Consider the following 1,153,433-nt stretch of genomic DNA (forward strand, 5'->3'; position numbering starts at 1 on the left):
TTTGCTTTCTCCAAGAGATAATGAAAATAACGAAACCTTTGAGAGCTAGATGATAAAAACCATACTACGATGCTCAACGCAATAAACAATAAGTGTGTACCCAGAGTTAAGCCCACTTTTGTAAGTATCATAATTGTCAAGGCTGAATTCCAGGAATCCTTATGGAAGGAAAACAGATCTGCATCCAATGAGCGACTTCATGATCAAGAGGAGGCATGTTCAAATAAGAAATGTATTCTTTATCCATGATGACATCACATGATATTTAACTTCTGCAACAGCCCAGTCACAATCAAGATATTCAGATTGATGGTCATCTTGTTTTGAAAAGACCCTATGCTCAGCTTAATTTTTAAGATCAACATTGCTTCTTTCTTCAGTACCTTAGCTTCTTCAATCTGTCTTCTATGATTTTGTTACACAATATTGAGAACTTACAATATCAAGTTTTTGTTGGAGCGTGTGTTGGTAATGCAGCGGTCCTTCAATGGCACTGCTAGGATTCGGCATCATAATTGGATATATGCAGGGTTATCCTTTTTCTGACTTAGTTAGTTTTTTGATATACATGACATGTATACCACTGTTCTGAAATAACATGTTTTTCCTACAGGATAAATTGGCTATTTTCCTAATTATTCGATTTTTTTTTTTAAAAAAGCCAATTATAAATAAAAATATTCATAATGTAGCTAGATACAATGCAACTTTTATAGCTAGAAAATATACGCTGCTCCATTGAGGAGTCCCACTCCATCAGCAATCCCTCACGCCCTGTCAGTGGCCGTTGCTCCAGTTCTTATTTCAGGCTCCTTTAGTCAGGATCTTTGGGCACTGAGATTAGCATTTCTTGTGTTTTTTCCCTTACAAAATCTTCACAATCCTCGGAAAATCCATTTCAGTTGAGTTCTTTTTAAGACTTAGATTGTTTTTCTGTCTTTTTCTGACCTAAAACATTTTTTTTTACCTAAATCCCATCCTTTTTGTTAAATGTCTATCTTTTGGTAAAAAACATTTATGAGAAAGATTATCAGAAGTTATGCATTGTATGCCTTAGGGAGAAATACTGCCCTGAGAATTGTGCATTTTCTCTAGAAGGTCTTACTGTCTTCAAGGAAGACAGGAAGAACTCAGTCACGAGGAATCCAACTGTGGCATAGCCCAGGAGTATGAAGGAGGGGCCATTTTTTTACAATACAATACCAGAAATGTATAAAGCGCACAGCTTGCTCCGACACTAACAGCACATATGGGAGCTAGACGTTTTTATTTGCCTTCTACCTTTGTCTTTTGAAGATCTAGGGTGGAACAATATCTTCACTGAAGATTCTGCTAGTCCCATGATGTCAAGGACGGGCTTTTCCATCAAGAATAGTTATCACACCTCTCAATGTCAAAGACACATAGACACTCAACCTTCTCATTCATTACCAGGCAGCTCAACTTATACTCAACAAATGGTTATTTGATACCAACAGGGATCCGGCATACATAACTGAGCTCTGGGTCTGGGAAATACACACCCACTGCTCTTTATACATAGAGTGCCCATTCCGAGGGACATCCCCATGGCAAATAAATTAGCCTTAAAAACATTGTCTGACACTGTGAAACAGATACTTTGGTTGGGGCGGCTCACTGAAAAAACCCAATTGTGGTGAGGATCACTACTCTCCGAGGTGATGGCACTGCATGATTTGAAGGCTGGGATAGGTTAGGTGTATCAACTTTGGAAGATGTTCAGGCCCATGCCACACTAAAGTCTTTCACAGAATTACATGAAGACTTCGGTCTTGTTCACAGCCAATTCTTAAAATTCTGACATGCAATACTCCCCTAACTACAGCTGTTTGATTCAGTTCACAACTGCCATTGGAGGCCAAAATCACGATGGAAGATCTGTATATATAAATCTATGGTAATTGATACACCAACACATTTGACAAGCTCAGAGTGGCTAGGGATCACATATTGGTCCCTTGGAGGATTTGGAGTGGCATGAAGTAATAGCTGCATATAGGGAAATCGCGATTACAACCAGATTCCACCTCATACAATGTTTAAATATTTGCACAGAGTGTATTTTATGCGAGAACAATTGTGGCCTGTTAAGTCAATCATCACATCTGTGCCTCTGGTGTCATGATGGGTGGGGGATTTACTGCATACTCTGTGGCGTTGCATCGCCCTACAGAGTTTTTGGGAGGCGGTAGACAGAACTTGCAGTGAGATAATGGGTCCCCGCATTTCCCCAGATCCACATATTGCTCTACTAAACATCACAGACTGCCTCTGCTTCTCAAGATATCCGGAACTCTTCCCCAGGGTGAGCCTGATTGTTACTAAATATGAAGTAGCTGAAAATTGATGAATTTCAGCCTCTCCAAGAATCTCAAAACAGAAACATAGCCTAGATGATTCCAGGGTGTTGAAGAAACCAATAAATGAAGTGAGTTGATGTCTGCGGAAACATTTATGGATGTGGGGGCTCGGGCCCAATACAGGGGGATTGATGACTAACTGATATCTATTGGCCGTCAGCAGGAGATTGTGATCGACTATTGCATTTGTGGTAGTGTTGGTAATCCGATATGATATGATTGCATGCAGTAGAGAGGCCCCTTTTTGAGTTTTTTTTTATTTACCTCACTGTTAACATTGTTCGATTTCCTCTAGAGATAAAGACAGTAGTGCTTTCAGTATATTTCCTACTGTATTCCGTATGCTGCTTTATTTTGCAAAATAAAAACTAATTAATTTATGTTGGGATGAAATGGTCCTCTGCATGGTAAAATACATGTATTCCTGCCCTGAGTGCCCAATTGTACTGTTGTCTGGATCCCTACTGCTGATCTTTCTGTCATAGGTAAACATGGATCATGCTTGTGCCTCATGACATAGGCCTGTCTCACAGATTGTGGTCTTGTCTGACCAAGAGGGGCACTCAAAGCGCTACCTTCATGGTGGTTGAAGGCTACCGACTTCACCAAGAGATAAGCAGCACAAGCGCAGTGGTGGCAGCATACCGTGTAGTGATCAGTAGTAGGACAGGTCTTTTTTACACCTGTTTCACTAGGAGTGAGGTTTACAGACTCACTCACCTTTTTAAAGTTCCACAGCTGTGTGCTCAACTCACCCTTAGCCTGCATCAGGTGAATGTGGAGCGCGGCGCAGCGCAGAAGTAGTGACTGCACTGGATGGATGTTCACCTGGGAAGGGTACAGTAAAGGGATGGAGCAGTGCTGTGCAATGTATGCGTGGTTAGTGCATGTACTGAGTGTTGGTATACCTGTTAGGAATACCTTACATGAGAGATGTAGTGCTGTACAGTGCGTGCATAATGGAAGCATGTGCTAGGTATATGTATGCTTGAGTGAAATACAATACATAAAAGGTGAACTGCACATGGTGATTGTGTGTGTGCTGGCAGTGGTGTGTTGGCAAATAACACATCCTGGTACAGTGCAGAAAAGCTTCAGTACTGAGCAGTGTGAGCAGACTGAATGTGTGAGATGAGTGCATATGTGTCTATATCTGCAAAATGCATAAAGGTGACAGTACTGGAGAGTATGGTTCCTGTGATAGTACTCTGAGTGCAAGTGTGCCTGAAATGGTACATTACATGGAGGACAGTGGGTTCCATTTTGAGAAGGCCAGGCCTGCCTGGTTAAGACATGAGGAGTAGAGGAATCCCCGTAGACAGATTTGTGTGTTGCTGCATTTATGTGCGCTGGTTGAGACACAAACTGGAGGAAGGCACTCTCCCTTTGAACTTCAAAAGTGTCGCTGTTTGATTCAGTGGTAGATCACAAGGAAGCAGTTTGGACACATCACAGGAAGGAGATAGGGCTGATAAGGGAATCATGAAGAGGAGGGCCTGGAGCCCAAGATTATCCTTTTGAAGCATATATCACTGTGACTGACATCCAGGTGTGAACTCTGGTGGTCCCTTTCATGAACTGTGTTTTGGGACAATCAGCTTGGGAGTCTTGCCTGCTGTGACAGACAGCCTTCCAAGAGGAGAGAAGAAAATGAGTAATGTACAATCCGAAAAGAAGCAGAAACCCAACATAAAACTTCAAAGTCTCAGACCCTAAATCACATTTGGTGTCTGGAAAAGAATTATAAGAAGGGGAGGTTGAGACACCAACATTTGTTATTTGACTAACCAGATGGCCTGTGTGAGAAGGGGAAGCTCTCCAAGACTTCTGCCCGTGACCAGGACTGGGGATAAAGTCTCCTTGCTGGCTAAGGCGGCAAAGCGCAGGCAACCAAGATCACCTGTCCTGCCGCACCAGCGCTTGCCTGCTTACTGAGACTAGTGTGCCGTGACAAAGAGGAGAGCGTTGGAGAGAGCAAGGTCTAGTGGGGAGGCCCACCGAGAGGACTCCCTGAGCGAGGGGTTAGTAGAATAGCTGCGCACCAATCGGGTTGTTGCCTGTGTGCAGAAATGGACCAGTGACCCCCTATGCCTTGAGAGGGCTCCCGTGATCTTAGCCAAAGAGCGCTGTACAGGAAGTGGCAGGCATCGCCTCCTTGAGGTGACCCCATATGCCAGAGCGGGCCACCATTGAACTTATTGGGCCAAGAGTGTTGAGACTTGTGTTGACCTTTATTCACAACCCCATGTGCCAGGACAGGCCGCTATGGTGAGGGCGAGTGCGAGGAGTCTGCTTCATGATGTACAGTATTGCAGCAAACCCATATGCCAGAAGAGGCTGCTAGTACCACTCTGGCCAAGTGTTCGGATCATCGCCTGAACTGAGAGATCGCCCGGGTGACCGTTAGGTCAAGCCTGCAAACTGAGAGCTGCCCCTGACTGATTCCCTGAGGACCACAAGGACGCCACCAGAGTCATCACTACCTCTCTGGGCTCCAGTGGAGAGCTGGAGGATCGTATCCTCCACCTGTGAGGGGAAGAGTGACTTACCTCGTGTTTTCCGAGCAGGAGCAGGTCCGATTGCCAGAACAAACCTGCAGCACTGCTAGCACTGCTCTTAGGAGAGAACCTGTGCCTGCTGGGTGCTGCCACGTGAACAGCAAGCAGCCCACCTTTGCCAAGAGGATGTCGACTCAGAAGAGCCCGCAGAAAGGGTGCTCGCTGCACCGCTGAAAAGCTTCCATATCACAGGAGCAGGTACGACTGGAACTGGGCCTGTACTTCCCCAGGGGTCTCACTGCTTATGGTACTGCAGAACCATAGACACTTTTGACTAATTACTAAAGCATCAAAAAGGAACTCTTGAGCACGGCCTACTAATAAGCATTCCCTGGATGCAGCCACCAGTGAATGGGGAATAACTCCGACCATTTTAAATAGAAGGGGGAGGGGCAAGGATATGCCTGATAACTACTAGAGCCCCGACCTTAAGGGGATTGTGCCATTGCTAATGAATGTAATTTTTCCTTTGAACATGTAGAGTTAGAAATAAAATACTTATTTTTCTTATAAAAGTAAGTATTAGACTGGATATGGATTTATGGTTCGCACTTTGTGCACTTTGAGTTATGAGTCAGGTTCACTTACCTGTATCTGCACCCCCCACCTCTAGGGAGCCTTTGACTGCTCGTCCACAGTTACCACTGAGAGTCAAGTGCAGAACGGGTACTTGGCCCAGTTGCTCAGGATCCTTAGTAGGTCGTGCCCAGGGACATCAGGAGTAAAAGTCCTCAGACATCACGGTTGAGCCTAGTAGCCGCTCTGTGTCCTGTGGCTCTTTGAAAGTCAATCCCTATGTGGCATAGACCTCCAGGACGCATTCTTTCAAACACCAATTGTAGTAAAATATGCCAAGTTACTGAGGTTCCTTTTGGGTGCTGATTACTATCAATACAAAATCCTTCCATTCATATTGATATTAGCCCCACAGACATTTTCAAAGGGCTTGGTAGTAATAGTGACACATTTGAGTAGGAGAATAATATTTGTATATTCTGATAGATACTTCTTTTCATAGATTCCTCGCCATATGAATATCCACCTGATTCATGACTGGATCTGGAAAACGTTAGCCTCCCACATGCTAGTTTAGATTTCCAGCACCACCAGATAATACCACACTTCTCCAGTTGCGATTCCATCTGCCCTCGGATGTGACAACATCAGACTCTATGTGGTGCCGTCAGGTACTTTTATGCCAACTGAAAAATTCCTCAAATATATTCAACAGAAACTAAATCAAACTACCCCTCTGGAGGCCTCAGGATTTAGACCTTGTTGATGGTGTGGGCAACTTTATCAGTGTTACGTCTACAGCTTCTCGGCCACTTGGGTGTTTGAGAACAGCAGTACTTTGCAGGGTCCCATAGTTCCTGAGGCTCAGAATACACGACTCCACGCCCACAGCTGCAGGATAGGTGTTTCCTACCTGGATTCCTCTCATGCCCCTGGGCTCCTAGCTGCTGCTCCTTCTGCCTTCAATTAAAAATTGGAAATCACTTGCCTGAGGGTTTGCAACTCTGCAGCTTGTTCAGTTCAGGTTTTTGTTCTCCTTTCTTTTCTCTTTCCAACATAGCTGTTCCTTCATTGGTTTCTTTCTGACTTTGCTAATCCTTTATGCTGTCTGTCATGTAGTGTTTGATGGCATTTCATTTTCCTGTTCTTTTACTATTTTAAGGCCTGAGTCTGGTTGGAGGGTGCATTACAACAAAGAAGTGTTCCTAAGCATGTTTGCTTGCTCGATCCACTTGCTGATCCTGACTCTTGCACATGGGTCTTCTTCGCCTCCTTCCTGCCTCCTGTTTTTCTCCAATGGTATGAAGACTTCATCAGCAAGGAGGTGCTTTACGGCTTTGACCTTTTTACTCCTGAGAAGGTTGCAACTTCTCAAGGGCACTTACATACCACATATTACAATGTGCAGTGACATCATGGCTTCTAGAAACAGTCACTCTTACCTTGGACAGTAGAAGACCAGATTGCAAGCAAGCATCCAGGTCTGAACAATCGGATCCCTAGACATCTGCATGGGGTGGTTTGGGGATGATCATGACCCCTTGGCCTGTGATTCCTGTACCTGCATGCACCTTAAGGCTATTCAAGAACTGGAGTCCACGCTGTCCTTGGCGTCAGCCTTAAAAGCCACTTTCACCTCCCTCAGCTAAGTCTTCTTATAGAGAACGATTCCCAAGGGATTCTGCAATCAAAAACACAAAAAACGTTCTAGAAAGAAGTCCTCTACTTCATCGAGGAAATGGTCGCGTTCCTGGGACCATTCAGAGATTCAGGAGTGTTGTTTCCCAATGCTGATCTCTTTCGCTTTTTCTTAAAAGCTTATTCTGGTCCCCACACACTTTAAACCTGAGCTTCTAGCTCCATCTGTCACTCACACCCCGATCAAAGCCTTTCAGCAGTCCATGTTACATATATTTAGGGCTGCCGACTTCCCCCTCGCCAATCCCAAAGGGTGTACATGGTCTTGTGGGTTTGGCTATTCTGATGGCTCTGAAGAAGCCATTGCTCACTATCGCATAACCCATTTGACCTCCATACCATTCTCAATGCCAGCTCAGCCTTTGGAAGTCGGCAAGAAAAAAGCCAAAGCTTCCTCAGAGCCCCGAGATTAGCTATTCTGCTTGGATTTTGATGTCTTAAACATGGCTAACTGGGATTATGGAGGCATTGGGGAAGATGATTTGGAGGCTGACAACCTCCTCCATCCTTACCACGAGGACGCAGAACTTTACCTGGACCCCCAAAATGCTAGGGGCCTTGATACATTCCCCAGGAGGAAATATTTCAGACCCACTCAGACCTTCCTTCTAAAGAAGTGTGTTCCTTCATATCTTTTGGATGTAAGGCAGTAAGGCAGTGGAGGCTCTTGAGTTGCCATGACCAGCAGCTGAGTCTAAATACAATATCCTGCTGGAAATCCTGCAGCTGCCTTTGGCAGCCTCAAAACCTGGCCATAAAGTCTTTGCTTGAGGTAGCCTAATCCAGTGCACTGTGATATGTGTTCTTCGGCTACATGTCTGCCGTGGGACCAGGGGAAGGTGGCTGATCACATGAAGAAACCCTTTGCGAATTTAGTTTGTGACGGTTTGAAAGCTTCCAAATAAATTTAAAAATGTGGTGACACAGTGGCCTGTGCCATGGTTGGGCAGTCAGCAACCACAGGGATGTTGGAATGCATTCCACTGGGTTATCAGGGGATATCCAGGCACCTCAAAAGGACACGTCCTTCGATGGAGAGAGGCTGTTTGCTTGGTCTTGTCTCCCTGCTGAACTGTTTCACCAGTAGTATTGTAGTTTCTGGGGTTTCTCCAGGAACCAACCGTCATGGCAACGGCATCCTTCGCAGCCAGTCTATACCCCACAGCAGTATCACTTGTCCTTTTGTGGAAGAGCTGGACCAAAGGGACACCAACAGTAGTAGCTCCAGTCTTCCCGATCTTCTACTGGCTGTGCTGTTCCAAAGCCTCTCTGATTGGCTGGCCCTTAAGCACCAGCATCTGGCAGTGTGGGAGGGGGTCTCAGTCTATCACCAATTAGGAGGTGATCTCAGGAGATGGCAGGGAGCTGTGGTTTATCCACACGGGCTATGCCTTTCCATTTCTGTTCACTTTACTGAGCCAACCACATTCGGCATGGAAGTGCATTTCAGTGCACACCTCAGCTTTGGAGACAGACCTGGCGGTGACGGACAGCCAAAAGAACGTAATTCGAGCGCCCAATGTAATTTGAGCAGCTGGTCGAATGGCTTACCTATAACAGCCTGTACTCCATCAGAGGAGTATGTCGGCAATGGAGCCGGAGTAGGCTCTGTTGTCAGCATTTTAGTCTGTGCCCTCTGTTTTTCTCATCTCCCTAATCAAGCATCCTTATTCATATCATCCATAGGGACATGATTATTGAAAGGACTGTTGTATTTTTCACCTCCCATGGTCTACCAGTTCTACAGTGTAAGCATGGCTTGGTGTAAACTTTTCTCATGTAATTGATATTTGATCTGATGTGCAGTTGTTCAGTTCACCTACTACTCACTCCTAAAACTGTATTTTTTGTGGCTAATGCTTCATACGGTGGGGGTGGGGGGGGGGGGCATTCAAGGGTTCTTACACAGAAAACCTGGGCAGTTTCTCCATACTTTCCCATCCTTTCTGCCAAAGGTTATGTCTGTCTTCAAAAGGGCTAGTGTTGAACCCTTCTATCCTTCTCCTCACCTCACCAAGGAAAAGAAGTTACACAGACTGGACCCTAGCCGTGCCCTCTACTGCTACATTGCTCGTTGTAGGCAGGGCAGCGGTTGATAGAGGAGTTTAGCACGAGTGATAACATAAGAAATGTGGCACTGAAGGAAAGGTGTGAAGCTAAAGAGAAAAAGATTTCGATGTCATCTGTGTAAATGGGATACGAGAACTGAAAGGAGATGAAGTGAGAGGCGGTGAAGAGTAATGCAAGTATAGAGCCAAGTATCGAACCATGAGCAATGCTCACTGGATGTGAGGTAGCTGTTGATTTCTTGGAGTTTGAGGAAATGAGAAAGAGCAGCTGGAAAGTGGGAAGTGTGTGCTGGGCCTTTGATACCTAACGAGTTAAGTGAGGATAGTATGATATAATATGGTCTAAAGATTGGTCTGGAAGCAAGAGCCTGGAGGAAAGTTGTTGTTGGTAGTTAAGTTTGATACATGCAAAAGTGCAGAGACTGAGCAAAGGGAATAGAAACCGGTCTGCAGGGGTTTAAGTGAAATAAATAGGTTGTTTTTGACAGCTGCAGTGTGACACAGTTGAAGACAGTCTTTCTATTGTTTTGGAGAAATAGGTGAGTTGAGCTACTGTGTTACATCTTTTTTTCTTTTTTTGCAAAGTAGCTCTTTATTAAAGATTTTAATATAATGAGCACAATATGAACATTTAAGGCCACTACGAATGAACAACCAGTACAAATAACATGTCCTGGGACCGCAGGGTACCAACCCCTTGAAAGAACAAAAATTGACCATGCCTCACATCCCACATATGTAAAAGGTACCCAGGGAGATAGACCACGGACCAGAACCAACCCAGTCTCCAAACAGGCCCGAGGGTGAAGTGTCCACATGTAATGACTATGTAGGTACCCTATAGGGTGTCAAGTTCACAGAAAGAGGAGCAAAAATATGGCAACAAGTCCCAAACGTCGGCAAAACCGATAATGTCTGTTGGTTGGGGATCGCCCGTTGGTGCCTTGCAAGAGAACACAATGGCTTTGTGTGTCCCAGCCATCGAAGGAGGAGGAGAAGGGGAACCATCAACCAGCCCCGTGAAGGGAGTCCGAGGGAAAGGAAATGAAAAATCATAACTTTCCCAACTGTGAGTTTGAGTAATAAGCAGCAGGGGTGAGGAAAGAACTCCAACATTCAAAGCTGAGTAAGCAGCTGTAGAAAGGACCCCCAGTATGCCAAGGAGCACCAGACAGGAAACACCAAGTCTTATCACATAAAGAGGGGGGGACCGGGAGCGTAATTTGAAAATAGGTCCAGTACCCGTGCTCCCTCAGAATCAATTATATATTATGAGAGGGTAACTGTTCCTAAGGCAAAAATGAGATAGATTGTGTGTGCTCTCACGATGTGGTTGGTAGGATGGAGTGTGGGGAATTTCTCCTTTTGTATATAGTGCCCTCACACACCCTTTCGAGTGTCTTGCTTCATCATGGGGCGTTGCTCCTCGTGGGGGTGGCGCTGCAGTCCCCCACGGGCCCCGCAAGAGGGCTCTTTGTCGGAGATCTTTTGGTTGGAGACGCCGCAGTTGTGCATGGGGGTGTGTGGGCCTATCGGAAGGAAGGTGGGTGGTGCGTTTAAAAATTACTGGATAGAGTCCAAGACCTTTATTCACGGCTCTACCTAGCAAAAGGTTAACATTTATAATCCTGTAGCTACTCTTGGAGAAAAGAATAAAAGAGGGCAGATTGTGAAAAATAACTGCTGCTCTCAGGATAGTTTAGTTTGATCCCCTCCATTGCCACCTGGGTCTGACCATTCGTACGCGTAGGAACAAATGCGTATGAATGGATAGATTCCAGCGATAGACGGAGGAGGGGTAGGTTACTACGTCCCGGGCAAAGGAGCACTTTCTCTCTTTATGCCAACTCCGCGCTGCTGATGGAGCCCTAATCCCTACAGCTTGAGGGTTGGGTAAAGGTTTCCAAATAAGAAGGAAAAACCTATCAGCGCGAGGACGCTGTTCCACCTTACTATTAAGGTACCACAGGTTTACAGAACCACACTTTACAGAAACCTGTTTTTTTGAATATTCACAACTCTTTTACTCACTTGTTAATTTCTAGGTCCTGACGAAGCGCATTTGGGATCCCTTAAGGACCCACTCGTAAGCGCGAAACATGTTGACCCCCCACCAGTAGGATTCCCACTCACTATCCTGAGAGCAGCAGTTATTTTTCACAATCTGCCCTCTTTTATTCTTTTCTCCAAGAGTAGCTCCAGGATTATAAATGTTAACCTTTTGCTAGGTAGAGCCGTGAATAAAGGTCTTGGACTCTATCCAGTAATTTTTAAACGCACCACCCACCTTCCTTCCGATAGGCCCACACACCCCCATGCACAACTGCGGCGTCTCCAACCAAAAGATCTCCGACAAAGAGCCCTCTTGCGGGGCCCGTGGGGGACTGCAGCGCCACCCCCACAAGGAGCAACGCCCCATGATGAAGCAAGACACTCGAAAGGGTGTGTGAGGGCACTATATACAAAAGGAGAAATTCCCCACACTCCATCCTACCAACCACATCGTGAGAGCACACACAATCTATCTCATTTTTGCCTTAGGAACAGTTACCCTCTCATAATATATAGGAAACACCAAGTCTCAGGGGAGTCTTCGTCCATCCAAACCGACAACCAGTCAAAGTACGTATCCCAAGCATCCAGCGAAGGTGCCGCTCCACGTCGCAGGGAGAGGGAACGCCATTCTGTCGTCTCAGCAGAGACCCATTTAAGAAGGTCCTTCAACCAGAGTGACAGCAAGGGTGCCACCGCGAGCTTTCAGACAATGGCTATGCTGCGCTTCAGGAGGACAAGTGGCAAAGTTAACAAACTTAACAACGCATTTGTTCCTACGCGTACGAATGGTCAGACCCAGGTGGCAATGGAGGGGATCAAACTAAAAGGAACCCCCCATGATGTCAGATAGGTTTTGGATGGCCTCACTCGGATAGGTGTTCGATCTTCGGGCAGGCCACCACCATATGATGATCCCAGTGCCCCTGCCTGGAGGACGATTTCATTTTGGAATTATATCTGGGAAGATACAATGGAGTCGCAAAGGGGTCAGATATGTCTGATTCACATAATTGAACTGGATATATTTCAGACGGGATTTCCTAGAAGCACCCTGTACCTGCTCCAAGACACGGTACCATTGTCTGTTCTCTCAAGATGTTGGCCAAGAGACAGAGACCACTTTTCTCTCAAAACATGGAGGTTTGGAATGCGAGGTTGCAACAACCCACTGTACAGTAGTGATACTGTGCACTTACCCATACCGTGCTCCAACAAAACAATGGTACGCTCTGGCCCCCACACAACCCAGATAGTTGCCACCAGAGCAGATTCATTGGATCCCACTGTATCTCTCAACTGGACCTGATCAGCCCTCAGCATGTGCATTTCAATTGTTAAGGCATCCAGCTTTGGGTCCAACATAGCCTTGATATCCCTAGTGGCCCCTAGTAATTAATCAAACCTGTCTGCAGATGAGCGCCTACCAGCTGGCCCAACGGCAACCCCAGCCTCCGGGACCATGGAGGGTCCCTGAGGCCTTGTAAATCTGGGGATGCGTCAAAATCCATAGAAGATGCGTGGGAACACCCCCTCAATGCCCATTGAAAGCCTACCCAGGGCAGTCTAACGCAACACAGTGATTTGCGCTGCGTTGGGTTACTCCCGATTTTCGAAGCCACTCACAACCACGCAAAGTGGCTTTGCGTGGCAGCAAAAATCTGACTTAGAGGTTTGCGTCACGCATGTACCACGGTGTGTGGTGCAAACGTGAGGTAACCCTATCATGAATAAACCCTCAAGTGTCTTAGTTGGATGTGGCACAATCTCTCAGATACAGGGAGGCCAATACATCATCTAAACATTTGAGGCCTTGGAGGTCTAATAAATCACCCAACTGCTTACAGTGGTCTTCAGCCACTCACAGGGTTGGTTGCGGTTCATGCCAGGGGTAAAATCCCCCCATTGGGAGTGAGAGGAGATGGGTGTGTGGACGGATTCTTCTTGTTCATGACTGTATTCCAAGAAGTCAGTGTGGAACGTGTAAAAGGAGAGGAATAGAGTCCCCATGACCGAGAGTGTTTAGGCAACCATGGGATCTTCCAAATGTGTTCACCCCTGATTATTTGATCCACAAAGCTCCATGCCTTTCCCGTGGTCGATCTTCCCCATTGCACTATGTATTTGAGTTGGGGGGGGTGATAATAGTTTGTAATATGTGGTAGTCCCAGGCAATGGTCCCCCCATTTTATTTTCTATCTCTGTGGCAACAGTATGTCTGTGTGTACATTTTTCTTGACTGTGTAAAGAATCAAGAGTAGCAAAGAGCTGCCACATGTGATGGGTGCTCTCGGCAGAGATAGCTAGGTAGGTGCCAGAGGTACGAGGATAGAGTGGCCCAGGCCAGATGATTATCAAAAAACTGCCAGAAAAAAAGAAGCAAGCTACATCCAAGAGAAATACAATCCATATTCAATGAGCGAGTGATGTGCTGTGCACCAGACTGTAGGAGGGTATGTGTAAATTGTATTCTACCTCCAATGCACCGTGTGGATACAAATGCATCACTTCATAGATTATTGATAAATCCTTTTGTCAGAATTGTTCCTCGGCTGAAAGCTGGCATAGGAGATCAAACATAGCAAATGCAGAACAGCTGGAACTTCACACCTCCGCTCCACATCCCCTGCTTGTCGCTTGACAAGATATCAAGAGCTACACAGAGATGAGAGGGTTTTTTGATTATCTCAACCTCTCTACTTGGATAATATATTCAGGTCTGTAAATTCTGTAGACATCTCAGGCATGTTTTCCCGTGGTGTAATTACAGTACTAGTAAACAATTATAAAACAGAAAATGATATTTTCTTCGTACTGCATATCTGGGTTGTTTTAAATGCTGTAAATACCTGGTTTCACTGTCACCTAATTGAATGATTTTTAATGTACCTACCTCAGAATGATTAACAGCTGAGTCAGCCTTGCCAAGTTTCAAAGTGTGACTAGCAGATCACCACATGTATCATCAGTGAGTATTCAACTCAGTGAATCATTGTCCCAGGTTACATACTGAATTGTTTTTGCCACTAATTAAGTGTTTAATGCTACTTACGGAAAACATTTTGCTAGCCTTAAAAGGACAAGTTCCATTTGCTGGCTAACCACACACAGTTGTTTTCAGCAGGCTCAAAATGCACTCAGCCACTTCATCTTTGTAACTTGTGACTTGCCCACAGTTTACATAAGGATTTCTCCAGCAATGCATTAATCCACTGAGCTACATTACACAGATTGTACATATGTGTCCTCGGCATTACTTGCATTGCTTTATAATAAATATATTAACCTCAGACTAAATCTGTTACAGAGCTGGCACATGTTGGCATCTCCGGAAAATGCATTAGCCACCTGAGCTATCTTAATAGTACTATACATTGTCAGTTGCTGGATACACATGGATATCTGGAGCGGGTATCTTGACCCCCAAAACTTCCTGCTAATGACAAATTAATAAAGGCAGGCTGATAGGAGTATGTATGAACCACCTAGTTATGATGGTCAATGCTGTGACTGGAAATACTCATACACTCACCTCCCAAAATGAGGAGGTTGGAAAGGCCTATGTGTATACATGTTACCAAATGGAACGTGCATACTCGTAGTCCGTTTGTAAAATTGCTCTCATATTGATGGGAAGACAATTGAGGGGCTTTCCCTAGACATATTTGATTTTTAATGACTTCCTATACGCTTTGGAAAGAGAAACGTACGAAAGTGACAAAAGATGGAATCCCTTAGAAAAGCACAAACCAACAGAAGGGTTCCTCCTAGACAGTTTCCCCAGCGTCTGGGTTTTTATATTGGCTGTGATGCAGTAAAAATGTGTACGTTATTACTTACAATCACTCCGCTCCCAATTGCAGTTATGTGTTAATGCATTATAACGATGTAAGATGTCAATAGGTAACATGTAATGTAAAATCCCAATAAACAAATTTTAAACAAAAAAAGATGGAATCCCCTAGCACAGTCCTACCCTCTGGGGTTACAATGAGGTGTGAGGAGGTGCTCGCGAGTGGACAGAAGTCCTTTAGATGAGCTGGGAAAGGCCTACATTAAGGAAGATGTCATGCCCTTAGTTTAAGAGAATTATTTATCTTTAGAGGTGCACTAAAACAACAGAGGACTGGCATATACTAGGAAGGTATGGGCCAAGCCTTCAATTAAGGCATGCCTGCAGGCATTAGCTCATTATGGGTGATAGGCTGTGCGGGCACCCACACGCGCACCTTAGCGGGAACACACCTGCCAGGCCTCTTTTAGATGTGGGGGCATACATCATACTCTTATCTGGCTTTCTTACCTCCCCATAGGAAATTATTGATCATGCTTTGGATATCTTTTAGAACCCTAGCAGGTTGCCTCAAGAGAAGCGATTGGGCCAGGTAGAGAAATTCATGGAGGTCTGACGTTTTGGCAGCTGCAATACGGCCGAGCAACAAGAGGCCTCAATTGTGCCATTTCTGAAGATCTATCTCCAGAGATCTCGATGTCTGAATTGTTTACCCGACCCATATCCTCCAGGGAGAGAAAAATCTTAACTCCCAGGTATGAGATGTATTTCTTGGCGCAAGCCAGGGGCTGTTGTCCAGCTGCCTAAGCAGGAGGGACAAATTCAGGAGCTGTGACTTCTGAAGATTAAAATTAACGCCGGCGATCACTCAGGATTTTTTCACAACTCCTTTCAATATGTTCACTTCCTGAACCACATGGATTTAATTTCAATAGATTTCGAGGTGCAGCTGCAAGCTTGCCCTCATTCTTCTGTCATCAGTGAAGTCTGAATGAACCCTGGCTGGGGTCAATAATAATCCTTTGGAAAATTGATTGAGAGTTCCTCGTTTGAATTGCAACATTAGAAGGCTGTCCCCCGTTTTTGTTTATCATTGCAGTCATGAGGAAGACCTGCTGTGATGTGCAGCTAATAACACATAACCATAGGGTTGAAACGTCGACAGCATTGTTTAATGTCCAGCGTCAGTTATCATAAAATAGGCAACAAGGATAAAGGATATTCTGAACCATGGAATTCGGACATTTGACACTATATGTTTTCATTGTTTTATGTATTGTGTATATGTACACCGGGGTTTGTACATCCTCACCATGTATGTTATTTTTTACTATGTAATATATGTGTTATGGGCAGCATATTAAAAAAACAAAAAAGTAAAGAAAATTGCTTGACTAGAAGTAACGTTGGCTTTATGACAATGAATACACCAAACTCGAAATTGTCCTTTGTGTTGGGTGTGATTTTTCTTTTCTACACATTTTTGCAAAACAATTTAGCACACTAGTGGTTGCATTCAGGAACAGGAGACGAATACTGCAAGTCTTAACTATTAAGACACTCCTCAGTCCAAAAAAGAATCATTTTGTTACCCTTCTGTACTGGTGTTGATTGTTCAACATCTTTCACAATTCTTGTTCATTGTGGCACCCGACAGAACTCTCTGTAGCTTATCAATTGTATACCCAGGTTCGGAGGGACACAGTGCAACCCCATTACATTTAATTATCCTCTGCATATAGGCACATTTTATGTTCATTGCCTATAGTCACTGCCTTGATGTCTTATGTGCTCTGATCGCATTCGCCAACAGCTCCATATATATATAGCAAAGAGGAAGAGAGACGCAGTGTTAGAAATGGGGGTCTCTAGTTGGCATGGGTTTACACCTTTGTCCAAGTAGGGACCCTTCTTCCTAGTCAGGGTAAGGGAGTTACACTCTTAAAATAACTTCCACTCACCCCCTTGGTAGCTTGGCACAAGCAGTCAGGCTTATCTCAGAAGCAGTGGATAAAGCATTTGCACATAACCAACAGTAATACAGTGAAAACACTACAAAAGGACACCACACCAGTTTAGAAAAATATCCAATATTTTTATATATCCAAAACAAGACCAAAACGATACAAATCCAACATACAGTACTTAAAAATATATACTTTGCAAGATATCTTTAAAATTGCAGAATTACCTCAAAAATACAATTTGTACGAGTCGGTAGCTCCGTTCAGGGCTACCTCAAAGCTGAAAACAACAGTCTAACAGTTCCAGCAAGCGAAAGCGTGGACAGACTTGGTTCTGGCAACCGCCGCGGTTACGTTGCAAAATGGAAGCAGTGTAGTGTGCGGGCCCTCTCAATGCGGTGCAGGCTGCAGCTTGGTGACGATCGTCCAGACGGTGTCGGTGAGACCAAGGCTTGCGGTGGAGGGTGAGGCAGTGCTCGATGCGGTGCTGGCAGGTTGCGGTGCAAGTGACAGAGCCGGTTAGCGGGACATGGCATCGGTTGGCCGAGATGGCTGTGTGGGACGAGGTGGTGCGTCATGAAACTTACCAGTGGTGCCCCCAGTCACAATGCGGTCATGGGTGTCGAAGTTAGCAGCAGCGACGGCATTGGGGAGACCAGGATGGCAAAGTGAAGTGAGGCGGTGTGGAGTGTGGTGCCCACAGGTCACGGTCCAAGCAGCGGCTCGGTGGCTGTGGTCGTCATCGTTGGTGAGACCAGGGTTGCGGACATTGCCTTCTGTGGTGCCGTCAGGACATAAAGCCAGTGACTGAGTCGGTTGCGTTTTTCCTTCTCAGTGGTAACTGAAACAGCGGTTCAAGTACAGAACAAGAGGCAAGCTCTGTTTTTAGCCATTGGAGAGACTCAACACAAGTAAAAGGAAGTTCAGTCCAGTCCTTTCACTGCCCAAGGCAGAAGCAGCAACACAGCAAAGGGGCAGTACTCCTGCCAGCTCCTCCAGCTCTTCTTCTTGGCATGTTCCTTGATTCCAATGAGTTCTAAAATTCTTGGGTTTGGGACCCCATATTTATACTCAGCTTCTCTTTGTTCTCTCAGGCAGAGAGTGTCTGTACTTAGTCCAAACCAGTTCTGTCCTCTCTGGCCCAGCTTCCCAGCAGGAGGTGGAGACAGCATAGTTCCAGCCAGACCAGGCCCATTCAGGTGCAAGGAAATCTCCTCCCCCTACTCTAAATGCAGCCCAGGTCTATTCATCCCAGCCCTGACTCATCCAGACTCTCTGGAGCCACTGTACATCCCCAGCTCCTGTCCCTCCAAAGCCAGACAGTCAATCCACAAACCCAGCACAGGCACACAGGATGGCTAAGCAAGAAAATGCCTACTTTCTAAAAGTGTTATTTTCAAACCTAGAACATAAAAATCATCCTTACTAAAAGATGCATTTTTCCATTCCGAGTTCAGGCATACTAAACTCCATGTATTTATCTTGTCCCAATGGGAAGTTATGCTTATAAGTAAAACTCCTGTTCTTTCCCATGGGACAAAGGTGGAAAACGAAATACACTGTAATTCACCACCAGGACATGTCACACACACCAGTACAGGTCCTACCTTTAACATACACAGCACCCTGTCCACAGGGGTACCTTGGGCCTACCTTAAGGGGTGACTATATGTAAGAAAAGGAAAGGTTAGGGCCTGGCAAGTGGGTGCATTTGCCAGGTCGACATGGCAGTTACAAACTGCGCGGAGACCCTGCAGTGGCAGGTCAGAGATACATTTTCAGGGCTACTCATGTGGGTGGCATCATCAATGCTGCAGGTCCACTAGTAGCATCTGATTTACAGGCCCTGGCACACTCAGTGCACTTACCAGTAATTCAAATATGCCAATCATGGAAACACTAATCCATAATAACAATTTACAACAGAAGCACTTGCACTTTAACACTGAACAGCAGTGAGAAAGTGCGCAGAGACACTAAAGCAGCACAAAGAGAGTCAAAATCGGGAGGTCAGAAAGCAAAAAGACAGGGAAAACACGTCAAAAGATGCCAAGTCTAACACGCAGCAACCCTGTCTGGTCCCCAAACCAATCTGAAAATGGTCAGAGACTTTACCAGTGATCGTGATTCTAGTTACCAGGTTTGCATCGATTCTTGCTATCTAAGTCCTATATTTATGCCCAAACCTACATTCTCTGAGAATTTCCCACTAGAATGGGCAGTGCACATTGTCAAACGCCTTTTCACAGTCATCAGTCAAAAAAAATGCCGGAGTATGAGATGCGGATTTTATTGATAAGATGAGGGCATGTTTTATATTGTCTGCTGTGCTCCTTCTTGGAATAAACCCTGCCGGATCAAGATCGACTAATCCCTCCATTAGTGGACCTAGACGATTTACCAAAATTTCAGACTCTCTGGCCTCTTTATTCACCAGGAAGAGCGGTTGAAATGAGGAGCATAGGGCTTGGTCTTTCCCAAGTTTAGGAATAATTACAATTGAGGTCTCTTGCACAGTGTCCATAATGGTGGAGATTGTGGCAAAGGAATTATATAAGTGAATTAATACAGGGGCCTACATGGAGCAGAAGGTTTTGTAAAACAGACTTGTGAAGTCATCTCTGTTGCGCCGCGGGCCATGGCTCAGCCCATGGCGCTGCCCGCCTCATCATCTCGGGCCGCGGTGCAGCCTGCGACGCCTCCCACAGCTCCTTCTTCTTCTCGAGCGCATTGCAGTGCTGCACGGCTGCCCACTGATTCAGCATCGCATTACACTCAGGGATGCTTATGTCAAGTCGGGAACGCTACATCACCATGCGGTAGCCCATTAATGCTCATTAATACACAGTAGGAACACCGCAGGTCCAATTTGGAGCTGCGGCTCCCAGTACTACTACGGGGCATATTTCCACTCACCTTTTGTTTTGCACATTTCACTGCGACTTCCAGTATATTCTCCTGGGGACATCTTGTTACTTCTTCTTCCCATGAGTCCTCAGTCCTGTTTCCCCAGAGGGCCTTGGGAAGGTTTTTTGTTTGACCCTTTCCACGATGGCAAGCCCAAGAATTACAACAGTTACATGAAGAAAATGTAGCTTAGCACCAAGTGTTGGCTGCTAAGACATCTGATGTACCCGCAGTCTCTACCACCACTCCTCGTTATACTGGAGATCCGAATAAATTGAAAGAATTTCTGGATTACTTAACAGTATTTTTTGCTTTCCACCCAACCCAATTTGCACTGGACAGAACTAAGGTTGGGTATCTGATTAGCGTCTTGTCTGGTCCTGCATTGGCATGGGCAACTCACTTGGTGATCTCGGAAGATCCTCGTTTGTCAAATTACATGTCTTTTCTTGCTGCCTTTAAACAAATGTTTCAAAGACCTGGCTTGGAGACCTCAGCAGACAAAGCCCTGTGTGGCATTCAGCTGAGGAACCAGGATATTCTGCAATACATCACACACTTTAGACAACTGGCCGCAGAGACCACTTGGGTGGAATGAACATTAGTCACTCTTTTTCGCAGAGGTCTACGAGAAGACATTAAAGAGAAATCGGTGCATTCTCCTCGCGCAGAAACTATGACTGAACTAATGGATTTAGCATTGTCAGTTGAACATCGTCTCAATGAACGTCAATTGGAAAGGTGAAAATCACGTGTCCATCAACATACAGGAACGACACAACCTAGTACTCGTAGAACAGAAGGTCCCATACCAGAAACACTACCTTTGACAGTAGATAAACCAATGCAAAAAAGTCTGACCAGAGGACCACTGTGTGAGGCCGAACGAGAATACAGGAGAAAACAAGGACTGTGTCAATATTGTAGAGCTTCTGGTCATATGATTCGCAATTGTCCTACCCGTCCATAGAGGCAGTTAGAAAACACCAGATCCCGTCCTCTGTAAGGGAGAGGACAGGATGGTCTGGAATACCTTCAATCTGCACTTCAAAAGAAACCTCAAATTCTCTTTTTCTCCTACCTATGTTTCTACGATTATCTGATGGCACACAAAAAAGTGTACTGGCATTGTTAGATTGTGGTGCCAGCGGAATGTATTTAGACGAAAGATGGGCTAGAGAGAGACATATATGACATATTCCGAAAGAGACTCAGGAACAAGTACATACAGTGGACGTGACTCTTCTTGTTTCCGGACCAGTCATAGAAATTATGCCGTCACTACAACTGACTTTTGAGAGACACCAAGACGACTTGTCCATTAACCTGATTGCCTCACTCAATCATATCATGATTTTAGGAATACCTTGGCTGATCAGACACAATTCTTACATCAATAGGGAAACTAGGACTATTTCCTTATCGTCACATTTTTGCCAACAATTATGTTATCCTACTGAGGAATGCTGGTCTCCAAAAGAGATGCCTATGGAGAAAAAAGAAGCTTGTCACTCAGTTAACACAGTCCAAGGTGTACTCAGTCACTACCAAATGTATGGGTATGTGTTTCAGAAACCGAAGAACTTGACACTGCCCCCTCATAGGGAGTTTGATTGTGCTATTCCTCTAGAATCAGAAGCGACAGTTCCTTTTGGAAAAATATACTCTCTCACTGAACCTGAGAAGGAAACCCTTAGACAATACCTTGAAGGAAACCTTCAAAGTGGCTTGATTACTCGGTCCTCCTCACTTTCTGGGGCACCCCTCTTCTTGGTACCAAAGAAGACTAAAGATCTACGGCCATGTATAGACTTCAGGGGTCTAAAAAAGATCAATATAAAAGATTGCTATCCCTTACCCTTGATTAAGGCTATCCAGGAGTCTGTTAGAGGGGCACAAGCATTTATTAAATTAGACCTTAGGGGTGCCTATCATCTCCTTCAAGTCAATGAAAGAGATGAGTGGAAGACCGCATTCAGAACACCCTTGGGCCATTTCGAATATCGAGTTATGCCCTTTGGACTAACCAATGCTACTTCCATCTTTCAAAGATTCATGGATAACGTGTTCTTGGATCTCTTAAATCCGATTGTTGTAATATATTTAGATGACATTCTTGTTTATTCAGCTGCTCCTGACTTGCATTATGTACACATAGCTTAAGTTCTGGAAAGACTACGTCAAAACAGTCTTTTCTGTAAGCCTGAGAAGTGTGAGTTTGACAAATATGTAGTGGAATATTTGGTTTAACGGATCAACAAGACAGAGATTGCCATGGATCTACAAAAAGTAAAAGCTATTTTAGATTGGCCTTCACCTTCTACTATAAAAAAAACCCAATGTTTCTTAGGCTTAACAAACTTCTATCGCCAATGTATCGATAATTCTGCTCACCGTACAAGTTATATCTCCCAAACCTTAAAGAAGGAAAATCTCAGACAAGGATTCGGATGAACCGAAGCTGCTGAAAGAGCTTTTCAGTCATTGAAACAGGTATTCACTCAAGCTCCTGTTTTACGTCGTCCAGGTACAACAAGGAAGTTTATTGTAGAAACAGACACTTCAGACAGAGCAATAGGTGCTGTGCTCCTCAAACAAGAAGAAGACGGGCTGGAACATCCTGTTTTTTATGTGTCACACGTCCTGTCAGATTCTGAGAGAAACTACTCTGTTCTTGAGCGAGAGCTAATATCCATGAAGTTAGCCTGATGTGAATGGAGACAGTTCCTAATGGGTACCAAGGAACCGTTCGAAATCAGAACAGATCATAGGAACCTACAGTGTCTGCACAAGATTCAGTGTCAGAATAGCCGTCAGGCCCGATGGGCTTACTTCTTTAGCCAATGCGATTTTACCATTGCTTATACCAGGGTCTCAGAACAGTCGGCAGACGCCTTATCCCGTTGTTATCCAGTAAGTCCAACGCTCCCACAACAAAACATAATGGAGCCACAACAAATCATTGGCACGGTTCAATCATTCCTAGACAGAGTCCAATCAAAGTATACCTCCCTAAACCATGAAGAATGGAAGAAGCTGAATGACCAGATTAAGCGACAAGATAGATACTATTGCTATGGTAGAGTATTATTCCTCCCAACCCAAAAAGTACAACTTGAAATCTTACAGATGTGTCATGATTCTCCTGTTGCTGGTAATGGAGGATTGGTGAGAAGTCTTGGCGCATATGAATTGTATTTCCGTCAAAAATGATTGTTCCTTTCTCTTGTGATGGATGATTGCCCCTTTTTGTGTATAGTGGTGCTCACAAGTAAGAACATCAGGAAGGGAACTAGACTTGTGCGCCGGGGTGCCAGTTTAGTGTCTTTTGTCCATGGTGATCTCTGCTACAGACAAGTCTGGCAAGATATGGAAAAACAGCTTATTGACATAATGTTCGAAGTTATCATCCTCAGAGGTCGGAGGAACTCCCCTAATGCGGATATTTTGTTGTCTCCACCGATTACCTAGATCTTCTAGGTGTGATTGCAAATCGCCTTCTGTTATCATAGGGCGATTATTTGTTGGCTCATTGCCTTCAGCTTGGTCTTTATGGCATCCTTAGAATCCTCTAGAGATTCTACTCTGTGACCCAGATTCTACCATCCTGTTTAATGTTCCACAAGTCTCTGGAGATATCATCAAGATGAGTCATGTAATTCCTGATACTCCTGCTGAGATCCTCTATGAAGGTCCTGGTAATCAGGGCCTATGTGTCCCCAGCGGCACTAGGGGCATACTCACCTGTAGCTCTGCTGCTGTGAGTCTGTTAGTTTTGCTCCCACCCTGGTCAACATTATCTTTGATGTGGAGAACATCGTAGCAAGTGCATCTTAGGAATGTTCTACAGAGAGAGGGAGACTGAAGTGGTGTCCATCTGATCTCAGCTCCTTGATCAGGTATCAAGATCTTGCCTGTGTTGAGCTCAGGCCACTGTAAACTGGCACCCTCCAGAACGGGGTCCTGTCAATTTATCTCCCTGTGTAGTGACATGTTCACAGCACCCCAGTCTGTCCCTCTGTAAAGATATTGTAAAGCTAGTCGATAATAACATTTAAGGGCTTGCAATGACCATTCTGATGCTTGTGCCACCTCCTTTAAACCTTGGGTGCTGTATTTCAAGCCAAGCGTGAGTCACAAGGCTCTCCTGCAGGAACCTCTGATACCCCAGGAGGGTCCTGTGATTGCGCTGTGCCCTCGAGGGCACAGACTGCTTACCCGTGAAGTGTCACCACTGCCAGGTCCAGGGATGATGAGCAGGTGCTATTGAGGGCTTGGTTCAGCAGATCAGGGAGAAGCGCACACACCAAGCTCCCAGGTCCCTCTCAAGCACTTTCTTTCTGGTGCATCATACTCTGAGGTTCTGTTCCAGTATAGCAGTTTGTCAAAGGGCCGATTCCTCGCCAGTATCTCCTTTAGACCTCTCTCCCTGGGCCGATTTGTGCTGAAAGGCTCTCCCTGCCACTGCGCTGGACTCTCTTGGGGTAGTGAAGCAGGACAGTGGTGCTGGGCTAGCAATTCCAATTCGCTGGCATGCAACACAGCACATAAATTATTGTCCTGACAATGCCTTTTCTTTTAAAAAAGAAAATTATTTAATACACACACACACACACACTTCTAAATACTGCTGATTACATTGAACATACATACATTGTGGTAAATGAAAATTCCTCTGGTGACACCCTCATATCAAATTTCACCCCTAGTGTGCTGGAACCCCATGATCCAAATACACCCCACGCCCCCACCTATACCAGATGCAACAAGACAATATAAGGGAGTGTCATTTCAAATAAGAAACGGCTACTGGCTTTGCCAGTGATGCACTCCATTAATATCAATAACCACAGATTATACATTGACAATTGAACACTTCATAAAAGGTGTCAGTATATATAAAGCAGGTTTGCTGGCTTTATCAGGGTGCCACCACATTAGTAAAATCAGGCATATTTAAATCAATACCAAGTACTACCAGTCATAGGCATTCATTACACCAAGAAACGTTCATTGCTTAATATCCATGTGGTCAATTTACCATATGAATACAAAACAAGTACACCTGAGTCTTTCTTTACAATCTACAGAACACAAAATGCAGACATAGCACAAACCACAAGGGGATCGACTCACGCTGGAGTCTAAGAACAAAAGCTCCAGCTACAGGAATGCTTAAAATAAATGCTAAACCTCTCCAGGGGTAATCCTTGTAAGGAATATTTATGAGCAGTTTGCCCACTCTATTCTCATCTGCTGAGCCATTTTCCCTTGGTTCATTTCATTGCCATGGGTGTCCCAGTCCCACCCGGACAACCACAGATGCCTGGGTAGGTGGGGGCCACTGGAGAGCCCAAAGGCCCCCTCGTCCCCAGACAACTCTCGGCGTGGGAGTCGGCATCTTCAGAGCTTCCCGCCTGTGCTGTCTCCAGCATGTGGGAGCAGTGCACAGCATTCCTCCTGCTGGTCTGACCGCAGGCAAAAGGCTCAAAGCAGGGTGCAGCCACCTCCACAGACATGGTTACAAGGTGTGACTGAGCACCACAGGTCCTCTTCCTCCATCTGGGTTCTGGGCATGGGGTCCCATATCCCTGTTCTCCATGCGCCTGCCCTCTGGGAGATGGGGGCCCCTGATGGCGAAACTAGGCTTGGGGAGGGGTACTACACTCAAGTTCTTCCCACCAAGAATAATTGAAACGTTGGCGTGCCAACCCTGGCCCGTGGCCAACCCTGGAATGTTTCTAAAAAGAGTTGGGCGGAGCCATATGCACTAAATTTCAAATTTTTCGTCTTGCAAACAGGCCAATCTTCAAAGCAGCTTATCTCTGGCCCTCTTGGGTGGAATCTCTTCATCTTTGGCATGTTTTGTTCTGGGTAAAAAATCTGATCTATTTTGATTTCAAAGCTCCAACATTTAATGAAATGCTTCCATATTGTCTTGATCAAAGTTCTAATAAGAAAGTGGGAAACACGCTTAACATATAAAATACCCAATTTGTAACATTACCAAGAGTAGATTATTTAACTGAGACAGCAATCAGAGCAATGCCAAGGAGCGATCCTATTGTCTCAGGAACTGTCTATTGCTAAAGAACAAAGAACAACCATGAAGGGCCTGAGTTAGAATTCATATTGATGGACAAAACTTGAAACTTTGAAAGTCTAACCTAAACCTGCAATATCATAGACTCGACTGACAATATACATGAGTACACAAGCTATAAAACAGTATCCTGCCAACTCCAAGAGAAATAAACACAAATTATCTGCATGTCACACACTTGTGACTGTCAAGCGTTGTGCATGATAATAACATCAACTGAGGAAGCAATTTCAATTTCTACCATCATGTCTTTATGAGTAAGCAGGACAAAAACAGGCAAGCAAGAGGCTAAGGATAAAAGCTGCTTGGATGTTTCAGAACATTGATGCAGGTGTTTCTCAGTTTGAAGTTATTATTTCTATTGTAAGCAATGCTAATTACAAGATTTAAGGCCTACGTATTACAAGCAAGTGCAATCAACACCATAAATAGCACAGAATGTAGAATAAAAATAAACCATATCAGCAAGTACCTAATTACAGAATCTATACAAACTGTAGTTGGTAAAGCAAAGGAAAAAGTGCAAATACTTTCAAAGTGCATAATAAAGCAATCGCAGTCCAGCAATATACAAAACAATCAAGCATGTTTTGTAAAACAATCCCCCTTTCTTCTTGCATCAAGGTGGCCCAGGGTCTTCCTTTGTCTGTATCTCCAGTGTTTTCCCAAGTTTGTGTCAATCCATGAATCATAGTGCAGTTGTCTACCAGTGTCCGTTTATGTCGCCCAGTGTCTATGTCTTCCAGTTTCTTCCCTTGTCTGTATCTCCTAGTCTTCATGTCCCCCAGTGTATCTTCGAGTCTCCCAGTGTCTGTGTCTTCCAGTGCTTGTGTCTCCCAGTTTTTTCCCAGGTTTGCGTCTAGCCAGGAATCCCAGTGTAGGTGTCTCCCAGTGGCTGTGTATTGCAGTATTCATGTCTCTAAGGGTCTTCTTATTTCTATGTCTTCCAGTGCTTGTGTCTCCCAGGGTCTTCCTTTGTCTGTGTCTCTCAGTGTTCGTGTGTCCCTGTGTCTTCCTCTTTCTGTATTTCCCAGTCTTCGTGTCTCCCAGTGTCTCTTCGTGTCTCCCAGTGTATGTGTCATCCAGTGTTTGTGTCTCCCAGGGTCTTCCCTTCTCTGTGTCTCCCAGTGTTTTCCCATGTTTGTGTCTATCCATGAATCCTAGTATTGGTATCTCCCTGTGTCTTTCAGTATTCCTGTCTCTTTCTCTTAGTGTCTTACATTGTCTGTGTCTCCTAGTGCCTGTATCTCCCAGTCCCTCAGTGTTCATGTCTCCCAGTGTCTTCCTTTGTCTGTGTCTCTCAGTGTTCACGTCTCCCCGTGTCTGCTCGTGACTCTCAGTCTCTGTGTCGCTCAGTGTTCTTGTCTCCCAGGGTCACTTGTCTGTGTCTCCCAGTGTTTTCCCATGTTTGTGTCAATCCATGAATCCTAATGTAGGTGTCTTCCAGTGTCTGTGTGTCACAGTGTCTATGTCTTCCAATGTTTGTGTCTCCCAATGTATTTTTCTCCCAGTGTCTTCCTTTCTACGTGTCTCCCAGTGTCTGTGTCTCTCAGTTTTCGTGTCTCCCAGGGTCTTCCCTTGTCTGTATCTCCCAGTGTTTTCCCATCTTTGTGTCTCACAGTGTTCGTATATCCCAGTGTCTTCCTTTGTCTGTTTTCCAGTGTTTGTGTCTCCCAGGGTCTTCCTTATTCTAGGTCTCTCAGTGTCTGTGACTTCCAGTGTTTCCCAGTGTCTGTATTTGTTTCCCACTGTCTGTATCTCCCAGTGTTTTCCCATGTTTGTGTCTCTCAGTGTTCATGTATCCCAGTGTCTTCCTTTGTCTGTGTTTTCTAGTGTTTGTGTCTCCCAGGGTCTTCCTTTCTTCATATCTCCCAGTGTCCGTGACTCTCAGTGTTTTCTTGTGTTTGTGTCTCTTAGTATTTGTGTTTCCCAGTGTCTGGTTGTGTTTACCAGTGTCTGTGTCTCTCAGTGTTTGTGTCTCCCAGAGTCTTCCCTTGTCTGTATCTCCCAGTCTTTGTGTCTCCCAGTGTCTGTGTCTTCCAGTGGTTGTTTCTCCCTGGGTCTTCCCTTATATGTGTCTCTCAGTATTTGTGTCTACCAATGTCTTCCCTGGTCTGTGTCTCTCAGTGTTTGAGCCTCTCAATGTCTTCCCTTGTCTGTGTTTGCCAGCATTTTCCTATGTTTGTGTCTATCCAGGAATCCTAGCGCAGGTGTCTCCCATTGTCTTCCTCTGTCTGTGTCTCTCAGTGTTCATTTCTCCCAGTACCTTCCTTTGTCTATGTCTCTCAGTGTTCGTGTCTCCCAGGCTCTTCCCTTGTCTGTATCTCCCAGTCTTCGCGTCTTCCAGTGTCTGTTCGAGTTTCTCAGTGTCTGCCTCTCTCAGTGTTCATGTCTCTCAGGGTCTTCCCTTGTCTGTTTCTCTCGGTGTTCGTGTCTCCCAGTGTCTTCCTGTCTGTATCTCCCAGTCTTCGTGTCTCCCAGTGTTTGTGTCTTCCAGTGTTTGTGTCTCCCAGTGTCTGTGTCTTCCAGTGTTTGTGTCTCCCAGGGTCTTCCATTCTCTGTGTCTCCCAGTGTCTTCCCTTGTCTGTGTCTCTCAGTGTTCGTGCCTCTCAGGTTCTTGCTTTGTCTGTGTCTCCTAGTGCTTTGCCAGATCTGTGTCTATCCATGAATCCTCGGGTAGGTGTCTCCCAGTGTCTGTTTGTGTCTCTTAGGGTCTTCCCTTCTCGGTGTCTCCCAGTGATTGTGTCTCCCAGTGTTTTCTCATGTTTGTGTCTTTCCATGAATCCTAGTGCAGGTGTCTCTCAGTGTTCGTGTCTCCCAGTGAATGGGCTTTCCAGTGGTTGTGTCGCCCTAGGTCTTCCCCTGTCTGTGTCTCCCAGTGTTTTCCCATGTTTGTGTCTATCCATGAATCCTAGTGCAGGTGTCTCACAGTGTCTGTTTGTGTCTCCCAGGGTCTTCCTTTCTCTGTGTCTCCCAGTGTCTGTTTGTGTCTCCCAGTGGCTGTGTATTCCAGTGTCTGTGTCTACCTCTATGTCTTCCAGTGGTTGTGTCTCCCTAGGTCTTTCCTTGTCTGTGTCTCCCAGTATTTCCCTGTGTTTGTGTCTATACAGGAATCCTAGTGCAGGTGTCTCACAGTGTCTGTTTGTGTCTCCGAAGGTCTTCCCTTCTCTGTGTCTCCCAGTGTCTGTTTGTGTCACCCTTATCTGTGTCTCTCAATGTTCGTGTCTCCCGGGGTCTTCCCTTGTCTGTGTCTATCCATGAATCCTAGGGTAGGTGTTTCCCAGTGTCTGTTAGTGTCTCTCAGGGTCTTCCCTTGTCTGTCTCCCAGTGTTTGTGTCTCCCAGTGTTTTCTCATGTTAGTGTCTATCCATGAATTCTAGTATAGATGTCTCCCAGTATCTTCCCCCAAACAGAATTCACCAATAATCACTGGAGTGCAGGGGCATAGCTTTCATTGGGAGCAGCAGGTGCAGTGACACCAAGGCCCAAAGGTCTGATGGGCCCACTGAACCCGGATTATTGCTGTATTTCAAAATTAAACAGTGGCCAGGGGACCCATTTTTTCATTTTACCGGGTCCTTGACACACTGACTACAGCAGTACTTGAGTGCATGGTGAAGCTGTTCCGCAGTCTCCAGATCTGCATAAATGCACATCTCTGTGACTGTGCTGTGTGATGTGTTATGTATCTTTGAGATGCTCACAGGCATTGCCTGATTGTCTACAACGAAGGGTGGGAGTCATGACCTGTGAGAAGTTGGCCTGGCATATGCTGGTCAATAGTTATAGTGGCCACCTTGCACCAGTCCAATTTGACTCTTATGGTAGATAGGTTTAAGACAACCTTTTAAAGAAAGCTATCCTAGTAGTAGCTGTGGAAAGCAGCCTTCAGGCTAAGTCTCTGAGGAATGTAAAGCAGCTTGTTTTACCTTATAATCTCTTGAATTACCAAATGAAAGGACACCACACAGGTATATATATCAAATATATATGTATTTATTACTAGACACACTCTACTAATCTCTTTATGAGATTAGAAGTCAGGAACACATTCAAATATCAACGTTTCACAATAAGTTAAGCACAAATATGGCTGGGGCCCTAGGGGCATACCAGACCATATACTAAAAAAGAGGTTTAGGAAAGTCGACTTGCAGAGGGACAAGGCCTAGGGCCTGTAGAATCGCTGGGGCTTCACTAATCCACACAAGGCAGGCTAGACAAAGACCCACGGGAGACGCGTGCAGTGTGAGAACACAGCCGCGGGTTCACTATTGATTTCAATGGAGCAAGTCGCGGTTGGATTTTTAAAGTTTTAGGGTACTTCGAGGAAGTCTATAAGCAAGCCACTTACAAGGTAAGTAATTTGAGGGCCAACACACACTAGGGCACCGGAGTGCACGAGTTACCTCACCCAGGGAAGCCGGGTGCATAGGTGTCTTTTGGTGTCGGGTCGCGTCGCTGTTTTCTATGGAAGCCAAAGAAGATTTGCTGCTTGCGAAGACTGAAGAAGTGTCCGGTGGAATCCAAGGCTGGATTCAAGATGAAGATGACCTGAAAACAGAAGGGACAGTGTTCACAGTCACTTGCCAGTGACCCGGGGCCAGGAAGATGGATGCCCACGGAAGTCGGGTGATTTCAGGTGATCAAGGGTGTTTTGACTCTTCGTTCACGAGGACCAGGAGGCATCGATGATGACCAGCAGCTGGATTCGGAGTGTCCCACGACGTCTGCAGCTTACTGAGGTGTCGGCAACCGGATTGGAGCCAACAGCCTTGGCAACAGCAAGTCTTGTGGAAAGTGAATAAAGTCAGTGGTGGAGACCAGCAAGGTCTGAGGAACTCACCCAGCAAGGGTGAGTGAGGGCAGGTCTGGAGCAACCAGGGGAGTCCTTTGGTTCGATCAGAAAGTCTTCAGGGGACCCACAAGCCAACGGGCAAGGGATCGTGAAGACGCCTCGTGAGGAAATGCTTTCCAGGAGCCCACGGTCACTCGGGATGGGGTAGGCCTCTGATTTCCGGTGCACAACCTGCTGGAGGCTTGGGCCACAAATGGTCCAATGCACAAGTTCGTAGAACGTCGTGAAGGGGTTGCACTCGACAATAGTGCCCGGTACTCGGGTATTGCTGTTCCTCGTCACTCGTGAGGTCCACTCGCCTCAGCTCTGCTGGGGACTCACAATCGCCGTCGAGAGATCAGGAAATCCACTTCCGGGGCTGCAGGGACTTCGGACTCCGGTGGGAGAGGGAAAGTTTGCGACCGTTGATTAGAGTTTTTGGTGCCTGCCAAGCAGGGGAGTCACTCCTTGACTCCAAGGGAGATTCTTCCATCTTCCAAAGGTAGTGGAATGTCGAAGGGCCAGGATTCTTCTTGTAAAGCGTCGTCCAGGGATATCTAGTTTGCAATGGCAAGGGTTCCCTATCTTATACTAAAAGAAAGGGAGGGACTAGCTTTATGACCACTCCTCTGGGAGGGTCAGGGTAGGGGGTGGTTACACCCACTTCCCTTTGTCCAGTTTCGCGCCAGAGCAGGGACAGGTAGCCCCTGAACCAGTTTGAGCTGGCATATGCACAGAGGAGCCTACTGCTCCCCCAGTGCAGGACTTCAAAGCACTCTAGGAGTGCACCCACCCAGCCCCAATACACTAACTCCTGTCTGGAAGGTGGTGACACCTCCCTGTGACAGGATTCCTATTGTTGGGCCTCCTCCACTGCGAGTTTCAGTCAGCAGCAGGAGGGCAGCCAAGGTCTGTGCTGGTGGCATCCATTTTGTGATGCCAGGGCTCTTTCAGATTTCTACCGTGTTTCCACAGTGGGTACATGTCATCCCCTCTAGAAGGGTGTGATCATACTCCCACACCAGTTACTGGTGTGGGGTATGATTCCAAGTTGTTTGACACCAAACACAACATGTTTTGATGCAGTCATTCCAAAGTTAGCATTTACCGTTGGGTTATAATGCACTTAAGAGTATATGGTTTATCCGCATCCACAAACAGCCACAGAGAATAGACTCTGCCAGCTGCAGAGGGGTCCTGCTCATGCAGAGGCACTCCCTCACATTGTAAACCAAGCACCCTGCCCTCAGGATTGATAGGGCCTGCCTTAGGGATGACTGATAGGTTTATATGTGTGTGTATGGTGAGCTATAGGAACCTATACCTCAGTGAGGAGTGCTAACACTACCTCACCCAGGCTGCAGTAGCAGGCCTGTGGTGTCAGATTTAGTCTGCTTCCCAGGGGTGGCATAATACATGCTTCAGCCCCTGGTAGGCCTGTGAAGTACCTATGCCCTTTGTACCTAGGGTACCATATACTAGGGGCTCATAAGGTACCACAGTATCCAATCACTAGTGCATCTAGTATGCACTCCAAGTTGTTTAGAGAGAACAGAGCGACTGGGGCCCGGATTAGCAGGGACCCAGCCAGACTATAGCCAGAAACCAGTGTTAACATCAGAAAAAAAGTGGGGGCTACATAAGTGCAGATCCTACTCCCCTTCACAACCCCCCCCCCCAAACGCAGGGACATTAAACTAACCTTGACCAGTTGAGTCTTCGTGTTCTAAGTGGAAATACCTTGAGAGTCCATCTGCATTGGCATGTTGGGTCCCAGGTCTATGTTCCACTGTATAGTCTATCCCCTGTAGGGAAATGGACTACCTTAGCAGTTTAGGATTTTCACCTTTCATCTGTTTGAGCCATAGGAGGGGCTTGTGGTCAGTCTGAACTATGAAGTGAGTGCCAAACAAGTATGGCCTCAGCTTCTTCAGGGCCCACACCACAGCAAAGGCCTCCCTCTCTATAGCTGACGAATGTTTCTCTCTAGGGGTCAGCCTTCTGCTTATAAAAAGCTACTGGCTGGTCTTGACCTTCATCATTCAGTTGAGACAGTACAGCTCCCACACCCAGCTCAGAAGCATCTGTTTGGACAATGAACTTTTTTGTGTAGTCTGGACTCTGTAAGATGGGAGCAGTGCACATGGCCTGCTTCAGGTCATCAAATGCCTTTTGACAGCTAGCTGTCCACTGAACCTTTTTGGCATTTTCTTAGAGGTCAGATCATTTAAGGGGGTCACTATAGATCCATATCCCTTAACAAACCTCCTATAGTACCCAGTCAGGCCTAAAAAGGCTCTAACCCGTGTCTGGGTTGTTGGAGCTACCCCATTCCATTATGGTCTGGATTTTGCTCTGCAATGGTTGAACCTGGCCTCCACCTACAAGGTGGCCCAGGTACACAACCTGACTCTGCCCTATCTGGCACTTAGTGGCCTTGATAGTGAGGCCTGATTTTGCAGGGCCTCCAAAAAATTTCTGAGGTGGACCAGGTGATCCTGCCAGGTGGAACTAAAGACAGCAATATCATCTAGATAAGCTGAGAAATAAGTTTCCATACCTGTCAGAACTTTGTTCACCAACCTCTGAAAAGTGGCAGGTGCATTTTTCAAACCATAGGGCATCACCACAAAGTGGTAGTGCCCACCAGGGGTTGAAAATGCTGTTTTGGCCTTGGCGTCATCAGCTAACTTGATTTGCCAGTAGCCAGCTGTTAGGTCAAATGTACTCAGATATTTGGCTGAGGCCAAAGTATCAATGAGCTCATCTGCCCTGGGAATTGGATAGGCATCAGTCCTGGTGACTGCATTGAGGCCTTTGTAGTCAACACAAAACCTCATTTCTTTCTTACCACCCTGGGTATGAGGTTTAGGCACAAGGACTACTGGACTAGCCCAAAGGCTATCTGAAGGCTCAATCACACCTAGTTCCAACATTTTCTGGACTTCAGTCCTGATACAGTCCCTGACATGGTCAGGTTGCCTGTAGATTTTACTCTTGACAGGCAGACTGTCTCCAGTGTCCACCTCATGGGTGCACCAGGAAGTCTGACTAGGGGTCAGGCTAAACATATGTCTGAACTGCTGCAGAACTTGTCTGCACTCAGTATGCTGATGGGCAGTGAGGCTGCTTGCCAAAGCAACACCATCTACTGACCCATCATCGGGTTTCTGTGAGAGCAGGTCAGGGAGAGGGTCACTCTCCTCCTCCTGTTCCTCATCAGTTGCCATGAGCAAGCCCATGTCAGCCCTGTCCACATATGGCTTTACTCTGTTGACATGGAGTACCCTAAGGGGGCTCCTGGGAGTTCCAAGATCCACCAAGTAGGTGACTTCTCCCTTTTTCTCAACAATTGTATGGGGGCCACTCCACTTGTCTTGGAGAGCTGCTGGGGCCACAGGCTCCAACACCCACACCTTCTGTCCTGGCTGATAGACAGTCAGTACAGCCTTTTGGTCATGCCAAGCTTTTTGTAGTTCTTGGCTAGCCTCCAGGTTTTTGGTTGCCTTCTTCATGTATTCAGCCATCCGGGAGCGGAGACCAAGTACATAGTCCATCACATCCTGTTTGAGGGGTAGCTCCCAGCCCCTCCTTCACCAAACATAATGGACCTCTTACAGGGTGCCCAAACAGAAGTTCAAAGGGGCTGTAGCCAACCCCCTTCTGTGGGACCTCCCTGTATGCAAACAGAAGGCAGGGAAGTAAAAGGTCCCATTTTCGCCTAAGCTTTTCTGGGAGGCCTTTAATCATTCCCTTTCGGGTTTTGTTGAACCTTTCAACTAACCCATTGCATTGTGGGTGATAGGGAGTAGTGAACTTGTAGTTTACACCACACTCCTTCCACATTGCAGTTAGATACCCTGACATGAAGTTGGTACCTCTGTCAGATATTACCTCCTTAGGGAAACCCACTCTGGAGAAAACTCCAATGAGGGCTCTTGCCACCACAGGGGCTGTGGTGGTTCTGAGGTGAATTGCTTCTGGGTACCTGGTGGCATGATCCACTACCACCAGGATAAACCTGTGCCCAAATGCTGTTGGAGGGTCAAGGGGACCAACAATGTCAATCCCTACCCTTTCAAAGGGAACCCCCACCACAGGTAGTGGTATCAGGGGGGCCTTTGTTGTGCCACCTGACTTGCCACTGGCTTGGCAAGTGACACAGGAGCGACAAAACTCCTTTGTATCCTCTGACATGTATGGCCAATGAAAATGTGGAACAAGCCTATCCCAGGTCTTGTTTTGGCCCAAGTGTCCTGCCAATGGGATATCATGTGCTAGGGTCAAGAGGGTCCCCCTAAACTTCTGAGGTATTACCAACCTCCTGGTGGCTCCAGGGGTAGGATCTCTAGCCTCAGAATATAGGAGTCCTTCATCCCAATAAACCTTATGGGACCCACTAGCACTCCCAGCAGCCTCAGCAGCAGCCTGCTGTCTGAGGGGTTCAACAGAGGGGCGGGACTGTTGCTCCTTACTCAGATCTTCCCTGGAAGGTCCCCCTGCCCCCAAGAACTCAACCTGACCAGGCTCAAGTTCCTCTGGGGCAGTTCCTTCTTCAGGATCTGCTTCTCCTCCCTCAGGAGGGGAATCTGAGATCTGAGACAGAGGGGAAGGCACTGCCTTAACCCTACTGCTCCTCCTCTTGGGTAGCATCTGGTCCATAGTTTCAGGATCCAAAGCTGGTTCAGTTTAATGCATTCTGGCCTGTGACCTGGTCACAGCAAATACCTCTGCAGGTATGCCCAACATCTCCGCATGAGTCGATAACTCTACTTCAGACCAGGCTGAAGTCTCTAGATCATTGCCCAATAGACATTCGACAGGGAGGTCTGCACTGACTACTACTTTCTTGAGGCCAGTTACCCCTCCCCAGGAGAAATTCACAACTGCCAGACTATGGTTGGTCCTGACATTGCTTGCATTGGTAACCTGGTACATTTCGCCCAGGATGATCTGTGCAGGGTACACTAGATCCTCTGTCACCATGGTGACACTAGCACCTGTGTCCCTGAATGCCAAAGCCTGTTTGCCATTAATTACAGGCTGCTGTTTGTATTTGCCCAGGTTACTGGGGCTCACTAGGAAGGACATGTCAATGTCTCCCTCACAAACCAGCAATGCCTGTGTGGGTACTCTGACTAGGCCAGAGTCCACATCAGAACCCAGGGTCAACCCTACTACACCCTTATTCTGATTACCACCAGTACTTGTACTAGGGGGAACAGTTGCCTTAGGGGCTTGAGTGGTGGTGGTTTGGTCTTTGGGCTTGGTACAATCAGAAGTCCAGTGCCCTTTCTGTTTACAGAATTTGCACCAGGGCTTCTTTTGGCCTTTTCCCTTTGTAGACTGTGAATCCCCACCAGATGCAGATTTTTGGGGCCCTTGTGAAGACTTCTGGTCTTTTGACTTATCCCCACCTTTCTCTGAGCCTTTAGGGTCCTGCTTCTTAGTGTCACCCCCTTGGTTCTGGGGTTTTCTGCCTCACCCTGGTTCTGACCCATGTGTCTGCCTTCTTTCCCAATTCTTGGGGAGAGGTCAGATCAGAGTCCACCAGGTACTGATGCAACAACTGGTTTTGGCAATTATTAAGGATCTGTTCTCTCATCATAAGATTATATAATACCTTAAAATCAGTAACTCTACTACCAACCAGCCAACCCTCCAGAGCCTTGGTTGCACAATCTACAAAGTCTGTCCAGTCCTGATTCTGTGCTTTTTGGGTGTCTCTGAACTTCAACCTGTACTGTTCAGTGGTTAAGTCAAACCCATCTATTAATGCACTTTTCAAAACATCATAATCATCAGCGTCCTCTTCTCTAACAGTGAGGAGCTTGTCTCTACCTTTATCTGAAAAGGAGAGCCACAGAATTGCTGCCCACTGTTTCTGGGGGACCTGTTGAACTTTACAGGCCCTCTCCATAGCAGTTATCCACTTGTGGATATCATCCCCACTCTGGTAGGGAGGAACAACCTTGGACAGGTTCCTATGGTCTGGGATATAATCTCTGATTCTAGGGACATTGTTGCTGCCACCAGGGGGTTCTAACCCCTCTTTCCTAGAACCTCTCTGGAGCTCTAGGGCTTCTTTATCGAATGCCAACCGCTTAGCCTTGAGGGTAAACCTTGCTTCCTCATACTGTAGCAGTTTGTACATTCTTATGTGGAGGTCTCTCTTCTGTTAAAGTATGAGCTCCTCTGATGAACAGATTATCTTCCAGAGTGATATGAGTGGTCAGATTCCCTTGAAGGGGACCTAACCCTATCTTCTACTCTGTCAGTTCTCTTAGGGAGAATTCCTCTATTCTGTTCAGATCCTTCTTGATCTGGCTCTTCAATCACAGTGTCCTGGTCATCATGATTTTCATCATCTGACCCAGATACTGTAATTGACCCACTCCCTGAATCAGATCTGTTAGCTACAAGAGCCAACCTCAGATCATCTGTTATTAGCAGATCTATCAGGCCTAGTGTGGAGGGACTCTGTCCTAGCTTCAGGTGTCTTGCAACACACATGGCCTTCAGGTCAAAGAAGGTCATGTCCTTATACTGAGGCTGGGTGGGCCCACTGGCTCCATCCCTTGAGGACATTCTAGTGTTATGCAGTGTTGCACTACCTACACTAGTCTGTGGCCTACTGAACCTAGCTTGAGCTGGAGCAAGGGTGTGCTACCCCTTTACAAACAGCTCTAAGTTCAGTAGAACTTTTTGATACTAAGCTTGACTTTTATATGTACCTTGAGTACCTTTAGTGGTTTTCAGTTAGTAATTCAAATAGAGATTTTCTGGTAAAACAATGGCAAGCTGGAATCCCACACGCTGCCCACCAATGTGAGAAGTTGGCCTGGCATATGCTGGTCATTAGTTATAGTGGCCACCTTGCACCAGTCCAATTCGACTCTTATGGTAGATAGGTTTAAGACAACCTTTTAAAGAAAGCTATCCTAGTGGTAGCAGTGGAGAGCAGCCTTCAGGCTAAGTCTCTGAGGAATGTAAAGCAGCTTGTTTTACCTTATAATCTCTTGAATTACCAAATGAAAGGACACCACACAGGTATATATATCAAATATATATGTATTTATTACTAGACACACTCTACTAATCTCTTTATGAGATTAGAAGTCAGGAACACTTTCAAATATCAACGTTTCACAATAAGTTAAGCACAAATATGGCTGGGGCCCTAGGGGCGTACCAGACCATATACTAAAAAAGAGGTTTAGGAAAGTCGACTTGCAGAGGGACAAGGGCTAGGGCCTGTAGAATCGCTGGGGCTTCACTAATCCACCCAAGGCAGGTAAGTAAAAGACCCACGGGAGACGCGTGCAGTGTGAGAACACAGCCACGGGTTCCCTATTGATTTCAATGGAGCAAGTCGCGGTTGGATTTTCAAAAGTTTTAGGGTACTTCGAGGAAGTCTATAAGCAAGCCACTCACAAGGTAAGTAATTCGAGGGCCAACACACACTAGGGCACCGGAGTGCACGAGTTACCTCACCCAGGGAAGCCGGGTGCATAGGTGTATTTTGGTGTCGGGTCGCGTCGCTGTTTTCTATGGAAGCCAAAGAAGATTTGCTGCTTGCGAAGACTGAAGAAGTGTCCGGTGGAATCCAAGGCTGGATTCAAGATGAAGATGACCTGAAAGCAGTAGGGACAGTGTTCACAGTCACTTGCCAGTGACCCGGGGCCAGGAAGATGGATGCCCATGGAAGTCGGGTGATTTCAGGTGATCAAGGGTGTTTTGACTCTTCAGTCACGAGGACCAGGAGGCATCGACGATGACCAGCAGCTGGATTCGGCGTGTCCCACGACGTCTGCAGCTTACTGAGGTGTCGGCAACCAGATTGGAGCCAACAAGCCTTGGCAACAGCAAGTCTCGTGGAAAGTGAATAAAGTCAGCGGTGCAGACCAGCAAGGTCTGAGGGACTCACCCAGTGAGGGTGAGTGAGGGCAGGCCTGGAGCAACCAGGGGAGCCCTTTGGTTTGATCAGAAAGTCTTCAGGGGACCCACAAGCCAACGGGCAAGGGATCGCGAAGACGCCTCATGAGGAAATGCTTTACAGGAGCCCACGGTCACTCGGGACGGGGTAGGCCTCTGATTTTCGGTGCACAACCTGCTGGAGGCTTGGGCCACAAATGGTCCAATGCACAAGTTCTCGACAATAGTGCACGGTACCCGGGTATTGCTGTTCCTCGTCACTCGTGGGGTCCACTCACCTCAGCTCTGCTGGGGACTCACAATGGCCGTCGAGAGGTCAGGAAATACACTTCCAGGGCTGCAGGGACTTCGGATTCCGGCGGGAGCGGGAAAGTTTGCGACAGTTAATTAGAGTTTTTGGTGCCTGCCAAGCAGGGGAGTCACTCCTTGACTCCAAGGGAGATTCTTCCATCTTCCAAAGGTAGTGGAATGTCGAAGGGCCAGGATTCTTCTTGTAAAGCGTCATCCAGGGATATCTAGTATGCAATGGCAAGGGTTCCCTATCTTATACTAAAAGAAAGGGAGGGACTAGCTTTATGACCACTCCTCTGGGAGGGTCAGGGTAGGGGGTGGTTACACCCACTTCCCTTTGTCCAGTTTCATGCCAGAGCAGGGACAGGTAGCCTCTGAACCGGTTTGAGCTGGCATATGCACAGAGGAGCCTACTGCTCCCCCAGTGCAGGACTTCAAAGCACTCTAGGAGTGCACCCACCCAGCCTCAATACACTAAATCCTGTCTGGAAGGTGGTGACACCTCCCTGTGACAGGATGCCTATTGTTGGGCCTCCCCCACTGCGAGTTTCAGTCAGCAGCAGGAGGGCAGCCCAGTGTCTGTGCTTGTGGCATCCATTTTGTGATGCCAGGGCTCTTTCAGATTTCTACCGTGTTTCCACAGTGGGTACATGTCATCCCCTCTAGAAGGGTGGGATCATACTCCCACACCAGTTACTGGTGTGGGGGTATGATTCCAAGTTGTTTGACACCAAACACGACATGTTTTGATGCAGTCATTCCAAAGTTAGCATTTACCGTTGGGTTATAATGCACTTAAGAGTATATGGTTTAACCGCATCCACAAACAGCCACTGAGAATAGACTCTGCCAGCTGCAGAGGGGTCCTGCTCATGCAGAGGCACCCCCTCACATTGTAAACCAAGCACCCTGCCCTCAGGATTGATAGGGCCTGCCTTAGGGGTGACTGATAGGTTTATATGTGTGTGTATGGTGAGATATAGCAACCTATACCTCAGTGAGGAGTGCTAACACTACCTCACCCAGGCTGCAGTAGCAGGCCTGTGGTGTCAGATTTAGTCTGCTTCCCAGGGGTGGCATAATACATGCTTCCGCCCCTGGTATGTCTGTGAAGTACCTATTCCCTTGGTTCCTAGGGTACCATATACTAGGGGCTCATAAGGTACCACAGTATCCAATCACTAGTGCATCTAGTATGCACTCCAAGTTGTTTAGAGAGAACAGAGAGATTAGGGCCCTGATTAGCAGGGACCCAGCCAGACTATAGCTAGAAACCAGTGTTAACATCAGAAAAAAAGTGGGGGCAACATAAGTGCAGATCCTACTCTCCTACATGACCTCTCAGGGATATGGGCACTTCTCTTGATAGTTACAGGAAGGTATTTTTTTTTAGTATTTGGATCCGAAGTCCCCTCTCCTCTCTCACTATTGCCTGATTTTCGACAGGGGTTTCTGAAAAGATCTGTGACGCTGCAGCTAGTTCAATCCAATTAGCAAACAGCGCGGGTAGTTTTGTGTTTCCTGTCACTCACCCGGGCATACCTCTCCCTACATGCAAAGTGTTGTTTTACACTGATTGACCGTGTCTCAGATGGAGCGGGCCGCTTGGCAGTCATGATATTATATTTATAAGAGGTGTCTGTCCCTATGTGAAGCTATGCCAAGTGTTTCCCATGTTATCTAGAGAGGTACTGGAGCGGTAACAGACAGTTAAGAGCATTCACCCTTTGTCACACCAAAGAGTCCAAGGGACCTCTGAACGTTGTGTCTGCAGCTGCTCCCGCCCCCCCGCCCGCCCTGACGCCCCCCCATGCGGAAGTTAGCCTGGAAGAGCCTTGTAACAAGGAATGCAATTTTAATTATGGCCTCACTCGCCATAGCTGCCAAGGTTTCAGATTGCTATGTGTGACATTTTCATAATATCAGTGCAATTATGAGTGACATTTCAACGACCATGAGTGACACTTTCTGGTGATCTAAATCAAGCAATGACAACTAGGGAAACACATCAATATCAGAAATTACACCCATATGAGCAACAAGAAACTCGAAGATCTTAAAACTGGTGCAAAGTGCCAGAAATGGAATGGCACTTAGGTGTCAGTGTGCGAGGTGCTCTGCTTCTAAGCGCCTCGGATTACACTGCTCCATCGGACCTTCAGCCATCTATGGGTTCTGGGCACTCCGTCTGCCCTATCATGACTCTCTCCATAGCTGCCAAGTTTTCAGTTTGCTTATGTGAAGCATTTTCATGATTGCAGTGTACTTAGGAGTGACATTCTACAGCCAAATCATTGACATTTTGAGTGACCCTTATCTACTACTGTGCACATTACAATCAATGACTTGCATAATTAAAGTTCTTTCTCAGAAGCAGGGCATGTCATAGCACTATAAATTGACAAGTCACTATGCCCTGCTGCGCCAACCAGGATTCAATTGTTTCTCTCTCCTTAAACACAGACAGACATCTGCAGGAAGACTGAATTAACCAAGTGAGGTTTCACAATGTAAGAGTTATTTCTCACTGATTACTTGAACTTGCATTCATCTTTTATTTAAGGAGCGTGCTTTAGATTTAAAGTTGAAAGAGCAACGAAAATACATACATAGTAATGTTGTCTTTTTTACCTACGTCTTTGCCCCATGCTCTGACACTGCCCCCATTGCTGCTTGACTCACCTGTGCCACCAGAAATGACTGACAGGGAAGACTGAGGCTGAGCCAGTAGATACTCACATGCTGCAGTGCACTGAGATGCATAGTTTCTGTGTGCTGCCCTTGAGTGAGAAATTACACCCATCTGAGCAACGAGAAACTCCCAAAACATTTTTAAACTGCAGCAGAGCACCAGAAATGCAGAGGCACTGTGGGACCAGACTGTACCAAACAGAATGTGAGAGGCCATACTGTTTGCAAATGACATCTTCTATAACGTCCCCCACAAAAACAGGGTAGATCTCCCATGGGTGGACTTAAGCAGAACCACGTGCCTCATCCTCTCTCTGCAGGAACTGATCAAGCTGTGCTGAGAAGCTCCAGCGCGAACTGTCACAAACAGTGTACCCCCCCCCCACCCGTACCATGTTACACTCAAACGCCACCTTCTAGCACAAATGTCACCTCATTAGGCGGGTTTTGTGTATGGGTATTTGTTAGTACAGAAGAGACAGCCGTGCCTTTCCTGTAGCTCTGCAGAGCTACCCCTACAGAGAAAACAGAGTGCAGTTGTACAAATCCAAAGTAAAATACAGCTATTGAAAATTATGTTTCGAAAACATTAGGACCAAAAGCTATTACTTTGAAAGAAATGCTTTAAATATTTCTTTTTACCAGGAATATCACATTTTTTAAACAAATAGTTAAAAACAACGATTATTCTAAATATGTTTTGTCGTATGGTAGGTTGCATTTTCTTTGTTTATCCTGGAAACGTGTAATTTTCTTTTTAGGCTGATTCAGTTATAAATTGTAATAGTTTTGTTGTTTACAGGAAAGTTGAGAACAGAGAAAGTGAAATAAGGAGTTATCTTTTTAATGGGGTTAAGCATAAATGCATGTTTGTAGCGGTAAAGCATTAACGGGAAAACATTCTAGAAAAACAATATATGTAAGGTCACAAGATCCTTTCTACACTGGAGTCGCATTTCCTGTTTTACATGAAGCATGTAAAACATGAAAAGAGACCCCAGTCCAGACACCGAATTTGTGGATTTGGACTCGCCTGACTCCAAGTGACACTGTCACTTACTTGTGAGGCTTGCACTGCAGTTTAGCTTGTGGGCCAGTCGCCCGCCTTTCTTCTCAGACTCTTGGCTGCTGTAACACTAGTCTCTCCGTCGGCAAACATGCATGGTGCGTCACCCTCACCCCCGGCATCAGACTCACTCAGTGCCCCGGGCCCGCTCGCCGGACCTGCAGTTTCCACTGCGCATGATCATTCCAGAGTACTCTGCCCCACCCTGAGGCTGAAGACTAGGAGGCTGCAAGCTGCACAGCATTTGATTTATTTGATTGGACTGGAGCAGGCGGCGTAACATTTAAACTATGTCTACGTCCCTGCTCTCAATGACTACTGGTGGTACAATCTAAACGTTGTTTTATTTAACTAATGCTGTTTGAGTGCAGTCAAACCAATGCAGCGACTACTGTGTGCTGAGGGGGCCCCTCGAGCTCGGGGGCCCCCCGCAACGCAGAGGCTGCAGGGGCCTTTGTTACGCCCCTGTGTGCATCAACAACAAAGTCAAGGGCCAGTCCACTGCCGCCTTAAGGAACCATTCAAACTCTCCCAGCTGAACTTCCCCCCCAACTGGTCCTTGGGAGGGCATAAAGGGGCGAGCACCATTGGCCCTGGAGAGACCCATTATAGTCCTGGAGCTCAGCTGGAATCAATGTCCTTAGTCCACCCTTGCGGGGCATCAGGTGGCTTCTACTTCCAGCTAGGCATCCTTTTGCTGTCATCGTTCCCAAGTCCAGGGTCTTCCCATCTGTCTCTTCCTTGGGCAGGGGTTTTTAAGTAGGGGTGGAAAGTTGTAGGTGACCAGGCTCCCCAGGCCTGTCTAAGGCCGCTACACTGTCCCTCCACCCCGTCCCAACCCTTCTGCACTGCTTTCATGGACTATCCAAAATGGTGACTTCCAGTTATCTCTGGTAACAGCTGCCTAGAGAGCCTCAGCTCTGGCTCTTGATGACACAGCTGCCGGAACCCTTTCCACCAAAACTTCAAAGGCGAGTCTGTGTTCACTCCTGAAGTCTGGGCTTCCTCCTTTGTTCCAGTGGACCTAGGCTTTCTTAACCTAGGTGCATTGTGCACCAGCTAATTGACAGATGCTTTTTTCGTCCCAACCCTTTTTCTTTCCCAGGGTCTGAGTCAAGAACTATTATTTGTCCTTTTGTGTGGGGAGGCTTTCGATTACTTTGCTAGGGTGCAGAGTAATTAACTTGGCCCAGTTAGAGGGTCAAAGACCTGGAATCTGATTAAGAGCTAAGCCAGAGAAATATGAGAAATTCTGAAGTCATTCGAGACTGCAAACTCGGTGTGCATGTTTTATCTCAGTTTGGTACCTTGCTAGACGATGTAGGCCTAAGTGGACTGAAACTGTGCTTTAGGGCAGATTTGGCCTATACATAGAATACAGTGAAAACACCAAAGATTTTCCAATAAGCATTACAGACATACACTATGAATGCTCACTCATATTATAAGGCCTTCCTACCCCAGGTGAGAAGTAATCTGTGCAGAGTCCCTTCTGTAAAATGCTACCTGTGCACAGATACCAGGCTGCGCACACCAGTAGAGAGTGGTGTAGCTAGCGGTTCTGCCGCCCGTGGCTGTCCCTGAGTTTGAGTTTGCCGCATGGCGGCTGCCCCCTCTTGCTACGCTACTGACAGTAGTCTTACACATAGAGTGCACACAGGTGATCATGTGCAACCATTCACATTCCACTTATCCTAATTGCGCAGTAGCAACCTTATCTTAAAAGGTAAACACTGGTGGTTACCTTGCTCAGTCCAACTACTGTGAATTTTACTATGAGTGAGACCCAGGTAGGGAGACTCACTCACTGTAAAAGTTTAAAATATAACGGATAGTGAAGCAAAAAATCCTGGTTGACTAAATGGGCAGAACCCTTTTATTCTAGTGGGGTATGGTAGAAAGCTAACCACTAAATCTGTGATTTCTCGCTTGTCTATGCCAACTTCAAAACAAGAATATGCTTACTTTAACAGCCAGGCTAAATGTGCAGTGCACAACACTGAAATACAAAATGCCAGTCAGTATGTTTAAAATGAGTGTTAATGTGCAATAATGCAAAGACGTGGGTAGAACTTTGAGCAGGCATAAAAACGATTTCTAACATGTTAATACAAGTAGATATAAAATGGGTTATCAACTGCTAGTAATGCCACTATAACTAAACAGGCATTAAAACATGAACTCTTTATGAACACAAGATTAAAACCAATAATCCTTGAATTAACCGCAGACACTGGGTTCCGGAATAGTGTGCTAGTCGCCACAATGTGCTTCAACTTCTTGTCTAGAGTACATAAATGATAGTACATACATTGTGGGCGGCAGACTGATCTGAAAATTCTTGGTCTGCTGCAACAATTTTCCTATCAATTGCGCACTTTAAAGAACAGGTAAAAAATTATCAGTTTGGACAGACAAAGCAGAGGTGATCGGCTATCAACTTTAGTTTTTTACCGAAAGAAATATTTACATCATGTCACGTGTCCTAATAGGATGTCAGTTATAGAGCAAATTATTATATTCTAATTAGCAGCTTTCCAGATGTTTCCATTTAAACCGTGTACGCACGTACAATCACTGGTACACGATTTGATTTGTGATAGGGTCTTTGCAAATATTAAACTAATATTATAAGTGGCAATTCGGAAAAGGGCATTTCCCAATCAAAGAGATATTTAAAACCCATAAGATACGAAATGTGAGCTATGTGACTGGATATCTAGAAAGCAGCGTGGTATGTCGTTTCTTGGTCGCAATGTATCCCCCGAGGCTTCTGGAGAACGGCAGCCAGCCATGAGTCACCGCGACGAAATGGCCTCTGATATTTACTGATCGAAGCAAAACTGCATGCGGCCCCTGAGTCAGCGACGTGGGCTGCCCGCGCAAAGGACCACGGGGCGGTGGCGGTGCTGGCGTCAGCACGCTTCAGGAGCTGGATGTGGAAATCAGGTGAGTTAAGTGGGTGAGCTCAATCACGCAAGCTACCGGGTCAATAAGCTGCAAATAGGAAAGCATGGGAGAGGTGCAGCAGGAAAGGAGAGACACAGTCAATCCTAGCAGGTGTGTAAATGTGAGATAATTACTTTGGACATGGAAGCAAGTCTCTGCTAATGGTCATGAAGTTTCTTCAATGTGATATTACCTTAATGCACAAATGTAACCTCTTGAGTCATGGTTCTGGGTAAATGCTTTCAGTTAAACCAAATACACACGCAAAATGGTATTGCAAAAACCACAAATGCAGATGTTCAGAAGATAATATGCAATTTAGTAACATTGTTGAGGGTGGGAAGGGACATCATGGCCCCCTCGAGGTTACCCCTCTTGCGAGAGATTGCCCATCCCTCCTGTATATCTGCATATTTTATATACATTTATGTTTTGGCAGTGAAAATAAATGTGGGCCAATAATATGTTATTTAGAGCAACTGTACAAATACATGCACATTTACACAGTTCTTTCTAACTTGCAAAGGTCAAAACCACAGCCCTCTTTGAGTTGATTTTACCTTGCTGCACAAACTACTATATATGCCAGTACCACCAATAGTGCACTGTGCACTGTGTCTTGTTTTATTGTACATGGCTTTGCAAATGAATGTAAACTATTTGAAAAATTTCATTGTGATTATGTGGTATTGAGTAACATACCTAACAATTTAATTGTGATGCTTCTGAATATTATATGTCACTCGCCTCACTACCTCACTCAAATCACCCTCCTCCCCACCCAGTTGGACACTCCAACCTTTTATTCTAACATTGTTCAAAATTGTTGGCCTAAATCAAAAGTTATCATGTGCTTTGTGTGATTAAATAACACTTTAGCACTAATTAATTGTTTATTGATATTGCTTTTGATACTGCATTTAAAATACAACTGTGCTGGGACCACTTCTTTATATACTACTTATGTAAGTGGGCACCTTGCACCTGTCCAGACAACCCTTATGGTGATTTCAGAGGTCTCAGACAACCTTAGAAAGCTATCCAAGTGGTAGTTGTGGAGAGCAGTTTTCAGGCTTAGTCTTGAAGGAGTGTAAAGCAGCTTGTTTTACCAGAATGCAATCTTATAGTATTAAGGATTAAATGAAAAGAGAACCACACAGTAGGTATAAAAAAGATGTTTTTATTATCTAGTACATTACAGTATTTCCTAAACGGAGATAGACACAAAGCACACAATACTTTAGCAAAGAAATCACAGTAAATAGCACTAATACACAGTGGTCCCGTGGGGGGAGGGACCAAACCATATACAAAAAAAGTGGTATAAGAACCACAACTCGAGTCAGGACAATAGAATTGCTGGGTCCCCTAGGAACCACCCAAGGTGAATAGATAGGGACCCTATTGGAGAGTGTGTGTAGTGTGTGAACACGACCGCGTGCTCCGTACAAGTCTATGTGCACGTCGCGGTTGGATTAAAAAAAATTAAGGACTCTTCCCAGTGGACCCTGAAGAAACCCAGTGGAAGACAGAAGGATGGAGAGCCACCCCAACCTTGGTACCCAATTTACCTATCCCAGGGAAGCCGGGTGCATAGGTGTGAAGTGGTGTCGGAGACCACCGTGGAACCCAATAGAGGAGTTCAGGACAGTGCCGCTGCTGGGAGAGGAGAAAGTGTCTGGAGGAATCCAAATGTGGATTCTTGACGAAGAGTACCTGAAAGCAAAGGAGACAGAGTCTGGGTCACTTGAGAGTGACCAGGTGCTCGGTAGACAAATGCCCATCGATTTCGGTGCTTCAGGATCAATGTAGATGACCTTGACTCTGCAGCTGTGGGGACCAGATAATACTGAGGATGAACAGGAGCCGGAAACGAGCTGTCCCACGAAGGATGTCAAGTGCTGAGGGGTCGATGTCCGGCGGCAGCACCAAGAAGCCTTGGCAAACCAACCCACGCAGGAAGTAAAGAAGTTGCAGGAAGAGGACCAGCAAGGTCCAGGAGACTCACTACATGCAGGGGAGACAGTGCAAGCGCAGAGCAATCAGGTGAGCCCAAAGAAGTCGTAGTTGACCCTCCCTCCACAGGACCCACAGGTTTAAGACACTGGAGTCGCAGTATGACCTCGGGCAGCTTTACAAAACAACAGGCCACAGAGCACACAATGCGATATGGTTGAAGATCTTTGCAGGAGAAGGTGCCTGAGGTTGGGGATACTTGGAGCCCAATGTACTTGCTGCAGAATTGCCAATAAGCATTGGCACTTGCAAAAGTACACGGTGCACAGGGGTTCGGGTATTGCAGCCCCCAGAAGGGATTCTGGCCTCAAACTGAGTGAGAGGGCAACTCGGGCCTCTAGGGACGTAGAAACCCACCTCCTGTGTTGTTGAACCCTTAGGAGTCCGTAGGAGCGCGGGATCAGCAGACCAGGCAGCAGTTTTGCGGTGCCTGCAAATGCAGGGGAGTGACTCCTTCACTCCAAGGGAGATTATCTTCTGGTGTCTTGGATGCTTTACAGGCTATACACAGATCCTGTATGGTGCACAGGCACAGACGAGGCAGCAGACTTAAAGGGAGACGAAGTCAGGCCCAAACGAAGTCCAGAGTCCACAACAAATCTAGGGACCTACACCCAGATAAGCCCTTAAGTACCCTAAGAAAAGGGTTGGGAAGATTCAGGGGACCCTACAAGGGGAGGGTCTGGGCAGGGGGGAGGTTACTACCATGTCCTTTGTCCAGTTTTGCACCAGAGCGGGACTCAGCGGCTTGAATTGGACTATGCACAGGGACACCAAATGTGCCCCTCTTGCCGACTTTCAGGCACTGGCAAGCGCACCCACCCAGCCCTAATACACTAAATCCTGTCTGGGAGGTGGTCACACCTCCCTGTGACAGGATGCCTATTGTTCTGCTTTTCCTTGCTCGACCTTGGCTCGGCAGCAGGAGGGCAGAAATGTGTCTCTGGTCGGCAGCAATCATTTTGTGCTGTCTGGGACTAGAAGGCTGGTACCGGGAACACTGAGAGCCTAACGGAGGGCTCTTCCAGTGGGTGAAATCATTCCTCCGCGGTGTCGGGGTGTGATCCCAAACATGATAGGGTTCGTTGCAGCCGTTTTCGAGATGGTCATCTCGCGGTCACGTAATGCCCCTCTATAATAGTATATGGCTACTTCACTGACAACCTGGGAGAATGGACTCCGTAGGCTGCAGAGGTGTCCTGCTCATGCAGGGGCACCCTCTCACTTAGAACCAAGAATCCTGCCCTCAGAATTGTAATCTCCTGCTATAGGGGTGACTTATAGGTTTTAAATGTAGTGACCCTTAGATATAGTAAACCTATATCATCCATAAGTGGCGCATGCACCACTTTACAAAGGCTGCAAAGGCAGGCCTGTAGTACCATTTTGAATGTCCTCTGAAGGGTGGCATAATACATGCTGCAGGTCATGGGAGACCTCGGGGGTACCTATGCCCTGGGTCCATGGGTACCAATATACCAGGGACTGACAAGGGTACCCCAGTATTAACCCCGGGTGGGTAACTACGCTCCACCAGTGGAGTTTACGTAGCTTTGCTTACTCCGCGTTCTGTTGCGAACACGGAGTTCAGGCAAAACTATGACTCTGTGGCGGAGCGTAGTTAGCCGGCCCCTCCACCCTCCCAAATGAATTAAAATTAATTAAAAGGCACTTACCTGCCCCGTGGCTGCCTCCTCCTGGATATCGCCACTTTCCTGCCTCCTCCTCGCCGTCCTGCTTCACTGATGACCCTTGTGTTGTACGTCTTGTCATTGTGCATGCCTGGAGCTTTAAGAATTAGTGCTGAGCACATTGCCTCTTTCAGGGTGTCAAAAGCTTTTTGACAGCTAACTGTCCAGTTTACTTTCTTGGAGGTGAGGTCTGTGAGGGGTGTCACAATGGATCCATACCCTTTCACAAACCTCCTCTAGTGCCCAGTCAAACCAAGGAATGCCCTGACTTGGGTCTTGGTTGTTGGAGCTTTCCAGTCCAGGATGGCCTGGATCTTGATATGTAAATGCTGCACTTGGCCTCCACCAACAAGGTGGCCGAAGTATACAACTGTTTCCTGCCCTATCGGTCATTCTGATGCCTTGATAGTTAGGCCTGTAGTTTGCCTTCCCCAGGAGAATCAGGTGACCCTGCCAGGTGGAGATAAAGACAGCAATATCATCAAGATATGCTGAACTAAAGGCCTCCAATCCAGCAAGGACTTGGTTCACCAACCTTTGGAAGGTGGCAGGGGCATAACAGTAAACTGATAATGCCCATCAGGTGTGGCAAATGCTGTTTTCTCTTTGGCTCATGGGGCCATACCAATCTGCCATTACCCTGCAGTTAAGTCAAAGGTACTAAGTAATGTGACGGCAACCAATTTGTCTATCAACTCATCAGCTCTGGGTATGGGGTGAGAATCTGTCTTGGTGACAGAGTTGAGTCCTCTATAGTCAACACAGAACCTAATTTCTCTCTTCCTACCCTGTTGATGAGGCTTGGGGACTAAGACCACTGGGCTGGTCCAGGGGCTCTCAGAGGGCTCAATCTTTCCTAACTCCAGCATCTTGCTGACCTCAGCTTTGATGCTCTCTTTAGCTTGATCAGACAGTGGATAGATGTTGTTTTGACAGGTACACTGTCCCCAGTGTCCACATCATGGGTACAGCAGTTTGTCTGACCAGGGGTCAAGGAGAAGAGATTAGCATACTGCTGTAAGTCTTGCTCCAGTCAGCCTGCTGTTGGGCAGTGAGGGTGTCTGAATAGACAACTCCATTCACTGGCCATCTTTGGGGCTGTAAGAGAAGAGATCAGGGAGAGGTTCATTCTCTGTCTCCTGATTCTCATCAGCAGCCATCAGCATGGTTATGTTAGCCCTGTCATGGAAAAGCTTTAGGAGGTTCACATGGATCACCTTTTTGGGGGTCTGTACTTGTGCCCAGGTCTACCAAGTAGGTAACCTCACTTTTCTTTCTAAGATGAGGTAAGGGCCACTCAACTTGTCCTGGGGGGCCCTTGGTGTCACAGGCTCCAAAACCCATACCTTCTGCACCGGGTTGAATTCCACCAGTGCAGCATTTTGGTCATACCAGTGCTTCTGGAGCTCATGGCTGGCCTCAAAATTTTGGGAAGCTTTTTCCATGTACTCTGCCATTCTGGTCCTTAGGCCTAATACATAGTCCACAATATCCTGTTGGGTTCTTGGAGAGGCTTCTCCCAACCCTCTTTAACAAGACAGAGCGGTCCACTAACAGAATGGCCAAACAGAAGTTCAAAGGGGGAAAACCCTACTCCCATGTGAGGCACCTCCCTGTAGGGGAAAAGCAAGCATGGCAAGAGGACATCCCATCTCCTTTTGAGTTTTTCAGGAAGCCCCATGACCATGCTCTTCAATGTCTTGTTGAAGCTTTCAACAAGGCCATTGGTTTGTGGGTGATAGGTTGTAGTAAACTTGTATTGCACTCCACACTCCTTCCACATGTGTTTGAGGTATGCAGACGTGAAGTTTGACCCTCTGTCTGACACCATTTCCTTAGAAAACCCTACCCTGGTAAAGACATCAATGAGGGCCTTGGCTACTGCAGGAGTTGTAGTAGTCCTGAGGGGAATTGCGTCAGGATACCTGGTGACATGATCCACTACTACCAGTATAAATTTGTTTTCTGAGGCTCTGGGAGGTTCAAGTGGACCCACTATGTCCACAACTACCCTCTCAAAGGGAACCCCAACTACTGCTAGTAGGATTAAGGGGGCCTTTGGGTGTCCACCTGTTTTGACACTGGCTTGACAGGTGACACAGGAGCTTACAAGCTCCTTTACTTTCTGGGACATCTGGGGCCAGTAAAAGTGGCAACTAGCCTTTCCCAAGTCTTGGTTTGGCCAAGATGCCCAGCTAGGGGGATGTAATGAGCCAAAGTGAGTAAAAACTCTCAGTACATTTGAGGCATTACCATTCTCCTAGTGGCACCAGGGTTGGGGTCTCTGACCTCAGAATACAGGAGTCCCTCCTCCCAATAGGCTATGTGGGTACCACTGACATCTCCATTTTCCTGTGCAGCAGCAGCTTGCTGCCTCAGGCTTTCAAGAGTTGGACAGTATGCTGTCCAAGGCACAGCTGTTCCCTAGTGGGTCCCCTGGGCCTAAGAGCTCAACCTGGTAAGGATCAAGTTCCATGGGCTCAGTTCCTTCTGGGGCTCCCTGAGGAGAGGGGGCCTGAATCTTTTGCTGGGTTCCCAGTCTTCTTACATTTCCTCTTGGAAGGTTGGGCCATTCTTTCAGGCTCCAACACGTCTTCTTCGCCCTGTTTTCAGCTCTGTGCTCTAGTCTTGACACACACAATCTCAGGGATGTCCAGCACTGCTGCACGGGTTTTCAATTCTGTCTCAGCCCATGCTGAGGTGTCCAAGTCGTTTTCAAGCAGACAGGCAGCTGGAAGTTTTGGAGAGACAAACACTACCTGTTTCAGGTCAGTAACCTCCCCCAGTCTAATTTTACCATAGCCATGGCATGGTTAGTAGTAACACTGTCAGCGTTGCTGACTGGATAAGACTTTCTAATCAGGTATTGCTCTGGGGAAACCAGTGTGTCTTTCACCATGGTGACACTGGCACCTGTATCCTCCAGGGCCTCTATCCTAGTTCCATTTTTCCAGGGGTATTGTAAATACTTCTTTAAGTTGGGAGGCCACACAGCTAAAGTGGCAACCTCAACTTCACCCTCAGTGGCTAGAATTGCTACAGTGTGAACCTGATTTGCCCTGGGCACACTGTTGATCCCATTTGGAGATTGGCTACTGCAGTACTAACTGGAGGAGGACTAGGGGGCTTCTTGTTAGGAAAAGTAGCATCTCCAGTTAAGTGTCCGAACTTCTTACAGTTGAAACACCAGGCCTTCTGAGGATCAAAGATCTTCCCTTTGTACCTACCGTTGGACTGAGAAGAGTTTTGGGACCCACCCCCCTGAGCAGGTTTTTGGAGGCCTTTAGAAGACTCTGTCTTTTTGTGTTTGGGGTTCTCGCCCCCTTTCCCCTGGGGAGGTTTGGTAACCCCCTTCCTTTGGTCACCCCCAGTATCTGTTTTTGTCACCTTAGTCTTGACCCAATGGTCTGCCTTCTTTCTCAATTCTTGGGGAGAAATTAGACCTCGGTCTACCAGATGTTGATGTAATTTCTCATTAGTGCAATTACTCAAAATATGTTCTTTCGTAAGAAGATTGTAAAGTCCATTGAAATCATACACAATAATTCCAGCTAATCATCCATCTAGTGTCTTAACTGAGTAGTCTACGAAGTCAATGCAGGACTGGTTTTGGGTTTTGTGAGTCGCCCTGAATCTAATTCTTTATTCCTCAGTTGTGAGCCTAAAGCCCTTAATAAGAGTGTTCTTCATGAGGTCATAAGACCCAGCATCTGCCCCTGTAAGGGTCAGGAGCTTGTCCCTGCAGTTACCAGAGAACTGTTCGTAAAGGACTGCCCCCGTGTGATTTCTTCACTTTTCTCATTTCACAAGCTCTCTCAAAAGCTGTGATCCATTTTGTGATGTCATCGCCTTCCTCAAATTTGGGGATAATCCCTTTGGGGATTTTAAGACCATATGATTGCTCTCTGTCCCAATTTATTAGGTTGCTGCCACCATTGGTGAGAGCTAAGCCCATCTCTGCTCTATCTTTTTCTAGAGCCAGGAGTCTGGTCTCTAGATCTAATCTTTTGGTCGACTTCACTAAGAGGTTGGTCTCCTCATTGAGGCTGTCCTCAATGGACTCAGAAGCACCTGACCCACCTGTGTGGGATCCAGGTGATGTGAGTTATATTCTTGGAGTCAGGGGCCCAGGGGCCCTGTTCTCCCTAGAAAGTAAGGGGGTTGGAAGTTATCCTTATCCCTTCATCCTCTTCCCCATCTGAGAGGTCGTAACCTTTCTCAGAGGGGTGGTCCTTAGCATACGCTGCCAACAGCTCCTGGAGCTTTTGTTTGGAGGGCTGGAACCCCATGGTAATGTTTCTAAGTTTACATAGCAACCTTAACTCCCTAAATTCTAACTGGAGATAAAGGGTGAGGTTGAGCTCCTCAACCATGTTCTCTATGTCATTGGTTATATTTTTACTAATAGCTGGGTTTGTGTTAAGAGTCATTCTACAATTTTTTTAAACCCCCTTACCCCTAACTATAGTGAGTTTAAAATTTTCTAAAATTCTAAAGGGACTTGACCAAGGCCCTAACAAGACTTTTGGTAAATTGGAAAAACTTGTCAATTCAAAAATTCAGAATTCTAAAGACAAATTAAGAGTTCTGTCGTGTGATCAGGTGTTGACCAAGTCAGTCCAACAAATGCAAAGTTGAAGACCCCACCGCTAATCCACCAATGTAGGAAGCTGGCTCTGTATATACAATACCAAAGTAAGGTATAGTGTGCACAGAGTCCAGTGGAACCCCAAAGGTAGGTAGAGGTAAAAGTAGACAATACCTTACTCTCTATTTGTGGTAGTGTGGGTGAGCATAAAGGCTTTATCAAAGGGTAGTGTTAAGCATTTATTGTACACACTCAGGCAAGAAATGACGTCACACACTCAAAGACTGAGCTCAGACCAAGTTGTTTGTATAAAAATATTATTTTGTTATTTTATTTCTAGAGCCAAGCCAGGCCTGGTGCAGGTAAGTGAAATAATACTTTTGCAGTTATAATGTAGTTGAATGCTGTTAGTTTGTTTACAGGTACGTCAACAGTCAAAATTACTTTACAGTTACTTTTGAGATTACAATGTACGTTACTTTTCAGATAACTTTTTCTACTCAATGTCATATGCCATGATACCACACTGGGACATTTCCTAGATAAAAGGTAAGTAAATCAGGTTTTGTACATATGCAGTTTCTTAAGGTCTCATACAAATCAACTCGAAACGTCAACAAATTTCACAAGAAAGCAGTCAATGCAGTCCTATGGGAGAAAACAATGTTATCAACTTAAGAGTAAGTACTTAGGTTTGGGAGTTGGTTTTCTGGGATTAGAACCAGGGTTCCCCAAGGGTCAGTGATGCCCTCTCAAAGAACCCTCAGCGACACCAGGGCAGCAGGGTGCAGCGTGCTGAGGCCCAGTCTTATCCAATGGGGGATGGAGGGTCTCTGGTTGGTGGCTACTCATGATCAGACCACAAGGTTGTGGGAGCAAAGCTCCTAGACTTCAGCTCAGGGCAAAGGGGGATCCGATTTAGCACACAAGGTGCACCCACAGCGGCACAGGGGCGGCCGGGTGCAGGGTGCTGTCTTGGCATTGGGTGCCCTGTAGTTTTCAATGGGGATTCTCTGTTTGCAACAAACACTGCAGGCTTGGGGACAAAGAACTTCTGGAGGCGACCACCAGTTGGAGAGGTAAGTTGGAATGCCGGGACACCATCGGTTGGGTCACCCAAGGCCGTGGCACATCAGGTGCAGGGGTGTCTTTTGGCGTTGGGTTTTTCTTACCAGCTCCGGTCGCGGTGTGGTGATCCTTCAGAAAGGGCCTGCAGGTGTCGGTTGGAGACTTGGGTAGGTCAGGGATCCCAAGATCCCTGGTCAGAATCGCCGGGGAGACCTCCTCGTGGTGTTGAGCCACTCGACGTGGGCCGTAGGCATCAGGTGCAGAGTGGTGCAGACTCGCAGATTTGGCCGGAGCAAGAGTCTGTGGTGAGCAAATCCGGTGCTCACAGGAGACAAAGTCTGGTTTGAGAAGGTAGGGCAGGACCTCTGGGTTCTTGGGGGCTGCTTGCTGCAGGACACACCGGGATTTTCGCTGGAGCAGGTAGTGGTCGGGACAGGCCAGTAGGGCTGAGGCCAAGTCAGTTGGTGTCCTCCTCTTCTTCTTTTAGCATGGCTTCTTTGGTCCTTCTTCTTGTCTGAAGAGGCAAGGTTCAGGGTTGCCCCTAAGTACTAAATTTAGGGGTGTTACAGGTAGGTACAGGTCAGGACCAATGGGTCCCTTCCTTGGGGTAAGTACACCCCCTATTATGCCACCCTCCAGTGGGAAAGGGGCATAAGCCTCATTCTAGTTGGCTTGGTCCACCCATCTTCAAGAGGGCTGGGACTGAGAGTTGTGCTTCAACTTGCCTCCCCCACCTGAGGGGTGGGGTTGGCAAGAGTGGGCACACCTCTCCTCCTATCTTGGTTTCCCTGGTGATTTTTCCACCCAAAGTTGGGGTCAGAACCGGTGGGGGACAGTTGCTGGGAGCAGCAAATAGCTCAGGCAGTTTACAAAGGTGGCAAGCCTTTGCAGCTTCCCCTTCGGGACCCTCCCCATCCTGGGGGAGGAGGCTCGGCACCTCTATCCAGGATGTGCTTTGTTTCAAGACCCCGAGAGCAGCAGGCTGTCGACCCAGGGGTACAGAAACATGTCTGGTGGTTGCAGCTGGCGAGCAGCCACTCAGACAGAACACTAGAGTTAGGTCGTTTTTCAGGGGGCATCTCTAAGATGCCCTCTGAGTGCATTTTTCATTAAATCCCACACTGGCATTAGTGTGGGTTTAATGTGCTGAGAAGTTTGATACCAAACTTCCCAGTTTTCAGTAAAGCTATTATGGTGCTGTGGAGCTCGTAATGACAAACTACCATACCATATACTCTTTATGGCATTACTGCACTTACAATGTCTAAGAATTGACTTAGACACCGTAGGGGTACAGGGCACATGCACCTGTACCCTCACCACTGGTATAGTGCACCCACCTAGAGGGGTGGCTTACCTATGCCAGGGCAGTGGATTGTAGGCATGGCACACAGGGATGTGTGCCATGTTGGCTCTTCACTTTGTTCTGAACCAAAACACGCAGTCTGCAATGGCAGTGTATGTGTGTAAGGGTACAGGACCTACATGGGTGGCACAATAAGTGCTGCCGCCCTTAAAGGCTTTCACTGGTCACAGTGCCCTTGGTACCTATGGTACCCGGATACTTACATGTGGCCAGAGAGTTGCCAATCAGGATTTGCAACAGTGCAGTTTAGGGAAAGAACATAGGCCCTGGGAACCTGATTGGCAGGAACCCAGGGCACACTCAGTCAAAGTACATCAACATTAGGCAAAAAATGGGGGGCAACCATGCAAAAAGGGGCACTTCCCTACAGAACCTACTTGTCTCTGACAGTTGTTTCCATTTTTTGGGGAAGTTGAAAAGTCTTGCACTTACCAATCTACAATGATAGTCAGGATGTTTTAGTTTCTGACTGAGGAGCTTGTGGTTACGTTTTGCCTGCCCTCACAACCCTCCAATCCACAGGCCCGGCCCTGAAAGGGATGTGAAGCCTTCTGCGCAGATTGATAAAAGAATTTTAGGGAAAAATGACTTCCTTGTTGAGAAGGCTTTAAAGGGATCTTCTTCTCCTCTACAGTGTTCTTGATAAGCTAATCCAGTTCTGTACCAAAGAGTTTCTGTCTCATAAAAGAAAGTGTATGTATTAAAGCCCTTTGGGAAGTATCCAAGATCCAGAATTTCAGACAAAGGAGTTTTCTGGCTGCCATCACAGCTCCCGTAGCTTACGGTGCAGACCACAGGGAATCAAAGGTGATATGCGAGAAGAAGTTTGCAAACAGTTCCAGGTTTCCCAGAATGGCCGTCAGATCCTCTTCCTCTTGACGGCAATCAAAGACTGGAAATCTTTAAGGAGAGTTTGAGCCGCATAAGACGCAAACAAACTTGTTCTAATTGCGAAACTGGAAACTGCATAAGCGCGTTTCAAGTTTTTCCATCTTTTTTATCACAAGGGTTCGACAGCAAGGACTTCTCAGATGCTATCCAGGAAGAAAGCCCATGCTGGAAAGAGCAGAGCACACCTTAGGGTGCTGTAGAAAGCTTATTTTAAAATTTTCCAGCATATACCTTTTATTGAGGAATCGAGGAACTGACGATTTACCAAGATTTCTTCATTCTTTAAGCATAATGTTTTTCAAGATATCATAGTATGGAAAGTGATCTCCCGCCTGCTCTTCATATCGGGGAAAAAATCACTCCTCTACCACTGGCTCAAACCCCAATACTTTTCTGATATGGGCTAACATTTGTTAAAAATGTGCTCCCTGCACATATTATCCCCTTGACGCAGTCTCTTGCTCATCATCATCAGAGATATCAAATGAGATATCCATTGCCTGTCTCTTGGAGGTAGGCTTACTCAAAGCAGTATTAATGGCTTGTTTGATTAAAGCCTGCAGATCACCTGTAGAAAGGATGGTCATCTCCCCTTACTCCTTATATTCAGTATGGTGTCTTTTCTGAGAAACTTTTCAATTCTCCATGGAAGCAAAGAGCCACCGATAACCAGTCTAAAGACACGGTTCATGGAATCAGCAGGGTTTTTTTAGCAACAGGATTTTATTTGCAAAGTTTTATATAGCGCTAGCTAGACCCGGAGGTCTCAGAGCGTTTTACAGGAGGATCAGCGAGTTTCAGATTTCATAATTACATAGCTAAGTATAGACATAGGAGAGTTAAAAAAACATGAGATTACACAATAATGTGAGTTATTAGCGCATACACACGTCTTATGGGGAGTGAAAAGGTAGAGGGGGAATGGTAAAGAGGGTTAAGGAATGCAGATAGGAAACACAACGGCGAGGCAAGGAAAACAATGTCCGATGTCCTGCTGGGTAGGTGACGGCCGAGTGGTGAACCAGAGCCAAACTCCTCTATAGCTGCATAGAATGGCTCCACCGGGCATCGTCCAAGGTTGCTCGGGCACCGCAGTAAATACTGACAGTTATGGTTTTTGCCCAAGGGGCATCGTCATAGATCCATCGAGAGCACCAGTCATGGTGCTGCTGGGAAGCACTGTCCGCCTCATCCTCCAGCTCACCCCCAAGTCCAGAGTGGTGAGATGAGAGGTGGAAGGGACAGTTCCAAAGTCCACCTTGCAATATCTCCTTGTATTACACTAGAAAATCCCTTTGCTGCGCCTAAACAACTGCGTGGTACTCAAAAGAGACTGCAAGCAAAGCCAACCTCCCCCGCTTTGAAGGGAAATAGACAACATCTATTGGTCTCCCCGGCATGTGAAACTCTGCGTCCCAGTCCTGCACAATATAACAGATAACACTATAAGAAAATAATTAATAAAATAGAAGCGCAAGAAATGCTCTTACCTTGTACGATGTGAAGGGCAGAACCAAAGCAAAACAGCATAATGTAGGGCAAAATATACTTTGGGAGTTTTGGAGAAAGTCCTTCCATAATAGAAATAAAAAGGGACCTTGTTTACAAGCGGATCTGTGGATGAAGCGAACCTTCCTCAAACGGTAAGGACTGGGATGGTGAAGACAGGTTTATAATACCATTGTTGAGGGGTTTATCAAGTGGTCAATACATCAACATATACAATGCAGAGCTATTGACTTTGTCAAAAGGTCATAAGTTCAATGGATTCAGTGACCCAGGTCACATACTGCTTTTTTAATGTTGCTGGGGTGCTGCTGTACTCCCGGCAGCCCTCTACAACTTAAAGAAAATGCTTGATGTTGAATCCTTCCCCTTCTAGGGGCACCACCAAGATTGACCCCAAACAATATGTGTTGGCTGTCGGGCGAAAGGAAGTCCAAGACCCTGCACCTAAAGGAAGTGCAAAACATTACCCATCATACCAAAGTATTGAGCGGCTGGTAACACATATGCACTTGAACACCCTTGCCAGGCAGAATGGGTGCTCCTTGCTTGGAGCAGTGAATAATAAATTAGCGGCTCCTGCCATTCATTTATTTGTCCTTGGTTTTAAATAGGTTGTATGGGTTTCCCAGTCCCGCCAGACTCCAGTGACCCTTGCTGGCTCCCCAGGCAGCACCCATCCTTGGTGCAGCGGGAACTGGCACATTGCTTTGCTTCCAAGTGGGCAGTAGCAGCTTATTTCTCTGGTCCCTATGGGTTGGAGCAGTTTTGTTTGCTTAAAAAGTTAGTTGGCCTGGGGATGGGGTCTCTGGGCCTTACAGAGGCTTGAGGAGGGTGGGTGTCATCAGCCTGGGGGGATGGGATCCCCAGGGCCTCTTAAAGACTCTTGGAGGGGGGCCTCACACACCCCCTACTAAAAAAACACAGTAATGAACCCCTAGGCCGTGGCTCATCCTTGAGGGGCTTATTTTTTAAAAGGCTTACATCCACCTTTTTTTTAAGTGCTGCAGATCTGTGAATCTTTTGCGGATCTGTGGTGCCACAAAAAAAAGTATGATTTTGGCCCCAGGGTGAGTCCCACCCACCAGGCCTAGGGTGTCAGGTTATCCCTACCCTGCCCCCCTATATGTTTTTCTTAACTTTTTACGAGGCCAGAAGATTGAGTCCCCAAGTCCTAGAATGGCCGCTGCCTCATCTTTGTTGATATGGTGGCAGCCAATCAAACCTTATCTGTAGATCTGTTGGATCCAGGAATCCTACACAGCGTGATATACACTTAAATGTTGAACCTTAATTTCTCAAAAACTACTGAACAGATTTTCACGAAATCACTAAAAGCACGCTTTCTGGACCAAGCGCTAGCTTTCTCTCAATTTTGGTGTTATTCAGTTCAGCCAGTTTAACTGTAGCTGTGTCTAATTATCATATGGAATAATGCATGAGAAAAAATGTATTTTGGGACCCTCCCCCCTTTTTCTCGGCCCCCACTTGACAGATCACCTTGAGAATTTCTACAAAGGAGCTGAGGTATTATATTTCTTTGGGAAAGTTTTGTGAAGATTCTTCAAATAGCGGCACAGTTATTAGCAAACAAAAAAATCTATTTCCTATGGAAATGTGGTCCTAACCATAACTACCCAGTAGTGTAGTTTATAGTTTAAAAAAATGTTAAATGACATCATTGATGACATCTCAAATGACATCATTAATGACATGACTGATGACATCATGCAATCATTGTGACACTATACTATAGGGTTTGTGGACGTGAGGTAATTCAACATGCTGTATCTGAGGAGAATTATCTATTCACCATAATGGGATTACCCTCTTAAAGACTTCATATGACCCACAATTTCAAGTCAAGCAGTTTCCAGTTAAATACACTACACATATTTCTGAAATGGGCATAATGGCATACAACCTTACAGGGAAAATGTTTTTTATAACGGGGCTGAGCCACGTGTGCCATTTCCTCGCAAGCGGAACCATGCTTGCCTTAACCACACATATGCGTGGTTAAGTCAGTGCGTGGTCCAGCTGCTGAGAGTAAGAGGAAGGATCGGGAGAGGACGCGGTCTGGTAAGTGTGTCTTGGACCAGTTTTTGTGGGGGAGGGGGCTAGTTTTTAAGAGCTGGGGGTAGTTTTTAGGGATCAAGGTTGGGGATAGTTTTTATGGCTTGGGGGTCGGGTTGTTTTTAGGGCTCATTGAGGGGTCTTTCTTGTTTTCTATGCTCAGGCAGGGTTGGAGTAAGTTTTTGGGCTCAGGGAGTCAGGGTAGATTTTAGGACTCTCGGTGGGGGGGGGGAGGGGGGGAGAGGGGGGGGGGTCCGGGTAGCTTTTAGGTGTCAGGGGGGCTCGGGTAGTGCTTAGGGCTCAGGGGGTCGAGTAGTTTTTAGTGCTCAGGTAGTTTTTAGGGTTCAGGGCAGGGGGGACTGGGTGTGATTTTTAGCACACATCCCTTTACCAGTCACGCCTTTACCACAAAATTGCGTAAAATTGGTAAAGGAATGCGTTGTTCAGATGCATTGGTTGTTCGAGCAGCATTGTAGAGACATGCGTGGTTTAGCCATGCGTACCTCTGTCAAAAAACCACCTTGCAGCCATGCATACAGCACTAGCACCACCACCTTTTTATTTTAATGTTAGTTAAGATCTTATTAGCATAACTAACTGTAATGTCAATTTATCCTTTGTTTATTATACTATAGAGATATATTTGTCTACCAAAATGTTACTATTTTAAAATAAGGGGGCTGTTAAACGACTGAGAAGATGGGTAGGGTGACAAACATGTGGAAAGGGGGTGTCCGTACTTATTTGGAAGTCTCTCTCTATCACTTTTTTTAGCCCCTCTCAAAATAAATGATGCCTCAAATTCCTAAAAATCCACACCCACATCTCCTCTCACATTTGTAACCCCCTGGTTTCATGTCTGCATTGTAACATATTAATGCTACTATACTCCAGCCTGCTCTTCAGGAAAAGCTTTACATTCAACAGCTCCTATTCCAACAAAATGGCATGCAAGGGTCTCTCGCTTTTGTGTTGAACACAAAATGAATCCCTTCACTTTTTGTATTTACTGCAGTATCCTTTGTATGAAGTGCTTTCAGTATTACAGCTTTGATTCCAAGAAGATGGTTTGCGGGCGGGCCACATTTATGTCATGAATGCAGAATAGTATTACTTTAGTTCGCTCATTAGAACTTTGTGGTAAAGCTGCAGTTGATTACTAGGGAGTTAAGTCACAGAATGCTGCTGGTGTTAGAAATACATTTTTGAGTCTGCATGTGAGAATGCTTTACTGTAATGGTTGAGGAAGATATTTGAGAACTTGTAGAAAGTGTGTCCTAATTTTAGCTTTCTAGAGCACTAACCATAATTTCTATGACAAAACGAAACCCCTAATTTTGTTCATTTCTAAAGGAAGTGCTTTACTTTTTACAGCTTTGATTATATTGAGACAACTTCAATTGGTCCACAGTTTCATAATTAATACAGAAAGTAAGCACTCTAGTTGTTAATTAGAACACTTTGGGAAGCTGCATTAGAACACTGAGGAACCAACTGACAGGATGAAGCTGGTCTTGGAAGTACATTATCAGAGTTTAATCTCACATGGCTGAGAAAGACCATGTGAGCTTATACAAAATGTGCTCTCGATTTAGCTTCTGGAGCACCTTCCATAACTTCTATGAAAAAATCATGAGAGAAGACATTTTTTTTTAACTTGGTTCATCAAATCTCAGCAGAATGTGAGCATTCTTTACAGAACAACATCACCTTAAAACACACCACAATTCCAAAATGTAGTATGGTACCACCAGCAAATGATTTATATTGTAACTAAAATCTTTTATCACTCTTTATATTTTGCCAATAGGCTGTGCCTGGTAGTGACTGGCCAGGTACATGAAGACTAGTGTGGCTTCATTCCTGGGCGAGGTACCTATATAAACCTGAGACGCCCCAGTCAAGGGCCACATGAGACTACAGTTTTAGAGTTGGTGGAAGCTTTTAAACTGGATTAAATTATTGTATACTAAGACTACTGCTATGGTACTATTGGGGGCATAGTGTTGAAAAGTTGGACGGTGGAAAGGGGAATGAGGCAGGAGTGTCCACTTGGCATTGGAGCCTCTGGCGATACTCCTGTGTGGGTCTCTGGGGCCATGGAGCATTAGACTAGGAACTCCAACCAATTTAGTGTCAATGTATGTGGATGATACTTTGATATATTTAACACAGCCTGCAATCTCTGTTCCTTGACTTCTCGTGAAATTGCAAAGTTTGGAGGTGTGTTGGGCCACTTGGTTAACCGGGGCAAGACCATTCTGTTCCCCCTGGCTTCACTGGTGTCTTCCCCACTGGAGGTTGGAAAAAGACAGATTTCAGTACCTGGGTATTCAGATGGCTCGCACTGCACAGAAGCAACACACCTATAATATGGGTGGATTGTCCGGGGGCTGAGAAATTTAATTTGATTTTGGAATACACTATAGGTCTCAGTAATAGAAGATTGGCATTGGCGACTATTATATTCCTTCCACAATATTTATATACTTTATGCACCACTTTTAAGAAGCTAGGTGGATTACTGATCTTATTGGTGTGGGCATGGAAAAATGAGTAGGATTCACTTGCCGATGTTAGAAAGAGACCGTAGGGCTTGTGACTGCCCGATATGAAACTTTACTATCTTGCAGCACATCTCCAGCATTCAGTGATGTGGTGTAGCGATGCAAACAATTGGGAAAAATGAGTCTCCAGAGGAATGCTGGTGGTACCAGCAATACCAGTGTGCTTAATGAGGTGAACGAGCCACTCCAATGAGATCCCACAGATTGTGCGACAGGTGTCGATGACTTGGGAGACAGCAGTTAGGAGGGTGTTGACAAGAGCCCAAAAGTCTAGGCCCAGTTGCAGTTCTTTAAGAAAATGAGCCAAAATGTGTCTATGTTTCGTTGGGAGGAAGGAGGCTGCAATATGCTGGGGGACTTGAACCATGCAGAAAGTTTCATCACTTTCAACGAAATGCATACGACCTTTAATATGGGCAGTGAACAATTTCTGTTGTTTGCTACACCAGGTAACACTGCCAGGGAAATGTGGACGAGTTTTTTCAGACGCTCAGTCACACTCTTGATGTCCTGCTGGAGATCGAACAAACTCGGAACTTGATTTCACTGTTGTACAAGGCACTTAAGGTGACAGGCCAAAACCACCCTTGGGGTGTGGATCCACCTGAGCCATTGTCCGACCAGGAGCAGGAGATTGCATGCACAGTGGTGCTGGTCATAGCAAGTAATGCACGCTTTAAGCTGGTGAATTTTTATTTTTTGCATTGCACAAACCTTACCCCAGAGAGACTTCACAAAGTATACCCAGATCCATTCCCAGCTTCTACAAGATGCGATGAGAACAATCCTACATTTAAACATATCATAAGGGCATGTAATCTCGCACTGGCCTATTGGGAAGGAGTAGTGACAAATCTGAGATGGGTATCCTCCATCACAATCGAGATAATGAGGCATTGCCTTTTGGGTTTTAGACCGAAATCAAAGATGGAGAAAATTCAGTATAAATTTGTATTCCTGGGTCTCCTCTTGATAAACACAGACTAAAGATACAGAGGATGTTGTCCAGGCCCCCACTTATGGAGCTTGGCTGAGAGACATGGAAGAGTGGGCTTTGGCAGAGGAAAGACTTATGAGATATGTGCATACAGAAGAAAAGTTGCAGAACACTTGGCTCTGTGGGAAGAAATGCTTACTCGACTCGAATGATGCGAGCAGGGATGCGGACGGTTCACAGCAGAGGCATCCAGATGGGGTAATGTAGATTGGGATGAGAGGGAATAGTGAATAATATGACTGAGGAACGAGAGAGCATCTCGGATGTTACAGATTGTTAGGAGGACTGACATAAGCTAAATTACAATAGGATACACTGAAAGTGGGTTGTTAAAAGTGTTATTTATATGTGAAATCTTTGGGGTTGGGCGGTTACCACAATCATTTCAATCTGCTGAATGTGTGTTGCCATGTTGTGCCTTGGGGACAGGGAAGGGGGGTGCCTTATTGTTTTTAATTTTAATGATATTGGGTTTTATGTATCACAAACTGATGCTGTCCTGTTTGTGACCCTCAATACCAGGCACTCAACACAATGCACTGCATTGGGATCATGTCCTCGAGTCCTGTAATGGCTGTTGAAACATGTCCATGTTATGGCCATCCAATCAAGTGGAGCCCCTTTGGGATCCCCTCACAATACCCCTTAGGGTCACGGTATACTCACTTTGCCTATATATTGTTGTTGTTATTCATTGCCTGGATGCAGGGACCATGTCCCTGATTCCTATAATTGGTGCCACAACATATTGTTCAGGTTGTGGCCAGCATATGAGGTTTGAGAAATTCCATTTAAAGTTGCCAAACTCAAGCATATCTGTACACCAACCATGATATCACCAACAATGATTTCACTATCTTTTTAAATCTTTCAACACCACCTCAAACCACCCCAAAAACCTCTTTAAAAGCCAATTTCTCAAAAAGGTCTGAACAGGTTTACACTAAATAATGAAAACATGCTTTGCTAGTAAGATTCTAACTTTTTGCCAATTTTGGTGTAATTCGGTTCAGCTGTTTCTTCTTTATCGCGTCTCAAAATTTCCAATGGAAATTAATATGGGAGATCAATATTATGAGTCCCACCTTTTTCTTTACCCTTTACTTGATTGATTTCACTTAAACTTTCCAGAAAGGAGCTGAGGTGTATTAAATTCTTCCCCCAAATGTTTCATGGAAATCTAAGCCTAAGAAGTAGATGTGTCAAAATCCAACAATATACAGGCATCAACATCAAATTACTCAGGTGTGACACAGGCATTTTTTAAATTGCTTACAGAAGGTCACTAAGAATCCATCCTGGGTATATATAAAGGAGGTCAACTGCACAATAAATAAAACACCAGGATTTCTACCAATAATATATACTTTAGTAACGGATGGAATGCATACCACTCTGGATGGAAGAGAACTGGACGGTTGGCATTCAGTTATACATGGGGCACATGCACATGCAAACATCTGAAATTGAATCACATGTTTGAAAGTGATTCTTTGCAGAACTGAATCCAATTCAATGTTTCTTTTGTAATATAAATGTGTATTATTTAGTACAAATTGTTACATATCACAATTAGCACCATATGAACATCCAAACCCCCCTTACCCTGCTTCAGTTACTGTAAACATTTCTGACATACAATATAACATAGAAGGGAATGTCTGTAATTGTATGCCCAACACGGTCATTCTAACTCCTACGTTTCTTGTGGGGTTTCCCCCATGATGCACTCTATCTCAAGTAACAGTTATCCTGCTCCTTCTCTCGACTCCTCATTCAGTCCGCGCAGAGGCAGCACACTAGTCTGGGGGGTCTAGCATCAGGTGAGACAAGTAGGTCCGCAAGCATTGGCGCCCAACAAATGCAGGGTCTTCTAGTTTATCGTCAGTCATATATTTACGCCTCATGCTCTCTTCGGGCACTGCCCACACAGCCATGTCTCTCACCCATTCACTCACCGGTGGAGGGGTGGGGGACAGCCAGTGAATAGCCACTCTATGCTTAGCTAGGACCAACCCCAACAGCAGGAACGCCTACTGGGGCCCTTTTTTTTTCATCATCATCATCAAATCTTTATTTCGGTCACTAAGGACCATAAAAGATACAGAGAAAAAAATGCAGTATCAATTTAACAGTAAAACAAAGACAATAGTGAAATCATGAACCGGTCTTAAAACATTTTAAAAGTATGTTATTATCTAGACATAAAACGGTTACGAATAAACCATGCTGCAGTTAGAAATTTGGCTACTGCACATACGGTGGAGGCAGACAGATCAGATTTTAAAACTCTAAATGCAGGACGGTGTTCCCTAAAGCCTAGGTTCCTAAGAAGTGGGACAAGCCAATATTTACGTGGAGTGTTATATGCAGGGCAGAAAAAAATCATATGTAAATCATCTTCTCGCTTGAGAGGGCATACTTGGCAATTTGGAGTGGTCACCGTTTTATGCCAATGCTCCGTATGAGCCCTCAAAGGGAGTGTTCCATAGTGCCACTGCAGATACAATTTCCGTGTTAGTGGTGGACTAACATCATCAAGGACCAGTTCCAGATGGTAAAGATCCTTGATAGTAAGGAAGTGACTGGACAGCGAATCTTGACAGGGGGATTCGATTGCTGCCTGTAGCTTATACTCGCAGTATGCCTCCACCAGCGATCTACGAGAGATCCTGGGACAAGCACTCCGCGGGTCGTGCCACAGCTCCGGTTTCCCCATCCTTTCAAAAGTGTTCTTGATGTACTTAAACCAGGATATTTGCAGCACCTTTGGGAGGCGCAAGATGTCTTCTAAATCTGCTCTATAGCTAGATAGCTCTACAGAACTCCATATTCTACGCCAGTAGGTCAGGGGCTTGAGTCCCAGCTCTTCAGTGATTGGTCTTAGGCCGAGGTCCAGTCTCAACGGGAGCAGCGGGGTGCTTGATGGTAAAGCGGTCAATTGCCTGATAAAGTTGCTCTCGGTTATCTGCAACTTCTGACACGCAGCATGTCCCCATATCTCACCCCCGTAGGTTACTGCACCTCTAGCCTGGGTTTTATAAATATGAAGAGGTGGGCCAAGTGGCTTGTAGGAGGACCTAGATAACATCCTAGATATGCCACCTGTAAGTTGGGCGAGTTTCAGGTTTGCTCTCATAATGTGAGTGTCCCAGGTCAAAGATTGGTTCAGGGTGACACCTAGGTATTCAAATGTGGAAACCCGGTCTAGTCTTTCCTGTCCTATCGTAGGGTTTGGGCGGGTTGAAGAGGATGGGTTAAAGGTCATGAACTTGGTTTTAGTCGCGTTCACTTCCAAACCACGAAGCTCACAAAAATTCATAAATCCGTCCAAAATTCTCTGAAGGCCCATCGGGGATTTTGAAAGCAGGAGGGTATCATCCGCAAACATAATTGCGGGTACCCTCCTGCCATTCAACACTGGGGCATCAATATTGCCTATCCCTGTTAGGAAGTCTATGACACCGTTCACGAAGAGGCAGAACAGGGTCGGTGCCAACACACAACCCTGTCTTACCCCTGTGTCCACAGGAAAACCCTCTGTGAGAGCACCTCCCCTGCCACACCTCACTTTGGCATAATTGCCCAGATGGAGCCTCGTCAGCATAGATAGGATGTCACCCGGTACATCTAGATCTTTAAGTACTGCCCATAGTTTGGCGCGGGGCACCAAGTCGAATGCTGCTCGCAGGTCGACAAAGACCGTATACAGCGTTCCTCTGCCCATAGTCACAGTTTTCCAATATAAATTGTTGAATCGGAAAATCTGGTCTATTGTAGAGACACCCTCTCTGAACCCAGCTTGATATGGGCTCAGTATGTCCTTCTCTGCAATCCATACTTGGAGACGGTTCAGTAGCAGTCTCCAAAACAGCTTTTGTGGGACATCTATTAAGCTTATTGGTCTATAATTGGAAGGGAGCAGAGGAGATCCCTTTTTGAATATTGGGACGATCTCTGCTCCCAACCAAGTTTTTGGAACCTCCATACCACCCACAATGGAGTTAAATAGGCACAGCAAGTATGGAGCCCAGACGGCTGGCTCATGTTTAAATAGATCGCTAAGGCAGGCCATCTAGGCCAGGTGCCTTGCCAGGAGCTAGACTATCTATCACCTCGTGTACTTCCTTTAGAGTGAAGGGATGCCCTTTAATTTCGTCAATTTTTTTAAAGTTGGTTAACTTCGATGAACCAGGTGTACTATATAGAGATTTGAAGTGGTTTTGCCATGCAGTGGCTGAAATATTTGGTTCAATAGCATCAGGTTGTGTTTCCGTCCCTGTGTTTACAAGGCGCCAAAATAAGCGGGAGTCTGCACGTGCTAATGTGGTTTTGAGTTTCTCCCACTTGTTGTGCTCCCATTCCTTTTGAGCATGGCCAATCATACATCTTTAAGCTGAACGCCTAGCCCTAATAACCTCGATCCCTAAGCCCTCTTTAATTGCCGCCAGGAGGTTCGATTTAGCCTTCCGGCATGCACAATTGTACCAGGTGGGACTGGGTGGACGTTTGGTAGGTCCTTGCGGTGTTGTAAAGAGGATGTCAGACAGAACCAGAATTAAGTCTGGGGCCCTTTTTTTTTACATATCGATATCTGCCCCAGCAGCTACTGTCTGGGATCCCTGGGGACCCCACACTCTGTAGCAGCGTTTAACCTGTCAACTACAGTCTGCCAGTATGCATAATCAGCAGAGGGCCCTGCCACAACATATGCAGGAAGTCCGCTCCTTCTGCCAAGCAATGGGGACAGGTGGGCGCCCTTTCCAGGTAGATATAATGCAGCGTAACTGGCATTGGTATACCTGATGTATGACATTATAGTACATTAATTGAAATCTCGAGTTTGAAGTGGTCATCTACACCCCTGCATGTATGTTCTCCCAGTCTTTATCTGTAATGTGTTCCCCTAATTCCTCTTGTTATCTGCTCTGCACTGGCCATGCTCTAAGCAGGATAACTTCCCTGAGTGCCCTGTAGATGTGTGATATTTGTTAGTGTCCCCTATCTATATTAAGTAGTTTTAGTAATGTGTGGGACTCCAGAGTAGCACTAGGGAACGAAGTCCATATACAGCAAACCATGGCTGCTATTTCCGCGAACTGAAGAAATTGTCCACGTCCTAGGATAAAGGCTTCAATTTCATCAGGCAGTGGGATAAACCTGTCATTTGGGTATAGGTCCCGCATCGCCACTGACTGCACTATTTGTGCAAATGGACAAGCCAATTTAAAGTTATTTAAAAAGTTGTACCGGAGGTTCTTAAAGACTGGTCAGCAACACAATTATACACCAACTCAGAAGATCATTGTAGAGCTTCCTTACGCTAAAGAAAATAACATTGTTGGCTGTGAGCAGTCCAGCGAGTGCGTATGGGCTTCATTAAACATCACCTCACCTGACCGGGAAGGATTAGAAGGATTACCATTTTCTTCTGAAGGTTATCCTTGGCTTAGCTGTATTAATGCCTGATCAGCAAGGTTCACTTTCAGAGAGGAAGGCTTAGGGTATTTAATGTCACACAACTATAGAAAAACAGTACAGTGCCAAGTTAAAATGTTTACAAATGTAATAGGTAAATGCTACATGAATGTAGCAAATTGGATAAAGAGTTGAAATAAGGTGTTCAAAATTATTTAAAAAATAATTTGGGGGCGAGGTCAGAAAGTGGCCTTGAGGTCAGCTTTATAATGCTCCTACAGCCAGTTCTTTTCCTGTATGTCCCACCTCTTTTGCAGTAGGCTGGGAACTGCCGTACTGAATGTTTAGTTAATGGCACTAGTTTCAAGGCTCAGCAGCAGGTTTCATTTCTGAAACTGATCAACTTGCGGAGACATCTCACTGAGGGACAGACACCCCGTTTCTTCCCCTATGATCTTAAAACCGTGGATCCGGGCAGTGCATGTGAGAGGTGTGTGCTTGCTTCTCCAGTGTGGTGGGCACCGGGTGGCATTCCTAAGCTGGCGATAAGGACTCCCTTGGTTATAGCTTGACTGAGGGCCACGTCACTTTATTGCAGCCTGCGGCACCTGGCAGGACAGGAGAGGTATCAGCATGGGACAGCGTTCCCCAGAGGACACACGACCGACTGATGCGATACTAAGCATCTTTTGATAACTGTCAGGATGCGACAAACAAGCAAATGAGAAAGAGGACTGTTTTAGTCCTGGCAGACAATGGTGGGTGCATAGGCAGATAGGGATGATTAAACAACAGCCGAGTAGTTGAGAAGCCATAAAGAAATTAAGGCATCTTTGGATTAGAGAGAATCACAGCACCATTGAGTAAGGTAGAAAAGGCAATGTTTGCTGTTGAAATGTTAATGGGCAAGAGGGTAGAGTCTTCGAACAACCTGGTGAGCAAAAAACAGGCGGTGTACCATTTAGGGTGATCTAAGATGGCACTTGGGGAACCTAGGAATATTAGGAGGGGAGCAACAGAAGCCTTGGTCAAACCTGGGGGTAAGATGGAAACGCGGAACAACTGCAACAGGGTCACGAATTACAAGGTGCTGGAGTTTCTCACCATCTCCGATGATACAGATGTAACCAGTGTGTTGAGGGGATTATTTTGATGCTGATCTTGCCTTTCTTGACTGCTTCAACATTGTGGTGGTTAAAATGGTACAAAATCCATGTGTCAGAGGGAGTTCCTCTAAGTCCCCCTAACTCTGATCCTGGTGAAGGTACAATTATTTTGGTTTGACTGGCCTGGACCTCTGTGACCCTATTTGAGACCGTCTGAAGACTGTTTTACCACTGAGGGAAAGATCATCTTCTCTAATTTCAACACTGAACTCAGTTTAAGAGTCAAACACTCCAAGAACCGTGGAATTCCTTTTTGGCTGGTGGTTACTGTCTTGGTATGCAGTGTCTATGGCCAAGCAGTCTAGTTTGTTTGCTGTGTATTTCTTTCTACGGAGATCATTTTAATCGCTCACCTCATTTCCTGCTGTAACTCTCTCTGATGGCTGTGTATTAATGCAGCAACTGAGGTGGGTCGAATTGTGCAGCAATAGAAGGTTGATCAAGAGACGGTGATGTGCTTTCTCTGTTGTATGACAAAATCAAGGAGAAAAATATTGTGCCGGAAAAATAGTGAGGGTCAAAATATCGAGAAAGTAAGTGCAAATATGTAATTACAGATTTACTATTCTTAAGACCACATCGACGTACCTTGAAGATATATATATATTGTCACGGTACATATATGTGGAGTTAAGTAAAGTAAAACTTTGCTTACCAATAGAAACTTACCTTCACAATGACTGATGCTCAGTGTAACACTGTTGGATGCTTTTTGAGTCTTCCTTTGATGATTTCTTCTTCTTCGTGTCCCCTAAAGTTTGCATTTGCTTAGATGGTGATCACAGAGTCCTCTATCCATATACGCAACTTAAGCCTGCCAGGTCGTAAGTTCTTGTTAAACGGTTTACATGGAGGTGCCATTGCCTTACCCTATCCAAAGGAACTTGAATCTTGTTCAGTGAAAGTTGAGGATAGAAACAGCACCAAGGGGTAATGCAGAGGTAGAAGCATTATTAACCTAAATGGTTTTCCTGGTTATGCAGGACTGGTTCCAGTGTGCCCAGTTCAGTTACACATAGTATCAGTGAGATCACCATACATTTTTCTAGTGCTCCTGTTAGCCAGGCTACAAATGCTCTTCCCAATAGGTGGCACAATCCTCTGTTTTCATTACTGTGTAGTTTTCAGTATCTTCCAGGACCTGTGGGCAATGACCACACCTGGCGGGTAAAAACAGCTGACCTATCGTGCTTGGGAGCCAGCCAGGGGGCTATCTTCAGTAGCCCTGGTACCATGTCCTTTCAGGCAGAGATAAGGACACTGCTCCTTGTTCTTACTCAGCAAGTGAAGCAAATATCTGTCCCTTTCTCTCTTCTTTTCTCTTGAATAGAGGATGTGAGTTATTCGAACATGGATTTTCTTCAGGGGCACGCACTCTTATTCTGTCCGACTTTCACTTCAGCAGCAGAACATTGTAAGACTGAGCCTGCGGGAAGAACTCTTCCCCAGACTTAAAAATATTCCACTTCTGCCAGGGCACATCAGTGACGGGAAACACTTGGCACCAGTGTTTCAAGCCAATGGACAAAGAAGAACACTGATTTACTTCCTCCATCTAAGTGCCCAGGAACACAGCAACTAACCCTTCTACACAGTACAAAGGTGTTTAAATCTATGAAAACAGATGGATGCTGAGAGGAGTCATCTGCATTAGCTTATGAGTTTTGCTTTCCAGGCCATATGCTGGTGGATAAAAGTTCAAAACCTTGACCTCCCCAAGTTTTGTATTTACAAAATAGATACATTTTCATTTGACATTTGAGAGTTCTAGCCTTAAATCAATAAACACCCTGAATGTCATCTTAAAAGCTGTCACTCTTCCAGAATTCGAGATTTACTGTATATTTATTTCAGGAGAGGTGTAGCTGGAGGTGCAAAGGTTCCCAGATGTGGCACAAAAAGCCACGTTGGCCATTGCTCACTATTAGGAAAAAATGAAGTTTAATCTCTACTCGCCTTAACCTCTTCTATGCCCATGACGAGATAGTCTCGTCATGGAGCACGGTTGCGCTGTGCCCATGACGAGACTATCTCGTCATGGACCCCGCCCGCTAATAAAAGGCCCGGCACAGGAGGGGGAAAGGGCAGGGCACTGAAGGGGTTAACCATGAGCTATTTACACGTATAGCTAGACAGAAGTGGTCCTGTGTTGTTCTGTACGTTTCTGTTTTACTGATTAAAATATGCCAAAGTATTAGGCCAGGTCCATGTTAACAAGGGGTATGGTTGTACTGAAATGCATGCCACTTTAGAGAACATTTATGTCTGGGGGCTGATTGAGGGCCCCAGACAACGGTAGGCGTAATAATAGTTTAGCCGAAAATACAATTATGGATAGATGTCAGCAACATAATTTACATAATCGTGAGCGCCATCTTGGTTACTACACACACTTGAGTTTTATCTCATTCTGCTGATCCTATATAAATGTAGTGGTCTTTTGGATCAGTACCCACAACAGTTCTGGTGCATAACTGAGACTAAGTACCATTCACTCTGTGAAACTTCAAATTTTTATTAGAAAATTGGGATGTTGAGCACTACGTTGAAAACAATTGGGTGCACCGAGCTTCCAAAGTTTGTTCACAGATGTTGCTGTGAACAAAAGGCCTCATGGGGCCCGAGGGGATTTCAAACCCCTTGGGCTCCGTGAGTCCTTTGTTTTACAAATTGGAACATTCTGCCCTCTAGGGGCAGAATGGTCTGATAGTCTCAGAGCCCTCCGTCGCGGGCACTACCGGCCACTAAAGAACTGCACCCTTGTTATAAGCCCTTGCCTTTGGCTCGGACCTTTAATGCTAGAGCAGGGCCTCTAATGACCGGTAGAGCCCGCTACAGCAGGCTCAAAGGCTATAGTAGAACATTCAAATGTTGAGAGCTCTATTGAAGACAATACAGCAGCAGCAAACCATATAAATTGGTATAGGGCAGCTGATCTCAACATTGCAATGTCCTAATACAAAGCCTTCCTTTCTCTTTCCCCGCCTCTCCAAAATACATGGATTGGGCAGGGGAAAGTGAAAGGCAGAGTCCGTGCAGCAGGACACAGAGCCTTCACCCTTCCCTCCTCCTGTAGCTCAGGGTCACTGGGGCTTCAGAAGGAGGGAGTGGTAAATGCTCCTTAGCTGCTGGGTTTCCTGTGCTTAGTTGAACTACAAAGTGCAGTTTAGCTGAGCCATGGAGAACCAGGGGCTGTTTTCTGACAGCCTGCTTTCACAACCCTGCATGCTGCTGTTAACAGTTGAGCATTCACAGCAAGAGCTGTGAAATAAAGGCTTCAGAGCCGCTGGGGATTTCAACCCCCTGAGTCTCCAATGCCAATTCGAACATTCCTCTATCATGAGGCGGAATGTTCTAATAGCTTTATAGGCCACTGTAGCTGTGCTATACTGGCTGTTTAAGGCCAGCCCCTTCATTAAAGAATGCTGGAGTGGGCCTTACATGGCCAGTATAGCCTTCTATAGCGGGTTATAAAGTTATATTAGAACACTGTAATGTTGGGAGATCTACTGAAGACAATGAATTTGTTCAGGGCCAATAATGGTTGCTATAGACCATTTGCTACAACATTCCAATGCTTATCTTTTGTTTCTCCTCGTTTATATCAGAATATCCTACTACCAGTAGGTGAAATGTTCTTATAGCATTATAGCTCTTCTTCATTGGGTACACCGGTTAATAAAGCCCTATCCCTCCTATATGAGATAAAGTAGCATCTACTGTACATTACAACGATATTGCAAGTCACAGGGGAGTTCCATTGCCATATAGAGGTCATGTTTCGTTTTCATTCTACAAACAGCTGCTATGATTATACTCCATGACCATACCAGCCTTTTCTCTGGGCTGGTGGATCTGGCAGCAGGCACTGTGACATCAGAACTCAATTGTAATAAGTTATTACAGTTGAGTTCTAACTTCATTTCTTTATAATAGGTGACTTCGTGTGTTACAAGTCTCCTAGGATAAAGAATTTAAAGACAGGTTTTTATACAGGGATTGCAGAATCCCATGTAAGTTATTATAGTTTAGTTCTAACTATTTCTTTATAGTAGGTGACTGGTCTGTCTATTATAAAGAAATTATACAGGATTTTTCAGGGATTGCTGAATTCCATATATTATAGACCTATAACTCAGGTTTGGGGCCTTTAACAACCATTATGGTCTTCAGCAACAGTCTATAGTGTGTTCTAAATGCTGTTGGCTTTACTTATACTAACACCTACTTCAGTCTGCCCACATTTCAGAGACCCTTCGATTGGCTTTACAATGCCATTTTCTCCGACCCCCCCGATTGGTGTTTAGGATTGACTTATCCCTTGTCAGGATTAATAAGTGTATGGATCTTTCATCCAAGATAAAATTAACTTCTCTTTGTTTCCCATGGTATTGCATACATATTTGTTGCTAAAGTTCAGTACATGAGGTGGATATGTTATGCCGAGTGCCGATGAATTTGGTTAGCTCTGGGTCTTGGCACCTCATCACCTTTGTTGAAACCCTATTATCTTCCTGCTCCTTTATGTGGAATGAACGTTTGACAGTTGGATGGTTGAGGTATGTTCCTTGGATAGTCTATCTGCAACAGTAAATATCACCCATGAGTTTATCTTCCTCACTTTTGAGGATCATGGTTGGGGCGCTAGAGAGCCCGGCCGCAAGATGGGCAACACTCTGTGAGATACCGCCGGCCGGAGGTTTTTATCCTACAATTACGTGGATCACACAGCGCCATCAGAGCTGGCTCTTCCCTGGGGCCTCTTTATTTTATGTTCCCGGGAGCGCCAAGTCGGCACTTGATGACTCAGGACCGTCTGTGTCCCAGTGGAGGAGCGGGTACGTGGAGGCCTAGAGCGAGGCCGGCTGCGGAGATGCAGTAACTGAGGCCTCTGGAGTGTGGTGGTGCGGTTTGTTGCAAGACAGGGCTCCGCTGGAGTGAGGGGTGAGGTTCGGAAGGCGAATGGCCTGCAGTGCAGAGGCTCACTTGACATGCGGAGCTGAGGCGGTTGGGCTGCCTGTGGTGGCCCGCCAGGGCCTTTCGACTCTGGTTGCCGGATGGGTCTGAGGATGTCGGGACCCCTTTGGAGATGTGAGGCCACCGGTTGCCAGGTGCAGGCTCAGGAGGTGGAGGATCCTGATGGGTGGTCTCCCTGTCATCGCGGAAGCCGAGGTTCAGGAGGGAGGAGGAGACTGAGAGGCGCCCCGGCTCCGCGGAGGTTAGCGGAGAAAGACACTGCGGCCTGTGTGGAGCCAGGGTAGCCGTGCCTCTCTACGTGGCCAAGTGGTGGTGTGCTGGAACTGAGATGTGCTCCCTGATGCTGCCCCATGTGATACCCATGGTCAGATACATGCCCCTGTGTGGAGGCTTCTTCCCAGAGGCAGATATTCCTTGTCTGGTGGCGAGCAGAGGGGCCCGGGTTGCAGATGCACCCCTGTGGCTTCAGCTGGTACGCATGTTGAGAGGATTGACTGCCCCCTTGGCACCGGCTGGCTACTGACCTGTTGCTACGCTGGTATGGTCGTTTTTTTTGCTTCTGGCCCCTGGTGGCCTGGAGTCCTGGGCTCCGCTTGTGTCTGGACCTGTGGTGGCCCTTGCCTTGCTTTGACACATTAACTTGAGGTGGCCTGCTAGTGCCCCCTGACATGGTGCTGCTGGGATGTGGCAGGGCCTGATATTGCCTGGATGAGTAGTGCTCCCAACTCCATCGAGTGTGTGGTCTGCTTGTTCCTCCCTGATGCAACGAGCCTGGGTTGAGGCGGGACCTGGTTGGAGAGTGAACTGACACCTGGTTGCTGCACGGTGCCTGTCTGCACATAGCCACAGCCTGATCGGTGACTTTTCTCACCACAACGATGGGTAAAGCTGACGCAAAACAGACCCAGCTTTTGTTTGATCAGCGCAGTCAGACACGCACAACAGAATCACTTATGAATGAGTCGGGGAGCGGCTAAGAGCCTGACATCTAAGCAATGTTTCTGGACCTCAAACATAGTCTGCCTGCAATGAACACCAAAATTGATCTCTTGACCAACAGGTTTGACAACTTCAAGGAAAAGGTGGACAGCCACAACGAGCGCATTGGCCAACTTGAACACCGCACGTTAACTGTTGAGGACGACAGCTCGGCGGCGGGTGAGAAGTTGCTCCAAATTGAACGAGTGCTGGAAGTCATCTGGAGTAAAAATTAAGACTTGGAGGCATGTTCACAAAGAAATAATCTGAGAATAATAACTGTTCCGAAGTCCACCAAGATGGGCCGCAAGGAGGACTACATGGAGATAATGCTCCGCATGCTTTTTGGAGACGTGTTCTCTGCTATGCTCATCATGGAAAAAATACACAGATCACTGTGCAGCACCCTCAACCTGGGACACCAGCTCACCCCATGATTGCCCGTCTTTTGAATTACAGGGAAAGGGTCCTGCGAATGGCGAGAGACACACAAACACTCAATTACCAGGGCAATACAATATCCATTTTCCCGGACTTCATGGTCGCAGTGCAGGTGGCCAGGTGAGATTTCATGCTTGTCAAGCATTCCCTACAAAAAAATGAAGCCAAGTACTCCCTATTGTAGCTGGCGGAATTGCAAGACTTCGTACTTCATGGATCCCAAGGCGGCCACCAAGTTTGTTAAGGGCATCCCTCTCAATGATTAAAACAACTGCACCCTTGGTATGTTACATGCATCTTCCGACTACGCACTACTTCTGTGCTGGGTCTGTCCAGTTGCCTTACCTTGCAGTGAGACCAATTGTATTAGGCTCCTGGGATGGACCTGGTGTTAGAGCTGCACTAGGTTACTACTGGCTGGGAATGCTCGGATCGCTAAACCGTTGCCCTCCTCCAGCTACTGAGCTGCCCACTTGCTGGGAGTGTGCCGGGATTCTAATTCGCCCCTTTGGGATGATTCCCTGGCTGTTTTCACTGTATGCCCCTTTCAGGCACTGTTTGGGGTGGAATGGTAGAATTGAGCCCGATTGGGGAGCTGAAGTGGGTGGATATTGTGTGGGTTTGTTGATTACACTAGATCGGGATGTTTTATATTCTCCCTCATTCCTCCCTCTACTCTCTCTGCCACTCAGCGCGCAGCTGGTGACCCAGATACCTGGGGGCAGATTTATGTTGCACTTGCGGCACTTTTGCGCCGCCGTTGCGTTACTTTTGTGACACAGCAGAGGCGCAAATCCTGCGCCATGGTGCGGGGCATTTACAAACGTGACGCATCTCCCAGATGCGTCACGTTGTAAAGCCCTGCGCCACATGTAGGCGTTCCAGGGCAGGTGGGGGCGTTCCGGCGCAGGAACGCCTCCTAAAAGTGGCTGAGTGAAATCTACAAGATTTCACTCAGTCACTTTTAGGCCCATGCTGCGTCAAAACCCTGCGCCTGCTTGAAGCAGGCGTAAGGATTGACGCAGCATTGTACAGATAGGGCCCCCCAGATCATTGCTGGAGCTGCGTCGCGCTTGCGACGCAACTCCAGCAATGCGCCACTTTTCGGCACAGATGCGTCACGCATCTGTGCCGTTTTTGCCCCATGGTGCGCCACATGATAAATGCGGCGCATCCATGGTGGCGCAGCTGTGGCGCATAATAACTGGCGCATCCCTGCTGATATGCAGGGATGCGCCAGTCGTCATAAATCTGCCCCCTGGTGTTTTGCGCATTTTTGCCCGGTGATTCTTTATGTTCTGCTCACACTTAACCCTCTATTGGGCTGCAAACATGCGTGACTTGTACGCGGCCTAAATGATTGGCGCAAAGCACATCTTGTTATGCTGTACCTGCAGCGTCACGGCATAGATATTTGCATGTTACAGGAGCTACACCTGACTGAACATACACTATTGCGCTTGCGTGCGGGATGGATAGGCGAGTGGCATGTTGCATGCTACTCAAATTACACATGTGGGATAGCTATACTTATCTGGAAGGTACTGCCCTGGCGCACACGTCAAACTCTCTGTGACAAGCAGGGTCACTATGTAATGCTCTATGGCACACTGAAAGGTCATCTGCTCAGGCTCATATCCATCTACGGTCCCAATGTGGACATCCATAGTTTCTTTACTGAGGTCTGGTGGCAAGCAGGTACACTTGGACCTAGAGCGATTTTGTGGGGGGGAGATTTTAATCAAATGTTTTATTCTATGGTGGACAGGTCGAGCAACTCCAGATGCCCTCATCCAAATGCGGCTGCTCTGCTGTGATATACAATGGATGACAATGACCTCATTGACCTCTGGAGGGCCCGCTAGGAGAGAAGCAAAGAGGCTTACCCACACCACATGGACACGCATCGACTATTGGCTAGCAATGCACAATGTAGATGCGTGGACCACTGAAGTCCCTCACCTGCAACAGATCTTATCAAACCAAGCCCCATACTACTTAGGGTCTCTCTACCAGAATTTAAATCGCTCACCTGTATGTGGCACCTTCCAGCAGGAGCGATGAGAGACCAGGTGTTCAGGGAGGAGGTCCGGGTGGCTATTGTAGAATACTCTGAACACAACGTAGGCACGGTCGCCTCTAGCTCGACCTTAACGGAAGCATTCAAAACTGTGATTCGCATGGTGTGCATAGCAAAACACGGCGAGCTGATACGACTTCAAGCTGAGATTCATGGACTGAGCTCCAATTCTTTGCCGACTGAGGCGCTTCCACACGTGCTAGTATACGAAGCAAACTTACTGATTTTGATGAAGTAGCGCAGGGAGAGACGCATTATCTAGGCAAGGAGGCCCAAGCTTGGCACTACGGTGAAGACGGTAGGGCAGGCAGGATGTTGCCTAATATACTGCAGAAGTTCTGGGTGAGTGATTATATTGTTCAACTGCAGAACAATGACCAAGACATGCTTACCGGTGCAGAGGCGGTACAGAGGGAAATTACCAATTTCTTCTCTTCACTTTACACGACCACCTAGGCTACCGTACCGCCAGACCGTATAAAAGTTTTTGACTCCTTGCAACTACTCTGGTTGGAGGATGGCCACCGAAGGTTTTTTGATGAGCCGTTCATGGTAGAGGAGGTTCTGAGGGTAATTGTTGCAATGCCCGGAGACAAGGCCCCCAGTTTGGACGGCATTACTGTCACCTGCTTTAAAGAATTGGTCCATATCCTGGTCCCACACCTCCTCACCGTGCACGAAGAGTCCCTTGCTAAGAGTGTGCTACTCCCCTCCCAACGGGGGGCTTTGTTTGTCACTATACTAAAACCTGACAAAGACCAGCAGCTATGTGTCTTACAGATTGATGTCCATGATTAACATAGGTAATAAATAAGGCTCCCAGTTTTCAGTTTTTACTGATTTTTACAGATAAATACAGACAGAAAACAGTTTGTTCCCTGTCTGTATTTATTTTTAAAAGCAGAAAAATAGAGAAAATTGTGCTGTTTGTGAGTGACTTGACACTGTCCTTCATGAATTTCAAGCCAACATCCGAACAGAGAGACAGCATGGGTGTAATAAAAGAGCCATTTTTGTAGTCCGCCACCCTATGATGACCTCCAACCACCACCATTTTAACTGATTTTAGTGTGTTATGTTACCCTAGCCTTAATGCAGGATGGCCCTACATATGCCTGCTTCGCTTTTATCCTGTGTAATCTTGTTGTCTTTTAGTGTGAGCTGTTATGGAGAAGAATAGTCTTGCCAAGAATAGAAGGTGTGGGATGTCGAAGTGCAGAGTTGTGGGCGGTGGTGCACAAATGTGCTCGGTGTTGTATATTGAGGGATAAAGTCTATAGTGTTATTTGGGTTATGTGAATTATGACTTTGAACTACTGCCTTTGACATGGCCTCATGTCATTCTGATTTCTGACTTTGCCTTGCTTAATTATGTGTTCTTACTATTGCCTTTGACATGGCTTCATGTCATTCTGATTTCTGACTTTACTTTGCTTTTTGGCAGTGCTTACTATTGGCTTTGACATGGTTTCATGTCATCCTTGCTTTCCAATTCCATCTTCTTTCTGTGTGCATGGCCTAACTAACTCCATTTTCATAACTGAAGCTATATTCTGTGCTTGCACGTAGTTGCAAAGTGGGGAGGGCATGTTTCTCAGCTCCTCATTTATTTTTCACTCTTTTAAACTAGAGAGAACTGGATGTTATCTGAGGAATGGTCTATCTCGGAGCCATAGCAGAGGCCTGATCAACCGATGTTGTGACCTTGGTGCAGACTGGTACAGGATCTCATGAGAAAAAGGGGAGAGGCTTGCTAGAAGCTTCGCTATGTTTTAACTTGTATTCAAGCAAAGCACTTGCTGAGCTCGGTGGAAGTTCACGCCGTGGAGCAGACCTGTTGTCACGGAAGAGTGGGGGCTGGCGTCACCTCTGAGCTTTTACCCCGTTCAAGCAATGGACTCCTCTTGCGCGAAGTGGGGTGAAATGATGAAGCAGTAGGTGAGGTGTCTCTGCAACTAACTGTCTCTTGATTCTTTACTGATTCTTTCCTTTCCTTCCTATTTTCTGATTCTTATATCCATACATATATATTTCTACATATATATTTGCTTTGATTGTCTATTTCAATCGGTTATTTGATATGTGAGAGTCTGCCATGATCAATATATATTCGGCCTTCCCATGATTGAAGTATTGTGTTAATAAATTGATATATTCCATGTTTGAATTCGTCTTTTCCTTGTCGTAGGAGGTGATGAGTGTGCCCACCTGGCAAGTGATGTGCAAAGTATATCTCGCTCTAGAGAAGTGTTGTGTGCGTTACCTTGGTCTAGAGGAGACTCATGCGATATTGTTTTCTTGCCTTGCCTTTGGGGGAGTGTTGAAAGTTTGCCCACCTTAGGAAGTGCTGTGTATATGTTATATTCCAAGTGTGGAACTGATATTCTCGCCCTGGGAAAGTGACGGTACATACCTTGGTCCAGGGGAGAGCTGAGATCCATTTCATTACAATGGGAAGTTAAAAAACAGGATGGGATGTACTTAAATGTAGGCATATGTTAACATATATTTGTTTATATTGCTAATATTTACATGTGGGTGTGTTTTTTTTGCTATATTGGCTTCTTAACTTGCATATTTATCGGTTAAATAAATGTGGAAACACACCATGTTTAGACTCCATTTATTATTAAAACACAAAATAAATATGGAAAAATACCAATAAGATGGCCAAAAAGTAAATATGGTTGAATACAGATGGAAATGTTGAAAAAATAAATACCAGAAAACCGGTAGCCCTAATAATAAAATCCTTGCTAAATTGATCACCTCTAGACTGCTCTCGTTCCTGCTCTTATAGCAAGGCTGGATCAGTCAGTCTCCGTGCCCGGACGATCGACTTACCACAATCTTTGCACCTTCTTTGCGTTGTTACATACTATTGAGGCCAAACTTATCATGGCTGCGATTTTTTGGGACGCCACCAAGGCATTTGATTCACTCCAATGGCCGTACCTTTTCGCTCTTGTCCTGGCTTGGTATCGGCCCCAAGTTCATCAGACTAATAGGCCTTCTGTATGCACAGCCAATGGCCAGCCTCCTGGTTAATCGGATGATTACACCCACATTCCTTGTATCGTGCCGTACCCGACAGGGTTGCCCCGTCACCTATCCTGTTCACCATTGCTATGGAGCCGCTTGCAGCCCAACTCCAGCAGATCATTCCCACAGTTGCCTGGCTTTGACACATCATATTGTCCTGGTGTTTATGTATTCAGACGACGCCACCCTATATATATATATATATATATAATCCTTACAATTCTGACCTTTTGATAAGGGAATTCACTAGATTTAGTGGGATCTGTGGAATTAACATAAATTGATCTTCCTGCTCACGGCGAACACCAAAGAATTTGCTTCGGAGTTCCCACTGCAGTGGGCGGATGAGCCAGTGAAATATTCTGGGGGTATGGCTGAGCCGAGATCCTGATGAACTTTGGCCATCTGATGACTTGGCTCGAGGGGCCAGTGGACGCCTGGATGAAGCCCCCACTTTCTAGGTCTGATGATTGACTTACCCAATTCCTCTACTTGTTCCTTAACCTCCCGCTTCTGCTACCACTGTGCTTTAGGTGACAACTCAGATTGCGCTTGGTGGTGCTTGTGTGGGCAGGGAAACAACCCAGGATTGCGTGGGAGGTTCTAGCAGGGTGTGCTGGGAGCGCTGTACTCTGACCTATACGTAGGCTGTCCGGATTTCGGTTTTAACCGACTCTCCCCGAGATTACCCTACCGATTGCAAATCAGCTGACCCGGTTTAAACCGAGTATCGCTGAATTTTTCAAATTGGATTCACCACTTGGCCATTTGCACCTTTTGGCCACTTGAGGGAGCCAAAGCAGTACAATCAGGGGTAACTACAACATAGGAAAAATGTTTTTATAGCACTAATCATCATAATGGGAACATACGGAAATAAAAGACTTGGTTTCCACATTAAAAGAAATAGTGTCATTTAACGAGGGGGACGTCAACCCGTGATACACTGCCACAACTCATGAGAACAATGACAATCACTGTGCGCTTGTGTATTCGAATCGCTAACCAAACTGAGTGCTTCAGAAAAGATCAAATAAACAACCTTGTGTATCAATGTCTTAAGCGTGTCCCTCTCGGTAAAAAAGTAAAAAATAAAAGTGAAAAATACCGGCACCAAAATTCAACTTTTGCCATGAAAAACACAATGTGCGCCAACCGTGTTATCATACTATATGCATGATATTTCGATGTGCAATCATGCTTATGAGTTTCAATACGAGCGCAGGTTATAAAATCGTGCCTATGTGTGCGCGCTGGCCTATCGGTGCTTAACTTACTGTAACTGGTTGCAATGCTTGCATTCGTGCACGTGTGGATATGCCTTTACAACCTGTGCCCGCATTGTAATCAGGCCCGGTTCTAGCCACCCAAACAGGAGCCTTGGCCCTCGCAGTGAGGGCTTGAAGGCAGGCGCGCAGAGCACACCTGGTGTGTGTCAGCCGAGCCGAGCCGAGACAGCCTCCCGGGTGCCCACACACACAGTTTTTGAGATTATCGAAGCCGCACCTGAGTACTTCACAGGTCTTTAAAAGACCATTTACATGTAAACGAGGCTTTGTTTATTTTTTCACCCCTTCATCTCCACATGGCGAAAGGCGATAAATCCTTTCTTTGGCCGCGGTAACCTTTGCCTACTGTTCTGCTGCTTGGATATTTCTTTTTCTATGCAGTGCATGGAGAAAAGAAGTTTGTTTATTCCTACTCACCCTTCCTGACCCCTGCAGCTGCTTATCACATCAGGCTGCGACACTAAGTTTGACCAATGTAGTAGTAGGTAAGAGAATGTGTTACTAGTTGTTTTTCTTTTTAAAATCTGCACAGGCCCAGCAGGACATGTACTTCGCGTGTGCTTCATTTGAACAGTTTTTATCATTATCGTGGCCGATGCAGGACAACAATAAGACAATAAAAGATGCCCAGATAACGCTGGGGATTAATGATCCTGCTGGAGAGCAATCATTTGTCTGTTAGTAGTTTTTAAATGAAGATGAACTGTAGTTTATGTGGAAGCTCAGTGGGTTACTGTCATGGTGACAGAGATCCTTGTGTTACTTGCAGTTCAGAAGTTACAATCCTAACATAGGACAGTGACCATTGAACTGTCATCAAAGAGCTGCATGCAAACCTGAATGGTATAGTTAGAACTTCGCTTTTTTTATTTTGTGATATAGTTAGAACTTCCTCAGTCTTTCATCATTCTAATGTTGCTAAAATGAGTATCTTTGGGCAGATATACATTTTTATCAGTAAAGGCAACCCCTAACCACTGGAGTACTCTTTAAATCCGGAGTTTGTGCTTCTCCAGACCAAACCCTCTTAAAATATACTGCCCACCAGTATGGATGACATGTGATTCATACACCTTGTAATCCTCATTGGCTTATGTGACATTCCCTGTAGACTGATTTACAAACTTGTATGATTCGTTGTCTCTGTATAATGTGTGCGTAGTGTAAAGTACTGACACACACTACACTGATATGAGTAGCGCTACACAACAAATGAAATGCATATGAGAGAGGGGCTACGTAAAGATGAGGGGCACTGTTGCAGGGTGGCAGGGAGGGAATCCGAGGAGGAGGTAGTGGGAGTGGCTATGGAGCGATGAGGGGCACTGTTGAAGGGTGGCAGTGAGGGAATCTGAGGAAGAGGTCATGGGGTGGAAGGGGGAAGGGGAAGCTACGGAGAGATGAGGGGCACTGCTGGAGGGTGGTAGTGAGGGATTCTGAGGAGAAGGTCATGAGGGGGAGGGGCTACAGAGAAATGAGGGGCACTGGTGGAAGGTGGCAGTGAGGGAATCCGAGGAGGAGGTCAATAGAGGGGCCGATGAGGGGCACTGTTGGAAGGTGGTAGTAAAGGTATTTACGGAGAAAGAGGTTATTGGTGCGGCGCCCAAAAAGACTTTCGCATCAGCGCTGAAGCCGGCCCTGTCATGGCCTTTCTGTTTATTTAATTAGCAGTCTGGTCATAAGGGCTACTGTGGAACATACTTTAAAGTGTGTGCTAATTATATTTACCGCTATATTCAATGTTTTAAGTTTGAAAGTGATTTTACTAATGTTTTTACCGGGAAAAATGAAAGTGGAGCCTGATGGTGCCTGATATGGGGCTGGGGCCCAAGGTCAGCTGTGAGATAAGGTGCACTGGAGAGGAGTAGTGGATAATCAAACCTGTAAGGGAGTGAGTTTGTTGCAGAGTCTGGGGTCAGGTGGAGGTAGTAATGAAGAGGGATTCTCCCTGAAGGCTCGCACAGAGGGAGCCTGTAAGGGAGTGCGTTGCAGAGGGCACCCGAGAAGTGTCACTTGCCTGATACTACCACCTCAGAAACCTCCTCTTCCCATCAAAGGAACATTACATGGAAAAAATACTTTTTGAGAGTGATAATATTTAGAAAGAGATTTGGAAAAGAGTGCGTTTTACTGGACCTTGTAAGACTAAGAAGAGATAAAGGAGGGCCCTGAAGCAGGCCTGGCCAGACATATATGCGACAAATCGAGCCCGCAGTGGCCCACCCAAATGCACCCTTGGCCCACCCAAATAAAAATTCCTGGAGCCGGGCCTGATTGTAATGTACTAACATGCCTGCACATTGGACTATTGTAGATATTTTGGCCTGCTCATCCATAAGCACGATTTTAGAACATGCGCCCACACTGAAACTCACAAGCATGATAGCACACTGAAATATCGTGAATAACGCATAATAGCACGGTTGGTGAACTTTGTAATTTTTTACTACAACAGTTGAATTTTTGGGACGGTGTTTTTCACCGATAGGGGCACGCTTAAGGCGTTTAACCTTTTTGAAGCACTCGGCTTGGTTAGCGATACAAACACACAAGCACACAGTGTTGTCGTTATTCTCATGAGCTGTGGAAGAGTTTCATGGGTTGAGGTCTCACTTGTTAAATTGCAATTAAAAGGGGGAAACCATGTTGTTTATTTACGTTTGTTTCCATGATAAAATGATTAGTGCTAACATATTTTTTTCTTTTAAAAGGGGGATAGGGGCATCCTAAGTAATTACAGGCCCATCCGTTTATTGGACAATCTGCAGAAGATTTTCCGTAGGCAGTTTCTTAATCAACTGGAACAATGGATGACCGGCTGTTTTCAGGCGTAACACTAGCACAGTTGACCAGGTCTTCAGGCTTTCTCTGATTTTCTGGAAATACATTAAAATATATCTAGCGTTTGTTAAACTGAGGAGATCATTCAGTCTAGTTCCCAGACATTTGTTGTGGAAATCCCTCAGGTTGATGGGAGTCCCGGAATCCCTATTGTCTATCATGCTTTGTCTTCATCAAATTTGTTTGGTTAGAGGTTTTGTGAAGAACCGAAGGCATCTCAAAAAAATCTTGTGTTTATAAGATGAACTGGAACCTTCAGTTATTCAGCACTGTGGTGCTCTTGCTCTTCGCGGTGAAAATACACTTTCTAAATACACTTTCTGTTCTGCTCATCCAATGTGTAACTTTGTATTATGCTATGGTGGCACATATGAACACTTGTAAATCATGTCGTCCGAAGCTCCCAGTGATATTGTAGGGTAAATTATGAAAAATGATCCGAACTGTGAGACGTTGCTGGCTGCCACAAACGATTCTCTGTAGTTTGTACTTATATTCACTGCTTGGTCTGGTCAGATGGTGACATTCTGGCATTCATCTCTTCAGCACACATCATGATCGCCCTCTTATCCACTTTAAATGTCATACAGTGTGGTCCTTACCATGGCTGGGGCCTGACGAAGAAATCAAGCAATAATAACAGCAAAGCGTTCCATAAACACCGGTAAAACACTGTCTCAGTTGTTTTTTATGGCGCGAAAATGAGTAACCACTGAAAAGCACTGTTTTTTTGAGGTATTGAAATCACTGGAAAACACTGAAAAAACACCACCAGAATTTACCAAAAATAGAAACTCAAAACAGGAAAGCCTACCTATACGGTACAAAAGGGGGTGGTGATGGACGGAGCATCAGAAACAATCAAACACTCACACCCAGTCAACCGATCTGGGTTTGATCCATCACCGTTCTTTAGCCCACTCTGCGACCCCAGTTCAGACATGGCCATATGCAAATCAGTCTGACCCTGTGCCTCATGGGAACAGTCCAGCCCGAACTGCCAAGCCATGCCTTCCCTGGACCGGAAACAAGCTTCCTAGGACCGGTTTCTGGCATTTCAGCCGTCTTCAGCCAGGCTTGCTTGAATCCAGTGGCAAAGTGAGCAAGGGACTCACGTCTGAGCATACCCTGCCAACTTATGGCGAACAAAACGGTACAAAAGGGGGTGGTGATGGACGGAGCATCAGAAACAATCAAACATTCACACCCAGTCAACCGATGTGGGTTTGATCCATCATCGTTCTTTAGCCCACTCTGCCACCCCAGTTCAGACATGGCCATATGCAAATCAGTCTGACCCTGTGCGTCATGGGAACAGTCGAGCCCGAACTGCCAAGCCATGCCTTCCCTGGACCGGAAACAAGCTTCCTAGGACCGGTTTCTAGCATTTCAGCCGTCTTCAGCCAGGCTTGCTTGAATCCAGTGGCAAAGTGAGCAAGGGACTTACGTCTGAGCATACCCTGCCAACTTATGGCGAACAAAACGGTACAAAAAGGGGTGGTGATGGATGGAGCATCAGAAACAATCAAACACTCACACCCAGTCAACCGATCTGGGTTTCGATCCATCACCGTTCTTTAGCCCACTCTGCCACCCCAGTTCAGACATGGCCATATGCAAATCAGTCTGACCCTGTGCCTCATGGGAATAGTCCAGCCCGAACTGCCAAGCCATGCCTTCCCTGGACCGGAAACAAGCTTCCTAGGACCGGTTTCTGGCATTTCAGCCGTCTTCAGCCAGGCTTGCTTGAATCCAGTGGCAAAGTGAGCAAGGGACTCACGTCTGAGCATACCCTTCCAACTTATGGCGAACAAAACGGTACAAAAGGGGGTGGTGATGGACGGAGCATCAGAAACAATCAAACACTCACAACCAGTCAACCGATCTGGGTTTGATCCATCACCGTTCTTTAGCCCACTCTGCCACCCCAGTTCAGACATGGCCATATGCAAATCAGTCTGACCCTGTGCCTCATGGGAACAGTCCAGCCCGAACTGCCAAGCCATGCCTTCCCTGGACCGGAAACAAGCTTCCTAGGACCGGTTTCTGGCATTTCAGCCGTCTTCAGCCAGGCTTGCTTGAATCCAGTGGCAAAGTGAGCAAGGGACTCACGTCTGAGCATACCCTGCCAACTTATGTCCAGAGAAGACATGGCTTGGCAGTTCGGGCTGGATTTCCTGAAACACCCCTGCCAAGAAGTGTATTGTCAGAGTACCATTGAGACCAATGGACCAGGAATGAGTCAGACCTGTTAAAAAAGATTGCAGGCGGACCCCCTACCTCCCTCTCCTTTGCCGATCCCTTTTTCTTCTTTTCTACCTCTACCTTTGTTTTTTGTTACTTCGTTGCAGCTAAATAGTTTTTAGCAAGACACAACTATGCTCATAATTGTTAAGATTACAGAACTATGACACACAGCGATCAGGTTAATGGCAAAATTGTGTGAAACTATCTATGCAGTCAACTGAGTATTACATGGAAACTTGCTAATGTAACTATACTGTGTTATAAGATTGCATTTTGTTTCTCAATAAATAGATTTGAAAAGAAAAAAGATTGCAGGCTAACCACTTCTCTATTTTGTGCTACATCATGCTGCTGAAAATACTTGTGTGTGCTGATGCCGACTGCAGAAGAAGGGTCTGACAGCCAATTTATTCTACCCGGAAGTTCCCCAGTAGGCTAGAACCCTTGGATGCTCGTTTGGAAAGTCCAGGGACTCTCCTGGGGTCCCTTCCTGCACATATACGATTGCCCCTGCAGCGCAGGCACCCTTGTAACATGGCACAAGGGTGCCTGTGCTGGCGTTAGACAGTATTTTTAGTGCCCGCACTAGAGGAAACGCTGGGGTGCGCAGTATTTTTATAAATATGGCGCATCCCTGCACGTTAAAAATGAAGTATTGTGGCGTTGCCAAATTTGGCGTAGCACTGCGCTCTGGCATTTTTCGGTAAATATGCCCCTAAGTGTCATTCAATGTTTTCTGGCAAACTGTTGCTTGTTTTACATGAAGATTGGTGTTACTTTTCCTTTCTTTGATTGTAAAGCGATGGAATTTTGTAATGCACCAAGTAACAATTTTGCTGGAGACAAGAAGTATGAAAGGAAAGGCTTCAGGATGTCAAATATTTTATAAAACAAAACAAAATGTAAAATATATCAGTAGAAAGAAACCCGTCAAATGAGGCATAGAGTTTTTTTTTAATTATGAGGTGTGATGGAAACAAAGATTTCAATACATGAAAACAAACCAGGACACTTTACTTGAATAATGAACAAATGATAAATCTACATAAGAATTAGATGTTAGCATGCTATTGTTCGTGAGGCTACATAGGTGTAGCAATGAAGCTGCATGGCTGATGCAAATTTAATGGACATTCCAAAAGGGCAATTTTCAATGGAAAATGTGCTCTATGTAAAAGGCAGTATCTTAGCACAACATACTTTATTCATTTATTTAGGACAATGTGCTCCAAAATTCTCCACTGGATACCGACTGTTCACCCACCATTCTTTTGCCGAATGGCCATGGCTAATTTGCTACACTTGGATTTTTCACAACCCCTTTGACCACTTACATAATAACATTGAATGCAGCACTCTTTCTGAAAATTGTTCCAACATCACTGCCTTCAGTGCATTCTTGAACATATAGGAGGTCATTGCTCTTGGACCAGAGGGAGGGTGTTCTATTGCAGGTGGCTAAGACAGTGAAAGTGTGGAACAAAAATGTAGCACAGTGTGAAATTGGCAATGACTGTGAAGTGCTGAATACGTTTATGTTGCAAATTGTGGGAGTGTGAATCACGTGGTTCCTGGAGTCATGGGCACAGAAAGCTTTGTGCCGCTTTCGTTGCCAGGACCGATGTTGCAGCTATGCTGCGAAACTGGCCCCTGGTAACAAAACCACCCCCAGGTGTTTAAAACCGGCCACCACCCCGGCGGCCCACCGGGGAAACACACGCAGTGGCCGTTACGGCCAGTCCGGCCCTGGTGGAGGGTGCATGAGGAGACAATGGTTCATGGTATGCTGATGGGTGAGCATTTGATGTTGCTGTGTCAAGAAGGGGCAAAGGAATACTTTGGGCAGCCACCACATGGGTTATTACAGCACTACAATTTGTTCTGCCCTTGGGCACTGAGGGAACGTGTGATCAGATTCCGTGGATGCTAAGGTGGTCGAAATAAAAGAATGTTGCGGTGGAGATGAGAAAGTAGCCCAGCAGCTGTCGATGTGGATGTTAAGGTTCCTAGCCGAAGGCAATGAAATGCCAAGTGGGGAAGAACATGGGAGTAAGAAGGGTTACAGGTGGTTTTGCAAAGGGGGAACTATGTATTTTTAAAAGTTTTTGTTGGTGAGCGAACATGGTAATAAGAAAAATATTTTTGGGTATTGTCTGTGAAAAGTCACTTCTGGCGTAACACAAAATGATGGGGCTCACTGCAAAATATGGCTAGAGCTCCCTGTATCCTGCAGATATTTATAAGCTTTAGGCAGAAGGAGGATTGGTGAGCAGCTGAGGGACCCGTGCACTGCAGGAGTCTGTGTCACGCCCCTGTTAACACCATGGTATGTTGTGTAATGTAAAACAAAAATCCAGAACGGGGCTGAAACGTTAGAAGGGACTTGTAGTCAAGAGGACTAAATCACAGAGAAGTAATGGTGTTCAGCGAGGTATAAGGTGTGGCTCAATGATTAGAGCGGCAGACCCAGATGCAGAGGTCTAGCCCGGGACCAGGGTTCAATTCCCCGCCTCGGCGGGTCTTGGGCTCAAAAAAATATTCCACGGACCTGATAATTCCCGCCTCGGTGCCATTCCAATCATGGAGTCCCACTCTGCAACTCTGGGCAATAGCTTGCTTAATCTCCACAACGGCCCCCACAACGCTAAGGATGCCTGGCCTCCACCTTGGGGGTGCCCAGGAGTGGACACCTCACAGGGAAAGCCAGGATGGGTTCCACAGCGGTATTCGTACAAGCGCCTTGAGACCCTTGCGGGTGAGTAGTGCGCTATACAAGTATCAATTTACATTTACATAAGGTGAATAAACTGCGAGGATTATCCATGATACTCAAGGAGTTTAGAGTGGACCACAGTTAGGGTGGATTAAGTGTGTGAAATTGCGGAGGCCAGTTGAGAGTGACGATGGATGACAAGCAGGTGTGGTGTAGTAGAGTGAGGAATTTGGATGCCCAGGTGGTTGCGGTCTGTCAAGTGGAGACATTGAAATCCTATGTGGAGCAGTAGAGGGTCGATCTGTGGAAATCTAACCAGGTTTTATTAAAAGGGCAGGAGAGAGAAATTAAATTGAACAGTAAATGGATTGAGTGGCTGTGGCTGGAGCTGCTTAAGTAGAGAATTACAATGGTTGATCTCAGGCTGTGGGTCTAAGTAAGCAGATCTTTCAGGGGCAAGACAGGTTTACAATTTGCTTGGTAGATGGTTTAAAGAGGGCATAAGAAGAGATCCTTGCCAGGCTTAGGGATTTCAGCAAAGCCGGCTCCCAGTGACAAAACTGGCCCTTACGGCCACAAAATCGGCCCACCCCTCCAGCCCACCAGGGAAACACCAGGTGCCCACTATGGCCAGTCAAGCCCTTGGGGTAAGGCCAGTGACTTCAGAAAACGAGTTAAAAAGCCATAACAGATGCTCTCTTGGAATTGAGGTAGAAACACATGATATAAAGAAACCAGGAGGCCATCCGGTCCTGGTGTTTTATCCACTAGTAGATCCCAGAGGGCACGCTGTAGTTCGACCATGGTGATAGGGGCCTCTAAGAGCTGTGTATGTTGGGAGTCAAGGGGTGTCCACGAACAAGAGTCCAGGAAGGAATTAATGTCATCCCGGGAAGAGCTTTCTCCCTCATAAAGGGCAGAGTAAAAAGAGTGAGATGCCCGTTGCTTATCCTGCTCAGAGACTGCCCATGTACCATCCGCGAGTGTTATTTTGGATATGTGGCGTCTGTTGGCGGAGCCGGTAAGGAAGAATGGAGCCCACCTCATCACTCCACTCATAGTACCCCTGCTTTAAAGTGAGCAAGGGTCTTTCTCCTTTAATCGTTCGGTGTGCCCGCAGCTGGCCCCGAAGCACAGTCAATTAAATTTGTGGCGCCTAGAAGAGGCCGAATGGTCCAGACACTCAAAAGTTTTAATGTCCCTAGTGAGGCCAGACTCCACCAGTCTAGCTTCTTGTGTACGGGCAATAGTGATAGACTTAATGACACCCCAAATTGTCGCCTTAAAAGCGTCCCAGAGAGTAAAGGGTGAGGTTTCGCGAAGAGCGTTTGACTCAAAAAAAGCCGAGATCTCTCTCCGAATCTCGGCCACATCAACGGGGTCTCGCAACAGAAGACGGGGGAGTCTCCAACGAGGGCAGGATCGCGGTGAGGTCCCCTAACACCGTAATAACATTTCCATGTGGGGGTGGTCAGAGATGGAGATGTCGGAGATGCAGACAGACTCTAGGTCCCGCAGCAGTGAATGTGAGAGGATAAATTAATGCATGTGAGAATAGGTGTGGTGAACATGTGAGTAGAAGGAATAGTTATGTGTCAGGAAACCTCTAGGGCCAGGCATCCGTGAGGCCCATGTCTGTAAAGTCCCTCTTTAAACAGCTGACATTGCCCTTGTGCCCTGGAAAGAGGACAATTCAGGATCCCACACCAAGTTGAAATCCCCCCCCACTACCAAATCGTCCCCTTCCTGTTTTACCTGTTCATGCAGTATGGTCCTAAGGTACGCATCTTGTGATTGATTAGGTGCATAGATATTTGGGAGGGTGAGAGATTGAGTGCCTCACTGAACTGTTAATTTTAGAAAGCGACCCTCACCATCCCAGACCACCACAGCACTTTAGAGCAGAAGCCCCTTTTGCACAGAATTGCAACCTCAGCCATTTTAGTGGTAGGGGATGCCCAATATTGGCCTGGATACTTTAAATGAGACATTCGGTGTGTGTTGGACTACAAAAGGTGGGTCTCCTGAAGGAAAATAACATCAGGGTCTTGTATAAGGAGATAACGCCAAATTTGGACAGCAACCCAATCTGAGAGGAGGGGAGACGAAAGGTGGGACTAAAAAGCAACCCCAAAGCCCGAGAGGGATGAGACAAGGTAGGCAGGGGAGAGGCCCCAAAGTACACATAGCACCGATCCCGGCCAGACGGAAAATGGAAAAGGACAATGAAGTGAGAAGATAGAACATTATAAACAACGAGAGGCCACCGGGCCAAAGAGCTCCATTCAAGTCATGGAATGGCCAACGTGTCTGAGCACGAGCCGTTCTGGAGAAGCCACTCTCCAAGGGGACGAATCGAGTGAGGGGGGCGCGGAGACATCAGATAAGTCCGCTGATCTCCAGCCTCCGCAGCTAGCAGTCATCAGGGCATGGATCCACTCTGCCGGGAACCCAAGGTCTGCAACAAAGGAGGCCAGAGTCAATCCCAGCGCGGGGTCCTAGATGTCAGGTAGTAAGGGGAGGAGAGCTCCAGAGTGCAAAGTCACTAGTCCCTGGGGGTTAACCCCTTCAGCATGGTATTGCGGTATGGGAAGAGTTCATAGCACAGCAGTGTCAATGTCCAGAGAACGTAGTTGCCAGGTAGCAGGGCCAGGGCATGACTCTGGACACAGCAACTCCCAGGCCACATAGAAGCCGAAGTGGAGCGGGCCAGAGAGAGGATGCACTGTCCAGTGTGTGGAGATTGTGGATGATGTCCTGTTTAGCTTGAAGAGAGGCCTGCTCGTTGTGCTTTCTGGGCTTGGTAAGTTTCACTATAGACCATTTGGATGTTGGCCTTACGGGATGATGTGTGAGGGAGATGGGCTGGTCTCATGAGAGTCAGATGGAATCTGCACAAGCTTTTTAGCATCATGTAAAGAACGGACCACCTGGCGCCGTCCCTCCCACGTGAAGTCAGGGCAGGGGGAGGTCCCAGTTGGTATTTGATGTTAAGGTTGTGTAGTTCGCCTGTGACAGGCTTGAAGTCTCTGCGGTGTCGTAGAGTTACTGGAGCAAGATCCTGGAATATTTGTGTAGAGTGGCCTTTAAAGATCAGGTCTGCTTTACGGCACGAGGCTTGTAGGATAGCTTCCTTTTCACATGTGAGAATATCAGGGACAGCGTCCGGATGCCCCGGGGCCATGGCCACACAATAAGCCCTATTCAGGGCAGGGGGTAGGCATCATCATCCCTCCGGATAGCCTGGAGAAGATCGCAGGGAACGTCATGATGTCAGAGCCCTCTGCCCCTTTGGGGAATCCACTAATGTAAAGGTTGTTTCTCCTGCTCCTGTTTTCCTAGTCCTACTGCTTTAGTTGAAGGTCAATGGGCCAGATGCATCAACCTAAAAACCGGTCGCAAACAGGCAGATTCCCAGAATCTGCCCCTTTGCGACCGGTATTTTTGCATTTGGGATACATCTTCCCAAATGCAAAAATCGCAATTTAAGTATCGTAAAAATTGCGATTTCTTAAATTGCGATTACATTTAAGGAATGGCAAATTGCGATTCCTTAAATGTAATGCATTAACATAAAAAAATTGCGATTTCGCAAATAGGAATCGCAAATTACCGTCAATCTCAAATTGATGGTAATTTGTGATTTCTTTGAAGAAACACATGCCCTTGGGGCACGTGTGTGCGCAACATATGGTAAAAAGGACATTTCAGGGTTGCAACAGGATGTCCTTTTGGCACCCTTGCACCCTATTGGATAGTCGCAAATTGCGCATGCAATTCCCATTCATTCCTATGGGCCATTCCTTAATTCGCAAATTAAGGAATGTGTAGGAATCACATTTTTTTTTGCGATTCCTACATGCATAGGCAACTGCGATTCAATAATTGCGAATCCTTAAAAATCGCAGTTATAGAATCACAATTGCCTATTTTGATGCCTGTGCACCAATATGTTGTTCCTCCAAGGCAGCCATTCTGCACCATACGTTTTCCTGATCCTCTGAGCAGGCGTCTACTGTGTGTTCCAGATCATCAACGCTCCCATCTAGCTCTGTGACATCACGTTTAAGGTCATGTAGGCAGATTTTGAATACTGACTTGAGAGAGCCATTTTCAGATCTTATTTCTTGCAGGAAGTTGTTCATATAAGCCTGCGTGAGTGGGGTGGCAGCAGGATCACCAGATGTGGAGGCCGGGGAGAGTCAGTGGTGGTCATGGTCGGAGGGCCAGTTTTAAGCCACAGAGAAGTGACAGGATTGTCTTTAGATTGACTGACTGGAGTATCCTTGTTGGATTTGCCTCGTGGCATGGCAGAAAGGTGGCCCCTCAGTCAACAAGTGTCCGAGAGGAAAGTATAACATAATAGTGTGGCGTATTGATGTCCGAGGTATGCCAATAGCTGCACAGGCCTGAAGCAGTCTCGGCCGGGTTCCAGCGAGGGTAAAGGGAGTGCGGCGGGTCACCCACGCTATTCAAGCAGAGTTCAACAGTGGGGAGGAGGGGCAATAGGGCAGGTACTTCAACTGGGTCAATACGTTTCCGGGTGACCATGAAAGAAGCCCAAGGGAGCGAGGTACAGTTTGTCGCATCCAATCGCGTCACACACACCACCCAAGGGACCAGGGAGGGAATGCTGTGCAGTATCACAGCCGAGCCTGGCCTTGCGTGGATTCTTCAGCAAAATGAGGCATCACAGGTCCCAACAGATCAGGTGGAGGTGCACCCTAATGCGCAGAGACAGTCATGGGCAGCCGCCGCTCCCTGGCGTAGGTGACCCCCTTACAGCAACTCTCCAAGATGTCAGCATGAGTTGGTGCGCGGCAGGGAAAGGCAAGAGCCTCATAGAGCGTAAATCAGTCCCCAGGATAGAGCTGTGGAGGCAGAAGTAGAATTATCCAGGTGCAACAAGCCGATAAAACTGCTCCTGGGTGATGTTAAGGCATTGCCAGGACGCTGGGCAGGCAAGACCAATGGCTGCAACTGGTCGGCGGCACAAGAGGAAGGTAATTTTTGTAGGGTGAGTTGCAGGCAAGGGTGTATACTCACTTGGGGTAGCATGCGTGACAGCGTGGCTCCTAGAAAAGAGCAAGGCCTCTCACCAGCCAGAGCCAAGGGTGCAAGACGGAGGGAAGAGTGGAAAGCAGGCCCCGGCTGTGCAAATCCAGAGCCGATCACCACTTACCTCGGATGCGTGGCTCAGAGGTTTGATGGGCTCAGGCAGGTCCAGGGCCCCCCTCATAAGCCAGGACACAGGTTGCGGCAGGCTCCGAGCTGGTCCACTGATGCTCCAGGCAAGTTCCGCCCTCCTACTCCAAGCGGGTTGGGGCCGCAGTGCAAAACAGTCAAGTTAGGCGGCCTGCTCAGTCGAGGGGCGGCCCGGGGAATGGTGTGCAAGTTGCAGGAGGCCGTCCAAGCTTAACAAACGGCGCCGCAGGAGGCCCCAAGATGACAGGTCGTGCCAGGCAGGCCAGGGGCAGCTAGGAAAGTGCCGGTAGGCAGGAGCCGGCATCCGGTTCAGTCCCCAGGTGGCGGAAGGTAGCGGGGCACTCAGGGCAGCAACAGGCCTCAGTGCTGGGAAGTAAGCTAAGAAAGCTGTGGAGGAGCGGAGACATGAGAAAACGCATCTCACTCCATCAGCGGCTTGGCCACGACTCCCTACATTACACCTTATATCCATCTTCTATTTTAGGTTTCTGTGCATCATAGAATTTCTAGGATTACATAGGTTGAAAGCAGACGAGGCACAAGCGGCATGGATGAAGGAACTTTTACTTGCACAGGTCTGGTTCCTGGGAAACTTGCTCCTTCCAATCATTGTTTCCAAAGAGTGGTCCTTATACACACTACATACACAAAAATTGAATGTTTTGTGAGGTGCCCCCATCACCTGAGCCTACTTGTACTGAAGTACCTTTTAAGACTAATAGTACATGTGGTTCTAAAACTGTTCCATGGTTCTTTCATGGCTAAATCATGTGTTACATCCCATAATGCATATCAAGTTATTCCTGTAGACAAGAACACATGTTAGAAAATCCAGTTCTTTTACATGAAATATTGATTGACCACCTGACTCACAAAAGAGAAGATCCAGGTCCCAGCAGCTGGTTAAGTAAACAAAATGATCACAGCTGTGTTGAGGGCAAGCACTTTGTTTGGGAAGCATACAACTTCTGCCCAATCCAAACATATATTTCTGGCTCTTAACATGTGGGCATAGCTAAAGCTCCTCTCCTGGTGGTTCTATCCTAATTTTCTGGCAACAGCTGTGGTATCAAGCCAGACCACAAAAAGCAGGTCTATATTAGAGATGTCTGGGACTGAGTGAAGGCTCCTGGCAAATTAGAAATCGTCCTTCAAAGCCCTGGAACCATTAGCTGCCAAGTAGTTCCATGTCAAATGACATACCTTCAGCCAGTCTTAGATTTTCAGTACTTTGCAAGTTGAGATTTTGAATCCCATACTTATTTCTTGAAAAACACTAACCTGACAATCCAGAATACAAGTTCTGTTGACTAGAAATTCAAGACTGGTTTACAATCACATCAAGATATCTTTCAAACAATCAAAATCCTTTTGAGATATATTAGACACACTTACAGATCAAAGACCTCTAACGTTTCTCATATCCATTTGTAAGTAGCTTGTTCAGTCCAAGATTTTCCCATATACTGTCAGTCCTTTCTGTAATGTGATAAAAAGGGCAAGTCCCAAAATCCAAAGAAAGACCATGGGCTGTATTACCTATAATGTCCCAGGGACACAGCAGGCATGTGCGCCCTAGTATTACAGAAGGGACAAAAGACACTTGCACCTTCCCCCTCTGTATTACAGATAGCACTTGCGAACATGTAGCAGTGGTTCGATCCTATAGGGGTATTAACTAATTTAAAGGGTGTCAGACCCCAGGCAAATGAGGGAAACTCTTTGCCTCTGCCATACTATGGACAGGGGTGCAGAGGCAAAGCAGACGTCAGCGGATGCACTGACTGTCCGCCACAAACAGGCACCATCTGAAAGGGTTAAAGAGGGTCGCATAGACATCAAAAGAATCCCTCTTCAGGCGGGTGCAGTCATTCACTGTACCCACCCTCAGGTGGATAGCTGTCCCCCTTTCCAGAGCAGGCCCGGTACTGCCTGTACTATGAAAGATGGAGCAGCTGCTTCAAAGAGCAGCTGTCTTTTAGTATTTCGCTGCCCCAGGGCAGTTGTGCAAGTTTGCATCTGCTCTGGGATGAGCACATTATATGTGGTAGGGTTTCCTGTCCCTGTTTGCACCCAGAGCGCCTATATAAATCTGTGACGCACACAAAATAGGCCTCGGCACCAAAATAAAATTGGCCCCCATCTGTGAATTATATAGCTAAAAAGTGGCCCATGGTTGTTACATTGCGGCAGATTAAACTTGTAAAGACAGCTGTATAAATGTTTTGCAATGTATGGAAGACTACATTATGGTTTTGAACTTGCTGTGGGTAATATCTGTGTTAGTATAAAGTATCAGTAACAAATGGCCCTTCACACCACAAACCAGCCCACTAACAGCCAAACATCTGGCCCATACACTGACCTGTCAGACCAGCCCAGCAGGCACTGCCTGATTGCCCTATGGGCATTCCAACCCTGGTACCACAGCTCAAACAGTGACAGTGCACCCTCTACATAATGCAGCCCCTGAAATGTGATGAGCTTCTCACTCATGAACCTGGGAGATATTTGTATTTTCTGATACAGCAGCAGAGCTGAAGCACATGTGAAGAAGTGTACTACCCCAGTCCTGGAGCACTTTCATTTTTTTGTGGCCAGCCATGTCAGCTCTAAAGCTAGTAACTGAAAATCTGTTATTTAGTCTGTAACACTTGAGAAGAATGTAATTCAAAACAGAGACTAATGTCGGTCCCATATGGCATGTAGTTGGACGCTAATAGGTGAGAATAATGTACAGCTTTAATTAGTGCATATTCACTGTTTCTGTAGCCTATTATCTCTTTCCAACATTGCTGATCTCCCATCTTTGTTTTTTGTCTTACACCCAAGGACCGACTACATACCGGACAAAGGATTTTCCGAAACTTTTGCGAATCTAGTGTATCATAGTGTCTTAATGTATATATTTGTATCCGAAAATTCCATTGTGCTATTGTGAATATGATTTATTTCCATTCATTCCGTTTCAGAACCATGCCGTGTTGTAATAAACCAAAGAGTAGGTGGACAATGGAGTGGCAATGACAGCTTACTTACCTGCATTTGAAAGGTGAAAAGACGGAACCTGGTGCTAGAAAGTGGGACGGCTCCCAATTTAAATGCACTGAGAGGAGGCAGGGTGAAAGAAGAAAACACGAAAAGTTACTCTCCTAGCTCTCAAAATGGTGACTATGATTCTAACCAGGGTTCATTAGGAGGTACATCAAATATGTGAAAATACACAAAAGGCATTAGAAAAACATCAAGAGTGCATGAATTTATGAGCCATCCCTCTATCGTTTCTGTAGGCCAAAAATATACCATCTAGATAAAAAAAACACAATTCCATCTGTTAAAGCATTCCTACTTTTTCCTAAAAAGCACAAATAGTTTTATGTGGTAGTATTTTTTTTTTGACAAAAGTGCATTCTTTTGCCGGCAACCCCATCTTTTAACCGATTTTAAGAAGGCATGCTAGTGTTATACTAATCTTCAAGGTTTTCTTTACTCTACTTCAGGTGTTTGCGGTTATGGTTATAGCCAATCTGATTTTCATGAAACGCAAGGCCATTTTGAAGTTTTTCTAATATTTTATATTCTGCTTCTATGAAAAGAACATGCGTTTTTTTCTAAGTTACTGGAAGTATCATTGCACTGCTTGCTAAAGTCATCTGCTACGTATAGTGCAGATTTCCTATTGCTTCAGGGGCATTTTTAAGTAAACGATCGTAATGCAATTGAGTTTTGGGAGACATGTTCAGTTTGTTGGTCCTGTTGTTTTAAAATTTGATATTGTGCGCCGCTTACAATCAATGTAGCACAATGATGGGAATGTTTTGTGAGGCAGATCATGTCTTACTGATTGCGTAGCAACGTCATCCTAATTACGGAGGCAATTTGGGCTATTTATGTTGCCATGACAATGTGGTTTACTATGATTTTGTTGGCAATTCGTGTTTTTTCTATAAATGTACACTTTCAAAAGAGATTTAACAATGACACTTTTTCCTCTTGGCTCAAAATGAATTCGAGCGTGCCAATAATTGTGAATAGCTCCTGAAACATACGTCAGTGAACCCCAAGTGTCCTCCAGGGAAGCCTTTATCAAGTGAGCTAGATTGTGCTTGGATAAGTGTGTCATTAAAAGTACACATTTCATTCACAAATGTCTTGTTGAAGAAGCAAGGGAGATTTGACTCGTTCTTTTTAGTCCCAAGTGCTTCTGGATGTTCACAACATTGCAAAGACAAAGGATGATTATTTGTTTTTAGCCCATCAGTTTCATTCAAGTCAAACTGATTTTAGGGAGGCATTGCAAAATGGGCCACTACATGACTGAACTCGGATATTAATTTTCATTACGACTATTTGTACCCATTTCTAGCAGATATGTTGGAACTTATATTTTGTTCTATCCCTTACATGTCACCTCTCCTAATTTAGGTAGAGACTCCCAACTTAGTAAGGTAAAAATGATGTTATTTTAACTGTCTCCCTCTTAAAAGTTCCTCTACTCTTCTTGAAATAAATAGGGGTGATACATTTCCCCTCTTAGTTTCTCCAAAACCTCCCATTCGGTAATCTCAAATGTTGCCACGCATGTTAGACTAATTGGAACTACTTATACAAACCACAAGCATACAAAGAGCAGCTGCACAGCTTTTTTTTTTTTTTTTACATTTTTATAAAAACTTCATCCGAAGAGGTGAAATCAGTACTAGATCCGAGTCACCTATGGATTCTCGCTGGTGTTTGGAGAGTTGGGCTGTCCCAGCACTAGGTTTAACAAAAAAGGTTCACTCTTTTTCATTGCCCTAGATCCTAAATGTGTTTCTGGGAACATGCAACACTGCAGACCTCTGGAGCCAATTGAGGCGACGTTTGCAACCGTGTCACTACCAAAGAAGGCTACCAAACTAGTTATTCCGATGTTTGTATTTTCCAAAAGGCTAAACAGTAAATCCCACGAAATCAAGGCATAAAATACAAGTATTTTTAAAAAATAAAACAGAAAAACATTTAAAGTTGATGCGTTTTCAGACCCAGCGACTAGATCGCGGAATAATACACAGCATGCGAATCTAGAAGAGATTTGAACAGCAAAACATATGTTACAAAGTTTACAGTGTACACACCTCAAATGAGCATAATCAGTGGGTACATTTTATATACATTTATACAATTAGCGTAGGTGCTGGAGGAGGTACAAGTTCTTAGCCACCCTTATGCATACATGTTTCACGAAAACTGATGATCCTGTGGAAAGGCAAGGGATAGGTAAACCCCACCGTTATGGAGGGCGTAAACAGTGGAAAATGCATTGTATCAGGAATTCCATAAAGAAAAAGGTATTAAACATTTACAGAATAGTACTGGGTATTGGAATGTTCAGGTGTCAGCAAAAAATCATCTTAAAGGGAATGTATACAAACATATGTGTATAGTAAATACATGAAAAGTAATTGTGCAGTGTCCAATGTACAGCCAGGTAATACGGCCTAACGTTTGCTGTGTTGACTGGAGGTTACAACTTGCTGAAGGAGCTCGTAACAAGCATCTGGGAAAAGGTTATCCTGGAGCATCCGCAGAGAGAAGGTATCATACAAATATTTCCTATTTGCTGGATCCAGATAGCGAGACGGTAATCCGACAACTGGTACCCAGATATGGAGACGACCGAAATTTGGACGGTTTGCCTTTAACTTGCCTCTCAGAAGAGATGATGAGTGCGCAGAGTATGGCTGCAGCCTTCCTCTTTGGCTTTAAGTCGCAATGACATTCGAATGTTCTTCAATAACTAAGTCAGCTTAGAACCTACCTCAAAAAGCAGGAATTTGTAGCTGTCGAATGGTTTTGCCGCCACAATTGGCAAAGTCATAGCAGGGGTGACTGGACAGTCCCACATGTAAAGGTTGGGTAGATAGCTAGTAGGCTCTTTTTTATCCAGTGTCTAGCTCAAACACTGTCTGACCTGACCCACTCAATTCAATTCACAGACAGCACCAGGACCCCATCCACCCATTTCAAAGTTGTAGTCTTTCTCCCGAAGATTCTAAACTCGAAGGCGCGGTGCAATGGGCTGCCGGTAATGTCACCATATCAATTAAGTCTTCAATAATATCGTCGAGGCTCAGAGGCATATCACTGTCCAAAGAAAGAAGAAAAGATGCCTGTGTCAATTAAACAGTACTATTATGGAGAAGATTAAATGTATTAGTATCTAAATATTTAGAAAAAAAACCCTTCACGAAAATATTTGTACAAAGCAATGTTCTAAACCCCAGCATTTGAAGATTCAAGTGATACCAGAGCCCTGAAACGTGAGCCCAGTACCCGTAAACACTGTGGTGTACCATACAGGCAGGCAAACAGTGGGACATCCAATTTGAAGATGTCCTGGGAAGCCCAGGGCACCTGGCTAACTCTATACCTCTCTCTTGCATTTAGAGAGAAAAACACATTGACAGAAGTTGGTTTATTCAGGTGTTTGAGACAGGAGAGCATGCATTGGCAGGTCTAAATTACAGGCGACTGCAGATCTTTAACTTAAATGTGATTCTGAAATGAGGCGTTTTGTAGAGAGATGAATATGAATACCATACAATCCAATACTTTTAATTGTATTTTACTGAGCTGGAGGGATGCAGTCGAAGCCAAGAGTTTTACAATGAAGACATTTGGCTTGGGAGGGATACCTTATTCGTGGTATTTTAAGCTGGACGGCGCATCAGAAGCCAGGTGTTTTTTCTGTTTCAGAAGTAAAAATGTTAAGGTTCAACAGAATTATGTGGTGGTATACGATATTTGAGTTATTGACTACCATTGGGAAGGTTACTGATGCTTATCATTGCATGGGTCCAGACTGGCACATTTTGTAGAGATAAACCTACAATATACTGAGTCATAACTAACACACTTTTACTTCAGATTGGTACTATTGGATATAGACTATGTGGCAGATGAGAGAATGAAGAAGGTATCAATTTACATCACCCCTCAGACTAACATTTGCTGAACATGCACCCTAAAATATGAGTCAGGCAGTGTGTACTGCTATTGTTACTTTTTGTGAATTCTCTTAGAGGGGGGTAATCGCCTTCAGGTCATAACCCTTCATTTGATCTATGTCAAACTGTCACAAGGTTACAACTAAATTGTTCCGATAAGACGTTTAATCTTCTCTGGGTCGCCTCACCTACTCAGGCCCCTACATTTCGACAGACCTATAACACCCTGGGCCACTCAAAGCCACGTCTGTAAAAATATCCAATTCTTCCATGCCACAACCTCAAGCTCTGGGACAGAGGGGTGGAAGGAAAGTGTCTAGGGATAAAATACGCAGCGTAGTGGGCGGTACTGGTAAGTAATCCATGCATTCGTCATTCATCTCTGTTGAGCACATTACTTTCATGTCAGTACATACCAAACTATTCAAATCAGAGACTGTCATTGGGGAATAACAGACTAACTAGGGTACTGAGGCAATATCAGTGACTCCTAGGAAGACACAATATTATCTTTGACTCAAACCGACGGAGAATGCAGCACTGATCTCTGTGCTTGAACTGCTGCTGAATCATCTAGCTCCAGTCTGTAACCAGTTACAATTCTAAATGGAGATGCCCACACAGCCACTGTAAAATGCCCAATAAATGTCTGCCTCCTGCCTAGGCTAAAAATGGCTGCCATTGCCTGAGTTAAAAGTCTCTGCACCACTGGAGTCACCTGCCTTCAGTCCAGCAATATGATTTAGTAATCAGACAGAATTATGGGTTAGAGTGACTGCTTTCAGCCTTTCCTGTGTGGACAACAATTCGCAAATTTCTCTTAACGATGAAAAACTCCATCATCTGAGTCATGTACATCAAAACTGCTTAACTCTCATCCAAGGCGCTTTAAAGCTTAGAGCCGCAGTGCTTTGTAAAGCCATAAAAATACTTCGAAATCAAGGTGAAAGGTTGAAAGAACTTTCGGACCCATTGCAAGTGGCCCAATAACAATGCTGCACTAATACTGTACTTGGAATTACCGTTACTAGGTGGTTATTACCAAACCATATTAGGTATTTACATTTTTGTGGTGGAATGTGGAATAACATGCAGGATGCAGACCAAATTGCACATTTTGTCTGTGTTGGAAAGTGGATTATTGGTAGAGGCAAATGTAAGTCTGCCACTGGCAATAATGCCACTAAAAAAGTATAGGGCTCAGAATAGGTCTTAGAAAATGATTCCTATTCTGAACCCTTGCTAACACACAATCCAAGGATCTGGAATCTCCAAGAGGGTACTAGAAAGTGTGAGACTTCAATTCCCGCAATCCACTTGAACAAAACCTTTACAAATCCCATGGTAGTACTCCAGGCTGGGGATTCTTTGTGGTGATGTCCAGGTGAGCTCTGTTAACCTGTAGCTTGCAGAGAGTCCACTCTTTAGCCCTTTTGAAGCAGGTTTGATCCACAGGGCTGTAGTTTCAAACGGTGAAAAAGGCCCCATCTTCAGAGTTCAGGCCTTTGGAAATGCACATCAAACTCTTCAGCGCAGACCCTTCTGATTCTCTTAAGTTTCAAGCAGCAGATCTGAGAGGCACAGCCCCTCCCAGATACTTATTCAGTGTTCTCTGGGGTCACGCAAGAGGGCACTGCAGTCCAATGAGCTGCAGGGTTCCAACCAAAGGTCTGACCACTTCCTGCAGAGTGTGGCAAAATGCTAACCCAGAAACCACTATTCTTCCAAAATTCAATATGTCAGAATTGTCAGCAGGGAGAGAAGACCTGGCCAGACACACCCCTTGGATGGCTATTCTCCATAGTCCCTCCCCATGGCATCTGTTCATTCCTTCCTTAATCCTAGCATCTGGCTGAAGGTGAACAGGAGTCCTCCCCTTCGCTTGAAGTCCATGGTTTATGACTCCTCCCCCTGCTCTGGCATTCCTATGCCCAGCAACCTCTCCTCCCCTGGAGGCTTCCTAACCCCAGGGGTCATTTATCAGCTCTTCAAAGCAGCCAGGCTCACCACTTATCTCTGACTAATCAGGGCAGAGCAGTACAGGGTTCAATTTTGGCTTACAGACAAAGAAAGTCTTATAACTTCTTGTCTGTACATTTTACAATAAATTCAACAATACCATATTGTTGGATTTATCATTACCATTCTACCAAGTCCTTTAATACTAGTTTTATGGCTTTTCTGTCTCCAGTTATTAACTAATAACCTTTTCCAATGTTAACCTATGGCATGGGATTTGCAATGGGGAAAGTGACTTGGGCCATTTTTCCAGCACCAGGGCTTCTAAAAACGTATTTTATAAGTATGCTACATATATCTACAGGAACCCCACCCCAGGAACACCTAGGTGAGACTTTAGGGGTTCTGAATATGTAAAAATATTGCACATCCTCCCTCCACTGTGCTCCTACCATCAAAGTCGATTTTGGGCAGCATTTTATCACAATGTGGGGAGTGAAATGTGCAATTTCACTTTACCCATTGCATATAAAACTCATTATTTTATAAGGGTCCACCTTTTAGATACCTGACCCCCCCTCCACCCCTGGGACACCTAGGGGAGACCATGGGGGTACCCAATATTCCCAAACGTTGTAGGGTAACCATTTTTAGTGCCCCAAACACAAAAGTCGAGTTTGGGCACAATTTACTTTTTAAAAGCAGTCCTGCCACACAGAGCCACTTTTAAAAATACCTCAGGCTTCAGCAGTGCAGAAAGTTCTGCTGTCCTCTAAACTCCCATGCCCTATTATATACTTGGGACTGATAGGTAGTTTAAATCCCCCTGCCATAATATGTACTAGGGCCCTAAAGGGGTAAAAGGTGTTTTCATTGTATTCTAAGTGTTTTCAGCATAGCTCTGGGCCTGGTTGGGCAGAGCCCAGGGTCAGTCAGAGTCAGTTACCACCAGTACCAGTCAGAAAAATAGGGGGGGGGGGTTGTCCATGGCACAGGATGACTTTGCAACAGTCTGAAATTCTATGGTCCTTTTGTGGGCATATATTCCACCTACTCTTAGCAGGGAGATGTGTACCCAGACATAATGCGCCACCTGTAATTCCCGTTTCAGGTGAGTGTAGGAGTTTGTGGTTGAAACAGGGTTACCTGGGTCCTGCAATGGGACCCACGCAATGGCCCAAGTTCCAATGGTAGTGCATCACCCTACAACCTGAGACACGGCTTACAGCACACCAAGGGTCCCGAATCTCCTAAATGCCTCATAGATGTAACTGTCACTAAAGAAAAATCGTATGTCAGTATATCCATAGTGATGTCTTCATTAGGTTCATGGGGAGTATCACGGACAAAATTGAAAACAAACAGAGCATCCCACAAGGGGATCACCACTTTCTCCTGCAGGGTCTCTTGTTTGATAATCATAAGTACTAAAACGTCCCACCCGTTTTCAGGATCCTGGAGCACTTTACAAAACAGAAATATATACTTTTCTCTAGAAAAAAGACACATTTTCATGAAATTAAAGCAAAATTTGACAGCATATTAAAGGCTAAATTGCTTTCATTAATAATCTTTTAAAGAGCAGTCAAATGAAATAAAAAAAAAATCAAGAAACTCCTTCACAAATCCTTTTTTAAAGAAAAGTGAGAGAAAAGAGGGCTGCAGCCTAAAGAGGCTGGCTGGGACGCTGACACTGCTCTCTCAAGGACGCGCACTCTGCCAGCGCCTCATCATGGCCTGTCAGTAACAGTTGATCCCCTTCATTTTTTCCAGCTCCTGACAACAAGATCCTGGAGCACTGAGCTGAGCCTTATCTAGTTTTTGTGTGAATAAAAATCTTTACTAACCATTGCTTTGAGCTCTTCACAAGACATCTTTTGGAGTCATGGTATTTATTTTCTATTTCCTGACAGAATTTTTTTTCCCACAGAGAAATGCTATCTCTCTTCATGAAATGCACTGCTGTAGCAGGAAGGGGGTGAATACAGTTCCACAAGACGTCGGCCTCCAAGATTTCTTATTTCTTCTGTCTACAAGATAAGTGTTCCTCTGTCAGAAGATGAGGACCCTGAAGGACAGGGATACGATTCGCCTCAATGGACTTCAGAAGGACTGGTGTAGGCAACAACAGTCGGTATTAGGGAGGCCTGTGAAGCATGGTAAAGGGAGCTCCTTCTACCACAGTTTGCTCCTTCTTCTTAATGGACTCCTCCATAGAGAGATCCAGAGAAAAGTCTTGGCAAGGAACATCATCGCTCCCAGGCACTTTGATGACTGGGGCAGTTTCCACCTATTCGCTGACAACAGCAACATTGGCATCAAGTCACTCAAGGCATTCGAAATCCAAGGCTATCAATGTTGAAAGGGTTCCTGAAGTCGCGACACTGACCAACCCCTATGCCGCTGAATAGATTGAGCTTATCTGCTGAGTGGGTGAGGAAACATAAGAGGAGTGGGAGGATGACTCCTGAAACTTTGTTTTTGGAGAATTACTGTGCATACTCTCCTGATGCGGTATCACCCCTTCCCCATCATCAGTATATCTTCTGCCAGACACAAGATGCACGTCTGTCTTTACTGTTACCTGCTGATTTGGTATTTGGTTGAAACTGAGGTAATAGAGCCTGGAAATATTGAATTCTTAAGAATTGGGATAGTCTAGCCCAATTTGTGTGTTCAGAATTGGTTCTAGATATGATTGTATCTGTAGAGGTTGTAAGTGGGATTTGGAACACTGATTATGAATCTCAGGCTATGAAGAAGGTCTATAGTTACCTGAGTATATTGTTGACACTGTTGATGGGTTGGGGCTTTGAGAAAAAAAATCATCCAGGCAGGGAAACACGTGTATTTTCTGTCCGAAGATGGGCTGCTACTACTGCTAGCAAGTTTATGAAAACCTGTGGTGCGGTTGGGACCACAAAAGGAAGGACTTTTAACTGGTAGTTTTTTCCGTCCACCATAAACCTGAGGGATTTATGATGGGCGGGGTGTATTAGCATGTGAAAATATGTGTCCTTTAGATCTAACGTAGTCATAAAGTCTTCCTGATGAGGTAGCGGAATCACATCTTGCAGAGCAACCATATGAAAATGCTCTGACAGAATGTATTTGTTCAGTGGCCTTAGATCTAGGATTTGGTGCACAGAATCGTCCTTTTTGGGTATGAGGAAGTACAGAGATTAGACTCCTCATCCCTGATGTTGAAGAGATGCAGATTCCATTGCTTCTTTGGGAAGGAGAGCCTGGACTTCCTGTTTGAGTAATGTTTGATGCTCGATTGATAGCTGATGTGAGCGAGGTGGCTTGTGGGAGGTGTGGTAATGAGCTCCAGATAATAACCATGTTGGATAATATCCAACACCCACTGGTCTGTTGTTATCTGTTGCCGGGTGGGGAAAAAATTGTATATGCATCCCCTAACAGGTGTAGTAGGATCGGGGGCAAAGTGAAGCAAGTCATTGTTTGCTGGTAGTGTTGGCACCACGTGGGGCAGCACTTTTGCTTCCAACGTTGGTGTTTCCTCTATAGGAGCCACTATAGAAGGATTTTGTGGGGGATTACTGGCTCTGCGCATGCTGATATGAGTGTGAGGCTTCCAGAGTAGTTGTCTTTGAGCCTCGCATAGCTGGAATGGCAAAAGGAGGCCCTAGATGTAGGAGATTTAAGGACTCCCATGGACTTCGCAGTTTCAGTGTCTTTTTCAATATTTTCTAGAGCCTCATCGACCTGGGAACCGAACAGGTGTTCTTTATCAAATTGGGCATTGAGAATATTCTACTGACAATCAAGCTTGAAGACTGAAATACACACAGCCAAGCGTGTCTTCTAAGTAGGACACTGGTGTTAATGCACCTGGCTGCAGTGTCAGCAGAATCAAGGGCACATTGAATAGATGTGCTGGAAATCAGTTTTCCCTCTGCAACTAGTTCTTGCCCCCTCTTCCTGTGCTCATTTGGGGGCTGTTGGAGGAGCTCCTCTATCTCATCCCAGTGAGCATGGCCATATCTTGCTAGGAGACCCATAGAACTGGCGATGTGCCACTGGTTTGCAGACGGATCTGCAACCCTTTGCCCCACTGCGTCATTTCTTTTATTTTCTTTGTCAGGGGCCGGCATCGCCAGACACTTTAAAGTTGGCCCTTTTTCTGAAGACTACTCAGGAATCTGGGGGGACTTGCCCTTTGATGTAAACATGGTCTAAGGGAGAGGGTTTACACTTTTTGTTGACCCTTGGAGTAATAATACAGGCCCTAACTGGGTTCTTGAATATGTCCTCCGTATGGCAAATAATTCCTTGAGCATAGACAGGTACTGAGTGCCCCTGTGTGCAGATGATAGCGTTTCAAATAAGAAATTCTCTTCCAGAGGTTATCTATGAAGTTGCACCCCATGAAATGAGGCCACCCTTGGTATGAGCTCCTGGTATGTGGTGTAGTCATCAAGAGTTGATGGGCGTGCGGGGTACAAGTCTGGGTTCTTGTCCCTTGGTGGGTCAACATCATAAGAGTCCCAGGGTCAGAGTCTGGTGGTACATGAAAAGAATCATCCCCAGTATAAGGGGGACTGGTACCATCACCAGGGAGTCCCTGAGGGGAGGCACTGAGGGACCTATGTCAGACTGCAGTGAAGAAGGCATGTCTGGTGGTGGTGGTGGAGAAGGTGGAAGTGGAGGTGGTGAGGGTGGTGGTGGTGGAGGCAAAGGGCGGGTGGCCTTGTCCATTTTGTTTGCGTTTGGGTGGAATGGGGACATCCAAAGCCTCTTGGACAGACAATTGTTTTTTAGAAAGTGGTGGATGAGGAGCAGGTGGCTTGGCTACAATCTGTCAAGTTTTCAGTTGCATCTGGATCTGCTGCCTTGAGTCCTGCTTTTCTTGCAACTTGTGGAGAAGGGGCTCCACTGTAGCCTCAATAGTCTTTTTCGGTGTCAAGTTTGTTGGTTTGGGCTCTGAGCTGGCTTTATGTTATGGCGCTGAAGAACCGCTCGGTGCCGAAGCTGTAGATGACAACAGGCTGCTCAGCACAGAGGGTGTGGATGCCATAGAGGTCATCGGCGCTGAGGTTTTCGGCTTCGGATGGTGTTTCTGCGCTGAGCCGGAGGGCAGGGCATCCAAAATGAATTCTTAGTGCCAACCATGGCCTGAAGGCAGTAGTGGCATGAAAGCCTCTTGATCAGGAGGCGTTAGTTTCTTTGAAGGCTCAATTCGAGACTGAGGGTCTGTCGTACTTTAATCTTTGTGACCGCGTAGGGGACAGGGCCCTACCCCTGTCTATCTTGGTATTAGCAAACCGCAAATGGTAAATGCGGCATGTACGAGTGCTTTATATATCGTTCTAGCTATGAATGCACTGTGTACACGTTATTCTGCTTCAACTACGCGGGTTCCATTTTGGAAGCAGTGGCCATCTTGTCATTGCCCTCACATAGGCTATAATGGAGTAAATACGGGCCTCACAGTACATGGGCTTCTCCTCTGACTTCTCTGTGACCTGGGCAGCTGGCTCTGCTGCCCCAGGTCAAACCGGTCTCACGAGCTCCCCTTCCTCCGTCCACCTGTGATTAGCATCAGGGCTTGACCCATCATAAAACCCTTTCATTCTACACAATCCTCCGGCTAATCTCTTTCACACCTGCTTGTTCCTGCTTTATGACTTGTTTCCCAAAACAGGAGATGCTCATGTTTATTGGGGGGTCTATTGACATCAAATGTGGGATCTGAACCTTACTGTGTAAATCATTGTGGGCTGGCCGAACTGGAATGTGGGATGGTCATCATGACTCTGCTTTTTCGTTTGTAATGTATACTTGTAATGGCCATATCATAAACCTAGGAATGTATGCTTGAGGGAAGAAAAAGGGTATTTAAGGTGAAGTCCATTCCTATGATTTTCAGCAGTCTCCTGAGAACATACACGCTGTTGTACTTCTAGGATACCTGTAATTGGTCTGCAGCCAATAAATGAATCTTTGACTTCACCCAGAAGACTCTGTGTTTCTGTAGGTCTGGAACAGGGTGAACCCAGAAGTCATAGGGTGTGTGCCCCTGCACCGCTGGGTCTAAAATACCCAGTACTTCAGTTTGGCGCCCAACTCGGGACGATTTCAGCGGTACCAGTCCAAGCCAGAGGTTCGTGAGGAGCTTCGTGTGGAAATTCCGGAGGAAGGCCGCCACTTCATCGACCCCTGCATGTCGACGTGGTCCGAAAGTCTTTTCTGCGAGGTTCTCCGCGTCCCGACGGCTACGAAGGACTGCTGCCCTGATTAATCGACCTGTTTTGGACCCTTGACGAGTTTGAGAGAGCGAAACAATCGAGAGAGTCTTCTGGTGACGCCATCTATCAGCAATATTCAGTTAAGTATAAGTGGAGCGTCTCCCATTTGTTTTGGTATCCTTCGGGATCGTTTGATTTGGTAATTTGGTACTTTGGAGTTTGCAAACGCCAAAGCCAGAGGACTCGTGTATTCACGAGACTATCGTAATCGATAATCCTTTGACGTTTGGATCTAGACTAGTGAGCGAAGATGCCTGGTTCTGGACTATTTGGTAGATTATTCTGTTTGGGTTGTGGAAAAGATTTCCAGCTAGAGGAATCATGTACGGTTCCTCCGGTTGGAACTCCAACTTATGAGCTCTATGTAAAACATGGCGTAGGCCCCATTGCATATAACGAAGTATGGATCCACTACACCAGGAAAGACGGTGTTTTAAAATGGCCCCAAAATGGTAGTTTCGATACCGATATTTTAGATAATTTGGAAATTAAATTGTTCAAAAAGAAAGCCCGGCCGGCGATGTTTGACTCTTTCCGCTTATGGCGAAAGGAAGCCAAACAAAAGGAAATTAAGCTAGCGAAAAAGAATAAAAGAGAGAGAGGTATGACAGTAATGCAAGCAGCTGTACAATTTAAAGACAATGAGGAGGAGCAGATGAGTGAGCAATTGCACAGGCAGCGTAAGTTAGGGATTGACAAATGTTACCCAGTTTTACCACATTCTAAGCAGAATGAGTTAGAAGAAAAGGAGAAAGATCCCCTGATGTCACATTTGTTGAGTTCGCCACCCCCGTATGCTCAAAATGCCACGGCACCTCCCCAGCTTGTGAATATGCCACCCCCAGTGAATATACTGCAAGCCTTGCCGCAACCGCCAGCTGCTTTGCAGCCGGCTCTTATCCATGTAGCGCAGCCCTCTCAAGGGCCGCCAGTTGTGCTTCCAACTGCCCCCGCACTTCCTGCGACTTTGCCTAATTCAGCAGCTGCCTCTTCTGACACTCTTCCTTGCACCACTCCAGTACCTGTTTCTACATCCTCTTTTCTCCCCTCTGTTTTTCCGCCTCAACTTCTCCTTCAGCGCGACAGCGCTTAGCTAATGTGGTTACTACATTAATGTCTCCTCTCTTTGAGTCATCTGGTGCGACTCCTGGTTTACAGCGTAAGCAATTGCGTAGCCAATTGCCTAACCCCGATGAGAAAAAGGTAATAGATAGCATGGCGCGTAGATGGATTGTTTTCCCTTCATTGTATGATGTGGAATCAGTTGTCAACGTTTTCCATCAGTGGGATGACCCAAAACAGAGATATGTGTTTGAGAAAATGTGCGAAATTCTCTGTGAAGAATTGGAAGATAGCGGTAAAAATCCGAGCCCGCAGGAATTGTGTAGAGTGAGGTTTGATTTTGGAACTGGTATAATTGTGGACCGCGAAGTAGATAAAGCAGTTGCGGTTGTATTGTCCTTCAGGAATGATGATTGTCAACAGTCATTGTTTGAACAAGATGTCCTTGTGGGGAAAAAGGTAAAAGCGCGACAATACCCCATGAGAGAAGTTCCCCCGGTATGGAAGGAAGCAGTTGCAGCTGATGCTGGTGCCGGTATCGCCGCTGTGCCAGCGCATTTCCAGCGTGTTTGGGTGCATGTTCCATGGAAGCGCTCTGAGGAGTTAGCGCTTAAGCAGTCCTTACCTGATCCCCGTAAAAACCCAGCAGGTTATTATAAAGAGTTGTCACAGACGGCAGGGTCATGCGTTATGAATCTGGCCGACATAGACATGTTGTTTGGTAATGTTGTTCCACAGCCTCTATGGGGGTCAATTCGTAATGTAGATCACGATGCAGAACTAGGGGATACATGGGCTAACATTATTGCTGCTGATGCTAGACAAACTGGTGGCGCGAAACCAGAACCTTTAGTAGCTGAACTGCCTGGTAGAATCATCACGTATATGAAGACAATAATGCCTGCGATGCGCGTAAATTGGGACAAGCTATCTGCATGCAAGCAGAAGAAAGATGAGACAGTGTCAGACTTCTTCACTAGGTTTGAAGAAACGTTTATTGATCACAGTGGGCAAGATATGAGTACTGAGGGTGGCCAACGGTTGTTTGTGGATAAGTTTGTGCAGAATCTACTTCCTGACCTGTGTAAAAAGTTGAAAGATTCAGAAAGTTCTTGGGCTGTTTCTTCTTCAGCGCAAATACTGGCTACTGCACAGTATTATGAAAATAGAGATAAGGACGAGAAAGATAGAACAGAGAAGAAAACGAAGGAATTAAAGACAAAGGTCCTTTTACAGCAGGCCTATCCGCCACGTGGAGGTCAGAATAATTATAGACAACCCCAAGGTGTCTATCACCAACCCCAACAGTTTCAGAACAATCAGCAAATGAACGGGTATTATCAACCACGTGTCCCTGTAGGTCCCAACCAATGTTCATACTGCAAAGAGGAAGGTCATTATAAATATAGTTGCCCTAAATTAATGCAGCGGAATGGTAATGCGTATGGCGCAAGAGGTAGGGGTGGCCAGCAAGCTCCTAGAGGCAGAGGGCGTGGAAATGCTCCCCAGAACGCGCGTCCTCTGCCGCCTCAAAATACCATCAATAGCTTTGATCAGCAAGCTAACGCGACTAGTAATACGGCCCAGTATTATAATAATGATTATTATGCGGAGGACGGTGATGCAGAAAGTAATGATTATTAGGACAGCCATAGACAGAGAGAGGGAGTTGTTTCAGTGCCAGTGGATCAGAGTGGACCGTATGTTGAGGTGACTACAGCAAATGTAACGGAGCCTTTTCTGCTAGACACTGGTGCTGCAAAGAGTTCAATCATGCATTCAAAACTCCCTGGCGCACCTTTGTCTGGCGATATAAATGTTTCAGTAGGTTTTTCTGGCGCCCCAGTTAGGAACCCGATTTCTAGTCCCATGTCACTTTCTGTTGGACCTTGCGAGCTGAAAGCACCCCTGATTCTGACAACAGGTTGTGGTGAGAATTTACTGGGATTAGATTTGTTGAAAAGATTGCACGCTACACTGTATTGTTCTCCTTCAGGAGTACAACTTACATTAGGCAAGAAAGTGATTTCCCCAATGTACTTGTCTAAAAACACAATGCCGCCTGAATTGTCATCCCTTCCGGATGCCCTTTGGGCTACTGGTCCCAATGATGTGGGCCTCTTGGAGATACCACCATACGTGGTGACTTTAAAGGCTAATGTCAGACTGCCACGTATTCCCCAGTACAAGATCTCTAATGAAGGGCAGAAAGCATTGTTAGACATTGTCAGCGACTTGATTAATAAGGGTGTGATTGAAGAGACAAGAGGCAACGTTTGCAATAGTCCGATTTTACCTGTCTTAAAACGAACGGACCCTTCACAGCCACCTGTTTACAGATTTGTGATCGATCTTAGAGAGGTTAATAAGATTGTTGTGCCACAGTTTCCAGTTGTCCCCGATATAACTGCTTTGTTAACGATGATTCCAGCCTCTGCTGCATGGTTTTCAGTGATTGATTTAAAGAATGCTTTCTTTAGCATCCCAATTGCAGAAGAGAGCAGAGACATTTTTGGCTTTAGTCTGGGAGGCCGAAGCTTCCGCTTCAAACGCGCTCCCCAGGGCTACTGTGAAAGTCCATCAATATACAGTCAAGCTTTGAAAGCACAGCTTGATGCACTTGTTTTACCTAGTGGCGCTATCCTGATTCAGTACGTGGATGATTTACTAATTGCCGCGAATACTGAGAAGATCTGTAAAGAAGCCACATTGTCCCTGTTGCGCCATTTATCCGCTTTCCATCACAAGGTGTCTCTCTCTAAGCTGCAATATTGTCGACAAGAAGTGACCTACTTAGGTCATCTCTTATCGAAGGAGGGAAGGAAACTGACCCCAGAAAGAATTCAAGCCATTGCACAGTTGAGTGTGCCAAGAACACAGAGAGAAGTACGTGCTTTCTTGGGTATCACTTCATACTGTAGGCATTGGATACCAAGTTTTTCCTTGCTGGCAAAACCTTTGGTAGCCTTAACATGCAAAGACACACCGAATCCTATCCCATGGTCTGAAGAGTGCCAGAAAAGTTTTGTGGAATTGCGTAATGCATTGTGTTCGGCTCCTGTGTTGGGTACCCCTGACTACAGTAAGCCTTTTACATTGTATGTTCACGAGAAAGATGGATGTGCGTTGTCAGTGTTAACACAGCCTTTTGGCGACAGACCGCGCCCATGCGCATATTTTTCATCAACCTTGGACCCTGTAGCGAGGGCATTGCCAAGCTGTCTGAGAGCGACAGCTGCTGCAGCAATGTCTATCCGACAATCTGCTGGTTTGGTAATGGACAATACATTGATTGTTATGGTTCCACACGCTGTAGACACATTATTAAATAGGACCAAGACACAACACTTGACTAGTGCGCGATTATTAGGTTATGAGCTTACACTGTTAGCAAATCACATACACATAAAGAGATGCAATACGCTGAATCCAGCTACATTGTTGCCAATTCCAGCAGACTCAGATGAGATTGAGCAACATGACTGTCTGTTCAGAACAGAAGAAGAGACGAAAGGGAGAGTAGATCTAAAAGATACTCCCCTGACTGAGTGTGATGGCACTTTATGGGTGGATGGCTCGTGTTTCAAACTCCCTAATGGTGACACGACTGCTGCATATGCTATCACGACTTTACACACGGTCGTGGAAACTGCACGAGTGCCACATAATTCGGCCCAAGCAGCGGAATTAATCGCCCTCACGAGAGCGTGCGTGTTGTCTGAAGGAATGAGAGTAAATATATACACAGATAGCCAGTACGCCTTTGGCGTGGCTCATAATTTTGGGCGTTTGTGGAAGGAGCGTGGGTTCCTGACATCGCATGGAGCTAAAATTCAGAATGGCAAGTTGGTGAATGATCTCCTTGAGTCACTGACCCTACCGTTGCAAGTTGCGATCATGAAATGCAGTGCGCACAGGAAAGTCACAGTTGATGTTGGACGTGGGAATGCGTTTGCTGATGAGACTGCGAAAGAAACAGCACAGAATGTGAAGACTAGAATGTATGTTGCAGGCCCCGCAAGATGGGTTGATGATGTGGGAATGTGTGAGAACACAATAGAGAGTGTGAAGTCGCTTCAAGCTGAAGCCACAGAGAAGGAGTTAAGCAAGTGGAGAGAAAGTATGGGTAAGTTGGATGAGAATGGTTGTTGGATTGATCTGACAGAACATAAGCGATGGTTATTGCCTGACGCATATGTGCTTCCAGTGGTTACTATGGCACATGGAATGGCACATATCAGTACGAAAGGTATATGCAAGTTGTTGGCTCCAGTATGGCAGAATGCTGGGATTCCCAAGTGTGCAGAGAATGTGGTCAAGAATTGCATGGTATGCTTGAAGTACAACCCTGGTAGGGGAACCCCAACTCCAGCTGGTCACTTTGCACCCCCATCATGTCCATTCGAAGTTTTGCAGCTGGACTTTATTCACATGGAAAGATGCAACAACCTGAAATATGTACTGGTGGTTGTTTGTGCTTTCTCAAAATGGATAGAGGCTTATCCTCTGAAAGATAACACTGCCCTATCCACAGCCAAAGCCCTTGTGAAGGAATTTTTCCCTAGGTTTGGGATGCCAAGAATGGTGTGGTGTGATAATGGAAGTGAGTTTGTGGGTAAAGTGATGAAGAATGTATGTGAAGGGCTAGGGATAAAGCAGAAGTTCCATGCTGCAAATCACCCCCAATCAGCTGGACTAGTAGAACGCTACAATGGAGCCTTAAAGCTCAAGCTGGCCAAAATCCAGGCGAGCACCGGTCTTAAATGGCCTGATGCTCTGCCTTTAGCACTCCTGTCCACCAGAATGACCATACACTCACGAGTGGGACTTAGCCCTTACGAGGTCGTTTTTGGCCGTCCGGCCAACGTATGGGGTGTACCGAGGCCCACGAAGTTTAGTGAGATTGAACATCCAGTACTACTCGATTACCTGTATGATTTGACTGTTAAACTGCGTGTTTTGCACCAACAGGTACATGATACTCTTCCCCAAGCTTCTGAACCTCCTGGACACCCTATCAACCCTGGCTCGTGGGTCCTGATCCGAAATTTCCAGCGTAAGAGCAACGACGAGCCTCGCTGGATCGGCCCTCACCTTGTACTTCTGTCGACAAGATCAGCGGTACGAGTAAAAGGGAAGAAACACTGGATCCATGGTACCCACTGCAAAGTAGTCCCCTTGCCTCTGCCATATGACCAGTGGGTCAAGGAGGGTATCGCCGACTCTGAAACAGACACTGTACCTCGTTTTGTACCATTCAGTGACGCACGCATAAGAGGCACAGTTTCAGACCAAGAGAGTGACAATATTCTGCAGGAAGCTGTGCCACCATCAAATCGACTGGACACCACTGAGCCTGAACTTTTGTTTCAAGACCAAACAGCACCTGGCCGTCTCCGCTATAATTTGAGACCAAGGCCCATGGACAAATAAAGATTTCCTTACTATTTCCTTTTTGACATTTTTTGCTCTCCCATCTGAAGGACTTTCTTGATTTTTGTTTTTCGAACCACCATCCGGGTTCTGCCGCAGGGTCGCGGTGCCAAGACTTTGGGTACAGGCCGAAGACGTTAGGTCAACGGTTCTGGTTGGTCTAGGGCGTTTCCCTGGACTGACAGGCGTGCCCCTTAGCAGAAGACACTCATCCGCCGCGAGCGGCCCGAGTAGAGGATGGAGTTTTTTAAGATGGAGAGACCGATTGAGGAAATGAACTTTAACGCAAGGATGTGTAGAATTGTAAAAAGTAAATGTTTTGTATTTTTGTGCCTTTTTACACTGTGTAGTATCACAATGTTTATTGTAGGATTTGTGTTTTTCTCCGCTCAAAAGCCCATTACACCCACTGAACAGCCTATACCTCTTTCTACCGCCTCCTCTCACTCCTTTCACCCTTTGCCTGAGCACGAACAGACCAGACAATCAGAGTTTGTAAATAACTCGTTTATCCAGCTTCTGCACCAGCACCAACTGGTAATGAATACGACCAATTGCTGGGTGTGTGGGTTAATGCCACATACCATTAACAAGGATATTCCCTACCTGGTGCTGCCGTACAGTTACAATGGATCGTCATGGGCATTCCAGACCATGTTTCTCTATGCTCTAGATACGTACTCCCCTCGCCAACCGCGTTCCATCAGACCTATCACCAATAATAAGGCTTTGATGAAAGGAGTTGCCGATATGAGTAGGGATATTGATGCATACTCATCCATTCCCAAAGAAGAGTTGAGACCTTATTTAGGATGGAACGCGACGGGGTATAGTATTAGTCTGGGTGAAAGACAGCGAAAGATCTCATCTCCAATCTGGGTCGTACCCCACATAGGTCGGTTCTGCTTACAGGGTAATGGTCAGAATCCTAGAGGTCAACTGGGAAGAAGTGACTGTACTGAAACGTACACTTTCCCGTCACAGTTTTCCCCTGCGTTTTTGGCTGCCAAGGGCACATATTTCATCTGTAATGACCGAGCATATACATGGCTGCCCCCTGATTTCTCGGGCACATGTTATATTGCAAACTTGCTACCGCCGACATTTACTGCTGCCTCCGACTATCACAAGACCAGAGTTGTGAGAGGTGTGATTAGTAAGGAGGATACTGCCGGTCAGGAAGCGGGAGACTTCTTTTTGGGTTTCCTGCCGTTTTGGGGACCTATGGTCAATAGTAGGAACCTGAGACAGCTGACTCGTGTGGTTGAATCCACTGTCAATGTAACGGCTGGTGCCCTTGGTAATCTGACAGCTGAGCTCCAAGCGGATCGCCTTATGACTTTACAGAACCGCATGGTTCTAGACGTTATTCTTGCAGACCGCGGTGGGGTATGCAAGGTCATCCAATCCAGTTGCTGCATTTTCATACCAGATAATGCTCCAACAGTCTCCAAACTCCATAAAATATCTGAATCCATACACGTGGATAAGGGAGACTGGTCACTGGTGGGGTGGTTCTGGGAATTGATATCCGCCTGGGGTTGGAAAGTTCTGATGGTCATTGGAATGATCTTAGCCATTCTTTTCCTGTTCTGTCTGTGCATACAGTGTGCTCCTGCGATATGTGGCCTCTGTGCTACCTTATGTGTAAAGAAACCTGTATCGAGGGACGAGCTAAGTAATAGGATGATGCTACAGCAACATCTCCATGACTTTGTGAACATTGACCTAGACTCGGATTAAGATGAGTATAGTGATTGCCTATGTAAGGGCAAAAGGAGGGTCTGTCGTACTTTAATCTCTGTGACCGCGTAGGGGACAGGGCCCTACCCCTGTCTATCTTGGTATTAGCAAACCGCAAATGGTAAATGCGGCATGTACGAGTGCTTTATATATCGTTCTAGCTATGAATGCACTGTGTACACGTTATTCTGCTTCAACTACGCGGGTTCCATTTTGGAAGCAGTGGCCATCTTGTCATTGCCCTCACATAGGCTATAATGGAGTAAATACGGGCCTCACAGTACATGGGCTTCTCCTCTGACTTCTCTGTGACCTGGGCAGCTGGCTCTGCTGCCCCAGGTCAAACCGGTCTCACGAGCTCCCCTTCCTCCGTCCACCTGTGATTAGCATCAGGGCTTGACCCATCATAAAACCCTTTCATTCTACACAATCCTCCGGCTAATCTCTTTCACACCTGCTTGTTCCTGCTTTATGACTTGTTTCCCAAAACAGGAGATGCTCATGTTTATTGGGGGGTCTATTGACATCAAATGTGCGATCTGAACCTTACTGTGTAAATCATTGTGGGCTGGCCGAACTGGAATGTGGGATGGTCATCATGACTCTGCTTTTTCGTTTGTAATGTATACTTGTAATGGCCATATCATAAACCTAGGAATGTATGCTTGAGGGAAGAAAAAGGGTATTTAAGGTGAAGTCCATTCCTATGATTTTCAGCAGTCTCCTGAGAACATACACGCTGTTGTACTTCTAGGATACCTGTAATTGGTCTGCAGCCAATAAATGAATCTTTGACTTCACCCAGAAGACTCTGTGTTTCTGTAGGTCTGGAACAGGGTGAACCCAGAAGTCATAGGGTGTGTGCCCCTGCACCGCTGGGTCTAAAATACCCAGTACTTCAGGTCAGGCCGTAGCGTACTCACTGTGTTAGACTCCAGCGTTACATTGGTAAGCTTGAACTCGAACTCCGGATCGGATTCCAAGCTGCCCTCGATTGAGAAAGTCTCCTCTTCAGCCACGAAGCCTGTGAATGGTGTTCCTCCTTGATGTCTTGATGTCCGAAGAGGTTGAGGGTATCATCGGTGGCCTTTTGCGGCATTTTTATCTGGCATGTGTGACGATCACGGAGCGTTTTCTTCTAGCAGAATGCTCAACAGGCCTCACAATCCTCCTCCCTGTGGTTTGGCGAGAGACACAGGTTATAGACCTGATACGAGTCCGTCCGTGGGTACTTTGCATGACAGCACAAACAGAATCAAAATGGCATCCACTCCATCACCAGGGGGGCATTGTCTGGATACGAAACTGGAGACTGAGTTCGAAGGCCCTGAAGGGTGAGGCCCTCTGGAGGCTGCAACGGAGTCGACTCGACAACTGGTTCTCCTTCAACACGCAGAGAGGAGACACGTGATCGGTAACAATACTGACGGTACACAGAAATAGAACTGAAAGAGAGATACAACGACGGTCTCGACTCAGGGCGTAAGCACACAAGTCCAAAACCAAGAGAATAATTTAACAATGGAGTTGATGCCCTTGCGCATCATTACCGAGAATGAGGAGTCACTCTACTTCGTAACTTGAAATAATTTCTTCGAAGAAAAACAACCTCCACACATCCAGACCTAACACTAGATGGCATAAATATGCAGAGCATCTGTATCTACAGTCAAACATGCCTCAAACACAGAATTATAGGTAAGCAATTTTTCCTCAATTAGATAAACAACAGATGCTATGATTTCCAGCGAGATCCTAGATGCCAGACAAATTACTGACAGAAGAGCATAACAGGATGTTATTTAGGAAGGACATAGCACATGAAGGACGATCATAAAATATTCCTATTTATATATATTTATTAATGAATTTTTCTATAGATGCAAGGCTACCAATAACCACTGTTGCAAACTGACCCCTTCTGGGTGGTCACCCAAAGTTTTTCATTGCTTTGGGATTCACCTGCTGGTATCGTTGAACTCCAAACACTGGGAAACTAATATCCAGTCCCCAGTGTATGTGCTCTGTCCCCTTTAAACTTGTCAAGATTTGCCTAAAATAAGAACGCCACATTTAACTTTCCTATCAGGCCATTGTATATGGTGCAGAAATACACCCGTGGCATGGAACGTTAAATGCCACTTGTGAACTGCAGCATCTATAGTGCATCCACTGTAGTGGCAGTGAAGACATGGCTTCAGGCCTACCCTGTTGGCCTGACAACAGCAGCTTGAACCCTACTCCATAGACCTAACAAAATCATCCCTTCTGACAAGTAGAAAAACCTGATTTTAAACATTAAATAAGTCACCTCTAACCGCACCTTACTGCTCAAAAGTAGTACATCATATTTAAGAGTAGAACGTGTGAAACATTAGAAATGACATGTTCCTCCAGTGGATAGGCCAAAAAGGACATTGGCACTGCTCAGGCTGTAGCTGGCATACAGGAAAAGCCTAAATATAAATTACACTTAATGTATAACTTGTGACCTGCACCAGCAACAGACTCCATTCAAAGCATTATTTTTTATACAAATCCAATCTAATTCTATATTGTCTGCATAAATGACATCATGCTGGGCATCCTTGGCATGAGATAGCAAGGCGAGGTGAAAACTCTCAATCTGCGGCAATTTTACATGGAGTAAACGATGAAAATGACAACTTGAAATTTGGAGATCAAATGTGCTCACTAAAAATGAAAACTAATATAAGCTTTTGTTCGTCTGGTTGAATTATGCATGTTTTCAAAAAACTGAAAAGTGAGCATTTGAGAGTAAAATCGGTGTATTTTTACAAACTAGTAAACAGATGTTTGGAGACTAACCAAGGTGTTCAGTTTCCAACATATATTTAATGTAAGAGTTGAATGATAAACTTGTAATCGTATCTTCTTGTTACTAGAGGGCCTTGGTATGTCATTACTCATGTAGAGGTGTTTAATACTGCAACAGCTTTTTGACATAACTGCTGGTTGCCCACCATGATGCACTCAAGTGGTCACTGCAGTTAATCCTGTGTGAGGTGTTGACTAATCCAGTTTTGTTGGATGTGGTCATAACAGCAAGACCAATAATATTTTTTTGTAGTTTGGCATGATTGTCACTGAACATAAGTAGTTCTTACTATACACAAGGTTGGAGACTCCTGCTTTATGGTAACATTGCTACTCCTAGGCTTTAGTCACTCTTGCATTGTCAAAATCCTCCTGTGATCCCTTAGCCCTTGGATGACAAGAAAATCTGGAAAGTCTCTTTGTTTAAGAAGGCAACTGTAGAGGGTGCACATCCCTGTGAGGAAATGGCAATCCTAATTAAGATGCTCACCCATATAGATGACACATTGGTACCGGGTGTGCAAAGCTTTAGTTAGCAACCCGATCAATAAATGATGCCAGTACCCAGAGGTTCATCATAAGATGCAGACCGTAGGTGTGAGAGTAGGAGCAATAACATCGCAATAAAGATATATGTACCTCTTCATACAGAAGAGGCCTCACACAATATAGATCCGCTTTAGTTGGTGGAAGAAAAAGCATAGTGGATGTAAGGGTTGGCGAAGTGTATTTGACTCACCTTATGGAATCCGAGAGAGGCAGATCGCTATACACCATCCCAAGACCCATCATGTGCGGCTGGAACTGTGGTGGATCCACCTGCATCAAATCCTGATATTGTGAGCAGACAGGGGATGCAGTATTGGGGTTCATGCTGTTCACGGGAGAGTAAGCCGGGGAAAGTGATCCGCTGCAGAACAAAACAGATTAATTTGAATGGTAAGGGTTGGAGTACATGATTTGAAGATCAGTTTTTTATTGTTCCTTCCTATTTGTGACTCTTTCCTTTGCTGTAGGTCTTTTCATACCCATCAGAACTGATTTACAAACCATAAACACCTGAGGGATTATACTTACATTGGCAATACTTATTAGTTCTCTGGGTTAGGAGCTAAGAGCCAGATGTACTATTTACTGCATGCATAATACTGCTCACAATTTGCAACCAGTAATTAATTTTACTCTGTCCTGTGTACAAATACACCTCCAGTGGATCCTTATACCTTCCTTATACACATACCGGCTACTAACCCAATCCCATTTGCCTACTTCTCACTGCACAACAAATCGTGACCCCACACTACACCAATTACAGCTGCTTTCTTTCCTCTTCACAAACCAATGTCAACATCACAATAACTTTCCCTCCTAAAAAAGAACCATGTAAACAGATTAGAGCAGGTAAACCCTTTAACTTTCCTCTGCACCTACCATGGCTTTACTCCCAGACAACCGACCACCTGAACATCTCACTGTTCAACCCTATGAATTACACCTCATAATTCAAGAACTCCGAATGCACAAGAAAAATAGGTTTCTAGTACTAAACACTGTCAACCAAATTTGAGGGCTGTCTGCATGGGGAATTTGGCATTCTGATAAAGGATAAACGGGGAAGCTCAGGAAACAAAGACAAGGGATCGAACACAACCACAAAATAATAACAATTGAAACTCATGACATGAAGGGATAGTCTATAACTAGCCTTCATCCTATCATAACAGGCAAGGGTCAACAACCTCGATGATAATCCCTTATCAGGATACCTCCTTCCTGGACTACATCAGTTAGAGGAGCTACCACAGTACAGCTCCTGACTCCAGCTGCATACAACCATTAGAAGAATGTAAAACCATCTGAATCACACTTGTGACGAGTACTGATCAGCTGAAGACCCAAACCACACAGCACACCACCACACAAAGACGACCCAAGTCCAGTCACAAAAATTAGGTTGAAAGGGCACGAGACTCACCCCGCTTCACTCCCTCATGGTCACTGTCATAAGCATAACCCTCCAAGCCACATATACACAGCAAAGGTCGAGAATACCCTTCCCCAAGCAGGAAACCTCAGCTACAGACCATATTCTTTTTGATATGACATTTTATTGGCAAATGTAGCACTATAGAAGTACCAGGTAACATAACATGACAGATGTTTAAGATGGCAGAGGAAGCTTTACCAACATCAATAGTTCGGCATTCCATTAAGCTGCTCGCATGCCCAGCATAGTTACATCTTTATTATTCAGGAGTTTACTATGAACTATTCATATGGCGAATGCATGATATGGGGCAAAGCCAGTTTCCGAGTAATAACTAGTTATACCTCCTGCTCATCTTGTTAATATTTGCTGAACTTCTGTACCCAGGAGGTCTTCTTTTGATGGTGTGTGTGAGTGTGTAAGTGTGTGTGCGCACACTTTGTATTGACTGGGCGAGTGCATGGCATGCAGTTAAAGCAAATATGTTATGCTTTTGCTCACTGTTAATTGTTAGGGTGAAATGCTGTTTTTTTTTTACATCCACACTTCATGAGGGTGGCAAGTGCATGGCATGCGGTTAAAGCAAATATGTAATGCTTTTACTCACTGTTAATTGTTAGGGTGAAATGCTGTTCTTTTTTACGTCAACACTGTTCATGATGACAACGAACCCTTACAATAAAGCAATACTTTATGATCCCCTTTGTAAACAGTCCACATGTTAACTTAAAACAGCAGCAGCAGTCCATAGCCACTATCGGTCAAGGTGGAGGCTGGTAAGTGAGCCAGCGAGAGCCGCTCCATACGATTCCTCACTTTCTGCTCCACACTGCATTCATGCATGGTATCACATCCCTCATCACTAGGATAAAACAAGCCAACATTCATAGTGCTGTTCCATTTGTCACCAGAAACTTGAGGTCCCAAAACCCAAGGGCACCTACAGCCCAAATGCTGATCACATAAGATGATTTATTTAAAGTTATGATGCAACCTATATAAAAGGTACTAACACCTAAGTAAAAGGTCCTCACTCTTTATTCTCAAACAACACAACTAAAGACCAGAGCTCTATGTGCTAATCGGGGATTCATGATGAGACAATAAATATCAAACATGATTTCTGTTGATTTCAATTGCTAACAATAAGACTGCTGCCTAACTCTTGCAAATTGACAGCTTCCTGTAACAGATACAACATTTCAGAGTGCAGTAACAATGTCAGGTGGTGGTCATTCAGAAAGTAAAACAAAAATAGCTCACAGTCAAAGAACAAACTGAAGAGGTATTCATCGATGATACAAGGTAAATCGACTTTATAGTCCGCAAATTGATCCAGATTCTGAGTATTTTTTTTTTTACACTGATAAACATTGCCTTTTCAACACGTTCGTATTGATTTTGTAACAGTGATGTTTTGTAGATTCTATGCTGCTCCCAGAAAGTTATTTATTATCCTCATTCTTAAAACGGATTGTTTTATGAGGGTCAGACCAGCTCTTATCTTTTTACAACTCCTCTCCAATGACACTGTTTTGTATACGCTTAAAGCTGTGACTAATCTTGGCATCGGGTCTCATGAATTTTTATCATTTAAATTAGATTACCCTGGATGTACTGTACTGTGAACTTGTATTTTGGTGCAGTTTTTATCGATGTTTGTATGACTTTTATGATTTTTAGTTGTGAAATCAAATACAGTTTAGATGATGATGATGAACTGTGAGGGAGCAAGAGATGTGTTTAGCCATTCTCCTCCTGGGCGGGTGGGAGCTGCCGCCAGGGGCCTTGTAGCTGAATTCCTGACTGAGTGGGAAGGGGGGGGGGGGGGGGGGGGTGGTATTAGGGTTTTAGATTTTGGTTGGGTATGCTTCCTCATTGCAGTCTTGCTGGGGCACAACTAGAGTTTGCCCTGTCTACTGCCCTCCTTCTAGTTTAAGCAGGAATGGGGAGTTCGTGGAGTGAGGGTAAAGCCTGAATTAATTACCGGTAATCTTCATTACTCCGATTCTCTCTAATTCATCCCAGTACTTACATTATGTGATGTCCTTCTTGCTGCCTGAGACAAAAAAGAGAAGAGAGAAGAAGATGTTCTTTTTCTGGTATCAGCTTAAGGCAGTATATACATTTCTACATATCACCTCGGATGCCCAACAGACACAGAGAAAGAAATCTGAGAAAAGGTTTAAATAAAGAGACAGGGTCCTTAGATGACTTCAGAAAAGCCCGAAAAATTTCTTTCACAATATATATAATTTCAGACACAAATAAACTTGAAGAAATAGAAATACATAAACTATTATGTCTCTTCTTTTTATACTTAAGCAGAAAGAAAGACATAACTTAAAGAATGGGACGAGGAAGAAGATAAGAAGGTAATGATAGGCAGAGAAAAGAGGGCGGTTATGTGTTTTTGACGGGTTCATAACAATGGGAGAAGGTAGGACTAAGAGTGAGGGGGTGTTTATCAATGATGATTATATAGTGTAGTGGGGATGTATTAGTCGTGAGGAAATGTGCCAAGAATGAATTTGTTAGGTGTTATGACCTGTTCTTAATAAAGCAGCTTTTTACACCCTACATTGGTGCCTGTCATGCTTGCACTGTCTCACCCGATGAACGCTTCAGCCCAAGACTGAGTGAATTGAGGCTACAGACCGCTTTCGCAGCCAGTTTATCCCTCAGCAGGATGTTAAAATTGATATGTGAATCTCCAGGCAGGGCTTTGGGAGCTTGCTAGAGGGAAGGATTGATAAACCTGTTTGTGTGCCAGTGCTTACTTCAGTCTGTGGTACTCAGGGCATCCTCGCCGTACTGAACTCCCCAAAAATGCTTCGATTACAAGTTGTATAGTGAGGAAGTGCTCAAACTACCTGGTCCAGAATCACCGATTCCAGCTGCTAACTGCAGCCTGCACCAGTACTTCATTTGTAAGAGAATAAGTACAGAGGCTGAAAGTTTCACACAGAAGCCGACAACCAGCACTATTGAATGTCGAAGTGCTGACTACCAAGGTTTTGTAGTCTTGATTCCACTTCATGCCTTTTCTTTCCCCCCATCAGATGCTCACTGTCTCTTTATCTCACTCTGTCAGGCTCTTTTTAATCCTTACTCTCATTCTTTGTCACTTTTTCCCATCTTCCTCTTCCTTACCCATTTTGTGATGTTCTCTCTCGTGTCTGGGCCAAAGTAAAATAAGGATAAATGAGTGCTGGTTCCAAAATGTACTGCAACCACCGGCCCAAATTAAGTACTGCCCTGCATCCTTCAATGACAAGATTTTGTCCCTGGAATGGGAAGCAGACCCAAAATTACGTTAACGTTTTCCTTTTGCACATGTGGAGTCCACGTTCCCGGGACAATCTTGCTCCCGGTTCCCTAATGCTTAGATGAGGTGTTGCATACAGGGTGGGGACTGGGAAGGGTTTCAGTGGACGGGTCAGGGCTGGTTTTGGGCTTACAAGGGGTACTATTCCATGCCCCCTGTGCCCTACAAGAGGGGCTGAGCAGCATTTGGTAAAATCTGACCGGTGTTCCTGCACCTGGTAAATGTGAGTGTGGGAACACTAGGCCATTTGTGATTGTTCAGAGCCTCATCTCACCGGGGACAGCACTCCACTCGACTCATGATCAGGCCAATAGAAGGAGCCCGATTTGTCCCTTTATACCATGTGCTTATTGCTGCATGGTAAAACAAGAAAGAACACTAACATTGGGCCAGGGTAAACAAAAAATAGTACACTGATCTTGGGCCAGTACAACATTTCCCTACTATTCGTATTGAACACTTAGTAAACACAACATTATGCTTTTTCACTGAACTATAGTGCAAACGATAGTACAAAACTGGACTGAACTGATGCAGTTTTTTTTTGGTGGTTTTTTTTTGGGAATAATATTTTATTACATTTTGTCAGGCACACAGATAGATTCACATTTATGTCCGCAGCACCATAGCACACCAAAATGAATAACATATGTAAGAGTACATTCACAATGCTAACACTTTTCTAAGTTCCTTCCGCCTTAACGTCAGGTCCACCAACGGGGATGTGCATAGGGACCCTCTATAGCTATTCCACGCCTTCCATTTCTTCTCCCACTTTTTGGGGCACCCTCTAATGATGAACACTTCTTTTTCAGCTATCATGCATCTGTCGAGCTCCTGTACCTACACTCGTATGGATGGTGCCTCAGCAGCCCCCCAGTGGCGTGCTATCTCTCGCTTGACCAAAGTGAAGCCCAACGTTACCATCTGCTACTCGATCTCGGTGAGGTCTGTGGCGTCCCATATATTAAGTAGACCTAACTGAGGCGTGAGGGTCAATGTTTTCCCTAGCGTGGTATGAAGCTTAGTCGCTGCCCCCTCCCACAGTGATCTGAGTGCAGGGCATTCCCAGACCATATGATAGAACGTGGCCTCCTGCTGACATCCCCTGCTACAGAGTGAATCGTCCTTGGCCCCTATTCGTGCTAGGACCACCCCTGTCATATAGGACCTATGGAGAATCCGTAGCTGGATAAGTCGGTGTCTAAGGGTAATCGCCGCCCGTCTAGGAGACATCAGTGCTTCCCTCCAGTCCTCTTCCTCAAGGGGTCCTATGTCCTGTTGCCACTTCTCTCGGAGCCTCTCGAATGTATCAGGGAGGTTATTGCAAAGCTTTTTGTACGTCAGGGAGATGGCCTTCGAGTGCAGTTGGCCATCTAAGAGTCTGTCTTCGTGGGGCGAAACGTCTGGAATATTCTGCAAGTCCGTAAACGCCGTCCGGAGGGCATGGCGGACCTGAAGGTAGTGAAATAGCTCACTTTGTGCCATATGGTAGGTTCCCTGAAGTTCCTCAAAACTAAGGATGGCACCGTTTCGTATCATGTCACCGACCCTTGAGATGCCAATCATGTCCCATTTATCGAACCCTGGCTGGAAACAAAGGGTACCGAGTTCCTGGGCTTGCCATAATGGTGCCGCCTTAGTGAGGATATTCGCCCATCCCAGTTGAGAGTTCGCTCGGCGCCAAATGCTGACTGTATGGGCCATTGGGCCCATAAATGTCTGTTTTCTCCCTTTGGAGTAGAGCGCTCTCAGATATCCCGCACGTCCCGTTTGGTAGTTATCTAATGTGAACGCCGGGTCGTGGGGAGGTCGGTATATCCAATGATTCACCACTACCAGCTGCAAGGCCCAGTAATATAATTTCAGGTCCGGCAGGGCTATCCCGCCGTCGTACCACCCTTTGGTAAGCTTCCTCATCGATATCCTGGGGGCTCCACCGTTCCATAATAACGTACAGATCTCTCCCTCTACTGCCGTGAAATAGGCATCTGGAACTTTATTGGGGCAGTTTTGAAGGATGTATAGGAAACGCGGGAGAGCAAGCATTTTGAAGAGGGCAGCACGGCCCGCCAGGGAGAGCGGCAGGGACCGCCAATGCTCGACAAAGCCGGGCTCGCCGTAGCGTATATTCCCAGGTATCGAAAACCATCTTCTGCCACCTTCAACTGACAATCAGCCTGGAGGGGAGGGACCCTCCCATGGAGCATATACAATATGGATTTGGTCCAATTGATGGCGTACCCGGAGTACTTCCCAAAATTGGTAAATATGTCTAATACCACCCGGATGGACTGATAGGGGGAGGCAAGATAGAGCAGGATATCATCCGCATGAGTGATATTTTATCTACCAGGTCTGGCACCCATCGCAACCCTCTTACCATGATGTCACGCTAAATCCAGGTCGCCAGTGGCTCGAGCATGAGAGAGAAGATTAGCGGCGAGAGCGGGCAGCCCTGCCGGGTTCCTCTCCGGAGCCGGAAGGCCCTGGATGTATGATTGTTAACCCGTATTTGACCCTATATATCTTCATAGAGTAATCAAACCCACTTTAAAACTTAGGACCGAACCCAAATCTCACTAGTAGCTCAAATAGATAAGGCCATTCTATGGAGTCGAAAGCCTTGGAGGCATCTAGCGACAGGATCACCGCATCCTCCTCCAAGAAGCTTTGGCGGGCTAGAACGTTCTGAAGTCGACGAATATTTAGTGCCGTATTTCTCCCTGGCATGAAGCCAGATTGGTCCGGGTGTACTAGAGAAGAAATGACTGCAACCAACCTGGTGGCCAGTACCTTCGCCAGAATTTTGGCTTCTACGCTGATCAGGGAAATAGGTCTATAGGACTCGCATTCATCCCCGGGCTTTCCGGGTTTGCGAATCACTACTATAGTTGCCAAACGTTGGTCAGGCGGGAGTCTGCCCGCTGCACAGCTTTCGTTATACATGGCCCGGAGATGCGGGGCTATCTGGGAGCTCGTCACCTTAAGGAACTCAATAGGGGTGCCGTTAGGTCCGGTCGCCTTGCCTGAGCGAATATGGGCTATGGCTTTCTGGATTTCCTCATCTGAGAGGTCACTATCTAGGGATTGTCTATCGGCTTCGGAAAGGATGGGCAGAACGCTATCCGCAAGGAGCTGACGGGAGTCTTCTGCAGTGTATGTGGTGGATGGGGAGTAGACTTCCTCGAAGTAGTCCCCAAACGCTTCTGCTATGTCTTTGGGGTGTGTAATCGTCTCTCCATTTGGCAGAGCTAGTCTCTGGACCCATCTGTCCCCGTGATCCCTCTTCTCTAACCATGCTTGCATCCTGCCCGTCTTGTCTCCCATTTCATATAATCTATGCTGCATATTTAGATGTTTAGTCACCATATGCTCCCTCGCCTTAAGTTTGTACTCCTCCCGCTTGAGTGCGAGGCGATGTGGAGTATCATCTGCGGGGTTAGTGGCATGTTCAGCTTCCAGTTTTGAAAGCTCATCTTCCAACTGGAGAAGCGTTCCGCGTTTGTGACGCAGATAGCCGGTCTTCAATGCTAAGGCCCGCCCATTCAGCACTACCTTAAATGCCTCCCAGTGGTGCTATTACAGAGGTCTTCCTTGATATCTGGTATCTTTAACAACCACGGGTCGATCACGATCATAGTTCGGGGCTGTCGTTCCCAATGTGTATACTCGACCCACACCGGGGAGTGGGCAGAGATACCTCTCGGGAGGACCCGAGGTTGCGAAAAACCTCCTGTAGTGGTCGCGTACGTCAGGAAGTAGTCAATGCGGGATGAACTCTTATGTGCGTTTGAATAGTAAGTGAACCGCGGCACTGTCAGGGGCGTCTCGCGTCCAACATCTACGAGGCCCATCGCCGTCATGAAGTCGCGCATGAGCCTATTCGGTGTAACCCCTGGCCTCTGCGGATGCCTGTCGGTAGTATCGCCAATAGTGAGGTTATAGTCGCCGCCCAGAATCAAGGTACCTGCGGGGAGGTCCATTAATATCTTGCCCAGATCTGCTAAAGCAACTTTACCCAATGCAGGTGGTAGGTACACTGACACAATATTTAATGCTTTCCCTTCCCATTGGGCCTCTAAAACAGCAAATCTACCCTGAGGGTCAGACCATATTCGATGCGTAATCAGACCTAAGTTTTTCTTGACTAGTATAGCTGTCCCTCGGGACCCTGTGGTATAGTCCGCATGCACCGGAAGTTTATAGCCCCAGCGCGTGAGAGCCTTGCTTTTGTTCCCTACTAGATGTGACTCTTGTAGGAGCACTACGTCTGGAGATTGGCGTTTGAGATACTGTTGTGCCACTCCTCGCTTTATTTTATCCCCCATCCCATTGACGTTCCAGGTAAGGACGGAAAGTGTCACATCTCTATCATCCCCAGTCATCGCAAAGGTAGTATATCCACGTGTGACAATTTAACAATAGTGTGCATAATCTAGAAGATATCTGGTGTCTCAGTGCTGGTATAGCTCTGCGTGTAGTCCCTTCTATTTCCGGATGGTCATGGCTGTCTATGATCATAAACTTTCCGCTTAACCAAGTAAGAAAACTCCCCATTCTCAAACCCCCTCCCGGTTCCCGCCCAACCCTAACCTCCCCCCTCCCTGCCCCCCTGCCCGTGGATTTAAAACTACCCACTCCCCAACACGGCAGAGTGTGTCCCCCCCCCCCCAAGACTGCGAAAAATGTTCGCGGGGTCAGCAGCTCCAGCCCCGCATAAACATATCACAATGTTCATGGTTTGCCATCCATTAAGGTTATCCATTCAGTCTCTAGTTTGTCATCCCGTCTTAGGGCCTCGCCCCCCCCCCACCCCCAGCATCGATATCTCCCAACTGCGTCCTGGGGCAGGTGCAGTTTAAACTTTCATCTTCCACAATCTCAGCCAGCGGGCGCAGCCGAATGCCTCCGCCTTCATGTCTCGTCTGGAGAAGTTAGTGTGGGCTCTCCGATTGACCTCCAACCTCAGGGGCACCGGAACTGGTGCATTGTTAAATGATCTGGTCATTGAACTACCCAGACAGTATATACAGTGGCAGAAGTACAGTTTCCGCTTCCAGACCTCCAGCATTCACATCACACTTTTGTCTGAGAGTGCAAACCTTTCCTGATCTCCAAGGATACATTTCTCACCTTATCATGGTGTCGCAGGTTCCTGGTAAGTGACTGGGAGACGTCACGTGGGCCACCGGCACTTGGATGTCAGAGTAAGACCTGAAAAAACACCAGAACTCTTAAAGTGATCATCTCCATGACCCAAAAACACGTTCGCGCAAACTGTTTGGATTACAAAGAACTGGCCTACAGTGTGAACCATGCACTTATCTTGTTGCCATATTTTTCTTTACATACCAAGAACCCATCTCTAAGCTGCGGTCAAAGCTTGGCATCCCTTGGACCACTTCTGTAGAGACTTTGGTTATTAGGCTGAAGCATAACACTTCTGTTCCCTTTTACCTATTGCATGACTGTTCAACTTGGCTCCTCCTTCACTCCAACCAGTGTTACAACCAGATCAAAGGCTTTAGAATAATCCAGGAATTAAACTTAAAAACACGTAGACCTTTTAGCTTGTATTTATTTATCCAATGTAATTCTAAGTACTGTTAAATTATCTAGACAAGATTGTTTCAAACGAATTCCTGCCTGGTCTAGCGGTAAGATAATACTTTCTGTGACCAATATCTGAAAGTATTCTGCAATAGAGTTTATCACCCAGGAGGGCTACCTGACAATAATTTTTTTAATCCACTTTTGGTCTCTTTTGTTTGACAATAAAAAAAAATACTTTCTCTCTGGGATCGTAGCATTAGATATATAGCATTCCATAAAATATGGGGACTAAAAAGGTATTCCAGCTTTAAGTATTCTTTTTCAAGATCAAGATGGGGTCTCTTTTGAAAATTTGTGATATTTATAAGGGTCGTGATTTTCTTCAGCCTGGATGTTTCACCATCTGTATTGAGCTCTACGGGACTACTTTCTAATCAGGAGTGTTAGGTGCATGTAGCCCTTTTATGTAATCACACCAAACCTCCTCAGGTAATGCTATATTTGAGCACGAAATCTTGGTAATTAATTTGCCGAGATTTAATTACTAATACATGCAAGAACATTTTTGCTTGAATACTTTGTGCAAGGTACTACAGAAATTATTTTCCAAAGACTCACAGATCACCCTACAGTACCTCCTGAGTGCTTCTCTCAATAAATGTATATCATGTTTCAGAATAAATGTGGGTTCAGCATACTGACATCTTAGGAGCTTACAGAAGCTAATTGTCAGCTCTTCGTCGCTTTTGATGGTTTTGATTTCCTTCAATTATCTTCTAATTAGTGCTCCACTGGACGTGAATGCTAACATCTTCATAACATAAAATGGGGCTTTATGGAGCATAAGTCTCGAGAGACAATGCAGAATAACTGGCTCAAGATGGGAATGAGAACTTCCCTCAAGAACTGGGCATCATTTTGTTACTCTGGGTATCGTATTCAGAATGGATACATTACTCCAGAAGTTGCTCCTCAGAGCAATACACACTGGAATCACCAAGAATTAGTAGACTTTCTTAAATAGCCCATAACTTGCCAGCAAAGGGTCTTAACCGGATTCATGAACTTAGATTGATTTAAGCCACTACTCTGCATCTTAGAAAAAAATGCATGCTAATTATGAAAATAAAATCTCCTCTCTAAAAAGATTCCTTCTTCCACATTTACAAAGATTTACTCAAAATGAAAAACTTGGGAAAAATGGGTTTAATTACAGCACATGGAGAAAAAATGAATGCCCCTTTACATTTTAATTTTAAAGTCATCGTCGCTTACTTTGTCTCACACGACTCAGTTTCAAAGCAACCATTGTACCACAGTTTTTGCAGCTGGCATAGGACCAAAAGCACAAGCGTTTGTTTTTATTTGCCATTTTTATTGAAAGCGGCATTATTTCACCATGTTTTAAATATTTATTTGCTGTTTCTTTTATATGTTTATCTGCATAAAGGTTTAACTGTCTAGAAGATCTCATAATAACAATTCTATAAAAAAGTACATATAAAAGATTAGAGAGAGTGTATGTAGGCTCTGGATAGTTATTATGTTGGACAGAAAAAGTGGCATGATATGTCTACTTTGCAGACACAACAATATTTAAGTTGTTAAATTTTGTTTTTTTGTTTTGGAGGTGCATGCTGGTTGGTTGTCTTAGCCTGTCATAAAGAAAATGATAGTCACTAATCACTCTTGCTGGTTCATTTTTGGTAACTTTTTGGTCTTGTTAACATGTTTTTGGATTTACATCTTTTCTGTTTACATTGTATGGAGATGTATAAACATAGACTTTCTTAAATATTCCAACAAAAATACGGTCCCTTTGTCAAAAGTATTTCCTATACAATATTTTGTAGTACATGCCTTTTAGGTTCACACTTTGTAACGCAAACTTCATCCTCTTACACCTTTTCGTAGCATTATCTCTGTTAATGCCGTATGTTAAGCAAAGTGTCCCTAATCCCTGCTTCATATTGTTGTTGCCAAAGCGATTGTTTCATTATTGGACTGCTAAGGGAGCTAGACTGCTGCTTGGCACCGAGGAATGTGTTTACTTTTGTACGGTGCACCAGGCCTTCTAGATTTTTTTGGGGGGCGCTGAGTGATTTCATGCCTTTGAATACCACTTCCTTGCACAGAAAATTGTTCATTTCAAGTTTTAAGGCAGTCCCTTAAAACTGCGGTCTTCCAATTAGGGGCAGATTTTAATCCCTTTTCTGGCACAATTTAAGCTCATTGTTTTAATATCTGATGCATCCTCCAAAGGTCAGCAGGTAGTAGTGGATTATTTGAACAGTGGCATTCAGCTTAGGTTGCACGCTTTATGCAGTTACTCAGGGCCACTGTGTGTGGTCGTGGGTGTCATTTTGATTAATGCCATGAAATGTCGCTTTGCTAGAGGTGCCCAGCTCCTCTTATGCTGTCTTGTCTCTCCCACAACATTTGCTAGACCTCGGTGACAGCTGTGGAATTCCTCAACGAAGTTGCTGCAACCAATCTAGCCATGCCATCTGAATGTAACATCTGTCTACTCTAACATGACTGCTGCAGGATTCGCAGCAGGGCAGCACATGCAAAAATGAAGTCTGACATGTCACCAACTATTACAAAGAGAGAATACCAGCTATGTATGTGTATGGTGGTTTCACTTTCACAGACTTTAAAAACGAAAATTAAAGATGAACAACATTTTAAAAATCTATTTTCTTTAATCTTCAGTAATGTTTTTAGACATGGAAACAAAAAAATATTCTATTAGAGAGGAATGAACATTTTAAAATGAAAAATGTTTTTTCAGAGATCCACTCTGGTGGAAAATGATTATTCCAAGGCTATGAATATAGGAAGGACAGCCTTGCTTAACAACTATTGACAAAGGTACGCTTTTTTCTAGGCTGTGTCTGTCTGTCATTACCTGGCCTCTGGGTGCCACTGTTCTACCAGTATCAGCCAAATCATTCTTTCACCCAATTCAAAACTGTGGCTTTCAATATTACTAAGTTGTGCATCTATTGGGTATTTTCCTTTCCAAACTCTGTCAAAGACCCAACCCAACACCATATTCTGAGTGGCCAAAATGTGCCATGTTTACACCAGAAGCTGCTCGCTTACTCCTGGACATCAAACACTGCCACAAGATATCACTGTTGCACCAATATATATTTTGCTCTCTTCCAAACCTATGACAATGCCTTTGTCCTGACATTAGCTGTTGCTCACGTATCCATGCTAATCTTCTCCATCCTCCTATCTGCCACTCCCAGTGCTACAACCTGACCAAAACATGTCTCTTCAGCACCAAGGAATGGCTTTAACTCCCCACTAGCGATATGTAATTTTTGGCTAATGAGAGATGCATTTCCAAATTAACCTACCCTCTCTTTACTTCAAGGATACCAGACAGTGCAAGCTGCATAGCTGCAAAATTCCTATTGTGAGCTTACCAAGAACATACAGGGACTTAGATCCCCTCCGCTGCCTACCACTGGTTGGCTTCATTGTCACTCTCATTTGCTTGCTTCTTATTCAACAGATTTCTATGTTACTGCTTGTCCATCTTGGGTTTATCCCTTCCCTGGAGCACTGCCTCTTTACCATCTCTCTGACTAACTGGCTTCTATCCTTCCACTGCTCACTTTTAAGGAAATCCTTTTTTGCATAAGCACTCCATGAGAGTGCATGTGTTTTTCAGCTCTCTCCATCATGTGCTTCTGCATGGTCAAATACCCGCCCACTCTCCATGTTGCTTTCTCCCTAGTGTTGCAAGCTCTCTCTTGTGTGATTCTCCCCTGCCAAACTCCCTTCCCGTGCTTAATGTTGCATTCTCGCTTGAGTGCTTCTCATCCTGCCCCGTGTGGCTCCACCTTGTCTGATGCTTTTTCCCTCTCCCATCCATTCTGCATTGCCTCCCTTCCTCACCCAGTTCTCCCGTGCCCCAATGGCCATCGTCTTGTTTTTAAATACCTTTTTACTTACCAATCCATCATGGATTGGTAAATAATAAATATGGTGCCCACATTAATTTGTAGATGAACATGCTAATGATGCAAGCACACCAATATAAAATTACACAGCTTTGTAAATATTTCTTTTAATTGTTTGCCTTTTGTTTCTATTGGCCATGCTACACAGCATCTTGCCGATGGTGTACAACATATCCAAAAGGCATTGGCAAAACCAATATTTCCCAAAGGTGAGATCAGTTGGCTTTGCCAATGCTTAGTTTATACACGTAAGCAGCATCCTTTTATTGTTTTTTGCGCAAGACCCCTCGGCCGATAGGTACTCACCCTGGGAAAGGTAAGTGCAAATTTCCTTGCTGCACTTGTGATCCCATCACAATGTTGGGGCTCTGGTTACAAATCAGTGTTGAAGGGTATACGGAAGGGGAGCTGTAGAGAAAAAAAAATTGCCTTATAGAAAGATGATCACCAACATTTCATTCTTAAAACCCCTGGAAAATATGATTAATGTTTTACTCCATGTTTACACAGAACAAGAAACTGAGGGGCAAACACTTCTAAAAGTTTTGATTTGGTTGCATATCCATAAAATCGAGTATTGTTGCAGGGATTCTGCACATATACAGAATTATGCGCAAGAAACCAGGACCTCGTGTATAGTGGTGTACCAACAGCCCACCTTAGTACCCGGAACCCCAATCTGACTAGCTATAGTGTCTCATTTGTTCTTCGTACTACAGCGAAGCTACCAATGATTAGACATCCTAGAACATGTAACTCAGACTCTCAGTAATCTCATGAGCAAGAACACTCTTTCGCCAACTCACTCATACTTGTCCACAACGTGAGCAATCAGAGACACAGTATAGTTTAAAATGTTTATTTTAACTAAGTGCTCTAAAATGCAGTACACAAGCCAATACTAGCAGCAATATGCATAAACTCAATATAGTGAGCATTGTTACAATTCCATAAAATATGACCGGGGATATCATTTTATAAAGCTAGTGGAAAAAAGGCCTAATGTGCCTTGCCACACTCCCCGTGCTAGGAACTAGTTTATAATAATTATAGAAGACCTCTGGGCTTTGTCAGGGGACCCCATACCTCCAGGTTTAGATGCAAAGATTTACATCTCCGGACAAACACAGCTCTTCTCTTCAGAAAGATTTTCTCAAAGTGCCTAACATGCCTGCAATGCCATATTAAAGTACTCGATTTTCAGTAGTACAGCTGTGGTAGTATTATGTCTAACATGCGTGGGACTGACCAAAGCAGATTAACAGAGCACATTGTTTTTTGACCTTGAACACGCTGTGCAGACGAAGACCACAGAGTTTAGCAAGAAACGTGAAAGGCAGACGGTTCCCATGTGAGCGGGCATAAGCAGAGGAATTGTGAAAACAAAGTCATGTAGAAACATGTGCAAAAGCGGCAACATGACTGCCAAGCATATACTAACTTATGCTAACTTAGCAATGTACGCAGTGAATCCCATATCCTCACTACAGTATATGTCTTAGTTAACAAAGACTAAATGCAGTATTTAATAAGGCAACACAGAGGGTCTGATTTAGAGTTTGGCAGACAGGGTAGTCCCTCACAAATGTGACGGGGTACCTTGTGCATCCGACCCTTGATACGCCAACTCTATTCTGAGTAGAACAAACTGTTGGTTTTCTGACCGCACTGCCCCCTCTGGCTCCTCCATCGAAAAACTTACTGAAAATACCCAACGGAGTAGGGGGCATTGGAGGAAAGACATCAGACCAGCCACCCTATTTATGGTGGAACGTCTGATTTATTTTTTCTGTCTGTGAATAAAAAGTGGATTTGTTCTTTTTATTTTTGAGCTAAATAAGTGAATACATTATTTCAACTGTTTAACCCAAAGAAATCAGTAAAATGGTACCTTGCTAGATTGTTGACCTACAAAATCCCTTCAGCAGATTAAAAAAGTCTGAAATTTCAGACAGTTTCCGAAGTTCCCCAAAAACCATTACTATGAGACAAGATGCAAAGTTCTGTAATTTTACATGCCCGTTGCACCCCCCATCTGCCCCTCCCACCGTTGCCAGTTATAAAGGAATGGCATTTATATTTTAAAAAATATGTGCCTGCACCAGAGTGATATTCTGTTTCCATGTAGTTCGAGTCTTGCCTGCCTGCCGGAGCACACTCACTTGAATTTATCATTGGAGTTAGGCAAGATTGGAAGAGCGCTCACAGGTTTACATCAGGGTAAATGGACAACACAGAAATATGTTCATTAACTGCATCCTTGCCACTGCGGTTATTCTTGTGCTTCTTAAGTTTTTTTTCTTATTTTTTTTCTTGGTATTTGTTAAGCGCATATATCATCCGTAGGTCTCATAGCGCCCGCAGATACTCAGAGGAACCAAGGGAGGTGACTAGGCAGCGCTAGAAAAGCCAGGTCTTAAGGATTTTGCGGAACCTTTTATGATCAGTGTCCAGTCGGAGATATGGGGGCAGTGTGTTCCATGTTTCAAGGGCAATTTTGGAGAAGGATCTGTCCCCATTTCTTACTGGACGGACTTTTGGTACAATTAGAAGTTGTTTACTGGTAGAGCGGAGGGTTCTGACTGGTTGGTATTTTATCAGTTTATTAGCTAGATATTTTGGCCCTTTGCCATTAAGGGTTTTATAGACTAAACAAACAGCATAGTTTGAATGTGATCCTTTTTTTGATGGGGAGCCAGTGAAGGGTCTTCAAACTGGGCGCGGAGGGGGTGCGGGGAGGGAGGTTCAGGACCAGCCTGGCTGCAGTGTTCTGTAAAACCTGCAGTTTTGTCAGACACTTTTCATTTATGGAGGCAAGTAGTGCATTTCCGTAATCCAGACGGCTAATGATTAGTCCCTGTACTAGGGGCATGCGCGAGGATAAATGAATCCATTTAAAATTTTTCCTGAGATTACGCATAAGCCTGTAGCTGGTGCGTACTACATTGTTGATGTGGTCCGCCATAGAGAGTTTATTATCTATAGTTATACCTAGGTTTCGGGTAGCAGTTTTTGGCGGTGGGCAGGGTCCCAAGGCAGGCGGTCACCAGTCATCTGTCCATAGTTTTTGTGCATCTCCGAAAAGGATGATTTCAGTTTTGCTGGCATTAAGTAATAGGTGGTTGTTTGTCATCCAATCGTTTATGGCCGTCATGGACAGTTTGAACTTGAGTTTAGTGTCGGTGGGATCTGGTCCAAGGGTTATCAGCAACTGCGTGTCATCAGCGTAGGACACTGTTGCAAACCTGTGTGCTTTGATTATTTTTGCCAATGGGGACACATATAGATTGAAGAGTGTGGGGCTTAGTATGGATCCCTGGGGGACTCCCTTGTCAATTTTCTGGCTTTTAGATGAAAGTTTTCCTATTTGGACCTTGGAGGACCTATCTGTCAGGTAGCTCTTGATCCAGTTTAAGGCTGGGCCCTCGTCACCAAACTCTGCTAGGTGCTCCAGGAGGATGCCATGTGAGATGGTGTCGAAGGCAGCCGAAAGGTCGAGTAAGATCAGGATGGCGGATTGTCTTGCGTCAAGAGAGAGCCGAATGTTGTCAACTATCTTAAGTAGGGCTGTTTCAGTGCTATGAAAGGCCCGAAACCCAGATTGGGATGGGTCCAATAGGTTATTCACCTCATAGCTCGCTTTCCTCAACACCAACGTCATTACCATAGAACAAACAGCGTAGGCTTGTCCCTGTCAATGCCACAAATTAAGCTAGACGTTTGTAGTAGTCCATTAACTGTAACCATCCCACCTCTTCCTGGGCAATATTCATTATTCACTACTGAAAATGTACACTGAAACACGTAACCTGGTTTTTGACAGTCAACAACTTCCATGTATAACTGACTGGTTGGCCGTCACATCCAGATCTACACATAGGGCTTTAAAGTGGTTATTCTCTTCCATCGGATCTTGTTCATAACACAAAAGTTGTTTGGTGTTCAATGCGGCCTGAACAGGATCCCACAGTTCTTTAAAAATATTATACTGTGAGATCCAAAACTGAAAATGTTCTTTGCTTTCTTTAATAAACAGATATGCTGACAAAGGTGCAATGTGGAACATTTTCATGCAAGTATGGTAATCTGTAACCCTGGCAAAGATGTGCTCTTCATGCTGCTACTCGATGCTGTTTGGAGCACCTTGATGGGATATGAGTCGCTTGGCCAACATAGACGGGAAAGAATTGCTAGACAGCTATATATATATAACGATAATGATCACTAAGAAGATATAGGACTACAGGTAAGAAAAACGCTACTTGCCCGTAACAATCAGTTTGCACCTGAAGTGCCCTAGAGTCACATACTTTGCACAATCAGCCATCTAGTGTTGGTACAACACAAGATGGCAAGACTGTGTTAAGCCTGTTAATCTACAGCAGCACCTGCTGCAAACATGTTTTCTTCAGTGTCTTGGGGTCTTGCCATAACTCATAAAGTTTTACACAAAAAAACTTTGGGTAACAAAAACCTGCAGAGAGAGATTGAATGCATTGGTTTGAAAGGTGTCCCATACGTTGAGTGAGTTCTACATTTAAGTCTAAAGCGTTTGAAGGGACTCCTCTAAGATGCATTATGAATTTCACACCTCCCAAATATGCATTCATAACCGGAAGTCTGAGAAAAGACAGGGATTCTCTATTGTGCAACTAAGGTGTTACTGCGGCTAAATGACCTTGGATGAAAGAGTGAGCTAAACCGGCTTCTGCACGTGCAAATGGCACCGGATAATACTCAACACTGAAGCCTGTGGTGGATCACTGTAATGTTTACCTTTCTGTTACTAAAATTATCCCTCCTTTTGTTACTCTGTGTGACCTGATGTCAATCCATCCCTTTTATTACAAAAAGGCTATTGACATTCACCAGAATCGGTCCCCATGCACCAGCCAGGACAAACCATCCTTGACTGGGATGGTGAACCTTCCACCCCTGGCTGTGATGTACTTTCAGTTCCCTTTTCTCGCCAAATGGGTATAACCTGTAGACAGTGGTCAGTCAGGACCCCCTCTTCGATCTATGCCTCCTGAAATCCTATACAGTACTGCAGGAGAGGGCGGGGAGGGGGGTCTCTACCACATTTCTATTTAAAGGTCATTTCTCTTTTTGTTCTGTGGTTGTTCCTCTCGAAATTCCAACTGATCAGAGATAATTCCCAGGATGGTTTGAAAGGCTTATTCATTTTAATATATTGCTGCTTTGTACTTTATATGCTGAGCACTTACTCTGGACTCCGACTCTGCAGGTTATTCGTCTAGCTCTGAAGCTGCTACTAGGAGCATGTGCAGTGGCAGCTGCTCCAGGGCAGTACTGATGGGGAGCTGTAAAGAAAAAAAGAAAAGAAAGTTTCACCTACCTGGCTGCTGGCCACCGCCTCTCCTCCATCCTCTTCTGTCAACCGGAAGCACACAGGCTCCCAGACTCCCTTAGCCAATCATGACATTGCTGTCATCAGCATGACAGCAGCGTCGTGATTGGTCTGAGCGGCCTGGTTCGGCGCTCACACAGGGATTGGGAGCCTGTGCATGTTCTTCACCCAGGCTGTGCAATACAGTCAGGTGGAGAACATGCTAAGCGCTCATGACTGTTTGGCCAGCTCAAGACGGCCGGCCGGCCAAACCGTCATGCGCACTTAAGTGCACCAACTACTCCTCACTCTGCTGGCTGTGACGACAGCCATGCCCCACCTCGCCCTGCCCCAAAACTGGCTACAGCACGAAAAAAAAATGATAATAACATTGTGTTATCATTTTATTTTTCCTTTTTTGCATTGCTGAAAAGCAGTGGAGCGACGCTCATCCGCCTTAACGGAGGAGCTGCAGCTGAGCAGGTGCCAGTCTGACAGGTCTGATGTGAGGCTGTAAATTAGCCCACACTTTGGATATATGATTTGCATTGCTGTTTGTTCTGATTGTTTTTTAAATCACTTTTTACTATTGATTGCATGTTTAACTGCTACTTTATTGCGGGGGCCATCTATCACACTTGTGTTGAAAGGTCAATTCTCCTCTTATGCTGTGGTTTATTCTCTCACATTTCAAAGTCATTAGAGATGCTACTTAAGATGGTTTGGAAGTTTTTCATTTTAATATATTGCTGGTTCGCACTTTCTTTGTCAACCTCTTTTATGGTGGCCATTTTGGATTATGGTTCTGGAATTCAGCGGTCTAGCTCTGGATGTGGTGCTTGCAGCATTGTTATGTTATGTTATGTTACAGGAATTTATAGAGCGCACATATACCCGGGGGTGTCTTGGCGCTAGACATAACAATGATACAAGATTACTTTGCCCCTAATGCTGAAAGAGCCAAGTTTTCAGTTGTTTCCTGAAAATCATCAGGGAGCTAGCATTTCTGAGGGAAAAAGGAAGAGAGTGTTCCACAATTTAGACGCTCCGAAAAAGAAACTGCGTCCACCCCAGTGGGCTTTGAAAATTCTTGGAACAGCAAGTAATCGAGCTCCAGTGGACCGCAGCTGTCTGGTGGGACAGTACCAAGAAAAATGATCCTGCAAGAAAGACGGACCAATACCGTGCAAAGCCTTAAAGACAATACACAGGGCTTTAAAATCAATACGCTGGGGTATAGGAAGCCAGTGAAGATAGCGGATTTCATTGGAGACAGAATGATATTTAGGAATATCCAGTATGAGACGAGCTGCTGAGTTCTGGATCATCTGTAGTTTGTGTAGATGTTGCTTCTGGGCGTTAAGGAGAAGACCATTGCAAAAGTCAAGCCTAGATGAGATAAGGCAAGAGACTACTGTTCTCTTGGTGTGATTGGGGATGTAAGGAAACATTTTCCTTATTTTTTTGATGAGAAAATGCGATGCCGACACTACCGCATTTGTGTGGTGATGGAAAGTGAGTTTGGCATCCATAAGCACGCCTAGGTTCTTTGCCTTAACCACCGGATTGGGCGGAGAGCCCAACTCGACGGGCCACCACAGATCATTCCAAGGGGGCTGAATACTGCCGAAAATTAGAACTTCTGTTTTACTGGAGTTTAACCTCAGGCAGTGTGCTGTCATCCACTTATTAATTGCGCTCATGCAATTCCTGAACTGCGGAGCCGGAGACTGTTGGAATTTGGAGGCTGCCACCACAATCTGAGTGTCATCGGCATAGGTGGTCAGACTGAAACCAAAATCCCGAATAAGGGGTGCTAGTTCAGAGACATATATGTTGAATAGTGTGGGGCTTAGAGAGCTCCCTTGCGGGACACCACATGGGAGGGTGTAGGGATCTGAATTAAAACCATCCATGGATACGGTGGATGTTCGATCAGCGAGAAAGGAGGCTATAAGTGCTCGTGCTGAATCTCCTAATCCTAGCTTCTCCAAACATCTCTGTAGAAGACGATGATCCACCGTATCAAATGCCGCAGAGAGGTCGAGGAGCACCAGAGCTGCTGCACCTCCACCATCCATAACTGCCCTGATCTCCTCGGAGGCTTTAATCAATGCCAACTCTGTACTATGATCCTTGCGGAAGCCAAATTGGGTGTGATCCAATAGGCCATTGGCATTGATAAATAGGGACAGTTGGTTGTTCATTATTTTGTCCACTATCTTTGCTGGCAGCGGCAGTCTGGCAATGGGCCGATAGTTGGTGGGATTAGTCACATCAAGAGTGTTTTTTTTTAGTAAAGGTAAAATGGAAGTCTGCTTCCAGCTAGTTGGGAAAACACCAGAGGAGAACATCAGGTTATAAATATCGGTGAGTGGGGGACTCACTGAGTGTACCAGTTCTTGATAGACCCTTGGGGGGCAGGGGTCTAAAGGTGAACCCGACTTAGCTTGAAGGACAAAGTCTCTCACTGTGTCTATCGAAATTGCAGAGAACACAAATGGTGGATGCTTGTTAGTGCTTGGGCTGTTTGGGCATAAAACTGGGCTGGGAGCAGAAACTTCCCTAAAAGCATTAAAAATATCTAAAACCTTAGATTTACTGGGTTGATCATAAAAGGAGACCTGAAGCACAGCCGTAATTTAGTCTGCACTTTTTAACCATAATTTTAATTGCTGTTTGTCTGGTTGGTTATCAAAATGCTTTTTTTCTAAACTGGGGACATTTTTAACTTTTACTTTATTGTTGGGGAGCCATCTATTTATTACACCTGTATTGAAGATCAATTCTGCTCTGATGCAGTGGTCGATCGTCATAGAATCCCAAGTGATTAGAAGTACTACATAGGTTGCTTTGGAAGGCTTTTTCATTTTCATATTTTGCTGCTTTACACTTTTTATGCTGACCCCTTTCATAGTGGCCATTTTGGACTCAGTCTCTGGAGGTTGGCGGTCCGTTATGCACTGCAGAACAAGAACCGCAAGTCTTTGCAAACCCAGACTGGAACTGTTAGTCTTTGCTGAATCCACTCAATTGCCTTGAGCAGAGGCATTCATGGATCCCACATGCCTCCTAGAAACATTGATACCAAACACTAGGCTTTGGGGAAAAGAGATGCACTTACCTGCAGGGGACACGCCTACTTATTGAGGCCACGCGTCTTTGAACAACTGAAAAAGGGAAATAGGTCTACAACTGGAGTATTTATAAAGTCTGGAACATCTAGTGGTTGGAGGGCAAAACAACGTGCTTCTCAGTAACAGGAAGTATACTTTTATTCTGTGTCTTGCAAATATAAAATAGTGGTATTATGTTTCCAGAGTCACTGGAAGAGGCACTAGCATTAGTTTCTTATATAAGGGCTCACAGTTTTCTCCTCGATCCGTATCAGCGTTCAGGCATCTGTCTTTGCAGCGTTCTTCTAGAACTGCACCTCATTCCCTAACTTCTGCTAACCGTTTTCTAGTTATCAATCTTGTTTATCGTATTCTAATTTTGCATGTGTATTGTTGAGAGTTTTATTCTTTAACTTGTTTGCTTTTTCCTTTCTCTGATAACTCTATGTTGCCTCTGTCATCTTGCACAACTTTGTTGGTGTTTTCTCACCTTTCTCTCAGTGAATCTGGAGGACATTGGTAAGACATCTGAGGGAGGTCACCCTCATCATCCCTCTTTGAAGAAGAAGGAAAAGGAAGTGGGGCCTGCCATTAATACAGTCTAGCTCTGGAGTTGTTACTTGGAGCAAGTGCCGATCCGATCATAAAAGTGGGCCTGATGTACATCCGCACAGCGACTTGCTTCTCGTACATCAATGGCAAGGCTATCTGCACCCGAACAGAACAAGGGGCCTGCCACTATGAAGATCCTTACATCCATCCTCCTGCTCCACTAGCAACATTGTAACAAATGAATTTAAGAAATGTTGAATTTACTATTTTAAGCTTGTTTTCCTTCTAGAATCTAATGCTATCCATAACAGAAACAAAGCCCCTGCAGCCAAGATCACTTAACACTCATTCACTAATAAAACATGGTATTGAGGTTAACTCACTTATCTTATCCAATAACATGGAAGCAGCACTCTTCACACAAAAACATGGTTATTGGATACAGACTCGCCAGAAATCTTTGGGTTTAAGAATATTTATACACGACAAGCCAGAAGATAAACGAGTAGAAGGTGTGGCAGCTATTTAAACAGTCAATCCGCCACCCTGCCAACCTGTGGTTGGAAGGCTCCTGGCCCGTAGAAATGGAGTATCTCCATCCCCCACTAAAGTATTTAAGACTGGGAGTTAAGACTGACTACAACTAATCTCTGGTCCAGCAGATAACCTCTTTTATTTCGTTCTGTACTTATCACCTTAAAACTTCAAGAAATTCACCCCTCCCTCAATGATGAAGTAAAAGATGGGCAGTTGTTGCCATCATCACTGGACTGTGCAAATTCACTTTACCATAGACTCTTCAATTACCCTACACGACATCTGCATTCAGAACACCGCTGCACACCTGGCGGTCCTCCTAGGTTTAACCATAGCCGCCCCCTCCGACGCTCCGTGTACTGGCTTCAAATTAGAGAGCAAATTCAGTTTAAAACGCTCTTCATAGATAAGAGAGCCCTACATGGCCCCTTCCCTCGCTTCTCAAAAAATGATTATTAAAATACACTCCCTCTAGAGCTCTCCTATCAGCCACCTCCAATCACCAAGCTATCCCTAAAACTTCTAGATGTAGAGGTGGAGGGCAGATATTTACAATTTTCACGGCACACCCATTAAAATCCCTACCGAACCACATTCCTTCAATTTCAAGCACTACCAATTTCAGATGGAATATCATACACTCTTCAATCCCTGCAGGGCAATGCCAAGGGGCTTCAGGCAAACAAGGCTCTAAAAGGAAGCAGTAATTTCTGACTGCGTCCTTTCGGTAACATTAAATTAACGTTATCATCATTAAAATGTATTATTGTGACCACTCTGTTTAAGCAACCATCCCTGGATCTTCAGGATCTGGCAAATGTTGGACCAGTTTCTAAACATCCCTAGGCAGTTAACTTGATGGGGCTGCTCATTACCTCGTATATTTGCGATTATATATATCTATCACCATAAACTCCTTCAAGAAAGAGAAGAGGCCACAGTAGGGGAGACCACGGGGGCATCTTTATTCAAGAGCACAACACGGCGAGTGCATTTCGGCTGGAACAGCCTTCTTCAGCGCCAACAAAGTTCAGGAGGTGTGACTGACAACGTGCATTTCAGTGTCCTGCCGCAAGGTGATTGGTTGCGGTCCGCTCCACCCATAAAGTAATTGCCTTTTGATCACCTGCAGTAGCTCACACGATACCTGTGAACCACAGTTCCCAGAATGCTGTTCTTTATCCAGGTAGGTAAGGGGTGGGAAATCCAGTGATTACGCGGAATACAGGGCACCACGATGTCGCCAAGACCAATTTCCTGCTTTCAATGTACTGGAAATAAAGCGTCCCCCTGGGTCCCCATCCGCATCAACCCCCAAGGGTTTAGGAATCCATCTGGCGGGGATAGGAATGGCGATCCATACCACCCAGAGTGGAGTAATAACTCCAACACCGCCTTCTCTTCTTCCGGACCTGGAGGTGGATACTGGTTCATCCAATCACTTGGACACAAGAGAATTCCGCCGCAGCAGAGACCAGCGAGAACCAGACCACTTGACGATGCGGGGACCCCAGAAGTGCGTTGCTGGAGAGCGCGCTCAATTATCACCATAAACTCCTTCAAGAAAGAGAAGAGGCCACAGTAGGGGAGACCACGGGGGCATCTTTATTCAAGAGCACAACACGGCGAATGCATTTCGGCTGGAACAGCCTTATTCAGCGCCAACAAAGTTCAGGAGGTGTGACTGACAACGTGCATTTCAGTGTCCTGCCGCAAGGTGATTGGTTGCGGTCCGCTCCACCCATAAAGTAATTGCCTTTTGATCACCTGCAGTAGCTCACACGATACCTGTGAACCACAGTTCCCAGAATGCTGTTCTTTATCCAGGTAGGTAAGGGGTGGGAAATCCAGTGATTACGCGGAATACAGGGCACCACGATGTCGCCAAGACCAATTTCCTGCTTTCAATGTACTGGAAATAAAGCGTCCCCCTGGGTCCCCATCCGCATCAACCCCCAAGGGTTTAGGAATCCATCCGGCGGGGATAGGAATGGCGATCCATACCACCCAGAGTGGAGTAATAACTCCAACACCGCCTTCTCTTCTTCCGGACCTGGAGGTGGATACTGGTTCATCCAATCACTTGGACACAAGAGAATTCCGCCGCAGCAGAGACCAGCGAGAACCAGACCACTTGACGATGCGGGGACCCCAGAAGCGCGTTGCTGGAGAGCGCGCTCAATTATCACCATAAACTCCTTCAAGAAAGAGAAGAGGCCACAGTAGGGGAGACCACGGGGGCATCTTTATTCAAGAGCACAACACGGCGAATGCATTTCGGCTGGAACAGCCTTCTTCAGCGCCAACAAAGTTCAGGAGGTGTGACGGACAACGTGCATTTCAGTGTCCTGTCGCAAGGTGATTGGTTGCGGTCCGCTCCACCCATAAAGTAATTGCCTTTTGATCACCTGCAGTAGCTCACACGATACCTGTGAACCACAGTTCCCAGAATGCTGTTCTTTATCCAGGTAGGTAAGGGGTGGGAAATTCAGTGATTACGCGGAATACAGGGCACCACGATGTCGCCAAGACCAATTTCCTGCTTTCAATGTACTGGAAATAAAGCGTCCCCCTGGGTCCCCATCCGCATCAACCCCCAAGGGTTTAGGAATCCATCCGGCGGGGATAGGAATGGCGATCCATACCACCCAGAGTGGAGTAATAACTCCAACACCGCCTTCTCTTCTTCCGGACCTGGAGGTGGATACTGGTTCATCCAATCACTTGGATCTATATTCACTGAAAAAACATAGGTTTCAGGGATGTTATAGTTAGAAATTAGCATTTAAAAAACCTTAGAAATTCACAGAAAAATCCATAGGTTTCAGGGGTGTTATAGTTTTTTTTTTTTTTTTTGTAATGCAAACATTTTTTTATTACTATTTATTTTTTGATGAACAGTAGCGCAGGCATACACCGTTACTCGCCTACAACCCAGAGGTCGGCTGTACATGTCTTATAAGCATTACACCATGCAGCTTATCCCACATCCCGGGGGCCGGGCATCGCTGTTTTCTCTTACAGTAAGTTGGCAACTCTATCAAGAGGTGTAGCCCATCTCGTCGATCCTCATAGCCTGGTTCCATTGAGGGACAGCAAAGTTTTTCTACTTAAATTACCACAACAAACCGAACCGTAGACCCCCCCCCCGCCCACTCCTGTCAAAAAGTCCCAACAGTCGCTCCCAGGACGTCCCCCACACTGTCAATGCCTGTACATGTCACACTCCCTAACAAGCCTCCTACATCCAGCCTATACGCTCACAGTTATGCGTGCCAGACAGCCTTTCATGTTCACTAGTTCTCGAAGTATACCTTGGAACGCACACCCCCCTCTTCAACATCCATGGTCGGAGCTCCACCAACTGCAATAGGTCTTGACTCAGTTCACACCTGCACCCACCGCGCCCAGGGACGGCTCTTCTACCTCCCCCACCCCAGACCTCTCCCCCGCACCACTCCTCTTAAGGTATTCAGCATACAGTCCCCAAAAGTTCTTTGGCCGGATTCTCGGGGGTAGCAGTTCGCTATACGTTTCCGACTGCGTACAGCAGTAGAGCACGTCTCGTTTCCACTGTGCTAATGTGGGCAAAGGGCCCGCATCCAACAGATAGCTACCCTGCGCTTGGCGATCAGCATGCCCATGTCTACCAGTCTACGCGCCGTCTTTGGGAGCCCCCTCGAGTGTCCCAGCAGAGCCACCGCAGGGTCCAGATTCAATTCCAGTTCAGCTATCTCTCCAATCTGACGAAATATTGCCTCCCAAGATTTGCCCACGCCGGGACAGTACCACGCCAAATGCATGAAGTCCGCCTCCGGGTGCGCACACCTATCACATGTCGACCCCTCGCGCAGGCCATATCTATGCAGCCTTTCTAGCGTGTAGTATACTCTATTTATGAATTTGAAGTGTATAAGTCTGTTCTTGCCGTGCAGTGATATCCGTCGTATACCAGCGCAGCAATATGTCCACGCGGCATCGTCTATCACTGTGTCCAGGGCTCTCTGCCAGGCCAAACGAGCTTTAGTATATTTTTGGGATCTTTGCGACATAGCAAAACTGTATAGCTTGGACATCATCCTGTGAGGGCTTTTGTGCTTAAGTAAATACCATAATTCCAGAACCTCAGGGGGCTCGGCCATATCCTCGCCTAGATGTTGTCGCCATGCACCTTTGACCCTATGAAATTGAAATCGCTGTAACGGAGTGTAATTCTCCAATGTTGACTCCACGTCGTCCCACGTTTTGGCAACACCGTCCTTAAACAAGTCACCCATCAAGTGTATGCCTAATCCCCGCAGGGATCACACAACACTACCGTCCCTGCAAGGGTGCAGCCAAACCGCCCACTCAAGGGGTATGGCCGGAGAATATAACAACGCTCCCGCAGTCTGCCCAAGTATCCAATTCCAAGTATGCCGAGTAGCGTTTAATGAATCTAAGAAACCAGTTCTGCGATTGGCCGGTTCAACATGACCGCGGGCAAAGGAAGTGGCGCTGCAAATAACCTCTCGAGTTTCAGGTATGGAATCGTATCCTCGCCGTGTACCCAGGCATGCGCCTGTGCCCCCTGTGCGATCCTGTAATAGAGCTCCATATCAGGTGCCCCTAGGCCCCCCCATATGGTACGGCAGCGTCAGAACGCTCCAGCGCACTCGGGCTTGCTTCCCTGCCCAAGCCAGCCGCAACAGGGACCTATTCAGCCTGGCAACGAAGGTACGAGGCAGAACTATTGGGATATTGGAGAACAAAAACAGAAATCGGGGCAACACTACCATTTTAGCGATGGATATCCGACCCATAAGTGACAGGGGAAGGCCTATCCATGTCTCCACATCGTCCTCTAGTTTACTAATGGCCCTCCCATAGTTCTCAGTAAAAACTACGTCAGGATCCCGGTGCAGCTGTATCCCAAGGTATCTGACCGGATCATCCTACCACTGCAGTGGGTAGTCCATTTCAAACGGGGCAGTGGACGACGTCAACGGGAAAGCAATGGGCTTGCTCCAGTTGACCTTTAGCCCGGACAGCGCCCCGAACCGCACAACCTCCCGCAACACTGGCGCTAAGTTACTCGCCGGCTCCCTAACATAGAGCAAAGTATCGTTTGCATACGTGGAGACCACTATGCGATATGATGGAAAGCTAACGCCCCTCGGGTTGTGGTACTCACGCAGGGCCCGCACCAGCGGTTCCGCCACCAGTGCGTATAACATGGGGGAAAGGGGGCAGCCCTGACGCGACCCCCTGGCTATCGTTATAGCGTCCGTGACCAGATCTCCCAGTTTAATTCTCGCAGTAGGGCCCTTATAAAGCACCCCAATCATTTGCAAAAAGACCGGGCCCAATCCCATTTTGGTCAGGACCTATCGCATAAAGGGCCATTCCACCGAGTCGAAGGCTTTCTCCATATCGAGGAAAACTGCGAGAGCCCTCGAGTCTTGCCTAACGTGCTGCAGTACGCCAAACACCGTCCTCAGGTTATATGTGAGGTTTCTGCCCGGCACGAACCCCGCCTGCTCCGGAGCAACCAGCTCCGAAGTGAGTAGCGCGAGTCGCGTGGCCAACACTTTCGCAAATAGCTTAGAATCTACGTTCAGCAAAGATAGCGGTCGATACTAACTGCACTCCTCCAAGTCCTTGCCGGGCTTGGGAATAGCCACCAGTATCGCCTCCCTCATGGAGGGGGGCATGTGGCCGGTAACGCAAAGGTCGTCAAACAGCGCAGAAAGATGCGGGAGCAGTGGCAGTGGCATACTTCCCGAGATGCAGCAATTCGGAGTCGGCCGCTTCGTGGTACTCCGCAAGCAACGCCTGCAGCTGGTCTGCAATGTCCCCCGAAGCATCCGACTGCTGTGCAGTCTCCACTTCCTGCAACCTGCCTTCCAGCAATGCTAACCGCTGCCGTATTGAGCGTAGCACCCCGGAATGCTTAGCGATAGCCACCCCTCTGATATAAACTTTAAATGTTTCCCACACCGTTTGGAAGCTGTCCACAGAGCCTAAGTTGGTTTCAAAGAACGAGGAGATCTCCTCTGCCAGCTCTTCTTTAAACAAGGGGTCGAGGAGGGAATATTGGGGGAACCGCCACCCAAAAGGAGGCACAGTCTTACTAGGCGTGGCCAGCGTGAGCAATAGGGGAGAATGATCCGATAGGGTGCGCGGCAGCACCTGGCACGCGCGAACCTGAGCCATTAGTCGTGAAGACGCCAGCAAGTAATCTATACGGGTGCGTAGGTTATGATAGGAAGAATAATGCATGAATCCCCCCTCTGCAGGGTTGAGTACCCTCCACACATCTGAAAGGGCCATACAGAGCATCTCCCTACTTATTGCCTTAGCCGCAGCCGTCTGCAGTCGGGTCGGGCAACCGGATCTATCCAGACCGGGATTCATAATCCCCCACCCACAGCATGGAGGCTGAGTCAAAATCCTTGACTCTTTTTACGAGCTCTGAGTAAAACTCAGGGCAATCATAGTTAGGTCCGTACACGTTAACCAGCAATAAGTCCATTCCCCTCCCCTGGTATCGCGACAGTGCAAACCGGCCCCCACCATCCGCATAGATCAGTTGTGCCTTGCCACCTAACTTAGGGTTAAACCAGGTTATCACCCCTCTGGCGTGCGTGGTGAAGCCCGCCACGTGCGAATTACCCACCAGACCTCTCACACGTAACATCTGACTACAGCAGGGGAGGTGCGTCTCCTGAAGGAATGCAATGTCTACATTATGTCGAGTGAGCTAGTGCAACACCTTGCGCAGCTTCCGGTGGTCGTTGAGACCCCGAACATTCCAGGTCATCGCTCTCAGGAATGCGTGCATACTATTCCTTGTAGTGCTACTAGCCATAGCTGACCCTTCTTTGCCGATTGTTGTCTACAAGTGTAAGTCGTGTGTGACAAGTGCGTGGATGAGACCCATGCAGAGCGAATGGACAGTTCGACCCCTTAATCAAAAAAACAACGAAATACAACCCTGTCCCCCCCCACCAACTTGGCCTTGCCGCGCCCCATCTAGAGCTTACCCTCCCCACCCAACTCCCGACCCAAAACTACTTAACCCCCAGGCAATGGGTGGAGTGCTCAGTCCGTAGTATGTATTAGCTATTGCTGTAACCGCCCGCCCAGCGTCCCCCTGCAGCAAACCCATCACAGCCCTGCCATCCCAACTGGCTCCACTCACTACTCTCCTATCGCCGTCATCTGCAGCGCACTTTTGCACATACTACTATCACTCCCCCCTTTCGTACCGCCAGCAAGGTAAATAGCTCGCGCATGGCAGAGGCCGCCAGCATGCTGCAACATACTTAACTACATAACGAGTCGGAGCCAGGAGACATTATGCATACCATGCCACTGCTTTACATCAGTCTGTAATCTCGACTCCGCAAAACATTCCCAGCACCCCGTGTAACCTGCCATTGGGCCCTCTTTGCAGTTCTGCCACAGAGCCGAACAGTCAACGAAAATGCTTGCCTGCCCATCCACGTCAGTCCTGCAGCTCCAGCGTGCTCTCCGTCTCCTCACACCGCTGTTGCTTCTCCGGGCTGCCCCGGCTTTCCTTCTGCCAGTCCTTCAACAATCTATGCAATGCCTTTGGGTCCGTGAAAATGTGCGACTTCCCCTGTCGGTTAACTCGGAGCTTGGCCGGGTACAGCATCGCATAGTCCAGACCCAGTTCGCGGAGCTGTTTTTTAGCAGGGGCAAACTGCCATCTCGCCTCCTGCACTTTAGCAGTGAAGTCAGGATAGAGGGAAATGTTCGACCCTTCGTACACTAGTGTCTTTTTCTCTCGCGCCAGTGGTAGGGCAGCATCTCTGTCGCGATAGTTCAATAATTTCGCTATAATTGGTCTCGGCGACGCGCCCGGAGGGGGCCTCGGCCCAAGCGATCTGTGCGCCCTCTCCACCACAAATACTTCAGAGAACACCTCCCGGCCAAGAAGCGCAGTCAGCAGTGTCTCAACAAAGCACTCCATCCGTCCCGTCGCGGTCGACTCCGGAAGGCCCGTGATACGCAGATTACAGCGCCGCGTGCGCGCCTCCAGGTCTTCGGTCTTATCCTGCAGTACCTGTATGAGTCGCCCTAGGTGCTTGTGGTCCACGTCAAGCGAGGACTGTGCCTCTTCGACCTCCCCCAGGCGCTGTTCCGGCTGGTCCAGCCTCTCCGCGTGCTTGTCGAGCTGCTCCCCCATGCGATCCATTCTGTAGGAAAGCGCATCGATCTTGGCGCCAAGGGAAGTGATGCCAGACTGCAAACCCCTCTCCATGGAAAGTAGCAGACCACGCAAATCCTGTTCTTCCGCCGGTGGGGCCGTGGCTCCGCCCGCATCATCCGCCGCCGGCGGTTGCAACTTAGCACATTTTTGCTCAAAAGTCAATTTCGGCTGCGACTTATCTGACTTGCCCATGTTGTTGGGCACCTTTGATCTATGCCACGTCTTGCAGCTCAGCCTAGGTCAAGTGCCACCCCCAAGTGCGCCAGGGACGGTATGCGCGCCTCACAGCCAACGTCTCAGCTATCCCAGGTCACCACAGGCAGCCTTTAGCTTAGATGTCGCGCCCTCCGTAGCTCCTCAGCCGCCACACCAAATATCCTACTGTAGGGCAAGCCCAGCGTCAACTCCACAGGTCTGCGCCAGCTGGTGCTTGTTCGTCGCTTCAGGCCCTCTCCAGCTGCAGGGGCCAATGCCAATCACTGCGACCCATAGGATATCCAATCTGCTGCCAAGCAAACCCCAGTAGTGGCTCTCCATCCGCTGCTAGCTAACCTCGGCCACTCCGGCCTTTCAGTGCCGCCGTCGTCCAGCCGAGCGTCCCGGCGCAGCCGCTCCGCCGCTTGCAACGAACTGCTGCCAGCTGTCCTGCCAGTCCCCACTGCCTAGCTCTCACCGGCGCCGCTCCGCCAGCTCAGGCACGCGCTCAACTTAGCTGTGCTCACGTCGCTCACCGTAGCAGCCCCTGCGCCATCGCTGCTTTCCTTAGCTCCTCCGGGCGCCGATCAATTTAATCACAGAGGGAACGTTCTTCAGCGTGTCATTCAGGCTGCCACCGCCGTTGGGAAAGAGCTCCCCCCTCTCACACTGCTCACTGCACCTCCAGAGTCAGCGCCCCCTGCCTGTGTCGCAAGGTCGGCACCTCGAGCCGGCTCCTCCCTCTGCCACAGGCCGCACGTAGACTCACGTAGGGTCGGCCCCAGCCCACGCAACAGCCGGGGATCCAAGGCCTAGCGCAGCGCGACTTTTCGTCCGCAGTTTCTCCGCTGCTGCGGCACTTCCCGGGCCCGGGACCACCGCTCGTGGTAGCGCCGCCGTTCCGACGCTTAGATCTCTGTGATAGCTGCGGTTTCAGATAGCGAGGGGCAGGATCATAGTCGGATTGTCGCGCTGCGAGTCGGAGCGCCGAGCTCAGGCAGCCATTCTTGATGCGAGCCAAGCTCTGCCCCCCAGGGGTGTTATAGTTAGCTGGCCATTTCACTCGTACAAAACCATAGAAATGCCTCCGTTATAGTTTGTTCTGCTAACTATAACTTGCGCGCCTGCAATGCACTGCTGATGATGTCACATATTGCATCATTCATGACATGGTCAGTGACATCACTGATGACATCACTGATGACATCTCAAATGACATCACTGATGACATCATCCAGGGAATGTGGTTTAGTTTGAAATTTAAATATGTATTATATATCTACCAATCTGTATTGAAGATTGAGTGGATATATAACTGTCTGGATGGAGGATTTAGTAGCTGTCTGACTGTCTGTATAAGTGAGTAATTAAATGTGTCTCACTTAATACATGGATTAGTAACTAAACTATGTGAATGTGTGCAGCACTGTCTCTGTTGTTGTATAACATGCTGCATCAGTTGGTCACTAACTACATGAGTGTGTATATTAGTTATTGATTAGTTGGGTGAGTATTTGTATGGGACATTGAGTTTGTGTGTGGTTGGATGGGGTGTGTGTAACTCTATGCATAGATGTGTGAATGGTTGATTGACTAGGTGTATAGGTTTAAGAGTGCATGTGGAAACGGTTGTTTGGGTGACTGAGTGTATTTATTTGTGTGTTGGTGAGCGAATATATGTTTTAGTTGTACATCTTCAACAAAGTAAAAAAATAAAAGGCATTGTATGTGAGGGTTGGTGGATATAAATAAGTATGTGTAAAAGTCAGTGATTGTAAGAGTAACTATATGAATGAGTGTATAATTGTAATGGTGATTTTTTAACATATTAACTATGAGTTACTATGTGTTTGAATAAATGAGGTGTTGTTGGATAATTGTGTAAGTGAGTAAATGTAAGTGTGATTAATTTGTTTCATGAGTGAGTAGGATGACTGCATAACCGACTAAGATGACTGCTGATGTGTCAATGTCTATATATGTGTAAAGGTGCATTTGATAGTGTTCTATTAATTAGTGACTGCATGTATAAATGATTCTGTTGTTGAATGGGTAGTTGTGTGTGTAGAATTAAGAATCAGTGAGTGGGTATGTAGTAACTGGTATTGGTGTGTCAATGGTTTCAAATATGGTACTCTGTATTTTACAGTGAGTGATGAAAGGTTATACTAGTGTATGATGGGGTGTATCAGATTATCACGTGGCTGATGTCATCACTGATGTCATTTGAGATGTCATCAGGGATGTCACTGACCATGGCATGAATGATGCAATATATGACATCATTAGCAGTGCATTGTGGGCACGCGAGTTATAGTTAGCATAACTAACTATATCGGAGGAATATCTATGGTTTTGTATGAGTGAAATGGCCAGCTAACTATAACACCCCTGAAACCTATGGTTTTTTCAGTGAATTTCAAAGCTTTTTTAAATGCTTATTTCTAACTATAACGTCTCTGAAACCTATGTTTTTATCCAGTGAATTTCAAAGGTTTTATAAATGCTAATTTCTAAGTGTGATAGTAATTATACCTATTTTTTGTACTGATTTTCTACAGTTTTTTAACTGTTTATTTATAAATATTTTATTCAATAAATAACATTATATATTTTTCTGAAAATTGCACACAAAAAATATTTTTAAAAAATCAAACTGAAATATTGATTAATTTTTTTGTTTTAATTTTTAATTTTAATGTATTTATATTATTTTCTTTTAAAAAAAATCTTTTTTTTTTTCGGAGTCGCGTCAAAGCGTACACATCATGGTGGGTGCGCGCATTCTAGCCACCATTTTAGAAAAGTCGTGAAGGATCCGCGTATGGTGTGCGACGGCTGCGTGTTTTTCAGTTACATCATATACATTTAACATTACGTGATGTGCACGATTGGTATGCGACCAGTCCGCGACTTCTGCTCCCGGACATTCGCGACACATGCGCATTACGGTACAAGATGCTTGCGCGGTTGCGGGTCCTGCGTGATGTCATATACGTGCTGGGGCGCGCTGGGTGCGCTACTCCCGCAAAAAAAAAATTTATGTTCCAAAATGACATGTATGTGTCTTTAATATACATATTAGGGCAAGAGATTATCTAAGATATTCATAAAAATAATATATTTCTACTTATAATAAACGTATAATATTTTTAAATATATTTTCGCGAAGTCTGGTGCGTGCATCGTGAGTGCAGAGAACCAGGTCAGCAGAGCTGCTGTAGAGCCAGAGAAACCAGGTCAGCAGAGCCGTTGTAGAGCCAGAGAACCAGGTCAGCAGAGCTGCTCTAGAGCCTAAGAAGCAGGTCAGCAGAGCTACTCTAGAACCAGAGACCCAGGTCAGCAGAGCTGCTCTAGAGCCAGAGACCCAGGTCAGCAGAGCTGCTCTAGAGGCCGAGAAACCAGGTCAGCAGAGCTGCTGTAGAGCCAGAGAAACCAGGTCAGCAGAGCTGCTTTAGAGGGAGAGAACCAGGTCAGCAGAACTGCTTTAGAGCCATAGAACCAGGTCAGTAGAGCTGCTTTAGAGCCGGAAAACCAGGTCAGCAGAGCTGCTTTAGAGCCAGAGAACCAGGTTAGCAGAGCTGCTCTAGAGGCAGAGAAATCAGGTCAGTAGAGCTGCTTTAGAGGGAGAGAACCATGTCAGCAGAACTGCTTTAGAGCCATACAACCGGGTCAGCAGAGCTGCTTTAGAGCCAGAGGACCAGGTCAGCAGAGCTGCTCTAGCTGACACTGACTGACTGACACAGACTGATTGACACTGACTGACACAGATTGACTGACACTGATTGACTGAAACTGACTGACTGACACTGATTGACTGACACTGACTGACTGACACTGATTGACTGACACTGACTGACTGACACTGACTGACTACTCTCTACTACTCTACTACTCTTTACTACTCTCTCTACTACTCACTCTCTACTACTCTCTACTACTCACTCTCTACTGCTCACTCTCTACTGCTTACTCTCTACTGCTTACTCTCTACTGCTTACTCTCTACTACTCTCTCTCTACTACTCTCTACTATTCACTCTCTACTACTCTCTCTCTACTACTCTCTACTACTATCTACTACTCACTCTACTACTCTCTACCACTCACTCTCTACTACTCACTCTCCGCTACTCACTCTCTACTACCTGCTCTCTACAACTCTCTACCACTCACTCTCTACTACTCACTCTCTACTATTCTCTACTACTCACTCTCTGCTACTCACTCTCCGCTACTCACTCTCTACTACTTGCTCTCTACTACTCTCTACTACTCACTACTACTCACTCTCTACTACTCCACTACTCTCTACTACTCACTTTCTACTACTCTACTACTCTCTCTCTCTACTACTCACCCTCTACTACTCTCTCTCTACTACTCACCCTCTACTACTCACTCTACTACTCATTCTCTACTACTCTCTCTACTACTCACTCACCACTACTCACTCTCTACTACTCTAATACTCACTCTCAATTATTCTCTACTACTCACTCTACTATTCTCTACTACTCTTTACCACTCACGCTCTACTACTCTCTACTACTCACTCTCTACTAATCTCTACTGCTCACTCTCCACTACTCACTCTCTACTACTCGCTCTCAACTACTCTCTACTACTCAATCTACTACACACTCTCTACTACTCTCTCTTACTCTCTAGTTCTCACTCTCTACTACTCACTCTCTACTACTCTCTACTACTCACTCTCTACTACACACTCTCTACTACTTGCTCTCTACTACTCTCTAGTACTCACTCTACTACTCACTCTACAACTCTCTACTACTCAACTACTCACTCTCTACTACTCCACTACTCTCTACTACTCACTCTCTACTACTCTCTACTACTCACTCTCTACTACTGTCTCTCTACTACTCACTCTACTACTAACTCTCTACTACTCTCTAATACTCTCTCTGCTACCCACTCTCTACTACTCACTCTCCACTACTCACTCTCTACTACTCACTCTACTACTCACTCTACTACTCACTCTCTAATACCCACTCTCTACTACTCTCTCTACTACTCACTCTACTACTCACTCTCTACTACTCTCTACTACTCACTCTCTTCTACTCTCTCTACTACTCTCTCTACTACTCTCTACTACTCACTCTCTATTACTTACTCTCTACTCTCTACCTCTCTCTACCCCTCTCTCTACTAATCCCTACTTCTCCCTCTCTACCACTACCTCTCTACCTCTACACCTCTACCTCTACACCTCTACCTCTCTCTACACGCACACATATGCACATATATATATATATATATGCATATGTATTTATATATGTATGTGTATATATATACATACATACATATATAAACATATATATAATCTGCATAGCTATATAAATTCAAATATAAATGCATGCATACATATACATACATGCATACATATGCATGTTATGTACATGAAAGTTTGAAAAACACTAATACAAGCAAAGCTAAAAAGCCATTTAATTACAAACAGAATTGCTTTAACTTAAACGAGGGCGAGACCTATTGCATTTTCAATGCTTGTTTACTTTGGCATAAATTCTGAATGGTAGCACTCTAGTTGCTCATTAGATCACTGTAGTAAAGCTATTGCTCACCAGGGAAGTCTGCTGCTGGTATTCAAAGTGCATGTTTCAGTCTGCATGTCAGAATTTTTTTAATGAAATAGAAGAGGATTTGAGAAGTCACTTAAAATGTGCCCTAATTTTTCTTTTTTCAGCACTAATCATAAATTCTATGGCAAAATGAACCCCCTCATTGTGTTCCTTTTAAATGTAACTACTCATTCGCTACTACTCTTTACTACTCACTCTCTACTACTCTCTACTCCTACTCTCTACTACTCACTCTCTACTACTCTCTACTACTCTATTATGCACTCTCTAATACTCTCACTCTACTACTCTCTACTACTCTCTCTACTACTCACTCTCTACTACTCACTCTCTACTACTCTATACCACTCACTCTCTACTACTCTCTCTCTCTACTACTCAGTCTGTACTAGTCACTCTACTACTCTACTCTCTACTACTCACTCTACTACTCTACTGCTCTCTACTACTCACTCTCTACTAACTCTCTACCACTCTTCTACTCCCTACGACTCTCTCTCTACTACTCACTCTCTACTACTCTCAACTACTCACTCTCTACTACGCACTCTCTACTACTCACTCTCAACTACTCTCTCTCTACTACTCACTCTACTACTCTCTATGACTCACTCTACTACTCACTCTCTACTACTCTACTACTCTCTACTACTCACTCTCTATTACCCACTCTCTACTACTCTCTACTACTCACTCTCTACTACTCACTCTACTACTCTCTACTACTCACTCACTGCTATTCTCTCTACTACTCTCCACTACTTACTCTCTACTCTCTATTACTCATCCTCTACTCTCTACCTCTCTCTACCTCTCTCTCTACTACCCTCTACCTCTCTACCTCTACCTCTCTACCTCTACACCTCTACCTCTCTACCTCTCTCTACCTCTCTCTACACGCACACATATGGACATATATATATCCATATACAATGCTTGTTGAACAAGTTACTTACCTTCGGTAACGATGTATCTGTAAGAAACATTAGTTAGTTAGATTCCTCTCCTTAGACTATCCCCAGGCGTCAGACTGGATCCGGAAGATTTTTCGTCAGCAATACCCCTTGCGCGTCGCTAGGCGTCGTCTGCGGCTCCGCGTCCGTCGTCGGCGTCGTGCGCCGGAATGACGTCGGAGTACTTAGACGCCGCCCTCGCGCGCTGACGTCAGTTCTTGTACATAGCCTTCCGCGCCAGGAACGCACACCCATGCAAGATACCGACACTGGTGCCAAAAAATTCTAGGGCCCTGAAAGGGATAGCCTTAACCCTAGATGTCACTTCGCAGAACGGGGAGGATGGGTGGGTCGGTGAGGAATCTAACTAACTAATGTTTCTTACAGATACATCGTTACCGAAGGTAAGTAACTTGTTCATCTGAAAGAAACACGTTAGTTAGATTCCTCACCTTAGAATAGATACCCAAGCAATACCATCCCCAGTGGTGGGTCTGCGAACCAAGATCACACCAGAAAGTCCTGGAGGACAGAACGGCCAAAGAAGCCATCCCTCCGGACTTGGCTGTCTAGGGAATAATGCCTGGCAAACGTGTGTAGCGAAGCCCACGTAGCCGCCTGACAGATGTCCTGCAACGGGACTCCCCGTCCCAAAGCAGTAGTAGCCGCTGTAGCCCGAGTGGAATGGGCGCGCAGCCCAACAGGAGGGTCCTTTTTCGCCAAGGAGTAACAGATTTTGATGCACAAAACGACCCACCGGGAGATGGTCCGTTTGTGCACAGCTTTTCCCTTCTTAGCACCCACGTATCCAACGAAAAGTTGGTCGTCCACCCGGAACTGTTTTGTGCGGTCCAAATAAAAAGAGAGCGCACGCTTTGGGTCCAGACGGTGGAGCCTCTCTTCCTCTTTGGAAGGATGCGGAGGCGGAAAGAAGGTGGGCAAGGTGACAGACTGCCCAAGATGAAAGGGAGTCACCACTTTCGGTAGAAAAGAGGGACGAGGCCGAAGGACAACCTTGTCCGGATGAACAGAGAGAAAAGGAGGCTTGGACGATAGAGCCTGGAGCTCACTCACCCGTCTAGCCGAGGTGATGGCTACCAGGAAAGCAGTCTTAAGCGTCAGAAGACGAAGAGGACAATTGTGAAGAGGTTTAAAGGGAGCGCACATCAGAAATGTGAGAACAAGATTCAAGTCCCACTGAGGCATTACGAAAGGAACAGGAGGGAACGTATGAGTAATGCCTTTAAGAAAGCGTTGAACCACAGGGGACTTGAAAAGAGAAGGCTGATCAGGAAGCCGTAAAAAGGCAGAGAGGGCAGCAAGATAACCTTTCAAGGTGCCCAGGGCAGAGCCCTGCCGGGCCAAGGAAAGAAGAAATAGGAGAACCTCAGAAAGAGGGACGGAAAGGGGATCCACAGCCTTTGCTGTGCACCATGCCACAAATCTGTTCCACCGGCAGGCGTATACCGTCTTTGTGGAGGGACGCCTGGCTGCCAGAATGATATCACAGACTTCAGGAGGCAAGTCAAATGGCATCAACTGCCGCCGCTCAATCTCCACGCATGGAGGTGGAGGCTGGACAGGTTCGGGTGGAGGACCGTCCCCTGCTGCTGCGACAGAAGATCCTCCCGAAGGGGCAGACGTATCGGAGGATCGGTCAACATACTGAGTAGCTCGGGATACCAGTACCTTCGTGCCCAATCCGGGGCCACCAAGATGACTTGGGCCCGGTCGTGCCTGATCTTCTTCAGCACTCTAGGCAGAAGTGGTATAGTTGGAAAGGCGTACAACAGACCGCAACTCCACTCGTGACGAAAAGCGTCGCCGAGCGAGTGCCGCCTTGGAAATTCCAACGCGCAGAACTGCTGACATTGCGCGTTCTCTTCGGTGCCGAATAGATCTAACCAAGGCTCTCCCCACTGCTGAAAGAGACCTTACGCCACTTCGGAGTTCAGACGCCATTCGTGATCCATCATGCACCGGCGGCTGAGTTCGTCTGCTCTGGCGGTCAGAGAGCCCGCCAGATGTTGAACCACTAGGGTGACGCCCTGGTGTTCCAGCCACGTCCAGAGGCGCAGAGCCTCCTGACAAAGGGTCCACGACCCCACCCCGCCCTGTTTGTTGCAATACCACATGGCGGTGGTGTTGTCCGTGAACACCTGCACGACACTTCCCCTGATAGAGGGAAGGAAGGCTTTCAGTGCAAGTCGGATCGCTCTCAACTCCAACAGGTTGATGTGGAGGCGAGACTCCGCCGGAGACCAGAGGCCTCTGATCTCCGCCTCTCCCATATGGCCACCCCATCCCAGGAGGGACGCATCCGTCACTACGACATGCTCCGGTTGGGGAAGGGAGAGGCTCTTGCCCGTGACCCAATCGCGGTCCGTGAGCCACCACTGCAACTGCTGTGCAGTGCCCTCCGAGATCAAGACATGGTCGGACAGGTTGCCGTGATGCTGGGCCCACTGAAACTTCAGGTCCCACTGCAGAGCCCGCATGCGCCGCCTGGCGTGATGCACTAGTAGGATGCAGGAGGCCATCAGCCCCAGAAGCCGCAACACTAGCCTGACCGAAACCCAGGATAGAGGCCGAAATATGGGAATCAGGGCCTGAATATCCCGGACCCGCTGTTCCGGCGGATAGACCCGGAACTGCGCCGAATCGAGAACCGCTCCGATGAAGAGGAGCTTCTGAGAGGGACTCAGGTGTGACTTCGGCACGTTGATGGAAAACCCCAGCAAATGCAGGAGATCCGCCGTAGTCTGGAGGTGGGAGACGACTGCCTGGGGCGAGCCCGCCTTCAACAACCAGTCGTCGAGATAGGGGAAGACTGGAACCCCTGATCTGCGCAGATGAGCTGCGACCACCGCCATTACTTTCGTGAACACCCGAGGGGCACTGGTAAGGCCGAAGGGGAGCACGGTGAACTGAAAGTGCTCCTGACCCACCGTGAACCGCAGGTAACGCCGGTGGGCCGGCAGGACGGGGATGTGGAAATATGCGTCCTGCAAGTCCAACGCTATCATCCAGTCTCCAGGGTCGAGGGCAGCTAGAACCTGAGCCAAAGTTAACATTTTGAACCGTTCCTTCCGGAGGAAGGCATTGACGTTCCTGAGGTCCAAGATAGGGCGTAGGCCCCCTTTGCCCTTCTTGGGAACCAGAAAGTAGTGGGAATAACAACCACGACCTACTTCTGGGCTCGGAACGCGCTCGACGGCCTCTTTGGAACAGAGGGCCGAAACTTCCTCTCGCAGAAGATGCAAATGATCCTCCGAGATACGGTGGTGCTGCGGTGGCATGGCTGGAGGGGTCGTCTCGAAGGGGAGGGAGTAGCCCCTTCGGACGATTTGCAGCACCCACCTGTCCGAAGTGATGGTACGCCAGTGGAGCAGGTGATGGGGAACTCTGCCGCCCACTGGCGAGGAATGGGCCGGAAAGCTCGGACTAGGAAGGCTTGGAGGCGGATGCTGCCGGGGTGGATGTGGGCTGACCGCGTCGTCCTCCAGAACCGCCTCGGCGGAAACCACGTCCGCGACCGCGCGCAGGTTGGTTCTGCGGCTGGTGGCTAGGCGGACGTGAGGAGGCACCCCTTCCTTGGCCACGAAAGGGGCGAAAGGCGGAAGTTTGCGACCGCGGGGCCGAGAGGCCCAAGGACTTGGCCGTAGCCCGGGAGTCCTTAAAGCGATTCAGCGCACTGTCCGCTTTCTCACCAAAAAGGCGAGTGCCATCAAAGGGCATGTCCATGAGAGTGCTCTGGACATCCCCCGAAAAGGACGTGGACCGCAGCCAGGCGTGACGTCTAAGCGCCACCGTGGTAGAAATCGCCCTACCCAGCGAGTCCGTAGTGTCAAGCCCACATCGGTTTGCATGTCGTGCTGCATCCCTCCCATCGGCCAGAGCCTGGGTAAGTCATGTCTGGGCCTCCTCCGGACACAGGGGCAGCACGTCCTCCACCGTATCCCACAGAGAGTGGGAATAACGGTCCAAAAGACAGGCGGTGTTCAAGGACCGCAGACCCAAACTAAGGGAGGGGAACAGCTTTTTGCCAAACTGTTCCAGTCTCTTAGAATCCCGGTCCGGCGGAGCGGTCGGGAAGGAGGATTGGGAGGTAGAAGCCTGGATAACCAGGCTCTCGGGGGTGGGGTGTTGGGACAGAAAACTGGGGTCGCCCGGAGCAGGGCGGTGGCGCCTGGCGACGTTCCTGTCCACAGGAGGAACTGTGGAGGGCTTGGACCAGGTGCCCTGCAGAACGTCAATGAGGGCCTCATTGAATTGCAGCAGAGGCTCAGTGGAGCTTGCTGCAGACTGAAGCACCTCAGTGAGGACGTTAGTCCCCACAGCCACGGCAGGCAGCTCGAGCCCAAGGGCTGCGGCCGCCTTGCGCAGCACCACAGAGAAAGCAGCACCCTCCTCCGAAGCCACAGTCGGAGGAGAGATGAATCCAGTGTCTGGTGAGGTATCCAGACCACTGGCCTCCCCCAGTTCATCTGCCCAGTCCTGTGACAGCTGAGCCTGAACGGCCATAGGATCCCCGGACCCCTCCCAGTTGCCCCCGTCATCCGATTCCTGGTAAACAGGAGGAAGGATCGGAGCCGGACGATAGACATAATGTGTCTCTACCGGCACCGTACGCGGCGTCCATCGACGCCGTAACAGCGCCGGATCCGGAGCAGGGCTGAACCGGAGCTCGACGCCGAGCGGAGCCGGCGTCGGAAGTGGAACCGGTGTCCACGCCGGCGGAGGAGGCGTGACGAGGTCGACCGGCGTCGGTGGGGACTCGGGGACGAGTCCCTCGGGAGCCGCCGGCATGCAAGGTTGCCCAGTCGGGTCCGCGGGGCCCGAAGGCGCGCCAGCGAGCGTCGACGGCGGAGCCAGGCTCCTCATGGCCGAGAGGAAGGCACTGACTTCCGCCGGCGTCGCGTCAGTCCCAGGGACCGGCGGGTATGGGGACTTGCGCGGCGCCTGCGGCTCCGCTAGAGCCGCGGGGGTGGAACCACCCTGACCCTCGGCCGAGTCGCGCGACCGGCGAGGGGAGTCCGAAGAGCGGTGTCGCCTCTTGGACTTCTTGGAGTGCTTCGACTTACCCGAAGACTTGGAGCCAGACGAGCGATGATGACGTCGGCTGCGGCTCCGCGACCGATCCTTGGACCTCCTCCGAGTGGCGAAGCTCGAGGAGCTTACGGGACCGCTCCCGTCTAGCCTTCAAGGTCAGGGCCTGGCAGTCCGAACACGACTCCGCGTCGTGGTCGAGGCCCAAACAGTAAAGGCACCGGCGGTGATGATCCGTAACCGACATCAAGCGGTTGCAGTCAGCACAGGCTTTGAAACCAGGCATCCTACCGGCACCGGAGTCGAGACAAGATCAAAAAGGATCCAAAAACTTAGTCAAAAAAGACTAAAAGGGGTAGCTTTCCCGGATCTGCGCTTACTGGCGCGGAAAAAAGAAGAACTGACGCAAGCGCGCGAGGGCGGCGTCTAAGTACTCCGACGACGTCATTCCGGCGCACGACGCCGACGACAGACACGGAGCCGCCGCCGACGCCTAGCGACGCGCAAGGGGTATTGCTGACGAAAAATCTTCCGGATCCAGTCTGACGCCTGGGGATATTCTAAGGTGAGGAATCTAACTAACGTGTTTCTTTCAGATTACTTTGGTTCCATCAAGAAGGCATTCAGATGTGTCACACATTTGCCATAAATTCTGAATGGTAGCACTCTAGTTGCTCATTAGATCACTGTAGTAAAGCTATTGCTCACCAGTGAAGTCTGCTGCTGGTATTCAAAGTGCATGTTTCAGTCTGCATCTCATAATTTTTTAATGAAATAGAAGAGGATTTGAGAAGTCACTTAAAATGTGCCCTAATTTTTCTTTTTTCAGCACTAATCATAAATTCTATGGCAAAATGAACCCCCTCATTGTGTTCCTTTTAAATGTAACTACTCTCTAATTCTCACTCGCTACTACTCTTTACTACTCACTCTCTACTACTCTCTACTCCTACTCTCTACTACTCACTCTCTACTACTCACTCTCTACTACTCACTACTACTCTACTACGCACTCTCTACTACTCGCTACTACTCTTTACTACTCACTCTCTAACTACTCTTTACTACTCACTCTCTACTACTCTCTACTACTCTCTCTACTACTCACTCTCTACTACTCGCTCTCTACTACTCGCTCTCTACTACTCTCTACTACTCTCTCTACTACTCACTCTCTACTACTCTCTACGAGTCACTCTACTACTCTCTACTACTCTATACCACTTACTCTCTACTACTCTACTACTCACTCTCTACTACTCTCTCTCTCTCTCTACTACTCAGTCTCTACTACTCTCTACTACTCACTCTCTACTACTCTCTCTCTACTACTACTCTCCACTACTCACTCTCTACTACTCGCTCTTCTACTCTACTGCTCTCTACTACTCTCTCTACTACACACTCTATACTACTTGCTCTCTACTACTCGCTCTCTACTACTCTCTACTACTCACTCTACTACTCACTCTCTACTACTCCACTACTCTCTACTACTCCCTACGACTCTCTCTCTACTGCTCACTCTCTACTACTCTCAACTACTCACTCTCTACTACGCACTCTCTACTACTCACTCTACTACTCTCTATAACTCACTCTCTACTACTCTCTACTACTCACTCTCTATTACCCACTCTCTACTACTCTCTACTACTCACTACTACTTACTCACTGCTACTCTCTCTACTACTTTCTACTACTCTCCACTACTCACTCTCTACTCTCTATTACTCATCCTCTACTCTCTACCTCTCTCTACCTCTCTCTCTACTACCCTCTACCTCTACCTCTCTACCTCTCTACCTCTACACCTCTACCTCTCTCTACACGCACACATATGCACATATATATATGCATATACATTTATATATGTATGTGTATATATATATACATACATATATAAACATATATAAAATCTGCATATCTATATAAATTCAAATATAAATGCATGCATACATATACATATGCATGTTATGTACATGAAAGTTTGAAAAACACCAATACAAGCAAAGCTAAAAAGCCACCTAATTACAAACAGAATTGATTTAACTTAATCGAGGGCGAGACCTATTGCATTTTCAATGCTTGTTTACTTTGGATCCATCAAGAAGGTATTCAGATGTGTCACTCATGTGGCATAAATTCTGAATGGTAGCACTCTAGTTGCTCATTGTATCACTGTAGTAAAGCTACTGCTCAGCAGGGAAGTCTGCTGCTGGTATTCAAAGTGCATGTTTCAATCTGCATGTCAGAATTATTTTATGAAATAGAAGAGGAATTGAGAAGTCAAAATGTGCCCTAATTTTTCTTTCTCCGGCACTAATCATAATTTCTATGGCAAAATGAACCCCCTCATTTTGTTCCTTTGCAAATTAAATGTTTTAAGAGTTACCACTTTATTCCAATCAAGATGGCTTCAGGTGTGCAATACGTTTGTCATAAGTAGGACTGTTAGTGCTCTAGTTGTTCTTTAGAACACTCTGGGAAGCTGCAGTAGAACACAAAGGAATCAACTGACAGTCTCTGCCCTTGTTGGATGTACATGTTTTACTGAGAATGTCAGACTTCATTCTCACATGACTGAGAAAGATAATGTGAATTTACAGAAAATATGCTCTCAGTTTAGCTTTTAGATCACCTTCCAAACCTCTGTGGGAAAAGCATGAGAAAATAGTTTTCTCTCAAACATAATCCATGATATCACAGCAGAAGGCTTTTTCACAAGGTAAAATCATCTTAGAACACATCACAATTCCTACAATGAGTATGGTACCATCAACAAATGATTTATAATGTAACTAAAGACTTAAAACCCTCTATTAACTGCAATGCTTTTTAATGAGGTGCTATCATGTATATTGGTCCCAAGATGGCTGCCAACACTTCTTGGATGAAGTACTGACAGCCAATCAGATCTCACGATGAGATGTGTGGTTAGGCTCCACCCAGATATATATGCTATTTTGATTTTCTCAGGAACTACTGAACGGATTTACACCATTTAAGCAAAACGCATGACTCTGAACCAAGGTCTACCTTTCTGCTAAATTTGGTGTAATTCCGATTATCAGTTCGGGCTGTAGCTGCGGCTAAAGGTCCTATGGGAAATTGCATGGGGAAAACACGTTTTGGGACCCCCCTTTTATCTCAGCCCCCGCTACACGAATCATCCCGAGACTTTCAGGACAGGAGCGGACCGGAGCTAGCCAAAAGTTTTGAAAATTTCGCGAAGGTTCGTCAACGGACGCCAAAGTTATTCCAAATAGAATGTTGCGGATTTCCTATGGAAAATAGGTGCTACCTATAACTACCTACTGGCGAACGTCGGTAGGTAATATATATATATATATATATATATTCAACATATATCTCCAGAGGAAATAATTGGCACGCACTCCCAATCTCTGAAATCAATATCCTCGGTATTCTTTATTCAGCTTACAGCATTACAATCCTTAGAGGGACAAACCAACGCGTTTCGCTATCCGCCGATAGCTTGGTCACGGTCAATGTGTCTAATTCAAATCCACCAATAAAAACAGTGTGATGCTAAGTCATGTGATCCATGACGTCAATCATCAGGCTTTCCTGTTCGCAAAGACTTCTGGTCCTGGTAGTTTTTACATTTCTGCTAACCATGACTATAAATTGGTGTTACATTCGTGTAGACTATTCACTATCATTAACACAGATGTCAGTACACATTGTGCATGTATGAACACGTTCTTAACAGGATCATACCCCACTGCACTCGACCGCTGATAGTAGCGAGTTACCACATCGAGAATAGTTCTCTATTGGGGCTATATTTACCAGTTCAGTTATATCATAATGAACATTGATTTTGGAGGGGGGGATTTTTAACCTGTGAGGTTCAATGTATAATGTCATCTGGATCCTATATATTTCAATTTTATTTCTTAATAATTATATGCCCGCCAGTGGGCTGTCATCACTCCTGTAATTAATCAAATATCTACAAAATAATCATATTCCATTTTGTCATGGTAACCAAAACACAGAAAAGTTAAGTTACTAAGGTAATCATACATATCAACATGTATTCCATTGTGATTGACGTGTTAGTGTGAGCCTCTTAATGCTTATTTCTCAAAATAGGTGAACTCGTAGGTAAACATCCAAACATCCAAACATCACTTTTCGTCGGGCAAAAAATCTATGCGACAAACTAGTGCACAGTCATTATCAGGACAGCAAGAAAAAGAAAGGAACACAATGGCTGACAACTAAAGGCTTCAAAAAGTGCCACTCGTGCAAAGTCTGCCAAATAGCCAAGAATGTAACAGAGGTCTCACTACAAAATGGAAACAAGAAGTGGCAAATAAAAGATCTTATTACTTGTAAAAGCCAGTTCGTGGTATATGTCATCGAATGCCCGTGCCCACTCAAGTATACTGGCAGCACAAAGTGTGAGCTAAAAAAACGAATTTTGGAACATGTAAGAGCCACAGTGAACAAAGACAGGAGTAATGCTGTTGCCAAGCATATGGAAAGCCACCATGGGAGTGACTGGAAGTTACTTTGTTTCTATGCCCTGGAGACGATCCCTATGCATGACAGAGGTGGAGACCGTGAGAAAAATTTGAGACGTCGAGAATCACGTCAGATTCTGAATTTCAGGACCTACACCCCTTGGGGGTTAAATCAAAGCGAAGAATTATATATTCATTTATGATGTTTATAAATTTTGGGAGGGTGTTTTTTGTTGATGCTCTTTGTTTTGAGAAATAAGCATTAAGAGGCTCACACTAACACGTCAATCACAATGGAATACATGTTGATATGTATGATTACCTTAGTAACTTAACTTTTCTGTGTTTTGGTTACCATGACAAAATGGAATATGATTATTTTGTAGATATTTGATTAATTACAGGAGTGATGACAGCCCACTGGCGGGCATATAATTATTAAGAAATAAAATTGAAATATATAGGATCCAGATGACATTATACATTGAACCTCACAGGTTAAAAATCCCCCCCTCCAAAATCAATGTTCATTATGATATAACTGAACTGGTAAATATAGCCCCAATAGAGAACTATTCTCGATGTGGTAACTCGCTACTATCAGCGGTCGAGTGCAGTGGGGTATGATCCTGTTAAGAACGTGTTCATACATGCACAATGTGTACTGACATCTGTGTTAATGATAGTGAATAGTCTACATGAATGTAACACCAATTTATAGTCATGGTTAGCAGAAATGTAAAAACTACCAGGACCAGAAGTCTTTGCGAACAGGAAAGCCTGATGATTGACGTCATGGATCACATGACTTAGCATCACACTGTTTTTATTGGTGGATTTGAATTAGACACATTGACCGTGACCAAGCTATCGGCGGATAGCGAAACGCGTTGGTTTGTCCCTCTAAGGATTGTAATGCTGTAAGCTGAATAAAGAATACCGAGGATATTGATTTCAGAGATTGGGAGTGCGTGCCAATTATTTCCTCTGGAGATATATGTTGAATGTGTATCGGCGTGGCTCTGCCGAGGTTCCGCACCGTCGACAACACGGAGCCAATTGTGGTGTTATATATATATATATATATATATATATATATATATATGTATATATATATATAATGGGCTCGTTTTTTGTGTCAGAAAAGTTTAATTCATTTATGCCTGCCAGACTGTAATCTGTCTATGTGGGCTAAATCCACTCAACACAGGACTAAGAGACCCACTCCCATGTAATTGTTTAAATAGTGGGAGTGTGAAAGCGCCAAAGAAACTCAAGTCGAGCCTCTGAAGACGAGCGAAGGCTCAGAAACGCGTCAGGCTTTTAATCGAGACATGAGAGCTGCAGACCGGCATGCGGCGATGTCCTTTACCCGCTTGAAACTGTTGGCTGCTGGATGAGTGCAACTTTACCTGTGGGCACCTTGGAGCTTATATATATATATATATATATATATATATATATATATATATATATATATATATATATATATATATAAAATGGGCTCGTTTTTTGTGTCAGAAAAGTTTAATTCATTTATGCCTGCCAGACTGTAATCTGTCTATGTGGGCTAAATCCACTCAACACAGGACTAAGAGACCCACTCCCATGTAAAATAAATTAAAAATAAATCAATTAGATGAAGAAAATCAATTCAGAAAGAAAACGTTTGTAAGATTAATATAACGGTTGCTGCTACCCAAGTTCTCAAAAAACAGCTTTGCAGTAGTATTTAATTTCGTTCTTCTGTTTATTTATACTTTCAGATAATACAATGCCAGCCAGCCAACACTTGGTTTGTTATAATAGGTATTAACCATTTACTTCCTCAGGGCTTCAATTCCATATTGGTGTATCCCATTGTGTTCTAATCACGGACGCCACAGACACAAGGCATGGGACAATGCACTGTTACTGGGATACAATTCCCCAGACACCTCTTACTACAGAGTGATAGGAACACTATTAGCAATCCTGGATACACCAATAAGGAATTGAAGCCCTGATGAAATCGACGGTTAACACCTACCATGACGAAAAACGTTTTGGCAGCTGGAACTATATTATCTGAAGGCACACAAAATCTGAAGAACTGAATCAAATACTACTGCAACTCTGGTTTTGTGGATTTAGACTTCCAGCAACCTGTATATACATTAGGTGACTCTGTCTTTGACCTGAATGCTTTCCCCACCCGCTGAGCGCCCATAGGAGCTGCAAATTGCATTGGCTTTCATCATCATAGCTTTCCTGAAAAATGTCTGAACTATCTGCATGCACTGATGTTTCTCTTGCCACCTCAACATTTGCAAGTTTTCATATTTACTACTTACATTTATTTTGTAGGTAATACTGTTGCTATTTCCCCAAAGGGAACATTTGTTAAAAATCAAAATGTGAACTAGCGAGTTCTGCAAGTACCCTGCTTCACATCAAAGCACAAGCAGACTTGAGTGGACATACATTGATCACTAGCAATTTCTAATCAACAAGTACATTTAAAGATCATTTGATGCAAAATCAGGATATACGGGGATCATGTCAGGCCATGCACCATCTCCAAGGGCCTGGAGAGGGCAATTCAAAAAATGCAGACAACCAGATTGCCCAGGGCTGGCTATTACTGGAAAATTAGCAAGAGCTCTCCAGCCAGTACTCTAGTCAACATTTCAACTGTGAAACTAAGGGGTTTCTGCACCAGCCCCGGAGGAGAAGACAATGGAAACCCTCCACACTGAGCCTAGGTCCATGAAGAATGTATGGGTCTGCCTAGCTGGAGCTGTGGTGAATGGAAGGCACACCTCCCTGCTGAGGAGCTGAAGTGCCCTCGCCACGATGCTGTGATCTTCCTCAAAGACCACAGAGGCCGAGCTGGTGAAAGGATTTGCCTGGTATGAGCCACAACAGGCTGAGTTGGCCCCATAGAAAAGAGGTTTCTCAATTCAGATGTTCAAAAGAAGTGACACCAAGCATGATCATATCTGGTACCATGAAACAGCGCACTGCCTTCAAATGTCAAGAAAGGTGAGCCTGCTTTGTCTCTTTACCCTTCCAGTGGCCTTAAGTGACTGTTCTTACCTCCTGTGATGACCTATGGAAGTCCTGAAGAATCTCAACTTTGACCACCAGCCTGGGGACCTAAATGACGCTCTTCCATCACAAAATCTCTAAACCTATCAGTAGTTTCTGAGGTACAGTTTAAGTGTTGAACATCACCAGTTATTCTCAAATCCAAAACTTAAATCTTCAATTTTAAGTTTAGACTATGAAGCTATTACCTGTTACTGGATATGTTTTAATTTTACTGTTTCTCAGTGTCTACAGCAAAAAGTCTTGACTGCTTGACCCAACTACCCTAAGAATAAAATGAAGTATTTGGTCATCCAGATGGAATGCTACGGTATAGTGGACTATAATATTGATACAGTGGAATTTGGTATTGTTGCAGTTAATGCACAGGCGCTTCTGACTGCCGTGGCAACCCCAGATAAGGTTTGCACCAAAAGTGAGAGAAAGGATAATGTTACTTACCCTGAAAGCATCTGTTCTTGGCATGTAGTGCTGTAGATTTGCATACTCCTGCCATCTAGTGTTGGGTCTGGATGTGTGCAAGTTGATTTTTCTTCAAAGCAGTCTTTCGAGTCACAAGGTAAAGTGACTCCTTCTCTTGGTGATCATGCGCCTGGGCATTGACTCCATTGTTAGATTGTTTTCCCACAGGTGGGTGAGAATGGAGTGTGAATAAGTATCAGTAAAGAGACGTCCATGCATATGAAAGGAACTGCAACGGGCAGAGGTGTCCAGGGTGGAGGATGAGCGCAAGTGGATCTACAGCACTACATGCCAAGAAAAGATGCTTACAGGGTAAGTAACAATCCTTATGAGGCATCTGTGGCTGTAGACACAAACGCTTTGCACAGACTGTAATGCAGTGCCCTCCAAAAGCGGTGGCTAACCTGTGGGTGTTGCAGTTGTTTCGAAAAAGTGTACATAGCACTGCCTGACTTATATTAGCTTGTTGGTGTGCTACAACATCCACACAATAATATTTAGTGAAAGTGTGTGGTGAAGACCATGTAGCTGCCTTACATATGCCAGCTATTGGGATATTGCCCAGGAAAGCCATAGAAGCCCCTATTTTACAAGTAGAGTGTGCTCACAGGGTGGGGGTAAACGTTTTGACGTAACATGTCTCAATACATTCAATTATCCATCTAGACATGCCTGATTTAGATATGGGCTTTCCTTTGTGAGGGAATAAAAAAGCAACAAAGAATTGTTTGGTTTTATGGAAATCTCTGGTTCGGTCAATGTAGTACATTAGAGTCCTTTTAACATCTAGTGTATAAAGAGCTCTTTCCGTAACTGATTCTGGTTTTGGAAGGAACACTGGTAACTCAACTGATTGGTTAAGGTGGAAAGGGGAAAACACCTTCGAAAGGAATTTTAGGTTGGTGCGAAGGACCACCTTATCCCTGTGCAGGTGGAAGAAAGGTTCTTCTATGGCAAGTACATAGAGCTCACTGACACACCTAGGTGAAGTAATGGCAATCAAAAAGGCGACCTTCCAAGAGAGAAATTGGAGGGGACAATTATATATTGGTTAAAATGGTGGACGCATAAGTCTGGTAAGAACAATATTGAGTTTCCATATGGGTTCAGGTGGAATTCTGGGTGGAATTACCCTTTTAAGGCCTTCCATAAAGGCCTCAATGACTGGCACTTTGAACAAAGATAAGTGTTGCCTGTTTTGTAGATAGGCAGCCACTGCAGCTAATTGTAAGCGTATTGAAGTGTAGGCAAGGCCAGAGAGCTGTAAATAAAGAAGGTAGTCAACAATATTTTGCACAGTTGCATTAAATGGATCAACGTGCCTATTACGGCAGTAAAAGGCAAATCTTTTCCATCTAGGTGCATAACATGTTCTAGTTGTAGGCCTTCTTTAAGAATGGTAATACATTCAGGTGGGGATTTAGGTAACTGAATTCTATGACCTCAAGAGCCAAATCACAGGGTTGAGTTCCTTTGGATTTGGATGCTTGATTTCTCCATGTTTTGAGTGAGAAGGTCTGGGTTGAGGTGAAGCTTCTTGAGGGGAACTATAGAGTTCGATTAGTATGGGGAACCATGGTCGACGAGCTCAAGTGGGAGCTATTAGAATGCGGGTGAGAGACGTCTGCCTGAGCTTCCGAACCAAAAATAGAAGAAGAGGGAGAGGCGGAAAAGCGTAGACAAATATCCCGAACTACTTCATCCATACAGCATCGCCCTGGGATAATGGGTGTGGGAACCTGGAGGCGAGGTTTGGACATTTTGCGTTGTCTGCGGTTGCAAACTGGTCTATCTGTGGGAAACCCCACTTGTGGACGTATGGGAGGAGGACTTGGGGGTGGAGTTCTCACTTGTGGACTTGTTGCCGAATACTGCTGAGGAGGTCCGCAAAGCTGATGTCTGTTTTTTGGCAGTGTTCTGCTAACAGATGGATATTGAGATGTAGTGCCCAACGTCAAATGGTCTGAGATAGGCGTGATAACTGTAGAGAGTGTGTCACCCCCTGTTTTTGTACATAGTACAATGGCTGTAAGTTTGTACGTCCGAACTAAGACAACCTTGCCTATTAGGTGAGGTACGAAGCTTTCAATGCTAAGAGAACAGAGGAGGACTTTGAACTCAAAATGATTGCCAGCTATGAAAAACAATTGGTATTTGGGGTGTGCTGGATGCTTTGGGATGTGAAAGTAGGCATCCTTTAAGTCTACTGCTGACATAAAGTCGCCTTGCTGGAGAAGTGGGATCACTTCATGGAGGGTGACCACATGGAAATGCTCTGACAGGTTGTAATAATGTAAGGGCCTGAGATCTAAGATGGGCTATAGTGAGCCATCCTTTTGGGAATGAGAAAGTACAGGGAAGTATACCCCTGATCCTTGATGTTGCAAAGGAATGGGCTCTATAGCTCCTTTGAGCAAGAGAGCTTGCACTTACTGTTTGAGTAGGTTTTGATGTTTCCCAGAGAGTTTGTGTGTGTGAGGTGAAATGTTTGGATGTGTGGTGATGAGCTCCAGACAATAACCATGTTGGATAATGTCCAACACCCGCTAAAGGCAAATGCTACTTACCAGTATGCATCTGTTCTTGGCATGTAGAGCTGCAGATCTACACACTGTGCATAGCTCGCCATCTGATGTTGGGCCCGGATGTTGCAGTTGTTTTTCAATCGACCCCTGAAAGGTGTTAAATGATGGGGGGAAAAGAAGGGAGTTACTGCTTAGTGATGGATGAGGCACTACGTGAGGAAGCACCTTTGCCACAACCTTTGGCGTTGTTACCCCTGTATGTGCCCCTTTAATAGCCTTGTGAAGAGAAACTGGGAGTTTGTGGTCGATATGATAAAGAGGAGGCATTGGAAGATGCTGATTTTGAGCCTGCCCTATATGAAGAGCAGTGAAAGTAGCCACGGGGAGTAGGTGTTTGGAGTGCACTCATGGATTTGGCAACCTCTGTGTCCTTTTTCATCCTTTCTAAGGCTTGATCAACTAATGGACCAAACAGGTGTTCCTTGTCAAAGGGAACATCTAAGAGTGTTTGTTAAACTTCTGGCTTGAAGCCAGATATACGCAACCAAGCATGTCTGTGAAGCAACACACTGGTATTAATACCCTCCTGTACTAGTTCCTGCCCCTTGTTTTATGTTCCTCTGGGTGGTACTGGAGGAGGTCCTCCATTTCCTCCCAGTGGACGCCATCTTACCTGGCTAACAGACCTTGTATATGTGCAATTTGCCAGGATTTAGCAGACTGCAACGCTACTCGCTTCCCTGAAGCATCACTCTTTATCAGGAGGTGCAGCGTCAGCTCTGGTTTGCAATTCAGCCCTCTTATGGGCATTGGACACAACCAATGAATTGGGGGAAGTTGCCCTCGGATGTAAATAGGGTCTGAAGGTGCAGCTTTGTATTTTTTGTCGAGCCTGGGAGTGATTATACGTGCTCGGGCAGGGTCTTTAAAGATTTCATCAGTGTGACGCATCATCTTATTTAACATAGGGAGGTACTGAGTAGCCCTATGTGTACTGGGTTGGGTTTAAAAGAGGAAATCCTTATCTATAGGCGCTTTATGGAGCGGGACCTGGTGGAACGCTGCAGCTCTGCTGATAAGCTCCTAATATGAGGTGGTGTCATCAGGAGGGTATGGTTTGGTAGGGCACAGGTCTCGATCGGTGTTCCCTGGCAGATCAACGTCATAATCTGGCCAGGAATCTGTTGGGCTGTGGTGCATCATAAGAATCACCCCCTCCCCATGACCACCTGTAAAGGAATGTGGGGATCCCTGTGGAGTAATATAAAACGGGATCACCCTGTGAATGAGGTGGAGAGGGTGGAGGTGGTGGAATGAAGGGTGGAGGAGGAGGTGGTGGTGGCAGTGGAGAAGTAGGTGGAGGGGTGTGGAAGGGAATACTAGCCTTGTCTGTCTTCTTCTTTTTAACAGGCACCGGAAAGTCTACAGCTTCTCCAAAAGAAAGTTGGCGCTTTGATGGAGGTGGAGCCGACACCACTGTCTTACCTAAGACGTGGCCAGTCTGAGGCTGTATGTGTAGCTATTTTTGGTGTGGATTGAGCCGTTCTTGCATCGTCTGGCAGATTGGTTCGACTGGAGTACTGGGAGCCAATAGTGAAATTTCAGTGCCAAAAGTTGTTTCGGTGCCAAAGTGGTTGGAGCCAAAGATGAAGAGGGTCGGCTCGGTGCGAAAGCTGATGGCTTTGGCCTGCTGGCAGTGGTGGCCCGGGAGCCTTAAGTTCGGTCGGAGCCAAATATTTTTTTGTTGGCGGGAAGGGAGCATTAGTACTCACAGTACATTGACCGGGTGGGAGGTACTGCAAGTGGGTGTCGATTTCTATGTCGGAGCTGGAATCTTCTACAGAAAACGCCTCTTCTTCGGCCTACTGAGCGAAGCTGTCAGGTGTTTTGTTGAACTCCCTACGCTGAATCGCCCTGCAATGTGCCCTTCGGTTCTGTAAGGTTTTCTTCAACCGAAAAGAATGACAAGCCCACAATCTTCTTTCTTTTGTCCAGAAGACAAGCAAAGGCTGCAAACCTGATGGTTGGTCGGGTACTTAGCATTGCACCTCGGGCAGAAACGGAATAGAGTCCGTTCCATCAGCAGGGTATTCTAAAGCAAAGTTGATGAGATAGAAAGAGAAGTCCGGAAGGGCGAAGCCCGAAGGCCGAGGGTGTAGTGCGAGCCAACGGGTAAGTCTTCCAGATTTTTGAAACACAGTGATGGGAACGCGTTCGATAACAATATTGACAAGGGTATGGGTGGATTACGAACCGAAAGGAGTCCAAAACGGTCTCAAACCGGAGCACAGTAATACACATTCAAACCCAACGGCGGAAAGAAAACAATCTAAAAATGGAGTCCATGTCCATGCGCATTACCACCAAGAGGAGGAGTGCTTTTACCTCGTGACTCGAAAGACTTCCTTGAAGAAAAACAACTTGCACATATCCAGACCCAAACCTAGATGGCAGCAGTATGCAAAGCATGTGTATCTACAGCCACACATGCCTCGAACAAAATAATTTTTTAACCCAGTGCTATAATGACCATAGCAATCTGTTCTCCCATATTACTTTTCCACAGGTGAGACAACAACTTACGTTACTCTTTTGAAAATCACTTGGCATAACTATTACTTCCATAATGTAAAGAATCATGCAATGAGGGTCTGACAATGTCGCTCTTAGTAGCAGACAAACCAAAATGCTGCAAAAGGCAACTGTAATGCAGTTCACAACGTTGTGGTGATCCTGAAAAAATGCTTTAAAAATAGGTGCCAAATATAACAATAGACAGAAAAGGTGCATTAAAGAACAAGATCAGTCGTTGAGCCTGAATTTATAGACTTCTAGGTGGGGCAACAATCGATGCATGAGTGCAGAAATATAGTCAAGATGAATAAGATCAACTCTCCAGTGAAAATATCCTGTAAGCTTCTTGACCAACTATAGGAGAAGAAGGTGTTAATTACTGAAAATGAAACAGACAAAGGGAAAGAGAGACATTTCTAATGAAGGATTTTTAAACTTAAGGAAAGCGGAACATACCGCACTAGAAAAAGAAAATAAAGTTTCAAAAACATTTTGAATGTAACAGAGAAGACTAGTAGGGAATACTGCATGGAGGCAATACATGACAGGGTAGGGAAATCAAAGAAAAATATAATAGTACAAGGACTGAGATTAAAGGTAATTGTGAGTGAAAAGGAAGTAGAAAAAGGAAGTGACGTGGCAGGTGGCTGGGAAGCACAGTTAATATTTTAGACTTACTGTGCGAGAGGATAGTCCGCTTGGTGTGCTCGCATTTCAAGTTTCGGAATAATGCTTGTGTCACTAGGCTCCGACTGGCTCTGATCACTGCAAGTAGAAACATTTAATGATAAAGAAACTGTCATACACAAAGAACACAATAAAGCACTATATTATGTGAATCATTAGCTAGGTCCCTACCTGATGGTGCTTGGCTGTACAGCCATGTTTGTGATTCCTTTGGTTGGAGTTGAGACTGGGCATGTGTGAGACATAAAATTAGGAGTGGATTTCTTTGGCCCAAGCTTACTAACTCCCTTGTACCTAGAAGGTGGGTCATGATAGGGATCCGTGAGTTGCAAGAGGCAGTAAAGCTTCTGTGCGGACAAACTGACAGACTAACAGACAACCTCATAGCTACATTCTGACTAGCTCTTGGTCAATGTGATTTCTTGGGTTCAGTGGAAAAAGGGAAGTGCACACAGTAGTGTTCTACTCCACAGCTACTTTCAAGACCATGGACACTGCTTCTTATTTATAGCATTCATGGTACGTACGCCTAACTAAAAAGCATGTACACTACTTCAGCCGCTCCTAGGCGCCCCGAAAAAGAGGAACGATGGTACACAGGGAGTTAAAGTGATGTTCACAGCAGCACTCAAATTGCTCAGAAGGGGACATCAGCACCTTCTGAGCAATTTGAGTGCTGCTGTGAACATCACTTTAACTCCCTGTGTACCAGACAGAGGTGCTTAACCTTTTATTTCTGCGGACGCCCAATGAATGAATCCCCCCTCCCTGTATCATTATTGGAATCTGCCCCCCCCCCACCCCCCCCCACACCCTCCAATGAGTCATTACTGCTAGCCGAGGGCTTCAGTCTAAGCATTGTCGACGATTTCAACCGCAAAACGATACACAAAAATACAGGAAAAAACATTCACACAAATTATGACACATTTGATTTAATTCGCTAGCACATATAAATGAAAGAAAATCACAATTTTAATGTGAAGGTTGGAGCTTTTCAAAATTCAATTGAGGTCACTCATTATCTCTATTCTGTTTGAGGCACTCACGAATCGCTCTAAGGATACTAATTTAATTGTTAGTCTCCAATTTCAAATTCCTTCACATTTACAGTACATTTATAATTTTTCAGTTGTACATGTAGCTTATTTATTTATATACACTTTTATAATCTGTTAATGTTATTTAATTTTCTAAGCAGTCGCGGACCGCCTGAGAGGGCTTTGCAGATCCCCAGGGGTCCACAGACCACAGGTTGGGAGCCACTATTGTAAGATAGATTTACACAAGTAATACATTTTAGAGTGGGGGGAAAAGACCCAGCTCTTCAGAAGGCAGGTATTTGGGAAATCACTGGACCCCAAAGGTGGTTTCTCTCAACTTATTAGGAGAGGATGTTGTAGTATCCTTTATTGAGTTATACTGTGTGTTGTATTATTTTTATATAGTGCTTAGTGCTTCTTTGTGGGACACTTAAGCACTTACGACACGTGTAGCACGCTACACAGCGTGGATGGATGGTTGGTTCGAAGTGTGTTATCGTTGTTTGGAGCCTCAGTGGGAAATGCTTCCATGTCCCGTGTGATAACCACAAAGTCATCATGTTATGTGGCGCAGTGGTTGGCAGCAAGTGGACAAGTGCATAGATATTGATGTCAGACGGGCACCACCGGTCCCATCAGTCTGATCGCTGCCCTACATGTTGCACCCTGTGCACCCAGCTTAGCTGGATTTTGATGTAGGCACTACGGTTTGAGCAGTCTTGGCCATACATGTTTTACATAATGTGAATCTCTCACACACAGCCTTGCTCCGAGAAGTAACCCAGAAATTAGACCACACCCAGAAGCCTGATTTTGCCGGCCTTTGGGTTTATTTACTTTCGCTGTCTTTTGGCTAGGTTTATCCTATTGAAATATCATTTACATACATGAATACATACATACATTATACTTGCATGAGTACAGTACTCATGCCATGTCACGTGATATTTGGGGGTGATCAGTACAGTGTCTGTCTGCTTTAATTTGTTCATTTAGCCACAACACAGACCACAAGTTGATTGGCCAGTGTTGTACTCTTTCCTTTAAGGGGCTTCAGTCACTGCACCAAACACCATCAGGACCACTGCCAAACAGGCTTAGAGATCATGGTTGTCACAACACCTTTGCAGTGATTTGTTTGTTACACTATGTAACATACCATTTAATTTCTCCAGAAGCAGAACAAGGGAACCACTTGTTCAGCATCGTAATTCCTGGAATTAATGCACTTTGTTTAAGTCAAAGGCAAAGTGGACAATTGCCAGGGTCCCCTCCCTCCAAGGGGGCCCTGTGAAAGTGAATTATTTCTTTAGCTTACTTCTGTCTGTTTGTTTATCTCAACCTTTGGCATATGATTCAATATTGTTTGGCACCACAGGGCTCAAAGTGAAAGAAAATGTGTAATAAAATTCTGCGTTCTTTTCAAAAGAGGCCCCAAACATCTTTCTTGCTCAGCGCACCGAAAATCCTAAATCGTACACTGCAAAACTGTGCATTCTGTAGTATCCGTGACTCCTGAATTTTATTCGAGTGTGAAAAGTAATATTTATGCAGCCACTACGCAGCAGTAGAACAAACATAGAGTAGGGCCCAATCCACAAAGGTAAACTTAGACCTGAAGTATAAGGGCCCAATCCACAAAGGTAAACTTAGACCTGGTGTCTAAGGGCCCAATTCACAAAGGCAAACTTAGACCTGACGTATAAGGGCCCAATCCACAAAGGTAAACGTAGACCTGAAGTATAAGGGCTCAATCCACAAAGGTAAACTTAGATCTGAAGTATAAGGGCCCAATCACAAAGGTAAACTTAGACATTAAGTATAAGGGCCCAATCCACAAAGGGAAACTTAGATCTGAAGTATAAGGGCCCAATTCACAAAGGTAAACTTAGACATGAAGTATAAGGGCCCAATTCACAAAGGCAAACTTAGACCTGATGTCTAAGGGCCCAATTCACAAAGGAAAACTTAGACCTGAAGTCTAGGTTTTCCTTTGTGAATTCGATCCTAAGTTGTCAGTGCATTTTTGGTCCCAACAAGATTGTCACATTTCTTATCCAACGCAGATAGGACAACGCACAACAAAAATGTAACATCCACAAAAAAAACCTAGAGATCACTGGAAACTCCCATCTCCAGCTCTGCCTTTGCTCTCACACTATCCATATACCAACCACAAATGTCCTTAGAACTTAGAGCACTTCGTGGTGTGAAAAGAATAGAAAAGCATTTGCAATGCAATAGGTCTCGCATTTGCGAAATTTTAAGCTATTGGCATTGTAAATGACAATGCCTTTTATTTATATGTTTTCAAAACCAGCACATAGATAAAAGATTTGTCATTTACAATGCCAGTAGCTCAAAGTCTTGCAAATGCGAGATCTATTGCATTGCAAATGCTTGTTTCCATAGGGAAGGAGTTGCTGGCGTTGTCCGTCCTGTCCGTTGTGCTGGAGTAAAAAAGGTAGGTGAAGAGTGGTCCTTAGGGGTAACAGGGTGGTTTTAGGGAGGGGGAGCGGGGTATCGCCTGTCTCACATCGATTGAATGGGGTGTATTTAAATATTTAAAGGAAAGAAATGTTTACATTTATCAATGTTTGGTTCGATTAATATATGAAATATGAGAGATATGGGTTCTGGAGATTTCAGGAATTGTAAGCAGTTAAAATATTTTCTGAGATACGACTTTGTTAGCTTGCCCGTAATTAAGTTGGTGTGTTTGAAATGAAGCGTGGCGCCTGTAATGGCCAAGTTGTGTAGGTCCTTACCTGGCGAGAAGGCATTGTGGGGCACGTGGGATTTCACGTGCAAACCAGTCAAGTTTAAAACGTGTGTGACTCGAGATTAGGAAGGTGCACGGGGTATTGTGGAGCGCGATGAAATTAAACGTTCAGATTCAGGAGATTAAGAACAGTGTTTCCGGGTAAGAGCATTGAAATAAAGGTAGGACTGGTTTTGCTGTCACGTAGCGTGGCGGCTATTTTAGGAAGACAGGATGTTTTCAATATTTTAAGATTGGATGCATCGGATGACAGATTGGGGTGAGCAGTTCGTTTTTTAATGGACTTGAAATACCTTTGAATTGTAGGTCTGAGGTATTGTGGAGACAATTGAAGAGGCAAATAAGTTGAAGGTGACTTTTTCTGGTATTATAGGCAGGATATTTTTGAGCATGTCTGAACGTATTAATTTAGGGAGTCTATATAATAGTTCGATGGAGGATGGGATTATGAGCATGTTGACTAAATTTTCAAATGATTTCAATAATAAAATGAAAGGAAATTGGGTGATATATTACATAGTAAGGGTATGATGGTGCAGGATGAAAGATTATATTCAGCTGGAGAAGGATTTGGTGTAGAGAAAAGTGGTAAAGTGAGTAGGAAGAGGAAACATCTTCAGGAAAAACAAGGAGTAGAAAAGAAGTTTATGAAAGGGAGTCATGAGAAGGGATTTGGAGCTCAATGAAAATTTGGCAGTGTTAAGTACATACAAGGGGACCAAGTTAAGGTCCAGAGAAGTATGGGAAGCAGACTCATGAAACAAGGAAACATTCCTCGGTTTGCTGTGATGAATCCTCTGGGAGTGCAGAGGTGGAGATAAGTTGTTCCTTGGATTTTGAGTCAGAGGAAGAGTTAAGAGAAAATACTAGGCAGTCTGCAGTCTTGGCAGAAAATAACAGAGAGCAGGAGGCTTTGATGGATCCCTTGGGAGAGTATTTGTTTGATTCCTTATTGATTAAGGATCCTTTGTCACCAGAATGGACTCCAATTGCTCATGTAGCATGGTACGTGGAGAATTGGTTGAGGAAACAGATTCCGAAAGATGTAAGACTTCGCTTGAGACGGAATGTCCAAGACCTAGTCTGGACAATAGACTAATGGTGACACCAGAACTAGATGCAAAGATAATTGCCTTCATAGGCAAAAGTGGAAGGGATCCTAGGAAAGGCTTGGATAAGGGCCTAAAATTGTGTCAGGACAGTTTATTGGATTCAACGGGTCCTATTACAAAGATTTTTCAAATGGTTGCGGGAACATACGTGGGTAATAAGAGCTTGGATATAGAAGAGTTGAGACAATGTGTCCAAAGAACTGTCTGTCTATTGGGTAATGCAAATACTGCTTTATCAGTCAAACGTGAGAAGAGTAATTTACCCGAAGTTGGTGGAATTAGCAAATAATGAAGGCGGTCATTCAGCAAATGGGTTGCTGTTTGGTGACGATTTTATAAAGGATATGTCTAAGTATGTGGAAGCTTTTAGCTCTTTAAAAAATCTCAAAGACAGATTTAAAAAGTTTTTGATAGACGTGTTTTTGGAGGGGCCGGAAGAACAAAGGGTCGGTTCCCCGGCCGAGGACAAGGTAGTACTTTTCAGACCTCATAGCAGTCAGGGGAATTCTACCCTCAAACACAGAGGAATAGAGGAAGAACACAGGTAAGTCAAGACAATATTGTTACCGCACAAAAGTTGGGCGGCAGACTTGCTCAATTTTTGGGAAATTGGTTAGAGGTAACAAGAGATCCATGGGTTTTACAAACAGTTATGGCATATCACACAGATTTTGTGAAGGAGCCATGTCAGAGATGTGGCCGTTAAATGTGGAACTGACAGCGTTAGTGGACAAGGAAGTTCAGGATTTAGTAGAGAAGAGCGCAATAGAGGAGGTTACAGATTACCTAGAAGGGTTTGTCAGCAACATTTTTCTTGTCAAGAAAAAAGACAAAGGAATGAGGCCAGTGATAAATTTGAAAAGTCTGAATGATTGGGTGGAGTATGATCATTTCAAAATGGAGGGTATTCATTTAGTAAGAGATGTATTACAAATAGGATTGGATGACATGTTTGGACTAAAAGGACGCATATCTGACAATCCCAGTTTGGGAACCCCGTCAAAGGTTCCTACAATTCAGATGGGGAGGAAAGATGTGGAAGTTTGTTTGCCTTCCATTCGGACTGTCCTCTGCCCCGTGGTGTTTTACAAAGGTTCTTCTGCCTGTGGCAGCATTTTTAAGGGAGTGATGAGTAATACTGCACTGATTCTATTAATGAATCAGTGCAGGTTAAAGATCCAGGAACACACAAATATGGCAGCATAATTAAGAAAAACTAGGGTTTGTAGTAAACAGAAAGAAGTCTTGTCTGGTTCCTGCTCAGGTAACACAATTTTGGGGGTTTCTGGTGGATACAGTAGTTGGTCAGTTAAAGTTACCAAAGGAGAAGTTGAAAAGAATAAGAAAGGAGATATGCAAGGCACTGGCTGCAGAGAAAGTATCTTTGAGAGGGTTAGCAAGGGTTATAGGTTTACTCTCATCTACGATTCAAGCTATTTTTCCAGGACCATTGAATTATTGTGCACTACAGAGATTGAAGGGAAGACACTTAAGGAGTGGTTTGAAATATTCAGAGGATATTGTTTTGACTCATGAGGACAGAGAGGAATTGGTCTGGTGGTTAAGGATCATGGAGGTATGGAATGGGAAAGCTATTTTTGGGGAGTGCCCGAGTTAGTAATAGAATCTGATGGAGTTTGGAAGGTTGGGGGGCTTGATGTGGTTCGATCATGACAGGTGGAGTATGGTCAGAGGATGAGAGCCAGCTTCGTATTAATTGTCTGGAGTTGTTAGCAGGTTCTTTCGTGAAAAAGAGTTTTACGAAGAACAGTGCGAAGTGTGCAGTGTTGCTGCAGAAGGACAATGTGCCAGCGGTGAGATATGTGAACAAGAAGGGGAGTCCTCGTTCAAAGGATTTTGAAGATCTTGCCAATGTTTTTTGAGATTATTGTCTTCAACAGAACATAACCATGCAGGCGGAATATATTCCAGGGTTGAAGAATGTAGCGGCGGATTGGTGCACAAGGAATTACAAGGATTCAAATGACTGGATGTTAGACAGGAAGGTTTTTATGGAGTTGATGGATCTCAGAGGTCCATGCAAGATAGACTTATTTGCTAACAGGCTGAATGGCCTGTTGACAAAGTTTTTCAGTTGGCGTCCAGACCTGGAGGCGATGGGGTTGGATGCATTTCATCAGAACTGGAGGGGATTGAGGCTGTATGCTTTTCCTCTGTTTTCGATGATTATGGGGCTGACAAGTTTTCTACGCAAACAGAAGGAGACTTTGGTTCTGGTGACACCCCTATGGAGATCACAGGTCTGGTATCCTGTACTTCTATAATTATCAGTGGATTTTCCGATTCTACTCCCAGTGGTTCAGGATATTCTGAATTCTGTGAATCCTTGGAGAAAAAGGCATAAATTGGTAATATCAGGGAAGTTGAGATTGATAGCATTGAACATTTCAGGTGTGTATGGGAGGTGCCTGGACTTCCACAGGGAGCTACAAATCTCATTAGAGAATCCTGGGCTCCGGGTACAAGGAAAATGTATAGACTGGCATGGCAGAAATAGGTTTGCTGGTGCATGGAGAGGGGTTTTGATCCCGCTTAGGTGGATGTAGCTGAAGTAGTGAATTATTTGTCTGGATTGTTTGAGAGTGGTTTATCATACAGAACGATTAACGTTCATAGGTTGGCTATTGCTGCCGGACAAAGGAATGGAATTACGGTTGGTCAGGAAGTTTGGTTAGGAAATTATTGAGGATTATTAGGATATCAAGACCTCCTATTGCTAGATATAATTTGGTTTGGGATGCATCTAATGTTTTACATTTTTTAGAAAATCTAGGTAAAAATGATAATTTGAGATTAAAAGTCCAGTCGCAGAAGATGACAGTTTTATTGTGTTTGCTTTCACTCAGAAAGGTATCGGATGTGAGGGCTTTGGATGTAACAAGCAGGATTTTTTCTCCAGAATTAGTTTGTTTTAATTTAGGAAGAAGGACTAAAATGAATTCTTTTTAAATTTGTAACCCCTACTTTGATGATCACGTTAACTTGTGTGTGGTGCGTGGGGTGAAGGAGAATGAAAGAACAGCAGCTGTTTTGAGACCGATAGGTGAGAATCAGTTGCTTATTTATTTTAAGACACCGTATAAAGGAGTATATTCTCCAACTCTTGCTTGTTGGGTGAAATAGGTTTTGAAGAGTTCAGGCGTGGATGTGAATGTTTTTGGAGCACATTCAGTAAGAGGAGCTTCTGCATCAAAGGCTTTTCTGCTTGGGGGTGCGTTACAGGACATTTTGAGACGTGCAGATTGGTCAAATTGTACTGTTTTTAGACAATTTTATTTTAAGCCAGTCGAGAATGTGGCTTCTAGTCTTGTGGAGACGCTTTAAACTTGCAATAATGTTAGCCTCCGGTCTTGCCATAACATTAAAATTTTCATCAGCTTTTGTGTTCAGAAAATCTGGATTTTATTTAAGACACAGAGGATAATATTATCTCACCCCGGGTCCCAGCCCAGTTTAATATTTTGTTTTTGTTGCAGCTCGTGCTCAGCAATAAGGATGACTATGAGAGGAGGCGTTCGTGGAGGGTCGTCTTCATTTGCAGGGACTTCGTGGATCTTAGGAGTTTGGACTTTGTTTAAATAGGTCTAAACAATAGAAATGTGTTTTGTTCATGTTAAATGCAGGTCGCAAAAAGAAGGAAGGTTGCTGGGAGTTCCATGGTTTTATTGCGTTGGAATTCTCTCTGTTTTGTATTCTATTTCTTAAAGGGGCTGCTGTACGCGCAGCATTAAAGAAGATTACAATAATATTCGCCTCGGTGTCTTTAATAAAATCCAAATTTTCTGAACACTATAGCTGATGAAAATCTACATATTACAAGTACCTAGAGAAATTGGTCAGCAGATGAGGTAGACAGGATATCAAGGAAGGAGAGTTAGGCAGGGCGAAGGTAAGGTTTATGGTTTGGTCATGCATTCTGAAAATTTCTAGCTACAGCCCTGCTATCAGTCCACTGTCAGAGGTTTGTCGGACCATAGTGAGTGTAGGACATGGCCTTTATACTACATATCCTGGTACACTATGCCCAGCAGACCGCCCTTCTCCACAGGCCGTACTGGTCTTTAATCGAGCAACGGACGTTTTAGATTCATCACTCTTGCATGTGACCCAGTCTCCTTCGCCCTCACCTATTCCCCTCAGAATCAGTGAGCTCTACATGTGCGGTCATGTGACACGAGCACGCAAGGTACGTCACATTACATTTAAACATCTAAAACAAAACATCAAAGATCGCTTCTTTCATTGGTAATTATATATTTGAAAGGGCAGTTCAGGCCTTAACAGAGGGTTGGTGTTGTTGGATTGTTTGTGTTGTGTCCTCAACAGATGTAAGTGGGACTTTCTGTCTAATGTGTTTTAATTAATTTGTGGTGATGCCTCAAGTGAGTAGTGTAGAAGAATTGATGTTAGAGTGTTCTACCTGGTTTGCCTGCCCTTTTGGATATTTGTGAAAGTGTTTTGGCATGTGTGTTCTTGTCTTTAAATTAATGAGAGAATAATATGTTACGCTGTGTGCAGCATAATATGATAGTAATGCTGTGAGGGATGTGGTAAATCCCTGCTGTGTGGGGTGCAAATGAGATGTTTTGCTGGAACTTATGTATGGCACATCATGATGGCAAGAGCTGTTTGGACCACTATGCTAAACAACTATATAGCACATTTTTGCTCGGTCCGATGTATGACTGTTGTTCTGTCTAATGTCTTCTGCTGCATGGTTTGCCTGTGGCAGAATTTAGCGGCATGTGGGTTTGGGAGGAATATCATTGCCAACTGGAGGGATGCCTATGCTGTTTTAGATGTCTGATATTATGCTATCAGGCGTGTTGAGATGGCTGACTAGGAGGAGTATCTGTACTGTGTTGAATGTAGCGGCTGTCTTCAGTTCGATGTTGGGATTGTTCTGCAAGTACGGTGTAAACAATACACTACTTAAAAGAGAAGATTATCATTCATTTATGAGGACGTTAATTAACGACAGATATTGAATGAATTGACACACTAGCAGCCCTCCAACATGAGATATGACCAGATGAACAGGGGCACAGTGCTGGCATCCAAAGATAGTCCATGCCTGCGGGAACCTGTTGTACTGTGGAGTTAATATATCATTGCCTGTTAGATTTGCTTATGTGCCATATTACGTGTGCGAGGGTGTAAGGGTGACTGTCAGACATTTCTTTTAAGGGCTCGTGAGTAAGCTGTGCAATTTGAAAACAGGCTAAATCATTTATGTTGTTCATACTTTGTTTATTTACTTGTTTTTTAATGTGCTGGCTTGTATCTTTTGTAATGTGCTGACTTGTAATTAATTGACAAATTGTAGTACAGATATTGAAATAAGCAGTAGTTGGAGTGATCACGCCTTCTATCAAGAACACCTTATAAAGTTAAGGGCAATCAAAAATCAGCCATTTCAGCTTAAAATTTTCAGTGGTGGACAAACTTTGTTCTGAGACGTCCCGTCCTTTCTTGGAGGCTAATTGGGTAGTCCAAAGGGTTTCAGTTTTGAAAGGTTAGATTAATTCCTAAGATTTAGGCTACGAGCATTCAAGAGCTGAGCTCCACAAGAGTGGACTGATTTCTAATTTACAGGTTTTCGATTAACCCCGGCTTGAACACGTATAGTTGCATTGCAGTATCTCACGCTATGGTCGAATATTTAGTTCAGGAAGAGCGACTGAAGATATTGTGCAAGAAGTATCTCAGGGCTTTGAAAATAGAGTGCAGAGAATGTTGAACATAATTTTATTTGCTTCCAGAAGCCAATGTAGTTCTCTGAGGGATGTGCGATGTGGGAAAATTCTATCAGGATGAATTAGTCAGGCAACCTGGAATTGTAGACTTTCAATATCTCTTTCCTTGGTGCTGCAGCGTAAACAACACTACAGTAGTCCAGTCTCAATCACACCAAGGCTCAAGTCATTTTAATGCAGTGAGGCAACAGTATTACCTGCCGGACCATTCTCAGCAGCATGAGATTCAGTTACTGCTGTGATATGATAACTAAACAACAGGATTAAGTTCTGCCATGCTCTGAGGTGTGTTACTTATTTGGAAGGAATCACTGAAGTACCGTATTACTCTGGCCACATGAGAGGAAAGCTGTCACAAAATGTGCCTCTGATTTTTAGGAGTTCTGTTTCTATACGGTCAGAAATAAATTCTCCCCTTAATTCAATGATGAACATGTTTCAGGCAGGTAGTGGTGATGCTTTTGAGTGCCCACAAGGATATGAAGCTGGATGTCCTTAGCATACATTTGGAACTGTAGTTGATATTGTTGGCCGAGTTGTTTGCCATTTGAAGAAAAAGACCAGACTACTGAGATAACTGTGGGACTTCACGTAAGAAGGAGTTTGCCACTGACGATAAAGAGCCAATTCTGATTTGCTCCCTTTAGTTTAACATAAAATATATATACCAGTCCATTTCTCCAAGCATTTGAAAAACGTTTTGCTGTCCATTATGACATAAGCGGCAGATTAAAGAGGAATAAGTTAATTGAGGAATCTTCGCCCAAGGAGGACAGCAGGTATTTCTTAAGGTCTTGTGGTTTCCTTTCCTCTCTTCATGGCATAACACAAATTTGATTTCATGAAAATATAGTTATGTTACCCCAGTACTTGCTGATAAAAGGTGGCTGGAGATGGGACTGAACTTCACAAGTTTCAGTGGCTTGCCCAGAGTTTTTTGCACTAATTTAGTGATTATAAAGTGTTTCAGGGCCCTAGAAACCACTCTTTGTTGTCCAAAGGCATTTATGATACATTCTTTGGGGAAAGTGTCGCAAATTTGTCTTTTATTGCTTAGGCTGTGCATAGATCTAATGAGGTTTTGTAGGCCTTCAGCTTGCCAGCTGGTTTGCATACAAGTTAGATTTAAGTGATATGCAAGGAACTCTTGAGAATTACTTGATTAAAGAAAACTCAGAAACAATATTAATAGTATAGTACATCCCTGTAAGTTCTCCTCACATGCAACTAACAGGGACTGCCAAAGACTTGCTGTGGTCCACAGAGTTTTTTATATTTCTTAGTTCCAGGAGTGTCAAGCCAAATGCAAATTACAAGCAATGCAAAATAATACAGTAGTCCTGAGGCAGAGCTACATGTGCAGATAAACTGAATGCTGAGGTACCAGATGTTTGTTCTTGGGTGCAATATTACCAACAGAAAAGTTATGTGGCACCAAGTTCAACTTGCTGATAAGCAAATACATTTATAAAATATGGAGAGCAGAACAAGTTACTTACCTTTGATATCACCTTTTCTGGTAGAAACTCTAGCAAACTAGAGATTCCTTACCTTAGAATATCCCCCATGCGTCAAACTGGATCTGGAAAATCTTGAGCAATACCTCTGTGTGGCGGTATGTGGTGCCGTCAGCTCTGTGTCAACGTTGTCCACGTTGGATGTGACGTGATCGGTGCCTATGTAGGTGCCACCCCTACACGCTGACCTCAGTTTGTTTTGGGACATATTCTACAACCACACTCGCGAGCCTCGTCAGAATGGTTATGACCACTTTGCAGAATCTAAGCAGGACATTCAGAAGAAACAGCCCAGTTCGCAGAGCGGGGATGAAGGAGGATCGGTAAAGAATCTGTGGTTAATAAACCCTCTACCAGAAAGGGCATTAGCAACGGTAAGTAACTTGTTCTTCTAAGCGCATATTTGTTACCTTCAAATATGAACCATAGCAATAACCTCCTGGAGGAGGGACTGCGAACTGACTCTGATCAAAAAGTCCTGCAGGATCAAGCAGGCAAAACGCTCATGTCGACAGACCTGACTGTTTAGACAATAGTGCTTTGTGAACATATCAAGCCACGCCCGCGAGCTATCTAGCATATGTCCAGGATCGACACCTTGTGTGCCAACACAGTAGTAACAACCTTGCCTTTGGTGGAGTGAGACCTTAAGCCTTCGGGAGGCTACATTTTCACTAATGTGTAGCAGATTTGAATGCAAAGTACAATCTATTGAGAGATGGTACTTTTCTGCACTGCCTTTTGCTTATTTGCTCCAGTAAATCCAATGATAACGAATCTGGTACTCACGTAAAGCGCTCTGATACCTGATATCTTCAGGTCTAGTTCGCGCTATATAAAACTCTATAAAAAAAATGAATAGCTGATCATCCAGCCTGTGTTCATTGGTGCAATCGATATAGAAACTAAGATCTCTCTTTGGATCCAAGTGATAGAGCCTCTCCTCCTCCTTAGAGAGGAGAGGGGGAGCAAAGAATAACTGGGGGGTGACGTACTGACCGGCTGACGTGAAAGGGGGTCACCACTTTCTAAAGAAAGAAAGCACAAGTCAGAAGATCCATTTTGTTCAGGTGGAAGCTGGTCTACAGAGGGTGACCGGAAAGAGCCTGTAGCTCACTCACCCTCCGTGCTGATGTAAAGGCAACAAAGAATACCGTCTTAAGAGTCCGAAGTATAAGAGGACAGCTGTGCCTGAGTTCAAAAGGAGAACACATCTGATAGGACCAAATTAAAATTCCACTGGGCCATAATCAAAGGGAAAGGTGGAAACGAGCTGCAAACCTTTAAAAAAACAAGTTGCAACAGGTGACTCAAATTGCGAGGGCTGATCCACCGAAAAGTCGAGATGGCAGGCAAATATCCCTTAACAGTGCCCAGAGCTAGGCTTTGCTGGGCCAATGGCAACACAAACATTAACAGCTCAGACAGTTTTGGATGAAGTGGGTCAGCGTGCTTGGCTGAAGACAAAGCCACAAACTTTTCCCAACGGCAGGAGTCTACAGATTTTGTTGAGGGGCGCCTGGCTGTCAGAATGATATTAACTATTTTGGGAGGAACATCAAAAACACTCAGGTGTCACTGCACAATTTCCACGCATGAAGAAGGAGCATGCACAGGTTTGTATGTAGGCCCAGCACTGCTGCTGCAACAGGAGATCCTCCCTAACAGGCAGCATGATCGGAGGGCAGAGGCTCATGCCCAGGAGTTCAGGAAACCACACTCTGTGCCCAGTCTGGAGCCAATAGGATAACTTGGGCACGGTTGATCCTTTTCTTTTTGAGAACTTGAGGCAGGAGTGGTATTGACAGGAAGGTGTACAGGAGTCCCGAGGTATGCTCTAAGCTGAATGCGTCTTCGAGCGACAGCCACTTTGGAAAATCCAACACGCAGTAGTGCTGATACTGCGTGTTCTCTACAGTGGCAAATAGATAGAGTCAAGGTTCTCCCCATTCTTGGAGAACTTGCACCACTGCGCGTGAAAACATGGATCTGTCGGTGCCACATACCAACGCGTAGAGGTACTGCTCAAGATTTTCCGGATCCAGTCAGGCCCCTAATATTCTTAGGTAAAGAATTCGCAGTTGATGTCTCTTCCAGAATATTATTGCCTTTAATATAGAGGGTGTAACTGCAGTCATTTCATCTATTAAATTTGTAAATAAAATGTTTAGTACGTACTTGCTGACTTCCATCCTGATTGATGCTGGTGTGTATCCATCAGACTTCGTTGTAGATTGTACTTCTAAGGTTAAGAGGGTGGGAGAGCAAACAGAAAGGGGATAGGGAAAGAGCAAGCAACAGAAATAAATTAACACAGAAGTATAGGGAGATGAAAGAGAATCAAGCAAAGAGGGGAAGAAAAGAAAAGTGGAAGTAGAAGAAGATGAAAACAAAACCAAGCAGAGAGGGTGAGAGAGAATTGCATATGCAGATAGACAAAGATAGAAAGAGCAGTAGGAGATAAAAGTAAAACAGAGAAGAGAGACACCCAGCAGAGGTATTTAGATCAACAGGGTGTATAACGAGGAGGGTGATCAGAGAAAACAGATGGAAATAAAGAGTTAGGGAGGAGTGGGAGAGCGATAGAGAAAAGAGAGCATGTGACAAAAAAAGTGAATTTGTAGGAGAAGGAAGAAGAATGGGAATGGGAAGCAAAGGAGAGAGAATGATCATAAAGGGGAAAGAAAAGATGATAAACAGTTACAATCTGCACTTATACTTTTGCTGAATAAGTTTTCTTCACATCATCATCTGCAGACAATAAATCTGGTTTGGCTTGGACTCCTGGGGTTTATGTGAGTGAATATTGACTGGCCACCTTTATCCTGCCACTGTATTTACACCGTTTCCTCATAATGCATATAAGAACAGAGCAGTAGCTCTATGGCTGTCATTACGAGTGGCCACTTAATTCTGATGGGGCCGCTAAAAGCAATTACCGGCTCCACTGGAATTAGGAGATCTGTGGGAACACCACAGATCTATCTATTTCATCTGGAGACTTTAGCTGCTAAAACAGATGACATTTCCATGTGAAAGTACCTGGGGAAATGGGGAGTTACCGGGGAGAATCTGAGCTTGAATTACTGATTCTCCTGGTTATTCCCCATTTCTAGTGACCTCTCCGGGTCGATCTTGTAAATGGCCGGATTTTCCCCCCTCACGGAGTTACCTGTAATTCAGGGGAGGAATAGACTCGGCCCGTTTAACAGGCCACTCATTATAGGGCCTAAAAGGCAGGCGGTGTAGAGCCTAATATCTCGGCCAGACATGTACTTTAACCATCCAGGCAGTTTTGTTGCTGGAACTTTTAAGCAGTGCCTTATTTAAATATCTACCACTGGGTGCCACTGCAATACTTCTGAATGTCTGTACTCATTCAAAGTCCTAAGCTAGTGACATATACTGACTGACTCAATACTCTGTTATATATGGACCAGTGGAATATGCTGTAATGTGGCCGCTGAATTTTCTGTAAAGTTCGTAGTACACCAGAGACACAGTTACTGAAGCTGCTGTTATTTCAAGAGGGCATGCAGAGCACAGACAGCCCACAAACATGTTATTTCCCTTTTTAAGGTCGGATGTCTTAAATATTACTGTGCCTAGCGAGACACTTTCTTTGGGTGCACAAAATGTAAAATGCAGATCTGTATAACACCTGCTTAAAGGAAAGGGCCACTTCTAAAGGCCCATAACATAGAGACAGATTAAACCTACATACCAAAAATAGTGTCCCAACACAACAGGTATATGCACAATAAAAGAGGCAAAAGCTTTTATTACAAGAAAGGTGTGCTGGTAGGCGTAGTTTCTGCTAAGCACAACAATAATGCTGCACACAACAGAAATCAAGCTTACTTGTGCACACTTAGGTGTAACACTCTCTATTTTACTATTAGAGTTAGCAATGGATGGTATTCATATGTTAATGTTCCTGAGCTTTCCTGCAATACAAAAACATTACATGTTGGGGAATACCATTTTCAATAGGATATGGTGGGTGTACAATACTTGTCTTTTTTAAGAAACCTTTGTATTTTGCATATTTGTGGGAGCTATTCAGTATCAATGTGTAATAACATGACACAACAGCAATATATTAGACCCTCCAGAATGCAATTTGTGATGCCACATAATTTGACTTTTCTTTATACATAACTTAGTCAGCTCACCATATAATATGGTCTTCAACTGCCACATAATTCCAATGACCCTGGGCATCATGACTGCTTTTCGGCTCTTAGTCAAGGTGAACATCTGATGGGTAACTTGAAGTTTGATATGTGCACACTGAATGGAAATTGATGCCACAGAAGCATGGTGACCTGCAGAGAATTGTGTTTTCCTATTCGACAGTGAGAAGCGAATTGTGGTCTCTCAATCTATGATGACACACTCCTGCATACTCACTTGTGTAGTGTTTCTGGAAGGCTTCATCTTTCGGCTTCTGTTTGTACAAATACTTCAGTTGTGTCAAATCCCGGATGCGATCGCCCAGTGTGCGGATGCCCAAGTCATGGGCAGTGAATGGTTGGATATTCTGGATCTGGGCAGCGCCTGGCGGTGATAGATGAGGATATGATAACAACGAGAAACATTTTAAATAGACAATAATGTGAGCGGGCTCACTCAGAGACCGGTAAGGATCAATCATTTTGATACCGTTAGGCAAACACTGACAAATCACTATGCTCTAAATAAAAACATCTGCTCATTTGATACAGCTAAATCTTATATATAATAAATAACAAAAATAATTTCAATATCTATTCGTTTTAACTAAATTGTATTTCATTTTAATATAATCTTATTTTTGTAAATGCCACACTTCAAACTTGCCACCCAAGGTCTGGCACTAGAGGGTTTGTACTTGAATCTCTTAATGGGATTGAAGGAACACAGTGTTCACTAGTAGAGGCCACTCACAGAACCTGCTGTAAACCTTTGTTTCTGCTGTTTTACTTCGAAAATGTTATATTTCTTACAACTTGTAGTCAAACATGTAAATATATTATTTAAATATTCCTTTAAATATCTTTTGAAATATGGCACTGTTATTCCGTACTATAATTTATTTTGATCTTAACAAAATTGCAGCTCACCCTACATGCTCGGAACCTCTGGCAATAATGAATTAATTACTTACCGGTAAACTGTATTACTACAAGTTACGGTGCTACTCGTTCCAGTCGATACTGATTGATATGGTCCCATCTCCCATAGCCCTTTATACAGTCCTTTACCTATTGTTAGTTAAGCATATAAATGGCCCCTCCCTTCTTCATGGCTTCCTGTGTGTTACAAGCTTTTTAGGTCTCGGCCTCACGTAAGCAGTGCATGCGCTGCTCTCGTCTTACGAGGCTTCTTCGAAACAATACGGTTCCAGAAACCTCGTCCCAGCTCCGCCTTCAGTTGTGATTCGTGCGTGATGTTTGGCGTCACGAATTATGCCAAAGGCATTACAGTGATTGCACTGAAGGCATGTCACTCATTGTTTGTTGCCACCCTGTCTCCTTTGATCCACGCCCAGCGGGATTGGATTTCTTACCGGCGGCAGTACACACAGTCCTTCATTAGGCGGTGTGCACTTTTTTCTTCTTCACTTTTTTGCGCTAAGAAGCCCCGGAGCACTGAAGCAGCTTTGTCCCCAAGCATCGTGCCTTACTTTTTCCAAGTTTCTTTACCCGAGCGCTTCAGGAACCACCAACCTACAGATTCCCCCACCCCCTTACCTTAGCTTTGCCGGTGGCCAGCGCTCCCAGATAAGGCGGCGGAAGCATCTGCGGGGGAACCCAGGCTCCTCGCCGTCTTCTGTTCCCAAGGAGTTCCACTTGTAAACAACACCCGCTGCTGCTGTGCGCGCCCGAGAACCCGGGGAACCCACCAACCACCCCCAGAAATGTAAACAAAGCAAAGATCGGCACGCTGATGTCTGCTTCTGTCGCTGGTGTCCCCACAGCACAATAGGTAAGGGTGCCTAGCAAACATCGGAGGGTTCGACGCACCGCTCCGCGCAGAGGACCAGTTGCTCGGAGTGAGTCTGTTTTCAGGTCTGTCCCCGGCCTTACGTGCCGCCTGCAGGTATGTTCCAAACTCGCCCGCCCGTGAAAGCTTGACAAGCAGAGAAGCCTCTCTCTTTCAATGAGCCTGCTTATTTGCCTGTCAATCTCAGGGCCCACTTTCTGCATTCTGCAGCTGTGCACTTTGCTAAAGTTGCCATAGAAATTTCCATAAGCTCCTTGCTGTCCGACTAGGCAATTTGTTCATTCAGGTCAACAGGCTGTGTGTGTTAGTGTACATAACGTTATAGCCTCTGCTGTCTCTAGAGTTCACTGTGAACCAAGCATCCAGAATGAACTGCAGAAAGTGAAACTACAGTTGAATATAAATCGCAGGAGGCATAGGCTGGGTTCTAAATGTATTTGAAAGGCTGCAATGGAGTCGCCTAACATAACCTGTATTTGTAACGGGCGTAGCTACGGTTGGTGCAGCAGGTGCAGTGGTTACTGATTACTCAAGATTATTTTATCAATATTGTATTTTGAGTGACTAAAGTTTATTATGTATTGAGAATATTAACACTCCCAACCCACAATGTCGCTTTCAGAAGGTCTTTCTATATCAACACTGCTTGCGAATGACACAAGCTTGGTCAATGGGCAAAGGACTTGGAGCAGCCACTTAACATGTTTAGTGTTTTGGGGCACATAACTACATAAATACTATAGTCAGGACATTTGCCATTCAGTTCTATTTAATGTTGCTTTGATTTGTGAAGTCAGAACATAGTCAGAAGTTATAAAAGGGATAGATACTTCAGGTTGTGAGTTTAGATAGAGCATTTGTTCTAGCTAAGTAACAAACTGCACACATTATGAAGATATGATGTAGACAACATTTGTCCTGATTTATATATTTCCTGTCCTCTTCTTTATGGTGCCAGATAGTTGGCAGAGCTTTTTACTGTAAAAAGGCATGGTGAACGGACTGGGATGTGTGAGTCCCAAACTTTGATGGCCTTAGATATCGAATTGCAAGTAACCCACAGAGAAAAATCCACAATAGAAATCCACACAGGACAAGATTAATTTAGAAACCATGAAGGTTTATTTAAAATGTAGAAATCATTACAGCAAGCACAAAGGCAAATAGTTAGTCAATTCAATTCATACTCAGTCAATAGTAAAAAAATTATAAAATCATAAAGACTGCCTCTAAAAATGCTCTGAAATTATTATAAGTATAAATCACTATAAAGATAGTCATGCAGCCTGCCTTCAATGAATATGGTAAGCATTATCCTACAATATTAGTATGGAGAAAATACACAGATTAACGTGGAGTCTGCTCTCTAAGTACACCCGAGAAGGTCTTGCTTACATCTCAAATACAGTGCATTACATATCTTTGCAAACAGAAGAAGCATACTGTCAACGTGCTGTGATACACAATTCCAATAGTATAACAGAAAACACATCATATGAAAAAGGACGTTTGCTCAATTACTAATGAATAATCATGTATTATGTATGGAAGGGAAAAGAAAGGCCCATTTAAAATGATGTACACAAACTCAGGTAGGCAAGAGGAAATGGCTTTGTAAAGATACATTCGAGCTGTTTGTTCTCCAGGAACATCACAAGCACCAACAAGCATTGAAAATGCAACAGTTCTCGCCTTTTATTAAGTTAAAGCCATTTGCTTTGCTATACAATACCATTAGCAAAGCAAATGGCTTTAACTTAATCAAAGGTGAGACCTAGTGCATTTTCAATGCTTGTTCATATTGTGAGTGTCGTGAATTTGGGAGGGGGAAGGGTCTAATGAAGTTTACTGGTAATTAATGAATCATTGCCCCCTCGTAAGTGCTCCTCGTCCCAGTCGATACTGATTGAGGATATACAAAAGCAGAAATCGCACCACAATCTCCATTAATGCCATAAGGACATTTAATAGTGCTTACAATTACTTCATCGCATCTTGAAGAATACCTGAAGCACAATTAACAGACTCCTCTTTCCCCAAATCTAAACGATAATGGGGTATGAAAGGGCTTGGAGTGGACCACGTATGGCCCCAGCAAATCTCTTGTAGTGAAATTCTCACTAACTGTGCCCATGAAGTGGCAACTGCTCTCTTTGACCCGCCTTGTGTTGAGTGTGGCAGTTTGACTCCTGCAGACAAGTAGGCTTGCGATAAAGCTAGTATACCCCATCTGCTTCTTGTGGAAGTTGACACTTCATTCCCTTAGTTAACTACACATAGGATATAAAAAGAGCTCTCGGCTCTCTGAAATCTTTTGTTCTTTGTATATAGATTTGGAGAGCTCTTTTAACATCCAGTGTAACTGGAATGGGGTCTGAAGACTCCATGGTGGTGACTGGTAATACTTCCTGCGAGAGATGGAATTTCTTTTGTATGTTGGGCCTACATTTTGGATCTGGCATATGAAGTACCCTGTCAGGTAGGAATTTTAAGTATGGGTAAATAATGACTAACGAGAAAATTCCACCCAATCGTCTGACTGAAGTGATTGGAATTGCAAAAAGCCAGTTTTGCCGATGCCCATAAGAAATTGGCTGACTCCAGTGGTTCAAACGGGGGCTCTTGTAAACCTTTCAACACAACTGACAAATCCCATTCCGCAATCAGATTTGGGACAACTAGCTTTCTCAACCAGAAACTTTTTAACAATTTTGTTACTGAAGGGATAATCTGCGAGATGCAAAATGTAACCAATGTTTCGAATATGCCTTGAGTGTAGATGCCTTCCATATGGCTTGCAAAGCAAGGGCTACCTGCCTTGATCACCCTAGATTGTTTAAACCACAATTTACAAGCCGTTAGGTAAAAATTGCACAATTGCTTCTGTGTTAGGAATAGAGGTTTGTGTGGGAGTTTATAAACTATTGAGAGCCTCATAAGTAGGGAAACCATGGCCATAGTGGCCAGAATGGTGCTATCACAATCACTTCCACGTTCTCTGCTCGGATATTCCGCAACACTTTTTTGATTATTTGTCTTGGAGGGAAAGCATAAAGCAACCATTTCAGCCACTGAATTGAAAGGGCATCGACTCTCTACAAATCCGGGTACCATCGGTCCAAATAGTACTAGGGTAGCAAAGCACTGGCCCGGGATGCGAAAACATCCAGCCACAGCATACCAAACCAATCTACCATCAACCTGAATGCCTTCATAGTGAGGTGAAACGAGACAGATGTTGGATGTTGGAAAGCAATGTACAGCTTGCTCGATATTTCTTTTGTGAGAGGAATTAACTTCATGTAACTCTGTGTCACAGGAGACCAGTGCCTGAGTAGGTGGTAGTACAGAGGTTTCAAATGATGTCGGGTCCACGGAACTACCATTGCTGGTGCAGACAGTAAGCCCTGGACTCTCAACCACATGTTCACAATTGCTTTGGGTAATCATAGGAGATTTGCCAACTGTTGCTGTAGATTGACTGTCCTGGAGTCTGTCAGGAAAGCATTCCTGACTCTATCTTGAGGCACCCCATATGTGAAGCTCTTCTTCCTCTTAGTCTGTGGGGCTTGATTTTTGAAGTATCATCAACAATCGCAGAGACTGCAGTGTCATACACACTGTTTCGATGCTGGACTGAGCCTTAAAGAAAGTAGAACCACAAATAAGTCAGTCATCTAAGTAGGGAGAAATGTGTATGTCTTAAAACTGGAGATAGGCAACAACTCTTGCCAGTACCTTTGTAAATATTCTCAGAGATGAAGAGAGGTCGAATGGCAGGACTCTGTACTGATAATTATATTGTTGTACCACAAACCTTAGGTATTGTTGACTGCAAGGATTAATCGGTATATGAAAGTACGTGTCCTGCAAGTCCAAAGTTGCCATAAAATCTTCCTTTGAAAAAAGAGGTTTTATGGCCTGTAAAGTTAGCATCCTGAATGCAGTGTAAAGGACAAATGTTTTCCTTGCTATCAAATTCAACATCAGCCAGTATTTTTCATCTGGTGCTGTCACCAAGAAGATTATAGAGTAGAAGCAAGAGCCTCTCTGCCCTGGTGGAACTGGTAATAATGCTCCTTTCTGAGTCAGGCTTTGAATTCCTGATAGCAAAGCCTGCTTCCTTGATTCTACCTTGAGTAATGTTGAATTGATGAAATAGTCATTGGAGGCACTTCCGTGAACTCCATAGAATAATCTTCTCAAACAATATTCAGAACTCATTGATCTTGGACTATCTTCTTCCATTCTGAAAGGAAATTTGAGATTCTGCCACAGACTTGCTCTTCCATATATAGTCAGGACTTTTGATTTTGCGGTCCTGAAGTGTGCTGGGACCGGGATTTGTCAAAAAGCATTGCCCCCAGCCTCGTGCCTTGCTTTTAAAGGGACATTTTGAATCTCGTACAGCCATTGGCTTTTTTTGCAGGAAAGATCTCATCCCAGATGTTGTTCTAAATAGGAACAATATTTTCCTTTCCTCCACAAATTTTTTGACCATGTCACTAAGCTCAGTGCCAAATCGTTTAGTGCTTAGAAATGGCAGTTTATGAATTAATGATCTAAGTCTGGTCTATTTTCCAAAGTTGTTACCATGGGAGTCTTTTTCCCCTTATGGCTGCTCCAGACACTGTGGCTGCTGCCCAAAGAGAAACAAAGATAAGAATTGAGCCAACAATCCCATATTTACCAAAATGTAACCTGGATCTCTTTGTTCTTGCAAGCAATCAACCAGAGTCTGCAATTCTGTGCGTAGGCTGCATAAGTGTTCATACGGAATGAAAAAATGTGCTGCTGCATAGGACCTTTCAAACGCTGCCTCTACCTTCCATTCCACTGCATCCAGTAGTGTTGCCTCCTCAGAAGCCAGAGATGAGGAAGATGCCGTAGACTAATATAGAATTTATTTTTGGTATTTGCTGAAATTCTTCAGCAAAATCTTCCAAAAACATATCTCTGTGACATAAATCGAGGAAAGGATGCTTTGTCAATGCCTTTTCATTCTTTCAAGGGTAAGTTTTTTCACCATATCATGGAAAGGCAAAGAATCTAGTTTGAGAGGTCGTGTCGTGATAAAACAGCTTATTGGTGTTGTTTTTGTTTAAAGTTAAGAACCTCTTTTATGTGTTTCAAAAGATCCTACATATGCCATTCTTGGAAATATTCAGGGCACAAGTCGGGGTTACAAGCAGGTACCGGCGTCCACCCACTATTTGCACAGGGTGGACGCCGTCCCACGCCAAGAAGTTGAGCCCCACAGAAATTTGCTGAACGTGTACCGGTGTAATGTTCAGACACCGGGATACGTACAGCAGCTCCTGCATGTTGCCTGCTTTCCCTTCCCAGCAGCAACGTGCAGGCAGCGAGGGGGCTTTTTATTTTCACCTCCAGCTGGGCAAAGTTAAGGGCCATCAGGCCTCCTTTTGTTTTAATATCCTGACTGTGGGCAGCCTGGAACCTCACACTTAAAAGTAAATGCAATGGAGGGAAAACAAAGGCACACAGCTTTTTATCTCTTCACAGGTATTTAAGAGAGGTGTGCTTTTGCCTTTGTTCAGTCTCTGTATATGAGTTCATGCACTGTAAGAATGTCAAGTGTGTTTGTCTGTCCCAGTATTTACACAAATAACAATTTCAATAGCACTATTTTATTTCTTTTATAGCGCTATGCAACCCAATGGAGGGTGTCAGAGCTCTTTATGTAACATACAGATTATACATTGACAATAAATCATGTACATATGTAAATTAATGTGCAAGATGAGTTACATGAGACAGTGAGGGTTACAATGTGTAGGAGTTACATGTCCATACCTCACTGTGGTCTTTTGGAAGTATTTCAATTTATCAACTGCAGGTAACAAAAGGATCTCTGTGTTAAAAGCAGTAAACCACTTTACTATGTACATAAAATAAAAATCTGTCATCATCGTGTTAGGTGATGTGCATTGCAGGAAACACATTTACCTTCTCTACTACTTTGATTCAAATCTGGAACACAGATCTCTCCAGCAAGTGCATTAACCACCAGAGTTATCTCACCATTATTACTATTCCCTAAGATTTACTGGGCACCTTCACAGCACATGCCTTAACCCAATACATTTTTTTTAAATGTAGACTTTGCAACCAATTAAGCATAAAAGATCTACTACCCTGCTTCTCCTTGTTGCCAATTTCTTTGTGGCAGGGTTTAAAAAACATAAATGTATTAGTTGAGGCCCAGATTTGGCGTTGAGATTGCGCCACTTTTTTGGCACAACTCCAACGCCAAATCTCATTTGTTAAATCTCATAATGCGCTTAAATGTACTCATGATGTACCTGATAAACATATGTGTGAGGTCTTAATATCTGATGTCACTTCTTGTGATGCCACTTTCAGTGAGGTCACTTCCTGTGATGTCATGTGCAATGTCACGCGTCGTGACATCATGCGCTGCGATGGCACGTGTCATGATTTCCCTTGCATACTGCCTAACCTGTTTAGTCCCCCCACTTCTTTTTTTAGGACTTGTACCCTGGACATATTTACTCTTTATAGGCCATCCTCTGATTCTTCATAATCGTACGTATTTAGCTTTGCCTTTTTCCTGAGGTTCTGAAATAGCAGAATTTATTGCTTCTTTGATTGCAGTGTCCAATGACTGCTTAGAAATTGTAATGATCGCTTCAGGCTCATTCTCTGTCCCAGCAAGATCGGTTAGCTCCATGTGATCCTATTTTGAAACACACTTTTTTGTGCCTGGCTAAAAGCACTGGTTATTTATTTATATAGGGGAAGAGTTTTGAAGGGAAATCTTCTCTGCAGGTGTCAGCCTAATCAGACATTAATGTGTATGCCGCATGTTCAGCCCGATCAGGATAACCATCTTCCGGGTTTGCACACAACGATGTGTGCCTGCCGCATGCTCACTTCCGTGCCCCGCCCCAGCCTCGCACGTGAGCAGGAAACACGTCCTGCTGTACCACATCACCAAACGACCTGCGTTTAAGTAACAATTAGAATTTCACAAAATAAGGTTAAAAAAGAAACATACTTGTGTTTGTTCTTGTAGCTGTAATGTATGGACTAACTTAAAAAAAGGGAACCATCAGGAAGCCGTGAAGGAGTGAGGAATAATTTATACAAGTAACTAAAAATAGTTAAAGGACTTCAGATAAAAGAGCTGCAGCTAGGATGACTGTTTAAAGGGTTATGGGAGAGGTGGGACCACCTCGATCAGTATCGACTGGGACCAGAAGCTTACAAAGTTGTAATATCTCTACTCTCCCCCTCTGCCTTCATCCATGACCAATAAAGGCAATTACAACCCTGGGTTTTCCCCGACACACAGTCCCTTGACTGTAATGTTTTGTTACTTACTGGTGATCTTCATTACCCCGATTAAGGTCCTCCTCGTCCCAGTGCTTACAATGTGAGGCATTCCTGCCTCACGACAGGCTTATACAAACACTATTTTTTTTTATGTCCATAATTTAAGCCCCTCCCACCCACAGCCATGCCTGTTATCAACATGTTCAGACACAAACACAGTGGGAGGGAGGGAGGGAACAAGACTGGGACAAGGAGGACCTTAATCAGGGTAATGAAGATTACCGGTAGGTAACGAATCAGTACCACCTCATATGTCCTCCTCGTCCCAGTCCTTACAATGTGAGGACCTAACGAGCAGAAAATAAGAAGAAAAACGCAGGACACCAGCGACCCATGCAAAAGTAGAAAACATTTGATCAAACAAATGATTAAGACACAGCAGCGTTCAAGAAGCCAACAGCAAAATTGTCCACAGAGGCATGCAAGACATCAAGGAGATAATGCCGGACAAACGTATGATGGGACTACCAAGTAGACGACCTACGAATCTCCTGGATAGAAACTCCCGCCGCCTCAGCCCAGGAAGTGGACACAGAACGCGTCGAACGTCTCTGCACCAGAGCCGGAAGAAGCAGACCCACAGACTTATAGGATTGGCAGACCGCCAATCACACCCACCGACTGTAGGTTGAAGTAGATACCTTGTTCCTTTTGGCCACAACCCCACAGGAGAAAAACAGGGCAGGAGAATGACGAAACACCAGGGTACGTTGAAGGGCCCTGCGAACATCCAAGGCCGAAGGAACAAGCGTATCCCCATCCCCAGGTAAATCAGGAATAACCACCTCCTCTTGTAAATGTAATTTGGAGGAGACCTTAGGGATAAAAGCTGGGTTAAGCCGCAAAATCACCCTGTCTTACAAGAACTGAAAGTAAGGAAAGGATACAAACAAAGCACACAACTCACCCAACTGCCTAGAAGGGTGATGGCCAAGCAAAATGCCACCTTAGCAGACAGCCACAACAAATCAGCTCACAACAAGGGTTCAAAAGGGGCAACTGCAGACCCTTCAAAACAGTCAGCAAATCCCAAGAAGGCACAATGAAAGGAGCGGCCGGACGACAAAGCCGAAAACTCTGAAGAAACCAACTCACCAAAGGAGCAACACCCTCCAAAGAGGCTCCCGGACCCCTACATGCCCGAACCACAGCTCACTGAGCAGACAAAGTAGAAGGGGAAAAGTCTTTTAAAAACTCATCTCAAAAGGAAATCAAGAATAGAGGCCGGATTCCCAATCACAGGATCCACACCATGAGAGGTGCACCAAGAGACAAAAGAGCACCAACGCTTACCATAGCTCTTAAGGGTAGAAGGCCTAGGCGACTGCTGGATGTCACAGGCCACCAAAGAAGAACAACCCAAAGATTCCAACGTCAGCCGTTCAAGAGTCAGGCCGTCAGATTTAATCGACGAAGATGAGGCAAGGATAGAAGAGAAAACTGAAATGGAGACGGAACCACTAGAATCGGGACAAACCTGCCCCTGGCCAGCTGCATCAGCAGTGGAAACCGAAGGCGGTGAGGCCAAAAAGGAGCAGTTAAGAGCACAGGCATCCTCTCCCCCTGAATCTTCGGCAGCACCCTCTGGAGGAGAGGAATCGGAGGGAAGGCATACAGAAGGCCCGAGGGCCAAGGAATTGAGAGGGCATCCACAGCCAAAGTCTCAGGACAGACCACCTCGGAAGAGAACTGAGGGAGAAGAGAGTTGTGAGGGGAAGCACAAAGATCGATCCAAGGAGTCCCGAACCGAATACAAAGGTCCCGGAACAGAGGACCAGATAGATGGAACAGAACTGAGGATGGAAGGTTGCGGCTCAAGCTGTCCGCATGAAAGTTCAGGTGCCCCTGAATGTAAACAGCCCTCAACGCCAACAAGTGAGACTCCGCCCAGGCTCAAATCATGGAAGCCAGCAGATTCAGAGATGCGCACAGGGTTCCCCCCTGGCGGTTCAAGTAACATCGAGCCACCTGACTGTCGGTACGAACCAACAGATTGCCCCTTAGAGAGAAACTTGAAAGAACAGCATCGCCTTCCAAACGGCCGCTAACTCCCGCCAATTTAAGGAACGGGCGCTGTTCGCCCAAGACCACTGACCCTTGGCCTTCAGGGACCCCAATGTGGCTCCCCATCCCCAAAGACTAGCGTACGTTGTCAACAAGAGGGGAGGAAGAAGCTGAAAACGCACTCCCTACTCCAGATTGGGAGTGCAAAGCCACTAGTCCAAATCCTGAACCAGAACAGGGGAGAGAGCAACCAGAGTGTCGTAACATGCACGGGAGGGGTCCCACTCTGACAACAGATCATTCACCAAGGGCTTGAGGTGTAGGTGAGCCCAAGGAAACACAGCTGTGGTGGCAGCCATCAACTCCTGGACCCGCAACCAAACCCAAGCCGGGGCAGATATGCGACTCAGCAGGTCCCTCAGAAGAAGCTGTAGGGTAGAGATCCGAGCAGGAGGGAGAAGGACCGCTTCACCAGGGTGTCGAAAAGTTCCCTGATAAACTGAAGTCTCTGAACAGGGACCAGATGAGATTTCGCCAGATTCAGCTTGAACCCCAGACCCTAGAACATGGCCATCGTCACCTCCACTGCCAGAAGAACCTTAGGAAGGAAGGAAGCAGAGTCAAAACAATCATCAATATAGGGAAACACAGAGAAACCCTGAAGCTGCAAAACCCCCACAGCAGGAGCCAATACCTTGGTAGAAGTCCGAGGAACAGTAGAGAGGCAGAAAAGCAACATCCAAAACTGGTAATGGACCTCATTCACTGCAAACCTCAGGAAACAGGGGTTTCCCGGATGGACAGGAACATGAAAATAGGCGTCTTCTAAGTCCTGAGAAGCCAAAAAATTGCCCTTTAGGATGAGGGGAATGACGGACTGCAAGGTGACCATCCAACATTGATCCAGCCGTACCAATTTGTTCAAAGACTTGAGATTCAGAATCGAGCGGAATGAGCTATCGGGCTTTGAGACCAGGAACAAAGTGGAATAGAACCCCAGGCCCCGTTCCACCTCCAGAACCAGGAGAACAGCTCCCTTTGACAGCAAAAGGTCCATGCCTGACAACATGGCAGATCTTTTCACAAGTCTCTTGACAACAGGGTAACTCAAAAACAGTCCAAAGGGGGAAGGCCCTGGAATGGAATCTGGTAACCCTGATTGATGACCGACAGGACTCACTGGTCGGAAATCAGACTTGACCAACGACCCAGGAACAAATGGAGCCGAACCCCCACCGTGGCATATTCACTTTTGCCCAGCACCCTGGGGCTGCTGCTGAGGCTGGGATTTATAATGGAACACATCCCCCCCACCACAAAAGGACTGAGAAGAAGCCAGAGCACCCTGAAACCCTTGCTTATGGAAAAATGACTTCTTCTGCACACTCTGAAAAGGCATGGACATTAAGCTCAAGCAATGTCTTTTGGAAACAATGTACAAGACTACATGTGGGCGTATGGTAGGGTTGATGGTTAGGGCACCACAAAACTGCCACATCTATTGTCCAGTAACATTGAGGGGGCAGAAAGACAAGGACTGGGCTGACAAAAATTAGATATGAATGTTTAAGGACCACGTGTCTGTAGCACACTAAATTGTCTCCAAGTGCTAATAACAGATGCTGTTGGAGCCCGGCTCAACTGTGTTCATTTTACACATCTCAGAAGAATAAGTTAACATGCAGGGACTTGTTCCTGTGGCCTTTAGACACACAGGTCTCTGAAGTGGATGCATTAGTTTACTAAGCTTTCATGCCACATGCGACCAAGTGTGCTAGATTCCACGTCACCCATGGGTGGTGCAAGTTTGTGAAATGGAATGCTGAGATGGCTACCAGTCACTACAGGAATCAAAGATGCTAGGTGCATAAAATAGTAAGATAACAAGCACTGGAATAGCCAATAGGTCTTGCCTTTGGGACCTTATAAGTGTTTAGTTATCCAGCACAATATCCTTGGTGCAACAACATCAAGTGTTGCATGGCTAAACAATTATAAGGTCCCTAATGCGAGACCTATTGGCTATGCAAATGCTTGTTAATTGTAACTACCTGGTTCGTGCTGAAGACTACAGTGCTTGTTTGAGAGACATAATAGCACCAGCTCGTGCTAGATAAACATTTTGCTACGGCACTAACCTTTAGCCATCCTGAATAGCAGGCTCCCTGGTGTACAACACGAATAAAACAAATTTGCAAAGTCAATAGCTCTCGAATGATAGGCGAGATCTATTGGCTTTGCCAATGCTTGTTTCCAACTGTTATCGCTGCCCGATCAAAAGATTTTCTCAGCAGCGCCATTTGGTCGTCATACAAGGGTTTCAGCACTGTGAACAGTACAATATAAACAAAGACTAAGTTGTGTCACGCCAATTCATTGAAAGCATTATTGAATTGGATAATGAGAACTAGCTATAATGACGTCGCCATCTTAGAAAAGAACCTATACCACTTATTCCCAGGCAAAATAAATAAAAACAGGACTAACAACTTTGGCGAGGGACTACAGAAATGAATCGACATAGAAAAGGAGACAACTCGGAAGTCGGCCTCCCTAGAGGAACTAGACAATCTTGCTTCACAATACCGAGTGCCGCGAGTGCCATCTTGGAGTGGAGGTAACTTCCCCAAACTCACCAGCAAATAACTGTAGTATTTCCTTAAATGGACAAACATTTCTATAGATTATTGACAATGGAAGAAATCGAATTCTCTTTATTGATTCACTCCACCATTACGTGGCCCCAAGGTTGTACATAGGTTCTGGGGCACTCTTCGTGGTTAGTTTTCTCTGTCTGGAGTGCACAGTGTGCGTACCTAATTTGTATTGCATGGTATTACAATACCTAATTTGGTCTAATTTCTGAAAACAACTTGTTGGCGTTTCCTGTTTCTTATTATCCGAGAAGAGCATTTGTAACAAACGCAGAGATTGTGAATTCACAACCGGGAACTAAACCTCCTATGATGCACTCTTCTGTTGACGTAGAAACGCTCAGCCGCAGCACTGGGCTCTTTAAACTGAAACTGACATGGAGTTGACCTGGAAAAGGCACATCAGAGCAGAGCTGCAGAGGAGGGACAGGAACCAGAAGGCGGGCTACAAGGGGCTGCTGGAGACATGTAACTAAAACCCACCCACTGCGCCACGAGGGTTACTGAAAGTATTGTAGGAAAGTTAGTTGTTACTGGAGATTGATAAAAGTTGGCTTTTGATCGAGCTGTGGACTGGCAGCAATTAAGGCATGTTTTGAAATCGTGTGCCCACGGCAGGGTGCGAAAATGTGTACCCCATGTCCAGCCTGGTTCAGTGAATCATGCTGGAAAACAAAACCAGGGAATGTTTGAGGCTACTATGTTGGAGACTACTAACCCCCTCCACGCTGTAATATGGGATGTCTGAGGCATGCTGGGAATTTGAGAATGAGCGTTATTGTTATGACTGTAGACCGTATAAACATTTCCACAGCGCGATCCTTTAGGAAAAAGTGTGTGTGTGGTGGGGGAGGGGGGAGACTGGTGTTGGGAAGAGCTAAGTTTACAATGGCAGTCTGAGAGTGGCTCACGGACCCTGTGTATTTTTTCTTGCATCCTGGTACTTGTATTCCCGTGTATCCGATTTTAAATGCAGAATAATATTTTCATATCTATCAAGTTTTAAGGTTGCTTATGTGTGGCATTTCCATAGTTACCGTTTTAGAAAAGGTAGCATTTCAAATCTGAGTCACACTGTCGTTCTGTTACCCATACTTACTCGCACAGATTGACGCTGTCAATAATCTCAGATCCTCTCACTGTAACTCATTCATTTCATGTCACCGTAGTGTTATAGCAGAACAAGAAATGCGAGTGGTGTGCGCGCATGCACGCGAAAAGTGAAAGTAGGCTGCGCCCGCGAAAGTCAGAGGCAGAAAATGTATATAAAGTAATAAAATAGAAAAAAAACAAGAAACGCTAGCGGTGCGCGCGCGCGAAAAGTGAAAGTAGGCTGATAAAATAATAAAATAGAAAAAAACAAGAAACGTGAGTGGTGCGCGCGCAAAAAGTGAAAGTAGGCTGCGCGCGCAAAAGTGAGTGATCGCGCCTGTACATATTGCAAAGCTGCCGGCTGTGCGCGTGCACACTCGCGGGAACGCAAGCTTGGCCAGCAGCACTTTCAAAACTCACATACTAAATGTCTCTCCGAGCAGCGCATGCGCGCTGACTCAGCGAGACCTAAAAAGTGAAAGTAGGCTGTGCGTGCAAAAGTGAGTGATCGCGACTGTACATATTGCAAAGCTGCCGGCTGCGCGCGTGCACGCTCGCGGGAACGCAAGCTTGTCGCCAGCCAGCAGCACTTTCAAAACTCACATACTAAATGTCTCTCCGAGCAGCGCAGGCGCGTTGACTCAGCGAGACCTAAAAAGGGAATCCTTGTCACTACATTCGTTTGCAAATGGACAGAAAATACGAGACAGGGTTAGAACGATGTCTGATCTAGCTTGCAGTGACCCTTTGAGCTACTAGTCACAGTATGCCATGGGCTGAGAAAATTAAATGATTAAAGATGATAACTCAGACTGTTTTGCAGGGACTTTATATTACAATCTAAAGAGCTTGGATAAGCATTCAGGTTAATGTTCCTCAATACGTATTTTTTTTCAGACGTCTAGAGATCTCTGGAAACTTTAGGAAAATTTAGAATCACTTTTTACATGATGTGGACCGTTCCAAACAGGATCTAGGAGTTTTGAAAAATTGTGCCCTCTGTTACCTAGACATCTGTGTATCCATCACTCCCACCCTCCCACAGTCCACCCTGTGAGTATTCATGGCTCAAGCTTACCCTCTTGGTTCCTCAAGATGTGGGCAATAGTGATTCCTCCAATTTCCGAATCACTAAACCTGAGAAGAAAGGTTCCATCTGGCTGCGAGCAGAGGAGCTTGTGGACATACTGTTTGCTGATGAACCCGATTATAAGCCTGTGGGATAAATCAGAATTTGTCAACTTTATAGTATAACAGAAAACATTGTTCAGCACTTTCAGATTAACTGCTTCAGTTCTACAATCCAGGATCTATGTTTGAAGTGGCAGTCAGGTATCAGGATAACTCTGGTTTACAAAGCTGGCTCACTTCACCAATGAATTGGACACTTCCGGTCTTCATTTTGTCATCTACTTCTGCTCTCAGTCAGGGTAACCTTCAGTCATTTAGCAAATGTTTTTTACTTCTTCAAGATGTGCATGACTACAGACTGAAAGTTATAGACCTTTGATACTTCACAGTCAATATGTATTGCTCTCCTCTCACAGGCCTGGCTACTTTGTTTATGGAGCTCGTTTAGCACACCACTGAATCCTCTGACGGTTCATTGTCAATTAACAGACCTAAAGGCATTACCTTGAGATATGTGCCACCAACCACATTATGCACCCGAGCTGGAATTAGTCGAATGATCGTTTTTTCTGGAACATTCAGCGATGTGAATAGGACTTGGTTACCAGAAGCATCACGATTTTTTTTAATCTCATTGCGGTCTTCTGTTTAAAAGAGTTCACGATAGCAAAGGGCCACACAAAGGACAGTTTTTAGGAACTACAAAGTAATGAATTTATCATGAAAATAGAAAAGAGTTTTTCCAATATTTATGTAAGACATGTGGGGGCAATTGTAAATTATTTTATGGAAAAGACAAGCACCTTTTAACTTTTGTAAACAGAACATTTTATTAGTGACAAAAAAAAAAATTTTGTTTTATGCACTGCTCTTTACGGTTATGAAAAAACCAAGTAAAGGATTTTTTTTGACTGACTTTAAAAGAGTGTAACTAAACTGTGTAATTGGTAAGCAGTGCCAGCTAACAATCAGTGTGTGTAACATGACTGAAATGGGCCAAGGAGCATCAATGTAAAAGGTGTGGGGGTCAAATTCGGTTTCGTTGGTGAAGCATTACTGCATAACCTAATTCAGAGTTGCAGAAAGGAGGAATTTGCTATGACTTTGTACCCTTTTTTAGAGCGAAATGATTGGTCAGCATACCCTGCAGAAGCCACTGCTTGTTCCAATAGAGAGTGTTTGCTGTCTTTAGTCCCAGTGGAAATTGTTCATTAGCCACCAGCTAGTGTCCAGCATTATGATTATGTAAGGGGTCAAAATAAAGGAGATTTTTCAATTCCCACAAATACTGAAGTACACAAAATCGATAAACATCTGTTTTTTAGCTTTACCCTTCTGGGTGAACGTGCGCTTCACAAATGTGATGTTATGTTATGTTAAAATCCTACACATCTCAACATAGTTACAATCCACAGATACACCTGAAGGCTAAGATATAAGAAGCTCTTAACTTACTTGTCTGACCAGTAGCTTTTCAGGCATTTTTTGCTGAGCTCTACCACTCCATCAAACCACTGCCAAAAGGTGAAGCTGCGCCCGGGCAGCAGTTCCTGTCAGTGAACAAATGAAAGAGAGAGGAGTGACAGTGAAGAACAGGAGAAGGCAATCAGGGAAGCAGGCTGATCAGAACACTATCACTTGGAGATAGCCTGACCTACATCAAGCTCAAACAAGAAAACTACACTGATCCGCTTCTGTAATGAAACACAGTGCTGACATTCAACAGTCATTCATTTCTAGTTTGAGGATCCAGCAAGTTGTTTCACCAAACCTGTGCTGCAGCACCCCCAGTTATTTCAGGTGAAGCACCCAAAACGGACCAGCCAAACAAGCACACCTCACCCTTAAACTGCAGCAGGATTGTGTGATTCCAGGGTTAGAGCTCCACAGGCAGCTTTTTCACTGCATCAGCAGGCTGTCTCGAAATATCTGCAAGACGTCAACATTCCAAAATGGCAGATGTTCCACCAATATATACATCCAGAACACTGGAGTGCACAACCTGTAACTCTTGCAGTGAGGATACAAGTCTATGCAATCTATTCTCCAATAGGGCTCTTAAACTGGAATTTTACCACCCCTGTCACAACTAAGAAGCCGATTCTGATCTCGCTGGGAGGAGGCTCGGATCCGGAGGGCTTTCCAACCGACTCGTGCTCCGGGGATCCGAGCGCCCGAGTACGATGGGAACAAGCGCTGAAGCGCTGACGGAAACGGGTCGCTCGGAGCCCCATTGAAGTCAATGGGAGCCTGTTGTACGACACGTACATAGGCTCCCATTGATGAAAAAAGTATGTTGCGCACAATGGCACCCCCTGTAGGGGGACGCGTCTTCGCCACCCGCACGGGACATGAACGTGTGGGTCCCCCCCTGTGATCGACTTGTAAGGCTACGGGTAAAAGGGGGTCCGGCGCGGATCCCCAAAGTCGGCTTCCCGGAGTGTTTATGTGTTGGAGGCTCCGACACGATCCGGCTGTCCGAATCGTGCATCGTACTGGCTCGGTCGGAAATCGCCTCCATTGCACGGCACAGTTTGCCTACGGACGAGACGTACAGAGCAGTTCGGACCCGGAAACGATTTGGTCAGTGAATTTGCGTTTCTCGCGTCATACTTGCTAGCTCGTACAGCTGTACGAGTCGGTCGGAAAACACGCGTATGGCTTGTACTTTTTCCGGCCGGATTACGTTTGGAGCCCTTCCGAGCCAGATTGCTATCGGCCCCTTAGTGTTGCTGAAAGCAGTCAAAATTGTCTATGGGAGCATGGAAATTTACCAATAGAATTGGATGCCGTAATCCAGATTCCCCGCTAATTTTTAATTTTCTCATTGGAATCCTAGGATCTTAATTGTAATCCTCGGTAGGTCTGCACCCACAGCTGTCAGTTACTCCCAGAGGAAGGAGGTGGAGGTAGGAAATAAATACCAGGAGAAATCGTAATGAAGTTCAATGAGTTTATATCTCTCACTTCCTACAGGAGAACATTATCACTATTCAGTTCTAAAAGTTCTGAGCCAAAATGAGGTTGTAAAGAGAAAAGGGCAAACTGCATGCATTCCAACACTTTACGAGTGTACCTCAATCGTTTAATCTACAGTGCTCAGTTTTCCCAGTCCTCCAACCATCTATAAACTCCTTAAGGTACAAACTTTGCATATTTTCATCAAACTCTAGGTTGATCTCACATGCACAGGAAAGAGACAGCGTGCACAGTGACTTACTTGCTGGGCTGGTATACACTCATCATGCATTGAGGTCGACCTCAGTGATTTACTTGCACTTTGTGAGCCCATTAGTTTGGGGTTTGCTGTACTTCTTAAAATATAGGGGTTAGTGGGTTTGTCTAGATATAATTTTTTAATTAGGAAAATTAAACATTTTTCTTTGAGTAGACTGACAGTGTATAGCAGCAATGCTTTTGGTGGAACTGGTGGACATTCTGCCAAAAAGACCACTTTGTACATGCTCCACCTTTGCAATCAATCGGGTATGCTTGTTGACAGACTCATCTTTTTAAACCACTTGTAACACGTGGTCCAACTTAAAATGTATTACAGTTCCCAAAAAGACACATAATTCTCTTAGTTTTGCGAGCTGGAGCAAGGGACTACAATAATGACAATTGGAGGGCAGGAAAGCTTTAATGGGATGGCACATAGAAACAGTAGCTTTCCTGTGTCTAGAGAGAAGCTTGTCCTACGCGAGACCCCTATCTGCTACTCAATACGACATCCTGTCCTATGTCACCTTAACGTCAACTCTGAGACATACGCTCACCTTATTGAACTGGGACCAAGAGACGTTGCGATGCTGGAAATCCTCTGCATTCAAACTGTTGTCGTTGAAGACTTTCTGGGCCAAGAAGATGAAATGTTCAGTCAGGAGACCCTGGCTGGTGCCCACCTCCGAAACAAATCTCAGGTTCAAAGTCTCGCACATCTTGGGCCAAGCCACCCTTTCTGAGACTATAAAAGGGAGTCGATCCTAAAGGCAACCATAGACAAGAAGGGTTCAGGAGTGGGGTGGGGGAGAGAAATAAGCAAATGTTATGCATGGCTCTCACGGGCAGCCCCTAGCATGAACGTCAGATTCAAAGTCTGGTTATTCAGTTCTGTGATATAGTTGTTATGCGCTCCTGATGCATCATATAAAGCAATTCCAGGCTGCTCTGACAGGCCTCTCTGAGAGCCTGTTAGCGCCCGCTGGCTCTCTTTTCTGATGGAGGGCAGGGGGCACAGCTTCAAGAGCGATGGAGTAGAATGGCACAGAGGCTTTTGGGTTGGGTGGCTGGAGGCCAGTTATGCTTTTTTTTAAACATTTGTGACAGGTATGGCTGGCAGTTGAAAGCAGGGGAAGATGATTTTGGGAGCCATAGAGAACATGAAACTGATGGGTAAAAAGCGAATAACAAGGATATTTTTCACGTCTAATTTCTGAGTGACCTCACATACAACTTGACTGTCGCTTTTGTTGTCTATTTGATGCCACTCAGTACCCCTCAGTGAAAACATCCCTGTTATTCAGTTATCAACATGTAAATCTATATATGGTAGAAAACTTGTGTAAGCAAAATTCACACAATTTGATTTTGCATAATTATGAGAAATGTCATCAAAATTACACATAATTATGCGAAATGCAAAACTAGTATCTGCCGAAGTACTTCATTCTACTTGTGTCCAATTTAGATATGAGAACACTATTCGCAATAAAAAACACCAAAAACACTGCAATTAACAGTTGCTGAAGCTGTAATTCATGTTGTTCTTGTGCATTCGCAGTAAATGTTTGCAGCAAATGATGAATAACTACACGATTTGGCACAGTAGGGCAATTCTAAGAATTTCACACAGTAACGCGAAATTACACTATAATATGCCAGAGTAACGCAAATTTCATCGGGCCTACAGTAAACAGTAGTTGAACCAACAACAGATATTCTGTCCCATGAAAATAAGCTTGTTCAGAGAAGAAACTGTTTCTGTTTGTTAATTTTTGCCTTAGTAATTAGGTGGCATACTACTAAGCTAAAGAACACTGCCTAACAAAAATGAATGTGTCCTTCTGTAACGAAACTGGTGCTCATGTAAAGTGCTCTGATACCCGATGTCTCGGGTCTAGTTTGTGCTATATAAAACAAAAAAAACACTGGCCCAACCCCTCATAAATCATTTTTTTGTGCAATTAGTCTCATCAACTATGGCTGACGCTTTGCCTATATCATTTTGAAAACAGCGTTTAAGGCACAGATCTCTTAGTTCATGCATCTGTCATCCTGTCTGGACTGTCCAGCCTTTTTGTTGTTGTTCTAAACATTGTATTGATTTTGTGAATAGTAAACATGTAGTACAAATAACACAGCTGACTTAGCGCCTACATATCATTAAACACTTCAGAAGCGGCTGAAACAGCTGGGCATGATGCTGTAAAGGAAATCATGAACAGAAAATAACAGGGGCCATACAAAAATTCAAGGAACACAGCTTAACAAGAGGGGTAAAACCCCAATACATAATAATAGGACAGTGATAGTTAATAACTAGTGGGTATTTAAGTAGGCAGCTATGTCTCAAGCGTTGGAGGAAGAGAAGAGAGGAAAAAAGGGAGGGGAAGGGAATGAGAGACTAAGGAAAATAAGTATAACCATTAAGCAAAGAGGTGATTGAGATTAGGGGTGTGCAATAAATTACAGTCAGCTGGCGGAGTTCGCTGAGTTTTGCTCACTCCACGTTATGCAAATTTCCAGCAAAACTCCAACAGCCGCGTGCCGGAGATTTTTTTGTGCGCGGCTCACCAACTGTAAGTTGCCAAGGGAGAATTGGCGTCCCCTAGCGTGATTTTCCGATGCAAGGACAGCACCCGGCGAGATTTTCTCAACACGGGCAGTCGCAACCGTTTGCGGTGAGAAAGCTGCCACTCGTGTTGAGAATCTACTTGAGCTGCAGCAAAGAAGCAGGGCCCTCTGGTGCGCTGCGTGGTGCCATTCGCAGTGATTTTGCAGCATAGAACAAGTTCCTGGCGCAAAAAATCGTCAGGAGCAGCGCAACGTGCCTATTCTGCCCGCTTGCGAAACTCTGTGGAGTCTAGTATCGTAGGCTCGGCGAGCGCAAGGTGTTTTGCTTGAGCTGTGTTTCACTCCCTCGACAACCCTGTCTTATCCGATATGCAAAAGGATAAAAGTCAGAGCTGCTGAATTTGAGACCGGGAAACCAGGTTCGAGTCTCGGCTTGGGCTCAACATATTGTGTTTCTGTGTAAAGCACTTAATCTCCCAGTGCCAAAAAAACATGAATGTGACCTTGTGTAATGTGACTGGTGGTCATATACATAGATATAGATCCAATTACAATTCAAGGGTCCCTTCCCTCCCACTGACAGTTCCCCCTACCCCCTACTGCCACCATCAACAGCCCATGCCCTATGCCAGGCTGCCCTCTGAGGAATCTGTAGATGTGCTCAGCATGCAGCAGGCGTTGATAGGCCCTTCTTTCCCAATCAAGGGTCCCTTCCATCTGCCCAAAGTCAGCACAGGGCCACAGAAAACGGGATGACTAGCAACCCTGTGCTATTGTGTTCGGCTTGACCTATGATCCAGAAAGTTATCACAAAGGAGAATATAGCAAACAAGCACTCTCAGACACCTTTAAAATGCCTATTTCAAAGTGGAATACTCTGCTAAAACAGTTTCCATGATTTAAGGCTGAAAATGAGTGATTGCATGTAAAATAAAGTGCTGCAATAATGCAGCGAAATTTCAATTTTAGTGCAGCAAAATTTGCACATCTATACCGCAATATCCTGAGGGGGTCTGAAGAAGTACTTTTTATATGAGTTTAAAGGGCAACAACAATGTTGATTGCCACCTTCTCCGTTGTTACATATATCAGTGGAGTGCTTTTTAGCAACCTGATTTTCCATCTATATGCACTTCTGTTCAAGTCAGAGGAGCACCGGCCGATTACAGTCTCCTTACCATGTCATTCTTCATCTGTTTATTTTCAGAACCCTTTTCTTTATTTACTGCAGCACAGTGCAGCCTTGTCCCAGTGCTGCCTCATTCTCGCGCTTTTAGCCTATATTCCTTCCATTGTTGCCTAGTGCCTGCATTAACCAAATGTTTTTATTCCCGAAGCAACTGTTGAAGAGGCCACAGAGTGCACTCAAAAGGCACACACGCCAGTCATTCATGGTGATATTAATGGAATGCCTGATTATTTGTGAATTATGGCCCTGAAACCAGAGCAGCGCACTAGCTTTAAGCTCCATTCCCAGCACACTTGCTTGAGAATTTAAGATTAGAATTAAGGAAGAACACTTGTGTGGCACATAAAGTTCATTGAAGGAATCAACAATGTGGCATCATTTATGCCGCATGACTAATAAATAGCGTTTTGTTTCTGCTTCTCCTTTTTGGTAAACAAACGATATCATTAAAAGCGGGCGCCAAATGCTAATTTCACAGTTGAATTTCAGGCAATGTGTTTTCGTATGGTGCCTCCACTAACCACCATTGGTGACAGTTTCCTCTTTACAGACCAGAGGGCAGCTTCTTTTATTCGTGCCGTTACCGTGTGTGTGTCGATGGCTAGCGTTTAGGGCTTATTTCAAGATTCTACCCCACATATTTTTTTACATTACACCTATGATACAGCGCTGGGATTATTTGGGAATTTGTTACTCTGTTCTAAAACACCTGCATTGTTTTTTTTGTATAACTATATTACAAATTGGAAATTTAAGGGGGCCCTCCAATGGAAAGAAAAATAAATATTTGAACAAGTCGAGCATTGCTTTCAATCTCCTACAATAGACATTCTAGAATGTTTCTTTGTCAATTATTTCAGCTTTGGTTTAAAAAAGTATTGTGGCGTGGTTCACATGATGGCCCTTTAATAATTTAATTTAAAACAAAAATACATACATATTTGCATTATGCGTTGTTAAATAATGCCATCGCTATTCTTTTTTACTGGAAGGCGTTTGTATTTACGCCCTCTTTCTCTAAGATATGGTGCTGGCACTTCGGCTTCTGTGATAGAATTACGCATCGGAATGGCATTTCGAAATGGTGCATTTGTGATTGAAAACATATCTTTGCTCCGTGGGATTAGCCCGTTAAAATCGGCGGGAATTTAACAACATCTTGTTTAACTTCCTTTTTTTATTGCAATTTTTTATAAATGTTTCAAAGACAAATAATTGAAGGTTAATCATGTCATCTGAGCCTACAGATTTTGGAGAAATTCAGGAAGCCTTTTCACTTCCTCTAGGGCACGGGGCAGCATCATGACATGTGTCATTGCCCTGGAAGTGGAGTTGTTTGGTCCTTGGTCACTTTGAAACATTTTTGGGTGATTCTTGGAGGCATCCAGAAGATTGTCTTTTTTTTTTTGCGAAAAAGCGTGTTAGCCTAAGGCCATCTTTCAGGTTTGCCCGCCCCTCCAATCCAGGAGACCTCCTGCTTCAGCTCACTTGTTTGAAAGGAGTAAAAAGTGAAGTTGTCGGCTGCCTGTGAATTCCTGGCATTCCCACACCATCCCTGCCATCTGCACCAGCCCTTACCTGCAGGAGCAGTGCACACACAGAGCAAAAGACCCTTAATACCATGCTCTGAGGTACATCTTTGCTTTTTTAAGGAAAAGGGTCTGCTGACAAGTTTAATTTCCAGCTGCACGCTGTATTCACAGCTGTATCTGTGTTTACCCCAATGGTCTGATGAGAACGTAAAAATATGTAGCTGTATCCAGATGGGTTTCCATTTATTGCAGACACCTACAGCCAGGTCACAGCTAGCAAACAAGCATGTGCAATGCAATAGGTGTTGCATTACTAAAAGTGTGAGCTTTTGGTGTTGCATTATTATTTGCAGCACCAATAGCTCAACTTTCAGTAATGCGAGACCTATTGCATTGCAAATGCTTGTTTTTATTTATTTGTAATGCTTTTTATTGCAGTGATTATACAATCAAGTAGGTTACAGTCATTATAACATAACAGCAATGCATTTGCACAAGTCAAATAGCAACACAGGTCGCCTTGTTCAACATTAAGCTTAGTTCGACTCCACTGTCTCGCTAGCGAGATCATCCATAGGATTCCTCCCCGGTGACTGCGGGGACGCACGGTGCTGATCCTTGGTTGAATGAGGAGACATAAAGATGATGGGAGATATCGTCACAAGACCCCACTTCCAACCTGTGGCACTGCGCACTCTTTCGTTTCACACCAATGGTTACTTACCACCTCTGCAAACGCATTATCCCACAGTATTGTAGCTTTCGCATTGTTATCCTGGTTTCCGTGCACAATCACCACTAGGGGCAGCGACAGGGCCTGCAAGAAAGAATAAGCTGGTAACTTTAGGGGCTAAAAACTGCTAAAAATGCCCTGGTTGCAAACCAGAGACGGTTTAAGGAATGGATAAAGTGGGCTCTGGCCATGGGCCCCCAGCCTTTTAGGGGGCCCCCCTGAAATATCTGACTCTGTTCTCTACACAGTTCTGCCCTCATTACTTTGAATGATTCTGAAACATAGATTATTTTAAATACCACTTTCTTGTAGTTTATTTTTAAATAGGGATGATGTGTGGGGGTCTTTTACAGACATTATGCAGAGAAATGTTGTCTTTATGTTTTTCAACACCATGCCACATCCATAAAGCAAATACTTTAAGTTCGAAACAGGACCCCAAATTTGAGAAATGGGGGTGGCTCACATAGATTATTTGCAACAATGTTAGTACACTGCTGCTTTATTAAAATACTGAAAACACATGTCACTATCCCTGAATATTAAATGGGAACGCATTTAGAATTTTGACTAGTGCGCCTGTGCAGTGTCAGTGACCTGGCCAAAGACAAAATGAAAAAGCTGGGATTGGATCATAAACTCAAAGCTGTTCCAAACAGGGGCCCCCAAAATATGTTTGGCCCAGGCCCGCCAAAATCCTTAAAAAGTCCATGTTGCAAACTATCCTAATCAGTGGGTTTTTTCAGGAGTTTTTGTGTGATTTGTACATCTCTGGCCAAGCCACTGCCAAGTTTTTAAATGTGAACCCCACCAAGAACGGACCTTGAAAGTTTTTTCCAGCTATGGGAGTGACAGACAAGAATACATTGCAGCTAACATGGGTACTCTGTGGCCAGTTTGCCTGCTGCTGATGTCAAAGAATATTTAAAATATAGAAGGTAATTTAGAAATTGGCAGAGCAGGACTCCACCATAAAATGGCAGAGCTCCAGGCCAGCAGAACATGCAGTCCCCGTGATCCATTAAAGGATGCGGCCCGGAAAGGAGGTCCTTTTAGATTTTTTTCATCCTTGTTGTGGATGCCACTGAATCTCTTCAGTCAAAGAGATTACCTCCTGGTTGAGGAAAAGGCCTAATGATGACGCTATCAACTACCAGTACGTCAGTGGGGGAAACATACCACTAACAGAAAGTAGTTGTTGAGGCTCCCACGGATTTCCTTTCAGGGGTCCTCCATGATCACATGATCCCACTCCCCTTTGATGATTTTGGCACCAGCATAATTCATCATAAAAAGTCCAGGAACATCTTTCCTCCCACCTTAAGACTCTCTAACAGGGCCCAAGAAAGGCAATTAGGGGGCATATCAACAAGGGCTTTATCTCTGCTTTTTTGGCTTTAAAAGCCAAAAAAGGAGAGATAAAACTAGCGCCCTATCAACAACAGGGTGCTAACACGCAAATTTGCCTGTTAGCACCCTTTTACTCTACGCTTCCCCTTGCATCTCTAATGAGATGCAAAGGGGGCGTTCCAGAGTAAAATAATAGGAGAAATGTCGCTAAGCGACATTTCTCCTATTATCAAGAATGTCGCTAACCCTGTTAGAGACAAAAAAAGCAGCGCTAACCGCGGTTAACGCTGCTTTTTTACAGCTGGTATTTTTGTGATTTAGCCATGATATCCTATGGAAGGAGGATATCATGGCTAAGTTTGCCTGTCCCTATCAACAAGGTAACGTGAGATTATCGCTGGGTTTCCAGCGATAATCTCACGTTAGCCTGTTAGCGTGAGGATTTTTATCGCTATTGAGATAAGCGTTGCTAATAGCACGCTATCTCAGCGATAAAAACTCACGCTAGCCGGCGATAATTATCCTAGCGCTAAGTGCGCTTAGAGATAATTATCGCCGGTTGTTGTTGATATGCCCCTTAGTTTGTTTCAGTCAATTAAGTATACAGCAAATAAGATGGAGTTTGGCCTGAAATGAAGTTTAGCAGGTCTCCTGATTGATGCTTGTGAGTTCGTGAGAAGGAATGTGTTGCTTATGGGGGTTACTTATGTTCTTTCCTTAAAAAAAAGTTACAGCCGTCGCATGCTAAGTCAACAAAATAGTAGAATTATCAGAACATCGCTTTCTGAAATTAGAAACTGATTTTCTCACAATGATGAGTACTTTTTGTTTCACGCTGCAGTTATCCCGCGTTCTTTTTAGTTTGGTGAAAGCCGCCTTTTTCCAAACCCAGAGCACACCTGGGGATACAGCTGCATTCTCATAACTCAATGAACTGGTGATCATGTATCCCACTTCCAGCGTGTGGATAGTTTGCCACCTAGTGGTGGGATCATGAACAGCTTGCAAAGCAGAGCAATCCAAAGGTTTGTGTGGCTGATGTCACGGGTGGCCGCGATCAATGGAATATGTGGTCATACTCCATTCCCCTGTGGCAGCCGCAAACCCTTACCAATTCCCATTTTTTTAGCTGGTTCGTGTGGATTCGGACCTGCTTCGCTTGCACTCAATGGCATGGGGACCACCGCTTTGGATTCTTCTGTTCCTTCTTTTTTCTTCAAGTCCAGCAGCTTGTACCAGAAGAACACAGTTTGCTGCAACTTGTCTGCATGCCTGCTGTATGGCATCTAATGTACTGTCCTCTGTGCCACATCTGGAACTGGTGTGCTCAAAAACAGACTGGCGTTTATGTAGGACAGCTACATTAAGTACATGTGCTCAGAAACAGGGTGTGATGTTCAGCAACTTTTCTTTTAGTGAGGAAGTGAGACATACAACCCAAGGGTTGACTCCCTAGCGTGCAGCAGTCACTAACTGACCAAAGGTGATAAGTGCCAGGGCACCCTGAAAAGCAGAAAGGACCGGTTGAGAAACCTTTTCCAGTCACATGCAGGTGCGGGGATGTGACACATCTTACGAAGGAGCAGAATGTCTCTTTAGAGACTATAATTTTTATACTTTTGTGGGCGTTTTATATAGCGTGAACTTGACCAGAAGGTATCGGAACGCTTTACATTAGCACCAGTTGCGTTACAGACGGACACATTCAATTTGTTAGGCACGGGAAATTAAGTGATTTGCCCAGAATAAAAGTATGTTGAGCGTTCCTGCCGAGACTCGATCCTGGTTCCCCAGCTTCAAGTTCGACTGCTCTAACCGCTACTCAGATGGTGTTGCACTATCAGGTTGAGACCTCCTCCCCTTTTGGGCAAGGATGACTCTTTCAACCCCTTTTTATGTCCAAGAGACACAACCAATTCAAGGTCCTGCCCTTTGCTCTTTCCTCGGCCTCCCGATCTTCACCAAGGTGGTTGCTCCTCTGGTGGGTATAATTCATTCTACAGGTATTCAGACGTTCCAATAATTGGACACTTTGCTCATTGCTTCTCCTTCTTTCTTTAAGGCACAAGAAGATATTCGGCATGTTTGTGCAGACCTGGAGAAGCACTTGTTTCTTCTCAATCTGCAAAAGTATCATTTGATTCCTTCGCAGCAGCTCCAGTTCATAGGGGCTGTTTTTCAAACAGATTTGGGACAAGTACTACTGTCAGACGAGCGGAGAGTCGGGTTGATGTCTCCTTTGGAGTCTCTATTGGCCAACGACACGGTCCCTGTGAAAAACTTGATTGCGGAGTCAAGGGAAAATGGCGGTGACTCTAGCCGTCATTCCTTGGAGCCGTTTGCATTTGTTTCCTCTGGTTCACCACCAGCTGCAGCATTGGGATCCAAAGTCACAGGAATACGAGTTCCTGGTTACAGTGACATTGGAGATCATGAACAATCTCCAATGATGGTTAGTGGAGGCCCACCTGTCCCGGGGGTTTCTTCTGATTCCCTCTCCATTGCGTATGGTGACCATGGATGCAAGCAGGGCGGGCTGGGGTGCCATTTATCAGATTCATTCGGCTCAGGGGAAATGGTTGTCAGCTCAGGCCTCCCGAGCATCCAACTGGAGGGAATTGGTGGTTGTCTGGATGGCTTTTCTCAGTTTTGCCTTAGTGATCAGGTCTCAGGGGGTTTATGTCCAGACCGATAACCAGGTGGTTTGGTCATATGTCAACAGGCAGGGGAGACTGGGGTTTCAGAGTCTGAATCTCCTTGCAGGGAGGATTTGCAGTTGAGCAGAGTGGAATCTGTAAGATCTGTCAGCAGTTTATCATTCGGGGAGGGATAATGGGCCTGCGGATTACTTGAGCTGTCAATTCCCATCATCAGTAGCCCTCTGTCTTTGTTCTCATCAGATCACACTGAGGTACGCAACACCGTGGTTGGATCTGTTCATGACAGAGGTCAACGCTCTTTTCCCCTCCTTCTGTTCCCTGATTCTTTCTCAGAGGGCGTGGACAGTGGATGCTCTGCGGCCAGTGGGTCTCCTACATTGTCTTCCTCCGTTCCAGTTGATCTCCAGGATAGTGAGGAAGATTCAGTCAGATAATGCAGAAGTTTATCTGGTGACTACAGGGTGGGACCAGTTGGTGTTGGTTTCCCCAACACATTCAGTTGTCAGTCTCTCCCCAGTAGCAGTTCCCCTTGCTACCATCCCCACTGAGGTCCCCCCGCCTGTCACTGGCCTCAGCGAAAAGACTGAGATCGGGGGTCTGGCATTTCAAAGGCTGAGAGTGATTTTGCAAGGTTGTTCTGTGGTGGTGGCAGCATAATCTACTTAGCAGTCTAGATGTCCCTCTACATTGAAGACATAAAGGCGTCATTGGTGAAATGTTGAGAAATGGTGTGGGGATCATGCTGTGTCTTCCAATGTGTGTGATCCCAGTAATGTTTTGGAGTTCATGAGAGATATTTTTTTAATAGGCCTGGCAGTTTCCACTATTCACAGCCAGTGGGCTGCAATCTAGGCTATCAGGGTCCTGATGTTTTGGCCATTTCAGGTCTGGCTTCCCATCTTTTGAGCAGTCTTTTTTCTTAAACGGCTCGCTTTGCATTCTCTGGTTCCCTCTAGGGATCTTCCCCTGGCGTCGGATTATCTGCAAGGTTTTCAGATTTGAAGTTTTTAATTGGCCATGGTGGTGTTTTTGCTGCCCATCTGTTCCGGTAGATGGATTGGGGAGAGTGGGGCATTGTTGTCTTCACCTCTTTTTCTTTATTTTTTCTTGGATCGGGTTATTTTGAAACCCAGTCCTTTTTTTCTGCCTAAGGTGTCTACATCCTTTCATTGCTCGGAGGACATCATTCTGCCTGTGTTTTTTCCGGATCCTTCCTCGGAGGACCATCTCCAGTTGCATACCCTAGATGTTCATAGGGTTTTGTCCATTTATTTGCCTCAAACAGAGTCGTTCCATAAGATGGATTAATTGCTTGTTACTTTTGGCCTCTCTGCTACCTTGTCCAGGTGAGTTAACATGGCAATTACGGGGGCTTATGATTCTATGGGTCACCAACTGCCTTCTTCTATCCTTCACAGATCACCCAGGGGGAAGTCCAGCTCTTGGGCAGCGTTTAAGGGAGCTTTGCTCTGTGATATTTCTTGTGCTGCCCTTGGGCATTCCACCCCCCCCCCCCTAGTCCCTTCCTGTATTTTGGTTCTCGTGGGCTTGTATATAAACAAGATGCGGTTATGTGGGGCTTCCTGTTATATGGCATGCAGGGATGGGGTGGCCATATTGGGTGTATTTTTCTGGCTGTTTAAGGTAATCAGTATCTGTGGGAGCAGAGGACTGCTCACGCAGTAAGGACTAAGACGAGGGAGACCTGTACTTAGAGTAATGAAGTTTACCAGTAAGTAACCGGTCATCATCTAAAAACCACGGCGGTTGGCTTTTTCATTGCTAGTAAGTTATAGCGAGGTCACAGGTAGAGAAACTTCTTGGTCCTACAGTGTAGGAAATCTGTCAGAGACAGGCCCTAAGCATCGAGAGAGGACTAAGTCTTGTTGTGGAAAAGTGCTAGATTCTCGAGCTGTGGCTAGGTTGTAAATTGCGCAAAATCAAAGGGAAGTATACAGCATATAAATAGCCATGAACAGAATGCTCAAGGGAACAACAGGAAGCAGCCACATCGAATCCCAAAATCCTCCATTACACAAGGTAATTGACGATAAGCAGGTACAAAAACGGTTTGTTCCCGAGCAATGACAAAGATAAACTGTCCAATATAAGGTAACAAATATCACAAGAACCAGATCCAATCCATATGTGTGAGGATTTGTATTTTCTTTATTCTTTCAGTTGTCCTGATCACATATTCCACAAAGTCAGACCAAGAATAGATGCGGCCAACACGTGTTTCGTCTTGGGGCAAATAACCCCCACAACTTCCTCAGGGCTACAAAGATAATGATAAAAGTTTTTTTCAAAACACATGTAGTACTGTAAACAGTAACACATAAATCATATTACATTCCGGTGATGAAACAAGCGAAAGACCCAGAAAATTCGGAAAAAGCTAGAGGAAAAGATTAAGAGACACCTCCGTGAATGCTCACTAAGAGACATTATATAGTATGTCAGAGAGAGTCCCACCACAAAGAGGTTATTAAACGTGAAAAGAGAATCAGAAGGTCAGCCTAAATTTACGCCTAAATTTACAGAGAAAGAAGGGTGAAAAACACCGTTCCAGAGAGTGGTTTATAGAATCAATTCATATATTCCCCCAGAATGTGTCATGTAGTGCAATAACTCAAAAATAATTGTGAGAGTCCACCCAAGCCATTACCATAACAGAGTGACAACGGAAATCACTCGTAAATAAAGTAAGAGCAGTGTCCTAAGAAGGGCACCGTTAATTTGTGCTTAAGATTATATGTATATATAACATATATAGCACTCACCCTAAATATTTAATGTTCGATCAAGATATGACGAGTACGATGGGAGAGTCAGTCAGAATTGAAATTGTTACAGTGCATTATCAGAAGCCTAAAAAGCAAATAAAATCTGCATATTACACATCTATGCAATTTAAAACATCCAAGTTAATTCCTGAAAATATCGATATGTCAAACGTATCTAAATCAATATTCCCACATAAGGATTGAATATCCAGGTAAAATAATCCAACATCATAATTATAAGTCGTGAACACTATCCTGTTCCGATGGTGAATAGCGTTCCATAACAGACATCGTGAATAGGGAATAAAGTATTCCCAAATTACCTATTGGGCCACGCAGGGAACTCAAGATATCTTACTAGTTAACCCTGCATCTTAATAACAATGGCTCAGTAATCATTATCTATTCGTGTAAAACGAAACATCAATACAGTTATAAAGTTACCTCCGTTCTAATTCCGACAATGTAGTCCAATTAGAAATAGTTTCAGGCGGCAATAGGTATTCTGAAAATACACAAGGAGACTGGTTTAGTCTATCTAGTAGTCGTTCCCCAGTTGCGGGATGTAATGTAAGTCACTGCATATGATCAAAATTAGGATGCACAATAAATTTAAAGTAACCAAACTACAGAAAAATCGCCGAACAACAAAAACCGCACAGCAGAGTTAGTCTTAAAACGCCCGTAATCGTACCTGTGGAGGAGTACTCCGTAAAATATCTGGGGTCCTGGTGTATGTAAGAGCAAGTGATCGCCATGTTGATCCCATATATGCGGTTATTCATCTACGCGTGAGCGTTCATGGGAGTTCAATAGAAAGAGGACTAACGTAAAAGTATGATTATAACGTCGCCATCTTGACTGGTGGCCTGACGAAGAAGCATAATTATAGCTTCGCCATCTTTGAAGATCTAAGCATCGTCACAGACACCTAGAATTCCAATATATATTTGCTAACAGTAGAAAGAAATTAGATAAATTCGATGTGCTTGGCATCGTATTGTTTGAAAGCCAAGGTAAAAACGTCATGCACCTCTCATTAATGTTGTACCACATTTCGAGTATAGGTACGATTATATGCAAACGGACCATAACATAGTGCCAAACCAAATGTCACCAAGCGGAAATTCTGGACTAGATCCATGTATGAAGTAGTTAGCCAGAATTTGACCATATTTCATTTAAAGTCAAATTCCCACGTCAGGCGTATAGAAAACTATACAATCCCTTAGGTGGAATTATGGGTATAGCTAGATATGTTCAAATATATTCAGATAGCATTAGGAAAGACCCACAGAAGGAGACTGGAGTGGAGAAGCAGAATCAATATGGTATAGAAAGCATATGTATTAAGGTTTTTTGAAAAATTGGTGATCAGACCAAACGTCCCAGTGAGGTCACTATAATATATGACAACTTGTATAGAAACGTATGAAAAGCACCACAATCAGGAATAGAGCAAATCATGAAACATTATAACCTGATGCCATATACATCTTCAGAAAGAGGAGGTAATTAGAAATATCAGACAAAGATAAATATTAGGCATTATTTCATACGAAAACATAAATGTTCCATCTTGTTATTAACAATGCATGAAACAAGATTGTAACAAAGCACATTTATTTGAAAAAGATTTCAGTATAAAGCAGTCATGAAAAGCAGACTCAGCAACATAAACATTAATATTCTGAATAATTTTCAGTCATAGATACAGAATAAAAATCAAGTTAGGTGGCAAAATAACATAGCAGGATGATATTGAACGAGGTCAAAAGGTGGACCCAAATCATGTAGTCAGAAAGTAATGTAATTCGTGGTCCACATTTATTCCGAGTTCAACCGCATGCAGTTTTGAAATCCATCGGGCCTCGCACTGCCGAAGCCTCAGTTCCCTATTGCCACCCCTAGGGTTATTCTTGACAATTTCGATGCCATGAAACTGGAATCCCAATGAGGTTCCTTGTTTTGGACATATGGACGCATGGCTGCCTATTGGGTATCTGATATCAAGATTTTTTAAAGCGCGAAAGTGCTCTGCCATGCGTTCCTTAAGAGGACGTATGGTGCTCCCCACATAGATCATACTACACTTACATTGAATCACATAGACTACATATTTAGTTAGGCAATCGATATGGTCACGAATTTGAAACTTGCGTGATCCATTATATTCAGAGTCTTTTATTCCTCTCTTTGAGGCACTTTTTGTATAAACGCCCAATAGAACTTTTGGAGCATTCTGAGATGCTGATTGAAATGTCCTCTTTAATTTAAAAAAAAAAACAACGCTTTCCTCTTTAATGAAGTATGGTATTTGCAGACCTGTGGCGTGGCGATGGGTTCCAGATTTGCTCCGTCTCTGGCTTGCCTTTTTATGGGTTGGTTTGAGGCGGAGCATGTCTGGGGCCCTTCAGGTGCGAAATGGCATGATTCCATTCTATATTTTGGAAGATACATAGATGATTGTTTAATTATTTGGACGGGCAGCAGCGAGGACCTTGAGGAATTTTTTCAACATATGAATTCAAATACCTATAACATGACATTTACTATGACATCTGACCTATCAAGTATTGTCTTCCTTGAACTTGTTCTTTTTCATCAGGAAGGGAGAATACACAGCAAAATGCATCGAAAAACCACAGCATGCAACTCCCTTCTCCATGCTGATAGTGCCCACCCAAATTGTCCAATTAATGCCATACCCTTTGGTGAAATACTAAGAGCCCGCAGAAATTGCAGCAGGGATGAGGATTTCCTTGCACAAATAAATGACATTGAATGCAGATTTCATGCCAGGGGCTATTCAGGACAAACTATTGGTAAGGCAAAAAAGAGAGCCATACGACTGAATAGATCTGACACCCTCAAGAATACATCACATAAAGATAAGAAAGACACCAAGTCTCTGATCAGACTTGTGACCAACTACCACCCAGGGTCACATAAAATTTATACCATTCTTAATAACAATTGGCCACTACTTACAGCTGACAAATCACTAGAACAATATATCTTGAAATCTCCTAGTATAACCTACAGGAGAGGTAAAACAATTCAAAGTATCATCAGCCCGAGCTACCCTAAACGGACTCAAATTAGGAGCACATGGCTTGACTCACTCAATTTGGGTTCCTACACATGTGGTAATTGTAGTATGTGTAGGTTCACTAAGAGAGGAATAAAAGACTTTGAATATAATGGATTACGCAAGTTTCAAATTTGTAACCATATCGATTGCCTAACTAAATATGTAGTCTATGTGATTCAATGTAAGTGTAGTATGATCTATGTGGGGAGCACCATACGTCCTCTTAAGGTACGCATGGCAGAGCACTTTCGCGCTTTAAAAAATCTTGATATCAGATACCCAATAGGCAGCCATGCGTCCATATGTCCAAAACAAGGAACCTCATTGGGATTCCAGTTTCATGGCATCGAAATTGTCAAGAATAACCCTAGGGGTGGCAATAGGGAACTGAGGCTTCGGCAGTGCGAGGCCCGATGGATTTCAAAACTGCATGCGGTTGAACTCGGAATAAATGTGGACCACAAATTACATTACTTTCTGACTACATGATTTGGGTCCACCTTTTGACCTCGTTCAATATCATCCTGCTATGTTATTTTGCCACCTAACTTGATTTTTATTCTGTATCTATGACTGAAAATTATTCAGAATATTAATGTTTATGTTGCTGAGTCTGCTTTTCATGACTGCTTTATACTGAAATCTTTTTCAAATGAATGTGCTTTGTTACAAAATTGTTTCATACATTGTTAATAACAAGATGGAACATTTATGTTTTCGTATGAAATAATGCCTAATATTTATCTTTGTCTGATATTTCTAATTACCTCCTCTTTCTGAAGATGTATATGGCATCAGGTTATAATGTTTCATGATTTGCTCTATTCCTGATTGTGGTGCTTTTCATACCTTTCTATACAAGTTGTCATATATTATAGTGACCTCACTGGGACGTTTGGTCTGATCACCAATTTTTCAAAAAACCTTCAAAAAACCTTAATACATATGCTTTCTATACCATATTGATTCTGCTTCTCTACTCCAGTCTCCTTCTGTGGGTCTTTCCTAATGCTATCTGAATATATTTGAACATATCTAGCTATACCCATAATTCCACCTAAGGGATTGTATAGTTTTCTATACGCCTGACGTGGGAATTTGACTTTAAATGAAATACGGTCAAATTCTGGCTAACTACTTCATACATGGATCTTGTCCAGAATTCCCGCTTAGTGACATTTGGTTTGGCACTATGTTACGGTCCGTTTGCATATAATCGTACCTATACTCGAAATGTGGTACAACATTAATGAGAGGTGCATGACGTTTTTACCTTGGCTTTCAAACAATACGATGCCAAGCACATCGAATTTATCTAATTTCTTTCTACTGTTAGCAAATATATATTGGAATTCTAGGTGTCTGTGACGATGCTTAGATCTTCAAAGATGGCGACGCTATAAGTATGCTTCTTCGTCAGGCCACCAGTCAAGATGGCGACGTTATAATCATACTTTTACGTTAGTCCTCTTTCTATTGAACTCCCATGAACGCTCACGCGTAGATGAATAACCGCATATATGGGATCAACATGGCGATCACTTGCTCTTACATACACCAGGACCCCAGATATTTTACGGAGTACTCTCCTCCACAGGTACGATTACGGGCGTCTTAAGACTAACTCTGCTGTGCGGTTTTTGTTGTTCGGCGATTTTTCTGTAGTTTGGTTACTTTGAATTTATTGTGCATCCTAATTTTGATCATATGCAGTGACTTACATTACATCCCGCAACTGGGGAACGACTACTAGATAGACTAAACTAGTCTCCTTGCGTATTTTCAGAATACCTATTGCCGCCTGAAACTATTTCTAATTGGACTACATTGTCGGAATTAGAACGGAGGTAACTTTATAACTGTATTGATGTTTCGTTTTACACGAATAGATAATGATTACTGAGCCATGGTTATTAAGATGCAGGGTTAACTAGTAAGATATCTCGAGTTCCCTGCGTGGCCCAATGGGTAATTTGGGAATACTTTATTCCCTATTCACGATGTCTGTTATGGAACGCTATTCACCATCGGAACAGGATAGTGTTCACGACTTATAATTATGATGTTGGATTATTTTACCTGGATATTCAATCCTTATGTGTGAATATTGATTTAGATACGTTTGACATATCGATATTTTCAGAAATTAACTTGGATGTTTTAAATTGCATAGATGTGTAATATGCAGATTTTATTTGCTTTTTAGGCTTCTGATAATGCACTGTAACAATTTCAATTCTGACTGACTCTCCCATCGTACTCGTCATATCTTGATCGAACATTAAATATTTAGGGTGAGTGCTATATATGTTATATATACATATAATCTTAAGCACAAATTAATGGTGCCCTTCTTAGGACACTGCTCTTACTTTATTTACGAGTGATTTCCGTTGTCACTCTGTTATGGTAATGGCTTGGGTGGATTCTCACAATTATTTTTGAGTTATTGCACTACATGACACATTCTGGGGGAATATATGAATTGATTCTATAAACCACTCTCTGGAACGGTGTTTTTCACCCTTCTTTCTCTGTAAATTTAGGCTGTCCTTCTGATTCTCTTTTCACGTTTAATAACCTCTTTGTGGTGGGACTCTCTCTGACATACTATATAATGTCTTTTAGTGAGCATTCACGGAGGTGTCTCTTAATCTTTTCCTCTAGCTTTTTCCGAATTTTCTGGGTCTTTCGCTTGTTTCATCACCGGAATGTAATATGATTTATGTGTTACTGTTTACAGTACTACATGTGTTTTGAAAAAAACTTTTATCATTATCTTTGTAGCCCTGAGGAAGTTGTGGGGGTTATTTGCCCCAAGACGAAACACGTGTTGGCCGCATCTATTCTTGGTCTGACTTTGTGGAATATGTGATCAGGACAACTGAAAGAATAAAGAAAAGACAAATCCTCACGCATATGGATTGGATCTGGTTCTTGTGATATTTGTTACCTTATATTGGACAGTTTATCTTTGTCATTGCTCGGGAACAAACCGTTTTTGTTGTGGAAAAGGTCCAGTCCTCACCCACTAGCCCTTATGTCACTTCTGTTAGCCAGACCCACAAACGACTGTGTACCTCACCTGGGTAAACCAGACTTTCACCTCATTGGGCAACACAGAGCCTCATGGCACACCACAATATTCCGCCTAGATAAAAACCATCCTAACCCACCCATTGATCTTTCCACTGAAAAGCCTGGGTGCTTAACGCCCTACCATCGAGGCCCTAAAGTTAATATCTGGCTATCTCAGTAACCTTAACGACCAGCAGGCAGACATCCACATTCACTTCTACATTTGGTGTAAACCACCCAGGCGTTGTCCCTTTGTTGAGCCTGATGTTCTTTTTGCCTACGGTTTTTTTCATTCCATCCCCAGCTTCATTTCCTAGGTAATTCTGATACTCTTACCACAAGCCGCCCTTCTTCCATCCTCGTCCCATGTTCAACCCAGAGATCTAAACTCTTCGACTGGTTCCACATAATGTTCTTTATATTTTTTCATTAAGCCAGGCCCTTTTACCTCTAAGTGGAATGTCATGTTGAAGGTGCTGTGGTTAAATTTCACTGTGAAGAGGATTGCGCACTTCTCTTCTGTCACCGATTCAGAGCCCTTCCTCTCACAGCGCTTAATTTTCTTGACCGACTGTAAAGCAAAGAGAGAAACATAAAAGAGAAGCGAAGGAAACTGGAAAAGAGACAGGCATTCAAAAACGTAACTGTAATTTAACAGTGAGAAAAACACAAAAAAGGATGCATAATAACCAATCAAAGAATTAAGGTAATTGAGTGAAGAAATCGAAACAGAGAAACAAGCAAAAAGGAACAGAAAGATATAATTAGTGAACGAGAGTAAGAGAAACGGGAAGGGTGGAAAAACGATATAAGGAAAGGAAAGAAGCAAGAGATAGAAAAAGGTAAGAAAGTAAGATCAAAAAGAAAAAAGGAAATGCAAGGGGAAAAGGAAGTAAAACAAATGAAAATAGACAGCAGGATTTGCAGCAGTGATGAATAATTGGAAAAGGCGATGAAGACAGATAAAATGTAGTTATAGCACTGATGTCATAGCAATAGTGATAACCTTTTAAACGCCCATCGATTTTCCCTGATGACTTCACAGAAAGTAACATTGCCATTGCCCCCTCAGCTACCAACTCATATTTTAAAACATTTTGTTGAAAATTAGAGACTACATCCTACTTATGAAGAATGACTCAATAATAGACAAACTGACAACAAGCTTCTGAAAGCACCCAATGCTAAATGTGTACCTACTCAGAAAAGGTTATTGGTTTTGACCAAAACACGCAATTATCTGAAAAGCCCGAAAGGGATGCACAGAGCAACACAATGGTAGCCAACTGGTCCCACTAGCAATCTCTCTCCCCCTCCCCCCCCGCCCCAAATATGATGTACTGTGACAGAATGAAACAGTGTAAATCACGAAAATTATTATATGGGAGGAACAAAAAATATTTTTTTTTATTAATTCCAATATTTGTGGTGGATATTGTTGGTGGATACATAATCTTTCTGCCGATTCTTCACATTATGAATTAGCTCTTCAGTTATACACTCGTCCTGAAATGTTTTGCCAGCAATGGCTTTCCAGGTCGGGCCATAGCACCAGGATACCTTTCTTGTTGACCCTTGACACTGGTTTCAGGCAGGTCGCTCCCCATGTCGCACAGCACCAACTGTGTGTCCGTGTCTCCCTGCCCTGTGCTGCCGCTACAGTAAGTTCGCCGCTCCCCCAGGCTGAGCCTTGTATTTTGTGCCTGCATGATTTATTGCCTACTTGTCTTTTACTGCATTGTGTGTGATTTGTTTTCTCTTTTCCATTTCTGTTGAGGTCACATTCTTCCTCCGTTCCCATTTTTCCTTCTGTACCCCCGCTTTCACCCGCCGCTGCTTCCCTGCAGCCCCGCTCGCCCATTCGCCGCCCCGCTCCCGCCTCCCAGCTGCTCCTCCCTCCACTTCCCCTTATATGGTGCGCCTAAGGCAAGCCCGTCTGTGCCCATCCGCGCCAGAACCCCTGGCCCCCGTGGACGCCATGACGCCCAACACCGCTACGATGCCAGCACCCTCCACGCACTCAACACCGGACGATCACACACCTGCTTCCTGGCCGCCCCGAAGCACACCCACAGACCTTTCACATGCCAGAACTGCAGCCCTGCCAAGCCGCCGACCAGGAAAGAACCCAACTACCTCAGATGCATCCTCCTCAACACCCGCTCTGCCGGCAAACACGCTGTTGAACTCTGGGACCTACTCGACTCAACCTCCCCAGACGTCGCCTTCCTGACAGAGACCTGGCTGAACCACGCCTCAGCACTCGACATCGCCATAGCCATCCCGGAAGGCTACAAGATCACCCACAGGGAGCGCACCAACGGAGTAGGAGGAGGAATCGCCATTGTCCACAGGAACTCTCTCAGAGTTTTGACCAACACCGATGACACCCTTAGCACCGCCGAGCACCTGCACTTCCAGATCCACACCGACCCCAAAACCACCTTCAGAGGAACCCCCGTCTACAGACCCCCCCGGACCCCGACCACAGTTCAGTGACTCCATTGCCGACTTCATCAGCACACACGCCCTCGCCTCCACGGACTACATCCTCCTCGGGGACCTGAACTTCCACCTCGAGAACAACAATGACACCAACTCCACCACCCTGATCGACAACCTAGCCAACCTCAGACTCAGACAACTCGTCACAACACCCACCCATGCCGCCGGCCACACGCTTGACCCCATCTTCTCCGCAAGCCCCCACGTCTCCTTCAACCACACCGCCGATCACCACTGAACCGACCATCGCTGCGTCCACTTCACCTTCAAGAAGCCCACCGCGCACCACCTCACCCAACAGATGCCTTGCCGCTGCTGGAGCAAAGTCACCGAAGACCAGCTAACCACCATCCTCGCCCAGAGCCCAACCGCCTACCCCACCGACCCCGACACCGCTGCCCGCAATCTCAGACAGTGGATCGACGACTGCGCCATCAGCCTCGCACCGCTCAAGAAACCCTCCAACAGTCACACCAGCAAGAAAGCAAGTTGGTTCACTAAAGACCTCAAGGCCTTCAAGCAAATCTGCCGAAAAATGGAGAAGAACTGGCTCCGTGAACGAACACCGAACAGCTACGCAGCCCACAAGAGTGCCACCCGCAGACACCATCACCTCATCAGATCCGCCGAAAGGGCCTCCTTCAAAGACCGCCTAGACAACAACGCACACAACAGCAAAGAGCTCTTCAACATCGTGAAGGAACTCTCCAACCCCAGCTCCAACACCAACGACATCCCACCAACGCAAGACCTGTGCAACTTGCTGGCCACCTTCTTCCACAGAAGATCACAGACATCCTCAGCCAAACTCCTGAGACGACTTCAACGCATCCAGAACGCCTCTACACGCCTGATCCTAGACATCCCTCGCTGCAGCCATATCTCTCCCCACCTGAGAGATCTGCACTGGCTCCCTGTCAATAAGAGGATAACCTTCAAGCTCCTCACCCACACACACAAGGCACTCCACAACACCGGACCAGCAAACCTCAACAGACGACTCAGCTTCTACACCCCCACCCGCCAGCTCCGCTCCGCCGCCCTCGCCACAGTCCCCCGCATCCGAAGAGCAACCTCCGGCGGCAGATCATTCTCCTACCTCGACACCAAGACCCAATGATGATGTTGTCACGTATCTGATTGAAAGCGGAGAACCAAGATATACCGCCCTATTACCTGTCTATGTGAATGAGGGTTATTTTAACCAATGACGGGTAGAACTTCGGGACCCTGGTAACAGGTACAAGTGATCCATTCCCATTTGATTATGAACTCTTTCTTGGGTTGTCAGAGGATTCAAGATGGGAAGGGGCTGCCTTGACAGTCCTTACGTGATCGGTCCCCAAGCCCACCACAAGCCAACCCCTGGTCTCAACCATCCGACAGATGGGATATATTCAGGCTCTATTCATTTACAGTATTTAAATTATATTTTAAAGCAATAAAGATGATGGGGGGAAGGGGGTTCAATCATTCTGCCACCGATTTTCCCTGCCTGGGTTTGCCATGCCACTCTGACAGGGAAAACAAACAATGTTCCCGATGCACAGGGAAAAAAACCCTGCAGGCCGGTGGCCATTGCTTTTTTCCCTCTTTGGCAGTTTGTTATTGCTGCTGACCAGGCAAAACAAAGATGCTGCTTGCTTAGAGCTCATCTGTGCCTTCAGTGCACCCCCCAAAGTCCCAGATGAATGCACTGAAGGCATAGAGCTCTCCGCCAGGCAGGTGGGAACCTTGAAATAAGGAGAGGGCCACCTCCAGTGAAGTGGATGACTGGCCTTCTGCTGACCTGGCAGGCCACCTGCCACACATGAAATGAGACCTTACATCATCACCACAGCTAAGCCATGGAACAGAGATGCCACCAATCAAAGACTGCCAGGATGATACAGCAACAAACCTCATACTGAAAATGCTCTAACTCTAAGAATAATGTTCGAACCTGTCTCCCAACAGCAGTTTGCTAAATAGCTTGAGGTGAACATTTCAAGAACACTATGCAAAAATTGTGACCTAGCTTATAAAGTGTCACAGCAGTTATGCAGAGAGAAGAGGAATACCACTTGCTTCGAGAAGCTGGGGAGACAGCTCTCAATTATCAGTATCTAGCAAACTCCTGGATGTGACAGCTAGAACCTCAACATGTTTTTCTTGAGGTACCATGTCTGCTTTGAAAGCAACAACACTGTCTTCCAGTGCAAACTAAACATTCACTTAAAAGTCTAAGGGGCATATGTATCATCATCTCCATTTGCGATTCACAAATAGCGATTTTTTGAGAATCGCTATTTGAGAATTGCAAAACGGGATGTATTTAAAAAATCGCACAAAATTTGCGATTTCTTTTAATTCCTTAATTGCGATTAGCAAATTGCGAAATCGCAATCAAGGAATACCTTCCCATTCATTCCTATGGGCCAGGAGGCCCATAGCAATGATTGGGAAATCCTTCTCAATTTGTGAATCGCTATTTGCTAATCGCAAATTGAGAATATTTTCAAAGGTGCAAGGGTGTCATGATGACACCCTGATGCACCCCTGAAATCAGCATGTGTGCACATATGGCGCACATACATGCCCTAAGGGCATGTATGTGCACCACATGGCACTTTGAAATATGCAAAAAAGTGCATATTGCAAAGAAATCGAAACTTACCACCAACTAGAAGTTGGTGGTAATTTGCGATTTCTTAAGGAGAATTCGCACAACTTGGGTGCGTGTTACATTGCATTTAAGAAATCGCAATTTGCGATTTCTTAAATGCTTACGCAAACTTTAGAAATCGCAAATTTAGCGATTCCCTAAGATTGCGAGGCTGAAATGCATCATACATCTCCTTTTGTGATTTTGTATTCGCAAACGCTGTTTTTTTGCGATTCGCAGCGTTTGCGAATACAAAATCCTTTGATACATATGCCCCTAAATCATTCCACACCTTTGGGCCAAAATACCAAAGGTGGTGGCTGCCTGATGTCTTTCTTGAGAGGTAACGGCATCTGTGGCATTAGGAGCAAGACTCCCCTGAGCTTGAGAGAGTGCCTGGCTTCTACTTGACATTCATAACCCAGGACGTTAGCCCCAGAGCATTCTCAAGCAATTTTAAATACTTTTGTTTTTGCCCATTTCTGATGAAATTTAAGTGAGGAATTTAAATTATGTTGCCAGAGCAAATTGGAGACAGGTAAACTTCTTTTCTCTAATTTTCGCTGTTGCAGTTCTGTTTGAGAGAAAAAAGAAGCCTATGTCAAGAAAAAATAAATCATAACTTTAAATAGACTACAAGTTGATAATCACTTATTCTATCAACATGCGGTTAATTGAGAGTACAATTGGTGATCTACGCTCACCTAAAATTCAAAATCTACAGCAATGAACCCCAAATCAACACTGAATCAAATGCGAGACTGCCTAGCATGAGACATCACTAGGATTACGCCTTTTCCTCAATAGAGATGGTCAAAGCTGTTCTGGACATGGTAGCACTGACTCTTTTTTGAAGAAATTAGCAAGATGGCGGTCGAGTAGACCGTTGTGGAGAGCTGTGGTGATGTGAGCCCAGTGGTCTTTTCATGGTTCGGTGCAAAATAAGCATTTTTGGAGAGTTTGATACATTTTAAGAATTTGCACTGAGCAACGGTTGGTGATCGATACGACTACAGGGATGACGGTTGCTGAAATCCTCGTTAATCCGCGCCCGAAACCAGCGGGTTTAACCCGGCTCTGTTGGCAGCTGGTTACTGCATCAGTTTACCTGGCCGTCCGCGGTCGCTTCCTGTTGCTGGCGGAGCGCCGTATTCCCTGGGATCAAAGGAGAGATCTTATCGGCACCAGGGATATCAGCCGCCTGGGAGCTTCCACAGCTATGGCGCCTAAAGTGAACGCAGCGGCAGTAACAGCAAAGACGAGAGCAGCTCGGGGGCCACAGATTGTGGAGATTTCAGAAAATGCCCATTCAGCGGCAACACCGAGACGAGGACGCCGAGCGCAGCTGCAGTTGTGTGAGCCCGTGGAGAAAGGAGCCGCAGCAGTAGGAGGGGCCCTGAGCAAGACGTGACCGAAGGTGGTGGAGCTGCTGCAGGGGGTCGGCGGGCGGGGGGGAGAGCCGAGGGCACCCCGATACAGCAGGATTGTGGTGAGGTGCTAGCACAGGAGCAGAGTTTCTCGGACCTAGGCAACGGAGGGGGGAAAAAACAACAACAGAAGTTGAAATCTGGACTTAAGGCTGGCGTAATGGGGAAGAATATGCCTATAGTAATGACGGGCGAGACGGGGGGTCCACGAGGAAGAAGTGAACAGTGCTATCCGGAGCGGGCCCCCCATGACGCTGGTAGGGGATAAACAGGGCTCGCCTGGGCCAGAAGTAAACACTGATTTGGAGGGCAGGGCGAAAAAAGGGATTGAACTCGGAACTGCTGATGGCCGGGTTGAGAATATGGAGTCAGAGGTAGGCACAGTGAATTCCTCTATCGAAATATCTGCCAAGGCAACTGACTGTATGGGGCCCAAATCATCATTCGCCCTCAAAAGGGCTCAAGTAGAGACGCAGCGTCGAGACATGAGGGAGTACCCAGAGCAGTAGTGGTCCTACGATAAGTGAGGCCATTAGGCCGGATCAGGAGCAGGAGAAAATCACTAGCGAAAAAATGTTTTCACTGTCAGATGAGGGCGAGTGGTCTGATACTCGCTCAGGTATCTCCTCGATTAGCAATGAGAGTGGCAGCCGTAGCTACAGTGAGGATGAAGAGGGTGGAGAAAATCAGTTAAAAACTATAAGGAAGAAAAAGGGGGGACCGGGTGAACAGGAACTTGCTTGGGATCATAGCCCTCCTGTTCATCTTGCTGGTCCCTGTACGCAAGAATCAGCAAATTCTAGATCAAATACGCCTGCTGTATCACTATCTCTGGAGACTATACCACAGGCCATTAATACTCATAGGGATGAAACACGGCAAGATGCCCGACGGGCTCTGACTGGCCTGAGGAAGGTACAAGGAGTGGTAAGGAAACTGACGAAAACGTGTAGCTCCTTTGGGGTTCGTATAGCCGAGGTTGAAGCTAGAATTGATCTGGTTGAGTCAGAAGGTACTGCTACTAAGGCCCTTGTACAATCTCATGAGTCTCGCCTGGTTGACATTCAGTGGAAGCTAGAAGAGCAAGAAAACTATCAGAGGCAAAACAATCTGCTGCTGCTGGGTATCCCAGAAGGGGCCGAGGGGTCTGACATCCGGGGGTATATTGTGACTTTATTTCAAGACACTTTCCTGGAACTAAACAACTGGAACTGGCCCTTGGAGGTGAAACGTGCGCACTGGGTCCCATTTAGTCTAAAAGAGCCAGCTAGGGAGGGGGCACTCCCCAGGGCAGTATTAGTTTTCATAGGGAATTTTCTACTTCGACAGATTATCTACCAGAAAGCAAGACCGGAGACTAAGAGAGTGAGGGGGGAGGTCTCCTATTTTGCCTGACCCGATTATTGCCATACCACTGTCGAGAGGAGATGGTGCCTTTGCCAATTGATCAAGCCATTTCAAGACAAAAAGGCACAAGTATATTTGAACAACCCTGCGCGCCTCAAGATTGTCTTTGGAGGACAGGCCCATTTTTTCACCTCGGAAATAAAAGCGAAGGATTATCTGGACAGCCTGTAGGATTTGTCAGCAATTGTAATGTAATAATGTAGATTTTTATTTTTTTAGGGCTGGCACGTGTTTATTGAGTTTGTTTTTTTGTATGCTGCTGGGGGGGGGGAAGGGGACTCAAAAACAAAACCCAGGGGCAATGTAAAGAGGCAAAGGTTTCACAGAGGATTGAGTAAAGGGAGAATGGGTAATAAGCATTTCTATATATTAGTCATTAGTAGAATCAGAGGGGGCTCACACACACATGCATTCTGCGACCATCAAGCAACAGACTTAGTCTGTGCTCCTATTTTTGGGGATGTTCAGGGAGGGGGGAGGGGATGGGGAGCGTGTGGAGGGGGTGTAGGAGGGCAAAAGGGAGGTGGGTTGGGGTAAGAAGGGGAAAAGAGCGCATCCATGTTTTGAGAGATTGGGTTTTAAAAATATTAAACTGAATGTAATTTTGAATGTTTGTGGAAAAGTAATGAAGAGAAATTTGGTTATCTTTAAGTTTTTCAGTCTTATAGTAGGGGGTAGAGAGGAAGACAAGAAGAGGATGAAACAAGTAGGGCAGTAAAAAAGTAATGCTTATGGTTAGGATAAAGATTTGTTCTATTAATGTAGCAGGGTTAAATGACAGGGCTTGGCGAATTACGTAAGATCTAGCGGGTTTGATATAATATGTCTGCAAGAGACGCATATTTCTTGGGGGAAGCGTGGTTTGTTGGATATAACAGGGTATACCACGGTGGTCTGCTCATCCCAGAGTTCTAATACCAAGGGGGTTGCGATATTAGCAAAGAACTCGGTGGGGCAAAGTAAGGGAAGTGCAGCCGATACAAAGGGAAGATGGGCAGTAGTGGAGCTAATGTTAGGAATAACCCTATGCACAATTTACGCTTCTAACCAGGATGATCCTCAGATCTTGGAGGAGCTGGAAATCGAGTTGGCACCTTGGCCTACTTCATTAATTATATGTGGGGATTTTAATATATCAATAGATCCAATATTGGGGGGGGTACATGGAACATTAAGGACTGGGTACAAGGGCAGTAAGCCTAGGCTTTTCAGAGCATTATCATCATTACAAGAGAGTCATGGGCTGGTGGATGTTTGGAGATATAAATACCCACAGGATCCTGGCTATACCTATTTTTCATGACCCCACAGGAAGTATGTGCATATTGACTACTGCTTTGGGGCTAAGGGGTTGATAACCAAGTTAAATATTATGAAACATCCTCAGTCAATATCGGATCACAATCCCTTGGTATTTGGCTTGGAAGTTGAGGGGCTCGGCAGGAGATATAATAGGTGGTCATTTGACAAGCGGCTCCTTGCTAATTCCAAATACATTGAGCATATGAAATCCTGGGCTCAATAATTTTTTGATTTCAATAGGTACAGCACGTGTAGAAATACTGTCTGGGACTCATTTAAGGCGGCTTTACGGGGGGAAACAGTGAGCTTTGTGGCTAGGGAACGGAAGATGCAAGAGACTAGCAAGAAGGAACTGATGGGGAGGCTGGCTAAGGCCGAGGAGAAGCATGTTGAGCTAATTAAAGAAGGTGGGGATGTTTCCAGCACACTGCAACAAATAATCACAGTTAAAGCCAAAGCCAATAGCTGGTTAGCTAAGGAGGCAGCAGAAAGATTTCAAACTAGGAATGATAAACTATGTGAGAATGGGGAGGCAGTAGGCAGAACACTTGCACTGCGTACACGGCAGAAGGCTACCCAAAGTACAATTAGGGTAATAAAACAGGACGATAAACAATATATGGACCCGGTTAGTATCACGGAGGAATTCCAGAAGTACTGTCAAAAACTCTATAAGGGTCCAGTTGTGGGGGACAATACACTCGATTTGGAGTACCTTCTGACTAAAATATCTAAAGAACACTTTGGGGAACCTTTGTGCGTGGATGCAAGAACTGAGTTTGAAATAGAAATTACGCGGGAGGAGATTGACCTAGCATTAAAAGAACTTGCTGTAGGGAAAGCCCCGGGGCCAGATAGGCTGCCAATGGAGATTTATAAACTATTGGATAAAGTCACTACGCCACTGATGCTTGACCTGTTCAGGGGTATACAGCATAGTGGAATTCCTCCAGCTACATGGCAGGACACTGACATAATATATTTTGCTAAGAAAGGGACCTCTGCGGATACCCTGTCCTCATATCGGCCTATATCATTAATAAACTTGGATAATAAGATTTATTCAAAAATTATAGCTAATAGGCTCAGGAGGGTTGTAGCTTCATTGGTCTCCCCGTGGCAGCATGGGTTTATTCCAGGACAGGATACTACAGATCATATCCGTAGGGTAATAAGCCTATTTGACATCATGGCTGTCACGGGGGGACCAATGGCTATGATCCTTCTGGATGCCGAGAAGGCATTTGACAGGGTGTCTTGGGCTTTCCGGATGGGGTGTTCTTCAGCTTAAGGGATTCGGCCCAAATATAATTAAGACAATCAGAGCCATGTATTTTAAACCAAAGGCTCGGATTCAAATGATGGGGTTGGAGTCTGGGATTATATCTATCTCTAGGGGAACTAGGCAGGGGTGTCCCTGTTCCCCTATACTTTTTGCCCTTTATATAGATCCCCTGTTGTCTCTGATTATGGGGAGTGACAAACTCACCCCAGTCAGGACTAATAGCTTTGAGACTAAAGTTCTCGCGTATGCGGATGATGTAGCCGTAATTACAACAAACCCAGTAGAAGCAATTAAGGATGTTGAGCTCATTGCAGAGGACTACGGGCTCTTATCAGGCTATTTACTAAATAAGGGGAAGACAGTAGTGGTCTGTACGGAAAGCACTGTCTGTACTGATTCCAGGCGAGCTGATTCTGCAGTTTATTTGGGGGTAAGAGTTGCCTCAAATATCGGCACTATTAATAAATTAAATTATGATCCTCTATTGGAGTCAATAACAGGAGACCTGCGCCGAGTCAATAATCTTCATCTTACGGTAATAGGGCGGGGTAATTATTTGAAGATGAATGTATTGCCCACACTGCTATATCTGTTTAGGTCTATTCCTTTGGCAATGGAGGAAGCAGCCTTAAAACAAGTGGTGTCTATCTTTTCAGGGCTTATGTGGCAATTTGGGAAAGTCAGGCGGTCATTGAAATTACTGTCACTCTAGATAGAGGGGGGCTTCTAGTCCCAAATATTAGGCTGTACTATTATGCCGCACTGCTACAGCAGATGATCCCGCTGTTTGTACAATCTAGACCAGGAGATTTAAAAGAGAGGATCCCATCTTGCTAAAAATTGACCCTGGGTACTGAGGCACTTGGACTTTGCCTTCGGCGAATTGAGAGGGGATACTATAATAAGGTGCGTTTTAAAACTATACAGAGAGTAGGGAAGGTGTGGAGGTATGTCATCAAATTGATGGATATCCCCAAGATAAATCGTTACACCCCCCTTTGGCGATCGCCATTATTTCCGGCATTAACACTCGACAGAGCCGGAGGCAGATGGGAGCAATGGGGAATAGGAACGTTTGGTGATATTGGTAACGAGGACGGGGTTCTTTCGTTTAGTGAACTACAATTAGTCTACGGTATGTCTGGTGCGGATTATATGAAATATATTCAGATTAAGAGCTATATAGCAGGCATAAGGCCTAGATTTAATTGGGACAAGGTCCCCATGATGGAAGTTTTGGGGAGGGTCTTGTCTAGAATAAGAGGGTTTTATGCTCTTTTACTGGAGAAAATCTCTGATGATCTGGAAAAGGTAGAGGCGTCGTGGGCGGACAAACTTGTGGATCCTGAAGTAGACGTGTGTATGAGCCTCTTATTGTTCGATCAGGTTTTTATAAGTACCAATTTGAAAGCCCAGTCATATAAAACCCTATTCAGTTTGTACTATACTCCAGCTAAATTATATAAGTGGGGGATGTGGGTGGATGATCGATGTCCGAGGTGTGGGGAAGGGCTAGCTGATATGAAACACATGTTCTACGAATGTGACAAGCTTGTACCGCTGAAAACGGATATTTTTAGGTTTTTTCAACAATTATTTGGACCCTCGATAGATTTTACCCCAACGGTTTTTATTTTGGGTTATGACTGCACTCTGGGTTTGAGTAACAAGAAGGCTTACTGTGTTTTTATGGGTATGGCGGTATACAGGATACTGATAGCCTCACACTGGAAGGATTTGGAGTCTCCAACATTTCAGATGTGGCTGGCAAGATGACTTGGCACATAAAACCAGGAAAAGGCTTTGTACGCCTGTAGAGGAGCAGGATCTAAAACGAGAGGAAGGAAAATATGGTGGTATGTTGCAGAGTGGTATGAGGATAAAATTGGGGTAGGATGAAGCCACATGTTTGAGGGATAATTTGCATTCCATTATTATATTTTGGGTAAAATGGATATATGCATACAGATGTTTGATTTGTGTAATATATATCTCTCTGTGGTTACTAATGGTGGTTCTGTAAAACATTTTTGGATGTGCTAAATAAAAAAATAAAAAGTCTCAATCATTCCACACCTCTGGGCCAAAATACCAAAGGTGGCGGCTGCCTGATGTCTTTCTTGAGAGGTAACGGCATCTGTGGCATTAGGAGCAAGACTCCCCTGAGCTTGAGAGAGTGCGTGACTTCTACTTGACATTCATAACCCAGGACGTTAGCCCCAGAGCATTCTCAAGCAATTTTAAATACTTTTGGTTTTGCCCATTTCTGATGAAATCTAAGTGAGGAATTTAAATTATGTTGCCAGAGCAAATTGGAGACAGGTAATCTTCTTTTCTCTAATTTTCGCTGTTGCAGTTCTGTTTGAAAGAAAAAAGAAGCCTATGTCAAGAAAAAATAAATCATAACTTTAAATGGACTACAAGTTGATAATCACTTATTCTCTCAACATGCGGTTTATTCAGAGTATAATTGGTGATCTACGCTCACCTAAAATTCAAAATCTACAGCAATGAACCCCAAATCAACACTGAATCAAATGCGAGACTGCCTAGCATGAGACATCACTAGGATTACGCCTTTTCCTCAATAGAGATGGTCAAAGCTGTCCTGGACATGGTAGCACTGACTCTTTTTTGAAGAAATTACAAATCAGATAACTAGGGCTGAAGGGATTTTAGTCATTCAATATTATAGCCTTATAAAGGCCCGCTCCAGCGCTAAAGGTCAGAGCCGAAGGCGAGCGCCTTTAACAAGGGAGTGGGACTTTAATAGCCGGTATAGCCCAGCTACGAAGGGCAATAAGGCTATTAGAACATTCTGCCACGAGAGAGCAGAATGTTCTAACAAATAAAACAAAGGCCTCTCGAAGCCCGAGGGGGTTTAAATCCCCTCGGGCTCTGAGAGGCCTTTGTTCACAGCAACAGCTGTGAACAAAAACAATGTGGAATGTTGCTCTGCTGGCTTTTACCGGCCCATAGTAGCACGGAGAACTCCATTGTATTCAATGAAGTGCTCCACATTCCAATGTTCTAAGATAGCCTGCTGCCGAGGGCTATACCTGTTGTTAAAGGCCGTGCACCCGAGCTATAGGCTTGAGCTGCAGGTGAGAGCTATAACAAGGGAGAGGGCATTTAACAACTGGTTCAGCCCCCGGCAGAAGAGCTATAAGGATATTAGAACATTCCACCCACAAACAATAGAAAGTTCTAAATTAAAAAGGGAGAAACATGAAGACAAACATTGGAATGTTGGAGCTTCAGGCTTATCCAGCCATTTTAAGACCGGAGCCACTCCACTGTCATCAATGAGGCTTTCAACATTTCAATTTTCTAATACACTACAATCCTCCCAGGAAAGCTGGGCCTTATTTATCAAGGCAACACCAATGGTCTGTTCTACATAACAAAATGCACTTGCTTCTTCTATTCTAACTACCAATGGAAATTTGTCAGCGAATCCTAGATGACAACACAGTCTTCATGTATGTGATATGTGAAGTTAAACGGGAAAGAGGGACGCAAATTATAGTTAGCACGTAAATTAACTGGTCAATTTTAGCGTTTTTTTGCATTTAAAACATGGCATTATGACTGACATTTTCCTCTAACTATAGCGTCACCTTAGAAATTCACTGAAAAAAACTAAACGCTGAAGTGACATGATAGTTAGGTATGGAAATATTATTCAACGTTACATTGAAAAATAACTAGAAAATCACTGATAAAAATAAAGGCTAGATTTTTTTAAATGTAATGTTGAATATTATTTCCATTCCTAACTGTAATGTCACTCTAACCTGTGTTTTTTCATTACATTTTTGGAGTTTATTTAATATAAAGTTCGATCATATGGCACTACCTAACTGTAATGTCACTTTAACCTGTAGTTTTTTCAGTGAATTTCAGTTTTTTAACATTAAGTAATTTCTTATTGCCATACCCAAACCTGCGTGTCTCCAACACCGAGCCACACACAGCTTTAAATGGGGCCAGCCCCTGTGCCCAACCCAGGCAGGCAGTCACGTCACTGTGAGCAGCTAACTGCCCATGGACCTCCACCTTACATTCTTTTGATTTTTGTATCTTTCTGTCCTGTGGGTCTCCTTCAGGAGCGTTCGGGTCACAGTGGCTCCCACGGGACTCCAGCGTGACCACACAGGGGTGGGAGGAGGGGAGAGGCACTCTAAGTTCTGTGGGACTCGAACGGAAGCTGTCAAAATATCCCACAAGTGTCCCATGGGATTGGCAGACTGAAAAAACAATATTTCGGACCCCATCAGGGCTAGAGGGTGTGGGTACCCTTACCCTGCTCACTCCTAGTTCATTTTATTTCAAGTTCAATGACAAGAGGTCCAAGTCCATGTATCCTTAAATGGTGGGCATAACCTTTTCTTTCATGTTGCAGCCAGCCAATGAGATCGCTCGATCCCACAGGACCACGGCTGGTGTGGGAAAAGCTCTCACGACCAATCAAAATGCTCTGTTTTTAAATGTGCGTTCCAGTAGGCCTACTGTCCAACCATCTCTATTTTTAGAACCTTAATTTCTCCAAAACAGTTAAAATGATTTACACCAAAACAAAAAAAAGCCCACTCCCTGGGTTAAGATCTTGCTTTTAGCCAAATTCGGTGTAATTCTGTTCAGCCATTTTATCTGTATTGCTGTTCTTCCTTATGGAAATTGTGTTTTGAGACCCCTTTTGTTTCTCGGCCCCTGTAACCATCTATTCGTAGTGAATAGCGGGATAGATTCACATGCTCTACATACGTCTTCCATCTAGTGTTGGGCCTGAACAGTCGCAATATGTTTTTCTTTGAAGAAGCTTAAGTCAGGAGGCTTATGACTCGACTCTAGGTCCACAATGCACCCATAAACTGGCTTTTCTGCATTGAGGTCAAGTAGAGTAAGTGAAGTGCAATGTTGAAGGCAGAGTGTGGTGCACATAAGAAAGAACATAGAAAAAAACGTTGTGATTATTGCTTGATTCCGGGTTAGTAACATTTTCAGTTAGTAACACCTATGGCTGTAAATACGGATGTATGAGTATACAACTACCACTTAAACAACGAATGCCTAAACCACGAAGGCTAAACCACTACCAAAGCTAAGCCACTACATTCTGTACAACGACTTACTAAACCACAAAAAATAATCAATTTCCATTTTACCCAAATCTATCACTAAGTTCTCTTAAACGCATGTATGAAACACGGGGAAAAAAATACTTTTTAATAAAACAATTTAAAGTAAATCATCTTTAAATTATCAATTAAAAAATCGCTTTTTTCAAATACGGGAGAACTTACAAAAAGACACTAATCAACGCTAAAAAACAATAAAATATAAGTCCATCATGTTTTTTCAATTTTGACTAGAATGCTTACTAAATAAAATAAAAATAACACAAAATGCACTAATTAAAATGATAGCAAAAAATGCACGTTCTCACAGAAAATATATATATTTTTTAAAACGACCAACCACCATTCTGTAACCATTTCAACTTTGACAACCAGTCGCATCGAGCACAGATCAAGAGCGCACCCTTGAAAAACAAGCAACAGTCCCATCTACTGGCCTAACGCAGTATGTTAAAACAAAGTCTGATATATCCACAGGGGATTAAAATTAAATACCTTACATCCCGTTCCTAATTGCAATTATTTTAATATAATTACACTTGCATTTAAGATTAATTATTTAATTATTGACTTCTCTGGTTTAGGTAGTCGTATTCATGTACAGTAGTGGTTAAGGTGGTCGTTGTTCGTGTACAGTAGTGGTTAATGAGGTCATGGTTCACGTAAAGGTTGTTGTTGAAGATTCGTTGTTTAGTACACTCGTTGTTATGGATATGTTATTAAGGCCGTTTCCCTGTAAATACACATGCTCTGCACAGACTATAAAGCACCCGCCTCCAAAGTGGTGACTAGAAAGCAGATGATGCAGCTGTTTGAAACAGTGTTCGTAAGACTACTTGGCCAACTAAAGCCTGCTGACATGATAAAAGGTCAACACCATAATTCTTGATGATGGTATGACCAAATAGCAGCCGTGCAAATATCCTTTAGAGAGATATTACCTTAAAAGGCTAGGGTTGCGTCCTTCTTGTGTGTAGAAAGGGCTCCTGGAGGCACAGTGAGCGTGTGCTTAGCCTTGGCATAGAACGTCTGGATGCACTTAACTCTTCATCTGGCATTGCCAGCTTTGGAGATGGTACAATACCTGTGGGGTTTTGCAAAGGCTACAAAAAGTTTAGTAGACATTGTAAAGGACTTAGTTCTGTGTATGTACTACATGAGCGCACTCTTGATATCCTGAGTGTGGAGGGCTCTTCATGCTGCAGACAGAAAGTGGATAGGCAGCTCACTAGTCTGCTTCATGTGGAAAGGGAAAACAACACTGGGCAGCAATATGGGTTGGGGGTTCGTGTCTTGTTAAACTGTATAAAAGGTTCTTGGGCCGTAAGAGCTTGGAGTTTGCTAATGCATCTGAATGAGGTGACTGCGATTAAGCAAGTCACCTTCCACTTTCTAAGAAAAAAGCTATAATTGACATTGGTGTTGAAGTTCAATAGGAGGACCTAGGAGGCATGGAAGGACAACATTAAGGCACGAAACAGGTATTGGGGGCATCTTTGGTGGTATTAACCTCAGTAGACCCTCCAAGATTACTTTAATTATTGGTATTTTACAACTAGAAGAATGTTGTTTGTTTTGAAGGTATGCAAAAGAAACAAATGATGGACGGAATGCTGGACAATGCAAACATTCCCCCCCAGTCACAAGGATCTGGGTTAAATCCATCATTCTTTTGCTCACCACACCACCCCAGTTTAGACCCAGCCATATGCAAATCAGTCTTGACACTGTTCCTTGTAGGAACAGTCCAGCCCCAACTGCTGAGCCAGGGCCTCCGTGGCCCGGAAACAAGCATCCTGGGACCGGTTTCTGGGCATCACTCCACATCAGCCAGGCTAGCTTGAATCCAGTGGTGTAGTGAGCACGGGACCCACGTCTGGGCATACCCTTCCCACTTAATGCTCATGGACTGTGAGTACTTGTACCAGGAGGTGAATAGTTGGCATTTTGCATTTTCGGGAGTGGTGAACAGGTCTATTGCTGGAGTGTCCACCCACTGGAACTACCTGTGAGGGACTTGGTGGAGTTCCCACTTGTGGACTTATTGCTAAGCATCCTGGCAAATGATCGACCAACAAGGGAATGTTGTTGCAGGTGTCCCATTGCCAAATCTTCTGAGCTAACAACTGAAGCCGGGGAAAGTAGGTACCGCCCTTTTTCTGGATGTAGAACATGGCTGTCATGTTATCTGCCATTATTAATACTTTTCCCCCCCTGCTGATATGGGAGGAATGCGTTCAGCCCTGATCCGATGGCTGAAAGCTCCAGGTTGTTTACGTGATGTTGCTGGTCGTGAGGAGTCCAGGTGCCTTTGACAGTCATGTAACAGAGGTGAGCTCCCCGCGCCATGAGAGAAGCATCGGTGGTTACGGTCACCAGTGGAAGGGGGTCTGGAACGGGCCTGCCAAGCAACATATTGTTGCTGTTCCACTAAAGCAGAGTGCTGGGCCCTGATCATTACCAACACTAGATCCTTCCCATGCACTTTCACTTTTCCCCACTGCCTTGAGAGGCATTCTTCTAGCAGGTAAATGTGTAACTTGGAATTTGGTACAATTACTGTCATAAAGCCATCATCCCCAACAGTTTCATCACAGTTTGAACAGTAAAGGGATGGTGAGTCTGAGAAGAGGCAGCAGCTGTTGGAATGCGATCACCCTCTGATCGTAGGGATATGACTTGTCTGTCACCACATTAAGGACAGAGTAGAGGAAGGGCTGCACCTTCTGCAGCTGAAGATGCGATTTTTAGCACGAATGGCTGTGAAGTAGATACATTGTTGTTTAGAGTGTGTGCTAGACATTGTTGTTTGCAGCTGCCTTTGATCAGGTAGTCACCTAAGCATGGAAGACGCTTGGTGTGTCAGCGCATGTGTGTTGCCACCTCTGCTAGGCAATTTGTAAACATCCTTGGAGCTACGGTGACGCCAAAGTGTAACACCTTGAATTGGTAATGTTGTCCATGTACAACAAACCAGAGGTACTGGTGATGGGCTGGGTGAATCAGGATCTAAAAGTACACATCTTTCATATACAGTACTGACATTAAGTTGTCTTGTTGTAGCAGCAAGATGACATTATGTAGAGTGACCATGTGAAAGTGTTCAAAGAGCATGAAACTGTTCAATGGCCGGAGATTGTGAATCAGCCGAAGGAAGATGTCTTTTTTGGAGATTAGAAAGTACAGAGAATAGATCCTGTACAGCTCTGGTGTGCAGGTACAGGTCCTATTGTGCTCTCTTGTAAAATAACCTGAACCTCTTCCATCAGAAGGTAAAGGTTGTCTTAACTTAGTTCGTGATGGCGGGGTGGCATATTGGGCGGGGCTGTGTAAAATGTGAGTCAATAATCTTCCCATACAATGGCGCAGACCCATCGATCTGAGGGGATGCCTTTCCTTACGGGCATGATGGGGATAGGAAAGGGATTGGAAGTCACTGGCCTGCAGCGGAGGAGCCCCTTGTGAGAAACCTCTGCCTTTCCTATGCCCAGTTCCCCTATAGGACACTCTCTACATAGTCTTGGGCTGCTGGGGGTCCTGAAAGAACTGTTGGTATAAGGGTCTCTGACCTAAGCCACTGGTTTGACACCTCCCCAGCTTTGAAACTTACGAAAAGCAGATTTGATACTAGGGCAGTGTAGGGCACCCAAAGATTTTGGGGATGTCAGTTTCCTTTTTGATTTTTTTTTTACCATCTGGTTGACCTGGGAACCAAACAGATGCTTCCTACTAAAAGAAACGTTCATCAAGAAGTGCTGTTGCACCTCATGCCTAAGTCCTGACACGTTAAGTCAGATATGCCTGTGGAGGAAGATGCTGGTATTACTACACCTTGTGCCAGCAGCTGCCACATCCGGGGCTTATCTAATATTGACACTGCTGATGGTTTTCCTCTCAGCAACCAACTCTTGTCCTCTTTTATGATAGGCCTCTAGCTGGTGCTTTACTAGCTACTCCATCTGCTCCTAGTGGTACTAGTCGTCACTGGAGAGGACTCCCACTGAACTGGCAAAGCACCAGTGTGTGGCTGCACCAAATGCTACACACTTCCCTGCAGCACCAAATCAATTCACTTTAGACTACTTGTCAGGCGGAAGAGGCGGAGGGGTCTTTTGTGGCCTGTGCAGAAACCCTTTTAAGTGCATTGTGCATGACTAAGGATTCAGCAATAATTTGTCCATAAATCATAAACCAGGTCTTTGGGGCAGGCTTACATGTTTTCTCCACATGTGGAGTAACCACCCTGGCTTTGACAAGCTCTGTAAAGTTGTCAGTGGCGACTTGAACTCTCTCTTGAGCATGGAGAGGGTATGGATTGATTGCTCCATCTTAGACAAGGTTTAGACTAGGAAGTCACCCTCAATCCTGGGGCCTAAAGAGCTCCTCATAGAGGTCCTGTGGCTAGTAGGAGCTGCCTGGTTCTGAATCAGTGTTGTGTGGCTCAGGTGCAAAGTGCTGGGGTGGTAGTGGTGGAGCAGGTGTGGGGCGGGTGTAGCAATGGGAATGGGTTAGGGGTGAAAGCTGAATCCCTGACCCTTCTAGGTTTTGATGGTGAGAGAGGCTTGATATGTGGCTCTTCTCTGAATACCAGCCAGCAATTTTGGGGATCCAGATGAGTCCTGGAGCCAGTAGTTTGTCAAGTATCTTTCCAGTGCCCAGCTGGATGAAGAGTTTCTCCTGTTTTCCATCCAGGACTACTGAGAGTTCCTCAAAGATGGACAATTCTTTGGTGTCTGGCTTCAACGTCGAAGAGGGCTTCAGCGCTGGCCAGAATACCGGCTGCTGATGAGCTTTCGGCATTGACTCCAAGTGAGGCTTCTCGGAGCCTCGTTGACAATATTGCGGTGATTTTGATGCAGAGTGTGGCTTGTTTCACTACCCCAGTGCCACAAAGGTGTGGAAGGTGCAGTACCGTGCCCTTGGATGTGGTCATTTGAGTCTGAGGTATCCAGGCTTGGATGAGCGGAACCCAAACATTTGGGCAGTTTCCAGGTCAACTTGGGGCTCGATACAAGACTCATGCAGAAATGCTCCTCTACCTCCGGCTATGTGTTTTGGGGCTTGAAACTGACTGTGACACTCAGAAGACATGTGTGATGTTAACTTGGCCCTTGGCCTCCAAAGCTGGCATGTGTTGCACTTCTGGTGCAAGGAACTTGACCCTCCTCGATGTAGGAGGCTCGAGTGAAGACAGCCTCTGGGATCTCTTCTGCATGCCCTGACGGAATGCCAGATGGCCTGGTTTCTTCTTCCTTTACACCGAGCATATCTTCAGCTCTCCAAATGTCAGGTGTTTCTGATGAGACCTGTCCCTGCATCCTGTGTTGCACCCACCTCCTTTCCCTCTGGCACTTAAAGTTTTCTTTGCAGCGGAAGGTGAGCCAGGTTTTGCCGGAAAGCCACATGTCCTGGCAATAGACAGAGATTACACACCCTGTAATAATCGCTTCAGGAGTATTTTATACCCAAGGCCAGGGGCGGTGCGTCCATTAGGGCGCTGGGGCGTTGCCCAACAAGCCGCCCGCACCTGCAGCTCCCTCGGCGTCTCTGAACTTAAGTAAACTCTCTGTTTACTTAAGTTCAGAGACGCCGAGGGAGAACTGACAATAATGTCAGTCAGCAGAGTCTGAAGGGGGTGGGCGGTACAACGTCATGTTGACTGACATGATTGTCAGACCAGGGGCAGCAGGCAGCACCACAAGTGAGCATGACTGGGGAAGGTCGGCGAATTTTTCCGCCGTGCCCAGTCATGCGCACTAGTGTCTGCACAGGCTGGCGCATGCCCATTAGGAGAGCGAGGGTTGAGCAAAGGCTCAAACCTCGGTCTCCTAATGGGCAGGCGGGCGGAGAGTAACCGTGCCCTAAGTCAATCCTGGCACTGCTGACAGCGCCAGGATTGGCTGAGAGGGGTTGCCACCCACTTGCCAGCAGTGATGCGGCTGTTCCATTCCTGTAGGCGCCACTGGACCCGAGGCGGCGCGGACCTGCTCAGGTAGGATTTTTTAATTTATTTTAAAACTCCCCCCTCCCCCCCGCGCGGACCCCCCCCCCCCCCCCCCCCCCCCCACGCGAGCCGCGACTGGACTGCTCAAATGGTGGCAAAACAGGGAACGCCGAATTGATTCGATGAGTGCTTTTATCCGATTCTCCAAAACCAGCATCCTCGTACCTGGGAGGAGGCGGGGAGAAACTGACGCCGACATTTGAGTTCACCCCGGCCGGCCCTAAGATTTCCTGAGGGAATGAGCGTCCTGCTGGCAAATTCTTTCCACATACACAAGGAAAGGCAGCTGCGAGGAAAGTGCCTTCAGCTCTGGTATGAGAGCGCGAACTGGCAATGGTTTACCGCTTTTGCCACATCTTTTCCCTCCATCTTTGGCACGCGCCCTCCAGATCAGACTAATGGCGCTGCAATTGAGTCTTCAACATGTTGCCGCACATACTCTCTGCAACATATTGTCAAACAAACCGGTTCTTGAGAAGGCAAAATAATGACGTTCATGCGGAGAACGGAGTAGATATTCTTAGTTAAGTGGTACACTATTTCTCAGGCCTGATTTACGACCATGTGGAAACCGGCCCATTACGTTTTTTTCTATATAAATGTATGTTTGAAGACTGAAGCAGCGCACGGTCTCATGTTCTGTGAAGAAACAATCTGCGTCATATTTAGCACTGTAACATTTTGTTAGCAATGGTTGGCTAGTTGAGAATTTCCTGTTTTTCGCTGTCGCTGTTTCTGCAGTTAATTCGTTTTTCCTCATTACCTTTCCCAAATGTCAGTTTGTAGTGTATTCCTGAGAGTTCCTGGCATGATGACCTGCAGACAATTTTCAACTTCCACGTGTTTTTTACCACCTCAGCATTCTTAGCAAATTTGATTATGCCACAGCCTCTTAACCTCAGCCCCCACCCGGTGCCCACTGTCCCCTTGATTTTTCAGATGGCCTCCAGTTTCAAGGAGTGCGCACGCCGTTTACAGTCTTAATGAACCAGAAAGTCTTAAGAATACCCCTCCCCCATATCCTTCCCTCTCTCCTCCCCCGCCGATATTTCGATGAATTAGGCTGAGCTGAGATATTGATTTAACTTTCAGTCAGGCCCAAAACGATGTCCCTTGATTCAAACTTTGACATTTCTAATACGGATACAATTAGTACCATAATAACAGCTGTGACAATGCCGTGACAGTAACTATATGGTTCTAAGCTCTGTGAACCAAGAAAGGAAAAAAAATCAAGGCCCCTATTTATTTAATTAATATTTTAGTTTCTCTTTTTTTCCTGCTATGTCTCTGCTTCTCTGCCTTTGTGTGTCTACTGCTGGTCGTGTGATCTGTTTGTTTCTATGTCCTCTCTCCTTCTGTCTCATTCTCCCCCATACGTTTGCCTGTTTGACTTGTGCTTTGTCACTCACCTTTTGTAGTTTGTTCTTTGTCTTTCTTGCGTTGTGTTACATTAGTGATATTTGTATTGCGTATATTCTGCCATTCGAATGGTATCGTAGCACTCTGGCCGTCCAGACAACTTTCCAGGTTTTGAGGTTTCCTATCATAAAGCAGAGTCTAAATCGTCACGTGGTGGATGATGTGTTACACACAGTGTGCTCTTGTCCAGTTTTCGGTTAGGAAGTTGTGCCTTATTAATTGAGATATGGGTGAATGATTCTGGCATCTGCTTAGCCAACAGCTTATACACCCTTGGAACACGTTATTTCCCCCACGTTTTATTCCCCATTATGCTGAAAATAAATTGTAATGCCTGAATTTACTTTCAGGGATACTGAACAGAATCAAACATTCCCCACATCTAAATCTGGAGAAATCTTAATGATGCAACAGGTGTATCTGATCAGTGTTGGACATGTGCTTGAGGCTCTGCCCAATTTGTTCTATTGGATGTGTGTGGCATATCATGAAGGGAGGTGCTTTTGTGAGCCACTTGGCACAGTTGAGGATTCCTGGGACATTTTGGAATGTATAAAAGGTGCTCTGTCCAATGTATGGTGTGGTATGCTTTTTGTTCCTCTCCCGTCCCTCTCTTTGTTCTTTTATAATTTTGCTCCCCTCAAAGCTCTCTCTCCCTTATGCCTCATTTATTATCACTTTTCTCTGTGTTTCTTATCTTTCTCTACACCCATGCACTATGCTTCTCTCTGTGTACCTTTTTCTCCTATCTCTCTATACTGTCTTTCGAATCTCATCCACCTGCTTTCCTCTCTTTACTGCTTTTCTTCTCTCTCTCTTCCTCCACATTCCAGTCAAGCTCCTCTTGTCCGTCTTTCGACATCTGTTGCCGCTTTCCTCTTCTGCCTTATTAGTCTATCACCTCCTCTCTCTTCATACTCCTCACCATGCACATCATCCTTCTCAACACTCCTTCCCTGTCTTTTCAATCCTCCTCCTTTTCTAGCCATCTCTTACTCTTTCACATGCACTCTCATTCAGCCATCTCCCAATGGTCACTATCCCATACCTTTCCATGTCTGACTCTCTTTTACCTTAGCCTCGACCATGTATCTCATGTTTAGGTCTAGCATGATGTCACAGCTGTCTCCAACACCTATTGTGGAAGTTCTTTAACATTTGTCCACTCTTTTTTCAAAATTTTCTCGGGGGAGAACCCCCCCCAAACCCCTCTTAGGTTGTTCGGGCTTGCTCGCTAGCTGCGGTGCAGTATGACAATCATTTTACACCTCACCACTTTCAAAGGTCACCAGCTGCCACTGCCTAAGGCAGAACTAGAAGGTGTACGTTTCATTTCCTTGTCCCAGGTGCATACAAGAGCATACAAGTACTCGAGACTAGTCAAGAATGGTGGCTAGAGGCTGCGTTGCTTTGAAGCATTATGGTCAGCGATCATTAGATCTGCAGCCCCAGCGTTGCGGAAGACTATATTTTTAAATAGTGTTGTTTTCTTTGTGGTCAAATAGTGAACTGCTGAGGCAGAAACTTAAGAACCTATGTGTTATCACATTGCTATTGGAGCAGCATTCCTGAACGTTCGAGCCAGCGGATGGAAAGCAATAATCTGAGTTGGAGCCAGTGTACAGGTGCATCGTGGACCAAGAGTGGAGTCAGAGCATGTCTCATGACACAAACATTTTTTTAGGAAAAACAAGTTGCAAACATACAGGCCCAACACTAGATGGCAGAGCATGTGAATCTACATCACTACTCGCTACAAATAGATGGAAACAGAGGTGAGAATCATTTTCCATATCTATCTATCTATCTATCTGTCTATCTATCTATCTATCTATCTATCTATCTATCTATCTATCTATCTATCTATCTATCTATCTATCTATCTATCTATCTATCTATCTATCTACTTTTTTAGGTCTCGCCTGGCGAAAGCAGCGCATGCGCTGCTCTCGTCAGAGAGAAGTTTTGGAATCGATTCTCCGCCATGGGCTCATGCACGAGTCTGCATGGACAAAGATGGCTGCTCTCGCCATCTGTCCAATGCAGACAGCATGCGCGTGTCCGTGGGAGAATGGACAGTCCCACGCCATTTTGACTTCCCGTCGCACACGCGCGCATGGCGGCGTACACGTGTGCGTGCATGGCGGACTGCTTTTAAATAGTGTGGCCTGAGCGCGATAGCTTTCACTTTTGCGCGGCCGCGATCGCTTTCATTTTTTTTAAAGGGATGCCCGTTGCAACGAGAGCACGGGACCCCTTTATGGACGGATGAGTGGCGGAGGTAAAGGAAGTCACAGGGAAGAGAGCCGCTGCTCTGGGTAGATGTTACCAGTGCTTGCATCACCATGTGTGCCAGTGAGTGTTTGCAAACACCACCATGACTCTCACAGCAGGCGCCGGCTGCCGATTTTACTTGTGGTCCAATGGAGAGCCGCGAGGCGCTGAAGCAGTGTGGCCCCCAGGTTGTCTCAGGCTGTGAGCTCTTTCAGCGCCGCCTATGCCACTGGGCGTACCATTTAGGGGGTGTTCGGGGAGCGCGTCTTGCGTTTTTACTTGCTGATTAGGCGCGATGTGTCCCAAACTCTCTCACGGTGGACGTTTCTTTTATGAGAGAAGTTCGGGCTTAGTTGAATTTAGGAACCACTGAGGTCGCCTCCGAGGATACACAGCATGTCGTTTACAAACATCTTAGGTCCATGCCATCCAGCACAACTACCCGCTCTCGAGAAGGAGTGTATACATACTACTAGGCTTTTCTACTTGATGTTCTTACCTCAGACTCCATATAAAATGCTCACGCACCTTCACTCACACCCCTGGTTACTAACAGGACTTGCATATCCTAACACTTAAGTAATGTCTTAAGGTAAGCACATTTATGCGAAGTAAAAAGATATTACAGTCCATTACTGTTGTTCGCTGGATCCTAAAAGCACCCTGCCAATGAAAAAACAGTCAGTTTCTCAAGCAGTTATTACATGTTTTCCTTGTTATGGGTTTGAGCAGTGCAGTTTGAATTACTGAATTGAATGGATGAATGAAAGAATAATAGGACTTGTGTAGACAATGGTTACTCAAAGAGTGTCCTGGCACTGAACAGACTGGCCATAAAGAGTGACTTCACAATCGTCATGTAGAATAAACAAAAAAGTTTTCAAAGGTTGTTGAAATTTGAATTCATCCTGAAGTGTCCCAGAACTTGAATAGAAAGCTATTCCAAGCTCGCGCAGCCAGGGAGGTGAAAGAGGAAGCGCCTCTCTTTGATCGTTTACATCGAGGAACTGCAACCAGGAGAGCATTGGTGGAACGACGTGATCTTTCCGGGCGATAAGGTCGAAGCCTCGAGTTAAAGAGCTGGAGTCAAGTTTTATTACATTTACATCAGTTTGTTTACCCCCCTTGAGTCGTTATCTCCACTGATGCTGGAAATGCAGATCTAAAAGGCAATTTGGCCGCTTGAGGAAAAGACTGCTTATTAGACAATTTAGACCCAATGTATGCTTGGACCCTCACACTTGCGGCTCTTTTTTTTTGCGGCTTATGGGCTGCTCGCACGTCATCCGCACTCATGTGGTTATGTGGGGAGAGGTGAGGAGCTTTAACTGCTCCGGCTATTGTATCTTGCTGGCCACTTTTCAGTGCCGCCATCATGGCGGTGTTCATTGGCACCAAAGTGATCACCACATATACACGATCACACAGAATGTCTGACCACCCAGCAACAGGCAAGCCACCTGTGCCTGAAATTGAACCCCACTATTTGTCAACATTTGTCACCGAATGACTACGTGATTGTAGGTAGGTGCCTCCTCGCGAGCAGGATGTGAAGTGAAATTCTGGTTGCAGATGTTGAGATGTGGCCTAACAGACAGAGCAGCTGATTTGGCACTGGGGAGCCAGGCACCAGTCCCGCCATGGCTCCCCATACGGGGTTTCTGGGTAAAGCACTTCATCTACCCGTGCCTATAAATTAAAAACAATATATATCCATTAAAAAAATGAATTTGACTTTGTGTGAGGTAAACTGATGCAGTGTAACCCGTTCTAATGCCCCTGGCCCTAGTTCGTGTTATATAAAATTGCAAAACAAATGTCTAGGCAGTAAAAACAAGCAGTGGCATAACCAGTAGGCCTGGCTTTGGTAAACTGCGATATTTAATGTTTAAAATATATATATATATCTTGCTAGTATAAGCCATAAAAAGAACACGAGATAAAATGCTGCCACATATACAGGCAGCAGGATGCTTGCAATAAACGTTAAAATATTTTTTTTGTACTATTGGATTTGAATTACTGTAACAAGAAAACACATTTTGAATAACGAGGGTAATAACAAAGGATAAGGAATGGAAATAAAAAAGCATTAGCAAAGTAAAGTCCTGGCTCACCAATTCTTCATTTCTAGACAGATGTCTGCACAAAATCAAGAAAGAATACCATCAATCCCAGTGAAAGAGAGCCAATAGCTGACATAGGCTGACCCAGAGTCCTACGCTGTATACTGTGATGGGTGAAAGCAGAAATATGGAAGACAGGTGAACAGACCAATTGTTGAGGAGGACTAACCTAAAACCCCTCTACGTCTGTATATGCGTATGCATGATTTATGATTTCTGTATTACATGGAGCTGGTAAGGCAGCTAAAGTTGCCTCGATGCCAGACCCAAAAACGGAAGTGACGTGGACTCTCGCCGGCGCCGCGCCTGATCTGTAATCTTCATTATTTCCCCTTCTTTATGCAGTGAGCTCCTGATCCTTATTTCCCCTTCTTTATGCAGTGAACTCATTCTCACCCAAGGTTTCAAAACCGGAAGCGTCAGCCCTCGAGAAGCGGGTTCACTCCCTCCCTGCAGCTCAATGTATCCTGGGCCTGGGAGGCTGCCTCGGTGGGTGGTCACAGACTTCAGCACTAGTGAGACAGCTCGGCGGCTCAAAGCGCCTGTGGCAGAGATCGGAGTATGCTGCCTCGGTGAATGTAGCGCCTATTACAGATCTGTGTGTAAGAGGCGCTTGGTCACAGTCTCCACCAGTAGTGAGACAGTTCAGCGGCTCAAAGCGCCTGTGGCAGAGATCAGAGTGTACCTTGGAGTAAGAGAGCTGTTGGGCACAGCAGCCTGCTGGGAGAGGGGTGTAACCAGCAGGGAAGTGTATCCTACGGGCCACATGTCGGATCGGAATAGGACAGCTCACTCGGTTACTGCACCTGTAGCAGAGACCTGTGTTTGCACAGTTCCCAGTAAGCTGACTCAATTGGTTAATGCACCTACGGCAGAGGGGGCTCATTGGGTAACACGCATGTGCAATAGCGTGCCGAGGTCCCTGTAAGTAACCTAGCTGAGTCGGTTCATGCGCCTCCTGCAGAGAGCTCCATGCCAAATGCTCCATTCCTAGAGATAGTTCTCGGTGTTAACGCACCTGCTGCTCTGATCTCTCGCTCTCCGTCTGTTTGAACTCTGCAGGTCCACTTGAGTGCGAGTGAGATAGCTCAGCGGTCTATGGCCCTGGTGCTGAGATCTCTTTGTAACAGCAGACACACTACGCTACACCATAGCTTAAACACACTGGCAAAGGCAATAGCTCTCGCTTAACACTTATAAGGTCCCAAAGGCAAGACCGATTGGCCATGCCACTGCTTGTTTTAATAGAGTTTTATATAGCACAAACTAAACCCGAGATATCTGGTATTAGAGTGCTTTACATGAGCACCGGTTTCGTTACAGATGGACATATTCATTTTTGTAAGGCGCAAGGAGATTAAGAGATTTGCCCAGAATCACAGGATGTTGAACATTGATGCAGAGACTCGAATTCGGTTGCCCAGCTTGAAGATCGTCGACTCTAGCCGTAAGGCTACATCCTCTCCCCTACCTACTTATCTACCTACCTACTTATCTACCTACCTACTTATCTACCTACCTACTTATCTACCTACCTACTTATCTACATACCTACTTACCTACCTACCTACCTACCTACCTACCTACCTACCTACCTACCTACCTATCTATCTATCTATCTATCTATCTATCTATCTCTACATATACACCCAAACGGAAGAACAGTTTAGGAAGACTGCGGTTGACATACATGACTTTCGGAAGAGCTGATGACAGGTGTCCACTTGGCATTGGGAGAACAAAGGAGAAAGAGTGACAGGGGATGCCTGAGCATCTGAATAACATGTACAGAAGAACCCCAGAGTGTACCTGGGTATCAAGAAGAAGCAACTGTGAAAGTAGCCCAGACAATTCACAGGAGCCAATGCCATTCTGGCAGATATCTCCAGTGTGCGGCAACAATGGATCCCAGATGAGTCAATTTCTATTCTGTTTTCCCAGGTCACCTCCCTCTGTGCACAGCGTATACAGCCTGTTCCCCCTACATTCAGGTTTACCTGCACATGGGGGCTACTCTTAATTCCCACACTTTCTCTTTTTTGTTTACCACAGCACAAAATGCTTTCTCATGCTTAAACCTATTCCTACTATTTTATTATTTCCCCCATAAAATTCTTGGTCTCTAAACCATGACTCTAAAATACACTCTATCTTCTCTAGACTTTGAATCCGCAGAACATTTTGGATTTGTTTTCATCCCTAATGATCATTTTTTCAATGGAATTGGTTGGGGTGCTTGATCTCTAGATTTATTATTTTCTCGCTTGTAAATTGAAGATGCTGCTAAAAAGCTATAGGTCACGTTGATTTCAATTTTCCAAGCAACAGTTATATTTTCCATCCTGCGACTGGAGTCTGACCACACTGCAATTAAGAGGGTGTTCTTTCTTTGAAGGTGAGGATGGATCCATACTGGAATTGCTCACAAACACTACCAATTCTGTTCCTTATTTCCCTTCCTATGTGGGTTCACCAGAGTTCATCTGTGACCTTCCAAAATCCAACTGACCGCTTAAACTTGTGCATGCAAGGGCACACAATTTGCAAACGGTCAGAATATTACACAATCTGTGCATTTAGGGTTTTTTCTTGTATGCATCATCAATTCATGAGTATCATCTTCAACTTATGTTACTCCTGTGGAATTAGATCTTTCATTGCAAGAGGCTTTGCATACAGTTCATTCAAAATATATGTGTCTAATTAAATTAACAAGTATAGTAGTTTCGCCTTATCTGTCACATTTTCCAATGGACGTCTTCAATGTTCTTCATAATGGACACATCTCCTTTCAGATTCCTCATCATACACTTTTCCCAAGATTGATGCTGATCAAATAGGTTTTTCCAATAATTCCTCAACTTTGCACCAGGTGGTGCTGGCGGGGCACTAGTTGTAGATTCACATGACATCATTGCAACAGCGCAACATAGGGGTGCCAACCTCAGCTAGTAAGGTCAGTTCCTGCTTTTTCATGCGCCACAGATACTGGAACCTGGAGGCTGCCAACTCTTTTCCTCAATATTTTGTCACTTTTTCTCATTTTTTTCTGGAAGCATATCTTCTCCAATATCGCCATGTTTTAAGCCTTGCTCAGACTACTGCTCTTTTTAGTATCACCTTCAGACAGCTTTTAGCTGCATGTTGTCAAAAGACCTATTGTGGGCTTTTGGTCAGTCCACTGCTCATAATTGGATGGATTTCTTTCCTCATTTGCTTGCCTCTTATTCAAGTAATTACCTTCCTCTTATTAAGTTTGTCCCTCCCGTACAGCATAGCTTCTTTATCACCTTTTTGATTGGATGACTTGTACCCTTCCATTGCTGCTTGCATTCATGCATCTACTTATTTATTTTTCTTTTAGCACTCCAAGGAATTGCATGTGTTTTCCTGCTCTCTCTCCAATACCCTCCTCCCCCGTGACATTCCAATACACCCCAACTAATTCCATCTATTCCACTGCTTCACCACCAGCTCCTTGACCCGTTTGGCTTTTCTGTTGTCCTTTTGTTTAACAATCCACCAATGTCCCAGCTCTTCGTAAGATTGCCGGCAGTTCCCTGCTGGAATTGTTGCTCTAGGCCTTCCAGCAATGTTTGTCTATTTCACTCATCCTCTGTTGCTCCCACATGTCTTGCAAACCGTTTTTTTTTTTTTTTATTTCTAGAGGGCCCAGCAGCTGCTCATTTCTACCAGACTGCTAATTTTTTTTAAATGCTGTTTTGCACACATTTAATTGTTTTTTAATTTACCACTCCAAGATGGGTATCAGCCACTTTGAAATCGTAAATTCAAAAATCCAAGAGCCGCATGACGTATGTGTGTCCATGCAGGTGAGGCATGTCCACACACCTTTCATGGTTGTTAATTTACTGCTCCAAGATGGGCATCAGCCATCTTGGAACTGTAAATTTCAAAAGTTAAAATGGTGGCCACCGGGTGTATGCGCACGCATGCATGTGAGGCATGTGCGCACATATGCCATCATTCTTTAACAGGCATTTTCCCTTTTTTGCATTATGTTGTTCAGCATCAACGACAAGCATTGCCAAAGCAAACATTGCTGGCTAATGCATTTGAAAGCCAGGACCTATTTGTTTTGGCAATACCTGTTTGTTACTGTTATGCTGAAAGACTTTTTAGAGAATCTTCATAAGGTAACTCCTCCAAACTTTCCTAAGAAGAGTATATCAAGATGGATAATTTAATGACACTACAAGTAGATCACACAATACTTTCTTCATGCACGATTGTATTGATTAATATGACATAATACACTTCCCGGTGGGTCATACTCCCCTTGAGAAACTTTTCGGTTAAATACAGATTTATTTTTTCTATGCAATTGCATAATATCAGAATCCATTGTTTTCTTACTTGTAACTGTAGTTGTGCATCACAGACATGACTGACCTGCCCAGTCTCCCCTAGGTCAGAGTGATCTAATGTCTTAGGGAACTCAAATAGAGCCAAACAACCTGTTCTTTCAGTTATAAAACCAAAATGGCCTCCATTTGATAGCCAATGCAAATTTCATTCCATGTGTGTACCAAGCAGATTCTATATTTTGACCAAAATATTGTGTTGCGCCCTTTACTGTCAGATCCTAAGCACTGTAAATAGACAACAGAAGTAGGTGCAGAAGCGTAATGCTGCTCCTTTGGGATAAGGCCACTATTTCGCATTCCACTCACCAGGTTCTTGAAGACTGCACCATAGACCTTTGAGCTCGGGTGCTTCTCCAGTGTGGCCGTATTGTTCACAATCTCACCTGCACATTCACTGTTAGAAGAGAGTGAGATATGCAGATAAAGCATGAAATCAGACACAGACATATTTAAAAAGATCATTACGACAGCCACTAAACTCATGTATGCAAAAGTTCATGATTGAGCCTGACAATTCACCTAAAAAGGCACAGGCGTGAGCATTTCACTTTGGTAAGATGTACCATTCTGGCAGGCTGATACTTTTCTTTGAAGATGCACTTATCGAGCAATCAATGAGGCAGCTGAATAACTGGGTAGAAAATGACTATAATTTCTCCAACACTCTTTTGCTAGGAGCCCCCAAATCCACAGCTGCTCCAACGTTGCATTTTTAATATTGACACATGACTCCTGGATACATTCTCCAGTTCCTTTGGTCTACAACCTTTTTGATAACCCAGAAATCTTTCTAAAAAACTTTACTCACGTCCAGGCCTCAATGCTTTGCCTCAGCATCATCTCCCGTGCTTGCTTCTCCGTGATGATGGACACCTTCACACTCGGCATCTTGTCCTGGTTCTCAAGCAGCTTTGACCCCAACAAGATTCGCACACTGGCCTGGAACTTGGTTTGGGTTTTCAAGACTTGTGGAGGCTGCTTGTCCACAATTAACGAGCTGAGGGGTGAGTGAAGGCTCAAATAAAAATCTCGTCACATTCTAGAATAAAACAACACTGCACAAAAGCCATCTACAGCAGTTCATAACTTCATTGGACACTATTTTCTAAACTCTTTAATCTTGACTTGTTAGAAGTGGGTTTGGCTTTTCTGCGAAAACTAAATAATTAACATATAGTTTTGACTATACTTCTAGATTACTTCTTCCTCTGGCTATTCCACCTCCCTGCCTTTATGGTTTGTCTTGTATTCTATTAAGATGTGTGTGAAAATGTTGTGAAGGAGAAGCCAAAGTTGTAATTCTCGTTCTCCATCACTGGTAACCTAAATAAATTCAGAAACAGTCAGTTCTCCTCCCTAGTAAAGCCAAGAGATTGGATATCGAATTGTAATTAAGGGACCAATGGTCACAGAAATCTGGGTGTAATTTGCACCCATTATTTTTGCGAAAAGTAAAAAATGTAATGAACTGACCTATGTACTAATAGATTGGTTCGCTAAATTCTGGTACAGAGTGGGTCGCGATCCAACTTACGGCATAAATATTAGTAAGTTAGGTCATAGATTGAAACGCGTTCTGGTTCGTCGCCATTACAGTGATGGTGGCTAGCTACGGTCAGCAGACCATCCATGTCTGATTGCCGTTCAATAAAGTAACGTTTTTTGTTTAAATGCAGACTGTTTTCCATAAAGGAAACAATGCTGCATTCAAGTTTCCTGTTTTAATAAAGTTTGCTTGATACCTCTGTTTACACCCCAAAAACCTTTTTTTTACATTCACAAAGAAGAAGGAGTACCCTTTCCTTTTGCAAATTCATTACCACCCCAAGTTGGGAGTCAGTAGTTTTTCAATCTTTTGCAACTGGATTTTGGGGACAGAACATTGACCTATCTCATTCCAAATCTAAATTTGGAAGGGGTGCCTGCAACTCGCCCTTTCCAAATAGCAGTACTGTATGGAGTCATGGAGCCATTTTAGGAGTCCGTACAAAATTTAGTACAAAGTAAAACACAATTTTCTGTGGTCGCCAAAAAGCAATTCATATTGTTTGCAAGCATGAAAACATTTAGTACATCTGGCCCTGGATTCATACTCTTATGCGACAAATGAACAGTATGCTAACGGTTAGACTCTAGAGGAGCCGGACTCTTTTACATGGGCAACATTTAATTTTCTATCTATCAGACTTAATCCTATTTGCAACCTTATTTTTCTTTTCCTTTTTAGATGAAATAATCAAAAAATGGTTTGTGCAGCCCAGTTGCTTTCAACACTAGTTTTAATCCCAAACTGATTACATAGCAAAAATGTTCTTCTGATACCATATGAAATGCTTTCCAAAGAGATATATTTTGTGTAAAATAAAGGGTTTTTGGAACCCCCTACATTGGCGTACAATCTACATATTGTACCTTGATGGAGAACAAGGACTACAAGCATGTTTTTCATGTTTCTGTGGAATTTTCTTTATGTTCTTAGTGCCAGGATTAAATATGTCTGCCTTTCGCAGAAGAAGCTCTAATAGCGAGTAGGACTATATGTAGAAATATGGTACTAAGGGTGAGATTTTGAAGATTTAATTTGAAAATGGGGGTTCCAGACCAAAGAGAGTCTAAACAGGCTTTTGAATGAAGATCTTCATCTGACATCAAGCAGTAGCAGTACTAGACAGATATGCTCATATGTGATGAGGCTGGCCATGTCATGTTACTTTATCTGATGTCTTTGGAAAAGTAGGTATGTAGACTCATTTATATTTTGTAGGTGTAGCCCAAAAGTCAAATTTAAGAATTTCGAAATGCTGCCTTGCACATTTCTTTTCAGACTCTTACATATCATATGAAGTTTCATACCTGCTAATGAGATCTGTATTGAGTCTGCAAACTATTAAAGATTATTATCCGGGTCGGTTCACTTAGTTCAATAAAATAAGTACCATTGAAGTTTGTGATAATAAACTTCTACACTGAAAGACTGCAGCTTTAGGCTATTTAGTCAAACACAATATTAAAATAAGACTATTGAGATCTAGCATAACTTATCAGACAGATGCAACTTTTGTTCACCTGATTTATGACCAGATATTGTTAAAAAAAGCCCACATTGCTCACTTTCTCTTTTCAAGTTAAATCTTTGCTTTGATCACCAGGACTTAAAAATGTACTTCTGCTAGTGGCACCTTTTGCTATTAAGACAATACATTTGACATACCTTTTTGCTAAATGTATCTGAAGCCAGCAGGCACCCATTTCGTGAAAATCTTTTTCATGTGAGAAATTTGGTTATGCTGGGGGGTGATGCTGATTTTTAGAATCCATCTATATGTACAGTTCGATATCATCAGCATAGCAATGTTGGTTACATTCAGGAGCATGATTGGTCTCTGCTCGTGCGTGACATGAGACAGTGATGGGCACTTATTGTAAGAAAAATATCTGGTGTCATTGTTTTTTTAAGGCCATTTTGCTATTAATGGGGCTGTTCATGTTATAAACCTTTTTCTTCAGCATTTCCTCCACAAAAGTTTGATCAGTTTGATAGCATGAAAGAATGGGTAGACAGTAGCACCCATTTGTTTCACTTAACCAAAAACCTAAAAGACGTTCCACCGCATCTACTGTGGCTTCACACTATAACCCTTTACTTTTTCTCTCACATAAAATGCTTACTCACTTGCACAAGAGACAGACACACTGTGTTAGGGGCAGAGTAATACATTGTGCTTTGATTAGAAGGGATCAATCAATCAATCAATCAAGCATTTGTATAGCGCGCTATTCACCCGGAGGGTCTCAAGGCGCTTGGGGGAGGGGGGTCCGCTACTGCTCGAACAGCCAGGTCTTGAGTTGCTTCCTGAAGGAGAGGTGGTCTTGGGTCAGGCGGAGGTGGATGGGGAGGGAGTTCCACGTCTTGGCAGCCAGGTAGGAGAAGGATCTTCCTCCTGTTGTGGCTCTTCGGATGCGGGGGACGGCGGCGAGGGCGTGGCTGGTTGATCGAAGCTGGCGGGTGGGAGTGTAGAAGGTCAAGCGGTCGTTGAGGTATCTTGGGCCTTGGTTGTGGAGAGCTTTGTGTGCGTGGGTGAGGAGTCGGAACGTGATTCTCTTGCTGACGGGGAGCCAGTGCAGGTTTCTCAGGTGTACGGAGATGTGGCTGTGTCGGGGAATGTCCAGGATGAGGCGTGCTGAGGCGTTCTGGATGCGCTGGAGTCGTTTCTGGAGTTTGGCTGTGGTTCCGGCATAGAGGGAGTTGCCGTAGTCCAGTCGACTGGTGACGAGGGCCTGGGTGACCGTCTTCCTGGTTTCGGTGGGGATCCACCGGAAGATCTTACGTAGCATGCGTAGGATGTTGAAGCATGATGCGGAGACGGCGTTGACTTGTCTGGTCATGGAGAGGGAGGAGTCCAGGACGAAGCCCAGGTTGCGTGCGTGGTCTGTTGGTTTGGGTGCGCTGCCAAGGGCAAGGGGCCACCAGGAGTCGTCCCAGGCGGAGGGTGATGATCCCAGGATGAGGACTTCCGTCTTATCTGAGTTCAGTTTCAGGCGGCTGTTCGTCATCCACTCGGCTACGTCTTTCATCCCTTCGTGTAGGTTGGTTCTGGCGGTGGCAGGGTCGTTGGTGAGGGAGAGGATCAGCTGGGTGTCATCGGCGTAGGAGATGATGTTGAGGTTGTGTTTGCGTGCGATGGCTGCGAGGGGGCTCATGTAGACGTTGAAGAGGGTGGGGCTGAGTGATGATCCTTGTGGTACGCCGCAGATGACTTCGGTGGCCTCGGATCTGAACGGGGGTAGACGGACTCTCTGTGTTCTTCCGGCGAGGAAGGAGATGATCCATTCCAGTGCCTTCTCCTGAATACCGATGTTGTTGAGGCGCTGCACTAGGGTGCGGTGGCAGACCGTGTCGAACGCCGCGGAGAGGTCCAGGAGGATGAGGGCCGTTGTTTCCCCGTTGTCGAGCAAAGCTCGGATGTCGTCGGTGGCTGCGATGAGGGCAGTCTCGGTGCTGTGATTGGCCCGGAAGCTGGACTGCGAGTGGTCGAGGGATCCGTTCGTCTCGAGGAAGGCGGCTAGTTGTCTGTTGACGGTTTTCTGGATGACTTTGGCCGGAAAAGGAAGGAGCGAGATGGGGCGGTAGTTTTTGAGGTCGGTGGGGTCCGCTGATGGTTTCTTCAGTAGGGCGCTGAGTTCGGCGTGCTTCCAGCTCTCTGGGAAGGTGGCGGTGTCGAAGGAGGCGTTGATGATGTCCCGCAGGTGGGGTGCGATGACGGAGTCGGCCTTGTTGAAGACGTGGTGAGGGCAGGGGTCGGTTGGAGACCCTGAGTGGATGGAGTTCATCGTGCGGATGGTGTCTTCGGTGTTGACTGGGGTCCAGGCGCGGAGGGTGGTGGTGGGGGGCGTTGTTTCGGTCGTAGGGTGTGATGGCTGTGTGCTGAAACTGTTGTGTATGTCTGCGATCTTGCTGTGGAAGAACGAGGCGAGCGAGTTGCAGAGGTCTTGCGAGGGCGTGATGTCGTTGTTTCCGGCGCTGGGGTTCGAGAGCTCTTTGACGATGTTGAAGAGTTCCTTGCTGTTGCGGGCGTTGTTGTCCAGTCGTTCCTTGAATGCGGATTTCTTGGTGGCGTGGATCAGCTGGTGATGTCTTCGAGTGGCGAGCTTGAGGGTGGTCATGTTGTCTATAGTTGGGTCTCTGCGCCAGGCTTTCTCGAGGGCCCGGCAGTTCTTCTTGGAGCTCTTGAGTTCGTCGGTAAACCAAGATGCTTTCTTGGTGCCGGGTCTGGCGGGCGGGATCTTCAGTGGAGCGAGGTAGTCTGCGCAGTTGCTGATCCATTTCGTGAGGTTGTTGGCGGCTTGGTTGGGGTTCGCTGATCTGGTGGGGGGTTCTGGCTCAGGGATGTGGTGAGCTGGTCGGCAGTGATCTTGTTCCAGCTTCTGCGGGGGACCAGTTGCGGGTGGTGGTGAGTCGTGGTCCTTCTGAAGCTGAAGTGGACGCAGCTGTGGTCTGTCCAGTGGAGTCCGGTGGCGTGGCTGAAGGTGATGTCCTTGCTGGAGGAGAAGACGGGGTCGAGCGTGTGGCCGGCGTAGTGGGTGGGGGTGGTCACCAGTTGCTTGAGTCCGAGGTTGGCGAGGTTGTCCAGCAGGGTGGTGGTGTTGCGGTCGTTGTTGTTCTCCAGGTGGAAGTTGAGGTCCCCAAGGAGGATGTAGTCAGCGGAGGGGAGGGCGTGCGGGCTGATGAAGTCGGCGATGTCTTCGCTGAATTGTGTGCGAGGTCCCGGGGGTCTGTAGATGAGGGTGCCTCTGAGGGTGGTCTTGGGGTCGGTGTGGATCTGGAAGTGCAGGTGTTCGGCGGCTGTGAGGGTGTCTTCGGAGTTGGTCGTGATGCGGATGGTGTTCTTGTGGACGATGGCGATGCCTCCTCCATTCTGGTTGGCGCGGTCCCTCCGGGTGATCTTGTATCCGTCCGGGATGGCGATGTCGGGTGCTGAGGAGGCGTTCATCCAGGTTTCCGTGAGGAAGGCGACGTCTGGGCATGTGGCGTCGAGCAGGTTCCAGAGTTCCACTGCGTGCCTGTGGACGGAGCGGGTGTTGAGCAGGATGCACTTCAGGTGCTTCAGGTGGTTGCTGTTGGTGCTTGGCGGGTGCGGTATGGGTCCGGATGCAGGAGAACTTGCAGGATTGGCAGGTGAAGGGTCCGTGGGTGCGTCTTGGGGTGGCTCTGCAGGAGCCGGGGCTCCGGCCGGTGTTGAGTGCGATGAGAGTGGCGGCGTTGTAGATCTTGCGGGTGGGCTGGCATCTGCGGGGGCCAGGGGGTGTGGCGCTGGGCGCGGGCCAGGCGCGGACGGGCGCAGACGGGCTTGCCTTAGGCGCGCGCCGCGCCCGCTGCGCGCGTCCGCTGCGCGGCCTCCATATGAGTGGGAGAGGGAGGGAGGAGCAGCTGGGAGGTGGGAGCGGGGCGGCCAATAGGGTGCGAGGGGGGCGGAGCTACGGGACGCGGCGGCGGGAAGCGGGCAGCGAGGGACGGGAACGGACGAAGGGAGCACCACTGGGCAAAAATACAGGTACAAGCGGGGGCACAAGGAGGCAGAAACAAGTCACAAATGGAGGGCACAAGGAGGCACAAAGGAGGCAAAAGAGTCACAATAGAAGGCAGGCAGGCAGGCACTCACACGGGAACAGAATGGAAGGGGGACATTGGCACTCGGCAGGCAGTCAGGTCTTGGGCAGCGGCAAGCGTCACACAGGGGGCTGCGTGGCGGTGAGGGGAGCGACCTGCCTGGTGAACAGGGTCAAAGGTCGCTCTCTCTACCGCTGCGCGGCCTCCATATGAGTGGGAGAGGGAGGGAGGAGCAGCTGGGAGGTGGGAGCGGGGCGGCCAATAGGGTGCGAGGGGGGCGGAGCTTCGGGACGCGGCGGCGGGAAGCGGGCAGCGAGGGACGGGAACGGACGAAGGGAGCACCACTGGGCAAAAATACAGGTACAAGCGGGGGCACAAGGAGGCAGAAACAAGTCACAAATGGAGGGCACAAGGAGGCACAAAGGAGGCAAAAGAGTCACAATAGAAGGCAGGCAGGCAGGCAGGCACTCACACGGGAACAGAATGGAAGGGGGACACTGGCACTCGGCAGGCAGTCAGGTCTTGGGCAGCGGCAAGCGTCACACAGGGGGCTGCGTGGCGGTGAGGGGAGCGACCTGCCTGGTGAGCAGGGTCAAAGGTCGCTCTCTCTACCGCTGCGCGGCCTCCATATGAGTGGGAGAGGGAGGGAGGAGCAGGTGGGAGGTGGGAGCGGGGCGGCCAATAGGGTGCGAGGGGGGCGGAGCTACGGGACGCGGCGGCGGGAAGCGGGCAGCGAGGGACGGGAACGGACGAAGGGAGCACCACTGGGCAAAAATACAGGTACAAGCGGGGGCACAAGGAGGCAGAAAGAAGTCACAAATGGAGGGCACAAGGAGGCACAAAGGAGGCAAAAGAGTCACAATAGAAGTCAGGCAGGCAGGCAGGCACTCACACGGGAACAGAATGGAAGGGGGACACTGGCACTCGGCAGGCAGTCAGGTCTTGGGCAGCGGCAAGCGTCACACAGGGGGCTGCGTGGCGGTGAGGGGAGCGACCTGCCTGGTGAACAGGGTCAAAGGTCGCTCTCTCTACTGCTGCGCGGCCTCCATATGAGTGGGAGAGGAGCAGCTGGGAGGTGGGAGCGGGGCGGCCAATAGGGTGCGAGGGGGGCGGAGCTACGGGACGCGGCGGCGGGAGGCGGGAAGCGGGCAGCGAGGGACGGGAACGGACGAAGGGAGCACCACTGGGCAAAAATACAGGTACAAGCGGGGGCACAAGGAGGCAGAAACAAGTCACAAATGGAGGGCACAAGGAGGCACAAAGGAGGTAAAAGAGTCACAATAGAAGGCAGGCAGGCACTCACACGGGAACAGAATGGAAGGGGGACACTGGCACTCGGCAGGCGGTCAGGTCTTGGGCAGCGGCAAGCGTCACACAGGGGGCTGCGTGGCGGTGAGGGGAGCGACCTGCCTGGTGAACAGGGTCAAAGGTCGCTCTCTCTACCGCTGCGCGGCCTCCATATCAGTGGGAGAGGGAGGGAGGAGCAGCTGGGAGGTGGGAGCGGGGCGGCCAATAGGGTGCGAGGGGGGCGGAGCTACGGGACGCGGCGGCCAATAGGGTGCAAGGTGGCGGAGCTACGGGACGCGGCGGCGGGAAGCGGGCAGCGAGGGACGGGAACGGACGAAGGGAGCACCACTGGGCAAAAGTACAGGTACAAGCGGGGGCACAAGGAGGCAGAAACAAGTCACAAATGGAGGGCACAAGGAGGCACAAAGGAGGCAAAAGAGTCACAATAGAAGGCAGGCAGGCAGGCAGGCACTCACACGGGAACAGAATTGGAAGGGAGACACTGGCACTCGGCAGGCAGTCAGGTCTTGGGCAGCGGCAAGCGTCACACAGGGGGCTGCGTGGCGGTGAGGGGAGCGACCTGCCTGGTGAACAGGGTCAAAGGTCGCTCCGGGGATCAGAACTTTGCATTGAATGAGACAATTATAGGGACTTGAGTTACAATCTAAAGTTTATTTTACAAATACTATATCTAACCAACACTATTTTATTGAGTTAACCCTCTAACCACCATGTTGGATTTTAATGTATTAAATGTGTGTGTGTGTGTGTGTGGTTATAGCTGTGTAAATCTATGTGGTGGTGACAAATGGTTTCATTCGGTGCGTGACAAGATGACTCTCATTTCTAAGCACTAAATAAATAACAAAATATTTTTTTCACAGAACTCCAAGCAAATATGACATGCAGGCAGAGTCAACTTCTGAATGCTCTCACTGTTGAGATAACTTGTGCAGGAAAAACAATCAATAAAACAACTGTTGTTGAATGACACATTGGGGTCTATTAGAATTTCGGGCGATCGCCACTGCCCGAATGGCGGTGGCGATCTGCCCGACATTCTCCTCCGCCCCCATGCAGTTTCCCCCCGCCATATTAGTATGGCGGGTGGACCCCGGCGGATGGAATGACCGCCCGCCGGTTTTCCGCCGGTCACACAGGTGACCAGGCGGAAAAGGGGCCTAATATGGTGGTGGTGTCTGCAAGACACCGCCATCCATATTATGATGGCAGCGGGAAGCAGCCTTCACGGAAAGGCATGCGGTTTTCCCAGTTGTGGGCATGTTGCGGGCCCCCAGGATGTTGGGGGGTACCCCTACATTTGCATGGACGACGTGGCATGCATGCAAATGAGCACATGCCTTTTTTGTACCGCGGCGGATCCTGCTGACAGCACCGCCCGCCGCAATGCAAAAAATGCAGGATGCGCCCGCCAGTGTAGCGGGCACATCCTAATTGCCCATGCGGGACTGCCGCACCCTTAGCGGGCGGTCTCATTTCCCGGGGCGATGGCGGGCAGACAAAGTCCACCCGCCATCATAATAGACCCCATTGGCTCAAAGTCTCAATTCTGAACTTAAAAATGAATGAAATTCCTGGGTACTGCCACACCCACCTCTCCCACGCCTACCCCATACACCTTCAAATTACAACAACCAAGAAGGAAATGTGGGCAGTTTATCTTGCGGCAGGACCCACTGTTGAGAGCAGTGATACTCACAACATCCAAGTTTATCTCCATAAAACACTGACAAAGAAAAACTATTTCTGAATACCTCTTTACTAGGGTTATTAGCGAGTTGCTGAGTTGCTCCGGCAGCTCCCTGAAAGCCTCCGTCCCCACTTCTGCGCTGGTCCTCAGTAATTCCTGGCTGAGCCGGATGTGAATATCAAACAGGATTTCACACCTGGAGAACAACAAGACAAACAATATTTATTGTAGCAGGCAGTGGCCCAGCAACTCCAGAAGCTGGCATAGCAAACTAACAGTTTAACACTGATTTCAAGTTAACCGTGAATATTTTGTGGCAGAAAATCTAATAAACGCATAAAGCCCTTCGGAATTTAACACAAATTTGATGGGCAAACACCATGCATTACAGTTTTACACATCTCAGTGCGAGGGGAAAACGTGCAATTTGCTCACTATCCCTCATTTCGAAGTTTGTAAATGAAGAATGGGTGCAAATTGGGTGCCCTCCGATTACAGTATTTCTAGCTAACAATAATTACCGGGTGAGCAATTTGCACCCATGATAGAACATTTTCTTAAATAAATGATTAGGATAGATACTACGCCACCATTTTACAGGTACCCTGCTTCTTCCAGGTATTCCAGAATTCTTGCTCTGAATAGAGCCAATAAATTAACAGGGAAAGCCGAGCCAAGAGTTGGCACTGGCTCTAAGAGCCCTCGTAGAAGCTGAATCTTGAAAATATTTGGCACGTAAATCATGCAACAAACAGCCTGTTGGAATATTATATGGAATATTATATGGTCATAAAAAATCATTTTTTAACCTACAAGGCGTTTTAAGTTTAGTACATCAGATTATATCTCTGCATTGAGAAGCATTTATTATTAAAAAATCAGAGTTTTAAAAAATGTATTGAGAAATATTCCTGCCACTGCCCTAATGATTATGCTGTTGTTGAACTAAGAGACAAGTCAGTTGCCACGTGCATCGTATATGTGGCCTGGACTCTTTTTATAGATGGAGCATCATTATAGGGTGATAAATCAAACTCTAGGGGGCCGATTACGATGTCAGTCAGAAAGGCTCCAACCGCAGGTCGGAGACTTTCCGGCCGTCATTGATGGTTTCAATTTCGATTGCCCGATTACAACCTAGGCTTCGGATTTTGAAACCGGCCGTTTATTCCGGCTGGCTTCCGACGAGCCCAAGGAGCCTGACGGAGACCGGCCTGTAATTCCAATAGGACGGCGTTTCCGCAGTCAGGATTATGATGCAAGTTTCCGACAGACTTTCCGTGCTGGCCCTTACGACATGAGAAGGCTGTCGGAAAGTGACTTGGGGGGGGGGGCTCCTAGCACGGCCCATTGCCCCTGCGGCCTACGGTTGTGGGCCTGGGGGGCACATATTGTGCCCCCCTGTAAATCCCGGCACCCTGTGGCAGGCATCTTGAGGTGCCTACCTTAGGGTGAAGGGATTTACACACACTCCCATTTCTCTATGGGAGCTTGTGCTACGGACGGTGTACGGTGATAACACAAGCTCTCATAGAGAAATGGGAGTATGCGACCGCACAGCGTGCGGTCGCTTCGTAATCATGCGGTCCGTCCTGATTCTGCGACGGTGTCAGTCGGAAGCAACTCCGACCAACATCATAAGTGGTCCATTAATGTTTTTGTAAAGCACACATTGTGATCTCATGTGTTTGAAGGTGCTATCATATGTGATAGTGAACAAAATTGGAGGCTCACTGAGCTAAAGTATCTGTCTACAACCATGCAGTTTCATCAAGCAGAGAAGCTGGCAGTGATCCCAGATGTTCCAGATTCACACTGTGCAATTCAGCCACTAGATAGGCATCTCTTTATGACATCAAAAGTGAGTGTTCTTTTATTTTTTCTTGGAGGATGGAGGACATAAGAGAGTTCCACAATAGACATTAACTAGTTATAATTATTTTGGGGGCACAGGGAGATCTGCCAGCATTCAAACCTTGGTTCCCTATGTTGCATGATTGGCAGCTGTAGCCACAAGGCCACATCAACTCACATGAAAGCTCAGCTCATTTTGGACTCCAGGTTCCAAGAAATCCTCGAGCTGAACCAGATCCAGGTTTCTGGCTCAATCTTAGCTTACCCACCTCTAGCTCTGAAGCATCCTTTGAAAACAGTGAGTGTGCCTCAAAGTAAGCAGCTGTATTCATCTGCAGGTAAATGAATTGACGCAACAAAAATTGAGAAAATGAACCTCTATCTACTCTTGCCTGGAGCAGATCAGTGTGGGAAATTTCATGTTTCATCATCGGTCTTCAAGGACCAAATGTTATATGATGCTACAGGTTTTCATATAGCCCTGATGCTCTGCAAAGTTTAGGTATACCCATGCAAAATATGATGAATGTAGTAGATCGGCAGAGATTAAGAAAAAAATGATCAAAGCAAAAAAGCCTTTTTTGCTTTCCACGATAGTTCAACAGATTCTACAGGGTCCCCTTGCACGTTCACCACTCTGACTGTTCCTATCCATTTAAGGCCAACACATCATCTTTAAGAATTGTCTAAGCTCCAACCACTTGGTCTTAGAAGAAAACGTGCGTGCCTTCATCAATTCTACACTGCACTAACATTCATAATGATCTAAGGCATGGGTACTCACAAACTTTCTCTCGGGGGCCAAATTTACAGTGTGGTTTGAGGCTGAGGGCCGCACCGGTGGGGGCGGGGTCAGAGGGGGAGGGGCGGGGCTAAAGCAAAAAAATAATTGTGACCATGAGGTTGAACACAGGTCCCTGCAGCAGACGCCTTTGTCCACTGAGCGACCACACATCTCTCTCCCTCTCCCTCTCTCTCTCCCTCTCCATCCCCTCTCTCCACCTCCCTCTCCCTCTCTCCCCTTCCCTCTCCCTCCTTCCCCCTGTCTCTCTCTCCCTGTCTCTCTCTCCCTCTGTCTCCCTCCCTCTGTCTCCCTCTCCCTCTGTCTCCCTCCCTCTGTTTCCCTCCCTCCCTCTGTGTCCCTCCCTCTGTCTCTCTACCTCTGTCTCCCTCTCCCTCCGTCTCCCTCCGTCTCTCTCTCTGTCTCCCTCTATCTCTCCCTGTCTCTCTCCCTCCCTCTGTCTCCCTCCCTGTCTCCCTCCCTCCGTCTCCCTCCCTCCGTCTCCCTCCCTCCGTCTCCGTCCCTCCGTCTCCCTCCCTCCCTCTCCCTCCCTCCCTCCCTCTCCCTCCCTCCCTCCATCTCCCTCCCTCTGTCTCTCCCCTCTGCATCTCTGTCTCCCTCCCTCTATCTCTCCCTGTCTCTCTCCCTGTCTCTCTACCTCCCTCTCTACCTCCCTCTCTCTCCCTCTGTCTCCCTCCGTCTCCCTCTCCCTCCCTCCCTCCCCCCTCTGTCACCCTCCGTCTCCCTCCGTCTCCCTCTGTCTACCTCCGTCTCTCTCACTCCCTCTGTCTCCCTCCCTCTCCCTCTCCCTCCCCCTCCGTCTCCCTCCCTCCCCCTCCGTCTCCCTTTGTCTCCCTCCGTCTCTCTCCCTCCCTCTGTCTCCCTCCTGCCCTCTGTCTCCCTCCCTCTATCTCTCCCTGACTCCCTCCCCGTCTCCTGCCCTCTGTCTCCCTCTCTGCCTCCCTCTGTCTCTCTCTGTCTCCCTTCCTCTCCCTTCCTCCCTCTGTCTCCCCCAGACTGTGCCTCTCTGTCTCCCGCTCTCTGTCTCCCGCTCTCTGTCACCCTCTGTCAACCTCTGTCTCCCTCCCTCTCCCTCTGCCTCCCTCTCCCTCCCTCCCTCGGTCACCCTCTGTCATCTCACCCCCTTTGTGTGTCAGCCCGGGCTCAGACAGCTTCCCAGCGCGCACACACAGCTGCACTGAGACAGCTTCCCAACGCACACACACAGCCGCACCCGAGTACTTCACAGGTCTTTAAAAGACCATTTACATGTTAATAAAGATTTGTTGTATTTCACCTCTTAGGCTCCTGCATCTCCACTTTGACAATCACTGGAACCCTCGGGCCCCCACAGAGCAGAGTCTCAGAGTTCGGGCTGCTGCACCGGGCAGAGTTTGCTATTTTTTTTTTTTTAAAACACAGGTAGGATGTCTGCAAGGTCCGCGGGCCGCCAAGAAAGGCTTGCCGGGCCGCTGGCGGCCCGCGGGTCGTACTATGAGTAACCCTGATCTAAGGTCTTAGAGTTCCAATACATTGAAAGATATTATCTCCATAACACCCTATATACAACTGAGGACTTATTTCATTCTTGTTCCCACCAATGTGGGTACATTTGTAGGGCCCTAAATGTTCTTGAAAACAAATGTGTATACTTCCCACAGACCTGAACGCAAAGTGTATGAAAAACAGCAGGCAAATTTTAGATCCATTTGTGAGAGTGTCACCAGAGGTGTGAAGATGTCATAAGCAGAGAGGCCCATTCCTGAGCTGACTATGAGAAACATGCTTAGACCTCTTGAATATCACTGTTCAAAAATAACTTCTGATGGTGCAGAAATATCAATGGGCACACACTTTTCCTGGATAGGAGAGAGGTCTTCATTGAAAGGCGCCCCATTGCCTGACAGCTGTTGTTGCCTCTTCCAGATATGTATCCGTTTCAACAACTGCGCCTGCATGCTCTCCAGGAGGTTCACTGTGCTTAGAATCAGGCTGGTCAATTTCTGTTTAACAAAGAGGAAAAGAGTGAGAGTGAGAAAGCGAAAGAGTGGAAGAGAACACAACAGTGTTCCACTATAATATCATTTTAAAACTCTAGTTGGACAGAATACTGAAGATAAGAATATCTTTTTAATGTACTTTTTATATATTTTTTTAATTAAAGTTTTATAAATTATCGTTTTTTAATAATTGTGTTTGTGTTTATTAGTTGTGTTAGACGTTATTATTTTATTTGTAACTTAATTGTAAGAGTATGTAAATATTTTTAGTATAATTTTGTTTGAGCTGGTAATATATTTGAATAATTTTTTATTTTATCTGAATTTGTTGGCAGCTGTTGGGTCTGAAGGGAAATAGGATGTGAAGCTTTTTAAATATTTATTTTTAATTTTTCATCGCTTTTATTTGTAATTTGTTAATTTGATTATTAAACATGAAATTATGTTATTTATGAATTATTTAATTAGATTGATATTGGAAATGATTTAATAAAATGTAATAATTATTATGTTAATTGAGGGTATTATGTTTTAGTTTTATTTATATCAATTATCTTTTATAGTTATTTCATAAATTGAGTACTGCCAATTGTTTTCAAGTATTATTTTAATTTGTTTTGATGGGTGTTGGATTTTTGGTGCACTAGTTTGGGTACTGTTTTAAATATATATTTAATGGTTTTAATTTGTAATTATTTTAAAATGCATTTTTTCAAAATGTTAACTGTTAATCTAATACTTTTAATATGTATTTGTTTCGATCAATTTTACAATGTAAAAACGTATTTATTATATATATATGTATGTGTGTGTGTGTGTGTGTGTGTGTGTACACACACATTTATCCACACACATATATATATTAATTGAGGTTTGGAAACAGTAAATCTGAGCCTTCCTATGTCCATTGCTTCCCTTACTCTTGCTTACATTGGAGTGGGAATAATAAATGTAATAAATGTAACCACTCCAAAGTCCAATACTTTCTCTACTGCTGCTTAAGTCGGAGTGCGTATAGTAAATTTAACCCTCCAAAGTCCAATACTTTCTTTACTGTAGCTTATGCTGGAGTGGGGATAGGAAATCTGACCCTTACAAAGTCCAAAACTTTCACTTCTATTGCTCACTTTGGAATGGGAATAGTGAATGTGATTCATACAAGTATATTTTCTAATGTAATGTTTTGTTTTAATATTTATTTTTAACTTTTTTTCTGGGGTTTAATTCAAACGCTATTTTATTGAAATGTTTTCAATTGTGTATATATATTTTTGTTTTCTAATAATATTGTATGTGTATTTTACATTTTTTTGTGCAGTCTTTTAATTATAAGTAATATTTGTAACTGATTATTGATGTCAATTCCATAATTTTATTTATTTATTATGTTTAGTATTAGTTTATAATTTATTTTAAAGAATATGTTTTTATTTTCCGTTATAAAGTTATAAAATTTAATTTGATATTATTTTTGTATTTTCTGTCTAGCTATGTATATATATATATATATATATATATATATATATATATATATATATATCACCCCAAATCGGCTCCGTTCGTAGGACCCCTGGCGCGTCTTTATCCGGTGCAGTGCTGTGGCCGAGCCATGCCGTATTATATCATCCCAAGGATTCACTTCGCAGTAAATCAGTTAGCACGCACTCACAGTCTGTTGAATTATCCCAATTTCTTTTATTTTTCTTTCAGTAGATCTCCAGTATCAATCAACCAACGCGTTTCGCCATCCACCGATGGCTTGGTCACGGTTAGCATTGTACATTGCATTTGCCCAATAAAAACATTTGTTGTTAGTCATGTGGGTGTTGACGTCACACCTTCCTTAACACATGGAATTCTGGTATATGTATTTTTCCATACGCTGTTAACAAAATGTTTGCAACTACAACCAATCGTCAAAATGTGGGTCCCTTGCCACTGTTTGTGTTTTGTTTATAATAGAGAACCGGTTCTCAATGGGTTTCACCGGGAACCCATTATTTGGTAATTAGCGTTTCACCGAATATATGCAAGGTTACCCCTTGTGTTAGTGAGGTACCCTCTAGTGGGTTAATCCTCCCAATAATAATGTAAGGACAGATTGATTTGTGTCCCCTCTAGTGGGGAACGACTCTCGTCGGTTTAATGCATGATAGTTCTTGCTTACTAGAAAAAATATGCCCGTATGGTGTGGACCAAAGAGTGAATTTAGTATGTATTAATTACAGAATGATAAATATGTCAACAAAGTAATGAAATGGTTAAGATATATCGATGACCTTTTAATAATCTGGGATGGGACAACGGCAGAATTTGAGGAATATTTCAAAATTCTTAACTCTACAGAAGCAAACATAAGATTCACATACAATATCAGCAAGGAAAAGGTGATCTTCTTAGACACGGAAATTTACATCGTGGATAACAAATTAGAAACCACGCTGCATAGGAAAGAAACTTCAACAAATGCAACACTGCATGCAACTAGCTTTCACCAATCTTCGGTTAAGAACAACATCCCATACGGGGAATTCTTGCGCTTACGGAGAATTTGCTCGGAAGAAAAAGAATGGGAAAAACACAGCAACAACACGGCTAATAGATTCACACACCGAGGATACCAAAAAGGAAATATCCAAAGATGTTGGAAGCGAGCCTATGAAAAAAGAAGAGAGGACATCCTTGATGTGAACCGGCAGAAGATCTTTAAACCAACTAACAGGAATGTGAATCATTCTGAAAATACAACAATTCGTTTAATTTTGGATTATTCCAAGGAATCAAAAGAAATAGCGAACATTCTGCGGAGAAACTGGAAAATTCTACAATTGGACTCGACTGTGGGAGAAATTGTGGGCAAGCATGCCCAAATTACTTATCGCCGAGCAAAGAATTTGAGAGATAAACTGATACATAGTCATCATCAAGATCAAACTAAAAAGAAAGGCACACAATGGTTAACAACGAAAGGCTTTAAAAAGTGCCACATGTGCAAAGTTTGTCAGATCGCCAAAAATACAACAGAAGTAAAATTACCAAACGAAAAAATGTGGCAGATAAAGGAACTAATCACATGTAAAAGCCAATTTGTGGTATATGTAATCGAGTGTCCATGCTCGTTGAAGTATATAGGAAGCACGAAATGTGAACTCAAAAAAAGAATCTTGGAACACGTCAGAGCCACAGTCAACAAAGACAGGAGTAACGCTGTGGTAAAACATATGGAGACCAACCATGGAGGAGATTGGAAATCCCTATGTTTTTATGCCCTGGAGACTATACCCCTACATGAAAGAGGGGGTGACCGGGAAAAGACTTTAAGACGGAGAGAATCATACCAGATTCTTAATTTCAGGACCTTTACGCCATGGGGCCTTAATCAAAGTGAGGAACTGTATGTCCACTTGTAGAAACATTGACTCACAATGCTGTTTTAACTAGTGTGATACCTGTGAACAGGAGAGGAAGTTGGCCTTTAAGCATAAATGAAATTTTAACCTTTTGTTAGTCACATTAATCTAGTCACACAAAACCCATACACTGATAGTTAAAAAAACATATACACACAAAAAAACACACAAAAAAAAACACACACATGTAATTAATACATACTAAATTCACTCTTTGGTCCACACCATACGGGCATATTTTTTCTAGTAAGCAAGAACTATCATGCATTAAACCGACGAGAGTCGTTCCCCACTAGAGGGGACACAAATCAATCTGTCCTTACATTATTATTGGGAGGATTAACCCACTAGAGGGTACCTCACTAACACAAGGGGTAACCTTGCATATATTCGGTGAAACGCTAATTACCAAATAATGGGTTCCCGGTGAAACCCATTGAGAACCGGTTCTCTATTATAAATAAAACACAAACAGTGGCAAGGGACCCACATTTTGACGATTGGTTGTAGTTGCAAACATTTTGTTAACAACGTATGGAAAAATACATATACCAGAATTCCATGTGTTAAGGAAGGTGTGACGTCAACACCCACATGACTAACAACAAATGTTTTTATTGGGCAAATGCAATGTACAATGCTAACCGTGACCAAGCCATCGGTGGATGGCGAAACGCGTTGGTTGATTGATACTGGAGATCTACTGAAAGAAAAATAAAAGAAATTGGGATAATTCAACAGACTGTGAGTGCGTGCTAACTGATTTACTGCGAAGTGAATCCTTGGGATGATATATATATATGTGTGTGTGTGTATATATATATATCTTTTTTTAAGCTTAATATATTTAATATATTTCTAAAGCTAATATACTCTTTAATATTCAATATTCTTACCTACTTTGGTTAATACTTTTCCCCTTGGTATTTTTTTATGGCAATATTTTTGCATTGCAATACAGTTGTGTCAGATATTTTGTCATACAACCAACACAACTAGAACAGGTCTAGCTGTACCTAAAGCTCTTGATGCACCACCCTGAGTTCCAAGTTTATCTTCATACATATTGTTTTCTTTAGTTTTTATACATGCTCACTTATAAGTACACATATATAAATCATAATAACAAAATTATAAAAGTAATACATAATAGGTAGATTAAGTCAAACATGTTAAACGTTACTTTCCATTTTAGCTCAAACTACACACTGGAAGGTCTTGAACAAATTTGGCCAAAGTAATTTTCTCAGGTTATAACAGCCGATTTAATACAAGGCTTGAAAGAACGAAATCATTTCTATTGTGAAATAAAACTGAAACACAAATGGAATGCAAAGCAGTTTAGATGTGTGAGAATCTTACAGTTAGTTTAGATAATCAATTTCAGTTGTAGATTTCTAGAAAATGACAGCAAGTAAAAGTCAAGAACTACTCTTCATAACTGAGAAGTGCCACTCGCTCCACTGTATCTATGATCAACATCTCTGTCAAGCAACTGTATAGTATAAAGGGTGAATGTGAGTTGGAGATCGCAACCCCACAGATTATCTTTGATCCGTCACTGTTTCTGAAGTTTCAGAAATGTTCTTGGAGGTGAGGTATCATTGAAAGGAACAATGTGAGAGTTCAAGGTGATTCCCTGATCAGGAACCCAAAGCAGCTACTCAAATGCGTCTTATAACCATTTGTGTACACGTGTTACACCCTGTTAACATGTTTCAGAATAGCCACTGGCCATAATACAGTCAGCGGACTTGACACAGTAATGGAATCTTAACTAATCCAGTACAACCATGCAAAGCATGGCAGACAAAGTTACAATACTCTCTTGAAAAGCCCTCCACATGCTGGAATTACATTTGTTGTGTGGCCCCTGAGGGAGGACACTGCTATATTCAGCAAATGAAATAAGGGATAACAGCATTTGTGACTAGACAGATGAACCAAGCTTGAGAGTGTCTGAAGGGAGAATGCACAGGGATGGGCAAGTGAAGCAAGAAATGTTTTAGACACCAGTCCACCCCTTTCCCTACAGGGACCATATTTAGGTATGGTCGAGATCACAGGAAGTAATTTTTAAGGCACTGCTCCTGTGAAGCGGGAATAATCAGGTTGCTAAATGGGAAACCAGGCAGGTGATTTATAAGGTCTACTCCTCTGTAGAAAGAATGTTACATAATTTCCAGGTAAGTACCAGGCATGAGAGTTCAAGGCTTTACTCTAATCACACAGATACTTTTTGAGAAGGCCTAATTGCGATAAGCGATCAAGTGGAACTGTCACACTGATTTGTAGGGAATTTGTTCTATTGAAGTGATGTCATGGGAGAGAAGACTTCTCAGCTCAGTGATAACATGCACAACTGGAGACAATTATTCAGCATGGCATCCTGTCCATATATGAATGATGTGAAATTGTTCCCTGTGGTTTGGTAGGGCGCTGAACACTTTTGTCCACATTTAGAAAACAAACAAACAGGGGAATGGCTTGATGTCAGTTCATGAATACCACTTCCCTGTGGGTCTCTGGAACCTAAGGGATTATGTTATGATTCATTAGCTCCAGGGGTGGTTTCATCACTGGTGGTGGATGTCTGTACGGCTGAACTGAGCAGGAAGATTATGGAATGCTTGAACCTTCACATACAGTCTTAGGCGGCAAAAACATGGTATATAACTGACTAGTTGCTGTTTCTCCACCCTGAGGAAGCTGGAATCTCCCTGCATGAGTAAGTGGTGAGCTGTACAATGGAGTCCTCACAAGTTACTCTGGGCACATATGCAGCTAGGACAACATCATAATGGAGGTAAACAAGTGTAAAAAATTACAAAACAAGGAAACCGGCCTCATCCATCTCTGCACCCAGGATCTGGAACAACATCCCTCAAGACCGAATTCCTCCTCATTGCACATGCTAGGCAATCCACCACTGTTGTGAAATATCTCTGTAACCTCACCACCTCAACTGCACACCCCACATCATTGACTCCACTAAATCATTGGGAGTTGTGCTAGACAAGAACCTAAACATGCTAGACCGCATCAGATCATCGACCAAAGGAGCGAAATTCCAACTTTGTATCCTTAGAAAACTCAAACCCTAGCTTCCCCATGACGACTTTAAATCGGCGGTGCAAGCACTTGTCATCTCTAGACTAGAATACGGCGGTGCTACTCTATGCGGACTGCCGAAACTCAGCTTAGCCCCCATCAGAGCATCTCTAAATACTGCTAATAGACTCATCACGGGTTCTAAGAAGACCAACCACATATCGCCGGACCTGAACTCGCTCAATTGGTTTCCCTTTGAGGCAAGGATCCAACTAAAGATCGCTTGCATGACCCATAGAGCACTACACTTCAACACCTCACTCTACCTAACAAACAAGCAGGAACTATCGGGGGCTCCAGGTCCACAAGAAGCACCGGCACACTGCTGCTCAAGCCAAAAAATTAAATAAGCTTAAAACCTACCAGTGCTCAATCTCTGGCATCGCCCCGAGAATCTGGAACTCCCTTCCAGTGGAAACAAGACTGATTCCCTCTACACTTGCCTACAAAAGGGAAGTTAAAGCTCTACTAATGAACAATGCCTTGAACTAGATGCTTTGCTACTCCTGCCTCTAGCTTACTGTACACATATCACTTGTTGCGACCCTCTGTCGCCGGCCATATTATCTGGTTTGCTCTTGTTGTATATTGCCCAATTTAACGTTCTCACCCAACCTGCTTCCTATGTCCGCTTTAATTTTATCCTGAACCTTTCGTATTTTGTCCCACTGTTTCCTTGATGTCTCTCCACTAGCTGTTTTCCTATGTCTGCCGCAACCGTATGTAAAGCGCTCTGATACCCAACTGGGTTATGTTCGCGCTATACAAAACTCTAAATAAATAAACTTAAGATGATCAGATTGGAGGATGACAGGCAAGCAAAAGGGAGGAGCGCAGAAAGGACGTAATGAGAAAGCACATAATAGACATAAAATAAGGTGAATGAGGAGAAATGAGTGACAAGCCAGACTATAGTAGATGAAGGCAAGAACAGCATAGGCAGTGAGTTGGGAGGTGATTGGACTTCAGGTCCAGAGTGGATGGATTTGCAAAGCTGTGGACCCCATCCACAGTAGGCACCTTCAACCCAGTCGCCACCCATACAGGTGAGGTCAGTCCCTTCCAACCATGCCTCAGGCCAGGACTGTGTCTCCAGGCACCTTACTGGGAGGTTGTGTGTTTGGTGGAGGAAGGAAGTGTTCGGCTGGAATACACAAAAGGGAATAGAAGAAGCAAAAGGTAAATTGCCAAGTGGAGGTGAAGTGGTGAAGGGAAAACGCCTCTCTTCACAAATATTGCACAGAGAAAAGTTTAGTTGCCACAAATAGTTTGATTTAATAGCAGACATCTTTTGGCCTTTCGTGGAGGTCTAGCAAAAGTATTGGTTTACCTACCTTTGGTACTACAGCCACTCATCAAGAGTGAAAATGTCACTGGGTTTAGAAAAACAAGGCAAAAAGGCTTGTTCTGATCTTTATTTGCACATGGTGGTGACTCCTATGGATTAGAACATCCCAGTTCGTCCTCACATTCAGTGAAGCACTGAAAGTTCGGGTAGGTTGGCACTGACTGATGGGCCAGCTTGATAGACCCGTAAGTAGCTGGTTTTTGGTCCTATAGACCGTGAAAGGAACATGAAGAATAGCCCACACACTTGCCCTTTCAAGCTGGCCATCTGGCATTTCCAGTCTGACAGACTGCCACAAATTCCATTCCAAAGCTGCTCACCTTTCACATATGTTCTTTTGGAAATGATACAGAAAATAGAGAACTACAGGTGAAACTGAAGCTAAGCTGAACAATTTAAACCAGGCTATTTGAAATAAAGAGTCAGGGATAAATGAAACTAACAGCAGTGCGAGGCCACAGCATCTTTGATTTCTAGGGATGTCCTCTAAGGTTGAAGAGATCAGAGGGGTGAAATGTGTTCTCATTAAAGTGGACAGAACATTGGCAGGTCACATGGAAATAGAGGGTGGTTAAGATCACAATTCCCCAACCAAAAAAAACTTTCAAAAAATGAAAATATTGGCCCATCCCTCTGTGTGTGGGCAGTCTATTCCAGGATCCTCTGCCTTCTGCTTGAATTTGACACTGCACTTGAAGGATATAAATAATAACATATACTCTTGCTTTGGCACTCCACTTAATCTTGGTCCCGTCTGATATGGAAAGGTCCCAACCTACAGCTTCTATCTCCGTGAAGTTCTTAAACCACTGACGATACAAACAGTGGGAAAAACAATGGTTAAAGTTAAGTCGGGATCGCTCGAAGATCCCTACCCTTATCAAATTTTTTCCTCAAATGCAACTCTGCTGAGCTCTTATGCATCAGATTTGTTTAATAGTTCCCTTTGCTCAATACAGTACTCTTACGATTGGAAACATGCCTTAGTGCTTCCGCGTTTGAAGAAACCAGGGGTAGATCCTTTAAATATGACTATTGCCCAATCTCCTTACTTCCATACCTGACTAGTCTTTGAGAAGCTGATACATTCCTAGCTATCACTTTATTTAAAGTAGAACAAACTGCTAAACATCTCTCAATCAGGGATTAGGACGACTACAGCACCAAAACCACACTGTTAGCTGTGACCAATAACACCACTTTAACACTGTATGCGGGCAGAACTGCTGCCTCATCATTTTCAACCTCTCTCTGGCTTTTGATGTCATATCCCATGCCATGCTAATAAATTGACTGCATAATATTGGTCTATACTTGATAGCTCTCAAGTTGTTACAGTCTTTTCCATCAGGTAGAACACAATCTATCCATCTTCTCCCGTTCAGATAAGATCCTGCACCCCTTACCTTTGGCAACCCTCAGAGATCGTCACTGAATCTGACGCCTTAAATATTTACATGATCTCGTTGCCAGCAATAGTAAGATCCAAGAGCATTGACACTGTATCTTACACAGACGATAGACACATAATTGTACTGATTGCAGAAAATGTCAAAATTATAAGAAGAGATCTTGTTCAGTGCCTGTTATTAGTTGTCACATGGATGCAGGACTACTTGAAACTGAACAGGGACAAGACAAAGGTTATAAAGTTTGGGAAAGTAGACTATCTGCTCAAATAATTGGTGGATGAATTCACTTGGACATGTCCCCTTCCTAAGAATTCAGCTAGGAATCTAGGTATTACATTGGATAATATCCTCTCTATGAAGGATCAGGTGACTTCTTTATATGGGACCTGCTATGGCATCCTGCAACTCTTAGGCAGGATTTGTAATTGCCTGGCGATTCAGTGCCAAAGAACCGTTATCTAAGCACTTATTATTAGTCACCAGGGCTATAAGACTTGGGCACGGCGACTACTTGTTTGCTTGCAAACCATCTAGAACACTGCTCCCCGCATGATCTACAATTTACCTAAAAGATAACCTTCATACCCTGTATTAAAATCCTTGTATCGGCTACCTGTTCCCCATCAGGCCACTTTTAATTTGCTCTGCTATGTTCACTGATCCCTCTATGCAGTGGGCCCACACTACTTGGGTAGTATTCTTTTATAGACCATATAGGTCTCCTAGATGAGCCAAGCTGGCTATTATCCTCATGCGATGTATGTATGGGGCCAGATTGGAAAGCCGTTCTTACACTCATCCGGCGCCCCTCACTGGATTGCCCTCACCTTGAACTTGCAGTTAATTTTGAGTCTCACACATTTCAGGAAACTTGGCTTTTCAACTTTAACTGGTTAATATTTATTGTTTGATTATGCTTTTTTGGTCTGACCTGTTTGGTTACGCCAAGATATTCCTTCTGGGATGTGTAGGCGCAATACAGATCACACTAAGAAGCAAGCAGGATCCAGGGTCTTAAAGAACAAGGGGGCCCACAATTATTTTTCACCTGAATAATCAGACGGCCGGTGACGGGTGCTATATAAGGTCAGACGAAAGGGGAAATGGGACGGCACTACATCATGGCTCCTCAACCTTGATAATCTCAAAACTGTGCAGAGACAATGAAAAGGAATTAAGAAGCAAATAAGAAGGTTTTGATGACTTTGAGTGTAAAGACAGCACTAGTCTTCTGTACTATACTGATTTTGAAATGAGAATTGCTATATATTCTGGGCTCCTGAGATGGAGGACAAGAATTGAGTTTAGAGTTGGCCACCCATGAAGATGTCTGAGGGACTATCAATAGTTATCTGCATCCGAGGTACTCCACATAATGGTTCCCTGAGTTTGGAGAAATGTTACTTGTGATGTCTGGGCTTCACTGTGAGGAGCAAGGAATAATGGTGGCTCCGTTGAGCATGAACATCTAATAAGTGTTGGAATTTCCACAGTACAGGGCCTCACTTTGCACTACTGTAAGAACTTTGCATAGTTTAAGGCATTCTTAGGATGTGTCATTCTGTTTGTACTTTGTATTGTATGAAACACAAATCTAGTCTTTAATAAAACTAAATGTTAAGAATTTCCAAAGCCAAATAGGTCCACCCCAACTCTATTACAGAAGGAATGCAATATGGATGGGTTCTTCAACAACATTCTCATATAAATACAATCACCAAAAGCACATTCTAGACTCTTTGATGGCTCCAGGTTGTCCTCTCCTCTTTTCTATTCTCTGAAAAGATGGCCTTAGCCTTTTTAGGTCTGGCCTGATACTGCAGCTATCAACAGACCTTATGTAATAAAACTAAAAGAGAGTTTTCAGACGTACTGTTATCTTCCAACCGCAGTACAGTCCCTTTCCATCATTAACGTTAGAGTTCAGTTGTGTCTTTGAAAGCATTATAATATGTCCAGGACTACACTAATCTATATGGACAGTACAGGATTCAATTGGACTGAATTTGTGTGCTTCCACTAAAAGAGTGCTTGTATTACACTTTTTAGCTCGTGGAAAAACTTATACTCAACACAGCAGGACTTGCGTTGGTTATTTTGGCAATCAATGATCATGGCTATTGACCTGACCTGTTTATCCTGAAATGTCACGAAAAAGGAGGAAGGCATGACATATTTATTGTGATGCTCATATGTAAAAATGCACTTAAAGGTGGATTGTTATTACTCTATATTAAAGCCTACAGATAGGTATTTTGTTACATGGAATCTCACAGATTACCGTAATAGGCATGGGTTTTGGTGATGGTTACTCCCTGTGACACACCATGAGTATAGAAGATTTTCTCTGTGAGTATACTTGTTAGGCCCTCTAAGGAGAAATTGCATCTGTAATTTTGAATACCTTTCTAATTTTATGACTGTGTACTTGAAGGTTGCCTAGTGGTAAAGCCTATAATCAAGGTAGTAGGCCACCGCTGGTTATGGTGGCGAGCTATAGGCCTGAAAGGTGCACTGGGAAACTATGTCCAATGCCATAGGTCTGGTCTGCTTATTATGAAACATTATGACAAAGGCAGTTGGTCTAGCTCAGGTGTCTCCAACCAGTCGATCGCAAGCTACAAGTAGCTGACAGACACCTTTAGAGTAGCTCGCACTCTTGAGTTCATTTTTAAAGAAGCACAGGGTCAAATTTTCCTTTTAAAGTTAAGGTAAGGCTGTGTTTATTTTACATTATTTCACATTATTATCATCAGGCTCCATATAGAAGGGCCTGATATTGAGCAGTCCTGGATTCAGATTTATGTCTCAGTCTGGGGCACACAGGTGAAGAACCGAAGCAGTGAGGTATTTAACACTTAAATAACCGTCCATGTCAACTCTATATTGGAATGTGAGAACAAAATGAAGTCTCTGAATACTTTCAAATGGGAGAATATTAAAATGAAGAGTTAACTTAATGATTGTAATTTTATATGCATGATGATTGTCAGTCTATGTGAATGGGCCTGTGTTGGTTGAGGTGTAAAGCCACTGGTAAAGGAAATAGGCCCTATCGCTTAGTTAGAAAAAGTGATGTCAGATTCCATAGGATTGATCTGGTTATTATGAAGTATTATGACAATGTCAAGAGGCCAGGCCAACCTATTGTGAAAAGCATGTGTTAAAGGCAAATGGTCTTTAACGATAGACTGTTACAGCACGGTGCAGAATCCTGTTGGTAGGTATTTTGATAAAAGTAATCACACAAATTACCATGGTAGGCAACGTTTTAGGTGTTGGTGACCCACTCAAACAAACAGTGGAGATGGAATATATGCACCATGATAAATCCCTGTTAGGCTCTTTTAAGAGAGGTAGTATTTTGCTGTGCCACATGTAACTTTGTATACATTTGTTATTGTATGGCTGTATGCCTCATGGTTGCGTTGTGGGAAATCTTAGGTTCATTAGAGTAGGCCTGACTTAGTTATGGCGTAAAAATACCAGCTATAGACCTGATTGGTGTGCAGTTCAAAGTTAAAGCAGTAGACATAGATCTGGGCTGCTTATTATGAAAAGTTCTGGCAAATGCAGTAGGAATGGCTTTTTTGTGAAAAAACCTTTGTTAAAGCCATTACGCTTCTAACAGTGAATTGTTATTCCACCATGTTACAGGCTGTGGAGAGGTATTTTGTTACATGTAAAGTCACACATTACCATCATAGGCAAGGGTTTAGGTATTGGTCACCTGTTCTGACAAACCCTGGGAGTAGAAGATTTTCACTGTGAAGATTCTTGCAAGGCCTTATTGACAGGGGTTGTATATTGTTTTGCCAACTAAAATTCTGCAGATATTTGCCTGTGTTGGACATAGGGTCATAACAATGGTAAAGGGTATAGGCCTGATCAGTTCACTGGTAAAACGAATGTCAGATTCCCTTGGTGAGATATGGACTCACTCACTTATGTGAAAATCATGTGTTAAAGGTAACAGGCTTTTAAGGGTGGATTGTTATTACACTGTGCTAAAGCCTAAACACAGGTGTTTTGTTACACAGAAACTTGCAGAGTACAGTAGTAGGCAAGGATTTTGGTGTTGGTGAGTTACCTGACCAAGCCATGGGGAAAGAAGATTTGCAATTTAGTAATCCCTAATTGGCTCTGTCAGCATGGATTTTGTATTGTTTTGACAACTGTAATCTTGTACAAATTTGTAATATTATTCCAATACGATAAAGACAAGAGGCCTAACATGTTGATTATGAAAAGCATATGTTTAAGTCAATACGCACCAAAGGGTGTATTGGTATTAGTCTGAAATAAAGCCTATTGACAGGTTTTCAATTACATGGAATCCCACAGATTACTGTAGTCGATAAGTGTTTTGGTGCTGGTTGCTCTCAACCACGGGTATGGAAGCTTTGCATGGCAGAATGCTTTTGAGCCCTTGCCTGGAGAAATAGTATTTTGCTTTGCCAGCCATAATTGTTTATACTTTTGTAACTGTATGGCTGATGATTGACTTGTGGGAAAGTTTGATCTCAATACAGGAGTCCTGAGTAGGTTATGGTGACAGGTCCATGATAACAGCTAGATGCCTGATTGATTAACTAGGAATTGTTTTTTAGATGCTGTACTTCTGATCTGGTTATTTCGCAGAGATACGATAAAGGAAGTAGATGTAGTGTGAAACACATTTGATAAAGTCAATAGGTATTTAGGGGTGGATTGTTATGTCTCTGTATTAAAGACTGCATGTAGGGATTTTACTGATTAAATTTGTAGGGAAGAATTTTGTTGTTGTTTACTGTCTCTGACAAACCCTGGGGGTAGACGGTTTGCACTGTAATAATTCTTACTAGAATCTCTTTGGAAGGCCTGGCAGGCTTATCTATCTCACATCACTGGGTTTTATTTGCACAAGTGCATTCATAGTTAATCACATTGAGATCAGTACAATTTCAAGGTTGCATCACTTTTAAGATACAACATGGAGTACAACGGTCGTCTCAACACTGGAGTTTGAGTATTTTTTTGTCATACATATTCTCTGGCAAGGTCACGTGTTCAAGTTTGAATCTCATGGCTTGTTTCAAATGATGGGTTTCACTTGTGGTGTCCATGCAGTGTTAGCGCACGACCAGCTTGTCTGGTGCACATATCTGTTTGTTTCACGGAAGATATTTCAGGTGTTTATGTTGGCGGTTATGGCATTGTTACATTGGGAGATTTTAATTACATTTCTGTTTTACACAGTGAGTCTATTGTTGGGTTATGTCCGATATTTTTTATTTTGGTTTTCACAATGCTTTTACATAGTACTGCTTAGCACAGCAGAGTTGATTTTTTTGTCACCGCGTAGTAGTGGAAACTTCTAGTACTTTATCATGATTCTGCTTTCTCTAAGAAAATCCTTTTGTTGTAAACCAAACACGAGTTCAGTAGTGCAAATATTTACAGAATGATTTGGTGGTGTTTTTTGTGTGCTATTCCGATGAATTACAAGTCATGTATAGTTTAACTCTAGATTTATGCTTACGGTTATGAGATTACGGTTGGTCACTGATGGGTCTTTTCCTTTATTATAGTTACCTCTGATGAAGGGCGTCATGCCTGAAATGCATTGGGTATATCAGTACGGTTACCCAAGATGAAAAGTGAATTCTGACATACTGTGGATTTAAGCCTGGATGGTCATTTCATTTTCATTTGAAGACTGTAATCACATTGCCTCTGTACAAGCTTAAAAAACTTTAAAGAAAAGCAGAATAAAATTTTGAATATTACAGATTAATTGGACTAATTTGAACTCTGGTTCTTTAACGGATGGTTGTGCAGTTTGGGCCTGGTTTGCGACGGCGCACCAGCCAGTTTATATGCTACTGGGGCAGAGCATAAGCTGAGCCTGTGCACCAAATTTTGCCTTTGAGCATCATATACTATCGGCAGCTAGGGTTAAAACAATTGCATCCTATCATCTATTTTCAGGCTTATCTATCTGCCAGGATCCAGAAATTAAAAATCATTAAACAATACATACATTAAAAAATAAATATATATTCACATAGATACATAGAGGGCCTTTTGGTGAGCACCTTTCCACCATTTGTCTGTCTGAGTGTCATTTACACTCTGCTTCCATCCATGAAAGTGTACTGCATGGGGTAATGGTTTAGTCCACATCATACGAAAGACAGCTATGCACATGTGACTATCATTGATGGCAATGTGTGGGCATGTGCACGCTTTGTTTGTTGTTTTATGTTTTAAAAAAAAGGTGCAGGCCACATTAGTCATTATCTATATTGCCCTGTGCATTACAGCATTTTCTGGTCACATGTGTACATCCACCGAAAACGAGTGTGTTTCAGTGTCAGGTTTGACTGACCAGTCCTTTAGTTTCAAATTTCCTCCTTTTATAGTTCCCCTTTCATTTTTTTCTTCTCCTTTTATTTTATTTTTTTCATACAAGCATAGCTCTCCAATCAGTGCTAACAGGACGCTGGCTTACTGTTCATTTCATCTGCAGTGCGCCACATCCCATGTGGCCACTTTCCGTTAATAGGCAGACCATTGTCCATAGAGAATCACTGTTTAACCAATCCACGTTGGTTCTAAATGTGGTGGCCATGATGGAACTGTATAACAATGATACGAGTATGTTCAACATCTCTGCAAGATAGACACCTGCTGCTATGTTTAGTTTCATTATTGCAAGCATATGCCTGTCACGTTGCTGGACTAGTGCAATAACATCCCAGGGTGCCTCATTACATCTGCTCCCAGTTCACTTCAGTGGCTATCAATCAAATAGAGAACTTTAAGACTCTGCGTATAGCAGGGTATTCATATGGTTTACAAATTAGATTAATATGGCTCAGGGTATGTTTAAACCAAGCTTGCACTCCTATACAGGTCTCTTCCATTATAAGCACAAGAATGGAGTATAGCTCTTCAATTTTACCTTCTAAGGTGATTCCAACAAATTAGGCATATAGTTCTATTGAACGGAAACGTTCCACAACACAGCATTTTTGCCACGTTTGTTGGCAAGACTATCTTAGAATCATGTTTCCCTTCCTGCCCTCAGGATTAACTGTGGTTTGCAGTTTCACAAAAACCCCAACCACTGTAACAGCCAACTGGGATTCAAGAATAGAGAAACTAGACAGGTATATGTGCTTTTGTTCCCATTGTTTCATTGGATACTGCCCAGAAATTAAATTAGACTAAACATTATGCTGCATTGTTACACATTCCTTCTGGTACCACTGGGGGTCCACAAAGCCTACTCATCTGCGTCGTGACTGCTTAGAAAATTAAATAATACTAACAAATTAATAAAGTGTTAAAAAATCCGAATTTAAAATTTAAAAACGTTTTTAAATGTGTAGTAATTTGAAATTGAAAGCTCAACATTTTGTTGCTATCCTCAAATTGATTCGTAGGACAGAGCAAGTGCATCAAACAGGATATAGCATGGATGATGGGTGGCCTTAACTGAATTTAGAAAAGCTCATAACTTTGCATTAAAATTAAAATTGTGACTTTTTAATGTTTGTTTGTGAATGAAATAAAACATTTAATCATTATTGCTTAGGCTCTCAGTAATTACTCAGTGGGCGACCCCAGGCTTCCAATGATTATTCAGTTGGGGTCCCTGGATTACAGTAATGATTAAGTAGGGGTCCTCATAAGTCAAAAGGTTAAGAGCCACTGCAGTAGAGGATCTGTAGAAGAAGTTCACACCAGCTGAAAGGAAATAGGAGAGAGGCGTTTCATAAAAATTACGCTTTAGCTGAGGTAGGGGTGGATTGTTTTAGAGGTAAGGGCAGGATGACGCTCTGCAATGGGGAAGGTAGTGGTGTCTACTTACCATAGAGGAATAAACATTTGACGTTTGAAAAGATTAGCAACAGGCAAGGAATAGAGGCAACATTGAATACTCCGCAACCACCCCAGAAGAAAGGTGATGACCCACCACAGAATACGCAGCTTTGTCTCGCATAAAAGAAAAAAAATCAAAATCTACACAATTCTATTTTTTGCCTCCACAATAATATACTGATAAAACTTTTTTTTGTCCACGTTCTTTCCTGTATACATTTTTCAAGTCAAAATGAGGACATCGAGCAATGATATTGTGATGCTCACAGGGAATACTGGCACAGAGTAGAAAAATCTGCATCACTCCTGCAGCACTGCCTTATTTTCTGATTGATTAGTAAGGTGGCTTCAACTGAAGCTGCAGAAAGACTACAGTTAAGCCAGATAAGTAGCTACGTGGAAAGGACGACTCAGTGTTCAGCTTGAAAACTCAAAAAACATCTGTCTTGCCTGTCACATATCTCTCTGATACACCCTCAGATGCTCTTTGAGCCGTCACCCATGCGTCCTTGTTATTCAGTCCTATGGTATACTCTGGAAAGCATGCACAGAATGTGTTGCATTTATTAATCATTTCATAGTTCTAGCAAATTGGATTTGTCAATAAGTATGTGCCCTTCTTAATAACTGAGTGCACATTTTAACGAATCCTGCCAACTTCCTGCCCATTTCTCCAATACTGGATATTTCATAGATTTGCACGCTTTTATTATTCCCCATTGTTAAATTGGGGATTGCCAGTCTGCAGACAGGGAATGATTCAAGCATGGGAATCTATGAAACAGAAAGACAGGAGAACTGCAGTTAAAGGTAAGTAATTTTTTCTTCTCCAGCATCGGATCTTTCATACATTCATAGGCTTGGAATATTCCCCATCATTAGATCTGGAATCCCCAATCTGACACTGGGCACCATTTAACCTATGGGAATCTATGAAACATATGAAAGCGGGATACCTCCAGTTATAGGTAAGTACATTTATCTTTTTGAATTATTCAGTACTCTTTTTTAGGAACTCTGTGTTTCTGAAATAATCTATACATCATATAAGTAAATTTACACATATTTAAATTCATTTTGTGATTTTATAAATAATTCTGTGAGCCCTCTACGCAATTCCATACAACCCCATGAATTTAGATGAATTACTCTATATCCAAAGCATGTAAAATACCTTATGGAATAAAACATTCTACAGGCGGCCAAAATATATTTTTGTGCAGAAAAAGAAATGATGTTGAAGATGTGTCCAGAAATGTCATGAGTTGATCTAACTTTAGCAAAAATGATAAGAAATAGATTTTTATGCCAAAGCGCAAAATCTGATTGGTGCAAAGAACCCCAGCAGGGCAAACTTACCAACTTAATGCCTTCCACGTCTGGTGATGAGGACTTGTTCACTTTAGCTGCCTGTCCGAGCCTGTCTAGCAGCGCCTGTGTTTCGCCAAGTTTGTGACGCAGATTCTGGGTCTCCAGCCTAAACTTCAGTTCTTCCTGTTTCAGGCAATAACTTGTCGGCAGGCTGCGGAACTGGTGGAAAAAGCAAGGACCAGTGTAGGGAAGGAAGACCCAAGTAACGGAGGAAGATTTAGTCCATTGAAAAATAATTCAAGTTTTAGCATTTAACTGTATGTTCAACCTCATCATTCACCTCAGAATCTATGTGCAATTTACTGTAACTAATATAAAACTGGCATTACCTTCGTGAACTATTTGCTTGAAATGCCCAGAATCCAGATTTAGATATAAGGAGACAATTGGAATTATTAATGGACAATGTACTGCCATCTCAATGAAACATTAGACTTTTACGTTGCTTGTCGGTATTCCAAGTGGCCCATCCGAATATTTGTATTTGTCTTGCATAATAACAACTCTCCCCATTAACTCAGAATTCAGAATAATCAACCGAAATGCCGAATGAGCACCAAGCAAGGATGACCATGTGGGGTTTCAGCCCCAGAGCATCAATACTGTCAAGAACTGTGATTTCTTCATGCACATTTCGGTCAACGCCTGACAAATGAATAGAACCAAGATAAGCTGGAGTTGATTATTGCCTAGCAGGTAACCTATGTAAATCGAAAACTCATCGTTTGACTATTTGCGGTCTTCCCCCATTTCGCAGACATTCCGCCCACCCTAAAAATTAGTTAACAGTGGAGAGCAGGCACACAGTCCCAGATTTATGAATACTTTATGTCAGGTTTGCGTTACTTTTTGAAAGCTGCCGCAATGCAAAGTTTTGGATTGGTATTTACGATCCAACAAAAATTGCTATTTGTGTTGGGTTTTAACCCAAAGTAATGAAATGTAGCACAATACGCTGCTTTAGGAAGGCGGGTGCCATCAGAGAGCAAGTGAGCAGCACAACATGGAGAGAGTAACAAAGAAGCTGGGGGAGAAGTGCACGAGGTAGAGAGCAACATAGAGCATGGGGAGTTTGAGGTAGGAAGCGGACGAGAGAGAGAGAAAGAGAGAGAGAGAGCAGCACATGAGGGAGGGAGCAACAAGGAGAGCAAGTATTTAATAGGGGAGAAGTACACTTGAGAGAAATAAAAACCACATGCACACTCATTGGGTGCTTAAACAACTAGAAAAAAGTAGTTCCCTAAAAGTGAGCAGTGGAGGGATTCATATATGCCGACCAAAATGTTAACAATGCTCCAGGAGGGTGACTGACACAAGAAGAGGAAGGCAAGCCATCGAAAAAGAAGAAAGCACGTGAGCGTGACAATAAAGTTTACACATGGTAAGTAATGGGTGGGCTCTAAGCCGACTGTATGTACACAATAGGTCTTTTACAAATAGACAGCTTCTGCTATCTGGTGGGAGTGAGGCCTAAAAAGGGTCACTTGTAAAAGGTGCCCATGGCCGCGCTATCACTAATTACTAAGACCTTCATTATGAGTGGGCTGTAAATTCCAATGGTCTCAACAGCTGACATTATCAGGCCCATCGGAATTGTAAGCTTTGGATTTCCACAAAGAGAAATAATATTTCTCTGTGACACTCTGGTAAAAATATGTCCGGTTTGGAACAGAAACACTGAATCCCACTTGTTATTCCCTGAAAACCTATAATCCTCACTATTTTCCTGCCCCAGAATTACCAAGACTCATGGTCACTCATAACAAAGGCCCAATTATTTTAAGAATGTGATCCTGAAATTGGATACCATGGTGACCAGCTCTTACATGCATTCTTTCAAATGAGAATAAAAATCATATTTCAAAACATTCAGGTTATAACAATGTATAAAAAGTGTAATATTTTCAAACATATAGTTTTTGGTGCGTATTCTGACCCTTATATGTTTCAATTAAATGAATGTGCGGTATTGTAGCTTATTTACCTGTTCGATAACAGCTGTTTTCTCCCTCTCCAGAATGCCCTTGAATGTCTCCACCATCTGCTGGGGTTCTCTCTTACATATGTCCTGAAGTAAAAATTCAATCTTCATTAAGCTTCTTTAAAAACATATTAAAAGCACTTTTACCAAAAGTGAGTGACCAGCACCCAACAAGGTCAGCTAATAACTTAGGATGGTGGTGAAGATTGTCAATACACGGTAATTGCTTACCCTTTACAAAGTCACTCTGGACACTTCGCTTTGTTTGGGAGGAGGATTAGGAGCTCACCCACCCCTCCTCCTCAACCAATATCTAATACAGATAAAGATGCCTAGGCAATTTTTTTAGGTCTGGCTTGACAATTCTTATTGTTACTAATGCTCTAAAATATAAACAGAGTAGCCTTTGATTCCACCCAGATGGGTATTTCACTCTCGTCTCCTGCTTGTTTGTTGTAGCCTTCTGCCTCCTAAAGAATGCTTTCTATGCACATTGAATCATCACACAATAAATTCTTTGCTTCAAAGATGCACTCTATATAGCATGAATTTTCTTAATGTTTTAGTCAAGACTCAAAATACAAGCCAGAGCCATTGGCTTTCCCAATGCTTGGTCCTGTAAGAATCTGTTTGAACAGAATGATCTAGAGATGTTGGCGAGAGGCGTTTTTGATGTCGTTAGCTAGATAACCATAAACACTTCAATGACTACTTTCCTGGAAGCAACAAATCGGTTCTATGAAATGCTAATGACTGTACAGAAACACGAGCACCCTATATCTAAGAGCACTGACCCCCTATAGCCCTATGGATGTGCTAAATACTTACCACATTTTCAGTGAAATATTTCCAAATTTTACACCTAATGTGACAAAAGCACAATTCAACCACAGCACCTACCCCAAACTACACCGTGATAGCAACAGAGCATCATGTGCAAGGACAAGACTGCAGAGAAGAATAAGTTACTTACCTTTGGAAACAATTTTCCTGGTGGAACATCTCTCTAACTACAGCATTACTTACCTTGTCAAAATACCCTAGGCATCAGACCGGATGTGGAAACTTTAAAGCAGTACGTGAGAAGTGGGGCCACCCATGCACACTGACATCAGTTGCTTTCTTAGGCTGTCCATGCCCTCAGATGCATAGTTACCGGCAGACTGGCATGACCCAGTGCACAGATCTCTAAATTGGGACCTTTTAATGTGGAAAAGGAGTCTAGTTCCCAGAAGTAGGACCCATGAGGAATCTTTAGTTAGACTCCAGAAAGATCATTGCCAAAGGTGCCAATTTCCAACCACAGAGTCTTTACCTTGTGAATAGATACCAAAGCAGTAACTCTCCCAGTAGAGATATGTGAACTGGTTCAGACACAAGTGTTCTGCAGGGCTGGGTGGGCAAAATGTCCCCCTCTCAAAGGACATGACTGTCAAGGTAGTTTTGCTTTGTGGAGATAAGTACCCAATCTCACCTAGCCGCCTGACAAATGTCCAGGACTAGCACTCCGAGTACCAGCGCAGTGGTAGCAGCCTTAATGCTGGTGGAATGAGCCCGTAAGTCCTTTAGTGGCTGCTTTTTTGACAGTGTGTAGCGGATCTTTTAGCTGAGAACAATCCATCACACTGCCTTGCCCGTCTTTGCCTTGCAGAATCCCACAAAAAAGCTGATTGTCTATCTGATGTTTTTTGGTGCGATCAATATAAAAAATGTGCACCCTCTTGGGGTCCAAACAACCAAGTCTCTATTACTCATTTGAGGGATGGAATGGGGGCAAATAATGCTGTAAGGATGCCAGAAGGGTGATACTAGCCCAACATAAAATGGAGTGGTCACGTTAAGTAGAAAGGAAGTCTGGGCTCCTTGAAAACACACCAGTGCCAGTCAATAATACTTAACAGAAACTAAACAAGTTAGAGGAATTAAAAAAGAAATTGGTGCGGGCACAGTTACTTTGGCATTTATTGACCAAGTATTCACAGTCAAACATCATTCCTGTTGGTTTACAAGTTAAAAACGAACCTGCAGTATTTGTTGACGATCCCAAATATAAAGAAAATTTCAATTTTGTGACCGATAATTGCTCCAGGCACTGGATGGTGCTGGGGGTGAGCACAGCTCTAGAATACGTGAAAAAACTGATTAAAGAGATAGCAGACCTTGAAAGTGAGATATTTGATGAAGCTTTGAATAATGTGAGGAAAGCTCTTGAGAAACTTGTGAAGACATCACAGGACTAAAATTTTCACTCAGGATAAAACAATCAGACAAATTAGCTAAGGGCATTAAAAACTATTACAAGAAAGTAACCTATCCTTACCTTCAAGATTATTATCCCCAAGACGTTCCATAGATAGAGGCAAGCGGTTTCCTCATACATTTTTTACTTTTTCCGATTCATCCATATGCAGTGGCACAGATAGTGACGCCGAACAACCCAGCACATGGGTCCAATCATCTGTGCAAGATTTTCAGAACTTCCACCAGTGACCTTTTTTAGCGGACAACAGATGAAGATCCACCATGGGCAGGGGCCAGGACCTTGGCCAGAACAGGGGTAAATGCAGGGGATGGAGAGCAGGGAGATACTACCCACAAGAAACCCATGAGGAACTTCGGACAAGACATCAGTACAACACATGGCAGGACAGCAACTCTTACTGAAATCACAATCAGAGCAACAAAACTGTAGCCCAGTGATTAATCTATCAAAACAAGCCCAGACCCAAGGCAAACTTCGCGGCATATTATCAAGCCAGGCGATAAAATTATCGCCGCTTCAGCGGCAGAAAACTGCCGCTAAAACGGCGATAATGGGCTTGATAATATGCTCTATGGAATTCCAATTGAAGCCCATGTTAGATGTCCTTCACATTTAACCTGGGCTTCAATTGGAATTCCATAGAGCATATTATTAAGCCCATTATCGCCGTTTTAGCGACAGTTTTCTGCCGCCAAAGCGGCGATAATTTTATCGCCTGGCTTGATAATATGCCCCTTCGTGTCCTGTCCAAAGGCTTGTCATTTGTTCAAACCGTAATACGTAACTTGTATAACATTAAGATGTAATGTAACTTTATCAGATCTTTAGGAAAATAAGACTCAGGCACTATTTCCACAAGGTTCCTTATCAATACAAGAACAATGCCACCGGTTTCAGACTGCCTTCCACATTTACACTACCGGGTAAAGTGCATGTCACATGAGAATATTTAATTCAAATAAGTTGTTCTCAGGGACGCTGCTAATGTTCTTGACAAAAGAGTTTACAATAAGCATAACTTTAGCAAATTGGAGAATCTGAGCTTGCTTAAACGATTGCTTTGGCTCATCCCCCATCCCCCTTTTGGAGGCAGCTTGGTTTAGGTTTGTGTTATTCTGCTCAATTAAGCTGCTTTATTTTTGCTTGACTGTCATGGAAGGCATTTAGTTACAAAACAAATTTCGTCTCATAAACCCAACACAGAGCGCCGAAAGCACCTGCCTTTTCTGTTAATTACAAGCCGCTTTTTTAGTCCAACTTTCAAACGTCAGAAGGACGCCAGCTAGGTAAACTTCAATTTCTAAGAGCTCTCCATTCCTGGGTAGTAGTGGAGAGCTCTTAGAAACTGACGTTTACCTAGCTGTGTAGTGATGGAGAGCTCTTAGAAACTGAAGTGTACCTAACTGAGCTTCCTAAAAACAATTGCGTTAATTTACTGAGCAATTTTAACGCTCGAATATTTTATTTGCTCACACACGCTTTAGTGCACTGTGGATTAAATATTAACAACTCAGTTGATTAATTAGAAGACGCTCAGGTAATCTGATGACAGCGGGTGGGATGTTTGTGTTACACAGCAGTGACAGGCAAGGGTGGGAGAGTTAAGGTCTGTTTTACAGGCTGAGCGACTATTTCAGACAGTTTCACCAGACACCAACAACAGGCGCGTTAACCAGCAGAACTGTTTTAACGCTGGATTGGTTTATTCTGCTGACTCACGGTTGCTTCACCCACTCTTGGGTTCATTATTAGGAACTCGTTGGATTAATTATTATTAATTACAGTTCTGTCAGGTAATCAGAGGACATCCGCACGGGATGTCTGCACTAAAACAGAAGTGATAGGCGAGGGAGGTTAACGTCTAGTTTTCGGACTGAAGGTCTATTTCAGACAGTTTCACTAGCACAGCGGTTATGTTTATAAAGAGCAGAAAGAGGTCGCAACCCTAAAAAAAAACAAGCATAATAGACACAAGAACATCACTGAAGAAGGAGAGGCATAGCAAGCATTGGAGAGGCGGAGCGAGGCGCGCGCACTGAAGAAGGAGAGGCATAGCGAGCACTGGAGAGGCGGAGCGAGGCGCGCACGCTTGTGTGCGTGACCGCAATCTCTAGGCTGCCACAAGCAAAAGCGCGTGGCAGCATTTTCTGGAGCCACACATTAAATGTCTCGCAGAGCAGGGCATGCGCTGGCTCAGCAAGACCTAAAAATATTTGAGAATATCCACCACATACACACTCCCCAAAATACACAAAATGTTGGATAAACCACCTGGCCGTGTCTGGAAGTGGTTCCATTCTAGAACATCTTTCGAAAGAGAAGAGAAGTGTTGGATCCATTACAGCTCTTGTTTTGTGTGTGACTATGAATGAGTAATCTGTATATCATTTTGGTCCACTTATGGATTCTGCCCGGACGTTTGTTACACTGGGTTAAATTTAAACACATTCACTTCCATTCAGTGATACTATCAGTAAAGAAGACTCTTATTCTATTTGAGTACAAATACAAAGACAGTAAAGCCATGCTGGCATTTCCCAAGAAGACTTGGTGTTCCTATTGGCTGTCTTGATGAAGACCCCACTATGATGTACTACTGACACGTTAATGTGTCAGGTCGAAACGTCGATGGAATCCATTCATATGTCTGTATCTAAGATATCATATTGGGGTCAACAGATTTGGGAATCATGTGGACAGTCACAGCTGTAGAGACTCTAATGAACTCTGTTCTTGACAAGGCTTTCCTGAAAAACTATTGTTTACGCAGCTTATGTATTTGTCCATTTTAATCTATGTGTCATACACTGGTTTATACACTGCACAAGCACTTTTGCACTAACCATGGAGCACCTTTTTCAATATCAAATCAAATATAGCTTTATTCGATTTTAGTCATTTAAAATGACAAAAGCTTACATTTCCATAAAAACAACGTAAGTAGCAAAAGTTTGATAAAAATACATTAAAATACAAGTATCTATCATAAAGTGCAAAAGTGCTTTCAAATAGATCAACTAACTTTCAGTGTACTGCAATTAAACATTTTTTATACTTTTTCTAGCTCTCAATACATTCTTCAAAAAGCCAGTCATAGTACATACTAGTAGTACACTATCTAAAAATTGTAAGGATAAAAAAGCTGGTTTACATTGTCGCCAGCCTGCTTGTTTTAATAAGGGGATAATCCATCTTTTCCTTTCTAGTGCATAAAATTTACAAAACAAGGTCTTGTGGATTGTAGTGACACATTATCACAGGGACAGGGAGAAAGCTCTCTGGTCCAATCATTTATACCTGGATAGCTAACTAGATGATGAAAAATGTTAAACCTGAAACGGGTTAAAAGATATCTATCATATCCCTCGAAACAACATGTGAGATATGGTTGAATATCAAACGTTGTCAGGGTCAAGTGATGTTGTACTACAGTCTTCTTATTCATCCCCTTAGCAACTCTAAGCGACTCTAAATGGGACGGGCAAGTTAGTTTGAATTCCTTTCTTGTGTCGGCACACATTTTCTCTGGGGATGAGTAAAATTCTGGGTGCCCTATATCATTCAGATATTTTTTGACGTAATCCAACCATACAACCTTATTAGCGTAGTCCAGGTTCATTGTATCCCTTATTATAGCTCTGTTTAGGCCTGTACTACTAGTTGTCCAGATACGGTGCCACAACAGGACAGGTTGCATTTTAATAATGTCCGTAACATAAGGGATACCGAGCTCACTATGGCAATTAAAAAACGAGGAGCTTGCTGGTACAGCTAAAATATATTGTAAAAAGGCATTTTCCACACGTTGGATCATAGAAACATCATAAAAACCCCAAACTCCCGCACCATAAATCGCAATACTTATACATTTGGTTTGAAAAATTTTAAGAAGGATTTCAGGGGGCCTTTTTCCCATTTTCTTAGTAAAATTAACAAGGGCCGCAGTTGACTTCATAAATAATAAGCTCCTATTTTGTACCGCTGGGCCCCAAGAACCTGTGTTTGCGAATAAAACGCCCAGGTAAGAAAAAGTGTTGGTAGAAGCTACCCTTTTGTCCCCCATTTGGAGGCTATTACATTTACTTCTCCCTCTCCCACAGGTCATGATAAAATCAATATTATTGTAAATAGTATCAATGATATTGATATATATTCTCATAAATTGTTATTTTTTACTTTTTCACTCTCTTGTGCATTGCGTGAAGAGAAAATGGACTTGTTTTCTTTGTGTATATAGACTGAATCAGACACAGTCATTCTTGGTATACATTATTCCTCTGATGGTGGGCAGGAAGAAGTTCAATGCCAAACAAATTGCCCTGAACTCCAACAAACTGATGTGGACTAAAGTCTCCACTGGACACAGAGACCTCTGATTTCCACCTCTCCAAGATGGCCTACCCAGAACAGATGTTATGCATTTGTGACCACTGTCAGCTCTGGATGGTGGTCCAGCAGCCATCACTGCAGATCTTTTGCAGTCGCCCTAAATCTGGATACAATCTGATCCAGTTCCCTGGTGCTGTGCCCACATGGACTTAAAGTGCAGAGCTCACATGCGCCATCTGGTATGTTTGACCACCAGGGTGCAGGAGGCCAATTATCCCAGCAGCCTCAGAGTCATCCGCACTGAGATACAGGACAGAAGTTCAAATATTGGGATCCTGAACTCTCAGCTCCAGGGGAAAAGGCACACAACTGTACCATATCTAGAATGGCACCAATGAATGGGAGCATCTGCGAAGGAGTCTGGTACAACTTCAGCACATTGATAGTGAACGCCAAAGATGTTAGAAGGTTCGCATTCATCTGGAGGTGGTTGACGACTGCTTAGGGCGAGCCCACCTTCATCATCCAGTTGTTGAGGTAGCGGGAAGACTGGTACCCCCAACCTGCAAAGGTTTGTTGCGACCGCAGTCACCACTTTCGTGAACACCTGAGGGGCACTGGCAAGGCCAAAAGGGAGCACTGCAAACTGAAATTCTCCTGACCCACTGTGAACCTTAGGTAGAGCCTGTGGGCCTGTAGTATAGGGATATGTAAACAAGTGTCCTATCCAGTCTCCGGGGTCTGGTGCAGACATGACCTGAACTTACGTGAGCCTTTTAAATATATCCTTCCCCAGCAAGGTGTTGAGAGAATGAAGATCCAAAACAGCATGACGGCCTCTGTACTTTGGCATAAGGAAGTAGCAGGAGTAACGTCAAGTTCTGACTTCTGAGGCTGAAATCCTCTCTATAGCTGCTTTGACCAAAAGGGCATGCACTTCATGCTGCAAGACAGACAGGTTGTCCACCGTCAGCAACTCTGATGGAGGTGGAAGATGGGATTGGGAGAAATCAGAGGGCGTAGCCCCGATGTACAGTTTGGAGGACCCACTTGTCCTAAGTGATGGTTTGCCATCTGAGGAGGAAATATCAAATCCTGCCTCCAGAAAGGTGACTGTGTGCCAGTAAGGACACACTAAAGTGGTTTTAGGGCTGCAGATGCTTGACAGGTAGCGGGCTGAGCTGCATGCTGTCTCTTTTGCCCTGGGAGTCGTCTTTGTGAACTGCAGCCTCAGTCACAAAAGAGATAAAAGGACTGTTGAGCTGGTGGTGGGACCCAATGCTGGTGCAACTGAAACCTCCTAACATAGCCACAAAGGGGGTGAAATAGTTTGAATGGTCTGGTGGGAGCAGAATGACCCAAGGAACGTGATGTGCCCCTACTTTGCTTAAACCGTTCCAGGGCCGATTCTATCTTTTCCTCAAAAAGGCAAGAGCCATAAAACGGCATGGCCATCACAGATGTGTGGACATCCCCGGAGAAGCCTGCAGACCTCATCCAGGCATGGTGCCAAAGTCTTTCACTTGTACACATTGCTTGATTCAAACAGTCGGTCGAGTCCAAAACAGACAAGATTACAAACATTGCTTTGTTTCAGCCATACTGCCTAGCTTAAGTGCTACACTCGTACCCATTGTTTGACTCAAACAGTTGGTCATGTCCAAACCAGACCAGATTACAAACCTTGCTGTGTTGCAGAGATACTGGATAGCTTAGTTCAGCGACCCCTTCAGGTTGTCCCAAACTACAGCCAATACCTGAGCCATTGTGTCCCATAGGGCATGGGAGTAGTGGCCTAGAAGGCAGCTGGCATTCACGGCATACAGAGCAAGGTTCACTGAAGAAAAAATATGCTTACCATAAGTTTCTATTCTTCTAAACTCACGATTAGGTGGGGTGGCGGGGAATGAGTTGAGATTCGCTTCACTGATGGACCACCAAACTCTCTGGTGTAGGATGTTGTGTAAGAAAAGCAGGGTCACCAGGTGCAGGTGCAGAGTGACGTGCCTATCCAATGGTGGTCCTGAACATTGTTTCACCCACCTTCCCAAGATGGTATTTGTGAGGGCTTCATTAAACGGTAAAAGAGGTTCTGTAGGTGCTTGACCGGGCTAGAGCACCTCTGTCAAAACATTGGTCTTCACCTCCCTAGTGGGAAGTTGTAGGTTAAGTATCACTGCAGCTCTTCGCATAACAATGGCAAATGATGAATTTTCTTCAGTGGCAGTGCCACTGTTCATACAAATTTTTTGATCATATTGGAGGACAAAATCATCACCATCAAAAGAATTATCATTGTCTCAATCAGTGCCGAAAATATTATGCAAAGTCTGGCCCTTACTATGTAGTAAAGGCAAAGTGTCAGATTCAGAGGGATTGCATGCTAGCCTCCCTTCGGAAAGAACCGAGCATGGCCTCAGGGCTCAGAAAGCACAAAAAGATATAAATCCTCCTTCGGTGTCGGCATTGGTGCGGATGCAAAGGGTACCGGCGTAATAGATGGCGCCTGAACTGAAGTCGGCGGTGGAGCCGGCGCAGAGCCTGATGTGGTTTTGAGGGGCACAGACAACGCAGAGAGTAGATATGCCGGCAGAAGCAAACTGGAGGTCCCAGCAGATCCTTGGGGCCCAAAGACACAATAGAGGCCGAAAATAAGAAGCATGGCCTCTGTAATGGCATCCACTTGCTGCGAATCGTCAATGAAGCTGATAATTCTGGGTGCATCAGCACTAGACTCAGAATTGGATGTGAGGGAGATTGGTAGCGAGACTGGGGGATACATTGATACCCTCACACTTTCTCTGGAGTTCGAGATGGGCAGAAAGGGGCTGATTTCCTCTTCAATGTCTTATGCTTCGTTTTGGACTTACCCGAAGACTTCAACTGCAACTATGATCTGCCATGGGAAAAACTTCAAGAGCAGGAACAGGACCTTCCTTTCAACATCAACATGTGGAGTTTTAGAATTGAAAGCTTACGCAACTCATAACTTACTCATTTTCTCTTCACATTCAAGCAGAGGTATAGCCAGAAAACTGCTCTAAAAAGAACTGAAAGAGAATGGCGTAAGAGTTTCTCTGAAGAAACCAGAACTAAGTACCTAACCGAGAGACGAACCTACCATGGACTAATCAGAAAAACAAAAAAATCATACTTTACGTCTAGGATTAGTGAGGCGGGTAATTCAACAAAAGAGCTGTTCACACTCTATAAAACTCTTTCAGGTGGAAATTCAGCTACTATCCCTGATGACTGCTCGCCAGAATTGTGTGACAAAATCGCAGACTTCTTTTCAGAAAAAATAACAAAAATATACTTAGCATTCCCTACGCAGCCCAAAACCGGGGCAGAGTTCGCCGAAAACCCTAGGGAATGGGGAGATAAACCTATACTTACCAACTTTGTCACCCCTCCCACGGAAGATCTTCTAAAAATTTGCAGGTCGGTGAAGTCGGGCTCTCCTCGAGACCCAACCACACCCAAACGCCTAACAGATAGTCTAAGAGTACTAGAACCATACATTAGACATTTGCTCGATGTATCTTTCAGCACAAAGACAGTACCTAGGGATTGGAAAAAGGCGGTTGTTCTACCCCTTAGGAAGAAAGCCACCATCTGTTTTGAGAAACTCGACAACCTCCGCCCAATTTCACTCCTTCCCTACCTGGCTAAGGTGGCGGAAAAAACGGTCAATATACAGCTAATGGACTTCGTGGAAAAGGCTGCCCTATTACACGACACCCAATTTGGATTCCGACCTCGCCACTCTACAGAGTCTGCACTCCTAACAGCAGTAGAGACCCTACGCCAGGGGGTGGATGAGGGACATACCATGGCCCTCATCCTATTGGACTTGAGTGCAGCATTCGACACTGTAGCGCACTACAACTTGCTACAGTGTCTGAATAATGGAGGAATATCCGAAGCTGCACTCCAATGGCTACAATCCTTCCTGACAGGGAGAAGCTTCCAGGTTCGCCAAGGTGACCACTACTCGAGAGACATAGGCTTGGGACAGGGTGTTCCCCAGGGTTCGTCCCTGAGCCCAACTTTGTTTAATCTCTATGTCTCTCCAGTGGCTTCAATTGCCGTGAGTCACGGATTGAGCATCGTGTCATACGCCGATGACACGCAGCTGGCTATCTCCCTATCGCGTGCACCCGGTCTTGCGATGGACAGTTTCAGGGATTGCATGCAAGAACTTGCAACCTGGATGTCCACCAATTGCCTTAAATTAAACGGCAACAAGACCGAGGTGCTCGTGGTGGGGAGGGACCCATCTGCTTGGTCATCGACGTGGTGGCCTCCATGCCTGGGCGAGGCTCCCATACCCACCCAGGGAGTCAAAAATCTTGGCATATGGCTCGACGCTGACCTATCTTTTGGACCCCAAATAGACCGAGTTGCAGGGGTCTGTTTTGGCATCCTAAAAACCATAAGGAAGGTCCTTGACCTTCTCCCTATGTCAGCACGGAGAACACTGGTACATGCCCTGGTGACATCACGCCTAGACTATGGCAATCTACTTTACCTGGGCACCACCTGCAAAGCCATGAACCGCCTTCAGGTAATACAGAACGCGGCTGCCCGTCTCATCTTAAACATCCCAAAACGATCAGATACCAAAGCCGCTCTCAAAACCCTCCACTGGCTGCCAGTTAAAAACAGAGTGGTATTTAAAGCCCTCTGCACCTGTCACCGCATCCTGGCTAAAAAATCTCCGATCCCACTCCAGAACTTGGTGACAAGGTATACACCAGCACGTGATCTGCGCTCAGCATATGGGGGTCTACTACTGGTTCCAAGAATCAAAAAGGCCCGCATGGGCGGACGCTCCTTCCGCTATTTGGCAGCAAAGAGCTGGAACTCCCTCCCTCTCCATCTTCGCCTTGACTCATCCGAAACCAGCTTCCGCAGGAACCTAAAAACATACCTGTTCTCCAGATAAAAGATCTCCGGTCTGCAACCCTCGCAATGAGTTTTCAGTTGTAGCGCGGGGACACGCTTCTGCGTAACCATGCGCTTTATAAGCTACCCTTATTATTATTATTATAAAACGTATTTCCAGCGAAACTCTGGTCTTGATGCATTACATAAAAACTCTCCATTTAGGCAGCATGGCAAAAATGCACTGTTCCATCTATGATATTCCATGGGGCATCATGCAATGTGCTTTAGCACCTCATTAGGAGTATGAAGTTCTGTATAAATATAACTACAATACAACAACACATACTTGAAATCTACATCACTGGGAGGCCATAATAATGGTAATACAGAGCAGGGCAAATCCCTATTGACATAACCTATCCCTACTTTCTATAAATGTACAGAATGTATTTACACCCTGATTCAAAGTTGTGCTTTAAATTCCGATAGATACACAAATGATTGTCTGCACACAAATCGGATATCTGAGTTATGCCTCAAATGCTACACTGCAACTTTCTATCAGAATAAAATGCTAAAATATAAATACAAAACACACAGTAATTGGTGTGCTGAACACCGTCTCCACTGGTTAGGCTTCATTCCAAGGTGGGGAACTGAGCAGAAGTTAATTGTGTTACCCATTAAATACCCCACAACTGCGTAGTAGTAATTACTGTGTGCACCAATTATCACCCAAATTCTACATAACATAGTAACATGACCCTAGTCTCCAAGTGAGTGTGTGTTGTGTTATATTGTGTGTGTGTGTGTGTGGGGGGGGGGGGGTGTTGTGGAGTGACTGGACCCATCTACTCTATCCATATCCCTGCAGTCACCAGCTATATCGAATCAAATATGTTATTAATTGATTTAGACCTCTACTGAGGTCAACAATAACACAGACATTAGTAAATTTACTTAGTTAGCATAAATTCATCTAGTGCTAATACAATGGTGAAAGGATTTAAGAGATGTATATACATTGTCACAGACAGATTCATTTGGCTATATAGATTATCAAGATCAGGCATAGGAATTGATTATACAAAAAGCCAGCCGGACTGGCTAGATAAAAATACAAAACAAAGATGGCTTGACACGCTAAGAGCTTTCTCTCTGCGTTTGGAGGGCATTCTACATGTTCTATGCCTGTATTCACTATACCTTGGCAGGGGAAATGAATAGTGCTGCCCTCGATAGGGTGGGGCAACCATATCTGTGCCTCAGCAGACCCTTTGCAGGTGAGATCCCAGGCCAGGGGTTTACACCATCAGGGGCAGTAGAGGCTTCACCGGTGTAAACATGGCCCGTCTGCCAACTGTAAATGGAGCAGGGGAATGGAGAGTTTGGCAGGGCAGAAGGAAATGCCGGCATGCAGTATATGGCGCTAAAGAAAACTCAAAAAATGATCTGATAAACAGCAAAGCATCATTCTTTAAAGGGCAGGACAGTCTGAAGGTAGTCTAGGCATATCTGTTTGCGGTCAGGGGAAGAGAAACAGGGCTGGAACCCCTCCACTTTTGTTAGTAAAATATATACAATTTTGCGTCTAACAAAACACAAACTTGTATGTTTACACACACATCAGATTTTGAAAGAACCACATAAATGGCAAAAGTTGATGACTTATACAGGCCACTAATTAGCAAGAGGGTGAAGATGTACAGGAAAGCCCTTCCCCCATCCCAACACTTTGTGCATTAATAAAGTAGATCCGTTTCCAAAAGGCTTAGGATCATGACTTTAGCCTCAGTAATTAGGTTTAGCTAAAGGTATGCTTCCTAAGAAGGCCATTGAAGCTCCCTTTCAACAAGTGGAGTGAGCTCTAGGAGGAAAGGGTAAAGTTCTTTTAGCTTTTGCATAGCATGTTTGGATGCATTTAACAATCCATCGTGCAATTCCTGATTTAGAACTGGCCCTTCCTTTGTGATGTTTTGAGAAAGAAACAAATAGCTGTGTTTTTCTAAATGATTTAGTCCTGTCAATGTAACACATGAGAGCTCTTTTTACGTCTAAGGTATGGAGAGCTCTTTCTGCAAATGAGTCAGGTTGGGAGAAAAAGACAGGTAGTGCAATGGATTGATTAAGATGGAATTGTGAGACCACATTAGGAAGAAATTTGGGGTTGGTGTGAAGTACAACCCTATCCGTATGTATTTGGAAGAAAGGTTCTTCAAAAGTTAAGGCCTGAAGCTCACTGACACTTCTGAGTGAAGTGACAGAAATTAGGAATGTTACCTTCCAAGACAAAAACTGGAGGGGGCAGGAGTGGAGGGGTTCAGATAGAAGGCCCAATAATCTTGTCAATACAATATTGAGATTCCATGTGGGAGTTGGTGGAACTCTAGGAGGAATAACTCTTTAAAGCCCTTCTAGAAAGGCTTTGACAGCTGAAATCCTGAATAGGGAGGTGTGTGGCTAATTTGAAGAGATGCAGCGATCGCTGTTAGATGTGGCTTTATAGATGTAAAAGCTAAATTCAATGTATGTAAGTGAAATAAGTAGCAGAGAATATCATGTACTTTAGCTGCTATGGAATCAATGTGGTTGGACTAACAATAGTGAACAAATCAATCAATCAATCAGGGAATTTTGAAGCACGCTACTCACCCGTGAGGGTCTCAAGGCGCTGGGGGGGGGGGAGCAGCTCCGGTCAGTTGAAGAGCCAGGTCTTGGGGGTCTTCCTGAAGATGTGCAGGGTGTGGGCACGTCTGAGGTCGATCGGAAGCTTGTTCCACGTCATGGCCACGATGTAGGAGAAGTTTCTTCCACCCGTTCTTGCTCTGCAGATGCACGGGGGTTTGGCAAGGGCGAGGTCGGCTGATCGGAGGTTTCTCCTGGATACATAGAAGGAGATTCTATAGTTGAGATAATGGGGTCCGATGTTGTGGAGGTATTTGTAGGTGTGGGTGAGTATCTTGAAAGTTACTCTCTTCTCGACGGGGAGCCAGTGGAGGTTTCGCAGGTGTTGGGTGATGTGTTTTTGTCGATGGATGCCAAGTATGAGTCTGGCTGCAGTGTTCTGTATGGTCTGGAGTTTGTGGAGCAGAGACCTGTTGATCCCAGCATAGAGGGTGTTTTAGTAGTCCAGCCTGCTGGTTATGAGTGCGTGGGTGACAGTCTTCCTTGATTCGGGGGAGGGATCCATTTGAAGGTCTTCCAAACGATGCAAAGGGTGTTGAAAGAGGTGAAGGCGACGGCATGGACCTGACGGGTCATGGAGAGGGAGGAGTCAAGTACGATACCGAGGTTCCGGGCGTGGCCGTGGGGGGCTTTCGAGGGCGGTGGGCCACCAGGTGTTGTCCCATGCAGAGGGGAGGGTCAGAGGACGAAGACTTCTGTCTTCTCCGAGTTGAGCTTCAGCCAGCTGCTGCTCATCCAGGATGCAACGTACTTCATTACTTCCTGGAAGTTGAGTTTGGTGGTGATGGGGTCCTTGGTGAGGGAGAGGATGAGCTGGGTGTCATTGGGGTAGGATACTATGCTGAGTCCGTGAAGTCAGACGATAGCCGCCATGTAGATGTTGACTAGCGTAGGGCTGAGCTATGATCCTTGGGGTACTCCGCAGTTGATCTCTGTGGGTTCAGAGAGGAATTGTGAAACTCTGATTCTTTGGGTTCTGCCGGTGAGGAAGGAGCAAAGCCAGTCGAGGGTGGTTTCCTGTATGCCAGCATCATGGAGTATGGCAGTGAGTGTGCGGTGGGAGACAGTGTCGAAGGCTGCAGAAAGGTCTAGTACGATCAGGGCTACGGTGTGTCTTTGGTCGAGGAGGGTGCGGATGTCGTCTATAGCAGCAAGTAGAGTAGTCTCAGTGCTGTGGTTGCTGTGGAATCCGGATTGGGAGGGGTCGAGGATGGATTTCTTTTCGATGAATTTCGTTAGTTGGACGTTGACGGTCTTCTCAATTTGACAGCATAACAAGTCCCAGTAGTAGGCCTGCTTGCCTCTTTAAGAATATCCATGCATTGTTGTGGGAGATTGAGGTAGATACATTCTAAAACTTCAGACGCCATATTTGCAAAGTTGAGTGATCTGGGGTCGGGGTGTTTGATTTCTCCATAGTTCTGCATGAGATGGTTCTGCCTGTTCAGTAGTGCTTTGTGGGAAACTACAAACTTTTCGAGAAGTGTAGTGAACTAGGGTTGTCGTGCCCATGTGGTAATCACCAGATTGAGAGTGAGAGATGTCTGCCGAACCAGAATTTGAAGCAGTGGGAGAGGTGGAAAAGTGTAAGCAAATATCCCGGGGCAACTCATCCATAGTGCAATGCCCGTGGGTGTGGGAACCTGGAGGCAAAGTTTGGGCATTTCAAATTTTCTGCTGTAGCGAAGAGGTCTTTTGGTAGTTGTCCCCAATTTGGAAGTACTGGAGGAGGACATGTGGGTGGAGCTCCGCCTACAAGTGAATGCTGTATCGGAGAGCCCACTTTCAAATAGTCTGGGCTAACTGGGAAAGCTGCGGGGACTTAGTGCCTCCCTGCTTTTGGAGATAATACATTGATGTCAACTTGTCTGTTTTGATGAGGACTACTTTGCCAATTAGGTGAGGAAAGAAGGCGTTCAATTCTAGGTGAACAGCTAGTAACACCAGGTGATTTATGGGGAGATCTCTCTGACTGAGTGTCCAGTGACCCTGGACAGTGAAATGTTGGGAATGCGCACCCCATCCTGTTAGAGTAGTGTCCATTGTTACTGTCCTCTGTGGAACTGCGTCTAGGAAAGGCCATCCCTTCAACAGACTGTTGGTGTTCCACCTCTGCAGAGTGGCAAGTTTGACAGCTGTTCAACACTAGGGGGCAGATTTACGAGTTCTGGCGCATCTCTGCAAATCAGCAGGGATGCGCCTGAAAAGATGCGACATGCAATTCCCTCCCTGCGCCACCACAAATGCGTCGCATTTACAATGCAGCGCACCGTGGCACAAGGTTAGGGCGATGTGTGTCGCATCTGATGGCGTAAGGGCGGCGCATTGCTGGAGTCGTGTCGCAAGCGCGACGCAACTCCAGCAATGCTCGGGGCGCCCTATGCCTAACATGCTGTGTCACTCCTTACGCCTGCTTCAAGCAGGTGCAGGGTTTTGACGCAGCATAGACGGAAAAGTGACTCCGTGAAATCGTGTAGATTTCACTGCGTCACTTTTACGATGCGTTCCTGCAACAGAACGCCCACCCTGCGCAGGAATGCCCACATGAAACCTAACGCAGGTTTCATGTGGCGCAGGGCTTTACAACGTGACGCATCTCCCCAGATGCGTCACGTTGTAAATAAGGCGCAATGTGGCGCATGGTTTACGCCGCTGCTGCGTCACAGAAGTGACGCAACGCCAGCGTAAAAGTGTTGCAAGGGGCTTGTAAATCTGCCCCTAGAGCTTCTAACTGACCCTCCGCTTGAGTCCACTAGTGCAATTAGCACTCTTGTCACGGACGCATGTTGAGTCTGGCATAAGGTACCATGGCTATACATGGAGCCATAATTGCAAAGGAGACCCATGACGGTTCTGACTGTTACCTGTGGAACTGGTTAAAATTTGGGGAATGAGTGTCTGAAATGCCTGTATTCTGGCAGTATTTGGGTAAGGTATACCTAGTTGTGAATTGAGAATTGCCCCTAGGTTAGGTTGCTTTTGAAGGGATTGAAGATGAGACTTTAGGGTACTGATTGTAAAGGCTAGTTGATGAAGTAGGTTTATGGTGGCGTGGGTGTGTTTAAAACACTTTTGATGAGTTGGGCGCTTGCTGAGCCAACCGACCAGGTATGGAAAGACACGTATGCTTTGCCTGCACAGGTGAGCAGCTACCACCACAAGGCATTTTTCAAAGACCCTGGGCATGGTAGTGACCATGAAAGGGAGCACTTTAAATGGAAAATGCTGACCATTTGTTATGAACCTTAGATATTGGCGGTGTGCCGGTGAATAGCAATATGAAAGTAGGCGTCCTTTAGGTCCAGTGCGACCATGAACTCGCCTTGTTGTAAAACTGGTATGCTATCTTGAAGAGTAGCCGCATGAAAGTGCTCTGAGAGAATGTATTTATTTACAGGTCTGAGGCCCAAGAATGGTCTAAGGGACGTATAGGGAATAGACCCCTGTGCCGTGTTGGTGGAGTGGGACAGGTTCTATAGCTCCTTGTTTTTAGGAGAGCTTGTACTTCTCCTTGATCAACTGCTGATGTTATGGAGACAGTCTGTGGTTGGAAGATAGAATGTTGTGAGCTGTGGAAGTGAGCTCCAGACAATAACCATGTTGGACAATATCCAACACCCACTGGTCGGAGGTGTTATTCTGCCAGGCAGGAAGAAACCCTTGTGGTCAACCCCCGACTGGTGTTTTGTAATTGGGGGGGGATGACTAGGGAGTCAGGACTTGTGGTTGTGGCAGATAGTTTTGTACATCTGCCCTTGCCTCTACCTCTGGAGTTGTTACCCTTGTATGAGCCTTTGTAGTAACCCCTAAGCGAGGTGGTCTGTGTTTGAGTCCGGTGATATGATGCAGAGGTTTCAGGGGAGGTGGTCTTGGAACCTCCACGATAAAAGGAGAAGCGAAAGGAGCCACTATGAAATGGTGTCTGCAGCACCTTAGCTGTTTCATTATCTTTTAAATCTTTTCAAGGAGGGTATTCACTTGAGGACCAAAAAGATATTTCACATCAATTGGTAGGGGCAGATGGTTTAGTGGTACTTTGGGTTTAAAAGCCGAAATTCGAAGCTGGCATGCCTACGCAATAGCACGCTCGAATTTAGTCCGGTGTGGTGTCGCATGTGTTTCCTAATGGGTGAAAGTACAAATAGGTAAGTATGACCCTAGAACCACGAGAGGACTTCATAGAGAGTGTGGCTAAATGTAGGAATATACCTGTTGAATGTTCTGATGGTAGGATAAGGAAGACATGAATAACTAAACTTGAAACTGACACAGTGGTATCTAGTCCGAGTCTATCATACTGTGCAGCCAAGTTATGGAACCAATTGCCTTCTACCATGAGACATCAACCTAACCGGCAGTTTTTAGGAAAATGCTGAAATCTTGGCTGTTTCCTTCAAATTAAATCATCGGTGCTACTGCCCATCCTCCCTCCGTACACTCCTAGCGCCAAGACGCAGCAGCATTCGAGCGCTTTAAAAATGACTATCCTATCCTAGCCTATCCTGTCCTAAAAGGTAGAAATATACAAATTTCTCATAAGGACTGCAGAATTTAAGCATTAAACAATGATAAGTGTGAAACATACCAACCTGAAGGGAGACCACCCTCTGGATTCATTAGACCCATAAAAATATAATTTATCCTGAAAAAACTAGGAAAAAAACTTATTTTCTAAGACAGGATAAAACAAGCATTAAAAATGCAATAGGTCTCGCCTTTCATTATGTTAAAGCCATTTGCTTTGCTATACAATACCATTAGCAAAGCAAATGGCTTTAACTTAATCAAAGGCGAGACCTGTTGCATTTTCGAAGCTTGTTCATTATCAGAAGAGCGCTTTCAAAATTGGGAGTTCAAGATGTGCACTGTGGCACAACCTCTTGTGTTTGATTGAATAGCGTATAAAGTTGTGCCATCTATTATACGAATCTGGGTGACATACAGGGTACATATGACTTGTCTCTTAGTGCACTGGTGTTAGGGTAAGAATATTTTTCACTTCATGTTTGAGGACATCATTTCATATTCTAACATGAACTTTGTTGCATGATTCTGATGCCAAATTATTTTAGGGCCCCGCTCGTGAACGTGGTCAGAGAGCCAACGCGGACCTGCGGCTCAGCCCTTCCTTTTAATTTGCTGACTCGCTCACCTCTAGCTAAAACGGCGAGAAGGTGCGAGAGGGACGAAGAGACTACAGCAGGAATGGCAGAGCAGCAGCAGACGAAGAAAATGGAAGGTCAGTTACCTAACAGACACAAAACGCTTCTACCTCTGCCCGCTGAAGTCTATTAGAAGCGTCGGCGATCAGGTGAAGGTAAGCACGGAGGGTTATACAGGCCGACAGCGGGCCAGCGCCTCCATGCCCCCCAGCCTGTGGGCAACGTGTGCCCCGAATCCAGCCTTCCCTCTGATCCCTTAGTGACACAAGGTGTTTGTCTTCGGGCAAATCTTTGTTAGTGGGTCGATAGGTGGAATAAGAGAGCCCTGTACTGTCACGGGGAAGAATTAATTGCGAGGCCGGGGAGCTTTCTCCGCTTGCAGCGCTATCTCTCCACATCGACGGGGCTTGGATGGCGGCTTACCGGCACTGCTGGGAGGTCAATAAGGCTCACGGAAAGGAACTTGGGTGACTAAAGAACCCCCCCAACACACACACACACACACACACACGTTATCCATGTTGTTCTACATCGGACAAAGGACTACTTTACTTTACACGGAGACTGGCAGCACAAATGAAGAAAAAAACAACAACCAAAACTGAGTTGGAGAAAAGCTAGGAAGAAGGGGAGTCCGGGACAGCGAATGCAACATAAGAAACAAGCGCGACCCAGGCAGCCCGTGCTCACAATGCGCAATGTTTATAACAGCGGGGACTGGATGATTTACTGGCGGCAGAAAAAAAAGTCCCCAGTGTGTCACGCCGCCAGAAAAGCATCCAATCCCCACGTGCACATCTTTTGTCTAGTTTGTCTCCCCGCGTGCCCGCTGAAATCGTATCGATTCCAAAAGGCCTGTGCATGGCAGAGCAGCGTAAGCGCTGCTTTCGCGAGGCCGAGACCTAAGAAAGGGAAGAAATGGTGCACAAAAAGGCACTGAGTCAGGATAGGGTAACTAAACTATTCAAAGTTCAGTAACTAATATCTTGGTCTTATTTACAGCATAAGAGAAGAAACAGGAATAATTAAGGGTAGAAGCTTAATTCCTTACCTCTGAAGAAAGGCAAAATCAAATAAGTATCTCTTTTTACACTCTATGCTATTTAATTTGTTTCCTACCAAAGGAAGAAAACAACGGTTCTTAAAATGCTTCTCCTTGCTTGTTTCACCTATCCAGGTACTGTAAGAACATCTTTAATGAAGGCTGTTCAAGGAGAAGTAACAAAGCTAATAGGCGAGAGAATGTCGACACTGTCGTAAGCCCCGGAAGAGGAGCGGTGACCTGGAAGGCAAGAGTACAGAAGACGTCAGGAGAAGAACTCCAAGGACGTTTCAACTTTCCGACGCGGAATGCAGGAATTTGGGTAAGTGCGGGCTGTAGTCACTAGGAACCTGAGGGAGGCTAGGTGGGGGGCAAATAGTGTTCCCATTAAGAACACCCCCTTTTTGTAGGTTTCATGCGCCGCCATCGCCAGCCGACGTGTCTTGGCCGGAGGGGTGTGCACTGGAGGCTGCAGGCGGAATGGACCAACAGATGAAGGCTGGTGCAAGGAAATTTTGTGTGACTCCTGGGAGAAAATTGAAAAGGTGTCCATTTCAACACTGAATGGTCATGATGCGGGTGGAATGCCTACAAATGAAAATCAGCACCCGAAAGTCATTGAATAGAACCTGAGGGAGTGAAAGAGGACCGCGATCAAAAACAATACTGACGAGAAGAAGGTATAGGCTGAGAAAGCTATGCCCAACTGTGTCAAACCGTAGCAGAGAAGCACACATCTGAACCCGACAGTGGAAGAAAACAATCTAACACTGGAGTCGATGACCATGCACTCTATCAGCAAGAGGAGAAGTCACACTACCTCGTGATTCACAAGATTTCTTTGAAGAAAACCAACTTTTATCCATCTGGGCCCAACATTAAATGGCAGACTTATGCTAAGCATGTGTATCTACAGCCACACATGCTTCAAACAAAGTCAACAAATTTGTTTAGAGGAATAAAAAGCAGAATTTTGTTCTTTATTTTCAAACTTTGTAGTGCATCGTATTCAATGTCTGTCTCACAGCCTCAGCAGCTGATAGGACACCCGACTAGAGGTGGGTGAGCTACTGAAAGCTCGGGCCAGGCTTGAGCCAGATTCCTGGCTCTGGCTCAGCTCTAGGTCCTGTTGGAATCTTGGGTCCAAATCAAGCTGAACTTTAACGAGAGGCGATGTACTAAGATGCCACTCATATTCTATTTTAAAATATTTTTGTTGCATGACTTACATGCCAAATATTTTCATGGCTCGGCTAATTTCATAGGCTCTTACAGCCAGTGCTGACCCTTAGATCTGCTCTGGCTTGGGTTTCTCTGTTTACTTGTTGGCTCACCCAACTCTACATTTGATCTCCCATATGCTGGTTCTCTTTCTCTTAGTTTGCAGATCAAGGACGGGCCAAAGGGATGGGTGAAAGCGAGGAGTAATAAACAAAGTTAAAATACAGCAGAGCCCCCAACAGGAGTAAAGCTTGTACTTGTCTTCTGAAAACTCTAAATTACTGACACATACTTGGCTTCCTCGCTCTCCCCCACTCCACTACGCAGTTCCAGTAAAAGGGAGGCAGAGAAGGAGCAGAAGAAGGCCATGTTGCATCATTTAGAGCATGTCCTAGGAGGGTGGGCAAGCAGCGAAAGGACATGTGTTTCTGCTCCTTTTCCATCACATAGTGGAATGTAATAGCTCTCTGTATTCAGTGGCACCTGGCAGACTGCATTAAAAAGCATTAATAAATCAAGAACTTTACACTTTCATTTTTTTGGCGGCACACAGGCTTGTAATTGCTGGCATCGCGCACCTAGCCCAATTTTGGGGTAAATATGTGATTCGTAAAATCATCATAAAGTTGGGGGCTTGCTTTTAGTACTGACCTCTAAGGATGGTGAGAACGCACTGTTGTTTCTTCAACTCGTCTTAACTAGTAGAAGGTAAAAAAGAGCTTACCTCAGTTTTTTTCCAAAGATTTTTTCCTATGGGTTTTAAAATGTTCAGAACCACTTAAAATGTTGCTGTCAATTTCTCTCCAAGATGGATTGGGTAGATTCTGGTAGGGGACCAATTTACCAATGAACAATGACATAATGCACCACCTGAATTTAATATGCCTACAGGGAATCACATATAGGGAGGGCACGGTGAATAAATAGTGCAATATAAAATATAGTAAATATGAGAATTGGTAAAGGAGTGGGGTATTGTCTTCCCCTCAAATTAAGAATTTTTTTCCTGAATTTTTACCTTTTGTCTGAAAGTTGTACAGTTAATGCCCGGAATTTGTCTCCATGCCAGGCAGTAACCCTAATAGCTCCGCCTTGTTGTTTGAAGAGTTAGCTTCGCTCTCCATTCACTGAGCTTCTGTAAACCCCTGAAGTTGAGGGCTAGTTGTACACCTGCTTTAGTCACACCCATGTCTGTTTCACAGAAGGGTACGACACAACTGCGAAAGCGGCTGAAGCGTGTTTCTGCCCCTCCCTCTGCTCCTCTGCTGTTTGTGCGTAATTATTGCTCATACTCCCTCGTTGGCCACTGGTCTGCTGTTCTCACTGCCCAGCTGTTGATTCATCAACTTGTCCACTGCCCTTGCAGCTGTTGTGGTTATGTGGTCTGGTTGTGGGTCCACTGTGGCCTTGCTACTGCCATCATTGCTGTTATTGCCTCAATATCCCAGACTGTAGAATGACCATGATCCGCCTCAGGAGGAAAAATAAGTGGCCAGCCTTCAAGTTTGGCCAACTGACCGTGGCCACCATCCCACTGAACTGCTAGATCACAACTGGAGGATAGGTCCTTCTCCTTCCTTGCTGCAACGACCTGAAACTCCCTGCCTCTGCACCTCAGGCAACCACCATCACTGTCGCAATTCAGGAACGACCTCAAGACCTGGCTTTTCAACTGAACCGCAGGACCCCCCTCCCTGTCCCCCAAGCGCCTTGAGAGAATCACGGATGAGTAGTCCCGCTTTATAAGATCACTGATTGAGTGTTTGACCTCTGAAGTGTGGGCAACTGTGAAAGTGTGAGGCTGGCCAAGGGCAAAGGACTGTGCACAAAACAGGCACATGAAAATACTTGGGTACAGTCTGTGAAAGATCAACCCTCTAGCAGAGTGCAGTGGACTGTCCGCCAATATCTAGTTTATTCTACCTGTTGTGTCTAGTTCATGCAGAATCAAAGCCCACACTGACCATTTCACATCCCAGCATTCCAGCCGTTGATCATCTCAGTATCTGAGCCTCTCGTTTGCACATAGGAGCACTCACAGAGCTGCCCCACTCCAACCACCTGCTGTTGCTAGATTTCTGTTGTCTAGCTCCCTGTCTTTTATTTATAAAGTAACTACTTAAAACGCTTAAATAAAGACAAGAGCTGATGAAGGAGCTACATGAACAAAAATGTGCACACTATTTACTCTCCATGATCCGTATGTGAGCAGGATGGTCGCAAGATCCAAGAGATTGGAAGCTTGCGATCAAAATTCTGACAACTCATTATTGCATACCACCGCTCTTACTGATTGCAAACATTTTATTAACACATGTATTGGCATAACAGGTGACGACGAATCTGGAATACAGAATTCAGCTATAACCAAAGCTCAAACCCCTATAATGAGGATCTGGGCAGGTCCTCAGAGCAATGCTCTTCTCCTAGTCACTAGGACAAAGAGAAACAAACAGGTACAAACCTTTGTCATATAGGAGTAAAATGTAGCAGCTATAGGAAAAGAACATGCCCACCCCCTAGCTTCAGTTACCATCGGTGCCAGACAAGACAAGGGTGACATAGTTGAGCAACCAAATCTCCACTCGACCAATAAAAGGGAAAACCACTGGTAATAAAAACCTTTTATTGACCTAAAAGCTAAAAAAGAGGCACAGATGACAACTGTGAAACTTGCCTTTTTACTCCACTGTCATGGCTAAAAATGTTTCAAAGTAAATTGTTAATGAACCCACGTTCAAGCAAATGTGGCCTGTAGCACCAGAAAAAGCAAACGAGTATGAAAGACCAACACACTCCCTGGAAGGGCTTCATAACTGAAGCTATGACACATGGAGTAAGCAGCAAAAGTATATTCTGTATATGTCAGATCTTTTTGATGTGAACTTAATAAACATCTTTAAACAAAAAATGGAGATAAGCAGCAAAAATATAGTAATCTAGGTATAATACTGAATCTTAGACTTTTGAAAAGGAATGATATTCTCAAAGATACAGAGGAAGAAGCTTGCAAATGAAGAACCATCTTCACAACTCTCTATCATTCCCAGGTCCCTCACGACATCCTAAACAGGGGCAACATCCTGAGGCCATTAAAGACCCTCCCTGAACTGGCGTGGATAATACTGAAAGACCTCCCTGAGGTTAGGTCTAGGAAGAAATGTGAAGACGTTCCAGTAGAGTCAAGAGAAAGAGTCTGGATCTGAAGCAATATGGTGGAAAACAATACAAAATCAGGAATCTACCGTCTCTTAATTTGCGTGTTAAAGTACAGTGTCCACCAAATGAATTATCTGCTTCTGTCCTGGAGCTGGATGAATCAATAACAGCTCAAAAAGAAACTGTAGCTCAAATAGCAAACATATCTACAATTGCCCCTTTTTGCGCAAGCTATCTCAAAGGAGAAAGCATTAAAACTAAAGGTTAAACTTCACATTGCTAATGAGCGAAAAGAGATACTTAAACCTGAAAACACTGCAAGACAAATCTGGCAATACAGTGTGACTGGAAATGGATAGGTGCAATTTTAACTAAATATCAAGATAGATCTTAATAGAAGATACCCCTACACAAAATAATACAGCAAGGAGTCTCTGGGAGTCTCGCATCACACCACTACCCCTCCTGCAGTCAGCAATCTACTAAAATGGAATATAGCTGATCTAATGAAAAAATTAGAGTATACAGATTAGGCTAGAACTATGATAAATACTGTTTCCAGGGACTTGAAGATTTACTAATGGATGGTTATACATCATATTATGTGGCTGCAACCAAAAGTAATAAAGGTAGATCAAATGGAGAGTTTGTAGCCTGAGTTCAAACAAGGGCTTAAATTGTAAAAGAATCTGTGTCGGGCCAAATGTTTTGCCAAGAACACCGTGACTTCACTATCGATAGCTGGGTGGCGAATACCAAGGCTGCATAGTTTTGATTCCACTTCATACCTCTTTCATCCAATACCCTGCATTTCCTGCCTCTTTATCTCTCCTTTTGGAGGTTCAGTTTCATCCCTGCAGTCTACATTTGTTACTTTTTTTCCATCTTTCTCTTCTTCCTTCTTTCCCTGTTTTGCGTTTTACTCTGTCTTGCTTTGGATCAAAGTCTGTGGAAGAAAATTAAGTGCTGGTCCTTAAAAATGAGTGCTGGTGGGCCCCACCTGCAACCACTGTCTCAAATTAAGTACTGCAATTACCTTGACCGGGAATTCAGCTACTACTTTAGAATTAGGAAGGAATTTACAGTGAATAGCGATTAAAAACGATAAATTGTCACGTGACATTTATAATGTCTAATATCCTCAAGAAAATCAACATAAGCTTCCATCATGGACTTCCTAAGAAGAGCACAGAATACAACAAAACACGTCATCGTGGTATGTGGTGATCTCAATACCAGTCCTGGTCCCACAATGGTCTATTAAAAGACAATAATGCATGGCAACACTAATACAAATAAATATAACAATTATATATATTGTTTATATAATAATTCACTGCTAAGTGTGCCTCCTCATGTTCAACTACATGAAATCACTGACCTTAACACACATCCTGAAACCAATAAAATGGATGCTAAAAAAATTATACAGACTGGGAGAAGATCCTATATAACGTTTTGCAGTGTTTATCTCAAGAAGGAGACGAAGGCCGGGTGTGCCTCATAAACCTTACAGTGGCCCACTCACTTCTAAAAATAACTTGTTTTGTCCAGTTGTTGCTGTAGTGCTACAAACCTAACATTTATAAATTCCCTATAACTCAGTTTATTGCTATAGTTATGTAAATCATGGACCAGGTCAGTTCAGGGCGGTTTGTTAAACCTTCGTCAGAGAGATAATCATGCAATGCCTAACCAACACTAGGTTCCTTCGTCTTCATTATAGTCCACAACTGCTTCTTTACATTCCCCCTTCTTCATGCCTTCCTACTCCAGACACTACCGAGGACGTTCTTGTGTTCGGCTCCTATTACATATCACATGCGATTTAACCAATCACTTGTAACCCCCCAATCCGACCAATCTGATTTCAGGAAGACCAGCAACACTGAGACACGCACCCTGAAACTCTGGATCATCTTCTTACTGTGACTTGTCTACAACTCTGAACCTAGGGTCTTCCTTATGTGTCATCAGACGCCTTGGGAATGAAAAGCCAAATTCTGGACTAGCCAAATGCATCCTTAAAAGCAATGCTCAAACATATCCACCTCCAGAATGATAGCACAAACTAACTGAGTCCTGAGTAACCTTGTAGCTGATCACTGTAATATCTATAATGATCTGTTGGGTACTTTTCTCATCAGTCTCATCCATCAATGCACCTTCGCCAACTCGGACATGAAAAACCCGAAACCTCAGAAGTAAGAATGGTAAATGCCTAAAGGCTAGGAAAATCCCTGTGATGTTCAGTGCAAATGAACAGAAATTTACAAACTATCCTTTCTTCTCTCACTATACTTTCTTCAGAAAATGCTCTCTATAGTGCGTAGTAGCTATCAGAAGCCTATGCCAGCTATTCAAGCACACTGTTTGGAGGCTTGCTGTTCCTCAACACAGGCAAAGACATGCCAGCTGAGAATGTTATAGCTTAGTAAATAAGAAGGGCTCTGGTGTATGGAGCCCCCCCCCCCCAATGGTGTCCAAATATATTCAAAATAATGAATAAGTGTGCTACGGGTAACATATTTCCTTATCCCAGTATTAGAAAGTATTTTGTGAAAGAGGAGATGCCTAGCACCATGGAGATCAAGAGCACTGAATCCCGACATTCTTGTATACTTAAATTAATTTGTTTTAGCATCAGAACAACACTGGTACATTAAGCATCAGTTTTTGTATTTTGAATCTTCAAAGAGGAGGACCTCAGTATTTTATTTCTTCTCCTTGATTGGAGACAGACATTCATTTATTTTATTTTATTTTATTTTATTTATGTGTTTTATAGAGCGCGAACTTGACCCGTTAGGGTATCAGAGCGCTTTACAGGGGAGCAAAGCAATATACAGACAGATTTAGAGTCAACCAGTTACAGCTCAAGTAGCAGTATAGTGCAGGAATATATATACACAAAGTATGTATTTACATTTTACATAACCGATTACAAAGAGCGACATATTATCAGTGTGCTAAAGATTTATCAGACTTTTTCCCCAGGAAACAAAATCGTATTTTACTGGGGAACTGACTAGTTTCCCTTTGTTACAAGAATGCATATTGAAATCTCCTAAAGCGTGCGAGGAATCTTTTTTCCATACCATGCCTACAGTGGAAGATTTTAATCCAATTCTCCTCAGTGGCCCAAAGTAGAAGAGCTTGAAGGATAAAGATTACATTGCTCACATTGGATACTGAAAATCCTCCTGACACTTGTGGAACTTTGCTATTTTATCATCATACTGCTTCGGTAATAGTTTGATGATGAGCAAGCTTTCTAGCACACAACACTTGTGTCTTCACTCTGCCCCACCGCCTGGAAGAGAAGTTGAATAAAGTGAAAAGTGCTGCTTTGAGAATGGATCCTTGGTAGACTCACATGCTTTGAATATTCCCCATCATTAGGCTACGAATTAAAACAGGAGTATTAAGAACAGCTGTAATACAGTAGCCTATTCATCTTGTTTATGTATTTTCAGCTAAAACCTAAGAGTGACCAGGCCTTACCCTTCCAGCCGTATAATCACACAGCTTTTTTTTTCAGTGAAATTGAAATGTGATGATTTGCCTTCAGCTTTCATCAGATGGAAGAAAGAGTGCTTCATTAACTTTGTACTCTAATCAAAGATAATATATTTGTGATTGCTGTAAGGTTTCTACAGCTCCCATGGCCCAAACAAGCTTTCACCGTCCTTTTAATGGGTTTTGATTCTACTGGGATTTTCAGTATCACACACAAGAATATAAACTGCCAAAGAGAAAACATCACGGAAAATAATCTTTGTTGTTTACGAAAAACAAGCAAAGGAATATTTAATTGTAAGGCAATCATAGTGATTGTTACACAGTCTGTAACCTGATATCGAAAAACACACAGTTAATCAGAATTTCCTACCAAACTGAAAAAGAGAGAGTACTGGTAGATGCATGTTTTCCCTAGATGAGGGAGGATTCATGTCCTCAGCTAAGAACCTTCCTAAGGTCCTTCTAATAATGCATCTCCAGATAGAGAAAAATCTGCCGAAAAATCGCTTCATGTTAGTATACAATACAACTCAGAAGACCTGTCTCACGGAGGAAGAAAAGGGCGAAAGGCCTGGAGATGAGCAGACTGAAACGCCTACTAGTCAAAATCACCTGCCTCGTACCAACCTAGTGAAAGGGGCTTCACCAACCCTGACTTCATCAACAGCTGTACTATCAATACCATAACCTATTTTGATTGTTATACATGAATAAGCACATTTACAAATCCTGGAAAGAGTAGGACACACCTGACTCTTTAAACCTTCACTTCACCAAGGCCAGCTACATCTAGACTAGCACATTTACTTGCACTGCTACAACCTTTACCAATACTGGTAGATCCTTGGCAAGTATCTCCAGGACTCCAGAAAATGGGAGAAGAAGAACACAAGGCATATTTTAGAAAAGTAAATGTGAAAGAATACTATTAGAAAAAAAATTTGTTTGGTGAGTAAATGCCGCGCAGAAAAATCCCTAATAACGTTTCTGCTGGGGCGTTATTGCAATACAAGATTATATATTAGCATGATATCATGTAAAAAACTGCTGCATGATTTGACCAGCTTCCACACTACTACTTCAACTAAGTCTTTTTGTTAGACTCCGTAGAGAACCCTTACAAGACTGACACAATGATACCTGTTCTATACCACAGTTGGGGGCCAAGGACACTTATAGTGGAAGACACTGTTCTCTTTAATATTGCTCATGAATAGTTCCAAGAATGAAATGCAAGGCCTCTGACTATGATGCTCTTAATTTGCAAGACCAACAGAAGCCTGATTATGTCAGTCGTGCCGCTCCATGCAAAATTCAACCATACAAGATAGCTAAAAACATTCATTTTAACATACGCTGTGGCATATTCAAAAGGTTGCGCTTTGGAGACCTATTGGCTTTTGCAATGTTTTCAGCCATGCTGCCGGGCATCCCTGATGTTCTGCAGTATGTTAAAAAAAAAAGAGACAAAAGCCTATGACGCAGCTGGCTGCGTTGTTTTGTATGCACGTGCAACAAGCATGCGCATCCATACCAAATTAAATAGGTGGGTTTGTTTCTTTTTGTTTACTGATCCGACTTCAATCTGTAAACAAAAAGAAATTAAAGTAGCATAAGCGGGTGGAGGAAGCAATGCGGGTAGGGGGAAGCGACACGGAGGGCGGGTGGCAAGCAACACAGGTCGAGCATGGGGGTAGCAAATGGGGGAAGCAAATGGAGAAAGCAATGTGAAGCATGGGAAGCAAACGGGCACGAGAGAAACAGAGTTGAGAGAGGGAGAAGCACATGGGTGAGTAAGCAACGAAGGGTAGGGACAGAAGCACACAAGGGTTGAGTGCATCATGGAGAGGACATGGAGAAACATACAGAGAGAGAAAGAGCAACATGAGCGTGGCAGAGGGGAGAAGTACATGAGGGAGACATCTGCACAACACATGCACTCTCGTGAAGTGCTTAAAGAAAATTTAAAAAGTAGCAGCTGAAAAATGAGCAGTGGAAGACAGAAGTAGTTTAATCAAGCTATGGGGGAGGGACAAGCACAAGAATATGAAGCCCACACAAGCTAATAAATAAGAAGCAGTCATAAAAAAGTCAACCAATGGTAAATGAAGGGGGGGCCTTTTAGCCCACTGTAAGCAGACAACCTGTCTCTCAACAGACAGGTACAAAAGGGGATGGTGATGGACGGAGCATCAGAACCAATCAAACACTCACACCCAGTCAACAGATCTGGGTTTGATCCATCACCGTTCTTTAGCCCACTCTGCCACCCCAGTTCAGACATGACCATATGCAAATCAGTCTGACCCTGTGCCTCATGCGAACAGTTCAGCCCGAACTGCCAAGCCATGCCTTTCCTGGACCGGAAACAAGCTTCCTAGGACCGGTTTCTGGCATTTCAGCCGTCTTCAGCCAGGCTTGCTTGAATCCAGTGGCAAAGTGAGCAAGGGACTCATGTCTGAGCATACCCTGCCAACTTATGGCCAACAAAGCGGTACAAAAGGGGGTGGTGATGGACGGAGCATCAGAACCAATCAAACACTCACACCCAGTCAACAGATCTGGGTTTGATCCATCACCGTTCTTTAGCCCACTCTGCCACCCCAGTTCAGACATGACCATATGCAAATCAGTCTGACCCTGTGCCTCATGGGAACAGTCCAGCCCAAACTGCCAAGCCATGCCTTCCCCGGACCGGAAACAAGCTTCCTAGGACCGGTTTCTGGCATTTCAGCCGTCTTCAGCCTGGCTTGCTTGAATCCAGTGGCAAAGTGAGCAAGGGACTCACGTCTGAGCATACCCTGCCAACTTATGGCCAACAAAGCGGTACAAAAGGGGGTGGTGATGGACGGAGCATCAGAACCAATCAAACACTCACACCCAGTCAACAGATCTGGGTTTGATCCATCACCGTTCTTTAGCCCACTCTGCCACCCCAGTTCAGACATGACCATATGCAAATCAGTCTGACCCTGTGCCTCATGGGAACAGTCCAGCCCGAACTGCCAAGCCATGCCTTCCCTGGACCGGAAACAAGCTTCCTAGGACCGGTTTCCGGCATTTCAGCCGTCTTAAGCCAGGCTTGCTTGAATCCAGTGGCAAAGTGAGCAAGGGACTCACGTCTGAGCATACCCTGCCAACTTATGGCCAACAAAGCGGTACAAAAGGGGGTTTGCATATGGCCATGTCTGAACTGGGCTGGCAGAGTGGGCTAAAGAACGGTGATGGATCAAACCCAGATCTGTTGACTGGGTGTGAGTGTTTGATTGGTTCTGATGCTCCGTCCATCACCACCCCCTTTTATACCGCTTTGTTCGCCATAAGTTGGCAGGGTATGCTCAGACGTGAGTCACTTGCTCACTTTGCCACTGGATTCAAGCAAGCCTGGCTGAAGATGGCTGAAATGCCAGAAACCGGTCCTAGGAAGCTTGTTTCCGGTCCAGGGAAGGCATGGCTTGGCAGTTCGGGCTGGACTGTTCCCATGAGGCACAGGGTCAGACTGATTTGCATATAGCCATGTCTGAACTGGGGTGGCAGAGTGGGCTAAAGAACGGAGATGGATCAAACCCAGATCTGTTGACTGGGTGTGAGTGTTTGATTGGTTCTGATGCTCCGTCCATCACCACCCCCTTTTGTACCGCTTTGTTCGCCATAAGTTGGCAGGGTATGCTCAGACGTGAGTCCCTTGCTCACTTTGCCACTGGATTCAAGCAAGCCTGGCTGAAGATGGCTGAAATGCCAGAAACCAGTCCTAGGAAGCTTGTTTCCAGTCCAGGGAAGGCATGGCTTGGCAGTTTGGGCTAGACTGTTCCCATGAGGCACAGGGTCAGACTGATTTGCATATGGCCATGTCTGAACTGGGGTGGCAGAGTGGGCTAAAGAACGGTGATGGATCAAACCCAGATCTGTTGACTGGGTGTGAGTGTTTGATTGGTTCTGATGCTCCGTCCATCACCACCCCCTTTTGTACTGCTTTGTGCGCCATAAGTTGGCAGGGTATGCTCAGACGTGAGTTCCTTGCTCACTTTGCCACTGGATTCAAGCAAGCCTGGCTGAAGATGGCTGAAATGCCAGAAACCGGTCCTAGGAAGCTTGTTTCCAGTCCAGGGAAGGCATGGCTTGGCAGTTCAGGCTGGACTGTTCCCATGAGGCACAGGGTCAGACTGATTTGCGTATAGCCATGTCTGAACTGGGGTGGCAAAGTGGGCTAAAGAACGGTGATGGATCAAACCCAGATCTGTTGACTGGGTGTGAGTGTTTGATTGGTTCTGATGCTCCGTCCATCACCACCCCCTTTTGTACCGCTTTGTTCGCCATAAGTTGGCAGGGTATGCTCAGACGTGAGTCCCTTGCTCACTTTGCCACTGGATTCAAGCAAGCCTGGCTGAAGATGGCTGAAATGCCAGAAACCGGTCCTAGGAAGCTTGTTTCCAGTCCAGGGAAGGCATGGCTTGGCAGTTCGGGCTGGACTGTTCCCATGAGGCACAGGGTCAGACTGATTTGCATATGGCCATGTCTGAACTGGGGTGGCAGAGTGGGCTAAAGAACGGTGATGGATCAAACCCAGATCTGTTGACTGGGTGTGAGTGTTTGATTGGTTCTGATGCTCCGTCCATCACCACCCCCTTTTGTACCGCTTTGTTCGCCATAAGTTGGCAGGGTATGCTCAGACGTGAGTCCCTTGCTCACTTTGCCACTGGATTCAAGCAAGCCTGGCTGAAGATGGCTGAAATGCCAGAAACCGGTCCTAGGAAGCTTGTTTCCAGTCCAGGGAAGGCATGGCTTGGCAGTTCGGGCTGGACTGTTCCCATGAGGCACAGGGTCAGACTGATTTGCATATGGCCATGTCTGAACTGGGGTGGCAGAGTGGGCTAAAGAACGGTGATGGATCAAACCCAGATCTGTTGACTGGGTGTGAGTGTTTGATTGGTTCAGATGCTCTGTCCATCACCACCCCCTTTTGTACCGCTTTGTTCGCCATAAGTTGGCAGGGTATGCTCAGACGTGAGTCCCTTGCTCACTGTGCCACTGGATTCAAGCAAGCCTGGCTGAAGATGGCTGAAATGCCAGAAACCGGTCCTAGGAAGCTTGTTTCCAGTCCAGGGAAGGCATGGCTTGGCAGTTCGGGCTGGACTGTTCCCATGAGGCACAGGGCCAGACTGATTTGCATATGGCCATGTCTGAACTGGGGTGGCAGAGTGGGCTAAAGAACGGTGATGGATCAAACCCAGATCTGTTGACTGGGTGTGAGTGTGATTGGTTCTGATGCTCCGTCCATCACCACCCCCTTTTGTACCGCTTTGTTCGCAATAAGTTGGCAGGGTATGCTCAGACGTGAGTCCCTTGCTCACTTTGCCACTGGATTCAAGCAAGCCTGGCTGAAGATGGCTGAAATGCCAGAAACCGGTCCTAGGAAGCTTGTTTCTAGTCCAGGGAAGGCATGGCTTGGCAGTTCGGGCTGGACTGTTCCCATGAGGCACAGGGTCAGACTGATTTGCATATGGCCATGTCTGAACTGGGGTGGCAGAGTGGGCTAAAGAACGGTGATGGATCAAACCCAGATCTGTTGACTGGGTGTGAGTGTTTGATTGGTTCTGATGCTCCGTCCATCACCACCCCCTTTTGTACCGCTTTGTTCGCCATAAGTTGGCAGGGTATGCTCAGACGTGAGTCCCTTGCTCACTTTGCCACTGGATTCAAGCAAACCTGGCTGAAGATGGCTGAAATGCCAGAAACCGGTCCTAGGCAGCTTGTTTCCAGTCCAGGGAAGGCATGGCTTGGCAGTTCGGGCTGTACTGTTCCCATGAGGCACAGGGTCAGACTGATTTGCATATGGCCATGTCTGAACTGGGGTGGCAGAGTGGGCTAAAGAACGGTGATGGATCAAACCCAGATCTGTTGACTGGGTGTGAGTGTTTGATTGGTTCTGATGCTTCGTCCATCACCACCCCCTTTTGTACCGCTTTGTTCGCCATAAGTTGGCAGGGTATGCTCAGACGTGAGTCCCTTGCTCACTTTGCCACTGGATTCAAGCAAGCCTGGCTGAAGATGGCTGAAATGCCAGAAACCGGTCCTAGGCAGCTTGCTTCCAGTCCAGGGAAGGCATGGCTTGGCAGTTCGGGCTGGACTGTTCCCATGAGGCACAGGGTCAGACTGATTTGCATATGGCCATGTCTGAACTGGGGTGGCAGAGTGGGCTAAAGAACGGTGATGGATCAAACCCAGATCTGTTGACTGGGTGTGAGTGTTTGATTGGTTCTGATGCTCCGTCCATCACCACCCTCTTTTGTACCGCTTTGTTCGCCATAAGTTGGCAGGGTATGCTCAGACGTGAGTCCCTTGCTCACTTTGCCACTGGATTCAAGCAAGCCTGGCTGAAGATGGCTGAAATGCCAGAAACCGGTCCTAGGAAGCTTGTTTCTAGTCCAGGGAAGGCATGGTTTGGCAGTTCGGGCTGGACTGTTCCCATGAGGCACAGGGTCAGACTGATTTGCATATGGCCATGTCTGAACTGGGGTGGCAGAGTGGGCTAAAGAACGGTGATGGATCAAACCCAGATCTGTTGACTGGGTGTGAGTGTTTGATTGGTTCTGATGCTCCATCCATCACCACCCCCTTTTGTACCGCTTTGTTCGCCATAAGTTGGCAGGGTATGCTCAGACGTGAGTCCCTTGCTCACTTTGCCACTGGATTCAAGCAAACCTGGCTGAAGATGGCTGAAATGCCAGAAACCGGTCCTAGGAAGCTTGTTTCCAGTCCAGGGAAGGCATGGCTTAGCAGTTCGGGCTGGACTGTTCCCATGAGGCACAGGGTCAGACTGATTTGCATATGGCCATGTCTGAACTGGGGTGGCAGAGTGGGCTAAAGAACGGTGATGGATCAAACCCAGATCTGTTGACTGGGTGTGAGTGTTTGATTGGTTCTGATGCTCCGTCCATCACCACCCCCTTTTGTACCGCTCTCAACATACAGAGCATGATCTGCCTAGTAGGCAAGACCTCAAAAGGTATTATCTTCAGCTTCCCTCACATTTAGAACTGCTTCATCCTTGGCTATAGAATCTAGATATTGGAAAATGTGTCCAAAGGCAAAATACTTCATTGACTTTCTTCTCCATATCGCAAAGGTAGAGTTTGAAGCGTTAATAGCTATGCCACCAAATCAAAGGCAAACATCAAATACATAAGCTTACATTACGCGACCAGTGGAACTTTTTAAGATTACAGGTAAGATTAAAGTTTAGGAGTGTGATTCTAGATGTCCCAGCCATATGAAGAAAAATCCGCTGTGATAAAAAAGCACCAGCTAGAAAGTAGACAATAATGCTTGAAACTGTTAAGACTGCAAAAGATATGCCTTTTTATCCAGACAACAGGATTTAGGTAGTTCATCACCCCACAACAGAGGCCTAGTTTGTCAGTCACACAGCTTTATTCGATATTTTTAAAACGGATCATAAAAGCACAAGCTATCTAAAAATTCCAAAACAATATATACACATATATACACATTTAAAATAAGAATTAAACAGTTGCAGTGATCCGGGTAAATTCATATAAAAACGTTTATGAAAAAAGTAGTTCAGAATTTAAAATTAATTAATTAGTTGGTGCTACTAAAATGTCGTCCCACCTTATTCCTCTTCCTATGACAAGCCCACAACAAGCATTTACAATGCAACGGTCTCGGCATTCTTAAAGTTAGAGCTATTGGCATTGCTCATGACATTATTTTTGTTTATGTGCACTAACCTGCTGAACTGTTTTACAAATCATCACCAACTTGACACAGGAACCAGCGGCCACAGGAAAAGGAGGGCCGCGCCCGCCGTTCACTGACTGGCGGGGCGAGCAGGCCATGGATCCCGAAGTTGCAGCCGGTCTGCAGATCCGGAGCGAGGGGGCGGAGAGGCGGGAAACACGGAGCCCGGCGGGAGAGCCCCGGGGGAGATGGGGTGAGTGGGAGCGCTGGGGGTGCAGCGCAAGAAGTGCCGGTGTTAGAGAAGCTCCATGCTGCATGGGGGCGGGGGGCTCATGTGCTCAGCTTAACAATGCAACCCCGCCCGCCCTCGAGCATGGCTTTTCCAGCAGCGGTAGCTGTTGCTAGGTGACGCCTGGTCCGGGCTCGCGACGGAGTGCCAGCAGCACCCACAGGCAATCCCGCAGCCGGTACTCCCACGGGACCCGAGCCCCCAACGCCCCCGCCGAGCCACCGCCACCGTCCGACTTAGCGGCCATGATGGAGAGAGACTTCCGGAGGGGCCGGGAGAGGTGGGGGGATGGAGAGCAGGGGAGGAGACAGGATGGGAGGAAACAAGAAGACAGGAGCGGCGAGTGGCAGGCCGGGGAGGGGGGAGAGATGAGAGGGGGAGGGGACACGAGGGGCGAGGTGCAGGCCGGGGTGGATGATGGGAGAGGACCATGGAGGTAGGGAGGAAGCAGGTGGGATGCGCGTCGCAGTGCCTTAGGGACCCCATGCTGCCTGCACGCGCCAGTAGGCTTTCTGATTGGTTGACAAGGTCCACCAATCACAGTGCTTATTTGGTAGTTGCCAACCAATCAGAGAGCTGACTGGCGTGTGTAGGCAGCGTGAGCACGACATGCTGTCTTGGGCGAAACACGCCCAGAGAAAGATTCGAAAAAAACACGCCCCCGAATCGCAAAGAGACGGGGCTTGTTTGGAGAGACAAACCTCTTCTCCAATGGCAGACCAGCATTTAAGAGGCCAGCCAATGGAGAAGAGGAGAGAAGAGAGGCGGGTTCAAGCCCCTCTTCTCCAAGTCATTAAATCTCGCGAGCGAGACTGCGCAAGCGCAGCCTTCGCTAGCCGAGACCTAAAAATGAGACAACAGAACAGCATACAAATGGATCTGGTAGAGTTTTTAAAAAGTACATGGCCACCCAGCACTGCCTAAAATTGTGGTACCTCAGGATTGGGAGTATGAATGTTTTCCTTTCCTCTGTATAGGTCTTGCAAAATAATACAATGTGTAGATCTGACTGTACTGCGTAGTTGTTACAGGGACAGGGTAAGAGGTCTGCTAATTTATATTTATTTTGGGGGTATCCCTGGAGTAGCGTGATCAGGGGAACAACCTTTACAACGCAACTTTTACAACGCACTACCATTACAACGAAACTGTTACAACGCAAGTGCATTGACAACGCAGGACATTACAACGCAAGTCTTTACATCGACTTGCACTAGATGGCGTGCTAACATTAAAAATAGTGTAGTTTACTATCCCAACACCTTCCCTACTGTTACGTGGACTGGAGTTGGAATAGTAAATTACACTTTTTTAATGTTAGCACGCCATCTAGTGCAAGTCGATGTAAAGACTTGCGTTGTAATGTCCTGCGTTGTCAATGCACTCGCGCTGTAAAACTTTCGTTGTAACAGCATGCGTTGTAACAGCATGCGTTGTAACGTCATACATCCGCGTGATCATGTTCATGTGGAAACGCAAAAGGATAAATCGGTGTTGTGCATTATTTATGCGTGATAAATACTGAAAACCTTCCCCCGATCTTGGTGGTACCACATCATAAAGAATGAAGGAATGATGAATATGTTTCTTTTCTCTTCGGGCATACTTTCATCTCTTAATGAATAAATCAGTTATTCTTTCCTTTGAAACCCTTTTGCAGGACTCAGGGTCCTGAAATAATTCTCCCATCCCTAACGCTTTCAGATGGACCTCTACGTAATATAACCATCCAATTCTTTTTATAATAATCTAATTTACAACAGTCCTTGATAATGGTTTGTGTCAAATCCACTGTAGACCTCTGCCATACTGATAGCCACAACAAGACTGGAGCCAGTCTTATGTTGTCGCTCAAATAAGGAAGCCCCAATTCACAGTGTAAAATATGATTTGGGGCTGATTGCGGTAAGGACACGCGGTTTTTAAAAAAGGAGTCTTCTATTTGTTGTAGCGGTGCAACATTAGCCATACCCCACACTCCTGCTCCATATAGTGCAGCGGACTTTGTTTTAGCTGAATATATATTCTTAATTGCATCCAGTGGGCTGCCTCCCAACTTTGTAGCAAATCTTTTGACAGCGTTAACACTCCTTTGCATGCCCTGTGCTCTTGCTGCCACTAAATTAGACCATGAATGGTCTTTATCAAAAGAGGCCTAGTTGTTTTTAAAGATGAATCATTCAATCACAAACTACCAAGAAGAGTAGCTTCTCTCACATTACCCTCCCCACAAAAAACCTAGGGAAAACGGCCACCGCAGGGTGCCTCACACTGGAAAGGGACCGCTTCTGGCTCCAGGAACAGCGGTGATGTAAGTAGCATCAACAAATGCTACTTGCTTAAATGTTAGTTAGAGAACACCAGCACTGTTCCTGTTCAGATTATTAACACAGAACTTTCAGGTCCAGTAAAAGCTCATACTCATGTAAAAAACAAAAACATTATCAATCATAAGAATCACACTTCCAACTCCAACAAAAAGGTCATTGATGATACAGATGTTTATGAAAGCCACAAATGGTCTCTAACCAGCAAAGATCACAGGTAAACAAAAGAAGGCTTGACTTTGAGGCTGTGCTCCCACTCACCTATTGCACCGATGAGAGGGGAATCTCCTGATTGTAGACAACATGTAAGATGTTTATATCAGACAAAAGGGTGCTAAGAATAATAAGTCAAGAACATGTTATGGAGTTCTCAAGAAACCTCCTAGGACACCAAAGGAAGTCTTGCACCAGAGCAGTGAAAACCCCTCCCTATATATGAATTTAGTCAAGGAAAGTACTAATGTTGCTTCCTAGTGCACAAGTGAACAGTAGCTGGAGAAGCATCTTGCAAATAAGGAATCCAACAAGTTAAGTTGAAATTTTACCTTCAAAATGTTCATACTGCAGTATACAATACCTTTTCTAAGCAACATGAATTTCCTATGTATTGTACATTTATGGATACATACTTCCACATTCCTACATATCCAAAGTGCAAAACATTCCTCAGATCTGTGCTCGAAGGCTGGCATTACTACTTAAACATTCTACCTTTTGAAGTAAGGTCAGCACACAGAAACGTCACCAGCTGCTTAACTGCAGTAGGGCACATTTAAAATGTTATCTCTATCTGGATTACTGCTTGATGTGGTCCACCTCTGCCCGCCACTCCTAAGATTCACCCACTGAAAAGACTGGTATAACATTTGCAGGAAAATATTTATTTATCATAAGTGAAACTTGAAATGTCCACAATTGTATATTACATAATGCCCAATGTGTGCCAACAGATGCAATAAAAAAAAATCCATTGATAACATGTTTTCAGTTCCACGGTCAGCAAAGTGTCCATATTCTTTTCCACTCATTCTGCAATTAGAGGATGAGACTACAAGATAATTTTACTGGTTTCAACCACAGCCTGCCAGATTTTGTAGTCGCATTTCATTCAAATGTCACTTCAAACCCTACCATGGATGGAATAAACCATCACATTCTGATCCAGAATGGAGGCAGAATACTCCATACCAATATGACCTCTCTGCAGTTAAGAGCACAGCTCCAAAAGATGTACTATTCAGACTTCTTGACAGTCCATTAAACTACCTAAAGACAAAGAACGTATTCTACTAGAAATCACCAAGTGAAATATTTAACAAGGATCTATACCCATTGTATGCTGTTCTCCATCAGATCTTACTGAGTTGTCTTCTTGTAAACAAAACAGTTCTGAAGGATATCTCCTACAGAGTCCAGCTATCATTCACTATGATTTCAGCCCATGATCTTTGAAATTAACTCTGAAGAAGAGTTTTGAAATTTTTTATCTGCAGATGAGCAGATTGATCTGACTTAAGCTTAGTGCTTGTATTTTCAAGCTGATGAGTTCCACTGAATCAAAGCACACTTAATCACATCAATAACTTCTGCACGGCATATCCTTGACATTTAAATATTTTTATACTAAGGAATATTGTACAAGTCAATTAAAATGGATGTCGCCACCCTGCCCTGTCAGCCTCATGACGTTCAGCAGTGGCGTTGATTGGTAGTGCCTTCCTAAATTAGTTTGAAATAGGCGCATATTTGACATCCTGGAGGCAAAGGAGTGGTGTGATTTACCCCTGCTCATTTCTAAGCTAAGAAGTTCCCTCTACAGCAAGTGAGTGTAGAAGCCCCAACCCTGGGTAAGCATGGATCTCTCACTAGGCATTGTCGCCTTCAAGGTGGGAGAGGGCTTCGACTTGGATGTGGATTCTAAAATTCACTTCATAGGGTTAAGGTTTATTTGTCCAGGTGGACCAACTGGTAACGCAGTCTGCATTATTTTGGTGATGTGGGTTCTGAACGGAGATGGCTGTTAATGATAAAGTCAATTAAAAGGCACTAAGGTCTGCACTTAAACTAAAAGATCCAGCAGGTCTAGAAGGAAGGCGTTTGATTGTCTGCAATGACCACAATGTGTGGACTGATGGCAGTATAGCTACCCTAAAAAAATTCTAGTTAGCGGAACATTTCCTAAAAATGTGATTGTGGTTCCTATCATCGTGTTAGAATGAGCATTCATGGGGCGTGGCTTCGGCGCCGACAGCGGTGGCTGCCTGGCGCGGGACCTCCACTGCACCGGGACGAGCTTCTGTCTGCAGGCGCTTGCTTTCGCGTCCTTTCAACGGACCTCCGCTGCCTCCTGCTGAGGGAACATGACGCGCACCCGGTGAGCGCTCTTTTTCCCTGAAATAAGCCTAAATTGGATGCCTTCGTCTCACGGACATATCCTCCTCAGAACGGCTGCCATTTTGAGCGCTTTCTCGCGCTAATGCTTCACAGGAATCAGACATGCTGCAGTGGACACCAGTGATTTATTCAAGAACCGGAGGCTCTTTTCCTGCATGAAATGTATGTCTGATGCTTCTGGCAACTCCCTGCTGCTTTATTATGTTTTTTTTTGTTTGTTTTTTTTTGTTGCTGTGGCTGCCTATGGTTGTGTATTTTTATCTTATTTCTTACTTCCACTTAACCCAATTATATTTTTGATGTACAATTTGGGACAACGTCTTTTTGCATCTGCTCTACTCTATTTTTGAGGTGTTTTTTCATGAATTCCTCTGCAAACAGTTGGCGCCATGATTCTGACGCTTCCTCTTTTTGATGATAGCTGCTCTGCTCCTTGAGTGATTATCCCTCCAGCCGCTTCACTATCTTTCAGGCATTTTCATTGGACATTATTGCATCTGACTGTATTGGAAGCTTTTTTGATCTCTCAAGTGCCTTTTGCGAGGTTTACTGAACATACCTGCCTCTTATACTACGTGCTGCTTTTGCCGTGTTTATTCCATATCCTTCATATATGGGAAAGTTGCGCAAACCACAGTTTGTGTTTGTACCTAAGCTTCACACTCCTTTGCCAGTACCAATTTCCTCTTCAGCAAGTACTTGACCGCATAACGTAAGCGAGATGGCAGGTGTTTCTTCCAACCGCTCCACTTCAACACAATTACCTGTTAATAAACCTTCTCTGCCATTATCGCCATCCAAACGTTTCAAGCAGGACCCTCCATCTCCTGACAAATCGACGCCTCCTCCTATTACTTTGGAAGTTTTACTGGAAGAAATTAGAGCTCTTCGTCCATTTGTAGAAGACACTAACAGTAAAATGCAACTTTTGGAGGAGAAGTGGTCTACGATGGAATCCAGAGTGTCCTCGGTAGAGCAGAAGCTCCATATGGTGCACGATACGTCTCAGAGGCTCTCTTCCCTGGAGCTAGAGGTTCGTGATCTTCCATCCCATGCAGAGGATTTGGAAAATAGGAACAGAAGGAACAACCTACGTATTATGGTCTTCCGGAATCCCTTGAGGGTGACGACCCTGTTACCTTCTTCTCCTCCTTCTTGCCGAAGCTCCTGGATATGCCTTCTTCCACATCTCTCAATATTCAGAGAGCCCATCGTCTTGGCCCTCGCCTCTCCAGCTCTGCGGCTCCCACGAAACCAAGGGGAGTCATTATTCTCTTTTTGAAGTTCACTGATTTGCTTTCTGTTCTCTCGGCGGCTAAAGCCAAACGTCAGCTTTCTTGGCTTGGTCAGAGGGTGTTCATTTCTCAAGATGTATCCAATGTAACGGCATCAAGAAGAAAGGAATTCCTTAATCTCCGACCGCCTCTGCGATCCCTTGGTGCTCGTTATGGCCTTTTCCACCCATGCATCTTTAAGGTGACATACCAAACTCAGACTCGGACTTTCCATGACCCAGCGGATCTTAAGAAATGTATCCATTCTCATACTACTTCTGTTATGGACACAGCTGGTCCTTCCAATGGTTGACTTTTTGTCATTCTTTTTTAGCTCATTAGCTATTCTACAGTCATGACCTTGTTTTGTTTTCATCTTTTTCTTATTATTGTTCTTAGATTGTTTATTAAGCGGCTTGTTACCTTTCTCCTGAACTGTATCTATGCTACATAATATTTGTTGTTCATATATTTAGTTATCTGTCTATTTAATTATTTGTTTACTTCTTTTTTTCTTCATGCCTTTTATCGCTGATTATTTTTTCTCTATTTCATATAGGTTTATATGTCTCCGTGGCCTGTAAAGTCCTTACCTTTGTCTTCCCCCGTCCTGACGCGGTCCGGATGTCCTTGGTTTGGGTGACCCGTCCTGTCATGTGTCATCCTTGCCCTGACATCTCTTCCCCTGATCCCTTTAGGTATGTCGTATCAGTCATCCTTTTTGGATATGTACTGTCTTTTCTTTTTCTTCCTTTGTCTTTTCCTTCCCTCCTCCCTCCTTTCCCTTTTTCTCTCTCACATTCATACTTCTTTCCTATCTGCTGCCTTATCTAACTGCTTCCACTTTACCCTTTCTTTACTTTTCTTTTCTTACTGGTATTTGCCCCTTTCTCTTTTCTCTTCTACTGATCCTATTTCTCTTTTTCTTTTCTTCATTGAGTTTTCTTCTTTCTCTATCTACTATTACATATTTGATTTTATATAAGTATTTACAATTTTTAATGTTTCTCCGTTTAGAGTTATTTCCTGGAATGTAAAAGGTTTTATTAATCCTATTAAACGACAGAGAATCCTTTCCCACCTAGCTTCGTATAATCCTGATATAGTTCTTTTGCAGGAAACACACCTAACAGAAACTGAATCTCTAAAGTTAAAACGAAGCTGGGTGGGTACGGTCTTATTCTCCCCGTCTACCAACAAAATAAATGGTGTTATTATTCTATGTCATAAAAAATTGAAGTGTAAAGTTTTATCACACGAGAATGATAAGGATGGACGATGGGTTCTAGTAAAGTTATTAATCAATTCTGTTTCTTTAACTGTTTTTAATATTTACGGTCCTACTCAACCGGATTGTACTTTTTGGCCTTTGATTACGCAAAAATGTATTCAATTTAGAAATGATTTCTTCATTCTAGGTGGTGATTGCAACCAAATTGTTGATCCGTTTCTTGATCGCAAGTCCACAGTCCGCTTCACTCCACATAAGACTCACAAACAATTTCTTGATACTATCACTCAGACACATGTCATGGACTCCTGGAGGCTTTCTCACCCTGACACTCTTGATTATTCTTTTTTCTCTCCTCCCCATGTTTCTCTTTCTCGCCTAGACTATATTTTTCTCTCTCAACCTTTGTGTCAAAACTTACTGTCTTCTTCTATTGAACCCATAGTTTTCTCTGATCACGCCCCAATTGTTACGGACCTGGACTTATTCCCTCCCCTTCCAAAATCCTCTTGTTGGCGCTTTAATAATTCCCTACTTACTGACCCTCTTTTCTCCTCCTCATTTTGCTCTTTTGCTACCGAATTCTTCGAGTTTAACTGTGACTCTGGTTCCTCTCCCCATATTATATGGGATTCTTTTAAAGCTACGACTAGAGGTTTCATCATAGATTTTGTCTCTAAGAAAAAGAAACGTTTTCTTCATAAGCAGAAGTCTGCCTTGGCACATATTAAGGACTTGGAACATGAATTTTATACCTCTTCCACCAACTCTATTTCACCTGAGTTGATACGCGCCAAGATTGAGTTCAATAAATCTTCTACTGATAATGCGTCATCAGTGCTCCTTCGCAGTAGTGCTCGGTACTATGGTGGTCGTAACAAGGCAGGGAAACTCTTAGCAAACTATCTCAAATCTCGTAAGGAGCGTAAGCTTATTGACTCTATTTATTCCTCTACTAACTCCCTTCTGTACAAAGATCAGGATATTCTTGATGAATTTAAATTGTTTTATCAAAATCTCTATACCCCAGAATTTCCCCCTTCCTCTTCTCTCATCCAAGCTTATCTTGATAAACTCCCTATTCCTTCTACTTCACATCTTAATTTTCTTGATCTTGAAAAGGACCCTTCACTTCAGGAACTTTCTACTGCTTTAAATACTCTTACTAAAGGCAAATCGCCTGGCCCAGATGGATTTTCTGTAGAGTTTTATTTACATTTTTCTGATCTGTTGCTCCCCAAGCTTTTAAAACTCTTTCATTCATTCTATTCCACTGTTAAGACAGAAGGCACCTTTCAGGAAGCCACCATTTGCCTTATTCCTAAAGATGGTCGTGCCTCTCAACTCTGTAAAAACTACTGCCCAATCTCCCTTGTTAATGTGGATTATAAATTATTTGCTAAACTCCTTGCATTACGTCTAGACCCCCTCATGCCCCATCTTATTGGTAAAGAGCAGTGCGGTTTTGTTAAAGGTAGGCTGACTTCCGACAATTCTCGTCTTTTTCTCAATGTCTTAAATAAAACCTCCTCCCTCTCCTCTTCAATGGCTGCTATTTCAGTTGACGCAGAGAAGGCTTTCAATAGAGTCGATTGGTCCTTTTTGTTTGCATCACTACATTGGCATGGTTTCGGTCCTACAATCATATCGCTCATTTCCTTACTCTACTCAGCTCCGTTAATGGCCGTGTCTCTTCCTACTTTCCTCTTCGACTAAGTGTTCATCAGGGCTGTCTTCTATCCCCTCTACTTTTTGTCCTAGCCCTCGAACCCTTTTTGACTTCTATACGTACCAATGATTCCATCTCTGGCTTTCCTTACAGTGACCATCAACTGAAACTCTCTGCATATGCAGACGATATTCTTTTATTCATTTCTTCTCCTGACACCTCTATTCCTCCTTTAATGTCTGAATTCGTCTCCTTTTCACAGGTTTCCGGTAATAAAATTAACTTTGACAAGACTGAAATTCTTCCTCTTACAAAATACTGTTTTTCACACTCCTTTTCCTCCACTGGATTTGCATGGAACAGTTCCAAAATTAAATACCTTGGCATATGGTTTTCCAACTTCATAACGTCTTCCATTAAATTAAATATGTCAGTAACTAAGGTATAAAATTTGGGGTCACCTTATAAAAGGAAAAGAAAAAGAAAAGAAAAAGAAAGAAAAAGGGAAGGAAAAAAAAAAAACCTCAAAATAAAATTAAACATTTTTTAAAAAAAAATACAATTTTGGGAGGTGGTGGTCGTTTAAGCATAGTTGGGTGAAAAGGTAGGGAAAAGTTAATAAAGAAACGATGGGATAAGGAGAATAGAAAATACATTTAGATTAGAAGGGAGCAACGATGGGAGAAAGAGGGAAAAGAGGAAAAAAAAGGGGGGGAAAACACGAACACAATCTATTTAGAGTATATGCAGGAGACATAAAAACCAAAAAAAACAATGAATACAAAGAAAAAAACACACACCTAATGATGATGATGATGATTACTGCAAAGCTAAAAGTTATAAGCAAAGTGTAGCCTTCTCACTTTTTCCATCATTAGATTTTGTTTATTCTTCATTATTCCTCATTTCTCCGACAAGCAGTCTTAGTATCGTCGGGTGTGTAAGGGGGGGGAGGACGGACAGACGACGTTAAACTGGCCATACAACTAGCCAGTCTAAGCTGGGAGGGGTTCTCTAGGGGAGGGGGGGAGGGGGTAGAGGGAGGGGGGCACTGGGTGCAACGGGGAAAGGGGGAAAAAACAAAATTATCCTCAAAAGCCAACCTTCTTTGGCGGTGTCATTACTTTACTTTCAGATAATCTTGTTTTCTGAGGCAGTGATTTGTGTTGTAGGTTTGACCAGCGGGTTCCGGGGCTTACAGGGGCGAGAGGCTTGATATGAGTTCTTTGCATTACTTATCCTCGAATGTTAATGGCCTGCGCGGTAAGGCTAGAAGAGATCGTATCTTACAATATCTAAGGGACTCTCCCGCACAGGTCATTGCCTTACAGGAGACACATCTTCTCAAAACAGAGATCACGGATATATTAAAAAAATCAGAAATGGATAGATAATTTTGCTGTTACCGATCAATCGGCAAATATTAGAGGGGTCGTCTTTATTTTTAAAAAGAATGTCAATGTTAAAATATTAGAGCATAAGGAGGACCAGAGTGGGAGATGGCTTAGGTGAGAGTACATACTCATTGGTCGCCTACTATGGCCCAAACCAAGATGATCCCTCGTATTTAGACCTTATTCGGAATCACTTGTTAAATGTCAACGACCCTATTATCTGGTGTCGAGATTTTAACGTCGTGCTGAACCCAAAACTCGATAAGTCCCCAAATTCGAGGGCCAGTGTGGCCCCTAAATCTCGGCAAATTTTATTATCAATAATGGCACAACTGGGTCTAGCCGACATATGGAGGGAGAGGGCGGGTAATAAATTGGGAGTCTCTTTTCGGAATCTTAAATACAAACACAGATCAAGAATCGACTATGCTTTGTTTAGTTACTGCCTTAAAGACTCATTAACGGAGATATCATATCTCCCCTCTCACCTCTCTGATCATTCCGCAATTAGTTTTATTTTGAAGGCTGGCCAGCAGGCAGGACACGTCTCTTGGTCATTCGACCGGTCCATCCTTCAAGATGAGGAGGAAATTAGTTTCCTTATAGCCGAAACTAAGTTGTTTTTGGAAGTAAATCTATATTCCACCTCAATTTCCATTGTTTGGGATGGTCTGAAGGCATTTTGGAGAGGAAATATTACCTGTAGAGCCTCCCGGAGAAGGAAGTTATATATGGAAAAGGATGATAAACATAGAAATCGAAATGAAATCTATTGAACAACAACTTAGTACCTCTATAGGCTTAATTAGACAGCAAGAAAAATTAGCTCACTTAAAAACACGACTGGAGTGTATTTTACAAGAAAGGGTTGCTAGTAGATGGGAGGCAAGTAAGAATTCCCATTTTGAGTTCGGGGAAGCAGCTGGGAGGATGCTAGCGTGGAAAATAAAAGCAGATCAAACAAAAAAATACATTAGAGAGATAAAGCTGGAAGGCGAACAATCCTCTCGATCTGCAAGCTCAGATATTGGGAGAGCCTTTCAGGAATTTTTTTAGGCCATTTACAAAGAGGATACCACTGACGATCTTTTTGCAAGGAATTCTTGGTTAGATAAAATATCCCTGCCAAGCCTCACTCAGGTCCAAAGCAGCTATATGGATTCGGAAATAATAGAAGCAGAGGTCAGAGAAGTTATTGGGCAACTCAAGCAAGGGAAGGCAGCTGGTACAGAAGGCTTACCAGCAGAACTATATCGTGCCTTGAGCGAAGCTATAATACCAACGCTGACGGTCCCTTTTAATAGTATTCTGTTAAAAGGGGATGACCCTCCTAAATCATGGAGTGATGCCATCATAGTTCTGATACTTAAACCTGGGAAAGACCCGACCGATTGCGGATCATACCGCCCGATATCACTTCTAAATAACGACTATAATATTTTTGCGGCTATTATGTCAGCCAGGTTGGGGAAGGTCATAGCCTCAATAATAAATCAAGATCAAAAAGGTTTTATAACAGGCCGTCAGTTGGCTGACCTTATGCATGATTTAGTCGGGGTCATTGATATTGCCTCTAGCCTCTCTCTGCCGTTAGCTACTTTCACGTTAGATGCAACTAAGGCCTTTGACAGGGTGAGTTGGCCTTATTTGGCTGCGGTACTGAAAAAATACAATTTCGGTGATAATTTTTGTCAAGTGATCTCTCTTTTGTATAAGGCTCCATCTGCCAGACTCTTAGTAAACAACACCTTGTCAGAACCTGTAAATATTACAAGGGGGGCAAGACAGGGCTGCCCCCTTTCTCCCCTTCTTTTTAATTTGTATATTGAGCCTTTTGGTCAAGTCCTACGGGAGGAAGTTAATATCCACTCTTTTAAATACGAGGGGTGGGATAGGAGGGTAGCCCTGTACACGGATGACATCCTTATTTTTACAGTTGACCCGGTCTTAGCATTTCCAACCATAATTAAGCGTGCAGAACAATTCGGGCGGATCTCCGGATACGAGATCAATGCAAGCAAAACCGAAATAATGGTGTGGAAAATAAACAATACTCATCTTAAGGTGACGCCCTCAATGAGGTATCTCGGTATCCACATCACCCAAGATGTGGGGAACATAGCGCAAACTAATTTATATCGGGTCTTTAAAGACTGCCAAAACAAATTAAAAGCGTGGTCTTATCTCCCACTATCTATACTGGGAAGAACTAATTTAGTTAAAATGGCTATCCTTCCTAAGTTTACCTTCATATGTAATACTATTCCCCTTGCTTTTGATCCTAAACAAATAGACAAATTTCAGCGGGAAATTAATTATTTTATTTGGAAGTATAAATCCACCAGATTGGCGTGGAAGAAATTACGAAGGAGGGAAAAGGGTGGGTTGGCATTACCCGATTTGCAGTACTATGCATGGGCCTTCCAATTATCTTATTCTAGAATGCTTCTGAAAGCCCCATCTAACTCCTCGATAGGTTTAATGTTTAGAGCCATGTTGGTAGGGGCGGAACTACCCTCTCAGGGATTTATGTTTAAGTTTGGAGACCAAAAGTTTTTAAAGAAGGTTAAATTAAAGTCTCTTCAAGCTATGGCCAGTCTCTGGGCCCAGATTAAAAAGAAAATAGGGCTGTCTTATTTTTCAAATTTTGCTCCGGTGTGGGACTCTCCGGGTACACCAATGTGTTTGAGGGATGGGTTGGCGTCCCCCTTGAAACAAGCTGGAATCGTAAGGTGGGGAGAGCTGTTGGTAAATGACGCATTGCTGACATGGGATGAACTACGCGACAAGGTCGGCCCTGGGCTATCAAGATTTAAATATATGCAGCTCGATAGTTGGGCCCGGGCTCTAGTTAGGAAAGCTGTCCCGCTGGGTAAATTTAGTAATTTGGAACAACAGCTTGTCGTAAGGCAGGCGGGCGGTAAAGAGGTGGCTTTTTGGTATTGGAGTATTTTGGAGGAGGTGGATGGAGATTTTAGCCTCCCTGACCAACTATGGGCAGAGGAGATGGGGCGACAGTGTGAGCAAATATGGCTTACTTCATTTACTATGTTACATAGATTAGTTAAACCCGCTTGGCTAAGGCGCAACCATCTTTTCAACGTTCACCGTGCATACCTCACTCCCTTACGACTATCAAAATTTAAGCCAGGAAAGAGATGTAACAAGTGCAACCTCCTCGGTGCTTCAGATACACACATGTTTAAGGATTGCCCTTCTATCCGTACTTTCTGGGAGAAAATAAAGGACACGTTGGAGTCTATACTTAATTGCACCGTGCCCATTACCCTGTCATTGGTAATTTTTGGCATTGACGAAGATATATTGGGCCAGGCAAGATCTTTTCTTTTTTACGCAATTCTTCTGGCAAGGCGTCAAATTTGTAGGTTTTCGGTAGACGCCACAGCTCCATCACATGACGATTGGTTGACATCCCTATACAATACATCTAAGCTGGACCTGGCTAGACGTGTTAATAAAAAAAAATTGGCATTCTGGGACTTTTTGTTAAATCGGAAATAGGAACGCCGGGGTTTTTTTTTTTTTTTCCCCCGGGTCCTATGATTATGCCTATGTTACTCTTTGGATCTTGAATGCTGGTCTCACCGTTCAATGATTCGCCCCTCCAGGCTGAAAAGATGCTTCGATGGAGTAATCAAGCTAATTAGCTTCCCTCATCATGGATTTATCTTCCGCCATTTGGTGAATTGTGTCCTGGTATGCGAGTTAGCCCGAGAACCTGAGTTCTTTTCTCAGTTTGCGACACACTTGGTGGCTGGTGATTCTTATATTGAGGGTAATTGGCAAATGAGGACAAAAAAAAAATTTTAAAACATTTTTTAATATGTCCGCTGCATTATCACGTATGAGAAACTAACATCTTCTTGGAACCCTCTTTTTCTTTCTTGGTGGGGATGTTTAGATTCGATTAAAATGATGATTGCCCCGATTTTAATTTATATCCTATCCATGCTTCCTGTCCACATTCCTACTCTCTATTTCAAACGTATTGATTCATGCCTATCGAGATTTCTTTGGAAAAATAATAAACCCAGAATTGCTTTATCCTCTCTTCGCAAACCAAAGTCTGTTGGTGGCGTGAACTTCCCGAATTTTCTTCTTTATCATAAATCCTTCTCCTTACGTCAAGCTTCAAAATGGCTTCTTTTGGACCTCTCCCCCTTTACTCCTCCTTGGCTCCTTATTGAACAAGTCGCGTTACTACCCCATTCTTTCAATGAAGTTTTCCGTTTCTCCACCAAAACTTCTCTAGCCTCTCTCCCTCTATTTAAACATACCTGTTCCTTATTGAAACCTTTGTTCCGCCCTACTGTTATTTCTCGCGAATCCTTCTTAGAATCCCCTATCTGGTATAACTCGCTTATCCTCTTAAATAACAGTCCCATTTTCTGGAAAGCATGGAGATTAAAAGGCATTATATGGGTCAAGCATCTTTTTGACGGTATCTCCCCATGCTCCTTTCCCCACTTTCTGTCCATCTTCCATTGCTCTCGCTACTTTCTCCCACAGTTCACTACGCTTATGGCGATAATAACTGACACTTACTATTCTCTTCCCTCCTCTCCCTCATCAGATACTCACAACTCTCTCCTTGCGATACTTTGTACTTCACCCAAAGTATGTCTTATCTACAAATTATTTTCAGCCCCTAATCCAAATCGTATAAAAATCTAAACTGGAACTCTCCTGGGAGTCGGACCTAGGATGCGAATGGTCTATAGTCTTCTGGGACAAACTTTGGACCAAATCTTTAAAGATTTCCCGTTCTGCCTCTCTAACCCAGTCCATGTTTTTCCTTTACCACAGACTCTATCTTTCTTTATCTCGTTTCTCTTCTTCTACTGACTCTAAATGTTGGACTTGTGGTTCTTCAGATGCTGATCTTCTTCATCTTCTCTTCCTTTGTCCTTCAGTGTCTGTCTTCTGGGAGAAAGTCTGGTCATACATTTCCCGTTTGTTCTCTATTTCCATTCCTTACTCTATTCCACTCCTCTTTGCTGGTAGTCTTTATGAGTCTTTAGTACTTTCCCCACAGTCTCATGGTCTTTTTAACCTCATGCTTGACCTGGCTTTTCAACACATTTCTTTCAACTGGAAATCCCTCACAAGCCTCTCCATACAGCATTGGTGGAACACTCTCTGCCAATATCATAGACTAGATGTTGCTTTCGCCTCCTCATGTTTACCAGCATATAATAAGGATCTATTCTGGTTACCTCTTACCCCATATTTGGACCGAATTGTCCTACAGAAAATCTCACACTTGTCATCTGACAACTTTAAACCTCCTTGAATGATTATTATCTCTGTCTCCTTATACTTATATTTATGTTTTTTATATTTATATTTATTATTTTTATCCTCTTGCATTGTTATACATTTTTACTCATTTCGCAAATTGTTTAGTGACAATTTATGACATGTAATATAGTGTACTCTTCTTTACTTTTCTACTTTCACCCTCCCCTCTTCCATTCTTTCCCCTCCCCCTTCTTTTCTTTTCCTTCCCTCATCTGTAAACTCCCGAAAATGCTTTTATGCTTCTTTAATGATATCCAGCTTATACACTTATTGTATCTCTTGCTGTTTCCTATATATACTGCTGGTTTGTTTGTACTTTATTAAACGCCAATAAAGCTTTTCAAACATAAAAAAGAATGAGCATTCAGCATGACTTAAAGGTCTGTGCTACTCTAGTCTAACAAATCTCAATATATCCAACTATATACCTAGCAATGTCTTCTTTAGGAATGGCTTCAACAAAAGTTAAAAAAGCTATTTTTCTGATCAATTTAGTGCAAAAAGTGCAGTCCATAAATGCTGCTAACATCGCCAATTTAAAGCTCTTTCCACCACTTTTGTGCATTGTTAGGTTTTAATAATGTTGTTGAAGTTTTCGGTATGAATAATACAAGCTAGCTGATAAATAAATCTAGTCTGATATTAAAGAAATAGCATTAAACCTCCCCTCCCAAGCCAACCCCACATCTCCTAGTGGCATAGCCATGGAGGCACCTTTTTTGTGGATGTTTACAAGGATTATTATCAGTTATTACTACTGACTGACAAGGAGTGGAGAGACCACTTAGGAAGAAAGTGTGCATGAAAATACAAGTAGGACTCTTACAATGATGGTAATTATATCAAACTGACTCCGGTATTGCTTGTAAGAACACCACCTTCCATATCAGCTCCTAAAACCCTATCAAAGTGGAAGCCAAGTCTGATTTTTGTATGGGTATACATAATATATATATTTAATTATACCTAGGCTTGATACCTGAAATGAATTGGCATATATTGCAAACAGTAATGTACAAAACACTTCAATTCTGCTGCATAATTAACTCCAATCATCGAGTGTCGCACTTTTATCAGGAAGTCCATACAATCTTTAGGAAGCTGCGAGCATCGAAATTGAGAGATCTTGGGGACCAAAATCTTAGATTAAGCAATTGTGGATTCAGGTGTATGGATTGTCCTTCTTGATGACTTGCAAAGTCAACCTGCATCAAATGGTGAATGGGTGTATGACCTCTCCAAGAGAACAGAGAACCATCACTGACAAGCTGCTTTTGACACAATGAGAACCACTATCAGAACCTGATGCATATTGCTTATGACATATAGCATAAGAGGTAGCAAGGGAAAGCGAAAGCAAATGGTCTAACCAATACATACACAAAGTATTCTCTAGTGAGCTTGTAAATACCTGAAAGTGTAACTTTTGCATTCTCTATTGTGAACAAATCTGCATTTGTGGTCCACCATATGCATGAAAGAAATTGTGGAGTACACTTTTCTTCTCCTATACATATGTTTCCAATGATTTCTGCTTTATAGATTCCTACAGAATAGTTGCCCACTCCAACTGATCTTCTTTCGTAAGGGAAATTTGCTGTTTGAGTATAATTGTCATTCTGCGGGTAAGCACTTTTTTTTACTATTTCGTCATCCCCGTCACGCTATTTGCATTTACGTTGTGATTTTTACCATATCCAATTTTCTAATAAATAATTTCTCTTTTTTATTTTTTTTATACTAAGACCTCCCAAACTCTCTCCCTCTTTCTCTCGGTTGCTCTCTCTCTGTTTCCCTCTCCTTCTGTCTTTCGCTGTCTCTCTCCTTCCTAAATTGTGCTGCATATTCTCTGGCAAAAATATTTTCATTACCTTCATGTGCTTGAATTTCAAAACGTGTTTTTTGGGGGAAATTTGCTAATTATCTGGAAAAGTTTGTGTCAAATGCCTGAAATCCATAATTTTGTAGAAAAGCAGCAACAATGTGGTGGTAAAATGGTGCTACAATATGCCTGGCATTGAGGTTTATCTGATCTCTTCTATGCCTCACATCCATTCCCTTTATATCTTCAAGTGCTTCTGAATCGTGGCTCATGTGCCTCACAGTTCTAAGTTAACCATACTTTAGGAGATGATTAGGAGACTGTGAATGTACTGAGCCTTCCTTGGTCAAAATGATTGTACAGTCCAAAGTTGTTATGAGTGTGATCTATAAGGAAAAGCCAATCGTCTTCTCAATGCCGATCTGCAGCACAAATGTGATCATCTCTCTGAGGTTGATCCACATCCTAGAATCAATCCTGCTTTTGAGCTCAAGCCATTCCAGGAGTTGATGAACCTTTTCAAGCCGATTCATGTTCAGGACACAATACTCTTTTTAAGGTCGATACACTGTTTGGGTCAGTTTTTCAGAGATATGAGGAGTCATATGTTGGGATGGAAGTGCTTACCTGTGACATGTACCAATCCTGCTCATAACGGATATTGGTGGGATTTATGGAATATTGCACTCTCCAGGATCAGAAGCCTCCCTTCGTTCAAATGGAGAGTGGCTTCGTTCTCCACTGTCAAAATCCATTACTGTTACTGTGGATGAATCAATATCTTTCAATTCACTCCGCATTTGAGTGCAAACTCCTCTTTATAAACCACCTTAGGGGGACTCAGCAGAGCCTTTGATTTCCTGTAAGCAAGCAGCTGCACTGCTATTTGTAGGATATTTAAAATTTAAACAAGTTGCTATATTCCAAGTCCAAACTCTAGATGGTGGAAGAGTGCAGCGCATGTGATCTACAGCAACACGTGCTGCTCAGAGATTTTACTAGAAAGTGTTCCCGTCAGGTTGATTACCTGGCAATCCAGTCAAAGAATGGGGTCATCATCATGGAAACAACAAAAAGGCACACCCACAATTTACGTGTGAAAGCCTTAAATGGCTGGTCGCAAGGCAAAGAGCTATTCAAGTTTTTAAAACAAGCATTTGCAATGCAATAGGTCTCGCATTCACGCGAGTTTGAGCTATTGGCATTGTAAATGACAACGCCTTTTATTTATGTTTTGGGTTTTAAAACATAAATAAAAGGCATTGTCATTTACAATACTAATAGCTTAAACTCTCACAAATGCGAGATCTATTGCATTGCAATAAAGGGCCTTCTCCACCGCTTGTTAGATTGTAAATATCAGAGGGAAAGACTGGCCTTCGACGTCCTCAAAACAGTGATAAATAGTGCAGTGAAGAAGATGTGTATGTGTTGTAAGTTACATAGACACAAAGTGTGAAGTGAGAGTTACATATGATCCAAGCCTATAAACACTAACAAAGCGCTCCAACACCTTTCGCTCTATGATTACACTGTCGCGGCTCAGGAGGAAGAGCGGGAGGGGGGCTATTTCCTGCCCTCTCCGTGATTTGAGTGTGCAATGTGGCATTGCGTAATGTCATTGCTATCTTTGGCTAAATAACAAACACTCCAGCTGTAGTAGGGCCCTGTCTTCACCTCCTGGTGCAGGGCTGGCTGTGCTTTATGGCAGGCATGGAGGGAGGGATGGTCTAGGCTGCATCTCCCGCCCCTACTATTACTAGTGAGCGAGAGGCACTGAGGTGGTGGTATTGGTATTGGTGGTGGTGGTGGTATTGATGGTGATATTGGTATTGGTGGTGCAGGTATTGGTGGTGGTGGTATTGGGGAGGTGGTGGTATTGGTGGTGGCGGTATTGGTATTGGTGGTATTAGTAGGGGTGGTATTGGTGGTGGTATTGGTGGTGGTGGAGGTGGTGGTATTGATGGTGATGTTGGTGGTGGTGGTATTGGTGGTGGTGGTAGTGGTATTGGTGGTGGTGGTTTTGGTGGTGGTGGTGGTGGTATTGGTGGAGGTGGTGGTATTGGTGGTGATGGTGTTGGGGGTGGTATTGGAGGTGGTATTGGTGGGGGTGATATTGGTGGTGGTTGTATTGATATTGGCGGTGGTGGAGGTATTGATGGTGGTGGTGATGGTATTGGTGGTGCTATTGGTGGTGGTGTTGGTATTGGTGGTGGTGGTATTGGCGGTGGTGGTGGTATTGACAGTGGTGGTGGTATCAGTGGTGGTGGTATTGGTGGTGTTGTTGTTAATAAAACAGGCTTTTGAAAACAACCCGTCAGGTGGCTTCAGTGCAGATGACGTAACACAGATGTGCTGTTGTCAGCTTTAGCCCATCAGCACAGGATTATGTGCTACCTGGAATTCACATGACTTAATTAGTTAATCATTTCTAAATCCATTTTACTTGGGGGGCTGGGGGGGTGTTGAAACAGAAACAAGATAATGCCGGGTTAAAGTGATTGAAAGCAGGCGCCCGTGTTACGGGGCGGCCGTGCTGCTTAAAAAAACACAAGCAGTTTCAGCTGAAGCCCCTCGTTGTAGGGGTCCTAGCGTAGTAATACCCACGTTGTAATGGCACGTGTGGTATTAGTATGCGTAGTACCGTCATACATTCATTTGCCAAGAATCACAAGATGGGAGGAGGAGCTTCGCGCGCATCCAAGATGGTCGCGTGAGCACAGGGCTCCACGGACCCTTGCCGCTCCTCGCAACTTATCCTGACATTATCCTGGATTTGTGGACGGATTCTGGAAGATGAACCTCGGCTGAATCCATAACTCTTCTCAGAACCAAAATCGGACGGGGGAGACCTGAAATACAGCGTCTTGCATTTTGGAGGCCCACCTGGAAGCTGGGCCCGGTGCTTTGGTGACCCGTGGGGCCGGGGAGTAGTTGAACAACAACGGCATCGGAGCCTTGCCAATGACCGCGCACCCACTTTCAGTTTCGCTTTTGCACTTCTGCATGTCCTGAGCGAGGAACTACTTTGCGCGGCTGGGGCGTCCTCCGGCCTTGGTACTGGACGGATCTGTGCCTTTCTCTCAACTCTCCCGAGTGGGCGCTTGGACAGTCTGTGTCTGAACTGCTGGTGCCCCTTTGCTATCGGTCCGGGCGGACCCCACCGGCGAGCATCGCCCAACATGGGGGGCAAGGGGGATCCCGAGAAACGGATGGCCAAGACATCCCTGCGTGGAGGACCAGTCCAGAGTAACATCATGGATCGCTATACCCAGGGTAAAGGGACCCCCGGGCCGGCGGGCGCCGTCATGGAGGACTCCGGCGGGGGCCCGTCCGTCCCCACGGAATTGTCGCTGCAGGACGTCATGGGCGCCATCAACGGCATAAGGGAGACCATCGCCCAGCAGTACGAGGCTCTGGCCCGTAAAATTGACACGGTTGCCATTGATGTCACGTTAATCCGGGCGGATCTCTCTAAGACTAACGAGAGGGTTCAATCGCTGGACTTGAGGACATCCACTCTTGTCACGGACGTATCAGACCTCCAGGCAACTCTTGGCGATCTAAATTCTGCAAACGACGCGATGTCCCGGCGGCTGGAGGATTTTGAAGGTCGGGCACGACGCAATAATATCCGTGTCATAGGTGTACCGGAGACTTCCAACAATCGTCCGGTGGACCTTATGGTCGAAGACCTCATCCTCAATCATCTTGCTCCTTCAGGCCTGAGCAAGTTCTTCGCCGTGGAGCGTGCCCATCGTGTCCCGGGCGGTAGGCCTCGACCAGGCGCTCCCCCGAGGCCTATCATTGCAAAACTTTTTCACTACAGAGACCGGGATGCAATCTTGCAGGCTTCGAGGGTGCACGGCCCAGTTAAATATGAGAATTCCTCTGTCAACCTCTTCCCGGACTTCACCCAACTCGTCCAGAAACAGAGAATGAGTTTTCAGGGGGTGAAGCGTCGTCTTCGAGATCTGGACATCAAATACTCTATGCTTTTCCCTGCCAGGCTTCGTGTGGAATATGAAGATTGGACTCTCTTTTTTGAACGCCCCGACACAGTGAGTGACTGGTTGGATTCCCTGCCGGAACCGGGAGACCGAACTGGGCGTACTGGTGGTGCCGAGGGCGGTGGGCCTCTGCAGGAATAATTCTTGGCTCTCCACTTTGACATTTCCTTCTGTGCTCAGCCAGGTTCTACTTCAACTGTATATTTTGTCTATTAATGTTTCGTCTGGGTGCGGGCGGGGACGGGTCCCTTTCCTCCTCTAGGGTCTTTTTGTAGCATGGGATTGTTAGGGCGACAGGCACACTGCAAGTTGGGGGGGCTGTATAGTCCGCAGGGGTGCAGGGTGGGGGGGTGGTAATGGTGTGGGGGTGGGAGGGTGGGGGGGGTAGATGGGCTGTGTGTTTTTTCTTTTCAAGGCGGTGTTATTATTTTCCTTCAGTTTCAGGTGTCTGGCTGCGTGCCCGGGGACTCCAGCTTCTTGCGTTGGGATGGGGGGGGACGGGTTGAAACTGATGTCTTGGAACGTCAACGGATTGGGGGACCGTATCAAACGTGGGGTGGTGTTGCAATATTTGCGTCGATTGGCCCCTGATGTGGTATTTCTTCAAGAGACGCACTTGGTGGGAAATGTATGTCATGCTATGAACAGGGGGGGCTACCGACTGGTCGCACACTCTGGCTTCACCACTGGCTCCAGAGGGGTGGGCATTTTGCTGCGCTCTTCCCTTCCACTTGAGATTGACAAAATTACTCTTGATGATAGAGGGCGCTACGCGTCTTTGACTGGGCGGTGGGAGGGGCAAACTCTTTCATTGGTTTCGGTCTATGTTCCCCCGGGCCTCCAGACCTCCACTTTCTCTGATGTGGGTCGTATGTTACTTGAACTTCCTGATAGTCTCCTGATTGTGGGTGGGGATTTTAATTCCGTGATTTCTGGCGAGTTGGATCGTTACCCTCCCAGGGCCCTCTCTGCCGTCCAGGCGTGGCTTGGCGGGTTCTTGGACACTTTCGGTCTGGTGGACTGCTGGAGGTTGCTACATCCGACGCAGGGTCAGTACACATTCCACTCCGGGGCCCACGGGAGTCTCTCCAGACTAGATTATTTTCTAATGCCCGCGGCCCAGACCACCCGGGTCCGGGAGGTTAAGCACCTGGCCCGGGGCATTTCCGATCATTCCCCATTGTGGCTCCTCTTCGATACCGGGACGCAATCCGCCGGGCGGATCGCCCCCATTAACCCCTGGTACTTGCGTGACCCCAAGATTCGCAAGGGTCTCATTAAGTCGCTTGATCAGTATTTTCTGGAGAATGAGGGGTCCGTCTTGTCCTCAGTTTCCCTGTGGGAGGCCTTCAAAACGGTCCTCCGAGGACACGCCCTATCCCTGATCGTGGAGGCCAAGAAAGCTAAGAACGGGGCGGTGGTTGCGTTGGAGGCTGAGATATCGGGGTTGGAGGCTGCCTTGGAGACGGGTGTCACTCGGGACGGGCTTCATGCCCTCAACTTGAAGCAGTTCGAATATAAGTCCCTTGTTACGGATGCTGCTCGGACACTGTATAGGGAACAGCAGGGTAGACTGTATGATGCTGGGGATAAGGCGGGTAAATTGATTGCTTGGCTTGATAAGAAGGAGAGAGTGAATCGAGTGGTCCCCGTGCTTCAGACGTCGGAGGGAGTGAGTGTGACTGACCCTGGTGAGATTGTGGAGTGTTTTGCGGACTACTTCTGTACTGTGTACTCCCCGGTGTCTACTAGGGATGAGGCTGACTCTCGTCACTTGTTGAAAGATATTGCGTTGCCCTGCTTGTCGGTCGAGGAGCGTGAGCAGATGGATGCCCCACTTTCGGTCGATGGGATTGCAGCCGCGATTCGTTCCCTTCGCTCAGGCAAAGCTGTGGGTCCCAACGGACTCCCGATTGAACTCTATAAACTGCAACCGGATAAACTTGCGCCATTTCTCCGTCGTATGTTCTCGGAGTCGCTTGAACTCGGCTCTCTCCCTGATGATCAACGCCTGGCCAATATAGTCGTGATTCCCAAGGACGGTAAGCCTCGGGACCGTTGCGCCTCGTATAGGCCTATTTCTCTGCTGAATACAGAGCCGAAAATCCTTGCCAAGGTTCTTGCGAACCGCCTACTTACTGTTATTTGCGATCTGGTACATCCGGACCAATCCGGTTTTATCCCGCACCGGAATACGGCCCTTAACCTGCGGCGCCTACATGGCGTACTTGCAAGGGCGGAATTTCTTTCAGAGCCGGCCATCTTGGTTTCCTTGGACGCCACGATGGCCTTCGATACGATAGAATGGCCGTATCTTTGGGCCGCCCTGGCAAAGTTTGGCTTCGGAACGGGATTTATTAATTGGGTTAAGCTCTTATACGCTGCCCCACTGGCACAGGTGGTCGTTAACGGGAGGGTTTCCCGGCCCTTCGTTCTTGGGAGGGGCACTAGGCAGGGGTGTCCGTTGTCTCCTCTGCTCTTCGCGTTAGCTTTGGAACCGCTCGCTGCTTGGCTCCGTTGGGAACCGTCGATAAGAGGGATCCAGTGGGCCCCCGGCTTCGAGGATCGTGTTTCGTTGTACACGGACGACATTCTCTTGTACCTCACCTCACCACGTAAGTCACTCAATGTGCTCTTTGACATCCTCACTTCCTTCGGCAAGAACTCTGGTCTGATCATTAACTGGTCCAAATCTTGTGTCTATGCTATATCCGGTGGCTTTCCTCTCTTGCCTTCTCGTTTTCCCATTACGGCGTCCAGCTCCGGCTTTACGTACCTGGGGGTGTATGTCTCATTGGATCCTGCTGTCCGCTACGAGCATAACCTCCTTTCTCCACTTCGGAGATTGAGGTTAGACGTGGCCCGTTGGCGTAAGCTTCCCTTGTCTCCCCTCGGTCGTGCAGCACTTTTTAAAATGATGTCTCTTCCCCGATTTCTTTACGCACTTCAGAACTCCTTTGATATTATTCTGGCGGCTTACTTCCGGGAAGTGGAGAGCTTACAAAGGAGACTCGTTTGGGGCGGTCGTGCACGTATTGCTCTTGCAAAGCTGACTCTCCCCTGGTACGACGGGGGCATCGCGCTCCCGGACATCAGGAGGTACTATTGGGCTTCCCAACTATCGGCTATTAACCATGCAACGTACTCACCTGGTCCGAATCCGGCTTTCGAAATGGATAGATTTTTGTTGCCCGGCGGCAACTTTAACAGAGCGCTTTACTCTCGATCGGCTGGGAGGACCTTAACCGGTCCCACCAAGATTGCAATATGCTTGTGGAAGGCTGCGAATGTGGCCATGGGCTGGCATGATCGCTTGACGGGCGCGACCCCCTTGTTTGCGTCTGAAAGATTGGGAAGCCTCTGGACGACGAAGGGGTTCGAGCGTTGGGACACGATTGGCATCAGCAGAGTAGTTGACCTCTGGGTGAAGGGTGCGGTTAAATCCTTCTCGGCGCTGCAGAGTGAGTACGAATTGAGTGAGAGGGAGTTCTTTCGGTACGTTCAGGTTCGCCACGCATTGCTCTCGGCCATCGGGGCGGGGACTGCAGTCCCTGTGTCTTCGCCACTCGAGGACCGCATACTCGACGGTCACTTGCCTGACAGTACTATTTCCCTTATCTATAAAAAACTAATAAACATTCGGGCGGATCTCCTCGTGCGTCTGCGGGAGGCGTGGATCGGGGATGGGGTGGAACTGGACGACGAGGACTGGCAGTCGGCGCTGTCCTCCCCTAGGGAGGTGGCCATACCCGCGCGTCTCCGTCTTGTCCAGCTTAAAATTCTCCACCGTGTCTACGTGACGGGCCCTCGTTTAGTTCTGATGGGTTTCTCTGAGGACGGACTCTGTAGGCGCGGCTGTGGGCTCAGCGCCACTTTTCTCCATGTTCTCTGGGAGTGCCGTAAGGTTGCGGAGTATTGGCGCCGGGTGCATGCTGTCATGGAATGTGTCACTGGGGTCGCCCTGTTGCCTGAGGTTCGCCGCTGTGTGTTGAACGTGTGGGAGCCAAACGATTATAATGCGGCTCAGACTCGGTGGGCGGCCCTTGGGAACATGGTTGCTAAGAGGGACATCGCACAGCTCTGGGGCTCCCGGCGGCCTCCCACCGTGTCAGTATGGAAGGAGAACATGGACTGGTGCATGTGCAGGGAGAAGACTGTGTATGTGGCCCGGGGTAAGCCGGGGTGTGGGGTAGAATTTGGGGACAGTGGAACGCGTACCGTGGGAACATCTGCACACCCCCCCTCGTGGACTCATCTGTTGCTGCCTTGTCCCCCTGATTCTGGGGTTCCCGGACTATTGCATTTCGCCTATAGACGGTTGTGCCTCTCCCGTCTCCCCCACCTCCCCCTTGATCATCCTCATTGACCACCCGAGGGTGGAGTTGGTACTGTGTAGTCCCCCATCCGTGGTTAGACGCCTCTTTTTCAATGGTTTCCGCCTTGTCTTTATGTGTTATTTTCTTTTTCTTTTTCTTTCTTGTTTGTATTTCAAAATTTATGTATCCGGATAACTTCTGATGTGCACTCAATACTTTGTCAATTCGGCTGAGCCCCAGGGGGCCCATTGCTTTCTTGATATTGTTGAACTTGTATATATTAGCGGCCGGCCCTGGTGGTTGTAGGCCCATGTTTGTATTGAATTTTTCGGTGCAATAAAGGTTTTTCAAAAAAAAAAAAAAAAAAAGAATCACAAGATGTTTGAGCCACACGCCAGACTCGAACCTGGTATCCCAGTTTCAAAGTTGGACGCTCTAGCTGCTAAGCCACATCCTCTGATGGAACGTGGTGGGAAATGGTGGATTAAGCCAGGAATGGAATCTGGGTAACTTCACGAGATAGTGAAGTAAACGTTGGTACCAATGACAGAAACTTGTGTTGAGGTTGTCAATGCTCTTGTGGGCTTCACTGTGCTGGAATCACAGTGCTTCTGATGTGTGAACTCTGAAGATCTGCTTACAGCCTGCTTTGTTCTCATAACTCAGTCAATGACAATGTCCTACAGGGCTTAGGCACGGGGTCAGTGTGGGATCAGATTCTTGCTTTCCTTGATAAAGATGAATTTTGCAGTCCTTCTTGCTTATCTTGTGAGTACAATCTGGCACTAAGTGCTGGTGTCACTTGGGTGGCGCCCCTGTTGCTTTGCCCTACGAACGCCCTGACAGTTGGACAGGAAAAACCATAGCAGTGCCTGTAGCCGAGGAATGAGGAGCTAAGGCTGCATTAAGAAAATTCTCAAGCTGTGTTGTTTTCAGAGGACGTACTCTGCAGGTCAAACCAGTTTAACTTCTACTCTAGACGCATTCTGATCAAATAAGATTTGTGTTCCGCCTGGAGCTGTAGTTTACTCAATCTAATCTGAGAACCCAGAAGATCTGACACACATTTCATGGCAGGTACTCAACAGAACTTTGGCAGAGCAAACAATGCACCCACCTCCAGGCAGTTTACTTGTTGCAGGAGTTCCTCTTTGTTGCTGCAATGCTGAGAGGCTCTCCGCAGCTCGTCCACCATGCTGGCGAGAATGGTCATGGCCATTGATAGGCAGAAGGCATCCGAGACATCCAGGAACATCCTAGCACACAAGAAAGTAGTGGAGATAAACAGCTGCGTACTAGCAATCCGGTGACAACTCCACTCCTAGTCAAGTTTACTCAGTCCAAATATCGCGGACCTTGTACATTTCAACAGGCTCACTCCCTCCCCACATCAATGGTCTCAGCTACATCATTGGTCAATGCACACATGCACTTCAATAGAATCTCACTTTTTCCAAAATCACTTTAACTGCAGTTACTCCTGGGATTGCTTGACTGGAGTCTCACCCTTGAAGTACGTCCCTCATCTCACAGAATTAAGTAGCAGGAGGTTTGGGAAGAGGTGTTCTTGGCAGTAAACACTACAGCAAAGTGTGGTGGTGGGTGCCTCTGTTATCACTGAGAAAATGTGCCGGGCACTGCTGTACTATTATGGATTTAATGGGAAAGAGCATATCCCTCACTCTCCCAATCCAGCTTCTCTCACTAGGTTGAAGGCCAGATCAAGAAAAGCAATGAACAACCAGTGCTCTTACGAAACCATTCCCTAATTCACTACTGGCAAGAGCATGGAACAATGTTGAGTGAAATCCAATTTTCTGACTAATGCATAGTTTGCTTAATTCACTACTGTAGTTGCTTGCTTGCCCTCGATTGACCAGAAACATTTCACTGATAAACCTGAATTTCATACATGTACTGCTAGATTGAAAGAACACGTTACGGCTTTATGGTCTATCAGTAGCTGCAGCCATCCCACCACCATGATCCAAGGAAGTTCGAAATAAAGGTCTCTGAGATGTCTCCATGACATCCATAAGCAGGTCAGACTGTGTTCGAGGCAATCAGTTCACTAAAACCTGCTACCCTGCTTTTAAGAAATTTGCACGGCTAAAGTCTACACTCTATGCCAAGCCGCTTCACATATGTGACATCTAACCTATGGTAGTCTTGTTCAAACTTGTATTAAAGCAGCTAGTATTATTTGATAACTTCTCTTTTGAAGAAGTCTATTACTCATCCTGATCTCCCAGCCAATTACAGACACATGAGCACTGGTGAACATTTAATTCACCAGTAACACAACTTACTCCGCTAGTTCCACCACGTGTTCCAACTCCAAAAGCATGGAGACTTATTCATGAAAATAAGGGAAGAACTACACTCCTGGTTTAATTATGAATAGAACAGTGGAATGTTGGTAGCTAAAGAGAATGGAGTGCTCTGGGCTTCTAATGGCTAGTAAAAGCCCGGAGTTCCAACATTCCAAAGTTTGTCATACACAGCTGTAGCTGTGAACAAAGGCCTCCGAGAGCGCGAGGGGATTTAAATCCCCTCGGGATCCCTGAAGCCTTTGCTTTATTTGTTAGAACATTCTGCCCTCTAGTGGCAGAATGTTCTAATAGCCTTATAGACTGCCGTAGCTGGGCAATACCCGTCATCAAAGGCCCGCTCCCTTGTTAAAGGCCCTAGCCTTTGGCTCGGGTCCTTAACGCTAGAGCAGGCTTTTAATGGCCAGTGTAGCCCGCTACAGTGGGGTTCTTAGGCTATATTAGACCTACTGTCTGACCTCTTGGCAACCTAGTGAATTTCGGGCTGATTGGGGCTTAACCATCATTTTGTTTTGGAAGCCTCCTGGAGGTGGCTAGTGTACGTTGGGTTTTTTACTTGTTCTTTTGGGGACCGATCTCAGGCAGAAAAGGTCATGCTTGAGCCATGGCTGATGCTATATTTGCAGTATAGAGGCCAATTAAAAGTGGAGCTAGAACGCAGCTCTGTTTAAGCCCAGTGACTGTTTCCATAGGCTCGGTAACATGATTGCCTGCTGTGTCTTAATTTCAACGCAGGTCTCGGTATAATGAGGTAATGATAAGATATTGTCCATTGTGCAACAGTTGGGCATGAATCGGGTCTGAAAAAATGGAATTAGGTGTTTATTGCTAGCCCATTGTTTAACTCCTCCGAAAGGATTTTGGCATAAAATTTGTCTTCTAAGTTTCAAATTGGAATAAGGTAAAAAGCGGCTGGATTTTGTCTGTTTCTTGAATATTGGACTTAACATGGAGCCTTTCAATATGTCTGGAACAGATCCAAACTCGAATGATCTATAAAATAAAAGGGGAAATCTTTCCATCCTGCTGTCTATATTGTAGCTATATGGCAAGGCTGAGATCCCATTAGGTCTCAGGAACCGGTTGGATCTACAGGGTTACTCGGTTGATAGTCATTATATAATCTGCTGTTGGTATTTAGTAAATGTATACATGATGGGGCTAACTGTTATAATCGCATTTTCTGTGATAGCTGTAAGATCTTTGTGAGAACAGCAAATATTTTTTATGTGTTTGGTCGGCAAACGTAAGCTTACCACATTCACGCTGGTGCAACATGTGGAGGTCTCTAAGTTGTTGATAAACTGCCAGAAATTGGCTTGGTCTTTTTGTCTTATGAGACTCTTTTGATGAAGCCACTGTCCATCATTATGTTTTCTCTTTTACTCCCACTGCTGTTTACAGTAAAACTTTTTTAGTTTAGCGAAGGAAATAATGTTATTGTTTGAGAGGCTGGTTCTTTCTTTAAAAAAAAAAAAAAAATCTATTCTGTATTTATTTTTGCTCTTTAAAAATATTTTTCTTCAAAAAGAGTTTCTGCAGCAGGCAAATGGCACAGACAAATTGTTCAACTGGAGAAACCCTAATCACTGGTTCACACCCAGGTTAAAAGCAATAAAGACAGATTTATGCACTGTCTAAAAATTGTGGCTACTGTACTTGATGCAGAAAACAATCTCTCCAAGGACAAGGGTGATTATCTTAGTTTGGATTTTGTAAACGACATGTATGTAATAGAATATTTATTTGTGACACAATTTATCTGTGGCACAAGGGATACATTTGGATCCAGCTTGAGTACCAGGTCGTGGACATTCAATGATAATCAATAAAATGAAGAACTTAGTTTTTGGTAAGACCTGAGCCCCATGGGCGGATGATTGATGGCCCTCCGATCCACTGATTCCTATTGGAAGTGCCCACAATCTTGAGTTATATTTGATAGAATCTCCGTTTCCAAGAATATGTAAATAAACATACTTCTTCCAGTTTTCTTCAACTGACCGTTCGGATGCCCACTACCTCACGCCGTGGCTTCAGATCACCTCCACTCCCGAAAAACCTAAAACGCTCAGTTCTGTCCCTCAATCTATGTTTTAGTGTTTCCCGTCACCATCTCACCCTACTGTTATTTGCTTTTCTTAGTGGCAGGACACCGTGTGCATGGTTAGCAGCTGTGCTATGAAAACAAAAAAATAAATGATGAAAAGCTCAGGAGGTTTTAATAATATAGACCATAATTTTAAGAGCATTTAATTTAGTTTATTTAGATATCATAAGAAAATTCCTGATCTTGTAAGAGCAGGATCCTAACAAACCTATTTCCTCTAACTCCGATCATGTCCTACAAAGGTCTGGCACTGACCATTTTCATTGTTTATATGGTGCCCCTTATAAATATATTCAACAATTAATGCTACAGTTACAGTTTGGGCATCCTCCTAACTCACTAATCAGACAATTCTGTACAAGTTAACCAAACACCGGAGGTCGAGTACCCTTAACAGATTTTTCCCCGGGACCAAGACTTTAGGATTTTGGGAGAGTGTTTCTACGTGGGCTATGATCACCCTTCTGGAGCTCCCTCTCTGTGACTTTTTGGTATGAAGTAGATCCTGTGAAATGCAGAAAAGTCCTGAAAGATAATCAGTTGCTATTCTCGACTATTACGGTCCCTCCACATTGTGGGACATTACACTGTCAAAAGCATGTAATGGTATCAAGTTAGGGGCCAGGGTTATTTAATTAATTAAGCCATACTTTAAATAGATTTTTAAAATGGTGTGCCCCACAACACCCAAGACGATGTAATGTCCCACAATCTAGTAGTAGAAATGAAGCTCCCTGGGGTGTAGTGTCACCCGTTATCGGGACATTCAACTCTCTGGAAAGCTACCTCTTCCAACACACTCTGGTTTGTAGATGATCTGCATGGAACTACCATCCCACCCCCTTTCTCCCTTTGAGAAGCACCTCAAAGCACCAATCCAGCAGCATGAGGCCAGGTAAAAACAATAAACACACTATCGATAGGTCATTTCTACAGCTCTTATCCCCAGAATTTGAATCTTTTGGGGAGAAGAATTAAAGATCTGAGTGAATATGCCCAGTGACAATATAGATGAACGTCCGTCTGGACAGATGCAGGCATGTTCGTATGAACTAAGGAGAAGTTCTGCTTCATAACACATTTGATGTGTTTGATGTTGACAGTACCGGACATGCACAGGCTGGCTTGTGCAACACCACTGGCCCGTTGTACTATCTGTAGCTGGTAGATCACTCACGGGTGGAGAGTGACTTAGACTCAGTGAAGTGATGCTGCCACTTCTGGTCAACCTGGTAGCTTCAAGAATCCCACTTTAGATGGCTACTATGTGGAATCTGAGAAGGCTTGAGACCTGCACCCGATGGTGGACGGACATGGTGAGTACTGTGTCAAGAAGATGTTTTTTGGAGAGAGGAGCATTCTCTTTGCGCAGAATTACAGCGGGTCATTTCTCGACAGACCATTCCCTATTTAGATCAAGGAAAGCCTGTCATAGTCGGTCACGTTTCAGGAAGATTCTGATGTGTCTGGATTTTCCCCAGCATCAACCTGCTGGATTGGTCAGAACCACAATAATGGCTGAATTACACAGAATCCCTCGTGAACCTTGGAGCTCAGAGAACAGACAGGTTACCAGCCTCTGCCACTTCCGGGTTGGCCTGACTAAACTGGCAGAGTACAACAGCTGGAAAGAAACACTTGACCGTAGAAGGGCGGGCTGCTGGTGCCCAGGGCACAGACTAGGAAGGGGAGGTCTGCAACAAAACCGTGCAGTTATCTGTAGCTGCTACAGCGTGAGAGATCATGTCTCACAAAATTTCTGTTTCTGTAAGTGGGACCTGATATTTAAAAGGTCACAAAAAACTGAATTCAGCCTATGGGGTTATCAAGAGAGCAGTTACATGCCCAGTTTCTGAAGCTGCATGCCTCGTAATCTTGAGACAGAGAAGAAGGTGAGAGGTTGGTATCCCCTCCTGCCTTACAGAAAGACAGCTGGCACCGAGGCCTTTTTGGACAGAGTGGCACCAACTTTCCTCTCCGCGCAGAAACAGGGATAGACGAGATGCAAATCTGAACTTCAGTGGTGTGGAACAGCGTGGACAATTCGTACACAGCTTGCTGAATATACAGACCCACTGCCAGAAAATGCAGAATTTTAAAAATCTGAGGCAAAAACATTGGGGCAGATTTATGAGCCCCTTGCGCCACTTTTGCGTCACTTTTCCCATGTTAAAAGTGACGCAAAAGTGGCGCAAGGGGCTCATAAATCTGCCCCATTGTCTTTGTAGAATATGGAAAATATATTGAGGGCCGGCGGAATCCGGATTCTGACTGTACCTCGTCAGCCATAATTTGTTATTGCAAAGCTGTTGAGAGCAGATGCTAATCCTGCGTATGAGATCTGAAGTTACAATAACATACTTGTGCAGTTTGGTGGGAGTGGCTGTTGGACCAGCACCAACCCTTCAATAAGAATTCTGCTTTCATAGAAATTGCTCACATGTTTAGATAGCGGGCTAAAGTGGGATTAAGTGTTGCATTTGAAGTATAAGCCTGCATTCTACCCTGAAATGTCTTTTACGCGCATGTATGTTAATTCTTTTTTATTTCAAAGTATCTATTTGATTTAAAATTAAATAGTCCATATACTTATCTTAATATCGAGGTGCAATTTATTTCTCATCGTATCTTTATTTGCGTTTTGAAGATCATGCAATACAGAAAAGAGATTTAAATGCTCAAACTCTTTTCCTAAAAATGAGCAGACCGGGCTCCTAACTCACTGCACTCCGTGTTTACTTTTATTTCTCTGACGTCAAAGTGAGAGGAGTTCTCTGACAGTCTGGGGGTGTGAAAGGAAAGGATTTCTTTCTAGCACACAACAAAATTCAAATGTATGTAATGAACTGTGCAGACATTTCAGAGTATATCAGAATTAGGAAAGCATGCTACTTCACTCTGTTGCTCTCTACTCTACTGTGCTCCACTCTACTTTATGCCAATCCACTCGACGCCACTCTGCACCACTGCACTTTCACCACTGCTCTTTACGCCACTCCACTCCACTCTACTCTGAACCACTCCACTCTACGAGACTCCACTTTACTCTGCATCGCTCTACTCCGCACCACACTACTCCGCCACACTTCACTCTATGCCACTGCACTCTACGTCAATACACTCTAAACAATGCACTCTACACTATACCACTCCACACCAACCAACTCTGCGCCTCTCGAATTTACTCTGAACCACTCCACTTTACGCGACTCCGCTCTACTCCACGCCACACTACTCCGCCACACTTTGCTCTATGCCACTGCATTCTACATCAATACACTCTAAACAATGCACTCTACACTATACTACTTCACACCAGTCCACTCTGCGCCACTCCAATCTACTCTGCACCACTGCACTCTACGACACTCTACACACTGCACTCTACCCTGCACCACTCCACCCTACCCTGCACCACTCTACACCAATTCAATCTACTATGAAACAATCCACTCTACGGTACTGCACTCTGCGCCACTTCACTCTACGTTGTGCCACTAAACTTTACGCACTGCACTCTACGTCACTGTGTTCTACTCTATGCCACTGCTATCCAGGCCAATGCACTCTACAACACTCTTCTTAAAACCAATGCACTCTATGCCAATCTCCTCTGCACCACTGTACTCTATGCTACTATACTCAACTCTGCAACACTCTACGCCACTGCACTTTACACAACTCTACTCTACAACATTGCACTCTATGTAACTGGACTCTACCCCTGTACTCTGTCACTCTACACTATGCTACTGCAGTCTATGCCACTCTGTTCTACAACACTGCACTGTACGACACGCTACTCTGCATCATTGCACTCCATGCCAATGCACTCTACTCTGCACCACTCTATGCCACTGCACTGTACTCTACAGCACACCAATCCACACTACTGCACTCTACTCTACGCCACTGCCCTCTACCCCACTCCACTTGGCACCACTCTATGCCACTGCACTCTACTCTGCACCATTGCACTCTACTCTGCAACACTCTAGTCTACGCCACTGCACTTTACGCCACTCTGCTCTACACCATTGCACTCTACGTCACAGCACTGTATGCCACTTTTTTCTACTCTGCACCACTGTACTCTATGCCACTTCACTCTAGTCTGCACCACTCAACACTATGCCACTGCACTCTATGCCACTCTACTCTACACCACTGCACTCTATGGTCACAACACTCTACTCTGCACCACTCTACGCCAGTGCACTCTATGCCTCTACTACAGTCTACGCCACGCTACTCTGCATCACTCTATGCCACCACACTCTGCAGCACTGCACTCTACACCACTCTCCTCTGCGCCACTGCAGAGTAGGCACTCTAGCCTACTCTGCTCCACTCTAATCTATGCTACTGCATTCTACGACGCTGTAACACTCCACTCTATGACACTTTATGCCACTCTATATTAGTCCATGCTACTCCACGCCACTCTCCTCTACGCCACAAACTTTTAGCCATGCAGAACAGCAGCCATGCTGTTGTACAACATTGCCAAAACACATTGGAAAAAACAAGACCTATAGTGTAAACAACTCTTTTATGGTTTATGTACCACAATAAAATGTTACCACGTTTTATGGACTGTTAACAAAGCAAGTATACTACTGTACAGTCTCTTTTGGAACATTGTAAGTGGTAAAAAACACAACTCTATTTATGTTAGAAGTTGTGGTCTGTGTAATACTAGTCTTACAAGGAATATATTAATTAATTGTTTATTAATAGGTTAAAGCTGCAGCTCTTTATCTAAGACTTCCTCTTGGAGTGAAGCGTGGAGACTCTGCATTACTCCAGTTGTATAAAATGACATAAATCTTAGGGAACCAGTCACTTCTCCACCTTATTATTTTGTATTGTTTTGTGGCATACATTTCCTGTAAATAAAGTGTTAATTTTTACTGTACTTTTTTGTACCTTTTCTAATCCTATGTATTTTTTAGGGTATATTTGAGACATTTTTTCTTCGCAACCACGAGAGGAGGATAGGCATGTCACTTGGTTGAGGCAGTGATACTACAGAGCTCTCCAGGTCCAGACATCCGCCGTGAGGGGAACGGCCAGTAAAGGGTCCAGAAATCTTCCTTCTACCATCTGCAGGTCCGCCGTGAGGGGAACGGCCAGCGAGGGGACTACAATTCCCAGCAGCCCCACGCTTAGCCCAGGCGCTTGCCATTGGAGTCATCAGGCAGCGCCGGGGCAGTTCATAAGCGCCGCTGGTGCCCCGCGGCGCAGGATGCGCGCGGGCAGCGCCCGGGCCCGTCCTTGCCAGGAGGAGGCTGGGCAGGGCCATACCTTTTTCGATTTGAGCAATGGACTGCTGGGGACTAAAGGACTAAAGGTACTGTAATCGGAAATCAGTTGTGATAGGGGGATATAGGACTACTTCATATTTTATGGTGACTGTGTAAACTGAGCAGTCTATTCTTTCCAAATTGATAGTTGTATCTGTCTAAATAATTGTGACTAATGGGGAAAAGGAAATCACTGGAGGGAGGGGGTTTAGTATCATTGCTCCCCAATAAGAAAGGGAAAAAAGCAAAGAAGGCAGGTTCTGCCGCTAGCAACTGTGTGCTTACAAGAATAGAAGCAATAGTTGAGGAATGCGAAGAGGTTTTGCGAGCCAATAATATTAATAACCCTGATGCCTATGTAAACCCCTCAGAGGAGGCTTTAGTTTGTAGGGGGAAAAAAGAGTGATTCCAACAATGTTTACTAAACAAACTCAAAACCCCCAACTTGGTACACCTCTGTCTCCTACTGATGAGAATATTATTGTGAGACATCTTGCTGCTACCTCAAATAAAATCTCTAGTCCCATCACCCCTAAGGCATTGTATCCCAGCGAAGGCAGTAAACAACTTGTATGCTCTAACAGGTTTGCTATTCTAGATCACATTGATGAGAGCACATTGCCAATACCAGGTAACGATTCTGCTTTTGTAGCCTCGGTTACAGAGCTTAAAACGAGTTGTAAATACGCTATCACAGTTGAACGGTTATTACAGAAGGTCGATTTCCTTCAAACTGAGGTAACATCTCTCAAAGAAGTAGTAGAAGATCTGTCACGTAGAATTGATCAGCAACGATTAACTCCTGTCCCCTTCCCCTCAATCACTCCTATTACTGTTTCAGCACTAGGAGCACCATCTACACATATTCGGGAAGGGGGGGGGGGGGTTAGTTTGATCACAGTCCGGGAAACTCAACCCCGGGGCTCCGTTGTTACTATTACGGACACTTTACCTAGATCTACTGGATCATACGCTGAATCCCTAAAAGTACATAGATCTTTGGACCAAAATCGAAATAGTGTAATTTCTAACAGGCCACTTTTTTATAATAAAGACCTTATCAGATCCAATCTGCAAAGAAGTGTTATTCGAGAAGGGACCAACTTACCAACAATTTATATGACCAAGATCCCCAAACGTAAACATAATCATGTTCACGAAAATAGTGAATCCCTTTGTAATAAAACTATTCATTGGTTAAGATATGTGAGGGGGTGTAGGTCAATTATAAGGGATGATATGTTGGCAGTAAGGAGGATCTCAATGGCAAATTGCCAGACTGACTGTATAGAGTTGAAAGTGACCACTGTTGAACTAGCAGAGAATTTATTGGCTTTGGAATACCGCACCTCCGCCCCAGGGCACTCTGCAATTCAGATCAGATCCTCCCCTCTGTGGTCATTGGCAAGTCCGGAGGGGTTGACTAAACAGAGCCAGGTTGGAACTGAGTCCTGGCTAAATGCCATAGACGGACTAAAAAAGGGTACCCAGCAAACAAAGTTCAGTATGAGATCAGATGTCAGGTGTGGTGTTTTGGGTTCCCATCCAAAAAGCCTAGATGTGAACAGAACGGAGATGACTATCCGAACTGTTGAACCAATGGATGGGGTAGTCGAGGCTAATGTGAAGGGGACTAATAGGCATACCCCAAGGATGACCCATGTTCTTTCATGGAATATAGCAGGCCTTCAGACCAAATTAGCTGTCCCTGAATGGAATGATTTTATCGAGAAGTATGATGTCTGCATGTTCCAGGAGACCTGGAGCATGGTTCCCCTATATAAATCAGGGTATACTACTTTTTTTGTTCCAGCTTCCTGGTCAGGGAAAGGTCGTCCATCAGGGGGCCTTCTCATATGGATTAATATTTCTCTGAATTGGTCAATCGTGAAGGACAATCTCGATTCAGCAGACCTACTACATCTATCGATTAAAAGTCTAACCACAAACATAAAAATGGAGCTCTTTAATATCTATGCTCGAGGGTCTCCTGGGGCCCAAGTATCCTCAACCCTTGCTGCTCTGGATCGAGAGTTATTACATCTTTATCCTCTTGCTAACATTATTGTAGCAGGAGATTTTAATTGTACTTTCGACCCATTGAGTAGTGAGGACTTGCTGGTCACGAATGACACAGATAACAAATGGGGTATTCCAACTCTTAATCTAGCCCCTATTAAGAAGTGGTCCCAAAGGGCTATTCAAATGAATGCCTTAATGTTCTAATATAATCTAAGGGCAGTAAACGGCCGGACGCGTTCAGACCAACACGGGGGTAACACTTTTAACAGAATTAGTTCACCATCACGCATAGATTATATCTTGATTAGCGTACATCTATGGGGTGATCTCATAGATATGGTAGTAAAAGACACCCTCGATAGTGACCACAATCCCCTCTGTATGCAAATTAAAAATAAATGGGGACCCAATGACCTTAAAGCGGAGGAGCCCCTTAGATTATTGACAAAAGAGTATGAGCCCTCTAATTGTAACTGTCGGCTTAAATGGCATAAGGTTGCAAATCAGGATGACAAACTTTTTAGCATAACTGAATTATTACATCATAAAATCAAAGAGCTTGACTCATTAGGTGACAATTTAAAACAAACTCACGATTCCTGTTTCCCTAACTTTTATCAAAATTTAATTACAAAGTTGGGACAATTTTTTTCCATCAAGGTCAGCAAAACAGGGAAGGGAAACCGAACAATGCCCAAGAATTCTTGGTATTCGGTTACATGTAGGGATAAGAGGCAGGTGTAATCTGTAGCCCTGAGAGGGAAAGATGTGGCTTTAATTAGAATGGCCAGAAAGGACTATGCTAGATCCCAAGTGGCAGCAAAGTGTGAGTGGGAAGAGACCCACTGGCAAGACCTCAAGTTAGCCTCACGACAAAAAGATTCCACGCTATTCTGGGAGATAATCAATAAGGGGACCTGTAAAGGTCCTTAACCGATATCCAATCATATTACGGGGCAACAATGGTATGATCATTTCTATGACCTTTACTCTGGTAAGGCGGATGTTTCATATATAGAAGATGATTATCTCCCCTATACACCGGGAGATTCCTCATTGGATGAACCTTTTGACTTACAGGAGGTAACCCGGGCAATAGGAAACATAGCCCCCGGCAAAGCAGCGGGTCAGGATGGCATACCCGGTGATCTCCTTCTGTATGACCGAAAACCTTGGGCACAGTTCATTTTGCGGCTGATGAATTTTATAGCTAGAGGTCACCCAGTCCCCGAATCCTGGAAAGGGGCGGAAGTTGTTGTGATCTATAAAAAGGGGGATAGGGAGGACCCCGCCAACTACAGGCCGATTAGCCTAATAGATGTGATACAAAAGGTGGTTGGCAGGATGCTCCTTATGAGGTTAAGTTTGTGGATGGAGGAAGGTGATATTTTGTCGCATCTCCAGGCTGGTTTTAGGGGGCGAGTGGGCACGGTGGACCAGGTCTTTAGATTCTTTATGATCTATCGGAAGACCGTGGTCATAGGGAAAGGCAGTTTGTATTTGGCCTTCATTGATCTGAAGACTGCTTTTGACCTGGTCCCCCGGCCCAAGCTCTGGCAGGTGTTGCGTGAGTTAGATACTCCCCCCTTGGTTTTGGACTTTATTAGACGTCTCCATGAGGGCAATTATGCCAGAATTAGGTGGGGAACCCAGGGACAGCTAACAGAGAGGATCGAGGTAAACAGGGGGGTACGCCAGGGCTGTGTATTGGCACCAACCTTGTTCTCCCTCTTTGTGAATGGGGTGGCAGACCATTTGAGGGAGATTCCGGCCGATGCACCAGCCCTGGCGGGTGAAAAGATCCCGACCCTCCTGTATGCTGACGACACCCTCTTGCTGTCAAAAAGCTGTCAAAAAGCCCAAGTGGTCTCCAAAGGCTGTTAGACAGATTTAGCCTATTTTGCTCTGGTCGAGGCTTAATCATCAATACTGTTAAAACAAAATTGTTGGTTTTATCCCCCTCAAAGCGGTTTAGAAATAACATTACCCTTGAAGGCAAACCATTAGACCTAGTTGAGTCTTTTGATTATTTGGGTATACGGGTCACTAGTGACATGAAGTGAAATTCCCATTTGACAAAAATGCTTCTGAACCACAAGCAAGTATCCGGGGCAATTTTAAGAGAACAACAATGCTCTGTAAGTAAACCAATATCCCCGGCCCTTGTGGTTTATGAAGGCAAAGCACTCCCCTCAGCCCTGTATGGGCTTTGGGGCTTTGAGAACACCACTGACCTAGTAAGATCGGAGAATACGTTTTTAGAGGTCTGGTTTCCCTTCCAATTTCTACACCACTGAACCCCTTGTATTTAGATCTGGGCAGACGTTCAATTAAAGATATTGCACGTCTCCGCCCTCTACTTTTTTAGGCCCGCATCAGATCGACCCCAGAGCTGTCTTATTATGCAGCAGCCTTTGGTGACATTATTCAAGCAGATACAGGCCAGAGGGTTAAATGGATTTCAGATCTCAGGCGTTTATTAACCGACATAGGTTTAGGGGCGGCATGGGTTAGCCAGACCCCGCCTCCCAAACAGGTTATAAAAAAAGCTTATTGGAATTGGGTGGAGGTGGTTCAAGAGACCAATGCGGACAGGGGAACCCTCACTGAGCGGTTCATGGAACACAAGCCAGTCCGAAGGTTAGAGGCATATCTTGATTTTATCCAAATTCCTAGAGACAGGTCCCTATATATGAAAATGAGGATTGGAACCCTCCCTATTAATGACTTAATAGTAAGTTGGAGGAGGACCGAACGATTGGCATTAGTACCAGCAGTAGTGCCATGTCCAGGATGTGGAGCTCGTCCATTGCCCATTTTATGTTGGCTTGCCCAGCATACAGACATATAAGAAGTAAGTGGTTAAAACCTGTTTGTTTACAGTTGGGCTCAAGAAACTACTTGTCTGTCTTACGCATCCTCAGGACAGATACCACCTCCCTTACTGTGATCTGTGGGGTGGCCAAATACCTGGGATGCGCATGGGCGTTACGTTCAAAGTTTTTAACACAAAAAAATATGGACTAGCTCCACACTCATTGTTTTGTACTATACTGCTGTATATTATTTTATGATATTTAAATTTTAGGGGTTTTCCCCACTTCTTTTATTCTTTGTTTTTTATAAAAATGAATTCAATTTTTTATCATTCTGTAAATGAACTGTTGTTGCTAGTTTTATACTAAATCCTCCTCATGAATTGTGTAAGAATTGATTCTGCTTTTATGATCTATTTGTATCGAATAAAGCTTTATACAACAACGTATATTTGTTCAAGTTCACCATAATATGGAAGCTATCCTAATCTTTGAAATAAAATGATCTAATATGTGAGTGTATATACATATACACTGAAAAAACAAAGGTTAAAGTATAGTTATACGTAAGTAAGGTAGTAAGATTTTAGATTACATTAAAAAAAAAATTGAAATGCACTGAGGAAAAACAAAGGCTTACGTGGAAATGTGAGTAGGTCTTCTAATAATAAAAAACAAACACTTTAAAAAAAAATATATCGGCCAGAATAACTTTGTATGGCTGATCGAACACTAAGATGGTCTCTTTCTGATGATGCTCTGGACGAACTTCAGTTTTTCGGCTTAAGCAGCCGCACTGGAGCACCAAAACGTGGCCCAGTTTGGTGACCATAACAGTCTGATGCCCATGCTAGATGCACTATTTGTGGATCTAGATGACGATAAAGGCTGTACCAAAGCCAGCCGCATCCTTTCTGTGTGGCCTGTTGTGGTATGAAGTTGCATTTCATACTGGAGAAGCGGGAGCCTATCCTAGCACGGCCAGACCCTAGAGTGAAAGGAGTGAAAATTGCTCCTGCTGGAGGACCGAGGGTATAGTGGTGAAGTGCACTACAAGGAAATTTGGTGTATAGCTGTGACAATGACGGTCGGGAGCAGCCCTAGGGTGGAGAGTGGATGAGTCAGGACACAAGTTAGAGGAGACTGATGTCACTCATTCAATGGTTGTGGTTCCAGTTCCAGCAGGGCTGAAGTATGGCCGAACACCACGCTCTAGGGTTGCCTCTCCTCCCAGGTTAAACAAGGTTACTTTAGAAACCATCCCAGAGTCATTGTGACTCACTGGACTCAAAATTAAATTGGCTTTTCTATAAGCAAATGGAGTTTAAGGCTCTCTGCTTAGCATTTAAAGCTATGAACAACACAGGACCTTTATCTCTTAAAAATCTATTTGTCTGGTACCAACCATCCAGACAGTTGCGGTCCTCAGGTGCAAGACTGATGAAAGTACCAAGAATACGCACCACAGGTTGGGGCGGCCGAAGTCTTTCTTACGGTACCGCAAAACTGTGGAACACGCTACCAGCCGAGCTCAGAGGAGCTGCCTCCCTCACCATTTTTAGAAAAACGTTAAAAACATGGCTTTTTCGAGAACTGATTTCTTGGGGGGGGGGGGGGGGGGAAAACTTTATCTCTGCTTTATAGATCTCAGTAGCGCCTTTGTCCAGGTTAATAGGTCAAAGCTCTAGAGTATCCTATCAGATATGGCTTTGGCCAAGGACTTGGAGAACTTTCTGGGAGCTCAGCATCCCAGAATGGTGTAGTATAGAGCCCTTGTGACTGCAGCAGGGTGTGCGCCAAGGCTATCTTGGCCCCTATTTTCTTTCTTTTATATATAAACAGTTTAAATGCCTTCCTGTTTTTAACAGAGAAGGACATTCCCAAGGTTGGTTCTCCCCCCATCCTGGCCTTCCTTTATGCATATGACGCTGATTTATTGTCACAAACTACTAATGGATTGAAGGATTTATATAGACACTTTTGTCAAATTCACGGATAACCTGGACCCTGAAACAAACATTTCTAAAACGCATTGTATGGTGTGTGGCCCAAAACCAAGTAGGATAACACCAATTACCATCATGGGCAAGTGTATAGAGAAGGTCAACCATTTTCATTATCCAGGGGTCATATTTAACTCATTCAATTGTTAGTCACCCTCTCAAATAGGCTCCTCAGGTTCAAATTGGGGTTTTGTTTAATTTCCCTAAGAGCTTTAGGAGCAAGCTTATTTGAACCCTCCACAAAAATATAGGTGTATGTTATTAATGACCTATGGAAGGGCAATTTGAAGATACCGTGATGGTGTACAGCTACAGTTGAAAAAAAATTGCTTTTGAAGGCATTTATTAGGCCTGCCGCCCTGTAGCTCTTAATACTTCCTCCATGAAGAATAAGGCCTCACTTAGGCAGTAGATTATGAAAAGTTGCCACCAACACTTCTTTGGCTATCCATATGGGGAAACAACAATGCCAAATTATTAGAAAGACCATTGAAGACTGCCTTACGTGTGATCTGGGTCATAAGATTCCCTGGCTCAGACACATCAAATAGATTGCTGAAGCCATCTGCAGACCTGAATTGTATATCCTGCCAGAACAGATAACCATGGGTCAAAAATTATGAATATGGGTTATATACATGTGAATAGAGAGGAGAAAGTATTGCAAAAATAATCTGATGAGAAGAGAGATATTTTTAAAAAAACAACGACTGGCACAGAGTCCTACCTAGCCTTGGTTAACAACTCCTGGGAAAATATCACTATTGATCAGATTTTGCTTGGGTAGCATAAGAGATGATCTTTGTTTTCACTAGGGCCAATATGACTTGATCAATACCGACCTTAACTTGTGATGAAACTTCAGACCTTAATGCACTTTGTTTACTTTTGTAAATGTTATAATTGTTTCAAGTCACGCTATTTATTACCAGTACTTAAAACATGGATTCTTTAAGTGCAAACCTGCTTTTTACTTTTTTGCAAATGCTGGGTAATGCATCTGTCTGCTATTCTGTGGGGAACTTTTTAAAGTCTGCAATACAATCTTGTAAATCTATGACCTTTTAAAGTTTTATTACCCACGGATGATGTTTTGTACTGTGCACCTTAAAATCCAAATTTTTTAAAATTCTATTTTAATGTTATTGTTAATAGACTATGTCATGTAATGTATAGCTGCTTCTTACTTTTATTTTTTACTGTGCGCTTGTATGCTTATCAGTGAATAATCAAATAAAGTTATTGATTGACTGATTGATTGACAACATTAGAAGTCATTTTCTCACCATCAGACATTTTCAAGCTCTTAAAATAATCTGACAAATTAGAAACCATGCTTGATGACTTGAAGATGACTCGAAAAAGAGTATCTGATTGCTGCACAAGACATTAGTATTCCTGATGATTTGACAATGACATTAAAATGAGTACCTGACTGTTGCACAAGTAGGGCTTGCTCTTGATCTTTTTAGGATGATTTCAAAATGACTATCTCAAGACGTCACAAGAACTAAACAAGGTGAAATGCTGCCTGGTGATATGAAGATGATTTGGTAATTACATGAACAGTATGCTCTTCATTTTAATTTCACTTTTGTTAGAAAATGTTGAATGTTTTGGATGATTTCAGAATTGTTTCCTAATTACTGCACAATGAAAATCATTTAGATATATTACATATGTTTTCAGCTATAGTGACAGTGAAATGTGCTTCAGAAATGTGTGTGTAAAGTTAATATTTTATTGTTTGTTTTTTATAAATTTGATTAATGCTAGCAACGGGCAAGAATCCAGTTCTAAACTAATCACTACATAATATAAATACTGGTCACTGTTTGGTATTGTAGACAAGGTGTTAGAAATTGGGATATCTAGTTGGCAGAGGTAGGTCCCTTTGTCCAAATAGGGACACTTGCTTCTAGTCAGGGTAAGGGGGATCCACACTTTGGATAACCCCTGCTCACCCCCTGGGTAGCTTGGCACGAGCAGACAGACTTATCCCAAAGGCAACGTGTAAAGTATTTGCACTCAAAACACACAGTAATACAATGATAACACCACAAATGGACACCACACCAGTTTAGAACAAGAATTTGCAATGCAATAGGTCTCGCATTTACAAGAGTTAAAGCTATTGCCATTGTAAATGACAACTGGCATTGTCAAATGTGGGACATGGTCTGGTTTAAAGTGAATGTCCAGCATAAACCAAGTTGTAAATGACACCATTGGTTCCAAACATTAGCATCTTATTATACCAACGATTTCCCGCATAAGAGACCCCAATGACCCATGCATGGGCTCCATAATGCCAAAAATGTCCACAGTATGCTAAGGATGGTCAGAATTATGCCATGGATGAGCACCATAATATCAAGGATGCCCACAAAATGCCAATTATGAAGCGTATTTTTGCCAGGGGTATGCCAATGATTCTTAGTGTGAGAAAGGTGAACATCATTACACCAAAGCCAGACACCATTGTGCCAAGAATGACTAGAATATAAAATGAATTGCCAGCACTATGCCACGGGTAGCATTGGAATTCCAAGGAGGCCCACAATATAGAATGATTTACCTCAATAATGTCAGGGACTGCACTGTGTCATAGGTTAGAATCATCATATAATGGGTGCATGTCAATCATACCACCCTCAGTACAGTATTTTGGGCCCAGTAATGCCTCAGGTGTGCATCAAAATGCAAAGCAGTAGATCTTATATGTGTCCAGAGATGCCACTGCTCAAGTCACGCTGGCAGCCACAGGGGGACTGCCCATGCTGTGCTAGAACACAGACACTAGCATTACCACTCCCACTCACACACAACATACTGATTGACACACCCACTCGTGCAGACAAATGCAGATACGCCAACATGCACACAGTCCCCCGGGAGCAGCAGTTCAGTGCTGTGGACCACAAGCATGCCATCAAACTACGTCTTTCAACTTTGATGATGGAGTACACAAAAATATGTCCTTGAACATGAATCAGAAACCTACATCTAGCATCGACCTAACTGTATGAATTGCCCAACTCAGCACAATGCCTGGGAGTAGCATTAATAAAAAAAGCCAGTCAATAAACAAGTTTCGATCTAAAGTAAGCATTATGATGACAATGGGGTAGTGAGCCACTCTGCACCCACAACTCAAAGGATAACCTAGCACACACCCCAAGGGCTGGGCGCAACCAAGGGGTTAAGTAAAGTGCGACTGCTTGCACGAGAGCAGTGTGTGTGCCAGACCCAGTGCAGTGCTCATTAAAACAACACATTTCTGAACTGTCGATGTATCCAGTATAAGAATGTTAAACATTGTTTCTGAACACTATTATGAATAATTACCTTACAAGCATGGAAAGGTAAACAAGCTGGTGAGGGAGCCAGAGCTGAGGCTCAGCACCACCATGTGTGCTGTGCAGACAATAATACTGGTCATGTGGCAACGCAGGTACCAATCAGGGTGCAAGATTTTATTCACCACTAATGTGAAAAAAGAGCACTGGAATGGATGCCGGATTGTACCCCGGGGGTACTGTAGAGTGCCTACAGATACAGGAGCACTCTAGTCTGGCCTTGCTTGAGTCCGGGGGCACTGTACAGTGCACACTCAATCTGAGCGACGGAACGCACAACGACACGCTAAATCACGCTGACCAATTAAAACGCACTACTGTGAGACATGAAAGCGCAGTGACAAGACTTACAGGCACCAATAAAAGGAACGCCCCTAAGTACCTTTTCCCTCGTTATGTACCTTGGTCTCCTGTCCATGATTACGAGCTGGGGTATTAACAGAGATAAGGCATGAAACATTCATAATCAGTCCGTGCACGTAAACAGGGTAGTGATACAGTGAAAGAGTTGAAACCCACTGAAAATATCATAAGCTTTAAACAGTTATGCGATATTGTAAATTCACCGTAAACAGATTTCGCCAAACATTGCCTTGGTTATGAAGTTAGACAAAATTTGTTTCTGTGGATTTTGTTTTTATGTTTGTATTCTTTCTAAATCAATTATCCTAAGATGCAACTACAGTGATTTAATCCGGCACGTATTTTATTATGTCAAAGCAGACGTGTTCACGAAATAATCAACGAGGGTGGTACAAGGCCACTGATTATGTCTGCAGGCTCCCTTGTGTCAGGCGCCTGGTTCCAGCTGTACAAACACAGCATCAAAGCCCTGGTATGCACGTGTAAGCGTGAGCGCACAGTGGGGGGTAGGGAAGAACCCACAAACAAGGACAGTTTTCACGTCCCTGCAAATAGCGCTTCGCCTTACGTGGAACAGAGATAGAACCGCCGAACAAAAGCAGGAAGACGAGAAATGAAATAGAAATCCTGTCCGTGTACGATTCTGATTAGTAACACCTCGCTGAGCTTGCAAGGCGCTGGGGACCCTGGTCAGCTCTTGCCCGAGGAATCACAAAGTATAACATTACAACAAGGGGCCGAAAATGCGTTTCTAACAATATTCCAAAATGAAACCCCTGCACGGGAAGCGTTCAGCTCAACAGAAGTGACGAGGAGAACAAGCCCGGCAGAGCGTGGCGCGCGCGCTTGGCTGGGGCGGAGGAGCGCATTCCAGGCGGGGGAGCGGACCCTTTGAAGTGCGCTGCCAAACAGATTGCATGGCGGCACGATGCGTGTGATTGTGCGCGTGCTAGCCATGCAATCCGCTTTTTGGGAGCACTTTTAAAAGCCCCTTACAATAGTCTCGCTTTGCGATCGCTTACGCGATGGCAAGGCGAGACCTAACAATAAAGTATCTTTATCTAAACTCAACAAGACCAAAACGACAAAAATCAAACATACATGTAATAAGAATATGACTGGCAGGAGCGCTGCAACTTCACGCCTAAGGGGACCCTGTTGCATCACCTGCATTTGGAGATTCCCCAGCAGACTTGGCGGTGACTGCTGTACCCAGGCTTGTGAAATCCCGCCTGGCTGAGGCTCCTACTGGCTGAGTCAAAGATTTGGAGAGAGTGCAGCGGATTGCGCCACGGTGTCAATGTCCAGGTGAGGAGAAGGTGGGACCCATAGCAGATGAAGCCCGGGGATCGAGTCGCCCTGACCTAGCACCTGTGGGTGATGCACCCCCCAGTGGTGGCTCATCCGCTATGGCAGAAGAGCGTCACCCCAATGCTTTCAAGCAGTGCAAGAAGAGGAAAAATAATTACATGATGATAACTTTCTGATGTACTCATGCTATGTTTCCTTTGCGGGCGGTAGGATGGGTGGGGCTGCTCTACTCACGGAGCGGAGCAGGGGCGGAGTGGTATGCCCACTCAAGTGTGCAATGGCTGTTTGGTCGGCCCTCTCAGGCCGCCCAAAGCAGTCATGCACTCTTCCCTGTTCGCAATGCAGGCTGCATTACAGACTGCATGGAGAACATGCCCATCCCTCCAGCCCCTGGCTGAACGCCTTGTCACGGAGCTCAGGATCAAACACATTAAATTGCCAAAGCCTCTGAAGAGAAGTGGGGACACTTCAAAACGCATCAGGCATCCATGGTAAAATGAACTGCTTAAAGTTATCGTTCTGCCGGCGGATTGTATACCATAAAGGCTCTTTATGAGCATGTTGCCGTTCGAATGCTCCTTGTACGTTGGGTACTTTGGAGTTTGGATAAATACATGGCACACCCTGCCGCGAAGGAGCACCATCCCAGGATTTGGGGGCCACGCGGTCTGTTATCGAGCAGGCCGACTTCGTGGGGCAGCAACGGATTTAGCATATCCACCGGCACACCGAGGCCCATCTGGGGGCTATGAATGTCACAGCAGCAACATTGCGCGCTCCATCTGGAGATAAAGGACACTACAAGGCCCATAATGCTCTGCTAGTCGCAGCAGAGCGTCCCATCCAGGGCATTCATTGGAGCATTTAAATGATGAGGGCCGTGTCCTATGCGCCTTCAATTGCCAAAGCCTCTGAAGAGAAGTGGGGACACTTCGAAACGCGTCAGGCATCCATGGTATATTGAACTGCTTAAAGTTATCGTTCTGCCGGCGGATTGTATACCATAAAGGCTCTTTATGAGCATGTTGACGTTCGAGTGCTCCTTGTACGTTGGGTACTTTGGAGCTTGGATAAATACATGGCACACCCTGCCGCGAAGGAGCACCACCCCAGGATTTGGGGGCCACGCGGTCTGTTATCGAGCAGGCCGACTTCGTGGGGCAGCAACGGATTTAGCATATCCACTGGCTCACCGAGGCCCATCTGGGGGCTATGAATGTCACAGCAGCAACATTGCGCGCTCCATCTGGAGACAAAGGACACTACAAGGCCCATAATGCTCTGCTAGTCGCAGCAGAGCGTCCCATCCAGGGCATGCATTGGAGCATTTAAATGTGGAGGACCGTGTCCTATGTGCCTTCAATTGCCAAAGCCTCTGAAGAGAAGTGGGGACACTTCGAAACGCGTCAGGCATCCATGGTAAATTGAACTGCTTAAAGTTATTTTTCTGCCAGCGGATTGTATACCATAAAGGCTCCTTATGAGCATGTTGCCGATCGAGTGCTCCTTGTACGTTGGGTACTTTGGAGCTGGGATATATATATATATATATATATATATATATATATATGTATATATACTTGAAGATGAAGGATCACAAGAAAACAACAGCCAGCCAGGGCAAAAATCTGGATCCCAAAGGATACAATGAGTCACAAAGAAATAAAATATCCAAGAAAGAAGTGACTCAAACAGATAGATTCACCAAAGAACAAAAATATATTTCCACTACAACGTTTCAGCTTCCGCCTTCCTCAGGTAGTACAAGATGGTTTGCTCTGTGGCTGCACAGATGACAGCTGAATTTTCAAAAAGCATCATGAGTGAAGATTCCATTTGGAATGTGGAATCAATGCAGTCCAGAGAGCTCTTGAGATATGCAGTAATCAGGTTGTGTTGTCAGTAATGTTCAGTCCATCTGGATGCAGTGATTTTAAACGGTACATCCAGAAGTTTTCCCTGGAGTCCAGTAGTTCTTCCTTTGAAACATGTTCCACGGGGAAAATCTTCAAATCTGATAGTGAATGATCCACAAGGTTAAAATGATTGGCTACAGGCTGGTCAATTTTCTTATTAATTATTGCAGATTTGTGGTTCCTGAATCGTGTACGGAGGTCATTCACTGTTTGGCCTACATATTGCTTTTTACAGCTTTGTCGTTGGCACTGAATCACATAAATAATGCATGTTGAGCGACATGTAAGATGCTGCCTTATTGCATAGGTCCTTCTCGTAACAGAACTAGTTGCAGATGATGTTTGTAAAAGATATTCACACGTGATGCACCTTTTAGAGTCACAGCAATGAACCCCTGCATTTGTTACAGCTTGCTTGAGTTCAGCTCTCACAATAAGAGATCGTAAATTTGGAGCTCTGCGGTAAGCAATGACTGGTGGTTTTGGAAAAACCTTTTGCAATTTTTCACACAGCCTGTAGCCAATCATTTTAACCTTGTGGATCATTCACTATCAGATTTGAAGATTTTCCCCGTGGAACATGTTTCAAAGGAAGAACTACTGGACTCCAGGGAAAACTTCTGGATGTACCGTTTAAAATCACTGCATCCAGATGGACTGAACATTACTGACAACACAACCTGATTACTGCATATCTCAAGAGCTCTCTGGACTGCATTGATTCCACATTCCAAATGGAATCTTCACTCATGATGCTTTTTGAAAATTCAGCTGTCATCTGTGCAGCCACAGAGCAAACCATCTTGTACTACCTGAGGAAGGCGGAAGCTGAAACGTTGTAGTGGAAATATATTTTTGTTCTTTGGTGAATCTATCTGTTTGAGTCACTTCTTTCTTGGATATATATATATATATATATATATATATATATATATATATATATATATATATATATATATTCACTAAAAAAACAAAGGTTTCAGGGGAGTTATAGTTGGGAATTGGCATTTAAAAAAACCTTAGAAATTCACTGAAAAAAACATAGGTTTCAGGGGCGTTATAGTTAGCTAGACATTTCCCTCGTACAAAACCCTAGAAATTCCCCCGTTATAGTTAGTTCAGCTAACTATAACTCGCGCCCCCGCAATGCACTGCTGATGATGTCACATATTACATCACTCATGACATGGTCAGTGACATCACTGATGACATCACTGATGACATCTGAAATGACATCACTGATGACGTCATCCAGTGAGTGTGTGTTTCTGTAAATTTTAAATATGTTTAATATATATATAGGGAAAAAACTATGGAAGAATGAGTGGGTGTATAAGTGTGTGAATGGATGATTTAGTAGGTGCGTGACTAACTCTATAAGTGACTCATTAAACGTATCTTACTGCAGACTAGTGACTAAACTGTTTGAATGTCTGTATCTGTCTGTTGGTGTATAAGCGGCTGCATGGTTTTGTGAATAGCTACATAAGTGTCTCTATGGGTTATTGATTGTCTGAGTATCTGTATGGGTGCCTGAGTATTTGTGTGGGTGGGGTGTGTGTAAGTCTGTGCATACATGTGTGAGTGGGTGATTCTATGGGTGCATGGTTTTAAGAGTGCATCTGTGATGGACTGTATGGTTGGGTGAGTGTATGTATGGGTGTGTTAGGGATTGAATGTATATCTCAGTGGTACATGAGTGACTAACTACATATGTGAAAGGCAGTATATATGTGTGTAAGAGTATATAAGTGGGTATATGTGAGAGTGTGTGATTGTGAGAGTGGCTGTATGGATGAGTGTGTGCTTGTATCAATGCTTGTATAAGAGCGTAAGAATGTGGTACTATTTTTATGAGTAAGTGAACTTGTGTGTGTATAACTGCATAGGTGAGTAAATGGGAGTGTGATTAATTATTTGCATGACTGACTAGGTGTGAAAGTACCTCTATGGATGATTGGTGGCGTGTGAGTGTCTATGTAGGTGTATAAATGCATATGATAGTCCTGTACTGAGTGACTGTAAGTATGAGTGAGTGTACAGGTAAGTGAGTGGATGTGCGTGTAGATCTAAGAGTCAATGAGTGGGTATGTAGTTATTGGTATTGGAGTATCTATGGTTTTGAGAATGGACGTCTGAAATTTTGATTGAGTATATCAAAGGGTGTGAGAAGATGCACTAATTTATCACATAGATGACATCATCAGTGATGTCATCAGTGATGTCATTTCAGTTGTCATTTCAGATGTCATCAGTGATGCCACTGACCATGTCATGAGTGATGTAATATGTGACGTCATCAGCAGTGCATTGTGGGGGCGCGAGTTATAGTTAGCTGAACTAACTATAAAACGGGGGAATTTCTAGGGTTTTGTACGAGGAAAATGTCCAGCTAACTATAACGCCCCTGAAACCTATGGTTTTTTCAGTGAATTTCTAACGTTTTTTAAATGCCAATTCCTAACTATAACGCCCCTGAATCCTTTGGTTTTTTTCAGTGAATTTCAAAGGTTTTTTAAATGCCAATTCCTAACTATAACGTGCATGAAACCTATGGTTTTTTCAGTGAATTTCAAAGGTTTTCTATCTATAACTTATCTCTAAAGATATCATGTTTAATGATTTTCATTGGATTTCTATATTTTTCAATTTCAGTGTGTCAATTTCATTAATTATGTTTTTTTGAAATTCTATTTTAACACAATTTTTTTAACCTATTTTTCATTTAAATAATTTCAAAATTATAAAATATTATTTGTTTTTATTGGATTTTTCAAACATATTTATATATACTTTAAAAAAATGTTTTTAAAATATATGTTCAAAACTTTATTTTATATATTTTTTTCCATGTTTTTTGGATCCGCGCACCCTATGCGCACCGTTCTCAATACCTACGCGAAAGCATCCGCGCACGGTATGCGTTGGGTACGTGTTTGATGCGCGATTCCAATGCGACCTATACGCGACTCCAAACCTATACACGACACATACGATGTACGTAACGTGACGTTTACGCGCTTCAGCGATGCGTCATGTGCGTCTATGATGCGTAGGTGCGCGGATCCCGCGAAATATTTAACATTTAAAAAAACATATATATGTATTTCATGTGAATATTAATTGAAGACAAACTCTAAACTAGTCTTAAAAGTAATATATTTTTATATCTAATCCTATATTTCTTTTTAATTCAATTTCGCGGATGCGTGCTGGGTGCGTGCTGCCTATGCGCAGGGTGCGCGGATCCCATGTGACATGCAAAAAAAGAGATTTGATTGGTTCATTACACTTCCTGTTCTAACTATTGAAAGACCCCACCCAATTCAATCATTCTTCTTTGAGGAGCATCTCTTTGCAGAGAAGATTTTTTAGACTAAGTTTACACTTAGCTCTAACTTTTTTCAACTAAAAATGGCTTCAGGGCAGCAGGCATCACCTGCATCTCCTCATACATCTGAGGATGAATTTTTGGAGGAGACACCACGCACACCACGTTTTTCTTCAGTGGTGTGGAAATTTTTTACTTTTCCCGAGGGGCAAACGAAGACCAATACCACCTTGGTCACGTGCAAGATTTACAAAAGAGTCCTGTCTCGAGGCGATCCTAACAAGAAATACTTGTGCGGGACGGCTAGTATGATGAAGCACCTAAGGACCCTTCATCCTAACAATCTTGCACGAGAAGAATGCCGACGGATGAGAGACACTCCTGCACCTTCCACCTCATCGCAGCGGAGCACTTCAAGAGTGCATCCGTCAGCCCAAAACTTGGATATCCGTCCTCAATTTCAAATTTTAAAAGTACTCTGCACTAAGTGCAATGCAACTTTGTGCTACGGTGAGCAGTCGATCGATCTGATCTGCCGCCGGCAAGAAAGTCACAATTGCTAGTTTTTTAAATTTTTTTTTTTTGGTTCCCTGAAGTTCATTGTTTGGTTCCTCCTGTTTTTTTTGGTTTTGTTTTTTCAAGAAAAACCAAAAAAATCACAAAATTGTTGGAAAAACCCAAAAAAAAATATAAAAGAAGAAGAAAAAACTAACTTTCCTGGTTTAAAAAAAGAGCTAAATTTCTTTGTTAGTGTGTAAAAGTTTCGATGAATGTACGTGTAGTGCGTAATTGACTGAATGAATGCATTAGTAGCGTATGGTGAATGTATAAGTGCAGAACTATGAGGAAGTGCTGCAGCATCACACAGTAACCTCTTTAACTGCAGTGTGCTGTAGTACTTCCGAAGCACAGGGATGCAACATATGTACATAAATATGTTCCAAATCTATGCTTCTCTCTGCACGGCTGCTTAAACTGCAGCCATGTGGTGACACAGGCACCCTTGCACCATAGTGCAAGGGTATCTGTGTCATGTGCTGTTTGTTTTTCTGCAGGAAGACACACCTTCCTGCACAAAAACAATGAGAAAATGCATTTTTCTCGTTCAATGTATGCTGAACATTTTAGCATGCATTGAAGATGTAAAAATGTGGAGAAATTAAAATAATTCTCCTTGTTGTGCTTTCCTATACCAATTTTAGAATGGTGCAGCATTCACACACATATTGAGATTTATGATTTATGATAAATCTAGAGATGTGTCTTGTTCTATGAGTATTCAGTGCAATCATGCACAACAACACTTATAGAACACCCTTTCAATGCAAAGTGGTGTGTATGGTGTGTATGGTGACGTTGTATTTATATGGAGTAGAAAAAGTGCACAGAGTGCCTTTTCCTCTCTTTGTAAATATGAAAGACTGTCTTGCGCAATAACTATGTTACAAAAAGTGACATATTTCTGTTTTTAAAATTGCTTGCGAATGATAGAAGGTAAGCACAGAATTTTGTCTGCAAATATGTTCAAAGAAGAATGATTCAAATGATTGCGGTCCTTCAATAGGTACAATGGGAAATATTATGAACCCCTCAAATCTCTTTTTTTGCAGGTCACATGATATCTGATTATGGTCAAATTTTAAAACTACATAGGTATAAACAAAGTGTTTTTAGAAACGTTTTTCAACTTTGTAGCTTCTTGCAGACTTCCTCAGTCTGCATATTGAGACTTAGTTAAACTTACCTTCACAGTAATAGGAATAAAAAATGGTATACATTTTTTCCAGATTTTCATTGCAATCTAAATTGATATAAATTGCTTATTTTAAAATTTGAATCTGTGAAAGAAAAGAAAAAAAAATTATAACATGTAATAATACATTTGTTACAACACAGCATAATTTCCACAAAGTAATTTGTTTGCCTTTTTTGCTGTTCTCAGAATATATTGAATTTCACTAGAAATAGTGATTTCAATCGTACTCATCACTTAACAGCGGGCAAAAAAAAAACAATCAGAAAGATTGTTAAAAAAAAACCAACATGCTATTCTCAGTAAAATACCAGAAAATACAAATCACACATATATGAAATGCTTACGGCTTACAAAATTTTATAACTTTAACTTATAAAAACTGTAAATGTTGCCGCTTTAAAATATTCACTTAATCAATGACCACCAAAAAGTCCATAATTCAAAATATACCTTTCCTTGAGGCCAAATGGTATTTTTGCACTCCTTCTTTATGTAAATTGTCCAATGGTAGTCCAATTAAATTATAATAATAAATTCCTCAGAGAATGAATTATCTTCCCAAAACTTTGACTTTAAAAATATTAGGTAGGAATTTTGTAATTCCCTAGGCAAACGTTGTTTAAAAACCAACTGAGAATCATTACAAAGAGTCCAGCCTTTGTCACATTTTACATAGACAGTGTAATGTCCAGATGTGGTGGAAGGACCATCATGGAAAATTATAGCAATTGCTACAAAAGTCCTTCCTGATATGGATAGTTGTGCTGCTACAAATTGCTTTATTAAAGTATCCAATTTTCTTCCGTCAGCTGTACAATGTTGCATCATTAAAATTATGTATTTTCCATATTTTGTTAAGAATAATGTGGAAAACATTTCTGATTTACATTGGCTACACTTCATATTTTGATTTGCACCTTTAACTAATTTATTGAAAGACACTGATTTACAGTCCGGTAATGTTAAATACAGAAATCTCTCAGTGTCTACATTGGTGCTACATGTATACATGCAATTTTCACAATCATGTTCCCATTTATAAGAAAGGCCAAAAATATTTTCTATTTCTACACCTTCATTTTCAAAAATGGTAAACATATACATTACAATTTCCTGAGCATCTTGTTGGATATTTTGCGTAAATTGTGCAGAACCAGAACATACATCCAAAAGATTACGAACATCTGAAACAGATTGTATTTTACTTGTATCTGTTGTCAATTTTTCATAAACAGAATGCAACAGAGAACATAATCTTTTTTGCCGATTCTGCATCATTTGTTCTCGCAAACCTTTCAGATAAAAAACAACATTGACCACTACATTAGCATAGCAGTTGACACCTGAACTATTTTCAAACTGATAACCAACAATCTCTTCAACAGTGTCCAATTTCTTTTTACCTGCAATCACAACATTATCTTGTTCTTTTCCCTTCTTGACATCTTCAGTACAGATATTCTCAAACCTTCTTTTTCGAACAACCACACGCTTTTCAAATACAGGATATTGACCTAAATTGGGAGCATACACCCTTCTTAACCTATTATACTCTTTTACACAGTTTGCATCTGCAGTAACCTTCGTCTCATCAAAATCAATCAAAAACATACCAGAAAATGTTCTGACTCGCGACAAAGCAACATATGCCATACCCTCTTTAAACACGGTAAATCCAATGTTCACCAATGCACTGTCTACACTTAATCCTTGAGATTTATGAATAGTCACTGCATATGCCAGGGAAAATGGAAATTGTTTCCTACGGACATATAAATCAAACAAGCAAAAAACGAACTGAACAACGACCAATTTCTTTAACTTCTTCAATCTGATCAAATTTAATTTTTAAAAATTCAATTCCTTCTTTTTTCTGATAATTCACAAAATCCACCACTTTACCCATTGCACCATTAACTAAACCTTTCTCTACATCCAAATTACGCCTTAAAATTACCCAACAGTTTACACACGCATATAGTGTCTTTTCTAAACCAGCAGTTTTAGATATTTTTTTTTCTAAACATTCCAGTTTTGAACTCAACTTTCCCGTCAAAATGATAGTGCTGTATTTTATCGATGGCTTCCATTTTTACAATTTCTTCATTTTCCAGTTTCAATAGTTCTTCGTTGAATATGGAACACTCGTGCATTGTTGGCATTAAGCAAATCACTGATTTATTTTTAGCAATTTCCACGTACACTTTTGCAGGAACTGCATTTTCATTTGCAAAGACATTGCAAAGTAATCGACTCTCCAAAGCTTGTTTGCCTTGTTTTGAAAGAATTCCAATTCTTATATCTTGAAAAATACTTCCATATTCAGCATCATTTGCCTGTCGCATATTTGTTGTCAGTTATTTGTATTCAAAATGAGTCCAAATGTTCACATTACCAACACTGCCAAGAGACTTTCTTCTATCTTCATGGGCTAGTGTTTTAAATACCAGTTGTCCTTTTACCGGAGTCAGTTGCAGTAGATCTCCAAAAACTATGACGTGTTTTCCTCCAAATAACACGTCATACTCTGTTTTAAGAATTTGCTGCATTCTTAAATGCACAAAGGCAAGCATCAAGTTTGAGACCATGCTCACCTCATCAATAATGAGAAGTTTCATTTTCTTCAGGACTCTTGAAACTTCACAACAAGCTTCTCCAGATAGCTTGTGGTATTCCAATTTGTTCTCATGCTCTACTGGCAGCATTAGTAAACGATGTAAAGTAATTCATTTAATGTTATGTGCTGCCAACCCAGTTGGAGAAGTGTATGCCCAGACGTGGGTCCCGTGCTCACTGCGCCACTGGAGTCAAGCTATCCTGGCTGATGACGGCTGATAGCCAGAAACCGGTCCTAGGATGCTTGATTCCGGTCCAGGGAAGACATGGCTTGGCAGTTCGGGCTGGACTGTTCCCATGAGGCACAGGGTCAAGACTGATTTGCATATGGCCATGTCTGAACTGGGGTGGCGTAGTGGGCAAAAGAACAATGGATTTAACCCAGATCTCTTGACTGGGGGAGAATGTCTGCATTGTCAGCATTCCGTCCATCATTTGTTTGTTGTAACGCTTTTCGCCCTAAGTGGGATGGGTATGCCCAGACGTGGGTCCCGTGCTCACTGCGCCACTGGAGTCAAGCTATCCTGGCTGATGACGGCTGATAGCCAGAAACCGGTCCTAGGATGCTTGATTACGGTCCAGGGAAGACATGGCTTGGCAGTTCGGGCTGGACTGTTCCCATGAGGCACAGGGTCAAGACTGATTTGCATATGGCCATGTCTGAACTGGGGTGGCGTAGTGGGCAAAAGAACAATGGATTTAACCCAGATCTCTTGACTGGGGGAGAATGTCTGCATTGTCAGCATTCCGCCATCATTTGTTTGTTGTAACGCTTTTCGCCCTAAGTGGGATGGGTATGCCCAGACGTGGGTCCCGTGCTCACTGCGCCACTGGAGTCAAGCTATCCTGGCTGATGACGGCTGATAGCCAGAAACCGGTCCTAGGATGCTTGATTCCAGTCCAGGGAAGACATGGCTTGGCAGTTCGGGCTGGACTGTTCCCATGAGGCACAGGGTCAAGACTGATTTGCATATGGCCATGTCTGAACTGGGGTGGCGTAGTGGGCAAAAGAACAATGGATTTAACCCAGATCTCTTGACTGGGGGAGAATGTCTGCATTGTCAGCATTCCGTCCATCATTTGTTTGTTGTAACGCTTTTCACCCTAAGTGGGATGGGTATGCCCAGACGTGGGTCCCGTGCTCACTGCGCCACTGGAGTCAAGCTATCCTGGCTGATGACGGCTGATAGCCAGAAACCGGTCCTAGGATGCTTGATTCAGGTCCAGGGAAGACATGGCTTGGCAGTTCGGGCTGGACTGTTCCCATGAGGCACAGGGTCAAGACTGATTTGCATATGGCCATGTCTGAACTGGGGTGGCGTAGTGGGCAAAAGAACAATGGATTTAACCCAGATCTCTTGACTGGGGGAGAATGTCTGCATTGTCAGCATTCCGTCCATCATTTGTTTGTTGTAACGCTTTTCGCCCTAAGTGGGATGGGTATGCCCAGACGTGAGTCCCGTGCTCACTGCGCCACTGGAGTCAAGCTATCCTGGCTGATGACGGCTGATAGCCAGAAACCGGTCCTAGGATGCTTGATTCTGGTCCAGGGAAGACATGGCTTGGCAGTTCGGGCTGGAATGTTCCCATGAGGCACAGGGTCAAGACTGATTTGCATATGGCCATGTCTGAACTGGGGTGGCGTAGTGGGCAAAAGAACAATGGATTTAACCCAGATCTCTTGACTGGGGGAGAATGTCTGCATTGTCAGCATTCCGTCCATCATTTGTTTGTTGTAACGCTTTTCGCCCTAAGTGGGATGGGTATGCCCAGACGTGGGTCCCGTGCTCACTGCGCCACTGGAGTCAAGCTATCCTGGCTGATGACGGCTGATAGCCAGAAACCGGTCCTAGGATGCTTGATTCCGGTCCAGGGAAGACATGGCTTGGCAGTTCGGGCTGGACTGTTCCCATGAGGCACAGGGTCAAGACTGATTTGCATATAGCCATGTCTGAACTGGGGTGGCGTAGTGGGCAAAAGAACAATGGATTTAACCCAGATCTCTTGACTGGGGGAGAATGTCTGCATTGAAAGGATTCCGTCCATCATTTGTTTGTTGTAACGCTTTTCGCCCTAAGTGGGATGGGTATGCCCAGACGTGGGTCCCGTGCTCACTGCGCCACTGGAGTCAAGCTATCCTGGCTGATGACGGCTGATAGCCAGAAACCGGTCCTAGGATGCTTGATTCCGGTCCAGGGAAGACATGGCTTGGCAGTTCGGGCTGAACTGTTCCCATGAGGCACAGGGTCAAGACTGATTTGCATATGGCCATGTCTGAACTGGGGTGGCGTAGTGGGCAAAAGAACAATGGATTTAACCCAGATCTCTTGACTGGGGGAGAATGTCTGCATTGTCAGCATTCCGTCCATCATTTGTTTGTTGTAACGCTTTTCGCCCTAAGTGGGATGGGTATGCCCAGACGTGGGTCCCGTGCTCACTGCGCCACTGGAGTCAAGCTATCCTGGCTGATGACGGCTGATAGCCAGAAACCGGTCCTAGGATGCTTGATTCCGGTCCAGGGAAGACATGGCTTGGCAGTTCGGGCTGGACTGTTCCCATGAGGCACAGGGTCAAGACTGATTTGCATATGGCCATGTCTGAACTGGGGTGGCGTAGTGGGCAAAAGAACAATGGATTTAACCCAGATCTCTTGACTGGGGGAGATTGTCTGCATTGTCAGCATTCCGTCCATCATTTGTTTGTTGTAACGCTTTTCGCCCTAAGTGGGATGGGTATGCCCAGACGTGGGTCCCGTGCTCACTGCGCCACTTGAGTCAAGCTATCCTGGCTGATGACGGCTGATAGCCAGAAACCGGTCCTAGGATGCTTGATTCCGGTCCAGGGAAGACATGGCTTGGCAGTTCGGGCTGGACTGTTCCCATGAGGCACAGGGTCAAGACTGATTTGCATATGGCCATGTCTGAACTGGGGTGGCGTAGTGGGCAAAAGAACAATGGATTTAACCCAGATCTCTTGACTGGGGGAGAATGTCTGCATTGTCAGCATTCCGTCCATCATTTGTTTGTTGTAACGCTTTTCGCCCTAAGTGGGATGGGTATGCCCAGACGTGGGTCCCGTGCTCACTGCGCCACTGGAGTCAAGCTATCCTGGCTGATGACGGCTGATAGCCAGAAACCGGTCCTAGGATGCTTGATTCCGGTCCAGGGAAGACATGGCTTGGCAGTTCGGGCTGGACTGTTCCCATGAGGCACAGGGTCAAGACTGATTTGCATATAGCCATGTCTGAACTGGGGTGGCGTAGTGGGCAAAAGAACAATGGATTTAACCCAGATCTCTTGACTGGGGGAGAATGTCTGCATTGAAAGGATTAAGTCCATCATTTGTTTGTTGTAACGCTTTTCGCCCTAAGTGGGATGGGTATGCCCAGACGTGGGTCCCGTGCTCACTGCGCCACTGGAGTCAAGCTATCCTGGCTGATGACGGCTGATAGCCAGAAACCGGTCCTAGGATGCTTGATTCCGGTCCAGGGAAGACATGGCTTGGCAGTTCGGGCTGAACTGTTCCCATGAGGCACAGGGTCAAGACTGATTTGCATATGGCCATGTCTGAACTGGGGTGGCGTAGTGGGCAAAAGAACAATGGATTTAACCCAGATCTCTTGACTGGGGGAGAATGTCTGCATTGTCAGCATTCCGTCCATCATTTGTTTGTTGTAACGCTTTTCGCCCTAAGTGGGATGGGTATGCCCAGACGTGGGTCCCGTGCTCACTGCGCCACTGGAGTCAAGCTATCCTGGCTGATGACGGCTGATAGCCAGAAACCGGTCCTAGGATGCTTGATTCCGTTCCAGGGAAGACATGGCTTGGCAGTTCGGGCTGGACTGTTCCCATGAGGCACAGGGTCAAGACTGATTTGCATATGGCCATGTCTGAACTGGGGTGGCGTAGTGGGCAAAAGAACAATGGATTTAACCCAGATCTCTTGACTGGGGGAGAATGTCTGCATTGTCAGCATTCCGTCCATCATTTGTTTGTTGTAACGCTTTTCGCCCTAAGTGGGATGGGTATGCCCAGACGTGGGTCCCGTGCTCACTGCGCCACTTGAGTCAAGCTATCCTGGCTGATGACGGCTGATAGCCAGAAACCGGTCCTAGGATGCTTGATTCCGGTCCAGGGAAGACATGGCTTGGCAGTTCGGGCTGGACTGTTCCCATGAGGCACAGGGTCAAGACTGATTTGCATATGGCCATGTCTGAACTGGGGTGGCGTAGTGGGCAAAAGAACAATGGATTTAACCCAGATCTCTTGACTGGGGGAGAATGTCTGCATTGTCAGCATTCCGTCCATCATTTGTTTGTTGTAACGCTTTTCGCCCTAAGTGGGATGGGTATGCCCAGACGTGGGTCCCGTGCTCACTGCGCCACTGGAGTCAAGCTATCCTGGCTGATGACGGCTGATAGCCAGAAACCGGTCCTAGGATGCTTGATTCCGGTCCAGGGAAGACATGGCTTGGCAGTACGGGCTGGACTGTTCCCATGAGGCACAGGGTCAAGACTGATTTGCATATGGCCATGTCTGAACTGGGGTGGCGTAGTGGGCAAAAGAACAATGGATTTAACCCAGATCTCTTGACTGGGGGAGAATGTCTGCATTGTCAGCATTCCGTCCATCATTTGTTTGTTGGAGAAGTGACAACACAAGACAAATGCGAATCAGTTGTTTTCTGCAGATAACTTGTAATTACTTTAATTAAGAAACTTTTTCCTGGTTCAGCTTGACCACTCACATACATTCGGATAGGTTGAAATGATGTACATGAGCACCCTCTCTTTTCATGAAGTAATCCATGGTCAATCTGCTCTTTCACTTGCTGATATATTTGTTTCTGTTCAACATTTAGTTGTTCTTCCAAGTTTCCTATCTGTATTGCATCTTCTTGTGCTTGATATATTGCTGTTTCCACCTCATTCATTGCAATCGCTGCTTCATTTTCAACAATTGGTTGTCCTAGTGGACCTTGACTCAGTGCAGCAGAACTTTGACTGTCTTGAGAACTGTCTCTAGCAATCTCAGCTGCAACTGCAGCTTCTTGATCAATTTCATCATTCAACATTTTGACATAATTTGCGAAAGCACTGCATTGTATGCTATCTTTAGAAGCATTAAATGAATCGTCATAGCTGGGAAAATCTCCAAGTAATTCCAGTTCTGAACGCCATGGTTTGAACATTTGCAAAAGGGCTAAATAGTAAAATTCCCTTTTGTCAGCAGTGTCGCAACTCAGTTTCCTGTGATTAATTAAATTTCCTTTCCTTTGTTTCACCAGACATCCTTTGGAACCAATCACTGCATATTTTCCATCATTAATGGTCTCTGTAGTATTCCGTTTAAAAGTGTAGTTTTGCAGCCCTTCACAGAGACAAATGTTCTCAAGATGATGACTTCTATTTGGGTAGTATGTGTCCAACATATTCGTTTTCAAAATATCTGTACTTTCTGGTTTATTTTCTGCTAAATATTCAATTTCTTGAACAGATTTCAGTACCTGATTTCGCATTCCTGAAAGACCTAGATTTTCTTTCTTTCAATTCAGTCTTTTCTGATTTAGTAATGTAAGACGTTACATATCGAGCAACAGCAATGGAATTGTCCGCAACATACTGAATATCCATGTTAGCGTTCCACATGGATAAAATAATTGGATTGTAGTCATTTATGTATTTCGATTCTTCGCTTCTTCTTAAGTTGTAGGTGTTTTTCTGAGACTTTCTTGTGATAGTATGTCGCATAGCTGACATAAAAATGTTCACTCTTCCTTTGGATAATACAGGACGTGGAAATCCAAAACGACATTTGGTATAGAACTTACCCTTTGACTTGTACTTTCGTCGACAGTATTTTCCACACCTGTGGCTTTGAAATCGTAAGACTTGTTGTTTTAAGTTTTTATCTTCTCTGCTATTGGGAAGAGCACATGTAGCATAATCTTCAATGAAAGACAAAACAGTTTCATCTGAATCTGTTCCAAATTTGGGGGCGTCCTTGATCCATAACAACATATGTATGTGAGGAGCACCTCTTGCTTGATACTCCTTTCTCCAAAAGAAATCCACAACTTCTCCAAGAGGAGGATTCTTTTTATTGCAGATGAAAGACATCATAGCTTCAAATCTATGATTGAAATATCTGCATACATTGACAGGATCCAAAGAGCACAATTCTCCAGGTGTCTTGTATTCAATATTTTTTATATTGGAATTTGCCTCTCGAAGAAATTCAAGTAAATCATCCCAAGCATACTCAGCACAGCTTAGTGTAACAAACCATGTAGGAGTTCCCAAGTTCCGTAGCATACATTTCAGTTCTCCATGTCGACGGTACCAATATTCATTAGTCCAACGCTGACATGCCAACAGATTAATCAACTGAGATTCTAAATGATCATCTCTCTGATGCACTTTATCCATAAAATCCTTTGCAGTTACATTTTGAAGATGCATTCCAGTTTTTAAAATGTGATTTACTGCATATGAAAGTCCAGACAAGTCACTTTCAAACAGAAGATGAAACATATAAGGGATACATTGTCGAAATCTTGGATCTTCTGCATATAATCTTGTTGTCCGATATTCAGATGCAGGAATCTGCACAGGACGTTCATCATATCATCCACCTTTTCCTGTTGGAAACAACTGCGGGAAACAACGAGCTTCCAAGCTCTCTTCCCATACACTCATGGGACTTCCTGTTGCTTTTTTCATTTGAAACAACTCAATTGTAATTCCCATCACCTCTTTGGAATGAAGTGGATGTACACTGTAATGTTCATAGATTTCTTCACATCTGGAAATGTCCACTTTTTCTATTTGTCTACTTAATGTTTCAGTATCTTCTGCTAAAACTATTTCTTCTTCTCCTACAAACACATTTCTATAGTACTCATTATTTTTTAACAGATACAATGATGCCTTTTGCACTTTTCTAACATCCACTAACTCTTGCCAAATTTTCTTAGTCTTAGTAGGAACACCATTAACTAGAATGACTAGTGGCTCATTTTCTGCATGGTCTACACCAATAGTTTCAATATTTTTCATTAAATCTAACCGTAAATACACAACTCTTCCTTTCAATCCTCTTTGCAACTCTGATGGAGGTAATTTACCTGTTTTGGGCTCCATACGAACAATAGCCTGAAACGGGTGAACACATTGTATGAGAATAGACTCATACGTATTTAAATCTATCAGCTCTGGTGGAATAGCAACCAACTCTAGATTATTATGAACAGCTCTAGCAGACATTTTATTCACATCTAATTTGTTATAACAATATTTGCAAATACGCTGCTCAGATCCCAAATCAAAACAATCCTCTACCAACAAATAAGTTGCAAATTCCATCCACTTATCATTATCTTCTATTTCACTTTTTAAATATAGATTGACACCCCTAGTCTGATTTTTATAGTGACTTCGCCGACAAATACAAGAAACATTTGGTCTTTCACCTGAAATTACCTTAAACTTTGCGATTTCATCCTCAAATTTTTCTGTAAATACGGGTTGTACATTGTCTTCAACATTTTGTTCTACTAATGTGTAAGCTTCTTCACTCTCTTGCTGAGGACCAAAGTAACAAAACTCAATATCATCACAGACCTGCTTCACATCTGATACTGACCCACGCAAAAGAGCACCGTTCAACTCACTTAACTTTAGTGCTGGACTTTTTGCATAATACAACCTTCTCACTAACTTCCGCATTTGAGTATGATGTACTGCCAGCGTTCTGAAGTGGTGAAAAACACGTTGACAAACTTTCCTAGAAAGTCAAGCCAGAGAATGACCTTGCAAACCAGTATGTTTTCTCACTCTGCAAGGGTCTAGTCCTTGCAACAGCTTAATCTTTTGTTTTACACTTTTTTTAGTATAGGCTCGTAAAAAACGACATCATTTTTCAATAGATTCCTGTCGTACACTGCAAATACTACTGCATTCCCAAGTGTACACAGGGTTTTTAGCACGTCTCCCTAAAACTTCATCAACTATCACTTCTTCTGCATTTCTTTCAACCATTTTCTCTTTCTCAATTGGACAACCGTCGCTAACCTCTACCACTGGTGTCAACTGCATACAATAATTTTTCGCTCAGTGAATAACTCTCTTCGTTAAAAAAAGGCTCTGAACTGGAACTGTGTTTCCATTCTCCCAAAAACACATCACAATTTATTTTTTAATTAATAACTCTTTTCCTCCTATTTTGCCCTTCATTATATGGATTGGTTTATCTAGTGATCGAATTCTGTTTAACACTAAAATGAATAGTTTCCTTTTTACTTCAAAAGCCTTTTCCACAATGTTTTCAATATGCTTCTTCTTTTTATAAAATAAAGCTCTCTTTTTATATTTCTTCACATCTTTCAGCAAATTATGCACTACTCTCTTGTAAAATATTTTTGGGCGTAATTCCTTATACTGATTTTGCCTTCTTTTACCATACTTTATCTCCTTTGACTGACCATTAGCTTTTTTGCTTTTCCTCTTATTTTGAATTTTTTCCTTACTTGAATAATTCTCAGTAGTTCCAGCATTATGTACATTCTGTTTGGTCCTACAAACATTTTTAATAAATTGCTTTGTGATCTTACCAGAAGATTTTTTCCTTTTAGCCACATTATCTTGTACATTCAATACTTGTGGTTGATGTTTCTTCAAGTAATCCTCCTGTCTCTGTTCTTTTCTTTTTCTTTTTTTTTCTGGCATGATTTCTCTATTTTAACGTTGAAAAACAGTATCTGTAAAAAAGAATCACAAATAAATGTATATTAATAACTTTCAAATTTATACAATTCTATTACTGTAGAAACACATTTTATATAAAAACTGACTAAGAAACTATAGCCCTGAAGCACAAGTGTGACAATGGTTAAAACACTACATGCATAGTGCATACTACTTTGAAGCAGTTCATGCCCTAAAGCCTACCTCACTAAAAGACTACATGCTAACTGACTGAATGATTACAGTACTATAAGGAGACACACTGGGTGAGTGACAGGGTGTTTGCTAGAAGTGTGTGAATACTGACTGGGGAATTGAAGGTGTGAAACACAAGTGTGTAGGTGGTTAGAGGACTCCATGCATAGTGGATAGGCGTTTGAAGCAGTCCATGTGCTAAGACCTGGCTCACTGCATGAGTACTTGGATACTGACTGAATGATTAGAGTACAGCAAGGAGAGTGCCTGGGCGAATTTATAAGTGGTTGGCTTTTGGCACAGTGAATGGATTAGCACTTGGTACTCAATGGGTCACTAGAGGAGTGGAAAGGGAGTGACAGGATGTTTGCTGGACTGTATGGATACTGACTAGGGAATTGGAGGTGTGAAAGACAAGTGTGTAGGTGGTTAGAGGACTGCATGCATAGTGGATAGGGGTTTGAAGCAGTCCATGTGCTAAGGCCTGGGTCGCTGAATGAGTACTTGGGTATTGACTGAATGATTACAGTACTGCAAGGAGAGTGCATGGGTGAATGTATACGTGTTTGGGTTTTGGCGCAGTGAATGGATTAGTACATGGTACTGAATGGGTCACTAGAGAAGTGCAAGGGGAGTGACAGGGTGTTTGCTGGAGTGTATATATACTGAATGGGGAATTGAAGGTGTGAAACACAAGTATGTAGGTGGTTAGAAGACTGCATGCATACTGGATAGGCATTTGAAGCAGTCCATGTGCTAAGACCTGGCTCAGTTCATGAATACTTGGGCACTGGCAGAATGATGAGTACTGCAAGCAGAGTGCCTTGGTGAATTTATAAGTGTTTGGGTTTTGGCACAGTGAATGGATTAGTACATGGTGCTGAATGGGTCACTGCAGGAGTAGAAAAGGAGTGACAGGGTGATGGCTGGAAGTGAATGAATACTGACTGGGGAATTGAAGGTGTGAAAAACAACTGTGTAGGTGGTTAAAGGACTGCATGCATAGTGAATAGGCGTTTGAAGCAGTCTATGTGCTAAGGCATGTGTCGCTGCATGACTACTTGGATACTGACTGAATGATTGGAGTACAGCAAGGAGAGTGCCTGAGTGAATTTATAAGTGGTTGGCTTTTGGCACAGTGAATGGTGCTTAATGGGTCACTAGAGGAGTGCAAAAGGAAGTGACAGGATGTTTGCTGGACTGTATGGATACTGACTAGGGAGTTGAAGGTGTGAAAGACAAGTGTGTAAGTGGTTAGAGGACTGCATGCATAGTGGATAGGGGTTTGAAGCAGTCCATGTGCTAAGGCCTGGGTCGCTGAATGAGTACTTGGGTAGTGACTGAATGATTACAGTACTGCAAGGAGAGTGCATGGGTGAATTTATAAGTGTTTGGGTTTTGGCGCAGTGAATGGATTAGTACATGGTACTGAATGGGTCACTAGAGAAGTGCAAGTGGAGTGACAGGGTGTTTGCTGGAGTGTATATATACTGACTGGGGAATTGAAGGTGTGAAAGACAATTGTGTTGGTAGTTAGAGGCCTCCATGCATAGTGGAAACACGTTTGAATCAAAGGCCTGTCTCACTTCATTAATACTTGGGTACTGACTGAATGATTATACTATTGCAAGAAGAGTGCCTGGGTGAATTTATAAGTATTTCAGTTTTGGCGCACTGAATGCATTACTACATGGTGCTGAATGGGTCACTGGAACTGTGCAAGGGGAGTGACAGAATGTTTGCTGGAAGTACATGGATACTGACTGGGGAATTGAAGCTGTTAAAGACAAGTGTATAGTATGTTACAAGACTGCATGGATACTGCACAGACATTTGAAGCAGTCTATGTGGTAATGCATGGTTCACAACATGAGTACTTGGAAACTAACTAACTAAATCATCAGACTACTGCTAGGACAGTGCCTGAGTACAACTTTTAAATTTTCAGTTCTGGCGCAGTGAAAAGAATAGTACATGGTACTGAATCAGTCACTGGATGAGTGCAAGATGACTGACGAGATGTTTATTGAAATATATAGATACTGACTAGTTAATTAAAGAAGTGAAAGACAAGTGTGTAGGTGACTAGAAGCCTGTATGCATACTGTATAGGGTTTAAAGCAGTCCATGTTGAAAGGCCTGGCTCACACCATGAGTACTTAGACACTGACTGAATGATTAAAGTACTGCACAGAGAGTGCCTAGGAGAATTTATAAGTGTTTGGGTTTTTGCGCAGTGAATGGATTAGTACATGGTGCTGAACGGGTCACTAGAGGAGTCCATGGGGAGTGACAGGGTGTTTGCTTGAAGTGTATGGATACTGACTGTGGAATTAAAGGTATGAAAGAGAACTATGTAGATGGTTAGAGAACTGCATGCATACTAGATAAGCATTTGAATCAATGCATATGCAAAAGCCTGCTTCACTCCATTACTACTTGAACATTAACTGAATGTTTACAGTATTGCAAGGACAGTTCCTCGGTGAATACATAAGGAATGACTACCTTTTAATTCTACCTAAACTTGAGAACAGGAACTTTTTTAAGCAGTTATGCATATTCAAAGAAATGAACTACTCAAATGCTTCTCTCACAGTGGTTACACAAATGCACACAGACTCACAGTGTGATTCTAGACAACAACCACTATCCCTAGGAGTTTACCAAAACTCATTCACTACTGTGGAAGTGGTAAGGGAACTGCACACAATCTACATATTTCAGGACTGCTCTTTTGTGTCAAAGCCTGACTCATTTAATCAAAGCATAAGCAAAAACTGCCTTCTAATGCTACTAAAACTTGACAACAAGACATGTTTTAAAACAGTTATCTGTCAGCAAATACACGATGTTACCAATTGCTTCTCTCACAGTGGTTCCCAAATGCACACAGACTCACAGTGTGATTCTAGACAAGCAACACTATCCCTAGCAGCTTACCAAACCTCATTCACTACTGTGGAAGGAGTAAGGGGACTGCACACAATCTGCATATTAAAGTACAGCACATTAGTGTCAAAACATGACTCATTTTATCAATGCATAAGCAAAGACTGGTTTCTAATTCTACTAAAACTTGACAACATGACAGGTTTTAAAAGAGTTATCTGTCAGAAAATACATGATGTTACCAAATGCTTCTCTCACAGTGGTTCCCAAAACCACACACACTCACAGTGTGATTCTAGACAACCACCACTATCCCAAGGAGTTTACCAAAACTCATTCACTACAGTGGAAGAGGTAAGGGGACTGCACACAAACTACATATTTCAGAACTGCACTTTAGAGTCAAAGCCTGACTCATTTAATCAAAGCATAGGCAAAAACTGCCTTCTAATGCTACTGAAACTTGACAACAAGACAAGTTTTAAAACAGTTATCTGTCTGAAAATACACAATGTTACAAAATGCTTCTCTCGCAGTGGTTCCCAAATGCACACAGACTCACAGTGTGATTCTAGACAAGCAACACTATCCCTAGCAGCTTACCAAAACTCATTCACTACTGTGGAAGGCGTAAGGGGACTGCACACAATCTACATATTTCAGTACTGCACTTTAGGGTCAAAGCCTGCCTCATTTAATCAAAGCATAAGCAAAAACTGCCTTCTAATGCTAAAAAAACTTCACAAGATCGATTTTAAAACAGTAATCTGTCAGCAAATACACGATGTTACCAAATGGTTCTCTCACAATCCTTACCCAAATGCACACAGACTCACAGTGTGATTCTAGACAAGCAACACTATTCCTAGCAGCTTACCAAAACTCATTCACTACTGTGCAAGGGGTAAGGGGACTACACACAATCTACATATTAAAGTATAGCACATTAGTGTCAAAGCATGACTCATTTTATCAATGCATAAGCAAAGACTGGCTTCTAATGCTACTAAAACTTGACAACAAGACAGGTTTTAAAACAGTTATCTGTCAGCAAATACACGATGCAACCAAATACTTCTCTCACAGTGGTTCCCAAATGCACACAGACTCACTGTGTGATTCTAGACAAACACCACTATTCCTTGCACAGTACCAAACCACATTTCTTTATCTAGAAGGAGTACTACATTTTAGTGTAGAAACATAACTCATTTCACAAATTCATAAACAATGACTGGTTTCTAATTCTACCAAAATATAAAAACAGCACAGTTATCTGTCTGCAAACACATGAAAAACACAAATGCTTATCACAGAATGGTTTTACATGCACACACACACACTGTCAATAAGATTGTAGACAAAAAAAGTACTCCCTACACTTTAGCAGGAGAAATACATTAGTCAGATTAAAATCAAAATAGACCACACACATCCCCTCACAATTAAATAACTCACATTTCAAGTTGTATTGTAGAATAAGAAGTATATCAGTCACACACCAGATATCAGTCACACACCAGATTTTCTTAGACAGAATCTCTGCACTGTACACCTCTCAGCAAAACCAAAGAATGGCAAAGTTTCCCTCTCATTTTCCACACATATACATGTAAACACCAAATCACACTCCTTCCCTCATAATTTCAAAAGCAAACACACATTTCTATTGGTTAAACATTTCAGCCCTTTCCAAATGACATAAATTTGAACCCTTCCCCCAATCTGCCCTCTGCCTGTTACCATAGAAACAGGTCATGGAACACTGTACTGAGCACACAGGTCACAAGTTCAGCACACAATGTTGCTAATCAAAACAGCAAGTGTTCATGACTTTTCAACATATCAGCTTATCATATATAATGTTCCTTTCACGCACTTTTTGTTAACCAATAAGAATCATGCGTTTAAAAAACAGAAACATACACCCTACCTTTCAGTGTAGAAGGTTGTCAAACAACCAATGATTTCTTGTCTTTTTTCAAAACTGCATCTTAGCCACCATTTTAGAAAAATCTTACTTTCCAAACTGCCATTTGATTTACAGAGACCATCTGAGTGCATCCAGACCTCCTTTCAAGATGCTCAGAGCGTGGATTGTGGGACACGGCTATATTTTCTGGAGCCAAAGGTATGCAGAAAACAAAGGCATTCACAAAGACCTAGGTTTGCCAAATGTAGACATTAAATGGATTGGACAGAGAGGGTTAAAGTGGCACCAATTGATGCCATTGGTGAAATCCTTCATGCATATCCAACACCCTGACCTCATAATAGTGCACTGTGGTGGCAATGACCTAGGCACTTTGACTGGGGTAGGTCTGGAAATGCTCATGAAGGACACCTTTGCAGAACTGATTTCACTTTCCCCCAAAACTGCCTTTGTGTATTCTAACATATGCCAAAGGCAGAAATGGAACTGGTCCAATCATTTTTGTCCACAGATTGAGAAAGCTAGGAAACATGTGAATAAATCTGTTTCTGCTTTTCTCCGAGACTATAGAATGGGGTCCATTTTCAATAACAATCTGCGCTTTCATATGCAAGAGATGTATAGGAGAGATGGAGTACACTTTACTGATGAAGGAAACAGAGTCTTCCTCAACAACTTTAGACTCTGTATAGGTACTTACTTACAAGTACCAAAAACTCTCAATGAACACAACGGCTGTTTTTAGAGCCACTCAAGAACAAAACACTTAAACTTGATGTTTATCTCCCAAAAATGTCAATTTTTTTTCCCTTGGATCCGCGCACCCAATGCGTTAGGGACCGCTCACCCAGCGCAAGAGAATCCGTGCACCCAACGCGTTAGGATGCGCGCACCCTGCGCGTATTTTGCTGGTTTTTTTTTTTAAAAGGGGGCCCCAGCAGATCTAGAGGGTCAGAGTATTTCCACTCTGCCCCCTTTATATGTTTTACACACTTATTCCCCTTGCTTCTTCAGCCTCGCTTCTACCGAGGCAGAAAATGGCCGCCAACAGTTCCTGGTTTCGAATGTAGACAGCCAATTAGCATTCAGTGCGTGATCGTCAGGGTGCGCGCTCGGATCGGGGAGGCTTCGCTTACGGTGCGGGTAGGGTGCGCGGATCCTCCCCGGCCATAGATATCGCTAACTTTTTTAGCCTAATTTTCTCAGGAACTACTGAACAGATTCAAACCATGTATGCAAAAGGAACAAGTCTGAACTGAGGACTACCTTTTTGCCAAATTTGGTGTAATTCCGTTCAGCAGTTCAGGCTGTAGCTGCGACAACAGATCCTATGGGAAATTGCATGGGGAAAATGCGTTTTGGGACCCCCCTTTTTTCTCGGCCCCCGCTTGACGAATCACCACGAAACTTTTAGGGTAGGAGCGGAGCGGAGCTGGACAAAAGTTTGGAAAATTTTGCGAAGATTCGTCAACCGGCGCCAGACTTATTGGGAATAGAATGTTGCGGATTTCCTATGGAAAATAGGTCCTAACTATAAGTATCTACTGGCGACCGAGTTTTTATCAGAAAACAGTGATGAATATAATGAGTTTTTATCAGAAGTGGAGCATGATCCTAATGTCATTTTCAGTGTAGGAGATGAAGGAATGGACCACAGGAGCAGGAGGTTTCCTCTGTGTACTATTAATATTGATGGAAATCCACAGTTGTGTATGTTGATTCTTGTGCATGGTATACTATACTCAGCAAGGATGCTGTACAGAGTATTTGTGGAAATAAGGCTTTGCAACCTCCTGATGTATTACCTGGTGGGTGTATGGGCACAAGATAAATTTGTTAGGCTATTTTTGGGCAGATCTGGAGCTTTCTGGAATATGCACTCGTGGTAAGGTATATGTGGCGGATCATGGACAGACACTCTTGGGTTGGCCACATCAAGATAAAATGGAAATCGGGTTAGATCCTAGGGCTAATCCTCTTGTTTATGATGTTAATTACACTATAACTGGTGATACCGTGAATCACCCTGGAGATTTTGAGGAAGAATTGAAACTTACTTTTAGTAATGTGTTCAGCGATAAGCTGGGTGAGTTTAACGGCTTTAAAAACCAGATAATTATGAAGGCTAATGCCATTCCAGTTAGACATCGAGTGAGGAATGTTCCACTCACATATAGAAACAAACTTAAAGAATTATTGGTTGTTTTGTGTAAGCAAGGGATAACAGAACCAGTGGAGTCATCTTCTTGGGTGTCACCTATAGTGATTTCGATCAAAACTTTATGTGAATTAAGAATATGTATTGACCTGCAAAGTTTAAATGAGTAGATTTGGGTAGATTCCCATCTGTTACCCAATCTTCATGAGATGATATCAACATTGGCGGGTGTAACAGTTTTCTCTACTTTAGATTTAACAAATGCCTACCATCAGGTGGTATCTTTTGTTACGCCAGGGGGTGTTTCGCTACTGCAGCATGTCTTTTAGATTGACCAGTGCAGCTTTAGCATTTCCAAAACTAATAATAGCTACATTGGAAGGCCTTTTGGGAGCTGTGGCATTGTAATGTAGTAGAACATTATAATAATTCGAATAAAGTGTTGCAAGCCCTTCTATAGAAACGTTTGACTCTTAAATTGTCAAAATATAAACTTCGGAAACAAGAATTTAAATACTTAGGTCATACGATCTAGACTCTGGTGTAAGACCAAAGAAGTGTCACGTGTCAGCCATTATGAATGCTACTAAACCTTTTTCTAAAGAGCAGTTGTTGGCCTTCTTAGGATTAACAGAATCCTATGCTAAATTCATAAAGAACCATGCAACTAAGGTGGAATCCCTGAGAGCAATACAAAAAAAGAAAATTGTTTGAGGAAATTTACAGGATGAAGTGTTTGAGTCTTTGAAGAAAGCAATTGTAAATGCTCCATGTTTGAAACATTTTGAGGTTGGGAACAAATGCATAATAGAGGTAGATGCCAGCAATTGTGGATTAGGAGTGGTGTTGATGCAACATGGTGTGAAAAGAGAATGGATTGTATCATATGTTTCAAGAACATTGAGGGAGCCAGAGAGGGATTATTCTGTCATTGAGAAAGAGCTATTGGCTTGTGTGTGGGTAGCTGAACATTACAGATGTTTCTGTGGGGGCCAAGGTTGGACCATAAACCATTAATGAATATGTTGTCGGCAGGTGGGGTTATATCGATGATGATGAAATTAGCTAGACTTTCATCCAAACTGCAATCCTTTAAATATAAGATGGAGTATGTTCCAGGATATAACAATGTACATGCTGATTGCATGTCTAGACTGCCTGTAGTGGAGAAGTCTGAAGATTTTGAAGAAGAGTTTGAATGCGAAGTGGCATATACCCTTGCTGATGTTATTGATTTGGAGAAGTGGAGGTTGGTTTGAGTGTTATATTAGAGGAGGAATGGACTAATGAAACAAAAAATGACAAAGTATTATTGGAAGTTCGAGGATATGTACTTGTTAGCTGGCCGGGAGAGAAGAAAGTTATAGGTAAACTCAGAGGTTTTTATAAAGTATGTGAGAAACTGTGTGGAGAGAGTGGTCTACTGTTGAGGGGAGATAAATTTATACCTCTCTTCAGCATACAAACGAAACTGATACCATTTGGTCATGAAGGACATTGTGGGATATCTATTACAAGACGGAGGTTGTGAGGACAGTATTGGTGGCCAGGAATTGATTTAATGGTTGATAACTTGTGTTCCCTGTTCCACTAGTGTGATAAATCAGCCAAAGCTACAGTGACAGAGTCAATGCCTGTGGAATTGCCGGAAGGGCCATGGCAAAAATTGAGTGTGGATATTATTGGTCCTATTTTTGTCATTTTTAAACAAAAATGCTATGGTATAGTGGTAGTAGATTATTTTTCAAAATGGCCAGAAGTCAGAATGGTTGGTACAGTTACTTCTGAGGCAACTGTGGAATTTTTGGATCGGATATTTTGTAGATAAGGTATCCCAAAGATCATTGTGTCAGGCAATGGGCCCCAGTTCATTAGTTGACAGAGGGAACAGTTTTGCTCTGCATGTGGTATACAGCACAAAAGAATATTGCTATTCCACCCAGAGGCTATCGAGCAAGTAGAAAGGTTTGATTGAGTAATTTAAGAGTCTATCAAGGGTGCTATAAAAGGGGGACTTCATTGGAGGAAAGTTTTGCAAGCCAAGTTTTTGACATATAGAACAACACCTAATTCTGTGTCATCGGTGTCTCCTTTTGAATTACTGAGAGGGGGGGAAAGGTAGCTGAAAGTTAGTTCAAACGTGGTTGAAGAATAATAGGTGGATTAGAAGAGGATTAGGAAAACCGTGGAAGAATACAGGGAGCATATGAAAAAGATGATGGACGAGAAAAAGTTACAACTAGTAAATGGTTGGTAGTAATTGGTGACCTGATGAGAGTGAAACGTGCTGTAGATGTCAGGAAAGGAACATCTAAATGGTCTGATTCTGTGAAAGTAATTGAGTGGTTCAGGAATGCTGTGAGAGTCCAGGATGGAACCGTATGGAACTTATCTAGAGTATCTTTGTATAACAATTGCAACAAGCATGAGGAGGTGTTGGAAGATAAGTTGCGCCGTAAAGAAATGGGACCGAATGGTTTTGGATGACAGTAGGTGTTTTTGGATGGTTCGATTGATTCTGATGTGAAAGCGATGAGTGGAGATGATTGTAGTATAGAACACCTTGGAGTGAGGAAGAGCGTTCGCACTCGATGCATGCATGCAAAATTCAGGGATTATTCATTACAATAAGGCAAGGATTATTTGTTTGATAATTTATGGATATTTTAATATGCAAACAAGGAGGTGTGCGGTATTCTTGGCACAAGCTTGTGGATTGTCATGCGGGGAATGCGACAGGAGGTGGTTGTTGGGGACAGCGAAGGATGATGCTTAGCAGCATTGTGAGGCTCCTGTGTAATGATGACTTCTTGGAGTAAACTGTGACATGATTGACTGCATAGCAACCTGTATGGCGTGATATGTATACATTACTGCCTCGTAACAAACAGTTATCTCACCATCGGTCCAAAAAGTGCAGAGGGGTGCCAAAGGGCAGTTTAATAACAGTCTTAGGGCCTATTCACAAACAGCACTTTGTAGTACATTTGTAGTATTACAGATATACTACAAAATGCTATTCACAAACAACGTGCTGAGGCCTACACCTCCATCAAACCTAGATCTCCACTCGACTTTGTAGTCTTCGTACATGTAAGTATATGTTTCAGTAGTAAATGTTGGAGGGATGGAGGGAATGGCTGGAAAATGAGTAATATTTATAACTAAAAGGGACGGCGTTAGGAAGGAGTAAGGAGGGATTAAGGGACAGCTATGGAGGGATATTGGAAGGGACATGCACCCACCTTCATAAGAGTAAGACCACTCCTATTCACAAACTGCACTTCTATAGGTACTAATGCCAAAAAGGACCCAAAACAATAGTTAATGTAATTATGTATTTCATTTAATACAATGAAATTATTTAATTAGAAATAACTTACTATTCTGTACCACATTTAATATTTTTTCTACATTTAAAATAATTATATAAAATTACTTTACATCAATATTAAAACATTATTTTTGGTGAAAGTTTTATAAATTCTTAAACTTTCCTTATACTTTACCATAGAGAGATCTTCAACTCAACTGCAAAGTCTACCTATGGTAAAGTATAGGGAGAGCAAACAAGTTTATTAACGTTGAAAATATTTTGTAAAATATTACTTTAAATATTATTGTAAAATAATTGTATATATGTATTTTAAATGTAGAAAAAAAGAAAGAATGATACATCATTAAAAAAATGTGGTTTACATTTAAAATGCAAGTCTTTTTCCGTATATTAAATTACATCAAAATTATGATAAATCATTAAAAAATGTATTTTACATTTAAAATGCAAGTCTTTTCAATATATTAAATTACATTAAAATTATTTTCTGAGGTTTAAAATAAAAACACATTTCCCCACTAAAGTGAAATAAATATGTTTTATGTATTGATAATTATTAAAAGTGAGGCATAGAATTCATTAAAGGTAATTTAATTATATTTTAATCAAACAATGTTTCCCTAATTTTTAAATGAAAAATGTTATTAAAATAAGTTAAAATAAAATATTACACATGGTTTATTTTTAGATAATTTACTTTACATTAAATTTAAATTATTTATATTTTTTAACTATGTTAAATAATTTAATTTACCATGATTTCCTTTGGGGGTTTATTTTAAGTCCCTACCTCCACTATTTTTTTAGAAGCGTGTTGCAGTATCAATGGTTGGCCATGAATGCTGCTGGACTTACTGCTCTTTTTTTTTGTTACAGTACTTTACATCTATAAATTTGGCTCCACTCTATATTTCAGGGGGTAGAGACATACAAGTCTACACTTTTGAGTAACTTTACATTCTGATTTTGTGAATAGTCCAAAGTAGCAAAGTTACTAAAAAAGCATGAGACTACATTTACTATTAGGAAATCTACACAAGTTACTTGTGTCCCATTAAGAGCTACCTTACCAGTTTCCATCATTCTTTCAGGTTTTGCCAGGAAGAAATAGAGGTGAAAAACCTGGGCGCATCCACATTTTGAGCGAAACCTGTGATTTCAAATTGGGTACAGTGTTTGAACCTAATTTAAAAGCTGTGGCACTTAAAGTGAGGCTGTAGCTCTTTCAGAGAATAACGTTTCCATATGTACAGGAAAACCGTGCAACTATAGTTATGCATAGTAGCAACTGATAATTATGAAGGATGGAAAAGGGTCTCACTATATTTAAGGGTGTGCCGCCTCTGCGATATCCAAAGATATTGGAATAGACGCCTAACTCACTTATCGTGACATGCTTCATCATTGGTGCCTCTCTACACCCTGGTAAGGTGACACCACCAGGGCTAACTCAACTATAGGTGGAATGGGAGTTCTTACATAAAGTCAAACTGGACAGGCAGGGATCCAGAATAGTGAGTTTTAAAAATACCTTCAGGTATACCAAAAATGTCTTTATTAGTAGGGTACCTGAGGTATGGATAAAAACGCTGTATAGGGTTTTATTGAATATAATCATTCAATTATACCCCTTGTGCTAACATGTTTCGGCCCACTCAAGGAGCCCAACAGGGTCTGGGGCTTTCGTCAGGGCTGGATTTTCTCTATCCCTGCTCTTATGTGCACTCACTCCGTGGCCTAGTGCTCTTACCTGTCTTGGTCTTGTGTCCAGAGGAATTTCCCTCTGTTTTTTGTTGTCAAACGTCATGCGGTTCCTGTGAGTAGTTCCGTCTTGTAGTCACACTTGCATCAAAGATCGGACACTGTGGGAATACCTAGTGTCCTCTTGCAGACCGCTGCCTACTATAAGACGGTACTACTCGCAGGAACCACATGACCTTTGATTTTTATTAGGTTGGTGGATAGTAAGCCCGGGTAAAATTTCCATTTCATCAAAATTACCTCGCATGATTCAGGAAATGTTTTGTTAAGCAAAAGCAGCTAGATGTTTACTATTTTGTTTACTGCAAATTTTTGTTTGATTTGTGCACAGAGGAATGGGGTTTGAGTAGGAAATTTGAGATATATTTTTCTCAAACCATTTTACAGATGTTTTCTTTTGTGTACAAGGTGTGTATTGCAAGTAATGTTACCATAAATTACCAGCCAATGCTGTTTTAGGTATTTTTCACAAAAGTGACATGTATTTCGGCAAAATAGAATTTTGTATGTGTCTACTGTTTACTGGCTTGGGGAAGGTACTGTAACCCAGGCAGTACTGTTAGCATGGTGTGAGTACTTGGGGAATGCTATTCAGGCACATTAGAGGTATTCACTATTAAAAAAATAAATGGCCTTTTTCTATGTTATGAAATCTGGTGTTGAAAACAGTATCTTTCTAGGGGTAAAACATTTCTGTAAAGTCAAAATAAACTTCCTAGATACACTGATTGGTTTGCCCTCGCCCCACATGCCACCATTTGGGAATACTTAAGAGGTGGAATTAGAAAAAAATAATTGTGAGGAATTCGGTTTTTATCAGCTAGCATTGAAGTCATATAAAGTTTTAGGCGAGAGAAAACTATAGTATTGCTTGTTACTTGCTGCAAAACAAATCAGGAGTCTCTAAGCTAAATGTGGTGCGTTGCAATGGATGTCTAGCTTACTAGGGTAGTAGCTGAATACCTGCTGCATAGATTTGTGGGTGTCCACAAGACACTTTGAATCTGAAACAAATAAAATGAGCACCTTTGTTCTGAGCAGTAACTTCGATTAGTGAGATTCCTGCTACTCTGGAAAGATACTGGTCCAGGGTGAAACATCTAGCTGGTGAGCTCAAAAACAGAAGAAAACAGAATTTTTAAGAACTATTTAACAGGAAGGCTTTTTTACACAGGGCCTACCAGACATCGCAAGCTGTCTGGTTGCAAAAGACATGTTGTAGGCAATCCAACAACATACAGGGGCTTGAAGCCCGCCCACTGCTTACCGTTGGCTGGCGTAACTGTCACTGTTATTTACTTGCTTTCTAGGGGATGAATTTCCTTGTTTCACCCGGTCCATCTTGTGTTTGCCACGCCCATGGAACATATCCTCTTTGCAAATTATTTGATTGGCAGGCTTCTAAGCTTCCTCTACCTACTTTTAGGGTACTACGTTTTTCTTTTTGTTTAACATTCCATGGAAGTGCATGTGTTTTCCAGCAGTCTCCCTTACGTGCTACTCTCCCCCTCGCGCCCATAAGCTTCTTTTAGTTCCATGCACACATGCTGCTCTCTCCCGCTGGCACACTATGTTGCTGTCTTGCTCATGTTCTATCCCTCATGTTGCTTTTCCCCTGTAAGCAGTGCTGCTTCACCCCCGCACCTTCATGGCCAGCCGTGTCCCTTCACTCCTCCAGCCCACCGTATTGCTTCACTGGTTACCTCCTCCACCACCTGCTCCAGCTCATCTGTTTGCATTTAATAAAAATAATTTATATATAATATATTTCTTTTTTGTGCTATTTTTTTTAATTTACTGGTCCATCTTGGATCAGCAGATATATATATAAATGTCCTTTTGTAGGCATATTTGTTCACGTTGAACGCATGCGCACACCTGTAAAATGCTGAGGAGGCTTTATTTATTGTTTTTTTTATTCATGCTGCATAACAGCCACAATGCTGTACAGTACGGCTAAAAACAATTCCAAAGCCAATAGGTCTTGTAAGTGATACCAAATGGCTTATGCCACTTCTTGTTAATAGTTGTTGCCATGCCATGGAGCTGAAACAGTCAGTCATCACTGACAATCCCCTGAAAAACTCTTGAGCAGTTGTACAGTAGTTCAGATCTATTCTAAAGTAGAAATTGAATCAGCAAGGGATAATCCTCGCTCTTCCTGAAGCTGTCATATTATCATCGCAGAGTAACCATACTGATCCTAAAGTAGGTGTATAATCATTGGAGCACAACCTACACTCTTCTCCAATGTGTCACAGAATCATCATGAGATAATCTGCACTCATCGTGGACTTGTGACAGGGTCATCATAGAGTATTCTGCACTCATCCCAATATTTTCATAAAATGATCCTGGAGCAATCTGCACTCATCCTTAAATTGTCATGATGTCATCCAAGATTAATGCATACTCCTCGTCCTGTTGTCCTAATACTCTTCTGTAGTATTCTGCACGCATCCTAAAGTTTTTTGAGACTAGTCTTAAAATTGTAAGCAATCATCACACATTTCCAATTGAAGTAACCAGAAACCCATCCTGGAGTAATTTTTCTACCGACTCCGGCATCATCTCATTTAAATGTTTCACCCTAGCAACATACTTCAAGATGATTTGAGTTGTCTTCACCAGATTGCTACAGAAATAGCCAAGCTGAAGTCATCAGATGACTTCAGAATGACTCCAGGAAGATCTTTCTTTTTGTCATGGGTCTAAACGGTCCTTCACTGGGAAGAGACATAGAGGCAGCTAACTGCTTGAGACCTGTAACTTTGACATTCAGAGGAATGGCACCAGAACTGAGGCAGACCTCAGGACTGGTTGTTACTCATCTGAGAGACTTACACTTTTTTGTGGACAGTGGCGGCTTAGCAGAAAGGAATGGGTGATTTTTTGAGTGCAGAAGAATGACAGCCAAAGGTAGCCAGGATGGCACTGCCTCCCAGTCTATGGAGGATTACACCTCATTTCAAGAGGAATAGACATTCCTTGAACCGATAAAAGCAGTGCACATTGACAAAGGATGACACCAGCACCATCAAGGGGCCCTGAAGGAGGTGGAAAAGAAATTGTACAGGTTATCAAGTAGAGTGTTGGTTATGGAACAAAGAGTGAATAAAGGGAAGAAAGCAGAGCAAAATGCCTGGCAGGCCCAGTGAGAGACCTAGATGTGCACCTGAAAGAGGTGAAATCATTTGAGACAGAGGTTGTGGGTGGTGTGGACTCTCTAGGACAGGAATGAAGTTTTGGGCAACTGATGAGAGGCACTCACATCCGAGTGCTGTGGTTCATGGCAGAGGTCCTCTAAGAATCCCTCAAAACTGAATTCCAGAACTTGATCACCGAATTGTAGGTGATGCCCAGGCGAGAAAGGAGACATAGTGGTTAAGGCTTTTAAGCTCCTCGAAAATAAGAAATGAACTAAACAAGGTCCTGGCACTGCTGTGCTGGCAGTCATCAAGTCTATTGGTCTGAAAGACTAACTCACGAGGATGGTGGCAAAGATGCAAGAAACAAAGTTGGGAGTCACTATATTGTAGCTGTTACATGACTTGAGGCTAAAACACTGGCATGAATGGATGTCCAAGGAGACGTGATAGAGGATATTCTGCATCACCTATCTATTTGGTGAAGTTGAGGTAGAGTGGCATCGCAAGAAATATGTTTTCTCCCAGGTGCACATGGCCACAGCCTTTTTCCGTGGCTTGGATTCCATACCGTACTGAGCATTACTGTGGTGTATAGTGGATGGGACTGCTGTGTTGGCATGTGAGAGGCGGGAAGGTCTGAATGTCCCAGATAGAAGCCGGCTGGGGGAGCGGTTCTTCTCTGGGGAATTAGTGGCTATTTATAGCTGCTTGTATTGGTGTTGGCTTATTTTGTCTCTTTGATGACCTTGACCCTTTGCTTACACTCTCCAATGGCACTGCTGAGACACTGCTGGAACTTGCTTCCTTTTGGGCAAGCCTACTCTATAAATATGATCACCTTTGAGGTTTAGCTCTGCCAGATGGGACTCTTGGGAAACATTTGGAGTAGTGTAGAAAAGCACCCCCCAACAACTTGGGGTGTGTCCCCCAGGCGCGTAGCTAGTCCTCCAAAATGGGTTTCAAAAGATTATACTTGATTCTTCAATGTTCAATGTTGAAAAACTTTATTTGTTATTTCGAATTCATCATGAGCGTTTTTTTCACTTCAAACGCATTACGAAGATTATGGCATTAATTATATATTCCCAATGCATTTCGGCATAAGCCTTCATCAGGGGAACTCTAGAAAAACAATAAAGATGACAATGAGCGCTATGTATGAGGTCTAATAGTTACTCGTGTGTTAAAAAGACGGACAAAAGTGGAAAAAAGTGATTGAAAACTGATAAGTTGTAACGTGTGGGGAAAGTAAAAAAAGTTGATGCGCGAATGGTACCATGCTCGTGAGGATTATGGGGAGCTGTTTTAGCAACCAAAGGCGGATGACAACGATTAAATCAACGTGATGTTACGACTATTGGAAGATTTAAACGTGATTTCATGTGGAAATAATTTTATCGGTAACAGACAGTGTGGCTTATATCGAAGTTTACGTAAGGTGATAAAGTTAGTGAATGAAGCGTGAAAGCATTCTAAAATGGTGATAAAAGTTACTCTTACCCAGTGTAGAAAACGTAGATGTGTGCTCTCGCGTTCGGTCACGAACGTAGTAGTGGTTGTGAATCAAAATTTGGGTGCGGAAGTTAAAAAGCAAACGGCGTGTGACGTGATGAAACAAAGTGCTCATAGAAATAGGACATCAACGCATCAACTTTTTTTACTTTCCCCACACGTTACAACTTATCGGTTTTCAATCACTTTTTTCCACTTTTGTCCGTCTTTTTAACACACGAGTAACTATTAGACCTCATACATAGCGCTCATTGTCATCTTTATTGTTTTTCTAGAGTTCCCCTGATGAAGGCTTATGCCGAAATGCATTGGGAATATATAATTAATGCCATAATCTTCGTAATGCGTTTGAAGTGAAAAAAAACGCTCATGATGAATTCGAAATAACAAATAAAGTTTTTCAACATTGAACATTGAAGAATCAAGTATAATCTTTTGAAACCCATTTTGGAGAGGTTGTGCACGTACCAAACCCATTTTATTTTCATAATACGTTATTCCGAATCCTGATACGTAGCACACCAGCCAAACCACCATGCAATTTGATGAAATTTCCAACTTAACGGAAACAAGAGCAGATACATTTGCTTTTGGCCAAGATGAAGTTTCTAGAATTTACGCGCTTATACATGAGGATGCAACAACTTTTTCTAGCACCAACACTAAAGAACAGAATATCCGTCAATTACTATATCTTTCTAAAAAAGAGATTAATCAACGTCTACATGCTAGTACCATGATCAGGTACCACAAAGCTCAAAGAATACCGAGGGGTCTTAGAATACCGTTAAAACCATCTTTATGTAAAAACCAACAGAAGTTCAAGGATAAATGGTTTGCAATTTTAAACAAATGTTCCTTAGATTTGATCCTTTTGATCATAGAAGAATTATCAACCATCTTGGAGGAATTAACTAAAGATATTCATAACATCAAAGTGGAACTTGAAAAATCTTTATCAACTGAGGAACTCAACAATATACTGGAGGACATCAATACACAACTGGCTAAACATACAGCAGAAGTCAATGAGCGAAAAATTTGCAAGTTTCGTAGAGATACGATTGATTATAAAATGGGGGAAGTATACTCTTGGGCAGAAATTTACGCCAGGCGAAGACAAAACAGACCTTATACTATCAACACTGATACTTCATCGTCTGACAGTGATCGCACACAACAACCCAAAAGATTTCTGAATAAAGACAAAGTACCCGCAACGACACCTGAGAATATACCGTCTACATCAACCACACCCCCAAGTACTGAAGAGGTCCCTTTTTTAGAGGTAGGCCACATGCAACAAGACGACCCAGGAGGGGCCGCAGAAAGAGTCAAAGAAAAGGACAAGGATCCACCGCAAACACGCACAGCCACGGGCAAGAAGGAACGATCCAAGAAAGGGAACTAATGGATGATCTAGTCATTAACATTTCTGATTACCATTTTAGTGACATCGAGCTAAAAATCTTACAGAAGGGCACATCCGTCGTTCCGACTGCAGAAAGCAACCTTCTTGAACTTCATATCAGTTTTTTTAAATTGATGAGGAAATTAAGATTACGCCACTTTTTTGACAACATCATAACATCAACCAAAGAAAAAGATGAGGATCCCTTATTGGGCTTACAATTGAGAAGCACGTTTATGGCACCAATCAGTCATAAATGTCTGGATCTATTTGAATCCGCAGTAAAACACGACTTAGGAAAACTCAACTACAACAAAAAAAGATCAAAATATAACAACCTAACTAATAAAGAGAAGGGCATTCTAAGAAACATCGCAAGTAAACCAGACATAACTTGCACTAAAGCAGACAAAGGCGGAGCATTAGTGATACTCAATACCAGCTACTACAACTCACAAATAACAGCTCACATTCAAGATTCAAATACTTACATGAGACTGGAGAACAACCCTACACCACAATACAAAGAAGTTTTACAGAACATAGTACAAGCAGCTGTTGACAAAGGTACTATCAACGAGAAAGTCCAAAAGTTTCTTATTCAACCCAACCCCAAGAGTCCCACAATATTTCTGGTACCCAAAATTCATAAGCATCCCACCAAACCCCCGTGCCGCCCCATCGTATCAACCCGGGGAAGCATCCATGAACCGGTTGGTAAATACCTGGACCGTCACCTACAACCCAGCGTCAACTCTATGAAATCCTTTCTTAAAGACACTACTGATTTTTTGATCAAACTTAACCAAATTACCATAACTGCAAACGAAAACATCACCTTATGTACAGTGGATGTCAATTCACTATACACATTGTTGGAAACGGCCCTTTTTGCAGGGTTATCCCCAAACTTTTTGCTTCTTCCTCCTTTATTTTTTCTGACCCGTGGTTGTTGGCAATAGGACTCTGGGCACTTTACCACTGCTGATCAGTGCTAAAGTGCATATGCTCTCTGTCTAAATTATTATATTGATTGGTTATCCATGATTGGTATATTTGTTTCACCTGTTAGCCCCTAGTAAAGTGCACTGCGTGTGCCAGGGCTGGTGATTCAAATGCTACTAGTGGGCTGCAGCACTGATTGTGCCACCCACAGGAGTAGCGCTAAAATGATGTCTTAGGCCTGCTTGCAGTGCCTATGTGCAGTCCAGGACTGCCATGTCGACCTGGCCAGTGCACCCACTGACCAGGCCTTATCCTTCCCTTTCTGTACATGTCAGGCATCCCTATGGTGGCCCTAGGTACCCCCCTGGGCTGGGTGCAGTGTATCTGAAAGGTAGGGCATGTACTGAGGTGTGTAACATGCCCTGGTAGTGAATTAGAGCCATTTTCGTTTTTCACTGCTGAGAGGCTATCTTGCCCATAGGATAGAATGGGGAAGGCTGTTTACATGCCTATCTTCCCATAAGGGCAAGATAGAAAATCCAAGTTTGGTATCTCTGTGTTCAGAATTTAATCATACATCTTTTTAGCAAGATGGTTTTTAAATTCACTGTGTGAGAATAGCACTTTTTAGAAAGTAGCTATTCTCCTGTTTAACCTTCCTGTGTGCCTGTGTGCTGGTTGGCTGACTGGTGTCAGGTGATGTGCCAGGTGGCTCCAGGAGCCTGGATGAGTCAGCAGCAGGGTGAATAGGGAGATCTGCTTTAGATGGGTGGGAGGGGTAGTCCCTGGGTCTGAATAGGGCTGTCCCTGCCAAACACAAAGCTGGCTCCACCCCCTGCTGGCCAGGCTGAGGACTCTGCCTCTGCTGGCACAAAGAAGGCTCCACCTCCTGCTGAGCGTCTAACGACCCTGCCTCTCACTCTGAAAGGAACCAGGTGCTCCAGAGCAGAGCACACCCAGGAACCGGTTTGAGCAGGGGAATCCCCCCACTGGAACAAAGAGAGACAAAGACTTGGAGGGGTATAAGAAGAGGACCCCAGACACCTAAAACTTTAGATCACTTTGGAACTAAGAAGAAACCTCTGCCAAGGAGAAAGCTGAAAAGAACTGAAGAGGAGAAGACTGCCTGCTTGCTGTTTTGCTTTGCTGCCAAGGAGAGGGGAAGGACTTTGCTGTGTCCCCTTCTTTTGATTCTGATCTCCAAGGGCCTGAGAAGAGCTGGCTCCCTGTTAAGAAGTCCCAGGAACAAAAGGACTTCACCACCAGCTCCCCTGGAACTCTGCTGAAGGAGTTCTGACCTGCCTTGGAGTGCTTGCCCAGTCTTGGGGCTTCAGGAGGTCGTTTTGCTGTGTTTGGGAGCTGGGAAGCAGAAGCGTGAACAAGAGTGACTGGTACCCAATGCATCATCCGATTGCGTGTCGCAAGACGAGAGTGCGTGGAAAATTTCATCGCGGCACCATCGCAACACGCAGGGTCTCCGCATCGCCGAGTGCGTCGAGCATCGTCCCGAAGCGTGAAGCTTCCTGCCATTGCGAGGGTTGTCGCAGAACCAGTTTGCGGGCCGCACCACTGCCGGTGCGTGAAAAGTCTCCAATCGCTGCGTGCGTCGACGCAGAGTCCCGTGGCGCATCGAGAGTTGCGGCGCCGGAAGTCAACGCTGCGCCACGCATCGCACCACATCGAAGAGTGTCGCATCGAACCTGTGCGTGAAGCTTCCCCCTAAGAAACCTACGCAACGAAAGCCAAAGGTATCGCATCCTCCCCCTACAGATCGGAGCCGGCGCATCCACCTCTGCTGCGTGAAGCAGGGCTGCTGCAAAGCCTCCCCAGGATCTCAGGAGCATCGCATCGCCTTTGCCATCTTCCTTGTTATAGCTTTTGGGAACCTTATCGCAACTACAGGTACTGTTGGGCACGAGAGTGTCGCATTTTGTGCATTGAGAGTCGCACTGTGCAGGACACTGATTTTGACATCCTGGAGTACTTTCTGCAAACTCTTGAACTATCTTTAAAGTAACCTTTTGAAGTATATGTTGGTTTGTCTGTAATATTTGGTCTTGTGAAGTTTTTAGTAAAGATACCTTATTTTTCTAAAACTGGTGTGGAGTAAATCTGTGGTGTTTTCACTGTGTTACTGTGAGTGTTGGTACAAATACTTTACACATTGCCTTTGATAGCCTAGACTGCTCAGGCCAAGCTACCTAGAGGGTGAGCAGGGGTTATCTTAACAGTGTATCCCCCTTTCCCTGACTAGAAGCAAGGGTCCCTACTTGGACAGTGGTACCTACCCTGCCAACTAGAGACCCCCAGATCTAACATTGGTGGTCAGCGGTGAGGATTGAACTTGTATTTGTACTTGACCCACAGTAATTGGTGTACATCACTAGGAGTGCAGACCAATAGACAACCACATACTGTATTATTTTTGATTCTATTTTTGAGTAACTCTTCAAGAGCATCATGTCTCAGGTGGCAACAAGTGAGAAGGCAGAAGTGGAGTTTTCCATTGCGGATTTGTATTCGTACGGAGTGGTAGCACTCAAGCAATTCTGCAAAGACCGTGGTTGCCCCTTTAAAAGCGGAGCTAGAAAAGATGAGCTCCAAAAAATCTTGAAGGCCTGGTGGGAGGGCCAGGAGGAGGATGATGCAGATGAAGAGGATGGTTTTGTTTCCCAAGCTCTGCCCGTGGTCGGACCAGTCTCAAGGGCTGGCAGCTCCCATTCCAGTAGGAGTCTCACTCCAGAGGAGTTGGAGGAGAATCAAAGGGCTAGAGATCATGAGTTAGAAGTCATGAGGCTTGAGTTGAAGCTGATGGAAATGGAAACCCAAAACAAAATAGAAGAGAGCAAGAAGATGTATGCCTTGGATGAATTGAAATTGACCTTGGCACATGAATTAAGAATGAGGGAGCTTGATTTGGAGCTCGAGAGGCTTGAGGCCATGAGTGTCTCAGCTGAAGAAGAATGGTTAGCTCAAGAAGTGAGCTTTGCTGAGTTGGAAGTGGATTCCAGCTCAGATGGTGGCAGCAAGATTGTAGTTTCTAGTGCTGAGGGAGAGGTACAAACACCCAGAGATGTGGCGGCTTACTTGAGGGAGGGGGTTGACATACACCAGGGGGTTCAGGTTTATGATGTAGTTCCAGTGGAGTGCAGTGTCCCTGAAGTGGATTGGGGAACTGGCACAGGGGACCATATTCCTAGTGGTGGGAGGGACACTCTACTGACCCTAGATGAGAGGTACAGGGAGAGGGGTTCCCCCATGGTAGAAACCTTGGTGTGTGAGTGTGAAGACCGCCCAGAAGAGTGTGAGTTGTGTGACAGAGACAGTCAGGTACTGTCTTGCCAATCTCAGGAGAGTGGTGTGGGGTACTTGTGTGAGGCACTGGAGGGTGAGGCAAACGGTAGCTTGGTTAACAACTGTGGGGGGCTGTGTGATTCATTTGTTGGAGAGCATATTTTAAGTCCCTGTTTTCCAGAGCTATGCCAACACCCGGTGGAGTGTGAGTTCTCTGGTTCCAGAGAGCTTGCGTTGGAGGCAGACCTTTGGTTGGATGTCAAAAGGTCTGGAGAGGTATTGGGGAGTGATCCCAAAAGGAGTGGCCCGGATATCTTCCAGACCTGTGAGGTGGAAGAGGTTCAGTGTAGCCCGGTTAGGTCCCAGTGTAGTGGGAGGGGTGTAGGGGCTCACGTCCTGTCTCAGTGGAGAAGGGGTGAGTGTGGGACTGTGGGTCCCAAGGTGCCCGAAACCCCGTCTCAGGGCCTGGAGGGTTCCTTAAGAGAACGCCAGGTTGGGGGCCTAGACAGTGCTAGTAGGCCATTTGAGGAGGATCTCCTAGTGTCAGGAGAACCTGGAGCCTCTGTAAACAGAGCTCCAGTGGTTCTGGTGTCTGGCGGTACCGCTCCAGTTGGGAGGGTGCAGAAGTCCAGACTGAGGGGTGAGAGGGGGATGTGTTCCCCAGTGGGAGAACCAGTGGGTCAGGGACCAGCCAGAAGGGCTGAGTCCCCTAGGAGTGACCATGGTGACACCACTTCTGTCCTGGGGGATCTTCGCGCACTGTCAGGTGGACAGGGGCCGGGAGATCTGCGCCAGGCAGACTGTCACGAGACACATGAGTCATGTGTCACCCTCGGGGAGATACTGTGTGAGTCCCCAGAAGTCCATGCATGCCAGGCAGGTGTGCAACCGCAGGGTTTAGTCCCTGGGATGGGAGGCCAGGTTCAGGATCTGCCTGACCTGGGGGGAAGGACATCTGTAAGCTGTGTCCTGACCGGTTTGGCTTCCAGGGGTACACCTCCAGTGGGGAGGGTGCAGCTCTCTGGAAGGGGGTGCAGAGGGAGAGAGTCCTCGCCTCTGACCCCGGTGCAACCTGAGGGTTTAGACCCTAGGTTGGGAGACCAGTTGCTGGAGAGAGGTCCTGAACTGGAGGGAGGGACATTTGTAAGCAGTGTCTCTACCAGTTTGTCTTTGAGGTGTACCGCTCCGAGTAGGAGGGTGCAGAATTCTGGAAGGGGGTGCAGAGGGAGGGAGTCCTCGCCTCTGACCCCGGTTCACCTGGAGGCTGTAGACCCTAGGTTGGAGGGCCAGGTCTGGGGTGTCCCCCCTGACCTGGGATCCCAGTTGCAGGATAGAACCCCTGAACTGGTGGGTGAATGGTGCAGGACACCTGCCACAGGTGCCCTGACTATTCTAGAAGGGGGTACCGCTCCAGGTGGGAGGGTACAAAGCCCCAAGGAAGAGGAGGACTGGGTATGGAAAAGCCTACCCCAGCCTCCTGTCCAGCCACCGGATACAGGCCCGGAGCTGGTCAGTCAGTGCCAGGTTGTCAGACCCGACCTGACAGGGAAGGGAGTGGACAAAGGGTGCCAAGCACCTGGGGCTACCGCCCCCCACCCTCTGACGCCACAGGGGTTTGAGGGCCCTGAGAGGAATAAGTCCTGGGTCTCATCCCTGACCACTGTCAGTGGTCACTGTGGCTTGCTGTCTGTCTGTTGGGACACATCTGTGAGCAAGTTAAGGCTAGGTGCTGCACAGGTGGTGTCCACAGGTGAGGAGAAGGGTTCCACATGGGTTGGCGTGGTGGACCCTGAGAGTATGGATGGAGAGATCCAACCGGGTTCAGGAAGGCGTAGAACAGGAATAGTGCCCTGCTGTTTGGGCCAGTTTCCGTGTTCTATCGCCCTAAGCAGGGAATCCCATCGAGGTATCGCTTGGTCTACCCTGGCTTTAGGCTGGAAGGGGGTTGTGTTGGAAACGGCCCTTTTTGCAGGGTTATCCCCAAACTTTTTGCTTCTTCCTCCTTTATTTTTTCTGACCCGTGGTTGTTGGCAATAGGACTCTGGGCACTTTACCACTGCTGATCAGTGCTAAAGTGCATATGCTCTCTGTCTAAATTATTATATTGATTGGTTATCCATGATTGGTATATTTGTTTCACCTGTTAGCCCCTAGTAAAGTGCACTGCGTGTGCCAGGGCTGGTGATTCAAATGCTACTAGTGGGCTGCAGCACTGATTGTGCCACCCACAGGAGTAGCGCTAAAATGATGTCTTAGGCCTGCTTGCAGTGCCTATGTGCAGTCCAGGACTGCCATGTCGACCTGGCCAGTGCACCCACTGACCAGGCCTTATCCTTCCCTTTCTGTACATGTCAGGCATCCCTATGGTGGCCCTAGGTACCCCCCTGGGCTGGGTGCAGTGTATCTGAAAGGTAGGGCATGTACTGAGGTGTGTAACATGCCCTGGTAGTGAATTACAGCCATTTTCGTTTTTCACTGCTGAGAGGCTATCTTGCCCATAGGATAGAATGGGGAAGGCTGTTTACATGCCTATCTTCCCATAAGGGCAAGATAGAAAATCCAAGTTTGGTATCTCTGTGTTCAGAATTTAATCATACATCTTTTTAGCAAGATGGTTTTTAAATTCACTGTGTGAGAATAGCACTTTTTAGAAAGTAGCTATTCTCCTGTTTAACCTTCCTGTGTGCCTGTGTGCTGGTTGGCTGACTGGTGTCAGGTGATGTGCCAGGTGGCTCCAGGAGCCTGGATGAGTCAGCAGCAGGGTGAATAGGGAGATCTGCTTTAGATGGGTGGGAGGGGTAGTCCCTGGGTCTGAATAGGGCTGTCCCTGCCAAACACAAAGCTGGCTCCACCCCCTGCTGGCCAGGCTGAGGACTCTGCCTCTGCTGGCACAAAGAAGGCTCCACCTCCTGCTGAGCGTCTAACGACCCTGCCCCTCACTCTGAAAGGAACCAGGTGCTCCAGAGCAGAGCACACCCAGGAACCGGTTTGAGCAGGGGAATCCCCCCACTGGAACAAAGAGAGACAAAGACTTGGAGGGGTATAAGAAGAGAACCCCAGACACCTAAAACTTTAGATCACTTTGGAACTAAGAAGAAACCTCTGCCAAGGAGAAAGCTGAAAAGAACTGAAGAGGAGAAGACTGCCTGCTTGCTGTTTTGCTTTGCTGCCAAGGAGAGGGGAAGGACTTTGCTGTGTCCCCTTCTTTTGATTCTGATCTCCAAGGGCCTGAGAAGAGCTGGCTCCCTGTTAAGAAGTCCCAGGAACAAAAGGACTTCACCACCAGCTCCCCTGGAACTCTGCTGAAGGAGTTCTGACCTGCCTTGGAGTGCTTGCCCAGTCTTGGGGCTTCAGGAGGTCGTTTTGCTGTGTTTGGGAGCTGGGAAGCAGAAGCGTGAACAAGAGTGACTGGTACCCAATGCATCATCCGATTGCGTGTCGCAAGACGAGAGTGCGTGGAAAATTTCATCGCGGCACCATCGCAACACGCAGGGTCTCCGCATCGCCGAGTGCGTCGAGCATCGTCCCGAAGCGTGAAGCTTCCTGCCATTGCGAGGGTTGTCGCAGAACCAGTTTGCGGGCCGCACCACTGCCGGTGCGTGAAAAGTCTCCAATCGCTGCGTGCGTCGACGCAGAGTCCCGTGGCGCATCGAGAGTTGCGGCGCCGGAAGTCAACGCTGCGCCACGCATCGCACCACATCGAAGAGTGTCGCATCGAACCTGTGCGTGAAGCTTCCCCCTAAGAAACCTACGCAACGAAAGCCAAAGGTATCGCATCCTCCCCCTACAGATCGGAGCCGGCGCATCCACCTCTGCTGCGTGAAGCAGGGCTGCTGCAAAGCCTCCCCAGGATCTCAGGAGCATCGCATCGCCTTTGCCATCTTCCTTGTTATAGCTTTTGGGAACCTTATCGCAACTACAGGTACTGTTGGGCACGAGAGTGTCGCATTTTGTGCATTGAGAGTCGCACTGTGCAGGACACTGATTTTGACATCCTGGAGTACTTTCTGCAAACTCTTGAACTATCTTTAAAGTAACCTTTTGAAGTATATGTTGGTTTGTCTGTAATATTTGGTCTTGTGAAGTTTTTAGTAAAGATACCTTATTTTTCTAAAACTGGTGTGGAGTAAATCTGTGGTGTTTTCACTGTGTTACTGTGAGTGTTGGTACAAATACTTTACACATTGCCTTTGATAGCCTAGACTGCTCAGGCCAAGCTACCTAGAGGGTGAGCAGGGGTTATCTTAACAGTGTATCCCCCTTTCCCTGACTAGAAGCAAGGGTCCCTACTTGGACAGTGGTACCTACCCTGCCAACTAGAGACCCCCAGATCTAACACACATCTATCCCCCATCAAATGGGCTTGGAAGCCATTGAACAAGCGTTATTACATTCCCAGTACACACAAAACTTGCAAGTCTTTCTAATGGAATTAATGGAGTTCACTCTCTTACACAGCTATTTTCAACATAGTAATGAGTGGTATCAACAGTTAACTGGTACATCCATGGGGAATTGTGCCGCCCCAGCGTATGCCAACATCTTCATGAATCAATTTGAGGAAGACCATATTCTTAACACACCAGCATGGACCAACCATTTAAAACTATACCTCAGATTTATAGATGATATCATCATGATATGGAACGGCCCTATTCACATTCTCAAAGACCAACTCAACAACCTCAATCAAATAGATCAACGCTTACAATTCACTTTCAACATCCATACAGACACTATCAACTTTTTGGATGTCACTATCACTAAAACATCCACAGGATTCGAAACAGATCTATACAGGAAAAGTACCGATAGGAATAATACTCTCCACTATCAAAGCTTTCATCCTCCACCTCTCAAGCAACATCTTCCTTATTCACAAATGCTCCGAATAAAGAGAATTGTATCCAACCCCGACAAATCCATCAATCAACTCAACCTACTCGCACAAAGATTCAAATCCCGTGGCTACCCTGATCAAGTACTACAAAAGGCTCAAGAAAGATCAACTAGTAAAAATCGTGATGAACTTCTTGCCATTCAACCCAAACCCATCAAAAATCAAATCACGGTAGTATCCAAATACTCTACCGTCAGCCTCAACTACAAACGAATCATAAAAAAGCATTGGCAATTACTTAAATTGGAGCAGGAGTTTAACCACATCTTCGACCAAGAACCAATTTTTGCTTATACAAGAAATAAAAACATAGGTGAAATACTCAATAAACCAAACCAAACCAACCCTTTTCAAATTTATCATTCAAAGGAACCATTCCTTGTTTAAACTGTAACAGTTGCAACAATGTCATGAAAGGTGATTATATCACTCACCCAATGAAAGGGCATAAAATCAGAATCAAAACTACAGCTACCTGCGACACCTCTAATGTTGTATATATGCTTAAATGCCCTTGCGGCAAAGTATACGTTGGGCAGACCGAAAGGAAGATCAAAATCAGACTGAATGAACATAAGTCTAATATCAGAACCAAACAACAGAAATCATCGGTCGCACAACACTTTTTGGAAGCCGGGCATAACATCAGCCAATTGAAATTTTGTATTCTAGAGACTGTTGCCAAAAGTGAAGGAAGAGACAATCACAACTTTCTTCTTAAAAGAGAGAACCATTGGATATATTTGTTGAACTCGATGAAACCTGATGGTTTAAATGACCGTACAGAATTTTTATGTTACTTGTAATTTTCCTAAGTACCATTGATCTCTAATGTCGTTTACAATTTTTGTATAGTTATCAATTGCCTTGCTTCCAATATGCAGTTTTCTCATATTCTCTTTATATCATTGTATATAGAACCATTCTTAACATCATTTATATTGACGTTTCTGTTCTCACGTGTTAACATGTGAAAATGTGTTGAAATACCCTAACATAGTGTTAACATGCATTCCAATATGATTTTTGAGGTCCCTTAGACTTGCGTTTTACTTACTCCTCACTGTGATAACAAAACCTTTTTCATTCCGTCAGATTAGTCCTTCTTTGGTTGTCCGTAATCCAACACCCGTCCTATTTCTATGAGCACTTTGTTTCATCACGTCACACGCCGTTTGCTTTTTAACTTCCGCACCCAAATTTTGATTCACAACCACTACTACGTTCGTGACCGAACGCGAGAGCACACATCTACGTTTTCTACACTGGGTAAGAGTAACTTTTATCACCATTTTAGAATGCTTTCACGCTTCATTCACTAACTTTATCACCTTACGTAAACTTCGATATAAGCCACACTGTCTGTTACCGATAAAATTATTTCCACATGAAATCACGTTTAAATCTTCCAATAGTCGTAACATCACGTTGATTTAATCGTTGTCATCCGCCTTTGGTTGCTAAAACAGCTCCCCATAATCCTCACGAGCATGGTACCATTCGCGCATCAACTTTTTTTACTTTCCCCACACGTTACAACTTATCGGTTTTCAATCACTTTTTTCCACTTTTGTCCGTCTTTTTAACACACGAGTAACTATTAGACCTCATACATAGCGCTCATTGTCATCTTTATTGTTTTTCTAGAGTTCCCCTGATGAAGGCTTATGCCGAAATGCATTGGGAATATATAATTAATGCCATAATCTTCGTAATGCGTTTGAAGTGAAAAAAAACGCTCATGATGAATTCGAAATAACAAATAAAGTTTTTCAACATTGAACATTGAAGAATCAAGTATAATCTTTTGAAACCCATTTTGGAGGACTAGCTACGCGCCTGGGGGACACACCCCAAGTTGTTGGGGGGTGCTTTTCTACATTTACACACGCCCTAGTTCGGAGGACGAACCCCGGAGCACGGTACAAACTACAAACCACCACTGAACTATCAGGTTGTGCACGTACCAAACCCATTTTATTTTCATAAAACATTTGGAGTAACCAGTTTATCAAGGCAATATTCTTTGATGTGGGAAACAATGTAGCGTAATGGCCAGAGCTGCCAAATGTGGAATTAGGTCTGAGTCTAAGCATCGGCTCAACATTCTATGATTCTGGGCAAATCACTTAATCTCCCCGTGCCTAAAAACAACAACAATTGAAAATGCAATACGTCTTGCCTTTGATTAAGTTAAAGCCATTTGCTTTGTTAATGGTATTATATAATAAAGCTAAGGGCTTTAACTTAATAAAAGGCAAGACCTATTGCATTTTTAATGCTTGTTCTCCCTTGTTTTCTCTTCTCCTCCCTTCCTTTCTAAGGGGGATCTGGGAGCTTTGCCTAAAACACAGATGGAGACTGAGGGAGTGGGGTTCTTAATAGCATAAAATCAGGTAACTCAACAATGTAAGGTTGCACTTCCTTTCACTTGAACGCTTCACTTCCAACAGCACAACTTGATCACCAAACTCATTCCCATGTTTGACCGAATGATTAAACCTTCTGCTCATCAACGAGACTCCACGTGTTGGCCATGGCCACCAGTACCAGGACGAGTTGATGCTAAGGGGAGCTCTTGATTGGTGAGCTATCTTCACATACACTCAAAGAAAAAGGAATACTAGGTTGAAAACCTCTATAATAGTCCATCCTTTCATTTCTAACATCAAATAGGCAACATTGTAGTGAAAGTACAACGAACCATTCAAATCAATTCTCATTAAGTAATTAATGATCAAGTCTACTGGCAACAGCCATAGGACAAAGAATCTTACAATGCAGGGGCAAAGCATGTAAAAAAATAACAGAAGCTAAACTCAAACCGAGATAAAGATCTAGGGCCTGAGTTTTCCATCTGAGGGTCCGATGTCCAAAGGTGTTTGCTCACCCAGTCGAGTGTGGTGCGATAAACACCCTGGTTAACAAGTGCACATTCATACCTGCAAATCACAAAACATGATTTCACTAATCTGTATTTCTTTACACTTAAAATTCCACCTCTATGGGGATCTTTCCATGTACGTCTGCTCATAGGAATGAGTCGTTGGCATTCTCAAGGCAGTGGTACCCGCCAATGTCGGTGAGGACTTCAGAATAGTGGGTTTGTGGCTGATATTTGTAAACAGCTGGTAGTCACATTCCAACGTTAGACACAGGTGCAGGTTTACTTCTGGCAAGGGCAGGAGAAAGTCTATACACAGAGTAGGAATATGGTGAGAACACCTCCAAAATTGTCAGTGGTAGTGGTGACAGGGAAGAAAAAAAAGTATAAACACATTTGTAAGTGCTCTTTTCCATCACATCCTAAGTATCAGAAATGTGCCTATGTATATTTGCAGGTGTGAGAAAAAGCACGGATACAAGTATTTCTGGTAAACTGCAACACTGGAAGCTTCCCAGGAATCCTCCACGGAAGTCCAAAATGTACGCATAATGTAGGCAGGGCCACTGGAAGTATGCGAATTTGCGGCCGCGTTATGCACAACTATGGATTAATTTCATTAGCCACATAATCCATCATCTGCAGACTTTTTTAAAAAATGGTTCCTAGGTCAAACGGATCATAAATTGCAAAAAATGCAGCCACCTTTGTTGCTGAGTAGTGGAAGATCCGTTGCAAATAAATGGCTGGTCACATTTATGTTGCTTTATTGTTGTATTCGATTGTTAAACTGGCAGCAAACACTGTTAGCATGTGTAAAATGACAAAATAAAATAAGATCACAAAATGTGGTGCATTATGCAACATAATTTGCCTTTTCTTGCCGCATAATTTAGTCGACCTTGCTGCATAATTTGTGTTTCTCCTGCCGCATAGTTCCAGTAGCCTTGACTGTTTAAGACAGAAGGTATAAAATGTCAATTTCCCCACCCAGACCTTCACAATTGACCTCTAGACAGTATGAAGTTAAAAACAGAACCGCCTTCATGGCCCTGGGTTTGCACGAGAGATGTGCCTGACCGCAGCTCGATGGCATGTGCACAGCTGCTCGAGTCTCAGCAGAAGCACAATGAACTCTTATAGGGTTATGCTGCTGATAACACACCCGAGTGCCAGAACCTCTACCCCCTGCTCTCCCTCGTGTGCAGATGCGTCATTACGTCTCGGCTCGAAGGCTGCGCTTGCGCAGTCTCGATCCAAGATTTAATGACTTGGAGAAGAGGGGCTTGAACCCGCCCCTCTTCTCCCCTGTTCTCCATTGGCTAGCCTCTTGAATGCTGGCCAGCCATTGGAGAAGAGGTCCGTCATTCCGATTTGGCCCCGTCCTTTTCGGATCGGGGGGCGTGTTTTTTTCAACAAATCTAATTATCTCCTCCAGCCAATGGCAAGAGGAGATAAAAGCAAAACACGCCCCCGAATCCGAAAACGCCACTGCGTTTCTCCGAGGCATTTCTGCTCTGCCTCGGAGAAAGGCGGTGGTGTCTTCCGGTGCCCTCGGCTTGTTTACTGTTGGGCCCTGTGTTAGACTTGTTCCACGTGGCTCAGGCTGATGCCTGAGCAAGAGCTATGGCTGTGTCAAAGATGAAAGCAATATATTTGATTTGTTTTATATTTATCAAAGCGAATTCCATTGGCGAACGATTCCCTTTCCAATTATCATTTGACTAAAGATGTAAAATCGAGCTCTAGCTCCAGTGTAAGAGCTTTTTATACCACGTGCTCACTTTAAAAACAGCTGGAAGTCTCACATGAATTTATGATATTGATTAGGAAACCCTCGTTCGATTTCTAAAGTAAAATTATTGCTCTCTTTACAATGACGACATGCCAGAATTCCCTTAAAACACGTTGCTCTATGGGAGTGGCTTAAAAATCACCACTTCCCAACATGGCTGACTCGAAGGAGGCCGTAAAAGGTTCTTTAATGAACATTTGAAAGGCGGCGGCCATCTTCAAGTGATTGATTTTTATTTTGAATTTAACTTGCATGTACTGTGTATTGACAAATATGAGTTGACACATAGTAACAAGTAGCGGAAATATAACATATTCGCATCAGACTTCCTATTTTAACTTTGCATAGTTCCGACCTGTTGTCAGACTAGAATCAGGATATCAGTGGTAGTCTTTCTTCTATGTTAGTAGCCCTCCTGCCAGCCGGTTTCTGTTCTGGTTTCCTGGTTCCACTGAGGCCGGGTGTACCGCCCCTCCCTTGGGTGTGTCCTGCGCCGCCTTTCACCAGCCTCTGCATGTTGTACAGTATCCTCGGCTCGCTGTCCCGCATTCCTCCCAGTCTTCGCTGTATCCTAAGCTCTGTCATGAAGCCTTTGGTGGTGTTCGTCCTCGGCGGGCCCGGTGCCGGCAAAGGCACACAGTGTAAGAAGATAGTGGAGGTGAGTCTGAGAGGTAAATTTTTCACCCAATCCTAGGACAGTTCCATTCTCTGGCACCCAGTAGAGCAGCACAGACGTCCAAAAAGGCACTTCTCCGGGCCTAGTGCCTCTTTCCCACCTACTAACCGCTGTGGCTGACTTGTCTTAATTGTTGGGCATCGCACCCCACCTCGCTATCCAGCCCATACCTCTCCCCTACCCCTCTATTATACGTAGAACATCCATACCCGGCGCCTCTTTTTTTTAATTTAAATTTCTAAGGGATAAGACCAATACCTCCATCTTTTCAATAAGACACATATTTTCCATCTGTTTTCAGACACGTATTATTTGAGCCCCCTCACCACGTTTCCGATGCACGCCTCGATTATCATCGCCTTTATTCCCGGGTTTAACCTAAACCGTCTAATGCATGTTTTCACGACCTATTCGCCCCACTTCCGTTTCTAGTATGTTATCTCGTGTTCATCCTTATCCTTTGATATTTTTTTAATTTCTCTTTACAGATTGTTAGCCTTACGGCACCACCCTCTCCAACACAAAAATGCACAATCGCACATTTGCACTACTTTCTTTTTACCAATCTATCTCTGAGCTGTATTTAACAAGCATTTACAATGCAACGGTCTCGGCATTGTTAAAGTTAGAGCTATTGGCATTGCTCATGACAATGCCGTTTCTTTAAATGTTTTAAAAACAAAAACATAAACAAAAATAATGTCATGAGCAATGCCAATATCTCTAACTTTACCAATGCCGAGACCATTGCATTGTAAATGCTTGTTTTAATTAAACCTGGCATCGCGACAGTGAAAATCAAGAAGAGGCAGGCAGGCAAGCCTGCAGACGCAAACTTCAACAATTAAACTACTGGGATCCAGCTATCAACACAAACAAATCACAACTGCTGACGAGGCCCAAAGACTTTCCGCCCAGAGACCTTTCTGGCATAATTTCCACTTCAGTCATCATTTTTCTAAGCGTGCCTAAAAGAAACAATGTCAGGTCAAAATATTGTAGCTTTCACTTACGACCAATTTTTTAAAAGATAAGGATAGAAACCTCTTTCCATGCCAGTGCTTTAAATAAGCTGGCACTGTTCAGTACGAAGTACCTGCACTTCTTAACTTTAAAAGGGAGAGTACTTGCACTTCTCTACACTGCTCCAATACATTTAATAGGAGATTAGCGGCACTTCACAGGAACAAACCGGTACTATAGTGAGTCCACATACCTGTCAACCTGAATAACAAGTGATTAAGGTTTTGTCGCATGGGGTATGTGTGGCTGGGAGGTATTCAGCATGTGTCTCCTAAGGTTAACGAGGCCAAGTGCACGGACTCAGGTCTACATAAGCGAGGGGGAGGGAGGGGGGCACTGGCAGACTCCAGTACACATGTGTTGGTGAATGAAGCCCCCTGTGTGTCAGTGTCTCCCAGAAGGGGGGCAGGCCGCAAGTTAGTAGCAGGTCCCCAGTAGGCTACCAAGGACCCGTGCGCCTTACTAAAGCAGGAGTTCGCTGCTGGGTGGCTGAGGCCTTGTGTCGGGGTTTGGTCTTCTGCTATGTGCAGCCGGCCCGCTAGTTCCCCCGGCCACACTAGGCAGTGCACTTACTACGGCGCTGAGACTGCCAGACCTAGCTGGCTCCCGGCGGTGCCTTACGTGTGCTTATCCCAGGGGCAGGGAGCTGGACGTGCTGCCGCGATCAATGGTCAGCCTCGCCCAAGGAGGGAAGCCCAGGGTTGGGAAACGCAGGGTGGGAAGATGGCCTCTGTACAAGACCAGGCCATGCTCACCCACAATTTCTAATGTGGCAAAAAATAAAAAATGTACAACAATCCTTGTGTTAAAATCCATCCGTGAGGAGGTACTCCGGGACTCACCGGCCAGGCGAAGGTGAAGGGCAGGACCAGATGGCTGGTGGCTGAGGCGCGCCCGGAGCATAGACTGAATGTGTTGCCGACGAGGACGGTGGTGGCGCTGCCGCCGAAGCTACAGGGTTCTGCGGCCGAGCCTGTCACCCGAGCCTGGTACTCCTTCAAGCACACCTTGAAGTGGATGTCGCATTCGTTGCGGGTTGCAGCGCAGGTTAGCAGGGTTGCGGGTCTCGTCACAGCAGGTGCCGTTCTGCAGCTTCCCCCGGGGGTTGTGCATGGACAGGATATCCAGCTCTAATTGCCCTGAGCACAGACACAGCTGCTGTACCGGGAGAGAGCTGGGGCTAGAGCATTTACACTGCGCTCAATTCACATGGCATAAAAACACGAGCACTCAAACCAAAGCGGGTGCGGTGCAGTACCGAAAGTGAAAGAGGATCTCTTGTCTTTATGGGGCCATGTGTTTAAACACATGGCCCCATAAAGATAAGAAATGATTTGCGACAAACGGAAAGCAGGCGGGACCGTCCAAGTGGGACGGCAGAAAAAGCCAAAGGGAGGTAACACACACAGCTCTTTTCCAATGGCTGACCACCGTTTAGCATAAACGGTGACGCCAGCCAATGGAAAAGAGGGGCGGGGCTTAAAGCCCTTTACTGAAACTCCTTCAAAATGTTAAATCTCGCCGAGCGAGCTGCGCATGTACGCAGCCACGCTAGCCGAGACGTTAAAAGGAATGTGTCATTGTGTAATGTAACTGGTGCTCATGTAAAACACCCCAATACCTTTGAGTCGTGTTTGTGCTATATAAAACTGCCAAACAAAAGTTCCTCTCAGCCTTTGGAATTTAATAAAATACATTTGAACCATAAACAAACTTGAACATACACGGTTGACAAGGATTCTGAAGCCAAATCTGTAATGATGATAAAAGGGGCAGCGCTTAATTCCTTCGCCCATTTGAGCCAGTCTCCCTCCATGATTCCAGAACCACGGGTCCAATGTGGGTGCACTGAATCATTAGAAAAATTACTTTTAAACTGAAACATTTCCACTCCGGTTGCAAAGGTTGTGCCCCATTATTCATACCAGGTTATGCCGAGATAATTTTCAGATTGAGTTCAGACATGAATCCAGATTTCAGTAATTGACACTTCCAACTGAGGATGTATGTGCTACTTCTGTCAGAGAAGTGGGAACTTCCATTGCAAAGTTTTCATAAAATGATCGGGGTTAATAATCGCATTTTGACTCTTGAGAAGGCTATCCAGTATTAGTCAGGGACCTGTGACTATTAAAGCATATTACATATTAATAACCCTGTCAATTCAGATCTGGACTTCTTGTTCTTGGAGATACAAATACTGGAACGCATCCAAGACAACTTAGGACAACATACCTCTCCAGCCAAGTGTAGAATCCTGGAGTAATCAAAACTAGCTTTTACCGGGTTTGCATCTTAGTGCGGACTATCCCTAAGCAGGTTCAGATTCATGCAGCTGGAGTCCCTTGCCAGGTTCAAAAGCCAAGAGCAAAATAGGGGCGGTCCACTTTTTTAATGTTACTAATGTAAACATTGAAAAAGCCTGATATGACTATTGAGATTGCCAGATCCTTGCTGTAAAGGGGAGGAGGTGGTACATTGTAGGTGTGGGGACTTACAATAGGGCGTTTCTCACCCACGACTGCTGGATGGTATATCTGTTGGTGTTGTGTGACGCTTTGTATTGTACTGGAGGCAGGCATGCTGCAGTGCTTAATTTGAGCCAGTGGTTTCCAGTGCTCAGCATCAGCACTCAATCAACAACATCTGCGCTTATCCATTTGGAGCGCTTTTCACGAGCACCAGGTAAGGACGCACTCATTTTTTGTAGGGACAGGAAATTAAGTGATTTGCCTAGAATCATAGGATGTTGAACCAACGCCAAGACTCGAACCGGGTCCACCAACTCCGAAGTCTGCAGCTCTGCCCACTAGTCCATATCCTCTCCCCATTCATGGTTAGTAGCTGGTTCTGTTTTAGGCAGGGCTAACAGGAGAAATAGGCTAGTGCAAGCTGCCTCCTGACGAGAGTCCCGGCACTTATTTTTTTACAAATTAACCACTGGCATGCTGCTGCCTCCTGTTGTTTACGTGAGAGCCTCGGAAACACACAGATGCACTGAAGTGGGGGGGTGAAGGATTTGTGGAACTTGATAGCTACTGATGTCAGACTGGAACACAGCTGGAAGTCTGAAGAAACAGACAGACCCATGCAGGTTTGCGTGGTATTGGACTTGAGAGTGAATCGATTCTGTGTACTGTGGGTGAGAATGTGACCCACCCTGACCTTATGTGCTTTATTCTACAAAAGGTCCAATTTCAAGACTGATCCCCTGGTTGGCTCAACCCGACGACCATCAAAGAACACCCCAGGACGCTTGTAAAGCAGACCATTTGATCAGTCGAAGCGGGTCTGGCACTGGACTCAGTTGAGATTTGTATTTGTAACTTGAAAGTAAGTGAGAAAGCCACCTTACACTCATTATGGTACAACGCGGTACCATTACAACGTGGTCAGTACAACGACAGCATTGTTACCACGCATAACATTACAACGCAAGTCATTACAACGACTTGCTGTAGGGGGCTTTAGATTTGCAATCCAACACCTTCCCTGCTGTCTGGAACTCCAGTGCCTCCTACAGCAAGTCGTTGTAATGACTTGCGTTGTAATGGTATGCGTGGTAACAACAGTCATTGTACTGACCGCGTTGTAAAGGCATGCGTTGTAAACACATGCGTTGCAACCGCATATATTCACTTTGGAGACAACACCAAAGACTGCGCTAGGAGCAGAAAAGAGGAGGGAGGGGTTCTATCTTGTTTAGGAAGCCTCTGAAAGGCCAGAGGGACTGCACACTGTAGAGACGCAAGCCAGAGAAAACCTCACAAGAACTCTGTGAAATTTGGAAGTTTTGAACAGTGCCTTCCTGCACAAAACAACTGACTCGTACAGCCTCTATGGCCTCGAGCTGGAAGTCGTGCATTGGGACCAGAGGGAGAAGAAGCCTCCAGTGGCCACTTGTGAGTACTGCACAGGACCTTTCAGTGTCTGCCCATGTGGGTTGTATGCTAGAAGCACGCATGGCTAAACCACATGTGCCTCTACAACGCGGTCCCCACAATAAATGCATCTAAACTACGCATTCCTTTACCATGCATGCCTTAACCACCCATGACTTTACCATGCAATTTCGTGGTAAAGGCATGATTGGGTAAGGGATATGCATGGTACAGATTACACACCAACCCCCCGCCCTGAGTCCTAAAATCCAGCCCACGTATTAAAACCACCCTGACCCCAGACCCACCCACCATTAGCCCTAAAACTGCCCCTAGCCATGAAAACTGGCCCTTGCCCCCACCCCACCCTGAACCCTAAATCTTGGCCCCCATGTCCTAAAACCTACACCAAATCTAGACCCACCCTCCCCGAGTCCTAAAACAGCCCCCAGCCCTGACCACTGTCCCTTACTCCCTCCCTGAGCCCTAAAACACACCCCACATCATAAAAACGTCCCTGACCAGCCCCCTCACCCTGAGCCCCAAAATTGCCCCAGCCCTGTAAATGTTCATTCTCCCCACCATGGACCCTAAATCTAAGCCCCCATGTCCTGAAAACGACCCTGAGCCCTAAACACTGACCCCACCCCTGAAAACTACCCCGACCCCCCCGCCCTGACTCTTAAAACAACCCAACGCTCACGAGCCCTAAAAAGACCCTCAACTGTAAAAACGACCCCCCTGCCCATCCCAAAACCCAACCCCACTTCCTGTGCCCGCCATTCCACACGTCTATACCGTGCACTGCGTGGCTAAAGCATATGCGTGGTTAAGGCAAGCGTGGTTCCTCTTGTGGGAAAACGGCATGCATGGCTCAGTCTGCGTAGTAAAGGCCGTTTTCCATCCATGTGTTATGGAGGAGCCATGTGGAATGGAACTGTCACTTAAACAAGCTATAACTTTCCAGTGATTGATCCAGTTTTTGCCAATTTGGCCTTATTTTTAGTTTTGATTTTAGTAAACTGGTCTGAGAGAGCTAATGAGTGGTTCCCGACAAGATTTGTGCTAGTACTGTTAACCCTTAAGACACATTCTCTGCAGTTGCCTTCTGTCTTGGTCCTCTGCTGCTAAGGGGTAGACGAGGGTGTCTTAGAGAAATAGTGTTTGCCTAACTAGGAGCTAGTTTTGCATCATGATGGTAGAGTTTGTCCCAGCTTCCTACAGCTGCCATATGGAAATAACAACCACAGAGAGGCTTACCTATTTAGGGGTCCATTACAACGGGGCCAATAATCGGCCCTGTAATGCCCATTGGAATTACCAATATTGTGCATCAGTAATTCCATTGGGCGTGAATTACCTCTGGTTACAGGTTAATGAATAATAATTATAATAAATAAATTAAAAAATGTAAAAAATAAAAAATTATTGGGAGTAACCAATTCGAGCATATTTCTCCATTTTCGGCTGGATTTTATCCCAGACATTTAATCTGTTTTCAAAATGCAAAATGCCCGGGTAAAAAACTTCTTACTTGCAGTGCTCCCGCAAGTCCTTTAATTCCCAGTGAAGCTGACAAATGAAGGGCCACTTGCTTAAACCAATGTGGAAAATAAAGTGAAACCAATACTCCATAATTAAAAAGATCACCAACCCTGTAGCCTGACATTAGATCACCCGAAACACTCTCAGCAATAGTACTAACCTCATGCAAATCCCCCACCTATATACACCAACACTATACTAAATCTTTAAAAAGGACAGGCTTACCTTATAAAGCAGGAAGTCTGCCAAGAACCCGAGAAGATGGACTGGCAAAGCTGATACGGTTAGGTGGAGGGTGAAATGAGACCCCCTCACACATACACAGCTATACACCTGCAGAGACAACCCAAAAACACTTCACACTTGCACATTTTTGGCTGGAAGCTTGGAATGTCCCAAGACCTCCCACCCAACTGCTGTGTGCTTTTCTGACTCCAATACCAGGGTCTCAAGAGTGCCATGGTATGTGTATGTTGTGTAGTCCACCTGATAAACAACAATACACCGGGGATCGATGTTTATCAGATGCAATAAATAATACCGAATAAGAGGTTCCACGTACGAATGGGACACGATATGTCGATTTTAGAGCTTATCACACCATAATCGCAATATTTATTGGCCCTTTTTCACTCAGTAAATTTTAGGAATATTAGATGGGCCGAATCATTAGTTTTCCTCTGAAGTGGATAAGGAGGCTTAAGACTGGGAAAACTGAAGGAAGTGAAGGTTTGCAGAATTCAGTTCTTTAGAAGAGACAACTTTTTTGTTTGGGACTTCTAAATGCAAAAAAGATGCTCTTCAGCAGTGAAAGATAAAGGACATTGCAGTACACCACTAGAGGTAAGAACTGGCGAGTGATGCAAGCTAAGATGGTCTTGGTTGTATGTTTTGTATCTTCACAATAACAAACAAACACAAATCATGGATCTGCCAGGACGTGGTACAATGTTGTTCTGACATTCTACCAACAAGGTAAAAATTTAAAATGGTTGTAGTATCATTACATTTGTTCAGTGCTCTCTTCTCTTCCTAAAAGTCCTCTCCAGCCTAAAGGCGTTTGGTGGGAGGCGGGCTTCAAAAGGCAAGCAGGTTATTTTGTGAAAATGAAACCTCCAGCATCAAATGCTACTTCCACCAAAATCTCCTCTAAGGACCTAATGCCGAGTGCTTTGGTACCCCAACTTGGGACGGTATTCGGTGTTAAGGGGTCACTCCCATCAGTGTACGAGATCAGCGTGTACACAGATTGGATTCACTGCATCTACAGACTTCATTTGCTAAAAGCAGCTGATACCTCAGGGTGAAATACAGTGCAGAAATCATGTGGGGAGGTGAAGCAGCACGTATTCCACTATGTCTGTGTCTAAAATCCCATAATCTGTAGTATTTCTGTAGCTTCTACTACTCTGGCCCCATTCTCCAGGAGTTAGCCATGACCCTTGTATCAGTAACTCCGGTAGAAGAAGGGCAAAATACTGGACAGAAAACCACCCTCCTTGAAACGGCCGCCTAGGATGGATCACGGGAGCCTGCTGCACTTCCTGAGAGCAGGATTTACTTGTATCAAGGACCAAACATTACCTTTGCGGGGATAAATGAATTTCTTAGCGCCACAAACCATAACAGATCATGGAGCATCCATGGTGTTGGTGATCATAGAGGTGGATCATGTGTACACCTTCAAATTCCACACTTCACCAATCATCTCCAAAATAAGACAAATTATCTCATTTATCATCGCTTCTACAAGAGGGCGATAAGCTTCTTTTCGCTTCTTTTCGCTGCTTGCGACTGGTTACAGAACACAAGAAAAATTTGAGTGTTTGCCTTGCTCACTTCAAAAGAAGTCTCACTTTCTGCTTATGCCACACTTTGTGGGGTTTTGCTTTTACTTGCACCTCTCTTTAACTGAATCTCACCGCGTCACCGGATAACACTGAGTATCGCTTTCTCACCTCATCACTATTCCCAAATTCTCAAGTCAGTCTGAATTTAGCTGAGCGAATGCCACAGGAATCGATGTCACATTCGGCCCATGGGTTTTTGTGTCAGCACAATGAATCAGCCTTTCCCTATCTGAGGTAACTAACAGGAGTACGATCGAACTGGACGATATCTGCACAATTTCCATCACTATGACCATCTTCCCATAACACCGGTAAGATGAGCAGCACTTACCACGGTTGGTTCTCCAGCCAGTCAGCAAGGAGGTGGCGAATATTTCTGGGAAACCTATGATATATGCTGTTGAAGCGTTCGGGCGGCATCTTGGACACCAAACTCCACAGAGAGGTTTTGGACATCTTGGAACCGTGGCCCTAAAATGGAACAAAGGAGCAACAAACAGTCATTATCTACTAGTAATCCATCCCTCACATGCATTCATCTTAGACATAGCCCCCACGAAAATAGACTATTCAGAAACAAAGTTCATTTTGTACCTGTGTAACAGAGATTCTTTGGAATAAAAATGTATTTACGTTGTTTTCTTCTAAGCATAACCAGTTCACTCAACACTATTGATTTGCTCTCCAGACATACATATTACTCAAGGTTGTTCACCTCAAAGATGTGGTATTGCTCTCAAATAACAGATGCTTCCAAATCAGAGGGTCTTCACTTCTGACCAGCGCTGTCATCGATTTCATTACCTGAGGTGCGCCAACTCTGATGAAACAGCTAAAATGAAATGGATGTAGTTGCAAAAGTGGGGCTGAAGTGTAAGTCCCACTCCATTGACATTTCTGTCCCTTGCACGGAGTAGTCATTCAGTCAATCACTCCCATCCACTGCCACTCTTTGAAATGCTCCTGCTAGTAAAACCGAGGCCATAGGTTCCTTTGCCTGCTGTGCTCATATGGGGCTGAGAGGACTCACTCACCCCTAGCATTTAAGACCATGCATGCTCAGAAGATGCCGGTGTAGAGGACCAGTATCTCAAAAGACCAACTTACAAGCCCCAGTGCGCTCTTTCGACTACTCCATTAACTTCTTCTAGCTGAAGGCAGCAACCTCAGTTTTTTGAATGGACTGACTGAAGCGTATAACTAGAGGACTCAAGTAGGCAATAGCCCCGCAGTGCCCCTCCACTACTTAGCATCCCGCGATAAACATAGCTTTTACTGTTGCCTTTGTCTAGCCAGGCAACTGTTAGCACATTAGAAGGAGTAACAAGGTAGGGAGCCAGCAGAAAGGTTGTAGAGGGCTATTGTAAAGAAGCCCCTGAAGCAGTTGAGTTCAAGCATTCGGAATGGAGGCGCAAAGATACTCGCAAGCAGCCAACGGTGTTAGGTAAGAGATATGTTCCCCACTGGCAGTTACTGACATTCACCAGCCAATGGCTGAAAGAGGCAGGTTTACAAAAGCCAATGGTATAAGGGCAGATCCAAAGCAATAGGTGAGTTTGGCAGCTGCGGTGACAATACCCAGGCTGATCAGAGTCCGCGTTTTGTATGAGCAATAGTTCTGTGTGAAACTGCACTGTCAAAACACCAACCTACATTTTGGATCAAAGCAGAAGCAGTGCAAGCCCTCGTACCCTCGAAGGAAGAATGCCTGCATAAGCGCACTGATTGCCCATCAGATAAGGAACCTGCTCAGTCACTAGAACCTTTCATGTTTCATAGCTTAGTAATTGCTCGGAAGCCTCTGGGCGCATCGTCCGTCTGGTTGCTAGCCATGTCAAACAACCATTGCAGGCTTTCGGTTACAATCAACATCATCGCAGACCTTAATCTGGAAATAAACATGTCACAGGGAGGAAGTTAGGCCGATCACTGCAGTTAAATCTCCAAGATGAGAGGTTCTGCGTCACTGCCTGGCACGGCCTAGCTCTTGGCTCACTGGGCTTTAACACTTTCTAGCCAGCTCTGCCTTCAGTTTAAGGTCTCTGCTCCACTTCCCATTCTCAATCCCAGCTGTGTGTCCTTTCGCTTCCACCACTGCCTCCAGCAGTGTGGCCCTGTATCCTTTCCACTACATGGCACCAAGCCCTGGAGTATCATGGTGCCAAGGAGCTTTTAACAGAGGCAGAAGGGCTAAGGGGATGAAGACCTAAGCTGAGCACCTTCGGCGAGGTAATACAAACATGGAAGCAAAAGCGTTTACAAGTAATTATTTATAATGTGCTGAGGCTTTGTAAGCTCAGACATTCGTCTTCAGGTGACATAGCGCTATATTTGGAGATGAGGTCTACAAAAGGAGCGGAATAACAGGGGTGAGTCCTACTTCCAGAGTATGATTAGCGAAAGGTCCCTTTGCTGAGGTGGACTGACACATAGTTGTGGTGCTAGTAACATAAATTGGTACCAGATGATAACCTATAATTGGTGTGGGTAAAGAGGCTTACAGTGGCTGCCCTTCTTGTAGCTATAGCAACCACATTTATCTGGACCTAAAGCATTAGGATGGATATATTGCAGTTTCTTTGGAGGATTACAAAAATCATGTTTTGTCTATATCGCAATGTTCGATCAAAGTCCACCAAACTTCACTGCAGGGTGGTACATGAAATACACAAAAGGAGGAGCAGGGTCAAGACCAAATTGCATACGGCCGGGTCCAAACTGAGGTGGCATGGTGAGGAAAATAACAATGGGTTAGGATGCAACCCCGAGCGATTGCCAGTGATTAGACAAATTGCAAGCAATCCTCCCATCACCTTGATGCAGCACACTTTCAAAATAATACACAACAATTTTACAAATTAAAGACACGAAAAGTTGAAAGTACACATTGCACACGTTTAGACACAGTGATACATGAAACTGAGAAAAGTAAAAGCGTGCTTTTAATGTGGGATAAAGAAAACACATATAAAGTAATACTAATACATATAAACGAGTTGTAGTAAGGAGAATTTCTTATGCACGTTGCTTAATAATGTATACTGATGAATTGATGTTGTGTTAATAGAGTGGCCTAGTGTTGCTAATGCTCATTTTGCTAGAGTGCACCATTTACAAAAGCCAGTGCAAAACTGTGTAGAAATAAAGTACAAGCTTGAAAATGTGCATAATAATACAAGATATTCCATAGTTTATAATAATAATCCCACTTATAAAGCGCCTGGTTACACTGAACTAGTGTGTCCCCATGCTGCGGTGCACTCTGCCCTCGGCAGCCAGAAAGCCCTACCCTGGAAGGGAGACTATGCGGAGGGAAAGAGATAAGTTTTCAGTTTTTTACGAAAAACAGCCTCCGAAACCTCCAACCGGGGGCTCAGAGGGAGTTTGTTCCACTGCTGTGCTGCCACATAACGAAAGGAGTGGCCACCCATCCTTGCTCTCTTGATGGTAGGAACACACACCTGACCCATTGCGCTCGATCTGAGTTGCCAGGTCGGTGAGTAGGGTGTAAGTAGAGCGAACAAGTAGGAGAGGCCCGTCCTATGTATGAGCCGATGGCAGATGCACAGCGCCTTGAACAGAACATTACCATAGTCCAGGCGCGATGTCACCAGGGCATGCACCATGGTTTTCCTGGCTGCAGTAAGCAGCACATCCAGGGTTTTCCGTAGGCCCCGCAGGACTCCAAAACAGACGCCTGCCACCCACCCGGTATAACGAGAGCTTGGTATCCAGCCATACCCCAAGGTTCTTAGCCTGTTCACAGGGCGTGGGGGTGGGTCCCAGAGTCTGTGGCCACCACGCCGATGACCACACTGATGGAGCCTTCCCTAGCACAAGCACCTCGGTCTTATTACCATTCAGTTTCAGGCAATGAATTGCCATCCAGGATGCCAGTTCTTGCAGGCATGACACGAAATTGAAGGCTGCCGCCTCCTGTACCTGTGTAAGGGAAACCACCAGTTGAGTGTCATCGGCATAGGACACAACCGTGACTCCAAAACCCTCTTCAATCTCAGCTAGAGGTGTGACATAGAGATTAAACAGGGTAGGGCTCAGGGTAGACCCCTGAGGCACCCCCTGTTTCAATTTAATAACTTTAGAGTAATAGGATCCCTGCGCCACCTGAAAGCTGCACTCAGACAAGAAGCATTCCATCCACCTCAGAGCACTGCCTGCCACCCCTCCTTTCCTCAAACAATGCAGCAGGGTATGATGGGCAACCATATCGAACGCGGCACTTAAATATAAAAGAATTAAGGCCGCTGTCTGTCCCGCATTCACATATTTCCTGATGGTCTCGATTGAGAATAACAGTGCCGATTCGGTGGAATAGAGGGCCCGAAATCCGGACTGAGTGGGGTGAAGGAGGTTGTGTTTACAGATATGCGCAGTGATTTGAGAATTTACTACCTTCTCCGCAACTTTTGCGAAGTAAGGAAGCAGGAAAATAGGACGCAGATTATCTAGTTGGTCTGGACCGATGTGAGGTTTCTTAGGTAATGGAAGACCAACTGCTTCCTTCCATCTTTTAGGCACCGTATCCGCCATAAAAGACATCTCCAAGAGATGTCTGATGTGCGGCTCAAGAGTCACAATGCTCCCTCTAAGCACCCTAGGGGAGGCAGGATCTCTGGGAGAGCCTGACTTGAAACTAAGAATAGTTTTATTTAGAGTCTCGGGGTGGTGGGAGGGGGTGAATTTAATCCACCTTCTCTGCGGAAAAAAAACCAGCCACACGATTGCATGACTCCTCTGAGCCAACCACTGGAGCTACAGTTTTCGCTAGGGAGGATATTTCTTTATAGACCCTAAACAGTTCTTTCGCTTAATTCTCGGCCGTCGCAATTCTTTCCGGATAGTAGGATGAGCGCATAATAACTCTTTAGAGTGGTTTTGTACTCTCTCTCCACTAGGACAGAGAAATCTTTCCTCCATCACCTTTCTAGGCATTTACAATCTGCTTTTGTTGTTCTCAAGGCAGCATTATACCAGGGGGCCAACTTCTGACCCCTTCCCGGCCTTTTAAATGTCCAGGGAGCGGTGCAGTCCAATGTCTCCATAATCCGCCTGTCCAATGCAACACAGGCACCCTCAGCATCCAGCCCACCCTGTAAAAGGGCATTATTAAAATCCTCCTGAGAGAAGCCAACCCACTTCCTGCGTGCTATTTTCGTTTTGGGTTTCACCTGAACCTTTGGTCTGGGCAGCCTCACTGAAAAAGGAATCAAAAAGTGATCCGACCACAAGACAGGAAGCGAGGGCTTCACAAATAAGGCTCCCCAGTTGGCAAAAATAGGGTCAAGTAAATGACCCAGCTGATGCGTGGGGAATTCAGATTGTAAGGTAAGTTGTAGAGTAGCCAATTCCTGCCGTACCTCTAGAGCCCCTACATTACTTGCGTCGTCCAAACGCAGATTTAGGTCAACCAGCACTAAAAATTTCGAATAGCGAAGTGCTGGTTGAATGAGGCATTCAATCAGACTGGGTAAAAACTGAGTATGGGGGGCCAGGGGGGTCTATAAACCAGGAGCCCTTTCATGATATAATTCCGGGCCATCCTGATCGTAAAAAGACCCGCCTCACTTTCAGCAATATCGGCCGGCTCAAGAGAGCACTTGATAGTGTGCTTAAAAATAATCGCAATCCCTCCCCCTCTACTGGAAGGCCTATCTACTCTCATAATCCCATAACCACTGGGGACAGCCTCGAGGATTTCAGGCACTGAGTCCTCATCCAGCCAGGTCACAGTGAGGAACAACACATCGGCCTGACCATCGACCAGAAGGTCGCAGATCTCTACTCTGTGTTTCCTCAATGACCTACAATTCATTAAGAAGAGGTTCAAAGATGGACCCTCCTCCTGATCCTTCTCCCTGGCACACTACCTGAAGGAGCAAAGCCTACACTCCCCACTCTTACTCCCTACCTCAATGCTATGTCTACATAGCTAGGCCATGACGGGGCAGGGAGCATAAAGCTGCTGGGAGCTATAGTGTAATCCGACTCCCAAACCACCAGGGGTTCTGGCCCCGGGCCCCAGACGAGCACGGACGGGTGCAGACGGGCTTGACTTTGGCATGTCTTCGGCGCACCCGCTGCGCGCATCCGCTGCGTGGCCGCTGAGGCATGTGGCTTTTATGAGCGAGCTCTCCCTGCCGCTAGAACGCTGATCGTTCGAGGCGGAAGTGCCTGGCTCTCACCTCCCCGCCCTCCGCGCAACGGTACTAGTTACCGCGTCGGACCGAGGCGGGAAGGAACAGTGACTGAGCCCAGGCTTCCGAAAAGGTAAGGGACCCCCAAAGCACCCCTAGCGCCCCCCCGAAATAAAAGCACAGCAAGTGCACAATTTAAAAGTGAGTCAGGGAATTATAAACTTTAAAAGAAGTTGCCTTCATAAAAAGTGAAAAACAAATTATGTGGAATGAATTTAGAAAATTATGCACTTATATGAATGTTGAGAACAATTGTGGTAGTAGGGTATTTCTAAAATTAGCTATCTCCATGTAATAATATTTGGTGAAAGTTCAATATAAAATTCATCATTTGAATTTAATTAATTTCATTATATTTGCTATTGATTTGAAGTTAATTTCATTTCAAATGTGTAATGCCAACTTTAAGACTTTATCGAAAATGCTGACCTTTCCCCTGACTTAATACAATGCCCTATTTAAGACTAGTGAAATGTTGCTTATTTGTCCCATACATGTACCGATCTTGACATTCCTGAATGTTTCTTCAAAGTTCACAGTGAATTATTCCTGTGGGAACAGGAGTTCAGCTGTCACTATAGATTGTTACTTTATATTTCTTTTTCACCGTTGTTAGGCCTATGTGGACTTTCGAACCTATTGTTTCTCATGAATAGCATGGGAAAACATCTCAATGTTTCAAGTATCCTAAATGACTAATGTGAATTAGAACACATGACTGTCTTTCGATGGTGGTGTGATGCCACATCGTCGGGACTTTCTTAGAGACATTATAAAAGAAGAAATCCCAAAGGAGGGGCAATTAGTGACGGACGCCATTTTCTTGCTTAGGGAGCAGAACGCTATGCTGATCGTTTTTTTTTAATGTTAACCTTTTCCTTATGGACTACCTTGCTAAATGCTACAGCCGGTAGTTGATGACCTACGTTTTTTTGCCAAACCAATTCATTTTTATTTCTATGCCTTATGCTAATGGACTCACCCCTAATGGACTCTAAACCTGAACCCTGTTCCATTTTTTTTAGGATAATGAGCTGTAAGACGTCTAAACTATCCTACGACCTTTATAGCTGTGGGACTTTGTAACTCTGTAAACTGTTTTGAAAAATAACCATCCTTTAAGCCATGGTTACTCACAAACATTTTCACAGGGGCCAAAATGCACACTCTGGGTTGTTCCCGAGGCACACATCGATGTCGTGGCATTCCCAAGGAGATGGGGTAGGTGTGGAGATTATCGAGACAGAAAAGAAAAACGTACCTTTTCAAAATGTAACTAGGAAATGTTTTATTCAAAAACCTTTTGAATATTTTGCAGCAGTTAATCTTCTACTTTGTGTAGCCTATCCATTTTTTTAATTGTGTAGGCTAGGTCATACTGTGTGTAATACATGTTTTAATGAATTACATGCATATTCAAAATGTTGTCACAGAAAGGGACCGCGTAGCATTATATATGCATATCATTTTCCCCATTGGTCCAACCAGTGTCAGCGTTTCTCCTTCCTGGTAGCCCGCCTACCTCGCCGCCCTCCGTCTTCCCTCCCCGCTCCCCGCTTCCCGCCACCACCGCTGACCCCGCCCCTTTTTTCCTTCTGTTCCCTCCCCGCTCCCGCCTCCCAGCTGCTCCGCCCACCCGCGCACTTGGCCTTATATGGCGACCGTGCGACGCAGGTGAGTGTGACCCACTTGTGGGACACCCCCGCGCCGCACGGCCACCAGCTGCTGCGTGTGCCCCCACTGCCCTGCCCTCTGCCTCGCTGCCTGCCTAGCTGCCGGCTGACTCCGCTGCTGTTGTTTTTGCTTTGTTTTTGCCGTCATTTGTGATTGTTACTATTTTCTTTTTGCCCGTGTTAAACGTACTGATCTCCATCTGTGCCTGCTGTATTTTTATTGTTGTTTGTGCCAGTGTCAGCGTTTCTCCTTCCTGGTAGCCCGCCTACCTCGCCGCCCTCCGTCTTCCCTCCCCGCTCCCCGCTTCCCGCCACCACCGCTGACCCCGCCCCTTTTTTCCTTCTGTTCCCTCCCCGCTCCCGCCTCCCAGCTGCTCTGCCCACCCGCGCACTTGGCCTTATATGGCGACCGTGCGACGCAGGTGAGTGTGACCCACTTGTGGGACACCCCCGCGCCGCACGGCCACCAGCTGCTGCGTGTGCCCCCACTGCCCTGCCCTCTGCCTCGCTGCCTGCCTCGCTGCCGGCTGACTCCGCTGCTGTTGTTTTTGCTTTGTTTTTGCCGTCATTTGTGATTGTTACTATTTTCTTTTTGCCCGTGTTAAACGTACTGATCTCCATCTGTGCCTGCTGTATTTTTATTGTTGTTTGTGCCAGTGTCAGCGTTTCTCCTTCCTGGTAGCCCGCCTACCTCGCCGCCCTCCGTCTTCCCTCCCCGCTTCCCGCCACCACCGCTGACCCCGCCCCTTTTTTCCTTCTGTTCCCTCCCCGCTCCCGCCTCCCAGCTGCTCCGCCCACCCGCGCACTTGGCCTTATATGGCGACCGTGCGACGCAGGTGAGTGTGACCCACTTGTGGGACACCCCCGCGCCGCACGGCCACCAGCTGCTGCGTGTGCCCCCACTGCCCTGCCCTCTGCCTCGCTGCCGGCTGACTCCGCTGCTGTTGTTTTTGCTTTGTTTTTGCCGTCATTTGTGATTGTTACTATTTTCTTTTTGCCCGTGTTAAACGTACTGATCTCCATCTGTGCCTGCTGTATTTTTATTGTTGTTTGTGCCAGTGTCAGCGTTTCTCCTTCCTGGTAGCCCGCCTACCTCGCCGCCCTCCGTCTTCCCTCCCCGCTTCCCGCCACCACCGCTGACCCCGCCCCTTTTTTCCTTCTGTTCCCTCCCCGCTCCCGCCTCCCAGCTGCTCCGCCCACCCGCGCACTTGGCCTTATATGGCGACCGTGCGACGCAGGTGAGTGTGACCCACTTGTGGGACACCCCCGCGCCGCACGGCCACCAGCTGCTGCGTGTGCCCCCACTGCCCTGCCCTCTGCCTCGCTGCCTGCCTCGCTGCCGGCTGACTCCGCTGCTGTTGTTTTTGCTTTGTTTTTGCCGTCATTTGTGATTGTTACTATTTTCTTTTTGCCCGTGTTAAACGTACTGATCTCCATCTGTGCCTGCTGTATTTTTATTGTTGTATGTGCCAGTGTCAGCGTTTCTCCTTCCTGGTAGCCCGCCTACCTCGCCGCCCTCCGTCTTCCCTCCCCGCTCCCCGCTCCCCGCCACCACCGCTGACCCCGCCCCTTTTTTCCTTCTGTTCCCTCCCCGCTCCCGCCTCCCAGCTGCTCCGCCCACCCGCGCACTTCGCCTTATATGGCGACCGTGCGAACGCGCAGCGGTCACGCGCAGCGGGCGCGCCGATTGTGCGCCGAAGGCGCGCCAAAGGCAAGCCCGTCTACGCCCGTCCGCGCCTGGACCGCGCCCAGTGCCAGGACCCCTGGCCCTCGAAGACCCCGTCCGACCCGCCTGACGTACACCGCCGCCAACCTCAGCGCACTCAACGCCGGTCGACTCCCAGGATGCCACCAAGCCACACCACGACGCACTCACGGCCCTTTCAGCTGCCACGCCTGCAAATTCACCTGCATCCAGACCTGCCCCGCACCAGCAGCCGCCAAGTCGAACACCAGCAGCACCCACCTCAAGTGCATCCTGCTCAACACCCGCTCCGTCCACAGACACGCCGTCGAACTCTGGAACCTCCTAGACGCCACAGCCCCTGACGTTGCCTTCCTCACAGAGACCTGGATGAACGCCTCTTCAGCTCCCGACATCGCCATCGCTATCCCGGAGGGCTACAAGATCGTCCGGAGGGACCGCAACGCCAACCAGATAGGAGGAGGCATCGCCATCATCCACAGGAACACCATCCGCATCACGACCAGCACCGACACCCTGACCACCGCCGAACACCTGCATTTCCAGATCCACACCGACCCGAACACCACCCTCAGAGGCACCCTGATCTACCGACCCCCGGGACCACGCACACAATTCAGCGAGGACATCGCCGACTTCGTCAGCCCGCATGCCCTCCCCTCCGCCGACTACATCCTCCTGGGGGACCTCAACTTCCACCTGGAGAACAACAATGACCGCAACACCAGCACCCTGCTCGACAACCTCACCAATCTTGGACTCAAGCAGCTGGTGTCCACCCCCACCCACCTCGCCGGACACACACTCGACGCAGTCTTCTCGTCCTGCACAGACATCGACTTCAGCCACGCCACAGAGTTACAATGGACGGACCACAGCTGCGTCCACTTCACCTTCAAGAGAAAGACGACCCACCACCACCAGCAACAGGCCGCCCGCAGAAGCTGGAACAAGATCACAGCAGACCAGCTCGCCACCTCCCTAAGCCAGCACCCTACTGCCAGCTCAGCGAACCCCAGCCAGGCCGCCGACAACCTCACGAAGTGGATCAGCAACTGCGCGGACGAACTCGCCCCGATGAGGACCCCGCCCAGCAGACCCGGCAGCAAGAAAGCCTCGTGGTTCACCGACGAACTCAAGAGCTCCAAGAAGAACTGCCGAGCCCTCGAGAAAGTCTGGAGAAGGGATCCCACACCGGACAACAGGACCACCTTCAAGCTGGCCACCCGGAAGCACCACCAGCTGATCCGCGCCGCCAAGAAAACTGCTTTCAAGGACCGGCTGGACAACAACGCACACAACTACAAGGAACTCTTCAACATCGTGAAAGAGCTATCCAACCCCAGCGCAGGAAACAACAACATCACCCCATCGCAAGACCTCTGCAACTCCCTCGCTTCACACTTCCACAACAAGATCGCGGACATACACAACAGCTTCAACAACCAACCAACGCACACCAAGACCGAACAACCAACCCTCACCACCACCCTCCACGCCTGGACCCCGATCAGCACCGAAGACACCATCCGCACGATGAACTCCATCCACTCCGGATCACCGACCGACCCCTGTCCTCATCACGTCTTCAACAAGGCTGACGCTGTCATCGCACCCCACCTGCGAGACATCGTCAACACATCCTTCGACACCGCCACCTTCCCTGAGTGCTGGAAGCACGCCGAACTCAGCGCTCTACTCAAGAAACCCACAGCGGACCCCACCGAACTCAAGAACTACCGCCCCATCTCGCTCCTCCCGTTTCCAGCCAAAGTCATCGAGAAGACCGTCAACAAGCAGATGGCCGCCTTCCTCGAGACGAATGGATCCCTCGACCCCTCACAGTCCGGCTTCCGAGCCAATCACAGCACCGAGACCGCCCTCATCGCCGCCACCGATGACATTCGAGCCCTGATGGACAACGGAGAAACAGCGGCCCTCATCCTCCTAGACCTCTCCGCAGCTTTCGACACTGTCTGCCACCGCACCCTAGTACAGCGCCTCAGCAACGTCGGAATCCAGGACAAGGCGCTGGAATGGATCATCTCCTTCCTCGACGGAAGAACACAGAGAGTCCGTCTACCACCGTACAAGTCAGAGGCCACCGAAGTCATCTGCGGCGTCCCTCAAGGATCCTCACTGAGCCCCACCCTCTTCAACGTCTACATGAGCCCCCTCGCGGCCATCGCACGCCAACACAACCTCAACATAATCTCCTACGCCGACGACACCCAGCTGATCCTCTCCCTGACCAACGACCCCGCCGCCGCCAGAGCCAACCTGCACGAAGGGATGAAAGAGGTAGCCGAGTGGATGACGACCAGCCGCCTGAAACTGAACTCGGACAAGACGGAGGTCCTCATCCTGGGATCCTCACCCTCCGCCTGGGACGACTCCTGGTGGCCTCCCGCCCTGGGCACCGCACCCAAACCGACAGACCATGCACGCAACCTGGGCTTCATCCTGGACTCCTCCCTCTCCATGACCAGGCAAGTCAACAACGTCTCCTCGGCGTGCTTCAACATCCTACGCATGCTACGGAAGATCTTCTGGTGGATCCCCACCGAGACCAGGAAGACCGTCACCCAGGCCCTCGTCACCAGCCGACTGGACTACGGCAACGCCCTCTACGCCGGTACCACCGCCAAGCTCCAGAAGAGACTCCAGCGGATCCAGAACGCCTCAGCCAGACTCATCCTCGACATCCCACGAACCAGCCACATCTCCGGACATCTGAGAAACCTGCACTGGCTCCCCGTCAACAAAAGAATCACCTTCCGCCTCCTCACCCACGCACACAAAGCCCTACACGACCAAGGCCCGAGCTACCTCAACAGCCGAATCAACTTCTACGCTCCCAAACGCCACCTCCGATCAGCCAACCACGCCCTCGCCGCCGTCCCCCGCATCCGAAGAGCGACTACAGGAGGAAGGTCCTTCTCCTACCTGGCCGCCAAGACCTGGAACTCCCTCCCGACCGACCTGCGCCTGACCCAAGACCACCTCTCCTTCAGGAAGAAGCTGAAGACCTGGCTGTTCGAGCAGTAGCGGCACCCCCCCACCCCCAGCGCCTTGAGACCCTACGGGTATGTAGTGCGCTCTATAAATGTCACTGATTGATTGATTGATTGAGTGTGCAACTCAGCGACCCACCTTCTGGTTACATGTACAGGTGTGAATTATGTTGAGATCGTATTGACTAACTGCACTTTCCTATTAAAACCATGCATTTCCATAGCTCAGTTTCCTTTGCACTCATTTCTCATTTAAGGGTTTTGCATTACATTTTATATTCAGGTACCTGTAGGTTATAAGGGCATCAAAATAGTTACAGAATCTTTTTTTTCTTTTTAACTACCTGTCTATCACCCTTCCCCCCACACTCACTGACACTGTCCCATTATACTCACGATAACATTTCCAATAACTCTCATCTAACCTTTTACCAATGAGCAAGGCTGCCTTGGTGAAAGTAGAAGGAAAAATGGCTGTAGAAACAAAGCCCTTAACCAAAAGAGCAAAAAAAGTGCCTTTGCAACATCGTTTTTGCCTCTCTGATTCTAGACTTTGTATCAGTAGTCATTTCTGCATGTTCTATGAGCGGGACAAAGCTGCTCATAAAACGAGCTGAACTGACTATAGAAACTAAGTCCAGAATCACATAACAATGTTTCTGGGTTACCAGAATTAGCCAGTAACGAACTGGAGCGGCTTTCTCTCCAGATTTACAAGGGGTCACAGAAGATGATCAGCGGGCCGCAAGGAAAGGTCTGCCGGGCTGCTGGCGGGCCGTACTTTGAGTACCAGTTCTTTGCCTAAATTGTTACTATTCGTGATATTCTTAACTGCCATTCTTAAAAGAATACTTGTTGCAATTAATTTGTTATTTGTAATACAATAACCAATTTAATATACATTTGTCTGAGTCTATCATTGAGTCTTGTTGATTTTTCCACTGAAACTTTGCTATTTTACAATGATTGCATTGTAGGGAAAATCAGTGAGCTGTTACTGCACACCAAGTTCTGCCTCTTTATAGTAGGGAAATCAGTGAGCTTTTACTGCACACCAAGTTCTGCTTCTTTTGTTCTGAGTAGCGGTAGCAGAACTTTCGGCTTGTATGATTTTTGTCCGACTTAACATCTTCAGGAGGTTGGGTCTTCCTGTAGTGAGTCTTTATTTCTATAGTATGGTCCTGAGAGTGGCGTACCTAAATCTGAACTCAAATTTGTGAGTTGGCTGTCAATTAAAGGTCCTCTATGGACAGCTAATGTGGTGTTTGGTTACTCTAATTTCCACCCCTCCTATCATGGGAGAAAGACATTGCCTCTGTGGTAGATGGGAATGCTGCAGATTGTCTAATCATAAGGGGCCCAAAACGGTTAGAATAGTGAAAGGAGTAAGCATAAATAATACAAATTATCTTAACACGTTTCCGCTACAACAACCTTTTCTGTATTTCATGGTACGCCTTACGTGGCATGGGTATGCCCAGACGTGGATCCGATACTCACTGTGGCGCTGGAACCAAGCTATACCCAGCTGATGAGCTCTAACTAGAGCAAAACTGGTCCTGGGTTGCTTGTGTTCCGGTTCAAGGACGACCTGACTTGGCAGTTCGGGCTGAACTGTTCCCATGAGGAGCAGGGTCAAGACTGATTTCAAAATGGCTGGGTCCAAATTGAGGTGGCATGGTGAGAAAAAGAAAAATTGGCTGGGATGCTACCCATGAGCGACTGCCAGTGGTTAGACAAATTGCAAGCATTCCTAACATCACCTTTTGTGTGCTTTTGTGAACCTTGGTGAATATCACTGCAGGATGTTAGATATCAAAACACCTATTTATAAGCAATGGTTTACTTTATGCACTTCTGCATCAATTCTCTCCTATATCTATTGACACTGTGCATGTATGGGATCTCCGAAACACATTTGTCAACAGAAGTTCTAATTTGGAACTAAACGTAAACTAAAAAAACATGTCTACAATAGTTTTTTTAAGTCTGTTTTGGATTTTCATTTTTTTAAATGCAGCTAGAGAACCACTTCAGTTGGTCATAAAGTACATACATGTGGCCTAACGTCACTGTCCTTCCAACAGGCATAATAGAGCGCGAAGATGCAGGCACAGAAAAGTATTTTGCCTAGAGGTTAACATCTACTTCGTGAATGGTGAGGCATATCCCATGCGTACCAAAGCGCAGTACATACTTTAGGATGACACACCTTTGTTCCAACTGGTAATTTTTCCTTTGTTCCAAACTATTTTTTTTAACCTTTATTTTCAGTTTATTAAAACAACATACAAAGAAATCAGCAGTCAGGTGAAAGACCTTACACATTAATCCATAAAGCAGTTTAATAATCACTTTCAGGGATCCTGGGTCACCAGTAATGTACCCCGGATGGCAAAGCTTAGTGTGCTTATACTCTACATTCCACAGTATTTATGCATACGAGTCGTTCGCCCCACCCCTTGTTGTGTAACCCCCCTCTCATTTGTCTGTGTTATCACTGTCTGCCGCTACCGTATCCGGGCTCATGTCCAGTACCATAGTACTCAGCTCTAGTAATTCAGCTAGGTCTTCCATCGCCCCTTCATTGCACCTACTGAGATGCATGCGGGTCTCTTCTGCCAGAGCTCACTCCAGCACATCTTGGCACCAGTGTAGGATCTCAGGTGCCCTTTGCACCAATCACATAATGGCAACCCTCCGTCTCGCTATGACTAACGCCAATTGTAGAAACTTGTACCGTACCGGTCTACCCTTCGGGTGCTTAATATTGCCCATCAGACAACTCTGTGTGGTGAGTTCCATGTGTAGTCCCAAACTATTTTAGAGTCAATAATCCATATGTGGATTAGAATGTATTTTGACTTGTATATTTTATAAGAGTTAGTCTAGGGTTGTCTGCCTACATTTTGCTCTGCCAATGTCTGTGTTGTTTGCGAATGTTTTTTGTAATATTGTACAAGGGGGACTACCTTTTGTGTGTAAGCGCACATTGTCAAAGAGCAAAATGTTGTCACTCACAAGGGGGTAAACCAATGGCTTTACACACGCACACACACAATTATTAAAATCAAAATGTCTTTACCTAAAAAGGCAACGGTGAGGAGCATTTTGACCACTAATGTAGAGCAAACATGATTTTCCCTTGCAAACAACAGAACTAAGAAGAAATTAATTATATGAGTTTTTTCAGCAGTTGGTAACGCTGCTTAATGTTTCAATGGGAAAGTGAGGAGAGGTAACAACCCCGCATCTCCAATCTATGTTGAAAAACAAGGACAAGGGGCGCAGGGGAGCCAGACCTATGCCACTTAAATCTCCTTTTAGCAAGTCTGACGTCAAATACCTTTTCAGACCAATGTTTGTTTTTCTTCATTTTCTTTTCAAATACAGATCTGAGGGACTTTTCTCACACGGGAAACCCCACGCAGGCCAATGCATTTTTAGAGAAAATAAGAGTGCCTGCAACAGTAACTAAGAACAGGGATGCATGATGTTGCACGTTTTGTATTGCTTGTAGCCCTTTACTAAAGGCTTATTCATCAGTTAATATCAGGAACACCACTAAGTCACAGCTCTCTCATATGGTTAACTTACGGGTACCCTGCCATCTATTGGTGGAAGTGGACAATTTTACTTAAATTTGTTCATACAAATCCTTGCACTTGTGTTACCCAGCATGCATAGTGTGTGCATGTCATAGTATTGTGTTGTGTCACCAGCAGTTGGAAGCAGCTGACCCACATTGCCCTTATATATCCTTTGTACAAAAGAGCCAGTGGGTGCACAGTAGCGTGTGGCCACTGTGGCACAATCTCTGATGAGCCACCTATTACAGATAAAGTGCACTCCTCAGGTCTGCACTGCAACACATTTTAGCTGGTTGCTCCAGGCTCAGACCAGGTCAGTGCACCCTATCACAACAAATGTGCATTAGTGAAAGGTGGACTGGCTGTTTGAAGCACCTGGTCTGAACCTTTCACTAGTAAACCAGCCTGAATTTTAATGGAGGGCCAGAGATCACGTTGCAGGCAGGTGCAGTGAGTGACTGAACTCACCTGCATGTGGCTATCTGGTAGGTCTTGGACTCCCTTTTCACCTTATACACAGGCCATCCATGTGGCGCACAGTCAGAGTACCTCTTGACGATTTCTTTACCTCTGTGCCCGAGTCTATAATATGCTGCAAGCACAACAGCTTCCCTCATTTTCCAGGGATCTTGCTCCCAACAATTGAAGGAAACTCCCCTTGTAATCGCTCAAGCGTACATTTAGCGTTGGCACAATCTGTATTACAGAAGTACCCTTGCAAGCGTCTGCAGCCACTTCTGTAATACCAAAGTGCCCTGGGGACTCAAAAAGAAGGAGCATATGCCCATTGTGTCTAAAAGGCATTAAATGCCTTAGCATTTAAGCAGAGGACGATGGCCCGATAACAAGTGCTTCTGGCAGCAACGGTGATCAGTGCCAGTCCTGTAGGAGCTAGTTCCACTCTTGATTGCAGCTCCAATTCTGGTCCCTGGAAAATCTTTGACCCTGAGAAATGCTTGAGCTGCTATGCCTTTTAAACCACTCAGTGCAGAAGTTGAAATTGGTGGACTTGGGCACCCTAAGCAAAACACAGATAATACGAGTACAGTACCAAAGTGCTCCAGAAATTGGGTTTATGCCCTGTTAGCCACCTTGAATTCTTCACCGAAACCTTTGCTGTACGAGTTCTCTAGAAGGCACAGGAGCTTTGGAGACAACTCCCTGGAAAATCAATCAAAAACCTCGTAGGGACAACACTGCCATTGTTTCTGGGACCCATCCAGCTCAGTCTCTAGTGGTGATGGCGTGCTGTTTAAGGGAAAGGCCTCTCAAACACACAAAAGGTGATAGAAGACATCATTGCAATAAGTCTTACCGCAGGCAATCGCTCGGGGTAGCATTTCAACTCATCGTCCCTTTACCCACCATGGCACCCCAGTTTGGACCAAGCCATATGGAAATTAGTCTTGACCCTGTTCCACTCGAAACAGTCCAGCCTGAACTGCAACAAACTGTGTCAAAGCCTACAAAGGAACATATACCTGCTGGCCACCCTTCACTCACAGGCCAACATCATAGCGATTTAAGGCGAGCTACACTTCCTACCTTTGGCATAAGTTTTACTGCTACCCTTCGGTGCTGCCCAAAAAAAATATGCAAAATTCATTAAATTCTCTTGAGTGTATTTGACTCCTTGTACTGCTCATTTTAGACATAAGACTGCACCTTAATACTCAATGTTCTTTCCTTTTGAGTTTAGTTTATTTCTGGTTACTGCTCACATAGGCTGTATCATGATTTAATTTGAGGATTTCTGTGATCATCTGCTATTCGTTTCTCCATTCTCAAGTAAGCTGGCAAACGTTTATTTTGTGCTGTGTTGAGAAATTTTCTTTCATGGCGCACATGCGTCTTATGTCATAGCTAGTTGGACCAATAGTAAGTCACACCTTTAAGCTTCCAGCACGCAAGGTAACGATATGGTATCTCTTTTCTACTCTTTTCTACAACGTATTCAACTTGGACTAGCTATTATATTGCCTCACTCTGTAGTGAAGTGATTTGAAACACTGAATATTTATATGGAACCTCAGTTATGTCTTCGTAGGAGACTTCTTTCTTGGTTTGACTCTTTTTCAACTCCACTTAGGCCAACATCCACAGCGTGTGACAACAAGCACACCACGGGTGTGCTATGTGCACCTTAATAGATGTGCACTCTTTCTCTGTACATCATTAGAAGGTGTTTAACCTCTTTATTAGCCATTGACGGGATTGATAATTCCTATCAGTTTTCTAGCGACATGAGTTTTCAAATCCCGATCTACCAGCGGCAAACCTAGCGGGTTATAGTGAATCCACACCAGTCGCCGGAAGCAGGGTCACCTTGTTAAAGGTGACCCCAATTGACCATCTGACTCCACATGCAACATCTTTTTCCTTGAGCCTTTAGCAATTCATGGTTGCATGTCACCAGAGACTTAGCTGACATTTCAGGAGATTTATCATCCTCGTGATGCTGTCTAATCTCCAGTAGATGAACTCCTGGAATCCACAGGCCCTGGATCCCCTAGAATCCAAAGCTTCTAAAGCTATTTCGACTTTTATTTCCTATGGTCTCGCCCAAGTTGTTACTATGCCCCTATATCAAAAAGACTAGACCCTTGATATCACAGTGGTCCCTGAGGGGAACTGCACATTTTTAAACTGTCCTCCCCTCACCTGGACAGTAGGTCTTAGAATCCTCCTGAAAACCGTCAAATATATTGCTTCCTCTGGGTCACCTTTTGTCTCAAGGACTGTTCTCAAGCATTACTTTGCCTCCTTTTCATTCCAATAGTGAAAGGCTTTGGTGTGGGTTTCCAAAGGGGTCTTTCCTCTCCCTCTTTCTTCTTATCATTTATGTCAGATGTTTGGTGCAGCTTCTCCAGTAATTCGGCTGCAAAACTGCAACCTCTGAAGACAATATTCAACTGATTGTATACCTAAAACGTCTGGCCCTGAACTCTGTTTCATCTCTGAGTTCCTCCAGCAGAATGCCAACAAGATGAAGCTTCTGATTGGTGGCAGTCAAAATCATAGGCAACATAACTGACTTTCCCCACCAGCTCTAGGAATCACGTCACAAACAGGATATAAAGTGTATTCCTGAAGAGTACACCTAGACCTTCCTTTATTAAGTGCACAGTTCAATGGAGTTAACTCATCTTGGGCTGGATGTACAAAAAGCTGGCAATAAAATACTGGCACAAGGAATTTTGCAAAGCGATCTTTGTACTATTAGGTCAGTTCACAAAATACTGAATAATAATGGGTCAATCCATAAATATTCATGAGTTCATGAGTCACAGATTGCAAGCTCATTATGATTGGTGACTCACATTGGGATGATGGCCTGCTGGGGTCAGCAGACAAAAATAGTTTTCATTGTTTTAAAAATACTTTTTTGAATGCAGTCTGTTTTCCTTATTAGAAAATGTGCTACTTATAGTAAAAGGTTGCTTAAGAGAAGATACTGCCAGCTCCACACGAAACTTTTTTTTTGCCTTTGGAATGTGAATGGCTTATCGCCCAATGGTAAGAGTCGGTAAAATGTCAATGTTTTACAATCAGACTTCTGTCACAAAACATTGATATAAAGAATTGCTATAAGGAAGGGACGCCGTAAAAAACCCTATTCAAAATAGTGGTTTGTAATACCTTTCTAAACCCATTTTGCATTCCGGTAACTTGATACCTCATCGCAAAATGGGTTTCGTACCTTGCAAAAACCATTTTTGCAGTCACAAAATCCGATTGTGAGGATTTTCCAACATCTTTTTATCGCCGTCGACATGTTAGGCAAAAATCTCGGTTTTCTGTTAGACTTATATCCTCAGATGACATACCTGCATATGTTTTATAGTGATTGGACTACTGCAGAAGACTGTACCTTGGCTTACCAGACACGCATTTAAAAGTAAACAGCCATTAGTACGTGGATGTTAGTCCACGTACCATTACTTCGCAAGCGTTACAATGCATGCGATGTTACAGCGCGTAGCCTTTACTATGCAAGTTGTAACATAGCATACGTTGTAACGTTTGGGAGTAGGGACAGGACTGGAGGTAGGGGCAGGGTCGAGCTGGGGGTAGTGTTTTAGGGTTTAGGCTAGTGTTGTGGTGTTTGTGTAGTGTAGGGTAGTGTTTTAGTGTAGGGACCGGCTTGGGGGTAGGGGCAGGGTCATGCTGAGGGGAGTGTTTTAGGGTTTAGGCTAGTGTTGTGGTGTTTGTGTAGTGTAGGATAGTGTTTTAGGGTTTAGGGTAGTGTCCGGGGGGTCGTGATGTGTAGTGTTAGAGTGTAGGGTCCAGGCAGGGGGAAGGTCGTGTAGAGGGTAGTGTATTAGGTTTTAGGGTAGTGATGTGGTGTTAGTGTAGTGTAGGGTAGTGTTTTAGGGTTTAGGGTAGTGTTGTGGTGCTTGTGTAGTGTAGGGTAGTGTTTTAGTGTAGGGACCGGCTTGGGGGTAGGGGCAGGGTCATGCTGAGGGGAGTGTTTTAGGGTTTAGAGTAGTGGTGTGGTGTTTGTGTAGTGTAGGTTTTTTTTAGGGTTTAGGGTAGTGTCGGGGGGTCGTGAAGTGCAGTGTTAGAGTGTAGGGTCCAGGCAGGGGGAAGGGGGAAGGTCGTGTAGGGGGTGGTGTATTAGGGTTTAGGGTAGTGTAGTGGTGTGTAAGTAGTGTAAGGTAGTGTAGGGTAGTTTAGTGTAAGCATGATTTTAGTGCAAAGTTTTGAATTAGCATAAACCATAGTACATTTACAACCATTTGCGTTATAGATGCATGCGCAGTTAAAGCTTGCGAAGCAATGGTTTATGCTAAGTAAAAATATCGCACTAAAAGCATGCGAAGTAATGGTATGCGAAGTATCGACATGCATTCACATTTAAAACATTGCAAATACTCCAGACCCTTGCCATTCCTCAAGTTGCTCCGATCATTACATTTGATCAAGTACGTGTTGCGTGGAGACCTCCCTTTTAATTGCATGTGAACCAAGGGATACCCTTTCAAGTCCTTTACTGATGCACAGAGTGTTTTTTACAGCACTCATGCTTACATGATCGAGTTCCAATCTACCTTCCCTCTTGGTCTCTTAAGTCTAACTTTCCCTTACTCTTGCATGTTCCTCGCGTCAAACTCTACCAAACAGCGGGTCGTCCTCATCTGTATTTTGGACGCTAGTCATGGAATGACCTTCACTCTACATACATTCCAATACAATAATCTATCTTTTAGAAAGTCCCAGAAAACTGTTTTATTCTGTTAATCTTATTGTCTGCCTTCTGAGACTTTTAGCTCACTTTTATTGATCCATAGCAGCAAAATGCATGTTGGGACGGATCCTGCGCTGAATAAATAAGTTAAAAAAGATTGAAGTTAATGCCCAAGTTATGCTAAAAAGCTGCTGATGTATCAGCCTCATAGATCCTGCAGCATAGTTCATGATCTCCAGTCCTTCCACAAGGCACCTAGAACTGTGCAAGTGAACTTGAAACAGGACGCCCAAGGCAAGATTGTTTAGTTACAGCTTGACAGGAACAAGGTTGCCCAGCAGTACAACATTGGGCCAGTCATGGCTTATCACTGTGTTCCATACAAGCAATAACTACAACTCAGGCCTGCATATTCAGGGCAGTGGCTCTTCTTTCCCTTCCTTGACTTTGCAGTCCAAGAGGAACGTTTCAGGGAAAAATCTATGCTGCTTCAACAAGGACCAAGAAATCACAATGACTTTCAGCTGGTCACTATGGGCCCTCCTACTCCGCCTGGGGGGCACTCCCCATTTTAAGGCGACAAATAGTTTGCTGCTCTACCATCAGTTAACCTAATCCCCAACGACTCGTGGGTTCTGTAGGCCGTCATCGATAGATATGCCTTCAAGCTCCACAGACAGCATCACGGCCAGCACTACCACAGTAGGTGTTACTGCCAAGGATCAGTTGCCAGATATGTCCTCAACCAATGCATGTCACTACCCACCTAATTCTGACACGATCGCTTAAGGTGGTGGCGCTCTGTTTCCAGCCTCTTTCTCTGGTGTCCCTTTCATTTGCCGTTAGTGGAGGTCTGTCATGAAACGCTAGTCAAGTACAACATGTGGTGGGCATTTTTTGTGAATCTTTCCATAAGCACTTTATGAGAACTACCCAGTATATTCTTCACATCAATATGTAGATGAAGAACGTATTCTGGTCTTAAAGTACTCTCATCCAGTGGTCAAGTCCAACGTGGGCCCTATTATAGATAACATGCTGCAGCAAACTAGCTGCTGCCCTGTGAAAAGCACATCAGTGAAAGACAGAGCAGCTGTTTAAAGCATCCACACTGTCTTTTAAAGCGCAGGTGGCTCCGAGCCTGCTTCGCAATGGAGAACAGATATCTCCCTGCAGGCAGTACAGTCATTGACTGCAGTTACTTGCAGAAGTTTGCCTGAGGGGTATATAGGACCGCATTTCCTCATTTCAGGGGCTGCCCCCAGGGTGGGGCAATGACTGGGCGCCACAAATTGTGGCAAAGTCAGAGCACCTCCTGATGGGCTTTTTTGCCTCGGGTCCCACATCTATAATTGTCCTCGGTGCAGAGGCAAAGAATTTCCCTCATTTGAATTTCACAGTGCCTCGTGAAAAAAGGGAAACACCCCCATAGGATTGTGCCAGTGGCAGATGTGCTCCAGCTCAATCTGTTTTACAGGAGGGACAGCACAAGCGGGCACACATGCCTATTGCGCCTCTACGGCACTTTGGCTGATATGGTCCTCAGTAACTTTGATGACCGATTTAGACTGCGCCTACAGGAGCTTTGGAGAAGATTCAGCCTAGGTATAGTCAGCCGTGCAAACTTAACTAACATCACTCTGTATCAGAGTATAATGTTCCACATCATTATAATTAAAAACAGTTCAGTAGTATACTTGTTGACGTTTTGACAATATTAAATGACTTACATGACGGTCATCACCAGGACCAACAGGATTTCTGGTAGCACAATGCGTCATGGTAACTTCTGAAACTCAACTTATTCACCCTTAGTCCCTTGAAAAGCTCTTAATGCTATAGTATGAATATTTTACTACACCACCAAGCAATGGTGGTGATTTAGGCGCCAATAAACTCTGCAAGGAGCTACTCTTAATATTTAAAAAAGTGCAAGTCAGCTTTCTACAGCCGCCATCGTCAAGCAATCGGTGTTTGCGGCGAAGCAGCAGCTCAGATACCGTCTGTTTCACAGGCGCTTCAGAGATTTAAAATATTTAACATATTGGTGCTACCAAATATCCTGTTGATCCTGATGATGACCCTTATATAATCAATGTAATAGGGTTGAAACGTTGACAAAGATACTAGTGCACTGTTTTTAATTATGAAACATTATACTGAGTGATGTTAATGAAGTTTGCATCCATATCAGCCACAAGTCTTGTACATATGTTTTGTTCATAGCACTTGCGCACTTTAGTCTCCCATTGCACATTCACTGCGACGCTTTTCTTTTGGAGCACCTTACTGCGATACAATGTATTTGCAAAGATGTTTTTCTTCTTGATGTCCTTTAACAAATTAAATAAATCTGATTGGATTGTTATCCAAACCAATCTAATGATGGTTGTGTGTGGTTGAGGCTTACACTTCCCTGGAAGGGACAATTGTTTTTCCTTATTGATTATCTTGTCCAGGTCCAAGAGACATTGGGCTGCCCCTTTTATTTACTGTAGCTATTGTCAGGGCAATAAGAATAATGTGATTTTGATGCTACAGCGTTTTCTGCAAATTTATGGATTAGTAGCATTTACCACATTAACCATCATCTGGTGCAAAGTGTGTAGATTTTAACAATATTTTTTTTATTTCTAGCTTAAACAGATCCAAAGTTACTAAAAATTAGTGATGCACAGAGGAAGTCGCTTCCCAAAGGTTGACTGGTCATCCTTCTGTTGCCTAATGCTGTATTTGGGTGTCAAACTGGTATTAATGAGGTGCAACCTTTGCCCAAATAGTGTTACCGTGTGTACAAATGACAAAACAATTAATCAATGCTATCACAAAATGTGATGCATTATGACACATAATTTGTCTTTTTTTAGCAGCATAATTTAGTCATCCCTGCCACATAATTTGGTCCTTCCCTACCACATAATTCCAATGGCCCTCGGACTAGTACAACACAATTATTACAGTGACATCAAAGATAAAATGTGTGGCCACAGCTGTCACTTCATGTAGGAAACAATACTTTAATAATACCCCAGCTATATAAATATCTTGAACATTAAAAACAGTGACCAAATTATGAAATTCAAATAATTCAAATAAAGCTGCTAAAATAACACAATTAAATGCAGTTGCAACACCGGGCACCTGAGTTGCCTGAATTAGAATTCTGTTGGTTTACTCCGTCATAACGTGCTGTCAGGCTTACTGCAATGGTCATAGTAGGATATGACGTACCTGTAATAGGACGGACGGGTTTTCCGTCACCAAATTCTCAAACAGGCCTGGAGGCCGAGCTATGCCGGGTCAACAACTTCACATCCGGGGGACGGATCTCGAGTATGACTTACAAGGGCAGTAGGTGTGTGAGCCTGCAGGCACAAGGGCACAAACGGTCACCATTTTGGCCCGTTTTGAGCTCTCTGAATTATCTGACCCAGATATTCTGCAGGTCACCTGGGTCCCGGACGTCTGCACTGCAGGGCCAGGGGACACACAAGTGTGGCCCGGGGACACTTCTTCCGGGAACCGCACTACGAAGTCTAATAATAGGCGTCATGCCACGGCAGGTGGTGGGAACTCGGTGCCGGAAATGGCAGTTAAGAGGTTCCCGCGCAGAGGAACAAAGAAACGTTTTCACCTCAGCTCTCCAGCAATTGCAGAGAGATGTTTCCTGTACGGCCCTCATCTGAAGAGTAGGGTGTGGCTGAAAGGGCATACAGGCGAGGTCAGCTACAGAGCGTGGTATCCTAGCGTCTCCGGTATTATGACATAGGATGCTGCATAGCGAAGTTCCAAAATGGAACTCAGCGGACAGAGTCAGTATGGAAAGTTGTTCTCTGCGCAGGGCCATCTGTGCTCTCCTCCTGTGTCTTGTATCCTGAATAAATCCCTACTTACCTCACACTCGGAGTAGCATCTTCTCGACACAGGGCGATAAAGTTTAGAAAGACCTCCAGCCTGGGCACAGTCTTGGAGAAATGAGCAACACATGGGTCCCGCTCAGAAAGGACTAAGGGAGGAGGGTGCAGACAGGTTTATGCAGACTGAGGTCTCCATTAACTTATGTGGAGCTTCAGCCTTACATTATAGTCCTTAACAGCTGGGCAGTAGCTCACTGTCAATCAATATGAGTGCAGTCACTACAGAAACGCTGAAGTGCGGGTGTGGGGGGTGCTGAAACCCCCTCAAAATAATGCCGCAGTTCAGAAGGTGAATGAGCGACAAAGAGCCCTTTACATTTAGTCTCAAAGACAGAGATAAAATGTCAGGCAATGTCTTCTGAGAAATTGCTGCTTATTCTTTTGACATAGATATTGGTGTTTTCTTTTTTTTCTCTGATTGCAAAGTGAGAAGATTTTGTAAAGCGAGCTATGTGACAGTCTTGCTGGGGTACAGGAGGTGTTAAAGGAAAGGCTGCAGGGGGTCAATTTTATTCTAACACGCAAAAGCGAATAAATAAATGCCTATAAATGAACTGTACACAATTTTCAAAATATATCAGGAGTTAGGAAAGCACAGGAGGCACTTTTTTGTAATTCCGAAGTGTCATGGAAACAGATTTTAATAGGATCAAAACAATCAAGACATTTCTTGGTGATGCATAAATGATAAACGTCACTGACACGTGATCATTTGTGCACTATAGTTTTATCTTTAAAAGTATATAGCTTCAAATGTAGAGTCCATTTTAATGGAAAATGTGCTGTCTGTAAATCACAGTGTGCTACCACACCATGCTTTAGTAATATATTTGCAACAGTGTGCTCCGAAATGTATGGCTTACTCGCTACATGTTCTTGGTGTGACAGTTGGATTTTTCAGTCCCTTTGACTTCATGATGTAACATTGACTGCAGCACCCTGACTCCGAAAATTGTTCCAACATCTCTGAGTCACTGTGCTCACAGCCAAGGAGTGGGGTGAGACCTGGCATGCCAACAAGGGTGGTTTAGGGGGTACCGAGGGGGTCACACAGGGACCAGGACGGCTGACCGTTGCAAACACATGGATGGTTGTTGTCATTGCGAATGACATAGCCTGTCCTCGACTTCATACAATGAGCTGGACTCCCACTTGGTGGGGTGGTACTGATAAGGCAAACTTCAAGGCACTGCAATAGCTTAGGGGGTACTCCAGCCGATCTCTTCTAATGGGAGCAAAACGTTTCTGGAACGATATCTGTAAGGGCTGTTGAACTGACCATTTTTTTTCTTTCCACAGGGGTCTTGTTCAGGACATTGTATGCATGTTTTTGTATTTGTAAATTCGTTTTTTTACCAGGACAGAGGTTGGTCATCGCCTGCTTCCTGTGCAGAAATTTGTATCCAATGGCATCGTATACTTCCTGCTCACTGGCGGGTATTTGAGGTACGCCACTCTTCCTGGTCACTGGAAGGTTGAGGTACGCCGTTCTTCCTGTTAATGAGAGGGTAGTGGAGGGAAGAACGCTGTGCCTTAGCTTAGCTTTTTATCTTAACATGTCCTCATCCACTAGTATCTAAAGACCTGAGGGCTGATGGTCAGTAATATGGATGCTCTCCAGTGGCTTCTCATTGAAGCCAAGGCTTCATACAAAAGGGTGTGCTTCACGCACAAGACCCATCACAACTCTACTCCTTGATACCGGCCATTGGAGCTGAAAGTATTTGACAGGCCCAGATTCTCACATAATCCTGATATACTACTGGTAGAACCACAAACATATAAAAAAAAAAATGCACAATTACCCAATCCTTTTCAGGCAGTGTTACCAGACTTTGAAACTTACTGCCCCCAGGCGTACGAACCACAACCTTACTTTCTACATTCAAGAGTGAACTGAGAATTCTTCTGCCTCAAAGACTGCTTTAATTAGACCCAAGCACACAACTAAGTTTCCATCTTATTGGACTCCTTCCTTAGGGCACTTTGAATTCCTCTCTAGAAAACTCTCCTTACTTCTATGTATTTATTTATATATTTATGCAGTTTTCTATAGCACAGACATTACCCAAAGGTGTAGAGCGCTTTGCAATAGCACTATACCGTTACACATAGGGCACATATATTACATAGCAAAAACCAAAGAAAATGATGGACGGAGTGTTGAACATTGCAAGCACTCACCCCCAGTCAACTGATCTGGCTTTAATCCATCACCGTTCTTTAGCCCACTCTGCCACCCCAGTTCAGACATGGCCATATGCAAATCAGTCTGACCCTGTGCCTCATGGGAACAGCCCAGCCCGAACTGCCAAGCCATGTCTTTCCTGGACCGGAAACAAGCTTCCTAGGACCGGTTTCTGGCAATTCAGCCGTCTTCAGCCAGGCTTGCTTGTATCCAGTGGCAAAGTGAGCAAGGGACTCACGTCTGAGCATACCCTGCCAACTTATGGCGAACAAAGCAAAAACCAAAGGAAATGATGGACGGAGTGTTGAACATTGCAAGCACTCACCCCCAGTCAACTGATCTGGGTTTAATCCATCACCGTTCTTTAGCCCACTCTGCCACCCCAGTTCAGACATGGCCATATGCAAATCAGTCTGACCCTGTGCCTCATGGGAACAGTCCAGCCCGAACTGCCAAGCCATATCTTCCCTGGACCGGAAACGAGCTTCCTAGGACTGGTTTCTGCCATTTCAGCCGTCTTCAGCCAGGCTTGCTTGAATCCAGTGGCAAAGTGAGCAAGGGACTCACGTCTGAGCATACCCTGCCAACTTGTTTCCGGTCCAGGGAAGACATGGCTTGGCAGTTCGGGCTAGACTGTTCCCATGAGGCACAGGGTCAGACTGATTTGCATATGGCCATGTCTGAACCGGGGTGGCAGAGTGGGCTAAAGAACGGTGATGGATTAAACCCAGATCAGTTGACTGGGGGTGAGTGCTTGCAATGTTCAACACTCCGTCCATCATTTCCTTTGGTTTTTACATATATTACATAGTCATGAATAATGAGCATCCTCAAGAACACAGGGGCAGGCTGGGAGGTTGAATGAAAGTCTATGCTGTGATTAGAAGGGATCTCAGTTCCGCTTAAAAGATTGACAATGAGGTGGTGGTGCATAGACCTGTCGGTAGAGAATTCCAGACTCTGGACATACTCTCCGAAAAGACTGAGCCATAAATCGCTCTAGAAGGAGAGTTTCAGCATTCTCTTATGGTCTAGACCCATCAACAATATCCATCTTGACAGCCAGGCTCTGAGGAGGAGAATAATTTCAAGTGCCTTTTGTGTGATGCATACCGTTTTGTACATAGCTCTGGGTTCAATTGAAGCGAATGAAGTGATAACAGTACCGATGTAATATGGAGTTTCCTCTTTGCCCCAAAAACGAAACGTGCTTCCACATTTAAACTGCTTTCAGTGCAGTGAGATTAATTTTTAGAAGGTTTGTTAGGAGAGAATAGCAGTAGTCGATTGTAGACCATTCCAATAATTTAGTGTTTTGGAGATCTTGCTCCAGAATGAAGCAATGGATTCCACGGAGAAGACACAATTGAAAGAGATCAGTTCTGGACATAGTGTTGACTTATGACTATAGATTAAGTCTTTGGCCTAGGGTGACTCCAAATGATTGGACACTGTCGACAATGGTGGGCTAGCAGTAAATAATGTTAATTAAGTCCAACCAAGATTGTATTGATAGTGGTGACTGAAATGCGGAAATTTACAGGAATTCAGCTTTGGATGGGTTCAGCATTAAGGGATGGGAAGTCATACAATCATGAACAGTGTTTAGAATGTTAGCTAGGTGGTAGATGTAGGTTAAGAAGCAGATCTTTACGTATAGTTGGGTGTCAGCGGCTTATTGATGGTAAAGAATTCCTGAGTTTTTTTATTAAGACTCCTAGGGGCTCAATGTAGAGGGTAAATAGTGTTGGAGCTAGGATATATCCTTGTGCAACCCTTTGTGTAAGGGTAACAGGTTTAGACAAGCACAAGCCTATTTTTAGCCTCTGTGACCTGTGCGTGAGGAGTGATTTAATCCAATTGAGAACCATCTCATCCATGCCCATCCGATTTTTGAGAGTGTCACTATAAACTGTGTCAAAAACCGCCGTCAGGTTGAGTTGAATCAGGAGGTTGAGTTGCGTGAGTCCAGGATGCAAAGTTTAACACCTCCCTTTCTCACTTGTCCTAATATTTTCTTATCCTGCCCTTTCACATACTATTTACTAAACCTGCTCTTGTCCAACTCTGCTGCTCAAGTATTCCTAGCTTTACACAATTTATACCAGGCCTCAATTTCAAAGTGTACACTTTCATATTTTGCCTCCAAACTACACACAAAACTACTTGGTGAATCTATCAGGGCAATTTCTTACACCATGCAATGTCTACACCATTTACCTTCCACTATTTTTCCAATCAATATTTTCTCCTCTTTTCTGCTCAATGGTCAGCTTGTTTTATTATGTAATGTATTGTCTTAATTATTACCAAGGCTTGGATTTTGTTTTCTCATCTGAACATTTACTGTTATGTAACTTACCACTTTTGTTAAGAGGTCTAACGGCTTCAGGTAAAGTCTGTGTAATATAAAACTGCCTAAATAAATATACCTACTGATGGGTGGTGGACCGTGCCACTGGCCCATGTGTCCCTGGGTGCTGACCTTATGACCTGTCCATGTGGCATGGGGTGGCTGACCATCCCACTGGTCCATGTAGCACTGGGTGTCTGACCCCATGATCATGTCTATGTGGCATAGGCATGGCGCACTGCACTACCTGTCCAGCTGGGCCTGGGTGCCATGTCCTGTCCATGTTGCATGGCGATAACTGACTGGATGATTGTCCGTGTGCTGTGTGCACTCTTCAGTGGCTGCTTTCCAGTCTTGTCCTCCATCTGATCTTATAAGGTAGCAACTACATTTGCCCATGTTTTGGTCTGCACCTTCCATGCATATTGCAACTCTGTACGTCTCTGAAGCCCACTGTCCAGAACCATCAGCCAAGAGCCCCCCAAACCGCAAGCTGCGGTCATCTGCATCTTCAACTTGACCTAGAAGGTGATTCTTTGATTTGTAATCCTTGAAAATGGCATTGTATCCTGGGACCTAAACTCTCTAAACAGTCTGTCTCATCTGTCACAATTCAAATCCACTTGATGGGAATAACATTAGCATATTTTTAATTTGTGTGTCAGTTCTCAATGAACCAGTCCAGCCTTTAACTCAAGTGGGAGGTTGTTCCGAAGGTACATCAAACAATATCTGCCACATATAACTATGAGGTGAAAACGGAGCATTACTGTTAATGAATTGTTAGCAGATCATAAAGTGCATGTTGGGTAGTATGAAACGCGATGCTGTATGTATTTTGAAAACTGGACTGTGTACTCTTAATACGGAAAGAGAAGCTGATAGTCATGGATCTTCTTCCCAGTAACTTGCATTGGCTCCTTGAATAGTTACTGGTTTGAAATCAGTTTCACTGGAAATACTAGAGAGAATGTTCACAAAGTTCAGGCAAACAAGTAGTACAGTTTAAAACATGTTTCACCTGATCTATCTGCCTTTTCTTTAAAACGGTTTCATCAATCGTAATGTCTGAATTGTGGATGCTGACTTTTATTAAGACAAGAGAAATTACGGAGACAATCATTTGGGCAAAATTGAGGAGCAATATCACGTATTTTTGGGGGGCTTGCTAGAAGTTAACTCTGCTTCCTTGAAACACAAACTTCTTGAAAGTAAATGAGGTCACAGAAGTCTGTAAATTTCACTTTTAAAATGTGAGATTCAGAAATCTCCACAAAATATTTGACCTACTATCAGAATCCGCACCAGCCATCATTTTCATCACAGAAACATGGCAAGACTTCTGTACACACATGGTTTTACAACAACCGCTGCCATCATATCCAGTTTTGAAACCTCTAACAACTAGTATCAAGTGCAACTCACTCCATCAAGAATTGACTGAAATTCATCTGAATCAGGAGACTTAGCTTATGGTCTTTTTCCATGTCTAACACCTGGTCCACCCAGGCATGCCCTGTCTGTCTATCTGGACAGAACCAGAGACCAGCATTCTCGGGACAAGCATTTCATCACTCACAGGCAGTAGATGCGGGTGAGCTTTCTCCAAAACCACTTGGATTACCTTCTCTATTTTTCTTTGCTATTCATAGCAGCTCCCCCAAATCACGTAGCTGTGCTCATTTCAACAGAGCCAATGCTTAGTCTGTTCCATTCTTCAGGCATGTTTCTCTCAAATGCAGGTCTGGCACTCCTTGGTTTCAGAAGGTGTGTACCTGGGCTCAGTACCTGGCATGTACAGTGGCCATGAGAGTTGCCCATTTTGTCTGATTGAACCTCTGCTGCTGCAGCATTTTTGATAGTAAGAGACACACAAATCCATTATTTCAGGAATGGCACTGGAATAAGGTCATCAAATGCCATTAGGAACAATGAGTTTTTCCTAAGGAACCTCATACATTCTGGGAATCGTAGTCTTTGTTCATTAAAATTGAACTAACTGGGCTGTCACACAAAACCAATGATTTACAGGAGTACCAGGAAAGGAATGGAAAGGAAAGCCCTGGGCTGTCCCTGATGACATGATGTCATCTCACTTTAGTCTGCTACTGCGGAAATGTCAATGGCCGGTCAAACGAGAAGCGGGCACGGCATCATCATGGAATCAAGAAGTGGAATAAATAACTGGATATTTATATATTCCCAGCAGATTACCAGGGCTGCACGTACGCAGTGAAAGTGCTGCCAACAGGCAAGTTATTCTGGGATGCCTGCCAAGAGGGACTAGATTGAGCAATATTTGTAATGGCAGATTAAGATCAATGTTAATTTTTTATATCGCGTACGACACAGCATAATTTTCTCTTGGAGTTTTGTCATGACTTCTAACTTAATTATGCTACTTTTATCAATGCATAAAAATAACAAGCAATGGCATAGCCGATAGGTCTCGCCTTTGGGACCTTATAAGTGTTTAGTTATCCAGCACAATATCCAGGTGCAACATCAACTGCTGCATGGCTAAACACTTATAAGGCCCCAAAAGAGTTGTCGCATGCTGGTGAATTGTGACTGCCAGAAGTGCTCGTTTTTTTAACTTTAATTAATAGATGCAAATACGGGCGCTGCAGTTCTCATTTACAGTATTTAGAAACTGCAGAATGGGAACGTATGCAAAACTGACCACATAGCTCGACAGGGCAGAGAGGCACTGCACCAGGCGGGAGTGCGCCGGAGGGAGCTCAGCTTCAGCAGACATGATCTTTGCCGTCGGGGCTCTTCTTGGCGTTTTTTAGCTAAGCAAAATGTATAGAGGGTGAGGCATACACTCCAGCTTGAATGGGAAGGGTAGTGAGAACAGTTTAAACAAGCATTGAAAATGCAATAGGTCTCGCCCTCATTTAAGTTAAAGCAATTCTGTTTGTAATTAGGTGGCTTTTTAGCTTTGCTTTTATTAGTGTTTTTCAAACTTTCATGTACATACCATGCATATGTATGCATATATGTACATGTATGCATGCATTTATATTTGTATTTATATAGATATGCAGATGTATATATATGTTTATATATGTATGTATATATACACACACACACACATACATATATATATATATATATATATAATGCATATATATATGCATATATATACATATATATATAAGTGCATATGTGTGCGCCTAGCGAGAGGTAGAGAGAGAGAGGTAGAGAGATAGAGGGGTAGAGGTAGAGAGGTAGAGGTAGAGAGGTAGAGAGAGGTAGAGAGAGAGGTAGGTAGAGAGGTAGATAGTAGAGAGTGAGTAGTAGAGAGTAGAGAGTGAGTAGTAGAGAGTAGTAGAGAGTGAGTAGTAGAGAGTGAGTAGTAGAGAGTGAGTAGTAGAGAGTGAGTAGTAGTGAGTAGCAGAGAGTGATTAGTAGAGAGTGATTAGTAGAGAGTGAGTAGGAGAGAGTGGGTAGTAGAGAGTGAGTAGTAGAGAGTAGTAGAGTGAGTAGTAGAGAGAGAGAAGTAGAGAGTGAGTAGTAGAGTAGAGAGTAGTAGAGAGTGAGTTGAGTAGTAGAGAGAGTAGTAAAGAGTGAGTAGTAGAGTACAGAGTAGTAGAGAGTGAGTAGAGTAGTAGAGAGAGAGTAGTAGAGAGAGTAGTAGAGTTAGTAGAGAGTAGAGAGTAGTAGAGAGTGAGTAGAGAGTAGAGTAGTAGAGAGCAGTAGTGAGTAGTAGAGAGTAGTATAGAGTGAGTAGTATAGAGTGAGTAGTAGATAGTAGAGTGAGTAGTAGAGTAGAGAGTAATAAAGAGTGAGTAGAACAGTAGAGAGTGAGTAGAGAGAGAGTAGTAGAGAGTTGGTAGAGTAGAGAGTAGTAGAGAGTGAGTAGAGAGTAGAGAGTAGTAGAGAGCAGTAGTGAGTAGTAGAGAGTGAGTAGTAGAGAGTAGTAGAGAGTGAGTAGTAGAGATAGTAGTAGAGAGAGTAGTAGAGTGAGTAGTATAGAGTGAGTAGAGAGTAGTAGAGAGCAGTAGAGAGTAGTAGAGAGTAGTAGAGAGTAGTAGAGATTGAGTAGTAGAGAGTGAGTAGTAGAGAGTAGTAGAGTGAGTAGTAGAGTAGAGAGTAGTAGAGAGTAGCCGCGGCCCATGGAGGGAGTTCCGTGGACCAGAGAGGTGGGGCGGGGGAGGGGCCGGGTGGGTGGTACTAAAAACTGGAATATGGATAATTGGAGGTAAGTAAACAATTAAATAAATAAAACGAATTTCGTAGCGCGTGCTGCATTGCATTTTGCGATGCAGCACGCGCTACAAAATTCGTTTTATTTATTTAATTGTTTACTTACCTCCAATTATCTATATTCCAGTTTTTAGTACCCCCCCACCCTGCCCCTCCCCCGCCTCTCTGCCCCACGGAACTCCCTCCCCGGGCCGCGGGTGGTAGAGAGTGAGTAGAGTAGTAGAGAGTGATAGTAGAGAGAGAGTAGTAGAGAGTTAGTAGAGAGTAGAGAGTAGTAGAGAGTGAGTAGAGAGTAGAGGAGAGCAGTAGAGAGTAATAGAGAGAGAGTAGTAGAGCGACAGGCTCTGAAGATGAAAACACGCCTGTGTCTCCGAGGGACATCTGTGTCACTGGCCCAGGGCAGCAGCTCGAAAAGAAAAGAGCAGAAGTGAAAGCACAGCGAGGCCAACAAAGGGAAGGGCAGGGCTGCTTAATGGATCGGGGAAGAGATGGGGGGTGGGGGGCTATTCTTTCACTGAGCACAACTGTGCCTTGGCTGGGGTTTGCACTGAAAACAATTCCTAAGGACTCATCTAGAGTTTGGAGGGGTCTGAAAATCCTTTTGTTTCTGAAAGAAAGTATAAATGCGGAGTAGGAGCACCCAGAAGAATTTCCTCCCCCGCATGGATAGCCGGAAAATTCAGCCGATCACTGTACTCCGAATTAAGATTGTGCTCCTGAACTTGGAGGATGTCTAGTTCCCTCCAAACTCTAAATGAAGCCCATCGAGATGTGAGTACTGCTCAAGCAACCAAGGCCAATTACAGGTCCAAAAAAACCAAAAACAGGCAGCAATAGAAAGCATGCAAGGGGAGCAGAAACGCAAACTCTTCGCCTACTACAGGCGAGCCAACGCGCCACGCTGAGAGTCGGCAGGAGGGCAGACGTGATGGGTAACACGCACGCGAGAAGAGACAGAAGGAGGCTATGCGCAAACAATGGCAAAAAAAAACCAGGATGGTTGCAGGTAGTAAGCTGTAGAATCCTCCAGGGGGTGCTCCACTGCTGGTATTCTATTCAAGACTGGAAAGCACTAGGGACCGGAACGGCAACAAGTCGCTATTTTTCCAAGTGCCTCCTACGATGAGGGACAGACCCGCATAGACTAGTCACGCCCCGTAAATGCAGTTTTCAGAAAAACCTAGGAAGGAGCCCGACTTTTGGAAAGTTGGAATGGCTGTGTAACAAACACAAACGGTTGATTCCTTTCATCTTTACACCTTACTTTGTCCACAAGCTCCCACTGCAAAACTCCTTCCCACCGAAAACTGGCCGCGTTGTTAAACGCCAAATACACAACAGACCAAGGTTTTCGCAACAAACAAATAAACGCTGCTGTTCTACCACGAGACCGAGCAGAGAATTCCTTATAAACATCTCGATAACCAGGAAGCCATCCTCTGCACGTTTCATTCGCTGCTTTCAGCCTCTCGTAGTTCGAGGGTTTGAAGCAATCCATCCGCATTAAAAGAAACAAGTAGATGAAAAGAAGCTGAACGTACATGACACCAGCAACAGCAGACCGAAAAGGACACCAAATTGTATTCTGGAACTTAACGGTGTTGATCTAGAAGGTATTCCTGACGCCTCTCAGAGAACTCACATAGTACACACAACTAACTAGACCCAGAAAATGGAAACACGGAACAGGCAGTCTTTTGTCGAATTTGTATAGCACCTCTCATCCCAACGAGGCTCCAAAGCGCTCTGGGCTGCTGTGGAAAGGGCAAATCAGTTTGTTGTGGTTGCTTGGTAGATTGTGGATTTATACAGTGGCACGAGGGCCAATGCGTTTGTTTACAAATAGGGCGCAGGACACTTGAGAGCAGGCCTTGCAAGTGCAACACACATTAACAAGCAAATAGTGCTTACAGAGTAAATTGAAGGAGGCTGTGTCCCTCCACAAGTAAAACGATCAAATCCCGGTGGGCGGGGCCAAAAGAGGACAGGGTGGTAACCCTCAGTGTAATGATTGCCTCCAGTGCAATCATTACACTGTGTTTTGCATCAGCCGTGACGCAAAACGACGCGCACCAATGAAAATTGGAGGCGGAGCCGCAAGACGACTTCTGGAATCGTGTAGATTCCAAGAAGCCCTTGTCTATGACGAGAGCAGCGCATGCGCTGCTCACGTCAGGCCGAGACCTAAAAACTGCCAACTGAACTCAATACGTATTGCTGTGAGCTTTAATGAACAATAAGTGAAGAATTGGCAAGTATGATTCATTCATAGTAATGTATCTGTATGTAACACTTGACGCCACAGTGTTACTGCTTCGCAGCACCGTAAGGAGCATGTGCTAAGTCAATGACACTCATTTTATCGAGCTCGGAAAGTTAAATGGGGGAGTTGTCCTGCCCGGATTCGGTTCAGTGATTTGCAGGTGACGCACAGACTTCCGGGGAATGCTCATCAATCGTTTTATGCGAGAGGAACGGTGCGAGAGAATGAGAGCGCTCAGAAAAGAGTGTGGGGTTGAGAAAGACAGAATAGAAAAACATGAAGCAGAATTAGAGAACGTGGGATCGAGGGAGAGAAAGGGGGAAAGAAAGAAAGAAAGAGAGAGAAAGAGAGAGAGAGCAAGAGTTTGAGAGGAAACGTGAGAAAGAGCAAGAGAAAGAGTGAATGGGAGTATGTGGGGAAAAGTGAGTGTGAGACAGAAAGAGGGAAAGAAAGATACAACAAGAGACTGAATGTAACAGAAAGGCAGTGAGAGAGAATGTGAAAGAGACCAAGCGTTTGTGTGGTCCTAGGGGATAGTGGTCTTAAAACCAAAGACATAGTCAAGGAGGTTAGAATTGGTGTAGGGTCCATACTATATACATATCGTCTTGAAAAGGGACTTGAGCCTCCCCTCAATAGAGCTCGACTACCTAGAACCCAACACTCTGGCATCCAAGTGCCATCCGAGGCTTCATGGCTTGGTCCCCATTCGTAATGACTTCCAATGTACAATGATTGTGCCCAGGCAAGAATGAATTAACATGTATAATCCCACAAGACACAGATGTAGGCCTATGGACATTTTTCTAATCATCACTAACCCAAAGCCTAGCTTCTGCACCCTTTTGTTCCTCGGTGACCTGAACTGAAGTACTTTCATCCTAGTCCAAGGGGCAGCTAGTCTGCCATAGAGCAAAGAGTTAGGGATGCGCCTGCTAAGATCAGCCTTACATTCTTTCCCTTAGAGAAATGCAATGGCACGCCATGGCTCAATTGTATTGAGAAAAGACTACAGATCCCAGAATGCATTATGTTATTTAAAAAAAGCACAAGACTGGGACACAGAGTCCCAGTGTCATATGGTAGCTCTAATGAGGATGAGCCCATGCAAGCAGCTGTCCTAGTCCCCTCCTTTGTGCTTTAGCAGTAGCAAAGCACAGATTCATTAATTCTGTTTTAGTACAGTAGACACCCCCAGACAGTTAATTTCAGGGGATTTTTTTATGAGCCACCTGGGGCTAATTTTCTTTTAACAAACTAAGCAAAGAGCTTTTTAGCCACCTCGAACATGTTCTGTCAACACTACACTGTCAATAATTATTCAGGATTTCCATATGCCAGTACCAAGCAGGCTCCAACACAAGCGACCATTTTAGTTTAATCTACTAAATGGAGCAGTTCTGTCCAAAATATTCCAGCCATTCTACCTGGGCTCTTTGAAAATGTAAAATGTGCGTAGGATATTCAGATGTGTTGCGGGGTTTATCTCTGTTGTCAGACGTCGTTTTCCGCGTGCGCTCAGCGCGTTTTTGCGTCCTCCGCAAGCGCGCGACTCAACGTGTCCAACTGAATTGTTTCTTATTCATATCATTGCCATATTCCATAATGATGGAAATTGACTGGGATTCCACGAGTATGCTCAATGCCGGGATTAAATAATGCATGCGCTCTTTTCTTTTAAATCTTTTTTTCGCTGGGCTCAGCTAGAATTCACAATGCACATCAAAAGTGTAGTGTTGACAGAACATGTTCGAGGTGGCTAAAAAGCTCTTTGCTTAGTTTGTTAAAAGAAAATTAGCCCCAGGGCCCAAAGATATTCTTAAGAAGCTGCTCCTGGCACCCTGAACTTTTCCCATTGCGACTACTGTGCCAACGCAATTGTTCTGCACTTCCTAGGAGTGTCTATACCAGCTCCATTAATATGTGCCGTTTGTAGAAACACCGTAGGGTGTGGGGGAAGTGGCTGGGAGGGTTGGTTTAGCTCTCTAGGAAATTGTCTGCTCTTATTACTTTTGTACTCTGCCAGGATCACATACTGGGACAGTTTAGCAGATACTTACATTTATGCTCTTTTATTGTATTTTGATGAGTGGTGTTTGTCATATATGCAAACAATAAAAATGTGTTTATCAAAAAAAAATATGTGCCGCTCGTATATAACCAGAACATCTCCAGCTCCTTAGTGATCCTCAAGCACATGTGTGTGTGTGTTGCGACACAAATGCCAGAGCACACATTGCATTTTGGCATGCTTCAGATAAGCAGGTTCCACAGTCATGCAATGCCAGATTAATCCATGTTTGTTGTGAGCTGCTTCTCCAGTGCTGTTGTTTCTTTGCTAACTGGTATCTGTAATGTGTTATTTAGACTGGAAAACACATTAAAATCCCATAAATTAAATGATAAAGGAGTACTGGATTTGGTGTATTGCCTGACATGGTCAATTTGAGAGCTTCAAAACTAAATCTGAATCTGCAAATGTCACAACCAGCGGCGGACTCACATCTCTGGGTTCTTCTGCGGGTGACACAGAGGAAGCACAACATTAGCCTGGACTAACCCGGCCCAATCTAAGCTCTACATGGTTTGTGGTTTAACATGGAGTTGGAAGGGCCTTAAGTCTCATTTAGGACACTCCTATGTGTGCACTGTAATGACGGCAGCAAATAAAAAATCCTTTGAACATTGTGAAATAGGCTTATAATGAGTCAGGGACGGTACCCAGGAATAGGCTGCCTACCTCTTCCTCGCCCTCTGCAAACTTCATAGCCGATGTTTGGGCTGTCGGGTTGAGAGGGTGAGGCACATTCCTTGGCAGCGATCTCAAGTTGTGGAAAGTAGTTAATCCTGGTATTTAATGCCCTATCACCTGGTATTTTGGCACTTGTCAGTTTACTTTTCACATTGTAAATTCAACCTGAACTAACCTCATATAAAGCAATGCGAGTGGAAAAAAACAGACCTTGCTTGTCATCTCACACCCACCATTGATCAAATTGAGAGCTCTGGATGAGGCTTACAAGAAAGAGCTCTCCCTTTGTCAGTGCCCTGCTCTATTGCAGATCTAGGCAGCCAGGTAGGGTGCCACCTACTTGTGGGAACCATGCTGACCTGATTGACATCACTCTTGACCCCATTTTCAGAGGAGCGGTAAAAAAATGTCCCAATTACTTACTGGCAGTAACCTTCATTACTCAAAGTCCAGGTTTTCCTGGCACCAGTCCAAGGCATATAAGATCCGGGGCCAGACATTGTTTACACTACCCTAGTAAAACCATGAATAAACAAAGCAACAACAAAAAAAACATCAGTCATATATTAACTTCCACTGATTCTGCTTTAGAGTGACCAGGAAGTAAATAGGCTTAATCCAAGCCTCCCTAACTCCCACCAACATGTGGCAACCTGGGACAACCAACAGGGAAGGGGTATAGGGATTTAAAACTGTCACAAGGAAAACCTGAACTCAGAGCATTAAAGATTACTGTTAAGAAGAATGTATGACATTACAAAGCAAACATTTACAACGCATGCTTTTACAATGCTGTTTTTACATCGCAGCATCCATTACAACGCATGATTTTACAACGCATTTTTAGAAACTACATTTACAACGCATTCCATTACAATGCATACAATTACAACGCATACCCTTACAAAGCATAATACTTTTAGGGCAACAGTAAGGTAAGTGTTGGAAAGTGAAGGGGTACAAATTACTATTCTCACTCCAGTGAGAGCAACAGTAGGGTAAGCGTTACATAGTGTAGGGGTAAAAATTACTATTCCCACTCCAGTGAGTGCAACAGTAGGGTAAGTGTTGGATAGTGTAGGGGTAAAAATTACTATTCTTATGTACCCCAAAACCCATACCCACCCTAAAACTTAAAAAATCCCCACTGCTTACCTTATAATGCGTTTTAATGGTATGCGTTGTAGTGACATGCATTGTAATGGCATGCGTTGTAGTGACGTGTTGGAATGGCTGCGTTGTAATGGCATACGAAGTAAAGGCAGTTGCGTTGTAACAGCCGCATCGTAAAGGCAGTGCTTTGTAATGACTGCGTTGTAATGGATGTTTCCCGGTAAGAAACCAGGGCATATCTTCTTCGCCCATCTTCCTTTCCACAGTCCTAACCATGAGAACTATACCAAGGCTACGAAATAGTTGCCACAGGGGAACATTTGAAAAGTACAACACTCGCTATAAATTCCTTGTCAATGCTGATAATTTAAAAATGTTTTTTAAAAATTAGTTCATGAGTTGAGGCGCTCAAAACATGAGCAGAAAATCCCCTGAATAACCTTCCCGACCTGCAAGTGATAATGAGACATGAAAGTGTGAGGGTTGGCCCAAGTTATGGCATAGCGTGCATTTTTCAGAGATGCTCCTTTACATGCTGCCCATGAGGTGGATATGTCCCTTATTGAACGGCCTTGGATTGCTCCATGCAATTTCACCCCTTGCCTGGTAAGCCAAAGATATAGCAAAGCAAATACACTTACTTAAAGTAGAGGAAGAGTGATATTCTCCTGTCCTTAGAGACCCAAAGTAACAAACAAAATGTTAGTTTTACAAATCAAAGATGATCTTTCGATGTACATAGAGCAAGCTCTATGTACTCCCAACAATGGGAAGTTTCATCCCTGCTTCAGAAGACGGGGAAAGAAAGAAAACAGGAAAAATCGAACAGTGAAAGACTGAAGGAATTTCTAGGAAAACAGAAGTACGTAATACCAAATTGTCAGGAAAGAATCTTTAAATAAGTTTATCCCACAAAATGGGTGCCAATTTTCCCTGAACAAATAATTACTAAGACCAGGACCATAGCAGGAAATAACTGAATCTCTACTGACTGAAGAAGTTTGAAAGGAGGATTTTGAAACGCGTGAAGGACCAAAACCAAGTCCCACAAAGGGATTGGTGAGTGAATCACTGGTCTCTTCAAGAAAACAAAACTATAAGCAGTCTAAAGGCTAACTCGTCAATGGACAGTACTTCTGTTTTACTAATTGCCCATTGGCTTTTCAGTGTAGAAAATGTTAACCCTAGCAACAATTCAAGCCATAAATAATCAAGAGTTAAAGTTGGATTACAAAAAGAGGCTTACAATCCTTTGTTCTGACAAGATGGCTCAAAATGTCACCAGTGTCTTGCGTACAGCTTTTGAGCCTCTGCTCTTTAAGATTGTTAAATACATAGGCCATATCTGAAGAGCAACCCCTGGCCTCCAAAGTTAAGTTTTCAAGAGCAAAACCACTGGACAGCGAGGACTGAGGTTTGCCTGAGACAGACATGGCAATGGATGAGGGGGCGGAATGGATGAGAGGGCGGAAACATGGAGTGGAGAGTTTGTCAGTACCGTTGGCGCCCAGGCCAAAAAGGAAAAAACAATCAACATTTTGCCCTTCTCATCCCCTTCTCATCCTGAAGTTACTGAAGAAATCTGGGATTTAACTGAAATGGGAAAAAGAATATAGAAGGTCTTGAGGCTAGGGAATAGACAGGAAATCAAACCAACAAGCCAAAGGGATGGAACCAGTAAGCAAAATCTTGGGTTTAGAGTATTTGCTTCTAATGCAAATAAGTCGTTCCAAGTCTGGCCAAACAGGGAGGCAATCTTTTGAAACAGAAGGGGACATAACCTTATTGTAACTTATTATGGAAAACTCCTTCTCAGGCGATGAGCAGGCCCACGCTCTCTACCCGGGTGAGAAACTGCTGCTAGGGCTACCAGAAGGAGATTTCAATTACTTCTTTGGAGGTTTTATGTACGAGCGGACAGCTTGATTATCCATCGTGACACAAACTATTTGCCCTTGTAATAGATATCTGAAACGTAGTAGAGCTTGAAAAATAGCAGCCAATTCACTCCACCTGGATGATCTCAATTTCTCATCTTGTGGCCAGAGGCCCTAACGCTGGAGTTTCCCAGAACTGGTCAAAGCCGCTGCTACTGTCATCTATTGTAAGAATGACCAGAGGAGAAAGGGGGACTGCCTTGCTCAGTTTCTATGGCAGAAGCTAACACCGAAGGGCCTACATGATATCCAGAGTAAAGGATACTGAAATGTCGTAGTTCTGTGTAGCCGGACTCCAGAAGACGAGAAGATGCGGCACCAGGAGCTGATAATAGCTGGAAGTCCACAGAATAACTGTCAGAATAGAGGCGATTCCCCAATGCACCACAAGCCATTCCCTGGCAGATCATTGGCTCTTTCGAAGCAAGTAAGCTTAAGGCAGAAACACCTGCCCAGGTTCATGTTAAACAGTGTTTCAATGTACTGTAGATATCGAGTAGGCAACGCATGCCATTTTATTTACATTTATTATCCAGCTGCAGCTTTGAATTAGCTGGCACCCTTTCTGAAATCGTTGTTGCCTTGAAAAAAAGATTTAAAAATTAGCCATTCATCCAAATACAGAAATATTTAATTTCCTCAGAATTAAGTACTCCCACTAAAGAAGCTAAAAGTTTAGTAAATACTCTTGGAGCCAACTAGAGGTAAAATGTGGGTTGATAATGCTGATCCAAGCCGCAGAACTGTAAGAACTTTTATTACTCCTGATGGATCAGGATGTGATTATAAGCATCCTCCTGATCCAACAAAGCCAGGAAATTGAAATAATTTGGAAGAATCAGGGGAAGAATGTATTGAAGAGTCACTGTCCTGAATGATTTATAGGAAATAATAGGTTGACCTTCTTCAGATCCAATAACAGACACAACTCTCCCGACTACTTCGGCCCAAAAGAGAATAGACCAGCACCACAGCCCTTTCTCTGCTTCTATTACTAGTAATTGGAGCTTTTTCAAGCAAATCCTGCAGCCCTTGTACAAGCGCCTGATGTTGAAAAGGAGAGTGATGAGCTGGAGTCCATCTGAAGTTGTTTGATGGGAAACATGAAAACTGGATCTTGTATACACGATAAACTGCATGCAAGGCCCAAGAGTCTTACTAAATGCTCCAACACTTTTGCAAAAGCTTTTAACCAACCCCCCAACCGCAGCATCTTTTGATGATTGTTCAAGCGGATTGTCAGGTCTTGGTTGTGGAAGCTGGGGCTTAGGACTGCGCATTCGACAGCAGCCGGTGAGAAATAGGGGTTCCCCTGGCTACAACCCCTAACTCGAAAAAACTATTTTTGTCCTATGAAAGTCGAAGCTCATGCGAAAGCCTTTTCTGAGGCAAAACCTCGTCCCTTAAATGAAGCCAGGATCAGGGCCATTCATTTGTGGTCATCTGCTGACTTTTTGACTAACTCTTCTAGCTTTGGGCCACACAACTTCTTTCCTGAGAATGGAATGTACGTAGCAGTGACTTCTGGGAGGTATCAGCTTTTCATGACTTCATCTACAGGTGACTACAACGCCGCACAAAGCCATCATAGACCACACAAACAGGCAAAAGAAATGTCTGAGAAGAACCTGACCTATTGTACCACCATGGGTAAAATAGGGTGCAATTATTGCCTTACTGTAAAACATCAGCAAGTGTTGTTTGAAAGTCTATTAGGGATCTGATGATAAACTATGGAAATAACGGTACACACTGAAAAGTTTGATGCTACACAGGAATGCTTTTGTGCCACCTCCACCTTTTTATTTACTGGGTCAGCCAGAGCGGTGTCCTCAGATATGATGGAGCCTTCTAACAGTGTCTCAGCAATCAAGGAGTCAAATTAAACGATAGGTGGAAACTCCCAAATAAAACCTCTCCAAGGGTATCTGGGAATGTGTTGTGCTTTTCAACTTGTTTTTATTCCTTGGGTAACAGTCTATGGACTCCATTACGCAGAGGTAACTTCCCAGCTCCTTTCGCTGCTATTGTCGAAGAAGTCCTCTTCTTCACACAGTGCCAGCTTCAGGGCGGTGCGACCGATGGCATCGCCCCGGGCGACAAAGTCAAGGGGTGGCTCTCTGCATGACAGCCTGCATGATAAGAGCAGCCTGTAGAGATCTTTGAGTGCACATCATGTTTCAGGAGTTATTATAACAGTATGAAAGCTCTGGTGGTTAATGCACTTGTGGCAAAAACCTGTAATTCATCTAGTCATAGTTTGGACTCACGATATAGTAGCATAGAGGGTACATGTTCCTGCTGAAGGCATAATGTGTGACATGCAAATCACAGATTAGCATCTTATGTTGATAGCTCAGTGGGTTATAGGTTTTGTCACACAGATCCTTTTGTTACTTCCAGTTCATAAATTTTAAGACTTCTAATATTGAACATTAAGCTATGAACTGCTGCATGTAAATTGAAAGGCATAGGTTTAGAGCATTAATGTGTTTACCCTCCATCTTTCTTTATTCTAAGGTTGCTAAAAGCGGTTCATTTTGGTAGCCACACAATTTTATTAGGCATTGCCAAACATTGTGTTATGTTTATGGGGCATATTTAGTTACACTTTGAGTCTGATTTACTAACACTTTGCAAACCTGGTGCAAAGTTTTGTTTTCTAGCTTACTTTCCAGCGCAAATCCTGAATTGCATTGGACAGTAGCCCTAAAGCAAAACATAGTAGCAATATGCGCTACTTTACGTCATAGATGCATACCATGGGTGCATGGAAGTTCCCATGCACTCATCCATGCATTTCCACACAAATCCTTATCTACTAACTTTGGTAGAAAGGACTTGGGGAAAAGTTGGAGAAAATATTTATTTTCTCCAAACCTTTCCAACTTTGCATGTGTGCTGCACTGTACGGCACTGACACAAAGTGGTAAAGTGTTCAACTTTGTCAAAGTATTGACTTTTGTGCTGGAAGGGTACCCTTTCAGTATAAAACCTAAGCATGACATCACACAAACATCCTTGCACTGTGGTGCAAGAGTGTATGCATTGATGCAAGGCAGCCTAACTTACGCCTGCACTAGAGGAGAGAGCAATACAACCATATCTTAGTAGATATGGTCAAATTGTACTCTCTCCTTTTCACGCAATACAGTGCAGTTACTATGCTTACTGCGCATCGGTAAAACTTAGTTAATCTGACCCTTTGTTTCTCACGACCAAGCATTCTTAGCACATATTGCTTATCAGTATGGATGAACCTGTAGAACTCATTGTCTTAAGTATCATTTCCTATACAATATTAAGGTTTACACACTTGAATGACTCACTGTTTCTATACAATATGTTTGTGATGTAAAGCGCTCTGGCAATCTACATTGGACACTGGGATGTGCCGCACTATAAAATAAATATATGTGTGAGGAGCTCAGGAGAGATGAGGGACACCACAAGAGGGTGGTAGGGACTGGCAAGGACAGCCATGAGGAAGGAGGTCACTGGGTGGAGGGTGCCAACAAAGACTGTCGCGCCCGGGCCACTATCGCAGAAGCATGCCCCGTCTTTATCTCCTGAGTAGTGGCAGGAAAAGCAATACTTTCCCGGATATATTTAAGTACTAACTGCCTTCTTGCACGTCTGAGTAGTCATCATTAAATGGCGGACGGGAACAGAACCAGCGCTTATGATTTCTGAGGGTAAGAAAATAATCTCCCCCCCACCCCCTCCCTTGGCAAAGTAGGCTTTTTGGGGGAGGAAGAGGTGGAGGTGGGGCGGGGCGTTGGGTTTTGCACACCCTCTCTAGCAGGGGCGCAACTAGACCCTAACTTTCGGGTGAGGGGGGGCTAACACTCCCAGCTAGGGCTGGCCCGAGCACTGGTCGTACACGGTGCAACAGTCTTTTTAGTCAGTCTCCCCCCCCCCTATTTCCTCCTTCTCCATGAATTTCCTCACTACCACTCACCAACAATGCACCTCATCTCTCTATAGCACCTTTCAGATAAACATTTCATTTTTTTATAGCGCTACTCATAGTTTACTCACACTCAGTTTTGTGATCTGCATGGTACACGTTCGGTGTAGCAGGCACATTAACCCTCTGCGCTGTGTGGGTGGCAGGAGTGCCCATGTGAGTGCATGGTGAGCGATGCAACAGTGTGAGAGTAGGGTAAGAGGAGTGACTGCAGGGTGAGTGAGGTGACCATATGAATTTGGGTGCAGATGTAAGTGCAGAGTGGAACGAATGAATGCATGGTTAGGGATGGGCTTGTTTAAGTGAGATTGCAGATTGAGCAGTGAGGAGGGGACAGGTGAGTGAAGTGTCACATGAGTGCAAGGTGAGTAGTGTGCTCTTGTGACTGCAGGGTGAGGTACTGGGTGAACAGTGCAAGTGCATTGTGAGTGTAGAGTGATCATTGTGAGTGCAGGGTGAGCAGGGGAATGGTGTGAGTGCAGGGTGATCAGTGTGAGTGCATTGTGATCGCTGTGAGTGCAGGGTGAGCTTGAAAGTGAAGGGCGAGAATGAGGAGTGAGTTGTCTGAATGCAGGGTGCATTCCCAGACACTTGAAGTAACTCAGCTTGCTATTGAGGCAGCGTAGGGTTTTAGATATAAGTTAAACTATTGCTTTTATGGTACTAATCACGGATCGAGGGTGGAGGGAATAAATAATGTGCTGATCCTGCAACAAACGTCCAGTCTTATGATTAGGGTTGCCAGCTCATTATTTCGATGTCCCAGACGGTTAAAAAAACAAGCATTTACAATGCAATGGTCTCGGCAATATTATAGGTAGAGCTATTGGTATTGCTCATTATTTTTTTTATCATTTTTGTATCCCTAAATAAATGGCATTGTCATTTCTATTGGCATTAGCTTTTTTTTGCATATGTGATACCTATTGCATTAGCAGAGAGAGAGTGAGGTAGTGAGATAGAGAGAGAGAGTGAGGTATTGAAATAGAGAGTGAGGTAGTGAGATAGAGAGTGAGGTAGTGAGATAGAGAGTGAGGTAGTGAGATAGAGAGTGAGGTAGTGAGGGAGAGGGATGTTGTGAGGTAGTGATATATAAGCATAGAGTGATGATGTGATGTAGTGAGAGAGAGAGAGGTAGTGAAAGAGAGAGTGAAAGTGAGTTAGTGAGATAGAAAGAGTGAGGTAGTGAGATAGAGAGTGATTGAGGTAGTGAGTGAGAGAGTGAAGTTGTGAGGTTGTGAGCTAGAGAGTGAGGTAGTGATATTTGGAGAGAGAGAAGTTGTGAGATAGGGAGGTAGTGAGATAGAGTGGAGTAGTGAGGTAGAGAGAGTTATGTAGTGAGAGAGAGTGAGGTAGTGAAACAGTGATATAGTGAGGGAGAGGGATGTTGTGAGGTAGTGAGATATAGGAAACATTACAACACCCTAAAGACCAAGAGATGTAAACATTAGGAAGACGTTAAGGGATGTGGCGTTATGGCCAGCGCCGTCGAATTTGAAACTGAGGAACCGGTTTCGAATCTCGGCGTCTGCTCAACCACTTGTGATTCGAGACAAATTACTTAATCTCCTCGTGGCTACAAAAACGAATAAACCATGTGTAATGGAACTGGTGAACAGTAATGCCCTCCATAGCAACAGTTAATTATTAATTACATATTCATTAAACATGAGTCACCTGCTGTCCAAGCTATTCTTATTGCTTTGGGGGCATGGTCCGAATGGTCACACGTGTAGGAGTGTGATGGCTAGTAGTTGTGTTGTTACTTTTAGTGGCAGAATAGCATATGTGGTGCAAAGTGCACTGGCATCCCGATAGGAGCCCAGGCACTTTTTTTTGTTTTTTTACACAAATGAAGTATTGGCAAAAGCGCATGCATCCCAGTGGAACGCCACTTAAACATAGTTCCCCCTGGTGACTGGAAAGGATGGAGCTCAGAGCAGACTCGGGAAACCATCTTGGAGAGTCCAGCACAGCGCCTCATAAATGAATGACTGACATGTAACTCACAGGCTCTGTCACAACACGCCATATCCATTTAATTTGATCCTACAGCTTTTGATCAATGCTTTAGTTAAGGTGTTGATTTCCTTCCTGTTTTCAGTTATTTGTCTAGCTTTGTGCTCTTTCAATCATATGTGCAGCGCTCTGATACCCTCGAGTCTTGTTCTCGCCATATAAAACACCCTGAATGAATTAATGAATAAAAAATGTAAGGGCAAAGCTTGAGACCGTGTGTGGTCAGTGCTTCAAAGTATGTACAGGTGGTGGAGTATTCCGGGGAGCCCCTGAACCCTGACCTTAAATAGTTTCAAAGTACATGCTAACAAGTCTCTGGAGCGCTAAGAAACGTTCACTATAGCGCCAATATTCTTTCAGCGCTAGTAACCTGGTTTTCCTTCGGTTTGTTTTCAGAACCAGCTTCTTGCAAAGGGGTTGATGGTGTTGGAGGAAAAAGTGAAGCTGTATGAAGGTGAGTGAGGCTGTGGTCAGTGTGGGGTCCCGCCCCCTTGCTGAGGTCGCCCCGGGTTCCCGTCATTGCCCCGGAGCCTCCCGTCCTCCCAGTGACTCACCGCCCAGCACGAGGAGGGCCGCGCGCTGCTTGTACACAGATAGGCGCCCCGTGCTTTGCTAGTGTTCAGTGTTTTGTGGCCGTGTGAAAAGAGCTGTGTTTTTTCCGGAGTGACCCGAGGCATGTGGCGTGCGCCTTGAAAAGAGTTGTTTTTTCCAGCACTAACTCGAGGCATGTGGCGCGCGCCTGACGAGAACCGAGGGGGAGGCAGCAGTGCTCGGGCGGGGGTTTCCATTCGCTTCTCTTTCTCGGGTTTTCTTGTCCTGTGTACTTTCTGAAAACTGACCATGAGCGGATGCAACTCTCTCTTCTGAAACCTACAAAAGTAAGAAAGGTCGAGTTGTTGTTCACACCTACCTTTAACTGCGCGTGTGCACACGATCCCCTTACTCCCCTGCAAGCTAATTGGAGGAAGGACAATGGTGTGGTCCAATTCAGCGCGGGCATCAGCCAATGAGATGTAAACGTCACACTGGCCCAGGAGTAAGAACAGTTTATATTGTGGTAAAACTAGATGTAAAAACTACGGATGGGATTCAGTTTAATAATCCAAGTTTATGGCGGCTGCATCATTTCACTTTGCCCTGCTTACACACGCGTTGTACCACCCTTCACTGCCCCGGGTCACAGGCCATGTTTTGGCATCAGGGGACAAGCTTTGCGTCAGGGCCGGCAATCCGCTCACCCCCACAATAAAGAGCTAGGAATTACCTGACATTTCAGCCTTCCCCGATCTGGTGTTCCACTTCGTCCGAAAGTCTACCCCTGTAGGAGACAAACGCCTGCAACGCCCTCGGAGCTTCTGGTGAGTCCTAAAAAATGGCGGATGGAAGCTTCGAAACTTTTTCAGATTCGAGGGCGTGTTCCTGCTGTTCTAAAGGGGCGTGGCTAAAAAGTGGAAAGAACAGCAGGAACACGCCCCCGAATCTGAAAAAGACGGAGCCTATTTGGAGGGACGGCTCTCTCCTCCAATAGCTGGCCTCCGTTTAGGAAGCCAGCCAATGGAGGAGAAGCTAAAAGAGAGGCGGGCTAAATAGCCGCTCTAGAAAACATTAAATCTTCCGACTTCCGGTTCTGCCTTCGGCAGACCGGTAGTCCTCGACCTAATAAGCAGTCACCTAAAGCTATATTTTGAGCACTTATCTGTGTATACTTCGAACAGCAAATACGAATAGAAAGCACTTTTAATTGTGTTGTAGGGCTCCCTGAATGATCCAGACTGATAATTAAAGGGAACAAAGACAGAAAAGTCACTTACAAATAAATATATATATTTTTTTATAACCCTATTTGTGTCAAGAGAAGCTTAAGCTGCAGCAGCCCGGGCTGAGACACAGGGGGGGGGGGCCGGGGGGGGGGGAGCTGTTGCGACGAATGGCGGGACGTGGGGTGTTGAAGCCCTATTAGCCCTAAGGGCGTTGTGCGCCTGCTCCCTACCCTAAGTGGACTGGGAAATGGTCGCTTGTTGTCCACCCCACATGCGGGATATATTTTGAATTAAAAATCTGTAATATAGTGACATAAAAAATATTGTTTACACATTCAATAGAGTCTGCGTGCAACGCGACAGCAGAAACGGGAAGTGATCAGGGCACTGGTCTTTGCCCAGGGTCCAGACAATACTGCCCTTTGCCTCCACGCCCAGCTATGGCACCATCCATGCTCACCCTTCCCTTAGTAACCGCATTTTGTTTGTTATTTCTAGCAACGGGTGGCAAGGTCAGAACGTTGCAAAGCTCCAGCGATCAATTCAGCTCTGAGGCCGGTAATGGCAATCACTATATACCGGAAATGCATTTCCTGGAATTTCTTCCTCACTCTGGTTTGACGTAACGTACACAGTGGCAGCAGCAACAGCAGCATCACGTGCTGCCTGGAGAGGATACGGCCCAAGCGACAGACTCCTGCCTTCTCTGGCACCAGGGAACCAAATTGGACTCACGGGGCACGCTCAACATCCTGTGATTCTGGCCAAATCACGCAATCTTCTCGTGCCTAAAACCATGAATGTGACCTTGTGTAATATGACATATCAAAGCGTTCCAATACATTCGGGTCGTGTTCATGCTATATAAAACTGCCAAATTAGAGTGACAATCTACCCGTGGTCTCACTGTACGTTGCAAAATGTATATTAATAAAAAGAAGGTGCTTGCGTGCCGGTAAGCACTGACTAACTTTTCCCGGTTCATTAAATTCACGTCCGTTTTTTCTTCAGGCAAGAAATTACACTTCGAGCGTGGAGATACGTGAAGAGCAGTGGAGGGCAGCAAGGGTGATAGGGGCAGTTGTAAAGGGAGAGCGGAGTAGTGTCTCTGGGGAGGGGGCAGGGTATGGGTGAAGGTCAGGACTGAAAGGGCAAAAAACCCGGGTCAGGCTGGTGAGGAACGCAAAGACTGAGGGTCAGAGAAGTGCAAGTACATTGGGGGTAGATAAGTTAAAAGGAGGAGCAGGGAAGATGCTAGGGTAGGAGCCCTGTGGAGGCCGCAACTGAGAGGTGCTCAGAGGCTGCAGAGAAACTCCTGAGGGCGGCCAATAAAAAAGGAATAGTTTAAGGGCAGTGGGAAGATTTCAGGAGCCTCGGGATAACTGTGTGAAGCAATGGGGGTACTGGGCTGGAAACAGTAGCAGATAGGTAGACGAGTAAAGAGGAATCGGAGGTGGGTTGTTAAGCAGGATCAACAGTGTATAAATTGGATGGTCAGTGGGCAGAAGTGTGGCACTAGGGTGTCGCTGGGAAAGGTCATATATTCGGCTTTCAGAGAATGTTGATGGCAGCCTGTTAACAAGCAGATCTGTTAGCTTTATCATCTATGGCCACAGAGACAAAGGAGTTGCTGGTGATAAGGGAGCAGCACAGTCCTGCCACTTTGGTCCTCCTGGCGTAGTTCTCCCCTGACTTTTTGCCTTTGACCCCCCTGTTTTGCTGACTTTGTTTTTGCTGGCTTTAGGACTCTCAATCAATCAATCAATCAGGCTTTTTTTAAAGCGCGCTGCTCACCCGTGAGAATCTCAAGGTGCTGGGGTAGGGGGCGGCAGCTCCGTTCAGTCGAAGAGCCAGGTCTTGAGGGTCTTCCTGAAGATGTGCAGGGTGGTGGCACGCCTGATGTTGATCGGAAGCTCGTTGCAGGTCTTGGCCGCGATGTAGGAGAAGGTCCTTCCACCTGTTCTTGCTCTGCGGATGCGCGGGTTTTCTGCGAGGGCAAGGTCGTCGGATCAGAGGTTCCTCTTGGGAAGGGGCAAGGAGATTCTGTCGTTGAGGTATTGGGGTCCAGTGTTGTGGAGGCACTTTTACATGTGAGTGAGTATCTTGAAGGTTACTCTTTTCTCAATGGGGAGCCAGTGGAGGTTACGCAGGTGGTGGGTGATGTGTTTGTGTCAGGGGATACCGAGGACGAGTCTAGCTGCGGTGTTTTGTATGGTTTGGAGTTTGCGGAGTATAGACTTGTTGATACCGGCATAGAGGGTGTTTCCGTAGTCCAGCCTGCTCTTTATGAGTGCGTGGGAGACGGTCTTCCTTGATTTGGGGGGGGGGGGGTCAATTTGAAGGTCTTGCGGAGGATGTGGAGGGTGTTGAAGCAGGTGGAGGCGACAGCATTGACCTGTCGGGTCATGGAGAGAGAGCAGTCGAGTATGATGTTGAGGTTTGGGCGTGGTCCATGGGGCGGGGGGGGGGGGGGGCTGCTGCGGGTGGTGGCCCACCAGGATTTGGCCCAATCAGAGGGGGAGGGCCCGAGGACGAGGACCTCTGTCTTCTCCGAGTTGAGCTTCAGGCAGCTGCTGCTCATCCAGGATGCGACGTCCCGCATTCCTTCCTTGAAGTTGAGTCTGGTGGTGATGGGATCCTTGGTGAGAGAGAGGATGAGTTGGGTGTTGTCGGCGTAGGATAGTATGCCGAGTGGGGCTGAGTGATGATCCTTGGGGTACTCCGCAGTTGATTTCCGTGGGTTTGGATAGGAAGGGTGGAAGTCTGATTCTTTGGGTTCTGCCGGCGAGGAAGCAGCAGAGCCAGTCGATGGCGGTTCCCTGTATGCCGGCTTAGTGGAATCTGGCGGTGAGTGTGCGGTGGGAGATGATGACGAAGGCTGCAGAGTGGTCGAGTAGGATCAGGGCTACGGTGTGGCCTAGGTCGAGGAGGGTGTGGATGTCGTCTGTGGCGGCAAGAAGAGCGGTCTCAGTGCTGTGGTAGCTAAGGAATCCAGATTGGGAGGGGTCGAGGATGGAGTGTTCGTCGATGAATTTCATTAGTTGGATGTTGATGGTCTTCTCAGTGACTTTTGCCATGAAGGGGAGGAGCGAGATGGGGCGGTAGTTTTTGAGGTCCCTGGGATCTGCTGAGGGTTTCTTGAGTAGGGGTCTGACTTATGTGCATTTCCAGTCGTCGGGAAAGAAGGTGGCGTTGATGCTGCTTTGTAGTTCTGGGGCGATGGCGGTGGTGGCTCTGTGGAAGATGTGATGGAGGCAGGGGTCCATGGGGGCACCTGAGTGGATGCTTTTCATGGTCGATGCGGTGTCTTCGGTGGTGACTGGGGTCCAGATGGAGAGGGTAGGCTGGCTGATGTTGCTGGTGGAGGGGGTGGTTTTGGAGTCAGGTGTCTGGTTGTTGAACTTGTCCTAGACACCCTTGATTTTCAGACAGAAGTAGGAGTCGATCTTGTTGCAGTGGTCCTGGGAGGGGGTGATGTCGTGGTTTTGCTAGGGGGCTTGGTAAATTCATGGATAATGCAAAAATGTTCCTTGGAGTTGTTGGAGTTGGCGAGGATCCTGTTCTGGGTGAAAGTATTCTTGGTGGATCTGATGCGTTGGTGGTATTCTGTCATGGCCTTTTTGTAGGTGGTGTGGTCTTCCAAGGTTTTGCTGTTTCTCCAGTTCTTCTCAAGATGTCTGCAGGTACGCATGGTTTCCTGGAGGTCGGAGGTGAACCAAGTGGCCTTCCAGGGGCGCTGTTTGTTGGGGTTGTGTAGGGGTGCAAGCTTGTCTGCGCAGTTGAAGATCCACCTGTGGAGTTCTTTGGATGCGAGGTTGGGGTTGTCCGGAGTGGAGGGGCCTCGCTGTTGAGGATGGAGTTGAGCTGCTCCTCGGTGATCTCGCTCCAGTTTCTTCGTGGCGGGCGGGGTGCGGGTTTGGGCACGTGGGTTTGTTGACATGGAAGTGGACGCAGTGGTGGCCTGTCCATAGGGGTTGCATGGTGTGGCTGAAGTGGATGTTGTTACCTCCTGCGAAGATGGGGTTGAGGGTGTGTCCTGCCTTGTGGGTGGGGGTGTTGCTGAGTTGTTTTATTCCAAGATTGGTGAGGTTGTCCAGGAGGGTGGTGGAGTTGGGATCGCTGAGGTTGTTGAGGTGGAAGTTGAGGTCCCCGATGAGTTTGTAGTCCATGGAGGCGAAGGCGTGGTGGTGGTAAGGGCAGTTCGTATTCCGGGGGGCTGTATGCGAGGGTGCCTCTTAGGGTCATTTTGGGGTTGGTCTGGGTCTGGAAATGGAGGTGTTCGGTGGTGGGCAGGCTGTGGCTTGAGCTGGAGGGAGCTCTTGTGTACAATGGCAAGTCCTCCACCTGGGTGGTTGGGGCGGTCCTTTCTCTGGATTTTGTACCGTCCGGGATGGCTGAGGCGATGTCGGGGGCGGAGGAGGAATTGGTCCAGGTTTCTGTGAAGAAGGCAACGTCTGGAGAGAGGGTGTCGAGGAGGTCCCAGATCTCTATGGCGTGTCTGTGCATGGAGCGCACGTTGAGAAGGATGCACCGCAGGGCTTCTGAGTTGTTGGCGTTCGGTGTGGAGGCAGTGGTGAAGGTCTGGCGGCAGTGACAGCAGGAGAACTGGCCATGGGTGGTCTTTGGCGTGGAGATCTGGCAGTTATTGTTCCTTCCTGTGTTGAGTGCGTGGAGTGCAGCTGAGCCGTAGCAGTGGGTGGCTGGAGATCCAGGGTTACTGGTGCTGGCCGTGATCGGGTCACAGACGGGCGCAGTCAGGCTTGCCTTTGGCGTGCCAGCGGTGCAGCCGCACAGAATCTGCCATTAAATAGGGAACGAGGGAGGGAAGCTAGGAGGCGGGAGCGTAAGCGGCACGGGGGAGGGGCCGGGCGAAGAAGCAGAGGGAAACAGAGCAAACACGCAAAAGCGAGACACAGAATTAACAGTGACAGAATTAACAATACATGCACACCTACAATAAAACAATAAAGAGAGAGGATGAAACAAGGCAAAACGGGCACAACAAGGCAGGTGGCAGCAGAGGCAGACTCGAACCCTACCAGATCCCTATCAGCAGCAGCAGCACAACGGTGGAGCTACGGGGGGAGAGAGCAGGTCCCTGACCAGAGGTCAGAGGTCTTGCTTGCTCATACCCGCAGCGGCCGCCATTAAATAGGGGAGGAAGGAGGGAAGCTCAGCTGGGAGGCGGGAGCGTGAGCAGCAGGGGGGAGCAGCCGCGGGGGAGCAGCACCGGGAGATCAAGCAAACCGGAAAAACGAGACACAGACCTAACAGTGACAGAATTAACAATACCTATACACCTACAATAAAACAATGAGGAGAGAGAATGACACAAGGCAAAATGGGGGACAACAAGGAGGGTGGCAGCAGAGGAAGCAGCAGAGGCAGGCTCAAACCCTACCAGATCCCTATCAGCGGCAGTGGCACAATGGTGGAGCTTCTAGGGGAGAGAGCAGGTCCCTGACCACTGCGAACCAGTGCTAAAATGATTGTACTTTCTCCCCAAAAAATGTTAGAATTTTCTTACACCCAATTGGCCTATTTAATTTACTTGTAAGTCCCTATTAAGTGGTACCACATGTACCAGGCCTGTAAATTAAATGCTAACAGTGGGCCTGCAGGACTTATTGTGCCAGTCACTTAAGTAGCCCTCTCAACCTGTCTCAGGACTTCCATTGCAGCCTGTGTATGCAGTTTTAAAGCTGCCATTTAGACCTGGAAAATAAACCTATTGCCAGGTCCAAACCTTCCATCTTAATACATAAGTCACCCTAGGGTAGGCCCTGAACAGCCCAGATGGCAGGCTGCAGTGTATTTAAAAAGTAGGATATGTACTTTTATATGTTACATGCACTGGTAGTGAAAGACTCCTAATTTTGTTTTCCACTATCACAAGGTTCACCTCTACCATAGGATAGTTGGAAACCTCTAGAAGCTTGCTCCACTTGAAAGTGGGGACCAGGTATAAAAATTGGACCTTTAGACCTAAATCTTCAGAACACTTCAGGACATGTGGACTATGCCAGGAAGAAGGACTGTTGTGCTGCCTAAAGGACTGCCACCCTGCTGAACTGCTGCTGCTTTGAAGGACTGCTGCCCTGCTGTGCTGATCGGATGCCCTCCTGCCAGAGTGAGATGGACTAGACCTGCATCTCTGAACCCAGGACTCCAGAGTTTCTCCAAGGTCTATTTGGTTGGCCCCCTGATCAGAAGCCTCAGGGACATAACAGGCTTCTAACAACCACGAACCCAGCACCTGGACTTTGCCATCTGTGGGTTCTACCCTGCCAAGGGGTGCTAACTCAGTCCTGGATCCTTGGAAATGGGCTTGAGGGTGCTCTGCCACCCCATCTGTGGATCCGACAGAACCGATGCATCTCCTCTGCTGCGCTGAGCAACCCCGAGAAGAACCAACGCATTGCCTCTGCTGCATGGACTTTCCTGATGCAACGAGTTCTCACCGCAGCCCAAAGCCTCATCGTAACCACCCCTGTGCGACGCACTCTTAACGCATGCCCTCGCATTACAATCCTCTCATCGATAGCAGCCTTGATGACGATGCAGGACTCCACATCGCAAGCCCCAAAGTCTCTTCAGAACCAGCCAGTGTGTGACACATCATCAACGTAGAACTTGTCATCACAAGCCCCCTTGTCAAGGGCCTCCTCAACAACGACGCAGGACCTCCCATCGCTGCCTCACAGATCCTCAGAACCGACGCTGCATGATGCATTTACAACCAGGACCTTCAGCTCCATGACGCATCTTCAACGCCTTTTGGCACCATTTTCACATAAATCTTTAAAATTGCATATCTCCAGTTCTACGATCGAACTTCATCGTTTTGGTCTTGATTTATTTATTAAAATTTAAGATTTTTTCTAAATTGGTGTTGGATTTTTCTTGTGTTGTGTTTTTGCTTTATTTTTGATTGAAGTGCTACATACATACTTTACACATTGCCTCTAAGTTAGGCCTTAATGCTCTGTGCAAAGCTACCAGGAGGTTGAGCACAGGTGAATCTAGGGGTTTGCTTGTGCCTTACCCTGACTAGGATTGTGGTTCCTACCGGAGTAGGGTTTCATCTTCTCAACCAGTAACACAATTTATTACACTCCTCTCATTCCAGAGCAGTCATACTCACCTTCCCCAGGAACATCAGTGAATTAGTGGCTTGCAGACACTCACAAACGGAGTAGCCCTCTTAATTGCAGTCGTAGAGATGTAAAAGATGGTGTGTGCTTCAGTATGCATGCGCATAGGCATACAGTGTGGGAGCTTGAGGTTTACTAAACACAATTGGCTTCTAACAGTGACATAAACAAAGGACTGTTGAAACCAGATGTAACAAGCATTGGCAAAGTCAATAGCTTGGACCTGTGCAAGAGGTATTGGCTTTCCCAATGCCTTTTAGCCATGTTGTACAGCAGGGTGGCTGTGCAGCATGGCTTAAAGTAAACATAGCCAAAAGGAGTTATGATGCGGACAGCGCTGGTGCCGCGTCATAGGGCTTTTTCTGAATGGGACAGGGAGGGAAAGGGGGCAAGCACGGATGTGGGTAGGGGGTGGGGGTATGGGCAAGCAAGGACGGTGGGGAGAAAAGTGGACAGCAACAAAAAAAGTAGTGAGTGGGAGAGTAAAGTAGTAGCTGGAGAAAAAATAGTACTTCAAACACAGAACAATCAGCGGACTGAGACTATTCAGGAGAAATCAATCTGTGCTTGATGCATGCACCAGAGAATAAACAGGAAGTGACACCAAGATACACGCTGGCCGATTATGAGGCAGGAAAGAAGAGTGACAGTCAAGCTAGCAACTGGTAAACAATGGGTGGGCTGCAAGCCCCTTTCGGTACACAAAAGTGTCTTGCAAACAAGAGAGCATGCGCTAGTGCATGATGCTCACCCAGGCTTGACCCTAAAAAGAACCTCAATCACAGCACGAGCAGCAGGTGGACACGAATATGAAGAAATCAATCTGGGCTTCGTTCACGCGCCACAGAAAAAACAGGAAGTGACGCCTGGCATGTGTTGACCAATTAGGAGGCAGCAAAGAAGAGTGATATGCAATGGGAGGACTCAAAGCCCTTTAGTGTAAAAAAACAAGTCTTGCAAGTAAGAGTGCATTTATTGCATGCGCTGTTGCAGGCTCAACCTAATGATACATGCAGTGAAAACAAAAATTGAAAAAGGTTGATATATGTGTATGTATATATATATATATGTGTGTATATTATATATATATCTCTCCTATGTGGCCCGATCCTTGGTGGCCCCCAGCTTTCGGCATACCACCCAGTCCGACTTCCAAGGTTAGGAATCTGGGGGTTATCTTTGATGATCGTCTTAATTTTATGGCACATGCTAACAAAATAGCAGCCATAGCCCACTATAAATTGAAGATGATAAGAAAAATTACCCCATTCCTCCCTGATGTAGCTGTCAAAACTCTGGTTAGTTCTCTGGTCCTTTCATCCTTGGATTACTGCAACGCGCTTCTCCTAAATAGCCAAACTAGAGTTACAAAAAAACTACAAACTATACAGAATGCGGCAGCCTGTCCCCTGTCTAAAACACCTAAGTTTGCACCCATCTCTGACACCATTAGGACACTCCACTGGTTAACGATAGAAAACAGGATCAAGTTCAAATCTCTCTGTATAATCTATAAGGTTCTACACGATCAAGGTCCACGCCCTCTCAAGGAACAGCTCAAACCTTATAGACCGACCAGACGACTTAGATCCTCGACTCTCAATCAACTAGTGGTTCCACGTTCTAAAACAGTTTCCTGGGGCGATCGACGCTTTGCGGTAGCAGCTCCCAAGATCTGGAATATGCTGCCACAACAAATTAGATCTAGCAAATCACTACTCCACTTTCGCAAGAGCCTGAAAACCTGGTTGTTTAACCAATAAATCCCTCCGGCGTCTTCATTGCTGGGGAGAATCAGCTGCCAGTCTAGCGCCGAGACTCCCACGGGTATTCGTTCGCGCTTTATAAATGCCAAAATAAATAAATAAATAAATAAATATATATATATTATCTACTGGCGGTCGCCAGTAGATAGTTATAGTTAGGACCGTGTTTCCATAGGAAATCTGAAAATTCTATTTTGAATAACTTTGGCGCCGGTTGACGAATCCTTATGAAATTTTCAAAATAGGTGGGGAGCTCCGCTCTGCTCCTACCCCGAAAGTCTCGGGGGGATTCGTCAAGCGGGGGCTGAGAAAAAAGGGGGGTCCCAAAACGCGTCTTCCCCATGCATTTTTCCATAGGGACCTTTAGTCCAAGGTACAGCCCGAACGGCTGAACAGAATTACTTGAAATTTGGCAGAGAGGTAGTCCTCAGGTCAGGGATGTGCATTTTGGATATCTGGAGTCAATCTGTTCAGTAGTTTCTGAGAAAATTGCAGTTAAAAGTACATACATATCTATAGACGCGCACCGTGCGCGCACGGTGACGTGCGCGAGCGCAATTCTGATTGGTTGTTAGATGTCAGTAAACATTCGAATCGGTCGAAATCAGGAAGTGCCGGCCGCCATTTTGTCTCTCGCAGTCTGAGGCAGTGAAAAACAAAGGTGGAGAACGTGAAAAGGGGGCAGGGTGGACAGTTCCTGACCCCCTAGCCTTTGTCAGGGGGTCACTGAAGGACCCCCAAGGGTGAAAAAAACATTTTTTTTTCTAAAATACGCGGGCGCATGCTCAATGCATCGTGGGCGCTCGGTGCGCGAAGCGCCCTGAGTGCCCATTGCGCGCGCACGGTGCGCGCACGGTGAAAAACCTGAAAAAAAATATATATTAATAAATACATAACTTAGCATTTAAAAAACTGTACAAATTCACTTAAAAAACCATAGGTTTCACACACGTTATAGTTAGGAATTAGCATTTAAAAAACCTTGCAAATTCACTTAAAAAACCATAGGTATCACACATGTTATAGTAAGCTGGACATTTACCTCGTAAAAAACCAATGAAATTCCCCCGTTATAGTTAGTGCAGGCAACTATAACTCACGCAACCGCAATCCTCTGCTGATGACGTCAGATATTATATCACTGATTACATATGTGTCTTTCTGAAAAATAAATATTTGTAATATATGTATAGCTAAAGATTAATGGAAGAAGACATGGGTAAATAGGTGTCTAAATACAGTGATGTAATATATGACGTCATCAGCAGAGGATTGCGGTCGCGTGAGTTATCGTTGCCTGCACTAACTATAACGGGGGAATTTCATTGGTTTTTTACGAGGGAAATGTCCAGCTAACTATAACATGTGTGATACCTATGGTTTTTTAAGTGAATATATATATATATATATATATATATATATATATATATATATATATATCTACCTATATATATATATATATATATATAGACTCCACTCTCCCCCAACTCGTAGAGGAAAAGAGCACACGCGGGACTCCAGGGAAATGCACAAATCCTTCTTTATTGTGGCGTATGCATAACGCGTTTCGTTTTAAATCAAACTTCATCAGATGCCGCCAAGGATATAGCAAGTGCTTCTCCCGCCCTCTCTTTAAACAAGATGCCTCACTCCGATTGGACAGGCTTCACTGGTGTTTCAAGCACTGGGAAAAGCGTAAACCCAGGAATCTGGATTAGCGCGGAGCAGCACCATGCGTCAATACTAGCCCCAGTGGGCGGTGTCTGCTCCCTTCACCCCAATGCACACCGAGTTCTTAACAGTGGGCGGTATTGCACTTCACCTTTGTCCCTCACCCCGCCGCTCTGCTTCCTGACTGGAGCTCGTGCACGTCGCCTAAGTAGGCATCAGCATCCTTCACGAAGTCGTTGTCCACTGGTAGTGGCCGAGCTGTTTACAGGTGAGCGGCGTGTCCAGGCGTTACCACAGAGCCTGTAGTGTGTCCAAAAGTTGCCACCAAGTTCACCTGGACTCTGAAGGGGTGGGCGCTCCAGGGACGTTCGTGGCCGCATCCCAAAACATAGACTCCACTCTCCCCCAACTCGTAGAGGAAAAGAGCACACGCGGGACTCCAGGGAAATGCACAAATCCTTCTTTATTGTGGCGTATGCATAACGCGTTTCGTTTTAAATCAAACTTCATCAGATGCCGCCAAGGATATAGCAAGTGCTTCTCCCGCCCTCTCTTTAAACAAGATGCCTCACTCCGATTGGACAGGCTTCACTGGTGTTTCAAGCACTGGGAAAAGCGTAAACCCAGGAATCTGGATTAGCGCGGAGCAGCACCATGCGTCAATACTAGCCCCAGTGGGCGGTGTCTGCTCCCTTCACCCCAATGCACACCGAGTTCTTAACAGTGGGCGGTATTGCACTTCACCTTTGTCCCTCACCCCGCCGCTCTGCTTCCTGACTGGAGCTCGTGCACGTCGCCTAAGTAGGCATCAGCATCCTTCACGAAGTCGTTGTCCACTGGTAGTGGCCGAGCTGTTTACAGGTGAGCGGCGTGTCCAGGCGTTACCACAGAGCCTGTAGTGTGTCCAAAAGTTGCCACCAAGTTCACCTGGACTCTGAAGGGGTGGGCGCTCCAGGGACGTTCGTGGCCGCATCCCAAAACATAGACTCCACTCTCCCCCAACTCGTAGAGGAAAAGAGCACACGCGGGACTCCAGGGAAATGCACAAATCCTTCTTTATTGTGGCGTATGCATAACGCGTTTCGTTTTAAATCAAACTTCATCAGATGCCGCCAAGGATATAGCAAGTGCTTCTCCCGCCCTCTCTTTAAACAAGATGCCTCACTCCGATTGGACAGGCTTCACTGGTGTTTCAAGCACTGGGAAAAGCGTAAACATATATATATATATATATATACAAACACACAGACAGTACCGAAGCACTGACACCGCCTCCTCCTTGCCTCTTTCAACGGCAGTCCGCGGTGAGCAGTGCTTTAAATGGGCAGGTACTCACTGGTACTGAGTACCGGCACTTCTTATTTTTATCACCCTGAGTACCGGCACTTCTCTACGGCCATGGAGAGTACCGGTACTCATGGAGGGTAGGTGCATTGGCCTTTAGTGTTGGTAGCCTGTCTCTTTGTTCAGCCAAATCACTTTTATAGCCCTGAGCTGAGCCCCTGCTGAACTATCAGCGTGGGCTCATTTGCATGATATCCCAGTGTTGGCCATCATGCTGTGTTTCTTGCAAGGAATGGAGGCAGCCCAGAGACAGCACAATGAGGAAAGCCATGGGAGGTTAAAAGGGCTTTAGTCCTACCTGATTCTTTTGTGTGAGTGTCTGCTTATGTGTGTCTGTTTGCCTGCTTGTGTGTGCCTGTTTTTGTGAAATAAATATTACAAAATAAGGAAAGGTTAAAATACTGTTTGACTTTTATTTTGTATAAGGTATTAACCTGATTTGTTTATAGAAACACATTTCTCGTGTGTGCTGCAACTATTATATAAGCTAATAAACTTTGCATGTCTTGCCTTTAGCCCCGCCCCTAGCCCCGCCCACTCGCCACATGTAAATGAGTACCTGCACTATTTTTTTCCCATTTAAAGCACTGGCGGTGAGGTGGCGAACCTCAGAACATCACATCAAACGCTGTACACCTCCTAAGAAAGCAGCAGCCGTGGACACAGGAAGGCTTTTCAGCAGTTGTTTATTTTGCAGAAATCGGCAACTCGACGCGTTTCGGGACCACGTCCCATGATCACGAGTGCCATGGGTTCAGTTTCATTTTCTTAAATAAACATGTGACTTAAACAATTCATAAACTGTGAAGACAGACTACAATGCACATGGAATTAACTCACTCCTTTCTTTAACAGTTTGCCGTTTCTGTTCACTTATATCATATTTACATTTCATGTGTAATTCAAAACTGTATGCTAATACAATATGTGTCAATCTACATATTTTAGTATCAGGCATAATTGCACTCAAAATAGAATAAACCAGCCCGTGTCAAACGTTCCAGTGTCCGCGGCTGCTGCTTTCTTAGGAGGCGTACAGCGTTTGATGTGAGATATATATATATATATATATATATTCACTGAAAAAACCATAGGTTTCAGGGGTGTTATAGTTAGCTGGACTTTTCACTTGTACAAAACCATTGAAATTCCCCCGTTATAGTTAGTTCAGCTAACTATAACTCGCGCGCCCGCAATGCACTGCTGATGACATCACATATTACATCACTCATGACATGGTCAGTGACATCACTCATGACATCACTGATGACATCTCAAATGACATCACTGATGACATCACTGATGACATCATCCAGTGAATGTCAGTTTTTCTGACAATTAAATATGTTTTATATATGTATATCTCAAGGTCGATGGAAGAATAAATGGGTATATAAGTGTCTAAATGGATGTTTTGTTTTTGAAAAATTGATTGTGTAACTGACTGATTAAGTGTATCATAGTGAATACATGTCTTAGTGAGTAATGTTTAAATATGTAAATATCTGTATCAGTCTCTCACTTTGTGTATAAGTGGCTGCATGGGTTGGTGAGTAGCTACATGGGTGTCTATATAGGTTATTAGTTGGTTTTTTGAGTATCAGTCTGAGTGTCTGCATGGTTCGGTGGGGGGTATTACGTAGTGCATAGGTGCATGAATGAGTGACTCACTGTTTGTATGTGTTGAAGACAGCCTGTGTGCAGGACTGTATGGGTGGATGAGTGTGTGTGTGGGTGTGTTAGTGAGTGAATGACTGTCTCAATAGTGTCTTTATGAGTAACTACATATGTTTTAAACTAGTATATATGACTATTGGTGTATATAAGTGAGTATATGTGAGAGTGAGAGATTGAAAGAGTTCCTGTATGAATAAGTATGTGTTTCTATAAGTGATTGTTTAAAAGACTAAGTATGTGTAGGTTTCCGTAGAAGTAAGTGTGGTGGTGTGTGTATAACTGTATATGCAAGTAAATGTATGTTTGATTCTTTATTAGCATGAGTGACTATGTGTGTGAGTAACTCTATGGATGAGTGGCATTGCGTAACAGGATGTATAGGTGTATGAGTACATATGATGAGTGAGTACATGTATGAGTGACTGTATAGGACTGTTGGTGAATGAGTGGATGTGTAAGTGGATCTTAGAATTACTGAAGAGGTTGTTGTAACTGGTATTGGTATGTCCATTGTTTTAAAAATTTTAGTCTCTATTTTTGAATGTGTGTATCAAAGGTTATATTAGGGTGAGAGGAGGTCTGCCACTCTATCACAAGGATGATGTCATCAGTGATGTCATCAGTGATGTCATTTGAGATGTCATCAGTGATGTCATCAGTGATGTCACTGACCATGTCATGAGTAATGTACTATGTGACGTCATCAGCAGTGCATTGCGGGCGCGCGAGTTATAGTTAGCTGAACTAACTATAACGGGGGAATTTCAATGGTTTTGTACAAGTGAAAAGTCCAGCTAACTATAACACCCCTGAAACCTATGGTTTTTTCAGTGAATTTCTGAGGTTTTTTAAAATGCTAATTCCTAACTATAACGTGCCTGAAACCTATGGTTTTTTCTGTGAATTTCAAAGGTTTTTTAAATGCTAATTTCTAACTATGCCTACAGAGATAGGACATGTGAAGAAAGAAGAAAAAATGCACAGAAAGAAAAAAAAAGAAGTGCAGAAAGAAGCATCAGAAGTCCTCAAAGACGAAGAAAAGTGCAGGAAGAAGGATAACGTGCAGAAAGAACAAAAAGAGGAGCAGAAAGAATCATTGTTGCAAAATCATCCGGTACCCTCAACTTTTTCAGACGGATACTGGTGGTAACTGAGTCTGACTAACCAGTCCTAGAGCCAGTGCTATGTTAAAAGACAGTTAGAATACAGTGAAAACACCTACATACACTAGGGAACATTATGCGTTGGGGTCCCCCTGTGATTAGCATGACCTCCTCTGTAAGCCCCTAGTATATAATAGGGCAGGGGGATTAAAACTACCTCTTAAAACAGGCCACAGGGCGTTTTTGCACACGTTAACTCAGGCCCCGTCCCCTCTCTTCACCACTGTGTAAACACGCCCTGTGTCCGTTTTTAGTTGGGAGATTAAGTTCATTTGAATCCTGAGGGTCCCTAGGGTCCAACTAGCCCACTAGGTACCTCCAGTAAGTGCCACAGAGCTGCGTTGCAGAGAGGTGTAAAAAGTGGCACAGCCTGGACCACCTCTCTGCAATGCAGCTCAGTGGCGCTTACTGGAAGCACTTGGTGGGCTAGTTAGCCCCCAGGGGCCCTCAGTATTGAAGGGAAATTATATCCCCAATTTAAAACGTGCCATAGTGCGTGTTTGCACACGTCACCTCAGGCCCCGTCCCCTCCCTTCACCACTGTGTAAACGCGCCCTGTGGCTGTTCTAAGTTGAGAGATTAAGTCCCCTTGAATCCTAAGGGTCCCTAGGGTCAAACTAGACCACTAGGTACCTCCAGTAAGCGACACAGAGCTGCGTTGCAGAGAGGTGTAAAAGGGGGCTTGGCCTCAGAACACCTGTCTGCAGCGCAGCTCCCTAGCGCATACTGGAGATGCCTGTTTGGCTAGTTGGCCCTCAGGGACCCTCAGTATTGAAGAGGAATTAATTCCCCAACTTACAACTCGCCAGGGGGCGCGTTTGCAGAGTGCTGCAAGGAGGGGGCGTGGCCTCCGGCACGATGCCAGTCTTTTATTTATTTAAATTTTTTAAGAAGGGGGACTGTGTGGTTCCCCTTCTTATTCTAATTTATTCGCCCTGATGACCCCATCCCCCAGGGCCTGTCTCCTAATTATATTTTTTTGACCCCAATCCCCAGGGCCGGCCACTGTTTTTTATTATTTTTAACAAATATATATTTATAGACACACCTAGGACATGCTGGACAAACCGTACGTACCTATCACCATGACGATTTGAGTGATATTCATTAAAAGGCGACTATGCATACAATGAATCCACGTGGAATGTATTTACACCACTAGTGAAGCTCTGACATGTCTGATGCCCTACCGTGCCTAATCCCGGTAGACACCCTTGTCGTTTATTTATACAAACATGGGTAGCTATTGACGGGCACATTTAATACACATGCACACCAAGCCATTCAAAGGGGATTCGACAAAAATTCGACCAAAACTATGTAAGAAACCCCCCTCACGGTTAATAAAACACACATCCACTGCCGGATGCGTAATACTTTTTATTTTACTCTCTGGAAAGGGGACGAACATCACTTGAGAGTCACAGCGCACTCCTGGCAGAGCCCAATGCTGTGTTACACCCACCATTGCCTGCCGAGTGCCACACACCTCTGTGTTGTATTCCACCAGCTAGTGCATATGCTATGACACTCTCTAGCCCATGTGCACTGTAACACCACCCCGTGAATATGTCATGCCACACTTGTCTTCGCACGGGTTATATTGTCCCATCTAACGTGCCTTCCTCGATGCCTAGGTTATAACGCACAGTGCTATGCCATACATATTACAATCTGGGATCCATATCTTTGTCACAGTGCATATGCAACGTTACACTCCCCAGCACATATTTTATATTGTAACTTTAGAGACTAGTTAGGTTACACAGCACTGCCCTGTGCATATTACACTCCAAGGCGCACATCGCATAGCACGCGCTAGTGCCTGTGCTATCTCGCGCTCTCCAATGAATCTGTCATTGCGCACAATGTATTGCATAATATATTTCACGCCCGGTTCATCTTATATCACACTTTTTGGTGCATAGTTTATACCATACACTATATCTAGTTTTCATTTTCAATCGTGCTCTCAGGACTATGTTCTATATAACACTGTGTTCACCTACCCTTTTCACGGGCATTACATTTTGCGATAGGGGGTGGAGGGTCAGGGGGTGTTTCTGCCAAGTGAGCCCGGAGTCACAGTCACAAACGTCCTCTTCTTCCTGAATAAAAGTGAGATTATGCTGCATACTTGTTCATATTTTAAGTAGTTCGCACAGACACACGTTTTAAAACCAATAAAGTTCCTAATACCCGCCTTCTCTGAACAGTTAGCTTGCTGCCCCATCCCCCTCCTCCCTATCCTCTGTTGTGTGAATCCATGGACTAGCCTCCTCCCTCCTGCCATGCATGGTCTGATGTGCTGCCACTGCCCTCAATTTAGTATGATGTACCAGTCCCCTCCTCCTGCCCTCCATTGCCCAATTCTATGCCCCATCATTGACCTCCTGCTTAAACTCTGTGCTTAGCTTGCTGCCCCTATTCTCCTTCCCCCTGCCCTCCGATGTCTTTGTGCATGCCCCTGCTCCATCCTTTTTGCCCACCATGTTCCATGGACCTGCCACTCCTATCTACTCTGAGTGTTCTGTTGAGCTGCCACTCCCCTCCCACCTGCCTAGCATTGTCAGATGACTGTAACCTGTCCCTGCCACCTCCACCCTGCCTGTCCACATGCCATGCCCCTATCCTCTTCCTCCTGTCCTACATGGTCCATTGTACTGCCACACCCTTCTGCCCTTCCTGGTCTGTTGTGCTGCAACTGCTCCTCCTGCCTGCCCCGTGCGGTCTGTTGTGAGGCCCCTTCCCCTGAACTTTCTTGTCTGTGCACAGGTCCTGACCCTCCCCTCTATCCTCCATCGTCCTTTGTGCATGCCCCTGCACCCTCCTTCTTGCCCATCATAGCCATTGTGCTGCCACTAACCCTCCCACTTGCCATGCATGGTCTTCTGTGCTGCCATGGCCCCTCCCACCTTCCCTGTGTGGTCAGTTAGCTGACCCTGACCCCCTCCCACCTTCCCTCCATGGTCTGTGTGTATGCCATCACAGTCTCACTGTTGCTCTTCATGGTGTGTCTTGCTTCTAGTGCCCATCCTGCCTGACCTCCATGGCTATCTTGCTGCTCCAGCCCTGCCCCCTTGCCCCAAGCCCTCTGTTTACATGTGCAGACCCCTACTCCCTCCCTCCTGGCTTGTCTGTTCCATTGTAATGCCCCTGATCCGTCCCTCCTGCCCTTTATGGTCTGTTATGCTGCAGGTTTCTCTCCTGTCTGTCCATTATGGTCAGCTAGCTACCATTTCCTCTTGCCCCTCTGTTCTCTATTGTCCATGTGCATAGTCCTGTCCCTGCCCTCTTGCTTTCTATGGATTGTTGTGCTGCACTCCCGTCCCGCATGCCCTGTGTGGTGTATTGTGCTGCTGCAAACCCTGATGCCTGCCCTGCAGGGTCAGTTTGGTGCACCTCTCCATGTCCCTCCTGTCCTCTGTTATCCAAGTACATGTCCCTACCCCATTTCCTTCCATGATCCAATGTACCATACTTGCGAACATTTTGAACTTGGTAAGAGGGAGATTTTGAAAAAAAAACTGGGGTATTGATTTTCCCCTTTGAGTTACATTGAAAAAAAGGAGATTGTAGACAGGAGACAGATCAAATAAAGCCCATTTGAGCTTAAAAACATTGGACGTTTCCTGGCTGAATCGGGTCTGTTGGCATGTATGGTTGTACTACCATTGCCTCTTCCTTCTGCCCACAATGGTCTATTACATTGCCACAGCCTCTCTTGCAAGTCCTGTATTGTTGGTCTGTTGCCCCTGCCCCCCTTTCCACTGCCCTCCATAGTCTGTTGTGCTGCCACGGCCCTTCCTGCCTGCTCAGTGTGGTTAAATTGTTGCCTTTGCACCCTCCTACCTGCCTTCAATTTTCAGAGTCCGTGCCCCTGGCCTCTGCCTCTCAACAGTATCCTAATGAACAACTAGATTGCTAACATTCTATATTTATTACAAAAGTGTGGAACGCCTGACGTCATCTTGATGTAATCAAAACTGTAATACCTAGAGCATTTCCTTTAGAAATTACATATATGAGAGGGTCTTATTGGCATCAAAATTATGGTTAGTGCTCTAAAAGACTAAAATAAGGACATATTTTCTGAGTTTTCAAATAGCGACAAGGCACTTTTAATTATTTGTTATCTTTATGTTTTTTTATCCAGTTGACCACTTGATTAAATGTTGCACTTAGGGGAGAGGATGTGGTGTTACTTCCAGAACTGCAGACTTTGCAACTGGGGAACCAGGTTGGAGTTTCTGCTTCAGCTCGACATTCTGTGATTCTGGTCAAATCACTTAGTCTCCCCATGTCTACAACCAAAATGAATTTGTTCTTGTTTGATGTAACCAATGCTCATGTAAAGCACTCCAATACCTGACAAGTCTGCACTATATAACACTGCAAAAACACAAAATAATAAGAGTTTTGCACACTTCTGTCATTGGGCTATATTTGGGCTACATCTGGGTGATTTTGGGCTACATTTGGGCTCTTTTGTCTCCGGTGGCCATCTTGGGAGATTTATTTGTTATGAAGTTTCCTAATTTCCTCATGTACTGCAGTCTCCTCAGTAGGAAATACTTTCAGTTTTTTACTTTGATTCTATCAAGAAGGCATTCAGATGTGTCACACATTTGCCATAAATTCAGAATGTTAGCACTCTTTTTGCTCATTAGATCACTGTAGTAAAGCTACTGCTCACCAGGGAAAACTGCTGCTGGTATTGAAAGTGCATGTTTCAGTCTGCATGTCAGAATTTTTTTATGAAATAAAAGAGGATTTCAGAAGTCAAAATGTGCCCTAGTTTTTCTTTCTGCAGCACTAATCATACTTGTTATGGAAAAATGAACCCCCTCATTTTGTTCCGTTACCACTTTAATCCAAGCAAGATGGCTTCAGGTGTGCCATACGTTTATCATAAGTAGGACTGTTAGCGCTCTAGTTGTTCTTTGGAACACTCTGGGAAGCTGCAGTAGAACACAAAGGAATCAACTGACAGTCTCTGCCCTTGTTGGATGTACATGTTTTACTGAGAATGTCAGACTTCATTCTCACATGACTGAGAAAGATAATGTGAATTTACAGAAAATAAGCTCAAACCTCTGTGGGAAAAGCATGAGAAAATATTTTTCTCTCAATCATGATATCCCAGCAGAAGGCTTTTTCACATGGTGAAATCACCTTAGAACATACCACAATTCCTAAAATGAGTATGGTACCATCAACAAATGATTTATAATGTAACAAAAGTCTTAAAACCTTCTATTAACTGCAATGCTTTTTAATGAGGTGCTATCATGTATATTGGTCCCAAGATGGCTGCCAACACTTCTTGGATGAAGTGCTGATGCTGGAGCAGGGTTTTCTATTGAAAATGTATTGAAATTTATACTCTAGTTTATGTTTATATGTCATAATTAAAATTACTGATAATTAATTATTAAATATTAATTTGTTGAAGTTTCTGATTAATCAACTTTTACTAATGAAAGAATTACACGTGGGAATGCATTTATGTTGCTTTATTAATGCGTGAACTAAGTTGGTGAGCAGATTAATTAAATATGTGTGGTAAAAGTGCTATTTGTAATGTGTTTGCGCTTTAAAATAATACGCTTTTAATGCTTCCTTGTGTTGCAGATGGCTAGATAATTACATACACATAAGGGTATTAGTGGGAATTAACACTGTATAATCATTACGATGTGGTAACGTTGTTTTGTGTTTCTTTTAATTAAGATGGTCCGTTTTGGCCTAATCAAAGATGGCCGATATTTACAGCCTGCATTTGAGTAGATGAAATACGAAGGGAGGCCTCGCTGAATATGGCTGGAAACCATCTGACCTCGGCCTCTGACTGTATTAAAAGTTTCCGTGAGGACAGCAGCTCCGAGCTTGCTGCCAGTTGCCCTTGGAGAAGAATAAAGCCACATTGAACTCTGATAAACTTGCGGTGGCTTCACTATGATTCCGAGGAAGAGCATTCATGGATGTAACATTTTTTAGTTTGAGCTTCCTTCTTCCGTGTTTTTATTTTTGAGATTTCCAAGGGCGGAGGTTTTCTAAATGTTGCGAGTCAACATCCTTTCCTGCTAGCTCTGCTCAATGGCTCAACGGACGTTTAGAGTTTGTTTGTAACTTTCTATATGTAAGTTTAAGTATAAATACTGTTAGACTAGGGAGGGTCTAAGGCCACTTCTTCCCGAACCTATGCTCGAGAGGATCGACGCTGATTGAGAGGACGGCGACTCGGGAGACTTTACTGAGAGACCTGTCCTGACCCATTTACGACATTTAGCTAGATTAGGTAACTATGAGAATAATGATTTTGCTATTAATTGACTTTCATTTGAATTAATTTAGATAATATAACCTTTTGTTTGAATCACAGTGTCGGGTGGTTATTTCTTTGTCGTTTATTGAATTTTCAAATGTATACTCAATGTTTAAAATCATGACTCAAGACAGATCTATTAGGTCGCATTGACCTCGGTTTAGATGCAGATTGTTTAGGATTTCTCTTGTATATTCAGTGTGGATAGAGTAATAGAATGAATGTTAGTGTGATGGGCCCTAGCGTATGATGAGTGTATGTGCGTATGACTGTGAAATTACTCTGTCCGTGGGAGTAGGGAGAATTTATATGCTCCGATCTGCAGCACTGACAGCCAATCAGATCTCAGGATGAGATGTGTGGTTAGGCTCCGCCCACATATATATATGATTTTACTTTTGATTTTCTCAGGAACTACTGAACAGATTGACACCATATATGCAAAAGGCACATGCCTGAACTGAGGACTACCTCTTTGCCAAATTTCAAGTAATTCTGTTCAGCCGTTCGGGCTGTACCTTGGACTAAAGGTCCCTATGGAAAATTGCATGGGGAAAACGCGTTTTGGGACCCCCCTTTTTTCTCAGCCCCCGCTTGACGAATCCCCCCGAGACTTTCAGGGTAGGAGCGGAGCGGAGCGCCCCACCTATTTTGAAAATTTCGCGAGAATTCGTCAACCGGCGCCAAAGTTATTCCAAATAGAATGTTGTGGATTTCCTATGGAAACACGGTCCTAACTATAACTATCTACTGGCGACCGCCAGTAGATAATATATATATATATATATATATATATATATATATATATATATATATATTCACTGAAAAAACCATAGGTTTCACACATGTTATAGTTAGCTGGACATTTTACTGATAAAAAACCAATGAAATTCCCCCGTTATAGTTACTGTAGGCAACTATAACTCACGCGACCGCAATCCTCTGCTGATGCTAATACTGTATTTAGACACTTATTTGCCCATATCTTCTTCCATTAAATTTTAGCTATACATATATTACAAATATTTTTTTTTCATAAAGACACATATGTCATCAGCAGAGGATTACGGTCGCGTGAGTTATAGTTGCCTACAGTAACTATAACGGGGGAATTTCATTGGTTTTTTATCAGTAAAATGTCCAGCTAACTATAACATGTGTGAAACCTATGGTTTTTTCAGTGAATTAGCAAGGTTTTTTAAATGCTATTTCCTAACTATAACGTGTGTGAAACCTATGGTTTTTTCAGTGAATTTGTACGGTTTTTTAAATGCTAAGTTACTTTACGCCATTTGTGGCGTGCGCGCCCACTTAACGCAGTTCGTTTCGTGCACGGTTTTTATCAACTTTAATAAGCCCTGTACATTTGGTGGCCTTCGGCCACCAAAAGCACAGGGGGTGAGGTCAATGTGGATAGTGTTTTTTTTATTTCGATTTTATAATTTCATGTTGCCAAAATTACGTTTTTTTTCTCTATTAATAAGCCCTGCACATTTGGTGGCCTGCGGCCACCAAAAGCACAGGGGGTGGGGTAAGTGTGGATAGTGTTTTTTTTATTTTTATTTTTTTACCGTAAGCGTACGGTAAGCTTACGGTAAGCGTACGGTAAGCGTACGGTAAGCGTACCCCGCGAAATTGCCGAAAAAAAAATAAAACCGTTTTTGCTCTTGGGGGATGTTTGGGGACTCCCTCAACATGACTATGTGGGAGGGAGTTGTCAAAACAGCCCCGTAACATGTTTTTGGCCATCATGTTTGATAAACAACACTCAGTGCGAGAGACAAAATGGCGGACGCCACTTCCTGGTTTCGGCCGATTCGAATGTTTACTAAGATCTAAGAGCCAATCAGAATCGCGCTCGCGCACGCCACCGTAAGCTTACGGTAAGTGTACGGTAAGCGTACGGTAAGCGTACCGTAAGCGGGCTCAGATATATATATTGATTTAAAGGCTATTTTCTCAGAATCTACTGAACAGATTTACACCAAACCTACAAAAGGCACTTCCTTGACCTAGGGACTACCTCTCTGCCAAATTTCTAGTAATTCTGTTCAGCCGTTCGGGCTGTAGCTCGTTCTAAAGGTCCTATGGAAAAATGCATGGGAAAAACGCGTTTTGGGACCCCCCTTTTATCTCAGCCCCCGCTTGACGAATCCCCCCGAGACTTTCAGGGTAGGAGCGGAGCGGAGCGCCCCACCTATTTTGAGAAATTCGCGAGGATTCGTCGACCGGCGCCAAAGTTATTCAAAATAGAATGTTGAGGTTTTCCTATGGAAACGTGGTCCTAACTATAACTACCTACTGGCGACCGCCAGTAGGTAATATATATATATACATACACACACACACACTCACACACTCACACACTAACATGCACGCACACACACACACACACACTCACTGTCTCTCTCTCTGCATCTTTGATACATAGAATTTAACGTATGATAATTCAGTGTACTTTTGAAATATAAGAGTGCCTAATGCATTTCAATAAAAAGCACTCCGTAGGAAGTGAGTTGAATAACCAATTCCATGAAGTGTAGAACAATACTTATCTGGGCGGTGCCAAAGCTCACTTTATGCATATTTTAAAGAAATGATAGCAATAGGTAAAGTAGACAGCTGCAAGGTCACACAAAACCTAAAAAGTCCACTTTATAAAGTGCAGGGGAAAAAATTACTTTCTACTTAGCAAGGAAAAATGCATTTTACCCAGCCCTTAGAAAAGAAATGCAGGAGAAAATGTGACTTTATACTTAGCAAGGAAAAAAGGGGAACATGTGAATTTTTAGTTAGCAAGGAAAAATTGCATTTTGCCCAGCACTTACAAATGCTGTTTTTGTGGGACGGTTGTTTCGCTTACACTGTGTGATAAGTTTAGCCTCTTTCTAGATATTTAGTGCTAGGTAATATTGTGGAGGTTCCTTGTGATACGTATATGCTGATAACATACATGAACCACAAGACTCATCTAGTCTGCCTTTTTTCATACTTGCTGCACAACTATTAGCTCCAGACTAATTAATTATATGTGATACACTGTAATAAACTGAGGTATCGCATTCTTAATGTCCAGCGCCAACAACTATGCGGGAGAATTGTAATTTTTTTAATGCAAAAATACTTAGCAGAATTTCTAACATATAAAAAACTTTGAAATGAACCTATGATGAGCCAGCATATTGTTTTGAGGTTACCATAAAGTTGTGGTGCAGTGAACTTTAGTATTTCAATAGCATGGAGTCGTTGAGGGGATTTCTAGGAATATGACGTGGTTTCCAAATACTGGTATATTTAGTTGTGTGTTTACATTGTGAAGCTGCCTCGAGGAATGTGCTCTATGTTCTTATAAATAAAATATTTAGACAGTCTTGGGGAAAAAGAGTTCCATCCAGCTTGTGCAAGCTGGAGACTAAATCTGTTTGTAGTGTCCTGCTGGACATGTTCTAGTGTTAAGGAGTGTGATGTACTACACTTTACACCCACCCATCACATGCGTCAACGGTCATACTAAAGGGGGCGGGGCACACAGCTCCTGGGTCAGTTGCCAGTACCCTACTACTGTGTGTGCATGCATTACTTCACAAGTATGTGGGCCTAGCGCCTAAAAACTCAACAGTGTTTTGCAAGTCTGTTAAAGTTCTCTCTGCTGTCCAAGTCATCACGTCGGTATGAAATTGCAATTCAAAGACCTATGAGGGCAGCAGCTCTAGCCCGTGTTGAGTATTCATGGCGGTATTCTGCCCTGAAATATCTGCAACTTGCCAGGGTGGGGGGCACATGGTCGGTGCAACCATTTCTGCTAAGCGGCCTTGAGCACCTCCACTTTCTTCTGCTGGGAGGTGAAGAGAGGGTAAAGCTAACAGGTTGTTTCCAGACTCTCAGAGGAGCACAGCTCCCCAAGAATACCCTGCTTCACTGACACACGACTCTGCAACAGCCGACATAAGCCTCCTTTCAACTTTAAAGCACCTCAATCACAGCGTGAACAGCGGATGGACACTAATTAAGAGGAATCAATCTGTACTTGGTCCATGTTCCAAGAAGAAACAGGAAGTGGCGCCTGGGCTGCGCTGTCCAATAAAGATACATCACATAAAGGGACCCCACTTGGCCCTAAATCAATGCTTATTTTAAACAACACAAAATGCACATTAATTTATCCAGTGTGTTTTTCGAATTTATCGAGTCATTATTTTTGAAAAAAATTAATTACAAACTTGTTACCTGATTTCTGAAAAAAAACGAATCTTTCCAGAAACACAATTGGACACAAAAATGTATAAAAGTATCAACATGAACATTAACAAGCATTTGCAATGCAATAGGTCTCGGATTTGTTAGAGCTGGAGGTATTGGCATTGTAAATGTGAATGTTTTTTACTTATGTGTTTTGGAGTCAAGTGGATTTGTGTGGTTTGGAGTAGGATTATGTGGTATGTTGTACAGTGAAATTATGTGGATAGAAATTATGGTGCATTTAGTGTATAGGAATTATGTGGGGGTGGGAGTGTGTATTGTGGAGAGTAATGATGTGGAATCGTATTGTGGTGGAGTGTTATGTAATGGAGTTTAAATATGTGGTGTGCTGTTTATTTTAGTGGTGTGATGCAGAATTGTGTGGTGTGGACTGAGAGAGCACTAGTGTGAAAGCACTTTCCACAACTGATGAATTTGCTGCACCCAGCTAAACAAATGTGCTGATCAAGAACCCACTCTTTCTTTCAACATGGCCTAAAAGGTGGCCTCAATATGACCTGCAATGGCCTTAACATTGTTCTGACACTGGCTGCAAAGAAGCTTTGCACTGATGTTGCCTCTGCTGCGCCTAAACTGTATATACTAGTAAAGGTAGTTCAGATATCTCCTGAACACAAAAGGTGTAATAATTGGTGTTGTGGTCTTTTTTAAGTCACTTAAAAGTATTTGAAAATAAATTTGAAAAAAAAATTACTGTTTCTTTACATTGTTTATTTCATTTTCCAAGAGGCAAGAGTAACACATTCTCTCTTTAGAAAATCTTAACATTAGAGCTAGTCATGCCCCTATTTATTAACCCTGAGCCCATTGCTGCAGGCCTGGAGCCATCAGTTGATCTATGCTCCAACAGAAGGGGCGGGTAATAATAAGCCTCTAGCAGCCTGGGGTGTGGAAAAACATTTAGCGGAGTAATTATTTGTGGTCTGCTCACACGTTACTGACTACATGTGTTTGGCTTAAACAAGAGTTTCTTGTTCCCTACTCATAAAAGAAGTATAGGCTTTCAGTGGTAAAAGCATGGAGGCTGTGCCTAGGAGTGGAAAGGCTAAAACTATGCTGAGCCTATACTTGAGAGCAGACATGTGGAGACAATAACCAGAAGACAAACATGAAAGGTGAAAGTGCGAGGCTCTGTTTTTTGTGCAGCTCCAGCAAGGGGACAGGTACATAAGCATAGCAGAAAGCGACGGGCGGAAAGTATCAATTAAAAAGCGGATGGGGTGGCAGTGCCGACAGAAGTCTACAATGGGCAGAAAGCAATAATTCGAAAAAGGAAAGCAATATATATATTTTTTTAAAGATGAACAAGAAAGGGGAAAGTGCGAGGCTCTGGGCTTCTGTGCAGCTCCAGCAATTAACGCCTTAGAGACAACGAGACTCCTGCAATTTAACAACCCTGGACATTAACTCAAACTATACAGCTCTATGGAGTATCCACAAGGTGAAGTAAAGTGCTATACAAAATGTAAACAAATTGTAAAACCTCATTAAGAAGTAGACCAAATGATTTATATATGTTTAGATGTATAGTGTGCTGCTCTCTACATTAGTGTAGATGTGGCATGGAAGCCAACGAGCAGCGTCATCTCAGACGACAAAATGCTTAGAAGACGAACACGAAAAGGAAGGAATATGCTACTTACCAGTATGCATCTGTTCTTGGCATGTAGAGCTGCAGATCTACACACTTTTGCATAGATCGCCATCTGTTGTTGGGCCCGGATGTTTGCAGTTTGTTTTTCCTCTTGGAAAGTCTTTGGAAGTCATGAGGTCGGTGACTCCTCCCTTGGTTCGTATTGCGCATGGGCTTCGGCTCCATCCTCAGATTGTTTTTCGCCAGCAGGGAAAGATGGAGCGTAGTAATAATAGTGAAGAAACCCATGTGTGTTGTATCTAAATAAGATAGACTGGAACAGATACAGGTAGCCGGGGAGGCGGGTGGGCGTGTGTAGATCTGAAGCTCTACATGCCAAGAACAGATGCATACTGGTAAGTAGCATATTCCGTTCGTGGCATATGAGCTGCAGATTACACACTTTTGCATAGACTATATAGCAGTTCCCAACCCTAGCGGCGACCACCGGTATCTGTTGCAGTGGTTTGAAAAAGTGTTTTTAGTACAGCCTGGCCCACACTAGCTTGTTGCTTGGTTTGCACATCTACACAGTAATGTTTAGTGAAAGTGTGCGGTGTTGACCATGTAGCTACTTTGCAGATATCATCTAATGGGATGTTCCCTAGAAAAGCCATAGAAGCCCCTATCTTTCGTGTAGAGTGGGCTTTAGGGGGAACAGATAGCGTGCGTTTTGCCTTGTGGTAGCAAATCTGTATGCATTTTACAATCCACCTAGCTATCCCTGATTTAGAGATGGGGTTGCCTTTATGTGGTGGAGAGAAAGAGACAAACAGTTGTTTTGTCTTTCTCAAAGGTTGTGTTCTCTGGATATAGTAAAGTAAGGCCCTTTTAACATCCAGTGTGTGTAGAGCCCTTTCTGCAACAGTTTGAGGTTGCGAGAAAAAAAACGGTAATTCTACCGATTGGTTTAGATGAAAGGGGGAAATGACTTTGGGTAGGAATTTTGGGTTGGTACGGAGGACAACCTTGTTCGGGTGCATTTGGAGAAAAGCTTCTTGTATAGTAAGAGCTTGTATCTCACTGACCCTTCTAAGGGAAGTGATGGCTACAAGGAAAGCTGTTTTCCATGTGAGAAATTGCAGTTCACATTTATGCAAAGGTTCGTAAGGTGGTCCCATTAGCCTTGTGAGAACTATATTTAAGTTCCACACAGGTGAGGGTGGTACTCTGGGGGGAATTATTCGTTTGAGGCCTTCCATGAAGGCTTTAATGGCAGGCACTCTGAAAAGTGATAGGTGCTGTCTGTTTTGTAGGTAAGCGGCAATTGCTGCAAGGTGTAGCCGAATGGATGTATATGCTAGGTTACACCTTTGTAGATGGAGTAAGTAGCATATCATGTGCTGTATAGATACGTCTAGAGGGTTGATTGTGTTGTTATGGCAATAAACAACAAATCTTTTCCACTTTGCAGCGTAGCATGCTCTAGTGGTAGGGCGTCTAGCTTCTCTAATGACGTTCATACAGTCAGGGGGAAGGTTAAGGTATCCGAATTCTAGGATCTCAGGAGCCAGATCGCAAGGTTGAGCTGAGCTGGGTCCGGGTGTCTGATCTCTCCATGGGTCTGGGTTAGGAGGCATGGTGAGAGGTGTAACTTTTGGTGTGGCACTACCGAGAGTTCCAGCAGCGTGGTGTACCACGGTTGTCTGGCCAATGTTGGAGCTACTAGAATCAGTGTGAGGGAGTGCTGTTGTAGCTTTCGCACCACTAATGGAATTAGTGGTAGAGGTGGAAAGGCGTACGCAAATTTGCCTGACCAGTTCATCCATATCGCATTGCCTTTGGACAATGGGTGTGGGTATCTGGCGGCGAAGCTTGGGCATTTTTTGTTTTCGTGGGTGGCGAAGAGGTCTATGTGTGGATGCCCCCACATCTGAAAGAAAGGGTGAAGAACCTGCGGGTGAAGTTCCCACTCGTGGATCTGCTGCGTCTGTCTGCTGAGCAGATCTGCCATGGTGTTTTGGACTCCTGGTACATGTTGGGCTAGGAGAAAGATTTTGTGTGGAATTGCCCATCTCCATATGCTCTGTGCTAGTTGAGAGAGCTGTGGAGAGTGTGTGCCGCCTTGTTTTTGGATGTAGTGCATGGCCGTCATGTTGTCTGTGCGAATAAGGACGGCCTTGCCTAAAATCTGTGTCTGAAAGGATTTTAGGGCTAGAAAGATTGCTAGTAACTCCAGATGGTTGATGTGGAGTAACTTTTGTTGCGGCGTCCATGTGCCCTGCACTGTGAGGTGTAGTAGATGAGCTCACCAGCCGGAGAGCGATGCGTCTGTTGTTAGGATTATTTGTGGAACCGGGTCCAGGAACGGTCGACCTCTGGAAAGATTTGTGGTGTTCCACCACTGCAGAGAGCAATGGGTGCGACCGTCTACCAACACCAGATCCGTCAGTTGCCCCTGGGCCTGGTTCCATTGGCGCGCTAAGCACTCTTGGAGTGGACGCATCTGGAGTCTTGCATGAGGCACTATGAAAATGCAAGAGGCCATCATCCCTATTAGTTGCATAAACACTCTTGCTGGGAGAGAGTGTTGAGGTATGAATCTTTGACGCAAAGCCTGAATGCTTGCAATCCTGGCAGGATTGGGGTAGGCTATGGCTTTTGAGGTGTCTATGGTGGCACCGAGGTATTGCTTTGTGTGGGATGGTATTAGCTGGGACTTTTGGTGGTTCACTGTGAAACCTAGCTGGTGAAGTAGTTGGATTGTAGTGGCGGTGTGATGTACACATTGGTTGTAGGACGCAGCTTTTATTAGCCAGTCGTCCAAATATGGGAAGACGTGAATGTGCTGTCTTCTGAGGTGTGCCGCCACTACTGCTAGGCACTTGGTGAATACCCTTGGTGCTGTTGTGACCCCGAATGGGAGCACCTTGAACTGGTAGTGTTGCCCGTCCACTACAATCTGAGGTACTTTCTGTGAGCATGGTGTACCGGAATGTGAAAATATGCGTCTTTCAAGTTCAGTGTGGTGAGAAAGTCATTCTGGGAGAGGAGCGGAAGTACCTGCTGAAGTGTTACCATGTGAAAATGGTCCGAATGTATGTATGTGTTTAGAGGCAGGAGATCTAAGATAGGTCGTAGAGTCTCGTCTCTTTTTGGTATCAGAAAATATAGGGAGTAGACTCCTAAATTTTGTTGACTGGCGGGGACTTGTTCTATCGCCTGTTTTTGTAGGAGGGAGATTACCTCCTGTTTTAGTAACATGGAATGTTCTTGTGACATTGGGCATTGCCTGGGTGGAATGTTTGGGGGCGTAGATGTCAATTCTAGGCAGTACCCTGAATGAATAATTTGGGTCACCCATCTGTCTGAGGAGATGGTCTCCCAGACGTGAAGGAAATTTTGTAGCCTGCCCCCGACCGGAGTGGGATGGTCTGGAGGGAGCAGGGGGAAGTCATTGGGTAGGCGGTGTGGCAGAGTGGGCGGTATTTGTTTTGCCTCTGCCTTTATTGTTATTGCCTCTATATCCGCCTCTTTGATAACCCCATGTGAAGGTGGATTGAGCAGGGGATTTGTAGGACGTGGACGCGCTATCTGAGGAGTAGCCTCTGGCCGTGCCCCAAAAGGAAGAGCGGCGAAAGGAGCGCCTAGGAGGGTGTGACTTCAAGGCTCCCATAGATTTCGCCGTATCTGTATCCTTCTTCATCTTCTCGAGGGCCACATCTACCTTTGGGCCGAATAGATGTTCTTGATCAAATGGATGATTTAATATGGAGGCCTGTACCTCAGGTTTAAAACCTGAAACTCTGAGCCAAGCATGGCGACGGAGGAGGACGCTAGTGTTAATGGCCCTGGAGGCTGTGTCTGCTGCGTCTAAGGCACAGCGTATAGAGGTGTTAGTTATGGTCTTACCTCTTGAATTAATTCATTGGCCCTATTTTTGTATTTTTCTGGGAGATGGTGCATGATGGTTTCTAGTTCATCATAATGCGCTCTGTCGTATCTGGCCAATGGCGCTTGAGTGTTGGCGATACGCCATATATTGGCTGCCTCTGACGCAGTGCGCTTTCCTGATGCGTCCAGTAGCTTTGACTCTTTGTCAGGTGGTGGTGCTTCGCCTGACGCCTGGGACTTTGACCTTTTCCGTGCAGTGGAGACCACTAGGGAATCCAGTGGCGCTGGCCCTTTGATATAGGCAGGATCTGTGGGGGCAGCTTTATACTTTTTTTCTATGCGTGGGTTAATGGCCCTAGCCCTGACTGAGTCTTTAAAAACCTCTGGCGCATGTTTTATTACCCCCTTGAGCATAGGTAGTATGGAAGTAGACCTATGTGCGGTATCAAAGGTGTCGAGGAGGAAATCTTTCTCTACCGGGTCAGTGTGTAGCTCTACCCCGTGATAATGTGCCGCCCTCTGAAGTAGGTGGTGAAAACCTAACGAGTCCTCTGGTGGAGATGGCCTGGATGGATAAAGGTCATCTTGTGGGACATCTGGAATGTCTGGATTATTATAATTGTCCCATGGGTCTGGGGATCCTGTAGGGGTGGGGTCTTGTGGCACATCCCCTGGATCGTAGTATGGGTCCCCCTGAGCATCATGGTCTGGAGACGGGGTCGGAGAGCGATGAGGCAGGGGTGGAGAAGGCGGAGGGGGCAGAGATGGAGAGGGTGGAGGAGGTGGGGAAGGCACTCTGAAAGGGGAGGTAGCACAATCTTTCCTCTTTGGAGGTGGAGGCGGAGCCGGTTTGTCCAAATGTCTCTTTTTAGAAGAAAGTGCCAAATGTCCAGTTTTTGGATCCTTGATAAGTGTCTTTTGCAAGGGATCCGGTGTAAACAGTTCCTCAGACAGTGTTTGTTCCGTCGGCGCCGAAGGTTTCAGGGCGATGACTTTTTATGCTTGTCCGTTCCGTGCTTTTTTGGAACCTCCGTTTTTTTTGTCGGCGCCGAGGTAGGCTTCGGCGCGGGAGTGTCGGTGCCGAGGACCTTATGGTGTTTGGTCGGTACCGAAAGGTTGGGTTTCGACACAGAGGGCTTTGGTGCGGAGCACGGTGTCGAGGTGGAGGCCGGTCTCTTTTTCGGTGCCGAAGTGTGTTTATCGGCACCGCTGGCAGGCTGGCTCGAGCCCGAGCCGCCGGAAGGCTTATTAGGCTTCTTCACCGGGCCCGAAGGTGGGGTGTTCGAAGCAGTGTCTTTGGTCTTGCCTAGGCCCGGAGGCGAAGGCGTGACCGAAGCCTTTTTAGGTGTCGGCACGGGTGTGGGAGGGGGTATAGTACTCACGACCCTCTGCGCCGGGGTGATGTCCTCCACATCCGAGTCGTCGGCTTCGGAAGCACTGACGAGGACCTCTTCGGTGTGCTGCTGTCCCGGAGCTTCGAAGTCGTCCCCGAAGATGTCGACTGGAACGGAGGTCGAGGAGTGCGCCATGTTTCGTCTGGCCCTTCGATCTCGAACAGTCTCGAGCCTCGTGTTCAGGGGAGAGGCAAAGGTTGCACACCTCATGAAGATCGGTGTGGGGGAATTTGGACCCACATCGAGGGCACTTCTTGAATGGAGTTCTTTCCCTCAGCCGGGACCAGAGCTTGGATAGGCCCGAAGGCCGCCGTCGATGACTGGAATCGAAGATGTGTTGAAGAGAAGGTGATTGAGGAGATCAGGATCTGAACAATACCGCGATGAGCGAGGATTCCGCTTCGATCGCCGAACTGGAAATGTTCAGAACCGGAGCGCAAAGTATTACATCCGAGCCCGATGGCAGAAAAAAACAATCTGAGGATGGAGGCGAAGCCCATGCACAATACGAACCAAGGGAGGAGTCACCGACCTTGTGACTTCCAAAGACTTTCCAAGAGGAAAAACAAACTGCAAACATACGGGCCCAACACCAGATGGCGATCTATGCAAAAGTGTGTAATCTGCAGCTCATATGCCTCGAACAAGTTATTTTCTGCAGCTCCAGCGAGGAGACGGGTACAAAAACACAGTAGAAAGTGATGGGCGGAAAGTAACAATTAACAAGAAGTGCCGCGGACCGGACGCAGAACGGGAGGGGACGAACGCACATCATGCACTTAACATGAGCGTGCACATCGGCTGTCTGAAAGAGACGCCGTGAGCGTGCACATGGGCTGTCCGGGCGCTAGCTGGAAGAGGCGCCATGAGCGTGCACTTCGGCTATCCGGGCGCCGTGAGCATGCACATCCCTGTCCCCCTTCGGCCACCAAACCGACGACTATAGGTCTCACCAAGGCGAGTCATGCGGGAACTTTAATCTTAAGAGAGAGACACACACATATCTGTCCGTGAACTGAGACTGATGAAGCATAAGATTGGACTTTATCTACTTGTGCCAAAGTTTTGCCCACAGCAAAGCCATCACCATGAAGTCACTCTGTGAGCCCCGGATAGTGTATGTATTAGGATCTGGTATCCAATGTAGGCCTGTGAGGCCAGAGCCGTAGCATATTATAGGCAATCCACAGACAATAAGTATCAGTGCAAATGCAGTTCATGTACATAGTGATTAACTTGAAAACTGTAATTAGAGCCGGCTGTCTTGAGCCTAATTTGGAACCACTTGATTCTGATGGTTCATATTAAGCTAGAAAGCATGGGTTATAAATCAGATATGCACTTAACATGAGCGTGCACATCGGCTGTCTGAAAGAGTCGCCGTGAGCGTGCACATCGGCTGTCCGGGCGCCGTGAGCGTGCACATCCCTGTCCCCCTTCGGCCACCAAACCGACGACTATATGTCTCGCCAAGGCGAGCAGCGCATGCGCTGCGTCGCTAGGCAAGAACTAAAAATGGCCAAGCTAATATACCAAGCTAGACCTCGAGCTATAAACCTGCCTGAATTATGGTGACCTGTATTTGGGTGCTTCACATTGCTAGAGTATGACTGCATTATTGATCCAAAAAGGACCCTCAGCTAAATATAACCTCCAGTAAATGATTAAGTAAAGTATTTGGCAGTCTAATCCTACCATCCTCACTACGAGCCCAAACAGTAGTGCTTAACATAATTAACAGGAGTACTTCTCCATTTTCATAATCACGTGTACATAAACATCAAATAGCTTCTGAGTACTATGAAGGGTCCAGACGCTAACTTAGCATGCAGAATTGTGTTGTATCTTGGCGTATGAACACTCAAACCATTGCAAAACATTCCTCCAGATCATAAGAAAGTCAGACCAGAGAAATTCTAGCAAGCCTTGGAAAGTCAATGGAAAGATGTAGGAAAGTGATGAGGATAAAAACAACGCCAATGTACATTACTGCAGACCCGTGTACAGGCACCCCAGTCCAGACAATTACATAATCTCTCTCAAGAAAGCAGAGCAAAAACCAGACTTGTGAAGGTCTTGGTGAAATACAACGGGAGGGCCATGTTTCACATCACTAACAGTGCAAATACATTTTCTTTCTTACCGTCCTAATTCTGGAGTATGAGAGACATTTTTACGAATCCAAAAAAGTAAAGACAGAACAGGAGTCGACAAACACAGCTGCAAGAAAGTTGCACCCTGCTCTCAGACTAGACATGCAATCTAAAGTGTTCATGTAAATTAACGTACATAAATACGTTTATGCGTATTAAATTAAAAAGTACCACTTTACATTTTCACTGTTTTAAACATCATTAATGATTTGAACTGAAAAGAAAACGTTTGATGTTCTTTGCAAACATAAACCCCCGCTATTGGCAGTGTTTCAAGTTAAGGCATTAACAATGTTATGGGAACTTGGCAAAGCAGACGTGTATTCGATGGGTCTCTTGCAAGCATGGCGAAATGCATTTTATCTCGGCCGTGACCTGAGAAGCACATACAAGGCATCTGGAAAATAGCAATATTTTAAAAACTTTTCAGAAGGCTGAGAGAAAAGACAATAGGTCTCCACAGAGCTGGAGCCAAACCAAACAAGCATTGGCAAAACCAATAAGTCTCATCTATGCAACCACTATTGGCTTTGCCAATATGTCTTAGGTATGTTGAACACCAGCGTGGCAGCTAAACAGCATGGCTAAAAGTTAGTAGGGTAAAGGAGCGTTGAGTGGTGCAGAGTAGAGTCAGTGGTGTGGAGAGACGTAGACTAGAGTAGATTGTCATACAGTGAAGTGGCATAGAGTGGAATACCTTGGGAGAGTGGGATGGAATAGAGTGAAGTAAAGTATTGTAGAGTCGAGTGGTGTGGAGTGGGACAGTGTCAGAGTGGCATGGAGTGTAGTAGCTTAGTGGAGTAGAGTGGGGTAGTGTCAGAGAATAGAGTGGAGTAAAGTGGCATGAAGTGGAGTAGAGGGAGCTGTTCAGAGTGACATGATTGTCTCATAAATCCGCTCACTTTAAATTCACAGAAAGAAAAGTAAACACCAAGTTCCCAGACATCTGACCGCCCTCTTTGAATGCACAGCAAATGTGACAAAATACGAACAAGATTTAAAGGCATGTTTACATAAATTCATTACTGGCTGAAATATACAGTAAATAGAATTTGGGCAAGGGAAGGGATGAGCTCAAGTTGGACAGTGATAGAGCGTCATGAGATTCTGAAATTTGTTGGGGTGCATCATATTCACCGTTAGTCAGCACCCACATATTAATTGATGTATGTTGAAAAGCTTTAGAAATGTATTATTAGAACCCGTTTAACATAGAGGTGATTAGAAATGTAATAACGCTTTTGTGAAGATCAACGTTGCAAGTTATCGTGAATGTATTCAGTAAAATGCATAATGATTAGTTTTCGTACAATGCAATGCATTAGGTTAAACGTGTGCCATGTTAAAGTTACACATGTAGATTGCTTATTCACGCACATGAGAATAATGAACTAATGCTTAGAGTGTGATTTAATAGTGTGTTTGATTTTGTTGAGGCCTGATCGCATATACGTTAGAAGAGAAGGCCTGTTCCTTTCCTTATGTTAGCTAATGTTGTAGGCCGGAAATGATTCCCTTGGTAAAGGCTTTGGGTTGCAGGGAAATGTAAAATCTCAAAGACGTGAAATGGTTTTCTCGTTCCCATGTTTCTATTGCAGGTGCAAAGACATTTAGCTCGTTAGAGAGACTAGGTCTTTGTTTTAGGAGTTAGGATGCTGTGAGAATGTGGAGATGATACTTTCAGCGGAGAAGGTGCCTGGGACCCAAGGTCAAGCTAACCGTCGTTGGACGGCAGACAAATTTGTGGAAAACTACAGAGAGAAGACCTGGCTGAAGAGGTGTGCCGAAGGGCGTGTTCTACGATTTTGGGGTTTTGTATTAGGGACAGTGCCCCGTGGGATGAGCAGATGAGGTTGAGACGGGAAGCTAGAAGGAGCATCTTAGATCGAGCTCTGATTAAGTGAATGTACTTCTTAGGAAGTCTTCACTGCTGACACCTTTTTCTTGATTCTCATGCCTGGGATGTGAATGCTAAGTAGGGATGTCACCTTAGAGACAGTGTAGGGATAGAAATGTTTTTTTCCCTTTGGCTAATGATTCCTAAAATAGATATTGGTTTAACTATCGTTTTCTTGATGATTTTGGAATCGGTAATTCTTTTTGTTTTGAGTCGAATGAGAATCCTGCGTAGACTTGCTTTTGTGTTAGTGCCCATTTACCTTCTACACCTTGTACTGAGGTGTTTGTATGTTCAGTTGTTTTTGGTTGTAATAAAATCTTACAAATTTTAGATTCGGAGTCAGTGGTCCTTTCCAAATGAAATCTAATTTTGGTAAATATATTTTGATAATTGGATTCATCCCCTCTACGCTATTTGGCAGATAAAAAGATCCTGGCGACCTGTGAGGATTCTTGGAGATAACCAGGTAGGCAAGAATCCGGTCCTATCAGTTGGTAGCAAAGTTGGATGGTTATCTCCGATAGCGAGGGGAGATCTAGATTAGGATAAGAGATCCTTGAGGCCCATAGAAGTCAAGTGATGGTGATTCATTGGATGGTGAGCAGCGGACGACGGCGGCTGATGGAGATTGACGGAGAGCAGTAGTTTGTGGAGGAGTGAGTATGAATAGGGTGAGATGTTTGTAGATTGCGGTGTTGATTTGTTGTGTGATGTCTTGCGGAGCCGGAGTGAGTGTTGAGTGATTGTGAGATCAGGCTGTGAGCGCGCACAGCCCGGGAAAGTCTTAGGCTCGACGAGTAGCTTAAGCGATTGTGGTGTAGAAGACACCCGAGGTAGATTTTGTTGACCACCGAAAGGGGATCGTGAGACGTCATCGATCACCTGGACCGAGATAGGGGGAGCGAATGTGTGAGTGCGTGAGGAACCGACGCTGGTCGTGGGTTGTTGTACGTGGAATTTGAGTATTTGTTACCTATCAGAGGTGATTGTCTGGCCGGTCGTGGACAGACAGTTGCCAACCGAGGTCGACAATTTCGAGAGACTGTGGACGGACAGTCAGAGAAGTAACTTGTTTGGGACAAAAGGTTATTTCAGCGTATGAATGGGACGAATGCAAGGGTGAGACGTGAGCTGTGAAGGAGGGGAACTGCTGCGAGCAGAGGAAGGGTGACGTCAGAAGGTGCCGCACTGCGATAGGTCGGTTGGTGTGAGTCGCGCTGCTATTGGCGGGTTTGATCAGGAAGTAGACGAAAACATTGTGTGCAATCGAAATCTGTTCACTATGAAATGTTTTAAAGTTTTCCAAGAATTATGTAGAGGTGACAAACATGTGGTTACTCGTGGGGGAGAAGAGGCCCCTCCCGAGGACACTCCAGCGCATTACATGGCAAGAAATGTGGGGTTGCATACCATAATTTGGCTTGAAAATTGGCATAAGATGACCCAGAGTGAAGGAGAACTAGCTTTCACACGATATGGCTCATTTAGGTTGGAAGTGTTGTATCAGTTGAAATCTGTAATGGCGGCTTTACGACCTTCGCCGAGACCAACACAGTTCGAGGCGTTGCATGCATGGATTAGAGCAGCGCATGACAGGAAAAGAGATCGAAATCAGGAAAGGGTGAAAAAGTCGATTAAGGCATTTCAGGATGCAAGATGGGATGAGGAAGAGAAAAGATGGAGAGTACAAACAATAGAGGGAGACATGTTATTGGTAAAGACTGATGGGTCAAAGGTAAACGGCACGGATGATGATGATGACAGCGATACAGATGATCGCTTACTAGAGAGGTTATTGTCTGAGAGACCATCTCCATACAATCCCGATCCCTACGAAGGAAGGTCGGGTCAGTCAGAAGGGACTAGTAGAAGGGAAGATCTCGACAGGAGTTGAGGGTACTAGAAATCAGCCTGTAGCTAGCACAGAGGTTGGGAGAGGTGTGAGGTTACCGGATGCTCTAAAGGTACCGATCACCATTGGACCTATTGTTTCTGTTTACGACCCAGATCAAGAGAAGGTTGGGAGTTCAGTGCAGTCAGTTGTAGGAGCGAGGAGTGTGATCGAAGGAAATGGATCAGTGAGTGGAATGGAGCAAACTCCAAAGCCTATAGAATGGAGTACGCCATTACCAGCTACAGCAGACTCCTCGAGAGGACAGAGAGAGGCGATACCAGTGAGGCCGAAGTCTTTGGCCGAGTCAAGATCAGACTTGCGAATGTGGGCACCGCCAGTGAGAAATCAGAATCAGAGTGAGAGAACCGCAGAAAGTGAACGAGGCACAATAGTGAATTGTTATGTTCCTATGAGTATGTCAGAAGAGAGCAGGTCTCAGGAACGGGAATGTGATTATGATGAAAGAGATGGAGCAGCTTGTCGGGAAATATTAAAGGGAACTCTGAAAGAGAGAATGTTAGATGTTGTAAGGTTGAAAGCAGAAGTAGATGAGATAATAAGCGGAAATTTGCCTCTTGAGAGAACATACATGTACGAACTGCACATGAGAAGTTGTCAGAATTGGCCAAAAAGTATGATGTGGATTTGTCCAAAACGAAATCATTGCAGGGAAGTCACAGATTGCAGTATAGCGATCAAGAATTGGAAGAGAAAAGGGTCATGGGATTGAGAACCCATATCAAAGATTTGATCATAGTAATGCGTGCATGGATCATGCTTGATAAGTGGGAAGAAAGATGGTCTAAGAAGAAAAGTTCTAGGAGAACGATAGGAGAGACGCCACCTCCAGGTGGAGGGATGACGGAGGTAGGTAATTTCCCTTTACAAGAGGTACAGAATGGAGGATACGTGCATGTACCTTGGAGTAGGGGTGACTTGGCTGCATTTACGAACGATTTTCTCCGGTTAAGGGAGAAGCCCGTGGAATGGTACAAGCAAGTTGATCAGTTTGTCAAAATCTCGAAGGTGTTGTGGGTCGATTTGAAGACATTATTTGACATTGTGGTTCCGAGTGACTTGTGGTCAGCATGTAAAATTGCTGTCGAGTGCGCAACCTCAGAGCCTGACAGGGACCCAATCTCGAATGGTCCGTTGCCCATAGTGATAAAAAAGTTTGAACAGGTGAATACATGGTTAAAATCGAAAATTTCACCTCAGGATATTGATTGGGTGAAGATAGATCGAACCATGCAAGAGCCAAAAGAGACGGTGCATGAGTTTTATGAGAGACTTTTGCAGGCTTTTAAACAGTACAGTGGACTAGATGTGTTAGATACAAAGGACATGGGGCAGTTTGTTTCGAAGTTTGTGCTGGGATTGAGGCCAGAGGTTAGTCTCATGATACAGTAGCATTTGATTTGTTGGCAGAACAAGCCTGTGGATGAGATTTTACGGTATGCTAAGTACTGTAGTGATGAGATAGAATCAAAGCACAGGAAGTTGAAAGACAAATTGATGCTTGTTCAGATGCAAACAGCTCAGGGACAATCTAGTGGAGGGACGTTAGGAAGAAAACAGGGTAATAACCAAGGAGGAAATCAGAATGTCCAGGGTCAGGGAAGACCAAAGCCGATTGTTCCTAAGACAGGGATGGATGTGGCGACATTGAGAAAGACCACGGCGTGTCATCTTTGTCACCAGATTGGACAATGGAAACGCGAGTGTCCTTTGAACCTGTTGAATCAGATACAGCAAGAAGGAGAGATAGTTCAGGTACCTGTGTCCGAAATGGTTCCCACAGTGACTCGACGGTCAAAGGGGGGCCTAGTGTTCCGCAAGTGCAGGTTCCTCAACCACTTAGGGTTCAGAACATCCAACAAGGAGTACGAACTTACATGCAGATGCCCATGTTTGAAGGGAGTGAGGAGTTCGGCCCAGATCCGTTTGCATGACAGTGCCTGAGAGGGGAGGAGGACTGCACGCTTGGAGCAGTCTTAGAGGTAGACCAGAGGGGACCATTTGTGGAAGCAGACATTGATGGTCACCCCACAACCTTTTTGGTTGACACTGGTGCTCCCCGGTCTACTGTACGATGTGCAGTAGTCTTTGACCTACCCCTCTTGGGACAATCAATCCAAGTTGTTGGCGTAACGAATAAGAAACTGACTAGTCCATTGACGGAGCCAATTCCGGTGAGAATAGAACATTTCAGAGATCGACACCAGTTTGTGGTGTGCGACTCAAGTCCAGTTTGCCTGTTAGGTAGAGATCTGTTATGCAAGCTGAATTGCACCATCTATTGTACCCCAAAGGGAGTGGAAGTACAGACGAGGGATGATGATGCGACCTTTAAGGTTGCGAATAGGCGTGTGTGCATAGAAATGTATCCAGCGCTGACAGTGGAGGAACTTCCACTTGATCTGAGGGATTCTGTGTCAACTGATGTGTGGGACCTCAGTGGAGAAGAGATCGGATTGGTCAAAGGCATAGACCCAGTGAAAATCCAGGTCAAGCTGAATGTAGAATTTCCTAGGACGCCCCAGTATAATCTGTCACCTGAAACAATTGCAGGGATCAAGCCTGTAATTGAGTCTATGATCAAGCAGGGAATTCTAAAAGAGATCATGGGTAGCCCATGCAATTCACCTATCATGGGACTACAGAAACCGAGTGGGAAATTCAGGATTGTACAAGGTCTGCGAAAAATTAATGAGATAGTCGTTCCATGTTGTCCAGTGGTACCGAATCCGTCTGTGATCTTGTTTCAGATCCCATGTGAAGCTGAGTGGTTTACAGTGATTGACTTGTGGCAAGCATTCTTTTCAATTCCTCTACATGAGGAGAGCCAATTTCTTTTTGCTTTCCGGCTGGAGAATCGTGTGTTAACGTGGTGTCGTATCCCACAGGGGTATACGGAGAGCCCATCTATCTTCAATCAAATCTTGAAGAAGAACCTTGAAGGTCTTGTGTTGCCACAGAACTCTGTTCTGGTGCAATGCATCGACGATTTGCTCGTTGCGTCAGAAACTGAAGACGCTTGTAGGATCGATACCATTGCCTTACTGAATTATCTAGCAGAGAATGGACACAAGGTGTCACCGAGCAAACTGCAGTACTGCCTGAGTGAAGTGCAGTATTTGGGTCACAGAATTGAGAAAGGCAAGAAAAAGGTGTCACCAGACCGCATTGAGGCTATTATGAATATGCCTGTGCCCACCACTCAGAGAGAAGTCAGAATGTTCTTGGGGATGGTTGGCTATTGTCGCCAATGGATTCCCAACTTCTCCTTTGAAGTAAAGCCTTTGCAACGGCTGACGCGCAAGGATGTGAGTGATCCGGTACCATGGGACGAAGACTGCTTGAGATCATTTTTGAGGCTGAGAGAAGCCTTGTGTTGCGCTCCAGCTTTGGGAATGCCTGATTACAACAAGGCATTCGCACTATTCTGCTGCGAGAGGGAAGGTTGCGCATTGGCAGTTTTGACTCAGAGTCATGGAGGTGTCCGTAGAACAGTTGCTTACTTTTCAGCTACTTTAGATCCAGTAGCTTCTGCGTTGCCCGGATGTCTCAAATCCGTTGCTGCAACAGGTGTCAGTATTGAAAGATGTGAGAGCATTGTAATGGGACATCCACTTACAGTCTATGTACCACATTCCGTTGAACTGTTGATGACAAGGACTTAAACACAGCACCTCACAAACAATCGATTGACGCGTTATGAGCAAGTTATCCTTGCTGCAGAAAATGTGACTTTGAAGAGGTGTTCTGTTTTAAATCCTGCGACATTGATGCCTATTCCAAATGTGGACGATGAAGAGTGTGAGGATCATGATTGTCTCGATGTGACTGAACTGTGCACCAAACCGAGACCAGACATTGTTGATGAACCGCTCCTTGACCCTGATGAAATCTTCTTTTTGGACGGTTCATGTCTAAGAGACAGTGCTGGTCGATTGAGAGCAGCGTTTGCTGTATGTACCATCACAGGGGTGGTTGAAGCTGCTTGTTTAGAGGGAGTACACTCCGCACAGGTGGCTGAAATCATCGCCTTGACCCGTGCCTGTTTGGCTGCTGATCAGATTCGGATAACGATTTATACCGATAGCCAGTACGGGTTAGGTGTCGTTCACGACTTTGGACAGTTATGGTCACAGAGAGGGTTCATGACATCTTCTGGTTCGCCCATCTGAAACGGGGAATATGTGAGACAGTTGTTGGAAGCATTGCAATGTCCAAAAGAACTTGCAGTTGTCAAATGTTCTGCACAATGCAAAGGGAATGATTTTGTGTTGTTGGGAAACAGCTACGCGGATGAAGTTGCCCGGTTTTGTGCAGAACAAGGATGCATATTTACTGGAGGGTGTACTGGAGAAAGCCAAGAAAGAACCGATCTCAGCATGATGTTAGCCATGGCTGATACATGGGAGGAGCTAAAGCGACTGCAGGATGAGGTTACTGATCAGGAACGAGATGGCTGGATACGAGCAGGATGTGAAAAGGGAGATGTGGATGTGTGGGTTTCGAATGATGGACGAGCTGTGCTACCGGAGTGTCTGTTGAGTCCAATGGCAAGATTGATTCATGGCGCAGTACATCTTGGCAGAGATGCGATGGTGCAAGTGTTTCGGCAGACATGGTATAATCCGAAGTTTCGTGCAGTAGCTGAAGCTGTGTGTCAGAGGTGTGTTACATGTCAGCAGATTAATGCAGGAAAGAGAACTACTGTGACTTTAAGCCACATTGGGAGTTCAGAAGGGCCTTTCAATAGGATGCAGTTGGATTTCATTGAGATGCCAAAGTGCAATGGGTTGAGGTACATCTTAGTTGTGGTATGTGTCTTTTCAAGATGGGTAGAGGCGTACTCAACACGTAGATGTGACACACTCACTGTAACTAAGCTGTTACTGAGAGAGCTTATCCCGAGGTTCGGTTTCCCGACCTCTTTGGAGTCAGATAGAGGGACACACTTCCATAGTGAAATCATGAAATTGCTCTGTGCTGCCTTGAATGTGGATCAGAGACTGCATTGCAGTTATCGACAAGAGGCTTCTGGGATTGTGGAAATGATTAATGGGACTTTGAAAGCGCGGATGGCAAAAGTGTGTTCTTCGACATCCCTGAAATGGCCCGATGCACTACCCTTAGTTCTCATGAGCCTCCGTAGTGTTCCCGATAGGAGGACTGGGTTGTCACCTCATGAGATACTCATGGGGAGAGCGATGCGATTACCAGCGATACCTGCTACTTCTATGATTAACATCACTGATGACTTGATTCTCGACTACTGTAAGGGCCTGGCTGACGTAGTCCGTTCTGTGTCTCAGCAGGTGCAAACAGCAGCCGGTCCAGCCGCAAGTGACCTGTGCCACGACTTGTGCCCAGGGGATTCGGTGCTTGTGTGTAAACACGTGAGGAAGAGTTGTCTGGATGTTCGTTGGCGTGGTCCGTACCATGCAATACTGGTCACGAACACGGCAGTGAAGTCTGGGGGACTGCCGAACTGGGTGCATGCCTCCCATACCCGCAGAGTTCCAGCACCCTTGGAAGATACAGCCCCTCTCGTGAATGAAAATCCAGCTGAGGTGGCAGAGCCATCTGAGAGGGCAAGTCAAGCTGTGAGGGTTGCTGATGCAGTTGGTTGTGCACTAGATCGAGCTGAAAGGGGTTGTGCAAACTGAGGCCCCGAATTTGACTCAGACGGAGAAAGTGTTGCTGTGGGTGGAGTAGAGCCAAATTTTGCCAAAGAAGGAAGTAGTGCACAGGGTAGTCAAAGGGAGAGCAGAGGTGTCGCAGAAGCAGAAAGAGTGCGGCCCGTGAATCAGAGATGGCCAAACTTGAGATTGGCACCTGGAAGAGACCTTGCCCCAGTTTCTGAAACATCTGAATCTGAGCAAAGTGACGAAGAGCAAGCTCGAGGCAATCTGAGAAGGTCAAGGAGAGCAAGAGTGCCGTGTCAAAGGTACGCATCACCAGAGTGGACATACGCTGTGACTGATGCCAGGTATACCGAGCACAGGGAGGTTGAGATCCTTGACATTGATCAGCAATTCTCCAAACTTGAAAATAGAAGTGTTGTAGCGAGTTCCAGGATTGGAAATCGAAGGAATACTGACCCTCAATATTCCGAATCCATCACTTCTGAGTAAAGTTTGTGAGTTGATTTTGGAGACGCTGGTTTTTCTGACTCTTGGTATCGTGCCACCACACCAGGAGTTGGTGATACTTTGTCTTGAAATTTTGCAAGGGGTTTTAGAGCTCTTGGGAGCGAATATCATTCTGGACTGAAGGTAAACCCTTCGTTGTATATAGAAGTCCAAAGAAGAAGATAACCTAGGCCCTAGAGGAAGAAGAATAAAGTTAGGGACTTTCCGCTAGAGACAATGAAAAGGGCTAAGGAAGTCTTTTACGAACTGTGTAAATAAGGAACTGAAAATTGCTAGGAGATTTCCAGCTTCAAGGTGTTAATCGAACTGGTTTGATAAGCAACACCCTGAAGAGAAAAGAGACTCTTACATGTTGCTGTTGAACTAACATTTTGAGAATTTTGTGAAAATGGCAGATGCTGGAAATACTCACTGTAGGGCTAAACTAGTGATAGGTACACTTTTAGGGGTAGTGATAGTTGCTATAGTTGCGATAGTTGTAGCCTCATATATCGTTTCTCATGAGCAGGAGGGGGAGGTACAGGGGACACCTACACCTACCACCTCTAGCCAGGAAGAGGTTACTATAGGAGCTCAAAGAGCTTTAAAACTTGAAGAGAGTCGTAGATTTCACATAGATCTGTCTAGAAGTGACTGTAAGCTTAACGCTTATGCAAAGCTGTTGTATGAGTATGTTGATGCAATGGATGCGAAGGATTGCTATGTGTGCATGCAGCTACCTTCTTCAGTAGATGAGGGTATTAGATACCATCACCTTCCATTAACCTATGGAATTTCTTGTAGTTTATTACTTAGTATCTTTTATGAGAGAAGACAATTTGAGTATTTCTTTTCTAATTACGATGCAGTACTTCCAGAGGTTCCAGCCTATAAGCATTTGAATAAGTACGACTATTACAAGTCAGAGGGCAGACTCCGGAAGTATTTCATACCGACTTTGGAATTGGATACGGCTTATGCTCACCGACATAATTTGACATGTTCATTGTCGGAGACAGAGAAGAAGTTTATAGGTCAAGTAGAAGATAGATATAGAAAACTGACACAGACACGAAATATAGGTGAGAGTCCAGTAGATTGGACTGATGAGGAGAGATTTCACAGATTTAAGGGAAGTTATGGACCCATAGCGTTAGATCAGATGCAGAAGGGGAAGTTGTGTGTGAGACGTCCACAGACCTATTATGAAAAAGTTTTGGTAGGACAGAGTACGTGTGGCCATACCTTTACTATGGAGGACTCTGCTAAGAACTTTTTGCAAGGTCCGGTGCAAGTGATTCCAACTGTGTATTATGTCTGCGGAAGGAATGCCTATGTGAGGTTGCCTGCGAATTGGTATGGTACGAGTTACTTGGCTATTACTTTTTCGAAGATCTAACATGCTGAAGATTTAAACCTTTTGTAGACTGGACATCATTCTAAAGTACGGAGCGCTGCAAGTGCAGGAGCAGTGATTGGTGATATTTTTGGAGCGATGATACCGAGTTTGGGTGTGATTTTGAATGATGTGAAGATAAGAAAGTTGGCGACTGAGGTTGATGAATTGTCGATGAATACTGCAAGGTCTTTGTTGTTGGTGGATGGAGAGATGTTGTCGATAAGGACAATGGTTTTGCAGAATCGTCTTGCTTTAGACGTATTATTGGCAAAAGAGGGAGGAGTCTGTAAATTGTTGAAAGTTCAGGAATGTTGTACGTATATTCCAGACAATAGCAAGGAACTGGAGAAATATATAGACAACATTACCACGATTCATCAAGAGATTGCGGATCTGACTGAAGAGGGTGTGTGGGAAAAGATTGGAAAAGGATTTGGTCGCGTGGGAAATTGGTTTGCGAATCTGGGATAGGGGTTCCTTGGATTTGTGTTGAAGCCTCTCATTATTTTTGTGGTTTGTGTGATCTGCTTGTGGGGTCTCATCAGAGCCTATAAGTGGTACAGAGGGAACAGGATTGAAAGAGCTCTCAGAGCGAGTGAGAGGCGAATTGCTAGACTGCAGGACAGTCAATATCAGAATCTTAAAAGAATGGAGAGGTTCCGACAGGGGAGGATGGCAACAAGCACTGTTTAGGCCAGTTCTTTCTCCAAGGGAGGTAATTGTGTGATGGTGTGATGACATTTGTCATCAAAAGGGGGAACTGCTGAGCGTCATGGGATTCTGAAATTTGTAGGGGTGCATCACCGTTAGTCAGCACCTGCATATTAATCGATGTATGTTGAAAATCTTTAGAAATGTATTATTAGAACCCGTAAACGTCAAGGAATTTTTCTGATATTTATCACGTGTTTGGTTTTATTTATATTTCCATAAATAGAGTGCAGATAGAGATTGTAGAGAGAAAAGCCGACACGTGTTTCACCCTAGTGGCCCATTGGCCGTGGGCTTTTTCAAGGCAGGCTTCGTTATCATCAATATCTTCCTTTGAAAATCAAATGCTTCGTCTCTGCGGTCCCTGCGTCTGGTTGTTCTGGGAAACATAAATAAAACCAAACACGTGATAAATATCAGAAAAATTCCTTGACGTTTATTGTTTACCAACGTTGATAAATTAAGAGGGCACAACCCTCTATCTTTCCTCATACTCAATTCTACAATGGCTCTTGGGTGTAGCCATTTACGAGGAATATGCCATAACTAAATTGGGCCCTGACAATTGTAGCACCAAAAGTCCAGAACTTTCCACCCAAACAGCAACTCGTATTATTAGAACCCGTTTAACATAGAGGTGATTAGAAATGTAATAACGCTTTTGTGAAGATCAACGTTGCAAGTTATCGTGAATGTATTCAGTAAAATGCATAATGATTAGTTTTCGTACAATGCAATGTATTAGGTTAAACGTGTGCCATGTTAAAATTACACGTGTAGATTGCTTATTCACGCACATGAGAATAATGAACTAATGCTTAGAGTGTGATTTAATAGTGTGTTTGATTTTGTAGAGGCCTGATCGCATATACGTTAGAAGAGAAGGCCTGTTCCTTTCCTTATGTTAGCTAATGTTGTAGGCCGAAAATGATTCCCTTGGTAAAGGCTTTGGGTTGCAGGGAAATGTAAAATCTTAAAGATGTGAAATGGTTTTCTCGTTCCCATGTTTCTATTGCAGGTGCAAGGACATTTAGCTCGTTAGAGAGACTAGGTCTTTGTTTTTGGAGTTAGGATGCTGTGAGAAGCCAACAGGGGAGTACATTGGAATGTGGAGATGATACTTTCAGCGGAGAAGGTGCCTGGGACCCAAGGTCAAGCTAACCGTCGTTGGACGCCAGACAAATTTGTGGAAAACTACCGAGAGAAGACCTGGCTGAAGAGGTGTGCCGAAGGGCGTTTTCTACGATTTTGGGGTTTTGTATTAGGGACAGTGCCCCATGGGTTGAGCAGATGAGGTTGAGACGGGAAGCTAGAAGGAGCATCTTAGATCGAGCTCTGATTAAGTGAATGTACTTCTTAGGAAGTCTTCACTGCTGACACCTTTTTCTTGATTCTCTTGCCTGGGATGGGAATGCTAAGTAGGGATGTCACCTTAGAGACCGTGTAGGGATAGAAATGTTTTTTTTCCCTTTGACTAATGATTCCTAAAATAGACATTGGTTTAACTATCGTTTTCTTGATGATTATGGAATCGGTAATTCTTTTTGTTTTGAGTCGAATGAGAATCCTGCGTAGACTTGCTTTTGTGTTAGTGCCCATTTACCTTCTACACCTTGTACTGAGGTGTTTGTATGTTCAGTTGTTTTTGGTTGTAATAAAATCTTACAAATTTTAGATTCGGAGTCAGTGGTCCTTTCCAAATAAAATCTAATTTTGGTAAATATATTTTGATAATTGTATTCATCCCCTCTACACTATTTGGCAGATAAAAAGATCCTGGCGACCTGTGAGGATTCTTGGAGATAACCAGGTAGGCAAGAATCCGGTCCTATCAGTTGGTAGCAAAGTTGGATGGTTATCTCCGATAGCGAGGGGAGATCTAGATTAGGATAAGAGATCCTTGAGGCCCATAGAAGTCAAGTGATGGTGATTCATTGGATGGTGAGCAGCGGACGACGGCGGCTGATGGAGATTGACGGCGAGCAGTAGTTTGTGGAGGAGTGAGTATGAATAGGGTGAGATGTTTGTAGATTGCGGTGTTGATTTGTTGTGTGATGTCTTGTGGAGTCGGAGTGAGTGTTGAGTGATTGTGAGATCAGGCTGTGAGCGCGCGCAGCCCGGGAAAGTCTTAGGCTCGACGAGTAGCTTAAGCGATTGTGGTGTAGAAGACACCCAAGGTAGATTTTGTTGACCACGAAAGGGGATCGTGAGACGTCATCGATCACCTGGACCGAGATAGGGGGAGCGAATGTGTGAGTGCGTGAGGAACCGACGCTGGTCGTGGGTTGTTGTACGTGGATTTTGAGTATTTGTAACCTATCAGAGGGGATTGTCTGGTCGGTCGTGGACAGACAGTTGCCAACCGAGGTCGACAATTTCGAGAGACTGTGGACGGACAGTCAGAGAAGTAACTTGTTTGGGACAAAAGTTTATTTCAGCGTATGAATGGGACGAATGCAAGGGTGAGACGTGAGCTGTGAAGGAGGGGAACTGCTGCGAGCGGAGGAAGAGTGACGTCAGAAGGTGCCGCACTGCGATAGATCGGTTGGTGTGAGTCGCGCTGCTATTGGCGGGTTTGATCAGGAAGTAGACGAAAACATTGTGTGCGATCGAAATCTGTTCACTATGAAATGTTTTAAAGTTTTCCGAGAATTATGTAGAGGTGACAAACATGTGGTTACTCGTGGGGGAGAAGAGGACCCACCCGAGGACACTCCAGCGCATTACATGGCAAGAAATGTGGGGTTGCATACCATAATTTGGCTTGAAAATTGGCATAAGATGACCCAGAGTGAAGGAGAACTAGCTTTCACACGATATGGCTCATTTAGGTTGGAAGTGTTGTATCAGTTGAAATCTGTAATGGCGGCTTTACGACCTTTGCCGAGACCAACACAGTTCGAGGCGTTGCATGCATGGATTAGAGCGTGGGTTCACTTTAAGCCCAGGATGCATCATGTGGCCAGTCCGACACCCCACATTCCAGCAAGTTCTTGCTAAGAAAGGCTAATGTGTGGGTCTCTAATCATGCCTTGATCAGTTTTGCTTCCTTTCCTGGACCCTTCTCTTTGCTATGGCGAACCCTACCAACAACTAAAACACAAAAGGAAGCATCCTATGCGACAGCGAGCCTGCTACCAAGTACCACGTACACGGGACAAGATGTGACTGCTTATTGATTTGTTTCAGACTTTCATGCTGTTTCGTCGCACAAGGGAGAGGGTAGCAAAATCAGTAGTAGGGTACAGGTGGATCACAAGTTGACCCTTTAGTGTCTCTTTAGAGGGAAAAGCCTTGGGAGTGGATCAACCAGAGCAGTAGCCAACCCTTACAGACCTGAAGAACTTTCAATTTTCCATGCACCTTTCCAGCCCCTGATCTTTCTCCCATGTTTCCCAGCATTGAACCTCTCTAGCCCATCCTCCCAGATCAGCGACTCTAGTCAATTGGCTTATTTAGTGCTGCACATGAGCAATGTCAATGTGTACGTTTCATATCGAACACATCTTGCACAACAATGTAATTTTGATTTTGTAACCTATGAATCTAAGGTATTTTTCATATTCGTTTTGTAAGTGCCCATTTACGCTCAGATAACTCACACTATACGGCTGCTAACGCTTTTTTATGTAAATCTATCCACTGTGGCTTTAGTCTACATATATTTCCCCACAACAAGAATCCCTACATAAAAAGCATTAGTACCAGCAGAGCATACTGATAATAACATGTTTATAAACCCTGTAAATAAAAGTTATTACCCAAATTAATGGACTTTTATAGTGAATTCATTACTTCAAAGACAGGAGATTTACGGCAAAGTTTAAAATTTTATTTGAAATGGAGAGGTAGGAATTACATTTGAGAAGGTTCCTACCCTTTTCAAATTCTATCTCTGGATGTGTACGACTAGTCCATTTTGATAGACGGGGCACATGGAGAAACGATTTTTCTTTGATGAAATTTGGGAGCAATTCACCACACGTGGATAAACTTTTGTCCAAGGGATTGATTGAAGAGAAAATTGCGGGAACTGATGGCCTGTCAACAACCAAAGAGCGGGCTGATTTTGACTTAACGTGATACAAGACAAAGCAATCACACTACGGTACAGAAGAACATCTCTTCCCAGAGGCAAGCTTTTTGGAGATTTCCCTTTTTCTTTCTCTGAAGGTGATCTACAATCTCTTTAGCAGTTTCAACTGCATGGATCTTTTTCATAACCAGAACTTACATCTCTTTCAAGAATCACATTTGGCTGATGTTTGTATCTTGAAAGGCACAACACTGTGCTTTTGATACTAAATAGGAAACATAAAATAGTCAAATTTCGTTACCTTTGGTTGAACTCAAACAGCTATAAGATGAGAAAGTAACCGACCATGTTGTTAATCCACTAAGCTGCCTAGAGACAAGATCTCAGTAAAAAGAATAGTCAGGTGAACAACGGCCTCGCCTTTCATTCTGGACACCCTATGGGAAACTAAGCTGCCACACCACCTTCCCAGCAGTGGGCAAGTACTGTCATGAGGCCAATATCAACAAGGAAGGGCACAGAATACTTTCCAGGCAACATCCAATAAAAATGATGGTCTGTTTGCTAAATATACATGGCTAATAACAAAACGGGCTGGGCAAATATAACACAGCAAATGGGAACATTTCCCAGGCAATCCTTAACAACCTGGGATGGTAAACATGGGTGTTTATAGAAACAGTTTGCGAAAATGCACACACACAGCCAATTCTTTTGAAGCCTTATATGTGTTTGAAGAGAGATTCATAGTGTTACTGCAGCTCTCCGTGTAACTCCAGATTTGAAGTAAGCGAAGCTTAGCTCCATAATCCATTGTCCATCCCTTGCACTGAGAATCCGTCTTCTCCCCCACAGACCTCTTTTGGGCCACACAAATCATCTTATCAAACATTAACCCCAGCACCTCCTACAAATTCATAGCTCTTCCACGTGAAAGTCTAAGCAACTAAATGCCAATCACTGAGACCACACAAGCTGTAACTGATGTAATTCTCAGAACCTGTAACTCGTTGATCCTCATGTAAAGCGCTCTGATACCTCTGGGTCTAGCCAGCACTATATAAAACTCTGCAAATAAATAAATAAATAAATAAAGTGGGGCGCTAAAGTAGTGAGCACAGAACGATCCCCTGACAGAAACAGTAATGATGGAACACAACTCACCCTACCAAAAAAAGCCATCTACAATAAAGGTGAGAAACGTCAAAAAACTTAGCCAAAAGAGAAACGGAAAAACTGAAAGAATATACACCAGGAAAATTCAAGACATTAAAGCTAGAATTTTTAAGGATTAATTGACGAAAACGGAGTGGCTTGGGGTCATTAAGGGCTGGTATAGATCTTCAGCTCCAATGTTGTAATGTTTGTGTTTCTGTTTGTCCCCTTTTAATTTAAAGCATTCTACCCTCAGTGGGTGGAATGTTCTAATTTCTTTATTGCCCTTCTGACTCTTCCTAGAACGGTTGTTAAATCTTCTCTTCCTTGATAGAGGCTTTGCCTGTGCCTGGGGCCTGTAACTCAGGTTCAGGGTTTTCACAACAGGTATAGCAGTATGCTATAATGCAATATGATCTGCCAACTGGTAGACTACACAATCCAGTGTGACCTGTCAGGGACCCTCATAACTCTGTGAATCCCACAGGGAGTCATCGTAGCATTGGGTACCCGAGTGGAGGTACTTGTCGTGTCTTCGTTGAGACCAATAACGACAGACACTGTGGGTTCATTCAAGTGCTCTTTATTGACAACCGGTCACTATCTCGTCCCTGCTCTCACTGCCGTTCCCCTGTCTCGCCACGCCTCTTCCTGCTGGCCGTCCTCCTCCTCCGGCCCTCACGATGCTCCACCCTCCAACCACTAGACCACCTCACAACTCTACATCTCCCCCTTTGTTAGCAACCAACTGAGTCACTGAAAGTTTACATCTCTTCAATTAGCCGCTTAGGCTGGCGGATTGTCTGTCGGGTCTGAGTGACCGACCTTCGGGCACCACGGTGGCGTTGTCTCCGGGTTCCTGGTCCGAGCGGGTGCCATTCTCACCTTGCATTTCAGTCTGTTGAACTCTTGGTGGCGTCGTCCGCGAATCGAGCGCCTCCTGCAGAGCTGGACTACACTTTTGAAAGTGAGACACGTTTCGGGTGACGCGCCTGTTGTCCGACTCCGCTGTCAGCATGGTGCCTTTCTGTCGAGTGACTGTCAGAGGTTCCGCTCTGAACTTGCTATCCGTTTTCTTGCATTGCTCCTGCTTGACTACCACGCAGTCTCCTTCGTGGAACGAGAGAGAGCGGGCTCGTCTTCTGCCATCCGCATATGTCTTCATGCTTTCTTTGCGAGCTTTGTCGGTAACTTCCACTTCCTGATGGACGCGGCTGGGGGATATCGGTCGTAGAGCTCCCTCCCAGGTGGGTATCCGCGTCCTAACCGGGCGCCCCAGCATGAGCGTTGCTGGACATTTGCCTGTGGTGGCGTGCGGCGTCGTCCGGTACGCTCGGAGCACATCGTTGAGTGCCGCCTGTGGGTCTCTTTTGTCAAGAGCGGCCTGCTGGAATGTCTTCTTGAGGGTGGCCATGAACCTCTCAGCTGTGCCGTTGGCCTGTGGCCATAGTGGTGTTATCCGTCGGTGTCGAACATTCATTAGTTTCATGAAGTCACTGAACTCCCGGCCATTGAAAGGAGGACCATTGTCTGTTTTCACCTCTTTGGGTATTCCCCAGGCTGCAAAGACTTCATCTAAGATAGTAAGTGTGGCAGCTGCGTTAGTGGATGTCACAAACCGGGCGATAGGGAATCTCGAGTATTCATCTATTATTACTAACACATATTTGCCCGACGGCATGGGGCCATAGAAGTCCATCGCCAGTTCTTGCCACACTCCTGGCGGTAGGGGCGTCATCTGGAGTGGGGCTGGCGGATCTCCTTGCCTTACCAATTGGCACTGCAGACAGTCCTTCAGGGTGTGTTCTACCATTTTGTCCAGGAAGGGGAACCAGACGCGCTCACGAAGGGCCCTTTTTGTTGCGACCACTCCTCGATGGCTTTCGTGCGCCAGGTTGACGACCCCTTGCCGCAATTGCTGGGGGATGATGATTCGGTGATCCCTTAGCAGCAGGCCGTCTGTTGTGACGGATAGTTCCTCGCACACGTTCCGGCACGCTTGCCACTCCTGATACATTGTTGGGTCGCCGCTTTCATCCTCCGTGTCTTCATGCCGCCATCGGTTTGTTTGAACTCTGCGAATCACCCTTTGCAGCATTGCATCCTGCGAGGTGGCGTCTTGGATGACTTCTAGGGGGACAGCTGGTGGCCGCGCCTGATCCACTACAAAGTGGATGTATTCGTCAGCAACGGATGGTGTGGGGCGCTGGGAAGCTTCGGGGTGTCGCGACATATAATCAGCTGGGTTGGCTGCCTTCCCCGGTTTGTGCACAATGGTGAAAGTGTATTCCTGCAAACGGAGTCCCCAGCGCTCGATGCGGGGAGGCATTTTGGACCGCGGGTTTCCGTAGATGGTGATGAGTGCTTGGTGGTCCGTCACCATTGTGAAGTGTTTACCATAGATAAACACGTGGAAGTGTTCGCACGCCCACACCACCGCAAGGCTTTCCTTTTCGGGTTGAGAGTAGGCCTTCTCTGTGTCGGAGAGGCTTCGGCTGGCGCGGGCCACTATGTGGCGTTGGTCCGTGTCTTTATCGTATTGGGCCAGGATGGCACCTAGCCCGACGGGGCTCGCGTCCACGGTGATTTCAGTCTTGCGGTCTGGGCTGAAATATGCCAGGCTCTCCACTGTGCCCACAGCCTGTTTGATTTCTTGAAACGCTCGCTCGCACTCCGACGTCCACTCAAACACTTGTCCCTGTTTGGTCAGCATTCGAAGGGGGTGGCTGAGTGTGGCGTAGTCCTTAATGTACCTTGAGCAGTAGCTCGCCATGCCCAGGAAGGACCGTACATCGCTGACGTCTTGTGGACTCCTGGTGTTGTTCAGAGTGCTCACTTTGTCAGGGTCTGGCTTCATCCCGGCTCCAGAGAAGATGTGGCCAAAGAATTTTAGCTTCGACTGGTGGAACTCACACTTCTCTCTGTTGAGCGTGAGGTTGGCTTCTAGGAGGGCATGGCAGACTCTGTCCAAGGCTGTGTCGTGGTCCTGGATGTTCGCCCCGTAGACTAAGATGTCATCACTGTAATTCAGCGTGTTAGGGATGTGATGGATTGTTTGTCTGATAGCTTCTTGAAATATCTCTGCGGCTGATGAGATGCCAAAATTCAGTCTCTTATATCTGAACAGCCCCAGGTGTGTTGCAAATGTCGTAATATATCGGGAGCTTTCGTGGAGTTCCAACTGGTGGTAACCTTTGTTAAGGTCTAATTTGGAAAATACCCGTGCCCCGTTTAGTGCAGCTATCATGTCACTTAAGTGGGGCCCTGGATGGCGCTCCCTCTCGATGGCGGTGTTGGGCACCCGCATGTCCACACATAGTCAGACCTTCCCTGGTGTTCCTTTCTTTGGTACGACCACTACTGGAGATACCCACGGTGTGGCGCCTTCTGTCCGCTCAATGATGTCAGCCTTTAGCAGATCTTGCAGCTCGTCTTCCACAGCTTGCTGGAGGTGGAAGGGTACCTTCCGTGGATGCTGGGCAACTGGGCGGATTTGTTCATTTATGTGGAGGCGAATTTGGCCTCTGTTCATTTTGCCGAGCCCGGAGAATAACTTCGGGAATTTGTGAATGGTATCGTTGTCACTGCTGACACGGTAAAGTATTTCTACCAGTCTTAACCGTTCAGCCGTCGGCAGGCTGAGGAGACAGTCTGCTTCTGGCCCCTCAATGACGTGTACCACAGCTGGGACAGATGTTGTTTGGTGCCTCAGCGTCGTCGAAAACTTCCCAAGACATGGGAGCGGTTTCCTGGACATCCAGGTGTAGACGCGGACATGTGCAGGGCTTAGTCGGGGCCGAGGGTTCATTTTCTTATACTCTGTCACCGGGATATAATTGAGTGATGCCCCACTGTCCATTACAAACTTTGTGTGATGTGTGCCCACACTGATGTCCAGTCAAGGGTATTTCTTCAGCTGGTCTGGATCAGCAATCATGTTCGCATATTCCACAGAATACTCTCGTTCGCTTGACGGTGAACCAGAGTCTCTAGACGGTGACCTTCTCGACCACCTTGAGGATCGTGACTCCCTGCTGGACTGGGAGGATTTGGACGACGACTTCCGACGGTCATGTACTGCTCGCACATGGTGTCGGCGCGTTTCGCCTCTTGGCATCCTGGTTGCATTTTTGTCTTTCTCACGGCGGTACTCCCCGCACATGGTCTCAAAATGATTACTCCGGCCACACTTGTGGCACTGCTGCCCTATGGCGGGGCATGCTCCGCTGTGTGGGAAGTCATACCCACATCTATAGCACCTTCGCGCTGGCGCCTTCTTCCCGTGATCCTGGCGTCTGCTCCTCCTTCCCGAGTCTGGCCGCCGATGCCCAGGGCGGCGGTGTCTCGACGGCGGTCGGGCGTGCCGCTCTCGTTCTCTCGATCCCCGGCGGGAGCGTTCGGTGTGTACTTGACAAACTAGCTCCTTGCGCTCCGTACGCCCTGCCTCCATGGTCTTGGCCTGTTCCTCTGTTTGGTCGTGTAGTCTCGTGAGTTCCTCAATTTCATCTAAGGTGTGGCTTTTCTTCAGTAGTTTCCTGCGAAGAGACTCTGACTGACAGCCGTCAATCACGCGCAGCCATATTGCATCATCTGTCGAGAATGCTTCAAAGTTGCAGTGGCGCGCCAATCGCCGTAGTCGCGTTATGTACGAGCCCATTACCTCATCTTTCTCTTGGCGCGCTCGCTGAAACACATACCGTTCGTAGTCCACATTCTTCTTGTGCAAGAACATCTTATCCAGGGCCTCTCGCACCTTGGCATATGTCCCTGCATCTGCGGCGGGGATGCTCTTTTATCATCTTGCTAATGTCCTTCCCCACGAGATTTCGAAGTGCGATCAGTTGGTCCTCATCCCCCAGTACCTTGGAACCTTTGATGTAGTCCTCGAAATCTTCGATCCATTCTTCCCAGCGAGGGCCCATACTACTTCCGACCACGAGCGCTAGGGGTTCTGGAGGTCGCAGATGCGATAGCCCCATGACAATTGGCTTCACTTCTTGGCGGACTGGGGATCCCTGTGTCGACATCGCGTTTCACGTGACGCTATGTCTAATCTGTCCACTTGCCTTTGCCTTTGTTTGTTTATTTGTTGCTTGTCTTGTTGTTATTTCCAGCCTTCCCGCTTTTTTTTTCGAATTTATCTGTCCTTTTCCACTCGTGTGGGGCTTTGCTTTGCTCGTGCTTGTTTATTTTTCACGGCGCCTGACTTCAAAATGGCCGCCGGGTACACTTGAATGGAACGTCTTGCACTTCGCCTGACCTCACGATGGCCGCCGGGCTGGTAGCATGCACAGGGCTTCACACGTGCTGCTGTCGCTGCGAGGCTTCACTCACCACCGGTCCGCGCACCGCTCATTTAGTCTCCTCACACTGCTGGGCTCTCTTCACGCTCGGGGGCGCGCTCTGCATGCGGCGGTCTTCCCGCCGTCTTCTCCCGCGTCTTGCCCTCCGGCGATCTCTGTTGCACTTCAGTGTTTGGGAGTGTTTGGGAGAGCATTCAGCTCGATCCCACTCTCGTCGCCAGCTGTCGTGTCTTCGTTGAGACCAATAACGACAGACACTGTGGGTTCATTCAAGTGCTCTTTATTGACAACCGGTCACTATCTCGTCCCTGCTCTCACTGCCGTTCCCCTGTCTCGCCACGCCTCTTCCTGCTGGCCGTCCTCCTCCTCCGGCCCTCACGATGCTCCACCCTCCAACCACTAGACCACCTCACAACTCTACAGTACTGAATTGCCCAATTGGTGTTGGGAAGAGGGAGAATGATGGTTCTACCCAGGAGATACACTACCAGGGTCAGTGCAAGGATGTTTGATGCCCTATGCACAAGGGCAATTTGTCTCTACAACGTCCTGCTTCAGCAATGTCTGACTTCACTTGTTCCACCAAACATACACAGCTGCTTTTATGTGCCGCAAGAGACACCCCTGTTCCCCCTTTGGTGTGTCGGCACTTTTCAGTTTCTTCTCAGTTTCTGCCAGTCTAGCCTGTGCTTAAAGCTTCTCATTTCGCGAACAAGCCCTCCATCAGCGCAATCTCACTTGTAGCAGTATTTTTGAAATTAACAAGTAAGGTCCTAATCTGGAATAACTGAATGACGGTAAACAAGCCCAATCAGATGGCCATATGCTCTATTCATATAATTCCTCGCCCCCATCCACAGCTCGTCTGATTCCTTCACTTCCCCTCATAGGTGATCACAGCAGCCACGAAATCGTAACTAACTGTAATGTACTGTATATATAGCATGTGATACTCTATGTGGCCTATGTGGGGGTTGAAGCACATTTCCAGACGTATAGCATGCTACACTTGGGTGGGGTGATGGCGGTCTGTAGTTGGCAGAATATTGTATCTGTTGTGATCCTATGTGGGAGGAGTTTTGGTGCCGTTCATTAGTGAACAGAGAGGTGCGCTTATCTTGCCTATGGGGCAGCCTTTTTCAGTGTGATGTAAGAGGACTTGTGAGAGATATGCGTACAAAATATAATTATATTTAGGAATAAAACACATTAGCAGCTACACATCACTAGCTTATCAAATGTGCAGCAGTCTATGTGCGTCTACAGAAAAAAATAAGGGGGTAATCAGAGAAGGCCCAGTAACTGCATAATCTTTTAAGCTGTGGTTTGCACCCTATGCTGCCCTCATACTCTTGATAAGTCTTAAAGGCGGACGACCATAGTCGGGCAAGCTCTAGTCTGATCATGGCTCAGATCCTAGCCATACCTGCATCCTGCACATAACGCTGGGTAGAATACTGGCTTGACAGCACAACAACAAATCAACCTACTCCGTGCTACCCTTCAGTCCTCACCCCTACAGGCAAGTGCGATATCTTGCTCAGATCCCAGAGACCCTTGCTCTTTCTTGTTTTAGAGGAGGTCTACTCCTGACCTTCTAGAATTTCCTACCAGATATCTCAAGCCTTCATGGTACACAAGAGACAATGCGTCAAAAGGAGGCGTACCGTGTATCTATTGTTGCACCTACGAAAGCACCATGAGGAGCATGCCAGCCCCGCTTTTCCAAATGGCCACGATGTCAGACATGCATGAAGACAAGATCTAGAAGCAGCCAGGAGATAAAGAATTCCCCACACTGGAAATGAGAAGAGGTGACCAGAGCAGAGAGGAGCAGCAGTGGGTGGGAGGTACAACTGAACCTGGGATGAACGTAACAGGGGGGGAGCCAGCAGCAGAGAAGGGAAAGGGCCCACAGGAGGAAGGAAAAACAATACATATACAGAAAGGAAAGAACAAACGTATTGATCTGTAACCCCTAACCATGGTCTTCTAGAAGCAACAAAGCACAGCTAATTTACCCTGCGAAGCAGCAGTGGCTATTTTTTTCCAAATGGCCATGGGGTCAGCAGGGGACACATATAAGTTCCCTCGCTGCAGCCACAGCCTAAAAGCAGCAGAAGACATTGATTTCCTGAGGAAGTGACTTGTGACTCTCTGTGCTGTTGCCTAAGTCATGGTTTCCTCTCCTCTGAAAATAGAGAAATAGGAAGCATCCCCTTTCCTTGTTCCAGAGGAACCCACTAAAAGTTGATCATCCACTTGATGATCCTTGATACTATCTAGGTAAAAGCCTATTCCTCTTTTGGCACCAACCGATGGAGCCTCTTCTCTCCTTTTGAGGGATGAGGGTAAGCAAAGTACGCTGAAAGAGTAACAGATAGCCCAACTTGGAGGGGAGTCCCGGTTTCTGGTGAGAAGGCTGCCCGATTCCTCGGCACCAGTTTGTAAGGAAAACATGTGGTGTGGGGCAGCTGCACTCACATGACAAGCTTATGTAATCACAATGAGGAAGTCAATTTTCAAGGTCCGGAGATGTAGTAAGCAGTTATTGATAGGCTTGAAGCGCATACACATGGGGAACAACAAGGCCAATTTAAGGTACCACATCATAAATGGCTTGGGAGGGAACGTGTGTCCACCCTTTATTAAATCTCATCATTACAGGTGGTTTGAACAAGGACAGCTGGTCCAGCAAAAGTAGAAAGGGAAAAGGGACTGACAAATAACCTTTTACGGTGCCACTGCAGGGCTTTGCTGGGCTAAAAACTAAACAAATAAAATGAAGTCCAATAGCTTTGCCTGCGCCCAGCATCAATGGATTTAAATTGGAGGAGTAAATTGGGTTGATTCAAGTTAAGAACCCTAGCCTGTTGCTGAGACAGGATGTCCTTCCAAAGAGCTAGTTGATCAAAGCACAGATGCTCATACTCAGGAGCTTGAGGTACCACACCGTCTGGACCAGATCTGGGGCCACTAGGATGACTTGGGCCTTGTCATTCTTGGTCTCCTCCAAAACACGGGGGGAGAAGTAGTGTCACAAAGGTGTGAAGGAGTCCTTTGTTTTATTCCAGCCACAATGGGTCTCCTGAATGAATAGAAAGACTTGTAAAGCACACGGCTACTACTATAGTGTCCTAGCACTAGACCCAAAAGGCAGGCGGACCAACTTTGTCTTTGAACAGGAGGATTTTCAGATATTTCCGAAAGGTTTTGATATCCTTTATGCTTCTCAAAGTTAACAGGAGAGCATTCCAGTGTTTAGCTGCTAATTCTGAGCGGACCGAGCCGCCCCATTTCATTCATCTCATAGGAGGGACACATAGCAAAAGGGATGATTTAAATCTCAGGGGTCTATTAGGACAGTAGGGGGGCGAGTCTGTCCTGTGTGTATTTGGGCCAGTCCTGTAAAAAAAAACTGTGTGTGCTATTGTCAGTCCTTTAAAGATAGCCTTCTTCTTCACTGGCAGCCAATGCAGCTGGCTGCGGTAGTGGGATAATGAGGTGCTGTTCTGCTCGATTTTCCCGGCCTTCTTGTGAGGAAAGGTGATTGAATGTGACTTCAGTCTCTTACCATTCAAGTCTAAGGGTTAGAGTAGTGAATGGAGCCTATTTACTAGGCACTTCGACATGATCCTGTGCTCTTCCCCATAGATCAGGGCTTGCACACATAGCCTAGGGGATAGATTCGTTAGTATTAGGGATAACCTGTCCTGTAGTGAGGGTATTTCATGGAGCCGTGCTGAATTCAGGCCTGGTAGGCCTCAAACGGGAGAGACTCCATCTTTCTTTCTGCTCCGGCAGCTTGGGATGCTTCTAGGTCAAATGTAATGTTTTAGTTATGAGGTGTTATTCGCTTGGAGAGAACCGGTTCAGGCCGGCCCTTATCGAAGGATTGTATTTTTCTTCATGCCGAAGACACTACATCAGGCCGGCCGGCTGGGAACGTGTCCTTGGTACAGGGAGGTACAAGAATTTGGTGGGCGGCAGGTTACGGGCCGGAATTTTCCATGAGGAAACGCACCTCTATATTAGTGAAAGTCTGAGGCAGTTACATGTTCAGTCCGTAGGCGGCATCTAGCCGTTAGCAGTAAAGCTATTACTTATTCCAGGGAAGACAGACGCCATCTTGGAGGCAGAGAAAAACCGAGAGACAGATACTCTCCTAGCAGAATAACCAGAGAGGAGAGAGTAGCCAATAAGGAAGAGGTCCCAGTGACTCGGAGAAGGGTGAAGGGAACAGCGCATAGTGGTGCAGACATGTATCCGTGACTGCGGAGGTGTGACTTCCAGGCGAGCCGAGGCACAGACTCGAAGGGAACCTAGATGACCACTGAGTGCAGGCTACATACTACTAAGGTGATGTCGACCCTTTCTTATTAGAGTACACAACTTAATCTTTGCAGGTTATGTGTTATATTGTAATGTTATGTGATTGCGTATGTAATGAGTAATAAAGTACCCAGTTTGTAGTGAACCAACATGTGCTGCGTGTTCTTGTATGAGAGGGTAGCCTATTCTTCTAGTCAGCTGCGGCTACATGAACAGATGTTAACCCTGATCAGGTAAGTGGTAACTGAATAAGGGAAAGAGGAGCCCCTCGAACCGGAGAACAGGCTATGCTCGAACTGGCAGTCCTTGTGTGATCTGATGAATACTGAGACTGATTCCCTTTTTGTATGTTATGGTGATCATAGGATGAACTGTCGTATGAGACTGCCGTCTGGGTAGAGAGGTCTGGATCCGTATGGGATCGCGAGGCCGCCGATTGTGCTGAGACTGCCGTCTGGGTAGAGAGGTCTGGATTCGTATGGGATCGCGAGGCCGCCACTTGTGATACTGTCGTATGGGCAGAGAGGTCTGGATTCGTATGGGATCGCGAGGCTGCCACTTGTGATACTGTCGTATGGGCAGAGAGGTCTGGATTCGTATGGGATCGCGAGGCCGCCACTTGTGCTGAGACTGCCGTCTGGGTAGAGAGGTCTGGATTCGTATGGGATCGCGAGGCCGCCACTTGTGATACTGTCGTATGGGCAGAGAGGTCTGGATTCGTATGGGATCGCGAGGCCGCCACTTGTGATACTGTCGTATGGGCAGAGAGGTCTGGATTCGTATGGGATCGCGAGGCCGCCATTTGTGATACTGTCGTATGGGCAGAGAGGTCTGGATTCGTATGGGATCGCGAGGCCGCCACTTGTGATACTGTCGTATGGGCAGAGAGGTCTGGATTCGTATGGGATCGCGAGGCCGCCACTTGTGCTGAGAAATGCCGTCTGGGTAGAGAGGTCTGGATTCGTATGGGATCGCGAGGCCGCCACTTGTGATACTGTCGTATGGGCAGAGAGGTCTGGATTCGTATGGGATCGCGAGGCCGCCACTTGTGATACTGTCGTATGGGCAGAGAGGTCTGGATTCGTATGGGATCGCGAGGCCGCCATTTGTGATACTGTCGTATGGGCAGAGAGGTCTGGATTCGTATGGGATCGCGAGGCCGCCACTTGTGATACTGTCGTATGGGCAGAGAGGTCTGGATTCGTATGGGATCGCGAGGCCGCCACTTGTGCTGAGACTGCCGTCTGGGCAGAGAGGTCTGGATTCGTATGGGATCGCGAGGCCGCCGATTATAAGAGGTCTTGGTGGTAGATATATGTGGTTACCTATTGTAGATAGGCCCTAGGGAAAGGGAGGGGGTAACGTTCTGGCTGGGTTAGTGAGGCTCTGATGAGCGGGTTCTATCTGATCCGAAAACCCAAGCAGAACATTTGGCGTCACGAACCGTTTACGAAACCTGTGTGCGTTGTGGTTGTATCGTGTTTGCTTTCGGCGCGTGCGTGGTTTCGTTTGTATATTATTTGTATATAATTGTGTGTGTAGTTTTTTTTTTTTTTCTTCTTCTTTCTCTCTTTCTTCTTCTTTCTTTTCCAAGATGTTTTCTAGAAAGTCGAAATCTACTTTTAAGTTGCCCGTTGATATTCCCGGCTGGGATTCGACGCCTTATGAAGCCTTAGCCCGTGAGTGGGCTGATTCTACTGGTTTGAGTGAGAATTGGAATTCTTTTTTGGAGCTGGCGGAGCCGGCTAATGTGATTACTTGTTTACAGAAGGCGCCGGTATCTAAGGGTGATGAGCTTCCCGTTTTGGGGCGCAGAGGTTGGATTGTTCTGTCTGCGTACAGGATTCTGCATGAGAGGTTGTTGAAGTTACAGAAATTGCATAAGGATGTGGAAGCGAACTTTGTTGAGATTCAGAATGCTCATACTTTGTTGCGGTGTCAAAATAAGTTGCTTGCTGACAAACTTGAGACGTACCAAACTATTGCCGAAAGGGCGGCTGTGCGAATTGCTCGTTATAAATACAAGAATCGGCGTGGTCGGGTTTCGACGCGAAAGGTGCGTCTGGTCGTGGCGAAAGCCGGACTGGATTGGAATCCTGATGAATGGGATGGTAATATCTGGAACTCGAGTGATTCTCCTTCCTCGGGTGAGGAGTCTGCCAAGCGCGAGTCCTCTCGCTCCGGCCGTGATTGTAAGTCTGCTTCTTGCGCCTCTGATGGTGCACCCCGTGATTGCGCTCGTCCTTCGAGTGGGGTCGATGCTTCTTACACTGATTGTTCCTCTACGTGTACTGGTCGAGCTCCTTGTGATGCTCGTCCCGCGGTCTCGGTACATCCAGTTTTTCGGCGGAAGTTGCAGCAGGCTCCCGGTGCTCCGAATGGTATTGCTTTAGACTCTTTGGAGGATTTTACTCAACAAGAAATTAGTGATATTTTGCAGCGATTTCGGCAGCGAGCTGGTGAGACCTTACTCACATGGATGGTGCGCCTTTATGAACTGGGCGCTGCTAGCATTATGTTGGATGCTGGCGATTGTTTGAAGTTTTGTTCCTTGAGTTCGGATTCTACTGTACAGGATCATTTTCGTAACTTTAATGGTGGTGGTCAAATTACTTTGCTTCAATTGGCGACTGAGGGTTGTAATCAAAAATATCCTACTGAGTCTGACTGGCCTGTGAATGACAAACCGTGGTTTACTTTGCGCGATGCTGCACAACGTCTCAAAGAGGAGGTGATGAAAACAGCAATTTTTCTGAATACTGCTGACAGGTTGCTTGATGGTTTGTTGACATCTTCTGTGCGGAATCGTATTATTCGTTCTTCCCCTGTTGCTTATAAGCAGGTCATGATGACTTTATTGATTAATCAGACTGGTAACATATTATCTATGGTGCTGGAATCGGTACGCCAACTCGGTGAGTTGGGTGAGTGGTTTAAACCTGAACGGCAGTCCCGGCCTGACACTCGTACTCCTGGTGACAATAAACTTACTAGACGTGATATGTTTTTTGGTCTTATGGCCGATGGTGTGCGGAAGGAGGACATTGACGGTGAGACTACTTCTCGTTTGTGGGAAATGTTTCGCAAACGTGGCTTGGATCGAAAGGAGGGTGCCCGGCGTGATCGGACGACTGAGTGTGATCGTGGTTTTTCTGACGGTAGCGGTGATGACGACCGCCGTGGGCGCTCTGATCGTCGTGATGATCGACGTTATGTACGTGATTTGTCCCCCCGTCGTGAGAGAGACAGAGAGAGAGAGGGGGAAAGAGAAAGGGGGAGAGATGATTATGTTAACAGCAGACGTAGAGATGATAGGGATCAATCCCCTGAGTTGAGAAGGAGAGAGGATCGACACAGATTGGCCGATCGAAACCCGCAGTACAATGCAGAGGACAGGAATCCATTTCGTAATAGAGATGGATATGAACAGGAGGTATCGATACCTGAGAAACGTGAGAGTCTTTATCCTGATTTATCCTGGTACACAGAACGCAGTAAAAATGACTAGGAAATAGATCAAGCTCCAGTACACAGATGGGCTCACAGAGATAATAGACCCTATGTAGACATTGATATTTATTGGAGACATCGTAATGTCCAAAGGGCCCGAGCATTGGTAGATACAGGAGCGGAGGCCACTCTTATTCATGGAAAATCAAAGAAGTTTAAAGGTCAGCCTTTTACAATTACCGGATTAGGTGGAAAGGAAACTCCCGCAGTTCAAACTTTACTTGAAATGAGAATAGGTAGAATTCCTAGAAAAGAATACTCTGTATTAGTGGTGCCACTCTTAGAATTCATAATTGGAATTGATATTTTGAAAGGAATTACTTTGCACTTAGATGATGGATGTTACCAATTTGGAACTAAAAATTATATATCGTCCAGGCCTGTACGGGTTGGTCGCTTAAGAATGCCCCCCATAAAAGTTCCCCAGGCGACAAAAGTGGTTCGTCAGAAGCAGTATCGTATTCCAGGTGGTCATGAAGAGATTAGTACCACTATTCAGGAGTTGGTGGATGCAGGAGTTATAACCCCAGTTACTTCTGCTTGGAATAATCCTGTTTGGCCTGCACGTAAGAGTGATAATTCTTGGCGCATGACTGTTGATTATCGAGAATTGAATAGACACACCCCCTCTTTGACTGTTGCAGTACCGGATGTTATTACCCTAATTGAAAGAATCCAAAAACATCCAGGTACATGGTATGCGTCCATTGATATTGCTAATGCTTTCTTTTCGATTCCGATTGCCCCTGAGTGTCAGGAACAATTCAGTTTTACGTGGAACGGGCGTCAGATGACGTTTAGAAGTCTTCCCCAGGGCTATGTGCATAGTCCTACGATATGTCACCGGCTGGTGGCAGAGCATTTGGCTGAGGTACCGGTTCATCCGCAAATTCAGATATGTCACTATATTGATGATATTTTGATCCAAGGCGAAACACAAGAGGAAGTTCAGACCCAATTGGACAGAGTCATTGAGTGCCTGCGTGAGAAAGGTTGGGAAATCAACCCGGATAAATTACAAGGTCTGTCCCAGGCTGTGAAATTTTTGGGTATTAATTGGCATGAGGGGCACCGAGAAGTGATCCCTCAGGTTAAACAGAAAATTCTTGATTTTGCAGTTCCGAGGAATAGGAAAGAAGCCCAAAGCTTCATTGGCTTGTTTGGTTTTTGGCGCCAGCATATTCCTCATTTGAGTCAAATATTGGCCCCTTTGTACCATGTCACTCGTAAAAAGAATGAATTTGAATGGGATAAACCACAGCAAGATGCGTTCAGTCTGGCAAAAGAAGCAATTCAGCATGCTCTGGATTTATGGCCTGTATGTGATGGTGATGTGGATTTGAATGTGTCTGTACAAGGCCTTTATGCGAATTGGAGTTTGTGGCAGAAACAAGGCAAGAGTAGAGTACCGTTAGGTTTCTGGACCAAAAAGTTACCCGATGCTGGTGAGCGTTATACACCTTTTGAGAAACAGTTACTTGCATGTTATTGGGCTCTGGTTGATACCGAGCAATTGACTTTGGGACATGATATAGTTTTGCGACCTGAAATTCCTATCATGCAGTGGGTTATGAGTTCGCCGAAAACTCACCGAATTGGACACGCTCAAGAGGCGAGTGTGATTAAATGGAAATGGTATATACAAGACAGGGCACGTGTGGGACAAAAAGGAGTTGCATCTTTGCATGAGCAGGTGGCGCGGGCGCCATCGACTGAGACTGAGAGTGAATGTTCCGTACCTTTAGTACAGGAGTCTCCTGTTAAGTGGGGTAGACCTTTTGATGATTTGTCCGCAGAGGACAGAAACCATGTCTGGTTTACGGATGGTTCAGCAAGGTTCATAGGGACGAAACGGCATTGGAAGGCGGTGTCCTATAATCCGATCACACAAAAATTGCTGAGTACAACTGGTGAGGGTAAGAGCAGTCAATTTGCTGAACTCTATGCTGTTTATCAAGTTCTGAAACAAGAGTTACCTGGCACATGTCATATTTTCACCGATTCTTGGTCTACTGCCAATGGACTGGCAGTTTGGTTACCGACTTGGCATTCCCATAGTTGGAAAATCCATTCAAAAGAACTGTGGGGAAAAGAATTATGGCAGGAGATTTGGGAAATGCTCCCACAGAGTACTGTTACAATCTTCCATGTGGATGCTCATACTCCGATAGACTCTCTTGACAAATTCTTTCATAACATTGCAGATGAGAAATCTAAAATTGCTGAGGCAGTGGTGGACAGGCAAGATTCTGATATTGCGGGATTGGCGAAATGGGCCCACCAGAAAGCAGGACACTTTGGAGAGAAAGCCACTAGCAGGTGGGCTGCTGATCGAGGAATTTATATTCCCCTAGATTTAATCAAAAATGTTATTCTACATTGTCCCATTTGTCAGCATATCAGGCAGCGCAAAGTGCCCCAAATTGTTAAAGGTCATTTACATCGCGGGAAATTGCCCGCTCAAATTTGGCAGATTGATTACATCGGTCCACTTCCTATGAGTAGGAATTGTCAATATGTTTGCACTATTGTTGATACATACAGTGGCCTGTTGGTGGCCCTTCCCTGTAAGCAAGCTACCCAATTGAATACTATTAAAACATTGGAATTGATTATGATGTATTATGGTGTGCCATTCCAGATTCAATCTGATAATGCATCCCATTTTCGTGGAAGATTGGTACAGGAATTCTGTGTGGAAAACAATATTGAATGGGTGTTTCATATACCATATTATCCACAGGCCTCGGGTCTTGTGGAGAGGTTGAATGGCCTGCTGAAAGATCAGTTACGTAAATTAACAGATGACAAGTATAAGAATTGGCGAGACTTTTTGCCTCAAGCGCTATTGATTTTGAATAACCGTCCTTTTGTAAATGCTGAATCCCCACTTATGCGTTTGTTTTCTCCGAATGTTGATGCTAAGCCCAATGAAATCAGAGAGACTGTGATGTACTGGGAAATTACTCCCGGAGCTTTGGCTCCATGTAGAGCGACCCCAGGGTCGGCAGGTTTAGACTTGCATGCCATGGATGACACCGTTATAAAAAGTAAGAATCAAGTCATTATTGAAACTGGTGTTGGTTTTCATATACCAACTGGGAATTTCGGATTAATCGCCCCTAGATCGGGGCTGGCTGTAAAAGGCGTTCAGGTGCTTGGAGGAATCATTGACAGTGATTATCAGGGAGAGATTAAGGTGCTCCTGTTGAATAGCAGTGAGGTTGACTTACTGATACATCAAACTGACCGAGTGGCTCAATTGCTAATAATGCCTGTTTTCAGTGGTGAGATCACAAAAGGCACTGCCCCAACGTTGCTAACTGTACGAGGCCAAAAAGGTTTTGGCTCCACAGATAATCCTGGGGCCAGAGTTTGGGTGCAGTCACCTAAGAATCCCCCTGAACAAGCAGAGGTCATTGCAACCGGTCAAGACAACACCATTTTAGTTATGAGACCAGGGAAAGATAGCTGGGAAGCAGTCCCGGCTGACAAATGTTACTTACGAGAATGAATAATGCCTGTATTTGATTCTCTTTCAGATCATTCTTTGGACTGTTGCTGCAGGATGTGTCGGCGTTGGACTCCTTTTGGGCTGGTACGACGAGAGAGGAGGGATCCCATCAACCCGGGCTGAGTTGAGAACCCGAGTGTCGCGTTCCTTCGCTGCGTGGGATTCGTCGTCGAACTTTTGGACTACGTTAGCCAAACGAGTGACTAAAGCCCCTCATTTCTGCTTGACACCGATGAGATCGGTGACTGACATTCTAGCGACTTGTTTAGTTGCTGTCCCTGCTTCATTGGAGACTTTGACTCATATTTTCAATATATCGAATGCTCGCCCCAATGTTCTTCTGGGCGATTTTGCTACCCATGAGTATTGCCCCTTGTGTACTGTACTGTCAGACCCGATACCCCCCATCCAGTCCCAAATAGTTACCTATAATATCACACAGGGTGATTTGTGCTTTTTCCTTACTTGTGATCCTAATGCGATTTCTGAATGTATGCGTTTAAGATTGAAAGGTGCCACTTCATTCACCGCTCATGAACGAACTTTGTGCCTTCAAAGGACACCGAAAACATGTACTTCTGTTCAGAATAACATGACTTGCAAGAGTTTGGTAGTTACCCCCAGTCATTATCGCACGATGTTACTACCTGCCGGATGGCTTTTCTCATGTGGTAATACTTCCTGGCCATATATCCCCGCAAATATTTCTGGAGGCCCTTGTGCCATTACTAGACTGAGCTTGTTAATGTTTTCATCACATCCGAATGCCAACTCTCGTGTGATTCGAGATACAGTGAGGTTACAGGAGGATTGTGACTCATCTTTGCATTTATATTCCAAGTCTGAATACCTTAGCCTGGCTATTTCAATTGTTGGTGTTCCTGCTCTGGCAGTTTATAATGCCAAATCTATTGGGAAAATGGCCTGCTGGATGGTAAAATCCATTAATCATACTTCTACAGTCCTGTCTGACATGCTATTAGACGCCCAGGGTGAACGTAGAGCTATCTTGCAAAATCGAGCGGCCATTGATTATCTTTTGCTTAAACATGGACACGATTGTTTTGATTTTGAGGGTCTTTGTTGTTTTAACTTGTCTGATCATACCAAATCCATTCAAGCTCACATTGATAAACTACATGACTTGACAGAAGAAGTTAGAAAACACATTGACCAGGGCTGGTTTGACTGGGCTCTTTAATTGGTTACCTGATTTGCATATGTTACGTCAGATATTAGGAGGTATTCTGATTACTATCGGCATTTTGATTTCTATCTGTTGCTTTATTCAGTGTATTCCTTCACTACTTCAATTCTGCACACCTGGTACTAGACATAGATCAGTTAGTTTTGTTTCATATTATTCTTCCACAGATATTAGTTCTGTTTAATGAATGTATAATAGACTGAAGTCAAGGGTGAAATGTTCTGCTCGATTTTCCAGCCTTCTTGTGAGGAAAGGTGATTGAATGTGACTTCAGTCTCTTACCATTCAAGTCTAAGGGTTAGAGTAGTGAATGGAGCCTATTTACTAGGCACTTCGACATGATCCTGTGCTCTTCCCCATAGATCAGGGCTTGCACACATAGCCTAGGGGATAGATTTGTTAGTATTAGGGATAACCTGTCCTGTAGTGAGGGTATTTCATGGAGCCGTGCTGAATTCAGGCCTGGTAGGCCTCAAACGGGAGAGACTCCATCTTTCTTTCTGCTCCGGCAGCTTGGGATGCTTCCAGGTCAAATGTAATGTTTTAGTTATGAGGTGTTATTCGCTTGGAGAGAACCGGTTCAGGCCGGCCCTTATCGAAGGATTGTATTTTTCTTCATGCCGAAGACACTACATCAGGCCGGCCGGCTGGGAACGTGTCCTTGGTACGGGGAGGTACAAGAATTTGGTGGGCGGCAGGTTACGGGCCGGAATTTTCCATGAGGAAACGCACCTCTATATTAGTGAAAGTCTGAGGCAGTTACATGTTCAGTCCGTAGGCGGCATCTAGCCGTTAGCAGTAAAGCTACTACTTATTCCAGGGAAGACAGACGCCATCTTGGAGGCAGAGAAAAACCGAGAGACAGATACTCTCCTAGCAGAATAACCAGAGAGGAGAGAGTAGCCGATAAGGAAGAGGTCCCAGTGACTCGGAGAAGGGTGAAGGGAACAGCGCATAGTGGTGCAGACATGTATCCGTGACTGCGGAGGTGTGACTTCCAGGCGAGCCGAGGCACAGACGAGAAGGGAACCTAGATGACCACTGAGTGCAGGCTACATACTACTAAGGTGATGTCGACCCTTTCTTATTAGAGTACACAACTTAATCTTTCACTTTTCTTTGCAGGTTATGTGTTATATTGTAATGTTATGTGATTGCGTATGTAATGAGTAATAAAGTACCCAGTTTGTAGTGAACCAACATGTGCTGCGTGTTCTTGTATGAGAGGGTAGCCTATTCTTCTAGTCAGCTGCGGCTACATGAACAGATGTTAACCCTGATCAGGTAAGTGGTAACTGAATAAGGGAAAGAGGAGCCCCTCGAACCGGAGAACAGGCTATGCTCGAACTGGCAGTCCTTGTGTGATCTGATGAATAGTGAGACTGATTCCCTTTTTGTATGTTATGGTGATCATAGGATGAACTGTCGTATGAGACTGCCGTCTGGGTAGAGAGGTCTGGATCCGTATGGGATCGCGAGGCCGCCGATTGTGCTGAGACTGCCGTCTGGGTAGAGAGGTCTGGATTCGTATGGGATCGCGAGGCCGCCACTTGTGATACTGTCGTATGGGCAGAGAGGTCTGGATTCGTATGGGATCGCGAGGCCGCCACTTGTGATACTGTCGTATGGGCAGAGAGGTCTGGATTCGTATGGGATCGCGAGGCCGCCACTTGTGCTGAGACTGCCGTCTGGGTAGAGAGGTCTGGATTCGTATGGGATCGCGAGGCCGCCACTTGTGATACTGTCGTATGGGCAGAGAGGTCTGGATTCGTATGGGATCGCGAGGCCGCCACTTGTGATACTGTCGTATGGGCAGAGAGGTCTGGATTCGTATGGGATCGCGAGGCCGCCATTTGTGATACTGTCGTATGGGCAGAGAGGTCTGGATTCGTATGGGATCGCGAGGCCGCCACTTGTGATACTGTCGTATGGGCAGAGAGGTCTGGATTCGTATGGGATTGCGAGGCCGCCACTTGTGCTGAGACTGCCGTCTGGGTAGAGAGGTCTGGATTCGTATGGGATCGCGAGGCCGCCACTTGTGATACTGTCGTATGGGCAGAGAGGTCTGGATTCGTATGGGATCGCGAGGCCGCCGATTATAAGAGGTCTTGGTATGTATAGTAGGAATTCCCTGTCCTTAGGTGGTAGATATATGTGGTTACCTATTGTAGATAGGCCCTAGGGAAAGGGAGGGGGTAACGTTCTGGCTGGGTTAGTGAGGCTCTGATGAGCGGGTTCAAACTGATCCGAAAACCCAAGCAGAACAGGTGCATTTAGGCAAGTTAAACAGGAGGTGTATGGCCATGTTCTGTACCTTTTGAAGATTTTGTATCTTGTGTACCAAGGTACAAGACTCCTGAGTGTTCTTGCAAAAGCATCTAGCTCCCTCCTCTGGTGGAAAATACCCTGCGTCGCCTCCAGATGTAGACACCACTTGTGATTTTCCATACGCTATCTGCCCAGATTGTTCACTCTGGCATTCAGGGACCCCACCAGGTGGCTGGTGAATTGATAAATTCCCTGTTGTTCCACAAAGGCTCCTGGCACAGAACCCAGGACCTCCTTCCATCTTCCTTCTTGTAGTACCACATGACTGTGGTGTTGTCCATGAGAACCTGCACCAGCCTCCCCTTGATTAAAGACAGGAAGTCCTTCAGTGCTAGACAAATGTCCCGCAACTCTAAAAGACTGATGTGGAGCCAGCCCTCCACTGGAGACCAGAGTCCTCTGATCTCCCTTCCCCAAGTGATACCGCCCAACCAAGCTCTTGGTTGGGGAAGGAAGACCAGTCTGCTGCGAGACAAATTGTGATCGGTCAGTTATCACTGCAGGTCTTGAGCCATCTCCTCCTGGATCTGGATGAGGTCGGACAGGAAGCCTTAATTCTGGTCCTACTGGGATTTCAGGCTTATTCGTATGTGCCACCTAGTGTAGTTGGCAAGGAGGATGCGCAAAGCTTAGAGGCCAAGAAGGCCTTAGAGCAATCCTCACCTGGATCTGACATCAAGCCTGAAACATCAGGATCATAGCCTGAATGTCTTGAACATATTGCTGTCGAAGCAAAGCCCTGAAAAGACATTGTTCACAATCATCCCAACGTCTTCAAGCCTCTGTGAGGGAATCAGGTGGTACTTCGGGTCATTTATGGTGAAAACCAACAATGTCAAAAGTTCTGTTGTAGTCCTGAGGTGGTCATTAACTGACTGCTGAGAGGCTGCTTTCAGCAGCCAGTGGCTGACGTACGGGAATACAGTAACTCCTGACTGCTAAAGATGGGCAGCACTACCACCATTACTTTCATGAACACCCAAGGAGCGCTGGGGAGCCTGAAAGGGAGTATGGCAAATTGAAAATGCTCCTGGTCCCCTTGAACCACAGGTAATGCTTCCGGGACTGTGGAAGGGTATATTAAACTGAGCATCTTGGGAGTCCAAGGAAACATCCAGTCTCTTGGGTCCAGAGCATGTAGGATTTTGAATTTGTCCTTCTGCAGAAAAGTGTTCAGGGATTGGAGGTCCATGGCAGACCTGAGGCCCCCTTCCTTTTCCAGGGCAAGGAATAGCAGGAATCCGGTACCCACTCTAGGACACTGCTGGAGAGATACAAATATACATCCTGTATCAGGATAAATAGATGAACTGGTGAAGTCCATTCTGGAATGAGAGGAATAGTGGGTGGGGAGGAGAGATAAGGTAAGGGTGTTGCCTGTTTGAACAATTTCCAAGACCCATCCGTCAGAAGAGATGGATCACCAATCCGGGAGGAAAAGCTGGATCTTTCCACCAATGGTTGCCATACGCCACTAAGGGGAAACTAAAGCATATCACAATTTGTTAGCCATTGTAACAGGGGAGGAGGAGTTGGAGGACTAATGCTCTGCAGGCTCGCTCACTGCTTACTGGATCTGCGTCTGTAGCCTCAAAAAGACAGGGCTGTCTGCTGCATAACTGGCTAGGCAGGTTAGCTCTATCTGTATATCAGCCCTATGGATTAGTCCCTACATTTCAGAAACTGGTGCAGAAAGTGTTTGGCAGGAGTCAACTGCCCCGAAAAGCAGCCTGCAGGTCACTATCTTTAAAGCATTCCCAAGTAGAGTCCAGCCGCGGTGCGTCCATTAGGGGGTTGGGGCGTAGCCCTCCCCGCCCGCAGCTCCCTCGGCGTCTTTGAACTTATGTAACTGAATCAGTTTACTTAATTTCAAAGACGCCGAGGGAGAACTGACAATCATTTCAGTCAGCATGACGTCGGACCGCCCACCCCCTTCAGAGTCTGAAGTGGGTGGGCGGTCCGGAGTCATATTGACTGACATGATTGTCATATGGACCAGGTGCGCATGAGTGGGGAAGGTGAGCAAATGTTCGCGCTGTGGCCAGTCATGCGCACTAGTGTCTGCTCTGGCTGGCGCATGCCCATTAGGAGAGCGAGGGTTGAGCAAAGGTTCAAACCTCGGTCTCCTAATGGGCCGGCGGGCGAGCAGTAACCGTGCCCTAAGCCAATCCTGGCGCTGCTGGCAGCGCCAGGATTGGCTGAGAGGGGCTGTAGGCGCCAACGGACCCGAGGCGGCGCGGACCTGCTGAGGACCTCAGGTAGGATAAGGATTTTTACATTTATTTTAAGACTCAGCTCCCCCACCCTCACCCCGCGCGACCCCCCCCCCCCCCCCCGCAAGCCGCGACTGACAAGCCCCGGTGAGTAGAGTGATCATGGCATCTAGTATCCAAGCGCCAGGCGACACCTCAGCTTATGAAAGGTACCAGGTCTACGGCCAATAGTAATTACATCAACATTGGCAGTTTGTTTATGGTTGGAGTATATCAGGTTTATCGCCGCTGCAGGGTGCAATCGTAAGATCTGTAGTGGGGCGTTAAGAAAATATGTATAACACAACATCACCCACAAATGTAATTTATAAAAAAAACACATTTGATTATGAAATGTTTTGGCCTAAATTTCTGCATCTGTCGGGAGACATGGCTGTTTATCATTTGGAAGCGCTTAGCTTTGGTGCTCAGTGCGCTACAAGGGCTCCCACCAGTGATTTTTCTTGTGAGGAGATCTCTCTTCACGTCACCCGGCAGCACCAAGATACGAAAGAAAGTGGATGACAAGTGACGCAGGTCGCCGAGTTTCTTCTGTTAATGAAAGTGGTGGGTGTAAAATAGAAAGACAACACAAACCCCGTCCCCAGGAAGTCCTTTTATTGTAATTTGTACGTGCTCAGTGGTGGTGTCTCTCAGGGGCACGTGTCGCCGCAGCAGCCATCATCAGAGCTACGTGTGCGTAACATCAGTGGGCAGAGGGTACCCGCTCGCGGACAGCGCCGACGTCATTGTGCCACCATAACATATCAGCTGTAGGGAGAGTGGGAGACAGTGACCACCACGACACTGTGTGGGAGTATGAAGGTGAAAGTACAGAGGGAAGAAGAACTATTTGGAGGCAGGATGGTTCTTGCACAAAACTGCTACAGGCAGAGCGAGGACGTTTTCATGATGGAATGTCTCACAACGTCCCACTGCTTTAAAGCAAAGGCAGCACAGCATGAAGAGGCAATGGAATGCACTGACCTAGGTGAGCTACGGTAGCCTTAGCTGCCATGTGCCAATCAGTGCATTCAGTCAGTGCTTAAATGTTTGCTAGATTATGTTTGGATTTGCTCTTTATTTTTCCAAATTTTAATAGAGCACAATGCAGAACGTGCACATAAAGTCGTGCACTAATTAGTGCACGACTTTATGTGCACGTTCTGCACCGTCGAACATATGTTGCCATTTGTGTGATGATCCTGCACAGGCTTTACAACATGACCCGTCTCGGAAGGGATCACAGAGGGTTATCTGGCTTTGCTTTTCTGCATTCTCTTACTCTGTTATGCCGCTCCCTCTCTCCCTCTCCCTCCTATCTCTCACAACCCCTCTCCTCCTCCACACTCCTCTTGCCCCAGGAAACCTTCATATTGGTACCAGTCAGGGTGGAAGCGGTCTTCAAGAGGCTGTCCTGTGTCTATGTTCAGAAGTGTTGCTTCTGGTGTGACCCGTTCTGCCCCTCTCGCTGAGTCGCCCCCCTTCCTCTCAACTCTCTTCTCTCATGCTCCCACTCATCTCCTTTGTCACACTCGTTCCCTTTTCAGTGGTTGCTTGCCCTGTTCTCACTTGCCTCTTCCCTGGGCCTCTCTCCCTTTTAGTCCAGCTCCCCTAGACTGTATTCTCTATCCCTCATTCATTCAGTTCACCTCTCCCTTCCTCCCTCTCTTTACTCCGCTCTCTTTCCTAATCCCTCGCTTTTCTTCTCTCACTCTCTATGCCCCGGCACGTCCGCCCTGGCTGCTCTGACCGGCCTTCCACAATCCCACTGCATAAATATGCTGTACCTACAGCGCAAACAGTCTGGGTAGAAGGTATTGTGCCGTCACAGTGTCATAAATAAGTGCACAGGTAACATCTCAATCGTTGTTCATCATCTTTACCCGGACATATTCAGTCTCCATCGGCCCGCGAAGGGTTTCATAATGCTAAGATCTCACCATATCTGTATAGTGTTGTGACCTGATACAATATTGGGATTCCACTTGTCTGGCGAACAGGCTAATTGAGAACGTGGTTCAAATACAGACAACCAAATATACTTTCATTGAGATGGATGGATTGGAGGTTGTCTGAAGATGGCTGGATGCTCTGGTGATTCACCAGTGGTGAAAGGATACATAGATGGATGAGTGGGCAGAAGAGTTACAGGAGAGTGTGTCCGGAAGGATGAGTGAATGTATACAGGAATGAAAGGATGAATGCTCCAAATGATGGACAAATGCGTGGAAGATATTCTAGTGAATGGATACATGGATGGATAAATGAATGGGAGAATCTCTAGAAGAACAGATGGATGGATGAACAGATGAACGCAGTGGATGACAAACATGGATGAATTAATGGGGGATGATTGGGTGAATGATGCATGGGCTGAACACCTCTTATGTCGGCCACACTTGCTCGCTAAGTAAAATTCATCCCCAACTTTTATGCCTCACCAGTTTCAAATGTCACCAGCCACCACTGGTAGAGTCCCCCTTCTCTTCAATTTATAAAAGGTGAAAATCAGGTGGCCAGACCAGTGCAGGGCTTTCACAGATGCTGTCACACCCACGCTATATTAAATCTCTACATCCGTTACTGATAAAAGAGCAGATTGTTTTTAATTATTGCTTTTAAAGGTAAGTTTATTATCCATTTAACTGTTTTGAGGGAAACCTCTGGATTCATGCAGAAAGGTATACTGTCGTTCCACCTTAAGATAGCTCTTTGCTCATCTTCCAATCCATTGCTCATTCCTAAATCCAGCCCAGAAAAACTGGGTGGACCCAATTTTTCGGTCTTGGCTGATAATTAAATTCCCTTCCACACACTAGAATCATCACTTTTCTGAGTAGTCCTTAAGGCCTGGCTCTTTATGCAGAGATTTTAGAATGTTCTGAGGTCTGGCATTAGAAAAGGTCTGCGTCACCTCAGGAAACAAACCATGAATAACAAAACCTTTTCCCTTACCATTGATTTATATTAGAGCGCTTATGCAAGGCATACGTGCAATATTTAGCGGTATATTTAAAACATAGTTTTATTATTATTATTTAGAGTTCAGTGCTTCCTGTCACGCTCCAATTCTTCCTGCCAAAATATGGGTATAATTATATAAAATTGTAAAGAATGCGGAGTTTAAACGCATCCATCAGAGCAGAACATTTAAAATAGCATAAAATCACTACTAAGCGTCTAAACATTAATCAAAGCTCACAGTGCACTACCCCTGAGGAAGGAGGGAAGCGAGGCCGGGAGGAGGGAGATTGTGACTCACTGTAATGTATATAGATGAGGAATTGGCGGGGGGGGGGGGGGTACGCCTACATGCCCCATGCAAAGGGAGATGGAAAGGCCTGGTCAGATCCATGTAGCAGATATGTTAATCCTGAGTATTCCCCAAAGACTCATTTTACAAGGCACATCTGAGCAAGAGAAGATGAGTCCCCCAGGACAGTTCACAGCAAAAGGTTGGGGCCAGGCAAGGGATAAAGCAAGTAAAGTTAGTGCACACTGTGGCTCATTCAGTTTCTATTCACATTCCTTGGCGTCAGTCAGCAGCGGTGTTTATCATTCCACGTGGTCCCCATCTAAGACAAGGCCTTTCAGGGCCGGCTTTAGTGCTGGTGGCGGCAATCACTTTTGGCGCCCCACACCCCAGGACCGCCACCTCGGATTCTCTCACTACCACCTGCAAAAGTACCCCTCGGCTCTCTCCAATCATAAGTTATTGCTAAACACAGCGCCCCCCCCCTTGAGGTCACAACGCCCCCTCCACAGGTCAGCGCCCAGTGCGGCCGCACCAGTCGCACTGCCCTAAAGCCGGCCCTGAAGCCTTTAAGGTGTTTATTAAAGAGTCTTAAACTGAGCACTCACGAAGAAGATGGCTTGAACGTAGGGACTTGAAACCGAGTCACACTTAAGAGCAAAGGACGACAGGCATGAGGCCCTTCTGCACATTTGTGATCTCTCCTTGAGTGGTTTTAAAAGCAGTAAGACTGAATTTTTAGACAAGTCCTTGCTAGGACTGAGGGAAATATACAGGGATCACTGACAAAATATCCTTAACAAAAATATCGTGTGGACAGACTATCGTGTCAAAAAGGATCAAAATACAGAGAAAAGTTACGTGAAAATAGGTAAGTATAGATTTACTATTCTTCACTCCACATCTACGTACCTTGAAGATAAATATATATCGTCAAGGTACAGATATTTGGAGTTATATAAATACAGTTAAACTTTGCTTACCTATAGAAATCTACCTTCACAATATTTTTGTCCTCAATATTCGTGACACAATATTTTGTCCACACAATATTTTATTTTCAATATTTTGCCTGAATACCAATCTGGAGAAGGCTGGTTGAGAAGGCAACCTGGAATTTTAAGCACAAAATCTTTTTTTTCTTTGAAGCACGGCCGGCTACTTTATTTTAGCACCCAAAATTCAAATGTGAGTGGTCACACAAACATAGTCCTGTCTAGTGCCAACAAGTGGAGAATGCATTTGATATGCACAGGCTAGAATGTTTCTGGTTAGATCACAAAATTTGTTTTAGGCACCAACAACCGCCTGGTGACAAACATAACGCCATGGGTTTTTGAATTGTTCATGAAGAAGTAATCAGGATCTACATGGCTGTCTGCAGTGGACATTTGGATACGTTTAGATGTGTCTGATTAAGAAATCCCCTTCCCGTTCCTGTCCTAAGAGTAGCTGGTTATTGAATCTGGAGAACTAAAATGTGTATTTGAGACCTAGAGGAACCAAAAAGACACATATTGTCAGAGTGATACCACTTGCCGCACCAAGTGTCTCCCACTTTACTCTGAACAAGAGCCTCATTTGTGGGAGACTGGCCCTATGGCTGATGATTTAGGCTTTGCATGAGCATGGAATCTTCCACCGTGCACTGTTGGCTCAACCCATAAAGAGGTGAGACCAAGTGGCAGATCACAGTAGGGGAAGCTGCAAATGCTACGAAGAATTAGCTACATGTTAAATCATTCTAGCACTAATCAACACAAACCTTTGTTCAGTATTAGTTGTAACACAATTTCTTTCATTAGCATAGTTTGCTTTAAGATAATGGCGCCACTTTAGTTTTAAAAATGCCCTTCCTTAATTTCTCTATTTCCACCTCACAGAGTACACAGATTCGCACACAATGTAAGGTCTGCATCTGCAATGATGCGCTGCCACACATAACATGAGTTACCAAGCACGTTCATGTCCTTTGCACACAATTATGCTTTGAAATGTGGCGTGCTAGCCCTGAAAAATATTAAATCTATTGGAAAAAAAAGATGAACTTTGCCTTCATTATATTACCCCCATTGCCATCTGTGCCAGTGCTACATACACATCTCCACCCATTTCAATTAAGCCTAATTACTTGGCTCTGCCTTTATTACTCTTTCGAACAGTAGTATGTTTGCCACCAATAAGTCTTCGATTACTGTTTACTCTTAGATGGAAGCAAACACCTAGCCAGGCTCTCGGTACAAAGTGCCAGCTAATTAAAGGGCCACACCTATACCTCTATTACAGGCGTACTGGTATATTAATCAATCGTCACCCCCCGCAGTGCTAGACTGATGTAATACTACTCCTCTTCAAAACAACAAATCCCACATAATTCCACCAGACAACGATGACACAATGGGCTAAACGACCAGAAGTTAGAAAATGGAGGACCTTGAAACCAGAATGCGCTGGCATTCCAATAGATTAGCCGATCCCGCTCCCACTAAACATAGGCGATCCTTCCATACGCTATTACATACAGTCAGGGCTTTAAGTGGGCCGAGACTCACCGGTGCTAAGCACCGGAAGGTTTTTTAACGGGGGCCTCGAAACGGGTCTCTGTCGGGCTCTGTTTTGTAAGGCTGCCCGGGGGGGGGTTGCGTAGCGGCCCGCCCCCTTAGAGGGCGGCCGCCTTAGTGCCACAGGAAGGCACAGGGGTGGGAGGTCGAGTCCCTGGGCTACTCCAGGGGGGGCATCCAGCAAAGGCTTGCTTCCAGGTTTGGGAAGTGGTTGAGGGGCCAAGCTGTGCGGCAGTGCACCACTCTTTTCTCTCTGTTTGAATTCTAGGTCCTATGCTCAGGCACAGTTAGGTTCTGATTCTTATGCCTGCTCACCTTCGCGTATCCAGCTAGGCAGGATTCTAGCGAAGGCAGGGAGTGGTACTCGTCGTGTATTGGATATTTGTCTCGCTGGCAGGCCGCCATGCAAGGGGACCATGTACCTAGGCACACGTCAGGCGTGCCAGGTTAACTGGGACGACGAGTACAAGAATTGACAGGTGTGGTCCCACCAATGTTGGTCAGATGGGGTGCGGACCCCTAAGGTTCGGCGCGCTTTACTACACATCAGTTGGAGGTAGGTCCAGGATGAAAGGGTTGTGCTGAGTGAAGCTCATATCCTAAGCGATTGTGGTAGCCTTCCAAGGGGCACAGCTGGTTAGGCAGTAGGAAACTTTTAAGTACTACCGGGGGCCCCGTCCCTTCTGTCATTCCTGCTCATTGGTTGTGCAGCAGAGTCTTGGGGGCAGGTTATGTGGCCCAAACTGGTGGGTTTGAGGTTTGGTCAGGTCAATCGACCGAGTACAGCAAAGCTTGCTGGATCATCTGGGAAGGTAGGAAGGCCAGGCAAGATTTGAGCGAAATCGCTTGGCAGGTAGGGTTCTCACGGTGTAGGTGATGTAATTTTCAATGCCAGGCTGCCTGGCAGGGAGATATTTTACCTAGGTCACTGACATCAGGCTGAGAAGCCCAGTGGAAGAATGTGGGGGATGCCCAGAACAGGATACTGCACTGGTTGGATGGCGGCAAATTGTCGCTGCACTACTGCAGATGGCAACGTAAACCTCACTGACTACAGGCGGGATTTGGTGGTGGTTGTGGTCCAACCGTTTCTTTCTCAGGATCACTCCGTCTGTTTAGCGGTGCTCGTTATCCCATCATTAGCATCTACTGCTGCAGCTCCATAATCATAGGGATGGGAGGGAGCACTCATCCGGTCAACCACATGAGCACATTTTGCAGTCAGAATAGGGGGGATTGAGATTTGATGAGCATGGCGCCAGTTGCTTCAGTTATGCGCGTTTCCCTTGGCAGTTGTCAGCGAACATTCGGAATACATATAGGGGTTAGCTGGGGTTTTGCCTCCCAGAGGTGTTTTAGCTCAGGCATGGCAAACATGGGTTAGATGCCTGTGGTTTGCCCTGGGATTCATGTTAACAGGCAGGTCGAGCAGCAGAACTTAGAGGGGCTTGGGTCCGACCTCTGGTTCAGGTGCAGATCCGGGTAGGACCACTTAGTACCAGGTTGTGGAAGTGGTAATCCAATAAGGGCGATATGGTCCACATGATTAAGGGAAGCCCCAGGGTAACACTTTTGGGCTTCTAAATAGTAGGAGAACATTTGGCTTTCCCAGTATTCAAAATAGAGAAGTTTTTACACGTTGGCTCTCCTCTGAGGTAACTCTGTCCTGTCTCTCCCTGGTATATTAGCAGAATTTAGGAGGGCAAGGCTTCACAGTTGGTGGTGACTGACGGAATGCGATGGGCTCACTCCAACTAGGGCTAGACTCAGACAGGGAAAGAGGAAGTAGAGCGGGCTTGTCATCTATTAACTACACTCGCTCTGGCACCTCCTGTCAGGAGTGGCTTGAATAGGTTTTGTTCTTCAGCCAGGCAAAGGTATCTTTGGACCATCGCCTACTCTTAGGCAGGTTAATTCAGTCATAAATCCATTTGGAGTTTAGAATGGATGGGGGCACCTGTCCTGAGGGGGCATGCGGGCCTACGGTCCTGCATGGGCTAAGACTGGTTTGGCTGGACCTGGGGAAGGCCGGTTATCAGCATGTTTATGTTAAAAGGCAAATTTGGTTTTGGCTTAATCAGGAAAGGCCTTATTCACGCCAAATCCACAGGGTGCCGGGAGGGAGATGGGGTACACCTCTCTAGTTGGAGCATGGATCTTTTCCTACTGGACTTAGGGGAAGCTTTGGCTGCAGCAGGTTATAAGTAATAGGCTACCTTGGCAAGGAGCCCGCTCAGGAGAAGCCACTGAGGTGTCAACAGCGCCATGCGCAAGTTCACTGAGCAAAGAGGCTTTGGCTTCATCAGGCATGGCCTTTTACACGCCAAATCAACAGGGTGTCTGGAGGGTGATGGGGTGCACCTCTCCACTCTAGGCATGGATTTTACTTGACCTTGGTGAAGCCTTGGCAGCTGCGGGTTGCGAATAGACTGGGCCTATTGGTCCTAGGGGAAGCTTTGGCTGCAGCAGGTTGTAAGTAAATAGGTCTACCTTGGTGGGGGGCCCTGGTAGTGACGGTGGCCACTCCCAAGGCTGTGGAGGAGTTACAGGGCGATCCAGGGTCTGCACATACCAAGGGGTACATCATGCAGCAGCACCGCGGGGTGCTAAGCCAGGATACCCAGGGATGTTTTAGCGTGTCCCCTGGAAGAACGACGGCGCCCCGTTAGCCGACAGGCGGTTGTGGGTCTGAGCAACCGGGGGCTGCCATGTATGCTCCGCCCACCCATCATGGGGGGGCGTGTAAAGCAAGTGGACTGGTGGTCCACGGATGGGAGGGGTGGCCCCTCCCAATATTTGGTATCCACCATTTGGCGTTGCCATGGTGACTCTAGGCTTATCAGACGGGCAGGCGGCATAGGGGCTGGCCTGCCCTGGGATCGCCCGTAAGATAACCCACCATGTTTGCATATTGGTTATGCTAATAAACCTGCAGCAATATTTCTCCACTTACAATACAGAGTCGTGTGTTTTATTTATGTACTTATGTGTTTTGGGACAACTGTTGCCGATATTGGCACTATGTAAGGCTGCCCGGGGGGGGGTTGCGTAGCGGCCCGCCCCCTTAGAGGGCGGCCGCCTTAGTGCCACAGGAAGGCACAGGGGTGGGAGGTCGAGTCCCTGGGCTACTCCAGGGGAGACCCCAGCAGATGGCTGCTTCCGGCGGGGAGGAGACAGGGGTACATATTCTGTCTCCGCCCCCTCCTCGCCCTCTTGTCCGCTCGTTCGCCTTGCCCGCCCCTCCGCTTACCCGGCGTCCGGAGGGACAAAGGGGGGGGGCTAGGTCTTCTAACAAATGTTACTTTGTGTTGCAAGAGGAGTTACAGGGCGATCCAGGGTCTGCACATACCAAGGGGTACATCATGCAGCAGCACCGCGGGGTGCTAAGCCAGGATACCCAGGGATGTTTTAGCGTGTCCCCTGGAAGAACGACGGCGCCCCGTTAGCCGACAGGCGGTTGTGGGTCTGAGCAACCGGGGGCTGCCATGTATGCTCCGCCCACCCATCACGGGGGGGGGCGTGTAAAGCAAGTGGACTGGTGGTCCACGGATGGGAGGGGTGGCCCCTCCCAATATTTGGTATCCACCATTTGGCGTTGCCATGGTGACTCTAGGCTTATCAGACGGGCAGGCGGCATAGGGGCTGGCCTGCCCTGGGATCACCCGTAAGATAACCCACCATGCTTGCATATTGGTTATGCTAATAAACCTGCAGCAATATTTCTCCACTTACAATACAGTGTTGTGTGTTTTATTTATGTACTTATGTGTTTTGGGACAACTGTTGCCGATATTGGCACTATGTGCCCTGGCACAGGTGGTCCGTTTTTCCCCGCACTGTAGTGATAACAGGCACATCCATGTGCGCGTGCTCACACTGCTCACTTCTCATTAGTGGAGATGTTACGGCATGACGTCATGCCAGGTGAGCGTTGTAGGCGAAGGGAAATCCTTTAAAGAGAGTCATTTTCTCTCTGGGTTTCCCTTCTCTTTTTGAAACTCAGGATCAGCAACATTGTTGTGGTGTCACCAGGGCTTTAAGTGTAAGCTTTTTAAATATTATATAAGCCACAGTTGCTGCTTATTTATCTTATGCAACAAACAACCATTGACAAACCCAATACTCCTGACTTGTTGTAGGTATGATGTTACTTGTTGTATCATATATCTGGATGCAATGACAGAAACAGCAAAATACAAGTTGGGTGGCATACTATGCTAAACACAGATTTTTAGCTTACGTGTTTAAGCCCCTCCCCTAATTACATTGACCACGCCCCTTCGACAGACCCCCAAGTTTTTTCATCCCACTTAAAGCCCTGCATACAGTTAATGAGATGCTGCAGTATTAGGTTTAAGCAGTTAGATAATTTAAGGAATAGACTATACCAACACCACAGCTAACCCGATCAGTAATAATCCTATATTTAAGCCAACTTTAACCAATAACGTGTTCAGCAAGTGGAAAGAGGTATCATTAGAAAAACAAGTCAAGTATACAAAAACAATACACTCTTAGACTTTGAAATGAGTAAACAATAAGTAAATTTAATTAATCTTTATTCGATTTTTGAGAACAACCATAAAAGACAATCCAGTACAATCACTTTAAACACACCAAGAATAGATAAAAGGGTATCCCAAAATAATAATAAATAAATATAATAAAAATAATAATAAAATTTGAAAAAGGGGAGCATGTCGCGAACGCCGCCAAGATGGTTGCTGGACTTTGTGCCTCCCGGTCGGTCTCCGGCGTTTGTTCGGAGGCTTGGTACCATTTCTTCATAAATGTGTATTCCAAGCTCAGGTTTCAGGGTTGGAAGGTCAGCGCCACCCTTTTCATCCTTTTGTAAGTAGAATAAGTGATGCACTGGCATGTTTCTGCTTCATGCTGCTCTGGTCAATCTGTGACGGTCCGTCATCCTGCGTACTTCTGTGAGGAATTCTTCTGAGGTGATATGGTCGCTCACTGTTTTTCACCTCTCATGGCAAAATGTCAAACTCTGGTATTTCTTGAGGCTTTACTCGAAGGCTGCAGCTTCTTTTGGTCTCTGGTGATTATTTTCTCTCACAGTTGTAAGCAGTGCTGTTTATTAATGGGCTCTCTTCCATTATATAGTCTTCATCTCCTGTGCTTTCCTGAGCTAGGAGGGCTGGGGCTAAGTGCTGCCTACAAGCTTTGCTATTTCAAGGAGTCAATGTTGTCATAGTGTTGGGCTATTTTGGACTTCTTCACGTACTTTCTTCATCTTCAAGAGATACCCTGTACCTACCTCACTCAGTCAGTAGCGGTGCCTGCAAGCTCCTCACAGGCTACATTCATCACCTTGCGCATATATTGACTGTTCCTCGAGCCATTTCTTTAGTCCTTTGGTGCGTTTACATTACCCACCCCAATATTCGCCTGCAGGATCTTATGCCTAAGAACCTCTCTGTCCTCTGTCCTTATGAAAGGTTATAGAGACCACAGGTTGGGGTGCGATACTTCAGTATCTGGGGCTGTGTCTAAAACGTTTTCTGCATTAGTCTAGAGACCAAAGAAACACTCTGACTCTCCACATAAACCCCTGCCCCCCACTCACCCTAGAAGACATCATAGAGGAAATAAGAGCCTTGAAACCCTTTGTTGTGAAAACAAATGCGCCCTCAATACGCATTGAGGAGAAATGGTCCTCTCACGAGCAACGTATCACAGCTATTGAACAAAGATCCGTTGATGTGGAGGAGCTCAATCACTGCGGTATCTCATCTGACAAAGGACATATTCACTATCTCCCAAATGATTCATCATAGTAATTCTATTATCCCATTTTCATTTCTTTCCTCTTCGTCTTCCAAATGTCTTAATCAATATCATATCTTAGAATCACTGCTGGCCCCTATACTGGTGTCCCTCCCTACTCCTTTCATTCAGTGCAATTTTCTGCAATCCCAGCATAGGCGACTGCTTCATAACTCCAAGGCTTCGCTAACATACAAAACATTGATAACACCTATTCTGTATAGGTCAAAATCTAGATTGTAACTTCTATGGGAACCGGATTCACACTCTAGTTGGCCTACCCCACTCTGGCAGAAAATATGGGAGAAAATTCGCTCTACAGCACATCCTGCCAACCCTACCCTAACGCTATACTATTTCTACAATAGATAATACTATACACCAGAACACCTGTTTAAACTCAAACTGCTTGAGTGATGTATGCTGGTGGTGCAACTCTAATCCTGGTACTTACTTTCATATGTCCTTTCTTTGCCCTAAACGGGAAACAGCCATAACATCGCATGCCTTCCCAAATTGGTCATTACAATGCGAACCACTACATCGCAAGTCGTTTCAACCAGTTGCTGTAGGGGGCGCACTGCTGTTGGATTTACAATCCAACACCTTCCCTGCTGTTGCACAAACTGCAGTAGGAATAGTAAATTATACTATTCCTAAGTCCAGCGCGCCCCTACAGCAAGTCGTTGAAATAGTTCATGTTGTAATAAAGCAGTCATTGTAACAACCGCGTTGTAAAGGCAAGCGATGTAAGGCATGCGATGTAAAGGTATGCATTTGCCCTCAACTGTCATTGTTCTGGGAGCAGATATGGACAGGGATTGGACATATTACTGAAGTTCATTTTCCTTTTTCCATTGACAATTTATTTTTAGGTGGCTCAAGTAGTGTCTGGCCTCAGAATAAATTACACCGTAATGTTAATCTACTGACTGTTATTGCATTCCAGGTAATTACCACTAATTGGAAATCTGTAGACACTATTACATTGCAACAGTGGTGGAATTTGGTTTGTCATAATCACCATTTGGATTGCTATAATTTACATTCTTCATCTTTGTCGGCAAAACGACAAGAACTTTAGGAGCCACTGACCAGATATTTGTCCATGGATGTGAGTACTACAACTTAATTACATACTGTATTTTAGCATTTGGACTGTGGGTTGCTGATATTGTATTTCTTCCATTACTAAATCTGTTCTTATCATATGATGTACTATTTTCATGATTTCTTGGAAGTTCCTCTCAGCAATTTTACATTATTTACACTTCGTTCTCTCCCATGCTCTCTCTCTTGTCTTCTTTCCCTCCTTTCTGTATTCTCTCTTCTATATAATTTCCTTTCCACTCTCCTTAAATAATACTCTGTTTATTCTGGTTACCTGCATAATGTTGTTTTTTGCCATCATGATGTTGACATCAGTCTAAATACTTAGGGCCTATTTATGACTTTGGCGGCGTGGGAGCGGACCACCACGCCACCGCCCTGCTCCCACACAGTGAAAGTCGACTGCCCACTAGAGTGGGAGATTTCTCATGGTCTGGTGAGCGGTTCTTTGGCGGTCCCAGAAGGTGAGCCTTAGAAAGGCACCGCAATGGGAATGCTAAAGCACGTTTCTGTACGGCATGGACTGTGAAGTCCATGCCGTGCAAGAACTGGGGGTGCATATAGACAGGGGGGCATCCCCTGGCCCTGAGGCACCAGTTTCATCACTGCAACACTTTTTGTGGAGGAATCACCGTCATGAATCCCCAACGGTTGTGATGTTCCAATGGCAGTTCAACCCCCAAAGTTGTAATACAGTGGCCAAACCACCGGTGCAGCAGTTGTCACACTGCCACTATGGGCTTGGTGGTCTATCGGACCATCGAACTCATATTCAGTCACTTAGTCCTTATATTGTATTTCATGGTTCTCTATATAATGGTATGCTGGAATACACGTCTAACCTGCATTTACTGAATAAAAATACTAAAATTAAAAAAGAATTATAATAAAAAAATAAAAAACATACATAACCATAGTTGAAAAGGATTTATAAAATATATATGGTTCAAAACTACACAGGGCATACACTAAAAGTGTGGGAGAAGGCCATAGATCAGCTCACCATCGAATACCTACATCTTGTTGCCACTTTGAGAAAAGAACCCACTCTAAAACAGACATCGGTGCTACCTAAAAGCTGGAGATAAAATAAAACGTCTACACTGTGAAATTTCGGGGAACTTTAAAACTGGGTTCAGGTAAAATAGGAAATAGGAGCTATAAAATGGTACAAAAAACAAAGTGCAACAAGGTTTGAACACACAACCCGTCACAGTGGCAGGCCCATATACAAGCTACCGAATGTTTAGAACCTTCTGAAAAGCTAAGAAGTTGCCAGACTGTGCCAGCCCTGAAACATAAATGGAGCAATCTCTTCCATCGCGTAAAGGGGAGGGATAGATAAATTGCCGGCACCTCAAACATACTAAGCATATTGTACTACTTAACTGAACTTTTATTGGACTTGGAACACAATCAAAAACAAAAATTAAATGAGTGTAAAGCGCTCCAATGCCTTCGGGTCGAGTGCAAGCTATATAAAATTGCCCCCCAAAAATTGCTTTTTACTCTCACACTTTTGTGTAGCTATATTGCTTTTGGCTACTCACCATTTACAACTGTAAAATTACTCAAAAGTGTAGACTTAAATGTCCAAACTTTCTTACAGAAGGGGTAGAGTCAGTAAAAGTGTATAGTATGACAGTAAACTTACAGTTACTTCTAATAGTTATTTTACGACTGGTGGAGACCTTCGCAATCAGGCAGAGTTCTTTCTATGGTAAAGTATAGGGAATAATCTCTAAAGTTATTTGACTTAAATATTTTATTTTAATGTAAATATTAAAGTTAATTATATATGCTATTTTCAAGTAGAACAAAATAAAAATGTAGAGCAATAACTTAATTTAAAATAAAACAAGCATTTACAATGCAATAGGTCTCGCATTTACTAGAGTTTGAGCTATTGGCATTGGAAATAACAATGCCTTTTATTTATTTGTTTCCAAAACCAACACATGCAAAACTTGATGTTGTTGCACCAAGGGTATTGTGCTGCATAACTAAATACTTATAAGGTCCCAAAAGCAAGACCTATTGGCTATGCTTGTCCACCTGTGTCATAACATGTATATTTCCACAACTGCCGTGTTTTTATTTTAGGGACGAGCAGGAGATTAGCAATTCCAGATCCCATCACCCTGGCTGGTCTGTACCTTTGAACTCAGGTCTATAGCAAGGGCCCTTTTGCTGTACTGCCTTTAAGTTATACAGAGCACTACAAATTGGATAACTGAATCAGTGTAAAGCCTTAAAAGCAGCCTGAGTGTATTACTTGGGCATGATTGTGAGACGTGCTATCATCTATGGCCACGGAAGCTGTGCTATCTGTTAGGGCAGGCTCCTATAAGCCTTATGCAAAATATGTGCCACACAGAAGCATGCAAAAAAGGGAAATGTGGGTCTGATGTGTGGAGGGGCATATGCAAGGCCTGCCTCACCTCCAACCCCCCAGCACAACTCAGTTTTGGCATGTTAATGCAATTTATAACAATACCCAAGGGTGTCTTGGTGCTAGCTGAAACCAGAGCTTAAAACCAGAACACTCTAATTATTGATAAAAATCCTAGTTGTTAAAAAGCCATGTTTTAAGTTCTTTCCTGAACTGAAGCAGGGAGGGGATGGTCCTGGTATGAGGCAAGAGACTGTTCTATAGTACCAGTAACAAACACCAGTTTGACTTCCTACTTCTGGGGATTGTATTTGATCCTACAGAGCGCAGGGGTCTGTTGGGACAATACCACTGAAAGATGTGACTCAGAATTTCAGGAACTGTATTGTGCAGATATCAGTCCACCATCTTTGTACACCTCTAGGCCAACTAACCTAGGTGAAAGTTCCGTGCCCCTCACCGATTTGTGGTCATAATTTGGAGTTATATCACAGGTTTTTGTAGTACAGAGGGGGCCCGTCTATGTCAGGTTATGTATTTGATAAGAATAATTGTACTAGCAATGTATTGACCGTTAGGCGAGTCTTCCTGCAGGGATGCCTACAATACAAGATGCCCACGAGTCAAGAACACACAAAACGAAAAGTGAGCCGAAACATCAGGCCTTCATCTCCCAAAACTCCTGCCTTCACACAGCCTTCTGCAAACCCAGCAGCTTCACGCTGCCTGTTAGCCATTTATCAGAACCCACACCTCATGCCTCGACAGAATCCCTGCATCTTTAATGATATTGGTGCAATGGGCAGCGAGGAGGGGAGTGGGGAAGGGGGGCAGGGAGGCGAATCAGGGGATACACTGGAGGGCTGAGGGGAAACAGGAGCGGAGGAGAGCATGGGACGGGGCAGAGAGAGGTAGAGCGGAGGAGAGCAGAGGACGAGGCGGAGAGAGGAAGACAGAAACTGGGGATGAGGTGGGGGGGGGTTAAAACTGAAAGAAGTGAAATAAACGTAACAGATTTAAAAAGCAAAGACAAGAGGATAGCTGTAAAGACCAGGGTGTATTGAGAATCGAGGGAAAATGCAAGCGAGATAGGGACAGAAAGAGAGACAGGATAAATAAAAACAGACTTCAGAAAGTAAAGAGAAGAAAGGGACACATTAGAGGAGGTCCTGAAAAAAATATGATTTCCGCTGCCAGAGCTGCGCTGTTCATTCAAGATGACGATGAACCACATGGGGTGACAGGGAGAAGAATCGCCGACAGCCTGCAGGTGGAGGGAGCGGGCAGTGTTGACTGTTAAATGCAGGGATATTATTGGAGAAGCGGTGCCTGAAAGACAAAGTAATGGTGGGAAGCGACCATAAAGAACGCCTAGAGCTGACGGTCGCTGTAGAGGGACAATTTATTCTAACATGCATCAAGGGGATACATCTGTGCAGGGACCGACAAATCCCACCGTATTGATGTGAAAAACGTGTTGCACAAGCATATTTGTAAGCACATTAAAACAGGACCCGTAGAGCTACTTATTGAGCAAAAAAAGAAGAGACTGGAGCAGACCAAATATTGAAGGAGGAAGAGATAAAAGTAAAATAAACGTACAGAAATAAAGTTATACAATCTAGAGAAAGCAAGGAGTGCGGATAAAAGACACAGGGCAGGACAATTAATGGAAGAGCAATTGCGAACTGGAGAGGACGACATGGTGGGCCCGGCACAATCATCATGCGTGCGTCGAGCACTAATCACGCCAGGTCAAAAGTAGGTTTCGATAAGTAGGTGTGACTTACTCCAGACTTGGTGGTGGAAAGCAAGTAAAAAACAGCAAAATGCCGCCTGCTTTACTCATGACTTACTCCTGCTTAGCTTCTGATTTAGGGGGTCATATCGCGACTGGAACATCTGCCATGCGGGCCGGCTCCTTATTTCTGTTGCCAAGGGGGCAGAGGGGAGGGAGGAGAAAGGCGATCGCGAAACCGAAACCGATCGCCTTTGTGAAAAACAAAGCCGCGAGTGGTGCACGCATGCCCATATGTTTTCAATTATCGTGCCCGTGTCTGGGCACGATAATTGAAACCATATGGCAGGAAATGCACGTAATAGACACCAATAGGCCAGGGGCAGAGCTATGCGCCCGCCTCTGGCCTACTGGTGTCTATTTTACAAAAGAACACGCACGGAAAGGCCAATTGCAGGCCGCAAAGGTAAAAATCACACGCACAAGCGTGTGCATTTTCCAGGCCCATTTTCAAAACACGGACAAATGGACACTCGCTGCGCGAACACTGCTGCGCAGTGTATCGCTAGGCGCGAGACCTAAAAATGAATTATTTAGAATATATTAAAATAAGATCCTTTTTCTGAAGTTTAAATTATGAAAAAGCATATAAATGAAAAGTATATATTTTTATGTATTACAAATCATAAAGAGTGCTGTAAATTACTGTTACATTCAATTTTTAAATGTAAAACCTCAATAAATATTCCAAAATACAATAACAAATAGGTTTCATTTAATTTTTTTACCATTAAATGTATTTATATTTTTAAACAGTTTAAATAATGTAATTTATTTTTTATCAATATTTATATTGTTTTTTAATTTAAGTTCCTACCTCCATTATTTTCAATGGGGGGGGTCTTGAAGTAGAAGTGCTTGGCCATGTGTGGTGTTGGAATTACAACAACTCTGAGATGGAGTGCATTTACAACAGTTTTGGGTCTGGTTTGGTTGTAGTAAATATAGAATGACAGTTTGTAAATAGCAATGGGCTTATTCTTTTGTGATTGGGTGCATGTCCCTTCCTAAACCTCTCCCGTACCCTGCCCAAACCACTCTTTACTCCTACCTTAACTCCTCTTTCTTAGCAGTAAGTATTTAATTTGACACCTTCCAGCCATTTCCCTCTGTTCCTCCCACTTTTACTACTAAAACGTATACTTATGGGTGGAGATCTCCGAAGTTGGGGACGAGATCTCACGAGAAAGATAGGAGAGGCAATAGCGTAGACCCATGCACATAACTATGTGAATAGCATTTTGTAGTGCATTAGCAGTTCTACTAAGGGTACCACAAAATAAAGTTTGTAAAAAGGCCTCTTAATGTCTACGAGTTGGAAAAATATAGCTAGACATAATGTCATTGAGCATGCAACAAGTAAGAAATTACAAGGTTTAAGGGATCTTACAAACCTTTAAATACTATTCACTGAAAAAACTACTTTATATATGTGTGTGTGTGTGTATAACATTACCTCATGGAGGTCGCCACTGTGTAGTTATAGTTAGGTCTGCGATTCCATAGGAAAAGCGTTTTTTGTTTTCCTAACTACTGTGGTGCTGTTAGATGAATCGTCACAAAACTTTCGACGTAAAAGTCTCATCCACCTCAGCTCTTTCCCGGAAAGTTCCGGAAAGTGGGAGCAGAGAAAAAGTGTGTGGGGGGGAGGGGGGGGGGGGGGATCCCAAAACATATTTTCCCTATTCATTTTTCCAAAGGAAAATTGAACAGGAATACCACAAAAACTGATAATCGAAATTACACCAAACTTGGCTAAAAGCTAGTTCATGGTCCAGAAAGTGTGCTTTTTGTTATTTGGTTTAAGACCTTTGATAGTTTTTGAAGCAATTAAGGGTAAAAAACTTTGTATAGTTCACTTAATGGAGGATCTGTTGGACCGCCAGATCTCAAGATGAGATCTGATTGGCTGCCACCACATCAAAAACACTGTAGTGGCAGCCACCTTAGGACTTGGAACTCAGTCCAGTGTCCTGAAAAAAAGATAAAATAGAGACACAAAGGGGCAGGGTAGGAATACCCTGAAAACTGGGGCATGGTGGGGAGGGTCCCAGAAAGACCTCGTCTATGGCCAAAAACATGTTTTATTTTCAATTTTCCCACAAATTTGCGGAGGATCTCCAAATTTGGGACAGTTTTTCTTTTTTAAAAAGCACCGGAATTATGCACCAGGGAAGCAACAAAATATGCAGCAGGGTTGACTAAATTATGCAGCAAGAAAAGCAAAAATTATGCAGCACAATGTGCCACATTTTTTTTATAGTGTATTATTCCATTTGTTTTACACAGGGTAATACTGTCTGGGCAAAGATTTCACCTCATTAGTATCAGTTTAACCACTAAATACAGAAATAAGCAATTGTAAGATGACCTGCTAACCTTTGCGAAGGGCCTTCCACTACGTGCCAACACATGCAGCAACATTTTCAGTGACATTTTATTCTTCTGAGCAAAAACAAAATTTTTGTTAAAAGTTGCCGATTATGCAGCAGATGATGGATTCGGTGGCATATTTGGCAAAATCATAACTATGCGAAAACAGCCACAGAATCACACAACTCTAGTGGCTCAGGTTATAACCAAAGCTACACTCCTATTTTGAATCCTCATATTCCAAACACACCAAAGCCCCACAGGTCTATAGTTGTAGTGCCACAAATACTCAAATGGTGGGAAAATATATCATATATTTATAAAAAAACATAGGGAGTTAAAAAATTATTTCATACAAACATTAAATCATAAGTTAAAACATTGCTCCATGCATAAAAAGCTGTTTCATGACTATAACATTTTTATTGTGCAATACATGATTATATCAAAATAAAAATGTAAAAATGACAAAAAATTCCGATACATACGTGGTCTCAATATTTTACACGGTACTATAAAATATACTGTAGACCAAATAAGAGAAAATTTGGAAAAAAAGAAGGGACAAAAAGAGACACAACATATACGACAGTACACTTCTTTGTAGTTCGTGAACTAATCCATAGACAAAATCAAAGACAGGCATATGATTAGTACAAACTTCCTTATCAATTATGCCAGCATGTTGAATGTATTTTGTTTATCCAATGTGTCGAAGCGTTTCAGCGGTGTAATATGAATAATGACCACCTTTTTCAAGACAGAATTTCTATGTCCCTCTTTGGAACCCTTGTCAATTTAACCTATGTTCCAACACACAAGTATTACTAATCAAAAACATTGCATAATGGTTGTCAAACATTCATGTACTACAGTGTTTACTCTTTTAAAAAACATATTTGAATTATTTTTTTAAAACCTATAATTCATTATCATTAAAACTATACAGTGTGGCGCCACAACTTAAAAGAATAAGTAACCCACCCCCTCAAAAATTAAACATGTACGGACAACATATACCATACAACCAACCGTCATATCTATCATTCAGAATAAGATATCTAAATATTATTCATTCTAACAGATTATATAAAAAAGGGTTTGGGCAAAATGTCCCCTATGGTCAACCAATCACTCACATTCATATCATATTATAGCTAGTGGGTGATACTTATATGTTGCCACCATACCCCATGATTTTTCAAACCAGAACCCTCACTCACCAAATAAGACTCTTAGGGTTGTCTTAATCAATTGTGGAATCCTTATGGGTAAGTTAATCCTTCGCTGGGCCTTATGGATCCATTCCCGCAATGAAGGAGTCCAACTGTATATATTCTATATTAAAAAAAAGGGGATTCATTATTCTCAGCCCTTTGTCATTTTAATACATTGATTAGTGTAGTTCTTATATCTTTACTGAAAAAACAAGAGTTATACAATCACTTTAAATAGATCTCCAACTACCGTAGCAATATAATCCATACTCTTGAGTTAACTGAAGCTATTAATCAATGTTAATGTCAATAGTTATTAGAAAACTAGCGTAACCCTACCACTTGCTTTAGGTAGTTGATTAAAATAGGCGTATCGGCACTATCACCAACTGCGAGTGTGTTCCCAATCACTCGTATATTGGGACTGTCGGTCTCCTAGGAGACCAATCTCACTAGATAAAGAAAAATAAGATGACATCAAGACGCTTATACACGGTAAACTGTCTCTATTTTAATATATTGCATACACTTGTCACTTAAATCGTAAATAGCGAACTGATCTAGACCTAAACAGTCATTACCTGAACTCCGTGCAAATTCCACTATCCGTATGGCCTAACTTTTAGCTTCGTACTGAGCTTCCGAACATTAGGGACCGGCTTAAATGTCCATCAGTGTGGCGCACGTATCCCTACTAATAAGTACTTCCTGTTTCCAACAAGTGGTGTTAAATAGATCCTGACACTCGTATATAAAACTGGGGCGACCATCTTAGAGTGGAGTATGGAGTATTCCTTGCAATCCCGCCTACCTTAATGGAAACCACACTAAAAAACAAAACATGTTTGATAAATAATAGAAGTTGATTAACCCCTTCTGTGCTCATGACGGAATGGTTCCATCATGAGCACAATTGCAAGTGCACTCATAACTTTTTACTCGGAAGAACAAGGGGTGGTAGGACATTTGTGCCGGCACGGTGATCCCACTAAAAATAGTGCGGCAAAAGTGATTATTTCAGTTAAATTTGAGGTTTGCAGAGGATTCTGGGTAGGAAAACGTTCGGGGGTCCATGCAAGCCATACTTCCCTGTACTCCCCCGGGTGTCTCGTTTTCAGAAATGTGTGAGTTTGGTAGGTTTCCCTAGATGGTTGCCGAGCCTGGGGCCAAAAACTCAGATGATCCCCCTTGCAAAACCAGGTAGTTTTGTGAGAGGTAATTTTGATGTCTCCTCAATAAGTTTTGTGCCCTTGCCTGTCCCTGGTACTTGGGCCACCCACACGAGTGAGGTACCATTTTTATCAGGAGACCTGGGGAACGCTGGGTGGTAGGAAATGTGTGTCAGCCAGTGATCCCACAACTTTCCCACACAGAAATTTGAGAAAGAAGTCATTTTTTTCAGCTAAATTTGAGGTTTGCCGGGGATTCTGGGTTGGAAAATGTTGGGGGGGTCCAAGTAAGCCATACCTCTCAGGACTCCCCCTGTGTCTAGTTTTCAGAAATATGTGGCTTTGGTAGGTTTCCCTAGATGACTGCCGAGTCCGGGGCCAAAAACCCAGGTGACCCCCTTGCAAAACCAGGTCATTTTGTGATAGGTAATGGTGATGGCTCCACAATAAGTTGACCCTTCCCTGCAGCAGGAACTTGGCCCACCCACACGAGTGAGGTACCATTTTCATCGGGAGACTTTGGAGAATGCTGGGTGGATGGAATTTTGTGTATCCACACAGATTCAAAAACGTTGCATCACAGAAATGTGAGGAAAATTTGTTTTTTGTTAAGCAAAATTTGAGGTTTGCAAGGGATTCTGGGTTACACAGTCTGTTTAGAGCCAGATAAGTCACCCCCTCCTGGATTCCCCTGGGTGTCTACTTTTGAAAAATGTATTGGTTTGCTAGGTTTCCCTAGGTGTCGGCAGAGCTAGGGCTCAAAATCTACAGCTAGGCACTTTGCAAAAAAAGGTTCAGTTTTCACTGTAAATATGTGGTGTGTCCACGTTGCGTTTTGGGCCGTTTCCTGTCGCGGGTACTAGGCCTACCCACACAAGTGAGGTACCATTTTATCGGAAGACTTTGGGGAATGCAGGGTGGGAGAAATTTTGTGGATCCACACAGATTCCAGAACTTTCCATCACAGAAATGTGAGGAATTTGTTTTTTTACAAAGTTTGAGGTTTGCAAGGGATTCTGGGTAACAGAACCTGGTGAACACACCAAGACAAGTCACCCTATCCTAGATTCCACTGGGTGTCTAGTTTTAAAAAATGTATAGGGTTGCTAGGTTTCCTACGGTGCCGGCTGAGCTAAGGTTCAAAATCCCAGCTAGGCTCTCTGCAAAAAAAGGGTCTGTTTTCACAGTAAAAATGTGGAGTATCCACGTTGCGTTTTGGGCCATTTCCTGTCGTGGACACTAGGCTTACCCACACAAGTGAGGTACCACTTTTATCGGGAGACTTAGGGGAATACAGAATTGTAGAGCAACTTATATTACCTATTGAGGGAGTGCTTGGTGATCCATACACGAGGGGCAGGCTACCTACCTGAATACCGCGACGGAGCATGAGGGGACAGACGCATTTTTCCCTGTGCTGGGGTGCTTGCTGCCTTTCGTTTTGCCACCGCTGCTGCTGCAGACTTGCCGCCACACGTAGGGAGTACAGGACTACGACTCCCAAGACTCTCTGTGGCTCCGCCCCCACCCGGCAGCACTTCCGCGCCCGGAGGCGCTAAATTCAATCGGCTCCCTCTGTGGAGCGGGAGTGCTTGGTGATCCATACACGAGGGGCAGGCTACCTACCTGAATACCGCGACGGAGCGTGAGGGGACAGACGCATTTTTCCCTGTGCTGGGGTGCTTGCTGCCTTTCGTTTTGCCACCGCTGCTGCTGCAGACTTGCCGCCACACGTAGGGAGTACAGGACTACGACTCCCAAGACTCTCTGTGGCTCCGCCCCCACCCGGCAGCACTTCCGCGCCCGGAGGCGCTAAATTCAATCGGCTCCCTCTGTGGAGCGGGAGTGCTTGGTGATCCATACACGAGGGGCAGGCTACCTACCTGAATACCGCGACGGAGCGTGAGGGGACAGACGCATTTTTCCCTGTGCTGGGGTGCTTGCTGCCTTTCGTTTTGCCACCGCTGCTGCCGCAGACTTGCTGCCACACGTAGGGAGTACAGGACTATGACTCCCAAGACTCTCTGTGGCTCCGCCCCCACCCGGCAGCACTTCCGCACCCGGAGGCGCTAAATTCAATCGGCTCCCTCGGTGGAGCGGGACGCGCGCGGGCGGCGCCGGGCTAAGCCCGGGCAAAGGGCGGGCCCTCTACGGCCCTCATCGGCAGGAGGAGGCAGGGGCAGGGCCAGAAATGCTACAGGATTCATTCCCATTATCATTCCTCAAGTAAGCCTAGCCTATATAAGATCTTACTTACAGTTGTACTTGCGTTCTTCCCTAATATTTGTTATATTATAAGCTATGCCTAAAAAACTTGCTGGAGCTCAACAAAACAAGATTAACAATTATCTTGTTCAGACTGTACAGAAGATTAATATGCAAAGGAGGGAGTCATTGGGGCTGAGCCAATCTCCTGATTTGCTTTGTCCGTCACCACCCACACTTGTTATTACTTTGACTGATGAAACTATCACGCAAGATGTTTATAGTGCAGCCACGATTGTTGACATTGCTTCCCAAGTCATACCTGGCACTCCGGATAATGTAACCCCGGCTTCTGAGGGTTTGCCCGTTGAGGGCATTGCAGATAACTACAATGATAATGATTCTGACCAAGATACACAGTCTCAGGTCTCTGCTCTCGACCAATATTCTATAGGTCATGCAGTCAGACCTAAGCGACAATGTACAAAGATTCCTCTAAAGCGGGGTGGTTTACGCTCAGGGACAAAACGGAAGAGGGCTACTACCCCAAAATGCATACAAGTGACTCACGCTGAGGATCATCCTATCTGTTCTATTGAAGAAGTCCTTCTTGATAAAATTGCAGATCTTATTGAGATTAAAATCAACATCATTGTTAAACCTCTCATATCTAAGATTGACAAACTGCAAGCAGAGGTTAAGAAGCTGGGTGGTCTCCAAAATACAGTCGCAAGTGGCATTGAAAATATAACTACGTTAGTTTCTCATTTGGGCAATAATTCTAGGGGAGTTGTTGCCGGAAGCGATTTGGGTGATGGAGAAGGAATAGAACTGCTTGGGGAGAATCCATCACCATCAACTTTGACTGCTATCATTGAGGGCTCTACGCTACCATGTCCTCCAACAAACCCAACCCCTTCGGCTAATATTCCCCCAGTGCAAACACAAGTACAAGCCCAAACTTTTACTACGGATCCTCTGCAATTTATTGTTGAAGCCACACCTGTGGTTTTAGTCCTCGCAAATGTCCCTCCGCTGGAAAGAGGCATGGCGGAAAGTTCTAATTCACTGTGTAGCAAAGCCCTACACTGGCTAACTAGTAATATGCGGCTAGCTCCAGGGGGACAGCATCATCTAGTAAGTGTAATTAAATCAGCAACTAGGGTTCCCTGGCTGGGAAATCGGCCCAAAAAATTTAAAGGTGACTGTGTGGCTGTGAGCTTTTCAAATCAATACGTTCTTCCCAATATTCTTGCAAACATCTTTCCTCCCCAACGAAGACAAGGCACCGTGGTCCCCCTCACTTTGAAATTCTTTTATGGGGAACAGCAGAACGTATCTATCCCAAGGACTCCTGCCCCAGGGTGGAATACCAATTGGGATTCTCACTTCAGATGGGGACAAGACTTAAGGAACAACGCACCAGTTCATCGTCATCAACCCTTTATGCTTAACCCTGTTACACAGCCCTTAGAACTGTTTAACCGCTTTGCGCCACTATCTTTTATGGACCAAAATGATTGACTTTTGCCAAGTCAAGACAATGATGTGGAGGGACCACACCCTGCTCTTGGTTTGTCAGCTCAGTCCTCTGCAGGCGCCAAGGTCTGCAGAATTATGAGCTGGAATATTGCTGGGCTTAGAACCAAATTTAAAGATAAGAACTGGTTGGACAAAATCAGGAATTATGATATTCTTGCTTTTCAGGAAACTTGGGAAACGTTAGATTGCTTGGCCCTAGATGGCTATTCTCATTTTTCTGTACCTGCAGACCCCAGTAAAGCAGGAAGAGCAAGGGGCGGGTTGGCTGTATATATTTCACTTGACGTCAAAGGTAAACCTAGACATATTAAGTCTAAATCTAAAAATTGCTTAGTGGTTGAACTGACTTCATCAAATTGTAATTCTATTTTACTCGTTAATTTTTATAATTCCCCGGCCAGTCAATTTCCTAACGAGCACTTGCTATCCCTAGAGGATCTCTTATCCACTCACATTGAGAACAGTTGTTATGGGAACGAGGTGATCCTTATGGGGGATTTTAACATTCATCCTTGCCAGGCGGGTTGTCAGAGGGAAGCTGAGAATTTTTTTTCTTATTCCTCCTCGCCGCATTTTGAACACACACCAAGCGGAGAGGTTTTGGAATTGCTCTTGGCTACCCTCAACCTTCATGAATCATGTACCTGCTCAAATGATCTGAGGTTACCGACATATGTGGGTAATGACTCCGGCACAATTATTGATTATATTTTTGTATCTTTAAGAGTTCTACCTGAAATACTTGCTTATAAGGTAGAAACTTCTGTTTTTAGTGATCACAATCCTGTGATTTTAGAGGTTTTAGCTCAAGGAGTCCTGGGAAATAGGAAGATGGACACACTGTGTGTGACAGATCTTGTGCTAAGTGATCAAAACCGGAGGCTCAAATGGGATCAAGTTACTCCAATAATCTTTTTACAGGAAACTATGGCCAAAGTCGCCGGCGAAATTGCCATCTGTTTAGACAACAAAAACCCTAGTGTCACTATGGTCGAGGCCTTTAGTGTTATTTGCCATCAAGTCAACTTAGATTTGACTGTAAAGGCAAAGTTTAATAAACCAAAGGGCCCCAAATGGTTTGATACAAACTGTTCTAAGGCCCATTCAACTCTTCTTAAGGCCCTAAAGCTTAAACCTAGAGACAGAGTGTTGATAGCGTTTTTGAGGAAACAATATAACCTAGCTATCAGGAAGAGGAAATCTGAGATAATAGACGAGGCCTGGAATGATTTGCTACTGCCCGAGATACAGAAAGATAGTGCTAAATTTTGGGCAGTTATAAATCACCCATATTTTGTGGGATTAGATAATCAGAGAGCTGACTGCATTGTCCCAGATGAACAGTGGGTGACACATTTTAGCAATATCTATAGTCATACTTATACCACTACAGAATGCGAAACACCTCTCCTAAAACCGTTAACTCACATCTCTCCCTTTACTCAGGAAGAGGTGAAACAAGCTATTAAAGACACACTCTGTAAAAAGGCACCGGGGCCAGATGGGGTCCCTGCAGACTTTTTTAAGAGCGCTCCTGAACTTAGCTCAAAAATTTTAACTAATATTTTTAATGCTACAAGGGAATTTATTTTCCCCTCTAGCTGGGCAAATTCGACCATTGTGCCAATCTTCAAGAAAGGACAGAGGACAGACCCGGCCTGTTATAGGCCAATCTCTCTTATTGACTCGAGTGTTAAAATCTTGGGGAGAGTCCTCTTAGATTGACCCTGATTTTAGAAAGTAAGGGTATTTTATCTAATGCACAATATGGCTTTAGAGCCAATAGAGGAACCTTAGATCAGTGCCTAAACCTAGAATTAATTTTAAATAAATATGTAATCGCCAGGGGGGGCTCATTGTACATGGCCTTTATGGACCTCTCCTCAGCTTTTGACCTGGTCAACAGGTCAAGGCTGTGGGAGATCCTCTTGGCCATGGGCCTTGACCCCCCTTTGGTTGAATACTTAGCTGAGTTACATAAGGATCTTATGACTTCAGTTAGAGTCACTAGGGAAGGAAGATGTACTTGTCATTTTAGGTCAGAGAGGGGGGTTAGGCAAGGGTGTATACTTGCCCCCCTCCTCTTCACCTTATACATTAATGACCTTGAGGCAGTAATGTCAACATCCCATAGTGACATCCCGCGTGCAGGTGAGACAAAGATACCTGTCCTCCTGTACGCGGATGATGCTGTTCTTTTAGCACGCTCTGGAGTTGCGTTGAACAAACTTCTTTTATCTTTTGGAGCTTTTATGTCATCACTGGACATGAAAATTAATACAGAAAAATCACATGTAATGATTGCTGGACCTGCAGGTAGGAAAAGAAAGTCGCTAACATTTTACTGTGCGGGGAAGGAGGTTAAGAGAGTCCCTTCTTTTCCATACCTAGGTGTGACTTTTGATGAAAAGGGCACTTGGGGCCCCCAGCTTTTGGTCAAAAGCAGCGCTGTTGCTAGAGCGGCCGCAGGGCTGCTAGGTTTTGCTAAAAAACTGGGCGCCCGTCCCATGGAAAGCATCATTAAAGTTTATAAAGCAAAATGTTTGTCAGTCGCCCAGTACGGCTCTGTCATCTGGGGATATACTAGCTCTGCTAAAATACAGAACGTAGAAAACAAATTTTTGAGATCTCTGCTTTCTGTTCCCCAATCAACCCCGACCTTTACATTGCATACAGAGTTAGGCTTGGGCTATATATCTGACACTCTAAAACTAGCCCCAGTGATTGGCTGGTTAAAAACCTGGCTCAACCAGGAGCTTACTCTAAATCATATTATTTTAAAAGATTGTTTAGCCCTGGACAGAGCCCTTAATATCCCATGGGTAAGATATGTGAAAACTCAGCTTATTTTAGCAGGCCGCCCGGAGCTCTTCTCATCTCCAGATGGAATAACCCATGAAGATCTAAAATCAGTCAAAAATATTCTGACAAATCTATATGCCCTGGAGAGGGAAGCAATAGAGCTAAAAAAAACCATGGTAAGGAAACACTGTATGCTTTCCTCTGTTCCAGGAATGGAATCATACCTCTTTTTGGTAACAAATCCTTACCATCGCTTTCTCCTAACGAGATTTCGTTTTGATTTAATTCATTTTATACTGGGCAATTTCAGAACCTGGACTAGACCTGATGATGCTGAACCATGTGACTGCGATCATTTTTCAACACAGGACACGATGCATTTCATTATGTTTTGCGGTCATTATATTGAGATCAGAAAAAGATATTTGTTCCCTATTTTACGTAATCAGGGCTTTATTCAGGTAAAACCAGCCCTGTTGTTTTTGCAACTTCTTCCTAACATGAAAGTAGCTTTTTCTGTCGCTAGTTTTCTAGTTGCAGGAGCACGTTTAAATAAGCATCGCACAAGGTGTAGGAGAGTAGGGTCTGCAATCCTATGATCACCCAGATATTTTGCTTTTGCTTCATTGGTTTACGACTTTCTCCGGCTGTGGGCCTGCCAATCAGACCCACAGCCTAGCTGTTCTCTCTCGAAATTAACACACATGTACATTAGGTGCATCCACTAATTGGAACTGGGCCGCCTTGTCAGTCCCTGTCTCGGCATACCACAGGTATCCAGGGCATCGGTGTACCCAGGGCCTACCAGGGGCTGAAGCATGTATTATGCCACCCCTGGAAGGGCCGCCCAAATCTGACACAACTGGCTGCACGACAGCTGGGGCCACGTGGTGTAATCACCCGTTGCTGTAGGTGTAGTATTCCCACACCTAAACCCTAAAATGGACACATGGATTCCTATCAGTCACTCCTATGGCAGGCCTTATCAATCCTGAAGGCAGAGTGCAGGGAATCATGTGGGACGGTGCTCTGGCGCGAGCTGAGCCCGTCGACGGCTTGCGGAACCAAGTCCTAATAGCCGTTCCATGGTGACGCGGGCCAACTACTTTTAATGCATTATAATCCTTGCGGTTATTTGCTAACTTTGGCATCGCATCACCTACACATGTCGAGTAAGGTGTCATACGAATGGGAATACGAACCCCTCGCCAGTCCTGGCGACGGGGTTAGCATTCCCCCCTTTTAGAGGGACACGACATGGAAGTAACCTTGAACCCCGGTTAAAGTTGACTCAAGCCTCAGCATCACAAAATGGATGCTGCCACCAGACACAAGTCTGACCTCCTGCTGCTGGGGGACCTTCCAGCAAGGGGAGCTTGGACAAAGGGTTTCCTGTCGAGGGCGGTGTTAGCACCATCCCAGACAGGGTTTGTGTATCCCAGGTAGGCAGGGCTGAAAGGAAGGTGATTGCAAGTGGCACCCCGGTGCTCACTGTGCATAGCCCGGCTCAAACCAGTTTCGGGGGCACACCAGCCCCTGAGCTGGCGCGAAGCCGGACAAAGGATAGGGGTGTAACCACCCCCCTCCTGGCTCCACCCATAGGTAGAACCTAGTCACGGGCCAGCCCCTTTTCTTAGAATAAAGGTAGGAGCGAGTCCCCTTCCCAAATTGGATAATCAGATAATCGGATAACTCCGAATCACGAACCACTTTCCACGAAAGGAACTCTTGACTATTTCTGAAGACTCTCCCTTGTGGCTAAGGAGTAGCCACCCTGCACCAGCAGGCACCACCTAAGCGCTTGCGGTTTGCTGTACGTCTCCTACGGATCAAGACTGCCCAGCTCGACGAGACCCGAGTTCCCTGCCATCTCTGACCTTTTACCTACCTCATCAGCTCAGCTGAGAGTCGTAGGTGTGACGAGACCTGCGGGACCGGCTATCTTCAGAACCTGCACGACACTTATCTAGCACGCCCACCGAGGGACCCTCGAGTGAGTGCACCTAGGGTTTGAGAAGCCCTAAACCCCGAGCAGCTCCAGCATCGAAGTCTGTCTCCCCAGCATCCACGAGATCTGCGTGGGGGCCCTTCCGCTTCTTGCTGTTCCCCGCGTTGTCCGACCACTTGCCGACCGGCTTGTGGCCCTCTTCACGACGCTCCAAGATTATTTGCATCACCGGTCTGGTTGCTCCAGACTGGCTCTTGCTCCCCTTCAACAGAGGAGTACCACGGACCCTCCTGGTCCACTCCCGACGCCATCTTGACTCCCCCGCTTGGGTTGCCACTGCCAAGATCCGCTGCCCCTTCCTGGGCCCAGCATCATCGACAGCAGACACCTTCGTGGGACAGCTCGCCCTCCATCCTGGTCGCCGCCGCGCCTCCTTGTCCGAGGAACAGCCGAGTCCGGCGTCACCCACTCACCTGGTCGAGGTGACTTCAGCCGGTACCCCCCTGGTACCCACACGATCGCTGGCTAGCGGTTGAGAACTGAGTCCCCTCTGCTTTCAGGTTTCCTTCATCACCGATCCAGGCTTGGATCGCTCTGAATATCGTCACTGGTCGCCTGCCAGCAACTTCTTCTTTCAGGCTCCTGAGACTACACGAGGACTCCCGACATCTTGCCGAACTTCACGCAGCCGCAGCCTCCGGGCTAGGTAACTCGAGCATCTCGGTGCTCCATCGCAGGTTCGCTCTACAAGTGTCCAGTTCCTTTTTCGTTTAGTCCCACTGATCGGAACACTCCGGAATCAGTACTTCCAGACTCTAACCATTCGCATTTCACTGTTAGTGTAGATGGTTTCTCGTGCCCCTCGGGCATTTGTGTAAATTGTGCAACTGAAGTATTTTCCTAAGAGTTTGGTAGTGTGCTTAGCTCCCTGACTCATAAAGAGCCAGGGTAGTCTTGTTATAAATAAATATCCTATTTTCATAACAACTTGTGTGGTGTCCTTTCACTTGGTGTTCAAGGGGTATATGTGATGGTAAACAGCTGGCTTAACACGCCCTCTAGAGTTTATCCTAAGACTGCTCGTATCCACGCTACTAGGATAGCTGGTCTATAAGGTTGACTTGCAACCAATCATCAATAAGGGTCGTTTGGAATGATACACAGTGATCACTAGAATAGTGAGCACTACATATCAGGCCAACTTCTCACATTGGTGAGCAGCGGTTGGGATTTGAGCTTGCTGTTGGTTTACCACACACGTATCCTAAGAATATCGCAGTGAAAGATCACATAAGTACCCAGGTACATATAACTTAACTTAGAATACTCCGAGTTCTACTGAACCGGCTGTTGTACTGTAACAGGGCTTAGCACACCCTGACTACAACTCTTAGCAAGGGATCAGTAGGTAAACCCATAGTGTAGGTAGGTGCAACACTTACACCTCACTAGAAAAGCATGTCGGTCCACGGAGAGTCTGCAGGGACTCCCTTAGTGGTCAGTGACCCTCCACAGGTCGTGTCACGATATGCAACTCTTAGCTTCAAGGAGATGAGACAACTGTGTGCCTCCAGGAAGCTAAACCAGGGTTCTAACCCTACCATCGCAATACTGATAGGTCTCTTAGAGGCGTACGATGCTAGGAGGTCCTCTAACCCAGGTCCCCCCAGTGCAGATGGGAACATGCCTCCCTTAGAGGGAACCCTCGGTGACCCAGACCTCGACCTCCACGCAGAGGAGGAGGACGAGGACGAGGACGAGTTATCGGGAGACGAGGCAGACAAAGGTCCAGTGGTAGTCGGCAGGCTTACAAGGACCAACTTAAGCAGGCATGAGAATGGAACTGGGGGAGCCCCGGGCCCACGCTCAAGCAGGCTTAACCTTGGGAACGGACGAGCTAGGTCTCTCTCCAGAGGCTCTGGCAGATCGGTTCATACACATGTCTCTCAGGCATCTTCTCAGAGAGGAATGACTTCCCCTCAGAGGAGGGAGCATGAAGCGAAGATGCGGGAGGTCAATCTGAGGATCGAGCGGGAAGAACTTGCCCTCGCCAAAGAAAGACTTGCCCTAGCCCGAGAGCAGAAATTAAGTGGGTTAGATCCCACTGGTGGCAGCATTCTCAATAGAGAGAAAGACAGGGGTATAGACACTAGACACCTGAGTAAAATAGTGCCCCCCTTTAAACAAGGGGACGACATCCACAAGTGGATAACTGCCTTGGAGAGGGCCTGCACTGTCCAGTGCGTCCCCCCAAGTCAGTGGGCAGCTATACTGTGGCTTTCCTTTGAAGGTAAAGGAAGGGACAAGCTCCTCACTACAAGAGCTGAGGATGCTAACAACTACCAAGTCCTGAAGAACACACTGATTGATGGGTTCGGCTTAACCACGGAACAGTACCGGGTGCTGTTCCGGGACACCCAGAAAATTCAGTCTCAGGATTGGGCTGACTTTGTCGATTGTGCCACTAAGGCTTTGGAAGGCTGGTTGCTGGGTAGCAAGGTTACTGATTACACAGGGTTGTACAATCTTATCATGCGAGAACAGATTTTAAACAACTGTCAGAACCAATTGTTGCATCAGCACCTTGTCGACTCGGATCTGACCTCTCCCCAAGAATTGGGAAAGAAGGCAGACAGATGGGTCAGAACAAGGGTCAAGCAGAACCAGAATCAGAACCAGGGTGGTCAGAAGAAAGCAGACCAAAAGGGTAACAAGAACGAACAAAATGACCAGAAGTCTTCGACAGGTCCCCAACAAACCAAAGAGGGTGGGGGTCAGGCTTCACAGAAGAAGAAGACTCAAGAAGGCCAGTCAAAAAGGTGGTGCCAATACTGTAAAAGTAAGACTCACTGGTTTAGTGAGTGCACCAAGAAAGGAGGGCAAACTCCTGCCACTGCGGCCCCTAAGGCACCTGCGCCCCCTAGTACAGTCAGCAGTGGTAGTGCGCCTCCGAAGGCATTAGTTGGGTTAACCTTGGGAACCGAGGGGAGTGACGACTTAGTCGGCACGCTCACTCAGGCCGTCCTTGTCTGTACAGGGGATATGGATATGTCCCCTGATGCCAGTCCCAATACTTTGGGCAAATACAGACAGACACCTTTGATAAATGGAAAAGTGGCTCAGGCCTACAGGGACACGTGTGCCAGTGTCACCATGGTGACGCCTAACTTCGTGGACCCTGGACAGATCATGCTAGGTACCAGTTACCTAGTGACCAATGCCAGCAACGTCACTACCAATCACAGTATGGCAGTTGTTGATTTCTCCTGGGGAGGGGTAAGTGGCCCGAAAAAGGTTGTGGTTAGTTCAGACCTCCCCGTAGAATGTCTGTTGGGCAATGATTTGGAAACGTCACAATGGTCAGAAGTGGAGCAGAGGACTCACATGGAGATGTTAGGCTTGCCAGCACATGTCCTTGCTGTGACCAGGTCACAGGCCAAAAGATGCCCCACTGAACAGGTGCTGGATCCTGGAAGAACGGACCAGACACCTTCCAAGAAAAGGAGCAGTAAGGGTAAGGCTCCGCCTTCCCCCTTGCCCCAGGTCGTGGATCAAGTCTCCGAGGAGGCTGACCTTAAAGAACTGAGGGAAACTGAGCCGCAAGAGCTTGAACCTGGTCAGGTTGAGTTTCTGGGCTCAGGGGGACCCTCCAGGGAAGACCTGGGGAAGGCACAGTTAGACTGCCCCTCACTTGAACCCCTCAGACAGCAGGCTGCTGCTGAGGCTGCAGGGAACGCCACAGGTACCCACAAAGTGTACTGGGACGATGGACTCCTGTACTCCGAGGCAAGAGACCCCAAACCTGGTGCGACCAGGAGGCTGGTCATCCCCTTGTCTCTGAGAGGTTTCCTTCTCACCTTGGCCCACGAGATTCCCCTTGCAGGTCACTTAGGCCAGAATAAGACTTGGGACAGAATTGTTCCACACTTTCACTGGCCCCACATGTCCGAAGATACGAAGGAGTTTTGCCGCTCCTGTGTCACTTGCCAAGCCAGTGGTAAGTCAGGTGGCACGACAAAGGCCCCTCTCATACCACTACCAGTGGTGGGGGTACCCTTTGAACGAGTGGGGATCGACATTGTCGGACCAATGGAACCCCAGACAGCATCAGGGCACAAGTTTATACTGGTGGTGGTGGACCACGCCACCAGGTATCATGAAGCTATTCCCCTTAGGACCACTACAGCACCTGTGGTGGCACGGGCCCTACTTGGAGTGTTCTCCAGAGTGGGCTTCCCTAAGGAGGTCGTCTCAGACAGAGGTGCAAACTTCATGTCGGGATATCTGACTGCTATGTGGAAGGAATGTGGTGTCAACTACAAGTTCACCACACCCTATCACCCACAATGCAATGGGCTTGTTGAGAGATTCAACAGGACCCTAAAAGGGATGATTCACGGACTACCTGAAAAGCTTCGGCGGAGATGGGATGTCCTGATACCCTGCCTCTTGTTCGCCTACAGAGAGGTCCCGCAGAAGGGGGTTGGCTACAGCCCTTTTGAGCTTCTGTTCGGACATCCTGTAAGGGGACCCCTTTGTTTGGTAAAGGAAGGATGGGAGAGACCTCTCAGAAAGCCGGCATCAAACATTGTGGACTATGTGCTCGGTCTCCGCTCGCGGATGGCAGAGTACATGGAAAAGGCGTCTAAAAACCTGGAGGCGAGCCAAGAATTACAGAAAGCTTGGCACGACCAAAAGGCTGTCCTGACTGTGTACCAGCCTGGACAGAAGGTGTGGGTGCTGGAGCCAGTGGCCCCAGCAGCACTCAAAGACAAATGGTCTGGGCCCCACACGATCATTGAGCAAAAGGGAGAGGTCACCTACTTGGTAGACCTGGGAACTCCCCGGAGCCCCCACAGGGTGCTCCATGTAAACAGGCTCAAGGCATATGTCGACAGGGAGGGCATGGGCTTGCTCATGGCCACAGATGAGGGACAGGAGGAGGAGAGTGACCCTCTCCCAGACCTGCTCTCTCAGAACCCTGACGATGGATCAGTAGATGGTGTTGTCTTTTGTGGCAGCCTCTCTGGACATCAACAAGAGGATTGTAAACAGGTTCTTCAATCCTTTCGACATATGTTCTCTCTGACACCCAGTCAGACCAAGTGGTGTACCCATGAGGTCGACACTGGGGACAGTCTGCCCGTAAAGAGTAAAATCTATCGGCAACCTGATCATGTCAGAGACTGCATCAAGACAGAGGTGCAGAAAATGTTGGAGCTGGGAGTCATTGAACCCTCGGACAGCCCCTGGGCTATTCCCGTAGTGCTCGTGCCGAAACCTCACACCCAGGGCGGTAAGAAAGAGATGAGGTTTTGCGTGGACTACAGAGGTCTCAATGCGGTCACTAAGACTGACGCCCACCCGATACCAAGAGCAGACGAACTTATCGACCGGTTGGCCTCGGCCAACTACTTAAGTACGTTTGACCTGACAGCTGGGTATTGGCAAATCAGGTTAGCTGAGGAGGCCAAGCCCAAAACAGCATTTTCTACCCCGGGTGGGCATTATCAGTTCGTGGTAATGCCCTTTGGTTTGAAAAATGCACCTGCCACCTTCCAAAGGCTGGTGAATCGAGTTCTCACTGGGTTGGACGACTTCTGTGCGGCGTATCTGGACGATATCGCTGTCTTTAGCTCCACCTGGGAGGATCACCTGGTCCACCTGAGGAAAGTGTTAGAGGCCCTGCAGAAGGCAGGCCTCACTATCAAGGCCACCAAGTGCCAGATAGGGCAGACACAGGTTGTATACCTGGGCCACCTTGTAGGTGGAGGCCAGGTTCAACCATTGGAGAGCAAAATACAGGCCATCCAGGACTGAGCTCCTCCAACCACCCAGACTCAGGTTCGAGCTTTCTTGGGCCTGACTGGTTATTACCGGAAATTTGTCAGAAATTATGGATCCATTGTGACCCCGCTAAACGACCTGACAAGTAAAAAGATGCCAAAAAAAGTTCAGTGGACAGCAAGCTGTCAGAAGGCATTCGATGACCTAAAGCAGGCCATGTGCACAGCACCTATCCTAAAGAGTCCAGACTACTCCAAACCATTCATTGTCCAAACAGACGCTTCGGAGCTGGGTGTGGGAGCTGTTCTATCGCAACTGAATTTTGATGGTCATGACCAGCCCATAGCTTTTATTAGCAGGAGGCTGACCCCCAGAGAGAAGAATTGGTCAGCTATTGAGAGGGAGGCCTTTGCTGTGGTTTGGGCCCTGAAGAAGTTGAGGCCATACTTGTTTGGCACTCACTTCAAGATTCAGACCGACCATAAGCCCCTCTTGTGGCTAAATCAAATGAAGGGTGAAAACCCCAAACTACTTAGGTGGTCCATTTCCCTACAGGGGATGGACTTCACAGTGGAGCATAGACCTGGCACTGATCATGGCAATGCAGATGGGCTCTCCAGGTATTTCCACTTAGAGCAAGAAGACTCACCTGGTCAAGGTTAGCTTATTGTCCCAAAGTTTGGGGGGGGGTCATGTAGGAGAGTAGGGTCTGCAATCCTATGATCACCCAGATTTTTTGCTTTTGCTTCATTGGTTTACGACTTTCTCCGGCTGTGGGCCTGCCAATCAGACCCACAGCCTAGCTGTTCTCTCTCGAAATTAACACACATGTACATTAGGTGCATCCACTAATTGGAACTGGGCCGCCTTGTCAGTCCCTGTCTCGGCATACCACAGGTATCCAGGGCATCGGTGTACCCAGGGCCTACCAGGGGCTGAAGCATGTATTATGCCACCCCTGGAAGGGCCGCCCAAATCTGACACAACTGGCTGCACGACAGCTGGGGCCACGTGGTGTAATCACCCGTTGCTGTAGGTGTAGTATTCCCACACCTAAACCCTAAAATGGACACATGGATTCCTATCAGTCACTCCTATGGCAGGCCTTATCAATCCTGAAGGCAGAGTGCAGGGAATCATGTGGGACGGTGCTCTGGCGCGAGCTGAGCCCGTCGACGGCTTGCGGAACCAAGTCCTAATAGCCGTTCCATGGTGACGCGGGCCAACTACTTTTAATGCATTATAATCCTTGCGGTTATTTGCTAACTTTGGCATCGCATCACCTACACATGTCGAGTAAGGTGTCATACGAATGGGAATACGAACCCCTCGCCAGTCCTGGCGACGGGGTTAGCATTCCCCCCTTTTAGAGGGACACGACATGGAAGTAACCTTGAACCCCGGTTAAAGTTGACTCAAGCCTCAGCATCACAAAATGGATGCTGCCACCAGACACAAGTCTGACCTCCTGCTGCTGGGGGACCTTCCAGCAAGGGGAGCTTGGACAAAGGGTTTCCTGTCGAGGGCGGTGTTAGCACCATCCCAGACAGGGTTTGTGTATCCCAGGTAGGCAGGGCTGAAAGGAAGGTGATTGCAAGTGGCACCCCGGTGCTCACTGTGCATAGCCCGGCTCAAACCAGTTTCGGGGGCACACCAGCCCCTGAGCTGGCGCGAAGCCGGACAAAGGATAGGGGTGTAACCACCCCCCTCCTGGCTCCACCCATAGGTAGAACCTAGTCACGGGCCAGCCCCTTTTCTTAGAATAAAGGTAGGAGCGAGTCCCCTTCCCAAATTGGATAATCAGATAATCGGATAACTCCGAATCACGAACCACTTTCCACGAAAGGAACTCTTGACTATTTCTGAAGACTCTCCCTTGTGGCTAAGGAGTAGCCACCCTGCACCAGCAGGCACCACCTAAGCGCTTGCGGTTTGCTGTACGTCTCCTACAGATCAAGACTGCCCAGCTCGACGAGACCCGAGTTCCCTGCCATCTCTGACCTTTTACCTACCTCATCAGCTCAGCTGAGAGTCGTAGGTGTGACGAGACCTGCGGGACCGGCTATCTTCAGAACCTGCACGACACTTATCTAGCACGCCCACCGAGGGACCCTCGAGTGAGTGCACCCAGGGTTTGAGAAGCCCTAAACCCCGAGCAGCTCCAGCATCGAAGTCTGTCTCCCCAGCATCCACGAGATCTGCGTGGGGGCCCTTCCGCTTCTTGCTGTTCCCCGCGTTGTCCGACCACTTGCCGACCGGCTTGTGGCCCTCTTCACGACGCTCCAAGATTATTTGCATCACCGGTCTGGTTGCTCCAGACTGGCTCTTGCTCCCCTTCAACAGAGGAGTACCACGGACCCTCCTGGTCCACTCCCGACGCCATCTTGACTCCCCCGCTTGGGTTGCCACTGCCAAGATCCGCTGCCCCTTCCTGGGCCCAGCATCATCGACAGCAGACACCTTCGTGAGACAGCTCGCCCTCCATCCTGGTTGCCGCCGCGCCTCCTTGTCCGAGGAACAGCCGAGTCCGACGTCACCCACTCACCTGGTCGAGGTGACTTCAGCCGGTACCCCCCTGGTACCCACACGATCGCTGGCTAGCGGTTGAGAACTGAGTCCCCTCTGCTTTCAGGTTTCCTTCATCACCGATCCAGGCTTGGATCGCTCTGAATATCGTCACTGGTCGCCTGCCAGCAACTTCTTCTTTCAGGCTCCTGAGACTACACGAGGACTCCCGACATCTTGCCGAACTTCACGCAGCCGCAGCCTCCGGGCTAGGTAACTCGAGCATCTCGGTGCTCCATCGCAGGTTCGCTCTACAAGTGTCCAGTTCCTTTTTCGTTTAGTCCCACTGATCGGAACACTCCGGAATCAGTACTTCCAGACTCTAACCATTCGCATTTCACTGTTAGTGTAGATGGTTTTTCGTGCCCCTCGGGCATTTGTGTAAATTGTGCAACTGAAGTATTTTCCTAAGAGTTTGGTAGTGTGCTTAGCTCCCTGACTCATAAAGAGCCAGGGTAGTCTTGTTATAAATAAATATCCTATTTTCATAACAACTTGTGTGGTGTCCTTTCACTTGGTGTTCAAGGGGTATATGTGATGGTAAACAGCTGGCTTAACACGCCCTCTAGAGTTTAGCCTAAGACTGCTCGTATCCACGCTACTAGGATAGCTGGTCTATAAGGTTGACTTGCAACCAATCATCAATAAGGGTCGTTTGGAATGATACACAGTGATCACTAGAAAATTGAGCACTACATATCAGGCCAACTTCTCACACAAGGTACAGGCACTTTATCTCTGAAAAATGAATTTCCTCTTTTCTCATTTATTTGAATGAGTTATGTTTTATTAAACCCTTCTTTTTATCTTTTTTAAATATTTATGTATGTTTCACTGTAAAATCTAGTGTCTTTTTTAATGATTGTTTGTAAAATTTTGTGATCTGATGACATGGTGACATGTATTTTTGCTCATTCTTTTATGATTTTTAATAATCGAATAAAGATAATTGACTGACTGACTGACTATTGATTTTTGATGCATTTCTGCCTTCCAAATGTAACACAATGTGTAAAAAAGAAGTCACTCTGAAAAATGTTCTATCATTCACATGCTAGTATGGGTACCCACAATTTTGGAGATGTGCAAATAGCTACTGTTTCTAAACTCTATATTTTGTTCCCATTTCAGAAAACATAGGTGTCTTTCATACCGATTTTTCACTGTTTATATTTTCCCAAATAAATATCTATATACCTAGTACACAATAAAATAAAAATAAAAAACCATGGCAAGACGCTGTCTTGTTATTTTTCAGAGCCCTACCGCAGGGAAGTCTATTTTAGAAACACATAGCAATCACTCTAATCCATTGAAGAAAAGTATTCCCTACGGAGAACTATTACGTCTGAAAAGGAATTGTCACGAAAGAAATGAATAACACCAGAGAGCAGAAAGAGAAGGCGAATCAGGAATTTAGATTAATTAGTATTTTCTCCAATGAGGCACTAAACATAAGAAACATCATGCAACGTTACTGGCACATTTTACAAACGGATCCCGTAATTGGTAAGATTCTGCATGAATACCCCAAAATTACATACAGAAAGAGTCGTTCATTAAAAGATACTCTAGTACAAAGTCACTTTGAAACAATGTCCACTAATCCCAGAATTAGTGACGTGACAGGGTTCTTTCCTTGTACTAAGTACCAGGATGTCAGAGACCAACAGTGCTTAATTTGTGCCGGTGCTTTCCGGTGCTTAGCACCGGCACTTATTTTTCAGGGCCGGGTCTACACCTGAGTGCCAACACACATCGACTGCATGTCATGTGTCAAAAAAATATAATTGACTGCAGTGTTCACAATATGTCTCCCAAATCCCCAGTGAAGATTGCTGCTGACCCAATAATAAATCCATGCCAATTAGACTTCAGTGAAGTCAGTGTAATCGGTGATCGGGCCACTGACTGGGCTAGATTCGGTTCTGTGGGGCTGCGGCAGCCATGGCAGCGTACGTAAACCTTTTTAAAATTCTACGCTCCGGCGCACACACACACACACGAGTCACGATGCACAGGCACTTCAGAATGACGTCAGCAGCACTATTATTTGAAGCAGCGAGCGCGTTGCGCAGTGTACAGCAGCAAGGAAGTTACCCAGTAAGTAAACAAACCAACACTGCTTTATCTTTAGAGTGGTCACCGTGGTGGTTGGTATGAACCAACTCAGAGTCTGAGCAATCATGTCGCCGGCGCCGGGCACCGTGTGTAATCCCCGGGTCAAGAGGCTGGAAGGGCGGGGCCTTAACCCCTTTCTGAATACTTGTCTATCTATTCGTTGACTTACATCTGAAGTGCTGTTTATTCGTGTTATATTTCAGTATTTGAATACCTGTTCTCCCCAGTGGCTGGCAGCTCTGGGGTAGTGGTGCACTGGGGCCTGGGAAGGGGAGAGTGTGTGCCAAAGCTACAAGCAGGATTCATAGTGACCCTGGGCAAGTGGGCACCATGGAAACGGAAAAGAATAACATTTTCTTTAGTTGCTTGATAAAACTCCAGGGCGGGATAGGAAATCAGTAATATTGCCCTCCCTTCAACGTCCCCAGTAAAGCAGTTCTGTTGTTTAACCACACGCTGCAATGACGTGTCCAGAATATGCAGGATACATCTTCCTCTGTCAAGCATTTTGCTGTCACCCACAGGGGTAAAATACCCAATACCCATAGACCTATTTGAAGTTCTTTACGTAACTGCTAGATAAGGTGTTGGTGTTACATGTGGATTTTGTTTCCAACATTTGATTTTAGTTCAATTTTGCTTTTTCATGCAGTCAGTGCTAACAGTGCCCTTGATTTACCCAGGACATATTCTTGAGTTTGTTACATTCTTTGGCATACTTTGTTGACTCGAAGAGCTTGATAAAGAATATAGAATATTCAAACCGTCAATCAATTTTGATGTGACCTGGAAGCTTGGGTCACCAGACGACTGCATGGCTCCGAGACATCATAATTCCTGTTCCAGTCTCCTCTCTGTTGTTTAGCAAATTAATGTATTCTGGGAGTTGTAGGCAGTGCACTTGAACTAGATTTCCAACATACCCTGATAAATATGATCTGTTAAAGGGTGAAAAATGTATATTCTTGTGAAATAACAGTGCTTAATTTGAACCGGGCACTTGCTTTTCCTCATTAGATATTGACACAGCGGCTCCCGGCGAGAGCAAGTGAGGGGAAAAATACACAAACGGGAAAGGAGAAGTTAAATAAATATGGAGAAAAGTGACAAAGGGAGAATGCAGGTACCAACAACAGTGAGCTAAAGAAGCAGGTAGTGTCTGGGAGTAGATTAAAGAGGACTGAGATTAATTTTGGACTACGCAGTCTTGGTATTCAGTGCGTAGACATTTAATAGCACCATTCGAGGCCTTTGGAGCACAGCTGTGGGCACTCTCACTCATTTCGCCTACAGATTAAGCACTGGATAGGGTCACATGATCTCTTCGCCTGAGAGTCCTTCTGATGCTGTAGTCATATGGCCAAGATTGTCCTGGTATTTTGACACAGTTTATCTTAATTTAAGTTGTATATTGCTTTTGTTTCCATTACCTACTTAAACATCGTTATTGTACAGTGGGCCTGCTTCCTTGTAATGCCTGAACACAACTAAGAGGGACAAACAACTCAATTACTAAGCAGTTTACACTACACAGATGACTGTGTAAAATATGCATTAATTTTCCCTGTGTTATTACCAGAAAAATGCAGATCTTAGGCTCACAAGCATCGTTGAATTCCCTTTTCCATGTTGATGAATGTAGTTTTGACAATCTGGTCACCACACCCGTGTCAAAAATGGGGGCGGAGACAGAAAGTTGGCCCTCCGCTCCTCCTGTGATAATTAACTACTTATGCATATCCAGATTTTTTTTCATGTGTTTAACAGAACATGAGGAAAATGTATCCCTATGAACTCCTGTGGCTTCCTTACAGTCTATACTTTTCCTGTTAGTAGAAGTGTAATGGAACAATATATTTATTATTGAAAAAATGTAGAGGAATGGTTCTTATGTTGGAAATAGAAGTGTTCCTTTCTGGTTGTTATTCATACTCAGTTAAACATACAGAAGGGAAAGGACTGAGTAAAGGTGTCCTCACTTATCTCACTCCTTAGTGGGCATCCGCCTTGTCATTTTCCTCAAAACGCGCGATTTTTCAGCATTCCCTCGCCTACTATCTCACTTACATATTTCCTGGTTTGTGTATCAATTTATTGTTAAAAACTCCCGTTGTCTACACAATTGCCTCTGAGACCGCTTCTTTTTCTTTCTAGACGCACACCTCCTTCACCTCATCTCTTTACTATATCATCACATTCACGGAATGTTTGTCATGGCGTGACACTGTGTTTAACAAGTTAAGCATAAGATACACTCCTGAACTTTGACCGACACCTCTTCTGTTTAACAAGTTAAGCATAAGATACACTCCTGAACTTTGACCGACAACTCTTCTGTGTGGACATAGCTCAGTAAGATATGCTGTACCTGTCGAGATAGGTGAATATATGTGTGTGTGTGTGATCTGCAAGCTTCACACTTAGTTGAGGATGTGGGTGGGGCCAATACAGTAAGTGGGCGGAGCTGGCAGGAGTGGGTGTGGCCTCTGACAAAACATTTGAGCACCTGGACTTCCTATTTTACAAATTATGCACTGGAGACCAAGATCTATAACTAAATTTCTAACATGTTATAGCCCTTATTGTATTCACTGCCTGGTATGCCAGTGTAAATTAATTTACACTAATTTACATTGGCAGCACTATCCACCCAACTAAGCAGAGAATTTTAGAACATGTGAGGACAATAGAGAAAAATGATCCATTGTACCCAGTCGCAAGACATTTTGCTCAACATCATCAAGGTAATAGAAACGTATTACGTTTTTACTGCTTGGAACATTTTCCGTTGCATGAGAGAGAGGGAGACATTGTTTAAAACGAATGTGCTACAACGCATTCCATTACAACGCGGTCGTTAAAACAACTGCGTTGTTACAACTTGAACCATTACATCGCACGTCATTACAACGACTTGCTGTAGGGGGCAGAAGGTGTTGGATTTACAATCCAACACCTTCCCTGCTGTTGCACAAACTGGAGTAGGAATAGTAACTTATACTATTCCTAATTTCAGCGCGCCCCCTACAGCAAGTCGTTGTAACGACTTGCGATGTAATGGTTCGTGTTGTAACAATGCGGTCGTTGTACCGACCGCATTGTAATGGAATGCGTTGTAGCGCATTAGTTGTAAAGAGACATATTCGAGAGGTGGAGATAGAGAACTGAAGCTACGGAGACTTCAATCCAGATTTATCATAGACCTTCAAACAAGGGTGCCCAAAGGCCTCAATACAAAGAGGAACTAGCAATTCATCTAGGGTAAGAATAATGATGATATAGGTGATAATGAAATGTCCTCTATGTATTAACTTCTAATGTACATTGGATGACACCATGGAAATTGACTACGCATGCCCGCTATTTTTGATTTCATGTTTGATTAACGTTTTGTTGTCTGATGACTTAGCATTGACCTGAACTAACATAGGTATAAGCTCAAATAGAGCTTCATAATTATTCTAGAATGCTTTGAATTAAGCTTTGATGAGAATGATTTATTTTGGGAATGTGACACTGTATATACATTGAAAGATCAACTATATATTTGTATTGATCCCACAAAGGACACGTTCAAAAATGGCGTTGATCTACGAAAAATCGCTGGTCCGTTTGAAATATAATGAGCTCATACAGAGCTTGATAACTTAACAGAACTGTAAAGAATTGAATTAATTATGATTTGATGCTATGTCTCTTAGGTAATTATGTATGTAAACATATGAGAAATGCACTAAATATTATCTCAAGGGACATAAAGACACTCAAAGATGGCGTTGACCGATGAACCATCTCTTGAGATCTTTTTGAAATTGAAGTCCCTCTTCCAAGAAGTCCCTCTTCCATGTCAATTAATGTAATTGGACATCTTTATTTTTCAAATATAAACATGGCATAGCTGCAAACGCACTTTCAGTCGAAAAAGGCGCGAGTCGAAACGCATCCTGTTTGTTTAGAGACTCGGTAAATAAAACTGAGTTGTTTCATCTCTAACGTGAGTGCGGTCTCTTCATTTCTTGGAGTTTGGAGCTGGCTATTATTTCGTGGACCCACCGCCATGACATTGACCCGCACCCGTTCCTGACTGCTCAGTGCGTTTGTTGGTGGACCGGAGTTGTTATATATATATATATATATATTCACTGAAAAAACCATGGGTTTCACACACGTTATAGTTAGGAATTAGCATTTTTAAAAAACCTTAGAAATTCAATGAAAAAACCAAAGGTTTCACACACGTTATAGTTAGGAATTAGCATTTAAAAAACCTTAGAAATTAAATGAAAAAACCAAAGGTTTCACACATGTTATAGTTAGCTGGACATTTCACTCGTAAAAAACCAATGAAATTCCCTCGTTATAGTTAGTTCAGCTAACTATAACTCGCGCGCCCGCAATGCACTGCTGATGACGTCACATATTACATCACTCATGACATGGTCACTGACATCACTCATGACATCACTGATGACATCTCAAATGACATCACTGGTGACATCACTGATGACATCATCCAGTGAATGTGTGTTTTTCTGAAAATTAAATATGTTTTATATATGTATATCTCAAGGTCAATGGAAGAATAAATGGGTATATAAGTGTCTAAATGGATGATTTGTTTTTGAAAAATGTATTGTGTAACTGACTGATTAAGTGTATCATAGTGAATACATGGCTTACTGAGTAATGTTTAAATATGTAAATATCTGTATCAGTCTCTCACTTTGTGTATAAGTGGCTGCATGGGTTGGTGAGTAGCTTCATGGGTGTCTATATAGGTTATTAGTTGTTTTTTTGAGTATCAGTCTGAGTGTCTGCATGGTTCGGTGGGGGGTATTACGTAGTGCATAGGTGCATGAATGAGTGATTCACTCTTTGTATGTGTTGAAGACAGCATGTGTGCAGGACTGTATGGGTGGATGAGTGTGTGTATGGGTGTGTTAGTGAGTTAATGACTGTCTCAATAGTGTCTTTATGAGTAACTACATATCTTTTAAACTAGTATATGTGACTATTGGTGTATATAAGTGAGTATATGTGAGAGTGAGAGATTGAAAGAGTTCCTGTATGAATAAGTATGTGTTTCTATAAGTGACTGTTTAAAAGACTAAGTATGTGTAAGTTTCCGTAGAAGTAAGTGTGGTGGTGTGTGTATAACTGTATATGCAAATAAATGTATGTTTGTTTCTTTATTAGCATGAGTGACTATGTGTGTGAGTAACTCTATGGATGAGTGGCATTGTGTAACAGGATGTATAGGTGTATGAGTACATATGATGAGTGAGTACATGTATGAGTGACTGTATAAGACTGTTGGTGAATGAGTGGATGTGTATGTGGTTCTTAGAATTACTGAAGAGGTTGTTGTAACTGGTATTGGTATGTCAATTGTTTTGAAAATTGTAGTCTCTATTTTTGAATGTGTGTATCAAAGGTTATATTAGGGTGAGAGGAGGTCTGCCACTCTATCACAAGGATGATGTCATCAGTGATGTCATCAGTGATGTCATTTGAGATGTCATGAGTGATGTCAGTGACCATGTCATGAGTGATGTAATATGTGACGTCATCAGCAGTGCATTGCGGGCGCGCGAGTTATAGTTAGCTGAACTAACTATAACGGGGGAATTTCATTGGTTTTTTACAAGTGAAATGTCCAGCTAACTATAACATGTGTGAAACCTTTGGTTTTTTCATTTAATTTCTAAGGTTTTTTAAATGCTAATTCCTAACGATAACGTGTGTGAAACCTTTGGTTTTTTCATTGAATTTCTAAGGTTTTTTAAATGCTAATTCCTAACTATAACGTGTGTGAAACCCATGGTTTTTTCAGTGAATTTGCAAGGTTTTTTAAATGCTAATTCTTATATTGACCTTTTTTTTTTTTTTGCAATGTTTTTTACATATTTTTATTTTAATTTTATATCCTTTTTTAAAGACTATGGTTAAATTTTAAAAATTCTACAATATATTTTTTATTTTTACCTTTTTTTTAAACTAAACAGGTAAGATTTAGTAGTATAACATAGTGTTTTTTTTCCCTTTTTTTTTTTTTTTAGTAGTTTTTTAACGTGCGCGTACGGTAAGCGCACGTCTTGCTTTTATTACGTTAGATTTCTACGCTGTTTGCGTTCATTTACGCAATTTGCGTAGACGTACGTCACGCGCACGCAGCGCGTAACGCGTACGCTGCACGCGCATGTTACGCGGAAGTGAAGGGGCGTGCCTGTTTTGCGCATGCGCGCGTGCCTTTTTTACGCGCATGCGTACTTTTGCCGTAAGCGCTCCGTAAGCGCACCGTAAGCGTAACGTACACGCACGTTGGGTCATGTGATCAAGAAACAAGACTTTTGATTGGTTTTTACTACTTTCAGTTCTAGAACTCTCCTACACCACACCCATTCCCCTCATTTCTGCTTGTGATCCCTTAGGAGAAGGAGCTGAGTTGTCTTTGTGATACGATGGCAGAACAGCAGACCTCTTCTGAGAGTGAGGCTAGCAGCACTACCTTGAGGCAGAGAAGGAGGAAACAAAAGAGCTCTTTCATATGGGAGTATTTTTCTTTTCCAGAGGGCAAGAAAAAGGTAAATGCACCCTTAGTGACTTGTAAGCTTTGTGACCGTGTACTTTCAAGAGGGAATCCCAACAAGAAGTATTCCTTCGGGAATCACACTATGTTGAGACACCTTCATGATGTACACGGTAGGACATATGCTCGACATACTGAAGGTAACCCTTCAGTAAGTCAACCAAGCACATCCACAGCAGCTCAGCCTGGTCCATCATCTGCAGGGCCGAGTCCATCTTCGGCAGGTCAGCTGAGCCCTTCATCTGTGGGGGGAGCATCTCCTTTTTCTGGTCCTCTGGAAACCAACCATCGGTTTGCGAGGGTTACAATGCGGTGCTCAAATTGCCATGGTCTAATTGTTCGTGGGGAGACCAGTGTTGCCCTAGTGAACAATAAAATAGACCAGCACATTTGTCCTACCGACTAATATTCCCATTCTTTCTTTCCTCTGTCCCTGCATGAACACAATGGCTCTTTTAAGAGCCAACCTTACCTTTCAACTTTTTTTAATATATTTTTTTTAACTTTTTTTTTATTTATTTTTTACCGTACGCGTACGGTACGCGTAATTTTTTTTTTTTTTTTTTTAAAAACACTAAAAATCAATTATCACATTACAAGGTCCTTGAGAGACTTTAATGAAAAACTGAAAATGTGATTGTGGAGAAGTGGAAAAAAGGGACCATGAAATTTCTGACTTACCATACCCACTCAAAAAATTATTTATTAATTAAAATTTAATTTTAATTGCTATAAAAATGGTTCAAGTTTTCGAAAATTTTCTATCTCAATCTGAAAAAAAAGAAAAAAGTATTAATATTTAATAAAACATTTTATAATACAGTACACATATTTACATATTTTCCAAAAACAATTTTTTGCCTTTTTTTTGCTGTTTTCAGAATATATTGCATTTCACTCTAAATCGTGAAAGCAATTGCATTCATCACTTAACAGCGGGCAAAAAAAAAATAACAATCTCAAAGATTGTTTAAAAAAAGCCCAGAATCTCTTCTCAGTTAAACATAACATTATAGAAATGCAAAATATTATTCATTAAAAATATCATCTAATAACAAAAACTATTTCTAAAAAATACCGTCTGACAATTTTCTTACAGAAGCATAATCTCAAAAATAATATATCTCAAATAAATCCACAATACATCTAGTTTCCTTTCTTTTAGGCCAAATGTAAATTTTTTAAATTATTTTTTGATTAAATTTCCAACGATAATCCAATAAAATTCCAAAATTTAAATTGTACAGATGTTACCGATTCTCTCTAAAATTTTGGTTTCCGAAAGATTAATTAGGATTTAATTAAGTCCACAATACAATTGGATACCTTTCCTTTAGGCCAAATGGTAATTTTAAAAATCTTTTTTGATTAAATTTCCAACGGTAATCCAATAAAATACAAAAATTTAAATTGTACAGATGTTACCGATTCTTTCTAAAATGTTGTTTTCCGAAACATTAATTAAGAATTATATAAGTCCACAATACAATTGGTTACCTTTCCTTTAGGCCAAATGATAATTTTTAAAATCTTTAAATTTGAAAATTCCAATAGTAATCCAATAAAATGGTAAAATTCTTTTGTACAGATCTTGCCAAGTCTCTCTAAAATTTAGGTTTCAGGAAGATTAGATAGGAATTTGCTAAATCAAAAGGCAAACGTTGCTTGAAAATCAATTGTGAATCATTACACAGTGTCCAGCCTTTTTCACATTTAAGATAAACTGTGTAATGTCCAGAAGTAACAGTAGGTCCTTCATGGAAAATTATTGCAACTGTTACAAAAGTTTTTCCTGAAATTGATAATTGCTGTCCTGTAAACTTCTTTATTAAAGTATCCAATTTTGAACCATCAGCTCTACATCGTTGCATCATTAAAATTACATACTGTCCGTATTCCTTTAAAATTAACGTTGAAAACATGTCAGATTTACACTCACTGCATTCCATGCTATGATTAGCATCTTTAACTAATTTAGCAAAAGTGACTGTTTTACTCTCTGGCAATGTTAAATAAATAAACCTTTCAGAATCAACATTAGAGCCACATGTATTAAAACAGTTTTCACAACTATGTTCCCATTTATAAGAGAGACCAAACATATTTTCAATGGGAGCCCCTTCTTCTTCCAGTACCTGAAGAAAATACAACAAGAATTCCTGTGCGTCTTGCTGTACATTTTGAGAAAACTGTGTACATCCTGAACATACATCTAAAAGTTTTCTAATTTCAGTAGCACTTTCTATTTGAGTTTTATCATTACTCAGCTTTTGAAAAAGGAGACTCAACTCAGAACAGAATCTTTTTCTCTGATTTACTATTATCTGCTCTTGCAAACTTTCCAGATAAAATGCAACATTCAGCACTACATTAGCGTAGCAGTTGACACCAGAGCTATTTTCAAAATGACATCCTACAACCTCTTCTTCATTTTCCTTTTTCTTTTTGCTTGCAATTACATCACTCCTCTTTTTTTTCCTCCTCTCTACATCCTCATTACAGATATTCTCATTTCTCCTTTTACGAGAAACTACACGTTTCTCTAACACAGGATACTGACCTAAATGAGGAGCATAGGTTCTTCTTAATCTATTATACTCCTTTACACAATTTGTATCAGCACTAACTTTTGAGTCATCAAAGTCTATCATGAATAAACCAGATACTGTTTTCACTCGTGACAAAGCTACATAAGCCATACCTTCTTTGAACACAGTTGAACCAATGTTCACAAAAGCACAATCTACAGTCAATCCTTGAGACTTGTGAATAGTTACAGCATATGCTAGAGAAAACGGAAACTGCTTCCTACGTACATATAAGTCTTTCACAAGCATGAAACGAACTGAACAACGACAAATGTCTTTAACTTCTTCTATCTGATCAAATTTTATTTTTAAACATTCAATTCCATCTTTTTTCTGATAATTAATAAAACCCACAACTTTTCCCATAGCTCCATTAACTAAACCTTTTTCAACATCCAAATTTCTCCTTAAAAATACTCTACAGTTCATGCAAACATATAGATTTTTTTCTAATCCAGCTGTTTTGGAAATGTTCTTCTCTAGTGAATCCAATTTATTTTCCAGTGTGCCTGTTAATGTGATAGTAATCCTTCCATCCTCAATTTTGTCCACTGCTTCCAATTTCCTGATATCTTCCTTTTCCAATTTTAAAAGCTCCTCATTGAATATTGAGCATTCACGTAGAGTTGGCATTAAGCAGATGACACTTTTCTTTTCTGCAATGTTCTTGTATATCTTCTCTGCAACTATTTCTTCCTTTGGAAATAAATTATGTAGCAGCCGACTCTGTAATGCTTTTTTGCCAACTTCTGTGAGTAGTCCAATTCTGATATCTTTCAGAATACTTCCATATTCTTCATCGTTTGCTTGCCTCATATTAGTAGTAAGTTCCTTGTACTCAAAGAAGGACCAAATATTTGCATTACCGATGCTTCCCAATGACTTCTTTGTGTCTTCATGTGTCACAGTATTAAACACTGGTTGTCCTTTAACTGGAGTAAGTTGTAGAAGATCCCCAAAAACTATGACATGTTTTCCACCAAATAACACGTCATAGTCTGTCCTTAGAATTTGCTGCATTCTTAAATGCACAAAGGCAAGCATGAAGTTTGATACCATGCTCACCTCATCAATAATGAGAACTTGCATCTTCTTCAATACTCTTGAAACTTCCAAGCATGCTTCTCCAGTTAGCTTGTTGTGTTGTATTTTGTTCTCATGCTCCACTGGTAACATTAGCAAACGATGTAAGGTGATTCCTTTTATGTTATATGCTGCTAACCCAGTTGGAGCAGTAACCACACAAGACAAAGTAGAATCCGTTTTTTGCTGTAGGTAGCTTCTGATGACTTTTATTAGGAAACTTTTTCCAGTTCCAGCTTGTCTGCTTACATACATCCTGATTGGATGAAATGATGTGCATGAGCACTCTTTTTTTTCATGTAGAAATCCATGATCAATTTTGTTTCTGATCTCTTCATAAATTTGTTGCTGCTCTTCATTCAGTTGTCTTTCCAAATTTTGTAAGTCTATAAATTCTTCTTGAGCTTGATTCATAGCCGTTTCCACTTCATTCATGGCTATTGATGCTTCATTTTCAACGATTGGTTGTCCTAGGGGATCTTGACTGAGTGTTCCTGAACTTTGGCTGTCTTGAGAACTGTCTCTAGCTACTTCAGCTGCAATTGTAGTTTCCTGTTCAATTTCTTCATTTAACATTTGCAGATAAGTTGAGAATGTACTGCATTGTATGCTGTCTTTGCAAGCATTAAAAGAATCTTCATAGCTTTGAAATTCTCCCAGTAGTTCACCCTCTGTACGCCATGGTTTAAACAGCTGTAAAAGAGCCAAGTAGTAAAATTCCTTTTTGTCAGTAGTGTCGCAACTCAGCTTCCTGTGATTTATCAAACTTCCTTTTGTTTGCTTCACCAAACATCCTTCCTCACCAATGACTTTATATTTTCCATTGTTGATGTCTTCTGTGGCTTTCCGTGAATAAATGTAGTTCTGCAGCACTTCATAGAGACACATGTTCTCCAGATGATGACTTCTATTGGGATAATATGTGTCCAACATGTTTGATTTAAAAATATCTGTACTTTCTGGGTCATTCTCGGCCAAATATTCAATTTCTCCAACAGATTTCAGTACCCGATTTCTCATTGCTGCAAGGCCTAAACTTGCCCAAATTCTTCTTCTTGATTTCGAGTAGAGACTTGCAGAAGATAACCTATCTGAACATTCGTAGGATCCAATTTCTCGATGCGATAACATCTTTAAACTGAAATTGTACAGCTTCTTACTGACAGTCTTCTCGTGAGAAATCTCTTCCCACATTTCTTTCAATTCAGTTTTTTCAGATTTAGTAATGTAAGACGTTACATATCGAGCAACAGCAATGGAATTGTCAGCTACATACTGTATATCCATGTTAGCATTCCACATGGATAAAATGACTGGGTTGTAGTCATTTATATTTTTTGATTCTTCTTTTCTTTTTAGGTTGTAGGTATTCTTAGGTGATTTTCTTGTGATAGTATGTCTCACAGATGACATAAAACTGTTTACTCTTCCATTTGAAAGAACAGGTCTAGGAAATCCAAATCGACATATAGTGTAGTATTTATCTTTGCTCTTGTATTTCCGTCGACAGTATTTTCCACACCGATGACTTTGGAAACGTAAAACTTGCTCCTTTAACTTTTTCTCTTCTGTGCTTTTTGGTATAGCACATGTTGCATATTTTTCAATGTAAGATAACACTGCTTCATCAGCATCTGTTCCAAACTTTGGGGCATCCTTGATCCACAACAGCATATGAATATGAGGAGCACCTCTTGCCTGGTACTCTTTTCTCCAAAAGAAATCCACTACTTCTCCAAGAGGTGGATTTGTTTTATTGCAGATGAAGGACATCATAGCCTCAAATCTATGATTGAAATATCTGCAAACATTAACCGGATCCAATGAGCACAGTTCTCCTGCTGTCTTGTATTCGATGTTTTTAATGTTTGAATTTGCCTCTCGTAGAAAATCCAGTAAATCATCCCAAGCGTACTCAGCACAGCTTAGGGTAAGGAACCATGTTGGTGTTCCTAAATTTCGTAACATGCATTTTAATTCACCATGGCGTCGGTACCAATATTCATTTGTCCCACGCTGACAAGCCATCAGATTGATCAGTTGTGTTTCCAAATAATCATCTCGGTGCTGCACTTTCTCCATAAAATCCTTAGCAGACACATTTTGTAAATGTACTCCACTTTTTAAAATGTGATTTACTGCATAGGATAGTGCAGACAAGTCGCTTTCAAATAAAAGATGGAACAAATAAGGAATACTTTGTCGAAATCTGGGATCTTCTGCATATAGTCTTGTAGTCCGATACTCAGAAGCTGGAATCTGTTCTGGACGTTCATCGTATCGTCCTCCTTTTCCTTTAGGAAACAGCTGGCGAAAACATCGAGCTTCCAAGCTCTCTTCCCATACACTCACGGGAGTTCCTTTTGCTTTCTTCATCTGAAAGAGATCAATATTGTCTCCCATAACTTCTTTTGAATGAAGAGGATGTATGCTAAAATGTTCATAAATTTCTTCTTCCTTTGATTTGTCCACTTTTTCAATTTGTCCAGTTGGTGTTTCTGTGTCTTCTTGTAAATCTTCTTCTTCTTCTTCTATATAAATTGATTCATACCATTTGTTATTCCTTTTCAAATACAAATTTGCTCTTTGTACTTTCCGTACATCTACCAGCTCCTGCCAAATCTTCTTATTCTTTGTAGGTACACCATTAACCAGAATAACTAATGGTTCAGTTTCCAAAGTATCTGCATCAATAGTTTCCATATTTTTTTTCAAATCCAAGGGCAAATACACCACTCTACCTTTTAAACCTCTCAGTAAATCTGAAGGAGGTAATTTACCAGTTTTGGGCTCCATACGTACTATGGTCTGGAACGGATGAACACATTGAATAAGTATAGACTCATATGTATTTAATTCAGAAAGTTCGGCAGGAATAACATCCAATTCTAAAATATTATGTACAGCTCTGGTTGGCATTCTATTTTCCTCTAACTTGTTGTAACAGTATTTACAAATACGCTGATCTTCACCCAATTCAAAACAATTTTCAAGAAATATATATGTGGCAAAATCCTTCCACTTATAATTATCTTCATTTTCACTCTTTCTGTAGAGATCAACATTCCTAGTTTGTTTTTTATAATGAGTTCTGCGGCAACAAATACAAGTTATATTTGGTCTTTCATTAGAGATTATTGCAAATTTTTTTATGTGATCATTAAATGTTTTACTTACAGAGGGTTCTACATTCTCTTCCACTTCTTCCTCATTTACTGGTGCCGATCACAATCCGGTAAAAAATTCCCCCGTGCGACTCGTATCGGGACTTTTTACCGTACGAATCGTACAAGTGCCGTACGAACTGGCAATCACGATTCGCATGGTAAAAAGTCCATACGAACCGCACTGGGAATCATTCCCCACACGTCCTCGGGTCGGAAAATGTGTCCGACACGTCCTCGGACGATTTACCTTACAAACGTGAAAATCCAAGTCCGACCGAGGAATCACGATCCATCCCGTGCGTCCGAGCGTACAACCGTATGGAAAAAACACCGTCCGCACCGAACACCTATAGCAACCATGGAGACATGTGCCCGCATACGCGCCCAACACTCCCCCAGCCCCCGTACGTCCGACACGTACCCCCCGTGTATGTATACCCCCACCCGTCTAGGTACACCCCAGTACGTTCGAGTCGTACCCCCACCCCAGTACGTGTCGTACCACCGTCAATGTACACCCCCCACCCCTGTACGTGTCGTACCCCCCGTGTACCCACACCCCAGTACGTTCCAGTCGTACCCCCACCCCTGGACGTGTCGTACCACCGTGAACCTACACCCCAGTGCGTTCCAGTCGTACCCCCACCCCAGTACGTGTCGTACCACCGTCAATGTACACCCCCCACCCCTGGACGTGTCGTACCCCCCGTGTACCCACACCCCAGTACGTTCCAGTCGTACCCCCACCCCTGGACGTGTCGTACCACCGTGAACCTACACCCCAGTACGTTCCAGTCGTACCCCCACCCCTGGACGTGTCGTACCACCGTGACCCTACACCCCAGTACGTTCCAGTCGTACCCCCACCCCAGTACGTGTCGTACCACCGTCAATGTACACCCCCCCACCCCAGTACGTGTCGTACCACCGTCAATGTACACCCCCCACCCCTGGACGTGTCGTACCCCCCGTGTACCCACACCCCAGTACGTTCCAGTCGTACCCCCACCCCTGGACGTGTCGTACCACCGTGAACCTACACCCCAGTATGTTCCAGTCGTACCCCCACCCCAGTACGTGTCGTACCACCGTCAATGTACACCCCCCCACCCCAGTACGTGTCGTACCACCGTCAATGTACACCCCCCACCCCTGGACGTGTCGTACCCCCCGTGTACCCACACCCCAGTACGTTCCAGTCGTACCCCCACCCCTGGACGTGTCGTACCACCGTGAACCTACACCCCAGTACGTTCCAGTCGTACCCCCACCCCAGTACGTGTCGTACCACCGTCAATGTACACCCCCCCACCCCAGTACGTGTCGTACCACCGTCAATGTACACCCCCCACCCCTGGACGTGTCGTACCCCCCGTGTACCTACACCCCAGTACGTTCCAGTCGTACCCCCACCCCAGTACGTTCCTGGCGCACCCCCAACACAACCTCCTAAGTACGGAGCGCACCCCATGCCCCAACATCACAACCGCATGTACGAGTCTTACAAAGCCACACACAAGGACAAAATCGTACAACCAAATGGCCCATGTACACACCGTACACACGCTCAAAACGCACGTACACAACCAGGACAAAATAAAACAACACAAGAATACACCATTCGAAAGGCACACAGCCACTAAACATGGCCAACAACCACTTAAATAACACAATCACTGACCTGCAACTGCCAAAAACAAACAGAGGCCCAATACACCACCACTCCTTATAACACACCCACCCAAAATTCAAAAACTGCCACACCCACCCATGGACCAATAAAAAGGGCCCACACACACAAACCATGAGCCTTTGCAACAGACTCACTGCTGCCAGACACCACAGAACCAGACTACAAGCTACACCACACCTTACACTTGCACACCTTCACACGACCACCCTCACAAACACCCTCTCATCACATTCACACACACACACAACCATCCACACCCCCCCCCCAACATCCACACCCCCCCCCACACCCACACCATCCCCACCCACACCCCTCACCATGCCCACTACCAAGAATCCAAAGGTGAGAGTTGGAGGTCCTTGTTGATCAAATCCTCAGAGTCGAGCCACAGATCTTTGGAACATTGGTCAGAAGCACCAGCCAGGCAGCCAAAACAGCCATGTGGCAGACCATCGTCGATGCTGTGAATGCTGTTGCGGACACCAGGAGGACCAAGCAGGATTGCCAGAACAGGTGGTACGATCTGCGGAGGAGGGTCAGAGCCAAGAGGCAGGAGGAACACGACCAGGCCAACGCCACCGGAGGAGGGCCCTCCCGCAGAGCCGTACAGTACCATCCCTGGGAGGAGAGGGTGATGGCCATACTGCCGGTGGAGGCAGTTGAAGGAGTAGAAGGACTCCGAGACCCGGGTGAGTACACAAACAACGCACCTCACATGGGGGGAACTGCAACCACAACCAAAATTAATAACAGGCACGCAACCACCACAAGCCATCGCATTACTCAACCACACTCCATGAGCAGGCACATGCCACTGCTGCCACCATGCCCCATGCACCCAGCTGGACAATGTCAAGTCACAGGCCACAGAAGACAACAACACATGACACGGTAACCCGGATGGCGGGAGGCTGGGCACCAAGAATCACATAGTGCGACTCCAAAGCAGACAACAATGCCCTCTGCCCATATGGCCTAGGTCACAGCCAGACAAACACTGTGTCCCAACACAGGAATGACTTGCCAGCAAATGGCGGACGCCTTGCATCAACACATGGGGGTGAAGGCACTGTTTTGCACATGCCAGCAGCCAATGAACAGCCAACAGTGTGAAAGAGTGGCAGCACACACCACCACAGCAGCAGCGCACAGACACACAGCAGACAAAATGGGTGCCTGGAGATCAGAAACAAACTCACATCAACAGGCCAAGGGCCACTCAAAGATCTGCTAACAGTGTGTGCCCAGGAAGCTGGGCCAAGGTGACAGAGGGTGACACACGGAGGGAGGGAGAGGGACACACAGAGGGAGGGAGAGGGGGACAGAGAGGGAGGGAGAGGGGGACAGAGAGAGAGGGAGACACAGGAAGATGGACACAGGGAGGAGGCTGACACACAGAGGGAGGGAGAGGGGGACAGAGAGGGAGGGAGAGGGGGACAGAGAAGGAGGGAGACACAGGGAGAGCAAATCAGTCCTTTGGTGTGTGGGAATGTCTGCTCGTCAGCAGGTGGACTGCGTGCATGTAGACAAGGGTGGCCAGTGCCAGAACCCCCCCTCTTCATCATGGCAAAACGCAGGGCCATGTTACAACCTGTACACGAGCACAAGGACAGCCACCTGCATCATATGAGTGTGTGGATCCACTCCATGTGCACATGTACAGTGCTACAAGGAAGGCGCAAATGCATAGCTCGGCACACATGCACACTCCACTGCTGACTGCAGTCACACTTGACGCAGCAAGTAAGACTGTGCCACACATAGTTAAAGGGGCCAAATTGGTGCCCAAGGGACACACACATGCACAAGTGCACTGTGAGTGGAATGCAAGACAGATCCTAATTCCAAGAGGAAATGTGCCAACTTTGTAACGGATGAAACATGGATGTTGCATGGATCAAAATTAACATTGTCTCTCTCACACACAGGTCAACGTCGTGCTGCACCCCCCAACACTGGGGGGGAACACTCACAGGACCCGGATCTGCAGGAGACCGATCCCACCGGCAGCGACCACTCTCACCACTCTGCGGACGACCCCGACCGACCTGGCCCCTCTGGTGTCCAACCACCTGCAGCACCTGCGTCAGGTACAACCGTGCCAACCACCACCCCCACTCCTGCCACATCCCAGGAGACACCCAGGATCCCTGCCCCAACACCACAATGCAGCCAGGCTCGCCAGGAGGGACACGGTGTCCCGGGCACCCAGGAGGAGGCAGGCGACAACGCCAATGCCACCCCTCAGGGGTCCCGGAGACCCCATGTGCCCACAAGTGCAGGCCAGACGCAAGTGGGCAGGGGTGGTGGGAGTGGAGGACGGCGGAGGCGCGAGCCTGACCAGTTGGCTGGGGATCCGGTATTTTCCCATGTCCGTAACATCCTGGACTCATACCGGCAGGACACCACGGGCATGGCCCAGGTTGTGTCCGTCCTCGAGGGGATCAAGGTCCAGCAGGCCCAGCAACATGCGGAGCTAATAGCCTGTCTACAGCTACACCAACGGAGGATGGAGGACAGACAGGCTCAGCAAGTGACGGCGTCCCAGGGGATTCACGCTGAACTCCGTCGGATGGCCGACACCATGGCCGACCCTCCCTGTGCCAGAAGGCGGAGAACATCACCACCCACAGGGAGGGATCATGAGGAGGAGGAGGAAACATCCGACGGAGCATCCCAGACGTCGTCACGGCCTGCTGCTGAGGTTCCCCGCAGGAAGCCGGGTCGTCCACGGAAAGGACCGTGAGGGTGGCTGCTACATCACCATCTCCCAGGACACCTGGCCTGGCACCTGGCCCACTGGAGCAACAGCATCACAGCATCAAGAGACATTCTCTGCCACATGGCCCTGCTGGTCACTGGCTGACCAATGTTGACAAAGACTGTGGCATGGACTCTGAGGATTTCCAATGGCAAGGACACCAACTCCCCTACTGAACTTTGGATTCCCTAATCCCGGAAAGGCCCTCACTTGGCCCCCCCCCCCCCAATAATAAATCACACTATTAAGAGTAGATGCCTGCTGGTAGCATTATTACCTAACATGTGTCTTGTACAGTCTAAACATGCCTGAGTCATCTGTTCACTTCAACCATCCACACCCTGGGGCCTGAGTCTGGCACAGGACACATGGGTCACAGTTTTCTAGGCAAGACAGACATGGAGCACCATACACACCCGTGATGGTCAGAACCAGCTGAGGGGGTGGCCGAACAACCGTGCTGACAGACACATTGAGTACAGCAACAGTCATGCGCAGAGGTCAGGGATCCTGGCCCGTGTCCTGGGGGGCACCCAGGTACGTGTAGACAGGTGGCAGAACCATGTCCTGCAAGCCTGAGTCCGGTGGATGCAGAGAATGGGGTCATGGACAACGTTGGATGCATGGGGATGGCACATGTCACAATACCCACACAGTCATGGACATCATGCCCATTACACAGTCTCAGCACACACACACAGCTTGCATCTTGCCACTTGACACATTGACACATAGCCACAATCAGGGAATACCATGCCAGACATGCAGGATGCACCGTGCCAACACACCAGCATTGACTGAGAAGAGGCACCTTGGAGGCATAGGGACACCTTTAATAGTCATGTGTTTGGGATTGCAGAGGCAACTTGAAGTACACATGAACACATCATGTGGAGTAACATGTGGCTCCAACACTGGCACCCCCCTTCTGCAGCACAAATGCGTGATAGCCATGGAACTGGCACACAAGTGTCGGATAACAGCTAAATACCCACAGCTGCTCACGGAGAGACTGCCATACACCATACATCCGCTGATGTGGAAGTCCCACGCCATGTCAAGACAATGTTAACCGTATGTGTCCGAGGGCAGTGTCACACACATTGATGCCTTCATCACAATCCACTATCCCATCACTGATGACTGACAACCAGGCAGCCCATCTATTCAGGTGTACCCAGCTGCATGTCGTGTCCCATGGGGATGCCACATGTCTGCAGAGGACCAAAACCCCGACCGGGGCAGTGTGCACACATCGTGAACAACTGCCACACCCAATACACCCCAGATGCATCCCTTACCCCATGGAGACTTCCAAACGTGTCCGTGCCTGTAACGCTGAGTCAGCCCACGATGCCATGTCCATGATGAATAGCAGTGCCACAACAATGCAACCAGAAGACGGCATGCGCAGGTACCTGGGGAAGAGAGACACACAAGAAGTCAGCCACAAAAAGCACAGCCACTTGCATGTGCATTTACTCGACACATGTATGTATGACAACATGCTAGGTCACAATTATGCCTGGGGAAATACTACCATCACTGCCACCATCACTCCAGTGACACACCCACACACACCTCTGACCCACGTGCCATACATGCAGGTGGAGACACACATCACAACGCATGCCACACGGGGACCAATGCGTGCACACTCAGACCCTGGTACTCACCACTAAGCAAAGAAGTCGCGTATGAGCCGAGTCCGGATGTCCTCTTGCGGCTCCACATCCTCCACATCACTAGCCCCATTGCCAAGCCCTTCGTCCTCCACGGGTGGATGGTCCTCGTCATCTTGATCCAGGATGAGGGGCACAGCTCTTTCAACTGCCATGTTGTGCAGCATGCAGCAGACCATGAAGATCTTGCAGACCTTCGCCGGGGCATATGGGAGTGCGCCTCCGGTCTTGTGGAGGCACCTGAATCGGCTCTTCAGCATGCCAAACGTCCTCTCTATCACTCGCCTTGTCCGGCCATGGGCGGTGTTGTAGCGGAGCTGGGCCGGCGTGATGGGGTTGCGGAGAGGTGTCAGCAGCCAAGGCATGTTGGGATAGCCAGCGTCCCCTAAATGGAAAGCACATGGATATCGTTAGAACTGGCGAAGCGGTAGTGCTGCTCGGCCAAACAGAATACAGGACAGACAGACTGTACCCACCAACAACACATGCCCGTTCGTTGCGCAGCTGCATCATCATATCAGGCATCCCGCTACGCCTCATGATGTAGGCATCGTGTGCTGATCCTGGAAAACGAGCACAGACATGTGAAATCACCATGTTGGACAGACACACCACAAGGGCATTGATGGAGTGGTAGTGCTTCCGATTGCGGTACGCCACCTCCCGTGCGTGTGGTGGTACCAAACCTACATGTGTCCCATCTATGGACCCAATGACATGGGGCATCCCTCCCAGGGCATAGAAACCACGCTTGACCTCAGTCATCTGTTCAGGGGTTGGGAACTTGATGAAGTCATCCAGGTGAATCAACATGGCCTCCAAGAAATCATGCAGCACACCGCTGAACATGCTCTGGGACATGCCACCAACATGAGCTATGGTATATTGGAAGGTACCCGTGGCAAGGAAATGTAGGGCAGCCATTACCTTCAGCTGGGGTGTCAGTGCCGTAGGATACCTGTGCTGCGGTTGCAGGTGTGGTGCCAGTCTCGCCGTCAGCTCCAGAATCAACGGTTGGGTGAAGCGGTAGAGCCGGATCGTGTCATTCTCCTGCATGGTGGCCAAGTCTGGAATTCTTCGGGCAACAGGAGGCGCTCTGCAGTAATTTGGAAGTGACAAGGAAGAGTGAGTGCACTACGAGAACAACTCATGTCTACTGAGCACATGTAAATCTGGCAATACACACATGCCACATAGGGAGTCAGGCATGTGCTACATGCCCAGGACACGTATGGATGCAAGGTGACACTCCTTCCAAGACCCAGCTACACACGGTGATTGAGAACCTCCCCATGCCACGCCATGAAAATAGCTGTGTCCCAGTGCAAGTGCACTGCCCGACGCAAGACAGGAGTGACATACACCCACACATCAGCAGAAGTGTGATGCTGATTGCAGAGACTGGCAGCGGAACACTTGAGCCACAGGTCACATGACATTACACTAGTCCAGCCCACACACCTTGCCATGAAGGTGCACATGTCATGACTCCCCACACATTCCTTGTGAGTTTGCTGACATGGCCTTGTCACGCTACTCCGTGTCCCTTGCATACATGTGCACCTCACATCCGGTAACACATGTGGCATAGTGTTGGGAACAGTGTGCAATGACAATCTACACACAGCCACATGTTGGTTGCTGCAACGGCTGCAGCTTTTGAGGGTGCTACAACATCAACCCGATGTAAATCCCGGACACATATATGGCATAGTCACATTGTGCACTGTGGGTAGTGATGAGTCATGTGTCATGACCCCTGTACCGGGCATCATGGGACACTTCCGTGTGTTGGTGTCCGTGCCATGCCAGTGACGCTCACCCCAAGTGCGCAGTCCCACATGCACACATGTCAAAGGAGTCAAGGGCATGCCTGGCACACATTGCACCCTCACACAGTACACATGTACACATCTCATCATACATCTGGTGCCTTCTCCACTCAGGAGGCATGTTCCACATCACAGCCTGTGACACCTGTGCCCCACACATGTGGTAATGCACAGACGATGCCTTGGTGTCCATTCCTGGACAAGTATGTCCATCCATGGACAAGTATGTCCGCCCTATTCCGACATGTGTGTCGCCTATCACCACAGTGATGTGTAAAATCCGCCGTACTGCTGCTGAGAGGGCCTGTGCATGTTCCCAAATCACTGTGGGAGTGCTGCCGTATGTGTACCCATCGTGATGGCGAGCGTAGATGCGAGTGTACGGTCCATACCACTACGAGTACGCATACGCGTGCAGACCCATAGTGATAGAGAGCGTAGATGCGAGTGTACGGCCCTATCACTATGGGTCTGCACGCGTATGCGTACCCGTAGTGGTACGGACCGTACACTCGCATCTACGCTCACTATCACTATGGGTCTGCACGCGTATGCGTACCCGTAGTGATAGTGAGCGTAGATGCGAGTGTTCGGTCCGTACCACTACGGGTACGCATACGCGTGCAGAGCCATGGTGATAGTGAGCGTAGATGCGAGTGTTCGGTCCGTACCACTACGGGTACGCATACGCGTGCAGAGCCATAGTGATAGTGAGCGTAGATGCGAGTGTACGGTCCGTACCACTACGGGTACGCATACGCGTGCAGACCCATAGTGATAGTGAGCGTAGATGCGAGTGTACGGTCCGTACCACTACGGGTACGCATACGCGTGCAGACCCATAGTGATAGGGCCGTACACTCGCATCTACGCTCTCTATCACTATGGGTCTGCACGCGTATGCGTACTCGTAGTGTTACGGACCGTACACTCGCATCTACGCTCACTATCACTATGGGTCTGCACGCGTATGCGTACCCGTAGTGATAGTGAGCGTAGATGCGAGTGTTCGGTCCGTACCACTACGGGTACGCATACGCGTGCAGACCCATAGTGATAGTGAGCGTAGATGCGAGTGTACGGTCCGTACCACTACGGGTACGCATACGCGTGCAGACCCATAGTGATAGGGCCGTACACTCGCATCTACGCTCTCTATCACTATGGGTCTGCACGCGTATGCGTACTCGTAGTGGTACGGACCGTACACTCGCATCTACGCTCACTATCACTACGGGTACGCATACGCGTGCAGACCCGTAGTGATAGTGAGCGTAGATGCGAGTGTTCGGTCCGTACCACTACGGGTACGCATACGCGTGCAGACCAAAAGTGATGGAGAGCGTAGGCATGCATGTACGGGCCGTTGCCATGCATTTGGGGTGCCCTAGGGCCCCCACACGCACCGTACCTGTGTGTGATGCTCCAAATTACATAGGGGACAAGTATTAAGGCCTACATGCATGCTGGTTGTCATGGAGACCAAGTTCAAAATTCGAAATTGTTCTGGAAGGTGCACAGCAGAAGTCAGTTGGGATTTGTCTACTTTGTTGCAATGTGTTTGTGGGGCTGACATCATGCAGGAGAATGAAACCGATAGAGAACCCACAGACTGCTAGGTTTGAAGGGATTGGTGGAAACATAGGATGCAAATGTGAGTGACCAATCTCTCTGTACTCCTGTGCATGAGACTGGGCAGAAGGGCACATATAAGGCAGCCAGGTCCCATGAGGGAGCACTTGCCTGCACATCTTTGCATTCGTCGACCCAGCTGCTGCTACTGATTCCCTGGAACCATGTCAAGGGCTGTGGAGAGGACACAGCCATTCACCCTGGAGGAGAACATGGCTCTGCTGGATGTGATCCTCCCACAGTACTCCATGCTGTATGGGCGACCAGGTTATCAGGTGAGTGCATAGGCCACTGCCACAGACTGTCCCTATGTGGTGACTGTGACTTCTGCCATTGCGTCCAGGTGTAACACACATGCCATGTACTGTCGGGGGGGTCCCAGGGGGGGGGGGGTGCCTGATGTCTCCCAGCAGTGCCCTGAGACAGGAGGGGTGGGTGCAGAGTCCTCCCAGCAGTGCCCTGAGACAGGAGGGGTGTGTGCAGAGTCCTCCCAGCATTGCCCTGAGACAGGAGGGGTGGGTGTGGAGTCCTCACAGCAGTGCCCTGAGCCAGGAGGGGTGGGTGTGGAGTCCTCACAGCAGTGCCCTGAGACAGGTGGGGTGGGTGCCCATCACTCCCAGCAGTGCCCTGAGACAGGAGGGGTGGGTGCAGAGTCCTCCCAGCAGTGCCCTGAGACAGGAGGGGTGTGTGCAGAGTCCTCCCAGCATTGCCCTGAGACAGGAGGGGTGGGTGTGGAGTCCTCACAGCAGTGCCCTGAGCCAGGAGGGGTGGGTGTGATGCACAGTGTGAGCCTAGATCATTGATTGTGACATTGCCATCATTCCACCTGTGTACCCACTGTGGCACGTAGTGCTTTTCCCCTCACCAGGGGATGATGTCCCTATGACAAAGGTGCAATGCGTTGGCTGCATGACATGCCTTGTTGTTACCAGCTAATTTGTACCCATATGTCTCTCTGTGACATGTGGCTGGTGTATTGATGTGGTGTCACTTGTTCCTCCTCACAGGTAGGCGCCACTGCCAAGGAGCAGATCTGGCTGACCGCCGTCAGTGCCGTGAGGGGTGTGGATGGTCGGAGGCGGCGCCTGGCCCAGGTGAGGAAACGCTGGCAGGATATCCGGTGCTGGATGCGGAGGATTGCACGGCTCCTGCTGGGGGACTCACCTGAGAGCCACAAGAACCGCGGCCGCCGCCGTCTGAGCCACCTCCACAGGCGTGTGCTGCCGGTGGTCTTTCCAGACCTTGAGAGGCGCTTACAGGCGATGCAGCAGCCGGAAGGGGGTAGGTACATGTGTGTTTGTTGTGTGTCACCGGCATTTGTAAGGGCACAGTAGCATGAATCCACTGGCAGGGTTTAAAGGTGCTGTGCAGATCCTGTTTGCCCCAGTATAGCGCTGTGCCCCTGCCACCCTTCCCCTCCTTGCAATGTGTTCCCTGGTCTGTGTGTAGTCACTCCTTCACAGGGTAATGTAGGCTGGCGCTTTGTCCACGGGAACAATGTCTGTAGCATCATGTGTGGGGGTGGTGTGTAACAGGTTGTGGGACCTTGCTTGTGCACTGTCAAGTTCACTGCATGTGGGTTCCATGTCAGTTGGCACTGATGCTGACTCCAGACATGGGAGTTGGTCTCTCATGTGTCATGCCTTACAGCGCGCATGTCCTATGTAGTGGCCTGTGACATGATGTGCATGACTGTGCGATACACATAGTGCAGGGATGGTGACGTGTGTTGCTGTCATTACCATTCAGTAGCATGTAGTTGCGTGCCCACTACTGTCCCCTGGGGCACCTTTTCCTCAGTGGTGTATGTGTCATCATGAACGTGGCCACTGTCAGTGTCTACAGCGTAAGTTGTGCTCTGTGCCATTGTCCCCTGTCACCATGTATATAGACGTGCTAATTTGTACAGGTGTCCACTGTGCAGCCTGACCTGATTGTCCTTCTTCATACTCACAGTTGCCAGTGCCTGTGTGTCTTGTTATACTCATCTGAGGATGGGCACTGGTACCTCATTATTTGTACAGGCGCACCTTGGCTGTTTGGCGTCCAATCTTGCTTTTTGCCTGCCCCTGTGTGTATCACCCAGACCATGAGATGTTGGTGCCACCTGTGTCTCCACAATTTGCCTCGTGTAGGGTCTTGTTGGGGCGGGCAATGCCTATGTGTTAAATCCTGATTACCACTTGCTGGGTCTGGGCAGTGTGTGATGTGCCTGGACACACACGCAATGTGCAGTGACCGAGTCATGTTGTGCATGTTTTCAGCATTACCTATGCAGCATGTGTCTCAAGTTCATGGATATGGTCCCTGGTCATCGGTATTTTCGCCAACGCTGTGTGGTGCAGATGCAGTGCTGGATTGTCCCCAGGACCTGGGTGCTATGTCAGACTCCTGTTCCTGTGTTTAGCTATTGTCTCATGCTCTCCATGGTATTTCAGTGGCATGGTGGCTCAACCAACTGTGTGTTTCATGCCCTACATCGGTACCCTGTTCAGTAGATGTTAGGGATCTTCCTTTTCAGGCCATGCAATGTTACCTATGTAGATTGGACTCATGTGACAGATGTGTACAGGTGTCTGATTAATTTCTGTCTCTCCACCCTGCCCACAGCATCGTCGGGGGACACAGAGGGAGACATGGACACAGACCAGGCGGAGGGACCGAGCACCAGTGCCAGCCGTGACATCGGGTCTGGCACATCGAGTGGGACAGAGGCGGAGGAGAGTGTGGCCGAGGACCTGTCGACTGGCACATCAGACTACGAAGCTGACAGGTCCGGGGACGATGTCGCCGAGTGGGCGGAGGCTGCACCAGCAGCTGACAGCGGAACAACACCTCGCACCGCCCCCTCAGTTTCCACCAGCCGCCTCCCACTTGCTCGTGTCCCTTCCCAGCGTGCCCGGTCACAGCATGTCTCCTTCCTGCCAGGCACCGCGCCCCCTGCCCCTGTCTCCACTGCTGCCGCCAATGCAGAGTCTGTGGACATCCAGCGGCAACTGCAGGTTGGTCAGGCTGCGATCCTTAATGTCCTCCATGCCCACGGCAAAACCCTCACCAACATCGAGGCTTTCTTGGAGGGCATTCATTCATCGCAGGCTGACCAACGCAACTTGCTGAGGTCCATCGACTCCACACTGACTGCAGCAGTGGGTCTCCTGCAGCGCGACCTCCCCCCACCTACCCCTGCCCCATCCACACTTCCCACTCCCATGCCTGTCACACGTACACCCAGACGTCGGCATGCACCCACATCAACGGACACGGGCACCACACCAGCAGGGAAGGTCCACCGCACTCCTCCTGACACGCACACACAGGGTGAGGTAGGCACACCCACTGGGTCGGGGGGCAAACGTGTGACACGCAGCCATAGTGGGAGTCCGCATTCCACCCAGTCCACTCCCTCCAAATCCCCTCCCCTCAGCTCTCCTGGCCACATCTCCCCCAAGGACTCCTTCATGGCCGCTCTGTCCCTGAGCCCCACAGTTACACCACCACGCAAGCGGTCACGGAGGTCCCCGGTCAGGGTGGTTGAGTCTCCCCCCCTGTCTCCACCCTCCCCCGGTGGCACTGCGACCCATCCCTCTGACCCCCCCCCCTCCTTGGGGCCTGAGGTCCCTTCGGGTGCAGGGGACTCCCTGGAGGACCTTGCAAAGGTGTGTAGTGCCATCCTGGCCTCCGCCTTTGGCACTGACCCACCCCCTGTGGTGGACTCCTCCATCCCTGCACCCACAACGCCGCCCCTTTGCCCTGATGTCCCTGCGGTGCCTGTTGCTCCCCCCCCCCCTGATGCCCTCACCAGTGTGGAAGACGATGCCATTTGACTGTGCAGGCAAGGTAGGGGACACGCATCCCACTGTGTCCCCCATCCAGCTGAGAATCATTGACTGCCCTATGGGCTTTGTGAAGATTGAACTGCCTGCGATCCACGGACATTGTGCTCCTGCTGAATAAAGCTTAATTTTGTTTTCATTATCACACTACTGCTATGCTGGTATTGGTGTTGGTGGGGCTGCTACATGGTTTTGGGTGGTGTGTAAGGGTTTGGGTGTGTGGGATATGTAGTAGTGTACTGCTCATTGGTGGGACCCTGTGATCTGTGTGCCATCACAAGGTGTTGGCTAACTTTCTTTGTTCATGTAGGCAGTTACTGCATGGTGCACTTGTCCAAGGGTGTATTCCTTCCTCTGTGTACCCAGCTTTCTTCCCTGCAGGGTGTTCCCAATGTTTAGCGCAGAGCTGTGTCTACATGAGCTGTGTGTGTGACGGAGCCCTTCTACTTTGGCCATGCATGCAGGGCCATGTCTCCACCTGCGACAATCGTGGCATCCTTGGTGATCACTGTACTTGTGTGTGGAGTCTGTTGACATGAGTTCATGGGGACATGTTCCCTTGTAGCCAGTATGCATGTGGATAATTCTGGCCTCACACACATGTGTTACACCCCTCCAGTCTCAGGGCACTGCTGGGAGGACTCCACACCCACCCCTCCTGTCTCAGGGCACTGCTGGGAGGACTCCACACCCACCCCTCCTGTGTCTGGGCACTGCTGGGAGGACTCTGCACCCACCCCTCCTGTGTCTGGGCACTGCTGGGAGGACTCTGCACCCACCCCTCCTGTGTCTGGGCACTGCTGGGAGGACTCTGCACCCACCCCTCCTGTGTCTGGGCACTGCTGGGAGGACTCTGCACCCACCCCTCCTGTGTCAGGGCACTGCTGGGAGGACTCCACACCCACCCCTCCTGTCTCAGGGCACTGCTGGGAGGACTCTGCACACACCCCTCCTGTCTCTGGGCACTGCTGGGAGTGATAGGCACCCACCCCTCCTGTCTCAGGGCACTGCTGGGAGGACTCTGCACCCACCCCTCCTGTCTTAGGGCACTGCTGGGAGGACTCCACACCCACCACTCCTGTCTCAGGGCACTGCTGGGTGGACTCTGCACACACACCTCCGATTTCTGGATGTGTGCGCTTGGCACATACACGGTGGGGGTACGCACAATGCATTCGAGGTGAGGGTACGAGTCTACTGACACTGGTGTGGTGGGGGTACGCTCCGTACGTCCGCGGGTGTGGGTACGGGTCGTACTTACACTGTTGGGCAGGGGGGTACGCTCCTTGCATTCGCGGGTGGGGGTACGGGTCGTACTTACACTGTTGGGCTGGGGGTACGCTCCGTACGTCCACGGGTGGGGGTACGGGTCGTTCTTACACTGTTGGCATGGGGGGTACGCTCCTTGCATTCGCGGGTGGGGGTACGGGTCGTACTTACACTGTTGGGCAGGGGGGTACGCTCCTTGCATTCGCGGGTGGGGGTACGGGTCGTACTTACACTGTTGGGCAGGGGGGTACGCTCCTTGCATTCGCGGGTGGGGGTACGGGTCGTACTTACACTGTTGGGCTGGGGGGTACGCTCCTTGCATTCGTGGGTGGGGGTTCGAGTCGTACTTACACTGTCTGCATGGGGGGTACGCTCCGTACGTCCGCGGGTGGGGGTACGGGTCGTTCTTACACTGTTGGCATGGGGGTACGCTCCATGCATACGCGTGTGGGGGTACGGGTCGTACTTACACTGTTGGGCTGGGGGGTACGCTCCTTGCATTCGTGGGTGGGGATTCGAGTCGTACTTACACTGTTGGCATGGGGGGTACGCTCCGTACGTCCGCGGGTGGGGGTACGGGTCGTTCTTACACTGTTGGCATGGGGGGTACGCTCCTTGCATTCGCGGGTGGGGGTACGGGTCGTACTTACACTGTTGGGCTGGGGGGTACGCTCCTTGCATTAGTGGGTGGGGGTTTGAGTCGTACTTACACTGTTGGCATGGGGGGTACGCTCCGTACGTCCGCGGGTGGGGGTACGGGTCGTTCTTACACTGTTGGCATGGGGGGTACGCTCCTTGCATTCACGGGTGGGGGTACGGGTCGTACTTACACTGTTGGGCTGGGGGGTACGCTCCTTGCATTCGTGGGTGGGGGTTCGAGTCGTACTTACACTGTTGGCATGGGGGGTACGCTCCATGCATACGCGGGTGGGGGTACGGGTCGTACTTACACTGTTGGGCTGGGGGGTACGCTCCTTGCATTCGTGGGTGGGGGTTCGAGTCGTACTTACACTGTTGGCATGGGGGGTACGCTCCGTACGTCCGCGGGTGGGGGTACGGGTCGTTCTTACACTGTTGGCATGGGGGGTACGCTCCTTGCATACGCGGGTGGGGGTACGGGTCGTACTTGCACTGTTGGGGTGGGGGGTACGCTCCTTGCATACGGGGTGGGGGTAGGGTCCGTACATATCCGTCCCCACGCTATGTGATGTTTGTGCGGCCCGTACCCAGGCCTTTGCCACGTGGGTGCGATCCGTCCCGCCATTGTTGGGGTGACGTGTGTGGGCGTGGTCCGACTCGTACCCACGCTCTTCAGGCGTGGGTACGGGACGTACCTGTCTGGTTGTGTTGCCGGTTCGCGTGGTGACGGACTTCCGTTGTGGCGGTCGCTGGCTTATCAGGACACGCCCCCACCCCCTCGTGGTGACCAGGGCATGGGAGTCAGGTATGTCCAGGCCATGTGTAGTGTGTCACTCATGTGGTTGTTTTGTGGCCTGCCCTGGTCGTGCCACCCCCACCCCACCCCACTTTCCCCCCTCCCTTAGTTATTCTGACCTTCTGCGGCGTCTGCGTCGTAACCTGTAGAGGAGGTGGACTGCTATGAGGGCAGGGATGACTCGTAGGTTCGGGTCCATGTCTGTCCGTCACGTACTGGTCCTCCTTGTTCGCGGCGTCGTCTGTCCGTCGCGTACTGGTGGTCCTTGTTCGCGTCGTCCTGATTTCCCGGCAGTTTTTGGCTGCCGCAAAATATTGACCGTGCGGGGTGACGTCGGTGCGAATCGTGATTCCTGGGTCGTGAATGGCTGGCTGCGTGCGTCCCGACGTCAGGTCGGCGCTTTCCCGGATCGCATTGGTAGGTGTTTTTTGTTCGGTCGGGCTTTTTTACGATTCGTACGGTAATGGTGTACCCGTGCGAATCGTAATTCCTTGTTTGTAAAATTTGACGGCCGGGTACGCGTCGGGCGGAGATTATGCTCCGTCCGACGGTTCGTACCCGGTTTTTGCCGGATCGTGATCGGCACCTTACTGTGTCCTTTTCTGCACTGTCTTGTTCAGGACCAAAGTAACAAAACTGAATTTCATCAATAACCTTCTCTACATCTGATACCGATCCACGGAACAGAGCCCTATTCAATTCATCTAACTTTATTGCTGGACTTTTAGCAAAATACAACCGTCTCACAAACTTTCTCATTTCAGTATGATGAACAGCCAGCATCCTAAAATGATGAAAAACACTATTACACACTTTTCTAGATAGACAAGCCAGAGAATGACCCTGCAAACCAGTATTCTCTCTCACTCTGCATGGATCTAGACTTTGAAGCACCTTAATCTTCTGTTTTACACTTTTTTTACTATATTCTCTTAGAAACTCACGAAATTTATCAATAGATTCCTGACGCACAGTGCAAATACTACTACAATTCCAAGTGTACACTGGGGCTTTAGGACGTCTCCCCATAGTCTCATCCGCCATCACTTGTACCTCATCTCTTGGAACCATTATCTCCTTCTCCATTATGCAACCATTTTTCACTTCATAAGCATGACCTCTGGTGTCAACTGCATGCAGCGAACTATTACTTCGAAAATAACTCTCTTCATTAAAAAAAGGTTCACTACTTGAACTATGCATCCATTCTCCTAAAAACACTTTACAAAAGTTTGTTCTTTTCACTACTCTTTTCCTTTTGCTTTGTGATTTCAGTACATTAACCATTTTATCTAATGTACGCATCCTATTCAAAATTAATATGAATAGTTTCCTTTTTAATTCTAATGCCTTTGCTGCAATGGCTTCAATTTCTTTTTTTCTCTTATAATATTTTGCCTTTTTCTTATATTTCTTCACATCCTTTATCAAATTGGACAGCACTCTTCTCTGAAACATTTTTCTACGTATCTCTTTAAACGCTGTTTTTCTGTTTAAGTTAATCTTTATTGTTGCAGAAGGTATATTTGCATTAACTAAATTCTCAATTTTTTCCTGTTCTTTTCTATTGAAAACATTCTTTCCAGTACAGACATTTTGTACATTTTTCCTTTTTTTGAAGATGTTCTTTAAAAAATCTTTTGTCTGCTTACCAGAAGACTTTCTCTTTTTCCCAACATGAGCATCTCCAACTAACTTAGGTCCTCCAGTTGTCTTCAAATATAGTTTTTTTTTGTGGTTTTTCCTTAGTCTGGATTTTGTAGGCATCTTAAATTTTGTTCACTGCTCTTCAGCAATACCTGAAAAAAACAAAAAAAAAATCCTTTTTTATATTTAAATATATTACTACATTTTTTATGATCTTTTCAAATCTTAAAATACTAAGTACCCCTTTCCTAGAAGTGAAAACCACAATAACACCTTCACAAATTAAATATCTAAAAACAATTCCTGTGTGCACACAGAGTCATGCTTTGAAATTAGGCAGAAAACGAAATTTCTTTGCCAATTGGAAAGCACACTTTCTACTACTTTTTTGGCAAGTGATAAGTACTTTTACAGTCTGACACATTTTGAATCCACTTTTCAGATTCTGATAAAAGCACATGTCCAAACTGCTTTTTGTGACCAGCACCATGTGTAACCTGGGTGACTGACTACACTCCAGCAAGGGCAACCAGCCTTAGTGATGCTGAATGTATTTGCATTACTAAGTGCAACCTCAAACCCAACTCGGTTGTGAATACTGTGCATGATTCCACAGGATAAGCAGCTGGGTGTGTGCTAAGAGTCTGCTTCTGCATAAACAAATAGCTCCCCCTTTCCATCTAATGCAAATGTAAAATCACCAGAGCAATACCAAACAGCTTTCTGAGACCAGCAACATGTGTAACCTGGGTGACTGACTACACTCCAGCAAGGGCAACCAGCCTTACTGATGCTCAATGTATTTGCATTACTGACTGCAACCTCAAACCCTAAAAGTATTCCTCATTTATACCACTACACCTTAATTTATGGTGAAAACATAGTCCATATTATTTTACATGTTTGTATTTGCATTACTAAGTGCAACCTCAAACCCCACTCGGTTGTGAATACTGTGCATAATTTCACAGGATAAGCAGCTGGGTGTGTGCTAAGAGTCTGCTTCTGCATAAAAAAATAGCTCCCCCTTTCCTACTAATGCAACTGTAAAATTACCAGAGTAGTACGCAATAAATCTCTGCCTGTAATTCCTCTTTGCACACAGAGTCATGTTTTCATATTAGTCTGAAAACGAAATTTCTATGCCAATTTGAAACCACACTTACTACTCTTTTTTTTGGCAAGTGATAAACACTTTTACAGTCTGACACATTTTAAATCCACTTTTCAGATTCTTAAAAAAGCACATGTCCAAACTGCTTTTTCAGACCAGCAACATGTGTAACCTGGGTGACTGAGTACACTCCAGCAAGGGCAACCAGCCTTAGTGATGCTGAATGTATTTGCATTACTGACTGCAACCTCAAACCCCACTCGGTTGTGAATACTGTGCATGTTTCCACAGGATAAACAGCTGGTGTGTGCTAAGAGTCTGCTTCTGCACAAAAAAATAGCTCCCCCTTTCCATCTAATGCAAATGTAAAATCACCAGAGCAATACCAAACAGCTTTCTGAGACCAGCAACATGTGTAACCTGGGTGACTGACTACACTCCAGCAAGGGCAACCAGCCTTAGTGATGCTGAATGTATTTGCATTACTAAGTGCAACCTCACCCCCACTCGGTTGTGAATACTGTGCATGATTCCACAGGATAAGCAGCTGGGTGTGTGCTAAGAGTCTGCTTCTGCATAAAAAAATACCTCCCCCTTTCCATCTAATGCAAATGTAAAATCACCAGAGCAATACCAAACACCTTTCTGAGACCAGCAACATGTGTAACCTGGGTGACTGACTACACTCCAGCAAGGGCAACCAGCCTTACTGATGCTCAATGTATTTGCATTACTGACTGCAACCTCAAACCCTAAAAGTATTCCTCATTTATACCACTACACCTTAATTTATGGTGAAAACATAGTCCATATTATTTTACATGTTTGTATTTGCATTACTAAGTGCAACCTCAAACCCCACTCGGTTGTGAATACTGTGCATAATTCCACAGGATAAGCAGCTGGGTGTGTGCTAAGAGTCTGCTTCTGCAGAAAAAAATAGCTCCCCCTTTCCTACTAATGCAACTGTAAAATTACCAGAGTAGTACGCAATAAATCTCTGCCTGTAATTCCTCTTTGCACACAGAGTCATGTTTTCATATTAGTCTGAAAACGTAATTTCTTTGCCAATTTGAAACCACACTTACTACTCTTTTTTTTGGCAAGTGATAAATACTTTTACAGTCTGACACATTTTAAAACCACTTTTCAGATTCTTAAAAAAGCACATGTCCAAACAAATTTTTCAGACCAGCAACATGTGTAACCTGGGTGACTGAGTACACTCCAGCAAGGGCAACCAGCCTTAGTGATGCTGAATGTATTTGCATTACTGACTGCAACCTCAAACCCCACTCGGTTGTGAATACTGTGCATGATTCCACAGGATAAGCAGCTGGCTGTGTGCTAAGAGTCTGCTTCTGCACAAAAAAATACCTCCCCCTTTCCATCTAATGCAAATGTAAAATCACCAGAGCAATACGCAATAAATCTCTGCCTGTAATTCCTATTTGCACACAGAGTCATGTTTTCATATTAGTCAGAAAACGAAATTTCTTTGCCAATTTGAAAGCACACTTACTACTCTTTTTTTTGGCAAGTGATAAGTACTTTTACAGACTGACACATTATGAATCCACTTTTCAGATTCTGATAAAAGCACATGTCCAAACTGCTTTTTGAGACCAGCACCATGTGTAACCTGGGTGACTGAGTACACTCCAGCAAGGGCAACCAGCCTTATTGATGCTGAATGTATTTGCATTACTGACTGAAACCTCAAACCCCACTCGGTTGTGAATACTATGCATGATTCCACAGGATAAGCAGCTGGCTGTGTGCTAAGAGTCTGCTTCTGCATAAAAAAATACCTCCCCCTTTCCATCTAATGCAAATGTAAAATCACCAGAGCAATAACAAACAGCTTTCTGAGACCAGCAACATGTGTAACCTGGGTGACTGACTACACTCCAGCAAGGGCAACCAGCCTTACTGATGCTGAATGTATTTGCATTACTGAGTGCAACCTCAAACCCTTAAAGTATTCCTTATTTTTACCAGTACACCTTAATTTATCGTGAAAACATAGTCCATATTATTTTACATGTTCCTCACATTTAAATTTCTCCCAAAACAGAAAATGATAAACACAACTTCAACAAAAGGAATTCCAATTCTATTATTCATATCTTAATTTACCATATACATCCCCTCTCAAACTCTAAACTCACCTTTAAAATTAGTTAGTTGTGAAAGAAATGTGGCACTCATACAGCAGATTATCAGAGCCAGGATCTCTGTTCTGTACACCTCTCTCCTCTCAGCAGAACCAGATAATGGCAATGTTTCCCTCTTTTTTTCCACACATATACATGTTAATTTCAAATCTCAGTGCTTCCCCCTTTTTTTCAAATGTAATCACACATTTCTATTGGTTGAAAACCAACCCTTTTCCAAAAGTACCCTTCCCCCAACTTGACTTCAGCCTAGTACCCTTCCCCCAACTTGACTTCTGCCTGCTACCATAGCAACAGCTCTTGAAACACTGCTGTGTAGAGTTAGGTCAGAAGTTCACCACACAATGTTTCATTTCCAAAGAGCAGGAGTGCTTGACTTTTCAAACCTAACAGCAAATCCATAGTACTGTTCTTTGGTAACACATTTTTCTGTACCAATAAAAAACATGCTTCTATAAATTTACACATACAGCCTAGTTTTTATTCTAGAATGGTATGAAACAGCCAATCAGTTCTTTTTTTTATAAAAAAAAGATGTATGCCTCCATTTCCAAACTGTCTTTCATTTCTTTTTACCATTCTACTGAATTACACCTCCTGAGTGCATCCAGTTCTCCTTTGAAGATGTTCACAGTGTGGATTGTAGGGCACAGCTATGTCTTCTGGAGTGAAAACTATGGAGAGAAAACAGGTATGGTGAGAGACCTTGCTTTGCCAAATGTAGACATTAAATGGATTGGTCAGAGAGGGTTAAAGTGGCACCAATTGATGCCATTGGTGAAATCCTTCATGCAAATCCAACACCCTGACATCATAATAGTGCACTGTGGTGGCAATGACCTAGGCACTTTGACTGGGGTAGGTCTGGAAATGCTGTTTTCACTTTTCCCTAAAACTGCCTTTGTGTTTTCTAACATATGCCAAAGGCAAAAATGGAACTGGTCCAATCTTTTTTGTCCACAGATTGACAAAGCAAGAAAGCACGTCAACAAATCTGTTTCTGCTTTCCTCCGTGACTATGGTATGGGTTCCATTTACCACAACAACTTGCGTTCCGACATGCAAGACATTTATAGAGGAGATGGTGTACACTTCACTGATGAAGGGAACAGAGTCTTCCTCTTGAACCTTAGACTCTGCATCGGTACTTACTTGTAGGTACCACTAAAAAATCACAATAAACACAACGGCTCTTTTTAGAGCCCCCTAATATCTAAACACTTAAATCTGCATTTTTTTTTACCGTACGCGTACGGTGAGCTTACCGTACGCGTACCCCGCGATTTTTTTTAAAATTAATAAATGTTTTTTTTGTACTTTTCTGTCCTTCTTTGACCCCCTTTCAAATGTTAAGGGGTCTGTAACTCTCTTCCTTGCCCCCTTTTCAAGTTATCACCCTTTTTTTTCCTGAGTGAAACACACAAAATGGCGGCCGCCGCTTCCTGGTTTCGACCGATTCGAATGTTTACTAAGATCTAACAGCCAATCAGAATCGCGCTCGCGCACGTCACCGTACGCGTACGGTAAGCGCACCGTAAGCGCACCGTAAGCTGGCTCAGATATATATATTGATTTAAAGGCTATTTTCTCAGAATCTACTGAACAGATTTACACCAAACCTACAAAAGGCACTTCCTTGACCTGAGGACTACCTCTCTGCCAAATTTCAAGTAATTCTGTTCAGCCGTTCGGGCTGTAGCTGTGTCTAAAGGTCCCATGGAAAAATGCATGGGAAAAACGCGTTTTGGGACCCCCCTTTTATCTCAGCCCCCGCTTGACGAATCCCCCCGAGACTTTCAGGGTAGGAGCGGAGCGTAGCGCCCCACCTATTTTGAAATATTCGCGAGGATTCGTCGACCGGCGCCAAAGTTATTCAAAATAGAATGTTGCAGTTTTCCTATGGTAAGAGGGTCCTAACTATAACTACCTACTGGCGACCGCCAGTAGGTAATATATATATATATATATATATATATATATATACACATATATATATATATATATATATAATCTACTGGCGGTCGGCAGTAGATAGTTATAGTTAGGACCGAGTTTCCATATGAAATCTCAAAATTGTATTTTGAATAACTTTGGCGCCGGTTGATGAATCCTCGCGAAATTTTCAAAACTAATGGGGCGCTCCGCTCAGCTCCTACCCTGAAAGTCTCGGGGTGATTCGTCAAGCGGGGGCCGAGAAAAAAGGGGGGTCCCAAAACGCGTTTTCTCCATGCATTTTCCCATAGGACCTTTAGTCGAAGGTACAGCCCGAATGGCTGAACAGAATTACTTGAAATTTGGCAGAGAGATGGTCCTCAGGCCAGGCATGTGCCTTTTGCATACATGGAGTCAATCTGTTCAGTAGTTCCTGAGAAAATTGCAGTTAAAAGTACATAAATATCTATAAGCGCGCACCGTGCGCGCACGGTGCTCGCACGGTGCGCGCACCAAATGTGCGCGAGCTTAATTCTGATTGGTGGTTAGATGTCAGTCAACATTCGAATCGGTCGAAATCAGGAAGTGTCGGACGCCATTTTGTGTGTGGCAGTGAAAAAGAAAGGTGGAGAACGTGAAAAGGGGGCAGGGTAGAGAGTTCCTGACCGCCTAGCCTTTGTCAGGGGGTCCCTGAAGTTCCCCGAAGGTTTAATTGAACTATTAAATATCGCTTTGGATGCCCATGAACAAAAGGACCTCATTAAAAAAAGTCGGGAAGAAATCAACTTAAGACTAGTGAAACATGAAGAAACAATCAAAACAAGGAAAATATGGAAATTCACTAGGGACAAAACAGACTATGAAACAGGGAGGGTATTTACATTTGCGAGAAAGTTTGATAATGCAAAAAGACAGGCTCTGACCACTAAAATAAGCAGCACTACTGCTACAACTCAAGATACGATTGACATGACAAGCTCAGATATAAGCTCTTTGAGTAGCAACTATGAATCTGATGATAACAGTTCAAATAACCAACTCACGAAACTACCGACAGATTATACACCCTCAGAAGAGTTGGGGTTTCTCATAGACGATCGCCGCCATACTCTGCGCTCACACGATCCCGAGAAGAGAAATGTAGAAATAACAACATCAAGAGAAAACAAAGGAGAAAAATCCAGAGGCAGAGGAAGAGGAAGAGGGAGCAGGGGCAAGAAATGGTAACAACAGAAATGAGCAAAGTGGCACCGGACAACACAGTGATCAATCTATCTAACATTGAACTAACAGTAGCAGAACTCCAACTACTATCACTGGGTTTATCATATTGTCCAGGAAATAATTTCAAATACCCACAAACTCGAATAGATGTTTTCAAATTCATCAGAAAACTGAAACTTATGAAACATTTCAAACTCAACAAAATGGCCGATAAAAGCAGTACATCTGAACCCATAAATGCAATGAATGAACTGGTCCAAGTATGTGATATTCCTCTACTCCGCTCCTTACATGCTTTAGCCCAAGAAGAAGTCATTACTAACAATTCGACACAAGAGGACTTGTCTGAAATGGGTATACAGAGTAATTTAAGCATTCCGACACCGTTTCGACCACCCTCTACATTCATACCATTAATGCCTAAGGACGCAATTGATATTTTTAGTGATTGTGTTACGGAAGATCTAAAAAAACTTAACCAAAAAACATTAAGGAAACAAAAACATAGAAAATACAAAGAAATACAATACTCTAAACTCAGGCATAAGTTACAATCACGAGAAGACCTAATTATCAATAAATCCGACAAAGGGGGTAACATAGTCCTGTGGCCACGAGAACTATACATGGAAGAAGCAATGAAACATCTAGGAGACGAGGACGGTTACAGCAAGGCCACGTTTAATGATTTGAAAAAAGTTAAAGAACTGGTATCCAAGGAACTGTCAAAATGGAAAAGAATGGGCTTATTGAGTAAAAACGAGTTTGAATTCTTGAAAAACGACCACCCCATCACACCGGTACTATACTTTCTTCCTAAAGTACATAAATTAATATCCCCAGTACCAGGAAGACCCATCATATCAGCACAAAGGGGACTGCTTGAAAATATGTCGAAATATGTTGACTTTTTTCTCCGAGAACATGTGGAATCTTTATGTTCTTATATCCGTGACACTGGCGATTTCATAAATAAACTAAAATCTGTAGAATGGAAACAGGAATACATCCTATTGGTTATGGATATAAGCTCGTTATACACCAGCATTTGCCATACGGATGGCATAAAAGCGAACAAATATTATCTATCCCAAAAATCTAGTGTATTTTATCAACATAATGTGATGATACTGGATATGATCAACATATGTTTGACTAATAATTTCTTCATTTTCAATAAGGAAGTGTTTCAGAAACTTCGCGGAGTGGCGATGGGGGCATGTTTTTCCCCCAGCTACGCGTGTTTACACGTTGGCTGGTGGGAGGAACATGTCCTCAGAACCACTCACAAGAAGTTGTTTGACTCACATGTGATAAAATGGTGGCGTTTCATAGATGACGTGTTTGTCATCTGGGATGGTACTAAAGAATCAGCTCATGAATTTGTTAACAGTATTAATATCAATGAATTAAATCTCAAGTTTACAGCAGAAATCAGTGAGGAGAATGTTCAGTTTCTAGATGTGGAAATCTATATCATAGATAATTGCATTAATACTAAATTGCACAGAAAAAGCACAGCAGGTAATGCAATACTGCATGCTAGTAGCTCTCATCCGCACCATCTGTTTAAAAGCATCCCATATGGAGAATTCCTGAGGATCAAACGTATTTGTAATACAGATCAAGACCTCAAGGAATGCCAAAATGGGGCATTTCAGAGATTTATAGTACACGGATACAAAGAGAAAGATCTGTTGACAGCTTTGAATAAAGCCAATGCCTTAGATATAGCAACAACTAGAACTGTTGGTCATGATAAAGAAATAAATGAATCAGGTAACAACATAAGACTAATCACAGCATACAGTCAGCAAGAAAAACAACTTAAAAGGATAATCTTTAAAAATTGGCCCATTGTCAAAACCGACCTTACCATGTCTCAACTGGTGCCGGAGTTACCTAGTATCACCTTTAGACGGGCACCTTCTATGAGAGACGCTTTGGTCAGATCTAGTCCAGAAACTATAACGAAATCTAATTGGCTAATGAAAAGAAAAGGTTTCTTTAAGTGCAGTTCATGCAGAGCCTGCAAATTTGGCATAAATACTAGTGAAGTAATAGGAATAGCTGACTCTAACCCCATTAAAATCTCTAAAGTATTGACTTGTCGTACTGAATTTGCAGTGTATGTTCTTGAATGTACCTGCAAATTAAGATATGTGGGAAGCACTAAATTGCAGGCTTTCAATCGCATCTTACAACATCTTAGAGCGATAGTGAACTCGGACCCCAGTTACCCAGTAGCGAGACATTTTAAACACGTTCATAATAACAATCTAAATGATCTTAGCTATTTTGTGATTGATATGGTACCTAAGTCTATCAGAGGGGGAAACCGAGAAAAGAAACTTAGACAATTGGAGTCATACTACATACTGACACTGAATTCAAAAATGCCAAAGGGTTTAAACAATGGAGAGGAAATGCACCATTTTTTATAGGAACATACTTGTTTACTTGTTATCTGTGACTATCTTTACTTCTCCTTACTATTGTCTGATATCATTATATGATATCACTTTATGATATCTTCTTGGTTTTTGGTTTTTACCTATTGGACTTTTTTACCTGGTTTTTAGACGGTTTTAGTCATGGGTTTTTATCTGGTCTCCAGTTTTTTACCCCTGATTTTACCGCTTTTTACAGGTGAATTGCCAATAACCTATAGTGACAATAATGTTATTTCAACAGTTTTTGTCTCAATGCCTAGGTTGGCTAGTTGTTTCCGCTAATTAGTTGTTTACATATGTAAGGATTGTCCATCAATGTAAATCTTACCGATTTTATCTGGAAAGTATAAGCACTAGGCAATAATTCGGACTGAAAGTTATCGACAATACGCTTATATGATAAACCCACAGGGGATAAACTTTGTCCAATTTCATATAAGCATGGTATCTATTATTTGAGCTAAAAACTCCAAAATTATATCTCACATGAGATTATTATGCTTCTCACTAACAAACATTTGTTTGATAAACTGTTTGTATATTTTATCAACAGTTATGCTGTTTCAAATAACTGGTGAAGTTTTAATATGATTTGTTGCACTTGCACTTTTTCATGTTCAAATATTTTATATTTATTTATTTATTATTGCAATTGTGAACAATATGAAAGTCAATATTTGTGATGATAACATGAAGCAATATCACTGTTCTAAGTATAGGCGCCTATGGATGACTCTTAAATGAGTCTTTCTTCACTGTCTATTCACCAGTATTTATATTCAGCTGGGCCGTTAGCATGTCATGTGATCAAGACAGTGTTTCACTGTCGAAACGCGTAATGCTGATATATTAAGAAATGCTGACAACTTTAATACAATAAACTGCACTTGAAGAAAGAACACGCTGTGGTCCGTACCTGCTTCCTTGGGGAATCCCGGGCATAACAGGAATTTGGAATCTCATATATATATATATATATATATATACTAGCTCTGGACACACTCTGAAGTTCAATAAATAGTTCTGGTACGCCTCGGTGAGGTCTGAAGGGTCTAATTGATTTCGTTGGGAAGGCCTCTCTCTGTCTCGACCCTGCAGTATGAGTTTGCTGTGCCATTTCTATGTCAAAGATGATTTATGGCAATGTGCTGCAAGTGAATCTCTGGGTTGAAGGTAACATTTAGCATTTTGTGTTAGCATGATGACAGTTGTCAAGCAAGAAAAGTAAGCTGTATTTCCAATTGAATTCACTTACTGGAGACACATTGCAGACAGCACAGTTGGTACAGACAATTATAGTGTCCGGGATTGTTTTAAAGTGAAAGATAAAAAAGTGACTTTTTTTTAGATGGCAGTGACTCAAACCCGGTACCCCAGTTTCAAAGTTGCCAGCTCTGGAGGTTATGCTACAGCATCTCTCCTGCTGGGCTTAGGTGTCTGTGTGTTAAGCTGCGACTTTCGTAATTTATTTTTTATTCGCTTAACCCCTTGCATGCCCGCCCCTTTCCCCGCCCAGTGCCGCGCCTTGCATTAGCGGGCGGAGTTCATGACGAGCTGGACTCGTCATGGGCACAGCGCCACCGCAGCCCATGACGAGTCCAGCTCGTCATGGGCACTGAAGGGGTTAAAGCAAGCTACCGACGGTAAAGCGTGCTTCCTCCTCCTCTCCATTGTGACACTCTCTCCCTCCCACTCTCCAGTGACGGACTGCTCCGGTCCAGGTTATTTTCTTTGCATTATGGGATTATCGTTCTGATTTAGAATAGGATAAAAAAAAGACTACAAGTCTCACAATGCAATTCAAAAACCTGGACTGGAGCACTAAGTCAGACACGGACCTGGGAACATTCTCAGGGCTGAATGTAGCCTTCTCTGGTAACAGTGATAGGCAGTTTGGTATAAGTTGAATACTTTTATTAATGACACTTATTTAACAGTTAGCAGAGTCCCATCAATAACGTATTTAACCTCTAATCATCAGGCCTTTAATTTACTTTTCAAAGTCCACCTTGAATGTAACGGGCAAGGGGAAGAGCTGAAATTTACCCGCAATCTTCGCACTCACTGTAGTTCTGAAGTGCGCATGAATACCTACTTTCAGCCAGCAGCGCTCCGGAATCAGGACATACAGGCTCTGGCTCTGCTAGTTTGTCTGAGGTCAGCTTGCCCAGATTATTTGCTGCCACTGTAGTGAAGACCCTTAGGAGGTGAATGAATCTAGAACACCCAGGATAATGTGCTGAATGAATAAACACTTATAAGGTACTAAGGTGCACAACCTACTGGCTATACCAATGCTTGTTTAGAGTGAAACTCAAAACAATAACATTGCTTCAACTGAGGTTTTTGAAAGGAATTTCTTACTCTAACAACTGTTGTTTTTGTTCTTCAGATTATTTAACGCTAACTCTTCTTTAACTCAATCTTTTCAATGATTTTTTAGGTTCTGTTATGTATACTGTACCCAACCCCCTACCATCTAAACCATCTGCACACGACCTTCAACCAGGTGCAGTAGGTTCCCGGTGTAAGGCCTGGCTTTTACCTAGTCCATGCAGGCATACAGGTCCCACCTAAAACTGTTGCCCCAGGTGTTGTGCCATAAGCAGCAATATCTCAGTGTATGTCTAGGACCCGTGCCAAGCTATCGCCCCTCCCAAACCAGCTGCACACAGCCTTCAGCCTGGCGCAAGGCCAGACCCACAGCAAAGTTAAATAAAAGGGAACCAAACGTGTATTAATTTGCTAATAACTTTGATGATGCTGTTTGTCGACTCTGCATGAAATTTGGCATATTAAGTCAAGTTTCTTGTATTCAAATTCCATATAGGATGTCATGAAAATTATTAGTAATTCAGGGGATTTTTTCCATCATCCACATGACTCTGCCCACCTGGTATGCAAGCGCTGCCCTAACATGGTAAACTCCCGCCAACCTTCAAGCAGATTTATCAAACACTGACAAATTTATTAATAAATGTGCAGTTTTTTAACCCCCTTCCCAGGTCAAACTTGTCACACCTTGACACCTGAAACCTCACCTACGAGGAGTTAATTGAACCTCCTAAGCACCTGCCAAATTTTGTGCAGATCTGTCAAACAGTGCTAAAGTTACAAGCAAATTAATTACATCTTTTCAACTGTCGATAAGGATAGCCCTTTAAAATTCACGTCACCTTATTAAGACGAAAATCTCAAAAACAACTGGATGGATTTATAATAAACCACAAAACAGTCTATTCTGAGTAAGATTCTAGTTCCATGCCAAATTTGGGGAAATTCTGTTCTGCGTGCAAAAAAATCTTATGGGACTTCAAATGAAAAACACTTTTTAATTCCTGTTAAACTTCGGCTTCCCTCTAGGATGGATGTACAAGAAGCTTAACCTTTCAAAAATCAGCTGACTGTGCTACTTGATTGTTATATTTCGTCACACAGTGCCAAAGCAAATAGAAAATAAAACTTTGTTGACTCCCCCTCCTGTAACTTGGCCCCTCTGGATGGATAAGCATGAAACTTAAAATACCATCACTGGATTAACTTAGTAGCAATGTGTCATATGTCAAGCAGTTTCATTAAACTGCATCAAAGTCATTAGCAAACTACAAAAGGCAGTTCCAATAGTAAGTGAAACTATAGTCACTGTCTGCAAATCTATACACTAAATACACACATATACAGTGTTAAGAGAGAGTAGGAGGGAGGCTACCTAACAGTTAAACATGTAATAAGGTCCTACTCTATCAATATATTGTACATACGTAGGTGTGCAGAATGTGATATGGTATTTATTAACACTTATGAGTGTGGTGAGGGGCCATGATATAGAGAGACAATGTTTCAAGTCGGTCATGGAGTGTGTCGTAGGGTTGGCCGTAGGCCCAACAGCCCAAAGGCAGCCAGTTCCCAGCAGGGCACGGCCTGGCCTGCAGCCAAGCCCTGCAACCAACACCTCGTAAGCAGCCAACTCCCTGTAAGAGACCAACCGCCCGCAGACCCCCATCCCACATTTTTTCTTTTTTTTTGGTATCGCAGTAGTACTGCGGTACTGCAGCTAAAGTGCCACTTGCGTTACTGGAAGCTTGTTTTAAATGTTTTACAATGGTTTTTATTGTGTGTTTTTTAATGGACTTTTATGGAAACTTTTGTATCTGAATAAAGAAATGATTGATTGATTGGTACTGGGACACCATGCAAGATTCACTTGTTGATGACCGAGTGGTCTTGTTGTCCCACATCTCTCTTTGGAGTTCAGTGGTTCTATATGGAGCCCAGCTAGGTCCCGCAGGAGTACCATGGGACCCCCAGCACAATTTCTTGTTTTATTTTTGCTATGGTAAGAAGTCCTATAGTCACAGCTGCAACATTTCTCTTCATGTTGCAGCCAGACAATCAGTTTGCTCGGTTTCACGAGACCACAGGAGCCAATGGGAAGAAAACCCATCTCGGCCAATTAAACAGCTTTATATGTTAAATTTGTGGTACTGCAGGAGTTTTGCATTATTCCCGCCGGATCAACTGCTCATATATTACTCTAAGTTAAACACTGGGAGCGCTAGGTGGCGCTGGTCAAGATGGCCGCCCCTCTGTGAGGCTCCTGATGCCTGACCCCTCTCATCCGGCCTTTCTCCGTCCCCCGCTGTCCTAGCAGCGATCCGGAGGTCTCTACTTGCAGCGGGACCGAGGCACCACACTCGGTGCGACTTTCGGCTGTTTCCCTGCTCCCCGGCCTGAGCTCTGCTGCCCCTGGTTATGAGGCTGCTGGGGACGCGACGGGCTGGTTCCGCGGCCGGCGCTGGCAGTTGCGCGAGCCCCGCGGCGTCAACGAGGGCCGCAGGCCGTGTGGACGGTGGCGGCTGGCTGGCCATTGCGGGACCCGAGAAGGCTGCCTCTTGCGATGCCTGCTTGACCACTGCCTCAACGCTGCCCCAGCCACTGGTGACCCAGGAGGGTGCTGTTTCCGGAGCCGTGGGGTGCCCCCTGGACCTGCGGAGGCCCACGACGACGACGGCCGGGAGCGGGTGAGCTGAGCATGTGTGGGCCGCGCTGGGGCCGGCTCCTGTGTATCTTCGCGCCACCGCTGCGGACCCGTACCGGCGGTGACCAGGCGGCGGCCCTTTGGAGAGCTGTGTGGTGGGATCCACTGCGGGGAGCGGCGGAGCCCAACTGCCACGGGCCTCCGCAGCCGGCGTAGGAACCTATTCCTGTCTGTGGCCTCGGATCCCCTCCCCCCCTGCCGGTGGGGCCTCGCCGCGGATGGGCAGATGGCGCTCTTTTCTCCCCCCCCCCCCCGGCTGCTGACCGGACCCGGGGGCGTCTGCCAGCTGGCCTGCTGCATCGGGCGCACCAGTGGACCTAAGGTGAGGGGCTGCAGTGAGAGGGCCCCGGGACTGTGCCTGGACTGAGGACGCCTGCGGGGTGGCCAGCGCCGGAGCGGCTCTGGTGAGGTGAGGGGGCAGCCCGGAGCGGGGCTGTGGTGTCTCCGGCGGCTTCCTGGCCTCCCCCCACCTGGGGACGGCGGTGCCTTTGCTCTCCCTTTCTTCTGGCCCCTCCAGTCCCTGGCCTCCCGCCGGCCGATCGATTGGCGGAGGGGCACGGCTGGCCACCGATTCGCCTTGCTGAGCCCGGACGCTGGCGTACCCATCCCGAGCGCCATCATGGGCAAGGACAGGGGCGCCAAGTCGAAGACCACGTCCCACCAGACCACAATCGACCGCTTTATGACCCCGGACCCCCCGGGCACGGGCGGTGAGACGGCGTCGGCTCCTGGCACAGACCTCGCTGCCATCCTGCTGGCCATCAACGCCTCCCACGCGTCCCTGGAGGGGATGGTTGGGAAGGTGAAGGTGGACGTCGCGCTCTTGCGACAGGACCTCCGCTACGCCACAGCCTGTATCACGGAGGCGGAATCCCGTATTTCGACGGCGGAGGATGACATCCGGCAGCTCCAAGACCAAGTCAGGGAGCTCACGACCCACTCTCAGGAGCTGCATCGACGGGCGGAAGATGCCGAAAACCGGGCCCGCCGCAATAACCTCCGCCTGGTGGGCTTTCCGGAGGGGGTCGAGTCTGGCCGCACCGACGACTTTTTGGAGAAGTGGTTCAAATCTTGGATGCCGGCGGCCAGCTTGTCCACCTGGTTTGTGGTGGAGAGGGCGCATCAGTCGTTGGCGGCCAGGCCCCCGGTGGGGGCCCCCCCGCGCCCCTTCATCTTGCGGATCCTCAACTTTAGAGACAGGGACGCTATCCTGAAGGAAGCGCGGTTGCAAGCCCCCCTGGTCTTTAACAACCATCCGATCATGGTCTTCCCGGACTACACCCGCGTGGTCCAGGAACAGCGCCGTTCGTACATGGAGGTGAAACACAAGATGCGTTCCCTGGGCGTCAGCTACCAACTCCAGTTCCCGGCGCGCCTCCGCGTCATCTTCCAGGGCAAGACATTATTCTTTGACACTCCCCGGGCGGCGTGGACCTGGCTCACCGAGGAACGGCCGTTGCGCCAGCCCGGGCTGGTGTCGCCAACCCAGCGGCTCTCGGCTCAGGACACAGCTCGACTCCCGCGCCCACGACGCAGGCGGCGCACGCAGTCCTGGCGACCCCGCGGCAGGGCGGCGAAGGGGCCTCGATCCGTGAGTATGTCGGGGAGGAGACCAAGGGACTCATCCGCCTCCTCTGGGACTTCTTCACAGGCGGCTGGGGGCTCTCGCCTCCGCTCATCACCTTTGCCTGACCCGTCCCCGACCCCCCTCCCCCTGCACATAGACCTCTCCGACCTCTCCCGCAGCCCAGCCATTTGAAGGGACTTTTGTTTGTCCTCTGTCTCGGCGGAGGATTCGACGGCCTGGTCCCGCTGCACGGGCCTCAATCTCAGACTTGGCCTCGGCGGCTTTCCGCTCTGGTGTAGTTACCTAGGACAGCACCATTCCATCCGTACTTCAGGAGGGGTCCACCACGCTCTTTACACCCGAGCGCCTCTGCTTGGGGCTTTGTAGTTGTTTGTTGAAGTTCGGGCGACAGTTGCTTCCGTTTTCGAAGTGTAGGGTGGGGGGTCGGGAGGGGGGTCTTGTCGGTTGTTCCTCCTAGGGAGGGTGTTCCTTTTAGTTCAGGTTTGGTTTTTCTTGGACCCATCACACAACAGCTTCATGTGAGCGCCACTGCGTGGCTTCCCCCTGACACTCACATGCGCTCCGCCAGCGCCCGCTCCCTGCTGGCCTTCCTTGGCTCCCCCTAATAGGTAATTCATGCTCCCCGGGGCGCTTCCATGCACCTTGTCCCTTCCCCGCGCGTCCCTGCTGCTCGGTGTCCCGCCGGCGCCCCCCTGGGTGTCTCACCCCCGCTGCGATTCCCGCCCACTGTTCCCATGGAAGACTTAGCCCCCAAGGCTCAGCTGCGCCTCCTATCCTGGAATGTCAACGGCCTGCTGGATCGGCTTAAACGCGCTGCGGTCCTTAAGTACGCCCAGCGAATGGGGGCCGATGTGCTCCTGCTTCAGGAAACCCATTTTCTTGGTGAGAGGTGTCCCTTTTTAGCCCGCTACAGGTATGACCGGGTGTGGCACTCTGGCTTTTCTCGTGGTTCCCGCGGGGTGGCCGTCCTGTTGCGACGCTCCCTCCCCTTTGTCCTCACACGGGTGATCCACGACCCTCAGGGAACCGGGCTTGCTGTTTGCGGCACACTCGACGGTAGGCCGACCAGCTTCCTGTCGTTCTATGCGCCACCCTCTGGATTGTCGCAGGCGTTATCCCGCGCGGATTCTCTGTTGGATGCCTTCCCGTTGGGCGATGTCGTGCTTGGGGGGGACTTTAACGCTGTCTTGGCCCCTCAGCTGGACTCGTCGGGTCCGGTGTCGGACTCCCGTACGGCGCGGGCGAGGCAGCTGGCGGGCTGGGCCGAGGCCCGGGCCCTCTGCGACGCCTGGAGGACCTGGCACCCTCACACGCGCCAGTACACCCACACCTCGGCCGCTCACCGCTCTCATGCGCATATTGACATGATTTTTGTCCCCCCTGCCACCTGTGGGGGCATCCAAGATATCCGTATCCTCCCCAGGGGGATTTCGGACCACTCTCCGGTCCTCCTGGGTCTGGGCCCTCCGCCTCCCACGGCCCGGCCGATGTGGCGCTTTAACGCTTGGTTCCTCCAGGATAGGACGCTTCGTAAGGCGGTGGGCACGGAGCTTACCCAGTACTTCTGCACCAACGTGGGATCGGTCTCCTCGGCGGGCACCCTGTGGGAGGCCTGCAAGGCGACCATCAGAGGCGCGGCTAAGGCGCACGTGGTGCGACACCGCCAGATGCGGCTGCGGCAGCTCACTGCCTGTGAGGCCCGGGCGCTGCGGTTGGAACGGTCTCTCGCTGAGCTCGACGACCCGGCTGTGGACCGGCAGCTGCGGCTCCTTCGTGAGGAGATTCGGCAGTGCTCCCTTGAGGCGGCCAAGCTTCTCTGGCAGTCTTCGCTGGCACGGGTGTACGGCTGGGGTGACAAAAACGGCACACTGTTGCACCGCCTGGCCACCTATGCTCCATTCCTCTTCCGTGGAGATAGCGGCTGCTTTCGCCCAATTCTATTCCCAGCTCTACCGGGCTCGGGCACCGGAGCTTTCGCTGGCCACTCTGCTCGCGTCCAGTGATGTGCACCTCGCTCGGCTTCGACCGGACGAATGGGAGGGCCTGGAAACTCCCATTTCCCTTGAGGAAATTGGGGACGCGATAGGGCGTACGTCCGTGGGGAAGACCCCGGGTCCCGACAGCCTCCCCCATGAATTCTTTGCCGCATATAGGGACAGCCTGGTCCCGCGGCTGCGGGACCACTATGCGGAGGCGATCGAGACGGGCTCTTTCCCCTTAGAAGCGGACTTGGCCACCATTGTGGTTTTGCCTAAATCTACGCCGCCGTCCACCGACAGAGCAGCTTACCGACCGCTTTCGCTTATTAACACTGATGTGAAGCTTTACGCGGCAATCCTGGCCCAGCGGCTTCGGCCCTTTTTGTCGACTCTGGTCCACCCGGACCAATGCGGCTTCATGCCAGCGCGGGGCACTCGCCACTGTCTTCGCCGCCTCCACGTGGCCCTGGCTCGCCGCCACCGCCTGACTCCATACCTCGCCCTCCTCCTTGTCGACTTCGAAAAGGCTTTCGACTCGGTGGGGTGGCCATACCTATTTGACGTCCTGGCCCATATGGGTTTCGGCCCTAAGTTCATGGGGATGGTGCGGGTCCTGTATACCCGCCCCCGTGCCAGGGTCTTGGTTAACGGAGTGCACAACTGCCCGCTGTCACCCCTTCTCTTCGCGCTCGCGATGGAGCCCCTCGCGGCCCTGATCCGAAGTGACCATCTCCCTCAAGGCTGGGAATGGCCGGGCATTGAGGCTGATAAAATCGCCCTCTACGCGGACGACGTCCTGCTGTATCTTGGCGACCCGGCGCGTTCTGGACCTCGTGCATTGTCCATCTTGGGTCATTTTGGCCGGGCGTCTGGTCTGTCCCTGAATTCGAGGAAGTCGGTATTTGTTCCCTTGCACCCCTCCCGGGACTGTTTTGATTGGCAGAGGACCATCCCCCTCCGCCGGTTGTCCTTTAAATATTTGGGCATCTGGGTCTCCCTCCTCCCGGAGCTGAGCTGGGCGCTCAACGTGACACCCCTGGTCAAGAAAGCTAAGGCAGACTTGGCGAGATGGCACCAGCTGCCCCTCAACCCGCTGGGGCGGGTGGCCCTCTACAAGATGATAAATTCTCCCCCGGTTCCTGTATGTGCTGCAAAATACCCCCCTTTCCTTTCTGCGGCCTTGGTTCCGTGAACTAGACGGGATGGCGACGAGATTTCTCTGGGGGGGTGGGAGGCCCAGGTTGGCTCTGTCGACTTGCCGCCTGCCCACCTTCGATGGGGGCCTGGGCATGTCTAATCTCTACCTCTATTATCTAGCCACCCGCCTCCTGGTCATTCACGACTGGTTTGGGGGGGATGGTCCGACCCGGCCTATAGGGTGGAACTTGGGGAGCTGGGCTTCTCCGGCGTTCAGGACCGTCTGTATGGCGCCCCCATCCCTGCCTCTTGCCCGGATATCACCAGAGCTATATTCCTGGCCTGGCGAGCGGCGCTCCGTCACACCCGATAGACTGGGAGGCTGACCCGGGTCACTCCTCTGTGGCACGGGACATGGCTGCGGGAGGTCGCGGATCTGGAGGGCTTTAACTCTTGGGACCTCCTCGGTATTTCCCAGCTGGGAGACGTTTGGCGGGGGGGGGGCGAATGTGTTCTTATTCGGAGCTGCAGGAGCGCTTCTCCCTCCACTCCTCCCAATTCTACCGCTACCTCCAATTGCGACACGCCATACGCACATACACCCCGCTGGACATCCGGCTGCCGGACCACAGCCCCACGGAGACTCACGTCATGCTGGGCAATTTAGGGAGGGGGGGCATCTCCAGGATTTATCGCTCCCTTGTCAACTGCACCCCCACATCCCTGGAGGGCCTTAAGGAATGATGGGAGGGCTGGGTGGGGCCCCTGGATGAGGCTGATTGGCGGGACGCCCTTATGGCTCCCCGCTTAGTGACGGCCTCCGCCAGACTGCGGCTTATCCAGGTTTACTACCTTCACACTGCTTATCCTATGCCGGCCCGCCTCCACCGAGCGGGCCTCTCCACTGACGCGACCTGTCCCCGCTGTGGCTCTGAGCCGGCTGATTTCCTTCACATGGTGTGGTCTTGCGCGGAGTTGGAGGGATACTGGAGGGGCGTCGAGTCTGAACTTACGGAGGTCCTGGGGTGGGAGGTGCCACATGAACCTAAACACTCCCTACTGGGCATCACTGACGGCTTAGATGGCACACGCCCGGAACAGCTGTTCCTTATGACTGCTTTAATGGTGGCTAAACGAGACATTGCAGCGGCATGAAAACAGCCGCAGCCGCCCAGTTTAGCCAAATGGGGCGCAGGGGTGGACTGGTGTGCGGCACAGGAGCGGACTCTTTACCAGGCGCGGGGCTGCCCCAAGAAATATCGAAAGGTCTGGGGGAAATGGCTGGGCAACGTACCTTCATAGGGCGACTTGGCGGTTGGGGGAGGGTTTCGGGGGGAGAGTGGTTTTGTGGTGCTCCTTCTAATGTATTACTGTGGGGTGGTGTTCACGGGGTACAAAAGTTTTCTCTGTTGTGTTGTCAAAAACAATAAAAACTTGTTTATCAAAAAAAAAGTTAAACACTAATTTCTCTCAAACGGGTGTATGGATTTAAACCAACTCACAAAAAACACACTTTTTAAGTAAACATGTAACTTTCTGTCCAATTTGGTGTAATTCTGTTTAGTAATTTTTTTCCGGATCGCTTTTTGAAATGCCTTTGGGAATTAGCATGGGTAAAAGATATTTTGGGACCAGTACCCTATTTTCTAGGACCCCACAAGATATATCACCCCGAATCTTTCCAGGAAGGAGTTGAGGTTGATAAACTTTTTGGGGAAAGTTTTGTGAATATTCATCAAATGGCGCCAAAGTTATTAGCGAAACAAAAAGCGCTCTTCCTAAGGAAACTGTGACCTAACATATATATACCTATTTGTGATATGGCATGGTGATAAACAAAGTGCAGAGGAATTTATCAATATGCTGAATAACAAAAACATAAATGTTCAGCTCACGCATGGCATTAGTGATACATCCATCTGCTCCCTAGATGTAGAGGTTTATGTGCTTAACAACAAAGTAGAAACAAGACTGCACCAAAACATCACGGCTGGCAATAGCATCCTACATTCCAGCAGTTTTCACCCTAAACACACAATCCATAGCATACCGTAAGGTGAAATACTAAAGATACGGCGTATCTGTAGTAGGGAGGCTGACCTAGAAAAAACACAGGAGGAATGTAAATCTCGCTTCTTGGCCAGAGGCTACTCAAGAGCGAACGGTGGATGAGGCTATTCGCCAGACTAGATACCAACCAAGTGATGACCTTTTGTTCAAACCATCAGCTAGCAAAATTAAGCAAACATCATGCATAGCAACCACTGAAAGTAGCCCCAGACGAATCCTCACATACAACAAGGAAAGAGACAGCCTACGAAAAATAGTAAAAAAGAATTTGCATTTAGTGCAAAGTGAGCCTGTTATAGGGCAGAGAATGCCATCATCCCCTTCAATAACATACAGAAAGGCTCTGAGCACAGGGGACTGCTTGGTAAGTAGCAGCCCAGAAGTGAAAAAGAATGCCAATTGGCTGTCTAACCGCAAAGGTTTTGTGAGATGGATGTCATGCAAGGCATTCAAATATGGTTTAAGCAAGACTTTTTATCAAACACTATTCAAGGATAGCCCTACTGTTATTGAAAACTTTTTAACATGCAAAACAGAGTTCGCTGTGTATGTGCTGGAGTGCTCTTGTGGACTGCGGTATGTGGGAAGTTGAAAACTGCAGGTCCACAAGAGAATACTCCAGCACATACGGGTTATAACCAACAATGATACTACGTATCCAGTGGCCCGACATTTCAGAGAGATCCATGCAAATAACCTAGACCATCTGAAATATTATGTGATAAACTGCGTTCCCCCATTGAGACGAGTAGGGAACAGAGATGCGACACTAAGGCGACTAGAACTAGGCATATCCTTGAATTGGATAGTAAGAGCCCACATGGGTTAAATACTACAGAAGATTTGCATACATGGCTTTAACAGCAGTTTTTTAATCACCCTGGTTTTATAAATAAACAGAAAAACAGAGAACAAATACTAGAAGGTTTTAATATTCTGAGTCTCTTACCCATATGAAAACCTTTCCCCTTTTTTCTGGTTCTTGTGACATGGGCTCACGTCACAATAAACATGTTTGCACTGGCACTTTATTGGTGTGTTCATACTCTGGGAGTATGAGGAACACAGAATATTTTCTCATTAGTTGCACTATCTTGTATCATATTTGCACTGTACAAATAACAAACAATATGGCTATATTGACATCAATAATCAATTTTGAATATTGTCTAAGGCAGATTAGGTCTGGTTGGGATGATGCAAGTAATAAAACCAAGTGAGGAAATAAGCGAGACGTGATATTAAGAAATGTCCTTTTTATGTGCAAATTAAGGAAATGTATACATAAAGCCATATAAGAATTGCGCATTTTGCACTTAATTTAAGTGTCACGATCTAAAACGTATTACTTTATATCGGACATATGTATATTTATACAAATGCGTTTCTGTAAATATGTATTTATACAGTAATCAGTTTCAGGCATCCAATTGTTGGTGAAGGCAGAGACCCAAAGTCTTTCAATACTGGAGACACTGACATTCAGCATCCATCCTCATTGTAAGTAAAACTGCTGTCCCAGTACAGTGCATTTCGACAAATCAGCAAGTTATCCATCCACACATGCATGGTGTGCCCATAAGAGCCGATCACTAAGCTCAAACCATCCGTGCACTTTAAAAAAGAAATATGCAAGCTGGCAAACATACCCTTATGGGCCAGCCACAAATGGTTTTACTACTAATGATGACCATCGTACCCTTGACGCTACTATAAATGTGAAAATTACAAAAAAGTGATGATGGGTGGAATGCTTGAAATTATCTGAGACACTAGCCGCATCCCAGTCCATCATTTCTTGCTATCATTTTTTGCGCACAATACCATCTCAGATTAGACCCACACATATGCAAATCAGCCATGGTTCTGCTACAATAGTAACAGTCTACCTGAATTGCTAGGCCAGAACCTCTCTGAACCAGAACACAAGCAACCCAAGACCAGTTTCAGCATATTTGGACCTCTTCAGTCATGCACAGCTTGGTTCCAGTGGCACACTGAGCACGGGACCCATATCTGGGAGTACCCATTGCACTTAGGATGTCACAAGGAAACATTCAATATTATAGATCTGATCAGGGTGTTAATACAGAACTTTGCATACACAATAACTTCATTTCACTTTTTTTCACCTTTTTGTTTTGTGAACTTATTTTATTGGCATTTATAATTGCAGAGCCAATACATCTAAGCGACATGAGACATATATATCACCTCTAGGATGTATCAATAGAAAATACCATTTGTCCCCGTTGCTACATTCATTTCACTTTTAACTGCTTGAGTGCTCATGACGAGCTGAGCTCGTCATGAGTCACAGTGGAGCTATGCTCATGACGAGCTGATCTCGTCATACCGGTTGCGGCCCGCCCACGCGCGATTGATACCCCGCCTGTGCGGGAGAATTAATCAGTGGGCGGGGTCGTGACGAGCTCAGCTCGTCATGAGCACAGCTCCACTGTGAGTCATGACGAGCTGAGCTCGTCACGAGCACAGCGCCGCCGAGGACCCCCCACCCCCCCACACCGCGGGGCCCGCAGGGAAGGGGTTAAGGTCAGAAAAAAACCAACAGAAATGTTGATTGGGTCCCAAGTCATATCGGCTTGGTATTCCTTTGCAAGGGAGCACCAATGTGCACAAATAATTTAACATCTTACTTGCTGATTCACAAAAGAAGAATCTGAGAACCAGAACGCATACCAAGGGAATCTGAATAAATGCAGTCATATATAGCTAGCTATCAAAAAGGACAAAAGATATGTAGTGCCAACAGTGGTTAAGGAGTCTAGTCCTCCTTCAACAATGAACAAAAAAGATTTTAGGATAAAACCTCTGGTTTTGGGCTTAATGTTCTTTTAGCATTGTTCAAAAAAGGTTGAAGGATCCATTTTGTCCAGGTGGGCACCCCATTCCTTCTGAGCCACATATTCAAAAGATGACATGTTTTTGCATCTACTTAATGCTTGATTCTTCTTTTCCCATTAGGTTGTAACACTTTGCCTTTTCATTTTAAACTCTGATTAAATTGAGACATTATTCAAAGCGGACACAAACTACTTCAAACCTCCTCCCTACACCCACCTCTCATTCCTTAATAATGAAGTACCACAGTTAATATTTTATTCTAACACATTTGCTCACAGCCAACACTGACAAATATAGTTGTGGTAGAAATATACCAAGAGAAAGCTCATCTTCACAGCTGCTGTTGCTGCATATGAAACTGTACTTTACATAATATTTTTCAATATGTAATTGTGGTTAAATATTGTGAGGGCATGGCTAGGCAGACTTCGGAACAGGGTTGTATTTCACTATATCGAAATACATAATCCAAACCTTAATCAATATGGAGTGCAGAATACACAAACGCTGCTATATTGTAAAAGTATATATTCCTAGGTTAAGTGCAGATTTACTATCCTTAACGCACATCTACACACAGAGAAGAGGTACATATTGTCAAGATACATAAACATGGACTTTCTACTATATAACCAGTACTTAAATGCCTTCACCCTAATTATACAATGTGAGTCAATACCCTACAGTCTATATATTTTACAGGGTTTTCCTTTTGCCATCCTTTGTATTACTGAAATTAAGAGTGTGTAAGTGGTTGATATATCACACAGTTTTGAACCCTAAATATTTAAAACCCTCCCTTGTTGGCCACTCTGCAAATAGTTTTTTCATTATTCGGTACAATTTTCTCCAGATTCATATGTCTCCTATGTGTTTCCTTGTTATTGATGCAGAATCTGTCATTGTATTGATGCAGGTCCATACCTTGGTTTGGTGTTGCTTCAGTTTCTTAAAACGGTCTTCTTTTTTAAAACCACTATACCTATTGCTAAAAAACAGATGTTGTGCACATACAGTGTTGCTGATTTCACTAAGTAGGTTGTATTGTTGTAATTTCACTAGAGTAAAGGCTACAGTGATGTCCTTGTTAAAAATTATGATTGTAGCAATTTGAATTGACAGATTCTTTTTTAACTTTTCCTTTTCAATCATTTCAGATTACTTGTTCAGGAAACACTTACCAATCAATGAATTTGTCAACCTGTTTCGGCCATTGTCTTAAAGCAAAGAGATAAACTGTTACGTTGCGGGCCCCCAGGATGTTGGGGGGGCACATGTGGGGTACCTATGGTACCCCCCTGCATTTACATGGACGACGTGCCAGGCACCGCGCTGTGCCTGCCACGTTGTGCATGCAAATGCACAATGTGCAAGCACAGCATTGTGGCGGGCGGTGGTGTGTGCACCGCCCGCCACAATGATGTGGATGGGGGATGCCACCGTGGCATCCTAATTGCCGGTGCAGGACCGCCGCACCACTGGCGGCTGGTCCCAGCACCGCTTACGTCCGCCCGCCATCCTAATAGGCCCCATAGTTAGCTGATACATTTAAAAGCAAAACAAGTGATGTATTTTTTTATGTAAAATGTTGTTAGCTAGTTAACATATCCAGTTAATTAAGAATGTTAATGTTAGCTCAGCCTTTAGAGAGGATAGGTCTTCTTCAGGTGAAGATATAAGTGCATAGTCAGTTATGTCATCATTGCAACACAACTCATATCTACTAAATGAAATTTGAATGAATGTTTATTTGCTGTGTAAGGAGGGATGTCATAGTAGAATAGAACTTGATTTGAATGTATTCCTAGACTCTTTGTGATGGTTCTACTATTGAGTACACTATTTTTTAAATGGGTGCTATAAGTAACACCTTAAAACGATCTACCAAGCTTTAAAACATTTTTATCCAGAACCTAACGTCAAATATTTTAAAAGCGTATTTCTTATATAAAATGAACAGTTTTTTCTTCTTTATATATTTGAGTTGTCATCACGATGCTCATATAGACATCCAAATCATTTTTTAAGCCGTTTCCGGGTTTACTCTTATAGATTATAATACTCAAAAAGGGGTTTGCTTTTATTTATTCCCTTAAATAGTACCTAGTAATTTAATTATCTTCCAATACCATGAAGTCATCAGTTATTTTCTCTAATAAATATGTAGTCGCTTCATGCATTTTCCACATACTGCTAGTCTGTATGTGGAAGGGGTGTTTCCTTCTTCTGGAGAAATTGATTTTCTTTTTCTTGCTTCAAGATATGGAGCTCAATATAGGGATTTTTCTCCTTACTTGCCTCAATGATAGCATAAGTATTTATAGCTAATCGCAAAACTTAAAGGTCGGGTTGCATCATAAACTATTATAAAAATTGGGTGCTAGTGCCAGAAAACCAAAAACATACTTGGAAAATCAAAGATGAATCTGTTAATCACTTTTAAAGCACACTCAACAGAGCTAAACGTCTCTAGACACTGGTCATGACTGTGCAGGACCGATCAAGCTAAGGAACTGGACTAATGGTGCATGCTAGAATGTAATTTATTGATTCTAGCTCCACTGACCACATTTTTTATTTTTGTTTATTTTTATCTTCTTGAATGTTGAGTGGTTGCAATGAATATAAATATTCACTCTTCTCAAGGAGAGATCAAATGCATTAGAAGCAACGCTAAACAACAATTTCAATGCATTTTCATATAATAAATATGATGTACTAACTAAATATATTGGAATCCTGTGAGGTTTACTGTGAGGCTTGGTCAAGGGCAGCCTGATACATTTCTTGCATGGACTCACCATTTTGCTCTGTTGGTAAGACAAATGGTGAAGCCCTTAGTTATCAGAAATTGATTTCGAGCACGTTATAACCGTTTCATTTATTTTCCATATGTTTGCCCAGTAACACTTGTATTATTTGTTTATTGTGTGAGATAATACAGATTTTGATAATTATCTGTGTTTTTTAGGTCTACTAAAATGCTTAGTCTTTTGCGTTTTGGCTTGGTCCATAGAAAAAGTCCAAGTATTAAAATCTTTAAGGGTGGGCTTTAAATGGCCCATAATATTTTCAATAAAATCTGGCAATAAAGAGTTTTACTGTTGAGTTAGATGCATTCTCTACAGTATTATTACTGTGCTCCAGTTTGGATTCACTAAGCAAATGTCCCTGGTGATGCTTCCCCTTCATGGCAGGCCCAGTACACAACAGTAATTCATGCCATCTAAATTCCAACACTTGGTCAGATGCAAAGGATCTCAATAGTGCCACCCTTTCGTTGGGTGCGGTGGTGAGAAATGGGCTAAGAAGCATTGCAAGCAGGATCTCAAAGTTTAAATATTCCTTTCCTTTCTTTTATATGCACTTCCGCTACGTCTGACATCTGTTTGTAAAAATTGTTGCTCAAACTCACTAGACAGTGTCTGATTCACATTCTGTGAATCACAGTGCAGTTTCTTCTGAACGGGTTTAAATGCATTGGTTGGAATTTTGATTGATGTGTCAAATTGATTATTCATTTCCTATTTGCCTGCCACTTTCACTGTATTCCACTTTAGCTTTTTAACCCCATTAATTCACTCCTCGCCATTAATGCATATCCTCAGCATTGCCATTGCTGCTTCTATCTTCTGGTGTTCGCTTCTTAATAGCACTAACATATAGTAAAAATAATGTAGATAATATTTCTAACGTAGATGCATGATGCTGGTCCTGCTCGAAGGATCCACCGTATGGATACTACACTTGGTGTGAGGGTTGGGTTTGGTGCCTGTATACTAATACATCTGCTACTGCTTATTAACTATAAACATGACATTAATGGGGCTCTGGCTTACATACACTACCTGTCTCTCCTTTCTTCTCCATTGTTTTAGCAGGCCTAAACTGTCAGACACACACTACACCACACAACTAACTAAACCAATCCAACCCACATAATTCCACTGCACACCACATACATACACTCCATAACACATAGGTAAAAGACATTGTCATTTACAATGCCAAAAGCTCAAACTCAAACAAATGCTTGACCAATTGCATTTCCAATGCTTGTTGTCCCTTGCTGCCACTTAGCATGAAGGGATGGAAGAGTGTTCTCTTTAAAAGTTGCCGTTTTCTGGAACCCTCTATATACCCCAGTCGCTAAAATATCTCGCCATTGCCTGCTTTCCTTTAATAACTGAAATTCGGGTGCTTCCCACTGCGATGCCTGTCCCATATACTGTGGGACACAACAGTGCTTCAAGATTTTCATAAACAAATTACGCAACAAACATGTACTTTTGAAGTGCATGCTTCATACCTTCACCTTACAAGCTCACCCCTCCCAAACATCTGCTTGTACATGTCAACGGTCACCTCGCTTCACGCAATTTGAGGTTTAGAGCAGCAGCCCCAGGGCAACTATGCAGGAACACTGCATTTTTCTAATTTCTCTACCAGTCATCTGGTGCTTGCTCAATTATCTAATTGACATAGCTCTTCTAAATCTTCCAAGACAAACTCTCAACGCCAGTTCTTTGATTTATTTTTTGTCAGGCTAGCAAAAAATCAAACAAAACAGCACTCAAGGTGGCCTTGCAATTACACCTTAGGAATTCAAAACAGACAGGCGTGCTGACGTTCGTACAAGAACCCCGTGACACGGGTGAGATTAGCTTAAGGAAAACAAGCATTGGCAAAGTCAGTAGGTCTTGCCTATGCAAGAGCTATTTGCTTTGGAAATATGTACACCATTGTGCCTGCTGTTCAGCATGGCTAAAAATTTGTGGCGCAGAGTGAGGTGGGGTGGATTGGAGTGGAGTGGGGTAGATTGGGGTAGGGTGGAATGGGATAGAAGGAAGTGGGATGGATTGGGGTAGATTGGAGTGGGGTGGACTGTGGAAGATTGAATTGGGATGGACTGGGGTACATTGAATTGGGGTAGATTGGCGTGGAGTGGGATGGATTGGAGTGGAGTAGATTGGGGCAGAATGTAGTGGGGTAGAGTGGGGTAAGTGGTGTGGAGTGGAGGGGTGTAGTCTAAAGTGGAGTGGCGTGTTGTGGCGTGGAATTGAGTGGCGTGGCGCTTCGTAGAGTGTCTTAGAGTGGAGTGGCATATTGTAGAGTGGAGTAGAGTGTTGTAGGATGGAGTGACATGGCGTGGCATAGAGTGGAAGGGCACAGAGTGGAGTGGAGTGGCAGAGTATGCATGGTGTGGTAGTGCTCTGCCATTACAGACAACACATTTTCAGTTGAAATGGCCATTCTATTTGCACAATATTACTGCACACAAACAATAATGATAACGGGTGCAAATGTTATCAACGAGTGTATTGATCATATTCAAATATTTATTTCCACCACACTTCAGAATTACAAAAAAAGTGCATCATTTGTACTAATTCTGATACATTCTGAAACATCCGCACAGTCCTTTTTTTGTGCTAGAAGAAAAAACATACAAACCCCTCTCCTCTTACATGGATACTCAGCAGGATTGTCACATGAATTCTCTCACTATTAAGTCAGAGAAAGAAAAGTAAATACCCAGCTCCCTAAGAAAAGAGAGCCTGGCACTTGACCTTTGTCTTTGAATACACAACAAATGTGACAAGATAAAAACAAGATTTAAAGGCGTGTTTACAGAAAGTGAGTTTTGGGAAGAATACAGTAAACAAGGTGAGGGCAATGGGAGGGACAAACTCTAGCTCTAGCTGGACAGCCTAAAGCAAATAAAGCAAACAAATAGAAAGCCAGGAAATGTCAGTTACAAACCACAAAGCCAATGGTAAGCAACAGGCAGAAGGCATTCCTAGGCCAGCTTTCTGAATGTTCCTATTTTTGTACATAATAATAATAATAATGTTTTTAGAAAACCAGACAGCTGTGTTGTTTGGTAGGATTCGACCTAAACAGTCTATTTGAAAGAGAAATAAATGGCAGAATAATACTTGAGTTTGAAATCACTGCCGATCTGGAAAGTACCTTGTATACTTTGACAGCAAAACATACTGGTTCCTTCTTTTCAAATAACTATTTGAGCAACTGAGCAGTAAATGTGAACACATAAGCAAACAAAAGAAACAAAATAATTACAGTGAAGACAGACATAGGGCAATCTTCCATTGCAAATGTTTCCAATTCTAGACTTCTGTGTATATATTATATTTGCCAACTCATCTCATGTACACTTTATTCACCTCGAAAAACAATGAAATTCTTACCATACTATGTTTTGGAGCAGCTATGAGTTTTCACACTGAAGGAATCATGAGTGCATTTTTCCAGTGCAGGGTCTACATATTGGCTGCGAGGTCAAATGTTTATCCGAGACGTGAACATTTTTCAACGTCTCTTGAACCGAGCGACTAAAGGACAAATGCATGCATGGCATATTTCTTGGGACACATGACCTCCCAACAATGGCTTCATGGATCGAGCCTCAATATTTTTAAGGTCAGCAAAGTGCTGATGTTCGTGCCAACTGAGTCAGCATGAAAGTAAAGAAAATGGGCCTCAAGGGGGCTGCAAGACACATGGCTCAGCCTGCTCCTGAAATCAAAACTATTATTGTAAGAAATTGGGTTACTGGTTGAGGGGGGAGAAACCCACCTCAAGTCAGGGTGAAATCACATTGTAATCACAAGCAAACCTCAAATAAACCTATGTTCAACCCTCTGGTAGGTTGATAAAGGGCGGACTAGGATTACTCAACATGTTAAATTATCTGGTCTTGAAAAATCAGAAAATTACCAAATCTGATGGTCTAGTGACTTGAATATTCTACTCGAAATAAATGTAATGCGCTTGACCCATACATTTGGCTCAAATCCAGGTCTTAAATTTGGGTGCTCTGCCCTGTCCCCACCTGCAGGCAATCCTTCTTTTAGCCAATAATAGCCGCAGGGCAACGAATTTCCTATGTGTAGCACTAATATCCTCAGTATATCCCAGCAGAACCGTAACCAGGGAGGCCGGTAGCGACATTCCAACCATCTCCCCGAGGGCCTCCAGAACCTGTTGCCAATATGTCTTGAGAACGCACACTCCCACGCTAAATGCAGGAAGTCTGAATCCTCGTGCCCACACCTGTCACATCTATCATCTGCTTGCAATTTAAACCTGTACATCTTCGCCGGTGTGTAGTATAGGCGATGGAGAAATTTATAATGAATGATCTGTAAACGACTATTAGCTGAAATGTTACCAGTTTGGTTGCAACTATATGTCCATTGTTTATTCGATAGCGGTATGCATCGTGGTATGGCAGCCCCTTCCACTTGTTGGCCCCGTAGCGATGCCCACCCTCCAGGCCACCGCTGTTGCTTTGCAGGCCGCAATGCCTTTGCCAGGCTTCCACCAGAGCTCTCGTTCCTCTTCACCTCAGGTGGGGAACTGTAACCCCGCGGCAGCCGCTGCACTCAGGACCATCACCGACCCGATATGTTTTTAGCCACCAACATGGGTGTTTGGGCAGGATTTTGTCAGATTAGTAGCCCGGGCCATGGGAGCCTCACAGACGCGTGGCAATCTTGCTCATGCACCCCCTAGCAACCCCATGCTATTTAAATGTTGTGTGTCCATAAGGATTGTCAGACAGTTCGCTTTATAAAATCCTCTAACTTTGCAGTAGAGAAAGACAAGTAAACACCAATCGCCAGGATAAAAATGCAACAATGGAAGACATAAGCTGACATTTGACCTCAGTTTTTGAAGGCACAGCAAATGTGACAAGATGAAAACAATATTAAAAGGCATCTTTATGTATCATTCATGTTCTGAATGAACAGAGTACCTGTTGTTTGACTGGGCCAGTAGGCCCTAAAAGTAGCTTGCCCTGATAAAATGTGACTCAGCTTAGCTAGTGGCGGAGTAGAATTCTGAAGGCCTGTATTAATATTCGGTATCACAACTAGAATAAGCACTAAGTTGGTCTGATGAGTGCCCTAACTGGTGAAAGTTGTTACTGGAAAGTGTGTATGATCTTTATGCACTGTTAGATGTTTCCATGATAGAAAACAGAGTCCCAAAATACTTCCCATATTTGCTATGACTGATTTTTTATTTTATTTTTTTATTATTTTCAATTTCGCTCTCATCATCATCTCATCCACATATGTTGCGTACAATACACAGTTATTAATTGCTCTCCCCTTCTCTCGTACCAAGTTGTTATTCTGTTCAACCATAGGAGTGCACGTTATTATCCATGCCACTGTTTGCTACGTCCCGTGGTCTCTCAACATTTATTACACACGAATATCTGCTTCATTCAGCCCTCCCCAACCACAAAACTACTGCCCCGTCCCACCCCTACCCCTACCCCTCCCTCCAGTGTGCTCCCCCATTGCGTGCAATTCCCAATGTGTCCAGACCTATAGGTATTTGCCTACAATGTGCCTTTGCTGTTGCACGGCCTCTCTCCCCATGCTCCCCTTCTACTGCGCTTCCAGTCTCCGCTTTCCCTCCTTTACTCTCTGTGGCCCTAGGTCTAGTGGTGAGCCGGCTCATCATCTTGGTCCCCGTCAGACCTGCGCAGTGCTTCAACTAGCGCTTCCCAAGCTCGCGCCACTTCCAACATCGACTCTTTCTGGTACCCATGCGCCAGCCGTAGTTTGATCACACTTTCACTCGCAGCCCACTTAAGGAATTCGTATTTCCACCTCTGCACTCTAGGTCCCTGGCTATGCTTCCAGTGGTTGGTCATCTCCCTTTTAGCTAATATCAGTCCCAAATCAATGAATTTGCTGGTCACCTTATTGCGTTTTGTATACGGGAACCAATGTAACAAGCTCACCGCCATATCTTTATTAAGTGTTCGCTCCGTTGTCTGCTCCATTGCCGTAATTACGTCGTCACAATATACTGTCAGATTCGGGCAGGACCACAGCATATGCTGAAAGTCCGCCTCTTCAGTTCCACATCTAGGGCAGTCAGCCTTTTCTACCCCAAAGAACTGCTTAATATGTTTCGGGGTCATATACGCTCTATGTAGCATATAAAACTGTATTAGCTGGAACCTAGCATTCCTCGTGCTCTTCCATGCTCTTTCCACTAGCTTGGGCCAATTAGTGTCCGGAATGTCCCTCCCCAAGTCCTGTTCCCACTTCTCCTTTAGGCGATCCATCGGCTGCCTTCCCTCTTGTTCCATTCTCCTATTAAGGCACGTGACAGCCTTGAAAGTACCAGCCGCCATAGAAACATATTGGCAGATTAACGATGTCTTTGGTTCTGATAGCCCCATCTTCCACCTGCGTTGGATCGCCGCTACTAGCGCCGCGTGCAATAAGTAGTGTCCCCGCGGCAGGTCATACCTATCTCGTAAGCTCGTGAACAGCAATAAGACACCGTTGTCATAGAGGTCACCCACCATAAATATTCCCTTCTCCTCCCAGCTCTCCAATGCGGACCAGTCTCCACCATGGGGTAGCGCTGTACACGCCCCTATCGGGAGTTCAGGTGCATAGGGGCACTCCACTCCATGTTTTTTTTTACTCCTAATCCAACAACGTTGCATTGTTCTCTCCTCATTCGTAATAGTATCTCTACGCAGTCGCTGCCCCATCAGCATATAGGAAAGCACATGTCTCGGTATCCAGCAGTTATTGCCTGGTTTGGGCCCTCGAAACGTCGCCGCCACTGCCTGTGTGAGCCACTGGAGCTGGGCTGCCAGATAATACTGTTTAAAGTCGGGCACTGCCCAACTCCCCGCTGCCCTGGGGCGCATCATTGTTTCTAGAGCAACCCGTCTCCTACCGGCTCCCCACAAGAAGTCTCCCACCATCATTTTCAACTGCCTGAACATCGCCCCAGGTATCCATACTGGGAAAGTCCTGAAAAAATATAACAGTCTTGGCAATACTACAATTTTTAGCAAGGCCACCCTCCCTGCCACCGACATCTTCAAAGCAGTCCAGAACTCCATACTCCCTTTAATTCCACAGATTGCCCGACTAATGTTGCCTTTCAGGAGCCCGTCTTGTGTATGATAGATGATGACTCCCAAGTAGGGCAGGCATTGCGCCTCCCATCGGATCCCTTGCACTTGGGTCAGCGCCGGTAGGTTCGGTTTCACCGGAAATAGACAAGTCTTCAACCAATTAACCCGCAGCCCCGATCTATTCCCATAGCCAGTCAACAAGTGCTTTGCCGCTGTTAAAGCCTATCCGGTGTCCTCTAAAAACATTAAGAGGTCGTCTGCATACAGCGAGATGTAATGCGCATCCTCCTGTAGCACTAGGCCTCGGTACTGCTCTCCCGTGCGCGCCAGCATAGCTAATGGTTCTATTGCTATTGCAAATAGCAGCTGGGAGAGAGAGCAGCCCTGCCTAGTCCCCCGTTCTACTTTGTATGCCCGAAAAATTGTTGTGCCCGTTCTCACTCTAGCCGTGGCCCCATTATAGAGAATCCGAGTCCATCTCGCATTCTCGTCCCCTATTCTCATTTTCCCCATCACATAATGTAAGAAAGACCATTCCAGGCTGTCAAAGGCCTTTTCAACATCTATCGCCAGTACCACTGCTCCCGGCGTAACGTCTCGGTGTTCCTCTAAGACACGCAGGAGGTGTCTGATATTGCCTGCCGTATTCCGTTTGGGGATAAATCCCCCCTGATCACTGTGAACTAAGGAAGTCATATATGGGAGCAGGCGCGTCGCCAGTATCTTACTTAATATTTTATAATCCACCGTTAACATTGAGAGCGGCCTATACGCTGTCAGCTCGGCAGAGTCTTTGCCTGGTTTTAGAATGGGAATTACAATAGCCTCCCGTGTAGTAGTTGGCAGCATTCCCGCCGTCCAGGCCTGTTTGTACAGCGCTTGCAGCCGGGAGGCCAGTATATCCATATATGTGGCGTAGAACTCGATTGGTAGCCCATCAACTCCCGGGTCTTATTTCGGGCCATATGCTTAATTGACGACTTAATTTCCCCTAACGATATCTCTTGTCCCAGTGCCAGCGATTGTTCCTCTTCCAGCTGGGGCCAGACCAGCCCTGCAAAGTAACTCTCCAGTTCTTCAACATCAACTTCCCCCAGGCTACTATACAATGTTGCGTAATATCTCGCGAACATGTTATTGATTCCCCGTTGGGTATAGTCCATTGTTGCTGCCGGCGTTCGGAGCCCCAGGATTGGCGCTCCCCCATTATCAGGAGCGACAAGCCGCGCTAAGAGCTTACCCGTTTTGTCCCCCTCGTCATGCATTCGCGCTCTATATGCTTTATAATCAAACGCCCTGAGCCTTTCAACTTGCTGCGCTACCTCCTCCCTCGCTCCCGCCACCTCCGTTTGATCCCTTCTCATTGTATGACTACGCCTTTCTGCTTCTCGCAACCTCTCGTCCGCTCTCTGGATATCATCAAGTAAGATTTTCCGTACCCCCACCTTCTTAGAGATGCACATCCCTCGGACTACTGACTTGAAAGCCTCCCATTCTGCTGCTATTGTTGTCGCTGTATTTTCATTTTCATTAAAATAATGGAGGATCCCCTGCTGGAGCTCGTCCCTGAACACCGGGTCTTCTAGCATTTCAGGGCTCAGCCGCCATGTTGGAATCAATGTCCGTTCTTTGTGCCATCCCAAGTGGATCAGCAGGGGATTATGATCTGATACTGTTTTGGCCAAGTATTCACTGTGCTGCACTTTCACACAGACATCAGGCGTTCCCAGCATCGCATCCAGCCTCATATGCAAATCATGCAGACCCGAATAATATGAGTAATCTCGTTCTTGCTGATGCTGTTCCCACCATACATCCACTAAGTTCCAATTTGACTGCCATCTTCGCCTCTTATCCGCAAGTCTCGCACTCGCCGACTCAGGCAACGGCGGGTGAGACCTATCTATAGTCACATCCAACACTGAGTTGAAATCACCCCCCAGAAGCATCGAGCCCGGCGCAAGCACAGCTATAGCCCCTGACAGGCGGTCAAAGAAACTTCCTTGTTCAACATTAGGGGCGTATATACTTCCTATCATAACATCTACTCCATTCAGGCGCCCTACCAATAAAACATAGCGCCCCTCAGGATCAATCATCTTGTGTAGAAGTTGGAATGGCACTCCCGCCCTAATCCACACCAGAGTGCCTCTTGCGTATGCTGAGTAGGTAGTGTAGTATACCTGTCCGCGCCATCTACGCTGAAGCGCCCTGCCCTCTGCTATCGTGAGATGCGTCTCTTGTAAGAGAGCAACATGCGCTCCCCTGCGCACCAGGTAGGCATGCACCTGATGGATATTTGCTATGACTTATGGCAAAATATGTCACAGAGTTGTCTGCAAAAGCCTGCGTAGCCACCCCTTTGCGGAGAATATGCCAATGTGGGTTTTGATGCCATTTTACAATATGCATAAAGACATCTCCAACACAACCTGGCACGAGGGGGATTGTGAACACGGTGGTGTTTTATTTCTTAATAATAAATTCATATTGTTCAAGTTCAGGAGCTTCTTGGTGTAGCACAGAGACAGTTTGTGTACTTTGCTAGATGAATGCACATGGCCCAATAATTTGGCACACATTCAATGCCAAACCACAGGAACGCACCAAAATGAGGCAATCATAAGCACTATCAAGCTAAAGGAGACTGATAACTTACCTTCATGCAACCTTTGATACTGAAAGGGAAGGTATGACTGACTGAGCTCAGGAGTGCTGAAACATAAGGTACATGACACCTAAAAAACTCTCCATAATCTAACCTACTACACCCACGGTGCTCAGGAAATGGGGACAGCCCAATGCAGACTTCCTTCATACAACATGGGAGTGCTATTGTTGGCTTCTGGGGAAATGTGATAGAAGTCATGGCCCAAGCTGCAGAGCTGAACTTAGAGAGCTCCATGAAACTGTTTATTGGGTATTGCATCACAACTGAAACACCTGAAAATGAAAGCTAGATTGATTGCATTAGACATGGTCCTTGTATAAAGTTTGGATTGCCATCCACTGGGAGGCATCTTGTGCCGCTGACATTAAGCATTAGAACAAAGATTTAGTGTAGTGGGCGATAGCCGATGAACAACATATGAAGCTTACCCAACAAGATGACAAAATTGCAAACGACTTACTGGCTTGGGGAGAAATACTTGCTAAATAATTGAATCCCATTGATAACAGACCCACATAAAGGACTGTGGGTAGGAGGACCTGTGGATTAAATCAAATGAAGAATGCAGTTGGTGGGACTTAATATCTATGAAGAGTGCAAATTGCTCCATGTATTGTAATAGATTCACATTGCTTGAAATGTTCGGAATAGCGGTTTTCTCAATGCTCATGTTGCTCTACTATATGTGGTTTGATGTGGTTATAAACATGAAAAGATCAATATAAATAAAAAAATTCAAGAAAAAAAAATAACCAGTACAACTTATCAAACATAAAAGAAGTTCTGGTAATCCTTCACTATTTCTTCGGTAGGCGCAGATGCAGAATTTTATATGGTCAAATTTAGGGGAATGGACAAAACGATAAGCACTCGCAATGCTCAGGAGTCAACCTGAGACCATTATGACATAAATAGAATGAAAATAAGAACCACCCAACCACCGCCAATAAGAATATGACACATCCTGCATATGACTTTTCAATACGGAATACCATATATACAAAAGGCATGATAATAAACATGATAATGACCATATCGGAGCAACCTCAACCACAAAGGGCAATGGAGCAAAACATTTTGCTACCATGAAAAAACACAAAAATACGGCCACACCTGTGACATTTGGAACTACTAAGAGACGGGTATTCCATAAAGTGTGAGATACCCTTTCTGAGAACTACAACTGGGGGGAGGTCAGCAAAGAAGTACAGTCACAATGAAAAATTACCCCATAAAAATGACTATGTGGAAAATAAAGGGAGAAAGCAATCCAATTAAAAGGTATAAGTTTAAGAAACAGAAGACAGTGGTGGCAAACCTTCAAGAGACACGCCTCTGAAAGCAATAATACCGGGAAGAAACATGTGTGATCCCGAAAGAAGGGTGTTGCAATTCCAATGAAGGAAAGTACTATTCAAAACCTAACTGAAGGTGATAGATACTGATTACAGATGGGTAATCATCTCTCAGAAATCTTGGGGTGTCAATATCTCCTTAGGTTTTATAAACGGATTAGAATCACCCCAATCTTTTTAGGGAGCTCAATGAGACCCTACCAAAGGCTTTCCTAAGGTGTTTATGTTTTACTTTAGAAAGTGCGCTAGCTACAATGTAAATTCTCAGAAAACTCATATAAAAATAATAAAGGAAACATTTAGTACTAGAATCCATAGCCACAGCATAAAATAAGGTGATATGATAGAGAAATTGTAATTACTGAAGAGAAACCAAAAGAAAGGTTTTAGGAAATTAGGAATAGAAGGGATAAGTCAACTTTCTACTTTTTGGGAGGAATGTGTAAGATGATACTTGAGGCAGCACTTATGGAAGGTTTACCTATTGTTCTTATATGTGATTAATTGTTTGGCCCTTATTGCTCGTGCAAAAAGAATAATTGATGGACGGAATGCTGAACAATGTCAAACATTCACCCCCAGTACCGAGATCTGTTGTTTCTTTGCACACCATGCCATTCCAGCCTGACAAAAGCCAAATGCAAATCAGCCTTGACCCTGCTCTCCTTGGGAACAGTACGGCCCAAATGCCAGGACAGGTCCTCCCTGGACTGGAAATTAGCATCCTGGGACCGGTGTCGAAGTGTCACCCCTAATCAGCCAGGCTCGCTTAACTCCAGTGGCATGGTGCACACGAGAAGCACGTCTGGGCATACCCGTCTCGCTCGGGGTGACAAATGCAAAAAGAACAATTGATGGACTGAATGCTGGACAATGTCAAACACTCATCCCAGTACAGAGATCTGGGCCTAAATCCATCGTTTTTTTGCTCCCCATGCCATTCGAGATTGTAACCAGCCATATCCAAATCACCCTTGGCCCTGCTCCCCATGGGAACCGTACAGCCTTATTGCTAGTGAGCACAAATATTCGCACAGTGCACATTGCTGATGGAAAACTCTGATGCTTTACATATATATATATATTAATATTATATTTTATTGGTTCTTGAAATGTACTGACGTTGTCATGTGATCAAGGCTCTGCTGGGCCGAAACGTTATGGCGACAGCCTTACGAATTAAATAAGCACTTTGACGAAGGTCCGTGTCCGCGAGTGTTTTTGGAGCAACTGATGCCAATCACGCCTTCTATGCACCAGCGGTAATTGGATATATTAATATATATATATATATATGTATATTCACTGAAAAAAACATAGGTTTCAGGGGTGTTATAGTTAGCTGGACATTTCACTCATACAAAACCATTGAAATTCCTTTGTTATTGTTAGTTCTAATAACTATAACTCGCACGCCCGCAATCCACTGCTGATGATATCACATATTACATCATTCATGACATGGTCAGTGACATCACTAATCACTAATTACCAACGAAACGTGGGCCCAGGGGGTCCTTGTGGGACCCCCTAAGCAGGCCTATGGGGTCAGGGTGTTTCTACCCTGCCCCCTTTTTTGCGTTTGCGCACTTTTTTCAAGGATTTCTTGTGCCTCGGTTCTACCGAGGCACAAGATGGCTGCCAACACTTCCTGGTTTGGAGTGTTGACAGCAAGTTGACAGCCAATTAACATGCAGCTCATGATCGGGAGGGTGCGCGCAGGGTGCGCTCAGGGTGCGCAGATCCACCGCGCCCTTAGATATATATGTGATTTTACTTTTGATTTTCTCAGGAACTACGGAACGGATTTACACCATTTAACCAAAAGGCACGACTCTGAACCAAGGGCTACCTTTTTGCCAAATTTGGTGTAATTCCGTTCAGCAGTTCGGACTGTAGCTGCGACTAAAGGTTCTTATGGAAAATTGCATGGGGAAATCATATTTTGGGATCCCCCTTTTTTCTCGGCCCCCGCTTGACGAATCACCTCGAGACCTTCAGGATAGGAGCGGACCGGAGCGGGCCAAAAGTTTTGAAATTTCGCGAAGATTCGTCAACCGGCGCCATAGTTATTGGGAATAGAATGTTGCGGATTTCCTATGAAAAATAGGTCCTAACTATAACTATAACTACCCACTGGCGGCTGCCAGTGGGTAATATATATATATATTATCTACTGGCGGTCGCCAGTAGATAGTTATAGTTAGGACCGAGTTCCCATAGGAAATCTGAAAATTCTATTTTGAATAACTTTGGCGCCGGTTGACTTATCTTCGTGAAGTTTTCAAAACTAATGGGGCGCTCCGCTCAGCTCCTACCCTGAAAGTCTCGGGGTGATTCGTCAAGCGGGGGCTGAGAAAAAAGGGGGGTCCCAAAACGCGTTTTCCCCATGCATTTTCCCATAGGACCTTTAGTCGAAGGTACAGCCCGTACGGCTGAACAGAATAATTTGAAATTTGGCAAAGAGGTAGTCCTCAGGTCAGGCATGTGCCTTTTGCTTAAATGGTGTAAATCCGTTCAGTAGTTCCTGAGAAAATCAAAAGTAAAATCATATACATATCTGGGCGGAGCCTAACCACACATCTCATCGTGAGATCTGATTGGCTGTCAGCACTTCATCCAAGAAGTGTTGGCAGCCATCTTGGGACCAATATACATGATAGCACCTCATTAAAAAGCATTGCAGTTAATAGAAGGTTTTAAGACTTTAGTTACATTATAAATCATTTGTTGATGGTACCATACTCATTTAAGGAATTGTGGAGTGTTCTAAGGTGATTTTACCATGTGAAAAAGCCTTCTGCTGTGATATCATGAATCATGTTTGAGAGAAAACTATTTTCTCATGCTTTTCCCACAGAGGTTTGGAAGGTGATCTATAAGCTAACTGAGAGCATATTTTCTGTACATTCACATTATCTTTCTCAGTCATGTGAGAATGAAGTCTGACATTCTCAGTAAAACATGTACATCCAACAAGGGCAGAGACTGTCAGTTGATTCCTTTGTGTTCTACTGCAGCTTCCCAGAGTGTTCTAAAGAACAACTAGAGCGCTAACAGTCCTACTTATGACAAACGTATGGCACACCTGAAGCCATCTTGGTTGGAATAAAGTGGTAATTCTTAAAACATTTATTTTAAAAAGGAACAAAATGAGGTGGTTCATTTTGCCATAGAAAGTATGATTAGTGCTGCAGAAAGAAAAATTAGGGCACATTTTGACTTCTCAAATCCTCTTCTATTTCATAAACAAATTCTGACATGGAGACAGAAACATGCACTTTGAATACCAGCAGCAGACTTCCCTGGTGAGCAGTAGTTTTACTACAGTGATCTAATGAGCAACTAGAGTGCTAACATTCAGAATTTATGGCAAATGTGTGACACATCTGAATGCCTTCTTGATGGAACCAAAATAAAAAACTGAAAGTATTCCCACTGAGGAGACTGCAGTAAATGAGGAAATTAGGAAACTTCATAACAAATAAATCTCCCAAAATGGCCACCAGAGACAAAAGAGACCAAATGTAGCCCAAATATCACCCAGATGTAGCCCAAGTATAGCCTAATGACAGAATGTCCCAGAGTGTTCTGAAGAACAACTAGAGCGCTTACTATCTTAGTTATGATAAAAGTATGGCACACCTGAAGCCATCTTGATTGGAATAAAGTGATAACACTAAAAAAATTTAATATAAAAAGGAACACAAAGAGGGGGTTCATTTTGCCATAGAAATTATGATTAGTGCTGAAGAAAGAAAAATTAGGGCACATTTTGAGTGTCTTCTCAAATCTTCTTCTATTTCATTAAAAAATTCTGATATGCAGACTGAAACATGCACTTTTAATACCAGCAGCAGTCTTCCGTGGTGAGCAGTATCTTTACTACAGTGATCTAATGAGCAACTAGAGTGCTAACATTCAGAATTTATGGCAAATGTGTGACATATCTGAATACCTTCTTGATGGAATCAAAGTAAAAAACTGAAAGCATTTCCTACTGAGGAGACTGCAGTAAATGAGGAAATTAGGAAACTTCATAACAAATAAATCTCCCAAGATGGCCACCAGACACAAAAGAGCCTAAATGCAGCACAAATATCACCCAGATGTAGCCCAATGACAGAAGTGTGCAAAACACTTATTTTCTGTGTATTTGCAGTTTTATATAGTGCAGACTTGTCAGGTATTGGAATGCTTTACATGAGCATTGGTTACATCACACAAGATCAAATTCATTTTGGTTGTAGACATGGGGAGATTAAGTGATTTGACCACAATCACAGAATGTTGAGCTGAAGCAGAAACTCCAACCTGGTTCCCCAGTTGCAAAGTCTGCAGCTCTGGAAGTAACACCACATCCTCTCGCCAAGGTGCAACATTTAATCAAGTGGTCAACTGGATAAAAAAACATAAAGATTACAAATAATTTAAAAGTTCTTTGTCGCTATTTGAAAACTCAGAAAATATGTCCTCATTTTAGTTTTTTAGAGCACTAACCATAATTTTGATGCAAATAAGACCCTCTCATATATGTAATTTCTAAAGGAAATACTCTAGGTATTACAGTTTTGATTACATCAAGATGACGTCAGGCGTTCCACACTTTTGTAATAAATATAGAATGTTAGCAATCTAGTTGTTCATTGGGATACTGTTGAGAGGCAGAGGCCAGGGGCAGCTAGCTGACCACACAGGGAAGGTGGGAGGGGCCATGGCAGCACAGAAGACCATGCATGGCAAGCGGGAGGGTTAGTGGCAGCACAATGGCTATGATGGGCAAGAAGGAGGGTGCAGGGGCATGCACAAAGGACCATGGAGGATAGAAGGGAGGGTCAGGACCTGGGCACAGACAAGAGAGTTCAGGGGAAGGGGCCTCAAAACAGACCGCGCGGGGCAGGCAGGAGGAGCAGTTGCAGCACAACAGATCAGGGAGGGCAGAAGGGTGTGGCAGTAAAATGGACCATGGAGGACAGGAAGAAGGGGATAGGGGCATGGCATGTGGACAGGCAGGGTGGAGGTAGCAGGGACAGGTTACAGTCATCTGACAATGCTAGGCAGGTGGGAGGGGAGTGGCAGCTCAACAGAACACTCAGAGTAGATAGGAGTGGCAGGTCCATGGAACATAGTGGGCAAAAACGATGGAGCAGGGGCATGCACAAAGACATCGGAAGGCAGGGGGAAGGAGAATAGGGGCAGCAAGCTAAGCACAGAGGCTAAGCAGGAGGTCAATGATGGGCCATAGAATTGGGCAATGGAGGGCAGAAGGAGTGGACTGGTACATCATGCTAAATGGAGGGCAGTGGCAGCACATCAGACCATGCATGGCAGGAGGGAGGAGGCTAGTCCATGGATTCAGACAACAGAGGATAGGGAGGAGGTGGATGGGGCAGCAAGCAAACTGTTCAGAGAAGATGGGTATTAGGAACTTTATTGTTTTTAAAATGTGTGTCTGTGCGAACTACTTAAAATATGAACAAGTATGCAGCATAATCTCACTTTTATTCAGGAAGAAGAGGATGTTTGTGACTGTGACTCCGGGCTCACTTGGCAGAAACACCCCCTGACCCTCCACCCCCATCGCAAAATGCAATGCCCGTGAAAAGGGTAGGTGGACGCAGTGTTATATAGAACATAGTCCTGAGAGCACGATTGAAAATGAAAACTAGATGTAGTATATGGTATAAACTATGCACCAAAAAGTGTGATATAAGATGAACCGGGCGTGAAATATAATATGCAATACATTGTGCGCAATGACAGATTCATTTGAGAGCGCGAGATAGCACAGGCACTAGCGCGTGCTATGCGATATGCGCCTTGGAGTGTAATATGCACAGGGCATTGTTGTATAACCTAACTAGTCTCTAAAGTTGTAATATAAAATATGTGCTGGGGAGTGTAACGTTGCATATGCACTGTGACAAAGATATGGATCCCAGATTGTAATATGTATGGTATAGCGCTGTGCGTTATAACATACACATCGAGGAAGGCACGTTAGATGGGGCAATATAACCCGTGCGAAGGCAAGTGTGGCATGACATATTCACGGGGTGGTGTTACAGTGCACATGGGCTAGAGAGTGTCATAGCATACGCACTAGCTGGTGGAATACAACACAGAGGTGTGAGGCAATCGGCGGGCACTGGTGGGTGTAACACAGCATTGGGCTCAGCCAGGAGCACGCTGTGACTCTGAAGTGAGGTTCGTCTCCTTTCCAGAGAGTAAAATAAAAAGTATTACACATCCGGCGGTGGATGTGTTTTTTATTAACCGTGAGGGGGGTTTCTTGCATAGTTTGGTCGAATTTTTGTCGAATCCCCTTTGAATTGCTTGGTGTGCCTGTATATTAAATGTGCCCGTCAATAGCTACCCATGTTTGTATAAATAAATGACAAGGGTGTTTACTTGGAGAGTACCCACCGGCGGGGGCACCGGGATTAGGCACGGTAGGGCGTCAGACACGTCAGAGCTTCACTAGCGGTGTAAATACATTCCATGTGGATTCATTCTATGCATAGTCGCCTTTTAATGAATATCACGCAAATCGTCATGGTGATAGGTACATACGGTTTGTACAGCATGTCCTAGGTGTTTCTATAAATATATATATTTTTAAAATAATAAAAAACAAAGACCGGCCCCGGGGGATGGTGTCCCCGGAGCCATAAGTGGCCTGAGGAGGGGGGCAACGCAGCCCCCTCCTAAAGAATTTAAATTAAAAAAAAAGCCATGACCCGGGGGTTGGGGTCCCCGGGGCCGATTAAGGCCTTGGGAGGGCCAAATTAATTTTTTTCAACAAAAAAAATTAGGGTGCAGGCCCTCTGGGATGGAGTCCCCAGGGCCAGTAAATTAGAAAAAGAAGGGGGGCCACACAGCCCTCCTTCTTAGAAAAATAAAATAAATAAAAGACCGGCATCGCGCTGGAGGCCACGCCCCCTCCTTGCAGCACTCTGCAAACGCACCCCCTGGCCAGTTGTAAGTTGGGGAATTAATTCCCCTTCAATACTGAGGGTCCCTGAGGGCCAACTAGCCCAACAGGTATCTCCAGTGTGCGCCAGGGACCCTAAGGGACCCTTAGGATTCAAGGGGACTTAATCTCTCAACTTAGAACGGCCACAGGGCGCGTTTACACAGTGGTGAAGGGAGGGGACGGGGCCTGAGGTGACGTGTGCAAACACGCCCTGTGGCGCGTTTTAAGTTGGGGAAATAATTCCCTTTCAATCCTGAGGGACCCTGGGGGCCAACTAGCCCACCAGGTGCTTCCAGTAAGTGCCACTGCTCTGCGTTGCAGAGAGGTGGTGCAGGCCGTGCCCCTTTTTACACCTCTCTGCAATGGCGCTTACTGGACGTACCTAGTGGGCTATTTTGCCCCTAGGGATCCTCAGGATTCAAGGGGACTTAATCTCCCAACTTAAAAAACGGCCACAGGGCATGTTTACACAGTGGGGAAGGAAGGGGACGGTGCCTGAGGTGACGTGTGCAAACATGCCCTATGGCGCGTTTTAAGTTGGGGAAATAATTCCCCTTCAATCCAGATGGCCCCTGGGGGCTAACTAGCCCACCAGGTGCTTCCAGTAAGCGCCACTGAGCTGCGTTGCAGAGAGGTGGTCCAGGCCGTGCCACTTTTTACACCTCTCTGCAACGCAGCTCTGTGGCGCATACTGGAGGTACCTAGTGGGCTAGTTGGACCCTAGGGACCCTCAGGATTCAAATTAACTTCATCTCCCAACTAAAAACGGCCACAGGGCTTGTTTACACAGTGGTGAAGGGAGGGGACGGGGCCTGAGTTAACGTGTGCAAACAAGCCCTGTGGCGCGTTTTAAGTTAGGGAGATAATCCCCCTTCAATCCTGAGGGACCCTGGGGGCCAACTAGCGTTGCAGAGAGTTGGTCTAGGCCGTGCCCCTTTTTACATCTCTCTGCAACGCAGCTCTGTGCCGCTTACTGGAGGTACCTAGTGGTCTAGTTGGACCCTAGGGACCCTCAGGATTCAAGGGGACTTAATCTCCCAACTTAAAAAATGGCCACAGGGCGTGTTTACACAGTGGGGAAGTGAGGGGACGGGGCCTGAGGTGACGTGTGCAAACACGCCCTGTGGCGCGTTTTAGGAGGTAGTTTTAATCCCCTGCCCTATTATATACTAGGGGCTTACAGAGGAGGTCATGTTGATTACAGGGGGACCCCAACGCATAGTGTTCCCTAGTGTATGTTGGTGTTTTCACTGTATTCTGAGTGTCTTTTAACATAGCACTGGCTCTAGGACTGGTTAGTCAGACTCAGTTACCACCAGTGTCCGTCTGAAAAAGTTGAGGGTACAGGATGATTTTGCAGCAAGGCTTCTTTCTGCTCTTCTGTTTGTTCTTTCTGCATGTTATCCTTCTTTCTGCACTTTTCTTCGTCTTTGAGGACTTCTGTTGCGTCTTTCTGCATTTCTTTTTTTTTCTTTCTGTGCGTTTTTTCTTATTTCTTCACATGTCCTATCTCTGTAGGCATAGTTAGAAATTAGCATTTAAAAAACCTTTGAAATTCACTGAAAAAACCATAGGTTTCAGGCACGTTATAGTTAGGAATTAGCATTTAAAAAACCTTAGAAATTCACTGAAAAAACCATAGGTTTCAGGGGCGTTATAGTTAGCTGGACTTTTCACTCGTGCAAAACCATTGAAATTCCCCCGTTATAGTTAGTTCAGCTAACTATAACTCGCGCGCCCGCAATGCACTGCTGATGACGTCACATATTACATCACTCATGACATGGTCAGTGACATCACTCATGACATCACTGATGACATCTCAAATGACATCACTGATGATATCATCCTTGCTGATAGAGTGGCAGACCTCCTCTCCCCCTAATATAACCTTTGATGCACACATTCAAAAATAGAAACTAAAATTTTCAAAACAGTGGACATACCAATATCAGTTACAGCAACCTATTCAGTAATTCTAAGATCCACATACACATCCACTCATTCACCAACAGTCCTATACAGTCACTCATACATGTACTCACTCATCATATGTACTCATACACCTATACATCCTGTTACACAACGCCACTCATCCATAGTTACTCACACACATAGTCATTCATGCTAATAAAGAATCAAACATCCATTTACTTGCATATACAGTTATACACACACCACCACACTTACTTCTACAGAAACTTACACATAATTAGTCTTTTAAACAATCACTTATAGAAACACAAACGTATTCATACAGGAACTCTTTCAATCTCTCACTCTCACATATACTCACTTATATACACCAATATTCACATATACTAGTTTAAAACATATGTAGTTACTCATAAAGACACTATTGAGACAGTCTATCACTCACTAACACACCCATGCACACACTCATCCACCCATACAGTCTTGCACACATGTTGTCTTCAACACATACAAACAGTGAGTCACTCATTCATGCACCTATGCACTACGTAATACCCCCCACCGAACCATACAGACACTCAGACACTCATACTGATACTCAAAAAACCAACTAATAACTTATATAGACACTCATGTAGCTACTCACAACCCATGAAGCCACTTATACACAAAGTGAGAGTCTGATACAGATATTTACACATTTATACATTACTCACTAAGCTATGTATTCACTAAGATACACTTAATCAGTCAGTTATACAATCAATTTTTCAAAAACAAATCATCCATTTAGACACTTATATACCCATTTATTGATGTTACTGACCATGTCATGAGTGATGTAATATGTGACGTCATCAGCAGTGCATTGCGGGCGCGCAAGTTATAGTTAGCTGAACTAACTATAACGGGGGAATTTCAATGGTTTTGTACGAGTGAAAAGTCCAGCTAACTATAACGCCCCTGAAACCTATGGTTTTTTCAGTGAATTTCTAAGGTTTTTAAATGCTAATTCCTAACTATAACGTGCCTGAAACCTATGGTTTTTTCAGTGAAAAAAAAAAAAATATATATATATATATATATATATATATATATATTAACTGAAAAAAACATAGGTTTCAGGGGCGTTATAGTTAGTTGGACATTTCACTCGTACAAAACCCGTGAAATTTCCCCGTTATTGTTAGTTCAGCTAACTATGACTCGCGTCCCCGCAATGCACTGCTGATGACGTCACATATTACATCACTCATGACATGGTCAGTGACATCACTGATGACACCACTGATGACATCTCAAATGACATCACTGATAACATCATCCAGTGACTGTGTGTTTCTGTAAAGTTTAAATATGTTTAATATATATATAGGGAAAGGCGTATTGAAGAATGAGTGGGTGTATAAGTGTCTGAATGGATGATTTAGTAGGTTCGTGAGTGACTCTATAAGTGAGTGATTAAACGTATCTTACTGAATGCATGGGTTAGTGACTAAACTGTGTGAATGTCTGTATCTGTCTGTCGGTGTGTAAGAGGCTGCATCGGTTTGTGAATAACTACATGACTGTATATATAGGTTATTGATTTGTTGTCTGAGTATGTGTATGGGTGCCTGAGTGTTTGTGTGGGTGGGGTATGTGTGACTCTGTGCATAGATGTGTGAGTGGGTGATTCACTGGGTGCATGGTTTCAAGACTGCATCTGTGATGGACTGTATAGGTGGGTGAGTGTGTGTATAGGTGTGTTAGTGAGTGAATGTATATTTAATTGGTACATGTGTGAGTAACTACATATGTGAAAGGTAGTATATATGTGTGTTAGAGTATTTAAATGGCTATAAGTGAGATTGTGTGATTGTGAGAGTGGCTTTATGGATGAGTGTGTGCTTGTATCAGTGATTGTATAAGAGCGTTAGAATGTGCTATTATTTGTATGAGTAAGTGAGCTGGTGTGTGTATAACTGTATAGGTGAGTAAATGAGAGTGTGATTAATTATTTGCATGAGTGACTAGGTGTGTGAGTACCTCTATCGATGAGTGGTGGTGTGTGAGTGTCTATATAGGTGTATGAGTGCATATGATAGTCCTGTACTGAGTGACCGTAAGTATGAGTGACTGTATGGGTGAGTGAGTGGATGTGTGTGTAGACCTAAGAATCAGTGAGCGGGTATGTAGTTATTGATGTTGGAGTGTCTATGGTTTTGAGAATGGCAGTCTGTAATTTAGAGTGGGTGCATCAAAGTTATATTAGGGTGTGATGAGATGCATGAAATTATCACATGGATGATGTCATCAGTGATGCCATTTGAGATGTCATCAGTGATGTCATGAGTGATGTCACTGACCATGTCATGAGTGATGTAATAGGTGACGTCATCAGCAGTGCATTGCGGGGGCACGAGTTATAGTTAGCTGAACTAACTATAATGGGGGAATTTCACGGGTTTTGTACAAGTGAAATGTCCAACTAACTATAACGCCCCTGAAACCTATGGTCTTTTTCAGTGAATTTCTATGGTTTTTTAAATGCTAATTTCTAACTATAACGTGCCTGAAACCTATGTTTTTTTCAGTAAATTTCAAAGGTTTTTTAAATGCTAATTTCTAACTATAACGTGCCTGAAACCTATGGTTTTTTCATTGAATTTCTAAGGTTTTTTAAATGCTAGTTTCTAACAATGCCTACAGAAGTATGACATGCGAAGAAAGAAGAAAAAATGCACAGAAAGAAGTAAAAGAAATGTAGAAAGAAACAACAGAAATCCACAAAGATGAAGAAAAATGCAGGAAGACGTGCAGAAAGAACCAATAGAGGAGCAGAAAGAGGCCTTGTTGCAAAATCATCCTCTGCCCACAACTTTTCAGACGGGTAGTGGTAGTAACTGACTCTGACTAACCAGGCCTAGAGACAGTGCTATGCTATAAGGCACTTAGAATACAGAGAAAACACCTACATATACTAGGTAACACTATGCGTTGGGGTACCCCTGTGATTAGCATGTCCCTCTCTGTAAGTCCCTAGTACATAATTGGGCAGGGGGATTAAAACTATCTCTTAACACGCGCCACGGGACGCGTGTGCACAGTGGTGAAGGGAGGGGGGGCCTGAGGTGGTATGTGTGCAAACACGCCCTATGGCTGTTTTAAGTTGGGAGATTAAGTCCCCTTGAATCCTGAGGGTCCCTGGGGTCCAACTAGCCCACTAAGTACCTCCAGTAAGCGCCACAGAGCTGCGTTGCACAGAGGTGTAAAAAGGGGCATGGCCTGGACCACCTCTCTGCAACACAGGTCTGTGGCGCTTACTGGAGGTACCTGGTGGCCTAGTTGCCCCCCAGGGGCCCTCAGGGGCCTTCAGGATTGAAGGGGACTTAATTCTCCAACTTAAAACGCACCTCTTTGATCGAGCCATGGGGAGGTGGTGGTCCCCGGGAAATTTTTAACCGCCCCCGGGACCTAGCCCACCCGGGGGCTTAATTAAACAAAGCGCGGGAGCCCACGCTTTGTTTTTTTTTATTTTCGGCCGAAATTCGCACTGGGTGCGCGAATCTCGCCGATTTGTTTTTCAAGAAAATGCTTTTTTGGGCCCTGGGGGTCCTTGTGGGAGCCCCTGAGCAGGCCTAGGGGGGGGGGGGGGTAAGGGTGTTTCTACCCTGCCCCCTTTTCTTGTTTTTCGTGTTTCTTTTTCTGTTTTTAAGATGGCTGCCAACACTACCGCGGCCCTACATATAACTATCTTTATTTCTTAGTTTCTCAAAAACTACTGAACGGATTCACACCATTTTAAAAAAAGGACGCTTTCTGAGCCAAGCAGTACCTTTTTGCCAAATTTGGTGTAATTCCGTTCAGCAGCTTTTCCTATAACTGTGTCTAAACTTTCCTATGGGAAATTGATATTTTGACCTCTATGTTTTGATTTTCTCAGGAACTACTGAACGGATTTACACCATTTAAAAAGGTCTCTTTCTGAGCCAAGGGCTACCTTTTTGCAAAATTTGGTGTAATTCCGTTCAGCAGTTCGGGCTGTAGCCTGTTCCAAAATTTCCTATGGGAAATAACATGGAGAAAATACGTTTTGGGACCCCCCTTTTTACTCAGCCTCTGCTTGACGAATCACCCCCACGTTCAGGATAGGAGCTGACCGGAGCGCCCCACCAGTTTTGAACATTTCTCGAAGATTCGTCATCCGGCGCCAAAGTTATTGGGAAAAGAATGTTATAAATTTCCTAAGGATAATAGGTCCTAACTATAACTACCTACTGGTGACCGCCAGTAGGTAATATATATACATACCACACAGATAAAAGGATGGGATGGCATTAGACGGTAGATGCACTGCCGTATCCAGCAAGGGACATGGGACAGACGCAGTGCGAATGTAAGAGAAGTAAGCACGGGGGTGCAAAGGAAGGATGGAAAGAATGGCCTCATGATAAGATTGATGAAATTGTGGCAGCTGTCTTTAAAGGTTTCATTGGAATGATTCCATTACAATCTCATCAGATTACGCTTACATCAGATTCACGTCGGTCCACACGAGTTGCCCACAGCGGTATCCCCAGGCAGGGATGTCGCTCTGTGCAGCTATGAGTCGTCAGGTGTTCGAGGATGTAAAGGTACTGATTCCAAAGCCTTGTACTCGTTCTTCCGTGGAGCTGATCATCGCCCTGTAGAACACTGCTGGCGAGGGTTAGGGGTAACAGGCAGAGGCACTTGACCTCTCCCGCACCAAGGGGGTCACAGACAACTCTCCTCCCAGCCAGGCAACAACATGGCATGGCCCCTGGGCCCACTGCTCCCCTTTTTCCCCGGCTGCACCACCCCTGCTGCCATCTACCAACTGCTGAAGCAGGTGGTGAGTGGCAACTGTAAACTCCCACAATGAGGAGATACCTCTGTAAAAGGACCCAGTAATTCCGGGTAAGGAAAGTTAGTCGCCATTTGGGAAGATACTTACCAGAATCATTCATTAATGTACGATTTCACTTTACCATGAAATTGAACAGAAAAAGACACAATTATCTGAAAGTGAAGCAATGGCTATCTTCCTTCCAAGTGCATTGTGACTGTGAGCCCTGTCTGTACAAGGTGGGCGATGTCTGAGTGCTGAGTGAGCAGTGCATGAGTGCATGGTGAGAAATGTCTGAGTGCACAGTGTGAGTGTTCGAGGTGTGTGAAGTATGAGCAGGTATAAGGTGACAAATGCAGGGTGTGAGGTGTGTGAGTGCAGGTTGAGCAGTCAGTGTGAGAGGTCTGTGTGTGCAGTATGGGAAGTATGTGAGTGGTGTTAGTGCAGAAGGGGATGTGTGGAAATGGTGTGTAAGTGCAGGGTGAGCTGTGTGCAGGATGAGTGTTCTTTCTGTTAGCTGTGTGTGAGTATAAGGTTAGCAATGTTGGTGGAGTATGAATGGTGTATGAGTAGTAAGGTGAGCAATGCGTGTGCAGGGTGTGGTAGGTGAGCGGAGAGTGAAGTCTGGGTGACTGGTAAGTGAATGCTGGGTGAAAGGAGTATGAGTAGTGTGTGAGTGCAAGGTGAGATGTGTGTGAATGCAGAGTGAGTGTCCAAGACGAGAGGTTTATAGGTGCTGAGTGAAAATTGCTAGGTAAGAAATGTGTGAGTGGTGTCTGAGTGCAGGGTGAGCAGTGTTTGCGTGCAGGGTGAGCGTCGTCCATACAGGATATATGTGCTGAGTAAGCAGTGCATGAATGTGTATGGTGAGTGCAAGGTGAGCCACGTCTGAATGTATAGGGTGAGTGATGGGTGAGCAGTCAGCATGAGTAGTGTGTTAGTGATGTGAATGCAAGTTTTGAAGTATGTGAGCAAAGTGTCTACAGGGTGAGCATTGTATGTGCAAGGTGAGCAGTGTGTGAGTAGAAGGTGAGTGCTATGTGTTTTTAGCGTGAGCAATAGTGAGTACGTGTATGTGTGTGTACAGGGAGCGGTGTGTGAGCTTAGGGTGAGAACTGCAGGAGTATGCAGGAAGAGGTGACTGGTAAAAGGTGAGCAGCCAAGGAGAGTTTTGTTTTAGTGCTATGCGAGTCCATAGTGAAAGGTGGGTGTCCGGTGTCTCATTGTAGGATGAGCCCGGCAGAACACAAAGGATCCATCTCCCACCATTCGCCTCAGAATCCAAGAACGTCATCTGCAGATTACCCCAGGGATCATCCCTCAACCCGACCCCCTTCAACACCTACATGACCCCTCTGGCCGACACCGTCAGATTACACGGACTCAACATCATCTCCTACACCGACGACATACAGCTCATCCTTTTCCTGTCTGAGGATTCCTCCACCACAAAATCTAACTTCAACAGTAGATACTTGAAGAACGTGGCTGACTGGATGAAGGATAACTGTCTTAAACTAAACTTGGAAAAACCAGAATGTCTCATCTTTGGGAACAACACCTTACAGTGGAACCCTGGCCCCCGGAGCTCAGTACACCCCGACCAAACAGACCATGTCCGTAACCTCGGCATCATCCTGGATAGTAAGCTATCCATAAAGAAATAAATCAACTGTCTCTTCTGCCTGCTTCCACACCCTTCGCATGCTCTGCAAGATCTTCATGTGGCTCCAGGTAAACACTAGAAGGACAGCCACGCAGGCCCTCATCACCAGCAAACTGGACTACGGAAACACTCGCTACATAGGAATCACTGCACGCCTCCTGAAGAGACTCCAAACAATACAGAACTCAGCGGCAAGACTCATACTCGACCTCCCCTTAAGGACCCACATCACAACCCATCTCAAGAAACTACATTGGCTCCCGATTCAGAAGGGTTACCAATTCCACCCCTACAAGACCCTGCACAACGAAGGACCAGCATACATCAACAATCGCCTAACCTTCCACCAACTGGCCAAACACCTTTTTTCACCCTCCCTCTCCATCACAGACACCCCATGGATATGTCAAACCAACAGAGGAGGGTGTTCCTTCTCGCACCTGGCAACCAAGGCTTTGAACAGCCTCCCCCTTCACCTCAGGACTGCACTGTCAGTCCAAGAATTCAGAGGAGACCTAAAGACCTAGTAGTTTTAATAAACTACCCCCACTCAGCAGCGAACAGCTAAAGTGCCTCAGCACGAGGTATCGACCAGAGAGAGACCTTTACTGAATTCCTCAGTCACTGTCCCCCTACTGACACATAGTACTCGTGACACCTTTTATTTATTTTTGTCCTTTATTTCAAGACCTTTTTTCCTTAAATTAGCAATAATATTTACTCTTTTGAGTGCACCCATGTTTTTTTAACCTGCAATTTCGGCACCTACAATCACTAGCCACATAGTAACTTTTCAGTGGCTTCCACACTCTTCCGTACGTCAGCATTCTCTATTTGGCTGACGTCATGCAACCTGAGTCAGATTACATCTGACAGCTCCTTTCACTAGTCGACTTTCCCGAGGACCACAGAGACGTTTTTTCTACTCTCACAGGTGAGAGAGGCTTACAGCCCTGTCACTTTGCATCTGTTAACTTTCTTTTGTTATCGGCTTACCAAGCACGCAACTATCCTACCTAAATTCCCGGAATTGCTTAATTATATCCTCGCGCCCCTTATTACCTTTCTCAAACGCTAAGTTTGACCTCCCGCTAAGAGCGTCAGTTTGTTTCCGCTGAACCGGGATTTCATTGTTTCACGTAGCCTTTTACCTACGCGGCCAATGTTTAATACAAATCCCACACTGATCCCTTTTCTTTGCATTTGTACCTCATCGCTTCACGCAGCTTTTAATCAGGCGTCTATCCTCCGATTATTTCACTGGCAACCCATGTGTATTATAACGCTTATAATCCATTGCCAAGCGCGCCATTTTTTCCCTATTTCAAACCGGCTTCTCAGCGTTTTCTTCCTTATCAAGCTCTCAACTATGCCCGTTTTGCCACCCACTATTTAAACTACAGTGATTTATTGCAAATCCTTTGTTTCCCTTATAGGAAGACTGTGTTGATTACTATTCACCGGTAAGCAGCTTTCTTGCTATGCTCAGTCCTTTTGAGGCATTAATGTTATATTTCGACTACGTTTGCCTCACTGTGTTTTACTTTTTCTTTTCTATGAACTATGATGCACAATCTTTTTCTTTCTTTTTGACGACATCATTAGTCCGTGTTTTAAAGTATAACTACACTGCTGCATAACCTCATGCTTAATGTTGTTCTGTGCTGTATATGATGGCGCGTCTAACATGTGTTTTGATAATCTTGCGCCCATTATGTGTTTTTGTTAATCCTGAGCCTAATATGTGTTTTCTTAATCTCATGTGATCACGATATCACCTATGTCACAATTGCATTTAACATAACACTTACATTTGTATTTGTTGCCCTCTACACTTTGTTTCAATGCATGACCTTTAACTATTAGGCTTACCTTTTCCATATTCGCCGCTCATGTACTGCTGCAATTAATATTTGAATGCCGTTGCTTACAAGCTTTTATGATATATTTTTTTCCTCTTCCCTTTGGATCACTATCTCTTCCCTACCGTCTTTTCTTTTCTCTTTTGCACTTTTCTTTTCTTTTCTTTCTTGCCTTCTTTCTATCCTCTCTTTGGTTCCCCTTCCCCTATCACCATCTGTTTCTCTCTGGCTAATATTTTGTTCTCCACTTTCCCACAATTCACTCTACTGGCAACACTGCAACCTTTAAACTTAACTTATTCTACTTTATTCTTTGTATTCATACCACTTTAGCCTTGAAAAAGCCCACGGCCAATGGGCCACTAGGGCGAAACACGTGTCGGCTTTTGTTTTTCTCCTCACAATTTGAAATTTTTGCGCCCCTTTGATAAAAAGATAAATAAAAACAACACAAATGATTTTCATTCGAGCAATGTCTTTGATATTGATTATCCACTGACGTGGACCAATTAAGAAGGCACTACCCTCCATCGTTTTCTATGCCGGAAGAGGTGACTGAGTAAAAGGTGAGCAGCCAAGGAGAGTTTTGTTTTAGTGCTATGCGAGTCCATAGTGAAAGGTGGGTGTCCGGTGTCTCATTGTAGGATGAGCCCGGCAGAACACAAAGGATCCATCTCCCACCATTCGCCTCAGAATCCAAGAAGGTCATCTGCAGATTACCCCAGGGATCATCCCTCAACCCGACCCCCTTCAACACCTACATGACCCCTCTGGCCGACACCGTCAGATTACACGGACTCAACATCATCTCCTACACCGACGACATACAGCTCATCCTTTTCCTGTCTGAGGATTCCTCCACCACAAAATCTAACTTCAACAGTAGATACTTGAAGAACGTGGATGACTGGATGAAGGATAACTGTCTTAAACTAAACTTGGAAAAACCAGAATGTCTCATCTTTGGGAACAACACCTTACAGTGGAACCCTGGCCCCCGGAGCTCAGTACACCCCGACCAAACAGACCATGTCCGTAACCTCGGCATCATCCTGGATAGTAAGCTATCCATAAAGAAATCAATCAACTGTCTCTTCTGCCTGCTTCCACACCCTTTGCATGCTCTGCAAGATCTTCATGTGGCTCCAGGTAAACACTAGAAGGACAGCCACGCAGGCCCTCATCACCAGCAAACTGGACCACGGAAACACTCGCTACATAGGAATCACTGCACGCCTCCTGAAGAGACTCCAAACAATACAGAACTCAGCGGCAAGACTCATACTCGACCTCCCCTTAAGGACCCACATCACAACCCATCTCAAGAAACTACATTGGCTCCCGATTCAGAAGGGTTACCAATTCCACCCCTACAAGACCCTGCACAACGAAGGACCAGCATACATCAACAATCGCCTAACCTTCCACCAACTGGCCAAACACCTTTTTTCACCCTCCCTCTCCATCACAGACACCCCATGGATATGTTAAACCAACAGAGGAGGGTGTTCCTTCTCGCATCTGGCAAGCAAGGCTTTGAACAGCCTCCCCCTTCACCTCAGGACTGCACTGTCAGTCCAACAATTCAGAGGAGACCTAAAGACCTAGTAGTTTTAATAAACTACCCCCACTCAGCAGCGAACAGCTAAAGTGCCTTGTGACCCTCAAGGGTGATTTGCAGCGTTCTACAAATGATTGGTTGATGAGAAGTAGGTAGGTGCAAGGTGTGTGGTGTTAGGAGTGCAGGGTGTGTGGTATTTGACTACAGGGTAAGCTCAGTATGTGTTGTGGTTGAGAGGTGTATGAGTGCAGGGTGCATAGTTTGTGAGTGCTGAGCAAGGCGTACTCTTGTGAATTCATAGTGGGCGTCATGCTTTTGTGAGTCCTGGGTGTAGCAGATAAAGACAGACCTATTGGCATTGCCAATTCTAGTTACCTATGATGTAAAGTTTTGGAACAAGACCATTACCCACATCATACATGCCCCAAAACATGTGCGTTTGAGAAAGGATAGAAAACACTGTTTTGAAGGAGCGCTGCTCTTCGAACCTCTTTTCTCTCCAGCCCCCTTCTTACTTAGTGCGACACGTATGAGGCATTTCCTTCCTAGCATATTGGCTATATTGTTGTCCACCCTTCTGCAAGTTAAAGCGATCTATTGCTTACTAAATGCAGTACAATACACACACACACACCTGCACATTGAAGGTTATGCACTGGCCACTGAAAAGGGACCAGCTTATTTTTCTGCTGGTCAACAGTATTGAGCAAAGCCCCTTACTTGAAAATGTCTCCTGTGATGGTTACTGAACCACAGTCACCAGTCAAAGTACTATTTAGAGAAGAAAGCAGAAGCCAAACACTAAAAACCACACTGAAAACCACTTATGCCACATCTGGTCAGTAGCATTCATATTGCTATACACAGAAAAGAAAGCACCGACAAGTGCACAGTTTCAAAGTGGCAAGTGATTCAAAGCTTAAAACCCTCAGTAGTACCGGAGAGAGATTCTTCTAAACATCCGGCTCCTGCCAACTCTAGTCCAAGTCACTTCCTGAATCCCAAAGCTGGCCCATGTGAATTTAGATACCACCGCCATCCCCGCCCATCCAGAGAGAACTCAGAACCTATCTTCCCTAAATTGCCTTCACTGAGATCCCTACTGGCCATTTGTAGGTCGAAGGCATGTATATATTTATTTCTCTGTCAGTTTCTTTGCCACAGAGTAGATGTTCTGCAGTGGCTGGAGTCACTACAAAATGACGTCAAGTGAAATCAGATGGTCCCAAATTCACTAATACTGAGTTTCCATTTATAAAGGGGTGCATTGGCTGTAACCACAGCTCATCGCTGCCACGTGAGGAGATGGACATCACAAATTTCAGTTTCCATTTTTCCACTGAGTTACATTCACTCAGAGAAAATTCCACTACTCGGCAGTGTGCAAACCCTTCCCGCTTCTATAGCTCCACAATCCTTTTCAATCCAAATAACAGACTAACATATACACCGCTCAAATCAATTTCATATTTCCCTATGCTAATTCACCACTAATCATTTTTAGGTTCTGAACTAGGGTGCTACTCACCGAAAAAGCGCTTTGACGCCTCGTCAGTGGTAGTATCTACGGTATATATACAAATGGTAGTGGTAGTAAGCGCTATATAAATGCAATCACAATTAGAATTTGAAGTGGGCAGGCATTGGATTTTTAGGTCGAGCATTCAAGACCTCTTGTATACATTATAGTATATACTTATATGTGTAAGTACTTTGTGGGCACTGGAGATCAGCCCTAGGACTTGTCTGCTTCCGCGTAGGAACTTTATTTTCTGTTCAACTGGCTCTATTTAACTATCTTAATATAAAACGACCAGCAGAGGTCAGTAAAATACCAGAATTGTTTTCTGCTTAGGGACTTTCTTTATTTTATTTTTCTGGCAGCTGACTCTATTTAACTTTCTTGATAGAAAACGACCAGCAGAGGTCAGAAAAATACCAGAATCACTTTAGCATTCTCTAGATTACAGTCCATAGAAATTGTCATCCATAAGCACCCTCAGACAATAATATTTTTTTTAAATCTTGTATTTTCAGTGATATAACCACCGAAGGCCCTGATTTTATGTTAAAAACAGTGCTTTGGACTATACCATTTCCCACTGAAAGGCAATATTTCTCTCCATGTGTTCCCATACCTTGCGTGTCACGCAGTTTGGTGCTTATTTTCCCTCCATGTTAAAGAACAGTAGATGTTTCAGCACCCAGGCTAATGTGCTGCATTGCTAAATACATATAAGGTCCCAAAGGCGAGCAATTGCATTGCAAATGCTTGTTCCTACTGCAGCAACCCATGTCTTAGGCCTGAGAGTGCTCTTCTTTGCTGCTTCTAAGGTATGGTTACCAGATAACCCCAGATCACGATGGATCCAGACCTACACGCCTGGGGTTTCATTTAACAACCTAGTGCATTCTGGGGGTTGCAGTCCTGTTGCATTTCAAATGACCCAGTGGCAGTAATACGCCTGAAGTCAATGATTTATATCAGAAAAGCCCTGTTCTGGAATTATGCGTCTTGGGGCCATGAAGTCATAAAGTGGTAACCGATGCCTTAATTTCACAGCTGCTCATAATTAGATACAAAAGTTCTGTTTTGGGTGAGTGAGAACATATGTTGAGAAAAGAGATTTCACAACACCCTTCCCAGCACTCTTAAACCATTATTAGTAGAACGGATCTGTGGTCAGTGTAAGACTTAAGCTTGTGTGAGAATTTCACTGTGTTCGGACTACTCTGCTGTACAGAGGCTCTTCCACAACCAAAAACACAAAAAACACCTCATGATAAAATTATGTAACATCTTTGCTATTTACTAAGAGCTCATTTTCTGACCCGTCAACTGACCACAGCAGCTTTGAATGTCACCGCTTCTTAGCACTACTTCTTACGAAAGAAATTGAGCCCCTGCGTGCAGCTTACAATAGGATTCTCAGTTCCCCCAAATTCTTCCTTTAGCCCCCCAAAAGACCATAACAGACTTGACGGCGTTAACATAAACTCTACTTTAAAATGTATCTAATTTGTTCATAAATAAGGAACGTTCCTTAAGTGAGTTCAAACCCTTGCGGTGTAGCGCGGTGGGGCCAAGGTGATAGGGGCCTGCGCAGCCCTGAAATGAGAGGGCACACCACACTGCTGGTTATACTTTGCTGGGAAGACCCCGAGCGGTCCCACACCGTTTATTATATCTCCTCGGGTCGAGCCCGCTCCAAGGAGTGCATGGTTGTTACATTGTTGAGGAGAGCCCGTGTGGCTCTCTACATTCCTCCTTTTCTTTAGTGACTGTCCACCATAGTCTGCATGCTTAGGGGGATGTGCACATGAAGTCCTTCAGCTTCTTGCTGGGGGCAGGGTTTGGCCGGAGACCATACCTCTGGCTCTGGGAGTTGGAACTGGCCACTGCATCTGCCTGGGGGTGTGGAAGTGTTTGGGTCACAATGTCTTAGCTGGGTCCTTGAGCGGCCGAGACATCGTCTCCACTTCCTGCCTGCAGGTGTCTTGGTGTGGAGGCCACAGGTCCTGGCGAGTCGATAGGTGCGTGACACGGAGTCTCACCCAGATCTTCCATCTCCCCTGAGCTGGTGCCCAGCCCACAGACCCTCTTGAAGCAAGATACATTTTGGGTGACCACTTGCTGTCCCCTCTGCGCGGTGACCATGGTCCCTTGCACCTTGATGATGGTCCATTCTTCCAGTTCGTACGGCGTCCTGAATTTCCAGCCCGGGTGTCTGTCTTTGACCAAGACGCTGTCTCCTACTTTCAGGTGTGGTTCTTTTGCTCCTCTGACAGTAACTGGTCCTCTGATTGGTCACAGTCCTCCTGGCCTGTGTGGCTATGTTGTCTCTCTCCAGAGGTTTCCATGCTGAATCTGTCGGGATGCTGTACCGCGGGGCTCTTTTGAAGGGCAGGTGAGTGGGAACACACTTGGTGGTGTTGTGGGGCGTTTGCCGGTATGCATTTAGAAATTGGTTGCGTGCCGACTCGACATCTTCCCCCTGATCCACTGCGATTCGCAGAACACGGTTAAGGCTCTGCATAAAGCGTTCCACCTCCCCGTTGGCTTGAGGCCACAGAGGGGTGAGCTTCCTGTGGTGGATCACCTTGTTCTCCAGGTACACTTGATACTTGTGGCCTTGGAATGGGGGTCCATTGTCTGAACCGATTTCATCCGGCAGGCCTAGGATTGCGAATGTCTTATCCAGGATTTTCCTGCTGTGCGGGAACGCCGTGGATGCCACCACCTCCACCACTGAGAACTTGGAGAATGAGTCGACGATCACCAGCATGTGGCGGCCGTCGGGGAAACCCCCAAAGTCGATGCTGACCTTGGAACATGGGAGCTCGCATGACTCTTCAGTGATGACTGGGGCTGGTGCCGGGTCGCCATGGTGATGGTGCATGAGTGACATTGTCGCACCATGTCTTCCACTTGGGTATCCATCACTGGGAACCTGACTTTGTTTCGTAGCCGCGCTTTGGTTTTTGCCATCCCTTGGTGCCCCACATGCGCCAGCTGGATGATGCGATCCTGCAATGTCTTGGCGATCACAATGACGTGCCCTCTCAGGACGACTCCGTGTTCACAGAGATGTTTGCCGAGCATGGCTATCTTCCGCCCGGAGCGACTGGGCTCCATCTAGGAAGTGGCTCCACCCATTGTTCAGTAGGGCATTTTTCACCCTGGCAAGCGTCTCGTCTGCGGCCGTGGCCTGGCCAATCTCCTCTAATGTCATGGCTCTTGGGCATGCCTATTATGAGACCATCTTCACGAATGCCTCCGAGTATGCTACATCCGTAGGTGGGGCTCGAGCGTCCAGCGGCTCTGCAACTGCAACTGAATGGCCCACCTTTCGATCCTGGAAGGCGCCAGTCTCGATGACCCTGCGAAGAGTGGGAGCAGCGGCTTGTGGTCCGTCACTACTTGGAACTCCTGTCCATAGAGATAGAGGTGAAAGCCCGGACACATCCACTTTATAGCCAGGGGTTCCCTCTCGATCTAGGTGTATCTGGTCTCGGTGTCTGAGAGTGCCCGGCTGGCGTAGGCGACTGGCTTCCATGTTTCTTGGTCATGCTCCTATAGGAGGACAGCTCTTAGACCTACTAGGCTTGCATTCACCACCAACTCCGTGCGTCGCCACGGGTGAAAGTAGGCGATCACCGTCTTGTCCATGAGGGCCGTTTTGATGGTAATGAATGCTGTGTTGACAGCTACAGTCCATTCACACTGACGGTCACAGCGTGTGAGGGCGTGGAGTGGCTCCGACAGAGAGGCCAGGTTCAGAATGAACCTGCCATAGTAGGTGACCATGCCGAGGAAACTGCGGACCTCTGTGGGGGGCTTTGGGGTGCTCGCCGCCCGGATGGCCATCGCTTTCTTGGGGTCTACTCCCAACCCGTCTCTGGTGAAAATGTAGCCAAAGAAGGCGACCGACTCCTGGTAAAAGGAACACTTGGCCCTGTGGAGAGCCAACCCGCAGTCTTCTAGCCACTGGAGGGTGGGTCGGAGGTAGGTGTGATGTTCTTCCAAGGTGTTCGAGAACACCAGGATGTCGTCACTCAGATTGATGATACCCTGCAGACCAGACAGTGCTTCCTGGATGGCATTTTGGAAGTCCTCGGCAGCAGACCACACTCCGAAACTCAGTCTTTTGTACCTCCGAAGGCCGACGTGGGTAGAGAACGGGGTGATGTACTTGCTCTCAGGCTCAAGCTCCAGATGGTGGTAACCCTGCGTTCAGCTCCAGCTTGGAGAACCACTTGGACTCATGTCCACACACAGCCGTATGGCACCCGGCTGTTTCGGCTAGGGGGCCACAACCAACGGGGACACCCATGGGGTGGGTCCTGACACCTTCTCAATGACGTCGAGGTCCTCGAGTTTATTCGGTTCCGCCTCTACTTGCGGATGGAGGTTGAACGGCACCCTCTGGTGTCTCAGGGCTGTAGGCCTCACGGTGGGGTCAATGTGGAGCTTGAACTGCTTCCCTTTCAGCTTGCCAAGCCCTGTGAACAGTGCCGGGAATTCATGTAAGATGGCGACAGCGTGGGAGTCGTGGACTTGACGAGCAAAGAAGACCAGCCCAAGGTCCTCTGCAGTGTGGCAACTGAGAAGGGTGCCTTTTCTCCCATCTGTGATGTGGAAATAGACCCTTGTGACATGCTCCTCACTGGTAACTTCAGCCTCGATGACCCCTCTGAGGGGCAGAGGGTGCGTACCTCCATAGGTGTAGATCCGGGCCTTGGTAGGTGCACGAGGGGGTCGTGGCGACAGCCGTTCATACTGCTCGGAGTCCATGACATTGACCGATGCACCCGTATCGATGAGCGCCTGGGCTGCAAACCCTTCTACCAGGATGGAGCACATCGGCGGCAGCCTTTGATGTTTGTCCCATCTGCTGACGAAGGATATGACAAACACCTCGTCATCAACTTCTTCAAGTGCGAGGCAGCGCCCCCGCGTCGCTTCGTCATCTTGTGGTAGTGCATTGTCGAGTGTCACCTGGCGTAGACGTTGAGTTATTCCTCGAGGACTGGTGTCGGTCTGTTGAGACTGGCCGCTTCTACACACCTTGGCGAAGTGATTCACCTTTCCTCAGTGGGAGCACATCTTCCCCCTTGCTCCGCACACTGCAGTTGACGGGTGTTCCACCCCACAGTTGCCACACACCCCACTCGTAGGCGGCCACGGTGCAGGATGGGCTGTACTCGGGCGCCGTTGTATGGCTTCGACTCTCTCTTCTTTAATGGGCGCGAACCTCAGTGTCTGTGGCGCTGCGGCGGTTCTATGCAGGGCAGCTTCCATTTCGCCTACCCGTGCATCTGAGAGTTCGTAGGACCTGGCCAGGATGAGGATCTTGTCGAGGGAGATTCCTGGCTGTTGAAGGATCAGTTTCCGTAGCAGCGCTGAGAGGTATCCCTGGATGACTTGTCCGCGTATTTCCTCCCTTTGGTCCGTGAAAGCACACGTGCCCGCCAGCCTACGCAGACGCGCATAAAACATTTCCACAGACTCTGTGTCTGACTGTGATGCTTGTCGAAACTTAAGACGCTCGAAGTCAGGGTTGAGTTGGGGATCGAAATGCCTGTTGAGCGCGGTGACTGCAGCTTCATAGTCATCATTGTTCCCTGTGTTGGGCAATGTCTCAAACAGATCGTAGATCTACGCACCTCCATAGTTTATGAGCAGCGACCTTTTCACAGTGCCATCTGTGTCCCTGGTGCCCCTGAAATAGTGGTTCAATCGTCCAATCCACGCCTTCCATCGTGGGGCCACCTTGGCCGGATCAGTGGTCTCGCTAAAGGGCTGCAGTGGTAAAATGACCACGTGGCTGTGACCTGGTGGTTGGCCGTCATCACCTCCGCTTGTTCCGCTCACTCTGGCCTGCTGGCCATCAGTGCCTGTTGCGGCCAGAGTTCTCATAGAGTCGGTGGGCTTGGGCACAGTTGCGGTGGCACAGCGTCTCCTCTAGGGGTCCTGGATGCGAGGTGCATGGTGGCTGGTAGCCAATGACTGGTGGGCCTGAGGAGGTGCGATGCGCCGTGCCTGCCTGTCCTTGTCGAAATGGCCCTTTATACTAGTGGGCTGTGTGGCCGAAAAAGGGTGCCTCTTTTCACTGTCTTCCCCTGGCTGTGGCAGTGTGCAGCCTGTCCCTTGGGCTGTGGCAGTGCACAACCTGTGGGTTCTGGAGGGCTCCCCCTTGGAGTGTGCTGAGGGTGTGCATGGTTTATTATTATTTTTCTTCCTTTTCAGTGATTAAGGCCTGCAGGGCCCGACTGTCTCTCTGTGGCTGTTCCCTTGCCACCACTGCTCATAGCAGGATGCGCTGGTCACGTGGGGCGATCCTATTTTCAGGCCAGGGCGCCTGAGGCCTGCCATGCTGCAGCACCACCAAGGTGGTTCCCCGGGGCAGGCTCACTCACCAGAGCGTGCGTCGTCTTCTGGCGGCGCGCACCGCCGACTTGAGCACGCCCCCTGTCGCCTCCTGGAAGCGTGCCGGCAGGGTGCTCGACGGGCTCACAGACGCCGGTCGGGCAAGGTGTAGAGCCACGGCTGGAAGATGGCATCGCGGGTCCGGAGTTAGCTGTGGGTGGAGCAGGCCGTCACCAGACGTGCCAGCAGCGAGGGCTAGTGAGGTGAGGCACAGTGAGGCGGCAGCGCAGGCCACAGGAGCACAGCGCAGGCCGCCGATAGCAGGCACGAGGGGGGGCGATGTCCCTCCGTCCTTCGGGCATTGGAGTGCTGCAGGTGGGCACCAGGCACTCAGCAGCAGGCACAGCGTTGCGGCGCACCAGAGTCCGAACGGCCTCATCGCCAATGTAGCGTGGAGGGGCGCGGGGTGATAGGGGCCTGCGCAGTGCTGAAATGAGAGGGCACACCACACTGCTGGTTATATTTTGGTGGGAAGACCCCATGAGGTCTCACACCATTTATTATATCTCCTCGGGTCGATCCCGCCCCGAGGAGTGCATGCTTGTTACATTGTTGAGGAGAGCTCAGGTTGCTCTCTACATGCGGGTGTGTACACTGTAATCACGACTTTTTGGCAGTGGGCGTGGCTCACTTGCAATTGTTCTGATATTTGGTGAAATTTTATTATTAAGCCCTGTAGGGAAAATTACATGGGGAAATGTCATGTGGAAACTCCTTGGTTCGCATTTTTATTTGTTTCCGAATGGAGTAACTCGAATTGTTGGTTATTTCGTGCAGGGATATCGGCAGGAATCAGAGTTTGGGCCCATTTCACGTCAGGTACCCCTGCACCAAATAGCAGGAAACTCGTAATGAGGCCAGGCAGTGACACATTAAGCCTGTGTGAAGAAACAGCAGGACTTTCCACTTTAATAGAATCAAGTAAAAAATGGTACAAGGTGGAACAACCAAGGCAGATGTGCGATGCTCTATTGAGCTAAAAGGACCTGCTCATTAAATGTCGGGGGTGCAGATGAGATAGAAAGTGCATATCATTTATTACAACAAACTGCATAAATGTATGAGAAGCGTATTTCATGAGGATAAAATGAGACCCTACCCCAGTGCTTCATTTGTAAAATAATACATGCGAGGGCTCTGACCAGGAGGCCAGTGCAGCTTGCACCACCCATCGCTTTTGTCGTCGCTGCCAAAACAACTACTAACCGTCTCTCTCACATGCAAGTGCAACAGTTCATATTATTCCAGGTCCCAAAAGGTAAAGGAATGGCTGGGGAAAAAGGATTTAGTCGTTTTTTGTGTATATTGTATTCATAAACAACCGTTGTTTTGCTCATCTCTAAATTAGCTGAGCAGAGTCACCATTTGGCAGACTGTCACAAGAGTGATGTTGACAATTAAGTGCCGGTGCCGAGCATCAGAAACCAATGAAGTGCCGGTGCTGAGCACCCGAAACCACCGGCTCAAATTAAGCACTGCCCTACCCAAGCCCAAGAAAAGAGGTGGGTGTGTTCCTAATGATATCCATATAATAGTATATTGCTCCCTGGTTACTCTCTTCTCACAAACTGAAATATTGGTTCTTGTGTCACTGAAATAAATGAGGGAATCACATAACATTATATAATAAAAGTCCTCTTGCGCAATCACCCAAAGTACATTAATCTGTGAGTTTTAAGGAATAGGTTTTAAAGTCATAGGGGCTGTGTGTAAGCACCAATGCTTGTCGAACATCACACCAGCTGTCAGCTGAAGGAATGGTTACAGAGCAGAGGTACCCAAGCTCCAAAATAAAAAAAAATAGTGCTGAAACTGTTGCTCCTTCAGTGGACGACTGAGCACATGTTATTGGAACTATGTGGTTATCAATATCTACAGAAGCATCTTTAACACGAGTAAATAGTTGAAAAGAATAGTAAAATGCAGGCGGGCTCGGCCATTTTAGTATAACTGAGTGGTGTGCGCTTCTTTTTTTATTTTAACCAGAACCATCCTGAAAGACCATGGGGCCTTACAACGCAATCTATTAGTCAAGTAGTTAAAGATTTTTCCCCATTGGTCTCATGGACCTTTGTTGGTTGACATGAAGCATTGAAAGGGAGAAGACATCAACAATACATTTCTAACTTGTAAAGTCAATGTGACTCCACAATAAGGACCAGGAATCGCCAAATATGGTTAAAGGGTTTTATTTTGGATTACCAATCAATCAAGTATACAAGCAAACCAATAATAAGTTAAAACGGTCAAGCAATACAGCAGATAACATGAAATATCTCAGTAGGTTCTGTCGCAGTAAGATGAGATGCAGACTTGTGATAGCCTCACCAATAAGGAAACAGTTTGCATCAAACAAGTGTTCCATAAAGAAGCTTCCCTTCTCTCTTCTAAACATAATTCAAATAAAGGGTCATCTATTAAGGGTCTCTAATTTGGGAGTGTAAAAAGTGTCTGCGTGATCAGACTTTAGTAGATGTCTTAGGAAAAGGAAATAAGTGTTTAGCATAATGCTTCACACTTGCAAGAAAAAGGTAAGCACAGAGGTTTGCACCTCTCGAAGTCTAAAGTGGATCTCTCTCTCTTCCAACTGTGAGAACACCAATTTAAAAGTCACAGGAGATTTAGAAATGTCCTAATCTCCTTTCACACCACCAGGAACCCACCCAATCGTTACTTGAGTGCATCTGCAACATCCCTTCAGTTTCCCATCACATCGAACTGGGACTGTAGTTCTTAACCTTGGACATCTTTCATTCCTGGTACATGATGAACAGAAAGCCTTTTTCAACCATTGATTCTCCACATTCACTGCCATGTTTTTCCTTAATGGTCTCACTATCAGCAGTCTAATACAAACCATAAGCCGTTTCTAACTAATGAGAATCATGATAACACACCTCAAAAGAAAGAGGGAATATGATGTCAAAGCAAAATGCATTTTAATTGAGGTCTGTAATCAGGCTAAATTTAAGCTGAGCATTTATTATGGATTTGAATACATGATTATAAATATGTAAGTATAGCTTTCAGAATTAATGCAAATGTAATTTGAAGTCTAAGTGTAAAACGTGAGTAAAGAGTACATACTTACATGTTTAAAACTGAACATTAGTATACACATGTATAAATCTCTTAGGGAATAATTACAAGTTCGGCGGTCCAAAAACCGCCAAAACTGTGGTGGGGGTCCGACCACTACCACACTGCAGAACTGCATGCAGTGTTACATCTGCAGCGGTCAGACCGATACAAGACCACTGGTATCACTGGGATGAAGGATCCCGATTGGTCCAGCGGTCTTTCACCGGTGGGAATATGCTGGCTGTGCTGCAGCCAGCACTGCCAAGCATATTCTGATTTGCCATTTCACCTCCCATTTCAAGGCGGCGAACCCGCCATGAAGACGGTTGCAGAATGCAACAAATAGGCCGCATTTTTGCCTGGGGATGCATGCGGGGGAAGAGCACATGTAGTACCCCCTGGATTTGCACTTCTCCTTCCTGCATGGTGTGGCCGTCCATCATCTCCTTATGTTTGCTTTGTTCGCCTTAAGCTGGCAGGGTAGGCCCAGACGAGGGTCCCTAGCTCACTTTGCCACTTGATTCAAGCTAGCCTGGCTGGTGAGGGATATTAGCCCGAAACCGGTCCCCGGATGCTTGTTTTCGGTCCAGGGAAGACCTGGCTTGGCAGCTCGGGCTGGATTGTTCCCATGAGGAACCGGGTCAAGACTGATTTGCATATGGCTGGGTCTGAACTGGGGTGGGAAAGTGAGCTAAAAAATGATGATGAGTTCAACAGAGATCTGAGACTGGGGGTGAGTGTCTGTTAAGTTTCAACGCGCCGTCCATTATCTCCTTATGTTTGCGGTGGGGCATATATGCCACACTGTGCAGGAAGGTGCAGTTGGCACTCTGACTGCCGGGATCTGAATGATAGGCTCTTCTATGGGCCTAGCAGACCGCCGCTGTCAGACCACCGCAGGATCACCTGCCATACCAGGACTTAACTTCTAATCTGGCAGGCGGTCACACCACAGTCTTGGTGGTCCTATAGCAGACAGCGTGTTGCACCGTCTGCTGTAGGGCCACCAAAGTTATAATAAGGCCCTTAGTCTTTATAATGATCGCATTTCATTAATACATTTAAATGCTTCATAATCGTTAAGGAAGTTAAGGCACAGTGAATATAATGTCAAATATGAGTACTTCATTGTTAAATTGTGACGGTCCAAGGGAGGAGCCTAAATTGCGCTGCTCCAACTGTTTACAATAGAACTTACAAGTATGCAGTGCATCTCTTCTGGAGCATTTATGCTTTTTACAACATTTAGAACAGGACAGTGCAAGACAGAATTGAGTGTAATTTGCTCATGATCACATCATGTGGGCCAGTAAGGAATAGAATACTCGTTTTTTGAAGCTACAATGAACCTAATCACTTGGATCAACTCTCTAAAAAGTAAATAAACTTTTGCCATGGAATGACCTACAGCTCACACTAAAACTTCAGCATCATATAAACTAACCCATTTGCCAGCATATACATACATTAACCCATCAGGCTTACCGGCCATGACTGCAGAATACTAGGCAATTGTCTAACAAATCTATTTTACACATGTATTTATAAAGAAAATGCAATGTTTATTTCCAATAAAATGTAGTAGATTTTTGCTTTAGTGGAAAAAGGGTGGACAGAATTAGGAAGACATTATAGGACTGGATCAGAAATATTAGGCAGTGATTTTTCAGTGTGATCTGATATATTTGGTAATTATATTTTTCCTTGCAGTGGACGGAGCATTCATTTTCAAAAAAGTGTTTTTCCATTACTGTATCGGTAATTATACTGTTGGTATGATAATATGTACTGGGCATGCTAAATTATGTGTTTTTTAAACAGGACATCTTGCGTGCCATTAAAATGGCTAATAGTATAATTTGTTATTTACAGTTTATAATGATAGAAGAGCGGTAAATGAAAAATATAATTACGCGTATAACTAGTGTAGAATCTGTGCTACGTAATAGAATGCATCAAATATTAGAGGTGAATTTGTGCTAATTAATAGAACACCTGCATAAATAGTGCAGAATCTGCTATTTATCTAGATACATGGCCAAATAGAGCAGTCAGCCCAGTCTTTCCCTAGAGCTCCTTGTCTCAGTTGGATTGGACACAGTGGCGGTTGGTGACATATAATCATGGTGGGCGCAACATTCTGTAACACATACATACGGAAAAAAGTACATTAAAACATTCATTAAACAAACGGACACAGAACATTTAAACAGCAGTATACAAAAATGAACACTGCAACATGCACACATAGACAATTTTGGCATTAAAATGGCCCTAGTTGAGGGTGTCAAATAGAGGGGTGCACTTTTGGTCATTGCATGCGAAAGAATCCTGGTGTTGGACAGAGGTGCACTATTTGATTATGACATTGCATTTCCATTTACAAAAACAGGCTCCGAGCACTAGATCCACGGCCTGTCAGATATGCAAACTCCTGGAGTAAGAAGCCACCGCAAAGCATTGCAAGCAGCTGGTTAAAAAGTTGTGGTGAAATGTTGCTGTCTTTTCTGTAAAACAAGCAAGGGACAACCTGATACAGCGCCTACCTCTAAACCTCTCGCGGAAAATAATATAAAAGCTTGAGCAGAGGGCAGAAACATATAACAAGCATTCACAAAGCCAATAGGTCTTGCCTATGCAAGAGTTATTGGCTTTGCCAATTTGTTTCAGCCATGGTGTTCATCAGTGTGGCTGCTGTTCAGCAAGTCTAAAAGTTAGTGGCATAGAGGAAAGTGGAGTGGAGTGTCATTTAGTGAAGTGGAGTAGCATGTCATAGAGCTGAGTGTCATGGAGTAGAGTGTCATAGAGTGAGTAGAGGCGTTTAACCATAATGGTACTGGTGTTTACAGCTCCTTCTTTGACATGCCCAGGCTTCTTTCGATGGCCTGTATACATAGCGTACTTAAGAGTAATAATATGGCGATCAATGCAAACTTGAGTTTTGTTTTAATAGTTCTTTGCTAGTTTGGTGACGCAAGATGTGAGCACTTTGTCAATTTGTAATGATAATGTTAAGGACACATATGTAGATGGCTTTGCCTGTTAGCTGTTCCCTTTGTTTAATTTATTTTTCAGCTTTCTATGATGGGCTACTTTCATCACGTTTTTGACCTACACGAGATCATGGAATTGCTTGAACTAATATTCAGGCAGTGTTTACGTGGTACTCACAGTAGCGGACTTGCATGTACTTAATTAGTATTCAGCGTAGTCCTTATAATCTTTTGAGGTTTGGAAAATGCAAAATACGAGCATGCCGTCACAGCAGTTCGTAGAAGGCACAACCCACTGGTTGTCCCTTTTTTAATTTATTTCAAATTTTTGGTTCGCAAAACGGGTGATTTTTTACCACATATGGAACGTACTCGGGACCACTGAATCACTTCAACCAGTGTTAATCCCTTCAACTGGTGTACCCACCATACTCACATGGCTCACTTAGAAGACGACATGCCCCCTGCATGGTTTTTACAATAGCGGACTTGCATGTATCGTCCCTATAATCCTTTGAGGTTTGGTGAACGCAAAATACGAGTGCGACGTGATGGCAGTTCGTTTATAGAACGCACAACCTTGCGATTGTTCCGTTTGCTTTAACTTTTGGATACTCACTACGGGTGATTCTTTATCACTTCTGGGATGTGCACAGGAACACAGAATCTCTTTAACCAGTGTATATAATATTTTTACATAGCACAAATAGAATTTAACATGCCCCATACGCCAGAACCCACGATCAACATGCTTCCTTTTGATTCATTGTAAAACACACAATTGCCATCACATAACTCCACCCCACTCCAAAACACATAAGTAAAAAACATTTACAACGCCAGCACCTCTAACTCTCGCAAATGCGATACCTATTGCATTGCAACACTGCACGACCCAGTATGTAGTAGTTGTACAGCTCTTCAGTCCCTGGTGGCAAAGCACCCAGGATAATGTAATGCAGGGCTAAACACATAAGGTCCCAAAGGCGAGACGTACTGGCTATGCCAATGCTTGTTAATGTAGGCAGGGTGACCATTCCTACTATCTGACCCTCTACGAAGGAAGAAGCATCAGTGTGTTCACTTATAGCAAGTGATGGCCCATCTCGAGCAGACAGCAAGACACAACATCAACATTTTGATAAATAAAAACCTACAATCCGCAAGAAGTACTCAAGCTGACAAATTACTGATCAACTTTTCCAGTTTTATGACTCATTGCGACGAAAAAGGTTGTGTTGTGAATTTGGCAACCTGTCGCTGTCTGCACTGTCTAGCGCTTGACCCTTTTACACAGATATGGTCTTCCTGAACGCGCAGTTATAGATCTGATTTCTGTCTCAGCTTGTAGAAAAACTGACAGGAAAAAAACACACCTGAACACCTGCACACAATCACATTCATCAGTCCCATTTCAACCAACTATCTCATGACACTTGCTCCTGCAGGCTTCCTAAACCCTTGTCCCAGCAAGTCTAAGATGGGTCTCCAACCTTGGCATGCAGCCACCATTCCCATCTGCTGCAGGTGGGCGCAACTTGCCAACGCATGCACTGATGACGTAACTTTGTCTTTACATGTTCTACTTTCACATGGGACCTTAATTTAAAAGGGCAATGAGTCCATAACATACACCGCCCATAGGCAAACCCTGCAAAATGTACGCGTGAAGGACTCACTCTTCATGCCAGTACAGTAGTAAGCACCAGCAAAATAACGTATGTTCAGACAGCTAAAAACACAACCTGGCTCAGATAAGGCACATCTGAAGTAAAAAAGGAAAACTGGAAAGAAGAAATAGCATGATTGCCAAACCAGATTTGTTTTTCACACGTGAAATGACACTCGATTCATGCCATATACATGTTTGATCTCTTGTTTAGGTTGCTTTGGAATCCAAAGCTATAATCACTGCCCTGTTTAGTTTAAATGTGAAACTGGTTCTCCTCTTTCACAAACAGGATTACCATGACTACGCAAAAGGCAAACTGCGCTCCTGACTGGCTCCCCTTCCCGCAGAGCACGTTTTTACGATGTCTGGTCATTTACCGTATGGAAGGAGCCAAGCACGTTTCCCAATCAGAGTAGAAAGAATCCGGAAACCTTTGTTTGCATGATCCACACAGCAGATAAAGAGTGTTCCTCCCCTTTTACTCACCACAGATTAGTTAGTAACATGCCTTCCTGGATGCTGAGGTCGAGATATGTTTACGCACGTAACATGGCAAAACTAACCCTTGGAGGATGCGCAGACAAAACAAGCTTATATACCGTGCACGCGACATAGTAAATTACAGACACTGGTAACTCCTTTTAGGGTAAAATCACATTGCAAGTGTATTGATTACACAGCTTGAGTTAACTGACAGGGATCTAGGTGTCAGCAGCGAGGTCACCAAACAGCTGACATTCTAAAGAGCAAGCTAGACCTGTCCTGTAGATGCTATCAACACCAATGCACTGAAGATATTGTCAGCTCATTAGCGCAGATGGGTTACCACTATCCTTTCGTTTTGTCAGTATCCTGCTCCTGACAAGTCAGAGCGGGACCAGGGCCTGTCTCCACAGGTGCTCAGGATTCCAAGTGTCTGTTGTAGGATTAATTATCTCCGTCACATCATCCCCTTCTCCACATAATGACTTTCAGAGACCTGGCGAACTGCATTTAAGATCCAAGATCCACTATCTGGGTAAGTTTTAGGACCACTCTGTAACTGTGCCAAGCCTCAGGCATGGCAGCTCAAGATACCTGAGCCCCCCCTACCTATGCCAGCTTCTCCATATTAAGTACATCTGGCCCCTCCATGACCTCCTGAATATCAAGAAGGAAAATGGCCATTTCAATTTTGGACAAATGTACATTATAAGAATCAAATTCCCACCCAGCTGATAGGCATGCGACTAAGGGCCCACTTTAATTATTGGCGGTAAGTATACTCTGTCGCAATGGTGACGGAGTATCCTTACCTCCAAGAATGCTGTCCGTCCACCAAACTTGTATGCAGGCGGACTTTAGGATTAATCATGGCAGAGACTACTCTGTCTCCGCGAAGGTATGTGTGGCAGGGGCGGTTAAGTTCCTTGTTTTTCCCCGGTTATGTTCCCCTCTCCACCCACGTTTAGTCTCCCACACCTACAACTTGCTACACCTCTTGGTAAAACATGGACACGGCTTTTGACCTCCAACACTCCCCCTCTTAGGACACTCCGCTTTTACCATAGCAGCTATGGTTAAAATATTAAGCCTCAATGTTCGTGACCTTAACGTGCCCACGAAGCGCCTTGCACTCTTCTCTCTGCTCAGAGACTCTGAGTGCAACATCCTATTTCTGTGCTTAACGGGGACACTCAACTTTTCACAGGCATTCTGGCTGCCTACCTCAGCCCACACATACATGCATGGCCTTATAGACCCATACCAGGTCGGTTTTATAGCGAGGCTGTAGGTATAACCCCAAATAACTACTATATCTTATTGATAAAGCTGCCCGCTTATGCACACCTGCGCCCCTCGTATCTATTGACGCTGAAAAAGCAATGGACCTTTCTGTGGAGTGTCCTTGACAAAGTGGGCCTCGGAGCCCATTCCAAAAAAGGGGGGAAATGTAGCTATAATGGACTTGCAGAGAAGGTGAGAGCTAATGGATTAATTTCACAGGCCCTCACTATATATAAAGGTACATGCCAGGGCTGCCCCTTTTCCCCCTCCTGTTTGCCCCCTAAATGGAATCATTTGCAGAGCGGATTCAGGCAACTGAGCAGATCAAGGGCAATACTTAGCCCGAAACCGGTCCCAGGATGCTTGTTTCCAGTCCAGGGAAGACATGGCTTGGCAGTTCGGGCTGGACTGTTCCCATGAGGCACACGGTCAAGACTGATTTGCATATAGCTGTGTCTGAACTGGGGTGGCAAAGTGAGCTAAAGAATGATGATGGATTCAACCCAGATCTGTGACTGGGGGTGAGTGTTTGAAAAGTTTCAGCACTCCGTCCATATGGCCAGGTATGGCCTAGACCCCCTCCTCCCTTACCATTACTAAGACAGTAACACGTTTACCACAAGGACATTTTGGATTAGGGAGTCGTTAACCCCCGGCCATATTTATTTACATAGAATGAAATCAGCAATTTTTATATACATTATTTACAAAATACGCAAAAAACCATTGCATTACATTGATTATCTGGATAGGTACAGATGTCATATTGCTAACCTTAACATATCTCTAATACAAAGATATTCCTATCCGCATCTAAACATACAATAATCAATAATCATAATAATAACATTTGATTTTCTACGTATCCCTATTTAAGCCTACGGCAAGGTCAATAACTGGCGCCAGATCCTTATTAAATTATGCCCGCCCTCCGACCGGAGTGCGCATGCGCAGAGGGCCCGTTCACCGTGAGGGTGCTTCCCCCCAGGTCATCCCCCGTACGCCCTTATGTCCGCCCTCCAACCGACGTGCGCATGCGCAGAGGGCCTGTTCACCGCGAGGGTACTTCCCCCCAGGTCACCCCGTACGTCCTGCAGATTATCTCCATAAGGAGCCCTTGCAGTTATGCACCATTTATTTGCGCCATTGTGCACATGCGGTGTGGCCAAGCAGCCTACTGGAAAGCATAACTCCCACTCCCCCGCACCCATCCAGCCAACCAGCTGTAACTGCCCCTGGAGTTCTATGAGAGACCACTTGCCCCTCCCCCTGTAAACCCTGCTTTTAGAGAATGGTGGGTGGGGAAATTAAAATACAGCCTCCTAGCGAGGCTGGTGTCCCTAAGGGCAGGCTGTGGGAGCGGCGAGCAAAGAGGTAGACTCTGCCGCTCCCCAGCCTTTTATCCAGATCCCAGCTGATCCAGGCCAGGCCGGTTCTAACCGGCCCAGCGTTAGCGTGACGCGTGACCCGGAAGTGATTACAATCACTTCCAGGGCACGCCCCGAACCCAGAGACCAATCATTGCGAGGCGCGCCTGTCGCGTAGCCATGCCGCGTGACAGGCGCGCCCCTGTGTAGTCATCGGGCGCCGGCACGACCGCCATACATGTGGCGTGACCGATGCCGGCCCCGCCTTTCTATATGGCCAGGAACAGCCTAGACCCCCTCCTCCCTTTTCAATACTAAGACAGTAACACGTTTACCACAAGGAAATGTTGGATTAGGGAGCCGTTAACCCCCAGCCGTATTTATTAACATAAAATTAAATCAACAATTTTTATATACATTATTTACATAATACGCAGAAAACCATTGCATTACATTGATTATCTGGATAGGTACAGATGTCATATTGCTAACCTTAACATATCTCTAATACAAAGATATTCCTATCCGAATCTAAACATACCATAATCAATAATCATAATAATAACATTTCATTTTCTGCGTATCCCTATTTGAGCCTAGGTCAAGGTCAATAACTGGCGCCAGATCCTTATCAAATTATTCCTACCCTCCAACCGGAGTGCGCATGCGCAGAGGGCCGGTTCACCGTGAGGGTACTTCCCCCCAGGTCACCCCGTACGCCCTGTAGATTATCTCCATAAGGGGCCCTTGCAGTTATGCGCCATTTACTAGCGCCATTGTGCAGGTGCGGGATGGCCAAGCAGCCTACTGGAAAGCGTAACTCCCACTCCCCCGCACCCATCCAGCCAACCGGCTGTAACTGCCCCTGGAGTTCTATGAGAGACCACTTGTCCCTCCCCCTTGGGCGACCCCATTCAAGAATGGCGCCGCCCTCTAAGGACCTTAAATTTACTGCTCACCAATCATGGCCTTACCGCCACAGGCCTGCATAGTTGCCCGACTATCAGACCCCCCCCCTCCCAAAAGCTCACTGAAAGGTCATGCCCTGTCCCTATACACAACTAACCAGGCCAGAAGATCCTCTATGAAGATTTCATTCGCTAATTTGGACAAATAGGTGCCGTCGTTTGAAGAAGCACGACTCCCCCCCAGATGCACCCATGGGCTATAGTCTGCAAGTGTAGAGCCCTAGATAGCCTCCACATATTTGTTGAAAGTCTGTTACCGAGTGGGTCAATGCCCTCACAGACTCACCTCCCCGCCATTGGGATCTCTGCACCATTTGTGACCAGACCAGGGTGTACCCCGGGCATAGACGTGCCAACCAACCCACTTCAGTGATTAGTGTTTCGACCCGTCCCCCTTCTACGCAGGCGTACCAAGTCATTCCACCCCCCCAAGTGCAGGATAATAATGCTAGGGCTGGCTGACTAAGAGGAGATTGACATACCATCTCAGAGCCCCTAAGTGGCCTCAATTGATAACAGCACGAGAGAGACACGTTGCCCCAGGCAATGATACTCATTGCTGGTGCAACTGCACCCATCTCAAGAGGGTTGGTGCCATATTGAAATAATAGACTGACTCCTGAAATTGTAACATTTGGAAGACTAGGGGGGAGTGCCCCACAGGCCCCAAGATCTCCCATAAACATAGCCATGGAATGCGCGAACAACCTACACTTGGCCACTATGTTCTGGGATAGGCTCCGCGTAAGCTTCTCCCCCTACTTCGGAGCATCCCAACTCCGCGCAGTGTCCACCAAGATGGCCCCTACGTTCACACGCGCCGTAGTGGCAGAATACGTCTTCAGTACAGGGGTGTTGAGGTATTGCATCCGCCCGTTATTCCCGGGTTTGGTCAAGCTGGCAAGACACCTGTAAAGCAGCGTACTGCTAAAGTATCCCAGCTGACACAACATATGATTGGCATACCTATACCCAACCGACACAGTGCATGGGCTGCACGATCTCACCCATGCATGATGGCACTTCTTGAGCCCTTGAATTGATCGCCCATCACACTTGATGCCGTCGCTGGCCACTCACGTTCTGTATTTTCCAGTCCCATTGCCTGTCCACATCTTGCAGTCATTGCGGTGTGGAGCACTTCCCAGGTATCACAGTCATGTATCCAGCCATAAATAAATGAAAATCAAACACAAGTGATTAGTGCTTTTAGCCTTTGGATAAAAGATACAGTTTACATGCCAGCCCTATCGACTACTTCATGAGACTGTAACCCTCCTTTCCACCCACAACCCCAGCCCAGGGTGCATAGGTACTGTGCGACACAACACAGACTTCTAATGTGCCGGCAAACGGATGCATCGATACTGCGTGACCCTACACCTGTATCCAGTGCAAGATTGTACGTGCCCAATGGTGCACAGGTACTGTATGCCAACATAGGCATCCAAATGCACCAAATGTGTACAAGCCCCAAGGGGAATAGGTGCAGTGTGACGGGAATAGAATGCTTAATTGTACAGGCCCAAGGACGTCGGTAATGTGAGACCCCACATGGACATATCACTGCATAAGTGTTCAGGCACAAGGGTGCAGAGATACCGCGTGACAAACCACAGGCGTATAGTGCGTCATTGTACAAGCACAGGGGTGCACCGGAACCGTGTGACGCAACACGAACATCCAATGCCCAAGTGTTCAAGCACATGGGTGCAGAGGTACTGTGTGACAATACATTATTGTGCATACGTGTATGAGCACGAGGGTGCATAGGCACCGTGTGACAAACCACCGGCATATAAACCGGTGCAGAGGCACTGCGTGACATAACGCGCTTCTAAAGCATACGTGTACAATGAGTGCCTAGATGCTTTGACACAGACCCCTAATTCATATGTATAACCACACATACGTGCAGAGGTACTCTTGAAGGTGTGACAACAAGGCCTGAAACGTACTGATTTGACATCATAAGTGCCGATAATGTACTTGAGTGACCTCACCGAGGCCAGTGCCTCGCGGGACTGACCTCAAACCCTGGAATACATTGCTGTGACATGCTAAGCGTAACTCCCTCAGTAAGTAATACCACCAAATGTGGAATGAGAATTAGAGCGAGCCACTATGGCTGTCATAGATCTTTAGCAAGCGAGGAGATGTCCGCTTCAGCAAGGGTTACTTCATGGCGCAACCATAAGATTAACCGGTAATATGCTGAATATATACCTTGTGTTTCTTGTGAACCAGCCCAAACTCAATTCAACCGCGAATGGTCCTCGGCCTGCGATGGCTGGCTGACCCGAAACTGAGCTTTTAAAACTTACATTGAAATCAGACGTTTTATTGTGAGAGTCCAGCATAGCATCAGTATTATATAAAGAACATTGAAATCAGACTTTCAATGAGAGCGCCTAGCATAGCTCCAATTGCATAACGATCAGACTTTCAACTGTGCGCTTAGCATCGCACCAATTGCATTACATGAGGAACATTGAAATTAGGCTTACAGTGAGAGTGCTTAGCATAGCACCAGTTGCATTACATGGGTACTCCTTCATATATTTCCACAGGAGATTAACTGATTTGCCCAGCATCACCTGCGTTCTAGGTCATTGATATGACTCGATAAATGAAACCTTTGTGCCATCTCCCATCTTGGATCCCTATGAGAAAAGCTGCAAACAAAGTGAAATGCCCATGGCTAACCCTCCCCTTGACCGATGAGAGGGGAATGCAATCCACAATTCTGTTATAGAACGGCTAATATTTACCAGCATACCATGTACCCGGCTACCCTGAAGGTGTACACCAAATGTGCCCGCCCCACTAATTAAAGAATGGACCTGGAGTGCAAAGTTGAGCGTAATAGCGCATTCATGGTTACTTAAGGTATGAGGAAGCTAAAACGTTTGGTCAAAATCAAGGCAGAATCCACACATGATGGGTTGCCTAGTGCATGCCTTTTCAGTGCACCTATTAAATTCCAACCCACTATCCCCAGATCTAAAAAGAAGTCCATTGGACATGACTGCTCATGCAAAGCTCGTGAATGGTATGCCCTGTGCCCCTTTAACTAGCAACTCGCAATTATCTTTGCCCCTTTGCCTCTGTCTAACCAAGGCTGTCGATAATCAAAATGACTGCTCAGGAGATTAGAGGAAAGACAAACGGGCAGACGTGGCTACTGTGCTAATAAGGCCTTTGGACCCTAGAGAAAACACTTGTGGCAAACCAGGTGAAATCCTTCCTTCGACTATGTGATGCATGCGAACACGTAGATGTAATAACCGTATTCAAAACACAGTTTACTCATGTAGGAAGGAGATGTAGGTAAGTACCTATATAAGACTGGACGTTTCTCTTACCCCCCCAGTTGCAGCTCTTTCACGCGTTTAAATTATTAACATCAGGCTTTCCTTTAATTGAATAGCTACACTTATAAAGCAGCTCCGAAATCCTTCGTACAATGGCATCTGGAGTCACCAATGTGTTTTCTGCGCTGTAAACAACACTACCCACAAGCTCTGCAACACTAAACACCCATAACTCCACTTATGTAAGGAGACGGGGAGCATTTGTCAGTATTGATTTATAAGTGACAACATGCCAACCCGTGCAACATAAAGCCTGAAAGAAAACAGGCCCGAAATGAACACCCCCCCCCCCCCCCGCAACTTTCACAGTCTGCGACTTTTGACCCCAGCTATTAATGTATAGCCACAGTAAAGCAGCTCCGAAATAGTTTAATTTTTGCAAGTGGGTTGTGCCATAACTTGTGGACAATGTTCGATATACCAGTGGACATTAGCATATCTTGAGGGCAGATGTAGTCCCAATCCGAAAGCATTTACGCCAGCCTAAACTATTTTATCGATTTCGATTAAGAGATTTATTAAGTATCAAAATGCAAGCCTGTGCAACACAAGGTTTGGCAGGCCTGCCATGAACACCCCCGCTACTTTCACAGTTTATGGTGAAAATCAGCAACAGAAGTGCTGGGAATTAGTAAATATATTACTAACTGTAATTTATTAATGGGTCTGGTTCACGTTGACTGCTCTCAATGCAATTACTTACTGCAGTAGCTCAAGCAACTGGGCTTGACAGAAAAACAAATACCAGTAAACTATAAACAAGAAAATTAGATGCCCCCAAAGTCGACAAGCAGTGGTTCAGGGAGGCGCACTGCTTTTGCAAACGCTAGGCCGCTTGTTAGTATCAATAGGTTGAACAGGCTTAAAGACGTTTGGCTGCTACAGTGTTTTTTTTTACTAAGAATCACATCTGTCCGCCATTGTCTGGAATGCAGGTGGCCACTTTCCTTCACACAAGAGCCCTGAAATGCATTTCGGTGAGCTATTCAAAATCTGAGGAAATTATTAACTCAAGTCTGAATCCCAGTGGGTCTGAGTTTGGCCCCAGACTGAAACTGCAGTCATCCTATTTTCGGTGCTACAGGAAGAGAATCAGGTAACAATGAGGAAAATGTCAGACAAGTAAACAGTCCCATTAAGTTTTGCAAATAGGTGTTACGTCCTATTTAAGAAAATGTATAAATAACAAATGCACATATTCTAGACCAGCATAGCTAGACAAAAGGCATATACACTATAAACCAAGGCAGAACAATCAATGAGCAGCAAATCTTGCATCCTATGAACAGCTCCGAAAATAGCTACTCAGCTTAATTCCTCCTTTGACTAAACTGTTACAAAACGCCACCTATCATTAGACGCACAGCACATCACCTAAAAGGTGGTAGACACGCCCATACCACAAAATAAAGGTATTAGAAACGCTTGTGAGCTCGCGCTCTTTACTGCGCCAGCGCGCCAAGATTTTACCTTCAATGACCGCCCCAGCAAACTTTCCCCTTCGCGCTAGGACCGAGCTCTACACGCTTGTGAGCTTGTGCTCTTTACCGCGCCAGCGCGCTAATCATTTACCTTCAACGACCGGCACGCAGCGCTCCCACAATCTACTATACCGGACTTCCATCACCGCGCTCCCGACATAAAACAGTAAAGCGCTCTCGTCAATTTCAGCGCAGAACACGTGGCGTTGCCGCAACCCACAATACCACCTCGGTGTGGTAACAGCTGTCCGCTCCGGTGTTCCCGATCTGAAGATACCGCTCCTGCCACGCGCCGCCCTTTTGCCGTGCCGATCTCAGCCTGGAAGATAAAAAGAACTGGATAAAAAGCCTTAACGCGAGGCTGCCCAATTCGGCAACCCTCAGTAGATCGTCCGCCGATCGGATCCAACGAGCCAAAAACCTGGAAAGAAGAACAGAAATTAAAATACAGCCTCCTAGCGAGGCTGGTGTTCTTAAGGGCAGGCTGTGGGAGCGGCGAGCAAAGAGGTAGACTCCGCCGCTCCCCAGCCTTTTATCCTGATCCCAGCTGATCCAGGCCAGGCCGGTTCTAAACGGCCTAGCATTAGCGCTACGCGTGACCCGGAAGTTTCCAGTCCAGGGAAGACATGGCTTGGCAGTTCGGGCTGGACTTTTCCCATGAGGCACAGGGTCAAGACTGATTTGCATATAGCTGTGTCTGAACTTGGGTGGCAAAGTGAGCTAAAGAATGATGATGGATTCAACTCAGATCTGTGACTGGGGGTGAGTGTTTGAAAAGTTTTAGCACTCCAGCCATCATCTCTTTGTATTTGCTTTGTTCGCCCTAAATTGGTAGGGTATGCCCAGACTGTTCCCATGAGACACAGGGTCAAGACTGATTTGCATATAGCTGTGTGATCTGGGGTAGCAAAGTGAGCTAAAGAATGATGATGGATTCAACCCAGATCTGTGACTGGGGGTGAGTGTTTAGGGTGAGTGTTTGAAAAGTTTCAGCACTCCGTCCATCATCTCTTTGTGTTTGCTTTGTTCGCCCTAAGTTGGCAGGGTATGCCCAGACGTGGGTCCCTTGCTAACTTTGCCACTGGATTCAAGCTAGCCTGGCTGATGAGGGCTGTTAGCCCAAAACCGGTCCCAGGATGCTTGTTTCTGGTCCAGGGAAGACATGGCTTGGCAGTTCGGGCTGGACTGTTCCCATGAGGCACAGGGTCAAGACTGATTTGGTGGGTGTGTCTTTGAAGACTTGGTCCTGTGAGGCTGTGGCTGTATTTCTCTGCATCTTTCCTGCCGACCTCGCAGCACCCGCTTCGCGGGTGCTGCTCCGTGATTCGGGGCAGAGGCACTTTGGACGGCTAGAAGGAGCCGAGTTCCGTGGGCTCCTACAGGAAGCTTGCATCAGGGCTGAGAGCATTGCAGGGACTCCATCTCCCAGGAGCCCCTGCCTGACCTAGCGACATCACCTGGTCTGCTCTCCCTGTTTGCTTGCCCTCAGCCCGTAATCCTCCCTACTTATTGGATACAGCATCCCGCTGCGCGGGAGCATCGCCGGGCGAAGCCCGGGCCAGGGGCGGGCCCGTTTGGGCCCATTCGTGACCGATCTTGTCCGGTCCGGGCCCCCCCTCTTGCTTCTGCTGCTACATTTTGCTACATTTTGCTATCTCTAGCGTGGGGAGATGTCTTGTCGTGAAACCAGGAACAAGTCATCCCTAGCTGGAGCGGCCATTTCTGGAGGTATGGAGAAATTTTTGATTAGAGCTAATACCCTGATTGACACTGAAATAAACGTTCTTGAGAAGCGTTTATCCAAGGAATTATCGGCCTTCAAAAGATCTTCCCTTGGTCCTTTGGCTAATGCCTAAACCCCCAAACGACCTACAGAGTCTACTAACAATGCTGCGATGGGCCCTTTTTCAACATCTACTGTGACCAACTTGGCGTCACTTGATCTGGATATTTTGGTTTACGAAATTCTCCCAGAAATTGATACGGTCCTTGATACTAATGTGCCCACTCCCTCAGACTCCGTTGTCACTTGTGATACTATACTAAATGGAGTTATTGAAGGGGTCGCAACTAAATGTAAAAGGCCGTATAACTCGAAACCTGGTGGCAAATCTAAACCAGCCAAACATAAACATGATACCACCAACCCCACATCAGGCCTTTCTCAACACATACCTAGTTTGGACCTCTCTTTAGAAACTTTAGGAGCCCTCTTCAAATCCCTTTTATTCCCCCTAGAGTCTAAATTGGAACGCATAGAACTCCGTCTTACCAACATTGAGAAAACCTCTGTTGCTATATTAGCTACTAGATCCCCCAAGTCCAATACTTCTTCAAACCCCCAAATCACTTCTACTAACCTAGGTAATCTAGGCCCCTCCTTAGTGAATGATGCCGCTCCCCCTTTGCGTCCCCCAACGGGCAATCTAGCCCCGATTCAAAATAGCAACTCTAACATTCCCCCTTTGCTACCTGCAGGTCCAGTTCAATCTATGACCACTACTAACGGGGCCACAACTAATGGCCACATAGCTTCCCCACCCCCTGATAAGATTGTCCCTAGACCATGTAGGCCTGACCTGCCCCCTGAAGCTAACCGCTTCATGGTAGTCCTGGCCGGTGTTCCTCCCTTAGAAGTTGGAGAAGCCGAGAATTTTCAATCTCTTAAAAATAAAGTCATTAAATGGCTGAACTGGAATAGACCCCTCCCGGCCAACCTTCATAATGAAATCATCTTGGTTAGAAGGGTACCTTGGCTGGGTAAAACTAGAAAGACTATAATCGGGGACTGTATCATGGTGAGCTTTAGAGACCCCAGAACAGTCTCGCACATGAAATGAAATGAAAAAAATATTTAATAAAGCGCACTGCGGCCAAGCGGCTTCCTGGCGCTGAAAACCTGATCAGGACTCACAGAGATCAACCCGAGGGGCTAGGGAGAAAACGCCTGAGAGAAAAGAAAGGTTTTAAGAGCCTTGCGGAAGTGAGAATAGATGGGAATTGAACGAATAGAAAGAGGAAGACTATTCCAGAGCTGAGGGGCCAGGACTGAAAACCGTGTGCCCCCCGTTCTGGATTTGCGGAAACGGGGGATGTGCAAAAGAGACAGAAAAGAGGAACGAAGAGTGCGACAGGGGGCGTAAGAAGAAATGAGAGAGGTGATGAAAAAAGGGGCAGAGCGGGAATGAGCTTGAAAGGCTAGACAGGCCAATTTAAAAAAGGATCTGAAACGGACAGGAAGCCAGTGAAGGGACTTAAGCGCGGGTGTAATGTGAGAAGATTTGGGGAGGGAAAGGATGAGGCGAGCAGCTTGATTTTGAATGGCCTGAAGTCTGCGAGATTCGGAGGCAGGAATGCCTACATACAGGCCATTTCCATAGTCGATGCGAGAGATGACGAGAGCCAAGACTATGGTTTTGAGTGCGTCGATGGAGAAAAACCGTGAAATCTTCCGTATAAGACGGAGGGACAGAAAACAAGAAGATACAACAGAGCTAATCTGGCTGTGCATCGAAAGATCATGACTGACTTTGATACCAAGGGTGCGAACAGAAGGAACAGGCAGAGGGGGGACAAAAAGAGAGGGGCCAATCTGCTGGGGACCAAGGATTAGAAGGGCCACCAGTGAGGACAAGTTCCGTCTTGTCCGGATTGAGCTTCAAATGGTTGGCACTCATCCACTCAGAAATAAAAACTAGAGTGGAGCAAAATTTAGGAAGAGAGTCAGGAGAAGAGGACAAATCAAAAATGAGCTGAAGGTCATCTGCGTAATTATACACAGAGACCCCCAGCTCAAGAAGGGAGGTGATAAGGGGTTGGATATAGAGATTGAAAAGAAGAGGGGAAAGAGAAGAACCCTGAGGGACACCACAAGTTACCAGGCGGGAGGGGGCAGAAAAGCCAGAGAGATGAACCGCCTGGGACCTCTCCCGAAGAAAGGACGCTAGCCAGGAAAAGGCCGCGCCCCGAATGCCAGCTGATCTGACACGGTCGAGGAGGATGGAATGGTCGACCGTGTCAAATGCAGCGGACAAATCGAGGAGGACCAGGGCTTGGGGAAGATTGAGATCGGCTTTCCCCTTGAGTTCATCCAGAACCGCAAGAACCACCGCCTCCGTGGAATGGCCCGGACGGAAGCCCGCCTGGTGGGATGCCAGTAAGCCGTTCTCCTCAACATAAGAGGAGAGGCAAGAGGTGACATGGGCTTCGAGAATCTTGCCAAGATAGGGAAGAAGAGAAATAGGTCGAAGTTAGAGAGAAGAGAGGGATACAGACCATTTTTTTTTAAGATTGGAAGGACGATAGCAGATTTAAAGGAAGAAGGGACAGAGCCAGAAGCCAGAGAAGAATTAAGAAGAGCAAGAGGAGGAGCAGGACAGTTAGTGAAAAGAGTTTTGAGAATACGGGCCGGCGCACAGTCCGCAGGGGAACCCGACCTGACTTTGGCCAGAAGTTTAAAAAATAGTTCCAAGGAAATGGGAGGGAAGGAAGCAAAGGAAGAGAGGGGGAGGAGAGGGGAGGAAATAGAACTGGGTTGAGGCACAATAGGAATGTTAGCTTTGATCTTCAGAATCTTATCTATAAAAAAATCATTAAGTGAGGAGCAGAGGGACTGTGAAGGGACAAGACCGGGGGTAGAGCGATCAGAAGTGGCGAGATTATGGACCAGGGAAAAGATTTGCCGAGGTTTATTGGCGGCAAGAGTCACTCTCTCAGTAAAATATGAAGTTTTAGCCACAAGGATCGCTTTTTTGTATTCGGTGAGGAGTAATTTGTATTTAACGCGCAGGGAAGGGCTATAGTTGCGTCTCCAGTGGCGTTCCGACCGCCTAAGGTCAAGTTTAAGCGCTTTGAGCTCTGGAGAAAACCATTTGTGCGCGTCATAAAAACGAACCGCTTTGATCTTTCTGAGCGGGGCGACTAGATTACAAGAAGAAGAGAGCCAGGTACTAACGGCCTCGGCCTGGGATTCGAGGGGAAGATTGTTAAGGTCCGGAGCAGAAGAGGCCAAAGTGAGCGTGAGGGAGTCAAGATCAATCTGATTCCAATTGCGGGCTAATAGATTTTTAGGAAGGGGGGGCTTATCAACCGCACCCAAGTGAATAGAGAAGGAAATGTTGAAATGATCTGACCAAACACAGGGGAAGATAGAGAGAGAAGAAATGACTGAGCGAGAAGACCAAATTTGGTCCAGGGTATGACCCTGAACATGAGTAGGAGCTGTAACAAAGGGTGTGAAATTCAGACATTGGAGAGTGGCAGAGAAGTCTTTAGAAGAAGAATCTTCCCTGGTATCGCCCGGCCAAAAGTTGAAGTCGCCGAGCAAAAGAACAGAAGAGTTGTTGACCACCAAAGTGGCCAAAAGGTCCTGGAGAGAAGCTACAAAAGAAGGCATAGATTGGGGGGGGCGGTACACAAGGACGACAGTGAGAGGAGCCGAAAGATTGAGTTAGCGGGCCACCAAGTAGTCCACATTAGGTATAGGAGGGTAAGTGAGGAGTTGAAATTTGAGAGACGACCGAATGATCATCGCCACACCACCCCCAGCTTTGTCGACCGGGCGGTCGGCTCGAAGGGCATAGTAAGAGTCGGGGAGGATGGCCAGGAGATCAGGAAGGGAGTCAGAAGAGAACCAAGTTTCGGTCAGAAACAAAATATCAAGAGAGTCCGTGGTCAAGAGGTTAAAAAGAGCCGTCTGATGCTTGACCGCAGAGCGGGTATTGAGAAGATGAGCGAGGGCAGTAGTAGGAACCGGAGGGGGAGGGGGGGCAGGAGGGGGAACAGAAGAACAGGGAATAGGACAGTGAGTGATGGGTACAGGATAGAAAGGGGGAGAGGCAAGGATACCGTGTGCGTCAAGATGTTGCAGCAAAGAGAGAGGGGGAAGAGGGGAGGATGACAGAGCAGTAAGCTGAGCTGATGTGTAAATCACAGTGGGAGCAAAGTGTAAGGCCCCTGGTCCCGGCCTGTCGCGGACGGGCGCAGACGGGCTTAACTTCGGCGCGCCTTCGTCGCGCCCGCTGCGCTGCCGAGGGTGAGTGGTCATGTTATAGGGACACATGGGGAGGGATGGTCAATAGGGCGTGGCAGGGGGTGGAGGAGCCAAAGAACTGCAGCGCGGCCCCCGGACCCGCCCAAGATGGAGGACCAGCCCGTCCCACACCGAGAGCCAGGTGAGGAGGGGGCGGTCAACTGCGGCGGTCTGGGTAGCGTGCGGGAAAAGGGGCAGCGGGGGAGGATCCTGGAGCGCTGTGTCAGGAGCGCAAGGAGTGCAAATGCAGGCGATCACAGTTTAAAATAGACGAACAGTCTCGTTAAATGAGCGTTGCTCCCGGAGACGCCTCGGGAGATCAGGAAGTAGCAGCAGGAATGGCCGCGCTAGCAGCCGACCGACTGAAGTGCCCTGCCAGGGGGGGAGGAGCCAAAGAACTGCAGCGCGGCCCCCGGACCCGCCCAAGATGGAGGACCAGCCCGTCCCACACCGAGAGCCAGGTGAGGAGGGGGCGGTCAACTGCGGCGGTCTGGGTAGCGTGCGGGAAAAGGGGCAGCGGGGGAGGATCCTGGAGCGTGTGTCAGGAGCGCAAGGAGTGCAAATGCAGGCGATCACAGTTTAAAATAGACGAACAGTCTCGTTAAATGAGCGTTGCTCCCGGAGACGCCTCGGGAGATCAGGAAGTAGCAGCAGGAATGGCCGCGCTAGCAGCCGACCGACTGAAGTGCCCTGCCAGGGGGGGAGGAGCCAAAGAACTGCAGCGCGGCCCCCGGACCCACCCAAGATGGAGGACCAGCCCGTCCCACACCGAGAGCCAGGTGAGGAGGGGGCGGTCAACTGCGGCGGTCTGGGTAGCGTGCGGGAAAAGGGGCAGCGGGGGAGGTTTCTGGAGCGCTGTGTCAGGAGCGCAAGGAGTGCAAATGCAGGCGATCACAGTTTAAAATAGACGAACAGTCTCGTTAAATGAGCGTTGCTCCCGGAGACGCCTCGGGAGATCAGGAAGTAGCAGCAGGAATGGCCGCACTAGCAGCCGACCGACTGAAGTGCCCTGCCAGGGGGGGAGGAGCCAAAGAACTGCAGCGCGGCCCCCCGGACCCACCCAAGATGGAGGACCAGCCCGTCCCACACCGAGAGCCAGGTGAGGAGGGGGCGGTCAACTGCGGCGGTCTGGGTAGCGTGCGGGAAAAGGGGCAGCGGGGGAGGTTTCTGGAGCGCTGTGTCAGGAGCGCAAGGAGTGCAAATGCAGGCGATCACAGTTTAAAATAGACGAACAGTCTCGTTAAATGAGCGTTGCTCCCGGAGACGCCTCGGGAGATCAGGAAGTAGCAGCAGGAATGGCCGCACTAGCAGCCGACCGACTGAAGTGCCCTGCCAGGGGGGGAGGAGCCAAAGAACTGCAGCGCGGCCCCCGGACCCGCCCAAGATGGAGGACCAGCCCGTCCCACACCGAGAGCCAGGTGAGGAGGGGGCGGTCAACTGCGGCGGTCTGGGTAGCGTGCGGGAAAAGGGGCAGCGAGGGAGGATCCTGGAGCGCTGTGTCAGTAGCGCAAGGAGTGCAAATGCAGGCGATCACAGTTTAAAATAGACGAACAGTCTTGTTAAATGAGCGTTGCTCCCGGAGACGCCTCGGGAGATCAGGAAGTAGCAGCATATGTGCCGGGTTTAATAGATCCTTCGATTCCACCATCCAGACGCTGCCAGTGTCTTTTTTCTTTACCCCTATCCACTTGCACCATGATCAAGGCCGAGATAATTGGACGAGGGTTGAGCGGAGGGGTAGATTCCGTGGGTATGAAGCAAGACCGGCCCTGTTGTCTCCGGAGACTCCTTTCTGTGATTTTAACCGATTTAATTGTCTTAACGGTTTAGATGGAGTAGACTGACTATCCACATTATATTTCCCATTTTGCATCCCCCCTGCTACTGGTAATAGTTTAATAGCAGTTATGGGTAAAAGTATATCTATCGATCCAGCCCCCGTAATGCCCCTCACCCCTACCCCTGCACATTTACTATCCCAGGGAGTTGACCCCTCTGCCCCACCCCACCTTCTTGTATCTACGGTCTCCCCTGTTTTTATCAGGCCATCACTGGGATTTACTAGTATACCGGAGGTTATTGAACTAGCTCCATGTACCCCCGGCTTCAAATTTGCTAGCTGGAATATCGCTGACTGGAGCCGGCAAAAGTCGTCCTTGGGCTGGAGCCAAATTCTTTCCCAGTTTGATGTCTTATGTTTACAAGAGACCTGGGTAACAACTGATATCATCCTTGATGGATTTGTGTCATATAACAACCCGGCACAAAGGTCCAATATGGGCAGGGCTAAAGGGGGGCTAGTAACTCTACTTTCTGTGAACCTCCCTGTTCGTGTGAAATCGCACCAGACTGTGGGTTTTTACTCGCAAATTTTAAGCATGGAACACAAAAGGGGCCATGTAACCCTGCTGATTAACCACTATAACAATTTGTTTGATGCTACAAATACCTCAGTTTTGGATGAGTTGGATGTAGCAGTGAGAAACATCTGCAAAGGCATCCATAAACCTCTTGATATCATCTGGGGAGGGGATTTTAATATTCGTACTTGCCCCCACTCTTTCACCAAAGTTTGCGGGTACGACGGGGATAATGGGGAAAACCGGGCACATTTTATACACTCACCATATGGCGACTCCCTCAACTCCTTTATGCTTAAACTGGAACTATTGATACATTCCCCGGCTGCAGACCATGAGGGTAACCCTGTACCGACTTTTGTAGGAATGAACTTGGGTTCTGTTATTGACCATTTATTAGTTTCTGTTCATATTGTTCCATTTTGTATGGTTCCTATTGTTGTAGACTTTGGAAGTAGCGACCATAATGCCATCACCATGTCGATTTCTATTTGGGGGTTTCCGGTTAACATCCAGCGTATGATAGTAGAAGACTTAACCCCCTGTAGGCAGAATGGTATTCGTATCAAATGGCGTGTGGATAATTCCGAGAATCTGCAGCATAAAATTGTAGAAATGGGGTCTGTAGCGATACTCAAATGTTTGGACTCAGAGGCTTCCCCCCAGTGCATTATAGCTGATTTTGTGGAATTGGGTACCATCATAAAAAGATCCCTCACCATCACCAAAGGCTTAACGAAGAAGGCAGAACGGTTGGTTTGATAATGCGTGTACCAAATCCCTCCAAGAACTTAAGCGGGCACTTTCTAAACAACCCAGAGACAGGGAGGCCATTATATACCTCAGGCTGTTATACAAAAAAGCACCTAACACGTAGAAAACAGGAGCTAAGGGAGCTTGCCTGGGACGATTTGACTAAAGCAGCAGTATTGCGTGACAGTAAGCTCTTTTGGAATATGGACAATAGCCCTTTTCTTGTAGAGGAAGAATTCCCTATATTATCAGCACAGGTTAGCGAAGATAATTGGGTATTATATTTTACAGAAATCTTTGACTCGGCTAGGGAGGATTGTGCTAGCCTTTCTACCGCCCTGTATGAACCTAAGCTATCCCTGGGTATTACCCTTCAAGAGGTGGAAATGGCCATCAGCCAGAGCAAAGGGGGGAAGGCACCGGGACCAGATGGGGTCCCGGTTGACCTGTATAAATCCAACCCGGCACTTTGGAGCCCGCTTCTGACCCAGGTGTTCAACGCATCAGCTAGGGATAGTACACCATCCACCTGGAGTGAATCCATAATTCTACTGATCTATAAGAAGGGAGATAGAGGAAAGGCTAAGAACTACCGCCCTATCTCCCTTCTGGATTCCTCACTCAAGATTATGAGCAGGGTCCTACTGGTGCGACTGGAGGAATGGGCGGAGGAAAATAAAATTCTAGCCGAATCTCAATATGGCTTCCGTAAGGGTCTTGGGACAACAGAGCAGTGTATTAATCTCGATCTTATCATCGGGAAATACACTAAAGCGAAACAGGGCTCTTTATTTCTCTGTTTCGCTGACCTCTCAAGTGCCTTTGACCTAGTGGATCATACTTTGTTATGGTCCACTATATTGGGAATGGGAGCCCCCCCAGCAATAATATATTTCCTGGCCAGACTTTATAATAAGCTATCAGCCCAGATCCGCTTTGGCCAGGCCGGGGAATGTACCAGGAAAATCAGGGTCAAATCAGGCATAAGGCAAGGCTGTGTGTTGGCCCCGTTGCTTTTCTCCCTTTTTATAAACTCCATGGAGTCCGAATTGAAGAGGGTACATGCAGATTCCCCACAGGTTGGTGGTCACCCTGTCCCGGTCCTGCTATATGCAGATGACACGGTTCTACTCTCGCGTACTCCGAATGGACTCCAAAACCTTATGAATTATTTTTACGACTTTATCAAGGGGAGAAAACTAAAAATAAATAACTCTAAGACCTTCATTATGGCCTGCGGGAAATGGATGAAACGTTCTAAACCATTTCATTTTAATAATCATAGAATTGAGGTAGTGGACAAATTCTGTTATCTTGGCATAACTTTTAATAATAGAGGAACTTGGGCACCTGAGATTTTAAATGTGAATGCCAAGATGGGCAAAAGCTCCTCTCGAGTATTCCGCTTTGCATTCAAATTAGGCAGTCGTTGCATCCCTGACATGTTAAACATCTATAGGCATAGATGTGTATCTATTGCCTTATACGGTTCAGGTATATGGGGCTACTGTAAACACAGGGATCTACAAGTTACAGAGAACCAGTTCCTTAAAAGACTCCTTTGCCTTCCCTCCTCGGCATCTACTGAACTAAGTCATAGAGAGGTGGGCCTTGATTATCTTACAGATCTAACGGGATTGAGACCTCTTATGGCTTGGAGGTCAATTTGGGCTAAGGATGAGACAGGATTTACCAGGCAAATCATTTTAGACTGTCTTCGGTTGGATAATGTCCGTAAGATCCCCTGGTTAAAATATGTTTCATCTTCCAACAGTGAAATTTTTAATCTTGACATTTTTGATGAGCCCCTGAGCGCTGTCACTATACCTAAAAAGGAGCTTAAAAACGTTTTTCTAGGGACCAAATCTAACCTGCGTAGTGTTCAATGTAGCCTCTCGTCAACCCATGTTTTTTTCCACTCTAACATGTCGGTTGTCTCGGGCTTGCCTATGTATTTAAAAGCCATTACCAAACAATCTCACCAGTTTGTTCTCACTAGGTTGAGATTAGGCATTGCCCATAACCTGGTGGCCTTTCCAAAGATGAACATTTATAGCCCAACACCTTGCCCTTGTGACGGCTCAACTAAGCAAAGCACATTGCACTTTATGCTTATTTGCCCTTTTTATCTGCATCTTCGTCTTTACTATCTCAAACCTGTTTTTAAGAAATACTTTGTGTTCACTACTGCCCAAGCGATGAAACTGTTATTTGGACTTGATATGTTGGACATTTGTTTTTTTACCGCTACCTTTATATTAAAAGCTGTCTCCCATAGGAAAAGCCTGGTGTTCTAACCGTGGTTTTTCTATAAACATTAGATTGTCTGGCCGACATACTTGATGCCATTTAAGCTGCTTCGTTTACTGTAATATCTGATGTATGTTCTGTATTTTATTCTGTATTTTAACAATGTATGCTTTTATGATTGTTTTTTAATAATCGAATAAAGCTTTGAAATTTGAAATTTGAATTTGCCTATAGCTGTGTCTGAACTGGGGTGGCAAAGTGAGCTAAAGAATGATGATTAATTCAACCCAGATCTGTGACTGGGGGTGAGTGTTTGAAAAGTTTCAGCACTCCGTCCATCATCTCTTTGTGTTTGCAATACTATCATTTAACAGGAACATAAAATAGCATTATTTGCCAATGACGTTATGGTGGCACTTACCCAACCTTCCTCCTCCCTTCCAGCCCCTGGAGGGGCTCAAGTTATTTGGAGCCGTCTCTAGTTTCCAGGTAAAAATACAAAAATCAAAGTCACTTAATCTCACGGTACAGCAACAAGATAGGCTTCACCTGGAACCCCAGTTCACTTTTCAGTGTGCGAAGCCTTGGGTGTAATACTTGGGACTTAAAATATGTCTGTCCCCTAAGAAAACAGTTGAATCCAACTTCGCTGATCTCATTGCAATGGCCCCTCTAGACTTGCAAACCAGTAATGGGGAGGCCTTTAATGGCTAGGCAGGATAGTTGCAGTAAAATGACCCTACTGCCCAAAGTATTGTAGGTTATGCAGGCACTTCCCTTACAGCCTCACCTGCACTTGTTCAGTAACCTATAGCACATGATAGAGGTATATATCTGGGGTGGCAATAAACCTTGCATTCCTGGAAAGCGTGCTTACGTGTCAGTGGCGGAGGGAGAAGTGGGTCTACCTGTCTACCCTGCCTTTCTCACTACAACCTTCCAGCCCAACTGTGCTACATGGTGGAATGGAACAGGCCTCTCTCTGAGAAACATTGGTGCTTCATAGACCAAGGCATTGCTGGGATTCATATTTGGAAAGTACTCTGGCTCCTGAAAACACAGACTGCCCCCTGAGGTTTACATATCACCAATCTCAAGAGCCACACTAGCGGTATGGGACTGAGGTATTCTCCTTAGAGGCCTCTCCACCCCATCGCACCTCTCGCTCCCTATTATTGGCAACCTTGAAATCCACCCCGCTATGACAGGAGCCACCTATCATACTTGGAGATCTCTTTGACACACACAGGCCTCATAGACTTTCAGGAAGTGTGGGCGAACTATGGGATCTCAGCTGGAGAAATCTGGAACTATACTGCCATTAAACAATGGGTCACCCAAACTCAGATCGGCAAAGCTGCCAGTAGAGCTCTAACGACTTTTGAGAAATGGCTTATCACGAAAACCGTTGATAAAGTCCTACTTTCAGCATAAACAGACTAAACACCAGTAAATACCCAGCACAAAGAAGATGGGAGGTGGAGTTAGACGGTCATTTACTCGCAAAGAATGGACAGATGTTCTCCACAGAGCATGGATCTCTTCTTTCAGTGAAGCAACTAAAAAGGCAATGCTTAAAATAACACACTGCAGGTACTATACCCCAGCGAGGATAGTGAAATAGAAAAGCAGAAGCAAAGTGGACTGCTGGTGCTACTGCGGCTAGACTGGCAACTTGACCAACGCCCTTTGGTGCTGCCCCATGCTTTAAAGATATTGGGACAATGTTTTGAGAGACAATGAGATTTTTGACATAGGAAAGGCTATCACCATGGCCCTGTGCACTGCCAAGCAAAGTATCACCTCTAAATGGAGCACGGAATACACACCGGTGCATATAGACTGGCTTCGTAGACTTTGGGACATTATAGGGATGGAAAATCTCACCACCTCAGTGCATGATAAACTGTAGCTCTTTGATAAACTGTGGAGCCCGTACCTCCAGTTCCTCTCACTGGATTATCATGCCCGAAATACCTTCAAGTCCCCAGACTCATGCAGTCGAAGCCTGTGCCTGACCAAAATGATTGAGAGAGACCATCCTAAATTCGATACTTCACGCTAACCAACCAAGAGACCTTGTGCACTAGTCGGGAATGACGCCCAAGCGGTAAGGACCACCCCCTTCCTGTCTAGACCTTCATTATGTTCCCCGATATCTATCCCTATGTTGCGGAGTCAGTTCTCTTACTGAATCCCTTCCCCGCTTTTCTCCACACCTTTTTCTCCCCATCGGTTTATGTACCTCACTGGCCTTTGGATGTGAATGAGTGCATGTGTAACTTTTTAAAAACAATAAAAAAATAAACCATAAAAGTATTTAGCTGAACAACTACCATTGTTCCACACCTGATCATTTGCTTGAGTAGAATCCACTTTTCAAGCTCAGCTCCTCTACAGGAATCCTCCCTTGTACAAAAGTCTGACAAGGCCGATCTGCTCTTCTCCTGTAACTGAGTGTATCTTCTTCCATATAGAGAGTGATGCTGATAAGAGGATGCACACAGAGTCAGGGGGCGAAGTGGCTTTTCGCAAGCGGAAGCAAAAAGCTCTCTCTCACATCCTGCATGTGATGCAGGTCACCTCCACCCCTCTCCCTCCAAAAGACACAAGAAAAACAAAAAAAGAAACATGAGACATGAGACCCTAAGCTTAGGAGATCTCTTCTTTCGCTAGCCACAGGTAGCTTCAATCAAGCAGAAAATATGAGCACAGGAGAACCGCACATTACCTTCCTCACTCGTGCATGACAGCACTCCCAGAGTCTGGGTACTTCAACACCTCAACCGTGGTTGTATATTATGAATATCGAAAAACCTTTTGAAATGGGTAATGACAAACCATTATCATCAAACTGGTTTCTACTAATTTTTGACCAAGAAATTCACCAGGTTTACAAATCCAACCTGCTGAATGTATTTCTTAGCAAAGAAAAACTTTTATGCAGATTATTTTTCTAATTTATTTTAGTATTCCCACTGCTATGGGTGCTCCTGACGTTAACCCCCCACATTCAATTCCGCCCCTTCCTATTGCTTCTTTTCCTTTTTTCCCACTACTACGACTTCCACTTTCTTTTGTTTTCTTTTAACAGGAAAATCCCTCCTGTATCCCCATGCCTCCCATATTACTTATTTTATTCTTTTTACATTTTACATTTTCTTCCCATCTTTGTTTTATTAAATCTCTCAGATCCCTTCATCCATTCTCTCCACCCCACCTTTACTTGTGGACATACCTTTTCAATCTTTGCCTTCTTTTCCTGCACGGTATTCTTCTTCTCTTCTTTATCCTGTTTCCTTTTTTTTCACAGGGTCACCGTAGAGAGAGTAGTACTGTGACCTTCCCTATTTCCATCTTACTTTTTTATACAAAAAAATAACTATTCTATAATTTTAGGAACTGAAGGAAGTTTTTATTTTTTTAGGTGTATTCTGGAATTGTGATTCAAATGTTTTTGGGGTTTAAAAAAACACATTTTACCATAGTACTCCCTGGCACTGAACAGAAAGATAGGAAAGAAAGAAAGAAAGAAAGAATGCAAGAAGGAAAGAAAATGAAAGAGGGAAGGAAAGAGAAGAATTGAAAGAGATGGTCAGAGAGAAGGAAAGAACGAAAGATAGAAGGCAAGTGAAAAAAAGAAAAAGGAAAGGAATGAAAGAAAAATGAAAAGAAAGAGAAAAAAGAAAAAAGAAAGATAGAAAGGGAGTGAAGGGTAGGAAAGAGAAAAGGAAAGAGAAGGAAAAGGACGCAGAAAAGAAAGAAGGCAAGTGTGAAATTATGCAAGAAAGAAAAAAAAAGAAAATGAAAGAAAAAGAGTGAAAGAGAAAGAAAGAGAGAAAGAAGGCATGAATGAAAGAAGGCAAGAAGGAAAGAGAAAGAAAGAAAAAGGAGGAAAGAAAGAAGAGAAGAGAAAGAAAGACAGAGATGCACAAGGAAGGAAAGAAAGAAAAAAAGAAAAATTAGAAAACAAAGGAGAGAAAGAAAGTATAAAGAGGATAACTTAATACAGAACAGTTTTAAATGTGCGGTATATGGTATGCTGTGAAATAGCAGCAGTCAGAAAAGGCAAAGCTCCAAAAGAAAATTACAACAGCATTGGTAGGAGAGGGGATCTGATAAAAATAGAATGTGCATCAAAAGTGTCCTGCTTTCACATCAGATTCTAAACACGAAGACAACATTGAAGTCATCATAAAGTAAAAACAAAAACACTGACACTGAAGGGAACTAGCTTGTGTGAAAGTGTGCTCCTTGTGAGAGAGCAATATGCACTCACTCAAAGTGAAGCTAACCGTTGGCTTAAGTAAGCTGACCCACAGCCCCATGCTATATGCTGCAGTGGGTGGAAGCAAACTGTGAAAGACACAACAATAGACCAACGGATGTAAAAAGGTGGTGTAAAGCCCATATGCGTATGTATATACATATTTTAGGAAAATCACAAGGTCTTGGCTTACACCAGACATAAAAACCAGTGGTGTTTTCTCAAACACACACTCCGTGGGCGTCTCTATGGGAACTTCAATTGATCAAGAAAAAAAATAGAGTGAAAGCAGCCCTAGGGGCAACCTTAAAGATTTGGAACACAATAATAACAAGCATTTGCAATGCCATAGGTCTGCCATTTGCGAGAGTTTGAAACGTTGCCATTGTAAATGACAATGCCTTTTATGTATGTGTTGTTTTTAAAACAGATAAATAAAAGGTATTGTCATTCACAATGCCAATACCTTAAACTCTCGCAAATGCAAGACCTATTGCATTGCAAATGTGTGCTATTATTTTTTTTAAAAAGCGTTAGGAGATAGCGAGTACTGCCTGCAATAGCAGGCAGGACAAAGCTATTTGAGAAAATAGTGCTCGGAGGCTGTAGTTAAAGCCTACTGAGCAACATCACAGGTAACAGGGGGTGCCACCATGGAAGGTTACAAAATGAGACAAGGCAGTACTAAGGAGGGACTACTAAGCATTTTGACCAATGAACAGCACAGTTTACAGTGGACAATGCCACAAGCCAATGAAAAATGTAGGTGGAGGTTCAAGTCCCTAACTCAATACAACATACCTCACAGAGCAGCGCATGCGCTGCCCAGGCTCAATAAAAATATAAGTGTGTAAACCCTAGGTGCAGTTCCGCCAAGACTAACATATTTACTGCCAATGTCTAAAGGAAAAGCATCATGATGCTGAATGAATGACATTGAGAATTATTTGAGGCCCTTGCCTCCAAGTCGTGGCACCTCACTCAAAATAGGTGGTTAAAATGATATTAATCTTATCACATAGGCATCCACACTATATATTTAGGAACAGTAAATACAATTAATAACATATGCAAGAGTCTTATTGTCCTACTGATGGATTCTGGTGAATAAAGTGTTTGTAAATGGAAATGGAACCCCCTAGATGCTACCACTGACCTATGATAAATGTTACCCATTATTCTTTTGGGCTGTAACAGAAGGTTAATATCAGAATATACATTTTAAAAAGCTGTTTCAAAAGCAAAATGAGTCTAACAACATGAAGGTCTTTGCAACCAAACTGCAAGTTTTTGCCAACAACGCACAAATGATTTAACAGAGTGTTTAAGGTGTGTTACTTTTCACTGACAAATTTACTGATGCGAGGGAAATCAGGCTGAAGAACCCATTTACTAGGGTTCAATTTCTCTCGAATATATAATGTATAGGAATTGTAGCATTTCTCAGAGAAATTCAAAATATTCATGACCAATTATTGTTAACAGCAGTCTGAATTGATAACAATAGCTAAACATCTGATACTGTTTTAACAAAAGGATACAGATGTGCAGGGTTGGATTTGGATCAAAAATAGGCCCGGGCATGCAAAAAAACAAAAGGGACCCACATTTGCATATTGTCCTTGAGCAAAACACTACTTTGGCGACGTTTTATGAAAAGAAGGGGGTGTGGGGGGAGGGGTCTCTGACAGAGGCATGTTTTCTTAACTTTACTTAGATAAAAAAGGCACATTTAATGTTTCCATATAAACAAAGTAAACTTCAGTCACGGAGGGCAGGCATTCGTCATCATCAAAAAACACCTACTCCAAACCATGAAGGAGGGTACATTACTCCACCGAAGACGGTACTATTACAAATATCACAAAACTACAGTTAAAATGTAGAATGACAAATAACCATAGAATACAATCAAGACACCCCTCAGGTGCAGGACTCCATTTCAGAGAAGGCAACTAGTAGACAGTAGAAATATAAAGCAATTGAATGCCACAGGCATCAGTCTTCAACCTACTGCCCCAAACCAAATCTAATCTAATCCACAAAGGTCCTTCTGAGAGGAGGCAGCTGAGAAAGCAACCCTCTGATGAAACATTTGTGGGGACAGGAAGCCAGCAGCAAAAGAAATGAGGCGTCCTTCGACCCATGCAACAAAAAAACACGGAGAAAAACATTTAACAAAAGGACAACCCAGAGCATCATACTAATGTATCAAGGGTAGTGGAACACGTCCGAAATCATGCAATGAAATAACATAACTCATTCTGGACAGTGGTGTAGGAAGGGGGGTGCGGTGGGTGTGTGCCACCCCGGGGTGTCCTCACTGAGGGGAGTGACAAAAATTAAAATAAAAAAATGTTTCCTTCTTTTTTTCCCTTCTTTTAATAATTTCAATGTGGGGGGGGGGGGGGGGGGGTGACAAGAACCGCACCAGGTACCACCTGACCTTGCTACGCCACTGATTCTGGAAATTAAATGGAAGCAGCTCTTGTTTTCATTCCAACACAGATGCCTACAGGACCTTGCACGCACGTCACTCCCATGCCCTTGTTTACCGCAGCCTGCATGCTGCGCATTGATTGCCTCAGCATACATACATCAGGGCTCCCTGTCACTGAATGAGGAAGGATGGGCGAGGAGCCGTTTATTTCTGGCACGCCTGTGTTGTTTCTGGACATTCAGTATTTTAGAAATGTGTCGTGGAAACCATCTACAATGATGGAGCTCTCTTCAGTGCTCCCTGCGAGTCTCTGCTTGCTGTGCTCCTGGAGTGGGCAGCTACAGAGAACACAAGCATTGGCTGTGCAATAGGTCTCGCATTTATGAGAGTTTGAGCTACTGGCATTGTAAATGACAATGGGCCATATGTAGGTAAAACGTGTTTTTTGATTCTCAAATTGCGATTTTTAGGGAATCGCAATTAGAGAATCGCAAAACGCAATGTAGGTAGGAATAGCAAAATATTTTGCGAATCCCACATATTCCTTATTTGCGAATCGCAAATTGAGATTCGCAAATAAGGAATACCTTGCCATTCATTCCTATGGGCTAGAATGCCCATAGGAATGAATAGGAAGACATTCTCAATTTGCGATTCTCAATTAGAGAATCGCATATTGAAAATGCAATTTCAAGGTTGCAAGGGTGTCAATAGGACACCCTTTTGCACCCCTGAAATAAACATGTGTGCACATGTGGCGCACATACATGTGCTAAGGGCATGTATGTGCGCCACATGGCACTTTGAAAAATTTAAAAAAGTGCATTTTTCAAAGATATCGCAAACTACCACCAACCTGAAGTTGGTGGTAATTTGTGGTTCCTTAAGCCAAAATCTTGGGTGCTTCCTACATTGCATTTAAGGAATCGCAATTTGGGATTCCTTAAATGCATTTGCAAAATAAGGAATCGCAAATTTTGCGATTCCTTATTTATCATTTACAATGCCCATAGCTTAAACTTGCGCAAATGCGAGACTTATTGCAATGCAAATGCTTGTTTTGTCCAGGAGTTGGGGCAGTATTTTTTTTGTGCAAAGCAGGCATAGGTTCAGGCTTATGCCCCTCGCAAAATCCTGCAGTGCACTTGCGGTCAAGCATGCTCGTTGATTGAGTTTCTTGCTACTAGTGATACTCACCTCGTTATGCTTCGTCTCTGCAGTTGATGCTGTGTGGAAACTACGCCATGACCGAATCCATTGCTACCACCCTCGTGAACACTACTAACAGTTGAGCAACACTGTGCAGATGGTAAGAGCTAAAAGCTGCCTGCACCCAAAGACACAAACCAAGGTGGGCAAATCGCTTATTCTCCCCGTGCCCAAAATTAATGCATCTGTCTGTAACGCAACTGGTGCACGTATAAAGCCAATCAATCAATCAAAGCTTTATTTCGATAAAAAATTGTATCATAAAAGCATACAAACAAACATAAATAATACAAATTTGTCATGGGGAATAAAATAACTAAAATTAAGACAAATAAAATCTCTTCGGGGGAAAAAGAATATCGTTACAAAGGGAGCAATCGTAGAATAAAAGATACATTGCTACACCAAATGTTTATCCCCCCCGCAGAAACACATAAAAATCTAGAGGACAACCAAGAATAAATAGATTTAAAAATGGGCAGTCGCAATCTATATAAGAAAAAAATTAAATTACACTAAGTAACAATGCAGTTATTTCCCCAAAAAAGATAAGTTAAGAAATGTATCATATCAAAGAAGAGACCTAAATCTAATAACCCATGACCAGCCAAGAAATTTGGCCACACCACATACCAGCAGTGCACTAGTGTCTGACTGTAAAATTCTAAGTGCTACACGATAGTTCGCAGTGCCCAGCTGCCTGCAGACGGGACTCAACCATCTTGCTCGAGGATTTTTATAAGCTGGGCACTCGAACAAAAGGTGCGCTATAGTTTCAACCTCCCCGTTGCAACATGGACAATTTGCAATAGTTTGGTGGGGGGGTTTCCGTTTACTGGTACACTCACGAGTAGGGAGTGTGCCAAACCTAAACTGGGTATAGAGTGTCCTATCTCTAGGTTTCTGTATAAAATCAAGGTAGCACTCCAACCTTACCACCTGTTTGTGTAGATAGAAATCCCCAGTCAATCTATCTAGGTTGGGAGTGCTATTCTCCTGGTTATCTATCCAGGTCCAATAGGCCTTCCTGAGATCAGCCCCGCTCAAGTGTTTTCCAGACTCCCAAACTTCTCTTAAGCCCATTGAAAGATAAGACTTTTTGACATTGGTCAACCAACCAAGCCTATGTGAACCCGTCGCGCTCATCACTTCTCTAAGGCCATCAACGTATTTGGATAGCTCGGGGGTGCGCCATAGGCGGGTCCAAAAAAGCAAGAGGCGTAATCTAGCAAGATCCCTAAATGAGCGCCTGCCCATATCGCTCATCAGAGGCTTAAGAGGAGTACCCCTTGGGAGCAAAACCCAGTCCCTAAGGAATTTGCTTTCAGATCTTGAAATTTCATCGACATTATCAAAACCCCAGAGTTCGGCACCATAAAGTGCCGAGCTAACAGCTTTAGCAGCATAAATCACAAGGGCGGGAGCAATGGGCCTGCTCTGCGAAGAGCGATGTTCCTTCCCAATTGCTCCTGTGACCCGCTTGTGATTCAAGAGCATTTTATCGATGTGGGGTCTCCAACTTAGTCTGTCTGAAATTCCGATTCCGAGATAATCAAAAGTATTAACAAGCTCCAAGGGGACTCCATCCACAGTAGGAGTTATTTTAAGAGATCTGCGGGGATTAAACGAGAGAAGTTTGGTCTTCAAGGTATTTATAGTCAAGCCTCTCAATCTGCAGAAGAGATAGAACCTATCCAAAAGTTTTTGCAACCCTGCCGGGGTTTTTAGAAATTAGCAGGGTGTCGTCGGCAAAAAGTAGGGCAGGAACTTTATCACCCGCCAGGGCCGGGGCATCAGCTGGAGTTTCCTGCAGGAAACTTAACACCCCATTCACATATAAAGAGAATAGGGTGGGAGCCATAACACAGCCCTATTAACAGGGATTTTATACATTTTCTGTTGCCGGGAGCCCCGCCTCACCCGAGCATAGTTGCCCTCATGAAGACGAATCAAAAGATCTAGGATAGGCAAAGGAACACCCATTTCCTTCAGGACCAGCCACACGCGGTCACGAGGGACTAGATCAAAGGCAGTCTTTAAATCTATGAATGCCAAATAAAGACTGCCCTTGCCAATCGAGACCACCTTCCAATACAAAAGAAAGAGCCTAAAGACCTGGTCAATGGTACCCGTGTTTGCTCTAAAACCCGCCTGGTAATCTGTCAGGATGTTATTATCATTGGCCCATGTCAAGATTCGCTATAGCAAGACCCTGCCAACTACCTTCTGACCAGCGTCAATGAGGCTGATGGGTCGGTAGTTGGCAGGGTCTTCCCTAAGTCCCTTTTTGAATATTGGGATCACCTCCACCCCTTTCCATGATTCTGGAACGGGGGATCCTTTAAGGAGAGCATTAAGCAGGGTGGTGAAATACCTGGCCCAATTTTGGGGATCGGCTCGGAATAAATCACCAGGGAGACCATCTGGTTCGGAAGCCTTGGCTGGAACTATTTTATTAATAGCAGCCAAAACCTCAGGTTCCACAAATGGATCATATGTCTCTAAAACGAAGGATGACAAAGAAAAACCAGGAAAGTCACCTAGGCTATGAGCAACATCCCCAGAGTAAAGTTTTTTAAAGTGATCGAACCACTCCTGGTTCGTAATATGATTGGGAATTGTATCGGAGTCCTGGTCTTTGGACTTCCTGAACAGTTTCCAAAAGGCATTTCCATCTTTAGCCAAAATGGCGGCCTTTAGATCTAACCAAAAGGATTCTTCCCAGGCACACTTAGCTCCTAGTACTACCTTTTTATAATCCTTTCTAGCGCTTGGCACCAGATGGCAATCGCGTTTTTTAACAGCAGCTATCAAGAGACACTTTTTTTGTCTGCACTCCGAGTTATACCATGAACCTGAAACTTTGGGGGGCTTGTTTGAGTTACTAAGAGAGGGTGGTACCAAGAAAAAAGAGCCTATCAACTCTACTGTGTCTAGGTAGATACTCCCGATGTTAGGGGGCCCATCCACGACACTACATGCTATCTGTAGTTCCGTGGTTTTAGCCAACAAGACCTCTTTTATAGCATTCAGTTTTTGGACGTCGCAGACGATTTTCGGCCATTTCAGGTACCTCCTGCAATTAGATGGAACTACATCCTTTGAAGACATGATTCGACCAGTACCAAAATGAAAGCAATCAGGAGACCAAGGATTCTTCATAGACAAGCATAAGGAATTATGATCACTTTCAATAGTAGGAACTATAACCAGATCTACTAAATGTCTCCATAGTCTATGATCAATTAAAATATAATCAATTCGAGAGGGGCATGTAGCTCTATTAAAAGTATTGGCACCAAGGATATTAGAAGGCATTCTGCCATTGGCGGCTCTTAGGCCACATTCAAGTGATAGGGCGTTCATTTGGATGGCCAACTGCGTCCACTTCTTAATTGGCGGTAAAGTCAAGGATGGTATGCCCCACCTGGCATCCTCAACCTCTGTCTCAAGCAAATCTTCTGAGGCCAAAGGTTCGAAGGTGCAGTTCATATCCCCTGCCACCATGATTAAAGAGTCAGGCAGACAGGAGGTAAGTTCGTCACCCAAAGCTGTGACAAGTGGCGACTTTAGACCACCCTTCGTACCTCTAACATAGACATTAAAAAGCTTGATGACAGGTCCACCTCTAACCCCTGTCAATGTTAACCGCATCAAATCCGGGGATATACACTCATGATGTTTTACCCTACAATTAAGGTTAATGCTAACCCAGACAATGAGACCCCCCGAAGGTCGCCCACGACCATTGGAAATTGCTGGTAAAAAAAACCAAGTAAAGCCAGTTTTGTATATTGGCACTAGACTCCAGGTCTCCTGAAAAATACATATGTTGTGTTCTTCAATGTAATTATTCCAGTCTGGTAACAACAATTTGTTACATAAACCAGCAATGTTCCATGAGATTAATTTGAGATTTAAAGTGGAGAGCGATAAGGTATCATCAACATGGACAAACATTTCACATGGTAAAAAATCATTCGATCCATCAACAATACTCTCACCGATATTGCGGGGTAGAACAATATTGTCTTGGGGTTGAACTAATGGAATAACAATATTAGAGTTCGTAGCTAAAGATACAGGGGTTAGTCAATCATTGTTGTCAAAAGTGGATTGACCCACTTTCAGCTAATCTAATTCAGAACCCCTCGATATTAATGGTTAGACAAAAGGAAAGCGCCTAAACTGGATGGGAGAAGAACCTGGAGAAGAAGTTCTAAATTCCAGTGCCAATAGACCCACGGCCAATGGGTGGCTGGCCAAGGTGAGTTCGACGGTATCAGTCAGATTATCTTCAGATCTACACCTTTGGCCCTGACTATATTATTCCTTATTAGGGACCGACAGCCCCTAACATGGCGAATCCAATGTGTAACCTTGTGTATAGCCACACTAAAGCAGCTCCGAAATAGTTTAATTTTTGCAAGTGGGTTGTGCCATAACTTGCGGACAATGTTCGATATATCAGTGAACATTAGCATATTTTGAGGGCAGATGTAGTCCCAATCCGAAAGCATTTATGCCAGCCTAAACTATTTTATCGATTAAGAGATTTATTAAGTACCAAAATGCAAGCCTGTGCAACACAAGGTTTGGCAGGCCTGCCATAAACACCCCCGCTACTTTCACAGTTTACGGTGAAAATCAGCAACAGAAGTGCTGGAAATTAGTAAATATATTACTAACTGTAATTCATTAATGGGTCTGGTTCACGTTGACTGCTCTCAATGCAATTACTTACTGCAGTAGCTCAAGCAACTGGGCTTGACAGAAAAACAAATACCAGTAAACTATAAACAAGAAAATTAGATGCCCCCAAAGCAGACAAGCAGTGGTTCAGGGAGGCGCACTGTTTTTGCAAACGCTAGGTCGCTTGTTAGTATCAATAGGTTGAACAGGCTTAAAGAGGTTTGGCTGCTACAGTGTTTTTTTTACTAAGAATCACATCTGTCCGCCATTGTCTGGAATGCAGGTGGCCACTTTCCTTCACACAAGAGCCCTGAAATGCATTTCGGTGAGCTATTCAAAATCTGAGGAAATTATTAACTCAAGTCTGAATCCCAGTGGGTCTGAGTTTGGCCCCAGACTGAAACTGCAGTCATCCTATATTCGGTGCTGCAGGAAGAGAATCAGGTAACAATGAGGAAAATGTCAGACAAGTAAACAGTCCCATTAAGTTTTGCAAATAGGTGTTACGTCCTATTTAAGAAAATTTATAAATAACAAATGCACATATTCTAGACCAGCATAGCTAGACAAAAGGCATATACACTATAAACCAAGGCAGAACAATCAATGAGCAGCAAATCTTGCATCCTATGAACAGCTCCGAAAATAGCTACTCAGCTCAATTCCTCCTTTGACTAAACTGTTACAAAACGCCACCTATCATTAGACGCACAGCACATCACCTAAAAGGTGGTAGACACGCCCATACCACAAAATAAAGGTATTAGAAACGCTTGTGAGCTCGCGCTCTTTACTGCGCCAGCGCGCCAAGATTTTACCTTCAATGACCGCCCCAGCAAACTTTCCCCTTCGCGCTAGGACCGAGCTCTACACGCTTGTGAGCTTGTGCTCTTTACCGCGCCAGCGCGCTAATCATTTACCTTCAACGACCGGCACGCAGCGCTCCCACAATCTACTATACCGGACTTCCATCACCGCGCTCCCGACATAAAACAGTAAAGCGCTCTCGTCAATTTCAGCGCAGAACACGTGGCGTTCCCGCAACCAACAATACCGCCTCGGTGTGGTAACAGCTGTCCGCTCCGGTGTTCCCGATCATAAGATAACGCTCCTGCCATGCGCCGTCCTTTTGCCGTGCCGATCTCAGCCTGGAAGATAAAAAGAACTGGATAAAAAGCCTCAACGCGAGGCCGCCCAATTCGGCAACCCTCAGTAGATCGTACGCCGATCGGATCCAACGAGCCAAAAACCTGGAAAGAGAAGAACAGAAATTAAAATATAGCCTCCTAGCGAGGCTGGTGTTCTTAAGGGCAGGCTGTGGGAGCGGCGAGCAAAGAGGTAGACTCCGCCGCTCCCCAGCCTTTTATCCTGATCCCAGCTGATCCAGGCCAGGCCGGTTCTAACCGGCCTAGCATTAGCGCAACGCGTGACCCGGAAGTTTCCAGTCCAGGGAAGACATGGCTTGGCAGTTCGGGCTGGACTATTCCCATGAGGCACAGGGTCAAGACTGATTTGCATATAGCTGTGTCTGAACTGGGGTGGCAAAGTGAGCTAAAGAATGATGATGGATTCAACTCAGATCTGTGACTGGGGGTGAGTGTTTGAAAAGTTTTAGCACTCCATCCATCATCTCTTTGTATTTGCTTTGTTCGCCCTAAGTTGGCAGAGTATGCCCAGATGTGGGTCCCTTGCTCACTTTGCCACTGGATTCAAGCTAGCCTGGCTGACTGTTAGCCTGAAACCGGTCCCCGGATGCTTGTTTCCGGTCCAGGGAAAACATGGCTTGGCAGTTCCGACTGGACTGTTCCCATGAGGCACAGGGTCAAGGCTGATTTGCATATAGCTGTGTCTGAACTGGGGTGGCCAAGTGAGCTAAGGAATGATGATGGATTCAACACAGATCTGTGACTGGGGGTGAGTGTTTAAAAAGTTTCAGCACTCTGTCCATCATCTCTTTGTGTTTGCTTTGTTCGCCCTAAGTTGGCAGGGTATGTCCAGACGTGGGTCCCTTGCTCACTTTGCCACTGGATGCAAGCTAGCCTGGCTGATGAGGGCTGTTAGCCCGAAACCGGTCCCAGGATGCTTGTTTCTGGTCCAGGGAAGACATGGCTTGGCAGTTCGGGCTGGACTGTTCCCATGAGACACAGGGTCAAGACTGATTTGCATATAGCCGAGTCTGATCTGGGGTAGCAAAGTGAGCTAAAGAATGATGATGGATTCAACCCAGATCTGTGACTGGGGGTGAGTGTTTAGGGTGAGTGTTTGAAAAGTTTCAGCACTCCGTCCATCATCTCTTTGTGTTTGCTTTGTTCGCCCTAAGTTGGAAGGGTATGCCCAGACGTGGGTCCCCTGCTCACTTTGCCACTGGATTCAAGCTAGCCTGGCTGATGAGGGCTGTTAGCCCAAAACCGGTCCCAGGATGCTTGTTTCTGGTCCAGGGAAGACATGGCTTGGCAGTTCGGGCTGGACTGTTCCCATGAGGCACAGGGTCAAGACTGATTTGCATATAGCTGTGTCTGAACTGGGGTGGCAAAGTGAGCTAAAGAATGATGATTGATTCAACCCAGATCTGTGACTGGGGGTGAGTGTTTGAAAAGTTTCAGCACTCCGTCCATCATCTCTTTGTGTTTGCAATACTATCAGTTAACAGGAACATAAAATAGCATTATTTTCCAATGACGTTATGGTGGCACTTACCCAACCTTCCTCCTCCCTTCCAGCCCCTGGAGGAGCTCGAGTTATTTGGAGCCGTCTCTAGTTTCCAGGTAAAAATACAAAAATCAAAGTCACTTAATCTCATGGTACAGCAACAAGATAGGCTTCACCTGGAACCCCAGTTCACATTTCAGTGGGCGAAGCCTTGGGTGTAATACTTGGGACTTAAAATATGTCTGTCCCCTAAGAAAACAGTTGAATCCAACTTCGCTGATCTCATTGCAATGGCCCCTCTAGACTTGCAAACCAGTAATGGGGAGGCCTTTAATGGCTAGGCAGGATAGCTGCAGTGAAAATGACCCTACTGCCCAAAGTATTGTAAGTTATGCAGGCACTTCCCTTACAGCCTCACCTGCACTTGTTCAGTAACCTATAGCACATGATAGAGGTATATATCTGGGGTGACAATAAACCTTGCATTCCTGGAAAGCGTGCTTACGTGTCAGTGGCGGAGGGAGAAGTGGGTCTACCTGTCTACCCTGCCTTTCTCACTACAACCTTCCAGCCCAACTGTGCTACATGGTGGAATACAACAGGCCTCTCTCTGAGAAACATTGGTGCTTCATAGACCAAGGCATTGCTGAGATTCATATTTGGAAAGTACTCTGGCTCTTGAAAACACAGACTGCCCCCTGAGGTTTACATATCACCAATCTCAAGAGCCACACTAGCGGTATGGGATTGAGGTATTCTCCTTAGAGGCCTCTCCACCCCATCGCACCTCTCGCTCCTATTATTGGCAACCTTGAAATCCACCCCGCTATGACAGGAGCCACCTATCATACTTGGAGATCTCTTTGACACACACAGGCCTCATAGACTTTCAGGAAGTGTGGGCGAACTATGGGATCTCAGCTGGAGAAATCTGGAACTATACTGCCATTAAACAATGGGTCACCCAAACTCAGATCGGCAAAGCTGCCAGTAGAGCTCTAACGACTTTCGAGAAAGAACGAAAGATAGAAGGCAAGTGAAAAAAAGAAAAAGGAAAGGAATGAAAGAAACATGAAAAGAAAGAGAAAAAAGAAAAAAGAAAGAATGAAAGAAAGATAGAAAGAGAGTGAAGGGTAGGAAAGAGAAAAGGAAAGAGAAGGAAAAGGACGCAGAAAAGAAAGAAGGCAAGTGTGAAATTATGCAAGAAAGAAAAAAAAAGAAAATGAAAGAAAAAGAGTGAAAGAGAAAGAAAGAGAGAAAGACGGCATGAATGAAAGAAGGCAAGAAGGAAAGAGAAAGAAAGAAAAAGGAGGAAAGAAAGAAGAGAAGAGAAAGAAAGACAGAGATGCATAAGGAAGGAAAGAAAGAAAAAAGAAAAATTAGAAAACAAAGGAGAGAAAGAAAGTATAAAGAGGATAACTTAATACAGAACAGTTTTAAATGTGCGGTATATGGTATGCTGTGAAATAGCAGCAGCCAGAAAAGGCAAACGCTCCAAAAGAAAATTACAACAGCATTGGTAGGAGAGGGGATCTGATAAAGATAGAATGTGCATCAAAAGTGTCCTGCTTTCACATCAGATTCTAAACACGAAGACAACATTGAAGTCATCATAAAGTAAAAACAAAAACACGGACACTGAAGGGAACTAGCTTGTGTGAAAGTGTGCTCCTTGTGAGAGAGCAATATGCACTCACTCAAAGTGAAGCTAACCGTTGGCTTAAGTAAGCTGACCCACAGCCCCATGCTATATGCTGCAGTGGGTGGAAGCAAACTTTGAAAGACACAACAATAGACCAACGGATGTAAAAAGGTGGTGTAAAGCCCATATGCGTATGTATATACATATTTTAGGAAAATCACAAGGTCTTGGCTTACACCAGACATAAAAACCAGTGGTGTTTTCTCAAACACACACTCCGTGGGCGTCTCTATGGGAACTTCAATTGATCAAGAAAAGCAATAGAGTGAAAGCAGCCCTAGGGGCAACCTTAAAGATTTGGAACACAATAATAACAAGCATTTGCAATGCCATAGGTCTGCCATTTGCGAGAGTTTGAAATATTGCCATTGTAAATGACAATGCCTTTTATGTATGTGTTGTTTTTAAAACAGATAAATAAAAGGTATTGTCATTCACAATGCCAATACCTTAAACTCTCGCAAATGCAAGACCTATTGCATTGCAAATGTGTGCTATTATTTTTTTTAGAAAGCGTTAGGAGATAGCGAGTACTGCCTGCAACAGCAGGCAGGACAAAGCTATTTGAGAAAATAGTGCTCGGAGGCTGTAGTTAAAGCCTACTGAGCAACATCACAGGTAACAGGGGGTGCCACCATGGAAGGTTACAAAATGAGACAAGGCAGTACTAAGGAGGGACTACTAAGCCTTTTGACCAATGAACAGCACAGTTTACAGTGGACAATGACACAAGCCAATGAAAAATGTAGGTGGAGGTTCAAGTCCCTAACTCAATACAACATACCTCACAGAGCAGCGCATGCGCTGCCCAGGCTCAATAAAAATATAAGTGTGTAAACCCTAGGTGCAGTTCCGCCAAGACTAACATATTTACTGCCAATGTCTAAAGGAAAAGCATCATGATGCTGAATGAATGACATTGAGAATTATTTGAGGCCCTTGCCTCCAAGTCGTGGCACCTCACTCAAAATAGGTGGTTAAAAGGATATTAATCTTATCACATAGGCATCCACACTATATATTTAGGAACAGTAAATACAATTATTAACATATGCAAGAGTCTTATTGTCCTACTGATGGATTCTGGTGAATAAAGTGTTTGTAAATGGAAATAGAACCCCCTAGATGCTACCACTGACCTATGATAAATGTTACCCATTATTCTTTTGGGCTGTAACAGAAGGATAATATCAGAATATAAATTTTAAAAAGCTGTTTCAAAAGCAAAATGAGTCTAACAACATGAAGGTCTTTGCAACCAAACTGCAAGTTTTTGCCAACAACGCACAAATGATTTAACAGAGTGTTTAAGGTGTGTTACTTTTCACTGACAAATTTACTGATGCGAGGGAAATCAGGCTGAAGAACCCATTTACTAGGGTTCAATTTCTCTCGAATATATAATGTATAGGAATTGTAGCATTTCTCAGAGAAATTCAAAATATTCATGACCAATTATTGTTAACAGCAGTCTGAATTGATAACAATAGCTAAACATCTGATACTGTTTTAACAAAAGGATACAGATGTGCAGGGTTGGATTTGGATCAAAAATAGGCCCGGGCATGCAAAAAAACAAAAGGGACCCACATTTGCATATTGTCCTTGAGCAAAACACTACTTTGGCGACGTTTTATGAAAAGAAGGGGGTGTGGGGGGAGGGGTCTCTGACAGAGGCATGTTTTCTTAACTTTACTTAGATAAAAAAGGCACATTTAATGTTTCCATATAAACAAAGTAAACTTCAGTCACGGAGGGCAGGCATTCGTCATCATCAAAAAACACCTACTCCAAACCATGAAGGAGGGTACATTACTCCACCGAAGACGGTACTATTACAAATATCACAAAACTACAGTTAAAATGTAGAATGACAAATAACCATAGAATACAATCAAGACACCCCTCAGGTGCAGGACTCCATTTCAGAGAAGGCAACTAGTAGACAGTAGAAATATAAAGCAATTGAATGCCACAGGCATCAGTCTTCAACCTACTGCCCCAAACCAAATCTAATCTAATCCACAAAGGTCCTTCTGAGAGGAGGCAGCTGAGAAAGCAACCCTCTGATGAAACATTTGTGGGGACAGGAAGCCAGCAGCAAAAGAAATGAGGCGTCCTTCGACCCATGCAACAAAAAAACACGGAGAAAAACATTTAACAAAAGGACAACCCAGAGCATCATACTAATGTATCAAGGGTAGTGGAACACGTCCGAAATCATGCAATGAAATAACATAACTCATTCTGGACAGTGGTGTAGGAAGGGGGGTGCGGTGGGTGTGTGCCACCCCGGGGTGTCCTCACTGAGGGGAGTGACAAAAATTAAAATAAAAAAATGTTTCCTTCTTTTTTTCCCTTCTTTTAATAATTTCAATGTGGGGGGGGGGGGGGGGGGGTGACAAGAACCGCACCAGGTACCACCTGACCTTGCTACGCCACTGATTCTGGAAATTAAATGGGAGCAGCTCTTGTTTTCATTCCAACACAGATGCCTACAGGACCTTGCACGCACGTCACTCCCATGCCCTTGTTTACCGCAGCCTGCGTGCTGCGCATTGATTGCCTCAGCATTGCCTCAGCATACATACATCAGGGCTCCCTGTCACTGAATGAGGAAGGATGGGCGAGGAGCCGTTTATTTCTGGCACGCCTGTGTTGTTTCTGGACATTAAGTATTTTAGAAATGTGTCGTGGAAACCATCTACAATGATGGAGCTCTCTTCAGTGCTCCCTGCGAGTCTCTGCTTGCTGTGCTCCTGGAGTGGGCAGCTACAGAGAACACAAGCATTGGCTGTGCAATAGGTCTCGCATTTATGAGAGTTTGAGCTACTGGCATTGTAAATGACAATGGGCCATATGTAGGTAAAACGTGTTTTTTGATTCTCAAATTGCGATTTTTAGGGAATCGCAATTAGAGAATCGCAAAACGCAATGTAGGTAGGATTAGCAAAATATTTTGCGAATCCCACATATTCCTTATTTGCGAATCGCAAATTGAGATTCGCAAATAAGGAATACCTTGCCATTCATTCCTATGGGCTAGAATGCCCATAGGAATGAATAGGAAGACATTCTCAATTTGCGATTCTCAATTAGAGAATCGCATATTGAAAATGCAATTTCAAGGTTGCAAGGGTGTCAATAGGACACCCTTTTGCACCCCTGAAATAAACATGTGTGCACATGTGGCGCACATACATGTGCTAAGGGCATGTATGTGCGCCACATGGCACTTTGAAAAATTTAAAAAAGTGCATTTTTCAAAGATATCGCAAACTACCACCAACCTGAAGTTGGTGGTAATTTGTGGTTCCTTAAGCCAAAATCTTGGGTGCTTCCTACATTGCATTTAAGGAATCGCAATTTGGGATTCCTTAAATGCATTTGCAAAATAAGGAATCGCAAATTTTGCGATTCCTTATTTATCATTTACAATGCCCATAGCTTAAACTTGCGCAAATGCGAGACTTATTGCAATGCAAATGCTTGTTTTGTCTAGGAGTTGGGGCAGTATTTTTTTTGTGCAAAGCAGGCATAGGTTCAGGCTTATGCCCCTCGCAAAATCCTGCAGCGCACTTGCGGTCAAGCATGCTCGTTGATTGAGTTTCTTGCTACTAGTGATACTCACCTCGTTATGCTTCGTCTCTGCAGTTGATGCTGTGTGGAAACTACGCCATGACCGAATCCATTGCTACCACCCTCGTGAACACTACTAACAGTTGAGCAACACTGTGCAGATGGTAAGAGCTAAAAGCTGCCTGCACCCAAAGACACAAACCAAGGTGGGCAAATCGCTTATTCTCCCCGTGCCCAAAATTAATGCATCTGTCTGTAACGCAACTGGTGCACGTATAAAGCCAATCAATCATAAAAGCATACAAACAAACATAAATAATACAAATTTGTCATGGGGAATAAAATAACTAAAATTAAGACAAATAAAATCTCTTCGGGGGAAAAAGAATATCGTTACAAAGGGAGCAATCGTAGAATAAAAGATACATTGCTACACCAAATGTTTATCCCCCCCGCAGAAACACATAAAAATCTAGAGGACAACCAAGAATAAATAGATTTAAAAATGGGCAGTCGCAATCTATATAAGAAAAAAATTAAATTACACTAAGTAACAATGCAGTTATTTCCCCAAAAAAGATAAGTTAAGAAATGTATCATATCAAAGAAGAGACCTAAATCTAATAACCCATGACCAGCCAAGAAATTTGGCCACACCACATACCAGCAGTGCACTAGTGTCTGACTGTAAAATTCTAAGTGCTACACGATAGTTCGCAGTGCCCAGCTGCCTGCAGACGGGACTCAACCATCTTGCTCGAGGATTTTTATAAGCTGGGCACTCGAACAAAAGGTGCGCTATAGTTTCAACCTCCCCGTTGCAACATGGACAATTTGCAATAGTTTGGTGGGGGGGTTTCCGTTTACTGGTACACTCACGAGTAGGGAGTGTGCCAAACCTAAACTGGGTATAGAGTGTCCTATCTCTAGGTTTCTGTATAAAATCAAGGTAGCACTCCAACCTTACCACCTGTTTGTGTAGATAGAAATCCCCAGTCAATCTATCTAGGTTGGGAGTGCTATTCTCCTGGTTATCTATCCAGGTCCAATAGGCCTTCCTGAGATCAGCCCCGCTCAAGTGTTTTCCAGACTCCCAAACTTCTCTTAAGCCCATTGAAAGATAAGACTTTTTGACATTGGTCAACCAACCAAGCCTATGTGAACCCGTCGCGCTCATCACTTCTCTAAGGCCATCAACGTATTTGGATAGCTCGGGGGTGCGCCATAGGCGGGTCCAAAAAAGCAAGAGGCGTAATCTAGCAAGATCCCTAAATGAGCGCCTGCCCATATCGCTCATCAGAGGCTTAAGAGGAGTACCCCTTGGGAGCAAAACCCAGTCCCTAAGGAATTTGCTTTCAGATCTTGAAATTTCATCGACATTATCAAAACCCCAGAGTTCGGCACCATAAAGTGCCGAGCTAACAGCTTTAGCAGCATAAATCACAAGGGCGGGAGCAATGGGCCTGCTCTGCGAAGAGCGATGTTCCTTCCCAATTGCTCCTGTGACCCGCTTGTGATTCAAGAGCATTTTATCGATGTGGGGTCTCCAACTTAGTCTGTCTGAAATTCCGATTCCGAGATAATCAAAAGTATTAACAAGCTCCAAGGGGACTCCATCCACAGTAGGAGTTATTTTAAGAGATCTGCGGGGATTAAACGAGAGAAGTTTGGTCTTCAAGGTATTTATAGTCAAGCCTCTCAATCTGCAGAAGAGATAGAACCTATCCAAAAGTTTTTGCAACCCTGCCGGGGTTTTTAGAAATTAGCAGGGTGTCGTCGGCAAAAAGTAGGGCAGGAACTTTATCACCCGCCAGGGCCGGGGCATCAGCTGGAGTTTCCTGCAGGAAACTTAACACCCCATTCACATATAAAGAGAATAGGGTGGGAGCCATAACACAGCCCTATTAACAGGGATTTTATACATTTTCTGTTGCCGGGAGCCCCGCCTCACCCGAGCATAGTTGCCCTCATGAAGACGAATCAAAAGATCTAGGATAGGCAAAGGAACACCCATTTCCTTCAGGACCAGCCACACGCGGTCACGAGGGACTAGATCAAAGGCAGTCTTTAAATCTATGAATGCCAAATAAAGACTGCCCTTGCCAATCGAGACCACCTTCCAATACAAAAGAAAGAGCCTAAAGACCTGGTCAATGGTACCCGTGTTTGCTCTAAAACCCGCCTGGTAATCTGTCAGGATGTTATTATCATTGGCCCATGTCAAGATTCGCTATAGCAAGACCCTGCCAACTACCTTCTGACCAGCGTCAATGAGGCTGATGGGTCGGTAGTTGGCAGGGTCTTCCCTAAGTCCCTTTTTGAATATTGGGATCACCTCCACCCCTTTCCATGATTCTGGAACGGGGGATCCTTTAAGGAGAGCATTAAGCAGGGTGGTGAAATACCTGGCCCAATTTTGGGGATCGGCTCGGAATAAATCACCAGGGAGACCATCTGGTTCGGAAGCCTTGGCTGGAACTATTTTATTAATAGCAGCCAAAACCTCAGGTTCCACAAATGGATCATATGTCTCTAAAACGAAGGATGACAAAGAAAAACCAGGAAAGTCACCTAGGCTATGAGCAACATCCCCAGAGTAAAGTTTTTTAAAGTGATCGAACCACTCCTGGTTCGTAATATGATTGGGAATTGTATCGGAGTCCTGGTCTTTGGACTTCCTGAACAGTTTCCAAAAGGCATTTCCATCTTTAGCCAAAATGGCGGCCTTTAGATCTAACCAAAAGGATTCTTCCCAGGCACGCTTAGCTCCTAGTACTACCTTTTTATAATCCTTTCTAGCGCTTGGCACCAGATGGCAATCGCGTTTTTTAACAGCAGCTATCAAGAGACACTTTTTTTGTCTGCACTCCGAGTTATACCATGAACCTGAAACTTTGGGGGGCTTGTTTGAGTTACTAAGAGAGGGTGGTACCAAGAAAAAAGAGCCTATCAACTCTACTGTGTCTAGGTAGATACTCCCGATGTTAGGGGGCCCATCCACGACACTACATGCTATCTGTAGTTCCGTGGTTTTAGCCAACAAGACCTCTTTTATAGCATTCAGTTTTTGGACGTCGCAGACGATTTTCGGCCATTTCAGGTACCTCCTGCAATTAGATGGAACTACATCCTTTGAAGACATGATTCGACCAGTACCAAAATGAAAGCAATCAGGAGACCAAGGATTCTTCATAGACAAGCATAAGGAATTATGATCACTTTCAATAGTAGGAACTATAACCAGATCTACTAAATGTCTCCATAGTCTATGATCAATTAAAATATAATCAATTCGAGAGGGGCATGTAGCTCTATTAAAAGTATTGGCACCAAGGATATTAGAAGGCATTCTGCCATTGGCGGCTCTTAGGCCACATTCAAGTGATAGGGCGTTCATTTGGATGGCCAACTGCGTCCACTTCTTAATTGGCGGTAAAGTCAAGGATGGTATGCCCCACCTGGCATCCTCAACCTCTGTCTCAAGCAAATCTTCTGAGGCCAAAGGTTCGAAGGTGCAGTTCATATCCCCTGCCACCATGATTAAAGAGTCAGGCAGACAGGAGGTAAGTTCGTCACCCAAAGCTGTGACAAGTGGCGACTTTAGACCACCCTTCGTACCTCTAACATAGACATTAAAAAGCTTGATGACAGGTCCACCTCTAACCCCTGTCAATGTTAACCGCATCAAATCCGGGGATATACACTCATGATGTTTTACCCTACAATTAAGGTTAATGCTAACCCAGACAATGAGACCCCCCGAAGGTCGCCCACGACCATTGGAAATTGCTGGTAAAAAAAACCAAGTAAAGCCAGTTTTGTATATTGGCACTAGACTCCAGGTCTCCTGAAAAATACATATGTTGTGTTCTTCAATGTAATTATTCCAGTCTGGTAACAACAATTTGTTACATAAACCAGCAATGTTCCATGAGATTAATTTGAGATTTAAAGTGGAGAGCGATAAGGTATCATCAACATGGACAAACATTTCACATGGTAAAAAATCATTCGATCCATCAACAATACTCTCACCGATATTGCGGGGTAGAACAATATTGTCTTGGGGTTGAACTAATGGAATAACAATATTAGAGTTCGTAGCTAAAGATACAGGGGTTAGTCAATCATTGTTGTCAAAAGTGGATTGACCCACTTTCAGCTAATCTAATTCAGAACCCCTCGATATTAATGGTTAGACAAAAGGAAAGCGCCTAAACTGGATGGGAGAAGAACCTGGAGAAGAAGTTCTAAATTCCAGTGCCAATAGACCCACGGCCAATGGGTGGCTGGCCAAGGTGAGTTCGACGGTATCAGTCAGATTATCTTCAGATCTACACCTTTGGCCCTGACTATATTATTCCTTATTAGGGACCGACAGCCCCTAACATGGCGAATCCAATGTGTAACCTTGTTTATGAGAGAACCTTCATCCTCTCTTCCCACAAAAGCAGGGACACGAACCATGAAAACAGTGGGCTGCTTGGGAACATTGGGGGTCTGAACCTTGCAAGAAGGAAAGAAAGAACAAGGCTCAGGAATACTACTTGGTAGTTTGGCCAGTCTAGATGGATTTGACGAGCTAGGGATCAAACAAGGCTTCACAGTTGGATTAGAAGGGTAAGCCCTAGTTCTGGCTATCTGCTTTGTATCTTTCTTAACGTGAATAGATGGAATGACAGGGGGAAGCTGATTGCCAGTATAATTTGAGAGTAAGAAATGGGATTGTGAAGATGGTGACAAGGAAGAAAGGCAACCTAAACTAGTACGAAAAGAATTCGGGTTTGATTTTTTAACAATGGTCAGCAATTCTTGAATCAGTAACTTCATCTCACCTACTTCTTACCTAAGGGAAGCAATAGTTTCCATGACATCAGGTGTTTCCCCTCCACCTACATCAGAGGGCTTCCCCACCACTCCCCTGAGAGCCGAGGCTCGTAATTCTGGTTCCCTAGCTTGTTCAGGCTCATCTGATGCATCAAGGGTATCAGCCAAATCCGCGTAGCGGTTTGCACAAACTACGACTAATAGTTCAAGAGGTATATGATTGATACCAGCTAAGGTAGTATTAGGGTCGGGGGAAGCTACCACAGGGGAGACCACGTTTTCACATGAATTATCGTTACTAGATGCTAGGTGGCGAGATGGCAATTTACAGAACATTTGTGGGATTGTCACAGAACGGGGTGGGCTTTTACTCAAACACATGTCTGTATCTGCAGTGGTCAAAAAAGAATTTTGGGCAGATTCAAGAATCACTTCGCAATCATCAACCAGTGACTCAATACGATCCATTGTGCCAGTAGAAAGTTGTTTCTTGGTAGTCTTCCTTGCCTTTTTCCTTTTTGCCGCCCCACCGATATTGCTTGGGGCCCCACCAGTTGCATCTAGCAATTTCCTTTTTCCCATTATAAACAAAATATCACGGAAAGGTTAGTGCAACACTTATTACTGAGAACAACGTCTGCCACGAAACTTAACAAGAGCTGAGCTCTAGGAGTATGATGGCCCTCACGTTCAACAATAAATTACCTCTCTCTGCGATTAAGTAGAGCTGGAGGTGATAGTCACAAAACACACTTGAAAGAGAAATGGCCCAGCCCAGCCCAGCCTCAGACAGCCCCTGACGGCCACAGACGGCCCGCCCTTTGTCAGGGCTTCGACCGGCGCGTCCGCGCACGTCCACGAGGAGGGGGTGGCAATCAGTTAAATAGGGGGCTGCAGCGCTGGTTAGTGGGTCAGCACAGGTGTTGTAGCCCCAATGACTGCTGGGGCTTGGAGTCCAAGTTCGCCTTCCTCCCCGCGGCGATGCGTTTCCCGCGAAGCGGGAAGCGCGAGCAGTTGATGTAGGTGCTGCTGCGCTGGTTAGTGGGTCAGCACAGGTGTTGTAGCCCCAATGACTGCTGGGGCTTGGAGTCCAAGTTCGCCTTCCTCCCCGCGGCGATGCATTTCATAGAAATTATGATTAGTGCTGACAGGTGGTAATGTTGTGTCTTCCTAGTCAGTCGCACAGTTCTTGGGATAGGCCTGTTCGCCTTAACTTTTTGTTGGACATGATTTACAACCCGTTAGGTCTCCAAATGCAGGCAAAACGATGACCGTTTTTTTCCGAAGTGAGTTTCTTTCACTGAGACCAAACGACCCTGGTCGATGTCTGTCTGTCTACCCCGGACTCACCAGGCGCTCCTGCGCACCTCTGAACAGGGGTCTTGGAGCAGGGCAGCCCCCGGCCCTCGGGTGCCTAAGCTCTGCAGTCACTCGTTCTTGGAGAGCACACGGCACAGGTACGTGTAAAGCACTCTGATACCTTCAGGTCGGGGTTGTGCTAAATAACCCAACCCCCCCAAAAAAAAAATCAATGGAGGTTGTGAACATGGACAACAGGAGGGTAGGGAGCAAAGGCAATATAAACAGCGCTCAGAAGCAGGAGCAGATTACAAACACACGCAAAGTAAACAAGATGCTGCGGTGAAGCAAGAAACGTTGCAGGACCAATGAATGTAAAAACCTAAAATAGTGCGCCAAACAAACGATCTTTAAACCCAAACGTAGCACCACACGTAAAGGGGCCAGTCGTCAGGAAAGTTAAAACACACCTACAGGCAAGAAAAAGAGAAGCGTTTCACCTATAAAATAAAAGCCATTTAGAATGGCACATGAAACAACAAATTGAAAACAGTGGGAGTGGTCTAACCCCACAGAGGGATTACATCACGCCTCGCAGAGCAGCGCATGCACACTGCCTCTAGGCTCGACCTAAAAAGAAATTAACAAGCTATCCTTTCACTTTCACATTCCTCATTTGAAAATACTGACTTTCAGCCAGTATCGAACCATTTTAAATCGGAAAAAATATATGTGCTTGAAACTGTGACATCTTTTTAGCGAGGGTAATATAAATCTTTTGAACAAATCAGGTGGGAATTTATCCTGGTGGAAGACAAGAGGTTGCACAATTTTGGGCACTTCATCATACAATTAAGCCAGACACAATGAGGGATTTGACCTCCTTTGAGAAGCTCTTATAAACCGACCTGGACAAACATTTGATATCAAGATTATATCAGGTACTACATCAGGCAAAGTCTCCAGTCAAATGGGGGTTTCAAAGCACAAGAGGGAAGGAATTACACAATTTACTCACAGACAAAAACAGGGCTGAGGTAGTATGTCACTCACATAAAAGAGTCATGGCTGTAAGCAAATGGAAGGTAGTATGAACATTTTATACTGATGGCATTACACACTAGCCACATTACACACATTCAATAAGATGGTCTGATGCCTGGAGTAAGGAGCTCATTGCCTCACATATTGTGTCATTGTTCTAAAATCCAAAGCCTTTGGAGTCTAGTTCTAGATGTTATATACACAACAGGCACTACAGTCCCATCCCAAGGAGTGAGTATTCAACTGGGTAAGATGCCAGGGGTTAAGTAGGGGGCATCGAGAGGAACAGGAAATTAGCCTTGTTATTCCTGATAGAAGCCGAACAAACAATGCAAGGAAAGGGGGGCTGGGTAGCACTCCCAGTAGAGCTGAATTCATACTACAGATGTTGGCAAATAATGTGGATGGAGAAAATGTTGTACAACATTACAGGAACAGGGCTTGAATTTTCAAATAAATGAACTGCATGCAGGATTTTTTGTTAGAGGACAGTATGGGCTAAATAAACTAATTAGGATCCCTCCATTTTGGCAAATGGGTTACCATCTCCTTTGAAGTGTCAGTAAAATCTCAATGTTTTGCGACCGGATTTTGATCGCATATCACTGATACATTAAATACCGATTCAGCATTTGAAAGGGACGCCTACAACATGCCCCTTTCAGATACCGAATTGGTATCCATTTGGAATCTCAGGAGTCGGCAAAACTTCTCCAACTCACAAAATGAGATTAGTACACTAGAAAAATCATGTTAACGGTCGCAAAATCCAAATCGGAGTACTTGAGAGCTGTACATCTGGCCCCAGATCACTCAGGAGATATGACTGCACTTCATAAATTCCCTCACTTACTCACTGGTCCAAGGACTCGGAGGGCACCACCGATACAACCTCAGGAGGCTGATCAGCGTGAAAACTTTACAACATTTTAGGGACTCAAACAGCGAATTGAAGGAACATGCCTCTGTTCAAAGTGCAGACCTGTGATTTTTCTAATTATCATGTATAGCGACACTCCCAGGGAGAGCGAGTTGGTGGATTGTGCATGTTGTTACACCCCTTTGGGTACTGTTGTTGTTTTATGAAATTATAATTCAAATGATCTCAATCCTAAAAACAGGTGCCTGAATGGGACATATTACTAATTAAGAAAAGGAATTATGAACCAAGAAATATGTCAGAAAAGGTAGCAGACTTTGCCATTAAATGAAATGGTTTAAATGTATTCTCTTTGGATCTGTTTCATCCCACATTCTGTTCAACTCGTAGGTGGACTCATTGGGCCGGGAGATCTTGATACACATTCTGTCGATTATGTATATGCGACACACAGGAAAATATTATACTGTCTTCTTTCACTGGTATGTGAATAATACCATTAGGGCAGGTGCTATATTAAGGCAATTCCAGGCAGTTATCTTATAACCCTAAACCAAATGGGTTTGATGAATGTCTAAAGAGGTTGGTTGTGATGTGCTGAACTCACAGTGACCGCAAGGACTGAAGAAATCATGACTGTAGGTGACAACTGCTGCTTTGTCTGTGCTGACGTTACATAAACCTTTATTCATAGACAGTCATATATTTTGAGAAGATGAATGATTGGATGTATATTAGGGAATATGGTACTCAAGGGTTCGCCTGGATTGGCTGTGTATGTTTTGCAACATGTATGCACTGAGCATAAAATTCCCTTTGAAGTGTACTGTATATCTGTTAGATTGACTTTAGACTTCCACAGGTGCAGGTAGTCACACCATTCCAGTGAGTTACTATGGTGCATGAATTACGCATAAAGGTATCACCCCGTGGCAGTTACCACTAGTGAGAAGTAGATGATGGGTCAGGAATTTTGCGTGATATATACCGTTTACCACAGTATCAAGGCCTAAATATCAAAGACAAAAATATCAACAGGTAAGTATAAAAATATTGTGGTAAAATGATATTTGCCACACAATATTCTGAACTCCTACAGAGCAGTGTCACACCATGCTGCATAATGCACACAATACACCAGATGCTCAATCAATCCTGATGTTTCTCATGGACCTTCGTCTCTCTCTATCCAAAGAGATCTAAGTTACCATGACATCTCGTGCTCTCTGACTGTATGTATTACATTTAAAGGCCCAGCAATCCTACTGGTTCCCAGATTGTCCTGGCTCAAACACAGGTCTCCAGTGATGGAAGGCTCACGTCAGTAGCCGCTGAAGGCTTTTCTGCCCTTTGATGCCGCCTACATTCTTCAAAGGGCTGTTACACATTCTCGTCCCCATTAACTGCAGTAAAGTCTTATAAAGTATTGCCAGCTCGATTACAACCCAAGACTGGGCACACTTGTCTACTTGTGTTCTCAGAACAAAGTCCAAACTAGAATCATGGAGCATGTATAATGAAGCTATGTCGAAAATACATGCCGGTAGAAGTGTATACTAATTTTAGCCATTTTCCTATCATGCATGATGCATGGTGCAATTTACGGCCTTTATGATCAGGGCGGTTCTGCTGCAAACACCAGTCAAAGGTTCAGTGATCCTGTCTTTGTTGCTATGGTTGTACTGATGTCTAATGACTGGTATGACTGTGCCCTTCTGCTGCAGCTTTCCATTCTCTCTGTACACCTTTGCCCTGCTGTATTATCTAGCAGTGCAGCATTCCAGCACTCCTCAAGGGTGTGTTCAGTGTGTTATGAATCTACATACGAACAAAAGCCTGACAGTCAACTTGAAGAAGCCTCAACTGAGTCTCCACCAGTGTGATTGGTTTTCAAATACGAATTTCCGAAACTAATGGCCAGAACACCCTGGGTGTTTTCTCCCAGGGCTTGGAGGTCATTTTGTTTTTAGATCTGGCTTGGCAGCGCAGCTGTCACCAGACCTAATGGGGTCAAAACAAGAGGTTTCCGGAGTACTATGTTGTAATTGTTTGCATGATGGTTGCTAGCATATGTGCACTTCAGTATTCCTTTGCTGGTTATGGGGTCAAGCCAACAGTAAAGGCTACGGGCCTTACAGGTTCACTGGGAAAAGGTATGTCAGATTTTATAGGTTATATCTGTCAATCATGACAGGTTTTGAGAAAAGCAGCAGGCTTGACTTACGTACTGTGAAACACACGTTGAAGGCAATAGGCTTTTTTTAACAGTGGATTGTAATTACAATGGTCAAAATCTGTAGGCAGGTATTTTGTTAAAAGGAATCTCACAGATTACCTCAGTAGGCAATGGGTTTGGTGTTGGCTTGGCATTTTTCTGATCAAATACACATCCACCCGAAAATGTGTGTGCTTCAGCCCCACTAGTCTTTCAGTTTTTCTTGCCCGCCTCTCATTGCTTTGCTTCTCATCTATTTATTTTCACTAATTTAGAGCATACCACAGCTCCACAAACAGTGCTCACAGGCTGCTTGCCTGCTGTTCATTTTATCTCCAGTGTGCCAGATAACACACCAGATAGACTAGGCTACCGTTAATGATTGGTATTGTTCATAGATTCACTGTTTTTACCATTCTAAGAAGATTAACAAATTGATTCTAAAAGATGGCGGACATGCTGCAACTTCAAAACAATGAAACAACAGGTACAATGCCACTGCAGGACAACCACCTGTCTTTAATTGTATTTGTTAGTGGAAGGATCTGCCTGTCATCTTTATGGTTTAAATCTTTTATTATTTTGAAAGGACAAGAATACCAATACCCGCCACCTACATCCACCGGCCATCCGTTGGGAGGGGGCTGCACTGAATGCCCTCATTCGTCCGTGGGGGGTGGGGCCTTAGTAAGCTGAAGTACCTGGAGATATCTCAGGCATGTAAGTTCTGTGAATTCGGTGGATAAAAATCCTATGGTGGTACCCCATGTTTTCTCGAACTTAGGGAGAGAGCATGTGAGGCCAGCTTGCCTGTCTTCTTTAGACAGTAGCATGTTTTCTTTTTCTACTTTCATTCTTTTAAAGTATATTGTATGAGTTGGTGAATTTGTGTTCAAGTTTACTCTGGTTGTGTGAGTGGATGAATGCAAGACTGAGTCAATGGGTGGAAGAATGGACGCATGAGCGCTAAAACGAGTGATAGACTGCATGTATGACGACTTACTGAATGTGTAAACCCATCAATAGCTGAGAAAGCACTTTCATTTAAGCACTAGACCTACTGGTGATGCCAATGCTTGTTATGTTTGTGATTTGGGATTGCCAGAAAAGCACTTTGGATCATCCGCTCGAAAAAGGGAGGCAGTCCGAGGTTCTCAGACCAATGGCCCATGCTCTGTCTGGCTGCTGATCTAAGGGTTCCACCGGTTGAGCTAGCAGGGAACTGCCAGCAGAAACATGATGGTCCCCCGACTCTAAATATTGCAGGCAGACCGTCAGTTTGACAGACAGGGTACTCCAGTTTGTGGCACACAACGCTGTCCATTAAACTTTAAATAAACCCCTACATTCCGTCAATAGGACCCGGGACTCTCACTATGGCTGCTTCCTTAAATCGTACAGCAGTTTGCTGAACAGGAAGTTTTAAGCAGCTACTGCTAGGAGGCATTTTCTTAAAAGCTGAATGCACTGAGCGGAATGATTCTCTTACGGCCTTTAATGAAACTGGTGAGAAGCCTTTTTTCTGCACACATTTATGCAACAGGTGGCTAACTCTGTGAAGTGAATTTTTTGTTGGCTGCTACGACCAACCAGTAGACCCAATCAAGAGAGAGATCAACAGTATATATGTGATAGACAGCACATACATTAACAGAGTTGTATAACTGGGCCTTATGCCTGGTAGAACAGAATCAGTGCCCAAGAAGTAGGAAGTGACCGAGGCAGATATGTTCTCTTCACATCAAAGCAACCTTCAGAATGCACAATCCATATATATGCGCTAAGGCCTGGAATGATCTTCCCCCGTATTTGAGAAAGGCCCCTGTCCTCCTCACTTTTCGGAGAGGATTGAAAACCTGGCTTTTTACGCTTTAAACCGTGTCTCCTATCTCAATTTCTCAGAGAACCAGAGGTCAGCGCCAGGACACCCTCGGGTAATCGCCGCGCTTTACGAATAGCCATAACATAACTTCTGTGCACTGCAAGAGACCTTTGGGGCATATCAACAACAACCGGCGATAATTATCTCTGAGCGCACTTAGCGCTAGGATAATTATCGCCAGCTAGCATGAATTTTTATCGCTGGGATAGCGTGCTATTAGCAATGCTCATCTCAATAGCGATAAAAATCCTCACGCTAACAGGCTAACGTGAGATTATCGCTGGAAACCCAGCGATAATCTCACGTTAGCTTGTTGATAGAAACAGACAAACTTAGCCATGATATCCTCCTTCCATAGGATATCATGGCTAAGTCTGAAAAATACCAGACGTAAAAAAGCAGCGTTAACCGCGGTTAGCGCTGCTTTTTTTTGTCTCTAACAGGGTTAGCGACATTCTTGATAATAGGAGAAATGTCGCTTAGCGACATTTCTCCTATTATTTTACTCTGGAACGCCCCCTTTGTATCTCATTAGAGATGCAAGGGGAAGCGTAGAGTAAAAGGGTGCTAACATGCGAATTTGCATGTTAGCACCCTGTTGTTGATAGGGCGATAGTTTTATCTCTCCTTTTTTGGCTTTTAAAGCCCAAAAAGCAGAGATAAAGCCCTTGTTGATATGCCCCTTTGTGAGTTGTAGGCCAGGTGACAGTGACCTAATTTCCCATGATGGCAGCAGGAGGGTGAAAAGCTTCTGCCACTTCGAGAGGAACTGAGCACACTTGCAGTCTCGATGATGCAAGACCATGTCCGAAGAGAGGCACTTCCTGTACTGAAATGTGCTGATTCATCTTAAGCAGCATCCTGTCCTTACAAACACAAACGCTCAGCACAAAACGTGCATACTTCTGATGAGCTCAGAATGCAACAAGCAAGATATGGGCAGTGGAGGACACTAGGGAAAAGTAGTGGTGTGGTGGGGGGGGTTAAAAAAGGTGGGGGGGTTAAAAAAAAAGAAGAATAAATAAAATAAAAGCTCACTTATCTGAGTCCGGCCACCGCCTTGCCTCTGTCCTCTCTCTGTTCCTGGCTCCCAGTGGTAAAACACAGGCTCCTAGACTCCCCTAAGCTAATCACGGCACTGCTGTCGCCAGCATGACAGCAGCATCATGATTGGACTGAGCGGCCTGGTTTGGTGTTCAGACAGGGAGTGGGGCCCTGTGCATGTTCTCATTCAGCCGGGTGGAGAAATGCTAAGTGCGCGCGTCTGTTTAGCCGGCCGAATACAGCTGGCCAAACCATCATGCACACTTAAGTGCACCAACCACCATTCCCCCTGCTTGTCACATAGCCCAGCCCTGCCCTGCCCTTACTTGGCTCGGACTAAACATAAAATTATAACATAACGTCATTAACAGAGGGGCAGCAACTGGATTTAGGGAAGTTTGCCGGTGGGGTGAACTTGACCTTCTACATTTAGGAAGTCAGGAAAGTGAGTACCCTCCTCAAAACATTTATTTTTTCACATAGGCACTGGAGCTGGAGTTCCAAATGTGAACGAGCAATAAAAATGCATTTAAACTTAATTTGTATATTGTCATATTTGGTGTGCATTTAAAGTCAGAGTTCAAATTTCAGGCTATGTCTTCTGACAACCTGCTGCTTACTGTTTTAACATGGAGATTGATATTTACTGTTTATGACTGCAAATTGAGAAGATTTTCTAAAGTGAACAAAGTCACAATCGTGCAGTGAAAGGAAAGGCTGCAGGATGTCATTTTTTCTAACACACAACATAATTATGAATACTTATAAATGAATTATACAAATATTTCAAAATATAGCAGCACTAACACTAACACATATTTGCTGAATCCCGATTTCCACACATTCGTGGTTGTGCTCTATATAGTTTTATCAGTCAAACTGTACATCTGCAAATTTAGGGGCCATTTCAATGTGCATTCTTTGGTAATCTAACCACCAACAAAATATTACACCATTAGTACTCTCTTGCTGAATGGGCGTGGCTCATTAGCTACACTTGATAATAAGCCAAAGGGTGTGGGAATTTTTAGGACATAAGATTACCCACTGAAATTATTTGTCATACCCACAATTCTTCCAAGCCCACAAATTAACTATAACTAGAATAATTACAAAAAACACTTTTTAAAATTAATGTATCTTCATATTTCCATCAATCAACTAACTACAGCGAAAACAATCAAATTATTGATTTTCAAACCAACTATCACTCAAGGGCAAACAATCTTGATTCCATTAATAATACATTACATATACAAAGCCCCACACCAACGCATTCCTAGACAAGAACCAGTTTAGTCCATACATCTCAAAACAAGGCCCCTATTGTGTGCCCCCAGTCCAAGAACCTATGAAGGAGTCTGTAATCTTCCCTCCTAATATGGCAAACAACAGTAGGTAGTTAATAACTTCGCGGTATGCTTTGGTGGACTATACATGTTTTTCTTCCTCTTTCATCAGGACCAACAGTTGTGCAGTTGATTTAAATAAGGAAGTTTTCAATCAAACATTATCTATGCGGGACATGCAAAAGAAAAGGATATGTATGTGTTGAAGGACATGCTTTAAAAAGAAAGCACAGTGTATATATATTGCTCTCTTGTCCCTGTAGTCCTAGAGGAATCTACTTGCCCACTAGCTTTGGTGAGTCCAATTTTGTCAGGGCAAATTATTTTTAGGGCCTATTGGCCTGTTCTGGTGAGCTGATAAGGAGCAGGTGTTCTGTTATCTCAAAAAGTGAATGAGCAATAAAGATGGCTTTAAATCTTGTTTTTATCTTGTCACTTTTGCTCTGTGTGTAGAGACAAAGGTCAAATATCAGCTTATGTCTTGCAATTTGCAGTCAGAGAAAGAAATCTAAACAAGCATTTGCAATGCAATAGGTCTCGCATTTACGCAAATTTAAACTATTGGCATAGCATATGACAATGCCTTTTATTTGTGTTTTGAAAACCAAAACATAAATAGAAGGCATTGTCATTTACAATGCCAATAGCTTAAACTCACGTAAATGAGAGACTTATTGCATTGCAAATGCTTGCTGCTACATGGTGCCAGGAGTCTGGCAGCATCGTCAGCACCCTTCGGAGAGGCTGGACCGGATCAAAGCCTGAAGGCCGGGGAGCTCGCACCTCGTAAGCTCCGGGACTGCATTGTCCCCAGGCCGAGCAGGTGACACAATAGGCGCCTCCACTCTTCTGACCCCTTTAGGACAGCACATAATTACCTCTGGCAAGTAAAGGGCAGCCCTAAATACGGCCAATAAGGAAATTAATGACTTCTTAGAAATGCTAACAGATTTATTCATCGGCCGTTTTATGCACTGTGTAATGTTAATACATAGTCAATTAGGAATCAATATGATTAATAGCGAATAAACGCATTTTGTTTGAAGCATCCGCCAATAATAACAGGCCCATTAGCCCTGTCTCTGCCGGGACAAATCAGCCGGGCTGGTCGTTTCCCTCCTGGGTTTCATGGCAGCGGACCACAGACTTGTCGAACACAGTGGCGCCCCGGCTAAAAAAGTTTTAAATGTTTAGTAGGGGATGCTAGATACTACACAACTTCTATGCTCCTGATAATGTGGCCTAACGGTAAGAGCTGGAGATTTTGGAACAGAAGGAACCAAGTTTGAGTCTCAGCGTCAACTCAGCACCCTGAAATTTTGAGCAAATCTAATCTCTCCGTGCCTACTAAAATATAAGGGCCATATGCATGAACACATGTTCCCATAGACACAGAATGGGCAAAACCCTTTGATGCATCTGCCCCTAAATGTACTATAGTGTAACGTAACTGGTGCTCAATACCTTCGGGTCGAGTTTGCGCTACTTAAAACTGCAACAACAAGAACTGAGATTAGACAACGAAAACAGAACGACCGACCAGGGTCCACATTAATTGGACTATTTGATTTAATGTGTTCAATTTCAATGAGTGCACCTTCCACTTTTGGATTTAAACAACAAGAAGTGAGCCCATGCAGTAGCCACTTAAAAGCGTAGCCTTTTGTTCCAACGTTGGTACGTCAATAAAATGATACATTTTCTCAGAATAGATCCAATAAGCCAAATAAGAATGCTGAATAGGACAGTGTTCCTCACATCCCATTTTACAATTGCTGGACCTGAGTGTCTGTGATCTGTCAGTGACCCCATACCATGAGTTTTCCATAAGTGAGGCCTGTGCAGCTTGTAGGGGGGAGTGGGAGTCTGAGTGACACTACCCTCTAGGGCACGCCTGAGGGAGGGTTTCTACTGCTGCCAGTCCTGCTCCGGAGACAGTGACCACAATGCCTAGGACAGTCAGTAGCGGAACATGTGCTGCTGAGGGGGGAGGGGCAGTCATCTGGATGGTGACCCTACCCGTAGGGCACCCCGTGGCAGGTCCTGTCTGCAGCAAGTGTTGCGGGGCAGTGTTCCAGTCACTGACCCACCCCCGCAGACTGGGTGGGCTGGGCCTGAGCTGGCAACAACGCTGCAGCCGGTGTTTGAAGCTCAGACTGACAGACACTAACTATATGGAGCAGGCATGGACAAGTTGGGCAATGGCAGCAAACAGAAGGGTCAGTTCAGGAGCCGATAGCTCTTTAGGACTCAGAGGAAGGAGTCGGAGGTGAGCTGCGAGCCTGCACGGGGCGGGCGTCCCCATGGGATGGCGGGGCATGGGTTCGATAAACGGTAAAAGACAGGGCTACAGAGGGCGCTGGCCTCCCAGTGATGACGCCACACACAGGCCCCATGCAGAGGGCAGGCAGAAGGCACCCCGAGGACTCTCTGTGACAAGGCTGAGATAGGGAAGCTGGCACAATGACCCATGGAAAAGAGTGCCTTTTCAAAGAGTTGTGGGGCAGGGATAACTGCACTGCTTTGAAGTGTGCCCTTGGATTGATGTGGTGGTGAGTGGGTCCTGCATGACACAGGCCCACCGTCTTCCCGGCGCCTCCCGTCATTCTCTGCTGTTTTTCTGTACCGTGTTCCTTTCGTGTGCTTTTGTGCTCTGTCTATCCTTTTGTGTTATACTGTGCACAGTTATGCTTTTATGATATGTTGTTGAACTCTGCTATGTAAATTTCTTTCTATACTTTTACACTATGCTGTGCTATATACCATGTTATGTTTCATGTTGTAGTATCAGGTTTTGTCATGCTCTGACAGACTGTGCTTTTTTAATGCCAGGCTTGGCTATCTCATGTCGTGCTTTGGTGTTATGGGGGATTTATGGAGCCCCTTGCTGAGTTGTATTATTGATGTGTGCCTTTTATTCAGTGTTCAGCCACTTGAATCTAATAAATGTCTTGCAGGAGGATCAATGTATCAAAAACGTGTTACTGGGAGTACCACAACAGCCTGTCCTTTGCCTAGATATTCACAAATGAAGCAAATAAAGTTGGGGACATTTCAAAAAGTGTAGAAGCCTTGGTAACTTGGAATGTAAATACAAGCATTTACAATGCAATAGGTCTCGCAACTGTGAGTTTTGGAGCTATTGGCATTGTAAATGGCAATGACTTTTATAAAAAATTAAAAGGCATTGTCATTTACAATACCAAAAGCAACACCCATTGCATTGCAGAACGTGGTGTCCGTGAAGCGGGCGCCACGCTCATTAAGTAAAAAAAAGAAAAAAGAAAGAGCGCGGTGTCCCTTGAGTGGGCTTGGTCTTGTCCCCCAGGCACCCCTTCCTGTTTGCAAGTGGTTCACCACCTTTCTTGAAGTAGGTGGTAAACTGCGATTGTTTTGCGACTGCAAATGCGGTCGCAAAACAATCATACATTGGTGTTAGACTCGCTATTAGGAAGGGGTGCCCTTGGCACGCCCCTTCCTAATAATGAATCGCAAACCATATTTGGCGAGTCGCTAATAGGTTATGGACTCACAAAATATGGTTTGTGCATGGGGCAGACCAATTTTGCAGTTGCAAACGGGCAGAATTGCTGTTTGCGACCTCAAAAATCGAGTGTACATCTGCCCCAAAGGGTATTCTGGCTTTTTGAAAAAGAGCTATATGTACTATTTAAGAGTCACAAACTGCTAGGTGCAATTTGAAACCATTTGAGAATATCAAACTTTAAAAAAAAAAAGCCCATTTTCCTTAAAGAAAACAGGACCACGGTTTAAAAAAAGTTTACTGTCTTTTTTTGTTTGTTGAAGAGTTGGCAGTGGTCGATGTTAAAGAGTTCGCAGTGGTCCTATGGACCACTGCCTACTCTTCAAAAAACGTTACTACTTCCCCAATCTGAATTCATTACTACCCTTTTTGAGGTTCTGCTAAAATATCAATGTTGTGCGACCAGATATTAGTCCTAAAACACTGATGCATTAAATACAGATTTGGTATTTGGGAGGAGTGTAGCCCGTTTTCCTGAAAGGAAAGCAGACGATGGCTAAAAAAGGGAGTTTACTTTAAATGTTTTGTTTGTTGAAGAGTTGGCAGTGGTCCATGTTTAGGATGTTGCATGACCAGATTTCAGTCGCAAAACACTGATGCATTAGATACACATTCGGTATTTGGAAGGAGTGCCTACAACAAGCCCCTTCTGGTCTGAGATGTGTGCTGCCGCACGGGAAACAGCCTTTACAGTGTGGGCATTGCAACGTAATGCCTTTACCATGCATCGCTTGCAACGCAATGCTTTCTCCACGCATTGCTTTACTACGCAAGCCTATACCACGCAAGCCTTTACCACAAATATGCCTTTACAACGCATGCCTTTACATCGCAAGGCAAGGGTATATATAAGGTATGTGTTTGTGTGTACATATATATATATTCACTGAAAAAACCATAGGTTTCAGGCACGTTATAGTTAGGAATTAGCATTTAAAAAACCTTAGAAATTCACTGAAAAAACCATAGGTTTCAGGGGCGTTATAGTTAGCTGGACTTTTCACTCATACAAAACCATTGAAATTCCCCCGTTATAGTTAGTTCAGCTAACTATAACTCGCGCGCCCGCAATGCACTGCTGATGACGTCACATATTACATCACTCATGACATGGTCAGTGACATCACTCATGACATCACTGATGACATCTCAAATGATATCACTGATGGCATCATCCAGTGAAAGTGTGTTTTTCTGAAAATTACATATGTTTTATATATGTATATCTCAAGGTCGATGGAAGAATAAATGGGTATATAAGTGTCTAAATGGATGATTTGTTTTTGAAAAATTGATTGTATAACTGACTGATTAAGTGTATCTTAGTGAATACATGGCTTAGTGAGTAATGTTTAAATGTGTAAATATCTGTATCAGTCTCTCACTTTGTGTATAAGTGGCTGCATGGGTTGGTGAGTAGCTACATGAGTGTCTATATAGGTTATTAGTTGGTTTTTTGAGTATCCGTATGAGTGTCTGAGTGTCTGTATGGTTCGGTGGGGGGTATTACGTAGTGCATAGGTGCATGAATGAGTGACTCACTGTTTGTATGTGTTGAAGACAGCATGTGTGCAGGACTGTATGGGTGGATGAGTGTGTGCATGGGTGTGTTAGTGAGTGATAGACTGTCTCAATAGTGTCTTTATGAGTAACTACATATGTTTTAAACTAGTATATGTGACTATTGGTGTATATAAGTGAGTATATGTGAGAGTGAGAGATTGAAAGAGTTCCTGTATGAATAAGTATGTGTTTCTATAAGTGATTGTTTAAAAGACTAAATATGTGTAAGTTTCTGTAGAAGTAAGTGTGGTGGTGTGTGTATAACTGAATATGCAAGTAAATGGATTTTTGATTCTTTATTAGCATGAGTGACTATGTGTGTGAGTAACTCTATGGATGAGTGGCATTGTGTAACAGGATGTATAGGTGTATGAGTACATATGATGAGTGAGTACATGTATGAGTGACTGTATAGGACTGTTGGTGAATGAGTGGATGTGTATGTGGATCTTAGAATTACTGAAGAGGTTGTTGTAACTGGTATTGGTATGTCCATTGTTTTGAAAATTTTAGTCTCTATTTTTGAATGTGTGTATCAAAGGTTATATTAGGGTGAGAGGAGGTCTGCCACTCTATCACAAGGATGATGTCATCAGTGATGTCATCAGTGATGTCATTTGAGATGTCATCAGTGATGTCATGAGTGATGTCACTGACCATGTCATGAGTGATGTAATATGTGACGTCATCAGCAGTGCATTGCGGGCGCGCGAGTTATAGTTAGCTGAACTAACTATAACGGGGGAATTTCAATGGTTTTGTACAAGTGAAAAGTCCAGCTAACTATAACACCCCTGAAACCTATGGTTTTTTCAGTGAATATATATATATATATATATATATATATATATATATATATATATATATATATATATATATATATATATATATATATATATACACACATATATTTAGGGGTGGGTAGGAGTATTGGGTGGTAAGGTTAGGAGTGGGAAGGGGTATCAGGTGGTAAGTGTGTTATTAGGATTTAGGGGCGGGTAGTGGTACTGGGTAGTAAGTGCGTATTTAGGGGTGGGTGGGTAGGGGTATTGGATGGTAAAGGTGTTTTTGGTAGTAAGGGTGTTTTTAGGGTTTAGGGGTGCGCAAGGGTATAGGAAGGTTAAAGGTGCATTTAGGGTTATGGGGTGGGTAGGGGTATTGAATGGTAAGTGTGTATTAAGGGTTTAGCAGTGGTTAAGGGTATAGGGTGGTAACGGTTTTATGGTGTAGGGGGCTAGGAGTATGGGATGGTAAGGGTAAGGGGGTTTGTGTGTGTGTGTGTTTGTGTGTGTGTATATATATATATATATATATATATGTATTCACAGAAAAAAACATAGGTTTCAGGGGTGTTATAGTTAGCTGCCCATTTCACTCGTACAAAACCATAGAAATTCCTCCGTTATAGTTAGTTCTGCTAACTATAACTCACGCGCCCGCAATGCACTGCTGATGATGTCACATATTGCATCATTCATGACATGGTCAGTGACATCACTGATGACATCACTGATGACATCTCAAATGACATCACTGATGACATCACTGATGACATCATCCACTGAATGTGGTTTAGTTCGAAATTTAAATATGTATTATATATATACCAATCTGTATTGAAGATTGAGTGGATATATAACTGTCTGGATGGAGGATTTAGTAGCTGTCTGACTGTCTTTTTAAGTGAGTAATTAAAAGTGTCTCACTTAATACATGGATTAGTAACTAAACTATGTGAATGTGTGCAGCACTGTCTCTGTTGTTGTATAACATGCTGCCTCAGTTGGTCACTAACTACATGAGTGTGTATATTAGTTATTGATTAGTTGGGTGAGTATTTGTATGGGACACTGAGTTTGTGTGTGGTTGGATGGGGTGTGTGTAACTCTATGCATAGATGTGTGAATGGTTGATTGACTAGGTGTATGGGTTTAAGAGTGCATGTGGAAACAGTTGTTTGGGTGACTGAGTGTATTTATTTGCGTGTTGGTGAGCGAATATATGTTTTAGTTGTACATCTTCAACAAAGTAAAAAAATAAAAGGCATTGTATGTGAGAGTTGGTGTATATAAATAAGTATGTGTAAGAGTCAGTGATTGTGAGAGTAAATATATGAATGAGTGTATAATTGTAATGGTGCTTTTTTAACATATTAACGATGAGTTACTATGTGTTTGAATAAATGAGGTGTCGTTGGATAATTGTGTAAGTGAATAAATTTAAGTGCGATACATTTTATTCATGAGTGAGTAGGATGACTGCATAACCGACTAAGATGACTGCTGATGTGTCAATGTGTATAAGTGCATTTGATAGTGTTCTATTAATTAATGACTGCATGTATAGATGATTCTGTTGTTGAATGGGTAGTTGTGTGTGTAGACTTAGGAATCAGTGATTGGGTATGTAGTAACTGGTATTGGTGTGTAAATGGTTTCAAATATGGTACTCTGTATTTTACAGTGAGTGATGAAAGGTTATACTAGTGTATGATGTGATGTATCGGATTGTCAAGTGGATGATGTCATCAGTGATGTCATTTGAGATGTCATCAGTGATGTCATCAGTGATGTCACTGACCATGTCATGAATGATGCAATATGTGACATCATCAGCAGTGCATTGCGGGCGCGTGAGTTATAGTTAGCAGAACTAACTATAACGGAGGAATTTCTATGGTTTTGTACGAGTGAAATGGGCAGCTAACTATAACACCCCTGAAACCTATGGTTTTTTCTGTGAATTTCTAAGGTTTTTTAAATGCTAATTTCTAACTATAACGTCTCTGAAACCTATGTTTTTTTAGTGAATTTCAAAGGTTTTTTAAATGCTAACGTTCAAGTGTGATAGTAGTTATATCTATTTTTTGTACTGATTTTCTACAGTTTTTTAACTGTTTATTTATAAATATTTTATTCATTAAATAACATATATTTTTCTGAAAATTGCAAAAAAACATTTGTTCATTAAAACTGAAATATTGATTAATTTTCTTGTTTTCATTTTTTATTTTAATATATTTATACCATTTTCTTAAAAAAAAATCCAATTTTTTTCACAGTCGCGCACTCAAAGTGTACACATCACGGTGGGTGCGCGCATTCTAGCCGCCATTTTAGAAAAGTCATGAAGGATCCGCGTATGGTGTGCGACAGCTGCGTGTTTTTCAGTTACATCATATACATTTAATATCACGTGATATGCGCGATTGGTATGCGACCAGTCTGCGACTCCTGCTCCCACGCATTCGCGACACATGCGCATTACGGTACGAGATGTTTGCGCGCTTGCGGGTCCCGCGTGACATCATATACTTGCTGGGGCGCGCTGGGTGCGCGACTCCCGCAAAAAAAATTTATGTTCCAAAATGATATGTATGTTTCTTTAATATACATATTAAGGCAAGAGATTATGTAAGATATTCATCAAAATAATATATTTGTACTTATAAGAAACTTATATTATTTTTAAATATGTTTTCGCGAAGTCGGTTGCGTGCGTCGTGAGTGCAGAAAACCAGGTCAGCAGAGCTGCTGTAGAGCCAGAGAACCAGGTCAGCAGAGCTGCTCTAGAGCCTAAGAACTAGGTCAGCAGAGCTGCTGTAGAGCCAGAGAAACCAGGTCAGCAGAGCTGCTTTAGAGGGAGAGAACCAGGTCAGCAGAGCTGCTTTAGAGCCAGCGAACCAGGCCAGCAGAGCTGCTTTAGAGCCAGAGAACCAGGTTTAGCAGAGCTGCTTTAGAGCCAGAGAACCAGGTCAGCAGAGCTACTCTAAAGCCAGAGAACCAAATCAGCAGAGCTGCTTTAGAGCCATAGAACCAGGTCAGCAGAGCTGCTTTAGAGCCAGAGAACCAGGTCAGTAGAGCTGCTCTAGAGCCTAAGAACCAGGTCAACAGAGCTGCTCTAGAGCCAGAGAACCAGGTCAGCAGAGCTGCTGCAGAGCCAGAGAAACCAGGTCAGTAGAGCTGCTTTAGAGGGAGAGAACCAGGTCAGCAGAGCTTCTATGGAGCCAGAGAACCATGTCAGCAGAACTGTTTCAGAGCCATAGAACTGGGTCAACGGAGCTGCTTTAGAGCCAGAGAACCAGGTCTGCAGAGCTGTTGTAGAGCCAGAGAACTAGATCAGCAGAGCTGCTCTGTAGCATAAGAACTAGGTCAGCAGAGCTGCTCTAGAGCCAGAGAACCAGGTCAGCAGACCTGCTGTAGAGCCAGAGAAACCAGGTCAGCAGAGCTGCTTTAGAGAGAGAGAACCAGGTCAGCAGAGCTGCTTTAGAGCCAGAGAACCAGGTCAGCAGAGCTGCTCTAGCTGACACTGACTGATTGACACTGACTGACTGACACTGACTGACACTGATTGACACTGACTGACACTGATTGACTGACACTGATTGACTGACACTGATTGACTGACACTGACAGACTGACTGACACTGACTGACTGACATTGACTGACACTGACTGACAATTCTCTACTACTCTACTACTGACTCTCTACTACCCTCTCTCTACTACTCACTCTCTACTACTCTCTACTACTCACTCTCTACTTCTCTACTCACTCTCAACTACTCACGCTACTACTCTCTCTACTACTCACTCTCTACTACTCTCTACTACTCACTCTACTACTCTCTACCACTCTCTCTACTACTCTCTCTCTCTCTACTACTCACTCTACTACTCTCTCTGCTACTCACTCTCTACTACCCTCTACTACTCACTCTCTACTACTCACTCTCTACTACTCACTCTCTACTACTCTACTACTCTCTACTACTCACTCTCTACTACTCTCTACTACTCACTCTACTACTCTCTACCACTCACTCTCTACTACTCTCTCTCTCTACTAATCACTCTACTACTCTCTCTGCTACTCACTCTCTACTACTCTCTACTACTCACTCTCTACTACTCACTCTCTACTACTCACTCTCTACTACTCACTCTCTACTACTCTCTCTACTACTCACTCTCTACTAATCTCTACTACTCTCTCTCTACTACTCACTCTACTACTCACTCTCTACTACTCCCTACTACTCCCTACTACTCACTCTACTACTCACTCTCTACTACTCACTCTCTACTACTCCACTACTCTCTACTAATCACTCTCTACTACTCACTCTGTACTACTCTCTACTACTCATTCTCTACTACTCTCTACTACTCACTCTCTACTACTCTCTCTACTACTCACTCTCTACTACTCACTCTCTACTACTCTCTCTCTTCTACTCTCTACTACTCACTCTCTACTACTCTCTACTACTCACTCTCTACTACTCACTCTACTACTCACTCTACTACTCACTCTACTACTCACTCTACTACTCATTCTCTGCTACTCATTCTCTACTACTCTCTCTCTGCTACTCAGTCTCCATTACTCACTCTCTACTACTCTCTACTACTCACTCTCTAATACTCACTCTCTACTACTCTCTACTACTCACTCTCTGCTACTCTCTACTACACTCCCTCTACTACTCACTCTCTACTACTCTCTACTTCTCACTCTCTACTACTCTCTACTATTCACTCTCTACTTCTCACTCTACTACTCTCTCCTACTCACTCTCTGCTACTCTCTCTACTACTCTCTCTACTATCTCTACTACTCTCTCTCTACTCTCTACTCCCTATTACTGCTCCTCTACTCTCTATCTCTCTACCTTTCTCTACCTCTCTCTCTACTACTCTCTATCTCTGTACCTCTACCTCTCTACCTCTACGTCTCTACCTCTACACCTCTACCTCTCTACCTCTCTCTACATGCACACATATGCACATATATGCATATGCATTTATATATATGTATATGTATATATATACATACATACATATATAAACATATATATAATCTGCATATCTATATAAATACAAATATAAATGCATGCATACAAATACATATATGCATGTTATGTACATGAAATTCTGAAAAACACTAATAAAAGCAAAGCTAAAAAGCCACCTAATTACAAACAGAATTGCTTTAACTTAAACGAGGGAGAGACCTATTGCATTTCCAATGCTTGTTTACTTTGGTTCCATCAAGAAGGCATTCAGATGTGAAACATTTGCCATAAATTCTGAATGGTAGCACTCTAGTTCCTCATTAGATCACTGTAGTAAAGCTACTGCTCACCAGGGAAGTCTGCTGCTGGTATTCAAAGTGCATGTTTCAGTCTGCATGTCAGAACTTTTTAATGAAATAGAAGAGGATTTGAGAAGTCAAAATGTGCCCTAATTTTTCTTTCTGCAGCACTAATCATAATTTCTATGGCAAAATGAACCCCCTCATTTTGTTCCTTTGCAAATTAAATGTTTTAAGTGTTACCACTTTATTCCAATCAAGATGGCTTCAGGTGTGCCATACTTTTGTCATAAGTAAGACTGTTAGCGCTCTAGTTGTTCTTTAAAACCCTCTGGGATTTCTGTCATTGGGCTATACTTGGGCTACATCTCTGTGATATTTGTGCTACATTTGGGCTCTTTTGTCTCAGGTGGCCATCTTGGGAGACTTGTTATGAAGTTTCCTAATTTCCTCATTTACTACAGTCTCCTCAGTAGGCATACTGTCAGTTTTTTACTTTGATTCAATGAAGAAGGCATTCAGATGTGTCACACATTTGCCATAAATTCAGAATGTTAGCACTCTAGTTGCTCATTAGATCACTGTAGTAAAGCTACTGCTCACCAGGGAAGTCTGCTGCTGGTATTGAAAGTGCATGTTTCAGTCTGCATGTCAGAATTCTTTAATGAAATAGAAGAGGATTTGAGAAGTCACTCAAAATGTGCCCTAATTTTTCTTTCTGCAGCACTAATCATACATTCTATGGCAAAATGAACCCTCTCATTTTGTTCCTTTTTAAATTAAATGTTTTAAGAGTGACCACTTTATTCCAATCAAGATGGCTTCAGGTGTGCCATACGTTTATCATAAGTAGGAGTGGTAGCGCTCTAGTTGTTCTTTGGAACACTCTGGGAAGCTGCAGTAGAACACAAAGGAATCAACTGACAGTCTCTGCCCTTGTTGGATGTACATGTTTTACTGAGAATGTCAGACTTCATTCTCACATGACTGAGAAAGATAATGTGAATTTACAGAAAATATGCTCTCAGTTTAGCTTATAGATCACCTTCCAAACCTCTGTGGGAAAAGCATGAGAAAATAATTTTCTCTCAAACATGATTCATGATATCACAGCAGAAGGCTTTTTCACATGGTAAAATCACCTTAGAACACACCACAATTCCTAAAATGAGTATGGTTCCATCAACAAATGATTTATAATGTAACTAAAGTCTTAAAACCTTCTATGAACTGCCATGCTTTTTAATGAGGTGCTATCATGTATATTGGTCCCAAGATGGCTGCCAACAATTCTTGGATGAAGTGCTGACAGCCAATCAGATCTCACGATGAGATGTGTGGTTAGGCTCCGCCCAGATATATATGTGATTTTACTTTTGATTTTCTCAGGAACTACAAAACGGATTTACACCATTTAAGCAAAAGGCACATGCCTGACCTGAGGACTACCTCTTTGCCAAATTTCAAGTAATTCTGTTCAGCCGTTCGGGCTGTACCTTCGACTAAAGGTCCTATGGGAAAATGCATGTATGAAGATTTTGTACATCGTCACTTAAAAAAATGCATGGGGAAAACGCGTTTTGGGACCCCCCTTTTAGGACCGAGTTCCCATAGGAAATCTGAAAATTCCATTTTGAATAACTTTGGCGCCGGTTGACTTATCTTCGTGAAATTTTCAAAACTAATGGGGTGCTCCGTTCAGCTCCAACCCTGAAAGTCTCGGGCTGATTCGTCAAGCGGGGGCTGAGAAAAAAGGGGGGTCCCAAAACGCGTTTTCCCCATGCATTTTTTTAAGTGACGATGTACAAAATCTTCATACAGTGAAAGTGAAAAGCAAGCACACAGGGCCAAAGGGGCTGTGTATTTTCTGCCACCCCTCAAAACGTTCATTAGCCAATACCATGCGTAATTACATTTCCTAGTCCAACCAATAACCCAGCATTCCTCTGCTGCCATTACTCATCTACAGCTCACTGCACCGTCATATCAAATTTGCACCGGAAGCCCCCCTGACCTTAGCGCGTGCCCCTCAGTGTGTGCTTCTCAATGTGGAAAGCGGTTATCTGTCTGGCCATCAGATAAATCTTTCAATAGTATAACTGTCCCCCAGGAGCAGGCAGGGTGAGTGTGATGAGCTTCATATGCGCATGCGCCGAAAACATTCCTAACGGAAGACATTTACAAAATGCAAACATATTTATTCAGATTTAGTAAATACTACACCCAAAGCCAGTGCCTGTACATTCCAAGACCTCATACTAACAAGGACATTGGCAAAGCCCAAATGGATATGCTGCACGATATGTGTGGATACACATACGATTAATACAGACGAAATAACTAGAGGCACATATAGAAACAAGATAACCCACACAAAGGCACACACGCAATCCTGTAACTCTTACAGGCACTCATCCAAATACATATACGCCACGCACAATGCGCTTGAAATCAAAACCCAGGGAGAGAAGCTGTGCGACCACAGAGCCTTCCCAAGCTGCCTCAAGAACAAGCTTTCAATGTTTCTATAATATAGGTTAAGTTACCAGCGAAAATGTTTCGTAAGACTCCGATCCAGCCTGCACCAGCGCTCTTCACTCATCGATTGCCTTTGCAGCCATAAATTGGGTTATTTTGGTGGTCTCATGCTCAAAATTGCCTCTTTTAAAACCTTGTTTTAATAGAATTCAACTGGAGCTTCATTCTCCTGACGCCCACCTAAAAAAACAAGCCGGAAGTCAGGCGCCCTTGCCCGGGACGTGGGCGGGGCCTGCTCCGGCAGGAAGAGAAGCCGGCGTGCCGTGCTAACGCGGGGCTCCCATGCTGGAGGGAGTGCCCCGCGGTGGCGGCCGGAGTGGAGAGAAGCCCCGGGTCCCAGGAGGGGGCCCGGGTGAAGAGTGCAGCGGCCGAGGCTGCCCACGACAGCGCAGGGCTCCAAGTAGTGAAGGGAAGCCCTGCAACAGAAGTGCTGCAGCCGCGAGGAGGAGCCCCCCCGCAGAAGAGCACCCCGGTGAGTAAAGAAGGGCTGGGGGGGCTCCGTGTGGGCTATTGTTGCTCAGAATTACACTTTACGCCAACAATAGCCCACACGGAGCCTCCAACGGGGCTGGCATGTCGTCGGAAGCGGGACAGGAGATGAGCACATTGCGTGTGTGCACGTGCGTGTTCAGGTGCGCGTACACCGTCTCAAATCCTCCAAAAGCCTTGCGCGTGCCCATCTCCTGTCCCACTTCCGAGGCAAGTCAGCAACAATAGATCTCGCTGGCGACAGCGCTTAACGCTGCGTTCGCCAGGCGAGACCTAAAAACTGAAAGTATTCCCACTGAGGAGACTGCAGTAAATGAGGAAATTAGGAAACTTCATAACAAATAAATCTCCCAAGATGGCCACCAGAGACAAAAGAGCCCAAATGTAGCCCAAATATCACCCAGATGTAGCCCAAGTATAGCCCAATGACAGAAGTGTGCAAAACACTTATTTTTTGTGTATTTGCAGTTTGATATAGTGAAGACTCGAGAGGTATTGGAGTGCTTTACATGAGCATTGGTTACATCACACAAGATCAAATTCATTTTGGTTGTAGCCATGGGGAGATTAAGTGATTTGACCCGAATCACAGAATGTTGAGCTGAAGCAGAAACTCCAACCTGGTTCCCCAGTTGCAAAGTCTGCAGCTCTGGAAGTAACACCACATCCTCTCGCCAAGGTGCAACATTTAATCAAGTGGTCAACTGGATAAAAAAACATAAAGATTACAAATAATTTAAAAGTTCTTTGTCGCTATTTGAAAACTCAGAAAATATGTCCTCATTTTAGTTTTTTAGAGCACTAACCATAATTTTGATGCAAATAAGCCCCCTCATATATGTAATTTCTAAAGGAAATACTCTAGGTATTACAGTTTTGATTACATCAAGATGACGTCAGGCTTCCACACTTTTGTAATAAATATAGAATGTTAGCAATCTAGTTGTTCATTGGGATACTGTTGAGAGGCAGAGGCCAGGGGCACGGACTCTGAAAATTGAAGGCAGGTAGGAGAGTGCAGAGGCACCAATTTGACCACAATGGGCAGGCAGGAAGGGCAGTGGCAGCACAACAGACTATGGAGGGCAGTGGAAAGGGGGGCAGGGGCAACAAACCCACAATACAGGACTGGCAAGAGAGGCTGTGGTAATATAATAGTCCATTGTGGGCAGAAGGAAGAGGCAGTGGTAGTACAACCATACATGCCAACAGACCCGTTTCAGCCAGGAAACGTCCAATGTTTTTAAGCTCAAATGGGCTTTATTTGATCTGTCTCCTGTCTACAATCTCCTCTTTTTCAATGTAACTCAAAGGGGAAAATCAATACCCCAGTTTTTTTTCAAAATCTCCCTCTTACCATGTTCAAAATGTTCGCAAGTATGGTACATTGGATCATGGTAGGCAGGAGGAATTAGGGTAGGGACATGGACTGGGATAACTGAGGACAGGAGGGACATGGAGAGGTGCACCAAACTGACCCTACAGGGCAGGCATCAGGGTTTGCAGCAGCACAATACACCACACAGTGCATGCGGGACGGGAGTGCAGCACAACAATCCATAGAAAGCAATAGGGAGGGGACAGGACCATGCACATGGACAACAGAGAACAGATGGGAAAGAGGCAATGGTAGCTAGCTGACCATAATGGACAGACAGGAGAGAAAGCTGCAGCATAACAGACCATAAAGGGCAGGAGGGACGGATCAGGGGCATTACAATGGAACAGACAAGCCAGGAGGGAGGGAATAGGGGTCTGCACATGGAAACAGAGGGCTGAGGGCAAGGGAGCAGGGCAGGAGCAGCAAGATGACCATGGAGGTCAGGCAGGATGGGCACTAGAAACAAGACACACCATGGAGAGCAACAGTGAGACTATGATGGCATACACACAGACCATGGAGGGAAGGTGGGAGGGGGTTAGGGTCAGCTAGCTGACCACACAGGGAAGGTGGGAGGGGCCATGGTAGCACAGAAGACCATGCATGGCAAGCAGGAAGGTTAGTGGCAGCACAATGGTTATGATGGGCAAGAAGGAGGGTGCAGGGGTATGCACAAAGGACCATGGAGGATAGAAGGGAGGGTCATGACCTGGGCACAGACAAGAGAGTTCAGGGGAAGGGGCCTCACAACAGACCGCGCGGGGCAGGCAGGAGGAGCAGATGCAGCACAACAGACCAGGGAGGGCAGAAGGGTGTGGCAGTAAAATGGACCATGGAGGACAGGAGGAAGGGGATAGGGGCATGGCATGTGGACAGGCAGGGTGGAGGTGGCAGGGACAGGTTAGTCATCTGACAATGCTATGCAGGTGGGAGGGGAGTGGCAGCTCAACAGAACACTTAGAGTAGATAGGAGTGGCAGGTCCATGGAACATGGTGGGCAAAAAGGATGGAGCAGGGGCATGCACAAAGACATCAGAGGGCAGGGGGAAGGAGAATAGGGGCAGCAATCTAAGCACAGAGGCTAAGCAGGAGGTCAATGATGGGCCATAGAATTGGGCAATGGAGGGCAGGAGGAGTGGACTGGTACATCATGCTAAATGGAGGGCAGTGGCAGCACATCAAACCATGCATGGCAGGAGGGAGGAGGCTAGTCCATGGATTCAGACAACAGAGGCTAGGGAGGAGGTGGATGGGGCAGCAAGCTAACTGTTCAGAGAAGGTGGGTATTAGGAACTTTATTGTTTTTAAAATGTGTGTCTGTGCGAACTACTTAAAATATGAACAAGTATGCAGCATAATCTCAGTGTTATTCAAGAAGAAGAGGACGTTTGTGACTGTGACTGTGACTCCGGGCTCACTTGGCAGAAACACCCCCTGACCCTCCACCCCCCATCGCAAAATGTAATGCCCGTAAAAAGGGGAGGTGGATGCAGTGTTATATAGAACATAGTTCTGAGAGCACGATTGAAAATGAAAATTAGATATGGTATATGGTATAAACTATGTACCAAAAAGTTTGATATAAGATGAACCGGGGCGTGAAATATAATATGCAATACATTGTGCGCAATGACAGATTCATTGGAGAGCGCGAGATAGCACAGGCACTAGCGCGTGCTATGCGATATGTGCCTTGGAGTGTAATATGCACAGGGCAGTGTTGTGTAACCTAACTAGTCTCTAAAGTTGTAATATAAAATATGTGCTGGGGAGTGTAACGTTGCATATGCACTGTGACAAACATATGGATCCCAGATTGTAATATGTATGGCATAGCGCTGTGCATTATAACATAGGCATCGAGGAAGGCACGTTAGATGGGGCAATATAACCCTCTCTGTGTGCAGCCAGGAAGTATGTCTTAATGCATGCGTTTACAACACATGCCTTTATATATATATATATATATATATATATATATATATATATATATATATATGTATATATATATGTATATGTATATGTATATATATATTCACTGAAAAAACCATAGGGGCGCTATAGTTAGCTGGACTTTTCACTCGTACAAAACCATTGAAATTCCCCCGTTATAGTTAGTTCAGCTAACTATAACTTGCGCGCCCGCAATGCACTGCTGATGACGTCACATATTACATCACTCATGACATGGTCAGTGACATCACTCATGACATCACTGATGACATCTCAAATGACATCATTGATGACATCATCCTTGTGATAGCGTGGCAGACCTCCTCTCCCCCTAATATAACCTTTGATACACACATTCAAAAATAGAAACTAAAAGTTTCAAAACAATGGACATACCAATATCAGTTACAACAACCTATTCAGTAATTCTAAGATCCACATACACATCCACTCATTCACCAACAGTCCTATACAGTCACTCATACATGTACTCACTCATCATATGTACTCATACACCTATACATCCTGTTACACAACACCACTCATCCATAGAGTTACTCACACACATAGTCACTCATGCTAATAAAGAATCAAACATCCATTTACTTGCATATACAGTTATACACACACCACCACACTTACTTCTACAGAAACTTACACATACTTAGTCTTTTAAACAATCACTTATAGAAACACATACTTATTCATACAGAAACTCTTTCAATCTCTCACTCTCACGTATACTCACTTATATACATCAATAGTCACATATACTAGTTTAAAACATATGTAGTTACTCATAAAGACACTATTGAGACAGTCATTCACTCACTAACACACCCATGCACACACTCATCCACCCATAGTCTTCAACACATACAAACAGTGAGTCACTCATTCATGCACCTATGCACTACGTAATACCCCCCACCGAACCATACAGACACTCAGACACTCATACTGATACTCAAAAAACCAACTAATAACCTATATAGACACTCATGTAGCTACTCACCAACCCATGAAGCCACTTATACACAAAGTGAGAGACTGATACAGATATTTACATATTTAAACATTACTCACTAAGCCATGTATTCCCTAAGATACATTTAATAAGTCAGTTATACAATCAATTTTTCAAAAACAAATCATCCATTTAGACACTTATATACCCATTTATTCTTCCGTCGACCTTGAGATATACATATATAAAACATATGCAATTTTCAGAAAAACACACATTCACTGGATGATGTCATCAGTGATGTCATCAGTGATGTCATTTGAGATGTCATCAGTGATGTCATGAGTGATGTCACTGACCATGTCATGAGTGATGTAATATGTGACGTCATAAGCAGTGCATTGCGGGCGCGCGAGTTATAGTTAGCTGAACTAACTATAACGGGGGAATTTCAATGGTTTTGTACGAGTGAAAAGTCCAGTGAATATATATATATACATATACATATATATATACATATATATATATATTACCTACTGGCGGTCGCCAGTAGGTAGTTATAGTTCGGACCACGTTTCCATAGGAAATCCGCAACATTCTATTTTGAATAACTTTTGCGCCGGTCGACGAATCCTCGCGAATTTTTCAAAATAGGTGGGGCGCTACGCTCCGCCCCTACCCTGAAAGTGTCGGGGGGATTCGTCAAGCGGGGGCTGAGATAAAAGGGGGGTCCCAAAACGCGTTTTTCCCATGCATTTTTCCATAGGACCTTTAGACACAGCTACAGCCCGAACGGCTGAACAGAATTACTTGAAATTTGGCAGAGAGGTAGTCCTCAGGTCAAGGAAGTGCCTTTTGTATGTTTGGTGTAAATCTGTAAAGTAGATTCTGAGAAAATAGCCTTTAAATCAATATATATATCTGAGCCAGCTTACGGTGCGCTTACGGTGCGCTTACCGTACGCGTACGGTGACGTGCGCGAGCGCGATTCTGATTGGCTCTTAGATCTTAGTAAACATTCGAATCGGCCGAAACCAGGAAGCGTCGGCCGCCATTTTGTCTCTAGCACTCTGAGTGGGGCAGCATAAATGAAGCCCAAAAATGTGTAAAGGGGCAGTATATTGAGATAATAATTACCCAGCAGTGATATACGGGCCCCCAAACAACCCCCAAGACATTTTCGCCGATTACGCTTACCGTACGCGTACGGTAAAATTTTTTAAAAAAAATAAAAAATTATCCACACTCTCCCCACCCCATGTGCAAATGGAGCCCGAAGGGCACCATTTGTGCATGGCATAGTAAACAAATGAAAATAATAAACAAAACATTTCACAACGATGCGCATAATATGTTCCCCATGTGCGCACGGTGCGCGAAGCGCATCGTGCGTACATGGCCCATCCCACATAATGTGGGCACGCGGTGCGCGCAGCGCACCGCGTGACCACCGTGCGTGCATGGCACTAACTGCGTAAAGTGGGCGCGCGGTGCGCGAAGCGCACCGCGTGCTCACAGTGCGCGCACGGTGCGTGAAGCGCACCGTGCGCGCACGGAACGAACTGCGTTAACTGGGCGCGCACGCCACGAATGGCGTAAAGTAAGTTAGCATTTAAAAAACCGTACAAATTCACTGAAAAAACCATAGGTTTCACACACGTTATAGTTAGGAATTAGCATTTAAAAAACCTTGCAAATTCACTGAAAAAACCATAGGTTTCACACATGTTATAGTTAGCTGTACATTTTACTGATAAAAAACCGATGAAATTCCCCCGTTATAGTTACTGTAGGCAACTATAACTCACGCGACCGTAATCCTCTGCTGATGCTAATACTGTATTTAGACACTTATTTGCCCATGTCTTCTTCTATTAAATTTTAGCTATACATATATTACAAATATTTTTTTTTCATAAAGACACATATGTCATCAGCAGAGGATTACGGTCGCGTGAGTTATAGTTGCCTACAGTAACTATAACGGGGGAATTTCATTGGTTTTTTATCAGTAAAATGTACAGCTAACTATAACATGTGTGAAACCTATGGTTTTTTCAGTGAATATATATATATATAAAGGCATGTGTTGTAAACGCATGCATTAAGACATACTTCCTGGCTGCACACAGAGAGTTTTCCAGTGCCACCAGTTTGGTAGTTGCAGAGCACAGGTTTGAGCCTTTGCCACTGTAGTATATATGTTATGCTACATTACTCTTAAAAAAAACATCCATGCACTCAGAAGGTCTGAAGGCAATACAAAAGCAAGGTCATTAAGTGGACTATTTAGGTTGGAAAGCCCAGGGTGGATATAAATTAAGAACAAGACAAACTTTCAAAAACGTTATCAATTTCAGAAGATTTACTTCATTTGCACAATATCTGAGAGAATTATTTTAAATCTTATCAAGATGTCCCTAAATGGATCTGCTACCGATTTTCTGAAGTCGAAATGAGGAAATACCAAGTAGGAATACTGAGATGGTAAGCGAGTTTCAATATAGGTTGCTTTTGTGAAATTTCTTTCTCAAAAATGATTATGTTGAAGGAGATGTGTCAAACTTCGCCGGTCCAACTAGTAATCTCATTGCAGTATTTTAGATCAGCAGAAGAACTGGAGGTCCAAATAGTCTGCACAAAAAAAAAATCAGATGCGTCAACACATAGATGCTTATCCTAACTCGATGCGGAAAAGACAAAAAACGTAAACTGCCTTTTAAGAGTCCAAAACAAGCACTAATATAGCTGATAAGTCTGGCTTCAATTTTGAGTCCTGACTAAAAAAATTAAAAAGCCTTCTGCAATGAAAACAAGCATTGGCATAGCCAATAGGTCTGGCCTTTGGGACCAGGGGCGGTGGGTGAGATTTTAAAGTGGTGGGGCGCAAACAAATTAGCATACAGCACCGCAGTGAGCGTGCCCGAACCCCAAAAGGGGGGTTTGGGGGGTTTCCCCCCCCAAGAAAATTTTGAAAAAAAAGAAGAAAAATCGTGCATTTTCAAGCAAATTTGAGAAAGCAGGAAGGTTAATAAAGCAATTGTGAAAGTGCAGTTAGTACATTAATAGATGGCATAACATAGGTAGCTGCCCAGGGCGCCAGACTTTCAGGGGACCACTGATAGAGCCAACTCTGTTCTGCAGAGAGCCTTGTCCTGATGACCGTGAATAATTATTAAATAGATTTTTTTTTAAATATCGTTTTCCTTTAATATATTTGTTGATGTGGTTGATGTATGATTTTCTATTACAACATTTTCAGAGAAAGTGTATGTTTGTGCTTCATGCAACATCTATAAAAAGTTGCTTTTAGATCAAAACAGGTCCTGAGATATGAGAAATGGCAGGGTGTCACGGAGACTACTTTCAGCAATATCAGTGAGCTGCTGCTGCTGCTGTGTTACAATACTGAAAACCCAAGTCCCTGTCCTTGAATATTAGATGTAAATGAAACACATGTGGAGTTTGGACGATTTTGCCGGTGCACTGACAGTGACCTGGCCAAAGAGGGCAAGAAAGAGCTAATATTGGATCATAAATTCAAAGGGTTCCGAATAGGTGCCCCCAAAATACGTTTGACACAAGGCCGCCAAATCCCTTAGATGTCCATGAACCAAACAACCATTCCCATTGTAAACCGTTGCTTAAGAGCAGTGTGGGCAGTCCCTAGATAAGACACCCCAGGTACCTGAACATTTGAGATATGTTGAGTGACCGAGGTGGCCTCCACTGCTCTCGCTATCTCAGCGCATCACCTTTACACCCAAATGAGCCGTCTCCAACTACACGCACAGTAGATCACATGCACGCAAACTTTGAACTGTCATGGACAAGGGTATTTCTCAGCACTCAGTTCGTCCCAGGCACGGCTGCCCCACCACTCGGAGGCCCATCCAGCTCACTCGCTGCTCTCCATGAAAATGATGCTTGTAACCGCTGCTCTGCATCAGGGCTGCCCAACTTAACACGCATCTGCATACAACGAACCTCAGTGGACTTGATCAACATGTTCATGGGTTATTCTGAAAAATCACGCTGAAACGTCCCTCCTGAAACCACTTTGGACACCCTTGCCTAGAACTCTAATCTCATCCTACTACTCGGTAGCGGCTTCCTATAAAGAATGAATATAAAAAAATAAACAGTAAACACCCGTAAGACTACACTCTCTCTCCTGGGCCCAAATGTACTAAGGTTTTGCTCACTCCACCTGTTTCTTCATGTGTAAGGAACATTACTTCACTTGCATGTCAAACAAATGTATATAAATAAAGTATGAAAAGAGAAGTTAAGTAAAGACAGCAGGCCATTTAAAACTCCCCTCTGCCTGCCTCACCCCCCTGCTAACCCTGCAGTCTTCCTCTGCCACCTCTCCTCCTATGCCCTGGTGGCAGATAGCTCCCTCATACAACTGAGAACCCTTGGGCACGTCTGCAGCTAACCCCCCTGGCAGAAGCCACTGAAGGGCTGACGAGGGCGAGATGTAGCTGGCATGCCTAGAAACATCCATTTTTTAGAGGGTTTTGAATTTCCTTTGTCTCTCCGCCTACGAGAAGGCCTCTACAGTCGGTTCACCCTCTTGCGCACCGGAGCCCGTCGTTTATTTTTAATGTACCCATTTACTTCGACAATCGCCTGCTTCACCTTCTGGTATAACAATGCTACTAGCCACATCCCCCATGTGACCACTGGGCCAGCACCGTCCACTCACTGCTCCAGGCAGAGAAGGTAGGCAAAGACTGATCTGCAGGGAAGCTGCAACACATCACGACATGCTGGTTGGGTTGGGAAAGAGTCAGTCACATTCCAGGTGTGTCTAACACACAGTTACATCAGCAGCAGCCCTACTGGTTTTCCAGAGGTGCCAGCTGCAGGTGTCTCTGAAAGATTAAGTTCTTTGTCTTCAAGTGACACGTAATAGAATATCCATTACCAAGCCTCGTTCTTGTGTCAATGCGGATGCGCTGACGTCATTCGGTAGTCGTTACCAAAACATCTCCTACTACTGTCCTCTCTCCCTGGTGATGGTTAATGATGGCTGGCCACATCTAGGCAGGACTCTACTCTAAGCCACAGATAATGACCAAAGCGTCAAGGGGCCCCTGTGCTAGTCTAGGCTAGTCCCAAAAAGCATGGGGTGTAAATATTAATATGGCCAAACGAGACACGCGCACAGTTCCATTGAGTTATAGCAGGATGCAGGGTTATGACAGGTGGTGGAGGAGAGCCATTTGTATGAGCAGATTGGATAGTTTCGGTGAGATTAGAAGTCGTTGAGTGAAGGCACGCACATGAGGTGGGATAGATCAGTTTATGAGCAAACACTGTAGTGAAGTGAAGACAAATCACATTAAGTATAGGTGTAGCAGGGTATGAAAGTGCAATAATTGTTAGTACTGGGGCTTAGCACAGACTGGCTTCTTGGATTTCCGATGCCTGAACGTGAGGTCTGATAGAGAATAAATGCACAGTAATGTAGAGTTTAGAGAAAACAGGTGTTCTGGATTGAGGAAACCCACCCACCCCAACAGACCATGCACGTAACCTCAGCATCCTATTGGACTCATTGCTCATGATGAACCACCAGATCAGCGCAGTCTCTTGGCCTGCTTCAACCCCCTCTGTATACTCCGTAAAACATTCAAATGGATCCCCTTCAAATCAAGAAAAACTGTCACACACACCCTCATCACAACAAGACTTGACTACGGCAACGTCCACTATGCTGGAATCAACAAAAAACTCCTCCGCAAGCTCCAGACCGTCCAGAAGACCGCAGCCAGACTTATCCTTGACATCTCCCAGCCCACCCACACCATCCCACACCTCCGCGATCTCCACTGGCTCCCCGTCGAAATAAGAATAACATTCAAGCTACTCACACACGCATACAAGGCCCTCCACAACATCGGACCACAATACCTCAACAACCGTCTCTCCTTCCATGCCCCCAAGAGAGGCCTCCATTCAGCCGACCTCTCCCTGGCCACCATCCCATGCTTCTACAGGACCAGAGCAGGTGGAAGATCCTTCTCCAACCACGCAGCCAAGACCTGGAACGACTGTCCCCTCCTCCTCCGGGAGAGCCCTACACTGCTCGAGTTCAGGAAAGATCGGACTCTTCAGATTTTACCAACAGAGCCGCACACACAACCCCTCTTCTCCCCCCAGCGCCTTGAGACCCTAACGGGTGAGTAGTGTGCTTTACAAACCCCTGATTAATATATTGAGGAAGTTGGCACTATGCTATCAGCAGAATGAAGCATTCGAATTGGATACCAATGTTCAGCATCTTGTCCTGTGCATTGTGAGTTTATGATTTAATTTGTTTTTCATTTAGTGATGGCTGCCTGTCCCCCACCACAGCCAGAGTGCCGATCACCCCCTCCCTTCCAAGAAAGCTCCACCACATCCAGCCTGTGGACGGTCTCCTGCTATATAACGCAGAGAGTTGCGATGGCTGCCCCCAACCACATCCAGCCTGTGGATGTACCCCGGATCTATAACGCTGATAGTTGTGATTGCTTCCTCATGTATACAATTTCATTCACCATGACCAGTTCCTGTTCAACTTCGAATCTTTACCAATATAACCAAACAAAATTTGCATTTACTTTAAAAAAAAGTCAGAAAAGATGAACAGAGTTCCCAGAAGTTTTATATCATATGACCTACTGAAGAAGGGGCCCAAGCAGTCCCGAAATCTAACAACCAACAGTACTGCCTAAGAGAGCAATAGCCATAGGTGATTTTTTCATTTTAAAGTTATTCATGTATTTGCCTTCTGGTAACAATTATATCTCTCTACTCCTGGAAGCACAAACAGAGCTTAACTGATAGCCAGCTAAGCACCACTACAAAAGCAGCGTAAGCAGAATACAATGGAAGAAAACTGCCTCAAAAATGTTTCGGGAAAATGCTCCCGTGTCTACTTAAATTCTCGACTTTTTGTTTTGGATTCAGGAATTGCTCCTCTGGGCGGTAGGAGAAGTCACGAGAGCCTGCCCCGAGGGTTTATCTCCCAGTGGTGGGAGGGTGGGAGGGTGTGTGTGTGTGTGTGTGTGTGTGTGTGTGTGTGTGTGTGAGAGAGTGTGTGTGTGAGTGTGAGTGTGAGTGTGGTTGTGATGTGGGAGCAGCCAGGCCGTGTTGTTACTCCACGGATACAGCCAGATTGGGCGGGGAGGTAGGCCTGCAGACTGTACAGGCCTCAGTGCACAAACACTGCTTTATCAACAAGCATAACAACTGGGGCGTGGAAACCCCATCGATTCACTCCGATCTTGCTCAATCCCACACCGAGGCTTGCCTTAACCCACAGCACCTCCAGGCCCTCACCTGCCAGGCATTTAACTTGAGCGTCATGCATCGCTTTCCGACAACAACAGGGCTGCCAGGAATCTGGTTTTGTTAACACGGCCCTTTGCTGAAAGGTGTGTCTTGGGGGTACAGTTCACCCCGAAGTCAAAGAGGTAGGTGGCGAGTTATTGTGGCGTCTGTTATGCCCACAGCTGTCAGGTGCTGTATCCCGTTGCAGGCACTTAAGAAAGCATTGTCCAGCAGGTGCATACTTTACAGAGCCCAGGCAGCGTTAGCAGAACATTCTTACGAGCAGTGTCGAGCAGTGTCATTTGCAAATGGAGCGACAGCCTTCTTTTAAAGGAACAACCATTTGCTTGAACGTCTCAAACATTCAAAGGTTATTTATTGGTCAAGTAAAAAAAAACACAAATATGGCGTTTATCATAGAGGTCAACTGTGCAATGGCCGGTTCAAATGGAGGGAGTGCAGACTAGGTCCATCTGTGCACTATTTGCAAGTTGGAATCCCCAAATCCTCCTAGAGTTATTAGCCAGGGTAGTGCATGTAAGTTCCACAATACAATTTATTTCGCCTTTCCTTACACAGAGCAGGCAGATTTGACAATAATGGCTGCTTCAACAAGTGTGAAACTGCCTCTTAAGTACAGCACTCCAGTTGCGGCTCGCGGGGTGTCGCGGGGGGGGGGGGGTGTATCGCGGAGGTGGGGGGGGGGGAGTTTTGAAATAAAATTAAAAAATCCTACCTGAGCAGGTCGGTCCGCTGCCTCGGGTCCGTTGGCGCAATGGCGCCTACACTCGGGAACAGCCACGCACACATCACTGACTGCTTGCAAGTGGGCGTGCAAAACCCTCTCAGCCAATCCTGGCGTTGCTGGCAGCGCCAGGATTGGCTGGGGGCACGTTTTACACTCCGCCCGCCTGCCCATTAGGAGACCGAGGTTTGAGCCTTTGCTCAACCCTCGCTCTCCTAATGGGCATGCGCCAGAACTGCAAAGAAAAGTGCGCATGACTGGGCACGGTGCGAAAATTCGTCCTCCGTCCCCACTCATGCGCACTTGTGCATTGTGCTGCTCCATGCCCCTGGTGACGGTCTGACTGCATGTCAGTCAACATGACGCCGGACCGCCCACGGGTGGTCTGACGTCATGCTGACTGACATAATTGTCAGTTGTTTATCTGTAAGAGAGGCTGGTGAAGTATCTGCCGGCCCCGGCGAGATGCTGACCTCCTTGTCTCATTTGCGACAGAGCCCGGTGCAGTCATAGCCTGCCCTTGCTAAACCCCTGCTTCATCTGAGAGGGTCTGGCGCACGCACACTGCCACGGTACGGAGGTGTTGCTTGCGTTATTAACACTTGTGAGGACGTCTGACCAGCCGCGGGTCCAAGCAGGGCTGGCTGGTGGGGCTACGCCCCTACGCCCCAATGGACGCACCGCGGCTGTTTGGGACCTTATAAGTGTTTAGTTATCCAGCACAATATCCTTGGTGCAACATCAACTGTTGCTTGGCTAAACACTTATAAGGTCCCAAAAGAGCTGTGACATGCTGGTGACTTGTGACTGCCAGAAGTGCTAGTTTTTTTTTAAACTTTAATTAATAGATGCAAATACGGGTGCTTGCAGTTCTGATTTACAGTATTTAGAAACTGCAGAATGGGAACGTATGCAAAACCGACCACATAGCTCGACTGGCCAGAGAGGCACTGCACCAGGCGGGAGTGCGCCGGAAGGAGCTCAGCTTCAGCAGACATGATCTTTGGCGTCGGGGCTCTTCTTGGCGTTTTCAAGCTAAGCAAATTGTATGGAGGGTGAGGCATTCACTCCCGCTTGAATTAGAAGGGTAGAGAGAACAGTATAATAAACTGCCAACTGAACTCAATACGTATTGCTGTGAGCTTTGAGGAACAATAAGTGAAGAATTGGCAAGTATGATTCTTCATAGTAATGTATCTGTATGTAACACTTGACGCCACAGTGTTATGGCTTCGCAGCACTGTAAGGAGCATGTGCTAAGTCAATGACACTCATTTTATCGAGCTCGGAAGGTTAAAAGGGGGAGTTGTCCTGCCCGGATCCGGTTCAGTGATTTGCAGGTGACGCACAGACTTCCGGGGAATGCTCATCAATCGTTTTATGCGAGAGGAACGGTGCAAGAGAATGAGAGCGCGCAGAAAAGAGTGTGAGGTTGAGAAAGACAGAATAGAAAAACATGAAGCAGAATTAGAGAACGGGGGACCGAGGGAGAGAAAGGGCGAAAGAAAGAAAGAGAGAGAGAGAGAGAGAGAAGGAGAAAGAGTGAAAGGGAGTATGTGGAAAAACGTGAGAGTGAGACAGAAAGAGGGAAAGAAAGATACAACAAGAGAGTGAATGTAACAGAAAGGCAGTGAGACAGAATGTGTAAGAGACCAAGAGTTTGTGCGTTCCTAAGGGACAGTGGTCTTAAAACCAAAGAGATAGGCAAGGAGGTTAGAATGGGTCTCAAGTCCAAAATATAAATATCGCCTTGAAAAGGGACATGAGCCTCCCCTCAATAGAGCTCGGCTGCCTACAACCCAACACTCTGATATCCAAGTGCCATTCGAGGCCTCATGGCTTGGTCCCCATTCGTAATGACTTCCGATGTACAATGATTGTGCCCAGGCAAGAATGAATTAACATGTATAATCCCACAAGACACAGATGTAGGCCTAAGGACATTTTTCTAATCATCGCTAACCCAAAGCCAAGCTTCTGGATCCTTTTGTTATTCGGTGACCTGAACTGAAGTACTTTCATCCTAGTCCAAGGGGCAGCTAGTCTGCTGTAGACCAAAGAGTTAGGGATGCGCCTGCTAAAATAAGCCTTACTTTCTTTCCCTTAGAGAAATGCAATGGCGAGCAATGGCTAAATTGTATTGAGAAAAGACTACAGATCCCAGAATGCATTATGTTATCTAAAAAAAGCACAAGACTGGGACACAGAGTCCCAGTGTCATATGGTAGCTCTGAGGATGAGCCCATGCAAGCAGCTGTCCTAGTCACCTCCTTTGTGCTTTCGCAGTAGCAAAGCACAGATTAATTAATTCTGTTTTAGTACAGTAGACACCCCCAGACAGTTAATTTCAGGGGATGTTTTTTATGAGCCACCCTACACAGAGTTGTTTTGCTTTCTTGCAGATGCACCACAAAATCATTGGGCGGTCGCTTTCAATTAAACAAAATCCGGATGACAAGCCTAAATTTATCTGTGAGGGCGGGGGAATCTCTAGAGAACATTGCACATGTCCAGAGTTATGTGTGCGCCTTGGATCACATTGCCTAATTTGCGTAGCTCCCTCAGTTAATCAGTGTGCACGTTTTAGGACCCTCTGACGCAAAATGTATGGGCCTCTTAAAAATAGTCCTTTATGCAGAGCAGCTAATGCGCATTATGATACCACTGCTGTTATTTATTCGGATGAATAATTCGCTGAAAATGTTTCCTTTATTTTGGTCCTGTGTTAGATAGATTGCATTCTCGCACTCAATTATAAGTGTGCTTTGTCAGAATTCTAGCTGAGCCCAGCGAAAAAAAGATCTAAAAGAAAAGAGCGAATGCATAATTTATTCCCGGCTCTGAGCATACTCGTGGAAACCCAGTCAATTACCATCATTATGGAATATGGAAATTATATGAATAAGAAAGAACTCAGCTCGACACGTTGCATTGTTGCGCGCTTTCGGAGGACGCAGCAATGCACCCAGCACGATTCCCAGGAGTGATCTAATGTTCTGGGGTCTGGGCCCCAATATTGATACCAGTAAATCCTTTGTCCTCTGAAGGCAGAGGGTGCCTGTGCCCAGCCAAAACCAGTTCTATGCAGCTTTCTGGCAGGAGGTGGAGACAGCATTTTCTGAGAGCAGACCTGGCCCAGGTAGCTGAAAGGAAATCTCCTCCCCCTACTCTCTATTCTATGAGGGCTCTGGTCAGTGAAAGGAAATGTCTGCCCCCTACTCTCAATTCAATGCAGGTCCTATTCAGCCCAGCCCTGACCCATCCGACTGCTGGAGGCAAGGCCCTCTCCAGCCCCATGTCACTCACAAACCAGACATGGAAAACACAAACCTAGCAGAGGCATGCTGGATAGTTAGGCAAGAAAATGCCTACTTTCTAAAAGTGGTATTTTCAAACACAGAATGTAAAAATCACCTTCACTAAAAGATGTATTTTAACATTCTGAGTTCAGGCATACTAAACTCGATTTTAACCTTGTTCCCTGGGTCAGTTAGGATTATAAGATGTTATAATCAAACTGCCCATTCTGGCCTATGGGAGCAGGTAGCCTTGCAATAGTGAAAAACAAAATTGGCTGTAATTCACTATCAGGACATGCCATACACATCAGGGCATGTCCTACCTTTTACATACAATGCACCCTGCCCGTGGGTGTACCTTGGGCCTACCTTAGGGGTGACTAACATGTAGAAAAGGGAAGGTTTAGGGACTGGCAAGTGTGTGCACTTGCCAAGTCGACATGGCAGTCCCAGACTGCACACTGGCTCTGCAATGGCAGGCATGTGCCATATTTTACAAGCTGCTTCTGTGGGTGGCACAACCAGTGCTGCAAGCCCACCAGCAGCATTTGATTTACAGGCCCTGGGCACACATGGGGCACTTTACTAGGGTTTGACATGTAAATCAAATAGCCAATCATGGAGTCACTTATTCAGTACAACATTTCACAATAGGGAGCACTTGCACTTTGGCACTGAATAGCAGTGGCAAAGTGCCCAAAGCATCTAGACCACCAAAACATAGTAAACACACAGGAGGCAACAGCAAAAAAATGGAAGGGAGACCCACGCCAATGGTGCCAGGTCTAACAGGAAATTTAAGTATCTCACCAGCAGAATTACCATACATTTGCATTGGGGGTGCCCTTATGTGAGTTATCCAACAAAGGAGAATCCTTCTGAGTCAAAAGGATTCAAATTGCAACAGATTAGGATTATGAACATTCTTCATTTTGGGATTCTCTAAAAACCTAAATTGTATGCATCCAAACAGAATACCCACAGTGAAGAAGTAACATTACAAGTTAGTAACTTTCCCTTAATGACCACAATTATAGAACAGAAAAAGTGCAGCTAGCCGACAATGTTTCGACTCTTCAGGTCAAAGAGGTGTGTGCTGCCAGCATACATGGAAAATGCCACTCCATTATCATGAACAAAGGTTAGAGAGAAGAAGCGATGAGAAAGTAACATGAAATGTGCTATGTGGCTTAGATTTACCAAGCCTTTGCGCTGCCTTGAAACGCAAATGCCTATTTGGAATTTACAAAGCCATTCGTGGCCGGATTTGCATGTCCTTGTGTCGTGTTCTAAAGAAATGCAAAGCAATGCGGCAGCGTTACATTTCTTAGTGGTAGGCGTGGAACATGGGTGTTCCCGTGCATCCACCCTAGGACTTCACGCAATACCAGATTTACGATGGTTTTGCTGCTGACATTGTGTGAAGTTGGTACACATACCACAGAGAGGCACAGTAAGAGGAACATGCCTCTACCATGGTGCAAGGGTGTTTGCATTGGTGTTAGGCAGCTGCAAGTGCGCCGTATCCTAGTAGATATGGAGCTCTTCAGGTCTCTCCCATTCTTGAAATGCAGCAACGTGCCTTGTAGATATGGAACTCTTCAGGTCTCTCCCATTCTTGCAATGCAGCAACGTGCCTTGTAGATATGGAGCTCTTCAGGTCTCTCCCATTCTTGCAATGCAGCAACGTGCCTTGTAGATATGGAACTCTTCAGGTCTCTCCCATTCTTGCAATGCAGCAACGTGCCTTGTAGATATGGAACTCTTCAGGTCTCTCCCATTCTTGCAATGCAGCAACGTGCCTTGTAGATATGGAGCTCTTCAGGTCTCTCCCATTCTTGCAATGCAGCAACGTGCCTTGTAGATATGGAGCTCTTCAGGTCTCTCCCATTCTTGCAATGCAGCAAAGTGCCTTGTAGATATGGAGCTCTTCAGGTCTCTCCCATTCTTGCAATGCAGCAAAGTGCCTTGCTGCACTGCTTTGATTCAATTCTTAATAAACCTGCCTCTAAGTGACTAGGCAGCCTGTCCTTTCCAGGTAAACTCAACAACCCTTTTCATGAAAAATGTTCTCCAGGTTGGATAAGAAACATATGCATACTTCATTCCTAGGGCTTTCTGTACTCTCCGCCTATTTCACCTTTGAGATATCTTGTGTTAACTGACACCATACACCTGGAACCAGTATGAGAAGTTACAAATTGAGATTTACACTTTATTGCTTTGCATTGCTTTCAGACCACGTTTCCTGTTTTGAATCCAGACCAAAGCTTGTTTATAGAGTACCGTTTATCTTATTTCGTAACAGATATATCATATTCAAAATATCGTTCACAAAAAGATTGCTCCTTGGAGAAAATCTACATTCAGTTGGACTATATTTTTCCAAAGGATATTTAGGACATGATATTTCTATCAAACAATATTTTTGGTAACAATATTCTGACATACACCCTATTACAAAAACGCATTGGCAAAACCAATAGTTCTCTATTCAAGAGCTACTGCCTTTGGCAATGTATTTTATCCATATTGTAAACCAGTGTGGATGCAGTTTAGCATGGTTAAAAGTTAGCAGAGTTGAGTTGGGTGGATTGGAGTAGTGTGGAGTGGAATGGGGTGGGTGGGTAGAGTGAGGTGGGGCGGTTTGGAGTTGGGTACATTGGGGTAGACTGGAGTGTAGCAGATTGGGGTAGATTAGAGTGGGATAGATTAGGTAGAGTGGGCTTGAGGTAGATTAGGGTAGAGTGGACTGGGGTAGAGTGGGGTAGATTGAGATAGAGTGAGGTAGATTAGAATAGGGTGGTTGGGGCAGACTGTTGCGGAGTGCAGTCGGGTAGATAGGAGTGGGGTAGATTGGGGTAGAGTGAGGTAGATTAGAATAGGGTAGTTTGAGCAGACTGTTGTGGAGTGGAGTCGGGTAGATTGCAGTGGGTAGAGTGAAATTTATTTGAGTGGGGTAGATTGGGGTAGAGATGAGAAGAGTGGAGTGGGAAGGATTAGGGTAGAGTGGAGTGGGGTGGAATGGGGTAGGATGGGTTAGGGTAGACAGGGGTACAGTGGGGTAAACCGGGGTAGATTGGAATGGCGCTGAGTGGGGTAGATTTGGGTATATTGGACTGAGGTAGATTGGAGTGGGGTAGATTTAAGTGGGGTTGACTGGGGTAGAGTGGAGTGGGTAGATTGGGGTGGGGTGGAATGGGGCAGATTGGGGTATAGTGGAAGGGGGTAGACTGAAGTGGGGTATAGCGGGAGGGTTGTGGTAGATTGGAGTGAGGTAGATTAGGTTAGAGTGGGGTAGATTGGAGTGGGGTGGGGTAGCTTGGGGAAGCGTGGGGTATATTGGAGTTGGGTAGGTTGGGGAAGAATGGGGTACACTGGATTGAGATTGATTGGGGTAGACTAAAGTGGGGGAGATTGGGGTAGCATGGTGTGGGGTAGATCAATGTAAACTGAGGAGGGGTAGATTGGGGTAGAGTAGAGTGGGGTAGAGAGGGGTAGATTGGAGTGGAGTGGGGTAGCTTGGGTAAACTGGGGTAGAGTGGGGTAGAGAGGAGTGGGGTAGATTATGGGAGAATGTATGTGTGTGCTGGGGTAAACTAGGGTAGACTGGAGTGGGAAAGAATGGAGTGGGTAGATCGGAGTGGGGTAGAGTGTAGTTTGGTAGTCTGTAGTAGAGTAGACTCGGGTAGACTGGGGGAGTGGGGTTGAGTGGGGTGTGGCAAATTGGGGTACATTGAAGTGGCATAGATTGGAGGAGGGTAGATTGGAATGGAGTAGACTGGGCTTTACTGAAGTAGAGTTGGGTGGGGTATACTGGAGTAGGGTAGATTCAGGTGTAGTGGGGAAGATTGGAGTGGGGTAGATTAGAGTTGAGTGAGGTAGACTAGGGTAGATTGGTTTGGAGTGGGATGGACTGAAGTGGAGTAGAGTGGGGTAGATTAGAGTGGAGTGGGGTACATTGGGGTAGATGGAGTGAGGTAGGTGCTTCAAGAGTCCATGGCACACATGCAGTCACACAGACTTCTTTAATATTCTGTGCCATTTATTTGTGCCTGTAAATAGAAGTGCAGAATTGCAAAAGTGAGCTACCTTGATAGCTATAGAGGAGATGGGCTGTGGACTTCCCCCTCGGCCGTCACCTACCCAGTCGGACTTTGGGCAGACTTTCCTTTGTCTCTCCACCGTATCTCACTCCTACCCTTTTACCTTACTCCCCTACCATTCTATGCTCCTTTTATCTCATCTTCTATGCTCTTTTAATGTTTTTTTGCAACAAATGTAACTTGTAACTGATGTAACATTGTGGAACCTCATGTAAAGCGCTCTGATACTTCCGGGTCTAGCCAGCGCTATATAAAACTCATCAAATAAAATAAAATAAGCAACCCAAAGCCGTTGGTAAAAGGAGGCGTCAAACAAAAAAAGAGCCACACAGAACAAAATTAAAAGTAGAAAAAATTGTTTAAAAAAATTGAAAAACAAAATGCATAAACAAAATTAAATGAAATCAATTGGTACTTGTCCATGTGACGTAGAAATAAAAGTAAGTGTTGCGAGGCATATGGTGGACAAATAGGAGGTAACTAAAAAGATTGATAATCAAGACAGCAAAAGGTAAGTAATGGGCAGGCCCCAAGCCATTTTTTGTATACAACACACCTCGCAGCAGCAGTGCAAGACCTACAAAACACAATGTGCTCCTTTTTTGTCTTCGAACTATAGTGAGTTTGGAAATGTTTTTTCTCAGCAGATAGCCTTCATCAACCACTAATGAAATCCACCTATTTCAGCCTAAAATGATAAACCCAACCTACGCTAAAATGATTTCCTGAGATTCAGTAAACACCGTTTCAAGATCTTTAGTAATGACAAATAACAAGAATGAGCCTTCATATAACTTTTACTTGACATTTAATTGACTGAGGTTGTTTCAAATCCATCCACATGATTTCTAAGTATTAATCTTAAAAAAACTACTTTATCCACATCATGGCAATGTCCTGCTCTTGGGAATTTTGAAGCACTTCAAGGGCCAATTCCTGGGGAACACAACCTAAACAGTAGAATCTGGACCAATTAGCCTTAGTTTTCATTCTAGTATCTGTAACATTATAAATAAGGAATACCAGTTAGCCATTCAAAGAACTGACATAACTGGGCATTAAAAATGTTCTTTAATCTGTATCAGAAATATATTATGCATATATATGGAAGCGTTAAGTAAAAAGCAACAAACACACAGGTGGCAAAAAGGGAACCGTTTCTTTAAATACTGTATAGGCTATAAATACGAAAGTATTTTAAATTTGAAATAAAACTTGAAATGCCAGCTTTTTAACATTGTCACAGTGGCTTCTATTTGCATCTCTGAGCATATCATTGTGTGACAAACTTAACAGGTGCAGAATACAGTTTAAAGTATGAGAGAGTCCTGCATAATATATCATGTATCCTACAATTAAACATTTACAGATTATATTCAAGTAACATTTAGTAACCATTATATAAAAAAAATTCTCTATTTTCCAGCTTTGTGCCCAACCCAATGCCAATGAACACATTGAGAAAGAAATAATAACAGCTTCTCTTGTTCTTTCTCTCAGTAGTTTGAAACAATCATTAGTACCTGTGAAACTGCTGTGTTTTCCGCATGGTATTATGATCAGTTTTTTTCTCGGTCACCTTTTAATATTCTATACAATACCATATGTTTATTAGACAAGATCCATTAAGTTCAGCATCTAATGATGGATTCTACTTCATGCTGTTCGCCACGAAATCTTGTGATTAAAGGCACATTGTTTTGTCAGCATCATCAATAAATGTCAACACTCAACTGTTTAGGGCAGATCAATTAATTCTTTTGACCTGAGCAACCTCCACCCCTTTTAGGTCTGGCTGGACAGTGCTGCTGTCATCAGATGTAATGTCAGCAACCAAAAAAAGAGCTTTCAGGAGTATTACTGAGAGGGGCGTTGACCACCCACAGTTAATACCCAGGAGTACCTGTTTTGATTGGGCAGGATTGTTTCCACATAAAAAATGTGCTTCCCCCCACAAAGGTGTGATTATGTCTGCCTGAGCTTGAACTTTCAGGGGCACATAATTACACTGTACTGCTATTAAAGTGTCTTAGATAACTAGATCATTTACAGTGTTTGTTTTCTCTGGTAGCAGCACAGGTGGAAGGAGGGCAGTCATGAGGAATGTATTGCAGTTCCAGCGCCCTCTCCTTCCATTATTCACTTCAGAGTGCAGTTTTGAATTGGAGAACATATGAGATGCCAGGGGCTTCACTAATCTACATGTACTTTTAGGTCTGACTTGACAGTGCAACTGCCGCCTGACCTTATGTGATCAACCAAAAAGAGTACTAATTATGGAGGGGTTCAGGGTCCACCCCGATGTTGGTTCCTTTACGTACAGGATTTGATTGGGTGAAATGTGTTTGCTTTCAATAAAAAAAATCTGTTTGTGTTGTACTTTTTGGCTTGTGACAAAGCTTATACTATATACAGAAACACTGAGTTTGTTATGGCGACAAGCCAATACGCAAGGCAATAGGCCTGATCACTTTATTAGGAAATGTTATGAAAAAGTCACTCGGCCTGACCTATTTATTGTGAAAAGTATATGTTACAGTCAACAAGCATTTAAGTGTGAATGGTTAATACCAGTGCTTGACGTGAGCCTGTGGTTTCCGGTGTTTGGCACCGGCACTTAATTGTCAACACTGGAGCTTATAGCGCAATCTCACCCAAAGGTATTTGAGGGCTTTTCATGAGCACCAATTACGGACACATTTATTTTTTGTAGGCACGGGGAGATTAATTGATTTGCCCAGAATCACAGGATGTTGAGCCTATGCCGAGACTCGAACCTGAGTCCCCAGTGCCAAAGTCGGCATCTCTGGCTGTTAAGCCACATCCTCTCCCCACTTGTAGGGTTTCACGGTTAGTAGTGAGTTCTGTTATAGGCGGCCCTAATAGGAGCAATGGCTGATGCAAGCTGCCTCCTGACGAGAGCCCTGGCACTTATTCCACAAATTAACCACTGTTTATTACTATACATTAAATCGACCAGAGAGGTATTATGTTACAAGAAATATCAAAGATTACCTTAGTAGGAAAGGGTTTTGATGTTAGTTACCCCCTGTGATAAACCATCTGTATAGAAGATTTGCACTGCAAGAATCCTTGTTAAATCCTAATAGAAGAGATATTATTTTGCTTAGCCAACGTAATTTTGTAAAGATTTGCAACTGTATGACTGTGTGCCTGAAGGTTGCCTTGTGGGAAAATGTATGCTCAGTACTGTAGGACTCTAGGACTGAATTGGTTATTGTGATAAACCAATTTTAACAACTATAGGCATTGATGACGCATAAGGAAATGTTATGCTGGATGCCATAGTTCTGGGATATTTATTATTAAAAGTTATTACAAAAGCAGTAGTCCTGGCTTATTTATTGTGAAAAGATTATGGTAAAGCTAATAGGCCTCTAACAGTGGATTGTTATCACATTATTTTATAGGCTGTAGTAAGGTATTTAGTTACAAGTAATCTCACAGATTGCCATAGTAGGCAAGGGTTTTTGGTGTGGTGATCATCTACTCTGACAAATACTAAGGCCAGAATGTCACTGTGATGATTGTGCTACTGCGAGTGGTTGTATATTATTTTTCAATTGCAATTTTGTACATATTTGTAATTTTATATATCTATGCCTGATGGTTGTTTGCTTATGTACACCTAAGTCGACTTCTGTTGTATATAGTGTCAACTTCTGATAAAGGCTAAAGGATTATCGGTTCACTGGGAAAAGTTATGTCAGAAATCCTAGGTGTGATCTGTTTATAATGGAAAGTTATGACAAAGCAAGCGGACCTTTCTTAATTATTGTGAAATGTATGTGTTAAAGGCAATCAATTTGCTGAAGCCTGAAAGCAGCTATAACGTTACATGAAATCTCATGGATTACCATATTTGGCAAGAATGTTGGTGTTAGACTCCACCCTAACAAACCACAGGGATAGATGATTTGCACTATGATAATCCTTATGACTTTATTAGTAGGGATTATATATTGCTTTGACAACTTTATTTTGTACATATTTGTAATTTTATTACAGTAAATGTGATGGTTGCCTTGTGGAAAGGCTTATGACCAGCACAGTAAACAAGCATTGGTATAGCCAATAGGTCTTGCCTTTGGGACCTTATAAGTGTTTAGCCGTGCAACACTTGATGTTGTTGCACCAAGGATATTGTGCTGGATAACTAAACACTTATAGGGTCCCAAATGCAAGACCTATTGGCTATGCCAATGCTTGTTTAGATTGTCCTGCAGCTTCCCAACGAGTTCAAACAGGACACTTGCTTGCTACTCATGTCGTCTGCAGTGTGCTGATTCCTGTGTGGCCACTATTAAGCAGAACAAGAACAGAACTGAAATCAGTGTAAAAAGATTACCCAAGGAAGTAAACATACAAAACAACATGAATCTGCCTGTACAAATGGTGACAGTAGTTAAGTGCTGCTAACCTTGAAAGTAGAACAAGTCGCAACATGCAGTTTAGAGGGAGCTGCCAGAGTCATTACAAGAGCAAACAAACAATCACAATGGTACCCGTGATAAAAGAAAGACGAAATGTGCATCGATAAACATGTAACAAACATTACTGGAAGCAAACCCAGGAACAGTACAAAAGGACAAGTGTTAAAGATTCAAACGCACACAGCTACCTACACTAGTGTAACCTGAGTATGAGGGAAACAACAAGCAACAGAGTTTTCAAAATAGTCCAGTAAGGATGAGGTGAAAGAAGGGCAAGAGAATGCTGGAGAATGGAGGATAATGAACGTAATAGCGGGGAAATAGTGGGGCAAACGCAGGGAGAAAGGCAAGGTGTGGTGATGGGAAGATTATAGGACAAGGCATGGTTACAAGCAACGATGAACAGATGAGGGCACACACTTACCTATATACAGGGCTTGAGTCGGGGTACCACGCGGTTGGACGGCGTCCCCCCACTTATTTTACCAGGAGCTCGATAACTAGAGCAAATGGAGCCACACATTCACTCTTTCAGAACGCTGCTCACACGCTGGCTTCTCTGATGCAATCACATCTAAGGGGTGAGCGAGGGGAGGCAATGAGTCTGATGGTGCAAGCCACCTTTCGTGACATCACTTCCTGTCGTGACATCAGCGTCCCCCCACTTCTTTTTTTAGTACTTGTGCCCTGCCTATATACACAAATACCACCAGTAGAAGGAATTAAGAACTCAGACAAATGTGTCTCATTTTCCAACTGTCCTAATTCTTCACACGCAGAATATCCTCAACGAGGGCTCGATTGAAAAAGCCCCCACGCTTGTAATTCAGGTTTACAAGTGCAAATGGCTGGGTCTATGAATGCAGGGTTTCTGGAAAAGGTGGCCTTGTCCATAAATGTATTTCCTGCTGAAGAAAATAATAACTTTTTTGAATAGCACTTGTTTTCCATGTCCAAGCACTGTAAATAACAGATGTCACTACTACCGGATGGATGGTGCTGAGTTTACCCTCCTCAGAAGGATGCATCTGTCTGACTCAAACTCACGGCTTTCAGATCACGTCATTCGTCAGCGGTGATAGTGCAGCTCCCTTCAGCCATCCTCGTACCCACTGCCGAGTATTACACTTGTGGGAGTAAACTGCATGCAAGGGACGGGGAGGGGTTAGCAAGGAGTCTTTGTAAACACCCACAGAGTCTGATGCCATTCACAAGCTTCCCCCCACTCCTAGAAAATGATAGTTGTTCACTGTGGCGTGAAAGAAGAAACTAAGGCTCGGTGCCAGTCTGCACCCATGCCCAGACACAGCCCTGCAGCTGTAAGTGGACTCCTTTGTGAATCTTGCTGTGAAAGCCGAGACTCCACACAGGTAGGGCTACTGATAGCTCGGAAGCCATGTGTATTGTAAAATCAAATGCGCGTATATTGTGTATGTATTAAATACCACTGGCACACGCCTGAGAACTTGGTAAATCAGTGAATTGGTGTCAAACCTTGCGCCACCGATGACTAGTCCTACTTTGTTCTTGATTCGGTTCAGCACGTCTGGAGCAAAGGCTGCAGATGGAAGGCCGATAAAAATGAAACACAAGAGAAAACATGCAAGTGGTGCGCGCGTGCCAGCACCACAGCAAGACATCTGTTTTTCATTATCGCTCACGCATCTGTGCACGAAAATTCAAAACAGATGTGGCCCGTGTGGGTAACCACAACCAACAGGCCGTGGTCAGAGCAAAGGTGGGACATGCGCCCGCCTTTGCCCAATTGCGTGTTGTCTTTCTTAGAAAGACGCACGCAAAGCCCAATAGCCTGTGAGGAAAACAAAACACACATACGAGCGTGTGGTGAGCTTTCTGAAGCCCCTTACTAAAATCTCGCAAGCATCGCATGCGCGCTGCACTAGGCTCGACCTAAAAAGCACAACAAAAATCATTAAATAATACATACAACCATATGCATATATATTTATGTAGAGGGCCTTTGGGTTAGCGGTGTTCTGCCACTGGTCTGAGTGTCATTTACAGTCTGCTTCCATCCATGTGAGCGTACAGCATTAGGTAATGGTTCAGTCAATATCAGTCATTGGCTCTCTTGCCTTGTGAATGACAGTATTTTCTGATCACACACGAACATTTACCTGAAGATGAGAGTGCTTCATTCAGTGTCAGAGCTGGTCACCAGTCTTTAGTTTCCAATGTTCTCCTTTTATAGCTCCCTTTCCATTTCCTTGTGTCTCCTCTTCTTGTTTAATGCTTCTAAAGAGAATACTCCAGCTCACTGGGCAGTGCCCAAATGTAGCTTGCTTGCTGGTGATTTAATTTGCAATGGGTCACAATCTACCTGACCACTTACTCTCTACCAGGAGGCCTTTATGGAATGCTGTTGTCCATAGTGTATCATTGTTTTACCATTCCAAGATGGTTAACATGTTGGTTCTAAATGCGGCTGCCTTGCTGGAATTTTAAAGCAGTGATAGATTATTTACAATACCTCCCCAAGAAGGACACCCGCTGCTGTGTTTAGTTTAATTTACGCAAGCATGTGCCAACTGTGTTTAGACAACAGCCTCTTTTCTTTTTTCTACTTCTATCTTTTAATTTAGCTTGTATATGTTGTTGGGTGTGTGTCAGTTTTACTGTGGTTTCGTCAGAAGGTAAATAGAGAGAGACATGAGTCAGTGGATGGATGAATGGATGCATGAGTACAACGATGAATGACAGAGTGCATGTATGATGACTTAGTATGTGCCTCAACCCATAAATAGCACAAAAGGCACCTTCATTCATAAGCCAGGCCTATTAGCATTGGCAATGCTTGTTTCTCTCTGTAAATCTGCTGTCGTGGGGCCCTGCCGTGGCTAACGGCCTGCTTATTAGGTTTCAGTAGAAGTACCTGTGCAAGGGTACAAAGAGCAGAAATGGGATGCAGGAGTGGCCCAAATATTTTTGCATACCTAAAAATGAAACGTGCCTTTAAAAGTCCACAGTCAGAATGCAGAACAAAATACCAGTGTGTAGAGAGGATTCAAATGTTTAATTTGGTAACATTTGATAAGAAAACACATTTGGAGTATATACACAATAGTTTCTAAGATGTTCAGTGGGAAGACTAAATGTGTATTATCTATAATGCTTCCACTAGCTACTGACTATGACCTATAATCTGCCTAAACTCAACAAAGCAAAGAGCCATCCATGTCACTGGCCCTCAAAAACGACGGGGCATATTTACAACAGATGGCAATAAATATCGCAAAGCGCGCTTAGCGCTTTTATATTTATCGCCGTCTATCGATGGAATTCATCGCCATGCTTGCGCTGTATTTACAACGCATAGCGCAATGGTGATATGAATTCCAGCGATAGCGGGGTAATCGCCGTTTTGCAGAGAACATCGCTGGTTTTCCAGCCATGTTCCCTGCAAAACGGCAATATGCTTGTTGATACGACCATGTGGTCGTAACACAAGAATCCACCCCCCATGTTAGGTATGGGTTAGTCATAATTTTAGCAGACGTTAGTTTTTGGTGAAAACAGCAGTTTACGCACAAAACTAACATAAGCTAAAATGCGAGTGGCACCTTGCAAATATCAAGATGTGCACATCAGCGATATTTACAAGGTTGTACTGCCCAGTGACGCCCACTTTGCATCTCATTAGAGATGCAAAGCGAGGCGTCGGAAAAAAGGGTGCTAACATGCGCTAATGCATGTTAGCACCCTCTTGTAAATAGGGCGATATTTTTATATCTGCTTTTTTGGCTTTAAAAGCCAAAAAAGCGGAGATATGGCCCTTGTAAATATGCCCCTAAGTCTGGCAATGGGAAGACTTATGTTTTTAGCAAAATACATTTTAGCAAGAACTATTTGCAGCAAAGTAAGGTGGAACTGCTGTAAACCAGCAGAATATAGAAGATTGCCTTGGTTTTTAACAAGTCTATTTTCTTAAGACATCTTTAAGATGCTTGTGGGTGTACTATTTTCCTTTTGTGCTAGAATTACATGCACTTCTGACCCTGGGGTCATTTTAGGAAAGGAACTACGTTTGCCTGCATTTTGTTTATTTTTCCATTAAAAAATGCAAATGAGCTTTTGCTATTACTTCTGATTCCTTATATCTGGCGTACTAAATTTTGTAGTATTTTACTTGCTAAATGTGTATATTTTTATTTAGTTAGGTGTTGTACATTTACCACATGTAGTTTATTTGCAGAAAACCTGCTGCATGTGCCAAACTATTGGGAGTGAGTCAGAGATTCCCCACAGAAACCAGTTTACCTTTTGGGAGTCACACTGTTTGGACCTACTGAAGCTCAGTGGCTGCATGCCGTATAAAACAGCCTCTCTTCCTCCATAGCAAAACACTCCTATTCTCACACACAGGTCTGAATATTGAAGAGTTTAATACCCATCTCCTGGGGCACATTTACAAAAAAAGTACCTTTACCTATATCTGTTTGTAGGATGTTAACATGAGAAATAAGATGACAAGGATGTAGACTGTGAGCTAAGATAAATAATACAATTTATATATTTTTTAAAGCCTGCAAGTCAATTTGTGTTTCTGTAGCAGCTGGCAGACTTCGTCCATTTCTTAGTTGTTGATATATTTCACCATATGTAGGCCAGCCATCCTATTTTCATATAGATCCAATGTGTTTAATTGGACTGACAGAGCAAACTGAAAAACTATGGGGCTCATCTATAAGCCCTTGCAACCCTTTATCGCTGCTGGTGCGTCACTTTTTGTGACGCACCGGAGGCGTAAAAAATGTGGCATGTTGCGCCCTATTTACAATGCGACGCATCTGCGTCAGGTGTAATGTATGCCGGGTGGGCGTTCCCCCGCATCCAAGCCTCGTAGAAGTGTCGCAGTGAAATCTATCAGATTTCACTGTGCCACTTCTAGGACGCTACTGTGTCAATATCCTACGCCTGGCTCAGAGCAGACATAGGACTGATGCAGGCCCTTTCACATGGTGCTTGCCCCATAAGAAAGGACACATTGCTGGAGTGGCGTCTGTTTTCAAACACACCCCAGCAATGCGTCAATTTTACGCCAACAGATACGTCAGTAATACTGACGAATCTGTCCTTCCTTGCGACATGATACGTCACACAGCAAAAATGACGCATTCCATCATGTTGCAAGGAGGGCGCACTGAGAAGTGGCGCATCGCTGTTTTTATGCAGCAATGCGTCACTTCTCATAATTAGGCCCTATAGGGCAGATTCACAAGAAACTGATGCATCTGTAAAGATGCGGCAGTTTCTTTGCGTCAGCCTGCGATACCCTTGCGCCACCATGGATGCGCCATATTTACAATACGGCGCACCATGGAGCAAGGATTGACAGATGCATCAGAAATTCTGACGCATCTGTTGGCCCACAAGTCACGCATTGCTGGAGTTGTGTCGCAAGCACGACACAACTCCAGCAATGCATGTTCGATCACGACGATCCACCAATTTGTAAGTTCAGTTTTGTGAATTACATCATAACTGTTGAGTGCTTTCTTCTAGCGTCGCATTTATTCCTTCAATTCACTGCCAGAATAATTGTGCAAGGGAGGAAAGAGAGTAGTGATGTCATCATGGCAACCTTCCCCACAAAGTGGTAACAGAGCTTCAAACATGGAAATGCTTATAAAGAAGGACATTTCCAAATACACTTTATGCAATGTTGAAAAGAAAATGAAAACTGAAAAAAAAACTTTTCTCACAGTACTGTGGCGTGACAGAACATTAGAAATTTTTTTATGCTTAGGCCAACTGTACCATTCAAAAGTTGTGTTTATTTTGTTTCTGTGTCCAGGCTTAAATTATTTGGGCGTGAAGGCACACTTAGCTATGAGTTAGCTCACAATGTTATTTATTTTCATAAAGTTTATCCAAAATTGGTTCATAAGAGCAAGAGCCATGTCCAATGTTCAGTATACCCACATGATAGGAATTTACATACAATTAATATAAACGGCTATCATTTACATAATCAGTAACTTTCCTGAAAATCTGCATAACTCAACCCTCGGGGAGTAAGGTTGTTGTCTTAGCCGGCTAAGTACTAAAGAGTTTAGAATGTGGTTCTCCACATAAAATACCTCTTTCTCAAAATGTGTATAAGGTGGGCACTTGGGGTTCTTTTTCTTTCTTTCCAGAGCCCTCATCCCAAGTTAAGCAGAAAGAGATGCGGTACTTACCACAACTGGTGAAGACCATTACCCTGAGGCGAGGTATTTACTGGGCATGCTTGCTACATGCCTTCTATTCCCGAGGTTTCAAACTGAAAATGAGGCATAAAAATGCAGAATCTGCATTTAACACACCAAATTCCACATGCTCTGCCTTTCACCCTGATGATTGTCAGCAGGTTTGACCTGCCAGAATCTGTCAAACAAAGACTGCAAATGTGTGATGATTAGCACACAACTCATTATTTCAGTCGCTGTGCAAACTTCAGTTTGCACAGGGATTGGACTCTAGCCCAGGACTTGTAATGAGGACATTGGTGTTATTGTTAGAATAGTTTATGTCTTGTGTCAAGGATTTGTACACAAGCCGCCAACAGCTGTATTAGCATAGAAGGCACAGAAGCCACAGTAATTTGTTTTGAGGTGCGCCACAAAGTAGCTTTCCTTTCCTACAACAAAACTTCTGTTATGAGACAATGCTCGCTGCTAGTCTGTGGAGCTCCAAGCCGCGCTCCCTGAGGCAGTTCTAGGATGCACTGTTTAGCGGTGGATACTAATGAGTAATAATATAACAAAAAACAAAGAAGAAATCTATTTTATAAACTCGCAGAACAATGAGCAAATGAAAATTAATCAGGGGTGGCTCCTCCACTAGGGCGGAGGAGCGTCGCCCCACTGCTTTCTCACAGTGCGAGAAGCAGAAACATAAAATGTTAAAACTACAGTTTTATGTTTCTGCTTCTCGCACTGCGAGAAAACAAAAGTGTTTGGTTGTGGGTGAGCAGGGCTGCTCTACGAGCAGGGCTGGGCGGGGTAGGAGTGGTGTGCCCACTCCTGAGTGTGCATGACTGGTTTGATCGGCCCTCTGGGGCCGTCAAATCAGTCATGCGCACTCTTCCCCATTCTCCATGCAGGCTGCAATGCAGCCTACATGGAGAAAATGGCCTCCCCATAGGCGCCTGGCTGGGCGCTGTCCTGCCCAATGACAACACTGCCATTGCAACTTTGTGATTGGCTTAGGGGAGGGAGGCTGTCTGCTTCCTGTTCCTGCCGGAGACAGGAGAACAGAACAGATGCTGCCCTACAACAACTAAATGGTAGCAAATCCTTCTATGTCCAAGCTGTAAATTATGGAACTCATTTACAGCAAGCATATGAACCCGCAAGAATCACCAACAATTTATGTGGATAGAGAAGACCTGGCTTTTTCCCACCTAAATTTATCCAACAACAGATTAGTATTACGCTGCTACCCCGTCAACACAGTGAGAACCACAGAATACTATTTAATGCAAGGAAAATACCTAACATCTGCACCCGAGTCCAAACCTCCAGGAGATCTAGCTTCCGACACTATTCATCAAAGCCAGATTTACTCCGTCTACTGGTACCAGTTTCAACCATTGCCAGGTCCTAACATAGCCTTTCAGTGCCACCTTCCCGCACTGTCAGCTAGCAACACTTCCCATAACACCTAAATTGCTCAATAGTGTCTTCGCCTCACCTTGTTCAACAGTACCAACTTCTCGCAGTGCGACCCGAGACCTTTTTTCACAGGATTCTTAAGTCTGGCTTACAGACCAGTTTAGCAGTCTCGCCTGCCAGTGAGTCAGAAAATAAAAAAATACAAAAAACACAAATATCTGCAAAGGCTAAAGTAGGGTATAGCTAAGAATTGTAGTATGTTTCTGTAGATTAAAAAAATCTTTAAAATTCACTGGAAAAAAAGAGGTTAAAGAAATGTTACATTCAGGTGAAATTGTCTGTTAATACTAACTGTATTAAACAAACGAAACCACTGAAATTCACCAACCGAGTCATAAGATGGCTGCCAACACTTCCTGGTTTGAAGTGTTGGCAGCCAATGAGATCTCAGCACGAGATCGGGAGGGGTCACGGATCCACTACGTCCCTATATATACAACTGGACATTTCTTTAAATAACTCCAAAACTAATGAACAGATTTACACAGTTTCACAAAAAGGTTGCTTGTTGGACCAACAGATACCCTTCTGCCAAAGTTGGTATAATTCCATTCAGCAGCTCGGGCTGTAGCCTTGTCTAAAGTTGCTATGGAAATTAACATCGGAAAAACGCATTTTGGGACACCCTCCCTTTCCCAGCCCCCCTTCACAGATCACCCCAAAATTTTTAAGACAGCAGCTGAAGTGAGCATTGAACTAGTTCTGAAAATTTCGGGAGGATTCGTCAAACGACACCAAAGTTATTGGCACATCAAAAAACGCTCTTCCTATGGAAACTACATCCTAACTATAACTACCTACTGGCGACCGCCAGTAGGTAATATATATATATATATATATATATATATATATATATATATATATATATATTCACTGAAAAAACCATAGGTTTCACACACGTTATAGTTATGAATTAGCATTTAAAAAACCTTGCAAATTCACTAAAAAAACCATAGGTTTCACACATGTTATAGTTAGCGGAAATTTTACTGATAAAAAACCAATGAAATTCCCCCGTTATAGTTAGTGCAGGAAACTATAACTCACGCGACCGCAATCTTCTGCTGATGACATATGTGTCTTTATGAAAAAAAAATATTTGTAATATATGTATAGCTAAAAATTTATGGAAGAAGACATGGGCAAATAAGTGTCTAAATACAGTATTAGCATCAGCAGAGGATTGCGGTCGCGTGAGTTATAGTTTCCTGCACTAACTATAACGGGGGAATTTCATTGGTTTTTTATCAGTAAAATTTCCGCTAACTATAACATGTGTGAAACCTATGGTTTTTTCAGTGAATATATATATATATATATATATACATACATATATATGTATATGTATATGTAAATTATGTATATGAATATATGTATGTGTGTGTATATATATATGGATATATATGGATATATGGATATATATGAATATATATATATATATATATCCACTTAAAAAACCATAGGTTTCACACATGTTATAGTTAGGTGGATATTTCACTCGTAAAAAACCAATGAAATTCCCCCGTTATAGTTAGTTCAGATAACTATAACTCGCGCGCCCGCAATCCACTGCTCATGACGTCACATATTACATCACTCATGACATGGTCAGTGGCATCACTCATGACATCACTGATGACATCATCCTTGTGATAGAGTGGCGGTCGCGCGAGTTATAGTTATCTGAACTAACTATAGCGGGGGAATTTCATTGGTTTTTTACGAGTGAAATATCCACTTAACTATAACATGTGTGAAACTTATGCTTTTTTAAGTGAATTTGCAAGGTTTTTAAATGCTAATTTATTTATGTATTATTATTTTTTATATATTTATTTTACAATAAACTACGTATTAAAAATTATTAATATTTTTGGGGGGTTTTTCACCGTGCGCGCACCCCTGAACAGATTGACACCAGGCCTGCAAAAGGCACTTCCCTGACCTGAGGACTACCTCTCTGCCAAATTTCAAGTAATTCTGTTCAGACGTTCGGGCTGTACCTTCGACTAAAGGTCCTATGGAAAAATGCATGGGGAAAACGCGTATTGGGACTGCCCTTTTTTCTCGGCCCCCACTTGACGAATCACCCCGAGACTTTCAGGGTAGGAGCTGAACGGAGCGCCCCATTAGTTTTGAAACTTTCGCGAGGATTCGTCAACCGACGCCAAAGTTATTAAAAATAGAATTTTCAGATTTCCTATGGAAATTCGGTCCTAACTATAACTATCTACTGGCGACCGCCAGTAGATAATATATATATATATATATATATATATATATATATATATATATATATATATATATATATATATATATATATATATATTCACTGAAAAAACCATAGGTTTCACACATGTTATAGTTAGCGGAAATTGTACTGATAAAAAACCAATGAAATTCCCCCGTTATAGTTAGTGCAGGCAACTATAACTCACGCGACCGCAATCCTCTGCTGATGCTAATACTGTATTTAGACACTTATTTGCCCATGTCTTCTTCCATACATTTTTAGCTATACATATATTACAAATATTTTTTTTTCATAAAGACACATATGTCATCAGCAGAAGATTGCGGTCGCGTGAGTTATAGTTGCCTGCACTAACTATAACGGGGGAATTTCATTGGTTTTTTATCAGTACAATTTCCGCTAACTATAACATGTGTGAAACCTATGGTTTTTTCAGTGAATTAGCAAGGTTTTTTAAATGCTAATACCTAACTACAACGTGTGTGAAACCTATGGTTTTTTCAGTGAATTTGTACGGTTTTTTAAATGCTAAGTTACTTTACGCCATTCGTGGCGTGCGCGCCCACTTAACGCAGTTCGTTCCGTGCGCGCACGGTGCGCTTCGCGCACCGTGCGCGCACAGTGAGCACGCGGTGCGCTTCGCGCACCGCGCGCCCACTTTACGCAGTTAGTGCCGTGCACGCACGGTGGGCACGCGGTGCGATGACAAAGCAAGAAAGCACGTCAACAAATCTGTTTCTGCTTTCCTCCGTGACTATGGTATGGGTGCCATTTACCACAACAACTTGCGTTATGACATGCAAGACATTTATAGAGGAGATGGTGTGCACTTCAATGATGAAGGGAACAGAGTCTTCCTCTTGAACCTTAGACTCTGCATCGGTACTTACTTGTAGGTACCACTAAAAAATCATTTCATAAACACAACGGCTCTTTTTAGAGCCCCCTAATATCTAAACACTTAAATCTGATTTTCATTTTTTTTTTTTTTTTTTTCTACCGTACGCTTACCGTAAGCTTACCGTACGCGTACCCCGTGATTTTTTTTAAAATCAATAAATGTTTTTTTTGTACTTTTCTGTCCTTCTTTGACCCCCTTACAAATGTTAGGGGGTCTGTAACTCTCCTCATTGCCCCCTTTCCTTGTTTTCACTCTTTTTTTTCAGAGTGAAATACACAAAATGGCGGCCGCCGCTTCCTGGTTTCGGCCGATTCGAATGTTTACTAAGATCTAAGAGCCAATCAGAATCGCGCTCGCGCACGCCACCGTACGCTTACCGTAAGCGCACGGTAAGCGTACCGTAAGCGGGCTCAGATATATATATTGATTTAAAGGCTATTTTCTCAGAATCTACTGAACAGATTTACACCAAACCTACAAAAGGCACTTCCTTGACCTAGGGACTACCTCTCTGCCAAATTTTGAGTAATTCTGTTCAGCCGTTCGGGCTGTAGCTCGTTCTAAAGGTCCTATGGAAAAATGCATGGGAAAAACGCGTTTTGGGACCCCCCTTTTATCTCAGCCCCCGCTTGACGGATCCCCCCGAGACTTTCAGGGTAGGAGCGGAGCGTAGCGCCCCACCTATTTTGAGAAATTCGCGAGGATTCGTCGACCGGCGCCAAAGTTATTCAAAATAGAATGTTGAGGTTTTCCTATGGAAACGTGGTCCTAACTATAACTACCTACTGGCGACCGCCAGTAGGTAATACATACATATAAATATATAGATACATATTCCCTTATCAACCCCTGAACTCAACTACCCCTAAACCCTAAATATACCCTTACCACCCAATACCTCTGCCACCCAATAACCTTATCCACCCTAAACCATAAAATCACCCTTGCCGCCCAATACCCTTACTCACCCCTAAACCCTAAAAAGTACCCTTACCAGCCAATACCGTACCCACCCGAAACCCCCCAAAATACACATACCATCTAATACCCTTATCTACCCCCTAAAACCGAAAAAGCACTCTTACCACCCATACCCTAAGCCAGCCCTAATCCCTAAAAATATATATACTACCAAAAACCTTAACCCACCCTAAACCCTAAGAATACTCTTACCACTCAATACCCCTACCCACGCTAAACCCTAAAAATACCATTACCAGCTAATACCCTTACCCATCCTAAACCCTAAAAATACCCTTACCACCACCCTTACCCATCCTAAACCCTAAAAATATTCTTACCACTCAATACCCCTACCCACCCCTAAACACTAAAAATACTCTTACCTCCTAATACCCTTTCCCTTACCCACCCCTAAATGCTAAAAATACCCTTACCACCCAATGCCCTTACCCACACCTAACCCAAAAATTACCTTCACCACCCTATACCCCTACCCACCCCTAAACCCTAAAAACGCCTTTACCACCCAATTAACTTACCCACCCTTAAAGCCTAAAAATACCTTCACAACCCAATACCCTTACCCATTCCTTAAACCCTAAATCACCCTTACACTCCTAGCTATACCCATTCCCACCCCTAAACCGTTAAAGTGCCCTTATCCTACTTCCTAATTCCTTACACACACACACACACACATTATATATATATGTATATATCACCGTTCCGAATCCACCAAACTCCGCCAAACTCTTTTGAAGATGGGTGCCATCAATCATGAGGGTGGACTCACGTATTAAATCAAGCTCGTGTGCAAAACACTAGGCACTCACAGGGTATATTTTCCATTCTTTTTTAATAGTAGTGCTCAGACGCATTTCAGGTATAATGTCTTTCTCATTGATTGCGCTAAAAAAAGACAAAATTTAAAAATTAACATGCGCTCTTATTGGCAATTCAAATCACAGCATCATAGAAGGACTAGGTCGTTTTGATGTCAAATTGTGTGTGTCATTTATATCCCAAACGTCCATGTCCACCATATCTTGGAGGTATCTCAAAATTAAAACACAATTCCACTTTGTATAGTTGTTTTTCCTAAGTCATGCTGTACCACACAAAAACTCAAAGCTGATATTACCACAGTCCATCTTTAGTGATTATTTTCGTTCTTTTCCATCCGCCATTGATTTTCTCAATGTCTGGATTTACCCTTCGTCATACTGCTGTTAAAGATTGCAGGGATCTGTTAGCATGAGCTGAAAGCCATTTTGTACTTGGCAACAATTTTAGTTAGCTATGTGCTAGCCATTTGCTGTTTCCCTCTTCCAGAGCCTTGCACATGCTCAGAAAGGCCTAGCTAGTGAAATGCACCTGCTCCTAGTATAGAACTGTCAGGCTGTTCTAACTGATGTCAGCAACTTATTACTCCTCCTACTAGTTGACTGTGCATTTTCTGTATAACCATCTATGTGTGTAACTCTTCTCATGTGTACTTGTACCGCCTTCTTATGACCCCCTGTGTGGGTATATAAGGCCCCTGTTCTCTGTACTCCTTAGAATGCCTCCTACAGTGACTTGAGATTACTGTGTGACGCAATCTCCCTCATCTGAGGTTAAAAAAAAAGATGTCTTTTATATTACATCTTCTGTGCCAATCTCTTCTTTGTTGGTTTAAAAGGACCAGGTGTATCAGTGAAACCACAGAGTAGGTTTTGATTTCTTCACTGCAAGCAGAGTGTTCCACAACGATGAATAGGCACACAACCGTGGGGATAGGCATATTGACTCAACTTTCCTCCAGATTTGAATAATCCTCAACTCAGTCAAATGGTTGGGTGCCGATTTAAATTCACTTCTCCTCACACATTTTTGCGGCAGTTCAGGCGGCACCTTGGTTATTTAACCGCTCCGGATCCACCAACCTCCCCGGAACTCTTTTGAAGACGGGTGCCATCAATCGTGAGGGTGGACTCACGTATTAAATCAAGCTCATGTGCAAAACACTAGGCACTCACTGGGTATATTCTCCATTCTTTTTAAAAGTAGCGCTCAGACGCGTTTCGGCTATAATGCCTTTCTCAATGATTGCACTAAAAAAGACAACATTTTAAAATTAACATGCGCTTTTAATGGCAATTCAAATCACAGCGTCATAGAAGGACTAGGCCGTTTTGATGTCAAAACACAGTTCTTGAGGCGCCGAGTGTAATGGCCGCCTGATCCCGGAGCTCCGCCGGGGCCGTTGGTGTCCCCTGTAAAATCCGCTATATATCCGCGCTGGGAGATCGACTTTGGGATCCCCCCGGCTTCCCCTTGGCCCGGTGCCCACCTGGTGGCTCAGCTGACTCCTGTGGACGCCGCGTGGTGCTGGGAAACGGCCGCGACGGGCGGCGGCAGTCCGGCGTTTCTCCTCTGGAGCTCCGTCTACGCTCCTGGCGCCACCCGAGGCCCCGGCTTGGGCCTAGACAGCGATGCGCCCGGAGGGGTGCTGGCGAGGAGGGGAGTGAACCCGCCGCGGCGGCGGACCGCTGCTGTACCCTTGGCGCCCGTCGGCACTGGTGGCAGGATTCCGACGCCCTGAGGGCGGGTGCGCTCGCCCAGCGGAGGCCGCAGCTGAGAGGCCGCCCGGGGCCGGGAGAGAGGCGGCTGCATCGTGCCTGGCCATCGACGGACCGAAGTGAGTGCCAGACGTAGATCGTGGCTTTGAGGGGCCCTGCATGGCTCGCCGGGCGGGGGCCGCAATAGTGGCTGTGGACTAGCTGCCTTTTGGTGTGTGACGAAGCGCCTCGCGCCCGGTGACTGGACTGCTCGTAGGCGGCGAGGGCCTCCTTCTCCGTGCTGGTCCCTGGAGGGGGCCTGGGGACCGCAGACGCGCCGCGCGAGTCGGGTTGGAGCTGGCACGGATCAGACGGTATTCAAGGGCTGCGGCAGGCGGGGGCGCAGCCGGCCCACTAGCTAACCGCTACGCCATGCGGCCTAAAGGCGGCTCCACGACCCAGACCAACAAACTGGACCAGTACACCGTAGCCAAGGCGCCGCCGCAGCTGGAAGGGGCCGCAAAGGAGGCCGCAGGACCGGCAGAACCCTCCTTGACGTCCATTATGGCCGCAATCCAATCCCTGGGGGCCAACTTGGAGACCAAAATGGACAAAATCACGATAGAGGTGAACCTGCTCCGAGCCGACCTGGGGAAAACCGCGGACCGGTCCAAGGCTAACGAGGTGGACATAAAGGCCCTGCAGGATTCGGAAAAGCGGCTCGAGGGCAGGGTGAACGACCTTGTGCATCAACATCGGCTGATGGCCCAGCGGCTCGACGACCAGGAAGGGAGGGCCCGGAGAAGCAACATCCGCGTCGTAGGGGTGGTGGAAGGCCTTGAAGGGGACTGCATGGAGCTCTTCCTAGACTAGAGGAACTGATCCTTAGGCACCTGAAACCCAAACGCCTCTCGAAGCTCTTCACAATCGAGCGGGCGCACAGGGCCCCGATCCCGCGGCCCAGACCTGGGGCCCCACCACGGACGATTATAGCCAAAATACTGAATTTCCGAGACCGGGATGCAATCCTCCAGGCGGCGAGACAGCACGGTGATCTACAGTATGAGGGGGCCACGGTCCGCTTCTTTCCTGACTTCGCGCTACAGGTCCAGCGAGAAAGGCGTTCCTTTCAAGGGGTCAAGGCGGCGTTACGGGATCGTGGGATCCGGTACATGATGTTCTTTCCCGCCAAATTGAAGATCATCTCTGGTGGCAAATCCATCTTCTTCACCTCGCCGGCTGCGGTGCAGGAGTGGCTGGACGCGGACGCGACGGCGGAAGCTTCCCGGCGGGACGACGATCGACGGCGGAGCACCGGGCACCCCTCCCCAGGGTCAGCTGCAGAACGTGCGGAGGGTGGTGAGCTGAGTCAGCGGTCCTGGCGTTCCAGATCGAACAGCCCCCGTTGGGACTCACCCAGGGACGGTGCAGGACGATGAGACCGCAAGGGCTGGAGGAGGACGCCGGACTGTAAAGTATATCTTGGGGTTCATTTGAAGGTGGTGGTTGTTGGGCCACGAGACATTACGCCTGCCTGGCCCTTTCTGGGCTGGCTCCAGTTTATGAGGGGCGCTGTGGCTGGCGGGGTGACACAAATGGGGACACCATGGACAGGCGGCTAGGAGGGGGCTGGCCCACGAACTTCCCTAGTCGAGTTCCCCCCGGGTTCACCGGGGTAGGGTTGGGCGACAGGCGCTCTGCTAATTGGGGTGGTGGGTAGTTCAAAGCCCACGGAGCAGGGGGCAGGGAGGGGGGGTCTGTTTAGGTACGGGGGGTAGGGATGTTGGGGTTGGATTCGGAGGGGAGGGGGTGGATTGCACTGTTTTCCAGGGCTGTTCTATTTGCTATTTGGTGCGATTATGGGGAGGGAACCAGGGAGGGGTGGGAATTGGGGATCCTCTGCGGTCACACAAACTATGTCAGCAAGCACGCAGCCGGGGTAGTGGGACGGAGCACCCTGACAAGGCACGGTTATGGCTAGGAGATGGGAGAAAAGTTTGAAGGTCCTTAGTTGGAATGTCAATGGTTTGGGGGACAGGCTCAAACGCACTATAGTCCTACAATTTCTCAAACGGCACCAACCAGATGTGGTGTTCATGCAAGAAACGCACTTGATGGGGAACGTATGTCATGCCCTGAATAGATGTGGTTACACTCTAGCAGCACACGCAGGTTTCACCTCCGGCTCGCGGGGGGTGGGGATACTATTGCGTCGATCATTGCCCCTCCACATAGACCTCACCAAGACTGACCCGCAGGGCCGCTTCACGGCTATATCTGGGCGGTGGGAAGGCCGTACGATTAACCTACTCTCAGTGTATGTCCTGCCAGGCCTCCAGGCCCGGGCCTTCGCAGACCTGGGCACACTTCTCCTTTCACTTCCAGAGGGTCAGCTAATACTGGGCGGGGACTTCAATGCAGTGGCCTCAGGCTCCCGAGATAGGCAGCCCCCCAGAGACCTGCCCCAGGGGCATGGGTGGCTGGCGGACTTTCTTGAGGCCTTCGGGCTCACGGATGTCTGGCGCCTGCTCCATCCCACCGACAGCAAATTTACGTTTTACTCAGGGGCGCATCACTCGTTCTCGCGACTGGACTACATCCTCACCCTGCTGCAACAGGATATGGTGGTGCTCGAGGCAGAGCTCCTCCCTAGAGGCATTTCTGATCATTCACCGGTCTGGACCCACATCACATTTGGAAGCGATCGGGTGGGCTTCTTACCCCCAATAAATGCCTGGCATCTGAAGCATGAGGTCACCAGGAAGCACATCTCCACCTCCATCTCGCGCTACTTCGAGGAAAACGCTGGGTCGGTCGACTCCCCGGTCACCCTCTGGGAGGCATTTAAACCTGTGGTGAGGGGTGAGGCGCTCTCGGCCATAGCGGCCAGGCGGCGGGAACGGTGCCAGCAGGTCGCGACACTGGAGGCAGAGTTGGAGGTTCTGGAGCGGGAGGCGCCGGAAAGCGGCGACCGGGAGGTCAGACACACAATGCAAATAAAGGCGGCTGAATACAAAGCGTTGGTGACCCAAGAAGCTCAGACCGTGACTAGGCACCGGCTGGGCAGAATTTACGACCAGGGCGACAAAGCCGGGAAGCTTATTGCCTGGCTCGAAAGGAAACAACGGGCCGGCAGGGTGGTGCCTGAGCTATGCACCGAGTCCGGGAGAGCGATTACAGAGCCCCGGGAAATAGTCCAACAGTTTGCCGCACATTACCAGCGGGTCTACCAGCGTGAGTCGGATCGGCCTGAGGAGGACTCCGTGGACCTCCTTACCGACATACTCATGCCCACCCTATCGGATGCGGATCGCGAGGCCCTGGATAGCCCGCTCACCGAGAACGAGCTGCAGCGAGCGATAGGGGACCTCCGCCCGGGTAAAGCGCTCGGCCCCAATGGCATCCCAATAGAGATTTACAAGCTCCAGCCGGACGTCACTAGTAAGCACTTGAAACTCATGTTCGATCACAGCAGGGCTGTGGGAAAGCTGCCCCGGGATCAGCGTATAGCAACGATAGTGGCAATACCAAAAGAAGGCAAACCCATAGACTCCTGTGCGTCCTACAGGCCGATTTTGCTTCTTAACGCGGAGCCCAAGATACTGGCGAAGACGCTGGCCAATAGGCTTAAGTCGGTGCTCCCTTCGCTGGTCCATCCCGACCAGTCGGGGTTCATGCCCCATCGCAACACGGCCCTTAATATCAGGCGACTGCATGGGGTATTGGGGCAGCGCCACAGACTGCAGGAGGACGCGGTGGTGGTCTCTTTGGACGCCACCATGGCTTTCGACACCCTGGAGTGGCCGTACATGTTCGCGGTCCTGCGCAAACTAGGCTTCGGGCCTCAATTCATAGCGTGGGTGCGGCTGCTCTACGCTGAACCCCTCGCGCGGGTGCTGGTGAACAACAAGCTGTCCGAAGTTTTCGCGCTGGAACGGGGGACACGCCAGGGCTGTCGCCTCTTCTTTTCGCCCTCTCCCTTGAACCACTCGCGGCCTGGATAAGGCAGGATGCCGCATTAAAGGGCATAGCATGGACGGAGGGGTGGGAGGATAGAATATCCCTATACGCTGATGACATACTCCTTTATCTCTCCAGGCCGCGAGGGTCGATAATAGTGGCACTCGACATTCTGGCTAGTTTCGGTCGCAATTCCGGATTCAGGGTTAATTGGGCCAAATCGCATCTATACGTCCTGCGTGGGAACCCTCCGAGGCTCCCGGACACTTATCCTATCACGGTGGCAGAGGGCGGGTTTAAGTACCTGGGTGTCTACATCACCGCTGATAAGGCCAAGCTATACGAGCACAATCTCAAGCCGCCGTTGCAGCGGCTCCAAAGAGAGGCTAAATCCTGGCAGCACCTGCCACTGTCCTTGCTGGGCCGGGCAACCCTTTTTAAGATGCTGGCGCTTCCTAGATTCCTGTATGCGCTTCAAAACTACCCGGACCTGGTCCCGAACAGCTACTTCACGGCCATCGAGGCCGCTCTCCGCGACCTCCTCTGGGCCGGGGCGCCCCGAATCTCGCTGGCTAAGCTCACCTTGGGGTGGTACGATGGCGGTATAGCCCTTCCCGACATCCGTAAATATTACTGGGCGGCCCATTTGTCCGCAATAAACCAAGGGACGTATGGGGATGGGAACGATCCAGCCTATGGCATGGATAGATGCTGCTTCCCGGAGGGAACTACGAAATAGCGCTTTACTCGAGACGAGGTCTGCGTGGCCTTACCGGACCCACGCTCCATTCGGTACAGATTTGGCGCGCCGCGCAGAAGAAGCTCGGCTGGTCGGGAATCCTCACAATGGCCACTCCACTATGGGCCTCCGAAATATTGGGCAATCTGGGACGCACCAAGGGGTTCCGAAACTGGGACCTCATTGGCATCTCTCAAATTAAGGACATCTGGGGCCCTACAGGGATCCGTACGTTTGCGCAAATGCGAGAAACATATGAACTGGCGCAAACTGAATACTTTAGGTATTTGCAGGTGCGTCACTCCCTACAGTCGAACATCCCTCCTGCGACCAAACTGCCGCCAGCTTCCCCGCTTGAGGACAGGCTGCTGGACGTCCACCTCCCGGAACACGCCATATCCCTCACCTACAAAAAACTCATTAACAATCCCCCCGATATGCTTATCCCCCTCAGAGACAAATGGGTGGCCGAAGGCCTAGAGATAGATGATGAGGAGTGGCTTTCTGCCTTGGCTTCCCCGCGTGAGGTCGCCATATCATCCCGATTGCGGCTTATTCAATTGAAGATTTTGCATAGAGTATACATCTCCTGTACGAGACTTCATGCGATGGGGAGGGCTGACACAGCGCTCTGTAGGAGGGGATGCGGGGGCACAGGTACCTTCTTCCATGTGCTGTGGGGCTGCCCAAAGGTTCAGAGGTACTGGCGCAGGGTGGTGCGGTGTATGGAGGAGGTGTGGGAGGTGGAGATTCGCCTGGAGGCTAAGAGATGCCTCATGAATATATGGGAGCCGACGGACCTGCCACCAAAAGGGAGGCTCTGGGTGACGCTCGGCCAAATGGTGGCGAAGAGGAACATAGCTAGACTTTGGGGAAGTCCTATTCCGCCCACATTGTCAGACTGGAACAGAGACATGGACTGGTGCATGCTACAGGAAAAAACCGTCTATGTGGCAAGAGGGTGCCCCCGTAAGTGGGTCGAGGTGTGGTCCAAGTGGAATGATTTCAGAGGGGGCATTTGTGTGCCTCCTTCTATCGAGCAGGCAGACCCCGGGGATGTGTAATATACCACTGCTCTGGACGCTCCGAAGGTTAAGACAGTGATGCGTAGGTCGCACCACCGGGAAGTAAAGGTCAAAGGTGCTTACAGTGTGGACCGTCAGTTGGAAGGGTGGGGGGGGGGGGGGAGTTTTGACTGTTAGATAAGTTTACGCCTGTTGGGGCACATGCTTGTGTTCAAAGTGGTTCTAAGAGAAAATAAGACCTAAGACATACGTCCTTCTTCCCTACAAATTTGATGCACTGGTTTATTAACGCCGCCGTACCCCCGGGTTGACGGCACAGGGCTGTGTTATTTGCTAAACACATATAAGATTCCTTCAGCTGCCGGCCCACTGGGTTGTAGGCTGTCAGCCGTGTATTGTGTGTCTCTTAATAAAGGTCTTAAAAAAAAAAAAAAAAAAACACAGTTCTTTTCGGCTGCCATATTGTGTGTGTCATTTATATCCCAAAAGTCCATGTCCACTATATCTTGGCGGTATCTCCATGTTAAAAGACAATTCCACTTTGTATAGTTGTTTATCCTAAGACATGGTGTACCACACAAAAACTCAAAGCTTATATTACCACAGTCCATCTTTAGTGATTATTTTCGGTCTTTTCCATCGGCCTAGTCCTTCTATGAAGCTGTGATTTAAATTGCCAATAAGAGCGCATGCTAATTTTGAAATGTTTTCTCTTTTTAGCGCCATCATTGAGAAAGGCATTATAGCTGAAACGCGTCTGAGCGCTACTATTAAAAAAGAATGGAGAATATACCTCGTGAGTGCCTAGTGTTTTGCACATGAGCTAGATATATATATATATGCTTACATTTTCGTTGTAAATACATGCGTGGTAAAGGCATTGCATGATAAAGGATGCATGGTAAAGGTATTGTGTGGCAAATGATGAGTTGTAAACGCTGTTTATCCCCGCTTACAGCTGACAATGTTTAGCAAAATAAAGGCTGGTATTTTAAGTAAGGGAGACCTACTGGCTATGTCAAAGTGTCAAAATACAAAAAATGGTGACCCTATTGGCTTTATCAAGGGGCAAGAACATCAACATTTATAAAGCAGACCTATTGGCTTTGTCCAAAGGTCACCAATAACTATAATTGAATTTACATTTCATAAGTTCACAATTCTTTTTAAATAAAGCATTTTAAAAGAAAAAGGACGTTTCTGTCTATTTTTGTGTTACTTTTTTCTAGTCACAATGTAGCCATGGAATCAACCACAAGGGGGCCTGCACTCCAGCTCAAGAGCACACAGCTCCAGCTGGAGTGCTTTAAAAAAATATGGTAAGCTCTCCTGGGGCCATGAATTCAATGACCCAGGAGATTTACTGTTTTTTAATGTTGCTGGGGGGGGGGGGGGGTGCTGATGCACTCCAAGCATCCCTCCACCACATAATAAAAAGGATGATGCCTCTTTTAGGGGGTCCACCAGCAAGAAAATATTATTTAAGAAAGCCCTATGGCATTATGGGGCGCTCCTTGCAGAGAAGTGAATAATAAATTAGCAACTTGTGTCGCTCAATTATCAATTATTTGTTTTTTTATTTTTTGGGAGCCCTGGTGCCCACCCAGGGCACCAAAGTCATGTCCACTTTTTGGGGACAATGTGGGGGAGTCCCGAAGGCCTCCACGGCCCCTGCCGGCTGCCCAGCCATCACCTTGTTGGAAGTCAGCCTTATGTTTTTTTAATGGATTCCCTGGTGCCGATCTAGGGGCACCCACAAGCACAATAACACTGGGGGCTGCGGGGGGAGCCCCAGGGGCACTGGAGCCCCTGCCAGCTCCTCTTGCGGGAGCCAGCCACTTACTTAATTGATGGGTGCTCTGGTGCCCACCCGTACCCCCACAATGTCTCCTCGTTGGAGGACAGTGTGGAGTCCCAAGGGCAGTGGCTCTTGCTGACTCCCCAGCCAGCACAATACTGGGTAGTCGGCTCCACACTTTGCTTCCACCTGTGCTGCAGCAGCATTTGTAACTGCTCCTGCTCAAGCAGGAGCACAGTTGTATTCCTGCCTGGGAGAGTGCTGGCAGCTGATATACGCACTCTCTTGCACAGGGAACAATGGTATCCGGGGGGATGGGGCCCCAAGACACTGCAATATATTGGGCCTTGGGGTATGGGGTCACTGGGGCCAATCCCCAGCCAGGGGAGGGGGGCTGCACACCCCTTACCCTGTTGTGTATTATCGATCCCGTGGCCTCTCCGAGGTTTGGGGAGGGGGGCGCAGTATCCCTACCCTGCTGTTATATGGTTTTTTAAAACCTTTTTGTAGGATAGGGACTGAGTCCCCAAGGCCTAAAATGGCTTCTGCCACATCTTTGTTGGTGTGATGGCAGCCAATCAGATCTTATCTTAAAACCTGCCGGCTCCAAGGATCCTCCGCACTGTGAAATATATATATATTAAAAAAAAGTTTTTCGCAAATTACTGAACATATTAACACCAAATTACAAAAAGCACAATGTCTGGACCAAGATATAGCTATCTGCCAAATTTTGTGCTATTCCGTACACCTGTTTTTTTTACAATATAGCTGTGGAAATATGAATGGGAAAACATTTTTTGGGTTCACCCACCCCTTTTGTTCAGACCCCGCTTGACATACCCCAAGGCAATGGTTCAGGCCCCTTCATCCGTTAGGCTCTATTGTACTGAGCCATCATTTTGCCTGATCGTATGTGCGTGCACATCTGCCTAAAAAAAATGCTTGTCAGTAAAAGGGCTAGTTGGCCAATACTTTACTTACGCATTTATCTTTCCTTTTTTATTTTTTTAACTTTCTAAGTTTTGCGGCTTCACTAGGTATTCAGACTATAGCAATACAAAACCAATTTTGAGCCAATAAGAATGATATTTTTCAGTGATGTACATCAGAACTAAGGGCATCCATAGCTGTTTAAGAACAACTGCCTGGTGGGAAGAATCCATATTGTTCTATTAAACTTATGTGATGTTTTTCATCAATTTAGAAAGCTGGAAGGATTAGAAGTGGTTGGCATTCTGGAAATTTAGGTTATCTTATCCCCTCAGCATCAATGTTTCAGATTACTAGATTAGCATTTTGCGTCAGAGCTTCTTGTACTTCAGTGGGTCAAAGAGAGAAGCCCTATTTCAAGGTTTTTTATTTTAGGTGACTACCTTAGACCAGGGACCAAAACCAAAGTCTTTAATCATACTATTTCCTTCAATATTATCCTTCAAACCCTATGACAATGCAGTCCCAGAGTGCCTGCTTTCAGCTACTCCACCTGAGGAAACGTTCCAAACTTTAACATGAGGCAAGCTCCTGTAAATGAACTAATCCTAAACAAAGTTGACTATTCCAATGCAGTATGTATTTATGTTTACAAAATTAACTAAACAAATGTCACACTGTAAACTTCTCTGCATAGTGGGCTAGAAGACCAAGTGGTTAAACAGAGTCAAATGGAAACTACAAAAACACATTTAAGCGGAAGAGTATTCAAATCTACAAATTCAGAAACTGGGAAGTGACTGATCTCTGAGCATAGACTGCGGATGGTTCACAGAAATTCAAACAGAACTTCTAAAAGGTATATCCCAGAGTTCTGCTGAACACGACCTCCCTGCCTACCTCTTTGACTGATCCACAATTTCTATACCATTCAAAACATTATCTCTGTACACTATATGGATATACCTCTCTGGACAATATGTAGTTCATAACAAATTACAATGAGGTGATGTAGTACTAAGAGACACACTCACAAATTGCCCCAGTCTTGATATAGTAGCGAGAACAGTTAAGTGAGAAAACTATTATAGATTATAGGGTGCTAAATCTTGTGAGAATACTTATAGGCATAAAAATTGATGTAGATGAAGTGCATAATACACCTCGCGTGTACACTCTGCGGCTGATACTATAATGCAGAATAATGTATCGCATGCTTAAAATATCATATAAAAATTATAAATAACTACTGCAGTGACACAATAAACACAATCAAAAAGGGATAAGGATATTTTTAATTTTCCTAAGGATAGTTAAAAGATATCCCAAAAGAGAGTACAGTGGAAGCATCACTACAGTTTTGTGATAGCATAGATGTACATCAACTGGATTCAATTGACTTCAGTCAATTAGGATGGTTATTAAAGGGTTCCAATAGTTAGAGCACACATCAGACATATCTAGACAGTTTTAAGGAAATGCAGAGATACATCAACTAATTTCAATATACCACAGTAATTAGTATACTGAGAACATCCATACAGTCTTTTGAAATTATGAAGGTGCAATAAATATATTCCATTAGACAACATGTGTTTCATTCCATGAGGAACTTATCTAAAGCTAACACTCTGAATGATTCAGTTGTAATCTACCACAAAATCCACAATTAGTCAATCTATAATTCACAGGTGGTTGAGAGAGATATGATGAACCAAAAAGTGATAGAACAAAAGGGGGTCAACATGAGTTAAAAATGGCCAATGGGCGGGGGTTTGGTATTATTACCTGAGGCAACAATAGATATTTAATTTAAAATCAATTGTTCTTTAGCTAAAGCCAAGAATATCATCAGCAACGTGCCCAAAAAGTCTTGTGGTCACTTTAGAGGGGTAAGAGGTTACTTGTACTCTACTGTTGCGTGTAACTGGAGTGGTTTACTGCTTCTGTGGCGAATGTTTGTTTGAAGAGGCAAATGTATAGGTTTTATTGAGCGTCAAAGTAGGGCAATAAATTGTGTGTTTGTGTTGTGCCTAAAGGATTCTGGGTTTGCTACCTGCTTGGTGGGGAGAGTCAAGATAAATAAGATTTTATGAATTAAAGACCTGCCAGAACAAAGTGATATTTAGGCACTTCTTAAATGCATAAAAGTTTTGTTGGGAATTCAGAGCAGGAGTAAGCACATTGCAGGTATAGGGACTTTGCAATTTGCTGGAACTGCCTCAGTGTTTGAGTTACTAAATTAGATTTGAATGGCTGAATGTCAGGCTTCTGGAAGCAGAGTGGTGTGTGTAGCAGTAGAATCTATTATCAAGAACTTTCCCAAAGCATGCAATATGCATGGTGCATAGCAGTTTGACGTTGATCTTGTGTTCCTCTAGAATCAAGTGAATGTTTCACCGAGGTGTTGTGTGGTTGCATGTTTTCGAATTCAAGCAGAAACTGGTAGCAAGGCTCTGCATTCTCTTAAGAGTTTCCAAAACTGTATCTTTAGGCAAGCCCATAAAGACAATGTTGCAACAGTTCACTTCAATTTCACCAGTGATTTGGTTTGTTCTTGGGGTGCTCCTGGTGCAACATGGAGAGCATCATTATGAGAACAGAACCTGAAGATGTCTTTCTTTGTACGCTAATTTAATGGATTTTCCCACAGTTCTGGGCAAAGGGAACAATGTTTGGCTTCTACTTTGTGCCATTCAGGTAGAGACACATATCCTAAACCAACTGGACGTTAAGACTGAGGCCTTGTAATAGGTTTTACCAGTTGTCCCGTTACCTTATTCAGCTCAAAGCTAGTGATAGAGTTGAGTGTCATCCATGTGAACCTGAACATCAGTCAACACGCCTGGATTATGTGTGCATTCTATGTAGAGCAGCTTGAGCAGTGAATGACAAAAACTTGATGTGTGGAATGGCTGAAGCCATTTGGCTATGGCAATTAAGCAAGCTGCATTCATGCTTTTTGGGGCAATGTTTTTACTCACAAATCAGCTAGTGCAAAAAATGGAAACTCAGATGCTGAAACCTCCAGTCCTGATGACCCCTTCTTTGCCTTACACAGTCTCTGCCAGAAGAATCATCCACAAGATTAAAGCCAACTGATGCGACTCACAAAGTCTGTTACAGGCGAGGGTACAGAAATTTGCAGAGCGGTTTGTTTCAGTCTGCAAAAGCTTTGTCTTACTAATCATATTCAGGAAAGACCATCCACAGCCCCATGGGGATAGTATGCTGGGCCTTCTCAAGCGTGGCTCATGGGATCTAAAAAATATTCTGCTGGACTCAGGGTGCTCCTTGAGTCTCCAATACTTTGGTGGCTTTTTTCACCCTTGCTTTTCCTCAACATTAGAATTAATTGAAACCTTTTTCAGTCAGTCAATAAATATTCATTACGGGAAACCTTTTCCTTCTGCTTTACATTCAAGTGAAGATTATGATGAAGAGGATATGCATAGGGTACAGTGACCCCATAGAGCATTCTGGGGTCTTGGAATGCCAACTGTTTAATGATTAGCATGTATTTTTATGAATGCTTCTGCCTTCTGTCTCACTGACTGGTATTAATGGTTAGTAGGCCAGATGTACGACGGCCAAAATAGCGCCTCGCAAATTGCGAGTCTTTTGCGACTCGCAATTTGCGAGGCGCTATTTAGGATGTACAACAGTGTGTAACAAACTGTTAGCAATTCCCAATGGGGTCACATATAGAGAGGCTCATGAATATTAATGAGCCTCTCGCAAATTGCGACCCCATTGCTAATGGCAGGCCCTTCCCGGTATGGTGGCCTGCTGGGCTCAGCAGACCACCATACCCTTCCCTATAGCGAGTCGCAAAAAATTGTGAGTTGCAAAATAGGATTTGTACATTACCCATGCTGTTTTTGCATGCGCAAACGGGTTCGCAAACCTGTTTGCGCATGCAAAAATGGTCGTACATCTGGCCCAGCGTCCTTAATGGCAGACTCAGTGTTGCTGCAATAAAATAATTAAGCTTAGATCCCTGAATAACTGAAGTGTCAATCTGATTTACCTAAAGTGTGGCCCAGATTATTTTAAAAGTGTTCTGTCATACTATACAATGCAAGTTCTGGGGTGTTGGTCTTTCTTATTATTACAAGTTGCTCTTCCTAGGCAGTCTAATAAATCTGAAAGAGCTTGGATCAAGTTTAATCATGATACATAAAAACCTCTTCACTTTCTTTGATTGCCAACTTTCTCATTATGAATTTAATGAACTGTATTTTGTACAACTAGACTATTTGTACCCGGTGCTGTTTATTTTTATTTGTACGCATGTACGGACCATTTTAAGCAAAAAGCACTGGCAAAGCCAATGGGTCTGCCTTGTGTTTTCAGTTTTATCAGCAGCCCTCCAACTGAATAACTAATGATGCCAAATGACATTCAAACTTCTCTTGCTTTAATGGAAACCATTAGAGGAACAGAACTTTGGGGCTCCATAGTAATTTATTTGTTTGGCTAATGTGAACCCATGTGTCAAGCAGTTAAAAAAATAACAAATAGGATTGCTTTTTGTATACAATGAATGCATGAAGAAAAAATGTGATGACTGAGTGCACTTTTCAGACATACAATGGTTCCTCATCCACTGAAAATTTAACCAGTTCCTAGGAGGCAAATAATGCACCAAAAAGCAAATAGCACTTGGTGCAAGATGTACACTCCTGTGGGCTAATCCAAGATGTGATTGATACTTTCTCAAAATAATGACTTGACAGGGCTGACCCAAACAAACCAGTGGCTGAAAGGAGCTAACCTTTTATGATTGAATGGTTTATGGAAGCTAAGCCAAAACATACTCTATGTAAGTTATGAACAATATGGCTAGCAATAACAAAAACAATTATTGCTTTTAGCAGCGGCTTTAAGTCTAGACTGTGATAAAAAAAAAGATCAACTATTGGTGGTTTGTCATTAAAAGGAGTGTTTTGACAGTACTTCATTGGCCAAATAATGAAATAGGCACATGAAAAACTACTTAAGAAAAACACTACTTATTTCATTAGTAGCAAGTTTCAAGTGTCACAGTGTTCATCACCAAGTAGTAAACATTGTTGTCTGCAATATTATTTCTGCAAGACTATTTTACGTATATGCATATCATATATCTGCAGCATACTATAGAGGAAATTGTCTATAAAACAACATCTTTTGTCCGTTGTAAAGAACCAAGTTCAACTGTCTTGAGTTTCACCTTAGTGATCGTTTGTAATATATTTGATACCTTAATCCTTGATTTAGGTCTGCGAATAGCTTAATAAACTACAATTATATTTTCAGTCAAAAAGGAAGAGGCAAGTTAAAACTCTCTGATGGAATGAGTTCAAAAGCATAATAGGTGCTACGTATGCACCCGGCCCAAATCCGGCTTTCGAGATGGATAAATATCAGTTGCCCGGTGGCAACTTCAACAGAGCGCTCTATTCTCGGACGGCGGGGAGGAACCTAACGGGACCCACTAAGATTACAGTACGTGTGTGGAGGGATGCCAATGTGGCCATGGGATGGAATGATCGATTGACACGAGCGACCCCTTTGTTTGCTTCGGAAAGATTGGGATGCCTCTGGACAACGAAAGGTTTTGCGAACTGGGATATGATTGGCATTAGCAGAGTGGGTGATCTCTGGGTGAAAGGTGCGGTCAAATCCTTTGTGGCGCTTCAGAGTGAGTATGAGTTGAGTGAGAGGGAGTTCTTCAGGTACGCACAGGTTCGCCACGCTTTGCTGTTGGTCTTCGAGGTCGGTACCACGATCCCCGCAGCTTCACCACTCGAGGACCGCATACTTGATGGTCATCTGCCCGATAGCACGATTTCTTTGATTTATAAGAAGTTAATCAACAGTCGGGCGGACCTCCTTGTGCACCTTCGGGAGGCCTGGACCGGAGACGGGTTGGAGTTGGACGACGAGGACTGGCAGTCTGCATTGTCCTCCCCGAAAGAGGTCGCCATTCCTGCCCGTCTCCGTCTCGTCCAGCTTAAAATTCTTCACCGTGTTTATGTGACGGGTCCTCGTTTGGTTGTGATGGGTTTTTCTTCGGATGGGCTGTGTAAGCGCGGCTGTGGAATGAGCGCCACCTTCCTTCATATCCTCTGGGAGTTCCGCGAGGTTGCGGCTTATTGGCGCCGTGTGCATGCGGTAATGGAGTGTGTCACTGGGGTTGCTCTGTTGCCTGAGGCTCGTCGATGTTTGCTGAATGTATGGGAGCCGAATGATTACAACGTTGCCCAGGCCCGGTGAGCGGCACTTGGGAACATGATTGCAAAGAGGGATATCGCGCAACTTTGGGGTTCCCGACGGCCTCCCACCGTGTCAGTGTGGAAGGAGAACATGGACTGGTGCATGTTCAGGGAGAAGACGGTATATCTGGTTCGGGGCAAGCCTGGGGCGTGGAGTAGAATTTGGGGCCAGTGGAACGCCTACCGAGGTAACATTTGTACGCCCCCTTTTGAAGATACTTCTGATATTTCTCTGTCCCCCTGATCCTGGGGTTTCCTGAATACTGTACTCTTTACGCTGATTGTTCTGAGTTCCCCGCTGCCTCCCCCCCCCCCCGGTCGTCTTTATTGACCTCCTGATTCTTTACCTGGTATGGTGGGGTCCCCCCCATCGACGCTTGACACCGTCTAGACTGTTTCTCGCCTTGAGTTTTGTTTGTTCTCTTTTTTAAAAAAAATTTAAAATATCTGTATCCTGCCTAACTTCTGAGTTGCCGAGAATAACTTCTGTAATCCTGCTGCGCCTCTGGGGATCAGTCGCTGCTTTGTGACGTCACATAATTGGCATGCATATACTAGCGGCCGGCCCTGGTGGTTATAGGCCCATGTTTGTACTGCTGGTTTTCTGCACAATAAAGTTTTTCAAAAAAAAAAAAAAAGCATAATAGGTTTGTACAGTGACAAACAAAAATGGCTAATTTGAGGTTTTAATATCAAAGCTTTCCTAAATGTCAATTTACACTTTACAAGGGAGGTCTACAAAATAATCAGTGCTATCTGACCCGGTTAAAATATTTCTACATGTCGCTGCTTCCCAAGAACAGAGCATCCTGTTGCTAAGGTGCAGATGTGAACACAAACCAAAAGAGGACATTAGAAGAATCTATTGCTGAGCCAGTTCTTTAGACATTTCTTAAAAACAGAAGAACTTCTCTCCTGCCTGATGAGGATAGGAAATTCATTCTGGTGTAAGTAAAGAAGTGAAAGGCACAGCCACCGGCCTGGCTTTGGGATATCCAAGGAACCATTATCAAAGTAGTATTAACTGAGAGAAGATTGCACCTGGATAGGAACTTAACAGTAGTCCAGACAAGGTTTCTTGAACCTGTTCCATGCAGATTGCTGAGTCATGTGCACCAAATAAAGGGACTTGACAAGAATGTTTTGGGACACCGGGAGCCAATGTGATGGTCTCAACATACGAGTCATACGTATGGTTCTATAAAGATTCAGAATCAACCTTGCAGCTGCATTTTGCAACTCCATGAGACAAGTCAGTAAGCTTTCATGAATGCCCAAAGACAATGAATTTCAATAGTCCAACCTGGAAACAATCTGGCCATGAGTGATCGTTTTACAGTCCTTGATGAGTAGGACCTTGAAAATTATAAAGTAGAAAAGCTGGTCCCCACTACACTACTGATCATGGATAGTTTTTCATCGGTGATAATTCCCAGATTTCAAACTTGGACACAGGGGAGGGGGGCAGCACCCATCCTGGTATGTAGGCCACCACTCATTAGTCCAACAGTGTGTTTCTCTTCCAATAACAAGGAACTCTGGTTTATCTGTGTTTATATGTAGATAATTGGAGTGCATTCAACTAGCAACCACACACACACTCTCTCAAAAGTTGGCTCATGTGGTGGGAATATAAGAGGCGGAAATGGCGACAGTAATCTGCAAGTCATCCACTTATGAAATTATCCCAATGCCAAAAGAGTAAACTAGCTCTGCCCTGGGGGATGGTTAGATATTAACTAAGGATAAGCTCAAGTAAGAACCCTGAGGCACCCTTTGCACTACTGAAGCAGCTGCTGAATATAAAGGGCCAAGAGACACTGCCTGTGTTCTATCCGCTAAGGAGGAACATTCTAGCCATTTAAGCGCCAGGTGACATTCCTCAATCTCAAAAAGACATTCGATTAGGACAGAGTGCAAGACTGTCAAAAGCTGCAGATAGATCTAAAATGACCAGGGCAGCAGAACTACCATCCAATGTTTCTGCAAAACTCTTTTGCTGATGACATCCTTATGAAAAAATCTGCCCTTAAAGCTTTCGATATGTATCTATCACAAATGTATCCTCCCTTGCAGTAATATGTGTGTGCGTGTGTGTGTGCCTGTGTGTGTGTGTATACACACTTCATTGCCCTTATGATTGGTAAATGAATTATTCCACTGAAAAAGAAGGGTAGAGTTTACAAAGACACATCATTCCTAGTGACAGAAAGATTGTGCATAGAAATGAATGGACAGGAGAAGGATGGCATTGAAATAGCCAGAACCTCTGTTTACGCTCCTCAGCCTTGAAAGAAGGTCTGCATGACTATCCTCATCATCATGTGCATGTCCTTCAGACCTCCTGAAAAAAGGCCTCGCCTTTTTAACAGTACCCCTGTCAGGTGGGCTTGTTTTAATCACTGCATCTGACAGAAACGCATCATTCTAGTCAGGAAAGCCAGTTATTCACTTGTGTGAACATATGTCCCTCAAATGATATGAATTCCTCTACTCAGTTCGAGAACTGTATAGACAGAGTAAGAGCGTTTAGACATGTTAAACTTATATACATTTTTTGTACAAGAAAAACTATATGATATAAACCTCACAAATCTAAATGAGGTATTATTTATAACTAGTAGCCTCACTCCTTTCAAAAAGTGCTGAAAACAGATGAAGAAGTAGACAGCTGATGAAGAGGTGTGGGCCGCCTGTTAAATTTTTTTTAAGCAATCTACTATGGAAATTGCCCATTGAGGAAGTTTGACCCCTGAGCCAGATAAAACAGTATATAAACTAACAGAGAAAGTTGATTTGAAGCACTACGAAGATATGTAACTGACTAAAATGAAGCAATAATTCAAGAACAAAATTGGGTCAGTCTCTTTTTTTTTTTGCTTTTTAACTAAATGTTCTATTTTGGACACTGAGGATGAAGCAGACTTGACCTTTTCAAACATTTGATAATGTGTTTGTATACACTTAACACCTGCTAAACTATTTACAGGACATCAATAACTTTGTAGGAATTGTGACTCTATTCTCAACCTCTTGTCCTAATTTTTTTTTGGTTAAATACCTTTATTGGTATTTTCTGTTTTTGACATGACTATCATCGCAATTTTATACAGAAGACTCAGATGTTAAAGACATAAGTATAGAGCACATATATAGGATAGCATTTTCCAGTGCAACAACATAAAAGTGACATTAGTATGCTATTCTCAATTACATAATCGTGCATCTTGCGAGCATATGACCTGGGGTCACTGCGTGCCCTTGCTCACATGTTTGCTACATCATGTATTACATTTTACAATCATCACTGTCCGTATCTTACTTATGACATTTCTGGACTGGACTGTTATGACAGGATCTTATTGTTATACATCTTTTATATATAAAACTAGCCAGTCAGACCTGGTCATCAATGCACTGCGAAAGAAAAAAACATGATGTACATGGTGATAGAACGCAGAGAATAGACACTGGAATGTACCAATAAGACATATTTTCAAAAACACTCCAACCAAACTGAAACTTATGATATAAAAAGGAATAATCTGCCATCTATAAAATTCAAACAAAATCAATGGGTACGAAGCTGTATCATCAGTGCGTTATCATTTAAACAAGATATCCGACCAGAGATTGGAGCAGTGCGCATTGTGAGGCGTAGTTACCAACCAACAAAGAGGACCTCTATGTCTTAAAACGGAGGGGTGCAGGTGATTATCTATAATGATCCAGGGCGCAGTAGTTTATTCTGCCGGGCGTGTTGAGGCACACCTGCGGCACTTAACTAAGCGGTGAGGAATTAGTGTACCTGGCTCGAATCAGTAATTTAGGTATTATTTGCTTCCATTGCCCAACCTCTTGTCTTAATAATCAAAATGTTGTGCCTATCCACGATAATCCGCTCTTATTCAAACAAGAGTATTTTTTGGTACAAAGACGCTGTATCTAAGACTAGTGAGTTATTCAAACAACCCTATAAAATCAATCATTACTTCCACAGTATGTATTTTGGCCTGGATCAAAACGCTTATGTAAGGTTATAAAAGCAGGTAAGGTAAAGCAGGGAACCATTTTACAGGAACTAAAATACAAGGGTGATGAATATTTTGAGAAACCAGATTTAATAGTCGATAAGAGAGGTGAGACAGAATGACAAGTCTCCTCAGCATGAAAGGAGACTCTATAATTTCATCTAACATACCAAACCAACATTCATTAAATCATGTTACCAGTCAAAGAGTTCATGTATCATCCATCCTTCCCTCCTTTTTTAAATCAATTCCAGACTCCATGCTAGAACACTAATCCTCATTTTTTCCTAAAACTTACTCCAACAAGCATTGACCATTCTTTAGGGTCAAGGGTGGGATAATGCTAGCCTCTGTGTTTTTAATAAATCTAAATCGGGCTTCAGAGACATGTCGTTTTATGCAAGACCAGAAGCTATCATTTCGCATGTTTAAATCCCTGCAAGGCTGAATTAGATAACTGATCCAGTTTCCTCAAATAAAAGTTTGCAAACTCACTAGTGTTTGACCAATCCGCAGCCACACAGATGCAAGCGTGTCAAAAAATGAATTCAAACTCAGGGCGTCTGCTTCCATGGGATCCATACCCCTTAACATGCACCAACATGCTCATGTAACAATGCTCCTTTTTATAATTTCAAAGCTCTGAGAACCAAGATTAATTGACCAAGCCTGCGGCTGCCACCGAAGACACTCGACTCTCTGGATTTCCGGATGTCCCACGAACAAGAAGGCCCAGGACTCGCTCCTCTACAAATGGATTTTCCTGTACTTTAATCCCAAGCAGAAAAACTGTTCTTGCTTGAAGCAGGAAAGACTCCTGAACAGCTAACACTAGTACTCCTAAAAACCTGAGTTGTGACTCCCAAAGCAGAGTCACTTACACTATCTGAGACAACTCCGTCTCTCTACTTTATAAAAAAGGCTTTGTATCATCATTAAAGGTAGAAACACATAACCTTTCATTTCCCCCTAATTCTGCTGAAAAGTATCCACCTCTTTTGTACCCGGATGTGGTCTCCAAATGAAATACATCTCCAAATGGTTTGTTAACCTTGAAGCAAGAAAGTTCACCGTTAGTTGGCCCTTCCTTAACTGAACCTCCCGAAACCCTTCTGGATCCAACATTCTGACACTAAAATCTCTCAAACACCTGAAATTCCAATCCGCCACCTAATTATGCATCCAGGCAAGTACTTCACCCTGATAAAACACCAAAACTTCTTTGCAAACTCTGATAACTCTCTTGAACTGGAAGTTCCCAAGCCGTTTATATAATGAATTGCCATGACATTGCCCATCTTCATTAGAACTGAGCAGTTCCCTACCAGGCCTAGACAACTCTGCCAAGTAAATAAACCTGCCTGCATCTCCAAACTATTAATGTGGGTTTTCTTCACCTCTGACATCCTTCTGCTGGTCTCCAAATGGCCTACTCTTGCACCTCAACCATGTTGGCTTGCATCTTTTTGTATCACAATCTGCCACAACTGTTCCAGGCCTCCAAATTCTTCATCGACCACAGACGTTTGTCCCTTACTTCCTTTGTCAAATAAACTCACCTCATCCCCATACCAAATACATTACCAGCAATATTAGGTCATGAAAACTCTACTTCAGTACTGCACTCTCCACTCTCTTTTAATGTTTTATAAATACATTCCATTATATATTTGGCCACATGCTCCATAGACACCAATCCACACTACACAGATGGTGTATCGAAGTTTGATTAAACATCTTATTACCTTGAAGGTCCCTAACCAAACCATTTGTGCATGAGCTCCCACCTTCCTCCATAAACTAATTTTCCATACTGCCTACATTCACGTCACAAACGTGTTGTACTTGGTACTTTCATTACTTCCTTCAAGTTCATCCTCACTCTCAGCACTAATCCGCTCCTTGTGGCCTCTTCGGGGAGCAACTCTCTCTGTTCTGCTGAAGGCACCTTTTCCCTGCGTGATGCTCAGAACCTGTATTACTAATGTGTTCTCATATCTCTCAAACATTTTTCTTCTTCACTTCTCTTTCCATCAGTTTCCTTTCACAACATTTACCTCCTCAGTATCTGATAAGTCCAAAACACTTAATCAGCAGGTTCACCTCTCATCCTACTTCCAATTGCTGGTGTCACCGCATTCTTGATGGGAGCCTTAATCTCTTTATTTATTAGATGCTTTAGGACGTCCTCCTATGCATTCTCCCCAATTCACCCTCCTGAGCTTCTCAATCAGCCATAACAAACAAAAAATCACCCCCTTAAGCCCATAAATTAATTTAATGCCTCTCTGCCACACTAACCTGAAACTTCTGATTTCTCACTCGTAATTGAACACGTTACCGTCTGGCATGTTTTCCCCAAATATGCATCGTGCTCTAATCCCAGCAGGAACCATTCCGATCCATCAGGGTTACCGAATCTCATGAGACTAGAGCATTTAGTGGGATGGCATCATACACAACAGAGCTGCTCATATCCTATGCCAACCATCTGCCTTCTCAAGAGCTTGCAGACTAGCCTACCTCATACCATGAAGGTTTCAAGATGTTAAAACACCTGCATGCTTAACCCACCCACCACCTCAGCTGACAAATAATACTAATTTCAGAAAATACACATTACTTAAACCCTGTTTGATTATCCTACATAGCTTGTCCTGATGATTAAGTACTTTCCTGCTTCAAGAGTGCCCAAGCCTAGTGTCCAGAAATTGGAAAGCCTTCCACAAATCAGTCATAGAGATGACACAAATACACAACCATGACGCAACCTATGCTTCACAAATCCTAACAATAGCAAGACACCAAAATAACCAACCACGTGAAAATATACTTACCTGACAAGGAACAGCAATCAAAAGTGGAAGGGTTGTTAGAAGCAAGAAACTATTGAAGTAAAGGACATTCAAGAGTTAGAAGTTTCTAAGTCTTAAATGAGCTGCTGAGGTGTGACAATTAAAGAGTTAGATGGATAATTATGGCCTCTGGTTTTGCCATACAATTATACACGATGGATGAGTCGGTGCAGGGAAAGCTTGTTACTACGGTGCATCCGTCACCATAAATACCAAGGAAGTGTCCATGGTATTATAGTAAAATGATAAGCTTAGTGCCCCTAATCTAGTGAAAGGAGGGTTCAGTGGATGTAAATTATTACCCCTAAGTTATAGTAACAAAGAACTTACTATAACGAGGAGGACTCCTAACGGTAATGAAGATTACCGGTAAGTAAAAAATGTATTTACTCTGGATATTTCTGACAGATAAGCATCACAAGTACTCTAAGACTTGAGGCAAACTTTAGATCGAGCTTCCCCGACAAGTAGCTTGTAAGCTTCTGGTAGCTCACCAGCTACCTATAAGTAGCTCTCCTGTGTGCTGCCTGCCTACTAAATTAGAGGCTTTTGCATGGTTGAAATCATATACGTGTATATCAAAATTGAGAATGTATATATTAAAGACAAAATTGTGTTTATTTTTAGAACTCATAAGCTGATATCTAAGAAAATGACTGAATTTCCAAAATGTATTTGAAGCGGATATTTGAGTGATAAATCACTTGACATCGTGGAGACTTTTTACAGATGTTATTACCCTGGTGCCAAGGCACTGCAGCTAAGGCTGTTATATGTTACCTATGTAGAGGCATAATATATTGCCATGGGCTTTTTTATATTACTGCTGGCAACCATGCCTAATGCCCTGATGTGATCACTGGCAGTAATCTTGCATATGGAGGGTACTAATGCAATGTCCTCTGCTGTGGTCACTATTACAACACTAATAACATTAGTAGCTCTCTGTGAGTTTCATTGAACATAAGTAGCTCTTATTACACAAAAGGATGGAGACCCCCGCTTTAGACAGTAAAGTAGGATGTGGAAGTTCTGTGTTGGAGATACTACGAGTGTTTGCACAAACGGGTCTGAAGGGCAGTTGGAACTAGACTTTGCTGTAAGTGTGGATGACAGTGCAAACAGTATTCATCAACTCTGAGAATACATTCAGGTGTTTGAGGATATTGATTGGAACAGCATCTGTGTCAACTGTTTTCGCACACTTTGGTCATTAAAATCAAGGCTGCACTCTGACCGTGAAGAATTCTTGAAAAACATCATCTACGGCTGCAATTTCTATTTGAAGTAGGGCTGTCACCTCTTGCCACTTCTGATGTCGCCCTGGACCTGGCTCTGACTGGGGCTCTGGACTTAGTGCAGCTGAATTACGCTCATGGAATGTACATCTGCTTGCTGGTTTATAAGGCTAAATGTCCGCCGAGGGAGCAGAACCAGGCAGCTGCGGGGGGGGGGGGACATATTTTTACTGCTCGAAGAAAGGAGTCCTGGCTGAGGGTTAATCAGCAACAGAAATATATGGGATGAATCCAGTGCATTAAAATACTTTTAGGAGTGGTAGGCCTTCAAGCATGCTGTGCTCTGGTCAAAATGTAAGTCTAATTTTTTTACATCACCTAAGGAATCCTGTGAAGGAGGAAGGACGATAGCCTACCAGCGAACAAAACTCTGGAATAGGAAGAAAAAAGGCTCCAGAAAAATTAAGATGGTACTTTTCAAGAAAAAGTGTTTGTTAGATTACGTTGTATGCCTGTTTTGTGTGCTAAACTTCTTCTGTACTGTGTTGGTTATCAATCTGAGGGATGCACAGCATCTGCACAACATACAACATAACAGAAGTGTATGTAGGGTGGTGGTTTTCCCACTGTTCGGAAAAAACAATTAGGGACACAACTTGGCTATGCGTGTGATGTTAACTGCCCTGTGTTAGAAAGGCATGAAGATGCACAAGGATAATTTCATTAGCAAGTTAGACAAGAAGTCATTTGGAAGGGATGATAGGCAGGGGTTAATGGTGGACTCCTGGCACTGGATATCATTGTAAGGAATTTCTCTTCTGAAACATGGGCTGAGAGCCAACTCTTAATGGGCGGTAAGGGTGAGTCAGGATAAAGGATAAAGACATTTAGCGGCTATTCACAAACTGGATTCTGTAGTACAGAAAGTAATTTTAAAGTAGTACTAAGTGCTACAAAATACTATTTACAAAACTACATACAGAGACCTCCGCCTTTCCTATCTTTTCTATGTGGAGATATCCACTACTGTGGCAGAGATCTCCCCATATATAAATATACGTTTCATTAATAAACATGGAAGGGGCAGGGGGTAGTGGCTGGAAAATGGAAACACTTATCCTAAATAGGAAGGGCTTAGGAAATTGAAAGAGGGGTGTAGAGCAGGACATGCTAATACAAACAAAAGAATAAGACCATTGCTACTGACAAACTACATTTCTAAAGTTACTAGAGCCCTAAAGGTGTCAAAACGGAGGTAAATGTAGTCCAGTCAAGCCTTGGAGTAAATCAAGCATCATACATTGATACTCACGGATACAGCAAAACACACCCATACAATAGCTATTACACAGAAACTAAAGTTAACCTCTTCAGTGCCCCGCCCTTTCCACGCCCTGTGGCGGGCGTTTCATTAGCGGGCGGGGTTCATGACGAGATAGTCTCGTCATGGGCACAGCGCAACCGCGCTCCATGACGAGACTATCTCGTCATGGGCACTGAAGGGGTTAAAATAAGTAGATGATTTCCACATTTATGTTATACATGTACATATTCATTTTAATGTTTTAAAAGGTATATGAAATTATTATTAAACTGTTTATTTTAGAAGGTAATACACTTACTTTAAAAAACAAAACATTTTTTAAAAATATAAAATAATTTAAATGAAGTATGCACATAATGTTTAACAAAATGTACTACATATTAAATAAAATATTTAGGGCCAGATGTATCAAAGTGTTTTACCCATTCTGAGTCTATGAGAAAATGTGTTCGTACATAAGGCCCTTAGTGAGGGTGAGAATTTGTTTAAATTACGGTTTAAAGATAACATCTATAAATGAATATGTTTAAATCAGTTACATATTAAACACATAAATAATTTGTTGAGTAAATGTGTTTTAACATTTTATTTTACCAGTTCTAGGGTAAAAATAAAAATCTCAAATGAATTTACATTTATATTTTACTTGAATCATTTTTGATAGCAATAATAATCTTTATTCATTTTGGTTATACTTTCCCATTGAAAGATCCCCGCCACGGGTGCAGAGACCCCCACCTACTTGTGCAAAGTAACTAGTAGAAACACTAACATTTTACATTTTGTTGGAGAAGTTTCCATGCCCATATCTCAGGGGGCAGTGGCACCGAAGTCTACACCTAGGCAACAACCTACACTGGGAACAGTGAATAGCAAACAAGTGTAGAATTACACTTGGATGTGGTAGTAAATACAAATGTGCGTAAATATACACATGTATATTTACCTTAGTGAATAAGCAAGCCCCTAAGGGCCAGAAGTACAAAGCCATTTAGCGGTTGCAAAGCATGTGATTTGCCAAATGGCTTTAACAAATGTACAAAACCTATATCGCAATTCAGTAGCTGTTTATCAAATCGCAAAATGGGTTTAGAAATTCTGAATCACAATATGGAAGGGAAGGGGCGTGTTTAAGGCATCTCTTCCAAATTACGATTTGTAATGCTGTGCATCAATAGTTCGTGACTGCAAATTTGGATGTAAACCATTGATAGAATATCTACTCCTCAAAGGAGGTGATAACCCATTAGCAAAGGGGAAGGGGTCCCAAAGCTCTTGTGAATGGAAATAAAAAGTTTGGGGCGGCATCTCTGAATGAAGATTCATTCTGGCTGGAGAAGCAAGATGGCGGAAGGCTGAGGCATCGTTGAGGCACCGCTTACAACGCTAACACCCTGATCCATTGTGATCCCCCCTCCTGGGATGAAATGCACCCATCAGCGCTAAGAAAAGAATGCTAAAGATAATCTTGGAAAGCGTGCTTAGTCTGCTTCAAGAGAAGGCCTGCCACTGTACCCCCACCTGTCTCGTGGCACTGAAACAGCAGGAGTTGAGACTTACCTGCAAGAGGATCTACGAAAGGCTGAAAGCCGAATCCGGCGCTGGCTGCTGGCTCTCCGGGGAAGGATACGAGGAGATACTCGCTGTAATGAAGCCGAAGGGCCCCACTACAGCGCCAGTACTGACCCGTGGAAAAGCGGCGATTAATGGTCTGAGCCCAACTGCGGGAACAGCAATGCAGATTGCCCGACCCGTAATAGAAGTCTGCAATACACCGGGAGGAGCTCCGCAGCAACCTGGACGCTGCGGGCAGACAGCAACCCGGAAGGAGCCTTTTGAGAGGAAGTGGAAAGGCGAGGTGAGTCAGCAGCGTAAACCCGTCCCGACGATCGCGGAGCTGCTTACTGGAGTGAGGAAACCCAATGGTCGTGAGGATGGTAAGATGCAGCCAAATGGAGAGGGGCTGGATGGAGGACTGAGCGAGGTTGCGACCCTACAAATGCAAACCCCACAGGTAAATACACAGGAGGGGGGACAGGTAGTAATAAGACAACCGGAGATTAATGAACTGATGACTGACTCTCCCCTGACGTGGGATGAACAGGTAGTGGCCACTGAGACTCAGGAACTCCCGATGTCTAGCGGTAAAGCAACAGAAGAAGAAAGATAGCAAAACCGGACAGAGAGTGCCTTTACAACTCAAAACAACATGTCTAATGCTGAGGGGGAGGCGGACCCTCAAACATTGGTAATACAAGGAGATCATGTGTTAGCTCAAACAACTCTACCAGCACAGGTAGTGAGCCTGGTTGGAAATCAAATACAAAGAAAAGGAGCAGAAGCAACAATGCTGGCTACTAAAAATAAGATTAGGGCTAAGGCTAGAAACGTGTTAAATGGTACTATCACCAAACAGCAAGGATCAAAATCGGACTATGCTATTAAGCAAAGCAGGCGACAGCTGACTGTTATAGAAAAAGAAATGTCAGAACACTTCTACTCGCTATCTGATACAACTTCAGTGGAGGACTCTCCTGCAGTGCTGAGCTCGAGTGGAGGTGATAGTGATTCTGAGAGCCTTTCAGATACCATCAGGAAAGATTCTGTTGCAACCAAAAGGAAAGTCAGTCAGGTGCCGGCTCTCCCTGATCTCGAAGGAGGGCAAGAACAGCAAGAATTAAATGGGGACTATGCGCCTACTAACCTGCTTATCGGGGGAATAGGAGAACAACTACCTGGGCCGGAAAACAACTAAAACGCAACCTTGGATACCATTCTACAATCAGTACTAGCTCATCGAGAGGAGAGGAGACAAGACAATAGACGCACACAGGCAGCCATACGTAAGATCCAGGGGCCAGTGCGAAAAATTGCCAAAGTCTGTGGAGAGATCTTGGATCGGCTTACGTCATTGGAGACAAGAACAGAGAATCTGGAACGGATTTTGTGGCAGTCCAAGCACAGTAGGGGTCACATGAGACAAGACTAGTTGACATTCAGTGGAAGCGTCAGCGCAGGAATTACTTAAGATTTTTGGGTATTCCAGAAGATAAAGGGGGTACAGACATGCGCCTCTATATGGCTGATGTACTAGCAAAAGCCTTCCCTGCGGATACAGGCTGGATACAGGCTGGAACTGGGCTCAAGAAATCCAACGGGCCCATCAAATTCCTATGGTAGCCAAGCAACGTAATGGGGCTGATAGCCGGCCTAGAGCTGTATTAGTCTATATTGGTAATTACCTTCTCAGGTAGATGATATTTGAAAAAGCTATACCAGACAAGAAATGCCGAGTGGATGGCTTGGAGTTTTTCGTATGGCCGGATTTCTGTCATGTCACTGTAGAGAGGCGATGGCGCCTACGGCAAATGATAAATCAGTTTCAGGAGAAAGGCATGCAGGCTTATCTTATGAATCCAGCTAAATTGAAAGTAGTGGTAGGAGATAAGTCTCACTTTTTTACTTCTGAAATAAACGCTAGAATTTTCCTAGACGAACGAAATAAGCAATGAGGAAACCTAAAAGATGGTCAAACATGGGGTAGCACTTAACTCATTGCTCACTGGACATGGATGTAGGATGTGTGCTAATTTTGTAATTCTGTGGATGTAATGAATATAAGTGATGGGAGAGGATGGATTGGGGTGTAGCTTTGTTTTCATCTTAAGCCAGACCCAGGTCCGGAAGCCTCTATGGGGGGGGAGACACCAGGGGTGGGGGGCGTATGGGGAGGGTGGGGAAGGTGGGCACAGGAGGGGGGCGGCTCAGGGTAGAGCTTGGGGTGGTTTGAAGGGGGGGGGGGAGTCAAGCAAGGTGTAAGACAATGAAAGTAAAAAGAAGAACATTAAATCCGAAAGGTGGTCAATTTAAACGGAGGCTTTTTACAAATTGGTATGGATAAAATACAGGTCTGCTCGCTAAATGTCGGAGGGCTGAATAATAAAAAGAAAAGGGATAGGGTATACGAGATACTACGATTTTGGAACTCAGAAATTATTTGTCTACAGGAGACCCATATCCCGTGGGGTAATAAAAACTATCTGCAGATAAGGGGTTATGAAATGATAATCTGCTCATCGCAAACAACAACGATAAGGGGAGTCGCGATATTTATGTGGCATAATGTAGGGAGTGTGAAACGTGCATTGGCGGATAAATGGGGCAGATGGGCCATCGTTTCATTAGGAATAGGGTTTACAATTGTAAATATCTATGGGTCAAATCAGGATGATCCCAGAATTTGGCGGGATCTCGAGGTTGAGCTTGCTTTTTGGCCAACCCCAGTAAAAATATGTGGGGATTTTAATATACACCAGGGAATCTCACGACAGGAGGAATCTCAATACAAGGACAGAAAACCACAGGTCTATCGGGCTCTAAAGGCTTGTAGGGAAACACAAGGGCTATCAGATGCTTGGATATATATAAAAAATACCAAAGATCCTGGATATACATATTATTTGCATCCACGCCGAAAGTATGTGCGTTTAGATTATTTTATTGTTCCTACTATGATACTAGACAATATAGCAATAAGTAAACTACCCCAAATATTTTCCGATCACAATCCATTGCTATTGGAAATTAACTGGCGGGACTTAAGAGATAAGGAAAATACGGCAATGGACATTTGATCGTAAACTCCTAATAGATGAGGCATTTAGGTGCCATATTAAAAGATGGGCTAGAGAATATTTCAATATGAATAGATACAGTGCCCCACAAATTATCGTATGGGATGCTTTTAAAGCAGGTTTACGGGGTGAAGTGATAAACTATGTAGGACATCAAAGGAAAGAACAACGTAATAAGGTTAATGCATTAATGGTAAACCTTGCTCAATTAGAGATAATACACACTGAATCAATAGCTTAAGGGGGACAGGAGATATCAAGAGAAGCGAGGATTAAAACAGCCTTTGCAAGAGCAGAAATAAATAAGCTCTCCCAGGTACAAGTGGCTCAGACTTACCAGGCACACCAGAAGGAAATGTATGAATATGGGGAAAAGGCAGGTAGATTGTTGGCCCATCGAACCAGGCAGAGAGTAGTGAAGGCCAATACGAAACTAATATGGAAACAATTATAGGGGTCTTTGAGCAATTTTATCAAAAACTATATCAAGCAGATCTGATTGATTTACCTCAACAAAACGGGACGGGGGATATAGGAATGAGTAAGATCGAGGAAAATACAAGATCAGAATTGGAAGCAGAATTTACACTGGAAGAAATAATAGCCGCAATAAGCTTTTTATCCTCAGGAAAGGCCTCTGGCCCAGATAAAATCCCTATTGAAATCTACAAGCTGCTCCAGTCTGGCCTGGCTCCAATATTACATGATTTATTTATGGATGTACAGTATCTGGGAACTCCACCCAACTCTTGGCAGGAAACAGATATAATAATTTTCCCAAAAAAAGGAAAGCCACCAGAGCTACCCGGTTCCTATCGCCTCATTGCATTAATAAATTCCGATGCGAAGATATACTCTAAAGTTTTAGCAAACCGGCTGCAGAAGTTTATAACCAAATTAGTTTCGCCATGGCAGCATGGTTTTATTCCTGGCCGAAGAACCACTGATCACATAAGGCGGGTGATATCGTTACTGGATATAGCAGAGGCTAAGGGGGAAAATATGGCCGTAATTCTTTTAGATGCAGAGAAGGCTTTTGACCGCGTGGCATGGCATTATCTATGGTACTCGCTATCAGAGTGAGGGCTGGGCCCGCGGATAATAACAGCCATTCATTCAGGCAATGTATTATAGACCTACTGCTAAATTACAAATCATGGGAAATACTTCGGGAACAATAAAGGTAGCCAGGGGGACAAAACAGGGGTGCCCATGCTCCCCAATTCTCTTTGCCATTTATCTAGACCCGTTCATTAAGCTACTACTCTTAAACCCTGAAATTAAACCAATAATAGTCAATGGCTATGAAACTAAGGTACTGGCTTATGCGGACGATATCGTCATCATTACGTCCGAACCAGAGGTAGCAATTAAAGAAATTGAAAGGATGACGGGGGAATTTGGGACTAGATCAGGATATTTGCTGAACAAGGGCAAGACACAGATCATCTGCTCAAAGCAATATAATATTCAAGATCAACTGCAAGTTAAATCAGCAGTATATCTGGGAGTTCGGATAGAAGCCGATCTGGATACGCTATGGGCAAACAATCTTGATCCAATGCTGGATGAAATATGTATTGACTTAAGGCAGATAGATAAACTTAAATTAACGATAGTTAGTAGGGTGAATATACTGAAATGAAAATCTTCTCGAAAATCTTATACTTATGTCGCTCTATTCCTCTGGAACTGTTGGGTACCGCTATACAGAAAATGGAAGCAATGTTTGCAACTTTTGTGTGGCAGTATCAGAAAATTAGCGATCCCTAAAATTTGTAACACTCTCGCAAGATCGAGGTGGATGGGCCGCCCCAAATTTGTTATTTTATTACTGGGCAGTGACTTTGCAACAGATGGGACCTCTCCTAACTACGGGTAGACTTAGGAGGGAAAATGAACTCCCTTCTATTTATCACCTAACTGCAGGTCAGGAAGCTTCGGGTTTGTTTTTTAAAAAACTAGAACCCAGCTACTATAAAAAGACTCGATTTAAATGTATAAAAGCTGCTTGGAAGGTGTGGACGAAAGTCAGTAAAGTACTGAAAGTCTCAAGTTATAATAGGTATACCCCTAAATGGGGGCTATCAATACTTCCAGCAGAAATTGATGATGGTATGGCAAAAGGGTGGGAACGGGCAGGTAATGAAATAATTGGCAATCGGTTTGATGAAAAATTAGATTACACCCTTCTCAAAATTGGTTCAGCAAAAGGGGATAGATAAATGGTCCCAGTTCAAATGTATCCAAATTTGGAGCTGCTTGAAGACTCTGGCCCAATGGACTTTTAATCATGGCGCTATACCGATATTAGATATGACTTACCGGGGAAATGCGAAGATTGGGGATTACTATAAGATCTTGATGGAAACCCTACCTGATGATTTGGAAAAAATTGAGACTAAATGGGCAGAAAAGCTAGGGGATGAGGAAATTGACTTAGATATGTCACTGGAATTGGCAAAAAAAATATTTCTTTCAGCAAATCTTAAGACTCAGCATTATAAAACTGTATTCAATTTATATTATACGCCGCGAAACTCTTTAATTGGGGCAAACGGGAAAATGACAACTGCCCTAGATGTTAAGTCAGCCCAGCAGAAATAATACATATGTTTTCCACATGTAGTAAACTTGCATCTTTAAGAAGGGGTATGGAAGAATTTTGGATGCAAACAATTAATAAGAAAATAAATCTAAGCTCACCACTAATGTTATTTGGCTATGACAACTGAGCTGGGCTATCATCATCTCAAAAAGATTTTGTATTCATTACAGTGGCAATAGCTAGATTATTGCTAGCCACGGCTTGGAAAGACTCTGAACCACCTGAGTACTTTGCATGGTTCTATCGACTTTTGAATATATATACTCAAGAAATAGCACTATATGAGAACAAGGGGCGATGAGCAAAGGTACAAGGCTACAAGATCTGGGCTCCTATGATTTACTGGCTTAGGGAAAAACAAGGGAGTTAAAGAGGAGCTATAGAACGTTCTTGTAAAAATGTTGCTAAATAGTGTAAATATTTTAAAATATAATTGTTGAGCGGGGAAAGGTGGATTACTGTATAATGATCTGTACTGTATTGTGCTATTTCTTCTTTTCATTTTTCGTTATGTGGCCACCATAAGGATTAAGGATATGTATATAATCAAATGTGAAATGACAATGAAATTATATCGGATGTGTCTATTTTTCACCTTGCATAATAAAAAATTTAAAAAAAGGAAATAAAAAGTTTGGGACAGAGTAGTGGTCTAAAAGACTACTGTCAACTGTAAAACAATCTTTATTTTAAAGTCATTGTTTTCCTTGAATGCAGACCAATTTCCTATAAGAAAAACAGGTTGCGCTAGAAACAAATACTTTATTTAAATGCGATCAAAGACCTAGGGCTGTATTACAGCAAAGGGCCATTTTCATTGTTTGCGCCGGACGCAACTTGTACAAGGTGCATCCATCGCAAACAATGAAAATGAACTCAATTACCAAGAATACGCTGCCACTAGGGCAACCACGAACTTGCACTGCCCTGGGGGCAGCGCATTCAGATGAAAAATGGAGCAGCTGGCAGCTTTAAAACTGCTCTGTGTTTTCACAGTGCAGGTGGCAACCCGCCTGCACTTTGAAGGGGCATTAGAGCTCCCCTTGCAGGCGGGTGCAGTCTGTGACTGCACCCGCCTGCAAGGGGATGTCTGGAAGGTCCACAGGACTCCCTCTACCCCCTACAGAGGGCTGCGCTATAGGTAGCGCACTGTCAGTGCGCCTCCTAACAGCTTCTTTGCCTCTGCACTCGTGTCTGTAATACAGTGCGGGCACAGAGGTAAAGAGATTCTTTCAAATGAGGGAACGCCCCATAAAGATAGGGCTGGCGCTATATGTGCGCCAGCGCTATTGGTATTACAGAAGGGGCAGTCCAAGCATCTGCGGCAGCTTCTGTAATAACAAAGAAAGTGCCCTGGGAGCACGCAACGTGGGTGCAAACACCCATTGTGCCCACGGGGGAGATCTCTCTGTAATACGGCCCCTGGGAGTCTCCTTACCCCAGCACGCCATCATCCCTGTGGTGGCATCCAATAGAAGTGTGCCACAATTTGTGACCTACCTCATGAATATCGATTAGGCACACCGAAATACACCCCAGTCTGAATGGGGCTTTAATAAATCATCACAATATGAGGAAGGTACCCTGATAATAAGAAAAGGGATGGGTATGTATACTACAAAACAAGAAGTTCCCTTCTTCCAATGGTCAAAGTAAAACACACTAATAATGAAAACCACAGCACAAGCAAACCAGATATAATGAATCTGTGACCTAAATTACAACATCATTAAAAATACAATCATTGCGTTTCAAAGTTGCTGAAATTGTAAACCAACAAAGGGGATTAATCCACCGGTAATTTTTTTTTTTTTACATTTTTTGATAAAATAAAACATGTCATACAATGTAGAAAAAAGATTTCTGTGAAAAATTTTAATTAAAAACTGGTTCAGTTACTTCACACAATTTACTTCAATTAATTTCCATAATCTAATCAATTGAGTGAATCTTCACATACTTTTAAACTTATCAATTAAAAAGACAATATATTGCCAAATACATTCAAAAATGTTATTATTAAAAGAACCGTCAAAAGGGAACGTCTTGTTTTGTAGCTTCAATAAATCAACGTCTTACTACAAAGGTCGATTCGCAAAATCCGAGCCGAGTCACAAAAAGTTGGTGTGCAATTTGAACTACCTTTTGTGAATCAATTCTTAGTAAATCCAGCCCTAATTTGGGGAGAGGATGTAGCCGTATGGCTAGAGAGGTCGATGTCAAAGCTGGGGAACCGGGTTCGAGTCTTGGCAACTAAGCTCAACATCCTGTGATTCTGGGCAAATCACTTAATCTCCCTGTGCCTACCCAAAAAAAAATGAGTGTGTCCTTGTGTAATGAAATTGGTGCTATGTAAAGTGCTCTGATACCCAATATCTTCAGGTCTAGTTCGCACAATATAGAACTCTAAAAAAAAAGAAAAAGTTATAGTATTCTGGTTCAGTAATTTCCATTTAAATAATGTTTAAGCACCAGAGGCAGAATCGTAGCCATGGTTACTGTTGTCCACCTTAATCATTACTCTAAGGTACCACTATGGGTTCTGACTATCGTTAAAGTACAATTTGGCTGAACAAACCCCTTATTCACTCAGCCTTCTTTCTTTACCAACATGTCCATGATCTGAATTTTCAAATGTTCCCAAACATAGGTACAAAAAAATAGGAATTGGCACAGCAAATAAGCCTGGCTTGTTTGAAATGAAGGGCTAGGTAGCAGTTGAGAAAATGTGTATGGATGTTTTGCAGCAACTGTCCGAGAAAGCGAATCCCAAAATGATGTTAATTCTTAATTTAAAGCAATATGGAATCTTGAAGACCTCACTTCCTGAACAGACTAAATTAGCAGAGCTTAAGATGTACCCTCAAAGAAGAATGTTATTAAAAGGAGTCAAAATATAAAGTTTGTGTTTTAAGTAGTGAGCAAAAAAAGCATAAACAGCAAAACGTAACATAGTAGACACTTTTGACAAAAAGCCAGTATTGTGTTGGATCTTTAAGAAAACCTATGTGAGTACACGTCTTTTACATGGCAAAAAAATCAAACATGTTAAAATGACAGCAAAGTCAAACAAATGATCGTGTAAGTTTATTTAGTAAACAGCACTGTGTCTTTATGACAGGATAAGACATCCAAACATCATGCACATCCTAAACAAAAAGGAATAAATCAGCAATTAAAATGTATCTTACTTTGGGAAAGGTGAGGTCTGAAGAAAGGTGGCAAACCAATGCCAAATACAATGCCCAGTGTAAACAGCCCTGGGCTTTTGGTGTGCACCTCATTCTGATTAGTAGCGAATAGAGTAGCTGGGGTCTTGTAAATTCAATACACCACAAAACAAATGCATGAAACATCGTTTAACATAAAGCTCCTTCACAGCATAGAAACAATAGCGTAATAAAACAATGGAAAAGCAAAGATGCCAAAAGGCAAACATGGAACATGCCCCCCATCTCAGCATTTTGGATTGGTATTAAAATACACCAAAAATCAGCATTTAGTAGGCCCATCAAATCTCTGTGCCTTAGTACCAGTGCACCTGCTGCAACACAACTAGCTATGCCCTTGAACAAAACATAAAAGTGACACAGTACAAGATATCACATTAAGTTATTAACAAAGCAAACACAACAGAGAGAAACGTGACGTGCCTCAACATAAAATCACAGAACATATTAGAACACTTTCTTACCTCCACATGTCCTTCTGTAATCTTACACTGCACAGTCTAACAACGTGGCAAATAAGCACTGGCAAAGCCAACAGGTCTAGCTTTGGCAGGTGTGACATGTTTGTCTTTTTTCTAAACATTCGCAATATTCTCCCCAAAAATGAGCAAAATATAGAAATAAAAAAAACCTATCCCTGATGTGCAATATTTGTCAGACAGCTGTGCACATGTGCGCATACAAAACACCCTTACTCGCAATGAAGAGAACCGACGACTGAACTGGGCTGACCCACTGCCCCATGCTGCATGCTTCGGCCTGTGGAAGCAAAGAGTGAATGCTAAACAGCCCAATAGATGAAGAGAGTAGACCCAAACCTACAGCCAGGGCAGGGCACAAGTCTGGTACACACGAGTAGACGGCGTCTACCCACTCTTTATACAAGATGGACGCCAGCTACCCTGCCATGAGGTTAAGACCCACAGAAACATGCTAAATTTAGCCTGGTATAATTTTCAAACACAGGGGCACATTCAGCAGCGCCTGCATGTTGCCTGCTTTTGTTTCAAGCAGCAACGTACAGGCGTGGAGAAGGCTTATCAGATTCCAACTAGGCCAATGACAAAGGCCGAAGTTAAGGGACCATCAGGCCTCCTTTTACTGGGGTATCCTGGCTGGGAGCCTCACACAAAAATACAATGGAGGGGAAACAAAGGTACACAGCCTATCAATTCACAAAAGGCATGCTTTTGACTTTGGTCAGTATCAGTGTATAAAAGATATGCATGCTCTGTAAGAATGTCAGATGTGTAGGTCTGTCTCAAAATTAAACGCAAATAAACCCGCTTAAAATACCACTATTTTGTTTTATTTGTTTTATAGCGCTAGAGTGATACTCATCCCAATGCAGGATGCCAGAGCGCTTTACATCAATCATACATATTCTACATTGACAATAAATCATATGTGTGTAAATCAGTGAGTAGGATGTGTCACATAAGACAGAGAGGGTTACAAGGCGTAGGAGTAACGTCCTTCATAGCTCACTGTGCTACATTAGAAGGATTACAATTTATAAACTGCAAGTAACAAAGGGATATCTGTGATAATAGCAGTAACTCACCATTTACGTAAAATAAAAATCTGTTGTCTGCGTGTTACATAGTGTGCTTTGCAGGAGACATATTAACCCTCTATGCTATTTTGTTTCAAAATTGGGACTAGACAACACAAAGATCTCTCTAGAAAATACGTTATCCTCCAGAATTATTTTATTATTATTTTCCCTGAGATTTAGTTGCCACACAAAGATCTCTGCAGCAGCTGCCGTACCCTATAAGACATGTTATAAGGCAGACTTTGCAACCAATTACGCAGAATACATTTACTGCCACGTTTCTCCTTGTTGCAGGCTTTAAAACAAACATAAATGAATAAACTGAGGCACAGATTTTCACGTTCAGATTACATCACTTTTGGGCACCACGCAAAATCTCATTAGTTAAATATTGTAATGCACTCAAATGTACTCATGATAAACCTGCGAAACATATGTGTGAGGTCTTAAGATCTGATGTCACCTTGTGATGTCACTTCCTGCGAGGTCATAGGTTATAATGACACTTCCTGTGATTCCACGTGCGGTCGTGCGATGTGTTGTCACGCAAGTTGATGTTACGCGCATACTGCCTAACTTAGTTAGTCCCCCCACTTCTTTTATAGGACATGTCCCTGTCTACAACTGTATCTATACAAGACCTAAAAACAATGATCCAGGCGAGCACGCGTGCTGAAACGTGCTGGCCTGCAGTTGAGTTCTTGGAACTAAGCTCCGTTCCCGGAACTGAACAGCATTTATTGCAAACCATTCGCTACCGCCTCCTTCTCTGAAAGTGCGCGCGGTTCAACAGTTCTGGGAGTCCCGGGCGCGCTCCCCGCAGCCAACTGGCCCTTGCCTTGAGACTGAACACACACCACTGAAGGCCTTATACAAATAATATCCATCATTTGTGACGTTCGCCACCCGCTTTCTAACGCGCCCCTTGCAGATCCGTCACACTATGTAAACGATTACTGTCAAACGGCACGATTAGATGTACAGTGGCACCCACAGAATGATTGAAGGCGGAGTCTGTCCTCTGGCCTTTGAACCCGTGACCTTGAAAATACTCACATACCTCAGCAGCAAGCGCTTCCAGTGCCTGGCTCGCCGTATAAACGTCTTCATTGCTTGTAACATCCTGACTCGCGGTCACCACTTTCGGACCCTCACACCTCAACACTCACACTGACGCATCTAACCATCACCACGCGTCGTCTTCAATCCGTCGTTCACCCCTCTTTTAAACCTCGCGTCAATTCGTCCCCTCCTACCTGTCCTTAAAACACACTGCTGTGCCCTCCAAGACTCCAAGTTCAACACCTTCTGTCATACACCGCTCCTAACACCCGTGCCGCAGGACTCAGAATTCTGCCATCTCTCTGTTACCCTCACACATCAGGCTCCCATAGGTCTGCGTCTGAAGCCCTTCCTTCAGCCAGCAGGCCCTCGTTCTACCTTTACTGACCCCCATACCGTCACCACATCTATTATGTATATCATAACTTCTTACTCCCAAGTAACAATGACTTAGGGATAGGGGCAAAGTTAAGTGAATCATTATTTCGTTCGGGTACTTGCATTATGATGATGGAAACAATGGCCTATAATAAAGACGTGGCAATGGCACTTGCTGTATTATCGAGCGGAGGAATGTTGCAATATGCATTGTACGCTTATGACGCACATCGGTATACCGCTCAGTGTTTCGTTTGCAATGTCAACATAAATACACTGAAATATAAAAGAATAACTTCTAAATGCCAAACAGCAACTCCTAACCGTCGTTTCACCTGGTCTAACCCTCACACCAACTCACCCGGCCACCCCATACTACCTCTGGTCATTCTCATACCGTTAACATCCCTCAGACTAATAAATCACCACTTCCGGCTGCCTCGTCCCTTCTCTGGGCCTTCGTTGCCCCTTTTCTGCTCCTTATACCGGAGTCTTTCAACATTCGAACCACTGAGACTTAAAACGTATATCACCCTTTTCTCCCCCTCTTCCAACCTTCAAAGCCATTAATTCCACTTCAAACACTTCCAGCTATCTCTTCCCAATCTAGGGCTGACACTTCGCAGCGCCCCCTAGAGGCTGTCCTGTGCACGACGTCAGACAATAAGAAAAAGCGACTGCCCTCGCATACCTACGCGCCACCTCTCTCGCCTTCCAGACCACCCAACACAACTCGGCGGGTTGTTTGGCCACGAAGATTGGGGGAGCGGGCTTCGGATCTCCCAGCTATCACTCTGGCATGGAATGTGAAAGTACATCACACACAAGCATGAGAGGGGCGGCTGGAGGGGCACTGGAAAGGGAGAGCAATACGGATGGGTGCGGGTACTAGGGGGGAATAAAACACAATATATGGTAAAATAATCAAGGCCTTTGAAGACTGAAGACACGGAGGGGAAGTGAGTTTGTGCGTTTCTGTCTGTGGGGATGTAAACATTCCTTGTGCAATCCGACAGACTTGGGGACTACTCGCGATACCGAGTGGAAAGCACCTGGCTGTGCTGAATTTAATACCAAACATACATTTATATTGGGGGGGGTGAAACACACCAGCACCCCCCCCCCCTAGAAAGCTACGCCCCTCAACAAAATGTGAAGTACAATACTATCTGCACCTTGGGGTCGTATAAAGCTTATGTCCGTGGCCTTCCGAGTTGCAGTGCCCAACTTTTCCCTTACGTTTGGGGCGGTGGAAAGCAGCAGGCGCGCGGGGCGCCTTGATACCTTAACTTCCCTCCAGGAAGCGAACGGAGGCTACACTCGGCTGAGCCCTTGGCGGCATTCTAACCGAGGAAGGAACGGATGGGGACCAGTTGAAGGGGGCCCTCCTCGTTACTTGTACCCCATAAGATTTACCTTACCCCCCTCGAAAGCCAGAAGAGTTCAACGCATATAAAGAAAAACTGTCGCTTACCTGTACCTTTCGGTCGCTTTCGCCTTCTTTCCTCCGGGTTCCTCTTTTTGGTCTATTTAATCCATTAAGGGCTCTCCCGCGCCCCAGAAGATTTCGATGGGCCCCAATCTTTTTTTCGTGACCCCGGGCGATCGTTGTCTTGGACTGTAGCTCTGAGGGTGGGAAGGAATAGAAAGGGGGCCCAGCAGAGGGCGAGGTCTGTCGCTGGCGCCCGTACAGTGTTTGTGTGAACTGTACACGCTGCCCTAGAGCGCCTGCCTCCGTTTCCTGCTTCTGCTTCGCAGAGAGCTCTTCAGACCGGCCTCTATTGGCGGAGCTCCGGAGAGCAGAAGAGACAGGCCCAGCCCCACAAACACAACAGACTAGGAAAGCGAAAGGGTTTTACATCTGTTACCACGATTTCCAGGGTGAGTCAGGGCTGTCATGTTCTGAGATTGCATAATCCATTTGTGAGGTGCCCTCCAACACTAATGTACAGCATAGCCCTGTTTGTAGACATTTATATTTTGATTGTATGTATTGTACCTAGACATGTCTTTCTTTGTACAAATATGTATAACAATAACTATGGTTTAAAAAATATTTAGATATTCTTTAGGTCAGCTTAGCAAATGTTTATATTACATATGGCTAATATATATATATATATTTTCACTGAAAAAAACATAGGTTTCAGGCACGTTATAGTTAGGAATTAGCACTTAAAAAACCTTAGAAATTCACGGAGAAAACCATAGGTTTCAGGGGCGTTATAGTTAGCTGGACTTTTCACTCGTACAAAACCATTGAAATTCCCCCGTTATAGTTAGTTCAGCTAACTATAACTCGCGCGCCCGCAATGCACTGCTGATGACGTCACATATTACATCACTCATGACATGGTCAGTGACATCACTCATGCCATCACTGATGACATCACTGATGACATCGCTGATGACATCATCCAGTGAATGTGTGTTTTTCTGAAAATTACATATGTTTTATATATGTATATCTCAAGGTCAATGGAAGAATAAATGGGTATATAAGTGTCTAAATGGATGATTTGTTTTTGAAAAATTGATTGTATAACTGACTGATTAAGTGTATCTTAGTGAATACATGGCTTAGTGAGTAATGTTTAAATGTGTAAATATCTGTATCAGTCTCTCACTTTGTGTATAAGTGGCTGCATGGGTTGGTGAGTAGCTACATGAGTGTCTATATAGGTTATTAGTTGGGTTTTTTGAGTATCAGTATGAGTGTCTGAGTGTCTGTATGGTTCGGTGGGGGGTATTACGTAGTGCATAGGTGCATGAATGAGTGACTCACTGTTTGTATGTGTTGAAGACAGCATGTGTGCAGGACTGTATGGGTGGATGAGTGTGTGCATGGGTGTGTTAGTGAGTGTTAGACTGTCTCAATAGTGTCTTTATGAGTAACTACATATGTTTTAAACTAGTATATGTGACTATTGGTGTATATAAGTGAGTATATGTGAGAGTGAGAGATTGAAAGAGTTCCTGTATGAATAAGTATGTGTTTCTATAAGTGATTGTTTAAAAGACTAAGTATGTGTAAGTTTCTGTGGAAGTAAGTGTGGTGGTGTGTGTATAACTGTACATGCAAGTAAATGGATGTTTGATTCTTTATTAGCATGAGCGACTATGTGTGTGAGTAACTCTATGGATGAGTGGCATTGTGTAACAGGATGTATAGGTGTATGAGTACATATGATGAGTGAGTACATGTATGAGTGACTGTATAGGACGGTTGGTGAATGAGTGGATGTGTATGTGGATCTTAGAATTACTGAATAGGTTGTTGTAACTGGTATTGGTATGTCCATTGTTTTGAAATTTTTAGTTTCTATTTTTGAATGTGTGTATCAAAGGTTATATGAGGGGGAGAGGAGGTCTGCCACTCTATCACAAGGATGATGTCATTTGAGATGTCATCAGTGATGTCATGAGTGATGTCACTGACCATGTCATGAGTGATGTAATATGTGACGTCATCAGCAGTGCATTGCGGGCGCGGGAGTTATAGTTAGCTGAACTAACTATAACGGGGGAATTTCAATGGTTTTGTACGAGTGAAAAGTCCAGCTAACTATAACGCCCCTGAAACCTATGGTTTTTTCAGTGAATTTCTAAGGTTTTTTAAGTGCTAATTCCTAACTATAACATGCCTGAAACCTATGTTTTTTTCAGTGAATTTCAAAGGTTTTTTAAATGCTAATTTCTAACTATGCCGACAGAGATAGGACATGTGAAGAAAGAAGAAAAAAAGCACAGAAAGAAAAAAAAGAAATGCAGAAAGAAGCTACAGAAGTCCTCAAAGACGAAGAAAAGTGCAGGAAGAAGGATAACGTGCTGAAAGAACAAACAGAAGAGCAGAAAGAAGCCTTGTTGCAAAATCATCCTGTACCCTCAACTTTTTCAGACAGATACTGTGGGTAACTGAGTCTGATTAACCAGTCCTAGAGCCAGTGCTATGTTAAAAGACACTCAGAATACAGTGAAAACATCTACATACACTAGGGAACACTATGCGTTGGGGTCCCCCTGTGATTAGCATGACCTCCTCTGTAAGCCCCTAGTATATAATAGGGCAGGGGATTAAAACTACTTCTTAAAACGCACCACAGGGCGTGTTTGCACACGTCACCTCAGGCCCTGTCCCCTCCCTTCCCCACTGTGTAAACACGCCCTGTGGCCGTTTGAAGTTGGGAGATTAAGTCCCCTTGAATCCTGAGGGTCCCTAGGGTCCAACTAGACCAGGGTTACTCATAGTACGGCCCGCGGGCCGCCAGCGGCCCAGCAAGCCTTCCTTGGCGGCCCGCGGACCTTGCAGACATTCTACCTGTGTGTAAAAAAAAAACAAATAGCAAGCACTGCCGGGTGCAGCAGCCCAGACTCTGCTCTGTGGGGGCCGGGGGATTCCAGTGATCGTCAAAGTGGAGATGCAGGGGCCTAAGAGGTGAAATACAACAAAGCTTTATTAACATGTAAATGGTCTTTTAAAGACCTGTGAAGTACTCAGGTGCAGCTGTGTGTGCGCGCTGGGAAGCTGTCTCAGTGCAGCTGTGTGTGCGCGCTGGGAAGCTGCCTGAGCCCGGGCTGAGGGCTGACACACAAAGGGGGTGAGATAACAAAGGGTGATGGAGGGAGGGAGAGGGAGGCCGAGGGAGGGAGACAGAGGTTGACAGAGGGTGACAGAGAGAGGGAGACAGAGAGGCGCAGTCTGGGGGAGACAGAGGGAGGGAGGGAGAGGAAGGGAGACAGAGAGAGACAGAGAGGGAGGCGAGAGGGAGGCAGAGAGGGAGACAGAGGGCGGGAGATGGAGGGAGGGAGGGAGAGAGACAGGGAGAGATAGAGGGAGGGAGACAGAGAGAGAGACGGAGGGAGGGAGACAGAGGGCGGGAGGGAGACAGAGGGAGGGAGGGAGAGAGACGGAGGGAGAGAGACAGAGGGAGAGACACGGAGGGAGACAGAGGGAGACGGAGGGAGAGGGAGGGAGAAGGAGGGAGAGAGACGGAGGGAGGGAAAGAGACAGGGAGAGATAGAGGGAGGGAGACAGAGAGAGACGGAGGGAGGGAGACATAGGGTGGGAGGGCGACAGAGGGAGACAGAGGGAGGGAGAGAGATGGAGGGAGACGGAGGGAGAGGGAGGGAGACGGCGGGAGAGGGAGGGAGAGGGAGGGAGACGGCGGGAGACGGCGGGAGAGGGAGGGAGAGAGACAGGGAGGGAGACAGAGGGAGGGAGACGGAGGGAGACGGCGGGAGGGAGAGAGACGGAGGGAGACAGAGGGAGACGGAGGGAGAGGGAGGGAGACGGAGGGAGAGAGACAGAGGGAGAGAGAGGGAGGTAGAGAGACAGGGAGAGATAGAGGGAGGGAGACAGAGAGAGATACGGAGGGAGGGAGACGGAGGGAGGGAGATGGAGGGAGACGGAGGGAGGAGGGCGACGGAGGGAGGGAGACCGGGAGAGAGACAGGGAGAGAGACAGGGGGAGAGAAACAGGGGGAGAGAGACAGAGGGAGAGGGAAGGGGAGAGAGGGAGAGGGAGGGAGAGGGAGGTGGAGAGAGGGAGGGGAAGGGAGAGGGGAGGGGAAGGGAGAGGAGAGGGGAGGGGATGGGAGAGGGGAGGGGAGAGGGGAGGGGAAGGGAGAGGGGAGGGAGGGGGAGAGGGAGAGAGAGAGAGATGTGTGTATGCCAGGTCTGGTGGCTCAGTGGACGAAGGCGTCTGCTGCAGGGACCTGTGTTCAACCTCATGGTCACAATTTTTTTTTGCTTTAGCCCCGTCCCTCCCCCTCTGACCCCGCCCCACCTGTGCGGCCCTCAGCCACAAACCACACTGTAAATTTGGCCCCCGAGAGAAAGTTTGTGACTACCCCTGAACTAGACCACTAGGTACCTCCAATAAGCGCCACAAAGCTGCGTTGCAGAGAGATGTAGAAAGGGGCACGGCCTAGACCACCTCTCTGCAACGCAGCACAGTGGCGCTTACTGGAAGCACCTGGTGGGCTGGTTGGCCCCCAGGGTCCCTCAGGATTGAAGGGGAATTATTTCCCCAACTTAAAACGCACCACAGGGCTTGTTTTCACACGTTAACTCAGGCCCCGTCCGCTCCCTTCACCACTGTGTAAACATGCCCTGTGGCCGTTTTTAGTTGGGAGATTAGGTTCATTTGAATCCTGAGGGTCCCTAGGGTCCAACTAGCCCACTAGGTACCTCCAGTAAGCGCCACAGTGCTGCGTTGCAGAGAGGTGTAAAAAGTGGCATGGCCTGGACCACCTCTCTGCAACGCAGCTTAGTGGCGCTTACTGGAAGCACCTGGTGGACTAGTTAGCCCCCAGGGGCCCTCAGGATTGAAGGGGAATTATTTCCCCAACTTAAAACGCGCCGTAGGGCGTGTTTGCACACGTCACCTCAGGCCCCGTCCCCTCCCTTCCCCACTGTGTAAATACGCCCTGTGGCCATTTTTTAAGTTGGGAGATTAAGTCCCCTTGAATCCTGAGGGTCCCTAGGGGCAAAATCGCCCACTAGGTACGTCCAGTAAGCGCCATTGCAGAGAGGTGTAAAAAGGGGCACGGCCTGCACCAACTCTCTGCAACGCAGAGCAGTGGCGCTTACTGGAAGCACCTGGTGGGCTAGTTTGCCCCAAGGGTCCCTCAGGATTGAAAGGGAATTATTTCCCCAACTTAAAACACGCCACAGGGCGTGTTTGCACATGTCACCTCAGGCCCCGTCCCCTCCCTTCACCACTGTGTAAACGCGCCCTGTGGCCGTTCTAAGTTGAGAGTTTAAGTCCCCTTGAATCCTAAGGGTCCCTAGCATCAAACTAGCCCACCAGGTACCTCCAGTAAGCACCACAGAGCTGCGTTGCATAGAAGTGTAAAAAGGGGCGTGGCCTCAGAACACCTGTCTGCAACGCAGCTCCCTGGCGCATACTGGCGATACCTGTTGGGCTAGTTGGCCCTCAGGGACCCTCAGTATTGAAGGGGAACTAATTCCCCAACTTACAACTGGCTAGGGGGCGCGTTTGCAGAGTGCTGCAAGGAGGGGGCGTGGCCTCCGGCGCGAAGCCGGTCTTTTATTTATTTTATTCTATTAAGAAGGAGGGCTGTGTGGCCCCCCTTCTTTTTCTAATTTATTGGCCCTGGGGACCCCCATCCCCCAGGGCCTGCACCCTAATTTTTTTTGTTGAAAAAAATAAATTTGGCCCTCCCAAGGCCTTAATCGGCCCCGGGGGCCTTTTAAAAAAAAAATCTTTAGGAGGGGGGCTGCGTTGCCCCCCTCCTCAGGCCACTTATGGCCCGGGGACCCCATCCCCCGGGGCCGGCCTTTGTTTTTTATTATTTAAAAAATATATATATTTATAGAAACACCTAGGACATGCTGGACAAACCGTATGTACCTATCACCATGACGATTTGCGTGATATTCATTAAAAGGCGACTATGCATACAATGAATCCACGTGGAATGTATTTACACCACTAGTGAAGCTCTGACGTGTCTGACGCCCTACCCTGCCTAATCCCCGCCGGTGGGTACCCTTGTTGTTTATTTATACAAAGATGGGTAGCTATTGACGGGCACATTTAATACACACGCACTCGAAGCCATTCAAAGGGGATTCAACAAAAATTCAACCAAACTATGCAAGAAACCCCCCTCACGGTTAATAAAACACACATCCACCGCCGGATGTGTAATACTTTTTATTTTACTCTCTGGAAAGGAGACGAACCTCACTTGAGAGTCACAGCGTGCTCCTGGCTGAGCCCAATGCTGTGTTACACCCACCAGAGCCCACCGAGTGCCACACACCTCTGTGTTGTATTCCACCAGCTAGTGCGTATGCTATGACACTCTCTAGCCCATGTGCACTGTAACACCACCCCGTGAATATGTCATGCCACACTTGCCTTCGCACGGGTTATATTGCCCCATCTAACGTGCCTTCCTCGATGCCTATGTTATAACGGACAGTGCTATGCCATACATATTACAATCTGGGATCCATATCTTTGTCACTGTGCATATGCAATGTTACACTCCCCAGCACATATTTTATATTACAACTTTAGAGACTAGTTAGGTTACACAACACTGCCCTGTGCATATTACACTCCAAGGCGTATAGCGCATAGCACGCGCTAGTGCCTGTGCTATCTCGCGCTCTCCAATTAATCTGTCATTGCGCACAATGTATTGCATATTATTTTTCACGCCCCGGTTCATCTTATATCACACTTTTTGGTGCATAGTTTATACCATATACTACATCTAGTTTTCATTTTCAATCGTGCTCTCAGGACTATGTTCTATATAACACTGCGTCCACCTACCCTTTTCACGGGCATTACATTTTGCGATGGGGGTGGATGGTCAGGGGGTGTTTCTCCCAAGGGAGCCCAGAGTCACAGTCACAAACGTCCTCTTCTTCCTGAATAAAAGTGAGATAATGCTGTATACTTGTTCATATTTTAAGTAGTTCGCACAGACACACATTTTAAAAACAATAAAGTTCCTAATACCCACCTTCTCTGAACAGTTAGCTTGCTGCCCCATCCACCTCCTCCCTATCCTCTGTTGTCTGAATCCATGGACTAGCCTCCTCCCTCCTGCCATGCATGGTCTGATGTGCTGCCACTGCCCTCCATTTAGCATGATGTACCAGTCCACTCCTCCTGCCCTCCATTGCCCAATTCTATGGCCCATCATTGACCTCCTGCTTAGCCTCTGTGCTTAGCTTGCTGCCCCTATTCTCCTTCCCCCTGCCCTTCGATGTCTTTGTGCATGCCCCTGCTCCATCCTTTTTGCCCACCATGTTCCATGGACCTGCCACTCCTATCTACTCTGAGTGTTATGTTGAGCTGCCACTCCCCTCCCACCTGCCTAGCATTGTCAGATGACTGCAACCTGTACCTGCCACCTCCACCCTGCCTGTCCACATGCCATGCCCCTATCCCCTTCTTCCTGTCCTCCATGGTCCATTTTACTGCCACACCCTTCTGCCCTCCCTGGTCTGTTGTGCTGCAACTGCTCCTCCTGCCTGCCCCGCGCGGTCTGTTGTGAGGCCCCTTTCCCTGAACTATCTTGTCTGTGCCCAGGTCCTGACCCTCCCTTCTATCCTCCATGGTCCTTTGTGCATGCCCCTGCACCCTCCTTCTTGCTCATCATAGCCATTGTGCTGCCACTAACCCTCCCACTTGCCATGCATGGCCTTCTGTGCTGCCATGGCCCCTCCCACCTTCCCTGTGTGGTCAGCTAGCTGCCCCTGACCCCCTCCCACCTTCCCTCAATGGTCTGTGTGTATGCCATCATAGTCTCATTGTTGCTCTCCATGGTGTGTCTTGTTTCTAGTGCCCATCCTGCCTGACCTCCATGGTCATCTTGCTGCTCCTGCCCTGCCCCCTTGCCCCCAGCCCTCTGTCTCCATGTGCAGACCCCTATTCCCTCCCTCCTGGCTTGTCTGTTCCATTGTAATGCCCCTGATCTGTCCCTCCTGCCCTTTATGGTCTGTTATGCTGCAGCTTTCTCTCCTGTCTGTCCATTATGGTCAGCTAGCTACCATTACCTCTTTCCCCTCTGTTGTCTGTTGTCCATGTGCATGGTCCTGTCCCCTCCCTATTGCTTTCTATGGATTGTTGTGCTGCACTCCTGTACCGCATGCCCTGTGTGGTGTATTGTGCTGCTGCAAACCCTGATGCCTGCCCTGTAGGGTCAGTTTGGTGCACCTCTCCATGTCCCTCCTGCCCTCTGTTATCCGAGTCCATGTCCCTATCCCAATTCCTCCTGCCTACCATGATCCAATGTACCATACTTGCGAACATTTTGAACTTGGTAAGAGGGAGATTTTGAAAAAAAAATGGGGTATTGATTTTCCCCTTTGAGTTACATTGAAAAAGAGGAGATTGTAGACAGGAGACAGATCAAATAAAGCCCATTTGAGCTTAAAAACATTGGACGTTTCCTGGCTGAAACGGGTCTGTTGGCATGTATGGTTGTACTACTACTGCCCCTTCCTTCTGCCCACAATGGTCTATTATATTGCCACAGCCTCTCTTGCCAGTCCTGTATTGTTGGTTTGTTGCCCCTGCCCCCCTTTCCACTACCCTCCATAGTCTGTTGTGCTGCCACTGCCCTTCCTGCCTGCCCAGTGTGGTCAAATTGTTGCCTCTGCACTCTCCTACCTGCCTTCAATTTTCAGAGTCCGTGCCCTTGCCCTCGGCCTCTCAACAGTATCCCAATGAACAACTAGATTGCTAACATTCTATATTTATTACAAAAGTGTGGAACGCCTGACGTCATCTTGATGTAATCAAAACTGTAATACCTAGAGCATTTCCTTTAGAAATTACATATATGAGAGGGTCTTATTTGCATCAAAATTATGGTTAGTGCTCTAAAAAACTAAAATGAGGACATATTTTCTGAGTTTTCAAATAGCGACAAAGAACTTTTAAATTATAATCTTTATTTTTTTTATCCAGTTGACCACTTGATTAAATGTTGCACCTAGGGAAGAGGATGTGGTGTTACTTCCAGAGTTGCAGACTTTGCAACTGGGGAACCAGGTTGGAGTTTCTGCTTCAGCTCGACATTCTGTGATTCTGGTCAAATCACTTAATCTCCCCGTGTCTACAACCAAAATGAATTTGATCTTGTGTGATGTAACCAATGCTCATGTAAAGCACTCCAATACCTGACAAGTCTGCACTATATAAAACTGCAAATACACAAAAAAATGTGTTTTGCACACTTCTCTCATTGGGCTACATGTGGGCTACATCTGGGTGATATTTGTGCTGCATTTGGGCTCTTTTGTCTCTGGTGGCCATCTTGGGAGACTTATTTGTTATGAAGTTTCCTAATTTCCTCGTTTACTACAGTCTCCTCAGTAGGAAATACTTTCAGTTTTTTACTTTGATTCCATCAAGAAGGCATTCAGACGTGTCACACATTTGCCATAAATTCAGAATGTTAGCACTCTAGTTGCTTATTAGATCACTATAGTAAAGCTACTGCTCACCAGGGAAGTCTGCTGCTGGTATTGGAAGTGCATGTTTCAGTCTGCATGTCAGAATGTTTTAATGAAATAGAAGAGGATTTGAGAAGTCACTCAAAATGTGCCCTAATTTTTCTTTCTGCAGCACTAATCATAATTTCTATGGCAAAATGAACCCCCTCATTTTGTTCCTTTTTTAAATTAAATGTTTTAAGTGTTACCAGTTTATTCCAATCAAGATGGCTTCAGGTGTGCCATACTTTTGTCATAAGCAAGACAGTAAGCGCTCTAGTTGTTCTTAAGAACACTCTGGGACATTCTGTCATTGGGCTGTACTTGGGCTACATCTGGGTGATATTTGGGCTACATTTGGGCTCTTTTGTCTCTGGTGACCATCTTGGGAGATTTATTTGTTATGAAGTTTCCTAATTTCCTCATTTACTGCAGTCTCCTCAGTAGGAAATACTTTCAGTTTTTTCTTTTGGTTCCATCAAGAAGGCATTCAGATGTGTCACACATTTGCCATAAATTCAGAATATTAGCACTCTAGTTGCTTATTAGACCACTGTAGTAAAGCTACTGCTCACCAGGGAAGTCTGCTGCTGGTATTGAAAGTGCATGTTTCAGTCTGCATGTCAGAATTTTTTAATGAAATAGAAGAGGATTTGAGAAGTCACTCAAAATGTGTCCTAATTTTTCTTTCTGCAGCACTAATCATACTTTCTATGGCAAAATGAACCCCCTCATTATGTTCCTTTTTAAATAAAATATTTTAAGAGTTACCACTTTATTCCATTCAAGATGGCTTCAGGTGTGCAATACGTTTGTCATAAGTAGGACTGTTAGCGCTCTAGTTGTTCTTTAGAACACTCTGTGAAGCTGCAGTAGAACACAAAGGAATCAACTGACAGTCTCTGCCCTTGTTGGATGTACATGTTTTACTGAGAATGTCAGACTTCATTCTCACATGACTGAGAAAGATAATGTGAATTTACAGAAAATATGCTCTCAGTTTAGCTTATAGATCACTTTCCAAACATCTTTGGGAAAAGCATGAGAAAATGGTTTTCTCCCTAACATGATTCATGATATCACAGAAAAAGGCTTTTTCACATGGTAAAATCACCTTAGAACACACCACAATTCCTAAAAGGAGTATGGTACCATCAACAAACGATTTATAATGTAACTAAAGATTTAAAACCTTCTATTAACTGCAATGCTTTTTAATGAGGTGCTATCATGTATATTGGTCCCAAGATGGCTGCCAACACTTCTTGGATGAAGTGCTGACAGCCAATCAGATATATATGTGATTTTGATTTTGAATTTCTCAGGAACTACTGAACAGATTGACACCATATATGCAAAAGGCACATGCCTGACCTGAGGACTACCTCTTTGCCAAATTTCATGTAATTCTGTTCAGCCGTTCGGGCTGTACCTTCGACTAAAGGTACTATGGGAAAATGCATGGGGAAAACGCGTTTTGGGACCCCCCTTTTTTCTCAGCCCCCGCTTGACGAATCACCCCGAGACTTTCAGGGTAGGAGCTGAGCGAAGCGCCCCATTATATTTAAAAATGTCATGAAGTTAAGTCAACCGGCGCCAAAGTTATTCAAAATAGAATGTTCAGATTTCCTATGGGAACTCGGTCCTAACTATAACTATCTACTGGCGACCGCCAGTAGATAATATATATATATATATATATATATATAGTTTTTTTTCCTCATTTATAGGTCAGTGCAGGGCACGAGTTGGGGGTACACGCGGGTGGACGGAGTCCATCCACTATTTTGACAGGATGGACGCCGTCCACCCTGCCAAGAAGTTGGGCCACCCTGAAAAATATGCTGATTTCGTCCTGGTGTTATTTCCAAACTTCAGCAGTGCCTTCACATTGTTGTGTGCTTTCAATCCGCAACAAGGTGCAGGTGGGGAGTGGGCTTTCTTAGTTCAGACTCCTGCTGGGCCCATAACAAAGGCTGAATCTGAGGAGTCATCAGGCCTCCTTTTGTGCAAGTCTCCTGGCTGGGAGCAGTCAGGAGCCTCACACCAAAATAGAGATATGCATTCATTTTAAGAATGCCAGATGTGTTGGTCTTTCCCTGTATTTACACAAAATAAATGTATTTTATATAGTGTTTACCACCCCTGAAGAGGCGCTGAAATAATTTGTGTACCACTATTTTTTCTTTTAAAGCTATGGGTAGAGGAAGCTTTACGCTGACAAAAGGAAACACTGGTTTATGTGTAGCTCACAAAAGTGTGAATCTTCTGCCTACATCAGGAGGGTTTCCCTATATATTCGAAATATGCTCCAATGTACTCATGATAGACATGTTAAACATATATGTGAGGGCTTATGATCTGATGTCTCTTCTTATGATGCCACTTCCTGTGATGTCACACGCCATGATGTCACATGCTGTGATGTCACATGCCATGATGTCACGCGCCGTGATGTCATGCACCGTGATGTTACATGCCGTGATGTCACGCATCGTGATGCCACTTGCATTCTGATTAACTAGGTTAGTCTCCCCACTTCTTGTTTTAGGACTTGTGCCCTGGGTCACTGCATAGTTTTCATATAAGATACTTAATTAGATGCTTATGGATCTCTTTCATTTATCACAGTATGTAAATATTATCATAACTATATCATCTTCAAGCGCTTCACTATTGAAATGTAGAGGAAAATATAACATGGTTATAAAATTACACAAATTGTTTTCAAGTACAGCAACGCTTGAAAGTCTGAGTCTATACTCTCCAACTTTAAAATCTCGATATGTTGTCTTCCTTATGCATATATACCCTTTCTATGTAGTTATGCATCTATATATTTATTAATGTACTCCTACTGTAGAATGAGAAAAAAACACATTTGACTCTCTCCAATGAACTTCTCTGTCTCAGCCAATACCTCATTCTACTACTATCATCACCAAAAAGAACCCTTTCTAGACTCTTTCCTCCTCTATCCCTCCTAGCTCACCCCAAACCTCATCTTACTACTTTGATCTCCCAAATAAAACTTTCTTGACTCTTCTATCATTCCATTATCCTATTCAATCCAACTAACAGACTTGCATGTCCACCGCTCAAATTGACTCATGTTTCCCTATACTAATATACCGCAAATTCATTTATGTGCTAAATGATGAAAAGTGATGTTAAAATATGGCGTTCAGAGAGGGTCTCCCTCACACAACCCGCAAGTCCGTCTTTTCTGTTTATGACAGTGACGTAACTGAATTGAATGTAAACGGAAGGGGCGAAACGGTGGCTGCTGACATTGACAAAGGCGCATTGCTGAAACTCGTCTGAGTGTACATCAGATCCAATAAATATTGGATTTTTCTCTCCCCGTGAGTGTTGGTCCCTTTACTAAAGCATTTGTCTTTGACCGTGCTGCCATGTTGGGGAGTCACGTGATGCTGAGCACGGCACCCGGTAAGCATAAGTACTTTACAAACTCCAAAAGAGTAACACACATTCAGGAGTAATCCAGTAAGGGTTTAATCGATGGTGCTCATAGCCCCCGCAAACCGTTCGGCCGATGGCACAAGCACCATCAATTAAAGCCTTACTGGATTACTCTGGAGTGCTCGTATACAGAGTCTGCTGGCAGTTGCCATTAGGTAGTTATAGTTCGGGCCTATTTCCATAGGAGGAGGTCATTTTTTGGTGCCTATATCTTTAGTGCCGTTTGATGAATCTCCATGAAATTTTCCCAAATATTGTGCCCGGTAATTCAGATGAAGTCTAGGAAGTTTCAGGGTGTTTCGTGCAGAGGGGGCCGAGGAAAATGGGGATCCCAAAACTCGTTTTCCCCTATTAATTCCCATAGGACCTTTGAACAAGCCTACAGCCCAAACTGCTGGATGTAATTACACCAGATTTGGCAAGAGGCTAGATCTTGGTACACAGATAGTGCTTTTTGTGATTTGGTGTAAATCAGTTCAGTCGTTTGGGCGATATTAACTGGGAAACACATTTTTATATAAGGGTACGTGTATTATCCACGGATCCAACAGTCTAAGTACTGTAATCTGATTGGCTGCCAACACTTCGGCTGCCAACACTTCAACCGGGAAGTGTTGCCAGCCATCTCGAGTCTCAGAAAAAACATGAACTCCCCTAGGTCTCTTGGGGGAGAGGGGGGTCCCCACACAGCCAAAAAAGCATTTTGTAAAAAATGTTCAACTGGATCCGCGGATTCTGCCGAAAATGTAAAAAACAATTGAAACGCTGGATTCCGAGCCTCTTTTCTAATCGGCCCAAGTGGGCCAGGTCCTGGGGGCATTATAATAAAGGAGGGGGGCTCACAGCCCTCCCCACCTGGGACTCATTGATGGCTAGGGGACCACCATGTCCCTAGGGCTTGTAAAAAGGGACAATTCGGGGGAGGCCCGTATAGTCTCCCCCACTGCCCTGGGGACCACTACCTCCCTAGAGATTAATTTGTTATGAATGGGGGGGCCTCTTGGACCCACCGAGCCCCGGGGACTGCTACCTCCTTGGGACTTTTTTCATTTTGACTGCGGAGGGCCACGCAAACCCCGCAGCCCCTGGGGACCTCCACCTCCCTAGGGCAAATTGTAAGAAAGGAGGGGGCTGCACCTCCCTCCTTGAGCCACTAATGGCCCTGACACTACCACCTCCAGGGCCAGCTCCTGCTATGTCCAGGGGTGCCCACCCCAGGACACAGCTGTTTGCTTTGGCTTGGCAGGAGCTTTACCACTCCCACCAAGCCATAGCAAACGTTTCTCTGCCTCTAGCAACCGAGAGCATAACAAGTGCTCTTGGTAGAAGCACAGCAACATTGCTTTTACAGAGAGGGAGCTGCATGTTAGCAGCTCCCTCTCTGTAAAAGCAGTGCAGGCTCCTTCAAGAGGCAGGGAACCGGCAAGGAAAGTGGGGGCCTTCACGTTCCCCTGCGGTCCTCATTAATGGTGAGTGGGTGCCCTGGGTAGGACCAGGGCACCCACTATAGAGGCCGTGCCCTGGGGTCCCCGGGGCCGATATTAGCCCTGGGAAGGGGGCCACGCAACCTCCCTTCCAGAATAAATAAAACATTTTTTTTAAAAGGCTAGCCCGTCAAGTCACCAGAGGCCCTGCCCCCTTTCTCCACCACTCTGCCAATGCACCTCCTGGGGCACTGCTGGTTGGGGGATGAAGTCATCTTGGGTCCAGAGGGTCCTTGGGGGTCAACAAGCCCTCCTGTTACTCTAGTAAGTCCCACACAGTGGGATTGCTGCTAGGTCTTTGGAGGCCACTCCCCCTATCTCCACCACTCTGCAAACATGCCTCCTTTTGCACTACTTGTTGGAGGATGAAGTCCCCTTGTATGCTGAGACGGCGTGGGGGCATACAAACCCTCCTGTTACCTCCAGTAAGTCCTACAGAGTGGGATTGCTGACAGGTCTTAGGAGGCCACACCCCCTTTCTCCACCACTCTGCAATTGTGCCTCCTGGTCCACTGCTGGTTGGGGGATGAAGTCCCCTTGGATTCTGAGGGTCCTTGAGGGCCCACACGCCTTCCTGTTACCGTCAGTAAGTCCCACAGAGCCCATTGCTGAGAGGACTTCAGAGGCCACGCCTCCTTTCTTCACCACTCTGCAAACACACCTCCTGGTGCAGTGCTGGTTGGGGGATGAAGTCCTCTTGGCTCCAGAGGATCCTTGGGGGCCAACAAGCCCTCCTGTTACCTCCAGTAATTCCCACACAGCGGGATAGCTGAGAGGTCTTCGGAGGTCACGCCACTTTTCTTCACCACTCTGCAAATGCACCTCCTGGCATACTGCTGGTTAGAAGATGAAGTCCCCCTTGGATGCTGAGGGTCCTTGAGGGCCAACAAGCCCTCCTGTTACCTTCAGTAAGTTCCAAAGAGCACAATTGCTGAGAGAACTTCAGAGGCCCCACGCCCTATCTCCACCACTTTGCAAACATGCCTCCTGGCACAATTCTAGTTGGGGGATGAAGTCCCCTCGTATGGTAAGGGTCGTTGGTGGCCAAGAACCCCTCCTGTTACCTTCAGTAAGTCCCACACAGCAGGATTGCTGAGAACTGGTTGGAGGCCCCTTCCCCTTTCTCCACCACTCTGAAAATGCAACTACTAGTTAAAAAAACAGAAATTCACTTAAAAAAACAAAGGTTACACGGACGTTATAGTTAGGTAATAGAATTTGAAAAAACATAGAAATTCACTTTAAAAAATCAAAGGTTACAGGGTTGTTATAGTTAGGAAATCAATTTTAAAAAACGTTAGAAATTCACTAAAAAAACAAATGTTACAGGCCTGTTATAGTTATGTAGGCTCAGATTTCATTCACACAAAAACATAGAAATTCAGTGGTTTTAGTTAACTGAGCTATAACTTATGCCTCCGCAGTGCACTGCTTATGGTCTCACATATTATAACACTCATGACATGGTCAGTGACATTATGGATGACATCTCTAATGACATCACTGATAACATCACTGATGACATCATCCACAGAACCGCTCACACACCTACTCATACACCCATACAACCTCTCATACTCCCACTCCCACACAACCACTCACATACCCATTCACAGACCCATACAATAACTCACATGCCCACTCACTCCCCATAGAGGCACTCACACACCCACTCACTCACTTGTACAGCCACTCACACAACCATTCACTCATGCATACATCCACTCATACAATCAGCCACTCACCCATACAGCCACTCACATAGCCATACACCCACCCACACAGCTACCCACACACCCACTTATTTATCTACTCAGTCACTCACATACCACTCACTCACCTAAATAGTCTCTCAACACAGCCACTTACTCACCTTTTACAAGCACTCACACACCCACACAACCACTTACATACCCATTCACACATCCATACAAGCACAGATATATCCACTCACTCACACATACAGCCATATACACAGACACTTACACTACAATACAGCCACTCACACACCAACTAACTTAACCAAACAGCCACTCACTCACCCAAACAGCCACTTACACATGGAGCCACTCACTCATACAGCCATTCAGACACCCACTCACTCATCTATACAGTCACTACACTCCCACTTACCCACCCATAGGACCACTCACACCGCCACTCACTCACCCATAGAGCCACTGACACACCCACTCACCAATACCGCCACACACAGCTTCTCACTCACCCACACAGGTACTCACATACCCAGATATACACCCATACATACACTTACACACCCGTTCACACAAGGATACATACAGTCACAAAGCTACTCACTTAATATATGTTAGAAGTAGTATCACTCAGGCGTAGTGCACCTAGTATACTAATTTAACTTTTGTAGTGGGTTAGTATATATGTTTAACACCCATAAACTCTTAAAAATACTTATACTCGGTGGGGGCATGGCTTGGCGCCAACAAAGATGGCCGCCTGGAGAGAGAGCTCCGCCGGAGCCGAACCCTAAAACCCCATAAATCCGTACATTATCCGGCAGGCAGGAACCCAAAGCACTCACAGCTTTGAGGGAGAAGACCGGCACTACATCGCGGCGAAATTCAGCAGCTGCGGATCGCCCTCTGACCTTCCAGCGTTTTGGAGACACTACAGCGGCGGCCTGGTGAAACCGAAAGCGGCCTGGAGGAAACACCCTTGGCCGCGGACTCCCTCTTCCCCGCCTTCCTGCGAGACACCCGGCGTGGGTCCGACCTTGGCCTGGGGTGCTTACACGGCAATCAGAGGCTGTGGGAGTGGAGCTACGCGGTCTGAGCTCAGAGAAGCCGCTGCTGCGGCGGTGGGCGCTGGACAGGCAAAGCCGGTCGGGGCCATCAACGAACTGCTTACCCTGCGCAGCCTAGTTAAACCAAGTGAGCGGGATTACGCCGGTGCACTCTCCTGTCCGGACCCCTCCACCTTTGCCTGGAATATCTGCCCCGTCGGGTGCAGGGTGGGGACACAGAGAGGCGAACTAGCGGAGGTGTGAAGAGACGGCGAAACGTGGAGACGGGAGGCTCCCCATCTCTCTCGAAACAGGGACGACTGGCCCGGAGACGGAGGTCAGAACGCGGCCGGGTGAGCCATGGGAAAGTTGTAAGACCCGCGCTTGGGGCGTAACAGTGCGAGAGAGGCGACGGTTCGGCGAAGGGGAATTTCTTTCCTGGACTTGGAGGAAGTGGGCCCAACTAGATATGACACTAACTCAATATATAGTTGCATTAGACATTGAAATTACTACTTGTGCCGTAGCGGACAGACCCATCCGGGTGCAACGAAGTACTATTCGAGACTTGGAGGCACGGGAGCGGAAATACTTGCAATTGATAGGAGAGGTCGAAATTACAGCTTGTGCACGTAGAGGGGATTCCCCTGAAAACCTGCGGGCGACAGGCACGGAGGGGCAGAGCAGACGAGACCGGTAACCGCTTCCCCGCCCTGACTGCAACGCGGCTTTTGGGAGGAAGACGCGGCCACATAGGCTTACCCGTACTGCCTTCTTACAAAGAGAGCCCCTATCCCCGGGCGGCGTGGACCAGTAGATCACGACTACGAAATGAAGCCCAAGGGTAGCGCAACAGTCCAAACTAACAAACTGGATAAATATGCTGTCCCGAAATCGGCCCCACAAGATGAGGGAGCTCCGGGGGACCAACCTGTAACCGCCGAGCCGTCTCTAGCATCCATAATGGCGGTTCTCCAGGGACTGGGGACCACTCTCGAAACAAAAATCGACAAAGTGTCCATCGAAATGAACCTATTACAAGCTGACCTAAACAAAACAGCAGACAAAGTCAAGGTCAAAGAGACTAACGTCCAAGAGCTCCAAACCACCACAAGAAAGCTCGAGGAGAGGGTCGACAAATTGGTCCACCAACACCTTCAAATGGCTCTGAAGATCGAAGATCAAGAAGGGAGGGCCCGCCAGAAGAACATCCGGGTGATGGGAGTCCCGGAGGGGTACGAGGGACCGAGTATGGACCTCTTCCTCAAAGATTTGATCCTTAACCACCTGAAACTGAAACAGCTCTCTTCCATATTTACGATCGAGAGGGCGCACTGGGTGCCAATTCCCAAACCCAAACCGGGAGCGGTCCCCAGGACTATAATCGCAAAAATCCTCAACTACAGAGACCGCGACGCAATCCTGCAGGCAGCTAGAGTGCAGGGAGACTTGGAATATGAAAATGTCAACGGTCCGATTCTTCCCAGACTTTACAATCAAAGTGTAACAAGACCGACGTTCCTTTGAGGGGGTGAAGGTGACACTCCGACAAAGAGGAATCCAATATATGATGTTCTTCCCCGCGAAGCTTAAAATCATATTTGACGGCAAATCCTTTTTTTTGCCACTCCATCGGAGGTGCAGGACTGGCTGGATAGTGTAGCCACGCAGGCATCGACAACTGCGGCAGTGGTCAACTGGAGTGACACTCATGCCAAATCACCAAGTTCAGTAAATGGAAGATCAGACATAGATAAACGGAGTCAGCGTTCCTGGAGATCGAGATCCAGCAGCCCGAGAACGCTAGTCTCCTAGAGGAACTAAACGATCCGGACGGCGTGCTGTGTCACCCACAGACCTGCCTTGACAACCTGTGATGTATAATCCTTTTCTATGATAAGGAGAGCGGGGGTATCCCATTAGGCGTTAACCCAGCAAAAGTATTGCACCTGATGCCTGTCGCCACCAATGAGGGTAGAATGAAGGCCAGAGACAATGCTCGAATTTGACTTTGTAAACTGGACTCGTGGACTGGCCCCATGACACTGTGAGAAACAATAGGTTCATCGGATAGATGGCAGGGAAGGATATATTGTGTAATGGGGGTCTAGTAATCCTTTGGGATCCACAACCTGACAAATCTCTTAAAGAATGGGGGCGGGCCTCTAGCAGCCAGAGTTGGTACTAGCTCATTTCCCCAACTAACTGTTGACTAGTTTCCTTTGGGGCGATAGGCACTCTGCTAGTTGGGGATGTGGGTAGTTTCAAACCTACGTGGCAGGGTAGCAGGGAGGGAGGTGGGGGTCAGGGAGGTTTGATTGTTCAGTATTTTGTACAATTTCTTTGTGGAGTTGGGGGGAGGGAAAAGCGGGGATACGTATTGTTCATGCAGGAAACAATATATTGCGATGGGGCAGTGTTGCATGATGTGCGGATTGCACAGAATTATTTTTGTTGAAATGAGTACGAGGTGGGATAAAAGTTTGAAAATCCTCTGTTGGAATGTCAATGGGCTGGGAGACAAGGTTAAAAGAAGTATTGTTCTCCAATATATAAAATGTCACCTTCCAGATATCGCCCTGCTCCATGAGACACACCTAATCGGGAACAACTGTAAGGCACTTAACAGGTGGGGATACATAATGGTGACACACGCCGGTTTCACAACTGGGTCCCGAGGAGTGGGCATTCTACTCAGACGTACCTTCCCACTCGTTAGCATTCCTGGACTGATCTGTTGGGACGCTTTGCGGCGCTCTCAGGACAATGGGAGGGGTGCACACTCACTCTGGTAATGGTATATTTTCCACCGGGTCTCCAAACCCAGTCATACCAAGATCTGGGAAAGCTCTTGCTCTCCCTCCCTGAGGGGAAACTCATACTGGATGGGGACTTTACTGCAGTAGTATCGGGACGGCTCGACCGACACCCACCTCGAGACATCAGTACTGGGCAAAACAGGCTCTCTAACTTCATTGAAGCATTCGGTCTCGCAGATCTCTGGCGAATGTGCCATCCAGACCTCCAACAATATACATTCTTTTTGGGATCCCACCACACACTCTCCAGGATAGACTACATCCTCATGCCTTTGCAATACGACACGAACACGCAAGACATCAAGCACTTGGCACGGGGAATATCTGACCATTCTCCCCTATGAGTCCAACTATCTGTTGGAGAGAAAAAGGTGGGCTGTATAGCACCTATAAACCCTTGGTACCTTCACAATCCAGAGACCAAAACTGCGATCATCCGAACCATTGACCAATACTTCCAGGAGAACGAGGGTACAGTGGATTGCACTACCACCCTGTGGGAGGCGTTTAAAACAGTGCTTTGGGGAAACACCCTCTCAGCTATAGCCATGCAGCGTAAGGAAAAGGAAAAGCAAATGCTCACTATTGAACGTGATCTCCTCCGTCTTGAGGAAGCCGCCACAAATGGTGAAGATCTAGCAGCACTTAACCAAATGCAAATTAAGGCGGTTGAATACAAGGCACTAGCGGCTGACACTGCTAAAATCCTCGCGAAAGATAGGGATGGCCACTTATACGACCAGGGAGACAAAGCGGCCAAAATGATAGCTTGCCTGGACAAAAAAGAAAAGGCGCAAAGACTAGTATCGGAGCTAAAAGGCAGTTCGGGTACTCTTTTGACAGAACCTCAAGACATAGTCCGCGAGTTCGCCAAGCATTTTGAGCGAGTGTACCAAAGGGGGTAAGAGCTCCCAGAAGAGGAGTCCTCCACACTGTTAGCGGACATCTGATTGCCTACCCTTACTGTTCCAGACCGTGAGGCACTGGAGGGTGCGCTCACCAATCATATAACAAAAATTCCCTCACGACCTATATTTTTTATCATACAACTTAATTGTGCTAAGGGAAAGAAAGGCCTAAAAACAGTGATGTACTACACAATCAAAATAGTTATTTTTATTTTTTTTATTTTTTATTATTTCATCAATTTTATGTTTACTCCTTTTTTTTAAAAGATTCAATATATTTCTTTTCGTTGTCAAAAGATATTCTACTTTACAATTTCTTTTATACTTAACAATCACTGATTCTATTCATTACAGTGATAATGCATCATATCAATTTATGTCAAACAGTAATCCCTAGGACACACTAAAGTCAATCACAAAAGAACTGTAAATCTTCCCACAATCTCGTGTACATACACACCAAATCACTCCACACTCATACACCTTTCAAATACAAATAAGAAATTCACAAAAAAGAAAAAAGAAGATTTTTTGTATGATGAACATCGGAGATATAGAACAAACAATAATCTCCTATAACCAACAAGACAACTGCAAAAGCAGGATGGTAGTGTCAGTGGTCAGTGGCCGACGCGTTTCGATGGCATGGGTGCCACCTTCATCAGGACCAAGGATATATTCAACATAGACAAAGCCCAGGGAATACTTGCTTGTCAGATAATTCCTGTTTATGATGAAATCAATAGTACCATTCCGTATTAAATTCTAGTAATTTCGAACATCTCTGTTGTTAAAAATAGGTTTTACTGCCCATCCTCATTAATCGACAAATTGTATAAAGGTCTCAAAGTCTCGGTAGGATATTAATATTGTGTATCCGAGTATACCCCAGAGAGCCAAAGCCAATATGGCATTCCACTCCTCGTATCACTTCTTTTTAAAGCTTTTAACATCAAGCGTTTTCCGTGTGTAGTGCATCACTGTTTTTAGGCCTTTCTTTCCCTTATCACAATTAAGTTGTATGATAAGAAATATAGGTCGTGAGGGAATTTTTGTTATATGGTTGTCTTCATTTCCCCTTCTTTTCCCTGACCTTAAGTAATTTTTAAGGGGGTCCCATACTTTTTGCGGGTGCGCTCACCAATGACAAACTGGCTACGGCAATCAGAGATCTCCGGCCAGGAAGAGCCGTGGGACCAAATGGTCTACCAATAGAGCTGTACAATCTCAAGCCCGATGGCTTGACCCCTTACCTGAAACGTATGTATGAAAATAGTAAAGAATCGGGAATACTGCCAAGAGACCAACGCATCGCCACATAGGTGACCATCCCTAAGGAAGGGCAACCCAAAGATGAATGTACCTCATATGGGCCAATCTCACTGTTAAATACAGAGCCTAAAATACTCGCAAAGCTCCTAGCAAACAGACTCAAGCCGATTATAGACAAACTAGTCCACCCAGACAATCGGGCTTTATGCCACACCGCAACACCGCTCTTAATCTGAGGCGACTCCACGGAGTGTTGAGGTGCTGCTCTACAATTCAGGAGGACGCAATAGTGGTCTAGTTAGACGCCACGATGGCGTTCGATACGCTCAAATGGGCATACTTAATGGCGGTCCTTAAAAAGTTGGGCTTCGGCCCTAACTTTATCGGATAGGTACGGCTCCTTTATACGGAACCGCTGGCCCAAGTGGTAGGGAACAACATAATCTCTGAGGTGTTCACTCTGAGAGGGGGGACGCAGCAGGGCTGTCCACTTTCACCCCTGCTTTTTGCTCTCTCCCTCAAGCCGCTCGTGGCCTGAATACGGAGGGACTCATCAATACAGGGACTCAAATGGGCTGAAGGGTGGGAAGACCGGATCTCACTGTATGCAGACGACATCCTGCTGTATCTAGCCTCCTCCCACAAATCACTAAGAGTGGTTCTGGACATATTCACCAGCTTCGGGAGAAACTCTTGATATAGCACTGGAGCAAATCATTATTATATGTCCTGCGCAGAGCCCCTCCCCTCATACCAAACTACTGCCCGATTCAAACAGTTACCGAGGGGTTCAAATATCTTGGAATTTTCATCAACACCGATGCCAAAACCCGATATGAATGCAATCTCCTCCCACCCTTACAGAGATTCAAATGAGATACCGCCACCTGGAAAACGCTCCCGTTGTCATTATTAGGACGGGCTGCTCTTTTTAAAATGATGACACAGCCGTTTCCTATACGCCCTCCAGAACTATCCACACTTAGTCCCACAGGGGTATTTTAAAGACATCGAAGCCACCCAGAGAGACCTACTATGGGACGGGAAACCACGTATATCGCTCCACAAACTAACACTTGGTTGGTATGATGGAGGAATAGCACTCCCTGACATTAAAAAATACTACTGGGCAGCACACCTCTCAGCCGTCAATCAATGTACATATCGCAGGGGTGACGATCCTGGTTATGGAATGGACAGGTGGCTTCTCCCAGGTGGGAATTTTGAGGCGGCGCTTTTTTCCAGGCCAAATAAATATCCTCTTACAGGGCCTACAAGACACTCTGTTCACCTCTGGCATATAGTGACTCGCAACCTGGGATGGGATGATAAGCTTACGCTGGCTACCCCACTCTGGGTTTCTGAACGTCTGGGTACACTGGGCCGGACTAAGGGATTTGACAAGTGGGACCTAATAGGGATCTACCGTATAAACGATCTCTGGGGACCGAATGGAATAGCATCATTTGCCTCGCTACAGCAGACATATGAACTGGCGGATGTGGAATACTTCAGGTATGCACAAATCAGACACCCCCTTCTGGCCAACATTCCAACAGGAACATCTCTCCCGGAGTCCTCCCCTCTAGAGGATCGACTGCTTGACGGATACGTGCCAGACAAAGCTTTCTCTCTCGCATATAAAAAGCTCATTCACCACACCCCGACCCCCTAGAATCATTGAGGGAGAAGTGGGGGAGGGATGGCCTAGAGATAGATGACGAAGAATGGCAGGAAGAGCTCTCTTCCCCGAAGGAAGTGTCGATCTCAGCGAAACTAATGCTGATCCAATTAAAGATTTTACACCAAGTGTATCTCTCTGGTCACAGATTGGTGCTGATGGGCAGGAGTGAAGAGGGGACGTGTAGAAGGCAATGTGGCCTGAAGGGGTCCTTTTTACATATACTCTGGGAGTGTCCATTAATTCAAACCTACTGGAAAAAGGTACATGAATGTATAAGCACTGTATGGGGAGTGGAAATGTGACTTGAAGCCAAAAGGTGTCTTCTGAATATTTGGGAGCCCACGGACCTGAATGCGAAGGGTAAAACATGGGCAACGCTTGGGCAGATGATAGCGAAACGTAACATTGCATGCCTTTGGGGAGCAGTAGCACCACCAACACTCAACGCATGGAAGAAGGACATGGACTGGTGCATGACACGAGAGAAAACAGTGTATGTAGCTCGGGCTGTCCCCGAAAGTGGATAGCGATCTGGACTAAATGGAATGTTTACTGTGGAAATCTATGTGAACCCCCAATAATCCCCTCCCTTGTCGAATCACCGACGCCTTAAGTGACGTAGAAAGTGACCATCTTGTACTGTACACTAACGTAATTTATGACATCTCTGTGTGACTGCGAATCTGTAACACTCAAATAAGCAATGATTTTTTGTATGCAATGACCATTTTCTTTGGTTGTTTGAATAAAAAGGGTTAAAAAAATACTTATACTCACTCACGTGGAGAGGTGTGGCTCACTTGTTAGAGGCGGCAGACCCATAAGCAGAGAATCGGCCAGGGACCAGGGTTCAATTCCCGACGCGGCAGGGTCGTGGACCAGGGTCAAAACGGACTCGATAATTCTCGCCTCGGTACCTACTCTAACCAGGAACACACTCGGCAACTCTGGGCATTAAGCTTGCCTCATCTCTACAACGGCCCCCCACAGACGCCGGGGATGCCTGGTTTCACCTTGGAGATACCCAGAAAGGGACCATCTCACAGGGATAGCCAGGACGGGTTCCCCAGCGGTCTACAGCGCCGGGACGCCCCGTTGCTGGGGCAGCTGTGCGCTTTACAAGTCTACAACATTTACATTATGTCATCAGTGATGTCAGTAAAGATGACATCAGTGATGTCACTGACTATGTCCTAAGTGATGTAATTTGTGAGGTCATAAGCAGTGCATTGCAGGAGCATAAGTTATGGTTATAGCTCAGCTAACTATAACTGCTGAATTTCTATAGTTTTGTACGAGTGAAATCTGAGCCTAACTATAATGCTCTTGTAACCTTTGTTTTTTTCAGTGAATGTCTAAGTTTAGTTTAGAAAAAATTCTATTTCCTAACTATAACTACCCTGTAACCTTTGTTTTTTTAAATAAAATAAAAATAAATATATATATAGGGATAGGGATGATTTTTTATCACCATGTTTCATTTACTTTTCGTATTGACGTTGTAAGTTGGGGTACTATACCCTCAATAACAACAACAATTATGTTTTGTTTCGTAGCGAAAAAATAGAAAGGTTAAGACCATTACTATGAGTATTTGACTCTTTAAAGGTTCGTATCTACTTAAATTACCATTATCGTACTGTTGTAAGGTCTTGATTAAAGCATAATAAGGAATGTTTTATTAGTCTACATCTCTTTAAAACGGCATACTTAATTAAGATGTAATTGGTATGCATACATACGCTTCGAAGCTTTTGTTTTACACAAAATGCGTCATATCATGAAAAACTTTTCAGTTTTATTATTATTTGTATATCTACGAATTTGTAAGAATGTTTATCAATTATTCACATGAGTAGGGGATAATGTGATATTGTAAGTCTTTTGTTTATTTTCATGAAATTTCTTTAAAAACTCTGAACTTTGAACTTACGGTCATGTGACCAAGAGCTGGATAGCTCGAAACGCGTCTTGTTTGCCCTGTGAATAAACTGCATATTACCAAATTGGATTCGTGCGGCCCGTGCTTACATAGGAATTGTGCGAGCTGTTGGTGGATATATCTATATATATATATTCACTGAAAAAAACATAGGTTTCACACATGTTATAGTTAGCGGAAATTTTACTGATAAAAAACCAATGAAATTCCCCCGTTATAGTTAGTGCAGGCAACTATAACTCACGCGACCGCAATCCTCTGCTGATGACATATGTGTCTTTATGAAAAAAAAATATTTGTAATATATGTATAGCCAAAAATTTATGGAAGAAGACATGGGCAAATAAGTGTCTAAATACAGTATTAGCATCAGCAGAGGATTGCGGTCGCGTGAGTTATAGTTGCCTGCACTAACTATAACGGGGGAATTTCATTGGTTTTTTATCAGTAAAATTTCCGCTAACTATAACATGTGTGAAACCTATGTTTTTTTCAGTGAATTTGCAAGGTTTTTTAAATGCTAATTCCTAACTATAACGTGTGTGAAACCTATGGTTTTTTCAGTGAATTTGTACGGTTTTTTAAATGCTAAGTTACTTTACGCCATTCGTGGCGTGCGCGCCCACTTAACGCAGTTCGTTCTGTGCGCGCATGGTGCGCTTTGCGCACCGTGCGCGCACAGTGAGCACGCGGTGCGCTTCGCGCACCGCGCGCTCACTTTACGCAGTTAGTGCCGTGCACGCACGGTGGGCACGCGGTGCGCTACGCGCACCGCGTGCCCACGTTACGCTAGATGGGCCATGTACCCACGATGCGCTTCACGCACCGTGCGCACATGGAGGACATATGATGCGCTTCGTTGTGAAAGGTAATATTTTAATTTTTCACTAAATTTTATAAGCCATGCACAAATGGTGCCCTTCGAGCACCATTTGCACATGGGGTGGGGAGAGTGTGGATTTTTTTTGTTTTTATAATTTTTAACGTACGCGTACGGTAAGCATAATCGGCGAAATTATCGAAAAAATGAAAATTCCGTTCTTGGCTTTAGGGGAACTTTGGGGACTCCCTCAACATGGCTAGGTGCTTAGGAGCTGTCTAAACAGCCCCTTTACATGTTTTTGCTCTTTGTTTTTTAACCCCCTCTCAGAGTGCGAGAGAGAAAATGGTGGCCGCAACTTCCTGGTTTCGACCGATTCGAATGTTTACTAAGATCTAACAGCCAATCAGAATCGCGCTCGTGCACGTCTCGGTATGCGTACGGTAAGCGCACCGTAAGCGCACCGTAAGCTGGCTCAGATATAGATATTGATTTAAAGGCTATTTTCTCAGAATCTACTGAACAGATTTACACCAAACCTACAAAAGGCACTTCCTTGACCTGTAGACTACCTCTCTGCCAAATTTCAAGGAACTCTGTTCAGCCGTTCGGGCTGTAGCTGTGTCTAAAGGTCCTATGGAAAAATGCATGGGAAAAATGCGTTTTGGGACCCCCCTTTTATCTCAGCCCCCGCTTGACGAATCCCCCCGAGACTTTCAGGGTAGGAGCAGAGCGTAGCGCCCCATTAGTTTTGAAAATTTCGCGAGGATTCATCGACCGGCGCCAAAGTTATTCAAAATAGAATGTTGCGGTTTTCCTATGGAAACAGGGTCCTAACTATAACTACCTACTGGCGACCGCCAGTAGGTAATATATATATATATATATATATATATATATATATATATATATATATATATGTATATATATTATCTACTGGCGGTCGCCAGTAGATAGTTATAGTTAGGACCGTGTTTCCATAGGGAATCTGAAAATTCTATTTTGAATAACTTTGGCGCCGGTTGACGGATCATCGCAAAATTTTCAAAACTAATGGGGCGCTCTGTTCAGCTCCTACCCTGAAAGTCTTGGGGTGATTCGTCAAGCGGGGGCTGAGAAAAAAGGGGGGTCCCAAAACGCATTTTCCCCATGCATTTTCCCATAGGACCTTTAGTCGAAGGTACAGCCCGAACGGCTGAACAGAATGACTTAACATTTGGCAAAGAGGTAGTCCTCAGGTCAGGGATGTGCCTTTTGCATATATGGTGTCAATCTGTTCAGTAGTTCCTGAGAAAATTGCAGTTAAAAGTACATAAATATCTATAAGCGCGCACCGTGCGCGCAACGTGCGCGCACCGTGCGCGCACCTTAACGTGCGCGAGCGTAATTGTGATTGGTGGTTACATGTCAGTCAACATTCGAATCGGTCGAAATCAGGAAGTGTTGTCTGCCATTTTGTGTGTGACAGTGAAAAAGAAAGGTGGAGAACGTGAAAAGGGGGCAGAGTACAGAGTTCCTGACCCCCTAGCTTTTGTCAGGGGGTCCCTGAAGGACCCCGAAGGGTGAAAAAAACATTTATTTTTTTTTAAAATCGCGAGGAGCGCGCACCGTCGCGATGTGCGCGAACGGCGGAAAAAAATCATAAAATAAATAGAATTAAAAATCAAATTTAAGTGTTTAGATGTTAGGTGGCTCTAAAAAGAGCTGTTGTGTTAATTGAGGAACAGAGGAACAAAAAAATGAAAAAAATATGGGGTGCCGCATGTGTGCTGCTGTATCTTGCTCTCTATTAGGGGAATGCTGGTGTCACCATAAGAGAGAAGAGCATTGCACGCATTGCACCGTATATGCACCCTCTCAAACATAGGGTGGATGTCCAGAGGAGCAGAAGAAGGTGACGCTCCCACCGCAGAGGAAGTGCTCGGCTGAGCTGCCGATGATGTACTCGGCTGAGCTTCTGCGGATGTGCTCGGCTGAGCTGCTGGAGGGGTTTCTCTAGTAGCTCGAGCAAAAGTCACAGGATGTACATCCCTAATGTGCCTGAACATAGTGAAGATACTAAAAGAGTACTTCTTCTTAGGATCTCCTCTAGATAAGACACGCCCACAAAGTTTGCAGGTGACTTTGGGAGCATTGACTTTCTTCTGCCCCTCTGGAAATGTAAAATATTGCCAGACAAAAGAATCTTTCTGTTTCCTCTGTTTCTGTCTGACAAGGCTCTCCTGCTCACTCCCAGAAGATGACTGCTGCTCAGCCATTGTATCACAAAAACAGTTCAGCTCCTTCTCCCAGGGAATCAGAAGAAATAATGAGGGGAATGGGTGTGGTGTTGGAAGTTTCTGGAAATTAAACAACTTTAAACCAATGAAAAGTGTTGTTTCTTGATCACATGACTTACGGTGCGCGCAACGTACGCTTACGGGGCGCGCACGGTACAAGAGAGCAAGCGCGTACGTAAGACGCGCGCATGCGCGTACGGAGCACGCGCGTACGACGCACGCGCACATGTGCATTAGGGGCATGCGCTCATGCGCGTTCGGCGGACCCGCGTAAGGAGTCCGCGCGCATGCGCGTACGCAGTCCACGCGTACACATCACAGACGAAGTACGCTTGCGTACGTAAATCACGTACGCATGCGCACACGGAGCACGTAGCCATGCAAACTACGTGCGCGCACCGTACTTGTACCGTACCGTGCGCGCACCGTAAGCTTACGGTGCGCGCACGGTAAAAATCCCTTTAAAAAAAAAAACAATGTTTAGAGGTTTGTAGAAGATATTAACTATGCTGTTCAACTATATCTAAACATTTTGTTTTTAAAAGGTGAGCCATTCCATATTGCAGGATACAGTAAATCTATAATTAGATACATAGGTAGCATATTGTTAAAAAAAAAAAATACAAAAAAAATTTATAAATTCTAAAATCAGCATTTAAAAAACTTTGCAAATTCACTGAAAAAACCATAGGTTTCACACACGTTATAGTTAGGAATTAGCATTTAAAAAACCTTTGAAATTCACTGAAAAAAGCATAGGTTTCACACACGTTATAGTTAGGAATTAGCATTTAAAAAACCTTGCAAATTCACTGAAAAAACCATAGGTTTCACACATGTTATAGTTAGCTGGACATTTCGCTCGTAAAGAACCAATGAAATTCCCCCGTTATAGTTAGTTCAGCTAACTATAACTCGCGCGCCTGCAATCCACTGCTGATGACGTCACATATTACATCACTCATGACATGGTCAGTGACATCACTCATGACATCACTGATGACATCTCAAATGACATCACTGATGACATCACTGATGATGTCATCCATGTGATAAATTACCACATTTTCTCACACCGTAACATAACCTTTCAAACACCGACTCAAAATTTCAGAGTTACATTCTCAAAACCATACGTACTCAAATACCAATAACTAGATACTCACTTATTAACTCTTAGGTCTACATACAAATCCACTCATTCACCTGTACAGTCACTCATACTTACAGTCACTCCATACAAGACTATCATATGCATTTAGACACCTATATAGACACTCACACACCGCCAATCATCCATTGAGGTACTAACACACCAACTCAGTCGTGCAAGTAATTAAACACAGTCCAATTTACTCACCTATACAGTTAAACACACTCAAGTTCACTTACTCTTAAAAATAGTACCACATTCTTACGCTCTTATACAATAATTGATACAAGCACACACGCATCCATACAACCACTCTCACAATCACACACTCTCACATCTACCCACTTATATACTCTTACACGCATATATACTGCCTTTCACATATGTAGTTAGTCACAAAGGTACCACTGAGATATACATTCAATCCCTAACATACCCATACATACACTCACTCAACCATACAGTCCATCACAGATGCACTCTTAAAACCATGCACCCATAGAATCACCCACTGAAACACATCTATGCACAGAGTAACACACACCCTACCCACACAAACACACAGGCACCCATACAGATACTCAGACAACCAATCAATAACTCATATAGACACTCATATAGCTAATCACAAAACAATGGAGCAACTTAGACACCAACACACAGACACATAAAGACATTTACACAGTTTAGTCACTAGTCTGCAGTAAGATACATTTAATGACTCACTTATGGACTCAGTTATGCACCACAGAAAATCATCCATATACACACTTGTACACCCACTCATTCTTCAACAGGCCTTTCCCTATATATATTAAACATATTAAAATTGTTAAGAAACACATACTCAATGGATGATGTCATCAGTGATGTCATTTGAGATGTCTTCAGTGATGTCATGAGTGATGTCACTGACCATGTCATGAGTGATGTAATATGTGACATCATCAGCAGTGGATTGCGGGCGCGCAAGTTATAGTTAGCTGAACTAACTATAACGGGGGAATTTCATTGGCTTTTTACGAGCGAAATGTCCAGCCAACTATAACATGTGTGAAACCTATGGTTTTTTCAGTGAATATATATATATATGTTATAGTTACGTGGACATTTGACTCATATAAAACCAGGGAAAATCGCCTGTTATAGTTAGTTGAAATAACTATAACTCGCGTGACCGCAATGCACTGGTGATGACGTCAAATATTACATCACTCATAACATGGTCAGTGACATCACTGATGGCATCGCCGATGACATCTCAAATGACATCACTGATGACATCACTGATGACATCCTCCAGTGAATGTGTGTTTCTGTAAAGTTGAAATATTTTTCATATATATCTATGCCAAGGTGTATTGAAGGAAGAGTGAATTTACAAATCCCTGAATGGATTATTCAGTAGGTGCGTGCCTGACAGTATATTGATTGAACATGTGTTACTGAATGTATGGGTTAGTGACTAAACTGTGTGAAAGTCTGTATTAGTGTCTCAGTTGGTGTATAAGCGGCTGCATGGGTTGGTGAGTAGCTACATTAGTGTCTATATGGGTTATTGATTTGTTGTCTGAGCATCTGTATGAGTGTCTGAGTGTCTGTGTGGGTGGGTGGGGGGTGTGTGACTCTGCATACATGTCTGAGTGGGTGATTCACTGGTTGTATGGATTCAAAAGTACATCTGGGAAGGGCTGTATGGGTGAGTTAGTGTGTGTATGGATGTGTTGGTGAGTGAATGAATGTCTCACTGGTATATGTGTGAGTAACTACATATGTTTTAAGGCAGTATATGTGAGTGTTGGTGTATATAAATGACTATACGTGAGATTAAGTTATTTGAAGGAGTGGGTGTATAAAAGTGTCTGCTTGTATCAGTGATTGTATAAGACAGTAAGTATGTTTTAGTATCTGCATAAATAAGTGATGTGGTGTGTGTATAAATAACGCAGTTGGTGTGTATAACTGTATACATGAGTAAATAGGTATGTGATTGATTCTTTGCATGACTGGATAGGTGTGTGAGTAACTCTATGGATGAGTGGCGGACTGTGACTGTATGTATAGGTGTATGAGTGCATATTATAGTACTGTATTGATGAGTAACTGCATGTATAAGTGAGTGGATGTGAGTGTAGACCTAGGAAATAGTGGGTGGTATGTAGTATCTGGCATTGTTGTATGTCATGAGTGATTTAATATGTGACGTCATCACCAGTGCATTGCGGGCGCATGAGTTATAGTTAGCTCAACTAACTATAACGGGTGAATTTCTCTGGTTTTATATGAGTCAAATGTCCAATTAACTATAACGTCCCTGAAACCTATGGTTTTTTCAGTGAATTTCTAAGGTTTTTTAAATGCTAATTCCTAACTATAACGTCTGTAAAACCTATGTTTTTTTCAGTGAATTTCAAAGGTTTTTTAAATGCTAATTCCAAACTATAACGTCTGTAACACCAATGGTTTTTTCAGTGAATTTCGAAGGTTTTTTAAATTTAAATTTTATATTTTATTATTTATAAATCCTATATTTTTTCTATTTTTTTATAATATTTTGGAACTCTATTATCCTTTTTTGTTTTTAATTTGAAAAATATGCAATGTTTTATATCTTAAAAAAAAGTATGTATATCGTTTTTTGCGGGGGGAGAAAACTGAAGTCCTGTACCAGTAGTGTACCAAGCTCCATCAGCATGCCAATCCTATCCGCCATATTGCTAAACTCGTAAAGGATGCACATTTCGTATCTGACGGGTTTGTGGCACCACGTCCCGCGTAACATCATATACGTATGTGGTTGCGCCAGCTGCTACTTTGGTATGTGACGGGTACACAGTACCAAGCCACGCCTTACGTCATGTACGTATGGCATCACGCCCGCTGCCCATGCGATGAGTGCACGCTGCCAGGCCCTGTGCTATGTCATAGACGTATGGTGTCACACCGGGAACGCAAGTCCCTCATTTTTTTTCTCAAAACTATATCTAAATAAGTTTAAAGTGTATATGGAGCAAGTGATCATCTAAAATATTTTAAACATTTATATATTTCTAACTGTAATAAACGTATATTATGGTAATATTTTCTCAAAATTGCGTCGGGTGCGGCCTCCTTGCGCGCTCGTTGCGCGATTACCATGTGACCTTAAAGAAAAGCATTTGATTGGTTCATAACATTTCCCATTGTAACAGTTAGAGGACCCCACCCATTTTCGCCATTCTCTCTACAGCGTTTGATGAGAGACTCCTCTTCTGCTTACAGAGTTTTTTTGAAAACCTTGTGCTATGTTCACATATCTGACAGTACACACAACATGCAACCATCATCTTCATCAATATTCATGCTCTGTAAAGCAGCCTTCCACCTGTGATAGCCATGCATCTAAAAGCTACATAACAGAACTTTTCCCCACTGCCAGAGGTAACATGGTTGCATACGCTGTCCACAGCACAATATAATGTGGTACGGCCCAGGGGCAGTATCATGCATACATAATGAGCACACGGACAAAGATAGATAGTGGAGGTGAGTACGGGCACGTGCGCTCGACTCCTTTTTATTACCAGGGTTACATATCCAGTGACGTCTGTGCTGGATGCGTGTGGGGTGAGTGTAAAGCAGCCCTCAGGGAATGGTTGCTGCTAGCATCAACTACAACAGTGATCATTGGATCACACACAGAGATTCAATAATAAAAGGGTCAATAGTTTGTGCTGCAGTAAGGTAGGGACACTAGATGTGAAATAATGCAGAAAATATGTTATCGTAAAACAACCATAACTTGTGGTATACTAAGATACAGGCAGTAGATCTGAAATAATACAGAAAAACATTCTATCATAAAGGGTCCATCAGGTCTAGTGCACTTAGATAGCCACATCAAAAGCATTCAGCATGTGCACAGCCAGCGATGATGCGTGCTGTGGGCGGGCCGTACTAGGAGCAATGTCTGTTGCCTACAACACTACATCATCTGCAATAGCGACTCGATCTGAATTGTAAACACTGCTGTCTGCAGTGTAGGCCAGAGAGCAGTCAGCAAGGGCCCACAGCCAATTGGCGTTGACTTGAGCTGCCCAGTTTGCCGTACGCGAAGCAACAAAAACCGTGAGCGGACCCTGTGATGATGCATATGCGTGGTGCGTACAGAGCGCACTGGAGCAATGTCTTTTGCCTACAGGACTGCGTCATCTACAATAGCGACTTGATCTGAATTGTGAACACTGCTGTCTGCAGTGTAAATTGAAGGCAGTAGTGAGCACAGTCTTCCATGAATACTTTTTCTAACGTCCTCTTCACAAAATACAACAAGATAAATTACACAAAACTCTGCAATAAATAAATCAAACCGATTCGAATTGCGATCTCTGCTGTCCACTGTGTACACTGTTATTCAGTGTTCTTTACCACTACCAAGAAGAATTTGGTCATTGTACTAGACCTATGAGTTATCTTAAAAAACTTCTTCAAGCAAGTATACTAAAAGGCTATTGTGTATATTTCAATAGACGTTGAACTTAGTTGCCTACTAGATTCTGTAATTAAACAATCACCACTCCATTTGAATTGTGAGCCCTGCTGACTGCACTGTAGGCCAGAGGCAGTTATCATTGACGCCTCACAGCCACGTGCCGTTGGATTCGGAAGCACGCAGTTGGTTGCACATGATAGGAGTGGGTACTCAGAAATCATCACAAACTTTAACTTATGACATCCTCAATCACAGAATCAAGACCCCTCTTTCACTGTTCTGACCTGCTGTACCACGGTGTACTCCACCGACTGCTGTCAACCAAGCCCAATAATCATGTGCAGCAGTTAGCTACGGAAGCACAGAGTCTGATGCACCTCAACGGAGGGAGTTCTGTCAAAACCAAGTAGCAAGTAATATCAGACATCGTCCATTTTGGGATCAAGACACCGTTCCACTGTTGGGACCTAGAGTTGCTTGCACCTGGTCGAAGGGAGTACGTTCATCTCCACTCTCAGATATAGTTCTAACATCGTCCATTGTGGGATCAAGACCCCGTTCCACTGTTCGGACCTGCTGTACCGCGGTGTACTCTACCGACTTCAGTCACCCAACCCCAATAATCATGTGCAGCAATTAGCTACGGAAGCACAGAGGCTGATGCACCTCAACGGAGGGAGTTCTGTGAAAACCAAGCAGCACGTAGAATCGGACATCGTCCATTCTGGGATCAAGACACCGTTCCACTGTTGGGACCTAGAGTTGGTTACACCTGGTCGAAGGGAGTACCTTCATATGCACTCTTAGATGCAGTTCTAACATCGTCCATTTTCGGATCAAGACCCCGTTCCACTGTTCGGACCTGCTGTACCGCGGTGTACTCCACCGACTGGTGTCAACCAAGCACAATAATCATGTGCAGCACTTAGCTACGGAAGCACAGAGTCTGATGCACGTCAACGTAGGGACTTCTGTGAAACTTCACAAGCAGCAGGTAATATCGGACATCGTCCATTGTGGGATCAAGACACCGTTCCACTGTTGGGACCTAGAGTTGCTTGCACCTGGTCGAAGGGAGTACCTTCATCTCCACTCTCATATGTAGTTCTAACATCGTCCATTGTGAGATCAAGACACCGTTTCACTGTTGGGACCTAGAGCTGGTTACAGCTGGTCAAAAGGAGTACCTTCATCTGCACTCTCAGATGCAGTTCTAACATTGTCCATTGTGGGATCAAGACACCGTTCCACTGTTGGTACCTCTTCGACTACTGTGTTAGTAGTATACAGAGCACTTCATGGTGCTGGGCCTCAGGCTGGGCGCTGTCTGCATGCGTCGCGGTAGCCAGCGTTGATCTCAGGAGCCTTCCCAGCTCGCAGACCTCGGCCAAAAAGCTTCAGCCGGCACGTGGTGGGCCCTCTTTCACATGTGGCGGTGTCAAGAGGTGAACTGTGGGGCATATGTGCGTCGCAGCGGCCATGACGGTTTCTGGGTATCAGCAGGCTGAGAGCATTATTCCCACAGCCACCTTCGCTCATGGCGTCAGCCTCGTGGCGGTGTAAGCTGGGCAGACCTGACAGACATGTTCACCATTCCGGAAGAGAGCCACACCCAGAGAAACGTGCCTTTTATTCATACCCCTATGCTAGCCATGCATACGCCGAGCCAGCCCATTACGCTAAAGATTTGGGGGGGAGGGGGCACGAACGTGCTATGTTTTCGTAATCTACCCTACTGACTCTACTATCAAGGTTGCGTCCACTGTCGGCTTCACTCAATAGACCATCAGTCTATGTTGACATGTAAATGTCTGTGCTCTGCATACTCAAGTCTCTCCGGCACATCCCCTCAACACTTTGCATTGTATACTTTTATAATCGAGAATTACTTGCCACCTTCGCACATACTTTGCTCCCATCTCTCCCCGCATTCTGCATTGTGTGGCAGAGGTGCCATGCCATGTTTGGTTTGTGTACATGGCTAGCCACGGTTCCCACAGTACGTAGTGTTGTTGTGTCTGCTAGGTGTACATGTTGTTTGTCATGTTGTATGTGATTATATAAGGTAGCACGTTTATTTACGAGCAGTGGTTTCTCCCATTTACATATCGCTGTCTTAAAGAAGATACAGAAGTTTTTCTCACAGGTGAAAAGTGCGACCACAATGGCAGTCATTCATTACTATGGAAGAATGTCCAACTGCACAACGCTTCTAAGCTTACAGCCCCCAATCTTGCGTGCTTTCTTAAAAGCACGCCAACTCCCACAATCAGACCAACATTCACACAGCTTTCTAACAGCAGTTATCTGCTTCTTAATAACATGGACTGCTACGCAATGTGAGCTGGCATACCGTGTGTCCTTACTGTTTCAAACCGGATAACTTCCTCTGGCAATCTCTATTCCCACCCACACAAAATAACTCCCAAAGTTCAACTTGGCCTTCAATATCTACTTTGAAAACAGATTGCGCTTTTGTTTCAAACAGAAGTATCCCTCACTTCTCCAAAAGTAATTTATCGACTGCAGATAGCACGAACTTCAAATAAAATACACTCCCTTATAAATCCGAACCTCCCATTACACTTTGTGATTTGTTACACAATTTTCAACACATCTGACATTTAAGGTCTGGCACACTTTTTTAACATTGTCTCCTCCGGCCTTCTCACTGGCTTTCAAACTGTTTTTAGTCTAATACCAGACTTCTGTGGAAATGTGGATTTTCCTGGTCAGTTATGTCCCCTATCTTGGACCCCAACGGTTCTATATGCATGTTACAAGTACATGTATGTTCCCTCCAGTTCCAGTTTCTAAGACGCAAACATATGTGTGTCTACCGTCAACATGTTCTCTGTCAGATCCGCCATCAATGGGCTGGATATTCGATTCCTAAGTATAAAAGGCCACCGACTTTATATGGCCAAGTTACTCCATTTTTACAGTTCAGGCGAGTAGGCCCGATTCTGTCCTCAAAGCCTTTCCCTGCTCTCTGTCTCTGACAGCTTCAGCTTGAGCTCGCATCTGTATCCATGAACTTTGTCCTACTCTCTGTGCAGCTAACGGTGCCTGCCTCGGCCAGTTTTCGCCTGTCTGCCAAGAAGTTGTATTTCACCTTCGAATTATCTATTTTGCTCTTCAGCCGATGCATTCTTGCCTAGTAGTTTAAGTAAACATTCCTCCAGTTACCAAGCAAAAGGCCAGGCTTCTCTGTCTTCATGCAAGTGATTCATAGCCCTGTTGCTATGGAAAGTTTTCTGCCCCTCGCATCTCATATAGACACTTAGACGCTTGTACACGCACATAGTCAGTATAGAATAGATTCTGTCCGAGAGTCTCTTCCTTGTGGATAACATAGTTCTTTAAACATAGGATGTTAGATATGATTTGGGATTAGGATGACTTGACCCCAGACTTCTCGTCTCCACATGTAGAGCTAAATGTCAAGTCCCCTTCACCCCCTAGTTACACGTCAATTACACGTCATGCTGCTGCGCGCGCATCTATGCCAAGTATTATCTTATAGATCCACCTATGTCTGATAATTCTAACCAATCATGTTTCTTTTATTCCTTATTACGCCTAGTTTCGATTATGTCACTGTTACGTCATTTTTCTTATCAAATGTTACGCCTTCTACATTCGTTTCATTGTAATGCACTTATTATAAAAATGTATGTCTGTTAATAAGTTATTGTACTTCACTTCCTGAACCTTCGTGGTGACGGAACCTGAAGGCCGCCACTCGAGTCGGCCATTTTGAATGGAATAAAGCCCATTAGAAAACCTCTTATACCACGGATTCTGCCTCTTGTTATTTTGAGCTATTTTACTTTATTTTAAGACTCCGTACGAAATTCAGTCAGGTAATATTTATTTTATTTACCACATAATGGCGCCCGAACAGGGACACTTTCTCATCTCACGCGCCGGCGGTGCGTTGCAGGCCCGGTCTCCTGCCACAGCTGGACGGACCATAAACGCGTACCAGCAGGATTTCCTGTAAGCTCCCTCCGGTCAAGCGGGGGCGACTGAGGCTGCGATCAACCCAGACGAGGCGGTGAGAAGTGCGAAGTATCCCGACCAGAGCCTAGCTGAGAGAGCAAGATCCGAGGTATACAGAGGCCCACCAGGTTTTCCGAAATTCCGACGTCCAGAGGGTCCGATGTCCGCAGTTATCGAGTCCTGTCCATTCTCTGAGGCCTTCCGTTTCAAGGAGCTACTCGGTGAGTACCATCGCCGGGGAGGCATGTTGACGTGCACATAGGTTGTGCCGGTCAAGACGGATTTGGGTACACAAATCCGGTCTGCACTGTTTAGCAGTGTATATGTACTGTTTAGCAGTATATCAAGTATTCCGAAGTATTCAGTTATTGTCAAGAATTCAGCGTGGTGATTAGTTAAGCAGACTGTCATCATTGTCGACCATTATTAAATGTTTAATGTTTAATGTTTAAAGTATTCAGAAAATGTCTTGCATATTGTGGTATGAATGACTGTTCATTGTTCACTGTTCATTATTGTGTTTCTCGTATTAAGTAAGTTCAAGAGTAAGTATCAGATCAGTTGTTAATATGCCGCTCTTCTCGAAGTTAAGACAGATTACCACCAGAAAAGGGGTGCTTGAAGAAGCAGTTCCTATTCCTCCTAGAGACACTCCAGGACATTTCATGTACCATAAACATGGCATAGATGCCATATTGTTTCTTGATCTATGGGTAGATTATACCAAGGGATTACCGGAAAGTCAAAGGTGGCCCATAGCGGGAACCTGGGATGCAGAGTGCATCATGAAAGTGGAGGAAGAGTTATGGAAAAGAAAGGTCAGACAGTCACAGAAAGACGCTATCGAGTTATGGCGTAAAGAATCTCATAGACAAACAGAAAAAGCACGTAGACAAGAAGAGAGGAGTAAAGAAAGTTCAAATAAAGTTCAAGAAAATCTATTAATTGAGGAAGGTATCCGAGTGAAATCAGAACAAGTAAATAGACAAAGTAATGCTCTTATGAATGGTATGTATCCCTTTCTAGCCGAAGGATTACCTAAGGCTGCTCCAGAGATACCAAAAGACTTGCCACCCCCATTATTTCCAATTAAGGTACATCCAAAAGGGCGTCCCAGAACCGCAGAAGACGTTTTCCTTTCCTCATATCTAGATGATGCAGCCCCCGAGTATGCTAACGCCACACCACATAGACCGTCTGGCGGAGGGGTTCAACGTCAGGATCAGGTATCTGTCCCCGTGCAACAGCAAGTCCCGACGCAAGTTTCGGCAAGCACATCTGTTTCCGCATCTGTTTCCGCAGTCGACTCTACAGGGGTATCGACACCCATAGTTGCTGTGTCACGTTCAACGAACCCTTTCACACCCGACGCCCCAGATGGGGCCACGGGAGGTGCTAGCAGTACTTTTACACCACCTAGAATAAATAAACTTGTCTTTCAAGAGTCAGCACATTCACGTACACCTAAGTTCGTAAGTGAACGTGCGCTTAAGGAACTCCTTGTAAATTGTAGATATGACCCGGTGGTTGGTAAAGAGGATGAAATGGTCCTGGCATCATTACGTATTAGGCGAGCCGCAGAGTATTTAGCAAGGTTACCAGGGATGACTACGCATCTGGATAACATATATCATTTTGTTCAAACAGGACGAGATCCAGGATGTATTAACAGAGCTATGGAATTCCAGAAAGTAGAAATACAGGGGGAACTGTTACGTTTCCTCATAAACTGTGTGATCAGAAATCAAGATCGTCCGGGGGTAGACATGAACGTAATGCTTACTCTTACAAGATGGAGTCAGAATATATCAGAAGGGAGACACGATAAGCAAAATTGTATAATAGCCATGTGCCGAAAAATCCGTAAAGAAATAGAACGTATTCATGCAGAAAGGTTGGGAACAGACGAGTTTGAGCAAGATGAAGTGTCCGAATCAGGGGACTCTGCAAGACAGTCAGAGACCATAGCCTATGTAGGCAGAGGAAGATCCTGTGAAAATACTAGATGTTTTTCTGATCCCATACATTCTGTATGTCCAAATAATAGCAGAACGTATCCAACGCCTGTAATAAATCTGAAGTCTCCTGAACATTCGTTTCAAGCCGCAGATAAAATACTACGAGAACGAAGGGGTTACCACCTCCTCGATTCCATGGATGAGCAAGAATTAGCCAGATCAGCCGTTCACTGGATCGTTAGTCCTGAAAAATATGGTGATGAGACCGTAGCACACACGTTTCTCAATCTCAGTACAGATGAACAACGTTTAGCTGGAATCTATATGATTCAGCAACTCCTCATATTATATAAGAGCCAACATGCTGATCCTGGTCCTTTACCTGATATATTAACGGAACTACTCACGAACAGATGGAGAGGTTCTAGTAACAAGTTAATTAAAGAGATATTAGTGTCACGTAAACAGTATGTCCTTTTTGTAAATCCAGATTCTCTCTCCCTGCCCCCCAGAGAAAGAGCACCGTACTACATGGATAGACAAAATCCTTTACGAGAAGTGCACCCAATAAAAGGCGAAGACAATGAGTTTCACCGTGTATTTGTTTACACACCCATATCAAAAATGGAATTATTAGAAATGAAGAAAGTAGTACCTAGCCATGATAAAGACCCAGCGGGTTTCCACCGAGAAATTAAAGACATGTTACTGATGGGAGAGTACACCTTTCCTGATATTATGACGATATTAAAGGTGCTTTTGCCTGCTGGCATTTATGAAAAACTGAAAGAAAAAGAGTGGGAAGTGGGAGACCAAAAGATAGACTGGACAGCATTAGCAGAGGAAGAAAGGGGCCGAACTGCAGGTTCGGGGCTCGGGGATAAAGTTAAACTATTACCAGGTTTACTAGTACAGGTACTGCCACGTTTATTAACTACAAAAAAGGAAGATTGGGGTGCAATCACAGCCTGCAAACAAAAGCAAGATGAAGACACAAGCGATTATTATGCTCGATTTGAAAAATGTTTTGGTATAAATAGTGGTATAAAAGCAAGTAGTGACTCATATCCACATTTATTTGTGACAAAATTAGTGGAAAATGCATTACCTCCAGTAAAGAATAGAATATTGAAATTCGAGAGTACCTGGCAAAGTAACACTCCGTCGCAAATGCTACAAATGTTACAGTATCATCACAATAGAATTAGGGATGAACAAGAACACGAGCATAGACGCATGAAGGATACAAAAATGAAAATGCTAGTTTCTCAGACAGTACCAGCAGATGGTCACAAAAAGAGTGTGACACATTCTGGTGATTCTGCAGTTCCTGTAAAAGGAACCTGCAATTACTGTAAACAACTGGGCCATCATGTACACGATTGTCCAGTCCTGAAACGTAATATAGCTACAGGCATTACAAAGGAGAGACCACGATTAGTTAGACAAGATCAGAATGAACAAGGAGCTATGCTGCATGGACAGTCCGTGCCAGTTCAGCAACAGTCCATGCCAGCCTCACAGCAACCCATACAGTTTGTGCCAGCTGCACCACCGTTGCCTGCTACTGCCACACAAACCGCAACACGACAACTGTATCAGACTGCACAGTATGAATACCCTGAATACCAGCGTTACGCATGAACCAGCCTAGAGAGGGAAGTTGACTTACCACTTATCGAGATTCCTGTAGATCAAGAAGGACCTTATGTACATAGTGAATTATTAGGTCAAGATAGAAAATTCTTACTCGATACAGGGGCAAGTCGAACAACTATAAAACGTAGTGAAGTTCCAGGGGCACCCCTCTCAGGCTCTCAAAATGTTTCCCTTGGTTTTTCAGGAAAACCTATTGTTAATGAAGTATCAAAGCCTCTACCACTTACGATAGGACCTTTGACACGAACTACAGATTTATTGCTTACTAAATCATGCCCAGAAAATCTGTTAGGAATTAAAACTCTGAAAGCACTAGGAGCCATAATATGTTGTTCTCCGGAAGGAGTAAGGTTGTTTTTACGTGATTTTAAAGGTCACTATGTGTCTAGAGACATGGATCCCCGACTACAGACTTTACCAGTACATCTATGGGCACAAGGCCCTACGGATGTTGGCTGCATGAACATTACACCCTATCGAGTCACACTGAAAGCAGGAGTGGTACTACCACGAATGCGACAATACAAGTTACCGCATGATGCTGTAGTGGCTTTGCTGAAAATCATTGATGAGCTAATTGCCCAGGGAGTAGTTGTAGAAACAGACTCCAATGTATGTAATTCACCGATAATTCCGATTCTTAAACGAACTGATCCTACTGCTCCACCAGTGTACCGATTGGTTATTGATTTGCGTGAACTAAACAAGTGTATTGTACCACAATTCCCTGTGGTCCCTGATATATCATCATTGTTGACAGCAATTGATTCCGAAGCAACATTCTTTACTGTAATTGATCTCAAGAATGCCTTTTTCAGCGTCCCAATAGATCCGGAAAGCCAATACTTGTTCGGATTCAGTTTAAATGGGCGCAGCTTTAAATTCTCACGCGCTCCCCAAGGATTTACAGAAAGCCCCAGCATCTACAGCCAAGCACTGAAACGAGAACTTGACAGTATCCACATGCCAGTCAATACAGCACTGCTTCAATATGTCGATGATCTGCTGATCACCGCGAGAAGCGAGCCAGAATGTGAAAAAGCTTCTCTGACAGTTTTACATTTCCTAGCCGACAAGGGGCACAAGGTGTCCCCTTCTAAGCTGCAATTCTGTGTTCAGCGAGTTATTTATCTTGGTCACTCGCTGTCCAAGGAGGGAAGGCAGCTTACACCAGATCGCATCCAGTTAATTGCTAACATGTCAATACCCCAGACACAAAAGGAGGTGCGGGCTTTCATAGGCCTCACTTCATATTGTAGGCAGTGGATCCCTCAGTACGCATTTCTAGCAAAACCACTCATTCAGTTAACCACACAGGAGGCAGCCACATCGACTGTTCTCCCTTGGACTCGGGAACATACACAAGCTTTTGAAAGCCTAAAGGAAGCTTTATGTCAAGCACCTGTTTTAGCAACACCATGTTATAGCAAACATTTTACACTCTTTGTTACAGAACGCGAAGGTACTGCCTTATCAGTACTCACTCAGGATCAAGCAGGATCACGCAAGCCATGTGCTTATTTTTCCAGTACATTAGATCCCGTAGCTCAGGCTTTGCCTGCATGCCTGAAATCAGTGGCAGCGACAGCTTTAGCAATTAGACAAAGCGATGCCATAGTATTAGGACACCCATTGACAGTACAAGTACCACATGCAGTAGAGGTTCTTGTGAACCGAACACAAACACAACACTTGACCATAGCAAGACTTACTGGTTATGAACTGACATTGTTTCAACCACACATAGAGATCCGACGGTGTAATACATTGAATCCTGCTACACTATTACCTGTAATTGGAACAGACCCACTAGCTCATGATTGTGTTGAAATCATTGAAATAAAGACGAAACCTAGACAAGACTTGACAGACGTTCCATTGCTAGATCCAGACCTGACGTTATATGTAGATGGTTCGTGTATGAGGACAAGTACAGGAAATTTAGTTGCCGCATATGCAGTCACAACAGACACTGAAGTTATTGAGACAAATTGTATAGATACTTTGTCAGCCCAAGCAGCAGAACTTGTTGCTCTAACACAAGCCTGTATTCAAGCCACGGACAAGAAAGTCAACATATATACTGATTCACGTTATGCATTTGGAGTCGTACATGACTTCGGAGTGCTTTGGCGGGAGAGGGGTTATTTAACTTCTCATGGAACACATATTCAACACGGGTCCCTCATTCATGCTCTGTTAGACGCGATTCATTTACCGACTGCAATATCAATTATGAAATGTAAAGCACACACGAAGGTTACTGATATCATTTCTCAAGGCAATGATTTAGCTGACAGAACAGCCAAACAGACTGCTCAGAATCGCACATCCGACATGACAAAGCCAATAGTTCAGACACCAACACAGTGTATGACAATTAAGGATCCCACACTTGATGTAATTGACATACAGACACATGCCACAGCAGAAGAAATAAAGAAGTGGACTGAACTAGGAGGGATCCAGACAGATCAAGGATGGATGACGAAAGAGAAATCTGTATGGTTTCTCCCTGATTCCATGGTTCAAGCCATTATAGCTACAGTTCACAGTCCAGCACATTTAGGAGAGAAGGCTATGCTAGACAGCATTCAGCACATTTGGTTCAACAAACATTTACGAGCAGCAGCTAAACAAAAAGTTCGTACCTGTATGATATGTTGTCAGTTTAATCCAGGAAAGAGTGTTCCCGTAGAGCAGGGTGGATTTCAGCCTCCTGACCATCCTTTTGAAGTCCTCCAGATGGATTATATTCAGATGGAACGTTGTCGAGGATTCAAATATGTCCTCGTAGTTGTCTGCGCTCTCTCCCGTTGGACAGAGGCGTATCCCGTATCAGATTACACTGCCCCGACTACTGCCAAGCAGCTAGTTCGAGAATTCTTCCCACGGTACGGTTTACCACGTGTTGTATATTCAGATAACGGCCAGCCTTTCTCATCCGAATTAATGAAACATGTCTCACTTTTGTTGGGATATCAGTGGAAATTCCACTGTGTCCGACACCCCGAGGCAGCAGGTCTCGTGGAACGACATAATCAACTTTTAAAAATCAGATTGTCCAAAATATGTCAGGAAAAAGGTGTGGACTGGATAGTAGCCTTACCAGTTGCGCTATTCTACATGAGAATGGTAGCACACTCTCGAACAGGGCTATCCCCGTATGAGGTGATCTTTGGTAGACCACCGAATATGTGGGGGACGCCTATACCCCGTAAAATAACTGATGTTGACTGTAATATGCTGACAGATTACCTGGCTTCCTTGATGTCTGCACTACAATCTTCTCGTTCACAGGTGGTCGCAGCTTTTCCTGACAACACTGAGGTGAAACCCCATGACGTGGTCCCCGGGGACTTTGTCCTGGTTCGGAATTTTGATAGGAAAAGCCAATTGGAACCTAGGTGGAAGTTGCCTAAGCAGGTCCTGCTGACGACCAGAACAGCTGTGAAGATCGAAGGACGGAAAGGATGGGTGCATTCCACCCATATAAAAAAATTTCATGGACTACCTTCAGATATAGACACTGTGCCCTGCACTCCCTCACAGACTGATTCAAAACTTCCTTTTGTTGAACAAAATGACTCTCAGTGCTATAAACAGAAACTCAGGTCCAGATCTAAACTGTCGGACGATTTGATTGTTTAAGTCCTCTCCAAGGTGAAGCGGTTGAATCTGTCCCGACATGTATCCCTTAGGTCTGAATGATGCAGAGTCCAAAATCATAATGAAACGACATGCTTATTGTAAATTACTGCGTAACCACTGTATTGTGACATTATTAATTTTGTTTTTATTGAGTATTTTAGTAATTATTACGAGTATGATTTTGCACATATATCATCCTGTTTCTAAACGTGTTTTCAATATAACTGATGAACATTCTTTTAGTGACCTACCGCCACATGAGTTGTCCTATAGACTTGCGCTGCGCAATAACACATTCATTAGTATGTTACATCATTCCCATCAGACTAGTAATGCGACAAATTGTTGGGTGTGTGGCCGACTCCCTCCCTATCAGAATAACAAAGGAGTTCTGCCTTTCTTTCCACATCCATTTACACGCAATGGCTCCTGTGGAGCATGGTTTAGTTTATTAAATTCCATAGACCCAGACACAGCAGTTTATCAACAACATTGGATATGGGGAAATCTAAATCTAGTTTTATTCAAAGTCTGTCACCCTAATAAGGAGGGTCACCCCAGTAGAACAGGAACTGATTTAGAAAATGAAGTGTATAAATTAGGTAATTTTACGCCTAATCTTATGATTTTGAATGTCAAATCCGAAGTTGAACTAATTCTGCCCACTATGTCAGTATTTCCAGTAAAGGGTGAATTATGTGTGAGAAAAGTTGGTTCCATACATATGGGCCATAGCCAATGCGTTACTACAGTAGAATATAGTGATCAAGGCAAATCTTCATTTAGAGCTTCTCGCCATTCTTACTTTATATGTGGTCAGACGGCATATATGCGTCTGCCTCTAGATTGGGATGGTACCTGTTACATAGCATTCCTTTTGCCACCTGTTTTCCTAGCTCCTCCTGATTATTATCGAAATGTTCATTTAGTACACAATAGAGAGCGAAGAGATCTCCCAGTTGTCGATTATACTGAGACGGCATGGGACAAGTATGTAGATTTCAATAAAGGTATCTTTCCCTATATAGGTACAATATCAAATAGTAAGCTGATACGCAGACTCACCAAGACTCTTGAAGCTGTAGTAAACGAGACTATAGCCGCCCTAGGCAATCTGACAGAGGAACAATCAGTGATGAGAATTGTTGTTCTCCAGAATCGTCTTGTCCTTGACGTCATCCTGGCCGATAGGGGCGGAGCTTGCAGGGTCATCGGATCCAGCTGCTGCATTTTCATACCAGAAAATTCGCCATCTGTATATAAAGCTATAACACGCCTTCATAAGATTGTAAGCCAGATACACGAGAATCCAGGCACTTGGACGTGGTCCGGGTGGTTTTGGAGTGTGATATCAGCCTGGGGATGGAGAGTTCTATCCTTCCTAGGTATTGGCCTTCTTATGCTTTTCAGTTGTTGCATATGTTTGCAATGTGGACCAGCGATTTGTGGTCTGTGTGCCACATCGTGTATTCCACATCAAGGTTTTCGCTCAAGATCCCGGAAGAAGAAGGAAGAAGAAATGATGCTCCATGAGCAAATCGATGGAATGATGAAGATTGATGTCTCGTGAAGGGCAAGAAGGGGACAAGGAGGGAATGTGGAAATGTGGATTTTCCTGGTCAGTTATGTCCCCTATCTTGGACCCCAACGGTTCTATATGCATGTTACAAGTACATGTATGTTCCCTCCAGTTCCAGTTTCTAAGACGCAAACATATGTGTGTCTACCGTCAACATGTTCTCTGTCAGATCCGCCATCAATGGGCTGGATATTCGATTCCTAAGTATAAAAGGCCACCGACTTTATATGGCCAAGTTACTCCATTTTTACAGTTCAGGCGAGTAGGCCCGATTCTGTCCTCAAAGCCTTTCCCTGCTCTCTGTCTCTGACAGCTTCAGCTTGAGCTCGCATCTGTATCCATGAACTTTGTCCTACTCTCTGTGCAGCTAACGGTGCCTGCCTCGGCCAGTTTTCGCCTGTCTGCCAAGAAGTTGTATTTCACCTTCGAATTATCTATTTTGCTCTTCAGCCGATGCATTCTTGCCTAGTAGTTTAAGTAAACATTCCTCCAGTTACCAAGCAAAAGGCCAGGCTTCTCTGTCTTCATGCAAGTGATTCATAGCCCTGTTGCTATGGAAAGTTTTCTGCCCCTCGCATCTCATATAGACACTTAGACGCTTGTACACGCACATAGTCAGTATAGAATAGATTCTGTCCGAGAGTCTCTTCCTTGTGGATAACATAGTTCTTTAAACATAGGATGTTAGATATGATTTGGGATTAGGATGACTTGACCCCAGACTTCTCGTCTCCACATGTAGAGCTAAATGTCAAGTCCCCTTCACCCCCTAGTTACACGTCAATTACACGTCATGCTGCTGCGCGCGCATCTATGCCAAGTATTATCTTATAGATCCACCTATGTCTGATAATTCTAACCAATCATGTTTCTTTTATTCCTTATTACGCCTAGTTTCGATTATGTCACTGTTACGTCATTTTTCTTATCAAATGTTACGCCTTCTACATTCGTTTCATTGTAATGCACTTATTATAAAAATGTATGTCTGTTAATAAGTTATTGTACTTCACTTCCTGAACCTTCGTGGTGACGGAACCTGAAGGCCGCCACTCGAGTCGGCCATTTTGAATGGAATAAAGCCCATTAGAAAACCTCTTATACCACGGATTCTGCCTCTTGTTATTTTGAGCTATTTTACTTTATTTTAAGACTCCGTACGAAATTCAGTCAGGTAATATTTATTTTATTTACCACACTTCATTCATTCGAGCATCTCTGGAATAACAGCAACAGTGCCCATAATTCTCGCTCTGTTTGCGGCCATCCTACTACTATTTTAGCTTGTTAAAAATGGCTACGCTCCCTGTAGTAACAAGCATGTCTGACAGAATACCCCTCTACGTGAAGCTACATCAATACCGTGAAAAAATGGAACAACTTTTCGGCTGCCTGCCTCTATCTATTATTGAAGCCAGCTACCACATGACATTTATTTACACATATACAATCTGCGTGCAACCATCTTTTTTTTTTAATACTTGCCCAATCTACTGGCGAAAGGATCTATGCCTTGCCAACATCCCAGCAAACGCTCCCAATATCCAGCAGGTAATGGAGTATCTTGAAAACCATGAACTTGATTGTTCGGGCAGTGGAGCAATGGCGGATGCATTCGAGGAACATTACTGTCCCTTCGAGGATATGAATTGGATCGCTTCGCTTTTCTCACACAATGACAACAATCACCTTTTGGAACATAACGCATCTCAATCCGCTGAAGATTTGATTTTTTCCAACTTTTTTGACTTTTTCCTATTAAAGTTTTTAGTACACTTCATATGAACTATTTTCATATAGTAACTTTCTAAGTATGCTTAGGCATTTGAACTCTGTTTTCATTATCGGCCCTTACCTCTCCACACTAACCAGGGATGGATGATGTATGGCCTATGCAAATACGCTATTTACTTGCTAAATTAGCCTAAACCCGACATCCATTTTGAAACCATATCTATTCTTTGTACACACGTCTCTCTTCCTGCCTCTTATCCACGAAGCCCTTTCACACAAATTAGCTCATCCTCAGCCTCTGCTCACGAACTGGTGATCAAGATAAAAAAAACACGGCATTGTTTAGGAACTGGTTGGCACAGTGTGGTATTCGCATCCTACCTTTATTTTCATTCTACAATTTACAGTCATTCATGTCTAATAGGTATTGTTTATGTCACATGGAACTGTAACATGTAATGTGGAATTGACTGATGCAGGAGCTTAGGTTTAAATACAGCAGAAGCGGTTGGAGTTTGCCTCAGCTGGATGCCTTAGCTCTTGCACCAGTGGTTCCATTTATGGCACTTACATAAAGACACTTTTTATATAACTTGCAGACTCCATCGCTGTATCCCACACTGCCACTTTCTTTAACACACCTGATTTCACCATTTGCCTTCTGTGGCATTGCAACATTCTGCATTATATTCTTCATGATTATTTCTTTATTCCTGCTTGCTAAAACACTCCATTCGAGTCTTCAGACCGGTAGGGGTGAGTAGTTTGCTTCCCACTCCTGCTATAGTCTAAACTCATAGTAACACCACTTCCACAGCTATGCTACAGTGGCCAGTATGCTACAGCGCCTGGAGCACATCAGTTTACAGCAATCAGCTCACGGTTTCATCCCGAGTGTACTGGCACCTCACCTCAGCACCATCTCACTCTGGTCAAAACAGCACTTTCACACCGCTAGGGGTGAATACTTCACTTCACACTCCCTGTATAGCACACCCTAACCACCCCACAGAGCTCACACCGCTATACTCTAAACCCATACTAACACCACTTGCAAAGCTATGCTACAGCGGGCAGTATCCTACAGCGCCCAGAGCACATCAGTTTACAGCAATCAGCTCACGGTTTCATCCCTGAGTGTACCGGCACCTCACCTCAGCACCATCTCACTCTGGGCAAAACAGCACTTTCACACCAGTAGGGGTGAATACATCGCTTCACACTCCCTGTATAGCACACCCTTACCACCCCACAGACCTCACAGCGCTCCTACCCTCCTCTTTCCTACTATTTTTGCCCTTTTTCCCCCTTACTCGCTTCAACGAAATCACAAAATGGGGGCCAACACTTCCTAGTTGCAACCGCTCGCAGCGCTCTCAACCAATCAGCAGCAAGTTTGTGCTCGTAACGCCTCAGCCAATCAGATGGCAGAATTTCCAAATATCGATATCTGTAAATTTTGATATCTCTCAAAAACTACTGAACGGATTTACACCAAATAAACAAAAGCGTGCTTTCTAGACCAAGACCCTTCTCCCTGCCAAATTTTGGGTAATTCCGTTCACCCGTTCGACCTGTAGCCTTGTCTAAAGTTTCCTATGGCAATTAACATGGAGAAAATACGTTTTGGGATCCCCCTTTTTTCTTGCCCCCCCTTGACGAATCACCCCCACACTTCCCACATAGGAGCTGATATGAACAAAGAATTAGTTTGGAAAATTTCATGAAGATTCATTAAACAACGCCAAAGTTATAAGCAAAACAAAAAATGCTCTTGCTATGGAAACTTGCTCCTAACTATAACTACCTACTGGCAACCGCCAGTAGGTAATATATTTATAATCCCCAAAATATTTTACAATAATATATGCATTATGGGGAAATGAAAAACTGTCCATGGGAAGGGGCAGAAGGAAAGAAAATTGAGTCATAAATCAGAGGGTAATACTAACTAGGAGGGGGTTGAGCAAATAATAAAACCATGTCAGGAAACTTCAAAAGAACCAGTCTATATACAAAGGGGTAAAACAAGCAAGAGTGGTTGTCGGAATTATGGGCCTGGCTTGGGGTCAACTATCCATGGCCATCCTCACTCTCTGTCTTCACCACAACATTGTCAAAGTCCTCTTCTGAAATGGACATCAAATGACTGGCTTTGGCAGGACCAGTTACCCCACAGCAGAAGGAAACACACGGTAGCAGGTGTAAAAGGTATGACAGATGAACTGGGAGATGGAACAACAGGACAAGGAGCAGATTGGGGAGGCAGACAGGATGTAAATCCTGCTACTAAAAAGGTTCAGACGTTACAAAAACATCGGACCTGTACAGTGACCACCTTTCACAGTATCCGGACCATGCAAACTAAGTCCAGAATATCCAGACAGATTGCTCCCTGTACCTCCTCAGTTGGCATCAGGTCATCCTCAAGAGCAGACTAGGACACATATTCATGGGAGAGAAGTGAGCTGCACAAGAGGGCTGTGTGGTGTCAGGGCAGAAGTGTCCCTTGACTGTTGTTGTTCTTCTAGGCGGGCACGGGAAGGAGGAGATGGTGCTGGTTCAGGGTGTGCAAATGGAGGCCTAGAGGAAATAGGGGTCTCAGGAGTTAAGGAGGATATGGTTCCAGATGGGGATGGGGTCTGCATATCAGACATCACATGTTATTGTTGTTCAGGGCTAGGAAGGGGCCACAAGATCTACCGACTTCTATCTGGTGGTGTCAAAATTCTCAACCTTCCACAGTTGCCTTTATTGCTGTGATTGGACAAAATATTGAGTTAAAAAAATCAGGATAGGAGGGCGGGATTAGATCTCCATGGTGAAGGCTGCCTAAGGCATAAGCTCCAGCACCGTAGCACACAAGCGACATTATCCTGAACCCCCACAGGGCTACTGATTGTGGGGATCTGGGCTTCGAAGAGCGGGGATCCACCAGACTTCCAGGGGCACCGGGAGAGACAGAGGTGAGGTGGGAAGCAGTGACAAGTGGGCCCTGGTCCAACCCGAGGAGGAATGGCCTACATCTTCGCCGGCCCCACGGACCCAGCGCCACTGCCCACATGCAGGATAGTGTGGCGAGAAACTGGAACGGAGATAATGTGAGTAAATACTGCCACGGTCGGATGACATCTGGGAAGCTGGAGAGGCACAGAGGAGAGCCAGCGTAAGAGGTGAGCTCCAATATGCAGCTTCGGATCCCAACACAGGGTGCAACCATGGTGCTCCTGGGGCCCTGCTCATTGCAAGTGTGTACAGCTGCTCCAGAATGGACACTAAAACCCAGTGGCTAGCTGACACAACCGCGCACCAGCGTCTTTTTGATGGGTGTACTTGTGGCAGGTGCTGGCTCCCATCCCACCTCAGCACTGGGTGAGAAGAGAACACCACACATTAATGCCAAGGTGCCAGGCGACTGGATAGGCACCCTGCAACACAGAGAGACCTGTCAGCTTATAAACAACATGCATGGAGCACTGGTGACTCCATAGGCCACAGAAAAGCACAGGTACAGCAGGGAGGGAGTAGTGCTTGTGCTAGGGGCACTGTGGAGGCAACAGCAACACATTTGGGGCGTGCCACTCCCAGGACCACCACACAATGAAACAGGGCCATTAACCCATGAACATTCTGATAGGGGCCGGGGGGCGGGGGCGGGGGTAGCCCTCCCCTGAGAGCGAGGCCACAACAAAATTAGGTGAGGACTAGTGACCAAAGCTATAACGTGCTACACCACAGATGTGTTCCTACAAATAACACACCTAAAGGGATCTAAATGCAGCCTCTGGGTCAGGGGATGATACACAGTTGCAGATCACTCGGTTACACATTAGGATCCATGGGGGTCGCATTCCTAATAAAAAATTCACACCGTCCCAAATGACGTAGATCGGCTCGGAGGACCAGGGTTGTTACACAATGGTCATGGGAACCTGGGGGGGGGGGTGAACCTGTGGTGACGATTAATACATAGTTCCCACCGGGACTACAGACTGATACCCTGCAACACCTGGGACAATTACTATGGGATCTGCCCCTAGATAAGGGAGAGACTTCAAAATGACAATGCACCGACAACTAGATAGGGCCGCCTCCACTCAGACCAGCAACCCCCATGCCGGGAAACGGTAATTTCATGATGGCAATGGGAATGGGGGACATATGGAGATCACTGCATGAGTCAGACTGGGGATACTCTTGCCACTCTGGGGCACATAACACTGACTCATGAATAGACTACTTCCTTACACCACTGCTGACACGCCACAGGTTTACAGAGGCAGGATTTAAAGCATGGGGATATCAGACCACTCACTGCTGAATATCACATTGGCAACGACAAAACCGAGAGGCAGGACAGAATGGAGAATGGCATTGTGTCGCCTGTCAAATGAGAAGTTAGTGGAACGCCTTGACAAAGCCATCGAGCATAATTTCTAAGAAAACCCCGAAACAGAGACGGCGCACTGATCAGGTGGGAGGCTTACAAAACCACTATCTGGGGGTTTATCATTGCATATGAGGTAGGAAAAAGAGGGGAAAATCGCTTTGCCAATTAAACCTAGAACAGAAACTTACAGACTTGGAGGAGAACCATTCGAAGCCATCAGTTGCCACAAAGCTGAGCATCTTGACCAAAATAGAAGAATTCTGCTCTGTGGTCACAGATAAGCGGGCGCATATCACCAAGCAGAAAATTGTATATGAACTAAGGCAGGGCAACTTCTGGCATGGCTGGGTGTAGAGGACTTGGAAAGGAGCCAGCCATATTGGAGGTATTATTGTACCAAATGGCTCAACCATCACAGGCAGTGAGACATAGCGGACACATTGACCGAATACATGCAGAACTTCTATGACAGTCAGTTGACAGTCCCAGAATCAAAACTGGGGACATTTGAAATGAAATGTCCTTGTAGGTGGCTAGAGAGTACAGCTGCTCTAGAATTAGAGACCAATCTCACACAAGATTAAATACTCCTGGCACACATGCAGTTCCACTCTGAGAGTACCCTGGTCTGCATGGGCAGAATTATTCAAGAGGATTGTGAGTAGGATAGCAGGGCCACTACATGAGATGTATATGGAAGCGTATGGTGGGGCTGTCAAGAGATTGCCGAACTGTGACCATTGTTTTGATCCCCAAGGCAGTCAACCCTCTGGAATGCTCGGATGCATACAGACCAATCTCTCTCCTAAACGCAGATGCCAAAATTCTAGCCAAGGCCTTAATGAACAGACTACAGGTTGTTCACTCATACCTGGGCCACCCAGACCAGAATGAGTTCACACCCCAAAGGCCGACTAAACTGAATGTCTGATGCCTGGACAATGGCATAGCGACAGAGGATAAGTTGGGGATGCCACTGGCAATCGCGTCCATGGACATTGTTCTTAACGGTGCTGCATGGTCTTGTCTATCTTTCACTTTGACTGCTTGTTTCCCCTGAAGTCCCTCCCCCCCCTGTGGTCTGCCTGACGCTATCTGCATTCCTTTTTCCCCTGTTTACCTTTCCCCCTCTACCTTCCATTCCACATAAGGCGTTTTGTCTTTGCTACGCAACGCGAAAATAACTTATGTTATCGTGTTATAGCATGTTTTTTGACTGTTTGTTCTCACCGCGGAGTCCGAACAACCTTGGCCGATGCCCAGTGGAGCTGTCCTATGCAGCTATAGAAGAGTCTGGCCCTGGTTCACCCCCTCAGCCGTCACCTACCCAGCCGGACAGCTAACATTGTTTTCCTCGCCTCCCCGTTATGTTTCCTTCCCCCTATCTTTCGCTGATGTCTATACTTGGAATCTGTAACTGAAGTAATTATGTCATCTTTAACTTGCGGATCCTCATGTAAAGCGCTCTGACACCTACGGGTCTATCCAGTGCTATATAAAACTTTGCAAATAAATAAATAAATAAAATAAACAAAGCATTTGACTCAATACAATGGCCCTTTTTGTTCACCATGGTGGAGAAAATGTGATTCAGGTCCAAATTCATTAAATGGATCAGACTTCATTATACACATCCCAGGGCCAAACACAAGGTGAATGGAATCCTATCACAGGAATTCCCCATCCGGAAGGGCATGAGACAGGGATGTCCCCTGTCGCCGATGCCGTTTGCCATAACCATAGAGGCACTTGCTGAGTGAATCCAGGTCGACGGCCAGGTATGGGGCTGGTGCTGGAGCGAATCGTGTGAGGACCAGATCTCGCTTTACGCAGACAATATCCTGCATAATTGAGAGGAACTGGACATCTCACTAAAGCACCTTGATGAACTATTCACTATCTATGGCTTAGCTGCATCTAAGACAAAACTATCTTCTGTAAACAGCTAAAAACTCACCTGTTCAACCCTAAAGTCAGGGTTTTTCCCGGGCCCTTTTTGCTGCAGCGCCAGGACAGTCTCATAGTAGCATTGTGCTGTAGAAATTCTTTCATTCACTCGGGGTTGGGGATTGAATGGGAGAAATCCTTGACATTCCCGACAGGAGGCTGATCGGTCGAGGATGCAATGCCCCTTCCCCTGAAAGTGGTAGCTCGAAATATTAAATACTTTGGACTGTGGATCGCCAATGAGGAATTTATGCATTACGAGGTTAATATAGCCCCACTGCTACCGAGACTGGAGAATGGCATGAAATACTAGAGGGTCCTGCCGCTCTCACTCATGGAAGGAGCAGTTTTATTCAAGATGATTGCACCACACAGATTTATTTATATGTTGCAAAACAGTCCCTTTGCAATCTCTGATGCCTTCTTCCAGACCACGAACAAACTACTGCAGTCATTCATCTGGTTAGATGGCCCAACAAAAATCAAGCCTTCCACACTTCACATATCAGTATATGAGTGGGGCATCCCACTCTTGAAGATTCGGAAATACTATGAGGCAGCTCAGGGATATATTATAAACGACTTGGCATATGCCGCGTTGACAGACCCTGGGGCAGATTGACAAGCCCCTTGCGCCACTTTTGCGTCATTTTTAACATGGACGCAAAAGTGGAGCAAGGGGCTTGTAAATCTGCCCCCTGTGTTTAGGATGGACCAGGAGATACTAGGACAGAGGTGATACCTCCACGTACAGTACAGAGTTAAAATACAACTGAATGCCCCTGGCCACTGTCATATCTGTATGGTGTAGACTGACTCGAGAATTCGGGTAGGAAAAGTGACTAACAACACCAAGAAACCCACTATGGGTAGGCACAGGAGTTCGCCCAGTACCGGACTTACCAGGCTTTAAACAATGAGATCTTATTGGTTTCTTAGCACTGGAGGATGTATGAGATGTTAATAGAATGGTTCCATTTGCTCACTTATGGGCTGAATATGACATGGCCAAAACGCAGATATTTAAATGCCTGCAAATAAGACACGTCCTGCAGGCCAGGATCCCCAGAGAAGAAGAACCAGAGGAAGGATCCCCACTAGAAGGAATACTGTTAGACAGAGTCTTGGCTACCAAAGCCAACTCCATCACATGAGAAACACACGTGGACAGCTACCATGACTGAGGACAAGATCATAAGGAGATATGGGGGACTGGAAGATGATGACTGGGGTGACACCCTACAGTTTCTGAGGGAAGTGGCTATCCGTGCCAGCTTCCATCTCATGCAATTAAATATCCTGCACAGGACCTACTAAATGTGTGGACTGTGACACAAGATAAGCAGGGCCCCAGATGACCAATGCCTTAAACAGTGTGGACAGCGGGTTACCTCTCATCACAGACTACGGGATTGCCCCAATATTCGACCTTTGTGGGAGGGAGTGCTGAAATTCCTGGCGGAGGCTACAGGGGTACCCTTGCCACTGTCCGCATGGAGGGCACTTCTGGGAGAATGGACGGACTCTGAGGCTACATCCTTTAACAAAGTACTGATCAACCTGGGCTTAATGGTGGTGAAGAGAGATATAGTCCAAAACTGGGCCTGCCCACACAGCCCAAGACTCCTGGAGTGGAGGGAGGGAATAGAACGATGCAGGATCAGAGAAGAAATGGTCTATAAGGGTAGGGGGTAAACCTGCAAATTTGACAAAGTATGGGGAGGATGGGATGTGGGAACCTAGACACCATCCCAGAGGAAGGGCAGCAAGGTGAGGCTCGGTGTCTGAACAAGGAACAGTAGGGACAATCTCTGAACCAATAGAAGAGTGCGAGACAAACTATCGAATTCCAGAGGGCTATTGTCAAAATTATATGCTAATACCCTATGTACGTGATGGGGGAAGGATGGGGAGGGATACAGGGATGGGCCATAGTTGCTCCATGGTGGCTGCTGATTTTGTTTGATTTTTCATGATTTGGAATTTTGGAATTAACAAAGCATATAAAAAAAATAATATCGGGAGACAGAAATTCGGAAATTAAATATCTTGACAAACAAAGATTGTGATGCACTAATATCGTTGACAAGAATATCAGAAGTAATATAGGTTTAAATAACATTGATGTATTAGTATCATTTATAGTAATGTAGTAGTTAAAAATATAGATTAATTATTTTATTGGATTTTAGTTGCTATATTAATTATTTGTACTACTATTGTTTATGGACATGTTAGTAATTTTTTTTAAATAGTGCATGTTAAGTGACTTAAAATTTCTAATTCAATCTTTAATAGAAATGTATGGTGTCTTTCGGGTTGCTGGGTTTGTAGGGTGACAGGGTGGCAAGTTAATTTGGTAATAATTAATTATGAATTATTTAATACATTTTATTTATTTATACGATTGATATTTATTATGTAAATTATGTAATACTGTCTTGTTTGTGGAAGTTATTAAGGTGTAATACAGACAGCCATTTTGCCAACTCTATCATTGCTTTACAACCACTGGGGTTCTTCTATAAACCTGATATGCGTTCAATGTCCTGTCCCGACTTATGTATCATTATTCCCTGCTTAACCCAGTCCTGGAATGTAATAATAGATATGCAGCCCTTTCTGGCCTTGCCAAAATTGATGATTGGGGAGCACAGGCCCACTAACAATAAGGTTACGTTAAACCAGACCATGGCTATTTTCCAACCTCCCACCCCTGGCCACCCCAGTTCCACTCTAGCATTACCCCTTACCACAAGCCTTCCTAGTGCTATTTCAAGTTCTACTTTTAATTCTTGTGGATGCCCAATGAAAACTTTAAGCTGGAACATCACAGGTCTCTGCTGATGTATCTCCTGGGGTAGAAACTTCTTCTAAGAAATTGCAAAATTTTGATGCTGAAGGAAATCTGGGATCTCCAGCCTTTTGCATTTTATGGGTTCCAATGTTTTAGCGTGAGGGCCACTCCACCTCGTTCGGGCTGTGCATCTGGGGGCTTATCTGTCTGGATACATTTATTAACTGGTGGACACGCCTCGGCATTGGAAACCCCAGCTAGTGACTTTCATGCTGTGCTTTTTTTTGGTGTAAATTCTGTTTATTGATAACAGGGCATATTAAAAAGCGGTTACATATTGATAGACTGAAAATAAGCTGTGGACACATTTCCAATTGCCATAGACATATCAACAAGACAGTCAGTACATTGTATGGAATACAGAATGTTGAAAGCCACCCTATCCCCCTCTCACCCCCTTCATTCAGAACATTCGTCCGAAGCTGTCAACGGTGGAGTGCAGATATACCCTCTATATTTATTCCATGCTCCCCATATTCTCTCCCATTTTTTGGGACAGCCACGGTGTACATATGTCACCTTCTCCGCCACCATGGCCCCATCCATGTCTTTGCACCAGTCATGGAGTGTTGGGGAGAACCGTGATCCCTATAAATGGGCTATATTACGTTTAGCGAACATCATCCCAAGGGTCGCCCAATCCTGTGATGCGTGATTAAGATCAGTGGGTTCCCATATATTTAACAAACATCTTTTGGGTTCCGGCATAACAGAGACTCCACCTACTTGAGAAATAGTTCGCATCACCGCTGCTCAGTAATGCCCAATCTGTGGACACTGCCATATAGTGTGGTAGAACGTTCCTTCCTCCCCGCATCCCCTTAGGCAAAGCGGGTGTACGGTACCCCCTATTCTGTGTAAGGTTACTCTGGTATAATAAGTGCGATGTAATATCTTTAGTTGGACCAGTCTCAGTCGGGAGGGTATTGCCACTTCACGAGGAGACAAAAGCGCCTCCTGCCAGTCTGTGTTGTCTAGTTCCCCCAGTTCATCAGACCATTTTAGGCGTAGAGATGGCATCGGATCAGTTCGATTGTTTACCAGCTTGCGATAAGTGAGAGAGGTAGCCTTCTTATCCATGTAGTCAGTCAGCAACCTTTCCTCCAGGGGGAGGCCTCAGGAAGTGTGGTGTCAGGTGGTATTACTGTCATGAGTGCGTGTCTGATCTGCATGTATCTCAATCTTTCAGAGGACGCCAGCTCGTAGTGTTCCTGGAGGTAAATAAAGGTAACCATCTCCCCTTTAACCCATAAGTCACCCACCGCAGAGATGCCGATAGAATCCCATCTATGGAAATCCTTACTATTCCGAAGTCTACCCAGTCGTTGTGCTTCATGCTGTGCTTTTTAAGGGGGATTTGATCATGTATTTGATACATTTTTATAATAACGGTTTTGATAATACTCCAAATGAAGGTTCCCTGGCTTTTTAAAATATATTGGCTTCCTTTTGAGCAAAATAACCGAAGATGGGCCCCAAGTGCATTTGTGTTTAGCCGGGGACTTTAACGCTCAAATGTCACCCCATTTTAAGTCATGGATTAATGATTACGCTCCAGTGGGTCTAGAGGGCTCAGATCAGAGAGGTAAAGAGCTAGAGGTTTTCCTCGCGACACACGATCTGCACAATGTTATGGTCCTGAATACCCACATTTAGGGGTAGGGCAAGTTCATCTGGTATTGATTTTTTAAAATTACTACTAGCAATTCAATTGATATGTTATTACATGGTGCTGTCATTTGTTCACACTTTGGAGACCCCAACTGTATTGAATTAGGCCTGGATCTAAACTGGAAGTATGTGCAAGGGTTAATATCTGCCCAGGCCGGAACCAATTGATTACATTTGGAGGTGCTAAAGCTTATGGTTGAAGCCTATCTGCACTTGAGCTCTGATAACTCCCAAACTAACTACTTGTTTAATTAATACCTGTGGGCACTGGGAACGCTGTCTACTCTTTCATTTTAGGCCACAAACAATTACATTTTTAGGTCTCGCTGAGCCAGCGCATGCTGGTCTCCGATACATTTAGTAGGTGGGTTTTCAAAGTGCTACCCCACGCTTTGGCTGGCCTAACGCTTGTGTTCACGCGAGCGTGCACGCGCGCAGCTGCCATCTGTCTTTCACGGGTCATTAAGCGTGTGGACGCTGAAGCTGCTTTCACTTTTGCAGCCGCATGCCCACTCGCTCTAGCCCTGTCCGTGTCCATGTTGAAGACCGCTTGTTGTGTAATGGAAATGGCGAGCAGGCCTTGTTTTCTCCTTCACCGATGCCTTTTCTGTCGCAGGCTCGCTGCTGCGGTCTCCTCTCCGTGTGTACATTTCCTCTCTTTTGCCTGTCTTATCTCTCCCTGCATAGTGCGCTCCTCGCTGGCTCTGTCCCCTACTAAGCTTAATAGGCCGGCTTTATTTAATTATCAGTGATAGCGCTCTGTTCTTTCAGGCTCATAAAATACCTTGCGTGTTGGCGAAACACTCATCATATTGATCTGGCGCCACATGGAAGATTATCTCTCCTGCCCCACGGGCATAAATCCGCCTGCCTGGCCTCCTGTGTCAGGGCAGGTGGAAGGGGCAAGGGAAGGTTTGCAGCCGGTGCTGTATATTGAGCCCTCACTGCGTATTTGCCGGGACAGCGCTCCATGTCCCCCCCACAGGACCCTCAGTGGTCAGGGACCAGTACCTCTCAAGACGTCACTTCCGTGTCCGTCACCAGGACACCCCAGCAACCGCCCCCTCCGCAGGACCGGTCTGCCCCTTGGCAACGCAGTGGGAGTGAAGGCATGCATGGCAGGAGTCAGTCAACAGTGCTTAGCACTTCCTCTTTAATTGAGCCGGCCGAGCTCCTGGGGTGTCCCCCTGCTTCCCCATCATATTGTTCCCAGCGCCTCGGTTGTTGTGGTCGTCCCACTTCCTGATCGGTTGGAGGACGGGAGGCCGCATGGGACATTCCTTGCTGCTAGACCCCTCAATTGCCCTCTTGGACCATGGACATGCTTCCTCCCTCCTCCCCACTTAAAGAAATGCTTACTTTGCAGCGTTCTCCTGATCGGTACCCACCTCCGGGAGTGCACAAAACCTTTTCCCTACATTTCCGGCTTGTTGTCTCTAAAAGCGTGCGGGAGCAACATCTCGGACTGACTTTAGTGTAGTCTGGAGGGAGCTCCTCTCCAGGGGGAAGGTGTGCATCCATAGTGGCCTGTCTGGACTTATTTATATACTTGTGCAGGATGAACATATGCAGACTGATAGACAGACAAGCCTAAAACCCCAACCCCCAATGCTGTTAAAGAGCAGAACATTCCGAGTAGGGTTCGGTGTAGTGGCACAGGATGCATTTAAAGTCAATTTGTGAGAGAGTGAAATCCCAGTATGCTCACTTCGGAATGGACAGCAGATAATACACGGCATGGGTGGTGGGGCTGCTTGTAGCTGGGGGGAATCTAGCTGAGGTCCAGGAGGGCTGCATCCATGAAAGCTTGTCTGGATTTCTGTTAAATATGTGCATACAACTAATCTCAGTTAACTCATTTTCATACTCATTGTTATAATGAAAAAATTAAATAGACCTGACCCAGAAAGGCATAGGTTGTGCCCTATTGTCTTATATCTTTGAAGGTATACACTGACCCTTATTAAACAAATGCTAATTGAATGATCCAATCAGAAGATAGAAAATACTAATGAGCTGCTGCTGCTGTCATCTGGAATGTCACAAGCCACAATAGGTAGGGCTACTTACGGGAAACAGCCTTTACCACGAAGGCTTTTCTACGCGTTACGTTTACAGCGGTACACTTACCTCGTAAACGTCTTCACAACGCGTATTGCTTCCACGACCGTCTTTACCACGCAAGCAACGTCATCACGGAACGTCTTCTTCCTCATCCGAAAAAATGCGTCAGTCCTTTTTTAGTGTCGGCGAAGACGTGAGAAAAAGGCAAAAAAAAGAAGAAAGGGGGCTTGGGGGGTCTCCTCCCCCAAAAAAGAAAAAGCGGGGTAAAGGAAAAATCGAGGTAAAGGCAATGCGTAGAAAAAACATTCCGTTGTAACGCATGCGTGGTAAAGGCATGCGTTGCAACGGAATGCGTAGTAACGACATATATTTCTACTTACTAGGTGGGGCACTTCTTAAACAACTATCAAAATAGCTTCTCATGATTAGGTGAGGAGGAATGGGGATTCCTCAGGGAAGCAGTCACGGATCCGGTCTACGTACATGCCATCTCCCCCGTTCTGGAGGAAGCCTCCCTCTCCCCATTGTGTTACATTTGTTTTATGAAATCCAACTTCTGACTGGGCCCACTCCCTTGCTTTTCTCCTCCCCTACACAAACTATTTTCTTTCTCTAAATGAGTTAACATCTCCTACTATGCTACAGCTCCTTCCCTAACAACTTTACCATCAGTTTCTTACAGTTGTTTAAATATTTGGTTGCTTAATTTGATGCCTCCTGCATGCCATGTCATTGCCGTCATGTGCTCTCCAATTCATGGATGGAGTTTGTTGCTTTCGTGGTCTTAAATTTATTACTGTGATAAAGTTATAATATATATCTTTTTCTGTGCTACAACTCCGCTGCCTTCTACTTTACATTCAATCCACTAGAATCTAATTACCCATATTAAATCCTTATTTATGTCCTTGTTGTGCCAGCATCAGTTTTAGCTGGTTTCTGCTGTCTGATGCTTTGCATCGCGGATTAGCGTTTTTTCCACTTATCGTCCAGTTATACAGCAATTAGGCTCACTACTTCCAGCGACTGTTGAGTATCATGTAACCTCGTTGCCCTTTCAGCTATTTATGACTAATTTTGATTTTATGATGCCAATGTTGCAACTTATACCTAATCATTTTCACTTTACTCTTAAATGTGTAGTGCTCGAATGCCCTTTCCTCTCATTGGCAATTAGACTCATTGTGACTGTGTGTCTCATTTTTTTTTTTTTTAAATATCTTTATTGCATTTTTAACCCCTTCAGTGCCACGCCCTTTTCCCCTCCTGTGCCGGGCGTTGCACTAGTGGGTGGGGTTCATGACAAGATAGTCTCGTCATGGGCACAGTGCAACCGTGCTCCATGACGAGACTATCTCGTCATGGGCACTGAAGAGGTTAACTTTCCTGTTACATAGGTACTAAGGATCAGCACATATTCCATTTATAACAACATCCTTGATATTATGTCGCAGTTACATCAATCCAATTATTTCAATCACAGAATTATGACATAGTGCATATTAACTTCGCAGGGATTGTCGTGCGTTTGTAAAGTATCATAGCCAGTATCTGCCCCCCTGTCCTGGTGACTGTGTGTCTCATGCTGCTCTTATGTTATGTATCTGCTGTTTAGTCCTACCCATTGCAAGCCTGGTAGTTCGACAGCACTCTGAAACCCGTTTGAGAAGAGTTTGCCTTGATGTTAAAAACCAGGTCACCAACAGATTATACCAAGACGTATCATCACGGAAGAAATATTTTGGTAGTGTAGAAGGCAGTTGTTGATTAGTGCTACAGAGGAAAGCTTAAAGTTTGATTTATCAGAAATCTCCAGTCATTCATGGTCAAAACATTCTTCAACTGGCCAGTTTATACAGTCCTTGGGGCTCCCAGGGCAAAACAACTTGGAATTATCCTGTGGTAAAATAGATCTCATGTTTGGAGTTTAACATGGTCATTGGTGTTCAACCTTTAACCTGTTACTGAAGGGAATGTCAGGAAGCAGATGTCTCTGAGCACATTCGCTGCCCACAAAGAGGGATCTCTCCATCAGAGCCAACCTCCAACCAAAACAGCGGTATATAGTGGGCTCTGACAAAGGATCAAGAGGCATATTATCAAGAACTGCGTTAAAAATTAGCGCCGGTTTAGCAGCAGAAAACTGCCGCTAAAGCAGCGAAAATGGGCTTGATAATATGCCCTTGAGAATTCCAATAGAAGTCCATGTTCTTGTGTGAACATGGGCTTCTATTTGGAATTCTCCAGGGTATATTATCAAGCCCATTATCGCCGCTTTAGCGGCAGTTTTCTGCCGCTAAACCGGCGATAATTTTAACGCCGTCCTTGATAATATGCCCCAGAGTTCCTTGGGTTCTTCAAGCTTCTACAGCAACTAGACAGTCATCCAGGATCCCAAGACTGCTTGTTCCCAGCAACAGGACAACATACATTCTCACTTTAAAATGTGCATAAGTTCTGCAAGTAAAGCCCGAAGTCAAAAACTTTGTGGTGTATTGGGCCTTGGGTTCAGTGCATACTCAGTGTTGATGGATCTAAACTAGGGTTCAGCTCCAGTCCCGTGCTGTACTTTATCCAAAAGCTGGGTGACAAGCTGTTCAGAGGGACGAGTTACTTTGGGCTTTTTTTCTATGAGGACACAGTGCAAACTGTTCTGAACAGGAAATGTACGACGATTCCAGCTTTCAAATCAGGCAGTAGGTAAGAGTGTTTCTTTTTTGGGGGGCGCGGGCTGTTCTTTATTGGGTTTTCACAACATCCAAGGATAGTTCCATTGCAAATCGTTGCTGATAAACAGATATACACAAAGGTAACGTCATGCAACCAGCACTCAGGTGCTGGACAAGGTTCTGCGATAAGTTCCACAGCACTGTGGAACAACATGACAAGATATGAGGGCGACTATATCATCAGTTATCCCTGCTTCGGGTGTTCTTCGTGATGCAGGATGTGTAAAGAGGACAGGTACACCAGTGCCCCTCCCCTCTAAATCATGGCATCTCTGGTGGAACTCCCGGAGAGGCACTCCGGGTGCGGACGGCCCTGCATTACCGAACACATTCAGGCAGTGAATCTCAAACATGCGGTGCTCCATTTGCGTGTACATACGCACATGTTCTCTCTCTCTCTCCTCCCACAAATTTGGTCCCACTCTGGATTTTATAGTTGTGGGCAGGGGTCGAGGGGAAGGTGTCAGTAGCCTTTACCTCGGAATGTGAAGGGTTTTGTGCATTTTCAAAGCCCAAATGAAGCCGAACAAATTATAATCATTCTCGCCTTTAAGTACCCTTTAAAGGAAAACATTGGCACAATTATCCAATCTGTTCATTTTCAGACAACACATCTTCAGCTGTTGTGTTTTTACCGGCGCCGGATTGAATTTTGAGGTAAATTGACATAAAGAAAAGGAATGTAACGCCCATATCCTGTTGAAAAAGGCGCAACACATTAAGGAACCGGTTGCTACCGATTTTGCGTTCATCATGCATCCTGCAGTATGTGAATATAAATTAATCTCACCATTGTATTTGTGCCCCCTCTTTTCCTTAGAAGTTTCTTACATTTGAAATGCAGTGGGTGTGCCCTCAACCACCTAGGGCAGAGGTCTTCAAACTTTTGGATGCCGAGACCCCCCTGTCAGCATTTTGAGGCGTAAGGACCCCCTCTTGACAAAAATGTCTAAACCTGTTGACTAAATTGCGTGGGATGAAAATGTAAATAAGGTTATGTGATGCCGCGTATTTTGGGATAGCATTGCTTCATTATTTTGATATTTGTTACACACAGTAACGCTGAGGAAAGATTTCACCCAATCAGTACCCATTTATAACCAAAATACAGCAATTATCATCAGAAAGATTTCAAGTCAACCTTTGTGAAGGGCCTTTCACTCTGCAGCAATACGTGCTGCCACATTAGAAGCTCACCTGGCCCTGACCGGAAGAAGCAGGGGTCCCTTAAAACCCTGGCGGTTTTGTGTAGAGTTAAGCCTTTTACCCATGCAGCTTTCCTCTCACCCCCTCCCTTCCATCCCTCTCTCCTCTCCTAACCCCGGATCCCTCTCTCACTTTGCAGGTCATTTTCTTTCACCCCTTTTTACAACTTCTGAACTCTCCCCATTCAACCTCTCACTTCACCTTTAATCACCTCTTGCCATTCTGTCCTTTCACTGCCCTCATCTCTAACAGTCTCTCACATTTATCTCATGGCCTCTCTGGCCCTGTCACCTCCCGTGCCCCTCAGCACTTCTCATTCACCTCGTCTCTTCATTCAAATTTTTGTCTATTTGTATCTTACACCTCTCCAGTCCCCCCATTCCTCTTTCACATCTCCCCTTTGTTCTAACAGAAGCCCTCACCTTTGGATCACACTCAGTTCTTGCGTGTCCACACTTCTCTTCGACAATTCACATTTCTCCTCATCCCTGACCTCTTCAATCAAATTCTCTCACTCCCTTGCTGTCCTCTCTCATTTTGGGTGCGGATGCAAGTTCAGAATGGGATGAATGAATGTATGATTACTGATGGGCTTGTTTGAGTGAGTTGCATATTGAGTAGTGAGGGGGACAGGTGAGTGAAGTGTCACATGAGTGCAGGATGAGTAGTGTACTCGTGTGAATGCAGGTTGAGGTATAGTGTGAGCAGGACAAGTGCATTTTGAGTGCAGAGTGATCACTGTGAGTGCAAGGTGAGCGGGACAATAAAGGGCGAGAATGAGGAATGAGTTGTCTGAATGCAGGGTGCATTCCCAGACCCATGAAGTAACTCAGCATGTTATTGACGGGGGCGTAGACTTTAATATCTAAGTTAAACTATTGCGGCATTAATCGGGGATCGAGGGTGAAGGAAATAAATAATGTGCTGATCCTGCAACAAACTTCCAGTCCTATGGTTAGGGTTGCCAGCAGATTATTTTGGTGGCCCAGTCGGTACAAAAAAAAGCAGTCACCTAAAGCGGTATTTTCAGCGCTTATCTGTGCATACTTCCCAGGGCCGGCTTTAGTGCTGGTGGTGCCCTGTGCGACAATGTTTGTTGGTGCCCCCTACAATGACCACCCCCACCACGGATTCTCTCACTAGCACCCTTTAACAGTGACCAAGTCTCCATAACCCCACACTCTCAGATGCATTGAATTAGTTATATAGTGCCACTCATACCAGTGTAGGGTGCCCGAGCACTTTGCATCACACACACATTACACAGAGACAATCAATCATAAGTGTGTAAATCAGTGTATAGGAAATGTTACATAAGCCAAAGGACTAAAAGTATAGGAGTCACATGTCATCCATACTGGTAGGCAGTATAGTTCAAGAGTGCTTGGTGTGGAGAAGCACAAACTCAGAGTCGAAAAAGAAACAGCATAGTTGGGAGTTTCCTTTAATAATAAGAATTGATTTCTAGCCAAATTAACCCTTTTTTGCAACATTAATCAATGGTCTAATAATGTATTCTTTGTAGTGTGCATGCTGTTCTAGGATGAAAGTTAATAGCTCACTATTCTCTATTAGGACTTTAAGTTATAAATTGCAAGTAACAAAAGGATGTCTCTTTTGAAAGCAGTAACCTGCTGATCTCTTCACATCATACGCACTCTGTAATCTACTTGGTACACGTTCTTTGCAGCAGGCATATTAACCCTCTGCACTAACATCACCTAAGTCAAAACCTCAACTATACAACATTCTGATCTCTCTCCAGGAAGATAATTAATCACACAAGTTATCTTGACATTTATGTGAGGCCTGGTAATTGCGGGGAAAGAAACGCTGCAACGGCGCCCCCAGGAAGCCAACTTTGTATTCCTTTCCATGAAATGCATTCTCACACTACGGCAGTGAATGTAAAATCCAAATGTAAGGAATAGGCACAGTGGGGACCCAGGGGGTACTGGAACCAGCAAAAAAACCTAAGCCTGTGTAACCAGTTTACAAAGGCATGTTAAAATGCAAATGGTCTTTAAAGACCTGTGAAAAAACACGGGGGTACCGGAGATAGGAATCCAGACACTGCCCAGCTGAGCCCCCAGCAGCTCAAGTTTCACTGCAGCAGCCTGGGCTAAGACACAGTACGGAGGAAGTGTGTGGGGGGGGGCTGAAGCCCTTGGGCCTGGGCAGAAGTGTGACTGGGAAGGCGCGACCCCCTTTGCATCACTCCACGGCCCCCCTGGGGGTCGCGCCCCACAGTTTGAAGACCCCTGACCTAGGGTATTTTCTTTTTCAAGAAGATGTCTCTTTTCTTTATGCCGAAATGGGTGTGTTTGGAAGTCAATTAGCTGGGAAAATGGGAGAGCGCTCTGGCGCCAGTTTGTACTTAGCCTGAAATAGCCTTATCTCTGGGGCAAGCAAGATTGCATCATAGTCGGAGCTGGAATACAAAGTAGGCTAGAACAAGCATTGGCATAGCCAATAGGTCTCGCCTTTGGGACCTTGTAAGTATTTAGTTATGCAGCACAATATCCTTGGTGCAACAACATCAACTGTTGCATGGGTAAACACTTATAAGTTCCCAAAGGCGAGACCTATTGGCTATGCAAATGCTTCTTTCTTTTGCTTTCTGGTATGCTTCCAAAGAAATCATGAATTTAAACACGTGTTCATGTGATGATAAGTCTGAGCAATCGATGATGCACTTTGTTTTTTGTGTTTTTTTTTTTATAAAACGTTTACTAAATTGTTTTTAATTCCTTTTATGAAGTCACAGAATTTTAGGCAGTGCTCCTGCAACAGTTATCTGATGATGAGTTTTGTTAGCTATTTTCTGTGAGCCACTGTGTGGACACCCAGTACTATGTACTTCGAATAAGGTTTTATGCCCCCGTTTGGATTTTTATGTATGAATATGAGCTACTACTGTATTGCATTTTCATATGAGATTTGTGCTGTGCTAACTGGAATTACACTTACAAATTATGTAAGCACTGCTTGTTATTCTTGTGTACTTTTATCACTGCGTTGGCATTCAAATAAAGTTTGTTTTGAGTTTGAGGATGGGAACTTAATTAATTAATAATTGAACAACAATTATTTATTCATTGACAATAATTCTATAGAATAGTAATTATGTAAATGGATTAATTGTTTTTAGTTTTCTTTAACACATATACTCATATTTTCATGATAATTAATACATTTTATATTAAGAGTTTAGTATTTAGTCTATATTCATGGGGTGGCTCATATATGTAATGGGTTTGACTTGAAGTACTTTTCCTACTCTTGCTTAGTTAGACTGCAGTAGGAATAGTAAAATTAACATCTTTGCAGTTCAACAGCTTCCCTACTGTTGCTCTGTTTGGTGTGGGAATAGTATTTTTCAGCCATCTGAAATGAAACCCTTTCCCTTTTGTTGCACAGATTGGAGTTGGAATAATACATTTTACCCCCCTCCACACCAAAGTCAAACACTTTCCCACCTGTTGCACTGTTTTTAGTGGGAATAGTAAATGTACCCCTCCAAAATCTAATGCTTTCCCTGCTGTTGCCCTATTTGGAGTGCGAATAATAAATGTAACCCATCTCAAGTCCAAAACTTTCCTTAATGTTGTTGTTTGGACTGGGAATAGTAAATTTGACCCCTCCGAAGTCCAACACTTTCCCTACTGTTGCAGTGTTTGGAGTGGGAATAAAAATTGTAATCCTTTTGAAGTCCAACTTTTTCCCTTCTGTTGTGCTGTGTGAAGTGGGAATACTCAATCTAACCCATCCGAAGTCCAAAGCTTTGCCTCTTGTTGCACAGACTGGAGTGGGAATAGTAAAGTTAACCCCTCCGAAGTACAACACTGTCCCTATTGTTACACAATCTGGAGTGGGTATAGTAAATCTTACCCCCCCCCAAAGTTCAACACTTTCCCTAATGTTGCACTCTTTGGAGTGGGTATAGTCAATTTTACCCCACTAAAATAAAACACTTTCCCTACTGTTTTTTCCCACTGTTGTGCTGTTTGGAGTGGGAATAGTCAATTTTACCCCACTGAAATAAAACACTTCCCCTACTGTTGTGCTGTTTGGAGTGAGATAAGTATATTTAACCCCTCAGAAATCCAACAAATTTCCTACTGTTGCTTAGACTGGAGTGGGAATAGTAAATTAACCCCTTCGAAGTCCAACACTTTCCCTACTGTTGCACTGAGTATAGTAGGAATAGTGAATCTAACTCTGCCAAGTCCAACTCCTTTCCCTACTGTTGCATAAACTAAGGTGGGAATTGTATATTTAATATTGTTAGACTCCAATAGTTTTTATAGTATTGGTTAAATAGATACAATAGATTTTATAATATTAATTGTTTGTTTTTGTATATTTTAGATAATTTTTCTGTTATTTTTACATTTATTTTAATGTTTAAGGTGTTTTCAGTAAATGTGTTTTGGGGGATTTGAAATATTTATTATTTTATTTATTGTCTTCATTAACTAATATATTTAACTTATTGTGTATATTTTTTATGGATTTTATTGTATGTAATATATATATATAAATATTTTCATGTATTTATTACTATGTATATATATATATATTCACAGAAAAAAACATAATTTTCAGGGGTGTTATAGTTAGCTGGCCATTTCACTCGTACAAAACCATAGAAATTCCTCCGTTATAGTTAGTTTTGCTAACTATAACTCGCGCGCCCGCAATGCACTGCTGATGATGTCACATATTGCATCATTCATGATATGGTCAGTGACATGACTGATGACATCTCAAATGACATCACTGATGACATCACTGATGACATCATCCAGGGAATGTGGTTTAGTTTGATATTTAAATATGTATTATATATATACTAATCTGTATTGAAGATTGAGTGGTTATATAACTGTCTGGATGGAGGATTTAGTAGCTGTCTGACTGTCTGTTTAAGTGAGTAATTAAAAGTGTCTCACTTAATACATGGATTAGTAACTAAACTATGTGAATGTGTGCATAACTGTCTCTGTTGTTATATAACATGCGGCATCAGTTGGTCACTAACTACATGAGTGTGTATATTAGTTATTGATCAGTTGGGTGAGTATTTGTATGCGACACTGAGTTTGTGTGTGGTTGGATGGGGTGTGTGTAACTATGCATAGATGTGTGAATGGTTGATTGACTAGGTGTACAGGTTTAAGAGTGCATGTGGAAACAGTTGTTTGGGTGACTGAGTGTATTTATTTGTGTGTTGGTGAGTGAATATATGTTTTAGTTGTACATCTTCAACAAAGTAAATAAATAACAGGCATTGTATGTGAGAGTTGGTGTATATAAATAAGTATGTGTGAGTCAGTGATTGTGAGAGTAACTATATGAATGAGTGTATAATTGTAATGGTGATTTTTTAACATATTAACTATGAGTTACTATGTGTTTGAATAAATGAGGTGTTGTTGGATAATTGTGTAAGTGAGTAAATGTAAGTGTGATTAATTTTTTTCATGAGTGAGTAGGATGACTGCATAACCGACTAAGATGACTGCTGATGTGTCAATGTCTATATATGTGTATAAGTGCATTTGATAGTGTTCCATTAATTAGTGACTGCATGTATAAAAGATTCTGCTGTTGAATGGGTAGTTGTGTGTGTAGACTTAGGAATCAGTGAGTGGGTATGTTGTAACTGGTATTGGTGTGTCAATGGTTTCAAATATGGTACTCTGTATTTTACAGTGAGTGATGAAAGGTTATACTAGTGTATGATGAGGTGTATCAGATTGTCACGTGGATGATGTCATCAGTGATGTCATCAGTGATGTCATTTGAGATGTCATCAGTGATGTCACTGACCATGTTATGAATGATGCAATATGTGACATCATCAGCAGTGCATTGCGGGCGCGCGAGTTATAGTTAGCAGAACTAACTATAACGGAGGAACTTCTATCGTTTTGTACGAGTGAAATGGCCAGCTAACTATAACACCCCTGAAACCTATGGTTTTTTTCTGTGAATTTCTAAGGTTTTTCAAATGCTAATTTCTAACTATAATTTCTCTGAAACCTATGATTTTTTCAGTGAATTTCAAAGCTTTTTTAAATGCTAATTTCTAACTATAACGTCTCTGAAACCTATGGTTTTTGTCAGTGAATTTCAAAGGTTTTTTAAATGCTAATTTTTAAGTGTGATAGTAGTTATACCTATTTTTTGTACTGATTTTCTACAGTTTTTTAACTGTTTATTTATAGATATTTTATTCATTAAATAACATTATATATTTTTGTGAAAATTGAAGAAAAAAAAAATTCAAACTGAAATATTGATTAATTTTTTTGTTTTCATTTTTTATTTTAATATATTTATATTATTTTCTTAATTGTTTTTTTTCTTCGGAGTAGTGCACTCGAGAGGGTACACATCACGGTGGGTGTGCGGATTCTAGCTGCCATTTTAGAAAAGTCGTGACGGATCCGCGTACGGTGTGCGACGGCTGCGTGTTTTTCAGTTACATCATATACATTTAATATTACGTGATGTGCGTGATTGGTATGCGACCAGTCCGTGACTCCTGCTCCCACACATTTGCGATACATGCGCATTACGGTACGACATGCTTGCGCGTGACGTCATGTACGTGCTGGGGCGTGCTGGGTGCGCGACTCCCGCAAAAAAAAAAATGATGTTCCAAAATGATATGTATGTGTCTTATACATATTAGGGCAAGAGATTATCTAAGATATTCATAAAAATAATATATTTGTACTTATATTATTTTTAAATATATTTTCGCGAAGTCGGGTGCGTGCATCATGAGTGCAGAGAACCAGGTCAGCAGAGCTGCTGTAGAGCCAGAGAAACCAGGTCAGCAGAGCCGTTGTAGAGCCAGAGAACCAGGTCAGCAGAGCTGCTCTAGTGCCTAAGAAGCAGGTCAGCAGAGCTGCTCTAGAACCAGAGACCCAGGTCAGCAGACCTGCCCTAGAGCCAGAGACCCAGGTCAGCAGAGCTGTTCTAGAGGCCGAGAACCAGGTCAGCAGAGCTACTGTAGAGCCAGAGAAACCAGGTCAGCAGAGCTGCTTTAGAGGGAGAGAACAAGGTCAGCAGAACTGCTTTAGAGCCAGAGAACCAGGTCAGCAGAGCTGCTCTAGAGGCAGAGAACCAGGTCAGCAGAGTTGATTTAGAGGGAGAGAACCAGGTCAGCAGAGCTGATTTAGAGCCAAGGGACCAGGTCAGCGGAGCTGCTCTAGAGCCAGAGAACCAGGTCAGCAGAACTGCTTTAGAGCCATAGAACCGGGTCAGCAGAGCTGCTTTAGAGCCAGAGAACCAGGTCAGTAGAGCTGTTGTAGAGCCAGAGAACCAGGTCAGCAGAGCTGCTCTAGAGCCTAAGAACTAGGTCAGCAGAGCTGCTCTAGAGCCGGAGAACCAGGTCAGCAGAGCTGCTGTAGAGCCAGAGAAACCAGGTCAGCAGAGCTGCTTTAGAGGGAGAGAACCAGGTCAGCAGAGCTGCTTTAGAGCCAGAGAACCAGGTCAGCAGAAATGCTCTAGAGCCAGAGAACCAAGTCAACAGAGCTGCTTTAGAGCCATAGAACCAGGTCAGCAGAGCTGCTTTAGAGCCAGAGAACCAGGTCAGCAGAGCTGCTCTACAGCCTAAGAACCAGGTCAGCAGAGCTGCTGTAGAGCCAGAGAAACCAGGTCAGTAGAGCTGCTTTAGAGGGAGAGAACCAGGTCAGCAGAGCTGCTCTACAGGCAGAGAACCAGGTCAGCAGAGCTGCTTTAGAGCCACAGAACCAGGTCAGCAGAGCTGCCCTGGAGCCAGAAAACCAGGTCAGCAGAGCTGCTTTAGAGCCAGAGAACCAGGTCAGGAGAGCTGCTCTAGAGGCAGAGAACCAGGTCAGCAGAGCTGCTTTAGAGCCAGAGAACCAGGTCAGCAGAGCTGCTCTAGAGCCAGAGAAACCAGGTCAGCAGAGCTGCTTTAGAGTCATAGAACCAGGAATTAGTGGGCTGTCCTGGGAGCGGCTTGCCTCTTTTTTGGAAGACAGAGGACAAGAGGTTTGGTCCAACCCTTTTTTGTCACCTCCCGTAAGCTAATGGTAGGAGTGCCACAGGGCTCAGCTTTGAGTCTGATGCTATTTGATATCTATCTCTCTCCTCTGGCCTTAGTAGAACTCTGGGGTGCAAAAATAGTCTCATATGCAGATGACACCCAACTCCTCTTTTCCTGGCGAAAGGGTGAGGCTTTCTCTGGGGAGAAAATCCATGAGTGCTTGAATGCAACATTCAAATGATTATACAATAACCAACTTAAATGTAATGCTGGAAGGACCGAGCTCCTCTTCTTTGGTGCAGAGGCCAAGACATCATGGGAAACTTTCTGGCCTAAAGATGCCACCCCTGTATTGAAAAGTCAAGTGGTAAAACATCTGGGCTTCCTTTTTGAAGAGCACTGTCATTGCGCTCCCAAATCAACTCTGTGGTGGGCACTGGTTTGGCCCTCCTTCGTGTACTTAGGAAAGGCCTTCATAATCTCACGGCTGGATTTTGGAAATGACCTGTATGCAGGGCTGCCCAAGTACCTGACAGACATGCTGCAGTTAGTTCAGAATGCAGCAACACGCGCCATCTTTGGGCTCCCACGCTACTCTCACATCTCTGGCCTCCTTCAGAGCCTACATTGGCTTCCGGTCAGGAAGAGGATTACTTTTAAAAATATTATTCCTAACCCAAACACTTCACTTCACTGTACCGGCCCAGGTTATCTTCAAGCCAAAATCAAGCTCGATACACCCTAGAGAAACCTTCGCTCTGAAAATCTCTGTCTATCTACAGTCCCTCGGATTAGAAAAACGAGTGCAGGAGGCAGCACTTTCTCCTCCCTGGGCCCTCTCTTTGGAACAAGCTGCCACTGACTCTCAGGTGCATTGAGGAGACACCTGTGTTCCATGAAAAACTTAAGATCTGGCTCTTATCTTGCACCTAGTCTCTCTCCTTCTATCTGCTTGCTGACGGTGCCTATGCTACAGCACCGGGACACTCCTCGGAGTAATAGTTGCGCTTTATAAATCACTTATATGGACACAGACATAGATGCCCTACCTGTGCCCCATGACTAGGCAGTGAAGGAATACAAGAAACAGAAAGATTGGAATCAGCAGAAAACACAGTTGTGTGACAGGGAGATTGGGTGATAAGGTCTATAGGGCCATTCAAACAAGATTGATAAAGAAAGAGTAGCCACAGAACCAGGGAGTCAAACTACTGCCTGCAAGTCATTCAAGGCATGAAACCTATTGGATAGTGTAAGAGAAAAGGAGTGGTTATCAACAGTAAGAGTGTCAAAGGGTCAGCAATCATAACCAACGGGTACTTCAGACAGGTGACGATAGAAAAAACCCAAAGGAAAAAGTGAAACATTACCAAAATTAAAAGTATGCAGCGTGGAGTTGTGCAAACTCTCCCCTGCAAACCCATGGGTGCCTAACATAAAATTAATAATAATGACACAGTCCCCCTCAAATAATTTCCCCGATGGGCTGATCCAGCCCACCGTATGCGACAGCCGAATTTGATTAGCTCTGGAAAGTGGGAAAATAGACTTAGACTTCAACCAATGAAGGACCTTATTCCTCAGCTGAACTGGCGACTCCACTAAGCTCAAGAGCAAAGGCAGAACATTAACCATTATTACAACATTGGGACAACAGGCAGGGAGTAAGTTAATTACATCCATATTAGGACACCCACACACTCTACTATGCACCCTTGTGTCCGGGGGGGAAGCTTTCTGTAGGCATTGCAATGGGTAATGGGCTGTTAGTAGGCTCGGCTGCATTATTAACCATGGCTAACCGAGGCAGAAGATGTTGCAAAACCCTCACAGAATCAGAGGTCCTGCCCAAACTTAAGACACCCCCTCCGGCATATGAGAGTCACGCTCCATCCAGAGCCCAGGGGCAGCCTGTGGCGGACAGTGTTGTGGACTGGTGATAGTGTAGAATAGTGAGAGGGTCTTCCATCTTTCTATCCCGAGGGCAGCTAGTAGCAGAACTGCAAATGCAAGAGGGCAGCATGGGGCGCACTTGCAACCCTTCCGGTGCCTGCATTTGGGTGGACTTGGTAGATTGATAGCAGTAGAAATAGCACATCTTGCCTTAACACTAGATAAAAGTTCTTCATTTACACCCAACCTAGCAAGCAAACGTTTGATCACCCTCCTCACACTAACCACAAGATTCTTCTGAAAAGAATCTTAGTCCAGAGTACTGAACGGAGTACAGTAGACATCGTTGTTGGATTGAGAGCCTGCTGGGGGATGAGGCCTCCATAACCCCTGGTGTCTTTCTCGCATAGCGGAGGGGCAATTGCCCTGAGGTGAAAAAGAGACCATGCCAGGAATTGTCCCAGGGTCAAAAGAAGAGACAGCATTGGAAGATAACGGCACTGAGACCAACACGTGCAGGATCCTGAACAGTTTCACACAAGGCCTGAGTACCTGTCTCCCCTGAAGAAATGGCCTTGTACCCAGTTCTGCAGCCAAGGCACCAGAGAGACAATGCTCTGCATGCTCTAATTTGTTGTTTGAAGCCCACATTGTACTTTCGATAAATATGGGGAAGAGGAACAGCTAGGTTTAGCAGGGACAGGAGTTTTGTGCGACCCCATTGTAGCGAAGAATACAATAATCAAACAGCAGAGCTATATAGTGCCTCAATTTTTTTTAAGTAACAGCCAAGGAGGGTGGCCCAGACCAGCCTCCTTTGAGCTCTGATGGGCACAGACAGACCTGCTCTTGGCCTGGTCTTCATCCAGGCACTTGTCCGGGTGTATCCCGCACGTGTCCCAAAGTGCAGGAGTATGACCATCCTTTCAAAAGTGCCTGCCTAGCTGGCGCTAATTGGTTCAGCTGCGGCTGCTCCTTCTGCCATTTGTGGTTGCGCTGGTCCTCCAGGGCCTGCAGGCTTTAAGAAAAGATCCCGAGCTGCAGGAGTATGAGCATCCCTGTAGAAGCACCTGCCTAGTGCTAATAGGTTCAGCTGCGGCTGCTCCTCCTGCCGTGCATGGTCGTGTGAGTCCCCCGGGACCTGCAGGCTTTAAGAAAAGATCCCACCTGATTTTGTGTGAGCTGCTCTTTTCTCCATTGCCATGTCTTTCTTTATCAGAACCATTTTCAATTTCCTCATTGCTCATTTGGTTGTCACTGGCACCATGTGAGATGTGGATATTTTAAGAATATAGGATTATCTGGCCTTTTCTTAATACTTCTTCGCATGCATTGACTACCCGTCTTCTGAAACAGAGCCACTTTTGAAACATTCCATTTAATTCCATCCATTGCAGCCCATGGCCCACAATGTCTTTTCACAAACTTGGGTGAATCATGCCTTGTTAGCCCTTGTTTGTGTAAACCCTCTAATTTCATCCTCACGAAATCTCCTCTTGCAAACTGTATGGGCCTGGTTATCAGTTCTTGATATTTCATTTTATTTTCTTGTTGAGGTCATTCCTGTTGTCTTCATTTTCACCTTGTTCTTAGGCCTTACTTGCCAACTACATCATCAGCTTGAAGTGTGGCTTGCGTCCCCTAAAAGGTTTGAAAAGTGTTACATCTGTGCTCTCTTTTGATGTTCTTCTATGTGCTTTCAACATTTCCTTGACTGCGTTTTCTAGATCCATGTTACTGTCTACCAGCATCTGATTGTCCCTTTCACCACCTGATTCTCTCTTTCCACTGTTCAAGTTCCCTATGGGTGGTAATGAGTAGATTTGAGATGGTTAAAATGTTTTTTATACTCTTTCATTCTGTGCAACATAAATTGAATTCCATTGTTCTTTACTATTGTTTCACGAAATCCTCATCTGTGAAATACCTCTACCATGAAAGTTATTTTACTTGATATTGTTATTTCTTTTATAAATGTTACTTAATCGATGTTATTTTGTAATCCTCCATGATGGCCACACATCTTTGCATTCATTGGTCCTATGAAGTCCATGCATAACTTTTGCTCTATTGGGATTCCCACAATGCTGTATGGTGCTTTATGTGTACATAACTTTTTCTCACTCTATAATTATGCTAACCACAGATTGATCTACTTCCATGTCTCTCTCTGTTCCTGGTCCCCAATACTTCTCTTTTAGTTTTCCTTTCAGTTAATGTTTCCCAAGGTAGCCTGTGTGTTTCAACGGTATTAATTTTTAATTAAGTGATGTTGGGGAAACCAACTTGTCCCCTCTGAAAACAGTAAGGCTACCTACTAAATTCTGTGTTTTTGCATAGGTCTGCGGTGTAGTATCGTGTCTGCTAATTCTTGCATGGTCTCTTTTTATTAAATTTCTGTTTCCCACTATTTTTAATGGAGTCCTCTTCACTTCTTCCAGGTTCTTCCAGCTACTGCACGACTTTTTCCATTGTCTTTTTCACTTTCCATTCCCCCCCCCATCCATTGAGTCTGCCAAAAGTGACTGGCAATCAACCAACTTGTTTTTCCATCCTCGTAGTCACTATTTATTGTATAGAAAGTCCTGAATTCTTAAAGCTAATTTTGCCAGTCTGGGGGTGACTATCTATTCCTCCAGTAGTACCTCAACAAAGTTTTGTGGTCAGAGTGAAGATTAAAACTTCTGCCCATAAAGTATGTTTTGACATGTGCTGCTCCCCACACACATGCTGAAGTCTATTTCTCTAAGAAAGCTTACTTTCATGATGGTTGTTAACATTATTGAAGGAGATGCTATCGCTTCTTTTTCATTCTTAACCTTTTGTTAAAGCATGGCACCTAATGTATAGTTATGTTATGTTAGATCAATTTATAGCATGCACAGATACTCGGCAGAGTGTCCCGGCGCGAACTAAGAAAAAGGGGCCATAGGCTAAGACTTTATCCAAAAAGATGAGTTTTTAATTTTTTTTAAAAAATCACAGGATCTTGAGTGCAGCGAAGCGCCAAAGGCAGTGCATTCCAGGCCAGAGTGGCCTTGCGCACGAAGGAGCTCACACCCAGCCTCTGACGTGAAAATCTAGGTGTCGACATCAAAAATTGGGAGGAGGAACACAGCTGTCTCAGAGGGACATAAAAGCAAGCCTCTTCTGAAGATATAAAGGGCCTAGGCCATACAGGGCCCTATGGGCTATTGCCAGTGTTTTGAATCTTATACGTGCATCCACCGGGAGCCAATGTAAAGGGCGCAGATGGTCCCGCACGCTACACCTGCTGGATATACCCAGCAAGAGTCTGACGGCCGAATTTTGGATGACCTGGAATTTATTCAGGAGAAAGACCGGAATGCCCACGTAAAGAGCATTGGCATAATCTAGTCGAGACAGAATCAGGGCACGAACCACTGTTTCTGTGGACGAACTTGGAAGGAAAGGTAAGAATTTCCTCAAAGTTTTCAAAATACCAAAACAAGATCCGACCAGCTTTTTAACCTGGGTAGAGAAAGACAGATTCTCATTAAACCAAACCCCGAGGTTTTTTACAGCAGTGTCCTTTGCTTTGGGCAGAGGAAAGCCAGGGGGCCAAAGACTCTCTCGAAAGTTGTCAGGAAAGACACCATACCGGAGGACCTCCGATTTCTCTTCATTACATTTGAGCTGTGCCTGAGCCAGCCAGCTGAAGACTGAGCAATGACAGTGTTGAGCCTTCAAGACTAAATCATTGTCCTTATCCCAAGAAAACAAGAGCTGGGTGTCGTCCGCGTAGGCCATCACCTTAGCCCCTAGTGACTCCGCTAAATAAATCAGCGGAGTGACATAGATGTTAAAGAGAAGGGGACTAAAGGATGACCCCTGCGGGACGCCTCTGGCTACACGCTGCGAAGCCGAGACGCAAGGGGTGAGCCAGATCTGCTGAAAGCGTTCTTCCAGAAAAGATTTAATCCATCGCCAAACAGTTGCTGGCATTCACGGTTACCATTGTGGTTTTCTTTTGGTTGAGGTGCTTTAGGGTTTCAGCTCGCACTATTTGCTTCTTCACTTCCTCATAAGCCTCCTTTTGTTCTTTTTTCCAGTTAAATGCCGGCCTTTTCTCAGGAGCATTCACAGTGCTGCTGTTTTGCTGCCGTACTGAAACACAAACGTTTCATAGTATACAATGGATTCTAAATAAGACGTTTCTCTTCTTTATTTTTGGGCTCAGATACCAATCTTATTACTTCCAACATGCCTCGTTTTGGTCTTATGCTTTGTGCAGAGAGTATGCACCCTAGATACTCTACCTCTCTCATTACAATTGGACTTAGCTCCCTTCTGAAACTAACCTGCTTTTCACAAATTCTTCAACACCCTCTCCAGTGCCCCATTGTGTTCCCTTTTGTTCCTTCAAAACACCAATATGTTGTCTTGGAAATGCTGCACATGGTTTGATTTTGGACAGATTGTGCATCATTCTCTGGAATATGGATGCCGCTGTATCAAACACAAATGGAAGTCTTTTAAACTGAAATGTGCCCTCTGAAGTCACAAAGCTATGAGGCTTTTTAATTATGGGTAGGTAGCAATTAATGATGAGCCAAATTTGCATCTAGCTTGCTTTACACAGGTGTCCATACAAGAGTGGTACAATCTAATTTATGGGATGTCCGTGGTGTCAGCCTAAGCGGTGAAGTGCCCGCAAAATCCAGTGGGGCCTGTATGGGGCCCGAAATAAGACTATACTAAGTAATTTGTGTCATTCTGGGAGTGTTGTGGACCCCCGGCTGTTATCCCTTACGAGCTGTTCCTGGACCTGGGGCCTGGCGTGCCACCTCTGCTGTTGTGTTGCCCCCCGCACCTATTGAACCGAACGCTGCATGGAGTTGTAGTGGCTGTGGCCTGGTCTTAACCATGTGCTTATCCTGAGGTACGCCGAAGAACCTGTCTTGGAGACTTTGGCCGGCCACTGTTGAGGTACTGGGTGCTGGGGACACCCATTAGGGGGGTGGGGGTTGCCGCCTGCGGAGGCGGCCAGGCTAGGTCCTGTTGCGGCTTGTGGGTGTGCACCCCCCCGGATTCCACCCATGGAAGCTGACGTAGCGACTTGGTGTACTGGCCGTGTATCAGCGCTATTCCGGCATTCATGCTGCACTGGTTACAGATTGGGTGGCACACCTCTACGGACATGCGTAAAATGGCTAAAGATAAATCTTCCGGGGTCACATCTAAGCAATCTACCATGGACAAGTATACCGGTGCTGGTGCCCAGTCATCTACCCCGAAAGCGTGGTGACCACAATCCCCGACAACGCTGCGTTGTTGGTGACTATCACGCAGTCCAGGGATGCACTCGAGGCCAAAATCGGCGTGGTTGGATCGGATGTCATGCTTCTTCGCCAGGACCTTTGTAATGCAGTTCAGAGAATAACTGAAACAGAGTCAAGAATCTCCACAGTGGAAGATGCAGTTACTACTCTTCAAAAAAAGGTGTCCAACCTGGAGTCGTTGACTCGTGGCCTGGCTGCAAGGGTTGAAGATGCGGAGGGTCGAGCCCATAGGAACAATCTTTGCTTTGTGGGGTTTCCCAGAGGCAGCCAGAACAACAATGTAGCGGAATTCCTGACCAAGTGGCTTAGGGACTGGCTCCCTCCTGATTCCCTGTCTCCATGCTTCATTATCGAACGGTCACATCGTGCGCTGCAGCAGAAACCACCTCCGGGGGCGACTAATAATTGTTCGGTTCCTTAATTACAAGGACCGAGATGTGATCGTCCAGCGTGCAAGGCTGAAGGGGGTCCTTACTTATGCCTCCCAGCCCATTATGATCTTCCCGGACTATACCAAAGTGGTCAAACAGCACATACAGTCATTTGCGGAGGCCAAAGCCTAGTTGCGCAGCCTGAAAATTCAATACTCCCTATTATTTCCAGCCCGCCTGCGTGTCTCTACAAATCTCGGACATATTTCTTCGAGTCACCCGAGGAAGTGATTAGTTGGACGGATGAATCGGTTAGATTGAGGCCCCATGTTCCCTCTGGAGCGGACTCAGGCGCCTCGACCAGGGGGTCCAGCCGCGACCTGCCCAGGACCTGCCCAGGACCGATGACAAACAGCAGCGCCGGTCACGTTCTAGGAAGAGATCTCAGATTCGCAGCAACTCTCGCGGACGGATAACAGAAGATCAACAACCTCCTGCACCTTCATAATCAACGTTGGCTGAATTGTATGTAAAAACGCATTATATTAGTGGCCGATACATCTGGGCTGCACAAACCTGTACATTTTGGTGGGACTGTAGCCACTTTAATGTACACCACGTTTATTGGGGATCCATTGGTTGCCAGCGGATCCTTCTCCCCGCTGGGGACGGGACGCCTGTCATACCGCAACAGATGCTTCGTTACTATTGAGGCATCGGGTGGGAGAATGGGTGGGGGGTTGTTGGGAAATTCGGTTTCCAATGTCACAGTGTTCCTCTACATGTATAGAATCTAGTCGTATCTCACTACCCATACATTGGTCGCTTTACATGCTAGATTCCCGATATGACCGACACCCAGCAGCGGCGATTAAATATTGTTAGCTGGAATGTTTTACAAAATTTTATTGGCCTTTGATCAAAATAGTGACAACTCCTTATTCCCATCTATCCTGCCCATGCAGAATAAATCCACACTTATGATGTTCCCAGTAGTCACTGACTCCGATCTCACCTCTTTAATGAGCCATATAAAATCTGGTTCCCCAGAGGATTTTCTATCAGCTAAAATAACAGCCTCCCTACATACATTGCTTAGGCCCCACATTCTAAATCTGATCAACCATTCCCTCAGAGAAGGATCTGTGCCCACTGAATGGAAAAAAGCAGTGGTGAACCCAATCCGGAAGAACGCAGCTATTCCATGGACTGATCTTTCCAATCTCCGACCTATTTCCCTTCTCCCCTTTCTCAGCAAAATGACCGAGAGACATGTAAACACCTACTTGTCCAAGTACATCGAGGCAGCGGAGGGCCTAGACCTTTCTCAATCTGGATTTAGGCCCAATCACAGCACAGAGTCTGCCCTCCTCTCAGTGACTGATACCATCAAGATGTCACTGGATGGAGGAAATTCACTGATTCTTGTGCTGTTAGATTTATCCGCTGCCTTCGACACTGTATCCCATGAGATACTTCTCGATCGCCTGAGGGAGAGGGGAATAGAAGGAGTGGCTCTTTCCTGGCTAGAAAGCTTTCTTTCGGATCGCCATCAAGAGGTAAGACTGGGCTCCCACCATTCCATCTCAAGAGAGCTCACTAAAGGAGTGCCACAGGGCTCTTGCCTAAGCCCCACACTTTTCAACGTGTATATGTCCCCGTTGGCGGATATAGTAAGATCTTATGGGTTCACACCGATATCATACGCTGACGGCACTCAGCTTTTGTTCCCCTTTAAAACCCTCACGCCCACAATACAAAAATCTTTTGCGGACGGCATGAGGGCTATATCTCACTGGATGGCCATCAATCGCCTCCAGTGCAATGTAAGCAAAACTGAGGTTATGCTGTTTGGGGAGGCCACAGTTCTGTGGTCCCCAGACTGGTGGCCCCTGGATTTAGGACCAACTCCAAGCCCCAAACAAATTGTCAAAAATCTTGGTGTACGTCTAGATAGTTCTCTTCTGTTTAAAGAACACACAAACCAGGTAGCAGGCTCCTGTTTTCAGATCATTGGACTGCTACGACGAGTCTTCCCATTTCTATCTGATTCTTATAGGAAGACTCTTATCCAGGCTCTGGTCATAAGTAGACTAGACTACTGTAATGGATTGTTGGTTTCGGCAAATGAAGAACAACTACAGAGACTACAGGTGGTCCAGAACACCGCGGCTAGATTAGCTCTTAATGCCCCGCCAAGGTCTACATCTCTTCCCCTTTTGACAAAGCTTCATTGGCTGCCGATTAGACAGCGTGTAATATTCAAAATCTGCTGTACTATCCATGGTTGTCTGTTTGGCAATGGACCTAAATATTTAAAAGAAATATTTAAACCCTACACTCCCAGTCGAACACTGCGCTCTAGCACTCAACAACAACTGCAGGTTCCTAGGATAAAAAAAGTCAGGCAGGGAGGGCGAGCTCTATCCTACAAAGGCCCTATCCTTTGGAATTCACTGCCCCTTGCTTTGAAAAACATTATTAACTTCCAATCCTTTAAGAAGTCCTTGAAAACGTTCCTATTTGTAGCCTCTTAGGCTTTCTTCTTGCCTTTCCACTTCTCTGTTTAAGTATCAGATATTGGCTTCTTGGTTATGCATAAGCGCGGAGATACCCCTTCGGGGGTTGACTCCCAGCGCTATACAAGACCAAAAATAAATAAATGTTCGAGGCTTGCTGGACAAGATCAATAGAGGGGCCATATTGCGGCAGGCCAAGCGCTATAACACCGACATCCTCATGGTACAAGAAACCCACCTGTTGGGTAATGAGACACCTTGACTTGCGCGGTTTGGATTTGTTCAAACTTACCATTCTGGATTCACTAGGGGATCCAGGGGTGTAGCGATCTTTATTTATATCAGGGTGCCGTTTGTGCATGATCGGACTTGGTGTCTCATCTTCTCATTCTAAATGATTGGTGGTAGGGGAATCGACTCGACCCGGCCTATGCGGTCAAGCATTGGCCAATGGACTTTAAATCTCTACACACAATTATATTCTGGAGCGAAGCTCAAAGTGCTACCACCCGCAGCTCGGATGGTCTTTGTGATATGGCGACAGGTGCTGCATAGGATGGGGTGGTGGGGCAAACTTTCGAAAGAGACTCCTCTTTGGCGTAATGGCCTCTTACCTCAATTGGCTGTACTACAAGGCTTCGTGGGTTGGGACTCTATTGGCATGTCAACAGTAGGCGCTGTCCTTTGTGGTCAGACCTTGAAATCATTCCAGCAGCTACAAACTGAATTCCAAATGCCTCAGTCCCAATTTGATAAATATTTACAATTTCGTCATTCGTTCTCCCCGTACCTTGCACAGCAAGACTGCATTCCTGACTTTAACCCTGTTGTGGCAAAGGTATTTCTTGGTGAGATGGGCCCAAACAAGATCGCAGCGATATATCGCACATTGGTTACTAATTGCCATACTACACTCCCTAAGACCAGAGAGGCTTTGCAGTATGGCCTAGGCCCACTTGATGAGGATGATTGGGTTGAGTCTTTGGCGTTCCCTTGCTGGGTGGCCATTGATGCGCGCCTTCGCCTTATACAATTTAAACTTTTTCATTGTGTGTATTTTACTTGCTGTAGGCTCTGGCAGGAAGGGACAATCACACCCCCCACCTGTCTGCGCTGCGGAATTGCCGAAGGCACCTTTCTCCACACAATCTGGGAATTACTGTTTTGGTGAGGTTCTGGCGTGGAGTGCTGACCTGTCTCTCTGAGGTGTTGGGGTGGGATATTCCGCAGTCACCGCGCCTGGCTCTGCTTCACATTATGGCGGGCATTGTTGGCAATAGATACAAGAGGCATTTGCTCTTCCTGGGGCTCATTCTCACCAAGAGCGACATTGCCAAGGCTTGGAAGGCGACTTCGCTGCCTTCGGTCGGGGCCTGGAAACGGGGCCTTGATTTTTCCATGGGGTTAGAGCTACCGATTTTCTTAGCCCGGGGATGTCCCCAGAATACCCGAAGATTTGGAAGTGGAGGGCTGATTATTGGGGTCTAAACCTTGAACCTATCTCTTCTACGATACATAATGAAGATCTGTCATAATGATCAAATGTTGGGAATTTATTCTGTGAATTATTATGTCTCTATGCACACTCTACGATTGATGACTCTGTACGACAAGTTACATATGACCTTGTGACACTGATGTTAACAATGTTTATATGCGTTTAATTCATTATAAAGCATATTCCGTACTGCGACAATTGTATATCCTAAACATTGACATCTTTACCATTGCCAAGATGTATAGAAATGCTGCCTCGGTACCACCTGGGCAGGTTGTGTCTGTCAAAAATAAAATTTGTTGTGAAAAAAAAAAACCTCTGAATACAAGCCTTAGCTGCGAGGGTGGGGTGGCATCTGGAAGGTTAAAAAGCCATCTGTAGCACCTTAATTGAGCTTTACCCATCCAGCCCAAAATATGTCCTTTAACCCCTTCCCTGCGGGGGTAATTTCCCGCAGTGCGGGGGGGCCGCGGCACCGCTGTGCTCGTGACGAGCTCAGCTCGTCGTGACTCACAGTGGAGCTGTGCTCATGACGAGCTGAGCTCGTCACGACCCCGCCCACTGATTAATTCTCCCGCACAGGCGGGGAATTAATCGCGCGTGGGCGGGTTGCTGCAGTTATGACGAGCTCAGCTCATCCTGAGCACACCTCCACTGTGACTCATGACGAGCTGAGCTCGTCATGAGCACACAACAGGTTAAACATTATGGTGCCATAGGTTGGTGTAGGCATATATTTATCATCCATTACTTTGAGTGAGGTCAGGTCTGCTCCTCTTAGTGGCCAGTTTTATAAAACTCGCTATCATCGAGAGATCCTAAACTTTAAGGTGATCTAAATTTGTAACATTAGAACCATGATTATTAAAATAAATGCCCAAGTATTTTAGACAGGTGACTTGATCCAAGGCCACATTGTTCATGGAGAATTTGAATTTGGCAGGGTGGTTGTTTCCAAGTCTGCAGGCCATAATTTTTGTTTTGCTGTAATTCATTTCAAATGTGTTTCCTGCACAGCAGCCAGCCAGGGCCTCTAATGATCGCTGGAGCCCCACCGCCGTATTATCAAATAATAAAGTATCGTCGGCATACTGGAGGCATTGTTTATGAAGGCTTGCAAACTTTGGAGGTACAGCACTTGCGACTCCCAAGACTTTGTTGATATCAGTTAAATGAACGTTAAACAACAATGGGGCAAGAATGCAGACTTGTTTTACTCCAGTGGTGGTCCTGATTCTATAGGTGGTGATCCTGTTGGATGTAACTTTCACTTTAACCAAGTATCAGTAATTGCACTTAAAATATCTTCCGCGATACCACAACTCGACAGCTTCGGCCACAAGCTCCCCCTCTTCACTCTATCCAATGGAATTTTGAAGTCTATCGAGGTGATGTATAACGATAGGGACCTTTTACTATTTGCAATTTGAATCAGTGAGGAAAGTATCATCAGGTTGTCTTCAGGTTTTTGCCCACACCTAAAACCTGATTGGGTGATAGGAATAAGGGTCTTAGGGCAGGACCAATCTTGTTCCTTGTTTAAAATTCCTGAGAAAATTGTGCCTTCAACGTCCAAAAGGGCAATAAGCCAGAAGTTGGCAGGGTTATCACATGCTCCTTTTTTATGTATTGGAGTTAGTATGGCACCTCACCAACTGTCTGAAACGGGCTTTTCTATTAAACAATTTTTTAAAAGTGGGTTGGGGAGGAAAGCCCATTCTTCTACAGCTCTTTTAAATAAGCTGTTGGGGATGCCGTTCCCACAGCTCTAGAAGAAGACAAAGTATGCTTAATTGATTCCTTGGAAAATATAAGTTCGCCCACAATGTAAAATTCTGCATTGAACAGGGACGCTCAGCTAATTCATCCTGTGGAGCCTCCAGCTCACCTGCCATTTTTCCGGGGTTGTGCGAATTGAAGATATATTCCGTCAACTTAGGAACTGTAACAGCCGGCGACTCTTTTTGAATATTTTGATTCAACTTTTTTTTAACAAGGTCCAAAAACTTCACTGGATTTTTAGTTTTTAGGGATTTGTGTAGATCTATCCATGCCTGTTCTTCGTTGGCACAAGCTATTTCCCTCCCAGGCTTTTGACCTAAAAGCCTTCCTCACCCTCCTGATCTCAGTTACTTCTGCAGCAGTAGTAGTGCCTTTGTGCGCCAACCTCCGAAAGTTATTTAGTTCACGTTTCAGTGACCTCAACATTGGATTTCTAGGTTCCTTCTGGGAGAAAGCCCTACTCACATTTGGGGCTTACTTAACAACTTCTCCAATAATTTGAGCAATAATGTTTGCCAGCTTGAAGTGGAGAGTAATCTGTTGGATGCCTCACTTTGCAGCACTTCTCTTAACTCCACCAGGGCCTCTGGAGTTGGCTGACCATTTTATTCTTTGCAGCCCACAGGTGCCTTCTGCTGTGCCAAGTACTTGAAGTTGAATTAATATTGGGGTGTCTCTTTGGATGGTACATGACAACAGAGCATGGCCACTTGCTGGGGAGTGAAGCACTTGAAAGTTGCTTATCCACTTAAAATACTGGGTAGAGATCCAAATATAATCAATCGGTGAGGCAGAGCAGCTAGTTGTGTGAGTGTAGCTGGCCGGTTGGTCATTAGTTTCGCTCCCATTTAAAGTTCATAAGTCCAAGGAATATAAAGCAGCGGCCACCTTCTGGCCGGTTTTGTCTCTCTTCGTGTGTTCGAGCACGATCTCCAGGATACCCCATAGGTTGTCCTCTTCTTGTTGCCCTGGGAGTATTTGGGGGGTCTCCAGCAAAAACAAATTATGGTTGCCTACAAAAGCCCACATTTCATTAATATACTGCTGGCGTAGGGTTTATTCTTTGGCTGCTTAAGATTTATATATATGTTACCTATAATGAGCGGTGGGGACCTTTTTCGATCACCTGATGAAGAAGCCGCCAATTTTAAACAGATGCTGGCCCCGGCATAATGTGCAAGTATTTCCCTATCTGTCTCCAATGCTTTGTGGACCAAAATTGAGACACCTTAAGAGGCATTTCCCCCTTTATTCGAGGGGATGTCCTTTGTACAAACTTCATTATGATCTGGCCAGGTCATTTGCGTCGTCTGCCACGTTTCTTGCAAGAAAATAATATCATTATGGCTTATTTCTTCCAGTGGCACTCTATAATTTAGGAGGGATTTTATGCCTCATATCTTCCATTAGCACATATTGAGTGGGAGGTTCTGTGTTTGTTTCATAGAGGCAAGAGGTCTCATATTCCCTACAGCCTCTCTTATGGGAATTGGACATCAATGGCTATTTGTCGACAGCCATCAGACTCTCTTATTCACCGCTTGGTCCATTGAATTTGTAATACGTTCTGCTGATGATCGCGGGAAGGCTGATCCCTACGAGGCACAGAGTACAAAATCAAGCTGTCGCAGAGCCTTATTTTTGTACAAGGAGCCAGGGATATTTTGTTTTCACAGGCTTACTTATGTTTATGCCCCACTCTGCCAAGATCTTTTGATGAGTTACTATCCACCTAATGATCTCTTTGGGGCAGATTTATGAGGCCCATGCGCCTCATTTACGCCGCCGTTGCATCACTTTGTGACGCAGCGGCAGCGCAAATCCTGCTCCATGCTGCAGGGTATTTACAACGTGACGCATCTGGGAGATGCGTCACGTTGTAAAGCCCTGCGCCAGCAGTAGGCGTACCTGTGCAGGGGGGGGGCGTTCCGTTGCAGGGACGCCTCCTAAAAGTGGCTGAGTGAAATCTACAAGATTTCACTCAGTCACTTTTGAGCTCATGCTGCGTCAAAACCCTGCGCCTGCTTGAAGCAGGCGTAAGGATTGACGCAGCATTGTGACGATAGGTCCCCCCAAAGCATTGCTGGAGTTGCGTCGCGCTTGCGATGCAACTCCAGCAATGCGCCACTTTTACGGCACAGATGCGTCACGCATCTGTGCCGTTTTTGCCCCATGGTGCGCCGCATTGTAAATGCGGCGCATCCATGGTGGCGGAGCTGTGGCGCACAATAACTGGCGCATCCCTGCTGATATGCAGGAATGCACGAATTATTATAAATCTGCCCCTTTATTTCTAAACCGTACCTTTGCGGCATCCTGTGGGCTCTCTTTAAACCCAGGGATAAATTAGGTCTTTCGAACCCAATGCCCCCAACCCCGGTAGGGATGACAATACTTTAAGTAAATTGCTCCTATTTAAAATATCTTCCTGCCCCCAAGAGACTGTGTGCAAATCAGCAAATCAGCACAGAAGCACAATTTCTCGTCCCTTCTCTTAGATATTGCAATCGACGAAAGCCACTGCGTTGCTTTCACTTGCTTTATAATGCCTTCTTCTTCCATCCTCTGCAATATTTCCTTCAATTCTTGTCTTATATATACGGAAACAGGTATCATGCGATGAAGCACTGACAACCAGCTCTGACCTTGATGTGTGTTTATAGTCCTTCAACTTTCCAAATCTTCTGCCAACTAGTCCATTATACTCTTCAACATGTCATCTATTTGCTTCTTCGCCATCAATACTTGTTTACAGTACCCAGGTTTTATTAAATGTAATGTTATGTCCAAAACATACTGCTGTTTCCATCCCAGTATTGTCAGGTCTTTTTCAGCCACGTACACTCCAGAAACACAATGTCTGGCCTTTAATTCAAGTTTTCCTTTACAAAAACCCACTAAATCTATGCTTCCACCATTGTGTCTGTTTAATGTTATGCTGCTTATTTTTTCAACACTCGTCTTTTCAACTTCCTCGATATTTATTTGGATATTATTTCATGTATTGACATGGAATCACATACACTCCAGAAACACAATGCCTGTCCTTTAATTCATTTTTTAAAAATTAAAATCCACTAAATCTATGTTTCCACTGTTGTGTCTGTTCAATTCTGTGCTGCTTCTTTTTAAACACTTGCCTGGCTACAACTTTCTCGATGTTTATGTGGGCATCGTTTTATGTATTGGCATGGGATCCACTTCTGATGTCCCTTGTCTGTCATCTATTTTTATTTCGCAGTTTGGTTTCATTATTCTTGTACTGTCTTTAATTTTCATGATATTGAGAACTATGGTGTTTATCTCTGGTTCAAACTCTTCTCCTTCATGTAGTTTGCTTTCCTGTATTACCTTGTTAATAACCTATTCATACGTGCAAAGCTCCAGCTGCGGTTACACTTGTCACATCTGTTACCCTGTGCAGGACATGCTTTGCTCTATGTTGGAAGAGTTGCATTTCCACATCTACATCACATTCTGTTTACTGTCCGTCAGTCAGTCTTAGTTTACTGTTTCGTAATTGTCTTCTTTTTAAATGTTCCTTCCTGGGATAATCAGGTTCCCCCTTTATTATGCTAACTTCAGCCATAGCTTCCTCTTTCTTTATTTTAGTAATTGCTTCTGTCAGGGTAGGATTTCGCTCAAGAATAGTTGCTCTTGTACTTTTGTGTCTCTGTATTGTACGATTAATTGGTCTCTCAACAAGTGATCAGTCATCAGGTCAAAGCCACATGCTGGAGCTAACTCTTTCAATAAATTCACAACTTGTTCTATATTTTAATTTTCTCTTTGTGGTCTTGTGTGAAATTTGTGGTGTCCTATAACCAAATTCACCTCTTTCGTGCAAAGTTGAGCCAAACCTTTCAATACTGCTTCATACACATCAAGCATTACATTGCCTGTTGTGCTTTTTCCTTTCTAAAGGCAATCAAGAGACCTTTGCCCTCTTGTTCACAAAAAAAGTTATCAGTAGCTCTTTTTTCTGTTTTAGCTAATGTTAACACCATCCATTGTTTCTAAATAAGTGCGGCAGTTATTGTGCGCCACAGCTCCGCCACCATGGATGCGCCGCATTTACAATGCGGCGCACCATGGGGCAAACACGGGCAAATGCGTGACGCATCTGTGCCGTAAAGGCGGCGCATTGCTGGAGTTGCGTCGCAAGTGCGACGCAGCTCCAGCAAGGCTCTGGGGTGCCCTATCATTACAATGCTGCGTCAATCCTTACGCCTGCTTCAAGCAGGCGCAGGGTTTTGACGCAGCATGGGCTCAAAAGTGACTGAGTGAAATCTTGTAGATTTCACTCAGCCACTTTTAGGAGGCGTTCCTGCGACGGAAAGCCCCCCCCTGCGCCGGAACGCCTACTTCTGGCGCAGGGCTTTACAACGTGACGCATCTCCCAGATGCTTCACGTTGTAAATACCCCGCAGCCTGGCGCTGGTTTTGCGCCGCCGCTGCGTCACAAAAGTGACGCAACCGCGGCGTAAAAGAGGCGCAAGGGGCTTGTAAATCTGCACCTTTATTTTTATGCTAGCCACTGGCTGGATGATTCCCCGGGTGTCTCCAAACTATGGGTGGTTGTTTACATCTCCATAATATCTAATACCCTTCAAAACACTTGAATACCTTCAATGTTGCTTCAATAAGTGCAACAATTAACTTGTTAAAATTCTTTAACTCTTTTAAGATTAACTGAAATCTTAGTTATTAGTTAAAAAAAATTAGCCTGTCATTTGTGGATTACAAAACACAAGCAGACACCAGATACATACACAGCTGGTAAACGATGAGACTGTGCACATTTTTTTTTGCTTCCTCCTTTCCTTAAAAACCACTAGACTTCCCCTTTAGCACACAAGCGCGTGGGTGTTTTGCAAAAGAAAAGTTACTGTATTTTTCCTCTGATGGAGCCCTTTGATCCAGCCTGACAATGCATAGATGTCAGAGATGTGGGACTGGCATTAGGCTCGCTTTGCTGGCGTGAGGTGGCACACTAAGAAGCAATCAACCACGCCTCAGATCCAGCTCTCATTGTCCTTGTGCACCGCTCCTACTGGATCTGAGATTTTGGAGTGTCAAGAGGCTCGCTTTGCTGGCGTGTGGTGGCACACTAAGAAGCAATCAACCACGCCTCAGATCCAGCTCTCAGTGTCCTTGTGCACCGCTCCTACTGGATTTGAGATTTGGGAGTGTCAATAGGCTCGCTTTGCTGTTGTGAGGTGGCACACTAAGAAGCAATCAACCACGCCTCAGATCCAGCTCTCAGTGTCCTTGTGCACCGCTCCTACTGGATTTGAGATTTGGGAGTGTCAAGAGGCTCGCTTTGCTGTTGTGAGGTGGCACACTAAGAAGCAATCAACCACGCCTCAGATCCAGCTCTCAGTGTCCTTGTGCACCGCTCCTACTGGATTTGAGATTTTGGAGTGTCAAGAGGCTCGCTTTGCTGTTGTGAGGTGGCACACTAAGAAGCAATCAACCACGCCTCAGATCCAGCTCTCAGTGTCCTTGTGCACCGCTCCTACTGGATTTGAGAATTTGGAGTGTCAAGAGGCTCGCTTTGCTGTTGTGAGGTGGCACACTAAGAAGCAATCAACCACGCCTTAGATCCAGCTCTCAGTGTCCTTGTGCACCGCTCCTACTGGATTTGAGATTTGGGAGTGTCAATAGGCTCAATTTGCTGTTGTGAGGTGGCACACTAAGAAGCAATCAACCACGCCTCAGATCCAGCTCTCAGTGTCCTTGTGCACCGCTCCTACTGGATTTGAGATTTGGGAGTGTCAATAGGCTCGCTTTGCTGTTGTGAGGTGGCACACTAAGAAGCAATCAACCACACCTCAGATCCAGCTCTCAGTGTCGTTGTGCACCGCTCCTACTGGATTTGAGATTTGGGAGTGTCAAGAGGCTCGCTTTGCTGTTGTGAGGTGGCACACTAAGAAGCAATCAACCACGCCTCAGATCCAGCTCTCAGTGTCCTTGTGCACCGCTCCTACTGGATTTGAGATTTGGGAGTGTCAATAGGCTCAATTTGCTGTTGTGAGGTGGCACACTAAGAAGCAATCAACCACGCCTCAGATCCAGCTCTCAGTGTCCTTGTGCACCGCTCCTACTGGATTTGAGATTTGGGAGTGTCAATAGGCTCGCTTTGCTGTTGTGAGGTGGCACACTAAGAAGCAATCAACCACACCTCAGATCCAGCTCTCAGTGTCGTTGTGCACCGCTCCTACTGGATTTGAGATTTGGGAGTGTCAAGAGGCTCGCTTTGCTGTTGTGAGGTGGCACACTAAGAAGCAATCAACCACACCTCAGATCCAGCTCTCAGTGTCGTTGTGCACCGCTCCTACTGGATTTGAGATTTGGGAGTGTCAAGAGGCTCGCTTTGCTGTTGTGAGGTGGCACACTAAGAAGCAATCAACCACGCCTCAGATCCAGCTCTCAGTGTCCTTGTGTGCCGCTCCTACTAGATCTGAGATTTGGGAGTGTCAATAGGCTTGCTTTGCTGGCGTGAGGTGGCACACTAAGAAGCAATCAACCACGCCTCAGATCCAGCTCTCAGTGTCCTTGTGCGCCGCTCCTACTGGATTTGAGATTTGGGAGTGTCAATAGGCTTGCTTTGCTGCTGTGAGGTGGCACAAGTCGCAGAAGTCAACCATGCCTCAAGTCCTTTATCTGAGTCATTGTGCGCTACTCCTGCTACAGCACCGCGTCTTGCTGCCATGGTCTTTTCCTCATCGGTCACTGGTCTCTTCACAGCGCGTTCAGTCGTGGCAGCTCTGTATCCCATGAACATAAACAACATCACTAAAAACACCAACATAGAACAAATCGTTCCATTAGAGCGGTCCAGGCACCATTTTATATGGCGCGGAGGTTCAGCTCTTCACTTGCTAAGCACGGACCCATTGCTCCAGGGTATGATGGTTCAGGAGGCTATCTGTACTGCCATGCCATTCCAGGACTGATATCACTTGGTCTCACGTAATTTCTACCGTTTGGCAAACACAGGACTTATCTAGATGTTCCCGGGGGCCGGGAAGCTCACCAGTTACTTCTTTTTGTCAGCCCTCTGGCTGGCCACAATCCCCCAGAATCTGCTTATTTGACACGAGACAGCACCCAGTTTGGCAAGCTATGCCTTAATCAAATGACTCTTAATGACAGCAACGAAAAATGGAGGGGGCCAGAAGTGGCTTCAGGCGGACATAACCAAAATACAGGAACATTGATTTTGGAAATGTCTTCTTTACTTTCTGAGGCAAAGGACAAAAAATGTTTTGCTTTGAAAATAAGGTATTTATGTCGAACGCATGATAATGTGAGTTTATGAAGGGGTATTGCAAAAGATTTTAAATAACATATAGGAAATGTTGGCATGCTTTATATAGATCCTGCATTCACTGAATGATTGCTGGCAATAAAATAACTTAATGTGAATTTTGCCAAGCACTTCTAATTGTATTCATTTCCTAAAAGTGTTTTTAACTTTGACCCTGGACTAAATGTATCTCATTGGAAATTCTTGTCTGTCATGCAGCAAGATATGAACAAGCATTGGCATAGCCAATAGGTCTCTCTTTTGGGACCTTCTAAGTATTTAGTTATGCAGCGCTATATCCGTGGTCCAACAACATTAACTGTTGCATGGTTAAACACTTATAAGGCCCCAAAGGCGAGACCTTTTGGCTATGCCAATGCTTGTTTTTTGTTTTAAAAGGACAAACAGTGCTATCAGGCTCCGGCTGCCACTTAGAGGTAGAGAGAGAGAGGTGTGTAGAGAGAGAGAGAGAGAGAGAGAGAGAGAGAGAGAGGTGTGCAGAGCGAGAGAGAGAGGTGGGTAGAGTGAGGTGTGTAGAGAGGTGTGTAGAGAGAGGGGTGGAGAGAGGGGTAGAGAGAGGGGTAGAGAGAGAGGGGTAGAGAGAGAGGTGTAGAGAGAGGTGTAGAGAGAGGGGTAGAGAGAGGGTTGTAGATAGAGGGGTGTAGAGAGAGAGGTGTAAAGAGGTAGAGAGGTAGAGAGGTAGAGAGAGAGGTAGAGAGGTAGAGAGGTAGAGAGAGGTAGAGAGAGAGAGCGGTAGAGAGAGGCAGAGAGGTAGAGAGAGAGGTAGAGAGGTAGAGAGAGAGGTAGAGAGAGAGGTAGAGAGAGAGGTAGAGAGAGCGAGGTAGAGAGAGAGGTAGAGAGCGGTAGAGAGAGGTAGACAGAGGTAGAGTGGTGGAGAGGTAGAGGTAGAGAGGTAGAGGAAGAGAGGTAGAGAGAGAGAGGTAGAGTGAGAGAGGTAGAGAGGTAGAGAGAGGTAGAGAGGTAGAGGTAGAGAGGTAGAGGTAGAGAGAGAGAGGTAGAGAGAGGTAGAGAGGTAGAGAGAGAGCGGTAGAGAGCGGTAGAGAGAGGTAGACAGAGGTAGAGTGGTAGAGAGGTAGAGGTAGAGAGGTAGAGGAAGAGAGGTAGAGAGAGAGAGGTAGAGAGAGAGGTAGAGAGCGGTAGAGAGAGGTAGACAGAGGTAGAGTGGTAGAGAGGTAGAGGTAGAGAGGTAGAGGAAGAGAGGTAGAGAGAGAGAGGTAGAGAGAGAGAGGTAGAGAGGTAGAGAGAGGTAGAGAGGTAGAGGTAGAGAGGTAGAGGTAGAGAGAGAGAGGTATAGAGAGAGTTAGAGAGAGAGAGGTACAGGTAGAGAGAGAGAGGTAGAGAGAGAGTGGTAGAGAGGTAGAGTGAGGTAGAGAGAGAGAGGTAGAGAGGCCGAGAGAAAGAGGTAGAGAGGCAGAGAGAGAGAGGTAGAGAGAGAGGTAGAGAGAGCGAGGTAGAGAGAGAGGTAGAGAGGTAGAGAGAGACAGGTAGAGAGGTAGAGAGAGGTAGAGAGAGGTAGAGAGGTAGAGAGAGAGAGGTAGAGAGAGAGGTAGAGAGCGGTAGAGAGAGGTAGACAGAGGTAGAGTGGTAGAGAGGTAGAGGTAGAGAGGTAGAGGAAGAGAGGTAGAGAGAGAGAGGTAGAGAGAGAGAGGTAGAGAGGTAGAGAGAGGTAGAGAGGTAGAGGTAGAGAGGTAGAGGTAGAGAGAGAGAGGTATAGAGAGAGTTAGAGAGAGAGAGGTACAGGTAGAGAGAGAGAGGTAGAGAGAGAGCGGTAGAGAGGTAGAGTGAGGTAGAGAGAGAGAGGTAGAGAGGCCGAGAGAAAGAGGTAGAGAGGCAGAGAGAGAGTGGTAGAGAGAGAGGTAGAGAGAGGTAGAGAGAGAGAGGGTGGAAGAAGAGAGAGAGAGAGGGTGGGTGAAGGAAGAGAGAGAGAGAGAGGTAGAGAGAGAGAGAGGTAGAGAGAGAGAGGGTGGAAGAAGAGAGAGAGAGAGGGTGGAGGAAGCACATGTGTGTACGGGTCCAGGAAATGGCATAGGGTCTCACCCAGAGGTAGGAAGTACGCAAAAATTAACGGTGCCAGGGGTGAGCCACCCAGGTAGTTGCTCGGAGGGATAGTGGATTCTACAAGTAAAGAAGCGCCATGTGAGAATCACTGCATGTAGAAATCGCTTCACAATAAGTAGGTCCACTAATAATTGAGGAAGTGAAATCAATATGCGTTAATTATGGGCCATAAAGAAGGAAGAATTAAAATCACCATATCAAGCTCAATGCACGTAAATATGGGCCACCGTGAAGGAGGAAAAGCCAAATGAGCATCAAGAATGTGCCATTATGTAGAGAATAGGCTCACAGTAAGTAGTGCGACAAAATTCTATTAGCCATGCAACAGTTAAATGTTTCGCAGTTGCCAAAAGTCCGCCCGTCTGCTTCCTCTCCCCGGGCTGGTTTGTTCCTCGGTCACGACCACGGCACAACCTCCCTGAAGACACAACTAACACCTAAACTGCCCTAATTAAGGCCCTGCAGGCAAGAGGACTGGTACGGGTATTGAAAAGGGAAACGAAGATAAGAGGGAAAGAAAGGGGTGGATGAAAAGGAAGCCCGTTAAAGGGGAGAGGGGAGCAGACATGAGGGGGAGAAGAAAGGGAAGGGTGGTGAAAGAAATGCGGCCGGAGTAGAGTTAAAGCAGGGTGGAGTTGGACCAGAGGATCGGAGAAGAGACGCCTCTCGGAGCCCACCTTGCTGAGTCACGGTCGAGCATCATCTCAGCTCTAAGACGCCATAGAAGAAATGTTTTCATTTTTAAAGTGTTACATGTTGCAAAGCAGCTGCATTTTAATTCTGGAATGGAATTAAAGTCAGCAGATGTGCACCTAAAACCAAACTTCGGGTGGGAAAGGGGGGTGAGCGGAAGGGGCGTTGGGATACTTTTTCGAAGAATGTGGGCACAGGCAACTTTAGATCCTATTCAGAATTACCCGTGGGCACTCCCTTTACTGTTCTGGACTGGAACTATACACAGCCTAGGGGGTCATTTTCCGGGAAACAGTGCATTTTAAAACGGCCTGAACCATTTGGTCCAGGAATAAAAGGCTTAACAACTTGCTGTTTAAGTATATTTCTGTAGTTAATTATTTTGCGTAAACCATTTCGCAGCACATAGCACAATTATATAAGTTGCAAAATGGAATATCGGTACAGGAGACAACTCTTGCAGCTGGGCGGGATTCAGTCTTGAGGCTTGAAGAAGTAAACAAGTGGGAGGGGTGGGGGGAGTGCATGCGCACACACAGTGACAACTCTTGCAGCTGGGCGGGCTTGAGCCTTGAAGAAGTAAAAAGTGGGAGGGGTGGGGGAGTACAAGTGTGTGCGCGCTAAGCAGCAGCTGTTTGCTCTTTTTCAAAGCACACACTCGTGCGAACTCCCACAAGCTGTATGCCGCCACAAGCACGAGTATGTGCTTGGAAAAAGAGCTGTACGATGGCTAAAGGTCTCCTATGCAGCGCATGTGCACTGCATAGACGAGACCTAAAAATTGTTCCCCATCATACATTTATTTGTCCATCATGGGTGTAGTCGTGGCCAAGGATCCCTTTGGTAGTGCTGATGTTGCTTTGAACTTCTAAATACTAAGGGGTCTATTAGGATGGCGGTCGGAAAATCACCCCGACCACCATGGTAGCGGGAAAAGACCGCCTGCCAGGACCGTGGCATAACCGCTGGTCCAATTAGTATGCTCCACAGTCGAAATCCGACTGCGGCGGTATGATCGCGGCCTTTAATATTACGGTGGTTGCTGCTGCCAGCAGCACCGCCGCGATGTCAAAAGGAGCATGTCCTGCATATCCCTGCACTGAGTGGCAGGCACTGCACAGTGCCTGCCACCTGGTACATGAACATGTACCCCCCAGTGCACCCACACCCCCCAACACATTGGGCCTCCGGAGACATTCTCCGCATGCCTTTTCATGGCGGTTCCACCACAGCGGAAAGGCTGGCTACATGATTATGATGCTCCGCCGGCATCATAATCATGCCGGCGGAGCCTGACCCTGCACCGGCCCCATTTTAGCAGTCCAGCTCTGCCTGTCAGGCATGCGTGCAGACTGCTACCGGTGGAAACGTGGCGGGCGGAGTTTCTCACTGCCGCGGTCATCACCGCCATGCTAATGTGACCGGAGGTTTTCCGGGTTGCGATCGTGGCCATTCATCCGCCATCCTAATAGACCCTTAGTTTGGCAGGAGGAGTCTCATTACTGGTAAATTGACTCCTATCCTTGGATGCTTTATCTTTGCATTGTCTTAGCTCACCTTCTTCTTCCAGCAACAGGTCACTGTATAGATTTTTTCCCCGATCACGCTTTCTAGACTTGGCACTGGATCAAGGAGAAATTGCTGTAAAACTGCACACAACAATGATGTCAGCTGGGTGAAATCAGAAAGTGCCAATACAGTCTGGTTCAAGAGATGTCTGCCTAGGAAGAGAGAGTCAAACAGATTTGCTTTGTCTAAATATATTATTATTTCATGAGCACAGTCACACAGCAATGGGTTTCTTTAATAATAATCTTTGATTTCCATTGTTCATTCATTGAGGGTTTCATCTATTTTCTTCTGCCTTATAGCCATTTGTTTACTTATTTCGTTGTGCTATCTTTTATTTATTTATTTATTTATTTATTTGCATTTTTTATATAGCGCGAACTCGACCCGAAGGTATTGGAGCGCTGTACATGAGCACCGTATTTACATTACATATTCAGGCACGGGGAGATTAAGTGATTTGCCCAGAATCACAGGATGTGGACGCGACCTCGAGGCTCGAACCCTGGTTTCCTGCACCAAAGTCGGCAGTTTAAGCCAACGGACCACATCCTCTCCTCTCTTTTATAAAATAATCCTTCCTTCTTTGCACTCAACCTTCCTCCTTGCCTTTCCATTGTCTCTTCTGCTCTCATCTTCATGTTTAGTTTACAAAAGGCCTAAGTCTGACTCTGGAAAAACAAAAGACGGTCCTTTCACCTAGAATATCTGGCAATATCCTCCTGGAACGTAGAACATCCCTTTAAGAGAGGAATGAAAGATATTTTAATACATTGACAAAATGATTCCTCTAACTGAACGATAGATGTGCATAAATGTTGTTGCACATCTATTTGGTTCTTTAGCCTTTGACCATTTTTGTACAACCATTATGAAATAACGTGGTGACCCATAATAGTCCACGGACCTGGGTAATGTTCGGTATAGAAAACAATGGTTCTAGACTGTTTCTAGTTGATTTTTACTTCTGAACGGTATTCATTAAGTCAACATTTGTACGCATGGTACATATAGAAATCAAATTGCATCGTAAATGTACTCCAAATCATTGTCAATACAATTAAATTTATATCCTCAAAACAGGGGGGAGGGGGAGAACAACCTATGGCGTGGTGAAGTCAGGATTACAGCCCCTCTGGCAGCAGTCGCATTATTTTAGCAGTGAGGCGAATATGTTAAAAGGTTGCAGTGTTGATTGAATCAAAAAACGGGGAATAAATCACCCAGTGCATCTCATTAGGCATTCCAGGCGCAGTCCGGAGGCTCCGTGCTGTACTCCTTAAATCAGAGGAAGACCTGCCTGCAGAGGAATTAAACTACCCTCCATGTGCCAGGGTCAAAACGTCGACGCTCTCCCCCAGAGGGCCTGTACCCAACTTCATCTTAACCCTGCCTCTTCACAGATGAATAAACTCTGTGCGCTACGAGGAAACAGCAAACACTCTGTAGTAATTCAGCCAGGATACAGATGAATCTGATTAGAATATGTTTATTGGTTACATGGATGAGGAGCCAGCCTGAAGGCAGCTATCTCCAACCAACTCCCAACACAAGAATGAATCTTAACATTCCACAGTTACTAAGCATAGCATCATCTTCTTAAAGAGGACATCACATATAAAATATGCATTGATAATGCAACCTAATATGTAAACACAACTAGTTACTACATTACCTTTCCTTCCTGTAACAGAATCAAAAAAAAAAAAATATATATATATATATAATATACAACAACATGTGTACCACATTCATTCCCTAAACCTTACTGGTTTGGTGATAACACGGGACAAATTTCTAACTTCGCTAGTATCTGAATCATTACAAACATAAGTATCAGTAACAGGATTCGAAACAGTGACATCAGAAGAGGAAAGAACTTTGGCTACTTTACTCAAATTCCAACAGCATCCACCCTCAACCTGAATGGCATTTCCAACGATTTTGATCACTTTAATAGGAGGCCCAAATTTACTCTCACCTTTGTTAACATGAAAAGATTTTTTAATTTTCACAATATCACCAACACTCAACAAGGTAACTCTTGAACCCCTTTTGAATCAAAACTGTTTTTCTGTTTGACTTGAGTTTGAGTGACACTTTCCCTAACGTGAGACATCAATTTGTTGACATCAGACACTCTGTTGATCCATTTAGACATCCACCCAGGACGAAACAGAGTATTGGGCTTCCTCCCCTTCATCAACTCAAAAGGAGACACCCTTGTGGAGGAATGAGGGGTTGTCCTATAAAACCAGATCATGCTGTTGAGAGAATTAACTACATCCTGGTTGTTGGCTTTAGCCCATTTCACACAGTCACCAATGACTCGAATCATCCTCTCCACAAGCCCATTACCTTGTGGATGATATAAAGAACTCTTTATGTGCTTAACACCAGAGGTGGATAAAAACAATTCAAATTCCTTACTTACGAACTGTTTCCCATTGTCGGAAACAAGAACTTCCGGGAAACCCTCCCTTGCCCAGATTTCACTTAAGAAAGAGACAATAGACTTAGTGTCTGCATCTCTAACTAATTTAAATTCGGGCCACTTGGAAGTGTAAGATGGATTAAGCCACGCCCTATTTACAACACTAAGTTAGCATAACCGAGATAATTGTTAGCAAGCTAGCTTGTCGTTTCTGCTGCGCTGCACACGACACTGTTGTTATGTGTTATTAATTTTAGAAATTCTGACTTGACTTTGCCTTACAGGATAACAAACTGTTGTTTCACATTCTTAACAGTGAAATGTGTCCTTGGTCTGTACATCATGCAAAGAACGAGTCTGGGTCACTACAAGGTAGAGAGTGTTGTGATTAGATTGATCGTACCACTTTTTAGACATATCATACATACAGCTGCCAATATCTGAAGGACAAGCGTCTTTAATATTGCAGAACAGTTTGGTTTTACATTCATTCGAACAGAAGAGCTGATGCATGAGAGAGCTAGCTGATCCTTTGATGTGATTCTACTAAGCTGATCTATATGGTATGGGGTCCCCCCTGTTAACCTAAGAGACCTTCTAATAGTCTAATAATAATAATGTATTAGATTCTAGAGAAAGGAGTGTGGCTGTATACCACTGTCATTATTAGTATGATTTCTCCTTTCATTCTGTATGGTATTGTAATAATGCTTATGGTTCTGATCTGTACTGTTAGTCTGCTAGTGTTAGCCAAAGTACTGCATCTTAGGACGCGAGGTTTATAAAATAAACTCTTTAAACTTTACCGTGTCTGTATTATTATGTTGTGGACTAACAAATAGATACGAACAGGTATTTCGGATTCCCACCACTCCTGAGAAATATCTAAGTCGCTTGTTCTGGTTTGTCTATACATTGGGACCGCCTAGCTAGATCTAGGCTAACGAATGGGATACTAAGCTAGTCGGATAAGGGGTTCTGGGTTCTGAGGGGAGTTTTCTGGTACACCACAATTCTCTGAGGTCCTGGTTTCCTGAGCATAGTTCTGTGCATAAGCAGAATCCCTGCAACATGGCGCACCTAACGTTTGGTCTTATAATCTGAGACGCTTTAGTAGTACTTGAGTTTAGTCCACAACTACCCTCACTCTTGTTTCCGGAAAACAAGAGTGACGGTTTAACCTACCTAGGTTTTGACTAAAGGTTCTATAAAGCTTGAAAATTAAAAAGGTTACAACTTTTGAGCCCAAGTGCTACTGTAAATATCGTTGATACTCTTTAGTGTGTCCTTATGGCGGTTAATATTCCCGCTCATAGTAGAGTTCCTCTGCACGCTCATTTGAGGGCTTATGGGGTACCTGATGACGGGATGGCCGTGGTCTTTGTGGTCAGTGCTGATGCCACCTACCCTTATGAGTTGTTTTACTCATGGGTGACCTTTGAGGAGGTGGATACGGACGATAATTTGTTCCACGAATATACAGCCACGCCTGTGCCTGCGGCTTATGCCCCATATAGGACACTAGAACTTTAATGGCACCCTCCCCCATGAGGTCGTATCGGCGAGAATGGGCCCGTTGTCGATTGCAGGGGCCACTTGGCCGGTACTGGCCGGATATACTCCGCACCCACGCTACCTGACGGTGGGAGTGGGTGATTTATGAACGCTACACACAGCCCTGATTACGGTCCATAGGGCTTTAGTGCAGTATGTGTCACGCACAGTTCAGGTGGGAGCACCTGCGGTTGCTGGACACGGGACGGATCACCATCACGCGGTGGTGATAAGCCCTGTTATGGTTAATGCGGTTGTCGGCAAGCGCCCCCTCAGTAAGGATGAATTTCCTTACTGGCTTGCGGAAAAATTTGAACAATTAGAAGCCGTGTTTCCAAACATTACGCCTGTGGATAAACACAGGATACTCACCATTACTTTGCCGAAGGACCTGGTCCCTGATCTTGTTGATTGTGACAATTGGGGCAAGGTCTTTGCTGCGACCTATTCGAAGTGCTACGGCACTCCGCCTATGTCTGTACTACCCTCCGTCATCAAGAAAGTCCAGGACAGTCATGGTGCGGAGGCAGCTATTGAGTTAGGATGACGGCTTGTCGACAGTTTCGATGTGGTTTGTTCCATGATAATGGGCAACCTCAAAGGAGATGCCATGCAGTTCCAAGTTGGTAATATGCTGGAACTTGTGGATGATGCCGATAAACCCAGGGAGTTCCCAAAAATTATTGCAAAAGCCTACAGGATGGTTGGACGTAGTGCCTTAGGCGTGAAACCCACCATCAAAATTCCTGATGTAGTACAGCAAACTAAGGTGAGTTCGTCTACAAAAGACGAAAAGCCCAACTTTCCTAAACAAAGTTGGAGAGCCAAAAAACAAGAGAAGCAGCAACAGAAACAGGTTTCTCGTTCTGCCTCGCCCGTACAGTCGTATAGTGAACGCACTTATGATTTGCGCGATCGTACTCGTATTAAGTCGCCTGATAGGTTTCAGGTTTCTGAACAACGCTCTCCTCGTTCTTCACAGGAAACATCGACTACACATACTGGTGGAGGAGAGCGTGGGAGAGGACGGGGTACTCAAAGTCGAGACCAGCCCCGCCAGACTGACGGTAGAGGCAAGCAGGAAGACACTGCCAGACAACGTCCACCGTTTCAGAAAAAGAAAGTTGCTGTTATCTCAGCGAGATATGCCTCAGATGGTGCGGACACAGCTTTGGAACCTGACATGGGCACTAACGCTGCTAGACAGCGCGGCGGAAGTTACAGTAGTGCGGCAAGCGTTGCGTCCATTTCTGGAGGCGACAGCAACTGACATTTATGTGACAGTTGAAACTGCTGATACTCGCGTAGCTCCCCCAGAAAGATTATTTGAAATAGTCCTTAATATTGAGGGTGACATACAACGCAAAATTAAAGTGTTTTTTTGGGATAATCTTACGACCACCTATGATATTCTTTTGGCGGAGAAAGATTGGCCTCCTGCTTTCATTTTAGACGCTCCAAGGGGAGAGGAAGTTATTCTTCCTTCCTTTGGGCACGCAGTGCCCACGGATGAGTCTAATAGGTTAGCCGGGGAGTGGGCACAGGTGCTTGCACCTGCGTTATATCGTAATCAGGTTGGCTGGGATAAATGTTCTCCCAATCATGAGATTCCATTGCGGACCGATCCCCAGCCTCAACCCCAATACCCTATGCGTCGCGAGGCAAGATCTCACGTCGCGTCTATCCTTGAACAATTGGAATATCAAGGAGTGATTGAGACATGTGTGTCACCCATGAATAATCCTTTATTCACTGTGACGAAGCCTGACGGGTCGTACCGCCTAGTTTTGGATTACCGGCATTTAAACTCGCATTACCGGACGTGTGCGGTACAAAATACTCATAGTTCGGCTCTTGTCGATAGTCTAGTGAGAAAACGTTTCAAAACCACGCTCGACTTATCAAATGGCTTTTATTGCCATAACCTGGCCCCTCATAGTTATGAGTGGACGGCATTTACCTCGGGTGGAAAACAAAAATTGTTCAAACGGCTCCCAATGGGCTATAAAAACAGCCCTGGAGTTTTTTCCGCTCGCGTGGTCTCTCTCTTGGAGATGGTAGACCCGGAGGCATACTCGTATGTTGATGACATTTATCTGACTGACGACAAGTTGCTTCCACACCTTGCTCGTGTGGATAACATAGTGACTATGTTTACAGACTTCGGTTACAAGTTTAACTTTAAGAAGTCCCACATTGCTGAGTTTACAGTGTTATTTTTGGGGTACGAACTCAATAATGAGGGTCGAGGCTTGGCACCGCAGTTCCTTGAGAAATGCGCACGCCTTCGTATCCCTACGTCACTAAAAAAACTACAATCCCTGCTGGGCTTTCAGAATTTCGGTCGATCCTACAGTCCTGATTATGCCCAGCGTATCAAGACGCTTTATGCTTTGATACAACCAACTTTTACCAGATCTTGCTGGCTGCCAGAGCATTCATTGGCATTGTATACTTTGCAAACTGATCTTCTAACGGCTAAATATTTAAAAACTCGTGACAACCACACCAACCTGGTCATTAGAATTGTTCCAGGCGCGGAAGGTTTCACGTACTTAACGTTCAATGAGGGCGACACAGTCCCCATTGCTTATGTGTGTGTGTGTAAATGTGCAGATATTTATATAGCGCAAATCACCAACCGGTCTCTAAGCGCTTGCTTAGGGAACCCATCCTGGTATTCCCCTGTGAGATAACCCAGCAGGGCATCCACAAGGTGAAAGCCAGGCATCCCGCCGCGAGGGGCCATTGTGGAGATTAAGCAAGCTATTGCCCAGAGTCGCAGAGTGTGAACCCATGAATCAAGTATGCACTGGAGCGAGAATTATCGAGTCCATGGACAATTTATGGACTCAAGACCCAGCCGAGCCGGGAATTGAACCCTGGTCCCGGGCTGACCTCTGCTTCCAGGTCTGCCTACTCTAACCAGTGAGCTTACAAATCTCATCTGTACACTTCAGCTGAGCTGCGATTTTCCACTGTTGAAAAAGTCTTAACAGCAGTTCAGATGGCGATCCTGAAAGAACGAGCGCTATCACAAGGAAAGCGCATGCTGGTGGTAACACCGTTTCCTGCTCTCGAAGCAGTCACTAAAGCTAGTGTACCGAATTCTAAGGCTTTGCATCCAAGGTGGATACAATGGGCGACCTCCTTAGCTTCGCCTGACGTCGAATACATCTTTTTTTTTATTTTATTTTTTATAAAAACCTTTATTTATATCAGTCTGGAACACAGCTATTCAGCCGACATCCCGGAGGTTCGGCAGCCAAGTAAGGACAACACATGGAAGTGTCCATAGCTCTGGTGCAGGAAAAGACAAAGGTTCCTTTTTTTAGAACAACCTAAAATAAATAACACAAGCAAGGCAGTGTACCCAATAAACACGTGCAAGTTCCCGGTGGGAGCGCAGCCCCATTCTCAAACACAGAACAAAACCACCGATCGGGCGGATGAGGGAGAAGCAGAGGCACTAGCAATCTAACGTAATATCCTCATAGTAATCCCAAGTTGGAAGTAAGGCTAGGGGGAAAGGTGCTCCTCCAACGGTTCAGTGGCCGGGGGCAGACATATATCCCCCCTATACTGGTTCCATCGCCCCCATATCTTATGCCATTTCTTAGGCCGCCCCCGGGCACAGTACGCCGTCTTCTCCCTAAACATGCTCCAGTCCATATTTTCCATCCATGCTTCCACAGCGGGAGGTCTCTGAGAGCCCCACAGTCGCGCAATATCACGCTTCGCCACCATATTTCCCAGGGTCACCCATTGAGTCTGCGCAGCATCATAGTCAGTAGGACCCCAGACATTCAAAAGACAGCGCCGTGCCTCTGGCAACAGTGCAAAGCCCGTGACCTCCTGCATCACTACATGAATTCGCTTCCAGAACTCCGCAATCACACCACATTCCCATATGATATGTAAGAAGGTGCCCACCATCCCGCAGCCCCTCTTACACAAACCATCCTCGGAGAAACCCATATGAATCAGTCGGGGGCCCGTGACATAGACTCTATGAAGTATCTTAAGCTGCACTAGCCTTAGCCGTGCCGGGATCGCGACCTCCTTAGGAGAGGAAATGGCATACTGCCAGTCCTCATCATCCAGTTCAAGACCGTCCCTAGTCCACTGATCACGCACCCCGAGGAGGAGGTCGGTCCGGACGTTAACAAGCTTCTTATAGATTAAGGAGATTGTACTCTCTGGCATATGGCCATCCAGAATCCGATCCTCCAAAGGAGAGGACTCGGGCACAGCCTCCCCCTCGACGAGGACTGACCGCATAGCGTGGCGCACCTGTGCGTACCGGAAATATTCCATAGCCTCCAGATCGTACTCCGTCCGTAGCTCATCGAACGATTTCACTCGTCCCTTAACAAGAAGATCCCCCACTCTGGAAATCCCAATCAGATCCCATTTCTCAAACCCCTTCGTGTGCCAAAGTTTCCCCAACACATCGGAATCAAACAACGGAGTGGCGCGGGTAAGCCTATCCTTCCAACCCAGCGAGTTCGTAACAGCCTTCCACACGTGTACCGCTGTCTTGGTCGGTCCCGTGAGGGACCCATCCATCGACCTGGAGTAGAGTGCTCTAAAGTAATTACCCCCGCGCAGCAACCATCGGTCCATAGCAAAGCCGGGGCTCAGCGCCGGTCCGTAGACGCCGTGGTTGATAGCACTTAACTGGGTGGCCCAGTAGTATCGCCAGATGTCAGGAAGCGCGATACCCCCATCGTACCACGGAAGGGTCAGTTTTGCGATAGCTATACGCGGTCGGCCCTCCCACAGCAGCGAGCGCTGGAGGCTCTCAACCTCCCGAAAATAGCTGGCCGGGACCAGCTCCAGAGTATTCTGCAGGACATAAAGAAAGCGGGGAAGAGACATCATTTTGAACAGCGCGGCCCGGCCCAGGAGGGAAAGCGGCAGCCGCCGCCAACCCGCCACATCCCGCCGCAAGCGCGTCAATGGAGGGAGCAGGTTTCTCTCATACCGAACAATCGGATCGGCGGAGATATAGATCCCTAGATACAAAAAGCCATCCCGGGCGATCTGGATCGAACAATTCCGCGGGAGAACAGGGACGTCTCCATACAGGGCATACAGGTACGACTTACCCCAGTTAATGGTGAGACCCGAGTTCCTACCAAAAGAGGCCAAAACGTCACAGACTACTATGAGAGACTTCCTAGGGGAGGTGAGGTATAGCAAAATGTCGTCGGCATAAAGAGAGATGCGGTCCTCATGATCTGGTGACCATCGGATCCCCCTTATGTCCGGGTGCCATCTTATCCATGCCGCCAGCGGTTCAAGGGCAAGAGCAAACAACAACGGCGACAGGGGACAACCCTGCCTGGTGCCCCTCCCCAGCTCGAACGGACAGGACGCCCTACCATTGACCGCGACTTTGGCCAAGGGTCCTTCATATAGTAATCTCACCCAGCCAACAAAGCCAGGCCCAAAGCCGAATTTTGCAAGTGCCGCCCACAGATATGCCCACTCTACCGTGTCAGTCGAATACATCTTTGACGCGGCGTTGCAGATTCAAGAGAGTTTGGAGTATGAATTCGTTCATCCTGCTCCTCTGTCATTGTGCCCCATCGAGGAATACCATTGTGTCATATACACTGACGGGTCGGCGCAACCCGCAACTGGATCGAAGCACGCTTATTCAGCGGCTTGCGCAATTGTAGTCGGTACTTTCGTAAATGGAGAGTTCCAATCTGATGCAGTGCATACGCAGTCATTGGGTGATTGTACCGCGCAGTTGGCGGAGCTTCATGCTCTTGTGCTTGCACTTGAGTTTGCTGATCACAGGGTCACTACTCTTATAGTGAGTGATTCTTACTATTGTGTTCAATCTTACAACGACAATTTGCTTTTTTGGATTATGAATGGTTTTCGTGATTCCAAAGGTGGCACAGTAAAGCATAAAACGCTTTGGGCTCGAGTGGCAGAACTTAAAGGGAGTCTGCCACTCGTGAATGTAATTCACACTCTTGGTCACCAACGAGTTGGTGTCCATGCTGTCGGTAACAGTTTGGCTGACGAGGCAGCTAAAACAGCAGTGGCGACATATCTAGTAGCAGCAGTTACAAGATCAAAATCTAAGATTGATGCTGACATCTTGGCAGCTATTGCTGCTTCTGAGACTGGGACAAACTTCCCTAGAGGTTTCCCTTCTCGATACCATTATCACTTAAGTCCTGATAACGTCCCGTTAGTGAGGATTAACGACGTTGGTGATAGATTGATTCCCAACGCGGACTGCAGACCAAATTTGATAACGGCTGCCCACGAAGGTGTTGCGTCTGCGCATGCTGGAGTGTCAGCAACTGTGTCTCTTTTACAGCAACGTTACTGGTGGTACGGTTTGTATAAACAAGCGCGGGCTTATGTACTTAGTTGTGACATTTGCCAGCAGATTAAACCTTCTTCTGTTGCGCGTCCACCTCAAACGCAGCTGCATATATCTAATCAACCACTTGCGTGTGTTTATTTAGATCACTGCGGTCCTTTTACCTCTGATACTGCGTACAAGTACATCTTGGTTGCAGTGGATTCGTGCACACGTTTTCTGTGGGTGTGGCCACAAAGAAGTGCTGATGCCAGGACTGTCATCAAAGCATTGCGTGTCTTTATAGGGAGTTTTGCATGTGGTACCCTTCACTCTGATCAGGGCCCGGCGTTCGCCTCTAAGGCGTACAAAGAAGCAATGAGAAGTTTGGGGGTCCAAGTCAAATTTTCGTCTCCATACCGGCCTGAGGGCAATAGTGTTGTGGAACGGATGAACCGTGACCTAAAGCAATCGTTGACAGCCAAGGTGTTAGGTACAGGCCGGAACTGGCTTGCCCACTTATATGACGTCCAACGTGCACTTAATAACCTCCCTAGAAGGTCTCTGGGTGGGCGGACCCCGTACATGATGCTCTTTGGAGTGAGAATGTTTGTTCCGGACCTTGACGGTCTAGACATGACGGCGGCTGCCGCGCCTTTTGACCTAGATGACCACTGTGCTGTATTGCAGAATCTACAAGAAGCAAGAGACACTCTGGCAAAAGAACACGTGCCCTCTACATCTGAAGAAGCACTCCTGATTCCGGTAGTCGGCTGGCTACCTCGTGTTGGTGACCTGGTCCGTGAGAAGGTGGAGAACAAGAAGGAGTTTGGCCCCTCTTATCGTGCACCAGTCCCGGTGCTTGGAGTATTGGGTACACGTACAGTTGTTTTACCCCCACTTCCTGGTCGCAAGGGTAACAGGTACATTTCAATTGAGAATGTCAAGCTACACAGGGTGGCCGATTCTCCATAGTATGACACCTTCGGTTTCCTGCCCTTCGATGCTGAGAAACTCTGTTGTGATGCCACCCTCTATCATCGTGCCTGAGGTTTCCATTGAGATGCTTACAGTTACTGATCCGCCTGTGCCACCTACTGCTGGTGGTTTGCCTAATGATCCTGAGTATGCTTATCCTGCAGAAGTCCCTTTGCCCCTATTACATACAACAACACTTACCCAGTCCCATTCTTCCTTTGAAACTGAATCATTGACTTCCACTGCCCCTTCCAAAATTTCTATATTTTTTGCCTGGTTCAAGAGACATTTTTTGGTTGCACCTTGGACTTACATCTGGTTGGTGCTGATTTGTATTTTTTTATTCATGACAATTGGCTTTGTGGTAGTGTTTTTTAGACTTATCAATGGACACTACCTGAATGAGCGTTCTACAATTCAATTAATTGATGGAACTTTGGCCCCCCATTCCTCATCACACATCATGAAAAGAGACCAGACGTTTGTGAACATCACCGCCTGGCCTGTACGTGATGGGATTGCTTGGGATGCAGTGAACTTTCAAATTCATGGTCCCACCGAAGTTATTAATGTGCCAACTGTTTTTCGTGTTTCTATGGGTGATGTAGTTAAACAAAACATCTGATCAGATGATTGGGATGTACAAGCAATAGAAGCACTGTTTTCTGATTTAAAATATTATGCTGCATTTGATGCTGAAGATCTGTATTTAAATACTGCAAACTACGATGAGCAATTTTGTTTTCAACATTATGGCACACATTTCCTACACAGAGCAAATACTTTTCGAAATTTTGTTAATTTCACTCAGTGGGAACATTGTCCTGTCCCGATGCCTGGCAGCTCTGCTACTTTATTGAAAATATTCACATACTTTTCGGATTTTAGTGTGTCAGACCCTGCTTCTTTTTATTTTAAGGTGGCGGTAGAACCCACTTCTAAGGTTAGATTGACACACACAAAATTATTATATTCCAAATCCTTTATGGATGAGTTGGCTATTGGAGGTTATGACGTATGGAAAGCTACTATCGATCTTAAATCGGTTTGGGGAACTAAACCGTGGCAGGTACAGGGAACGGAGGCTTTGCATCGTGCCTGTCTTATCCCAAACCATATATTATTTTTAAATTCGTCTATTTTTCAGACCACCTGTTTTGGATTGGCTATATCTAAAAAATTAATTTCCCCTCGATCCCAGATCTGGGTGCTTATCCTGGTTGGGAAAATCACTCAGATCTGTCCCTTACTATGTTGCAGTCCCTTGTTTCCAATGGCACCTTCAATGTTTCATCATTGAATCCTGAGGGTTGGTTGGTTTGGCAAACAAGCTCAGATTCCTGTCAACGTCGGTTTCTGGATTTGGCTCCAGGGTATACACAACTTAGGGTTGACCCTCGGTTTACATCTTCACACACGGTGACTACCTACTCTGTAGGTAAGTTATGTCAGTCATGGCTGCAACATTCCACGTTAACTGCAGTTAAACTTCATTTATCACGATTAAATGACAAAATAGATTTGAATGATTTTATTAAGGGTCCTGCAAATGGCAGGTCCAAACGATGGGCTTATGCTATTTACAATGAAATTTGGAAATTGTCGCAAATTGAAGCTGCTTCTAGATTACGTGCTATTGACCAGGCCAAAATGGAAAAAGTATTGGCTGTGATAGATAATAGTATTAATACTTTGTCTTCTAGAATGTATACATTAGATAATATTGTTTCTTCTGTCGTAGACATTGTGCAAGATGATGTACCTGTGTTGTATCATGGCCAAAATCAGTTGCGTTCAATTATGCAGTTTGCATGGACATTACAAAAGTTAAAGGCAGGGAAAGTCCCTTGGGATTACATGAATATTTCATCGTTGTTCCTTCCTTTTAATTTGACAGCAAAACAGCAGTTCATGTCCATGAAAGACGCAACTTACGCATTGCTGCACATTGAAAAATTAGAGCCTTTACCTTTTTCTGTTGCTGAGTTGAATTCAGCCGTGTGGCTTATACACGGATTACTCACTTTACCTTTTAGTCTGTTCAAATTTAGTTTGTGCATGAAGCATTATGCCATTGGCAGATATGAACAACTTGGTGATGCGTTCCTGCAAGTTTGGTCACTTCCGTTCACTTACAGATGCGTAAGGGATGGCAAGGAGGTTTACTTAAAAGGTGAAGAATGCACTTCCGCTCCTGATCATTCTGTGGTTTGTAGACATATACAATTACATGGCGCTTGCAATATACACGCTCCTAATTTAGCTTGTGTCCTAAAGGGGATTCCAATGCCAGTTATAACGTCTTCTTTTAAGCTGCTTGCCAACGGTAGTTATTTGCTTTTAAATAGTGAAGCTTGCTGTGGGATGCTAGTGGGTATTCCTTACATAGTCACTGTTTCGCAAAGAGTAGTTTGCTGTAATAACGTCCTTTTCCCACCCCCGCAAGGCCGACTCGATATATCCATCTGGCCAGCGATTCCAACCTTGAACGCAGAGTTCAATAGGATGAGCAGAATAAGGGCTCTTTTGTCTAAAAAAGAGGTTGCGTTGACTTCGTCCCGTGAAGCATTTCTTCTTAATGTGGCGAACACACTCACTGAGGTACAAGCTCTTTTAAATACTGACCTCCCCCTCCATTTTGGAACCTTGATTCAAACTATCTTTAATGCTTCGTCTACGACTGGCCTTGTTCATTTTTTTTAAATTGTGGGCTCGGGCCTCGTGACATCTTTCCAGACTGTTTTTGGTGTGATCCCCGCATTTTTACATTCTATTTTTTCAAGTGTCTTCGGAGGGTTCCCCTTGCTCCTCGCTTTGGTGGCTGGGATCCTCTTGTTGATTTGCGCACTTCGATATGGCTGCACACCAGGAGTTGCAAGACAGCATGCTCCGCTTGCTCCATCTTCGTAGCCGGATGCTTGATTACTACGGCACCTTACCTCTGGCGGTATTAAGCGTCAAGTATGGATTGTCTTTCCGGTTTCCCTTTTTTACGTGTGTGCGACCTGTCTTTCATTGCCTAGATTGTCCCTTCCAATGGGCTCTGGACTTGTGCCTGTCAAACTTGGCGTCACCTGACCCGGATTTTGATGAACTAATGTGTCCCTTAGTGGCTCATGAATTTGATTGTTCTGGTGTCGGGTTTATGGCTTTGGGTGCTGCACACAGAGTCCTTGGTAACTGGGATATCGGAGAGGCGGCTATTGAATTCCTTGAAAGGAGTTATATCGAGGATGCTGACAGTTGTCCTATCATGGTGCTGGATGCTCCGATAATTGATGAACACGTGTGTTCCTTTCCCTTGTTAAATTGGATGGCGGATACTTTTGCGGAACGCTCCAATGATTTCCTCTTGGAAGCTGTTGCAACTTACGGTGCTTATACCTTTATAGATTGACTGATTGACATTGTCACTCCAGGATGCATCCAGGGCTGTTAATTATTCATCGAAATTTTTACAAATTTTTTTTAAAGACATCGTTTTTGTTTTTTTTTCTTTTTGACGATTTTTTATTTTTTTCTTGTTCTCGGACTTTACACTTACCTTATATGGACTTATAGTTCATGCCCTTGGTTCCGTTCTATATCACTTGAACTCTGCGTTCTTGTTAAGTGTATCCCTATTGGTCAGTGCTCTGATCATGTGGGGGTGTAAGATGGATTAAGCCACGCCCTATTTACAACACTAAGTTAGCATAATCAAGATAATTGTTAGCAAGCTAGCTTGTCGTTTCTGCTGCGCTGCACACGACACTGTTGTTATGTGTTATTAATTTTATAAATGCTGACTTGACTTTGCCTTACAGGATAACAAACTGTTGTTTCACATTCTTAACAGTGAAATGTGTCCTTGGTCTGTACATCATGCAAATAACGAGTCTGGGTCACTAGAAGGTACAGAGTGTTGTGATTAGATTGATGGTACCACTTTTTAGACATATCATACATACAGCTGCCAATATCTGAAGGACAAGCGTCTTTAATATTGCAGAACAGTTTGGTTTTACATTCATTCGAACAGAAGAGCTGATGCATGAGCGAGCTAGCTGATCCTTTGATGTGATTCTACTAAGCTGATCTATACGGTATGGGGTCCCCCCTGTTAACCTAAGAGACCTTCTAATAGTCTAATAATAATAATGTATTAGATTTTAGAGAAAGGAGTGTGGCTGTATACCACTGTCATTATTAGTATGATTGCTCCTTTCATTCTGTATGGTATTGTAATAATGCTTATGGTTCTGATCTGTACTGTTAGTCTGCTAGTGTTAGCCAAAGTACTGCATCTTAGGATGCGAGGTTTATAAAATAAACTCTTTAAACTTTACCGTGTCTGTATTATTATGTTGTGGACTAACAAATAGATACGAACAGGTATTTCGGATTCCCACCACTCCTGAGAAATATCTACGTCGCTTGTTCTGGTTTGTCTATACATTGGGACCGCCTAGCTAGATCTAGGCTAACGAATGGGATACTAAGCTAGTCGGATAAGGGGTTCTGGGTTCTGAGGGGAGTTTTCTGGTACACCACAATTCTCTGAGGTCCTGGTTTCCTGAGCATAGTTCTGTGCATAAGCAGAATCCCTGCAACAGAAGCATAGTCAATAGAAACTAAAATAAATCTGGAATTTCCACTAAGAGTCATGTAGGGTCCCATGATGTCAATACTTATTTTCGACCAGTGGCGGTCAGGACAATCAACTGGAGAGAGAGGAAGGACAAAAGTTCTAAGTGACGTGTCAGATGTTTTGCATATAACACAATCACAAACAAACTCTTCAATTTCAGAGTCCATTCCAGGCCACCAAAATGTGTCGCGAATGCGACGCTTAGTAAAGGAAACTCCCAGATAACCCTCATGGGCTCTAGTAATGATAACTTTCCTAAACACATGAGGTGGGATTTTTTATCATTACGTAACAAAATCCCATCCTCAAGAGAGATCTCTTCTGCAACCTTAACAAAAGGTTGGAGTGTAGGGGCAAGAACCTTTTCCCTAGGCCAACCGCATCTAACAAACTTGCATACATCTTGGAGCACACAATCATTTTCAAAACATTTCCTCCACTCTTCTTCTGAACAAAACTTCAACTCAGGAATATCAAAACCAGCCACCAAACAGTCTTCATAATCTTCGTCAATTAACTCAGCAAAAGAGATGTCATCATTATCATCATGAGGGTTGTTACTTGGAAAACGAGAAAGAAAATCAGCTCTTCCATTCTTCCCTCCCGCAATATGTTTAATATCAAATTGATATTGAAGTAATCTTGTAACAATCCTCATTATTCTAGGAGTACAGCATTTGGTAAGACAACCTCCTAAAATGTTAACTAAAGGTTTATGATCTGTTCGGAGAACAAAACGTTTCCCCCACACATATGGCCTGAACATATCAATAGCCCAAGCACAAGCCAAGAGTTCCCTTTCGATCACAGAATATTGCAATTCTGGAGATCTTAATACCCTAGACGCAAAGCCAATGGTTCTTTCTACTCCATCCTCATCTTGCGTCAACATTGCACCTAAACCCACTTGACTGGCATCTACCGTCAAGCAACACGGAAGACTAGGACCGAAAGGTTTAAGTATGCATCCCTTTCCTAAGAGACTTTTGACTTCTCGAAAAGCTGACTCACAATCACCATTCTAAACAAACTTGACACCTTTCTTGAGAAGGTTACTGATGGGATGAACAATTGTGGCATAATGAGGAATGAAGCTCGAATAATACTCACACAACCCAAGAAGTGACTTGACTCCAGTCTTATCAGTGGGGACAGAAGCATTAGAAATAGCTTCAAGGAGCCCAGGCCTGGGTTTGACCCCATCTTTATTTACGACATGACCTAAATATTCGACTTCTGTGCAACAAAATTTGCACTTCTCCAACTTTAAAACAATCCCATGTTCTTGGAATAAGCCTAAGACTTTGTTTAATACAAGTTCATGAGAAGACGAATCTTTGGCAAAAACCAGAACATCATCCTGAAATACCAATACTCCATCAACCCCTTTAAGAATGTTATTCATGACACGTTGAAACACCGACGCGGCCGACGCTAAGCCGAACGGCATGCGTCGATATTGAAACGTTCCCAAGGGAGAAACGAAAGCAGTCAGATGACGCGATTAAGGATGTAATTCGACCTGATGGTACGCGCTTGCCAAATCAAGTTTAGAAAATATTCTTGCACCCTTTGTAGATGCAAACAGATCGTGGATCTTTGGAAGAGGATGTGAGTCAACCCAGATCTCTTTATTTAGGGATCTCAAGTCCACACATACCCTGAGTTGACCACACCTCTTCCTGGCCACGACCAAAGGTGAAAGCCAAAGAGAAGATTCTATTGGTTCAATGACCCCCTTTTCACATAGCTGTAGGATTTCCTTTTCTAAATCTTCTCTAACGCTATAAGGTACTCCCCTAAGTTTGTGCTTGACTGGTGACGCTCCTTCTTTTGTTATGATTCTATGTTTGAATCCTTTTATCTTCCCTAAAGTTGGACTAAACACCGTCGGAAACTTATCTTTGAGGGTCTGTACTTCATCCGGACATCCAACAACCAAAACTTGTTCTTTTCTTCCCGGTTTGAGTATCATACCAAAGAGACCTTGGTGGAACCACCCAAAAATGTTGAGTCCTTTCACTGCAACATAAATTTTACCTTTTATCCTTCTACCTTTGAAAGACATTTCTTCCTCAAAGTAACCTAACAAATCAATTTTCCTGCCCTCATAGGATACTGGTGAACGATCAGGCGGAAGAAGAGGTAGGTTCCCCTCCCATGTTTCTTCAAAAAGGCTTTGGGTAATCATTGTTATCTTAGCGCCCGAGTCAACCAACAATTTGACACACTTATCACCCACACTTATATCCCCAATAGGGTCTATACAATCTTTAGGATCACCTTCATTAACTACATGATAGTTAGTGTCAGACACAACTGAAACAACTTCAGAATCTGAGGAAGACTCAGAATCGACCATACATACTGTTGGTTTTTTTAATTTCTTTTGGTTTTTTAGCTTTAAACAGACATTAGCAAAATGACCTATTTTCTTGCAATAGTTACATGTGACGTTAGAAGCTGGGCACCATGAACCTTTGGGGTGACTCGAATAACCACACCTCATGCATGGTGTCACTTCATTTCTATTCGATGCAGTGTTCTTGTCAGGTCTTCCCGAAGCAGATGCACTTCCTTTCGAGGATTTAAAACCCTTTGACGATGATTTGTTGGAGTTTAAATTGATGGTGTTCACAGGCTCAGTGACTTTCTCCTCCAACTCCTTTAGAGATACCATTGATATTTCAATGCTTTTTGCTAGTTTTATGGTTTCATCCAAGGTCGGATCACCCATGGTTAACAACTTTTGTCTGATATTTTTGTCCCTACAGTGACATACAAATTGGTCTCTAATGAGCTGTTCGGTAAAGTTCTCAAATTTACAATCAGCTGCTAATCTCCGTAGCACAGAAATATAGGAATCTATGTCTTCGCCTTCAGATTGTTTCCTTTTAAAAAACTTGTGTCTGATGACCATAAGGCTTGGTAATTTATCAAACCGTGTTTTGAGTTTTAAGACACTTTCTAGGTAGACATCATTTAGAGCAGGACCTTCTTGAGGTAATTCTGGTAGATGTTTAAAAATTGATCTGCCCTCAAAACCTAGAGACTGCAAAAGAAGATATTTTTTTCTTTCGGCATTGAACCTAGAAGCTCCTATTGCGCCTAAATAAGTTTCAAAAACGTTGTGCCACACCTCCCACCTAATAGTTGGCTCACCTGGCGTCTCAAGAAAAGACGGAGGAGGATTTACAGATTGTAAGGTACACATTATAATGTAAATGAGTAAAACTCCCTATTATGTGTAGTGGATGAAACACTGTATACAATATTGTTTAACTGTAAGAAGACTAAAGAGGAACTATTTGATATATTGTAAAAACGTTGTATGATTTTACAAACCTAAACTTTTAGCAAAATGAAGAAAAGTTATAATGACATGTATAATTGTGCACACAATAGGCTGTGCACATCAGCGTTCGTGCACACAATGGGCTGTGCGCATAAGCATTCTGATATTGACAACTAGCAGGTGAAAGTGCGTGGAAAGAGGGTAGAGATCAATTTGTTGTGTGTGTGCACTAAGCTGTGCACATCCGTGTCACAAATTCATCAAGGAATATTGTTAGCAGCTGTGCACGTCAGCGAAAAAGGCTTGAAACGCACTAAGCTGTGCACATCAGCGTCACTAGTTCATCAAGAAATGTTGTCAGCAGCAGTGCGCACCAGCGAAAAAGGCTTGAAACGCACTCCGCGTTTAAAACAATGTTGGACAATAGTTGTGCTGTGCGTGTCAGTGAGTTTTACAAAGACACACAGAAAATAGCTGGGCACCTATTGTAACAAAGTCTATTTCGAAACTTCCAGCGTGTTGGTAACGCAGGCAGAACGTTGCTGGGCAACCAGTATGTGACGAAAGCTGTGTAGCCTTGGAACTCAGCTCGAACGCTATTGGGCTGTGGAGCTTTGGAACTCAGCTCGAACGCTATCGGGCAATAGTACACGCACATGCGCAGGATCTTTGTTAAGAATTACGTGCTGAGGAGAACGATTCCGAACGTGAATTCAAAAGATGGCAAGCTTGCTGCAGTCACGAAAGGCTTGTGGGGCAAGGAATGCTGGCTGCACGAGACTCAGCGCATGCATCGTACGTTAATGCCTTACACGGTGAGCATTTACATGAGAACAAAATGAAAATGACAGAAAAAGGGCACGGAAAGCAGCTCTTTAAATTAAAAGGAATAGGCAGTCAGAAAACAGCGCTCAATACGCCCTACCGTACTTGAAAGTCAGAAACTTCTCCCCAGGTTGTAGAGCGTCGAGTAAGATCAGTTGAGGTGACAGCACCGAATGTAGAAAATTCACCGGAAGTCAGAAAGATGTTTCCCTCTTGAAAATGTGTGTTTGGGAGGCAAGTAGACAGGATAAACACACTTAGCAGACAGGAATCATGAGTAGTGTTGTCTTGATGCACGCAGGGTTGTCCATGTAACCAGCTCGTCGCCAGTAAAATGTAGTAAATCAGCCAGGATACAGATGAATCTGATTAGAAGATGTTTATTGGTTACATGGATGAGGAGCCAGCCTGAAGGCAGCTAGCTCCAACCAACTCCCAACACAAGAATGAATCTTAACATTCCACAGTTACTAAGCATAGCATCATCTTCTTAAAGAGGACATCACATATAAAATATGCATTGATAATGCAACCTAATATGTAAACACAACTAGTTACTAGTACACACTCATAAATCCATGAGAGACAGGCCCAATTGTAAGACTGGTGTTATTGTAAAACACCACCAGTTTACTAAGGACATTACTAAGTAAAATTGATTGTTTAAATCTATTCTTTTGAATTCCCTCCGTATACATCTGTTCTAATTCATGAGCACTCTTCTTCTTCACACTCTCCTTGGAGCAACCCTTTCTTATCTTTTAAAGCATTATTTACAGTGATCCGTTACAGTAACTGTGGAATTAAACTGTCACTATTGGAGCTACATTTGGTGCTTGTGTGTCATTTTGAGGATATATATTTAATTGTATTGACAATGATTTGGAGTACATTTAGGATGCAATTTGATTTCTATGTGTACCATGCATACACATTTTGACTTAATGAATACCGTTCAGAAGTAAAATCAACTAGAAACATTTTTGTACAATGTAATTTTATTTTAGATCTCGCATCTCAATTTATAGACTACAACTACAGCATACCACTTGCGGGCATCATAACCAGGAGAAACATTGGACCAAAAAAATAAATCATTCCATCAGCCCACCTGTGAAGTGTGAGATATGCAAATTCTGCACATTGGGCACTGACAGTTTGAACTCTGCAGAAAAAGGGGTATGCATCTATTTTTCATTGAAATGCGCATCAAACATTTACATTTTAGAATACTGTGAGGGTGTTAACACTGGGGTACCAGTGCACATTTCAACCCAAGATATAAGTATGTTGAAAGAAATCTACAAATGTCCCTCTGATATGATAATGATGCAGAGTTCGGATCGGGATAGAGGTGCAGTGTGAAAGCTTAAGTAGAGGTGACTGAAGGGATAAGGGTGAACAGATGTGTATTTTAAGAGCTACATTTATATTTCAATATTGGAATATTAGTTCTTACTATAATTGAGTGTTTCAGTTCAAGATTCTTAGGAATTCACCTACATTGACTTCAGATGGCAAATACCAGTAGTAAATGCTCTGATCCAGTCCAGATTGGATTATGCTATATTCAATTAATTAGCTACTCCGTAAAACGTTTCTATCACTTCAGCTTGTTCAAAATACCACCGCCTGTCTAATATTGACATGTCAGTACTTGACAGGATATTTCCAATCCTCAGATCAATGTATAGGATACCTATTGGTTACAGAGTTGACTGCAGAGTCATCACTATTGTACACAAAATCTTCCACGCCTCTTTTTTTATGTCTAAATTCTCACTCTATTTTTTTCACATATGTTCATTGAAATCTTTCTGCTATAACAATTTAGTGTCATATATATTCTGTGCTCTGTTTTACAGCATTTAGGGGCATATCAACAAGGGCTTTATCTCTGCTTTTTTGGCTTTAAAAGCCAAAAAAGCAGAGATGAAACTAGCACCCTATCAACAACAGGGTGCTAACATGCAAATTTGCATTTTAGCACCCTTTTACTCTATGCTTCCCCTTGCATCTCTAATGAGATGCAAAGGGGGCGTTCCAGAGTAAAATAATAGGAGAAATGTCGCTTAGGTATCAAGAATATCGCTAACCCTGTTAGAGACAAAAAAAGCAGCGCTAACCGCGGTTAACGCTGCTTTTTTACGTCTGGTATTTTTCTGACTTAGCCATGATATCCTACGGAAGGAGGATATCATGGCTAAGTTTGTCTGTCCCTATCAACAAGCTAACGTGAGATTATCGCTGGGTTTCCAGCGATAATCTCACGTTAGCCACTTAGCGTGAGGATTTTTATCGCTATTGAGATAAGCGTTGCTAATAGCACGCTATCTCAGCGATAAAAATCAATGATAGCCGGCGATAATTATCCTAACGCTAAGTGCGCTTAGCGATAATTATCGCCGGTTGTTGTTGATATGCCCCTAAATTTGTCCAGTCGCTTGACCATTGAGTATCTTCAAACAGTTTGACAGTCTCTCAAGCCAGTGAACATTGCTGTATGTTGTTAAACAAATAACATAGGTAGCCCTCTGACAGATCCTTGTACCTATGGATTCCTCACCTTTTGAATATCCCAGGTGTCAGACTGAATCTAGAAAGTGAATAATAGCTCTCCATGCCAGAACGAGTTGCTGGCTCTGCTTTGGCACCACAAGTGTCATCCTCATGACGTCACTGGAGCCATAAAGCATCCACATCAGCTCACCGACGTCAGTTTCTCATCACGTTTTTACATGCCTTTGAGGCAGACAAATGGAAATGACAGGTGCAGGCTAGTTTATGGAATGCACACCTTATTAGTAAGACATACTTGGAGTCTGATTACGAGTTTTGCGGCTAGAGTTACTCCGTCACAAAGTGACAGATATCCCATCCACCATATTACAATTCCATCATAGCTTATGGAGCTTGTAATAGTGTGGACTGGATATCTGTCACTTGTGTGACCTAGTATCCCATCCGCCAAACTCATAATCAGACCTTAGTAACTAGCCGTGAGACAGGGAGAGGGGTGGGACAGTGAGGAATCTGTGGATAGAGTATCTACAAGAAAGACCGTTACCGAAGGAAAGTAACCCTTTCTTCTGATGGATTCTTATACCTGCACATTCCTTCAGTTTTTGATAGATTCCCTAAGCAGTACCCGACCGGGAGGCGGGTGCACGCCTGGCTATCCTAAAAAATATTGAAGTACTAGATGCATAAAATTACCTTCCTTCAGCACTTCTGACTCAAGTAGTAATGCTTCGAAAAAGAGTGGAGGGAAGCCCAAGTGGCTGCTTTGCACATTTCTGCCAAGAGTCTCCTAGAAAGATTGTGTGTTAAAGTGGTGGTCTAAATTCCTTCTCTTTCAGCATCACAAATGTTTATGTCTTGCCATTCAATTTGTGTTAACTGTGCCATGTGCAAGAGTACAGATCCTTCTCCATTGTGGCATCCACGCTATGAAACTCTGTCCCAACTACCATTCGGATGGAACCCAAAGTGGTCAAGTTTAGGAAAGCAACCAAAGCTCGGCTTTTCAACTGGTAGGTTTAACTTTTCCCTTTTTTACTTCAGGGTGAGTATGTTACTTCCTCATCGCCAAGAAGCTTGGCCTTAGCGTGTTCTACAACGGAACTTAACTTTGAGACTAGTGCATTTTTAGGTCGTCACAATCAAGCATTGTGGGAGCTCAGCAGATGTCTCCATTAAGGTAGATTTTTTATTCATGCAAAATTGAGGTCCCTTTAAGAGCTCTGTGAGTGTCTCAATACTGAGATAGTAATGAGTAAAACAAGAGAAGACAGAAATACATGGTTAGAATTTAGCAATGTGTCCATACTTGATACTCTTGTATTGCATAGGTCAGGAGAGCAGTGAATTGTGCGAGATTTTCAGGTGTTCCAGTACTGATATAACAGTGCATGAGCTTTTTATGTCCGTGTGGGTCTTTAGAGAGATCAGTGGAATTGCTTGAAACTTTGCAACCTGCTATGAACAGGCAAAGAGGCTGACATAGCCTGCTAGTTACAGCAATCTGCACACTCCTTTCTCTGCATCCCTCTCCAAATCTTCCTACCTCATTTCCCTGTTTCATTATTTTTCTAGCCCTCCCGCCTCTGTGGACAGTTTCGAAAGCAGCAGAATTAACAGACATGCACTCTCCCCAGTATGGAAAGAACACTTTCCAAGGGAAGAGTCAATAACGGAAAACATCCACATTTTAAAGAACAGGCAGTTAAAATGTGGCAGTGTTGTACGCCCTTCCCTTCCAAAAGCATATGTCTGGGCTTACACCTGCAACAAGTCACCCTCCTCGGCAGTTTATACAATGACGCATCACCCAGGTCTTTGCCTGTCTGCATGGGGCTGGGTGATGATAATGCACATTCAAAGTCTATGACACTCTGGGGCACCACCAACCCTGAACGCTGCCCTACCAATCTACTATAGACTGGAAACTAAAACCAGACCTGGAAATCTAACTCATACCAGGCCCTGGTATACTGAGGTAGTGTAGCAAGTGATTTCGACTGTGTCCAGAAAGCTTTGTTGACAGGGGAAAATTGAATACATGGCTTCAAAAAACGTATGTGTTCCCTCAGAGGTCTTTACCAGGCCAGATGGCCAATGATCCTTGTGTCCATCCACCCCTAAAAGTAGTCCCTGGTTGTCAGTCTACCAGAAGTTTTCACTGTTTCCCATGTAGCCAGTGCAGCCCTGTTACCCACTACCTGAATCTCATGCCGCAGCTCATAGGCTTCTGCAGAGTTACCTTTGGGCCTATGGGGCCCTCATCTGGTGTGTAAAGTACCTCCCTTCCACGCAACATGGCTGTTGTGGCCTTTGTTACGCCTCTACAACTGCATTAAGGTACACTCCTGGTACACTCCTATTTACCCTGACTAAAACTCAAATTTTAGGAGAATATCCCTTGAAAAAGAACAGCTTCCGGCTGCTTTTAGAACCGCAGACCATCCTGCTCACATGAGCGGTGATTTCAGAGGTTGACTGCCGCTGCTTCCAGACATGGCCCTCCTAGCCACGGTTATTCAAAAGTATTTTTTTAAACTATAATGATTTTAGAGAGTTAGGCTTGCATTAGGAGTGGCAGCATTTTCCACCCTGGATTGGCTCCTCTGGGCGAAATTCTTAGACTCACGTTCTAGGTGGCCGACAGCCTCTGTATCCAGTAATCCAGGGACCGCAAACTCTGGACCTGATACCACTGGGCCTGGTTTCACCGGGGTGTGGATGTTGACCTGGAGAAACGCTCTAAAGGCAGCGGCTGGGAGCAGGAACGCGGTCTAGCCGGGTCAGCCCCCGACTGACCTCAGCACACAGCAGGGGGTGCAATCTACCATCCCTGTGATCCCTACCACCTACCCCCTACCATACCCTCACATCCTACTGGCACTCTCTGCCTGCTATGAACAGTTGGAGAATGTCAGCTGATGTGTTCCTGGAATCATGAGGGCACTCCTCATCCATGTAGTTATTACCCATTACGGGGATATAACTAGAGTATCTGGAATTTGGTGCAGGATATGGACTGGACTCAAGAGATTCTGCACCTGGTATCCACCTGCCAAATTCCGGCAAACTCCTAGTGAGGGCCATGGAGTTTTTAGTAACTGTGACAACTTGAACGAGGCTGGGTACTGTCATGTGGGCTCTACATACCTTTAGCACAGATTCAAGTTGAACATATGGTAAATGTATTTCAGAGCCCAGATGACATTATCCACCGTCAATGGTACATAAAGCTTTACTTGCATCTTCGTAATCTAGGTGAAAAGTGTGGGGGATATGTACAAGGAAGTGGCGGAGCGTGTCATTAGCCTCCTTGGCTTAACAACACACTTCACCACTTCTGAAACGCATTGCTGCACCATATTTACAAGAATGTGGTGCAGCCTTGCGTTTCTCCCTGTGATGGCGCTAAGTTTAACAACTTAGCGCCAACCCAGGCACCCTTGCACCAGAGTGCAAGGGTGGCTGTGTGTAGGGGAGGATTGGTTATGTGTAGGAAGGTGTCACTTTCTGCACCTAAGCAATCCTAAAATGCCATTTTGTAACCTTCATGTGTGCTGCTTCATGCAGCACACATGTAAGTTACAAAATGGCATTTTTTTAAAGGGTTTGTTTATGTACAGGAAGGGACACCTTCCTACACATAAACAAACCATGACATTTTGCTTTTTCCATGTGTGCTGCACAAGGCAGCACACATGGAAAAAGCAAAAATGAGGAGAAATAATGCATTTCTCCTTGTTACGCCAACTTAAGACCAGGATTTTCATGGTCTTACTTTTCGCGCTTCCTCCTATGTACGCCACCCTTGTACATAAAGGGCAGCATCAAATACAACGGGTGTTGCAGTGGAATGCCCACCACAACACCCACTGCAAGCCTCTTCCACGCAAACCATAGCGTGAAAGGGGGCCTTATGTACAAGGCAGCATTAACGCTGCCTTGTACATAAGGTGCATCCCCAATCGCCACCACAACGTCCGTAAAAGTGACATTGTGTTGGCGATATGGGCTTGTACGTATGCCCCTGTGTGTCTTGACTCCCTACTGAATGTGTTCTCAATGTTTGTTCGGGATGCTGAGCCGGGCTGCTTAGTTAAGTATATTTTGTATTCAAAGTTAAAAATAATAGTGCACCTATTTTTCACAGTGTCAGTCTAAACATACATAGAAAAAGGGTTGCATCATAAAACTCTGGCATTATGTTTCTAGCTGACACCAGCTCTCACGGCAATGCTTGCATTACTATGGGGTTCACACGAACAAAGGGAAAGAGATGGGGGTAGAGGCAATGCAGGGGTGATCCAGAAGGTAGATGCATATGTAACAGGTCAACATTACCAATGTGCTTTACATACCTGCTGCACATGTTGCTGAATACAAAATGGAATCAAAGACCAGTGGCAAGTGACAGCATCTGAAGCATTCTGATTGAATGAGAAGAACTTTGCAGCGCCAACGGTTTCCTAATATCAGACACAGCACACACAATTCTGTTTTTAGTGGCTTGCATGGAGATCTTCGAATAATGAAGGTGACAATGTATGGTGGTCCTTTGCATTCCTTAAATATGAAACCCTAAACTTCAGTTAAGCAAAGGGATGTATTTTATTGCCTTCCTCTAAACTTATTCCCTAAAAATAAGCACAATTGTAATCTATATACATGTTCTAATGAAAGTCAGAAGAAATTATATATTCCCGAATGGCAGTTGAAGAACCTGAAGCAATTGTGAGAGACTCAAAACCTGGGCTAAGTGAGAGAGCGCTGCACTCCACAAATGAACTTGTTGCTGAGGTTGTGGCTGGGATGCACCAAATAAGAAGCATTGGAAAAGCCGATAGGTCTCGCCTATGCGAGAGCTATTGGCTTTGCCAATATGTTTCAGCCATGTTGTACACCAGCTTGGCAGCTGTTCAGCCTGGCTAAAAGTTAGTGGCATAGAGTAGAGTGGTATTGAGTGGAGTGTCATAAAGTAGATTGTCGTGGAGTGTTATGGAGTGAAGTAGATAGTCGTGGAGTGGTGTGGATTGTGTGGAGAGGAGTTTCGGAGTGGCATAGAGTGGAGTGGCATAGAGTGCTGAAGAGGGAGCACAGTTTTGTAGAGTGGAAGGGCACAGAATGGAGTAGAGTGTCGTAGAGTTGAGTGGTGTAGAGTGTAGTAGAGCTGAGTGGCGTAGAGTGTAGTAGAGCTGAGAGGCAAAGAGTGGAGTAGAGTGTCAGAGTTGTGTAGAGTGTTGTAGAGAGGAGTGACATAGAGTGATGTGGAGTGGTGCAGAGTGTAGTGGCGTAGAGTGTCAGAGAGGAGTAGAGTGGAGTGGCATAGAGTGTTGTGGAGTGGTGTAGAGTGGAGTGGTATGGAAGGTGCTGCATAGAGTGGAGTACAGTGTTGTAAAGGAGAATAGAGTGGAATAGTGTATTGCAGTGGAATGGCATAGAGGCATAGAGTAGAGTAGAGTGGAATATAGTGTTGTAAAGTGGAGTGGCATAGAGTAGCATGGAATGGCATAGAGTGGAGTAGTGAAGTGGCGTAGAGTGGATTAGTGGAGCGGAGTATAGTGGAGTAGTGTGTCTTAGAATAGAGCGGAGTAAAGTGGCATGGAGTGGCGTAGAGGGAGTTGCATAGAGCATCGCAGAGTGGGGTAGTGTGGTAGAGTGGCATAGAGTGGAGTAGAGGATCAGAGTGGAGTAGAGTTTCATGGAGTAGAGCGATTAGAGTGGAGTAGAGTGGCCTAGAGTGAAGGGGCATAACATACAGTGGATCAGAATAGATTGACATGAAATGCATTTGTTTTTAGTAAAGTAGTGTAGAGTGCATTGGCATGGAGTGCAGTGGAATAGAGTAGAGTGGAGCAGGGTGGAGTAGAGTGCCACAGAGTGCAGTGGAGTAGAGAGCAGTGGCGTAGAGTATCTTATTTCAGAGTAGAGGGAAGTGGTGCAGGGTAAAGTGGAGTGGTGCATAACGGAGTGCAGAAGTGTAGAGTAGAGTGGCATACAGTGCAGTGGAATAGAATGGCATCGAGTGCAGTGGTGCAGAGTAGATTAGATTGACGTACAGTGCATAGGCATAGAGCGCATTGGCATAGAGTTGAGTTGTGCAGAGTAGAGTGCTGTGACATAGAGTGCAGTGGTGCAGAGTAGCATATTGTAGGAGAGTAGGATCTGCACTTATGTTGCATCCACTTTTTTCGGATGTTTACACTGGTTTCTGGCTATAGTCTGGCTGGGACCCTGCTAATCAGGGCCCCAGCCTCTCTGTTCTCTCTAAACAACTTGAAGTGCATATTAGATGCACTAGTGATTGGATACTGTGGTACCTTATGAGCCCCTAGTATGTGGTACCTTAGGTACCAAGGGCATAGGTACATCACAGGCCTACCAGGGGCTGAGGCATGTATTGTGCCACCCCTGGGAAGCAGACTAAATCTGACACCACTGGCCTGCTACTGCAGCCTGGGTGAGGTAGTGGTAGCACTCCTCACTGAGGTATAGGTTCCCTATATCTCACCTTACACACACATATAAACCTATCAGTCACCCCTAAGGCAGGCTCTATCAATCCTGAGGGCAGGGTGCTTGGTTTCCATGTGAGGGGGTGCCTCTGCCTGACCAGGGCCCCTCTGCAGCTCTCAGAGTCTATTCTCTGTAGCTGTTTGTGGATGCGGTTAAACCATATACTCTTAAGTGCATTATAACCTAGCGGTAAATGCTAACTTTAGGATGGCTGCATCAAAACATGTCGTGTTTGGTGTCAAGCGCTTTGGAATCATACCCTCACACCAGTAACTGTGTGGGAGTATGATCCCACCCTTCTAGAGGGATAGACATGTACCCACTGTGGAAACACGATAGAATCCTGGAGAGCCCTGGCATCACAAAATGGATGCCACCAGCACAGACACTGGGCTGCCCTCCTGCTGCTGACCGAAACTCGCAGTGGAGGAGGCCCAACAATAGGCATCCTGTCACAGGGAGGTGTAACCACCTTCCAGACAGGATTTAGTGTGTTGGGGCTGGGTGGGTGCACTCCTAGAGTGCTTTGAAGTCCTGCACTAGGGGAGCAGTAGGCTCCTCTGTGCATATGCCAACTCAAGCCAGTTCAGGGGCTACCAGCCCCTGCTCTGGCGTGAAACTAGACAAAGGGAAGTGGGTGTAGCCACCCACTCCCCTGACCCTCCCATAGGAGTGGTCATAGAGCTAGTCCCTCCCTTCCTTGTAGTATAAGTTAGGGAACCCTTCCCATTGCAAACTAGATATCCCTGGACGATGCTCTGAAGAAGAATCCTGGACCTTCGACGTTCCACTACCTTTGGAAGACTGAAGAATCTCCCTTGGAGTCAAGGAGTGACTCCCCTGCTTGGCAGGCACCAAAACTTTGCATCAACAGTCGCAAACTTTCCCGCTCCCGCCGGAGTCCAAAGTCCCTGCAGCCCTGGAAGTAGATTTCCTGACTTCTCAACGGCCATCGTGAGTCCCCAGCAAAGCTGAGGCAAGTGAACCCCACGAGTGACGAGGAACAGCAATACCTGGGTACCGTGCACTATTGTCAAGTGCAACCCCTTCACGACGTTCTACGAACTTGTGCTTTGGATCACGTATGGCCCAAGCCTCCAGCAGGACTTTCTCCGAAAATCAGAGGACTACCTCGGAGTGACATAGAGTGCACTGCCATAGAGTAGAGTGATGCAGTGTAGAGTGGAGTGGTCTAGATTGGAGTGGTGTATAGTGCAGTGGCGAAGAGTGCAGTGGTGCATAGTAAATTAGAGTGTATTAACAGAGAGTAGAATGGTGCAGAGTAGATAAGTGTAGAGTCAAGTGGCGAAGAGTGCAGTGGTGCACAGTAGATTAGAGTGGCATAGAGGTCAGTGGCGTAGAGTAGAGTGGTGCAGTGGCATGGAGCGCAGTGGTGCAGAGGAGAGTGGCATAGACTTCAGTTTCAGAGAGTGCATTATTGCAGAGGAGAGTGTCGTGGAGTGCAGTGGTGTCGAGTAGAGTGGCGTAGAGTGTATTTGTGTGGAGTGCAATGGAGTAGAATAGAGTGGTGCAGAGTTAAGTGGCATAGAGAGCAGTGGCGTAGAGTACAGTAGTACAGAGTAGAATAGAGTGGCACAGAGTTCAAGACATAGAGTGCAGTGGCGTAGAGTATCGTGTTGCAGAGTAGAGTATAGTGGTTAATAGTGCAGCAGCATAGAGTGCATTGGTTCTGATTAAAGTGCTGTAGAATGTATTGGCATAGAGTGTAGTGGTGTAGAGTGCAGTGGCGGAGAGTGGAGTGGAGTAGAGTGGAATAGTGCAGAGTGGAATAGATTGGCATAGAGTGTAGTAGCATAGAGTAGACAGTTTCAGAGTAGAGTGAAATGGCCCAGTGTGAAGCAGGGTATATTGCAGTAGTGTAGAGTGGAGTTAAGCAGAGTAGAGTGGCATGGAGTGCATTTGCATAGAGTGGCTTAGAGTAGAGTGCAGTGGCATAGAGTAGAGTGGTGTAGAGTGCAGTGGCAAAGAGTGCAGTGGTACACAGTAAAGTTGAGTGCATTGGTGCACAGTAGATTACAGTGGCATAGAGGTCAGTGGCATAGAGTAGAAGGATGCATTGGCATAGAGTGCAGTGGCGCAGAGGAGAGTGGTACAGAGTGGAGTAACTTAGAGTTCAGTGGTAGAGAGTGCATTGTTCAAGTGTTTAGTGTCAGAGTGCAGTGGTGTAAAGTAGAGTGGCAGAGAGGGCATTTGTGTAGAGTGCAGTGGTGTAGAGTAGAGTGATGCAGAGTAGGGTAGCGTAGAGACAAGTGACATAGAGTACAGTGGTGCAGAGTAGAATACAGAGTCATAAAGTTCAGTGACATAGAGTGCAGTGGCATTGAGTAGAGTGTTGCGGAGCAGAGTATAGTGGCGTACAGTGCAATGGCATTGAGTGCATTGATTTTCAGTGAATTGCTGTAGAGTGCATTGGCATAGAGTGCAGTGGTGTTGAGTGCAGTGGCACAGAGTGGAGTGGAGTAGAGTGAAATAGTGCAGAGTGGAACAGAGTGGTGTAGAGTGCAGTGGCAGAGGGTAGATTGTTTCAGAGTAGAGAGCAGTGGCATAGAGCTGAGTGCCGTGGAGTGCAGTGCCATAAAGTGAAGGGGTGTAGAGTAGATTACAGTGGCTTAGAATGGATTGGCATAAAGTGAAGCGATCCAGAGTAGAGTGGTATAGAGTGTAATGGCATACAGTGCTTTGGCATAGAGTGCTATAGAGTGCCACTATAGAGTTCATTTGCATAGAGTGCAGTGTTGTAGAGTGCAGTGGCATAGAGTAGAGTGGCGTAGAGTAGAGTGGCATAGAGTGGAATGGTGCAGAGTGGGATAGAGTGGCATAGAGCGCAGTGGCAAAGAGTAGAGTGTCTTAGAGTGCAGTGTTGTAAAGTGCAGTGGTGCAGAGTAGATTAGAGTGACTTAGAGTGGATTGGGGTAGAGCACAGCGGCATAGAGTGGAGTGATGCAGAGTAGAGTGGCATAGAGTGTAGTGGCATACAGTCCATTGATGAAGAGTGCAGTAGAGTGGTGTAGAGTGGTACAGAGTAGAGTGCAGTGGCATAGAGTGCAGCGGTGCAGGGTAGAGTGGTGTGGCATAGAGTGGAGCGGTACAGAGTGGAGTGGTGCAGGGTAGAGCACAGTGGCGTAGAGTGGAGTGAACCAGAGTAAAGTGGCATGGAGTGTAGTGGCGTAGAGTGCATTGACATGGAGTGCCATAGAGTAGAGTGGTGCAGAGTAGAGTGCAGTGGCATATTGTGCAGTGGCATAGAGTAGAATGGCATAGAATAGCATGGCATAGAGTTCAGTGGCAGAGAGTGCAGTGTTGCAGAGTGAAATGTCGTAGAGTGGAGTGGTGTATAGTAGAGTGGTGTAGAGTGTATTGGATTAGAGTGCAGTAGACCAGAGTTGTGGATAGTAGAGTGGTGTAGAGTGCAGTGACATAGAGTGTTGCAGAGTAGTGTACATTGGAGTAGAGTGCAGTGGTGCAGAGTAGATTGGCGTAGAGTGAAGTGGTGTAGAGTGCGTTGTTTTGGAGTAAAGTGATGTACAATGCATTGGCATAGAGTGCAGTGGTTAGAGTAGAGTGCAGTGGGATAGAGCAGAGTGGAATAACGCAGAGTGGAGTGGTGCAGTGTAGATTGGAGTGGCGTAGAGTAGATTGTTTCAGCGTAGAGTGAAGAGTAGTAAGGTGTAATGGCGCACTGTAGAGTGCAGTGGACTAGAGTACAGTGGCGTAGAGCGCAGTGGTGTAGAACAGATTAGAGTGGTGTAGAGTGGATGGCATAGAATGCACTGGTGTAGAGGAGAGTGGCATTGAGCGGAGTGGCGTGGAGTGGTGTAGAGTGGAGTGACGCAGACTGTAGTGGTGCAGCGTGCAGTGGCAAAGAGTTCAGTGGTGCATAGTAGAGTTGAGTGGAGTAGAGTGCATTGGCATAAAGTAGAGTGATGCAGTGACGCAGTGTAGAGTGGCGTTGAGTGTAGTAGTATAATGTGGAGGAATGCAGAGTACAGTGCAGTGTCGTGGAGCGTTGCAGAGTTGAGTGGAGTGGGATAAACTGGAGTATACGTGTTGTGGCAGTGCACTGCCATTACAGACAACACATCTTCAATTGAAATAACCATTACATTTGCACAGACATAGTTTTACTGATAAAAGTATACAGCTCACAAACTATAATGTATGGAAATGTCATCAACTAGTGTATTGATTTGTTTTTATGGTATTAAAATATTTGCTTCCACCATGCTGCAGAATTACCCCCAGTAGCCAGCATGCTTGTCACATAAATCATCTCACTTTGAAGTCAGAAAAAGAAAAAAAAAACACAAGCTCCCTCAGAAGACAAAGCCTGACATTGGACCTCTGCCTTTGACTGCACAGCAAAAGTGACAAGAGAAGAACAAGATTTAAAGGTCTGTTTACAGAAAGGGAGCACTCAGAAGAATACTGTAAATAAGGGTTGGGCAACAGAAGGGACAAACTCAAACTGGATAGCCTAAAACAAATAAAGCTAGCAGATAGAAAGCAAGAAAATGTAAGTTACAAACCAAAGCTGGATAGCCTAAAACAAATGTAGGGGCATATCAACAAGGGCTTTATCTCTGCTATTTTGGCTTTAAAAGCCAAAAAAGCAGAGATAAAACTAGCGCTCTATCAACAACAGGGTGCTAACATGCAAATTTGCATGTTAGCACCCTTTTACTCTACGCTTCCCCTTGCATCTCTAATGAGATGCATGCAAAGGGGGCGTTCCAGAGTAAAATAATAGGAGAAATGTCGCTAAGCGACATTTCTCCTATTATCAAGAATATCGCCAACCCTGTTAGAGACAAAAAAAAGCAGCGCTAACCGCGGTTAGCGCTGCTTTTTTACATCTGGTATTTTTCTGACTTAGCCATGATATCCTATGGAAGGTGGATATCATGGCTAAGTTTGTGAGTCCCTATCAACTAGCTAACGTGAGATTATCGCTGGGTTTCCAGCGATAATCTCACGTTAGCCAGTTAGCACTAGGATTTTTCCCGCTGATGAGATGAGCGTTGCTAATAGCACGCTATCTCAGCGATAAAAATCGTCGCTAGCCGGCGATAATTATCCTGGCGCTAAGTGCGCTCAGCGATAATTATCGCCGGTTGTTGTTGATATGCCCCAAAGCTAGCAAATAGAACACAAGAAAATGTAAATTACAAACCAAAGCTGGATAGCCTAAAACAAATAAAGCTAGCAAATAGAAAGCAAGAAAATGTAAGTTACAAACCAAAAAGCCAATATAAGCAACTGGCGAAATGCATTCCCAGGGAGGCTTTCTGAATGTCCCCAGGATGTCATTAGCAAACCACACACCTGGCTGTCTGGTATGCTTCAAACTAAAAATGACCAACGATTTAACAGCTACTTTGCAATATGTAGAAACAGACCTCAAAAATCAGAAATATGTTACCAGAATTGCAGGTCTAGCGACCTGAATAACCTATTTGACCTAACTGTAATGTGCTTGAACTGTAAACTTATCTCAAATTCTGTGATCCTAGGCAAACATTTTAGCACCTTGAGACATGTGAGTTCAACATGTCTGCTGTACAAAAAAGTATTTTGTTTGATTTAATGCAGCAAAGTTTTGCTCCATGTATAATAAAAATCGAGTCCGCATATATGGTACATAGGTCCCCAGACTTGTCTCTTAGTTCACTAAAAGCATTGTCATCAGGGAAGGGGCATGAATGTTTCTCAGTTCATATTTAAAAACTCACACTTTTAGTAAATATATTAATAAATCATGAATGTGGTAGCCCACTTTCATTTATAGACATTTTCCATTGAAATGGCAACCAAAGTTCCCGCTGACATGCAACACTACTACTAAAACTATATAGCATATAAACAATAATATTTGTAAGTTGAGCTTCAGCACATATTTATCGTTTGCTCATCACCAAGTAAAGTATTCACATCTGATTCAGATTTCTGTTTTGTTTAGATCCTATTAAAATCTTTTTGTTCCATCTCACTTCAGAATTACAGAAAAAGTGCTTTCCTAACTACTGAAATATATTTTGAAATATATACAAAGTTCATTTACAAGATATTTAATTTTTGTACCCCCAGCATAATTGACAGACAGTTCATTTTACTTTATTATTATCAGTCTTTATTTCGATTTTTTCCAATCATTAAAGACACATACAACAATATACACACTAAACATTAGCATCCATTAAAACATAGTATATTACAAATTAAAAAAAATGAATTTACCCATTTTTAAAATCTTAAAAACTTAATTATTTACAGAAATATTAATATTGCAGGTATTATCCCTAATACAGATTTTATGTCATTAAGTATACAATTTTCTTAATCATAGATACTAGCAGGCACCACATAATATACAAGTAATGTGGGGATTTGATACAGATCCAGGCTTCCACAGTTAAAATATATATGGACACATAATAATTATTACAAGACAGGGTTGACATTCGTGGCACTTCATTTCATCCTGTTTGCCAGTGCTATTACAATATATTCCTGTAGATTTGTTTTCAGAAGACGAAAAGCAGTTTCGCTCGATCTTGTGCCAAATTGAGCACAGATCGGCTTTAACCATTTAAGTTCATTTTACAAAATCCTCTAACTTTGCAGTCTGAGAAAGAAAAGTAAATACCAGTATCCAGGATAAAATAAGCAGCAACTTGTAAAAAGCTGACGTTTGGCCTCTATCTTTGAGCACACAGCAAATGTGACAGGATAAAAACAAGATTTTTTAAATATATAATTTGTTTATTAAGCTTTTACATTGTAATAACAGATAATCACAGTCAATACTCAAAACACAATCAGAGACACTCAGAGTACAAAGCCATTTCGTGCAGGAAGTAGTAGTCTTAATAGTGAGAATATAGGATGTGGGAAAGGGGAATAGAGCAAAAAGTCACATTGATGGTCAAGAAGGGGGGAGAGTGACGCTTGCAGGCGACGAGGGAGAGGGGTCCGATCTGAGCTACACAGCAGGTAGGAACAAATTGGTGGCCAGCTGTCTGAGGGACAAGAAGAGGGAGGAGCTGACGCAGTATACTGGTCTATCATGTCTTGGCAATATGTTACGTCTTGGAGCGAGCGCTGTATCGACTGTACTCTCTTCTGCATCCAAAACATAGCAGTGTTTAGCGAGTACTAGCAGCAAAGATGCAAGGCACCGGCATGGGTGCGGAAGAGCAGAAGTGTCATCTAACAAGGCCGTCTAAGGGCAGTGGCGTAACGAAACTCGAGGGGGCCCTCCTGCAAAGTACATGGAGGGCCCCCCTTCCGGATCACTCAGGAGCTCTCAGACCAGGGTACTGTGCTGAGGGCCCCCCCCCCTAGAGCTCGCCCCCCGCCCTGCAGGGGGCTATGTTACACCCCTGCCTAAGGGGACGGTGTGAGGTGGATGTCTAGGATATCAGAAAGAGACTGAAATTCTTCACACCAAAAGGAACTAGACCTAGACAGCGCCACGCCATGTGCATGAAATCAGCTTTCATGAGACCGCATCTGCTGCATGCACTATCGCTGTGACCGGCAAATTGGGAGCGTTTGGCTAGAGGGTGATAGTATTGATGGAGATATCTAAACTGTATTAGCTTATGTTTGTAGCTAAAAGAAGGGTTTTTAACTTGTGAGCAGCAGTATGCCCATGTCTTGTCTGTAAGTGAGCAGCCCAGAGAGGCCTCTCATCTATGCTGGACCGAGGGGAGTGTATCCATCATAGATGCTAGATAGCTGATGCAAAGATATGAACTTACTAGAGTGTCCCATGTCTGCCCATTCAATGCACGCGGTGAGAATTCTGGTGGCACAGTGGGTAATGTGCGTACAGCTGCGCATAATGCAGACTGTAGCCGGAGATAGCATAAGGGAGCAAGGGGGATCGCTCCTAGATGGGAACAAAAGGTTCGTCGTGTTATGTGTCATTCTTGAAAATGTTGCCCATCATCAGAAGACCCATGTGTTGAAGGAGTCATTTTATGAGTGAATGAATTAAAAGATTTTGTGTGATTACTCAAAATCATTACAAAAAGGCGTTAGAAACAGAAAGACAATCACATTTTAAAATCAATTTTGATTGAAAAAGATCTTTATAAAATGTTATCCACAGCTTAGTGCGTGATGCATTGTTTTTTGGTCAAGTTTCTTGTGGCAAATTTAAAACGAAGCACGTTGGTTCTTGGACAAGTTTCTTATGGCGGAGATAAAATGAAGCTCGTTGGTTCTTGGCCAAGTTTCTTATGGCAGAGTTAAAATGAAGCTCATTGGTTCTTGGCCAAGTTTCTTATGGCGGAGTTAAAATGAAGCTCGTTGGCTCATGGCCAAGTTTCTTACGGCGGAGTTAAAATGAAGTGCGGTAGTCTTGGGCAAGTTTCTTGTAGCGAAGTTAAAACGGAGCAGTTAGCTGTTGTCGTTTGGAGGTCTTCAATAAAAAGCCAGTGCTTTTTATCCGCACATAGCTCATATCTATTCGGCCGTGCATGGGATATATGGGGGCAGAAGTGCCCATAGTGGCTTTGGGTCCTGTCGGTGGTGTGCCAATCGTGTAGGGGGAGAGTGCCCTTAATGTCATGGGCCTCGCCTGGCTATTGTTCGGTCCCTGCTACTGCCATTATTTCCTTCAGGAGTGAGTGCGTGTGTTGTACAAAGTTGCCAAAATTAGCCATGTCTTTGACAGTGTAACAGGTATAGAACTGACATATGGCTTCATTTGTTGTGCGAGCGCCCTGTTGGAGATAAATAGGCCTAAGATGGATTCGGCAGGCCTGTCGCAGTACCAGGCAGCATAAGAGTATGTGTACCAGTGATTCCCTTTTATATTTGCATAGTCTGCACTCTATGAAGCACCCAAGCGGCTTCCAGGTTGGATACAGTTATTTTAGGGGAAGTGGGTGCAGCCTTGCAGCTAAGATCTGAGTAAGGGCCCATCTCCCCACAGCCTGGTTAAGGTGGTGTTTTTTTGCAGAGAAAATTTGCGGCAATTTAATGGATTCGTGAAAGTCCCATGCCTGGAGAGACTCAAGGTTTAGAGAACAAGACAGAAGGTGTAGTTGTTTTTTTATTGTTGTTTTGACAGTTGTGTAGTCTAAAATGTTTGCGTACCAGTTCTCTGTGGTCAGTTGCAGGGATTCCTTTTCTGCCATAAGTTTTGCAGACCAGGGGTTGTTTGGGTTGCTAAAAATGATTTTTGTAAGAGCCTTCATGGAATTTTCTGGAGCCGCGGTAGCCAGGTAGAAATATTTTGCCAAAGAGGCCAGTCCTTCCAACTTTTATTGAGTAAAGTCAAATTCTAGGCAGATCAGAGTGTTTCTTGTGCAGGAGGCAAGATGGAACAGCTTCTTGTCAGCTGAGCATTGGGGGCCAGATGTACAACCAAGAAAATTAAGCATCACAAATTGCGACTCTTTTGCGAGTCGCAATTTGCGAGGTGTAATTTCTGATGTACAACAGTGTATTTCACATTGTTAGTGATTCCCAATGCAGTTGCAAATTGCGAGGCTCATTAATATTAATGAGCCTCTCGCAATTTGCGAGCCCATTGGGAATGACAGCCCTCCCAGGGATGGGACCACTGACTGCTATTGAAAAATATTTTCCAACATACTCACAAAGGGGAAGGGGTCCCCTTCCCCTTTACGAGTGGTTTACCACCTACTTGAAGTAGGTGATAAACTGCTAGAGTTTTGGGACCGCAAATGCAGTCGCAAAATACTAGTACATAGCATGTTGACTTGCTAATAGAAAGGGACACCCCTTCCTAATAGTAGGAGTCGCAAATGCTATTTTGCGAGTCAGGGACGTGCTATTACCCATGTTTTGCGGCCGCAAACGGGAGGCTCTCCCATTTGCGGCCGCAAAAAAGGGTCGTACATCTGGCCCTGGATGTTTTCCAGCTCCGCAGCTAACTTCCTGGGGAATGCCGGCTGCGCGTAGTTGACCGACGGTAGGAATTTAGGCCGTTTCACCCTTCGTATTGCCGTAGTTGTAGGACTATCGAGGGCAGCGTTTAGCTTTTAGAGGGCATACGCCACCATCTTCCCATTAAGCCTAATTTTTTGTAGATGGAGCGAGGGTCGGCCTGATTCGCACAGCCAATCTCCGAGGTTGTTGTACCCTTTTACACAGTCCAGACTGAGTGCACCCAGACGCCATTTCAAGAGTTGTGTTTTTGGGTGGCTGCCAAAGATCACTATTTTAGATTTGCTTGCGTTCGCGATCAACTCGTTCTGGAGATTGTATTTGGCAAGAGCATGAAGTGCTTTTTGCAGTGGTCTAGGAGAACTAGGTCGTTGCCGTATTGCAACATGTGGATTTCTTTGTTTTCAATTCTTGGTGTGGCAAGGGAAGCTCCACTTAATGCCAGGCCCAGATCTGCAGTGTATAGATTGAATAACAGTGGTGCCAGAACACACCCCTGTTTCTGGAGGATAACAACCCATTGGCTCACAGTAACTTCGGGCAGATGTTCCACCCGTCCAGTTTCCGCCAAAGGATGTTACGGACTACCCCATCGAAAGCTACTGAGTAGTCGATGAAGCTGGAGAAGACTCTGGGGGGGAGCGAGACACTGCTTGTTGGTCTAGATATGAAAGAACAATGATGTTGTTGACTGTTGAGTCCCCTGTGCAAAAGCTTGTCTGGTAGAATGGTAAGAGACCTTTGGTATGTGCCCAGTTCGCTAGTTCCACAATAATATACTAAAGGGGTAACCCAATTAATCCAACCGCATCTGGGTAAACAAGCACATACAAATACAAATATTGCGTTGGAACCAATATATACTGAACAATAAATAGAAGGAAAACTTCAATTATTCCTTCCAACGAGATTCACTCTCCAGATTAATCATATACAAATTAATATCATTGACAAAACGCAGTTTAAGCAAAAGTTGTGACTTGTACCACGGACCCGGAACTGAGAGGCGAGTTGGCAGACATCGCACGCGTAGAGCGCTGAAAGTAACAAATTAACGACGGAGCAAGGAGGAAAAGTCTTGTGACTCCAAGTACGTGATGCGGAGTTTTTTGATTTAAGGTGCACTTTCTCCATTGCTTGCCGCACCATCGAGTTATACCCCTTAAAGCTGGCGGTTATTTATTCCACATGATATAATAAGCCGGGATTACTCAAAAAGATAAACTGCTTTTTGCCAATGCTATTTATTGTTCAGTATATATCGGTTCAAATGCAGTTTGCTAGTTCCAGCAGGAGGGTGCTGGCATAAGCCTTTCCCCCGATGTCCAACAGGGCAATCATGCGGTAATTTTTTGGGTCGGTGTTTTCCCCTTTCTTAAGTATAGGCTGTAGAAAAGAGCATCTTCATGAGTCTGGCACTTCTTCTACAATTCTGCATTCTGCGTACCATGGAGTAAGGAATGCGGCCCAAACATTTGTGCCATATCTGAATAGGGAACCTGATCTTTTTTTAGAATGGTGTGCACTGCTGCTTCGCTTGGGCCAGCATGTAACTCATTTCCCATTTCTTTGAATGTTCTCCACAGGATATATTCATTTTGGTGGGTGTTTTACTGGTTTCTGACATAGATCGACTTCGCGTGTGCAACCCATGTCTCAACTGGAACCGATTTTCCTGTATTTAACACCCCATGAGTTAGGTATTGCCAGAATTGATGGGGTTTATTAGAGGCCAGTAGCTCAAGGATTGTTATCCATTTCTCATTGTGTATTTTCCGTTTGTGTTTCCAGATGAGTAGTTTGTGTTGCTTTGCTGCTGCATTTTTGAGATTTCACTTTTTATTTTGTTATGTGCCCTTTGTTTAGTTTTTAGCAACAGCGCACTTTATTTGATCTCTGGGACTATGGCGACTGTATAAAGTGCCATTTTCGTTTTTGGTCTTGGCCTGTTTCCTCCATGCAGAGTACCCAGTTCTAGAGTAAGTTTTTCCCAGGCCCCCTAAAGTGGCCAGTTTATTCGTTGCTGGTAGCTAGCCTTCCTAGGTGGATTTCCATCTATCAAATTTGTTGGGTCATTTGTGTCCATTTTGTTCTCTGCAGAAGTTTATACTGTTCCTCCCTGTTTGACCTCTCGATGGGGGAGAGGATGTGACGTCTTCCAGATGTTACCTCCAGGCAGACTAACAGGGCTGTGTGATTGCTTTCATCCTGTGAGAGCACGTCGTAGCTTAGCATGGCTTTGCCTATAGGCTGCCTCAGGAAGATGTAATCAATAGTTTGAGTATTGAATGTGGGTGGGTGACTGACCTGGCTCCGGCCTGTATTGATACAGATTGAGCTGATTCTAGGTTAAGAGTCTGGAGGAAGTTGTTGAATCTTGCCCACCCTGAACGATCCGTTCACCCAGTCGGTGCATATTAAAATCTCCCAGAATAATGACTACCAGGGATGCGTGGTGTGCTAATAATGATTTAATTTGTTTGATAAATTGATCCAGCCTGCCAGAGGGTCCTGGGCACTGGGGTTGTAATATACATTGATTATTAGTATGTATAAGGGGCCTGCAAATATTTTTAGGACTTTTCATTTTAAGATGCCAGCTAAGAGTGTATCCGAGGTGAGTAGAACAGTGAAGCTCAACTTTACAGATTGTTTAATGTATATAGAGATGCCTCCCGAGGGTCTCCTGAATAGGTTGGTTTTTCTGGCAGGTTTGTGAAATTCCGTATATCCCGGTAGAGAGCAGGGGTCTTCAAAGTGTGGGGCGCGACCCCCAGGGGTCCGTGAAGTGATGGAAAGGGGGTCGCGCATTCCCGGTCACACTTCTACCCAGGCCCATCGGACAATAAGGGATTCAGCCCCCCACCTCCCCCGTAGTGTGTCTCAGCTCGAGCTGCTGTGGGCTCCGCTGGGCTGTGTCTGCAGTCTTATCTCCAGCACAGCCCGGCACGCCTGAGTTTTTCACAGGTCGTTAAAGACCATTTGCATGTTTACATAACTTTTGTAAACTGGTTACTGAGGCTTAGTTTTTTTTTTCTAGTTCCAGTACCCCCTGGGCCCCAACTCTGCGTTTTCCTTACATTTGTATTTTACATTTACTGCAGTAGTGTGTTAGAATGCATTTCATGAAAAGAAATATAAAGTAGGGTTGCAAGAAGGAAAATACCAGCCATTTGATGTTTAAAGAGCCTGCAAAGGCCTCCTTTTGACACTAACTGAGATTGTAAATAAAATCATATGCATTCATTCGTAATGTGACTTTTCTGTCTTTGTTCCCTTTAATTATCAGTCATGGATCATTGAGGCAGCCCTAAAACACAATTAAAAGTGCTTTCTATTTATATTTGCTGTTCCAAGTACGCACAGATGAGTGCTGAAATATACAGCTTTAGGCGACTGCTTATTTTTATACCATCCGTGACATCAAAATAATGAGCAGGCAACCCTAACCATAGGACTGGAAGTGTGTTGCAGGATCAGCATATTATTTATTTCCTCCACCCTCGATCTCTGATTAATGTCATAATAGCAATAGATTAACTTATAACTTTAAACCCTACGCTGCCGTCAATAATATGCTGAGTTACTTCAAGTATTTGGGAATGCACCCTGCATTCAGAGAACTCACTTCTGATTCTCGCACTTCACTTTCATGCTCACCCTGCACTCACAGCGATCACAATGCACTCACACTGATCACCATGCACTCACATCTTTCACCCTCTCACCCTGCACTCACAGTGATCACTCTGCAATCACAATGCACTTGCGTTGTTCACCCTGTACCTCAGCCTGCAGTCACACTACTCATCTGCATCTGACACCTCATTCACCTGCCCCCTCACTGCTCACTCTGCAACTCGCTCAAACAAGCCCATAATTAACTATGCATTCATTCGTCCCACTCTGCACTTACATCCGAACCCAAATTCATATGGTCACCTCACTCACCCTGCAGTCACACCTCTTTCCCTACTCTCACACTGTTGCATCGCTCACCGTGCACTCACATGGGCACTCTTCTCATCCACAGAGTGCAGAGGGTTAATGTGCCTGCTACAAAGAATATGTACCATGCAGATCACAGAAATGAGTGTGAGTAAACTATGAGTAGCACTATAATAAAATGAAATGTTTGTCAGAAAGGTGCTACAGAGAGATGAGGTGCTTTGTTGGTGAGTGGTAGTGAGGGAATTTATGGAGAAGGAGGAAACGGGGGATGGGGCACCAAAAAAGACTGTTGCGCCATGTGTGACCAGTGCTATGGCTAGCCCTGCCTGGGAGTGTAGGCCCCCCGCGAAGGTTGGGTCTAGTGGCTCCCATGCTTCTGCCTATTACTATTATTATTTACATTTGTAGTGCGCTACTGTTACCAAAAGGTGTCCTGGGACTAATAGCCATCTGCTGCCTGAAGGCAAATGAGAAACATACAGAAGGGGAAGGAGAACCAGCCAAGTGGGGTGACCTACAGAGCATAGAGCCAGGTTTTTATATCTTCCTAAAGGATAATAGATTCTTGGTGGAGCGAAGCAAAGGAGGGTGCACGTTCCATAACTGTGTGGCCTGCACCAAAACAGCAAGACAGACAATTCATGCCTTCCTGAATTAGGAAACAATAAGAAGAGTGCCACAGGCCAATAGAGGAGCATACGGGTCCAACCCGTGTGCTCGTGTGGAGAGATGAGAAAGGACAGCAAGGGAGTGAGGGAATTTGATTGAAGAGGTCAGGGATGAGGAGAAATGTGAAGTGCCGAAGGGAAGTGCGGACACGCAAGAAGTGAGTGTGAGGGAAAGTTGAGGGCACAGAGGAGGGCTACTGTCAAACTGTGAGAGAAGATAGCTGAGAGATGATCTGTGACCTAAAAAGTAATTTGATGCGACAGGGGCGAGGGACAGCAGCGATAGGGGAAGAGAGGGAGTACTGGGGCGGGTAATGAGCAATGATTAATTTGTAATAAAACATGTGCCAGGGATCTCACCAGTAGGCCACTGCAACTTTAACCACCCACCCATTGCCTTGCCTGTGCGGCCAATGACCTATGCAACTACCAACCATAACACTGTACAAGTGTGTCTATTTCAAGCCCCCAAAGCTATAAGAATGGCATGGATGTCAGGAGTTTATCATTTTTAATGTATATTGAATTAATAAACAGCTGTTCTGCTCATCTCTAAATTACACAGACAGAGCCACAATGTGGCAGATGGTCATAGTGCCAGTGTGCACAATTAGGTGCCAGTGCGGAGCACCGGAAACCACCTGCTCAAATTAAGCACTGGTGCTGAGGTAACAGGGTATAGGGACATTGGTTCAAGAAGGTGTGAAAAAACAAAGGAGAGATGTGAAAGATGAATGGGGGGACTGGAGAGGTGTAAGAGACAAATAGAAAACAATTTGAATGGAGAGACTTGAGGTGAATGAGAAGTGCAGATGGGCACGGGAGGTGACAGGCCAGAGAGGCCATGAGATAAATGCGAGAAACTGTTAGAGATGAGGGCTGTGAAAAGACAGAATGGCAAGAGGTGATTAAGGGTGAAGTGAAAAGTTGAATGGGGAGAGTTCAGAAGTTGTAAAAAGGGGTGAAAGAAAATGGCCTGCAAAGTGAGAGAGGGATCCGGGATTGGGAGAGGGGTGGAAGGGAGGGGTGAGAGCAAAGCGGCATGGGTAAATTGCTTAACTCTGCACAAGACCGCCAGGCTTTTAAGGAACCCCTGCTGCTCCCGGCCAGGGCCAGGGGAGCTTCTAATGTGGCAGCACGTATTCCTGCGGAGTGGCAGGCCCATCACAAAGGTTGACTAGACATCTTTCTGATGTTAATTGCTGTATTTGGTTATAAACTGGTTCTGATGAGGTGAAATCTTTCCTCGGTGTTACTGTGTGCAATAACTGTGAAAATAATTAAGCAATTCTATCCTAAAATAACGCAGCATCACATAACATTATTAAAATTTTCTTCCCACACAATTTAGTCAAGCCTGTCGTGTAATTTGGTCCTCACCTGCCTCGTAATTCCAGAAGCCCTGCCTACAGGTTTAGAAATGTTTGTCAGGAGGGGGTCCTTACGACTGAAAATGTTGACAGGGGGGTCTCGGCACCCAAAAGTTTGAAGACCTCTGCGGTAGAGGGATTGGTGTTAGTGCCCACGTTTTTTGCACACAGATGACATCTGCACCCTCAAGAAGAGTGATTGCAGCCAAACTTTGAAAGGTCTTGTAAATGCCCGCAACATTCCATTTCATGATGTTAAAGAGTTGTTTTCTGCCCTCCCTGCTGTTGGGGTAGAAGAACCCTGGGCTAGGAGCATGGCTGCGTTTTTTCAGGAAGAGACCCAGCTCTAATAGGGTGTATTGGAGGAGGGGGGTGGGCAGGCGGTTGCACTACATGTGGTGGTGGTAGTTACTTGTTTGCCTCCGTTCTGATCGTCCAGCCTACACCTGATGTTCATGGTCTCGTGTTCTATTCGAATCCCGACATTGCTGGTCCCCTTCAAAATGCACGCTGTGGGGGTGCTTTTTCGGGGGGTGCTTGTAGAATGAAGGGGTACTTTTCTTTGTCGATCATCCGGTTGACAATACCCCAGTCTGCACATTGCCCTTATTCGTTGTATACCCTTTCTGCTATAAAGGCGTCTCGCCATGTTATAGTTGTCAGCTCCCTCCCTGTGTCTGAGACCAGGAGGTCGAATTGTACCCTGATGATGTACCTGCTTGTGGTGTGAGATAGTGGTTTGATGTGATTCACCAGCTTTAGAATATTTGCTCTATTTAGGATGTCCATTTTGCAGTTAGATATATACAGCAGTGTCATGCTCATTCTTGATTTTTGGTCGTTGCCTTGGGTATAATTTGTTGCCCATGGGAAAGTGTCGCTGTGTACAGCTGTTTGTGATGTTTGACTTATAGGAGCAAAGAATGGGTGCTATTTAGATCTTGAATGTGTCCTTAGGTCTCGAGAGTTCTGTTGGCCTGAGTTCCGACCATGGTCCATGAGACTGTTCCATTGTCCCGTCCTTCTTGCCTGGATTTCCTTGATGTGTTGTTTGGTGCCTGTTAGAAATGGGATTTCTGGTTGGCTGAGGCTTGCGCCAAAGCCAGGCAGAAACCACCACTCTAGTCAGGGCTGGGGAGTTACACGCCAAAGATAACCCCTGCTCACCCCCTTGGTAGCTTGGCACGAGCGGACAGGCCTATCCCTGAGGCGATGTGTAAAGCGTTTGCGCGCGCACCCAGCAACAACACCCAAGGCCCACCACAAAGGAAACTCCACACAAGGTATTCTATAAAAATAGCCTTTGTATTATACACAACACATTAGATAAAAACACACACTCTACAATGTGCCAACAGGCACGGGCAGAATTTACAAGGGATTATATATACAGGGGACAGGGCCACCTGGACCACTGTCAGGAATTAGCACTTTTTAGAACATAGGAATAATACTGTAGTACAAAATAGCAAAGGTAGCACACAACCAGTAACTACTGGTAACCAGAAAGTACCACCTACGCAACCCTAACCACCTTAGGACAATATTGCGCAGGGAATCAGGACCTCACTAGCACCACCTGTACTAGGGCGAAAACAACCACCTAAGTATCACACTACTTGTAGGGGTCTAAGCACATAAACACATGATGCATAACATTTAGAGGTGTAGAGCAAAGCACATGACGCATAAACACATTCAGAGGTGCAGGACAGGAACAATGGCGCAAAAACTCACAATAGCCACTATCTGTGGCAGTCCCTAGGCCAACTGGCCTTGAAGGGGCAAGAGGCCCTATGTCCCAATGTCAGTGGGGGGGGGGCCTACACGTGGCAGCTGCCCACTAAGTGCTGGGCAGCTGTAGGGACTGAGGCCTGGGCACCTCTGGGCCCTAAAACAAGTATGGCCTCCGTTGGAGCCTCGCTGGGCTCTGAGCAAACACTCGTGGCCCCCTGAGCCCCTCTGGGCTCCACACGAGAAATGCCCCCTGAGCCTCGCAGGCTCTATAACAAGAATGCGCCCCTGACGTTGGAGCCTGGTGGGCTCAATAAACAAATGTGCACCGTTGGAGCCTCTGTGGCTCTGAAAACAAATGTCGGCCCAAACAACGTTGGGGCGGCCCGCTGCCTTCTGGGGCCGCCCGATCCTGCAATGCCCGGGTGCCTCACTCAGGCAACAACAGAAATGCAACCCGCAGCGGGAGCCTCTCGGGGCTCCAAATCCCAGCACAGCGTGGAGAACCGGGCGGGGACACCCCCACTTACCGGACTGACGCGAGGCTCCTCCGAGTGAAGTCTTCTCCCTCCTTGAAGACCTGCAGGGCTCCCTCCACACACGGGGGCCCTGCGCGGGGAGCCGCCGTCGCCGTCCTCACTCTCCCGGTTTTCCGTTCAGATGTGCCTCTTCACCTGGGCCCCCTCACTTTCTTTCTCGAGCGCGGGGAGGCGGGGTAGGCTCCCGTCGTCCTCCGTACGTCCCGGCGCGGGGTAGGCTCCCGCCCGGGTTTTCGAAGATCTCCGGCTACCCTGACCTCCTCTGCTTCCGTCCACCGGCCCCGCCCACAACCAGGCGGCCGTGGATCGCGGAGGCAGGGGGATCTTCTTTCAACAGCAACGAGGGGTAGGCTCCCTCTTTAGCAATATACGGCGGGGTGGGCACCCGCCGTAGGGAAGCAAATAAATAGGCGGGGTGGGCACCCGCCAACCAGTTACGGCAATGTCCCTGGCAGGGTGGACACCTGCCAGGAGACTCTAGAATCGGCCAGGACGGGCACACGCCGGGTGGGCACCGGCTTTTCGAAATAGCGCGCTCTAAGCGCTAATGAAAACAAGGGAGAGCGCTCCCAGCGCTCACAGCCAGTTCAGCGCTTCCAGGCGCTTAGAGATCCAAATAAAGCGCTCCCAGCGCGTTAAGGGTGCCAGTAGCACAAAGTCCAGTAAAGTTCTCCCCTGCATGCAGCAGGGCAGGGGGGGGGCAAGGCTGGACCCAGAGCCAGCTCACTGGGCCTCCAGGCAGGGAGGTAGTCCAGGTGGCGGTCCTCTGGTCCAGCAGCAGCCCCCCTCAGGCAGGATCCTGGCAAAGAACAGTTTCTGTGGGGACACAGCCCCATTTTTATACAGGCAAACCCTTTGTTCTGGGTTCAGGGTGAGGGGGAAAACCAGTCGCAGCTGGTTGGGGAGCACCCTTGATGTGCTCAGCCCCTCACTCTATTCACTGGCAGGGCTAGGGTCGTCAGTCGCACCACAGGGGGCGGGGACAGCATTGTGTGTGGAAAACCCTGTCCTATTCAGGACCCAGGTGTACTCCTCCCACCCATCTAGCTGCTGATCTCCCCATTCACCACTGGGTGACTCATCCTGACTCTGGGGAATCCCTAGCCCGTCACATGACACGACCAGCCAATCACGCGACAGACACACTGCACACAGAAGTGCCCACTTCTAGAAGTGGCACTTCCACACTAGGTACATGCACGCCGCACACATCATCGCGCAGCATTCACTCCCACGAGTCCGCACATACCAAACTCGGGCCTGCACACCCCACGCATCAGGAACTACTAGGGACACATACATTCCCCATGCATTCCTATGGGAGGGCAGGCCTATCTCACCACATGCACTCAGCGCACGCACGCACTTTACCCTGGGACACAGGGAAAGTGCGCAGGAAACCAAAAAATCACCACACCAAGTCACCAGTAAAAATCAAAAAAGTTTAGGGGTGAACCTGCCAGAAGGGCCAAGTCCAACACAACCCCCTTCCAGCCAAAACGCAGGGCAGCCCAATCACCACCGTGATGGACTTCCCTGCTTGGGGCGATAGAACACGGACGCGGGCCCGCAACTGCAGGGACATCCTCCGGTTCTACGCCACGGCGAACCCATGGAATTCTTTCTAACACCACTGTCTGGACCAACTGGGCTACCCCACTGGTACTCCCAAGCTGTCCGCGGCCAAAACCAGGCCCTAGGCCACCCAGGTGCCACTGGTCTTTGCCTAACCACAGAGTGGAGGGTAGTAACCCCTGGCACATAGCGGCCATTCTCCACTCTTCCTCTCTGAAAGACAGGACTAGACTGCCACTGGTTCTCCAGCCTAGGGTCTACACCCTCAGGCGGACCAGGAGTCTCAGGGAAAGCTCTCCTCCCCCTACCTCTTCTCCTAGGGTTCCTCCTCCTCTGGCGAGGGGTACACCTAGAACGCCATTCCAACCCAGGGTTTAACCCCTCAGGTTGTACCGGGGGCAGAGGTGGGCTCTCCCACCCTCTGCACCCCCTTCCAGAGCCCTGCTCCCTACCAACTGGGGCGGTACCTCTGGAAGAAGAACTGGTCGGGACGCTGGTTACAGACGTCCCACCCTTCAGGTCAGGCTGATCCTGAACCTGGCCTCCCAACCTCCGGCCTAGAACCTTTGGTGGAATAATTGCCTGGCACTCCAGGACTTCTGGGGATCTCCACTCCATCCCCCTGAGGCTATCAAATGACACGTATGTCGAGCGACTGTCTGTCTGGCGCTGATCTCCCGTCCCCTGTCCACCTGACAGTGCGCGTAGATCCCCCAGAACAGAAGTGGTGTCACCCTGGTCACTACACGGGAACCTAGCCCAACTGGGAAGTCCCTGACCCACCGGCTCTTCCACTGGGGAACTCATCCCCCAATCACTCACGCTGGACTCCTGTACCCTCCCTACCGGAGCGGTACCGCCAGACTCCAGAACCACAGGAGCCCTGGTTACAGGTGCTCCAGGTCCTCCACTCACTAAGAGATCTTCCTCAAGTGGACTAACAGGACAGCCTAGGTCCCCAACTTGGTGTTCCCTCATGAAACCATCCAAGTCCTGAGGCAGGGTTTCGGGCGTCTGGGGACCCTCGGTCACCCCCTCACTCCTGCTCCACTGAGCCAGGCAGTGAGCCCCTACACCCTCCTCGCTATCCTGGGACCTAGCTGGGCTACACTGAGCCTCCTCCACCACGCTGGGCTGGAGGATCTCTGACCCACTATTGTTGGAATCACTCACTAATGACACTAGAGAACCTCTGGCCCTTTCCCAGAGGTCTGCTTCCTCTGCAAGTTCAAATGGACAAAAAGAGTTATACCTCAACAGGTGTTGGCGCAACCCTGGAGAACAACTACTGAGCATCTGCTCCTTGATAATCATATTTAGTACTCCATCCAAATCCTGCTCCGGGTTAAACACCAACCAGTCCACCAGGGCATCATGACATTCCTCCACAGCCTCCTCCCAAGACTGGTGAGACAGCTTCTTACTGCCCCTGAACTTCAACCTACATTCCTCCTCTCGGGAACAAGGTACCACACTCGGGGAACTGGGGCTGGGACTCTCTATACTGCACTTTATATTGCTGCCCCCCCTGGACTCCACCCTCACTGGGGAATCCAGAAAACTACCATTGCGCTCAGGGGACAGGGAAAGGGATGAGGCGCTATCTTCTACGCTGGACCCAGCAAGGGACTCCCTACCTACGGAGTCCTCACTCTCTACTGGCGTCCAGGTACTGTCATCTTCTGAGTCTTCAGGGCTCCCCACAGACCCACCACCCTCCAGGTGTGAGGCCCGGGCCCTTTCTTCCTCACTGCGCTCACGGTTCCATTCATCTGCTTGCCATCCAATCATGTAGTTCCTCAATTCGTACACAGTGTCTGACTCTCTCACCCCTATGTTTCTTTCTCTACAGAACCTTTCCAACTCCTGCATGCTGTAATAAACTAGATCACTGAGATCAAAAGCAGGCTCCATTCTGGCAGACGCTCTAGAGAAAAGATCACACAGGGAACCTAGGGGTCTGAGTTTAACAGGAGTACACAATTCACAAAAAGATTCAGCAAGCTCTCTAACCCAGAGAACTCACACTCACTTGCCTAGTGCCACACACCATTCATCCACAAACAACCCTCCCCTCGGACTGGTAAGGCAGTTTCTACCACCCCTGATTCCTCAACCTGACCACCACGTGACACAGGTACCAACTCTGGGCGCAGGGCGGGGGACAAATGTACAGGACACTATTACGCTGCCACCACTGGATCCCACCCTCTGGTGAATCCAGAAAACACAATGCACTAAGGGGGATGATCTACCCTCCCGAGCTAGGGACACCTAACTCACAGTGCACAAAAACACATTTCCAAAAAAATGACAATTAAAAACAATTTTAAAACAATAATCCCTATACCATGTGATTTATCTAAATGCAGAGTTTTGTAGTGCGGCCAGTTGCCGCTGCGGTACAGCGCAAACGCAAGTCCAAATCCCACCGCTGATCACCAATGTTAGAAATGGGATTTCTGGTTGGCTGAGGCTTGCGCCAAAGCCAGGCAGAAACCACCACTCTAGTCAGGGCTGGGGAGTTACACGCCAAAGATAACCCCTGCTCACCCCCTTGGTAGCTTGGCACGAGCGGACAGGCCTATCCCTGAGGCGATGTGTAAAGCGTTTGCGCGCGCACCCAGCAACAACACCCAAGGCCCACCACAAAGGAAACTCCACACAAGGTATTCTATAAAAATAGCCTTTGTATTATACACAACACATTAGATAAAAACACACACTCTACAATGTGCCAACAGGCACGGGCAGAATTTACAAGGGATTATATATACAGGGGACAGGGCCACCTGGACCACTGTCAGGAATTAGCACTTTTTAGAACATAGGAATAATACTGTAGTACAAAATAGCAAAGGTAGCACACAACCAGTAACTACTGGTAACCAGAAAGTACCACCTACTCAACCCTAACCACCTTAGGACAATATTGCGCAGGGAATCAGGACCTCACTAGCACCACCTGTACTAGGGCGAAAACAACCACCTAAGTATCACACTACTTGTAGGGGTCTAAGCACATAAACACATGATGCATAACATTTAGAGGTGTAGAGCAAAGCACATGACGCATAAACACATTCAGAGGTGCAGGACAGGAACAATGGCGCAAAAACTCACAATAGCCACTATCTGTGGCAGTCCCTAGGCCAACTGGCCTTGAAGGGGCAAGACGCCCTATGTCCCAATGTCAGTGGGGGGGGGCCTACACGTGGCAGCTGCCCACTAAGTGCTGGGCAGCTGTAGGGACTGAGGCCTGGGCACCTCTGGGCCCTAAAACAAGTATGGCCTCCGTTGGAGCCTCGCTGGGCTCTGAGCAAACACTCGTGGCCCCCTGAGCCCCTCTGGGCTCCACACGAGAAATGCCCCCTGAGCCTCGCAGGCTCTATAACAAGAATGCGCCCCTGACGTTGGAGCCTGGTGGGCTCAATAAACAAATGTGCACCGTTGGAGCCTCTGTGGCTCTGAAAACAAATGTCGGCCCAAACAACGTTGGGGCGGCCCGCTGCCTTCTGGGGCCGCCCGATCCTGCAATGCCCGGGTGCCTCACTCAGGCAACAACAGAAATGCAACCCGCAGCGGGAGCCTCTCGGGGCTCCAAATCCCAGCACAGCGTGGAGAACCGGGCGGGGACACCCCCACTTACCGGACTGACGCGAGGCTCCTCCGAGTGAAGTCTTCTCCCTCCTTGAAGACCTGCAGGGCTCCCTCCACACACGGGGGCCCTGCGCGGGGAGCCGCCGTCGCCGTCCTCACTCTCCCGGTTTTCCGTTCAGATGTGCCTCTTCACCTGGGCCCCCTCACTTTCTTTCTCGAGCGCGGGGAGGCGGGGTAGGCTCCCGTCGTCCTCCGTACGTCCCGGCGCGGGGTAGGCTCCCGCCCGGGTTTTCGAAGATCTCCGGCTACCCTGACCTCCTCTGCTTCCGTCCACCGGCCCCGCCCACAACCAGGCGGCCGTGGATCGCGGAGGCAGGGGGATCTTCTTTCAACAGCAACGAGGGGTAGGCTCCCTCTTTAGCAATATACGGCGGGGTGGGCACCCGCCGTAGGGAAGCAAATAAATAAGCGGGGTGGGCTCCCGCCAACCAGTTACGGCAATGTCCCTGGCAGGGTGGACACCTGCCAGGAGACTCTAGAATCGGCCAGGACGGGCACACGCCGGGTGGGCACCGGCTTTTCGAAATAGCGCGCTCTAAGCGCTAATGAAAACAAGGGAGAGCGCTCCCAGCGCTCACAGCCAGTTCAGCGCTTCCAGGCGCTTAGAGATCCAAATAAAGCGCTCCCAGCGCGTTAAGGGTGCCAGTAGCACAAAGTCCAGTAAAGTTCTCCCCTGCATGCAGCAGGGCAGGGGGGGGGCAAGGCTGGACCCAGAGCCAGCTCACTGGGCCTCCAGGCAGGGAGGTAGTCCAGGTGGCGGTCCTCTGGTCCAGCAGCAGCAGCAGCCCCCCTCAGGCAGGATCCTGGCAAAGAACAGTTTCTGTGGGGACACAGCCCCATTTTTATACAGGCAAACCCTTTGTTCTGGGTTCAGGGTGAGGGGGAAAACCAGTCGCAGCTGGTTGGGGAGCACCCCTGATGTGCTCAGCCCCTCACTCTATTCACTGGCAGGGCTAGGGTCGTCAGTCGCACCACAGGGGGCGGGGCCAGCATTGTGTGTGGAAAACCCTGTCCTATTCAGGACCCAGGTGTACTCCTCCCACCCATCTAGCTGCTGATCTCCCCATTCACCACTGGGTGACTCATCCTGACTCTGGGGAATCCCTAGCCCGTCACATGACACGACCAGCCAATCACGCGACAGACACACTGCACACAGAAGTGCCCACTTCTAGAAGTGGCACTTCCACACTAGGTACATGCACGCCGCACACATCATCGCGCAGCATTCACTCCCACGAGTCCGCACATACCAAACTCGGGCCTGCACACCCCACGCATCAGGAACTACTAGGGACACATACATTCCCCATGCATTCCTATGGGAGGGCAGGCCTATCTCACCACATGCACTCAGCGCACGCACGCACTTTACCCTGGGACACAGGGAAAGTGCGCAGGAAACCAAAAAATCACCACACCAAGTCACCAGTAAAAATCAAAAAAGTTCAGGGGTGAACCTGCCAGAAGGGCCAAGTCCAACAGTGCCCTTGTTGTTCTTTGCGTTGGCTCCATTATTTTTGGGCATCCCTGATTGGTGGAGGGCCTCCATGTTTCCCCTGCCTCGGGAGCTTCTTCTTTTTTGTTTGTCGGGGGTCCTGTGTGGCCTCCAGATAAGGCTTGGTTAACAAAGGGCTGTGGAGTGTCAGGGTACTGGCCTTGTGAGGGTAGGCTTGAATTATTGTTGAAGGTGCAAAAGATGTTTCCTTGTTGTGAGGCCTCTTTGCGATTTGTGCCTGTTGTCTGTCGATGGTATTTCCTCCCAGGACTGTTGTGTTTTATCCCTTTGTGGGGCTATAGTTGACTGGGCGATGGTAGCCTGGGCATGTGATTTTTGTTTGCCATTTTTATGGCCATGTGGTTCTGTGTTGGCGGGCTCTGGAGTTGCGTGCTCTTGTAAAATATAGGGTAAAGTGCTGTGATGGGGACGTTGTTGCCTATGGAGATTGTTTTGCTGCTTCCTTTTTGCCTACCATGTTCCGTGATTTTGTAAGTACTGTTTTTATTGACTGCCGTTTAGAATGCTTCCGTTATTTCTTGAGCCATTTTATTCCTCTCAGAGTCAGTTGTGGGACAATGTGGGTGCTGTCCCCCATCCCAGTGCCCCTCCCCCCTTTTGTTCTCCTCGGGCTCCAAAGTTAGATCGCAGGACGAGACAGTGGACGGGGGTTGTGGCCGGGCTTCTATTGAGCTCCTCTGTGAGGTGTTTTGGCTTGGAAGGTCTGGTTTCCGGCTTGGTTCGATGATTGCCCTTGTTCCATTGTCCATAGCTGGGTCGGGATCTGAAAGCCTGGGCGGTTTTTGTTTGTGAGTTTCAAAACCTCTACCAGTAAAGTAAGTACTGTAGGAAGCGAGGCCAGCTTGCCTACTATCTCTGGGAACAGGAAGTCCATTGTGGGGGTCACGCTGTGATTGTCCTCCATGATCTTGTTGACTTTTCTGGCTATGTCGGCCATAGTAAGTGCCATTACTTGGAGGATTTCCATCTGCTTTTCAAGTTTTTCTGAATGCCATAGTGTATTGCTTGCCATCAGGGAAGAGTTGACTGACCTTAGCAAGTTGTCCTGTGTGCATGAGAGCTCAAAAGGCAGAAGTGAGGGAGACCTCTGCAGAGAATAGCTTAGATCAGGTTCAAAGGGCGAATCTTGGGTGATAATGATTCCCTCGTTGCCCTTCGGCGCGTTTGCGTCTTGGTGCAGCTGGGCCCTGGCTGCTGTGCTTTGTGTGGCCAGGATGTCTGGAGTGGTTGTTAGGTTGTCGGGTGAGCTCTATTGCCCTCTAATTCGACTTGGGGGATGGCAGTAGGATCTAGTGAAGTTGAGGAAAGCTCAATGTTTCAGTCGATTAATAAATCACTGGAGTCCCCCAGGTTGATACAAGAGCGATTTCATTTTATTTCCCAGGACTGGGTGGCTTCTTTTGAGCAACTTGATGCTGATTGTGTACGTGTTGGAGGAAGTTATTCAGTTGTCAGTGCTCCAAAGTCTGTGCCTAGGTGCGGGCTCTGATCTTTTTTTTTTTTTTTTATAATGGCCTTGGTCCCTGTGCCTTGGACATCTCTGTTATGCGAGCTTCTATGGCCAGTCTTTGTTCGACTTTCTGTAGAGATGGCGCTCAGTTTTCGTGCCCACCTCCGCAGGTCGTACGCCTTGGTTCGTTTGTCGGGGCTTCTGTTGACCTCATGTGCATTTGCTGATGTGTGTTCAGATTTTGTTGTGTTTACTGTTTTGGCCTAGCCACTGTTTGCTGCATCCCTTTTTTTGCCATTGATGCGATTGTCCTACTGGTGGGCTGTCGACTTGCCCAGGGACAATTGTAAAACTTCCAGGCCCCGAAGCAGTGGGATTTGACTGTTGTGGCAGGTCTGATGATTACCGCCCACCAGCCAGGGCCAAGGTCCGGGCGTCGTTGTTTGAGGGTCTTGTTTTGTTGGTTAGTACATTGAGTGGGGCCCTCCTTTTCCCTCTTACCGATCTTGGTATCCCTTACTTGCTTGGTCACCTTACTGCCTGGCCGCTCATCCAGGCTTTGCATTTAGTTGGTGTTGAGCTATTATTGCTGTTAGTTGCTACTGCACCGGGCCGCACACTGCGGGATGAGCCACCCCAACCTGAGTGGATAGTTCTCTTGAGCTGCTACTATTGCTGTACAGTGCTGTGTTCCCAGGTGTGGCGAGCAGGGCCCTCCAGTCTCTTATAATCAGACACTCACCTGCACTCCTTTTGCTCTGCTTGACGACGACTGTTCCCCAATCTCCCTGGGAGCTGACAGAAAGACAGATGCAAATAACACTTTGTCTCTCTGGAAGACCTCAGGGGGAAATGGGGATGGGACGAGACAAGAGGAAAGAAACAGACAGGCTGGTGTCCTGGTTCCTGCGATCTCGGGAAATCCCTTGCTGGAAATTCTACTTTAGACTGGACTGGGTCTTCGGATTTATATTATGGGAACTATATTCTAAGCAGGGTAATGCTCGGTGATTATCTAAAACATAAAACATAAACATCAATATTCGTTCATAGATCTATTGGCAAAATCACTATATCACATTGTAACTCAAAAAATACCTTTACCTAAAACATTTCACAATACTTAGGGGCAGATTTATGTTTCCTGGCGCATCCCTGCAAATCAGCAAGGATGCGCCAGGAATGATGCGTCACGCAAGTTTACCCTTGCGCCACACATGATGCGCCGCATTTACAATGCGGCGCATCATGGCGCAGGAATAAACAGATGCGTGATGCATCCGATGGCGTAAGGTTGGCGCAGACGCAACTCCAGCACTGTTCCAACCTACCCTATCCCTAACATGGTGCGTCAAGCCTTACGCCTGCTTCAAGCAGGCGCAGGGTTTTGGCGCATCAGCGTTGGGAAAGTGACTCAGTCAAATCTTATAGATTTCACTGAGTCACTTTTCAGGGGCGTTCCTGCGACGGAACGCCCCCCCCTCTGTCGACACGCCCACGTGAAACCTGACGCAGGTTTTACGTGGCGCAGGGCTTTACATCGTGACGCATCTCCATAGATGCGTCACGATGTAAATATGGTGCAACGTGGGGCAGGGTTTACACCGCCGCTGCGTCACAAAAGTGACGCAACGGCGGCGTAAAAGTGGCGCATCTCCAATATAGATCTGCCCCTTGGTGTTTTAAAATGTGTGAATTTCTCTATTTTCAAACTTCTTGTTCAATAAGGGTTTGCCTGTCCCTAAAAAATACAAACATTCATAAAACATTCATAAATGCGTAGCTTCATATAATTATCTGTATATCATTCAACTTGTTTTAGAACAATTATATGCACCTTAATATTTTCTCCTGTTACCTCGTGTGAATATTTCACGTAATATAGATGTTTAAAAACAAAAGATTAATGAGAGCATATAATCATAGCAATGTGCGGAAACAAGTTGTTTCCTCTTTTGTCCATGAGATGACAGTCTTACATAAGGTTTAAGAACTCAATTGAAGTCAATCACTGGTTAATCTTTAGTCTGTGATTAAAAAGGTATTTCTGTCCATGAGTCAGAGGAACACGTCCGATTCTGAGAGCGCTGCAATTAGGTATGCACAAATGAATCACCGATCACTTTCTGATAACGATGTTACCTCATATTAAAAGTTGTCCGCTACTACCTTACTGTAGTTTTGAATGCTTTTCTTTCTGTTGATTTCTTTGACAGGATCCACACAGAACAGAAGACCAGATGCGCCAGAAAAGTAAGGGGCAATACTCGGAAAACAGAAGCCAAGCGTCTTCCGAAGGGAAGCCCGAAGACAGGATGCCTGAGCGGCGCAGCCAAGAGGAATCAAGAAGAGGTCAGGTAAGTGCTGAACAGCAGTGCTTAATTTGAGCAGGTGCTTTCGGTGCTCAGCACCGGCACCTAATCCACAGCACTGCTGCTTATAACACCAGTTAAGGACACACTCATTTGGAAGACACATGATTTTCCACAAATTCACAGGATGTTGAGCCACTTCGAGACTCGGACCCGGTTTCCCAGCTCCCAAGTCGGCAGCTTTAGCCATTAGGCCAAGTCCTCCCCCGAATAATAAGTGCCAGGGCTCTACTCAGGAGGCAGTTTGCAGCAGCACATTTCTCCTGTCAACGCTGCCTCCTGAGTAGAGCCCCGGCACTTTATAATTTACAAATTAACCACTGCTGAACAGTGAACCAGATTAAGCAAGGATTTCATGCGCTGGCGGCTCAAATATCTTTTGCCGCTCGTGCAAGCTGCAGAACCTCGTGTTGCACGTGTGACAGTTTACACGTGTATGCTGCGAACGGTGAGCCAAAAATTAACATACCCGTGTCCTGAACGTTGCTCGATGCAATACTAAATCCTATTTCCTGAGTCATGTCACAAAAGTCGTGCAATGTGAAATATTACAAAAATAAGCATGTAACTTGTACATTGATATACATAACCAGCGTAAGTATCGGATAACAGTGTTTACTTCAGGTTTTAGAATGGACATAAATTACATTGGGGCCGATTCACAGAACTAATCTGAGACAAAATCCTAAACTTACTACTTTTGGTATTCACAGAAGGCACTTACGATATTTGGTATTCACAGAATGCACTTACGACTACTAACTTTGCGTATGCAATCGGGCCGGAATTTCTGCACTCAGACCAGAGTCTCCGCACCCAGAGTGGAAATCCCACATTTGTGCTGGAATATCCGCTCCTGGGCCGGAACATCCGTTCTCGGGCCGAAATACCCGCATTTGGGCCTGTTGATCATTTCAAGTGCCTACCATCTCCCACCATGCTCCAGCTGAAGTCAATTAACACTAGCTGTAAGACCAGCACCACAAACCATATAAAAGCAGCACACATTCAAGGATAGGTTTGGCCACAGAGAGTTCCAGTTTTCATTCGCTGTTCATCGCTAGAGGAAAATGTACCAAATGAGGAGGAAGAAGAACTTCACTACTGAGGAGACCACCATGATTGTGGAATTCATTGTGAGGCACCACAAACGCCTATATGGTCTCCCACATTACTGCACCAGTGGCACGCAGAAGGCAACTCTATGGCAGCATTTAGCCACTGCTGTCACAGCATTGGTGGAGGAGAGGTGCACAGTCCAGGACCTCAAGAAGAAGTGGCAGAATGAAAAGAAGAGGGTGAAGGAGAAATACTCCAGGATCGAGTTGAACAGGATTCTCCTGTAGGAGAGTAGGGTCTGCTTTCTATGTTCACCCCCACTTTTTTGCTTTTGCTTTACTGGTTTTCGACTTAGATGTGGCTGTGGGCCTGCTAATCAGACCCACAGCCCTGCTGTTCTCTCTCTAAATTAATACTATGTACTTTAGGTGCATAACCCATTTGGATAGGATCACCTTATTGGCCCCTGTACAGTGTACCCTAGGTACCCAGGGCATAGGTGTACCCTAGGCCTACCAGGGGCTGCAGCATGTATTATGCCACCCCTGGCCTGGCCTTCCATTCTGACACAACTGGCTGATCACTCAGCTGGGGCAAGGTCGTGTAATCACCCCTTGCTTAGGTGTAGTATTCCTATACCTAACTTACATATAGACACATGTGTACCTATCAGTCACTCCTATGGCAGGCCTTAACAATCCTGGAGGCAGAGTGCTTGGTAACATGTGAGATGGTGCTCTAGCATGAGCTGAGCCTGTCTGCAGCTTTCGGAACCAAGTCCTTATAGCTGTTCTATGATATAGCCTACCATATACTCTTAAAGTGCCTTATAATCTTAGACGGTTATGGTAACTATGGTTTGGCTTTATCGAAACATGTCGTGTAAGGTGTCTAACACTGTGGAATAATACCCCCATGCAATTTCTGGACATGAGGATATTATTTCCCCTTCTAGAGGGAAAGACATGTTAAAATCATACTTCACTGTTAGCCTCTGACCAAAGCCTCAGCATCACAAAATAGATGCTGCTGCCACGACACAAGTCTGACCTCCTGCAGCGGGGAGTGATCCCAGCCAGGGAGGCCTGGACAAAAGGTTTCCTGCTTGGGGAGGTGCTAGCACCTCCCCAGACAGCCTTTAGTGTATTGGGGCAGGGTGGGCTGAAAGGAATGAGACATGCCTGGGGCACACAAGGTGTTCCTTGCATAGTCCAGTTCAAACCGGCGCTGGGGCACTCCAGCCCCAGCTCTGGCGCGAAACTGGACAAAGGGAAGTGGGTGTAACCACCCCCTCCCAGGTCCCACCCATAAGGCGTGACCTAGCAGGTATCCCAGCCCCCCAGATTAGTATAAGAGTGGGAGTTGGGCCTCAAGACTTTAGATTATCCTGAACCTGCAACTTGAACAGAAACTCTGAACCTTCGACATTCGACGAAAGAAGAAGACTGAAGAATCTCCCTTGTGGCCAAGGAGTGACTACCCTGTGCAAACAGACACCATCAAGAGACTACCCTTTGCTTTGCCCACGTTCTACGAGGAACCGACTGCAGAGCCCGACCAGAGCCTTGACTTCCAGACTTCTCCGACCCTGATCCACATCCACAGCAAAGCTGAGATCCGTGGAGGCGACGAGCGACGTGGGACCGGCTACCTGGGAAAAGTGGCTAGTAACTTAAAGCGCAGCTTCTGAGGCACCCTCGAAGTTGTGCACCGGGGATTGAGAAGCCCCAACCCCAAGCACCATCTGCACCGAAGATCAGCCCCCCACACTCCACGAGTCCTGCGTGGGGCCCTTCTGCATTTTCCTGCTTGCCGCGTCTGTCCGGTTGCTTGCCCGCTGGCTAGTGGCCTTTGTGACGACGCACCCTGAAATCTTCTGCGCTGGTTTGGCTCCTCCAGACTGGCTCCCGCTTCTCTGCAAAGAAGAAGCACCCCAGACCTTCCTGGTCTGCACCAGAAGCAAGTCCTCCGTTCTTCGTGGGTTCCGCTTGCCAAGGCTTGGTGAGTCCTAGTCCAACTTCGACGCCGCCGACAGCAAGAGCCTTCGTGGGACAGCTCGCCTCCTGGTCCTGGTCATCCTCGACGCTTCCTGGTCCTCCTGGCTGCAGCGACAAGCTTCACCTTCACCTGCAATCTTCACGACATCGCCTGGTTCCTTCCTGGTTCCACGTGGTCACTAGCTAGTGACCTTGACTCTGTCCCTTCTACTTGCAGGTCTCCTCTCTTCTTGATCCCAGCCTTGGGATCCACCGGACACTCTTCACTGACTGCCTGTCAGCATCTTTCTTCAGGCATCCATAGGAGTCGACGACGAAAACCGACGCATCTTCACCCCTATGCACCCGCAGCCTGTGGGCTAGGTAACTTGGGTACTCCGGTGCTCATCAGGATAGTGACTATCCTAGTGTCTAGTTTTCCAGTCTCAACTTCCTAGCTACTCCGGAAGTGTCCTAAATCTATCGTTTTCTAAACTGTACTATTGCTAGTGACTTTTACGCATTACGCGTGAGTGTTTCCACTCTGCACACGAATCCCGTGGGCCTCCCACTTCCTAACTAACGCTAGTGTAGTGTAGCCCCAGCGATTCCCTAGGCCTAGGCCTATTCTATTTCCGTGACAGTAGTCCTTATACCACTTACTTAGTATATGGTTTGCTTGGCCCCTAGGGCCTAACTGTATTACTTACCTGTGTGACTTAATGTATGCTTAAATAAGACTGTGTTGTACTTACCTCTAATCTCATAAAGAGTGCTGAGGGTTTGACTAGAATAAATACACTTTATTTTATATATATATCTGTTGTGGTGTCCTTTCATTTGGTATTCAAGGGATTATATATGGTATCACAGCTGGCTTCACATGCCATTCAGAGTTTAGCCTAAGACTGCTCTTGTCCATGCTACCACTAGGATAGCTGGTCTATAAGGTTGACTTTACAACCAATCACCATAAGGGTATTTGGACTGATATAAGGTGTACACTAGAACTAGTGACATCATACATCAGGCCAACTTCTCACATTGGTGAGCAGCGGTTGGGATCTGAGCTTGCTGTTGTAATACCATTTTAATCTTGAGATACTAAATTGAAAGATCACACAGATATTGTCTAGGTACATATAACATAGATTATAATACTTAAGTCCTACTGGACTTAGTAGTTGTAGGTTGAAGGGAGTAACACACCCTGACTACAACTACTAGAGAGGTTTAGTAGAAACAACTAGTGTAGGTAGGTGCACACACCACACCCTCACTAGATCATGTCTCTGAGAGGAGATCAAGTAGATGCTCTCTCAGGAGGGTCAGGTCTGCAAAAGACCCCCTCTAGATATGATACCTTAACATTCCAGGAGATGAGACACTTGTGTACCTCCAGAGGAATAAAACAGGGTGCAAACCCTACCCTCCTTCAGTTAAGACAACTCCTAGAGGAGTATGATACTCTTAGGGCATCTCAGGCAGGTACCCTAGGTACAGAGGAGGGTCTACCCACCACAGAGGAGTCAGATGGGGCTTCAGATGGAGAGGTAGACAGCCAGGGCCAAGTAGGAAGACTTAGCCAGGCTAACCTAAGTTTACATGGGAGTTTGTATGGGGTCCCCCCATACAGACCCCCAAGTGGGCTTAACCAGAGAAACAGGAGGGACAGATCCCCTTCAAGGGAATCCATCCACTCTCATGTCTCTAGCATCTCTAGTGTTTCCTCTCACAGGGGAATGACTTCCCCTGAGAGAAAGGAACATGAAGCCAGAATGAGGGAAGCTAATCTGAGGATTCAGAGGGAAGAACTTGCCCTTGCCAAGGAGAAGCTTGCTCTGGCTAGAGAGCAAAAGTTAAGTGGGTCAGAACCCACTGGTGGCAGCAATATCCCTAAGGATAGAGACAGGCACTATGATAATAGAAACCTGAGCAAGATTTTCCCTCCCTACAAGTGTGGGGATGACATCCACAAATGGATAACTGCTTTGGAGAGAGCTTGCAAAGTACAGCAGGTACCCCAAAGTCAGTGGGCAGCTATCTTGTGGCTCTCCTTCTCTGAGAAAGGTAGAGACAAGCTCCTCACAGTTAGTGATGAGGATGCAGATAATTACACTGTCCTGAAGAGTGCTCTGATTGATGGGTTTGGCCTAACCACTGAACAATACAGGTTGTTGTTCAGGGATACCCAGAAGACACAGACTCAGGACTGGACTGACTTTGTAGATTGTGCCACTAAGGCTCTGGAAGGCTGGCTAATGGGAAGTAAGGTTAAGGACTATACAGGATTGTATAATTTGATCATGAGAGAGCAAATACTTAACAACTGTCAAAACCAACTATTGCATCAACACCTGATTGATTCTGATCTGACTTCTCCCCAAGAATTGGGAAAGAAGGCAGATAGATGGGTCAGGACTAGAGTTAAGCAGAAAAACCAGAACCAGGGCGGTGATCAGAAAAAGGCAGACCAGAAGGGTAATGATCAGAAACAAAAAGACCAGAAGTCTTCACCAGGCCCACAAAAGGCTCAGGGGGAGGGTGGTCCCAAAAAGGATAAAAAGAAAGATGGCCAAAAGAAACCATGGTGCAACTATTGTAAGTCCAACTCACATTGGTTTAGTGAGTGCACCAAAAAGGATAAGCCCCCAGCCACCATTGCCCCTAAGGCAACTGTACCCCCTAGTTCAGCTGTAAGTGGTGGTTCCCAGCAAAAGGGTGTAGTAGGGTTAACCCTGGGAACTGAGGAGGATTCTGGCCTAGTCAGAGTACCTACTCAGGCTGTTCTGATCTGTGATGGGGACTTAGCTTTGTCCTCTACTGTAGGCCCCAGTAACCTGGGCAAGTACAGACAGACTCCTTTTATCAACCAAAGAATGGCTCAGGCCTACAGGGACACTGGAGCTGGTGTCACAATGGTGACACCTGCTTTTGTGGACCCTGGACAGATCATACTAGGTGAGAATTACCTAGTGACCAACGCTAGCATTGCCACTACCTCCCATAGTGTGGCTATTGTTAACTTCTCCTGGGGAGGGGTAACTGGCCTCAAGAAAGTTGTTGTTAGTTCAGACCTTCCTGTAGAGTGTTTACTGGGCAATGATCTTGAAACTTCAGTTTGGTCTGAAGTGGAGTATAGGACCCGTGCAGAAATGCTGAGGATAGATGCACATGTCCTTGCTGTGACCAGGTCACAGGCCAAAAAGTGCACCACTGAACAAGTGCTGGATCCTGAAACTATGGACCCGTCACAACCCAAGAGAAAGAGCAGTAGGGTTAAGGCTGTGCCTTCCCCCCTGCCTCAGGTGGTGGATCAGCCCTCCCAGGAGGATGATTCTGAGAGCCCTGAAGGAACTGTCCTAGAAGAACTTGAACCTGATCAGGTTGAGTTTCTTGGGACAGGGGGACCTTCAAGGGCAGATCTGAGGCAGGCTCAATTATATAAAGAAAAACAAGGGGGGAGTAGAGAGGTACCACTCAACGAGTGGTGGAGGTGGATACTTCCTCCCAGTCAATAGTACATAAACAAAGGGATCCACCCACGAGTACAAGAGATCACTAGATTACTCAATATGTATCCCACGGTCGTGGAGAATACACATTATTTGTTTAAATACCCCTCACACACCAAAAGGGCCCTTGGTGTCATGCTTCATCATAGGGGTCTTCCTGCCCCTCTACGGGACAGGGCGTGCTACGATCTACGAATACGCGGGAGCACTGTTGTTAATGAGACAGCTATGTGTGATGCGGGGGTGTGAGAGGAAGGGTCAGGAGTGAATAAAGAGTGAGTTAAAAAATACCTGGCTCTCAGGTCTAGGAAAATTTATTCTGCCGGTCGAGCTGGTATTATTAAAAGGTGGGGTAAGGAGGGTGTAAGCCTCAATGAGCTATATCTCCCAGTGGTGTCGACATGTTTCGAAGCTTCCCCAAGCTTCTTCGTCAGGACCTTAAGGATCCCTTCCTGTCACTAAATGTGTTGTGTTTATAACAAAAATGAAAAATTAAATGATATGTAAAAGGAAGTAAATAGCCTCCACGGAATAAACGCCTTAATAGGTCTTACATAGTCCTATTAACTTGCGATCAGGAGATAAGTAACCTCATGAGCTCGTAAACCGAGTGGTGGGCGTGCCAAGTAGGCCACGACTCCAGGGATCAGTGTCCCGCCAGATCAACCACCCCGGTCGGCTCAATTAGACTGCCCCTCTCTTGAACCCCTCAGACAGCTGGCTGCTGCTGAGGCTGCAGGGAATGCTCAAGGTACCCATAGAGTGTATTGGGATGAAGGGCTACTGTATTCAGAGGCTAGAGACCCCAAGCCTGGTGCATCCAGGAGGTTGGTCATACCACTGAAGTTCAGAGGCTTCCTTCTTACCTTGGCCCATGATATTCCCCTTGCAGGACATCTAGGCCAGAACAAGACTTGGGACAGGCTTGTCCCTCACTTTCACTGGCCCCATATGTCAGAAGATACTAAGGAGTTTTGTCGCTCCTGTGTCACCTGCCAAGGCAGTGGCAAATCAGGTGGCACCCCAAAGGCCCCCCTCATACCACTACCTGTGGTGGGGGTCCCCTTTGAAAGAGTGGGCATAGATATTGTAGGACCAATGGACCCACAAACAGCATCTGGGCACAGATTCATACTGGTGATAGTGGACCATGCCACCAGGTACCCAGAAGCAATTCCCCTGAGGACCACAACAGCTCCTGTTGTGGCAAGGGCCCTGCTTGGAGTATTCTCCAGAGTGGGCTTTCCAAAGGAGGTCATTTCTGACAGAGGTGCCAACTTCATGTCAGGAGAATTGACTGCAATGTGGAAGGAGTGTGGTGTTAACTACAAGTTCACCACACCCTATCACCCACAGTGCAATGGGCTTGTTGAGAGATTCAACAAGACCCTAAAGGGAATGATAAAAGGATTACCAGACAAGCTTAGGCGAAGATGGGACATCCTTTTACCCTGCCTTCTGTTTGCTTACAGAGAGGTCCCACAAAAGGGGGTTGGCTACAGCCCTTTTGAGCTTTTGTTTGGGCATCCTGTAAGAGGACCCCTGTGTTTGGTGAAGGAAGGATGGGAGAGACCTCTCAGACAACCCAAACTAGACATAGTGGATTATGTACTTGGTCTCCGCTCCAGGATGGCAGAGTATATGAAGAAGGCTTCTAAAAACCTTGAGGCAAGCCAAGAACTCCAAAAAGCTTGGCATGACCAAAAGGCTGTACTGACTGTTTACCAGCCAGGACAGAAAGTGTGGGTGTTGGAGCCAGTGGCCCCAGCAGCGCTCCAAGACAAATGGTCTGGACCCCACACTATTGTTGAGAAAAAGGGAGAAGTCACCTACTTGGTGGACCTTGGGACTCCCAGAAGCCCCCACAGGGTGCTTCATGTCAACAGATTAAAGGCATATGTTGACAGGGCAGACATGGGGCTACTCATGGCTACAGATGAGGGGCAGGAGAAGAGAGTGACCCTCTCCCAGACCTGTTGACTCAGAACCCTGATGATGGCTCAGTTGATGGTGTGGTCTTTTCTGACAGCCTCACTGTCCATCAGCAACAGGACTGCAGACAAGTTCTGCAATCCTACAGACATATGTTCTCTCTGACCCCAAGTCAGACAAACTGGTGCACCCATGAGGTGGACACTGGTGACAGTCTGCCTGTGAAGAGTAAAATCTACAGGCAACCTGACCATGTCAGGGACTGCATAAAAGTTGAGGTACAAAAGATGTTGGAGCTGGGAGTCATTGAACCTTCAGAGAGCCCTTGGGCTAGTCCTGTAGTTCTTGTGCCAAAACCTCACACCCAAGATGGTAAGAGAGAGATGAGGTTTTGCGTGGATTACAGAGGTCTCAATGCTGTCACTAGGACAGATGCCCACCCAATACCTAGGGCAGATGAGCTCATTGACAGACTGGCAGCTGCTAAGTTTTTGAGCACATTTGACCTGACAGCAGGCTCCTGGCAAATCAGACTAGCTGAGAGTGCAAAGGCCAAAACTGCTTTCTCGACCCCAGGAGGACATTATCAATTTGTGGTAATGCCCTTTGGTTTGAAGAATACACCTGCCACTTTCCAAAGGTTGGTGAATCAAGTCCTTATTGGGTTGGATGATTATTGTGCAGCTTATCTTGATGATATTGCTGTCTTTAGCTCCACCTGGGAGGATCACCTGGTCCACCGGAGGAATGTTTTAGAGGCCCTGCAAAAGGCAGGCCTCACTATCAAGGCCACTAAGTGCCAGATAGGGCAGAGCAAGGTTGTATACCTGGGCCACCTAGTTGGTGGGGGTCAGGTTCAACCACTGGAGAGCAAGATCCAGACCATAAAGGACTGGGCTCCTCCAACTACCCAGACTCAGGTCAGAGCTTTCTTGGGCCTGACTGGGTACTACAGAAAGTTTGTTAAGAACTATGGGTCCATAGTGACACCACATAATGACTTGACCTCCAAGAAGATGCCAAAGAAAGTTCAGTGGACAGTAAGCTGTCAAAAAGCATTTGATGACCTGAAGCAGGCCATGTGCAGTGCACCTATTCTGAAAAGTCCAGACTACTCCAAAGAGTTCATTGTCCAGACAGATGCTTCTGAGTTAGGTGTGGGAGCTGTTCTTTCACAACTGAATGTGGATGGTCAAGACCAGCCCATTGCTTTTATAAGTAGAAGGCTGACCCCTAGAGAGAAACGTTGGTCAGCTATTGAGAGGGAGGCCTTTGCTGTGGTTTGGGCCCTGAAGAAGCTGAGGCCATACTTGTTTGGCACTCACTTCAAGATTCAGACAGACCATAAGCCCCTCTTGTGGCTAAATCAGATGAAGGGTGAAAATCCCAAACTTCTTAGGTGGTCCATTTCCCTACAGGGGATGGACTTCACAGTGGAACATAGACCTGGGACTGACCATGCCAATGCAGATGGACTCTCCAGATATTTCCACTTAGAACATGAAGACTCAACTGGTCAAGGTTAGTTTAATGTCCCTAAGTTGGGGGGGGGGGTTGTGTAGGAGAGTAGGGTCTGCTTTCTATGTTCACCCCCACTTTTTTGCTTTTGCTTTACTGGTTTTCGACTTAGATGTGGCTGTGGGCCTGCTAATCAGACCCACAGCCCTGCTGTTCTCTCTCTAAATTAATACTATGTACTTTAGGTGCATAACCCATTTGGATAGGATCACCTTATTGGCCCCTGTACAGTGTACCCTAGGTACCCAGGGTATAGGTGTACCCTAGGCCTACCAGGGGCTGCAGCATGTATTATGCCACCCCTGGCCTGGCCTTCCATTCTGACACAACTGGCTGATCACTCAGCTGGGGCAAGGTCGTGTAATCACCCCTTGCTTAGGTGTAGTATTCCTATACCTAACTTACATATAGACACATGTGTACCTATCAGTCACTCCTATGGCAGGCCTTAACAATCCTGGAGGCAGAGTGCTTGGTAACATGTGAGATGGTGCTCTAGCATGAGCTGAGCCTGTCTGCAGCTTTCGGAACCAAGTCCTTATAGCTGTTCTATGATATAGCCTATCATATACTCTTAAAGTGCCTTATAATCTTAGACGGTTATGGTAACTATGGTTTGGCTTTATCGAAACATGTCGTGTAAGGTGTCTAACACTGTGGAATAATACCCCCATGCCATTTCTGGACATGAGGATATTATTCCCCCCTTCTAGAGGGAAAGACTTGTTAAAATCATACTTCACTGTTAGCCTCTGACCAAAGCCTCAGCATCACAAAATGGATGCTGCTGCCACGACACAAGTCTGACCTCCTGCAGCGGGGAGTGATCCCAGCCAGGGAGGCCTGGACAATAGGTTTCCTGCTTGGGGAGGTGCTAGCACCTCCCCAGACAGCCTTTAGTGTATTGGGGCAGGGTGGGCTGAAAGGAATGAGACATGCCTGGGGCACACAAGGTGTTCCTTGCATAGTCCAGTTCAAACCGGCGCTGGGGCACTCCAGCCCCAGCTCTGGCGCGAAACTGGACAAAGGGAAGTGGGTGTAACCACCCCCTCCCAGGTCCCACCCATAAGGCGTGACCTAGCAGGTATCCCAGCCCCCAGATTAGTATAAGAGTGGGAGTTGGGCCTCAAGACTTTAGATTATCCTGAACCTGCAACTTGAACAGAAACTCTGGACCTTCGACATTCGACGAAAGAAGAAGACTGAAGAATCTCCCTTGTGGCCAAGGAGTGGCTACCCTGTGCAAACAGGCACCATCAAGAGACTATCCTTTGCTTTGCCCACGTTCTACAAGGAACCGACTGCAGAGCCCGACCAGAGCCTTGACTTCCAGACTTCGCCGACCCTGATCCACATCCACAGCAAAGCTGAGATCCGTGGAGGCGACGAGCGACGTGGGACCGGCTACCTGGGAAAAGTGGCTAGTAATTTAAAGCGCAGCTTCTGAGGCACCCTCGAAGTTGTGCACCGGGGATTGAGAAGCCCCAACCCCAAGCACCATCTGCACCGAAGATCAGCCCCCCACACTCCACGAGTCCTGCGTGGGGCCCTTCTGCATTTTCCTGCTTGCCGCGTCTGTCCGGTTGCTTGCCCGCTGGCTAGTGGCCTTTGTGACGACGCACCCTGAAATCTTCTGCGCTGGTTTGGCTCCTCCAGACTGGCTCCCGCTTCTCTGCAAAGAAGAAGCACCCCAGACCTTCCTGGTCTGCACCAGAAGCAAGTCCTCCGTTCTTCGTGGGTTCCGCTTGCCAAGGCTTGGTGAGTCCTAGTCCAACTTCGACGCCGCCGACAGCAAGAGCCTTCGTGGGACAGCTCGCCTCCTGGTCCTGGTCGTCCTCGACGCTTCCTGGTCCTCCTGGCTGCAGCGACAAGCTTCACCTTCACCTGCAATCTTCACAACATCGCCTGGTTCCTTCCTGGTTCCACGTGGTCACTAGCTAGTGACCTTGACTCTGTCCCTTCTACTTGCAGGTCTCCTCTCTTCTTGATCCCAGCCATGGGATCCACCGGACACTCTTCACTGACTGCCTGTCAGCATCTTTCTTCAGGCATCCATAGGAGTCGACGACGAAAACCGACGCATCTTCACCCCTATGCACCCGCAGCCTGTGGGCTAGGTAACTTGGGTACTCCGGTGCTCATCAGGATAGTGACTATCCTAGTGTCTAGTTTTCCAGTCTCAACTTCCTAGCTACTCCGGAAGTGTCCTAAATCTATCGTTTTCTAAGCTGTACTATTGCTAGTGACTTTTACGCATTACGCGTGAGTGTTTCCACTCTGCACACGAATCCCGTGGGCCTCCCACTTCCTAACTAACGCTAGTGTAGTGTAGCCCCAGCGATTCCCTAGGCCTAGGCCTATTCTATTTCCGTGACAGTGGTCCTTATACCACTTACTTAGTATATGGTTTGCGTGGCCCCTAGGGCCTAACTGTATTACTTACCTGTGTGACTTAATGTATGCTTAAATAAGACTGTGTTGTACTTACCTCTAATCTCATAAAGAGTGCTGAGGGTTTGACTAGAATAAATACACTTTATTTTATATATATATCTGTTGTGGTGTCCTTTCATTTGGTATTCAAGGGATTATATATGGTATCACAGCTGGCTTCACATGCCATTCAGAGTTTAGCCTAAGACTGCTCTTGTCCATGCTACCACTAGGATAGCTGGTCTATAAGGTTGACTTTACAACCAATCACCATAAGGGTATTTGGACTGATATAAGGTGTACACTAGAACTAGTGACATCATACATCAGGCCAACTTCTCACATCTCCCTGCTCCACAATCTGGAACACTCCTTTGTCTCACCCTACTTGAGGAGAATTTCCTCACTACAATCCACCCCCACATGCTCCATGGGCTGCTTGTGAGTGATGTCCGAAACGTGGTACCAGGTAAATGGGATGATAAGAATAAGTATATGAAAAGTATATGAAAAGATTGTCTGTGTTGCACTGCCATTGTGAGTAAGGAAGTTGTCCAAAGTTTATATAAAAATATTTTCAGTCAGAGGCTCATGTGTTTCCCTCTGTATGTGGCACCACAAGTCCCCGAATCCTTTGTATTAGAACTGGCAAATCCCTTGTCCACTACTTAAAACATGGGCCCAGTACTGCTGCTGTATATATCTAACACTGTTAAGTAGCAATTAACAAAGTGTCCCTTCCACTTATCCAGATGCAGATGGGTCAGTCAAGAACGTAATGGGGTGAGGGTTGCGTTGCAGAGGAAAATCAACTGACAACGGAATAGGGAAAATAAATACAAATTATCCAAAAAGTAACTCTCCTTGTGCCTGCCAAAATCACAAAGCAGAGGGTAAGAGAATCCTTATTTCAAAACATTTCGTTCACATATTCCGTTGTCTATTTCCCACCCTGCCACGCCATTACATCCCCAACGCCCCATTGCTCCTACCTGCACCGGCGGTGGCAGTACTTCACAATACTGTTAGCATGCAGAAGATATGAGGAAATGTCTGACAAGTTACACATGTACATTTTCCATTTGGTGACTGTTCTCTCTTCTCACCTATTGACACTTTCAGCCAGAGTACAGACAGCCACAGTAGCAGAGGTCTCTGCATCTTCTGGGAGGAAACCACATCATCCAGAGCAACGCATACCACCCTCACTAACTGGTAAGTCAAACTGGTCAGGAGATGGTCAAAATGCAAACATTGTCAGCAGACAACAGAGGGACATATAGGGCCCGAATCCCAAAGGTAACTGGAGAGGAAAAACTAGCTTTACAACTATTGGAATTCTTAAAGGACATTAACCTTTAGCAAATGACATTTGTGAATAGCGAAAGATAACATGTAATATATCTAGGCTCATCATACCTTTGTGATTTGGGAACATTACATGTATTCCACCAACAGTTCCAGAACTGGGAACTCAATCCTGGAATCGAGTGCCACAACAAGTCAAAAAGGAGTCCCCACTATATTGTAATTGTTTATGTAGAGTAAATCAAGAAATCCAATGTTAACATATATGACAATGATGAACAAGAAGTGAGATGCAATTGTCAGGAGTATTGAGAATTCATCCACTGTCCAACTTAGAATGTTTTTTCAATCCATAAAATTGTCCTGTCCACTCAGCTGGTTATATATGTTTTCATAGGATGGCATGTTTTTTGGCCATTAATAAAACACGATAGTGGTCCTTACTTCAGGATTTGTAGTCGTGTCATTTTGATAGACGTTGCTTCTAGGCAGTGGGGACATTCTAAGTAAAATGTGGGATCACTCATGATATTTAGTTCTACACACTTCTGCAACGGTAGTGCCCACAACTGCTTGTGGTTATCCTTTTTGCCTGAAATTGAATGCATGTGGCAGCAGAAATGTAAAGTTGCAAACACACTTATGGTCTAATGATGTCCTCCCAGATTCCAACACCCACATTGACTTTTGCTGCAAGGTTGGCTGTGACATCTTGTCAGGGACCACACACGGGGCAAGTGCTGGGCCATGGTAAGTAAAACCAAGAATAATGTACCTGAATGCTCATGAAATGTGACTTTAATATCCACTGTATGTTGTATATGTTGTCCAACACTGTTGTCCTGCATCACAATATGCTTACACATGGCATTTAACCACATACCAGATCGCACCATGGTGGCTACTGAAAGGATGACACAAAATGTATGCCAAGTGAGTGCAGAATGGACATATAATAGAACATAGTGTCATATGAAGTGTTCTATAAACAACTGGACTGTAATTCAATGATATTAAAACTCTCTTGCAAAATATCAATGGTAAAATAATATTGAAATTGGTGTGGATGAGGCTCGCACTGATGCCAGTTGGGTTCTTTTGAGATGGTTATATGGGCTGCTAAGGTGAATCTTCAAAAAGTGAATTTTTCAAATAACTTGGCTGAAAAGCACAACGCAAATCCAGTGTAGGCAGCAACCTTCAAAGCTTCTCAACTTACCCACAATGTGGGATTCTAATCAAATGTTGCATTCTGCTTTCCTCCTCTTCCACTGTATTCACCTATGTAAGTGTGTGGTTGACATTTGAGGTTAGGATGTCTGCTGTACAAGACATCATCAGTTGTCAGCTAAGTACTACCATGATGTTGGAAATGGAGTATGCGAACAGAGGACACTCAAAGGATGGACATAACAAAAGTGTGATCTCTCATTCCAAAAAGAGCTTTGTGACTTCATGAGTAGGGAAGCACAAATGAGCCACATTATGTACCTGACTATTGCACATCTCACTCATGAACTCTGCAATGCAATGTTTGAACTGATGTGCAAATGTGAAACTGGTCAGCCTGGTGATGTTCACTCCTTTTGACTTGTCAACAGACAACATTATACTCATGAAACGTGTTAGTCTTAATGGTGAAGGTGTAATCAATATAATGCGGAGGAGTCCTGATCATTTATCCCCTTCCTTGAAATATCAGTAATCTTCTCATACAGGTTTGTCTGTTGATGTGTCATCTCATTGATGTCAGTGCTGTGTGGAAGTAACAGCTGACAACTGCTGCATGTGAGCAGGGGCCCACAAGTAAAGTCAATGAGGCAAAAATGCTGCACATTGGCCATGAATATCCTGTCAATGGTAATTGAGAGTGACATGTACATGTTAGCTCATAGCTACCATCTAGTGTACTGAAATATGGACATGTATGTCTCATCACAGCTGCTGATAGGATGACACCAGTGCAGCGTACAACACCATCCCAGGGAATGCATAACATCCTGGCTGCAGCAGTGAAACCCTCTCGCACCTGTCCATCAGGTAATAATGGTGTCAAGTGTTTCCCTATCATAGATTACAAAACCATGACAAAGATCAAAATCCCCTTCTGTATAGAATCTGCAGTCGTTGTTTACAAAGTTACATACATATTATAAGTGTCACATGTGCCTGTTTGTAAATTAGTAATGCAGATCATTGAATATGCTGTCACTTCCCTCTACAGCTGCTGGATCGGGATGGCTTTGTCAACAAAACCTATGAGGAGCATGGTTCAGCAGTTGACATCAGGGGGGATCGTAAAAGGACAGAAAGCTGCGGCTGGAGCTGGTGAGTTTGCTTGTGCAATGTACATCTCCGTATAACACCTCAGTGCCATGGTGTGAGTTGTCACTTGTAGGGGCACCTAATCCAGGTCACATGTACATCATCTGTTTATACAAAGTACAGTTAATCCAACCCTTGTGTTGCACTACATCTTATGCTAGGTCAATGACTTATCCGGTTGCCACCTCTGTGTTCCAGGGGATGATGACGGTGAGAAGGACGAACCTTTCACCAATGTTGGGTGACGGCCAATCAGAGGGGAAAATCCACCGCTCCTCCAGGCAGTTATGTCGGCTGCAAGTCATGCTCAAGAGGAGGAGGAGGAAGAGGAAGTACTTGAGGCTGAAGGATTGGAAGATGATGGTGACTACATGTCCATCCTCTCCGGGGATAATGATTCTGATGCCATGGATAGAAATTTTCCAACATTGCCCAAATTTTGCAAGGCATCACACCCTCCACTCAGCCTCCTCCAAAGCAAAAAATTGCCTGACCCCAGCATAGAGCTAACCAGACACAGCTCACACGCACCCCAACACAGACATCACTCCCTCACAGCCCTCACATCCAGGACAGACATGATGGTTTCCCAACATGCTCTGCCCTTTACAGTGTATCCCAGGAATCCTCTCCACCATCTGGGGAAAGTACCAACCTTGTTGTGGTGCAGGTATCCCCTGAGCAGCATTCTCCTGTCCACATGCTTCCACCTTCCACCCCCCCTGCTGTTGGACCTGCCGGTCTCATCCATGGCTGACTCCTGCAGAGAGGGCCTGCACCAGGATATGGTGGCCAGTGGGAGCAGGACTTCTTCCAACAGCAGGCAGATGTGAGGCAGGACATTTGTGCCATAGGGGCTACCCTGTCAGACATGTCTGAGGCCCTGCAGGACATGCTCCAAATCCCTCAGGTGGTTGACAGACTGACCCATGTTTTGGATAGGATGTATAGATCTTGGCAAGACATGTCCAAGAATATCACAGACATGATATCCATCCAAAGGGAAGTGAGTTTAAGACACCATGCCTTGGCCATTAAGATGATAGAGGGCATGATGAAAGTGATCCAAAGTCTCCCTTCACGGTCAACGCAGGGAGGGGAGCCATCACATCTGCCTGCAGCACATCACACCCACACACCTGTATCACAAACTGTACAGGACCACAGCTAGGGTACACACCCACAACTGTGCCCTGACCAGGCACTCCCCCACCTGCACAACAACCACCACCCCCTGACCAGGTACTCCCACCACCTGCACAACCACCACCATCCCCTGACCTGGCACTCCCACCAGCTTCACAATCACCAACACTCCCTGACCAGGCACTCCCACCACCTGCACAATCACTACCACCCCCTGACCAGGCACTCCCACACCCTGCACAACCAGCCCCTCTCCACGCACATACACCAACTGTACATACACCATCTACCCCTGCACATGAACTTTACCCTGTACAGGCAAATGCACAACACAGACATGATCCCTCACAGCGATCCTCACTTCTGAAATTGCGAAGTCGCAAGCACAATCCCCATTGACAACATCTCAAAAACTAATTGACCACTGTAAATATGTGTAAATAAAAAGTAATTATCTTCAAAAGTCAAGACTCTGTTGCGTATCATGTCCTGATAGGCAAATGTGTTCCAATTGTGGTGGCCTAGAGATGTGAGGATGTATGTGCGTGTGTGAGACACATGTACAAGTGTAACCCCATCATTGCAACAAGCCATAATGTGCAGAGCAGATGACTCAAAAAATACATGTCCATATTTTGTACAAGACATTCACAATGAAGTTAAACAAGTTAAAGAAAGTAGGATTCAACAATAGATTTAATGTAAATAGAAGTGTGTGATTTGGAAAACAACAACAGTCCGTTTGGAAGGGAGAAAGGAAAACAAATGATGTTCTTACTACAGAGGAACAAGGGAACTTGGATTGGGGTGGGTGGGGCAATAAAAATATAACACATCAGGGAGCGTCAGGGGAACCAGTCTATTTACAAGGGGAAAAGTAAATAATTGTCCACAAAGAAAATTCTGTCCAACAGGTCAAGTGTCCTTCTGATCATGTATGTAGGGTTGCTGCGTAGGCTGCCAAAAATATTCTCAGGTAAAGTACCACTCAAGGTGCGCAGGTGCGTAGCCATGGGCTCGTCAGCCCCACCGGCTCAAGGGAGCCTGAATGTAAACAAAAATCCGATTGGCCGCACTCTGCTAGTCCTACCAGCGTGTTACCCCAAAGAATTGTGGTCCATGAAGTAGCGTCGGCGGGTATGCCTATGCCATTCCAGGGATGGCTAACGCGACACTTATTTTCATTTTAAACTTTTGGCATAGGTGTACCCGCCGACGCTACTTCATGGACCACAATTCTTTGGGGTAACAGGCTGGTAGGACTAGCAGAGTGCGGCCAATCGGATTTTTGTTTACATTCAGGCTCCCTTGAGCCGGTGGGTCTGACGAGCCCATGGCTACGCACCTGCGCGCCTTGAGTGGTACTTTACCTGAGAATATTTTTTGGCAGCCTACGCAGCAACCCTACACACACACCTACTCCCTGCTGACGAGAGGCAACTACCTCGAAACACGTGTCCAGGGATGGCTAACGCGACACTTATTTTCATTTTAAACTTTTGGCATAGGCGTACCCGCCGACGCTACTTCATGGACCACAATTCTTTGGGGTAACAGGCTGGTAGGACTAGCAGAGTGCGGCCAATCGGATTTTTGTTTACATTCAGGCTCCCTTGAGCCGGTGGGGCTGACGAGCCCATGGCTACGCACCTGCGCGCCTTGAGTGGTACTTTACCTGAGAATATTTTTTGGCAGCCTACGCAGCAACCCTACACACACACCTACTCCCTGCTGACGAGAGGCAACTACCTCAAAACACGTGTCCAGGGATGGCTAACGCGACACTTATTTTCATTTTAAACTTTTGGCATAGGCGTACCCGCCGACGCTACTTCATGGACCACAATTCTTTGGGGTAACAGGCTGGTAGGACTAGCAAAGTGCGGCCAATCGGATTTTTGTTTACATTCAGGCTCCCTTGAGCCGGTGGGGCTGACGAGCCCATGGCTACGCACCTGCGCGACTTGAGTGGTACTTTACCTGAGAATATTTTTTGGCAGCCTATGCAGCAACCCTACACACACACCTACTCCCTGCTGATGAGAGGCAACTACCTCGAAACACGTGTCCAGGGATGGCTAACGCGACACTTATTTTCATTTTAAACTTTTGGCATAGGCGTACCCGCCGACGCTACTTCATGGACCACAATTCTTTGGGGTAACAGGCTGGTAGGACTAGCAGAGTGCGGCCAATCGGATTTTTGTTTACATTCAGGCTCCCTTGAGCCGGTGGGGCTGACGAGCCCATGGCTACGCACCTGCGCGCCTTGAGTGGTACTTTACCTGAGAATATTTTTTGCCAGCCTACGCAGCAACCCTACACACACACCTACTCCCTGCTGACGAGAGGCAACTACCTCGAAACACGTGTCCAGGGATGGCTAACGCAACACTTATTTTCATTTTAAACTTTTGGCATAGGCGTACCCGCCGACGCTACTTCATGGACCACAATTCTTTGGGGTAACAGGCTGGTAGGACTAGCAGAGTGCGGCCAATCGGATTTTTGTTTACATTCAGGCTCCCTTGAGCCGGTGGGGCTGACGAGCCCATGGCTACGCACCTGCGCGCCTTGAGTGGTACTTTACCTGAGAATATTTTTTGGCAGCCTACGCAGCAACCCTACACACACACCTACTCCCTGCTGACGAGAGGCAACTACCTCGAAACACGTGTCCAGGGATGGCTAACGCAACACTTATTTTCATTTTAAACTTTTGGCATAGGCGTACCCGCCGACGCTACTTCATGGACCACAATTCTTTGGGGTAACAGGCTGGTAGGACTAGCAGAGTGCGGCCAATCGGATTTTTGTTTACTTTCAGGCTCCCTTGAGCCGGTGGGGCTGACGAGCCCATGGCTACGCACCTGCGCGCCTTGAGTGGTACTTTACCTGAGAATATTTTTTGGCAGCCTACGCAGCAACCCTACACACACACCTACTCCCTGCTGACGAGAGGCAACTACCTCGAAACACGTGTCCAGGGATGGCTAACGCAACACTTATTTTCATTTTAAACTTTTGGCATAGGCGTACCCGCCGACGCTACTTCATGGACCACAATTCTTTGGGGTAACAGGCTGGTAGGACTAGCAGAGTGCGGCCAATCGGATTTTTGTTTACATTCAGGCTCCCTTGAGCCGGTGGGGCTGACGAGCCCATGGCTACGCACCTGCGCGCCTTGAGTGGTACTTTACCTGAGAATATTTTTTGGCAGCCTACGCAGCAACCCTACACACACACCTACTCCCTGCTGACGAGAGGCAACTACCTCGAAACACGTGTCCAGGGATGGCTAACGCGACACTTATTTTCATTTTAAACTTTTGGCATAGGCGTACCCGCCGACGCTACTTCATGGACCACAATTCTTTGGGGTAACAGGCTGGTAGGACTAGCAGAGTGCGGCCAATCGGATTTTTGTTTACATTCAGGCTCCCTTGAGCCGGTGGGGCTGACGAGCCCATGGCTACGCACCTGCGCGCCTTGAGTGGTACTTTACCTGAGAATATTTTTTGGCAGCCTACGCAGCAACCCTACACACACACCTGCTCCCTGCTGACGAGAGGCAACTACCTCGAAACACGTGTCCAGGGATGGCTAACGCGACACTTATTTTCATTGTAAACGTTTGGCATAGGTGTACCCGCCGACACTTCTTCATGGACCACAATTCTTTGGGGTAACAGGCTGGTAGGACTAGCAGAGTGCGGGCAATCGGATTTTTGTTTACATTCAGGCTCCCTTGAGCCGGTGGGGCTGACGAGCCCATGGCTACTCACCTGCGCGCCTTGAGTGGTACTTTACCTGAGAATATTTTTTGGCAGCCTACGCAGCAACCCTACACACACACCTGCTCCCTGCTGACGAGAGGCAACTACCTCGAAACACGTGTCCAGGGATGGCTAACGCGACACTTATTTTCATTTTAAACTTTTGGCATAGGTGTACCCGCCGACACTACTTCATGGACCACAATTCTTTGGGGTAACAGGCTGGTAGGACTAGCAGAGTGCGGCCAATCAGATTTTTGTTTACATTCAGGCTCCCTTGAGCCGGTGGGGCTGACGAGCCCATGGCTACGCACCTGCGCGCCTTGAGTGGTACTTTACCTGAGAATATTTTTTGGCAGCCTATGCAGCATCCCTACACACACACCTACTCCCTGCTGACGAGAGGCAACTACCTCGAAACACGTGTCCAGGGATGGCTAACGCGACACTTATTTTCATTTTAAACTTTTGGCATAGGCGTACCCGCCGACGCTACTTCATGGACCACAATTCTTTGGGGTAACAGGCTGGTAGGACTAGCAGAGTGCGGCCAATCGGATTTTTGTTTACATTCAGGCTCCCTTGAGCCGGTGGGGCTGACGAGCCCATGGCTACGCACCTGCGCGCCTTGAGTGGTACTTTACCTGAGAATATTTTTTGGCAGCCTACGCAGCAACCCTACACACACACCTACTCCCTGCTGACGAGAGGCAACTACCTCGAAACACGTGTCCAGGGATGGCTAACGCAACACTTATTTTCATTTTAAACTTTTGGCATAGGCGTACCCGCCGACGCTACTTCATGGACCACAATTCTTTGGGGTAACAGGCTGGTAGGACTAGCAGAGTGCGGCCAATCAGATTTTTGTTTACATTCAGGCTCCCTTGAGCCGGTGGGGCTGACGAGCCCATGGCTACGCACCTGCGCGCCTTGAGTGGTACTTTACCTGAGAATATTTTTTGGCAGCCTACGCAGCAACCCTACACACACACCTACTCCCTGCTGACGAGAGGCAACTACCTCGAAACACGTGTCCAGGGATGGCTAACGCGACACTTATTTTCATTTTAAACTTTTGGCATAGGCGTACCCGCCGACGCTACTTCATGGACCACAATTCTTTGGGGTAACAGGCTGGTAGGACTAGCAGAGTGCGGCCAATCAGATTTTTGTTTACATTCAGGCTCCCTTGAGCCGGTGGGGCTGACGAGCCCATGGCTACGCACCTGCGCGCCTTGAGTGGTACTTTACCTGAGAATATTTTTTGGCAGCCTACGCAGCAACCCTACACACACACCTACTCCCTGCTGACGAGAGGCAACTACCTCGAAACACGTGTCCAGGGATGGCTAACGCGACACTTATTTTCATTTTAAACTTTTGGCATAGGCGTACCCGCCGACGCTACTTCATGGACCACAATTCTTTGGCGTAACAGGCTGGTAGGACTAGCAGAGTGCGGCCAATCGGATTTTTGTTTACATTCAGGCTCCCTTGAGCCGGTGGGGCTGACGAGCCCATGGCTACGCACCTGCGCGCCTTGAGTGGTACTTTACCTGAGAATATTTTTTGGCAGCCTACGCAGCAACCCTACACACACACCTACTCCCTGCTGACGAGAGGCAACTACCTCGAAACACGTGTCCAGGGATGGCTAACGCAACACTTATTTTCATTTTAAACTTTTGGCAGAGGCGTACCCGCCGACGCTACTTCATGGACCACAATTCTTTGGGGTAACAGGCTGGTAGGACTAGCAGAGTGCGGCCAATCTGATTTTTGTTTACATTCAGGCTCCCTTGAGCCGGTGGGGCTGACGAGCCCATGGCTACGCACCTGCGCGCCTTGAGTGGTACTTTACCTGAGAATATTTTTTGGCAGCCTACGCAGCAACCCTACACACACACCTACTCCCTGCTGACGAGAGGCAACTACCTCGAAACACGTGTCCAGGGATGGCTAACGCAACACTTATTTTCATTTTAAACTTTTGGCATAGGCGTACCCGCCGACGCTACTTCATGGACCACAATTCTTTGGGGTAACAGGCTGGTAGGACTAGCAGAGTGCGGCCAATCGGATTTTTGTTTACATTCAGGCTCCCTTGAGCTGGTGGGGCTGACGAGCCCATGGCTACGCACCTGCGCGCCTTGAGTGGTACTTTACCTGAGAATATTTTTTGGCAGCCTACGCAGCAACCCTACACACACACCTACTCCCTGCTGACGAGAGGCAACTACCTCGAAACACGTGTCCAGGGATGGGTAACGCGACACTTATTTTCATTTTAAACTTTTGGCATAGGCGTACCCGCCGACGCTACTTCATGGACCACAATTCTTTGGGGTAACAGGCTGGTAGGACTAGCAGAGTGCGGCCAATCAGATTTTTGTTTACATTCAGGCTCCCTTGAGCCGGTGGGGCTGACGAGCCCATGGCTACGCACCTGCGCGCCTTGAGTGGTACTTTACCTGAGAATATTTTTTGGCAGCCTACGCAGCAACCCTACACACACACCTACTCCCTGGTGACGAGAGGCAACTACCTCGAAACACGTGTCCAGGGATGGCTAACGCGACACTTATTTTCATTTTAAACTTTTGGCATAGGCTTACCGCCGACGCTACTTCATGGACCACAATTCTTTGGCGTAACAGGCTGGTAGGACTAGCAGAGTGCGGCCAATCGGATTTTTGTTTACATTCAGGCTCCCTTGAGCTGGTGGGGCTGACGAGCCCATGGCTACGCACCTGCGCGCCTTGAGTGGTACTTTACCTGAGAATATTTTTTGGCAGCCTACGCAGCAACCCTACACACACACCTACTCCCTGCTGACGAGAGGCAACTACCTCGAAACACGTGTCCAGGGATGGCTAACGCAACACTTATTTTCATTTTAAACTTTTGGCAGAGGCGTACCCGCCGACGCTACTTCATGGACCACAATTCTTTGGGGTAACAGGCTGGTAGGACTAGCAGAGTGCGGCCAATCTGATTTTTGTTTACATTCAGGCTCCCTTGAGCCGGTGGGGCTGACGAGCCCATGGCTACGCACCTGCGCGCCTTGAGTGGTACTTTACCTGAGAATATTTTTTGGCAGCCTACGCAGCAACCCTACACACACACCTACTCCCTGCTGACGAGAGGCAACTACCTCGAAACACGTGTCCAGGGATGGCTAACGCAACACTTATTTTCATTTTAAACTTTTGGCATAGGCGTACCCGCCGACGCTACTTCATGGACCACAATTCTTTGGGGTAACAGGCTGGTAGGACTAGCAGAGTGCGGCCAATCGGATTTTTGTTTACATTCAGGCTCCCTTGAGCTGGTGGGGCTGACGAGCCCATGGCTACGCACCTGCGCGCCTTGAGTGGTACTTTACCTGAGAATATTTTTTGGCAGCCTACGCAGCAACCCTACACACACACCTACTCCCTGCTGACGAGAGGCAACTACCTCGAAACACGTGTCCAGGGATGGGTAACGCGACACTTATTTTCATTTTAAACTTTTGGCATAGGCGTACCCGCCGACGCTACTTCATGGACCACAATTCTTTGGGGTAACAGGCTGGTAGGACTAGCAGAGTGCGGCCAATCAGATTTTTGTTTACATTCAGGCTCCCTTGAGCCGGTGGGGCTGACGAGCCCATGGCTACGCACCTGCGCGCCTTGAGTGGTACTTTACCTGAGAATATTTTTTGGCAGCCTACGCAGCAACCCTACACACACACCTACTCCCTGGTGACGAGAGGCAACTACCTCGAAACACGTGTCCAGGGATGGCTAACGCGACACTTATTTTCATTTTAAACTTTTGGCATAGGCTTACCGCCGACGCTACTTCATGGACCACAATTCTTTGGCGTAACAGGCTGGTAGGACTAGCAGAGTGCGGCCAATCGGATTTTTGTTTACATTCAGGCTCCCTTGAGCCGGTGGGGCTGACGAGCCCATGGCTACGCACCTGCGCGCCTTGAGTGGTACTTTACCTGAGAATATTTTTTGGCAGCCTACGCAGCAACCCTACACACACACCTACTCCCTGCTGACGAGAGGCAACTACCTCGAAACACGTGTCCAGGGATGGCTAACGCGACACTTATTTTCATTTTAAACTTTTGGCATAGGCGTACCCGCCGACGCTACTTCATGGACCACAATTCTTTGGGGTAACAGGCTGGTAGGACTAGCAGAGTGCGGCCAATCGGATTTTTGTTTACATTCAGGCTCCCTTGAGCCGGTGGGGCTGACGAGCCCATGGCTACGCACCTGCGCGCCTTGAGTGGTACTTTACCTGAGAATATTTTTTGGCAGCCTACGCAGCAACCCTACACACACACCCACTCCCTGCTGACGAGAGGCAACTACCTCGAAACACGTGTCCAGGGATGGCTAACGCGACACTTATTTTCATTTTAAACTTTTGGCATAGGCGTACCCGCCGACGCTACTTCATGGACCACAATTCTTTGGCGTAACAGGCTGGTAGGACTAGCAGAGTGTGGCCAATCGGATTTTTGTTTACATTCAGGCTCCCTTGAGCCGGTGTGGCTGACGAGCCCATGGCTACGCACCTGTGCGCCTTGAGTGGTACTTTACCTGAGAATATTTTTTGGCAGCCTACGCAGCAACCCTACACACACACCTGCTCCCTGCTGACGAGAGGCAACTACCTCGAAACACGTGTCCAGGGATGGCTAACGCAACACTTATTTTCATTGTAAACGTTTGGCATAGGTGTACCCGCCGACACTTCTTCATGGACCACAATTCTTTGGGGTAACAGGCTGGTAGGACTAGCAGAGTGCGGGCAATCAGATTTTTGTTTACATTCAGGCTCCCTTGAGCCGGTGGGGCTGACGAGCCCATGGCTACGCACCTGCGCGCCTTGAGTGGTACTTTACCTGAGAATATTTTTTGGCAGCCTACGCAGCAACCCTACACACACACCTACTCCCTGCTGACGAGAGGCAACTACCTCGAAACACGTGTCCAGGGATGGCTAACGCGACACTTATTTTCATTTTAAACTTTTGGCATAGGCGTACCTGCCGACGCTACTTCATGGACCACAATTCTTTGGCGTAACAGGCTGGTAGGACTAGCAGAGTGCGGCCAATCGGATTTTTGTTTACATTCAGGCTCCCTTGAGCCGGTGGGGCTGACGAGCCCATGGCTACGCACCTGCGCGCCTTGAGTGGTACTTTACCTGAGAATATTTTTTGGCAGCCTACGCAGCAACCCTACACACACACCTACTCCCTGCTGACGAGAGGCAACTACCTCGAAACACGTGTCCAGGGATGGCTAACGCAACACTTATTTTCATTTTAAACTTTTGGCAGAGGCGTACCCGCCGACGCTACTTCATGGACCACAATTCTTTGGGGTAACAGGCTGGTAGGACTAGCAGAGTGCGGCCAATCTGATTTTTGTTTACATTCAGGCTCCCTTGAGCCGGTGGGGCTGACGAGCCCATGGCTACGCACCTGCGCGCCTTGAGTGGTACTTTACCTGAGAATATTTTTTGGCAGCCTACGCAGCAACCCTACACACACACCTACTCCCTGCTGACGAGAGGCAACTACCTCGAAACACGTGTCCAGGGATGGGTAACGCGACACTTATTTTCATTTTAAACTTTTGGCATAGGCGTACCCGCCGACGCTACTTCATGGACCACAATTCTTTGGCGTAACAGGCTGGTAGGACTAGCAGAGTGCGGCCAATCAGATTTTTGTTTACATTCAGGCTCCCTTGAGCCGGTGGGGCTGACGAGCCCATGGCTACGCACCTGCGCGCCTTGAGTGGTACTTTACCTGAGAATATTTTTTGGCAGCCTACGCAGCAACCCTACACACACACCTACTCCCTGCTGACGAGAGGCAACTACCTCGAAACACGTGTCCAGGGATGGCTAACGCGACACTTATTTTCATTTTAAACTTTTGGCATAGGCGTACCCGCCGACGCTACTTCATGGACCACAATTCTTTGGGGTAACAGGCTGGTAGGACTAGCAGAGTGCGGCCAATCGGATTTTTGTTTACATTCAGGCTCCCTTGAGCCGGTGGGGCTGACGAGCCCATGGCTACGCACCTGCGCGCCTTGAGTGGTACTTTACCTGAGAATATTTTTTGGCAGCCTACGCAGCAACCCTACACACACACCCACTCCCTGCTGACGAGAGGCAACTACCTCGAAACACGTGTCCAGGGATGGCTAACGCGACACTTATTTTCATTTTAAACTTTTGGCATAGGCGTACCCGCCGACGCTACTTCATGGACCACAATTCTTTGGCGTAACAGGCTGGTAGGACTAGCAGAGTGTGGCCAATCGGATTTTTGTTTACATTCAGGCTCCCTTGAGCCGGTGTGGCTGACGAGCCCATGGCTACGCACCTGTGCGCCTTGAGTGGTACTTTACCTGAGAATATTTTTTGGCAGCCTACGCAGCAACCCTACACACACACCTGCTCCCTGCTGACGAGAGGCAACTACCTCGAAACACGTGTCCAGGGATGGCTAACGCGACACTTATTTTCATTGTAAACGTTTGGCATAGGTGTACCCGCCGACACTTCTTCATGGACCACAATTCTTTGGGGTAACAGGCTGGTAGGACTAGCAGAGTGCGGGCAATCAGATTTTTGTTTACATTCAGGCTCCCTTGAGCCGGTGGGGCTGACGAGCCCATGGCTACGCACCTGCGCGCCTTGAGTGGTACTTTACCTGAGAATATTTTTTGGCAGCCTACGCAGCAACCCTACACACACACCTGCTCCCTGCTGACGAGAGGCAACTACCTCGAAACACGTGTCCAGGGATGGCTAACGCGACACTTATTTTCATTTTAAACTTTTGGCATAGGTGTACCCGCCGACACTACTTCATGGACCACAATTCTTTGGGGTAACAGGCTGGTAGGACTAGCAGAGTGCGGCCAATCAGATTTTTGTTTACATTCAGGCTCCCTTGAGCCGGTGGGGCTGACGAGCCCATGGCTACGCACCTGCGCGCCTTGAGTGGTACTTTACCTGAGAATATTTTTTGGCAGCCTACGCAGCATCCCTACACACACACCTACTCCCTGCTGACGAGAGGCAACTACCTCGAAACACGTGTCCAGGGATGGCTAACGCGACACTTATTTTCATTTTAAACTTTTGGCATAGGCGTACCCGCCGACGCTACTTCATGGACCACAATTCTTTGGGGTAACAGGCTGGTAGGACTAGCAGAGTGCGGCCAATCGGATTTTTGTTTACATTCAGGTTCCCTTGAGCCGGTGGGGCTGACGAGCCCATGGCTACGCACCTGCGCGCCTTGAGTGGTACTTTACCTGAGAATATTTTTTGGCAGCCTACGCAGGAACCCTACACACACACCTACTCCCTGCTGACGAGAGGCAACTACCTCGAAACACGTGTCCAGGGATGGCTAACGCGACACTTATTTTCATTTTAAACTTTTGGCATAGGCGTACCCGCCGACGCTACTTCATGGACCACAATTCTTTGGGGTAACAGGCTGGTAGGACTAGCAGAGTGCGGCCAATCGGATTTTTGTTTACATTCAGGCTCCCTTGAGCCGGTGGGGCTGACGAGCCCATGGCTACGCACCTGCGCGCCTTGAGTGGTACTTTACCTGAGAATATTTTTTGGCAGCCTACGCAGCAACCCTACACACACACCTACTCCCTGCTGACGAGAGGCAACTACCTCGAAACACGTGTCCAGGGATGGCTAACGCGACACTTATTTTCATTTTAAACTTTTGGCATAGGCGTACCCGCCGACGCTACTTCATGGACCACAATTCTTTGGCGTAACAGGCTGGTAGGACTAGCAGAGTGCGGCCAATCGGATTTTTGTTTACATTCAGGCTCCCTTGAGCCGGTGGGGCTGACGAGCCCATGGCTACGCACCTGCGCGCCTTGAGTGGTACTTTACCTGAGAATATTTTTTGGCAGCCTACGCAGCAACCCTACACACACACCTACTCCCTGCTGACGAGAGGCAACTACCTCGAAACACGTGTCCAGGGATGGCTAACGCGACACTTATTTTCATTTTAAACTTTTGGCATAGGCGTACCCGCCGACGCTACTTCATGGACCACAATTCTTTGGGGTAACAGGCTGGTAGGACTAGCAGAGTGCGGCCAATCTGATTTTTGTTTACATTCAGGCTCCCTTGAGCCGGTGGGGCTGACGAGCCCATGGCTACGCACCTGCGCGCCTTGAGTGGTACTTTACCTGAGAATATTTTTTGGCAGCCTACGCAGCAACCCTACACACACACCTACTCCCTGCTGACGAGAGGCAACTACCTCGAAACACGTGTCCAGGGATGGCTAACGCGACACTTATTTTCATTTTAAACTTTTGGCATAGGCGTACCCGCCGACGCTACTTCATGGACCACAATTCTTTGGGGTAACAGGCTGGTAGGACTAGCAGAGTGCGGCCAATCGGATTTTTGTTTACATTCAGGCTCCCTTGAGCTGGTGGGGCTGACGAGCCCATGGCTACGCACCTGCGCGCCTTGAGTGGTACTTTACCTGAGAATATTTTTTGGCAGCCTACGCAGCAACCCTACACACACACCTACTCCCTGCTGACGAGAGGCAACTACCTCGAAACACGTGTCCAGGGATGGCTAACGCGACACTTATTTTCATTTTAAACTTTTGGCATAGGCGTACCCGCCGACGCTACTTCATGGACCACAATTCTTTGGGGTAACAGGCTGGTAGGACTAGCAGAGTGCGGCCAATCGGATTTTTGTTTACATTCAGGCTCCCTTGAGCCGGTGGGGCTGACGAGCCCATGGCTACGCACCTGCGCGCCTTGAGTGGTACTTTACCTGAGAATATTTTTTGGTAGCCTACGCAGCAACCCTACACACACACCTACTCCCTGGTGACGAGAGGCAACTACCTCAAAACACGTGTCCAGGGATGGCTAACGCGACACTTATTTTCATTTTAAACTTTTGGCATAGGCTTACCGCCGACGCTACTTCATGGACCACAATTCTTTGGCGTAACAGGCTGGTAGGACTAGCAGAGTGCGGCCAATCGGATTTTTGTTTACATTCAGGCTCCCTTGAGCCGGTGGGGCTGACGAGCCCATGGCTACGCACCTGCGCGCCTTGAGTGGTACTTTACCTGAGAATATTTTTTGGCAGCCTACGCAGCAACCCTACACACACACCTACTCCCTGCTGACGAGAGGCAACTACCTCGAAACACGTGTCCAGGGATGGCTAACGCGACACTTATTTTCATTTTAAACTTTTGGCATAGGCGTACCCGCCGACGCTACTTCATGGACCACAATTCTTTGGGGTAACAGGCTGGTAGGACTAGCAGAGTGCGGCCAATCGGATTTTTGTTTACATTCAGGCTCCCTTGAGCCGGTGGGGCTGACGAGCCCATGGCTACGCACCTGCGCGCCTTGAGTGGTACTTTACCTGAGAATATTTTTTGGCAGCCTACGCAGCAACCCCACACACACACCTACTCCCTGCTGACGAGAGGCAACTGCCTCGAAACACGTGTCCAGGGATGGCTAACGCGACACTTATTTTCATTTTAAACTTTTGGCATAGGCGTACCCGCCGACGCTACTTCATGGACCACAATTCTTTGGGGTAACAGGCTGGTAGGACTAGCAGAGTGCGGCCAATCGGATTTTTGTTTACATTCAGGCTCCCTTGAGCCGGTGGGGCTGACGAGCCCATGGCTACGCACCTGCGCGCCTTGAGTGGTACTTTACCTGATAATATTTTTTGGCAGCCTACGCAGCAACCCTACACACACACCTACTCCCTGCTGACGAGAGGCAACTACCTCGAAACACGTGTCCAGGGATGGCTAACGCGACACTTATTTTCATTTTAAACTTTTGTCATTGGCGTACCCGCCGACGCTACTTCATGGACCACAATTCTTTGGCGTAACAGGCTGGTAGGACTAGCAGAGTGCGGCCAATCGGATTTTTATTTACATTCAGGCTCCCTTGACCCGGTGGGGCTGACGAGCCCATGGCTACGCACCTGCGCGCCTTGAGTGGTACTTTACCTGAGAATATTTTTTGGCAGCCTACGCAGCAACCCTACACACACACCTACTCCCTGCTGACGAGAGGCAACTACCTCGAAACACGTGTCCAGGGATGGCTAACGCGACACTTATTTTCATTTTAAACTTTTGGCATAGGCGTACCCGCCGACGCTACTTCATGGACCACAATTCTTTGGGGTAACAGGCTGGTAGGACTAGCAGAGTGCGGCCAATCGGATTTCTGCAAGTTATCTGCAAGGGGCCGCAAAGTCCTACTCGTGAGGGAGGGTCAGCAGCTGTAGTAACCAAAGCTGCACCCCCGTTCACTTACTGCCACTGCCATTTCCTACTGGGGTGGGCGGCGTTCTACTGGTCAGGCGAGATGTGGCCAGAGACCGCACACGGGAATAGTGAGGCTGCCTCTTGGATCCCTATTGTGGTTATTGTCGCAGTCGTGGTCTTACAAGCTTGTGAACTCCTGGCAGTCTCCGGCAGTTCAGCTTGGTCGACTTCTCCAGCGACCTCGCTCTGCCTCACACTGCTGCACTGCTGCACACTGCTCTGCTTTGTCATAACCCCTGAGTGGGTTTGGCTATGCGGCAGATATGGCGCCTCTGTTGGTGATATCATTTTATGACCTTCTCACCTGTGAGTGGTAGCATGGGTATGTCTGGCAGCGAAAGTAAGGGCGAGTATAGGTTTGATTAGTTTAGACCATGAGAGAATTCTCAGCAAGCACGGCAAGGAAGGGCTAGAACATCTACATCACGCAGCGCAGCTTTTGGCTTTACACAGATCTGCCCTCGATGGGAGTGTGTGCAAGCAATAGCCCGTTCAGCCCGGATGTGAGTGAGAGTGATCTGCATCGGGAGCCAGTATTTTCAGTAGTGTGCCTTCCGTACCAGGTAATAAGCCTGGAAATCAGACAGTGCGAGGCCACTCAACTGCAGGAGCCATACAAGAATTTCCCAACGTATTCTAGGCTGACCACCTCTCAAATGTGATGTGATAAAGCCTTCTTCAGTAGTCTGCAAAAATGAGGAAGGTAGACAGGAAGACTGGAGAATAGGTACAGAAATTTAGGGAGCACCTCCATCTTAGTTAATGAGATCCTCCCCAGAAGAGCTACAAGAAGCTGTATCCACTTCTCAACCTTAGCTATGACTGTCTTCAGGGCAGTACCAAAATTGCCACAAATCAAGACGTCATAGTCCCGGGAGACCCAGATTCCAAGGTACTCTACACTATCGGGGCTCCATTTCAAAGGAACATTCCACTGTTGTGGTCAAGCAGTCGTCTGTGAGTGGAACTATCTCCTACTTAGACCAACTGATGGAAAGACTGGAGTATCCCCTGAATCTGACAACCTTTTGGATAATATGTGCATGGTTATCATCTGGAAGCTGTGTATTTAAAATGATATTGTCCGCATATAGGGAACAGATCAGGGATTGGTTACCAAGGCACAACCCTCTGTGCGAGTGAAACTTTCTGATATAGCAGGTAAGTGGCTCAATGGCCAAGGCAAAGTTCAGTGACGACAAAGATCACCCCTGACGAGTGTCTTTACCAATTTCGAGTAAGGTTGAGTAGAGGTTATTCACCTGAACTCTGGTCTTGGGGGCCTGTCTAGTAAGCCAACAAGTGAAAAAAAGTACTTGCCAAGACTGAGTCTGTGAAGCCTTTCCATCATGAATGGCCAATCCAAAGATTTAAAAGCTTTCTATACATGCAAGACTGTTACCAATGGTATCTGTGGGTCAATAATGGCCTTTAATGTTCGAAGATTAAAGGAGGTAGAACTTTGTGAGATGAAACCGGACTGGTACGGTAATACTAAGAATTGCGAGCGAGGATCTTGGCAACTGCCTTGTTCGTATTTAATAGAAACAGAGGTCTGTACTAGGTATTCTTGGATGGGTTCTTATTATGCTTAAGGAGGGCCACCATAGTAGAATGTGGTAGGGACCCACTGGTGATTGCCTCGTTGTACATGGCAAGGAGACGTGGAGCCAGGGAATCATCATAGCCTTTAATAGAAATCGACAGGTAAGCCATCAGAGCTTGGAGCTTTTCCTCTGGGGAGACACTGAATAGCAAACTTGATGTCCTCAATTGTGAATGGAGAGTTTAGGATTTGCCCGGCCTCCCCATCAAGCCACACCATAGCAACCTGGGGCCATATTACACAAGGTGCCCTGGGGGTGCCACGGGCGTTTGCGCCTGCTTGGCGCGCTTCCTGTGCACTTTGGTTTTACAGAAGGGGCTGCAGACGCTTGTGCGTCACCTTCTGTAATACTGAAACCGCTGGGGCACAAACAGCGCCAGCGATTTCTCAAGAGGGTGTTTCCTCATTTTCATGGGGGCGTGGGACATGCAAATGATGGCATCCCTTTGCCTCTGCACCCGCACCGTATTACAGATGCGGGCGCAGAGGCAAAGAAGTTCTCAGGAGGCATACAGACGGTGTGCCACCTAAATGGTGGCACACTGTCAGTGCGCCCCCTGATTGCAACCCTTTGGCGTAGGAAAAGGGGGTCCCATGGACCCCCCCAGACATCCCCTTGCAAGCAGGTGCAGTCACTTACTGCACCCGCCTGCACGGGGATCGCTAATCCCCTTTAAAAGTGCAGGTGGGTTGCTGCCTGCACTGAGAAAACACTGAGCGGCTTCAAAGTAGCAGCTCAGTTTTTTACCTGAATGCGCTGCCCTCAGTGCAGCACGAGTTAGCGGCTGCCCTGGAGGCAGCGCATTCACCATAATGTGCAATCAAGGAAAATGCGCTGCATACATAATATGGCCCCTGGTCCAAATACTTAGAGAGATCGTACTACTTTCTATGTGATCTGGGAGCATAAAGGTGCTCATAATATCATTGGATTTTTTTTAACATTAGAAGGGGATTAGAGCGGACATCCCCTGACTCCTCAGCAATGGCAGTGACAGCCATGGGCCCACGCTGGTCATCCTCACCGAATGCCCTCACCCGGGCTGCCTGCCCCAGATAAAGGATCTCTGGCTCAGCATCTTCCCTGTATTCCTACAGTGTATTGTGCAACTGAGTCAAGAGTGTTGTATATTTTGTGACCGAATAATTAGCCTCCAGACGTTTGAGTTGAGACTGAAGGCAGGAGAGGCAGGATCTGACGTATTTAAGGATCCCAGCGCCTTTGAATATACAGATGCCATGGATGTAGGCCTTAAAGGCCTACCACAATGTGTCATGGTCCCCAATAGATTACTCATTTAACTGAAAGTACACTCATATGGCGGCACCAACATCACTGTGAAACACTTGTCACGAAGCTCTGAACCATGCAATCACCATATGTGCAATGGGAGTGCAAGGGGTGATTGATAGAGTGCCAGTTTCACATGGGAATGGTTGGATGTGGTAGGGTGAAGGATGTCCACGCTGCTCAGCCTAAGCATGAGAACGCGCAAGAATAGCCACAAGCCCAGTCGTGAGAGAGTGTCATATACTAGGAGTTAAGCATGTGTTGCGTTTGATGAGGATAAAGGTCTCTCCAAGCATCCACCAGGTCGTACAGTTGCTTAATGAAGGTGAGAGCAATGCTGGCACGTTATGTCGGGTTGGTGACCTCTGAGGGTCTATTAAAGTCACTCTCCCAGATAGTGGGCCAGTCATGATACTTGGTGCATGTCGGTGTAACAGTGTCAGAAAGGGCAGGATCGTCCACATTTGGGCCATATATAGTAATCAACAGGAGGCAACCGCCATGAAGCTTGCCAGCTAGTGCTACCAATCTTCCTTCGTCGTCAGTGACTCGGTCTACAAGAGAGTGACTGAATTCCAAAAAATAATTACCACATCTCTGGAATATGTAGAATATGAGGAAACGTATCAGTGCATTCCCCAGGACGTGGCAAACAGTTGTGTGCCAAGTGGGGAACAATATGTCTCCTGGAGCATAGCTGTGCCAATTTTGTGACGCTCAAGATAGGCCATCATGTGCTTGGCCTCACAAGGGTTATTAAGTCCTTTCACAGTCCATGACAGCAAATTTACCATGGGAAGGTATGAAGTTGTGAGCCTGAGCGTAGTTGTGAATGATCCAAGCCGTACCACGGCCCGGTCGTAGCAGGAGAGTGAAAGCATGAATTGGAGTGTCTAAGTGTGACTGCGGAGACCATAAACGAGAAGAGTAATCTGGAACTACTACAAACCACACATTCCCCCACCTCTGCCAAACCCAAATGACGGCAAATTATTCCAAAATACCAGCAGAGAACCCAGAACAGATGAAAAGGAGAAATGCAAACAAGCAAAAGAAAGTATCTTCAATATTACCAATGAAACCCAAATAGCAATGAAGGCAATTCACACAAGGGGTGGGGCGCCCAGAGAGTGCAGCATTGCCCTGAGCAATGAAACAGGATTGTCACTGACGTTGATAGCAACACATTTAGCTTCAGCAGGAGAATTCATTAACAGTGGAACCACTTTTATATAGCACTGTGGGTGCAGTGACGTGGAAGGGAGTCGGCGCTGAGGTCAGTGGTGCAGACAGGCCGCACATGAACCCCACTAATGGGGGAGTAGTCTCAAGGAGCGAGGATCAGAGTACCAGGTAACGTGTGCTAAGAGATAACATCATGCAGTGGTGACACGTGACCAGATACTAGTCATTGTCACTAAGGTTTGAGGTGCCCCTGGGAGGTGACGAGCTGAAAAGGAATGAGGCCACAGCCCTGCCCGGAGAGATGTGTTCGATGAATTCCAGAGCGTTGGAAGAAATCTAGAAAAAGGTGGGTTTTGCCTGATGTTCAAAGTACAGCTTGGCTGGGAAAAGCCTGGAATATTTCACCACCTGAGAACTAAGGATTCTTTTCACCTCTTCAAAGGCATGACAAGCCTGCTGTACTGCAGGAGTGAAGTCAGAGTAAAAGTATATCTTTGAGCATTCATATTGGAGTTCTTCATTATCCCCATTCAGCTGATGGATAAAATCTCTGTCCTCTGTAGTTCAATAGCCTAGGTATGATTGGGCGTGGAGCTTAACCATGTTTGGGCTGATGAACAAGCGTTCGGTGTGCCTGTTCAACAATAAAAACATCAGAGAATTTGTTGTGACCAAACGGAGTCCAGGAGATTTTCTACAAAGCCCTTTGTGGAGGGTCTCTCTTAGGAGAACACCTGTATATCTTGCAATCATATGGTGTCATGCTTTCTCCTAAGTAGGTTGTACTCGTGTCATGATGGAATGTTATGCATGTCATGTTAAAACTTGTTATTACTTGAGCTGAGCATCAGTTGATGCTGTAACCTGTATGCTGTTGCATGGAATCTTCTTATGGAATAAACCTACTCAAACAGCCTTCCTGTGTCCAGTCTCATACATCAGGAATGCTTCACCCTTGAAGTTGGAGTTAGTGGCCGATCCCAGGTTGTTCAGGATCCAAACATTATTGCAGCGGGACCTACCCTCTAGGTCCTCATTCTTAGCCATGACCGCTTTGAGGTCCCGCCTGGATGCGGAGAGACCCCAGGTGAGCTCCTGTTGGGTTTCCTCCAGGGCAGAGATCCGGACATCAACCTGTGTGACCCTGGAATCATAGCAGTCAGTGTGTTCCTGCAAGTGGTCAATGCGGACAGTGAGGGTTCAATTTTTCCATTGATGGAGCGGAGACCCTCTCTAAGTTTTAGAAACATGTGGGAGACATCTGAAGAGTCCATGTCGCAAGCATCTGATGTCGAGGGATCAGTATACGCCTTGGAGTGACGTTTGTCAAATTGTAGCTTGCATTTGTTTTTGTTCAGCTTTGCCCATGTTGAAGAGCGGCCAGCGGAGAGAGTTAGAAACAATGTAGAGTTCCCGTTGTCCGTAAGGTCAGGCACAGTGAGGTAAGTATGGGCAGCCAACGGCTAGTGTAGCAGTCCAGAAGTAGTGCAGTGGCGGCTGGTGTTAGTGAGCGTAATTGGCAGGGCCACACCATTTTTTTGGGCTGGGCATGTAACTGCGCAGACTCAGACAAGAACTCTCCACACCCTTGGTGGTCTAGCCAGGGTAGTTGTGCCATCTGGGGGGCATGGCCTTCTTTAAGTGCTTTTTATTTTGTCTGCCCTTGGGAGCTGACGTTGTTTACCCTTGTGGGAGTCTGTGATCGGAAAGACCGGGATTTCTGATATGCAGGTGTGACTCCATATTTAAACTGAGCTCGGGCTGACAATTACTTTGCCATGCCAACAAAGAGTAGCAGGGCCCGCTGTCTACACTAGATTGATTTCACTGGGCCCAGACTTGGGTCACGTTTATAGAAAAGGACCAAGGGCTGAAGCAGACTCGAGAAGATAGAGGAAACAAATAGGATAAAAGGAAACAAATTTTATTTCAATAACGATATTCAAAAAGATGATCAATACATGAAGGATAAACAATATAGCATACAATCTGATTTAAACATACATGGATGTCCCACACATAAAGACAGACATACAATCACTCATTCAAACAAAGTGTTCATGTAGAGGACAGAACAAACATATGTACAAATATTATACAAATTTGTCAATAAAGTTAAAAGTCACATCAACAATATAGAGATCCAAAAAGTAATAACACTTCAGACAGGCTTGTGCGTTTCCAATTCATGAGGCTAGATAGATTCTTCTAATGGGCACAAGAGGACAGAAGCCAACGCACGTTTCAGTGTTAGTTACACCTTCATCAGGGCAACGACGATGTAAGGCGTGTGGGACAACACGGAAGCCTATTGTAAGGTCATGAAGGAGGATAAACAATACATCAGCAACTCAAAAAATATATTTCATTTTAACAAATACATTCTAGTCAGTATGTATTAACATCGGAGTATCTCAGACCATGGTAAACAAAAAAAGGTTGGAAAGGATAGCAAAAGGGTAAAAGGATGGGAGTCTACAGTTTGAGTCAAAAGGCCCGAGGTCAAAATGACATATAAGTAACATACAAACAAATCTGGTAGGTGGCTTTTAGATGGAATAGATCGTAGTGCACCAAGCAAGGCGAAGTCTAGAAACAGACAGTCAAGGTTACAGCGAAAATCCGACAGTTGCACACCCGTGACACAGGAGGAATGGGATCAAGAAAGTGCAAAAATAGCCAACCATTGACCATGAAACGGTGCAAAATCAATTACAGGAGTGCAGGGAGGATTTTTCCATAAGACGCAAAACATATATAGACAAATAGTTTAGAAGAGGACAATACCTTTCAATAAAAGATGCTGTTATGGATCAGCTCTTCTATGGGATATTGAAGAGACAATAAGTATGTATCAAGGGAGGCACATCAATTCTATAAAGGGAAAGATAACGTAAGGATGGGGGTACACGCTAACCTTGTAATCAATAGAGGCAAATCAGACAAGCAGAAGGAATGCAGATAAAGAAGAAGAACGATGCAGTTTGCAGATAAGCAAAAGTGTACAGTGTGGTAGTGGCTTACCCAGAGTAGGGTCCAATCGATGGTAATCTGGGGGGACAGTCAATGGGCGGCCACTAGGCGACAGGGGTTAGGAACGTCAGGGGTGGATGACTCTGGACATGGCCGGTAAGAGTATTCCGGGGTATCGAAATAATGCACGAAACAATTTCTGTAGAAAAATAGGTATCAGTGCGATAGGAAGTCCAAGCACTACTGCACATAAAATAGTTAATCCAGAGTAAAACGCTTACCCACAATAAAGTACGCCGTCACGTGGTGCGGTAAGTTAGGGAAACCCCGCAGATAGATCCTTGCAATAGCAGCTAAAAAGGTGAGGGTAAAGTAAATCTCTAAATCGCCCGTAGGGTGTAGAGTCTAGAGGGTGGAAAAAAACAGAGAGGTACTGTTTCAGGAGGTATGCGGCATTGGCGGAAGACATTCCAAATAGAATGACAAGGCTACTGCGGTTCCCAGAAGAGCGTAATAAAGATAAAAGGGATCTGCGGTTTTTAAGCAGAATCAGGACAAAAGTATGACGCCCAGACTAGAAAAGCGGAGGCAAAGATTTCGGGACAGGCGGGTCCGGTGGGTGATAGATGAATGCGCCCAAAGACTACAAGCATGCTCAGGGAAACGATAAAACAAATAAACCAAATAAACGTAACTTACCGTTAGAGAACGCGACGCTCAAGCGAAGGAGTGGCAACAGTGATGGGCCCCGATAGCTCATGGGGTCTCGACCAGGCAATCCGGTCTTTTAAATTCAGTCGGGCCAATTCCAGAGCCGAGTACCTAAACTCTCGCGAGAATGCAGAGAGTCGAGAGACAAAGAAAGGGCTAAAAATATACAGTGGTGGAGGCCAACAAACTGTGCGGCCATATTGGAACAGGGCCGCAGAAGGAGTTGGAATATAGTTTGCATCATAGTCATGAGTATGTAGGGGAAAACATATTTTAGGAGGGCAGAGAACTGCGTCTCAAGTGATGGTGTTTTCCCAGGGGCAGTTCTCATTGAGGCCCTGGGCGACAGAGTTCAGATAATAAATCCAGAAAACTTCCCTATTCTTTCTCAGGGTCGTGGGGTCCTTGCCCGTAGGGGTATGTATTTTTTCCAAGATAACCCATTTAAGATCTTGTTCTGAGTGGGTTAGATTGGTCCAGTGGGAGACCAGGGGGGTCCCTGATTTTTTTAACCGAATGTTTGATTTGTGTTCACCAATCCTCAGGCGGCATTCCCTGCCAGTTTCACCAACATAGATCAGGTCGCATGGGCAGAGAATCGCGTAAACCACGTTGGCGGTTCGACAGTTGGTCATTTCCATTAGTTTAATGGTTCGTTTATTGATGTTGAGGTTTTGTTTAACCAAGGCATTGGGACATGCTTGACAGGATCCACAGCGATGGTTACCTGTGATGGGGGGTAGGCCAGTGATGGAGGTTTGGCGGATGGAGGGAGAAGATTCTGGTAGTTTGCCACGGACCAGGTGGTTCCTGAGGTTTTTGTTCCTTCTGAACGCAAAAAGAGGTTTGGACAGTTGGTCGTTGTCGCCCATGTTTAAAAGATACCAGAGGGAATTAATAACCTCACGGATTTTGTGATTCATGTTAGAATGTCGAGTGACACATACCAGTCGGTCAGTCGCTTTTTCTTGTTTTTGATGGAACATAGAGTCACGGTTGTAATATCTGGCTCTCTTGAGTGAGTTCTTCACCAGTTTGGGGGGGTAGCCCCTGTTCAGAAGTTTAGTTTTCAGAATGTCAGCCTGGTAGAGGAATTCCTTGGTTTCAGTGCAATTTCTTCGGAGTCGAAGAAATTGGCTGAAGGGGATACTCTCCCTTTGGCAGCGGGGATGGTAGCTGTCAAATTGGAGCAGCGTGTTCCTGGCAGTGGGCTTGGTGTATAGGGAGACAAATAGATGGTTATCTTTGTGCTCAACCCAGACGTCAAGAAATTCAATCCTGTTATGGCTGGAATGAACAGTGAATTTCAGATTTTCGTCAGCTAGATTGATCCATTGAATAAAATCATCAAGGGAGGTCTGATCCCCCTTCCAGATGAAAAAAATGTCATCTATGAAGCGGGACCAGGCATAGACATTCTCGAAAAAAGGGGCGATCTCATTGTAGATGTTGATTCTTTCAAACATCCCCATATATAGACATGCCACACTCGGGGCACAGGCTGCCCCCATGCTGACACCCTTGGTTTGCTGGTAAAATTTGTTGTTAAATTCGAAATAGTTTTCACCCAATATGATTTTCAGACATTGAAGGATGAAGGGGGCATTGGTGATATCGGGTTCCGAGTTTAAGATATCTTGAATGGCTGATAGGGCTCCTTCTTGGGGGATGTTAGTATATAAGGACTCGACATCCATAGTAACAAGAATTTCTTTGTCACTATGGTAGTCTAGGTTCTCAATCTTAGCGATGAAATGGCCTGTGTCCTTTACATAAGATTCAAGGTTGGCAACCAACGGTTTTAGGAACTGGTCGACATATTTGGAAAGGGGCTCCGTAGCCGCCCCAATGGTGGAAACAATGGGTCTAAGGGGGGGATCAGGAGCATTTTTATGGGTTTTGGGCACCCCGTAAATGATTGGTAATCGGGTGTAGAGAGGGGTAAGAAACTCAGCTTCCTTGGTACATAAATATCCTTCATCAACCGCATTGCGTACCATAGTCAAGATTCGACGTTTCAGTGCTGGTTCAGGATTAATAGTAATGTGCTTGTAATGTTTGACAACAGATAAGAGGTTGTTCATTTTATCAATATAGGTGGGGGTGTCAAAAATGACAAAACCCCCACCCTTGTCGCATGGTTTGATAGTAAGTTGTTCATCATCTCTGAGGGTACAGAGAGCATCATTTTCTTCTTTGAGGAGGTTAGATGGTGGTTTAGGAACATATTTTAAAGTTTGTTGAATTTTAGTCAAAACTGCCTTCTCAAAGATGTGAACTTCCGGTCCCAGAGAGTCCAAAGGTGGAGTGAATTCAGAGGGAGGTCTAAGTCCAGATAAGTTGTCATTGTTGTCAGGGGGGGGCCTGGTCTGAAAACATTTTTTTAGTCTTATTTTACGGAAAAAGCAGTGGAGGTCCTTGACAAATTCAAATTTATTGAAGTTGGCAGATGGGACAAAGGACAACCCTCTGGATAACAGTTTGGATGTCTCAGGATTAATTGTCTTAAGTGACAAATTGAACACAGGGATGTTGTTTATGTTTTCCAATATTGTTGTTGCCTCGTTTGTATATACATCTGAGGTTGTATTGGATCCTGACGGAAACCCCTCTGTCTGGGGTTCCGGTTCCTGGGACGAAAATTGCCTCTGCGATTCCCTAAAAAATGATTCGACGGAGTGGTGTTGTCGAAGTTTTCTTGTCTAGGTTGATATCCAGGATTATAGTTGGAGTTGTAGTTAGTAGGTTCCTCGCTATCTGAGTCTGTAGTGTCGGAGAACGTCACAACCCGTCTGTTGTTCCATCTGGTGCTATTAGGGTTGTTGGGGTAGCTGGAGTAGGTTCCTTCTGTGTTGGTGTAGAAGTTGGGAGTTAAGTATGGATAAGCTCGTTCCTGGGAGAACAGTCTGATGTCTTTTTTGAACTTGTCAGTCTTTCTCTTGATCAGATACTCAGAGAATGAGTCAAGTTCACGTGAAATTTCCTCCAGTTTATTTTTACCTACCTCAACAGCATTCTCTCGTTTGAGTTTTTCCTCCATTTCTTCAATTTCTTTGTTGAGAATGGATAAGACTTCTCTAGCGGTTTCAACTATCAACATCATCCAATCTCTGGAACATCTATTAGAGATTAAGGCCCATTTTTCAAGAAATAATCTAAGAGACCCGGGATGTTACGAACACGTAGGCCTATGGGGATGGTACCCGCCTTGAGGTATTCCAGCATAAAATTGGCGTGTGCCTCGGTGCGTTTAGATTTCTTTTTAAGGTTCAAAAGTTTTGTCCATTCCTCCTCTAGGCCCCTGGATAGCGTGAATTGTTTATTGCTATCAGTAGTAATCCCGATCATACGGGCAAAGTCTTCATCTGAGAAGCCGAAGGTTTTGATACTTTCCATGATCTTTTTTTCTGATTTGCCTCTATTGATTACAAGGTTAGCGTGTACCCCCATCCTTACGTTATCTTTCCCTTTATAGAATTGATGTGCCTCCCTTGATACATACTTATTGTCTCTTCAATATCCCATAGAAGAGCTGATCCATAACAGCATCTTTTATTGAAAGGTATTTTCCTCTTCTAAACTATTTGTCTATATATGTTTTGCGTCTTATGGAAAAATCCTCCCTGCACTCCTGTAATTGATTTTGCACCGTTTCATGGTCAATGGTTGGCTATTTTTGCACTTTCTTGATCCCATTCCTCCTGTGTCACGGGTGTGCAACTGTCGGATTTTCGCTGTAACCTTGACTGTCTGTTTCTAGACTTCGCCTTGCTTGGTGCACTACGATCTTTTCCATCTAAAAGCCACCTACCAGATTTGTTTGTATGTTACTTATATGTCATTTTGACCTCGGGCCTTTTGACTCAAACTGTAGACTCCCATCCTTTTACCCTTTTGCTATCCTTTCCAACCTTTTTTTGTTTACCATGGTCTGAGATACTCCGATGTTAATACATACTGACTAGAATGTATTTGTTAAAATGAAATATATTTTTTGAATTGCTGATGTATTGTTTTTCCTCCTTCATGACCTTACAATAGGCTTCCGTGTTGTCCCACACGCCTTACATCGTCGTTGCCCTGATGAAGGTGTAACTAACACCGAAACGTGCGTTGGCTTCTGTCCTCTTGTGCCCATTAGAAGAATCTATCTAGCCTCATGAATTGGAAACGCACAAGCCTGTCTGAAGTGTTATTACTTTTTGGATCTCTATATTGTTGATGTGACTTTTAACTTTATTGACAAATTTGTATAATATTTGTACATATGTTTGTTCTGTCCTATACATGAACACTTTGTTTGAATGAGTGATTGTATGTCTGTCTTTATGTGTGGGACATCCATGTATGTTTAAATCAGATTGTATGCTATATTGTTTATCCTTCATGTATTGATCATCTTTTTGAATATCGTTATTGAAATAAAATACGTTTCCTTTTATCCTATTTGTTTCCTCTATCTTCTCGAGTCTGCTTCAGCCCTTGGTCCTTTTCTATAAACGTGACCCAAGTCTGGGCCCAGTGAAATCAATCTAGTGTAGACAGTGGGCCCTGCTACTCTTTGTTGGCTCTCGTTGTTCCCTTTTCCCCTGTCTACCCATCCAACCCTTACGAACCCCCTTCTTTTGAATAATTACTTTGCCATGCACAGCCCGTGAGTACTTTCAGCTGTGATTATGTGTCTGCTATTTCTTTAATCCATTGCGTAGGTTCATACGCAAGCTGTCCCAAAGTAACTGGTACAAGCCAGTCCTCCATTTCTGTGGCGCGCCGCGCGTGGCAGGCTCAGGCTGCTTCTCTCTACCGGGTTACAGCACGGAGCGCGACACCAGGGTTGGAACTGCACGTCACAGAGGAGAGCCTGGTCGCGCGCGCTGTGCAGCAGACAGTCAAAGGGAAGAGAGCCTACCATGCAGCAGGGTGAGGGTTGACTGACGCTGATGAGTGTCATGTATGTAAGAGTGCGTGTGTTCCTAATTCTCCGTGTGTGTACGGGGGCTGACGGATTTTTTGACAAGGAAAGAGGGGCTCTAATAAGGTCCCTCAGATTCACTTATAAGCGTGTAGGGAGAGGATATGGCGTTAGAGCCAGAGGCTCAGAGCTGCTGACTTTGGAACTGGGAGGCCATGTCGGCGTCGGCTCAACATCCTGTGATTCTGGGCAAAATTACTGAATGTCCCCAGTGCCTGGAAAAACATGAATCTGAACTTGTGGAATGTAATTGATGCTCTTGTAAAGCACTATAATGAATTCAGGTCGAGCAGGCGCTATATGACATAAAGAAGAGCAAAATACATTCCTCCTTCCTGAAACTATGTTTTTCTTACCTCGTGTATTTGAAGTACGAGACATGAGTTAAACAATGACTTACTGTGAAGTCAGGTGAAACATAAACCCATTTGTGTCTTTTCTGCGTGACAAACAGATGGAGTTTGAACCATGCATTGCCCTTCTGCGGCCTCCCGAATTTCGCATTAAAACAGCTGTCACGTTATACTGCACAACGCGCAAGTGCCCATCAGTAACTGTTCGAAGCATTCCACCATCAAAGGACCTGAGAGATCCCTGTATAAGAGTCACCAGTGCCTGCCAAACCACAAAATTACAATTATTTCAAAAGAACGATATGTTTTTGATTAGAGTTGGCATTGTCTGTTTATGCTTTTTAAGGGCATTGACTTCTGTTTTGTTACAACACTGCTGGCTTAGTTAATCCCTGCGCTACACGGCACTTTTTTGTGGATTTTTGAAAGCCTGCACATCCCAGGTCAAACAGGATTACTTTAGAAGCCATCCCAGAGTCATTGGATGATCATCCAACTACTCTAGAAGTCATTTTCACATCCTCAGACATCATCAAGCACTTGAAGTCATCAGCAGAGTTTAGAAACTTGAGCTTGATGACTTGAGAATGACTTGAAAATGAGTATCTGAGTACTTCACAAGGTGTGACTATTGCTGATAATTTGAGGATGACTTGAAAATGAGTATCTGATGACTTCACAAGGTGTGACTATTCCTGATGATTTCAGAAGGATTTAAGAATGAGCATCTGATTACTTCACACGGTGTGACTATTCCTGATGACTTCAGGAGGATTTAAGAAGGAGTACCTGTTCCTATCCCAATTACCTGTTCCTATTCCAATTACTTGTTCCTATCCCAATACCTGTTCCTATCCCAATTGAATACACCCATCCTAAGAATGTTTTAACCACCTGTCAATCCTGTAAAGCGCTCGGATACCCTCATGGGTCTGGTTTGTGCTCTATAAAACGTTTTTGATTGGATTGATTTTTTTTTTTTGCTACAACTATTGTTATGTAAAGGTCCATCTTGTTCCTCCAAGTGAGCTAGAACTACAGCTCCCAGAATGCATAGGCTTGGTTGTCAAAGGAAAGTTTAGGATTGAAGAAGACATAGAGCGGACAGAATCTTAATCAGGTCAATTAACCAATTAGGTGGATGGGGGACAAAATATATGTAGCTTTTAAAAATTATAAACAAACCAGGAAGGGTTTAGAGTCGTAATAGCATTATGGGCCCTACTTATGGATTGGTATATTGTTAGAGTCTTGAACCACAATCTACGTCAGAGCCACTGGAATTATGTGGCAATGGAAGACCGAAGTATGCAGCTAGATTAATCGAATTATAGGACAAGAAAATGCAAATTATGAGGCATAACATGGCACAATCTGCAGCAGTATTGTATGGTTGTTTTAACAGCTATGGGTCCTGTCTGGGCAAAGTTTAACAAACTTGTACCAGTTTACCACGTGCAATTAGTGATCCGCAAATGAAAGGTATCCCGTTAACCTTTGCGCTTGATCTGTCACTGTGTGGAGCTAAATGTTCTCTTCAGTGACTTTTGATATGTTTGAGTTAGAAACATTGTGATTATTTGTGAAAGCTGCAGTTTATGCCCCAGATACATCTGGTAAACTCTCCAACCACAGAAGCACTTAACCCATTCCTCTTGTCTTGCCTCCAGGACTTTTAGTCAAGATTTTGCTTTAAAAACAACAAAACTGTCATTAATAATAACTTTTTTATCTAGTGCTGCATGCCACACGTGCCATTTCCAAATACCTGTAAATGCCATGTGTTATTGTTACCCAATTTAAGAGAACCTAGGTACCTTCACATCACCGCACGTTTCAGCGGCGAACGTTCAACTCACTGAACCATCTTTCCAGCTTAAAAAAAAGAGTACCAGAATACAGTGAACACTACAACTGGGCGTACTACTCCCACGTGTGATGTGCAATTTGAGAGCTCTGAAAAGCTAACACTTAATTATTTTTAATAATAAAAAACGGGAGTACCCCACTAACCAAGAGACAGGGTACCACTGGTAAATCAAAATAGAAGAACTTCTCTTGGACCTAGTTATTTATAATAATAAGATCTTCACACATACCCAATCAACCACATACCTATTATATACAAGACCTAGATAGATAAGAACAAAAACAAATATCAACCCAAAATAACAACCACGTGTGCACAGAGACATAAAACTGTACCACAGTAAACATTTATTAAAAATATACAAAAGTATACTACAAAATACAATATTAAACAATTAATATATATTTTAAAAAAAAAGAAATGTGTGAAGATCTTATTATTATAAATAAGTAGGTCCAAGAGAAGTTCTTCTATTTTGACTTAATTATTTTTGCCACGTTTAGATGGGGTGTTCTATTACTTCCTTACTCGGGACTGCTCAGCGTCCTCTGCTCTTCAGCAGTTAACTCAGAAGCTTCCGGCAGCAGGCTGATCTCTGCAGCAGCCCCCGAAACCTTTCAGGTATCCTCTAGTTTAAATCCACCCCAAGGACAGTGGCTTTGCAGGGAAGTGTTTTACTGCAGTTCCTTTTGACCTTCTCCATGAGTTCAACCCCCTGGGACACTCCTTGTGCTGGTATTGTGCAAACTTCTGCAATTGGCTGATTTAATATTGGGTTAAAGTGTTGTTTTGCAACAAGCTGATGTGAAGTGGTACAGGGGACTAAAAATGACTCGTTTTATGAAGTTATTTCTGCCCTGGCCTTGCGGCTTCACAACTCAGTGATTCGTAGACGCTATTTAACTACAACAAAGCGTTGCACATTTTATCGACTTCGGAAGGATGAGTCCCTGGTTTGCCCTGCTCCGGTTTCACACGTGAAGGCTGTAAAAGGATTTCAGCAGCAGATGCATAAACCTGTTGGGCTATTTCATTGCTTTAGAGTTAACCGTCAAGAGTTGTGAGAGCTGGCTTGACAGTGCAAGCGTCACTTTACCTTTTAACAGACAAAATACGTCTAACTTTAAGAGGCTTCATTTTAGAAACTGACGTGGGTGGGGACAGCACACCTAACCAGGCACGCAAAATATTAGTGCGCGCAAAAGATGAACTTATTCTATGTGTGAACTCCTATCAGAAAACACTGCTAAGTTGTATAGACATGTATAGTATGGAAATGAGTTATAATGAAAAAATATGTTTTTATTGTTTATGCTTCTAGTTACCATTAGCTATCGCATGTTTTTCAGCCTTAGAAGGTTTAGAGAAATGACTTTTGTGCTAGAAAGGGCGAGACTCTCCAGCTCCGCACAAATTGCAAATGGCGATGCATCACCCCTTTAAAGAAAATCATGGTGGCTGTGTTTGTGTGCTTGGACGGGAGGCTGCGTTCTGATTCGTCAGCGGTTGTTCTCTCAGTTTTTGATTGGATTTATTATTTTTTTGCTACAACTATTGTTATCTAAAGGTCCATCTTGTTCCTCCAAGTGAGCTAGAACTACAACTCCCAGAATGCATAAATTCGGTTGTCAAAGGAAATTTAGGATTGAAGAAGACACAGAGCGGACGGAATCTTAATCAGGTCAAATAACCAATTAGGTGGATGGGGGACAAAATATATGTAGCTTTTAAAAATTATAAACAAACCAGGAAGGGTTTAGAGTCGTAATAGCATTATGGGCCCTACTTATGGACTGGTATAATGTTAGAATCTAGAACCACAATCTACGTCAGAGCCACTGGAATTATGTGGCAATGGAAGACCGAAGTATGCAGCTAGATTGATTGAATTATAGGACAAGGAATGCAAATTAAACCCATTAACAGCAAATAGCTAACTCTTTAAGAACAAAAAACACACCGGGCACTGTTTATTTATTCTGTAAAGCAGTTTCTAAATGTATTTTAATACGTTTCACACATCTGTTCATAATTGTTGTCACTTTCAGTCGTTTCCAAGCTCAATTACAAATTCATATATGGCTAATAAAAGTGTTTTGCAAAAAAGTAAAGCTCTAATCATGGTGTTTTTCACATTGGTGTGAGAGTATGTTAATGGGTTGATTTTGTAACACCCACATGCAGTAAGGAGGCCACTTCAGAAATGTATAGACCTCGTGCTCTGGAGCACGTTTTAGTGTATCACAGACAGTTGCCTCTTTCTTCATAGGTTCTCGCTGATCTCCACATGACTAGTTACACATATAAACAAGCATTTGCAATGTAATACAATAGGTCTCGCAGTTACAAGAGTTTCAGCTATTGGAATTGTAGATAACAATGCCTTTTGTTTGTGTTTTTAAAACAAAAACAAGAATAAAAGGCATTATTATTTGCAATGTCAATAGCTCAAACTCGCGAGACCTATTGCATTGCAAATGCTTGTTAAAATGGGCATTCTTCTCGCTGCTTTAGAACTGCAGTGCTGTCTTCTAGCCTTTGAGTTTTCAATAAAGTTGGTTGACAAATGGAAACGGCCTTTCCTGTAACCAACCTTTGTGACCTTTGCCCGCCTACAGGCCATTTCGGCCAATCAGCAGGAGGATTGTTGTGTCCTGACCTGCATTCGCGCTACTCGACCACGGCTCGTGTGCTGCTGCTCATCAAACAAAGGGAAATGCCGGTCCTTCCGAGCTGCGCTTACCTGCAGCACAAGAAATGGGTCTTTCTTTCTCCTTTCCGATACAACCAGAGGAAGGTGCTTGGTTTTAAAACAAGTGCAGCGCTCTGGCAGGAAGGGAATGAGTGTAGTCACGCTTGCAGGGAGAAACAAAGGCAAACAAGGCACTGAATTCCCCTTCCCCAAGGTGAGAGATTGACTAGGTTTACACTTTAAGCAGGGGTCGAGGACTTCTCTCTCGGTCTTGCGTTTTTTTTAAAGCTTGTTTCCATTCCCTCTGATTACTAATCATTCTCTTTCTGCACACCACACTCGAGCCATAAATACGCTTTAAAAAAAAAAAAATCTACGCATCTTTCTTCAGCTCTCCTCCACCCAGGTTCAACACTTCCCTCTCGTCCCGGTGCAGCGTGCGTTCTTCCTCCTGAACCCCTGCTCTATTTTCCTGCTATTCGTCCTTTACATTATTCTCTTTCAAGTTTGCTCAGGACGGACTGGCCTGGTAGTGCCGCAACGGCTGATCTGATAGGGCAGTATGTGGGGCATTATTTGGGCTGTTTGTGGACTGGTGTTGTGGTGGGCCACTTTTTACTGTTGCTTTCCCAGTTAGTATCACAAACATTGCATGCAGCAAGGTCAAAGAATGCAGGTCCCATACCATGTAAAGCACATATACAAATGGCTATACAAGGTCAAAACTGCCCGATTTACAACTGTGGGCCACTTTTTTTAACTAGATGATTTACGGGGCCACTTTAATTTTACTGCCTGGGTCTTTTTTTCTGTTCAAGTCCGGCCCTGCGTCTGCTCTACAAACTTCATTCTCCGTACACTTGGTCTCCATCCTCTGCATGTGCTCTCTTCTCACCACATAGACTGTCCATCCGCATTATGGGGCAAATTAACAAGCCAGGCGATAACATTATCGCCGGTTTAGCGGCAGAAAACTGCCGCTAAAACGGCGATAATGGGCTTGATAATATGCTCTATGGAATTCCAATTGAAGCCCATGTTAGATGTGAAGGATATCTAACCTGAGCTTCAATTGGAATTCCATAGAGCATATTATCAAGCCCACTATCGCCGTTTTAGCGGCAGTTTTCTGCCGCTAAAGTGGCGATAATTTTATCGCCTGGCTTGTTAATATGCCCCTTAGTTCCCTATACTCAGTGGTGTTAATTGTCAACCCTGCTTTACCGATGCAGCAAGTGTGGGGCTCTTTTGTCTGCAACTCTGCACAGGAAAGGCAGGAAGGTGAGTGGATGAGTGAAATGGTGGAGGGGTGGGTGAGTGAAGGGATGCATGGATAGGTGTAATAGTGAAAGCATGGATGTAAGAATAGAGTAGTGAAAGGAAGGATGAATGGATGTGTGAAAGGATGTAAGTATGAGTAAGTGAAAGGCTGGATGGATGGCTAGGTTGAAAGGATGGATGGCTAGGTTGAAAGGGTGGATGAATCAGTGAAAGGGAGGATAGATGAAGGTAGGGTGAAAGGTGGATGAGTGAGTGAAAGGATTGATGGATGAGCCAAAGCATGAATGTGTGAGTGAAAAGGTGGATGGATAGATGCATGTTTGAATGAGTGAAACTAATGTATGGATAGATGATTGAAAGGCTGGATTGATGATGGGAGGATGGAAGAGTTAGTAAAAGGATGCATCAATGAGTCTAAAGATAAATGGATAGATCAGTGAGTGGATGTGTGAATGGACGGAGTGAAAGGGTGCATTAGTGGATATATGGATGAGTGAAAGGGAGAATATATGGATAGCTGGATAAAAGGGTGGATGGATAGATCAGTGAAAAGGGTGGATGGGTGAGTGAAGGGGAGAATGGATGAGTAAAAGTGTAAATGGATGAGTGGATCAAAAGGGTGGATTGCTGGATGAGTGAAAGGAAAGATGGATGGATGAGTGTAAAGGTAAATGGATGATGTATGGATGTGTGTGTGAAGAGGTGGATGGATAGATGCATGGATGAATGAGTGAAAGAATGGAGGTAAGGATGGATGAGTAAAGGAAAAATAGATGATGAGTAAAAGGATGGATGGATAGATGAGGAAGGGTGTATGGCTGGATGGATGAGTAAATGGAAGGACTGGGTGGATGGATGAATGGATGGGCTAAATGAAAGGGTGAATGGATGGATTTATGCATGGATATGTGAAAGGAAGGGTAGATGGCTGGCTGTATTAAATGGTAAACAGATGATGAGTGAAAGGCTGAATGGATGGGTAAATGTGTGAAAGGCTGGATGGATGAGTGAGTGAAAGGGTATATGGATGGATGGATGAGAGGATAGATGGGTAAAAGGCTGGATGAGTGAAAGGGTGGATCAGTCAATGAATGAGTGAAAGGGAGGATGGATGGAGTAAAAGGGTGGATCGATGAGTGAAAGGATCGATGAGTGAAAGGATCGATGAGTGAAAGGATCGATGAGTGAAAGGATCGATGAGTGAAAGGATCGATGAGTGAAAGGATCGATGAGTGAAAGGATCGATGAGTGAAAGGATCGATGAGTGGAAGGATCGATGAGTGGAAGGATCGATGAGTGGAAGGATCGATGAGTGGAAGGATCGATGAGTGGAAGGATCGATGAGTGGAAGGATCGATGAGTGGAAGGATCGATGAGTGGAAGGATCGATGAGTGGAAGGATCGATGAGTGGAAGGATCGATGAGTGGAAGGATCGATGAGTGGAAGGATCGATGAGTGGAAGGATCGATGAGTGAAAGGATCGATGGATGAAAGGATCGATGGATGAAAGGATCGATGGATGAAAGGATCGATGGATGAAAGGATCGATGGATGAAAGTGGGGATGGACAAGTGAAATGATGGATGACTGAGGGAAAGGATAGATATGTTTTGTGGATCGGTTTGAAGATGGATGAATAGGTTTGCATATAGATGGGTAAATGGTTGGATGGAATGGTGAAGAACTGAATATTGGATGTAAGACAGAATGTAAAGGTGAAATGATGATTATCAGCAAGTGGATGAAAGAATGAATAGATGAATGGATAGATGGTTGGATGTAAGAGAAAAGCAAGCCTATCTGGGATGGCCCTGATGACTTGCTTCTCTTCCTTGGTGGCCTACGAGTTTTGGTCAAAGTGGGGGGTATTTTAATTTTCTGGCTACTCCCTTGCCTATACTCTGTGTAATTCCACTATCTAACCTTTTATCCGCTATCTCCACTCACCAAATCCGATCTCTACTGTGCACATTGTTGTCCACATCAGGCATCTTCTCTATACTGCACATGAGCTCTCCACCATCTACAAGCCATTGCCACCCTATTTATCTACTCTTTACACTATAGTTTTTCTCTCAACCGTTCTCTTGCTCACTTCCCTCTGCACACATCTCAATATATCAGAATAAGGAAAGCACAAAGGAAGCACATTTTTTGTAATTCTTTGAGGTGCAGTGGAAACGAATATTTCAATATGATTTAGAACAAATCAGTACACTAGGAGTTGACACTTCCACACATTGTTTTGTGCACTGTATACTTTAAATCAGTAAAACTGTATGGCTGAGCAAATGTAATAGTCATTTCAATTGGAAATGTGTTTACTGTACAGGCAGTGCACCATCACACCAGGCATACTCCACGTTACACTACTCTACTCTCTACCACACCATGCCCCTCCCCTCTACCACATGCCCCTCTACCACACACTCCACTCTCTTCTACTTTACAACATGCCACTCCACTCTGTCGCTCTACTCTGACACTATACGACATACCACTCTGATACACCCCTCCACACTACGCTCTTACATTTTTTGCAACGACTCTCTACTTTGATACTCCAATCAATGACACTTCACTATACGCTACACCACTCTACTGCACTCCAAGACGCTCTGTCACTCCACGACACTGCCACTCTGTTAAACTCCTTCTACGCCACTTTACTCCACTCTATTCGGACACACTACTCTGCTCTATAACTCTCTATGCCCCTCTACTATACAACACTCCACTCTGTAACCCTTTACTCCACTTTACAACCCTCTACGCCACTTCACTCTACAATACTCTACTCCACTTTATGCCACTCTGCGCAACTCCCTCTATGCCACGCCACTTTACTGCACGACACACTACTCCACCTTACAACACTCTGTGCCATTCCCCTCTACGACACTGTACCACTCCACTCTACTCCACTTTATTCCACTCTACGCAACTCCCTCTATGCCCTTCCACCTCCCTTTACTCCACTCTACCCCATTCACTACCACACCAGTATGTCACTCTACGACACTCTTTCACTTTCACTTTTTGCCAATCTAAGCAACTCTCTATGCTACACCACCTCTCTCTACTCCATGACACACTACTCCACGACCTCTGTCACTCCAAGATACTGTGCTATGCCACTCTACTCTACGACACTGTACTCCACTCTACCCCACTCCACGACACTCTACCCCCTCCACAACACTCTGCCACTCCATTCTATGACACTCTACTACACTCTCCCACTCCACATCAACAATCTACTACACTGTACTCACCAAACACTCTACTCCACTGTCCACAACAAACTTTAGCGCCCCCACCTAACTTTAATTGTCAGGAGGCGAGCAACTTTTTTATTGTAACTAAAGCATCATGTGGTAGCGCATTATTTGCAGACAGCACATTTTCCATTTAAATGGTCAGTAAATGCGCACAGGCATACACTTTTACTGATAAAACTATACTGCACACAAATGATAATGTGTGGAAATTGGGTTTCAGTGAATGTTATTTGTTCATCACCCAGTAAAGAGTCTTAATTTGTTCTGATCCACAATATACATACCTTCCTTAACTTTCACTTGAATTGTACACCCTTTGTCTATTCTCCATCCGCAAGATGCACTCTAGGCTATCCATGCACACCCTGCATATCCGCTCTGTATTTTCACTCTCTATTGTCCACACCACCTCTGCGTTCTCCAAGCCCCATACAACAAATGCAGTGCAGGCTCTACCCTGTACATCTGCACTCAGTGGTTTACATCCTCTCTCTTCACTACACATCCACTCTCCTAACCCTCTCATCCTGCTGTATAGCTGCTTCTACCCTCGTTATTTGCTTCACCTTCTACTCTTACCTGTGCTCTCCATGCTGAATATCCGCTCTCTAAACCCTCTTCACCCACCATATGTAATCTGCACATGCACTTTCAGTAATACATCCATTGTCCACTCTTTATATCCACTCCCTGTATCTGTTCTCCATCCTTTACATTCATTCAAAGCCCTCTGCAGCCACTCCCCAAGGCCCACTTCCACTGTCCACCATGTACATCGGCTCTCTACATCCATTCTTTCCTATCCTCATGCTTAACATTAACTCTCCACCCTCTACATTTACTTCTTACATTGGCTCCACTGTCCATATATACTCTTACTGCCACTTCTGCTCTCCACCCTCTGCATTTGCCCTCCAAATGTGCTACTTATCCAGTACTTGCTCCCTGCCCTCCACATTCTGTACTCTTCCCTCCGATATCTGCATGCCAACCTGCGTATCCGCTCACCTCCCCCCTCAAGTTCACATTTGCTCTGTCAGTTTTTGCTCTCTGCCCTGTACATCCTCGCTCTGTTCTGTACATGCACTCTTCTCTACATACACTCTACAACCTGCACCTGCCTTTTCCATCCCATCCATATGCTCTTTATTTATAAGATGCACTTTCCATCTTATACATTCACTCTGTGCCACACGTATGCTCCATAAATATTGCCATGCAATGTAGGCCGCATCTCTCTCCACCCAATACACCCGCTGTCCAGGATGTGTCTCTCAGTTCCATCTTCACTTTCCAAACCACCTTACCACTCTGTTTATCAGCTCAAAAATGTCGGCTCCTCTCCCTTCATGTATTCTTTTCATTGTCACTCTCTTTCCACCATCTTGGTGTTCTCCATCCTAAACATCCACTGTAACCCCTCTCTACCCCTTCTCCAAGCCTCACCTCCTCTTTCCGTCATTTGCATTGGCTCGCCATACCCATGATCTATTTCTCCCATCCTCTCTCTGAACATCAGATCTTCTCTCAGTGCACTACATAGGCTCTTAGCCCTCTACTTCTTACACCTACACTGTTTATCCTACTCCTACACTGGATCTCCACCAATGACATACATAAAGTGTCGGCCATATACACTTTCTACCCAGCACATTCACTCTCTACATCAGCCCTCGTATAGTACTCTGCACATGCTCTCTCCAGCCGTGCTTGTCACCCTGCACATACGCTCATTACCTTCCAAATAAGTTTCTTACCCTTGTTGTTCTCTTTCCACCCATCCCTTGTTATCTTCACCATTTACTTTCTTCCCACAATTCCATCTTCATCCACCTCATGCTGTTTCTGCTCTGCACATGAACCCTCTTCCTTCTATTTCTACTTTCCATAGGGCACATCCTTTTCACTATGTCAGCTGTGAAGACTCTACATCCATTTTTCACCCTATGCGTCTGCATTCTACAGCCCACATGTTCTATCCATGCTCCACTGTCACTGTTCATATCTACACATAACACCTGATTGCTAAACACTGTATATCTGCCCTCCACATGTGTGCTACACTCTGTACATGCATTCCCCACATTCACACTTTATTTGCATGTTTGCTTTCTACCATCCATAATTGTATTCTACCCAACACTTGCACTGCTTGTGTATGTACATTGTTCACCTTGTTCACCTTCTGTATCCACCATCTAAATCTGTTGTTTATCTCAGATATCCAATCTGCATCCACTCTCCAAGTACCATATCCCTGTACACTTGCTCTAGCCACTCCAAACACCACTCTTGCTGCACTACATCCACTCTCCACCATCTTATCTGCTAAATATAAACATCACCAACTCCCAGCCCTTTTCATTCTCTCTGCATTACGACCGTTGCTAACACCATTTAAGTTCCCTCTGTAGGAATCTTCTAGCCATTAAATTCATCTTTTACATCCACTCTTCTTCTATGATAGGAGCTTTCCATTTCCACTAAACATCACTGACATTCCACTTCTACTCATCTATAGCCTCCAAAAGCGCACTCTATTTTTCTCTTGTGACTGCTATCTTGCTTCTAGCCCACACTTCAGATCTTCAGATACGCTGTTCATAGAAGCTCTCCATATCCAATCTCAACATCCACTATGCCTTGTTCTCTTTACAAGCTCTCTTCAAATCTTCTGTCCAAATTTACTCTGCACAACATATTTCACACGCCTTATCCATACTCTTCTGTCCAATGCTGCACTGTTCTACCATTCACAAACGGTGCTCAACTCTCTACGTATTTGGCCTTAGCATGACACGTATACACCTACAGTCCCGTGCTTTTTTGTTCCACACTACATATGTTAATATCTTCTCTCTGCAATCAGCATCTGCTATCCACATATACTTTCCACATGAACATCCTCTCATACCATATGGCTGCAGAGTTCAACATCCACTTGCACTTAAATCCCTTTCTTAAACAAAGAGTCAGAACAATAATTAAACTATTTGCCAACTGGTATTTAGAACACTTCTCACTGAATGGCTTACTAACTACACACATGTAACACTGTGACTATATACAGCTCCACAATCCATCACCACGCTTACTTATAGTACTAAAGACACCTAAGCCATATGTTTACCATTCGTGCAATCCCAATACAGCACCACGCACAGCACGATTTAACAAACCACATCCATGAATTCTTGCCAATAGATAATTAGAATACCACTTAGGACAACCTCACGCCAAACAGCCATTGGCAAGACCATCATTTTCCTCAGCTGATCACACCTACTCACTACCTCACTGTACCTTTCACCCACACAACATCATAAACGTGCAAGTCCATACACACCAAAGCCATTCACAATAAAACCCTCAGCTGTGACCGTACTGCATTGAGTATTTTACCCACTCACCCCACTTGAAATTCATATGAAATCCACTCACTATACTTAACACCATCTCATCCATAGCTCCTCAGTGCTGCTCTCCTGCATCTGTGAAATGTACATGATAGTTTCAATTTAGAGAAAAATTATACTATACATCACTGAAAGCTGCTGCGAGTCCCTTTAGATTGGGAATGATGTATGAAAATGTGATTTTTATGTTATTCCCAATTTATTTCTAAGCTTAGGGTTATCACAGTTTGTAGTTGCTGTAATAGTTACTACAATTGTAGTATTACCACAACATTATGCCAGGCAGATGTCTTGTATACACTAATTGAGGGCTTCTTTTTGCTTAACAGTAATCTCCAGTGCTATTAAAGCCTACAAGAACTACCATGGGAAGTAGACCCATCAACCACAGAAAGTGACGGTGAAGCAGTCATCATGGAATCATGCTGTAGTAGCCTATTCAGAAGTGCTCACATCGCTGTAGTGAAGTAATAAAATTACATCCATAAGTGGTCAAAGTCATTGTGAAGTAATACAAATACATCCTGAAGTAATCATGAAGTCCTCATTGCTCAATCTGCTCTGATCCCCTAGTTGTCATGGAGTCATCATATAGTAATCTTCTCTCATCCTCTAGTTGTCATGGGGTTATCGTGAAGTTATCTGCTCCCATCCCCTAGTTGTCATGATGGCATCTTGAGGTAATCTGCCCTCATCCTTTTGTTGTCACAGAGTCATCCTGTAGTAGCTAAAGATAATCACACATTTTCCAAGGGAGTAATCGGGAGCTCATCCTGCAGTAGTTACTCTGATGACTCTGGATGGAGTCATCTCATTTAAATATTTATCCCTGTAGGCATACTTCAGGATGGCCCGTGATGACTTCCCCAGATAATTGCAGAAATAGCTCAGCTGAAGTCATCCGAGGACTTCAGAATGACTCCAGGATGATCTTCCTTTTTGACCTGGGATATTACCATCAACTTGAAGTTGATGATAATTTAGCGTTTCCTAAATACTGTAGGGCAGATTTACAAGCCGCCTGCACCACCAGTATGTCACTTTTTGTGATGTTCTGGAGGCGCATCTCACTTCTCCATATTTACAAGGAGAGGAAAAGCCACCCTGCGTGACTTTTCCTCTCCTTGTAAATATGGCACCTTCACACGCAGCACTTTGCGTGGAACGGGCGTTCCATCAGTGTTGCTGTGGGTGTTCCCACGCAACACCCATGGAGTAAGACACATTTTCAGATTTACGAGGAATCTTAAATCTGGAAATGCGTGTCAATGCTATGCCTCCCTGAGGAGGAATTGCGAGGCACAATGAGGAGAATTGTTTTCATTTCTCCTTGTTTTTTCCTCTTTCAATGCGTGCTGCATTCTACAGCATGCATTGAAAGAGGAAAATGCCTGTAGTGATTGTTTATGTGCAGGAAGGTGCCCCTTCCTGCACAAAAACAATCTACCTACACGCAGGCATCCTTGCACCATGGCATGGCTGCAGTTTGTGCGCCAGCGCAGGGGAGAGCACAGGAATGCGACATATTATTGTAAATTTGTCGCATTCCTGTGCTTTGGAAATGCCGCCGTGTGGCGCAGCCAAAGGGCTTGCTGTGCCACGCTGCAGCACTTCCTTGTAGATCTGGCCCACAGTTCGCATTTAGGAAAGGCTACATGCATCGGCATTAGGGAATCGCAAATTGCGATTTCGTAATTTGGTTAATCACAAATAATTGCGATTAACTGAATTGCGAATGTCAAGCCTTTGATGCATTGGAAATGGCCTTTTTCCGTTCGCAAACAGGCCGATTCGTTTGCAAATGGAAAGTGGCTTGATGCATGTGTCCTTTAGGTTTATGTTTTTAAATAAATGTGTGCTTTTTGTCTATTTGTAATGGAAGAAAAATAATATATAAACAGAAATAATGTTATGAGAAAATCATGACATAAATGTTTTTGTATTACAAATAGAAGGAAAAAGAGTTGTATGAAGTAAATTTTTATGGAACCGTTCTGTATATTCAAGAAGATCCAAATCGTCATTAACGCAGCTGAGTGCCTATAACCATTGGACGGCAGCGTATGTCAGAGGTTGAAGTTCTACACGGCTTTGCGCCTACAACCCGGAGGCTGGCAGCGATAGTTGTATTGTATTGTATGAAATCAAAACAATTCAACCTAGTCTAATAAAGTAACAACCCCTACCCCGTCCCACCACCCCTCCTATCCAATCTCCGCACCAGTCGCCTCACTGTCTAAGCCATGTGGAAAGTGTGGGCCATTTAGGGCATGTATTGATCTGTGATTCCCACCTGTTGGGGTGATAATGACTCCACCCCGCATCCTGGGAGTAGTCGCAGTATTTGTAAGTATTTGGGGCATGTGATCTCCCGTAGTTCTGTCAAGAGGATCTGGATAAAAGGGGCCCAGAGCTCAGCATATGTCTCCCCCTTATGTTCTGCTACTAAGGACATGAGTTCCATCGCTAGTGTTAACCAAAGTTTGTGTAACCATGCTGTGTGGTCAGGGATATTCGTGGAGCCCATTCGGTGATCCCAGCTGTGGATGAGGGCCGGTGTGAGATACCAGTATGTTACCACTTTATAGGCTGATTGTGTTCCTGCGTTGCTGTGCACTGGGTGGTGTGCTCTGTAGTGCATGTCTGCCCAATCTTTATCAGAGAGTGCGCTTCCCAGTTCCTCCTCCCAGCGAAGCTGTTCTTTGGTTCGCCCCCCCCCCCTTCTCTTTGGAGGGCATTGCGGCATTGCAGAGAGCTCAGAGATGAGATGTTTGTCTTTGCACAAAAGCCATTTTATTTTAAACGTGAGTTGGTGGTGAGGCTGCTGCTTGGTATTCCGGGGAGGTCACCCAGTGTTGCAGTTGGAGATAGTGGAATGCATCGGCCTGAGGGAGCGAATATTCCTGCCTTAATTGCTCGAAGGGAATTATCTCCTTGGGGTCATGTAAGGAATCAACTTGTTTACATCCCCGTTTTCTTCATCTGTGGAACAAGTCTGAGCTGCGGCCTGGGGGTAAATCGGGGTTGTCCACAATTGGGGACATCAGCGAACGAAATGTTGTTAGGCCCCTTTTGAAAGCCACTTTATCCTGGACTTTTAGAGTTGATGATGTTACCAGGGAGGAATACAGTCCCCAAGCTCTGTGCTTGCGTGGAAGCCAGGCTTCTCGCCAGATATTTACTCCCGCAACCGTTTGGTCAATAAAGGACCAGTATTTTTCAGCGGGAGGGCGGGTCTATTCAACTATATAGCGGAGGTGCGCTGCTTGTAGGTATCTATGGACTAATGGAAGCCCTACCCCGCTCTCTCGTGTCGGTTGCCCCAATTGAGTGATCGGTAAGCGTTGCTTCTTGCCCCCAAAAAAATGTATTAATTGCTAGTTGCAAAGTACGTAGTGCCTTCGGGGGCGTGATCAGTGGCAGAGTTTGAAAAATGTAGAGTATGTGTGGGAGTACAGTTATCTTGACTGCAGCTATTCGTCGAAACCAGGCCAGCTTCAGGTGGCTCCACCCGTCCAATGCTTTAGCTGTCTTGTCATTAGTGCCGCATGGTTTAGTGCTAGGGTCTTTGGTATGGTTGGGGAAAGTAGGATGCCCAAGTAAGGTATGGAATGCTCCGTCCAGGACAGTGGGAAATTTCTCATTAGGCTTTCTTTGTGATCAGGGGGCACCGATAGATTTAGGATCTGGGATTTGTTTAAGTTGATTTTAAATGCCGAAGTCTCCCCGAAGTCCTCCAGTTCATCTAACATCACCAGCAGAGATGTCAAAGGGTTCACCAGCGAGAGGATCACATCGACTGCATAAAGGTTGATCTTGTGGGTGTCTGTTGCAAATTAGATTCACTCGATCTGTGGGTCATCCAAGATTCTTTGTGCTAACGTGTCCATGTAAAGTGCGAAGAGGAGGGTGGACAGCAGGCAGCCCTGTCGGGTGCCACGGGCATTCGGGAACGAGCCTGAGGACGTTCCATTAACCCATATGAACGCTCTTGGAGCATGGTAGATGCAGCTGACCCATTTTATAAACGTCTCGCCAAACCCGAAGTGGCACACTGTATCGAAGAGATAAGACCATCGGACTCGATCAAACGCTTTTTTAGCATTAATTGATAGGAACAGTGCTTCTCTGCGCGATCTATGGATGACGTCCATGAGGTGGAGAAGTCTCTTGGTATTGTATCCTCCCACTTACGTGGGGCTGAAACCCGCCTGTTCCGGGTCTACTGGTTCCGCCGTCAGTGGGTTTAGCCGGGCTGCCAGGATCTCGGCGAAGAGTTTTGCATCAATGTTGAGCAAAGATGTGGGTCAGTAGGATCCGCATTCTCTGGGATCTTTCGAAGGCTTGAGAATCACTGATATCAAGGCCTCCTGCCATGGAATCTGTGAGTGAAACTGTTTCGAGAAAGGAGTTAAACAACCACGTCAAGAGCGGTGATAGTTCCTGACAGAAGGCCTTATAGAATTGTGCCGGGAATCCGTCAGGACCCGGTGCTTTATGCAACTTAAGGTGAGCAATTGCTGAGATCACCTCCTTGATTCATATCGGTTGGTCAAATTGGGTTGCTATTGTTTCTGGTAAGAGGGAAACTGGGCTACCTGTAGGATAAGTGTGGGTCTCTTTATGTGTAGAGTCTGGGTCAGAGTACAGGGTCTGATAAAAAGTCTTAAACGCCTCCACTTTTTGCTTGTCTGAGTGTACTTCCTCACCGGTGGACTGTCTGACCGAGGCGATTGCCGCTGCCATCATCTTAGCTCTGAGCCTTTGCACGAGCATTTGGCCGCATCAGTCACTGCTCAGATAAAATTTATGTTGGAGCCTGAGGAGGGCATATTTTGCCCTGTCTAGGTCCAAGCGTTTCAGAAGGAGCCATTTCTTTTCCAGCTCTCTCTATATTCTCGTTGCCCCAGTGCGTTTGTGAATGGCTTCCATCTCTGCCACTTCCTGTTCTAAGCTCTGGCGTTTCTGTTGGCGCACCCGTTTCTCCGCCGCCCAGACCGCGATAAATTCTCCCCTCATCACTAGTTGTAGCTTTTCCCAAACTGCTGCTAGTGAGGTGTTCCCTATGTCATTCGTACACAGGTAATCTATTAGTCTCGCGCATCTGTCCGACATAACCGCCGGGGATTCTAGGAGGCTCTCCCGTAGCCACCATCTAGAAGGGCTCGGCTGAGAGGTATCTCCCTGTATAGTGAGGGAGACATCAATTACAACGCATGCAATACATCGCATGCCATTACAACGCGGTCATTACAACGACCGCGTTGTTACATCGCAAACCATTACAACCTTCCCTACTGTTGCACAGACTGGAGTTGGAATAGTAAATTATACTATTCCAAAATCCAGTGCCCCCCTACAGCAAGTCGTTGTAACGACTTGTAATGGTATGCATTGTAATGGCATGCGATGTATCGCATGCGTTGTAACATGGCCTATTTGCGGGCGGGGCTATTCGAAGAGCCAGGTCTTCAGGTTCTTGCTGAACTCAGGAAAAGAAAGAGACTCTAGGAGATTATCTGGCCTCTGGATCTGATTCAGTTTATGTATGGACTGTATGCAAGTAGGAGTCCAACAGAACAGAAGTGTCTGGAGTGTTTGAGGAAGCAAATGCATCTGTCCAGGTAGGTGGGGCAGATGTTGTGTAAGGACTTCGGGTATCTAGAGCCAGTGGAGCTCCATGAAGTGCGATGTGATGTGGGTGCTGATTCGGAGGTTTAGGGTGAGTCTAGCTGCCACGTTCTGGATATTTTGAAGTCCTTAGGTGAGTTTCTTGCTGATCCCTGCATAGAGGGTGTTGGTGTTGTCCAGCTTGATGGTGACCATGGTATGTGTGATGGCCTTTCGGTTGTTGCTTGGGAGCCATTTGAAGATTTTCCTCAGTATGTTGAGGGCATGGAAGTATGATGCAGTGATGGCGTGACTTGCGCAGTTATGTCCAGTTTGATGTTAATGATGATCCTAAGGTCCCCGACGTGGGTGTGGGTCTTAGGTGGGCTGGCCTCCAGGTGGAGTCCCATGGTAAGGGGTTCTAACTGAAAATCATTACTTCAGTCTTGTCAGTGTTTAGCTTGAGACATTTGACTTCATTCAGTTGGCAACTTCGGTCATGCAGGCTGTGACCTTTTTCAAAGCATTGTGGGTCTTGTCCAATAGTAAGATTTTGAGTTGTGTATCATCGGCATAGGAGAGGATGTTTATGTTGTCGTCGTGGATGACCCTGATTAGAGGAAGCATATAAGCATTGAATAGGGCAGGGCTGAGGGACAAGCCTTGTTGCACACAACATGCATTTTTGTAAGTTTCCGATGAGTATGGAGCCAAGCTGACAGCTTTCGCTCTGCCTGTCAGGAAGGAGCAGATTTAATGGAGAGCTGATCCTTGGATGCCAATGTCCTGAAGGCATCAGATAAGCATGGAATGTCAAATCATGTCAAATCCTGCAGAGAGGTCCAGGAGAATGAGGTCCGCCATGTCTCCTCTGACCAAGATCATACGTATGTCATCTGTGGCAGTGAGGAGTGCCCTTTCTGTGGTGTGGTCCTTTGTGATGATAAGTGGCATGCATAGGTTTTAATTGGGTTAACGCTCTTTCTGTGCTGTGGTCCTTTGTGGTGATACGTGGCTTGCATAGGTTTTATTATTATTTATTTGTTTAAAACCAGAAAGATACAAAAGGAATTTACAGTTGCAAAAATAGTAATTTAATAAGTTACATAATTCGTCATTCATACATATATGATCCCATAAGTATTATCTGCATATCTCATCGCGAGGTTTCCTTAATTCACCTATAGCGTGGGTTGTGGTACATTTCAGGATGCTGCAGTGGAGGATCTGCTATAGCATGCTATATTTAACTTGCAGTCTCCCTAATCTAGAGTGTACATCCCTTAGGTCACAGCTGACGGCTGAAGCAAGTCGCATAGTTCTTCTTCTATTCTGCAGCTAGCGAGGCCGAAAAACAGCCTCATTATCCTGCCTTGCTACTAACTCTCATCGTCATAGGTGCCCAAATCTTTCGACCCATCTCCCTGGCCCAAAGGCCTTTGCTCTTAAATAATGTGGTTTCTTGGACATTAGTGCTTAACAGACGATAGAGCCAAGCCTGATAAGTGGGGGGCTCAATATCTTTCCAATGCCGTAGCAATCAGTAACCGAGCCATAGCAACTGTGATAAATACAAAATCCTTTTGTGCCTTAACTTAAACTGACTATCATAACCTAAGAGCATCAGAGCTGGGCTGATGGAGATTACCATATTAATTGTTTGCTGCCAAAATTTCTCTATGCCAGTTTTTAAGGGCACCAGTTTGCTGCATGCATAAAACATATGTATACAATCAGCCGGTCCTGTTCGGCATCTAGGGCATCTAGGGCAAATGTAATTCTCCCTCTTTCTCCAGCCGTACACAGGTGTATAGTACAAATTAAAAATTGTTTTATAGTGCTGGGCCTTCAGATTTGCCGATAGAGAGATCTTCATCCCCATTTTAATCAACATATCCAAGTCTACCTCCCCATCCCCCAGCTTTGCTGCCCACTTTACCTCCGTTTTCTCCAGGCCATCAGGGAGGGTTTCTATTAAAATTGTATAATAATCTCTAATCCTATCATCCCCTCGGCTCATTGTTTCCAATATTGGGATTTTAACTAAGTTAAGGGACCCAGTGGGCAAACCCTTAAGGCATTCCCTAGTCTGTATATATTTAAATTGCGTTCTTCTTTCTATCCCTAGATTTTGCACTAAATCTACAAATGGTATAATATCTGCATTATTATGTAGGTTAGCTATCCTACCTATTCCAGCCTGCTCCCAGCTTCTACCCATTGCATCATGCATCGCAGCTGAGAGTAGGGAGGAGCGCCATAGGGGTGTACACCTACTGTATCTTGGAATTTTTAACAGTCTGCAAACTTTACCCCAAATCTTCTGGGCCGCCTTTATGCACTTAATCCATGTCTTTTTATAATAGCTAGGTTCTAGCTATCTAAGGAAAAGCCCTTCTGCTTCTTTTCCAATAGCTAAATGATAGATAGTAGGTAGATCTAGGTCACAAGTTCTCAAACTATCTGTTACGAGCAGAGTACCCATCTGTTGTAATGCAGCTGCCCACTTATAAAACAACAGATTCGGGAAAGCCCAGCCCCCCTGTCTCAAGGGAGCGTCATAGTTTTCAATGCCCAGCAGGTTATTTGGTAGTTCCAAATAAAATTGGAGAATATTGTATTCATTTTTGCAGAGTAATATCTGATAGTTCAAGTGGGATGGAACAAAACAGATACAGCACTTTAGGGAAGATTTTCATTTTTATTACAATGGCCCTCCCTATAATTGTTAGATGCAGCTTATCTAGGCGCCTCAATTCCGTACCTATACCATCGAGCATCGGACCTAAATTAATGAGCCATGCCACATCCATATTGGAACTAATCATAACCCCCAGGTACATATCAGTCTCTATCTTACGTTGGTTTAGAATATTGCATTGCTGTGAGCACACTATTTGTGTTTTTCCTTTATTCAGGAGATACCCAGATTTGCTCCCAAATTCCTCCGCTATACTTTCCACATCCTTAATTGTCTTCTCTGGGTCTGTTGTAATGACAGCAAATATCGTCCGCATAAGCCAAAACCTTGGTCTCATCTCCATTAGTTGTTACAGGTTTAATTGCTGGGTTTTGTAGAATCTGATCAATAAAGGGGTCAATGTACATAGCAAAAAGAATTGGGGAGCATGGGCATCCCTGCCTCGTCCCTGTGGCTACTTTGATTTTCTCTTATGTGTTCCCCATCACCTGCAGCCATGCATAGGATTTATAATACATTGCACGATTAGCAATAAAAAGTCGTGGGCTGAACCCTCTCTCTGGTAAAACTTCCCAAAGATATTGCCATGCCACCCGGTCGAAAGCCTTTTCAAAGTCTAGGAAGATCACAGCCATATTTCCCCCCCGTTACCTCAGCTATATCCAATAGTGAGATAACCCGCCTGACATGGTCTGTAGTCCCCCTACCTTGTACAAAGACATGCTGCCACAGTGTGACTAATTTGGCTATGATCCTCTGTAGCTGATTGGCTAAGACCTTTGAATACATTTTGGCATCAGAGTTCATCAGAGAGATAGGGCGGTACAAGGCAGGTAGTTCCGGTGGCTTCCTTTTCTTGACAACGATCACCATTCCACGATGCTGCACATCTAGGAAAAGATCATGCATTATCAGGGCCAGCTCATGTTGAAGCAACTTATATACCTCCAATGGGATTCTATCTGGACCCGCAGCCTTTCCAGGAGACAGGGAGCCTAAAGCGTCCACTATCTCTTCAAGTGCAAACTCTTCTTCCATCTCCAGATATGTAGCCTCATCGATTCTTTTAAGTGCCAGCTGTCTACCTACTGCTCCATTAGGCTAAATCTAGGAGGGTCTGCTTTATACAGCTCCTTATTGTATTGTTCGAAGACACCCACAATCACCGCAGGCCTTGTTTCACACTGACCTACACTATCCTTGATTTTTGTTATGTTGTTTCTAACAGTTGTCTGCTTTGTGCGTAGGGCCAACTGCCTGCCTGCTGATTCCCCATATTTATACTCCTCTCTTTTATGTGTTTGATAAATTTGGGTCACTCTTACCTGAAAATAGCTATTGATTTCTGTCTTCTTATAGCCAGTTTTGCTGTATGCTCCCTCAATTCCTCCTCCTGCCTCCCTTCACTAATCTATTTCAAGTGTTCCACCTCCAATTGTGCCAACCATGCTATTAATGAATTGATCTCTTCCCTCTGCTGCTTACGGCACTGACCCACATAAATAATGACCTCTCCCCTCAGCCCAGCTTTACGGGAGTCCCACACTACCCTGCGTGATGCACTATATTGATTCATGTCGAAGAACTCCCTTACCCAATGTTTTATATAAATGGAAAATTCTTCGTTAGTTAATAATTTCCTATAGAATGACCAGCGACGCTGCCTCACCTCTGCTCCTTGCCCTGTTACTTCCAAAAGTTCCGGATTATGGTTCGAAAATAGTTGGGGAAGTTTTGTAATCTCTACCTCATCAAGCATATAGGTCGGAGCCAAAAAATAGTTCAACCGAACATACTTTTTGTGGGGGTGAGAAAAATAGTTATACCCGGATCGGTAGAATACTTATATCCCCAGATATCAGTCAAACCATGACTATCCTTAAAACCAGTTAATGCTCAATATACTTGGCGCTTCTGCTAATTTTATTTTAACAAGCCATCCTTAGAGACCCCAAGATGTATATTCAAGTCACCGCATATTATCAAAGGGGTCGGCCAGGAGGCTAGCTCCACTTCCATATCATCCCAGATTTTGGGATCATCCTGATTCAACCCATATACTGTCCCTACTGTCAACCCAGTAGTTAGTGAGACTATTGCCCAACCCCCCACTTATCAGCTAGTGTAAGTTTTACTACCCCGGCTTAATGCCTAACATATATGACTACCCCTCTTATCATAGAAGTCTGGGTAGCCAGCTCTTATCCCCTTACCTAAAGGGCATACTTGTTACACCATGGGATGAACGTCTCTTGTAGACAAATTATTTCTGGGTTAATACATTTTAGTATCTCGTATCCTTTAGCTCTTTTATTTTTGTCGTTCAGCCCCCCCCCCCCCCCCCCATTCACTGAACAGATCCTCAATCTAACCATAATCATGTATGGAAACCTTCCATCTAAACCATATTGCTATAGTATTCCTTTCTGGATCATCTTCTTTTGCTTTTTCTTTCAGTTTTTCACTCTTATATTCTGCTTCTACCCCCTGTAACCTTCCACCCTTCTCCCAACCCACTCCCCCGGCCTTCACCTCACCAACCACCCTCTCCCTCCCTGCCGGTGGAAGCTTCCAGACCGCTGGCCTGTTAGTGATGAAGCAGCACTACACCAAGACCCGTGAGGCCACCCATTCAACTTAACAAAAAACAAAACAAAAAAAAAACAAAAGCCCGCCCCATGAAATAGTTGCACAATGTTTCCTTTTGCTGTGCTACTAAGAGTATAAAGATATAGAAGGAGAGAACAACAATGGAAAACACACATGTGAGCCCCTTACTTATCCCTTCTTCAATTATCCTATTTAATGCTTGTCTAATCTAATCTACATCCTGCATCCTAGCCATCCAGAGAATTCAGCAAATGTTTTGATCATGCTTTTGTGACTCCTATCCCCTGAGTTCCACCAAAAGTTCCTTTGCTTTGATCTCAGATGTTAAGAAGTGAGCCTTGTCACCAACAATCACTTTTATCTTTGCTGGATTCATAAAATAGGCCTGCACACCCTTTGCCTGAAATGGATCATTAATATGCCGTAGCCTCAAATGCCTCTTGACAGTTACATGGCAAAAGTCAGGTCGGGCAAAGAACACAATATTAACCACCTTGCGGTTACTTTACGGTTAAGCCTTTTCATAAGTATTCTGCCTAAGGAGATAATTCCCGAAGTAAACTAGAACAGCCCTGGGCTTTGCATCAGGTCTAGCTGGCTGTTTCAAGTGTAGGGGAACCCGGTGGGCACGCTGGATCTCTTGAGTCCAGATCCACCCCTCCAGATCGGGAAATGCCCTTCTTAGCAGATCTACCATATAGAGACGCGTGTCCATGCCTTCCTTATTCTGAGGAATACCCAAGAACCGTAGGTTGTTCCGGCGCTGGCTGTTTTCCTGATCTTCCAATTTCCATTGGGTATCAACTAGTCTGGCCTCATGCTCTGCATACTTTGGCAACATTCCGTACCGCCCCTTGCACCTTGCGGATAGCTATATGAGAGCATCAGCTATCCTGCCTTATTTTTTACGATGTGCCATAATCGATTGCACAATAGTATCTAATGTTGTGGTAGCTCTGCCCTCAGAGTCAGGTAATTTATCCCCAGCAACCCCCATTAGGTGGTTAGTAGGAGAGTAATCCCAGTTCAGATATTTTCCTTTTTTCTCGGCTTGTCCTGAGAGCCCTGATTTCCTACTAGCCTTGCGCATAGTTGCCGTGGAGTCCATCCCGCTTGTGCCAGGTAGACTTTTGCTCTCACTCGTGCTCGACAGTGACACAGAATCACCCACAGAAATAGTGTAATCCGATAATGAGTAAAATCAATCTGTAGCCTCTACATTAGTGTCCTTCACACTTTCCTGCCTTCCCTATCACATTTTGACATCTGTCATCATGATTTTCACAAAGTCTCCTTGGGGATTTTCCTACTCTGTTGAGGGTTTCCACAGGGATCTTCAGAGGAATCTTCCTGTAACTCCCCTCCTCCTACACTTGTATCACTACTTATTACACTTTCAGTTTGGGCATTGTTACGGTAGTGATTACAGGTATACCCATTTTGGTCACCTTACTCCTTTTTCACTTCCTCACCCTTATCTGAGGCATCTGCTTTAAGTACCTCAGCCCCCTCTCCCCTACTGCCAAGAATCTGTGCACTACCAGGCTCTACCTGGCTGAGCGTTGTCTGGGAGTCATTTACCTGCAAGCTGGTCGTGGTCTCTGATGTTACTTTGAGGGCACCTTTGACCAAGCCCTCTCCCTCATCGTGCTCCTCCGTGGGATCACTGCCTCTGCTCCCGTCTTGGGCTTCCGAAATCCACGCAGGCCCTGGTCTAGATCCAGGACCGGGTCGTGGTCTGGAGCCTCTGAGTAGCTCCGCGATCTGGAGCCTCTGAGTAGCTCCGCGATCGTAGGGCTCCGCCCTTCCCCTTCCTTTCCTGAGCATCATTCTTGCGGAACGCAGTCTGTCCTCGGCATCCGGGTTGCCAAGCTGCTGCCTCCACTACGGCACTTGTCTCCGACGTGGATCGGGCAGATGCAGGGACCGCATCCACCGCTGGACTGCCTGCGTGCTGAGCCGTGCTCGCCCTCCCTCGCAGCTTGAACCTTCGGCTTCATCGTAGCCGGTAAGTGCAGCCCCAGGTGACAGCAGTCAGGGTGGTCAAGGGCACTGTATAATTTCTTACAAACCAGCAGTAGCTCCTGCTGTCCTTCCGCAATCTTACACAAAGGAGTACAGCTGCTTGCCTCCTCATCCAATAGCCTCAGCAGGGTTTTCAGTATGTCTGATAACATTATCTAATCAATATGAGGGGACGGCAGGGGTCTTCAACAGATCGAGGTGCTATGAGCTGCAAGCGGTCACCTCAGCTGATAGCCATCTTGCTTCCCTCGTCGCTGACTCTTGGTCTCCAGCCGGCATGCATAGGATTTCATTGGGCTCACTGGTTTCCTATAGCTGCAAAATACGGGGCTGGTGGCAATTTTGGAATAAATCAAGCATTAATAGTGTTTTGTAGTTCTTGTCTTTTGGTGAAGAAGCATTGTTCCATGAGGGATAACTCAGGTGTTTGGAGCAGTATCTCTGGGTATACTGAAAGACAGCTTAGCTATTTGAATTCTGTACATAAAATATATGTGCAACCTGAAGAACACGTCTGCTGCCTAAAGCAATGTCCACTACGATCAGTTTCTCATAGTACAAACAGATGTATAATGTGCTGAAAGGGTGTCTATGGAGAGGTAGGACAGCAGAACAGAAGCACTTACCTTGTATAGGTATTGCATCACTAGGTCGGGCCTTTCTAACTAGTGTAGTTTGGCACCAAAATACTTTTGAACCCTACCTCTGCTGTCAAACTAAACCAGGGTCTGTTAAATGCAGCCTAACATTGAGCATAATAGGTTACCAATACAAAAGCATTACACAAGGAAAATACACTTCTTTGTGCGCAACACGATCCAATGTTTCAATGTGTACATCACACTTTTTCCTGTAATTACTTAAAGACATAAAAGAACCACCTATACAGAGACTATAGTCTTTCTCCCAGAAAACGTTCTGAAGAAATTAGTAACAAATCACGCATTTCAACAAGCACATTGCCCACTCAAGATTTATCACTAATATATTTTAGTGGTTTTAATACTTTATGTGCTGTGGGTGTTAGTAGAGAATTGATAGCTGGTTATTATAATGTATGTTATTACGAGGCACTATTTTTGATTTTTTTCGGTGTGGTGTAGGCACAGACCAAATCACCAGCTTGGTGGCTTACTGTATGGATAAAGCTCCATCATGTATTACTGATGAGAAGTGGTCAGTGGTGGGATACTAACAAACATTATGTTATGCTTAAGATAGCGCAGATTCATGTCAGGGCAAATAACAGGGTATAATATTGCTAACTGGGCGGTATTCAGTCTATTTGGAATGAATGATGAATCAGGAATCAAACCTGCCACTTGCTAGTCATACACCCAACCAGGTGTGTTATCCCACTAAACTCAGTTTTATAACACCTCTACATGAGTGCAGCCTCTAACAAGCATGTGTTGCAACATTCTAATGGGCAGACTGTAAACATAGCTTTGGCCAATATTCGGGCAGAGCACCTTTCTACTTATGCAATAATAAATACATAATGAACACTTTATCCTTCCTTCATGGTCATAACTGGAAAAACAAAATGGATCAACACAGATTGTAAAATGTATTTGCAAGGAAGTCTCCACACCACTATCAATAGCATCAGCCAGTCCATAGTAGTCCATCCATCTCCCCAATATTTTACACAATTTGCGAGGGCATCCCCTACTGTTATAAGTTACTCTTTCGGTAGCCATAAATGCATCTATACTCCTCCTCCATTCAGCCAGAGTAGGTGTCTCTCGGGCCCGATCGCTTGGCCCGGTCTCGTTTGCCTACTATCAACCCTAGATTACACAACAGTAGTTTAATCTGCGCAACATCAAAATCATTAGGTATCCCCAAAAGGACATATTTAGGGTCTTTCTGTACCTCCACCTCTAGGATTGCGCTAAGTTCCACGATCACGCGGTGCCTGTAAGTCTGTATGGCCGAGCATGACCAGAGTGTGTGGATGAAGTCTCCCGGTTCCCTCCCACAATGTAAACAATCCAGTGAGACTCCTCTACCTATTTTATGCAATCAGGTCCTCTCATACTAAATCCTGTATACAATTTTCAATTGGATAAGGTGCAAGTGAGCTCTAATTGCCACTTGTCTCTGGAACATCAACGCTGCCTCCCAGTCAAGATGTTCGAATGTACCAACATCAGCCCTCAATTTTAGGAGGGTATGAGGCATATTATTGTCAATGGTTTTATAAGTGTAAGACACTGCTTTTTCTCGAGTCCAGTAAGAGCCTGCCCTCTAAGAGAGCGAATTCTGGGAGCTCCAGGGGGTTATTTTCAGCTTTCCATTCATGTGCGAGTTGTATGTACCTCTAGTATTGGTGATCATGGAGTTGGAATTCTCTCTGGAGGGTAGGAGAAGGACATTAAAAGTCCCTCTTCTAATAAGTCATCTACTTTGGAAATACCTATTCGCTCCCAAGGTTGTAAAACCTTTGAATTTGGTTCTTTATGTCAAGTAGTTGCCCATTCAAGGTGATTTTTTGTTTACAGCCCATGGAGGCTTTGGCTTTGTCCCATGCCTTTAAAGTTATTTGGGTAGCTGGTAAGAGGTTGCGTCTTCCCCTACAGCCATAGAGGTAATGTTGATATGGGCATGTTTGGAATTGGGTAATTCTAGGGTAAAAGTGGAATGGTCTCTGTCTACGAAACCCCGTTCATTGATGGCTATTAGGTGGGATGCCCAACAATAGGCCCAGATGTCTGGGTGACGTATATCTCTATTGTGCGAAGAGTTGCTAGGGTGGCCATAGTTCCAGAGTAGTTTCCTAAGATCACCCTCAATTCAAATGAAGATATGTCAGGGAGCTTATAATATATGTTCGGTAAGGCATATTCAAATTTAGGGAGGGTGATCATCTTAACCCCTTCACAGCTAGGCCTTTCCCTCCGTGCTAAGCCATTTTTGGCAATTTGGGGTAGCTTGCACTTAGGACCCTGTAACTTTTTGACGACATAAGGTATCCACGCCAAATTTGCATCCTTTTCTTACAACATCATGGGGATTTTGAAGGTACCCAGGGTTTGGTGCTTCCCCTGGAGGAGACCCAGAAATTAGCCAAAATACTGCTAATATTTTGCTTTTCTTTGGAAAAATGGGAAAAAACGTGCTGCTGATCAAAGCGTCTGTTTTTTTTCCCTACAAATGGCACCAACAAAGGGTTTGTGGTACTGAAATCACCATCTTCCCAGCTTTTGGGGACTGACAGACTTTTGTCAGAGAACCAAAATGCTTTACACAGTTTTGGCCTTTTACTGGGACATGGCCTATTGTTGCTATTTTTTGTACTTTTAGCCTCCAGTTAGTGGTAGAAATGGGTATGAAAGCAATAATGTATCTTGGAAAGCTATACATTTCAGAAAAGTAGACAAACTTTTGAATTTAGCAAGGGGTCATTTGTGTAGATCCTTCAAGTTTTTTTAATGGAAACTAACAGTTGAAAATAAGAAAAATTGAAAATTAGTTGAAAAAAACAGCCATTTGTGCCAACGTTTTTAACTGTAACTTCTTCTAAAAATGACTGATTTTGTAAAGCAATATAACGTAACATCCGCTGAACACTTCTGGTTGTAGGGACATATAGGACTTGTAGGTTCACCAAGAACCCTACGACCCCAGAGCCAATAACCGAGCAGTGTCTTGCAATGGTTTTTTATTGTGTACCGGGTATATAGCAATTAATTTGGGAAAATATAAACAGGGAAAAATCGGTATGAAAGACACCTATGTATTTCTGAAATGGGAACAAAATGTAGAGTTTAGAAACAGTAGCTATTTGCACATCTCCAGAATTGTGGGTACCCATACTAGCATGTGAATCAAGGACATGTTTCAAAGTGACTTATTTTTTACACATTGCGGAGCCACAAAATTACACCCACCCCGCATTCCCCAAAGTCTTTTGAGAAAAATGGTACCTCACTTGTGTGGGTAGGCCTAGTGCCCGTGACAGGAAACGGCCCAAAACGCAACGTGGACACACCACATGTTTACACTGAAATCTGACCCTTTTTTTGCAAAGTGCCTAGTGATAGATTTTGACCCTAGCTCTACCGGCACTTAGGGATACCTAGCAAACCTATACATGTTTGAAAACTAGACACCCAGGAGACTCCAGGATGGGGTGACTTGTCTGGCTCTCACCAGGTTCGGTTATCCAGAATTCCTTGCAAACCTCAAACTTTGTAAAAAAACACATTTTCCTTTAATTTCTGTGATGGAAAGTTCTGGATTTTGTGTGGATCCACAAAATTCAACCCACCCCGAAATTCCCAAAATCTTCCGATAAAAATGGTACCTCACTTGTGTGGGTAGGCATAGTGCTCGTGACAGGAAATGGCCCAAAACGCAACGTGGACACACCACATTGTAACAGTGAAAACTGACCCTTTTTTTGCAAAGTGCTTAGCTGTAGATTTTGAATCCAAGCTCTGCCGGCCCCCAGGGAAACCTAGCAAACCTATACATTTTTTAAAACTAGACACCCATAGGAATCCAGGATGGGGTCATATGCCTGGCTCTCACCAAGTTCTATTTCCCACAATCCCTTGCAAACCTCAAACCTTGTCAAAAAACACATTTTCCTCACATTTCTGTGGTTGGAAAGTTCAGGAATCTGCATGGATCCACAAAATTCCACCCACCCGGCATTTCCCAAAGTCTTCCGAGAAAAATGGTACCTCACTTGTGTGGCTAGGCCTAGTGCCCGCGACAGGAACCAGCCCAAAATGTAACATGGACACACCACAGTTTTATAGTGAAAACTGACTCTTTTTTTGCAAAGTGCCTAGCTGTAGATTATGAACCCTAGCTTTGCTGGCACCTGGGGAAACCTAGCAAACCTATACATTTTTGAAAACTAGATACCTAGGGGAAATCAGGATGGGGTGACTTGTCTGGCTCTCACCAGGTCCTGTTACCCAGAATCCCGTGCAAACACATTTTTCTCTAATTTCTGTGATGGAAAGGTCTGGAATCTGCATGGATCCTCATAATTCCAACCACCCCGCATTCCCCAAAGTCTTCTGAGAAAAATGGTACCTCACCTGTGTGGGTAGGCCTAGTCCCCATGACAGAAAATGGGCCAAAACGCAACGTGGACACACCACATTTTTACAGTGAAAACTGACCCTTTTTTGCAAAGTGTCCAGCTGTAGATTTTGAATCCTAACTTTGCCGACATGCAAGGAAATCTAATAAACCTATACATTTTTGAAAACTAAACACCCAGGGGAATGCAGGATGGGGTGAGTTGTCTGGCTCTCATCAGGTTCTGTTACCCAGAATCCCTTGTAAACCTCAAACTTTGGAAAAAAAACACATTTTCCTCACATTTCTGTAATGCAAAGTTCTGGAATCTGTGTGGATCCACAAACTTCCACCCACCCTGCATTTTCCAAAGTCTCCCGATAAAAAAGGTACCTCACTCATGTGGGTGGGTCAAGTACCCATGACAGCCAAGGGCCCAAAATGTATTGTGGAGATATCAAAATTACATATCAGAAACTACCTGATTTTGCAAGGGGGGGCACCAAGATTTTGTGGGGGGATGGGGATATTGAAATGCCCATTCTGTGTAGCCCCCACCCCTACATATAAAAGCCAGCATAATTGTAGGCGCCTAGTGGGCTCTCTGCCCCCCAGGGGGGCAGATCAGGGGCTACTGCCCCATCTGCTTCCTGGAGGGGAAGAAAGACTGTGCTATCTTTTTTGGGGTGACATTGGCATGCCCATTCTTAGCAGCCCCACCCCTACTTATAAAAAAAATCCCTGATGCCTAGTGGGCTTTCTTTCCCGCTGGGGAGGCAGATAAGGGGCTATTGTTCCATCTGCCTCCTGGGGGGCAGAAAGACTGTAGCATTTTTTTGGGGGTGGGGCCATTGGCATGCCCATTCTGGGCAGCCCACACCCCTGCGTATATAAAGAAAATCCCGGGTGCCTTGTGGGCCCTCTGCCCCGGGGGATCAGGGCCTACTGCCCCCATGTGCCTCCTGGGGGGGCAGAACAACTGTGGCATTTGTCTGGGATGTGGGGGCATTAGCATGCCCATTCTGGGCAGCTTCCACCCTGAACTTTGGGGGCGAAAAAATCCCTGGTGCCTAATGGGATTTCTGCCCCCCCGGGGGGGGCGATAAGGGGCTATTGACCCATCTGCCTTGCAGGGTGGACAGAAAGACTGTAGCATTTCTTTGGGTGGGGGCATTGGCATGCTAATTCTGGGGAGCCCCCACCCCTACGTATAAAAACAAAACAAAACACCCTGGTGCCTAGTGGGCTGTCTGCCCCCCCGGGGGGCTGATCAGGGGCTATTTCCCCTGTATGCCTCCTGGGGGGGGCAGAACGTCTTTTGCCTTATTTGGGGGGGGCGGGGGGCATTGTGATGCCCATTCTGAGCAGACCCCACCTTTGGCCTATAAAAAAATAATCCCTGGTGTCTAGGTTGCTTTCTGCCCCCCCGGGGGGCAGATTGGGGGCTACTGCCCTCATCTGCCTCTCAGGGGGGGGCAGAAAGACTGTCTGCCAAACATTTATGGGGGGAGCAAAGGCCCTTGTCCAAGGGGTCGCTCACCCTCCCTGGTGCTAGTGGGTGGATCCCTTCTTGGGGATCACCCTCCTGGGGCGATCCCCAAGAAGGATGTCCCCTTTCCAACAATACCTCTCCCATGTGTTTTGGTGCTCGGGGGGCTGAGATAGCCCCACAAGCACTGAAACTGTGAAACTAAACCTAAGATCATCATTACAAGGAAAACCAAAAGGAGGTTGGGGAAGCTCTTCCCCACCTCCCAAGGCAAACAAAAAGGGAAATCCCTCTTCCGTTTACAGCAGAGGGATTTTTTGCAAGTGTGCTCATGACGGAATGGTTCCGACATGAGCACACTTGCACTTGTGCTCATGACGGAACCATTACATCATGAGTATCAAAGGGGTTAAATAATGCCGGCCTTCCCAGGAGTGCCTCTTCCAGCAGGTGGAATCTGCTTGATGGTCAGTTAATATTGTCTTAACATTTTGGCAACTCATCGCTCAGGGTCCATCATGACATAGATCCCCAGGTATTGGAATCCCTCTCTATTTACTTTGAGTTGTTGGGGGAGGTCTGTCAGATTAAAGTGCCCTCGGACGGTAAAAAGTACGGCTCTCCCCCAATTTATTGTGTATATCCAGAATAGGTCCGTTAGCATTCAAATGTGGGGAGAATTGTTGGAATCAAATCTTTGGGTTCAGTGAGATAAAGCAGGATGTTATCTGTGTATTCTTTCCTCTCGGATGGGTGAACCCTCTTTGTGGAACCCTTTGACCTCAGGATGAGCTTGGATCAGGCATGCTAGGGGCACCAAGGTCAGGTCAAAGAGGAGTGGGGAAAGGAGACAGCCTTCTCAGGTTCTCCTCTTAATAGGAAACTCAGGAGACAACCTACCATTGACCCTTATGGTGGCTGTCAGCTTCATATAAAGTAGGTTTTCCCACTCTCTAAGGCATGGTTTGAATTCCAGTTTCAACAGGGCCTGGGTAATGAAGGGCCAGTAGGTTGCATCAATTGGCTTCTCTGCATCAAGTGATACAAAAAGATGCGGGTCTTGTCTGTTCCCGGCCGTTGCCATCCAGTTATGGAGTCTGCATAGGTTCCCCAGGTGGAGCCCTTCGGCATGATGCCTGATTGATCAGTATGGATCAATGGGGTGATCACTGTTAAAAGTCTGATAGCCAGGATGGTAGCTAGGACTTTGGTTTCTATATTAATCAATGAAATCAGGCAATAGCAGCCATAGGAGACGTTTTTTCCACCACGTTTTGTGCAGAACCACTATCGTGGCTCTGTGCAGATCAGACGGGAGGATAGCATCTTCACCTGCTTTGAGGTATATTTGTTATAGATGCGGGGGTAGCATATCTCCTTGTTTCTTTAAACAAATCAGCTGGAAGACCACTAGGCACTGGGGTTTTACCATGATTTAATCGAGCAATGGCATTTTGAACTTCTTCTAGGGTAATATCTGCGTCTAGGGATCTCGGTCCTCGCTAGGCAGAATTGGGAGAGGGATCTCCATGAGATAATCAGTAATTTGGTCAAGATTTGCTAGGTGTCATTTGTCATAGAGGGATGCATAGTATTTTTCAAATTCTCTCCTAGCCTCTCCATCTGTGGAGTAGAGGATGCCTTCTGCATCCTGTACTTGAGATATTCATCTATCTTCTATGTCTCTGTGGCTCTGCCAAGCCAGCAGTTTCCCAGCTTCATCGCCTACTTCTTAAAGGCAATGTTAAATGGCTAGCATATGCGCATGTACCACGTCAGTATCAAGGTCGACATATTCAGTGCATAGGGTATCTATGGATCACCGAAATAGGGGCTAGGTTAAAGGATGTGTTGGGCCTCCGCTTTTAGCAGTCTCTGTTCTAGCTTTCCTATTTCTCAGTTTGCCTTTCTTTTCTTGAATGCAGTGATATTTTTAACCCTGCAGCGCATGACAGCTTTATACGCCTCCCATAGTGTGGCAGCTGAGTCAACTGAGCCTTTGTTGTCTAGAAAATAGAGTTATGATTCCTTATGAACTTCTCGTAATGTGGAGGCGTCTCCTAATTCCCAGGCGTTCAGCCTCCTCATACTAGGAGCTTCACAGGGTTTATGCCCTAACGTTACCTGTCACCCTCCCCATAACAACTGTTGAAATAAGGATCAAATCACTCTGAAAAAATGGACATGAGGGATAAAAAAGGAAAATTAGGAAAGAGGAGGGATCCAGAGAGGGGGAAGGATGAAGACGATGGAGAAGGGGGAAGAAAAGAAAAATAAGAGAGAATATGAGAGTGAGAACACGCAACGTAGTCCAATAGATGATTGTGTTCATGGAGGATTACGTTCTCGTGAGGGTGAGAGTAGGATGTCACTGTCAGGTTACCGCAGCTGTCTTTGGCTATTCAGTTGCCACTTCCAGTGTTTGACACTCCAAACTTAAATTCTGAGTTTGTGTAGGTTGATGCATATTCATCGAATCCTGTTCCAATGCTGTAATTTCCTTTGCCAGAAGAAGAGTGCTCTCCACCTCTGACAGTGAGTCCAGTCCGCCCAAACGCGATTGTGGGGTCTCACAAGAGGAGTTATTACGAGGAGGCTGGGAGTCTTAATGTTTATCTCCCTCTTTATCGGATGACCAGTGTCCACTTCCCCTCTGCACTTTTTTTGGGTATGGGGTCTTCCATCCTGATGAATTGGCTTTGCGAATCCGCCTCTGCTGCAACCATGGATCGGTCTTTTACCTAGCACCTAGCAGTGGAGTTGTTTGGCACTCACTGCTGATTGTGGGGCCGGACTGGATCTGCAGTTGTTCCTCAAGCCACGTCCAGGTCTCTTGCGTGGAGTTGAAGAAGGATTTTCCCTTAAATAAGACTTTCAGCTTGGCTGGAAATAGGAGCATGTATTGCAGTCGTAAAGCATGGATTTTCATTTTCACAGAGTCAAATGTGCAAAATTGACGTTGTACTTCCAGACTGTAGTCGGTAAATATGATCTTTGATCCCTCCTGTCGTATATCGCCTAGTCTATGAGCACCCCAGAGGATTACATCTCTGTCAAGGAAATTGAGTAATTTTGCAATGATGGGTCGTGGGGAATCACCCAGAGGGGATTTTTCTCTCGGGTCTCTATGGGCCTGTTCCACCATGAAACATGAGGAGAAGTGGTCATAAGGAAATGTAGTTTTGAGACAGGCAGTGAGGAACTCACTTGTGGCAGTGCCTTCAATTCCTTCCAGGAATCCCACAAAGTTGAGATTATACCTTAGGGCTCGGTGGTCTACATCTTCAATACACCATAGAGCTTAAGTATTAGTTTGCCTTTGTTCCTCTCCAAGCTTTAGCTGCCTGTCAGTCTCTGATTTTCTTGTGACTGTCAGTAGTTTTGTATCTTTATCCATATACTGTATTGAATCCAGCGTCCTCTGGTGGTTTTCTGTTTTCCCCTTGTCTCCCACAGGTTCAGCTTTTTTAGAACTTGGACAAGACGGTTCTTGGACGCAGTGACGTCCCTCCAAACATAAGACTCTTGCTGACTTGGCTGTATAGGGCTTTCCCTGACTGACAGGCAGCTAAAGCAAGAAGTGTGTTAAAGCCAGGTGAGGGCAGAAAAGGAAAGGTGCCAGGTGCTGGACCCATAAAGGAAGTACTTATTTTTTCCCATTTTTGTATACCCCGTCCTGAAGAAGCACATAAGGATCCATTAGGGACCGTAACAAGCGCGAAACATGTCGACCATTTATGACCCCTAACACTTGATCCCCCCTTTCACGGTTTGTGAGCAGGTTGGATAAACATCTATCCCTCCCCTCTTATTAGTTCAACAGAGAGTCTCCAAACCCATTTTTTAATTTGCCTCTAGGACCCTTTATTAAATATTTTGTCAGGGTACCGCAAGGTAATTTTATCATCACTCACCTTGTCCCACACACCCACATGCACAAATACGGCACCTCCTTGAAAAGAACTCCAACAAACAGCCCTTCTGTAGGGCCCGTGAGGGACTGCAATGTCACCCCCACGAGGAGCACCGCCCTATGATGATGCTTTACACTCGTTGTGTGTGAGGGCACATAATTATAAGGAGGCATACTCCCATTTTATGCACACTCGATTACCTTTTGGAGACAAAAACCTTTTCTCTCACAATCATAATTAGACTGTTGAGAACCCTTCCCTCACCTTTAGGAACTGTTGCCTCCTTGTGATTTCAGATTTTAAATGTAAATCTTTCTGGCTTTTCAGCATGACTCACACACGTGGCTATAAATTAGTTGAATGCTCACGCAGGATAGTGGAGAATGCATGTTCTTTCACGGAAAGCTGCTAACGTCCCGCTTAAACTGCTCACACACATCAATGACTCTTTGCTCATCTGATGCCCTACGTACTGTAATTGGTCGTGCTTAACTGCATAACATTGGACCCCACGCTCTTTGTAGCTATCTCCCTCGTGGTATAAAATAACCGTGATTGCCCTCCCGCCCAGCAAAAAAATTCCCTTGCTGGCCAATGTTGCTTTATCCTTCATGTGGTTCGCCCTAACTCCATGTAGATTTCCCTTATCTGATGCTTTTCCCCTCCCACGCCCTGTTGCCTCCCCCCACTTGCTCCTCTGTTGCCCCATCCCCACCCTCTTTTTGTAACTTATTTCCTTAAGCAAACTGCTGCTGACACTTCTGGCTTTTGTAGCGTTTTGTATCATGGTTTTTAATTTATCAATCCATATCGGATCGATAAATGCAAACAAATTGTGACCGTCATTTTATAGGTGGGCATATTTAATAAAACATATTTACCAAATGACGCTCCTGCATCATTGCGCATTTTTCCACATTCTCGCCACGTTGTACAGCATCCTCAAAATGCACTGTTTATTGAAGGGAGACCTTGAATTACATGAGGCTGGGCGGAAAGAAAGTATTTCACAAGCCCAGACCAAAAAAAGGTTGCTGAGATTGGCTTCTGCAGACTGAGAACTAGCAAACCCTTGTGACCCCATAAACAACAAAACCTGCCAGCTATTATCTCATGGCGACTTAACAATGATATTGTGCTCTCAGCAGCGTGTACATATCCTGAAAAAAGCATGTGATAACACTGCTCCTGAATCCTGGCATTGCCTTGAAGTGTTATTAAACGGTTTAATTCAGGCTTCCGGGTGCACTTACAAGTGAGCCAATCCTGACTGGGAGAGAGAGGTTTTGGGAAACGATCTGTCCTGTGAAACACTATAGGATTATTTATATGTGGGTTCCAGAGCCCTCTATCCATATGGATGAGCACACACAATAAATCTACACTGCATATATTACAAGGCTTTAACCCCTTCGATGCGCATGACGGAGCGGTTCCGTCATGCGCATCGGTTGCGCTGTGCGGATGACGGAACCGCTCCGTCATGGCCCGCCCGCGCACGAATCCTTCAGCACAGCGCGGTAATCCGCGCCGCGCTGAAGGGGTTAATTAACCAATGGCCTAGTTTAGTGCAGATTATGTGGACATGTTATCAGCAAAATAAGCATACCTGAAATCCAAGTGAAAACAAAAAAAAAGCATTTGCAATGCAATAGGTCTCGCATTTTCAAAACTTTGACCTATTGGAATTGTAAATGACAATGCTTTTTATTATTAAAAGTTTTTTAAACACATACATAAAAGGCATTGTCATTTACAATGCCAATAGCTCAAAATCTCTCAATTGCGAGACCTATTGCATTGCAAATGCTTGTTTGATTTAGTTTTGCTGCCAGGATAGTGCACTTCACTTTTGAGTGTACCCTTTTAAAAAAAAGTGTTTCCTTCACTCTTTATAAAGTGTGGCTGTTTTTCATTTTTCTATCAACGTAGCCTCTCTGCCTTTGCCAGTCTAAAATGGAATTGAATGGCTTACATACGTTGGAACATTGGTGAACATAATTCGTTAGGTTTACTCTTTTTAGGTTTAAATGTATATGTTTTATTTAAAAACATTTTATTAGTTTTTCAAGGTACATAAAGGGCCGTTGCCTGTTGTATACATGCTGAACATCAGATAAATCCAAGGTATCAACGTATATGAGAAACTGTAACCCCTGCGAAACATGCAGGCAAAACAATGCAAACATGGCACAGAGTATTTTAAACCCCACAAAATAGATTAAGTCTGGATGTAGATGATCACAAGTGACAGTATAGTAGTGCCTGGACAGTGCAGGGACCGGGCACATATGTGGGGACCAATCTATAACGGGTCCATGTGCGGTATGGGTGGTTACTCTATTCCTTGATAAGCCGCCCATTTGGACCATATTTTTCTGTGTTAATGGGGACATCCCTGAACTTTGCAAACCGCTATCTCAGCTCCCATGCATCTATCTAGGGCCTTCTTCCATCCACCAATTGTTGGGGGGACGTTCTCTTCCAGTGCTGAGCGAAATCCCGCTTGGCTAGGGTTAGGGCCAAAAACAGCTGGTGCTCTTTTTGGCCCTAATCACAAAGTTTCCCTCTCCAAGCTCCAATATTGTCGACATGAGGTTACCTACTTAGGTCATCTCCTGTCGAAGGAGGGACGCCGCCGCACCCCTGAACGAATACAGACTATCAGTAAAATGCCCCCACCAAAAACGCAGAAAGAGGTCAGTGCTTTCATTGGTATCACCTCCTACTGCCGCCAATGGATACCCAATTTTTCTCTTCTCATTAAACCTTTGTTGGCCCTCACACTTAAAGATGTTCCTCACCCGCTTCCTTGGACAAATGAGTGCCAGCGTGCATTTGAAGAACTGAAAACCGCCTTGTGTTCGGCCCCGGTGCTAGGCACCCCTAGTTATCAGAAACCCTTCACTCTTTTCATACATGAGCGTGATGGTTGCGCATTGTCAGTATTAACATAGCGTTTCGTGACAGACAACGCCCCTGTGCATATTTTTCTGCAGTTCTAGATCCCGTGGCACGCGCGTTGCCCGGTTGCTTGAGAGCAGCAGCCGCAGCTGCCATATCCATTCGCCAATCTGCTGGTCTGGTTCTTGATACTGCGCTTACAGTTATAGTTCCTCACGCAGTTGATATTTTATTGAATAGAACAAAAACTCAACACCTTACTAGTGCACGTTTGTCCAGATATGAGTTGACTCTCTTAGCCAGTCATATCACCATCCGCCGCTGCACTACACTGAATCCAGCCACATTGTTACCCTTTGTTGATGGTAACACTAGTTCTGATCCGCATGATTGTGTCCTCCGGACGGAGGAAGAGACTAAAAGCCATGTAGACTTGACTGACACACCCCTCACTGATCCTGATGGTACCCTGTATGTGGATGGTTCTTGTTACAAACTTCCTGATGGTAGCACAACTGCCACCTATGCTATCACCACGTTACAGACAGTGATGGAGAGTGAGAGGATACCTTACCAATCAGCACAGGCCGCTGAGTTAGTGGCGCTGATAAGAGCGTGTGAATTGAGTACGGGGATGGCCGTCAACATCTACACCGGCAGCCAGTATGCTTTCAGAGTGGCCCATAATTTTGGGCGACTATGGGCTGAGAGGGGATTTTTAACTTCTCACGGTACTAAGATACAACATGGTCAACTGGTCAGCAGACTGTTAGAAGCATTGACCCTTCCTTCCAAGATAGCTGTGATTAAATGTAGCGCCCACAAGAAAGTAACAGATGACATAGGAAGAGGTAATGCATTTTTTGACCAGACTGCAAAAAATGTCTCCACCCGTATGTATGTAGCAGGCCCCTCAAATTGGGTACCGGAGGGAGGGATGCATGAGGACACTCTTGAAAATGTGAAGGAAATACAGGCGGAGGCAACTAGAGAGGAAAAGACTCTCTGGGAAGAGCAAACAGGCCTATTAGATGAGAATGGCTGTTGGACGGATCTGTCTGAACAACAGCGGTGGTTGTTACCCGATGCCTATGTTTTCCCTGTGGTCACTATGGCTCATGGCCCAGCTCATATTAGTGCAAAAGGTATTTGCAAATTGCTAGCTCTGGTATGGCAAAACAAGCACATCCCAAAATATGCTGAGAGGCTAGTCAGGAATTGCATGATTTGTTTGATGCATAACCCAGGTAAGGGCACACCAACACCTGCTGGGAATTTTGCGCCCCATCTTGCCCCTTCGAGGTGCTCCAAATAGATTATATTCAGATGGAAAGATACAACAACCTCCGATATGTCCTGGTGGTTGTGTGTGCCTTTAGTAAGTTGATTGAGGCATACCCCCTTAAGGATAACACTGCTATCAGCACTGCTAAGATCCTGTTGAAGGAATTCTTTCCCAGATTCGGAATACCCAGAATTATCTGGAGCGACAATGGAAGTCACTTTACAGGAGAACTAATGAAGAAAGTGTGTGTAGGGATGGGGATCAAACAGAAGTTCCATGCCGCCAATTACCCCCAGTCAGTGGGTCTGGTTGAACGCCACAATGGGACATTGAAATTGAAATTGACTACAATACAGGCTGACACAGGACTGTCTTGGCCGGACGCCCTACCCCTTGCCCTTTTATCCACTAGAGCCACGGCACATTCCCGAACCAGACTATCTCCTTATGAAATAGTGTTTGGTCGATCAGCTAATGTTTAGAGAGTGCCCCGCCCAAAGAAAAATTCTGATATCGAATACCCATTGTTGATTGATTACTTACATGAATTGACCACTAACCTGTTTCTTATTCATCATCAGGTACAGGACATCCTGCCACCCAAACCCGAGGACCCTGGCCACACCATCCAGCCAGGTGATTGGGTCTGCATCCGCAACTTCCAGAGGATCAAGAACCTGGAGCTGAGGTGGAAAGTGCCCCAGCAAGTGTTGTTGGCTACCAGGTCTGCAGTGAAAGTGCCAGGAAGAAAAAATTGGGTGCACGTGACGCACTGCAAACGAGTGCCTCTGCCACTGCCATACGACCAGTGGGTCAAGGAGGGCATGGGAGACGACGAATGTGAACAAGTCCCACGCTTTGTACCCTTCAGTGACGCTAACGTTGCCTGGGCTTCATCTGAGCGAGAGGACGACGACAACCTGCAAACTGCTGTTCCTCCGCGTTTGAGGCTGTGGGACACTCAACAGCTGGAGCCTTTGTTTCCTGATCAAACAATGCCCGGGTCCACCAGGTACAACCTTCGACCAAGAAAAAAGGACTGAAGAGACAAAGGTCTCTGCCCTCTACCTCACCTGGCCTGACGTTCGCTGCAGGGCTGTGATATTTGCCGGCAGATATATCCGACCGGTACCGGTGCAGCGGACCAGAGTGTGTTAATAGGACTGCTGGAATCACTGTCCGTTGAAGTAACCAACAATCACAGGCAGCAACTAGGGAAGACCGGGTGAGGCATGACGGTGACAAAAATGCACGCTGAAAGCTTAAAGGACAGGAAAATGAAGAAGAGAAAGTACATAAAGATAATACAAGGTCGGTACACGATCTGTCTACTTGTACTCATAATTATTTTACTTGTACTGGCCTGCCTCGGGTGGATAACACACGCTGCCCTTGCAGCACCTGAGTCTCCTACCTCTACAGAATCGCCTCATCAGCATGTGTCATTGCCCCCCCACGTGCAAACAAGAAGGGCAGAATTTTATAACAATACTTTCATTCAGATGTTACACCAGCACCAGCTTGTGGTGAATACAACAAACTGTTGGGTATGTGGGTTGCTGCCCCATACTGCGGGCACAGGGATGCCCCTGATTCCTGCTCCCTTTTCTCGAGCCGGTTCAGCCTACGGATTGTTTACGGTATTCTTTGATGCCTTCTATTCAGGTAAACCATCTACGCGATCCCCAGGGAAAAATAGTAGCAAGCAAGCATTCACCCACATTTTGGCTACGGAGTGGCCAAATATGAATAGGACTTCACCCGATAAGGATGAATATGAGAACAACCACGGTGCTTTCTATCCGCTGAGCCTCACCGGCAGTGGAGGGAGACGATGGCTGCTGCCCCTCAGGGACCTCCCTGTCTACCCACATTCTGGACGATACTGCATCGAGAGCAGTGGAATAGTATGGGTGGGGGAGAGTGACTGCGTCTACACGCTCCAGCTTAATGGCTCGGCTCGCACAGCTCTGGTGGCTTTGCTCAATACTTATTTTGTGTGCGGGATCAAGGCCTACACCTGATTGTCCAAGTCATGGGCTGGCATCTGTTTTATCGCTTGGTTGCTTCCCCCAACATACACAGCCGATGCAACACACCACATCCAGAAGAGAGGTGTAATTGACGCTGAAGACACGGCTGGCCAAGAATTTGGAGACTTTGCTAAAGGGTTCCTCCCCTTTTGGGGCCTTGTGGTCAATAGTCGCAATATGCGACACCTTACAAGAGTGGTAGAGGCCACCATCAACGTGACTGCCAGTGCTCTCAGTAACCTCACTGCTGAACTTCAAGCGGACCGCCTCATGACTTTGCAGAACCGGATGGTTCTTGACATAATCCTAGCGGACCGTGGAGTAGTCTGTAAATTGATCAGAACCAGCTGCTGTGTATATATACCTGATAATGCACCGACAGTTTATCAAGCAATCCAGAAGCTCCATAAGATTGTTTCCGACATCCATCAGGATGAGGGTTCATGGTCCCTAACCCGTTGGTTTTGGGGCCTGGTCTCTCAGTGGGGATGGAAGATATTGATTTTCATTGCCATCATTGCAGCTGCATTCTTTTTTTGCTGCCTCTGTATTCAATGTATGCCCACGCTATGTGGCCTCTGTGCCACCTCTTTAACACCCAAGCCAGTAAATTCACACCACCAGAATGCCATGATGATGTTTGAGAAGGAGGTCCAGAATATGATGGACATTGACCTAGGTGATGACTGAAAGTTGCCTTTTACATGGCAAAAGGAGGGACTGTTGAACTATGCTTAAAATGGCCACTGAGACTCCATTTCGTGTTGCCATGCTCTTGGCAACCTGGTGAAGGATTGCTTTCTATGTCCCTGTTAGAACTTGCTTAACTTTCCTCGCTCCTTGCGGTTGATCCGATTCCAGAAGCTGCTTGTGTACCTCGCCCCCCACGGTTGTGCCAGAGACTTAGCCACATCCTGTCCACTGGTGGTAACTCAGCCTCTTACACCATCAGATGTGCTCCGTGACCATGCCATCTGGGTGTTGAAGCAAGAGGCTGTGTACATTGTGCAATCAGAGACCGACGCTCTCTGGCTACGATTAAGCCACCTGAGACTGATGAGGAACTTGTTGGATGTGTAAAGGGTGTGCCTAGTGCTATAATATGTGTGCGCTGCAGAGTGAAGCAGCAGTCTCCGTAGAATTGTCTTTGAAACATTCTGGGACCCTGTCCTTAGCTCGAGCTAATACATTAAATTTACTTTCCTCCACAGCTAAGTTGTCCTGGTCTCATTGGTAATGCATGAGTAATCAAGGTGAACCCGTAGATTCTAGGTGTCCCCTGCACCGCTAGCTTTGACCCTCCAGTCGGGAGGGGTCTCTAAAAGCCGGTTCTACATGACAGCTTTGCAACCCAAGACCCACCCCCATTGCCAATCTCTCCAGACCCCAGCAGGCCTTTACCAACTGGACTACCCTCACCTCTGATGATAAACCCTCAGGATCATGAAGAGCATCCACTCTGCAGCCCCCTTGGATACCTGTCCTCACTACATCTTAAACAGATCCGGCACCTCCATCGCACCTGAATTCTGCCACACCATCACCTCCTCCATCGAGTCTGCTACCTTCCCGGAAGACTGAAAGCACGCAGAAAACAACCCCCTGCTGAAAAATCCTCTGCTAACCTGATGGACCACAAGAGCTACCGACCCATCTCTCTGCTAGCCTTCCCAGCCAATGTCATCGAGAAAGCCATCAACGCCCAACTCTCCATTTTCATCGAAATGATCAACATCCTGGACCTCTCCCAATTGGGCTTCAGAAACAACCACAGCACTGAGACTGCTCTCCTCACCACTACAGATGACATCCACACCCTCTTTGACCGAGGCAAGACTGCTGCCCTCATCCTCTTTGACCTCTCAGCCTCCTTCGACACCGGCCAAACGCAGAGAGTCAGACTTCCACCATTCAACTCAGAACCAGCAGAGATCAGCTACGAAGTGCCTCAGGGATCCTCCCTGAGCCACACCCTCTTCAACATCTACATGGCCCTGACTGCAGCCATCATCAAAAGCCACGGTCGCAACATAATCGCCTATGTCGACGACACCCAGCTGATTTTCTCCCTCACAGACAAACCCACAGACAACATGAGCAACTTCCACAACGGGATGAAGGCAGTCGCCACCTGGATGAAGGACAGCTGCCTTAAGCTTAACTCTGACAAGAATGAAGTCCTCATCCTGGGCTCCTCTCCCACCACCTTCGATTACTTTTGGCGACTTGCAGGGCTCGGAATCCCCCCCACACCCACGGAGCACTGACAAAAACTCTGCATCATCCTGGATTCCTCGCTTTCAATGAACCACCAAATCAACGCCATTTTGTTCTTCTGCTTCTAGACGCTCCGACTTCTTCGTAAGATCTTCAAGTAGATCCCCACCGAGTCCAGGAAAACTGTCACCGATGCACTCGTCAGTAGCAGATTCAAATACAGCAATGCACTCTACACCAGAACCACCCAGAAATTCCCAGAAAATCTGTAGACCGCTCAAAACATATCCACCAGACTTAGCCTGAACATCCCACGCCGCAAGCACATCACTGGCCAAATGAGAAACCTTCACTGGCTACCTGTCAACAAAAGAATAACCTTCAAGATTCTCATGCTCACCTACAAAGCCCTCCACAATGCTGGACCTGCATACCTCAACCACTGTGTAGTAAGTAGCCGTAGACGAAGTGGTTTGTAGAAGATTTATTCAGCACCATACAAGTTCCCACAGATGGGTACGAAGTGCGTGCAAGCACTCAGAGCGGTGGCGATCAACTGCCACATCAGATTCCAACTGTAATTCAGCCACCGGGTCTCGCGTGCCAACGGGCAGCGCAAGACATTGAACATAACAGTGTCCTCGCGCAAGGGCGCGCGAGGGCAGAACACTACATATATCTGCTTTCCTAAAAGGAGGAGAGAGAAAAGACAGAGAGACCAGAAGAGATGGAGAGGGAGAGAGAGATAGAGAGAAAGAAAGAGAGAGAAGAAAGAGAGGCGAGATAGAGAGAAAAAACAGGAAGGAAAAGAGAAGGGGATCACCTGTACCTGGCCGGTAATCTGGCCACCCTGGAACTTCTCCTAGAGGAAACCATAGGGTACCTTGAAGCATCAACATCACAGTTTTCATTCTCAGAAGTGCGTGACTAGACCACCTCAGAAGTTGCACTTGGTCACATACCAACCTCATCATTCACTTTTACAATCTTGTTAATGTTCCACCAGTTACGCCCTTTGACACGTACTGCACTGCCGCATACTTTGTTGATGATGACTGGTTTGCTGTACTTGGATGCCCCCTTTTTCACAAAACCTTGTTTCTTTATTCTCACTTTGTCACCTACAGCAAACTTCCGCTCGGAGGCGTGTTTTCTTTGATCAAAATAAATGTTTTGCTTTTTTTGTACATCATTGACCTTGTCTCTAACCCTAGCATCTAGCTCTTGTGACGATACTTTGTTTTTAAACCATTTGGACATCCACGCAGGTTTGAACTCCATGGAGGGCCTCCTACCTCTAAGTAACTGAAACGGAGAGGCACCCCTGGATGAGTGGGGTGTGGTCCTGTAAAACCACAACATAGTCCTCACGGCAGCAGATATGGCTCTGTTATGGTTTATGGCCCACCTTATACAGTCCCCAATGACTCTATTGAGTCTCTCTACCAGCCCATTAGTCTGGGGATGGTAAAGAGACCTTTTGAGATTAGAGATGGATGAATCTTTGAGGAAATCTTCAACGTCAGATGAGATGAACTGTACCCCATTGTCTGAGATAATAGTCTTGGGAAAACCCTCCCTCATGAAAATTTCTTTCATGAATTCAACAATCTCTTTAGAGTCAGCTTTGGGTACAAAACTGACTTTGGGCCACTTAGAATAGTAGTCAACTAGGACAATGGCAAATTTGTTCTGATGAGGCAAGGTGTGGAATGGTCCTAAAACATCGATACCCAATTTCTACCATGGGGTCTCGGGAAGAGGTATGGGAGTGAGGGGGGGATTGGCAATGCGGAGACTCTTATTGTTACTCGCACAAATGGCACACTCTAGTACTAGATTGTCAATATCTCTGTCCATTTGGGGCCACCAGAAGTACTCTTGAATTCTATGTTTAGTGAGAGTGTCTCCCAGATGTCCCTCGTGGGCCTTAGTTAACAGTGTTTTTCTAATGTTGTTATGGGGAACTATTTTATCTAACCTGAGGACAAGGCCATCTTCTAGTGATAATTCATCACAGACATTTACAAAAGGCTGTACTTCAGCAACTACATTCTGTTCTTTGGACCACCCTTGTTTAATGTATTGTTTGACAGCTTTCAGAGTTTCATCAGAGTCCATTGCACTATACCAGCTGTTTTCAGTCACTGAGCACACATTTTGTAACTCTACCTTTGCAAATATGCAATCCTAGTGCTCATCATCATCAATGTGGTTTTCACCCAGATCAGACAGTCCTTCTGCACTCCCACCAGACATCTCTGCTCGGCGCAAATGTCCCTGGCCACTATCCCACTGAAGTGCAAGACCACAAATGGAGGAAGACTCTTCTACCGCACTGTGAAGACCTGGTACTCCCAGCCTCTGCACCTCAGGCAATCACCATCACTGCTACAATTCAGGAAGGACCTCAAGAATTGGCTCATCCGCCGAACCACAGACTCGAACCCCCCCCCCCACTCAACGCCTTGAGAACCTTAGCGTTGAGTAGTCATTCTTTAAAAGATGACCGATTGATACTGATTGATTGATCGGGTCCATTACATTCCGCTGCAGAAAGGGGCATGCTGCAACCCATGAATTTCATGGGAACACTTATAGATATATTTATATGGTGTACAATGATGACAGAATATGAGTGGGGGTACCTGTATGTGGAAAGAAAACGTTAAAAATACCTGCCCATAGGTAAATTATAATTTATTCTGGCCTCTAGTCGGTATGGTTAAAAACGAAGAAAAGAAAGTGTTGATAGCTATATATCTGGCTTTCTAAGGGTTAATATGTTTCAAGCTATCCCAATGAATTTTCATCAGGACCAAGGATCTAAACTCCTTGATTTCAGTCCTGCAGTTATGTTGGTGCTATATTGCCCTCAAGTACTCTGCATACTACATAGAGAAAAGTGCGCGAGGCCCTTAACTTTAAACCACGCAACTAGGATACTATTAAGGAAGCAAGAAGGGCCTACAAATTAGCTATAGGGAAGCAGAAAGCTAAGTTAAAAGAAGCCTCTTGGGAACGGTTGGTGTCTACTTGCACTACTAACGACTCCAGGGGGTTTTGGGCAGTGATCAATGGTAAGCATCCTAATGTGGCTTTGGATGATATTGGTTTCTCTATTTCTCCAGTACAGTGGGTGGCTCTTTCATAGGGTCTATGCTCTTGATATGGATGTGCCCGTGGCTATGGAAGAAGATTGTGGCTTGTACCTACTTGAGATTAGGTTTGATCTCGATGAGGTTCATGCAGCAATTACCAGTAGTCCTTCCAACAAAGCTACTGGGCCAGATGGGGTAACTATGGACCTATATAAGGCAGAATCTCATCTCGTCTTGGAAAGCTGCCACTATAATCCCAGTTTTTAAAAAAGGGAATTAGGCAGGATCCCACCTGTTATTGAACTATTTCTCTGTTAAATTAAATTGTGAAGGTGGTGGGACGTATTGTCTTGCAGCGTGTGGAAGCCGGGGACCAAGCTAATAATATTATTTGCCCTGTCCAGTATGGATTTAGGGAAGGGAAGGGCACGATGGAACAATGTCTGAACTTAAACCGTTTGACAGGTAAATCTGTAGTGGCGAAACAAGGGTCCATTGTTCTCGTATTTATAAACCTAAGCAGCACTTTTGACTGCGTAAACAGGCCAAAGCTTGGGGATATTTTGGCTGCATTAGGGCTACCTTCCCACCTGGTCATCTTTCTCAGAGCCTTACACACGGATGTGAATGCCTGTGTCAGATATGGTTTGGATGGGGAGTGCACTCAAACTTCTAGCCTTCCACGCGGGTAAGGCAGTGCTGTGTGTTGGCACCAATTCTATTTTTGTTATCTATAAATAGCCTGTACACCTGTTTGGCTGCCAACAGGAAAGACCTGCCTAAGGTAAAGTCAAGTCAGTATGCCCCCCTGCTCTACGCTGATGACATAGTGTTGAGGGTCAGAACGTCAAATGGTCTTAGCTGCTAGTTGATCTTTTTGTCAACTTTATCATGGATCTGGAAACAAACATTTCCAAGACTCACTTCATGGTTTTAAAAAACTAGACCTATAGCCATAAAGGGGCGAAAAATCACTAGGGTGCCAACCTTCCCATAACTGGGAGTGTGATTTGATTATCAGAACAATTGGTTACTTGTATATCAAACCAATGTTCTAGATTTAGTCAAGCTTGTATTGATCTGTTTAGATTGTCTTTGTCGATAGGTTGTAAACATATTTGCCCCTACTGCAAATCTACAGAATAAAGTGCCTCCCTCTATTGACATATGGTGCTGCAAATTGTGGGTGCTGTAACTGCAAGGTCATGCAGCAGGAAGAAGACCGATTCTGTAGAAAACTATTGCACCTGAGTATAAATAGTGCATCTTTTTTTATCCACGAAGAACTGGGATTGGATTTTGTGGTGAATCATGTTAAATTGGACACATTGCTATTATGGATTTCAGTGTGGTGTGATGAGAAAATGAATTTTAACAAGGAGGTGATTGAGGACTGCCTCAGTGTATGTAGGGCCACAAAGATACCGCAGTTAAATTATATTAAAACTGTTGCTTGCTCCCTAGACTGCAAGGACCTTTTTTTATAACCCACAGTATCTTAAAAAACAGAGATCTGAGGCTTTTTAGGGAACGATTTCTAAATCAACTAAAGGATGAGAGGGAAGTCAGGGCACTTGAGAAACAAACTAATCGATCCCCTTTGCTTTTGAAAACTGCATCGGGCATTGAACCCTATCTTGCAGTTGTTAAACATCCTTGGGACAGATTATAGCTTTCAGTATTTCACCTGGACTGTATTTACACACTGATGTCTTTTCCTCCAGGTCAGTTTGATCCACATTCACTCATAGTTTGTCCCTGTGATGGCTGTTCTCTTCAAACCTTGATACATTTGGTTTTATTTTGCAGATTTTAAGAATTTTTGTGCAAAAAGTATTTAACACCACTTTTAAATTCCAGGGGATTTTGTCAATTCCGGCCTGCCTTTTTACATCTACAGCTATTACCTGATCATGCTGTGATGATGGTAGTCTCTTCTTATTTAAAAGGTGTTCTATACTGGAGCAAAATTATGAGTTTTTAGTTTGCAATGGCTTGATATATAGGTGGCCCTGTTTTTCCTTTGAACTGTTTGCTAACTGCTTTCAGAGTGTATGATCTGAGGTCAATACGGTGACCTGTGTGTTTTAATGTTTTTATTGTATTCATGTGGTTTTTATGCTGTCTCTTTTATGATTATGAAGCATAATTGAATAAAGATTTATTTAAAAAAGGGGGATTATACTTTTCTTGTATTCACTGCTTTATTTAGGCAAATACTTTGCTTCATGAGTCTGTTGGTGTTCAAGGTAAACTTACAAAAACAACGGATATAACAGCTGAAACCTTTGCATTTGCAAATGAAGAGGCATCTAGGATCTACGCACTCATACATGAGGAAACCACTCAATCAACGACTAACCGTACCAAGGAGCAGAACATCAAACAATTATTATATTTATCGAAGAGGGAAATAAATCAAAGGTTACATGCAAGTACGCTAATTAAATATCATCGAGCACAGCGCATACCCCGTGGCCTTAGGATAGCACTAAAACCATCATTGTGCAAGAACGCAAAATAATTTCAGGAGCGTTTGTATGCTATTTTGAACAAATGCTCCCTCAACCTAATTCTAATGATTATAGAAGAATTGTCAAATATCCTTGAGGATTTATCAAAAGAAATAGTAGATGTAACCAATGAACTCACAAATATGATGTCAACGGAGGATTGGACAAAAACGTTGGAGGAAATTAATGAACAAATAGCAAGATATTCCCAAGGAGTAAATGAGAGAAAGATCAGGAAATTTCGAAGGGATACTTTGGATTACAAACTGGGAGAAGTATATACATGGGCAGAGGTATACGCCCAACGTCGGAGGAATCGACCATATACACAACAAACAAACACCTCCTCATCAGGAAGTGATGCAACTGACAGACCTCAAACCAATAGATCACAAACCGTACAAAAAAGACCAATAACAGTCCCTACTGAACAACAGTTGACAGCGACAAATATTGCACCAATGAGTACTTTTTTAGAACAAGAACATCAAGAAAAAGGTGACCCAGGAGGGGAAAAAGAGAAAGAGCATCCAAACACAAGGAGCACTACGATATCCAAGAAAGACAAGAAGAAAACAATACTGAAGGACAGTTAGTCATAAATATTTCTGATTATGAACTGACATCACAAGAAACCAAACTTCTACAAAAAGGCACATCGTTTGTTCCAACCACACAAACAGACCAATTGGAGCTTGAAGTAAGTCTCTTCAAATTAATGAGAAAATTGCGCCTAAGACATTTCTTTGAAAATATTTTACCTGATCAAGGTCCAATAGAACCAGACCAACTACGGGGGCTAAAAACAAAAAGTACATATCAAGCACCGATACGTCACAAAACCTTGGATCTGTTTGAGAATTTGGTTAAACAAGACCTATCAAAACTTAATTACAACAAAAAAATCACCAAGAATATCACCCAGAAGGATCAGGATACACTAAAAAAGTTAGCCAATAATGCGGAAATCAAATGCTCAAAAGCCGACAAAGGGGGAGCATTGGTAATAATGAATTCATCAATGTATGAGGCGAAAGTAATGGAACATGTCTCAGACACTACAACATACATGAAACTAGAGGTAAATCCAACAACATAGTTCGCCAGCATGCTAAAGGACATCGTTCAAAAAGCATATGATACAGGAGTGATCAGAGAGAAAACGAAGACTTTTCTTTTGAAACCAAATCCTAAAAGTCCTACACTGTATATGGTTCCGAAGATCCATAAAAATCTGAAAGATCCACCACTTAGACCGATAGTATCTACACGTGGTAGTTTACATGAACCTGTAGGCCAAATCTTGGACAAATACTTGCAACCTAGCGTAAAGAAAATGAGAACATATGTGAAGGATACTACAGACTTCATATTGAAACTACAAAGTATCAAGATCAATAAAGAAGATAAGATGATTTTGTGTACAGCTGATATAAAATCCTTATACATGTCAATTCCTCATCTTCAAGGTATTGAAGCTATAGAACAAGCTCTAACAAACACAGAGTTAGAACCATCGATGCAAGTATTTCTGATGGAGTTGATGTATTTTACTCTATACCAGAGTTATTTTAAATGGAAAGACGACTGGTATCTTCAATAAATGGGTACATCCATGGGCAATTGCGCTGGGCCTGTTTGTGCTAATATCTTTTTGCACAAGTTTGAGGAAGACCACATACTATCCAAACCAGAATGGCAGGATAACATTAGGTTATTTTTGCGATATATTGACAATATTTTTATCCTATGGAATGGAACACAAAATGATCTAAAGAAGGCACTGCTGACATTAAACACCATAGATGACCCAATACAATTCACGTCAGAAATATCAGAAAGCAGGATTACTTTCTTAGACGTGGAGATCACTTTAACCAATAAAGGATTAGAAACTGATATATTTCGTAAGACGACAGATAAAAATAACATGCTACATTATAGCAGCTTTCACCAAGCTTCTTTAAAAGAGCATCTACCAACATCGCAGATGTTAAGAGTAAAAAGAATAACATCAGATCCAAAAAAATTGAGAAAAAGAATAGATGAAATGGCAAAAAGATTCCTGGATAGAGGATATCCGGAACCCATTGTAGAGCGGGCTAAACAGTGCTCCCTTTCAACTTCAAGAACGTATCTTTTGAAAAATACTCTAAACCAATAAACACCAGAATGGTGATAGTATCAAGATTTTCTAATCTAAGCAACAGCTTTAAGAGAATAATCAACCACCATTGGCCAATGTTGGGGTTAGAACCAGATTTCAAATCTATGTTCGTACAGCCACCTATGTTCGCATACACCAGGAGTAAAAATTTTGGAGAAATCCTCAATCGGAAACGAATTACTCCACAAATAGCTAAAGGAACTAGACCATGCATGAACTGTAATAATTGTAATAACATCATAAAAGGAACCAGTATACCACACCCGATGAAGGGATACAACATCAAACTACGCACCTTTGCCACATGTGATACAACTAACGTCATATACCTTTTAAAATGCCCATGTGGCAAAGTTTATGTGGGAAAGACTGAGTGAAAAATTAAGACGCGGATAAATGAACATAAATCTAACATAAGAACAAAGAACATGAAATCAGTGGTTGCTACGCATTTCGTGGAACAACAGCACAATATATCGCAACTAAAATTCTTAATATTGGAAACCGTCGAAAAGATGAAAGGAAGAGACAACAATAAACATCTTTTGCGACGAGAAAACTTCTGGATCATGAAGCTGCAATCATACAAGCCATATGGGCTCAATGATCGTATTGAATATGCATGTTATCTTTAATGTAGAAAGGACATTTCTTGTCCTCCTGAGTTCTGTTTGCTGGTACCTTTATATGTTGATTGAACAATCTAAATACAGTCCCGCTTGATTTCATGAGATAATAGTATTGCCTTACGACACTTGAACACGTATACATGGCCTCCATCGTATATACATAGTCCATCATCTATGCCTAGTAGGTCAGGACATTACACACTAGAGTAGTCCGTTTTCAATAGCAATTACACCTTGCATGAACTCGTTGAACCGCGAGTATCGAGTAGAAATTTGAACAGTCCGTTTTTTACATTTACCAAGTTTCACTGAAACCTTGGCAGCCGCGAATGACGTGCAGACATCTGATTCGGTATAAGAACCAATCAGAAGTATGGGTTCTCCAAACACGGAAATGGGGAGGTCTAATACTACGCGCGAACGCTACGAAGGAGACGCCGGTATCTGACAGCCTACAGAAAAACAAGTAAGCTGATTTTTCGTCGATTATATAAGCTTGGTATAACGTGTTTAGATTACTCCCAGAATTCAAATCGCTGTCACTTCCATTTTAGGACAGCGCAACATGTTGAACGCTTAGTATGTATCGTGAGTAAACCATTTAAGCTCATGGGATTTGGACACAAGTGAACACGCGGATACTCTTGACAAATCCACATATCACCACAATAACGTAACACGCACCATATTACACTATAGGTCGACAGAAGCAATATTCACAGGTATACCACAGGGTGATTAACTGTAGATTGTTTATGAATTTAGATTAAATTTAACAGTGTATATAAATATAATGTGACTATATCATGGCTGCTGATTGAAGTATATATAACTGGAATAACAGAATGGATAATATCTCCCGAAAAGTATGTGTGCTATGTTTTTTTGTAGTGATGCTCCCTGAAGAAGGGCAAGTAGCCCGAAATGCATAGGAGCTACAAAGATGTACTGATAAAAATACAGGAAGCTTCATAAATGAATTGAAATGAAGAGAATTTCAATGAAGTGAGAACGGAAGTAGAAATACGTGAAAAATCAATTTTCTGTTGTGAAACTTCCTTAAGTCCTGATATCAGGAATACCGGAGTGCCCATGGGATGCGACCAACTTTGGAAGCACAATTAAGCATTCTTTACTGAGACGTCTCAAGGACGGAAGACGCCACCCAGGGAGCACCCAAAAAATTCAAAGACTAATACACAAAAATTCAAAAACCACAGAGGTAGTGCGCAAGCTATGATTTCATCAAGGTAAACTTATAGTCACACTAACATCAAAGTAGCATCTCTTCGGCCATTCACCTAAGGATAGATATCCTCCTGGGTCTGGATATTGATATCAACACTTTATTTTCCCCTTTTTTAACCATACTGACTACAGGCCAGAATAAATAATAATTTACCTATGTTCTGCTCGATTTTCCCGGCCTTCTTGTGTTAACAAGTGATTGAATGTGACTTCAGTCTCTTACCATTCAAGCCTAAGGGTTAGAGTAGTGAATGGAGCCTATTTACTAGGCACTTCAACATGATTCTGTGCTCTTCCCCATAGATCAGGGCTTGCACACATAGCCTAGGGGATAGATTCATTAGTATTAGGGATAACCTGTCCTGTAGTGAGGGTATTTCATGGAGCTGTGCTGAATTCAGGCCTGGTAGGCCTCAAACGGGAGAGACTCCATCTTTCTTTCTGCTCCGGCAGCTTGGGATGCTTCTAGGTCAAAAGTAATGTTTTAGTTATGAGGTGTTATTCGCTTGGAGAGAACCGGTTCAGGCCGGCCCTTATCGAAGGATTGTATTTTTATTCATGCCGAAGACACTACATCAGGCCGGCCGGCTGGGAACGTGTCCTTGGTACGGGGAGGTACAAGAATTTGGTGGGCGGCAGGTTACGGGCCGGAATTTTCCATGAGGAAATGCACCTCTATATTAGTGAAAGTCTGAGGCAGTTACATGTTCAGTCCGTAGGCGGCATCTAGCCGTTAGTAGTAAAGCTACTACTTATTCCAGGGAAGACAGACGCCATCTTGAAGGCGGAGAAGAACCGAGAGACAGATGCTTTCCTAACAGAATAGCCAGAGAGGAGAGAGTAGCCGATAAGGAAGAGGACCCAGTGACTCGGAGAAGGGTGATTCCAGGCGAGCCGAGGCACAGACGAGAAGGGAGCCTAGATGACCACTGAGTGCAGGCTACATACTACTAAGGTGATGTCGACCCTTTCTTATTAGAGTGTACAACTTAATCTTTCACTTTTCTTTGCAGGTTATGTGTTATATCGTAATGTTATGTGATTGTGTATGTAATGAGTAATAAAGTATCCAGTTTGTAGTGAACCAACATGTGATGCGTGTTCTTGTATAAGAGGGTAGCCTATTCTTCTAGTCAGCTGCGGCTACATGAACAGATGTTAACCCTGATCAGGTAAGTGGTAACTGAATAAAGGAAAGAGGAGCCCCTCGAACCTGAGAACAGGCTATGCCCGAACTGGCAATCCTTGTGTGATCTGATGAATAGTGAGACTGATTCCCTTTTTGTATGTTATGGTGATCATAGGATGAACTGTCGTATGAGACTGCCGTCTAGGTAGAGAGGTCTGGATTCATAGGGGATCGCGAGGCCGCCGATTGTGCTGATACTGTCGTATGGGCAGAGAGGTCTGGGTTCGTATGGGACCGCGAGGCCGCCACTTGTGATACTGTCGTATGGGCAGAGAGGTCTGGATTCGTAGGGGATCGCGAGGCCGCCGATTGTGCTGAGACTGCCGTCTGGGTAGAGAGGTCTGGGTTCGTATGGGACCGCGAGGCCGCCACTTGTGATACTGTCGTATGGGCAGAGAGGTCTGGATTCGTAGGGGATCGCGAGGCCGCCGATTGTGCTGAGACTGCCGTCTGGGTTCGTATGGGACCGCGAGGCCGCCACTTGTGATACTGTCGTATGGGCAGAGAGGTCTGGATGCGTAGGGGATCGCGAGGCCGCCGATTGTGCTGAGACTGCCGTCTGGGTAGAGAGGTCTGGGTTCGTATGGGACCGCGAGGCCGCCACTTGTGATACTGTCGTATGGGCAGAGAGGTCTGGATTCGTAGGGGATCGCGAGGCCGCCGATTGTGCTGAGACTGCCGTCTGGGTAGAGAGGTCTGGGTTCGTATGGGACCGCGAGGCCGCCACTTGTGATACTGTCGTATGGGCAGAGAGGTCTGGATCCGTATGGGATCGCGAGGCCGCCGATTGTGCTGAGACTGCCGTCTGGGTAGAGAGGTCTGGGTTCGTATGGGACCGCGAGGCCGCCACTTGTGATACTGTCGTATGGGCAGAAAGGTCTGGATCCGTATGGGATCGCGAGGCCGCCGATTGTGAGGTCTTGGTATGTATAGTAGGAATCCCCTGTCCTTAGGTGATAGATATATGTGGTTGCAGGATTGTAAATAGGTTCTAGGGAGGGGGTAACGTTCTGGCTGGGTTAGGGAGGCTCTGATGAGCGGGTTCTATCTGATCCGAAAACCCAAGCAGAACATTTGGCGTCACGAACCGTTTACGAAACCTGTGTGCGTTGTGGTTGTATCGTGTTTGCTTTCGGTGCGTGCGTGGTTTCGTTTGTATATTATTTCTATATAATTGTTTCTTATCTTTTTTTTTTTTCTTTCTCTTTCTTCTTTTTCTTTTTCTCTTTTTCTTTCTTTTCAAAGATGTTTTCTAGAAAGTCGAAATCTACTTTTAAGTTGCCCGTTGATATTCCCGGCTGGGATTCAACGCCTTATGAAGCCTTAGCCCGTGAGTGGGCTGATTCTACTGGTTTGAGTGAGAATTGGAATTCTTTTTTGGAGCTGGCGGAGCCGGCTAATGTGATTACTTGTTTACAGAAGGCGCCGGTATCTAAGGGTGATGAGCTTCCCGTTTTGGGGCGCAGAGGTTGGATTGTTCTGTCTGCGTACAGGATTCTCCATGAGAGGTTGTTGAAGTTGCAGAACTTGCATAAGGATTTGGAAGCGAACTTTGTTGAGATTCAGAATGCTCATACTTTGTTGCGGTGTCAAAATAAGTTGCTTGCTGATAAACTTGAGACGTACCAAACTATTGCCGAGAGGGCGGCTGTGCGAATTGCTCGTTATAAATACAAGAATAGGCGTGGTCGGGTCTCGACGCGAAAGGTGCGTCTGGTCGTGGCGAAAGCCGGACTGGATTGGAATCCTGATGAATGGGATGGTAATATCTGGAACTCGAGTGATTCTCCTTCCTCGGGTGAGGAGTCTGCCAAGCGCGAGTCCTCTCGCTCCGGCCGTGCTTGTAAATCTGCTTCTTGCGCCTCTGATGGTGCACCCCGTGATTGCGCTCGTCCTTCGAGCGGGGTCGATGCTTCTTCCACTGATTGTTCCTCTACGTGTACTGGTCGAGCTCCTTGTGATGCTCATCCCGCGGTCTCGGCGCATCCAGTTTTTCGACGGAAGGTGCAGCAGGCTCCCGGTGCTCCGAATGGTATTGCTTTAGACTCTTTGGAGGATTTTACTCAACAAGAAATTAGTGATATTTTGCAGCGATTTCGGCAGCGAGTTGGTGAGCCCTTGCTCACATGGATGGTGCGCCTTTATGAACTGGGCGCTGCTGGCATTATGTTGGATGCTGGTGATTGTTTGAAGTTTTGTTCCTTGAGTTCGGATTCTACTGTACAGGATCATTTTCGTAACTTTAATGGTGGTGGTCAAATTTCTTTGCTTCAATTGGCGACTGAGGGTTGTAATCAAAAATATCCTACTGAGTCTGACTGGCCTCTGAATGACAAACCGTGGTATACTTTGCGCGATGCTGCGCAACGTCTCAAAGAGGAGGTGATCAAAACGGCAATTTTTCTGAATACTGCTGACAGGTTGCTTGATGGTTTCTTGACATCTTCTGTGCGGAATCGTATTATTCGTTCTTCCCCTGTTGCTTATAAGCAGGTCATGATGACTTTATTGATTAATCAGACTGGTAACATGTTATCTGTGGTGCTGGAATCGGTACGCCAACTCGGTGAGTTGGGTGAGTGGTTTAAACCTGAACGGCAGTCCCGGCCTGACACTCGTACTCCTGGTGACAATAAATTTACTAGACGTGATATGTTTTTTGCTCTTATGGCTGATGGTGTGCGGAAGGAGGACATTGATGGTGAGACTACTTCTCGTTTGGGGGAAATGTTTCGCAAACGTGGCTTGGATCGAAAGGAGGGTGCCCGGCGTGTTCGGACAACTGAGTGTGATCGTGGTTTTTCTGACGGTAGCGGTGATGACGACCGCCGTGGGCGCTCTGATCGTCGTGATGATCGACGTTATGCGCGTGATTTGTCCCCCCGTCGTGAGAGAGACAGGGAGAGGGAGGGGGAAAGAGAGAGGGGGAGAGATGATTATGTTAACAGCAGACGTAGAGATGATAGAGATCAATCCCCTGAGTTGAGAAGGAGAGAGGATCGACACATATTGGCCGATCGAAACCCGCAGTACAATGCAGGGAACAGTAATCCATTTCGTAATGGAGATGGATATGAACAGGAGGTATCGATACCTAGGAACCGTGAGAGTCTTTATCCTGATTTATCCTGGTACACAGAACACAATAAAAAGGACTAGGAAATAGGTCAAGCTCCAGTACACAGATGGGCTCACAGAGATAATAGACCCTATGTAGATATTGATATTTATTGGAGACATCGTAATATCCAAAGGGCCCGAGCATTGGTAGATACAGGAGCGGAGGCCACTCTTATTCATGGAAAATCAAAGAAGTTTAAAGGTCAGCCTTTTACAATTACCGGATTAGGTGGAAAGGAAACTCCCGCAGTTCAAACCTTACTTGAAATGAGAATAGGTAGAATTCCTAGAAAAGAATACTCTGTATTAGTGGTGCCACTCTTAGAATTCATAATTGGAATTGATATTTTGAAAGGAATGACTTTGCACTTAGATGATGGATGTTACCAATTTGGAACTAAACATTATATTTCGTCCAGGCCTGTACGGGTTGGTCGTTTAAGAATGCCCCCCATAAAAGTTCCCCAGGCGACAAAAGTGGTTCGTCAGAAGCAGTATCGTATTCCAGGTGGTCATAAAGAGATTAGTACCACTATTCATGAGTTGGTGGATGCAGGAGTTATAACCCCAGTTACTTCTGCTTGGAATAATCCTGTTTGGCCTGTACGTAAGAGTGATAATTCTTGGCGCATGACTGTTGATTATCGAGAATTGAATAGACACACACCCTCTTTGACTGTTGCAGTACCGGATGTTATTACCCTAATTGAAAGAATCCAGAAACATCCAGGTACATGGTATGCGTCCATTGATATTGCTAATGCTTTCTTTTCGATTCCGATTGCCCCTGAGTGTCAGGAACAATTCAGTTTTACGTGGAACGGGCGTCAGATGACGTTTAGAAGTCTTCCTCAGGGCTATGTGCATAGTCCTACGATATGTCACCGGCTGGTGGCAGAGCATCTGGCTGAGGTACCAGTTCATCCACAAATTCAGATATGTCACTATATTGATGATATTTTGATCCAAGGTGAATCACAAGAGGAAGTTCAGACCCAATTGGATAGAGTCATTGAGTGCTTGCGTGAGAAAGGTTGGGAAATCAACCCGGATAAATTACAAGGTCCGTCCCAGGCTGTGAAATTTTTGGGTATTAATTGGCATGAAGGCCACCGAGAAGTGATCCCTCAGGTTAAACAGAAAATTCTTGATTTTGCAGTTCCGAGAAATAGGAAAGAAGCCCAAAGCTTCATTGGTTTGTTTGGATTTTGGCGCCAGCATATTCCTCATTTGAGTCAAATATTGGCCCCTTTGTACCAGGTCACTCGTAAAAAGAATGCATTTGAATGGGGTAAACCACAGCAAGATGCGTTCAGTCTGGCAAAAGAAGCAATTCAGCATGCTCTGGATTTATGGCCTGTATGTGATGGTGATGTGGATTTGAATGTGTCTGTACAAGGCCTTTATGCGAATTGGAGTTTGTGGCAGAAACAAGGCAAGAGTAGAGTACCGTTAGGTTTCTGGACCAAAAAATTACCTGATGCTGGTGAGCGTTATACACCTTTTGAGAAACAGTTACTTGCATGTTATTGGGCTCTGGTGGATACCGAGCAATTGACTTTGGGACATGATATAGTTTTGCGACCTGAAATTCCTATCATGCAGTGGGTTATGAGTTCGCCGAAAACTCACCGAATTGGACACGCTCAAGAGGCGAGTGTGATTAAATGGAAATGGTATATACAAGACAGGGCACGTGTGGGACAAAAAGGAGTTGCATCTTTGCATGAGCAGGTGGCACGGGCGCCATCAACTGAAACTGAGAGTGAATGTTCCGTACCTTTAGTACAGGAATCTCCTGTTAAGTGGGGTAAACCTTTTGATGATTTGTCCGCAGAGGACAGAAACCATGTCTGGTTTACGGATGGTTCAGCAAGGTTCATAGGGACGAAACGGCATTGGAAGGCAGTGTCCTATAATCCGATCACACAAAAATTGCTGAGTACAACTGGTGAGGGTAAGAGCAGTCAATTTGCTGAACTCTATGCTGTTTATCAAGTTCTGAAACAAGAGTTACCTGGCACATGTCATATTTTTACCGATTCTTGGTCTACTGCCAATGGACTGGCAGTTTGGTTACCGACTTGGCATTCCCATAGTTGGAAAATCCATTCCAAAGAATTGTGGGGAAAAGAATTATGGCAGGAGATTTGGGAAATGCTCCCACAGAGTACTGTTACAATCTTCCATGTGGATGCTCATACCCCGATAGACTCTCTTGACAAATTCTTTCATAACATTGCAGATGAGAAATCTAAAATTGCTGAGGCAGTGGTGGACACGCAAGATTCTGATATTGCGGGATTGGCGGAATGGGCCCACCAGAAAGCAGGACACTTTGGAGAGAAAGCCACTAGCAGGTGGGCTGCTGATCGAGGAATTTATATTCCCCTAGATTTAATTAAAAATGTTATTCTACATTGTCCCATTTGTCAGCATATCAGGCAGCGCAAAGTGCCCCAAATTGTTAAAGGTCATTTACATCGCGGGAAATTGCCCGCTCAAATTTGGCAGATTGATTACATTGGTCCACTTCCTATGAGTAGGAATTGTCAATATGTTTGCACCATTGTTGATACATACAGTGGCCTGTTGGTGGCCCTTCCCTGTAAGCAAGCTACCCAATTGAATACTATTAAAACATTGGAATTGATTATGATGTATTATGGTGTGCCATTCCAAATTCAATCTGATAATGCATCCCATTTTCGTGGAAGATTGGTACAGGAATTCTGTGTGGAAAACAATATTGAATGGGTGTTTCATATACCATATTATCCACAGGCCTCGGGTCTTGTGGAGAGGTTGAATGGCCTGCTAAAAGACCAATTGCGCAAATTAACAGATGACAAGTATAAGAATTGGCGAGATTTTTTGCCTCAAGCGCTATTGATTTTGAATAACCGTCCTTTTCCAAATGCTGAATCCCCACTTATGCGTTTGTTTCCTCCGAATGTTGATGCTAAGCCCAATGAGATCAGAGAGACTGTGATGTACTGGGAGATTACTCCCGGAGCTTTGGCTCCATGCAGAGCGACTCCAGGGTCGGCAGGTTTAGACTTGCATGCCATGGATGACACCATTATAAAAAGTAAAGATCGAGTCATCATTGAAACAGGTGTTGGTGTTCAGATACCACCTGGAAATTTCGGATTAATTGCCCCTAGATCGGGGCTGGCTGTAAAAGGCATTCAGGTGCTTGGAGGAATCATTGATAGTGATTATCAGGGAGAGATTAAGGTGCTCCTGCTGAATAGCAGTGAGGTTGACTTACTGATACATAAAACTGACTGAGTGGCTCAATTGCTAATAATGCCTGTCTTCAGTGGTGAGATGACAAAAGGCACTGCCCCAACGTTGCTAACTGTACGAGGCCAGAAAGGTTTTGGCTCCACAGATAATCCTGGGGCCAGAGTTTGGGTGCAGTCGCCTAAGAATCCCCCTGAACAAGCAGAAGTGATTGCAACCGGTCAAGACAACACCATTTTAGTTATGAGACCAGGGAAAGATAGCTGGGAAGCAGTCCCGGCTGACAAATGTTACTTACGAGAATGAATAATGCCTGTATTTGATTCTTTTTCAGATCATTCTTTGGACTGTTGCTGCAGGATGTGTCGGCGTTGGACTCCTTTTGGGATGGTACGACGAGAGAGGAGGGATCCCATCAACCCGGGCTGAGTTGAGAACCCGAGTGTCGCGTTCCTTCGCTGCGTGGGATTCGTCGCCGAACTTTTGGGTTACATTGGCCAAGCAAGTGACGAAGACCCCTCATTTCTGCTTGACACCGATGAGATCGGTGACGGACATTCTGGCAACTTGTTTAGTTGCTGTCCCTGCTTCATTGGAGACTCTGACTCATATTTTTAATATAACAAATGCTCGCCCCAATGTTCTTCTGGGCGATTTCGCTGCCCATGAGTATTGCCCCTTGTGTACTGTACTGTCAGACCCGATACCGCCTGTCCAGTCCCAAATAGTTACCTATAATATCACACAAGGTGATTTATGTTTTTTCCTTACTTGTGATCCTAGTGCGATTTCTGAATGTATGCGTTTAAAATTGAAAGGTGCCACTTCATTCACCGCTCATGAACGAACTTTGTGCTTTCAAAGGACACCGAAAACGTGTACTTCTGTTCAGAATAACATGACTTGCAAGAGTATGGTAGTTACCCCCAGTCACTATCGCACGATGTTACTACCTGCCGGATGGCTTTTCTCATGTGGTAATACTTCCTGGCCATATATCCCCGCAAATATTTCTGGAGGCCCTTGTGCCATTACTAGACTGAGCTTACTAATGTTCTCGTCACATCCGAATGCCAACTCTCGTGTGATCCGAGATACAGTGAGGTTACAGGAGGATTGTGACTCATCTTTGCATTTATATTCCAAGTCTGAATACCTTAGCCTGGCTGTTTCAATTGTTGGTGTTCCTGCTTTGGCAGTTTATAATGCCAAATCTATTGGGAAAATGGCCTGCTGGATGGTAAAATCCATCAATCATACTTCTACAATCCTGTCTGACATGCTATTAGACGCCCAGGGTGAACGAAGGGCTATCTTACAAAATCGAGCGGCCATTGATTATCTTTTGCTTAAACATGGACACGATTGTTCTGATTTTGAGGGTCTTTGTTGTTTTAACTTGTCGGATCATACAAAATCCATTCAGGTTCACATTGATAAATTACATGACTTGACAGAAGAAGTTAGAAAACACATTGACCAGGGCTGGTTTGACTGGCTCTTTAATTGGTTACCTGATTTGCATTTGTTACGTCAAATATTAGGAGGTATTCTGATTGCTATCGGCATTTTGATTTCTATCTGTTGCTTTATTCAGTGTATTCCTTCACTACTTCAATTCTGCACACCTGGTACTAGACATAGATCAGTTAGTCTTGTTTCATATTATTCTTCCACAGATGTTAGTTCTGTTTAATGAATGTATAATAGACTGAAGTCAAGGGTGAAATGTTCTGCTCGATTTTCCCGGCCTTCTTGTGTTAACAAGTGATTGAATGTGACTTCAGTCTCTTACCATTCAAGCCTAAGGGTTAGAGTAGTGAATGGAGCCTATTTACTAGGCACTTCGACATGATTCTGTGCTCTTCCCCATAGATCAGGGCATGCACACATAGCCTAGGGGATAGATTTGTTAGTATTAGGGATAACCTGTCCTGTAGTGAGGGTATTTCATGGAGCTGTGCTGAATTCAGGCCTGGTAGGCCTCAAACGGGAGAGACTCCATCTTTCTTTCTGCTCCGGCAGCTTGGGATGCTTCTAGGTCAAAAGTAATGTTTTAGTTATGAGGTGTTATTCGCTTGGAGAGAACCGGTTCAGGCCGGCCCTTATCGAAGGATTGTATTTTTCTTCATGCCGAAGACACTACATCAGGCCGGCCGGCTGGGAACGTGTCCTTGGTACGGGAAGGTACAAGAATTTGGTGGGCGGCAGGTTACGGGCCGGAATTTTCCATGAGGAAATGCACCTCTATATTAGTGAAAGTCTGAGGCAGTTACATGTTCAGTCCGTAGGCGGCATCTAGCCGTTAGTAGTAAAGCTACTACTTATTCCAGGGAAGACAGACGCCATCTTGAAGGCGGAGAAGAACCGAGAGACAGATGCTTTGCTAACAGAATAGCCAGAGAGGAGAGAGTAGCCGATAAGGAAGAGGTCCCAGTGACTCGGAGAAGGGTGATTCCAGGCGAGCCGAGGCACAGACGAGAAGGGAGCCTAGATGACCACTGAGTGCAGGCTACATACTACTAAGGTGATGTCGACCCTTTCTTATTAGAGTGTACAACTTAATCTTTCACTTTTCTTTGCAGGTTATGTGTTATATCGTAATGTTATGTGATTGTGTATGTAATGAGTAATAAAGTATCCAGTTTGTAGTGAACCAACATGTGATGCGTGTTCTTGTATAAGAGGGTAGCCTATTCTTCTAGTCAGCTGCGGCTACATGAACAGATGTTAACCCTGATCAGGTAAGTGGTAACTGAATAAAGGAAAGAGGAGCCCCTCGAACCTGAGAACAGGCTATGCCCGAACTGGCAATCCTTGTGTGATCTGATGAATAGTGAGACTGATTCCCTTTTTGTATGTTATGGTGATCATAGGATGAACTGTCGTATGAGACTGCCGTCTAGGTAGAGAGGTCTGGATTCGTAGGGGATCGCGAGGCCGCCGATTGTGCTGATACTGTCGTATGGGCAGAGAGGTCTGGGTTCGTATGGGACCGCGAGGCCGCCACTTGTGATACTGTCGTATGGGCAGAGAGGTCTGGATTCGTAGGGGATCGCGAGGCCGCCGATTGTGCTGAGACTGCCGTCTGGGTAGAGAGGTCTGGGTTCGTATGGGACCGCGAGGCCGCCACTTGTGATACTGTCATATGGGCAGAGAGGTCTGGATTCGTAGGGGATCGCGAGGCCGCCGATTGTGCTGAGACTGCCGTCTGGGTAGAGAGGTCTGGGTTCGTATGGGACCGCGAGGCCGCCACTTGTGATACTGTCGTATGGGCAGAGAGGTCTGGATGCGTAGGGGATCGCGAGGCCGCCGATTGTGCTGAGACTGCCGTCTGGGTAGAGAGGTCTGGGTTCGTATGGGACCGCGAGGCCGCCACTTGTGATACTGTCGTATGGGCAGAGAGGTCTGGATTCGTAGGGGATCGCGAGGCCGCCGATTGTGCTGAGACTGCCGTCTGGGTAGAGAGGTCTGGGTTCGTATGGGACCGCGAGGCCGCCACTTGCGATACTGTCGTATGGGCAGAGAGGTCTGGATCCGTATGGGATCGCGAGGCCGCCGATTGTGCTGAGACTGCCGTCTGGGTAGAGAGGTCTGGGTTCGTATGGGACCGCGAGGCCGCCACTTGTGATACTGTCGTATGGGCAGAAAGGTCTGGATCCGTATGGGATCGCGAGGCCGCCGATTGTGAGGTCTTGGTATGCATAGTAGGAATCCCCTGTCCTTAGGTGATAGATATATGTGGTTGCAGGATTGTAAATAGGTTCTAGGGAGGGGGTAACGTTCTCGCTGGGTTAGGGAGGCTCTGATGAGCGGGTTCTATCCGATCCGAAAACCCAAGCAGAACAACCTACTAAGTAGGTATTTTTAATGTTTTCTTTCCACACAAATGTACCACCCACTCTTTAAGTGCTCCCATATAATCTGTAGGTCGCAGCACGCCCCATTCCAAAGTGGGACGGAATGGACCCGATGATGCAGTATGCCACCAAGGGGAAACCCTGGTGGGTGAGGGTTATATGAGAAAATAATTAAGTTTTCTTCACTATGTGGAGGGTTAGTACAAAGGAAACTGATTGGCTCTGTGAGAAGTTGGCCTGGTATATGCTGTCCACTAGTTATAGTGGGCACCTTGCATCAGTCCAAATGACCCTTATTGATGATTAGGTTAAAGACAACCTTTATTGAAGGCTATCCTAGTGGTTTTATGAGATTAGAGAACAAGATACACAATATTAAAGCACTAGAACAACAGTAAATAGCACAATGCACAGTGGGCTCCAGGGGGGGACCAAACCATATACTAAGAAAGTGGTATAACAACCACGACTTGACTAGACACAGTGCCTAGAGCACATAGAATCACTGGGACCCCAAGGAACCACCCAAGGTAGTGACACAGGGGACCCACGGGGGATGCGTGCAGTGTGAGAACACAGGTGCGAGCCCTGTACAATCCTATGGGAAAGTCACGGTTGGAATTTTAAAGATTAAGGACACTTAGGAGAGGACTTCAAGCAAACCCTTTGGAACGTAGAAGGTTCTAAGGCCAGCACCCTTGAGAGTACCAAGGTACCCGAGTTACCTATCCCAGGAGAGCCGGGTGCATAGGGTTCAAGTGGTGTCAAAAACACTTGTTGATTTCAATGGTGTGTTGCGAAGAAGTGCTGCTGCCGGGAAGATGAGAAGTGTCCGGTGTGATCCAAGCCTGGATCGGAGGTGAGAAGAACCTGAAAGCAGAGGGGACAGAGTATGGGTCACTTCACAGTGACCAGGGGCACTATAGATGAATGCCCACCAATGTCTGGTGTTTCAGGTGAGATGAGGTGAAGCTTGACTCTGCAGCCAAGGGGACCAGGAGATGTCAACGATGATCAAAGTCTGCAGGCAAGCTGTCCCAAGAAGGATGTCGAGTGCTGGGGCGTCAGTGTCCGGATTGGAGACCAACAAGCCTTGGTAACTGCAATCCGTGCGGTCAGAGAAAAGATGCTTAGGTGTGGACCAGCAAGGTCCTGGGGACTCCCCAAGCAATGGAGAGACAGGGCATATCTGGAGCAACCAGGAAAGCCCACTGAAAGTTAAAGTTGCCTTCACAGGGACCCACAGGTTGACGGACCAGGGATCGCGAAGGGACCTCGAGAGGAATCACAAAATACCAGCCCACGAAACACTCGTGGAGTGTAGGCTGGTAATCTTTGGTGGAAACACTGCTCGGGTTCAGGACTACAAGTAGCCCAAAGCACAGCCTCAGGGCTTGCCAAAAGCATATGTTGCTGCAAATGTGCACGGTGTCCAGGGGTACGGGTTGCACGGTACCACCGAGGGCTGCGGGTCTCAGGATTGATGAGAGCACTAGTCAACCTGGGGGAAGCTTGGGAACCCACCTCTTGTGTTGCAAGATCTTTGGAGTCGTTCAGGAGCTGCGTAGATGCAAACCGGTCAGATGCGTTTAAGGTGTCTTGCAGGGGTGTAACTCCTTTACTCCAAGGGAGATTCTTCAGTCATCCAGCGTAGTGTAGATAGTAGAAGTACTTGGTTTCTGTAGCAGAGTTTTGTCCAGGTAAATCTAAAGTCCTGTAGCCAGGGGTTCCTACTTTATACTCAAGGAAGGGGTGGGACAGACTCTGGGGACCCACCTATGGGAGAGTGAGGAGTGTGGCTACACCCATGTCCTTAGTCCAGTTTCATGCCAGAGCAGGGGCTGATAGCCCCTGCAACTGGTTTGAGCTGGACTATGCCCAGCGGCACCAAATGTGCCCCCAGTGCAGGCATCAAAGCACTCTTAGAGCGCACCCCCCCAGCCACAATACACTAAAGCCTGTGTGGGAGGTGGTCACCCCTCCCTGTGACAGGAAACCTATTGTCCAGCCTTCCCCTGCTGGAGTTTCATCCAGCAGCAGGAGGGCAGACTTGTGTCTGTGGCTGGCAGCATCCATTTTGTGATGCCAGTGTCTGTGAAGTTGATACCGGGTGTACCGGTGCTGTCATATTTCTCCTTCTAGTAGGGTGGAATCATACCTCCCACACCTGTTACGGGTGTGAAAGTATGATTCCAAGGTGTTTGACACCAAACATGACATGTTTCCATGCAGCCCTTTTAAAGTTAGCATTTACCGCAAGATTATAATTCACTTAAGTATATATGGTTGGCTGCATCAGAAACAACCCCGGAATGTAGGTTCTGAAAGCTGCAGAGGGGCTCTGCTCATGCATGGGCACCCTCTCACATAAAACCCAGCACCCTGCCTTCAGGATTAATAAGGCCTGCCATAGGGGTGACTGATAGGTTTATATGTGCAGTGATATAGGATAGATATAGTGAACCTATATCTAAGTAAGGGGTGCATGCACCACCTTACACAGGCTGTTGTAGCAGACCTGTTGTGACATTTTGAATGGTCTCCCAGGGGTGGCATAATACATGGTGCAGCCCCTGAGAGGCCTCTGGGGTACCTATGCCATAGGTACATTGTATACCATATACTAGGGACTTATTAGGGTACCCCAGAATCCAATCTGGAGTGTACCTAAAGTACATGAACAACCAATTTAGGGAGATAGCGGATAGACTGGGGTCCTGATTAGCAGGATCCCAGTCAAACTAAGTTGAAAACCAGCAAAACACCACGAAAAAAGTGGGGGGTAACCATGCAGTCAGATTCCACCTTCCTACAGGCTCCTTTTGTTTTTGGTATGTAATATGTCAGTACCTAAGTTGACCATTATAGAGTTGGGCATAAAGTTCTAGTTGGTGGGAATAGAAATTTAGTGTAGTAAGAATCTCGTCCCTTCTAAGGTAAACTTGGTTATTAACACGAAATGCTTAACACTATCTAACTAACTTTAAACAGGTGAATTGAGCAATCAGCCCCTCGCGCCTCAATCATAAACTTGCCAAATGAAAGTATTATCCAGAGACACAAGTGTGTTTAAAGATATGTATGTCTGAGATAAGAACAGTAATCAGTATATCTACAAGGAAATCATAAATATGCAATCAGGAAGAAAACTGAATGCTTGCACCTCTTTTGTGTCCGTCAGAATTACCCTTCTTATATACTTCTCTCCCACTCATCTTGATATGCTGAAATCTGGCATATTGGACCTCTGTACGTCTGTATTGCTGTCACAGTATCTAAGATGCATGCAGCAGGGAAAGGTACATTTTAGAGAACTTCTTATGGAGGGGATTGTGATTGGCTGATCCTCAGTGTGTACTTTCTAAACACTTGATGGATTAAATTTAGACCTGTGCTCCATGTCCACTGATTCATCATTATTACAATTTGTACTTCCTTAGGCTTTTAATGAGGATCTTATTATTTAATTTTGTTTAGTATTGGTGATGGAGCTCGGGCCCAATCAGTGTAACCAATGTGGTCACACAATAAGCCACTCAACAACTTAATCTGAATTTAGGTTTCCCCTAGGGTTCACTTATAGATTTAGAAACAAATCAATATAGACCAATCTCAACATGATCAAATAGAAATACAGAAAAACCAAGATAAGGCCAAATCTCCTGAAGAGATTTACCCTATATGATACAATGCAGACGACTAACTCTATGATGACGATACAGATGATCAGCAAAACAAATTGAGTTTTAAATTGCATCAGATGATTCTACAAAGTAAGCATGAGCAAGCTATCTCTCCCTACATACCCTAACTTAAAAGGGCAACCCTAAGCTAAAAGCATTTAGTAAAGGGGAAATCAGAAAGATGTCAGCTGTCAGAGTCTTCAGTAGAAGGCATTCCAACCATGGGCCAGGTAGCATGAAGCCACACGAGCAGAAGCATAGATTTGATTTGCATGTAATCCTGAGATGACTCTCCTGTCCCTCACTATGTACAGCATAAAATATCAATTGCATTCAGGGTAGATAGTCCCATATGATCCTTGCTAGTGAATTTCCATGGCTCCAGTACAACTGGATACTTGCAGCATCGTCCCTACATCAATAAGTTGCAATTTTGTTCGTCCTTGGTCATTCGTCTCCTCCTCCATGAGAACTCACCTTCTTGCTCGTTACTGCGCTTTTCCTTACCAACTTCATCTTCTCACATCTTGATATTTAATGCAACCAAAACCCTTCTATGCTAAATAATGAGGCTTTGTCATACCTGCAGTGGAAATAAAATACAGTCAAAAACATTCTGCATAGGAGTCTAAATACAAATTACATGGTAGGTTTTAACGTGAGCATGAACTGAACTGGTTTCTTGAGGCTCACTCTAGTCAACTTTAACAGTGTACAGGGCTACAGAATACTTACACACACAATAAATGCAGCTTCTTAAGACATGTATAAATTGTAAAGAATTACGAAGATGTCATTCTAAATACACCTTCATGTAAATAATTCTTTTTACACAATTAAGGACCAGATGTACAACCCTTTTTTGTGACCGCAAAAAAGGATCCAGGCATGTACAAATGCTATTTCGCGAGTCACTGACTCGCAAAATCGCATTTGCGACTCTCGCTATTAGGGAGGAGTGTCCCTTCCTAATAGCGAGTCGTCATGTACTGTTGTTTTGCAACAGCATTTGCAGGGACCACTGCCTGCCCTTAAAAAATGAAACTGAAAAGTTTCATTTTTGTTATTTGAATCCTGTTTTCCTGTTTTCCAGAATTTTAGAGTAAATAGGGAGCAAAGAAAGCGGCCGAAAATTTGATAGCTGGGCAGAATCGGCATTAGCCTTCTGATATCTTCCTGGATAGAGCCCATTGTGACTCTGATTGCAGTCAGTTCTTACATTAGGCTGCACATATTTATTTCTGACATTCTTACAAGAATGAGTTCTCCCTCTCTTGCCATAGCTTCATTGAATAATAATTGGCAAGATGATTTACGACTTGGCAAGGAGTACATTTTTGTGCCATTCGTGTGATACACACATTTGTGCGATGCATAGGAGGTACTTGGGTGTATCCATTCTTTTCTGTTTGAGTTTAAATGCTTCTGCTGCATCTCCTGTGCAGTTTATCAAAGTTGTTAATTTGTGGGGAGCAATGTTAATGATACCCCCGCTGGTCTAGAAAGCCCATTATAACTGATTTTCTCCTCCTGCTTAGAAGTCAGATATCAAGATGTGTGTTGAAGATAAGAAAATGGAAGGCCTTTTTGTAGGATATTTCTAATAACAGCCAAATGAATATGTCATATGTGCAAGATAGTGCCTTTGCCAGGTGGAGGTGTGTGTTGGTTTATGGCATGGGGCTAACAATGTCTATTTCTTCAAGTTGATTCCCGCTGTGCACCTTACTTTCCTTTAAAGAGCAATTACCATTGAGGTACTACCACTTGTGTTCCGTCAGTCTCTCTTATTATATTTTTGTGTCAACTATTTTGCCTCTGTCCTTGTGTTTGGTTGGCTGGTGTCTGCTTTATTTGCAAGGAGGATGTTGTAGTCTCAGTGCAGGCATCTGCAGCCTGCTAGTGTTCAGTACTAAAGGGGTACAATACTGTATGAGATCCACTGTGTGGGCGTTAAAGCAATTATACAGCTCAGTGCCTCCCTTGTTCACACATTTTGCTGTTTCTGCCCCTCCTCTGAGGTTCGCATATACTTCATGAAGTGCTCATTTGACCATGGTTAAAACTTGCTAATTCCACTCTCAGTGCTTACTTGATTTCTTCATTTCACCTTGTCGCCCATGACACATCCTATGGTTACAAAGAGTGCTTTTGCCTTCATCAACTCATCACTGCCTGATGCAGCAGGACTCCTGAGGTGGGCTCTGGACTGTGTGGTGCAGGATAGAGAGTTTTCCTGTGTTGTCAGATCAACAGTGTTGTGTAGGAGTGTGAGTCTTATTCCTAACTCCTTGTAGTTCTCTGTTGTGCCTTATAGGATACTGCAGTGTATCCTTCCATCAAGTTAGCTGCCGGTCGCCACCCATAGAGTTTCCTCCACTGCTCCCTCAGTGATTAAGAAGCATGTGAAAATTCAAGGTCTGTTCTTAGTCATCCTCACTTTGTTTTACTACAACATCCAGGATCGTATCTAAATGGACGGCAGGTTGAGCTTCAGAATCATCCCACCATCTTCAGCCCAGCATAGCACTCATAGAAAAAGAGTTGTCCTTTTGTTATTCAAATTCTATTTTTTGCATGTACTTATGTTTTACAAATGTAAATTAAAATAGACAGTTCTTGGTAAAGAGAAATTTAAGGGGCCATTTATTTTTATTTTCACCTCTGGTTTTGTTTAAATGATCATGACATTTGCTACAGAATTAGCTCTAGACAGCCACAAGCAAATGGAGCTGAGGTGTGCCCTGCATATCCCGATGGCCCATCACCAGGCTTATAGGTCTCCTAGCGTGCTTGGAGGAGTTGACACCTGTACTTCAACAGGACTGTGCCAGTCCCCATACAAAGAACTGTGCACCCCCTGTAGTGTGTCTAGTGCCAGGGCAAGGAAGTGCCCGGTCTTGTGCACTACAAAGACCTTTCTTTGAAGTCTCCCTACTTCAGAGGCCAAAATGGGTGTAAGTACTGGACTTTTGACACCATATACTAAGAAGTACTCCGGACTGAGGACATTCTGCCAGGAAGAGCTGGTGAACTGCCTGGAGAGACTGCCACTTTGCTGTGCTGGCCTGCTGTCTGCTGCTTCTTTCTGGGAGTAAGAGGACTTGACTTGGCTCTCTGCATCCTGCTTTCTAAAGTTTCTCCAAAGGCTTGAGTTGAGCTTGTCTCCTGTTGGAAGTCTCAGGGCCATCAAATACTTCACCTGCTTCTTGCTATGTTTCCTGACCTGCCAGTGGAGGCAACCCAGTTCTGGACCCTTTGAGGTGCTTCTGATGCTGCATCAAAGAAATCAATGTATCAACTCCAAACATGACTTTAGAATCAACAAATCACCACTGCCTGCACCGAAGCCATGGTCTCTGCTCGCTGAGTATGCAATGCAACAAAAGCAACTCACAATTCAAGCCCCGACGGTGCCGCAGCGTCTCCAAAGTGCCACCGCTATGGGAGTTTTAAGCACCACTTCCCTGAAGTCCATGACACACCACTCCAACTCTGACTTAACGCCTGCGGCCAGTGGTTCCACATCGACGCCATGGAATCGACGCACTGGGCTCTTACATCGATGCATCATCAACACTGCGTTGCCTTCAGGACCTGTGGTCTCACACCTGCAACCAATGCATCACCTACCTTCATCATCCCTGGGTGTTAGCAGCTCAATGACCCTGCACAGCCTCCAGTAAGTGAAGCATCACTTTGTTAAAGTGATGCCTCACTTCCCTTGAGCAATGCATCATCCCGAGCACCAACATACCAATGACCTGCATGGCAGTAAGGAACCGACACCTCACCTGCCTTGCAATGCCTCACCTCCTCTGCTTATTGTACCATCTTTGACTTTGTGACTCACCCAAGGTTCTGTACGGGGGTCCGCAATCCATTGTGGTCAAACTGAACTTGTTGATTCGTCCTGGTCAAGAGCCACCAGATAGCCCCAGTCTGAGCTATTGTTTTCTAAATGCTATAACTTCTTCTTAAATCTTTATTTAGACTCATAGAGTCATAAAAGAATACAATACAATCCAACAACAAAAAACAAAACAAAATTTTCCAAGACAAGAAACATCTGCATGAAAAAATGTATATATCATTTACAGAAATTTTGCAACCATAAGTACTCATGTAAAACAATTTAAACTTTTAATTCATTAAAAAAGTTCTTCTAATCTTCCATACAGCTGCTAAATACTTGCTAACAGCAAATACAGTAGGGGGGGATAAATCAGATTTCAGCAAACGGTAGGCATCTAAATGGTGCCTAAAACCCCAATTTCTGCAGATGGGAATAATCCACTTTTTCCTGGAATTCACATAAAAAGGACAAAAAAAGATTAGATGGGTGTCGTTCTCAAGCTCATTTTTGCAGGCGGGACAGTTTTTTAAAGTAGGTGGGTGCCATTTACTAGTAAGGGCTCTGATTGGGAGTGCGTTATATCTCCTGAGGCCAATGGGATTGATATCATCCAAAACTGTCTCCAGTTTATAAAAATCCTTCATTGTTAAGAAGGTATTAGTCATTGGCCCCAATGTCTCATTTACTAAAGAGGCTGTCAAGTTGCGATCGTGGTATAATGCGACCAACTCTTTGCGGGATACAGTGCGACAAGCCTCATGCGGTTTTGTCCACAGAGCAGTTAGACCCAACCCTGTTAGTTCATCTTTTACATACTTGAACCATGGAATATTGCATAAAGCTTGGTGACGATAAAGTTCCATGAGTTCAGAGCGATAGCTCGAGAGTTCAGGGGTTATCCAAAGTCGCCTCCAGAAAGTTAATTGCTTCACACCTAATTCCTCCTTTATTGATCTCAATCCTAGGTCAAGCCTAAGAGGGAGAAGTGGTGTGCTCGGTGGCAAAGCAGCCAGATTCCGCAGAAACTTATTTTCAGTGGCGACAATATCTGGGGCACATTTGTGGCCCCAAAGTTCGCCGCCATATATTAAAGCACCACAGGCCTGCATTTTGTAAATTTCAAGTGGTGGGCCGATAGGGTGTGTCATGGATTGATTCCATAGATTCAGGATACCCCCCACCTTTTGCGTTAACTTTAGATTTGACTTTGTCTGATGATGTGACCATGTCATCTTTTCGTTCAAGGTCAAACCCAAGTACTCGAACGTATGAACCCTCTCTAGACTTGTGCCATTAATAGTCGGGTTAGGGCGAGAGGACCTGGGGGGGTTAAAGATCATAAATTTAGTCTTGGCCGTATTGATCTCTAGCCCCCGATCAGCACAGAAAGAGGCAAAACCGTCTAAAACTCGTTGAAGCCCCATGGGAGTCTTGGCTAAAAGCAAGGTATCGTCGGCGAACATAATAGCTGAGATACCTATGCCCGCGAGTCGCGGGGCGTCTCTATTTGGCACATTGTTCAGATGGGAAATGAGACCGTTTACATAGAGGCAAAACAGGGTGGGTGCCAAGACGCATCCCTGCCTTACCCCTCTTTCAACGGGGAAGCTAGATGATAGGCCACCATCTCTCCCACATCTGACCCTTGCGAAGTTGTTGGTATGAAGACGGACCAAGATCTGCAAAAGAGGACCTGGAAGGCCTAAGTCGTGGAGAACAGACCAGAGTTTCATGCGCGGAACCAAATCAAAAGCCGCGTGCAAATCAACAAAGACAGTATAAAGAGAACCCCCCTCCACCTTAACTTTCTTCCAAAAAAGCATACATAATCTAAAAATCTGGTCTGTTGTTGAGACGCACTTTCTAAAGCCAGCCTGATAATGGCTCAGAATATCAGAGTCCTCCATCCAATCCGCAATGCGGTCTAGGATCAGCCTCGAAAATAATTTCTGAGCAACATCAATCAGACTGATATGCCTATAGTTACCAGGTAACAGGGGGGACCCCTTTCTGAAGATAGGCACAACTTCTGCACCCAACCAAGTATGAGGAACTGTCATACCCCCAAGGATTGCATTAAATAATAGAGTGAGGTATGGTGCCCAGACTCTGGGTTCATGTTTGTACAAGTCACCAGGGACCCCATCCAAGCGAGGTGCTTTGCCCGCAGGAAGCATGGATATAGCGAGCTGAATCTCGCTCAAGGTGAAATAAACTTGTTCGTGGTCAGCAGCCACAGGCATTAAACCCTCAGATGGAAGAGAAACCGCCCTATAAAGTGTGCTGAAGTGTTTTTCCCAAATTTCGGGAGCAATATTTGGTTTTATTGCTACGACAGCATCATCTGTGCCGGTAGACACAATCAGCCAGAATCTCCGTGAGTCTCTAGAGTGAAGGGCAGCTGTTAGGCTATTCCAATTTTCAGAAGCCCACTCCAATTTAGCATGGTAGTTTAGAGACCTGTAGATCTGCCTCTTTTGGTGGATATCCTCCCTGCAGATTTTCTTTTTTATTGCATCCAGCAAATCGGTCTTGGCCAATCTACAGGCCCTGTTATACCAATGGGGCCGTCTATTAGTCCTTTTCATACGAGTAACAGATGGGTTAAATAAACCAGACAATGTTGAGAATAATTCTTTGTTGATCTTAGCCATTTTTCCGCTGAAATTGGGGAAGGAGTACTGCTCTATAATTTTTACTATGTCATCCAATGCTAAACCAACCGTCATATAGAGTTGGGATAGTTCTCTTTGATTGTCAGCCAATTTAACCCATTTAATTCTACGCTTATTATTAGTCAAGATGGTTCTATTTGGTGCCTCCAAATTAATTAATGGCAATGAATTGTCAAAACACGCGCCCGTTAGAGAAAGATCCAATATCAGGGGATTATGGTCACTCTCCCCCCTAGTGAGCACCTGAAAATCAGATATTCTGTTCCACTCCCTGCACTGCACAAATATATAATCAAGTCTAGCCTCCCTTCCTAGTTTATTAAACGTGGGCCTTGAGGGGTTATCTGAGATTGTTCGTCCATTGCAGGCCCTAATCGAGTGGGCCATCGTCAAGGAGGTGATTTGGACAGCTAGAGGGGCCCAAGACCTGACCATAGGACCGACAACCTGTGGGATGTTCCAGATTTCATCCTCCTCTTGATTTATTTGATCCACCAACCCCTGAAGTGGTTCAAAGTGAGAATTAAAATCACCAGCTATAAGGAACATTGATCCCTCAGGTATCATGGTTAGGATATTGGATAAAACGTCAATCACTCGGGATTCCGCACATGGGTTCACTGGCCTAGCATACACATTAATCACTGCTAGCTTGGTGCCTAAGCCCCAATCCAATAGTAGGCAAAGAACATCATCAGACCCAGTTTCTAGAATCACAGCACTGCAGCCCAAGTGAGTAGCAACCCAAATTGTTAGACCTCCTGAGGGACGACCTCTGCCTCCCCATACAGCCGGAATTGTGAAAGATACAAAACCCACTCGATGATACTCTTGCCTAGCCCATGTCTCTTGGAAGCAACATATGTGGTGGAGGTCTATGAATGAACCCCATAGAGGGCAATGAAGCTTACTAGCTAAACCAGCTATGTTCCACGAGAGAACTTTGTGTATAGGTGGACAATTTGTATAAACATCATGGTTTGTGCACGTAGGGGGTTCATGCAAATTCAACCCGGGAATGGTAGGGGAAACAACAGGGGGAGGAAGACGAAAAGACTGGTGTTTGGGAGGGGGACGGCACCTCGGTAGAAGAATTAAAATTGGTAACCCCCCAACTCAGTCAGTCAACCTCTTCCAGGCAAGCATACCTGTTATTACACAAATAATCGCCACCTGGAGGCACACCATAGCGATTATACCTCTATCTTCCTCTAGATGGGTTTGATCCAACCCTGGTCCAGTTTCCATCCAACTCTGCCCGGGGAAAGATATCAATTGGAGGATAGAAAGAGGACAATGGTAAAGTTTTTATGAGGGAAGCGCTAGTGTTACCAGGCCAATTACAGATATAAGATGCAGTTAAAGAATTACTGAAGTTCACCAAGATGCAATCACCCTCGATGTTCTTTATAGTATTTCCCAGCCAGGGAACCCTCCTAACCATTAGAGCCTCATACCTAGTATTAGGGGGAAGAGGCCTGTGCATATTAAGCCAACTAATCACTTTATGCTATAACTGCATTTAATGTCAAAAATGACAAAATCCAACATACACAAGTCAAGATACGAACCTTTACTCAGTTAAATATTAGCTATTTTTCTAAACTGGTGTGGAGTACGTTTGTGGTGTTTTCACTGTTAATGTATGTGTGTGTGTGTGCACAAATACTTTGCAGATTGCTTCTTTAGTTTAGCCTGAGAGCTCTGTGCCAAGCTACCCAAGGGTGAGCATAGGTAAACCTAATGTGTACTACACTTATCCTGACTAGAGTATGGGTCCCTACTTGGACAGGGTGCAAACCACTGCCAAGTAAAGGCCCTGTTTCTAATATTGATGATCAGCGGTGAAGATAGGACGTTCATTACATAGATTGTTCATTACATACAGTGATTGGTGTACACTACTTCCATATCTCAAACCATTACGTACCAGCATACTACTTCTCTTTTTCCTCGTTGGCAATCTTTTGAGGTTTTGCAATCATGTCTCAGTCTGGAGCGCAATCAGCTGTGCCTGCAGATTTGAAGTTTCAGCAGGAGAGGTTGGAAACCTATCCGGTGCCTCAGTTCAAAAAGTTCTGCAGGGATTTCAAGTGTTCTTTTAAAGGCCTAGCTAAAAAGGAGGAGCTGCAAAAGGCGCAGAGGGCCTGGTTAGCAGCTAGGGATCCAGCTGGGCACCCAGAGGATGAGAATTTTCTTGTGGAGGAAGTGGAACCGAGGCTTGCACATGGAATGGCTGCAGTAGTAAGCATTGCCTGTGGGGTGGGGGCCAGCCAGAATGGCGGAAGAGCTCCCTCCAGAGCTAGCAGTAATGTTTCATCTAAAAGCCTTCGGCTGCAGTGATGAGAAACAGGCAGGAAGAAAGGAAGCTCCAGCTGGAGCTGGCAAAACACAATGTGGATGTGGAAAAGTCGAAAATGGCTTTGGAGGAAAGGAATATGCTTTTAGCTAAAGAGATGAGCTTGAAGGAAATGGAGCTGAAAACGAAGTCCAGCACAGATGGTGGCAGCATTTCTTCAGTACACTCAGAAGGAAAGGTACACATATCCAAAAGTCTGGTGCCTGATTATGGAGGGGAATATTACATAGATTGGTGGTTTCGGGCATATGAGATTACTTTGCAGATGCACAGGATTCCAGAGAGGAATTGGGGTGCAGGGTTATGGAAGCATTTTACAGGGAGGGGTAGGACTCCCTATTGGCCCTAGGAGTTGAGGACCAGACTAGGTGCCCTGCCATGAAGGAAGCCCTGGTCAGGAGATATGGTTGGTCTAACCCCAGAACACTACAGGAAAATGTTTAGGGAAGGTGTGAAACTTGATCATCAGACTTGGGTAGAGTGGGTTTTTTCTTGCTTCGTAGCTCTGGATGGTTGGTTGAAGGGCAGTGAGGTAACAGACTATCAGGGACTGTATAATTTGATTGCACAAGAGCACATGTTTAGTATTTGTTTTCCAGAGCTGCGACAGCACTTGGTTGATAGTAAGCTGACTGACCCCTGGAAGCTTGCTAGGGAGGTGGACCTCTGGCTCAGCACCAGGGTCCAAAAGAAGTTGTATGTGGGAGATTCCTCCAAGGGTGGAAAGGATCCCCAAAAGAAGAAGGAGGGGGGACAAAAATAAAAGTAAAGAGTTCTCAAAAGGTCCCCAGACTAGTTCCCAGGGTAAGGATTCCCAACTTCCTGTTGAGAAGAAGAGTTGATTCTCTTCAGGAAAGCCTGCAGGGAAGGGTCCACTGAAGTTTTTGACCTGTAATCAGGAAGGGCTCTTCAGGGGGAATCCTAAGTGTCCCAAGCGGGCACAGGCCCCACCAGTGGGCAGTCACTAGGGATGGTGAGTGTAGTGCATTGGGAGGAGTTTGTCTCAGGTGGGGGGCCAGCAGAGATGCCCCTAGTTTCCCTGGATGACAGCAAGATGGTCCAGCAAACACTCATGTCTGACAACACTAGGATGTACAGGCAGTGGGTGACCATCAATGGGAGGAGGGTGGAGGCTCTGAGAGACACAGGAGCCAGCATGACAACTATCAGGTGTCATCTGGTGTTTTCAGAGAAGGTAGTCCCTAATGTGGGCCACCAAGTAGGTGTTGTAGACAACAGTGAGCACCAATGTTTGGAGGTTCAGGTTCCCTTTGAATGGGGGGTTCTCAGGTTCCTTAAGGGTAGCTGTGAGAACATCCATGCCTGTGGATTTTCTGCTGAGCAACGACCTGGAAGGAGGTGGAGCTCAAATCGCACTTGGAGATGTTGGGATTGCCTGAGTGGGTGTGCCTGGCCACACGGTCCATAGCAGTAGATGAGGGTGGTCAGAAGGACCTAGATCCTGAAAGAGTGTCACAGGTCTCTGCTGGGAAGAGAAAGGGCAAGGCACATGGGAAACCCACCCCTGAACATCCCACGGTCCAGAAGAAGGCTGAACTTGAGGGGACACCCTGGAACCTACAGGGTAAGATGTGGCCTAGCTTGGGAGTTCTGTGCAGTGCAGAAAGAGTGCCCTACTCTTGTGGGTCTTCGGAAACAGGCCAAGGCTCAGGCAGCTGGTGGCGCCTCAGGAACTCACCTGATTTATTGGGACAATGGTCTCCTGTACGGTGAGCCTAAGGTTGCTGAGCCTGGGGCAGCCTGTGTGCTGGTGATACCCCAGCACTTCAGAGCCTTCCTACTGGGTCTGACTCATGATGTTCCTCTGGCAGGTCATTTGGGGCAGGACAAAACCTTTTAAAGGCTTGCCATCCACTTTCATTGAACCCAAATGAGGAAGGCCTCCAATGAGTTCTGCAGGCCCTTCCCTACCTGCTAAGGCGAGTCGCAAGATAGGGAGGAGATGCAAGTCTCCCCTTCAACAGTTTCCTTTAGTCAGCACCTCTTTCAAGCAGGTGGGCATTGAAATCGTGAGGCCTCTGGTACCCAAGACAGCCTAGGGCAACGGTTATCCTGGTCTTGGTGGACCAGGCCACCCAGTACTTGGAAGCTGTCCCTCTGAGGACTGTGACTGAGCCTGCCCTGGCCTGTGCACTGATGGGTATCTTTACCAAAGTGGGTTTCTCCAAGGGGTGGTATCTAACCGCGGTATCAATTTCATGTTTTTGCACATTAAGGTTATTTAGAAGGTATATGGCATCACCTACAAGTTCTCCATGTCTTACCACCCCCAGACCAATGAGTTGGTTGAAAGGGTCAACCGATCCCAGAAAGGCATGATGCTGGCTGTCTTTGAGCCCATGAGGCATAGATGGGACGTCCTCTTGCTATGCCTTCTGTTTGGTTACATGGCGGTACTGCAGAGGGAGGTTGGCTTCAGCCCTTTTGAGCTTCTGTATGGGCCCCCTGTGAGAGGACCTCTCAGTTTGATGATGGAAGGCAGGGAGTAAGCTCTCAAGAAGCCACCCCAAGATGTATTCAGTTACATGCTGGCCATCAGCAACCGCTTATGGAAATTCACCCAGGAGAATATGGAAGCTATCTAGGACGACATGAAACATTAGTACGACCAGAATACCACTCTGTTTGAGTTTTGGCCTGGTCAAAAGGTGTGGGCGATGGTGCCAGTAGAGCCCCATGTACTACATGTTGGCTGGTCTGGCCTAATTCAGGTGAAGGAGTGCAAGAGTCACATTACCTACCTGGTGGACTTGCAGACTCAAAGGAAACCCTTGAGGGTCCTACATGTGAACCACCTCAAGCCACATTTTATGAGCTCTGAGTTGACCATGCTCTTGTTCATGGATGATCGGGTGGAAGAGGAAAGTGAACCTCTCCCCTACCTCCTGTCATCCACAAAGCAGGACGGGTCAGTGAAGGGTGTGATTCTCCCCCCGACACTGACCCTCAAACAGCAGAGAGACTGTCACCAGGTGTTGGGACAGTTTGCGCTACTGTTTTCACTCACCCCAGAAGTCACCCATCAGTGTACTCATGACATTGACACTGGGGATAGCCTTCCTATTAAGTACAAAACTTACAGGTTGTCTGACCAAGTGAGGAACAGCATCAAAGAGGAAGTCTCTAAAATGCTGGACTTAGGGGTCATTGAGCCCTCCACAGCCCTGGTCCAGTCCTGCGATCCTGGTCCCCAAGGCAGCTCCACCTATTGTCACACCGAAACTCCGGTTCTGTGTCGACTACCATGGGCTCAATGAGGTCACGAAGACTGGCTTGCACCCCATTCCCCGAGCTGATGAGCTTATTGATTGGCTTGGAGCTGTCCAGTTCCTCAGCACATTTGACTTAATGTTGGGATACTGGCAGATTCTCTTGACCGAGGGGGCACAAGAGAGGTCAGCATGCCCAACACCAGATTGGCCTTTCCAGTTCCGTGTCATGCCTTTTGGGTTGAAGATGACCCCTGCCACCTTCCAGAGGTTGGTCAACCATGTCTTGACTGGGTTGGAGACCTTCACAGCAACCTACCTAGATGACACTGCAGTCTTCAGCTCCAGTTGGGAGGACCATTTGCACCACCTGGGGAAAGTGTTGAGGGCACTACAGAGCGCAGACCTCACTATCAAGGCCAGTAAGTGCCAGATAGAGCAGGGGTCTGTGGTTTACTTGGGACACCAAGCAGGGGACGGCGGGGTGCAGCACTTGCAACCAAATATTGATACCATTCTGGCTTGGGCACTCCCAAGACTCAGCCAGAGGTGAGAGCCTTCTTATGCTTCACCGGTTACTACAGGAGATTTGTCAATCAATACGGCACCACTGTTGCCCCCTTGATAGAGGTGAATTCCAAGAAGCAGCCACATCAGGTGATCTGGACGGCATGCCAGACCACTATTGACACCCTGAAAGAAGCCATGAGCATGGCGCCCTTGCTGAAGGATTATTTTCTCTCCAAGGAATTCTTGGTGTAGACTAATGCCTCAGACCATGGCGTGGGGGACGTGTTTTCACAGGTAAACAAAGAGAGCCTAGATTAACCTGTAGCCTTCATCATTTGGAAGTTACTTCCCAGGGAACACAGGTGGAGCTCAACAGAAAAGGAAGCTTTTGCTGTGGTCTGGGTGCTGAAAAAGCTGAGACCATACGTGTTTGGGACTCACTTCCGGGTTCAGATAGACCACATACCCCTCAGATTGTTACTGCAGATGAGAGGCTAGAATACTAGATTGTTGAGGTGGTCTATTTCCCTACAGTAAATGGATTTTCACTGGACCACCATCCTAAAACAGAACACGCCAACGCTGCTGGTCTTTCCAGATTTTTTCACCTTAGTGATGAGAACTCCCAAGCGGTGGGCAGTTCTCCCCACTTTCTACTGGGGGGACATGTGTTAGACCTGGCATCTTTTGGTGTGGTTTCCCCTGTCTTTTTGCTTGTGGCCTCCTGTTTTTGATTGTGGGCTGGATTGCGGTTTTGCTAGTGTTTGGATTCTGGACACTTACCACTGCTGACCAGTCCTAAAGTGCATGTGCTTTGTGTCTAAAATGAAATGGAATTTGGTTTCTCTCTGATTGGCATTTTTGATTTAATAGTAATTCCCTTGTGCAGTGCACTGTGCGTGCCTGGAGCTGTTAAACCAAATGCTACTAGTGGGCCTGCAGCATGGATTTTGCTACCCACATGAGTAGTTCTTCAAACCTGTATCAGACCTGCTACTTCAGAGCCTATGTGCTAAGTTACCAGCCATGTTGACCCAGTAAACCTACTTGCCGGGCCCAAACCCTCCCTTTTAGTACATATAAGGCACCCCTAATGTAGGCCTTAGGTGGCCCCAGGGGCCTGGTGGTGTGTATTTCAAAAGGTGGGACATGTGCTGTTAAGACGTACATGTTCTGGTAGTGAAAAGCCTCTAAATTTGCTTTTTACTACAGCAAGGCCTATCTCTCCTGTAGGTTTGCATTGGAGCTGCCCTGTAGCATTTTACAGGGGTATCTTCCAATTAGGAGCTGATAGAAAATTTAAGTTTGGTGTCTCTGGACTCACAAGTTCAAAACACATCTTTTAGTGAGGTTGGTTTTAAAATGCAGGTCTGAAAATGCCACTCTCTGAAAGTTGGCATTTTCTTACTTTAACCATTCGATGCCTCTTCCTGTCTCTAGAATACACATCTGAGTTGGGTGACAGGTGGGCTTTGTGAATTAGCTCTAGGCAGTCACACACAAATGGAGCTGAGGTATGCCCTGCATGTCCTCATGGCCCATCACCAGGCTGATGGGTCTTCCTGAGCTAGAGTGGTGGGAGAAGTTGACACTTATACCTGAGTAGGGCTGTGCAAGTCTCTACACAAAGAAGTGCGTACCCCTCTGTAATGTGTTTGGAGCCAGGGCCAGAAAGGGCCAGGTCTTGTGCACTACAAAGCCCTTTCTTTGAAGTATCCCTACTTCAAAGGCCAAAATGGGTATAAGTATTGTACCTCTGACACGACATACTCAGAAACACTCTAGACTGAGGATATTTTTTAGGAAGAAGCGCTGTTGGACTGCCCCTTTCCTGCATGCTTTGCTGTGCTGGCCTGCTTTCTGCTGCCTCTTGCCTGGAAGTGAGAGGACTGGACTTGGCTCTCTGCAGCCTGTTTTCTAAAGTTTCTTCAAAGGCTTGAGTTGAGCTTGCCTCCTGTTGGAAGCCTCAGGGCCATCAAGGACTTCCCCTGCCGCTTGCTACCAGTACCTGGGCTGCTGTAAATTCTGACCTGCAAGTGGTGCCAATCCAGTTCTGGACCCTTGGAGGTGATTCTGGTGCTGCAATCAAGAAATTGACATATTAACTACTAGCGTCACTTTGGAATTGAAGCATCGCCCCTGCCTGCACTGAAGCTGTGGTCCCTGCTCGCTGAGTGCGCAACGCAACGACCCAATGGTGCCACAGTATCTCCGAAGTATCAACTCTGCGGGAGTCTTGAGCACCGCCTCACCGAAATCCATGATGCACCGCTCCAGCTCCAATGCAGCACCTGCATCATGGTGTTTGACATCAACACTGTGGAATTGACGCACTGTGCTGTGATATCGACGAATCATCAACACCGTGTTACCTTCAGGACCCAAGGTCTTGCACCTGCAACCAACATATCACCTCCCCAGAGCGCTGCATCGTCCTTGGGCATTAGGGTCTCAACAAACTTGCACCGCCTCCAGGAACCAACGCATCACTTTGCTACAGTGACTCCTCACCCCCTTTGCACAACGCATCATCCCTGAGCACCAACATGCCAACAACCTGCATCGCAGTAAGGAACCAAAGTATCACCTGCCTTCGCGACACTTCACCTCCTGTGCACATCGCACCACTTAACCTCCTGTGCACATCGCACCTTCTTTGATTTTTGTGATTCACCCAATGTACTGTACCGGGGTCAGTGTGACTACTGCAGCCTACCTATGATTCATTGCGGTCGCACTGAACTTGTGGATTGGTCCCGGTCAAGGGCGACCAGATAGCCACAGTCGGAGCTATTGTTTTCTGACTTCATAATTGCATTTAATGTTGAATTAATTCATATATTGACTTGTGTATGTTGGATTTTTGTCGTTTGGTCTTGCTTTGCTCAGCTAAACATTGACTATTTTTTTAACTGGTGTACAGTACTTTTGTGTTGTTTTCACTTTGTTACTGTGTGTGTGCACAAATACTTTACACATTGCCTATTTAGTTTAGCATGACTGCTCTGTGCCAAGCTACCTGAGGGTGAGTACAGGTAAACTTAGTATGTGCTACATTTACCTGACTAGAGTGTGGGTCCCTAATTGGACAGGATGCAAATGACTGCCAACAAGAGATCCTGTTTCTAACAATGCTGCAGCCAGTGCAGCAACTGTGCTACATTCATGGCTTGGATTGATGAGGGCAAGTATGGAGCAGAGCGTGCCCTTATTTGCTTGAATGTGCATCCTGGGGAGAGATGTATGGCATTCCAGGGCAAGTCCAGATGAATCAGGCAGATTAGGCTCCAAAGAGTAATTTTGTCTTTTTATTTTCACTGGCGGAGCAGTCCCCAGGTTCGCAAATGATACCTCCTAGGTGAGCTCCAGAAGAACACAGGCAAGGCCAGGGGAAAGCCGGTCCCCAGCAGTCCGCAGTGTAGGCCAGGCAGACCCCGAATCTTTGGTCCCACAAGGCTTCAATCTAAACGCAGGTGACAATGGTTCAGGGGCCCCTGCAGGGAATAAACAATGGGCGTGTCCGCAGACATCCCCCACGAAGTTGGGAGATCCTTAACCTATAATCAGCATTTGATATGGTTAGGCATGACAACCTTCTAGAGCTTATGGAACACCGTATGTGGTATCAGGATCAGTCCTTAACTGGGTCACCTCCTATCTCCATAACAGGACTCCAAGAGTCAAGGTTAATCACTCACTATGCAAGACCACGCCGGTCACATTAGGGGTCCCACAGGGCTCCTTACTTTCGCCTACTCTTTTCAACTTGTTCATGGAACTTCTTACAGATATTTCATCCAACATCCACTATCACATGTACGCCGATAATACCCAACTATACTTAAAAGTCTCCGCACCAGAAGACTTCAGCTCCCTCAACACAACTCTTCAGAAAACTCAAAATTGGCTAGCATCTAATCACTTCAAACTAAATATTCAAAAAACAGAAATCCTACTAATCGCCCCACCTAACCAGTCACCTGTCTTTATAGAGTGGTTGAAACATCTAACTGCCCTCAACGGCATTTCACAAATCATTGACTCTGCAAGATCACTGTGGTGAACATTCAACAAGAACCTCAATTTGCAGAAACACATCAATGCCACCACCATAGGTGTGAATCACCAAATGAACATTCTGAGAAGATTGAAACCCTTTCTCCCCCTGAGCTAGAACCAACAGCGGACCACAATAGCTGCACCTCTCTGCTTAGTTCCTAGTATGGTAGTTTTAAAGTGATTCAAGATGGTGTGCACATACAACTCCTGCACCTGCCGCTGTTGGGTGCAAACTGCAAAGCAGATTGGGAACTGAATGAAAAGTGGAGCGGTGCACTCCCAGAGAGTCCTTTCCAAATAAAAAAGGACTGACAAATTCCTTTATGTAAGGCAATTCTTTATTTCAAACGCCATCCGACAACATGAGCTCCAGCCAAGGTATTTCGTTCAATACAAATTGAACTTCATCAGGGCTGAAAGGGTACAATATAAATAACATAAATATACACATATACAAAGATTGACGTAGTGTTTATACATATGAGCAGACAACATTTCATGGTTTAGACAAAGGACAAACAAGACATGTGACAAGAGTGCACTATCCATTTAAAAGAGTGAGCACACTTCACAAGCTACCCATACTGGACTAAGCCAAATAGCTGCTCTGAAACCCAGTGCGATGCCCATGAGTTGGTCACTCTACATGGTGCTCAATTGTAAGAGGTGTACTAGGACCTGTATTTGAGCACAAACTCCATAAAGAGTACTGGGCGTGAAACTAAGAAAAAACATGTGCCATGGCGTAATGGCACTGGTTGTGCGCCTAAAAACTAAAGTGCAAAAAGTGCAAGATCATTTAAAATTACTAAGACAGGGACGGAATGTTTACGAGTTAAAAAACGGCGGGAAGGAAGGATAACAAAGTGATAATTCGGTACAACTTGAATGGAAGGGGGACAAGGGGTCTCAATGTAAGGAGACTACAGCACACAAGATTCCATGAATTAAGTCAAATACATACCGCATAGTAGTTGAAAGCTAATGAGAGATCCACTATCAATAGTACACCAAAGTATAGGTTGAACGGTTAAGTGCGCGATGGATCAGTATTGGTGATGTCATCAACGGAGCAACGATGAACTGATAGCACTGCGTCCTGCCTGGGCCACCTTATTAAGGGCCAGGTGTGTGAACCTAAATCAAAAAAACATGCTATGTCAGAAGATCATTGCAGCAACACATGGAATCAGAAATGCTGAAAGGCCAAGTGAAACGAGGGGATGTCCAGTCCCACGAAAAGAAAGAGTGAGCGTAGAAAGGATGGGATTGAGTTTAAGTTTAAAGTTAGATGAAATAGGTCTGGACGGTTGGTATGTGATGTATTGACCGCACCATCAAAGAAAGGTGGCACTACAAACAAAAATGCCCATGCACCACTCCTGTTGACGATTGAGCCATTAAGCCCCGTTGTGGTCTGTGGTGTATAAGTGATATATGACATGTAAACTACAACTCGGGACATGAATTGTGTGTACCAAGCGGTAATGGGAATATCCCAACTCTAATCAGAGATATAACCATGGGAAAAATACAATGCCATAAGGGCGCGGTTGCATGAGAGTGTAAGTCGATCAATACACAAACAGCAGGCAGAACAAAAAGTTGTTTTGGAATTAGTGACTCCTAATATATATAGATGAAAATCTCAAGACGTGAGCCCATAGTTAAGTGGAGAAGCAAGTGGGACATAAGAAGGCAGAATTTACCTGTAGCGCAGTCCATCAGAAATGCTCCTTCCTGGATCCAAGGTTAGATGAGAATGGGCACCCGAAACGCCTCTTATAAGCTATGGCAAACCGCGGGAAAACAGAGTGAAGCAGAGGATGAAGAAAGCCTCATTGGGGCGAGTGGTGGATGGCAGAATGACGCATGTCTCCGCTCATCATCCTGCGTGAATAGTACGTAGTCGTGTCGGCACGGACGGCTGCCACCGCTGCACGTGTGGTAGTCAGGGCAACCAGGAAGAATGACAAGATTGAAAAGAAACCGATCACCTGAATTGAGCCTGGACCGTGCAAAGTCCTCATTTCAAAATGGGGATTGATAAAAAGTGGTCAGAAAGTGTGGCTAGTACGGAGCGCTACGACTGTTTCGAGCATAAATGGAGTGATGGGATAAAGAGTTGGTGAGATGTAAATCTAGAGAGACCATTGTGGTGTCTCGCGTGTGTATTGGTGCCTCACTTAAGGGCATTTTCCTAAACCTACAAATTCTTGATCAGATCCTCCAAGGCGAGGGCCTAAAATAAGAGGCAGAAGAAAAAGGAAAAAGAAAAATGCAATAATGTGGAAATGAAAGTGGAAATAAAATAGATTAAAATAGAGGGGCCCTTCAGGGACACCACATAATAAATCAGTCGGCCAAGGCTGATGAGCCCCAATGTTGTACCATGGGGTATGGTAAGAGTGTGGCACGAGCTATGGCCTGCAGGTATATCCATACCGCGTGGTCAGGAAAGAGCTAAGCCAGAAATCAGCCAGAAATCAGCCACCGGTATATCCATACCGTGTGGCAGAAAGAGCTGAACCAGAAAACAGCCATCATAGTATGGTGCCTGGATGGAGTGTACCTCAAATGGCCACAAGCTGCTGAGCCTAATGTAATGCCTTAGGGTGCCAGCTTATGTCAGGAAATAATTAAATTCATTGTCGGTGTTATGGACTTTAAGGACAGACAGTAATCTACAAATCCATTTGGATTCTGTCTGTCGCAAGATCAGTTCTCTGTCTCCTCCCCTGTTGTTGGGCGGGATGTGGTCAATGCCACTATAGCTGAAAGTGACATCCTCAACATGTGCAATCCGGTAATGCTCCGTCATGGGGTATCTGTTGTCACCATTGATTAAAGCCCGACGATGTTCTTGTATACGCATTTTGAGGCTACGTGCGGTGCTGCCTACGTATTCATACCACACAGGCATTCCATAATATACACCACTTATTGCGTGTTACAGTTTATGAAATGCTTGATTCTATGTACACAGGTGGTTTTGTAACAAAAATCTTTACATTTGTTCTGGCCAAGGTGACAAATGTTGCAGGTGGTGCACGTGTAAAACTCTGCGGAGCTGGCGGCAGCCAGGTGGTAGTGGTTGCTTTCTGGGTTGTGATGTAACTAGGACACAGAGACCTTCTCAGAGTGCGTCCCCTCCTGTACAATAAAGAGGGATTCTCATTAATAAAAGGGCACAACGTGGGAATGTCCAACTGCAGGTGCCAGTGTTTTCTGAAGGCATTGAAGATTCTATCACTGTGGGCTGTGTCCCCTCAATGACTTCAAGCATGCAGTGCAAGCCCTAGTGATTCCCAGGTGGGACTATGTAGGAAAGTAGGATTTGCTTCTTATGGTTACCCCCACTTTTTGCTAAATGTTTTTTTTATTTTTTTTATTTATTGAGCAGAGCAAGAGGTAGATAAAAAGAGACATTGCAGAGTACAATTAGCATTCGTTACATGGATAATATGGCTTAAAAGTGTAAAAAGTACAATGAGAGAGAAACACTAATAAGAAGTACGATGTGCCTAGTGTATAACAGCAAGAGTACATATACGCAAAGAACCACTAAAGTACGAGTACTAAGCATAAGTAACAGTAGTATTGCGATAAAAAGATCTTCGTTGACAACTAATAATCAATATAGAAACATACATTTAGAAATTTCACCACTTCAGTGGTATAAGATCTATAAAGTGCTGAATACGTTCCCGAAGGAAACCCATCAAAATAGTAAATCACTACGGATTGAAAGTGCAATATGCTAAGTACAAAAAATACAGTACTTTAAACCATTAAAGTGCAAGTGCAAGACAAGGCGGAATACAAACATATTGTAGTCAAAAGAATTCAACATCATGATAACCACAAAAAAAAGCAGATTTTAGGCGATTCACCACTTCCAATGTTTTAAATACAGTTGCCGAACAAAGTGGCAGTGCATTCTTAAGGGGCAGAGAAAAAAAAAAAAAGGGGGGGGGAAATTCACTTTCAACGAGGGGGAAATGGAGAGGACCGCTAAATACATCACTTCCAGAATTGCATTTTACTATTAAGTCTTCTCCAATTTTTCAAAAAACTTCCAATTTCGCTCATATTTTTTTACAGCTCCAACCCTCCTAGCATAGGCCTCCTCGAATTTTTTAACCCTTTTCGTTTTATTAATCCATTTCAAATGGGAGGGGGCTTCATTTGATCGCCAATTTTGCAAAATTAAAGAACGAGCTACCGCACAGGCAATAAAAATAAAAACTCTTTCTGGGTTAGACAATTGTCAGTCTCCCTTGCAGTAACCAAATAATACAGTCTCAGCTGCAATCGGAATGGTGTTCCCGATTGCACGCTCGATGTCCAAAAAGATGGCTTCCCAAAAAGACCTCAGACCGGGACATACAAAAAAGGTATGGTGCCATCCGCCTTCCCCAAGTTTGGCGCATCGAAAACACCTATCTTCTA

The 1,153,433-nt window shown here is 45.2% G+C and overlaps 2 protein-coding genes across 13 annotated transcripts; one reads left to right on the forward strand and one right to left on the reverse strand.

The window, feature by feature from the left end:
• Positions 1-101,872: 101,872 nt before the first annotated feature.
• STAT6 (signal transducer and activator of transcription 6) lies at positions 101,873-862,075 on the reverse strand. Of its 11 annotated transcripts, none has more exons than XM_085600976.1 (23): positions 861,726-862,018; positions 590,989-591,103; positions 446,893-447,032; positions 366,556-366,694; positions 303,420-303,503; positions 301,424-301,594; positions 282,769-282,917; positions 278,344-278,475; positions 268,982-269,170; positions 268,480-268,567; positions 236,697-236,819; positions 223,272-223,364; positions 217,810-218,016; positions 215,489-215,583; positions 213,981-214,117; positions 198,201-198,347; positions 195,966-196,029; positions 181,548-181,634; positions 138,427-138,528; positions 133,721-133,801; positions 127,292-127,315; positions 124,009-124,179; positions 101,873-103,099 (listed from the first exon to the last, which is right to left on the reverse strand). In XM_085600976.1, the coding sequence occupies exons 3-23, from the start codon at positions 447,015-447,017 to the stop codon at positions 102,979-102,981; spliced, it is 2,529 nt and encodes an 842-aa protein (XP_085457102.1). In that variant the 5' UTR covers positions 447,018-447,032; positions 590,989-591,103; positions 861,726-862,018; the 3' UTR covers positions 101,873-102,978. The 11 variants fall into 11 exon arrangements, with proteins under 11 accessions (XP_085457102.1, XP_085457104.1, XP_085457101.1 ...); XM_085600978.1 differs by having other exon boundaries at positions 195,966-196,026; positions 861,720-862,001; XM_085600975.1 differs by having other exon boundaries at positions 861,720-862,001.
• Positions 862,076-1,067,630: 205,555 nt separating this feature from the next.
• LOC146833281 (uncharacterized) lies at positions 1,067,631-1,106,526 on the forward strand. Of its 2 annotated transcripts, XR_014960217.1 has the most exons (3): positions 1,067,636-1,067,937; positions 1,076,032-1,076,169; positions 1,103,865-1,106,526. XR_014960217.1 is itself a non-coding variant. In XM_085600059.1 (2 exons), exons 1-2 carry the CDS (start codon positions 1,067,872-1,067,874, stop codon positions 1,104,324-1,104,326), a joined length of 528 nt encoding a protein of 175 aa, XP_085456185.1. In that variant the 5' UTR covers positions 1,067,631-1,067,871; the 3' UTR covers positions 1,104,327-1,106,526. The 2 variants fall into 2 exon arrangements, 1 of the variants encoding a protein (XP_085456185.1); XM_085600059.1 differs by lacking the exon at positions 1,076,032-1,076,169 and having other exon boundaries at positions 1,067,631-1,067,937.
• The last annotated feature ends 46,907 nt before the right edge of the window (positions 1,106,527-1,153,433 follow it).

Source organism: Triturus cristatus, chromosome 4_2 (assembly GCF_964204655.1).
Source record: "Triturus cristatus chromosome 4_2, aTriCri1.1, whole genome shotgun sequence".
NCBI classification, from domain to species: domain Eukaryota; kingdom Metazoa; phylum Chordata; class Amphibia; order Caudata; family Salamandridae; genus Triturus; species Triturus cristatus.

Bases quoted from the DNA above. Each gene is read 5' to 3' on its own strand.
- STAT6 (XM_085600976.1), bottom strand. From the start codon at position 447,017: ATGTCCAAAACCTCTCTGTGGAGTTTGGTGTCCAAGATGCCGCCCGAA. The intron at 218,017-223,271 runs GTAAGTAACCAT...GGTTGCCTTTAG, and splicing joins ATAATGCGTTTGCAGAGGTG to GATCGACTCCCTTTTATAGT. The intron at 127,316-133,720 runs GTGAGAAATGTA...TTTTTGTCTCAG, and splicing joins ACCTGCGACACCATGATAAG to GCAGCAAGAAGGACATCACA.
- LOC146833281 (XM_085600059.1), top strand. From the start codon at position 1,067,872: ATGAGTGTAGTCACGCTTGCAGGGAGAAACAAAGGCAAACAAGGCACT. The intron at 1,067,938-1,103,864 runs GTGAGAGATTGA...ATTCATCATCAG, and splicing joins CTGAATTCCCCTTCCCCAAG to GTACAGGACATCCTGCCACC.